This window comes from Mastigoproctus giganteus, chromosome 1 (assembly GCF_048544385.1).
Source record: "Mastigoproctus giganteus isolate SK-2022 chromosome 1, ASM4854438v1, whole genome shotgun sequence".
In the NCBI taxonomy this organism is placed as follows: Eukaryota; Metazoa; Arthropoda; class Arachnida; order Uropygi; family Thelyphonidae; genus Mastigoproctus; species Mastigoproctus giganteus.
In genome coordinates this window covers 125,842,233-126,995,665 of record NC_143575.1, presented here as the reverse complement: position 1 = coordinate 126,995,665, position 1,153,433 = coordinate 125,842,233, and the positions used below count along the sequence as shown (strand labels likewise).

At 38.0% G+C, this 1,153,433-nt stretch overlaps 2 protein-coding genes across 2 annotated transcripts; one reads left to right on the top strand and one right to left on the bottom strand.

Annotated features, from left to right (window-relative positions):
* The first annotated feature begins 79,169 nt into the window (after positions 1-79,169).
* Positions 79,170-279,936, top strand: LOC150091127 (protein Wnt-11b-2-like). The gene is made up of 5 exons (XM_090386860.1): positions 79,170-79,251; positions 188,381-188,619; positions 196,915-197,192; positions 243,253-243,545; positions 279,762-279,936. Exons 1-5 carry the CDS (start codon positions 79,184-79,186, stop codon positions 279,934-279,936), a joined length of 1,053 nt encoding a protein of 350 aa, XP_090242986.1. The 5' UTR covers positions 79,170-79,183.
* Positions 279,937-293,145: 13,209 nt separating this feature from the next.
* Uggt (UDP-glucose-glycoprotein glucosyltransferase) lies at positions 293,146-1,113,256 on the bottom strand. The gene is made up of 43 exons (XM_090386735.1): positions 1,113,079-1,113,256; positions 1,093,142-1,093,275; positions 1,075,964-1,076,049; positions 1,057,935-1,058,065; positions 1,040,232-1,040,344; positions 1,026,539-1,026,713; positions 990,391-990,487; positions 977,744-977,825; positions 967,535-967,635; positions 952,868-953,028; positions 939,858-940,013; positions 939,179-939,265; positions 912,339-912,458; positions 907,841-907,926; positions 874,940-875,075; positions 846,009-846,137; positions 829,848-829,931; positions 821,253-821,333; positions 821,015-821,138; positions 810,383-810,475; positions 795,918-796,012; positions 789,111-789,317; positions 783,999-784,130; positions 743,039-743,175; positions 734,168-734,257; positions 717,035-717,220; positions 690,544-690,733; positions 671,657-671,708; positions 658,794-658,900; positions 649,626-649,711; positions 618,310-618,394; positions 589,857-589,942; positions 531,924-531,983; positions 487,587-487,688; positions 482,263-482,347; positions 435,815-435,924; positions 406,532-406,604; positions 388,119-388,222; positions 378,723-378,779; positions 349,199-349,313; positions 313,608-313,724; positions 303,595-303,745; positions 293,146-293,228 (listed from the first exon to the last, which is right to left on the bottom strand). The coding sequence occupies exons 2-43, from the start codon at positions 1,093,270-1,093,272 to the stop codon at positions 293,209-293,211; spliced, it is 4,620 nt and encodes a 1,539-aa protein (XP_090242861.1). The 5' UTR covers positions 1,093,273-1,093,275; positions 1,113,079-1,113,256; the 3' UTR covers positions 293,146-293,208.
* Between the last annotated feature and the right edge of the window lie 40,177 nt (positions 1,113,257-1,153,433).

Here is a 1,153,433-nt window from a genome sequence, read left to right as displayed (position 1 = left end):
ACGAGGCACATTTAATAATCATACTCTCCTCCGTAGCCGAGTGGTCAGGAGTGGGAGTGCAGTAGCACACGCTCTTTGAGTAGACCGGGGTTCAAGCCCCTGACTGCTGAATACGGTCGATCTGCCAACCCGCAATGGACGGGTTGGCAAATCGACTATGCAGATTATGGTTCATAATGGCAGATTATGGTCCATTTCCTTCAGCATGAATTGTTGAGGAGGCTTCCATCCTGCAGTGGGTTGATAATGGCTGCACTTTACCTTACTCTCCATCTGGTACGTAATTTCCTTTTCTTCGTTACATGTTCGATGGAATATGGTAGTACAGTTTTGGTGGCATTTCCTCTCATGCCTTCCCATCATTCAATTACGATATAAATTAACATTACAGTGTATTTTTTAGGAAAGAGAAACAGAATTAAAAAAATAAATTTTCTGTTTATACTCCGGAACGACCACACTGTCAGGGGAGTTCACAAGATAAAATACAAGAAACAGCACCGGATTTAGCAGTCACGAGAGCTTTATCCACGGTCACTCAAAGTGCGTGTACTTATGCGCCCTCGAGTAAAGTTTTTGCCACTGACAAACCATCAGCGCGGTGGTGCACATGATAGTTGACTTCCAGCCTGTCCTGGAATAAGCACACCACAAATACAGGGTGTCCGTAAATGACTTTTCCGATTTTGATATTTTTTAGTCAGAATTACTCCAAGTTACTTTCATGAAAAACATACCAGCTGAAAGATCAACCGAATAAGTTTTTAAATTGGCACTCGACTGCCAGTTTTGCATTCTACTCGCTACGCAGCGCTACATTCGCCAGAGTGGCAAAATGGCGACCGGGCTGGAGAAAGCGTTCTGTGCGTTTGCATTTCATGGAACAAAATCTGAATTTCGTTTTGTGGAGTTATGTGAAGGACAATGTGTACCCTCCACTACCAACGACACTGCAGGAGCTGAACGCACGAATAGGCTATCGAATAGGGAATCACAGAGGCCTTTTGTAAAATTGATCGCGAAATGAAGCACAGTGTGTGGCAGGAAATTGAATATTGCTATGATATCGTTCAAGTTATTCATGATGCCCACATTGAACTATATCAATGACTTTATGTACCTTCATAAAACTTATTGAATTAATCTTTCACCTGGTATGGGTGTCATGAGTGTAGCTTGAAGTAATTCTGAATAACAAAATCGGAAACATTTACGGACACCCTGTATTATTGCTTCCTCTGCATCAAAAAACTGGGCTTTCGTTTTCTCAAAAAATATAAATTTTCTGTTTATATTCCAGGACAATCACACAGAGGAGTTCGCAAAATGGAAAGAATAAAAGAAACAGCACCGTATTTAGCAGTCACGGGCTTAAACCCTGGTCACTCAAAGCATGTGCACTTATGTACCCTCGCGCTTGACCACTTGGTTATGGCGGCCTCTCCGGGTTCTTCTAAACACCTATTTGCTCTGTACAAATCTGAAATCCACCCTACCATGGAATAGCGTGGGAATTATGTCTCCAAAACCTCTATCAAGCTTCTAGACTTGCATCAAATGATGGTCAGGTTAATTAATGACCCATCTCTTATAAAAAGTCTTTTCATTCTCTGTCACATAGTACGATAGCCTGAATTGGCATTTTTAATTCCCCCACTAAAAGTAATGTGTTTCTTAACTAAACCAGTCCGGCCACATGCCTCAACCAGTCAGGATCGGTTCATGTATAACTCCAAATTCACAGAACCAACTTTTCCTTCACGTATATTTTTTGAAAATTACAAATTACAGAAATTCAAGTGTAATATAAACAAGTATCTTCTGTCTTCATAGCCTTCAGTCCATGCACGATAACAAGTACCAGATGTTCTAATACCTTTTCGTGTACTGAAGCTTCATAAAAGATGCCCATGATTAAAGCACACGTGGCTGCTGAAAACAGCAATAGTCTTGTATTCTCTATCTTCAAAACTCCTCTAACCTTATGTAGCTGCCAGAGAATATAAATATAAAACAATTTTATTAAGCTTTATTTTTATAACTTTGTACTCTGTTTATTTTTGCAATGCATTTCACCTACAAAGCGAACTTAAATATAACCCGCACAGGATGAAAGAAAGAAAGAAAAAAAAAAAAAGTTATTTCTTTATAAAACGATGGCTAGCAGCCAAAAAAACGTATGACGCGCGTTAGCACATACAGAGTTAGTAAAAAAAAAATTCTGAGAACGGAATATAAAAGACAATTACAAAATTCTGTTTTTTTTTTTTTTTTTGTTTTTTTTCTCTAAATATATTCACCCCGAAGTTCAATAACTTATTGTATTTAATCTGCAAAGTTCAGTCCAACTTCAGTTGGGAATCAACACCAGGCTTCCACAGCTTCTTTCAGCTCATCGTCATCTTTAAAATGAGTTCCACGAAGGCGAGACTTGAGGCTTCTGAATAAATAATAGTTACTTTGGGACAGTTCTGGTCTGTATGGAAGAATGGTGCATTAATTGTTCAGGTCCACATTCATGAATTTTTTTGTTTATGCAACACGGTCTTTGTACACTGGTGCGTTGTCATGGAGAAGCATAAAGCTGGAATAATATTCAATCTGACATGAAATACCTCGTTATTGTGGTTTAATGTGCAAGGTAATCGCAATTAACAACAATCCTTTTATGTCCCAGAAAACTAAGAACAACACTTTTCCAGCTCGAAATTTTTTTTTTTCCCCGCTGGGCTCGAAACTTTTTTTTTTGTGGGGGGGATTGGAGATTCATTGTGCTTCCAGGTTAATTACCTGGTTAATTTGAATTACCAGCATCCAATTGTTTAAATGACTACACTACAGATTACTAAAGATTTAGGGCTATAAATCTCTCAAGCCTGTTTTTACTGTTCCTCATGGAAGGCTACTACATAAACTGAAAGAAGCGTAGTTCTTAGTAAGATCTTAGACTGGCTAAAAGATAGAAGGAAGAGGGCTGTCATAAATGGTGTCTTCTAGGTGGATCATTAATTTTCGAAAATGATATTGACTAAGGCATCCAAGGCAAGCTGTCAAAGTCTGCTGATGATTTAAACGTGGTTAACAATGTTGAAATGGTGGTTAACAATTCGAGCCAGATCATGTTGATTCAAGATGGCTTTGGATCGGTTGCATACATTGTCCGAAATATGGAAAAAACGTTTAATGCTTCTAAATGTAAGGGTTTGCATTTGGGAACCACAAATATAATAAAATTTTTCTCGTCACTGACTGGATTCCAGCCGGTGTGGGACGGACGGTGATTATAACCACTGTGCTACAGGGGCGGACTAAAATCCTGGAATCAAGTATAAGCTATAGGAAAGAGAAGATGAAAGTGGTTCAGGCCGAAAAAGGCAGGTGTTACAATTCAATCTAACATTAAATTTCCCATGTAAAGTAAAACAGGCGGCTAGGAAGGCACATGGTGCCCTATCTATAATTTATAGCCTTTGGTAATAGCGAGAAGGACTTTGTTATCCCTCTTTACAAGGGGATGGTTAGACCACACCTGGAATACTGTATTCTGGTCTGGAGACCGCACCTAAAAAAAAAAAAAAAAAAAGATACAGAAAGACAAGTGTAGACCTTGGCCTAAAATTGGATGAGGGACTGACATTCTCCGAACACTTTGATTACATCAAAGCAAAAACATATGCAGGAGTTAAATGGCATTAGAAACCCAGATATTGTTAAAAAGTATATCTTGATATGTATACTTCCCATCCCACTGTAGGCTTAACGATTTGGTCCTATGTCCCTCCGAGCAACCTGAAAGCTTTCCCAAGTATTGAATATTGGCTCTTGAGATGGCTGAACAGGATATTGAGTTTGGATTAACGGTAGAAGTTAAACAATTAAAAACCGAGGTATCCTGCTTCAACCTCATTTGCTGTCACGTGCCCAGTGGGACAATCCTCGTTGCTACTGAATTTTCAGGACTGGCCGACAGAGTCGCTGGTTCAACCACACAAGGATAAATGGATGATAAAATCAAGATCAAATAGCCCATCTGAAACATCACAGTAGCAACCAAATCCTCCCCCCCCCTCTCTGAGACATGAGATTGGCAATGTGCGGTGTTCTTTCCAGAACGTTCGAAACATTTACAACAAGCTTCCCGAGCTACAAACCTGCATGATGATGGCTTACTCTGATTACATTTGCCATGTTCAAACGTGGTCACGCAATAACAGACAACGAAACATTTTTGCTAATCCGCGTGGATATAAATGTGCTGGCACTGGAAGAACTGAAAAAAAGGGGTGGAGGAACCATGATCCTGTATAAAATGAATATCAGTCTACAAATGAACACTTCAAATCAGATAATTTTGAAGCCACCTGTGCTACCTTTTTCACTGGGAAAATAAAATTACAAATCAGTCTTATATATCTTCCTCCTGAGCACACCAGGGATTCGAGAAATGAACTCTTTGCATACCATTAATCTCAATCCAGCTGTAGATACGATCCTGTTAGGAGACTTCAACATGCCAATTCCAAAACATGCCGACTCAAAAAGAAATCATGACTCCCTTCTTTCCCAACTTAATCTGAAACAGCTGGTTACTCCAGCAACTAAAGGGAATCAATGGTTGGATGTTGTCTATTACAATATACTTAGGATTAGATTAGCAAACAATTTGTTTCGCTTTAACTCAAGACCACAATGCCATAGCTGTAGAGACCACACTCAACGTTGCTGGAGCCAATCCGATGGACGGCGGAAATTTTAACGGCTCCTTCCCCGAATCGCAGAAAAAGAAGAACCCATCTCAAACTTACTAAGAAAGACACCTCTAACAATCATCACAATTACCAAAGAAAACCTCATGAAAGCCATAAATAAACTTCCTAATAAAGCAACTGTTGGTTGACGCCTCCGTAGCCATGTGGGCAGGAGCAGCAGTGCGTAGCACACGCTTCTTGATTAGACCGGGGTTCGAGCCCGTGATCACCAAATACGAAGGATGCGGAAAGTTCAGGGAACGACCACCGCATATCCCAGGAGCAATATGGCCTTAGTTGCTAATGCTCCTAAAAAAAAAAAAAACCCAAATAATAGCGACTGTTGGTCCTGATAACATCCCTCTTTTCAAGCCAAAAATCAGCAGCCCTTACATTATTGAAGTATTGCATCACACCTTCAATGAAATTATTCAAAAGAGTACCCTCCTCTGTATATGAAACAGCTACATAGTCAGGCCCATTCCCAAAATAAAGAAACCAAAAAACGCCAAAATTTTTGAGAAGACCCTTCTCTCAGCCCTCACCAACATGCTTCGGGCATCGTCCTCTGCACCTACACCCCGTTTGATCTGTAAGGTCAACAGTCACTAATCTCCTCGAGACCTTTTTTCAGATGCAGAAAGCTCGCAAACAATACGGAACAGCTCGATATTATCTTACTTGATATATCCGCAGCTTTTGACTATATCTAGATAATTGCTCTAGAACAAATTTTATCTAACTACTTAAAAACACAAGGCAATCTCCTGAAGATTTATGTAACATTCTGAAGAAAAGACGCCTCAGTCTCTAATGACGATGTTATTGCTCATTACTCCATTTCGCAGGGAGGCGTTCTCTCCTCACTTTTGTTTGCTGCAGCTCTGGAACCATTTTTTGCATCCCATAAAGACAACTTTATTACATATGCTGATGACCTGAAATTCTTCGTCAAATCTAAAGATCTACAACAAGTTAAGCAAACAAATCAACAAGTCAATAACACAATAAATGAAATGGCGTATTACCTCGACTGTATTGGACTAAATTTAAACACAAGCAAATCTGCCCAGATGACAATTACAAAGAAAAAGAGCAGGAACAATATCGCTATACTGGTAAGAGGATGCGAAGTTCCAAAGTTTAAATCGCATATAGACCCTGGCCTAAAATTGGATGAGGGACTGACATTCTCCGAACACTTTGATTACATCAAAGCAAAAACATATGCAGGAGTTAAATGGCATTAGAAACCCAGATATTGTTAAAAAGTATATCTTGAAATGTATACTTCCCATCCCACTGTAGGCTTAAGATTTGGTCCTATGTCCCTCCGAGCAACCTGAAAGCTTTCCCAAGTATTGAATATTGGCTCTTGAGATGGCTGAACAGGATATTGAATCACCTATTTACTATCCCTAGAGTCATCCTACGTTCCAATCTCAGTATTCCTCCCTGGAAACAGACAACTAACACAAGAAACATTTTCACATGAGCACAACTGCTAACATGAAGATTAGACGCTCCCAGTATTGACGGGCTGTTTCACTCTCATCGAGAAGCACCCAGGAATGCTCTTCAAAGCAACTAAGAAACCTGGACAGCCTAAGTCGCTTCTTTCCAGCAAACACGATAGAACTCTTCAATCAACTAAGAATTGAACCGGAAAAGCTCTGTAACGACAATCCCCACAGATTAAGTCTTTGCTGACTCCTATCGTCTCGTGCAACTTTAGTGCACAGCCTCTCGGCTCAAAACTGCATTAAATTTTGATTCCTTTTAACTATATCTTCTCATTATTCTAAATGTCAATCTAAGATGTCAAAATTTGAAATAGTCTAATATAAAATCATAATTACACATTATTTCAAAATTCTGTATTCAACCTTTCAGGGTGAACGTCCCATGGACTTTGTAACCTTTTGCTCATGCGGTCCGCTTCACACCTTAGAATGTAACTCACACCCTTCTAGCAAATGGCTGTCCCAGGGGTGTCTCCTCAACAGAGAAATAAATTGATAATAATAACCTCTGGAGAGGTTTCTGAGAAGGGCGACCAGACTGGTGACGAGTACAAAAGTGATGCACGTATAAAGAAAGATTAGGTGTGGCATGAAAAGTTTTACAACTAGATATCTAAGGGGGAGATCTCACTGAGATGTATGAAGCGTAAAGGGGGGTTGAGTAAAATGAATGAGGTCTGTTATCCCTCATTGGTGAAAAATTCCAGAAACACAAAAATAAAATCACAGGGAATAACAGAAGACTGAAGTTCAGTTAAGGGTAGCAGGTTGTTCTCCTTCCAGTGTTGTCGAACATTGGAATAAGCTACCTCTCAACATGGTGGAAGTAGCGAGTCTCGCTAAGTTTAAAAGAAGAATTCGATTATCGCCTTGAATTCAATTATGGGAATAGTATGAATTAGCATGTTTTACTTTAATTATATATAAAAAAGTATATATGTTTAATTATATAAATAAGTATGTTTTACCTTAACGATTTTACTATTTTTGGCTGATGCAGAAAAAGTTCGCTTCTTTGTATCGTTCGGCCACTACTAATACTCGTGACAATATTGAATGAAGAGTGATGAAGTATCAGAGAGAGAGAGAGATAATCTTTATTACCCTTCACGGCCATAAAGCCAGGGGCTTACAGTTTCCCAAACTTCCGGGAAAATTGAACAATTATTTACAAAAAGGTAATTTTACAAAGAAAACATATTATAATAGAAAGGAGAGAACTCCTTACGAGAGTTAAATCTGATTGAGCTGGCTTAACAGCTCACTCTTCTGAGCTGCTTCCCCATTTCGTAAATTTCTCTTTTCGTAAATTTCTGCGGTCTGTCCGAACATTTCTCCCACTAAAGTGACCATGATACCATAACATTTCCATTTGGTGATCACGTTAGCCCCATTGACATGGGTTGATGCAGTTTGCTGCAATGGCATTAAGAAATTTATTGCTAATACGGAATATTATGACCCCCCCCCCCACACACACACACTCGTTAGAAGTTACCAAGCTCAACGCCTCGACCTTTCGCTCTTGATTGTGTCGGGCTATCAAATTACAGGAAGAGTTTACATTTAAGTAAAAATAAATGGCCAAATTAGGTTGAGAATAAAACAGAAATTTTCAACTACCACTTAAAAAAAAGCTATTAGGACAGCTAGATATAGTCCCTCAGGGGCACCTTAGAGCAGGGTCCATCAAAGCAGAACGGCTTCGGAACAGTAGCCTAAGGGAAATAATCAAACATGAGACGACTTTTGGTAGACAAAACGTGCACTAAACAGAGAAATTTGAATACTTATAAAATTAAAGCTTAAGACGAATAGAAAGGGCAAGCCATTCAGAAGTAGGTTTCATTGTACGCATTTCTAATGCGTAAAAGGAGTTATCAAATTAGAAAAAGCGATATGCAAATTTTCCCGACGAAGTGAAGGATGTGGAACCCAATTAGTGTATGAAAAGAGTTGGAATTTTGACTCTGATAAGTGAAGTTGTAGTTTTCAGGTGTGTATATCACAATATGTTTTCCTGCTTTTTCTTCAGGTAATGAGCAGAAATGGAAAGTCGTATTTAAAAGTGAAATGTTTTATTTAATAGGGAACAGCAAGGTTTTAATAACTAACAGTGAACAGGAAAACTGATGTGATATGATGCAGTGAGGTAGATGGGAAAAAACGCAGGCAAGAAAAAAAAAAAAATGGGAAGAGGGAGATGACCGGAATCTCGATGTATCATTGTTGGCTTGCTGTGTGTCATGGACCAGGGCATAAGTAAACTGCTCAGGCATCCAGCTCTATTATCCAGAAGACTGAAATGGAGATTTGAGAAGTACAGTAACAGTCTGTGGAGAGAGGCAAGTGGGCCAATAATTATAGAAACTGTTGATCTCCATACAATTATGGTATTTCCGCTCAAAACTGTTAGAGAATCGTTTTCCACACCACTCGACTTCACGAGCCTCTAGATAGATAAGGCATTCCTGCATTTGGTGAAAGAGATCTGCAGAATATAGTCTCTAGAGCAAAGTTTCCGGCACCCCCCCCCCTCCCCCCATACTTCTCCTTCAAACCCATGCACGGTACTAAGTACTATAGGTTTTGATACCTTTCGTGTTTGGGGTTTTCATTAAAAAAAAAAAAAAATATATATATATATATATATATATATATATATATATATATATATATATATATATATACGCAATGAGAGGGGGGGGGAGTGCAAGCCCTCAAAACTTCCAGTGTAGTAAAAGAACTGAAATAATTGTAGAAAAAATAAGCTAATGTACGATGGATGGTTTTATTGTATCATATAGTGAATATTCAGGTAGACTGTCATACTTATCTACCATTCGAGTATAGGCAAAATTTGGATTGGCCAGATCACATCAAAACTTTTTCCAATCAACAGTCCACTTTTTATGCCTTTTGGCCCACATAAGCTAGGCTTTTTATGCGCAATTCTGATCTTTTTCGGCGGATCCTACCCCAATACCTATGTTATGTAATTCTCTTTGCAGTGTTCCTCAGAAACTGGCATTCTCTTTGAATGACCTCAAAAATCGGCTGATGATTAACTGTTTTTAGTAATTCTTGCCTTGTCCGATATCATTTTTCGTTTATTGGACACGATAATTTTCCGCCGATCACGATCATTTAGTGAAGACTTCGAACCACAATTCTGACGCTGGTTTCTGGTTGATTAACTAACGCCATTAATTAAAAAAAATGTCCTTTAGGAAAAACGAGAAAATTAAACTACTTTTTTTTTAACAGGATGTCCTTTAGATCGACCAAATGCCATCACTAATTTCGTGGTGGAAACGCTTGATTCTTCAGTCACACCTAGTATACTTGTAAATGGAGAAAACAGGTTAACCCTACTCTCTAATTTCAGAGAGAGAGAGAGAGATAATCTTTTATTACCCTTCACGGCCATAAAGCCAGGGGCTTACAGTTTCCCAAACTTGGGAAAATTGAACAATTATTTACAAAAAGGTAATTTTACAAAGAAAACATATTATAATACAAAGGAGAGAACTCCTTACGAGAGTTAAATCTGCTTGAGCTGGCTTACCATCGAGATAAGAGCACCAGCTCAATCAGACAGGAACAGGTGCAAGGTATACATCAGTCATTGCTGATTAGTCCTACTCGTCATAATTTTTTTCCGGTAAGTCCGGTCAGCAGCGAATTTGTTCAGGTCGGCGTCCAGTGCCTGGGTTTGCTTGAGCATCTGCTGAGGAAGGAACCTGTCCGAGAGATGGAGTCGTGCTGAATGCGAGTAGAGCTCGGGATTGGCCCTAAGGGCAGCAGGGGGGATCCTCCAGCCACAGGTATCCCAGAATGAAGGTGTTGCCATTATGCCTGTTATCATCTTGACTGTTGCTAGGAGGCGTTGGTCATCGATTAAGGTGGGAAGCCGTGGAATTCCGAGAGAGTTGGCAAGCTGTGTGGTACGAATCAGAGCTGGAAGGTTGTGCTTCCTGTTGGCCCACTTTAGGAGCCAGAATTCTGTGGCAAAGAGTGGTTTCTTTATTGACGGTGCCGCTGACGCCCAAATTTCAGCAGCATAGAGTAAAGGTGGAAAGATAACTGTTCTTATGTACCTCACGGTTATCTTTTTATCTGTGATATGAAGGAGATGCTGTTTTGCTATCCACCGGAGTCTTGAAGCACGTGTGAGGAGCATATCCATGTGGGCGTTGAATCGAAGTTTTGGGTCGAATACAACGCCCAGATCACGATGGCTGGACACAATTGGGATGAGGGTGTTGCCGACCGAAGGCTGGAGAGAAGAAGGAGTTTGCTTCAATGAATACACCATGAATTCGGACTTAGCAGGATTGATCTTGAGCCCAAACTGGCAGAGGTAAGATGTGACTGTGGTGAGAGTGTTGTTAATTTCCACTTTTACCAGATCTAGGCCTTGACCGGGAATGATGGGAGTGAGTATCTTGATATCGTCCGCATAGCTCAGTAGACATCGAGAATGTGCAACCAGTGGGAAGATAATGGATGAAAACAGAAGGCCCGAAAGGACCCCTCCTTGTGGGACTCCTGCGGTGACGGATCTAGTAAGGGTGCGATCTCCTGTATGAAGCTTTATAACTCTGTTATTCAGAAGAGAGGAGAGAAAGCATAATATGTTCCCTGTGATCTGGAAGTGGCATTCCAGGAGAGTGAGAAGTTGGTTAACTTGGACGGCATCAAATGCAGCCTCAATGTCTAAGTAAGTCACAGCTAGTTCCTGCCTATTCTCCAATGCTGACAAGATAGTATTCGTGGTGGCTAGCAGATTGGTGATCGTTGATCTGTTTGGAAGGGAGTAGTGAATTTGGACTGGATTACTGGGCAAGATCTGCTTAGTGAGGATGGGGAGTAAGGCCTTCTCCAGGAGCTTCAGCAGGCTGGAGGAGTTGGAGATGGGTCGGAAGTGTTTAGGTTTTGATGGCGACTGAACTTTGGCTAAAGGTTTGATGAGATAGTTTTTCCACTGCTGTGGGAAAATTTTGTTCGAGAGTAACTGGTTGAAGATAATTAAAAGTGGCTGAATAATGTACGGACTTAGGCATTTGAGCATGAATTGGGGAACTCCATCATCACCGGTGGTAGACGAGGCAGGTAGAGAATTGATGGCTACGATCAGCTGTTGTTTTGTAATCTGAATGTTGTTCAACACTTCTTGCTGGATGGGCTCTGTTAGTAGAGCTAGATCTGAGTTTGGCATAGGAATACGGTTAAATCTTGTGACGAAATCGAGCCACAATTCAGGATCAAGTTGTAAAGGAAAATGAGGGTTCACTTTCTTGTATGGAATTTTTCCTTTAGCCAGCTCACGGTTAACATATAATTTGATTGCCTCAGATTTCAGGCGATTAAAATGAGCCCGTGCTCTTGAATAAACGATACGATCATTGATATTTTGAGATTGTTTCCATGTGCGATGGAGCTGTTGCTTCAGCTGGAAACTCATTTTGAGTTCAGAATTCCACCAAAGTCTTGTATATGGATTGATTGTGATCTTTTTAGAAGCAGCATATTTGGCAACCGTGTTGATCCAGTTTGTGAGAATGTTTACAGCTAGTTCTGGGTCACAAGTCTCTAAGGCCACCCAGGGAATGAGAGAGGCGGCTCTGATGCACTTATCTACGTCAAGTAAGTTGGGGCTAGTAATGTCAACCTTTGTTGTTGTCCTGGCTTCTAATTTGGGGGCTGGCAGATATGCGGTTACATGCATCGGGACATGATCAGAGTCAAATGACGTTTCTGTAATGTAATCAAGGGTGCAAGGGAAAGAGGCTAGAACTAGATCTAAGAGGTTATTCCTCCTGGTTGGAGCTTCATTAATAAGTTGTAGGTCAGCACATCTCAAGTGTGTCAGAAAATCCTTTTTCAGATTAGATAGCTGAGGAGGTAAATTGAAATCACCACAAACTTTCAGTACTTAAAGAAACGCAAAAGATACACGTGCTTAATCTGTTATATGCCCTAAATACCACAAGTGACTAAATTTTGTCGAGTGTCTGATAATGACAAGCAAGAGCTTTAGGCGCATTAGTGACTTAGGCCACATTCTGCCGCATGCACACTCATGAACCAAAAAATTATGACCATCTCTGACGTCGCTCCTAGGTACTGTTAGATGCTCCACCTCTCCATGCGTGGATGATTCCCACAGCACCTAGGAGTGACGCCACTGAGCAGTACAGCATATATAATGATGGCATGGGTAGCGCCTGTCAGTTCGTCAGCACGAATTCTGTTCATGGAAAAATAAAAGAACGTGATGGAATTGCGGCGCCAGGAAGGCGGGGAGAAAGCATTTCAGCAACTGCACGCTTGTTGACTGTTCAAGGTCCACCGTAGTGAAGATGTGCCAGAATGGTCCGATGAGGGGCACAATCATCCAAAGCGCGAGGAGAAAGAGACCACCACCGGTTGGCAGTCGAGGTCAACGGCGGTTGGCATGAGTTGTCTGGGACAACAGATGGCTCACGATCCCTCAGTTAACGGTAGTCTACAACAAGGACGCATATGAGAATCGTTTGCGAGCAGACCATACAGTGTAGGCGACCTGTTCACGTGCCCATGCTGGTGTGTATATAATATGTGGGCATGTGTATGTACGTGCATGAGTGTTCCTTGTGCGTATCTCACTGCTCGACAAAATTAACAGAAGAAAATGTTTTTCGTGAATATTTTTTTGTGAACAGTGTCGCCGAAGGCAAATATTTGATATAATAGGTATCTTGGCATGTAAATTGCGGGTTCCCCAACAGTAATCGATCTACCCCCCCCTTACAGAGCTGCACATTACGCAAATTATTCATGCCTATAAAAACACGGACTGCAACAACATCGCTTCATTCCCGTTTTAAGGATTGCTCAACATTTCCAATACTCAGGATGGAAAGTCATCGTCGTTTAGATTATTCTTTAAGATGGTGGGCCATTGGACGACCTGAAGCCCTCCAGCGCACGCGGCACGTTGACTTAATATGAGACGGGTACGCAGTCATGCCGAGACAACAATCAGGAGACGGGAACCATTATAAGAAGAGCTGGCCAAGGTGGCCTGAAGGCTAAGTCAATCAGAACAGACCGTTATCTGGCTCTAAGACCCTATGATACCCTGTCATCAACTGTCTCTTGAGGTTAGTGTGGCCACAAGCGAAAATATTTCAAACCGGACTGTGTTAAAGATTAGTTCAAGTGGACTCTATGCAAGGAAGCCAGTAATTTTTGTATTCCATTAACCCCAAACCAGAGCTCGTTGAAACTGGTGCCATGAACATGTGACTTGGAGTCCTGACAAATGGGGTAAAGTTCTGTTCTATGGGTTCCGTTTTAGTCTGCAAAGAGGATTCTGGGCGTTATTTCATCTGGAGACAACGAGGAGTACAGTACCATCCCTCAAACATCAGAGAAAGGGACACTTACGGTGGAGGCGATGTTCTCGTGCGGGGTGGAATAATGATCAACGGCGGCATCCTTTTTCATGTTTTTGATAGGGGTACCGTAACTGCGCAGAGGTACCGAGTACAGATCCTCGAACCCTATGTGCGACTTTTTAGAGGTACATCTGGCCCAGATTTTTATTATTTTTTACATGTACCACAACGCCACTGCACAGAGCTCAAGTGGCGGTAGAACATCTTGAAATTGAAGATAGCGGAAATTGTTGACATAGTGTGTATCTGTCAGCGGTGCCAGTGGTCCCCACAAAACCGCGAAAAAGTGTCACTCTGAAGAAGCAAAGTCTGCCAAGGCCAGATGAGCGTGTGAGTATTTATTTATTTATTAAATCAGTTTATTTCCCAAGAAACCTTGGGTCACCCTGGGACGGCTCTGTGCCAGAAGGGTGTGAATGTTTACAGACTAAGGTGCGAGGAACACATGCACAATAAACAAGAGTACATGCGTGCTCGACCCGAGACATTTACAGGATTAAATATACAATAATATACAAGATATACAGTAATATACAAAAAAAAAAGTCTGTCATATCCAGGAGCAGGTGAGTATTATAATTTCATAATTTGGTAGCAGTTCTTGAGGATTTCCTTCCTGTAGGGCTTGTCTTCACAGAACCTATCAGGGTGGATCCTAGATTTATTGAAGATCCGAAGACAATTGGCTGGAAACATGTTCCTCAGGGAATCAATGTTTGACAGCATAAGGCGTAGAGGGAGACAGGAGTCGGGGTGCTCCCCCCCCCTTGCCCTCCTCGGGCCAGAGATTAATGTGGATACTGATGGAGCATCAATTCGCCTCGTTAGAAGCCGTGCGAGCGTGAAGACATTTTTTGTCATGATGATATGTCTCCAGGGAGTGGTGCCCAGATTTGCTTGTAGGATAGATCTGGAGATAGTTAGGGGGTGGCCTACCACCCTGTTCATCCATCTAAGCAACCAGTACTCTAAACTGAGAAACTTCTGAAGGTATGAGGCAGGGGCAGATGACCAAATTTCTGAAGCATAGAGAGGAATCGGCGTAATACACCTCAGGATGTGCCGAACAAGCAGCGCTGGCTGATGCACACCAACGAGTTCTTGACGCACTGCCCAAAGAGCAGCGTACGTCTTCTGCCTCATCCTGGCAAAGTGAGGCTGAAAAGTGAGTCCAACATCCCAGGTGAGGCCAAGATCAGTATGAGAGGTCACCTTTTGCACCGGTTCCCCACTGACAAAGATTTGGATATCATTTTTGACTTTCTTCTTGGTTATCGTCAGTTGCGCTGATTTGGAAGGGCTCAGATGCAGCCCTATGTGTGAGTAGTGTAGCCTACGTCACTACTCACACGCTCTATACACTACTCACTATAACACTATCGTGGATAGTGTTGTAGTGTTGTTTAGTAACTGGCCTCTCAATTACTGGAAGACCCGTCACCAGGAATAGGCATTCCAGCATCCGTCCACGGCACGAGGAGCCGAACCAGGTCAGTAGAGGGATGCCTGTTGGAGTCCAAACCCCCCCCCAACAGAGCCTCCTTGCTCTGTTGGGGGGGGTTGGGAGAGCAGAAGGAGCCTGTATCAGGAGAGCCAACGCTCGGGGGAGGGCGTCAGCAGGAAAAAATAATAAATAAATAAAAAATAAATAATAAAAATTACTCCTACCCCTAAGGGTTTGCAGGCCACCAGAGTAGAACCTCGGTGGAAGATACTTGCGCTGCAATGCGTGCGCCAGCAGGAATGTAAGAAAATCCTACCCCAGGTCACGGAGGTTTGCATGAAGATAGTCTCAAGATCGTAGAGAAAGTGGGACAGTCCAGGAGGTTTGACAAAAGAGAAACCTAGTCAGGTTTCAGTGGGACAGCAGAAGCAGCAGTAATCAGAAGGTATCTCCTCCTCTTGAAAAGGGCGGTACAAAAGTGTATGAAGGCATTGAAGATTTCTCTGTAGTCTCAATCAAAGAGTGTACAGGCTGGAGAGCAGGCAAGTCGCCTTGAAGGAGGAGTTGTCTCAGATCTAAATAAACCACGCAGTCAAGCATAGTCCGACTGTCTGTTGGCGTGTAATGCACGCCATCAGACAACTCCTCGGTCACTCGGTGAGCTAAGGTCTGCGCTGGTGGAAGAATGGGGTTTGTTGACACAGAATCTTATAGACACTCTTATATAGAGCATGGTTCACCGCTGTCAGGCCTGTTTAGCCGTTTGAGGGGATCATACGCCGTACTGATGTCATGTGACCATATTTTCGAGTATCTTATGTCGACTTCTGTACTGCTACATACGGTGCTGTTTCTTGTATTCCACCTTGTGAACTCCTCTGACCGTGTGGTCGTCCCGGAGTAGAAAATAGAAAAAAAAAAAAAAAAAAAAAAAGAATTATATTATAATAAATAAAAACGTAATTTATTTACATGTAACCTTTTTGGCAATTCTTATACAACCCATATTCAATGCCCCTTATACCTGTCCGAAGTTTCTCGCTGTCTACTTATTTCATTGTTATTCTATGGTACACCACCATACCAAATTTTGTCCTGCTTGATCACAAGCTGCATGAGTTACACCACGTATTCTACGTTCTGTTCATTTTGTCCAGCAGTGTACGTGCGTTGTCCGTGTGTGTAAGTAATGTGCAAGTGAGTTCAATTGAACGTGTGAATGTGGATGAGCGTTAATAGTTATGTATTTATGTATGTATGTTAATGTGCGAGTTTTGTGCTGAGTGAAAAATTAGTCCACCTAGCCTGCTGAAAAAAAAAAAAATAAATAATAAATAGTGCTGTTCTATTCAGGTTACTGTACTGAGCGAGATTATAATGTGTATAATGGCGAATGAATGAGAATGTCCCATCAAATGGAAATCGTATCCTGAATATGTGTAAAAAAAAAAATAATAAATAAATACGTTCCTTGCAAGTTAAGTTGCGTAAATGTGAATGAATTCCATGGTCATCTGTATAAGTTATATGGTGATTGAGTAATTGTATATGAACAGTATTAAAAAAAAAAAAAAAAAAAAAGGCGTGTGCGCGCATAGTTCGGAGTAGCGGAAGTTCTTTAGGTGAAACTTCTTTAGGCGAACATTTATCACTTGACCAAGATCCCGTATTGACGTATAAATGCCGCAAGCGACGAATCTGCATGAATGGGAAGCCTCGGAGATATGAGACGTTCCGTTACCAAATCTAGTTTCAGCAAGTGCTGTGGCATCGGATGATATTTAAAACCATTTGCCTTCGATAGAGCCGGAATCACTCTGTTCTTGAGAGAGCCACGACGGCTGTTACAGGTCAATATTTGACTTATTGTCATTTGGAAATGCTGTTTGAAGAACATCTCGAACTGCTACAATCTTCAAATCGTTCTTGAACCAAAGCCGATCTCACACGGAACAGACTAAACCGAAATCATTATCCAGGAATGTACGTTTAAACTGTGCGGATGCTTCGGTGTTTCTTAAAATCCTGTTGCTGTTCCTGCTGTGTAATTACGCCCTCTACGTGTTGAAATTTGATAAGAGTTCTTCTGGCATTTGGCTTCTGGCTTCTTCACTTTTCGTTTACGAGTGGGCTTCGATGACTCTTCATCGTTTTCATTTGCAGTATCAACTTCCATGACTCCTTCCAAATTCACTTCTAACATTTCTTTGGAGATGTAAGGCTCTGAAGATGTGGAAGGACCTTCTCCGGCTTCTTTGTTTAACTGCATTGCACGCTGTAATTTCTTCTGCTGTCGAAATAGCTCAGACCTTTCCTTTGTACCCAATGGAGGTGGTTTCGGTGGTCGCATTGCAGATATACGTGCTCTATACGCCTTACAACACTCACTATTAGTCTTCGACACGTTGAATTATAATTTTTTTTCCGTTTTTTTATTAAATACGGTAGAAAACGACAAAAGAAATAGTATGATGCATTCAGTAGAGGGCCATGCGTCACTCGTGCCTGGTACGGAGTGGTACAATGGTGAGGGGATGAATCATGTCAATCTACGTCCGTAGATTGACGATTTTTGTCAATCTACGGACGTAGATTGACGCACTGCACGTGTGCTATACGCCTTACAATGTTCACTGAGTGGACTACTCCCGCTTTACGATTGGTTCATTGTACGATCAAATCACTTTAAGGTGGACACTCAATAACAAAATACCGTTCAACTATACGATATGTAGCTGCGCCGGTCACTGTGATCACATTTATGAATTGAAATTTAATTCTATTAACGGCGATTCTAATAAGCGAAAATAGAAGGAATACAGTATTATCCACAAGCTTAAAAGTAAAGATATATAAAGAACAGATTTACTTTATTAACTTACCAATTAACAAAATTTAAATGGGAAAATTAAATTATACGTGAAAATCGGAAGAATGTTTTACACAGGTTAACAAAAGAAAAAAAAAAAAAGAAAGGAAGGAAGGCAAAAAGTCAACTACATCGGGTCTCAGGTGGTCACCCTCCCAATTAGTTAAGCAGGCCTAACGCTGTTTAACTTAGGTGATCGTACGAAAACCGGGACATTTAGCCTAGTACGATGATTGTTCAGAATGCCTGTAATGCGTTTACTTATGGCAACGGTCGCATTTTTCTTTGAGTTTTTTTTTGTCAATCCACGAAGGCAAGTTACTCCTATCTGAAAACTGTCTGGAGCGCGCCTAAAGAAGTTTCACTTCAAATTGTGTGATATACTGTCTAGATTGTATATTTAGATGGCACCTGCATCCTATCTCTGAATGATGACGAATCTGTGAGCTGTGCGTCGCGTTATTACAGTCTGCCTCTAAATATGCAAAAAACAAAAAAAAAAAAAACAAAAAAAAGTGTCCATTGCGTAAGCATGACCGTTGTGCATTGGGTTAAGTGCATGCAAAGAGAGAGAGAGATCCTGGCAGGATTTCCACTCCGATCTCGCCAGCAGTGGGGGCAAGTCAGTTGGGGGATGTTTGCATAGATATCACTGATCCGCTCAATTTCACTGAACACACCCTCATCGCCAGATCCCACTTCTGCATTATTTCGGACAAAGTTTTACCCTAAATGGTGATCATGCATCCAGATGGCATTGGCCTCTTTCTACAAGGCAACGCTCTGTATCAACAAGGGCTGTATTGTGCAGAAACGGTTCGAGGATCATGTTCAAGCATGTCGTGCGCTCCAGTGGCCGTCAAAATTCCCCGACATGAATCCCATCAAACATTTGTGGGAACGCAGAATTTCACAGTGACCAGTCCACGCCACTGCCTCGCTCCGTTTCTAAACTCCGAGTCGTCGTCCTCTCCAACTGGTCCAGGATATCTGAGGACACCTTCCGCGGTCTTGTGGAGTCGATGCCACGCCATATACAAAATTGCGTGTGTTCTGTGTCGATTTATTTGTTTGCTGAACGAAAAATCCTAGTTTTCGGGAGGAAAAAAAATAAAACATGCTACGCTCGCCTCACACCAAATAACTCAGCCACGTTTTGAAAACTGCCCACAAAAATTCCTCATATGATCGACAGGATTCGAACTTAGGTGTTTTCCACCCAGTGTAGTAGTAGTGGCATGTGATGCAAGAAAGCAAGTGTATGGGCTTATGCAGCATCAGCCAAAAAAATAAAAAATATATATATATATCACACCATTCCCTCCAAATGCCTGTCCAGTTCCTCCATAAATTTATTTAACCTGTCAACTTCCACAACAACAGATGGAAGTTTGTTCCAGCAATTAACCACCCGCTGGCTAAAGGCAAATTTGCGCACATCTATTCTACATCTGTCTTTTCTTAATTTGAATTTATGCCCCCTTAGGTTCGTAATCTGAACAAGTGGAAGGATCCCATCAGAATTCAGCGTGCTCAACCCATTCAGGGCCTTATACACCTCAATCAGATCACCGCGCAGGTGCCTAGTCTCCAGCCACTGCAATTTGCAGAACTTAAGCTTCTCTTGGTAAGAGGATCCCTTCATTCCCCTCACCAATCTTGTTGCCCTTCTCTGTACACGCTCAAGTAAATCTACATCCTTCCTAAAATGAGACCTCCAGACCTGTACGCAGTGCTCAAGGGACAATCACCTCCTTCTCCCTGCTAGCAAAATTCCTATATATCATTGACAAAACCCCATGACCTGCTCTGGCAGCCTGTCTGCATTGCTCAGAAAACTTCATATCTAACTGCACAATTACTCCCAGGTCTTTTTCATTTTCTACCACCTTAAGTGTAGTACCACACAGTTGGTACGTTTCTCTGGGGTTACTTCTACCCATATGCAGTACTTTGCATTTGTCAAGGTTAAACCTCAGTTGCCACTTCTTAGCCCATCTGCTCAAATTATCTAGATCCTGTTGTGTTGTTGTTGTTATGGGGGTTTGATGGCGCATAAGCTGCTGTGGCTATAATGCGCCTACCCAGTGTGGGAAGGGCTCCGTTATACCAATTGTGCTATCAGTGACGGATAAAGGAGTGTAACTTACTTTATAGTTGTGAAAGAGAATGAAAAAAAAAAAAAAAAAGAGATAAAATATGAGAGAGAATAAAATAGAAAGTTGTAAAAAAAAAAAGAATTGGTAAAGAGTGAAGGTGAAATAAATACCATAGTAAGATGCAATGAAATAAATGTTGTAGATAAATAAAAATTGGAAAATAAATTTAGTTATTAAGACTGAACAAGCTAGTTAACAGTAATAACACATGATTCATAACAAACGAGTGAAAAAGCAACGACTTTTGTGCGCGAACAGAGAAATTTTCGTTTCTGCGCATCTGCCACACTGCACATTCAATTCATTCATCCAATCAGCGCATTGGCAACCAATATACATGTAGCCATATCCAGTGCTTCAGCTACAATATACGGTATATGAATAGCCTATGTGATATGAATGAAATAATAATTGCCGGATTTCTATTGATCCATTTTTTTTTGATGAAATTTGAGATGACCCAACATCTTTTTAAAATGCCCAAATATAAAATTTCATGAAAATCCATCACATCCGCTGGTAGTCGATGTACGTAGGCAAATAGATAAATTATAATTGCTGGATTTCTACTGGTCCGATATCAATGAAATTTGCAACGGCTCAAATAAATCTTTTTAAAAGGCCCAAATAAAAAATTGCGTTCACTGGGAGTCGATTTGTTATCGCAGGGCGGCCATGGAGAAGAAAATAGGCGCATTATGCAATATACTAATCTGCCTAAATAAAGGATGAAATTGATCCAAAGAGATACAATTGAATGATATGTAAAATAAATAGTGGATTGCAGGTATTGTCTATGATAGGTATTTTTGAATGAATTATAGGTATCATGTAAAATAGATACTGAGAATGCTTTATGAATGATATGTGAATAATTAATATATTATATGATTTATGTGCGATCATATGCAGTGTAATAAAAACTTAAAAGCCGAATTAATTTGTATGCTTAGAAGGCATTCAGGCTTGACGTAGCCGAGTGGTCAGGAGCACGAGTGCAGTAGCACACGCTCTTTGAGTGCACCGGGGTTCAAGCCCGTGACTGCTAAATTCGATTAACATTTGTATTGATCGATTTATTGTAAACTACACTGACCTGGTGGTCGTGCCGGAGTATAAAAACCAGAACATTCTATTGGTTAGAGAACATTATAAACCCTCAGCTCTTGGACCTGAAAATAGTGAAAATTTACTGTTATAGGGATTGGATTTATATTGAAAATACCCTAATTGTAATGATACTGTGTTCATTAAGTATTATAGGCATTGTAAATGACAGTTCATAAAAGCTTGAATGATAACTAGGTATTGATGTCATAGTTTGGTTGAATTCAGCATCATTATTAAGAGGTAATTTATATACTGAAATGTTAAAAATAAGACAGAGACGAATTTTGAAAATACTAATTGTAGTTACATGTAATTAAATGAAGTGCATTATACTTTGTTGATTACGATAATTATAAATGAGTGAAAGCAGGAAACAGACCGGAAAGTAATCATTTATGTGTACTAAACTAAGGTCCCTTTATGTGTAAATAGTCTTGTATAATTAATATTTTGCTACTCTGTGTCCCAATTGCTCATGAGATGCACACAATTCTACCCAATACACATCTATAGAGAATACAACCCTCAGCTCTTGGACCTGAAAATTAACATATCGGTCAAATTGCAGTATGGAACTTAGTGCTTTGAGAGGAGCTTTTGTCACAAAGGTTGACAACTGTCTGAGAACAATACCAAGGTAACATTTATACAGGATACTGAGCTATAAGATAGAGATACGGTGTAGAACAAATTAAAGGGAAAGAAATAGTAATACATACAAATAATAATAACAAAAGTATAGATGTCCATAATAAAACGTCTTCAAATACCCCCACAGTTCACATTTCTGTATATACAGTCGAAGCGCTATATAACGGCCCTCCATGGAAATGAGAAACGGTCGTTATATCGGAAATACGTTATATCGATTATTCATAAAATAGCATTAGGCTAATGAGAAATTGGCCGGAAAACACCACCTAGGACGTTATAACGTGTGGGAGGTTAAAAAAAAAAAGAGGGTCCCTATAAAGTGTTTCAGCTGTACCTGCATTTATGGTACTTTGTGTTGCAGAATATATCTGTCTATTTATTTGGAAACATAAATAATAAAATCAAAACTATTACATAACTTCAGCCCTCCCCCCATATTCTACTCATGTCTGGTTAACAATCACCAGCAATTTCAGCAACTTTCAGATACCATTTAATATATTGCTCTATTTTTTTTATATTTTAAAAATGCGTTGGCATAAGATGTATTTTCAGTTCTATATTAAAGTTCAGTTTTAACTTGTGCAGTACCAGGTAAAGTCAAACAGAACATTGGAGATACCGTCAGGGACGACGAGAGGAGGGGGGGTCAGCTGTCCCGGGTTGGGACGCCATGCAGGAAGTCCGAACTCCAACTGTGGTACCCCTATGGTGGAAAGACGGGTCAGTCTGATAAAGCTGTTTGTCCCATGGCCCGTTCTGGCTCTCAAAAACAGTCCACAGTTTGCAATGAAACAATTTCCATAAATAACCGAAGTTCCGGTCTAGAAACACAGTAGACGTAGTCTTTAACTTTGTCCTTACACGAAGTTAAGAAATTACGGTCCGATTTTATTGTCCTGAAAGCGCATGGCCGGCACTTACCAAAAACAGGAGATAACAGACTAGAAAATTATTGGAGAAGAAACTCGGTCGGTACTGAAACAAACAAAGTGAAAGTTAGGTACATGTTCGTGGCAAGTCGTGCAGCGGGGTGGCATTTTATGATCACTTATTAAGATGGTTTTTTTTTTTTTATTGGCAAAAAGGATGCATTAACACACCAGCATACGACCGAGAAGTGGGGAGGATGTGTGTAGGCCGGAAGCAACTAAATAATGGTTCAGAGCAACTTTATGGTGGCGGAGTATGCCAAATGAGTAAGCGCAGTGGATAATTCTCTAGAAATGTTTGTTTGTTCATCTGACTAGATCTTACATTGCTACAATTCGTGAGCTCTCACTTGATTTTGGAATATCTCCCTTCATCATCTTACTCTAACAAATATATAAGACCATACCGTTCCCTCCCCACTCCCACGGAGGCGAACCTAGCGACATGGAAGTTTGACCACTAGCGGAACGAGCAAGCATAACTGCCCTCACTTCTGAACGTTCGGATAGAAGGAATGCAACTAGTCAACAGAATTAGTTGTCTTATACGTAACGAACAATAAATTCGACCGATCATTCTTATAACTGGGTGAAAACGCAGAACAAATTTCTTGGAGTTTCCGAAAACGATCCGAACTCGCTGTCTTCTAAACATCAATCACAATTTCGCCAGTAAGTTTCTGATCCTACACAACTTGCAAATCCGCCCGTTTATCGAATTGTATGTACACTTGTACGTATATTATGATAAACGAAACGAATCTGCGTGCCACGTGAACTCGGACATCAATGTTTGAATCTATATCAATGTTTATCTTTCTGTTGGATCTCTTATTATTATCAATTGTGTTCATTGTTCTGCTCTCAGATATGCTGTTAATGGTTACCTGTTGTGTATCTTGTTATTAATAAAAAAATAATAATAATAAACAAGGAAGCCAAAACAGCTGCACCATACACCATCCGTAGTGCAGTGAAGTTATTCTCGCTTTAGTTCCCAGGAGTTCGTGCTAATTGATCTGTAGCTCTAGTCTAACAATGCTTGACAAGGACAATATACATGACTTTATGCAACGCTGCCTTTGAATATTTGCTTATACCAAGGGAGAGAAGTCATCGGTTATGAACGTGGTATTGATTATATTCCACAGGAGGTGCTTGAACATAAGGATGTTCCTTTATTCTCCAATATTTTTGGAAGATAGTATATATATTAGAAGCACTTTAAATAGAGCAAATTAAATTCTCTCTCTGATAAAAACCAAGTGTCGCTTTTTTTTTCCCTTCAGCTTGGAAATTTGCTCATGTCCAGCCAGTTCCTAAAAAGCATGACAAATCCCTTCCATCCGATTATCGTCCATTGCACTTTTACTCTTTTTAATGTAATGGAGAAATCAATTAATTACCAACTCAAACTATCTAGAAACATTCCACCTGATCGACTATCGCCAGTACGGATTCTGAGCCATAAACCAAAATATCACCAGTGTCGATTCACTGGTGATATTTCTGGCTTATGTTACCCATCTATGGTCAAATTCAATGTAAACGTTTAGTGAAACTCAAAGCAGTTTCTCTTTACATTTCGAAGACTTTGGATCGTGTTTGGCATAAAGGGCTTCTAAATAAGCTTCCATCTTATGGTTTTCCAACTGTGATTTATAACTGGATATCCAGTTTTCTCTCTGACCGCTCTCTGCGGGTGAAGGTAGATGGCGCTGTATCTTCTAACTTCTCCACTAATGCGGTGTTCCTCAAGGTTCAGTTCTTTCTCCCACTCTTTTCTTCTCGTATATTGATGACTTTCTTCCACTGACCGGAAATCCTATCTGTAGTTTTTCTCAATCCTAAAACTCAGTCCTGTCATATCCTGCTCCTATGCTTCGATGGCACTCTGATTTCTAGGCAAGATCATATATCACTATTGATTACTACCCTGACTTTTAATCTCTCTTGGCATAAGCACATTACAAATATTGCTTCCTCTGTATATGAAAAACTTGATTTTCTTTTTCGTTCTCGGCGTTACTTTTCTTCCAAAAAGATGTTCACTCTGTACAAATCGCAAATATGCCCTGCCATGGAGTTCCCACATCTGGAGCGAAGTCCCCAAAACCTCTCTCAGGCTTCTAGATTCCATTCAAAAGAGGGCAGTTAGGTTAATTAAGGACTCAGAGTCAGTCTCTCTCTCTCTCTCTCTCTCTCTCTCTCTCTCTCTCTCTCTCTCTCTCTCTCTCTCTCTCTCAGACGTTCTGTTTCTGTTCCCATCTAAGGAGCCAGTATTCCATGCCTAAGAATGCCTTGATGTTGTTCTCAGGGGTCAATGGCCAGATAGTTGATGCGTACAACGGAATTGGTGTAACACATTTAAGAATGTATTGGATCATAAGATGAGGGCTTCGGAGACCGGTGAGTTTTTGTCTAGTGCTCCAGAGTGCTGCGTATGTCTTCTTTCTAATATATTCGAAGTGAGGCATGAAGGTTAATCCTTCATCCCACTTAAGGCCAAGGCCGACATGTGTGAGGACTTTTTGAACTCTGGTATTATTCACAAAGATTGCAATCTCGTTTTTCTTCTTTTTTAATGGTGAAGGTCATTTGGCGGTTTTAATTTAGTTTCAAACCAATGTAGTGTAAGTACTGTATTCTTCAAGCTTCCTAATTGTCTTGTTTGCTTCTTCGGATAGATGAAGTGCAGTTTCTTGCTTTTCAGAGGTAACAAATAATTTCAAATAATCTGGATATCATTGTTCACAATTTTGAGCTAAAAATGGAGCTAGTGCTATTGCAAAAAGATGACGAACAATACGCCACCTTCGGGTACTCCCCTGGGCATACGGTAAGTTGCTGTTTGTTTCCCGTTAATTGTGATAACATGTCTTTCGTGAATGGTTTTGGTCAGAACGCTTAAGGTGCTTCCTGTAATGAGGAAATACTCCTTGAGGATTACTCTCATAGCTGGGATAAAGATTATCAAAGGCTGCTGCTACATCCAGGAAAATGACATCCAACTGTTGTTTATTATTTAATGCTCGCCGTGTCCGTAGTAATGTCTCCATTAAATTTGTATTAGTCGATCTTCGCGGAAGCAGAGTGCAAGTATTCTGGCCTGTCCCGAAAGCAGTGCTGATTGACGGTGTTTAAGGATTGCTTTTTCAAATTTTTTTTTCAGAGAGCATCCGATTGCGATGTGCCCCAAATCTCTACTGAATTTAGGGTTGTTTATTTTTGGAATTGGTTTTACATAATATATTTTCCATGCTTTCGGGATAACCCACTCACTCAGTATTCCTTGGAAGAGATGGCGGAGCGGGTCGATTAGGTATGCACTACATATTTTTACCATGAATAATGAGAACTGGTCCAGCCCAATCGTTGGTTTACTGGAGAGAAAGTAAGAGCTTCCCTTAAGCTTTCCCTGATAATATTACGTTTCCAACTCTAGTTTGGTTAGTGTCAGCGGTTTCGATCAGTTTTTTTTAATCATTTAAGTTTCTCTCTCATAACCTCGAAGTATGCTTGTCTCTTCATTTGAATCAACTTCGCCCTTTCACATTTTCTATAGCCAGTGTGTGTCCTGTATACAGTAAACCCTCGCTATTCGCGGTGTCTGTATTCGCGGTTTCGCAATTGCTGATTTAATATAAAATGAAACCTAAAAAAATGTGAATTTTAAAGCGCCGTGAATATTACCGCCATAAAAAAAACAGGGGCGTGGCTAAAATTATCTTTCCTGGTCAAAACAGCGCTCAGTGGGTGGGGGGAGAGGGGTGACAAAATCGCGAGCGTGGATGTTTTTCGCTAATCCTTGTTCAGTATGTGTTATGCGCTTGTAATGGAAGTTTTCGTCATTTGCTTTTAATTTATATGCTTATAAATTGAATAAAATTATCAATTTATAAATTGATATACTTGCAAAAGTGATAAATCTACCGTTTTGCAGTGTAAAACAGACTTTTTCGAGCGTGTTAACGGACGAAAGTGACTTTATTGTGCACAAGTTCTTTCTAACCCGTACAAAAATATGGCTACGAATAACAAGAGAAATGTGAAAATATCAAAGAAGGTGATATAAAATTGAGTTATTAGACAAAATTTCTAATCGTGAAAGTGTCTCCTCAGTGGCAAAACATTATAAAACCAATGAGTCAACGGTACGATCAATCAAAAAATCGGAAGAAAAAATCCGCCGTAGTGTCCGTGAAAACGCGCTAATTGCTTCAAAAATTTGCTATGTAACTCGTGATGTTAAATTAGAAAAAATGGAAAAGGCTTTAAATCTGTGGGTAGAAGACCGAACTCAAAATAAAATTCCGTTAAGTTCACTCATCATTCGTGAAAAGGCAAAAGAACTTTATCAACACTAGCGAAACTGGTGATAGCACTGGCGGGATTAGTTTTTTTTTTTTTTTTTTCTAGCAAGGGCGCTGGTTTGAAAGATTTGTTCGAAATTTCTAATAAATATTACATTTAATATTAAATTGTTTGTTATTTTCATTTCGATGTTTGTTTGTTTGTTGTTTGGTTTTTAGGAGCATTAGCAACTAAGGCCATATTGTTCCGGGATATGCGGTGGTCATTCCCTGACCTTTCCGCATCCTCCATATTTGGAGGTGACGGGTTCGAACCCCGGTCTAATCAAGAAGCGTGTGCTATGCACTGCTGCTCCTTCCCACCTGGCTACAGAGGCGCCTTCATTTCGATGCCATATGCTTGCATTTCACTATTGTACTGTCTATGTACATAGTCATATTATGAAGGTACATATAATACATACACAGACAAAATTTTAGACTAGTTTTTCTTATATATTTCATACTTTGGACCGGAACCCCTTTATTACTATGGAAGCCATAACACAGTATTCGCGTTTTCGGTATTTGCGGCATTTCTCAGGAACGTAACCCCCGCGAATAGCGGGGGTTTACTTTATTTATAACAGAAATACAACACATATTGCTAATAAAGGAGAGGTTCCCAAGTGTGAACCTCCCCCCCCCCCCAGGGAACATGATTTCTTTGGGGGAGGGGAGGAACACTTGTTTTCATGGAGCACTACAGCACTCTAACGAAATACGGACAAACCATCCCACTAATCCAAGTAGGAAATGTTTTTTATTCGTATTTTGTTTCTTTGAGATTAAATGTATCGAAGTATATATTAAATTATAAAAGTATGTATATTTATAGTTACATTTTAGGTCAAATCTATTTTATTTGTATTTGTTCTGGAACTTCGAGGGCGGTTAAATTTATGAAAAATTAAGGAGTACATATAAAAAAAGCATAATTTGGGAACTTCTGTAATAAACTAAAAATGGACTTTATTCAGGTTGGGAATAAAAATAAATGTAAAATCTTACTAAGCCGACCAAACTGGAAATGAATCTTATGTGGACATGTGTACATGTGGACATGTGTTTATGTAAGGGGCGGCTCCTAGAACGTCAGTTCAACTCCGCCTCGTATCTCTGTGAAGAACAGTATCACTACAAATGGGCCAGATGTGTGTGACGTAGGTTTGTGTGTATTATGTGTGTGTTCTGTTGTTATGTTCTGACCGCTTGGCTACCCAGAAGCATCAGTCACCTGGACAGATGATTCTGGGTACTCGTCCACACCACGGGAAGGTGGGCCAGTTCCAGTAGATGGGACACCTATGGTCTCAGAGTATGAGACAAAAAAAAAAAAAAGTTAATTTAAAAAAAAATAATAAAATAAAATAGAATAAAATAATAAAAAATAAAAATAAATAAAACTTAAATAAATAAAATAAAAAATAATTTTTTTTTTTTTTTTTATTATTATTTTCTTTTCTCCTTCTCTGGGGCCCACTCCAGATGGAGTAAAAAAAAAAAAAAAAAAAAAAAACCGAAAGGAAGAGAAAGAAATGAATGAAATAATTAACTAAGATAACAAAATAATAATATTAATAAAAAAAAGGAAATAAATAAATAGAAAAAAAAAAAAATATATATATATATATACTAAGTATATATATATTGGTTTTTAGCATATATACGCTAACATGCATACGTATATATATCAAAAGTGAAAAGGGAAAAACCAAGGGGGGGGGAGAGAGAGAGAGAGAGAGAGAGAGAGAGAGATCAAGAAAAGGGTAGATCTTCCAGTTGTGCAGCCAGTAAGAACGGCAGCGTAAAAACACTTCGGTGCCTCCAGCCAGATGGATCTTATCAAGCTCGTATCACTGGAATCATACTTTTCCTTAGTTCAAATACTTCTTTAGCAAATACCTGGAGCATCTGAAACTTACTAGAGTCTCTTAAAAATATAGCTTCTTCTCCTGGAGCTATACTCTCAAGAATTTCACGTATCGCTGTCCTGCAATTGTCATATATTCGACAATCATATAGTATGTGCCGCCAGCCTTCCCTGGCCCCGCAAAAACAAAGGTCCGTGTCACTTAGTCCCAATGCATATAATTTCTCATTCATTGACCCGTGCCCTGTTAACAAAAATGACGACTGTAAACTGGGTGTAAACCAATTGCGAACCTTTTTATCATTCAGAAAAGTCACGTTCGGGATAAACAAGTTGGTCACTCTTCCTGTAGTTATGGTATCCCATCTTGTCTGCCATAAATTGATTATTTCATTCATACATCTTTTCTTTTCGCCTCTGCAGTCAGAGCGAATATTTATCTCTATACCAAAAAGTTCTGTAGGAATTTCCCTCTTAATACGGTAGCAAAAACCACGATACAGCAAATGTAGATCCAAGGGTAGCGCTCCGCCAATCTTATGGGGGAGGGGAAGTCAACTGATATCGCGTGTCTCTGTATGTCAAGTTAAAATTTGACGACATTAATGCTAAATTTAATTACGTCCGCCTATATATGTAAAATACACGAAATGACAAAGAAATTTCAGAAGTGAAAGATAAATGAGAGCCAGTGAGACGGTATACCTCCTTTACTAGCTGAAAGTAATCACAAGCTGAATCGGTGAATTTAGAGAAAGAATAATACAAGGCACCTAACGATGCGAAGATGGAAATTGCGCATCGTATAGAAAAGAGAAATTCGGCGGCCGATATTCTCTTCAGGGAGAAACGTCTACAAGCACAACAGCGGGCGCAGGAAGTACATCGAATTTCGATAACCCTTCAACCCAGCAGAAGTTGATCTGGGTGACCGTAAACCCAACTCCGACAACCAGTAAGCAAACACAATTCATGATCAGAAAAAATCCAAAATCATGCGGACACAAATATCAATACTCACAAACAATGCTTAAAATACAAAACTTCATATACTTGTAGTAAAGGATGCCACACGATTACTAAAATATAAATTCAATAAAATGATATTAATTTTTTTTGTTTTTGAAATTTGCTTATTGTCCTGATTAATGAAGACACGCGCCAGATCCAATTTGTTACGCTGACAACATTAAGATCTTCATGCCAACTGCTACCAATGATGGATGACCCTGTACTCATTACAGCAAAGAACAACATAAAGCGCCAAGAGATGGCATTATACTTCACTTCGGTATGAAGGGAGGTATAATGCCACGGTAAATCCACCTAAATCTTATTGTATTTTCTTCTCCCTCAAACAGCTTTCCCCCACCAACATCCAGCCAGTTCAGAGAGCCTCTTAGACTTCCTAATCGGAACAATCTTTGAGCACACTGATCTAGGAGCTGTATTCGATCCCAAACTCCGTTTTCACTGCCTACTTGAAAAGCTCTTTGTCCGTGCTAGCTCTTGTTGGATAGTTCGCCAATATATCAAGGACAAGAAAACCACAATAAAATAAATTATAGCGTTGCTATATACAGCTGAGAAAAGTGCGTCGGCTGCTCCTATGGAATTATTTTTTCATGCCTCATACAATTCTACCTTGATTATAGTTGGATTGCAGGGTAGGGCCTCACACCTATCTGCTGATCCCAAATGGAACAGGAAATGCTAGCACTGTTTTGTAGTGTTGTATTTATTCTATCTGCAAACCCCATCTGGGAATAGGATCCACTGGAAGCCAACATGCAATCTTACTCAAAGGACAGATGTAAGCTAAACAAAGTTTAACTCCACTAACTGACCTTACCTGGACTTTCTGATATTGACCTGTAAATGGATCTCCATGAATTTTACTGACCTATGCAAACCCCCAGTGGCGTATCCAGGTACCATCGTAAGGGAGGGGGCATGGCGACCAGGCTTTTGAGTTTTTTTTTTAAAGAGCGCCTCCTACATTATTTTTCTTTAATTTCAAATTTTTGTTTAAGGGGCATTGCGCCCCCTCTGCCTACCCCTACAAACCTCTATGCGGCTAGGAATACTGACAGTACTTATGTTGTGTGGGATATCTCACCTGCAGACTCCACTTGGGGTAGGATCTTCCTGTCGACGATCTTCTAGAATGAGGGGCTATGATACATCCCTACCAGGTCTGAGTAGGAACAACCTAACGTCCATACCCTCACAAAAGGTAGGATTTTTTTGCAGACACCTTCTGGTGTGGAATAACTATGCCTCTGTACACCGTATGGTGGGACAGGTGTTGCTGACACCTTCGGGTGTGGGATGCTAAATGGCGCTCCTCTTTGCAGGGTTCTCTAGTCTTGCAAACTTCTACTGTCCTTGGGCGGGCTTCCCGCCCCAAGGGTGTGCAACCCTTCATTCCCTCCCTACCTTGCCTATCTGGAGGACGCCGCCTTTCCAGCTTCGATTTCCATTCTTTGACTATCACCCTTGCTCACACTTTTTTTTTTACACTTGGACTTCGTTCAGGAAACTAGGCGACCATGGCCGAGACCAGCCAGAGAATGATGGGCAGCCTGGCTCACCTCCTAGTGGTAGTGGCGGGAAACGTAGGGATCCACTAGGGGCGCTGCGGTCAAGTAGCCAGAGAAACGACAGAACCCAACACAATACACACACACACTTCTGGCATTTACAGAGTTCTGTATAGTTTACAAGAGTACTGATAGCACCTTACCCTAAATACTCTGCTCCCATTCTCCCACCAAAATCAAATTGTTTTCTGCCGAATTCAGGCTACCAACAAAGACCATTTCCTCCCCTCCCCACGCAGGATAAGAAGACTAGGTCAAGACTCTCAGCATCTTGAGGCTACCTGTTCGGAGAGATTCCGCCATTTTGTAACTACAATAAAATGAATGACCGAAAAATGTTCTTGGCCATCATTCTGGAAAACGAGCTCAGATGCTCTCCTTGGTTCAGATCCTTGATGCAGACCTCAACAAGTTTGTGACTTGCCATGACAGCATTCCTCAGACCAGCCTCCACTGAACGTGGTACACCCTATTGTCAATGTATCGCTATATGCCGCTGAGATAAGTGGGTCAGATGCTCCCACCATATCAAACTACTGTTTACTGCCGAATTCTGGCTCCATTATAGACACTTTTTCCTGCAGTGGGCATTTTTCCTGGACATTGGAAAGAATCATCTGGTTTGATGAATCAAGGTTCCAACAACATGCGATGGACGGGTGCGTATTCGACAGCGAGCAGATGACCAGCTGCAACTAGACTGCGCAGCTGGACGAAAACAGGACGGCGGCGGTGGTGATATAGTGGTGTTTAGAGGATGTTTTCATGGACATCAATGGGTTCCCTCATTCACATTGAACACAACCTCGCCATCTCATCTCAGAACAAACATTTCAGATGACTCAGTTTCTTTACTGTGGCATACGTAGCATACATAATGTTTCTGTGGCATACGTAATGTTTCTCAGAACTATAAGTACATAAAAATCGACGACTTCAGTAAGATCACGCAGTTCCTTGTACTGCGCACGATTTGGATTACGCATTTCTTCTTGGAGGATTCTTGTGCGGATGAACTTTGGCATTTTGCCTACTTTTGAATGGATGTACCTCATTCTCTGTAAGATATTATAAATTGTATCTGGAATACTGCATGTATGGTACTGTAAATATACGGCGGGTGCCTGAATTTCGCAGGGACTGCCCAGTACAATAAATAAATAAAACTCGGCATTGTTTCGGGACTGGTTTTACCCTACATGGTGGCTATGTATTATATCGCTAGATTCTTTCAACAAAACAATGTCCTGTGTCAGAAGGCCTACACTGTGCAGGAATGGTCCGTGGATCGTGTCCAAACAATGCTCCAGCCAAGCGAAGTCTACCTGAAATTTTATTATGAAACAAGGGGAACCAGACGTTAGAGAAATCAGTAGTTTACCTACTGATTTCTCTAACGACTCTACTACTGCTGATTGCCACCCCATCACTAAGCTAAATGACCCTGCTCAATTCATTATTCTTGGCGGTTTTTATTTATTATTATTTTTATTTGCCTATAATAATTTTTTTTGAGAATCCTTATTTTTATTATTATTTATTTAAACTTTATTTTATTTTTATTATTATTTATTTAAACTTTATTTTATTTTTATTTATTTTATTATTATTTTTTTTATATTTATCTGCTGGTACCACCGGGTTGGGCTCCCAGTGGTACGGGATTTGCTGGCATCCACTGCTGGAATTGATTATTCCTACAGTGGATGCGGGATTCTTACCTGGTCACTTTCGTTTGATAGTACACGTATTGTTATGGCCCGCCTCCTCGTGGCGTGGACGGGTACTAAGGAGCAGCTATCCTGGTGATCGCTGCTCCCTAGTAGCTAAGTGGCCAGATACAACAAAACAAGACACATACTCAATCCTACTGGTCTATACCAAATGCCACATGGACAAATCGCAGTCTCTGCATGCAGCGCCGTATTGGCGACCTGAGCCAGCTCTCTTGTCTGGCTCACCTTTTCCACCCCTCCCCAGCGGGTGGGGGAGTGTGAGGGTTGCACCGTCCTCCCACACGCCACCCCCATTCTTATTCTCTGGTGGGGCATGGGCATGCCCCACTGTAAACTGGAGCTGTCTTCTCTATCGGCTCCATGTCTCTGCCTTTCTCCCCCAGTCTTCAATCTATTCCCCCACTCTATCTGCACGCAAGTGAATGCCCCACACAATCTAAATTAAACTATTTAAAATCACCTTCGACAACTACTTTCGGCCTCTCATTCCTAGCGCCTCCCTTCCACGCGAACGCATAAACGGTATAACGGTATGTGTGTATATATATATATATATATATATTTTATATGTATATATACAGGGTGATTCACTACCAGTGAGACAAACTTGCAGGAGGTGTAGGGGCAAAAAGACGAATCGTAATCACATAAAATTGCAGGGTCCGAAATGCCTTCGTCATGCGGTAGAGGACGTTGAACGGGAGGTCGCGTGAACAGCGATCCCGCTGGAAGTCAGCATTTGCGAACCGGTCCCGAGGAAGTAGGATGAACGAGTATTCAAACGTTGAACTGGCTGACATGCACCTCGCGTATGGAGCTGCGGACTGTAACGGGCGCGCTGCTCTGCACTTGTACCAGGAACGTTTCCCGCACAGGCGTGTTCCTCATCATACGATTTTCGCACGTGTGCGCAGAAGGTTACGTGAGACTGACTGTTTCACGAGAGGTACCATGAATCGAGAGCGAACGACGAGGACGCCAGACAATGAGGAGAATGTCCTACGTCTCGCAGAAGGCAATCCGAGTACGAGTACTCGAGCGATAGGCCAACGATTGGGTATTTCCCAATCCACTGTATGGAGGATACTGTCAACAAACCAAATGAGTTCATACCATCTGCAACGCGTTGGAGCCTGCTGATTATCCACTCCGGAGGACTTTTGCTACTTGGTTTCTTCAACAGAAACGGTTCGCAAATGCTGACTTCCAGCGGGATCGCTGTTCACATTTAATGAAATTTAATTTATCTTATCACCCTTTCCACATTTAGGTATAAATCAAAATGGACAACAAGAACTCATGGCAGAGACCATTACATCTCTGATAAAGTTATTCAATTGGTTATGTGACTTAACTTTTTGGTTAAGAGCACAACGAACTTGGGCTAATAATTCTTGACTGTATGTGTAGGGGCAAATAACCACACAGGCTACATTTATGCGCTATCAATCTGTTCGAACAAAGGCACTCGAAATAACTATTATTTTATTCATAGCGAAATTCAAAACACTGATTAGACCAGCGTTTCCCAAACTGTTCCGTGAGATGTGAACAAGTGTTCCATGAAAAATCGTAATTAATAATTAAAGAAATAAATAAATTTTGCATATTTGTGGAGTACGCCACTTTTTTAATTTTTAACATTATGTTTTTTACAGACCGCGAGACACTTCATTTTGGCGAGCTTTTGCATAAAGAAGTATGCATCGAGGTAATAATATCTACGAAAAATCAGTCAATTACTGGGTGCCGGGTACTCAGGATGAAGGGTTCGTAGTCACGAATGGTCGTTAGTGTAGTATCTCAAATAGAGAGCTTTATGGTAACTGAAAAAAAAAAAAGTTTCTAGTACCCCGGCTTGGCCTAAAACTGAGGAACTAACGAAAACGTTGTCTATTTGAGTCTTTCCAGTTGTTGTTGTGAATGACAACGGTGGGAGAAGCGACTCCGACTTCTTCCTGGAGAAGCGATTAAAGTCTTGGGGGTGAAGCGACTGGCGGGTGAGGGCCGCGCAAGACTGCGCAGATGCCTCCCCATCACCGTCGCCTCAACACTGGCTCTCTGAGTACCTCCTTGCCGGGACAACTCCAACTTTGAAAATTGTTAAAAAATACTTCTCGTCGCAAAATTTAAATGATCTTTATAGAATTATTAACTAACTATTTAGCAACCTGTCTGTCACCAAAAGGAGAGTTACTTGGTACAAAGAAGCACGCTATCGAAGTGCAATAAAAAATTGGGTTTTATAATTTTAACACAAAAAAGTAAATGATAGATTTCAATTGGAATAGTTTTCCCTTGATAAGCATCGATTAACGCAAAGCTAATGTGATTTTTAAATTTTTAGCTCAATTTGCGACGGAAATAGAGGAGGGGCACGAAAATTACTCAGATTTTCCTGTCTGGCACCACCATTTTTTAATTTAAAAATATTTTCAAATTATATTTTAAACCTACTCGTTGAGCTCTTTCCAACTGTGTATAATAAGCTATAGGTTGTCGACAATATTTTTGTCCTCCCCACATTTCTCAGACAAATTTTTGTCAACAACGATCAATATGGCGTTATGTTGGCCGACATGATGTACAAACGCATGCAAAATTTCAAGTCAATAAGTTGAGTGATTCCAGAGATCAATGCTGTGACAGACGGACGGACAGACAGACAGACATAACCGAGTGTCATTATAAGGGTCCTTCGTTAGACTACGGACCCTAAAAAGTAGCAAGTAGTGATCTTATATGCCATTCGTATGCGATTTTAGCATTAGTAGAGGCATTAGTAGCCAAAAAAAAAAAAAACGCTCCCATTTCACCCCTCCGTTCGTTCCAAATACCTGTCCAGCTCAGCCTTCAATTTATTTATTTAGGCTATCAACTTCCACAACAAAGGATGGAAGTCTGTTCCACCAACCAACTACCCGCTGGCTAAAGGCAAACTTCAGCACATCTGTTCCTACATCTGTCTTTCCTCAACTTGAATTTATGCCCTCTCATATGATTATTCTGAGCAAGAGGAAGAATCCCATCAGCACTGAGCATGCTCAAACCATTCAAGACTTTATACACCTCAATCAGATCATCTCGCATGTGCTCCAGACACTGTAATCTGCAAAACCTTTACTGTAAGCCTTTCCTCGTAAGAGCAACCCTTTGTTCCATTCACTAATCTTGCTGCCCTTCTCTGTACTCGTTCCAACAGCTAAATATACTTCTCAAAAAAAAAAAAAAAAAAAAAAACAGGCGCCTCCGTAGCCAGGTGGGAAGGAGCAGCAGTGCATAGCACACGCTTCTTGATTAGACCGGGGTTCGAGCCCGTCACCACCAAATACGGAGGATGCGGAAAGGTCAGGGAATGACCACCGCATATCCCGGAGCAATATGGCCTTAGTTGCTAATGCCCCTAAATAACAAACAAACAACAACAAACTTCTCAAAATGAGGCCTCCAGACCTGTACACAGTATTCAAGGTATGGCCTGACCATTGCCTTATGCAAGGGGATAATCACCTCCTTATCCCTGCTAGAAAAATTCCTGTATATCATTGACAAGACACCATGAGCTACTCTTGCAGAATAGCTCATGGTGTCTTGCTTCCCATATGTAGTACTTTACATTTGTCAACGTTAAAAACTTCATTTGCCACCTCTCGGCCCATCTGCTCAACTTTTCTAATTTAGCGTGGAGTACACTGGTTGAAGGAGAGGGGGAAGCGATATACCTATATCATAACTAAACTCACTTCCGTGTATAAAAATTTTTGATAATTATTAGTATTTAGAAATACTGTACTATTATGAAAATAACAATGGATTTGTGGTTGAAAAAAAAAAAAAAAAAAAAAGGAACTTTAAAACGAGAAGCAAGTACTTCTAGTATTGCAACTGTGGTCAATGAAAACGAATACACTTCAAAGTGAGGATGAACAATCGGAGCTTTTTGTTCCCACAAAATCCAAAGTGAAATAACAGGAACCAACTAATAACAGACCAAAACGAAAGTATGATGAGAGTTATTTGAATTTCGGCTTTACATGTGTTGGAAATAAAGATGCTCCTAATTGCACAGCGGTAGTATGTAATAAAATATTAGCAAACAGTTCTTTGGCTCCTGCTAAAAACTTGTTTCCTAAGTGTTCCATAAATATATTGTGAGATGAAGTGTTCCACGACTGAAAAAGTTTGGGAAACGCTGGACTAGACAGTTTTGAGTTCCGTATTGTACTATGAAGTAGAAGTGTCTGCAGTTACGCCTAATGTTTGTGTGGTATGCAAACTCTGTTTAATTAATGAAATTTCCAAGTTAAAACTTAAGTTAGAAAATTAGTTAAAGGGAGAGAAAAAAAAGTGCGGTTCAATTTAAATAAACTTTAAAATGCACAAAATAATACGAGTAGCATGCAGTAATTTTTTTTTATATATAATTAGAATACGGTACTGCTTAAATGAAATATCACAATAGCCTAAATAAATGGGTTTGCTGTTATACACCGAAAATATGGAATACCAGTCGACCAATACTTTGCTAATCAATAATCAGCTTTAACAACAGAATTCGCTATAAAATAAATAATATGCACTATCAGTCAACCCCACCCGTTTTTTTTTTTTATTTTGCACATTATATAACGCGAACTGTTTTCCGATATACATGTATACGGGACAATATTTAACCATTTTATTTATGGCTATTATTATAATTATTTTTTAAATTTCACTGCAGAACGATGTAATGATAATTACTTATATATTCTCCTCAAGCTTACTTATATTCCACGATTTCCTCCTGGAAATTGAAATCAAAAATTTATTAAGTAAAGTAATAACTAAAATCTTGTGCTCGACTTCTTTGGAACAATGCAGTATCAACCGGCATATCAGGAAGTTATGTTCGGGAGGGAGACTTAAAAGCTCCATTGGTAGACGTAAGCAGAAGCGTAACTATGAATTAGCAGTAGTAAGAGCACATGGTGCAAGAAAGCAAGCTTATATAGCATCAGCAAAAAAATAATAATAAAATCAAGCAATAAAATAAATAAAACTAGTTCACCCATCTGTACCCTCCAAGAATGTCTAGTTCTCCCTTGAATTTATTCAACTCTTCCAATTCCACAACAAATGGAAGCCTGTTCCAACAATCAACCACCCACTGACAAAGAAAACTTGTGCACAATCTATATTGCAAACATCTTTTCTCAACTTGAATTTGTGTCCCCCTCATGTGTATAGCTCAGCAAGTGGAAGAATATCATTAACATTCAGCTTACACAATCCAGTCAAGGCTTTAAACACCTCAATCAGATCTCCCTGCAGGTACCTGATATCACAATGCTGCAATCTGCAGAACTAAAGCCTTTCTAGGTAAGAGCACCCTTTTGTTCCCTTCACCAATCTGATTTCCCTTCTCTGCACCTGTTCCAGCAGAACTACAATCTTCCTAAAGAGAGGCCTCCAGACCTGTATATATTACTCAAGATGCAGTCTCACCATGGCTTTATACAAAGGGATAATCACCTCCTTAGCCCTGCTGCCAAAGTTTCTGTATATCATTGACAAAGCCTCATGAGCTATCCTGGCAGCATGTCTACACTGTTCAGAGAAATTTCATGTCTGACCCCAGGTCTTTTTTATTCTCCACTTTCCCTGAGTGTAGTATTACACAATTGATAAGTTGCATGGGGGTTACTACTACCCATGTGCAGTAGCTTGCATTTGTCACTGTTAAACTTCAACTACTATCTCTCAGCCTTTGACCAAATTTTCCCTAGATCTTGTTGCAGTAACTCACCTTGATGACTGTTGTCAACCACCCTGCCAACCTTTGTATCATCTGCAAATGTAGACATTAAGCCTGATATACCTTCATCAATATCATTGATACATATTAAAAATAACAATGGGCCCAGCACTGAACCCTGGGAACTCTACTAATAACATTAGTCCATGAAGAGTAGGGCCCATTGATAATAACAACTCTGTCTGAATTTTGACACCTATGGCCAAATATCAGTAGTGCACTGTGTTCCCATAAAAATAATTAAATTATAATTATTACAATATTATTTATATTTTAAATTAATCATAATATTAATTAATTTTTATAATTTAATTATAAAAATGAATCAAAATTATTATCCATGGGATAACACTTTAATAAAAATGAGCAGTTTTTGTAATAATTGATACAGATAACAACTGTTATATTCTTAAAATAAATTTTAAATTTGGTTATTCTTTAAGTCCATTCAACACAAGATAAACTCGAGTTTGATTAAATATCACAGAAATTGTAGTAGTTCCAATTTATTGAAGCGGGGGGAGGGGAATCATCCCCTGCTAGATCAGCTACTGCATAAATGGTTTTTAAGAATATTCTTTTATATTCCTTTAATACAACTTATTAATTTTTTAATTACTAATCTAATTGTATGTTGCTGTACACTCAACTTGTCAAAATCCTAGCCTTGTAGACTGTGATGGGTATTTATTGCTCACTGTAATATATTATTTAATAAATAAAATATTATTTATTTATATTGAAACTAGATTACTACTCACAATGCTATCAAAGGGTGGTATATTCCATTTAATAACGATGAAGAATAGAAGAATATATTTAATTTTTTTTATTTATTTGTTTATTTTTTAAATAAACAAATAGTAATGGAATTGGATGTAAGGAATTACAAAAAAAATATATTACAAACAAAATAAAATATTCTTTCAAAAAGAGCTTGCACTTTCAATAAAACTTAATATCTATTTCAAAATATATTATATTTAAAAATTACATCAATATATAATGAATACATTTTATAATTTCTGTTAGTCTATATGATAATCCTTACATTTTAGCAATTTTAGGCATGCTAAATTTTTTCTTGTTTTCCCTCCCATTTTTCTATGGTTTTTTTTCCTTAATATATCACTTTTACTAAAAGGTAAACCATAAAAAAAAAAGATAAATATTTAACAAAATATTTTGCCTGCAATACCCCTCAAGCTTGGCATGCTTAATTAAAATACCAAGATATATTTGTATTCTATTTGGCATTATTTAATAGCTTCTAAAATCACTTCTTCAAAAAATGGCCTATTTCATATTTGTATTGCTTAAAACTACCAGATCATTCCACAGAAAATATTACAAAAGATGTGTGAAGACACTAATCCCATTAGTAAAACAAACTCTTCCCCTTGCCAGTAGTTATTTCTTTGAATAAATTCTATATTAATACACTGATTTATAGCAATTCTTTACTTAAAGATTCTTTGTATCCAATGAATCCTTGCTGGTAACAAGATTTCCTTGTGGCACCTGTAACATACTGATACAAAAAGCATATAGTCTAGAAAATCCACAAATATTCTGCTCCTACTGACTGACTAATGACCCAACTATTTCCAGTTCACATCTCAAAATTTAGAACCCACCATCATCATTAGAAATTCTGATATACTGCTTGTTATACTATTTTTCTGTTTTACTGCTTGTTATACTGTTTTAGTGTTTGTTATATACATCATAGTCATATGATCTGTAGCATAGCACCTACTACTCTTACATTTTTGTTTTCCCAATGCTTATGTTACACTAAATGATTCAATATTACATTGAGAGAAACCCAGTAAACACTAACATTTTTATTTTTCTTGATCAAAATAATACTCCTGCCACACATTCCTTTCTATACACATTATGTGTGCAATATTCAAATACTGCATCTACTAAAGCAGACTGTGCTATGTTGCAATTTCAATTGTCACCATTTGAAGCAATGATCAAATGCCGATTCCAAGAAATTCCGATATCAGTCACAATTAATTTTAACGATTATTGGATAGCTGTCAACTATATTTACTCAATACAACACCCCTGGCTAATAAAATTTTAACGATTATTGGATAGCTGTCAACTATATTTACTCAATACAACACCCCTGGCTAATAATCCTCCTGATACTATTTCATTGTACTACATATTAATAACTTGAACACTATTACTCTGATTTTGTGATAAGTCAATCTCAGACAAAGAATGACAAGCTGTATATGTTAATTAAAACTACGTTCCATTTTTCGTGTACAGTTTTAATTTTCACTATTATGCTGGTGGTGAAGTCCAGCACAGTTCCCTTACAACCAAGGAATTAATTATTAAATTTCAATAACATGAATTAGTAGTAATGACAGATATTTCTTATTACTACTAATTGCTGTTATCAAAACTGCAACCCATGTGATTTTCTTGAACACTTAAAGCAGAATCAGAATCTAAAATCTTTTTTGCATCTTCTGTTATAGTGTATATCAAAGGTCCCATATTACAACTAATGTGAACTATAAGAAAACAAAATTGTGCTCCCTATATATATTTATGTAATACATACATTTCAGTAAGGTCAATCAGGGGATGGGGGACATGAAAACCATTTGGCCTGGGTCTTAAAGCTCAAAAGGTGCCTCAAAGAGTTTTTAATATACATATTTAAAAAAATTAAACTGGTTATTTTGTGCATTAAACCTAGTTAATTATACTTTATATAATTAAGTTGGATCTCTTTGTTAAAAAAAGAAAAAAACTTGAAATCTGCATCTTTTTATCTCTTTGTATATGCTATGCTAGAACAAAAATCGAAGCCTGAAAACAGGTTTAAAAATAGAAATCCATAGTATTGTCAATTTATTTGGTTGTTGGAACTGTTCTGTTTTATTTTTATAATTTTCCTCTTGTTCCAATAAACTAATTAAATACTTCATGTGGAAAATGTGTAATTACTAAACTTACATTTTTTTCCTTGATAACTGCACTTGCAGAGAAAAAGATTAAAAGGCATTTGTTAAAAATACATTCAAATTGTCACTTTTTTGTGCTTTTGTCTGTTTTCATATATCTTCATGATAGCTGGGAAAGGGGGTGCTTCAAAAAGTGGAAGTGTCTAGACCTCTCAGAGCCTGATTACAGTGACACACATTACTTCACATTTATGTGGAAATACAAATTTAAAAAAAAAAAAAAAAAAAAAAAATCCACACATTATGCAATAAACAACAAATTGATATATAATCATTAAAATATTGAAAATAACTTAAAATAATAAATCATTTTTAATATATAATTAAAATATTGATAAAATTTACATACTAATAACTGCACTGTTCTTACCCCCCCCCCCCCAGCAGCCTAAGGATGATGGCAGTTCCAAATACACTTTCCTTATTTTGTTTCATTAATGTTAAGTACATTTTTATATAAACTGTTACAAGGAGGTCACCCTTTGTGGCAGTTACTTCATAATCCCCTTGAAAATGCTTCAGAATTTATTCAATATGTAGTTGGATAGTGTTTCCACAACTTAATTCATTTTAATAACAATATTTCTTCCTCTCAAGGCTTGACAAAATGACAGACTCCCTTACCTTGAGTCCCAACTCCTGACAACTGCTAACATTATATATTATAGCTTGCAACCAGGAGGTTTTCTGTCTGCCTAGCTTTGATGTCATTAGCTCCAGCATTAATAACACTTTTTATCCTTTGGAGACCTTAATTGATTTGTAATGGCTTACACTTTTTTTTTTTTGTTTCCCCCAGATAGACACATTCCATTTCTTTCTTTTCCATTTATTTTCACACATATTTTTCCTACTTCTTTAAGTACTTTTTTTGTGCTGAATTTCTAATTATATGGAAATATAATACTATTACAAATCCAAATGCAACAAGGTATAATATTATTAGAGCTTAAAATTATCTATTAAATATTGGTGTAGACACTCCATATAGTTCTTAAACGAAAACTACGATAGTAGTAAAGGCATCGTTTCAACTGTATCTCATATTGGGAAGGATGATCCTCTCATATTGTGGGATTAACTTCACAACTGGGTTGTCATGATTGCAATACCAGGGTACCTGCCCACCCATCAATGAAAGGCCAACAAGCCTTGAAACGATGCCGTCTGGGTGGTAGTGCCCACCGAGAATAAGTAACAAGTCTTCTCTATTAGTGATGTGTTACTTATTCAGGGTAGTGCAATACATGGTAACTCGTTGTGAAGGATGATCACAATATAAGATACAGTTGAAACGACGCCTTTACACCACTATCGTAGTTTTCGTTTAAGAGCTATCAATGTCTACACCAATATTTAATATTATTAAAATATTAAGAGTTCATAATTTCAATGTCAGGCTCTCCCATTAAATGTTTCAAGTTTCTACATACCACTTCGGGGTGGAGATTTCCCCGACCAGAATGAACTCAATTCTGCTGAAAGGAGCACTCACCATCAGACAGCTGCTCCAAATAAAAGTAAGGGGAAGCACAATCAAACTAGCAAAACAGATAAAATACTAGGCATTATCCTAGATTCCAACCTGTCCTTTAAACAACACCTCTTATATCTGAAGGAGAAGCTGAGAAAATATGCAGCGCTAGTGGTCAAAGTAACACGCAGAGACTGGGAAATAAACAAAAGAACATTAAAAGAACATTATCCCTCAACTATAAAGCGATTTTCTTCTCAGTAATTACTTATGGGGCCCCAATATGGTACGCCAAAGCAAGAACTGCCGTAAATAAAAGAATCCTCGAACCGATACAGCGAAAAATACTCCTCACCATCACCAGGGCGTGTAACACGGTGAGTACCTGTGCGCTGCAGGTCCTGGCGGGAACTCTCCCTCTGGACCTGGTGAGATGTGGGTTGATGTACTACTTGGCAAAGGGAACACTGATCACGTTTGACACTTTTATACTACAAACAACCACCGAACGGAAAAACAAAAAATCATGGAACACCTGAAAGAAACTTGGCAGAGGAGATGGCAAGAGACGACCAAGGATGAAGTCACACGCAAATTTATACTCTACGTAGACAAGACCTATCCAAAGGGCCCCAAATGGTTCCACCTGTGATTGAACACTAACTTCTTGATGCGCCATGGGACCTCTAACGCAAAACTGAATGCACTCGGATTGACCGAGGACCCAACTTGCACCTGTGGAAATATGGAGACCTTGAAACATATCATTCATAAGTTTGAGTGCTATGAGGAACAAAGATCAGTACTCATCACCAGAATAAAGTTTGTACCAAAAGACAACGAGCATCACCTCCTGGATTCGGAAGAGGAGTACACCGCGTTCAGCCGCTACGGCCAAGGCACCTTTAACAGACGAAGAACGGAAATCGCTATCCACAACAACTAACACGGAACCATCCGAATAGAACTCTATTGAAACTAACAAAGGAGGAGACATTCAATACTACAGCATGGACATACCGCATGACTACAACCGATCAGAGGAAATTACCAACAAAGATACCTCTCCATTCATATCCTGGCGCAAAAGACCAGGACTGATGCTCTCAACGAATATGACTACCTGAATTGACATCAAAGCAGTACTACAAACTGATCAGAGTCAGACAACTGCCGCATTCCACCTGATTGCCAGTCCCTGGACCCTGTACCAGACACTAACTGCAAACTCAACCACTGAACATCGACATGCAAACTGGAACTGTCAATGGACTCCAAAAAACTTAACAGAACAAGGACTCTCAAAAGAGTGGACCCCTGTCTTCAACACGACACTGAACTGAAACCATAAAATGTGACCAACAAACCAATAAGACAAAGACATGACCGTACACTGACTGGACCTCGGTGCCACAAATTTGACACCAGAACAGTACAGTTAAGCGACACACTGGACTAGACTGATAAAATCAACTCACCAAACTGGACTTACACTGGATTGAACTACCTTCCAACCTACCAGATTGGGCTAGATGAATCTGAACTACCTGATATAACTTCCTCTTGCAGCTATGCTGCAAAGGCGCCCCATTGGCGATCCAATACCAGTGCTCCCTTGCATGGTACTTTCTTCCACCAGCTGTGGGGAGGGAACAGACTGTCTTCTCCCCCCTATTTTCTTCCTCCTGGTGGGGCATGGGCCTGTCCCGCTGATCTTCCCAGAAGTCACATTCCCTATTGACCTCCTACTCTGACTTTCACCCCCCCCCCAAGTCTTCAGTCTCCTCTCTACTCTAAGTCAACAGCAAATGTTCCACACAACCAAAATTTAAAGCATCCAAATCAATGCGCTAACTCTCTCGGACTCTCAACCCTGACAGCATCTTATCCTTTTTCTTTTTTTTTCCCAAATAGGTCTTAGCGCTGAAATTTCATGAAACTAGGTGGCAGGACCTGCCAGAGTACTTATCTAAAAATAACTGGTGTACCTGGTCTGCCTCCACGGGGCTTAGTGTGGGCAACGTTTGACCTCAGCAGGGGTCCAGCGGCTAAATGGCCAGATGACCAATGGTACACGACACTACACCCCACAATATCCATACACTCTTATATCTCTGGTCTTTACAGCGTAGAGTACTACAAGGCATGATGTAGCCCAGTGGTCAGGAGCGAGAGTTCATAGTAAGCGTTCCTTGAGTGGAAAGGAGTTCAAACTCGTGACTGCTAAATACGATAAATATTTGTATTGACGATTTATTGTAAACTCTACTGACTTGGTTGTCGTGCCGGAGTATAAACAGAAAATTTATTTTATTTATAACACACAACAATGTATACTACGGAGAGATGGGGGGACCCCTGGTACCGTTAGACCCTAAACACACTTTACCTACTCCTCCCTCTGACCCCATAAAACGAACACGACTAGTGAGACACTGAAGTGACCAAGACTTTGACCTACCTGAAGCGGCACTGAACTGGACATCCAAAAACCATGACCGTAGTAACCCACCTGAATTGACTCTGAACTGAACAACCGAAAACTACGACTGTGGCCGCAGCTATGCTGCCGCCTCGCCTTTTGGCAATCTGAGTTGGACGCCTAGTCTGGCCCACTTTCTCTCCCCCATCCTGGCGGGGGGGACGGTACCCCGTTTACCTCTCCTGGTGCGGCATGGGCATGCCGCACTGACATCTGGGGTCGTAAACGGGGTTACCGTTTACGATCCCTCCACTTCTCTCTATACAGAGTGTACGCCTCATACGACAAAAACTTAAACTTCAAATTGTAACAGCCAAATCGCGCATCAAAATCGAAATTTAACCTCATTAGCGAAGCATCCCTTAAAATGCGTTTTTCTTTTTCTTTTATGCCCTATCCACTGAAATCTCAGGAAATTTGGTGGGGGGCGTGCCAGAGTAAATAACTATAATACTGGTGTACCTGGTCTGCTTCCACGAGGTTGAGTGTGGGCAACGTTGGGCCCCAGCAGGGGTCTAGCGGCTAAATGGCCAGAGGAACAACGATGAACACAATACTTACAAATCCCATGCACTTTTAAATCCCTGGCCTTAACACCCACAAAGAAAACTACCTGGAGATGGGGGGAACCCCTGCTGCCGTTTGACACGAATACACTTATATATAAATATATATATAAACACTGTTAAATAACATTTGCTCAACCCCGTCCACCCATGCTGTGTATTTTATTTGCATTTTATTTGAACCTCCCCACTTTGTTTGGCGTAATATTTGATGCTCCCGGGAAATTTTAGTGAAACGATTGGCATGCATAAGTTAACAGCCAAGGCAACTATGCGGTCATATCGAGTCAGTAAACTGGCTCTCAATGGGTGTATCCTACGGTTGGGGTTGCAGATCTGGAAGAAGAAAAATGTTTTCGGAGGATAAAAAAAAAAAAAAAAAAACCTATGAAATCGTAGCCAGAGATCGACTAACTCAACAGCTAAAAGGATTCCTCCCAGCCGGGATTAGAACCCACAATGTGAAGGCCATCGTTCTTAACCTCTGTAGGAGCCACGAAGCCAAAATAAATGTAGTTTTAATAACTCTTAATTACATTCTAGTTCAGAGTTCCCACCTACTAATTACCATCGTTCACAAGAAAATAATGTAACAATTTATATGACTAAACTAATTTTAAAAATATAACTATCAAAGCGTACCTGTTTATTCCTAGGTATGTGCAAAATGACTTTATTCGTTCACCAAGTTGATACTCCATCAAAATTAAGTACTCACACTTCACAATATGGCGATTACACTTCGTATTTTAGCGCGCAACTGGCTGCAACCTGAACTGGTTCTATTCACGCAGACCTCTGGTGCTCAAAGTAAGAAAAGAAATAATAATAATAATAATAAGCTTAAAATGAGACACGTGATTCTTCGACGTTGAAGCCGTCTTAAACGGAAAGTCAAGCGCTAGGGTAAATTTGAATAACCATGGTTAAAGCCCACGTACGGTGATATTCTTTTATACATATGGTATAGAATATACTCTTTCTTTATATATTCTTTTATACATATGGTATAGAATATACTCTTTCTTTATATATTCTTTTATACATATGGTATAGAATATACTCTTTCTTTATATATTCTTTTATACATACATACCACATACTGTGATATTCTTTTATACTCTCTCTCTCTCTCTCTCTCTCTCTTTCGTGTGAACTTCTGACTTTATAAGTCCTCCCGGAGTATGAACAGAAAATATATTATTTATATTGAGTATTGCTTACTGAATCCAGAATACGAGAATGTGTGCGATATTGCTTAATATTTTTTTCTTTTTCTATTCAAATGGCGTTAATAAATGAGTTCCATTTCCATTCAAATGATATTAATAAATGAAGTTAATAAATAGCTAATCGGGTCAAGAGCACTTCGGTTCCAGAAAAATTTAAGATGCAGAATAACAGGAAAAATTATTCTGATGTGTTAGTACTGCAATACAGTCAAACTCGGTTATATGGAGTCATTGAGGCAACTGCGATTTGAGTAATCTTATAACGGCATTATAACTCCAATGTTCTACGTTTCTATCAATGAGGTTATTTTAAGTTCGGAATAGAAGTGTAATTGGCATCATATTCTTATTGAATCAAAAACATGCCTGGAAATCAGCTATAGTCAGTTGAAGAAATTTGTAATGAATGTTAACGGCAAATTAGTAAAACTTAACCTGAAAAGCGAGTTCGGTTTTTTGCTGAAGTAACGGCTGAATTTACCGGCTTCTGAAGAGATTGTGTACAGAGTAAGGAAGGAAGTCAAGGGCAATGGACAGATTGTAAACACCACCGAGAAAGCTGCCAAAATGAATTAGAATTAATTAGTTAACAAGGAATATGGTGATTTCGCGAAATCAGCGATACATAGAAAGTATATTCCTACTTTTCCCGTGACGAATTTCCTACCAAAATTGCTTGCTTATGACTAACGTATGTTATCTCGAGCAACCGTATTGTTTTACTGCGTGCTCTCGGCACTTCAAACCTTTCGTGTTTGAGCATTAAAAATAAAAAAACGTATCTGAGACACTATCGCACACGAATATTATTCGAAAGAGTACAACACCTCAGGGTTGTTAATTCAAGTTATCTAAGAAGACTTTTCAAATATTTGAGGACTACAAAAGAGAACAGCTTGAAAATCTTATTCTAACTTGACAGTTAATTTATATTCTGAAAGCGCATTCTATGATAATAAATTTATGCACACTACTAATAAATAATAAATTTATTTTTGGACATAATATAAAAATGACATTCAAATTATTAATTTCCTCACCTATTTTCAGCACTGTTTATTCCGTGGCGTAGCGGAATATCAAGGGGGGGGGGGAAGCGAAAAACCTAGTTGGAATCTCTTACCTGCAAGCAGAACATATTATATTTTGATTGAAGCACACTGTAGTAAATAATATATATTATAATCAGCGAGGTAGAACGCACTAAGTTCGGAAACAATGATAATAAAATAATTTCAGGCCCTTGGATTTTGGAGATCATTTAATAACTAGATCACACACACTACTTCTTTCTGGCACTTTTTCCTTCTCAGGTATTTTTACAGATGACAGAATTTCTTGACAAAAGCACATCTTCACCTGTTGGTTTCTGCGAAGACTGAATCTCACAACGAAAAAAATAAAATAAACAGAAAAAGCAGTCCAAAAAAAAAATAAATAAATAAATACCATTCATGTGTTTTTAAGTTGGCATTTTAAGTAAATAACTTTTGCCACTACCAGAAAATGCAGTTGTGAAGAAAGCGCTACTTCTTCAGTTATACAGTTAGAAAAATCTTGAATTAAATTGAACCCGGACCTAAGTACATATGTACTTAGGAAAATGTACGTATGTACTTAGGTCCGGAAAATCCTTAAACAGTGGATTGCAACAGTGGAAAATCCTTAAAGGACTTCCCAGAGCGTGGTGTAACCAGGAGCAGTTCTAAAGTTCATGGGTCCCCAGGTGCAAAATTTAACGTTGGGATATGCCAAGATTAATTTTTGTACACCTGTTTTCCTTGATGGGACTGAGGGATCTGCTTTCATTTGAATTTCCTCCTCTTCAACAAAGAAGCCTGGTCACAATGCATCTGGAGCACCTTCCCTAAGGACCGGCCCTCGGTATAACTAGAAATGGACAAACGTGAGGCAGCTTGAGATGGGACACATGAACACAAGTTGGCCCGAATTGGAACAGGACACCTAGTTAAGCCTATAATTATATCTATACTTCTATGGCATACGATGTTGTTACGTTGGGTATGTGTTAAGTGCCAAAGCAACTACGACTGTGAGGTGCGATATACTACTTCTGTAATTGCATGCGTTTATTAGGTGGTTTATGGGACGAAAAACCCAACTCTCTGGGTGAAGGAAAAAAAAAAAAAAAAACACACAACCCTCACGTGAGACTAAGTCAGCTACATCGTGAAAAAAGCCCTTAAGAATTCTCCGTCATTGATGGAATTCCAACTTAGGCCTTTTCCACCCGGTGAAGTGGGGGAGAACGCATATGAACATAATTTGCATATACAGGGTGTCTCAAAAATATTGGTACAAACGTTTAGGGGAGGTAGGTAACATCTAAAGGAATGTGAATCGCATAGCAACCCATAACCGGAAACGTCACCGTAAGTCGGTACACAGCGCTGTTCATCAGATCGCGAGAGGGAAAATTTTTGGTTTACTCATTCAAGCAGTAGTCGCCGCACGAAGAGCATGCATCGATATACGAACTGTGAGCTGGCAGACATGCACCTAGTTTTATTTGTTATTTGGTTTTTAGGAGCATTAGCAACTAAGGCCATATTGCTCCGGGATATGCGGTGGTCATTCCTCGACCTTTCCGCATCCTCCGTATTTGGTGGTGACGGCCTCGAACCTCGGTCTAATCAAGATGCGTGTGCTAAGCACTGCTGCTCCTTCCCACCTGGCTACGTAGGCGCCTGCACCTAGTGTATGGATTAGCAGAGGGTCCACACGGTGTGCGCCCCCATGCGGCACAACATCGCTTCGCAATAAATGTGTGGGCAGGTATGGTCGGTGACTGCTTAGTCGGCCCATACCTGTTATCATCCCGCATGAACTCCGCTAAATATCGGATCTTTCTTGAACAAGTTCTACCAGGGTTACTTGACGATGTTCCAGCAAATGTGAGACGCAACAATTGGTTTCAACATGACGGGGCGCCTGCCCATTATGGAAGGTGTGTTCGTGACCATTTGAATAGGCGTTTTGGGCGTCGATGGATTGGCCGTGATGGACCCGTTGCCTGGCCCTCACGCTCACCTGATTTATCGAGCCTTGATTTCTTTCTGTGGGGGGCCCTCAAATCTACCGTGTATGAATCGCCTGTGGAGACGGAAATGGATCTCGTGGCGAGACTGGTCTGCGCTGCTGCTACTGTCAAAGAAACTCTAGGTGTGTTCGACTGTGTCTGCCAATCCATGCTGCGTCGGTGTCACGCATGCATCGCGTCTCATGGTGGAACCTTCGAGCTGTTGTAACATCATGAAATGCATCCATCTCGTACTCCATTGTTAATATTATGTCAAATAAATGTTTGCCACTAATTACTGTCTTGTGTCATTTCTGCTTCTTGTGCCTCTGCTACTACTTTCCCGTGACGTTTCCGGTTATGGGTTCCTATGCGATTCACATTCCTTTAGATGCTACCTATCTCCCCTAAACGTTTGTACCTATATTTTTGAGACACCCTGTAGTTAAGATTAACTGCTCTTTTTTTTTTTTGTTATTTGTCTGGTTTTATTTTACATTGACGCCTAAGGCCACAAGGCGTCGATGTATTGTGTCTTGTATTAGGTCTGTAAATTGGCGCGTATTTTATGATTGTTTTGCCTGTTTCGCTGGATGAACAACGAGTATTTTCCTTGAAGAAGAATGTGTAAGCCACATTCGATACCAAGTATTCAGCCCTGGTGTGGAAAAACCTATAAAAGTCCTTTTCGTCAAGTTTCCATGCTTCTCCCCCCCCCCCACAAACTATTCTTTGTGCGCCATAACGGTAATATTTCTCATAGCCACATCCCCGTAAAAGGTGAAATTGTGTGGGGATCTGATTACTATTCAAAAAATAATGGTGAAATTTATCAGTTTAAAAATATAAACTTTGACATTCGTCTATTCAAAAAAAAAATAATAATAAAAATAAAAATTAACGTTGAAATTTATCGGAATGTAAAAATAGTAGAATTTATTTCGGACCTCGTCGGTAGCACAGCGGTTATAATCTTCATCTTCTACACACCATGTTAAAAAAAGATTCGAATCTCGTCAATGACGCGAGGAACATTTATGAGGCTTTTTCACACCGTGGCTGAGTTAGGATAGAAAGGTACTTTCTCCCGAAATCACAGTTTTTACAGTCCAGAGAAAAAACACATGCAATTTAAGGACGCAAGATGTGCATGGATGGATGAGTTTGTTCTCTCGGTAACCCTAATATGAATTTTTTTAATATAATTTGCATTTATTTTACTGTGTGCAACAACAGACTTAAAAATATGATAAAGCAAAGGTGTGAAGCTGTAGAAAATCTTACATCAATAAAAAAGCTGTTTGACTTCGTTGACCGTTTTTAGAAACACGGGCGACGTCTGATGAGAATAGCAAAGCAGTGTCCATATGAAGAGAGACTACAAAAGTGTAGATTATAGAGTTTGGAAACAAGTCGTCTCGGTGGAGAAGGGGAAACTGATTGAGGAATTTTCACACTGAAACGGGACATATTTCTTTAATAGTTTATTTTTATACCCCAGACAGATAAGACAAATTGGGGGCTGAATATAAACTCTTAAAGAAAAACTAATGCATATTTAACTCCAACAAAGGTTACCTGATCAGATTTGTTGGAAGTGACTGCGGCTACTGGTTTCTGGGAAATGTTACCTTGGTATATCATGCTACCGGCCCAAAGGTCACAGTGGCATAGTCCACCACCAGCCAGCCATACACAAAAAAGTCATCTGATTGTCTAAAATTGTTTTACAGAACTTTGCTAGCAGTGGCGCTAACTTACAAAATTATTTGAAGTGGCATACACGCTTATATGGTGACCTTTCAACGGATTCAAGCTTTAGGAGAGCAACAGAATTTTTTCTTTGTCGAATATATTTATCGGCATTAAAGCAAAGTTTACAATGCCATGCATAAAAAGAAACAGTGAATTCTGTACTGAACTCTTCTCATTATCGACTGTTAAATATAAATATATATAAATCGCAGATTGTTATACTTTCAAATTATTGCCTTTTATGTATACCCGTGGTACGTCATACGTAACAATCTGACAAAAACATATCGGACAGTAATTATGGGAATTGATGTCTCATCTTTCTGCTCGAAGCACTATAGCCAGGACATAGTGAAGGAACTCTATAAACACGAACAATAAGCATTATGTGAAAAGGATTCCCTGCAAAGGCTTCCCTAGAATTCAAAGTTGTGTATTTTATTGTTTGTTATTTATTTATTGATATTTATTTTTCAATCTGTTTTGATCTCCTGCAATTCCAATGAATGTAATCAACTGGAGTTTGCATAATGTACACCCTTCTAGCCGAACCAGGCTGTTCCAGGGGTGTCCACTGATGTGGAAATAAAATGATATTAATAATAATAATAATAATAATACTATCAATTATATATTTGTGCCGTGTGTTCGCTTTGCTATTGCGATCAGTTATGCTCGAAGAAATTTGGGACGTGTTTAGGTTTAATGTTGTAAATATGTTTAAATATTAAAAACAATTCTCCTATCCATGCTAACATCCTTCAATCAGTTTGTTAATAAAAGTAAAACCCCTGGTACCCTACTTGGTCGTTACGGAGTATGAATAGAAAATTTATGTATTTATTATTACTGCACGTTTGTGCAGTAATATTACTGCACCACTTAAAATATAAAATAAGATACTTTAACCCTATACAGGTAATGTTGTCAAAGAATTCCTTTGAAATGTCAACATGCTTTCGTGATCTGATTTATCGCCTAATGAACATGTCTGAAACATGATGGGACTGCAATTGCAATTCTGGCATGTACCACAAGTGCGCTCGTTTGAGTTTACCAAAAAATGTTTCCACGTGTGACCACTAAAGCTGGCTAATCATAATATTCTCGCCAAGACGATTGCTTAAAAACTCCTCTGACCTACTTGGTCATGCTGGAGTACAACCAAAACACTTATTTACTTAATAATATTCCTACAGAGGATATCTAGCACCTTTTTTGACTGAATGCCGTCACGCATAGTGGCTTACATCTCTGCCAATGGGAGCTGTACTTTGAATCGATGCGTGCTGCGTTTCCCCCCCATTATTTAAAGATTTTTTGCAATGGCGTTTGATCATTTCTTCCCTTTATTCTTACTTATTCGTATAACAAAGCTCGCCATGCAGTTGCAATGATTATAGTCGATATCCTTCCACATCTGTTGGAAGTAGTCCGAGTTCGATTTCCGTCACCAGCCGAAGTTATGGGTGCTCTCCAATGAGGGTAAGTGAATTTATTTATTTTTATTATTATTTTTTTTTCACATAGAAGAAACAAGTGAAAAGCAGTGTTATTATAATAGCTTTTTGAATGTAGTTTATTTTTAAATTTAAAATAATTATGTATAATAACAATTATTGATAATGATTTTTAAAACTAGAAAGTTTCAAAAATCAAACGTAATTTGTAACCGCCACAATCTTATACCGGTAGCCTGAGGAAAATAAAATTACTTTTCAGAAGCCTTCAATATGGCATTAGACGTAAGAAAAATAAAATGTAAAACTTTGATTTGTTATTCTTTTTGTATAATTTGTTCAGCTAAAGATGTAAATGCCTTAAAATAACACTAAATATCGTTAATACCAATGGCCCATTTCCTAAAAATATAGTAACACATTACCAATATTATCGCTCTTCCTTTATTAAACAAGTTGTAACATTAATTTTTGGTAACTATTATAGAGCCTTTGTAGATGGCAGTGAAGTTGCATGTACGTTTGCTTCTCAGTGTGCGGTTAGATTCCGTGTTGCAGCGAGAAGTTAATTATGTCAGTGCTAGTTATATATTAAGTGATTAATAAGTAATCATAGTTGCTGTGTCAGTTTAACTTCCTGACATTTGTCTGTTTGACGTGTTATCGTAATTTCTTTTTGCATTAATACTTGAGTTAGTCTTTTTTTGTTACATAAATTGCACACACTGCTAAGCCTTCTTCGCTTTCCGCCGTCAAGTAGGTGAATTTTTGCTTGATTGTTGAATGTTTACTTTTATTAATACTTTAGTTTAAAGAAGGAGACCGTGCAGCAATTTAGCAAGTTTAGCACATATTAATTAAATGTTCTGAAACAGTGTATATTAAAACATTGCTAGTGTTTCTTTACATTACAATTTGACATATCGTGGCAGTTTTGCGTCAGGTGCGCAGTTGTTTCCACACGATTTTAATATCGTTTGATAAAATCGTACGATAAAAAAATTTCGTTTGCCTGAAGCTTGTGGTGATTATGCAGTTTGTAAGGGGATTATGTAGTTTGTAAAAAAAAAATTGTGGCAAAGTATGGAAGTATCCTTTCAGAAAATCATACTGTACTGTCATTGTATACCGGTTATTCGTTGAGGATTTTGTCATTTTAATGCAATCAGTGTGAAGCTAAGTTAATATTATTTTTTTTAAATTTATTTTTCATTGATTATGGAGTATTATATAAATCGGCGGTATTAATTTTTTAGGTTCAATTAATCTTGCAGATTTCTCCAGTTATCCTTAAATAAATACACCGATGAGCCAAAACATTATGACCACCTACATAATATGATGTTGGTCCTCCACGTGCAGCCAAAACAGCTGGTACCCGGCGAAGCATGGACTCTACAAGATTTCTAAATGTCTTGTGGTATCTGGTACCAACACGTAACCAGCAGATACTTTAACTCCTGTAAAGTCCGTGGTTGAGACGTCGCAGATCGGAGTTGCTGTTCCAACACAAACCACAGATGCTCGATGAGATTGATGTCTGCGATATTTGGAGGCCAGTGCAATACCTGGAAGGCTTCCTCACGTTCCGCGAACGCGTCTCGAACAATCGGGGCGGTGTGGCATGGCGCATTATCCTGCTGAAAGACGGCACCGCCAGAGGGGAAGATCGGTGTACCTGGTCAGCAATGATATATAGGTCTATTTGGGTCTAGCGGCTCCTGGAATTTCTCCCATCTCCGCTTACTGTATCGGACAAGCCAGGGATTTAAAAGTATATGGGTCATGTGGTATGTAAGCATGTTGTGCCCTTTGTTCATCCGGCCTGTTAGCGGCTGGGCCCCTAATGAGACCCGACGTTACCATACCGTGCCACGGGGAGGCCAGCCGGGTGTTACCTGTAATATATAGTACTCTGGCGGGTCCTGCCACCTAGTTTCCTGAGATTTCAGTGGTTAGGATCTTAAAAAAAAAAAAAAAAAAAAAAAAAAATTTGCATGAGGAAATTGCGCTAGAATTGGAAAAGCCAAAATGGTGGGCGAACAGTGTAATTTAGATATGGTTATTTTTGACATGTGGGGCATTCGCTTGCGTATAGATAGAGTGGGGTGGGGAGAATAAAGATTGAAGGGGATAAAGACAGAAAAATGAGGTCAATAGGGAAGACGACCCCAGGTGGAATCAGTGGGGCATGCCCATGCTCCACCAGAGGGAAAAGTGGGGTCAGCGAGGTGTGTGTGGTATCGCTGGTTGCTCCTAGGCATTTTCCCATCTCCACCTTGTTCATCTGTGTTGGTGCAGAACCTCTGCAGAGCGGGCCCGAAAAAGTGTTGGCGCTCGTGTCAGCCTAATGTGCTAGTTTGGGTCCACTATCACCTGTAGTGCTGAAACGCACAAAATCCCGCACCCATCGGAGACGATACCGGTGGATGCCAGCAGTCCCCCTCCCAGGTTGCCCAAACCAGGGAGCCACCAAAAGACAAAAAAAAAAAAAAAAAAAAAAAAAAGCTCTGTGTAAATTAACCTATTAATTATTTTACTCAGAAATATTCAGATTTTTACCTTACTTAAATTAGGATCATCTAGACAAGACTGCAGCAATAATTCAGACACAGCGTGGGTTTGTTAAGGGAAAGTCTTGTCTGACAAATTTGATAGGATATTATGATGTGGTTACAAAGGAACTGGATGCGAAAAATAATTTTGATATCATATATTTGGATTTCAGGAAAGCTTTTGACACTGTTGCGCATGGAAGACTATTGTACAAATTGGAGCAGAATGGTATTAAGGGTAAGTTGCTACAATGGATAAAAGGATGGTTAAGTGCTAGAAGACAGAGGGTGGTAATCAATGGGTGCTGCTCTTCTTGGACTAATGTTATTAGTGGAGTCCCACAGGGTTCGGTGTTAGGTCCACTGTTGTTTTGTATATTTATCAATGATATTGATGAAGGTATATCAGGCTTAATGTCGAAGTTTGCAGATGATACAAAGGTTGGCAGGGTTGTTAATGACAGTAATGGCAGTGTGCTACTGCAACAGGATCTAGATAATTTGGGCAGATGGGCTAAGAAGTGGCAACTGAAGTTTAACCTTGACAAATGCAAAGTACTACATATGGGTAGAAGTAACCCCAGAGAAACGTACCAACTGTGTGGTACTACACTTAAGGTGGTAGAAAATGAAAAAGACCTGGGAGTAATTGTGCAGGCAGATATGAAGTTTTCTGAGCAATGCAGACATTGCTCAGAAATTCCTTGCAATATCTTAACTTTAAGATATTGCAAGGAAATTGAAATGTTAAAACTTTAACTATATACAAAAGCATTTAAAAGGATAGCCGGTGACAAGTAGTCATAATGTGACTACTGCCACAGGAAGCATGTTGATAATCGTCTCTTCTGCTCCAAGATACACAGCAATGAAATACATCTTTACAGTCTTCCACGAGAAGCGGCGAACTAGAAGAAGATGATAAAACTAGTAGCATCAACAGGGAAACAACAGCCGCAATGAGCCTGTTTCTCTATAAAGCACTGATTGCCATGCAGTCAACTTCAGAAAAAGTTGATCAGAATTTAATGGTGCTGATGTTTTTTTATGAACAGCCGTAATGATACTGTCGAAGCACATTAATATTAGCTGGTTCAAAGAGACGTTGCTCAACTTGAAATGTCAACCTTACAAGAGATCACTGCCACGGAAGAACATAAATGATCCTTGTCATCCTTCCAGTCAAAGGTACTCAACAATTATAAATCTTGCTTTTCAATCTTCCACAGTAGATATGTACTAGACCAAGATGACAAAAACCTCAAGCGTCAGGAATGAGGTCAGTCACAATGGGACTGTGCTTCTATACTCAGAGTTTTACAATTCATCGTTTCACATGCAGTCTAGGAAATCTTTTGTTCAGAAAATTAGGGGTGATGAAAGTTGCTGTGAACAGTCGCATTGAGACTGTCACAGCACGATTTATGTTATCTAATCCAAAAGTGGCTCTTTTGAGCATGTAGTTTGAATTTTATAATGAGTTATGTGGTATTGGATCGGTATGATATCTATTTCCAGAGTCCAGCAAGCAGGAGGTTACAAGATTTTTTTTTTTTTTTTTTCCCAATTATTCCAAGAAGGTCTTCCCTTCTAGTATTGATATTTTTATTATTTAAATTGTTTACTTGATATCTGCCTTATTTACAACAAGTGGTATTCCAACGAAACACAGTAGGCTAATTTGTTCATTAAAATGCAGCTTATGCAATTTGTACACCAATTTGATTTCAATTTAATTAAACAAGCTGGTTCAGTACTCTTCTGAAAAACCGACACTGAGAAGATCTGTAGGGCTGTAAAATTTTGTTCATTTTCTAGAAGGATATGAACATTATCCACCGATAGGTCAGGGACCCTATTTATAAGATGTCTCTGTTCCGAGTACAGTGGACACATTAACACAGTAATTTGTTAGCTTGGTTATCGTGTAGTTAGGGTTTCTTATTAGAACCGCTGCTCAAGGGGGTGTCTCCTGACCTCTTTACTGTGGGTTTTGCGCTCGTGTATAAGCAGGATGTCTATGTTCTCTTCATCAGCTTTTTTGGTTAGCTGAGCGGCGACTGCTTTGGACATTTAGCTGGACGAACTGAACCCAGTTGTTATAGTGTTTAAGGCGTGGTGCCATAGTCCAGTCTAAGTTGGTACATTCCCTTTCCTTTAATATAACCAGGGCACTTGTTATCCCTGATTGAATGATCCGCTTGCATTTGTTGCGACTTACAGTTTGCGCATGTTGGCGGTTTTGCTTTTTTAGGGCATTCCTTGAATTCGTGCCCTTTTCTGCGCAGTGGCCACATGTGGGAATGGTTTGGGCACAGGTATGTGTAGTGTGTCCGAATCGGTCACACTTAAAGCGCTTGGGGATGGTCACGTGCTCATTGTAGCGATGACGGCCCTAGTTTATAAAAACCCTGTTGTGTCGGTTTATGGTCTTTCATGCTGCCGGCGAGAGTTCCACCACCCATTTTGTGGCTGTCCCTGACCTGGATTTTGTCTGGTGCCGTGGTGTTATTAGCGTCGTTGGGTCGGCTTCCGGATGATCCTGTTGCAGGTTTCTTATGTAGAGTTCTTCCCTGAGTGTTGCTGGTGTTATTTCTTTGTCCGTATCATATATGATGATACTAGGCCCTTTTCTTTTAGAAGACGCTGCTTCCAGGCCTAGAGTCTGTATTTTCGGGTCTGTTATTATCTTCTGGTCATCTTCTTTGGTCAGGGTGTCTTATTTTCCGGACAGATTTTATTCTTGTTGTTTTTAGTTCTTCTGCCAGTTTTGTTATTACGATATTTTTAACCGTCTCGCTTGTGGTGTGCTCTTCTGCGGATGTTGGTCGGAGGATGACCAGGTTTGGATTGGTAATAGCGTTTTGCGCTTGGTTATTGTTGCTGGTGGCTCCTGCGTATTTGTCCTCAGCGCTTGGGCATATGTGGGAGCGCCCTGTGGCATTTGGTTTGCCCCACATTCTTTGTATGCTTATAAACGCGTGATGGTTCTTTCACATTCAAGATGCGTGTTGACTAATATTGTTAACATTTTCTGGAAGATTGTGACTAAATGGCCCCTAAGGCTAGCGGATACCCTACTTGCGTTTTCTTTCCATGAACAGATTTTCAAGGGCCGTCTTTAGTAACAGGTACTTCTTGTAAACTGTACCCTCTGGCAGGGTAGAATCCAGCGGTGGGTTCTGCTGCTTGTCGTCACTCATTTCCATCTGTTGACATGTGTCCAGATGCTCTCGTCTCTGTCTGGGATCGCGTTTCCCGTTCCATTTTGGGACCCGTCCTTTTGATGTTTTCCGCTTGGTCGGGGAGGAGGCACCGAGATCGTCGGGTGTCCTCCATATCATCCATTTATTCTGCGATGATCTGGATGTCCTCAAACTGGTTGGATTGCTGATAGTCCTTTCTTTTTTCTGGTTTCCCTTCCATGTCGACCCCGTCCGGATTAGCGGGAAGTGGTTTGTGGAGGCTGCTAGAGCTTAAAATTTGCTGGCAAAAGATGTCAGTCACAAGTTCGTAGGCCAATTTGGTCGCTACCACTGAGCCGTTTAAATTTTGGGCTGGTTCCCCCAGTCGTTTGGGGGGGGGAGGACAGTCTGTTATTAAAATGCCCTTAGACGAGTGGGATTACTTTCTTAGGGGGGAATATCTGAAGGCGGCAAAGACGTGGTAGCATTGATAAAGTTGGTAGGCGCATAGGGAAGAACACCCCTGTGCGCAAATAAAATGGCACACATCACCATTTTAAGTCTCCTCCCCCCCCCCAATTCTCCTTCAACCCATGCACGGTACTAAGTACTATAGGTTTTGATACCTTTCTTGTTTGGGGTCATTTGTTTCTGGTTCAGATCGAACACGATTTTACACAATTCGGCGGTTTACGACACAGTTTTGTCTTTCAGCTCAGTTTTAAACACGGTTTGGGCAACTCCCCAGTCAAGTGTAAACTACCAACGTGGCTTCTGCTTTATATCAGTGCTTCTCTATGGCCCTGCTGCCAGCCACATGGTGACCATAGTAGTCTGACAACAAAGGACACAGATAGAAACAATTTACTAAATTCCCAGGAGATAATAAAACTAATCTCACCTACGGAATCCTCCAGATAAGCTCTTTCAGGTGGAACACTTTTTTTTAAACTGATTAGACATTTTTAACACTTAATTTCCGCACAAATTCAGGAACGCGAAATAACGTGCCCGGTCGTAACGGCAACCATATTAGTATTAGTAATGGCTGCATGGTGCAAGAAAGCCTATGGCTTATGCTGCACCAGCCAAAAAAAAAAAAAAAAAACCGAATAAAACAATGATAAAAAAAACAACTAATAATTAATAAAAGAAAAGGAAATTAAACCTATCATCCTATGCGTTTCCCTCACCTGAAGGTACTGTCCAGATGACCTTTGAATTTCTCCAAACTGTCTACCACCCATGAAGGCAACGTATTCCAGTAATTTATAAATCGCTGGCTAAAATAAAACTTTCTACAGTCCAATCTAGACATCTACCCCCGTAACTTGAATTTATGTCCCTTAGTTCTAGCATCATTTATAATCTTGAAAATTTTGTCCTCATTCATTTTACTGATGCCTCTCAGAGCCTTAAACATCTCAATCAAATCTCCTCTAAGGTGTCTAGTTTCCAAACTCTGCAACCCACATATTCGAAGTCTTTCTTCATAAGGACGCCCTTTTGCCGATCTCACCAGGCGAGTTACCCGTCTTTGCACCCTTTCAAGAAGCTCGATGTCTTTCTTTAGGTGCGGTCTCCATACTTGAACACAGTGTTCCAAGTGTGGTCTAACAAAAGCCTTATATAATGGGATTATCACGTCCCTATCTCTACCTGCAAATCGATAGGACACCATGGGCCTTCCTTGCAATCTACAGATTGCAAGGAAAGCCCAAATCAGAAGATCATTAAACAGGCTGCTGATACCTAAACAAACACTAAATCGCTTCGCCATCCGCCGGGCGAACTGGGAAAGGTTCAGAGAGGTCTTAATGTCCGCTGCCGCCCAATACATGGAAACAACAAACCAGAATGGGAACCCAGACGAGAATCAAAAGAGAGTAACGGAAATAATACTTGCGGCGAGTGAAGCATCAATGAAGAGGAGAAATCCCAAACCGGAGCAGTCCCTTGGTGGACTCGCGAGATCCAGCAACTCAGGAGGGAAACCATGAAAAGAAGAAAAGTCTTTCAACGGGCAAGACGCACATGACCTGCTGCTGAGGTCCAGATACTGAAGGAGCGCTATAGAGAAGCAAGAAACAGATACACGGATGCGATAAACAAGAGCAAACAAAGAGCCTAGGAAAACTTGGCAGGCATAACAGGAAATGAGCCATGGGGGGTAGTCTATAGGATAATCACAAACAAACTCCCCAGGGCGGAAGTTACTTCTACCACACTGACACCACAGGGGAGCCAAGCCACCACATGGCAACATTCAATCACAAATATTCTGGGCGCTATTTTCCTGGAGACTGCCATGCCTACTTCACCTGAACGGCATAAAATATGCCAAGAAAATGACAAGTACACCACTGACTCCTGTGAACCACCATTCACTCTAGATGACATCAAATCCGCTGCAAATCACATAAGAAATAATAAGTGCCCTGGCCTCGATTATCTCGAGCCGGAAATTATCAAAAAAGTAACGGACCTGACTCCCGAACTGACTCCTAAATCTGTTTAATAACTGTTTGGATCAAGGCATCTTCCCAAGAAACTGGAAGATTGCGGGACTGAAGCTGATCCCAAAAACACCCATGAAGCCTCCACAACAGCCAGCCACCTACAGACCGATAGCTTTCTTCTTCTTCTTTGCTATAGGTGATCAGCAAACTATTTAAGAGAATGCTATACGTCCGAATTGACACACACACATTACAAGAGTGCTGAACTGCACATGTCTACCCATTTCGGCCTTAAGCTCGAGTCATCGACAGTAGAAGCACTTAGACATCTGCTGCACGGTGTGGCTAGTTCCAACAGTAAATACTACCTAATCATCTCCATTGATTTTGCCGGGGCGTTCGACACCTGTTGGTGGCCAAGTGTCCTAGCAAGACTAAGGCGGGCCAACCTTCCCTGCAACTTGTATCTTACTATCAAGTCTTACCTTACCGACAGGAGTATTAGTGTTGTGGCACCCTATGGTAGGGTTAATCGCAGTGTCTGCGGAGGTTTCCCCCAGGGCTCCGGCCTGGGGACCGCTCCTGTGAAATATTTTCTTGGATGAGTTCCTGGCCATGGACCTTGGTGACGTCCAAAGCCAAGCTTTTGCCGACCACTTGATCTTTAAAATTGCTGCCGACAGTAGAGCACAGTTGGAGGTAAAAGCAAACCATGCCATCAAGATACTACAGGACTGGACCATCTTACACCGCCTAAAAATCTCACCGACTAAAGACATCCTCAATCTTACTGAAAGGCTCCCTTGACCTGCGCAGGCCCCCTCAAATAAAGGTGAACAACACCACAATTTAACTCCAAAGCCATCTTAAGTACCTGGGGGTGATATTAGATTGTAATCTTTCCTTCAAGCAGCATCTCACACATCTAAGGACAAAGATAAGGAAGTATTCTGCACTGTTAGCCCGTGTGGTCCGTCGTGACTGAGGACTTAAACGTCGTGTACCCTCCTTATATTATAAAACGACATTCCTACCAGCTATAGCATATGTCTCTGCGGTTTGGTATCACAAGGCATCAACCGCCGTAAATAGACGCATAATCGACTCAATCCATAGAACTATCCTCTTAACCATTACCAGAGCCTGCAGCACCACTAGCACTGTTGCCCTACAGGTCTTGGCTGGAGCCCTTCCCCTTGACCTCATACGTACTGGAATGCCTTGCACCCATCTAGACTACACAGTAGATAACAGAGCAACCCACAAGGCTGAAAAGAATAGGCCGCAGAAGTACTTAAAACAAACCTGGCAACCGCTGGACAAACACAACAAAAGGGAATATCACCAAAAAGTTCACCACGTTGAATATGAACACAAAGTGGATTCATGTTTAGACTTTGTCGCTAATAGCGAATCAGACAGTTCACCTCAACATGACGCCAAGTGAAATAGTACGTGCCGGTGTCTGCAGGTAACGACTGCGGACCAGATGCCAAAAAATATTGCCCTAGGTGGATCATGAAAAAAGCGCCCTAAACGAACTATAGAACCTGTCCCCGAAACCGCAAGGGCAGTTTTGTAGGCTGAAGATTTTTTTCGTTAACTATAAAACATTTTGTTGAGTGACTGAGTTATTGCTGATCAAAATTGAGGAGTGTGTCGCCTTGACTCCTACGCCGCACATTTAAAAGGAATTTTGATAAAATGTTATTCCTATTTATGGTAAATATGTGTGGATATATTAATATATTCCCAAAAATGTAGAAAAATTAATATTTCCTCCTCATACCCATGGGAATTGAAATACTGTAATCACATCTTCATTTTATTTGAAATGTTTTATCTCTGACTTGCCGGCCTAAGCGATCACCTTGAGTCTTTTATATGGACGTCCTCTTTCCTCCCTATCCGGGCTTTATTATTGTCTATGAATCTTTAATTAATAAGTGCAATATAATCATTTCAAAAATAAAAAAATCGAACATGTTGGCAGAGGTGTGTTAAGGAATGAATAATGCAACGCGATGTTTTAGGCTTATCAGAAATGTTAAGGGGCCGCAGAAAGCCGAAACATGTTTACGAGCCATCCCTGAAAAATTTTTCAAAATTTGTAAACTTTCACTGTTCAGTAAATATTCGTGACTTTCAGGGTCTAATATTAAAGGGTATGTTCCCTAACCCATCTGAAAACCATGTTGTTATAAACTTGCCAAAATAATAGCACAAAGTTCACTGAAGTTGAACGCAATTTTCAGAAATGAAAATTGCATTCACCAGTGATGATTCTTCATCCGCAGTGATTCGTCCAAACTGAACAAAAGTAGGGCTCTCTCGAATGATCTCCCCATTCCAGAACAAGCACAGATAAACAGATTTGGCATAAAATTCAGCAGTGAGTATACATATACTTTTATAAATTAATATATACTTTAATACATTTAATATCAGAGATTGAAAAATAAAGTTGATGAAATAAAATTAAGAAAAAAGATCAAGCGCCTCAAAAAAACGAAACAAAAAAACCAAGTGCGTTCCTCGGGGGGGGGGGGGGGCTCAGTTTGAGAACACCTCGTATTTGCATTTCACTTTACTTTTATTTCTTAATTTTATTCCTGAATCCAAACTGTTAATCCAAAGTGTATCGTATAAATTGGCCTTTACGTGAATTGTAAGTGCTACTGAAAGAAGCGGTGTTTAGATGATATTAATCTTTTCGTTAGGTTACCTTTTTCAGTGAATCTGAAAATCTAAAGTCCATCTTTCTATACAATTTTATACTGACTTTGCATATTCCTCGAGTTTCTAAAAATAGGACTCAAATTTGTGTGCTTGAAGAGAGATTCATATATGACCAATATGAGCACATATAAGATTTTTAAGGTTCAATTTAATATTGTACAGGCGCGAACTGAGGCTATGCCTAAGTTTGTGCCTATATACGCATACAGTTTTTTTTTTTTTTTTTTTTTTTTTTTCACGTATACAGTATACTTCTTTCTGTTGGAACTGATATTTTTATTTTAGGTGCTAATGCAGTACTGGGGCAACTCGTGAAGAGCATTCACAATATGAGATCGATGGCTGCGGGATTTGCCTTCGGCTAGCAATTGATTGATTGTTTTAATAACCTCCCATGTAATGTTGTGGAGGTGGGTAATTTGAGTGAACTTTTTTTTTTTTTTTTTTTTTACAAAATTCCGATATTGTGGCTATGGTAGCACATGTTCTCATATGTGGATATGTGAGGTGTAATTGTCAAAATACTTCCTAAATGATATTGTAATAGTGGAGACTATGGGAAATTTGCCAAATTGCTGCCTAATGATTTATTTCAGGCTGTTGTTGGAATCAGTACTTCTGTTTGAGTCTGTGCGATGTTTCTAGGGTTCCTATACTATTGTACACCATCAGGCATCTCTCGTATTGTGGAGCTATACTTATTATCTTTCTATACATTAAAATAATTTTCCCCCTAATGATATTTATTCAGCCAATGGGAGAAGAGGGATGCGGGTTACTTGTAATACATAACAGAAGCTTGTTTTACTGTGGTAAAACAAGCTTCTCTTTAAGCTTGGCCACGCGCTATGTTTATCTAACACGACTACGCGGTACCATTCTTGATTTCCATATGTAACGTATTTATTTCAATAAATTAAATGCAACAAGGCATAATATTCTAAGATTCTATATCTATATAATAGTGGTGTCGATACATCATAGACAACTCTAAAGAAAAACTACGATCGTAGTGTGAAAGGCACCCACCAACGAAAAGCCAACTAGCTTTGAAATAGTCCGTCTGGTGGTGGTGCCCACCGAGAATAAATAACAATGATATTCTCTATTACTATCTCTATAATAAATAACAATGATACTCTCTATTACGTTACTTATTCGGGGTAGAGCAATACTTGGTAACTCATTGTGAAGGATATGAGATACAGTATCAAAATATGATCGATACTCATATTACAATATGATCGATCACAATATGAGATACAGTATCACAATATATCAAGTAACTCGTTGTGAAGGATATGAGATACAGTATCACAATATGAGATACAGATGAAATGATGCCTTTCACACTACGATTGTAGTTTTTCTTTAAGAGTTGTCTATGGTGTATTTACACCGATATTATATAGATATCGTAACGTATTTATGTATTCATAGCTGAGGAAGAGACACACACAGTGTCGAAAACTTCTATAAGAATTTTATTTTATTTTATCAAAAGAAGTGAGCAGGGGGCGAGCCCCCTAGTTATTATTATTATTATTATTATTATTATTATTATTAAATCCGTTTATTATTGTAGCAAATGTTTTTCATCCCTTTTACACAGCTGACCGGCTAGAAGGATGTGCAAAAATACAAGAACAGTAATTATTTACAAAAGTGCAGTTATTTACAATATTTTTTACGAAATGCAATTACTGTATTGATAATATTAAAAGAGGAAATTGTTTACAGTATCTTACAAAAGTAGATGTTTAACAGTGATTTTATGTTGCATTTTCACTTGTTACAAGATTATTACTTCTTAATTATAGTAATATTATGGTTATATTATATAATATTATAGTAATAATTATGGATTTCTTTCCATTTTCTTTATACGAATACTTTAATCCCGGGGTGCTCCCCTTCTAGTTGTTATTAATATCAATTTATTTCGGAAGAAATGTCCCTTTACAGCTATGCAGGTAGAACACACACGAGTTACATACAGAAATTAAATAAATAATGACAGACAAAATGCATTGTGTATAGAGTCCAGATACAATGCACGGCCTTAAACAGCCTCTGGTAAAAATACAACAAAGTCCACCAGACTCACTTAGAACAGCGTTCCCCAAACTGGGATCCGTAGACCAGTTCCAGTCCGCGAAACGTTCAGAAGGTATCAAGTAATATGTGTTTATTTTCTTAAAAAATATACTGATAGAATCACAACGAACTTCGTAATAGAACATTATGTATTTTCGATAAGATTAGTGTATATAATTGTATACATATTTCAAATTATTCGTTCTATGTATAGCAAATTGATGATAAAGTTATTATTATGTATCTGTATAAAAATAAGAATAAAGTTGAGTTGTTTTACACATTAAGCTTTGAATTTTCTTTTCAGAAAACCCAGTATGAAAACTGGGTGTTTTTTTTGAAGAGGTCTGCAAACTTGTTTTGACATTTGAAGGGGTCCGTAAATCTCAGTAGTTTGGGAACCGCTGACCTAGAGTATGACGAGGGCATAGATATCTGTAGGTTTTGTCCTTGCACAACTTCTCAACGTCTATGGATAACCTATTAAATATTTCGATCGAGTTAAGTGGAAACATTATCCAGAGAGGACATGCTGCGCAGCTTAGATCTGTAGGGGGGTCGTTGGTCTAGCATCTATTTCGATCTGACAGTCTGGCGATGACATCCCGGATATCAGGTGAGTTCATCAGTTTTCCGGATAGAAGCTGAGAGAAGGTAACAAGGTTCCTAGAGATGTTAGTTGTCTAATGGAATGTTGTGTTTGATTCATGGCTCACCAAGAAATTTGAAGGAACAAAGATGATTGCCTATGCACACGATCTTACCATTCTTGTCCGCGGAAATTCAAGGAAGAACCTGGAAGACATGGCTAACTCCGCCTTACAAGAACTTTCAACTTGGTCTGCAATTCAGACTGCCAGTTTCAACAACTAAAACATCGCAGATGCTTTTAAAAGAAAAATTAGATAGAGAACGACCGCCACTTCTAAAGTATAGAGGACAGACAATTAAATATACTGCCATTACAAAATATTTAGGTATTCAACTTGATGATGCCTTAAGTTTTCTACCCCATGCAATATATGTGAAAGAGTAGTGGAAGTCTTTCTTATCCCGATTGAGACAGTTAACCAGACAAGAATGGGGCCTGAGAGGTCATTCACTCAGGTTATACTATAATTGTGTTTTTTTACCTATCATTGCTTATGCGGCTGGAGCGTGGGGACATAGGGCCAACAATCCGCAATTATGAAACAGCTTCTGCAGGCCCAGCATCCTGCAAAGCCATAGTAGAAGTGGTTTTACTATGGCTTTGCAGGTGTTATTGGGAAAATTACTCCTACACTATGAAATACAATGCAGATATATGATGTTTCACCTGAAGAAATCAATACCTGTCACTTTGGATGATGTGCAACTCGACCTAGATGCTTCTTTAACATCTGAGAAAAGAAGGCTTTGTTGCATTTATGTAGATAAATGGCAGAGACTGGTCAGCTTCGGAACTTGGAGCCGTGACCAGAGAGTTTTTACCATCGGTGAAGGAGTTCAGAAAGAGAGAATCTTTGTGGTTTGCACCTGGCTTGCATGGTACATTTTTACTCTCCGGCCACGTGATTATTAACAGCAAATTATTCAAATTAGGATTGTCTCCTACCCCGCTTTGTCTCTGTGGACAGGAAGAGAATGTTGACCACATTATTTTCGATTGTCAATATTATCAAGACTACAGGCGTGAATTGCAGCTTGTTTCAGATACCTTCACAATGGGAAATAAACCTGCGCTTATCCGATCTCAAGCGGCATTTATAGCACTAAACACCTTTGCGTCACGTGCTTTTAAAAGAAGAGAGGAGCTTAGACTCGCTAATTTGTGATAATTTTATCAGAAGTTGATGATTGGACACTCATTGTAATCAAATATACCCTGCTGGACATTGAACGTGTTTCTGTATCTAGCGTGTGTAAATTCTTGGTGTTCTTCTGAAGACGTGGAACCTATTTATAGCGTGATTGGGGTACAAAAAAATAATAAAATAAAATAAGTGCTTGGAGAAATGTCTACAAGAGATTAGACAATTATATTTCAAAAAATCTTGCTGATCCTAGCTTCTAGGATGGAATCCTCCATGGGATTATCCCATAGCATGAGAAGTCAGTCCACTTCTCCACCTCTATCTCCTTTAGTCTTGCTTTATTTCTTCTACCTTCTTACTATTGGAGGGTTCCTCTGTTTGATCCTCCTCTCTTCTATTCTTTCCTACCTCTCCTGCTTCCAAACTCCTCCTTCTATAGCCTTTTCATTTCATCCTAATTTGGGCTCTCTCGGGTCTTTTGCCCTGAGTTAGTCCAGCAGGTGATAGTAGATCCTGGCCGCCTCCACATTGCGGGGATGGAGGTTGGGATGTGGTGACCAGGTGTTGCTACTTCTCATCTGCTAAGAGCCAGGTACTGGCCGAAAACTTAACAACACTTACACTACACTTACACATCCAACACACTACATAAAATGGCCGGTTTTGGGCGTAAACGTCTACACAAGATATACGATGGCGGCTGATGGGGGAAACCCTGGGATCCGCCTCAACAACACATGGATATCCCCTGTCTGACGGCACCGGGGATTTCCCCCATCTCCTAGAGATGATGTGATACCTCCAAGGAAGCATATTAAGATTGGTGACCAGAACAGATTTTGAGAGCGTAGGTGTTAGACCGGCGATCTTATTTAGCCATTTTAAAATTCTGTATTCCAGGGATAAAAACCTGGTTTGGTAAGATGAGGTTGCAGAGAACCATCTAGTTGAGGCATAAAAAGGAATTGGGATTATGCATCGAAGAATGTAATTCAGTATAAAGTGTGGATTATGAAAGTTGGAAATCTCCTGTTTCACTGCCCATAAAGCCGCTTAAGGTTTTTTTTATTCCAGTGGCATTAAAATGAGGCAAGAACTTAAGGTCTTTGTCCCAGGTGATGCCCATATCCTTATGTTGGGTGACTTTTTTTAACTGGGGAGTTCGCTATAGTGATGTTCACATCGTTGATATTTCTCTTCTTGGTGATAGAGAGTTGTGTGGTTTTCTCTTTGTTCATGGAGAGCCCAATCGCATGAAGGTAATTTTCCAGTTCATGTAGCTGTCGATTAGAGCTCATAGTGGTAGACTGGAGGCAATTTGTAACGATGAAGAACTTTAAATGATCGGTGTACGTGGTAAAGTAGCATGATTTTCGAGGAAGGGTTCTAAACATGCGGCGAAGAGGGTGGAAGAGAGAACACCCCCTTGGGAGAGCCCTCTGGAGCAGAGAACCTGGTGATGATGGTTCTGATTTCTGATGCATAGGGTCCTAGACTGCAGGTGCTTCTTAAGAACTAAAATGTGGCCAGAGATTTTGAAGAAATCGCACAGTATGGCACATAATGCATGGATAGACAGATTGTCGAAAGCCGGCTTAATGTCGACGAACACAATATCAAGTTGCTATTTGTTACTTAAGGTACATTCAATTCTGAAAAGTGTGTCCATGAGGTTGGTGATAGTTGAAGTAAGCCGTGCACTTCAGAGAGGCTTTTCACTCTGTACCGCTTGCTTTCAGAGTATTTCACAGAGTCTGTTATTAATGGATTAAAAAGGTAGACTGCGTTGTTTTGAAAGAAATTCTGTAGAAGAGAGAGGGTGGACAGTATTGAATGTAACGGTAGGTAGTGATTGCTATTACTGCATCCAGCACGTGGAGTAGGGGGCGCCCCCAGTTTTCATCCTTGACTTGGGGGCGTAAATCACACCGGTAAGCATCTGAGAACGAAGAAGAATGTTCCTGGATGCCATATGAACTCTCCAGGGAGTGATATTTAGGTTGGTATATAAAACAGCCCTGTAGATGGTGAATGCGTTGCCCGTGACCGTAGTCATTCATCGCATTACCCAGTACTCGACTGTTAGGAATCTGTTTGTATACGACGTCCGAGCAGAAGGCCATATTGGCAATGCAATTGGTTGTAGGATCATAACCTAACCTTCATAGCTGAGTCGTCACTATTGCAACACCAGGGTACCTACCCACCCACCGAGAATAAGTAACATTAGTGTTCTCCATTGGTGAAGCGTTACTTATTCGAGGTAGTTCAATATCATGGCAGTTCGTTGTGAAGGTTTTCACAATATGAGATATAATTAAAACGATGCCAATTTATCTACTTCAGTAGTTCACTGCGCACAAATATGATGCAATAGCACTAACCTGTCCGTTTGAGTCTTAAGCTTATTGTTGATTTTTCACGCTTCTCTCCAAATGAAGTTATTTCATCATCGAAGATAATTCCTGGCTTAATCTTTCTTTAACCGGAGCCGAAAGTGCTTGCCCGGGACAACATTATCTGGACTCACAAGCTTCATAGGTTAATCAGGTATTTCTGGCATTATTTGTAATGCAAGCTGCTGGGCGCTTCTGTAAAGGCTCTCGCTCTCTGCGGTAAGTTCTCACAGAATTAATGAGTATGTAGTCACATAGTCTTGCGGTTATGGCAATCGATATTTATTTCAGTCGATACTTAGCTGCCTCTTCGCATCTGCTTGGATTTCACTTGTTTCTATTTTTCTCTTTTCGGGGCATTGCGGATTTTCTAGAAGCGCCAAATTATTTCTAAATTTTGTTATAAAGATCAACCTACCGTACCTAAATAAAGTGGACTAGACAAACATACCGTAATTAGCAGCTAAGTTTTATTTTTTTCCGCCTGGAACATGGATTTTGCAACATTTGTTTTCAGTTTAAAAAAAGTTTCGAGGAGTGCAACACCTTTTTGGTTTGCATAGTCTATTTGACTTCAAACTTAGAAGTACATATACCATAAGTATTTACAATTAGTGGCATCTAGGAGGGGAAGATCAACGGCCCCGACTCATAGCCGTTATTTAAGAGTTATAAAAACGGGGCCTCCGGCGCTGTTGTTCATCATGCAAGTCCTCGATATGTTTATTGTTATTATTTTTATTGTTCATTTTCATAAGCTTTGCAAGATTTAATACCTTAGATATTTTCAAACCTCAAATTAAAAAGTGGCAGCAATATTATATTTATTATATAATTGTTATGATTATATAAGCCTCCCCCCCCATTCTAATCGCATCGCTGTTATGATGGTCTTCCTTGTCCCGCCCTTGGCTGTTGAAGTTTGTGCCCATTTATAGTGGTAACAGGTTGTATGTATTCAGCATCCTTTTTTTTTTTTTTTTTATCTCTTTTGCTCTCATCCGAATTTGCGAAGTTACACGGATATTATCAGCGAGATGGAATAAATGTGGCAACGGACAATCTGTCCTGTAATTCATGTAATACAGTACTACAATTCCGTGGTCATGTGATATGCTGCTTTCAACATACTCTCATTCCTTTTTATGCTCGAATTTGCCGTTTATTTGTATTGTTTTTGTAAGTTGTATATTTGGTATTTTATGTATTATATTACTTTAGTTTACCTGTTTTATTATTTTATGAATATATGTTTTTTTTTTTTTTTATTATTATTTTTACCACTTTAATTTTCCTTTGTCTTTTTATATCATACTTAATTTTGTCTTTTGCATAACATGCACATTTACTAGATGCAATATAAGCACTTTCTGCGCCAAACAGTTACAATTTTTATTTTGGTATGTCTTATACCGCCTTCCTTCGATCATATTGTTCTCTCCCTTATTTTACTTAAAATAGTACCACATAACTTTGTATCATCAGCTGTGGAGACTGAAAATCTTGGTGAAAGCCCTCCCAGATGACTTTGTTATTTCATCGTTAATTCCTAGCTGAGATTAGAGAAGCTCTGAAGGGTTTGTGCATATTGCATTGTTGTTAGTTACTCTGTACTTCATTGCTGCAGTGAAGATCATTTTCGGCAGTTATTCCATATGAATAAGGGAGGTGCATTCTAAGTTTCATTGAGGGATTCTTAACCTTTTTGTATACACACCTCCCTTCCAATTTTTCTCTGTTGTCTCCCTTCCCTTATTCAAAACTTGTTAATGAAATACAGGCAATTCTCGGCTTACGAACATTCGCTATAACGAACGTCACAATCATTCAAAATTTCTTAAAGTCGCCAATAGATAGTTCCTTATAAAACGAAATGCCAAACGTATATTGAACATAATTGTAAGATTTCGATAAATAAACTTTTAAAAAAATGTATTTATTACAATAATTATTAGGAAATTGTTTAACTGGGCAATAAAATGGACCTCGACCCTTGATGTGAATGACGTGAGAGAGCTTTTGGACTCGCATTTTGAGGAATTAACAACCGATGAAATAATTGAAATAGAGACACATCTAAATTCTGAAGTAACAGAAGAACCTGATATTCCACAGCCTCCCAGAACATTTACAAGGCAGAAAATGGCTGCAGCTTTTAAATCAATTTCTGAGTGCTTGGCAATCATTGTAGAAGAAGACCAAATATAGAAAGAATTGCAAAAATGAAAAGAGGCGTTTATGACTGTCTAGCATGCTACAGTGAGATTTTTGAAGTAAAAAAAAAAAAAAAAAAGAATCTAATTGTGCAATCTTCTATAAAAACATATTTTAAAAAAGTGGAAAACCCAGCTGTTTCTTCATTATCAGACACCCTTCCATCTACCTTATGTGCACCTAGTGTCACTTATGTGGAACATATTGAACTCTGATGAAGAAGATGACGAATAAAAGTTGAATACATATATTATGTTACTACTCATTTTCTTTATTTCTATTTTGTAACGCATTATGTTTTTAATTAAAATTAACAAGTACAATATCGTTTTTTTATTTTATTTTACGTTACGTATCGTATACGATAAACCATAACGCATACATGCATTATAATAAAACGTATTGTATAGACCATTCCATGTTTAGTACTGTACATGGTTTTAATGCTTTAAAATGGCTCCTAATTTATACGATTCTTCTTCTTACAGTCACATCTTACAGTCCCTGAGGAGCTGTTGTGGCCACAAACAAATTCCCCCAACTGCATCGATCATGTGCTATACGAGCGGCATGGCAAAATGTCACGCCCAAAAGTTCACTGATCCCATCCTTCCACCTAGTTGCAGGTCTTCCTTTAACAGCAGTTTTTGGAGTTGGTTTTATTATGGTCTCTGTGGCATCAGATAATGTGGTGGTATGTCATTGCCTACCACATGGCCGATTTTGAAAGGGGCCGACTTTAATCATAGGAAGAGTCATCATGCATCCGACGAGATGCTTTTGAAGAGGAACGGTGACTACAGCAGAGCCCAACTTAGTGCAGAAGGCTGATTACAACTGGTTTGCATGGAGTCAGGCTCTTCTCTCCTGTGACGATTATGCCCAGATCTTCTTATCCTATCTTGCTCTCCAGCAGATAAATCTCTAGATGTCTGAGACTGGTTTTGTTTGTATCCAAAGGCTTGCTACTTCAGCTTTCAATCTTTCCACTCTCTCTCTCTCTCTCTCTCTCTCTCTCTCTCTCTCTCTCTCTCTCTCTCTCTCTCTCTCTCTCTGCAGCCATTCTAGAGGCCCGCTCTGCATTAAAGTCCAGTTTATATACTTCAACCTTAGCATTAAGTATTTGGATATCCTCATTTTTCTGCTTCAAAGCAGAAATTTCTCCCTTCAAATGAGCAATTTCATTCTTTTTATCAGCTAGTTCTTCTAATGTAACCAGGTTTGCAGTTACTTCATCAAGCTTTTCCTGATTTTTCCCTTCAATTTCTTTCAGAGCTTCTGTTTGTTGACTCTTCCTTTCCTGATCTGTTCGATCCTGCTCCCACTTTGAACTCAATTTCTGGTAATCAGCTCTCATTTTATCCAAATGATTCTTCAGTTCCAGAATACACTTTCTATCTTCTTGTTTGGACACCTGCTCTTGATTTAAAAGAGCTTGTAAATTAATACGCTGATTCTGCAATTGCTGAATAGTTGCCTGAATAGTTTCCGCATCGTTCTTTTTACTTCTGGATATAGGACGTTGATATCTGAATCTGCTCCTGAAGTACGTGTAGTTCTTTGAAATTATCTTCTTGCTCAGTACTAATAAATTTATCCTGTTTTTGTAGCTGTTGGGATTCTGATGGACAAAAAGAAAGTAACTGTTGTTCAAGTTTCTTAATCACTGCATCTTTTTCTGCAACCTCGTTTCTTAAATAGGCTACCTCAGAAATATCAGTTAGTGCTTCAGCCACTTTAGGGGGAGAAGAAACTTTCATGATCACTGTTTTTCTTACCAGGGTGGAAAATTAGTGTATGGCCTTGTTCAATGTCTTCTGATATTACAGGAGAATCTTCTTTTTTAGGTACCTCTCCATGAATACTAGACATACAAGCCTGTAGTTCATTATTTATAGCTGTCAGTTCTCGTTTTTCTAGTTCTAATTGTTTGTAACCAGTATCTAGATTACTACGGTACGTATAGTAAAAGCTCAGGAATGCAACACATACCGAACAAAACGTATAACGAACAACGTCTTGGAACGGAACTCGTTCGTAAACCGAGAGTTGCCTGTAATGGGTAGAAAATTCAGTTGTGAAGGGACCGATTTGTGTAACGCCACATTGTGCCCAATGCAACTTGCTTAAAATTGCTTAAACAAAATACTATTATTTTGGGAGATCTCACTTTCCCTAGGAAGGCAAGCCTCCCTGGTTTAGAAACCCTGAACTGGGGGTGGGGGAGCTTGCCGCGATTTAAGTTGAAACTGCTCCCCTGGGAGTTTTGACTTAAACTTTCTGTTTACGCTCTATGACTGCTACATAACAATAGAAAGTTTACAAGATAGACTACTCCACAATAATACCACCTTGTTTTGTGGTATCACGTGGCTTCGGACATGTTTCGCGCTGTCACCCGGATATTTTCAGATATGCGTCTGCGACAGAGATGACAATTAATACCACAAAGACACTTCAGAGTTTTATAATAACAATGCCAGACTGATTTCTGATTATCGTTGTAGTCAGCATTTGTATGCCTTGACTTCTGTTTATTTTGAGAAGAGTTAAAAATGAATGAAAAACTCAAAAATTCAGAAATTGTAATGTTCTTAAAGTAACTCATGATTATATACACCATGATTTAGATATTATGAAATATGTTTTGAATTACTGCAAAAATCAACACAGTTTAAAATTATGAACATTTAAACCAAAACTTGCAATATAATATAGTATGTTCAACTTTTTTTTTTCTTTTAAAGAAAGGTCATTTTTGGAATTTTAAAAATAAGCGCATGCAAGCATTTGTTATGATTTTTTTTTTTTATGTATGAATTATATACATAATTGTATGCCACGTTATAACAGGTGACACTATCTGTTTAAAGCATCCGTCAGTAAAGACGATCACTATAATTCTTTCAGATAAGTAACCGAAAGTATCAACGAGACCGAAACATATTTCAGTAGCTTTAGGATCGGGAAGAGGCGAAACGTTACCTTTTTTTTTTTTTGGAAAAGGTTATTTATACGAGCATGTAACTTATTAAACCAGCGATATACTGAGATAGCATGGTTTGATTTCAGCGCTCTTACTATGTGACATTTTCTGACATATTGCGATTCACCTATATTAGTTGGATGGATTCGTCTGAAGAACGTTTTTATGACATAATTAATGTTATATTTGTTCTTCATTTTAGGGCATAAGTGTTGAAAAAAATTGTGATAACAAAAGTTTTGCTTTTCGTTACAGAATTAAATTCAGTGTGATCTTTATATCTATTTATATACAGTTTTGCGTTTTCCACTGAGCTACTCCACTGGAAGAACAAAAACCAGTCGTTTATCCCAAAAAATGAATGAAAAACGGTGTTTTCACCTTTTTTAAATTTTAAGTAAAAAAGAGAAAGAATGAAATTAAAGGTAAGGGACCTGCTGAGAACGACATGAGATCGAAATTTGGCCCGTTCTTACGGCGTAAAGATAGAAAAACGATTTCTAAATATGGCATCCTATATTCAACTTCACCGTAGTTTAGATTCTGTCTAAAATTAAAGAAAAGAAAAGTCCGTCTTTCTGTGAAAAATAACCGGGGATCATTTATTTTCAAGCTAGATATGTTGAAACCCCTTCATCTTCCTGCACTTCTGAGGAGGGCCAAATTACGTACAAATTATATCCGTTCAGGTAACAAATTTCGTGAATTCACCATCCCTCCCACCCACCATCTGATTTTCTAAGATTTCATTCCTTCAATAATAAAGCGATCAATAAATCAAAAACAGCTTCTTTTTCAAATTAGCCCAAAGAGAGTAAACGCCTCTTGTGGTCTCTTGCTATCTGACTTTTACTTTCCTTTGCAAGAGTTATTAGATGTCTTCTGATGCCCGTTAACTCGCCTCTTTGGGTCAGACATAGATTCACCTTGCATGGCTGGGCTTCGATGATATAACCCAATAAGGTTCAAGAGAAGCCTGGCAACCTTGTGACCGGAGAACGGATCTAGGCGCGAAATGCGTTAACTTCTCCGTCAGCCAGCCAACGAAGGTCACCGGTATCAGGCGACGTTGGAGGGGCGACCCGCCCACTGGCGCGCGCGTGTGACGCACTGATCAGCGCTAAGTCACGGTGTAAGAACCACAGATAATGAGTCAGGAACAAAAAAGAATTATTTCGTAATTGAGGTCTCACCCGGTGGCTTCACTACTTCGGGTTCACCGTCCATTAGGAGGGGAGGCGTGACTGCGAACTGGTCTGACAGCTGGCATGCCCTGGCCACTGCCATGCCGTATGTCTCTGACAGGTCCAATCATGCCCTGCATCTCTTGCGTGTAGGGATGTGGAAGTGATCATAAGAGGCGCAGCACGTAACATTAGTGAATTACACTAACTGATCTGTAGAAAGAAATCTGTAGTTGACGTAGGTGTAATTAAAGTGAATACCGACGCCTGTTGAAAACCGTGCCTTTTTATTCTTGGAGGAAAGCGAAGCTAGTGGGAACATGCCGAGTCTTGTAGAAGGAGTAACTTTGGAGGGGGGATAAAACATTTCCGGTAGCACTGCTATCGCAAGGTGATCTTACTGTGGGCTGCTAATGGAACGTCCGTTACCTAAAGATGCTTTTCTCTTGGTTGAAATCTGCCGACCTTTGAACCACGCACATTTGTCACTATCTGCATGAATGCAGTTTAACGGAATACCGTCACGGGGGTGGGAGGAATACAAACGAGCTCGGTATTACTTCCCAGTTTTTAGTAGGTATCTGAAGGGAAGGAAAAAAAAATAAAACAAAACGCGAATAATGATGATAAGTCGCTGTTGGTGTCGAACGTTGCCAGCGGGAAAGTCAGTCCGCTGTTTACGGGTTCCTTGCAGTTGGTCAGCTTGATTTCTTTGATTCCTCGTAACCGCTTGGCCACTTCTCTGTTACTGCCGATCGAAGTGCTGCCAACAAGTGATTGCCGGACCAGAGACTACTGCGGACTGTGTCAGCCCGTGGGGGTTAACACCATTGGTGACACTCCCACCAGTTACACGTGGGATTGGAGCGTTGTCTGCGCATGTCACGTGCAACGCTGTCTACCGCTGTGCGTGACGAAGTTTTTTGGCCGCTCGTGTGCTGGTGAAGGTATATTACACCTCCAGTGCGCGGGGCGTAAATTACTGGCCCGATTTACCGATCGGTGACGTCAGCCGCAGCAGCGCGTGAAAGCTCCCCGGCTCCTCATAGGAAAAATGTTTCTAGTGTGGTCGGAACAAGAGAATTTCCCAGCGACACAGAAATAGCGTGCTTCCGTGCAGTCTCGAGACAAGTCACTGCACCGCTTTCCGACAGTTATAGAGATGTGGGCGATGATTTGCGGACTATAGTTGAAAAGACACGGGGAGCTTACCTTCTCCTGCTGGGGATATCCCGTGGAGAAGCAGCAAGAGATCAATCAGTTGTCTTCACTGGACTACGTCGGTCTCTGCCCGGCCTGCTAAGGACTGGCGGGCTACTATGCAGACCTCCAGCCTCAGCATCGTCCCGTTCCTCTTCTTCTGTCATGTGGCAGCAATAGAGTGGTTGTAAGTAGTTTTTCTTTTTTTACTCTCATTAGTTATCAGGCATCAACAGAAGCTGCTTAGAGAGAGCGTGCGCCACCGACCAACCTATTCTGCATGTTAATTTTTTTTTCTCGAGCTAAATAGGGAAGTAATCAACTAATAATTATGTATTAAAATAAGTTATTTAATGCCGTATTTATGATGTCATCCGACACATACCTACTCACTTACTTTAGAATGTATTAAAATTAGTAGTATTTAGTTATTGTCTTAGAAAATTTTAATCAGAATTTCAAAGTTGGACACAGTTGTACTTCTGAAATTATATTTATTTGCACAAGTCCCTATAGATCGGTAGAAAGCGACAAAATTAGTTTCTGAAACTGAATTCCCTGATACAGTCTTTCTCAGCTTGATTTTCCACGCATTTTTAGAGTAAAAGAATGTTGTGAGATTAGAGAAAAATTTCTTTCAGATCAGCGGAAATAACTCCTCACGGTTGTCACGAATTTATCATTTTTAATTCCAATGACGCTTTTTGTAACAACCGTGAAAACCACTTCTCTCATATATTAAACATACGCGGAACTCGCAGCAACCCCTTTTAAAAAGCGAAATGGCGCTGAATATAAAGCAGGGCAAAGAAAGGTCGTGTTTCTAAATGAAAAGTTGTGGTTTTTAGTTAAACTTGGTTTCCACTGGCATTCCTTTCTGTTGTCATGTGTAATGGAAATATTATCGTGTTGCATTAATTTTTTATAAAATATGTTATGACTTACAAATAGGTAATGCTTTTTTAATAACAATGGCAATTTGCATCTTTGGTACTGTGTAAAGAGACGTGACCGAGTTTTCGAATTTGTAGAAAACTGGGCCACATCTCAAGAAATTATGACACTTTGTTCACCTTATAGCACGCTAAGAAAATATATAATTCTGATATTCATAAATGCTTTTAAATTAAATACTGTTAGAGAGCAACTTATTTTCACTATTGCGTGTATTGAAAGTAGAACCCACAAATAAATTGCAATACAGGTTTACCGTATTCGAACTGTTACGAAGATTATTTTTATACGATAACTTCTGCAAACTTATCAAGTTAATTAAAAAAAAAAAAAATATATATATATATATCGTAGTGACACTTTTTTATGGAAGTAATTGGTGTTAACTCTCCAACTCCGGAGAGCTTCAAGAGTAATTGTAATTTTTATCAACGTGTCTAAATTTGTAGAACACCAATAGTTCATTCGATCAAGTCCTATCGGAAAGAAAGAATACAAAAGAAGGAAACAGAAATTCATAAAACACAAACATGTATTAATTAGAGAGAGGGGGATCATCTTCCTGGCCTCCTTTATGTAGACGACCCCTCTCATGAAAATATCGTGCGTTATGAATGGAACGCACAGATCGACAAAACAAAATAATTGTAGTCAGGACCGTGAAATGGTATCCTTGGTGCATGATGTGTTTGGGTCTTCCCTGGTTTGTTATAGTTTTTTTATAGATATTTAATAAACGTTTTTTTTTAGACTTTGTCGGAGACTCTCCTTTTGCTCAGCACTAACTGTAATTAAACTATTACGAGAGATAGCTGATCATATTCTGAAAACCATTTGCAAATACAACCGGCGATGCTCACGATGTTTCCAATCAAATAACGTCTTTTCTCAACTGAATGAAAGTGGCATATAATTATGAGTGGATACTATGGTATTCTCGTGAACGATTGGTTATTCAGTGGATTATGTTTGGCTCTAATCATGAACATCTTCAAGGTCTGGCACTTTTATCTTCATGCAAAATAAGCAGTGTGACATGAAGACAACCTTTATAATTTTTGCGATTGATGTAGATTCTTAGTCGGTATTTGTGATAATGAATTGCACAGATACGTGCTATTATGCTTGGCAGATTTTCTCTTTCCCCTTTTTATATCTCACATGATTTTTTTAGAGTGTTCATAGGGTACAATAAACATTGGTACATACATTGTGCCATTGTTTTCCATACCCTACCACAAAAATGCACATCGTATTGTTACTGTGGTACTCGTACACAACATTATTACGTTCCCATAAAAACAGCTGAAGTAAACTTGTGGATATTTGGTGGTTCTCTGAGTATAAACGGGACCATTATTACTATTATCAATAAACTAGTAAATAAGTATATAGCAATTTACTCGCTCTCTTTTAGTAGACTTAATTTTAAAATAGCATATGCTTTTTCACTTCCACTTTTAATAATGGCCGACTCAGTCGGTATTTGTTTGAGTTTTTCATCCTGGAAACTAGAAGTTTACAGCAAAACGAGTAAAGACGCAGTTTACAGCGGTTGGAACCGGACCCGAACCACCTGACCCGACCCGCATTGTTTGAACCTGAAAAAAAAAAGTTAAGAAAATTCGTAATAAATTTTCTACACGTTAGTTAGTTAGCTTTAAATTAAAATAAGTCAATCAATACCATTAATATTTTTATCGTATTGCAAATGTGTAAAATAACAAAAAATATATATAAATTTTTTTTAAAAATGAAAGGTATTCATAATATATAATTAATTTTATAAATTTTGAGTAAGTTGCTGTGCAGAAACAGGATATCAGCAGTTTCCGGGTTCAGCTGTATTCTTCCTTGGATTAAAAATCCAGATGCAGAAAATGCTTTCGTTTGTAGCATTGGCGCTGTTGGCAGGATTGCAAGAATTAAATCCCTCCCCTTCTGCAAAAGGGGGGGGAGGAAATACACAGAACAAACATCGGACAAAACTGTATACCATAAAATGCTACCTGCCATGTTCAAGCATTCCTGTGTTCACTTTATTTTTTATTTATTCAATTTATGGGGCTGGATTTTCTTGGAGGGATTATCTTATTGGTATTGCTCTGGTTGAGCCCCAGTGGTATTGCTATTCAAGGGGCCGCCGTAGCCTAGTGGTCAGGCGCGCGAGTGCATAAGTACACGTGCCTTGAGTGACCGGGGTTCAAGCCTGTGACTGCTGAATACGGTGCTGTTTCTTGTATTCTGTCTATCTTGTTAACTCCTCTGACTGTTTGGTCGTCCCGGAGTATAAACAGAAAATTTATTTATTTTTTTATTGCTGATATTCTTATTGGTATTGCTGGTTGAGCCCCTTGATCAGGATTTGCTGGCATCGATACACTACTGCCTATGGGTGCTGGATTAAGTCCAAGGACAGTACATATATATAGTTGTGGCTTGCCTCCTCGTGGTGGCGTGGACAGGTATTGGGAATCAGCCTTCCTGGGAGCCAGAAACAACTAAACAGCATAACAGGACACACTACGCCAACATAGCACTACGCTCATTTCTAGCCATTTTAAGCAACTCTGTATATCATCACAGTGTTGTTGTTGTTGTAAAAGAGTTTTAGGAGCATCAGCGACTAAGGCCATATTGCTCCGTATATATTGTTTGTAAATTGCGTGTGTTCTGAGGTCGACTTTCTGTTTTCTGAAAAAACTAGAGTTTCCGGGAGAAAAAAACCATGCTACCCTCGCCTGGGACCGACTAACTCAGCCACGTTGTGAAAAAGGCCCATAAAAATTCCTCCCGTCATCGACGGGTCCTCACAGTGTAACAAGGCGGAGTTTAATTTACGTTGCGGGGGGGGGCTTAATAAGACATATCGCATGTCCTACCATATTGACCAAATTGATACTATATAATTTACGCAAATTGTGTGATAGGCCAAAACTACTTTCGCCGTTAACAATGGAGGATGTGTCCACTCGTATCCCCTGCCCCAACTTCCAGCTCCGACTTAAAATTCTAAATGCACATATTTTCCTAATTATATAATCTGATTTTTCTTAAATGTGTTTCTATTATTTTTTTTTTACCTATTTGTATACTCTATAATTTTATATCTTCATATATCTCGCATCTTTTTTATAACCTTGGACTTAGTGCATTATGGCCTAAGTTTTTCCATGTGCAACAAAAATTCAAATGAAATCTACACTTTGTAGAAATGATTTTAATAAACAGAAAAAATGAAAATGCAGACCATTTTGTCAGTATGTATGACCGTAAGCTACTGAAATCATACAGTAATTTTGAATTTAACGCGATGAATGCAATCCTAAAAAGTTGGTGTTTTTTCTAAGCTGCAATTTTTTTGAAACATCAGTTTTTTTTTCTGAGGTATTTCATTTTTGTCGATTTAAGTTCTAATTCTGAAGCACTGAGTTCAAATTTCCTGAATAAAATGAATATAATATATCTATATAATAACATCATAATCAGGGATAATTCAGAAATCGAAAAAGGACTTCTACGAATCTCGTATTTTCGTCCACTTTTCATGTCTGGCAATGCGATATCGAGAGGGAGAGTTTAAAATTAATAATTTTAAATTTTACTTAATCGTACCTTTTAAGAAAATATACACAATATATAAAGGTGTCAGTAGTGAAGTAGCATTGAACGTAATTTAAATTCCATAAACAAAAAAAAAAAACATGATACATACCTGATAATTTAGTAATTAATGTTACTTAGGGAAAAAAAACTAATAAAAACAGTTACTTCATGAGTTAATATACTAATTTTTAGTATTATTGTAATTATTTGTATTAAAAACTGGAACCGCACCCGACCCACGAACCACAAAATTTCTGAAGACCCACCCTTACTGCGGGTATCCGACACGATGCAGGATTCTATTGCTGATTCTGACCATCCTCATCTCCCTTTAGTTGTTCTGGTTCAAATAGAACAAATGTATTTGTTTTTTGTATATATAAGAAAGTGACAGAGTTAGTCGAACGAGGGCTGCATGCTTTTATCGTGCACACTCTGGTTTTTCATTGAACCAAATTGACAAATTTACAAACCAGTGGACATGCTATGGCCCTATTTGCGTTGGAACTTATTCTAAATGAGGAGAATATTATTCGTGTCATTTTACATATTATTAACTTAGTTCTCAATTTTGAATTCAGATAATTATATTATATTATGAGTTCTGCTTCAGGACTCGTGATCAATAACCTGGCTGCCATGTGGTGGTCTTTTATCAGCCTGTTTTCATTATGTGGAACAGCTCTTATTGAAAATGAATGTTAGTATATTTAGTGCTTTGTTTGCTTTTTCCGGACTTCCCTGATATTTTGGTCGTGCAGAAATAGCAATTGTCAATGTTAGGGCACTGTTCTCGCCATACCATAGGAACAGCAAAAGGCATACTTTTAATTTTTCCAGTAAACCACATCCTCAAATGTGTGTACAGCACATACAGTATGTGGAGCCCAAGTTTTGTCTGATTACAATCTTGCAACCAAAGCACAAGGAATATGAGCGTTTAGATTATGCATTAGAGATTTTCTTCCTGAGAGTTTTTGTTATAAACCATCTATACGCGAAGCAAAAATTGTCAGGGTGATTTGAACACTTCATTCGCTTAAACATTTTAACAAAATGCTAAGCACAACACACAAAAAATAAGCAATATGCAATAGAAATGCAGACAAACTATACAGCTATTCGCATTACAACTGTCTTTCCGTTACTGGGAGTGAGAGGCAGATAGACAGTCGAACATGTTAACTCTCCCTACCATTACTGCCATCTGTGTGAACACATGAAACTTTTTTTTTTTTTTTTTTTGCAAGTAATATAACAGATCAGTATCATATTCTACTTCCCTAAATTGTAAGTATTACGGGTAAATACAAAAACCTGTATGTGTAGAAATTAGGACGTGATGTGAAATTAAGAATTATTTTAGATATCTGAGTATAAAAATTAACTGCAAACAGGTGATATATTAATGGAGGCAAAAAATCATATGCTTCCTTATAGCACCTTACAATAAAACATGCTCACTGAGTGCACTTTCTTTAGTAATGCCCGTTTTGCACACATTGCTGCTCGATGTGGAAAATCTTCATGCTGGTTGTGCAACACTTGGATGTGGTAAGGCTTTTTCATCAGTGTCGAACGCAAACTTCTGTGAACTCACGTCTTGGGTATTGAACTTCTTGGAGATCTTTCCTTAACTGATAAATTGGGTCCTCTTCGAATATTTCTCGAATTGATTCAATGCTTTCACGTGCCTCTCCTTGTCACGCACAGACACATTTCTTTTAAACTTATTCACCAGTGCACGAATCGCATTGTCTTTAGGACCGGGACTATGAAATCTCCTTGAAAATCTTTCCCTAATTTCACAAAACTTCATTCCTTTGATGCGGGATGATACAATAAAAAAAAAAAAAAAAAAAAAAAAAAAATCGCTCTTGAACATTCATCTCGAATTATGGGTTTGAAAAGAAAACATTAAAAAAATAATAAAAATTATAATAACATCTCTAACATTACAAATACTTATATTTTATGTAAAAAAGATTAAATATACTTGTCGTAATGAAATTTATTTGAAAATCACACGGTTTCACGAAAATACGCAGTGACTTTTGGGTCGCCCTGTATTTTGTTCAGTAGAAAGAACAGTCCATGTCCCTTCTAACATGACATGCAGATTGAAAATTCAGAGAAGAATGTTAAAATTAATTGTACAGTAGAATAGTGAGGGATTGATTAAATATTGGTTCTTGAGGACATTCTTGCAGGTATGAAGGAGAGCTTGCTAACTGGTAGGCTAAAACGCTGATGGAACTGATATTCCGAATTTCGGTGAAGTCCGATTGTTCTATGACAACAGTCTTCTGCTTGCACTTTCGCGATGGTGGGACTTTATAACTCAGTTTCTGTTATGTGCAAAGTATGAAACACTGCACCAGGTGTACTGGAGGTGACATTTAGGATTGAACCAACGTAAGCGGAGGAGGGATCAAAGTGTGGCGTAAAATCACATAGAGACATGCTGTCCCTCTGTCACCAGGCATTATTAGGTGGCAGACGATTCTCACTATCAGGTGCCAAACTACCAATTTGTTCATTAGAGCTTGAAGTGGTAGAGCTTATGTTTAGTCTACAGAACAAAGCTCTGGCAACCCCATATCATTTCCAGGATACAGCTCTAAAACGGTTTTTGAGAATCGATTGCTAGATAGTTCACCGGACCGAACCTGTTGATAATTGTTTAAGAGTCATCCGGATCAGTTACTATATAATCTTGCTGCTTCTATTCTGCCAGCGACTGGACTCTCCAGACTCTCTCTCCATTCTTCCATGGGCACTGTTCTCACAACTGGCATCTGTAGCCCCAATCTCTTCTAAACTAGGGGACTTGGCTTATTATAAATAAATAAATAAATAATTTTTTTGTTTATAATCTGAGACAACCACACGGTCGGAGTTATAAAGAATACAATAAATAGCCCGTATTTAGAAGTCACTAGGTTGAACCCCATTCACTTAAAGCACGTATACTTATGCACTTTTTCATCTGACCACTCTGCTATGTATTTGTTACCCATGTACAATTAAAAATTAAAACAAGCATATTCTAAATGAGGCCGAACATCTGGCGCAATCAGTCGGCATCCTTTCACTCTCTAGCTCCAAACTCGCAGAACCAACTTTCCTCTTCCTTGTTTATCCCTTCTGCTTCTGGTTTGTGAAACAACCTTCGTACGTTTTTCCTGAAAATTACAGAAATCTACAGAAATTCAACAAGTATTCTGTATTCTCAGCCTTTAACCAATTCACGTGTTGAATGCTGAGAAGTACTGTGTTCTAATACCCTTCGTGTTTATGGTTGTCAAAAAAAAAAAAAAAATTATATATGTATATGACAGCGTGACCTAGTACGGAGAAAGAGATGGGTATATGGTTTCTGAGAAGAAAGAAATTAAAATTTAATGTCTTGTCCTGTTGAAGAGACATTAAAAATATAAGCAAACCACATTTTGCGTTATAAACAAACCACAGTTTACGTTATAAAAGTTATAAAACTCTCGTTATAGTAGCTCTTTCGAAGGGATCGGCTTCAAAAAGAGGGTTATAAGCGGTATCGATCGACCATGGGATGATCATGAGACTAGAAGAAAAGAGCGCTAAAAACGGAATAGCGCTGCAACGGAAGGTTTCTATATTTCTTTTTTGTTTTTGGACTTAGACTAAGATGGGCCATGGAGACCCCAGTTAATCCGCAACCCACCGCCCCAGGAAAATTAAGAATTCATTGAATTTCAATACCGGCGATTTGGTCCACGTCAAACATTTGTACTATATAGCTACATCCTGTTACATTTATGGAAAGCCAATAGAGACCTTCTTCTCCCCTTCTCTGCGTTCCATCCAGTAAAAACTCTGTTACAACACTTAATAGTATACCTATTGAGCGTTGGAATCCCCACCTTTCACGAAAAATGCATTGCTCGTCGAACGTGAGGCTATTCTATCGGCTGCTGTAAAAACTTGTCAACTCCATTTATAATCAGAAGTATAAAATTGAAGCTTTAGCAACTTTTTTTTTTTTGCTAGTAATTACAGTACATTCCAATAATATCTCAAGTCAACTTTGCCTTTTATATGCAGAATTATAAAAATATATGGTTGAGATCTGAAATTTATGCAAATATGACAGGAAACGAGTACATGGGGCGTAAGCGGCCTTCGGTATTCGTTATTTGTTGCATATGTTCATTCATTAAACTTAAAGTAACATCATCCATCATGTATTTTAAGTCATTTCATTTTATTTATTTCGATTTATTTTCATTCAATTCCTGTCTGCTTATCTGCGAGTAAGAAAGGACTTAGGCATCGCCATCCAATTCAGTGCACGCAATTCAAACGAATTTGTCCTCAGTGACGCAGAAAAGTTAATTGTAATGGATAACTGTGATAATATTTAATTCAGTATGTTAATATCCACATAACTGACCGCGTGGTCGTCCCGAGTATAAATTTATTTATTTTAATTTTGAATGTTCGGTGATCTGTCTGATTTGGAAACCATGATCTTCGAATTCTACAGAACTTCAAGGAAGATACTTTCATTTCCAATATTTTGACTGTCTGTTTTTTGTTTCTCCCCCCCTGCTGTTTTATCGATGTATGCAAGTAATCTAGCCGTAATTATATCGTATATAGATATCTACAATATATGACCGTATTCATATTCGCTTAACGACAAGAAAAGTGCGTTAACGTTACTGTTTGTTACTTGGCCTATCATTTGTATATACTTTTGCTTTTCAAAACTAAAAATTGCGAAAAGTGTTCGCTAGAAAAAACTCTTTATTCATTTTGCTTCTAGCATTCTGCTCTCTAATACCCTGTTGTTGTTTGGTTTTTTTTAGGAGCATTAACAACTAAGGCCATATTGCTCCGGGGATATGCAGTGGTCATTACCTGACCTTTCCGCATCCTCCGTATTTGGTGGTCACGGGCTCGAACCCCGGTCTAATCAAGAAGCGTGTGCTACGCACTGCTGCTCCTGGCTACGGAGGCGCCTAATACTCTGTGATAAGAGAGTAGTGATCTACATTAGGCCTGAATTCATCCACTTCTTCGTAGCAATGGGTATCGAATTAAATCCCAAGTATTTCTCATCTCCTTAGCTGTTTTTTTTTTTTTTTTTTTAACTCTAAACTGCGGTCGAGCTGGCCTTGGGTGAAGTTCCTTTCTTCCTCGAAGTTCAGATCCTCCATGACAGAATAGTGGTTTAGCCCCTGGCCACTCGATTAGAGCGGTCTGGGTTAGAATCCCGTCGAAGAATGGAAAAATTCTTCAAAGCCTCTTGAGTCGGGGCTGTAGTTAGCTGATCTCAGGCAGTGGGCTTTTCTCGATGAATTATTATAGGTTTTTCAGTTCGCATAACATGTAAATCGGCCAGTGAATACGCACTTGTGAATACAGAAATAATACACAACTCGAATTGCCTAGTGTTAAGGGGTTATCTAAAATAACAATATAAATCAGTACAATACAATCCTGTAAACGCAATTTTTTAATTGTTCATCCTTCAAAACATACTCCTGTATGGGCTGCTAAGGAACCGCTTACACGCCCCTAATTTTAAACGATAATCTACACTACATCAATTTAAGTGTATTGAAGATTGTTTATTACTTATAAAAAAAAACAGTAATAATTCATATAGTAATCGGGTTACAGTGACGATAGCATATACTGTGGTGGTGTAAAAAGAACCACTTATATGTTCCTAATTTCAAACGATAATCTAATGGATAGTCGCTGGAGTTTGATGTCGGCTGTGAAAGGTGTACAAACTTGTAAAAAGGGGTTATTATTTTCTCAGTTTGTACACCTTTCCCATTCTATGTAAATGCAAAATAATGGTTTCTTTGCTCACATTGACTCTTTCTACATTCTAGTAGTAAACATGCTTGAAGAACGGTAATTAGAGCATCCATTTTTGCTAGGCATCAACTGACAGTGTTTGCTTGTACATCAACGGATAATTGGAGATCAATTTGTAGATCAAAGCCATTGTAGATTTCTGGCTTTCACAATTTTTGTTAAAATGTTAATCTTGGGAAGCCGGTCGCTTGATAGTTTAATTTGAATATTATGCTTTTTACCTACCTGTATAGCATTTCGGTCCTTCAGATGTGTGTCTCATTCCATTATTATATTTTTTTCTGTTCTGTTGTATTATTTCTATTCACCAGCATTTTAAACAGAGTAGGGCCAAGACATATGGCACCCTTTGACTCACAAAACACGAACTTGGTGATGCCACGATCTAAAATCTAAATGTCGTTGTCCAGTGCATCCAGAGATGTCCATTCCACTTTAGGCTTCAGTTATCTGGTCCTCGACCTCCCCCCCCCGGGACACACGTCAAATTTCGCACTTTGGAGTTGAATATTGAATGAATGGGTTTACAGGCCTCACTGCTTCACCTGCTGTTCTCTGTGTGAACCTTAACACAGTACCATGGAAGCAGCAGGTAATTGCTAAAAAGCCTTCTTATCGTTACGCAATCATCGCGAAAAGGATAGACTCCTAAATATCGTCCACCTTGTTGCCTACCAGGTCATGGGAGTAAGCTTAACGGGAATAACCTTCCTCCGGAAAGTAGTTTACGTCGGCGTGCATTTCTTGAAAGGATGTTTCTATCTAACTCTCTGGAAATATTTAACACTTTAGAAATTGATGCTGAAATTATTTGTACCAACAGAACATATTGTAAGAGGATTTTGTCGGACACTTTCCTTGTATTGGAAATTTAGCGAGTGAGCATACGATGTTCGTACGCTGTAATGTAATGGTGTAATGCATTGCTGTAATGGTGTGTGTAACACCTTATACCTATCGCTTATCGGCCTTGATCACGTAGTATCTGACCACTCATTACGATGAAGTACTGACAAACCTGGCGTGAACCCTTCTAGTTCTACCTGAGTGCTTCATTGTGTAGCTGTTGTATAGGAATTATACTCGCCTGCCATTACCTTGTTCTGTGAATTTACATGGACAATTTTTTGAATTGAGCAATTTTTTTGAATTGCAAAATTCACATGAGTTTACTTGAAGTGAAATAAAATTGTCTCTCCATAAAAGAAGAAATCAAAAATCTATATTTATATCCTTGTTATAGGTGGGAATTAAATTAGAACATATAGGTTATAGTGTTATAAATGTTTTTTTTTTTTTTACGTCTTTTGACTAAATTACTACAGTTGTTGTAACTATAATTATTTATACTATAAATACTCCTAGAACAAAAAAATAAATAAAACAAAATAAAAATCGGTGAGAAATAGTTATACGTGGTCGTTTTATATGCTCTAAATCTCGATGTTTAAAAATCAGCCTGTACAACCACTTTCGAGTACAAAAATTAAATTTGAATTTTTTAATGGGTATAGTATTGTTGATCAAGAAAAAATCCACACAAAGTATTGTGTGGATTTTTCCATAAACGCAATCCATTAACAGAAAGTTAAGTACGTTGATTATGCAAGGTGGGTAACCACTCATTCAGTATTCATCAATTAATTAAATTTTGGCTCTTCCCTGTTTGAAAGTGTCATTTTAAATTTGTATACTGTTCCATTGGCTTTTGCTCAACGTTATTTTTAGCTCATGATCATACATGAATTATATTTTCATGACGGCGTCATGAGCAGGATAAAACATGAGTGTACTGTTACAGAAAATGCCATTTTGCTTGTTGTTTATAGTTGTTCACAGAAGCGAATGTCATATATTGCCAAAGTTATATGAATATATAGAATTAATTTGTAAATAGCGAAGGAAACAGCGTAAATAAATCATTATGACACCTTTATCCATCTGGTTTTAGACACCAGATGGATGCATATGGATGGGACTAGGGTGGCAACGAACATGTGTCTTGCTACCGAGGATCCGCTCACACAGAAAGTATTCGCTTTCTTCTAAGTTGCGCCTTCAGGTTATAGGTGTTTGTTAAACAGATGGCTGGAAGAACCAAAGTTTCATGTAAACAGGGTAGTATAAACCACATTCATGCACTAATTTCTCCTGATATTCCCGATGGAAAGGGGTGTCTGTATCATAAATAAATATTCTGTTTATCTCATAATGGCCGAAGCTATAAGAGCAAAAATGTTTTAAAAAATAATAATAAATAAATATAATACATTAAATAAAAAAAGAGAGAAAAAAGCATTGTATTACAAACCTGAAGCTTTAAAATTTCACTTGCAAATTCGAAAAGACGTGTTTCGTATTTAAAGTTTTACATACTTGTGTGTTTAATTCGTGAATTACTAAATATAATTTAAATTATAATTGTAATTTATTATAATTTTGTTAAATTGTAATAAAAACAGTGTGGCGAGTAGTGTTAGTATTATGACTGCTTACGTTGTATAACACAGTATTGTGTTATACAACGCAATGTTGTGTTATACACTATTATACAATGCATTTTTCCGCTTAGTTTTTAAATGAACAACTGGTTCCCATATAGTTCACGATCAAAGGTGTCACATTGACAGTGATTACGCTGGGAATTTTAAATTCACCGAATTTAGAAAGTTCATATGTGAACATATTTAGTATATTAGCTAAAAATGTGTATAAGGTGGTATAACTAAACTATTCTTTAGAATCATGAAGAGGAAAAAGCGTTGCTTACATTGAGGAGATTCGAATCACGGGGTAATTAAAGGCAGAAAATTAAAATTGCAAACGAATTATAAAAAGTGACACTAGTTTGAAATTGGTGTTGTATTCAAAGTATTTTATTATTTTCTGCTGGCTCCAGGGTTTCCCCTATCCGCCGCTGAAGAGTAACTGTACATTATTTACAATTTATAGTGTGACAAAATATCTTGATCCATCAACTTATAACAGCAATGATTATAAACAAATATAATAGAAACCAATTTAGTTTAGACAAGTCATTTATAATCTGAGGAAACCGACAGGTATTAATGCAATTTTGGTATTTGATACAATAAAAAATTTCAATACAATGACAAAAATATCAACATTAATACGATTCATCACAAATATAATCAAATATAATAGAAACCAATTTAGTTTAGACAAGTCATTTATAATCTGAGGAATCCGACATTTATTAATGCAGTTTGGTACTTGATACAATGACAAATTTCAATATACTGACAATTCAATACAATGACAAAAATATCAACATTAATACGATTCACCACAAATATCATCAATTAACACAGTTCATCCAACAATATGCCCGCCCGGCAATAAATACAAATGGATTTCCAATTCATCAGAGTTCTTATAACAATATGATTAATACCAAGGCAACTATATACAGTAATAGTACACTAATAACATAATTATACTCAGTCGTCAAGTCCTTTACTTCTGCGGAAAGCCTTGTCTGCAAAGTTAGCCAGTGCCTGATAATTTTCCTTACATTCTAAAAATTTGGTGAAGTTATTTACATGATAAACTTTCGTCAATGTCTGAAGTTCAAATCGAATATCTACATAATATCGACATTTTAAGATTACATGTTGGACTGTCTCTCTCCTCTGCGCCACATTTACCTAGAGGAGACGCAGCCAAATCCAGAGTAAATAACTTGGATTTTTAGGCTGCTATATCCGGATAGAAGGAAAGTTAGGTAAAGACCTGGATTAAACCAGGGCCAATGTTTTTTTTGTCAAATTCAACAACATAAAAATGGTAGTAATTCTTCCAGTGTTTGTATTAGTCCATTCGTTTTCCCACTCCTGGAGGAACTGGTTTCTTAATCTAGTGTTGTCTTCTTTCACTGGCATGTCCAGATTAACAGAAAACTGGTTGAACTGTGCTGCAGTACCCTTCCTTCTACAATACTGAATGTAATTATACAGTACTTCGTATTTAATTGGCAGTTTGCCATTGATTACCTGTAGTGAGTGCCGCCGTTGAAATCGTGCAACAAGCTCTTGAAGTTGCAATCAGGAAGAAGCGCTGGGCTTGAGTCAAGATTTTTTCCACCATGACTGCGTATACTGGGACCCCAAGCGCCCGCAGCATAGCAGACAATAGGAATAAATATGCATTTGTAATACAGCTTGAGAGTGGAGGGTTTCAGACCCCCAAGAACCTTTGGTAATTCTAATTTATTTTACTTGTCAATGTCTTGATTTTGCTTAGTACATATTTAGCATGGGTAATGAATTGGAATTTGTTATCTAACATAATTCCTAGGTATTTGTACGAGTTAACTAATTTTATTGCTTGTTCTTTAATCTTAATACTTGGAGGTCTATTTGTGTCTAATGTTCCTTTGAGAAGAATTTTTGTTTTGGGAACAGAAATAGTTTGTGTACTACACCACTCATCTAGGTTTGATAGAACTTCATTAGCACGGGTTTCAAGTTGTAGTGTGGAGTTTCCAGAAGAAAAGATAATTAGATCGTCTGCGTAAGCGATCTTAGTAGTGCAATGATGTTCGATAGCCAGCCACCCATAAAGGACCACGTTCCAGCATACTGATCCGAGAACTGATCCCTGAGGACAACCGCGAGTCACAGGTCTCGCAACAGAGCAGGATCCACTGGAGACCACAAGTGAGTGATTCTGGAAATAATCTAATGAGATGATAAACAGGCACGGAGACTCCAGCCTCCCGGAACCTCTCCAAGACACTTTGCCACCAAACAGTGTCAAAGGCCCCTTTGAAGTCCACAAGGAGGCTGAAACAGTATTAATAACTAGGTTAATGGCATCCACTGTAGACATCCCAGCAGTGAAGCCAAACTGATATCTGTAGTTTAGGTTTCTTTCTTTATAGTACTTTTGGAATCTCGCTGCAATCAGCTTCTCTAGTATTTTTCCGAAGACCGGAAGTAAAGCGATTGGGCGGTATGAATTTGCCTGATTTGCTGTTTTGTCGGGATTCTTAATGAGTAATTGAAGATTTGCCTTTTTTCCAAGGAGAGGGGAAGGATCCACATTGTATGCAGGCATTAAAAAGGTTCATCAGTTGGGGGCAGGCGCTCCAGATTCTTTTAACAATAGTATCTTCTATTAGGTCCAGTCCAGGGCATTTGCCATCACGTAAAGTCGCAACAGCAAGACCTACCTCGTCTCTGTCAAAATCATCTTCGTGGCTTTGGCCCACGTAGGAAAGATGTTCTAAAAAAAATGCCTGTTTGTACTGAACTTTCTGGTACAGTTTCATACTGCATAATCAATTCATCCAAAATTGTTTCTATAGTCTCAGCGTTTCGGAGTTATCATGTCTAAGTACAGAGGAGATTTCCCTCGGATGAATTTTGTCAAGAGTCAGCTTCATGCCCCAGGACTCCTGGTCCATAATTTAACTAAGTGTTCCCAAGCGGGGCGGGTTTTTTTTTTTTTTTTATAAATATTGTTGAAATATGTCCTCGCATTTTTGTATATTTCATTCAATCGGTTTATCTCATCTTCAGGTCTACCATCTTTCCTAGCTCTCTGAACGGTTCGTCTTGCGCTCTTTGTACGATTTCTTAGAGTAGAAAGGTTCTGGGACCATCATGGAACCGAATTTTGTCTTCTCTGTTTCTTCTTAATCGTCTCATCACATATTTCAGTGATGATTGCCATCAATTCTTTTCGATGTTGGTCCAAAGTAAGATCTGCCAAATTTGTCAGTTTTTCATCCGTGAATTTTTCCTTAAGTAGTTTATCAAAAGGATTCCAATTGATTAGTCGAGTTTTGTATCTGGGGATACAAAACTCGGCGTCATGAGTGACTCTCAAAGCTGCCGCGTTCTCATTAGATATCATATTAAAGGTTATTACATTGTGGTCGCTTACCAACCAAGAGGAGTGAACAGTCCAATTTTTTATGCATTTCCCGAATGTTGCATTCGACAGAGTGACATCAACGTACGACTGACCAGAAGGGGATGAGTAAGTGAGCAGATGCCCAGGGGAGTTCCAGACAATCAGTCCGTTAGTTATTATGAATTCCTCCAGTAATTCACCTTTATTATTTGTTATGGGGCTGTTCCACCTGGTGGAAGAAGCATTTGCGTCTCTCATAATAACTATCTTTTTGCCTGATAACCTAATTAAGCTGTATCAAGGAAGTTTAGATAAGGCTCAATTTATTGAGAATGCGGTGAGCACTGCATGTATATTGAGATGAAGAATATTTGTCCAAAACTACCTTCCAAGCATTCACATGCCGCATGCTCGGAGCAGAGACCATTTACCTTTGTGATCGTGATCTGCTTGTCCGCTATAACAAGAACTGCCCACGGCCTTGCCAGAGCATTTTCACCCTGTCCTGTAACAGATAGATTAGATTGAACCACCCTACAGCCGTTTGGTAATCCTTTTACTTTGCCTTTGTAGGAGTATAATTCCTGAAGTCCTAGTATGTCAATTTCATGATCCGTAATTTTCACATTCATTACAGATGAAGTTTTGTTTTTCACACTCATTGCAGATGAAGAATGTTTGCAGTTTAACTGTAACATTTTTAATCTCTGACCATGCTGTACATTTTTTACAGATGAAGTTTTGTTTTTCACACTCATTGCAGATGAAGAATGTTTGCAGTTTAACTGTAACATTTTTAATCTCTGACCATGCTGTACATTTTTTATCCTACTGAATGTAATTTGTGCGAGTTTTGGTTACCTCCTGAGCTCACAAGATCTCAGGACACTTCGAGTCACGATATGAGTGATCTGATTTCTTCTTTTTTATTTTACAGTTTGGGCATGTAACGGGTGATTCAGGAGTGGGACAAGATTCCGACTGATGACCTTGCAGTCCACAATGCCCACATGTGTAGTTCTGCTGTCTACAATATCTAGCCGAATGATCATAAGCCAAATAACGTGAAGCGATCAATAAAATCCTTCACGTTGTGAACCGACCAGCCCAGGTAGACGCTTGCGTCATCTTTTAATATGATTCGCCTGATATAGGCAGTAACTTCAATTATCCAGTGTTTGTATTGGTGTTGTATGCCGAAAGTATGCAAAATGGGTACGATTTAAGCGCTTATGCCCTGTCTGTTTTAAATAAATAAATAAAAAAATAAAAAAAACTGCCATGAAAGCGGAGCAGGCACGCAGTAAATGTGGTACTTAGTAAGGATTCGTGCTTTGTTAAAATATATTAGAACAACGGAAAGTCGATGATCCACTTCGGCGTATTGCCTGTTGCCATCTGAAGGGATTGAGAAGTTCATCTCTGCAGAAAGTGGGTGGTACAACGTGATGAATAGGTTTTAAGAGGCAGTTTTTTTTCTTAACGTGCCATGGTTGTTTCTTGACAACTCTGCACTCCATGTGCTACATTATGCTGCAGCTAAGATGTATCTGTGAAGCATTCTTTAGCCTGACAGGCATATTCCAGCTAAATAACATTGTCAATTCAGTTCTGCACTTTCAGCATATTGTTCATATCGACGGGTATCAAATGGAACAACTGGAATAATCCCCTCCATAGTAGCAACCTAGTGGCACGACACATCGCCGGCACTCGTTTGCGGAGTTTTAACTGAGCGCACTTTTGGTGGCCATTAATTTCAGTATTTATTTTTAGATGTCATTACAAACATGAGGTAATACTGAACGAATATCACCCCTAGCGTAACTGTTTTGCTGGGGAGGGATCCCACTGCAAAGTTTGATTTTGGGGCTCCCGAGGATAATTTGTTCCAGGGTATTTAAGTTAATTTTATCATTTATATATAAGAATGGAAGTTTTGGTACCCCCTTTAGCCGAGGTCCCCGAGTACACTGCACCAGTTCTCTACATGTGAGCTATGCTCTGGCATGGTTTGAATATTGTCAATTCAAAATTTCAGATTTGTACGTGGAAGCGTACACAAAGTATAACCAGCCGGTACATATTACATTCGGTACTTGTGTAAATATCCCTGACAAACCTCAGAGATGCACGCGACACGCTGCTGTATGGAATCAAGTCAAGCCAATGAATGGGACGCTCGGTTTGTGCAGACAGAGTGTCCTGGTGTAGTCCCTGATACTAATTAGTGGCCAGGGTATATTCTTTGCAGTTCTTTCCTGGTGTCGTTAAACTTTAATCTTAGTATTTTGTTTTATTTTCTCTATTGCAAATTTCTGTTTTCTAGTTTCTTTAGTAATTGCTTTTAAATGGTTTTTGCCTGCAAGTATTTTAATATGGTGCCTGGGAAAAGTTTTACGATTTTGGCTTTTAATTAACTTTACTAACAATCTTGTTTGTTTTATTTTTATAAAATTATGTTATACGTTTTCAAAATCCTTATTGTATATTAAGTTTGTTCACGATATTGGCCTCCGATTTTGCCTTTACTAAGATAAATCATATATCATTCGAAAAGTTTCAACCAAGAGTCCAGTTTATGATATTAGCCAGAAATGCGAAATTAAGTAATTGACGAATTTGCATAAATGACATTGTATATCAGATATTATAAGTACAACGATAACACTTGAACTAGTAGTGTAATAGATAAATGGGTGTATTGTGCGTTTTGCTACTTCCAGGATACACGATCAAATCAGCGATGGGGTTTTAACTATTCCTTGATTCTTTTGGCAGAAAAACTGAAGTGATATAAATGAGAGATAAATAAAAATGCATGTTACTGGGGAGGGAGTTTACTGATTAAAAATCTAACCACTGAACTTTAAAGTGAAATCTTCTTTTGACCTTTATGAAATAATCAATCTCCACGGCATCCTGCAATATATTTGCATCAAAATATAGACGAGTCGATCCAGGACCATTTCTTAGCCAGGTTGCAGCGGATGCAATGCATCCGGCCTCATACTGAAAATGGCCCCAACTCTGAACACAGGGAGAGGGGGCCCCTCTGTTCATTGTTGAGGCCCAGAGCCTAGGCAAGGCAAACTCCTTCACTTTCTCCTTTCTGTCTTTTTCCTCGAACATTAATTCTCGCACCTAGATCTCCTCGACTTTGACCCGGCCAAAGAATCCGGCATACTTCACCAAAGAATCCCGCATACCTCCCAGAAAAATAAAATGGTTACTTTGCATATGTGTGATATAACTGCAGTCATAATACTAACATTAATAACACGCATTCTTAACATTTATGAATTGCATTCTTAATAAAATCCCTTTACAACGAGTACCATTTGAACGAAAAGCTTGTAAGCCCCGGCCGATTTTCTCTCTTGGATGATAAGATTTTCTCTCGTTCTCCCTCACTCATTGATGCATTATTTAATGCATTATATCATAAATTATTACGTAATTTATATGTAATATGAGGTATTATAATTTAATGCATTAAGTCTCGTTTAAAAAATTCAGTACGCACAACGAATTATTTTCGAAATCCATCTGTCCAAAACGTTCTGGTTTACAACGAAAGAAATTTTATTTTTATAGATGCAGTAAAAATTTATCATACTTTAACAAGGTTTTCTTACACTTTAGAATGTTATTTAAAAAAAAAAAATTTTTTTTTGAAAGCTCAGCAGTATCTGTATTTTCGATTGCATTAAAGTTGAATTGTTAATGCGAAAAAAAAAAAAAAAAAGATTTAAGTATTAAAAACGAAATTGATGATTAACGTTAAAATCACAATAAGTTGTGTGTTCCATATACTGTTCCAGTAAATAGGAATTACAAAAAAAAAAAAAAAAAAATACTGTATTGCCAATAATTACTACTGGCAATACAAGTATTTTATATCTTACCCAGTGTAACTTCGTTTTAGGTCAGCTTGTGTTATTAAATTAATGAGGCTTGGTGTATCCATCGCACTGTAAGAGGGCGTTATTATGGTGTGAGAATAATTGGATAAATAGTTTTGCGTATTTCAAATGTTACTCATAAATTAAAATGTAGATTTTTCTCTTAATTCTTATCTTTTTCTTTACTGTAACTTTTTTTTATCATTTACTTTTTTGGAGGTGTTTCCAAATATTCTTTTTTAGTTTAAAAGAATATTTTTGCGTCCGAAGACTTTTGAAATTGATCAGGTGCAAAAATTAAAAAGTATTTTTATAAAAGAAAAATGTCTTATACTGTGAGTATTATTATTTATTAATATTGTTTTACTGTTAGTATTATTAATCGAGATACCATGAATAACATGTGATCTATGTTTAAAATAAGCTAGTATAAAATTTTAGTTAAAAAAAAATTTTCGGCTAGTTTTTTTTTTTTTTTTCTTTCATTAACATGTTAATGATGAGCTGCATGACTTCATTCATATTCACATTCCCAAAGTTTGAATATATTCTTTAGTGGATGTAATTATGTTACGACACCATTGCAATACTTCTGGATGAACTTTACTTTATAACACGATACCTTCTCCGGTACTAAAGATAAGAGAGAGAATCTTTCTTTGCTAATATATAACAATATTCGCGTGCCATAGGGGGAAAAAAACCAAAAAACTAAAATTAGTATATTATCGATATAATAAAAAGGCAACGATACGGAAAATTTCTAGCGAGATCTTTGTTGATGCACTATTTTGTCCGTAGTACACTATAAAATATAATTGTATTCAGATAAAAAGTGAATCAAACAAAAAAAAAAAAAAGGTGGCTAGTATACTGTATTTTCATATACGTGCCACTGTTTCGCCATCGCCGCTTTAAAGTTATCGACAATTCTTTTTTGACATTTTAGGAGAGTACGGTTACTGATATGTTAGATCATTTAATACAGAAGTATCACGTATGTGTTAAAGACCTGTCCGGATAAATTATTTACGGTAATTCGATGAACACTAGCAGCATCTCCAGGAAATTTTCGAGGGTAAAGCAATTTTTTAGAGAAAGAGAGCTTTAATATCAAATTATTTATAGTTCCGAAGAAACTCATAATTAATTTTATAAAAAAAATAATTTAGATGAAATTATTTAAGTATGAGATTTTGCGAAAGAGATCCCTGAATTATGCCCTTTAAAGCTATTTTTATTTTTATTATCAAATTAATTAAAAAATAATCAGAGGATAAGTAATTGGTTCGCACAGAGCTGATCGAGATTTATGTTCTCCATTCATAATTTTATCTAAGACTAAAATCTAACATCCTCGTCTGATACTCAGTAGAGTTAGTTTGAAGTACTGTGTTTTTCACCATTAATGGTGACTTCGTCAAAGGAAGGCAGAATGTCTTTTGAAGCATAAATATCCTAAGGTTTTTGTTAACTTTACTATTTTTATTAGATCAGCATGAAGAGATGGTGAGACCTTGTCTGGCTAGAACATTCAATCTAAGGTGTAATTTGTTTTAAAAATTGCTACGATGTCTGCAGAAAAATCTATGTAAATTCTCTTCACGAATTTTTTTTAGCTGAATTATTGTACAGAAATCAAGTTTAAACATTTAAGAAAACATGCTTGTTAAACATTAATTTCTTTATTAATATCACTTTATTTATCGTATAATATAAAGAAATTATTTTATTTTGTACAGTTCACTTTTATTAAGTGAAATTTCAGATGATACGCATCCGACTACAGCGCACCGTAACCCCTTTTTAGATTACAGGCCGATGTAGTGCATCTACAACATGTGATGAGGCCAGGTCGTAGCTGTTGATGTCCATGATCGCTACCAAAAAAAGAATACACTGCTGATTGGTTGACTGTATGATCGGCCGCCATAAATAATACAATAAAGATATAAATTCCTTTTGCTCATTGGGGTAGGAGGCACATAGGAAATGGGAGTACGAAAATTTGTTTTCAAAATTTTAAATTTAATGAAAACATTTGATGGCATTGCCATCTAGCGAGCAGTTAATGTACTTGGAATCCCAGAGTTTACATGGTCTGCTTAGGATACTGTTTTTAATATTTTTTATAACCATAGCCCACCCATCAGCTTACGGATAAATAAATTTCTGTTTATTCTCGTGACGTCCGAAGCCAGATGAGTTTACCTATTCATTGTGATTGTATGAATATGCAGAGTAGGGCGATCCCACGATTTTCTAAAGATGGGGGAGAATTATTAAACTTTGTTCTAAAATGTTCTGGAGGGATCATTAAACTTTTATTATGTAAAAAAATTCACTTTATTTCGATCATAAGGGGCCCCTTTAGCCTCTTCCTGGGACTGCTCGTACATGTGGAATCAGCAACCAGGATTTTCTGGCGCTGCAATTTATAATGGACTGCGTAATTTCCGTGGCAGCATGCAGACTCTAATTCGCAATTCCATTACTTATAGCCGAGCACGCTCACCAGTGGAGTATTGCTGCTCCTAGTTTCAAATAACCATATCTTTCTTATTCAAAACAATTAGTTGTAGGTGGGTGCGTAAAAAAATAGTCTCCATGTATAATTTTTTAAATTTTTTTTGTGTTCTTGTATCCTAATTTTTTGAAGTTAATCTTTAAAGTGTTTAATTAAGCTAACTAATTAATTTAACTAATATCTCAGGGGCAAATACATTTCGGATAAAAAATCCCATATGTTAGCTGGTGACTTTTTGACGTGTGGTTAATATTATTAGCTATATGGTGGAAGGAAGCCTGAGGCTTATCAAAAAAAAAAAAATTCCGAGTTACCCTGACACACACACACACACACACACACACACATACACACACACACACACAAGTAGAAGGAATTCACCAAGAAAGAGAAGAATGATGATTTCCCACTAGGACCCTGGGTGTGCCAAGCCCACAGTCACCAGATGCTGAGCCCTTGGGGATATTTTATCGACCATTGGACTATTATCACATGTAGTAGCTATCCCAGATGAAGGTTTAATATGAATTAAGGAATATCCAAGGTTCAACTGGCTAGAGACGTGGTTTGGAAAGTGTATGCTGCGGAACCGTGCGGATCTACAAATGATCTGTTCTGTAAATATTTTATTTAATTTGTACACATATATTATTGTTTTTAATTTATAGTTAATTATTACCGTTTTAAAAATATTAGAGTTCTGCGGGAAGGTCTCTGAGATTTAATCACTTTTTCACTTTCCGCAATTATTAGTTCTCATAATAGAGCAAACCGTTCTGATTTTATTCGAGAAAAATGAGAGAAATCAGAGGTACAATAATCGTTCCTCAGTAGCTATTTTTTTTTTTTTTTGAGAATACGGAGGCCTGCACAAAATATTCCACGGTCTTCGTGGTCCACAGGTTCTTTATATCTGATGAATGTACTGGACGTCGTATTTCTTAATGTCTGTGTCGTCAGCTGCCTTTGTACATTTCTATCTATGATGAACTTGCATTTCAATCATGGTGTAAGAGAAATATTAAAAAAAAAATAATAAAATAAAAAATACGGTATATAGATGGCATCAGTAAGAAGCCGAAATTGTTTTTGACTTGCCTAGCGAACTACTCATGAAAAGTGCTGGCTGTGCGTGTCCATTACATCGTCAAGTGGCAGCGTTAGGTTTCTAAAGGTAATTAATAAATTTCATAACGATTTGGATGCATAAATGGAATGCCCGGTTGCATAGAGCCAGCAGGTAGAGTGAAATGTCTTGTGTGTGGAAAGGCAAAAGCAAAGAATCGTACTCGGATGTTGTCTTGCTTTTTCTATAGAAAATCTTTCTATCGGAAAAGCAAGACAACATCCGTGATTCTGTTGTTGAGAATCACGTTGAATAAGATCGGCAGCTGTAGCACACGAAACTTAAAAAAAAAAAAAATTAGTTTTACATGTGTTCTGAGCGGATTGTAAGGCATCTGGCCAGGGCACCTTGAGGGAAATTAAGTGTGAGTATTCTATCTGGTGAAAAGATGTCGACCAAGCGAACTAATTCCAATTGTCTGTAGCCTTATCATTATCAACATCATCCCAAAATTTCTATCAATCCAATTACTTAAAGTGACCGGGCGTTCTGATTTTTAAGGCTTTGTCCCGATTCTAACATACAAACTTAAGATTCCTTTATAGATCGTTGAGGATTCACACTAGAGATCAGTCTTGACAGCAGTGTTACATCTTTGAACAATGTCAAGAACTGGCTATCCGACACTGACGCAGCCTGAACGACAGTACTCGCGATCACTCACAACCGTGTATTTTAGACAGCCTCTTGTTTTCGCGAGCTGCTCGCAGCAATCTAACGCAGTTGGAATTTCTCAAAACAGCTGTGGTGGAGAAATATTCGTGGTTCACAAGAAACAAAAGAGCTGATTGAAAAATATGAGTAACATCCAAGAGCTGTGGAACGTGGTGGAATCTCCGTGTTTATTTTTTCAAGTTGCAAGATTATGAAATTATAATTTAATCAAAAACGCACCTTATAGCATATATATTTATTTTATTCATTTTTGTTTTAAATCAGAACCTGTAGAAAGTTAATCTTAAAACAGACAATTTTTCTCGTATAGGAAAATTGCAGTTGTATAAAATAACAGTACAGTGCTAATATAGATTTAAATGAAAATTAAAAAAAAAGCCATTTCGTAATAATTCATACAAAGGAAAGAAGAAAATTGCTTACTGTTGCGATATTTTCCTAACCCAGTATTTTCTCTCAGTCGTTTTTTCTTTTCCTATTATTATGCTATCAGCATGAAGAGCAGCGGCACACATAACCTTTCTTTTCATAGCTTTTCATATAGTTAGTACTAAAGTATTGACACCTTGTCTCAACACATGGAGAAGTGTCGCGAGCAGAGATTGATTGTCGCGAGATTTACCTGTAGTGTAAGACATATCTGACGTTTACTCGCGCGAGAAGTGTTGACAGTTGCTGTCTGTAATCTCGCGTATAATTCTATAATAAATAAATTCTTTTTTATACTCCGTAACGGCCACATAAGGTTAGAGGAATTCACAATACAAGAACATTATCGTTAGTTCTTAAGTAGGTTCAAACCATGGCAAACACAAACGCGTGCACCACTGTACTCCCTCGTTAACCACTTGGCTATGCCCTTAGGTTACTTTTGTTGAGAATATACTTTAGTACACTTAATTTTTTTTTTTTTTTAAGTTAATTTGGTTTACTACTCCTCTTCACAGGACTCTTGATCTTGCATTTCAAAATGGGGTATTGCTCACTTCAGTCATACTTTTTATTATATTTTCGATTATCGTCAAGGCAACTAGGCAACGAGGAATTATCTGTAGTATGTCCGTGCGATGTCTTTAAAGTATGTTCAAATGCCGTTTATCTGTTTGCGGAATGAAAAAACTCTTAGTGAGGCTGGTTAATGGGATTCGAACCCATCCTTTTCAAATAGGTGTCGAGCGGCAGAGCCACTCACTTAGGCGAGAAATATTGGCAAGATGGTTGATTTTTAAAATAAAGCTAAACGCGAAGCGGTATGCACAAGCTCATGTTTCAGACGGCTTATTTGTCACATATGTATTGGAAGGGAGTAAACTTTGTAATTCAAAGAAGCAAAAAGTAAATTGAATGCTAATGTGATGCTTATGTATCGTATTTATTTTGTTATACGCGTTCAGCGAAAGCTAGCATTTGCTTTACCGTCGGAGGTAAAAGGATTGAGAACCACTGCTTTGTGTTTTTGTGCTGAAATGTCTTTCAGCATAATGGATGTCAGAGCCAAGTAAGGAAATAAAAGAAAAGACTTGTGCATTTACAAGTGTATAAAGGAATTGTAACTGCTAGAGAGATAATGAAATACAAGATCCACATGGATAAAGCATGGAGAGATATCTTACCATGTCATTTATTTCCTCAACACTTCGAAAAATAAATAGTGGCGACGTTAAGTATTTGAGCTACTCAAGATTGTCTTCATTTTTTTCCCTCGACTTCGGTTTATTTTTGACATTACTGGGTTATTCCAAACTGAGGAATACTGCCACACATATTGTTATAAATTAATTCTGAAATTGTCGATTTTTTTTTAAAGTAACTCGTTAACCCACCTGTCAATGACAGTGATAGAGTGACCCATTCCAGCCGGTTAATTGAAGTAATTTATTTTCTGTAGTAATAAGGAAAGACTCAAGACTTCTACATGAAGTGATAGTTTAACGTGATTAACATTGAGAAGAAAAAGTAGAAAGAAAAAAAAAAGTTTTGTTGTGGAAAAGAATTGCGCCTGCTCTGACGAAAATAAATCACATACGTAGTTTTTAAGTAGTGATAAAAATTACATAACCATAATACGTGATCCACGGACTTCATGGTTTACTGTACTTTTCTGCAACGGTATAATATTTTTTCCCCACCACGACACATGAAGGGTTATTCTCACGTACGTTCTACACCATTGGCGCATCCTCCACAATCCATTGAGCTTAAAAAAAATATATATATAGATATATATATATTTTTATATATATTTAAAACTAGCCATTGATCGAGTTTATCGCAACTCAACTCTGGTACAACTCTTTCCTCTGCAAAGTAGCTCCTCAAGAATTTCTGTCTGACGTTTTGACCGAAGTCAGCCCTTTGTGAGTATGGTGGTGGACCTAATCGTACAATTTCGTGTTTCGAACTGCATCATGGATGACGTTTCTCACCGTGGTACTGTAAGAGGATCTTATGTGTGTCTCTGGACAAAGTGTAAAGTGTGTTCGTGTCAAACGGCACCAGGGGTTTCCCCCATCTCCGCGTGGCTTTCTTTGTGGGTGTAACAGGTCACTGTTAAGGCCAGAGATTTAAAAGCGTATGGGATTTGGAAGTATTGTGTTGTGTATCGTTGTTCCTCTGGCCATTTAGCCGCTAGACCCCTGCTGGGAGACAATGGACACCTGGCAATGAATGAATCAACCACACAGATTCCTAGTTTTGACTAGGAGCATCCGACTGAAGTTTGTTCAGCTAACGCCGTCTGCCAGCCAGTTTTCTCCAGAAATCCATATGGACTCTTTGACTATTGATTATATTGTCAGGAGTGGCTTAGACTAGCTGCCAGCAACTGGCACCTTAGCAAACCATGCAAACTGCGTTTCCCTCGTGGTTAGCACAGTTGATAGAATCACTGTCCACCCCACACCGGGTGGAAAAGACCCAAGTTCGAATTCCACAGATAACGTGAGAAATTTTCATGTGCCTTTTTTCCCAACTTGGCTGAGTTAGTCGGTCTCAGCAAACAGAAAATCGACCACAGAACACACGCACTTTACAGCAGTATGCACAGAGACCTTAGTCATTGATGCTCCTAAAATCCTACTACATCAAAACAGCAAAACGCATCTTCTTTTCCTCCCGCCTTCTAAACCCGAAGAGCCAATGTGTGGTGAAGTTTTGGTGTCTTACGCAAACGCTCATGTGGCCTATAATGGTGGGGCCACTCATGTCTGAATATTGTATAAAAATTTCTGTTCTGTAAATAGTGTTCCCAATAATCTTTTCATGCGTATATGCTCTCTCTCTCTCTCAGTTCTATTCACATGAATTACAACACGCTGGACAGCCATTAGCTAGAGGGTGCGACTACAATGTGGAAATGACCATTACAGAAAAATGAGATGTATAGTGAGATACTTAAAATTACAGTGATATCTACAATTATAATGATGCTTAAAATTGCGATAATATTATCAATTATCTTTAAAATTTTAATGATATTTAAAATTACAGTGTTTATAATTACAGAATAATATTTAGGATTACAATAAAATTTACAACGAAAACATCAGATATTAGATTGATTTAAGGATGCAGCTGCGAACAGAATTAGAACTGCTTGCTTGGGTGGCTTCGTGGATTTTTTAAGCGTCGGGATCAGCTACAGAGTTCGATATGCTGGTAGATCTGCATCCCGCGTAGGTTTATCATTGCAACAGTTGTGTCGGTCGGATTGATGAAGAATTGATTGATTGAAAAATGATATTCTTCCTCTAGCATGCCTTGATTTCCATACTGGTTGATAATTCTGTCACACATCGGCTCTTTGGGTTTAGAAGGTGGGAGGAAAAGAAGGCGCGTTTTGATGTACAATCTTATTAATGTCTGAGGAGAAGAGGACCATATCGTGGCAGCCTACATAGGTATGGGGACTAGACATGTTCTGATCAGGAGCTGATTATTCAAATACAAGTATACTTGTAATATAGTAATATCTGAGGCCATAATCTGTATACATCGTAATATAAATTTCACATTGACTTTCTTCAGCATTCTATAAGCAACTCCTTATTATTAATACAAAGAATTTTTGCCATTGACCCACATGTCATTTACCGTGTTGGTCCTGACATTGGTAAAGTGAAAGAAATTCGTTCATTCCAATTTATCCCTGAGTCTGTGTGATGCCGGACTTTTTCCACCTTTGTTCTGTTAGAATAGTCAGCTCATATTTATTCCTTAGATTGGTAAATGTAATTTGGGCGGGATTAAAGGATAATGCTAATTTAAATTGCGTAAATATTTCGTTTCTTTAATTTGTGTATTTTCTTGCTGTTTAATATCAGTCAGTTTGTTTATGGCCCTTGGATGAAAAATAAAGCTTGTTGTATACGCTTAGATTCTACGCCAACCATCCTGTAAATCGAGAAATGGTTCATGCGCCGCGGCAAACAAAAAAGGAAAAAGGGCTCCATCCTTTGATACTCCTTAGCAACGTGGGTAAGATTTTGTGTTTTACATTTAAGGGTTCTTTAATGAAGGAGGCTACTCAAGGTTTGCTTGTTTATGTGATTCAGTTCAAATTATACGTTCGTGTTAACATCTGGGACCACAGACTTTCCCAATGAAAATTTAGTGGCTTGCGTATGAGTTCGAAGTTATTTTACTTAATTTTTGCACACTGCGAATCGCAATTCAGATGTTAACTTGACAAAAATATTTTTGTCAAGTAAACTCGGACACTTTTAAAGGCATGTGTGGCATTGTTCTACTTGCTTCAGATGTCGGTTCCTTTTTTTCCCTCCTTTTTTGTTTCTCCTCTTTTTCCTCCTTTATTTGTTTCTCCTCTTTTTCCTCCTTTATTTGTTCCTCCTCTTTTATATATATATTTAAAAAGTAACTAATGGAGACGCATATACGTAACGTATTGCCGATAATAACGGCCGAAAGTGACCACGATTTCCTTTCCCCTTGCCATAACCGAGTAATAATGCTTTAGGTGGAGGCGTTTCATCAGATGAAAAAAAAAAAAAAAAAAAAAAAAACTGCGATTTGAGTGCTTGGTGCTTAATGGTAAACGAGTCTGCTAGTCTCTTCTAACGCTGACTATTTTGCAAAATGGTCACACCTGCTGGCCACCCTCTTAGTACTCATTTTCCCGAAGTTGGGGTGTCGGCAGCGGTTTCCCTGTGACTAAGCTTATACGAAGCAGGATCAAGGCAGGTTTAATATCTCATTTAGTAGCCGTTCGGAACTAGTTATTTTGGCGCCTAACGTGCGAGCTTGTTTCTCCCGTGTCATCGAATTTATGGAGGGCGGGATGGGGGGAGGAAGAAAAACAGTTTTAGGGAACCACCGATGTCTGCTTCACCACCTGACCCTCAACACACTTTGTGTGACCTTTGTGACGTCAGATAGACGTGAAATAGACCTACGGGTGGTTTGGGTCATATGTGCTTTCCGCCCAAATATAGATACCACCGCCAACATGAGCCGACACAGCAGTTATTAAGAGCTCGAGAACGTCGGTCCACCCATCTTTTTCTCCCTAGGCTCATCCAGTACAAAAGATTAGCCCCTGGGCTCGAGCACATGCTTTGAGGTAGGTGCTAATTACCACTGGCACCCCTGTACCGGACCACCGCCGCAGTCTGGCCACACAACGTCGCCACCACACCCCTTAAAACTGCTCCACATCTTCCTTTTAGACGGCGTGCATCTAAGACAAAGACGTATGTAGACTGTTGTTATAATACCGACTGGAAGGGGAAAGCTGGTGGGAAAAAATTATTTGTATCGACTATTCCATTTGCTATTGGTCTCAAGTGACAAGCCTTATGTGAACTTTATCGCGTACCTCCAACGGGCGACGCTATTTGGGCTGACAAAAAATAAAAAAAAATAATAAAATAAAATAAAAGAGGAAGGCCAAAAATGGGCTTGTCTTCTTAAAGTTTTTTTTTTATTTCGCAGGTGTTAGTTATTGCATTTTACCATACCCGTGTCTGTAACAGCCCTTCCGCAATATATATACCCGAAAGTGTCGTAATACTACTGCCCTTCCGCCAATCGCTGTAATCCCGCTTTGTCACCTGTACGTGATTTTGACTGCCTGAGAGTACCGCCGTGGCACCTTTCTTCGATTGCCGCTCGTTTAGCGGTACGTATCCAGGTTTCGCCGTTCAAGTTTGTGAAGTTACTGAGGATCGCATAAAGTTTACCCAGCTGCCTGTCCCATCTTGTAACATTGTGTAGACCCACAGGCCTCAGATTTTAACTTTAATATTCGAAAACAAAGTACAGTATTCGTTTTTTTTTTTAATTGTGCTTGGTGTGTACTAATTTTTCGGTCTTTCACCAGTAGATTGCAACGCTTAATTTTAATTTTTTAAATTATATTTGAAAATCGTCCCCTTAGTCACTGAAAATATCCAATAGTTATAATAAAAAAATTATTAATTATATCTAAAATTTCAAGAAAATGGTGCCATAAAATAGAAACATGAAACAGTTACCAAATTTAAATTTGTGGAGGTGTTACTCCAACACAACAAATTAAGCCAATATTTAGGAAAAATACTTTGAAATCAACGCATTTCGATGAGAAAAATAAATAAATTGCTCTCAGTGTGACTAACTATTATAAACATGAAATATTGTTCCATCTTTTTTTTCTCCCAAGGTTCTTGTGACATTCACTGCATAAATTCTACTTATCTCAAATTAAAAAGTAATGACAATGTCGTTTCATGTGCTCATCTTTCATCGCAATCATTTTATTTTTCTTATGAATAGTCTTCTCACGTTGCCACCTGCATGTATATTGTTACTAAGAAATGGCGCTTGCTAATTGATGCCTTCTAACTTCGTTGCGGAATGAAAAATCACCATGGACTAGCGTATAGTCCATGGTGATTATAGTTGTGTGCTACGTATGATATCATGGTGATGATATCATACGTAGCACACAACTCTTCTAACGAACTATTTTGGAAGAGTTGTGAACTCCCCCCCCCCCATCCTCTCCTGTTGATCATAAGTTTTACCGCCATGATACACACTACATGTCAGAATATCGTTCTGGCCATTTTTTTTAATTTTTATTTTTTTAACGCAAGATTTTACTGTGACACCTTCCTGGAATTGCAAATGCATTGGGGTTAACTTATATACTTGGTGGTCACAAACTCTATCAGTATTTCTCTATTTTCCCAGTAATACTCACATAGGCCAATGATGAATTTTGAGACGCTTCCGGATGGTATAAAAGGTACCATTATGATGAAAATCAGTGTTTCTCTACACAATGAACTATAGTTGGTTGGACACAATGCAGTAACTCAAACGATATCGTGTAGCCTCACAGGACCCGCGATTTACACAAGGTGAGCAATAATATAAACGGACAAAATTAAAAAAAAGCGACACATACAAAACACACTACAGTATTGAGAAGATAAAAATGACAACAACCACAAATTCCAAATGAATGGCTAGCGAGCAACATTTTTCTGCAGGGCCTGTCAGGATACGCAATACCACTGCAGGGTTAAGAATCCGTATGAGTCAATGATTAAGACTTAGCGTTGAGACACGCGAAAATATTGAAAATAAATTATTTTCAGTATTTTGAGGTTTTCAGAAGAAAAAAAAAAGAAGTAAATAAATAATTATATTAGGCATCCCTGCAGCAAGTTAACCTTTTTTTATTTATTTTGTCAACAGACCGTTATTTAGCTATCTGGAATAGTATCCTGTGATTGGTGTTCTGTTCGTTTGATAAACTTTTATTAAATTTAAATTTTCTATACAGATAATGCAAAATATTTATATTTTCGCTACTATAGAAAGTATTTGGACACCATGTGACGGAAAACATGAGTTTTAATGAACAAATTAATAGGATGTAAGTCCACCTTTTGCCCCGTTGGCAGAATCTATCTCTCGTGGGGTACTCTCGACTAGTTCCCTGTAGCAAGCAGCGGGAATTTTTCTGTTCCTTCTTTAGTGTAGTCGGCAATTCATCTGTAGTAGGGGTATGTATTGGCGTTTTTCATACCGGATGAATATTTTTGTAAATCCGATGGATGGACTGGAACGCGGGATCATGGCATGATCTGGAGTTTCAGTTCATCCCAAAAGTGTTTCATTGGGATTTATGCCTAGACTAACCATGTATCATGAAAAATTTTTCACAAGATGATGGATATCTTATACAAACAATTAGTAGTTGTTATTTGGCTCAAGGATGGGCGCAGGCAATCGGCGAAAGCGTCTTCCACACGCAGTTAGTACTTGTAGTTGGTTGTCGGTGTATCTCAACAGACATGAAAATGCTACATACAGAAAAGAAAACTCTTTCGAAATTCGGTTTAAGTTACACTCCTCATGGCACGGCGTAAGGAAAAAAAAAAAAAAAACGTAGTCACGTGATTTGGAGCAACGAGTCAACTTCACATTTTGAAGTAACTAATAGAAAAAGTTTCTGAAGAGCAAATCGCACAACGAAAGCTGCTTAGATGCATACTGTATTTGACCGCATTCTACCATCCTCCATTGCCATAAAACAAAGTAAGTCTGGCGATTGGCTATTTCAGAAAGGCAATCCACTTTTTTTTTTAAGTTATTAATTGGCTTAAAAATTATAAAATTGTGTTTGAGTGACCGACTGCATCACGAGACATTAGTCCGTTTGAACATATTTGGTCAACTGCGGAACACAAGTTGTCAAAATCACCTGCATTCGTTTCAAAGACGAAAAGAAAACTTTAAGCGTAATTCTTTGCTGAGTCGGCCTTGCTCATATCATTATGTTTTTCGATTATGCTGTGGCGACTTTGCGTGCAGAACGAAAGGTGGCGAAGTTGCGTTCAAGATAGTTTTATAAATTAGTAGCCGCCGTAGCCAAGTGTTCAGGTGCGATGGTGCATAAGTACACGTGCATTGAGTGACCTGGGTTCAAGCCCGTAACTGCTAAATACGGTGCTGATTGTTGTATTCTGTGTATCTTGTGTCGTCCCAGAGTATAAAGAGAAAATTTAGTTATATATGAAAACAACAAGGTGGCGAATTTGTGTAAATCCATAACCACATGGAGAAAAGATTTAGACTTATTTCCTAGGGCATAATCGCGTTGTGGTCAATCCTTGGAATTAACAGTTTCGTATAACTGATTTTTTGGTTACTGGACCAAAAGAAAGGAGAGAATAAACACTTTTAGTGATTTTCATTAAATACCTTGATTTTCCATTAATGGGTAACTCTGATGTAATAAAGTAGATATTGTGTTAGTATAATTATACGAGACGGATTTATGGCCAAGGGAGCTACCATTTTTTTTTTTTTTTTTTTTTTTAATGAGATAGGGCGTAGTTGATGTACATCCACCCAAGACTAAACCAACTCGCAATCACGGACCGGGAATCGAAGACAATTGTCAAATTTTCCTCATTATTTTGAGTTAAACATCTTTATAAGTGACTAAGTTATTTCGGTTTGAAATCTGTGCTCACAAGAAGTCAAATGACAAACCTAACAATATCCACTCTCTTATAAAACCAAATTTAATACTAATTAATAAATATTAAATTATAATAACTATATAAAATGGGTCCATTAATAACGTGATATATTTTTTACTATATTATTAAACAATATTTTTTCTAATTAATGGTTTACGTGTGTGTGTGTGGAGTAGCAGTAGGGCTTCGACGTTAAGCATAATAATAATCAGAATACGTAAATATTCAATAAGCTAAGAATTAATATTCAATGGAAGAAACTTTGCATCCAACTGGAATGAGTTAATAAAGTATCTTCTCCCGAGATTCAAATGAACAGCAACACAACTGCAATGTTATATCTTCCTATCGCTTCACATTGCCCGTAAAGTGTGTATTTCTATGAAAAAGTTTTTTTAAATGTTTTATTCATTCTTCCTTTTTTTTTTTTTTTTTTTTTCAAGTGCGGATCTTTTAAATCATGAAGCTCAAAGCGCACACATTTTGCGCCTTTTGGGAAATCGGTCTCTGTGATAAAGTGGAAATTATAAAAACTACAAAACCGAAACCTCTCCAATTGCGTAATGGTTAACAACGTAACCATTACGTTAATATCTGCAAATAATGAAAATGCAGAGGCTGTGTATTGACTTCCATCCTCTACCGTCATGAAGAGGTTGCAAACGCTTTTAAACCAAGGATAGCTTAGGTATTTGCACATAAGTGTAAGCATACTGCCATCATAAAAAAAAAAAAAAAATTCCGTTTAATCTCTTTAATGAAGGCTAAAATTAGTAAAAACACTTGCCTTTTCCAAGATGAAACCACTAACGTTGATTAGTTTGATTACCACAAACGTTTCAAATTACCACTTCTTTTACTTACCAATTACTTAGCGCCACTTAAGTCTTGTTATTATCCACCTTGAGATACCAATGAAAGATAAACGTAAATTGTACTTAGTTTTTTATAAAGTTAGTCGTAACTGATTTTTTTGTACGCGCAGTAAATAATTAAATTAATATAATGGATATACACACGAATTGATTTATTAACGAAACAAGACTTTTCGCCACCCGTCTGGAGTCGTCCTTTCAATTAAAGTAGAAGACAAACTGCTTTCAAAACAAATACTAGGCAGCAGTTTCTGAGTTATTTCTGAGGAACACTCTTATTAATTAATACGATACAGAAGAATGAATTCTTGTGTTCCAGCGGAATATTTAAGGAATTAGGGAATATTTATCTCGGTGAGTTTTCTTGAAAAAGTTTAGAAAGCAGGTTCAACAAGTTACATGAACCATGTGGATACTGAAGCGCGGTTGCAGAGACTAAGCTGCAGTTTACGGTCTTTTTCCGTAAACTGCAGTATATATATATCTGCAGTGTATATATATATACTGCAGATATATATCTTTTTCGTGTGTGTATATATATATATATATATATATATATATATATATATAGCAAATTACTGATTTATTTATTTAATGCCTACTTTGGCTGTTCCGTCACGACGGGCCTCATAGAGGGTAGTAAGAAATCTTGAATGGGTATTAAACAGAAATGTGAGTGTGCTATTGCGCTTAACGGTGGGAGACAGAATCCAAAAGGGGCCCGAAGTCGAAAAGGATAGTTTATTATTATTTTAATTTTCATTTGTTTTATTTCTTCCAGCTTCAGTTCAGGGGAACAGGGATTGATGATTTATTTTTGCGTCGGATTTTCTGACGCCACTGATATTAAAATTTTCTTAAAATTCGTCAAATCTTAAAACTTCTTAATTTACAAAGAATGGCGATTTCATCTACTCGGTAGACAGATTACTGGAAAAAAAAATTTACAGGTGTAAACAGATTTTCGAGGAGCTGTTTTATTTTTGTTAGAATAAGAGAAGGTACACGGTGTTAGTGCATTGTGTCTATGAAGTGCTTGTATCCTTTCTCGGGGGGAAAAAACCCCACAAAATTGAAGTATTTTTGTAGACGCACAGTAATTGCCAACTTTAATTTAGCATGTGTTAAATGATGTTGCATCATTTAATCATATTGCATTTTTTTTTTTTTTTTAATCAGTTGATTTTTGATTTTTTTTGGAATTTACAGTTGAGCTGATCGATAGTTTTTAATTATTATGATGCTTGAAAAAGGATTTGCACCATCGAAGACAGTTTATTCCATTTTAGTAATAGAATTTATTATCAAACAATATATTAACAATGTCATTGTTTTCTTACTTATTTAGCTTACTGTGCGCGTGCTATAAATGTTAAGTGTGCTGTATATCCATCTATTTAGATCTACCATACTTAAGGTAGCACTCATGTATTCTGTATGAATCCTACGTGGTGTTAGAAAGCTTCAAAGACACAAAACCGCTTGGGAACCTCTATAAATGTTGGTTAAAGAAGGAGGCCCATCATCGAACAAGAGTAGGGTAAAGGGAGGGTAAAGTACCTGGCACTCTTTAGGTTAGAATGCGGTCATTTCAGGTGCAATATCATCATTTCATTGGGGGTATGCGAGAGGCGGCGGGCTATTCGCAATTGGAGGTATGGCTTAAGTCGGCTTTTTTGTGAGTGTTGTGGTCTACTCCAGAATACTTTGTGGTTTCTGTACAAATCATCATAGAACAGTATGTAAGGGAAAAATAATAAACAAGCATCAGTATAATAATAATAATAAAAAAAAGTAATCTGATACTGGAACCAGTATGAAATTATTTCCGTTACCTAAGTTTCTGTAATTCTATGTGACATTTAAAAAATAAGGTATTGTTTTTTATAAATTAATAACATATCAGATGGATTAGATTTTGTTGCAGTTAGCATGCCGATTGAATAAGTTTTGCCATTAATAAATTTACGCTTTTCAGCGAAGATAATATTTCTTTAAATAAAACATTTCAAAGATGGAATATGCAGTGCAAAGTGAAACATTTATTTTTATATTTAGTACAAAACGTATACTACAAACAACACTAATAACAAAGTTTAAAAATTATTATTCAGCGCCTGCATGAAAAGCCGAGTAGTTTTTATTTTATTTTTAAATAAAATAAATATATTTATGAATACAATACGAAACATCTCAAACTGAAGGTCAGTCACTTTCAGATGCCCAGAGACTTCCAACTTTTAAGGCCCTTAGTTATAAATAATAATAAAAATGACGATACATAACGAAAAAATGGGGGGTATATTTGAAAAAATGCTTTAGTCTCCTTTTGAGCTCTTGGGCGCCCAGGTAAAAATGGCTCTTGTGATCCTCTCCCCCTCATTGACCTTCCTGAAAGTGTATGAAGTGAAGTTTTATAAATCTCGTGCCCTTGCCACACTGGTTATTTCTTCCCCCATTTGTTTTATCCGCCATATCCAGTGACGTAGCTGCCATGTAGGCAGGCAAGGCAATTGCCTCCGGGCCCGAAGAGCCTCCGTCTTTGGCTATCTCCTGTTTTTGTAATTTTCATTAATTAAATGGGGGCCCGAACATGTTCTTTTCTTCCTGGCCCGAAAAAGGGTTGCTACGCTAGTGGCCATATCCATTCACTTTTTATCTACACCCTATTATTGTTTATGAATGTATAAAATATTTTGGGATGCGGCAGCACATACATATTTGTATTTAATACATTAGAACAATCTCTGTAAAACAGCTGAAGCGGGACGAATGTTGGGTAATACGAACTGTGTAGTTCCTCTTTTAGTATCGATTAGTTCTCTTTTAAGGAGTAGGAACAACTTTCATTTAAACTATTTCTTTTTTTTAACAAATATTGGCATGTATTTTTATTTCGGCGATGTCATAGCCGAGTGGCTGATTCAGAGTTTTCATGCATCGCTCAGCCGAATAAACGTGATGCACAAACTGTGGTACTATTTCAAAATTATTGTAGTGTGGTTATAAATTCATCTGACTGTATCGCGGATTATAAGCATAAAATGTATTTGTTTTTAAATATCTAAATCATTTACTAGTCAATAGCAAGTCACCCCCTGTTTTTTAGTTGTTTCTGTATTATGTTTCACTACCTGCTAATAAACGGGACTTTCGTTGTCGAAAAAGTGAATGTCTGGAAGGGTAGGCAAGGAGATGTCTTAAAACATATACATATTAGTCCACATTTCCGTAGCCGAGTGGGCAGGAGCGGGAGTGCAGTAGCACACGCTCTTTGAGTAGACCGGGGTTCAAGCCCCTGACTTGCTGAATACGGTCGATCTGCCAACTCGCACTGGACCAGCGTGGCAGATTATGGTCCATTTCCCTCAGCATGAACTGTTGAGGAGGCTTCCATCCTGCAGTGGGTTGGTAATGGCTGTACTTTACTTTTTTTTTTTTTTTATTGGTCTGTTACCTGTACGCAACAAATTGGCTGCAGCCGAATCGGACATTCGACTGCAGGTGACAGTAGATGGTACACGGAATTTTGACCGGTAGATAGCTGGATACGGTCATTAAAAGTATATGAGACAGCAGGCAGTTTAAGGTAAATGTGACAGATAATGTTCTGTCAAATAGGACTAGTTCCCTATCAGTTGTAAATTTGCTTATTCAGCTAGCAGCTAATAAAGCTACCTCATAATTATTCAATTTATTAAAAAAGAAAAAAAAAATGATCTTACTATATCTAAAGATTTTGCTTAAATAGAGAAAAATTATATATACTACTGTATAGTAGACTCCAACATTTTATATGAAGACCGAAAGACAAAATATTTATCGGCGTGGATCTTTTCTTACTTAAGCCATCATGTTCCCAACTGAAGTTCGTTTAAAAATATAGTTTTGTATATATTGTTTAGAAGTGAATTTTTAATCTTTCTCTTTTTTAATTCTATTAATAGAATTACTGTTTTAAATGAAACTTAAGAATATTTAATATTTGAAGTTTAAGTGTTCCATGACATCTCCAAAAGATGGTTGGAATAACCAACAGGTTCATAGAATCTGTGAACATATTTACTAATAAATATTTACTGTCTATAAGAATTACGTCTTATAGACAGTAAATATTTTCCATATTTACCTTATAAGGTAAATATTTATCCTTAAGTTAAATCAGATTTTCTTATGAGAAATTATAGGCCTCTAGACCAGTCGGTTTCAAGCTCCGAAGTTAGTATTACCGCCAACTTCGGGTTTTAAGAACCTTGATGATCTCTGGTTATACAGGTTGCTATGTTGTAGGATTTATGGCACATCAGCGACTTAGACCATATTGCGCAGTATTTAACATATGAATAAAATCTATGAATTGCTTGTGTTCTTTGATCGATTTGTCTGCTTGTTAGACGGAAAAACCAGATTTTCCGGGATGTAGGGACAGAAAACGTCTTTTCTCTGTGTAAAAAGGCTCTTTCTAGAAAGCTTTACTTTAATGTACATTGTGCTTTTCATCCAGCATATTTTATAATTTTTAGCGTAATATTTTATTTGATATAAAGATAATTTTCTTTATACATTCTTAATATACTATTTCTTTATTTTTAAAGAAAAACTCTTAGAAAGTTTTATTTTCACCTGTGCTTTCATTTAATTGGTGGCTAATTAAATCTCATGAGGTTTCAGAATGTTTTTAATCAACTAATATTTTCTATTCTCCTCTATTAAAAAAAATAGAAAAAAAAAAATTTAATTACGGTGAAAAAACGAGACTTAATTTACAAATAGAAGGTTTTGTATTTGATAAACTGGCTTATTCATTTTAGTTCAAAGATTTAATTGAAACATAATTCTGTAAATAACACTTTTTTTTTTTTTTTGTAATGAATTAGTTACATAAAACCGTTAATTTTATTTTTGTCAAACTTTTTTTCCAACTCAGTGATGTACTGTATATTATTATTTACTCTCATTCATATTTACAAAGAGTGGGTGGTATCCAAATGCTAAAAAAAAAAAAAAAAGTGATTACTCTCTACCAGAGAGAGAGAGAGAGAGAGAGAGAGAGAGAGAGAGAGATACCAAGTAAACTTTTATACCTTGAGCCCCCACCTTCTAGAACAAGTGCAAATAAGCAGATTTCACGTAATTGGCTATGAGTGTACATATTTTTATAAAATAATATATACCTAAGTGCATTTAATTTCAAAGACTGAAATAAAATACGCATCATACCTGAATTAGTGAGGTGGCTTGACCACATTTCGTTTAAAAAAAAAAAAAAGTAAGTGCTTCATAAAAACAAAGCCCATCTCGAAAAAACTAAGTGCGCTCCCAGGGGTAGAGACGCCCCTAGCTTTCGAAATCTCTTCTCTAGACAAAATGAGAAAGATAATCGCCAAAAAGATAGCATAGTGTCATATTACTTCTTTCTTCCTTTTGCTTACTATTATTATAAATATCGCGATATCCATAGACACAATTAATTGGTATTCTAATAATTAGAATACTGTAATGACTATTTGGAAAATACGAGTGTACGGGTAATAAGGTAATCTAACATGGCTACTTTCCCACAGTAACACCTTCGGTTCGCACAGTTTCGCTTTGTCTCAGAATTTCTCAGGTGCGTAGTCATTCTTGATTCGTGTTGGTCCGGTCAGTTTCAGGCGCCTTGCGGTAATGGAGCGTACCGGCTCTTAATGTTCTTTGTCATTAAGGACCACCGCTACAAATATTCACACGCTTTCAATCCTGCAAAATCTTGTTTCCGGGCTGATGATGCTTTGTATTCGTCAAGCGAAAGAAGTAATGCGGATTTAATTTTAAAAATTGCTAAAAGGAAACTCCTTGATAATAGTAGCAAATGAGAATAGACACTTTCTACTGTGGGAAGCTACTGTACTTACAAAATATATTCCAGGTTTCAACTTTTGGAACTAGGAACAAGTTCATCATCAGTGTTTGACATTTGTCAAACTTTTACTATAAACGTTGTCCTTATTCTTTAAACGTATCAGAATTAGGGAAAAAATTGCAATTATTCGTTTCATTTAATTTTAGAAGAAATATATTGCAGGGTATACAGGATACACATTACAGAATGTGAATTTAGAATACTTTTCATTTTTTTAAATAAATAAAAATAGGTGGAAAATTTTTACTCAAAGCAATTCAGGGTTACAAAATATGAATTAAAAACCGATACCATTGTGAGTTTGCAGTAATCATGTTGAGTTTCTACCTGTTTATGATTAAATATAAATCTTAATCTGTGAACGCATAGCAGCAAGTAACCCGAATTTAAATTCGATTATTGCTAATGAATTAAATTGTTTGGAATAGAAAGAGGCCATTGGTATTATACAAATTCCAATTATTCAAATGATTATGATGTTGTATGGCACTAGAGCTTGTCACTCATATCTGTGTCGTGTATTTGTCTGTAGAAATAATATTCACGGTCGATTTGCATGCTGCATAGGGAAAAAAACAAAAAAACAGAATAATTCATAGTGCCCTTCTTCCTATTTGAGGCTAAATGTAGCTGTTATTGAAGAGGATTTTCGAAATTCATCCAGTCTTAGACGAGAACCGACTCGAGACCATTCTAAACGATGAGATAACAGCGATGTACTGTCAACTAAACTGCAACGGAGGACTTGTGGTATTACCCAATTCTTGGAAGTCCTAATAACGCAGTATAGACATTACAACAAATATATCTATGGGATTGTCTTATTTCTCTTCTGGTTGGCCTTCCAACATTCAAAATATTAGACTAGAAAATGATGAAGATCCTCATGAACTGTGCGTGGTCCAGTGGTCTGCGTGCGCGGTTACAAGTAAGGAGGTTGCGGACTGGGGTCCGTAAGCTGCACGAAAATACACTATCCGTTGTGACTATTATGATTAAAAATCTTCTACCGTTAACAATTTATTATGTATGCAGTCACCATGAATTTGTAAACGACTCTGGCCTCCACTGTCTACAGAATAAACTGAAATTTTCTTTATCATCTTCTGGAACGAAAATCATTGGCCAATATATAAAATAATCTTTACTGAAAATAAAATGTTATTCAGTTCTTATGTGGAGAGAAAGTCACGTTTGCAGAATCCTCCTACCTAGGACAGATTTCAGGGTTTTCTTGTGTCTTCTTTTCTAAAATAAATTATGAATTCAGTTATTTTAAGTCATTACCATTCGGTACCTTCTTGCTTCTTCAAATGCACCGAGAAAAATGGTAGAAGTAGACTCTATTAACGACGCCAGGAAATACATTCCCAACTAAAAGTTTGGAATCACGTTTCATTTCTTTTCTCTTTTTTTTTTTTTTTTTTTTTTGGACAGTGACAACAAATGACATTTCAGTAGTCAGATATTAGGGGCGAAAGTGTTAATCTCGAGAAATTAGATTACTGGCGACTTAAGAATTTCTTGGCCTCAGTCAGTTGGGAAGAAATATTTGAGAGAACATGCATTTGAACTCTGGAGGACTTTCATGACTTTCATCATCGAGGACATTTATTTCATTAAGGAGGCGTCACACAAGGAAGATGCTAAGCTGGTTGAAAACGGATAGAACTGAAACGGCATCAGGGGACGATTACAGAGTGACAGGCAGCTCAGATCCATTTCCAGGCGTTTGGGGACAAGAGTGTCCACGTGTTCAAAGAAATTTTAGCTCCAGGAATCGGATAAGTTTTTGAAAATTTCTTGCCGTTTTATTGACCTTTTTGTCATATTTAATCATATTCTATAAGTAGCTTTATAGTCCTAGTCACGCCCCTTTATTTTGAATTTAGATAGAGATATTGTATGTTACTACTTGGTATACATAGCAGCTTGTACCGTTCGAAACCTGCCCCATTGTGTAGTATATTAAATCGATAGGGAATAACGTAACGTATATCTTGAACTTGATAGCGTAAGGTAAAACGAGATAGCGTAATAAGCACTGCATTAGGAATTTGCTAGCTTAGCACGGTATTGCCAAATAAACTTATTAATTTTATTAATTTTCATTGTTAATCAATCAAATGGTACTTAAACTGAAATCATGTCCTACACTAGAGCAGAAAAGCAACGGCCACAAAGTAGCGGGAGTATGGCTCAGGGGAGAACCGAAAGGGGCGATTCTCCAACGCATCAGTCTAAAAAAAAAAAAAAGTGCAAAATGTGAAATATTTGCGGAACTTTTTGGAACAGGACATGATCTAGCCAAGGAGGATGTCTTTATGCATGTGCTAGATGCAGAGAGCGTCAAGAAATTAGGCGCCAACTCGGTATTCTGATGGGCGTCTATGAGAGTTTCAGGCGTACGGTATATGCCCTCGAGGTAATTTAAATGGGGGGGGGGGGAATTAAGCACTTAGCTGCCTAACTCAGCGCCAGAGCTCAATCTTGTGCATCATGCAAGACAGTGGCAATCTTCAGAGCAGAATGCGCTGGTCCCACAGAAGCTAGTTTTGTCGGTGACTCAATTGTCAGGGAAACTGGAAATATATTGTGCAAAGAGGATAGGTGGAATAGGACCAGGGTATGTCTGCCAGGGGCAAAAGTTGCTGACATTGTAGAGCAGATATCATCATTTGAGGGCACAAAAGGTGATACTGTTGTACACGTTGGCACTAATGACATTACGTGTAGGAGTTCTGCTGGCTTACTTAACAAGTTCAGGTCAATTTTGAAAGAAGTCACGAGTTAGGGTTCAATTTGAAAGTATCTGCAATTTTGCCCAGACACGATAGGAGGGAGTATCTCATGAGAGCCTTGGCAATCAATTCGGTCTTGAAGAGATTGTACCAAGGTTTATGGCAGTAGTTTTCAACCTTTTTTAACAACGGCACCCCTAAGTAATTTATTTTATTTTGCGGCGTCCCTACTCAATTCTCTCTCTCTCTCTCTCTCTCTCTCTCTCTCTCTCTCTCTCTCTCTCTCTAAATCGCTCTCTCTCTCTATATATATATAAAATATTAAAAAATATATATGTTATATGATATTTATTACAATAATATAATTATAAAAATTGCATTTCATAATTCAAATTATATACAGTATATAATTTTATTCTTTATAAATAAATAAATAAATATTCATTTATTCCAAATACAGCAAGCCCATCACAGCACATGGCTAGGGGCAGGTAAAAATACAAAGGGAATGACATAAAATAATCGAGTATATGTACATAGCAGATTTTATATAGATATTAACAATGGCTAGGAATTTTAGTTATAAATTTAAAAAATTGCAGAACAGGACATTTGGCTTTCAGTTGCAATTACTGGGTTGGATTATTTTTCTTCATTTTATCGGAGATCTGACTCCTGTAGGCTTCAGAGTTGATTAACCTGTTGCAATAAATGTTGTGATGATTTATGAGGTGAAGAGATGCATTGGGGAACATTCTGTTCATTTGTTTGAGCCTGGAGAGGTTGGATTTGAATCGCTGGTTTCTTGAATTTTCCCTGTTGGGGGCAGCTATTATATTGGCTAAGTTTGGTGAATCGCATGCAGAGGTGATTAACTTTGCAAGAAGCATGACTCCAGACTCGTTGATCATCTGTTGCAGAGGCGATTAACTTTGCAAGAAGCATGACTCCAGACTCGTTGATCATCTGTTGCAGAGGCTTTGTTTTTAGGTTTTTATAAAGCTGTTGCCTGGATATCGTATGGGGAAAACGAAGCTTACTATTGAGCTATCTAAGAACCCAATATTCTAGGGTAAGGAATTTCTTGACGGTTACTTGAGGAGCACCAGACAAGATTTCGAAAGCATAGGACAGAATGGGAAAGATGCATCTTTGAACATGCTTAATGACTGTTTTTCTGTCTTGAATCGCTGCTGTTTCTTGTTTGATTAACCATTTTGCTTTTTGAATTTTTTTGAGCAACATATAAATAGTGGGCATTAAAGGAGAGATTTTTATCAAAAACAACTCCAGTGTCTTTGTGAGCGTAAACATTTAGGATTAGGACATCTGCAATTTATATTTCTATGTGGTTGGGTTGTTTCTGAAGGGAATAAGTAATTTGAGCAGATTTCCTTGCATTTATATTCAGATTGAGATCTTCAGGTACTTGATGATTTCACAAATCTGTGAATACGCATCATTGATAACTTTGCGAATGTCATCACTGGCTTTGGAGATTATAAATAACTTTAAATCATCGGCATATGCCAGTAGATTTGGATTTTCTTGTAGAAGTGGTTGAAGAGATGCTGAAAATATAGTACTGGAGAGAACGGCTCCTTGGGGAATGCCTGTTGAGGTTGTGACGAGAATATTGTCAGTACTAGTGGGGAAGAGAAGTCTGCGATATTTAGGCTGTATTGAAGATAGGAAATAATCATTGTGTCAACGAGAAAATGATTTTTTAGTATTTGAAAAGCTTTTTTGAGATCTATGTTGTCGAAAGCACCTTTGATGTCAAAATAAAATACATCGCATTGTGCCTTATCTTTAAACGCAGTTTGGATGCGTACAATGGTGTCAGCTAGGCTTGTTGTTGTGGAGCGCCCTCTAGGACCAAAATGCATATTGACAGGTGGGAGCATGGTTTTTTTTTCAATAATTTTAGTAATTATTGACGAAACAGCAATTGGTCGATGGCCGGGATGGTTATTTTTGCAAGCTTTTTTAGGAATCAGCGTAATCCTGAAAGTTTTCCACTGTCTTGGAAGGAATGGCTGGCAGATGCACCTGGAAATGATATGCACTAACGAATCAATAATGTATACGCTGGACAATCTAATAATAAAACCAGGGATGCCGTCAGGATCTTCACTACTATCAGGGCATATTTGGTTAACTGCACGCTGAACTGTATTCTTGTTCACAAGTTCGTTAATTAGCAGGGCTTGATCCGGAGACACATCATGTTGCACTTTGTCTGCTTGTTCATAGGAATTAAATGCTATATGTTTTGTATACCTTCAGTGAAAATGTCAGATCTGCTTGTTTCCATATTGCATCTTATCCATTCAAAAACTAGTTCATGCTGTAAGGTAGCTGTTGTTTTTGTAGAAAGTGCTCTTTTATTGTGCTTTATCGTGGACATAACATAATTTTTGTATGACTGAATTTTTTTGAGTTGAAACAAAGCTCTGCTCTTTTTATATTTTATGTGTGCTGATGAAGTGCCGTATTTCTTCCACTGTCTGTGGTATTTTTGCTTACTTTTAAAGTATGGTTTCAGGTGGGATTTGAACCAAGGTTTGGAGTGAGAAGATATTCTAACAAGTTTGGATGCCGACTCTGTTTTCAGTTGATTCAGCCATTTTATAAGAAGAAAGGTGGCGTCTTGTATAGGAATATTTTTGAGAGAATCCCATGGGTAGTATTTTAAGAGCTGCAAAAACTTTTCTTTCTGAAGGAATTTAATTGATGATATTCTTTTAGTGATTTCCAGAGAGGGGGCGAGGATTCCCGCAGCAAATTGTTGCTTGCAGTTCTGTACTTTTGTGGTCAGATTTAAATGTAATGTTCCTGCTAAGTGTTTCAATGCAGTGGAAAGTTAAGAGTATACAAGATCAAGCGCTTGATTACCTCTTGTAACAGGGACGTTGATTTTTTTAGCTCCTAGAACTAAAAATGAGTCTGACAGCAGCTTCATTTGTAGATTATATTTGGGCAGGGGAAGATTAAAGTCGCCCATTATAATGATGTTAGTTTGAGGCTTAAGAACAGTAATGATCCAGGTTATTACTTCATTAATGATGTCATCAGTAGGTCCAGGCGGAATATAAGAGAGGCGGCAAGCGAGTGCATTGAACCATTGAGGCTAATTATGCGAGCATCACTAGACTCTGGGGAGATTCCCTTGGATTGGAAAAGTGCAAATGTATCTCCCATACATAAGGGTGGCTCTAAAAGTGAAGTTGGAAATAATCGACCTGTCAATCTGACTTCAGTAGTAGGGAAAATCATGGAGGCAATGATCAAGGGTGGAATTCAGGATCATTGGGATCGAATTGAAATTCTCAAGGATACTCAGCATGGTTTTGTAAAGGGAAAAACCATGTTTAACAAATCTGGTTCGCTATTTCGAAAGGGCCACTCACGAGCTGGATTTAGGGAATAATTTCGACATTGTTTATTTAGATTTCAGCAAAGCTTTTGACTCAGTCCCACATGAGCGGTTGCTTTATAAGCTGGAACAGGTTGCAATCACTGGGAAAATCCTTAGATGGATAGAAGGATGGCTTCAGGGCAGGAGGCAATGGGTTGTGATAAATGGCTATTCCTCAGATTGGGTTGATGTAAGAAGTGGGGTTCCCCAAGGATATTAGGACCACTGTTGTTTTTAATTTTCATAAACGACATTGATGAAGGGATAGAGGGCGTGATGTCTAAATTTGCAGATGATGTTAAAATTGGTAGAGTAGTTAATGATCACTGTCAAGCTGAGCTTCTTCAGAGAGAGACCTAGATAGACTTCAGGAATGGTCAGAAAAATGGCAGCTATGCTTTAATCCAACAAAGTGTAAGGTATTACACCTGGGAAACAGTAATCCCAAAAAAACTTATTCACTTGGTGGAGTTCAACTAAACCCAGTACTGGAGGAAAGGGACTTAGGTGTTACGATACGGTCAGACATGAAATTCTCTGAGCATTGTAAACAGGTTGCAAGGAAGGCCCATGGTGTCCTATCGATGATCTATCGAACTTTTGCAAATAGAGATAGGGACGTGATAATCCCATTATATAAGGCTTATGTTAGACCACACTTGGAATACTGTGTTCAAGTATGGAGACCGCACCTAAAGAAAGACATCGAGCTTCTTGAAAGGGTGCAAAGAAGGGTAACTCGCCTGGTGAGATCGGCAAAAGGGCGTCCTTATGAAGAAAGACTTCGAATATGTGGGTTGCAGAGTTTGGAAACTAGACACCTTAGAGGAGATTTGATTGAGGTGTTTAAGGCTCTGAGAGGCATCAGTAAAATGAATGAGGACAAAATTTTCAAGATTATAAATGATGCTAGAACTAGGGGACATAAATTCAAGTTACGGGGGGGGAAATGTTTAGATTGGACTGCAGGAAGTTTTATTTTAGCCAGCGAGTTATAAATTACTGGAATAAGTTGCCTTCATGGGTGGTAGAGGCCGACAGTTTGGGGAAATTCAAAGGTCATCTGGATAGTACTTTCAGGTAAGGGAAGCGCATAGGATGATAGGTTTAATTTCCTTTTTATTTATTATTTATTTTATTTTATTTATTTATTAATTAGTATTATTTATTTATTTAATTTATTTATTTAGTTTTTGTTTTTATCATTGTTTTGTTCGGATTTTTTTTTTTTTTTTTTGGCTGGTGCAGCATAAGCCATAGGCTTTCTTGTACCATGCGGCCGTTACTAATACTAATAAATATTATAAATTTGAAGCAGAGAATCCTTAACTTGGATTAGTAGGGAAATTCCTTCAAAGTTTAAAGTATTAGAGTTGTATGTATTCAAAACTTTAAAATTGGATTTTAAAATTATTGCTGTCCCACCACCTCTACGATTAATTCTTGATTTCATGAATGGCGTGTAGCTGAGATTCTCCGGCAGTAGGAAAACATCTTGTAAAGATTCCTGCATCCACGTTTCAACTAAACATATGATGTCATGCGATTCTTCAACCGTTAATGAAATAAGCGGAGACAGTTTATTTTTTATGCTTCTTACATTTTGAAGAAAAATGCTGAGATGGACATTTGTGTTAGAAGGATGTTTGCAAACAGATGTATTAGGTGGCAAGTTAAATGATGGATTAGGATGAGAATTATGAATATTATTCTCTAGCTATGCAGATAATTCAGCAGATTGAGAATTAGTTGGTAACTTTTCACTAGAGTTGTTGACCGATCCTCCAATAGCTCCATAAAATGGCATGACGAGTAGACCATTTGGCCAGATATCAGGATTTAGATATTGTTGTAGGTCACAATTCTTTAGCTCAATTCTAAATGATGAATATGTGGGATATTTCGTTCTTATTTTGAACGCTCTACTTGGAATTTCTAGTTCTAATAGTAGCTGGTACATCTGCTGGGAAGTAGTATTGGGTCTAGCCTGCTAACAAAAATGTTACTACTTCTAAGCGTCGAACTATTTCTGTTTCTAATTTTAATACAAGACTGCATATTTCTTGTTCTTATTATGCTTGCCTATCTGTTGTTTTTGCGGGGAAACTTAAAACCTGGGGAGTTTGTAGGCCATTATGGGAAGGCACTTCAGGATAATGCTCAGAGCGATCATTTTGACAGTGCACATACAAATTGCTCGGTTTTTGTTGATTACTAATAGTGGTGGATATCGGTTGTCTGCCTGTGACAACACGTTGCGAGAAAGCACGATTGTGTTCTCGGACAGAAAGAGAGCTAGAGCTTGATTTTTGGGGTCGCGCAGCTGTTTTTTCTGGAACAAATTCTTCAGCATCTGGACTGAGGACTGGAACTGCAGAAGCCTGATGTAAAGAAGGGTGAGGCACCGGATGGCTTTCGACCATAGCCTTTAGTTCGAAAAGCAGGTGGTAGAATTTACATTGCTGATCTTCAATTCGAAAAAGATGCTGTTTAATATCTTCATTTTCTCTAAATTGTTTCCTCAGCATTTGTTCCAGGGAAGCAGATGAGCGGTCATTGTTTGGGGCTGTTGAAGGCAGGGGGAACAGAGAGGAATATATAGAGGTACTAAGTAAACATCAATTATAGATCACCACAAAATTAAAAAGATATTGTACACCTTTTTATAATGAAATAAACATATAAATTAAAAAAATAATAATAAGTTTAAGTAACTTAAACCCAAATTACGTGGCACCCCTGGAATGTTGTTGCGGCAACCTAAGATGCCACGGCACCCGGGTTGAAAGCCACTGGCTTATGGGATAGAATTTTTTCCAGCTGGTCTGTGCTTGTTAACAAGAGAGATTGCTTCTACAGGGATGAGATACATTAAATAGAAAGGGCGAAGAATATTTGCTGACGCTATCGGGGCAGTGTTTGGTGGGTCAGAAAACTTCTAGCTTGAGGGGGAGATCCACAGACTAATAGATTAACAGCAGTCTCAAGCAGACGGAAGTGATTCTTGCATTGCTTCTATTCGAATGAGCAGCAGCCTGGAAAGTATAATTGCTGGTGATTTCAAGAACTGCTGGGAGTCGCAATGGAACAAGTAAATACATTGACAGTGTTAGGGTAACTAAGAGTAAGAACAGGTGCATGTATACTTGCCTGTACACCAATGTTGGGGGTATAGTAAATAAATTTGATTAATTGGAATTGCTGGTGAAGACATCAAAGGCTGATATTATTGGGATATCAGAAACGGTATCACACAGAGAAAGAATGTAGAATTAGTTTGGGGAGTACAATGTGTACAGAAAGGACAGACAGGGTAGGAAGAGAGGAGGAGGAGTTATGCTGTTAGTTAAGAAATACATAAAATTTATGGCAGTGAATCTAGTTGACATTGGTGGACAGTGCAATGGTTAGTTAGGTGTGATACTGGGAAAGCAAATATGAGGGTAGGAGTGTGTTATAGGGCTGATGAGTACAACGAACATGTGTACAGAGAAATAGAGTGGACCAGTAAATCAGAATGCCTTATAATGGGGGATTTTAACTTCCCGGATATTGACAGGAACTTGTGAGTTGGTCACTCGCATACCTGCAAGACTTATGGATTTTTTAGATGATTGTTTTGTACAGCAGCACGTTCGAGAGGTAACCAGAGAGAGTAATACCCTTGATCTGATTATCAGCATTGATTATTCATGCATTAAGAATCTGCAGATAAATAAACCATTTGGTGGCAGTGATCACAGTGTACTGATGTGGGATTTACTTAAAGATGTAACTACCATCAGGGGTAAAGGGAAGGGTTTTGGCTTTCGCAAAGGTGACTACAGTGGTCTCGTACGGTTTTTAAATTCTATACAGTGGAACCAACTGATGACATCACCAGCAGCAAATTCTAAATGGGAAGCATTCAGCTATTAGGCTTTCCATGCCAACTAAGAAATGTTTTCATACCTGTTCAAGGTTTAGGCCTAAATGGATGTCAGATGAACTAATGAGACTCGTGGCAGTGAAGAAAAACCCATTGGATGCATGTAAAGTATCAAGTAACACAGAAGTTTGACAAATGTTGTTATTTGGTTTTTAGGAGCATTAGCAACTAAGGCCATATTGTTCCGAGGATATGTGGTGGTCATTCCCTGACCTTTCCGCATCCTCCGTATTTGGTGGTCACGGGCTCGAACCCCGGTCTAATCAAGAAGCGTGTGCTACGCACTGCCGCTCTTGCCCACCTGGCTACGGCGGCGCCTAGTTTGTAATCAAGTCAAAAAGGAGGTTAGGAAAGCGAAGGTAGGCTACGAGAAATTTTCGGCAAGGGATGCAAAAATAAACAGCAAAGACTTCTTTACTTATGTAAACTCTAGAAGGAAGGTTATGAATCAGATTGGTCCACCTTTTATCGATAGTTCGACTGTTAATCATCCTGCTCAGATAGCTAACAAACTGAATGCGTATTTTTCATCTACATTCCTACATAGGAGTTATTTAGGAAGGGGAATGCCAAAAGTTTATCACGCTCTAACAAGGAGCTAAAGGATTTTGTAGTAACTGAGAGCAAAGCGGAGGAGAAATTGTTGAAGTTAAACAGAAGAAAGGCACCTGGGGTAGATGGGATCTACCCAGTTATATTAAAGGAGGTAGCAAAAGAAGTAAGCAAACCCTTAACAATAATTATGGGAGCATTCTTGGATTCAGGGGAAGGCCCTACAGACTGGAGATGTGCAAATGTATCTCTAATTCACAAAGGGGGTTCAAAAGGTGACACGAGTAATTACAGACCTGTTAGTTTAACTCTGTTCCTGGGAAAATTATAGAGGCACTGGTTAAAGAAGCATTGCAGGATCATCTAGACAAAAAAAAAAAAAAAAAATTTTGTTTATACTCCGGGACGACCAAACGGTCAGAGGAGTTCACAATTAAAAGAAACAGCACCGTATTCAGCAGTCACGGGCTTGAAACCCGGTCACTCAAGGCACGTGTACTTATGCACCCGCGCGCCTGACCACTAGGCTACGGCGGCCTACACTGATAGTTTAGACACAGCATGGGTTTGTTAAAGGGAAAGCTTGTTTTACCAGTTCGATTGGATATTACGATATGAAACCTAAAGGAACTGGATCCAAAAAAATAATTGGATCTTATGAAAGCTTTTGATACTTTTATTATTAGCCATTTGGCGCAAGGAAGCCTGAGGCTTTTGCTGCACCAGCTGAAAGAAAAAAAAAAAAATTGAGTTATTCTGAGAGAGAGAGAGAGAGAGAGAGAGAGAGAGAGAGAGAGAGAGAGAGAGAGAGAGAGAGAGAGAGAGAGAGTAGCAGGGAATCCCCAACAAAGAGAAGAACGATGATATTCAGCTCAGGACCATGGGTATGCTAAGCCATACTTACCAGATGTGAGCCCTCCTAGGGTTACAGTTCCACATGGAAGACTACTGTACAGATTGGAGCAGTATGGCATTAAGGGCAAGTTGCTGCTGCTGCTGCTATGGATAAAGGGATGGTTGAGTGGGAGAAAACAGAGAATGGTAATCAATGGACATTGCTCCTTGTGGACTAATGCTATTAGTGGAATCCTCCGTTGTTCGGTGTCGAGCCCATTGTTGTTTTCTATATTTATCAATGATATTGATGAAGTTATCAATATCATTGATAATATACAAATACTGTATCTATATCTATGATAATGTAGATTTATATCTACATTGATAAATATATCGGGCTTAATGCCGAAGTTTGCAGACGATACGGTCGTTGGGAGGTTTGTTAATGACAGCACGCTACTGCAACAGAATATATAAAAGTTGGGCAGATGGGCTTGAGAGGCGGCATCTGAAGTTTAATATTGACAAATGCGAACTGCTTATGGGAAGAAGTAACCCCAGAGTAACCTACCAACTGTGTGGTACTACACTCAGTAGTGGAAAATGAAAAGTAACTGGGTGTAATTGTGCAGTCAGGTATGAAGTTTTCTGAGCAGAGTATGAGGTCTTTTCAGTGATATGCAGGAATAAAAAGGTGATTATCTCCTTGTATAAGTCAGTGGTCAGGCCACATCCTGAGTATTGCACACAGGTCTGGAGGCCTCATTTTAGGAAAGATGTAGAGCTACTGGAACGAGTACAGAGAAGGGCAACGAGATTGGCGAGAGGAACAAAGGGTCGCTTTTACCGACAACGACATAAGTTTTTCAAATTGTAACGTCTGGAGACTAGGCACTTGCGAGGTGATCTGATTGAGGTGTATAAGGCCTTGAATTGCTTGAGCAAGTTCAATGCTAATGGGATTGTGCATCTTGGGGGCATAAAATTTAAGTTGAGGAAAGACAGTTGTAGAACAGATGTGAGGAAATTTGCCTTTAGCCAGCGGGTGATTGATTGCTGGAAGAAACTTCTATTAGTCGTTGTGGAAGTTAATAGCTTAAACAAATTCAAGGAAGAACTGGACAAACTTTTATAGTGAATGGATGGGTGAAAAGCGAAGGGGTGTTTTTTTTTTACTGTTGATGTATAAGCTTGCTTTCTAGTTCTAGTTCTTTGGAGAGGGGGACAGACCGTATTTACAAAAGCATGACAGTAGTCTTTGTTAAGGCATAGTCAATACAGCATTTGTTTGAGGAGAATAGTGTAGTGAACTTGCCATTTCCAACCCCAGATGTGAGTCTAACCCAATGCCTTTGGTATGTTTTGGAACAATAATTAAAAGCAAAACCAGACGTCCTGGTTCAGGCAAAGAACCAGCTGTTGTATAACGAGAGGAGCGGAGCAAGATTCCACAAGATTCCATATAAACTTGTATGGAATGTGCCCCAGAAGGTTATTGTTGTCGTTAAGGTCCACGAAGGATCATACTCGATATTAAAAATTTATTTATTTTTTCACTACTGAAAAATTCCAGTGGTCAGTGATGGCGGACAGGTATTTTGAGTTAATGTTGCAGAAAGACCATTGGTATACAAGAGAACTGCGAGTGAAATTTCTTACTTCCTACTATTCGTTTACGCAACTATTGTTCGAATTTCTTGTGCACCTTACGAGATATATTACGAGATCTCAAAAGTGTAGTGCGATGCATCATGCCTGTACCAGTAATTATATTTATTAACAAAAATAAATTTATTACTTTCATAAACTAGATGTTTCAGACAAAAATGCAGAAATCCTATGTTGACATTGTAGTCCTGCGATTAAAGAGGAACTAAATCGTATTAGCAATTTTCCGGGATTTTTCGAATTTAATTTCCGATTCTGATAATTTCAGGAAATAAACCAATGTTTATTGTTTTTTTTGGTTTTTGAGTCTAGTGACACCGTGTAATTGGCATGACTGAGAAAGTATAACGTAAGTCGAAAAATATTACACTTATACATATTGTTCTGGAAACTTTTCACATCAACAGTTTACATATACGGTTCAAACGGATTGCAGTAGAACTCGGCGAGAAATGACCGACTTCTGAGAAAAATATTTTTCCAGATTAGTTTTTTCAGTTTTGTTGTTCTTGTGACGGTATACTTTCTTCGCCATTCATCATCCACTTTGAAAAGTTCTGGTTGCAGACGGTAGGAATTCTCTATAAGCGTAAAGCTCTTCTTCATTCGGGATTGAAGGTATGTAGTTTTGATTCTGACCTACGCCGGGATACACCTAGAATACATATGATATACGAACGCCACGTGAGTTAGGTGCCTGTGTGCTTACCTTTAAACAGCCCATTCCACTTTAGTGAAATGATAAATATAGAAACGTATGCAGAAAGAAAAACAGATAGCAAATGTAACTTGTTCTGCATATTCTGTCATTTATTCTTCAACTAATGAAGAATAAATGAAGATTTATTCTTCATTAGTTGGGAATTCCCACAAGTAAGCGTAAAATTAAAATAGTTTTCAGACACTACAACTGAAATAATGCTTGCAACAGTCTTCAAACAGTTACGCTTTAATATTTTTCAAATGCGATTATTCGAATTTATCCATCCAAAGTTGAATGAAAATCCTAATATAGAAAATTCTAGTATATAGAAATTCTAATATAGTAGTTTTTTATATTCCACATTTTATAATCCGAGATTAAAACGTTAGTGGCTGAAATTTGTGGCACGTAATTCCAAATTAAATGTGACAAAACTGTCAATAAACATTAAGTTCATAATTTAGTTGCATAAATGTGAAGAGCTTTATGCGTTCAAGAACTTGAACAACAATGAAGGATCATGAAATATGGGACATATCCACCATTATTTATAGGGATGTTCAGAGTCAGTGAGAGTAATACCAGGAGTTAGTGCTGCATATTACTTGTGGCGTTAATATATGCAGACTATGCAGTTTACTCATATAAATAGCATGTTTTGGGGGGAGGCAGGAAATTGTGTAGGACCCGAACATCCATCATTGAAGTCGACTTAACAGTAGTCATTAGTATATGACGGCAGTAAAAAGATGGTTTTATGGCGTGACTTAACTTTTCTGTGGAGTTATTTTACCCATTGACATCTTTATATCTGCTTCCATATTTTAGTTTTTCTTTAACGGCCCGTGGAAGCATAGGACAGAATTATGTAAATGTAGGTGACTACAGTGCTTGTTTTAATAATAAAACAGCTGTCAAATGTGATTAAGCCCATCGCATAAACCGGAGACTGTTCGTGATCATGTCTTGCCTTGTCGGCATCTCGAAACTCAAGGTAAAAGGGTCAGATTAGCAGGTTTCATTTTCTCCCCTCTCTCCATCGCTGTGGTGTGAAGAGGTCGTCTATAATAGCGAATACGTGACAAGGAAAATATACCAGTAATCGGTTTAGCTTGTTAATTATTTATCATTCTAGAAGCCTCTCTCTTTTTTTCTTTTGGTCACCTTAGCAGCGGTAATGTGTTTCTTTCTTCATTACTCCTTGTCTGTGCCTGTGAGTCTCGTGCTACCATTACCGACATGCACAGCGATCTTATTATCCATTTAACCCCGGATGCTTATCATATCGTACTAGGTTTCTAAGGCTCAGTCAGCCATTACAGCGCGATTTCTGCCCTTTTCCCAAAAGTGAAATAACTAAGTTGGAGATTTGACATTTGCAGAAGTGTCCAAAAAAGCATTTGTAGTCATGTTCAGATAATTTAGAGGATGAAGAATCAACTTTCTGTAAATTGTGGTAAGAAAATGAATTAAATAAGTGTTGGTTTCACTGAGAGACTAAAATTTAGTTACTGTCATCCATCTTGACTTAAATAGCATAAGATAATGCATGCGTTTGTAAAAACTGCTTAATCGCATAGTTCTTTCTAGTGCCTTTATTATCATCCGAGAATAAAATAAGTAGGCGGTAGCTTAGTCGCGCTACCTTAAGATTGAAAATGTGTCCCCACCTTTGGTGCGTCTATTAAAAAAATATAAAAATAATTATTCCCCCCTCCAAATAAAAAATAGCATTGCAAAAATAACGGTACATTCGTTTTATATGCTTAACACATATTAAACGCTCATTTCATATGCTGTATAGGCCTGACGTAGCCCAGTGCTCAGGAGTATGAGTGCAGTAGCGCGCGCTCTTTGAGTGGACCGGCGTTCAAGCCAGTGACTGCTAAATACGATTAACATTTGTATTGATGATTTATTGTAAACTCCACTGACCTGGCGCTCGTGCCAGAGTATAAGCAAGAACATTACAACGGTAAATTATTTAAGTTTTTTGTATATCTTATTGCATTTGGAGAATAACAAAAATATTAGATTCAAAGATTACTAAGTTACGGGTATTGTTTTCTACAGGTACAGTAGAACCTCGAAAATCATTGCACCGATACCTAGCTATGTATCGGAGTAATTCGTATTACATTTGCTATACTTAGCAAGTGAAGCAACAACATAATTTAATTCAGTCACAGGATTAGAAACAAAATTTAATTTTACTGTTGGGAGTTGGGGGGATCTTTCGATTACGTAATAAAGTAAGTATGCTCTTTACTAACTAATCTAAAAATATTGTTGGAAATCACGTTTGAATATTTTTATTAGATAATGTAGTAGTTCTAACCTCCGCAGAGCGATAGTCTCCAGCGTTAAGCTAAAATGTTAATCAGTGCTATCCAATTGGTCTGGTGGGTAACATACTTACCTAAGAAATAAAGGTTGCTTGTTTGAATGCTGCCTCCAGTATGGTATTGCCATGGTCCAATTTTTTTTTATATGAAGTTTAAATATTGAGATGTGATTTGGCACTCGAATCGCCTTAAAAACTAAATAGATACTACTGTACTATTAAGATGTATACTGTTATATGTACTATTAATATTTACTATAATTATTATAGTAAACTATAATTATATTTACTATAATTTTAAATATTAATAGTACTGTAATATGTACTATTAATATAAATAATTAACCAGCTAAATACTATTAATTACTAAACAGACCACATCAAACATAGAATGATATACAGTCTAGGAAACATGCAAAGCAGAAAGAAATTGGCGTTTGTAAATTATTGATGGAATATAATACATAAATTTGGCAACTAAGTTTTTTTTTTTTTTTTTTTTTCAAAGCCATCTACTCTCTGCTGTTATATGGCCAATACATTAGAACAAATATTCAATAAGCTTCGGAGTTCTCTGAAAATTCATAACATTTGGATGCAAGATAGATATATATATTTATTATTAATTTTATTTATTCGTGTGATTTGTGGGCAGCCAATTCTTTGGCAGCGGTCACAGATTTTCGACACAGTTATAGATGGTGTTCGATGAGAGCAAGATTCCGATCGATCGTTATGTTCTCCATCCTGATCTCTGAAATTCTTCGTTAGAATTCTCCTGTTCCCAAGTGCTCTTTTCTTTTTTTTTTTTTTTTTTTTTTTTGTTAGTTGTTGGCGCATCGGCTTCTGTGGCCATAATGCACCTCCCAAGGTTTTTGCATTTTACTCTGATCCAAGCCCGGGGCGGGATACGAACCCGCGACCTTTGGGTTGCCAGGCAGGCACTTTACCCACCTGGCTAGCCCGGTTGGCCCCAAGTGCTCTCAGAGCTAAGAAATGGTTGGAATGCTGTCTGCTCTGAAAAGCAGAACGAGCCAATCACAAGAGCAACGAAACAGACAAAATCAAACATTCGCTTTTGGACTACTGTATCTCATATGTTCTCTTATTATCCTGTGGTGCAGCTGCACCATGACCTGGAGCTCACATGGATCCACAAAAGTAAAAGTTACCTTTAGGAATAAAGTTGCCTTAAGAGAATAATAAAGAAACGCTGCACCGCCAAAATTGATATGCTTAGCAACACTTGCATTGTGGTTATTATCCTATCTCTAATACTTTTGTGTAATTTTTCTTTAGACAAATACCGGGCTTTCTCTCAAAGTATCCCTATTTATATTGCCTGGGACGTTGTCTAATGGAGAAAGTGCAACCAAATTTAGCAGGTATGTTTTTTCGGTGATATACAAGACATACACAGAAACAAAATTATTTCCAAATAATTTCACAACCAGGGAAAAAGTTTTGTTGTGAACAGTTAGTCTGTTGTATGATCTGTGTGGATACTACAAATGAAGGATATGCCGTTGACAGCAGTACGTTAAGCAAAACTATAATTGTGTTATTATCGGCAACAAAACACGTGGCATGAATGCTGTGAATCATATTTGCACTTAATTATCGTTATGATGTTTCCTATTCCAAGTGGCGATATTAGATTTGTCAATTTGATATGTGTTTCGATATGCCCCCATTGTGGTTAGCAAAATCTAAATCCGCAAACCGCAATCTAAAAACTGCAAACGCAGCATGTCGCAGTTGATGGTTCTCACGGACCGTGTGATGCTTTCCTTGAGAGCTGCTAGTTCTAGGATGTTACCACGATAAATACAGTCCTTCATGTAGCTCTAGAGCCGAAAACTAAGGAATTTGTGGGCCTCATTTCCATCTTACAAAAAACAAAACATTCAGCATAGGGTCATAAGCAATTACAAGATAGTGAGAGTACAAGAACGTCATTGTATGTAGTTACGTGGGCTAGAACCACGGTCAAGTATTCAAAGTATTCTTGTATGTAAAGGCGGTAACCAGGATTTCCCCTATACGCCGCCGAGTCATCTAATGGCAAAGTGCCAAGGTCGGCATTAAAAAAAAAAAAAAAAATCTAATGAAATTTTGCATTTTTTATGTGTATATTAATGTGTGTTTTGTTGTATGCTGTAAGCCGGCACCTGGCATTTAGCAGTCAGGGTGTAGGAGAACAAAGGCTCCCCTACCCCCCGACTCATATCCAAAGCCACTAGGAGGCAGCCAGGGTCTACTGTCAAGAGACACGTACTTGGTTGTCACAAGGAGAACCTCAAAAGAACCACGGTCAGCTGAAAAACATATACTACTGTATCCTCGCATTTGAACTTGGGTGTGGCGGCCTCATTTCCATCTTACAAAAAACAAAACATTCAGCATTTTGGACAATCCAGCAAGTATTCCCGATTAAATATTCAGAATAGTAATTAATGTGATAATACATCACAAGATGCCTCGCACTCTTGTTCCTTCTACTTTTCAGAGACGTGGTCCTTAGCACCCACATTGTCATCAAGGAAAGGAAGCCGATCGACATTGCATGCGAACATTATAACATGACCTCTTAGTTCGCTGTCTAGGAAAAAAAAAAAAAAGAATCATCGTCACTCTGGCGAAACTACTGAACAAAATAAACGAATGGTTTCCTGATTTAAATGGTATTGTCCCTGGTATCAGTTGATAGAATCGCCGTCCTCCTCACACCGGGTGGAAAATACCCGAGTTCGAGTCCCGTCGATGGCGTGAGGAATTTTTACACAACGTGGCTGAGTTAGTCGGTATCAGGCGGTGGCGGCGGCATGGTTTTTCTCCCTGAAATTCTGGTTTTTCGTTCATCAAGCAGAAAATCGACAGAACACGCGCAATTTACAGATAGTATACACGGAGCAATATTGCCTTAGTCGCTGATGTTCCTAACATCATACTACAGCAACAGCATAGGGTTCCGCGTCCCGTCAAAAGAGTGCAAAGAACTCTCCTATTTCCTGATTCTCAAGGCTGATCAAGGATAAGAATCAATATTGATTCTCAATCTTGGTTCTCAATCTTGTCCGTTTCAATTGCATGTTCCCAGAAACGCTATAATTATTACAGTGAGTTTCAAGTATACCCCAAGAAGCCAACCAAAAATAGACTCAAGGAAAGCAATCCGAGAGTTCCTGTGTCGCTGTCTCGCTTAGTTCATAACTATATCGTTTTCTTATTGTGGGTTCTGGTTCATACTAGCCCCTACAATAAGAAATCGAGTCATGAAGAATCAACGATGAAGACCCTCTTTACCCGAAGAAGTTTCTGTACTTCACGTACGAGTGTATAAAAACTGTCAACCAGACAGTAAAATAAACTTTCTGTACTCTGTCGAAATAAGAATTTTAATACAATGTTAAAAAAAAAAAAAGTATTTCTCTGTAGATAATAATTTTATTTCATATATAAATATATTCCATTTTGATTCGACAATAATAGTATGCATAAACGTAAATGTTCATATAAATCAATAGAAGCTTACCTTACATGTAAATAATAACTTTAATCTTGCAGCCCTAAGGTTGTACAGGGTGTGAATTTAGACAGCATTGAACGAATATATGGATTTCCCGCGCGCCATAAGGAAATGGATTACGGGATTCATTCTAGCATCACCACTGTAGACCAGAGGTCAGCAACCTCTTTACAAAATATATACCCTCTCGAGATCGACCTAACCCAGTTATTATTACAAGCCTGTCTCTATCAATAAATACGATGATCGTCAAATTAACGATTATAGATTTCTGGCACTGCTGTTCTCCATAAAATTGTTATTTTTATTTCTCTGCTCCGCGATCGACCAAAATAAACTTTGCGATTGACCGTTTGTTGGCTCTGCTTTAGACATTAAAAAGAATTCCACCATAGTGAAGAAACTGTTAATCTAAGCTAACAGAAATTGCCATAAATATGAGCAAAAAATCCCGTTCAAAATCCAGTTACAACTCACTGTTAATAGCCCTTGCGATAGAACAACGCCCATAATAGTGGACAGAACTGAGTCCTCGATAATTGTCACAAATCCGCTCTAGCTCGAGAATCCATGAAGCATGTTTGAATTTATCCGATTGTGATGAATTTTGTCGTAGACCATCAGCGATTCCTCCGCTCTAAAAAGGATGAAAAAGCGGTGTGTTTTCTTCATGAGTTCTTCTAACTCTACGCACATTGACCGTGACCACCCCTGACGTATCACACTTCCTCTGTTGCTATTTGTTCCACGTCGCCTTCTACGCTGTTGCACGGATGACTGCAAGCAAATAGCACACGGCGGCTATCACTGTGGACCAGTCCTAATGCATATTACATTTACTGGAGGAACGACTACACCCACAACGCCTCCCTCCATCTGCATATTGGCGACATTGCGACGTTACTATTTATGCGCCGAATATGCACTCGTTTAAAAACCTCTTGAGATGGCCAATCTCATGCTGAAGTTAAATCGTCTCTTCTAGAGTAGACTTGAAAATCATCTGTAAGGTGATTTGCAGGGAGTACTTACTCCTTTAGAATGAAATTCTAAAAGTGCACGAGCGTGGAAAGCTTTACACACCTACTATAATTATAAATTTCATGCAGTATTTTTAAATTAAAACTTTGCTCTGGTTTCTTCTTTGTCGTTACGGTTTATGTGGTTTGCTATTAATACTACCGCGGTGCCGTAGAACTTTCTGATTTCACTGCTATGTACATTGTCATCACTATTTCATTTTTATATCACGTAATTATTTTGTTCTTCACCATTATTACTGCATACATTCTCTACAATTAATATTATTAATCTGTTTCATTATCTGTTTGTTGTTTATCCTGTATTTTTTTTAAATTTTAATCATGTATGGATAGAGCCATGTTATTTTTATTTATTATTATTTTTTTTTAATATTGATTACTGTGCTCTGGTGGTGGCCTAAACTAGCAACTGGAGACCTAACCACACATGAAATCTACACCCCTTCCCCCTAAAACTTCTAGGGCAGATTTAGAATGAAGTTTTTGGTAAACTGGGAAACATTTTGCAGAGTGGTGTATTCAATGTTGTAAATTAGAAAAGAATTTCGCTGAAATGTTTATTTTTTGCAGAGTCGAAAAATTAATAAACTCTCACAAACGTAGGGAAACGAATTATAATTCATAGACCTCACCTTACGCTTACGGGATTTGAAATAACTGTTTTTTTATATTATTTTTCCCCTAGATTTTGGCATCCTAGACTACCGCGTAGTTCGTCTACGTGGACGGGTCGCTCCTACTGTGCCCACAACGATTGTAAAATAGTCTTTGGAAGATGAAACCACACTTACTTCATCTCCGTAGTGTGGTAAAGTTGTTTCTTGCAGCTAATCGTACTACATTTATCTTTTTTGGAATAATGACCAGATGAGAATTAGTGATTCATACACTGTAGTGTATGGTCAGAGCGACTCACAAGGTAGAAAACATTACCTTTTTATCTGTCACTTGAGCCGGAATCGCGGCAACTCAAATGCCTTTACTGCCGCGTTGACCACTTCCCTACGATAGTGAAAATAATGTAAATTAATAACGAAAGGCTATAAGTATATTAAGTATTAGCTGTTTTGTCACTAATGGAGAAACAGAACATATTTAGAAGACGTTATTTTGCAACTTGATCTTCAGAATAGCAAATTTAGCTTTGTGAATTGTGATGCAAATAATTATATAATAGAATCTCTGTGTCAGGGCCATAGCTCCAAGATGTAGAAACCCGAAACTTTTCATGTAAGGATTGCATATTCGGATGTTATTTTTTTAAAAAAACTCCTTAATTCATGATTTATTAATTTATAATTATTGTTAATACCTTCTGTTATGAGGATGCCATTATCAATTGACGAATTCCATAAAACTTAAAAAAAGTAAAGACTTTTAGATTACGCGATTAACTTAAGTAGCCATTGGTCAAAATTAGCGAGCACAGTCTCACTTTACTGTTACCGGCGGAGTTTTCGGTTCCTTTAAATTAACTTATAACTAGGCTTACGATATTCTGAATGAAAGAGGACACAAATGTCAGTTGACAAATTTAGGAAAATTAATGAAAGCAATATTAGTGAAAGGATCTAATTGCCCCATTCTATTCCGGGGTTTTATTACTCAAGTTACCCATAAGAAAACAGTTAGCTAGTTCAGTTAATGCGATTAAGAATATAGTAGTTAATTTTGATGAATAAGAAGAGTTTTATCACAAGGAAAATTTTTTTATTATTTCTTTTACTCATGAAATTTCTAGCGAATTCATTATCTTACGCAGTTGGTAGAATCTTCTAAACAATTAGGGAGATGAGGTCTTTCCTCATCCGTATTTTATTTCAGTTAGTTCTTATCGATTTAAAGCAATATTTCTTATATTCACAATCGATGCTGGACTATTTTATGTTGTCCATGTGACGATACTGTCACATGGACAACATGTAACGGGGGTGGAAAAAAGATGCTTTTACGATGTAAATTTGAAAAACTAGAAAGGGAATAGCCATCATGTACAGAATATTTTTTGCCTCATTTCAAGTCTAACGTTCACCTAAGAAAAGGCTTTGTGTCCATGTTTCACTATTCAGTCACATGGTTTCACGCAATGCTGTGCATTGTTGGGATCCCTTCGCACAGGTCATTCACGACGACCGCAACTAATCACGACTTTCCTGAACGAACCAAACTGCATTTTCCGTCCTTTCCCATCGCACAGGGGTGTACAATGAAGCGAGCACGCACATAACCATTCTCTCACCGCATACTTTCGCCTCACTATCGTACACTCACGAGATGTAACTGACCCAGATCCAGAAGAGTAAAGGTGTAAGACCGTCATCACGAAAATTGCTTAAGGGGGAGGAGTGATCTTAAACGGTGAGAAGTAGGCTAATTAGGATAGGTGGCGGAAGTCAAGAAGGAGAAAAAGTAGTTTCAATTCCATCTTTATAGCCATAAAAATTCTATTTTTGGTGGGTGGTCGTGCAGTCACAGGAGGAGGAGGAGGAATGGAATTGAAAGTTATACCAGTGAACATGGATATTATGAGTATTTCTGCAGTTTCGATCGAAGAAGACCAATTTGGTTGGACTAGAAACCACTACGCATTCAGCGTGAATATAATTCGTAAATATGCGGCACAAATCTAATAAAATCGAATAAGACAATTAATTCAGATAAGACAATGTATTTTATTTTAGGCCCAATGCAGCCGAGTGATTAAAGTATGAGAGTGCACAGTAGACGCGTTTGAGTGGATCGTAGTTCGAGATCTTGTGATCGCTGGATACGGTTAACATAGTCATTATGCCGGAGTGTAATCAAAGCATTTTTCCCCCTACAAAATCAGTCAGTATACTTGTATGTTGAATTAGGGCTATCATATTTTCAAATCTTGAAACTGTTTCCCAGAGTTTCACTGTGAAACAGCAGTCAAAGAAGTGACGTCGCTAGCGCCGTCGTTCGTTATCAAGCGCAGGGATTGCCGGGGCCATAATGTCCAGACATATAAGGTTAACGTATACAGTTGAAGGTAAAAAAAAAATCAATGTGTAAATAAATAGGATCATATATTATCAAGGCAATTAATTTGTTTTTAAAGGCAGAAATTTTAGTTATATACAAATCTTTGTATATAATACATAATGTGGATATAACTTCGCAACTGTGATGGCTTGTTGTATTACCTGGGTACCTGCCCGCCCACTGATGATGAAGCTGCACAGCTTCGAAACGATCGTCTGGGTGGTGGTACAGCTGAAAATAAATAACAGTAGTCTTCTCTACTAGAGAACCGTTATTTATTTGAAGTAATGCAATAGCAGCTATCTCGTTGTGAAGGCAACCATATTATGAGATACAATTAAAACGATGCCCTCTACGCTACATACGTAGTTCAAATATATGGGTTAACTATGGTGTATTTACACCGATACTATATACAAATCTTTGTACAGTAGTTGGTTCAGGCATGGAGGGTCTCGGATGGTCTGACTTATAAGGGTAGTTAGAATGAGGATATGCTGGACTAAGTTGCACATTACAGTTTGAACAGTTTTGGGGTTCAGACTGTTTTAAGGAACAAAGAGGGAATGAGGTGAGAATGGCCTATGCACAGTCTTGCCAGTTTGACATTTTCCTTTCTGTTGTGAACGCCGAAGTGCAGGTTTGATTTGGAGAACTTTAACTTCCTTACTAGCTTCATACAATGCCTTTATAAGGCATTTATAATCCTTAAAAAGACAACAAAAGATTGGTTGATAGGTTCTGCAGCTGTTTTAGCAGGAGTGTCAGCTTTTTTAACTCCTAAAAATATAGTGGTCCAGGAGTATAACAGAAAAATTTTATTTATTTTTTATTACCAGATGTGGCCAGATATCCAATAAAATAAAATTGTTTGCTTGTTTTCCAGTAGACATGCTAACCGTTACCAGATTTGTTCGAGTAGATGGTTGGAAAATGTACCTGTTTGTTGCAGAGCAAGAAGCGCACTGAAGAGTCTGAAAGTATGAAATCAAATTGCGTCTAAAGTCATTAAGATTGCGTGGAGTTCAATACTACAGAAACTGTTAACCCTGGCCATACCTCCAGGTGCAAGATCAGAAACACTGCACCTAGTATGCTGGAGGTTCATACCCTAGGATGAATCAAAGTAATCAGGAGTCCATGTGACAACCACATCACACAGAGAAATGACCGATCTCTGGTATCACTAGGCCAAGCTAAGTGGTAGGTGACTTGCATCACCCGGTAAAATACCACCACTTTGCTTATTGCAGATTTGAAGTGGAGAAGCCATGTTTAATTTCCAGAGAAAAACTCTGGCATTCCCCCCACCCCGCTAAATCTTCTCTGTCTATCATGGCAAGATCCAATATTCCTTACATTTCGAGTTTTCTCATTCCGGCCGCTAGATTCTACTGGACTAAAATAAATAAATTTTCTGTTTATACTCCGGGACGACCAAACGGTCAGAGGAGTTCACAAGATGGACAGAATACAAGAAACAGCACCGTAGTCACGGGCTTAAACCCCGGTCACTCAAGGCACGTGTACTTATGCACCCGCGCGCCTAACCACTAGGCTACGGCGGACTACCTATTGGTAACGCTCTCGGAGGCATTCGTATCAGCTAGCGTATGTTTATAATCTCGCTGCTTCTACTCTGCTAACTAGTAACTGGAGTCCACGTACTGTGTACACGGGAGGCATTGTTGATACAGTATCATGTTACGTCAAGGAGCTAGGCACATTCTTCTTGTCTGTACGCTATATACAAAAAAAAAAAAAAAAAAAATTCGTTAATTTATACAACTATATATCTCTTGACGTTTACCTTATCTGCTCACTCAAAAATAGTAAAACTAATAGAACAACAACCTTATCTACGAAAAGAGCTAAACCTCTCAAACTTCCTCAGTACAAGTCTAAGTTCCATTCTCAGTGATGTCTATTTTCACTTATTTTTTCTTACAGAATATTAGTTGTCAACCACCACTCATCTCAGGTGCTTTAATTATTCGCTCTATGATTCTCTTCGCATCCTCTCTTGTTCTCTCAACTCTTAAAAATAACTGAACGTTTTGACTTGCTTTCTTCAGTTTAATTTTTCTAACAGTCAAGAATTTTGCTTGGTGATTTTAATGTTCAGAACTATAGTAGGCTTAATTTTATAGTTCGCGGAATAAATTGGCTGAGACTTTTGCCACGAACAATGACCTTACACCAAGAATTTTCGAACTTTGAAAGACCGTGGCCCCCGAAAATGAAGAACGAGTTTTGCGACTCCTGTCTCCCGCCCTCCTAATAAAACTAATGATTTCATTTGGGTTATTATAGCTAGCCAAGAAATAATAATTAACTTTTAATCTGTATGTCAAATAAAACATTGGTAGAAACTTACAACTTCATTGAATAAAGCCTATTTATTGGAACTAAACAAAACAATCAAATTTAAAACGACATATATATTTTTTTAATCGGAATGACGAGTTTTCTTGCTTACTTTGCTGGACTATACAATCTCTGAGACCATGCCTATAAGTTGTGCCAGACCCACAGTACGAGAACTCCTGCTTTATAAAACTTATTATTTTGCTTACCAGAATAACAGAGAAATCTTAACCACACACTCAACACTCCTGATCTTTCCCTCACTTTCAGTCTAATTTTAGGGTCCTCTAGGTATCTCGAATCCTCTCTATCTCATAGCTATTCTCAGCCTCGTGTAAACATGGGATTGAAATATATATTTTTTACCTTGGTTTGATTAGTCTTTTAAACTTTCCGATTCCGTCCTTGCTCAGGTCGGGAAAGTGAAATTATTCTTGGACGAAAATTCTTTTTTCTCATCCGTTCTGAAATATCACCCTTGTGTGAAAGAATCATTCTTGTTTTCGAAACTTTGGTTTTTCAATAAATGTGCTAAGTCTTTTAAAGTTAAGAATGTTGGATATTTCAACTTATTTTGAACTTATATTCAAATTAGCCGCTCCATTCTGTTTGCACTAAAGCTCACAACCGTTATAAAACAATTATTAATCAACCCAGTCTCGATTTCGAATAGGCTAAGAGTAGAAAACTTGCTTCTTGTCTAAATAGTCTTCTGGATTGCGGCATCTGTCTGTCTTCCGTCTCTTTTACAACTTGATGTTTCTCAAGTTGGATCTTCAGCTGTAGATAAAGCCGACTTATTAGCATCGTATTCTTCCTGTAACTCTTGCGTCAATGATCTTGGCAAATCAGAGAAATCCATCCCAATGCACTTACCTTTACTCTTTCCAAAGTAATGGAAAAAATCCATCAACCGCCTACTCTTAAACGATCTTGAAACCCTCTATTTGATCAGTGATCGCCATTATGGTTACCCTCAGATCCATTGATGACATATTGGCTATGTTTTTCATCTTTGCAGAAATTCAATGGAAAATTTTCCGAAAGTTAAGCATTAATATTTCTCTTGTCATTTCCTTGATCGCATTTGGCATAAGTCTTCTTAACAAGTTCTCCAGTATCGGCGTTACTTTTCTTCTAAGCAATTACTCACTTTTTACAAAACCCAGATCCACCCTCCCATGGAATATCGTTCCGACAGTTAGAGTGGCTTCCCCCAAACCTCTCTCAAGCCTCTTTACGCGTTCAGAAGAGGGTAGTCAGGTTAATTAATGGTCCGTCTGTCAAAGTCTCTATACTCTTTCTCATAGATGTTCAGTTTCTGCTGCATGCGTTTTCTACAGATACGTCCATGGGCACTGTTCTTCTAAATTGCCATCCGTAATTCCCCAGCTCTCTTCCAAACCATTCCAAACACACGTGCAAGCAATGAGCATTCAACATACTCCAACTTCACAGACATAAAATTGCAAAAAAAAAAAAAAAAAAAAAAAAAAAAACCTACAAAAACTTCCCGAAAACGCCCCGTCGAATGATCTCTAAGTCCAGTGGAAGAACAGTGTTGGGTAAAGGTGTAAAGTGTATTTAGTGTCTAACGGCACCAGGGGGTTTCCCCCATCTCCGCGTTGCTATGTCAAGCAGATAGGTAGCTTTTTCCGCCGACCGGGCTAGCCGAGTGGGTAAAGTGCCTGCCTGGCAACCCAAAGGTCGCGGGTTCGTATCCCGCTTCGGGCTTGGATCAAAGTACTGCAAAAACCTTAGGAGGTGCATTATGGCCACAGAAGCCGATGCGCCAACAACTACCAGGGGAAAAAAAAAAAAAAAAAAGTAGCATTTTCCGTCTTATCCACAAGGGTTATGTCTGGTCTGTTGTGCGACATTGTCTTATCCGTTATTATGGCGCGGTCCGAGTACAGCTTGTGGATTGGGGTCTCTAGTACTGCGTGGGATTCATACTTGTAGTATGGTACACTTTATTCGATAAGCTGGTATTTCCTGGCTAGCTTCTGATGTATTATCCTAATTATCTGGTCATGTCTGAGTGTACTCAGTCTGGGTGATCACCTTGCACCCCTTGGTGATGTATTGGATCGTTTCTAACCAGGTGGCATCGTGGACATGTGTCATCGGACATTCCGGGCTCCTTGGCGATGTATTTTCTATAGTTTCTGGTGTTGATTACCTGGTCTTGGATGGCGAGCATGAATCCTTCAGTCTCGGGGAAGAGCGTCCCGCTCTTGAACCATGCATTGGAAGCAATTTTATCTATGTGATCTTGATGGAGATCATTGTAGTGTCTGCCATAGAGTGTCTTCTCTACCCATCTTTCTAGCTTCGTTTGTGCCTCCTTGTTAGGAGGGGACTCCTCGCTTAGGTTGAGTGGGGTATACCGCTTGTCTATCTTCCTTATGGCCTGGTGGAGTGCTACTGTGTGTTTCTGGAGATAATCCTTCAGGTTTGCAATCGTTGTTTTCTGTTGCTTGATGAGGTCTATCAGGTCCCTTCCTTCTTCTTTCAGTCTCTCCACGGCTGACTTGGGGTGGTGTTGGCTGTTCTTGGTGATCATTGTCCTTGTCTTTTTCATTATATCCTCCAGCTCGGTGTTAGTCCAATCTGTGACCCCGAAGGAGTATGTTAGCACTGGGACTGCATAGGTGTTTATGGCTTTAACTATGTTCCCTACGTTGAGCTTTGCTTTCAGCAGGCTTTTGAGTCTGATGGTATTTTTCGGTCAGGCAGGCCTTAATTTCCTTGTGCTGTAACTGCTGAGACAGCATCATCCCCAACTATTTGTAGGCCTCTCCCTCTGCCATATCTTCGATCAATTCCATCCTAATATCATTGCTGAATTCTTCGGTGATCCGGAGTAGTTGCTGGAGTTGCATCTCGGTTCCTGCGTAGAGCTTGATGTCATCCCTGTACATCAGGTGGGTGAAAGTGTACAGGTTCTTCCTTCCTTCTTTAAGGTGATATCCGTACTTGCTGCTGTTGAGCATGGTGAACAGCGGGTTAAGTGCTAGACAGAACCACAGTGGGCTCAGGGCATCTCCCTGAAAGATTGCTCTCCTGATGGCGATTGGCCTGGTTGAGATGTTCTCGACCTTAATGGTGGTACTCCATTTCTCCTAGGAAGTTTGCCACTATCCAATATAGATGTTCAGCGCCCCAATTAGCCAGCTATTAGGCACGGAGTCGAAGGCCTTGCAGTAATCGATGTAGGCTGTATGCATGTTGCGGCGCTTCTTGCAGGTTTCTCTTCGCATCCTTTGCTCGGCTGCTTGTATCCTTTCTGCTGTTCGGTCATTATGTTCTGACTCTCAAAGTGGTCTGATATCTTCCTGGTTATGCAGCTGGTCAGGATCTTGTACATTGTTGGGAGGCAGGTGATTGGCTTATATTTCGCCAGGTTTCTTGTATCTTCGTCTTTAGGCTTCAGATATGTGATTCCTTGAGTGAAGAACTCCTGGATTATCTCTGGGTGTCTTATCATTCGTGTAAACTGCTCTGCCAGGTGCTTGTGTGTGCAAGTGAGCTTATTGTACAAGTAATTGTGGACGTTATCTATTCCTGTAGTTCGCCAGTAGCGAGAGTTCTTGATCGTCTGTTTTACTTCCCGAATCTCCCACTCTCTCATCTCTTTACGTCCTTGGTTTTTGTGCGTTCTAGTTCTGTCCAGGGGGCTCGGCTGTTATGTCTTACTTCCTTGCCTCATATGTTGCCCCAAAACTCCTGAATCGTCTTTTGATGGGATGGTCCGTTCCCTTCTTTCATGTCTTCTCCGAGACTCCCTTCTACGGGAGTCTCGGAGAAGGGAGTCTTTGGTCCTCATCGAAGATTCGGTTGTTTATTTTCCTCTGGGAGCTCTCTTTGTCTCGATGAAGTCTCTTGCTGAGTGTGAGGAGGTTCTGCTTCAGTGTGTCCAAGTACTCTCTATTCTATTCTCAGATTTTTTTTTTTTTTTTTTTTTTTTTTTGGTCTCATGTTTGTTGTGGATGCTGTCTCTCTTGAGGATGCCTTTCACTTTTCCAATCAATTTCTTACACCTGTTACACCGTTGGTACTGGGTCAATTGGCCTATTTTGACTCTTAATCCTATCTTCTGCTGAAGTCTTCTTTCCCAAGCTGGCGGTTTCTTCTGTTTTCGGTTCTTCTGCTGCTGGTCTGTTATTTCTCTTCCATTAATCCTAGCGTGGCTATTATGGCAGCACAATACACGGCTGTATGGATGGCCTTCAGTGTTGCCCCATTGTTGTCGAGGTATTGTGGTATTATTTGCCGACTAAAGTGGTCTGTGACTCTCCAGAAGGTTCTGTTGGGCCTCTGCTTCGGTATCACGTGGATTTTTGTGGTGTCCATTCCTTCGAATTCTGTTAAGGCCTTCTTCCACTCCTTCTCTATTCTGGTTGTTGTTGTTGTTTGGTTTTTAGAAGCATTAGCAACTAAGGCCATATTGCTCCGGGTATATGCGATGGTCATTCCCTGACCTTTCCACATCCTCCATATTTGGTGGTCACGGGCTTGAACCCCGGTCTAATCAAGAAGCGTGTGCTACGCACTGCTGCTCCTGCCCACATGGCTACGGAGGCGCCCCTCTTTTCTGGATATAATGACCTCGTCTCTTTCCACTTCAGCTGCTGTGCTGTGGTATTCTTGCTCTTCCTCCTCTGGTTCGGTGGTGGTATGTTCTTCCTCCTCTGATTCCGTATTGACCATATTCTTTATCCTTTGTAGTTGATCGCTCATGTCCTGTTTGATTTTTTACAAGATTGCAGGAGCTATCAGGTTCTTTGTGACGATGGTCCTTCTCTGGTCCGTTGTTCTGTGACCTGAATATCCGGGAATCGTTCCAACCATTCGTATGAAGTCTCGCCCTGCACGTTTTCATATCGGTCTCGAGCTTCGTTATTTCGTTGTATGCTTGCTTGATGTACAGTACGTATTCATTTCGATGCTCCACTTCATGCGTTGGCGTTTTCTTCCTTCCTTTGTTATTATTAATATCTGCTTATTTCTCTGCTCTGGAACCATCTCCTGGCCAGCAGTAAGCTAGGGGGGGGGACGATTATTACATTCAAAGGTTAAAGCAGGGACATGTGTCCAGGATTACACGGAGCCACATGAGTTTCTTAACCTGAAAAGAATCTTACCACCCTTCAACTTATGCACATTACTAAATACTATAGCTTCTAATACTTTCGTTCGGGGCTTTCTTAAAAAAAAAAAAAAAAAAAAATGTGTGTCCCGAGCACGCATAGCGGAAGTTAAGTAAAACTTCTTTAGGCAAACTGTCACTTGACCCAGGATCCCGTATTGGTCGTATGAATGCCGCAAGCGACGAATCTACATGAATGGCAGCCTCGGAGATATGACACGTTCCGTTACCAAATCTAGTTTAGACAAGTGCTGTGGCATCGGATGAAATTTAAAACCATTTGACTTCGATAGAGCCGGAAATTTAAAGCCATTTGACTTCGATAGAGCCGGAATCACTTTCTTCTTGACAGAGCCACGACAGCTGTTACAGGCCGACATTTGACTTATATTACGACACTGTAGGATACACCCTCATTTGGAAATGCTGTTTGAAGAAGAGCGTGATCTCGAGCTACTACAATCTTCACCTCGTTCTTGAACCAAAGCCGACCACACATGGAACAGACTGAACTGAAATCATTATCCAGGAATATACGTTTAAACTTTGCGTGAATGCTTCGACGTTTTTTAAAATCCTGTTGCTGCTTCTTCTGTGTATTACTCCCGCTACGTGTTGAACGATTTGATGGAGTACTTCTGACAGTCGGTTTTGGCTTCTTCACTTTCCTTTTACGACTGGGCTTTGAGGACTCTTTATCGTTTTCATTTTCGGTATAAATTTCCATGACTCCTTCCAAATTCACTTCTAACATTTCTGGGAAGATGTTAAGGCCCTGAAGATGGGGAAGGACCTTCTCCGGCTTCTTTGTTCAGTTCCATCGCACGCTGTAATTTCTTCCACTGTCGAAATAGCTTAGACTTTCTTTTGTACTCAATGGAGGCGGTTTCGGTGGTCGCATTGCACGTATACGTGCTCTATACGTCCTACAACGCTCACTATTGGTCTTCGGCATGTTGAATTATAATTTTTTTCCGTTTTTTTTTTTTTTTTTATTAAATACGGTGGAGAATGACGAAAGAAATAGCATGACGCAATCAGTAGGGGTAGTGATTGGGTCGTGCATGGTGGGGGGGAGGACGAATCATTTCGTGTCGCATTTTCTTGGCGATTTTTGTCAATCCACAAACGCATTGCACTGGTACGTCTTATAACGCTTACTACAGTGGATCCCCGCTTTACGATTGGTTCACTGTAGGATCAACTTTCCGAAGAGTTGTTAAAAGCGTCCGAAGGGGCTGCCCACAGGGATCTGTCCTGGGTCCACTAATGTGGAACATGGTTTTTGATGACTTCTTGGCTCTGGACCTGGGAAATGTGGCCAGTCAGGCCTTTGCTGATGATCTCATTTTAATGGTGGAAGCGGACTCCAGAACGGGACTTGAAACACAGGCAAACCAAGCACTACAAACCTTACAGAATTGGGCAAAAACACATATGTTAATGATCTCACCAACCAAGACAAACTCAGTACTACTAAAAGGCTCTCTAAACATCAGACGACCACCGCAAATAAAGATAGCGGGATCCACCATTAAACTAGCAAAGCAAATAAAGTATCTAGGTATTATCCTGGATGGAAACCTGTCCTTTACACCTCACTTCACCTACTTGAGAGAGAAACTAAGGAACTATGCAGCACTTGTAGCAAGAGTATCTCGCAGGGACTGGGGACTCAACAGGAAGACCCTGTCCCTGTATTATAAAACAATATTCATCCCAGCGATCACCTACGGATCACCAATCTGGTTCAGGAAGGCCGGAACCGCGGTCAACAGAAGACTGCTGGACACTATCCAAAGAAACATACTTCTAACTGTAACTAGGGCATGCAAAACGGTGAGCACCCACGCTCTGCAGGTCCTGGCAGGAGCTCTTCCGCTGGACCTCGAGGTGACTAGATGTGGACTCATGTATTTACTGTCCAAGGATATACCTGCCTCCATCTATGACTTTACCTTGGACCCAACCAACAGCCGGACGGTAGAGAAACAACGAATAGTGGCTCACATGTTGAAGATTTGGCAGCACAGATGGGAGATGTCGCCAAAGGGTCAAGTTACAAGAAGCTTCATACCGATAGTCGCAAAAATGTACCCAAAAGCCCCTCGTGGTTCTATCCTGGGCTAAATACAACCTTCTTCCTGACGGGCCACGGCCCATTTAAAGCAAAACTGAACGCACTCGGAATAATAGAAGAGTCCACATGCACCTGTGGAGAACCTGAAACCTGGCAGCATATTATGCACGACTGTGAATGCTACGAAGAACACAGAAGTAGACTTATAACTGAGATCCAATACTTGCCGAAAAATCAAGAGTACCATCTACTGGATTCAGAAGATGAATACAAAGCCCTCAGCCGGTTTGCACTTGACGTCTTCAATAGACGACGAACAGAAATAGCCATCCACAACGATTAGATGACCACAAATAATAAAGACAAACTGATAAAACATCAACACAGAGGAAAAGATAGCAAAATACTAAGGACAAACGGCGTAATATGCAGCAGAATAAATGAAACAGCATCGACCTAGGAACCAATGGGAGTGGCTCCAGCCAGAATGTCGTCGCTCCCAGGATGAAACCACACACCTAGAAAAGGACCAAACCCCACCGAGTCATCAACAGACTGCACTTGCTGGAGGGCACTGCAAATTGCCGCTATGGCGAACTGGGCAGGGCTCCCTTGCCCAGCCCACTTTCACTCCCTATCCCTGGTGGGGTGAGGGGAAGGACTTCCTGCCCCCTCCCCACCCCACCACCCCCTCATTTCCCTCTGGTGGGGCAAGGGCATGTCCCACTGATATACCTGGGGTCGCCTTCCCTATTGACCCCATACTTCTGTCTTTTCCCCCCAGCCTTCCGTCTCTCCCCCCTACTCTACCTATATCGCCAGCGAAAAGCGAATGCCCCACACAACGTAAAAAATTTTAAATGCCAAACTCGACACACTTGCAACCTCTTTCGGCCTAATTAAATTCAAGCGTTTATCTCCCCCCCCCCCTTTTTTTTTTTTTTATATATAGGTCCTAGCCACTGAAATCTCAGGAAATTAGGTGGCAGGACCTGCCAGAGTACTTATCTAAAAATACTGGTGTACCTGGTCTGCCTCCACGGGGCTAAGTGTGGGCAGCGTTGGGCCTCAGTAGGGGTCCAGCGGCTAAATGGCCAAATGAACAACAGAACACAACACTACACATGTACAATATCCATACACTTTTAAATCTCTGGCCTTCCCAGTGAACTGGTACACCCACAATGAAAGCAACGCGGAGATGGGGGAAACCCCTGGTGCCGTTAGACACTAAATACACTTTACACTTTGTAGGATCAAATCACTTTACGATGGACACTCCATAACAAAATACCGTTCACTATACGATGAGTAGTGAGCGCTGGCCATCGTGATCACGTTTACGAATTGTATTTTAATTCTAATAAGCCCTGAAGCGAAAATACGAGGATTATTATCCACAGGCTATAAAAGTAAAGATATAAAGCACAGATTTACACTTTATTACCGTGCTAATTAAAAAGAAAGGAAGGCAAAAAGTCAACTACACTAGGCATCCTCCCAATTATTAACCGAGCCTGACGCTACTTAACTTCAGTGATTGGATAGGAACCGGTGCTTTCAACCTAATACGATAGTTGGCTGTTCGGAGTGCCTGTAATGTGTTTACTTATGGCTACAGTTGCATTTTCATTGGACTTTTTGTCAATCCAAGAACGCAAGTTACTCCCATCTGAAAACTGCCTGGAACGCTTAAAGAAGTTTCACCTAAAAAAAAAAAAAAAAACCACTTCATGTATTATTCTTTGATCTCCAGGAGATACTACTCAATATCGCACCTGGAGCAGTATTCAAGGTGAACGTGTTCACCTTGAATACTGCTCGATGTGTGAGCCGTTCGATAAAGCGCGTGGGTTTTTTGAAGTTAATCCGATTGTCGTACTTTTTACACTTCGAGTGGTAATTCTCCCGATTTTAATATTCGTCTTGTTTTAGGTGGCCAATGACTCTCCAAGTATGTTCACACTTGAACAGGCAACAGTCTACTTAATGACCTGTTTTGAGCAACATGAATTACGAAGTACATGGGAGCTTTAATTTTTTCACAATTCGTTTTTTGGCGTTTTGCGGAATGAGACCGGATTCTTATATTCACAACTGAATCATTTGATCCATTAGGGTCATGTGGAAATGAGTTAATTTTGCTCCTTTTGGCTCTGAAGGAGTACTTCTTACAGGTTACCAGCCCCGCCGCAGAGAGGCAGGTGTAGTATCGCTAGTTACCAAGCGGCAGTTCGTCGGCAGTAATATAATATGTAAGAAGTTTTTTTTTTTATTAATTATTATTATTTTATCATTTTTTTTTGTTGTTGTTTTTATCATTGTTTTGTTCGGATTTTTTTTTTTTTTTTTTTTTTTTTTGGCTGGTGCAGCATAAGCCATAGGCTTTCTTGCACCATGCGGCCATTACTAATACTAATGTAAATATCTTGTATAAATAGAAATGCAGTGAGTAAGTATTATCTTAACGTCACTCAACTTTATATTATGTGTTTGTTGTGTGATGTTTAAATTATTTGGGCTGTAATGGGTACTATTGCTTTGCTTTCTTCTAGAGTCTGTGTAAGGATAGCAACATGCATTAAAGGATTTTAATAATAAAATAGTACAGGAATAATTTATGTTTACACAAGCTATTTACTTATTATATTATATAATTACAGATGAAGTTATATATCAGCGAGGTGGCCGTTTATCTTCGGAAAATTGCATCAGTTCACTGGTGTCGAGGGATTATAGTTCATTCATGAACTTAGTAAATTTGGATTACTAAGTTCATTCATGAACTTAGTAATCCAAAGGTATCGAAAGGCATCCTCGATGCCTTTTGGATACCTTTGCTCTCCGAAGATTCTCACGAAGTGAGAATTCGTTATGCACAATCAGTGTAAAAATTGAAATGTAAATTGAATGATTTTTATAATAGAATGGTACAGTATAATAGACAGTATAATGGTACAGTATAATAGAATAGTTCTGGGGGTTCCGATGGCACCGTAACGCGAGTCGTTTCAAATCATTGGAAAATATAAAATATAAACAGAACTCAGCGGCTCAGTCATTCACTGGTCTTTCCCACTACTGCTTCCGAAGGATAGGAGAGTCCACTGATTGGCCTGGAGCCGCTAATTAATCTCCATACTGAAGATGTTATTTGTATGGTAGCCTTAGTAATGCCAAAATTACTTTTAAAACGTATAGTATTTGAAATCTTTACCGTGCCGTGGTTGGCGATGCATGCGGCTGATATCTAAACACAGTACGGTAATTTTTGCTGCATTGTTACCGTGTGAAAACACCGTTCAGTCCAATGTAATTGAAAAAAAAAAAAAAAAAAAAAAAAAAAAAGCTAACATAGGACGCAATTCGTTTGTGTGAACAGCAGTCCTTGAACTGACACTGGTGCGATAAGTTCCTTACCGCTTTTCTATTTGGCAAAACAGTGTATTATTTATGTTTCACAAATTAAAATTTATTATTAAAAAGTTAAAAGTTAAAGTTAAAGAGAACTAAAAAAAATATTTGATTTTTAGTCTCCGCACATCCTGGTATGGTATCGTCTACACTCTCAACTTCTTACTGCAGCGATCCGTGCAGTTTCCAATTTCTGCCCACCGCGGCTGTATTATGATCTTTCAAACCAGCCAACCGGTGTTGAAAGGGGGGGCGAGGGGAGCAAGCAAATCAGCTTCCCGGGGTCCTGACAGTAGCCATGAGTCCGAAGTAGTTATTTTGTGCCACTTAGCAGCATTACTATACTCTGGGTACAGAAGTTTTTTCCTCTTCCTACAACGTAGTCAATATTTTAAATTTAATTAATATTTACTGTTGCGATTATTATCTTTACAGAGATGATTTTCGAAAATAAAATTAAGTCGGCACCAGTATTTCTTAACAGTTCACTAGCACCAGTCCCGTCGATAAAACGAGGTGAAAGTAATATTGCATTCTGCCGAAGTCGTGCCCTGTCATAATTCAGGTACTGTAATCACGAACGAGATTCTACAAGGGTATGGCCTTGACTGATATACAGCGGCTTTAACATCTTATTCATGAGTTGGTGAGACAACAGTTTGCACGTTTTTAATCAATGTTAAGTGGCGAGTTCTCACCAGAACGTACTGCTATTCGTATGTTCATGGTGAAAGGAGCTTTAAGTGTTCAATAGGTTTGGATTTTTTCCCTTTCAAGCTGGTGATGAAAGGCGATACTACAGAAGATAAATGATAGGAAGGGATAATGTTTCTATTATTCGATAGTTAGTTATACTTTCACGTCTTTTTTACTTACCTTCATCGCCGTTGCATATGCGGCTGCTTGTTACTTCATTTTCGTTCTGGAGTCTGCACAGTCAGTCTACCCTCGATTTCTATTCGTACTGGCGAATTGCCAACCGTGTGGTTATTACTTATGGCAACCTTATCCGCAGTTTTTACTGTTAATATATTTCGCCAAGCAATAAAAATACAGCGCCAGTACAGGCAAATAAAATTTGCATACATCAAAATAATTCAAAATAGCAAACGATAGTTTAGTTAATGTACGAAAAAAATATTTAAAAATTGCTTAAAATAGCACCTTTCAGCATGTTGCTTGCAGACTGATTCCACTTCCGGTTCTGAGTACAAAGCGAAACGGCACTCATTCGTCTTGTTTGCAGAGGCACTCCATTGCCAAACTCTGCATACAATCAATATTTGATAATATTTAAGGATTTGATTTACTTTATGCTTAAAAGTTGCCGATAAAATGAAAGGTGAGTGCTCAAGTGATAGTGTTGTGCTGAAAAATTGTTGCGAGATAGAGCAAAATGTTCTTGCCCGTTCTGCACAGGCAAAGAACATTAAACTTTCGCATTTTCACAAGACGTGATCATGTGAAAGTAAAATGAATGAGAATGAAATACTATCATTAAATTGACAGTAAATATTGTATTACATTATAAATATTGACAGTATTTTCATGTTTATGAACTTTTTTTTTTTTTTTTTTTTTTTTGTAAAATTTCAATATTTATGTTTTCTTTGGTTTGACGTAGCCGAGTGGTCAGGAGCGGGAGTGCAGTGGCACACGCTCTTTGAGTAGACCGGGGTTCAAGCCCCTGACTGCTGAATACGGTCGATCTGCCAACCCGCACTGGACCAGCGTGGCAGATTATGGTCCATTTTCCCTCAGCATGAATTGTTGAGGAGGCTTCCATCCTGCAGTGGGTTGATAATGCAATTTTTTTTTTTTTTTTTTTTTTTGGTTTGACGGAGCACCAGTATCATATAAAGTTGCTCCAGGTTGATATTTCTTTAGCGGTGTCATGTTCAGTGACCAATTTGCATGTTGCGGAGCCGGAAACCCCTGGCGGAACCTTACTCCCTCATAAACTGAGATTAGCTAATTGCATACCCTAAGACTTGTCTTTAAATTCCGTCGAGTTCGAACCGGTACCTTTTACACATGAGGATCGCAAATATGGCTGCCGTTAATATGGTGACGCAAACAACCGCGTACCACAAACCTAAGGGCAGATAGATATCGTCAGCCTGTGAACAAAGCTCAAGAAGATCTATGTGCAGCACCAGAAAGCGATGGCTACTTTTGAAGGACTAAATTTAGTGCTTCAATAGTATCCTAAGATCGCGACTCTGGGGCTGCTTGCGAAATCCCCTAGGAGGAGCCCCGCGGCTATCATAAATGACATCAAGCCACAGGATCTAGTAGAGGAAATCTAGGAGAGAAACCTTCGAGAGACACTTCGGGTCCTGGTCTGGTATAGTGTATAGTATCGTGGTCTTGTAAAGTGAACTTTACACTTCACTTTACCAGACCAGGATACTATACACTATACCAAACCAGGACCCGAAAAAACTTATAACCCCGAAATATTCGACTAAGTCTAGAGATAACAGCGCTTGCATCTAGATTGTGGAGTTTGCCCCAGTTGCTTGGCAGACTGTGAAAGATCAAACCCGGTTATAAGTGGAGTGGAACTCACATCGTTTCAGCTAGCATGTGGTCGTACCGAAATGCTTTAAGTGCTGCAGGTTCGGCCATACCTCACGCGCCAGAGCCCAAACGGCTACAACCTGTGGACACTGCTCCGAAAAGGGGCATGAGTATAGTAACTGCCCCAGTAAGATCAACAATCCCATCTGCGCAAATTGTAAAGCATTCAAAATGGACCCTAACCATTCAATCAGAAAGAAACCCCAGGTGCCCGTGCTAGATCAAAGTATATACCAAAATAGGACCGATTATGGTGATATATATTAAAAAATATAATCAATCTTCCAGCATAATGCGCAGAGGGCCAAGGCAGTGCCCGACCAGTTGTGAGTGAAGGCTGACGAGGAAGGTAGTGATATCCTTTTAATTCAGGAGAATGACAAGATGGTACTCCTAGCGTACAAGCTCATCCAAAAGGACAGGGATACCCCATTGGTGGAACAGGCTTCCATCTTTTGTTGTGGAAGCTAATAGCCTAAATAAATTTAAGGCTGAGCTGAACAGGCATTTGGAAAGAATGGAGGGGGTGAAAGTTTTTTTTTTTTTTTTGGCTGATGCTTCTTAAGCTTGCTTTCTTGCATCGTATGCTAATGGTAAGCTCGTTAAGCGTAAACTCTGTAATACTTTCATTCACGATATATTCATATTCTCTGTCCTTACTTTCCTATAACAATCATCTTCTTCGTTCTTCAGAATCTCCTGAAAACAAATTCTCCAATGTCTTTTCTATTGTGTCATGCCAACTAAAGTTTCGTCTCCTTGAATCTCAATTATTGTATGTCCTACCTGCTCTACTTTCGTCTTATCCTTGACAATCTTATACACAGAACCCCATGGATTGGGCTCCTCCTTCTGTAGATCTTACCACGCTTTGATTTTACTGTTAACTATTAGCCCATTATATTTCTTCCTAACGACACTCTGTTTACTTTTGTATTAAAAAGCCACATCCGGAATTCTTACCTTACAAAACCGTTGAAGCTCTCTTCTGGCAATCTGCACCTTTTTCTCTCAGTTTAGTCAAGTCCAGCCTTCGTGAGTAGCACAGTTGGCATGATGGCCGTCCTCCTCACACTGGGTGGAAAAGACCCGAGTTTGAATCCCGTCGATGACGGGAGGAATTTTTATGCATATTTTTCACAACGTGGCTGATATTTTTCACAACGTGAGTTAATCGGCCTCAGGCGAGGGTATCAAATTACAGACAGTATACACGGAAGGAACGAACAACATAGCCTTAGTTGCCGATGCTCCAATGACAATAATAACAACAACAACAACAACAATTTTGGACCCTTTCCTTTCAAGAAGCTCAATGTCTTCTTGAAAGTCAGGTGAGGTCTCCATACTTGAACACAGCATTCCAAATGTGGTCTTAAAATTGCCTTATACAGTGGGATTAAGACCTCCCTGTCTCTACAGAAGGACGTTCGACAAATCATCGATAGGACACCATGGGCTTTCCTAGCTGCCTATTTACACTGTGCAGAAAACTTCATATCTGCCCCTATTGTAACTACCAGATCCCTTTCTTCCTCCATTGTTTTTAATTCAGCCCGATCAAGTGTATAATTTATTTGGTGGGTTGCTATTGCCCAAGTATAAGACCTTGCATTTGGCAGCATTAAAACATAGCTGCCACTTCTCTGACCATCTTTGAAGTCAGCTCAAGCAATTCTGAAGGAGCCCTTGGCATTGATCATTAATGACTTTGCCAATCTTTACGTCAACTGCAAATTTCGACATTACGTCTTCTATCTCTTTCGATGTCATTTATGAAAATGAGAAAAAAACAGTGGTCCAAGAACCGATCCTTGAGGGACTCCATCCTGACGTTACACCAATCTGATGAATATCCATTAATCACAACCCTTTCTGCCCTGCAGCCACCCATTCAGTCCATCTTAGAATCTTACCAGTAATCCCAACCTGTTCAAGCTTATTCAGTAACCTCTCATGAGGGACTGAGTTAAATGCTTAGCTAAACTCCAAATAAACTATCTAAATTGTTGCCTAAATCCATTTCATGAGTAACTGTGTCAAAATAGCCTACATGATTTTCCTTTAACAAAGCTATATTGTGTGTCCTTCTGAATGCAATGTCTATCTAAATATCCCAGGATTGCACTCGTAATCATTGCCTCTAAGAATTTTCCTACCACTCAAGTGAGACTAACCGGTCTGTAGTTACCAACTTCACTCTTAGAACCGCTTTATGTATTGGCGATACGTTGGCACTTCTCCAATTCAAAGGAATCTCCCGTGAGTCCAAAGATGCCCTCATAATTAACCTCAGTTGTTCACTGTGTCCCTCGCGCTCTCCTTCAATACTACAGGATAAAAAGTTGGCCTCCGTAGGGGGTATATGCCATTAACTCCTGGAGCCTTGCCTTTATGTTCAAAAGTGAGAGAACCGCTAATTTTCTGGAAGATCTGTTGTTCAATATTTCCAGTTTCCCTTCGTCGATTATTGCTTTTCTTTTATTTTTTTATGGTTTGAAATTTCTATTAATTTGAAAAACGAAAATGAATGTACTGTATAATTATGATGGTTATTTCTATGCTTGCGAACGCGATTGTCACGATAACGCATAGTGGCCAGGCAAAGTAAATCCACATACAAGGTATACTTTTTTTAAAGATTAAAGCACATTGTCTAGTCATTTGAGATCTGCTTAGTTCAGAGATACTGCTCGATTTCCTATCGCAGCTCCATCTAACGAGAAGTTCATACACTTTGCCTTCCGTGTTTATTCCATCTGTTGCATGGTTATACCATCTGTTCAACTCGCGAGATATTGGTTGAACAGATGGTATAAACAAGTTATACCAAAATTGCCTATGGAATCAATCTGCGGCAATTTTTTAACACAACCCTTTTGCTGATTGTATTAAAAAATTATATAGGGCCGTGATTTCAATTTTCTTGTTTTTTGTAGCACTTTTTTTATCGACCGTCTGCTTGCTGGGCCTGTCACAGCTTCTACAGAGCCCGTTGACAGTACAAAGAATGCACTGTTACCACCTCACACATGTCCATATGGCTCGGACATGGGGTTGGATTTTGTGAGGCAATTTATGAAAACAAAATTGGAAGAGGACAAAGAAATATATAATGAGAAGAAAAAAGAAGCAAAGAGAATTGTAAAAGAAGAAAAAGACAAAAGTTGAACGGAGTTTACACATAAATTAGAGGAAGATATATTAATGGAAATAAAAATATGATATGTGGGTTGTTGAAGAATAAGAAAAGGAACAATAAAGAACGTTGGTTCTTAGTTGATATAGGTGGAAAGTTAGTCACGGATGAGAAGGAAATCAGGAAACAGTGGCAGGACTATTTTGCAACCCTGCTTAATGCCAAGGCAAAGGCAAGGAATATGGTGTAAAAACAGTGGGAAAAGTGAGAAATCCACAGTGGGAAAAGAGAGCCCAAAAGTTGGTCTTGAAGTGAAAGAAGCAATGAAAAAGATGAATAATGGAAAATCACCTGGAGTAGATGAGTTACAGGTGGAAGTTATTAAGGCTGCAGGCAATATTGGACTAAAATGGCTTTATGGTATTATCAGCCTAGTTTGAAAAGAGAAAAGAATACCAAATGATTGGAAAAGGGGAATCATTATATAATTCTTACGAAAGGGTCTAAAAGAGAATGCAACGACTATAGGGTCTAAAAGAGAATGTTATTTTTATTTGGTTTTTTTTAGGAGCATTAGCAACCAAGGCCATATTGCTCCGGGAATATGCGGTAGTAATTCCCTGACCTTTCCGCATCCTCTGTATTTGGTGGTGGCGGGCTCAAACCCCCTGGTCTAATCAAGAAGCACGTGCTACGCACTGCTGCTCCTTCCCACCTGGCTACGGAGGAGCCAAAAGAGAATGCAACGACTATTTTGTTTTGTATTTTTTATGTGATCTTTTAAAATTATATGTGATTTTAGATATAATGCCTTCCATGTAAATAATTTATAAATTTAAAAAAATATTAAACTTATATATTTATTTTTTTATTCTGTGGTGCGCTAGTAAAATAAGGATGCGCAACCAAAAAAGTTTTTGAGACCACTGGTCTAGGACCAGCGTTCGAGACGTGGCGTTTGACGGATTTTGTGAAGTCTTGTACAGTAGAACTTTGCACTTAAATAAATAAAATAAATTTTCTGTTTGTACACCGGGACGACCAGACGGACAGATAAGTTAATAACAAGTTAGGGAGAATTCAAGAAGCCGCACCCTATTTAGCTGTCATGGGCTTGAATCCGGTCATAAAAAAACATGTGTTTGTAGTGGTTTAGAAGAGAGACAGCGAGAGTGAAAATTATAGAAGCCAATTCAGAAGAACAGTGCCCATGGAAGTATCTATAGAATATGCATTCAGCACAAACACAACGTCTATGAGAAACAGAGGAGAGACTTTGCTAGAGGTGAGTAATTAATCTAACTACCATTCGTTCGAATGGTATCTAGAAGCCTGAGAGAGGTTTTGGGGGTACTATCCCAGATGTAGTAACAATATTCTGTGGTAGGGCGGATCTGTATAGAGTGAACAGCTGTTTGGAAGAAAAGTAAGGCCGAGGGGGAAAGAGAAAACCCAGTATTTTAGATGTAGAAGAAGCAATATTTGTAATGTGCTTATGGAGAGAGAGAGAGAGAGAGAGAGAGAGAGAGAGAGAGAGAGAGAGAGAGAGAGAGAGAGAGAGAGAGAGAGAGAGAGAGAGAGATTAGAAGTCAGGGTAATCCTTAATAGAGATATGTGAAGAAATCTTGTCTAGAAATCTGAGTGTCATCAAAGATAACCATAGGGGGGGAAGCAGAATCCTTTTTTGCGAGATATAAGACAAGACTGAGTTTTGGGACGATTGAAATCAACTAAGTTATCCTTCTCCCACTGGAGTTAGCTGGAGATCGGCATTTAAGGAATTGGTAGTGGATATTCGAGAAGTTGAAGCTGTTTGAGCAGCGCAAGATTTCTCAAACTGGAAGCTGGAATGCAATGCTATCATCAGCGAAACTATGGATAGGATTTCCGGTCAATAGAAAAATGCCGTTAATTAATATATAAGCGAAAATTAGTTGGAGAAAGAACTGAAACTTGGGGAATACTTGCATTCGTGGAGAGTTTAGAATTCAGAGAGCCATCACCTGCAGTGAGCGGTCAGAGAGAGAGAATCCACATTTCCGTTCAACGATCAGATGGAAGGTTTTTAGATAGTTTAAAAGCTAGCGGTTAATAGATTTCTTCATTACTTTAGAAATAAGTGCAGTGGAACGATAATTTGATGGGAGGGATTTGTCACCCTTTTTAGGAACTGCTGGATATTAGCAAATTTCCAAGCAGAAGAGAAAACACCTGTGGAGTAAGAAAGCGAAAAAAGGCGATACAGAACAGAAGCAAGCTCAGGAGCACAAGAATTGAGAACAATGGGAGAAATATCATCAGAACCTCCGCTTCCTTAGCATCATATTCAAAGTTATTCTGATATTCTTTTGACAAGACCGCAGGAGGCATTGAATAGTGTACTGGAAATGGTAAGAGGTGATTTACCAAGATCATCAATGCACGAGTTAAAAGAAAAGTAGGATGCTAGCAGGTCAGCTTTATCTTTGGCTGAAGTGACAGGAGAACCATCTGGTTTTGAGAGATGGAAATAGAGATGGGCAAAAGTTTCGACCAATAGCTTTGGCAAGAGACAAGAATGCTCGACTACCATTTGTACAAGAACCAGTTTCTACTTTTAGCCTGTTTTAAATCTAGTTTGGACTGATTAATAAACTGCTTTACAATTGTTGCAAGCTTTAGTGGAGGCAGAAAATGAATGTGGAGATTTGGATTCAAGCCATTTGCGATATGCAACATTCTGCCTTGAACCGTCTTAGCACATTTATTGGAAAACTAAGGCCGAGATTTTAAGATGGGATGTTGAAAAAATGATTTCATCCCTACAAGAATAATTTCAATGACACAATCTCAGGAAACATTGTCATTAAAAGATTTGAAACAGTAATCCAAACAAGGAAAAGAAGAAAATAAATCTCACAGACCATCAAACTTCAAACTATTGCATTCTTGTAATGCCAAACAACACGAGCTTGAGAATGGCCACAAGAGAAAGGCTCCATTGGAGAAGAGACCATCACCAAGTTGTGATCTGAGGTGCATAGAGGACCGCTCACCCCGACTCTGTATGTAGAAGGGTTATTTGCAAGCAGTAGGTCAAGCGTGCTTTTTGGCTATGTGGTTAGAATTGTCTGGTATTCTGGTAGGTAAATGCAGAATCTGTGAGAGGTCATTAGTAATTGTAAAAGCCTCAGCATTGGTAAAATAAAATTACGGCTTTCTCAGAGCGAATTGTAACAGTTTTAATAAGTAGAAACGTACAAAGCTTTCGGTTGGTTAGACAACCTTCTTCAGTTGAAACAAAACATAAAATGACACTCCGGAGCGCATAGGCCTTTTTAACCATAGCCTCATCTCGACCAGCTGTGCCCGTGTGACTAGAAAACGGAAGCCAGCTGGATTGTGAACATTAAAATCGCCAAGAAAAATTACCTCACTGTTAGGAAATTTCTACTGGAGAAAGTCAAGTTTCAAAGAGGGGAAGTCGAAGAATTCCAAGTCATTAGTGGAGTTGGGAGAATGATAGAGGTAACAGAAGATTTCGACAGAATGTGGTAGAGAGATTTTAAGCCAGAGACGGTCGAAAAGAGGAGATTACAAATTACTAAGTCTCTGAGAGAAAATATTAGAAGGGACATATGCACAAGTACCACCCTTGAAGCGAAAGGAGTCATACGGCGAATAATTAGGACAACTGATATGAGCAGTGGTTGAATCGGCCAATAATTGAAATTCTATTAGAAGAACTACGTGGGGATCGGCAAACTTTAAGTGGAAATGGATTGTGATCTCAGTTCCAACGTCATTGAAATTGGAACTGAGAGCACGTACGTTTGCGAAGTGAACAGTGAAGTATTTTGGAGGTTTAGATCTTTTCGCTGTTAAGTTTGTTTGGCTATTCATGATGTATTCATTGTTACGAAATGGCAGGGAGGACATGTATGAAGTAATGAAATTTTTGTATATGGCGTACACACGCAAGAATACATATCAGCTCCTTGACATAACGTATCTTCGACAATGCTCCCCCCCCACCCTAGTCGGACTCTCTTCAGTCACTATCTGGAGGAGTAGAGACAGCGAGATTATGTGTACACTATTTGATCCGGAAGCCTCCTAAAGAGTTCCGATTGGTTCGGTCTCGTGGACTATTTAGTGGCCTGCTTGCGAATACCGTTTTAGAGCGGTATTCGCTCTAAATATAAGGGAGTTTGGATCTCGCCATGATGCCCATCATTACCTTGAACGACATCAATTATGCTACATGATGGAAGAGATAGGGCGGTCTGGAGTTGCTCAGGAGGCTAAACATAGGTTCCACCACTTCGAGCCTCCAATAAGCAAAGCGGTGGTATTGCAATGGTTGATGAGAGGCATTTGCCACCCAGTATTGCATGATAACACAGAGGGGCGGTCTTCCTCCGTGTGGTGTGGACGTCACACTTGCTTACGTTGGTTCTCAACTGGGAGGGTCAACTTCAGTATACTAGGTGTCGTATTTCAGGACTTGCACATCGGGGGTTATACCCAGGGCTTTGAACAGTCCCGCCATCGTGAATCTGCAAGCAGAGGATTTGGTTGTCGCAGAACGACCGAACTTCAGCGAAATTCAGCCCACCTGCTTTAATAATCATCTGAATAACAGTTCCATCAGCGTTTTAGACTCCCATGTAGAAAGCCCAGCTTGTTATACCTGACAGAATGTCTGAGACAGCCTCGAGGACCAATATACAACTGTAATGTATATTATCTAGTAACTGTTTTTTAAATTCAGTATACAAGTTAGAACTACAAAATTATGAAATAGACAATGTTGTTTTGTCTTATTGAAATCATATGAAGTTAGAATTCTATTTTATTTTATTATTTTTTGGGCAGTGTGATTTAAACAGTCTACTTTAACTAATATTTTTTTGCTCACAGTAACCCGATCCTGAATCGAAACTGGATGGCCAAGCAGTCTGATACCAGTCCATAAGCAGCGATAGGGCATTCGTGTTTAAGAATAATACTTGTCCATAAAGTGGAATTTTTCCTTAAACACAGTTGAAACCACCACAAAGCAATGCATTATGTATCCGTTGAACTTTCTGTTGGAGGTAATATAAAATCACTGTCACTCGTTTGAAAGAGTCTTGTTTCGAATTGGCTTATATACTGAAGCAATCAGACTATGGATGGTTGATTACAGCTTCCGAGTTTCTCGGCCACACGACATGTAGATCAGCCAGTTGAACACATGCACTTGTGCAGACATAATACTAAATGATGCAATATGGCCTAAGTTGTTGATGCTCCAAAGCACTGTCAACAGTGTGGTAGTTTTCCAATATCTTATGAGGATAGGTTCCGGCAAGGTTCCCGAAACGTTAACTTAATGTATACTGATTTAGTTAATAGCTAAATAAACTAACTTAATATTCATGTGGTATAAGAGTGGTCATTATAGGAATCTAGTATCAACAAATTTACAATAAGTTTCCCTGATATTGCACTACTTTCAAACGGTTAACGTGCTATTTATAAAGATAGGATACTATGATAACCCCTTTCAGAACTTGCTAATTCCCCCCATGGTATCTTTTAAATAAATGACAGAAAAAAAATAATAAAGACAAAAATAATTTGGCGGTGTCATTGTAGTAGTGCAATAACAGGGCAGCTCGTAAGACAAAGCTTCTTCTGCTATGGGCAATATTATTAACGAAGCCGTTTAAATCCCTCTAGCATAGCGAAAATGAATTATGCGTATAGAAGTAGCAAACGAAACAATGGCGTATCTGCTTTCACAATTTTCTCACTCAGAAATGCCGAGAGGTCGTATAAAACTATTTACTATTACCGTATTGACATATAGGAATATGAAAATAATTTTTTGTGATACTTTTGTTGTGAAATTTAAAAAGTACTTAGAAAGCTAAGGATTGGATGGAATTACCAACGATGATTTTATTTTGAAATAGGCACGGAGTTCTGACACAACCGATCGAAATGAAAACCATTTTGAGACTGATAAAAAAACGCCTGGCGTTTTTTTTTTTTTTTTTCTCGTCACACGCTCATCCAGTTTCACACAATTTTCATATGGAATACGCATTCTAAGCGCGGTGTTTTACAGGCTCGTATAGCATTGCCCTAAAAGTTTTTACAGACACTGGTAGGCGAAGAGGGGCGAAACAAGGGGAAATTTAATTGCGAGTTCAGGCGATTTAAAGTTCGTGCAGATTTGGATAATGCAAAAATTATTATTGGTGCTGTGCTGGTGATGATAATGGCAGCAGGGGAGCTTTCGAAAGTGCTAGCAAATATAATTAAGGAGGGTATTTATTTGATGGAACAAGTGTTTAATAAAAGTGGCTTATTTTCGAATAGGTTGCCTGACTGTACGTGCATTGCTAAGGAAGAAAAAACAATGCTGGGTTACAAAAAAAAAAAAAAAAAAAAAAGAGAAAGAAAGACTATTAAGGAGATCGTTTAATTCTGCTTCTGGGCGGTAATGCCGCAGGGGATTGAAAGTTGAAATCTCTGTACGTGCACAACAGGGTAAATCCACGGGCGCTGTGCATTAACAAGGTTGTTGGGTTGGAGTTTAACCCAAAGGCCTGGGTTACATTTGCCACATTCGAGGCATATTTCGAGACACTTCCCCTTATCCGTACTCCGCAGTGGATGACTTTGCATTCGAACATCGGAGTTGTTTGTGCCGCCAAAGACACTTTCCTTGCTGCAACTAGTGGATCAGAGGAATTATAACAAATTTCAAAGCATTCTATCTACACAAGATATCTTTTCAAGTTTTCGAAACTATAAACCGAGAGAGATATTATGACATTGAAGGAAGGGCTGCAATATCTACTATGCATATATATATATATATATATATATATATATATATATATATATATAAACACACTGCAGCAATCTGGGATTGAGGACAAACCATTGACCTCAATCCAACTTGGACAAACCAAGTTGATATGAACGATGTTCGGAAAAACCGTGTTCTCAATTTATCAACAACTTTCAAGAGTTTGATGATATAATCGAAAAGAGCCCACTTTTTTCACTTTTTGTGAAGTCGTCGATTTTTTCTTGTCATACTTTCATGCACCTTGAATGTAATGCCGAAGATTTTGAATATCTTTTCATTCACATGGTGACGAATTGACAAACGAAGGCTTAGACTGCTTCAGCCATGTGCTTTCGTTGTTCCACCTCATCGGCATTTCGGCTGTTTTGCGTACCTTTTTGGACCTCCAGCCCAGCATTCTGAATTCCGAAGCACTGCAGAACGTTACTAAAGAGTGCAACCTTTGAGAGAATGGTCAACGATGTCGCCAGGTTTGTAAGGTCAGTAGAACGAATCAAGGCCCTTGGCCTGCGGCCGTGACGGGTAAGTTTCAACCTAAACTGTATCTTATCCATTGTTGTTTTAATGACGCAATAAAGATATTGATAAAAATAAGGTTGTCCAGTCAACTCTTGACATGCATATAAACAAAGAAATAATGTACGCAGTTCGTTACATTAGATTTTTACTTATTAAATTAACTGCATTTTTCTGTGTATTTATTAGAAGTGAAAAGTATGCCGTCTTTTCCGACGCACCCAACCATAATACGCATGCACGTTTTAGAAGGCAAATTTTGAAGAAAAAATACTTTTATCACATATAGCCAAGTAAGGCTTCATCAAGATACTAGCAATGGCCACTGATTCTTCGAGGACGGCTGCTAAACGATACCTCAATTTATTTTTATTTTTTTTTATTAATAACAAGATACACAACAGGTAACCATTAAGTGTATCTGAGAACAGAAAAATGAACAGAGTTGATAACAATATGAAATCCAACAGGAAGATAAACAATGATATAGATTTAAACATTAAAATCATATGTACAAAAGAGGAATGCATTAAGTTACCGGTAAAACAAATGGTATTTTGTCACGCCTACTCCGAAACCGGAAGAAAAAAAAAATTTTTTTTTTGGTCCACATATTCCTGGATAGCGATGAGTGCGCTCACTAATCTGAGCATTCTCTGCGTGCTTGTTTTTTTCTTTCTTGATGATAATGATGATGATTGACATCATCATCATCCTCTTGTGTATTTGAGCTGAAATCCTTCTCGGTTATGATACTTTATTTACAATATTTATATACTACATAATTCGTATCGTTTCTTTTTATAATCTAATTCAATCATTTTTTGCTCTTTAAGAAATATTTAATATCTGTCCACCTGACAGAAGGTGAACATATATACTCCCCTATCACTCACCGGTAAAACAAATGATATTATTCTACGTTCGTAGAATAAGGATTTTTCCATGATTTTCTTGGGTTTGTATTGCCTGCTGCACACCACTTGGCATATCATATTGTCGATGTAAAGTGTTTGACGTCTAACGATCCCAGGGGTGTCCCCCATCTCCGCGTTGTGTTCTAGGTCTGTGTAGCACAGTACTCTGTGAAGGCTAGAGGTTTAAAAAGTGTAATGTGTGTTAGTGTTGTGTAGTGTCATGTTATGTTATTCCTCTTACCATTTAGCCGTTGGGCCCCTAGTGGGACCCCCTGTTGCCCACACTTAGGAGGTAAGTCAGGCAGTAGAAGGATCGCTTGAGTACTCTGGCAGGCCCCTGCTACGGCCCCGAGTGCCAAGCGATATTAGTGACCACAGCGCCTTTTCAGAGTGATTATCTAGTACGCTTAACTGTAAATACGTTTCACCTGAGTTTCGAAAGTCCGATAACTCCTGAATATTATAATTAAATAGATATAATCAAATACTATAACCTAGAAAGGAAAGCCACCTTTCTTTAATCCCTCTTTTTATTTTTAGTTAATACTAACCCTTTTCTTTGCTTGGGTCACTTGGTGGCACCGCTCTTGCCTCCACGTGGCGGGGCTGGTAACCTGGGAGAAAAAGACAATCTCCCGGGGCCAAAAAGAGCATATCATGAGTAAATCAAACTCAGACTTATCTGGGCTGCCAGACGCAACCCAGATATCAAAAAAGAAAGACAGTTCCACAGCAGGAACTGCAAAGCGACAAAAAACTTGGCCAGAGACCTATCCAATTCCAACCTATCTGATCATCCATTCAACTGGTGAGAATGCAGTTGGCAAACTTTCTCCATTTAAAGTTCAAAAGGAATTGGAAAGTAGAGCAGGATCCCCGAAATCCGTAAAAAGACTCAGATCAGGAGATATTCTCATTGAGACATCTAATGCCAAACATTCTGAGCGACTTCTGAAAACTAATTTCTTTGCAGGACTCCCAGTAACTGTAACGGCCCACAGATCACTAAACACCTCTAAAGGAGTGATCTCAGACTGGGACTTACTAGATGTATCTGAAGAAGAAATGCTAGAAGAACTGAAAGAACAAGGAGTTATTCATGTCAAGAGAATCTCCACCAGAAAAGATGGCAATCTGATCCCTACCCGCAACCTGATCTTGACCTTTAATACCCCGAATCGTCCATCATCCATTAAGGCCGAATATGTGGTATGTAATGTCAGACCCTATGTCCCAAACCCGCTACGGTGTTTCCGATGCCAGAAGTACGGACATTCCCAAACAGCTTGCCGGGGAACCCCTACTTGCGCAAAGCGTGGTTCAATCGAACATGATTGCGAAAACTGTAATGCTCCTCAATCAGTATGTCCAAATTGCAAAAAAGATCATCCCGCTTATGCTAGAATATGTGAGCGCTGGAAAAGTGAGAAACTTATCCAGAAATATAAAACTGAGCAACTTATCCAGAAATATAAAACTGAGCATAATGTTTCTTACCAAGAAGCAAAAAGAATCATCTCACCACCAACGCATGCAAACAGACCTACGTATGCCCAAGCCACCAAAAAATTCCAATCAACCGGAATGCAAACTGAACTAACAGTACCCCCAAAAGAGTCTTTCTCGAATTACGTAAAATCTTTGTACAGTGCAACTCAAACCCAAGCAGTCAATGCACCAATTACCATACCACAAGAAAACATCCACACTCCGGATCAAGGACTCAAAGAAAAACATATCCTAACTTCTACTCACCAACAACAAATGGACACTAAAGAAAAATCAGCAGATGACCCTGTTCTTCAAATTTTTGTTGAAGAAGACATGGACACCGAAAGGCCTTCCTTCCCAAAAAAAAAAAGATAAAAGTGAAAAACAGAAAACCTCAGCAACCCGAAAACGCTCAGAAAGTCTAATAAGAGACAAACAATGAACAAAATAATACAGTGGAATTGTCGTGGATTCCGTGCCAATATCGATGACCTATATGATCTTTCCTGTAAATACTCACCAATATGTATCTGCCTTCAAGAAACTTATTTAAAACCCCAAAATACACCAAAACTGTCTCGTTATAACATTATTAGAAAATACAGAACCAATGGGAATATTGCACATGGTGGTGTAGCCATTTTAACAAACCCACATATTGCTACCAAACAGGTCTCACTGAACTCTCCCCTCGAGGCAGTAGCAGTCCGTGTAGCTGCTGACATCCATATGACAATCTGCTCCTTATACATCCCACCAAGCTATACCTTCCAACAAAATGATCTCAACAATCTTATAGCTCAACTCCCAACACCTTTCCTCATTCTGGGAGACTTAAATGGTCATCACACTCTATGGGGTAACAACAGCATCGACCAAAGAGGAAAACTAATTGAACAGTGTCTAGACAATAACAACCTCCTTCTTCTAAATGACGGTTCACCTACATACGTTCACCTTCCTTCAGGAACAAGCACTGCAATAGACTTATCTATCTGTTCAGCAACCTTATACCCTATTCTAAAGTGGACGATAAACAACGATCCGCTACATAGCGATCATTTCCCCATAATAATTGAATTACTTAATAAGCCCTTAATAATTACTTAATTACATAATACATCATCCTACTAAAATTCCTCATTGGCTTACTGATAAAGCAGATTGGCAGTCCTATAAAAAATTAACCAAGCTCGATCCCGAAATAATCCAAAATTCCACAACTGATGAAGCAGTTGACTATGTCACCAAAACGATATTACATGCCGCAGAACAAACCGTACCGAAATCCTCATCAAAATTACCGATTCATCCAAAAACCTGGTGGAGTGATGAATGCCTTGTGGCTAAAAAAGAGCAAAGCAAAGCTTGGAATTATTTTCGCAGGAGTCCAACTACAACCAATCTCATTCAATATAAGCGTGCTAGAGCAAGAGCGAGATATGTTAGACGCTGCAATAAAAAGGCTGCTTGGATCCGCTTCACTTCGACTATTAATCAAGCAACGCCTACACATAAAATTTGGAAAGCAATCAGAAAAATGAGTGGCAAATATAAAACGATACCTCTACCCATCATGGAATGGAGAGGGCAGAATGTAAATAATCCTGCTGAAATTGCCAATATACTAGGTGAAACCTTTGCAAAAACATCAGCAATAGAAAGTTATACACCGACCTTCAGAAGATTAAAAACAAGTTTAGAAAAATAAAAGCTAAACTTCTCTTCAAAAGGAGATGAACAATACAACTTACCTTTTACCATTCACGAATTACATAGAGCTTTGTCAACATCTAGACGCAGTGTTGTAGGACCAGATAATATTCACTATTCCATGATACAGAAACTAAGTACCGAATCATTACAGTTACTTCTTCATCTATTCAATAGACTCTTCCTGGAAGATAAATTCCCTAATCAATGGCATCATGCTACGGTCCTTGCCTTCCCTAAACCAGGTAAAGATCCTACAAATCGCACTCATTATAGACCAATCGCCCTGACCAGTTGCATTTGCAAAATTCTCGAAAAGATGGTGAACCGCCGACTGATCTGGTACCTTGAAAATCTCAATCTGCTACATTCTGCACAATACGGTGTCCGACAAAACAGATCTACATTAGATATACTGGTCAGACTAGAGAATTCCATTCGGAATGCATTCCTCAGATCGGAACACCATGTGTTAGTCTGCTTTGATATCAGTAAGGCCTATGATTCCACGTGGAAGTATGGAATACTCCGTGAATTACATCGCCATGGACTTCGGGGTCACCTCCCGATTTTCATACAGAATTTCCTATGCAAGCGTACATTCCAGGTTCGATTCAAAACCTCACTATCCCAAGTATTTTCACAAGAAGAAGGAGTTCCTCAAGGCTCTGTACTCAGTGCTTCACTTTTTATAATTGCAATAAACACCATTGCCGGACAAATTCCAAACACTATTGATAAAGCACTGTTTGTAGATGATCTTAGTATTTGGTGTCATGCTAAAAATATGAATACTATTGAGAGACAGTTGCAAGTGGCAATAAATAAGATCTGTTCATGGGCTCAGACTAATGGATTTCAACTTTGTCCGGAAGAAACATTTTGCATCCATTTTTGCCGCCAACGCAAACTCCATCCCAATCCGGAGCCACAACTGAATCGCTAACAAATAACAGTTCATCCCAGCATACGGTTCTTAGGAATCACTTTAGACCATAAACTCACTTTCGTTGAGCATATCAAAAGACTAAGAACATCATGTCAACAAAAACTAAATATCATCCGGGTTCTCTCTGCAACCAATTGGGGAGCTGATCGCCTTACTTTATTACGGTTATATAGAGCATTAATAAGATCGAAACTTGACTACGGAGCACCAGTCTATAGTTCAGCAAGACCTAGTGCCCTTCGCTGGCTTGACCCTATCCATCATAGTGGAATACGCGTTGCTTTAGGGGCATATCGCACGTCTCCAACACATAGCTTATATGCTGAAGCACACGAACCGCCTCTCTCAATCAGGCGTCAACAACTGATACTACGTTATGCCTATAAAATTAGATCTATGCCAGAACACCCGAACTTGCCCATACTTTTCACATCACAGCACAGTAGGTTATACCAAAACCACCCTAATGCTAATCGTCCTTTGGGTATGAGAATAAAACACCTCTTAGAAGAACTAAATTTAACCTTAGACAATGTGGCACATAGTCTCCCATCCTCTCTTGCTCCTTGGAATATCATTCCACCCTCATGTGACTTACATCTGCATGAATGGAATAAATCTACTTTGCATAGAGAAAACTTCTCGCAACTATACCATGCAGTAGTGGACCAGTTTCCCAACTTTTCCATAGTACATACTGATGGATCAAAGAATGATGTCCATGTTGGAATCGCCACAGTTTTTCCAAACATCACATTAGCTTATCAGTTATCACCTGCGTTCGGTATAATTTCCGCCGAACTAATAGCAATTCAGGTTGCACTGAATCATATTGAGTCCTCTGATATTAACAACAGTATAATTTTCACAGATTCTTTAAGTGCACTTCAAGCACTAAAAAACACCATGAACATCACCCACCCAGTCGTGAAAAAAATAGTCAGCTCTTTACATAGCTTATCAGAACTTGGAAAAAACATACATTCCTGCTGGGTCCCAGGACATATGGGAATTTCTGGAAATGAACTAGCGGACAATGCTGCCAAATCAGCTCACCTGCCACCTGAGAAGAAGTGGAAAGTGCCTCATCAAGACTATCGACCAATAATCCAGGAAAATGCATGTGCCAATGGCAGTTATCATGGGAAAATCAACCTAATAATAAACTTCGAAGTATCAAGCCAAACCTTGAGCGTTGGCCTTCCAGCTTTAGTTCAATCCGACATCAAGAGGTAATATTGGCTCGTCTACGAATAGGCCACACAAATATCGCTCATGGTTATCTTTTAAGAGGAGAAATAACCCCTCAATGTAATCACTGTAATACAATGCTCTCAGTGAAACACATTCTGGTTGAATGCACAAAATATACAAGAGAACGCCAGATTCTTTGCACTTCAGCCACAACAAAAGATCCTACACTTACCTCACTTTTAAAAAATGAAACAAATGTCTCAAGCATATATAACTTTCTCAAGATGATTAAAGTATATCACCTCCTTTAGTTAGTTAAAAAAAAAAAATTATTTTCTGGTTTCTTTTTTCCATTTTCTGTTATTGAGAAGAAATAGCATGAATAATTATCATATGTATGGCGCACTATGGTCATAGTTGCCGATGCGCCCAATAAATCCCGAAACAAACAGGCCCTGCTACCTAATTTCCGAATATTTCAGAGGCAAAGGCCTAAAAAAAAAAAAAAAAAAAAAAAAAACTACACACACGACAAGTAAGAGTAGGGGTAGAGTCTGAAGAAGGCGGGGAAAGGGTTAGGTAGAAATAAGTGTAAAATGTGTTTGGTGTCAAGCGGCACCAGGGGTTTTCCCCATCTCCACGTAGTTTACATTGTGGTGGGCGTGCCAGTTTGCTGGAAATGCCAGAGATTTAAAAGTGTATGGATATTGTACATGTGTAGTGATGTGTACCGTTGTTCATCTGGTCATTTAGCCGCTGGACCCCTGCTGAGGCCCAACGTTGCCCCATTTTCGCCCTGTGCAGGCAGACCAGGTACACCAGTATTATAATTATTTACTCTGGCAGGTACTGCCACATAATTTCCTGAGATTTCAGTGGCTAAGACCCCAAAAAAAATTCATTTAATTAGTTTTATTTCAATTGCAAAGGGTGATGCTGCTTGAATAGGAAAGGCCTAGAATATGGGCGAAAGTTAATTTGAACGTGTTTAAATTTCGTTGTGTGGGGCATTCGCTTGCATTAAGATAGAGGGGGAGAGAAGACCGAAGACTGGAGGGAAAAGACAGAAATATGGGGACAATTGAGAAGGCATCCCAAGGAAGTAAGTGGGGTGGGCTCATGCCCCACCAGGAGGAAAAAAAGAGTCCTCCTGCCACGCCTTCGGGGTTGAAGGAAAGAAAGTGGCCAGGCAAGATGCCTGGTCCAGATCGCCAGATGGCGTGTTGGCAGAAAGGTGCTATGGGGTAATAATAATAATATATTTATTGCAGGCAGTGATTGGTTACATGATTGCCTGATGCAATAATACTCACAACAGCGACAATGCTAGGGGTTTAACATTAAATAGCTTATACAAGAAGAATTACTTAAAACATATATTAGGACAAAACGTATAATTACATATTTTACATATAAAATTAATATTAACATGTGAAATGAAGACACATGAAAGGACGATGACAGTCACTCGGTTGAAGACGAAAGCTGGTCCCTGATGATGCGTCTTCTGTACGATTTGTCCTCTATGAACTTTTTGTAGTCCACATCTATCTCCTGGACGTTGTGGATCGTGGATAGAGCTAGTGCAGGGGGGGGGGTATTTCTGTACTCAGATTAAGCTCTGCCAGGATGTTGAGACATGGCACAGAATCCCGTCCAGGTTTGGTTGTCGCAGTCAATATTTTTCTCTTTCCTTCAAAGAATTTCTCTCTCACTTCTTTCCTTCTGCTTTATTCTTTCCCTTTTCTTTCTTTTTAATTTCTTTTCTTATTCTCTTCTCTGTTTCTTGTAGTGTATTGTCTCTTAAGAGTCGCTGGCTTTGGAGGATATGGATTAATCGTTGTGGGCTTGTTGTAGGCTTGCTGTGAAGCCATGCCGGTAGCTTTTACGGTGTCAGTCTGTGGTTCCATGGTCGTGGAAGAGGTGTTTTTTTTTTTTTGTCTTGAAAAGAGCTCCTGCTCGAAGAGTGTGAAGGCACGGTAGTGTTCCTCATTTTGCAACACGAGCTGTTCTTAGTTCCTGAGTGTGAACTGGGTCTTTGTCTTGAGGATGCGCGCAGGTCCCCCTCGGTAGGACATTCATGCATCAGGTGGTCCTAGGTTTCTTCCTCTCTGCAGTGACACTACGGTGAATCTGAGAGACCAAAATCGTAGAGTTTTTTTCCTCCTGAAGGACCCATCTCCCGTTAGGAGAAAGGTGGTATTGAGGCCTGGAGCGAACCATGCAGACTGGCCTGGGTATATCCGATGTACATCCGGGAAGAATTTCCGTGTTATGTCTCCTTTGGGGGAGTCGGACCATCAGGCCTGCCATGTCTGCAACAGGTGTGTCGTTAGATGTCTCTTTTCAGCACTTGTGTTGTTTGTTGGATCGGTGGTGAAGCCAATGTAGGTGGCCGTTCTCCCTTTGGACAGTTGGTAAAGCAGCCCACAGCACACAAATTCCAGGTCCAGGGGAAGGAATCCAACGAGGGCCTGGAGTGCGTGGGTGCTAACCGAACAACACGCTCTGGAGATAGTCAGGAGGATAGAGCGCTGTATGGTGTCTAGTTTTCTCCTGTTTACTGCAGCAATTGCTTCGTTGTACCACACACCTGCAGCATATGACAGAGCCGAATGAAAATAGCCTTGTAGAAAAGGGAGAGTGTCCTCTTCTTCAAGACCCTTCTGGTAACTCTGGAAATCATAGTGGAGTAATACCTGATTTTGGTACGTAGGTAATTGAAATGTGGGGGTGAATGACATGTTCTTATCCAAGACTATCCTGAGATATTTTAGTTCCATTTTTAGCTTTATGGTTGTTCCGTGGATTTTTATCTGTTGGGGCCTCCTAATATCCAGAGAGCCCCTGAAGAGGATTGAACTCGTTTTTCCGACGAAATTCTGAGCTGGTTCTCTTGGGTTCAGTGCAGCAGTGTTGAGATGGATCGATTTGCCGTTGCTTCCATTTGGGCTCTGCTGTTTGTCTCAAGCATCATTATCAAGTCATCGGTGTAGGCTTGCGTTTTTACTGTGTTCAGGTCAAAGTTTAAGAACTCATCAAGGACCAGATTCCACAGATGGGGGTCCCAGGGCAGAACTCTGCAAGCAACACTTGAAGACTGGTCGCAACACTTGGCAGTACGGAGCACTGATGTTAATTTTTCTATTTGCTAGGTAGGTCTGAATGCATCGGTATAATTTGATTGGTATGTTTGCCTTCCGGAGCCTGCCGAGGATGCTTGCCCACCATAGCAAGTCCAACGCCCTGGCAAAATCTATTGAGATTATTAGGAAATAAATAGCTGGTGCAGGTATGTGCGTTGTTTATTATGTTTTCTAGAGCATCAGCTGCAGAGTGCCCTCTCCTAAAACCGTATTGATTGGGAGAGGCCCCGCACCAATGTAATGGGTTTCAATCTTTTGATAGAGCAGTTGTTCGAAAGTCTTGCTGAGCACCGAGAGCAGTGCGATGCCTATAGGATCCCGGAAGGTCTTGTTGCTTTTTTGGGTTCTTCATTATGAATCTCGCTCTTGCTGACCACCAATCAGTGGTGAAGTAGCCTTCTGTGAGGCAGTGGTTAACTAAATTCAGGATTGTGTCCGGGATATGTTCGACCGTCTTTTTGACGATTTCAGGTTCCAGTAAGTCTTCGCCAGGTGATTTTCTGTTTCGAATTTTTTTGCTGCAATTTCGAGATCTACTCGACTGAAGGCTCCTTCAACATGTGGAGGGGTTAAAGTCAGCGTTCTCCTGGCATAGTCGTATCTGGTCAGGGGTGCTCGAAATAACAGGTGGTAGGAACGTTGCGGGCAGGATTTTGTTTATTGACTCCTGCCATGTTCTTGTATAATTATAATTATGTAATTGCCTTGCTGCAGTTTGGTGGCAGGGATGACCTTATCCCTAGGGAGTTTGTTGGTGGCTGTTTTGTAGACCACTCCCCAGGGGTCGGTGTTTTCCGACTTGAGACCAGGTGATACAGGAAAGTTTCTTTCTGGTTTTGTTTTGAGCTCTGTATTCGTTTCTTTTTTTCCCTGTAGAGTTGCCTCAGGGCCTCTAGCTCCACCTCTGGCCAGGAGCAACGAGCTCGCTGGTAGCGTTTTTGGCAGGTGTTGACTTCATGTCTTAGTGCATACAGCTGTGGGGACCACCAGAAGACCGCTCCGGGAGTCGGTTTTCTCCTCTTGATAGCAGCATTTGAGCATCCGTAATTATTTTAACGATCGCACGTTGGTGTTCGTCAGGACTGGGGTCTGAGGGGTTAAAGTTCTTTCCTATTCAGGGTTTCACGGAAGGTAGAAATGTGGGGATGATAGGAAAAACAACCCCAAACTCAGTGGCGACAAGCCCCACGAGGAGAAAAGAGGAGGAGGGGAGAGAAATCCCGCCCATCTCCCCTGCCCAAGGGATGGGGATTAAAAGTGAACCGAGCTAGAGCGCCCCGTTCAGGTCGCCAATGGCAACAGTCACTGTCGGGTAATGGATCCATTGTCGCAGATATGAAGTACATTTAGGACACTGACATTTAGTGTTATTTTTCCTCCCCCGGTGTTTCTTGATTTTTCCTTGCCTTACCAGAGTCCCTTGTCTCGAGAGGTCAGATCCAGTTTAACTGCCTATAATAGGACTAAGTCACAGTTAGTTGATGGTCTAAGTTTCCATTTCTCAAGGACAAACATGGTGCATCTCCAGGGGCGGCGCTGGCTCTCGATCGAAGTATTCGGTCTTGTAAGTAGCTCCTGGTCAACAAATCTCGTCAGCGAACGGTTTGATTTCACACTCATTGTTTCAAGTCAGTAATTGGTAGTAAAAAAAAAAAAAAAGTAAAGTGCAGCCATTATCAACCCACTGCAGGATGGAAGCCTCCTCAACAATTCATGCTGAGGGAAATGGACCATAATCTGCCACGCTGGTCCAGTGCGGGTTGGCAGATCGACCATATTCAGCAGTCAGGGGCTTGAACTCCGGTCTACTCAAAGAGCGTGCGCTACTGCACTCCCGCTCCTGACCACTTGGCTACGGAATTGGTAGTAGTATATGTCAATTCTCAGTGGGTTCTGAGGGTATTGATCCATCCGGTAGGTGTTGTTATTCTCAGGATGCAATTTTAAGTCCAGGGTTTTCAAGTCCAGTGGTTTCAATTCCCTGTGGCTTTCATTGGAAGCATTATTTTGTTGAGCAATTATGCTAGGTCAGTTCATCCAAATAATTTGTCAGTTTCTGGTCAGTTTAGAGTACAGCCATATAGTCAGTTTTTGATTTGATTTTGATTTGATTTTTTAGTTGTTGGTGCATCGGCTTCTGTGGCCATATTGCACCTCCCAAGGTTTTTGCAGTACTTTGATCCAAGCCCGAGGCGGGAATCGAACCCGCGACCTTTGGGTTGCCGGGCAGGTACTTTACCCACTCGGCTAGCCCGGTCGACCAATATATATATATAGTCAGTTCCATAGGGTGCATTTAAAAGGTCCGTGTTAGTGTCCGTCAGCTAACAGTTTAATTTCACTCTTTGTTTCAAGTCAGTAATTTGATAGTAGTACATGTCGGTTCTCAATGGGTCCCAAGGGTACTGCTGTCCAGTAAGTGTTGTTACAGTAGACTCACGATTTTCTGGGATAGATGGTAAAAAACAAATCCCGGATAATCGATTTCCCAGTTAATCCAAAAATACAGAAGTCTCCAACATACGTAAGAGATACGTTCCAGGACTTCTTACTTTGTCGAGTTTTACGTAACTATGGAATGACTAATAACATATTACTACTATATCATTATTGACAAATCTCAATTCAGCGCGATACTTGATTATTAGTTTAATTTTCTGATCCAAATCGATCGCTTTCCTTTTCTTGATAGACTTACTAGTAGCGCTGTCACTTATCCTCTTAGTCGGCACCATGATAACGGTCAAAATGAACGTTGTGTAAAGAACTTCACAGGGTTAAGGCGAAAACTCGCTATTATCACCCCGCGCGACCTTAAATTTTACTAAAGCACATTTCTGGAGGTCACTACCAAAAAACAATAAAAACGATTTGCATTTTCCGTGTTATTGGGCTTTTGTGTTCGTGCATCTAATTATAAACGGGTAGTAAACTCATTGCATTTGCGAAAATACCGATACCTGCAATTCTGTGGATTTTTACGTTATTATGGTGAAATATGTGTCCCCTTCACTGAAATCTTCAGGCATATATAAAAAAAAAAAAAAAAAAAAACCATAAATAAATTGTAAGAATCTTCTTTTCTTTCCTATTTTTTTGCTTGTTACTCCGTACCTCACTTGTGCAATTTGTGCGTGCCGTGATCTTCGTTATTGATTGCTTATTTTATGTTATTGTTTTAAATTTTACAATCCTAAAAAAAAAAAAAAAATTTGAGTGAAAAAAAAAATACGTAAGTCCGAAGTTGCGTAAGTCAGGGACTAATTGTATCGAAAAATGTTCAGCAACCTACGTATAAAATATGGCGATAGATACAAACGAAAAAAACTTACCACGTACTACTCGCGTGTCCAATACGATTTTTCCCTCTATTTTTTGCGATGTGAACATTAAATCTAAAAGCATCCCTTTATTTTTTACGACGTTGCGTATGGTTTGGTTACCAACATTATAATGGTTCATCATTAAAGATTTAACGGATGCACCGTTTTCAAACTTTTCAATAATTTCAAGTTTTTGTTTAACTGAAAGCGCAACTCCTTTGCGTTTACCCTTCATTTTCGCGATTTCTAAACAAAAAAAAAAAAAAAATATTTACTATAAAAAAAATTTCGACATCCCTGACATAAATAACGAAACAAAATTTGTCTTTTTGCGGTGCGACGGAACACAACAATCGACGCGACGCACTAAAACAAACTGAACATTTGGTCTCTTTTTTTTTGGAGCGGTTGGTGTGAAGACAGCGGGGGTTGCAAGATAATAGGCACATTAATAAATAAATAAATAAATTTTCTGTTTATACTCCGGCACAACAACCAAGTCAGTAGAGTGTACAGTAAATCATCAATACAAATATTTATCGTATTTAGTAGTCACAGGCTTGAACCCCGGTCCACTCAAGGAACGCGTGCTATGCCCTCTCGTTCCTGACCACTGGGCTACGTCAGGCCTAAATCTACCAATGACGACTTATAACGCCGCTTTTCGTTTATTTACGACTTGCAAAACAGCTGTTTATACCTATTATAGTTATTACTTGAATTTTTATGATTTTTGGTTATTATTATTATTTTTTTAAAATTTTGGAGTCTTGAAGTGTCCCGGTTAATCCGATCCCGGTAAATCGAGAGTCTGCCGTATTTTTAAGGTGCAGTTTCAAGTCCAGGGTTGTCAAGTCTGGTGTTGTCATTTTTCAGCTGCCTCTCATTAGAAGTACTGTATTTATTTTGTTGGTCATTTATGTTAGGTCAGTTTGTCTAGGTAATTTGTCCATTTCTGATCAGTTTAGTGATATAATCAAATTCCATGGTGGTCTGTGTAGTGGCGCGTACCCTAAATAAATAGCAGTACAGAGGAAATTCGTGGCGAATGCCTCCACAATATGAGATCGCTGTACCAAGAAGTAAACGCTGTTTGCTCATTGTTGCGTATAAATGCAACAATGCCCTGTTTGTGCAAAAATGGGAGTATATTATTTGTATGTGGTTCGTTTGTTTTTTGTTGTCTGATTACTACAGAGTACGGCATACGACACCCAAAACGACTTCGTTTAAATATCTCATAAATTTCATCCGACGAAGATGGGATTTATTTAGATGTTTCTGTGAAGACCTTTTTCGTTATTGAGAAGACAAGCTCTTAGTAGACTTAAATACATTCTACCCTCTGATTCGCGAGGGATGCATTCCTGGAATAATCGTGAATAAGGTCATGGGATCGGAATAGACCTAAGTCTATTCCGACCCCATGATTTCAACCAGTGCTTCCTGTTGTTATCGAGATTGTTCAAAATTCTTTTGGCATCCTTTTGACGGATTTTTGGATTGGATTGGATTTTTCTGGCGCCAACCTTTTGACGGAAGACCACAGGAGGCATTGAGGGACGTGTACTCGGTATAGGAGGAGGAGGAGGTGATTTATCGAGGTTGTCAATACAAAAGTGGGAGGCTAGCAGATCAGCTTTATAAGATGAATAACTCTTTATTCCATACAAAAGGCACATGCCGTACACAATACCCTTCACGGCTACAAGCCAGGGGTTTACAGTAAAGGCGGAATACTAAAGGCTAATAGACAAGGATGAGATAGGAGAAAAAAATAATATTATTAATAATTATACAAGTGTAGAAGTAACCATTGGAGAAAAGAATGACAAATTTACATATGAAAATATATGTAATCTTTAGGTTTTAGCAGAGGTGGGAGTAGAGATGGGCAAATGTTGTGGCCAATAGCTTTAACAAGAGTGGGAAAGCGCAACTGCCGTTTAGAAAAGAAGTAAGTTAGTTTTCTACTCTTAGTCTCTTCAAAAATCTAGTTTAGACTAATTAATAACTGTCTTATAATTATTGCGAATATTTGTATAAGCAGAAGACGAACTTAGAGATATGGATGCAAGCCAATTGTGATATGCAGTATTCTCATCTTGAACAGCCTTAGCACATTCACTGACACGATCTGAGCAAACATTGACATCAGATTTTCAAACTGTAATCTAACCAAGGAAGAGAAGAGCAGAAATCTTGCCGATCATTCCATTTTATATTCTTGTAAATAAAAAAAAAAAAAAAAAATCGAGGCTGAGAATAACCACGAGGGAAGAGTTCCATTGGAGAAGTGAGCATCACCAAATTGTGATCTGGGTGTCTAGAGAAACACTCACCCCAACTGTTTAGTAGAAAAGGTTGTTCGTGAGAAAAAAGATTGTTTGGTATTCTGGTATGTAAATGAACAATCATAGTAATTTCAAAAGTCTCAGAAGCTAGACCAGCCGGATTCTTGTGATTAGAAAATTGAAGCCAGCTTCAGTTTTGAACATTAAAATCGCCAAGAAAAGTTACCTCTCTGTTATGTAAGTTCGACTGGGAAAGTCCAGCTTCAAAGGGAGAGTTCCAAGTGATTAGTAGAATTGGGAGATCGATAGAGGCAATAGATGAATTTGACAGAATTGGGTAGAGAGATTTTAAGTCAGAGAAGATCGAATAGTGGGAATACCAAATTATGATTTCTCTGACAAGGAATATCAGAGTGGGCATATTGCAAGTACCACCTTTGAAGCGAAAGGAATTGTGCAGTGAATAATTAGGACAACTGAGATGAACAGTGGTTGAATCAACCAATAATTGGGATTTTGCCAAAAAAAGTAATTGGTACTTGACAGACTGTAAATGAAAATAAAACGTCATTGAGATTGAAACTGAGTCCACATATATCTGTGAAATTAACGAGGAAATGTTTGGGATGTTTAGATCTTTTCGCTGATAAGTTTGTTCTATTAGTTTGACCATTTATGATATATTCGGTAGTAAGAAAAGGTGGGGGGGGGGAACTTGTATGAAATAATGAAATTTTTTATATGTGGTGTATATCAAGAATATACCCAGCTCCTTTATGAAATGTGGTCTTCACAATACCCCGCATACACAGTACTTGGACTACCTCCAATCACTATCTGGCAGAGTAGAGGCAGCAAAATTATACACTAGCTGATCTGGATTCCTCCTAGAGAGTTTCCGATAGGTTCGGTTTTGGTGGTCTGTCTGGTTGCCGATCTGAGACCGTTTTAGAGCTAACTGCAGTACCCTCAAAATGTAAGGAAGATTTAAATTAAAATGAGTAAAATAATAATAAAATTTATGAAATAAATAAATAATGAAAAAAAAAAAAAAAAGGAAATACACAACTTATGCATTTCTCTCCTCCAGTAGGTATCCAGCTGACCTTTGAATTTCCACAAACCTGTCAGTCTCAACCATCCATGTAGGTAACTTATTCCTACTCGCTGGCTAAAATAAAACTTCATGCAATCCAGTCTTGAATTTATGGCCGCTAGTTCTAGAATCATTTATAACCATGAAAATGTCGTCCTCATTCATTTTACTTTTGCCTCTCAGAGCCTTAAACACCCCAATCAAGTCTCCTCTAAGGTGCCTAGTTTCCAAGCTCTGCAACCCACATATTCGAAGTCCTTCCTCACATGGACGCCCTTTTGCCGATCTCAACAGGTGAATTACCGTCTATGGACACTTTCAAGAAGCTCTGTATTTTTTTAGGGTTGGTCTCCTTACTGGAACATAGTATTCTATGTGTGGTCTTACAGTAGCCTTATATAATGGGATTAAGACGTCATCTCTACTAGCAAATGTTCGATAAATCATCGATAGGATACTATGGGCTTTCCTTGAAACCTGTCTACAATGCTCGGATAACTTCATGTCTGACTGTATCGTAACTCCTAAGTTCCTTTCTTCCACTACAAGACTTTAGTTCAACACCACCAAGTGTATACGTTATTGTGGGGTTACTGTTCACCAGGTGTAAGACCTTGCGCTTTGTGCTGGATTAAAGCATAGCTGCTATTTGACCATCCCTGAAGTCTGTCTAGGTCACTTTGAAGAAGCTCTGTTTGGCCGTGATCATTAACTACTCTACCGATTTTTATATCATCTGCAGATTTAGACATCACACCCTCTATCCCTTCATCGATGTCATTTAAGAAAATCAAAAACGACAGTGGTCCCAATACTGATTCCTGGAGAAACCCACTTCTTACATTAACCCAATCTGAGAAATAAATAACCATTTATCACAACCCTCTGCCTCCTGCCCTGAAGCCATTCTGCTATCCATCTAAGCATTTTCCCTGTGTTTCCAACCTGTTCCAACTTATAAAGTAACCGCTCATGTGGAACTGCTTTTCTGAAATCTAAATAAACAATGTCGAAATTATTTCCTAAATCCAGCTCATGAGTGACCCTGTCAAAATAGCTAACCAGATTTGCTAAATATGATTTTCCCTTTATAAAACCATGCTGTGTGTCCTTCAGAATTCCATTCCTATCTAAATGATCCTGAATGATCATCAAGGGATCTAAATGATCCCTTGATCATCGCCTCGATGATTTTCCCTTTACTAAAGTTATACTAACCGGTCGATAATTTCCCACTACACTTCGAACCGACTTTATGTATTGGCGACACATTGGCACTTTTTCAGTCCAATGGAATCTCTCTTTAGTCCAGTGATGATCTCATAATTAGACATAATGGTTCAATGCACTCTTTGACATTTGCCGCCTCCCATATAATTATAGGGTATATGCCGTCAACCCAGGAGCCTTACTCGCCTGTATGCTCGTAGGTATTTCATTAAAAAATCATGTGAAATTTCAATATCATTAATTACTTATTTTTGAACTTCACTCCCATAATTTCTCATTGACATACAGGGTTTTTCTTCTGTAAATATCGATGCAAAGTAACTGTTGCAGAGTTCATCTGCAACATCAGCTGGGGTATCTAATACTATCCCAAGTCCATTATCTAATCTGATTTATCCTTCTCTTCTTTGCATTTATATATGTGAAGAATTCCTTATCCGCATTCTTTTCTCTCTTTTCCAGCATTTCTCATACACTTTTCTTTAGAATACCTTAACCTTTTCTGTAGCACTATTACAGATCAATTTGTAGCTGTTATAGGCTTCAGTACTTTTTATTGCTCTAACTTTTTCATGCTGTCTTTTTCTGCTCAAGTAATCTGACAAATTCCGTATTCATCCAACTTGTAACTTCCTCGTGGAGTATTTTTTAATGGTATTTAAGCATTCGAGGTTCTGCATTTAATATTTTAAAGGTATACCATAGTTCAATTGTATTCGCTCTCTTTGAGATATCTACCCAGTTAATAGAGGCTATGTAGCACCTTAAGCCGTTTTAGTACATTCAATGGACCTTATTTAAAAAAAAAATTCTCTGTTTAAGAAATTGTATTTGTGTTCAGCAGTGTATGAGGGCAACGACATTTCCGATATGCAAAATGTGGCTGATATGACAGCAGTTTTCTTTACAATAAGGAATTCAGTAATAATTATGGGTGGATTCATAGAAACCTTTCCTCTGTGATTATACAGTGTCAGCAGTTTAATGTATACATTTGTACTGTAATATCTTGAGATCATATTGTAAAATCGTGTATGAACCTGATATTATTATATTATTGAAATTGATTACTGTATATTCTATAGTTGTGTTTGTTTGTTTAATGTATTAGAATAGCATTACACATATCCTTCTCTGTTCTGTTAAGTTTAAACAAATAAGAATATCGCTATATATTTGTATAAATTAGGAACGTAATAATTTTACATGAAATTAAACATGCAATAAATAACTTTACATGGGTTTATTTGAATTGGTGTTTTCTTCTAGAGGTCTGTCCAAGTCAGATTTATCGTGGAACAAGACATCCAGCTGCTTACATGCGCGGAAATATTTGGGTTTACAGGGACGTCAGATTAAGCTCTGTCAGCGCCATCTGGATACGATGCCTCATCTAGTACAAGCAACAAGGGATGCTATCTCTACGTGTCAAAAAACTTTCTCCGATCGCCGTTGGAATTGCTCGAGTATTGCTTTTGCACCGAACTTTACAGCAGATTTAACTCAAGGTAGGTTAAAAAACATAGGTTGTAAGTTGCACAGCGCATTGTTTATCAGTCTAAGTAGCGAGGTACAGTACATTTTGTAAGGGACTCTTAGGGCTATACTAGACGGGCGCTTAAAGCTCCGGTGTCAGGTGGCGTTGTAAATGCCTCCAAAACAACAAACTACACGTTGCCTTTCTACCGTCAAATCGTTTCAAACTAGAAGGGGCGTTTCTAACATTTCACTGGATACCACCAGCGACTCACCTTTTCTTTTCTAAAATTGCAATTTGTTCAAGTTGGATGTATTGCGCATTCATGTAACAGTTGATTCAAGCAGTGGCGTATCCAGGTATCATCGTAAAGAGTGGGCATGGCGACCAGGCTTTTGAGTTTTTTGTAGAACGCCTCCTGCGTTCTTTTTCTTTAATTTAAAATTTTTGGTAAAGGGGGGGGAATATTCTCCCTCAGCCCGCCCCTGGTTGATTGCGAATAGAAAGAGAAAACGACAGTGGTGGATTCATCCAGCAAATTCAAATAGGTTAAAAACAGCACCGTTTTATATTATGTTGGAAACACATAGGAAGTTTCCCGAGAAGTTTTTTTATTTTTTTATTTTACAGAATGTCGATATAGAGTTTTGATGAACTTCTAATGTTAATTACTGAAAAAATCGCAAAATTTGATATCGTGATGCGGAAATCAATACACGTGATGTGGAAGTGGGATTCTTCCACTTGTTCAGATTACGAACCTGAGGGGGCATAAATTGAAATTGAGGAAGGACAGATGTAGAATATATGTGCGGAAATTTGCCTTTAGCCAGCGGGTGGTTAATTGCTGGAACAAACTTCCATCTGTCGTTGTGGAAGTTGATAGGTTAAATAAATTTAAGGAGAAACCGGACAAATATTTAGAAGGGATTTTTTTTTTTTTTTTTGGCTGATGCTGCATAAGCTCATACGCTTGCTTTCTTGTATCACATGCCACTACTACTACATACTACGTTTCACTGCAATAGACGTTAGTGTTTATGGATTTTAAAAATGTTCGATGGTGATTCGAACATTTTTAAAAATTCAAATTTTGGAAAAAGATTGCTGATGAAACAAGTTAATCTGCCGTTAAATAGAGCTCTTCCTGGTACAAATGAGCCATTTGTTTTTGTAAGGGACGAAGCATTTGGACTGACTGAAAATTTAATACGACCATACCCATCAAAAAATTTGAGCAGTGAGCGAAGAATTTTCAGTTATAGATTAACTCGAGCAAGGCAACTTTGGAATACTGAGCAAGTAAATTGCACATTTTTCACTCTACCATATTGCTGAATCCCCATTCTGCTATCTAGGTAATAAAAAATTGTTGCGTATTGCATAATTTTGTGAGAAGAATGGATGGATATGTTTTTGAAGACACATTAACTTTTGAGATGGAAGAGGGAATGGAAATGACAGCAGTTGGAGGACGGTCTTTCAGGCTTGTCAATAAGAAATTCTTTTTCTACATATTTCAACGGTGTTGGCTTCCTTTCATGGCAATATATTATAATCTAATTACAATAAAATTTATCCTATTTTTTAAAATAAATATTGGTATGTAGTGGAAAATTTAAATTCTGAAAAATAAGAAACTATATACAACGAATTCGAATTAAATGTATGTGGCAATCAAAAGATTTTTTAATTATTTAATACTTTTCCCCACAACTAATAAGTTTCAACTAATAATTTTTGAAATGTCTATTTTTACAAAAATTACAATATTTTCTAATAATGCAAAGAACGAACGAACGCTTTTTTGTTTTTATCATTGTTTTGTTCGGATTTTTTTTTTTTTTTTTTTTGGCTGGTGCAGCATAAGCCATAGGCTTTCTTGCACCATGCGGCCGTTACTAATACTAATACTACGAATAACGGATTTTTCACAAAATGTTGTTATTATTTATTGTCGTTGCTGTTAGATTTGTTGGTGTATCAGCAACTTCTATCTTATATTTCTGAATGATCATCTCTAGTTTCCATTAGATGCAGTCCTTAGAGAAGGCAGAATGATTACCATAGCAATTAGGATAGTTTTGGGTTTCATTGTTACAGTTCGTATGTGTGTGTGTGTTCTTTTGACCCACAAGAAGCACAATTGACTACACCTCTGCACATAGTTTGCGAGTGACCGAATTTTTGGCACTTAAAACGCCGGACTGGGTTGGGAATGTCGAACATGGCATCTGAGGTATCCAGCTTTTATAGTTGTGGAGAGATTTGGTAATTTAAATATCAGCATGACTGTCCGATTAGGGACAGACTCTATCTCTTTTGATAACAATTCTTTTTGCATGGACTACATTTTGGTTGCTTAATTCACGGACAAGTTCATCCTCTGATACATTTAGGAGATCCCATTCTTATATAATACCCCTTTAGAGGAGTTCAGGGTGGCATGTGTGGGAATTCGTGGGAATTCCACCAAAGGTAGTATTTTCAAAAGTCTTTCAGCATGTCTCTTTTCATTCATTTCCATTAATAAGTCTCCAGATCTTAGTCGTCCAACCATTTTTGGAGGGTCACCCACCTTTTCGAGACATTTCTCAATAAAAAATGGGGAGAGCTTACTCAGTGGTTGGTCTTTAGAGGAATGTAATATTAGAAAGAGAGGAGCAGAAAAAATCCGTCCCTTGATTTTTTTTTCTCTTGTCATGGTACGTATTCAAATTATCATGATCGTCATCTCTATCTGGATAGAGATCCATAGTTGACTGTTTTGTGGTGGCCATCGTTGCTCCTTTTAGCCCTGGGAGAGTGGATTTCTTCTCCTAAGTTTCCAGTCCCTCCACGTGGAGGCAGGAACGATGCCACCAGTCACCAAGCGATAAAGTTGTTAGCGTTAGTAGGTTAGTGTTATATACAAGAAGAAAGGTAGCTTTCCTTTCTGTTAAGTAACCTAACTTCTTTACTTTAGAAGAGAAAAATTTAAATAATTTCAGAAATCAGAAAAATAACGCCCAACTACAATCAATGAAATCGCATTCGAATCGCTATAGTCACTCGGGGCCGTTATTATTTGTATTGTTACAAAAAATTTCAATATTTCCTTGGTGTGCCTTTGATGTTATCAAAAAGTTTCAAAGGAGAAATTCTTATTGAGTACACACGCCAAAAAAATTCACCATCCAGTGTCATATGCTGTTACGAAGTCTGCATTTCCTGTTTCCCACATGATGTTTTCTTTGTTTGTAAAATTACTTTATTGCTACCAGCTATTTTTATTCAGAGATTTTGAAAAGTAATTCTGTAAGACTGTGCCTTACAGAAATACTTTTGGAGACATAAAGGTAACTTCCTGTTTGATTTTACCGCAAGGGACTTCTCAGATTTAAACACCTTATTACTGTCTTCACACCAGTTGACAATATTTCCAGATGAAATATTGATAAGTACTTTCCATCCATTTGAAGCAGAGAACATGCTCTACCCCACACTGTAATGTGGGTACCCACTTTCCGTGCAATATAGGATTACGATTACTGCTGTTTGATTTTACGAATGTTCATGCGAAGTTCCTTCGACACCACTTTTCGAATTGTATATACACAGCTATCAATAGAAATATTTTCTTGAAATTTCCTGAGAAGATGAAATATACATTCAGAAAACGTGCTGTACTAATATTGTTCCCTAAAAACAATTACAATAAAGCAAACGTCTTTTATCAAATGCGCATTGTAGTGTTATCAGTTTTACACCAGTTTTACCCGTTTAAAATGTTCTTGTTTATACTCCGGCACGACCACCAAGTTAGCGGAGTTTACAATAAATCAATCAATACAAATGTCAATCGTATTTGGTAGTCACGGGCTTCAACCCCGGTCCACTCAAAGAGCGTGTGCTACTGCACTCGAACTCTTGACCACTCGTCTACGTCTTTTTTTCCAGTGTGGCTTCCAATAGATGAATTTCCTTGATTTTTGTATTCACCATCATCATAGGTTCCTTCAGTCTCTGTGACTGGTTGGTAGCACTGATGACTTTTTTCCACATCTCTCTCTCTCTGTTGAGTGCCAGCTTCTTCAAGTCCTGGAATGATCTTGTGTTAGTAGATGTAAAACACATTGAAGAAAGGAAGCACGATCTTTTCGTTTTTCGAACACAATTCGTTGCAATTCTTTCGGTTATGTTTCTTATGCCAAGAAACAGTTGCGTGAATGCCCCCACTCCCGCCGTATCACGCTCTCAACACTGTACGTTGCAGCTTACTGCTTCCCTTCGTTATTTCGCTATGCTTTTAAATAATAATAATAATAAATAAAATGAGAGAGATGTTATAAAATTATTTCAGATATAGAAAGAAACCGAAGTTATGTTTGAAACGAAAAGTTCAAAATTCGTTTTGGAAGAAGAAAAAGACCGCACGTGATTCTTTTTTGTTAACGCTGACATTGGTTGTACTGTTGCAGTGGATATTCTTCAGCAGTTTTCCGAATACCGTTTTGATCTTATTTAATAATAAGGTTCTTTATTAACTTAAAGTATATACTTTCGTGATTCCATACACAGATAACCAGAGGAGTCTAAAAATAAATCGTCTATACAAGTGAACAAACTTGTATTCCGTTAACCAATGAAACAGTACCAAAATAGAAGTGATATTTACAATAAATATAAGGTTCAGAACTGAGCTCTCTGATTCTTCTCATCGTTACATAATCGTAATACCAGGAGTTCATCCCCGTTCGGAAACATTTCTTTTCCAATTTCAATACAACACTTTGCCTTTGTTTGTTGGAGTAGTCTTTTAATGACGTGTTGTACAAAGGAAGCGCCTTTCCACCTCACAGATAAACTTCTCTGTGTCAAACATCGTCTGGAGAATTTCCCCGCAGGCGATATTAATGTCAAGTCTCTGGCGTTTGCAACGCATTCGACTGTGTTAGCAGGCATGAACGCCAGCTAGCGTCGTCCAACGCGGCGTTTATACCATCCGTGTAGTTTTCATAGCTTTTCCCTCTGTTTCCTGTAAAACCGGACATTCGAAGGCGTTTCCAAAATCCGCGCTTTAAGGGCGCGTCTCGTATAGCCCTTAGAGGTTCAAAGAGGCCTGGCCACCTTCAGCTTTTGAGGCTTCTCGCTATCATAAAATAATAATGATAAATGAAAACGAAATAGGGGAAAATAGTAGTGGAAAATAATTTGAAAGTATTTTAATTCATAAGTAATTTTTAATTCATAAATTTTAAACGGAATTATAAATTACAAACGGAAATTTCTAATTAATATAAATTAATTAAAAATTTCCGCTTATACTCTGGACGGCCGAGGTCAGAAAAGTTTTACATCCTCTGTCTTCCCGACCGTATTTTTCCCAGCGATGGACCGCTTTTATATTTGAGGTGGAAACCACGGATCACAAAAGAAAATATTAAAGTATACCCGAAAAATATATGAATTTTTCGGTATTCTGTATATAATTTCTCAGAAGTAATTATTTATACATTACTTTTTAAGAATATTCTGTAAACTAGAAGAAGGTTTAGTGAAAGTTACGCATGTTGTCACTCGTCAAAACCAATGTATCTTTATATTAACTACCTTTTGATTGATGCGGTGATAGTTGGCCCATCGTTCTGAGTGGCAGAAAACGAAGTTGGGGGGGATTAAAGTTTTGTATGTGTAACTTTTAGCTTGGTGACTAATATGCCGTTAGCCTATATCTAATCTTCAATTTGTGGACTAATCCGTTCTGACTGTCTGCATCACACACTACAATTATATCGTGACAAAATAAATTATCACTGCATAAATCATATCACTGCATATTAATAAAAAAAATAAAATAAAAATAAAAAAGTAAAAGTTATATTCATCCCTAGACAGCAATCAAACGCTAGGAGGGTAAACGAAACCATAGCATAGCAGTACAAAATGTATATTGGGTAATATGAAATATACAAAGATAAAGATACAAGGCGAAGACAGATTGTTCGACATAAATGCTCAATATATACAGTCAGTGTCTGCCCAAGCAGAGTGCGGGGATGCCGGAAGGATGCTGTAGGCTGACTGGAACAGGAGAAGGAGCACAGATCATCTAGTACAGAAGCTACGCAGGACGATGCTGAATGAAGGTCTAAAATTGCAAGATTGCGTAGGTATCTCCAAAAACTTTTGTTCTTTAGGCCTTGTCTACGCAAATTGTCTCAGGAGTTGATGTTTTAAGCCGTTGAGAAGTCCAATCGTGTTTGCTGGGAACATATGACTGAGCGAGCTGATTTGGTTGAGGGCAAGTCGGATCACAGATGTTTGCCGATTACTTATTCTTTTGTTATTGTTGGGCAGGATGATGAGGCTGTCGATGCTGGGAGCTAGTTTACCGGAAATCAGCTTAGAGAGGGTAATTATGTTGCGAGTGGTGATGATTTGCTTCAAAGGGGTAATTCCATGCAGCGGATGTAGTATACCCCTAGGGATGTCCTGAAGGTCCTATTGAGGGATCGAAGAAGCCAGTACTCAATCCCCAAGAACTGCCGCAGGTAGGTTGGAGGATTGAGTATTGGCTTCTTCAATATATAAATAAAAAAATAAAAGAGCACTTATCTTCTCAATGAATCCTTGAGGTCTTTTTAGCGATAAGTCTTATTTATTTGTCGAAATCAATCTATATGGAGCATAGTGGTGAGCTGTAAATCGACAATAAACCGATTTGTAAGACGTCGCAGCGTTGAACGAACTGAGCAGAGCGACGGTGATGACTTTTGTGTTTGTTCAGAGACTCCATACGCAGGTGTTCCCAGGGCTGTAGTAGTGGGTATAACCAGGTATATGCCGTATACCCTCTGGATTTTTTTTAGGGGAATAGCGTACACGGGTATATGCCGTATATCCTCTGGAATTCGATTAATAAGCACAGTATACGTAACGTATACCTTCTGCTAATTTTACGACTACAGCACTGTGTGTGTCCCATAGGAGGAGAGATCACCAGGCTATTACTAATTCTTGGTGGAAAACTGCGAACATCTACAAAGTTTGCCAGACCACGATGTGCTGCAACCTGCAGGGTAGTGGTGGTATTTATACAGTGCCTAGCACAACTACTATTCCGCTACAAAAAAGTGATTTAATGGCAGTGAGAAATGCGGAGCTTAAACTCAGCTTACATGGTAGAGCAAAATATTTTTTGTATGTATCTTCGAGTTATAGCATCATCAGTTAACTAATACAGCAGATTATGCATTGCTTCATTTTCCATCAACTTGAGGATTTGATTTGTAATGTTTGGAGCTGGTGGTAACGTGATATCAAACACCCTGAAATCAGCGTGTTTTTCGGTAAAAGGGAATGAGACCATCCTGAAGAAGCGTTAGATAAAAATAAATAAATTTTCTGTTTATACTCCGGGACGACCACACGGTCAGAGGAGTTCACAAGGTACAGAGAATACAAGAAACAGCATCGTATTCAGCAGTCACGAGCTTGAACCCGGGTCACTCAAGGCACGTGTACTTATGCATCCCCGTGCCTGACCTCTCGGCTACGGCGGATGAATCTGTGTAAGTTGATTTTCAAGAAATATACCATTGGATGGATTTACTATTACGTATTAATGAGATATTTTGCTATTTGGTGCTGGGTTTAGTTGTTATGGGACATCCAGAACTTTTGTTGTGGATTTTATGATCATATTGCTGTATCTTACCTAAAACAAGTAACAAAAACAGGTATATTTAAGATTAATAAAAATTAATTTCTGAAGACAAGGTCTTGTCTTCAGAAATTAGCTATTTTCAAGGTAAACGCTTGGTTTCTGTTAACTCAGATGAAGTTTTGTTCTATTAATTAGAATGTGGTGAAAGATTTTTTATTAATCTTAAATATACCTGTTTTTGTCATGGAATCGAATTTGGAATTTTTCATCTAATCATGAAAAATTTCAAATTCGATTCCATGTTAAAAACAGTATCACACTTAATAGTGTGACAAATATAAATTTGCCACACTTAATGATGCAAATATATTTGGAAATGGCAAGCATCGGACTGCAGATTTAGCAGTCTTAGAATCTAAAAAAAAAGTTTTTTTTATAATTTTTTTTTTTTTTTTATCGAAAACCTAAGGATTCAGGATTTTCTTGCCTTTTGGTAAAACAGAATTTACAGTTTACTTTAAGAATAGCTTAGCTCAAAAAAAGAAAGAAACCGAAAGGTAGTCTGATAATGAAATCACTTAATACAAAGTGCTTGATTCGTCACTAACAAAAACAAATTATGTTTATTAAGAATCCTCTTATACTAATCCTCCTCGTGATGTTATTTTGTACTTTCAGGTACTCGGGAGCAGGCTTTTGTGTATGCTTTGTCTTCGGCGTCTGTCACCCACATCATCGCGCGTGCCTGTAGCGAAGGTACGCTACTGTCTTGCCGCTGTGGCCAGGTTCCGCACGAACCACCTCACGGAGACTTTAAATGGGGCGGATGTGCCCACAACGTGCGTTACGGTATCAAGTTTACGCGATCCTTCACTGATGCTCCATGGAAACAGAAAGCCGTGCGGAAGACAGTGGAAGCAATGGTCAACAAACACAACAGCAAAGCGGGAAGGCGAGTAAGTGCTCTTATCTAATTACTGTATTCTATTTTTTCTCCTATTTACTAATTTTATGAATTGCTTGTTATCGGACTTTGTGATCCGGAATGAAGTGATCTTAAAGCTCGTGGGAAGAATGCAGAAGCTAAACAGAGAGAGAGAGAGAGAGAGAGAGAGAGAGAGAGAGAGAGAGAGAGAGAGAGAGAGAGAGAGAGAGAGAGAGAGTGTGTGTGTGTGTATTGATAACGATAGTCCCATGAGAGGGAGAGGGAAGAAGTAAACGAAAGGCATCTTAAAAGGGGTTAATCCGAGATTTTATTAATATATTATATTAATTTTTATATATTATATTTTATATATTTACTATATATTAATATATTATGATACGCAATAAAAAACATTTGACACCCTTCTGATACTTGTACATTAGATCATATCGGCTCTATCAAATAACTGTACCGTTTAAATCACGCCGGAGGAAATGCATTGAGCTCTAAATACGTGTTGGAAAGCAACTTTGCACAACATACGTGACCGATGGGCACTTTGGGAAAGCCGACAGCAATGACGTTCATATTAGAAAGAAAAATTAATTTTATAATTATCTCAAAAGATGCCTTAAAGCAGAATTTTTCATAATAAACTCATTTATAATTACAATATTATCATTTCGGTCAGTTGCGTATTTTGAGTTTCTTGGAATTGGTTAAAAATTATAGCATAAATCTTGTTTAACAAAAAATAGTTGTGGGTTTGTGTAAAGTTTAACTTTACACAAACTATTTATCGACTGGAATAAAAGATAAGTTCTATTAAATTGTGAAAAGAAGAACGACTCGAATTGTCACCACATACGTAGTCAGATCCGAAAGATTTTGTAATGGTTAATTATTGTCAAAGCTAAACCAAGGAAAAACCACTTATGTGAAGAACAACAACTTGTTTTTATATCCTTATCGAAACTTGACATCATTAATAACCCTGGTAATGAACCGAAGTTTAAGACTACTAATGGCGAGTTTAACATAGATGTACTGCCTTCAGTTTCATATCTAATTTACAAGTTAAACCAGATTGGATTAACAGCGATTACTTTCAACTTAGGCTGTGCTAGAAGTAGATTTATTTAGCCTCATTCGTTAAGCAGATTTGTTCGGAGATTTTCGATTAAGCACCTTCACTTGGGGTAAGTTTGACAGATTTGTTAGGACAATTTTTGGTGAAACGTCGTTAGCCGAGTTGAATTGGATTAATGCATTTGATTTAGTTCAGTTATTACAACAGAAGTTATTTGCTGCCTCTAGGGAGTCAATGAAATTAAAGCAAAATAAACGTGCTCTGTTGCAATGGTGGTCCTCTGATCATACTGATCTCTGGAAGACGCGTAAGAAGTTCCAACCTCAGGAATTGGATAATAAAGAATCTATGGTTAGGTTGAAAGCTGAGTATCAGTTGATCAAAAGAAAATGCACCTGTTTAATAGCTAAAAAGAAATATGATGCATGGAAAAACTTAGTGCAAACAGCTGGTAATGAGGATCCATTGTTTATAAGTTGTGTTTGCACAAATTTATGCCTTCTGGGGATGTGATTAGTTCTATGGATTGTGGAGACTCTTAAACTATAGATTGGCTCAGCAGTATTAATGTTATCCTTGATCATCTAGTCGATGGATCTCATCATCACATGGAAGAGCTAGCGCATTCTAATGGTACTCATAGGTTAGATTGTGGTTGTGTTAGCGATATTCAAGAGGAACCTTTTTCAATGGAAGATCTTAATTAAGCTGTTAACGAAATTCGTAATAATAGGTGTATGGACCTCATTGAAGGGAAAGTTATTAAACGCTTCTTCGGTCTGTTTCCTGAGCTTCTTGCTTTCAACAAATGCTTGCTTAAAGGAATTTTTCCCTCACCTTGGAAGGATGCTCTTCTTAAGATCATTTTGAAGTCACCTGAAAAGCTTAAAACTGAGCCCTCTTCTTATTGTCCAGTTGCTCTTCTTCTTCCGGGTTTGGGCAAAGTCTATGAATGCGTGCTTTCACAGAGAGTATTGCAATATACGCAAGAAAATTTGGGGTTCTCAAATAAACAGTATGGATTTTCTCTTGGTCTTGGTACAGAGGATGCTTTAAAATCTTTGGTTAAATTGATTAGAGATTCAAATGCAAAATATTTTCTTGGCATTTTCGTTGATTTTGAAGGGGCTTTTGATAATATCTCTTGGGACAGTGTGTTATTGATGCTTCGCCTCACAAAATGCTCCCATCAGCTTTATAGCGTTGTAGTGGATTATTTTAAGGAAAGATCATTTATGGTTAAATCTAGATGGAATTTGGTAACTAGATCTGCTATTCGAGAATATCTGCAGGGATCTGTTTTTGGGCCACTAATGTGGAAATTGGTATTAGAGAAGTTACGGAAGGAATATAGTCATGTTCATATGATTGCATATGCGGATGACCTAGTTATCTTAGTTGAAGGCTCTTCACTTCTACCAATTGAGCAACGATCTAATGAAATAATAAACGATCTGAATACTTGCTGTGACTTCCATAAATTAACAATATCCAAGTCAAAAACAAAAATATTATTACTAAAGGGGAGGGAGCCTATCTGTTCATAGAGAACCTCATGTGCTGATTGGTTGTGAAAGTTTCAAGTCCGTTAAGAATATTAAATATCTTGGAGTCTTCATTGACAGAGGTCTTAGATTTGACACCCATATCAATTTTCTATCTGAAAAAACCCCATGTGTTGATTGGTTGTGAAAATTTAAAGTCCGTTAAGAATATTAAATATCTTGGAGTCTTCATTGACAGAAGTGAAGTAACTATTGACATGAATTCTGTGTGACAGTTTCAGTTGCTTCAATAAACTGTGTAATTGACCTTGTAATTAATGATTATCATGTTCCTTTGTAAACAAGATAATATTATTGGACAATTTATATAGTTACTTGTGATCATACTGCTATTTGTCTTCATCTCATGTTGACTTCGTAAGATCAGTGGCTCCTTGTGTCACGTTTGGTCTTATTCATGTCATATGGCTCCTTGTGCCATGTGCTTGTCTTGTGGTTCCTTGTTCCATGTGCTTGTCTTTTTGATGTGATTTATTGTCTGGACATGTTATATGTTCATTTCACTTTATGACATTGTAATTCATATAACTTTGAATCTGCATATCATCTGTATATAATATAAGATGTATGAAAGTATATAGCGGATTTGCCAGTTTCTGGCTAGGGGCTGCTTGTTAATAAAAATGTTTTAAAAAATATACATGTAAGACGACAGTGAGACATTGGAATTAGAATATCGTTTTCAAGTCTCGATACCCCACTGGAAGAAAACTTCTAGGAAGGGTTCAAAGAAAGTCAACCAGTTTGGCGAGGGAGCTAATCGATGTCCAAATGAAGAACGACTTAGAAGGTGCCTACTGCAAAGCTTGGTAACATGGCATATTCGGAAGTCCTCCTATATAATGTCCAGAAGGGAATCAGTAAAATGAATGGGAGAGGTGCATTCTCAATGGTGTTGTTGGATCATTGGAATGAATTACCTGCCTGAGTGGTCGAGACGAATAGTTTGGTAAACTTTAAAGCGAAATTGAATAACCACTTTTTTGGCGACGGGGATGAATGATTTCCGGCATCATTTAGCGATTATAATATTAATACTAACCAGGCAGCCCAACAGCAATTTCTTGGAAGTGACCTCAATAAAGATAATCGTTGCCATTAAGTATAAAATTGGGATCATATGTTATTAAATTTCTGAATAAACATTTTATTGGAAAGTCTGAATCCTTTTGAGATTACAGTATGGATTGATCAAAATGATTGGTGAGTATTAAAGAGTACATTCGTTGTAGTCAGAAAGTTCCGGAACTTTTTGACTACAATGCCATTCGAAGTACTTGTAGTTCATTTCTGCTGTCACTCATATTGGTCAGCGAAATACCCTTTTAGAAGGAATTCTTTCCCCGAATCTTTCGACCGTGTCTCTGTGAGCATGTTACACATCTTTTGCTGACCTTCATTCTTCTTTCATGAGCTATTTTCTTGCTTGAGCCTGCATTCTTCTTTCATGAGCTGTTTCATTTTAGAGATTTTGTTGTTATATGATGTAATCGTTATGGGCTAGATCCGATATAAACTGAAGAAACGCACATGTCTGAACTCGTAACGAAATATATCCTGACATCCGTAGTCATGAAAATGACAGACATTTCTTTTTGGCAATCTCCAGTGATGTATTGTCCTATGGCTGCAAAGAGAAAAATGTCCTTGATGATACGCCTCTGGATGTTTCAAATAGCTTCTACACTTTCTATGTCTGTTTGGATTCAGGGTAGGAAGTGTGCAGATGTCTCTCTTATTCCATTATATAGCCGTTATACGAGTATATCTGTATGCTTGACTTCTATTCCAGGGAAAATATTGGAGTCGGTAGTTCAAGAAGAATTGCAGATCACCTTAAGAGGAATGGATTTTACGGAAATCACAGCGTGGGTTCGTTAAGCTGGAGGGATCATGTCTGAACAAATCTTATTAGCTACTATGATGCAGTTGGGTGCAGACAATCCAATAGTGACAGCATATATTTAACTTTCAAGCTTTAACACTTGCACACGAAAGACTGTTGTATGCATAGGAGCAGCGTGGCATATGGGCAAATTGCTGCTATGGGTAAAATGACGGTTGAGTGAGAGAAGACAGAGGGTGATTATAAATGGGCAGCACTACTCTTATTGGACCAATGTTATTGGTGACCCTCAATTCAGTGCAGGGTCTGATACTGTATTTATTAATGAAATTGATAAAGGCATATCACGCTTATTCTCTAAGTATGCAGATGTTAGAAAGGTTGGCAGGGTTGTTAACGACAGTATTTGAGGCCTACTACTGGCCAGATCGGCCGAGACGTGGCAATTGACGTTGATAACTGCAAGGTGCTGTATATGGAGAGCAGTAATCCCAGAATGGCATACCAGTTGGATTACAACACTCAGAGTAGTGAAGAACGAAAGAGACCTAGGGGTAACTGTACATTCTGACAAAGTTCTCTGAACAGTGCAGGCAGGTTTCTAGGATACCTCATGGAATGAGATAACAGAAACTTTGCCAGAAGGGATAAGGTGCATACAATTCTGGAAGTCTCATCTTAGGAAGCATGTGTGTCTCTTGGAACGGGTGCAGAAAAGAGTAACCAGATTATTCAAGAATACTCTTCCCACAAAATAATTCGATTCTGCAAATTGCAGTGCTCGGAAACTTAGCACTTGCGAGGAGGCCTGCTTGAAGGGTTTAACTTTTTAAATGGATTATGTAAATTTGATGGTAAGGATAGTCTGTCTTTCTTAGATAATGCTCACAAGGGGACATAAACTTAAATTGAAAAAGAAAAAAAAAAAAAAGGATGGTCGCAGGATAGATAGGTTTCCGAAAATTTGCTTCCAACCAGAGAGTAATTGATTGTTGAAAGAAACTATCATCTGGTGTTATGGAATTTGGTTGTTGAATAAATTTCGGGAAGAATTAAACATATTACTAGATGGGATAGACAGATGAGGTCAGTACATTTTTTTTTTTTTTTTTTTTTTTTTTAGCTGGTGCTGTCTAAGCTTTCATCATTTGCCACTACTACTACTGATAATATTTCGAAAATATTTTGAGAATATTATAATTTGTGCCGTGTATAATATGTTATAAAAGCAATAAATATATAGTATCAAGCGCATGTAGTCATGAGGATGCCGTAGACAAGTGGTCAAGAACGACGCTAATCAAGATATACACGTTCTTTGAGTGATCATAATTCAAATCTAGACAAAGTTATGATTCTTCTCTACAAGCAGCTTATACTTCCCAGTTTTGATTATTGTGATATTATCTGGTCCCCACAATAGGAATATCTTTCTCACAGACTTGAAAGAATTCAAATTAGATTCATTAAATTCTTATGCTATCGAAATCACATTGCCTTTCAGCATCGAAATTATGGAGCTCTTTGTGGTCGCTTCAGAATCATTCCTCTTCACTCTAGACGACAACTCCATGGGTCTCTTTTTGTCTACACTATCATAAACCCTTTTATCGATTCTCCATCTCTTCTTGAACAAATACCTTTCGCTATACCCCGTTTGAATTCTCGTTATAAAATTAATTTCTCCCTGCCTGTTCCTCGTACTCATCACTTACTTGGTAGTTCGCTGTTTCGTTTTCTTCAGGTAATGAATAAATACAATATTGATTTTACTCTTACTCCATCTGTCTATAAGAATTTACTCCTTACTCTGTTTTCTTAATGTAAATTTTGTATATATTTTAATTATAGTTTTGTATTGATTATTGCTGTTTTGTATTTTCTGTAACTCCTAGCGTTCTCACCTTTATTTTGGGTCTGTGTGTGGGAAAAGTGTATACAGTGAAACTTCTCCTAACGGACATCTCTCTACAACGGACATTTTCAAATTCCCCAACTCACCTCCATTGGTTTTAACGTGTTTTCAGCTTCCGTCTAGCGGACAGGCAATCTGCACTGTTTCGTTTAGATTAGCACTTAATTTGATCTCCCCATAACGGACTGCGGGAGAGCTCAAGCCCCTTTTTTTAGGAACTTTTCTTCCACGTATTGCCTCAATCGTGTGTTTATTTTCTATTTCCGATTCTCTGAATTTTATCAAGGTTTACGTCGCGGTTCTAAACCCTTTTTCAAGCATTTTAAGGCACATGTAAAACTTCTGATGAATTCGGTGTGTGAAGAGGGGGGGGGGGGGCGTTTGGTCGGCCTTTCGTCTTTTGAGTTTCAGTTTTCAGTTTTGTTCAGTGTCGTGTGAAGTGCACAATGTCTTCTCGTAAACATTTAACTTTAAAAGATAAAGTCGAACTCATTAATGCGTATGATCGGCAAAAAAATAGTGTTCACAATCTCGCTGCAAAATTCAAAATCGAGAAGATACAGGTAAGCGACATCCTAAAGAAAAAAAAAAAAATTGAACTGCTCAAACAATTTTGGCAACACGGAAATGATCGGGTTCAAAAATCATTCCCGAAAACTGTTGGACTTCAAATTGACAATGTTACGTATGAGTGCTTTTGTCGCGCACGTGCTAAAAAATTCCCATTAATGGGCCTATTATTAGGGAAAAGGCTTTGGAAGTTGCGAATCTATGGGAGTAAATGAGTTCAAAGCTTCTGAGGGATGGATAGACAAGTTCAAAACTCGGCATAAAATTTCTTGGAAAACCGTAAGTGGTGAAGGTGGATCTGTTGATACTGGGGTTGTAACAGAGTGGACCTTCAAATTGGAAGATTTATGTCGTGATTTTGAAGCTAAGGATATTTACAACTGTGACGAACCAGGGTTGTTTTTTAAAGCTCTTCCTGAAAAAACGAAAAGTGCCAGGGCGGAAAAATTTCTAAGGAACGCTTGACTGTACTATTGTGTACAAATATGCTGGGAGACTTTGAACAATCTCTTGTTATAGGAAAACCACAAAGGGCATAAAGTTGAATCTTTTGAATGTTGACTGGAAGTCTAATAAAAAAGCGTGGATGACACGAGATATCATGAGCGAATGGATAAGTCACTTTAACCAAAACATGATTCGTCAAAACAGAAAAATTATTCTTTTCATGGATAATGCTGCATCTCACCGCACATTGAATTGTCCAACATTCAAATCGTTTTTCTGCCACCAAACACATCTGCAGAGTGTCAGCCCTTGGATCAAGGGATAATAAAAAATTTTAAACTTCACTACAGAAAACGTGTTTTAAGACATCTCATTGCAAACATGAACGATGTAACATGTGCGAGTGACCTTGCAAAGAAAATCAGCATCCTAGATGCGATTCAATGGATTTCCTCTTCAGTAAACTCAATTAGAAAACAAACAGTCGTGAACTGTTTTGTAAAGTCTGGCTTCTCAAACGCAAAAATTGAAGTTGTGAACAGCAATGTGGAGCACCAAGAAGAACAAGAACTTCAACATCTATTGATAATGTACGATACTTCAGTTACAAGTGACCCTGGCTTCAAAGATATAGACTCGAACCTCACTACAGAAGATGGTGCTCTAGATATCAACGACATTATCATCGATATTTTTCAAGAAGTTCCTCATGAGGATGAAGAAATGGAAGGAGATCATTCTGTCAAAGAACATATTAACGACGAACCACCGATGAAAATAGAAGAAGCGCTCATACAAATCAATCGTTTAAAAATGTTTTTCGCCGCTGAAGAAGATACTGAAGGACTTTCGATGGTTTCTTCACTCCATACAAATGTTGAATACAAAATTATCAGCCGGAAGAAGGTGCAGAAGAAAATAAGTGATTACTGTATGTATTTTTCTTAAGATAAAGTCATAATATGCATAGCACAATTGTATGTGTATTATTTGCAAAAATATTGTGCAAAATCTGTATATAATATAATTTAATTTTACATTAAACCTTTAACGATTTTTCTTTCTTTCTTTTTTTTTTTTTCTCCCTCAGACTTCTTGTTAGCGGACACTTCTCTCTAACGGACAAATTTTTGTTCCCCATGGCTGTCCGTTAAAGGGAAGCTTCACTGTATGTATAAATAAATCTATCTGCATGACTACTGAATACTGTAATGTTCTGGTATCTTTCTCTGAACATATGTGGAGTATAAACAGAAAATATATTTTATCCAAGTGTTGGCCGAATGGTCATACTCAAGATTGCAGAACTAAACGCGTTTGAGTGGATCGTGGTTCAAGCCTGCGTGACTGCAAAATGCGGTTGACGATTGTATTAATTGAAGTGTTTAATCCTAAATTCTTCTAACCTAGTGGTCATTCCCGAACATTAATCTTTTAAAGAGAAGGCGTCTCCTCTATATTTAGTGAGAATTCTGTGGAAGGTCGGAAATTCTGTCAGGTGTACAATGTTCCATAAATAAGTGTATCAGACATTTACAGAATCATGTGAATGTTTAATATGTTTATAAAGCAGAAACCGAAACGCCATGCGAAATTACACTGGGCAGTGAAATGCAATTCTTTATATTTTGTTACCAGATTAGGCAGTGGGATTTAAATGGCTAGGATTTGGTTTAGTGACGAAAAAATATTTCACATGTTTGAAAAATGAATCAGTATTCTGTTTTATTTTATTTACTTCAAGTCATGTAAACCAAGGTCCTGGCCCTATTATAAAATATGAGAAAATATGAAATATTTCTGAAAGAGACAAACATACATAAAACAGTGTATAATACTAAAGTAACATTAAAAATATTCGTTAATGTATATTGAGAAACATTGGGATGTGCCTCTTTCTTGAATGGTTATTTACATATTGTTGTTAATGTGTAAATAACAAAGATAAAAAAAATATAAGTAGAATTATGTATTAAAAAAAACGACGAGCGCGCGCACAAAACTTTTCTAATTCGGACTAAAGTGGGGTTGGGGCTGGGTAGTCCGAATTATAGAACTTGGCACTCCAAGTGGTCTGATATCTTCTTGGTTATGCAGCTGGTCAGGATCTTGTACATCGTTGGGAGACAGTTGGTCGGCCTGTATTTCGCCGGGTTTTTTTGTATCTTTTCTTTAGGCTTCAGATATGTGATTCCTTGAGTGAGAAATTTTGGGATCGTCTCGAGGTGCCTCATCATTCGGGTCAACTGCTCTGCTAGGTGCTTGTGTGTGCAAATGAACTCCTTGTACCAGTATTTGTGGATGTTATCCATTCTTGAGGTTCACCAGTTGTGGGAGTTCCTGATCGACTGTTTTACTTCTTCTTCCCGAATCTTTCATCTCTTGTACGTCCTTGGTTTTCTTCCGTTCTAATTCTACCCAGGGGCTGTTATGGCTTACTTCACTGCTCCATAGCAGAACCTCATTTAGTATAGCACAGCATAGCTCCATAGCAGAACCTTACTTCACTGCTCCATAGTTCCCCAGAACTCCTCGATCATCATATGCTCAGGTAGTCCGTTTCCGTCTTTCCCGTCTTCTCCGAGATCCCTGTAGAAAGCTCTTTGGTCCTTATCGAAAATTCGATTGTTCATTTTCCTCTGGGAGCTCTCTTTCTATCGTAGTCTCTTGCTGAGTGTGAGGAGGTTCTGCTTCAGTGTGTCCAAGTATTCTCCTGTTCTGTGATTTTGGTCTCGTGTTTGCTAGAGTAGTCTCCTGTTTGTTAGGGTAGAAGGGAAAGTGCTAAAGTGTGAAACAAACCGCTTTGAAGGACAACTGCATTGTGAGTTGCAGTGTGTGTAGAGCTGTGAACAGATGATGAACCTCGTTTTAAGTAAGCAACATCCGGTTCTGCAGAGAAACTCCTTCTGATTATAGACCATTTCATACATAACCCATATAGATCATTTCCATAAATAACAATAACGCACTCAAATACTCTAAAGAAAAACATATGTGCGTGTAAACATGCAACATGCAACAATTCAGTGTAGTGGCGGCACCTGGAATAGAGTTCAACTCCGCCAGTTATCATCGTATTGCTTACAGAATGCCAAATGGAAATCACATGTGGTTTGTATGTGCTACCTTAACCGGGCAGCAGCAAAGCGATACCGTCCTCATCACGAGGAGGTGAGCCTGTATTAACTTAACTGCCCAAAAAGGGGCACATCGCTCACGCAAACCACTGGCTTCCTTGCTTGGAGTCCACTTGAATTGCGCCTTCATAACTGCTCAATTATAACGGCTCAATGAGTTATTATAATTACTGTGCCACGAGGGAGGATAGGAAAAATCAACTGATTAATATATTGTAATAAATATAATTTAACAACCACAGCGAATGGTTGTTGAATGTTTAGGAATTGAGTCTTCCTCAATACGCAGTGGCGTAGCCAGGGTGGGGTCAATATTTTACTTCTTGAGTCCGAAATCTGGTATTTTGGCGCTTTTTAGCATTAGGCAATTGGCGCCTTTTTTAGGGAATGTACCTGCTGACAAAAATTCCTGGCTACGCTACTGTCAGTACGTAAATATCTGAGCAGCTTTATTGTTAATCTTCTCCTCTGAATATTTAAAGCATTTCTTGACTAGCATTATTTCGTCAATATCTTTAGCATAATCCCTAGAGAGTGCTTCTTCCCACCGTCTTGAGTCAAATTGTTTTGAGCATGCCGTCACAAATCCAGCACCCATTACCGGGAAGATCCACGATTGCCAATCGTTCTTCATCTACGATTACAATACTTCAAACCTTCAGTAAAAAGCTGTATTCAAACCCTTCTACTTCTAGAAACATATTTACTAATTTGTGGTGACACTTATGGCTTTTCGAAGGCCTTCACACTACAGAATATTGAATAATAAATACAGGAGTATCTGGGGGGGGAGGTGACGGAATCCTTCCTCCTATTTTGTTTACAACCCTTGTTGTTGCTAGTTCCATACGTCTTTGGAAGAAGACATAACATATGCTGATGATGTGAAGTTCTTGGCAAAAACTGAAACAGGCAGCGATATTAATCAAATTAACACCTGGATAAATTTTAAGATGCAAGAAATGGTGCGTTGCTTAAGCTCTTTTAACTCAATATTAACCGGAAAAACTTCCCAAGTTTTTCCAGTTAATATTCTTGGAAACACAGGCCATCACAAATATTACTTCTTCATCAGTAATTAAAATTATTATTACTTCTTCATCGGATACGATTGATTGTTTCGCATTTTTTTAGCCTTTTTACACATTTGTACAGATTAAAAGATCTCAAATAATGTCAGAGGAACCGGCGCAAAATTAATCTAAATAGTTGATGTGGCAAGAAAATCTCACACAGCATGAACGCTCAGATACTCATGAATTAATTTCCATGTTTCAGAAATGATGTTTTTCACTCATATCTTCAACACACAATGCTGTTGCATCATAACGTAATGTATATGTTATTTCCATATTAATTTTTGAAATTCCTGCACTCCTTTGTATCTTAACTTGTTTTTATATGTGCTTGAGCAGTGATAGATCACGAACCTAGTGTTCCGCACACGCTTAGTTAAAAGCATATAAATACACGAAATACAGTAAAATATTCGTAAATCGTTACAAACTCGATCCCCGTGTATAACAGGAAATTTTGATTTATTTGATACGTAAATGTTCTATTTATGAAAATATATCAAAAAAAATATTTCATTGAGAAACAAAAACAAAAAATTGCCGACTGTCATTACTTCAGTTGATCTTTCGTTAATATTCAAATTATAAATATTAGCGAAATAATAATACGAATGTATATAATATATACATTCCTTGAGGAAAAAGAAAGGTCGCCAGGTGGCGCTTTGAGAATTTTGTGTACGCCGTTGTTAGTCACGGGTTGAAAAAACTGGCGGGAACTGCTGTAATGTTTCAGTTAATTTGGTTGTAAACATCTCTCCGGGCAGACGTCCTCACCACCCACAATGCAACGATGCGGACAAACCCTGTAGTTGGTGTAAATCAGTCGGAGACCGATTAGCGCCAAGAACGTTGCGCGACATAGTCGAGGAGTAAATTATCATGTTAGTGCTGTAGTGAAATTATAGATGAGGCCCAGCAAACTGTACTAATTAAGTTTGCCTCCAGGCAGAACGGATCGATCACCCAGCCACGCAGACCACACACACTCGTGACCAGCTCTACTGTACCTTTTATTTCAGCACTGGGTGGTCTGGTTCCTGACAGAAGCTCAAGCTCAGGTGTTGCTCTCCTCCCTTTAATAGTCAACCAAACTTTTCTGATATGCAGAAAACACGTTCTCTTGCATAACTCGCTTTACTTACACCATGATGGCATCTACCGCAAAATAGTCATCACATACTGAGATAAAGGACTGAACAAATCAAATTGAGGTTGAATGAAATCTTCAGATCTGTGGGAAAATACTAAAACATTACTCTAATTACCTCATTCAAGCTCTAATTCAGTTCAGTTCATACAGCAAGAAAGTTATCGTTATAGGAAAGGTGTATATTCATAGGATATTTAACTCTTCCTGCCAGCATTTAAAATCTAAGTTACCTAACGGATGAAATGATGACTTCATTTATAGCTCATGTATTCATATAATGTTTGAACGGCATGTTTCGCAATTTATCTTTGATTCTAAATAGTTAACCTGAAAGCACTTCATCAGTTTAAAATTTTTAGAATCAACTGAACAAAAGTAAAAGAAAAAAAAAGAGAGAGATATATTTATATATATCTCTCTCTTTTTTATTTATATTTATATATTTATTTATATATATAAGGAGAAAAATAAATATATAAAAAACTAAAAAGAAAATAAAAAACCTATATTACCCTTCTCACGTAGTTAACTATCCAGCTGACCTTCCCTTGATTTTCTCCGGGCTGTCAGCTTCAACTACCTTTGAGGTAGCTTATTCCAGTAATGAACAAACGCACTGGCCGAAACTTCCTACGATCCGATCTGAATTTCTCTAATTTGAATTTATAGTCTAATTCTGGAAGCATTTCTAACAGTTAACTTTCGTCTTCATTTTGCTATCCCCCTTTCAGAGCATTATAAACCTCAATCCGTCCCCCCCCCTTCCACCGTCAGTGGTAATTGTAATTTTATTATTGGTAATTGTAATATTTAAATCATTCTAATTTGTAATCCTTTCAATTTTCCGTTCCCATGGCTTGGTTGGAAGATGGGTATCGGTAAGATACCCGAAACGTAATCTTAATGTAGGCAAACAGCATAATAATTATATTATTAATTTTCACATGGTATAAAAGTTTTAATAATCTTAATGGAAAACACCCTAGTTCTTTACCTAACTGTGTGTGTGTGTGTGTTTTGTACTGTATATAAATTTTATATTAGCTTAAAAACGATCCAAAAAATGAACGGAATAAGATTTCATTGGTATTTACACAAAACATTACTTGTAAATAAATTATGTAAATATACAAAAAAAATGTATTTCTCAGTACGGAATCCCAAAAGTGATGAGTACTGGGGAGTACCAGTACTCTCCGGGCCACCAGGTGAGAAACGCTGTTCTAGAGCGCCTCTAAAGGCGGAAACTCACTATTATCACATCACGGAGCTTACGTCACACTCTAACAGATAAAAAAAAAAAAAAAAAAAAAAAAATACGGCAAGTACTTAATTTTTAAATAATAAACATCGCATTAATAAAACATAATGACAGTAATCATTGCAGAAAATCTGTTAAATCGAAAGATTTTTTTTTTTCTTTTTTTTTCGAAGGGTCATAATTGACAATTTAAAGTTATTGTAATTTTATGTACTGGAACTACAGAAATAAAGTTGCACAAAAAAAAAAAAAAGAAAAAGCTTTGTTGGTTTATACATGGCACATAGTGACATAGAATAATTTACCATGAGTGTATAGTGGTGCCTGGAAAAACAATTCAAAGTTGGAGCCGAAGTTGAGATATTGATGTATCTTCAGTCAGCTTTGTGCTTACTTTGTACATTTGCACAGTTTTTTTTTTTTTTTTTTTTCATGCCATATTTCTGACAGACGCGTGAAACCGACACATCCAGTCTAAAGTCTCTAATAGCTTTAATTCCTGTGCAACAGATGCATATCATTTTCACCAGTCTTCTTAAGTGTGAGGAAGGATGATACACTATAACACTCTTTCTTAGGATGATACACTGTAAGCGAGGATATAATAAAGAAACAAGGTTCAGACAAGCATGGTAGTGAAAAAAAAAAAATCCATAAACATACTGGGCTGATTGTTGAGACCTGCCGTGGCTAATGGGTTTACAGATTTCCTTATCTCACAGCACACTCAGAATATATTCTGGCATTGGTTAATTTCGGTTATTTTTATAAAAAAAACCTCATTAGATTACATCAATTAACGCTATTTTACTAGATTACGCTTAGTTGTTATCGAAAACATTAAAATGAATAAAGTTGTCTTAGTGTCACAGCATACCATAATTTGGGATGGAGTGCATTGGGATACCAGTCGCAATAAACAAACTTTATTTTAAGTGAAAATTTGATAAAAATGTGTTTAAAAAATCAAAATAATCACATAATTAAGCTATTTTATTTAATTAATCACTTTTATAATCGCAATCGTTGAATTATACTAAAGAAACGAAAAGTCGCGAAACTAGTAAAAATCAAAGATTTTCTTTCAAAAAAAGAGCAAATTCTGCATTTTTTTAAAATCAGTTTTGTAGTGTACTATAGTAATTCCATCCGTTAAATCGAGGTCTGTAAAATCTATGATAGTTTATTGTATATGCAATTTTTTATAACTACACATACACATTGGACAAAAGTTCTAAACATTAAATGCCATAGTATAAGACAGTGGTTACCAAACCTTTTCTGCTACCCTTTCTTGGTTCCATAAACTCATAGTGCTTCGTATCCTGCCCTATTCAGATCTGCATTATTCAGACTAGCGGTTTACATTATCCACTAAGGAAGATAATAACAATAAAATTCAAAACAGTAACAAGTAATTGCACATTTATTCAAAATCCAGTTAACTTTTATTTTTTGCTTAATTAATTGAGCAAAATTGAACTTGATCCAGTGATAACAGCTTTTCAAAGTCATTTAGTAAATACTTCCCTGTTCGATAAATTCTTAATGCGATGAATGGGCTTGATGAAGTGATGCCAGTTTCCCAATGTCTGCTTTAAAGTCACTTAGGAGTTTCAAATCATCACGTTTAGTAATCTGGAGTCGATTTCTCTGCTTGGAGAGAAGCTGGATGACCACACTAAAACCAGCATAAAATAAAATACGACTCGCCAAATATGCACAAACTTTCACCTATCACAGATGTAGCCAGTAAATCAGAGTGTCTTATAATGGGGGATTTTAATTTATAACTAATTTATAAGAAAATCAATAGCTATTGCCAGTTGATTATTGGTTATGTCACAAGGTAATCACTCAATTGGTTATCTTGTGACAACTCCGAATTGTAAATACAAACAAAATTAACCAAAGGAAATTAAAAAGCTTTAAGAGTGATAAGAGCAGAAAACTTTAAATACCAAGCGAGGAAGGTGTTTCGCAACGGGCTCTAGCCTGTTCAATCGTAAATAAGCCATCAAAACATGCTCGGAGACGCTCACCTTGCCTCAGGGTCGACTGAGTAATCCCCGCCCGCAGGGGACTGTATCCTCCACTTTGGGAACCACTGGTATAAGAATGCATTCGGAACTATTATGCTCTGGCGTATTTGAGAGCATGTTTCAACGTTACTAGTTGACAAACCTTATTGCATTATTACTTTTATAATAGTAATAAAATTAGGCTTTAAATATTCATTATATTTTCTAATCAGTGTATAAAGACTTTCATTTTTCACATGCTTTTCTGACTACAAAAAAACTTCTCTCTCTCTCTCTCTGGGTATGTCGCTGCATTCATATACCATGAGTTGGCTTTGCATGGGCAACACCGCTTTGCGTTGGACTGGTCTGTGACGCTGGAGAAAGCTCAAAGTTGGGAACGGCTGTTATATTAGATTGTAGTCGCACTCGTGGTGGTCAGTTTGTTTTTTGAGTCTGCTAAGTCGGCATTGAGATCTTTCCGACTTCGAACATGGAATGATTGTGGAGGCAAAATCGTGTTGGTTGTTGTCCGGTATCTCGACAACGGCAAACGTGACTGCGCCTGTGATGTCACGAGCCTACTGTAACTGTCTCAATAACGGTCGAATAACCAGCCAAAGGTCACACGTGAGATAGCCACATGTGGTCGAAGCCCGTGGTAAGCGTCGTGTGTCTCGTCGCTTAGCACAATGGTCCAGCTCACCACCCAGTAAAACGTGCCCTTGTGGGTAGCACATTGGTATAATCACCGTCCCCTCCACAATGAGCGGAAAAAACCCGGGTTTGAATCCTGTCAATGACGTGAAGAATTTTTATAGGGCTTTTTCACAATATGGCTGAGTTAGTCGGTCTCAGGCGAGGATAGTATGGTTTTTCTCCCGGAAACCCAGGATTTGTCCAGCAAACAGCAAATCGACCAGATAACAACGCAATGTACAGACATCTTATAGGTGCAATATGGCCTACAACAACCAATCAAGTTAATTGGTTGGTTGTTGTAGGCCAACCAGTTCAACGTAGGAACATTTACATTTATTAATTAAAGCTGTCCCAACCAACCTATGGCAACTCCGCTGTCAGTTACACACAATTTAGTAGTAATCTAATATACTCTCTCTCCTGTTTGCCCAAGTACAGGGAGGGAAAGACTTCCAAGACCAAAACAGATACATATGAAAAACTGAAAATGATCAAATTACATAGAAAATAAATATACATATAATTAAATTTCAGACAAAGTCCAAACTTCATCGCAAAGAGCTGCATCTGTTCAGAGTCTGTTGGAAAGCCAGCAGCACAAGGAGCTGCAGTGAACAGAAATGCCAGCAACAACACTAACATGGGCTGTGCGCCTAACATTATTATTATTATCTGTCTGTTCACATTAGGTTCATCCCCCAGAACAGACAGTGGGCTAGGAGGGTGTACAAATATTTTTTTATATACAGCATACAATTTTTCGATATTTAAAATAATGACATTAATTAAAAATTTATATTCGCTTAATAGCAAGCAACGATTAACTTTTAAATAAAATTGATACTAAATTAACATTGTAATTATATATACACCTTGACCTACATATAATTCCTTCTACCATTTTCATTACAATTTGTTTAGCTTTTATATAAATAAAACTCAGATTTTATAGTAGTTCTGGTGATTTGTTCCATAATTTGGCTTCTGTAAGCTAAAATTATGGACTTTTATTTTCTCCGAACTTATTTGGATCTATGGAGAAGGTGTTGAATCATGTTACACGAGAACGTTCCTTTTAAGGAGTCCAGGTTAGTGAGTTTCATCCTAAATGGACGGTGCTGGCTCTGGTGGTTTATATTCTTTGCTTTTGGGAGTGAGATAATATCTTCCATCGATGGGGCATTGATCTGGCAGGATAACAAAGATTGATTAGAAGAATAGATTTGGAGATGGTGAATGGGTTCCCTCCCAGACGGTTCAGCCACCGCGGAATCCAGTATTCCATCGTCAGGAATCTGTTATACTAAGAGGCAGGTGCGGAGGACTAGAGTATCGTAGTGAGACACCTATCAATGTACTGACAAATCAATTTGATGTTGTGACAGCCTACGAGCTCCTGGCGGATAGCCCAGAATGCAGCATAGGTCTTCTTCTTTGTCTAGAGGAAGTGATCTTTGAAATTTAAGTGTTCATCCCTTGTTAGTCCTAGGTCAGTATGCGTTGAAACTTTTGGAATTGTCTCGCCATTAACAAAACTCGGATGTCATTCTTGAACTTCCTCGTCGTAATTGTCATGTGGGCTGACTTGGCATTGTTTAGTTGGAGTCCAGCTAGGGTGTGCTGCAAGGGGTTCAAGTAGGATTGCAAAGATGGTGGTCGACATCACCCCACCCTGAGGCCACCCCCCTTGTTGCATAGATAGTTTTCTGGTGAGATCCATTTTCTATAATTAACTCTCTCCACTGTAGTAGACTCCAGAATGCTAACTATTTGATTTGATGCCTTGAAATATTCTTTTAGGATGCGTAATAGGGTAAGAATGGATACAGTAACAATGTGGCTGACACCGATTAACTCAGCCGCATTTTGAAAATGTCAGTGGGAGTTCGCTTGCACTGTGGGTTCTGACATTAAGGTTTACCCCGATCCTGCTCTTTGTTCTACCGCCCCAATCAGATGTGGTGGAGGTTCTTGTTGCCCGTCAATGTCCTTGAGAGGACATTCACTGGAAACTGGCTATTCCCATCCTGTTCGTGCAGCTCCTTCTGTAGCGCCAGCATGGCGTGTCTGTGAGATCTGGTCGCCTACACGAGACCAGGGAATGGATGAAGCTCTCTATTCCTAACTTTCATTCAGGATTGTGCTAGCAAATGTGTTAGGCATTTTTGTTGATTTTGCTGGTCCTTCTGACTCTACTGTCGGAAACAGTGTGTTAATGATGCTTTGCGTGGCCAAATGTTTGGCTACAGTGTAGTTAACGACCATTGTAGGGAAAGAACTGTAAATTCGGTCATTTGGTAATCTTGTTCAAACTCCAGTCAAAGTATACTCTCTAAGTTCACTTTTTTTGTCCATTGATGTGGAACCTAATTAATAAAGACTGGTTTCGATATATTAAAGATATATATCTGTTTTTTTATACATATATTTATATATATATGTATATATTTTGTTGGTGGTATTTCACAAAAATTTGGACCTAGTGCCCGTCAGAGGGGGCGCCGTTAAATTTCTATTTAATTGACATCCGAAATTTAATGGATTATTATTTTATTACCTTTACATTTAGATGTTTTAAATTATTTTAGAGAGTTTTTGCTGCAATATTTTTACTCTTGTTACCCCTCTCTTCCCTCCCTTGTTGGTTTGATCGTTATTTTTAATTTTGATTATTTTCGCTCTTCTGTCTTGCCATGCTGCTGGCATTATTTTTAATTCTTATTCTAATTTATTATTATTTTATATACAGGGTGTCTCAAAAATATTGGTACAAACGTTTAGGGGAGGTAGGTAACATCTAAAGGAATGTGAATCGCATAGGAACCCATTACCGGAAACGTCACGGGAAAGTAGTAGCAGAGGCACAAGAAGCAGAAATGACACAAGACAGTAATTAGTGGCAAACATTTATTTGACATAATATTAACAATGGAGTACGAGATGGATGCATTTCATGATGTTACAACAGATGCTCGAAGGTTCCACCATGAGACACGATGCATGCGTGACACCGACGCAGCATGGATTGGCAGACACAGTCGAACACATCTAGAGTTTCTTTGACAGTAGCAGCAGCGCAGACCAGTCTCGCCACGAGATCCATTTCCGTCTCAACAGGCGATTCATACACTATAGATTTGAGGTCCCCCCCACAGAAAGAAATCAAGGCTCGATAAATCAGATGAGCGTGGGGGCCAGGCAACGGATCCACCACGGCCAATCCATCGACGCCCAAAACGCCTGTTCAAATGGTCACGAACACACCTTCCATAATGGGCAGGCTAATGTTGCGTCTCACATTTACTGGAACATCGTCAAGTAAATGTGACTTGTTCAAGTTCTACCAGGGTAGAACTTGAACAAGTTCTACCCTGGTAGAACTTGTCAAGAAAGATCCGATATTTAGCGGAGTTCATGGTAACAGGTATGGACTACTAAGCAGTCACCGACCATACCTGCCCACACATTTATTGCGAAGCGATGTTGTGCCGCATGGGGGCGCACACCGTGCGGGTTGTCGTGAGCCCACACATGAGCATTGTGCTGATTGAATAAGCCTTCCCTAGTGAAATAAGCCTCACCCGTGAACAAAACAAAGGCTGGAAAATTCAAGTCTTGAACACTTTCTTGGAGAAACCACTGCGTAAAAGCCACACGTGCAGGATGATCTTGGGGAAGCAGTAACTGAACCCTTTGGAGATGAAAGGGGTGTAAGGAATCGTGGTGCCATACACGCTGTACACTGCAACGAGACACTCCTAAGGCAGAGGCAACGGCACGTGTGCTGGTAGTAGGATTATTCTGGACGGCATTCAACACACTTTCTTCCATGGCGGGAGTTCGCGTCGAACGTGGTCTGCCCGCACTACTCCTGTTACCTCTAAATGACCCATAATCGCACAAATTTTGATGCACAAGCGCAAACAAATGGTGGTCTGGTACATGTCTGTCTGGGAAGCGTTCTCCATAAATTCGTTGAGCGGCTCGTCCATTGCCCTCTGCTAATCCATACACTAGGTACATGTCTGCCAGCTCACAGTTCGTATATCGAAGCATGCTCTTCGTGCGGCGACTACTGCATGACTAAGTAAACAAGAAATTTTCCCTCTCGGGAACTGATGAACAGCGCCGTCTACCGACTTACGGTGACGTTTCCGGTTATGAGTTCCTATGCGATTCACATTCCTTTAGATGTTACCTACCTCCCCTAAACGTTTGTACCAATATTTTTGAGACACCCTGTATACACACACACAGTTGTTGGCATGCTTGCAACGAATGTCTGCAGAGTCAGTACAGTTAACCAGGGAATAACTGTGCCTTTTTCAATTGTTTCTTTATTTATTATAAAGGGTACTTTTGGAAGAGCTTGTCAGACTTTAGGAATATGCTCTACTGAGAATAGGGATGAAAAAAAAAAAAAAAAAAAAAAAAAAATTCATATGGACATAGGTCCGAAAACGCTTCCTTTACGAGTTGTAGCCTGCTTTGATTTTTTTCAAAGCGTGAAGATGCCTAACGTAATTATTATTATTTTTTTATTGAAGTAATTAATGCGAATGGCTGACTAGAACTTTTCTTTACATATAGAAGAGTTTCGACTATGGTCTCTTCGAGCAGCAATACACGTCTGGGAGGCGCCTCCGTAGCCAGGTGGGAAGAAGCAGCAGTACGTAGCACACGCTTCTTGATTAGACCGGGGTGCGAGCCCGTCACCACCAAATATGGAGGATGCGGAAAGGTCAGGGAATGACCACCGCATATAACGGAGCAATATGGCCTTAGTTGCTAATGCTCCTAAAAACCAAATAACTAACTAACTAACTACGCGTCTCGGAGCGTCTTCTCATAGATTGCCGAACACGTTTGAAAATTCCCGAAGTGTTCTGAATTGTTTAAGAAACATTTACGATCCCCATTTACGATCTCAGAAATTTGGCATTATTAACTAGTGTAGTGTAAACAAGAGCCTTTAGGCTCCCCATAAGAAAAATTCCAGTGGATTTAAATCAGAAGAGTTTGCAGAACGTGCAGTTTGTTCACCTCTGCCAATGCAATTGCCAGGTTACTTATTATCGAGAAATTCTCTAGCAGTGAAACTAAAATGTGCGGGTTTTCCATGTGCATGAACTACATGGAACATATGACACACACACACACATATGATAGCGTGTTTCCATCAGATGTGTTTCATGCACGAAATTTCATGCACTGCTGCTGATGCAAACACACTCGATGATAACAAAAGTTTCTCATGCCGACTGGTAATTACAGTATCATCTTTATTAATAGGCGTACTAACTTTCACCCTGAAAATAAACCAGGCTATAGGAGGAAAGGGATCTGGGAGTTACAATCCTGGCAGATATGAAGTTTTCTGAACAGTGTAAACAGGCGGCCAGGAAAGCCTATGGTGTCATATCGATGATTTATCGAACGTTATTCTGTGGAGATTGGGAGGTCATAATCTCACTGTATAAGGCAATTGTAGGACCACATTTGGAATATTGCGTTCAGGTATGGAGACCTCATCTGAAAAATACATTGAGCTTTTTGAAAGGGTCTGAAATGGTGAAATCGGCAAAAGACGACCGTACAGGAAAGACTCCAATTTGTGTGGGCTACAGAGCTTGGCAACCAGTCACATCAGAGGTGACCCGGTTTAAAAGGCTCTGAGAGGGATTAGTAAAATGAATGAAGGTGGAATTCTCACTGTTATTAAGAATTCTAGAACTAGGGATCATAAATTCAAATTACATGAGGTTTAGATTAGATTGTAGGAAATTTTCGTTTAGCCAGAGAGCGTTGATTGCTGGAACAAATTGCCCTTGCAGGTAGTTGAGGTTGACAGTTTGAATAAATGAAAAGGTCAACTGGATATAATTTGCATATTGAATGTAATTTGCAATAAAGCATATAATCTACTTTTTTTTTTCAGAATCGGTGGGATTTTTCCAGTGCAGCAAAAGCCTGCGGCTTTTGCTGCACTGGGGAAATCCCGCCGATTCTGAATATCCTGAATCACTGGGAAATTCTAGCACAATTCTGAATATCCCACCGATATTGCTTCATCTGCATCTAAAATACTTGGTTTTCTCTTTCGCTCTCGGCGTTACGTTTCTTCCAAACAGCTGTTCACTCTGTACAAATCGCAAATCCGCCCTACCATGGAATATTGTTCCCACATCTGGGGCGGTGCCCCCAAAACCTCTCTCAGGCTTCTTGATTCCATTCAGAAGAGGGCAGTTAGGTTAATTTATGATTCATCTCTAACAGAGTCTCCCCACTCGCTGTCTCATAGACGTACTGTTTCTGCTGCATGCCTCTTTTACAGATACTTCCATGGGAACTGTTCTTCTGAATTGGCTTCTATAATTCCCGCTCTCTCTTTCAAAACAGTCAGAACACGTGCCGCCACCAGCCAACACCCATTTAATGTCCAACTTTTCATCTTCCTCGTTTATTCATTCAACTGGTGTTTCTGAACAACCTTCCTTCATATGTCTTTCCTGAAAATTACAGTCTGCAGAAGTTCAAATCCAATGTCAACAAATATCTTCTTTCGTCTTCTCAACCTCCAACCCAAGCACGGTACTAAGTACTATAGGTTCTAATACCTCTCGTGTTTGGGGTTACGTTAAAAAAAATAAAAAAAACCATTAAAAAAAATAAATAAAAACCATAAAAAAAAAAAAAAACCTTCTCAGGAATGTCAAAATTTATTGTTGCTGGATTAGGCAAATGACCGTCTTTTCTGTGATTGAGAAGATTTCTTGCAAGGGCATATGGGCCAGTACACTCAACTCTGACAACACAGTCTAGACAGTTCAGCATTACTTCTTTACCAGTGATTCCATTATTTTCCCTGGAACAGAAGCCATTCTAGCAGGTTTGAAATCACTCATGTCAAACGTATGCTTAAGGTTAATAAAGTCCCTACATACAAGTGTATTATTTTTTGCTGTCTCCACCGCTATTCTGGTCAATTTGTTTAAACTTCTTATGAATATCTGAGTGATTATCTGAATTCCATATTTTTCGGACTTCTGAAAAGGTTGCCCAATCAAAAAGAGATATTTTAAATCATTCTCATCTGTAATCGAGATGCATAGAGAAAAGTGTATACTAGTATATCAATAACAAACACGCTGACAAATGCAAGCATAGGTTTAGAAAAAATGCTAGTCTCCAAACAAAAAATAAATCCGCATTTCAAAGTACAGTAGATTGAAATTTTTGTTTGAGTGTCTAGCGAACAGGCACTGCAGCATTTTTTTTTTCCATACCAAACTGAAATTCTGCAAATATTAAACGAAGCTGACCAATGCAGTCCTATGCTGTAATGTGCCTCTTTTCTAAACAGTCATTGAGAGGATGAGCATTACGTGGTAAAGTGATGGCCCGATGAATGTTCTGTTTTTTTTAGTGACAACTTCAGCAACAAAATACAGTATGCGACTTTTACAGTGGGAGAAGCCGAACTGCATACAAAAATAAGGAGTTCGGTGTGCGGTAGCTGCTTCTCTCAATGGCGCTACTGAGAAATAGAACATACTAATTAATAATAATCACTGAATATGCGAAAGACGTCAATGCAAATGTGTACCACGAACAAACTGTGGAAGGCTTTCAAGCAAACTGGAAATTTGCAATTCTTGAAAAGTCTACGCATTAAATTTTGTGTATCCAAGATAGTGTGTATTTTTAGGATGATTTCTTGAAAATATATTGATGAATAGGTAAAAATGTAACATGCCACACAGGTCGTGGAAATTTGCATTTTCTTGAACAGATTCCTAACGGACAGAGGTCTTGTGTAGGAACTTTCTATTCCTATCCCAAAGACTCTTATATTACCTATTCTACAATACAGCTTATGTAACTTCGAACATTTCTGAAGCCGCCCTTACATAAAACACATACATTCCTAAACAGCCTTTACAGCGTACTGTACTGTAATATAAGAGTCTTTGGGATAGGAATAGAAAGTTCCTACACAAGACCTCGTTCTTTATTCATGTTTTTTTATGTGTAAAACATATTCCGATATTTGAATTTCCGCGCTCATTTCATTTGAGAGAGCCGTCCGCTATGATGCGCGACGGTAGCCTCCAGAACATGCAAAATATCGGTACTGTTCGCAGCGCCTCCCCTCGCTAAACGAGTAAACAACACTCTTCATACATATCCCTACTTTACGCTTAATCGCCTATATTTTTTGGTGATTCGCGGAAAGTCTTCTTGGTGATCGCGAAACGTAGGGGTTCACAAATGCGTTTATAATAATGAATAAGCCAAAATTAAGAAGCGTCATGACGCAACAACGGTTGAACTACTTATTGCTTTCATACATGGAACAGGATTTAACTGCTGCAGTCACTGTAGAAGTAATTGACGAATTCGTCGCCTTTGTTCCTTTTGAACGTAGAATATTATTATAATAAATAAAAACCTAAAAACATTGTAAACCTAAAAGGTTGAATATTTATTAGTTACGAACTATTATAATGTACAGTATGTTTTTTAAATAAATTATTATATAAATTTATTTTTTAAATAAATAAAAGTTTTAACATATATACAAAATTGTATTTATAAAAATAAAATATTTTATTTTTTATGGGGATGCCCGAAATGTGGTTGGCCCTCCCGTTCTTGTTTTAGACTGCGCACACCTATAAATTTACTTATTATTTCACTAATTCTCTGACAGGGAATATCGGAACGGACATATGCACGAGTACCACCTTTGAGGCGAAAGGAATCATTCCACGAATAATTTGGGCAACTGAGATAAGCAGTAGTTGAATGAACAAAAAGTACATGGGGTTTGGCAGACTGCAAGTGGAAATGGACATCGTTGAGATTAGAATTGAGACCACGTATATTTGTGAAATGAATTAGAAAGTGTTTGGGAGGTTTAGATCTTTTCGCAGATAAGCTTACTCTATTAGTTTGATAATTCATGGTGTATTCAATAGCAAGAAAAAGTGGGTGGGACATGCTGTATGAAGTAATCAAATTTTTGGATGTGGCGTACACATGGTAAGAATATACCCAGATCCTTGACATAACGTGGCCTCTACAATGCTCCCCGCATACACACTACTCGGACTCCCTCCAGTCACTATCTGGCAGAGTAGAGGTAGCAAGATTATACACTAGCTGATCCGGAAGCTTCCTAGAGAGTTACCAATAGGTTCGGTCCGGTGTACTAACTAGCGGCCGCCTGCGAACACCATTTTAGAGCTGTACCCTCGAAATGTAAGGAAGATTGGATCTCGCCACGATGTTCTTGATAACCTCAAAAGTCATCAGTCATACTGCATGATGGAAGAGATGGGGAAGGGTTGACCGGAACTTAGCTCTAGAGACTAAACATGGGTTCCACCACTACAAGCCTCCAATAAGCAAAGTGGTGGTATTGCACCGGTTGATGAGAGTCATCTACCACCTAGTACTGCCTGGTAACACAGATGGGCGGTATTCCTCCATGTGGTGTGGGCGCCACACCTCAATCCCTGCTTACGTTGGTTGACACCTGGGTGGTCACCCACCATGGAGATTATACTCAGTATTACTAACAGTCCCACCATCGTGAAGGTGAAAGCAGAGGATTTGGCTGTCACAGACCGTCCGGACTTCGCCCAAATTGGGCCCACTTGACTTCAGTGTCACCCGAATATCAGTTGCTTCAGCGTTTTAGACTCCCAGATAGCAATACAGCTTGCCTGGCATATCTGAGAGAATGTCTGTGACAACCTCAAGGACTGTCAACTGATACTTCATGATTCAGGTATGGACGATCCAGACAGAATTCTGGTTTTAGGTGATAAAGATCTCTTGGCTGAATTGAACAAATACAATTTATGGAGATGGCACCTTTGATAAAGTTCCAAACATGTTTTATAGTTATTTATTTATTTTTCTTGGAATTTTTCTCTTCTGTTCTTTGTAGAAGTCCATACTTTGTAGACATCATCTACATTTATTGTTGCACCATTAGCTAAATGCAATTTGATTCTCATAAGGTCATTTAAATAATCTTCATGTATTCTATTTCGATTTTTTTGCTTTAATTGAATTTATAGTGCTAAATCCTCGCTCGCAGTCTGCACTTGATGCTTGAAATGTTCCCATAATATCATAGAGAATGGATATGTTACAAAACTCTAAATTTCTAAGTACGAAATTTAAAGTGTCACTGAAAGTTTTAAACGTTCCAGTTTTAGTTTTTTCGGCAATTATAAATTTTAATTCCGGATATTCTGTTGATATTTTAGAAATAACACATCACTTTCGTTATTTGTAATAAATCGTGAATATTTTTTTGCAAGGCGTATCACATTGTTTCCCAAAGTCATAATTATTGCTTTCATTTGTGTCACTGAAATTCATTCATCATCAGGAAATCTGTTATCTAAGTGATCACATACACGTTTGATAAAGCAAATTATAGCTGCAGTGTCACCATCACTTTGAATTTTTGATAATACTTCTTTCACGATTTCACTCCAAAAAAATATTTTTTCCAAGATATTGGCGTCTTAATTTGTTTATTTTAGCCTTAACATATTGATGTGCATCAATAATGTTTAACGAACTTTTTTGTAGATATTTCCAAGCGATGCAATTGAGCACAATTAATGCCACACGATATTGTGAATTTTTAAAAAGTTGTAAACAGTATTTACTAATAGGATCATTACATTCGTTAACCTTCTCATTGCAATATTCGATTAATATTTCATAATTTTTTACTAAAGCATCTATCAACTGCAAAATGTCTGGATAACCATCTGATTTCATTTAATGATCAAAAAGATACAACGTAGTGTTCTGTAACCTGGGCTAATTCTTCTAATTTTCCTTTTTTTATGCTAGACCTGCTAAACATTGTGTATACAGTTCTAAGAAACTTCTGTATACCTTGCAGAATAGATACAATTTTCCATGCGTCGTCCAATCGTAAATTTTCTCGGTGTGCAACACAGTGTTGTTCAGATAGATGTAATATTTCCTTTTTTAGAATTACTGCTACTCCATTTTTCCTTCCAAACTAACAATTGCTCCATCTGATGTGAACATTATACCATCTTTTGAATATCAAGATTACATTCGTCGTAAAAAAATTATGTTTTCTAAAATGGACATACTGTCACAGTTTGTAAGCTTCAAAATACTGTTTTGTAATATGTTTCATTTTTCACTCGAAATTTAAAATACAAAATTAATACTTTTTGTACTGAAATATCAGTACTTTCGTCTACAATTAACGTGTGGAAAGTAGATTCTCTTATTTCGTTCAGGATATTGTTTATTAGGACAGAATTTATACATTCAACAAATTCAAATGAATAATTTTTGCTTCTCCAATTTTTAGGTTTATTTATAAATTTTTCCATGTGTTCATGAATGTCTTGTACAGAGTTCATTGATGCATTAATTTTTATGGCTAATATCACATCATTAATTAAAACCTTAACCATATCAAAATTTGATTTCAATCATTCACTTCTTTTCTTTTTTTATGTTACGTACTTCTACAGTTTCCGTCAAAATACTTAAAATTCCACCTTTTTTTTTTTTTTTTTTTCAGATTATGTAACTCGGTAGCTGCGTATATATGTATCTTCTGACTTAGCTGCCGTTTTAAATAATCTACTTTCCATTCTTCCCATTTTCTTCCTGTACTAAATTAAATTTTCTTGCAACTTTTGCTTCTGCGCAAAAAGTACACAAGACGACACCATTTTTTTTAATTGTATTGAAAAATATCTCCTAGTTTTAGGCTTTTCTTTTTGTTTGATGATGGAATTTCAACACCAATTTGTTTTAAAAGCCAATCCTTTTTAAGTGTTTTGCAAGTTTTTTTATTTACAGTATTTACGTCTTCAGTTTTTATTTTGGACATTTTTTATCTGAAAAATTTTAAAATTAAGGAATTTTATTAATTCTCTGTATTTTGTTATTATATTATAAAATCACAAATTTTTAACGCATTATTAAAATAGTTTATAAAAATTTTAAAAAAAGTTAATTTTCGTATTTTACCTTTAATAAAATATTAAGTAATACTAAACGTTTTTGGTTAAACATAAAAAAAAAAAAAAAATCCGGATCAGTAGATCCGACGACATTCCACCCACATATTTTTAAGTATTAATTAGTAAAAATTAATACGTAAACTCGAGTTCGAAAATTTTCACGATCACAATGCATTCCTTATACACCTACCCCCACACATACTGTGTATGTGTGTGGTTGAGTGGACGGAATGTAACAATGCTGACCTTCCCTATTGTATGGTATTTATATTAATTTTATAACAATAAACTCGCCTTAAAAACATACAATATAAATTACAACCGCTACAGTCCTTTACATATTCGTAATATAATAATTTTTTTCATATAAATAAAAATCAATGCATATAACTTTTTACTATGCACTATGTATTTGTAAATAAAAGATGTGGGAACATGTTATGCAATAGCGAATCTAATGGTATGAGCTGCCCCCCCTTTCCTATATCCATTCTTCCGCTAATACTCCTGTCGTCATCTAGGTATGTCGGCTGTGTGCGCGGGAAGTAAAAGCACGTGTGCAACTTCGTAGAAATCAGTGCAGCTTAGAGGGAACCGTGCTTATAATAGAATGTTTGAAATCATGAAGCTGTTGGTTCCAAATCTTGTGCCTCTTAAAGGTTTTAGTGGATTTTGAGAAGGCTTGCATGAATGCAGTGAGGATTGCCTTTCCATACGCTGAGGTCAAAGGGTGCTTTTCCATCTGTGTCAGAGTCTCATCAGGAAACTCAGCAATGTTGACTTGAAGACTGAATTTGAAACTGATATAAATATAAAACTCAGGCTGAAGTCCCTTGCTGCCAGGGTCGGATTACCCATTAAGGCAGTGAGGCACGTGCCTGGGGACCACAGGCTTTGGGGGGGCCCCCAAGCCAAGACATTTTCCTATAGTGTTCTAAAATAGATTAATGTTTTCAGTAAACATCATAAAAATCTTGATTAATTTAAGCGAAAATTTAAGCAAAAAATTCAAAAGTACAAAATTTCATTTATTTGCCACCTAACTTTTATTTATTTTTTTATTCTTTTTTTTTAATTATTATTTTTTGGGGGCCCCCAAATATGATTTGCCTAGGGGCCCCAACTATCCTTAATCCGCCACTGCTTGCTGCATTAACCTTTGTCCCAGTCCATGATATGTGGAGGTCTTTGATGAGCTTGCCGCCCCATTTCCAGACGAAGACAGCTATAATGAGGTGCTCACGTACTCTTTTCCACATATATTGAGGGTGCAGCAGGTAGAGATCCCCAGTTTCCAATGAGAGTATGGAATCATCATGATGCAGCTCTTGAACGCCTAAAACTACAAACTATTGTGAGGGATATAGTAATAAAGGCATGTGATGCAAGAAAGCAAGCGTATGAGCTTATGTAGCATCAGCCCAGGAAAAAAAAAAAATTTCACACAACCATTCCCTGTAAAAGTTTTGTCCAGTTCCTCCTTGAACCACCCGCTGGCTAAAGGCAAATTTCTTTAATCTTTAATCTTTATTGTATACAAACATGGTATATACAATATACCCTTCACAGCAGCAATGCCAGGGGTTTTACATTGGTTGGTAGACAATAGCCTTGGGGGAACGGGGCCCACATCGAAGTTCGGGCTCATCCCCCAGAGCCAACAATAAAATAGAATGAGTGTCAGATTATTTACAGGATATATGCTTTTGACAGTATTTACAATGAAATAATAAAGATATTCATATTTACATTATGTTATATTAATATTTATATTCATAAAGATATTGTTGACTTTATTTACAACACATTCATAAAGACATCGTGCTTTGAACATTATTTACAATATATTGGGCATTATTATGCTGCCCTTATCAATGTGCACTTTGCCTGGCCAAGGTCAGGCAAAGTGCACGTTGGCTCTTAAGGATCTGTCTTCGGTACCTCCGATCCTTCACAAACCTACAGAGGTCGCCGTCAATTGAAAGGATTGTGGGGAGCATCTCCCTGGGGAGAAAGCGGTCACTGAGCGATAGTCTGTTATAGTGAGCTGTGAGCGTGGGAGCTGACCTCAGTCCGGGTAGAGGGATCCTCCAGCCACACAGTTCCCAGATGCTTGGCTCCGAGACCATTCCGGTTGTCATCTTGACAGTGAGAACAAGGCGTTTTTCAAATACAAGATCTGGAAGTCGGGCAAAATTAAGTGAGATCGCCATCGCAGTTGTTCTTTGCTGGGGTGGACGACGATGTTTTTGCGTGATCCAACGAAGGAGCCAGTATTCGGCGGAGTACACGCGCTTGATGTTGGTAGGGGCCGCGGACCCCCAAATTTCCGAGACATACAGTACGACGGAGTATACTGAGGTGTATACGTATCGACGAGTCACATCCAGATCCCTAACGTGGAGCAGTTGTTGTTTTGTGGTCCAGCGCATTTGACAGAATTTTGCTGTGAGCTTGTCAATGTGGGGGTTGAAGCTCAGTTTATAGTCGAAGACGACTCCCAAGTCTGTATGCATCTTGACCACTGGGAAGGGAATGCCGTCTAGAGAGGCTTGGATTTCAGTGGGTTGGCGCTTCAGAGAAAAGACAATTTGTGGTGATTTGGCAGGGTTAATGAGGAGGCCAAATTGATGGAGATAGGATCCTAAGTTATGTAACTTTCCACAGATCTTTTTATTGATGTTTGAGAAATGTTCGCCTGGGTTAATCTGAGTATATATCTAATATCATCGGCATAGCAGAGTATGTCTTCTCTCTGTTGCACAAACGGAAGAATAACTGCGGTGAATAATGCTCTGGAGAGAACTCCGCCTTGGAGAACTCCTGCAGTGATCTTTCTCCAGATTGTGTGTTGATCCGCTTTAAGAAGAATGGTTCTCTCAGAGAGCAGGGCTGTGATAAACCAAAACATGTCACCTTTTATGTAGAAGTAGTTATCTAGGAGGTGAATAAGTGAGGGGATACTGATGGAGTCGAAAGCAGCTTCCAGGTCGATGTAGGTGACAGAAAGCTCTGCTTTAGCTTCTAGTGCACTGAGAATGGTGTTGGTTATCGATGTTAAATTGGTGACTGTGGATCTACCTGGAATGCCATAGTGAATCTGTGGGGGTTTGTGAGGCATGATTTGATTGGTGATGGTGGAAAGTAATGTCTTCTCCATGAGCTTCAAGAGGCTGGAAGAATGAGAGATTGGCCTGAACTGTTTAATGAGGGTTGCAGATTGGCATTTAGGATGTGGCCTCACAGCATATCTGTTCCAGAGAGGGGGAAAGTAGTGCTGCGTTAATACACGGTTAAAAATTGATAGTAGCGGATCGATGATAAACGAGCTAAGACATTTAATCATGAATTGTGGCACAAGATCGGGGCCTGCAGTTGCAGTGGGTGGCAATCCATTTATAGCAGTTATAAGCTGCTTCCTGGTGATGCGAACGGTGGCGAGCATATCAGTAGGGACGTTGTTGATGGGTAAGTTGCCTAGATGCATCGGGGCCACAGTGTTTCAGAACCGTGCAACGTGGTCCATCCACAGTTCAAGGTCCAGTGTTTTAGGAATTCCTGTGTGCTGAGAGTCATAAAACGATTTGCCTTTTCGTAGGGTTGAATTTAAATGCTTTTTAATTGCAAATATTTTCTGACGGTTGAAAACTGCTCGGGCTCTGGAGAAGGCAATACAATCTTGTATAGCGCCGGATTCTTTCCATCTCTTATGCAGATTTTGCTTTTGTTGAAAGCTGTTGTTCAGTGCTGGTATCCACCAAGCTCTCGAACGGGGAGTGATGCAGACAGTCTTTGTAGCACCATAACTTGCAATGGTTCGAATCCATCTAGTCATGAGGTCCACAGCTAGCTCGAGATCACAATTATTGAGAGCCTCCCAAGGTATCGAGGATGCAGCTTCGAGACATCGTGGTGGATCAATGAATTTGGGTGCTGTGATGTCTTTTTTCTTTTTTCTGCACATCTATTCTACAACTGTCATTCCTCAATTTAAATTTATGTCCCTTAGGTTCGTAACCTGAGCAAGTGCAAGAATCCCATCAGAATTCAGCTTGCTCAACCCATTCAAGACCTTATACATCTCAATCAAGTCACCTCACAGGTGTGTAGTCTCTAGCTGCTGCAATTTGCAGAACTTAAGCCTCTCTTGGTAAGAGGATCCCTTCATTCCCCTTACCAATCTTGTTGCCCTTCTCTGTACACCCTCAAGCAAGTCTACATCCTTCCTAAAATGAGGCCTCCAGACCTGTATGCAATACTTAAGGCGTGACCTGACCATTGCCTTATAAAAGGGATAAATACTTCCTTTTCCCTGCTAGCAAAATTCCTGTATATGTCATTGATAAAACCCCATGTCCTGCTCTTGCAGCCTGTCTGCATTATCAGAAAACTTCTTATCTGACTGCACAATTATTCCCAGGTCTCTTTCATTTTCTACCATCCTAAGTGTGGCACAGTTGGTACACACAGTTGGTATGCTCCTCTGGTGTTAATTCTACCCATATGCAGTGCTTTGCATTTGTCAATGTTAAACTCCAGTTGCCACTTCTCATCCCATCTGCTCAAATTTTCTAGATCCCGTTGCAGTAGCACACTGCCATTTCTGTCATTAACAACCCTGCAAACCGTTGTATCATCTGTAAACTTCGACACTAGGTCTGATATACCTTCATCAATATCATTGATAAATATACAAAACAACAGTGGGCCCAACAGCGTACCCTGTGGGACTCCACTAACGTCCATTGATTACCATCCTCTGTCTTCTCACGCTCAACAACCCTTTTATCCATTGTAGAAACTTATCCTTAATACTATTCTTCTCCAATTTGTACAGTAGTCTTCCATGCGCAACAGTGTCAGACGCTTTCCTGAAATCCAAGTATATATGATATCAAAATTATTTTTTGCATCCAGTTCCTTTGTAACTACATCATAGAATCCAATCAAATTTGTCAGACAAGACTTTTCCTTAACAAACCCATGCTGTGTTTGGATTTTTGCTACAGTCTTGTCTAGATGATTCTGCAATGCATCTTTAAACAGTGACTCCATTATTGTGCCCGGAACAGAAGTTAAACTAACTGGTCTGTAATTACTCGTGTCACCCTTCGATCCCCCTTTGTGAATTGGGGATACATTTGCACATCTGCCGTACGTGGGGACTTCCCCCGAGTCCAAGGATGCTCTCATAATTATAGCTGAGGGTTTGCTTAGTTCCTTTGCCGCCTCCTTTAATATAACTGGATAGATTCCGTCCGCCCCAGGTGCCTTTCTTATGTTTAACTTCAACAATTTCTCCTACACTTTGCTCTTAGTTATTACAAAACCATTAAGCACCCTGTTACAATTTGATAAACTTCTGCCATTTTCCTTCCTTAATAGCTCCTCGTGTGTGAATTGTAGATGCAAGATACTCATTCAGTTTGTTTCCTATCTGAGCAGGATCAACAGTCGAACCATCGATATCAAGTGGACCAATCCGATTCATCCCCTTCCTTTTAGAGTTTATATAAGTAAAGAAATCCTTGCTGTTTTTCTTAGCATCCTTTGCCAAAGATTTCTCGTAATCTGCCTTCGCTTGCTTAATCTCCTTTGTGACTTGATTACAGACTAGCTTATACCTGCCATAGGCTTCTGTGTCGCCTGATAATTTCTATGCATCCCATGCATTTTTCTTCTCTACCACCAGTCTCATTAGTTCATTTGACAACCATTTAGGCCTAAACCTTGAACAATATTTCTTAAAGGTATGAAAAGCTAGTAGCTTCCACGATTAATTCCTTGAATGCTTCTCACTTAGAATTTGCTGTTGGTACATCATCAGTTGGTGTCACTGTTCAGAATTTAAAAACTGTCTGAGACCACTGCAGTCACCTTTACGAAAGCAAAAACTCATTCCTTTACCCCTGATGGTAATTATATCTTTAATTAAACCCCACATCAGTACACTGTGATCACTGCCACCTAGTGCTTCCTTTATCTGCAAATTCTTAATATACGAATGATCACTGCTGATAACCAGATCAAGAGTATTACCCTCTCTGGTTTCCTTTCGAACATGCTGCTGCTGAAAACAATCATCCAGTAAATCCACAAAAGTCTTGCTAGTGTGCGAGTGACCAAACCACAAGTTCCAGTCAATATCTGGGATGTTAAAATCCCCCATTATAAAACATTTTGATTTACTAGCCCATTCTATTTCTCTGTACAATTGTTCGTTGTACTCATTCGGCCTATAACACACTTCTACTCTTATTTTTGCTGTCGCAGTGCTTATGTCACACCAAGCTGACTCAACATTGCACTATACATCTTCACCAACGATCCAAAACATTATGACCACCTACCTAATATGATGTTGGTCCTCCAGGTGCAGCGAAAATAGCTCGTACCCGGCGAGGCATGGACGCTACAAGATTTCTAAATGTGTCTTGTGCTATCTGGTATCAACACGTAACCAGCAGATTCTTTAACTCCTGTAGGGTCCGTGGTTGAGACGCCGCAGATCGGAATTTCTGTTCCAACACAAACCACAGATGCTCGATGGAATTGATGTCTGGGGAATTTAGAGGCCAGGGCAATACCTGGAAGTCTTCCTCGTGTTCTGCGAACCATGGCGCATTATCCTGCTAAAAGACGGCATCGCCAGAGTAGAAGACCGTTGCCATGATAGGGTGTACTTGGTCAACAATGATGTTTAGGTAAAGTGTGTTTAGGGTCTAAAGGCACCAGGGGTTCCCCCCCCCCATCTCCGCGTAGTCTGCATTGTCGTGTGTTACAGTACGCTGTAAAGGCCTGATGTTTAGGAATGTATGTGTTTTATTTAAGGGCGGCTCCTAGAACAAATTTCATCTCCGCCTCGTTGCACTGTTGATTTTTACAGATCCGTTAAGGTTAAGACATATGTGTGTAGTGGAAAAAAAATAATAAGAACAAAAAAAAAAGTTTTTAATCCCGCGCAGGGAATATTGATCCCCACTCGGGAGAAAGTAATAGGATATAAAAAACTTTGTTAGTGAGCTATGTTGTGTTTTGATCTTTTGGCTACCTAGAAGTCGCAATCACCAGGATTGCCGCTTCCAGGTATTCCATAGCCGCGGGAAGGCAAGGCCTCTCCTACAACTAGCTTGCCTTCCCTCCTGAGGTAAGAATTCCCAAGGGAGGAATTATTTACTGGATAAAGGGGAAAAAGAGGGTAGAATAAGAGAGGAGGGAACCTCTCAGCCCAGAGGGATCCAGTACCAGGGTGTAGTGCGAGAGAGAGAGAGAGAGAGAGAGGGAAAAAAAAGAATGAGAATGCGGCTGTCCAGAACTGGGGAGCCCCAGTTCATGGCAGAGCGCGAAAAAAAAAAAAAAAAAAAAAAAAAATGTTTATTTAGATTGGCAAGAGGACCATTACAGTGATATTATCTACTCCGACTACTTCTTCAGTGATTGGTTATTGATATTTGCTGCCAGGTAGAGCGTTTTTCTTTTCGTGAAAACATCTTTAACAAAAATCTGGAATGCTTCAAGGGTTTGTGTAGTTAAAAGTAGTTGTTCAAGTGTGTCCGTAGTGAGATTGGGAAACTCTCTAAATAGCCATTCCCTGTAATCACAATACTCTGGGCATGTAAAGATTGTGCTGCTAGTCCTCGCATTCCCCGCAGTAACATTGATCCGTGTTAAGTAAATCAAGTTGATGAAGTTTTGCGTTTACTAATCCGTCTCCCCCCTCACTGAAAATTGAGGCTTCAAGGGACAGTGTAACCCAAGTGTTTACTGTTCTGGTTGTTCTGAATTTCACATCAGAGAGGAACCTTCGCGTCATAGATCCTGTCGTTGACGAATCCCATCGCTCTTGCCACTTCGTGATAAGCGCTGTGTAGCATCGAGTTCTTGCTTTCTTGGTGTCAGTGTCCCGGTCGATACTTATCTCTAGCAGTGTGGTGGGGATTCTCTTCTTAATTTGGAAGCAAAGTCATCGAAAAATGAGGTGCAGGTCAAGGGGCAGTGACCCCGCAGTTACTTGTACGGCTGCGGTTGAAACAGTTTTGCAGATGCGGTGAGTGGATAGCAGCATGGATCTCTATATTGAATTTAGTTTCTCTCTGATTTTGACGTTGGTCGCTCTGTGGAACCAGGCCCCGGCTGCAAAGGTAACAATGGGGGGGGGGGGAGAAACTGCTTTATAATAGAGGAGTATTGTTTGTCTGTATAGTCCCCAGTCGTTCCGAGAAATTGTGACGATGGATGCTGAAACATTTTTGATTTTTACAGACAGGTGTTGAAGATGTTGGAAGAATGAGAGCTTATGGTCGATAATGATTCCAAGGACTCTGGTTTGTGTTACCAACGGCAGCCGTTGGTAACACAAACCAAATTTTGATTTGGGGAGTGGCCTTCTGAGGTCAAGGCTACATATTTGTTTTCAAGGGATTGATCTTGAGTTTGTTCCTCTTTGTCCAATCTGTTAGGTTGTCAAGATTCTCTGTGCATTTGCCTCCAGCTTAGCCCTGGATTGTCCAACAACTACCAGTGCCAGATTGTCAACAAAAGCTGATTTTAGAATTGTCAAATGTGTTTTTTAACCAGTCCTGCAATACAATGTTCCTTACCAGGGGTACCAGTACAGATCCTTGAGGACATCCCCTGGTGACGTTTCTATTGATTGATTGATGTTTGGGTTTGACTGTGATATGCCTATCTGCGAAGTAGTCTCTGAGGAGCCAGTAGAGATTGGCTGGGCAGTCAGCAACTCGAAGGCACTCCAGAGCGCTTTCCCACCACACTCGATCAAAGGCCCCCTCAAAGTCGATGTAAATTTCCAGTTCATATTTAGAAGCGGATGTTTTGATATGTGAGACCAGATCTGACAGGGCATTCTCGCAGGAACGCCCCGATATAAATCATACTGCGGTGGAGAAATCATGTCTTGTGTCTATAACAGGGCTGTAACTCTAAGGACAATCAGTCTCTCAAATATTTTGCCCATGTTGGCTAGCAGGGCAATGGGTCTTACGGATTTAAGATCGGTTGGCAACTTGTTTGGTTTAAGTATCAAACGGGTCAGGGCAATTTTCCAAGCTTTGAGGAAAGTGGAATGCCTTAAGCATTTGTTATAAAGCGTCAGTAGGATTTTTGGTCCTTAGTTTAAAAAACCTGATAATGAAGACACTTTCAACCAGATCCATTCCTGGACCCTTCTTGACGTTGGTTTTCTTCATCACACCTTCGAGTTCTTGTAGTGTAAAAGGTTCTGCCTGGTGCGGTGGGATGTAGGTTTTTTTTTGTTATTTGTTGCGCATCGGTTTCTGTGGCCATAATGCAACTCCCAAAGTTTTTGCATTTACTCTGATCTAAGCCCGAGGCTGGATTCGAACCCGCGACCTTTGGTTTGCCAGGCAGGCACTTTACCCACCCGGCTAGCCCGGTCGGCGGGATGTAGGTTGCATTTCTCTTCCTGATTATTCCGTGCTGATGGTCCTCGGTTGGGTCATCCGAGGGAAAGAGCTTATCTAGGATAGTGTTTATTGAGTCTTTCCAGCTTGTTGTCTCTCCTTGGTCTGTTTAGATTGACCTTTATACCTCTGTGGAGTAGCTCTTGTTTCTTGCTATTTTGTACAGTAGTCCCCATGGATTCTCGTTGCCAGATACCTTGACGAACTTCCTACAAGTTTCTCTTTTCCTGGTGGCTATGGCTTTTGGTATACTGATTTTTCTTGTGGATATAATCTGCGTAAAGCGCCTCAACATCTAGGGGGGGGGCAGTTCCGATGGCTTTAGTGTTGCTTTCTGGCTCTGTGAATCTCTCGACGCAGGTTTGCGAGCTCAACGTTCCACCAAGCACAGACTTTGGGGGAAATTTTCCACTTCCTGACTGATCTGTAGGATGCTTTGATAATAGCGTCTTGAATGTTTGTTCCTAACTCCTCAGGAGTGAGCACTGCGAGGGGTTCGATCTCGGATTCCAGGAAGTCCTTAATGGATCTGTCAAAGAGCTTCTGAAGGGAGAACCTGTGTTGGTGGCGTCGTGCATTGGTGGAGATTGAGGTGAAAGTGGATGACCCTGTGGTCATTCAAGATCGAGTTCGGTATTATGGTCCCATTACTGATTTTGGCTTGTAGATTGTTTGTGGTTTCTGTTATGTCTATATTTGATTGCCCAGTTGAGCTGCTATATGTGGCCAAGTTGCCAGGTTGATTGTGTACAGTGAGGTTTCAGGTTGCTATAAAGTCCTCCAGGAGTAGACCACGGGGATCAGTAGTCGTACTATGCCAGAGGGGAGATTTTGCATTGACATCAGAGGCAATCAGGACTGCCCCTTCGCCTAGGAAGTCCAGTGTAAACTCCATGCCCCATCAAGTTCCTGGGAGGGTGGGCAGTAAAAGGAGATGCAGTAAATGGAGAGGGAGAAGTTGTTCACTTGTATGCATGTTGCAAATTTATTACAGAAGCCTTGCACGACAAGGATAAATCATGTATAGTGTTAATGAACCAGGATATCGATATCCTGGTTCATTAACACTATACATGATTTAGGGCCTTCATGAGGATTGGATTACTTTTGTGTGAATTGGGAATCCTATTATTTTAGACGTGCTGTTCTGCTAGATTCTACTAGCAAACGGCTCTTGTATCATGATTATTTCAACTGCCTGGTCCTCTGCTGCCCTCCTAATCTCATCTGCAACCGTCCTGGACCTATGCCCGTTGATCTTCGTCACCTTGAGATGCCTGCTGCAGAATGTTTTTATTTCGTTGGTTTATTGTTTTGGAGTTCCTACTTACAAATTTGTATCGGCGGTCCTTAGTCGTACTTGTTCTAGAGCTCTCTGGTGTTCCGGACATTTGATGTCCCGGACTGAATGTGTGTGATCGTCTCCTCTTAAATTTTGCACAACTTGGGTCCTGGTCACGATTAGGACACTCCGCCTAGACATGGCCGCTGCACGCGCAGTTCCCACAGGTAGGGGATGTATGTGGCAGTGCTGTGACTTGTGTCCATGCCCCAGGCAGAGGAAGCACTTATTCACCACAGTAAAGGCCGAAATTTGTGGGCAGCCTGCCATCATTAATGGACTCTAGGAGAGAACGAGATGACTTGGTGGTTCCTTTAGCCTTTATCCTGAAGCGCAAGGTGGTTTCGCTCTTGACCTCGAGAGTTACTCCATGGCTCTCCAAGTTTTTGTAGTACAGGTCTTCAATCGGCAATTGCTGCTTGAAGATCTTCAATCTTCAAGCAGCAATTAAAGCAAATTCACTATTTAAATTTAATAAGAAATCCATCAACTAGCAACAACATATATGGCGGAGCCATTATGAACGTACGGTGTAACAACGTGGTCAAGCTGAAATTTATGAACGTCCATAATTTAGCTTTGCCTTAGAAGTTTGCCACAAAAATAACAACAGTCAACTCACCAACCTAATAGGAATCCAGTGGACTTGATATTTTGACAGTAGACGTCAGAGTGTCCGGCACATGGATGACTGGACCCAGGGTATCCCAGCAGAACATCGCTCAAAGAATGACACAGCCGTCACTGGCTTGGTTTCGTCTCACGGTGCACCATGCGCCATTACTTCCCCAGGTAAACGACGCACACGTACTTGGACGTACACATTGTGCAACAGGAAACGCGATTCATCAGACCAGACGACCTTCTTCCAATCACTTAAGGTCTAGTTTCGATGCTCGCGCGCCCATTGTAGGCGCTTTCGCCAGTGAACCGTGGTTAGCATGGACACTCGGAGCGGTCTGCAGCTACGCAGCCCCATTTTCAGCTGGGTTCGATGTACTGTGTGTTGTGACACATTACTCCCGTCACCAGCATTCCAATTGCTGGCGAGTTGCGCCACAGTTGCCCTTCTGTTGAGCCTTCGCTCACCTCGAGCATCGATGAGTCGTGGTCGTCCAACACCTCGCCGGCGGTTCGTGGGTTTTCCCTCCTCGGACCACTTTCGGTAGGTACTGACCAGCATCCCACCAGCCGTGCCGTTTCGGATATGCTCTGACCCAGTCGTCTGGCCATTACAATTTGGCCTTTGTCAAACTCTATCAAGTCCACTGCCTTTCCCATCTGAAGAACAAGAGTAATACTGATTAATGGAGCTCAGTATCAGGTGATTTTTAAACCGTGTCCCGACCCGCGCCGTAGTTCACCTGCAGTTGCTTCGATTTGCATAACGATTCGCTGGTCATAATGTTTTGGCTCATCGGTGTATGTCATCTGGATGCACTTCCTTTGATTTTAGGTTTTTCTTAATTAGCAGCATAACCCCTTCTCCCTTCCTATCCTTTCTGTACACATTGTACTCCCCAAATTCCAATTCTGCATTTCTAATATCTCTGTGACACCATCTCTGATATCCCAACAATATCCGCCTTTGATGTCTTGAACCAACATTTCAAATTCATCAAATTTATATTTATTTACTATACTTCTAGCATTGGTGTACATGCAAGTATACATGCACTTATTCTTATTCCTACTTACCCTAACCCATCCCATGGATTTATTTGTTTCATGATGGCTGCCATCAGTCCCTGAAACCCCCTGGTGGATTTCACAATGCACTTAATTCCCTATTATACTGCCATCATCTCAGCGTGTGGTTTTTGTTTGATGGACTGAAGAGGGACCTCGTTTCCCACAGATTGACACTGGCTAATACACAGGCAGGTCCGTCTAAAGGTGAAAAAGAGAAGATATGATACACTGCATAACTTGATTTATCACTTTTGTGCAGGAATATGAGCAGCTAGAAGACAAACTGAAATACTTGCAGAAATGCGTTGTGTACAGGTCGAGCTGATCTGATTGAGGTGTATAAGGCCTTGAATAGGATGAACAAGCTGAATTCTGGTGGGATTCTTCCTCTTTCTCAGATTAGGAACTTGAGGGAGCATAGATTCAAATTGGTGAAAGACAGTTGTAGAATAGATATGCTGAAATTTTCCTTTAGCCAGCGGGTAGTTGATTGGTGGAGCAGACCAGACTTCCATCTTTTGTTGTGGAAGTTGGTAGCCTAAATAAATTTAAATTTGAGATGAACAGGCATTTGGAACGAATGGAGGGGTGAAATGGGAGTGTTTTTTTTTTTTTTTTTTTTTTTTTTTTGGCTGATGCTGCATAAACTTGCTTTCTTGCATCGTATGCCTCTACTAATGCTAATCCCAATGTCCCAAAGAATATCTATTGAGTATTTACCGTTTACGGTAAATACTCTTTAGATATTCTTCGTATATATAACGAATAACATCCAGTTAGAATGAATTATTATTATCGCCGAGTCTACAGTCCTTAAAGTTATTAAATAATGTATCCTAGTTTTTTATCCTACATTGTATCGCCTGTCTAAAGGGTTTTTAATACTATGTACATGTGTGGCTAATGATTGGTTGGATTTTATTGGCGCATTAGCAACTAAGGCTGTAATGCGCTGGCTAATGATGAAAATGCTGAGTTAACATTAGTAATGGCACATGATACAAGAAGGCCAGCTTATATAGCATCAGCAAAAAGGAAAAAAAAAAAAAAATCTTCCCATTTCACCCATCTGGTCACTCCAAATGTTTGTCTAGTTCAGCCTTAAATTTATTTAAGCTATCAACTTCCACAACAACAGGTGGAAGTCTGTTCAAGCTATCAACTACCCATCGACTAAAGGTAAACTTCCGCACATCTATTCTACAACTGTCTTTCCTCAATTTGAATCTGTGCCTCCTCAGGTTTTTAGTCTGAGCAAACGGAAGTATCCCGTCAGCATTGAGCCTGCTCAAACCATTCAAGGCCTTATACACCCCAATCAGATCACCTCGCAGGTGCCTAGTCTCCAGATGCTGCAACTTGCAGAACTTAAGCCTTTCTTCATAAGTGCACCCCTTTGTTCCTCTCACTGATCTTGTTGCCTTTCTCTGTACTCGTTCTAGCAACTCTACATCCTTCCAAAAATCAGGCCTCAAGATCTGTATACAGTACTCAAGGTGTGGCCTGACCATTGCCTTATACAAGGGGATAATCACCCTGCTAGAAAAATTCCTGTATATCATTGACAAGACACCATGAGCTACTCTTTCAGACTGTGTGCACTGCTCAGAAAACTTCATATCGCCTGCACAGTTACCCCAGGTCCTTTTTCATTCTCTACCACTGTCAGTGTAGTACCACACAGTTGACAAGTTACTCTGGGGCATACTGCTTTCCATATGCAGTACTTTAAATTTTTAATGTTAAACTTTAGTTGCCATCTCTCAGTCCATCTCCTCAACTTTCCTAGATCCTATTGCAACAGCGTACTGTCATTAGCAACCCTGCCAACCTTCGTATTGTCTGCAAACTTGGACATTAAGCCTGATATACCATCATCAGTATCATTAATAAATAATTAAAACAACAATGGTCCCAACACTGAACCCTGAGGCACTCCACTAATAACATTAGTCCACAAAGAGCATTGTCCATTGATTACCACTCTGTCTTCTCCCACTCAACCATCCCTTTATCCATAGGAGCAATTTTCCTCCAGTGCTACACTGCTCCAATTTGTGCAGTAGTCTTCCGTATGCAACAGTATCAAAAGCCTTTCTAAGATCCAAATATATGATATCAAAGTTATTCCTTGCATCCAGTTCCTTTGTGACCACATTATAGTATCCAATCAAATTGGTCAGACAAGACTTCCCCTTAACAAAACCATGCTGTGTCCGAGCTATAACTGAAGTCTTGTCTGGATGATCCTGCAGCGCTTCTTTAACCAGTTCCTCCATTAATTTCCCTGAAACAGAAGTTATTTATTTATTTATTTGTTTATTATTTTGGAATTTTTTTAGGAGCATTAGCAACTAAGGCCATATTGCTCCGGGATATGCGGTGGTCATCCTCTGTATTTGGTGGTGACGGGCTCGAACCCTGTTCTAATCAAGAAGCATGTGTTACGCACTGCTGCTGCTTCCCACCTGGCTACGGAGGGAAAACAGAAGTTAAACTAATAGGTCTGTAATTACTTGTGTCACAGAAGTTAAACTAATAGGTCTGTAATTACTTGTGTCACAGAAGTTAAACTAATAGGTCTGTAATTACTTGTGTCACCCTTTGATCGTCCTTTGTGAATTGGCGTCACATTTGCACATCTCCCGTCCATGGGTACGTCCCTTGAGTCCAAGGAAGCTCTCATAATTACGGCTAAGGGTTACTATGAAGTTAGGTAATTAGAAAATGAAAACTAAAGTTAAGTTAAGCAATGTATACACTTGCATTAATATAATGTGGAGAACAGAGAACATTTGTAACTTTATAGACAATTTAAATCTCAAGTTAAATATTAAATAGAAACATGATAATTATACCTACATGAACTTTGGAGGAACTGGATTTTTTACTTCCTGCACTGTGATACAAACAATAAAAAAACTTGCCTAGTGCAGGGTTGTATAAAGAGAACCAAGTAAGATACATTTCGAGGTATATATAACTGACATTTTTCAGGCGTAATGGCCTGAAATATGTGATCTATCGTTTTAATCCAATAGCCTGCAAGGAACTGATTTACCACCGCAAATACATTTTGGAAGACTGGGCTATAATATCTGCTGTAAGGATAAGAATTATAGCAACTCATCTAAGCGACGTGTAGCCATTATGACTCACATAGGTATTCTTATTTCTGTTCAATTCATATGGGAATTGAACTTCGGGTTTTTCAACTCCTACACTTCCAGCAACAATACAGATCGACCTTACAACTTGTACCTACATAATACACGGTAAAAATGTGAATCAGTGCATAATTTGCCTAAATATTAAGCCAAAGAAGATTTATATCTTTTGTTATAAATTTATATCTTTTCACGAGCATTTTAAAATTATTTTAAGTATAATGTAAGATACGCAATTTGAAACTTGTGCGATTACGGCTTTGGGCGCCTCTCTAGGGCCCATTATAAACTTTTGCAATTGACTTCGACAGATAAATGTGTGGTATTCAAATGTAATTTACGACACGTATCAGACAAGTACTGTGTACTCTCTCCTGGCTCCCTTTAGTCGATCTGGTCATGGGGAAGAGAAGAAAGTGACCTTTCATTAATTTTCAGAATGTTATATTATAGTTAGATGACATTTAGCAGGAGTCACAATTCAGAAAACCAAGCAACGATCTCAAAGGTGTACAATTGGAAGACGAAAGGAGAATGCAACTCTAAAAGGAAGAAATGCGATAGATAGATCGGAACTCCAAGAACGAGACCCCAGAAATTTAAAGCGAATTGTGCGTTAGTATTAAAGGTCCAGTGTGTAAAAAATGATTGAAAAATTCGATTTAGGGAAAGAAATGCCCATTCTCATACGAAAGCCATTTCTTTCTGTAAAAATCGAAAGATTCGATTTTTACAGAAAGAAATGAACCAAGACTGGACTGTGAAACAGTGGAAAAAGAACAGTTGGTCTGACGAGTTTCGATTTCATTATTTGCAGCAGTATTAAGGAGAAAGTGTAGCTTGAACATCATGTGAAGCCATGCAAATAAATTTTTCCATCAGGATATCCTAACAAATATCCTGATGGAAAAATGGTCAAATTTGGAGCTACGCTCCCTCTTACACCTAGCCGAATCTATACCACGACGTGCATGGGCTGTACTTCAAGCAAAAGGTGACCCATCTTGATACTGAATAAAGGTTTCTAGTTTTTTGCTCAGTTAGTGTATACCGTACTTCAATACATTTAATCGCAAAGATTGGAATGAAATACGCTTCGTACCTGCATTAGTGGGATGGTTTTTCTGTTTCGTTATAAAAACAACCCTGCCCTCCGCCCCCCCCCCCAAAAAAAAATGTTGGGAACCTCTGAATTAAAGAGTTTCATACGGTACTCAAATGTTTCGCGTATACGTAGTCAAATCCAACGTAAGTGCTCGCAGCTATTACTTGATTTTCTTGACTGGGTCCTCATAGCATAGACTCATACCATGAATTTGGTAATAAAATATATTTGAAAATTTTACTTCATTGAAAGATACTTTACAATGTATGCTGATAATTGTTAGGAGTTAATGCTAAGTTAAAATTTAGTAATACTTTTTTTAAAAAAATCCATATACAAGGCACTTTTTTTTTTTTTTTTAATCTTACCCGACGGTACGCCGGGTTATATCAACATTCTTCTAATATATAATATATATATATATATTAAAGAAAAATTCTCTCCCCCTCCCTCTTTCCTATTTAAATTCGTTTCCAGCTCCAACACAGCTTTTTATTTCTATAATTTTTCAGGCAATTCGTAATAGTCTTCAGACAGAATGCAAGTGTCACGGGGTGTCGGGTGCATGTAATATCAAGACTTGCTGGAGAGCCCTACCTGATCTTCGTGTAGTTGCTGAAAGACTGAAAAGAAAGTACTATATTGCTACCGAAGTTGTTGCTCGGCATTCTGGAACGCGACGTAAACTCATGCCAGCTAACAGCCAGCAAAGCATGTATCAAAAAGATGACCTCATCTATGTCACAAAATCCCCAGACTACTGTATGCGAGACCCACGGGTAGGGTCGCTTGGTACATATGGAAGGTAAGGTTATTTTTGTCTCTATATTTTCTCTCAATATGAGGAGATGTAAAAATTTATCTATACACTAATATAAAATCATGCCCTTGCCATTGTTAGCAATTTAACATGGACATTGTTTAGGCTATACTAAGCGTAAGAGGAAAAACAAGCACAGTGTTTCTACGTATTTTATTCGTTGGTGAGGCAGGTATTATTATTATTTTTGTTCTATCTTCTGAATCTTTCCAATTTGTGCGTTCTAGAAGTAGAAGATCATTTGTTGACTATTTTAATCCAGTGAAGAATAGCATTTTGAAAACACCTACTATGGGTTCGTTAAGACAAGGTCTTGTCTGATAAAACTTGTAAATATTATGATGTAGTCACTAAACAGTTGGATGCAGGTGACAGTTTTGACATTATAGACATTTAGATTGTAGTAAAGCTTTTGATATCGTCCCTCATGGAAGGCTACTATATAAACTGAAAAAAGTTGGAGTTAAGGATAAAAGTTAAGATACAGAGTTGTCATAAATGATGTTTATTCGTGAACCAGTGTAACGAATGAGGTCAATTAGAGCTTGGTGTTGGGGAAACCACCCCCATATTTCTGATAATTAAAGAAAACTGTCAAAGTTTGCTGATGATTGAAAGGCGATTTAACAGTTCCAGGCAGGTCATGTTGCTTCAGAAAGGCTTGAATCGGTTCCACACATGACCAGAAATATAACGAAAGTTTTTAATGCTTCCAAATGTGAGGTTATGTATCTGGGGGGAAAGAAACCCTGGAGTCACATATGAGCTAGCGGAAGAGAAGCTAAAAGTGGTTCAAGACGAAAAACGCTTAAGTGTTATAATTCAGTCTGACATTAAATATTCCATGTAGTGTACACAGGCGGCTAGAAGGGCACACAGTATCCCATCTATGATATTTAGTGCGTTTGCTACTACACGGCGCCTCCGTAGCCAGGTGGGCAGGAGCAGCAGTGCGTAGCACACGCTTCTTGATTAGACCGGGGTTTGAGCCCGTGACCACCAAGTACAGAGGATGCGGAGAGGTCAGGGAATGACCACCGCATATCCCCAGAGCAGTATGGCCATAGTTGCTAATGTTTCTAAAAACCAAATAAATAACAAGCCTTAGCTACTAGAGTGCAACTCGTTCTCAGAAATTCTGTCTAATGCTGGTATCACCCTTGAGAATACTAAGGAATTGAATTCAACTTTGTTGGTATTCGATATTGATAATGAGTTAACCAAGGCGGAAATACTTGAGTTCTTCTTCAAAAACCTGAAAGGCTTCAACTTCACACGTTAAGAAATCTCATAAGAGATCTCTGCCGATTTCAGACTAGCTTCAAATCAAAGAACACTTCTAATTGAGTGTTTGGCTTTACCTCACGTATTTTTTTCAGCTATATCTACTCTAGACATGTTATTTATTGGGCGGACTGCTCACCCTTTTAAGCCTTTCATTGCTGTGGCGAACTGCTGTTGTTTGTCTTGCTTTCGGGCACACTTCAGGCACTAGACATCCTTTATTCAGGCACGCTGTCATTGTAAACAGGAAAGACCTTGTAAACATTGTGCAAACAAAGTTATGTTTTCGCTGAGTACCTCAACAAGGATTAACCACCTTTGCATTAGTTTCAAGAGGCGAAAATGGCATGCAAATAATTTTCAGAGGTATTAACTGTCCTGATTATATAAAGGCTCAAGACACAGTAAGACAACGAACAGTTCCCTTCTAATATCTCTGTCTCATAGAGTTCAAACGCTTTCCAGTAAAATATCTCAACTTTAAACTTAAGTTCTTAAAACGTTAAAAAAAACTTTAAAAGTTATGCATGCCAGTGCTCCACGTTCGCGCGCTGTGGCCAATGAGTTACGTTGTGCGTCTGAGGAATTCATTGACATTTTATTTTACAAGAACCACATAACAATGAAGGATGAATTTTCAGACATCCTTGCTCTTCGCGTATTTTACAGCCAACCTAGATACAAAGGTAATCTTAATATTTAATAAAAATATTAACGTTTTACTTCTGGCCTGTTTAACTTCACAGTATGCCATTTGCATTCAAGTCTTAAAGCTCGAATTATGTTATCTCAATGGCCCTCGGTCCCTTGACATAGTTCCTCGCATACACTACGTTGATTCCATATTCCGCCTGTATTCTTTATTATGCTTGTATCACTTAATTTTACTCTAACTCCAAAACTGCATTGTGGCACAGGGGCGCCTCCGTAGCCAGGTGGGAAGAAGCAGCAGTACGTAGTACACGCTTCTTGATTAGACCGGGGTTCGAGCCCGTCACCACCAAATACGGAGGATGCGGAAAGGTCAAGGGAATGACCACCGCATATTCCCGGAGCAATATGGCCTTAGTTGCTAATGCTCCAAATAACAAACAAACATTGTGGCACAGCTCATTCATTGATGCTCGAGGCTTACTGCTTGAGGATACTATCTTCTCTCATCATTCTACTAATTTGAATCAACCAAACCAGCCATGTAGCTTTTATAATTCGCTGGTTGAATCAAATATAGACATATCTCTAGCGACAGTCCCTATTGTTCCAGCGTTAACAGTGCTGTAAAGAAGGGCATGTAGAAGCTGACCTAACAACAAGCGACCATCGATCTGTTGTCTTCCCTGGAATCATCTTTTCCTCTTTAACAACCCCCTTCGCAATCTCAAACGTTACTCTCTTAGAAACATAAAATGGGTTTGTTTTAATCATTCTGATTTGCCTGGGGAGAATCTAGAAAATCGTGTTTCTCGTACGGCCCAACAACTTGGTACTATGCATGAAAAGAAACTAAAAACTAACTGTACACCTCAGTGGAACCTTGAACTCTCTTCTACTCGGAAACTTGTGCACAAAGCCAGAAGAAATTTTAAGCGTAAACAGTGTACTTGGCCTCAAGAAGAAGTTAACAGATTACATGATAAATATCAAACTCTCAAAGAAAATACGCAAGATTGCTTTATCAAAATAAATTACAATCCTGGATTGATTTGGTCCGTACCTCTGGGGATCATAATCTTTGGGATGTCATTTATAAAACTGCTGAAAAAATAAGATCTTAGGCGACATTTTTAACTCCATTACCTCCAACAGTATGGAAGCACTTACACTAACAGATTCTATAAATACCATCTTGGATCAACTGCTGCCCAATAATGATCTTTCTCTTGACACTTCAAACCATCTATTCCTGAGTTAAAGTAAAAATGCCTTTCTTTAGAAGAAACAAGTCCATTCACTGCAGAGAAATTTGCTGCAGTCCTCAATAATATTCAGTCAAACAAATGCTGTGACCAAGACCTGATTGATAATAAAATATATTATTTTGTCAAACATTTTTATGACTAAGATCTAAAGCTCTTATGTTATTCAACAAATGTTTAACTACTGGAACGTTTACATAACCATGGAAATATGCCATTCTTAAGGCCTTACCTGGCTAGCCTCTAGACAATGCCAGATCCTACTGCCCATAGTTTTGTTCTCTCAGGAGAGACAGATCCTACTGCCCATAGTTTCGTTCTCTCAGGGGGGGAGGGAGGGGAGAGAGAGAGAGAGAGAGAGAGAGAGAGAGAGAGAGAGAGAGAGAGAGAGAGAGAGAGAGAGAGAGAGAGAGAGAGAGAGCGCCGACCGGGCTAGCCGGGTGGGTAAAGTGCCTGCCTGGCAACCGAATCCCGCCTCGGGCTTGGATCAAAGTACTGCAAAAACCTTGGGAGGTGCATTATGGCCACAGAAGCCAATGCGCCAACAACTACCAAAAAAAAAAAAAAAAAAAAAGAGAGAGAGAGAAAAGAGAGACTAATAGCTACTAAAATTACCACTCTGCACGGAGCTACAAGCCCCACATCCTCTCTTCAACATGGTTTTTAAGCAAGGGGCCTGGATGTGATAGCTGCCCTATTAGGATTTCATCACTTTATTGATAGCTCCACTTCCAAGTACGTTCTGGTGATTTTTATTGACTTTCAGGGCACTTTTAACGCCTTATGGTGGGAGAGTACCGTCGACTCTGTTTAAATCATTACTCTCTTCAGATTTGAAAACTTATTAGGTACTACTTTGCTGATCACTCTGTCACCAGAATCACTAAAATCCAGAAAATTCACGGATCTATCTCTCAGCGTTGTTCCCAAGGGTCAATTCTGGGTTGCTTGGTTTGGAACCTCGTTTTTGATGATTGGCTGCCTAAGCTGACTGATTTTAAAAATTTTCAGTAAATCGCATATGCTGACGACCTTGTCATTTTGATTAATGGAAAACGAAGATCTGATTTAGAATATGCCAACAAAGCACTTCTTGAGCCATCGTCTTGGTTCACTAAGAATAAACTGAAGTTATCCCCAAGCATATCCAAGATTATTGTTTTTAAACATAAATTTGACTATGGCAGTTGTAAAACATGACAATAAATTACTTCCACTTATCAGAAGCACCAAATTTTTAAGGATCATTATCGACGATCGCTTTCCTTTTACTGTTCATCTACAAAGCCTGTCCATTAAAGAAAGGTTTCAGTGCAGTGCTGCTCCGAATTTGGTGTTCAATCAGAAAAGACTGGTTGAACGCCAAAACCCTTCATTTATTTTATAAAGCTGCAATAATTCCAGTCTTTGGTTTAGGCGAACTGCACTTAAAACTGCACAAAGTTATCCACTGTTCAGCGTTGTTTTTTTTTTTTTTTTTGCCCTTCAAGTTTCCGAACATTATTAATTGTATTAGGCGGCTCCTACCAAAGTTTGGCCCACCACTGTCTAATATACAGATACTTTAGTTGACTATAATTTACCCCCCCCACAAGTTTTTTCCAGTAGCAGGGTGAGAAGACACTTTAAAACGACACATTAAAGCAGCACAAAAATAGATACATATAGAAGACAGTTCAAAGTCCAGGTTATAAATAATTGTCAGCCCATTTCAGAGTCCACAGCGACATAAGGAAGGTGTCTATGGCAAACCATACCAAACCACAAATCCCAAATAATGGTAAATAAGGAAGTCCTCACAACGTCAAGGAGTTCAAGGATTTATATCCCAGAGTCTGTAGGAACCAAGTACTCTGCTTAGAAAAGCCTGCACTACACGTAGCTGCTTGGGACAAAACTGCCAGCACAAAGCGATGGAGCTCTGTAGTATCACCAACCAGCAGAAGGAGCTGCCTATGGCAATCACAACAAAGCTGACAGCACCATAACTGCCAGGAGATGTCAAGAGGAAACCGAAGACGTCAATCATGTGGGAGTGGACATTCACCGAAATTCAGGAACAGAATACGACATTCTTGCCCACTTCGACCAGACCAAACCAAACAAAAGCAGAATTCATTCATTCTGTTCTGTTCTGTCACACAGCACAGTCCTTCATATGAAACCTATGACTTGGGTAAGCTAGCTTTAACTAGACAGTTCAAAGTCCACAGCGACATAAATACTGTACACATCTTTCATACCTGCATTCGTAGCTGAATTTCAAAGCATTTCAAGATCTTTACCTCTAGATCACACGAGCGTGATCTGCCATAGGGTGTTAGATAACACCACGAGGGACCTCTAATTTTCCCACTTAGTAAACCTACTCCTGTCAGTAGAGATTTGAATGTGATTCCACTGCATGCGACACTACAAATGAGAAACTCTTTGAACTCGTGACTCCAGCTAGCCAAGTTCTCGGAATTCTAGCTAATCCAGCTCATACAGGTGAAACAGCACACTGTACTGCACTACCAGGCGAAGGTACATTACGAGAAATCCTTGGCAAAAGATTCTAAGAAAAACAGCAAGGACTTCTTTACTTATATAAACTCTAAAAGGAAGGAGATGAATCTGATTGGTCCACTTGACATCGATGGTTCGACCCTTGATGATCCTGCTCAGATAGCAAACAAACTGAATGAGTATTTTGCATCTACATTCACACATGAGGTTAAGGTTTGAAAATGGCAGAAGGTTATCAAATTGTAGCAGGATACTTAATGATTTTGTAATAACTGAGAGCAAAGTGGAGGAGAAATTGTTGAAGTTAAACATAAGAAAAGCACCTGGGGGATGGGATCTATCCAGTGATACTAAAGGAAGCGGCAAAGCAACTAAGCAAACCATTAGCCATAATTATGAGAGCATCCTTGGACTCAGGGGAGGTTCCCACTGATGTGCAAATGTATCCCCAATTCACAAAGGGTGATCGAAAGGTGACACGAGTAATTACAGACCAGTTAGTTTAATTTCTGTTCTGGGTAAAATAATGGAGTCACTGGTTAAAGGTTAATTGCAGGATCATCTAGACAAGACTGCAGCAATAATTCAGACACAACATGGGTTTGTTAAGTGAAAGTCTTGTCTGACAAATTTTATAGGATATTATGATGTGGTTACAAAGGAACTGGATGCAAAAAATAAATTTGATATCATATATTTGGATTTCAGGAAAGCTTTTCACACAGTTGCGCATGGAAGGCTATTGAACAAATTGGAGCAGAATGGTATTAAGGGTAAGTTGCTACAATGGATAAAAGGATGGTTAAGTGGGAGAAGACAGAGGGTGGTAATCAGTGGGTGCTGCTCTTCGTGGACTAATGTTATTAGTGGAGCCACACAGGGTTCGGTGTTGGGCCTATTGTTGTTTTGTTTATTTACCAATGATATTGATTAAGGTATATCAGGTTTAATGTCCAAGTTTGCAGATGATACAGAGGTTGGCAGGGTTGTTAACGACAGTAAAGACAGTATGCTACTCCAACTGAATCTAGATAAGTTGGACAAATGGGCTGAAAAGTGAAAACTGAAGTTTAAGATTGACAAATGTAAAGTACTGCATATGGGTAGCAATAACCGAAGAGAAACTTACCAACTGGGTGTTACTACACTCAGGGAAGTGGAAAGTGAAAAAGACCTGGGAGTAATTGTGCAGTCAAATATTAAGTTTGCTGAGCAGTGCGGAGGGGCTGTCAGGGCAGGTCATCGAATCTTGTGAATGATATATAGGAATCTTGCTAGCAGGGACAGAGAGGTGATTATCCCGTTATACAACGCAATGTATGACTGCGACCAGTATGAGGACCTGCGATGCAGGCTCACCACTGCTATCACCTACTTCCCGCAGAACATGGAACAGCATCTTCTCGACTCGGAACAAGAATACAAAGCCCTTACCATTTTTGCACAGAAACTCTTTGCTAGAAGGCGAGCACTTATAGCAAACCACCATGCACAGCACCCAGAAGCTGATGATGAATCCCAAAACCAGGACTAGAGAAAACCGGAATACACAAGAAAACTGTACCAAATAACCCACGAACATGACCGTCGTTTAGCTTTGTTCACGAGGGAACTGACAACCAGGAAGACCTACATCTGAACCAGAGACAACCTGACACAGGACTTGATTCATGTATGAACCTGCGACTGGGATCTGACTCCCACATTGAAAAAGAACACCAAAGAAGATCCGGTTCAGATCGCTTGGACCCGCACGTTCTCACAACTGTCAATGCCTGACGGCGATCAGTACCGGGCTCCCTTGCCTGGTACCTTTACTCCCTTTCCCCTGGTGGGGAGGAGGAGACAGTCTTGTCTCCTCCCACCTCTGCCAACCCTCATTCTTCTCCTGGTGGGGCTTGGGCCTGCCTCACTGAAAATCCTGGGGTCGTCTTCTCTATCGTCCCCATACTTCTGTCTTTTCCCCTCAGCCTTCAGTCTCCCCCCCTACTCTGCCTAATACGCCAGCGTATAACCCCACACAAACTGCAAAAACTTAACTTCGTCCAAATTAAATCGCATACACCCCAATTGGCTTTTCTAATTCCAGCGCTCACCCCTACCGAGTATTTTTTTTTTTTTTTTTTTGGCCCTATCCACTGAAATCTCAGGAAACTAGGTGGCAGGGCCTGCCAGAGTAAAATTTCATTCTGTGTACCTGGTCTGCCTCCACGAGGCCAAGTGTGGACAACGTTGGGCCTCAGTAGGGGTCCAGCGGCTAAACGGCCAGATGAACAACGATACACAACACCACACATATACAAAATCCACACACTTTTAATCTGTGGCCTTCCCAGTGAACTGGTACACCTACAATGAAAGCAACGCGGAGATGGGAGAAACCCCTGGTGCCGTTAGACATCAATACACTTTATACAACGCAATGGTCAGGCCACACCTAGAGTACTGTGTACACAGGTCTGGAGGCCTCATTTTGGGAAGGATGTAGAGTTGTTAGAACGAGTACAAAGAAGGGCAACAAGATTGGTGAGGGGTGCTCTTACCAAGAAAGGCTTAAGTCCTGCAAATAGCAGCGCCTGGAAGTAGGCACCTGCGAGGTGATCTGACTGAAGTGTATAAGGCCTTGAATTGGTTGAGCGGGCTGAATTTTGATTAGATTCTTCCTCTTGCTCAGATTAAGAACCTGAGGTGGCACAGATTCACACTGAGGAAAGACAGTTGTAGAAGAGATGTGTGGAAATTTGCCTTTAGCCAACGGGTAGTTGGTTGGTGGAACAGACTTCCATCCCTTGTTGTGGAAGTTGATAGCCTAAATAAATTTAAGGCTGAGCTGGACAGGAATTTGGAACAAATGGAGGGGTGAAGTGGGAGGTTTTTTTTTTTTTTTTTTTTGGCTGATGCTGCATAAGCTTGATTTCTTGCATCGTATACCTCTACTAATGCTAATGTCCTGAGATCTGTCTCCCCTGTTGCACTCTGTGCATTTATTGTTTGGTCCTCTGCATCGTCCACTCGACTTAAGAGCTTTAGTATAGAATATTGGATCGTAAGGTGGCTGAACAGGACACTCGGAAAACCTTTCACAATCTCAAGAAGCATTCAGTGTTCTACCCGGGACATATAGAATTGGCCCGGTGAATTTCACTGACTACTCGACTAAAATTTAAGCGTTTCTTGCGGTATGTTTAATGAGCAGTACCGTTTCTCGCGGTACGTTTAGTGAGCAGTACCGTTTAATACCATACGGTATTAAACGGTACTGCTCACTGATATCGATCAATATTAATTCGAACATACTATGCAATCCAGGTCAATGCGACAGTAGCATACAACGTTAAATTATGCAATTAATTTTTTCTTTGGATCGCTTAAATCACATTGATAAATAACAGAATATTTTATAATATTGCGAAGTATTACACTTCCCCACCCGGCTGGCAAAATTTTCTGGGGCGAACACTGAGCTGCATTCTATATACAACCTTTAACTGGACCCTCTCACCCTGGAAATTAATCGTAATCAGGATCAACATCATTACCCTGGAAAAAATGCTTACATTCAGTATAGATGCACCAAACCGTTCGGAAATTATTTCTCTTCCTCGCAGTCAAAGGATAGCATACGGAACCGAGGCGATGCCTTGCGCTCCAACTATGACCGGCTGAAAAACATACAACGGATGTTCCCGCCCAATGCAGTAAATCTTTTGAACAGGCTGAGCATAGTTATAGAGCAACTGTGTGCCAGTGAGACTGTAGTTCCATTTTTCAGAAAAATTAACAGATGATGGAGAAATAATTAACAGGCAGGGCCTCTGGACAGCTTTATGTGCCACAGTTCCAGCAATCATCATTTTTATATTGATTGCATATCTATTGTGTGTGTATATATATATATATTGTACTTAATTTATTGTATTCATTTCACTCTGCTTTGTACTTATTTTATCTACCCCGCTAGCATATACTGCCTTACTGGGGTGAAGTTGTATATTTAAGATAGAGTAAATAAATAAATAAATATCGGGTTTAAGTTGAGGAATAATATATAAACGTTTATTGTTCTATTAATACAAAATGGATTGAGTTTGAAAAAGAATTGAAAATTTTATTTGTATAAGTTTAACGTGAACTGAAATTTAAGGATGGACTGCAGATGAATATGGAAGGACTATTAATGTCTAATTTTTATTTATTGAGAATTAGTCTGCAATTATACTGTATACCCCACTCTTTGTAATCTTTATGATATTCTAAATTGTAAGTTGAATTATAATATCTGTGAATAAAACTGTATTATAATTGGTGGGGTTGCCAAACGTTGGCTGGGGCCACCTCATTAGCATTAGTTGAGACATATGATGCAAGAAAGCAAGCTTATACAGCATCAAAAAAAAAAAAAAAAAACCAGAAAAAACCCCTTCCCACTTCACCCATCTGGTCACTCCAAATGTTTGTTTAGTTCAGCTATCAACTTCCACAACAACAGCTGGAAGTCTGTTCCAGCAATCAACTACCCGCTGGCTAAAGGGACTGGCCATGTGCAAACGTCTTCCCCTGAATTCAAAGATGCTCTCATAATTATGGCTTGGAGTTTTTTTTTTTTTTTTATGTAAACCCAAACACGAGAAGCATTAGAACCTATAGTACGGTGCTTGGGTTGGAGGTTGAGAAGACGAAAGAAGATATTTGTTGACATTAGACTTTTAACTTCTGTAGACTAATTTTCAAGAAATACGTATGAAGGAAGGTTGTTCCAGAAAACGGCAGTTGAATGAATAAACGAGGAAGATGAAAAGTTGGTTCTGTGAGTTTGAAGTTAGACAATAAATGGATGTTGGTTGATGGCGGCACGTGTTCGGACTGTTTTTAAAGAGAGAGCGGGAATTATGGAAGACAATTCAGAAGAACAGTGTCCATGGAAGTATCTATAGAAGAGGCATGCAGCAGAAATATTACGTCTGTGAGACAGTGAGTGGAGAGACTCTGTTAGAGATGAATCATTAATTAACCTAACTGCCCTCTTCTCAACGGAATAAAGAAGCCTGAGAGAGGTTTTGGGGGCATCAACCCAGATGTGGGAACAATATTCCATGGTAGGGCGGATTTGCGATTTTTTTTTTTTTTTTTTTTTGATTTGGTAGTTGTTGGCGCATCGGCTTCTGTGGCCATATTGCACCTCCCAAGGTTTTTGCAGTACTTTGATCCAAGCCCGAGGCGAGAATCGAACCCGCGACCTTTGAGTTGCCGGGCAGGTACTTTACCCACTCGGCTAGCCCGGTCGGCCGATTTGCGATTTGTAAAGATTGAACAGCTGTTTGGAAGAAACGTAACGCCGAGAGCAAAAGAGAAAACCAAGTTTTTTAGATGCAGAGGAAGCAATATTTGTAATGTGCTTGTGCCAAGAGAGATTAGAAATCAGGGTAATCTCCAAAAGAGATATATCATTTTGCCTAGAAATCGGAGTGTCACCAAAGATAAGCATAGGAGCAGAGAATCCTTTTTGTGAAATATAAGACAAGACTGGGTTTTAGAAGGATTGAAATCAACTAAGTTCTTTGCCCCACTGGAGAATTACCCGGAGATCGGCATTTAAGGAACTGGTAGCAGATTTTCGAGAAGTTGAAGCTGATTGAGGAAGACAAGGTTTCTCAAAATGGAAAGTGGAATGCAATGTGCTATCATCGGCAAAACTATGGATAGGATTTCCAGTCAATGGAAGAAGGTCATTAATATACAAGAGGAAAAGAGTGGGTGAAAGAACTGAGCCTTGTGGGACATCAGAATTAGTGGAGAAGTTAGAATACAGAGAGCCATCTACCATCACCCGCAGTGAGCGATCAGAGAGAAAACTGGATAACGAATTACAAAAAAACAGTTGGCAAACCATAAGACAGAAGCTTGTTTAGAAGATTTTATGCCAAACACGATCGAAAGCCTTTGGGATGTCAAGAGCAACTGCTTGTGTTTCACCGAACTTTTCCATTGAATTAGTCTATAAATGGGTAACATAAGCCAGAATATCACCAGTGGATCGACACTAATGGAATCCATACTGGCGATCGTTGATCAGACGTAAGGTTTCTAGGTAATTTAAGAGTTGGCAGTTAATTGATTTCTCCATTATTTTAGAAAGAGTAGAAGTAATTGCAATGGGACGATAATTAAATGGGAGGGATTTGTCACCCTTTTTAGGAACTGGATGGATATGAGCAAATTTCAAAGCAGAAGGAAAAACACCTTTGGAATAAGCAAGTAAAAAAAGGCAGCAAAGAACAGGGTAAGTTCAGGAGCACAGGTTTTGAGAACAACTGGAGAAATGCCATCGGGACCTGAAGCTTTCTTAGCATCAAGATTCGTCAAAATCCTTCTGACATCCTTTTGACGGAAGACCCCAGTAGACATTGAATGGAGCATGGTCGGAAGTGTTTTTCCCAAGATCATTAATACACGAGTTGGAGATAAAAATGGGATGCTAGCAAGTCAGCTTTATCCTTGGCTGAAGTGACAACAGAACCGTCTGGTTTGGACATATGTGGGAGCAGAGATGGGCAAAAGTTGCGGCCAATAACTTTGGCAAGAGACTAGAATGCTCGTCTACCAGTAGGGAAAGAAGCAAGTTTTCTACTCTTAGCCTGCTCAAACTCTAGTTTGGACTGATTAATAACTGCTTTACAATTGTTGCGAGTTTGGTGTTTGCAGAAAATGAAACTGAAGAATTAGAAACAAGCCAATTCCGATATGCACGTTCTTCTCTTGAACAGCCTTATCACATTTATTGGAAATCCAAGGTAAGAACGAGACGAGATTTTAAAGTAGAGTGTGGGATAAAGGATTCCATTCTCGCAGGTCATCCCATTTTGCATTCTTGTAATGCCAAACAACATGAGGTTGGGAATTCCTATGAGATAAAGGCTCCATTGGAGAAGAGACAATCACCAAGTTGTGATCTGAGGTGCCTAAAGGACCTCTCACTTCGACCGTGTACTGAGAAGGGTTGTTTGTGTGTAAAAGATCAAGCCAAGCGTGTTGGCTGTACGGTTAGGATTGTCCGGTATTCTTCTAGGTAAATGAACAATCTGTGCAAGGTCATTAGTAATTGCAAAAGCCTCAGCATCTCGACCAGCTGGGTCAGTGTGACTAGAAAACGGAAGCCAGCTGGAGTTGTGAACATTAAAGTCACCAAGGAAAATTGCCTCACTGTCAGGAAAGTTGGTCTGGAAAAAGTCAATTTGCAAAGTGAGGAAGTCATAGAACTCCAAGTGATTAGTGGAGTTGGGAGAACGGTGGAGACAACAGATGAATTTGACACAGTGAGGTAGAGAGATTTTAAGCCAGAGAAGATCGAAAAGAGGAGATTCCAAATTACCAAGTCTCTGACAGGGAATATTTGAACGGACATATGAGGCGAAAGGAATCATACAGTGAATAATTTGGGCAACTGAGATGAACAGTAGTTGAATCAACCGATAACTGAGATTCTGTCAGAAAAAGTACATGGGGTTTAGCAGACTGCAATTGGAAATGGACGTCTTTGAGATTAGAATTGTGACCACGTATATTTATGATATGAATTAGGAAGCGTTTACCTCATTTACTGCTTCCCTCAATATGAATGGATTAGCTTTCATTCACACTAGGTGACTTTGTTATGTTCAACAATTTTTTTCCCCCTTTCCTTTCAGTTATTACAAATTCATTTAGCTCCCTGTTGTAGTTTAATCAGCTTGAATTGTTGAGGAGGCTTTCATCCTGCAGTGGGTTGATAATGGCTGCACTTTACTTTTTACTTTTTTATAGTTTAATACAGCCTGTTAGCAACCTGAGCAGGTTCATCAACAGTGAAAGATCAAAATCAAATAGACCCTTTCCGTGTACTGTTAATATAAGGAAAAAAGGGCCTTTGCTTCTTTTCTTCACTTTCTTTGCTAGAGAATTCTCATAATGTGCCTTAGCTTACTTAACCTCCTTTTTGACTTGATTGCAGAGTAGAGTATATCTACCATAGGCTTCTGTATCACCTGATAATTTATCTGCATCCCATCATGCCTTTTTATTCTATGCGACGCGTCTCAACAGTTCATCTGACATCCAATTAGGTCTAAGCCTTGAACTGTACTTCTTAGTGGCATGAATAGCCTAGTACAGTGGTTTTCAACCATTTTTTAATAACGGCACCCCTAAGTAATTTATTTTATTTTGCGGCGCCCCTACTCAATTTTCTCAATATATATATATATATGATATTTATCACAATATTATAAAAATTACATATACAGTGTGATTCACTACCAGTGCGACAAACTTGGGAAGTGTAGCGGGTACAAAGACGAATCGGAATCACATAGCATTGCAGGGTCCGAAAATGCCTTCGTCAAGCGGCAGAGGACGTTGAACGGGAGGTCGCGTGAACAGCGATCCCGCTGGAAGTCAGCATTTGCGAACCGTTTCTGTTGAAGAAACCAAGTAGCAAAAGTTCTCTGGAGTGGATAAGCCGCAGGCTCCAATGATTGGACGCGTTGCAGATGGCATGAACTCATTTGGTTTGTTGACAGTATCCTCCATACAGTGGATTGGAAAATACCCAATCGTTGGCCTATCGCTCGAGTACTCGTACTCGGATTGCCTTCTGCAAGACGTAGGACATTCTCCTCATTGTCTGGCGTCCTCGTCGTTCGCTCTCGATTCATGGTACCTCTCGTGAAACAACCAGTCTCACGTAACCTTCTCATCATACGATTTTAATCGTATGATGAGGAGCACGCCTGTGCGGGAAACGTTCCCGTTACAGTCCGCAACTCCATACACGAGGTGTATGTCGGCCAGTTCAACGTTTGAATATTCGTCCATTCTACTGCCTCGGGAACCGGTTCGCAACTGCTGACTTCCAGCGGGATCGCTGTTCACGCGACCTCCCGTTCAACGTCCTCTACCGCATGACGAAGGCATTTCGGACCCTGCAATGTTATGTGATTCCGATTCGTCTTTGGGCCCCCTACACCTCCTGCAAGTTTGTCGCACTGGTAGTGAATCACCCTGTATATATACAGTATATAATTTTATTCTTTATATATAGAGGTACTAAGTAAACATCAATTATAGATCACCACAAAATTAAAAAGATACTGTACACCTTTTTATAATGAAATAAACATATAAATTTAAAAATAATAATAAGTTTAAGTAACTTAAACCCAAATTACGTGGCACCTCTGGAATGTTGTTTTGGCACCCCGGTTGAAAACCACTGGCCTAGTAGCTTCTATGATTATCCCCATTTAGAATGTGTTGTTAGTGACATCATTAGTTGGTCCCGCTGTACAGAATTTAAAAACTATCTGAGACCATTGCAGGCTCCTTTATGAAAGGAAACCGTTCCCTTTAGCTTTGATGGTGACGGGTTCGAACCCCGGTCTAATCAAGAAGTGTGTGCTACGCACTGCTGCTCCTTCCCACCTGGCTACGGAGACGCCTTAGCTTTGATGGTAATTACATCTTTAAGTAAATCCGAGATCAATGCACTGTGATTACTGCTACCTTTCTTTTATCTGCCGATTCTAAATACATGAAGAATCACTGCTGATAAATCAAATCAAGAGTATTGCTATCTTTTGTTGCCTTTCTAACATGCTACTGAAGAGAAGTCATCCAATAAATCCCCAACAGTCTGTTATCGTGCGAGTGACTAACCCACAAGTTCCACTCCATATTTGGATAGTTAAAATACCCCATTATAAGCCATTCTAATTTATTGGTCCACTCTCTTTCTCTGCACATTTGTTCGTTGTACTCATCACAGTCATCCTGCATATAGCACACTCCTACTTTCATTTGTTTTCCCAATGCTTATGTTATAACAAACTGCCTCAACTTTGCACTGGCCACCCATGTCAACTGGATGCACTGTTTTATTCCTCATGGAGTTGGGGGGGGGGAAAGGTCCGCCTTTGCACTGTAACTATAGCTTTAAACTCGGAAAACACAATACATACATCGCTTTCTGTTGTACCGTCGCTATTTTGATCGTTATTCGGAGAAACTGTTATCAACACTAGCGACATCTATATAAAACTCGGAGCGGCTCTTACAAAGACAATTATTCATATATCAGCTCTATTTTCCGCTTAATAATCGTTTGCAATGTGGTCATTAATTTATTGATATCCTGTATTTTGTGGTCCGTGGAGACCACGGTCCATCTCAGATATAAAACTTTTGAAACGCCCTTTGTGTTTATATTTTTTGTTAATCTTCCTTTTGTTGCCAAATATCAACATTCTTTTTGAAATGTTCCAGTTTCAGCATTGGCTGGATACCCTGAGCCATAACTTGATATTCCTTTGCTGAAGCAATATAAAAATTTTGCGCGCTCTAGTATACCCAGTAAACATGATAAAATAATAATGAATGGGTAAAATGCGTGTTGCCCTCCTCATTTTGCGGTATTTGAAAGCAGCGCACTTACCCGGGGTAAGTGCGCTGCTTGTTCCGCCATAGTTATGGTTATGTGAATGCAGATAAGGTTTTGAAACCTTAATATAAAAAATTTATGGGCATGTCGTCTGGGCAATATGAAGTTTAATTTCATAGAAAGGAGAGGTAAATAATAGAACTTCATGAAACCAGCGACGCCTTGCCATAGCTGTTATAATCCAGCCATAGAACCATCTGCAGAAGTGTTGCTGCCGAAGGCTACGAAGAGTCCGAGCATGCGATCGTAGAGCGAGATCTCAGAAAAATTGAGACAAATGGAACATGGAGGAGAGGTGCTGTATTAGAGAACCATTTACCACCCAGGCTGTGATATAAAAGTCAGAGGTTATTTCAAGGCACAATTCCGACCCTCGGGCTCTGTGATTAGTATTTTTGTTTCTTAAATAAAAGGCTGAAGGCAACCCCACCTATTGAAAACATACAGTGCGTGACGAAGTTTTTTTTCGTTCTTCATCCGTAGAACACGATCATACAACAGCAGTCGACATTAACAGAATCTTTTTCTTAACCTCCGTTAAGCCATTAGGGGAGAATTGGGTAGCCCGGACACTTAAGAAAATACTGATATTATACTTTTAGAAATATATTTGTTAGAGAAGTACATAGAGGCTACGCAGCCTTCCAGAATGTCAAACTAAGATAGAACATAATAAATTGATGATGGCCGATAAAATATTAGTAACAATTTTTTGATTGCCAGACATACAAGCTGGACTAGCACATTCTAAATTTAGTTATTTTAAATCTTTTATTTTGATAATGTTCAAATAGATCAGCATAAGCATATTATTCATTATGCCCGGCATTTGCGAGTGCTGCGTAACTTTGGATCCAGTTAGCAAATATTCCTCCACAAACAGTGCACTGTTTCATTTGCTGTGATCACTGGTGATTCAGAGCAAGGCACCGAACGTTCTACTTTTCTGTAACTAATGAAAGTGATTTATTCTGTTCAATTAGGTGTGCAGTGGGTTTCAAGATACTGTACATAGATTTTTTTCAAGTTTAGTGCTGTTTCCTTTAAGCCAAAATTAGATCTGTTGCATCGTTGACTTCTCCACAAGGATTTGTTTTGTAAGGAGTAGCAGTCAGGATTTCAATTTTTGAATTTCTGTTTCTAGCTGTTCTCCTGTTCCTATCATCATGCAGTGGTGATATGTTTATAACTATTTCTTCAGTCCTTATATTTATTCTTAAGATTAAATAAGAAAATGATGGTAGCTGTTTTTGCTGTAGTAGAGTTTAGGAGCGTCAGCGATTAAGGCCATATTGCTCCGTGTGTACTGTCTGAAAATTGCATGCTCTCTGGTCGATTTTCTGTTTGCTGGACGAAAAACCCGAGTTTCCATGCTGCCCTTGCCTGGGATCGAATATCTCAGCCAGGTTTTGTAAAAATTCCTCACGTCATCGATGGGACTCGGACTCAAGAGTTTTCAACCAGGTGTGGGGAGGATGGCGATTCTATCAACTGCGCTACCCACTAGAGGTAGCCTTAAGAATATAGTGAAAATAATGGTAGGCTTAAGTATAAAGAATAAATATTGCTTATCAGTGCCTATCAATATTTTATTTACGGTTTGTGACTGCAGGTAATTATATAATATTGTTGGACCTCAATTAATTAGAGGTACTCGTTGAACATTATGGTTGCATCTTGAGTACTGTACACAGGTCAGGCGGTCTCACTTTAGGAAGGATGTAGATATGCTGAAACGGGTGCAGAGAAGGGTAACCAGATTGGTGAAGGGAACAAAAGGGTGCTTTTACCTAGAAAGGCTTCATTTCTGCAAATTGCACCATGAGACCAGGCACATGCAGGGAGATCTGACTGAGGTGTTTAAAGTCTTGACTATTGAGTAAGCTGAATTTTTATAGTATTTTTCCACTTGCTGAGACTATGCACATGAGAGGGCAGAAATTCAAGTTGAGGAAAGATGGTTGTACGGAAGTTTGCCTTCAGCCACCGGGTGGTGATTGTTAGGACAGGCCGCTGTTGTTGTGGAAATGGATGGGTTGAATAAATTCAAGAGAGAACTGGACAAATTCTTGGAGGGTACAAATGGGCGAACTGTTTTTTTTGCTGATTCTATATAAGCTTGCTTTTTTTGCATCATTTGCCATTACTATTCTTATATAATGATCTACCTCTTAAGATTAACTTAGAATAATTTTTCATTGATTCTTCGCCCCAGGAACTCTTACTGTTTGAATTTAGATATTCTAATCTTCCCACTTATAATAAATTAAATATCTGTAACTAAATGAAACTTTCTTCTTCATCAAAGACAAACACCTTTCTAAATTAATATTTTTCACTGATTTCAAATATGTTCTTGGTTTGTTTCTGGCATGTATAATTTTCCTAACACGACTGCTGATGATATCAGTACATCATTAGTAGTTAACTAATGATGTACAAATTGTTTAACAATTTGTACATCATTACAACCTTAAACTTAAAAAATTAAACCTTAAACAATTTATTCACCATTGTGAAAAAGATATGTGCAATTCCAAAATGTTGACCAGTTGATTTCCTTTGGTAGCACACTTCGTTCGGATTGCTGCAGTAAAGCATGCAGCAGTAGTCATTCCAGAAATAGTGAAAATCGTTTTTCCCTGTTCGTTACTGTCAAGTCTAAATACAATTGCAAGAAATGGTTTCAGCGACATATGACATCCTGTTTCTCTATATGCATGGAGCGTTTTCTGGACTTCATCGTTGTATGCGGAGACTTGGGGTTACCCATAAAAAAAATTCAACAAAGTTTAGTGAAAGCTAGCCATGCTTATAGTTCTAATACATTAAGGCATTTCTCAAAGCTTTCATCCTGCAGCTCTCTCCGATTAAGGCTCTACAAAGATCTCCTCTTTCACTTGGTGCACTATGGCCACAGATGTTGATGTGCCTTAGTATCCAATCAAATTGGTCAGACAAGACTTCCCCTTAACAAACCCATGCTGTGTCTGAACTATTACTGCTGTCTTGTATAGGTGATCCTGTATCACCTCTTTAACCAGTGACTCCATTATTTTCCCCAGAACAGAAGCTAAACTAACAGGTCTATAATTATGTGTCACCCATTGAAACCCCTTTGTGAATTGGGGATACATTTGCACATCTCCAGTCCATGAGGACCTCCCCTGACTAAGAATGCTGTCATAATTATGGCTGAGGGTTTGCTTACTTCCCTTGCTGCCTCCTTTATTGTAACTGGATAGATTCCATCTGCCCCAGGTGTCTTTTTTATGTTTAACTTCAATTTCTCCTCCACTTTGCTCTCAGTTATTACAAAATGATATTTGTTTTTTGGTTACCTGAGCATAGGTTGGTTTATTAGCATTCAGAGCTTGAAAGGACTTTTTGGCCTCTTGGTAGGCGACATTGTGTTCAATCTTATAACGCTGTACATTTTTTCCCCATTTCCAGAGGAAACACCCCTTGGAAAATGCCGGATGGGCTTCTTTGCAATTAGGACAACTTGGTGTTGTCCCTGTGCAATCAGTATTCATTTGCTCAGTGGATCCGCATGCAACATAGGCAGCTGCACCTCTGCAGACTGTCTGTGAGTGCCAAACTTCTGACACTTGTAGCAGCATAAGGGGTTTGGAATGTACGCTCTAACATGGCAATTAAGATAACCTGCTTTGATTGCTGTTGGTAGTTTAGGGTTATTGAAAGTGAGTATTATGTTCCGAGTAGGAACAAGTACACGTCCTACTTTGTCATTATTCTTCTGACACTGATGACTCCTTGGTCTTGTAGTTCTTGATCTGACACAGTCATGAGGTCCCATTCGGAGATGACACCTCGATGTGTTCAGGGAAACATGTGGTGAAGCTGTAACAGAAATTCCACCAAACGTTTTTAGTTTCGGTAGTTGCTCAGATTGTCGAGCAGTGGCAACTTCAACCAGTAAGTCTCCCGATCTTAATCGACGAACTGTCTTGGGTGTGCCTATTATACTTTCTAGGCATTTTTGCACTAGAAACAGCAACCGTTTGCCAACAGGTTGTTCTTGAGTCGAGTGTATAATAAGAAAAGCTGGAGTTCTGATTCTGGCTATGTCAGTCTTGATGTTTAGCTGCAACAAAATCAGTCTCTGGCTGTTTTTGCCCTGTAGGAGTGTCATCTATGCACCAAGTGGATTTCTGGGTTTTAGGAACTTTTTGCTCCATTTTGCCCTGGAAGGGAGAAGTTTTTCACTTCCAGGCCCTGCCACATGGAGGCAAGAGCAGTACCACCTTTGTGACCAAGCGGTAGTGTGTTAGTAATAAAACAAAAAAGAGAAGAAAGGTTTCTTTTCCATCTGTTCTAGTAAAGTATTTTCTTTACTGAATTAATTGAGTGTTAATGTAATGCTGAAAACAAGGGAAACGATTTTATTTTACCAATAAAGAGCACACATTTACTGGCAAAGACACTTGATCACAAAATCGCTTGGCACCTGGGGCCGCCTGACTTCGATTCTGCTGGGGAAAGTGCTTTATCTCGCCTCAACCCTATTCAACATTCAGCTCTTAGAATAGCCCTAGGTGCTTTCAGAGCATCTCCAGTGCAAAGTCTGTATGTAGAAGCCTATGAAGTTCCTCTAAAGATCAGAAGAAATATGTTATTACTGAACTATGCAACCAAGATTGAAAGCCAGTCGACCAATCCTAATTGGTCAATATTTAATGATCCGCAACTCACGACCTTTTATAGAAACAAACCACAAGCAACTAGGCCTGCAGGTATTAGGTTAATGGAACTAGCAGAAAACTGGAATATACAACTCAATACAGTCCACCACGAACCTGTTGCTCACGTTCCTCCATTGTCTGTCTTGTGACAGTTATTTTCACCAATGGGGAAAACATTCTTTAATCGGTATTAACATCCAACAGCTGCACATATATACAATCGAAGTCTAAAAGTGGAACAGGTACAGCAGCGGTATTCCACGACACTATCATTTCTGTATCACTTCCGACAGAATGCAGTAGTTACACCACTGAATTATATGCCATAAAGCTTGCTCTGGAAAACATTTTCCATCTCTCAGTCCAAAAGAGCATAATCTACACAGACCTGCAAAGTGCACTATTAGCAATGCAGATTTCCCCATTGTTTTTGTATATAGTGGTAGAGAATTCAAATTTTTAACGTATAATTATAGAAACAGTAATACGCTTCACTGTTTCTATCAGATAGCGTAGCATTAATTAATTTAATTTATTGATCTTATTAATTTAAAATAGCATGCCCCAAACTAGAGCAGCAAAGCAACGGCACAAAGTGGCAGAAGTACTGTGACTCGTGGGAGAACTGGGGGGGAATTCTCCAACGCATCACAGCCTAAAAAAATGTGCAACTTGTGAAATGTTTGCTGAACTTCTGGAATGGAACATATTGCCATGGGGGATGTCTTTGTGTGTACAAGGAGTGTAAGGAAATCAGGCGACAACTCAGCATTGTTATGTGCTTATATGAGAGCTTGAAGGACAGGGTGGATGCCCTCAAAGGATCTAAACTGAGGGGCCCATCAATGCCAGAGCTTGCACTTGGTCATCACGCAACACAGCGGCAACCTCCAAGGCAGAATGCGCTGGTCCCACAGGAACTAGTAGTTGTTGGTGACTATCGTCAGGGAAACGGGGAAACATGCTTTGTAAAAAGGATAGGTGGAACAGGACCAGAGTATGTTTGCCCGGGGCAAAGATTGATGACGTTGTAGAGCGGATATCATCTTTTAAGGGCACAAAAGGTGATATAGTTGTACTCGTTGGCACAAATGATATTAAGAGTAGGAGACCGGCAGAATTACTTAACAAGTACAGGTCACTGTTGAAAAAAAGCCAGGAATTAGGATTGAATTTGAAAGTGTCTGCAATTCTGCCCAGACACGATAGAAAGGAGATCCTTGTCGATCTCATCGAATTGATCGACAAGGATCTCATCGAATTGATCGACAATATGATGAGATCCTTGTCTATCAATTCGGCCCTGGAAAGATTGTGCAAGGCTCAAGAGATAGAATTTTTTTCAGCCTGGTCTGTACTTGTTAACAGGAGAGTTAGTTAGTTATTTGGTTTTTAGGAGCATTAGCAACTAAGGCCATATTGCTCCGGGATATGCGGTGGTCACATCCTCCGTATTTGGTGGTGACGGGCTCGAACCCCGGTCTAATCAAGAAGCGTGCGCTATGCACTGCTGCTCCTTCCCACCTGGCTACGGAGGAGCCATTAACAGGAGAGACTGCTTCTACAGGGATGGGATACACTTAAATTGAAAGGGTGCAAGAATATTTGCTGATGCTATCGAGGCAGTGTTAAGTGGGGGGATACAAGGACTAATAGTTTAACAGTAGCCGCAGGCAGAGGAGGTGAGTCTTGCACAACTTCTATTAGAATAAGTAGCGACCTGGAGCGAGGGGTGTTGGGGGTTTCAGGGATGGATGGCAGTCATCGTGAAATAGGTGGATATATGGGATGTGTTAAGGTAACTAGGAATAGAAGCATGTATACCAATGTTAGAAGTATAGTAAATAAATTTGATGAATTTGATGATGAACTAGAATTTGGGGAGTACAATGTGTACAGAAAGGGAGGTGTTATGCTGTTAATTAAGAAAAACATAAAATCAAAAGAAGTGCACCCAGTTGATATAGATGAACAGTGCACTGTTGAGTCAGTTAAGTGTGACATTAGTGTGAAACTGCGAAAGCAAAAATAAGAGTAGGAGTGTGTTATAGGCCTAATGACTCGAATGAGTACAATGAACAATTGTACAGAGAAATAGAGTGGGCTAGTAAATCAGAATGTCTTATAATGGGGGATTTTAACTTCCCAGATATTGACTGGAACTTGTGGGTTGTTCACTCACACACTAGTCAGACTTTTGTGGATTTACTGGATGATTGTTTTCTGCAGCAGCATGTTCGAGAGGCAACCAGAGAGAGTAATATTCTTGATCTGGTTATCAGCAGTGATCATTCGTGTATTAAGAATTTGCAGATAAAGGAATCACTAGGTGGCAGTGATCACAGTGTACTGATGTGGGATTTACTTAAAAATTTAATTACCATCAGGGGTAAAGGAAAGGGTTTTTGCTTCCGTAAAGGTGTGTACAGTGGTCTCAGAAAGTTTTTTAATTCTGTACAGTGGGATCAACTGACAATGTTAAAAACAGTAAATTCTAAGTGGGAAGCATTCAAGGAATTAATCGTGGATGCTACTAAAAGTTTCATACCTATTAAGAAATATTGTTCAAGGTTTAGGCCTAAATGGTTATCTAATGAACTAATGAGACTTGTAACGGAGAAGAAAAATGCATGGGATGCATATAAATTATCAAGCAACACTAGCTTATAACTGCCTATGGCAGATATAAACTAGTCTGTAATCAGGTCACAAAGGAGGTTAGGTAGGCGAAGGCAGATTACGAGAAATCCTTGGCAAAAGATGCTAAGGAAAACAGCAAGGATTTCTTTACTTATATAAACTCTAGAAGGAAGGGGATGAATCTGATTGGTCAACTTGACATTGATGGTTTGACTGTTGATGATCCTGCTCAGATAGCAAACACACTGAATGAGTATTTTGCATCTACATTCACACATGAGGAATTATTAAAGTTTGAAAATGGCAGAAGGTTATCAAATTGTAGCAGGGTGCTTAATAATTTTGTAATAACTGAGAGCAAAGTGGAGGAGAAATTGTTGAAGTTAAACATAAGAAAAGCACCTGGGGTGGATGGGATCTATCCAGTTATATTAAAGGAGGCGGCAAAGCAACTAAGCAAACCCTTAGCCATAATTATGAGAGCATCCTTGGACTCAGGGGAGGTTCCCACGGACTGGAGATGTGCAAATGTATCCCCAATTCACAAAGGGGGGATCGAAGGGTGACATGAGTAATTACGGACCAGTTAGTTTAATTTCTGTTCCGGGTAAAATAATGGAGTCACTGGTTAAAGATGCATTGCAGGATCATCTAGACAAGACTGCAGCAATAATTCAGACACAGCATGGGTTTGTTAAGGGAAAGTCTTGTTTGACAAATTTGATAGGATATTATGATGTGGTTACAAAGGAACTGGATGCAAAAAATAATTTTGATATCATATATTTGGATTTCAGGAAAGCTTTTCACACTGTTGCGCATGGAAGACTATTGTACAAATTGGAGCAGAATGCTATTAAGGGTAAGTTGCTACAATGGATAAAAGGATGGTTAAGTGGGAGAAGACAGAGGGTGGTAATCAATGGGTGGACTTCTTCGTGGACTAATGTTATTAGTGGAGTCCCACAGGGTTCAGTGTTAGGTCCACTGTTGTTTTGTATATTTATCAATGATATTGATGAAGGTATATGAGGCTTAATGTCAAAGTTTGCAGATGATACAAAGGTTGGCAGGGTTGTTAATGACAGTAATGGCAGTGTGCTACTGCAACAGGATCTAGATAATTTGCGCAGATGGGCTAAGAAGTGGCAACTGAAGTTTAACCTTGACAAATGCAAAGTACAGTATATGGGTAGAAGTAATCCCAGAGAAACGTACCAACTGTGTGGTACTACAGTTAAGGTGGTGAAAATGAAAAAGACCTGGGAGTAATTGTGCAGTCAGATATGAAGTTTTCTGAGTAATGCAGACAGGCTGCCAGGGCAGGTCATGGGGTTTTGTCAATGATTTTTTGATTTTTGATTTGGTAGTTGTTGGCGCATCGGCTTCTGTGGCCATATTGCACCTCCCAAGGCTTTTGCAGTACTTTGATCCAAGCCCGAGGCGGGAATCGAACCCGCGACCTTTTGGTTGCCGGGCAGGTACTTTACCCACTCGGCTAGCCTGGTCGGCTTTTGTCAATGATATATAGGAATTTTGCTAGCAGGGAAAAGGAGGTGATTGTCCCTCTGTATAGGGCAATGATCAGGCCACGCCTTGAGTACTGCGTACAGGTCTGGAGGCCTCATTTTAGGAAGGATGTAGATTTACTTTAGCGTGTACAGAGAAGGGGAATGAAGGGATCCTCTTACCAAGAGAGGCTTAAGTTCTGCAAATTGCAGTACCTGGAGACTAGGGGGTGATCTGAGTGAGGTGTATAAGGCCTTGAATGGGTTGAGTGCGCTGAATTCTGATGGGATCCTTCCACTTGTTCAGATTATGAACCTAAGTGGATATAAATTCAAATTAAGAAAGGACAGATGTAGAATAGATGTGTGGAAATTTGCCTTTAGCCAGTGGGTGGTTAATTGTTGGAACAAACTTCCATCTGTCGTTGTGGAAGTTGATAGGTTGAATAAATTTAAGGAGGAACTGGACAGGGAAGGAGGGAATGGTGTGATTTTTGTGTGTATGTGTGTATAAGGCCTTGAATGGTTTGAGCAGGCTCAATGCTGACGGGATACCTCCACTTGCTCAGATTAAGAACCTGAGGGGGCATAGATTCAAACTGAGAAAAGATGGTTGTAGAATAGATGTGCAGAAGGTTGCCTTTGGCTAGTGGGCAGTTGATTGCTGGAACAGACTTCCAATTGTTGTTGTGAAAGTTGATAGCTGAAATAAATTAAAGGCTGAACTAGACAAACATTTGGAGTGACTGGATGGGCGAAATGGGAAGGTTGGTTTTTTTTTTTTTTTTTTTTTGGCTGATGCTGTATAAGCTTGTTTTTTTGCATCATATGCCTCAGCTAATGCTAATTTATCTATGAAATTTGGATGAACCAAACTGATATGATGCTTCAATTTATTTTTCTTCATCGATTTGTTGGTGAGGATTTGTGAGCATTGAATATACACTGGGGTTGGACATTCTTAGATCCTTCATTTAAACTTTAAAATATGGTTTTACTCAGTGAAATCATATTTCAAAAACCCATGCTTATATCCTCATAACTCATGTATGAGGGTATGACCATTTTTCCAATTAAATTTCAAAAACAAAATTCAACTGAATTGTTAATTTTATTATCCCAGTAAATTTGTATAAATAAATGTAGTAAAACAAATAATTTGTCTTCTCAGAGCAATAGTAGTCTATCGGCAACTAGTTGTTTGATAAATGGAACTGAAGACACATTACACACATGACAAAAAGCCAACTGATAAGCAATGTTGCACTTGCACCACAGAGGATCTAGCCAACTCCCTTAAATAGGTTGTGTTCAATGGGCGAGTTTACTTACTATTCACCAACAAATCTGTGAAGTAAAATGACTATGTAGTTTACTTGCCAAAATCTGGGTGAGTGAATAAAAGACTGATCAGCTGGTCTTGCAACTCATTTTATCATATTCAAAATTCATTGTCCATTTTAACCAAAAAATTTTTTTATCCTGTGAATCCTCAGACCTGAGGATCACCTTCCTGTGATCCTCAGACACATCCATGTGACCTTTGTTAGGGTTGTTACCCTGCGTTTGGGAATCACTGCACTAATGGAACATAGTGCACACCACTTGTCCCTGGCTCATGCTCTTGTGAGTAGCACAAGTTGGTATAATCACTGGCCTCCCTACACTGGTTGTAAAAGACCCCAGTTCAAATCCCATTAGTTACACAGGGAATTTTTATAGACCTTTTTCACAATGTGGCTGAGTTAGTTGGTCTTAGGCAAGGGTTGCAGGTTTTTTCCTCCTGGAAACTTGGGTTTCCAATCCAGTAAACAGACCACAGAATACATGCAACATATATATATACAGGGTGTTTCAAAAGTGATGGTCAATAATTTAAAGGTGAACTGTACAGACTACAATATGCAAAAAAAGCCCAGTAAACATGGGTCCTTAAGTGAATTGTTTTCGAGATATTGCATATTTCTAGTTGGGATCCACCACTGACTTGTTTGTTTAGGTTAGGTTATGTGCATTCTCTCCCATTCCCCTTTCTCAATGCTCTGAGACGTAGCAGGTATATTAGTACTTGTCAAAGTACATGGAGAGGTTACAGCAATGAAGAGTATATGGATATGCACTTTCATGTATGGTAAAAGCCGATGGCAGGGCACTCGAGACTGCACGTTTGTACCAAGAAGCATTTCCCCACCGAAGGCAGCCCAACAAGCGCACATTCATCAGGGTACATCAATGCATTAGAGAACATGGGTGCTTCACACATGGGGTATGAGCAGGTAGGTCCAGAAGCATAACACCTGATGTTGAGGAAAGGGTGTTAGAAAGAATAGAACAAAATCTAGGAATTTCAACAAGGAGGGTTGTACTGAGTCATAGCAGTGTATGGCGAATTTTACATTGCCAATTACCGTATCCAGCATGCGCAAGGTCTCACCAATACAGACTATCTTCCCATAGTCAGTGGCGGATCTTAACAGAAAATGTGCATTATCTCGAAAATGGTTCATTTGCAGCCCGATGTTCACTTGGACTTTTTTGCTTATTTTAGTTTGTACTTTTCACCTTTAAATTATTGACCATCATTTTTGAAACACCCTGTGTATATATATATATATATATATATATATCCAATATTTTAAATTAAATAAAATAAAACATAAGCCAGTAGTATGGCAAAAACTGTAGAGCGAAAATTAACATAAAAATAACCCAAATAAACAAACGAACGAAAAAAAAAAAAAAAAAAGAATAGACATAATAGTAGCCCGATAATCCTTGTATAATTTCGAGTTTTAAATCCGATTAATAAAAACTATACAAATTTTAAGATAATGCCAATTATATAATAATTTAGCGGTACCTCCCCGAGAGGTACCAGTTCCGAAAGACGTGAAATATCACCAAAAGAGGGTTAAAGGAACTACCAAACGATAACAAAATCAAAATAAATTTAAATAAATATAGACTGACCATTATGCCCCATATTAACAGAGGACCACGAGTCCAATAATGGTCATGGAATCGCTGCATTTCAATCGCTATACAAATCGTCGCCGTGGTGAAAAGATCGAAGTACCAATTCACTCTCCCTCCTCCGATTCCATGACCCTTATTGGCCTCGTGGTCCTCTGTTGATATGGGGCATAATGGTCAGTCTATATTTATTTTAATTTATTTTGATTTTGTTATCGTTTGGTAGTTCCTTTAACCCTCTTTTGGCGATATTTCACGTCTTTCGGAACTGGTACCTCTCAGGGGGGTACCGCTAAATTATTATATAATTGGCATTATCTTAAAATTTGTATAGTTTTTATTAATCGGATTTAAAACTCGAAATTATACAATGATTATCGGGCTACTATTATGTCTATTCTTTTTTTTTTGTTCGTTTGTTTATTTGGGTTATTTTTATGTTAATTTTCGCTCTACAGTTTTTGCCATACTACTGGCTTATGTTTTATTTTATTTAATTTAAAATATTGGATGTATTTCAGCTTCATATGGAGGAATTGCATGTCGCTGCCTCTAATGAACGCCTAATTATTTATTTATTTACTTTATTATAATTTAATTAATGTTAATATTTAATAAAATTCAATGATAGTATATATATATATATATATGGCACAAGTTGTTGGTGACTAAATCTTTACACTCAACCCTGGCTCATATACGCTTCGAGGCCAGTACACCTGATGTAATGTGGTCTGTGGAAAAATGGCTGTCACACTGGAAACATTTTGTGAACTCTCCTTACATGTCCAATTAACATACCAATAACTTTGAGGTCATTGGTATGTTACTGCAGATATTCCACTGATGAGTGCTGTATTGAATTGCTTCTAGTTGTGTCTTCATGTTAGAATATGTATCTTTTAAGTGAACTAAATGGGCAATGGGATGGATGGCTTTAAGTTCCCATTATGCAGAACAGCTGATTTCAGATATTCTGAGGAATTGATTATGTGCCATTCAGATGCAACAATGTGCTTGTGGTATTTCCCTAAAAACTCCATATCTTTGCAGTAGCAGACCAATTATGGTGAAGAATTTCATCAAAACTTTAATTGGCAAAAATAGAAATTTTGTTTCTGTTTTGATAGTTAGATACTTTGACATCCTTCTTAATCAGTGGTTCAAATAGGGTGGCTTGCTGGACATCTGCAGCCTGCGAGCTTTTTGTATGATGTTATACATAAATGTGAAGGAAATCTTTGTTCAAATTTTATGGCTTCATAAGACTTGTGTACTAACATCAAATGGTAGCATTATTTGGAAGTACTTATATCTGTGAAAAAACATTCTCTACTATGAACATAAACAAGTCTAAGTTAAGATCCAAATTAACAGATAGTCATCTTGCATGTGTTTTATGTATCCATACATCTTCAGAACACAGGTTGATTGAAATAATCTCAAACAAAAATCAATTCCATAAATCGCATGCTTCAAAATATTAAACTTAGATTTTGTACTTTTTTTTGGTAACACTAAAATTCATACTTTCGATCATTTAAATTTCTGATCAATATTACATTTAATTGTTTTTCATGTTGCTGTACAATTGACATAAAATTTTGTCCTGCTTCACTTAAAAAAAAATACCATTTAAGGTTTCATTTGAAAATATGTTAATTTTGTGTATATTTTTTGCCAATTATATTGAAATTTAGTGAAAACTGTTGTTTCTAATATGTATGTTGTGCAATGTATATACATATCAGTGATATCACAGCATTAATCCAATATGTGGCCAGTTTCTATCATTGTATTTTCATCAACATTAGCTCGCTGATGAAAGAGTTTGAGAACCGCTGTTAATGAAGTGTTTCTGCTTTAGTCTGAATGTGAGAAATTCAGCTTCGTCTTTGGAGGGGCTAAATCTGTAATGAGGTCATTCAACTTATTTTAGGTAAACCAGCTCTGGCTCCGATGTTCCTTCATCTGGTGTATATTTAGGATTGGCTAAAATACTCAGGTCTCTACCAGTTGCACCTCCATGGCATTCCATTTCTTCTGAAGAAGAATGTAGTCCATGCTGTGGAAGTACTGAATTGGCATATTATCGTGAGGGACTGGCTCATCGCTGAATCCAGGTTCGGCTAAACAACCTTGTGCTTAATATAAATAAGTAAATTAGATGACAAAATACATTTTACAGTAGTGAAAAATGTTCACTAGTTTTGAAAGCATATTTTATTTATAAGAAATATAGTATACCATATAGCGCACATTCAGAAATACAGTACTACAATGTAGCATATCAGATGTCACATATCAATACCTTAATTTTTGTTTTCAATGTAATATTTTTTAGTGCATTAATTTAAATTTTCAAATGAATGCATAAGAAATATTGTGTTATTTACAATCAGGTAAGTAAAAAATTTTTAAATCATTTGGAATTGCCATCAAAGTATTTGGGATATTATCGGTGAGCTATGTTTTGATCAATGTATTTACTAATCTTGGGGGATGGCAGGAACTGACTTGGTGAGTAAAAAATAAATAGATAAATTTGAATTTTTAAATTTTTTCTCTGAAGAGAAATCTCTGAATACACCACTGAATCAACAGGTTCACCAAATCCAGGATTTGTTATCAATGGGTTTTTCCAAAAAACTGCCATGGTGACCTTGCAGCACTGGACGTGATAAATCAGTTTTATATTTGAATGACCCAGTGTTATAAATTTTTCTTCATCCATTATTAAACTAAACAAAAAAAAAAACCCCTTGAAATAACAATAATTTAAGCGCACAATTAAACTAAATCCTAGTTCAGGCAATGGCCTGCATATATAATTTAAACTAATTCTAGGAAACAAAAATAAGCTCACAGGACTACTCAGTTTACAAAACACTTAAATCATGAATTTACATTATTATTTGTTTATTACATCAGTCACACTAGGAATGTTAACTATGTGTTATATTTCAGTTATTAAAATCCAGGAAGAAATAAGTATACTTACTTAATTCAATCAACAGGGCCTGAAGTACATGCTGCCTTTCATGCACTGTTGATTACGAATTATTAAAAAACGTAGAGTGAATATTATGTTGATATTTATGTGCAGTGAAAATGAAAACAATTACTTTTCCATATTATTAATTAATTGGTAACAAGGTAATTAGTTATTTACTTTTCACTGTGGTAAAATCAAAGAAAAAGAAAATAAATTAAGAAATAAAAATATAACACACTTGAAATGTAACTTACAGTGCATTAGTTAACTTGTCATTATTACTACTCATATGTAACTTCTATGATTTTATGTGAATTCGTGATAATTTTTCCACCAGATGATTGTATACCACCATTATAACCATATCTGATGTATGATGAATAAATAGCATCTATTTAATTTTATCATTTTCTTGCCTGCCTTGTTTTGCAGATAAAGCATAATTTATAATCTTGAGATTTGAAACATGAAGCCAAAATCTCTAACCAATCATTTATTGACCCAGAAAATTTCTAAAATTTTGGATTGCAAAGTTTCATCCTCTGATTCCCATGAAAATTGCTTCTTCATTTTGAGAAGGTGATAATAACATGTTCTTCTGGGCTCATGTCAAGCTCTCGGCTGAAACCTCTTTTGTAGAACTGAATTAAGTCGTGAAGTGCTTTTCACTAGATAGTAACTAACATTCTAACCACATTTGCATTATTTTAAGTTGACTTAGGCAAGCATTTCCAAAATGTAAAGATTTTTAACTATTTTGCCAGATAGCTTCTTAACCAAGGCAGAACTAGACAAACATTTGGAACGAATGGATCAGTGAAATGTGGAGGCTTCATATATCTGAATTGGATTTTTTAATCCTCTTAAACGAGTTCCACTGTATTTGACATGAAAATTTGTTTCACAGTTATAGCAGAGTAAACGTATTAGTCATCTGTTACTGCACTATATACTGTCATACTACATTTGGGCCTTTACTGATATTATTATTTATGGCAAAACAACTACATAAAGCACCACAGCAAGTTCAAATATGGTCAGTTTATGTAGCAACAATAATAAACTCAAATTTTACAATTTCGTGTTTTAGAGAAAGATTACAATATTGGCAGTTCCAAGCATGAATTGAGGAAACATATATTTATTTCTATAATGTGGGTGGTTCTAGTCCATCTACATTATATAAACCATCATGGAAACGTGGAGATAGGGTTTATTGTAAAGGCCAATTGATGTAGTTGTGAGTATGCATCGTAGTATGTTGTGAAACGTTTGGGTGCTATGGTTGGCCTCTTAGTCCAGTGATATTATATTATATCTGGCTTCCGTCCGTGCCAACTGATTTCATACCAGAAAAAGAACAAGTTTTGTTAGCAGTCTAACATGAGTTTGATGCCCAAACTGGCCTAATGTATAAGTAAAATGAGGGAGGAAAAAGAAGAAAAATATAGTTTATACAGACAGATGGGGAGAACAAGAACTACCTCCCCCCCCAAATAATGATAATTACTGAATTCATTAAGAGACTAGAAAACAGCAACATATTATTTATAACTCTCAAAAACAGACTCTGCGAGGTCCAAAACATACTCCGAATCTTGGACGATCTGAAGGAGATTGTCCAAAATTCGGAGATGCTTCAGGGTTGTACATCAAGGATGACAACAGGAAGATAGCACATAATACATCCGAGAGCTCACAGATGAAGAGACACCATCACATTCTTTATGAATTACTAAAACCAAGCAATGCCTCAGTTAAACACCAGCAGCACAGCCAGGTATAATTACGTGGTCTATATTTAGAATCTTTGCAGAATCTTCAAAGGCAAAAAAAATTATTAGAAATATGAGGACCTTATGGACTGATCAGAAACCTGGTCTCGGTACAGAATCTTAAGGAGAGCAGTTCTTATTCAAATCTGAATCAAAATTCTTCAGTCTGACAACAGGGTGAATTTACCACTTAAGAACTCTGCACAGTATAGGAATGATCATGACACAGTCCTGTATATTTAGTTCCAAGTGCATTGGAGTATGAGTTCAAGGGAGATTGTCCAAAGAGCTAACAAGGAGAACACACCACATAAAGGTTTTCTCCAGTAGTTTTTCTTGATGTACTAAAGAGCTCTCAGATGTACAGGACAGACTGAGATGAGCCATGCTTACTCAGCCAGCAGTTGGTAGTTGTTGTTGCTAGCTGTACATTGTTGATAACAATGCCTTTTGTCTGCACAATAGCACAAATAATGTGCCTGCTGTAGTATCACCAGGAGTGTAACCAAAGCAACAAAAGCCCAGAGTAACACAGTAAAATTCTTTCAATGTGTAGCTCCAACATCCAGTGAAAATTTTTCCAGTAAACCCTAAGCCTTTCTGTTAATTTTAGAGTATTGCATAATGAAATCTTTACTGAATTCTACCTAAGTAATATCAGAATTGGGTAGATATTTTTATAAATAGTTCCTGCATCAACTCATCTTCACCACCATCTATATTAACATCACATTATGACTTTCACTGAAGAGTTGGATTGGAATAATAGAAGTTGCCCCACTAGCATCCTTTAAGAATATTGCTTTCATCCATTTCGTTCAAGCAGGACAGAAAGTGTTCTTTAATATCTTTATACATTACTAACTTGTTCCACAGAACAAAAAATGTGTTCCACGGCTTTAATCTCTCTCTTTAGCTTTTTCTAACCCCACGAAAAATCAGAAATAAGGTTCCAATTTAGCACACAGTGTTTAGTTTATTTAATTTAATCAGTTTGGTTTATACCAATCACATATGTTTATTTATTTATTTTTATTTATTAGAAATCTTAAGTACTGCATATTAGTCTGGAGGTACTCATTTAGATCTGCTGGAATGGGTGCAGAGAAGGGCAAAGAGCTTGAAGGAAACAAAAGGATGGTCTTACCACCCTTTTGTCTCCTTCACCACATGGTGAACTATGTTAACCATGTCCCCAGGGGCTCAACATCTGGTATGAGCTTGGCATACCCAGGGTCCCGAGCTGGATATCATCATTCTTCTCTTTCTTCCTGATTCCTTTCTACTTCTCTCTCTCTCTCTCTCTGGGATAATTCAGAATTTTTTTTTTTTTTTGGCTGGTGCAGCATAAGCCTCAGGCTTCCTTGCACCATATAGCTAATAATAATAATGTTGGCTGTTGTTAAAATAATGACTGTTATTGTTATTTTGGTTTTTAGGAGAATTATCAACTAATGCCATATTGCTCCAGAGATATGCGGTGGTCATTCCTTGACCTTTCCGCATCCTCCGTATTTAGTGGTTATGGGCTCAAACCCCGATCTAATCAAGAAGCGTGTGCTACGTGCTGCTGCTCCTGCCCACCTGGCTACGGAGGCACCTGAAATAATGGCACTCGCATGTCTTGTCTCTACAATCATTCCACTTTTGAAGTTGAAAAGATCTCGACACTTACCCATTCTTTCTCACAGACACTCAAAAACTGATCACCATGTGCACCAACTGCAATCTTATATCAGTCCACCTCAACTTTGTGCTATCACAAACCAGTCCACAAGAGGATGTTGCTAGTGCAATTCATTTTAGTGTATATATAAGTAAAAATATGCATAAATTTTTTTAATTGTTCAAAAAAATACTGTATAAAGTATAAGCATGAAACATTAGGTTCTTCTATTTTTGAGTTAATAAAGTTGTTAAACATGTGAAATTTCAAAATTACACGTGCACATTTCTGCTTATATTACTTTTATAAATATTAAAATTGTGTGTGTGTGCATGCACAAAATTATGTTTGTTCACTTTTCTCCACTTTGTGTTCTGTTTTTGTATATTGTTTTGTAAGAAGTCTGTGGGAAACACAAACAATTTAAAAAAATGTGAGGGTAACTCATCAGAATACATTTCTGATAACAAAAAAAAAAAAAAAAAAAACCCCTACGTATTCAATTCACAGACCTCTACACAAAAATAATTACAAGGATTGCAGGGAACAAATGGTATTGAGAATTCTCAACTAATAATGCTTCAAAAGCCCTGAAACATTCGATTCAAGATGATGTTTTTTTTTACAAAGTTACAGAGCATAACTGGCCTTTATCCTTGAATTAGATGGCAATTGTCCAAACGTGCAATCAAAATATAAATATGAAATGCAAGCAGCACTTGTCAGTTTCTTTTAAGCTATTACTCTAAGAAAACATTTTATTACTACTTCAAAAACAACTTGGATAAAACTAGAGCTATATATAGAAGTATAGAAAATTTCATAAATTAATCTTAAACCAAAAATTAACATGCAAAACTTTTCTCATGAAGCACCTGACTCCTGCATGTGTGTCAACAGGTTAAAAAAGCATGCAACTATTTTTGTTATTTTTTTTTTTGTCTCCTGTCATTTTTGTTGAAAAACGACATCTAAAAACTGCTCCTCCTCTATTGAGGAGCACTGTGATACCTGTGTGGTGCTTCAATTCACTTCAGGAAGCAGTCAATCTTGAGATAGTGATTTTCTTCTCTGAAGTGAATTTTAAATCCCCCCCCCCCAGAGTGATATATATATATATATATTTTTTTTTTTTTTGAAAAATTCATACCCTAAAAACTGTTTGAGGTATCAGTCTCATGCAGTGCTACAACTCTGTCCACATGCTATAGCCAAGTTGTTATGAATATGCAATGTTTATTTTATTTTATTCAAAAGAACCAATTTGTTTATGGAGGGTTTGAGGATTTTTAGTTTTTATATCTTGCAGTGGATATCACTGGCCAATATGGTAGTGGCACACTGCAGGCTCTCAGGGGTTGATGAGGGGGTTTCTCTGATAAGGCACTACTCACGAAGGTAAAAGTTTTCTAATTTGGTGAGTAACTCAACCATTTATTTTCTGTAACTTATGGCATACTCTCTGACATTGGTTTCCAAGTGCACATGATGTGGACTAGCATTCCATGGGTGGATACAAGTAGAGATATCAATTAATTAAGTAATCCAACATAGTCTGTTTTATTAATTTTTGTTGATTTATGATTGGGAACTATTACTCTGAGGTTTAATCTCATTTCCTTTCGAAAATAAGAAACATTGATTGTAAATAAAATGTACATTCTTTACTGTCTCAAGTAATTTGTCTTATTTTTCTTAAGCTTTTATTGAGAGAGAAAAAAACATTAATTTCCTTTTTCCTTTTCAATTCCAAATATAGATCATGTAATGCAAGTTCTCAGGGCACAGACAGCTGTGATTCCATGTGTTGTGGCCGAGGATACAGAACATATACAGTGGAACATTTGGATCGATGTCACTGCAAATATTATTGGTGTTGTTATGTAAAGTGCAAAATATGTCATAGGTGGGTGGACATACATGAATGTAACTAAATTGAGTTATATGAAAATACAGTTCAGCAGTAGTGATGGAAATAGGATAAAGTTTATGAACTGGAGACAATTATGTGCTGGTAAGGTGATTTTAACATTGTAACCTCAGGTAGTGAACTACATTAAAGGATAGAAATCATTTTCAGACTTGCATCTCATCCTGAATGCAAAGAAAAAAAAAAAGACTGATGTGAATCATGCTTGAAGCTGTTAATGCAGTCTTTTATGGTAGAAAGTGTGCTACAAATATCTTGTGATTTTCAAGGTTGTACTGTGACAATTGTGTTGCCCATTTTTTTTTTTTTTTCTGTATCTGTGTCATTGCTATTTCTCCCTCATTTAACTGGCATTCCATATGACCATTTCATTATATAATCAAAAATTCATGTTGAACAGTAGAGAAACAAATGACATTTCAGGTTTGGATCTAAATTTTCAAAAGTTCATTATCATTTATGTGAACTTACATAAGACTACATTTGTACATATATTATAGGGTGTGTGTGACCCATCCCTGAGGTCGAAGTGAAGTATTATGTTTGTGATTTTAGTTTGTATATTTGCTGCCCCTTTACCTATTTTCTTTTTGAAATGCAGATTGCAGAATAAAATAAATCAAATGACAAAAAATATTTATCAAGTGAAGATTACAATAGCACATTTATTTACTACGTGGTAAAGTTAATCTTAGTATTTTTACAGTTACACACAAAGCAGCTTATACTAATCTGAACGTTGTCAATAATGGCAAAATGTTTGAGTGATATTTTTTTTAGTAGCAATATAAATTATAGACCAATTATACATCAAAATCATGTTTTAGAGCTTTAACATCCATTTAAAGTGAAGTATGATGAGGAGTATAACATGTGACCTATAAATGAACAGTAACTGTTCAGATATTTACAACAGTGGCAGTAACAATATTTTCATACTTGAGAAAAGAAAATGAACACTTAGCTTATGGAGAATACTCACATGTATTCCAACAGAAGACTTTGAAGCTTCATTAACATTGTAGATGAATTAAAGCTGCATTCTTGTTTTATTAATTAGAAACAAATGCTGTTGACAGATAAGGCCAAAATTCCTTCCAAATGAAGAATTTCTAAAAAAAGATAATTATGCAACCTGTGATGGGGACTCTGTAGAGATCATGTAGTATTATGTACTACATGATCTCTAAACACTCCCAAGTCATTTAATTAATACATTATTAATTACATTTTTTATAATTTCTTGATTTTAATAAAATCAAGGTGGATGTTACTTTTCATAATATATGAAGGATGATCATTTAATTTGGAGACTGGTGCAAGATCTTATCTTAATTGTCATCATCTGAATCTTCTGTGGATATCTCTTCAAAATACTCTCCCTTGAAATTTACAAAACGTTTGCCACTGTCATACTCACTCATTAAATGATTTTTGCAAGCCATTTTTCCAAAGACTGCAAAGTGCTTCTGTTGTGGCTCTGCAAGTATCGATGTGTTCAATGTGAAACGTTTGCCTTTCAGAGCTTTCTTCAGATGTGGAGACAGAAAGAAATCATGCGGGTGTAATTCTGGTGAATAAGGGGGATGTGGCAGAACCTCAGCACCTATGGCAGTGATCACTGCCTGCAAAATATTAGCTGTGTGGGGCCTGGCATTGTCTTGATGGAGAAACCACTTCACACAGGAATATGGCCATCCTACCAAGACACTCATTACCATACACTTCATTCATCTCTAACTATTTCCGATGACTTAAGCCCTGCCTGACACAAAAACAAATCACATATTGCTGTTCAATCTGTATGTCTGACATGATACTTGCCTCAAAACGGTCACCAGTGACATGTGGCTAAAAAACTTCCCGCAACACTAGCTCGACAAGTACTGGCATTGCGTACATAGTCTGCTTGGTAGCAATCAGGGAGAATGCCTGTAGCAGAAGTTATGGAAAGTTCCCACGGTAGACATAAAATCTTGCACCAGTTCACAAATTAAATGATCGCCCCTCGTATGATTGTGAAACAAAGATAAGATAATTTGGTTCTGTAAGAAATAATCTTTGCACTGAATTTGTATGAATTATTATATCATTTAACTGCAAATATAAGTAAATGCAGTGTTTTGTTGGGAGTAATCATTTCATCCAATTCAACTTTAACTTTTTGAACATTCTTTTTACTGTTTTCATCCCTGTGAAGAAAATCTATTTGTTATACTATTTGTTATTATTATTATTGGCCATATGATGCAAGGAAGCCTGAGGCTTATGCTGCATCAGCCAAAAAAAAGTTTCTGAGTTACCCTGAGAGAGAATGTCAAATAGTCCTACTTTGTGACAGAACACAATATCACACATAGTCCTGCTAGGACTGTGATGGAGGGATGATAAAGAACTTCACTAATCTGAACAAGTGGGATCCTTCCACTTGTTCAGATTACGAACCTAAGGGCGAATAAATTCAAATTAAGAAAAGACAGATGTAGAATAGATGTGTGGAAATTTGCCTTTAGCCAGCGGGTGGTTAATTGCTGGAACAAACTTCCATCTGTCGTTGTGAAGTTGATAGGTTAAATAAATTTAAGGAGGAACTGGACAGGCATTTGGAGGGAATGGTGTGATTTTTGTGATTTTTTTTTTTTTTTGGCTGATGCTGCATAAGCTCATACACTTGCTTTCTTGCATCACATGCCACTACTACTACTATCAATAGAGAGAATGGATTCCCTAAATGTTTGTTAAATTGCTATAACATGGTTATAACAAAAGATAAGGCCCAAGATACCTAATTGGGCACAAATGTAAGATGATGACTTGTGCATTTGCTGAAAAAAAGCATTGGATAGTTAATCTGATCAGCTAGAAAAAAAGTTAAATGAAACTGCGTGACCTTAGCAATGTTTTGCTTGCCCTTTTCTGGGTTGCCTTATTTTACTGTTGTAATGTTAAGTTTTAAAATAACCTAGTGTACCTGCATCCAGCACTAGAATCAATGGCTTATGCAATGTCACTAAGGAATTATATGAGGTATATCGTTTTATTTATACAAACAGGTAGCCCTCGTTTTGCGCTGATTCACAATAGCACCGATCACTGACAACAACAGCATTTTTATTTTTATTTATTTATTTTTTGCAATTTTTTTATAAATTAAAAGTTTAAAATTGTCAGACAAAATTTATTGGCATCATATTGTGCTATGTATCATGCACTGTTCATGTGATTTAGGACAATCTGAGCCAATCAGCAATTAGTGCATCCGTATCAGATACGAGAAAGATTCCCGCCCTCAAAGTAGCCACTCGTGGATGCGTGTGGTAAAGGTCAATGCGGTGAAGCATTCAGTTGGTTGTTGTTTACGCTATTTACATGTGTTGGAACTTTATTACATTAACATTTTTTTTATAATTGTGCTATTAATAAATTAAATAATAATAGTAATAGCCGTGTGCAGTTTTTGCCACCATATTATAAAGTTTTAGTTTAATAGAATAAAGAGATGCCATGTCTGGTAAAAGTAGTTCATTGAATCCTAGTGCAATATTAGGAGGATGGAATCTGGTGAAAGCCACCGTAATGTGTGTAGGGCTATGAATATGCCTCCATTACTAAAACTATGAAGAATGCTAATAAAACAAAACAATCAATGCAAAGTGGTAGGTAAAATTTTTGGTGTCTGGAACCTAAACCTGTGATTTCCAATTGACTCCATTATATAAAGGGTTCCATTTGCATCGGTCCCCCCACGAACATAACCCCGACGTAAATTGAGGGCTACCTGTATATATGTATATTTTAAAAATATATTATCTATGAATATTTCCATAGAAGAAACTATGCTAGAAACACAATAAAAATTATCAAGACAGCATGAGTTGCATGCAAACAATAAAAAAATAAATAATAAATAATAATTTCATAAATAAATATAAGTGCAAAAATACATTTATTAAAAATTTAATTAAATTACTAATTCAAGTTTGAAAAAATGCAAAAATCACAAAATTTTAGGCATGCTTAAAATCATTCAAAATGTTACCATATTTTATGGAAACTGTCAAACCAAAATGTCAAAGGACATTAGTCTCAAACAACATAACTTTAATGTAAAATTATGATGCTTGAGATATATTTTGAGAAAATTCTAAAAATATTAATTTCATTACAATCAGTTTTGTCTTTAATATGATACAACAAAACTGAATTCATAACAATAGCACACTGAACCTTTACTACAATAAAAGTAGCATTTTTTATATGCACAACCTGTACACTTATTTTACAAAGATGGAACAAACTTGATTCTGTGAATCTCTATCTTTGTTTATCAGCAGTGATAGATTTAGACAAATCTGATGAAAAGGTTGGAGAAACTGAAGGAATTTCTATTGATATTTCAAGAATACAGTTTTTGATTGTGCTTGGTATTGTTCTTTGGAGATTTTGGTGCAGTGGAAGCTTAGGCCCTATTGCACCTAAAAAATGATATTGAAGATATAATTTCATTAGTTGTTAGTAATGACTATATCTATTAAACAGATTATTATTTTAATAAACATGAATACTTCATCAAGAGCTGCATCTTCTCCTATTAGGTGTGTTAAGGTCAGTGGGTCTTGCCTATTCCTGTTGGGATTAAAGATTGTTTGATAAAAGAAACATTCTGTGAGAACATGCTTGAGAGTAAGTTGAGTGTGATAGTAGGGCCCGAGATTCATCTTTCGCAAGTTCAGATGTGTTAAATAATGTTTCCAATACGGATTCTTGCAAGGACAACTTCCTCATGTCTGTTCATTTGGTTACTTGACTTCCATGGCTTTATATCAAATATAAAGTATATCAAATGTTTAACCACTGCTGTTACATGATCATTTTATATCAACATATGGAAGCTGGTAGGATGAGACCTCTAAGTCAGTTAGACCTTTTGCCATTCATTTATTACTGTCCTGGAATCCAGCAAAAAACTACTGTGTACATCTCTGAGTTCTGTCAATCAGATTTGAATTTCATGTAGGAATACATTGTCTAAGACTGCATTTACTGTGTAAGACTTGTATTTTGCTCAGTGAATCTGTGTATACAAGACATTTTTGGAAACAGAATTTGTCTATATGGTTCAATGAAATACAAATGGCAGTGAGTTCAGAGGGGAGTGCTTGACAGATTGTTGTATTTGAGAAAGAGCAGTCTATGTATATCTGTTCATATTGTGGATAGTGTAGTGGGCTGTATGCATCGCTAGACAGCAATGTAATTATACTGCAGTCACAGAATGGATTAATTGATTTGTTAAGGAATGATCTTGTCTGACTAACAATAATAAGTACAAACTGATTAGATATTATGATGCAGTAACAAAGGAACTGGATGTAAAAAAACAATTCTGATATCATATACTTGGATTTCAGGAAAGCTTTTGATACTGTTGCACATAAAAGACTGCTATATAAATTGTAGCAGTGTAGCATTAAGGGTAAATTACTGCTCTGGATAAAAGGGTGGGCAAGGGTTTGGTGCTTGGCCTATTGTTGTTTTCTATACTGTATTTATTAACAATACTGATGAAGGCATATCAGGCTTAATGTCCAAGTTTGAGCTTGATTTGGATACAAAGGTTAGCAAGGTGGTAAGCTACTGCAACCAGATCTAAAAAAATTAGGCAGATGGGCTGAGAAATGACATTTGAAGTTTAACATTGACAAATGCAAGGTACTGCATATGGGTAGCAGTAATCCCAGATTAATATACCATTGCATGGTATTACACTCAGGTTAATGTAAAATGAACATGACTTGGGGAGGGGGGGTTACTGTTGTAACAAACTTCCATCTCTTGTTGTGGAAGTAGATGGTTTGAATAAATTTAAGAAAGAAGTAGAAAAATTAGTGGAAGAGATGGACAGGTGATGTAGGTTTTTTTTTTTTTTAAGTAGATGCTTTATAAGCTTGCTTTCTTGCATCTTATGCCACCACTATTACTAACAATAATAAGTACATAAGGACTTGTTTTTCAAGCTGTTGAAAATAGCCATCAAAGTATATCAGACATAGTTGCCATGGAAGTATTACAGTATGATCTCTGAAAACTTGATTTGGGTTTGTTTTTGTATAGACCATCACTGTGGATAGAAATGGTATTGTCAGATTAGATGACTATAGATTTTTACAGCATGGTTTACCAACAATGTTTGTCCATGGAGATGAAATGAGGTTTTTGTGCCATTGCATATAAACTTTGTATGAATAATGTTCAATATGTTCCCAAAGCAATACATAAAGCATTATGATGAAGTAGGTCAAGCCACTTTGGAGCACTTGGTCTCCTGAGCCATATATTGGGACATCTTAGTCTAGTTTAGGAATAATTAGGACTTGGCATAAATGTAGTAGAGTGCCACAATTAGCACCCCATGTTAGTGCAGACATCACTCTAAGTATATTTAGTTTTTTCAGCCAGACTGTATGAATGTATTTAATATGGTCCAGAAAGGCAAGTTTATTATTGAGAGTTTGTCCAAAAAGGGGGGGGGGGGTACCAGTTGTAAGAGGTATGAGATCATTTTTAAGTCTTAGTTCACAATCCAGATGCATCTTATAGTTTCTGCAGAAGTGTATTGTGGTTGTTTTTTGTTTTGAGATTTTATACCTGTTGTTCTTGATCTAAGTTTCTATTTTATTTACTGTGCCCTGAAGTAGTTTCTCAGTTGTATGCATGCACTGCGAATGATAGAAGATGGTAAGACCATCTGCATACAGATAAGTTTCCTGTATATTGCTGAGGACCAAGCCCTGTGGCACTCCCTCTTCTTGTATGAATATATGTTTGGTATTTGACTTGAAAGGTTCTGTAACTTAGGAAGTTTTGTATAGGAGTGGAAGTTGTCTTCTCAAACCATAATCACAAAGGTCTTTCAATATGTCTAGGTTGTATCAAATGCTTTCTTTATGTCAAGGCATATAATTTTGAAGGAGATCATTGCAAATATTACAATTTTCAATGGCATCAAGGGCTTCAGAGTTGATCTAGCTTTCCAAAAACCAAGACAGTCTATTGTTAACCATTTTTTGAGGATTTCTACCACTATGCAGCTTGTTAAGGAATTTTAACAGTAGTGAGCTAAATTTGTATGGCCTTTTCCTGTTTGGGGAAAGCAAGAACAATGGCATGGAACCCAGTAGTTGGATAGCAGCTTTCCATGTAGATTTTATTGTACAGAAATAGGAGAGTGTGTAATGATTTCTCACTGAGTTTTAGAATCATTTCATAGTTATATCTGGACCAGCAGCACTTTTTGTCAATCTGGCCAGAACAATTTGTAACTTACCTATAGTGAATTGCTGACTGTATGGAAAATGTTGAGTAGTAGCAAAATTGAGTTTATATTTTTCAGTGAGGTATTTGGATTTTTGGAGGTTGTAGATATGAAGATGTAGCTGAAAACTGTGTAAATGTTTCACTTAGGGCATTCGTATAGTTATTTGCATGCAAGTCTTGTCCATACTGACTCCTGTATTATAGGAGTTAGTATGGATAAGGATCTGACATGAAGTTTTCTGATTTTATTCCATATCACCCAATCATGTATTTTTTATTTATTATTATTTTTTGCATTGAATGGATTGAGTGTTTTGCTCTAGCTTTTTTGTAATTAATGTTATCAGTGGTGGGATATTTCTGGAAGAGATTCCAAGTCCTATGATTCTCTTTTTTGGCTTTGCTGCATTCATCATTCCACCTGAAAGAACAGTGTGCACTAGGGCTTACAATACCAAGATTCCAGTCATTTTTTCCCGGTATTGATACAAAAATACCGTTTTTTTGGAATTAATTTAAAAAATAGTTATCCATGATTTATTCACATAAAGGTTATAAAATCAACAACAATAAATCATTAATACTGCTGAATTTGCAAATGGGGGATTGCTATACACAAGTACAAATGCAACGGAAACCTGAAAACATCATGAAACTGTAAGACAAAATTTTACAAATATATTTCTCTTAGTAAGTAGTGTGTGTGTGTGTGTGGAAGTAAAGCACTTAAGGAATAATGAAAACATCATTATGGAAATATTTCCATTAGTGGGAGTAGGCCTGGTAGGGCAGTTAAGGAATATGGGAAACAATGGCAGGTGCAGAATGGTTAAAATTAAAAGCTTCTGAATAATAGTTTAATTCCTCTATTACACCTATACTTGAGGATGCAACGAGCAACATGCATTTTGGGAAAGGGTGTCGGTATGGAGCAGTTCAAAGGTATTGTGAACAGGTGATCTAGAAGTAAAAGATGAAAGTGTTTCGTTGTGTGGGAAAAAGAGTCTGTTTTTCCCACCAAAGGAAGAAGAGTAAGTTTAAAGAATAACACAGTGATCGGGTCCGGTTTAAATTAGATAGGAGGAGATAAGTAAATGTGTTTGCATATAAAAAAGGGGCAATTTTAACTTGCAATCGATTCAATAGATAAATAAACGAGAAGGGGCAATTTTAACTTGCAATCAATTCAATAGATAAATAAATAAACGAGAAGGAAATAAATAAAGTGCTCGCACCAAAAGGGTGGTTTGTGGTAACAGAGAACTGGTCTCGAAATAAGACAGTACTGGAAGAGCCATACAGCAGAGATGCAGAGTTCAACTAAGGAGAGAGGGTGAGATATCACTGCACTCTGTGGAAGGAACCTGCACAAAGGAATCCCACTGAAAGAGAAGGACAGTAAGTCCTTTGAACTGTGTTGTTTTGGAAATGGTACTTAGATAAAATGGGAGATTTTAGAGTAAGGTTGAAGTTTAAGAAACACAAGAAATAAGGAAATGTTTAGTATTGAGTTGGTTTATTGGTTGAAGTTGTAAAGAAAATTGATATTGCTAAATTAAGAGAGATTATATGGAATTGTTAGCATTAAGTTAGTGACTTATGGATTGCTGTTGTGAAGAGAATTAATATTGGTGATTAAGAGAAATATGAGGAAGATATTAAGATTGAATTAGTTTAGTGTTTGAAGCTGTAGAGAGAGAGAGAGAGTTGAGATTGTTAATTGATAGCATGTATTAACAGATTAAACGAGAAAAATGAATAGGTCAGATGTAAATGAACAACACCTTTTGTTTTATATTTGTGTCATTGCTGTTGAGAAACTGACAGCTCACATATAATATATATACTTGCGTGGGTGGCGGAGGGGAATATCCCTCAGCTCTTGGAAATTCTCATTTCTTAACGCAGTCAGATAACTTGTGGGGTGCTGCTGTACGAGAATCATAACAATGGCCACTGACTGCAATACTAAGGTACAGGGAAATAAAAATTAATACCCCCCCCCCACAACTTAGATTTGGTTTTCTCACCAAGCTTAAACTTAGTCCCTTTCTTTCGTTAATACAGATATAGTGCCATAAAAAATCAAAAAGGAAATATTTTTCATTTTTGATAAAAAGGAAATGAGATTTTTTGAAGATGAGGGAATGGAAGGGGGGGGGGTTAAATGGCAACCCATCTATAACTACCTCAGTACAAAGTACCAGCCAGCACAGAATCCAAAAGGACGTTTTCTGCCACTCATTAAATATGCACCAAAATTAGATCCAATTAAATGATAATACTATTGAGTTTCTTAAGAGCTCACTTTATTCAGACAGGTAGTGTGGATACTTATTTTTATGTTTTTAGAATAACTGTATGTTTAATAATTTTTGCTAGAATATTTATTATTGTAATAAAAGTTTTCTTTAAAACGTGAATTCGAGTAATTATTTGTTTTTTCCTTATTTTATTGCACCTAATTGTCATCAAAATTTATTGCAAAAAATGTTTTTTTGGAATACCGGTATCGTGAGCCCTAGTGTGCATGATAGCTACACATGGAGTAGCAGCTTTGGCTGCTGCTAGCATCCAATTTGTGATATGTGCAACAGCATCATCTGTAGATAGACACAATCTGCTCATTCAGCATGGTGAGAAAAAAATACACACAATGTCTAGTTAGCTTTCTAAAACTTTCACTTCTTTCAAGTTTCAACTAGTGGTGTATCATTTGTTAATAAGCAACATTCTTATCTTGAATATTTATTAGAAAACCAAGGTTTAGATAAAGGACAAGATTTCAAGGTGGAGTGTGGAATGAAGAATTTCATCCTTACAAGATTAATTTCTGAGCAAATATCAGAAAATTTAAAATAGTAATCCAATCAAGGGAAATAAATCTTGCAAATAATCCCATTTGCATTCTTGTAATGCCAAAGAACATGATGCTGAAGATAGCTATGAGAGAAAGACTCCATTGGAGAAGAGACCATTACCAAATTATAATCTCAGGTGCTTAGTGGACCACTCACCTCAAATGTATACTTGGAAGGCTTGTTTGCAAGAAAAAAAAATATCAAGCGTGTTGGCTGTGTGATTAGGATCGTCCATTATTCTGGTAGTTAAATGAACAATCTGTGTGAATAGAAAACCAAAACCAGCAGTAGTTGGGACCATTAAAATCTACAAAGAAACCTTGCTGTTAAGAAAGTTGGACTGGAGAAAGTAGTTTCAAAGAGAGTAAGTTAAAAAGTTCAAGTGATTGGTGGGGTTTGGGAGCAGGAGAGAGGTGGAGTATCATTTGTTATTCCACCTCTCTATTTTAAGTAGAGGTTCCATATTAGGAAGGGCTCTGACAAGGAATATCAGAGCAGACATATGCAGAAGTTAAAACAAAAGGAATCATAAAGTTAGGGCAACTGAAATCAGCAGTGGTTAAGGAAACCAATAATTGCGATTCTCAGAAAAAGTAAGTGGGTCTTGGCAGATAAGTGGAAATGGACATCACTGAGAATGAAATTGGGACCACATATATCTGAAATAAATTAGGAAGTTTTTGAGCAGTTTAGATCTTTTTGTTTTCAGAGTATCTGTTGAATGGTGTGCTCAGAAATATTTCTCTGTGCACCCTGGTTGAGGGATCATGAAACACCTGTTGTTCTGGACAGAAAGTGCCAACTGCCGTTCACATTGACTGACAACCAGTAGTGTTTTCCCTGTTCTTGTATATTGGTGGTTGTCTCTCTCTTCAGACCATTTCCACCACACCTTCACTATGGTAGCTCTTGAGCATCCGACAATGCCTGCAGTTGCTGAGATATTGGCCTCCACTTACCTAGCACCACAGAATTTCCCATTCTAATTCCATCAGGTTCCCCAGTGTACAGAATTCGTACTGATGACCTGACAGCACTATATATGCTCCATGCTGGTCACAGACCTCACTTCTAGTTGTGGGATGCATCTACTTATGGAGACATGGTTGGTCATAATGTTTTGGCTCATGACTGTGTATTGTTTACATTCATTCCTGTGAAAATTCTGATTTTTTTTTTTCCACTATTATCTGGCTAAATAAGTTTATCAAAACTAAAACTTATAAAAACTTTAATGACTTGATTTAAAATGATATTTCTCACAATGTGATTATGGTAAAATTGTAGCTGCTGTTGCCTAAAGCATGCAAGATTTGTTTATAAGTTATTAACTTAGAATATCAACTATGAAGATTTTTATACTTACCCACTTTTAATTTATTACTTGATTAAATATTTTTTTGGAATTAGTAATTCATTGTTCTGCTGTGGCCCTTGGCTGTTCCTAAAAATTTATTTTCACTCATTTTAAAACAAAATTTTGAAAAAAAACAAACAAAAAACTCCAACATAGTTCTCTACTGCAAGTGATAATTAGTGGGAGTAAAATGGTGTCAGCTGGATTTGACAAATTGTGGTATCTAACAGAGGAGCCCTGCTATCAGCATGGGCTCCTCTGGTGGATACACCTATACTTGGGCCTCTGAAAACTGTAGGTCAAGCTTGCATGGAGGTGATTTATTTGGAAACTGAGGAATACACAATGCAGATTCTATTAGTGTGGTTCCTTTTTTGTTTTCTTCAAACATTGGCTATAAAAAAAAAGTTTGTTTCATAATCATTTTGATTCTGTGATCTCCAAATTGGGTTTGCCCATAAACTGTCCTCACTTCCAAAGATCTTGGTCTAATATTTTTTGACGCTAACAACGTTTTTACTGGCATTATACTAAAAATTTTGCAATGAAAACTGTCATGTGAAAAGCATTACGAAAATTTATTCCAGTTTAATTTATCTTCTACTGGACCAAATTTAATGAAGTTTTGCACGGAGCTTCATCTTAGCTCTATACTAGAAGAAAAACTTTCAAACCTCTGAAAATTGCAGTGGTTTTTCTGGGATAGTGGAAAATATGAACATGTGATCAAGGAAATTTTCTCACGTAATAAACGGGATAATGTGGACGTATAGCATATCGCTGGAAAGCTAAGAAATTTTTAGAAACAGAAATACTAGGGTTTTAAGATATAAAAAAAACTTTCGGAAACTGGGAAATGCGTTAATTCAGAAACGCATCTGGTTTCAAGTCACCTGGTGTTTTCAGATCGAACGTAATTTTTTTCTTTACACTTAAAGCCTGAGGCTGGAAAAGAGTTCTGCACATTTATAAAAACATTTTTCAACTTGGACATATCATCAGATCTTTCGATAAATACTACATGTAATGGAACAACTATAGATGGTGTATTTAGTTGTGAACTAAAAATCTCTTCAATGTAAAAATTATATATATCCTACTTTAGTCATCACAGACCAATATTTTCAGTAATCGATATGTAATTATTATTAATCAAATAGAAACACTGTTATATTATTATCCATTAATTTTATTAATATCTGAAAATTAAAACTTTAATGCCTACCGATGACTCTTAAATGTAAAACATGTTAAATATGCTAGCAGCAGAACACATTATGTACCTGATAGAGAATTGTTACTTTTTTTTTTAAAATTTTAGTCAGGCTTTTTTCAGCAGCTGAATTTTATCCTACTTTTTGACAGTCAGAATCGTGTATGCATGTAATTTTATGTATTTGTGCATGTAATTAAATATAGATATGCAGTTTCAAATTTCTTATATCAGACTTCTGCGGGCATTAGCTGAATAGTAACTCAACTCTAGGATTTCATCAGCAACAGCAACATGACAAACTGATTTCTGCTTTAGCATACTTCAAGGGGTCTAAAATTATTGTATCCATTTGTCTTTGGAGTTGCAGTGCAACAAACTTTTCCTATACTTAATTTCTCTATTTATTCTTGACTATTTTAAAAAACACAGTAGAAAAGGAGTTTAAAAAAATCTTTTATTTGGGAATAAATTCATTATCAACTGTAACAATGAAAGACATGCTATGGGAATAGTGATTTCTTGTCATCATAACTCTTCGTGGACATCTGCAAAGAAAAAAAAACAAAAACAATGAAATTAAACATCCAGTAAGATTTACTACTACTATTATTATTATTATTTTTTTTTTATCAGTATGATACAGGTATTCCTTGCCAACTGTGGGGATGTGTTCTTGAAAAGTACTGCAGTTAGCAAGACTAAGATTCTATGAAAAAATGTTGCATTTATGTTGTATAAATTTATCATTTATTTAATATCAATCAATAATTGTTATAAAAAAGCAAATGAAATGTCATTTATATTACTGTATAACAAACATGACGAAAATGGTCCAGAATACACGTTTAAGGGGGTTTATACGAACGGGTGAATCAGCAACCATTTTTTAGACCTCGAGTGATCTGAACCCAAGTGAATTATATATATATATTTATATATATATTTTTTTGCAAAGTATCTAAGTTTTCTTAATCTGATGTGTGACATTTAAAAAATCAAATCAATCATAAGTTTTATTAACTTTATGACAAAAAAGGAATAGCACTGAAGTAAGTTTTACATTTTTTTACTAATTTACTTTGACAAAATTGCTAAAATAAAATTTAAACAAAAATTTTATCTACCAGACGTACACCTGATAATCTTCATCAGTTAGCACACTGGAGCCATTTAAAACACATCTACACTCTTCGATTTCCTACAGTCAACTCAATGATACCTGCCAATGAACTAAAAAAGAATTGGAAATGTGTCTATACATTGGCTGTCTTTAGTTAAATGTGTAATCAGATGGGTAGAACAGTGGTGACTTTTGATAAGTATGTTTAAAAAAGAGGTTAGAAGTGGTGAGAAAAGCAATTTTCAAATCTTCATTTTCAAATATTTTTTTCAAAACAGTTTTCAAATCTTCCATTTTCGAAATTGATTGCCATAAAACCAGATGAATAATTCTGACTTAATCATAGACATTTCTACTGAAAAGTTTGTGAAGAGTTTAAAACAGGATATGATTCTGTTCTCCTGCCCAGTAGTAGCAGTGGCATGTGATGCAAGAAAGCAAGTGTATGAGCTTATGCAGCATCAGCCAAAAAAAAAAACACACCATTCCCTCCAAATGCCTGTCCAGTTCCTCCTTAAATTTATTTAACCTATCAACTTCCACAAAGACAGATGGAAGTTTGTTCCAGCAATTAACGACCCGCTGGCTAAAGGCAAATTTCCGCACATCTATTCTACATCTGTCTTTTCTTAATTTTCCATTTATGCCCCCTTAGGTTTGTAATCTGAACAAGTGGAAGGATCCCATCAGAATTCAGCATGCTCATACACCTCAATCAGATCACCACCTATCTGAAGACACTGCAATTTGCAGAGCTTAGGCCTCTCTTGGTAAGAGGATCCCTTCATTCTCCTCACCAATCTTGTTGCCCACGCTCAAGCAAATCTACATCCTTCCTAAAATGAGGCCTCCAGACCTGTACGCAGTACTCAAGGTGTGGCCTGACCATTGCCTTATACAGAGGGACAATCACATCCTTCTCCCTGCTAGTAAAATTCCTATATATATCATTGACAAAACCCCATGACCTGCCCTGAATGCTTGTCTGCACAACCCAGGACGTTTTCATTTTCTACCACCTTAAGTGTAGTACCACACTGTTGGTACGTTTCTCTGGGGTTACTTCTACCCATATGCAGTACTTTGCATTTGTCAAGGTTAAACTTCATTTGCCACTTCTTAGCCCATCTGCCCAAATTATCTAGATCCTCTTGTAGTAGCACACTGCCATTACTGTCATTAACAACCCTGCCAACCTTTGCTTCATCTGCAAACTTCGACACTAAGCCTGATATATCTTCAACAATATCATTGATAAATATACAATATACATTGATAAATTGTAGATGCAAAATACTCATTCAGTTTGTTTCTTATCTGAGCAGGATCAACAATCGAACCATCGATATGAAGTGGACCAATCTGACTCATCCATTTCCTTTTAGAGTTTATATAAGTAAAGAAATCCTTGCTGTTTTTCTTAGCATCTTTTGCCAAAGATTTCTCGTAATCTGCCTTCGCCTGCCTAACCTCCTTTGTGACCTGATTACAGACTAACTTATATCTGTCATCATCATCAGTTTATTAGTCATCATCATCAGTTTATTAGTCATCATCATCATCAGCCATTTTCAATCCACTGCAGGATGAAGGCCTCTCCAGCAACTTTACAGTTCCTTCTGTTTTGTGCAATGGCTATCCACTTACTACCCACAAACTCATGAATTTCATCTGTCCATCTGTGTTGTTGTCTTGCAGGTTTTCTTCTAAGAAAATAACCATTCTGTTATTTTCTGTCATCATGTCTTAGAGCTGTGTGTCCTGCCCAAGACCATTTAGCATTAGTAGAATCATATGATGCAAGAAAGCAAGCAGCATCAGCCAAAAAAAAAAACAAAAAAAAAACCCCACTCCCACTTCACCCCTCCGTTCGTTCGAAATACCTGTACAGCTGAGCCTTAAGTTTATTTATGCTATCAACTTCCACAACAAGGGATGGAAGTCTGTTCCACCAACCAACTACCTGCTGGCTAAAAGCAAATTTCCGCACATCTATCCTACATCTGTCTTTCCCCAATTTGAATTTATGCCCTCCCAGGTGATTATTCTGAGCAAGAGAAAGAATCCCATCGGCATTGAGCATTCTCAAACCACCCAAGGCTTTATACACCTCTATCAGATCAACTCGCTGGTGCCTAGTTTCCAGACACGGTAATTTGCAAAACTTAAGCCTTTTTTCATAAGAGCAACCCTTTGGTCCATTCACTAATCTTGTTGCTCTTCTCTGAACTCGTTCCAGCAGCTCTACATCTTTCTTTAAATGAGGCCTCCAGACCTGTTTACAGTACTCAAGGTGTGGCCTGACCATCGCCTTGTACAAGGGAATAATGACCTCCTTATACCGGCTAGAAAAATTCCTGTATATCATTGACAAGACACCATGAGCTACTCTTGCAGTCCGTCTGCACTGCTCAAAAAACTTCATATCTGCCTGCACAATTACCCCCAGGTCCTTTTCATTCTCTACCACTGTCAGTGTAGTACCAGAGTTGATACGTTGCTCTGGGATTACTGTTTCCCATAGGTAGTACTTTACATTTGTCAATGTTAAACTTCATTTGCCATCTCTCAGCCCATCTGCTCAACCTTTCCAGATCCTGATGCAGCAGCATAGCGTCATTAGTGTCCTTAACAACCCTGCCAACTTTTGTATCGTCTGCAAACTTGGATATTAAGCTTGATATACCATCATCAGTATTATTTATAAATACAGAAAACAATAATGGACCCAACACTGAACCCTGAGGGACTCCACTAATAACATTAGTTCACAATGAGCAGTGTCCATTGATTACCACTGTCTTCTCCCCCTCAACCATCCCTTTATCCTTAGCAGAAATTTGCCTCCAATGCCACACAGCTCCAGTTTGTGCAGCAGTCTTCCATGTGCAACAGTATCAAAAGTCTTTCTAAGATCCAAATATATAATATCAAAGTTATTCCTTGCATCCAGTTCTTTTGTGACTGCATCATAGTATCCAATCAAATTGGTCAGGCAAGACTTTCCCTTAACAAAACCATGCTGTGTCCGAGCTATAACTGAAGTCTTGTCTAGATGATCCTGCAGTGCTTCTTTAACCAATGCCTCCATTAATTTTCCTGGAACAGAAGTTAAAAACTCACAGGTCTACAATTACTTGTGTCAGCCTATGATCCTCCTTTGTGAATTGGGTTCACATTTGCACATCTCCATTCTATTAGTACCACCCCTGAGTCCAAAGAAGCTCTCATAATTATGGCTAAGGGTTTGCGTACTTCCTTTAATATAACTGGATAGAGCTCACCCACCCCGGGTGCCTTTTTTATGTTTATCCTCAACAATTTCTCCTCCACTTTCCTCTCAGTTATTACAAAATCATCTAGCTCACTGCAGAGTTTACTTCACCTCTGGCATTCCCTTCCTGAATAACTCCTCATGTGTGAATGTAGATGCAAAATACTCATTTAGTTTGTTAGCCATCTGAGCAGGATCCTCAACTGTTGAACCATCAATATCCAGTGCACCAATCTGATTCATCCCTTTCCTTCTAGAGTTTACATAGGTAAAGAACTATTTTCTGTTTTTCTTTGCATCCTTTGCCAAGGATTTCTCATAATCTGCCTTTGCCTGTCTAATCTCCTTTGTGACTTGGTTACAGACCAGCTTATATCTATCATAGGCTTCCATGTCACCCATTAATTGATATGTATCCCATGCAGTTTTCGTCTCTGCCGTATGTTTCATTAGTTCATCTGACATCCGTTTAGGCCTAAATGTTGAACAATATTTCTTAGTTGGTATGTAAAGCCTAGTAGCTTCCAAGAGAAGTTCTTTGAATGCTTCCCATTTTGAATTTGCTGTTGGTAGCATCAGTTGGTCCCACTGTTTAGAATTTAAGTACTGTATTAGACCATCGTAGTCGCCTTTACGAAAGCAAAAACTCTTCCCTTTACTCCTGATGGTGGTTACCTCTTTGAGTAAATCCCATTTCAGCACACTGTGATCACTGCCACCTAGTGGTTCCTTTATCTGCAGATTCTTAATGCATGAAGAATCACTACTGATAATCAGATCAAGAGTATTACTCCCTCTAGCTGCCTCCCGAACACTGCTGATGTGGAAAGCAATCATCCAATAAATCCACCAAAGCCTTGCTAGTGTGTGAGTGACGAACCACCAACCCACAAATTCCAGTCATATCTGGTAAATATAAATCCCCCATAATAAGACTCTGATTTACTGGCTCACTCTATTTTAGTTTTTTTTTTTTTGTTTTGATAAGAATATCCTTTACTTGAGTTTGCTGCCTAATTCATGTGTTTCTCTTCTTATCTAACAGTCTGATTCCTAATATAATTCTTTACATTCTTCTCTGTGTAGTTCTCAGCTTCTCTTCCATTCTTTTGGCGAGTGCCCAAGTTTCACTTCCAAAACCTGTGCCCCTGAACCTACTCCTGTTTTGTGTTGTCTTGTTTCACTTTCTTATTCCAAAGGTGTGTTTCCTTCTGCTTGGAAATTTGCTCATATCCAGCCAGTACTTAAAAAGGGGGTGACAAATCCCTTCCATCCGATTATCGTCCTATTGCGATTACTTCTACACTTTCCAAAGTAATGGAGAAATCAATTAACTGCCAACTCTTAAACTACCTGGAAATCTTTCATCTGATCAACGATTGCCAGTATGAATTCCGTCAGTGTCGACCCACTGGTGATATTCTGGCTTATGTTACCCATTTATGAACAAATTCAGTGGAAATGTTTGGTGAAACTCAAGCCATTGCTTTTGACATTTCAATAGCTTTCCGATCGTGTTTGGCATAATGGTCTTCTAAATAAGCTTCCATCTTATGGTTTGCTCTGGCTCTCTGTCTTCTAATTTTTCCAGTAATGCTGGTATTCCACAAGGTTCGGTTCCACTCTTTTCCTATTGTATATTAATGACCTTTTTCCACTGACCGAAAATCCTATCCATAGTTTTTCTGATGATAGCACATTGCATTCCACCTTCCAGTTTGAGGAACCTTGCCCTGCTCAAACAGCTTCCTGTATCCTGTATTCTCGAGTATCCACTGCAAAATCCTTAAATGCTAATTCTCCAGTGGGGCAAAGACAACTTCATTTCAATCCTTCTAAAACTCAGTCCCGTCATATCTCGCAAAAAGGATTCTTCTGCTCCTATGCTTCTCTCTGATGACGATTTCTATGCAGAATCTTGGGGATTACCTTGACCTCTAATCTCTATTGGCACAAGCATATTTCCTCTTTATCTAAAAAAACTGGGTTTTCTTTTTTGCTCTTGACATTACTTTTCTTCCAAACAGTTGTTGACTCTGTAGAAATCGAAAGTCAGGCCTACCATAGAATCTTGTTCCCACATCTGCCCCCCCCAAACCTTTCTCAGGCTTCTAGATTCCATTCAAAAGAGGGCAGTTAGTTTATTAATGTCTCATCTCTAACAGAGTTTCTCCATTATGTCTCATAGCCTGTTTCTCTTGCATAGGCACTGTTCTTCTGAATTGACTTCTATAATTCGCTCTCTCTCTCTCTCTCTCTCTCTCTCTCTCTCTCTCTCTCTCTCTCTCTCTCTCTCTTTCAGAGCAGTCCGAACACGTGCCACAACCAGTCAACATCCTTTTACTGTCCAAGTTCAAATTCACAGAATCAACTTTTCTTCTTCATTTATTCATTCAACTTCTGTTTTCTGGAACAATCTTCCTTCATATGTATTTCCTGAAAATTACAATCTACAGAAGTTCAAGTCTAATGGCAACAAGTATCTTCCTTTATCAAATCTTCAAACCATGCAGATTTCTAAGTATAGCAGTATAGATTCTAAAAAAAAAAAGTACCTATACATAACAATGATCCTTGAGAACAGAAAAAAAAAAAAAAATAGTATGGAAAACATTTATTCAACATGATGTACTGTAAGATAGTAAGGAATTGTGGGAGAAGTGGTTTCTTTCTTTGCCAATTCTTTACTTTTTATTTAATTTAATTTTACTTTATTGTTTATTATCAGTTATATTTTGTAGTTTACAATAATTTACCTATGTAAATTTAAGCAGCTGCCATTACAGAATTTTTAGTGTGAACCCCCTGGAACATTTTAACAAACCCCCAGGGGTTTGCGAACTACCGAATGGGAACCGCTGATCTACATCTTCACAAAGGCATAATTTCGCACGCTTCTGACCGGGTCCCATTTCCTCAAACAGTTTGAGAATCGAAACATGGTTTTTCTGAATGGTTGACACACTATTGGCAGGGATACCAAATTTTAAAGTGATTTTAAATGCTGTGATCTACACTATTAAGCATTTCCACTTTTCCCACTAAACTCAAAGATTTCCTCTTAGACATTGTAAGGTTACTTGCACAGTAGCTAAAACAAAGATGATTTAGGAACCTTTCGGATCTACCATACAGAGACAGGTGAAATTTGGTGAAAGTGTGGATGACTCATTTGTTCAAAACAGATGAATTTCCCGGATAAGAGAAATTCACTCTCTCCTAATTCTCTAATAGGATGCTTACAGTAGAAAACGATTGATCAGACCCAATGTCAGATTCCGGAATATGCCTAAATCTTTGCCAATAGCTGTGGACACATAGATAGTTGACCAGTGTAAAGTGTATTTGTGTCTGATGGCACCAGAGGTTCCCCCCATCTCTGCATTGCTTTCATTGTGGGTGTAATAGTTCACTGCAAAGGCCAGAGATTTAAAAGTGCATGGATTTTGTAAGTGTAGTGTTTTGTATTGTTCTTCTGGCCATTTAGCCGCTAGACCCCTACTGGGGCCCAACATTGTCCATATTTAGCCTCATGAAAGCAGACCAGGTACACAGCAGTTTGAAATTTTTACTCTGTCAGGCCCTGCCACCTAGTTTCCTGGGATTTCAGTGGCTAGGGGGCCTTAAAAAAAAGCATCTTGGGGGTAGACACTAGATTTTCTAAGGCCTAAAAGTTTGCATACTTAGTTTAATTTAGACATTGTTAGAGTTTTACAGTGTGGGACATGTGCTGGCATATAGATAGTGGGGAAGGCAGGCCCATGCAAAGAACCAGGCAAAGAACGAGGAGGCAGCGGGGGGAGGGGAAAGATAGGACCATACAAGGCAGCGCAGTCAGGAAAGCCAAGCCATACAGCAATGCTGCTTATCTCTTTTGCCGTTATGTTATTCCTATACGGGTCATCAGAATTTGGGAATCACTCATGGGACTAGATTCCTGCCTGGTGTGGTCAGGGCCATATGGGCTTTGGTTGCACTTGAGGCGTGGTCTCATCCATTTTCCATTTGTAGGTGGAGTCATTGTCATCTGTGTGCATGTATTGTGGTGGGTGAGGCCTGGGAGGTTCTTTGTCCTCATGCTGATACCCCCATCTGGTTGTCACTTGAGAGTGGGTGAAGGTCAGAGCTCTGATATGGCTCAGTGAAAGACAAAGTTCAGTGACTTAGTCTTGCGGTGGCTCGTGGGACCTTTGTCCTTTCAGTTCTTTGGTGTACTGTTGACAAGGTGGGTGCACTATAATCATTAGTTTTGTAGTTCTGCTTTGTGGTTCCCTGCATCATCAGGTAGCGGCTTCTGTCAGCTTCTTGGTTCTGTCTCCTTTACTTGACTGTGTCTGTCCATGTGCATTCTGTGTATTATTTTTACGGGGCCATTCGCTGTCTTCTTCTTGCAAATAGTTTTTGTGCATATTTGCTGAAGGCTGAATCTGAGGATATTCATCCTCAGATTCAACCTTCAGGCTTGAATTTGAGATTCAGGCTTGAATCTGAGAATATTCATCCTCAGATTCAAAGAGTTGGTGTTCCCAGTATTTAGGCAAGTATATGATTTGCATAATGAGTATACATCTTATACGTCTTCCTATAATGTGCATTCGTACATCAAGTGTTTCCATGATTCTTCTTTGCTACAGGTGCACGCCCCATCTTCAATAATTCAAAGCACCGTAAGTTTGGCCTGTATTGGTCTGTGCCCCATCAGCAAGAAGGTTGTATTTAGCCCTGGGTAAAACCAAGGGGGTGGGGGGACTGGGATACACTCTGCCTACGTGCGATATGAATTTTTTCGTAACTTCTCCCTTTGTGGATGTGGACCAGCGTTTTGCCACACGCACTGTAAATGCGTCAGCAGTCGCTTCTCTTCTGTATTGCATGCATTTGCCAAGTCTGTAGTATATCCAATCAGGTTTGTTGTTTTCCCTTTGGAAAGCTGGTATAACATTTGACCAGTGTGACTTCTCGGTACAGCAGTGTATAGGATGTATAGGTTTTTCTTCTTTTTAGTCATTGCTGACCCACTGCCGGGCATACCACACCGTGGTTGGCCAGTTTCCTCCTGCAGGGTTTTACAGGTACCACTAAATTGTAAAATGTTTTAGTTTGTCGAATAAATAATTTGTCGACAAATTCGACAAATAATTTGTTGAATTATTCCCTTTAGCTCTTAAAAGCTAAAGGGATTAATTCTTAATCAAAAACTTTTTCTGCATAGAAAAATTTGCTATATGGAACTTTGTTAAAGAGAGGTCCAAGGTTGATAGTTTGGTAAAGTTCAAGGCTGAATTGGATAGGGACTTTTTTTTGGCAACAGGGAAGGTATAAATGATATATTTTTTGGAAGATTCAGAAAAAGTCCACTTCCTTACATCACTTTGACATTATAATACTAATACTGACATTTGCAGAAATGTACACAGTCCAAACTCGTAAGTTTGGGGTGCCAAAAACAGGACCAGCTTTCTCAAAATTATAAATATTTCTGGCTAGAATATCATGTGGCAAATGATGATTCACGGCATCAGTTCATCTTGTTTTTGCACATAATGTAACTAGCACAGCGTGGAAAAAAATTTTTTTAATGAAGATTGCTAGATCACTCAAGAGTTCCGGTTATGTGCAAAAGCAGACGTCAGTGAACATTTATGGGGCTTCAACAGCTGCTACCCACAAATCTTAATTTTTAAGGTTAATATCTAGAGATGATGTCAGTGTTGTGATACTGGAGCACAGTAGTCTAATTTGGGAGGGAGAGATAAGTGTGCAGCATCTTATTTATATACATTTTTTTAACCAAGATGCTCCATGCCACAAAGCTCAAGGATGCATTATATGCATTAAACACTAAATACATATACAGTAAAATAATTGCAGAAAATTACACAGACTTCAAACTCCCAAATGGAAGAACTTATGTATGATATTAATTTAGAGAACAATTTAAAAAAATGACAGTGTCTTTTCAACTGAAACACAGTAGAGGCTATCAAGTGTTTGTTGAGTCTCTCTGCTTTTCATGGTAAGCTGCTGAATGAATGGCTTTTGTGGGTGGTACCTTCAAGACTACTATTGGAAGAACAGAAACACTGTTCTTCCAATAGGAATGCTCTCCCATCATAAAGCTTGGCACCAATCACTTAAACTTGAGGACTGCCTTTGTGGAATCCTATCATCATATTAAAGTCTCAGAGATTAAGTCTGTTTCTCTCAGAACATACTTCCATGTTCTGGCTTGAATACAGCATTTCTCAGATAACCCAGAAATGTAAACCTATGTAATATTTAGCAGTTGATTTTACTAAAAAATAGGAATTATGTACCTTTTTGTAAATATATTTACTTAATGAAGATTCAGATTTTGAATGACACTTTCACAAGCTTACACACAAATCATTATCTCAATATATTAGATCACAATTTGTAAGAATAGTGGACTTTCCATTAATGGAATAATGAATTCAAAAAAGTAGGATTATTCAAAATCAGTTAAAATTAATTTGAAACATATAGTTAATCGTACCTGATTTTGGATATGTTTGAAATTTGCTAGATGTTTTCTCATATTCATATTTTTCAAATATACTCTTGATTTCAGAATCATAGTCCTTCCATTCAGGAATAATTCTCATAGCACTAACAAGTTTTGGTTCCTTGGTTTTGGGATTATTACACTGTAATAGATTTATATAATGTCTCAAATTAAACTCTATACATATCTTAATTACATGAAAATTAATTTCTCCACTTTTGCCACATTAGATTGTCCAGTTTTTAATTCCACAAGAATTACTTATCAGCTTAAAAACCTTCAATATATATTTATGTTTGCAAATATATGATATTAGTGGTACACATATTTGTATAAATTTGGAGTTAAAAGGCTTTCAGCTATGAGAACTATATAACAAGTATAAGTAGAGCAAAAGCCTCATTTACATATGTACCAGTGATGGCAAAATTAATTTTTTTGCCAACAAAAGTATCATACATCTTATTATAAAGAAAATCACAAGTAGTATTATCCTTGAATTTCTCTGTAATGAGATCTATACTGATATTTATTTTCCAGTGAATATAATAACTTAGACAAAACATTTCATGGAAAATATTTTTGTGGAATGAATTCATTTAAACCTTTTCCCATCTCCTGTACTGTGAAAACTTATTTGTGAAAACTTATAACTGTATTGTAAACTTATATACTGAGGTTGTTAGTTACTCACTAAGCAACCTCAGTAAGTGCTGAAAAGGTTTATCAGGATGACAAACCTTTTCAGGCTCGGTGAACATAGCAGTTCTTTTTTTTCTATAGAAGCCCTATTTATTTATGTGCAAGAGTGGGGGAAAAAAAAAAACTTGCGATTTTCTTTGTTATGTAGGATGTATGTTGCATTTAGACTACTTGTATATCAGTGAATTGTGTTGCTAAGCATATGCTCTTGCAAAAGTTGTTAAATTGTATAGTCAAATTCTCTAAATGATTTAGTTTACATGTGAATATATCTAAAAATGTAAGTTATGAGCTAAGTCTAATTTACAAGTTATGATAATTTATCATAAAGATTTGATGTTAAAGTTAAGGATTTAATGAAATTATATCATTGCAAATGCTAAAAAGGTAATTTAATATTGTACGTATCTGAAAAATATAAAGTTTCCTTTGAAAGTGTTTTTTTTTTCTTAAATTCTGTGCAAGCTGTAGAGTAACTCCATATAACATGGCTGACAACAAATAGTTTTGGCTTGTAATGAATTCACATAGTGTGTGTTCACACTAATAGTTAGTATTAGCATTAGGTTTTTTTTTTTTTTCTTTTCTTTTTATGTAAACCCCCAAACACGAGAGGTATTAGAACCTAAAGTACTGAGTACTGTGCTTGGGTTGGAGGTTGAGAGGACGAAAGAAGATATTTGTTGACATTGGACTTGAACTTCTGTAGACTGTAATTTTCAGGAAATACGTATAAAGGAAGGTTGTTCCAGAAAATGGCAGTTGAATGAATAAACGAGGAAGGTGAAAAGTTGGTTCTGTGAGTTTGAAGTTGGACAGTAAATGGATGTTGGCTGGTGGCGGCACGTGTTCGGACTGTTTTGAAAGAGAGAGCGAGAATTATAGAAGCCAATTCAGAAGAATAGTGCCCATGGAAATATCTGTAGAAGAGGCATGCAGCAGAAACAGTACATCTATGAGACAGCGAGTGGAGAGACTCTGTTAGAGATGAATCATTAATTAACCTAACTGCCCTCTTCTAAACAGAAACAAGAAGCCTGAGAGAGGTTTTGGGGGCACAGTCCCAGATGTGGGAACAATAATCCATGGTAGGGAGGATTTGTGATTTGTACAGAGTGAACAGCTGTTTGGAAGAAAATTAACGCTGAGAGCAAAAGAGAAAACCAAGTATTTTAGATGCAGAGGAAGCAATATTTGTAATGTGCTTGTGCCAAGAGAGATTAGAAGTCAGGGTAATCCCCAAAAGAGATATATCACTTTGCCTAGAAATCGGAGTGTTACCATAGGTTACCTTATCTTACCAAAGATAAGTGTTACCGGAATGTTACCATAGGAGCAGAAGAATCCTTTTTGCGAGATAAAAGACAAGACTGAGTTTTAGAAGGATCGAAATCAACTAAGTTGTCTTTGCCGCACTGGAGATAGTCATTTAAAGAATTCGTAGCGGATTTTTGAAAAGTTGAAGCTGATTGAGCAAAGCAAGGTTTCTCAAAACAGAGAGGGGAATGCAATGTGCTATCATCGGCAAAACTAGGGATAGGATTTCCAGTCAATGGAAGAAGGTCATTAATATAAAAGAGGAAAAGAGTGGGGGAAAGAACTGAACCTTGGGGGACACTGGCATTAGTGGAGAAGTTAGAAGACAGAAAGCCATCCACATCACCCTCAGTGAGCAATCAGAGAGAAAACTGGATAACCAATTATAAAAAACAGTTGGCAAACCATAAGACGGAAGCTTGTTTAGAAGACCTTTATGCCAAAAGCCCTTCAGATGTCAAGAGCACCTGCTTGTGTTTCACCGAACTTTTCCATGGAATTAGTCCATAAATGGGTAACATAAGCCAGAATATCACGAGTGGATTGACACTGACGGAATCCATACTGGCGATGGTTGATCAGGCGGAAGGTTTCTAGGTAGTTTGAGAATTGGCAGTTAATTGATTTCTCCATTACTTTAGAAAGAGTAGAAGTAATTGCAATGGGACGATAATTGGATGGGAAGGATTTGTCACCCTTTTTAGGAACTGGCTCGATATGAGAAAATTTCCAAGCAGAAGAGGGAAACACCTTTGGAATAAGAAAGTGAAAAAAGATGGCAAAGAATAGGAGTAAGTTCAGGAGCAGAGGTTTTGATAACAAGTGCAGAAATACCATCAGGACCTTGAGCTTTCTTAGTATCAAGATTCGTCAAAATCTTTCTGACATCCTTTTGACGGAAGACCACAGGAGGCATTGAATAGAGTGCTGGGAATGGTGGGAGGTGTTTTACCAAGATCATTAATACAAGAGTTGGAGAGAAAAATTGGATGCTAACAGGTCAGCTTTATCCTTGGCTGAAGTGACAACAGAACCATCTGGTTTGGACAGAGGTGGGTGCAGAGATGGGCAAAAGTTGTGGCCAATAGCTTTGGCAAGAAACCAGAAAGCTCGGCTACCATTGGGGCAAGAAGTAAGTTTTCTACTCTTAGACTGTTCAAACTCTAGTTTGGACTGATTAATAACTGCTTTACAATTGTTTCGAGCTTTGGTGTAGGCAGAAAATGACACCGAAGAATTAGAAACAAGCCAATTACGATATGCAACGTTCTTCTCTTGAACAGCCTTAGCACATTTATTGGAAAACCACGGCTTAGATAAAGGATGAGATTTTAAAGTGGAGTGCGGGATAAAGGATTTCATTCCTGCAAGAATAATTTCACTGACACGATCTGAGAAAACATTGACATCAGAGGTTTTGAAACAGTAATCCGAAAAAGGAAAAGAAATCTCGCAGGTCATTCCAGTTGTAATGCCAAACAACACGAGATTGGGAATTCTCATGAGATAAATGCTCCATTGGAGAAGAGACAATCACCAAGTTGTGATCTGAGGTGCCTAAAGGACTACTCACTTCGACCGTGTACTTAGAAGGCTTGTTTGTGAGAAAAAGATCAAGCATGTTGGCTGTAGGGTTAGGATTGTCCAGTATTCTGGTAAGTAAATGAACAATCTGTGCAAGGTCATTAGTAAATGCAAAAGCCTCAAGCATCTTGACCAGCAGGGTTGGTGTGACTTGAAAACGAAAGCTAGTTGGAGTTAGCATTAGCATTAGTAGAGGCATTTGATGGAAGAAAGCAAGCTTATGCAGCATCAGCCAAAAAAAAAAAAAAAAAAAAAAACCCACTTCCACTTCACCCCTCCGTTCGTTCAAAATATCTGTCCAGCTGAGCCTTAAACTTATTTAGGCTATCAACTTCAACGACAAGGGATGGAAAGTCTGTTCCACCAACCAACCACCCGCTGGCTAAAGGCAAATTTCTGCACGTCTATCCTACACCTGTCTTTCCTCAATTTGAATTTATGCCCTCTCAGGTGATTATTCTGAGCAAGAGGAAGAATCCCATCAGCATTGCGCATGCTCAAACCATTCAAGGCTTTATACACTTCTATCAGATCACCTCGCTGGTGCCTAGTCTCCAGACACTGTAATTTGCAAAACTTAAGCCTTTCTTCGTAAGAGCACCCCTTTGTTCCATTCACTAATCTTGTTGCCCTTCTCTGTATTCGTTCCAGCAGCTCTACATCCTTCTTGAAATGAGGCCTCCAGACCTGTATACAGTACTCTAGGTGTGGCCTGACCATTGCCTTATACAAGGGAATAATCACCTCCTTATCCCTGCTATAAAAATTCCTATATATCATTGACAATACACCATGAGCTACTCTTGCAGCCCGTCAGCACTGCTCAGAGAACTTCATATTTGCCTGCACAACCACCCCCACGTCCCTTTCATTCTCTACCACTGTCAGTGTAGTACCACAGAGTTGATACGTTGCTCTGGGGTTGCTGTTTCCCATGTGTACTACTTTACATTTGTCAATGTTAAACTTCATTTGCCACCTCTTAGCCCATCTGCTCAACCTTTCCAGATCCTGTTGCAGCAGCATAGTGTCAGTAGTGTAGTTGACAACCCTGCCTACCTTTGTATCGTCTGCAAACTTCGACATTAAGCTTGATATACCATCATCAATATCATTTATGAATACAAAAAATAATAATGGACCCAACACTGAGCCCTGAGGGACTCCACTAATAACATTAGTCCATGACGAGCAGTGTCCATTGATTACCACTCTCTGTCTTCTCCCACTCAGCCACCCCTTTATCCACAGCAGCAATTTGCCTCCAATGCCACACAGCTCCAATTTGTGCAGCAGTCTTCCATGTGCAACAGTATCAAAAGCCTTTCTAAGATCTAAGTATATAATATCAAAGTTATTCCCCACATCCAGTTCCTTTGTGACTGCATCATAGTATCTAATCAAATTGGTCAGGCAAGACTTCCCCTTAACAAAACCATGCTATGTCCGAGCTATAGCTGAAGTCTTGTCTAAATGATCCTGCAGTGCTTCTTTAACTAGTGCCTCCATTAATTTTCCTGGAACAGAAGTTAAACTCACAGGTCTATAATTACTTGTGTCAGCCTTTGATCCTCCTTTGTGAATTGAGTTGACATTTGCACATCTCCAGTCCATAGGTACCTCCCCTGAATTCAAGGAAGCTCTCATAATTATGGCTAAGGGTTTGCTTACTTCCTTTGCTGCTTTCTTTAATATAACTGGATAGATCCCATCCATCCCGGGTGCCTTTCTTGTGTTTATCTTCAACAATTTCTCCTCCACTTTACTCTAAGTTATTACAAGATTCTCTAGCTTACTGCTAGAGTTGAATACACCTCTGGTTTCCCCTCGCTAAACAACTCCTCATGTGTGAATGTCGATGCAAAATATTCATTTAGTTTGTTAGCTACCTGAGCAGGATCATCAACAGTTGACCCATCGATATCAAGTGGACCAATCTGATTCATCCCCTTCCTTCTAGAGTTTACATAAGTAAAGAACGCTTTGCTGTTTTTCTTTGCATCCCTTGCCAAAGATTTCTCGTAATCTGCCTTCGCCTGCCTAACCTCCTTTGTAACTTGGTTACAGATCAACTTGTATCTATCATAGGCTTCTGTGTCATGTGTTAATTTGTATGTATCCCATGCATGTTTCTTCTCTGCCATATGCCTCATCAGTTCATCTGACATCCATTTAGGCCTAAACCCTGAACAATATTTCTTAGTTGGTATGTATAGCCTAGTAGCTTCCAAGATAAGTTCTTTGAATGCTTCCCATTTTGCATTTTCTGTTGGTAACACCATCAGTCGGTCCCACTGTATAGAATTTAAATACTGTCTCAGTCCATCGTAGTCGCCTTTACGAAAGCAATAACCCTTCCCTTTACCCCTAATGGTAGTTACCTCTTTGAGTAAATCCCATTTCAGCACACTGTGATCACTGCCACCTAGTGGTTCATTTATCTGCAGATTCTTAATGCATGAAGAATCACTGCTGATAATCAAAGCTAGAGTATTCTTCCCTCTAGTTGCATCCTGAACATGCTGATGTGAAAACAATCATCCAATAAATCCACAAAAGCCTTGCTAGTGTGTGATTGACCAGCCCCCAAATTCCAGTCAATATCTGGGAAATTAAAATCTCCCATTATAAGACTCTCTGATTTACTGGCCCACTCTATTTCCCTGTACAGTATCTTATTATACTCACCAGAGTCATTAGGCCTATAGCACACTCCTACTCTCAATTTTGATCTCCCAATGCTTATGTCACACCAAACTGACTCGACACTGCACTGTCCAGCGATGTCCACTGGCTTCACTTCCTTGGATTTTATGTATTTCTTAACTAATAGCATAACCCCTCCTCCCTTCCTATCCAGTTTATCCTTTCTGTAGACGTTGAACTCCCCAATTTCCAGTTCTGCATTCCTTATATCTGTGTGACACCACGTCTCTGATATCCCAACAATATCTGCCTTTGATGTTTTGAGCAATACCTCAAATTCATCAAATTTATTTACTAAACTCCTAGCATTGGTGTACACGCAAGTATACATGCACCTATTTCTATTTTTAGCTCCCCTAACACAACCCATGTGTTTACTTGTACCGCTATGACTCCCAGCAGTCTCTGAAATATCCTGCATCTTGTTTTTCAGGCTTCTGCTCATTCCAATAGAAGCAGTGCAAGAATCTCTTTCACCTCTGCTAGTGGCTACTGTTAATCTATTCGTCTTTGTCTCCCCCCAAGCTAGCAGTTTTCCGACCCACCTAACACTGCCTCGATAGCATCAGCAAATATTCTTGCACCCTTTCTATTTAAGTGTATCCCATCCCTGTAGAAGCAATCTATCCTGTTAACAATTGTGTTAGGAAAGTTAGACTTGAGAAATCATGTTTGAAAGAGAGGAAGTTAAAGAGTTCCAAGTGATTAGTGAAGTTGGGGGAACGATAGAGACAACAGATGAATTTGACAGAATGAGTTAGTTAGAGAGATTTTAAGCCAGAAAAGATCGAAAAGAGGAGATTCCAAATTACCAAGTCTCTGACAGGGAATATCGGAATGGACATATGCACAAGTACCACCTTTGAGGCAAAAGTAATCATACAGCGAAAAATTTGGGCAAATGAGGTGAGCAGTGGTTGAATCGACCAATAACTGAGATTCTGTTAGAAAAAGTATGTGGAGTTTGGCAGACTAAGTGGAAATGGACATCATTGAGATTAGAACTGAGACCATGTATATATTTGTGAAATGACCTAGGAAGTGTTTGGGAGGTTTAGATCTTTTCGCAGATAAGCTTGCTCTATTACTTTAACAATTCATGGTGTATTCAATAGCAAGAAAAAGTAGGGGTTAGGGTGGCATGCTGTATGAAGTATATGCCGTACACATGGTAAGAACATACCCAGACCCTTGACATAACGTGGCCTCGACAATGATGTTATAATTTTTCCAACTTTGACTTACAGTTAAGCCCAACTCCTTTTCCATTTTTCAGTTAAGCCAGTAAAAGTTCTCCTAACATTTAGGACAAAGCTATCATTAAACCACTCTCTAAAAAGTGTAGTTGTTACCCAGGTTATTTTATTGGATTTCCAATAAACTGGAAGATGATCTTTATTCTTTTCCTTCAAAGGACGTGGATTCTGTGATTTATACACAAGCATCGGTTTGATCATGTGCCCACTAGCGTTTGCACAAACAAAAGAGAAGCCTTTTGTTTGGAATCTTTGAACCCAAGAGCAGATTTTTCATTTTCTGTTAAGTATGTTCTGGCTGGCATTCTCTTCCAAAACAACCCAGTTTCATCTGCATTGAACACCTGTTCGGGAACATATCCTTTGTCCGTAATTAATTTTTTAAATTCAGTCAAACTTTCTGCAGCCACAAAATCTGCTGATGTAGACTCGTCTACAAGTTTCTCATTATGAAGGCCATATTGATTTTTAAATCTTTCAAACCAGACTTTTCTAGCTAAAAAATGTATCCCGCCAGTGCTATCACCAGTTTCGCTAAAGTGTTGATAAAGGTATTTTGCCTTTTTTGTAATAATGAGGAGTGAACTTTATGGAATTTTATTTTGAGTTCGGTCTTCTATCCAGAGATTTAAAGCCTTTTCCATTTTTTCTAATTTAACACCACAAGTTACAGAGCAAATTTTTGAAGCAATTAGCGTGTTTTCATGGACACTATGGTGAATTTTCCCCCCAATTTCTTGATTGATTGTACCGTTGACTCACTGATTTTATAATGTTTTGCCACTGATGAGACACTTGCACCATTAGAAATTTTGTCTAATAACTCAATTTTACTCGCTAATGTCATCACCTTTGATCTTTTCACAATTCCATATTTTTGTAGAGGTTAGAAAAGAACTTTTCCATAATAAAGTCACTTTCTTTTTACTGTTAACACATTCGAAAAAGTTTGTTTACACTATGACATTCCAAAATGGTAGATTTTTCACTTTTGCAAGCATATCAATTAAAAGCAAACGATGAAACCTTCCATGACAAGTGCATAACACATACTGAACATGGATTAGTAGTAAACATTGCGCTCGCGATTTTGTCACCCACCCACTAAGTGCTGTTTTGACTGGGCAAGATGATTTTAGCCACGCTCATGTTTTTTTATGGCAGAAAATGTTCATGGTGTTTTAAAATTCACATTTTTTTAGGTTTCATTTTATATTAAATCAGCGACTGCAAATAGCAGATGTTTACTTATCATACTATTCATACAAATGGCTACAATTAAATGGGTAATTAGGCTATTGGCTTGGAATTCACTAACCTCTTCCAAACGTTGATTTGGTAGAGTAAGTAGTGGGCATGTGCATAAAACATTACACTGTTCATACTAAATATTTCGGACTGAAGTATGATCTCTCTCTCTCTCTCTCTCTCTCAGGGTAATTCAGAAATTTTTTTTTTTTTTTTTTTTTTTGGCTGGTGCAGCTTAAGCCTCAGGTTTCCTTGCACCATATGGCTAATAGTAATAATAATAACGCTAATGTTACTAACGTTGATTCAGTAGAGTAAGTAGCGGGTGTGAGCATAAAATGTTACAATGTTCATAAATTTGGTTTCTAGCTGTTCGATTTTAAAACGGTTCTGATTTTCGTCAAAGATGTTTTCACACAAAACATCTTTCATGCGTACAGGGTACACACGCGGTTTTTTTTGCCATCGATTCAAATTTCAACATGTGGTTCGGACTGAGTTCACTGACATTGCAAGTCTCTGAGGGGCTCACATCTGGTGAGTATGGGCTTGGCACACCCAGAGTCCTCAGCTGGATATCATCATTCTTCTCTTTCTTGGTGATTTCCTTCTACTTCTCTCTCTCAATATACATACATACACACACGCACAGGGTAACTCAGAAATTTTTTTTGGCTGGTGCAGCATAAGCCTCAGGCTTCCTTGCACCATATGGCTAATAATAATAATAAAATAATATAAGGTGTTGAAAGTTAACAAAAAGATATATCACATATGCGTGGGATTAATTTGGTGATGAAAATTTGGCATTAATTTCTGAAAAATAAATACTTTCCTTTCAGTAAAAGATAGTGCCTGCTGTATTATTTTTTTGTATAGTTACCATTTCCTACATGACGTCCTTAATAAATTATATAAAAAAAATCAAATAATGGGTACTATCTCCACTAGAAGTGGTATACAGTATATGTTTGTAGCTACTAAATGAAATATTTTCACTCTGCATTTTTCTAATTCAACCTGAATTTTCATATTTCATGCCAAACTCCCAATCCCAACCAGCCTTCATTTATTTAACACTCATTTCTGGTTTTGTTTTGCTCTGACTACTTGATTCCCTAACCACACCGCAACATAATGGAGCCAAAGGAACAAACACTGTTATATTAAACCAAAAAAAAAAAAACATACCAAGTCGATTGTTTTGGCATACTGCTTTGAGTTATCATCACACCATGTTTCACACCAGAGCCATTCCTGAGGTAAAGATTTGATGCTGACTTGATGGATCATATTATTTGGCAGATCCTAACAGATAAAGTATCATTTTGCTGTTTTATTATAGAAATTTTCAATGCATAAGAATAATTCAATAACATGAAAATTAAGAAAAGAATTAAATTCACAAAAAAATAAATAAAAACATGGTAGTAACTGCTAAACAGAATACAACAAAAGTTCCAGTAAGAACTTTAAAATCATGAAAAGTAGGATTACTTTTTCATACTCTCTTGTTTTTTGGCACCAGGATTGACAATTTTACTCCATGTGCAGTTTATCATTGTTTCGAATCATTGTTCATTTAAATTAAACACTAATAAAAATTAACAACAGAGAAAAAAAAAAAAAAAACTTTGATACTTATTACTACAAAACAAAGTTAATATAATCAAAAAAATTAACTTTATAAAGTATTATAGTGAAAGAAGTAAAATTAAATTTAGCCAGCAATTTAACCTTTAAATAAGTAATAGGATGAACTCAGTACATCTGTCACACACAGGTGTCTGATGTATTACAATTAGCACTGGTTTTGTTTTTGCATTTGAGACTGTCATTATTTTCTACTGGTTCTGGACTATGATTTCTGAAACATTACAGTATCTCTTTGTTAGGCTCTTGCTCTTCAAACATTTGCAAAACAAATATTTTCTTCAGAAATTTTTGACTTTGTAATTTTACAATAAAGGTTCCTTGCATTTATAGCAGCTAAATCCAATACATTATAAAAACTTGTAATAGCTATATTCTAGAATTTGCTTTGACAGAGAATATTTTCTTGTTGTCTGATCAATCACAATAATATATTAGTACAATTCGATAATTGTAGATTTCTTAAAATACCATTTATAATCGACTCAATATGATAGCATAGCTTAATTTATATTAGCACTTAATTATAAAACTTCACAGCATCAGGTGTCTCTCTCTCTCTCTTTTTTGTTGTTACTTTACATTGACATGGATGAGATTAAAGGTACAGTCAGTCCTCGTATAGCACGATAGTTGTGTTCCTGGAAACCCTCGTGCAATGCAAAATCATGCAATATAAACAACAGGCCCCATGGGAAAAATAGGGTTAGGTGCCGACCACCCAAGATTGCTGAACACACATTTGTAACCAAAACATTACAAAAAACAATAAATTATCGTAATAAAATACTTACATATTTTATTACGTAATAAAATATTGCTAATGCTTTTGCTTCTATCGTAAGAAAAATTTGATTTTTGTTTGATTTTCTATCCAAACAGATGACAGCCGTTCCATCTCTTCCAATTATTTGTGTCTTAATCTAATGGATTTTAATTACACTTTGAGTTGTTCCTGCTATGAAAGTTGTTATTTTTTCTGCGTTCTTTGTAATTCTCGGCATTGCCTCATTTAGGCCTGTAGCACAAGCAATATCACATTGTCTTTCATTTCGCCCCAAGCGTTTCACAACTTCATATTTTTTCTCTATCGACAGAGGCGGACTGGCCATAAATGCTAGTGTGAGGCCACTACAAATATTCCCAGGTAAGAATTTTTGAACCAGTCCGCCTCTGTTTATCGATATTGCTTTTCTTTTTCTCTCTGAATCTTCACCATGCTTTTCTTCACCAGGACGCTTCCTTTTCACACCTTTTAAGCATTTTACTCATTTTTAGAGAACAAAGCCCAATTACAAAATGAGGAGGCACACTTGATACACATAAACAAAGCTGCGCGTGTTTAGCAACTGAATAAACAACACCGTAAAGGCAGAGACACACTATGAACATCTCACTGGCTCACATTTTACTAAAGCACATTTCTGGGGGTTACTACCATAAAACAATAAAAACAATTTCCAGTTGCATTCCTGCTAGTGGAATCTGTTATAAACTGGTAGTAAACTCGATCTAATTGTATTTGCGATAATACCGATAGCTGGAATTGTGTGGGTTTTTACGTTATTATGGTGAAATGTGTTTCCCCTTCACTGATATAAAAAACATAAATAATTCCAGAATCTTCTTTTCATTCCTACCTTGTTGCTTTCAGTTGGGCTGATTCCGCATTCGACTGCCATTTCTTGTAAACACAAAGGCGAATCATGCATAAGCGAATTTGGTTCGTGTTATATACGATATCATACCCCTATTTATAAATCGTGTATGATTGAATCTGTGTAGTGTAAACGTGTTATACGAGGACTGACTATAAGCAATTTTTTGATAGTTTTACATTGTTGAGTAAGTTTGTGTTGTGAGGCCTTATAACTTAGCCCAAAAAGAAATGTCAACATTTTAGTGTCGATATTGTGCTTGTAAATGATATTAGTATTAATAAACACCTAATTTGTTTTTTCCAGCTCATATGGTATAAAAGCAACCTAATACATATATTCATACAATTTATCTTAATTATATATTTTTTTATACTTTTCCTTAATAATATACCAATATATAATCATTGCGTTTTATAATTTTACCAGAATAATAATCACTCTTTTTTGTTTTCATAGAAGTAGGTTACACTTTTCCGATATGCTTCACAGTATCCATAGTTGAATTTTTTATCGTAAGAGAAACCAAAGGGGAAAAAAAATTGTGTGCAATTATATTCTTTTCTTTTTGAAGGAAAGAATATAATTACTGTCAATTTTCATCTTTCACTAAATAATGGAAACCATTCAAAAGGAATTTTGTATTAACATTGAGAACTAACCAAATTTCATTACAATTTTGTTGGCAATGAACTATGCACAGCAGCATTCGAATCCACCATTGTTTTTGCATCGGTATAGAAGATACTGGATGTTTCTACATTACTTGTAGTAGTGTAATCAGTATCAGCAGAGGATTATAGACTATAAATTACAGCACTGCTTATGTGTTTTAATAATTTAACTTGACACACACACACATAACACACGATAGTAATATTAGTAGAGCTTTTAGAATCAGCGATTTGGTATAGATAGGCTAGCATGAGAGTTGGTACCACGTGGGTGGCAACAGATAGTTAAATTTATTATCTATTATAACTACTTACAAACATAATGTTTTAACTTAATACATATAATAATAATAATTTATTTTGGAGTTTGCCAGGAAGACACTTTCGCAGTACTCCCTCTTTGTGCTCAAGGCTACAGAGTTTCAATAGACACTTCCCAAATGTGCCTTTGGACACTCAACTCGCTCAACATCGAATTGGACCTATGGTCGATTGACAAGTCATATCGAGATGACACCTTGGGCTATCTTACTGTATGTAAAGGACAGGTTTGTAAGAGCCAGTCCTAGTATGCTGATGTCATCTTATATTATGCTTAATTTGTAGTCTTGTTTTTTGTTAAGATTAATTCCCAGTTCAGATATTTTGTCTTTAATGGTTACTTTATAGCTGAACTTTGAATTTTTGTGATTGGTCACTTGTATAGTAAATGTTTTGTAAGATTCCTCTGGTTATCTGTGCAGGGAATCAAAAATGTATAACAGTTAATTTATTAAAGAATTTTATTATTATTTATCCCTATTTTATATTACACTTTTTGGGAGATAACAGCAAAAAGGGAGGGAGAGCACATAAGCCATTGGCTTTTTTGGGGTGTTCCTTAAGAAAACAATATGAATAACAATAAAAATATACAGTTCTGAAATTGTACAGGTAATGTTCAACAGTAAGACAAATAAATTCGAATTTTTTGTACATTTCTTTACAGAAGACTTCGTAAACCATCTCTACTTATAATTGCATTGTGAACATTTTTACAATTAAATGACAAAACCAGTGCCTTAAATTAATGGAGGCACTGGTTAAAGAAGCACTGCAGGATCATTTAGACAAGACTTCAGTTATAGCTTGGACACAGCATGGTTTTGTTAAGGGGAAGTCTTGCCTGACCAATTTGATTGGATACTATGATGCAGTTTTTTTTTTTTTTTTTATGAGAACCCCAAACACGAGAGGTATTAGAACCTATAGTACTTAGTACCGTGCTTGGGTTTGAGGTTAAGAAGACGAAAGAAGATATTTGTTGACATTGGACTTGAACTTCTGTAGATTGTAATTTTCAGGAAATACGTATGAAGGAAGGTTGTTCCAGAAAACGGCAGTTGAATTAATAAATGAGGAAGATGAAAAGTTGGTTCTGTGGGTTTGAAGTTGGACAGTAAATGGATGTTGGCTGGTGGCGGCACGTGTTTGGACTGTTTTGAAAGAGAGAGCAGGAATTATAGAAGCCAATTCAGAAGAACAGTGCGTCTATGAGAAAGCGAGTGGAGAGACTCTGTTAGGGATGAATCATTAATTAACCTAACTGCCCTCTTCTGAATGGAATCAAGAAGCCGGAGAGAGAGGTTTTGGGGGCACCACCCCAGATATGGGAACAATATTCCATGGCAGGGCGAATTTGCGATTTATACAGAGTGAGAAGCTGTTTGGAAGAAAAGTAACGCCGAGAGCGAAAGAGAAAACCAAGTTTTTTAGATGCAGAGGAAGCAATATTTGTAATGTGCTTGTGCCAAGAGAGATTAGAAGTCAGGGTAATCCCCAAAAGAGATATATCATTTTGCCTAGAAATCGGAGTGGCACTTTTTGTGAGATATAAGACAAGACTGAGTTTTAGAAGGGTTGAAATCAACTAAGTTGTCTTTGCCCCACTGGAGAATTACCTGAAGATCGGCATTTAAGGAATTGGTAGCAGATTTTCGAGAAGTTGAAGCTGATTGAGCAGGATAAGGTTTCTCAAAATGGAAAGTTGAATGCAATGTGCTATCATCGGCAAAACTATGGATAGGATTTCCAGTCAATCGGAAGGTCATTGATATACAAGAGGAAAAGAGTGGGGGAAAGAACTGAACCTTGGGGGACACCGGCATTAGTGGAGAAGCTAGAAGACAGAGAGCCATCTACCATCACCCTCAGTGAGCGATCAGAGAGAAAACTGGATAACCAATTACTAAAAACAGTTGGCAAACCATAAGATGGAAGCTTGTTTAGAAGACCTTTATGCCAAACACGATCAAAAGCCTTTGAGATTTCAAGAGCAACTACTTGTGTTTCACCAAACCTTTCCATTGAATTAGTCCATAAATGGGTAACATAAGGCAGAATATCTCCAGTGGATCGACACTGACGGAATCCATACTGGTGATCGTTGATCAGACGGAAGGTTTCTAGGTAGTTTAAGAGTTGGCGGTTAATTGATTTCTCCATTACTTTAGAAAGAGTAGAAGTAATTGCAAGGGAGGGATTTGTCACCCTTTTTAGGAACTGGCTGGATATGAGCAAATTTCCAAGCAGAAGGAAAAACACCTTTGGAATAAGAAAGTGAAAAAAGGCGGCAAAGAATAGGAGTAAGTTCAGGAGCACAGGTTTTGAGAACAAGTGGAGAAATACCATCAGGACCTGGAGCTTTCTTAGCATCAAGATTCATCAAAATCCTTCTGATATCCTTTTGACGGAAGACCACAGGAGGCATTGAATGGAGCGTGTTGGGAATGGTGGGAGGTGTTTTACCAAGATCATTAATACATGAGCTGGAAGAAAAATGGGATGCTAGCAGGTCAGCTTTATCCTTGGCTGAAGTGGCAACAGAACCATCTGGTTTGGACAGAGGTGGGAGCAAAGATGGGCAAAAGTTGCGGCCAATAGCTTTGGCAAGAGACCAGAATGCTCGGCTACCATTAGGGTAAGAAGCAAGTTTTCTACTCTTAGCCTGTTCAAACTCTAGTTTGGACTGGTTAATAACTGCTTTACAACTGTTGCGAGCTTTGGTGTAGGCAGAAAATGAAACTGAAGAATTAGAAACAAGCCAATTACAATATGCAACATTCTTCTCTTGGACAGCCTTAGCACATTTATTGGAAAACCAAGGTTTAGATAAAGGACGAGATTTTAAAGTGGAGTGTGGGATAAAGGATTCCATTCCTGCAAGAATAATTTCACTGACACGATCTGAGCAAACGTTGACATCAGAAGTTTTGAAACAGTAATCCGACCAAGGAAAAGAAGAAAACAAGTCTCGCAGGTCATCCCATTTTGCATTCTTGTAATGCCAAACAACACGTGGTTGGGAATAGCCATGAGATAAAGGTTCCATTGGAGAAGAGACAATCACCAAGTTGTGATCTGAAGTGCCTAAAGGACCTCTCACTTCGACCGTGTACTTAGAAGGGTTGTTTGTGAGAAAAAGATCAAGCGTATTGGTTGTATGATTAGGATTGTCCGGTACTCTTGTAGGTAAATGAACAATCTGTGCTAGGTCATTAGTAATTGCAAAAGCCTCAGCATCTCGACCTGCTGGGTCGGTGTGACTAGAAAACGAAAGCCAGCTGGAGTTGTGAATATTAAAATCACCAAGGAAATTTACTTCACTGTTAGGAAAGTTGGACTGGAGAAAGTCAAGTTGCAAAGAGAGGAAGACAAAGAGCTCCAAGTGATTAGTGGAGTTGGGAGAACGGTAGAGACAACAGATAAATTTGACACAATGAGGTAGAGAGATTTTAAGCCAGAGAAGATCAAAAAGAGGAGATTCCAAATTGCCAAGTCTCTGACAGGGAATATCAGAACGGACATATGCACAAGTACCAGCTTTGAGGCGAAAGGAATCATACAGCGAATAATTTGGGCATCTGAGATGAGCAGTAGATGAATCAACCGATATCTGAGATTCTGTCAGAAAAAGTACATGGGGTTTGGCAGACTGCAAGTGGAAATGGACATCATTGAGATTAGAATTGAGACCACGTATATTTGTGAAATGAATTAGGAAGTCCTTGGGAGGTTTAGATCTTTTCGCAGATAAGCTTGCTCTATTAGTTTGACAATTCATGGTGTATTCAATAGTAAGAAAAAGTAGGTGGGACATGCTGTATGAAGTAATGAAATTTTTGGATATGGCGTACATGTTGTAAGAATATACCCAGATCCTTGACATAACGTGGCCTCGACAATGCTCCCCGCATACACACTACTCGGACTCCCTCCAGTCACTATCTGGCAGAGTAGAGGCAGCAAGATTATACACTAGCTGATCCGGAAGCTTCCTAGAGAGTTACCAATAGGTTCAGTCCGGTGTACTAACTAGCGGCCGGCCTGCGAACACTGTTTTAGAGCTGTACCCTCGAAATGTAAGGAATATTGGATCTCGCCACGACGTTCATCATAACCTCAGAAGTCATCAATCATACTGCATGATGGAAGAGATAGGGAAAGGTTGACTGGAACTCAGCTCTAGAGACTAAACACGGGTTACACCATTTCAAGCCACCAATAAGCAAAGTGGTGGTATTTCACCGGTTGATGAGAGTCATCTACCACCTAGTACTGCCTGGTAACATAGAGGGGCGGCGTTCCTCCATTTGGTGTGGGCACCACACCTCGACCCCTGCTTATGTTGGTTCACACCTGGGTGGTCACCCACCATGTATTATATACTTGGATCTTAGAAAGGCCTTTGATACTGTTGCACATGGAAGACTGCTACACAAATTGGAGCAGTGTGACATTGGAGGCAAATTGCTGCTATGGATAAAGGGGTGGTTGAGGGGGAGAAGACAGAGAGTGGTAATCAATGGACACTGCTCATCGTGGACTGATGTTATTAGTGGAGTCCCTCAGGGCTCAGTGTTGGGTCCATTATTGTTTTCTGTATTTATAAATGATATTGATGATGGTATATCGGGCTTAATGTCCAAGTTTGCAGACGATACAAAGGTTGGCAGGGTTGTCAAGGACACTACTGACACTATGCTGCTGCAACAGGATCTGGAAAGGTTGAGCAGATGGGCTGAGAGGTGGCAAATGAAGTTTAACATTGACAAATGTAAAGTACTACACATGGGAAACAGCAACCCCAGAGCAACGTATCAACTCTGTGGTACTACACTGACAGTGGTAGAGAATGAAAGGGACTTGGGGGTGGTTGTGCAGGCAGATATGAAGTTCTCTGAGCAGTGCAGACGGGCTGCAAGAGTAGCTCATGGAGTATTGTCAATGATATACAGGAATTTTTCCAGCAGGGATAAGGAGGTGATTATTCCATTGTATAAGGCGATGGTCAGGCCACACCTAGAGTACTGTATACAGGTCTGGAGGCCTCATTTCAAGAAGGATGTAGAGCTGCTGGAACGAGTACAGAGAAGGGCAACAAGATTAGTGAATGGAACAAAGGGGTGCTCTTACGAAGAAAGGCTTAAGTTTTGCAAATTACAGTGTCTGGAGACTAGGCACCAGCGAGGTGATCTGATAGAGGTGTATAAAGCCTTGAATGGTTTAAGCATGCTCAATGCTTATGGGATTCTTCCTCTAGCTCAGGAAAATCACCTGAGAGGGCATAAATTCAAATTGAGGAAAGACAGATGTAGGATAGACGTGCGGAAATTTGCCTTTAGCCAGCGGGTGGTTGGTTGGTGGAACAGACTTCCATCCCTTGTCGTGGAGGTTGATAGCCTAAATAAGTTTAAGGCTCAGCTGGACAGGTATTTTGAACGAACAGAGGGGTGAAGTGGAGTGGGTTTTTTTTTTTTTTTTTAGGCTGATGCTGCATAAGCTTGCTTTCTTGCATCAAATGCCTCTACTAATGCTAATGCTAAAAAGAAAAATGATGAGATGTCTGCACAAAAATTTACAAACTATTTGACTGCTTCCATTTATACATTATTGGTAATGATTTCCTTTGAGTTTTTAAAATCCAGGAGTTGAGTGGAAGGTAATTTGAATCAGACATCCCTGGTGATGTGTTCAATTACTAGTTTCTTGAATTGGTTCAGGGAAGTGTCATTTTTGAGCTATTCAGGAAGTTTGTTCCAGGTTTTAGCACCTCTGTATTTTATACTTTTCTGACCTATGGCTTTTCTGAAAAGTAGAACCTTGAGGTTTGTTTCATTTCTTAGATTGTAGGATATTTCTTCTTCTTTTACAGTCATGAAAAACAGTCTGAAGAGAGGGGGGAGAGTCTGGTGCTTTTAAAGCATCGTAAATAAGGATAGCCTTGGCTTTCTGAAACAGTTGGTAGATGCTTAAGAGTCTCACTTCCTTGTATCTCGAACTAACCGATGCATTCCTGGGAAGGCCTAAAATTGAATGAACGCATCGATTGAGAATGGAGTTGATTCTCGCAATGTTTTCTCAGCAGGTAGTACCCCATGAGATGATTCCATAGGTGAGGTGTAGCTGAATTGAAGAAAGATTTGTTTGTATTGAAGTTTAGTGGCACATGGACTACGCGGGTCATAACGCGCCAGTTCATATGGTGTGACGTGTTTCAGAGGTGTTTACTTTGGATTTAAATTGTTCCTTTTAACCTGATTCTTACTTAATTGTTGTTGTTAACTTCCTTAGAGGAGGTGGTATAAATTAATAGCTTTAAGGAAATTGAAAACATCTGTGAAGTCATCTCTATTTTTCAAGAGGTCTGTTAGAGAAATGGTGTCATGTGTCCTATAAATATCTTTGAAGGTTTGTTTGCATTCATTTGCGTATGTAGGACAGTCTATTAATATGTGTTGGACTGATTGGATAGTGTCACAAGTCTGGCATCGTGGCGATTCTTCTGCTCGCAACAAAAATGAGTGTGTAATATGCGTATGCCCGATTCCTAGCCTGGCCAGTGCTGTTTCTTCTTTTCTCGAATTTCGTGTGCTAGAAATACAGTTTTAAATATTCGGCTTTATTTGGCATAATTTGTTTGCAGTTTGCAGATCCCAAGTTTCTTGCCATCGCAACTGGCAAGTACGCCATATCATCATCAGCCATTTTCAATCCACTGCAGGATGAAGGCCTCTCCAGCAACTTTCCAGTTCCTTCTGTTTTGAGCACTGGCCATTCATTTACTACCCAAAAACTCATGAATTTCATCTATCCATCTCCGCCTTTGTCTTCCAGGTTTTCTTCTAGCTCCTCTTGGGTACCATTCTGTTATTTTCTTAGTCCATCTGTCATCATGTCTTCGAGCTATGTGTCCTGCCCAAGACCATTTTAGTTCTTTAGTTTTGATAAGAATGTCCTTTACTTGAGTTTGCTGCCTGATCCATGTGTTTCTCTTCTTATCTAACAGTCTGATTCCCAATATAATTCGTTCCATTGTTCGCTGTGTAGTTCTCAGCTTCTCTTCCATTCTTTTGGTGGGTGTCCAAGTTTCACTTCCATAAGTCATGGTAGGGAGTATACATTGATTCATTACTTTACATTTCAGACAAACTGGGATATTGCTCTTCAGTATGTGACTATATTTCCTGAATGCTATCCATCCAAAATTTATTCTTCTCTTGACTTCCAGCCATTTATCATTATTACAGCTAATAACTTGTCCCAGATAAGTATATGACTCCACCTTTTCAATTACTGCTCCTTCAATCATTATTTCCCTTTCCTTGGCATACTTGTTCATCATTACTTTTAGCCATATTCATCTTTAGTCCAAAATCCTTATCGCAGGCTTGTAATCGGTATACGGCACTGATATATCTTCTCCAATCTGTAGTATGGCTTCTTTTGCTGACTTGTCTGCTGCTTCATTTCCAGCAATCCCTGTATGCCCTGGAATCCAACAGAAAGGTTGGATCCTGTTCATTTCTGGCACTGTCAGTTAGTATTTGCCTTATGTGCCAAAGTTTTAGGTGTTTGGGTGTATCTATGTTTTGCATGGCTTGTAAGGAACTCAAGGAATCTTTATATATTATACTTCTTGTGTAATGCTTATCTTGTACATGAGTTAAGGCTATTTTTATTGCATATAATTCTGCTGGGTATACACTACACTCTTTCGGTAGCTGTTGCATTAAAGTGATATCTGGGAATACAGCTGCTGCTCCCACTAAAGTGTCTGTTTTCGAACCATCTGTGTATATTGGAATATAGTCAGGAAATTGAATTCTGTGTAAGTGTTGGAAGATTGTTGCAGGTATCGCTTTTTTATTCCATTTCTGAGAGGATAAGTTGCATATTGGGATATGCAAATCCCATGGTGGAGGAGTGTGAAGTGGCAGGTGTGCCACTCTGTCTATATTAAGGTTATGTACTGCTAAAAAGCCTTGCATTCTAATTCCCAGGGGTCGATTTGCTTGTTGGCGATTCCGGTTTGTTTCTGCAACGTGGATCAAAGAGGGTCCCCCAAGTAGAGTGTCCATGCATACATTTTATTTTAAATGTATAATTCAATGCAAGTTGTCGCCTAAGAGTTAAAGGTGGTTCATTGGCATTAGCACATAGAGACTGTATATGGGAGAGGTACGATAGGCACCAGTAGCTATATGCACTGTATTGTGATGAACTGAGTCCAGACATTTCAGAGCTGTTTTCTGTGCTGAATCGTACACTGGGGCTCCATAGTCCAACTTTGATCTAATTAGTGCTTTGTATAGTATGTTCAGATGTTTTGTGCAGCTTTTACATAGCTCCCGGATAAGCTTCACGAATGTGAGTTTATCTAAGATTAGTCCAAGAAATTTTGCCTTTGGCTGCGTTGGTATAGTCTTGCCTTCTAATTTCAGTTCAGGATCAGAATGGAGATTTCTTTTGCGACAAAAATGTACACATTGTTTTTTGTGTTGACAGTCTGAAACTGTTACCTAGTGCCCACTTACTTATATTGTTGATTGCGCATTGCAATTGCCTCTCGATAGTTCTCATGTTCTGTGCCTGATTAGAGATACTAAAGTCATAAACATAAAGTGCATGTGAAACCAAAGGAGGGAGTTGGCTTGTGATCAAATTAATCTTTATGGCAAACAAAGTGGCACTCAAGACTGAGCCCTGTGGAACGCCGTCTTCTTGTTGGTAAATTTTGGAGAAAGAAGTTTGTATTCTGAATTGGAAGGTTCTGTTCATAAGGAAGTTCTGGATAAACATAGGGAGATTGCCTGAGTCTAGCATGGTGTATATATATCGCAGGATCACATATCTCCAAGTGGTAACGTAAGCTTTTTCAATGCAAAAAAATATTGTAACCACATGTTGTGATCTGATAAACGCATCTCTGATGTTGGTCTCTATCCTGACTAGGTGGTCTAGAGTAGACCTATGATGTCTGAAACCACATTGCGTGTTTGTGTAGATGTTATTTTCCTCTAAATACCATATCAATGTCTTATTTATCATTTTTTCTAGTAATTTTCCTAAACAACTGGTGAGGGCGATTGTTTGATAGCTGCATGGATTTGGTCTTTGTTAGGTTTAGGGAAAGCTAGTACTATTGCATGGTGCCATGTGATTGGGAATACATTTTCTAATTCAGTCTTGTTAAGGTGCTTGATCATGTCGTCTGGGCCTACTGCACTTGGCCTGGCTGTGGACAAAACTTTGTGCAGTTCATTTATTGTGAATGGTTGATTGTAGTGCTCATTACCTTTTGATTTAAATTTGATCTTATGCTTTTCTGATTTTTCTTTTCGGATCAGAAATTCCGGATGGTATGAAGCTATCGCTGATACTTTTGCAAAGGTCTCACCTAATGTGTTTGCCATAATGGTAGGTTCAGTCAAACTAATTCCACTGCAGACCAGTATTGGTGATGGCTTATTTCTATATTTACCTGTCATTTTTCTTATTTTATTCCAGACTGTATGTGCATTTGTTGTTTTGTTTATTGTAGATGTGAATTTGATCCATGTTGCTCTTCGACTCTGCTTCCTAGGGAATCGCGCTATGGCTCTCATCCTTTTTACTAAATCAGATTGTCTGTGGTGGTATTCTGCCATTTACTAATATAGCAACTTCTCCATATGTTATAACTTGAGTTATTTGGTCTGTACATTGAATAGTTCCTGATATTCAGGGTATCTTGTTGTTTTAGGTACGTTTCCTGGAGACACAGAGATTGGTGTGTACTGGGTGATCAGATACTGTACGTTGTCAAAATTAGTATGTAATCCTCGACAATTCCACTGAATAATTTTATCCATTATTTATATTTGCTCAGCCCCTTGAGCTGTTTTCGTTGGGTGGTTGTCTTTTGTTTTTCTGTCCTTATTCTATCTCTTTTGAGGAATACCAGTTTTCCGGTATCCATATCTTCTAAGTCTTCAGTATAGATTTCCAACACTTCATCATCTATCTTTCCTGTTTTCTCAAATTCCATAAATTCTGAGGTAGGTTCATGATTTCATGATCCTTCATTACTCTTACACTGTTGCAAGGTTGGAGAATCTGAGGGGATTGAGATCAGTGTGTTTACCGTTTTTTCATGTTTATCTTGTTGCTTTGCTTGGAGTAAGTGTTTGACTTGTGGAGAAAAAGATTCACTTGGAGGAACTGAGATTTCAGTTTGATATTCCACTAATTTCAATTTAGTTACTACTTGTGCGTATGTTGGTCTATTGTTATAGTTGGCTGGTCCATTTTTCTTGCTTCTTGGTATGTAATTTCTGTATTTCTTTTTCTTTTTTACATCTTTCACATGTTCTGGAGTAGGCAGGATGTTGTCCTTTACAATTTGGACACTTTGGGTTTTTTTTTTTTTTTTTTTTGTTAGTTGTTGACGCATCGGCTTCTGTGGCCATAATGCACCCCCCTCCCCAAAGTTTTTGTATTTTACTCTTATCCAAGCCCGAGGCGGGATTCGAACCCGCGACCTTTGTGTTGCCAGGCAGGCACTTTACCTACCTGGTCAGCCTGGTTGGCACTGGATTTGGGATACATACTTTTACTTGGCAGTTCAAATATCCTGCTTTTACGGTAGGTGGGATTTCTGGTGTGTTAAATGTCAGGATTAAGGTTTTGATAAGTATTATATTTCCATCCCTCCGAATAGAAATCCGTCTTACATTTGTTACTCCTTGATTTTGGAGTTTGTTGCCGATTTCCTCTTCAGTAACGTGTAAGAGATCCCATTCGGAGATTACTCCCAGCAAAGAGTTTAAGGTGTTATGGGGGGGTGACCACTACTGGTATACCTCCAAAGTTCAATACATTCAGTAACTTTTCTGGATGTTTCAACTAATAAATCCCCAGATCGGCGTCGCCTGACCGTTTTTAGTGTTCTGGTTAGTCCTTCCAAGACTTTTTGGATAAAAAATGGGGATTTCTTTCCTAGTGTCTCCTCTCCACAGTGGAGAGAATAATTAGGAATAAGGGTGTTGGTGATGGTTTTGAACTGTCTGTCTTTTGCCTTTTGGCAGTATTTTCAGGTTCTTCAGCAGTTCAATTTATTGGGATTTTCTCTGAAGTCCCTTGGGAAGTAGTGACTTTACTACTCATGCTTTGCTCTTTTTAGCACTGGGAATGTAGCTTCCAACTCACAGGTTTCCGGCCCTGCCACGAGGAGGCAAGAGCAGTGCCATCAAGTGACTAAGCAGCAGTTATATATATTAGTAAGGTTGGTGGTTAATTTGAGAAGCAAAAAAAGAAAGGTGACTTTCCTTTCTGATAGTTTGCTAGGTCCTTTTAGCTAAATCTACTTATTAAGTACTGAAAATAAAGATTGCTTTAAATGTAATAAACTAAATATAATTGAGAAGTGCACTATAGAATCACTTTATATCACTTGAAAAACACTTGGCACTCGAGGCCTTAAAAAAAGAAATATCGGTCTGAGAAGGGATGGAGATACCCAGGCAGAGGCCCTGGTGAGTATTCCCGCTAGTGACGAAGTTTTCATTCGTATGGTTATCGTTTGTTTTACCCAACTTAGCTTATCATCTAACCGGATTCTGAGAATTTGGTTTCATTCACCCTTTCAAGTTGTTTTTCTTTGTACATTATTTCAAAATATATATTTAGTGGTTTATTTTTTGTTCTAAACACCATAGATTTTGATTTTTCAGGATTCAGTATAAGCTAAGCTGATTCTTTTGAAGCCAACTATGCATTACAGAGAGCAAGGCAGAGATTTTGAGTTGAAGCTGATTAGTCCATCTGTGATCAGAATGGAAATATCATCGGCATATGCTACTATGTGGGAAGATGGAAGAAGAGAGAGAGAAAAATTCACTGATATAGAGTAGGTCTCTAAATAGAATAGGTCCAAGAAGTGAGACTTGAGGCACTCCCCAGGAGAAATAACAAATGTCGGAGCATGACTGATTTGTTCTTACAACAAACGGCTGATCAGTAAGGTAGTATTCAAGGAGGAGGTTAATTTTCCCTCTCAAGCCAAGATTGTTGAGTTTGTTGAGTATAATATTATGATTTATGCAATCAAAAGCTTTAGATAAGTCCAGAAACAGTGCTATTGCATAATAACCCTTTTCAAGACTATCAATGATTCTTGAGCAAAAGTCAACAATTTCCAGATAAGTGGATCTTTTTGAATGATAAGCTTACTGTTGTTGATGGATGAGCTGATAAATTACAAGGAAACCAACGAGTCTGCTTTGAAGAATTTTTTCGAATAATTTTGAAAAAACTGAGGAGAGCTATTGGGCGAAAGTTGTTAACAGAGTTGCAATGGTTTCCCTTTGGAATGGGGATGATGATTGCTTTTTTGAATTGAGAAGGGAATTTACCAGACTGAAAGGAGATGTTGAATATATACTTCAATGGTATAAGAATTGAGCCAAGGACCTTTTTCAGCAGAGGAGGAGATATTTCATCAAAACCAGGGGCTCCTTTTGCTTTCACTGATGTCCTGCTTCTAAAATCTCTTGATCTGGAGAGGAGTGAGAAAAAAAGAGTTTCTGATTGAGAACTTGGAAGATTCTCTCATTTAACTGTCTCCGGAGTCAAGTTCATCTTGAAAGAGGCTATTCACACTTGAGAAAAAGTGGTTACAGAGGGCTGTAGCTTTTTTCTGGTCATTTGAAATGAGTACCTTGTTCTCAACCACATCGCCAATGTAACTTTGTGATTTCAGCTTCCTTCGCGTAAAAGCTTGTTCAAAACTGTCCATTTTTTCTTGCTTGTTATGATACTTGTAAGTTGGGAACCATAGTATTTTCTTTTCTCTAACTGAATGAAGTCGGTGACTTTGTTTCTGTACATTGCTATATTTATTTTTATCTGCCTCGATTCCTGTTCTAGCAATTCTTGCAAGGTTGTCCATTTTCTGTAATATATTACGAATCTTGTTTGAGATGAACAGGCATAATTTCCCTCTTGGCCTGGTGATCTTTTTATTCCCTGGGCTCCTGATATATGACAAGTGTTTTTCATAACTATTTAGAATGTGCTTAAAGAAGGAATTTCCAGATCACTTGCAACAAGCACTCCTTCTCACGTAGACTGCTGGAGGTCGTAACACAGTTTATTGAGAGAGTCTGGAGTGACAGATCTGTAAGTGTGCATGATCCCCTTCCAATTTGCTTCATTTTCTATTACCATTAAGTTGGGACTGTGATCAGAAATAGTTGCATCAAGTATTGTGTAGGGTAGAGAGCATTACCCAATTGCGAAGTCAAGAAGGGAACTGTGGAACTCTCCCATTCTAGTTGGGATATCTCCATCAGTAAGAGAGATACCATTTCAAGTAATGACATCTAGGAGGTCTTGCACTTGAGAGGAAGAGCTTTGAAGAAGGTTAATATTAAAGTCTCCAATCAGAAGAAGGCTAAGGGATTTGCTTGTGAAGTGAGATAGAGTATTGTCAAATGTTACAAGGAAGCTGTTAACTGAAGCTGAGGGAGGTCGGTATAGACACCTAATCACTAGAGAGGCAATGCGAATGAAAGTGAGTTCACAAGATTGATCTGGAAGATTTGAGATAGGAAAGGCAAAGCACTGCAGATGATTATGAACATAAATAGCAATTCTACCACCTTTTGAATCACCTCTGCAACTTTGAAAGAGAGTAATCTGGAATTTGGATTAAAACTTCAGGAGAGAACCAGGTCTCAGTAAAAACCATCAGGTCTGGATGCAGATTCCATGATGTTAGTTGAGCAAGTATTTCATCATTATGTTTTATAAGACTGCGAGCATTCATATAGAATACAGTAATTGCATCTTTTGATGCTGCAGTAAGGCATAAGTTGTTTGGCTTAATAGTTGGCAAGTGACAGGGTAGCAAGATGTTTTCCCAGGACTTAGTGTAATGCAAATTCTGTAGGAAGAAGAGAAAGATGATTCATTTGTAGACATTATTTCCTGAATATCTGAAAAACGCCCGGATTGTCATTTATGCTCACTTGTTTCGATAGCCAAGTTACTAGCTGATGACCTACGACCAGGAAAAAGCGGGTCATCCATAAAAAGGCCAAATGATGGCTCCCATAGGCCAACAGTGGTCCTTCAGTAATTCATCAAAGTCTGTTTGCTGACAGTGAACATAAAAAGAGCTGTACGACTCTTGTTTATAATTCATTTTTATTACTTTTGCTTCTATCTACAGTTGAGTTCTGATATGTTGCTCTACTTCTGTATCGCCAAGTTGGGGTTCAAGTATCGAGACAAAAATACCCTTGGTTGAACTTTTGGTTCTGGGGACTGCTCTGATTGTAGAGTTGGTAGCTATTCCCTCAACCACAGGGGGGATGTCAACGTCTACCTGTCTGATAAGAGACAGATTGATTCCATTGTCTTCTGATGTGACCTACCTGCCACCTAGAGGAAATGACATCTTCTAGGAGTGGATTTGCAGTTCGATTTCCATCATTAGATGTTTTCTGAGACAGACTGGCTGCTGAAGCATATATTGGAGGTTATGAAGGTTTCTTTACAACAGATGCGTAAGTGGCTTCTGCAACATGGGTTGGCTGGAAAGTAGAATATTCCATGTTTTGCTCAACTGTATGTAGGAAATGTTGTTGTTATTTGGTTTTTAAGAGCATTAGCAACTAAGGCCATATTGCTCCGGGGATATGCGGTGGTCATTCCCTGACCTTTCCGCATCCTCCATATTTGGTGGTCACGGGCTCGAATCCCGGTCTAATCAAGAAGCGTGTGCTATGCACTACTGCTCATGCCCACCTGGCTACGGAGGTGCCTATATGTAGGACTTAATGATCTACTGGAGTTTCGAATAAGATCAGTCAAATCTGAAATTTTCTATCCTAAAATATGATTAATATCATGCAGTTGGGCATTTTCTAACCTGATTTTTTTAGTTTCATCAAGAAGAGAGACCAACATGGATTTGTGAGTGTCCAAGATTTGAAAAATGAGTTTGGTGGTCAACTACTCATTTGGATTTTCAACTTGTGACTCTTCTTGGTTAAACAGGTGAGAGGAGTGATTTGTCTGTTCTGCTGCCACATCATGGGGTATAGAATAAACACTTAGATTCTACAAACATAACATTATAACATAGTACATATAACTAAAACTTGATAGGAGATACGTAATTAATATAACTTGGAAGGAGGTTGGAGTGCTGTGTAGTCACAGCACTCCAACCTCCTTCCGAGTTATATCATTCCTGGTTCTCTCCTGAAGTTTTAATCCAAATTGTATAGAAATTTATACAATTAAAATATAAATTTCTATACAATTTATATTTTAATTATATGAGGTGCCAATTCAGCATCGTTATGGGCCTTTACGAGAGCTTGAAGAACAGGGTAGATACCCTTGAAGGACTTAAATTGAGGGGGCCCATCACGCTGTCAGCTGCCCACATTAACACCAGAGCTTGCACTTGAACATCAGGCTATCCCCGAGGCAGAATGCACTGGTCCCACAAGAACTAGGTGTTGTTGTGGGACCAGTTATCAGGGAAACAGAGAATATTGTGAAAAAGGATAGGTGGAACAGGAACAGGGTATGTCTGCCAGGGGCAAAAGTTGATATTGTTGTACACATTGGCGCCAATGATATTGAGAGTAGGAGAACGGCAGAATTACTTAACAAGTACAGGTAAATGTTGGAAAAAAGCCAAAAGAAAAACACGAAGAAAGGTTGTTCCAGAAAACGGCAGTTGAATGAATAAATGAGGAAGATGAAAAGTTGGTTCTGTGAGTTTGAAGTTGGACAATAAATAGATGTTGGCTGGTGGCAGCACATGTTCGAACTGTTTTGAAAGAGAGAGCGGGAATTACAGAAGCCAATTCAGAAGAACAGTGCCATGGAAGTATCTGTAGAAAAGGCATGCAGCAGAAACAGTACGTCTATGAGACAGCGAGTGGAGAGACTCTGTTAGAGAGGAGTCATTAATTAACCTAACTGCCCTCTTCTGAATGGAATCTAGAGATCTGATAGAGGTTTTGGGGGCACTGTCCCCAGATGTGGGAACAATATTCCATGGTAGGGCGGATTTGCGATTTGTACAGAGTGAACAGCTGTTTGGAAGGAAAGTAACGCCGAGAGCGAAAGGGAAAACCAAGTTTTTTAGATGCAGAGGAAGCAATATTTGTAATGTGCTTGTGCCAAGAGAGATTAGAAGTCAGGGTAGTCCCCAAAAGAGAGATATCATTTTGCCCAGAAATTGGAATGTCACCAAAGATAAGCATAGGAATAGAAGAATCCTTTTTGTGAGATTTAAGACAAGCCTGAGTTTTAGAAGGATTGAAATCAACTAAGTTGTCTTTGCTCCACTGGAGAATTACCTGGAGATCGGCATTTAAGGAATTGGTAGCGGATATTCGAGAAGTTGAAACTGATTGAGCAGGGCAAGGTTTCTCAAAATGGAAAGTGGAATGTTATGTGCTATCATCGGCAAAACTATGGATAGGATTTCCAGTCAATGGAAAAAGGTCATTAATATACAAGAGGAAAAGAGTGGGGGAAAGAACTGAACCTTGGAGGGGACACAGGCATTAGTGGAAAAGTTAGAAGACAGAGAGCCATTTACCATCACCCTCAGTGAACGATGAGAGAGAAATCTGGATAATCAATTACAAAAGCAGTTGGCAAACAATAAGATGGAAGCTTGTTTAGGAGACTTTTATGCCAAACACGATCGAAAGCCTTTGAGATGTCAAGAGCAACTGCTTGTGTTTCCCTGAACTTTTCCATTAAATTTGTCCATAAATGGGTAACATAAACCGAATATCACCAGTGGATCGAAACTAATGGAATCCATACTGATGATCATTGATCAGATGGAAGGTTTCTAGGTAGTTCAAGAGTTGGCGGTTAATTAATTTCTCCATTACTTTAGAAAGAGTAGAACTGGCTGGATACGAGCAAATTTTCAAGCAGAAGGGAAAACACCTTTGGAATAAGAATGTGAAAAAAGGCGGCAAAGAACAGGAGTAAGTTCAGGAGCACAGGTTTTGAGAACAAGTGGAGAAATATCATAAGGACCTGGAGCTTTCTTAGCATCAAGATTCGTCAAAATCCTTCTGACATCCTTTTGACTGAAGACCACAGGAGGCATTGAATAGGGCGTGTAGGGAATGGTGGGAGGTGTTTTACCAAGATCATTAATACAGGAGTTGGAAGAAAAATGGGAAACTAGCAGGTCAGCTTTATCCTTGGCTGGAAGTGCCAACAGAACCATCTGGTTTTGACAGAGATGGAAGCAGAGATGGGCAAAAGTTGCAGCCAATAGTTGCGGCAAGAGACCAGAATGCTCGGCTACCATTAGGGCAAGAAGCAAGTTTTCTACTCTTAGTCTGTTCAAAATCTAGTTTGGACTGTTTAATAACTGCTTTACAATTATTGCGATCTTTGGTGTAGGCAGAAATTGAAACTGAAGAAATGAAAACAAGCCTATTACGATATTCAACATTCTTCTCATGAACAGCCTCAACACATTTATTAGGAAACCAAGATTTAGATAAAGGATGAGATTTTAAAGTGGAGTGTGGAATCAAGGATTCCATTCCTACAAAAATAATTTCACTGATGCAATCTGAGGAAAATTGTTGAAGTTAAACATAAGAAAGGCACCTGGGGGGGATGGGATCTATCCGATTATATTAAGGGAGGCTGCAGAGGCTATCCGATTATATTAAGGGAGGCATCAGAAGTTTTGAAACTGTAATCCGACCAAGGAAAAGAAATCTCGCAGGTCATCCCATTTTGCATTTTTCTAATGCCAAACCACACAAGGTTGGGAATAGCCACGAGATAAAGGCTCCATTGGAGAAGAGACAATCACCAAGTTGTGATCTGAGGTGCCTAAATGACCACTCACTTCAACCGAGTACTTAGAAAGGATTTTTTGTGAGAAAAAGATCAATAGTGTTGGCTGTATAGTTAGTATTGTCTGGTATTCTGGTAGGTAAATGAACAATCTGTGCGAGGTCATTAGTAATTGCAAAAGCCTCACCATCTTGACCAACTGGATCTGTGTGACTAGAAAACTGAAGCCAGCTAGAGTTGTGAACAGTAAAATAACCAAGGAAAATTACCTCACTGTTAGGATAGTTGGACTGGAAAATTAGTTGCAAAGAGAGGAAGTCCAACTTAACAGTGAGGTAATTCCAAGTGATCAGTGTAGTTGGGAGAATGATAGAGACAACAGATGAATTTGACAGAATGAGGTAGAGAGATTTTAAGCCAGAGAAGATCAAAAAGAGGAGATTTCAAATTACCAAGTCTCTGACAGGGAATATTGGAACGGACATATGCACAAATACTGCCTTTGAGGCGAAAGGAATCATACAGCAAATAATTTGAGTAACTGAGATGAGCGGTGTTTATGCAAGCCAAGGCAGATTATGAGAAATCTTTGGCAAAGGATACAAAGACTTTTTTACTTATGCAAACACTAGAAGGAAGGGGGTGAATCTCATTAGTCTACTTGATATCGATTGTTCAATTGCTGATGATCCTGCTCAGGCTGCTGACAAACTGAATATGCATTTTGCATCTATAACCACAGACGAGGCATTCTCGAGGGAAGTGGATGCCAGAATTTTATCCAACTCTAATAGGGAGTTAAATGATTTTGTAATTACTGAGGAAAGTGGAAGAGAAATTGTTGAAGTTAAACATAAGAAAGGCACCTGGGGTGGATGGGATCTATCCGATTATATTAAGGGAGGCTGCAGAGAAGGTAAGGAAACCATCAGCCATAATTATGAATGCATATTTGAGAATATATCCCCATTTCACAAAGTGTGGTATGAGTAATTACAAACCTATTAGCTTAACTTCTGTTCCTTGGAAAATAATGGATTCTCTGATTAAAGAAGTAATGCAGGACTATCTAGAGAGGAATGTAGTTATACTTCAGACACAGCCACGGTTTGCTAAGGAGAAATCTGGTGGGACCAATTTGTTTGGAAACTATGATGCAGTCACAAAGGAATTGAATGCAAAAAGTAATTTCAATATCATAACTTTATATCAAAAATTTTGACACTTTTGCAGATAAAAGACTGCTGTACAAATTGTAGCAGTGTAGCTTTAAGGGCAATTAACTACTATGGATAAAAGGATGGTTGAGTTGGAGAAGAGTCCCCAGGGTTTGGTGCTGGGCCCATTGTTGTTTTTTATATTTATTAATTATATTGAGGAAGGCATATCAGACTTAATGTCCAAGTTTACATATGATTCAAAAGTTGGCAGGGTGGTTAATGACAGTAATGATGGTATGGGTGGCAGTAAACCCAGTATACTGACTGTGTGGTACTACATTAAGATTATGGTAAATGAAAAAGATCTAGGGGTAACTGTCCAGTCTGATATGAATAGAGCAGTGCAGACAAGCTGCCTGGACAGCTCAAGGGTTTTGTAAATGATATATGAATTTTTCAAGCAGGGATAAGGAGTTGATTATCACTGTATAAGGAAATGATCAGGCCACATCTTACAAATGGTTGATTGTTTTGCACACAGATCTGGAGGCCTCATTTTAGTAAGGATATAGAGATGCTGGAATGGGTTCAGAGAAGGACAACGAGATTGGTAAGGGGAACAAAAGGGTGCTCTTACCACAAAAGGCTTCAATTCTTCAAATTGCGATGTCTGGAGACTAGGCACCTGCAAGGTGATCTGAATGAGGTGTTTAAGGCTTTGAATGGATTTAGCAAGATCAATGCTGATGGGTTTCTTTCTACTGGTCAGTGTACGCATGATGGAGCATAAATTCAAACTGAAACATGGATGGTTGCAGAAGAGATGCGTGTAAGTTTGCCTTCAGCCAGCAGATGGTTGATGGCTGGAACAAACTTCCATGTTGATGTAGCAGTGGATAGCTCAAAAAAATTTCAAGGAAAAATTTGCCAAACTATTGGAGGCAATGGAAAGGTGAAATGGGATTTTTTTTTTTTAATATTTATTTTTGCTGATGCTGTATAACTTGTTTTCTTCCATCATTTGCCACTACTAATAACTTTTTTTTCAGGTACTCCTTCCTCTTGACATAACTGAGATATGGTGAATCCAACATGAATTTGGAAAGATAAGTAGGAAAATAGTCTTTAAAATATGAAATCTACAAGTTGTATCATGCTTTTTCCATGTTAAAGAAGACAAAGAAAATTCTCATAGGCAACAGATTAGATTTCACAAAGGGTAGGGTTTTGAAAATCACTTATTTTCAATGTGCTGATCAATAAAATTAGCTGGTTCACAAAGTAGTTGTGTAGTCTCAGAAAGCTCAGCATTATATGGATGATCTGTGGGAGTCCTATTATTCTTTTCCTTGGTTAGATTACTGTTTTAAATTTTGCGATGTCAGTGTTTGCCCAGATTATGTCAGTGAAATTATTCTTCTGCAGATGAAATCTTTTATTCCACACTTCACAACTTAACACCCTGTCCTATATCTAAACCTTCATTTTCCAGTAAGTGCGCTATGACTGATCAATAAAAGAACGTTACATATCGCAATTCACTTGCATCAAAATCTCCAGGCTCATTTCTGCCTACACTAAAGCTCACAACAATTGTAAAGCAGTTAATAATCAATCTAAACTAGATTTTGAACAGGCTAAGAGCAAAAAACTTGCTTCTTGTCCAAAGTGTAGTCAAGCATTCTGATCCCTTGCTAAAGCTGTTGGCTGTAACTTTTGCCCATCTGTACTCCCACCTCTGTTAAAACCCAAAGGTTCTATTACTACCTCAGTTAAATATAAAGCTGACCTGTTAGCATCCTACTTTTCTCCAAACTCTTGTATTGAAAATGTTAGTAAACCTCCTCCTCCTACCATACCTAGTACAATCCACTTGATGCTTCCTGTGGTCTTTCATCAAAAGGATGTCCAAACAATTTTGAACGATCTTGATGGAAGACCACAGAAAGCATCGAGTGGAGGAGTTTAGGAGTTGGTAGTTAATGGATTTCTCCATTAACTACATAATGGTATTCTAAACAAGCTTCCATATTAGGGATTATAGACTGTTTTTGTTGGGTATCCAGTTTTCTCACTGACTGCTCACTGTGGGTTATGGGCAATGCCATTTTGTCTTCTACTTTCTCAACTAATGAGAGCATTCCCACCATTCAGATTTTATTCCCACTTCCTTCTCTTATATATCAGTGGTGTTCTTTCACCAACTGGAAATTCTCTCTCCATAGTTTTCCTGATGATACACATTGCATTCCACCTTCCAGTTTGAGAAACTTTGTCCTGCATAAATGGCTACAACTTCTCGAATATCAACTAACAATTCCTTAAACGCTGGTCTCCTGGTAATTCTCCAAGGGGGCAAAGATAATTTAGTTAATTTCAATCCTTCTAAAGCTCAGTACTGTTTTATATCTCATAAAAAAGGTGTCTGCTGCTCCTATGCTTATCTTCGATGACAGATTATCTGGACATGATCACATTAGCATTAATAGAGGCATATGATGCAAGAAAGCAAGCTTATTCAGCATCAGCCAAAAAAAAAAAAAAAAAAACACCAGTCCCATTTCACCCCTCCGTTCGCTCGAAATACCTGTCCAGTTGAGCCTTAAATTTGTTTAGGCTATCAACTTCAACAACAAGTGATGGAAGTCGGTTCCAACAACCAACCACCCGCTGGCCAAAGGCAAATTTCCGCACATCTATCCGACATCCGTCCTTCCTCAATTTGAATTTATGCCCTCTGAGCTGATTATTCTGAGCAAGATGAAGAATCCCATTGGCATTGAGCATGCTCAAACCATTCAAAGCCTTATACACCTCTATCAGATCACCTCGCCGGTGCCTAGTCTCCAGACTCTGTAATTTGCAAAACTTAAGCCTTTCTTCGTAAGAGCACCCCTTTGTTCCATTCACTAATCTTGTTGTCCTTCTCTGTATTCATTCCAGCAGCTCTACATCCTTCTTGAAATGAGGCCTCCAGACCTGTATACAGTACTCAAGATGTGGCCTAACCATTGCCTTATACAAGGGAATAATCATCTCCTTATCCCTGCTAGAAAAATTCCTGTATATCATTGACAAGACACCATGAGCTACTCTTGCAGCTCGTCTGCACTGCTCAGAGAACTTCATATCTGCCTGCACAATTACCCCCAGGTCCTTTTCATTCTCCACCACTGTCAGTGTAGTACCGCAGAGTTGATACGTTGCTCTGGGGTTACTGTTTCCCATATGTAGTACTTTACATTTGTCAATGTTAAACTTCATTTGCCACCTCTCAGCCCATCTGTTCAACCTTTCCAGATCCTGTTGCAGCAGCATAGCGTCAGTGGTGTCCTTAACAACCCTGCCAACCTTTGTATCATCTGCAAACTTGGACATTAAACTTGATATCCCATCATCAATATCATTCAAAAACACCGAAAACAACAACGGACCCAACACTGAACCATGAGGAACTCCACTAATAACATTAGTCCACGTTGAGCAGTGTCCATTGATTACCACTCTCTGTCTTCTGCCCCTCAACCATCCCCTTATCCATAGCAGCAATTTGCCTCCAATGCCACACTGCTCCAATTTGTGCAGCAGTCTTCCATGTGCAACAGTATCAAAAGCCTTTCTAAGATCCAAATATATAATATCAAAGTTATTCCCTGCATCCAGTTCTTTTGTGACTACATCATAGTATCCAATCAAATTGGTCAGGCAAGACCTGCCCTTAACAAAACCATGCTGCGTCTGAGCTATAACTGAATTCTTGTCTAGATGATCCTCCAGTGCTTCTTTAACCAGTGCCTCCATTAATTTACCTGGAACAGAAGTTAAACTAACAGGTCTATAATTACTTGTGTCAGCCTTTGATCCTCCTTTGTGAATTTGGGTTACATTTGCACATCTCCAGTCTATGGGTACCTCCCCTGAGTCCAAAGAAGCTCTCATAATTATGGCTAGGGGTTTGCTTACTTCCTTTGCTGTCTCCTTTAATATAACTGGATAGATCCCATCCACCCCAGGTGCCTTTTATATGTTTATCCTCAACAATCTCTCCTCCACTTTCCTCTCAGTTATTACAAAATCATCCAGCTCACTGCCAATGTTTACTTTACCTACATCATTCTCCTTCCTGAATAACTCCTCATGCGTGAATGTAGATGCAAAATACTCGTTTAGATCGTTAGCCACCTGAGCAGGATCCTCAGCTGTTGAACCATCAATATCCAGTGGACCAATCTGATTCATCCCTTTCCTTCTTGAGTTTAAATAGGTAAAGAACTCTCTTCTGTTTTTCTTTGCATCCTTTGCCAAGGATTTTTCGTAGTCTGCCTTTGCCTGCCTAATCTCCTTTGTGACTTGGTTACAGACCAACTTATATCTATCATAGGCTTCCATGTCACCCATTAATTTGTATGTATCCCATGCATTTTTCTTCTCTGCCACATGTCTCATTAGTTCATCTGACAACCATTTAGGCCTAAACCTTGAACAATATTTCTTAGTTGGTATGTAAAGCCTGGTAGCCTCCAAGATTAGTTCCTTGAATGCTTCCCATTTTGAGTTTGCTGTTGGTAACATCATCAGTTGGTCCCACTGTATAGAATTTAAATACTGTCTCAGACCATCATAGTCGCCTTTACGAAAACAAAAACCCTTCCCTTTACCTCTGATGGTAGTTACCTCCTTGAGTAAATCCCACTTACACACTGTGATCACTGCCACCTAGTGGTTCATTTATCTGCAGATTCTTAATGCATGAAGAATCACTACTGATAATCAGATCAAGAGTATTGCTCCCTCTTGTTGCCTCACGAACATGCTGATGTAGAAAACAATCATCCAATAAATCCACAAAAGCCTTGCTAGTGTGTGAGTGACCAGCCCCCAAATTCCAGTCAATATCTGGGAAATTAAAATCCCCCATTATAAGACTCTCTGATTTACTGGCCCACTCTATTTCCCTGTACAATATCTTATTATACTCATCAGAGTCATTAGGCCTATAGCACACTCCTCTCAATTTTGATTTCCCTATGCTTATGTCACACCAAACTGATTCGACACTGCCCTGTCCATCGATGTCGACTGGCTTCACTTCCTTGGACTTTATGTGTTTCTTAACTAATAGCATAACCCCTCCTCCCCTCCTGTCCTGTCTATCCTTTCTATACACATTGTATTCCCCAAATTCCAGTTCCGCATTCCTTATATCTGTGTGACACCACGTCTCTGATATCCCAACAATATCTGCCTTTGATGTTTTGAGCAATACCTCAAATTCATCAAATTTATTTTCCAGACTCCTAGCATTGGTGTACACGCAGGTATACATGCACCTGTTTCTATTCTTGGCTACCCTAACACAACCCATGTGTTTACTTGTACCGCAATGACTCCCAGCAGTCTCTGAAATATCCTGCATCTTGTTTTTCAGGCTTCTGCTCATTTCAATAGAAGCAGTGCAAGAATCACTTCCACCTCTGCCAGTGGCTACTGTTAATCTATTAGTCCTTGTACCCCTACCCCCAACTAGCAGTTTTCCGACCCACCTAACTCTGCCTCGACAGCATTAGCAAAAATTCTTGCACCCTTTCTATTTAAGTGTATCCCATCCCCGTAGAAGCAATCTCTCCTGTTAACAAGTACAGTCCAGGCTGAAAAAAATTCTACCCCTTGAGCCTTGCACAATCTCTCCAGGGCCGAATTGATCGACAAGGCTCTCATCATATACTCCCTCCTATCGTGTCTGGGCAGAATTGCAGACACTTTCAAATTCAACCCTAATTCACGGTTTTTTTTCAACAGTGACCTGTACTTGCTAAGTAATTCCGCCGGTCTCCTACTCTTAATATCATTAGTGCCAACGTGTACAACTATATCACCTTTTGTGCCCTTAAAAGATGATGTCCGCTCTACAACGTCATCAACCTTTGCCCCTGGCAGACATACCCTGGGTCCTATTCCACCTATCCTTTTTACAAAACATGTTCCCCGCTTCCCTGACAATAGAGTCACCAACAACTACTAGTTCCTGTGGGACCAGTGCATTCTGCCTAGGGGGCTGCCTCTGTGTTGCCTGATGACCAAGTGCAAGCTCTGGCGTTGATGTGGGCGACTGAGAGCTTGATGGGCCCTTCAATTTATTTCCTTCGAGGGCATCCGCCCTGTCCTTCAAGCTCTCATAAAGGCCCATAACAACGCTGAGTTATCGCCTGATTTCCTTGCACTCCTTACATCATGCACACACAAAGACATCCCCCTCGGCAGTATTATGTCCCGTACCCGACTGCTCCGCAAACATCAAGCAAACAGTGCATTTTAAAAGACTGTGATTCAGAGGGCAACTGCCCCCCCCCCTCAGTTCTCCCCTGAACCACAGCACTCCCATTAGCTTGAGCCTTTTGCTTTGCTGCTCTGGTCTGAGTCATGATTCCGATTTAATTCAATAAAATTTCAAAACAAAATTAAATCCTTAAGTTATATCCCAAAACAGTTATAATACTATATTTATTTTTTCGGTATCTAGTGTTTTCTACGAGTTCCCTTTATATAACTTCCGTATCACGTGTACCACTATTGACAATATTATATTATGCACTATACTACACTAAGCTTATGCTATCGTGTAAAAATGGCGGGAATTCACGAACGGTACTTCTATGGACTCGTAAGTATTGATTAGCTTCCAAATCTCGCTATCTCAATTTAGAATAAACTAAGGATCCCGACTAGGTCTATAATCTACTTATAGAAGATAATTTAATATAGTAATTGGTTAATAAATCGACTAAATTTGGTTAAAAAAAAAAGACCTCTCGTTCAATTTGTAACACGTGGATTTGATACCGTTACCGGTTTGAGAAACTTTTTCCTGCATAAATGGCTACAACTTCTCGAATATCAAGTAACAATTCCTTAAACGCTGGTCTCCTGGTAATTCTCCAATGGGGCAAAGATAATTTAGTTAATTTCAATCCTTCTAAAGCTCAGTACTGTTTTATATCTCATAAAAAAGGTGTCTGCTGCTCCTATGCTTATCTTCGATGACAGATTATCTGGACATGATCACATATCTTTATTACTCTGACTTCTAATCTCTTGAGGCATAAGCAAACCGTAAATATTCCTTCTCTTGCATCTATAAAACTGTGTTTCCTTGTGTAACTTTTCTTCTAAAGATATACTCACTCTGTGCAAATCTCCTATCATGGAATATTGTTCCAATATTTGGGATAAATACTGCTTTCCCTGCACCTAAAAAACTGGGTTTTCTAAAGACCTACTTGCTGTACAAATCTTAAAGCCACCCTATCATGGAATATTTTTCCCATATTTGGGGTCATGCTCCCAAAACCTCTTTTATCTCTTGTGCTTCCTCTTATTGACTGTTCAAAAGAGGGCAGTTATATTAATGAATGATCTGTCTCTTAAAAATTCCTCTCTCTCTCTCTCTCTCTCTCTCTCTCTCTCTCTCTCTCTCTCTCTCTCTCTCTCTCTCTCTCTCTAAGACTTTCTGTTTCTGCTGCACATATTTTCTATAGACATTTAAATGATCAGTGTTCTTCTATTGTTGGGTTTGTTGGTGCATCAGCAACTGTGGCTATAATGCGCTGATCTCTGACTAGTATATCTTTCTTGTTTGTTTTGATTCTGATAAAAGTTCAGACAAGGTGATATATATCAATCATTTTAGGAAAATAAAAACGTCATCCATATCCTGACAATCTCCTAGAACATTCTGTAGTGTTAATTGATTGCAATGTTTGAAAAGTGAGGAGAAAGCAGTTTTTTGTTCTCTTGGATATAGTGGGCATTCTATGACGATATGCTTTACAATGAGTGGGCATGAACAGTTATTGCATTGTGGGGCATCTTCCTTTCTTAATAGGTAACTGTTAGTGAGGTATGTGTGACCAATGCACGGTCATGCTAGTACAGTTTCTTCGTTTCTATTGCCTCTCAGACTGGATTGCCACGCTTTGGGTTCTCTCTTTATTTCAAAAAGTTTATTATTTGTTTATTTTTCCCATATAATACGTTTCCACTGTTATTTAGAAGTCTGCTGTATAATGCATTTATAGTTAACATAAGGTGTCTTGAAATTGGGTGAGATCAGATTTGAAGCATTTTTGGCAGCCGAATCTGTCTGTTCATTTCCTGGGATTCCAGCCTGTCCAGGAATGCAACAAAAAATAAGCGGTGATCACATGTATGAATTTCCATTAACTGGGCCCAAATTTCCTGTACCAGAGGATAACTGTTGGAGAATTTACACTGTATACAATTCAAAGTACTTAACGAATCGGTATATATGATGGATTGAGTATATGAGGCTTCTGTTATTTTTTCCATGGCTAATAGGATACCATATAACTGTGCGTTATGACTACTCTGCATTCTAAGAGTAGCTGACTGGCAATGATAGCATTCGACAGGATGCTATCAATTTTACTGGCAGTCTTGTATCCATCTGTATATAGCTATACATAACTTCTAAACTGAGTGGAGTTTTTTTTTTTTTATAAAAACCCCAAACATGAGAGGTATTAGAACCTATAGTACTTAGTACCGTGCTTGGGTTGGAGACTGAGAAGAAGAAAGAAGATATTTGTTGCCTGTAATGCCACACTGCTCCAATTTGTACATCAATCTTTCATCTGGCATAGTATAAAAAGCTTTTCTGAAATCTAAGTACTTTTTTCAAATATTACTTTTCCATGCACTTCGTTTGTTATTACATTAGATTGCCCCTTAAAAAATTCATGCTGCGATTGCCATTCAACTGCATTTCTGTCTGGATAGTCTTGAATTTCTTCTGCAACCAGTAGCTCCATTATTTTTCCTGTAACAGAAGTCTAACGTACAGGTCTGTAATTACTCACTCACTGCTTGATTACTCACTAACCCTTTTAAAACTGAGGAAACATTTGCACATCTTCAATCCACAGGGAACTGTGCGAAATCCATTGTTGCTTTCATAATTATGGCTAAATGCTTGCTGTCCTCCTTTTCCTCCCTATCTTAATATAATTGGATAGATCCCACCTGCCCTGGTGTCTTATTCAATTATATCTTCAATAGTTTTTTTTTTTTTTTTTATGAAAACCCCAAAACACGAGACATATTAGAACCTATAGTACTTAGTACTGTGCTTGGGTTGGAGGTTAAGAAGGCGAAAGAAGATATTTGTTGACATTACACTTGAACTTCTGTAGACTGTAATTTTCAGGAAATACATATGAAGGAAGGTTGTTCCAGAAAATGGCAGTTGAATCAATAAATGAGGAAGATGAAAAGTTGGTTCTGTGAGATTGAAGTTGGACAGTAAATGGATGTTGGCTAGTGGTGGCACATGTTTGGCTGTTTTGAAAGAAAGAGAAGGAATTATAGAAGCCAATTCGGAACAACAATGCCCATGGAAATATCTGTAGAAAAGGCATGCATCAGAAACAGTACGTCTATGAGACAGTGAGTGGAGAGACTCTGTTAGAGATGAGTCATTAATTAACCTAAGTGCCCTCTTCTGAATGAAATCTAAAAGCCTGAGAGAGAGGTTTTGGGGGCACTGCCTCAGATGTGGGAACAATATTCCATGGTAGGGCAGATTTGTGATTTGTAAAGAGTGAACACGTATCTTCTTCTGTCTTGTCAACCTTCAACTCATGCACGGTACTGAGTACTTTATGTTTTAATACCTGTTGTATTTGAGGTTTTCACAAAAAAAATAAATAAATAAAATAAAGGCATATTTGTATAGTTACTTTTTAGCAATGGTAAAATTGTGATGGAAGCAGACTTGAGTTAATTACAGATTATTTGGACTGATCACATGTACTAATACTAATTCAACTAGCACTGAAAGTGGAGTATTATTTGTTCGGTCTCACTAAACTTTTGAGCTAAGAAGCTAGCAAGCAAGCAAGAACAGAGCCTGATACGTGTAGGGAGTGTACTCCTGATATGTGCAATTGCATCCAAATGGTTCAATTTTTATGAATGATTTGAATGTAGATTGATTTGATTTGCATTATATACTTTATTGATTGGTATAGTCAATCCACAGATGATGGCACATACTGTGTTGGTCTTATACATTTTATCTACCAATGGCTTTATTTCTGACACTAGATTTGGAATAAGTAGCCTTATATTGCATAAATAGTAGGCTGCTTCAATGGTGGTTGGATATTAAAGCACATAACCACAAGAATAATGGACATGTGGATATAAGTACATCTTTCTTAGTTGGATGTGTTTAATTTCATTTGTATCAAAATTTCATCTTCATTGGCACACCCAGGGTCCTGAGCTGGATATCATCATTCTTCTCTTGGTGATTCTCTTCTACTTTTGACTCTCTCTCTCTCTCTCTCTCTCTCTCTCTCAGGGTAACTTGGGAATCTTTTTTTGGCTGGTGCAGCATAAGCCTCAGGCTTCCTTGTATCATATGGCTAATAATAATAATTTACCTCAAATATTTTCCAGTGTCAGGTTACTCCTCTTGATGTGTAAGTATTAGTAGTGGCAAATGAAGCAAGGAAGCAAACTCATATGGCATTAGCCATATTAAAAAAAAAACTTCTCTTATCACCTATCCATCCTCTCTAACAGTTTGTTTAGTTCTTGAATTTATTCAAACTACTCACTTCACCAACAACAGCATATTGGAGTTTATTCCAACAATCAACTATTTATTGACTGAAACCAAATTTCTACTCATTGCACCCATTCAACAGATCCATAATTCTTCTAATATGAGGATTCGAGACAGACCTGTATGCAGTACTCATTACGTAATCTAACCATTGCTTAAGGTCGCGGGTTTGAATCCTGCCTCGGGCTTGGATTAGAGTAAAATGCAAAATCTTTGGGAGGTGCATTATGGCCACAGAAGCCGATGCGCCAACAACTAAAAAAAAAAAAAAAAACCCCTCCTTATCCCTGATGACAAAATTTCCTGTATATCATTAGCAAAACGATATGAGCTACCCACGCAGCCTGTATACACTGCTCAGAGAACTTCAGATCTGATTATGACAATTACCGCAGGTCTTTTTCATTCTCTGCTACTCTGAGTGTGCTACCACACAGTTGGTATATTAATCTGGGATTACTGCTACTCATGTGCAGTACCTTCATTTGTAAATTCAATTGTCACTTTTTAGCCCATCTATGTAATTGGTCAAGCTCATGTTCCAGTAGCACCCCCCAATTACTATTATTAACTGCCTTGCCAACCTACGTAAATCTGCAAACTTAGATATTAAGCCCAACATACCTTCATCAATATCTTTAATAAATATAGAAAACAATGGCAGGCACTGCAGATAACATTGGTTCAAGAAAAGCAGTGCCCAGTGATAACCATTTTCTGTCTTCTCCCACTCAACCATCCCTTTATCCATAGTAGCCACTTTCCCTTAATGCCACACTTCTTTGGTTTGTGCAGCAGTCTTTTATGTGCAAAAGTATCAAAAGCCTTCCTGAAATCCAAGTGTATACCAAAATTATTTTTTCCATCCAGTTCCTTTGTTACTGCATTATAGTATCAAATTGGATTGGTCAGAGAAAACTATTGCAGTCTTTTGACTTTATCCATAGCAGTATTTTATGTGCTGCACAGTATCAAAAGCATTTCTGAAATCTAACTATGATGTCAAAATTATTTTTTGCACCAAGTGCCTTTGTTATGTAGTAATGGTAATAAACGGACACTGCTCTACGTGGACTAATGTTATTAGTGGAGCCCCCTCACGGTCGTTGTTGTTTTGTGTACTTATCAATGATATCGATGAAGGTATATCAAGGTTAATGTCCAAGTTTGCAGATGATACAAATTTTGTCAAGGTTGTTAATGACACTAAACACAGTATGCCATTGCAACAGGATCTAGAAAATGGGCCGAGAAGTGGCAACTGAAGTTTAACACTGACAAATGCAAAGTATTGCATATGGGTAGTAGTAACACAAGAGAAACATACCAACTATGTGGTACTACACTCAGGGAGGTGGAGAATGAAAAGAAAAGACCTGGAGATAATTGTGTAGTCAGATATGAAGTTCTCTGAGCAGTGCAGACAGGCTGCCAGAGCAGATTATGGAGTTTAGTCAATGATATATAGGAATTTTGCTAGCAGAGACAAGGAGGCAATTATACTTTTGTATAAGGCAATGATCAGGCCACAACTTGAGTACTGCCTACAGGTCTGGAGGCCTCATTTTAGGAAGGATGTTGAGTTGCTAGAATGAAGAACAGAGAAGGGCAACAAGATTTGTGAGAGGAACAAAGGGGTGTATTTACGAAGAATGGCTTAAGTTCTGTAAGTTGCACATCTGGAGACTAGGCACCTGCGAGGTGATCTGATTGAGGTGTATAAGGCCTTGAATGGTTTGTGCAGGTTCAATGCTGAAAGGATACTTGCACTTGCTCAGACTAAGAACCTGAGAGGGCATAAATTCAAATTGAAGAAAGACAGTTGTAGAATAGATGTGCAGAAGTTTGCCTTTAGCCAGCAGGTAGTTGATTGCTTAAATAAATTTAAGGCTGAACAAGACAAACATTTGGAGTAACCGGATGGGTGAAATGGGAAGGGATTTTTTTTTGACTGATGCTGTATAAGCTTGCTTTCCTGAATCAGATGTCCCAACTAATGCTAATGCTATGTCATATTATCCAATCAGATTATTCAGACAAGATCACCCCCTTAAAAAATTCATGCTGTGACTAGAATGCAACTGCATTCTTCACTGGATGGTCCTGCATTACTTCTTTAATAAGGGAGCCTATCATTTTCCCAGGAACAGAAATCAAGGTAACAGGGTCTGAAATTACTCATGTGATCCTTTGATCCTCCACTGTGAATTTGGGATACACTTGTACATCTATAGTCCCTATGCATGTTAAACATGCATAGGGACCTCTCCTGAATCCAAGGATGCTTTGATAATCATGGCTGAAGGTTTGCTTACTTTTCTTGCTGCCTCTTCTAATATAATCGGATAGTTCCCACCACCCCAAGGATATTGTTTATGTTTATCTTCAAGAATTTCTTTTCTGCCTTTCTCTCAGTTATCACAAAATCATTCAGCTCCCTGTTAGAATTTGATACACTTCTGGAATCCCCATACCTAAAAAATTCCTCATGTAAATGTAGATGCAAAATTCAGTTTGTAAGCAACCTGAGCAGGATCATTAATGGTTAAACCATTGACATCAAGTCAACTTATGTGATTCAATCCTGTCCTACTGTTTATGTAAGTAAAGAAGCCTTTGCTGCTTTTCTTTGCCAGAGATTTTTCATAATCTACCTTAAACTTGTGTAATATCGTTTGTGATTTGATTACAGACTAGAAACCTTTGGAATAAAACTTGTTGCTGCAAACATTTTTGACATCAGGAAAAATTCTAAAGAAATATTTTTTAATTAAATATTAGTGTTAAATTATCATTATAGTGGTAATAACTGCTTTCTTACCTGATCTAAATTTGAGAGACTGTTAGGATCCTGACTAAGTCCCTGATACTGTCCTCGTAGTCTATCTCCTGCTGCTATTCTTCTGAATTTTTTCAAGTCGACAACGTAAAGAGCACTTGTGTGGGAAGGGGAGAGAGAGAGAGAGGTATATAAAATTAATATTTCCTTTGTAGTGTCAGGGAGCACTTAAGTTGAAGACTAAGAAAACATGCAAAAGTGAAGGAAAGAAGGAAGGAATAAAACTTTATTATAGAGCAGTATATTCCAGTGTTATTATAAGTCAATCCTCCTTTTTTACAGTCATCTTTGGAATTTTGTATATAGAATGTCAGGAAACAAAAATCTCCATGGATAGGTCATTAGTAATCTTTGCAGGCAATATTTTCGTATCTACATTTATACAGTTACGTAATTTTGGAGGGGGGAGGTGAGATCTGGAAAGTAAGACTGACAACATTGTCCTATCAATGCATTTTTTGAAACATGAATGCACCAGTGTTTGTACAGTATACACAAAATAGCATTATGTGTATCGGAGAGGAAGTGTCAAAGGCGGTAGTCAGTGGGAGCTAAGTCTGATGCATCAAATTTTCCACTGCTAGCTATGCAGGACTATGTAGTGATATGAAATTGTTATGGAGTGCAAGAATGCACACTTTTTCAGCGGTGAAGGTCTCTTTCAACGAACAACCACATAATCAACTAAATATTCACCCACATACTTAATTGTAACATAGCCAATAAAATATCAATGTTCTTTTAAAATAAGAAACAGGTATTAAATTTGAACTATTTGTTAATTTTTAACTGTATAAATTTAGATAATCAATTCTAGAATTCATTATGTAGCTATTGAAGTTTCATTAATAAACATTTATTAGCTTTATTACTATCTGGCAGGTGAAACAAAATATTCTTAGAATTATGAATTTTTAATCTTCTAACTCTGGAATGTGAAGAAAATGGAAATTTTGGTTTACCTGTACCCATCTCTTCTTCATGAAAATATCCCAGATCCATCTGATTGGTGTGTCACTTCTGTCTTGCTCTTTTCAGCTATCTTTTAACATATGCTGATCTTTCTATGCTAATCTTTCTGTCTTCTTGTTTACTGTGTGTGTGCGTGCACACACGCACATGGGGGGGGAAGGGGATTGTAAAGTCTGTTTGGATTTCTGTAATGTACTAATTTCTTGTGTTTTGTGCATAGGAGTCAGGAACACTCGACTTCTTAGGAAAACAATTTCCACCTTATACTACCATATTAGTTTTTTTTCTCTTCCAATGCTCACAATTTTTTGAATAGGTGAACCATTCCAGTTTGGATATTTTTCTTTTTCGGGTGGACCACAGCAGAGAGCAGCTCCACAGCATACCATTTGCAAATGATCATATTTTTGTTATTTGAAGCAATGGAATAATTCAAGATATATGGTCAGATATTACAATTTAAATCTCCAGATAAAGGAACCACTAGGTAGGTGATAACAGTTCATTGAAGTGGGATTTACTTAAAGATATTACTACTATCAAAGGTCAAGGGAAGGGAACTTTCTTTCATAAAGGTGGATACAGTGGTCTCAGACAATTTTTAAACTGTACTGAGTGGAACCAACTGCAACTTCTGAATGGGAAGTAACAGTAGAACATAACAGGATTTTTTTTTTTTTCCCAATGAACTAAAAGATATTGTTCAAGACTTAAAAGATAAATGAATATCAAATAAACTGATGAGACCAGTGGCAGAGAAGAAAAATACATGAGATATGTATAAATTATCAGGGCATACAGAAACCTACAATAGGTATAAACTAGTCTGCAATCCAGTAGATAAGAAAAATCATAAAAAAACATAAGAAAAATAGCAGACTTCTTTACTTATGTTTACTTAATTTACTTAGGGGTTCAATAGATAGGAATGGTACAGCTGCTGATGATTATGCCCAGGTTACTGACAAACTGAATGGATATTTTGCATCTGAGTGTTGTTCAATAAAGAATGATCATAAGTTTTCATGAACAACCGTACCACTTGCTATTTTTCAGTAACTGAGTTGCGGAATTTAAGACCAAATCAAGCTGTATCACATAACACTGCGCAGCTGCTTCATGCACATGGTATGACCTTGGCAGTCAGTCAAGTTTATGCCTGTTCAGTTTTACCTATGTAACAATGGACATGACATGACATGCAAGGAACAGTAAGCTGCTCCAAAATTTTGTTTCTGTCTCAAGTAAACATTAGCTGAAGCATATGAAATGTTAAAAGAGTCTTATGGTGAATCTTCACCGCTCACAGGTGACCCTGAAGATTGAACCACTTCTGTCACTACAGAAACCATAAACACTGCTTCCGTAATTGTGAGAGAAGATTGTTGTATAACAGTAAGGCAACCAGCAGAGATGTTGAGAGTATCAGTAGGAAGCATGCATGGTATTCTTCACATGACATGTGTTCTTGCATGCTGGGTTCCACAACTATTCACAGCTGAGCAACAGCAAGTTGGCATGATGGAGGTTTGTCAGAGCTACAACAGATGGTTACTGAAAATGGTGAGATTCTGAAAAAGGTGATAATGGCGGATGAAACATGGATTCATCATTTTGACCAAGAGAGTATGCAACTAAGTTCTATTTGGAAGTCAACATCATTGCCGACCCAGAAAAAAGCAAAAGTTGTGGTTTCTGCAGAAAGGTTATGATCATCTTTTCTTTTTTTTGAATTCAGGGAATGGTTTACAAGCGTGTTGTGCCATATCATACAACTGTTACAGGATCTTACTACTGAACTGTACTGCACACTTTGTGGGATCACATTCACTGCATAACAGTTGTGGGCATTTGCAATGCCCACAACTGCATGCAGGTGGGTGGACACTGAATCACGATAAGGTGAGACCTCACGCTGCTAATACTGTCATCAATTACTTAAATGGATGCATAAGTCTTTTTCAATAAGTCTTTTTCTCATCAGCATAAGTCTTTTTCAATCCACTGCAGGATGAAGGCCTCTCCAGCAACTTTCCAGTTTCTTCTGTTTTGTGCAATGGCCATCCACTTACTACCCACAAACTCATGAATTTCATCTGTCCATCTCTGTTGTTATCTTCCAGGTTTTCGTTTAGCTCCTCTTGGGTACCATTCTGTTATATTCTTAGTCCATCTGTCATCATATCTTTGAGCTATGTGTCCTGCCCAAGACCATTTTAGTTCTTTAGTTTTGAAAAGAATGTCCTATATTTGTGTTTGCTGCCTAATCCATGTATTTCTCTTCTTATCTAACAGTCTGATTCCTAATATAATTCGGTCCATTCTTCGCTGTCAGTTTTCAGCTTCTCTATCATTCTTTTGGTGAGTGCTCAACTTTCACTTCTATAAGTCATGGTGGGGAGTATACATTGGTTCATTATTTTATGTTTCACACAAATTGGGATATTGCTCTTCAGCATGGGGCTATATTTCATGAATGTTATCCTTCTTGACTTACAGCCAATTTATCATTATTACAGCTAATGACTTGTCCAAGATAAGTATATGAATCTGCCTTTTAAATTACTACTCCTTCAATGATTATATCCCTCTCTGTGGCATACTTGTTTGTCATTACTTTTGTTTTAGCCATATTTATCTTTAGTCCGAAATCCTTACTAACTCTACATAACTGATTAAGACTTTTCTCTAATCCTTTGGGATCATGGCTTATGATCACATCTTGTGTGCAAATTGTAAATGGTTTAGATACTCTCCTTTCTAAACATTGACTCCTTTCTGCGACCTTTCTAATCTTCTGAAAATTTCCTCAAGGGCAGCAGTAAACAACCTTGGAGATATTGTGTCTCCTTGTTGAACTCCTTTCTCAATTTTAAATTTGTTACTAACTCTGTGTAGTCTAATAAAGGAGGTAGCATTCTCATATATTTTCTTCAAAACCATAATGTATGGGGTATCTATGCCTTGTCTTTCCAGTGCTTGCTGTATGGAGTCGTGTGCCTTTTCATGATCTAAAAATGCCAGGCATAATGGTGTTTTATATTCATGTGTTTTCTCCATTAGCTGCAATATTACATGAAGTTGATCCATAGTTGAGAATCCTGTCCTAAAGCCACCTTGCTCTTTTGGTTGATTCTCATCAAGTATTCTTTTTAATCTATTAGTAATAACCCTTGTGAACAACTTCTAGATGTGGGACAACAAGCTAACTGGTCTATAATTTCCAATTTCTTATTTATTGCCTTTCTTATACAGCAAAATTATGATTGCATTATTCCAATCCTTAGACTTTCCTAATGTAGTTTTTGAAGAGTCTTGTCAGTTTCTCTGTCACACCTCTTCCTCCCAATTTTAACAACTCTACAGTAACTTTATCTCCACCTGGGGCTTTCTGATTCTTCATTTTCTTCAATGCATGTTCTACCTCATCAGGAAGGACATCAGGTATATCATACATGTTCTAATTTGTGATCCATTTTCCTCATTGCTGGCATCATTCCCTCGCTCCCTACATAATTCTTTGTAGTAGTCTTCTGCCATTTGAATTATGCCTTCTCTTCTATTTATAAGTACACCATCGCTCTTCTTCAGTTTCAGTATCATGGATGGGTGAAATGGGAAGGGATTTTTTTTTTTTTTTTGGATGATGGTATATAAGCTTGCTTTCTTGCACCATATGCCTCTAATAATGCTAATTGCTGCTGATTTAAGTCCTTTGTTTTTTTCCCTTAATGCTTGTTCTACTTTTCTTGTGTTAAATTTTCTTATGTCCTCTCTGTCTCTTTTTAATTGCTTTGCATAACTCATTATACTCAAGTTTGTCCTTGTCAGTGTTTATCTTGCTCTTCATTTGTCGACACCTGTCGTAGGTGTTTCTCAACTAATTTCTTTCTTTGGATTTTGAATTTCTTTTTACCTATAGGTTTCTCAGGCTTTATCATTTTCAGAAAGTTATTCTTTCCTCATTGATATCTTGGTCCCGAAAGGTCTGCAGAAGCTCAAACTTGTTCTTAAGTTACAGTACATACTGCTTTTTCTCCTCTTCTGTTATCTCAAAGACCTTCATATTATTTACTTGAGTCACTTTTTTCTTTCTTTTCTTAAATCTATATCAAGTGTGCACCTTAACAGTCTGTGATCACTTCCATCATTTACCTTGATCAGGACGGTAACATAATTCATAATATATCTTTTGTTAGTGAGGATGAAGTTGATTTTATTAGTTGTCAATCCATTTGTACTTTTCCATGTCCACTTTCTGTTCACCCTTTTCTTGAAAAAAGTGTTCATTACTGACATTCCTTGAGATTCTGCAAATTCCACAAGTCTTTCATTTCTTTCACCAATTTCAAAATTTCCTATAGTTCCCCTTTCTGCACTGTTTTGTCTCTTTCCAACCTTAGCATTGAAATCTTCCATAATAACGGTGTAGTGAGTTTTCTGTTTATCTAGAAGTCTCTCAATTTCAGTGTATATTTTTTCAAACTCTTCTTCATCTTCAAACTCTTCATGGCTTGATGTTGGTGCATAAATTATTGTGTCCTTTAGTTTGTACCGCTTAGAAATCTGGAGAAGCAGTTTTCACACCCTTGGTGATGTCTTTTCCACTTCATGCCGACCAGGCATCTCAAAGAGATGCCTGGTCGGCATGAAGAGGAAAAGACCAAAACCTCCAGCACACGATGACACAAGGAAACAAATGGCTCTCAGTCCCCAGCAGCTTTCACTAGCCCTCTTATGGCAGTGAGAAAATCAGAGGATGCTAAGAATCTCTGAGTACAACTAGGCTGCCATGCACGGAAACTGAACTTGGCCTGTCACAGTGTAAGATTGCTCATAGGTGAAGATAGGATATTAGCACTGGAAAAACAAAATACAAAGGGTACTAGGAAAGTTTTGCAATACAGCTTTGTTTATTTAATTTTTTCAAAGTAATTTCCTCTACATTCAATACACCTCTCCATCCTCCGAAACCAATCTTTAAACCAGTTCTGCCAAGTTTCACTAGGGAGTAAAGTACACTCGTTGTCCCAAGCCCGTAGAAGGTTCTCATCACTGGAAAACCGCCTCCCTTTTAGCTTCATTTTCACATGCGGGAACAGTGCAAAGTCGCAGGGAGCAAGGTCTGGACTGTAGGGAGGGTGCTCGAGAAGTTTCAGTCCTGTCGTGGTCAAATATTCGGTGCAGGCTTTGGCGCGGTGAGCTGGAGCATTATCGTGATGGAGGTACCAGGTGTCCATTCTTGACTTTGGCCGCAGGTTCTTCATAGATCCAATGACTTTAGGCAGGCATTGTTCAGTATACCACTTAGCTGTGACTGTCTTCTGCGTGTCCAAAACGACACGTTCCACAATTCCACTCGATTTGAAAAATACAGCTATCATTTTCTTCTTTACAGATCGGGATTTTCTGACAATTACGGGTGTGCCGTCATCATCAAAGACCCAAACTTTGTTTTGAGCCTTGGTCGGCAGATCGTAATAGTACAGCCAAGTCTCGTCACCTGTCACGATGTTGTTCACATACCGAGATTGTCCCTTATCAAACTTTTTTAACATCTCCCGGCGCCAAGTCACACGTCGTGTCATCTGCTCTTCAGTCAGTTGATGCGGCACCCAGAGAGAACAAAGTTTCTTCACGTGCAAATGATCTTGCAGAATCGAACGAATTGCTGGTGCATTTAGGCCCAAAGTATCCTCTATCTGTTGGTAGGTCACTCGCCTGTTTTCGTCAAGCATTTTCCTCACAGCAGTAACGTTTTCCTCCGTAACTGACGTTCGTGGCCTTCCCAGCCTCTCAGAATCCTCCAGAGTGAAATTTCCCCTTTGTAATTCTCTATACCACCTGAATATCGTTGTACGATGTGGACAATCATCATCTAGTGCAAGAGTCATTTCTTCTAAGCACTGGTCTATGGTTAAACCACGCATGAAATTATACCGCAAAACTGTCCTTATCTCATTTCGTGACCACGATGCCATCGCAAGCACTTTACACTCTCACTACTAATGAATAACTGAGTCCATCGACTTGGTGCGGCGGCTACTATGCACGTATGAACATGTCTCAACATGCAGCAACAAGCAGCTTCCTGTGATTCATTGTTGCGTCATATTGCAAAACTTTCCTAGTACCCTTTGTATAAAATGTGAATTGGAATATCATCATTTTGGTTGAAACAAGAAGAAGAAATGAATCAATTATAAGTTTATCAAATGGAAATCTGTTGTACACCAATGGAAACAGTGAAAACAGCAAACGTGGATTTGTCTTTCTGGTCCATAAAGATATAAAAAATAACATTTTGGAATTCAAAAGTACAGAGTACTTAGTGAGCATTAATGTCAAATGTATTCATTATCACCCTACAGCCATGACTTTGCACCCTGCAATTTCTTTATTTCTAAAGATAAAGGAGCTGCGAGGATAACGCTTCCATTTGTCAGAAGAAGTTGTTCAAAGCATTTCAGTAAATAGGGATGACTTTGAAATGGACCATCAAAATATGGTTAATTAATAAAAGGTATGTTGTGAAAAAAAAATCATTCTTTATTGAACAGCTCTCATACATTTACACTTGAATTTTAGGGATGTATATCATAATCTAATAAAAAGCTCAATGATTTTGTGGTAACAGCAAGAAAGTGAAAGAGAAATTGGTCCTTGAGGTTGTCACAGACATTCTCTCAGATATGCCAGACAAGCTGTACTTGCTACCTGGGAGTCTAAAACGCTGATGGAACTGATATTTGGGCGACACTCAAATCAAGTGGACCCAATTTCGGCAAAGTCCGAAATGTCTGTGACAGAAAAATCCTCTGCTTGCACCTTCGATGGTGGGACCATTAGTAATCTTGGGTATAAGCTCCATGCATAAGCACACTGTGGGTGACCACCCAGGTGTGAACCAACGTAAGCAGGGGTCAAGGTGTGGAACCATATTACATGGAGGAATGCAACCCCTCTGTTACCAGGCAATACTAGTGGTAGATGACTCTCATCAACCGATGCAATACCACCACTTTGCTTACTGAAGGCTTGAAGTGGTGGAACCAATGTTTAGTCTTTTTCATTCTTCTCTTTCTTTGTGATTCCCTTTTATAACTCTCTCTCAGAGTAACTCAGAAATTTTTTTTAGCTGTTTCAGCATAAGCCTCAGGCTTCCTTGCACTATATGGCTAGTAATAATAATAGTCTCCAGAGCTAATTCCGGTCAACCCTTCCCCATCTCTTCCATCATGCAGTATGACTGATGACTTTTGAGGTTATGATGAACATCATGGCGAGATCCAATCTTCCTTATATTTCGAGGGTACAGTTCTAAAATTGTGTTCACAGACCGGCTGCTAGTTAGTAAACTAGACCGAACCTATTGGTAATTCTTTAGGAGGCTTCCGGATCAGCTAATGTATAATCTTGCAACCTCTACTCTGCCAGATTCACTGGAGGGAGTCCCCGAGTAGCATGTATGCGGGGGGGGGGCATTGTCGAAGCCACGTTGTGTCAAAGATCTCGGTTATATTCTTACCATGTGTATGCTATATCCAAAAATTTCATTACTTCATACAACCTGCCCCCCCCCCATTGAATACACCACGAATTGTCAAACTAATAGAGTAAGCTTATCTGGAAAAAGATCTAAACCTCCAACCTCCCAAACACTTCCTAGTTCATTTCGCAAATATACGTGGTCTCAATTCTAATCTCAACAACATCTATTTCCACTTGCAATCTGCTAAACAGCATGTACTTTTTCTAACAGAATCTCAGTTATCGGCTGATTCAACTACTGCTCATCTCAGTTGCCCTAATTATTCGCTGTATGATTCCTTTCGCCTCAAAGGTGGATATGTGCATATGTCCATTCTGATATTCCCTGTCAGAGACGTGGTAAATTGGAATCTCCTCTTTTCGATCTTCTCTGGCTTAAAATCTCTCTACTTCATTGTGTCAAAGTCATCTGCTGTCTCTGCCGTCCTCCCTACTCCACTAGTCACTTGGAGCTTTTTGACTTGCTCTCTTTGCAACTTGATTTTCTCCAGTCCAACTTTCCTGACAGTGAGGTAATTTTCCTTGGTGATTTTAATGTTCACAACTCCAGCTGGTCGAGATGCTGAGGCTTTTGCAATTACTAATGACTTTGTATAGATTGTTCATTTACCTACAAGAATACTGGAAAATCCTAACAATACAGCCAACACACTTTATCTTTTTCTCACAAACAATCCTTCTAAGTACACGGTCGAAGTGAGTGGTCTTTTAGGCACCTCAGATCACAACTTGGCGATTGTCTCTTCTCCAATGGAGCCTTTATCTCATGGCTATTACCAACCTCGTATTGTTTGGCATTACAAGAATACAAAATGGGATGAATGGCGAGATTTCTTTTCTTCTTTTCCTTAGTCAGATTGCTGTTTCAAAACGTCTGATATCAACATTTGCTCAGATCATGTCAGTGAAATTATTCTTGTAGGAATGGAATCCTTTATCACCCACTCCACTTTAAAATCTCGTCCTTTATCTAAACCTTGGTTTTCCAATAAATGTGCTAAGGCTGTTCAAGAGAAGAATGTTGCATATAATAATTGGCTTGTTTACAATTCTTCAGTTTCATTTTCTGCCTACACCAAAGATTGCAACAATTGTAAAGCAGTTATTAATCAGCTGAAACTAGATTTTGAACAGACTAAGAGTAGAAAACTTGCTTCTTACCCTACTGGTAGCCGAGCATTCTGGTCTCTTGCCAAAACTATTGGCCTCAACTTTTGCCCATCACTGCTCCCAACTCCAAACCAGATGGTTCTGGTGGCACTTCCAGCCAAGGATAAAGCTGACCTGCTAGCATCCCATTTTTCTTCCAACTCATGTATTAATGATCTTGGTAAAACACCTCCCACCATTCCCAACACTCTCCATTCAATGCCTCCTGTGGTCTTCCGTCAAAAGGATGTCAGAAGGATTTTGATGAATCTTGATACTAAGAAAGCTCCAGGTCCTGATGGTATTTCTGCACTTGTTATCAAAACCTCTGCTCCTGAACTTACTCCTGTTCTTTGCCATCTTTTTTCACTTTCTTATTCCAAAGGTGTTTCCCTCTTCTGCTTGGAAATTTTCTCATATCGAGCCAGTTCCTAAGAAGGGTGACAAATCCCTCCTAACCAATTATCGTCCCATTGCAATTACTTCTACTCTTTCTAAAGTAATGGAGAAATCAATTAACCACCAACTCTTAACCTATCTAGAAAGCTTCCGCCTGATCAATGATCGCTAGTATGTGTTCCGTCAATGTCATTCCACTGGTGATATTCTGGCTTATGTTACCCATTTATGGACTAATTCAATGGAAAGGTTCGGTGAAACACAAGCAGTTGCTCTTGACATTTCAAATGCTTTTGATCGTGTTTGTCATAAAGGTCTTCTAAAGAAGCTTCCATCTTAAGGTTTGCCAACTGTTTTTTTGTAATTGGTTATCCAGTTTTCTCTCTGATCGCTCACTGAGGGTGATGATAGATGGCTCTCTGTTTTCTAACTTCTCCACTAATGCTGGTGTCCCCCAAGGTTCAGTTCTTTTCCTCTTCTATATTAATGACCTTTTTTCATTGAATGGAAATCCTATCCATAGTTTTGCTGATGATAGCACATTGCTTTGCAGTTTCCATTTTAAGAAACTTGCTCTGCTCAATCAGCTTCAACTTCTCGAATATCCGCTACGAATTCTTTAAATGATGATCTCCAGGTAATTCTCCAGTGTGGCAAAGACAACTTAGTTGATTTCAATCCTTCCAAAACTCAGTCTTGTCTTATATCTCGAAAAAAGGATTTCTCTCCTCATATGCTTATCTTTGGTGATATTCCGATTTCTAGGGAAAATGATGTGTCTCTTTAGGAGATTACCCTGACTTCTAATCTCTCTTGGCACAAGCACATTACAAATATTGCTTCCTCTGCATTTAAAAAAACTTGGTTTTCTCTTTTGCTCTCGGCATTACTTTTCTTCCAAACAGCTGTTCACTCTGTACAAATCGTAAATCCGTCCTACCATAGAATATTGTTTCCACATCTGGAGCGGTGCTCCCAAAACCTCTCTCAGGCTTCTAGATTCCATTCAGAAGAGGGCAGGTAGGTTAATTAATGACTCCTCTCTAACAGTCTCTCCACTCGCTGTCTCATAGATGTACTGTTTCTGCTGCATGCCTTTTCTACAGATACTTCCATGGGCATTGTTCTTCTGAATTGGATTCTATAATTCCCGCTCTCTCTCTTTCAAAACAGTCCAAACATGTGCCGCCACCAGCCATTTACTGCCAACTTCAATCTCACAGAACCAACTTTTCATCTTCCTCGTTTATTCATTCAACTGCCATTTTCTGGAACAACCTTCCTTCATACATATTTCCTGAAAATTAGTCTACAGAAGTTCGTCTAATGTCAACACGTGTTCTTTCGCCTTCTCAACCTCCAACCCAAGTACGGTACTAAGTACTATAGGTTCTAATACTTCTCGTGTTTGGGGTTTTCATAAAAAAAAAAAAACTATTGAAGATGTAATTGAATAAGATACCAGGGCAGATGGGATCTATCAAATTATATTAGGATAGGGAGGAAAAGGAGGAAAGCATGCATTTAGCCATAATTATGAGAGCAACAATGGATTTCGCACAGTTCACCAAGGACTGAAGATGTGCAAATGTTTCCTCAGTTTTAAAAGGGTGAGTGAGTAATCAAGCAGTGAGTGAGTAATTACAGAACTGTACGTTAGACTTCTGCTACAAGAAAAATAATGGAGCTACTGTTTAAAGATGAAATGCAAGACCACCTAGACAGGAATGCAGTTGTATGGCAATCAGAGCATGAATTTTTTAAGGGGGCACCAAATGTAATAACAAAGGAAGTACATGAAAAATAATATTTTAAAAAAGTACTTCATCATCACCCATTTTCAATCCACTGCAGGATGAAGGCCTCTCCAGCAATTTTCCAGTTCCTTCTGTTTTGTGCAATGGCCATCCATTTACTACCCATAAACTCGTGAATTTCATCTATCCACCTCCGCCATTGTCTTCCAAGGTTTCTTCTAGCTCCTCTTGGGTACCATTCTGTTATTTTCTTAATCCATCTGTCATCATGTCTTCGAGCTATGTGTCCTGCCCAAGACCATTTTAGTTCTTTAGTTTCGATAAGAATGTCCTTTACTTGAGTTTGCTGCCTAATCCACGTGTTTCTCTTCTTATCTAACAGTCTGATTCCCAACATGATTCATTCCATTCTTCGCTGTGTAGTTCTCAACTTCTCTTCTGTTCTTTTCGTGAGTGCCCAAGTTTCATTTCCATAAGTCATGGTGGGGAGTATACATTGGTACATTATTTTACATTTCAGACAAACTGGGATATTGCTCCTCAGTATGTGACTATATTTCCTGAATGCTATCCATCCAAAATTTATTCTTCTCTTGACTTCTAGCCATTTATCATTATTACGGCTAATAACTTGTTCCAGATAAGTATATGACTCCACCTTTTCAATTATTGCTCCTTCAATCATTATGTCCCTTTCTGTGGCATACTTGTGCATCATTACTTTTGTTTTAGCCGTATTCATCTTTAGTCCAAAATCCTCTAACTATGCATAACTGATTAAGATTTTCCTCTAATTCTTTGGGATCGTGGCTTATGACCACAATGTCATCTGCAAATCGTAAATGGCTTACAATTCACATTGACTCCTTTCTGCGACCAGTCTAACCTTCTGAAAGCTTCCTCAAGGGCAGCAGTAAACAACTTCAGAGATATTGTGTCTCCTTGTCGACCTCCTTTCTCAATTTTAAATTTGCTACTGTCTTTGTCTAGTCTAATAAAGCAGGTAGTGTTCTCATATATTTTCTTCAAAATCATAATATATGGAGTATCTATGCCCTGTCTTTCCAGTGCCTGAAACATTGCCTTTTGCTGTATGGAGCCAAATGCCTTTTCATAATCCACAAAGGCCAGGCATAATGGTGTTTTATATTCATTTGCTTTCTCCACTAGCTGTGATATTACGTGAAGGTGATCCATAGATGAGAATCCTGTCCTAAAGCCTGCTCTTTCGGTTGATTCTCATCAAGCATTCTTTGTAACCTGTTAGTAATGACCCTTGTGAACAACTTGTAGATGTGGGATAACAAGCTAACTGGTCTATAATTTTCAATTTCTGATTTATCTCCTTTCTTATGCAGCAAAACTATGATCGCATTATTCCACTCCTTAGGCATCAACACACCTTTTCCAATGCATTTTGTGAAGAGTCTTGCAGTTTTTGTGTCATGTCTCTTCCTCCCAATTTTAACAACTTTACAGTAACTCATCTTCCCCCGTGGCTTTCCGATTCATTTTCTTCAACACACGTTCTACCTCATCAGGGAGAATATCAGGTATGTCATACGTGTTACTAATTTGGATCCATCTTCCCCACTGCTGGCATCATTCCCTCGCTCCTTGTATAATTCTCTATAGTAGTCTTCTGCTATTTGAATCTTTCCTTCTCTGCTCAGCACACCACTGCTATTCTTCAGTTTCAGTATCATTTGTCTTTCTGTATTACTCATGGCTGCTGATTTAAGTCCTTTGTTTTCTCTTAATGCTTGTTTTATTTTTCTTGTGTTAAACCTTCTTATATCCTTTCTGAGTCTCTTTCTAATGTCTTCGCATAACTCAGTATACTCGTTTTTCTCCTTGTCAGTGTTTATCTTGCTCTCTTCATTTGTTGCCTTCGGTTCATCATGACAAGTGTTTTTTGGATAATTTTTTCTAGTTTGGATTTCTTTTTACCTATAGGATTCTTGGGCTTTATTACTCAGAAAGTTGTAATATTCCTCGTCGATATCTTGGTCCTGAGTAGCCTGCAGTAGCTCAAACTTGTTCTTAAGTTCCAGTACATACTGCTTTTTCTCCTCTTCTGTTATCTCAAAGACCTTTGTATTATTTACTTGAGTCAGTTTTTTCCTTTCTTTTCTTACATCTATATCAATTGTGCATCTTACGATTCTGTGATCACTTCCAACATTTACCTTGTTAAGGACGGTAACATCATTCACGATATATCTTCTGTTAGTGAGGATGAAGTCGATTTCATTAGTTGTCAATCCATTTGGGCTCTTCCATGTCCACTTCTCGTTCACCCTTTTCTTGAAAAAAAAAAAGTGTTCATTACTGACAATCCTCGAGATTCTTAAGAAAGAAAGTACTGAGATCCTTTCCTCAATCCGATCCTCGAAAAAAAAGTACTTAGATTTCAGAAAAGCTTTTGATACTATGCCAGATGAAAGATTGCTGTACAAATTGGAGCAGTGTGGCATTACAGGCAAGCTGCTGCTATGGGTAAATTGTTAGTGGAGTGGGAGAAGACAGTGGCTATCAGTGGGCACTACTTTTCTTTGATTAATGTTAATAGCAGAGTTCCTTAGGGGTCAGTGGCTCACTGTAGTTTTCAATTTTTATTAATGATATTGATGAAAGCATATTTACCCCAGGGACTCTCACATCTGGTGAGTATGGGCTTGGCAAACCCAGGGTCCTGAGCTGGATATCATCATTCTTCTCTTTCTTGCTTTCTTGGTGATTCCCTTCTATTTCTGACTGACTCTCTCTCTCTCTCAGGGTAACAGAGGAATTTTTGTTTTTGGCTGGTGCAGCATTTGCAGCATAAGCCTCAGGCTTCCTTGCACCATATGACTAATAATAATAATATCAGGTGTTTAAGGCTGTGAATGGATTGAGTAAGCTATATGTTGGTGGCATCCTTTTTTCTTGCGCAGCAACACAAAGTGGCATAAATTTAAATTGAGGATGGATAGTTTGTAGCATAGACGTGTAGAAATTTGCTATTATACAAAGGGTAATTCAAATGAATTTAAAGAAGAATTAGATGAATTATTAGTAAGTGGAAAATGATGTAAGAAAGAGCTTACACAGAATCAGCAAAAAAAAAAAAAAAAAAAAGTCCAACACTTTCTGCATCATTTGTCCACCCTGATTACTGTCATTAATTCCCCTGAAAACGTTCATATGATCTGCAAATTGACAGTAAGCACGATCCACCACCAATATTATTAATAAATATTGAAAACAACGAGCCCAGTACTGAACTCTGGGGTCCTCACTAATAGCATTTCTACAAGAACAGCAGTGCCCATTGATAACCATTCTCTATCTTCCCCGTTTGTCCACAGCAGTAACTTGCCCTTAATACCACAGTGTTCCAATTTGTACAGCATTTTTTTATGATCAACAGCTTTTCTGAAATCTAGGTATATGATGTCAAGATTATTTTTTTGCATCCAGTTCCACTGTCACTGTGTCATAGTATCCAATGAGATTGGTCAGAAAGATTATCCCTTAACAAATGCATGCTGTAACTGCAGTACTAACACTTTCCTGTCTTGATGGTTCTGCATTATTTCTTTCACCAGTAACTCAATTATTTTCCCTGGAACAGCAGTCAAGCCAAAATCTCTGTAATTACTCATGTTACCATTTATTTCCCTTTGTGAATTGGAGACACATTCAAATATCCCCAGTCTATAGGAATCTTCTCTGGATCTCATAATTATGGTTAAAGGTTTACTAACTTCTTTTGATGCCTCCCTTAATATAACTGGATAGATCCCATCCACCCCAATATGTTCAACTTCAACAATTTCTCGTCCACTTTGTTCTTCATTATTACAAATTCATTTAGTTCCCTGTTAGAGTTTAGTAAACTTCTGTCCTCTTCTTCCTTAGAGAATTCCTCATGTGTGAATGTAGATGCAAAATACTTATTCAGTTTGTCAGCGTTCTGAGCAGGATCATCAACAGTCGAACCATCGGTATCAAGTGAACCAAACTGATTCATCCCCTTCCTTTTAGAGTTTACATAAGTAAAGAAGTCTTTGTTGTTTTTCTTTGCATCCTTTGCCACAGACCTCTCACAATCTGCCTTAGTTTGTCTAACTTCCTTTGATACTTGACTGCAGACTAGTTTATATCTACTGTAAGCCGCTGTATCAGCTGACAATTTATATGCATTTATTGAATCTTCTTAGCTATACAAATCTCATCAGCAAATCTGACATCCAGTTAGGTCAATTCCTTGAATAGTAGTATTTCTTAATTGGTATAAAAAGCCTAATAGCTTCTGTGATTACATCTCAAATGCTTCCCATTCAGAATTTGCTGTTAGCAATTTTTTTAGTTGGTCTCACTACACAGAATTAAAAAACTGTCTGTGACCACTGTAGTCACCTTTATGAAAGCAAAAGCCTTTCCTTTTGCCCCTGATAGTAGTTACATCTTTAACTAATTCTGACATCAATACACTGACTGCTGCCACCTAGCAGGTCTTTTATCTGCAGATTCTTAATGCATGAAAGTGTATTGCTTTATCTTGTTGCCTCTCTAACATACTAGTGTAAGAAACTGTCATCCAATAATCTCACAAGCTTATTTCTTCTGAGTGAGTAACCACAAATCAGTAACGTACCAAACCCTCTGCTTGCACCTTCACAATGGTGGGACTGTTAATAACCCTGAGTTAGTAAAATAATAAGAGGAGTTTACCTCAATATAGTGCGTAGAACACTTCCGTATGATACCCTCCAGAAATTAAAACGGAAAAAACCGACAACTTACCAGTACATTAGAGTAAAATATAAAAATAATTAAATAAACAATTTAACACAATTCAAATCAATTTAAAACAATTAAAAATCAAATTAATGCAATTAAAAGAATCTAACGAAAATATTCAAAACGATTTTCCTTCCCTGAAGCTGACAATGCTTTTCGACCGTATGTCGTGATCACAGGAATGAAAATCACCGAATCGGGTTAAACCTGATACTTAAATAGAGATTATTTGTCTTCGCGCATGCGCGTAAAGGTCCACGCATCGGAGATCAAATATGGCCGCCGAACATTAACCGAATTCTCGTGTAATTTAATTTCAACGGTTTCTGCAATTAATAGTCGCGTATAATTACGCTGAACGTTAAGTATTTTGGCCTCGTTAAATAAAAAAGTATGTTTTTCGTTAATGGCATGAAAGGCTAATTCTGACGCTGCTGAACGAGAAGCACGAACTGAGGCTTCATGTTGATTTACACGAATATTAAGAGAAAATCGGGTCGAACCCTGATAAGACGAGTCGCAATCACCGAAAGAAATGTTGTATACCAGATCATTAATTTGTGTTGCGAACGCTGAAAGAACCGAGCGATTGTTCAGTATAGTGTGTAACTTCCGTATTGGCCTAGCTACAATTTTAAATTCGGTATCTTTAAAGAATCTGTTAAGCTTTTTGTGCCACTGTTCAACATATGGGACAGAAATAAAGTATTTTTTGATATTACTATTGTTGATTGGTTTAGTATTTTGTATCCTATCCTTAGCTTGTACCCTAATTCGGTTTTTGTGGTAATGGAATAACCCCTGTTTAAGAATCTGCTAGTTAATATTTGTATTTCTGAGTCTAAAGCAGAATCCGTCGTTGAATATTTATAGGCATTAAGAAATTGATTAAAGATAATCGATCTTTTGTAGGTGAACGGGTGATAGCTATTATAATATAGAAGCATACCAGTGTTTGTAGGTTTTCGATAGATGCTAAATTGTATTTTGTTCGAGTCCCGGGTAAGCGTGAAATTTAGAAAGTTTAATGACTTTGTATCCGTATCTTCCCTTTCCAATGTAAATTTGAGTCTAGAATGAATATTATTAAACGAATGTAAAATGTCTTGGATAGTATTACTATCGGTTTACTATAGTATTATGTTTAAAAAACGTAAATTTTGAAAAACAATTCTTTCCTGAAGCTGACAGAGCTTTTCGACCATATGTCGTGATCACAGGAATGGAAATTACGGATCATGTGTGAGCATGAATCTTAAATAGAGATTATTTGTTTTTGCGCATGCATGTAAAAGACCACGAATCGGAGATTAGATATGGATGGCAAACGTTAATAAAATTCCTGTAATTTTATTGATGGTTTCTGCAATTAATAGTCTCATATAATTACACTGGACACTAAGTATTTTGGCCTCATTGAATAAAAATGTATGTATTTTGTTAACGGCATGAAAGGCTAATTCTGATGCTACTGAACGAGAAGCATGAACTGAGATGTGATTTCCACTGAATTTCAGTGGAAATCACATTGATCCTTGGTAAGACGTCACAATCACTGCAAGAAATGTTGTATACCAGGGCATTTATTTGTGTTGCAAAATAGGAAAGGACTGAGCGATTGTTCAGTATAGCTGGTAATTTCCATATCAGTCTCACCATAACTGAAACTCAGTATCTTTAAAGAATATGTTAAACTGTTTGTGCCACTGTTCAACGTCGTATGGGACAGAAATAAAGTATTTTTTGATGTTACTATTGTTGGTTGGTGTAGTTTTTGTATCCTTAACTTATACCCTAATTCGGTTTATTGTAGCAAGGGGTAACTGCTGTTTAAGAATCTGTTGGTTAATATCTGTATTTCTGAGTCTAAAGCAGATTCTGTCATTGAATATTTAGAGGCATTGAGAAATTGATTAAAGATAATAGACCTTCTGTAGGTGAAGTGATAGCTGTTATAATGCAGAAGAATACCAGTGTTTGTTGATTTACAATAGATGTTAAATTAAACTTATTCATGTCCCAAGTAAGCGTGAAATTTAGAAAAGTTAATGACTTAGTATCCGTATTTTCCCTTTCCAATGTAAAATCAAGTCTAGGATGAATATTATTAAAGAATGTAAAAGGTCTTGAATAGTGCTACTATCAGTAATAACAAGAACATCGTCTGTATACCTCCCATTGTATGTGATATGAGGTAAAAAAGGCTTCAAATGTATATGGTCAATCGTTGAGAGATACACTTTCGATATTAAGCCATTTAGACTCAATTCCATTGGCAAACCAAGAATTTGTTTGTATACTTTGTCTCAAAAGGTGATATAGTTGGCTTCAACTAAGAGAAAAATTTCTTTAATCAGAAACTTTGTATAATTAATCGGTATAGAGTTATTATTTAACATATCCCAAAGAAAATCTAATGTGTATTCAATGTTTACATTCTATTATAATGAAGTAACATCCAGTGAGAATAAATTATCATTATCTCTCTCTTCTGACTTCTCCACTAATGCTGGTGTTCCCCAAGGTTCAGTTCTTTCTCCCATTCTTTTCCTTTTGTATATTAATGACCTTGTTCCATTGACCAGAAATTCTATTCATAGTTTTGCTGATGACAGCACATTCCATTCCACCTTCCAGTTTCAGACAACATGCCCTGCTCAAACAGCTACAACATCTCAAATATCCGCTGCCAATTCCTTAAATGCTGATCTCCAGTGGACAAAGATAACAATTTTTGAGTCATATCTCTATTGGGGATTACCCTGACTGCTAATCTCTCTTGGCATAAGCACATTAAAAATATTGCTTCTCCTGCATCTAAAAAACTGGGTTTTCTCTTTATCTCTTGGCTTTACTTTTCTTCTAAACAGTCACTCTGTAAAAAATTGCGAATCTACCCTTCCATGGAATATTGTTCCCACATCAGGGGTGGTGCCCCCAAAATCTCTGACTTCTAGATTCCATTCAGAACAGGGCAGTTAGGTTAATTAATGATTCATCTCTAACAGGGTCTCTCCACTCGCTGTCTCATAGATGTACTGTTTTTGCTGCATGCCTTTTCTACAGATACTTCCATGGGCACTGTTCTTCTGAATCAATTTCTATAATTCTTGCTCTCTCTTTCAAAGCAGTCTGAACACATGTTGCAACCAGTCAACATCCTTTTACTGTCCAACTTCAAACTCAGAGCACCAACTTTTCTTCTGCCTCATTTATTCATTCAACTTCTGTTTTCTTATGGAACAACCTTCCTTCATACGTATTTCTTGAAAATTACAATCTACAGAAGTTCAAGTCTAACATCAACAAATATCTTCTTTCACCTCAACCTCCAACCCACGTACAGTACTATAGGTTCTAATACCTGTTGTGTTTGGGGCGTTTCATAACACACACACACACACACACACACACACACACACACACACACACACACACACACACACACACACACACACACACACACACACACACACACACACTTTATTTTTTCCCCCTTATTATCTTATTTCAAGAAAGTTGAAATAAGAAAGTAGAAAAATGGAGTAGTAGTCTCGTGCAGTCAATGCTCCTAAAAACCAAATAACAAAAAAACAAACTAAATGAGTATTTTGCATCTACATTCAAACATGAGGAGTTATTCAGGAAGGGGAATGCCAGAGGTGAAGTAAACTCTGGCAGTGAGCTAGATGATTTTGTAATAAATGAGAGGAAAGTGGAGGAGAAATTGTCCAGTTATATTAAAGGAGGCAGCAAAGGAAGTAAGCAAACCCTTAGCCATAATTATGAGAGTCTTCTTTGGACTCAGGGGAGGTACCAATAGACTGGAGATGTGCAAATGTGATCCCAATTCACAAAGGAGGATCATAGGCTGACACAAGTAATTATAGACCTGTGAGTTTAACTTCTGTTCCAGGAAAATTAATGGAGGCACTTGTTAAAGAAGTACTGCAGGATCATCTAGACAAGACTTCAGTTATAGCTCGGACACAGCATGGTTTTGTTAAGGGAAAGTCTTGCCTGACCAATTTGATTGGATACTATGATGCAGTCACAAAAGAACTGGATGCAGGGAATAACTTTTATATTATTTATTTGGATCTTAGAAAGGCTTTTGATACTGTTGCACATGGAAGACTGCTGCACAAAGTGGAGCAGTGTGGCATTGGAGGCAAATTGCTGCTATGGATAAAGGGATGGTTGAGGGGGAGAAGACAGAGAGTGGTAATCAATGGACACTGCTCATTGTGGACTAATGTTATTAGTGGAGTTCCTCAGGGTTCAGTGTTAGGTCCATTGTTGTTTTCTGTATTTATAAATGATATTGATGATGGTATATCAAGCTTAATGTTCAAGTTTGCAGATGATACAAAGGTTGGCAGGATTGTTAAGGACACTACAGATGCTATGCTGCTGCTGCAACAGGATCTGGAAAGGTTGAGCAGATGGGCTGAGAGGTGGCAAATGAAGTTTAACATTGACAAATGTAAAGTACTACATGTGGGAAACAGTAACCCCAGAGCAACATATCAACTCTGTGGTACTACACTGACAGTGGTAGAGAATGAAAAGGACCTGGGGGTAATTGTGCAGGCAGATATGAAGTTCTCTGAGCAGTGCAGACGGGCTGCAAGAGTATCTCATGGTCAGGCCACACCTTGAGTACTGTATACAGGTCTGGAGGCCTCATTTCAAGAAGGATGTAGAGCTGCTGGAACAAGTACAGAGAAGGGAAACAAGATTAGTGAATGGAACAAAGGGTTGCTCTTACGAAGAAAGGCTTAAGTTTTGCAAATTACAGTGTCTGGAGACTAGACACCGGCAAGGTGATCTGACAGAGGTGTATAAAGCCTTGAATGGTTTGAGCATGCTCAATGCCGATGGGATTCTTCCTCTTGCTCAGAATAATCGCCTGAGAGGGCATAAATTCAAATTGAGAAAAGACAGATGTAGGATATATGTGCAGAAATTTACCTTTAGCCAGGGGGGGTAGTTGGTTGGTGGAACAGACTTCCATCCCTTGTTGCGGAAGTTGATAGCCTAAATAAATATAAGGCTCAGCTGGACAGGTATTTCGAACAAACGGAGGGGTGAAATGGGAGTGGGTTTTTTTTTTTTTTTTTTGGCTGATGCTGCATAAGCTTGCTTTCTTGCATCATATGCCTCTACTAATGCTAATGACCTCTAGAATTCTCCTTCAGAAATGTGCTGTAGAAAAATAACACAGAGACTACTGAGTTTTCTCAGAAACCATAAATGAATTTCAGATTCTGTAAGAATATTGGTCCAAAACTGTGCGATTTATTATTCTTCTAAATTTTTTACAGTAAAATGTAAACGAAAATAAAACACGTAGTTTTAACATTGCAACAAAAAACGGAAATTATTAATAGAATTATAAAAGATGAAAATTTAGAAAATATCTCTAAAGAGTTTAATGTGGGAACTTCAACGATTTATGACATCAAGAAAAATTCCAATGCTATAACAGAATTTGTGTCGATTACAGATAGTGAAGGAGGCTCTAGTAGGAAAAAAAAAAAAAGTCGAAACCTGAAAATGCCACTTTAGACAGTGCACTTAATTTTTTTTGTTTTCTTCAGAGAGAAGTTTAGGTGAACCAGTGTCAGGACCATTGTTGTGTGAAAAAGCATAGGATTTTAATCAAAAATAGGAGGTAATGAAGATTTTAAGGCAAGCACAGGTTGCTGAAAAGCTTTAAACTGAGACATGGTGTATGTCAACTAGATATTCAATGCGAGAAATTTTCTGCAGTCAAATCAGCAGTGGTGTCCTTTGAAAAGTAAGTTTGCTTCAATTATAGTAAATTATGAGAAAGAAAACGTTTATAATGTTGATGAGACGGGCTTATTATGGAAAGCATCACTGAGAAAAACCCTAGTCACTAAAAGAGAAATGACTGCACCACGTTTTAAGATGAGAAAAGAGCGAGTTACAATTGCTATGTATGCAAATGCCACTAAAACGCACAGATTGTCTGTGCTTGTTATCAGTAAGTCGAAAAAACCAATAGCATTTAAAAATCTTTCTAAATTTTCCTGTTTTGTATAAAAATCATTATGCTTGGATGGATTTTTCTGTTTTCCAAGATTGGTTTATAATTTTTTTTAAATTTAATTTAATCGTCAGGTAAATCATAATTCAGTACAATTTACTGAAACTTACCTTAAATTTCAACGGCAAGATTAAATTTATTTAATCTTGTCGGAAAAATCAACAGGAAAATCTTTCACTTCGAAAATTTGGCTATCTAGAAGAGGTCTGACATCAATTATTCCGAATAAGTGTTGCTGTATATATACATATAAAAAGTGGAAAATAAGCAAAGAAACAAATAAATAACAAAGACAAGTGGAAATGAAAGAAAGAGGTAGGAATGTGTTGAAAATTTTTGAAAAATATTAAATATGGGGCAAATATAGCCAAAATTGTAAGCCAGTAAACAATTAATTTAGACCAGCGACCACTTGAGAACTTTCTGTTATCAACTTCATTTCTTTCTTTTTGGTGGTAGTCCAGCTTAGCAATGAGTGCTTTTGCGACCAGGCTTTTGAGTTTTTTTTTTTTTTTTTTAAAAACACCTGCATTCTTTTTCTTTAATTTCAAATTTTTGGTTAAGGGAGGGCATATGCCCCTCTGTCCACCCCTGAATGTTTAAGATATTCTGTTCATACTCTTACTGCTTTAGAGCCTCTGTGATATAACTTTATTGCTTTGGCAGGCTGACATTTCAGTTAATGTCTGTTGCTGTAATTTCTATTATGTTTGAAATGAAGTACTGTTTATGGCTGTTGTATCCAGAAGCCTGATGAGATTGGATGCAACGATAGTCTATTTATTTTGTTCCTTGCTTTGTTTGAGCTATATCTATTTTTCTTTTGTGGTTGGTTTATTTTGTCATTTTAGTGATATTTGAAATTTTTTTGGCCTCAGTGTTATCAAGTGGATGCTGGTCTAAATTTATTATTTATTGGCTTATAGTTTTTTGGCTATATTTGCCCCATACTTAATATTTTTCAAAAATTTTTCGATGCATTCTTACCACTTTTCTTCCATTTCCGCTTCTGTCTTCGTTATTTATTTATTCACAAGGAGCACTACGAAAGTAATACCTCCTATTTTTTTCCTCAGAAAATTTAATTCCTACAACTATGCCTTTAACATCAATTAATCCTCAATCATTAATAAACACACTGTTATTTTTCCACAAAGTCACCATCATTTTTTATGCACTTCCGCCATCTCTGAGTCAGATGCTGTATTCCAATCCTGTAAAAGTCCTTACCCTTGCTCCAGAGGGCTATGCGAACACTGCTTCAGTTAGCTGTCTGCAAAATAGGTTCCACTGAGTGTATCTTTCAGTGGGCTGAAGAGGTGATAGTCAGCAGGTGCGAGATCCGGGCTGTGAGAGGAGTGAGGAAGAACAGTGCACTCCAGTTTTGCAATGGCCACCATTGTACACAGACTGGTGTAGATTCGTGCATTGTCACAGAGAAGAAGAACCTCAAAGTTTTTTGTCCGGTCAAACTCTACGGATGTGGGCTTTCAACTTTTTAAATGTTTCCACATATCGATCTGAGATGATTGTGATCACCACACTGTCACCATGACTTTATCAACAGAAGGCTGTCATTTTAACTTCTTGTGCAGTGAATTTTGATGGTGCTACTCTATCAACTGTCTCTTCATTTCAGGTGGACCCAGGTTTAGTCACCTGTGACTATGTGTGAAGGAAAAACCTATCCTACTATTGTAGTGCTGGAGAAGTTCCATACAGATGACTTTCCAGGCTTCTTTGTGCTCATGTGTCAGCATTTTCGGAACCCCTGGGCGAAAAACATTATTATAGCCTAGTTCCTTTATGATGGTTACCACAGCAGGTTTCTACTGCAACTACTGCATTGCACAATTCATGTGTTGTCATGTGGCGGTTCTATTCGATCAGAGCATCGATGCGGCTCTTGTTGTCTGTTGTCACTGACATTACTGGCCAGCTGTTTTGGGGCTTGTCAACACTATTGCTTTCCGCACTCTTAAAGTGTCTTACCCAACGCCTAACTATACTCACAATTGCTTTCCGCACTCTTAAAGTGTGTTACCCAATGCCTAACTATACTCACAATCTACAGTATTGTCACCATAATATTGATTTTGATAGGCGTCACTTCTTTGGTAAGAAATTCAATCATCACTCTTTGCCTCAGCCATATATCTGTAACATCCACCAGTTTGAATTAACTGTATGCTGCACTCACGAGACTGATCCCAGCACCACTTAGTATGGTGAAACTAGAGACCTCAAGTGACCACTCAGTGATACGTGAAATTATCAGACACCACATTTGAAAGCGAAAAATTAGGAGGCTTACTTTCGTACCAGTCCTCATAAATATATATAAATATATATTGCTTCTATATGTTATGTGACGTGCTGTTGGATAGTGCTTATGCAGCCACTTACGTTCGTGGTCATCTTATTTTTTTTCTTTCTTTCTCCTAACATGTTATTTTTATAGTTTTTTTATATATATATTCAAAGGGATTATTTGCTTAAGTAATTTAAGGCATACTACTGTAATGCTCGCATTACAGTAGTATGCCTTAAATAATAATACTGTAATGCTCGCATTACAGTAATATGCCTTCGTCACATTGTCTTCATCTTGGACTGTAAGAGGTCGCCACCTATGCCCACGACTAGGGCGGCAAACTCAAATAATAGTTCTCACTTTTTGGTTCTGGCTGCCACGTGTGGGTCAGTAAGTCCTAGCAGCGACCTTATATAATAATTCATATATATATATATATATTATTAATTTCTAACTAGTAGCAATCGTCAACAGCTTAAAAGTATAGGTAGCTTAACGCAGATGCCACAGTTTCCTGTACATTAGATAAATTCCTTTCTTTTAAAAATTTTTTGGCCCCAACACAAAATTATATGTACAGAAAACTATTAAAATGTTAATGGCGGCATATATGGACTATTTCAGTACAATTTACTGAAATAGTGAAATGGTGTGGCATCCTGAAGAGGTACCGTTTCACATATATCTGACAATTACCTTCTAAATTTTCATTTTTAAAATAATTAAAAAAAATTTTAATTTAGAGTTCTTAATGTTAGTTAATTTATATATTTCTAATAATAATAGTTAATAGCTTTAAGGTTAATTTAAGCATTAGGGTAGACATTAACATAACATTTCAGATATACAGAGATACCAAGACATCTCCTTCCAAATTGCAAAAACCTAACAAATCCAGGGCCGTTTCTAATACAGACGGAAACTTGCACCCCGGATTACCTGAGCACCAACTGTATTTTCTTCAATCATATTCTTTTCTTTAACACACTGAGCTATTAGTGCAATACAAGGGCAGGAGTGTCTATTGCTATCCTAAGTACTTTCCTAACTTCACCTCCCATTAGCTGTATAGCCAGACATGGAGTGCTTATGGAAACAACATACATTTAGATAAATCAACACACACACACTGGTGTTCAAAGAAAGTGCATCACCTAGTAATTTCACATTTCTAACCCTTTTTTGCAATGGTATGTTACATTAATGACTAGCATCACAAATAGAAATATAAACAAAAGATATTTATTAATAGTTAAGGCAAAGGTTGCTCTCAAAATATTCCAAAATGAGCATTTGCAACCTTTATACAATAATTTTGGTAAACACAACAATTATGACTGAAATGTTATCAGAAGCCCTCAATTTACTTCAATTTATTATTTTAAATGAAAAACAAAATGAAAAGTTCACCAGGTGCAAACTAATATTTAGTTGAACAGCCTCTGGTCCTGATGACAGCAGCACATTGTTGAGGCACTGACAAGATCAATTTCTGAAGATAATCAACTGATAGTTTGTGGTTCCAAGCACAAATTATGGCTTCCTGAAGTTCACAAAGGGTCTTTGTGATCCCACATGATGCCAACAGTTCTCTATAAGATTCAGGTCCAGGCTGTTTCCTGGGCAGCTAAGAGTTGTAATGGACCGTTCTCCCAACCATTTTTTCACCTATAACAAAATGTAAACACATTACTGTCGAACCTCTAATGCAGAAATAAAGCTAAAGTAACTACAGAAGTGCCTACTTACACTTTTCACCCGATGGCAAGGAGCAGAGTCGTCCTGAAAGATGCAGTTACTTGGCAGGTTGAAATGGTCTCTAATGGTTCGCAGCAATATGCCTTCCAATATAGCCAGGTATACATCGGCATTTACGGAACCTTTTATAAACTGCAGGTGACCTACTCTGTGATACGAAATGCACTCCCTTATCATTTGGCTGGTAGGGAATTTGACTGTAGACACCACACGGTCTGGATGGTATTCTTTACCATGTCTACGGCAAATTGTTTGTCTCCCATCAGAGCCATGCAGGTTGAATTTCTTCTCATCCAAGAAAATAACTGACTTCCACTGCTCTGGGATCCATTTGACATTCCCCTTACACCCAATTAATTGGGCCGTTTTCATTTTTTGTGTGAGGAAGGTCTTCTTCTTAGGATAACGGGCTACAAGTCCATTTTTGAAGAGGTGTCTTCTGACTTTTACTGCACTTGCTACCACTCCTGTATGTTCTTCCCATTCTTTTTTCAGCTCAGACAAAGAAGCTTTACTGTTTTTAAGGCAAAAGCGCTTCAAAACGTGATCCTGTTTTGGCATAGAGACTCGTTTGCATCTGGTTCCTTTTTTTCCTATCAGTAGAACCAGTATTCTTGAGTTTGGAAAGAAATTACTCACTGTTGACCGATTACAAGACACTCTATAAGCAATATGATAGGAAGAACATCCTTCCTCATATAAAGTAACAATAGCACTCTTTCTTCATGGCACCAACTGCGTATAACTCACCATCCTGACACAAGCAAGGAATGACTGCAACTCTTGCAGAGTGTGCTTATATAGCTGAAAGTAACAGCTGATTCAATATTACGTCATCACCTATGTGTATCAATCTTATCTGATGCAATCTGTAAGAAATATTGCCATACTCTTATGTTATTTGGACGAAAATTACAATTTTCAGGGGTGACGCACTTTCTTTGAACACCAGTGTATGTATATATATATATTCCTAAAGTACTACATATGGGAAGCAGTAACCCCAGAGTAACGTATCAACTCTGTGGTACTACACTGACAGTGGTAGAGAACAAAAAGGACCTGGGAGTAATTGTGCAGGCAGATATGAAGTTTTCTGAGCAGTGCAGACGGTCTGCAAGAGTAGCTCATTGTGTCTTGTTAATGATATACAGGAATTTTTCTAGCAGGGATAAGGAGGTAATTATCCCCTTGTATAAGGCAATGGTCAGGCCACAGCTTGAGTACTGTATACAGGTCTGGAGGCCTCATTTTAAGAAGGATGTAGAGCTGTTGGAACGAGTACAGAGAAGGGCAACAAGATTAGTGAATGGAACAAAGGGTTGCTCTTACGAAGAGCAACCCTTTGTTCCATTCACTAAACCGAAGAAAGGCTTAAGTTTTGCAAATTACAGTGTCTGGAGACTAGGCACCTGCGAGGTGATCTGATTGACGTGTATAAAGCCTTGAATGGTTAGAGCATGCTCAGTGCTGACGGGATTCTTCCTCTTGTGTAGAATAATCACCTGAGAGGGCATAAATTCAAATTGAGGAAAGACAGATGTGCAGAAGTTTGCCTTTAGCCAGCGGGTAGTTGGATGGTGAAACAGACTTCCATCCTTTGTTGAGGAAGTTGATAGCCTAAATAAATCTAAGGCTGGGCTAGACAGGTATTTGGAACGAACGGAGGGGTGAAATGGGAGAGTTTTTTTTTTTTTTTTGGCTGATGCTGCATAAGCTTGCTTTCTTGCATCATGTGCCTCTACTAATGCTAATGATTCCCCATAATGGCTTAGGGGCCACAAATTTAAATTAAGGGGAAGGAGGTTTTATAATTTTTATTACAATTTTTGAATGAGTGCAGACACAATAGGGATTAATTCTAGACTTGACAGACTTTGGAAGGCTTTGGGAAGGGGGTTTATCAGCATCACCTGCACTTGTTGGTAGAAGGAATCTGTTCTGTAGGGATGGGATTCATTTGAACAAAGATGGTGCAAAGAAACTGCTAGTCTGGGTTAATATACACAAGCATTTTTCTGATGATATGGGCCAATGTAATGCTTGCACACATCTCAAGAATGCTTGTTTGTTGCTGCAACAGCCGATATCGGCTGGAGGTCTCAAGGGTAGCAATGTTTCAAGCCCATGGCAGGGAAACAAGCTTAAATAACTTCAAGGGGTGTGTCGGTAGCAAACTATAGAAGAATGCTTTGTCTTATAACTGTGTCTACAGTAATATCAGGAGTGTTGTCAATAAAATATGTTAATTCAATCTCCTGGTTATGACGACTAATGCTGACATAATACGCTTAACGGAAACATGGTGTTACCCAGAAATAGGGAATGGTGAGTTTAACTATGTATGTGCAGTGTATTTAGGAAAAACAGGGAAGATAGAAGGGATGGCAGGCTCATACTTCTTATCAAGAGCATCCTGAACACTAAATGAGCTTTTGCAGATTCAGAAGTTATGCATGCCAGCATAGAATGTGTGATGTGAGTTTGTTGGAAGCAAAGGCATAACGAAAGTAGGAGTAATCTAGAGACCAGAAGACTGTGAAGAGTATGATGAGAATCTCTACATTCAGACCGAATGGGTGAGCAAGTGTGAGTGTCTTATTATGAGTAAGCATTAAAGTACGAAATTATATGAGAGCTTTGCATTTATGATGCGGTTAACTGTGGGATATTAAACATGTTTGCATTTATTTCTTCATGCTTCTATGTAAAAAAAGATACACGAACAAATAATTCTATTACCTGATGTGATATTTCCTGCCTGCAAGGTGAGAAGCCCAGTAACCTGATTTCCAAAACCTTAACAAAAAAAAATAATAATAATAAATAAATAAAATAAGTACATACATTAATTTTATAAAAAAAAGTAACTTCAAAAATAACAAAGATCATAATACAATACAATAATGAAACACCTTGTTACAATGTTTACTCATTTTGATATACTATGGGTTGATTCATATGCCCTAAAACTGTTCAGCACAACTGAACTAAAACAAAAAGTGGATTCAGTGAATGCCATATAAAAAAAAAAAAAATTAATATAGTTTTTTTGCTTACAAACTGCACAACGCACATACATTTGTAAAATATTTTTTAAAAAAATTCAGATTCTGTGTATTAAAATGCTTTTGGTTGGTTTTCATTAATGGCAGTAGAATAAATTTCAAATTAAGACACATTACAGAGAGAAGACAAAACTGAGAATCATTGATTCGTTAATTTTTCCAATGATGGAATCTGAAAAGAGTTGACAGGAAGAAAATTCTGCATATTTCTTACATGGATCGAAGAACAAATGAGTGGGTACTGAATAAAATTGGCAGTCCTAAAATTCTTCTTCATAGCATCACCAAAAGAAAACTCAAGTTTTTTGCTCATATAGTAAGAAGGGAAAACTTTCTGTTGAAGAATATAATAGAAGGAAAAACCGAGGGGAAGAAGTGCAGAGGAGGACCTGCAACTAGGTGGAAGGATGGGATCAGTGAACTTCTGAGCACGACACTTGGCAATGCTGCTCATATAGCCCACGATCAATGCAGTTGGAGGAATTTGTTGGTGGCTACAACAGCTCCTCAGGGAGCTATGTGACTGGAAGAAGAAGAAGACAGAGAAGATTGATTGAAAGGTCCATAAAAAAAAAAAAAACACTACTAAAGTATCAGTAAACTTTACAGTTCTGTATTATTGTCTGATTAAACAAAACAGAACTAAAGCTAACCACCCTCTTAAGTTAATTTAAGCTGCATGTGCAATAACATGCAAGAAAAGATATCACAAAAGGAAGAAGTAGATTTTATTTTCAAACTGCACAATGCACTTTAATAAGTATCAACTGAAGACTTGGGAGTGAGAATGGTAAACTGATTGGCTGTTTTATGTTAACTTGTCACATCAGAATTGTTATTTGGTGTTTTTAGGAGCATTAGCAACTAAAGCCATATTGCTCAGGGGATATGAGGTGGTTATTCCCTGACCTTTCCGCATCCTCTGAATTTGGTGGTCACGGGCTTGAACCCCAGTCTAATCAAGAAGCGTGTGCTACACACTGCTGCTCCTACCCACCTGGCTACGGAGGCACCGTCACATCAGAAGCTTTGGCCATAATGTGGCAAGACATATGGTACACCTTAATGGCCTACAAAGAAGTTTAACACTGTCTTATTTTCTAAAATGCATCTATTGTTCAGACAATTAATGTGTAGTTTTTAAACATTTTCCTTTTATTTCCAAGTGATTTGAAATCCAGGAAAATCTGATATCGTATTTTTCAGTAAATAAGGTCTAAAATGGGTCTGTAACTGGGTGATCTGGTGTTTATTATTTTGTATGGTTTGTAATGAACTGGTTGATTGATTTTGATTTTAGTGGCACAAAAACGACTGTGGTTACACTGCGCCAGGAAAGAGTTAAAATATGAACAACAATAGATTCTGATAACCTTTAAAAAGGTTAGTCAAATTATATATATATATATATATAGAAGCAGGATAAGTTTAAAAATAAATTATCTAATTTAGATACGTGTGTATATATTAATGGCTTGTAAAAACTTTAAAATTGCTGACACATGGTCATTGTCTGATAAAATCTGATTTTGTGTCTGACACTACTGGAATAGCATTTTGTCCGAGCCTTACTTCAGGTTCAAGATGAAGATTATGCTTCCGACAAAAGTGTATGCAAACGGTCTTCTGCGGCGAGAACCTGAATCCGTTGGCAAGTGCCCAAGAATTAAGAGGAACAATGGCTCGTTGAAGTTGTAGTAGTAGTAGTGGCATGTGATGCAAGAAAGCAAGTGTATGAGCTTATGCAGCATCAGCCAAAAAAAAAAAAAAAAAAAAATCACATTATTCCCTCCAAATGCCTGTCCAGGTTCCTCCTTAAATTTATTTAATCTATCAACATCCACGACGGATGGAAGCTTGTTCCAGCAATTAACCACCCACTGGCTAAAGGCAAATTTCCGCACATCTATTCTGCATCTGTCTTTTTTTATTTTGAATTTATGCCCCCTTAGGTTCGTAATCTGAACAAGTGGAAGGATGCCATCAGAATTCAGCGTGCTCAACCCATTCAAGGCCTTATACACCTCAATCAGATCACCGCGCAGGTGCCTAGTCTCCAGCCACTGCAATTTGCAGAACTTAAGCGCTTCATTCTCCTCACCAATCTTGTTGCCCTTCTCTGTACATGCTCAAGCAAATCTACATCCTTCCTAAAATGAGGCCTCCAGACCTGTACGCAGTACTCAAGGTGCAGCCTGACCATTACCTTATACAGAGGGACAATCATGTCCTTCTTCCTGCTAGCAAAATTGCTATATATCATTGACAAAACCCCATGACCTGCCCTGGCAGCCTGTCTGCATTGCTTAGAAAACTTCATATCTGACTGCACAATTACTCCCAGTTCTTTTTCATTTTCTACCACCTTAAGTGTAGTACCACACAGTTGGTACATTTCTCCGGGGTTACTTCTACCCATATACACTACTTTGCATTTGTCAAGGTTAAACTTCAGTTGCCACTTCTTAGCCCATCTGCCCAAATTATCTAGATCTTGTTGCAGTAGCACACTGCCATTATTGTCATTAACAATTCTGCCAACCTTTGTATCATCTGCAAACTTCAACACAGCCTGATATACCTTCATCAATATCATTGATAAATACACAAAACAACAGTGGACTGAACTGAACCCTGTGGGAGTCCACTAATAACATTAGTCCACGAAGAGCAGCACCCATTAATTACCACCCTCGGTCTTCTCCCACTCAACCATACTTTTATCCATTGTAGCAACTTACCCTTAATACCATTCTGCTCCAATTTGTACAATAGTCTTCCACGCGCAACAGTGTCAAAAGCTTTCCTGAAATCCAAATATGATATCAAAATTATTTTTTGCATCCAGTTCCTTTGTAACAACATCATAATATCCTATCAAATTTGTCAGACAAGACTTTCCCTTAACAAACCCATGCTGTGTCTGAATTATTGCTGCAGTCTTGTCTGGATGATTCTGCAATGCATCTTTAACCAGTGACTCCACTGTTTTTCCCGGAACAGAAGTTAAACTAACTGGTCCGTAATTACTCATGTCACCCTTTGATCCCCCTTTGTGAATTGGGGATACATTTGCACATCTCCAGTCTGTGGGGACCTCCCCTGAGTTCAAGGATGCTCTCATAATTATGGCTAAGGATTTGCTTAGTTGCTTTGCCGCCTCCTTTAATATAACTGGATAAATCCCATCCACCCCAGGTGCCTTTCTTATGTTTAACTTCCACAATTTCTCCTCCACTTTGCTCTCAGTTATTACAAAATCATTAAGCACCCTGCTACAATTTGATAACCTTCTGCCATTTTAAAGCCTTAATAACTCCTCATGTGTGAATGTAGATGCAAAATACTCATTCAGTTTGTTTGCTATCTGAGCAGGATCATCAACAGTCGAACCATCGATATCAAATGGACCAATCATGAGGGTTATTGTCTTTCAATAACCCTCATGTTGCATGACTGAGAAAATATGCAAAAGTCATCAACATAGAGGGCACTGTTTATAGTTGGAGGAAGTTGTTCTGTGATGGAATTTACTTTGATGGTGAAAAGCATGACGCTTAATACCGATCCTTGTATTACTCCCTCCTCTTGGCAAAAGGAACGAGAGAGTGAGGATCCCATACGAATTTGGAAAGACCGGTCGGCTAAAAGGTTTTTAATAAAATTAGTGAGATGCCCTCTAAGACCGAGGCTATGCAAATATTTCAAGATGCCAAATCTCCAAGTTGTGTCATTTGCTTTCTCCATGTCAAAGAATATTGACACCAAATGTTCTTGGTTATTTTAGGAAAGCATCCCGGATGGATGTTTCTAGTCTAATTCAGTGATCAAAAGGTGACCTTTTTTTTTTCTTTTTCGGAAGCCGCACTGGATGCTAGAGAGAAGGTTGTTCAATTATAAATAAAATATCAAACGAAAATTAACCATTCTCTCTAGGATTTTGCACAGACAGCTAGTCAGAGCGATAGGACAGTTATTAGTAGGGAATTAGGATCCTTTCCTGGCTTGGCACAGGAAGGAATGATTGCCTTATGCCAGGCATTGAGAAACTGCTCTTCAATAAAGATTCTTTTATATAGAAAAAGCAGGTGATCCACAGATTTTGGTGAAAGATGCTGTTGTTGTTGTTATTTGGTTTTTAGGAGCATTAGCAACTAAGGCCATATTGCTCTGGGATATGTGGTGGTCATTCCCTGACCTTTCCGCATCCTCCGTATTTGGTGGTTATGAGCTCGAACCCCGGTCTAATCAAGAAGCGTGTGCTATGCACTGCTGCTCATGCCCACCTGGCTACGGAGGCACCATGAGATTGATTAAAGTATGTTCAAATGCTTTAGACAAATCTTTCTTAAACGAGTGAAGTGAGCTTGGAAATTAAGCTTGCTGTCTAATATCAGTTCAAGAAATCTAATGGTGATATAGTAAGAGGGATTGGAATATTGTTTATTTGTAATCCAGGATCAGGATGGAGAGCCCAATGCTTGCAAAAGTGAGTGGCAGTACATTTGTTTTCTGACAGTCAGTAACCATTCTGTAAAGTCCAGGATTCTATTTTGGTTATGGCAAGTTGGAGCTACCATTCGATGGTATTGATACTTTGAGACTGACAGGAAACAGCAAGGTTGTCTGCATACATATAAGTTTCAGTGTTTGGGATATCTTGTCATGCTGCTAACTCGGATTGCAAAAAGCGTTGAACTAAGTATTGATCCCCGAGGGACACCTTCTTCCTAAATGTGAGAAGTAGAGAGTAAGTTTTTATATCAGACCTGAAAACAGTGCAATTGCAGGAAATTTTGAATTATTTCAGGAAAATGGTCCCGATATCCCAGATGATAAAGGTCCATAATAATACCATGATGCCAGGTAGTGTCAAATGCCTTTTCGAGATCTAAGTTGACCATGACTAGATGTTTCCTGACAAAGGCACTGCAGACATGAGATTCGGCCTTGATGAGCACATATAGGGTTGATCTGTTTTTCCAAAAGCCATACTGATGATCTGGCAGGAGACTCTGTGACTCCAGGATCCATGTGAGCCTTGTATGAACCATCCTTTCGAAAATTTTACCTAAACAGCTTGTGAGAGATATGGGTCTATAATTTTGAACCAGGGAAGGATGATCTTTGCCTGGTTTTCATACGGCAATAATGGAGGAATGGCGGCTGGAGGAAGGGAAGGAATTTTCAAAGAAGATCCAACTGTATAAAATCAACAAGGTACACAAGTCCTAAATGCTTAAGCATAATGTAATGAATAACAATCTGGGCCTGTAGCACTATGGGATGATCTATCTAATGATTCTTTGAGTTCTGTTAATGTAAGGGGTTGGTTGTAGGGGAATGAGTGGTGCATGAAGAAGTTGATTTTATATTGTTCTGCATCTGCCTTTATGCTCTGGAAGGAGGATGCATAAGAAGCAGATGCAAAGATTGTAGCAAATTATTCTGCTAGTACATTAGCAACTCCTTCAGAAGTGGATACATCTCTCCCTTTCCAATGAAGAATGAGAGAGGGCAGTCATACAAATTTGCCATTTTGGGACTGTATCCTTTTCTAGATGAGCCATGTGTCAGTGTCTTTTGTGATGGCTGAGGCAAAAATATCCACAAATCACGTTTTGCTTTCTGTTTAATTTATCTTGCTTTAGCCTTAAGTCTTTTTTAAGCAATGAAGTTACTCGTGGTAGGATACTTGTGGAAATTGTTCCATGCATGGTTTTTCTCCTGTTTGGCATTAAAGTAATCCATATTCCTCCAGTGATTACAGTGAGCACAATATGTCTTGGATTTTGAAATGGAAGACTCCATTTCAAAATCTGATTGGTGATGTAAGTAGTCACATCATCAATAGGTTATTTTTGAAACTAAAGTCTGTCTAGAAGTATTTGGGCAGAATAGCCATCCCAGTTAGCCTTTTTAAACTCCAAGTTGATCAGGATTCAGGTTACCCATGTTTGTATTGGGCAAATAATCAGAAAATGATCACTATTAAAGGGATCTGTTAACATCAATCATGTCATGATTGGAAAGATGGATGGAGAGCAAATTGATAAGTCAATTGCTGATGTAGATCCTGTAGATAGGTGGATATAGGTGGGAGATCTCGAGTTTAGTAAATTAAGATCATTATTGTTCAAAAATTCTTCAATCAATTTGCCTCTTGCATCCATTGTAGTGGATCCCACAATAGATGGTGGCCATTAAAGTCACTGAAAAGACAAATTAGTGTTGGGAGTTGTGTAAGGAAGTTGTCCAGTTCTGAATGGGGAAATGGTATTGATCGTGGAATATAAATGGAAACAAGGGTAACTGAAACACCCACTGCAATATGAATTGCCACAACTTCTACAGTTGTGGCAACATGGTTTGTAATTGGATGTGCTTGGATGTTGCATTATAATTAATAAGAATAGCTACTCCTCTTGCACAGGAGACTGAGCTCCTATCTTGTCTGTACACGATATAATTTGAAAACTTTGGTTAAACTTGCAGTGACAAGAATGTTTCCTGTAAGCATACACCGTTAAACTGAGTTGAACTGAGCGAGTAAATCCTTTAAGCCATCAAATTTGTTATTGTTATTTGGTTTTTTAAGAACATTAGCAACTAAGGCTATATTGCTCCGGGAATATGCGGTGGTCATTCCCTGACCTTTCTGCATCCTCCGTATTTGGTGGTGACGGGCTCGAACCCCGGTCTAATCAAGAAGTGTGTGCTATGCACTGCTGCTTCTTCCCACCTGGCTATGGAGACACCCTTTAAGCCATCAAAATGACTGACTAGTCCTCTGCAGTTCAATTGTATGATGTGTATCATTTTGGTTTAGCTGAGAATCTGACTGTTTGTTGTATGAGGAGAACTTTTTACATTCGTTTTTTGAGAAGGGGTGTCCACAGTATCCATAGTGTAGTTCACACAAAGTTCTAGTATGGGTTCCTAATAATCTGAGGATACATCTACTTCCATATTGTTGGTGGTTTTCTTGCTGTCTTTAGTTATTTAAAATTTTTCACTCTCATGCGAGACCATTAATTTCTGTTCTGAGTTAATTTGAGTCTTTTCCAGAGTTTATTAGTGTAGTTTTAACCCAGTTAGCTAAAGATATGCTGGAGGTACTGATACATCTGTTTGAGATGCTGTTGAATGAGTGCTTCGAGTGTGAGATGCATAAGAATGACATGGGCATGGTCAACACAATTTGTCTGCGTGCCTCAGGATATGTGACTTTATGTTCTATTTTACATTTCTGAATTTTCTTGCCTGTTTTCCATGTTTCACATGATTTAGAAAAGGCTGGGTGACTTCCTTTGCAGCTGGGGCAAATGGGAGTTGAGGCTGAACAATCTGCTTGTGCACACTCCTTAGAACCACAAATAGGACAAATGGCATCACCTCCACATGCTTGCTGGGAATGTCCATATTTCTGGCATTTAAAACAACAAATGGGATTAGGAATATAAGGCTAAATTCGGCAGTTAAAATAGCCAGCTTTTAACGAGGATGGCAAATCTGGGGTACTGCAAGTTAAAATGATGGATCTAATTGGAACGAGATTTCCATCCTTTTCAGTCATACGTTTGAAGCCGATCACTTTTTGACTGCTCAGTTCTTGAACTAATTCCTCTTCAGATACTGTAAGTAGGTCCCACTCTGTTATGACATCTTTTGATGGATTTAAGTGGAGTGATAGATATTGGTAGCCCACCAGATTTCGTTGTTTTGAGCAGCCACTCAGAATGTTTGGAGGTGGCAGTTTCAATCAGATCTCCAGTGATGGATTCTAAATATCTTTGGATAACAGATAGTGATAACTTACCCACAGGCTGGGTGGAAAGAGAGTATCACCAGAAAATTTGGATCGCACTGCACTTCCCTCAGAAGCCTTTTCGGTTGATTAGAGTCATTGTCAGTGGATAGTCATCTAAATCCATGGTTACTCCTTTTAGCCCTGGAGGGGAGGATAACTTTTCCCCCAGGGTACAGCCCCATCACAGGGAGACAGGAGCAGTGCTGTTTGGTGGCCAAGCAGGTGAAGTGTTAGTTGAGTAGTAGAACTAGAAATATAGGAAAAATGTAAAGAAAGGTGTGTTTCCTTTCTGTGTTCTAACTTGTAGCTTTTCAAGTATAGAAATGTTTTTAAAGTAAGACTGTTGATAGAAATGTAGGAACTTAAAAAATAACTTCAATCGCTTATCAAGAGCACTCTATGAATCACAAGAATATCGCTTGGCCTCGAAATACTCTTGGCACTTGGGGCTGGCTTGATGGGTTCATGCATTTTAATTCCTTTGAGGGTAACCATTGTTTTCTTCAAGCTTTCATAAATGCCTATCAGAATGCTGAGTTTGTGCCCAATTTCCTCACACTCTTTGCTGTGAACAAACACAAAGGCATTCCCTCTTCCCTGGCTGTATCATGTCCTGTTCCAGATAGTCTGCAAACATTGAACAAGTAGAACACTTTGCAAAGCTGTGGTTCATAGGAGAATGATCTCCTTCAGTTCTCCCCCAAGCCACTGCACTCTTGCTACTTGGAGCACATATCTTTGCTACTCTAGTCTGAGGCATTATTTCTGTTTAAATTCAATTTAATCAGAAAATACCACACTAAACTAACAATTACCTAAATGCAATAATAATTCTACCGTATTCACAGGTTATGCAGCAATAATATGTATTATGTTATCAAGTTTATGTTATGCATATTATGCTATACTCTTACATTCATAGAGTTTTAAATTAGTTATAGCCTTGCTATAAATAAAATTTCTTAGCTAAAAGCAAAACAAACAAAAAAGCCCACTGAACTATGTGATCAGAACCTTTGTGCTATAAATTTTTTTAATAACCCAACAAATTGACAATATTGGCACATCTTGGGGGAAATAAAGGAGGGAGGAAGTAATATTTAAAACACATAAAACCAATCATGGTTCTAATTTAATTTTGGCTGATGAATCCTGACTAATATATTTTTGAAATATTAAAATATTTTATAATATGAAATATTATAAAAAAGTAAACACATTTTCTCAACACAACCCACAATTATTCAGAATGTTAATTACCTGTAACCATCCATATCTTTACGACTATCACAGAAAGGTGTATAACCATATGGTGCCCCTCCTAGATTTAAATCTCTTAGTTCTTTCATATCAGCACGAACAACCTAAGAAGAATTTTATAAAATTTTTGTAGTAATCACTACTTTAAAACATACAATATATTTAAATATCAATAAAATTCTTGATATTTAGGATTCAGATGTGGGACTATGCTGTTTTTTTAAGTTATGACTGAGTTTAACAATAAAGACAATATAAATTAAGAACAGTTTCAGAAACTTATTAAATGTTCTAATCTATTAATTGCACCCCACTAAATATTCTGGGAACTAGTAGAGTACTTACTGTTTTATTAACATTAAGTAAAAATAAAACTGTTCAACATTGTATCCCATGGGTTGCCAAAATTTCAACAGGCCAGAGGAGTACACTTGGTCTCTTTTAATGGCCTGGTCTAAATGTCTTATGCACAATGTCAAGAAATAAAATGGCTTCTCCAGAATAAATATAATAATCTTAATTTTCAAATTTTGGATGTATAAATTTTATAGTTTTAAATTTAGATGAATTTTAATAAGTAGAACGTATATAGTTAAAGGAGGTGGCCATCAGTATTTATGTTTAGAACATTATGCATTAAAAAACATTATTATTATTAATAATGTTGCTATAGATATTTTGGTACTGGCATTATTGGAACTGTTATCCTCTTTCACACTAGATGGAATAAATGCCATATAAGCAGTATTCGGAAAGTTCACCGCCCACAAATTCACACTTCGGCTACAATTCACTGCCGGGAAAATTCATTGTCAGGGTTTAATTAAATACTTTATTATTATAATAACATTCTGTAGAATGATAAAAAAAATGACAAATAATTGAGTTGCAGATAAAAATAAAAATATTATTAGTACAAAGAAAATAGTCAAAATAGAACAATGAAATAAAATTTTTATTATTACAAAATAGTTATATGATAAAAATTTCGCTATTACACATAGAATAGTCAAATATAAAATATTTATTATGATAAAAATTTAGTTGTCACTAATACTATATATATAGTAAACAGACAAAATTTAATAAGAAATGTTATGAACTATGCCTCTAATAATATCTAGAATACTGTTTGGATCATATTCATTGACAAGTTTTCTCACACACGCCGCACTGTCACATTATTTTTTTTCTTTGGTATTTGTGATTCATGTCCACTCATATTGTTCGAACCGCGCTTCATTTAAGCTTTGTTCTTTTTTTTTAAAAGCTTATAAATTTCCATATGTTTGTATGATGGACCGAAATACTTGTTCTTCAAAAACTCTATGCCAACCTTCCACAGAGTTGTTTGGTATTGGCAAAACTTCCAAAACAGTTTCAAATAAATTCCACATTTCATGTAGAAAATGTGTTTCCTGTCTTCTTTGTGGACATCCAATCTACGTATCTTCAAAGCAGTAAAGAACTTCTTGAGCTTTGGAGGAAAAATCCCACTTTCACATAAAAACTCAAATACATCTACTACTGCAATTGCTGACACAAAAAGTATTGCAGATAACATATGCAGCTTTAATGCAAAATCTGCATCAGTTTCATATTGTTACTTCAGTCCATTTCTCTGAATTGTATGAAAAAATACACTGAGTGAAATGGAAGAAACAACCTTGGTGTTTTGCATTCGGAAATTCCTTCTTACACGCACTAATCATCACCTTCTTCTCAAAATCGGTGGTTATCGATAATGGTGAAAGTGATGGCTCTAAATTCTTTAACTGTTGTAGAAGGGTTATGTAGGTACATTCTGACTTGTGAGTACACTAAAGGCAAAGATACATTCTGTTTCAAACCATGTATTGTGAATAACTGATGGATTAGCAGCGGAACGGTTTTAAAAGTTTCATCAGCGTACCAGTGGTCACATTGTGCCACCGGGTGGTACAAAGGGAGGTTATTATCCCATTGTACAAGACAATGGTCAGGCCACACCTAGGGTACTGTGTACAGTACTCTAGGTGTCGTACAGCTATGTACAGGTCTGGAGGCCTCATTTTAGGAAGGATGTAGAGTTGCTAGAACAAATACAAAGAAGGGCAACAAGATTGGTGAGGGGAACAAAGGAGTACTCGTACCAAGAAAGGCTCAAGTTCTGCAAATTGTAGCACCTGGAGAGTTCACCTCGCCTGGATTACTTGCAAGGTGATCTGATTGAGGTGTATAAGGCCTCAAATGAGTTGAGCAAGCTGAATGCTGATGAGATTTTTCCTCTTGCTCAGATTAAGAACTTGAGGGGCATATATTCAAATTGAGGAAAGACAGTTGTAGAATAGATGTGCAGAAATTTGCCTTTAGCCAGCAGGTGGTTGATTGGTGGAACAGACTTCCATCTTTTGTTGTGGAAGTTGATAGCCTAAATAAATTTAAGGCTGAGCTGGACAGGTATTTGGAACGAATGGAGAGGTGAAATGGGAGGGTTTTTTTTTTTGTTTTTTTTGGCTGATGCTGCATAAGCTTGCTTTCTTGCATTGTGTCTCTACTAATGCTAATGAACGGTGGTTGGGTTGTGTTGAAAAAATTAACAGCCACTTCTCTTCTGGATTGGAATCAAAAAGTAAAAACTGTTCTCCATTGCACATTTTGGTATATTCTTCAGGAAACTGAATATCACTACGGTGAGTCAGAAGAGCTGGACCAGACATATGTTGTTTTCTAATATTTCTTATTGTTCTTTTAATACTGTCTACACATGGAAGTTCAGGCGCTGCCGCTAGACTGCATTCAATAGCAGCACTTGATATTATGTAATGCGGTGCACCATTTGTAGTTTTCACACTTGTACTAATGATATCATTTCACTGCCTCTACTTCTGCTGTGTCAGCACAATGACTGTGTTCTTTTTTCCATGTTCTAACAATTTTGTGGTTAACTGTTCTGACTCACCCTTGAAATTTTGTTTTTTGATACTTTTCACATGTCCAATGAGTCTTTTCTTGAATTTATTTGTCTTTAAAAATGCAGTGACTGCCAATTATCAACTTCCTCTTTCCTTTTTCTGTCTCAATAAACTGGAGAGATATTTTGGACTGCTAATAAAGTAGGGACTGGAGAAAAATTAAGAAATGTTGTATTTATATGTCCTCTTAGGTATATTACTTAGTGTGCAAGTGACAGAAAAAAATACTATTTTATAAAATAAATATATAAAATCGTTAAATAAGCAAACCCTGACGATGAATTTTCCTGGCAGTGAATGTTATTAGATCCCATATAAGTTATTCCTCAACGTGCTTCTGATTGGTTTGGTTTGAAAACATGAATAAGTGAGACTAGACCTACACATTCCCATGAGGATGCAAAGAAACCAAACCAATCAATCTGCTTCCTATTGGTTTGGTTAGCAAACAAACACATTGAGCTAGACTCACACATTTATCTTTTCCATGTTTTGATCATCATTGAATGCAATATGATCATTCATTCCATGATGATCAAAGAAACCAATTGAATTAGTAGCAATTCGAGAAACACAATATATGGCATTCGCTCTACTTGCTATAAGTAGTGGAACAGTGACATAATGCACCAGTACCATACATTAAGCACATTTTTATTTTTAATTTCTAACCCCCTCCCTCTAAACTGTATGTGTAAAAGATATATCATATTTTCAGTAAGAAAACAACTGCTAGTTTGGGGGGGGGGATATACACAGACTAAAAGACTATTCTTTTAGTCTGTGTATCCCCCCCAGACAAGAATCACTTTCGCCACAGGCAGAGGCGAAAGTAATTCTTGCACTGCTTCTATTGTAATGAGCAGCAGCCTAGAAAGCAAGTTGTTGGGGACTTCAAGAGCTGCTGGGAGTCATCATGGAACAAGTAAATACATGGGCTGTGTTAGGGTAACTAAGAGTAAGAACAAGCACATGTATACTTGCATGTACACCAATGCTAGAAGTACAGTAAATAAAATTGATGAATTAAGTGCTGATCAAGAAATTAAAGGCAGATATTGTTGGGATATCGGAGACATGCTGCCACAGGGATATAACCAGTGCAGAATTAGAATTTAGGGAGTACAATGTGCACAGAAAGGACAGACAGGGTAGGGAGGGAGGAGGAATTATGTTGTTAATTAAGAAACACAAAATCTAAGGAAGTGCATCCAGTTGACATGGGTGGTGCAACGTTGAGTCTGTCTGGTGTGACAAACACTAGGAAAGGGAAAATGAGAGTAGGAGTATGTTATAGGGCTAATGACTCTGATGAGTACAATAAATAGTTGTGCAGAAATATATAATGGGCCGGTAAATAAGAATAAGAATAGTAATGGGGGATTTTAACTTTCGAGATATTGACTGCAACTCGTGGGTTGGTTGGTCACTTGCATGCTAGCAAGACTTTTGGGGATTTATTGGAGGATTGTTTTCTACAGCAACATGTTCGATGGGCAACCAGAGGGAGTAATACCTTTGATCTGATTACCAACAGTGATTATTCATGCATTAAAAATTTGATTTGCAGATAAAGGAACCACTGGGTGACAGTGATCGCAATCTACTGATGTGGGATTTACTTAAAGGTTTAACCCCGGGGCTCACATTTGGTGAGTATGGACTTGGCACATCCAGGGTCCTGAGCTGGATATCATTATTCTTCTCTTTCTTGGTAATTCCCTTCTCCTTTTCTCTCTCTCTCTCTCTCTCTCTCTCTCTCTCTCTCTCTCTCAGGGTAACTCGGGAATTTTTTGGCTGATGCAGCATAAGGCTTCCTTGCACAATATAGCTAATAATAATAATGTGGCTAGCATAAAGGGAAGGGTTTTTGTTTTCGTAAAGGTGACTACAGGGCCCTGAGCTGGATATCATCATTCTTCTCTCTCTCTCTCTCTCTCTCTCGAGGTAATTTAGGAATTTTTTTTTTGTCTGGTGCATCATAAGCCTCAGGCTTCCTTGCACCCTATGGTTAATAATAATAATACAGTGGGATCAACTGAGGATGTTACCAACGGTGAATTCTGAATGGGAAGCCTTCAGGGACTTAATCTTGGAGGCTACTAGGCCTTTCATACCAACTAAGAAATACTGTTCAAGGTTCGAGCCTAAATGGATGTTGGATGAAATAATGAGGCTCGTGGCAGAAAAGAAAAATGCATGGGATGCATATAAATTATCAGGCGACACAGAAACCTACGGCAGATATAAGCTAGCTGTAATCAAGTCACAAAGGAAGTTAGGCAGGTTAAGGCAGATTATGAGAAATCTTTGGCAAAGGATGCAAAGAAAAACAGCAAAGAATTCTTTACTTATGTAAAATCTAGAAGGATGGGAATGAATCAGATTGGTCAACTTAACATAGATGGTTTGACTATTGATGATCCTGCTCAAATAGCTGATAAACTGGATGAGTATTTTGCATCTACATTCACACATGAGGAGTTATTCAAGGAGGGGAATGCCAGAAGTTTATCAAACTCTAACAGGGAGATAAGTGATTTTGTAATAACTGAGAGCAAAGTGGAAGAGAAATTGAAGTCAAAACTTAAAAAAGGCACCTGGCGCAGATGGAATCTATCCAGTTATAATGAAGCGGGCAGCAAGGAGGGAAGTAAGCAAACCCTTAGACATAATTATGAGAGCATCCTTAGATTCTGGGGAGGTCTCCATGGGCTGGAGATGTGCAAATGTATCCCTAATTCACAAAGGGGGTTCAAAGGATGACACAAATAATTATAGACCTGTTAGTTTAACTTCTGTTCTGGGGAAAATAATGGAGTCACTGGTTAAGGAGTGGATACAGGATCACCTAGACAAGACAGCAGTAATAGTTCAGACACAGCATGGGTTAGTAAAGGGGAAGTCTTGTCTGACAAATCTGATTGGATAGTATGATGTGGTCACAAAGGAACTGGATGCAAAAAATAATTTTCATATCATATACTTGGATTTCAGGAAATCTTTTGATATTATCGCACATGAAAGACTGCTGTACAAATTGGAGCAGTATGGCATTAAGGGCAAGTTATTGCAATGGATAAAGGGATGATTGAGTAGGAGACGGCAGAGAGTGGTAATAAATGGACACTGCTCTACGTGGACTAATGTTATTAGTGGAGTCCCCCAGTGTTTGGTGCTGGGCCCATTGTTGTTTTGCATATTTATCAATGATATTGATGAATGTTATTGTTATTTGTTATTTTTTTTTTGGAGCATTATCAACTAAGGCCATATTGCTCCGGGGATATGCAGTGGTCATTCCCTGACCTTTCCGCATCCTCCGTATTTGGTGGTCACAGGCTCGAACCCTGGTCTAATCAAGAAGCGTGTGCTACGCACTGCTGCTCCTGCCCACCTGGCTATGGAGGCGCCCTCAATTATTGATGAAGGTATATCAGGCCTAATGTCCAAGTTTGCAGATGATACAAAGGTTGGCAGGGTTGTTAATGACAGTAAAGACAATATGCTACTGCAACAGGATCTAGAAAAGTTAGGCAGATGGGCTGCCAGAGCATGTCATGGAGTTTTGTTAATGATATATAGGAATTTTGCTAGCAGAGACAAGGAGGTGATCATCCCTTTGTATAAGGCAATGGTGAGGCCATACCTTGAGTACTGTATACGGGTCCAGAGGCCTCATTTTAGGAAGGATGTAAAGTTGCTAGAACGAGTACAGAGAAGGGCAACAAGATTGTTGAACAAAGGGGGTGTGCTTACAAAGAAAGGCTTAAGTTCTACAAGTTGCATCATCTGGAGACTAGGCACCTGCAAGGTGATCTGATCAAGTGGTTTCAGCAGGCTCAATGCTGACGGGATACTTCCGCCTGCTCAGATTAAGAACTTGAGGGGGCATAGATTCAAATTGAGGAAAGACAGTTGTAGAATAGATTTGTGGAAGTTTCCCTTTAGCCGGTGGGTAGTTGATTACTGGAACAGACTTTCATCTGTCGCTGTGGAAGTTGATAGCTTAAATAAATTTAATGCTGAATTAGACAAACATTTGGAGTGACCGGATGGGTAAAATGGGAAGTTTTTTTTTTTTTTTGGCTGATGGTGTATAAGCTTGCTTGCTTGCATCATGTCTCAACTAATGCTAATGCTAATTAAAAAATATTATTTGTTATTTTAAACTGTAATTTACATTGTTAATTTTAATTTTGTATGCTTACAGCAAGAATATCACTGAAACAAATTTTGGCTCATATCTTGTTATGAGCATGAAAGTTGCACCATCTGGAATATGACGCAACTTTCTAGATACTTTATAGATTTTGGGGTGCCAAACACAGAAATAGTGCTTAAAATGGCAGATTGGCTCTTGTTTTCAAAAAAAGTAGTTTTTTGTATTTACACGAAGTATTTTTTTATTTATATGGCAGTAAGGTGTAGCTATAAACATATCTGCATCAAACATGGGACCTTGCCTTTCGCTTATATTCAGCTTCAGGGGCATCCCTTTTCACCATCTAACAATAATCGGCTAGCACGGTGGCACTCCATTTGCTTTTGTATCTTTGTTCTATTGCTGCAGTGTCCTGATGGAAGCACTCACCATGTTTGTCGCTGACGGCACCATAGTTTGGCGTGAAGAAATCCAGGTATGAGTGCAAGAAATGCCTCTTCAATGACATGTTGCACCCCAGTTTTTCCTAAGAATTAATGAGATCTTCCACAAACTGCCTGTAGTTGTTGGCTTTAACATTTCCTAGAAAACCAATTGAAACAATCAAAAGGCTTTCCATGCTAATTTCTAGCTATCACTAAGGCACATTTGAAGTGTTCGCCTTTAAAAAGTTGTTTTATTTGTGGACCAATGAAAATGCCTGCCTTAATCTTCTTAGTACTAAGTCTTGGGAATTTCTCTTGCAAGTATGTGAATGCAGGACCCTTCACTTCCAAAGCCTTCGTGAAATTTTTGACGAGTCCCAGTTTGCTGTGGATTGGTGAACGCAAAACTTTATTTGGATCTACCGGAGGTTCAAATGCTACATTCTTCATTCTAGATGTTAATGATTTTCATCGAGGCCAACTCCTCTTCTCGTAGTGCATATCCTTGGCACGACTATCCCACTCACAGAGAAAACAACAATATTTAGGATAACCCTTTTGTAGTCCTAATAATATGGCGATTACCTTTAAATCACCACATATCTACCACTCATACTTCTGATAGTGTACACCTACGAGGATGTTTTCCGTGTTTGTGTATGTTTCTATTTTGTGGACAGCATACGCAAGAGGTATTAAAGGCAGCATATTTCCATTGTATAATAACACAGCCTTAATACTAACCTTAGAAGCATCTATAAATAGCCACCATTCTTCGGGAACGTGCCTCATATTTATTTATTTTATTTTTTTATGAAAACCCCAAACACGAAAGGTATCAAACCCTATAGTACATAGTACCGTGCATGGGTTGAAGGAGAAGTATGGGGGGAGGGGGATGCCGGAAACTTTGCTCTAGAGACTAAACATGAGTTTCACCACTTCAAGCCTCCAATAAGCAAAGTGGTGGTATTTCACCGGTTGATGAAAGTCATCTACCACCTGAATTTTTGCTGCCATTAGACCATCAACCTCCTTACAAATAGTGAGTTAACCTTCTGTTTGATAGAATTTATCATAGTCTTTATTTTGAGAACAAGATATTGTCACCTTCACAGAATAATCTAGAAGATTCCGTTTGTTGTAGCATCGAGGCCAAAAGCTCTGCCTTATTCTTTGGCAGTTTGAGATCCCAGATGAGGTCAATAAGTTCACTTTCTGTGATCTTATGTGGTTCAGAAGGATAAAATGGCTTGAACAAAATGGCTGATCCCTTGATGTAGACAGCTGCTGTACTTCTTCATGTATATCAAGTCAATGTTCATCAGTATCTTCATCAGAGTGTACAGAAAAACAGTCAGGTGGTTCAGAAATAGGTAGTACTTCACCATGAGACATAGGATGAATTGTAGATGATATTTTTGGGTAAGTCACTGCCCACTTTTTCTTCATTGTCATCTCTTTTCTAATAGGAGGCACCATATAGAAGTAAGTCTGTGACGTGATTTGTTGCCTCCCTCCCTATCATGGGCATAAAACATCCCTTTTGATTCACCCACACACTGAGTTTTGATGAACAGGTAGTGCAGCATACGTGTGGAGCCCAGTTCTTGTCCTGGCTGCCTATTTTACATCCTAAGTATAAGAATTAGGCATTTCTTATGACTCGAGTTAAGGGACACTTTCCTGAAGCTAACATGACTTCTCCACATAATTAACAGGAGTCATCCAGACTATTCACACAATTATGAGACATATTAATCTTACACGACACATACTATACAAAAAGTAGGAATCTCACAGAGTATAACCGTTAAACGAGAACAAATCACCCGGTACCTCACTGTATTCAAGGATTGCTGCAAAAGAGTTGAAGACTCATTTGAGGCGACAACTTATCATGTGATGCAGAGCAAGGCAACAGTTGCTGATCATGTGATAAGAGCATGGTGGTACTGAAACTGTGGTATTGCCATGCGTTTTTCAACGGCCGTAGTTCATAATGTAGAGTTTCTAACATGATCTTGATTCAACACTGCTCATCTCAGTTGTCCTAATTATATGATTTCTTTCGCTTCAAAGGTGATATTTGTGCATACATCCATTCTGCTATTCCCTGTCAGACTTTAGTAATTTGGACTTCACATTTCGATCTTCACAGGCTTAAAAGGTTTCTACCCCATTCTATCAAATACATTCTTTGCCTCTACATGCTCCCAACTCAAACACTTGGAACTCTGACTTCTATTCTTTGAATCTTGACTTTCTCCAGTGCAACTTTCCTAACAGTGAGGTAATTTCCCTTGGTGATTTTAATGTTCACAACTCCAGCTGTCTTCCATTTTCTACTCACACGAACCCAGTTGGTTGAGATGCTCAGGATTTTACAGTTACTAATTACCTCACACAGACTGTTCATTTACCTACCAGAATGCCAGACGATCCCAACCACACAGCTAACACGACCTCGTTTATTTCGAGATGTGATCCTTTGGACCACAAGCATTGCGTTATAACAGGTTTCACCTGTATATCTGTGATATTGAACTAGGAAGTTTTTGGAAGGTTAAGATATTTTTGCCTCATACTGATGCACTGACATAGGTTGGATGACATGCAGAAGAAAATATGTAAAATGAAATAAATTAAAAGTTGTTCAATAACAGTGTTTCGGTTAAAAGTAGCCAGCCTTTATCTTGTTTATTTTCATGCTTTTTGTGATCATGACCTTTTTTGCCATATTTTGGCTGAAATGTTTGAATTTGAAATTAGAATCAAACTGAGTATTACCATTTATATTGAATAATTCCTAAATTTAAATTTTGCTAGATTAGCTGCCTTTTCCTCAATGGAAAATCCGTTCCTCATTCTTGATTTTGCCTAAAATGTCATTGGTGTGTATCTGTAATAAACATAAATTGATTTTATTTTCAGAGAGAAAACAGTTTTTTTTTTTTATGAGAACCCCAAGCACGAGAGGTATTAGAACCCACAGTACTTAGTACCATGCATGGGTTGAAGGTTGAGAATATGACAGCAGACCTTGTTGACATTAGACTTGAAAATTTCCGTAGATTGTAATTTTCAGGAAATACATATGAAGGGAGTTTGTACCAGAAAACAGAAGTTTAATGAATAAATGAGGAAGAAGAAATGTTGGTATTGTGAATTTGAAGTTGAACAGTAAAAGGATGTTGACTGGTTGCGGCATGTATTCGGAATGGTTTGAAAGAGAGAGCAGCAGGAATTATAGAAGCCAATTCAGAAGAACAGTGCCTATTGGAAGAATCTACAGAAAAAGCATGCAGCTGAAATAGAATGTCTAGAGTCAGAGAGTGGAGAGACTTTGTTAGAGATGAGTCATTAATTAACCTACTGCCCTCTTTTGAATGGAACCTAGAAACCCAAGAGAGGTTTTGGGGATCCCACGCCCCAAAATCTGAGAGAGATTTTGGGGCATTTTTTGGAAGAAAAGTAACACCAAGAGCAACCCAGCTTTTAGATGAAATATTTGTAATGTGCTTATGCCAAGAGAGATTAAAAGTCAGAGTAATCCAAAATAGAGATATATGATGTTACCTAGAAATCGGAGTGTCATCGAAGATGAGCATAAGAGCAAAAGAATCCTTTTTGCGAGATATAAGACAGGACTGAGTTTTAGAAGGATTGAAATAAAACGTTTTCCTCACTGGAGAATTATCCACTGGTAGTGGATATTTGATCCACTATCAGTGGATCAAAACTTCAACTTCTCAAATATCCACTACCAGTCAGTGAATATTTGAGAAGTTGAAGCTGTTTGTGCAGGGTAAGGTTTCTCAAACAGGAAGGTGGAATGCAATGTCATCGGCAAAACTATGTTATTGTTATTTGGTTTTTTTTTTTAGGAGCATTAGCAACTAAGGCCATATTGCTCCAGAATATGCGGTGGTCATTCCCTAACCTTTCCGCATCCTCCATATTTGGTGGTGACGGGCTCGAACCCCGGTCTAATCAAGAAGCGTCTGCTACGCACTGCTGCTCCTTCCCACCTGGCTACGGAGGCGCCGCAAAACTATGGATAGGATTTCTGGTCAGTGGAAGAAGGTCATTAATATACAAGAGGAAAAGAGTGAGAGAAATTACCAAACCTTAGGAAACCAGCATTAGTGGAGAAGTTAGAAGATAGAGAGCCATCTACCAATACCCGCAGTGGGAGTGACAGAGAAAACTGGATACCCAATTACAAAAAACAGTTGGCAAACCATAAGATGGAAGCTTATTTAGATTATGCCAGACATGATCAAAAGCCTTTGAAATGTCAAGAGCAACTGCTTGAGTTTCACTGAACTTTTCCACTGAATTTGTCCATAGATGATGGGTAACATAAGCCAGAATATCACCATTTAATCAACATTAACGGAATCCATACTGGCAATCATTGATCATATGGAAGGTTTCTATATTGTTTAAGAGTTGGTGGTTAATTGATTTCTCCTTTAGTTTAGAAAGAGTAGAAGTGCAACAGGATGATAACAGGATGGCAGGGATTTGTCACTCTTTTTTTAGGAACTGGCTGGATATGGTTTTCCCTTCCAAGAAGGGAAAACACCTCTGGAATAGGAAAGAGTAAAAAGGTGATAGGGGAGTAAGTTCACGAGCACAGGCTTTGAGAACAAGTGCAGAAATACCACCAGGACCTGGAGTTTTCTTAGGATCAAGATTCTTCAAAATCCTTTTAACAGAAGACCATAGGAGGCATTGAATGGAGTGTATTGGAAATGGTAGGAGGTGATTTACCAAGATCATCAATACACAAGTTAGAAGAAAAGTAGGATGCTAGCAGGTCAGCTTTATTTTTGGCTGAAGTGGCAACAGAACCATTTGTTTTGACAGAAGTGGGAATAGAGATGGCAAAAGTTGTGGCTAATAGCTTTGGCAAGAGACCAGAATGCTCGATTACCATTTGGACAAGAAACAAGTTTTCTACTCTTAGCCTGTTTGAAATCTACTTTGGACTGATTAATAAATGCTTTAGAACTGTTGCGAGCTTTGGTGTACGCACAAAATGAAGCTGGAGATTTGGATACAAGCCTATTTCGCAACATTCTTATCTTGAACAGCCGTAGATCATTTATTAGAAAACCAAGGTTTAGATAAAGGATGAGATTTTAAGGTGCAGTGTGGAATAAAGGTTAAAAATATACAAATAAAATATATTTATTGTACAATTAAAAGTGAAATAATCTTAGAGGCGACCACCTCCTTTATCAACAGTCACAGACTGTTGATAAAGAAGGTGGTCGTCTCTGAAAGCTATGGTTGTTCCTACTGCTTTTATTTCTGTATAGTGTAATTTCATATTTTTATTTTATCTATAATTTTATCACTTTTAATTTTACAAAATTTGACCCAATCATATTATTATTTTAAAGCAGTTCATCTCTACAAGAATAATTTCACTGGCACAATCTGAACAGCGACATCAGAATATTTGAAACAGTAATCTAACTAAGGAAAAGAAGAAAATAAGTCTCGCAGTTCATCCCATTTTGCATTCTTGTAATGCCAAACAATATAAGGTTGAGATTGGCCATGAGTTGTGATCTGAGGTACTTAGAGAACCACTACCTCGACCATGTACTTAGAAGTATTGTTTGTGAGAAAAAGATCAGGTGTGTTGGCTGTGTAGTTAGGACTGTCTGGTATTCTGGTAGGTAAATGGACAATCTGTGCAAGGTAATTATAATTAGTAATTGCAAAAGCCTCAGCATCTCAACCAGCCGAGTTCGTGTGACTAGAAAAATGAAGTCATCTGGAGTTGTGAACATCATTAAAATATCCAAAGAAAATTACCCCACTGTTAGAAAGTTGGACTGGAGAAAGTCAAGTTTCAAAGAGAGGAAGCCAAAACAGTTCAAAGTGATTAGTGCAATTGGGAGAATGATAGAGACAACAGATAAATTTGATAGAATGTGGTAGAGAGAGATAGATGTTAAGCCCAAGAACAACAAAAGAGGAGATTCCAAATTACTAAGTCGCTGACAGGATTCTACTGTATTTTCAAATCTTTAGATCCAGAAGGATTAGTAAACTCAGAGAGATTCTTTCTTATTGCTTCAAATTTAGGTTACTCCTAAATTTAACCTTTTCTTCTCTAAAAACAACTCTATCGAGACCTCTTAGACTTTTGTTTTGCTATGCCACATAAACGTAATACATCAGTTTATGCTTAATGCTTTTCAAATTTGGATTAATAATAAATTTTCAGATCGTTCATTATCATTTTTCCAAAGTGTACTCTAAATTTGCAGATAATTCTATTTGTTATGACAATTTTTCTAAGATTATGTACGTAAGTTTGTACGTATCACTCTCATAACAAAAAGTTATGAGAGTGATACGTACAAACTTTTGCCTTCCTCTCTTAACATTATTTAAATATTAATAATTTTAAATTTCCCTTTGTATATTTCATTTCAAAGCTTAATGCTTTTCAAATTTGGATTAATAATAAATTTTCAGATCGTTTATTATCATTTTTCCAAAGTGTACTCTAAATTTGCAGATAATTCTATTAGTTATGACAATTTTTCTAAGATTACGTACGTAAGTTTGTACGTATCACTCTCATAACAAAAAGTTATGAGAGTGATACGTACAAACTTTTGCCTTCCTCTCTTAACATTATTTAAATATTAATAATTTTAAACTTCCCTTTGTATATTTCATTTCAAAGTTTCACAAAACATCTGTCAAATTCAGATTTATTACTTCTTGAAAAAAAATAGTTATGTTCACCTTCGTGGAATTACATTAGAACAGTTACTTAAACCTGTCTTGGGTATTTTACCTAAGAACAAAATTATTCTTAATAATTTACCTCTATTGGAAACATTAAAATCTAATACAGTGGATTCCGGTTATTTAGGACACATCGGGACTAGTGCATTTTGGCTCGATTAAGCAGCTGCCCCAATTATGTGAAGTTTCGCATAAATAGCTAAAAATACAGAATCAATCATAACAAGTGATTCTCTGTGCGAAAAAAATTACGTTATGATGGACCATAGTAAAGTTGGTTATAGCGAGAAAATTTTGTCGGTCCCTTGATGCTCATTGTAACCAAGTTCAACCAAATTATTTTTGCACTGCACACGGAGAATTCAATATTACAATACAGCCAGGCCTGGCATAACACGAGTTTGATTAATGCGTTTATCAGTTACCACTATTTGAAAAAAATCATACCACTTTTTACTTTACTCGATGCAAATTTCCAGTTAACACAATATTTTTTTTTGTGATAGATGAAAACGATTCAAATCGCGCACTAAGTGTCTGATCGCCAATAAACAAGCGTTTGCCCGCCTCAGTGTGTTCCACCAACCTTCGGAAACAGATGCGTTACTTTTTTGTCTCCGGCTAATAAAGTCACCTGTAGACACATTTAAAAACAACATGACCGCAATAAAAAAAAAAAAAAAAAAAAAAAATAGCGGAAAAACTTAAAATTATTAAAAAAATATGAAACACGAATCTTGAGCTGTAAGGAAGAATATAAAGAGAAAGGTAAAGTTCCATCAACTTCTTTTGTTTTACAAAATACCAGAAACAGAACTCCAATAATGATCGAAATGGAAAGCCTTTTATTAATTTGGATAGAAGATTGCAATCAAAAAAAGAATTCCATTATCTAGGGATTCAGAGCAAGGGGATACAAACGCTTGGTGCTAGTTCAGGGTGGTTTGAATAAAAATCAAACAGGACTGCATAATGTTAAAGTAACAAGAGAAGCTTCTAGTGCTGATGAAGATGCTGCAGCTCAATTTCCTGCAGAATTGCAAAAAATCATTCAGGATGGTGAATACAACAATTGGCAAATATTTAACGTAGATGGAACAGGCCTATTTTGGAAACGGATGCCAACTAAAACTTATTTGGCTGCAAATGAAGCACCACAACCTGGGTATAAAGCCTCAAAAGATTGACGATCGACTAACACTTTTATTAGGTGATAATGCTGAAGGCGATTTTAAATTGAAGCCTATGCTTGTGTACCATACACAAAATCCTAGGGCTTTAAAAGGATACAGCCATCAAACTCTTCCAGTCAATTTGTGTTCAAATAAAAAAATGCATGGATGACCAAAGCCCTATCAGAAGACTGGTTTACATCTTATTTCTCTCCAACAGTTGAAGCCTATTGCAAGAAAAATAATCATTCTTTTAAAGCTCTGTTGCTTTTAGATAATGACCTGGACATCCTTTTGCACTTGGCAACGTAAATGAAAATGTGAAAGTTGTTTTTTTACTCGTGAATATGACTTCGTTATTGCAACCCACGGACCAAGGGACAATTGCAACTTTCATTGCAACTCCGTAGAACATTTGCACAGGCATTCGAAGAAAGAACAGGAGACAATGCAATTTCTGTAAGAGAATTTTGGGAAAAATATAACGTACGAGTGGCCACTGAAAATATTCATGCAGCATGGGAAGAAGTGACAGCCAGCAATATGAGAGCAGTTTGGAAGCATCATTTACACTGCTTCGCAAACGATTTTACTGGTTTCAAGAATGCAGTTCAAAAAGTTATTGAAGGCACAACTAATATTGTTAATGACCTTGGTTTCACCAGCCAAAACATTCAAGAATCACTGAATTCACATTCAGAGCAGCTAAGTGACAATGATCTCCTTCAAATAGAGGAACAGTGAGTACAAAGAAGCTGAAGAAAAAGAGTGTGAGCCAGATGAAAAGTTACTGCAAAGGAGATAACAGTAAAAGAACTATGCAAAACCTTTTGTATCACAGAGAACCTCAAACAAAGGTAATGGATGTTTATTCTAACACTGAAAGAAGCATGTGGGCCTAGAGAAGCTTGTTGCCAGCTATCAGAAATTGTATGATGAAAAAAAGAAAACCAACACTGTTCAAACAACTGTGTTCAAATATTTCCTTAGCAAATAGTTTCTTTATTATGTAATAAAAATTTAATTCCATAATTATTTTTATTAACTTTTACATGGTATATAGTTAAAAAATTATTTAAAAGGTATTTTTAAAATTCTTTATGGACATTCCTTATTATTGGTCTTCGTCTTTTCTTTACATGCCTTGATTGTCATCAGAACCAACAAAAAAGATTTCATAAGATGCTCTTACAAGCCAATTGTGTAATTTTATAACAAATAAGCATTGAAAAGTATTTTATGCCTAACTGCAAACTATTAAATACATTTCTAATTTTATTTCTGCTTTTTTTTTCAATCTCAGCCATCCTTCTGGAGGCTCATTTCATATTCGAAGGCCTCCATTTTTTACATTTTCTAATCTTTTCATATTTAATGCATCTATTCTTCCATTTCCATAATTAATTATTATTAGCCATATGGTGTGAGGAAGCCTGAGGCTTATGCTGCACCAGCCAAAACAAAATTTCCGAGTTACTCTGAGAGACAGAGAGAGAGAGAGAGAGAGAGAGAGCGAGCAAAAAAAAGAGTCAGAAGTAGAAAGGAATCACCAAGAAAGAGAATGATGATATCCAGCTGAGGACCCTGGGTGTGCCAAGCCCATACTCACCAGCTGTGAGCCCCTGGAGTAATTGAGAAATCTTTTTAAAGTTGGTTTTATCTTTAATCAATTATAATTTAAAATTTTATCTCTATGATGTTTCTTGGTTCTTGGTTTCACTACTTCATAAACCAATTTCGCATATTCCTGATTATGCTAATATACAGTAAACCTTCGATTTAACGGACTAATAAGGGGAGAAGGGGTGTCCGTTAATGCCGAAAGTCCATTAAATTGAATGCAACCTGTGGGGGGGAGGCATTTTTTATTGTTCTTAATGTAAAAAAAAAAAAAAAAGCTTTAAATACAATATACAGTACTGTACAATATAAAATTGTTTCAATTTGGCCTTTGATTTACGGATATCAGAAACAGTTTGTTTTTTACGCCATAAATTTTACAAACATGTGCTACTGAGACGCCTTGTTTAATTTCTCAATTAGCTCTAATTTCTGTGCCACATTTTACACGCTTTCTTTTAACCCTTCTATCACTTGATGACATTGTAAATTGTAATTATTTACAATGTCGTTTAATATTTAAAGTCACTTTAATAAATAAAGTGACTTTAATATTTAATAAATAAAGTCACAATTCAGAAATCACAGAAACACTCTGTACCTGAGGAAGACAGACTGAAACAAAGCGAGTTGGCAGACCTGCAGTTTAGTGTCCTAAGTCACCACCTGCTCGGCGCCTCCGTAGCCAGGTGGGAAGGAGCAGCAGTGCGTAGCACACGCTTCTTGATTAGACCGGGGTTCGAGCCCGTCACCACCAAATACGGAGGATGCGGAAAGGTCATTCAGGGAATGACCACCGCATATCCCGGAGCAATATGGCCTTAGTTGCTAATGCTCCTAAAAACCAAATAACAACAACAACAACAACCACCTGCTCTTATCTGTAATCTGGGAAAACAGCTATTTGAACACGTTTTCAGGAAGAATAAAAAACGATTTCCTGAATTTGATTATAAAAATAAAAGTAGGCGATTATCAAAACAATAATGGAAATAGATTATTATTATTAATTAAAAATTAATAATAACACTGAAGTTTTTATATAACCTAAAAAAGTAATATGGTTGAGATTAATATGTACATTACTGTATTATTATGTGTCCGGTCCATTAAATCCGAAATCCGTTATATCGGGGTCCGTTAAATCAAGGGTTTACTGTACCGAAGGAACCTGAACTGATAAGATACTGTTATAATCAAATTCTGAATATTTCAAATAATGTAAGATTCACAACATGTAACAGTCACTTGTTTTTTTTTACAATAATAATAGAAAACAAAGAAACTATTTTACCTGGTCAGCATCAACAAAAATTATTTTCTTCACATTAAGAGGGAATAGTACATCGAGAAATAGTATTTTGTACCTGTAAGAGAAAAATAAATATCAAAAAGTAAAATCCGAAGGGAAAAAAAAAAAAAAAAAGTGTTACAAATTAGGCAACATACACAATGTCAAAAAACTTGCCATACTCTGAGAGACTGAAAACCAAAAAAGTGTAGTAAAATCCCATTTAAATGAACTTGGTGGTGGATGAATCATTTCATTGTAGTAAAATTTTGTTAAAGTAGTAGCAGTAATGGCAAATGATGCAAGAAATCAAGGTTATATAGCGACAGCCAAAAAAAAAAAAAATAAATAAATAAATAAAATAAATAAAATAATAAAATAAACAACAACAAAAAAAAAAAAAAAACAGACCTATACAGTTCAGCATCCGCACCCTCCAAGAATTTTTCTAGTTCTTCCTTGAATTTATTCACCCAATCCACTTCCATAACAACAGACGGAAGTCTGTACTAACAATCATTCACCTGCTAGCTGAAGGCCAGAGGTGTATTGCTAAAAAAACAAAAAGAGTACTGGAATGCTCGTCGTAAAAAAAAAAAAAAAAAGAGCTTGTTCTTCAGAAGACTATATGATAATGCCACATCGACTGTACAGTAACTGAATCAGACTTCAGACTCATGGTTCATAGAACAACCAGTTCTAGTCTTCAGCTCATGGCGAATCAAAATGCAGAATTCACATGCATCACAGTTTATCTCATTCATTGGATCTCTTTATCTAACACATTGTACTTTAGTAAGAAATGTTCAAGTTTCATTGCGGAATTTATATTTTTGTTTTTAAATAAATCTATTAATTTTAAAGATTACTATTAATATATACTTTCAGTAGCAATGGGTAAAATAGGTCTCTCTCCCCTTTGATTATACTATTGCTTCATAATATTAGGTGTATAAATTTAATGATTTTCTATTATGACATTTAGAAAAAAAGTACCGGAACGTTGTTCCGGCCCGAATACACCACTGCTGAAGGCCAACTTTTGCACATCTATCCTGCTACCATTCTTAATGACCTTGAATTTGGCCCTCCCATGTGTCTGGAACAATGTCATTAACATTCGGCTTATTCGATCCATTCAAGACCTTAAAAATCTCAATCAGATCTCCCTGCAGGTGATTGGTCTTGAGATGCAGCAATTTGCAGAACTGATGCCTTTCAAGGTAAGAGCATCCTTTTGTTTCCTTCACCAGTCAGGTTGTCCTTTTCTGCACCTGTTTTCAGCAGATCCTTCATAAAATGAGGTTTTCAGAACAGTATACAATAGTCAAGGTGCAGCCTAATCATGGCTTTATACAAAGGGATAATCACCTCCTTGTCCCTGATAGCAAGGTCATTCACAAAATGACACATGAGCAGTCCTGGCAAAATTTACAGAGGCATAAGATGCAAGAAAGCATGCTTATACAACATCAGCCAAAAACATAATCTTCCTATTTCACCCATCCATTCACTCCAAATGCTGGTATAGTTTTCCCTTGAATTTATTTAAGCTGTAAACTTCTATGATAGATGAAAGTTTGTTCTAGCAATCAACCACCTGCTGGATAAAGGCAAATTTCTGCAAATCTAATCTACAACTGTCTTTCTCTTAGTTTGAATTTATGTACCCTCAGGCGATTATAATAGTAATAGATACATGTGATGAAGAAAGCAAGCATATGACCTTATGTAGCATCAGCCAAAAAAATAAAAATAAAATAAACAAATAAAAAAAATTCACGCAACCATTCCCTCAAAGTTTGTCCAGTTCATTCCGTGAATTTATTTAAGTTATCAACATCCACAACGACAGATGGGAAGTTTGTACCAGGATTAACCACACGGTGGCTGGGGGAAAATTTCCATACATTTATTTTACAACTGTCTTTCCTCAATTTGAATTTATACCCCCTTAGGTTTGTAATCTGAGCAAGTGGAAGAATCCCATCAGAATTCAGCGTGTTCAACCCATTCAAGGCCTTATACACCTCAATCAGATCATCTCGTAGGTGCCTAGTCTCCAGCCACTGAAATTTGCAGAACTTAAGCTTTTCTTGGTAAGAGTATTCCTTCATTCCCCTCACCTATCTTGTTGCCCTTCTCTGCACGTACTTGCTCAAGCAAATCTACATCCTTCCTAAAATGAGGCCTCCAGACCTGTACACAGTACTCAAGGTGTGGCCTGACCATTGCCTTATACAGTAATACCCCGAAGTTACACGATAGGTGGGTCCGACGAAGATCGCTTAAGTCGAATTCGCGTAAGTCGGGGTACAACTTTGCATATAAATACATATAAATTTTGTTTAAATGGGACCAAGGACTAACAAAAACACTAGTTTAGAAGAAAAATATTTAATAAAATTGCAGTTCTTTATACATATTAATACAAAATATGTATTAAAAAAATAAATGAGTTACGTAAAAAAGCTATTTCGATGTCGATGGCTTCATAAAATCTAACAAATTCATCTGAAGACACAGCGCCTTTTTTTCACGCAGAACTTCTGGCATTCTCCTCTCTGAATAACTCATCATGTGTGAATGTAGATTCACACATGAGGAGTTATGCCTGAGCAGGATCATCAACAATTGAACCTTCAATATCGAGTGAACCAAACTGATTCATCCCCTTCCTCCTATAGTTTACATAAGTAAAGATCTTTGTTGTTTCTCTTTGCATCCGTTGCCAAAAATTTCTCGTAATCTGCCTTCACCTGCCTAACCTCTTTTTTGACTTGATTACAGACCAGTTTATATCTACAATAAGTATCTGTGTCATCTGATAATTTATATGCATCTCATGCAATTTTCTTCTCTTCCAGGAGTCTCATTAGTTCATTTGCCATACATTTAGGCCTAAACCTTGAACAATATTTCTTAGTTGGTATGTAGAGCCTGGTAGCTTCCAAGATTAATTCTTTGAATGTTTCCCATATAGAATTTGCTGTTGGTAACATGACCAGTCGGTTGCACTGTATAGAATTTAAAAACTGTCTCAGACCCCTGTGGTCACCTTTACGAAAGCAAAAACCCTTTCCTTTACATCTTTGAGTAAATCCGACATTAGCATACTGTGATCACTGCTATCTAGTGGTTCTGCAGATTCTTAATGCATGAAGAATCACTACTGATAATCAGATCAAGAGTATTACACCCTCTGGTTGCCTCTCGAACATGCTGTTTTAGAAACAATCATACAATAAATCCACAAAAGCCTTACTAGTGTGCGAGTGACGACCCACAAGTTCCAGTCAATGTCTGAGAAATTAAAATCCCCCATTACAATCTCATTTACTGGCCTCTATTTCTCTGTAAAGTTGTTCATTACACTCATCAGTCCTATAACACACCTACTCTCAATTTTGCTTTCCTAGTGCTCATGTCACACCAAACTGACTTAACATTACTCTGTCCATCCATGTCTACTGGATGCACTTCCTTAGATTTTGTGTGTCTTAACTAACAGAATAACCCTTTCTCCCTTCCTGTACACATTGTACTCCCTAAACTCCAATTCTGCATCCTTTATAAATGTGTGGCACCACGTCTTTGATATCCCAACAATATCTGTCTTCGATGTTTTGACTAGCACCTCATATTCATACAATTTATTTACTGAACTACTAGCATTGGTGTACACACAAGTATACATGCACCTGTTGTTATTCTTAGCTGCCCTAACACAGCCCATCTATTTATTTGTTCTGCGATGACTCCCAGCAGTCCCTGAAATCCCCAGCACCTTGTTTTCCAGGCTGCTGCTCATTTCAATAGAAGCAGTGCAAGAATCACTTCCACTCCTGCCCGAAGCTACTGTTAATCTATTAGTCTGCAAGTCCCCCAACCCCCCACCAAGCTAGCAGTTTTACAACCCACCTAACACTGCTTCCATAGCATCAGCAAATATTCTTGCACCCTTTCTATTAAGTGTATCCCATTTGTGTAGAAGCATTATCTCCTATTAACAAGGACAGACCACACTGCTGAGAAAATTCTACCCATGAGCCTTGCACAATCTCTCAGCGGCTGAATTGATGGATAAGGCTTTCATCATATACTCACTCCTATCGTGTCTGGGCAAATTGCAGCCACTTTCAAATTCAACCCTGTAACTCTTGGCTTTTTTTTGAACATTGCCATGTACTTGTTAAGTAATTCTGTCATTCTCCTACTCTTAATGCCACTGGTGCCAACGTGTACAACAATAATACTCTGTGCCCATAAAAGATGATATTATTCATCACTCTACATCGTCAACTTAGCATCAAGATTCATCAAAATCCTTCTGATATCCTTTTGACAGAAGACCACAGGAGGCATTGAATGGAGCATGTAAAGGCCCATAACAATGCTGAGTTGTCACTTAACTTTCTCACACTCCTTACATCGAGCACACACATTTTGGACATCCTCTTTAGCAACATGTCCCGTTCCTGATAGCTCCAGAAACATCAAACAAGCAGTATGTTTCAAAAGTCTGCACTGTCATAGAGTTTCATGTCTAACTGCACAGTTAACCCCAGAGCTTTAACATTCTTCACTACCCTGACTGTAACACCAAACAGTTGGTATATTACTCTATGTTACTGGTACTCACATGCAGTACCGTGCATTTGTCAATATTAAAATTCAACTGCCATTTCTCAGCCCATTGAATCAGTTTTCGTAGATCTTGGTGCAGTAGCTCTCTCTCTCTCTCTCTCTCTAAATAACCACCCTGCCAACCTATCATCTGTAAGGTTAGACATTTAGCCTGATATATCTTCATCAATATCATTGATAAATATTGAAAACAAAAATGGGAATGGCACTGAACCTAGAGAACTCCACTAATAATATTAGTCCCTGAAGAAAAGTGCTCATTGATAACTACTCTCTATCTTCTTCCACATAATCATCCCTTTATCCATAGCAGTAATGTGCCTTTAATACCACATTGCTCCAGTTCATAAAGTGGCTATATGCTTGCAGCCAGTTCATAGTAACCTATCAAATTGGTTAGACAAGACCACCCCTTAACAAATGCATAACCACATAACTGCAATAACAACATGCATTAAGTAGTAATGCAGATGGTTCTGCATTACTTCTTTAACCAGTGATTCCATTATTTTCCCTGGAACAGACATTAAGCTAACAGATCTGTAATTACTCACTTTGCCTTTTGATTCCCCTTTATGATCTGGGGATACATTTGCACATCTCCAGTCCATAGGGACCTCCTCTGAATAATTATGGCTAAGGGTTTGCTTACCTCCTTTGTTGCCTCCCTTAATATAATGAATAGATTCCATCAACCCCATGTGCTTTTTTTTTTATATATCCATCCTCAACAGTTTCCCCTCCCCTTTCCTTTCGGTCATCACAAAGTCATTTAGCTCCTCATCAGAGTTTGATATACTTCTGGCATCCCATTAACTAAATTATTGTTCATGTGTGAATGAAAATGCAAAATACCTATTCAATTTGTCCACAATATGAGAAGGATCATCAATAGTAAATCCCTCGACATCACATGGCCATTGTGATTCAACCCCCTTCCTTCTACTGTTATTATAAGAATAGAAGTCTGTCTCTGATGTTTTTCTTTTCATTCTTTGCCAGAGAATTCTCACAATCTGCCTTCTCCTGCCTAACCTCCTTTGTGACTTGATAACAGACTAGTTTATACCTACCATAGGCTTCTGTATCACCTGATAATTTATATGCATGCCATGCACTTTTCTTACTGCTACTTGTCTCAATAGTTCACCTGACATCAATTTAGATCTAACCCTTGAACAGTACTTCTTCAGTGGTATGAAAACCCTAGTAGCTTCTAGCTTCTATGATTACTTTCCATTTAGAATTTGTTGTTGATAACATCACCCTTTGTTCCACTGCACAGAATTTAAAAACCCTTCTTTCCCTTGACTACTCAGCTACATCAAACAATAAGGCTACAAAGCCTAAATCCAGATGGTTTATTTTATCATGGTTAATTTGTAGGATTATCCCACTTTGGTTTGAAGATGTATTGGCAAATGAGATGATTTGGGAAGCTGCTAACTTTAGTTGCATAGTTCAGTAGCAGAATTTCTTGCCATAGACGAAATGAAAGTTCAGAGACCTCTGTATAAAGGCTTTGAACAGGCAATGTACAAAAAGTACAATTTGGAGAGCACTGTGGTGTACAGGATCAAGCCACTTCAATATGCTCTGTTGTTGTTGTTATGGGGGTTTCATGGCACGTAAGCTACTTGGCTGTAATGCGCCTATAGTCTTGTATAGTCTCGTACAGGTCCTTAATCAGAAAAGATTAAAAATTCCAGTTTGCTTGAGGAGGCGGAAAAATTCAGAAATATTGGCTTTGTAGCCAATCAAATTCTCTAGAGTTATTGGTTGATGAAGGTTAATCAGCGATTGCAGGGTTGGAATTCTATCTTGTTTACAATAGGGGCAGTCAAGGGGAATGCGTTTAACAGTCATATTTATATAACAATGTGGACACTGTGGTGGATTATCTCTTGTGAATAAATGAAGGTGGGTTAGGTGAGTATCACCTATTCTTGCTCTCGAAAGGATTACTTCTTCTCATCTTGATGCACGGCCACTAGAGTGCCAGATTTTCGGATCCTGTTTAATCTGAAAGAGTTTATTATTAGTTTGAGAATGCCATAGTGCTGCCCATTCTGATAGGCATGCAGCATTAATCATTAGTGCATAGTCTGATGCTGGAACAGGGATATTGATGAAATCTAAGGTGGTTGTTTTTTTTGGTGGTTGTTGGCGCATGGGCTTCTGTGACCATAATGCACCTCCCAAGGTTTTTGCAGTACTTTTATCAAAGCCCGAGGCGGGAATCAAACCCGCAACCTTTGGGTTGCCAGGCAGGCACTTTACCCACCCGGCTAGCCCGGTCGGCAAGGTGGTTGTGTTTTTTGCAGCATTATCAGCCAGTTCATTGCCCAAAATACCAGAATGTGCTGGTATCCAACAGAAGGTAACTAGTTGGTGGCGTTCTTCAATCTGCAGTAATAAACTTCTAATTTCATTAATAACAGGGTGAACTTTATCTGAAGGAATCAGTGTAAATTACAGATTTTAAAGCCGGTCAGAAGAGAGATTTTGTAAAGCTAGTTTAATTGCGAATAATTCAGCTGAAAAGATACTGAATTCAGATGGAAGGGATGCTGACACAATTGTATTCGGAAACGTTGCAGCTGCTCCAATGTTTGAATTGGATTTAGAGCCATCTGTGTATATTGGTAAAAAATCAATATATCTTTGAGTATGAACTGCATGAAATTGTCTGATATTTGACACTTGCAAAATATTCTTTCCCCATTGATAGAGGTAAGTGTTACAGGTTGGTACAGGAGGTGGAATCCATTGTGGTTGAGTACAAATTACTACTTGTTGTACGGAATGGATCGAAACATTCCAGACCTGCATTAGTTCAAGAAGGCGAAGACCAGCTGGTTTTACTATGCTAGGTTTATTTCTGTACAGATTTTCTAATGGTGGATTGAAAAGGTATGACTGAATGGGATGCGAGGCACAACTTTGTACTGTGACAGAGTACTTCAGCAATAGCGATTTCATATGTCAAGACAGTGGGGGCTCATGAGCATCAATGTAAAGGCCGTGTGCTGGTGATGTTCTGAAAGTACCAAGTGCAATCTTAAGTGAACTGTGTTGAACTGGATCAAGCCAGCATAATGCACTCTTTCTGGCAGAATCCTAAATGGGAGCTCCATAATCAAGATGGGATCTGATTAATGCCCTGTATAATCGAAGTAGGGAGGTAAGATCTGCACCCCAGGTTAGCGCAGATAGTGCTCTAAGTATGTTTATCTTTTTTAGACAGGATGTACGTAATTTTTTAACGTGCTCTAAGAAATTTAGCTTGTTGTCCATGATTAATCCTAGAAATCTGATGTTATTAGCTACTGGGATGGAGATTTAGAGATATGAAGTTCAGGATCCAGACGAAACTTGCAATGTCTACAAAAATGGATAGCAACTGTTTTCTGCTATGAAAGTCTATAGCCGTTGATGCTGGCCTATTGCTGTATTTTATTTAATGATATCTGAAGCTTCCGTTCAATAGATCTCATTTTTTTGGAATGACAGCAGATGGAAAGGTTCATCTGCATAAAGATAAGTCTCTACGGTATTTGGAAGTTGTTTAGCGATAGAATCTATCCTAAGAGCAAAAAGAGTGGCACTCAATACTGATCCCTGTGGAACGCCACCTTCCTGATTGAATGTTGCAGAAAGAGCATGCTGGTATCGAACTTGAAACAATCTAGTATGTAGAAAATTCTTCACAAATGTAGGAAGGTTGCCTGGCAGATCAAGAGAGTAAAGATCTTTTAGTATTCCATGCCACCAGGTGGTGTCAAAGGCCTTCTCTATATCTATGGAAACCATTACTAGATGTTCATGTTTAACAAAGGCATTATGAATGGCAAACTCAGCCTTAACCATAAAGTTCAAGCATGACCTGTTTTGACGAAAGCCATATTGAGTATTGCTCATTAACTGTTCTGACTCAATGATCCAGACATGTCAACTGTGGACAATTTTTCCTAGAATTTTGCTGAGGCAGCTTGACAGGGATATTGGTCTATAGCTATGGGGATTGGTTGGATCGTTTCCAGGCTTTAGGAATGCCAAAACAGTAGAATGATGCCAAGAAGCCGGAGAAACATTTTCTAGAAAAATATGGTTGCAAAAAAACCAGGAGGAGGTGCAAAGCTTTGTCATCAAAGTGTTGTAGCGTGACATACTAGATCCCATCTGGTCCAGCAGCACCACTGTGGGCTGTTCCGATGGCCTGCAAGAGTTCGGAATATTGTAGAGGTTTGTTATATGGCAGAAGGGCAGTTTGGAAGTTAATAGAATGCTGTTCTGCAGTGTTTTTAATTCTTTGAAATGATGGAATATAAGCTTATGCCGCTGAGATTTCAGCAAATGTGTTGCCCAAAGCATTTGCGATATCCAAAGGACTAGATAGATCTTGCCCATTACAGGACAGGATTGGAGAAGGTATGGTAAGAAACTTACCAGAAAGCTGTCTCATTTTTTTCCATATTATTTTGATGTCAATGTTTTTGTTGATGCAAAACAGGTCCAGGATTCTTTTTTGGCTTGCCTTTGTGCTTTTGCCTTTAATTTCTTATAATTAATGAGATTGGGTGTGGTCGGACATTGCCGAAATAAATTCCAGGCTTTATTTTTGGCTTTCTTTGCTTTGGTGCAATCCTCATTCCACCAGTAGTTATAATGCTTTCGGCCTGGCGGATTAGATAGTGGTATTGTGTGTTTAGTCACATTTAGAAGGTGCAACGTGATAATTTGTCACATTATCAATGGGCTGGAGGCGGATTTTTTCCTTGTCAAAAATATTGATGCCTGCCCAGAGGATTATTTAATATGTACCACTCTTTGGTTGGGACCAGTACTGGAGAACAAATTGAGAGATCTATTGCTGAGGAGTGTCCAGTTGGGAGCTGTACATGCGTGGGTGCACCAGTATTAAGTATGGTGAGATTTAGTGCCTTTAAAAAGCTTTCAATTAGTCGACCCCGTCTGTCTAATTTAGTAGCGCCCCATGAGGGGGTGGTGACCATTAAATTCCCCTAATATACAGAGAAGTGGAGGTAACTGTACGAAGAGATCTTCAAGATCTTTTAAAGAGTAAGTATGGTTTGGCAGAAGGTAGATTGAGAGAAGTGTTATTGCAATGTGGAGAGTTATACAAACAGCAACAGCTTCTATTTCCATTTGAAGTGGTATATGTTTAGTTGGGATCTTTGAATTAACCAGGTTTGCCACATCACCATGGGTAGCACTAGCTATATTTTTATCTCTTCAATAAAGGCAACAGTTCTTTATCGAAGGAGAAATTTACAAGGTTAGGTATGTTTCCTGAAGACAAAGGGCAACTGGCGAATAACGATTAATTAAATCTTGGATATCGTCTGTATTGCAACGAAAGCCTCTGCAGTTCCATTGTAAAATACAAGGCATTATTTGTGTTTAGCTGATTCTGACTGCTTTTTGAAGGTGACTGGTTTATGATGTTCCAATTTTTGTCTTTTTTAGGAAACTGCTGACCAGTGTCCATTTCTTCTTTGGCGTGGATTTTTAAAATAGGATCTTCCTGTATAGATGTGCCATCTGTGTCCATGGTTGTGTCCTGAATATTTTTCACAGTATTTGAGTTTGTAATACGAGATGTGGTAGCAATCACTGGAGTAGGAGGAGGTGCAGCTGGTATTGTCAGAGGAGTATTATTTGCTTTGTCTGTGGTCTTGGATTGTTGCTTGCATACAGTTGGTTGGAGCTCAGAGAGGACAATCAGAAATTAATTTATTAGTAGGAACTGTGGCATCAGTTTGAACAGAGACTACTTGATATTTTTTTACAGCATTTGCATAGGTAATATTTTGGTTTATAGTTGGTGCAACTAGTTTTCTTGCTTCTTGGTAACTGACTTTGTTCTCAACCTTGTATTTTACTATTTTTTTCTCAGTTTTCCACTTTTCACATGTCTTGGAACATGCAGGATCTTTGCAATTTGGACAGGTCATTTTTGTAACTGTGCAGTCATTTTGCATGTGGTCTGAGGCAGACAGGAATTCCTCTACAAACAGTTTGAGAATGACCGTACTTCTCGCATTTATAATATCTTAAAGGGTTTGGAATGTAGGGGTGGATGCGACAAAATAAATAACCTGCTTTTACAGCAGAGGTAAGTTGGGCGTATTTAATGTAAGAATAATATTTCTAGTAGGTGCCAATTGATTATCTCTTTTAATCATTATTCTTCTTGCTTCAATTACATCCTGTCCCTGCAGTTCTTGGGTTATTTCCTCCTCAGTAACATTTAATAAATCCCAACTAGATATGACACCCTTAGATGAATTTAGGGTTGCATGAGGAGATATTTTTACAGGAATGCCAGCAAAGCTTGTTAGTTGTAAAAGCTTTTCAGAATGTCTTTGTTTCATGATTTCTATAAGTAAGTCTTCTGATTGCAGTCTCTTCACCGTCTTGGGAGATCCTGCAATACCCTCCAGATGTTTCTGTATAACAAAGGGAGACAATTTACTCATAGGCTAGTTATTAAGAGAGTGGAAGATTAAGAAAGATGGGCTGGGTTGCTCCATCCGATCTGTCTTCTGTCTCTTTGGGTTGTCATTTTCCATGTCAATATGGTCTGTATTTGCCATGTTTGCTTTTCCTTTTTGCCCTTGGCAAGAGGACTTTTCTGCCAAGGTTTCCAGCCCTGCCATGGGGAAGCAGGAGCAGTGCTGCAAGCAGGCCAAACGGTTAGTTCATTAGTAAAGTATGTAATATAAATAACAAAAAAAGAAAGGTGAGTTTCCTTTCTCTGTTCTTACTTGAGATCTTCCAAGTGTAGAACTGATTTATAAATGAAACTGTTGATAGAAAACAATATAACTTAAGAGGAACTTTTATCTCTGAGAAAGATTGCTATTTAAGTTGCAATAGGAACGCTTTACCTCGAATTCACTTGGCACCCGGGGCCTTAATATGCTTTGTCTAGCTGATACATAAAACTGGAGATTTGATCTGCATCCCAAAGACTTAATAGAAATTACCTGAAAGAGATTTAATTCTTTAGACAATCTGTGTAGATATGTTTGATATGTTCAAGAAAATTCAATTTTTTTGTCGAGTATTAGACCTAGAAATCTAATACTATGCTGGAAAGTCATTTGATGGGAAGCTTTATATGATGTAATTTTGTGGTCCTTTGCACCACATCGAGCACAGGCAAGGCACTGTGGCAGGCCATTCAGAGATTATGCCTCAAGATGAGATCAGTGTCTCATGGCAATGTCCATATTTCTAGCACTTGAAGCACCTTAACAGGGACATATGGATGTATTGTGCAATTCAGATAACTAGCTTTCATCTCATTAGAAGACATTGGCATATTAAAAGTAAGGAAGATGTTTCTTTCTAGTCAGCACTAGATTCCTACCCTTACATTCAAACATTCATTTTGCAGCTGTCACTCCTTGTGATTTTAGTTCTGAACAGGTCTCCTCTTCAGACACTTCGAGAAGCTTCCATTCAGAGATTATGCTTTAAGATGAGATCAGTGTCTCATGGAATGTTACTGAAATTGGCATTCCCCTAATAGAGATGGCCCAGAGGAGCCATTCCAAGTGTTTGTCATATTTGGTTTCAATGAAGATATCCCCAGAATGCAACCTAGCCGTTTTACCAATTTAGGGAACCCTGCCAACCCCTCCACACCCTTCTGGATAAAGAAGGGTGAAATTTTCCTTATAAGTTTTTCTCTGGTGAAAGGGATTATCGGGTATATAGGTGTAGGACCTGATATTGTTTCAGTTCTGAGCCTTTTTGCTGTTATCAGAATTCATATTAGGTTTTATTTTTGTTAAGTGCCTGGGCTATGCACCACCATGGAGTCCAAACGGGATGGCTACTTCCTGGTGTTTAATGTGCCCTGGAGTGCAATGCCAGCATAGTATTGACATTGTTGACCCTTGCAGGTGAGCCCACTAGCTGAATGATCCAGGCTGAGTCATCCTGGACCACACGTCTTGTCAAAGCAGGGGACAAAGTGGTGTGGTGAATCTGGACACCTCAACAGCCAAGATCCCCTATTCCGAGTTTCCATGGGTCACAACCTACGGCAAACATGCCATGTTTACTACGGTGTTAGCCTGGAACTCAGGCTGTGGGCATTGGACCCCAGTGATGCTAATCTGAAGAACCAACAGCATTATTGGGAGGTCCCCCCTCATCATATACAGGTGCCCACATCAAGGGGGTCTATTTACATTTCCCATAAACAATCTGAAAAGTTAAACTGTTGTTTACATTCAATTGTTGGTACTGTGAATGTGAGCATTTCCGATTACGAAATTTGTTTTCTCACTGTATTGGCTCAATTATTGTACGGCTATCTATTTATAATTTATACAAACATTCTAAAAAACTAAATTGATGTTTATTTGCAATCGTTAACAGATGGTGTTTTTTTTGTCCTCATCAAAGTCTGATGTTGCAACTATTATTGGCATTTCAGCTGGCAGGACACTTTAAGGGCTTTCCTACGGGTCTGTTTTGTGGATGATGTTTAGAAATTTGGAAACGTGGTCAAGAATAATTAGATAAATTCAAAGAATATCTAAACAGCATTCATCAGACAATTAAATTTAAGCTTAAGATTAACACCAATAATAGTTTGTCTTTTTTGGACATCCTAGAGAAAGACAGGCTATGTTCTCAGGTATACAGAAAGCCAATGGATTCAGGTTGATAGATAAACTTTGCATCTGATTGCCTGCACAAAATTAAAATGGGTATTATCAAAATGTTAGTGAACAGATGCTTGAAAATTTGTGAAGATGACAAAAAAAAAAAAAAAAAAAAGAAAAAGAAAAGAAAAAAAAAAGAAAAGAAAAGAAAGTGGATGAAATAAGCAGCACTATTAAAGGATTATTATTAAATAATCCTCCCCCACCACATTCAAACTCTGACACCAGAGCATAATAGAAGGCATATAATACACAAAAATATATGAACACAACAAATGCATAACTAAAGTAAATTGGCAGAACATGCATTGGAGTGTATTCAGGGATATAGTGATAGGAAATCTATGGTAATGTGGGGGAAGAGACTTTGAAAAAAAAATAAAAAAATAAAAAAATAAAAAATAAATAAAATAAAAAAGAGAAGCCTTTTACATTAAGAAATTTAGCCAGATGGCTTCAAATAAGAACAAAGAACCGTGGAATGGGCTTTTCAACAATAAATTAAGTAGGTACTAATGGAGGAAGGCTAGGGACACGAGAGGCTGAGAACACTAGACATTGGATTGGAGACATCCTCATATGACTTGACGTCAGTAGTTAGAGAAAGGCTAACTTGTAATTCCTGTTCTGACTCATTATATGTGTAAACCATAACCCAGTAAAGGATTTGTAACATAATGTTCCTTCATTAAAATTATTTATGATGGTGTATAAAGTCGTTGAATAGTTTATTTTTTGATACCATCTGTTAATATGTCCTGGGTTTGTTCGTTGACATTAAGGGTGCATTTGGTGATCTGTAGTGGGTGAACAAAGGGAGACTCTAGCCTTCTTAGGGCTAGAGTCTCCCTTTGTTCAGGGAACTTGTATTATCCTCAGAAATCAACTATCTGGAATGCAGTTCTCACTGCATTTTTTGGTAATATGGATGGGATCCAGACAGTGGCTTATTCTGCTCTGGCATTTACCATCTCTAGTCAAAGCAAGAAAGAGTTGGAGAGCAGAACAATTAACCATTTTGATTTAGCTCTATACATGGAGTGAGGATTTCAGGGTCCAACAGTGTAGCAATGTTACTCAGAGGAGTGGGGGGGGGAGAATCAGCTGGACTCACATCTTGTAAGACCTAGGAATCTTTCTCTGAACTGTGTAAAGACAGTTACCCGATGGTCGTAGTAGTGGAGGTGGGTCACCTGACCATCAAAAATAAAGTTCCCATATTAACTCTAAAAAAACTGATAAAATCTGAAAAACGTCCTACTTTATTCTATATAGTCAAACTATAACCAAAATAGTATCTAAAGTGATTTTATTAAGGTTTTCTTACCAAAAACTGTGAAAAAATGTCAGATGAGACAACACCATTTTTGTAACTACAGGTATCATCTATTTAGTGTTCTGAAAAGGGACATGAAAAGAGAGTACTAAGTGATCCTATATTAAGTGGGGGAGATTTTTCCATTAGAAATAGTGTGTTTAGGGTCTAACAGCACCAGGGGTTTCCCCCATCGTCACGTAATTTACATTGTCGTGTGATACAGTATATTGTACAGGCCAGAGATTTAAAAGTGTATGGATATTGTGGTGTGTAGTGTGGTGTACCATTGTTCTTCTGGCCATTTAGCCATTGGGCCCCTGGTGGGTTCTGAGAAAAGACCTCCCAAACACTACCTAGTTCATTTCACAAATATATGTGGTCTCAGTTCTAATCTCAATGATGTCCATTTTCACTTACAGTCTGCGAAACCCCATGTACTTTTTCTGATAGAACCTCAGTTATCAGTTGATTCAACCACTGCTCATCTAAGTTGTCCAAATTATTCTTCATATGATTCCTTTCGCCTCAAAGGTGGTACACTTGTGCATATGTCCGTTCCAATATTCCCTGTCAGAGACTTGGTAATTTGGAATCTCCTCTTTTTGATCTTCTCTGGTAAAATCTCTCTACCTCATTCTGTCAAATTCATCTGTTGTCTCTACTGTTCTCCCAACTCCCAAGGTAATTTTCCTTGGTGATTTTAATGTTCTCAACTCCAGCTGGCTTCCATTTTCTAGTCACACAGACCCAGCTGGTTGAGATGCTGAGGCTTTTGCAATTACTAATGCACAGATTATTCATTTACCTAACCATACAACCAACATGCTTGATCTTTTTATCACAAAAACCCTTCTAAGTACACGGTCGAAGTGAGTGGTCCTTTAAGCACCTCAGATCACAACTTGGTGATTGTCTCTTCTCCAATGGAGCCTTTATCTCATGGCTATTCCCAACCTCATGTTGTTTGGATTGGAAGTAATGTCAATAAGTTTAATTCATTGGAACAACAAGAATTTTTGTCAACATTAAGGAAACATTTCTCCATGCAACAATATTAAATATAGAGGCGCCTCCATAGCCAGGTGGGAAGGAGCAGCAGTGCGTAGCATACGCTTCTTGATTAAACCGGGGTTCGAGCCCGTCACCACCAAATAGGGAGGATGCGGAAAGGTCAGAGAATGACCACCGCATATCCCGGAGCAATATGGCCTTAGTTGCTAATGCTTCTAAAAACCAAATAACCAATAACCAACCAATTAAATATAGCAGAAATATTTAAAACTTTAAATATAAACATAAATTATGCAATAAATATATGTACAAAAAAATGCAGAAACTTACCTTAAAATTATGGAACTTTATATATTATATTTACATTTTTTACAATAACAGTTTGCCATTCTGTTAATTTTTAGATCTATCAAAACTACTAAATGTTGTATGAGAGCTTGATGATGGGCAGGAATATTTTCGCATAGGGTCTCTGCAGCATAGCAGATGCTGAAGACCAATCTCTCTTAGAGCCTATAACAGCCCATAGCATTTTGAATAATTCTTCATACATTTAGAGATCTCTCTCTCTCTCTCTCTCTCTCTCTCTCTCTCTCTCTCTCTCTCTCTCTCTATATATATATATATATATATATATGCACATCATTATCTCTGAAGTAAGAAGACGCTCAAACTTTTGGAAAGTCTCAGTTGTGTCTTTAATAGTCATCACCATAGGGGGCTAAAGTTCCATTTCCTTTTGATGATTTAAGAGCTTTCCCTTGTTCAGCAGCCATTTCCATGAGTAATCCATTGCTTAAGGCAGCGATTTCCAAACTGGGAGGCACGAAAAGTTTAACAGAAATGTAATTTTCATAACATAACATATATAAATAAAAAAATATATACATGAGTTTAATAAACAAAAGCAAACCTTCAAAAAAAAAATAGTTTCTGTTCCATCAAATGCATTGCTAGCGTTGTACCAAGTTTCTTACAGAATCTTGAAATGTAAAAAACCACACACAATAGGAGAAACTCTAGTTCTGCCGAAGAACTAGAAATTGCATAATTATGGATGTTTTACTTCAAGGGAGGCGCTGGGAAAATTTTACAGGTCAAGGGAGGCGTGGGCTCAGAAAGTTTGGAAAATGCTGGCTTAAGGTATTGTTCCAGTTTTCAATGAACTGTGGTATGTTTTCATATTCTATATCATCCATCCCAATATCCTTGCCAAGCACAACAATGTGGTTTTTAACCTTCTTGATATCGAAGTGATGAAAGTCTTCAAGACAGTCTTCCCAAGGCATCCTCCATGCAATACTCAGATTTTTGTTCCACTTCCTGCAGACAATAACACTATTATCAAATGCATATTTGATGAATCTGAAGTAATGATTAAGTCATCAAATGTAGGGACAGCAGAGACATGATGTTACTCAAGCATAAGTGGTGCTGAATTTGAATATGGAGATTACACCTGGTGAGTGTAATCTCCATATTCAAATAGAGTATCATAAAGAGTAAATCATAAAGAGTATGGGCTTGGCACACCCTTTCTACTTCTGACTGTTGTTTTCTACCCCCCCCCCCCGCCCCACACACTCTCTCAGGATAATTCAGAATTTTTTTTTTTTTTTTTTTTGGCTTGTGCAGTATAAGCCTCAGGCTTCCTTGCACCATATGGCTAATAATTATAATTACGATGTATGCATGTAGGACAGACAGGACAGGAGGGGGGGTTATGCTCTTAGCAAAGAAGTATATTACACCCAGGGCAGTGCATCCAATCCACATGGGTGACCAGTGCAATGGCGAGTCAGTTTGGTGTTTTACAAGAACTAGGAAAATAAAACTGAGAGTAGGAGCGTGCTATAGGTCTAACGGCTGTGATGAGTATAACAAACAGCTAGAGAATTAGAGTGGGGCAAAAAAAAGCAGAATGTCTTATAATGTTTGATTTTGACTTTCCAGATGTTGACAGGAATTTGTGTGTTGGTCACTCACACACTAGCAAGACTTTTGTAGATTTTTTTTTGGATGACTGTATTCTACTGCAGCATGTTAGAAAGGCAACCAACACTCATGATCTGGTGATCAGCAGTGATTCTACATGCATCAAGAATCTGCAGTTTAAAGGTCCACTGGATGGCAGTGATCACAGTGTGGATCACAAAGGGTAATGTGGAATTTAATTAAAGACATAACTACTGTTAAGGGTAAAGGATTTCATAAGGGTACCTACATTGGTCTCGGACAGTTTTCAAATTCTAAATGGGAAGCATCCAATGAAGTAATCATAGAAGCTACTAGGCTTTTCATACCAATGAAGAAATACTGTTAAAGGATGTCAGATTGGGGCTCACATCTGGTGAGTATGGACTTGGCACACCCAGGGCCCTAAGCTGGATCATTCTTCTCTTTCTTGGTGATTCCCTTCTACTTCTCTCTCTCTCTCTGGGTAATTCAGAAATTTTTTTTTTTTGGCTGGTGCAGCATAAGCCTCAGACTTCCTTGCACCATGGCTAATAATAATAATGAGCCTTGCACAATCTCTCCAGGGCTGAATTGATCAACAAGGCTCTCATCATATACTCCCTCCTATCGTGCCAGGTGCAATTATATGTCACCTAAATGGATATCAGATGAACTATTGAGACATGTGGCAGGAAAGAAAAGCGCATAGGATGCATATGAATTAGTCTGTAATCAAGTCACAAAAGAGGTTATGTTGTTGTTGTTAATGGGTTTAATGACACAAGGGCTACTGAGGCAAAATTGTGTCTATTCATAGTTTAATTGCATGACCATATCCTTATAGTTCTATTATTGTATACGCCAAATGTATTGTATAAGCCAATAAATTTTAAGTATATTAAATTTTCTTAAATATTTGCACTGTTTCCTAGGATATGAGATAAATCATGTGATATGGTAAGCCTGAAAACTGACTGAAAAGTGTTTGACCAGATGGTTGAATATACGGGACAATCAAGCAGAAAATTGCGGACTGTAAGCTGACTGTTATAGGATGAGCACTGGGGTGGGTTTTCTCCCAATAACAGGAAGAGGTGGGTATGATGTGTATGTCCAATTCTCAGCCTTGCCAACACCACTTCTTCTTGTCTGTTTGGTCAGAAGCCAGAGTAAAAGAGGTTAGGCAAGCTAAGGTAGCTTAGGAGAAGTCTCTGGCAAAGAATACTGGAAAAGCAGCAAAGAATTCTATCTTAAAATTAACAGCAGAAGGAAGGGGTTGAATAAAATTGAGCCATTTCATGTCAATGGGTTAACTGTTGATGACCCCTCTATCTGGTTGCTGACAAATTGAATAGGTATTTTTCATCTACATTCACACATGAGGAATTCTTTAGAGGAGGGGATGCCAGAAGTTTATCAAACTCCAGTGGGTAGCTAAATGACATTGTGATAACTGAAAGGGAAGTGGAAGAGAAATTATTGAAGCTGAATAGAAAAAAGGCACCTGGGGTGGATGCGATCTATCCGATCATATTAAGGGAAGCAGCAAAGGAAGTGAGCAAACCATTTGCCATAATTATGAGCACATCCTTGGATTCAGGGGCAGTCCTTATGGATAAGAGATGTGCAAATTTATCCTCAATTCATAAAGGAGAATCAAAAGGTAACATGAATAATTACTGACCTACGAAAATTTTATTTTTATTTCTCAGAGCAAACTAAACTAAAATTACAATTAATTAGCTTTCGGCTGAGTGGACAGCCTTCTTCAGATAGAAAAATACTTTGAATGGCAGTTGGAATAGAGATGTGCACTGCCAGGATGGTGCGTGAGGCACGTGACTAATTGTTTGAGGTTGATGTTTGTGGCTGTGACGTATGGTGGTGACGTGGCCAGCGTTTGTCTATGGACAGGATTACTGCTTCTGTGATGGGGTTAACTTGACAACCACTGTTCCTGTTCAAAGAGGTATCCGAGCATTTTTATGTTTAACGATTCCAACCAGGTGCGCCTTAGGTAATGGTGGGACCTGTCCACGACCACGACATCGCGGTGTGGGTCAATGTCGTGGTGGGTTGTCCAGACATGCTCGGCGATAGCTGAATGTTCCACATCTGCCAAACGGATCGCCCTTTTATGCTCTGAGAGACGTTTCTCGAGTCGACTTCCAGTCTCTCCAAAGTAGCAGCTAGTGCAGTCACGGCAAGAGATGCGATAGACAAAACCGCTCTGTAGAAGGGTGGGGACGGGTGTTTTTACGTTGGAAATGAGAGAATGCAGTTTCTTGCCTGGGAGTTGGATGCACTTTATCCCATGTGATTTTAGGATTCTACCAATCTGTTGCGACAGGTTGGGGTGGTATGGGATAAATGCCCTCGTGGATGACTCGTCACTGTTGGCGTTGCTGTTGGTCGTCACGTTGTCGCGTGCCTGTAGATCACACCTGTCAAGGATGTCGATGGGATAGCCACACCTTGTAAGGTCTACTTTGACCCTGGTGATCTCTTTGCGTCTTTCATCTGCGGAGCTGGAGTGTGTCCAGGCGCGAGTTAGCAAGGTTTGGGCAGTGGAGAGGAGGTAGCCCCGCGTGTGTGCTGACCAGAAGTTGGTAAATTGGCCAGCACACATAGTTTATGATAAACTGTCGTCTTCAAGCATGTGACTTCGTGCCAAACGAGGGTATCTAGGTATGGAATAGTGTTGTTCGACTCCAGCTCAATCGTGAATTTTATGAAGGGCGATAGTGAGTTGAGGTGGGTTAGGAGTCGCTGACCTGAGTCTCTAGGGATAACTACAAACACATCGTCTACATAGCGACACCATAAGGCGATGTGATCTGGTGCGTGTGTAAACGCACGTCCCTCTAACTCCTCCATTACGATGTTTGCTGTGACCGAACTGACAGGGGAACCCATGGCTGTGCCATGTACCTGCTCATAGATTGAGTCGTTAAACATGATTGCACCCCCTGTTAAGCACAGTCTGAGGGCGGCGGAAATGTCGTCAGGCGTCAGTCTAGTTCTGTCGCTAAGGGTTTCATCATTGTCTAAGAGTTGTTTTGCACAAGAGATGGCAAGTTCCACTGGGATGGAGGTAAAGAGTGATATTACATCGAACGATGCCATGACTTGATCTTGTGAGATGGATATAGTGTGGATCCTTTCTATGAACTCAATACTGGTGGTCTTGCCAACTAGAGGAGAAAGAAACCTCGAGACAAACTTAGACAACTCGTAAGTCGGTGATCCACAGCAGGATACAATTGGTATTAGTGGTGTGTCTTCTTTGTGTACCTTCGGCAGGCTGTAAAACCATGGGATCTGACACCCGGAGGCACGGAGGTGATTACGGGTTGACTGCGTTATTTTCCCCTGTTTGAGCCAACTGTTGATGAGGATATTCACCTCTGACTCCCATCGTTCCAATACTCTGTTGGGGTTAACGGTTAAGGGTTTGTAGACGGAAGTGTCTCGTAAAAGCAGTAAGGCTTTCGCCATGTAATCAGCGTGGTTCATTACAACCGTACGACGACCTTTGTCCGCCGGTAGAATGACGATGGACGAATCCTGTTTCAGTGCCTTGAGGGCAGAAATCTGCATACGGCTGAGGTTTGAAAAGACGGGGCGAGCATGGTGTAGAACTGCTGCAGTCTTTAAGCGGATTGCATTGGCTACATCTTCTGGGAGGCGTGATAAACATGTTTCCACACCCAAGGCGATGTCGGTGATTGGTGGGTACTTTGGAAGAACGGCAAATGTCATGCCAAGGGTCAATAAGTCTATTTGTTCTGCAGATAACTGCTTGCTGCTCAGGTTCAATACGAAATCCATGCAAGTTGTGGAAGGGGCATTATGCTGGCGACAAAATTGACGGGATTCATTAATTAAAGTATTGAACTTACGTTTCTGTCGGGCGCAATAACGATCTGATTGTCTGAAAATAACGTAGTCAACCTGTAATCACCTCCGTGCCTCCGGGTGTAAGTCCCACGGTTTTACGGCCTGCCGAAGGTACACAAAGAAGACACACCACTAAGACCAATTGTATCCTGCTGTGGATCACTGACTTACGAGTTGTCTAAGTTTGTCTCAAGGCTTCTTTCTCCTCTAGTTGGCAAGACCACCAGTATTGAGTTCATAGAAACAACAGTATTGAGTTCATAGAAAGGATCCACACTATATCCATCTCACAAGATCAAGTCATGGCATCGTTCGATGTAATATCACTCTTTACCTCCATCCCAGTGGAACTTGCCATCTCTTGTGCAAAACAACTCTTAGACAATGATGAAACCCTTAGCGACAGAACTAGACTGACGCCTGATGACATTTTCGCCACCCTCAGACTGTGCTTAACAGGGGGTGCAATCATGTTTAACGACTCAATCTACCAGCAGGTACATGGCACAGCCATGGGTTCCCCTGCAGCAAACATCGTGATGGAGGAGTTAGAGGGACGTGCGTTTACACACGCACCAGATCACATCGCCTTTTGGTGTCGCTATGTAGACGATGTGTTCGTAGTTATCCCTAGAGACTCAGGTCTCTAGGGATACGACAACCCACCACGACATTGACCCACACCGCGATGTCGTGGTCGTGGAGAGGTCCCACCATTACCTAAGGCGCACCTGGTTGGAATCGTTAAACATAAAATGCTCGGATACCTCTTTGAACAGGAACAGTGGTTGTCAAGTTAACCCCATCACAGAAGCAGTAATTCTGTCCATAGACAAACGCTGGCCACGTCACCACCATACGTCACAGCCACAAACATCAACCTCAAACAATTAGCCACGCACCTCACGCATCATCCTGGCAGTGCACATCTCTATTCCAACTGCCATTCAAAGTATTTTTCTATCTGAAGAAGGCTGTCTACTCAGCCGAAAGCTAATTAATTGTAAATTTTAGTTTAGTTTGCTCTGAGAAATAAAAATAAAATTTTCGTAGTATGAATCCAGAGCACGTAGGCCTCTTTCATTATATTCATTAAATTACTGACCTGTTAGTTTAACATCTATTCCAGGTAAATAATGGAGTCACTGGTAAAAGAAGTGATGCAGAACCATCTGGATAGGTGTGCAGTTATATTACAATCACACCATGGATTTATTAAGGGGTAGTCTTGTCTAACCAATCTGATAGGTTACTATGATGCAGTGACCAAGGAACTGGATGCAAAAAATAATTTTGGCATCATATACAGTGGGACTTCTCTTTAATGAATTTCCATATAGTGAATTTTTTTGATTTCCCCCTGGTCATTACATTGAAAATAGTTTCCGTATAACAAAGAAAATTTCAATATAACAAATTAATTTTGAGAGACCTGGGTAGGCATTGTTCACACCTCTGGCCTTTAGGCAATAGAGCTGATGCTGTAGAAAGCACAAATTAAGAGCTAAAACATTCCACAATTTAGTGGTGCCCATATAAGCTATACAAATTTTTACCCGAGTGGTACCGTGAAGTCGCGCTGGCGAACTGCTATGTGTCCACAGTCATTGGCAAAGATTAAGGCATATTACCAATTGGCTCTGGTCAACCTGTTTTCTACTATAAGCACCCCATTAGAGAATTAGGAGAGAGTGATTTTCCTTTATCCTGGAAATTCATATGTTGTTTGGCAGAAATGAGTAAACCACACTTGCACTAAATTTCATCTGTCTCTGTTTACATGGTAGGTACAAGCGGTCCCTAACTCAGGTTTGTTTTAGCTGTTGTGCAAGTAACCTTACAATGTCTAAGAGGAAATCTTAGAGTGTAGTGGAAAAAGTATATATATATATAAAAAAAAAAAAAAAAAGCTTTAAAATTTGGTAACCCTGCATTTCTGAAAAATTGTGTTTCGATTCTCCAGCTGTTTGAGGAAACAAGACTCAATCAAAAGCATGTGAAATTATGCCCATACGAAGATGTAGATGAAGCTGATTTTAAGTGGGTGAAGTTGATTTGTGACCAAAACATGCCAATGTCTGGGCCATTAATAAAAGAAAAGGCTAATGCTGTAACATTTAATAATTACTTCATGTTACAGCATCATTAAAGGAGCATGCATCTTTCTGAGGTAAAACATTCTTAGTCAATTATGGTTGGCTGGACAAATTTCAAAAGTGCCATGGCTTACTCAAAAAAGTTATTTTTGGTGAAAGTGGAGTTGTAATTGAAGACTGTACCCATTGGAAAGGAACAGTTTTGAAAAAAATTATGTAGGACTATGAGCCCAAAGATTCAACATCGATAAAACTGGTATATTTTTTTAATGTTTGGCAAACAAGAGACTGACTTTTAAAAGTGATAAATGTTTAGGTGGTAAAAATAGTAAAGAGAGAATTATAGTCTTGGCAATGTGGGTAATGAAAAACTGAAGCTTTTGGTCACAGACAAAAGTAAACAACCCAGATGTTTCAAAGGAATGAAGTTGTTAGAGTTGGACTAAAACTACAACAAAAACATTTGGAGGAAAAGTGAAAATTTTTAACAGTGGATGTTACATTTCTATAGAAATGTTGTTGTTGTTGTTTGGTTTTAAGAGCATTAGCAACTAAGACAATGTTGCTCCGGGGATATGTGGTGGTCATTCCCTAACCTTTCCACATCCTCAGTATTTGGTGGTTACGGACTCAAACCACGGTCTAATCAAGAAGTGTGTGCTACGCACTGCCGCTCCTGCCCGCCTGGCTATGGAGGAGCCTTTCTATAGAAAGATGAAAAAAGAAAACAGAAAAATCACATTGATTGTCAAGAACTGCCCTGCCCACCTTCACTCAGTAATTTCGAAACTTAAAAGTGTGAAGCTTGTTTTCTTCTTCCCCCCCACCCCGAATACCTCATGTAAACTGCAGCCAATGGACCAAGGCATTATCAAGAATTTGAAAATGTACTACTGAATGCGCATACCGAAAAAAATTATACTGAGGATAGAAATCAACCAACGTTGTATATATTCTGTTATAGATTTGCAGATGTCAGTATATCAGAGTTGGCGAAAGTGTGAAGTCAAGATGTGACAGAAAGAATGATTAAAAATTGTTCATAAAAACAGTTTTGCTAAAATACCAATTAACAGCAATGAGACGGACGAACTATTACAAGATATTGAGCAATCTTGGGAAGAACTCCAAGCACGAGGTTTCATCAGTGGAGAAATTGTTCTTGAAGAATTTTTAGTAGTCGATAATCATGTCATAGTAGCTGAATATCCGAGTGACTCCAACATTCTGGAGAGTATTCAAAACTCTAGTGACAATATTGACGATGAGTTGGATGAAAATGAGGGCAATATTAAACCTTACAAACATGAAATGTTGGCAGCACTTGAAACTTTGCAGAGAAGCCTTCAATGTAAAGAAAATGTGCCAGAAAATATATTTGAGTGTTTAAACAAATGCGAACATTTTTATGAACAGTGTATAGTAAAATTCTGTACAACAAAAAATAATCAAATATTTTACAAAATAATTACATTGTGCACATCATGCAAGTAGTCATTTCTCAATATGCATGTATTAAGAAATTAATTGTTTTAAAATGTTAGAAAATTTATTCATTCCCATATTTCTCATCTTTTACTATATTTCTGAATGTTGAATTACAGCATTTTTAATTTCTGAAAAGGTCATATTTCTTTATAACGAAATTTCTGTTTAACGAATTTTTCAAGCGAATGATTTATTTCATTATATAGAGGTCCAACTGTACTTGGATTTCAGGAAGGCTTTTGATACTGTTGCACATAAAAGACTGATGTATAAACTGAAGGTAGCAATATGACATTAAGGACAAGTTACTGCTATGGATAAAGGGATGATTAAGTGGAACGAGTGGTTATCAATGGGCACTGCTCTTCATGGACTAATGTTATTAGTGGAGTTCCCCAGGGTTCAGTTTAGGGCCCATTTTTGTTTTCAATATTTATCAATGATATTGATGAAGATATATATCAGGCTCAATGTCTAAGCTTGCAGATGATACAAAGGTTGGCAGGGTGGTTAACAACAGTAATCAGGGTAAGGTACTGCAACAGGATCTAGGAAAATTGTGTCAATGGGCTGACAAATGGCAGCTGAAGTTTAACATTGACAAATGCAAAGTACTACATATGGGTAGCAATCTTCAGTCGGATTTGAAATTCTTTGAGCAGTGTAGACATGTTCCAGGACAGCTCATGGGTTTTGTCAATGATATACAGAAACTTTGTTAGCAGGGATAAGGAGGTGATTATTCCTGTGTACAAAGCCATGGATAGGCTGCATCTAGAGTATTGTATACAGGTCAAGAAGCCCCAATTTAGGAAAGATGTAGATCTGCTGGAATGGGTGCAGAGAAGGGCTACCAGACTGGTGAAGGGAACAAAAGGGTGCCCTTATCTAAAAAGGGCTCATTTTTGCAAATTGCAGTGTCTGGAGACTAGGCAACTGGAGGGTGATCGGATTGAGGTGTTTAAGGCTATGAATGGTTTCAGTAAGCTGAATGTAAATGGCATTCTTGCTCTTGCCGTGACTACACACATGAGGAGGCAAAAATTTAAGTTGAGGAAGTTAAGGATAGATGTGTGGAAGTTTGCCTTCAGCCAGTGGGTGGTTTCAATAAATTCAACAAAAAACTAGACAAATTCTTGGATGGTGTGGATGGGTGAAGCGTGTAGTGTTTTTGTTTGTTTTTTGCTGATTCTACATAAGTTTTCTTTCTTGCATCATTTGCCACTACTACTATTAATACTGAAGCTTTTTAAAATTCTTCAAGGCTTGGTACACTCTTTCCTTCATTCATAACCTGAGAGAAAGTGCTCCTGAAGTGATATGCTTTGAAATCTGCTATTACACCCTGGTCTGCTGGTTAGATGAGAGAGGTGGTATTAGAGGCATAAAAGCAACTTTTACAGTGGCACTAAACTGAGTGGGAGAAGTAGAATGTCCTGGTGCATTATCTCATATCAGAAGAGCTTTACTGGAAATGTTATGGGCTGCATAATAAGCCTTATTATTAGATTTCCATATGACTGGCAACCTTGATTTAATAAATCCTCTAAGAACCCTGAGGTTTCCTGAGTGGCAGACTAATATGAGCTTTTATTGTTCAGTAGCTTAAATTTAACTTCTTTAGTCGTTCAAGTTTTGTCATTAGTTTAATTTCTGCAATATTTTTTAACACAAATTCTGTAATATATTGTAAATTTAAATTCTGTAATCTTTAAGTTAAAATTTTACTTAAAGAATCTTTGCTACAAGACTTACAATGCATAGTCCAAAGACATCAAGACTTGGACAGAAATGCCTGTGGGCATTTCCAGTTTGAGTAACAACTTCCTTGTTTGTATAGCTTGTGGCATGTATTCTAAGGAGTCTCCTGTAACTGCCACAGTTCCCTAATTAAATCAAAGTGAATTCATTTTAAGGTGCAACCAATTAAATCCAGGTGAATTCATTTTAAGGTAAAAGGATAAATACAAAAGGTGTGGCAATAGAGTTCCTGGACTGGTGCTGTTTCAGTCATGTTTGATGAGTTTGAAATTAATGAAGTGGTGTGTTGTAGTTCAAACTTCTTCCAACGAATGGTAGTACAGAGATTGTCCAACAGGTTGCAAGGAACAGCCAATTTCAATACTGGCATTAATGTTCCATGTCATGATTTTGCAATGGAGCAACAAACAAATATAAAATTTTGCTTTAAACTGGGATAATGATGACTAATAATCATGGCCAAAGGCCTGCTTTCTTCCTATGCTGCCTCCTTTAATATAACTGGATAGATCCCCATCCATCCCAGGTGCCTTCCTTATGTTCAGCAATTTCTCCTCCACTTTGCTCTCAGTTATCACAAAATCATTTAACTCCCTATTAGAGTTTGATTAGCTCCGGGACTCCCCTTCCCTACAGAATTTCTCATGTGTGAATGTAGATGCAAAATACTCATTCAGTTTATCAGCTACCAGAGTAGAATTATCAACAATCAAACCATCAATATCAAGTGGACCAATCTGATTCATCCCCTTACTCTTATAACAGTAAAAGAGTAAAGAGTTCTTTACTTATGTAAAGAACTCTTTACTGTTTTTCTTTGCATCCATTGCCAAAGATTTCTCATAATCTGCTTTTGCTTGCCTAAATTCCTTTGTGACTTGATTACAGACTATCTTATATCTACCATAGGTATTTGTGTCTCCTAAATATGCATCCCATGCATTTTTCTTCTCTGCCATGAGTCTCATTGGTTCATCTGACATCCATTTAAGCCTAAATCTTGAACAGTATTTCTTAGTTGATATGAAAATTCTAGAGCTTCCAAGATTAATTCCTTGAATGCTCCCCATTTAGAATTTTTTATTGGTAACATCATCAGTTGTTCCAACTGTATAGAATTTAAAAACTGTCTGAGACCACTGTAGTCACCTTTACAAAAGCAAACATCCTTCCTTTACCTGATGGTAGTTACACCTTGAGTAAATCCCACATTAGTACACTGTGATCACTGCTACTATAATGATATACTGCCACTAATATGATCATTATAAAAAGAGCAAACAAAAGAAAATTGCAGTGCTAAATCATAAATTCAAAATTTATTTATTTTTGGGTTTGCAGAAGTTAATATGGGAAACTGCACCTCACCGATGCACCTATAAATATTGGTGGTTAAAGGTTAAACATTGTGATTTTACCCTACTAAATATAGACACAGTTCTATGAGAGCAGTTCCTGAAGGGACATTTTATGGGTTTATTTTTTGCAGAATAATTGTGTGAAAACATCTGTGAAGTGTAGAGTCACCATTCTTGCAACTAATTTTGTGTAGTGGTTGTTCTATCTCACACAAATTTGATCTGAAAAAAACTATGCAACTTTATAATTTCATACATTTACCAGATTATTAAACTTGATATCTAAATTAATTGTACACCTAATTGGTAAGTGTGTGAGTATGTGTACAGAGATACACACACAGATACAATATATATAAATTATTTTTTATTATTTTTTAAAAATATTTTAGGTACATAATATAAAAGCAAAAATTTACACATATGTAATTTTGAAATTTTGCACACTTAAATAAATCTAAAAGTGGAAAGGACTAAAACTCATATTTTATATTGTAAGATTTTATTTTTATCAGAATTAATAAAAGTTTTGTTTTGTTTGTTAACACAATCTCCAAGTGAAAGTTTATTGCTGTTAGAACAACGTGCAGACAGAAAACAACACTGTTATCACTATTATGACAAAGGTAATTCAAAATCAGACAGTGACAAGAATTTCAGAATTTCTTTTCAGAAAGACCTTGAGAAGTAGAAACTAACTCTAACCTCCTTTCATAAATAAAGTGAAACAACTGTCGTTTACTGCTGAGAACAAAATTTAAGTGTCACTATTGTTTAAGTTCATCATCAATCAACAGATTACACTGTAATTGGACAAAGTGGGAAAACAAATCAGATAATCAGCAATATTGAAAATTAAAGCATCCATGACATTGGACTGAAAATGGATGTTGTCATAGTTGGGGAAACAATGAACTGCAAGGGTTAAGCAATAGTGGTATAGCACTTTGTTGTATTTATCTTATTTATCAGTATTTATTATATTTATCTCTATATTCTCACTGGAAATAACCAGTAAGAATAGATTATTCATCAGAACTTACCCCCATATAATGCGTTGTTTTTCTGTCTGCTGGTTAAGCCACCTAGGCCATTTATACTGTACTAATTCATATTCAAATTTATACTGTTCAGCCATATATGGTAAAGAATCCTAGAAAAGATATTTTAAACAGAAATAAACTATGCAGAGTCATCTAAAGACTACGATTAATATAAATTAGCACAGTATGATTATCATTTTAATATAATTATTCTAATCACCTCATTCTCTAACAAATACTTTTTCCTATACAAGCAGTTCCCACATTATGCCTGTTTCTTAGTGTAGCTATTCCTCAGCGTATGAAGTTCCAATCTCTACAAAAACAAAATTGATGATTTTTTGTCTATGTGCTGGTAACTGCCCTACACTAGAATAAAACTGTCAAAAAAATTCAAAAATAAAACCAGTCATTATTTTTTTTTGACACACTAATATTCTCTACATCAATTTATTATTTATTTGATTCACTTTTATTAAATTCTGTACCTGAATTCCACAAAAATACCTCAATTTTCTTTTTTTAATGCCCAACTTGGACAACTTTTATGCTTTTAGTTAAAAGCACATAGAACAGTAATACTTACTGTTACACCGGCACAGGTAGCTGTGTAACAGCTAAGTAAGTCTGGTGTACCGGAACACCGGGAAAACAAAAAGGAGAGTTATAAGCCAAATGAGTGTGATGAGTGTAATGAAGAACAATACAGACAAACAGGGTGGACTAGAAAATTAGAATGTCTTGTCATGGGCATTTTAAATTTCCATATATTGACTGGAACTCATGGTTTGGCAGCACATTCAGTGGCAAAACATTAACTAATTTGCTGGATGACTGTTTCTACACTAACATATTAGAGAAACTAAAAGAGAAAGCAATATTCTTGATCTGGTTATCAGCAATTAATCATCATGTATTAAAAATCTTCAAGTAAAGGAACCTTTAAGGCAGTGATCAATAGTGTATTGCTTTGAGATTTACTCAAATAAATATTATCGTGAAGGGATAAGGAGAGAGTTTGTTTTTGCAAAGGTGATTATCCCAGACTTAGACATTTTTAAACTCTTTTCAGTGGGACCAACTGGCATTATTATACAATGCGCTTTATTTAACGTGCATTTAAGGGCTATGAGAGTAGCCAAAATCTCAAAGCCTGGGGGATATTGCAGGAATATCCCCTAGGCTTTGTTTTGTGCCTCTTTTGTTGCTGCATACTGTGCAGTCTACCAAAGTTTTACAAGTGGTGGAAACTAGGAAGATGTTTTTGGAATTGCAAGCAACTGTATGAACAATATTTTCTGTGATGTATGTAACCACATCATTGACAGGCTCCTGACTGACTATAGTGATGACAAAATCTGCCAGATGTTGAAAGGCATTGCAGTTAACCTGATCAATCATAATCATCCATCGTGATAACCTAAAAGGAAAACATGGTCTCCCATTAGTAGAGTAGTTATCATGGGAAAAGTAATCACTTCAGTATGGTTTCTCCTCTATCTCCCAAATAAGTGAAGGCAGAAGAGAAGGGGAGCAGACAGAAGAAAGATTAATGGTAGAAAACATATAGGCAGGAATGAATAGAAAAACCAAGGACAATTAATTACCTTATGTCAGGATGATACTACTACCCATTCTTAAAAGGAAGAGGTCATTGTCAACAAGCATGTGCTCTTTGATATTCACACTGCCCCACTAGATATTATGATCGATGGCTGGTTGGTTGTTAGGAGTTTTATGGTGCATCAGCATCTAAGGCTATTGTGCACCTATGATCAGTGAAGTCCCCCTAATAATAAAACTAGGGAAGGCAATAAAAACCAAACTACACTTATGACTGTCACTGCCTCTACATTAGTTGTGAATAGCATTGATTAGGAATGGGGTTGGTCAGGTTGCCCATGAGGATAGCAAATCCCTATTTCCATCCTTTAAAATGATAATAAGGTTATAGAAGTTGAGGAGGCACACTATAGCCCCAGCAGCTTATGCACCATTAAACCTCCATAACACACACACACACACACACACACACACACACACACACACACACACACACACACACACACACACACACACACACACACACACACACACACAGAGAGGGGGGGGGGAGGTCAGCTTTTGCCTTCATATACATTTTTGGGAAGATAAAAAGCCAGCTGGCTCATGCTTTTGCAAGAGAGCCTTGATACTGTCATATTTTGCTGGAATGCATGAAAATTTCACTGAAGGAATTTAGCCATTATTTGGGCTTTTTTGATTCATCTGTCACTTCTAAAGTGTGCTAAGGAATTATTTTTTCTCAGCCTTGGACTTATCCTTTTTTTTGGAGAAGGGTCACCATTGACCAGTGACCATTTCTTCCCCAACAAAAAGTTCCAAGTTTGATTAAAGTGACATCCTGGACATCCATTTCTGAATGGGATGTTTCAGTTTTTTTTTGTGGTTTCCCTTTACTACTAGATTTTGGTAAAGAGGGAAAGTACAGATATTGAAGTGGCATCTGATTAGTTCATTTGTGCAGGCTTTTGAATACTTAAAACATTGCACGTGATGGAAGTAAATTAATCTCTAGGAGGAATAGTTATTTCAGTCTGTGATCCAATGGAACATCTCCCTGCAATCATAAGTTCATAAGAAGGTTTGGTGATATTTATTGGTTTCACTGCTTTCTTGCCTCCTGATATGTTCAATGCTACCTTTTATTTTTGTTTCTCTTTTTCTTCTTTCCACCTCTGGCATGTTCAGGAGTACGCAGGATGCTCTCCTTGGTAGTTTACATGAATTGGTTTTTCAGCTGAACATACTGTGATTTCATGGTCCATGGTACCCTTGCATGTACTATGTCAAGTGCATGCAAAAGCACCACTACAGGCAATTTGTGAATGTCCATATTTCTGACACTAAAAGCACCTTAGCGGGTTAGGTATATATGGCTCTACTGTGCAGTGAAGGTATCCAGCTATAATCGAATTAGGAGCATTGGCTAACTGAGAGTAAGGATGATGTTCCTAATGCAGATTAGATTCCCATTCCTGTCTATGAATATTTTTTAAACAGCTTCACTCCTTGTATCTTTATCTCTGAACAGATCTCCTATTCAGACAATTCAAGAAAAGCCCATTCAGATATACTGATTAGTATGACTTTAGTGTCTTAAGGGGTGTTACAGTAATTGGCATTCGCCAAAATACAGGCAGCTCAACGAAGCTGTTCTGAGAACTAATCACGTTTTGTTTCAACTAGGATATCACTAAACCACAGCTGTCTGACAGATTTATGAGAGCCTGCCACCCCTTACAAATCATTCTAGATAAAGAAGGATGATATTTTTCCTACGCACTTCTCATTTATAGAATGGATTATCAGGTAGCAAGGTGTTGGAACTGACAATTTCAGTATTCTTTCTACTGAGGTGATGGTATCTGGTTCAACATAACTGTTTTGTAGGAAACTTGTTGGGGTCCCAGAAGAAAAGCTTATATTATCAGGATTCATGGAAATTTTAGCTGTTTTCACTGACCAGGCTTCCAACCTACCATGGAGCCCCAACTCTGCACACAATAAATAAATAAATAAATGTTTATTTATTGCAAATACAGCTAGTCCATCATAGCACTAGGCTAGGGGCATAAATTCAGTACAAAGGAGATAAATATAAAAACAAATACATAGCAGAATTAACAATTAAGCAGAATACGAATTATAATGATTAAAAAAAAAAAAACAAAAAAAAACACATTGCAGAACATCACGTTTGGCTCTTGGATACATTTATTGGGTTGCAGACAGGCTGCTGTTTTTGTTTCTCATCATTTGATTGGAAATCTGATTCTTGTCGGCTTCAGAGTTGAGTAACCACTTGCAATCGATGTTGTGAAAATTTGAGGTGAAGGGATGCATTGGGGAACATTCTGTCTATTTGTTTGAGTCTGGAGAGTTTGGATTTGAATTGTTGTTGGTTTCTTGAATTTTCTCTGTTGGGAGTTATTATGTTGGCTAAGTTTGGTGAATCACTTGCAGAGGTAATTAACTTTGCAAGAAGCATGTCCAGACTCACTGATCACCTGTTTCAAAGGCTTTGTATTCAAGTTTTCATAAAGCTATTGTTTGGGGAAAACAAAGTTTACTAGCCATCTAAAAACCCAATACTCTAGGGCAAGAGATTTCTTGATGGTAACTTGAGAAGCATGAGACCAGATTTCAGAGGCATAAGACAGAATGAACAAGATGCAACTCAGAACATGATTTATAACTGTTTTTTTGTCTTGAATTGCTGCTGTTTCTTGCTTGATTACTCATTTTGCTTTTTTGAATTTTTTTAGCAATATATAAATAGCGAGAATTAAAGGAAAGATTTTTGTCAAAAACAACTCTAGGTCTTTGTGAGCTAGAGTTATTGTTTTAATTTCTATGTAGTTTGGTTGTCTCTGTAAGGAATAAGTTATTTGCGCGGATTTGTTAGCATTTATAGTCAGATCGAGATTTTTCACATACTTGATGTTGTTTGTTATTTTGGTTTTTAGGAGCATTAGCAACTAAGGCCATATTGCTCCGGGGATATGCGGTGGTCATTCCCTGACCTGTCCGCATCCTCTGTATTTGGTGGTCACGGGCTTGAACCCTGGTCTAATCAAGAAGCGTATGCTACGCACTGCTGCTCCGTAGCCCATCTGGCTACGGAGGCGCCTCAGATACTTGATTCTACACATCTGTAAATTCGCATCTTGGAAAACCTTGCAAATATCATCAGGCTTTGAAAATAATAAAAAAACTTTAAATCATGGGCATAAGACAGCAGATTTGGATTTTCTTGTAGAAGCAGAGATGCTGACAATATAGTACAGGAGAGAACACCTCCTTGAGGAATGCTTGCTGTGGTTGTGATGAGAATATTATCGGTATTAGCAGGGAAGAGGAGATGTCTGTGATCTAGGATGTACTGTAGACAGGATATAACCACTGTGTTAATGAGAAAATGATTTTTTAGTATTTCAATGGTTTTCTTGTGATCAATGTTGTCGAAAGCACCTTTGATGTCTAAGTAAAAGACATCACATTGTCGGTCTCTAGCGGCCTCTAGGACCAAAATGCATGTGACAGGTGCATTAGTGAAAATCGCATCCTTTTGGGAGTGGGACACTAATAAACACCATGACCATACTGCCAACCTGAATCATGTCTCTCAGATTATTAGTGCAGAGAATGGAAATGATCCTTGTGGGCAAACCTAGCTGACTGACCCTGAGTGAGACATCCCAGGACCACCCATCTTGTTGAAGCAGGAGCCAAATTGGTGTATTAAAGCTGGGCTTCCTCAATCACTGGGATCCCTCTTTTTGAGTCTCCATGGGTCACAGCACACAGCAAAGATTCCTATGGTGTTAGCCTAGAAGCTAGAACCCAGCAATGCTAATGTGGAAGACCAGCAGAGGTGGGGAAATTCTGTCACCTACAACATAAAAAGGAAAGAAAAAAAAAAGTTTTTATGCAAGTAAATATTTTTTAAAATTGGACAGGTAAGAACATATTAATGGCCAGTGATTAAATGAAGTCAAGGAGATTATAATAAATGAAAGAAAAGAAATAAAAATAGAAAAAAAAAAAATAGAAAATAAAATACAAAGTGTGTATGTGATGTCATAAGAGTCAGAAATAAGGAGTACCATTTAACAATGAAATATAAAAGCAATAATATTTGCAGTTTCTTACAAAAATAAATGTTCTGAGGAATAAGGCAATCTACTTACTACCTAACAAGTGTCCATATGGTGTATACAAACATAGTATTGGGGGCTACAAAATCATGATCTTTACTGCTATTGTAACACATCCTTTTACATACCAATTCTTTTTACTGGCAATCTTGATTACTGAAATGCTACGTCCCAAAATAAGTTATCATGCATTAGATCACCTGATGAGATGAGATATAACGAACACAGAATTTGGATTTATGAATACAATGTGCACAGAAAGGACAGACAAGAGTAGGAAGGGAGGAGGGGGGGTTACGCTGTTAGTTAAGAAATACAAAATCTAAGGTAGTGGATCCAGCTGACATTAGCATTAGCATTAGTAGAGGCATATGATGCAAGAAAGCAAGCTTATGCAGCATCAGCCAAAAAAAAAAAAAAAAACCCACTCCCATTTCACCCCTCCGTTTGTTCGAAATACCTGTACAGCTGAGCCTTAAATTTATTTAGGCTATCAACTTTCACTACAAGGGATGGAAGTCTGTTCCACCAACCAACTACCCGCTGGCTAAAGGCAAATTTCCACACATCTATCCTACATCTGTCTTTCCTCAATTTGAATTTATGCCCTCTCAGGTGATTATTCTGAGCAAGAGGAAGAATCCCATCAGCACTGAGCATGCTCAAGACATTCAAGGCTTTATACACCTCAATCAGGTCACCTCGCAGGTGCCCGGTCTCCAGACACTGTAATTTGCAAAACAAAACTTAAGCCTTTCTTTGTAAGAGCAACCCTTTGTTCCATTCACTAACCTTGTTGCCCTTCTCTGTACTCATTCCAGCAGCTCTACATCCTTCTTGAAATGAGGCCTCCAGACCTCTATACAGTACTCAAGGTGTGGCCTGACCATTGTCTTATATAAGGGAATAATCACCTCCTTATCCCTGTTAGAAAAATTCCTGTATATCATTGACAAGACACCATGAGCTACTCTTGCAGCTCATCTGCACTGCTCAGAGAACTTCATATCTGGCTGCACAATTACCCCCAGGTCCTTTTCATTCTCTACCACTATCAGTGTAGTACCACAGAGTTGATATGTTGCTCTGGGGTTACTGTTTCCCACATGTAGTACTTTACATTTTTCAATGGTAAATTTCATTTGCCACCTCTCAAGCCCATCTGCTCAACCTTTCCAGATCCTGTTGCAGCAGCATAGAATCAGTAGTGTCTTTAACAACCCTGCCAACCTTTGTATCATCTGCAAACTTGGACATTAAGCTTGATATACCATCATCAATATCCATGATAAATACAGAAAACAACAATGGACCCAACACTGAACCCTGGGGAACTCCACTAATAACATTTGTCCACAAAGAGCAGTGTCCATTGATTACCACTCTCTGTCTTCTCCCCCTCAACCATCCCTTTATCCACAGCAGCAATTTGCCTCCAATGCCACACTGCTCCAATTTGTGCAGCAATCTTCCATGTGCAACAGTATCAAAAGCCTTTCTAACATCCAAATATAGAATATCAAAGTTATTCCCTGCATCCAGTTCTTTTGTGACTGCATCATAGTATCCAATCAAATTGGTCAGGCAAGACTTTCCTTTAACAAAACCATGCTGTGTCCGAGCTACAACTGAAGTCGTCTAGATGATCCTGCAGTGATTCTTTAACCAGTGCCTCCATTAATTTTCCAGGAACAGATGTTAAACTAACAGGTCTATAATTACTTGTGTCGCCCTTTGATCCTCCTTTGTGAATTGGGGTCACATTTGCACATCTCCAGTCCATGGGTACTTCCCCTGGGTCCAAGGAAGCTCTCATAATTATGGCTAAGGGTTTGCTTACTTCCTTTGCTGCCTCCTTTAATATAACTGGATAGATCCCATCCACCCCAGGTGCCTTTTTAATGTTTATCCTCAACAATTTCTCCTCCACTTTCCTCTCAGTTATTACAAAATTATCTAGCTCACTGCCAGAGTTTACTTCACTTCTGGCATTCCCCTTTCTGAATAACTCAGATGCAAAATACTCGTTTAGTTTGTTAGCCACCTGAGCAGGATCCTCAACTGTTGAACCATCAATATCCAGTGGACCGATCTGATTCTTCCCTTTCCTTCTAGAGTTTACATAGGTAAAGAACTCTTTTCTGTTTTTCTTTGCATCCTTTGCCAAGGATTTCTCATAATCTACCTTTGCCTGCCTAATCTCCTTTGTGACTCAGTTATAGACTAGCTTATATCTATCACAGGCTTCCATGTCACCCATTAATTTATATGTATCCCATGCATTTTTCTTCTCTGCCATATGTCTCAATAGTTCATCTGACATCCATTTAGGCCTAAACTTTGAACAATATTTCTTAGGTGGTATGTAAAGCCTAGTAGCTTCCAAGATAAGTTCTTTGAATGCTTCCCATTTTGAATTTGCTGTTGGTAACATCATCAGTTGGTCCCACCGTATAGAATTTGAATACTGTCTTAGACCTCATTGTCACTTTTACAAAAGCAAAAACTCTTCCCTTTGCTCCTGATGGTAGTTACCTCTTTGACTAACTCCCACTTCAGAACACTGTGATCACTGCCACCTAGTGGTTCATTTATCTGCAGATTCTTAATGCATGAAGAATCACTACTGATAATCAAATCAAGAGTATTACTCCCTGTAGTTGCCTCCGAAACATGCTGATGTAGAAATCAATCATCCAATAAATCCACAAAAGCCTTGCTAGTGTGTGAGTGACCAACCCACAAATTCCAGTCAATATCTGGGAAATTAAAATCCCCCATTATAAGACTCTCTGATTTACTGGCCCACTTTATTTCTCTGTACAGTTTCTTATTATACTCATCAGAGTCATTAGGCCTATAGCACACTCCTACTCTCAATTTTTATCTCCCAATGCTTATGTCACACCAAACTGAATCGACCCTGCACTGTCCAGCGATGTCTACTGGCTTCACTTCCTTGGATTTTATGTGTTTCTTAACTAATAGCATAACCCCCCACTCCCTTCCTATCCTGTCTGTATACGTTGTACTCCCCAAATTCCAGTTCTGCATTCCTTATATCTGTGTGACACCACGTCTCTGATATCCCAAGAATATCCACCTTTGATGCTTTGAGCAATACCTCAAATTCATTAAATTTATTTACCAAACTCCTAGCACTGGTGTATACGCAAGTATACATGCACCTGTTCCTATTCTTAACTACCCTAACACAACCCATGTGTTTACTTGTATCGCAATGACTCCCAGCAGTCTCTGAAATATCCTGCATCTTGTTTTTCAGGCTTCTGCTCATTCCAATAGAAGCAGTGCAAAAATTACTTTCACCTCTGCCAGTGGCTACTGTTAATGTATTAGTCCTTGTATCCCTTCAGGCTAGCAGTTTTCCGACCCACCTAACACTACCTCGATAGCATCAGCAAATATTCTTGCAGCCTTTCTATTTAAGTGTATCCCATTCCTGTAAAAGTAGTCTCTCCTGTTAACAAGTACAGACCAGGCTGAAAAAAATTCTACCCCTTGAGCCTTGTACAACCTTTCCAGGACCGAACTGATCGACAAAGCTCTCATCACATACTCCCTCCTATCGTGTCTGGGCAGAATTGCCGACACTTTCAAATTCAACCCTAATTCATGGCTTTTTTTAAACAGTGACCTGTACTTGTTAAGTAATTCCGCAGGTGTCCTACTCTTAATATCATTAGTGCCAATGTCTACAACTATGTCACCTTTTGTGCCCTTAAAAGATGATATCCACTCTACAACGTCATCAACCTTTGCCCCTGGCAGACATACCCTGGTCCTGTTCCACCTATCCTTTTTACAAAGCATGTTCCCTGTTTCCCTGACAATAGAGTTACCAACAACTACTAGTTCCTGTGGGACCAGCGCATTCTGCCTTGGGGGCTGCCGCTGTGTTGCGTGATGACCAAGTGCAAGCTCTTGCGTTGATGTGGGCAGCTGAGAGCTTGATGGGCCCTTCAATTTAGATCCTTCGAGGGCATCCACCCTGTCCTTCAAGCTCTCATATAGGCCCATAACAACGCTGAGTAGACGCCTAATATCCTTACACTCCTTACATCGTGCGCGCGCACACACAGCCCCCCATGGCAATATCATATCCCATACCCGATTGCTCCACAAACATCAAACAAGCAGTGCATTTTAAAAGGCTATGATTCAGAGGGCAACTGCCCCTGAGAGCTTGATGGGCCCTCAATTTAGATCCTTCGAGGGCATCCACCCTGTCCTTCAAGCTCTCATATAGGCCCATCACAACGCTGAGCAGACGCCTAATTTCCTTACACTCCTTACATCACGCGCACATGCACAGCCCCCCCATGGCAATATCATGTCCCGTACCCGATTGCTCCACAAACATCAAGCAAGCAGTGCATTTTAAAAGGCTATGATTCAGAGGGCAATCTAAGGATCCTGACTAGGCCTATAAAAATACTACTTATAGAAAATAATTTAATATAACAATTGGTCAATAAAGCGGCTAAATATGGCTAAAAAACTTCTCGTTCAGCGGAGCTGCAACTTGTGACACGTGGATTTGATACCCTTATCGATACTAAGTAATACCTACAAAATCTCTATCTAAGTTAAACTTTAAACTAAGTATCGTAACTAGGAATATAAAGCTACTCTAGAAAATAAGTTAATATGGCAATTTAAGCTAATAAAACAGAAAAAAACTTCTCTATTCTGGGAGCAGTAAAAACATCGCCAGCACAAGGCTACTCTCATGCCACTGTCCACCCACATGGGTGGACAGTGGAATGTTGAGTCAGTTTGGTGTGAAATGAGCATTGGGAAAGAAAAAAAATATGAGTAAGAGTATTTTATAGGCCTACATGACTCTGATGAGCACAAACAACTGTACAGAGAAATAGAGTGAGCAAGTAAATCAGAATGTGTTATAATGGCGAACTTTAACTTCGCAGATATTGAATGGAACTTGTGGTTTTGTCACCCGCACACTAGCAAGACTTTTGGGGATTTATTGGACGATTGTTTTCTACAGAAGCATGTTCAAGAGGCAACCAGAGAGAGTAATACTCTTGATCTAATTATCAGCAGTGACCACAGTGTACTGATTTAGGATTTACTTAAAGATGTAATTACTATCACAGGTAAAGGGAAGGGATTTTGCTTTCATAAATGTGACTACAGTAGTCGTAGACAGTTTTTAAATTCTATACTGTTAAAGGTTTAGGCCTAAACGGATGTCTTTTAAGTCTAGGACTCAGGTGCATTGCAAAACGTTATGCTCAATAATTCAGGAAAATATATTTGCTAAGTATAGGCCAGCCTTTGCACCCATAAAGATGATTTTTTTTTTTTTTTCAAAAATCATTTCTTGCACTCTCCAGAGGGGGAGATAGAGAGATCAAAGGGATGATCTGTGAAGAAAACATGGAATTCACATTTGAATTTAAAAAACTGCACGAGAATTTTGCAATGTTACAAAACTGCTGTGTGCAATTAGCATTAGCATTAGTAGACGCATACGGATGCAAGAAAGCAAGCCTATATAGCATCATTCAAAAAAATCAACGTCGGCTCCATGGAGTCGGAGGTGGATCCGTGAATAAATTTACGTGAAATGAAAAAATACAATTTAAGCTTAATAAAATCAGTTTTATTTTATTTGGTATTTTCATTTACAATCAACAATAAAGGTTTGTGGTAACTAAAGTAGGATATACAGTTGAAACAATTCAACCTATTAACATTGCGATTAAAGACCAAGTTGATACATGATTGACCACACGTAGTAGATTTTTTAGGATCTGATGAGAGTTTAAGATCGAATATTGATTCCATGAAGTCGAGGAAGGGAGCATTTTTAGGTTTCTTAACGTAATGTTGAAATCACCACTAAAATTATTGGGATCTTTTGAAAGTTAAATTTCCTTACAACTTTAGGTATGTCTCTAAACTTTGGCATATAAATCGCTAGATTAGATATTAAGAAAACTTTAATCTGCTCCAATTTTGAATTAGGTGAGATGTAGAATGTTACAATCAAAGTCTTCTATCCATTTATTTCAACTTCAGCTGCAGAAATGTCACCACAATTATCTGTACCAGTCATTTGCCGTAGCGAGTCTGCATCCATGGTAATGAGAATATGTGTTGTACATATTGTCGATTTGACTTTATTGTATATCACAACACCATCAGATCACACAGAAGGTCTTTTGAATTGTGTGATACGTTTGTATCCTCGAACATCAACATTTTCATTGTTTTCAAGCCATGTTTCATTTAATGCCAAGATATTAGATTCCATGAGAATTGGATCAGTCGCAATGCCTTCACTATGAAGTTTCAAACTCTGTGTATTTGACAATACCATTCTGAAACTCGACGAAGCAACTTGATCCCAAAATTATAAAGCGGTTGTAGAGGGTTTTTCAAACAATGGTTATTCAAACGTTTCAATTCAGTTCGAAGATCTTGCATCTTAGGTGCATTACAACCGCGAGCATGGTAGAATGTATAGTCATCTTTCTGATGTACAGGCCATTGATGCTTCTAACTCTCGACAATGCAACATATACCAGTTGCTGTTCGAAACTCTTATCGTAATCGAATACGATTTCTTTGAATTCCACCCTGAGATTTATGAACTGTCATGGCACAAGCTTCAACCAAAGGAAAATGGATTCTTTTGCATTTAAGCATTTTGCTTTTGAAAGATACTGTGGCGGAATGTCTCGTAATCGGAGTCCAGCCAGATTTTAATACGCCATGATACGACAATATGTGCGGGCGAGACTTGAGATGACTCTTAGTTCCAACATTCTTGCTTTCGAAATGTAACCACAATCTTTTGATTTCTGTTTCTTCCATCTCAACATGCTGTAGAGTTCTTATCGCTCCATTGACCAAACCATCTTCAACATCAATGTTTGTAGTGATCATGTAAGGTTTTACAGTCGACAGATGCAACATGTATGGCAAACCTCCGGTCTCTGCTACACTCGTTCGATGGAGTTTTGTTTGCATACTAGTCAACCGTTCATGACTTGTAACCGGTGAAGTGATCGTGGGATGTACAATCGATGGTGGCGTTTCCTTCCAACGCTTGAGCGCTAAATTAAACAACATTGTTGTTACGATGAAACAAACAAACAGCATTTGGTACTTGTTCCATGACAATGTCTTGTGTTCTAAATAGACTTTCGATTAACTTTGTTCTGTTTTTCAGTGTGGGATCACTGTGTAGCCTTCACTGCTTTTTGAGGATGTACATTTGTATAGTTATTTTATATACTTTGTCAACTGATTCTAATTTTATATTGTTGACTGATGAAAACAGATGTTCTGTATTCTTTATGTGATATTTGGAATAATTCATTTGCGGGTCTCGATTACAGAAGTTATATGTTCTACCTGTCTAGTATCAAGTTGCGAACAATAGGATTCCCGTAATGTTTTTTTATATGATGTCAGTACAGATGTATGAAATGAAGTCTGGGCTAACCAGTTGGTCACCTTTATATGCCAAAATATTTCGTATTCATAGAGAATTTCTTACATTCAGAGGGATGTTTGGTGACTTCAAGTAAGGTAGCATATAACATATAGCAAGAGCAGAATGTTCCATTCATTAAGGTAGGGGTGCAAGAGAATTTTTAACCACAACTTCTGCATTTGTAGTTCATTTATAGTGAGTTTATTATTTTAAAATTCTTTTATTGTTTGAAAGTTAAGTTTGGTTTCGCCTTTTTATAAACCTAGAATATCTGTGGATATAATATCACTGCTAGACATTTCACTTATCTGTTCAGGTTCCATGGACGAAAAGAATATGAAGGATGCTACTAGGATATCTGCTTATCATTTCATGAACACACTGTTTGAATGGTGGTTGTTCATTGAATGGAAGAAGTGAAGTAAATTCAGAAGTGTTTCTTTTGCTTGCTTATGAGTAGATCTTGCTTTTTTTCGATGTGGCATTTTACTGATCAGGGCCAACTTCGTCAGGTGGCACATGAACACCATTTGTTTCCTTGGGCAGGTTTAGCTTGAGCATGTTTAGATATGATTTACCTCTCTCTCAGAGGCGGGGGGGGGGGGAAAGGTTCAATGAAATCTCCTGTTTCTCTATTACGTTTGTAGACAGTAATGGGCGGAGTGTTCATGACTGAGTCTTTTGGTCGGCTATTGGCTTTAACGCCAGAACTAGTCGTCGAGAGGGATACAATGGTTAACACAATCTTTTTCAAATTGAAAAGGTACAGTGTCATGATCTCTGCTAGAGGTACGAAGACCCCGCAGAAACAATTGATATGCAGATCTCTCCGAAAGCATAATACTACTCTTCAGGTCTATCATCTGGTTTTTTAACAAGCTCATTTCCTTTCTAATTTCCTCATTCTGTGCACGAAGTTCTTGGTTTTTACTGAGTAGAGTTATATAATATTGGTGTAAATACACCATAGTTTACCCATAAGTTTAACTACATAAATAGTATTAAGGCATCATTTCATTTTATCTCAAATTATGGCTATCTTCACAACTAGATATCAGTTATTGCACTATTTTGAACAAACAATGCTTCTCTAATAGAGGAGACTACTGTTATTTATTCTCAGTGGGCACCACCACCACCCAGACGGCACTGTTTCGGAGCTTGTTGGCTCACTCATCGGCAGGAGGAAGTGTTGTTTATTCGAAGGAGTGCAATACCTGGTATCTCGTTGTGAAGGTAGCCACAATATGGTATAAAATCAAATGATGCTTAAACTTATAGGTAAACTAGAGTGTATTTACGCCAATATTATATAATTAATGTCAACCCATAACATATTATGCATTTAGTCTTCTAAACTGAATGCTTCTGCTATTATGCTGCCAAAGCTTGCTGAGATGTGGGGGGTGTATGACTGTTCACTCACTGCATTAGGGGGATTTGCGTGTACTGAGATGCAATGACTGGCATTTTGGCAGTTGTCAGGAGAGATACAACAACACGATTTGTTTCCAGTGATTGCAATGGGCTGTGTTTATGAATTCCTAGCATTTCCCTTAACATCGTTTGATAGGTCATTTGTCTGGTTTTGCTCATATTCCAAATGATGTCTAACTTCTTGATCAAAATTACTTTCTTTATTCTCCAAGTCTGTTTTGCATATCAGTGCAGTGGTGCAGAGAAGAAAATGCATCGGTAGAAGTACTTCTACCGATGCATTTTCTCTCCACAGAGGGGAGTAGCACCCTTTGTTGCCGTGGTTTCTATTTCCCCAGGAACCCTTTCTTTTTGCTCAGTGACAAGCTAGAGAGGCTTGAATACCCACAAGCATAACAGGCATATTCTGTGCTTTGATTTATACAGATTAAAGTTTCGTCTGTCGAGGTGTAGCAAAAGTCATATGTCCCAGCAGTTACTGCGAGTGCTGTGTTCTTAGGCTGAATCATTATTGCTGTTAGCAAGCGACTGTGCTTTTGCTGAATTAACAGATTAGAGTCCCAAGGGAGGGGGGGATAGTTAGCCTTGTTTCAATGTTAACAATAACCTTGAAACAAGGTTAGGGGCATTATGGCCCACATCCATAGTTCAATTAGTATTAATATAAAAATATTAATATATAATTACCTGATTAACTCCCAGGTCAAAGAAGAGTATCACCCTGTACTTGGTATCCTTAGAATCATGTAGATACTAACTACACATGGAATAGTTCATAGAGAATATCATTCACCATTAAACGTACACATGGAGCACGTATAATCTGCATCTGCACCAACACCGCACAATGTTTTGACCAACCTGTTACTAAATGTAGTCAAGATTCTCTGCACCCAAGATATTTCTGATATCGATCAAAGGATGTTTAGTTTTTGCAAGCAGCAAGTGTAAATCCTTGTTGTATATGCTTGAAAGTAAAGTTTATTATCCAATATTAATCCAAAAAAATTAAATGGTATTTGAAACTGGAATAATATTATTTTTTATCTCCAGTCTGGATTCAGAGTGTAGCAAAAATCTTTTGGAGAAATGAATGGCAGTGGATTTTTGGTCAGATATTCCATAATCATTTTATAGGGTCCACTCTCACAACTGAATTATTTCTAGCTGCGATTGGTGCTCTATGGCAGTGGTCTCCGAAGTTGGGTGCATGAGATAATCCGCATTAAATCAATATTTATTAATTTTAAAAACTTTAGTTTTTCGAAACTTAACTGAAAATAAAATTGAATTAAATTGAAGTATTTGTTTTAATACTTCTATTGAAGTATTAAAACAAAGCCACATATTTGCGGCTTTGTTTGATCATGCTGTCGGTTTCACCCATGTCCGAAATGAAGCAGCCGCATGCTCGCCTCAGAGTATATCTTTCATCCTTGTTTAACTTTCTGAACAAATGTAGATTGAGAAAGGATGGATTGTGCTTGCAGCTATCAATGGGATGTACTGCAGCCATGAGCGTCGTTACTTGCGGAACTGTGTTTATATTTTAAAAATAATTTAAGAATTTACACATGTATTTATCACCAGAGCTGGGAACCATTTAAATAATATTAAATACATTTTAGTAACATATTTTTTATTCTTGGTATCTTGTATTTAAAATGAAAGATAATTTTGAAAAATATTTGGTATCTTTTGGAAAAAAAATATTTAAGGTACTTAAAGTATTTTAAATACCTATGTATTTTTTAGAGTATCTTAAATACTTAAAAGGTACCTAAAATAATTTAAATTATTTAGGTGCTTTCAAGTATTTAAATACTTTTAAGAACAGTGGATTCCGGTTATTTGGGCCACAGGTTAATTGCGACAAATCTTAAAAAACAGAAACCAATCGAGAAAATAGCCAGGGTTTACTTCGCTTAATTGGGACAGCATGCCGTTTAATCGGGGCAGGAGACGGCAGCACTGGAGATTACCCTACGATTGTCTCTGACGGTACCATGTGGTTCGGTCGAAATTCTGGAGGTCACAACCATAAAACAATTAGCAGTCATCTGTTTATTGGGCTTTTCTATTAGTGAAATCTATCATAAACGGACAGTAAACTCGATCTTACTGAATTTGCGATAACACTGACAGCTGGAATTCTGTGGGTTATTATGGTGAAATGTGTTTACACTTCCATGAAATCTTACACTACCATGAAATCATATAAAAAAATTAATTTTCAGATCTTCTCTTCATTCCTATTTTCAAAGTTTTGTAACTCGTTACTCTGTTCTCACTTGCACCTATTATGTTACTTGCAATTTGTGTGTGCCGTGTTCTTTGTTATTGATTGCTTATCTTTTTACTGTTTTAAATTTTAACCCCCACCCACAAATGTCAGTGATCAGAAATGTCAACTAGTTTGTATGTACATATTACAGTATGTATTAATTCTTCCGATTTTCACGTATCATTTAATTTTTTAATTGGTAAGGTAATAAAGGGTAAATATGCGCTTAATATATCTTTGCTTTTATAGCCTGTGGATAATATTCCTCCTAATTTTCTAATTAGAATCGCTGTTTAATAGAATTAAAATTCAATTCACAAACGTGATCGCAATGACCGGCACTTACTGCACATCGTATAGTGAATGGTACTTTACTATGGTGACTCCATCATAACGTGATTTGATTGTATAGTGAACCAATTGTAAAGGGGAGGGAGGGTACATTGTATTTTTAACTATTTATATGAAATTTCGGATAATTGGGGTAGCTGCTTAATCGGGCCAAAATGCATCAATCCCGATGTGTCCCAAATAACCGGAATGGACTGTATTAAAAAAACTCAAGTTTTTAAAATACTTTTGGAAAAAAGTTTTTGTATTTAGTATTTTAAAATATATTTGAAAGTATCTTGTATTTAAAATGCTTTTAATAAGTATCTTTCCCAGTTCTGCTTATAACATGTTAATTCACTAATTAAATTTATTTCTCACTAGACACCACCACAAAATGGACAGCTAGCTTATTAAATGAACAAAATGGACAGCTAGCTTATAGGTGCAAAGAATCACTACTGCAAACGACCAACAAGGACATACTGAGACTGATATTTCTCCTAGTACGAGCACATCATCAACCACATTGCAAACTAAAAACGATGCCAACTTAATTTTGAATAAGAACCTTTCTAAGAAAATTCAAAATTCTCAAGAACTTTTTTAAAATTTGGTTTTACATTTATCATTATCAACGATAAACCATACCTCAAATTTGTACTCTGTCTTGAGATATTTAGCTAAGGTTAGTATGAAACTATCATGGTTGACAAGATATTTAAAAACTAAGCATCCGGAGGATGACAAGAAACCTGTACAATTTTTTCAATATTTAAAGTCATGCAATAATCAGACCACCATTTTGCAAAACTTCATGAAAACTAATGACAAATGTTTGCAAGCATCTCTTCAGATTTTCTACCAAAAGAGAAGCAGCCACACACCATTGGTGAAACCCTAGTTCTGCCTGCTGTAGTAAGAATGATGGAAATCATATATGGTAAAGAGTATGCTGACAAACTTAAGTCAATTCCGGTCAGCAAATACCGTTGGAAAATTAATAGAAACCATTGCAGAAAATTTAAAGATGCAGATAGTAGAACAAATAACTCTTTGTGGAAAATTTGCTCTGAAGTTGGATGAAAGTACAGATGTAGCTAACATGTCTCAGCTTTTGTTATTTGTACTGGAGAAGATATATTATCAACAGTGGACGATTTCTTCAATAAAAACAAAATTTTGTGGAAAAACTTTGATTATTGCTAGCGACGGAGCAGTCACTTTGATTGGAACGAAAAAAGGATTTAAGGGCAAAGTTCTTGAGATAGCACCACATGTGAAATTCATTTAATGTATCATCCATAGGTGCAGCAAAGAAGTTGGAACCCAAAATACATGAAGTGCTGCAAGATGTGATTAAGGTGGTTAATTTTATTAAAAAAAAGCCCATTGAGTAATAAAGTTTTTAAAATACTTTAATGAGGTGGGGAGTGACCATGAAAATCTTTTATATCACACAGAGGTACGCTGGTTACCCCGAGGTAAAGTTCTCAACAAGGAGAAGAAATGAATAATTTATAAGTTTATCAAGTGGAAATCTTCTGTGCACCAATGGAAGCAGTGAAAGGAGTGAAGGTGGAGTTGGCTTTCTGGTCCATAAAGATATAAAAAACAACATTTTGGAATTTAAAAAAAAAAAAAAAAAAAAAAAAACATTACCAAAGGTGACAAGACTACTACTCAGGATTTCTAAGAGGTATAAGCTAAAGGTTATAACGATTTATGCACCAACATCAAGCCATGATGATGAAGAAGTTGAAGATATGAACACCGAAATTGAGAGTCTTCTAGATGAACAGAAAACTCACTACACTATCATTACGGGGGACTTCAATGCTAAGGTTGGAGAGAGAGAAAAGAGCGCAGAAAGGGGAACTATAGGAAATTTTGGAATTGGTGAAAGAAATGAAAGACTTGTGGAATTTTCAGAATCTAGAGCAATGTCAGTAATGAACACTTTTTTCAAGAAAAGGGTGAACAGAAAGTGGACATGGAAGATCCCAAATGGATTAACAACTAATGAAATCGACTTCATCCTTACTAACAGAAGATATATCGTGAATGAGGTTACTGTCCTAAACAAGGTAAACGTTGGAAGTGATCACAGAATGGCAAGATGCACACTTGATATAGATGTAAGAAAAGAAAGGAAAAAACTGACTTGAGTAAATAATACAAAGGTCTTTGAGATAACAGAAGAGGAGAAAAAGCATTATGTACTGGAATTTAAGAACAAGTTTGAGCTTCTGCAGATTGTTCAGGACCAAGATATCGACAAGGAATATTACAACTTTCTGAAAATGATAAAGCCCAAGAAACCTATAGGTAAAATGAAATTCAAAGAAATAAAAATCAATCAAGAAACACTTGTCATGATGAACCGAAGACGACAAATGAAGAGCAAGAAGAACACTGACAAGGAGGATATTGAGTATACTGAGTTATGCAAAGCCATTAGAAAGGACATAAGAAAATTTAACACAAGAAAAGTAGAACAAGCATTAAGGGAAAACAAAGGATTTAAATCAGCAGTCACGAGCAGCAATACAGAAAGACAAATGATACTGAAACTGAAGAATAGCGATGATGTACTTATGAATAGCAGAGAAGGCAAAATTCAAATAGCAGAAGACTACTATAGAGAATTATACAAGGAGTGAGGGAATGATGTGGGGAAGATGAATTGCAAATTAGTAACACATACCTGATACCCTTCCTGATGAGGTAGAACATGTGTTGAAGAAAATGAAGCATCAGAAAGCTCCGGGCGAAGATGAAGTTACTGTAGAGTTGTTAAAATTGGGAGGAAGAGACATGTCACAAAAACTGGCAAGACTCTTCACAAAATACATTAGAAAAGGTGTGGCACCTAAGGAGTGGAATAATGCAATCATAGTTTTGCTGCATAAGAAAGGAGATAAATCAGAAATTGGAAATTATAGACCAATTAGCTTGTTATCCCACATCTACAAGTTGTTCACAAGGGTCATTACTAACAGATTAGAAAGAATACTTGATGAGAATCAACCGAAGGAGCAAGCTGGCTTTAGGACAGGATTCTCAACAATGATCACCTTCACATAATGTCACAGCTAATGGAGAAGGCAAATGAATATAAAACACCATTATGCCTGGCATTTGTGCATTATGAAAAGACATTTGACTCCATACAGCATAAGGCAATGTTTCAGGCACTGGAAAGACAAGGTATAGATACCCCATATATTAAGATTTTGAAGAAAATATATGAGAATGCTATCTCCTTTATTAGACTAGACAAAGACTGTAATAAATTTAAAATTGAGAAAGGAGTTTGACAAGGAGACACAATATCTCCAAAGTTGTTTACTGATGCCCTTGAGGAAGCTTTCAGAAGATTAGAACTGGTCGCAGAAAGGAGTCAATGTAAATGAGAGTACCTGAACCATTTACAATTTGCAGATGACATTGTGGTCATAAGTCAAGATCCCAAAGAATTAGAGGAAAATCTTAATCAGTTATGTAGAGTTAGTAAAGATTTTGGACTAAAGATGAATATGGCTAAAACAAAAGTAACGATGAACAAGTATGCCACAGAAAGGGATATAATGATTGAAGGAGCAAGTAATTGAAAAGGTGGAGTCATATACTTATCTTGGACAAGTCATTAGCTGTAATAATGATAAATGGATGGAAGTCAAGAGAAGAATAAATTTTGGATGGATAGCATTCAGGAAATATAGTCACATACTGAGGAGCAATATCCCAATTTGTCTGAAACATAAAATAATGAACCAATGTATACTTCCCTACCATGACTTAGGGAAGTGAAACTTGGGCACTCATCAAAAGAATGGAAGAGAAGCTGAGAACTACATAGCAAAGAATGGAACGAATTATATTGGGAATCAGACTGTTAGATAAGAAGAGAAACACATGGATTAGGCAGCAAACTCAAGTAAAGGATATTCTTATCAAAACTAAAGAACTAAAATGGTCTTGGGCAGGACACATAGCTCGAAGACATGATGACAAATGGACTAAGAAAATAAGAGAATGGTACCCAAGAGAGGAGCTAAAAGAAAACCTGGAAGATAACAACGGAGATGGACAGATGAAATTCACGAGTTTGTGAGTAGTAAATGGATGGCCATTGCACAAAACAGAAGGAACTGGAAAGCTGCTAGAGAGGCCTTCATCCTGCTGTGGATTGATAATGGCTGATGATGACGACGAAAGTTCTCAAAAGAGTTGAACTCAAAGATGAGCTATGGATTTTTCTTTTAGAAAAAGAGGAAGGATGCAAATGGGCCGATTTTTTTTATGACGAGAAGTGCTTGTCAGTAGTGAGTTACCTCGTAGACATTTTCGAAAAAGTGACCACCCTTATTCTATCACTCCAAGGTAACAATGTTTTAAGGATGAGCGAGAAGGTCACCGCTTTTAGAAAAACTTACTCTGGAGAAAGCAGTTTGAAAAATAATGTTTGGAAATGCTTCCATTGTTAAGTGATTTTTCTGTCGAAAACGATTTGAATATATCACTTGGGCACTTACAAAAATTGGAAACAATTTTCAAATTTGTTTGGAAATATGTCAAACAATGGGTTTTGAGTCCATTTGTTGAAACCGTAAAGATTCAACACCTGCCGATCTGTCCAAGTAAATGATTTATAAATAAAAAAATATAATAAACATATATATATTTAATTTTTTATTCTGGGGTGCGTGCTAGCATTTTTAAGTAAAATAAGGGTGCACAACCAAAAAAAGTCAGGAGACTACTGCTCTACGGTATTCATGTTCTGAGAACAGCAAGATACAGTAAAGTTATCTGCATGCACCTAAGCTTCCACAGCATTTCGGATGTCCAGTACCATGGTATTTATTCTGAAGAAAAATAATGTCACACTGAGAAAAGACCCTTTCAGTACATCTAGCTCCAGAACATGCAGAGAGGAAACCAAGCCTTTGGTTTCCTCTCTGCATGAAGTTTTGGATCAGTTGGAATAAACATTTGCTTAAGCTTATATTGTGTGGGTATTGAAGAATAACATATCTCCATGTGGTATCCAAGGCTTTCTCAATATCTAGAGATACCATTACCAGATATTGTTTCTTTAAAAAAGCATTTTGAATGTTAGCTTCAGCTCTGATGTTGACATTTAAAGCAGATCTAGTCTTTCTGAAACTGTACTGATGATCACTCACAAGTGATCATTAGTAAAATCCATATGAACCTATGATGCACCATATTTTTTAGTGTCATGCCTAAGCAGCTAGTAAGCGAGACGGCCCTACAATTACTTGGTAAAGATGGATCATTTCCCGGTTCTGGAAAGGCTAACTCAAGTGAATGATACTAATATAATGGATAGTTATTTTCACTAAAGATCTGGTTGTAGAAAAGCAGTAAGGAGTTCGAGGCTTTGCCATTTATGTGTTGCAACATGATGTAACATGTGCCATCTGGTCCTGCAGCTCTGCTGGAGGATTTATGAGGTTTCCTTGAGTTCTTTTTTGGAGGGTTTGTTTTTTTTTCTATTAGTTGAGGCATATGATGCAAGAAAGCAAGCAAGTTGATAACAGCATCAGCCAAAAAAAAAAAAAAAAAAAAAAAAAAAACAAACATTTCCCATTTCACCCATCCGATCACTCCAAATTTTTGTCTAGTTCAGCCTTAAATTTATTTAAGCTATCAACTTCCACAAGAACAGATGGGAGTCTATTCCAGCAATCAACTACTCGCTGGCTAATGGCAAACTTCCGCACATCTATTCTACAACTGTCCTTCCTCAATTTGAATCTATGCCCCCTCAGGTTCTTAATCTCAGCAAGTGGAAGTATCCCATAAGCACTGAGCCTGCTCAAACCATTCAAGGCCTTGTACAACTCAATTAGATCACCTCTGAGGCACCTAGTCTCCAGATGCTGCAAATGACAGAATGAGGCCTTGAATGTTCCTTGAATGAGAGAACAAAGGAGCCTTAAGGCCCCTTTGTTCCTCTCACTAATGTGGTTGCCCTTCTCTGTACTCGTTCTAGCAACTCTACATCCTTCCTAAAATGAGGCCTCCAGACATGTATGCAGTATTCAAGTTGTCGCCTGGCCATTGCCTTATACAAAGGTATAATCACTTCCTTGTCTCTACTAGAAAAATTCCTATATATCATTGACAAAACTAAATGACCTGCTCTGGCAGCCCATGTGCACTGCAAATGGAACTTCATATCCGACTGCACATTACCTCCGGGTCTTTTCCAATCTCCACCTCCCTGAGTGTAGTACCACCCAGTTGGTATGTTGCTCTTGGGTTACTGTTACTCATATGCAGTACTTTGCATTTGTCAATATAAAACTTCAGGTGGCACTTCTCAGCCCATCTACCAAACTTTTATAGATCCTGTTGCAATAGCATACTGTCTTTACTATCATTAACAACCCTGCCAACCTTTGTATCATCTGCAAACTTGGACATTAAGCCTAATATACCTCCATCGATATCATTAATAAATACACAAAACAATAATGGGACAAGTACCAAACCCTGGGGGACTCCAGTAATAACATTAGTATACGTAGAGCACTGTCCATTTATTACCACTCTCTGCTGTCTCCTAATCAACCATCCCTTTATCCAGTTCCTTTGTGACCACATCATAGTATCCAATCATATTGGTCAGACAAGACATTCCCTAAACAAATCCATGCTGTGTCTGAACTATTACTGCAGCCTTGCCTAGGTGATCCTGCTTCACTTCTTTAACCAGTGACTCTTATTATTTTCCCCTTCCTAGAGGTTACATAAGTAAAGAAGTCTTTGCATCCTTTGCCAAGAATTTCTCATAATCAGCCTTTGCTTGCCTAACCTCCCTTTGTGACTTCATTACAGACTAGCTTATAACTGCTGTAGGCTTCTGTGTCACCTGCTAATTTATATGCATTCTACACATTTTTCTTCTGCCATGAGCCACATTAGTTCATCTGACATCCATTTAGGCCTAAATCTTGAACAGTATTCTTAGTTGGTATGAAAATTCTAGTAGCTTCTTCCACATTTAGAATTCACTGTTTTTAATATGATAAGTTGATCCCACTGTATAGAATTCAACAACTGCCTGAGACCACTGTAGTCATCTTTACGAAAACAAAAACCCTTCCCTTTACCCTTGATAGTAGTTACATCTTTAAGTAAATCCCACACCAGTAGACTGTGATTGCTGTCACATAGTGGTTCCTTTATCTGCAAATTCCTAATGCATGCGTCATTACTGCTGATAATCAGATCAAGAGTATTAACCTCTCTGGTTGACCCTCGAACGTGTTGCCGTAGAAAACAATACTCCAATAAATCCAAAAAAGCCTTGCTAACGTGTGAGTGACCAACACATGTTCTAGTCAATATCTGGGAAGTTAAAATCCCCCCATTACAAGACAATCTGATTTATTGGCCCACTATTTCTCTGCACAATTGTTCATTGTACTCATCAGAGTCATTAGGCCTACAACACACTCCTACTCTCATTTTCCTTTACCCAGTGTTTATGTTACACCAAACTGATTCAACATTGAATTGTCCACCAACATCAATTGGATGCACTTCCTTAGATTTTATGTGTTTCTTAACTAATAGCATAACCCCTCCTCCCTTCCTAGCCTGTCTATTCTTTCTGTACACATTGTAATCCCCAAATTACAATTCTGCACTGCTTATATGTGTGTGATACTATGTCTCTGATATCCCAACAATATCTGCCATTGATGCCTTGATCAGCACTTCAAATTCAACAAATTTATTTACTATATTTCTAGCAATTGGTGTACATGAAAGTATACATGCACCTATATATTTATTTGTTCCATGATGACTCCCAGCAGCTCTTGAAGTCCCCAGCAACTTGCTCACTAGGCTACTGCTTATTATAATAGAAGCTGTTAAAGAATCACTTTCGTCTCTGCCTGCGGCTACTGTTAATCTTTTATTCTGTGAATCCCCCCCCCCAAAGCTACCAGTTTTCTGACCCACCTAACACTGCCTCCAACGGCATCAGCAAATATTAACCCCAGGGGTTCACATCTGGTGAGTATGGGTTTGGCACACCCAGGATCCTAAGCTGGATATCATCATTCTTCTCTTTCTTGGTGATTCCCTTCTACATCTCTTTCTCTCAGGTTAATTCAGAATTTTTTTTTTTTTTTTTTTTTTTGCCTGGTGTAGCATAAACCTCAGGCTTCCTTGCACCATAAGGCTAATAATAATAATAATAGTAATAATAAAAATATTCTTGTACCCTTTCTATTTAAGTGTAGAAGCAGTCTCTCCTCTTAGCAAGCACAGGCCACATTGAAAAAAAATTCTACCCCACGAGCCTTGCACAATCTCTCTAGGGCCGAATTGATTGACAAAGCTCTCATCATATACTCCCTCCTGTCATGTCTGAACAGAATTGCAGACACTTTCACATTCAACCCTAGCTTGAAACATTTTTTCAACATTGACCAGTACTTGTTAAGTAATTCTTCAGATCTCTTACTCTTAAGGTCATTAGTTCCAATGTGTACGACATTATCACCTTTTGTGCCCTTAAAAGATAATATCTGCTCTACAAAGTCATCAACTTTTGACCCTGGCAGACATACCCTGGTCCTATTATACCTATCCTTTTCGCATAATATATTCCCATCTCCCTGTCAACAGTCACCAACAATAACTAGTTCCTCTGGGACCAGCACATTCTGCCTTGGAGATTGCCAATGGGAAGGGTTGATAGCAAACCTGAACTTGCACTGTTCAACACGAATTTTAACATTATGAAAATATGTATGATATGTAGTATAAGGTGATATTTGAGAGAAAGAATTGGTTAGGGATTCGTTTGATATTTGCAATTCAAAGTCTGTATTCATCTCAAGATTAGATGTGGATGTCTTTGGTAATAGTGAAAGCAAATTTTTCCCAACAATTTTCTTGTTTAGCTTTCCTAGTTGGTTGGTTGGGTTTTATTGGCGCATTAGCAACTAAGGCTGTAATGCTATAAAGTCACTAAGTCAGGGTACAAAAACAAGTATAAACTGTAAAAGACAAATATCAGTAAACACGTAACAATAATAAGGTAGATTTTTTAAATGCGAGTAAAAATGTTTACTGATTAGAAAGCTAAAAATAGCAGACACATGGTCATTGTCGGATAAAATCTGACTGAGTATATATGGCTCAGTCAGATGGTTAAAAACGGTAAAACGAGCATTTCTAAAACTGGTACAATCACATAAAATATGTTCAACAGATAAAATGGTGTCGCATTGCTTGCACATAGGAGGGTCATCAGCCCTCAGCAAAAAGGAGTGTGTCACATGACAGTGTCCTATGCGGAGCCGAGCAAGAACAACTTCCTCTTTGCGATCCCTGCGTAAGCTGGACCGCCAAGGATGGATCACAGGCTTAATTTGACATAGTTTGTTTGTAGTAACCAGGCAATGCCACGAATCTTGTCACTGAGATTGTAGTTAACTACTGATCACTTGCCTATAGTCTGTATAAGGGACTAACAGGTCAACATTATCCGTCAGGGGTGATGATTTGGCTGCAATGTTTAGCCAAATCATTTCCTCTAATCCCGATGTGACTGGGGATCCAGCAGAAGCGGATATCGAATCCACTTACATAGAGGCTGTATATTATCTGCTGAATTCGGGACAGGGTTGGATGATTAGTGCGTTACACTGCTGATAAAGCCTGTAGTGCACTCACTGAATCGGCATATACAATACACCGTTGGTATCGGTGTTTTCTAATGTGATCTAGAGCTAACTCTATATGCAGCTCTGCAGTGTAAATGCTGCAGTCAAGGGGTATCTGCTTTGATATGGTATTATCTGGAAAAACAGCACCAGATCCCACATACGATTTTGACTTTGAGCAATCTGTGTAAACTGGCAAGAAGTCAAAATGTTCTGCACGTGAATAGAGCTGCAGGTAGACAGAAGGTGGAGTATTAGACTTCTCACAATCTTGAGCGAGGTCACATGCTGGTGTTTGTGCATGCCAGGGTGGAAGGGGCACCTTTGGTGATTGAGCAACCTTGTCTACCAAGATGTTAAGCTCATTGAGTAGCTCTTGAACACGAATGCACGATTGGCGGTCCGTCGTGTTTTATAAAGATTTTCCCATCGTGGCTCAAAAACGGATGTCCACGTGGGATGGTCTAGCAGGGACTTCAGCTTGAAGGCATATTGTAGAGACAACTGCATTCGACGAAGCGACAAGGATGGTTCATTTGCTTCGACATACAGACTTTGGCCAGGTGATGTTCTGAATGCACCAATAGCAATATGAATGGCTTGATGATGGATAGGGTCAAGCCAACGAACAAGGCTATTTCTGGCAGATGCATATACCTGAGACCCATAATCTAATTTTGAGCGTACAAGTGCATGGTATAGACGTAGTAGAGTGCATCAGTCTGCACCCCAAGAGGTAGAAGAGAGAGAGCGGAGAATGTTTAGCCCTCTCGTGCACTTTGTGCGTAGCTGACGAATGTGTTGGAAATATGCCAGCTTTTTTGTCAAAAATGAGTCCCAGGAATTTCGCCCCCGATACAACTTAATGCTTTGTTCAAGTCGTAATTCGGGCTCAGGGTGGAGGTTACGTTTGCGACAAAAATGGACGCAAACGGTCTTCTCCGGTGAGAACCTGAAACCATTGGCCGTGGCCCAGGAGTTAAGACGGTCAATAGCTTGTTGCAGTTGTCTCTCAATAACGCTCATATTGCATGATGCTGAAGTCATCGACGTAGAGTGCACTGTTTATAGTTGGAGGAAGTTGTTCAGAAATAGAATTTATTTTAATGGCAAAAAGCGTGACACTTAAGACAGATCCTTGTGGTACCCCTCCTCTTGGCAAAAGGGCCGCGAAAGGGAGGATCCTACACGAACTTGGAAATAATGGCAGAATAGAAAATTTTTAATAAACACAGCAAGGTGACCTCTTAGACCGAGATTGTAAAGGTCTTTTAAAACACCAAATCTCCAAGTTATGTCGTACACTTTCTCCATGTCAAAGCAGATGGACACCAAGTGTTCTCTTTTTAGGAAAGTATCTCGGATAGATGTTTCCAGTCTGATTAAGTGGTCCAGTGTGGACCTGTTTCTTCGGAAGACGCACTGAAATCAGGAGAGAAGGTCATTCTTTCTAAATACCATAAGAGACGAGCATTGACCATTCTCTCCAATATTTTGCACAGGCAGCTAGTCAGAGCAATAGGACGATAGCTTTTCGGAGATTTAGGATCCTTTCCTGGCTTGGGAAAAGCAAGTATAGTTGCTTTGCGCCATGTATCTGGAAAATGCTCTTCAAGAAAGATTCTGTTGTACAGGAAGAGCAGATGGTCCATGGATTCTGGTGAAAGATGGTTGATCATTTCATAATGGATGTTGTCTGGTCCAACAGTGGTAGCCTTTGTACGGGCAAGTGCTGAATTCAGCTCGTGGTTAGTAAATGGCCCATTATACGCGTGGGAACCCTTCGATGTGAACTTAAGGGTCTGTTTTTCGCTGTTTGTTTGTTGTTGGGTTTTATTGGCGCATTAGCGACTAAGGCTATAATGCGCCAAAACCTAGTCATTAAAAAATAAAATTTTTAGTGGCCTAACGAATTAGGTCACCAAGTCAGAGTATAAAAACAAGTATAAACGGTAAAAGGCAAATATCAGTAAACAAGAAACATTAAATGAGTTGATTTTTTAAATATGGGTAAAATGGTTTACTGATTTCAAAACGCTAAAAATAGCAGACACATGGTCATTGTCAGATAAAATCTGATGGAGTGTATACGGCTCAGTCAGATGATTAAAAGCGGTAAAATGGATATCGCTAAAATCTGGACATTCAACTAAAATGTGTCTTATTGTTAAAATTGTGCCACAGGACTCACACATAGGAGGATCATCAGCCCTCAGCAGAAACGAATGAGTTAAATGATTGTGTCCTATGCGGGTCCGGGCAAGAACAACTTCCTCCTTATGATTCCTGCGCAGACTAGACTGCCACGGTTCAATTACAGGCTTTATATGATATAATTTATTCCCAGTCTGTCTATTCCACAAATCCTGCCATTGGGAATGTATCTTCTCATGTATTATTTGCCTGTAGTCTGTATAGGGGACTGACAGGCAGCGGTTATTATTGGGAATTGCTGATTTGGCTGCGGCGTCAGCCAAATCATTTCCCCTAATCCCAATGTGGCTGGGAATCCAACAGAAGCGGATATCATATTCATGTCCATGGAGGAAGTGAATCTTCTGCTGAATACTAGACAGAACTGGATGAGGATTATATCTCACAGATATTAAAGCCTGTAACATGCTAAGAGAGTCGGAATATAAAATGAACCGTTGGTATTGGCATTTACTAATGTGATCCAAGGCTAACTCTACAGCGTGCAGCTCTGCAGTAAATATGCTGCATTCAGAGGGAATCTGCTCTGATATAGTGCTGTCTGTAAAGACAGCAGCAGATCCCACATATGATTCTGACTTTGAACCGTCTGTGTAGACTGGCGCGAAGTCGGAATATTCAGTTCGGTGTGCTGAATGAAGCTGCAGGTAGACACATGATGGAGTGTCCGACTTTCCCCAGTTTCTAAGCGACAAGTCACATGCCGGGACACGAGCATGCCAGGGTGGAAAGGGTTGCATTGATGTTTGGGCAACCTTGTCTACCTTGATATTAAGTTCTTTGAGTAGCTCTTGGAGACGAATACCAAAAGGACGATTGACAGTCTTACGAGTATAAATTTTCCCATTGTGGCTCAAAACGAATGGCTACGTAGGATGGTCTGGCAGCGATTTCAGTTTTAAAGCATACTTTAAAGACAACTGCTTACGTCGAAACGATAACGGTGGTTCGTTTGCTTCGACGTATAAGCCCTGGACAGAGGGATGTGCGATATGCTCCAGTAGCAATACGTAGGGCCTGATGATGGACGGGGTCCAGCCATCGAAGGACACTCTCTCTCTGGCTGAGGAATATACCTGGGACCCATAATCTAGTTTGGATCGCACAAGTGCACGGTAAAGCCAAAGAAGGGTCCATCGGTCTGCTCCCCAAGATGTAGAGGAGAGCAAGTGGAGAATATTAAGCCCACGTGTGCACTTTGTGCGGAGTTGACGAATATGATCCAAAAAGGTCAGTTTTTTATCGAATACGAGTCCCAAGAATTTTGTGTTCGCTGCTACTGGAATAGCATTTTGTCCGAGCCTTAATTCAGGTTCAGGATGAAGATTACGCTTGCGACAAAAGTGTACACAAACGGTCTTCTCTGGCGAGAACCTGAAGCCATTAGCAAGTGCCCAGGAATTCAGACTATCAATGGCTTTCTGCAGTTGTCTTTCAATAACCCTCATGCTGCACGACTGACAAAAAATGTTAAAGTCATCAACATAGAGGGCACTGTTTACGGTTGGAGGAAGTTGTTCTGTGATGGAATTTATTTTGGTGGCAAAAAGCGTGACACTTAATACTGATCCTTGTGGTACTCCCTCCTCTTGGCTAAAGGAGCGAGAGAGTGAGGATCCCACACGAACTTGGAACGATCGATTGGCTAAAAAGTTTTGAATAAAAAAAGGGGAGATGCCCTCTTAGGCCTAGGCTATGTAAATCTTTTAAAATGTCAAATCTCCAAGTTGTGTCATACGATTTCTCCATGTCAAAGAACACCGACACCAAGTGTTCGCGTTTTAGGAAAGCATCCCGGATGGATGCTTCCAATCTAATAAGATGGTCCAAAGTGGACCGGTTCCTTCGGAAGCCGCACTGAATATTGGAGAGAAGATCATTTGATTCTAAGTACGATATTAAATGAGAATTGACCATTCTCTCCAGGATTTTGCACAGACAGCTAGTCAGAGCAATAGGACGATAATTGGTGGTGACTTTTGGGTCCTTTCCTGGCTTAGGAAAGGAAAGAACGATTGCCTTTCACCAGGAGTCCAGAAACTGCCCTTCAGTAAAGATTCTGTTATACAGAAGGAGCAGACAATCCATAGATTTTGGTGAAAGATATTTAATCATTTCATAATGGATGCCATCTGGTCCAATGGCACTTGCTTTGGAAAGAGCGAGGGCTGTTTTCAGTTCCTGAATAGTGAAATCCCCGTTGTAAGGATAAATGCTCTTAGATTTAAAGTTAAGTGCCTGTTTTTCGATTTTATATTTCAGGACCAGGAATTCTGGGGAATACGAAGATGTTAGAGAATGTTTCCCCAAGAGAACTGGCTATTGCAGCTGTATCTGCAATAGCGCATCCATTATAATCTAGGATTGAAGAAGGGTGGGATGTATATTTTCCCTTCATTTTCCAGATTTTATCCCAGACTACCCTAGAGTTGGTAGACTGGTTAATATATGATGTAAAACGGATCCACGATTCCTTTTGACTCTGACGGCGGATATATCGTGCTTTGGCTCGTGCACGTTTAAAGGCTATAAGGTTGGTCGTGGTAGGATATCGGCGGAATATCCCCCACACTTTGCTTTGAGCCTTTTTTGCTGCTGTGCATTGTGAATTCCACCAAGGTTGGGAAATGGTGGAAACCGGGCAGATGTTTTTGGAACAGCATTCGCAGCTGCTTGGACAATATTTTCTGTGATGTACTTAACTGCATCATTGATAGGCTCTTGACTGACTGTGCTAAGATCAAAATTTGCCTGATGTTGGAAGGCAGTCCAGTCAGCTTGATCAATCTTCCACCGTCGTAACCTAAAAGGAAGACAAGTTCTCGTACTGTATAGCGAGGTTATCACAGGGAAGTGATCACTTCCATATGGATTCTCCTCCACTTCCCAAGTGAGTGAAGGGAGTAGAGAAGGGAAGCAGATAGAGAGATTAATGGCAGAAAAAGAATGGGTAGGCATGTGGAAGAAAGTATTTCTTCCAGTATTTAGAAGGGAAAGGTCATTGTCATTTAGCATATGCTCTATGACTCGTCCCCTTCCATTGATGTTAGCACTATCCCACAGGGTGTTATGTCCATTAAAATCCCTGAGAAGTAAGAAAGGGGGGAGGCAACTGCGTTAGAAGATCATCACGGTCTTCCTGGGAGATGTCAGTCCCAGGTGGCAAATAGATAGAGCAGATGGTTAATAAAAATCCAACCGTAATGCGAATTGCAACAGCTTCTATGCTAGTTGTAATTAGCCAGGGCTGCACTGGGGTCTGGTTACCCACAAGGATAGCCACTCCCCCATGTACAGAGCCATCCGCAATTCTATCCTTACGAAAAAATGTGGTGTTATGCATCGTGGGATCGTCATTTGCCTTTAGATATGTCTCCTGCAAGCAAAAGGAAACTGGCTCGTGCTTTTGCAGGAGGGCCTTGATGTCATCAATAATTCGCCGGAATCCACGACAATTCCATTGTAGGAATTTAGCCATTATTTTGGCTTGGTGGGTCCATCAGGCGGCTTCCGAGGTGCTGAGGGCTTACTTTTATCAGTCTTGGGTTTATCTTTTTTGGGGAAGAATGGACGCTGTCCCGTGTCCATTTCTTCCGCCACAAAGAGTTCCAAGACTGAATCTTCGGGTACCTCCTTCTGCTCGACATCCATGTTTACTTGGGTAGTAAGGGAGACTTCCCCTTTCTTATTCTTTTCTTTCATAATTACCTTTGTTACTTGTGGAGCATTAGGAGGTACTGATATAGGAGTGGCAGCTGATTGGTCGTTCTGTGCAGGTTTTTGAGAACTTAAGAGATAACGCGCGATGGGAGTGAAAGACTCCTTTGGAGGAATGGTCATGTCCGGCTGAATTCCGACGGAACATCTCCCTGCTACCTTCTGGGCATAGGTAGGTCTGTTGATATTCAGGGGTTTGACCGATTTCCTTGCCTCCTGGTATGATATGTTTAGCTCTGCCTTCAGCCGTTGAATTTCTTTTTCTTCTTTCCACCTCTGGCATGCTCGTGAGTAGGCCGGGTGTTCGCCTTCACAGTTAATACAGGTGGGTTTTTCGGCTGAACATGCTGTTGTTTCGTGCTCCTTTGCACCGCATCGAGCGCATGCAAGGACTCCACGGCAGGCCATTTGAGAATGTCCATACTTCTGGCATTTAAAACACCGTAAAGGGTTCGGAACGTATGGACGCACTGAACAATCGATGTATCCAGCTTTAATCTCGTCAGGTTTAGGAGAGTTAAAAGTCAGGATAACGCTCCTGGTTTTAACAATTTTTCCATCCCTTCGCGCAGTAATTCTCTTGACGGCAATAACTCCCTGGGGTTTTAATTCGGAGCAGATTTCCTCCTCGGTTATGTCGAGAAGGTCCCACTCCAAAATGACACCTCTCGATGAATTGAGTGTTCTGTGTGGTGTCACTGTTATGGGTATTCCTCCGATTGATGTTACTCGGAGGAGATGTTCTGATTGCCCGTCATCTTTAGTTTCAATTAAAAGGTCTCCAGAACGAAGCCTCTTAACTGATTTGGGTGAACCTGCTAACCCATCTAACCCTTTTTGAATAAAAAGCGCGACATTTTACCAATCGGTTTTTCACCGGTGGAGTGTATAATTAGGAACCTTGGAATAGGCCCCGATGGTACTTCAGTTCGCTGCCTCTTTGTACTAATAATACTATCTGTGTCTTCGTCTCTGTTTGCAGATAGGGACCGGGTTCGGGCCCCTGAAGAAATATGTTTATCAGGATTGATATAGTTTTTAAATTGTCCAGTGCCCGGGCTCCCCACCCACCATGGAGCCCAAAGGGACGCCCACTACCCGGCATGCAATAAATGCGCTCGGGAGTGGAACGCCAGGGCTACCCAGACACTATACCCGCACCGCCGCCAGCCTGAATCCTGTCCCTCGGACCATGAGGGTAGGGGCGTGGCATTGACACGGTTGACCCTCGCAGGCGACTCTACTAGCCGATTGATCCTAGCCGGGCCTTCCAGGACCACCCGTCTTGTCGAAGCAGGGGCCAAAGTGGGTGTATTGAAGCTGGGCCCCTCAACCACCAGGATCCCCCTTTCCGAATTTCTATGGGTCGCAGCGCACGGCAAACACGCCAGATTCCATTGATGTAAGCCTGGAACCTGGGCTGTGGGCGTTGGATCCCAGTGATGCTAGTCTGGAAGTCCAGCAGCGTCACTGGGAGGTCCCCTCACCACGTACAGGTGCCCACGTCAAGAGGCTGTTTTTCGCTGTTGTGCTTTAAGACCAGAAACTCTGGGGAGAAAGATGATGTTGCAGAGATGTTAGAAAAAGTTTCCTCAAGAGTATTGGCTATTGCAGTAGATTCTGCAATAGTACATCCATTATATTCCAGGACCGATGAGGGGTGTGCTGTATATTTTCCCTTCATTTTCCGAATTTTATCCCAGACCAACCTAGTACTAGTAGACTGAGTAATTGATGAAGTAAAGCGGATCCATGATTCCTTTTGACTCTGACGGCAAATGTAGTGTGCTTTGGCTCATGCTCGTTTAAAGGCTATAAGGTTGGTCGTGGTAGGATATCGGCGAAATATCCCCACGCTTTATTTTGAGCCTTTTTTGCTGCTGTGCATTGTGAATTCCACCATGGTTTTGGAAACGAAGGAAACCGGGTGGACGTTTTTGGAATTGTAGTTGCAGCTGCATGGACAATATTTTCTGTTATGTATGTGACTGCATCACTGATAGGCTCCGGACTGACTGCAGAGTTGTCAAAATTTGCCAGGTGTTGAAAGGCACACCAGTCAGCCTGATCAAACTTCCACCGTGGTAACCTGAAAGGAAGACACGGTCTCCCACTGTGTAACGAGGTTATCACAGGAAAGTGATCACTTCCATATGGGTTCTCCTCCACTTCCCAAGTGAGCGAAGGGAGTAGAGAAGGGGAGCAGATAGAGATCAATGGCAGAAAACGTACGGGTAGGCATGTGGAAGAATGTGTTTGTTCCAATATTTAGAAGGGAGAGGTCATTGTCATTTAGCATATGCTCTATGACTCGTCCCCTTCCGTTAATGCTAGCACTACCCCACAGAGTATCATGTCCATTGAAATCCCCGAGAAGTAAGAAAGGGGGAGGCAACTGCGTTACAAGATCACCAAGGTTTTCCCGGGAGATGTCAGTCCCAGGTGGCAAATAAATAGAGCACACGGTTAATAGGAATCCCACTGTAAGGCGAATTGCAACAGCCTCTATGCTGGTTGTAATTAGCAAGGGCTGAACGGGAGTCTGGTTGCCCACAAGGATAGCGACTCCTCCACGAGCAGGACCATCTGCAATTCTATCCTTACGAAAAATTGTGATGTTACGCATGGTGGGATCATCATTTGCCTTTAGGTAAGTCTCCTGCAAGCAAAAGCAAATGGGCTTGTACTTTTGCAGGAGGGCCTTGATGTCATCAGTATTTCGCCGGAATCCACGACAATTCCACTGTAGGAATTTAGCCATTATTTTGGCTTGGTGGGCCCATCAGGCAGCTTCCAAGTTGCTAAGGGCTTACTTTTATCAGTCTTGGGTTTATCTCTTTTGGGGAAGTATGGACACTGTCCGATATCCATTTCTTTCAAGACTGATTCTTCCGATACCTCCTTGTCCTCTACATCCATTGTTTCTGTTATTATTGGTTGCTCTTTTTTACAACTTGGTTTTGGTAGTGGTGGAGCACTGGGAGGTACAGATATAGGAGTAGCAGCTGATTTTGTTTTTTTGGTGGGCTTTTGTGAACTCAATAAATAGTGTGCAATCGGAGTGAATGACTCTCTTGGTGGTAAAGTCATCTCTGTTTGTGTACCGATAGTGCACTTCGCAGAAACCTTCTGAGCATATGAAGGATTCCTGCTATTTATTGGTTGTATGTGTTTTCTAGCCTCCGGGTAGGAGATGTTCAGCTCCGTTTTTAATTTTCGGATCTCCTTTTCATCCTTCCGCCGCTGGCATGCTCGAGGGTATGCAGGGTGCTCTCCTTGGCAGTTAGTACAATTAGGCTTAGAAGCTAGACATTCCTTGCTCTCATGATCTTTAGCACCACATCGAGCACAGGCAGGGTTACCACGACAAGCTGTTTGTGAGTGGCTGCACTTTTGACATTTAAAACACCTCAGTGGGTTTGGAACGTAAATCCTCACTGGGCAGTTTAAGTATCCTGTCTTGATGGAACTTGGAGGCCATGGGGTGTTAAATGTTAGGATGAGAACTCGGTTAGGGAGGAGATTCCCATCCTTACGCATGGATATTCGCTTGACAGCTGTTACTCCTTGTTCTTTTAATTCAGAGCAGATCTCTTCTTCAGAAACGTGAAGGAGATCCCCCTCTGATATGACACCTCGTGAAAGGTTCAAAGTTTTATGAGGGGTTACGATGATGAGTATACCCCCTATAGATGTGGCTTTCAAAATTCTTTCGGCTTGATTTGTATTTGAAGCTTCAATTAAAATATCTCCAGAACGCAGCCGTTTTACAGATTTGGTTGAACCTGCCATCCCTTCTAATCCTTTCTGGATAAAGAAAGGTGACATTTTCCCAATTGACTACTCTCTGGTGGAATGGAGAATGAGGAAAAGAGGTGTCACAGATGGTGTTTTCTCCTCGGTTCTGGCTCTTTTAGCAGAATTGCTCTGACTATCATCAGACGATCGATTAGGTAGGGATCTTGTTGGGGCCCCAGAAGAAGGATTTAAATTACTCATAGGAGTAAGATAAAAATTTCAGATGCCCTAAGTACCTCACCCACCACGGAGCCCTACGAGGGGATGCCCACCCGTGAACTAGCAGGTACTGCGTACACGAATGGGACGCCAAGTTAGCTTAGAGGCACCATACCCACGTTTCCAATAAGCCTTGATCCCATCCCAGGACCAAAGGGAGGGAGACTTATTGGAACGCAGTTGACCCTAGCAGTAAGAACCACCTCCCGACTGATCCCAGTCGGGGCGGTCCGGGACCACCTGTCTTGTCGAAGCAGGGGCCAAAGTGGTGTATTAAGGCTGGGCCCCTCAACCACCAGGATCCCCCTTTCCGAATTCCAAGGGTAGCGGCACGGCTCCACACACCGGATTCCAAAGATGTAACCCTGGAACCAAGGTATGGGCGTTAGATCCTAGTGATGCTAATCTGACAGCCCAGCATCACTGGGAGGTCCCGTCACCGCGTACAGGTGCCCACGTCGAGGGGAGCTTTCCTAGTAATGTGTTGGGTTTCAGCTGTGGGTCTCTTGTAATTGATGAGGTTTACTGTGGTGATGCATTTGTAGAATTGATTCCACGCTTTAACTTTCCATGATTTGGCAAGGAAATAATCTCTATTACATCAAGGTATGCAGACTTGTGGTTGGGTAATTCATGAATTTGGTAACACTGCAGTAGCCGATGCTAATATTTGATCAGTAATATACACTGGATCTTCAATGGATTTGGAGAGAATTAACTGATCATCAAATTGGAAATTTTTTTTTTTTATTATTCCAATCTGCTTTAGAAAAGTTCCAGGTAATGAGACCTGTGGGGATAGAGGTTAATTGAGTTTAAATTTTACAGACAAGAGGGAAGTGATCACTGTTGTGTGGATCAATCAATATTGACAGATAGATAGAGGAAGAGAATATGGAGAGGTCCAGAGAAGAGGTAGTGCCTGTTGGGAAATGGATGAGTGTATGAGATCCTGTGATTAGCTGTGTAAGTTGGTAATCATCCAGTAATGATTCTATTAAGCAACCTTCATATCCATATAAGGGGATCCCCCATAATGGATGATGGCCATTCAGATCTCCCAAGATAAAAAGTGGAGTTTTAAGTTGACCTACTATACGATCAAGATCAGTAGTGGATATGAAAAATTTGATGGAATATATATAGAAGCCTGGTCCATGTGATCCCAATAACAATGCATACTGCTACTACCTCTAAGGTGGTCTGAAGCGGTACAGGTCTGGAGGGGATATTACACTGAAAAGACAGAATTCATGGGATAACTGGTTCTTGGGCAATGTAATGCTGTCACCCCCTCTCACTAGTGGACGAACTCACCGCTTGGCAGGTATATAGGTACACACATAGATTCAAGTGATGGTAATTTGATGTCAGTATGGATAAACATCGTGAGTTAACCGACTTTGAAAGAGGGATGATAGTGGGTGCCCAATGCATGGGTCATTATTGTGGCGGTGGTATAGAAATTACACTATTCCCATTTGACAGTATCAAGAATGTATCAGGAATATGGCATTTCCAGAATAACATCTCACTATAGACAGTGTTGTGGGCTGTCCCCAGTGCTGTCGATGTCTATCTCGCATTGTTTCAGCTGGAGAGCGATAATGGCACAAATCACTGCTGACTTCAATGAGGGAGGTGCCAGAAACGTCTCCATCAAGACCATCAAGCAATCATTAGCTGCAATAGGTTATGGGAGCTGCTGACCCACCAGAGTCCCATTGCTAACATTAGGACACAGGATTCTACGTCTCAAATGGGCGAAAGAACATCGGCACTGGACCTTGGATGATTGGAGACCAGCCTCCTGGTTTGATGAGTCCTGTTTCCAGTCATTTCGAGCAGACAGGAGGGTGCATATATGGAGAAAACCACATGAAGCTATGCTTCCATGATGTCAACAAGGAACTATTTAGGCAGGTGGAGCTATTCATGAGGTCTGGGGTGTGATCAACTGGCACACATTTGGACCTCTGGTACGTCTAGACATCTCTGAATGGTCCAGGTTATGTGTCCATCTTTGCAGACCATCTGCATCACTTCATGGTCATCGTGCACACACAGAGCAATGCATCTTCCCATGGAGCAGTGGTGACTAGAACATGGTTCGAAGAGCATTCCACAGATTTTATCACCATGAAATTGCTTCCCCGTTCACTGGATGCGAACCCTGTGGAGCATCTTTGGAATGCTGTGGAAAGGTCCATTCAAACTTTGGATCCTCCACCCAGGAATGTGACGGAATTATGGACAGTGGTGCAGCAAGCATGGATGGAAATACCTGTGGAAACCTTTCGTGAACTAGTGGACGCAATGCCTCACCGTGTGCAATGCCTCACCCAAAGATTGCATTCCAACAGAGACCCTTCCAGTTCTTTGTTGGAATTTTTGGCAATTCCCTTGTATAAAGGTCTGCAATTACTTGTTTTTGTCTGCCGTTGTCTGATCTGATTGTTTTTTAGAGGAAGTTATTGCAATCGGTCCTGTTTTCATTTGTTCTTTTATCAGAAGACAGGTGAGCCATCATATATGTAATCTGCATGGGGCATCAGTACTGTATCATTTTATCTGTTTGATCATCTATTTGTAGAGTGTGATTGTTTCTTGTCATTAGTGACAGTATGCTTTGTTTTAGTTGGTTCCTGTAATATTGGCTCCTTGTCCGGGATTATTGTGCAAGGCTCAAGGGGAAGAATTTTTTTCAGCCTGGACTGTACTTGTTAACAGGAGAGATTGCTTCTACAGGGATGGGATACACAAATAGAAAGGGTGCAAGAATATTGCTGATGCTATCGAGGCAGTGTTAGGTGGGTCGAAAAACTGCTAGCTTGGGGGGGGAGACAAAGACCAATAGATTAACAGTAGCCACTGGCAGAGGTGAAAGAGATTCTTGCACTGCTTCTATTAGATGAGCAGAAGCCTGAAAAACAAGATGCATGATATTTCATAGACTGCTGGGAGCCATTGCGGTACAAGTAAACACATGGGTTGTGTTAGGGTAGCTAAGAATAGAAACAGGTGCAGGTATACTTGCGTGTACACCAATGCTAGGAGTTTAGTAAACAAATTTGATGAATTTGAGGTATTGCTCAAAACATCAAAGGCAGATATTGTTGGGATATCAGAGACGTGGTGTCACACAGATATAAGGGATGCAGAACTGGAATTTGGGGAGTACAACGTCTACAGAAAGGATAGACAGGATAGGAAGGGGGGAGGGGTTATGCTATTAGTTAAGAAACACATAAAAACCAAGGAAGCAAAGCCAGTCGACATCGCTGGACAGTGCAGTGTTGAGTCAGTTTAGTGTGACATAAGCATTGGGAGATCAAAATTGAGAGTAGGAGTGTGCTATAGGCCTAATGACTCTGATGAGTATAATAAGAAACTGTACAGGGAAATAGAGTGGGCCAGTAAATCAGAGAGTCTTATAATGGGAGATTTTAATTTCCCAGATACTGACTGGAATTTGGGGGCTGGTCACTCACACACTAGCGGGGCTTTTGTGGATTTATTGGATGATTGTTTTCTACATCAGCATGTTCGGGAGGCAACTAGAGGGAGTAATACTCTTGATTTGATTATCAGCAGTGATTCTTCATGCATTAAGAATCTGCAGATAAATGAACCACTAGGTGGCAGTGAGGTAACTACAATTAGGGGTAAAGGGAAGGGTTATTGCTTCCGTAAAGGTGACTACGATGGACTGAGACAGTATTTAAATTCTATACAGTGGGACCAACTGATGATGTTACCAACAGCAAATTCAAAATGGGAAGCATTCAAAGAACTTATCTTGGAAGCTACTAGGCTTTACATACCAACTAAGAAATATTGTTCAAGGTTTAGGCCAAAATGGATGTCAGATGAACTAATGAGGGATATGGCAGAGAATAAAAATGCTTGTTTGTTTGTTTGTTATTTGGTTTTTAGGAGCATTAGCAACTAAGGCCATATTGCTCCGGGGATATGCAGTGGTCATTCCCTGACCTTTCCGCATCCTCCGTATTTGGTGGTCACGGGCTCGAACCCCGGTCTAATCAAGAAGCGTGTGCTACGCACTGCTACTCCTGCCCACCTGGCTACGGAGGCACCAATAAAAATGCATGGGATACTTACAAATTAACACATGACACAGAAGCCTATGATAGATAAAAGTTGATATGCAACCAAGTTACAAAGGAGGTTAGGCAGGCGAAGGCAGATTACGAGAAATCCTTGGCAAGGGATGCAAAAAAAAACAGCAAAGAGTTCTTTACTTATGTAAACTCTAGAAGGAAGGGGATGAATCAGATTGGTCCACTTGATATTGATGGGTCAACTGTTGATGATCCTGCTCAGGTAGCTAACAAACTAAATGAATATTTTGCATCGACATTCACACATGAGGAGTTATTCAGCGAGGGGAATGCCAGAGGTGTATTCAACTCTAGAAGTAAGCTACAGAATCTTGAAATAACTGGGAGTAAAGTGGAGGAGAAACTGTTGAAGATAAACACAAGAAAGGCACCCGGGGTGGATGGGATCTATCCAGTTATATTAAAGGAGGCAGCAAAGGAAGTAAGCAAAACCTTAGCCATAATTATGAGAGCTTCCTTGGACTCAGGGGAGGTACCCATAGAGTGGAAATGTGCAAATGTCACCCCAATTCACAAAGGAGGATCAAAGGCTGACACAAGTAATTATAGACCTGTGAGCTTAACTTCTGTTCCAGGAAAATTAATGGAGGCACTGGTTAAAGAAGCACTGCAGGATCATCTAGACAAGATTTCAGTTATAGCTCGGACACAGCATGGTTTTGTTAAGGGGAAGTCTTGCCTGACCAATTTGATTGGATGCTATGATGCAGTCACAAAAGGACTGGATGCAGGGAATAGCTTTGATATTATATACTTGGATCTTAGAAAGGCTTTTGATACTGTTGCACATGGAAGACTGCTACACAAATTGGAGCAATGTGACATTGGAGGAAAATTGCTGCTATGGATAAAGGGGTGGTTGAGGGGGAGAAGACAGAGAGTGGTAATCAATGGACACTGCTCATCGTGGACTAATGTTATTAGTGGAGTCCCCAGGGCTCAGTGTTGGGTCCATTATTGTTTTCTGTATTTTTAATGATATTGATGATGGTATATCGGGCTTAATGTCCAAGTTTGCAGACGATACAAAGGTTGGCAGGGTTGTCAAGGACACTACTGACACTATGCTGCTGCAACAGGATCTGGAAAGGTTGAGCAGATGGGCTGAGAGGTGGCAAATGAAGTTTAACATTGACAAATGTAAAGTACTACACATGGGAAACAGCAACCCCAGAGCAACGTATCAACTCTGTGGTACTACACTGACAGTGGTAGAGAATGAAAGGGATTTGGGGGTGGTTGTGCAGGCAGATATGAAGTTCTCTGAGCAGTGCAGACGGGCTGCAAGAGTAGCTCATGGAGTATTGTCAATGATATACAGGAATTTTTCCAGCAGGGATAAGGAGGTGATTATTCCCTTGTATTAGGCAATGGTCAGGCCACACCTAGAGTACTGTATGCAGGTCTGGAGGCCTCATTTCAAGAAGGATGTAGAGCTGCTGGAATGAGTACAGAGAAGGGCAACAAGATTAGTGAATGGAACAAAGGGGTGCTCTTACGAAGAAAGGCTTAAGTTTTGCAAACTACAGTGTCTGGAGACTAGGCACCAGCGAGGTGATCTGATAGAGGTGTATAAAGCCTTGAATGGTTTGAGCATGCTCAATGCTGATGGGATTCTTCCTCTAGCTCAGAATAATCACCTGAGAGGGCATAAATTCAAATTGAGGAAAGACAGATGTAGGATAGACGTGCGGAAATTTGCCTTTAGCCAGCGGGTGGTTGGTTGGTGGAACAGACTTCCATCCCTTGTCGTGGAGGTTGATAGCCTAAATAAGTTTAAGGCTCAGCTGGACAGGTATTTTGAACAAACAGAGGGGTGAAGTGGAAGTGTTTTTTTTTTTTTTTTTTTTCTTTTGGCTGATGCTGCATAAGCTTGCTTTCTTGCATCAAATGCCTCTACTAATGCTAATTGGGGGTGTTTGTTTTCTCATGAACTGTGATTGAGGAAATAACTGGCTTTGTGGAAGAGAGTACTAGACCACGTAGTAACAGAAACCTTTGGAGAAACTGAGACATCTGTTCGGCTAGAAGCTGTTCTTTAGCTCTTGACATTAGTTGCAGGTATTTATAACACCTGATTGGATTTGGTATGTATGGACGAATTCATCATAACAATATCGTGCTTTAACTGTTTGTGGTAGAATGGGAATGCTGAAAGTGAGTATGCTGCTCCATGTAGGAATAAGATCGCTATCTTTTTTGATTATAATGCATTCTGCCTGTAGAACACATTAGTCTTTCAGGGCTTCTACTGTTTCTTCCTCTTAGACAATTAACAAATCCCACTCCATTATTACTCACTTGGGAGTGTTTAGTGTAGTATGAGGAGTGAATGTAACAGGATGTCCAGCAAAGGTCGTCTGTTTTTATAACTGTTCTGATTGTCTTGAATTACATGTTTCTATCAGAAGGTTCCCAGATTGGAGTCCTTTAACCATTTTATAGCAATTGCCTGAACAATTCACTATGTGAGGAATATTTATAGTTTGCTTAGAGGTTGACATCCCAGCAAATGCATTATCAAGACTTTGTGAAATATCACTTTGTGAAACAGAGACCTTTTTTATTCTTTTGAGTTGAGGTCTCATGGACTTTGTCATTGGTTTGAAAAAATTAGACCATGCTGGTTCTACTGGCGGAAAAGTTGAACTTCTTTTAGCTGAGGGTCGATTTTTCCACTCAGGTTAAAGTCCCCGCTGCAGGGAGGCAAGAGTAATGCCACAAGTAGCCCAAGCGGTGTTAGATTAGTTGGGCCTGTGAAAACGAAAATGAAAAGGAAAGGTGACTACTTTTTTCTGACTTTGCTTACTACTTGCAAAAATGTTTGGAGGACTCAGCTTGGAACCACTTTAATTACTGCCAACTTCCATCTGTTGTTGTGGAAGTTGATAGTTTAAATAAATTTAAAGAAGAACTAGACAGAAGAAACAGAAAAAAAACTATCAGAAAGAAAGAATAGGTGAAATGGAATTTTTTTTTTTGGCTGATGCTGTATAAGATTGCTTTCTTGCATCATTTACCACTGCCAATACTAATGCTTAAATGATCCATTACCCATTTTTAGATCCATCACTATCTCTTTTATATCTACTTACAGTTTTAACAACAGTTCTTATTGTTTTTATACAATATTTTATGCTATTTCACTGTTAGGAAAGATAATTCTGAACAACACACCTGCATGATTAACACGGCTTAGAGGGCGATTATGATGTATCATAAAGGATGTGAATAAACAATATAATATAATTCTGTATAATTCAATACATATGACAACATCACTGTAAAACAAACAAAGAAACTGTGTTACCTTTTGTAGATTTTACAATACATGAAAAATCTTGCATACATAATCTGAAATTTTACATTTTTTTTGGCATCTTATTGAACAAAGTTATTAGCTTTGCATCACTGAAGTACGATGAAATTAGCATTAGTAGAGGCACATGATGCAAGAAAGCAAGCTGATAGAGCATCAGTCAAAAAAAAAAAAAAAAAAAAAAAATCCCTTCCCATTTCACCGATCCATTCATTCCAAATGTTTATCTAGTTCTGCTTTGAATTTATTTAAGCTATCAACTTCCATAACAACAGATGGAAGTTTGTTTCAGTAATCAACTACCTGCTGGCTAAAGGCCAGCAGGTAGTTGATTACTGGTAGTTGATTCCAAACATTTATTGCACAACTGTCTTTCCTCAGTTTGAATCTATGCCCCCCCCCCCCAAGTTTGTAATCTGAGCAAGAGGAAGAATCCCATCAGCACTGAGCCTGCTCAATACATTCAAGGCCTTATTCAAGGGGATAATCACCTCCTTATCCCTGCTTGCAAAATTCCTGTATATCAATGACAAGACCCCATGACCTACTCTGGCAGCCTGTCTACACTGTTCAGAAATCTTCATATCTGACTGCCCAATTACCCTCAGGTCTCTTTTATTCTCCACTACCCTGAGTGTAACACCACCCAGTTGGTACAATTCTCTGGGATTACTGCTACTCATATGCAGTACTTTGCATTTGTCAATGTTAAACTTCAGTTGCTACTTCTCAGCCCACCTACCCAACTTTTCCAGATCCTGTTGCAGCAGTATACTGTCATTACTATTATTAACAACCCGGTCCCCGGCGCCTCCGTAGCCAGGTGGGAAGGAGCAGCAGTGCGTAACACACGCTTCTTGATTAGACCGGGGTTCGAGCCTGTCACCACCAAATACGGAGGATGTGGAAAGGTCAGGGAATGACCACCGCATATTCCAGGAGCAATATGGCCTTAGTTGCTAATGCTCCTAAAAAAAAAAACCAAATAACAAATAACAACAACCCGGCCAACCTTTGTATCATCTGCAAACTTTGATATTAAGCTTGATATACCTTCATCAATATCATTGATAAATATACAAAATAGCAATGGGTCCAACACTGAACCTTGAGGGACACCACTAATAACATTAGTCCATGTAGAGCAGTATCCATTGATTACCAGCCTGTCTTCTCCACTCAACCATCCTTTTATCCAATGTAGCAACTTGCTTTTAATGCCATACTGATCCAATTTGTACAGTAGTCTTCCATGTTCAACAGTATCAAAAGCTTTCCTGTAATCCAAAATCAAAATTATTTTTTGTATCCAGTTCCTTTGTGACCACATCATAGTATTTAATCAAATTGGTCAGACAAGAATTCCCCTTGACAAACCCATGCTGTGTCTGAATTATTACTGCTGTCTTATCTAGATGATCCTGCAATGCTTCTTTAACCAGTGACTCCATTATTTCCCCTGGAACAGAAGTCAAACTAACAGGTCTGTAATTACTCGTGTCATCCTTTGATCCCAAATGGTCATTCATTATAGAGAATGATGCTATTATCCCATGTTCCAATTTTACAAAGTAGACTAGAATACATGACAGCCAATTTTTTAATGGAAATAAGCAGAAAGTCACAGAATGTTTTAAAAATTCCAATTTTAATATAGAATTGCTATTTTTTTTTTGTGAAGAAGATAGAGAAAAACTATGTTATGACAGTGAGATTAAGAAGTGGTATATCGATTAAAGAAGATGGATTCGTTGTTGTAAATCTGGAGGGCTGCATCTCCTGCATGGAGCATATTTAACTGTTGATGGCAATTTCTTTAAAGGAAGTACAATAAATTCACTTCAGGTTGGAAGGTCAACTGTCAGCAGTATATGGATATCGTGTCAACATGTTATAGGTTAAATTAGATATTAATTTATGCTGATTCACCTGTTTTGGGGATGCATGCTTTCAACTTTTCAACAAGTTAGGTGGATAGTTAAGGAACTTTATATTTAAAGATTTTTTACTTTACCTTTGGTTAGGTGATTTATTATATTTAATTTTGCACTCACCTTAAATGTAGGAGAAATATAGTTCTTTAGAAACCAAAACTTGACAGGAGTTTTGGTATTCTTTAGGACACTTAGCATCATAATCCTATAAAAAAGATGTGCATGGTATCACACTTCCATTTGTATTAATGAATTGTTTAAAATTTATATTTAAATATGTGTATACATATTTAAAAATGCACACACACACACACACACACACACACACACACACACACACACACACACACACACACACACACACACACACACACACACACCTTCATGAAAAATTTTCCTCCACTCCCTCTTATGAGTAGATATGAAGATTTTATAGAAGTACTGAGGAAGGGGGAAGACAAAGTCTGAGGTTGGAGATGGAGGCAGTGAGGTGCATGGGGGGGGGAGAGGTTGAAGGACAAAGCTTGGAATCTGGTGGAAAAGTAGCCAACAGAATTTGCCAATCTTCCAAGTTGTTCTACAGTTCATATCATGCATTTGGCATGCTAAATATTTTGTGGATGTATCTCTCAAAATACCTAAATTCCTGTTTTTCACACAAATACTTTTTTTTTTTTAATTTTTTTTATTTTTTATATCTGGTTATTCTGATAGTGTAATGGACAAACTTCTCTTTGGCAAGAGGGGTGGGGGGATGAATACTGCTGATCAATAGATGCTGCAATCCTTAGTGAGCCTTCAGTGTCCATCCACTCTATATATATCAAATGGCTACCTCAGTAATTAAATCTCATCTAGAAATATGTCAAGTTTTAGTTTCAGGTCACCACCACACTCCACACATCTGGGATAGAGAAGAGAATGAGCATTTGTAGAAGGATCAATTAACAGAGTTCTATAACAGTGACCTTAGAAATGGCACAGGCTATACAAGGAATGAGCCCATGACTCATGGTTAATAATAGGTTAATAACACAAGATTGCACCATTCTGATTCACCCATAATTCAGCCATTAATAAATTAAAAATTAAAAACATAGTATATTCAATACAATACAATGATGTATTTTGTAACAAGCAAATCAGAATGTCTCTTATTATGAGGAGACCTGATTTGAGACATTTAGTCACAAACTGTCCAGATTCGGGATATACAGATAACACATTCTCTTGATTTATAAACTATCATACCAATATTCTCAACTGTTTTTTATCCCTAAAGATTCACCTACTATTGAAAACCATTTTGATTTTTGCCTATCAGGTGTGCTTCCAGAAGTTGCAGATGCACTGGAATCATTGTGGACATTGTCAAGAAGATCCATCTGAATAGGCAGTATATTTAATTTCCCAAATATTACTTCAAGCCCTGAACATTTTGGTCACATACTATCTGACATTAAGTGTGTGTGTGTGTTCCATAAGTCCCAATCTATGTCTGGAAAGAAAGTTCAAGTTCCCCTGTAATAATTGCTAATGCTCCTAAAAACCAAATAACAAACAAACAAAACCCTGTAATAAGACATTACAATTTGTTTGTTATAAAATATATAACTGCATTATTATAATTGGTATTATATTGAATATACTGATATTCAATACAAAAAGCATTAAAATGACAAAAATATCATAGTATATTCAATTGCAACCCACAACCATAATCAATGGTAAGTAGTAGAATTAGCATAGGCTTTAATGACTTTCATAGTAATCATTTTCATTTATTTAGTATTTTTTGATATTAGCCTAGCAGCGATCATAACCATTTGGCATGTGGATCCCAAGGAAATGGCAAATATTAAGAGGGAAGGGTTTCAATTTCCTTAAGGGAGGGAAATTGAAATTCCTGAATTGTGACACATTAGATATTGTCAGAATTCAATTTGGTGAGGACAGTCAAAAACTTCCTATTCCTTCAACTATCTCCAGTTAATTAGAATATCCTGCCAGATGCAAAATGGCATAACTATTTTCTGAAGAAAATAATTCCAGATGCCACATAATTTCAGGCCATCAATTGCAGTGAGCAGTCAGAGATAAAAGTTGGCAAACCATTAGATGGAAGCTTATTTAGGAGACTTTATTGCCAAATGTAATCAAAAGCCTTTGAAATGTCAGGAGCAACTGCTTGAGTTTCACTGAACATTTCCATTGAATTTGTCCATAGATCGGTAACATAGGCGAGAATGAGAGGGATAAACACTGACAGAGTCCACACTAGCGATCATTGATCAGATGGAAGGTTTCTAAATAGTTTAGGAGTTGGTAGTTAATAGATTTCTTCATTACTTTGGAAAGAGAAGAAGAAAGTGCAATGGAACAATAAATGGATGGGAGCATTTTGTCATTCTTTTTATGAACCGTCTGGATATGAGCAAATTTCCAAGCAGAAGGAAAAACACTGGTGGAATAAGAAAGTGTAAAAAGGTGACACAGAACAGGAATAAGCTCAGGAGCACAGGTTTTGGGAAAAAGTGTAGAAATATCATCAGGACCTGCTGCTTTATTGGTATTAAGACTGTTCAAAATTATTCTAACATCGTTTTGATGGAAGACCACAGGAGGCATTGAATGGAGTGTACATGGAATGGCAGGAGGTTGTTTACCGAGATTGTCAATACACGAGTTAGAAGAAAAGTAGGATGCTAGCAGGTCGGCTTTATCTTTAGCTGAGGTTGCATTAGAACTATTCACTTTTAACATAGGTGGGAATAGAGATGGGCAAAAGTTGCAACCAACAGCTTTGGCAAGAGACCAGAATGCCTAACTACCATTTGGACAAGAAGTGTTCTACTCTTAGCCTGTTCAAAATCTAGTTTGGACTGATTAATCACTGCTTTACAATTATTGTGAGCTATTATTGTGTAGACAGGAAACAAACATGGAGATTTGAATGCAAGTCAATTGCAATATGCAAAATAGTGAGGAAATCACATTTTTCACTGCTGCACTTTTCCTAATTTGAAACAAAATTTATGAAAATTCACAGCTCAGTAAAATCATCCACTTTAAAATGTGATGAAACAGATTACACATATATTTAATGTGTGCTAATTCACACTGACTGAAGAAAAAATTTGTTGATTCATACATTACTAGTCTAGATGAGTCACTGAACATGTTGCACCTTGTCACTGAATAAGTTGCAACTTGCTAATAAGCAGCAATTTAAACTGGAATTTCAAATGTGATGTGTGCATCAGAAAAAGAAGGCTACTTGGGATTCTATGATTACCAAAAGAAAAATTCAATATACATAGAATGAAATATTTTAACCAAAATTGAGAATGGTCAGGAACCTTAAGTTCATAAGATTTTACAGATTCTAAGATTTTAAGATTCTACAACTGCCTTTCCTCAATTTGAATCTGTGTCCCCTAAGGTTCTTAAACTGAGCAATAGGAAGAATCACATCAGCATTCAGCTTGCTCAACCTATTCAAGACCTTATACACCTCAATCAGATCACCTCGCAGGGTCTGCAATTTGCAGAACTTAAGCCTTTTTTGGTAAGAGCTCCCCTTTGTTCTCCTCATCAATCTTGTTGCCCTTCTTTGTACTCGTTCTAGCAACTCTACATCCTTCCTAAAATGAGGCCTCCAGACCTGTACATAGTACTCTAGGTGTGGCCTGACCATTGCCTTGTATAACGGGATAATTACCACCCTGTCCCTGCTAGCAAAATTCGTATATATCACTGACAAGACTCCATGACCTTCCCCAGCAGCCTGTCTGCACTCTCAGCAAACTTCATATTCGACTGCACAATTACCCCCAGGTCTTTTTCACTTTCCAATTCTCTGAGTGTAATACCACATAGACGTACATTTCTCTTTGGTTATTGCATCCATATGCAGTACTTTGCATTTGTCAATGTTAAATTTCAGTTGCCACTTCTCAGCCCATTTACCCAACTTATCTAGATCCAGTTGGAGTAGCATACTGTCTTTACTGTCATTAACCTCTGTATCCTCTGCAAACGTGAACATTAAACCTGATATACCTTCATCAATATCATTGATAAATATATAAAACAACAATGGGCCCAAGACCGAACCCTGGGGAACTCCACAAATAACATTTGTCCACGAAGAGCAGTGTCCATTGATTACCACTCTCTGTCATCTTCCACTCAAATTTGTACAGCAGTCTTTCTAATTTGTACAACAGTCTTTCATGTGCAACAGTATCAAAAGCTTTTCTGAAATCCAAGTATATGATATCAAAATTATTTTTCAGCATTCAGTTCCTTTGTGACCACATCATAGTATCCAATCAAATTGGTCAGAAAAGACCTCCCTTTAACCTGTCTTAATAGTTAAGACATGCTGTGTCTTAACTATTACTGCAGTCTTGTCTAGAGCTGCAATGCTTCTTTAACTAGTGATTCCATTATTTTCCCAGGAACACAAGTTAAACTAACAGGTCTATAGTTATTTGTGTCACCTTTTGGACCCCCCCCCCCCTTTGTGAATTCATGATACATTTGCACACCTCCAGTCCATGGGGACCTCAATTGAGTCCAAGGAAGCTCTCACAATTATGGCTAAGGGTTTGTTGACTTCTTTCGCTGCCTCCTTTAATATAACTGGATAGATCCCATCCACCCTAGGTGCCTTTTTATGTTTAACTTCAACAATTTCTCCTCCACTGTGCTCTCAATTATTACAAAATCACTTAGCTCCCTGTTAGAGTTTGATAAACTTCTGGCACTCCTCTCACTGAATAACTCCTCGTGTGAATGTAGATGCAAAATATTCATTCAGTTAATCAGCTACCTGAGCATGATCATCAATAGTCAACCCATCTATGTTCAGTAGTCCAATCTGATTCATCCCTTTCCTTCTAGAGTTTACATAAGTAAAGAACTCTTTGCTGTTTTTCTTTGCATCCTTTGCCAAGAATTTTAGCCAGGCATGCAGTCAGTCAGTTAAATTCAGTGGGTGGTGTACCCATTCAATAGGTCCTGGATAAAATACTGAATTTGTTATTAGTTTGACCAATATATTTGCAATTACAAGTTATCATATATACAATTATATATATATATGTGACAAGTTATCATATATACAATTTTATTCATTTTGCAGAATATCTGTTTGGTTTCATTATGTGTGGTGTGATTTTGATGCATATAGGAACAAGTGAGACAAAATTTGTTATTGCAATGTTGAAATTTAAGATTAGTCATTAATTCACTGTTATATTTGTTAAAATTTAGTTCTAGGCACTTAGAGCTAAAAGCATTGTATGCTGGTTTGCTCTGAGATGTGTGTGTTATTTGTGTATGTGTCAATGTATTAAAGTTGTTAGGAAAACTATCCAGAGTAGAAAAATTTATGGGAGAAAAAAAAAAAAAAAAAAAACATGTTTGAGTAATTATACCTTAACAAGCGTTCATATAGGTGCCCTGATGCTAAAGAAAAGATATTTATCTTGTCATCTTCATCTTCAACCTTGTCTCTTTTTTTATCACCAGTAAATGTGCTGTAAAAATAAAATTCATTGCATTAAAATTTACTGCATTAGAACACAGGATTTACTAACATAATTACTTAAAGGTGTGGAGCTATATGTATAAAAAATCAAAAGAACAAACTTGACTGCACTCCTGTCTTATGTTAAAAGGAAAACTAAGAGTATATTTATCTTTTAAACTGGTCAATTGTGGTTATCTACTTATTTCCAATGAATGTTACAAAAAATAAATTTACTGCATCAAATTTATTGTTATTTGTAATCTGTTTATAATTCATTGCTTTAAATGAGATTTACATGATAAAAATGAATTACATGTCACCACTTATGCACAAATGTAGGATTGTATGTGTAAAAATCAAAAGAACAATTTTTATTTTCCAAACATCTATTTTCTAAGGGAACTAAGGTATTTATTTTCACTCTTTTGTGAACTGACTAGTTCCGTGAATTCAAGCTGGCTCTATTTTTACTACATAGGTGATGGGATGCTAATTTCTACTGTTCCCTTTAGTATGAACAAAAATATTATGCAACACAGTTAAAATATATAAAAACAAGATTATGGCTTTTATTGAGAAATATAAAAACAGGGGCAAAACTTTGCATCTTAAAGTTTTGACAGGGAAACCTGTGGAAGGATAACCATTTTGATGACTGACAAGAAAATCAGTTTGTATAAGATTACACATTTTTTTATATACTTTATATCAGATCAGATAAGGTAAGGTAATGTAAAGTAAGGTGACTACTAATGGATTTTAAACAATGTATGTTTCTGTGATGGTTAATGTGAATATTAAAAAAAAAAATCCTCTTTATTTGAAGTTATAATAAATCTCTTGATTGAGATTAAAATGAAAGGTGATCATTTAAGCACTTTATTGTATTGTTCATGCATTCCTAACATAAAATCATCTTTTGTTGTTTTATGCAAGATCAGTGAAGCTACAAAATCAGCTTTTCCACTGATTAACCATATCGTATTGTTGTCATGTAATTAATTTAAAAAGAGTTGTTCTCTGGTTCTTTAGCTGTGTGATACAATTTCACATATTATATGACTGGGGGGAAAAAACAATATGAGTGAATGTTTCCTTTGTTATCTCAACACAAACAATTTCCATTACTTTAGGTGTTAACTAGTTTAACATATGCACTATAAGTGCTGTTTCCACAAACTGAAATTGATTCTTAAAAAAAAAAAAGTTCTTTCAAAGTGCCTTCAATGATTTTTCAGTTGTCTTGTTCAGTTTTTGTCGAGAGAGAGAGAGAGATCAGCAATTTCTTATTTGAGTTAAACTCAGTATATTAATTAAAAAGTATAAACATAATTAAAAACAATAGGAATTATAATATCATTATTAGTAGTGGCACATGATGCAAGAAAGTTAGCTTATAAAGAATCAGCAAAAACAAACAAAAAAAAAAAAAAAAACGCTCAGTTCACCTGTCCATCTCCAATTTTTTATTCCTTGAATTTATTCAAACTATCCATTTCCACAACAACAACAGATGGAGGTTTATTCCAACAATCAATCACCAACTGGCCAAAGGCAAAACTCTACTGTCTATCCATCAATTTGAATTTATGCCCCACTATGTATGCAATCTCATTAAGAGGAAGAATGTCATCAGCACTGATCTTGCTCAATCCATTTAAAAGCCTTAAACACCTCAATCAGATGACCTTGCACCTATTTTGCAGAGTCTGGAGACACTGCAATTTGCAGAATTGAAGCCTTTCTAAGTAAGAGCACCCTTTTGTTCCCTTCACACATCTGGTTGCCCTTCCTTGTATTTTAGGAAGGATGTAGATCCAGCAGATCTACACCCTTCCTAAAATGATGCATAGTTCTTTAAAACACATAAATTAGATAACTAGGTATGAAATTTTGTTGAGATTTTTTAAAATTCTGCAAGGGAAGTTCAGTTCTGCATACAATGAGGGCTGATTTTTTTTTTTTTTTTTTTGTCATATATATAGTACATTATAGAGATTACATTCTTCAAGAAATGCAAAATGAGGAATATATTCTCCATCTGAAGCACAAAAATTTAACTCATTACACGAAAGACAGCAAGTCAAATCTTATAAGACATGTCTAGGTCTGTACTAAAAAAATTCTCGGCGAAGGTAAAGAAACCCACCACAAGAACCACAGGAAACTTTTAGCGGTCACACGCGTTTCCCGGTACTGTAGCTTCTCCCTGCATTCTCGGTAAACAGATGGTACGTGTTATCGATAATGGCAGTAGAAGTCGATAACGATGTATTGATTATTTTTTAATCAATATAATCTGCTTTTAATAATAAGAAAAAACTAATTAATGCATTCTCGACTGAAATTTACTTATGGGTACACCCTTCAGACTGCCTCAGTCTCAGGGTGTTTATCTCCCTTCTCACTGTTTTAACTCGATAGGAAAACGACTTCTACTGCAACTACTGATAACATGCACTGTCTGTAGAAGTAATTTTTGTATTGAGTTAAAACAGTGGGAAGGGGGGATAAACACCCTAAGACTGAGGCAGTCTTAAGGGTGTTCCCATAAGTAAATTTCAGCCCACTCATGAACTCCGATAATCTGCTTTTAATAATAAGAAAAAAAAATAATCAATACATTGTTATCAACTTCTACTGCCACTACACATACCATCTGTTTACTGAGAATGCAGGGAGAAGCTCCAGTACCGGGAAACGCTTTTGACCGGTAAAAGTTTCCCAAAGTATCCTGTGGTTCTCATGTTGCCTTTCTTTACCTTAGCCAAATTCTCTATTCTAGACCCAGTGTTTGAAGTGGACTTTTGCTACTTTTTGGGATTCCTGAAAATTATAATTTGAGTGGACTTGAAATAGGCTAAAGCTTACTGAAGAAATTTACAAACCATGATGTCAATTTTCTCCCCATCTTAAGAGAAACAATTTTTCCCACTAACTTTATTATTTTCCCCTACTTTGGGCATTGCCTACACAGATCTAAGTTACCCAAGAGATGATGAAAAAAATTTAGCAAATGACTGATTAGGAATCTAATTCAAAAATCCAAAATTAAGTTAAAGCAAATAAAAAAAAATTACAAGAAGCTTACCATAAAAATCAGACTGAAAATTTACACAAGCTATGTCTTTATCATTATGTGGCCACGACAATAAAGACATGGTAAGATAAATTAAAATCATTAAGAACATAGACAAGAACAGCTGCTTTATAAATAAGTTGACTATTAAAAGAAATACTAGACAAATTATTAGAGGGGATGGACAGGTAATATGGAAAGTTGATTAGATATTTTCCTTACATATTGAAGAATCTAATGATTTCAGCAATTTTCCCTCTTAGCAAATAAGGGCAAGATTCCATGGCACAGCAGTTACCTCTATTCTTTCTCATTTGTGAGGAAATTGTCTACTGAGGATAGCTCTACAATCTAATAGGGAATTAAAGGTACCTGCTGTGATAAAAACAAGATGATATACATACCAACTCCTAAACAATGTCTTTTTTTAATCTACTGACGTCAAAAAGTAGGAAGTTTATGATAGAGTATAATATCAGATTTTCCCCAACTGCATTCATTATTTCCTCATTCTAACTATATTGTTTCCAATTCTGGGGCTGAAAACATACTAAATTGATGTTGAAAAATGATTAAGTGCTGCTAGACATCATGTTTAATAGTTCTTGCAACTGTTATTGTTTTATAGTTCTTTCATAGTATTTTTAAAGTTGGAATTGCTGTAATGAGTCAGCATCCTTATTTAGTAAATGATTAGCATATCCCCGCCGCTGACGACTTTTAAAGTAAAAAAAAAAAAAAACAACAATCCAAATTATTGTTATTTACAGCACTGGAACCTGTTACTCATATCTGTATAATAATGATATATTCTGTGCATAGATGTGTGTTCACATGACCTACAATGCTGTGCTGGCTGAAAAATCTGGAATACGTCAAGGGGAAATCCTACCCCAACCCCCATCATCTGACAGCACTGATACAGATTAGCAAAGGACAAATATACAAGGAAAGCAAAGACTTCAATTAAGTGGGCCACAGAGTAGAGGTGACTTGATTAAGGTTTATAAGATTCTGAGAGAGGTTAGTATAATGAATGAAGGCAGAATTTTCCGTTATAAAGAATTCCAGAACTAGGAACCATAAATTCAAATTACAGGGGAAGAGGTTTAGACTAGATTATAGGAAGATTTTTGCTGGTTGCTGGAACAAGTTTCTTGCAGAGGTAATTGATGCCCACAGTTTTCAAAGGTTAACTAGATAGTTACCTATGTGAGGAGGGAAGTGCATAATTTATTTTATCTTTTTCAGTGAATGCAGCAAAAACCTATGGCTTCCTTGCACTACATAGCTAATACTAATACAGTCTCCACTGAAGATGATTTCATAAAGTCCTCCAGCCATAAACAGAAATTGAACCCAGGGATCCCCAAAATGAGTAGCATAATTTTGACTAATCATCACAAGTTTACTATTCCTGTGACTATCACGGAAGTCTGTGATTTATCACACATTGTTGTCTGTCAGTTGATATTGCTATTGGTTAGCAACTGCAACTACTACTAGTTTGTTATTGAAGATAGACCTTTTCATTCAGTCTTGCATTGAATTGGAAGTGAAATCTGCCATCATTTAGTATTAGTAGAGTGAAATCATGCAAGGAAGTGGACATTTTTTTTGCCAGCTAAAAAAAAAAAATAAATAAATAAATAAATAAATAAAATTAAATTAGAAAAAATTATATAAAATACATTAATAAAACAAAACAGAATATTCATACTATTATCATTCCCACAAGATAACAATCTAATTCTGTTATGAATTTAGCCAAACTCATTGTCTTTACTACTTTGGGAGGCAACTGGTTACAGTGTTTGACAACCTGTTTCCCATAGGTGAATTTCATGAGATATAGCCTTGTGTTATTCTCAGAGATTTTATATTTATTTCTACTTCCTGGTTCTTGTCTTGCCAAAGAAGGAAAGCAGATCATCCTCATTCATTTTATTCAACCCTTTCAGCATTTTATATGCTTCAATCAGAGCTTCTCTTATATGTCTAGTTATCAAATTTTGCCGTCCACATCTTCTAAGACAGTCTTCATATGTGCATTGATTTGCAATCACCACTAATCTGGTTTCTGTTCTTTGAACTCACTGAAGATCAATGTCTGTTTTTAGATATGGTCTCCAGATCTGAATGCAATACTCCAAATGAGGCTTAACCATCATCTTGGATAGAGGGATTATGATGTCCTACTTCCTATGAGCAAAGATCCTATTAGATAGTATGAATCAGATCTGTACCACTCAATATGTTCTATGTTGATAATAATATTAGTAAAATGATAAGAGGAGTTTACCTCAATATAGTGCGTAGAACACTTCTGTATGATACCCTCCAGAAATTAAAATGGAAAAAACCGACAACTTACCGGTACATTAGAGTAAAATATGAATAATTAAATAATCAATTAAAAATCAAATTAACGCAATTCAAAGAATCTAACGAAAATATTCAAAATGATTTTCCTTCCTTCTAACAAAAATATTCAAAGAGCAAAGATCATATAAAAATAGACAGGACACCATGTGCCTTCCTAGCCTCCTGAATGAACTGAACAGGTACTTTTCATCTGTCTTTACTGAAGAAGGACCTATCATGCTAAGAAGAGGCTGTGCAAGTGAGGCTGAGTCATATGAAATTAGTGATTTCTAAATTACAAATGACTATTTATTAGAAACAACTTTTGAGCATAGAGACAAGTAAGGCTCCTGGAGTTGATGGCATATACCCAGTAATTTTGAGGGGGGCTGCAACAGAGTGTACTGAGCCACTTTAGTTAATTATGAGGGCATCTTTGGACTTGAGAGGTATTGTTTTGGATTGGAGAAGTGCCACCATATCAGCAATATATAAATGCAGTGCTAAGAGCGAAGTTGGTAACTACAGACAGTTAACTACTGTAGTAGGTAACTAAGCCTGACTTCAGTGGTAGGGAAAATCTTAGAAACAATGATTAAGTGCAATCCAGTAATATTTAGATAGATATGGTATTCTGAATAACACACAATATGTTAAGGGAAAACCATGTTTAGTAAGCTATTTTGACAGTTATTCATGACTGGATGTAGTTTATTTGAATTTTAGAAAGGCATTTGACTAAGTCCCTAGTGAGAGATTACTGTATAAATAGGGTGGCGGCTTCAGGGAAGAAGGCAGAGGGTTGTGATTAATGGATATTCTTCAGATTGGTGTAAAGTAAGAAGTGGGTCCCCAAGGGATCGGTTCTTCGATCATTGTTGTTTCTGATTTAAACAACATTGACAATGGGATAGAAGGGAGTGCTAAGAAGTGCAAAATTTGCAGACGATGTAATGATTGGTAGAGTCATTAATAATCAAGCCTAGCAGCACTCCTTCAGGATGATCTGAACAGACTTCAAAGATGGCAGCTATGTTTTAATGCAGCAAAATGCAAGATCTTACACTTGGGAAATAGCAACCCCTAACCCCGGGGGCTCACATCTGGTGAGTATGGGCTTGGCAAACCCAGGGTCCTGAGCTGGATATCATCATTCTTCTCTTTCTTGGTGATACCCCTCTCTCTCTCTCTCTCTCTCTCACACACACACACACACACACACACACACACACACACACACACACACACACACACACACATGGGGGTAACTGGGGAATTTTTTTTTTTTTTGGCTGGTGCAGCATAAGCCTCAGGCTTCCTTGTACCATATGGCTAATAATAATAATAATAATAATAATATACATTTGGTGGGGTTCAATTGAAAACAGTAGAGGAAGAAAGGGATCTGGGAATATGGGGAGATATGAAGTTTTCTGAGCAGTGTAAAGATTATATTTGCGCCAGGAAAGCCTATGGTAGCCTATCAATGATTTATCGAACATTATCCTATAAGGCAATTGTAAAACCGCATCTGGAATAGCATGTTCAAGAATGGAGACCTCATCTGAAAAAAGACATTGAGCTTCATGTAAGGGTCCAAAGACGGGCAACTCACATGGTGAGATTGGCAAAAGGGTGACCATATGAGGAAAGACTCCGTATATGTGGGCTACAGAGCTTGGCCACCAGGCACCTCAGAGAGGAGATAGTAAAATGAATGGCAAAATTTTCATTGTTATAGAGATTTCCAGAACCCGGGCACATAAATTCAAATTACAGGGGAAAATGTTTAGACTATATTGCCTTCATGGGTTGTTTAAGCTGACAGTTTGGATAAATTCAAAGGTCAACTGGATAGTTACCAATGTGATCAGGGAAGCAGCAAATAATTTGTATTTTCTCATCTACTCTTTCTCCCCCCCCCAAGCCAGTGCAGCAAAATCCTGTGGCTTCATTGCAGTGTACTGTTTTGAACAGGCTGGCATTGTGAGTGTTGTTTCACAATTAACAAATTTAATTTAGCCCACTTAACAAACTAAAGTCAACCTCTACTATAATAGTGACCAATAAGTAGTGAAGCATTTATCTCTGAATCTGTTTGGTTCTTAATATAAATATTTCAAACGATCAGCTATTACTGGAAATATTTATTTTAGATGGATTCACGCACACAAATAAATGTGTCATGATAAATATATACCTGCTAGCTAACACGGTATTCAGTATAACAATCCTTATAGTAGTTGTGAATTATTAGTGCTTAATGCCAACAAATCATAACTCATTAATGCCTTATTTGTTAAACTGCCAACATTATATGAAATTCTCAAACCTTAGCACAGAGTGAAATAACTAGTAAAAGAATTTATAGAAAAATAAAATTTTATCCTGGTCTAACAATATTAATAACAGCTGGCAGTTACAGAGAATTCACAAGTTTTAGCTCAGTTTTTCCAGTGGATTATATTCTTATGCTCAGTAGCAAGCTTAGTTAGATTAGTTTTTGTTCTTGCTGAATTTCTTTAATATCTTGTAAATTTAATGACATGAATGCAATTTATGGTCACTCATATCTCAAGAATTCTTGCATGTGGCCACAAAAGCCAATACGGGCAAGATGTACTGAGTGTCATGATGTCTGTAATGGACAAGAAGATAGTACTAGAGAAAGAGGTTCAATTACTTTAAATGCCACAATATTCAACAATACAAGAACCAGAGTTGAGTTCAATGTCATAGCTTGCACTTGATCATCAGGCAACACCCAAGGCAGAATGTGCTGGTCCCACAAGAGTTAGGTATTGTTGGTGACTCATCAGGGAAAAGGGAAATATATTATGTAAAAAGGATAGGTGGAATAAAACCAGAGTATGCCTGCGAAGGGAAAAAGTTGATAATGTTATAGAACACATATCTTTTAACAGAAAAGGTAATATTGTTGTACACGTTGGCGCAAATGAAATGACATTAAGAGTAGATCTGTGGACTTACTTAACAAGCACAGGTCAATGTTGGAAAAAAGTTGCAAGTTAGGGTTAAATTTGAAAGTGTCTGCAATTCTGCCCAGGGAAGATAGAAGGGAGTATATAATGAGAGCCTTGTCAATCAGTTCGGCACTGGAGAGATTGTGCAAGGTTAATGGGGTAGAATTTTTCTCAGCCTGGTCTGTGCTTGTTAACAGGAGAGATTGTTTCTACAGGGATGGGATACACTTAAATAGAAAGGGTGCAAGAATATTTGCTGATGCTATGGAGGCAGTGTTAGGTGGGGCAGAAAAGTGCTAGCTTGAGAGGGGAGAACACAGACTAACAGATTAACAACAACTGCAGGCAGAGGTGAAAGCAATTATTGCACTTCTATTGGAATGAGCAGCAGCCTTGAAAGAAAGGCGCTGGGGATTTCAGGGACTGCTGGGAGTCATAAAACAAGTAAACACAGACTGTGTTAGTGTAACTAAGGACAGGTGCATGTATACTTGTATGTACAGCAATGCTAGAAGCATAGTAAATAAATTTGATGAATTTGAAGTGCTGGTCATCAAAGACTGCTGCTGGATAAAGAGATGGCTGAGTTAAGAAGACAGTGGTAATCAATGGACATTGTATTTTTTTTTTGCTCATGCTGTGTGAGTTTGCTTTCTTGATTGTTACACTACTAATGCTAGCCTTTTGTCTAAACTGTATCTGCAGTAATGCCAAGAGTGTTGTCAATAAAATGAGTGGACATGAACTCCTGGTAAGGACAACTAATACTGATGTAACAGGGCTAACAGAAACTTGGTGTTGTCCATAAATAGGGGAAGACAAGTTTCACAATGGAATGTATATAAAAAGGGTATGATGAGGTGGGGAGGGAAGGAAGTAGCATTTCTTAAGGTAGTCTGAGAATCAAAAAGCTTGCCCAGATTCAAAACTTAAGTATACTAGTTAAGTGTCAAGTGTTATGGTTAGTATTAGGAAATGGTACAAGAAAGAGCAAGCTTACACAGCATAATTTAAAATAAATAAACTAAAATAAATATATATATAAAAATAATAAAAAAGAGAAAACAACACTCCTCCTATCACCTATCCATCATCTTTAACAGTTTGTCCAGTTCTTCCTTGAACTTATTCAAACTACCTACTTCTATAATACCAGATGGAAGTTCAATCCAATGATCAACTACCCTGCTACAGGCAGTTGAAGAGAGCAGGTGTATTCTAAGTTGGCTCAAGTGGCTTAACTGAAGGGGATTAAAATCAAGTGGCTGGTAGGTAGAATTTTTGATTACTCAGCTTTAAATACATCATCCAGGAACACACCGTGACTCAGACGGAAATGCCTGTGGACATTTTCAGTGCGAGTCATGAGTTTTTTTGCTTGTACGGCCTGTGGATGTTTATTTTAGGTCTAGCAGGCAAACCAAGCTCAACTGATGTCTTTTCTTTGCATCAGAACAAAATATACATTAAGTAGTTTTTGGAGTGATGTGCCCCTTTATCAACTTAGAAGAAAATTAGAATAATATAATATTATATTCTGCAGAGGTGCAATGTATATGATGTGCTCCAACAAACCAGTGCAAACTGTGAACAGTTCAAAAAAAAAAAGGGGGGGGGGTAGGGCGATGACGACAAAACATTAGGTGTCAGACTCTGCAGAAATAGGCCAACATACATTTGCCACATTATAAGTTCATATGGAAGCAGTTATTCTACAGCACGATGCAAGATAGTGAGCATATAATGTGGCAAATGTACATCAGCCTACTTCTGCAGTCTGACAGCTGATTTTTTGTCTCCTCCCTTTCCCTCAACTATTTGCATTGGTTTTTGTGTAACACATGAATATATGTTGCCTCTCAGCAGAATATAATGATGTTATGTTCATACTACTTGTTTTCCAAGTTGATAAAGGACACACTGTTCCAAATGTACTTAATGTATATTTTGTTTTTTGTTCTTATCGCTTTTAGTACTTTTTCTACTTTCAGCATTTATCTGTGTATATTTTATTACTATTCTGTAAAATTTGTATTGTTTTTATGGTATTTTTTAATAAAGTTTTATTTCATACTTTTATGCTTCATTGGTAGTGACAAGATTTGTTTCAGTACACTTATTACCAATGCACAGACCTTTTTTGTTACTATCATATTTTCTTATTAAAATCTTTAAATTATTGTTATCTCTCATTGCTTTGATCTTATCAATTCTAAAGTAAATGCACTCTCTATATCAAAGAATTATTTTATTTTTTATTTTCACGTTTATAGAACTAAACACTATTGCATGGTGGCACTTCATAAGTCTCATACTGCACTACAAACTAATGATCTGATTACATAAAATGTGATTGCTTGGTTAGGGAAACACTTCCCAACAAAATTTAAAGGTGATTTGAACAAAAATGTCAAGCTTTACTGCATGCTACATAATATTGAATTAACAAACAAGTAGTATTGCTCTTTAAAGCTTTGCCTGTTACATGGAGGACAAATGGTCCTACAGCATATTTAAAAAAAATGTTACCTGTAATTGGTATTGCATCTGCAGAGGTGTAGTTCTCATTACTACCATCCTACTTTACTCTAATTCATAGTTTCCATGTGATTAAGCTCAGCTATTAGTTGGCAGTCTAAGTAATTTGGGTGCAAATTGATCTAGAGGACAATGGCCATCCACTCGACCACTCTCATTATGATTTCAGAGGGTGGCGTTCTTATTCACTATGTAATTTTGCAGTTATTTTATCTAATCTTGTTATTATTTCAGTATTAGTTTCAACTGAAGAGTCCAATGTTCTGTTTCCTGTATAATCATGCAAATATATGATTTATGTGTAAGTAGATAACTGCCAATTTACACTGTAAGAGAAGTAGTGTGGCTGATTTTAATAGGTGCATTTGGGGGAAGGAGGGGACTCAGCTATCCTGAGCCCAGGCCACAGACATGAGTTACAGAAACGAGAAATTGGAGGGCAAAGACAGCTCATTGAAGCTGTTTGTATTAGGGCTTATTCTGGTTTTGACATTCCTGGAAGTAAATAATTTTAAAGATGGAGCCAATAATGTTGAAGCTGACAGCACTGGATGCAGTGACCATTATTCTGCTACAACCAAATGGCAGTGGAAAAAGGGTTTCAGTGAACTTTCCCCAATCATAACTGAATCAAAATTATATCCTCACTGATGAATAAAATTCAAGTGAATTTTATTCATCTTTAACAGCTTCGTAAATCTTCACTATCCTGAAAATGGTCTGTAGTAATAATAATAATATTAGTATTTCTTAATGTAGAATATGACTAAAAATTAGAATCTTCCTAAGTTTCTTGTTTGACTTAAAAATACTGTTTCTGTGTTTTTACTGTAATGAAATGTAATGCAGTTATTTTTGAGAATAGTGAAAATCTAAGAACTACAAACTGCATAGAGTAGAAACCTATTTTTAATTTCTCGAAATTTTTTTTGTGGTACTTTTTTTGCAACTGAATTGCTGACCTTGTTACAATGAATGTGCGTGAAGTTGAAGTGCAAAAAAGGATGGCAATTCATTCACCAAAGAAGTGGTACAGGATGCATTACATATCGTCTCAGAATTATCCATATGTCTCCAAGAAATTCAAGTCAGATTTCATTGTATGTAGGTTGAAGTACGTAGATTTTCACTAGCCTTCATATCAATTTACTTGGACATCACAACACTAAAAGAACTTAGTTACTAGTTAAAAAAAAAAAAACATTTCTTCAAAATGTATACATTTTGAAGAAATGTCAAATCCAAAATCACAAAAATTAATTTTTAAATTGGAGGCCAAGAGCACAATAGCTTGTCACACATTGTGAAAGGTCATATGACTACTAAATGTTAACTTATTTTTATGTTAACATTTACAAAACAATCTTCTAGCCATAAATAATGAATTAAAGAAAAAATCTTTATAGAAACAAGAAAATCATGGAGATAAAGGGTTCAAGAGTGCAATACAGAGAATTTTTATAGATATGGTATTCTAAAGGAAACACAGTACAGTTCCATAAAGGAAAGATCAACGTGTAACTAACCGGGTTAGCAATTTTGAGTCACTCATGAGAAAAATGCAGGAAGGAAATAATTTCAACCTTATTTGGATTTTAGTAGATCATTTCACTCAGTCCACATGAGAGGTTAGTGTATAAGCTGGCTACAGTATGAACATGTAAGGTCTTACCTGGAATTCAGGGTGGTTGCAGGACAGAAGGGGGGGGGGGTGGAGAAGGAGAGATGTCACTAATGCTTCAGAATGAGCCAATGATGTCAAGATTTAGATGCTCAAGATCTAGAGCAGCATTTCGCAAACTATGCTCCATGAGATGTGAACAAGTGTTCTGTGAATAATCATAATAATAATAATAAAAAAAAAAAAGTAAATAAAATAAAATAAATGAATTTTGCATAGTTGTAGTGTACACCAATTTTTTTTTTTTTTTTTTCCAGTTATTAATATACTGGTATAAACTAATAATCAAATAGCCCGCGGAACAATTTTGGTGGGTTTTTGCATAGAGAAGTATGTGTAGAGGTAATGACAGCTATGAAAAAGTAGTAATGTGGTGATCTAATATGCCATTCATATGCGATTTAGCCTTGAGTACATGGGGTGAAGGAGAGGGGGAGGCGAACTGATATCATAACTAAACTCACACTTCCTTGAATAAATTTTTTTTTGATAATTATCAGTATTTCGAAACATTATTATTAAAATAAATGACATGGATTTGTGGTTGAAAAAAAGGAACTTTAAAACGAGAAGCAAGTACTTCTAGCATTGCAACTGTCGATCAATTCGGCCCTGGAAAGATTGTGCAAGGCTGAAGGGGTAGAATTTTTTTCAGCCTGGACTGTACTTGTTAACAGGAGAGATTGCTTCTACAGGGATGGGATACACTTAAATAGAAAGGGTGCAAGAATATTTGCTGATGCTATCGAGGCAGTGTTAGGTGGGTCGGAAAACTGCTAGCTTGGGGGGAGACAAAGACTAATGGATTAACAGTAGCCACTGGCAGAGGTGAAAGAGATTCTTGCACTGCTTCTATTGGAATGAGCAGAAGCCTGAAAAACAAGATGCAGGATATTTCAGAGACTGCTGGAAGTCATTGCAGTACAAGTAAACACATGGGTTGTGTTAGGGTAGCTAAGAATAGAAACAGGTGCATGTATACTTGCGTGTACACTAATGCTAGGAGTTTAGTAAATAAATTTGATGAATTTGAGCTATTACTCAAAACATCAAAGGCAGATATTGTTGGGATATCAGAGACGTGGTGTCACACAGATATAAGGGATGCAGAACTGGAATTTGGGGAGTACAACGTCTACAGAAAGGATAGACAGGATAGGAAGGGGGGAGGGGTTATGCTATTAGTTAAGAAACACATAAAAACCAAGGAAGCGAAGCCAGTCGACATCGCTGGACAGTGCAGTGTTGAGTCAGTTTGGTGTGACATAAGCATAGGTAAATCAAAATTGAGAGTAGGAGTGTGCTATAGGCCTAATGACTCTGATGAGTATAATAAGATACTGTACAGGGAAATAGAATGGGCCAGTAAATCAGAGAGTCTTATAATGGGGGATTTTAATTTCCCAGATATTGACTGGAATTTGTGGGTTGGTCACTCACACACTAGCAAGGCTTTTGTGGATTTATTGGATGATTGTTTTCTACACCAGCATGTTCGGGAGGCAACTAGAGGGAGTAATACTCTTGATCTGATTATCAGTAGTGATTCTTCATGCATTAGGAATCTGCAGATAAACGAACCACTGGGTGGCAGTGATCACAGTGTGCTGAAGTGGGATTTACTCAAGGAGGTAACTACCATCAGAGGTAAAGGGAAGGGTTTTTGCTTTCGTAAAGGCGACTATGATGGTCTGAGACAGTATTTAAATTCTATACAGTGGGACCAACTGATGATGTTACCAACAGCAAATTCAAAATGGGAAGCATTCAAGGAACTAATCTTGGAAGCTACCAGGCTTTACATACCAACCAAGAAATATTGTTCAAGGTTCAGGCCTAAATGGTTGTCAGATGAACTAATGAGACATATGGCAGAGAAGAAAAATGCATGGGATACATACAAATTAATGGGTGACGTGGAAGCCTATGATAGATATAAGTTGGTCTGTAACCAAGTCACAAAGGAGATTAGGCAGGCAAAGGCAGATTATGAGAAATCCTTGGCAAAGGATGCAAAGAAAAACAGAAAAGAGTTCTTTACCTATTTAAACTCAAGAAGGAAAGGGATGAATCAGATTGGTCCACTGGATGTTGATGGTTCAACAGTTGAGGATCCAGCTCAGGTGGCTAACAATCTAAACGAGTATTTTGCATCTACATTCACACATGAGGAGTTATTCAGGAAGGGGAATGTCGTAGGTGAAGTAAACATTGACAGTGAGCTAGATGATTTTCTAATAACTGAGAGGAAAGTGGAGGAGAAATTGTTGAGGATAAACATAAAAAAGGCACCTGGGGTGGATGGGATCTATCCAGTTATATTAAAGGAGGCAGCAAAGGAAGTAAGCAAACCCCTAGCCATAATTATGAGAGCTTCTTTGGACTCAGGGGAGGTACCCATGGACTGGAGATGTGCAAATGTAACCCCAATTCACAAAGGAGGATCAAAGGCTGACACAAGTAATTATAGACCTGTTAGTTTAACTTCGGTTCCAGGAAAATTAATGGAGGCACTGGTTAAAGAAGCACTGCAGGATCATCTGGACAAGAATTCAGTTATAGCTCAGACACAGCATGGGTTTGTTAAGGGCAGGTCTTGTCTGACCAATTTGATTGGATACTATGATGTAGTCACAAAAGAACTGGATGCAGGGAATAACTTTGATATTATATATTTGGATCTTAGAAAGGCTTTTGATACTGTTGCGCATGGAAGACTGCTGCACAAATTGGAGAAGTGTGGCATTCGAGGCAAATTGCTGCTATGGATAAAGGGATGGTTGAGTGGCAGAAGACAGAGAGTGGTAATCAATGGACACTGCTCAACGTGGACTAAAGTTATTAGTGGAGTTCCTCAGGGTTCAGTGTTGGGTCCATTGTTGTTTTCTGTATTTATAAATGATATTGATGATGGTGTATCAGGCTTAATGTCCAAGTTTGCAGACGATACAAAGGTTGGCAGGGTTGTTAAGGACACTACTGATACTATGCTGCTGCAACAGGATCTGGAAAGGTTGAGCAGATGGGCTGAGAGGTGGCAAATGAAGTTTAACATTGACAAATGTAAAGTACTACATATGGGAAACAGTAACCCCAGATCAACGTATCAACTCTGTGGTACTACGCTGACAGTGGTAGAGAATGAAAAGGACCTGGGGGTAATTGTGCAGGCAGATATGAAGTTCTCTGAGCAGTGCAGACGAGCTGCAAGAGTAGCTCATGGTGTCTTGTCAATGATATACAGGAATTTTTCTAGCAGGGACAGTGATGTGATTATTCCCTTGTATAAGGCATTGGTCAGGCCACACCTTGAGTACTGTATACAGGTCTGGAGGCCTCATTTCAAGAAGGATGTAGAGCTGCTGGAACGAGTACAGAGAAGGGCAACAAGATTAGTGAATGGAACAAAGGGTTGCTCTTACGAAGAAAGGCTTAAGTTTTGCAAATTACAGAGCCTGGAGACTAGGCATCGCCGAGGTGATCTGATAGAGGTGTACAAGGCTTTGAATGGCTTGAGCATGCTCAATGCCGATGGGATTCTTCCTCTTGCTCAGAATAATCACCTGAGAGGGCATAAATTCAAATTGAGGAAGGACGGACGTCGGATAGATGTGCGGAAATTCGCCTTTAGCCAGCGGGCAGTTGGTTTGTGGAATAGACTTCCATCGCTTGTTGTTGAAGTTGATAGCCTAAACAAATTTAAGGCTCAGCTGGACAGGTATTTCGAACGAATTGAGGGGTGAAATGGGAGTAGTGGTGGTTTTTTTTTTTTTTTTTTTGGCTGATGCTGAATAAGCTTGCTTTCTTGCATCATATGCCTCTACTAATGCTAATGCTAATGCTAACTGTGGTCGATGAAAATGAACACAATATTGTCACACTTCAAGATGAGGATGAACAATCACAGCCTTTTGTTCCCCAAAAATCCGAAGTAAAAAAACAGGAACCAACTAATAAAAGACAAAAACGAAAGTATGATGACAGTTATTTGAATTTCGTCTTTACATGTGTTGGAAATAAAAATGTTATGATGCACAGTACATCATATGTAAGAAAATATTAGCAAACAGTTCTTTGGCTCCCACTAAAATTCTGTTTCGTAAGTGTTCCATAAATATTGTGAGATGAAAAGTGTTCCATGACTAAAACAGTTTGGGAAACGCTGATCTAGAGAGTGGTTAATGATCAATACTATTTCAGTATAAACTAGATAGGCTTCAAGGATGGTCAGAAAAGTGGAACCTATATTTTAATGCAGTAATATGGAAATGTAAAATTTATATGAGGAGGAGCAATCCCAAAATAACTTAAACATTTTGTGAGCCTGAATTTAGAACAGTAAAGTATGAAAAAGATTTTTTTGGGGAGGGTTAAAATAGGGTGGACATTAACTTCTTTGTGAAGTGTAGACAAATGTAAGGGTACCCATAGTATTTTTTCAACAATTTATCAATTGTTTGCTTACAGACATAGGGAGGTCATAGTGCCACTAGTCAATTGTCAGACTGCACTTGGACACTGTGTTGAGATATACAGACAGCACCTCAAGAAGATAACAAGCTTCTTGAAAGGGTCTAAAGATGTGCTATGAGCCTGATAAGATCAACAAAACAGGGCCCACATAACAAAAGATTTTGAATATTTAGGCTACAGAGCTTGTTAACTAAACTTTAGAGAGTACAGTTTTCAAACCGAAATGTTCATAGTTATGATTCTAGAACTAGGGAACATAAATTCAAATTATGGGGATAGAGATTTACACCATATTGTAGGAAGTTTTGTTTTAGCCAGTGATTTGTTAATTACTGAAATAAGTTACCCAAATGGGTAGTTCTGGCTGACACCTTGAGAAAATTCAAAGGTCAGCTGGATTATTAATTATTTTTTGGCTAATACAGCAAGAGTCTGGGTTATCCTTGGTACATACTAACACTGTACCCAACAAAAATTACTAGCTATGAAAAAAATTTGAACAATAATCATACTTTCTCAATTATTACACAAAATGCTTTAATCTTTACTGGCGTACTTATGTTTTTCAAGGTTATTTCAGTTATGTTTCAAATAATGTTTCATTCACATATGAATTGCCATGAAAGCTTACAGTAAGTGCTGCCATCTCTTATCTGTATTTCCAGATAAATGTAGACACAGATTGTAATAGATGGTAGAATAAAAATAGCTTTTTAAATTGGAGGATTTAGAGATTTTGCCTCTCAGCCATCATTGTCCAATTCTCTGTAATTTAGATCAAGAATTTGATAAAATTGGATCAAGAGATACATAAGCAATAGATGCAGAAGATATTATTATATCAAAAAATAAGTAGCAGGAAATATTTTTCTGCAAATTTTTTAAAAAATTATTGTAAATTATAAAGGAAAAAAAACAAGGAAAAAAAAAAGAACTTTTACATAAATTTCACTTCACAGCTACTCATCACATGAACATCACAAGGTGAGATTTGGGTAATCACTTATTGAGTTCAATATAAAAGGTTTCACCTCTGAGTATGTTAATTGATAATTAAACATGTTTGAAATATGAAGTGTAAAGTTAAGTAAGGCAACTATTATTAACTAGTTTTTTTCAGGCACGTTCATATATGCATAAACTGCCACAGTTTTGTCTTCACCACGTCTCTCCAAATGTAGCAATTAAGTTGCTACATTCAGTTGGCAGATTCTGATGAAATTTTACTTTGGAGTCTTTTAAAAAGATTTCTTGAGTCATTCCAAATTTTATTAAAATTAGTGAAATAGAAATTTCAGTATGTTTCAGATTTTGAGGCACACTTCTTTACAAGAAAAAGTCATACACTAAATTTTCAGAAAATGTTGGTTTTTTTTTTTTTTTTTTTTAGAAGCATTAGCAACTAAGGCCATATTGCTCCGGGGATATGCAGTGGTTATTCCCTGACCTTTCCGCATCCTCCGTATTTGGTGGGCACAGGCTCGAACCCCAGTCTAATCAAGAAGTGTGTGCTACGCATTGCTGCTCCTGCCCACCTGGCTATGGAGGCGCCTTCCAAAAAATGTGTGGAAGGTTTTAGAATCAATTGCAAATTGAATAACTCCCACCAGTTCGCCACGCTTATCCAAATCTATATTGGTTTCAGGTATGGAGCATTACTGCACATACAAAACCAAGCTGACTTCTTTCCCCTCCACATCGAGAGGAAAAGTCAAATTAACGTCAAATTTTCAGAATGTTTTGTTTTATCACTTGGAATCTTTCAGGCCTAACGATGATGATTCCAGAGTCCTCCAAGTCCCAACACAACAAAACACTACTACACTAAATTTGGAACAGCTGCTTCAATCCTTTTAAAGATTTCAGGACTTTTTTGGAGAAAATTTTCCTGCACTCTCAGTTTTTGTGAAGTTACATTTCAAAAAAGGAAATATCTTTTAAATGTTTGGAAGATTTCTTGCTTCACTTACGATTTTTACAGGTTAAGAGAAAACTCATTTGGAAGGAACTAATGTTATTGCTGGAACAGAGAGGGTGTAAATATTTGTAATGCCATATTAATCATTACAGAAATTTGTTTTAAGAGGATTTTTACTTAATATATGTTTTTGCTAAACTAAACAGGCCAAAGTTTTTCTATATTTGAATTTCCAATGCTAGAGAAATGATGATTTTTAATGAATGAATATTTCCATTATTCAAATCACTTGATTACTAATCACTTAATTATGGAAATCATTTGATTATGCCCACTTAATTCAACCTAAAATCAGCCAAGCCCAACTTAGTTTTTCTTGACAGAATCTCAGTTATTGTTCAATTTTTCCTTGAACACCACTCATCTGAGTTGTTCTAATTATTTTCTAAGTTGTCTTCAAGGTCAAGGTTTGATCAGAATTTCGGTGAGTGTTGGAAAAAATTAATTTTATCCAATGTTTTGGTTGACGGTTTTGTCAAGGCAAAATTTCCATATGGCTAGCGATCTGATAGGATGACTTGTCATGGTTTTCAGTGATGTTTTGATTGTTTACAGATGATGATGGGTAACTGCATCTTTCTTCATTTTCAAGCAAAAAATTATCTCACAAAAATCTCTGGAACCACTTAAACTGTTCATCATAACATCATTTCCATAAACTGTAACAAATATTTTGTGTCTATGTTTCTAACTTCATCATCAGCCATTTTCAATCCACTGCAGGATGAAGGCCTCTCCAGCAACTTTCCAGTTCCTTTTATTTTGAGCACTGGCCATCCATTTACTACCCAAAAACTCATGAATTTCATCTATCCATCTCCGCCTTTGTCTTTCAGGTTTTCTTCTAGCTCCTCTTGGGTACCATTCTGTTATTTTCTTAGTCCATCTGTCATCATGTCTTCGAGCTGTGTGTCCTGCCCAAGACCATTTTAGTTCTTTAGTTTTGATAAGAATGTCCTTTACTTGAGTTTGCTACCTAATCATAAAATCAATAGCATAAAACTGCAAGATTGGTGGGATACAAGGACTAATAGATTAACAACAGGCACTGGCAGAGGAGAAAGTGATTCTTGCACTGCTTCTATTGGAATGAGCAGCAGCCTGGAAAATAAGATGCAGGATATTACAGAGACTGCTGAGAATCATGGGGGTACAAGTAAACACATGGGTTGTGTTAGGGTGGCTAAGAGGAAGAGCAGGTGCATGTATACTTGGGTGTACACCAATGCTAGGAGTTTAGTAAATAAATTTGATGAATTTGAGTTATTGCTCAAAACGTTCAAAGGCAGATATTGTTGGGATTTCAGAGACGTGGTGTCACACAGATATAAGGAATGCAGAACTGGAATTTGGGGAGCACAATGTCTACAGAAAGGATAGACAGGATAGGAAGGGAGGAGGGGTTATGGAAACACATAAAATCCAAGGAAGTGAAGCCAGTCGACATCGCTGGACAGTGCAGTGTCGAGTCAGTTTGGTGTGACATAAGCATTGGGAGATCAAAATTGAGAGTAGGAGTGTGCTATAGGCCTAATGACTCTGATGAGTATAATAAGAAACTGTACAGAGAAATAGAGTGGGCCAGTAAATCAGAGAATCTTATAATGGGGGATTTTAATTTCCCAGATATTGACTGGAATTTGGGGGCTGGTCACTCACACACTAGCAAGGCTTTTGTGGATTTATTGGATGATTGTTTTCTACATCAGCATGTTCGGGAGGCAACTACAGGGAGTAATACTCTTGATTTGATTATCAGTAGTGATTCTTCATGCATTAAGAATCTGCAGATAAATGAATCACTAGGTGGCAGTGATCACAGTGTTCTGAAGTGGGAGTTAGTCAAAGAGGTAACTACCATTAGGGGTAAAGGGAAGGGGTATTGCTTTCGTAAAGGCGACTACGATGGACAGAGACAGTATTTAAATTCTATACAGTGGGATCAACTGATGATGTTACCAACAGCAAATTCAAAATGGGAAGCATGCAAAGAACTTACCTTGGAAGCTACTAGGCTTTACATACCAACTAAGAAATATTGTTCAAGGTTTAGGCCTAAATGGATGTGAGATGAACTAATGAGGCATATGGCAGAGAAGAAAAATGCATGGGATACATACAAATTAACACGTGACACAGAAGCCTATGATAGATACAAGTTGATCTGTAACCAAGTTACAAAGGAGGTTAGGCAGGCGAAGGCAGATTACGAGAGATCCTTGCAAGGGATGCAAAGAAAAACAGCAAAGAGTTCTTTACTTATGCAAACTTTAGAAGGAAGGGGATGAATCAGATTGGTCCACTTGATATCGATGGGTCAACTGTTGATGACCCTGCTCAGGTAGCTAACAAACTAAATGAATATTTTGCATCGACATTCACACATGAGGAGTTATTCAGTGATGGGAATGCCAGAGGTGTATTCAACTCTAGCAGTAAGCTAGAGAATCTTGTAATAACTGAGAGTAAAGTGGAGGAGAAATTGTTGAAGATAAACACAAGAAAGGCACCTGGGGTGGATGAGATCTATCCAGTTATATTAGAGGGGGCAGCAAAAGAAGTAAGCAAACCCCTAGCCATAATTATGAGAGCTTCCTTGGACTCAGGGGAGGTACCCATGGACTGGAGATGTGCAAATGTGACCCCAATTCACAAGGGAGGATCAAAGGCTGACACAAGTAATTATAGACCTGTGAGTTTAACTTATGTTCCCGGAAAATTAATGGAGGCACTGGTTAAAGAAGCACTGCAGGATCATCTAGACAAGACTTCAGTTATAGCTTGGACACAGCATGGTTTTGTTAAGGGGAAGTCTTGCCTGACCAATTTGATTGGATACTATGATGCAGTCACAAAAGAACTGGATGCAGGGAATAACTTTGATATTATATACTTGGATCTTAGAAAGGCTTTTGATACTGTTGCACATGGAAGACTGCTGCACAAATTGGAGCAGTGTGGCAATGGAGGCAAATTGCTGCTATGGATAAAGGGGTGGTTGAGGGGGAGAAGACAGAGAGTGGTAATCAATGGACACTGCTCATCGTGGACTAATGTTATTAGTGGAGTCCCTCAGGGTTCAGTATTGGGTCCTTTATTGTTCTCTGTATTTATAAATGATATTGATGATGGTATATCAAGCTTAATGTCCACGTTTGCAGACGATACGAAGGTTGGCAGGGTTGTCAAGGACACTACTGACACTATGCTGCTGCAACAGGATCTGGAAAGGTTGAACAGATGGGCTGAGAGGTGGCAAATGAAGTTTAACATTGACAAATGTAAAGTACTACATATGGGAAACAGTAACCCCAGAGCAACGTATCAACTCTGCGGTACTACACTGACAGTGGTAGAGAATGAAAGGGACCTGGGGGTGGTTGTGCAGGCAGATATGAAGTTCTCTGAGCAGTGCAGACGGGCTGCAAGAGTAGCTCATGGTGTATTGTCAATGATATATAGGAATTTTTCTAGCAGGGATAAGGTGGTGATTATTCCCTTGTATAAGGCAATGGTCAGGCCACACCTAGAGTACTGTATACAGGCCTGGACGCCTCATTTCAAGAAGGATGTAGAGCTGCTGGAACGAGTACAGAGAAGAGCAACAAGATTAGTGAATGGAACAAAGGGGTGCTCTTACGAAGAAAGGCTTAAGTTTTGAGAATTACAGTGTCTGGAGACTAGGCACCAGCGAGGTGATCTGATAGAGGTGTACAAAGCCTTGAATGGTTTGAGCAAAAAATAAAGTAAAAAAAAAAATAAATAAAAAATAACCACTTCCAGTTCACCCATCTGTTCGTTCGAAATACCTGTCCAGCTGAGCCTTCCATCAGCATTGAGCATGAATCCCATCAGCATTGAGCATGCTCAATGCTGATGCGATTCTTCCTCTTGCTCAGAATAATCACCAAAGAGGGCATAAGTTCAAATTGAGGAAAGACAGATGTAGGATAGATGTGTGGAAATTTCCCTTTAGCCAGCGGGTGGTTGGTAGGTGGAACAGACTTTCATCCCTTGTCGTGGAAGTTGATAGCCTAAATAAGTTTAAGGCTCAGCTGGACAGGTATTTCGAATGAACAGAGGGGTGAAGTGGAAGTGGTTATTTTTTATTTTATTTTTTTTACTTCATTTTTTTTTTTTTTGGCTGATTCTGCATAAGCTTGCTTTCTTGCATCAAATGCCTCTACTAATGCTAATGCTAATCCATGTGTTTCTCTTCTTATCTAACAGTCTGATTCCCAATATAATTCGTTCCATTCTTCGCTGTGCAGTTAGCATTAGCATTAGTAGAGGCATTTGATGCAAGAAAGCAAGCTTATGCAGCATCAGCCAAAAAAAAAAAAAAAAAAAAAACCACTTCCACTTCACCCCTCTGTTCGTTCAAAATACTTGTCCAGCTGAGCCTTGAACTTATTTAGGCTATCAACCTCCACCACAAGGGATGGAAGTCTGTTCCACCAACCAACCACGCGCTGGCTAAAGGCAAATTTCCGCACGTCAATCCTACATCTGTCTTTCCTCAATTTGAATTTATGCCCTCTCAGGTGATTTTTCTGAGCTAGAGGAAGAATCCCATCAGCATTGAGCATGCTTAAACCATTCAAAGCTTTATACACCTCTATCAGATCACCTCGCTGGTGCCTAGTCTCCAGACACTGTAATTTGCAAAACTTAAGCCTTTCTTCGTAAGAGCACCCCTTTGTTCCATTCACTAATCTTGTTGCCCTTCTCTGTACTCGTTCCAGCAGCTCTACATCCTTCTTGAAATGAGGCCTCCAGACCTGTATACAGTACTCTAGGTGTGGCCTGACCATCGCCTTATACAATGGAATAATCACCTCCTTATCCCTGCTGGAAAAATTCCTGTATATCATTGACAATACTCCATGAGCTACTCTTGCAGCCCGTCTGCACTGCTCAGAGAACTTCATATCTGCCTGCACAACCAACCCCAAGTCCCTTTCATTCTCTACCACTGTCAGTGTTGTACCACAGAGTTGATACGTTGCTCTGGGGTTGCTGTTTCCCATGTGTAGTACTTTACATTTGTCAATGTTAAACTTCATTTGCCACCTCTCAGCCCATCTGCTCAACCTTTCCAGATCCTGTTGCAGCAGCATAGTGTCAGTAGTGTCCTTGACAACCCTGCCAACCTTTGTATCGTCTGCAAACTTGGACATTAAGCCCGATATACCATCATCAATATCATTTATAAATACAGAAAACAATAATGGACCCAACACTGAGCCCTGAGGGACTCCACTAATAACATCAGTCCACGATGAGCAGTGTCCATTGATTACCACTCTCTGTCTTCTCCCCCTCAACCACCCCTTTATCCATAGCAGCAATTTGCCTCCAATGTCACACTGCTCCAATTTGTGTAGCAGTCTTCCATGTGCAACAGTATCAAAAGCCTTTCTAAGATCCAAGTATATAATATCAAAGTTATTCCCTGCATCCAGTTCTTTTGTGACTGCATCATAGTATCCAATCAAGTTGGTCAGGCAAGACTTCCCCTTAACAAAACCATGCTGTGTCTGAGCTATAACTGAAGTCTTGTCTAAATGATCCTGCAGTGCTTCTTTAACCAGTGCCTCCATTAATTTTCCTGGAACAGAAGTTAAGCTCACAGGTCTATAATTACTTGTGTCAGCCTTTGATCCTCCATTGTGAATTGGGGTCACATTTGCACATTTCCAGTCTATTGGTACCTCCCCTGAGTCCAAGGAAGCTCTCATAATTATGGCTAAGGGTTTGCTTACTTCCTTTGCTGCCTCCTTTAATATAACTGGATAGATCCCATCCACCCCGGGGTCCCTTTCTTGTGTTTATCTTCAACAGTTTCTCCTCCACTTTACTCCCAGTTATTTCAAGATTCTGTAGCTTACTGCTAGAGTTTAATACACCTCTGGCATTCCCCTCGCTGAATAACTCCTCATGTGTGAATGTCGATGCAAAATATTCATTTAGTTTGTTAGCTACCTGAGCAGGATCATCAACACTTGACCCATCAATATCAAGTGGACCAATCTGATTCATCCCCTTCCTTCTAGAGTTTACATAAGTAAAGAACTCTTTGCTGTTTTTCTTTGCATCCCTTGCCAAGGATTTCTCGTAATCTGCCTTCGCCTGCCTAACCTCCTTTGTAACTTGGTTGCATATCAACTTGTATCTATCATAGGCTTCTGTGTCATGTGTTAATTTGTATGTATCCCATGCATTTTTCTTCTCTGCCATATGCCTCATTAGTTCATCTGACATCCATTTTGGCCTAAACCTTGAACAATATTTCTTAGTTGGTATGTAAAGCCTAGTAGCTTCCAAGATAAGTTCTTTGAATGCTTCCCATTTTGAATTTGCTGTTGGTAACATCATCAGTTGGTCCCACTGTATAGAATTTAAATACTGTCTCAGTCCATCGTAGTCGCCTTTACGGAAGCAATAACCCTTCCCTTTACCCCTAATGGTAGTTACCTCTTTGAGTAAATCCCACTTCAGCACACTGTGATCACTGCCACCTAGTGGTTCATTTATCTGCAGATTCTTAATGCATGAAGAATCACTGCTGATAATCAAATCAAGAGTATTACTCCCTCTAGTTGCCTCCCGAACATGCTGATGTAGAAAACCATCATCCAATAAATCCACAAAAGCCCTGCTAGTGTGTGAGTAACCAGCCCCCAAAATCCAGTCAATATCTGGGAAATTAAAATCTCCCATTATAAGACACTCTGATTTACTGGCCCACTCTATTTCCCTGTACAGTTCCTTATTATACTCATCAGAGTCATTAGGCCTATAGCACACTCCTACTCTCAATTTTGATCTCCCAATGTTTATGTCACACCAAACTGACTCCACACTGCACTGTCCAGCGATGTCGACTGGCTTCACTTCCTTGGTTTTTATGTGTTTCTTAACTAATAGCATAACACCTCCCCCCCCTTCCTATCCTGTCTATCCTTTCTGTAGACGTTGTACTCCCCAAATTGCAGTTCCGCATCCCTTATATCTGTGTGACACCACGTCTCTGATATCCCAACAATATCTGCCTTCGATGTTTTGAGCAATACCTCAAATTCATCAAATTTATTTACTAAACTCCTAGCATTGGTGTACACGCAAGTATACCTGCACCTGTTTCTATTCTTAGCTACCCTAATACAACCCATGTGTTTACTTGTGCCGCAATGGCTCACAGCAGTCTCTGAAATACCATGCATCTTGTTTTTCAGGCTTCTGCTCATTCTAATAGAAGCAGTGCAAGAATCTCTTTCACCTCTGCCAGTGGCTACTGTCAATCTATTGGTCTTTGTCTCCACCCAAGCTAGCAGTTTTCCTCAGCTTCTCAGTTCTCAGCTTCTCTTCCATTCTTTTCGTGAGTGCCCAAGTTTCACTTCCATAAGTCATGGTGGGGAGTATACATTGGTTCATTATTCACTATTTTACATTTCAGACAAACTGGGATATTGTTCTTCAGTATGTGACTATATTTCCTGAATGCTATCCATCCAAAATTTATTCTTCTCTTGACTTCCAGCCATTTATCATTATTACAGCTAATAACTTGTATCAGATAAGTATATGACTCCCCCTTTTCAATTACTACTCCTTCAATCATTATTTCCCTTTCTGTGGCATACTTGTTCATCATTACTTTTGTTTTAGCCATATTCATCTTTAGCCCAAAATCCTTACTAATTGTGCATAACTGATTAAGATTTTCCTCTAATTCTTTGGGATCGTGGCTTATGACCACAATGTCATCTGCAAATCGTAAATGTTTAGGTACTCTCCGTTCACACTGACTCCTTTCTGCGACCAGTCTAATCTTCTGAAAGATTCCTCAAGGGCAGCAGTAAACAGCTTTGGAGATATTGTGTCTCCTTGTCGAACTCCTTTCTCAATTTTAAATTTCCTACTGTCTTTGTCTAGTCTAATAAAGGAGGTAGCACTCTCATATATTTTCTTCAAAATCATAATATATGGGGTATCTATGCCTTGTCTTTCCAGTGCCCGAAACATTGCCTTTTGCTGTATGGAGCCAAATGCCTTTTCATAATCCACAAAGGACATGCATAATGGTGTTTTATATTCATTTGCTTTCACCATTAGCTGTGATATTATGTGAAGGTGATCCATAGTTGAGAATCCAGCTTGCTCTTTCGGTTGATTCTCATCAAGTATTCTTTCTAATCTGTTAGTAATGACCCTTGTGAACAACTTGTAGATGTGGGATATCAAGCTAATTGGTCTATAATTTCCAATTTTTGATTTATCTCCTTTCTTATGCAGCAAAACTATGATTGCATTATTTCACTGCTTAGGTGTCACACCTTTTCTAATGCACTTTGTGAAGAGCCTTGCCAGTTTTTGTGTTATGTCTCTTCCTCCCAATTTTAACAACTCTACAGTAACTTCATCTTCCCCCGGGGCTTTCTGATTCTTCATTTTCTTCAATGCATGTTCTACCTCATCAGGAAGAATATCGGGTATGTCGTATGTGTTGCTACTTTGCAATCCATCTTCCCTACTTCTGGCATCATTCCCTCGCTCCTTGTATAATTCTCTATAGTAGTCTTCTGCTATTTGAATTATGCCTTCTCTGCTGTTTATAAGTACACCATCGCTATTCTTCAGTTTCAGTATCATTTGTCTTTCTGTATTACTGCTCATGGCTGCTGATTTAAGTCCTTTGCTTTCCCTTAATGTTTGTTCTACTTTTCTTGTGTTAAATCTTCTTATGTCCTCTCTGAGTCTCTTTCTAATGGCTTTGCATAACTCAGTATACTCAATTTTCTCCCTGTCTGTTTTTCTTGCTCTTCATTTGTCGTCTTCGGTTCATCATGACAAATGTTTCTTGACTAATTTTTTCTTCTTTGGATTTCTTTTTCCCTATAGGTTTCTTGGGCTTTATCACTTTCAGAAAGTTGTAGCATTCCTCGTTGATATCTTGGTCCTGAGCAGTCTGCAGAAGCTCAAACTTGTTCTTAAGTTCCAGTACATACTGCTTTTTCTCCTCTGTTATCTCAAAGACCTTTGTATTATTTACTCGAGTCAGTTTTTTCCTTTCCTTTCCTACATCTATATCAAGTGTACATCTTACCAATCTGTGATCACTTCCAACATTTACCTTATTCAGGACGGTAACATCATTCATAATATATCTTCTGTTGGTGAGGATGAAGTCAATTTCATTAGTTGTTAATCCATTTGGACTCTTCCATGTCCACTTTCTGTTCACCCTTTTCTTGAAAAAAGTGTTCATTACTGACATTCCTTGAGATTCTGCAAATTCCACAAGTCTTTCACCTCTTTTATTTCTTTCACCAATTCCAAAATTTCCTATAGTTCCTCTTTCTGCGCTGTTTTGCCCTTTTCCAACCTTAGCATTGAAGTCCCCCATAATAGTAGTGTAGTGGGTTTTCTGCTCATCTAGAAGACTCAATTTTGGTGTACACATCTTCAACCTCTTCATCATCATGGCTCGATGTTGGTGCATAAATCATTATAATCTTTAGCTTGTACCTCTTAGAAATCTTGAGTTTTTGTCTTGACTCCCTTGGTGACGTACTTTTGAAATCCAAAATGTTTTTAAAATCTTTATGGACCAGAAACACTTACAAGTTCACAATACTATGTAATGTTCACACAATTGTTAAATTTCGTTGCTTTCAGTACATGTGACAAATGGAAAAACAACTATTCACTCAGAGTAGCTTTCTACTAGACTGGAGCATACAAGCTGAAAATTTGTCATTTCAAGCATCACTCACAATCTTTTGGCTACAACATTGCACTCAAGAGTTATGAAACCGTTTCAGATTGTTTCAGTGAAATTATTAATGTAGCATACCTTTAAGGCGTTTAATCTTTTGTGAGCATGCACATACATATACGGTGCCTCCGTAGCCAGGTGGGCAGGAGCAGCAATGCATAGCACACGCTTCTTGATTAGACCATTGACCACCAAATATGGAAGATGCGGAAAAGTCAGGGAATGACCACCGCATATCCCTGGAACAATACGGCCTTAGTTGCTAATGCTCCTAAAAACCAAACAACAACAACATACATATACATTTCAATGCATATCAACAAATTATGACTGCAAATATAAAGGTTGTTTCGAAACTTTAGGACAGGCATGTTGCCACTTGTTAACCCTGTGTGTTTATAAATAATTGTAGCCATTTTGATATTTATAACAGCTTCCAAAATTGGCATAGGGGCACAAAATTTCTAAAGATTTAAGAGGATATGGGTTTAAACAAGCTGAAGGTGAAGAAATTTTTTGAAATTCATGATAGAGGGTTTTTTTCGTTTTCTTTAATTTATGTTTGTTAAAAAAAGCTATTATTTAAAAAAATTTTTTTTTTTTAATTTATGAAATTTTGATATTATCTTTGCCAATAATCACACACCAATGTTCAGCTATAAAGTTAAAACAGTAAAAAAATAACATTAAAAGCATTTATATATAGAGTATTTGAATTTTCACCATTTTTCAATTCGTAAAAAAAAAAAAAAAAAAAAAACTGTATAGTGTCCATACTGCATGGAAAATCACTAAATAAATGATTGATGCATCCTTTACTCTGCCTTAAATTATCTTCCCTTATCTAATTTTATGTATTTATCTGTTTTCTAATAAATATCCTAAGGTTAGCTGTTCAAGATAAGAATACAATATATTGCAATTGGCTGGTGTGCAAGTTTCGGCTGCATTTTCTGCCTACATTAAAGCTCACAACTGTAAATAAAACAAGCTTGACTTGTAAAAGATTGTCCACTCAAAGTGTGACAGTGCATTCTCTCTCACTTCTCACCATTTAGCTACATTCAATATGGTAGTCAAACTTCCTTGTCTCTTACCAAAGTACTGGCTGCAACTGCTGTCTATTCATACTTCCAACTCTGTTACGTTTTAATGTGAGACTGAGAAATTCCCAGCTTATGACGATCGAGCAAATCTAATTAACCATTCTATCAATGAAACCATATCTTGGGATATTTAGGCTAAATTGTCAAAAACCGTATTCGATCGGAACCCACGATAACTAAGCAAGAGAAAAAAACAAACCCATGAGTGTAGGGAAAGAGTACAAATGCTCCAGCATTCAGCGGAAATTTCTTCTGTCCCTGAATTGCGGACATGCGCTGCCATGCATCCGACCGAGGAGAAGGCGAAATCAGAATTACTTAGGAGAAAATGTGAAAGAGCCAATGAGAAGGCAAGGATTGCCATAATCACCAGAATCTTGTTTGCTTTTAAAAGGGATTAATAATGTGGGTGGAAGGACAGTAAGATCTTTGGTTCCCATGTCAACAACAGCAGCAAATAAAAAGATGTTTATGGTCATAGCAAAGCCCACGTGCACATAGGATCGTTTCCAAAAATGGTCATATCGGAGGAAGATGCCCTGATAAGGGTCACTTCGTGCCTATGACATAAGCTCAAATAACCAAAAGAACAGTTTTCTTCTGTATTTACGACTTCCTTTATTACCATCGGCTGGAAGTGAATAATCCTTTTATTTTAGCATAGCCAATGAAAGGAGAATCTTTTAGGGAAAAGCAGAGCAAAGATGCGAGGTACATAAGAGTATTGGGGGCCCAAAAAGGGGCAGATGGGAGTTGGCTTTTTGCAGCTGAACAGCTAGTCGGTAAGTCAGTGAAGCAGGGAGAGAGAAAGGCAAGATCAGGGAGAAGCAAAGAGAGAGAGAGCAGAGAGCTAGAGCTACCCAGCAGGAAAGGTTCTTTCTAATTGCGCTCAAAAGAGTTGCTGGCAACACTGCTGGCCGAGAGAGAGAGAGAGAGAGAGAAGAAGAGCGACCAGCAGAGATAAAAGGTCCAAAACGACAGAGGACTCCACCCAGATTTCGCTGGAGAGAAGGCTGCACAGCTGAATTTCAGGAGCAGTGATTTAACTGGTAAGCAATTATTTTATTTGTGTGAATGTAAATCTTGAAAAATAAAACCAACCGATAACACTTTCAATGCTTCTTTCCTGATTCTCATGAACTACATATTAACACAATTATAGGCAAAATTACTATAATGCTTTCACGAGTACCGGAAGGTACTCCTAGAAAGTCGAATGCTCACAAAGTGCAGTATAATGAAGTATGATCAAGCGCTGGTCTTTGAACGATGATGGAGAAAAGATTGAGAGATAACAGGGCATAATTTAGCCACCCCCACGTTCCTTTTGACCTTAAAATATGTAAAATACTAAAAGTGTTTATGAGCATTATGGACATTTGGCCTAGAACAATCTAGTGAATGACAAAAGGTAAGAATTGAAGAGTTTATTTTGTAAGATGAAATACGGGATTTCTATGAAGGGTTAAATGTACTATTTTACTACTTTACTCACACCTTTGATATTATTGTATGGAATCGACACATGTATGTCACAATACAAATCACCCACACAGAATGCAAGTGTTGTGTACCTGTTTTCCTTGTTATAATAAATGTTGTCATGTGTTACACTACGTTTCATTCTCTCTGCCCATATTCTAATACACCAGCATAAACAAGTACAAACCAGGAGAGGTTATTGTGGGAGATCAGGTGACACACTGTGATAATTTGATCTTTTATTACAACACCATTCCAACGCCGCAGTTCCAGAGGTTATAAAGCCACTGAGGACCGAGAGCATGGATTTGACCTAAGAGATTGTAAGTTAGAGCGACTAGACGAATCCCGTTTTTTTTTTTTTTTTAGGAGCATTAGCAACTAAGGCCATATTGCTCCGGGGATATGCAGTGGTCATTCCCTGAACTTTCCGCATCTGGTGGTCACGGGCTTGAACCCCGGTCTAATCAAGAAGTGTGTGCTACGCACTGCTGCTGCTGCTGCCCACCTGGCTACGGAGGCGGCCTATGCGACTAGACAAAAAAGGGCGTCGCTCTGAAGGAAGGCACCGTGAAGCAAGCCCAAACAAGATGGTGCCACACTTACAGGGACGCGCCTAGACTAATATAAATTTAAAGATCACTTATTACTATCTCACTGTTCTTCTAATATTGATGATTTTGGTAAATTTTCTCAAACAATATCAATCACAATCCATTTGATGCCAGTAAGATAGAAGATGAATTCTGAACATGCAAATAAGTCTCTAGGTGCTGATGGCATTTTAGCATTAGCATTAGTAGAGGCATTTGATGCAAGAAAGCAAGCTTATGCAGCATCAGCCAAAAAAAAAAACCCACTTCCACTTCACCCCTCTGTTCGTTCAAAATACCTGTCCAGCTGAGCCTTAAACCTATTTAGGCTATCAACCTCCACGACAAGGGATGGAAGTCTGTTCCACCAACCAACCACCCGCTGGCTAAAGGCAAATTTCCGCACGTCTATCCTACATCTGTCTTTCCTCAATTTGAATTTATGCCCTCTCAGGTGATTATTCTGAGCAAGAGGAAGAATCCCATCAGCATTGAGCATGCTCAAACCATTCAAGGCTTTATACACCTATCAGATCACCTCGCTGGTGCCTAGTCTCCAGACACTGTAATTTGCAAAACTTAAGCCTTTCTTCGTAAGAACACCCCTTTGTTCCATTCACTAATCTTGTTACCCTTCTCTGTACTCGTTCCAGCAGCTCTACATCCTTCTTGAAATGAGGCCTCCAGACCTGTATACAGTACTCTAGGTGTGGCCTGACCATTGCCTTATACAAGGGAATAATCACCTCCTTATCCCTGCTGGAAAAATTCCTGTATATCATTGACAATACTCCATGAGCTACTCTTGCAGCCCATTTGCACTGCTCAGAGAACTTCATATCTGCCTGCACAACCACCCCCAAGTCCCTTTCATTCTCTACCACTGTCAGTGTAGTACCACAGAGTTGATACGTTGCTCTGGGGTTGCTGTTTCCCATGTGTAGTATTTTACAGTTGTCACCTCTCAGCCCATCTGCTCAACCTTTCCAGATCCTGTTGCAGCAGCATAGTGTCAGTAGTGTCCTTGACAACCCTGCCAACCTTTGTATCGTCTGCAAACTTGGACATTAAACTTGATATACCATCAGCAATATCATTTATAAATACAGAAAACAATAATGGACCCAACACTGAGCCCTGAGGGACTCCACTAATAACATTAGTCCACGATGAGCGGAGTCCATTGATTACCACTCTGTCTTCTCCCCCTCAACCACCCCTTTATCCATAGCAGCAATTTGCCTCCAATGTCACACTGCTCCAATTTGTGTAGCAGTCTTCCATGTGCAACAGTATCAAAAGCCTTTCTAAGATCCAAGTATATAATATCAAAGCTATTCCCTGCATCCAGTTCTTTTGTGACTGCATCATAGTATCCAATCAAGTTGGTCAGGCAAGACTTCCCCTTAACAAAACCATGCTGTGTCTGAGCTATAACTGAAGTCTTGTCTAAATGATCCTGCAGTGCTTCTTTAACCAGTGCCTCCATTAATTTTCCTGGAACAGAAGTTAAGCTCACAGGTCTATAATTACTTGTGTCAGCCTTTGATCCTCCTTTGTGAATTGGGGTCACATTTGCACATTTCCAGTCTATGGGTACCTCCCCTGAGTCCAAGGAAGCTCTCATAATTATGGCTAAGGGTTTGCTTACTTCCTTTGCTGCCTCCTTTAATATAACTTGATAGATCCCATCCACCCCGGGTGCCTTTCTTGTGTTTATCTTCAACAGTTTCTCCTCCACTTTACTCCCAGTTATTTCAAGATTCTGTAGCTTACTGCTAGAGTTGAATACACCTCTGGCATTCCCCTCGCTGAATAACTCCTCATGTGTGAATGTCGATGCAAAATATTCATTCAAGGATTTCTCGTAATCTGCCTTTGCCTGCCTAACCTCCTTTGTAACTTGGTTGCATATCAACTTGTATCTATCATAGGTTTCTGTGTCATGTGTTAATTTGTAAGTATCCCATGCATTTTTCTTCTCTGCCATATGCCTCATTAGTTCATCTGACATCCATTTTGGCCTAAACCTTGAATAATATTTCTTAGTTGGTATGTAAAGCCTAGTAGCTTCCAAGATAAGTTCTTTGAATGCTTCCCATTTTGAATTTTCTATTGGTAACATCATCAGTTGGTCCCACTGTATAGAATTTAAATACTGTCTCAGTCCATTGTAGTCGCCTTTACGGAAGCAATAACCCTTCCCTTTACCCCTAATGGTAGTTACCTCTTTGAGTAAATCCCACTTCAGCACACTGTGATCACTGCCACCTAGTGGTTCATTTATCTGAAGATTCTTAATGCATGAAGAATCACTGCTGATAATCAAATCAAGAGTATTTCTCCCTCTAGTTGCCTCCCGAACATGCTGATGTAGAAAATAATCATCCAATAAATCCACAAAAGCCCTGCTAGTGTATGAGTGACCAGCCCCCAAATTCCAGTCAATATCTGGGAAATTAAAATCTCCCATTATAAGACTCTCTGATTTACTGGCCCACTCTATTTCTCTGTACAGTTTCTTATTATACTCATCAGAGTCATTAGGCCTATAGCACACTCCTACTCTCAATTTTGATCTCCCAATGATTATGTCACACCAAACTGACTCGACACTGCACTGTCCAGCGATGTCGACTGGCTTCACTTCCTTGGTTTTTATGTGTTTCTTAACTAATAGCATAACCCCTCCCCCCCTTCCTATCCTGTCTATCCTTTCTGTAGATTTTGTACTCCTCAAATTCCAGTTCTGCATCCCTTATATCTGTGTGACACCACGTCTCTGATATCCCAACAATATCTGCCTTTGATGTTTTGAGCAATACCTCAAATTCATCAAATTTATTTACTAAACTCCTAGCATTGGTGTACACGCAAGTATACCTGCACCTGTTTCTATTCTTAGCTACCCTAACACAACCCATGTGTTTACTTGTATCGCAATGGCTCCCAGCAGTCTCTGAAATATCATGCATCTTATTTTTCAGGCTGCGGCTCATTCCAATAGAAGCAGTGCAAGAATCACTTTCACCTCTGCCAGTGGCTACTGTTAATCTATAGGTCCTTGTATCCCCCAATCCAGTAGTTTTCCGACCCACCTAACACTGCCTCAATGGCATCAGCAAACATTCTTGCACCCTTTCTATTTAAGTATATCCCATCCCTGTAGAAGCAGTCTCTCCTGTTAACAAGTACAGACCTGGCTGAAAAAAATTCTACCCCTTGAGCCCTGCACAATCTTTCCAGGGCCGAATTGATTGGCAGGGCTCTCATCATATACTCCCTCCTATCATGTCTGGGCAGAATTGTAGACACTTTCAAATTCAACCCTAAATCACGGCTTTTTTTCATCAGTGACCTGTACTTGTTAAGTAATTCCGCCGGTCTCCTACTCTTAATATCATTAGTGCCAACATGTACAACTATATCACCTTTTGTGCCCTTAAAAGATAAGATGATTTCTGTTCACTATCTGAATAATAACAAACAAAAATTGATATTATTCCAGGATGACAAATTAATCTAGAAAACACCTTGAAATTAACATTTTTCAAGGAAAAAATAAATACATAAATAATAATAAATTATTATTATTTATTCCTGTGTTGAACTAAACTGCAAACTTGAAATAACTACATAAAATCATTCATTTATAGTATTTTCAAATTTCCTGTGACATTTGGTGGCCACACATGAGCAGGATAAAACCATAATAAACTGTTCATGTGTGACCTGCTTTATATGAAAAAAAAATTAAAACTTCAATTTTCATTTTTTCAAAGTTTTAAAAATAATAATTTAGCAAGGAATTACTGCAAATAGTAAAACAGCGGCGGTCCAGATCTGTGGGAAAAACCATTGGCATATGCCCACCTATTTACTGCATGAAAATTAGTTATTATTTGTGTGATAATAAGAACAAGCATTAAGAGAAAACAAAGGACTTAAATCAGCAGACACACAAAAAGACAAATGATACTGAATCTGAATAATAGTGATGGTGTACTTATAAACAGCAGAGATGGCAAAATTCAAATAGCAGAAGACGACTATAAAGTATTATATAAGGAGAAAGGGAATGATGCCAGCTTATTCCATGAAGGAATAACAGGCTTAATGTCTAAGTTTACAAATGATACAAAAAGGTTGGTTAATTGCAGTTAATGACATTAATGATAGGGTGGTTAATGACAATAATCAGGAAATGATACTGCATCAAGATTAGAAAAATTAGGCAGGTGGGCTAAGAAGTGGCAATTGAAGTTAATATTGATAAATGCAACATATCACATATGGGTAGCGATAATCTCCAATTAACATATCAAATGTGTAGCATCACATTCAAGCTAATGGAGAATGAAAAAGATCTATGTGTAATAATGCACTCAGACAAGATGTTCTATGAAGTGAAGACAGAATGCTAGGACAGCTCGCATGGTTTTGTGAGCAGTGGTTAATCCCCATCTTGAGTACTGCATACAGGTTAGAAGCCTCTATTAGGAAAGATGTGGATTTGCTGGAATGAATGCAGAGAAGAGCAGTGAGATTAGTGAGAGGGAACAAAACGGTACCTTACCAAGAAAGTCTTCAGTTCTGTATATTTAACATTGGATACTAGGCATTTCTAAGGAGATTTTACTGAGGCATTTAGGGCTTTAAATGGATTGAGTAAGCTAATGTTGATGGCATCCACCTTGTTGAAGCAAAACACAAGTGGGCATAAATTTAAATTGTGTAAACATGGTTGCAGGGATATTTGGAAATTATTTTCAGAGGGTAACTGATTGTTGAAACAAACTTCCATCTGTGTTGTGGAAGAGAACAGTTTGAAAAAAAGTTAAGGAAGAATTAGACAAATTATTACAGGGGATGGATAGGTGATGTGGGAAGTGGTTTTTTTTTTTTTTTTTTTGTTGCCGATGATGTATAAGTTTGCTTCCTTGCATCATTTGTTACTACTGATACCAAGCAGTAACTTATGCCATATTGTACCTTGCACAAGTGTGAACACACACTTGTGGAAACAAGTGTGACAGATTTGCATGTTGTGCATGCTGAAAAATCCATATTACAAAGTTCAATGTCAAACTCCTCCAAAGAAAATGCTTCAAATCAAAAGTGTTTCAAAAATCAAATAAAAATCTTATACCTGGTATTCAAATACCGAATAGGAACAGATAACCAAATGGAATTTCATGTGTAACTTCAGAGAATTCAAAAGTTCCTAGTCCTTTAATAGCATGGGAATGAGATGAGGGACATCAAGGACAATACTTTCTATAAAAGAAGCTTGCAATTAAAAATGCTAAGTTAAGAAGTGTTTCTCTCAAGAGGAGAACCAACAAAACTGAGTCAGTTTAGGAAGGTGAAAAATTTGTTTATAAAATTAAGCATTACTTCATGGTTGTCAATTTTTTGTTGATGATTTGTTTTGCTTTGTTCTGTGTGGCACCACTGCTACAATTACATTCGCAACACACTCACCTGAGGTATCAATACCCATTTCATTTTCAGGTTGTTTAAAAATTTTACTTTGCAAATGTACTAGAAATGTCTGTTGGCCTGAGTCACAAACTTGTGACAATGACATGTAGTGATAACATAAAGTTTAGAAAGGACACCATTATCCAGGTGTCTTGCATATACTTGTTGTCTTCCCATCCCACCCATTTCCAACTCACAACTTAGTTGAACTGAAATCGCTAATATCATTTTTAAACGGAATTTTATTTCCTTGCAGAGGAGTGGTATTTATAATTAATTGTATGCAAAATGTATATTTGCTATACTTTATGTATTAGATAGTATGAATCAGAGCTGTACTACTCAATATGTTCTACGTTGATAATAATATTAGTAAATATAATAAGAGGAGTATACCTCAATATAGTGTGCGTAGAACACTTCCGTATGATACCCTCCAGAAATTAAAACGGAAAAAAACGACAACTTACCGGTACATTAGAGTAAAATATAAATAATTAAATAATCAATTTAACACAATTCAAATCAATTTAAAACAATTAAAAGAATCTAACGAAAATATTCAAAACGATTTTCCTTCCTGAAGCTGACAACGCTTTTCGACCGTATGTCGTGATCACAGGAATGAAAATTACCGAATTGGGTTAAACCTGGTACTTAAATAGAGATGATTTGTCTTCGCGCATGCGCGTAAAGGTCCACGAGTCGGAGATCAAATATGGCCGCCAAACATTAACAGAATTCTGGTGTAATTTAATTTCAACGGTTTCTGCAATTAATAGTCGCATATAATTACGTTAAACGTTAAGTATTTTGGCTTCGTTAAATAAAAAATTATGTTTTTCGTTAATGGCATGAAAGGCTAATTCTGATGCTGCTGAACGAGAAGCACGAACTGAGGCTTCATGTTGATTTACATGAATATTAAGAGAAAATAGAGTCGAACCCTGATAAGACGAGTCACAATCACCGCAAGAAATGTTGTATACCAGATCATTAATTTGTGTTGCGAATGCTGAAAGAACCGAGTGATTGTTCAGTATAGTGTGTAACTTCCGTATTGGCCTAGCTACAATTTTAAATTTGGTATCTTTAAAGAATCTGTTAAGCTGTTTGTGCCACTGTTCAACATATGGGACAGAAATAAAGTATTTTTTGATATTACTATTGTTGATTGGTGTAGTATTCTGTATCCTATCCTTAGCTTGTACCCTAATTCGGTTTATTGTGGTAATGGAATAACCCCTGTTTAAGAATCTGCTAGTTAATATTTGTATTTCTGAGTCCAAAGCAGATTCCATTGTTGAATATTTATAGCATTAAGAAACTGATTAAAGATAATTAAAGATGCTAGCTTGGGGGGAGACAAAGACCAATAGATTGACAGTAGCCACTGGCAGAGGTGAAAGAGATTCTTGCACTGCTTCTATTAGAATGAGCAGAAGCCTGAAAAACAAGATGCATGGTATTTCAGAGACTGCTGGGAGCCATTGCGGTACAAGTAAACACATGGGTTGTGTTAGGGTAGCTAAGAATAGAAACAGGTGCAGGTATACTTGCGTGTACACCAATGCTAGGAGTTTAGTAAATAAATTTGATGAATTTGAGGTATTGCTCAAAACATCGAAGGCAGATATTGTTGGGATATCAGAGACGTGGTGTCACACAGATATAAGGGATGCAGAACTGCAACTTGGGGAGTACAACGTCTACAGAAAGGATAGACAGGATAGGAAGGGGGGAGGGTTTATGCTATTAGTTAAGAAACACATAAAAACCAAGGAAGTGAAGGCAGTCGACATCGCTGGACAGTGCAGTGTGGAGTCAGTTTGGTGTGACATAAACATTGGGAGATCAAAATTGAGTAGGAGTGTGCTATAGGCCTAATGACTCTGATGAGTATAATAAGGAACTGTACAGGGAAATAGAGTGGGCCAGTAAATCAGAGTGTCTTATAATGGGAGATTTTCATTTCCCAGATATTGACTGGAATTTGGGGGCTGGTTACTCACACACTAGCAGGGCTTTTGTGGATTTATTGGATGATTGTTTTCTACATCAGCATGTTCGGGAAGCAACTAGAGGGAGTAATACTCTTGATTTGATTATCAGCAGTGATTCTTCATGCATTAAGAATCTGCAGATAAATGAACCACTAGGTGGCAGTGATCACAGTGTGCTGAAGTGGGATTTACTCAAAGAGGTAACTACCATTAGGGGTAAAGGGAAGGGTTATTGCTTCCGTAAAGGCAACTACGATGGACTGAGACAGTATTTAAATTCTATACAGTGGGACCAACTGATGATGTTACCAACAGCAAATTCAAAATGGGAAGCATTCAAAGAACTTATCTTGGAAGCTACTAGGCTTTACATACCAACTAAGAAATATTGTTCAAGGTTTAGGCCAAAATGGATGTCAGATGAACTAATGAGGCATATGGCAGAGAAGAAAAATGCATGGGATACATACAAATTAACACATGACACAGAAGCCTATGATAGATACAAGTTGATATGCAACCAAGTTACAAAGGAGGTTAGGCAGGCGAAGGCAGATTACGAGAAATCCTTGGCAAGGGATGCAAAGAAAAACAGCAAAGAGTTCTTTACTTATATAAACTCTAGAAGGAAGGGGATGAATCAGATTGGTCCACTTGATATTGATGGGTCAAGTGTTGATGATCCTGCTCAGGTAGCTAACAAACTAAATGAATATTTTGCATCGACATTCACACATGAGGAGTTATTCAGCGAGGGGAATGCCAGAGGTGTATTCAACTCTAGCAGTAAGCTACAGAATCTTGAAATAACTGGGAGTAAAGTGGAGGAGAAACTGTTGAAGATAAACACAAGAAAGGCACCCGGGGTGGATGGGATCTATCCAGTTATATTAAAGGAGGCAGCAAAGGAAGTAAGCAAACCCTTAGCCATAATTATGAGAGCTTCCTTGGACTCAGGGGAGGTACCCATAGACTGGAAATGTGCAAATGTGACCCCAATTCACAAAGGAGGATCAAAGGCTGACACAAGTAATTATAGACCTGTGAGCTTAACTTCTGTTCCAGGAAAATTAATGGAGGCACTGGTTAAAGAAGCACTGCAGGATCATTTAGACAAGACTTCAGTTATAGCTCAGACACAGCATGGTTTTGTTAAGGGGAAGTCTTGCCTGACCAACTTGATTGGATACTATGATGCAGTCACAAAAGAACTGGATGCAGGGAATAACTTTGATATTATATACTTGGATCTTAGAAAGGCTTTTAATACTGTTGCACATGGAAGACTGCTACACAAATTGGAGCAGTGTGACATTGGAGGCAAATTGCTGCTATGGATAAAGGGGTGGTTGAGGGGGAGAAGACAGAGAGTGGTAATCAATGGACACTGCTCATCGTGGACTGATGTTATTAGTGGAGTCCCTCAGGGCTCAGTGTTGGGTCCATTATTGTTTTCTGTATTTATAAATGATATTGATGATGGTATATCGGGCTTAATGTCCAAGTTTGCAGACGATACAAAGGTTGGCAGGGTTGTCAAGGACACTACTGACACTATGCTGCTGCAACAGGATCTGGAAAGGTTGAGCAGATGGGCTGAGAGGTGGCAAATGAAGTTTAACATTGACAAATGTAAAGTACTACACATGGGAAACAGCAACCCCAGAGCAATGTATCAACTCTGTGGTACTACACTGACAGTGGTAGAGAATGAAAAGGACCTGGGGGTGGTTGTGCAGGCAGATATGAAGTTTTCTGAGCAGTGCAGACGGGCTGCAAGAGTAGCTCATGGTGTATTGTCGATGATATATAGGAATTTTTCTAGCAGGGAATAAGGAGGTGATTATTCCATTGTATAAGGCGATGGTCAGGCCACACCTAGAGTACTGTATACAGGTCTGGAGGCCTCATTTCAAGAAGGATGTAGAGCTGCTGGAACGAGTACAGAGAAGGGCAACAAGATTAGTGAATGGAACAAAGGGGTGCTCTTACGAAGAAAGGCTTAAGTGTTGCAAATTACAGCGTCTGGAGACTAGGCACCAGCGAGGTGATCTGATAGAGGTGTATAAAGTCTTGAATGGTTTAAGCATGCTCAATGGTGATGGGATTCTTCCTCTAGCTCAGAAAAATCACCTGAGAGGGCATAAATTCAAATTGAGGAAAGACAGATGTAGGATAGACGTGCGGAAATTTGCCTTTAGCCAGCGGGTGGTTGGTTGGTGGAACAGACTTCCATCCCTTGTGGTGGAGGCTGATAGCCTAAATAAGTTTAAGGCTCAGCTGGACAGGTATTTTGAACGAACAGAGGGGTGAAGTGGAAGTGGGTTTTTTTTTTTTTTTTTTTGGCTGATGCTGCATAAGCTTGCTTTCTTGCATCAAATGCCTCTACTAATGCTAATCGATCTTTTGTAGGTGAACGGGTGATAGCTATTATAATGTAGAAGCATACCGGTGTTTGTAGGTTTTCGATAGATGCTAAATTGTATTTTATTCAAGTCCCGGGTAAGTGTGAAATTTAGAAAGTTTAATGACTTTGTATCCATATCCTCCCTTTCCAATGTAAATTTGAGTCTAGAATGAATATTATTAAACAAATGTAAAATGTCTTGGATAGTATTACTATCTGTAATAACTAGAACATCATCTAAATACCTCCCATAGTATGTGATACAAGTTCGAAAAGGTGTCAAATGTATCTGCTCAATCGTTGAGAGATAGATGTCTGACATTAAGCCACTCAGGCTCAAACCCATTGGTAATTCAAAAATTTGTTTGTATACCTTGTCTCGAAAGGTGATGTAGTTAGCCTCAACTAACAGTTTAATTAAGTGAAAAATTTCCTTAATAGGTAGCTTCGTATAATTAATCTGTGTCGAGTTTTTATTTAACATATCCCAAATAATATCTAATGTGTATTCAACGTTTACATTCGTATATAATGAGGTAACATCTAGTGAGAATAAATTGTCATTGTCGCCGAGTCTACAGTCTTTAAGCTTATTAAATAATGTATCGTAGTTCTTAATCCCAAATTGTATTACCTGTCTAAAGGGTTTTATAATGTTATATACATGTGTGGCTAAGGATGAAAATGCCAAGTTCCTGTAGGAAACAATAGGTCAAATAGGAAATCCAGTCTTGTGTAATTTTACCTGACCGAAAAGTGCAGGAATATTGTATGTTCTGGACTTCAATTCCTTTAACTGAACCATAGTAATGTAGTCATTTTTTTCGATACAATTTGTTCACAACACAAATTAATGATCTGGTATACAACATTTCTTGCGGTGATTGCGACTCGTCTTATCAGGGTTCAACTCGATTTTCTCTTAATATTCGTGTAAATCAACATGAAGCCTCAGTTCGTGCTTCTCGTTCAGCAGCGTCAGAATTAGCCTTTCATGCCATTAAAGAAAAACATACTTTTTTATTTAACGAAGCCAAAATACATAATGTTCAACGTAATTATACGCGACTATTAATTGCAGAAACCGTTGAAATTAAATTACACCAGAATTCTGTTAATGTTCGGCGGCCATATTTGATTTCCGATTTGTGGACCTTTACGCGCATGCGCGAAGACAAATAATCTCTATTTAAGTACCAGGTTTAACCCGATTCGGTAATTTTCATTCCTGTGATCACAACATACGGTCGAAAAGCGTTGTCAGCTTCAGGAAGGAAAATCGTTTTGAATATTTTCATTAGATTCTTTTAATTGCGTTAATTTGATTTTAATTGTTTTAAATTGATTTGAATTGTGTTAAATTGATTATTTAATTATTTATATTTTACTCTAATGTACCGGTAAGTTGTCGATTTTTTCGTTTTTTCCATTTTAATTTCTAGAGGGTATTATACGGAAGTGTTCTACGCACTATATTGAGGTATACTCCTCTTATTATTTTTTTACTAATATACTTTATGTATATAAAGATTACAGTAATGACTATCTTCAAAAAATTGTTTTACTGAATTACAACCTGAAAGATGATAAAAAAAAAAATTTAGAAAAGGTATACTCAACTTGGTACAACAGTTAGATAAGTCACTTTTTTGTGCTCTGTTTTCCTGTCTTGATGTTTATATTTCTCTGACTTCTCTCAACTGGCAGTAACAGGCTTGTGCTTATGTTTAACTTTAGAAATGACATTATCTATGAGTTGAACTGAAATTACTAATACAATTTTTAAATGGAATCACATAAACAAAACAGAAGAATTCACAATTTGTCTAAAAACTCCCAAATTCCCTGACATGACAGCCATTTCTTACTAACCTCTAATCAGACAATTCACTTAAACCTTGTTTTGAACTGTGAAACAAAAACCCTGCTCTTTTAACAACTCAGTGAAAAATTATTCAATAAGAAAAAGTAATCAGCAGATGCTAAAAATAAACTATCTAAGCAAAGAAATAGTTATTATGCCAAAATTTCTCAAAACATCTAATTTTAAAAACATCTAGCTTGCAAAAGGAGAGCATGGCAAAAGAGACAAAGTGTTTCCTAACTCCTAAGTTAATACTTAAATTATAATTATGCCATTTACTATTATCTACTGACTGGACTCAAGGAAGAAAAGGATTCATCTCTGATGTGACAGGTTAGCACAATATTAAATTAATTCTATGGATTAAAACACAAAACAAAAAATATATTAATAATTAATTAGACTGGATGCATGCAACCATATACCTGAAGAGTTCCTGCCCAAATTCCCTCCATTCTGCTACTATCCCACCAATAACTGGCATGCTGCTTGCAAACAAAAAAGGACATAATAAGAACACCTGCATGCTTATAAAGAAAGGCAAGTGAATTTAAAAGGAAGAAATAAATATAAGATCCTAAAAATTTTCCTCTGTATGTTGTAAAGGTTAGAATGATTGAATAGGTCAGCAGGTAATGAAAAAAAAGAGCAAAGAGCAAAACACTATATATAAGCTTATATAAAAATCACAGGTATTTGGTGAAATTTTGAATGAAATTAACACATTTAAGGAGAAATAAATGAGGTTTTAAGTGATGTGGGTAAACATAAAATTCATTATTTAAATCCGTCTTTAGTTCATACTTTATATGCTGATTTATATTTAATTGCTGCTTTTTATTTGTAGAAAAACAAATTATTGATAATATGAATGCTGCTAATTATACAAGAATATTCAACTTCCCAAATGTGATCTCATATCTTAAATACACGATAATTCTTCATTTTCTTATGTATATTCCATTATGTGTTTGGGCTTGAATAATTTGGGCTTGGAGTTACTTGGAAGCCCCTCTATGATTGGGATTGTAGGAAGACTATCTCAGGTATAATGAATAAAGTTTCCCCCTGTAAGTTATACTAAGTTTTTAAGCCCATCAACATGTATATCACACAGACAAAATATATCAAGTGCACCAACTACTGTAAGAAGTGGTGCACTATAACTATCCTGAATAATTAACCAAACCAAATCAAACCAATTAAATTTCTTTATGCATATGTGTGTGTGTGAGGGGGAAGAGAGGAATGGAGCCCTTCGATAACAATCTCAATCAAAAAATATCTAACGAACATAAATCATCAAATAATGCATAGTTTTGATGTTATATTTACGGTTCATGCAGCAAAACATGTTTACTGTGATATGAAAAACATGATACTGAGTAATTTAGTATGTTTCAAAAGATAGGCTCATGTCTATACCTGTTCTCTTGCCTGGTGAAAACAGTGCTATCTGTATTTTTCACTTCTCTGAATCCTCAGTGTATATTTCTGTGATATGTATGTCTTCCAGGTGTCTTGCATATACCTGTTGTCTTTCCATCCCACCCATTTCCAACTCACCACTGGGTATCGTGAAAGTTGAACCACAGGTGTTACTCAATCAGCTCATAATATTCAGCCTTGATGGACCTTTCTATGCAGATGTTGCCAAATAAGTGCAAATGTGAATCCAGAAATGCAAAAACAAAACTGGAAAAATTGTTACTTAGCATATTTCAAGTTTAAAAAATTAACCTTCCTGGTTAATGTACACCCAAAAGGAAAACTTTCACATTATTTAGAATCATTCCACCAAGACAGGTTTCAGCTAAATTTAAAATTTTAAGTAGGCAAGTATACTGTTGATACTGAAGTGTGTCATATTACATATACATATTTATCAGTTAAATGAAATAATGTACGGCCTCATGTGGAAAGGATCCATTCTTGTAGAGCACGCTTTATCTGTTGACAGGAACCTTACAGAAATAATGGTATTAGGTGAAGCAATGAGGCAACAAACCACTACAGACTTGTTCTGAAGAATTATCTGCTTGTGAAAATGATTTGCATCCTTTTTATTGGCAATGACAGGGATATATACAGAAGAGCCTTGTGGATCATTGCCATATGAGGCTAGGATAATTAATCTGTGCGCTAATGCTCTGTATCTGCTGCAAATTTCCTGCAATGCCTGCTGAATTCAGCTCATACATACAATTTCCATTCCCACATTGTTGATAATTCACAAGAAATGTGCACAGATCATGTCCATATCGATATGGCTATTTCTGTGCATACTGCTACACAGCATCTGTTTAAAAAGAGAAAATAATGTTTGATATGTTGGTTGAAAGTTATAATATTTAATTATTTGTGAATTACAGCGTAGATGGGGGAAACCCCTGGTGCCGTCAGGGGTTTCCAACTAACACGCTATACTTGTGAATTACTCCAAGGTCTTCTGTAAAATTCAGGAGCTTTCCTAAACATCAATTTCAAATGTAAAAAAAAAAAAAAAATTATTATTGATAATTGTGAAAAACTAAGTAAATCACTGTCACGTGATTTACTTCATGGGGAAGCATGGAGGCCATGATCAAATCAAATTTCAAAAAATCGCGTGTTGTAGAAATAATGTTTTACTCGCACATCACCTCATAATATAACTTCAACTTACCAAGTTCAAGCTCAATTTGCAATTAAGCTTTAATCACATAATTACACTGTTGAATATTGAGTATTGACTTAACATTGATATTATTTAGTTACTTAATGGGAATTCAGGCGAATAACAAAAAGACACCGACATTGTGGCTACATACCCTGATGCTGCATAAGCTCATACATACGCTTGCTTTCTTGCATCACATGTCACTACTACTACCACCACCACCACCCATCACGGTCAACGATGAAATCTGCACTGCGTGCTTTATAGTGACTTTGATTCATTTCACCAACAAACATATTTTGCATTTCAGTAAATATTCACTGAAATGCAAAATATGTCACTGCCTGGTGCGGTGCCTCTGCAGCCAGGTGGGAAGGAGCAGCAGCAGTGCGTAGCACACGCTTCTTGATTAGACCGGGGTTTCAGCCCGTCACCACCAAATACAGAGGATGAGGAAAGGTCAGGGAATGACCACCGCATATTCCCAGAGCAATATGGCCTTAATTGCTAATGCTCCTAAAAACCAAATAACAACAACAACTGCCTGGCACACAGTGAGGCGTACGGCTAAACTTCAAAGTTGGAAACGATTTCATGTTTTTATTCGTTTATTATTGAAATGATTACTGGAAATAGAGGATGTGCATACTATATGCAGGTTCTGTTTATAAAAATATTCATTGCGTTGCATTGTTCTTCACAAAATGTCATATAACTCCTTTTACTGTATATCTAGATTTAAATAGCTGTGGGTGCTGCAGTGCCTATGGACGATTAATTTACCAAGTTAATCGTCTATAGGCTTGAACTTGGTAAGTTGAAGTTATATTATGAGGTGATGTGTGAGTAAAACATTATTTCTACGACACACGATTTTGTGAAATTTGATTCGATCATGGCCTCCATGTTTCCCCATGAAGTCAGTCACGTGACAGTGATTTACTTAGTTTTTCACAATTATCTTTCCAAGAAAAAAATGTGATTAAAAAAGAAGGCCATCCACACACCAAAGATTCAAATTTCTCAGCGGGGAATAAGTAATAATAAGAAATATATTCGCAGTTTTAAAACTGAATGGTACCAAAGGAAAAGTTGGCTTTATGGTTGTGAAATTAAAAATGCATTGTTTTGTTTTCCATGTTTACTGTTCGGAGATGACTTAATGTGAACAAAAAGTGGCTCTACAAACATAAATGGAATGAAAGGAAAAATTCTAAAACATGAGAGTTAGAAGAAACATTGATAATGAGATTTCACTATCGCTTTTAGAAAGCGTAAGTATTAAAGAACAGCTTAGTGAGGCTTATAGACTTTCGATCTGCAAACATAGCAGAAAAAACATAACAGAAAAGTTACGAAGAATTATGAGGTATTATCTAAAATAATAGACTGCATTAAATTTTGTGGACAGTTTGAAATTCCTTTACGTGGACAAGATGAAAAAGACGATTCTAAAAATCCAGGGTGTTTTTTTTTTTTTTTTAGGAGCATTAGCAACTAAGGCCGTATGCTCCGGGGATATGCGGTAGTCATTCCCTGACCTTTCCACATTTGGTGGTCACGGGCTCAAACCCTGGTCTAATCAAGAAGCGTGTGCTATGCACTGCTGCTCCTGCCCATCTGGCTACGAAAGGAGGCATCGAAAAAAATTCAGGAGTATTCAGAGGATTAATAAATTTTGCCTGCATATTAGATTCCAATTTAAAAAAACCATTTAGAAAGTAATGCAGCATTTAAAGGCATTTCAAAAACTATTCAGAATGATATTCTTGACTGTTTGCTGCAAATATGCCGGGATGAAATAAAAAGAGAAATTATAGAAGCTTCATTCGTAGCTGTCATGGCTGATGACACAACAGATGTTTCAGAACATATACAAATGGTAATTGTTCTGAGATATGAACTGAATGGAGACATTGAGTGTTTTTTTCACTCTGGAAAACCAAACGGCAGACGGAATATCAAAGTGCATTCTAGATCAGTTAGACATAATCCTCGAAGGAAATACTCAAAAACTGGTTGCTCAGATATTAGATGGCACAAGTGTGATGAAAGGCAAGAAAGGGGGAGTTCAGGCTAACATAAAAGAAGTGTACAAAAATGTACATTTTATTCACTGCTATGCACACTAAGTGAATCTGATGATGAGAAATGCAGCAAGTAGTACCCGAGATTCAAGAATATTCTTTTCGAACCTCATGTTGATACCAGAGTGTCTCTCTGTTCTCAGAAAGCATATGGACAGCCGTGTTGCATGACCTACCCCTATAAGATGGAACTTCAATATACGCACTGTGAACAGCATTTATGAAAATTTTGAATACTTAAAAAAGTGCATGGAGGAACTACAAGTGACAGCAAACGCAGGTAAGACAATTTCAGAAGCAACTGGAATTTTGCACATCTTGAGTAATGAAAAATTTGAGTTCTGGTGGAACTTTTCCATCAGATAATGCCTCACATACAAGTTATTTATAATCAAATGCAATCTCGAGAAATTGAGGAAGTTAAAATACGTGAATATATAGGAAACTTTAAGAATGCCATTCTAAAAATCAGGAATTCAATATACTGTGAAAATCCTTCAAAAACACTCATGATTGAAACGAAGGAAGTATGCGACTATGTGTTGACATAGGTTGTTGTTGTTGTTGATTAAGGGTTTTAAGACACAAGGGCATCAAGGCCAAATGTGTCTTTCCAGGTGGGTTTTTTTTTTTTTTTTTTATGTAACAATTTTCAGATTCGTTTGTCAAATCGGATTTTCCAAATGAAATTAAACAGTTCCTCTAGATTTGCAGAGTTATCTAATATCTGTTGGAGGATAGGTGGATTCTGGTTATTACACAGACTTTGGAAGTAAAGTAGGGCATACTAATAGGATGTGTTTCACACTAAGCTGAACTTGGCATTTAAAATAGAGACGGGGATTCTCATTAGCTAGTAGATGATAAGGCGTAAGGTGAGTGTGGCCAATTCGTAGTCTGTCAAGCATTATTTCTTCTTTGCGACTTTTTCTGATGCTTGATTTCCATATTTCTGGATTCGATTTTATTTCTTGGAGTTTATTTTTAGTGTGATTTCTCCATATTTGAGCCCATTCATCCTCACTTGCTCTAATAATCATTGTTCTGAAATCAGTGTATGGTACTAATATTGTTTTGTTTGACAGTTCTGATGCTGACTTGGTTGCACTGTCTGCTTCTTCATTGCCTTCTATTCCAGAGTGTCCCGGAATCCAGCAAAGAGTTATTTCAGTGTTTTATTTTTGACATCGGTTGATAAGAAAGCTAATTTCTTGTAGGAGGGGATGGTGAGAGTGTTGTATATCCTGTATGGCTGAGATAGCACTGAGCAAATCGGAATATATTAGGACAGAGAGAGACGACTGTTGACATATTTCACTTAATGCAAGCTGTATAGCATACAGCTCTGAAGAAAGTATGCTGCACTAAACTGGAAGGTAGGTTGGTTGGTTGGTTGGTTGGTTGGGGATTTATTTGGCTCATCTGCATCTATTGACATAGTGTGCCATACATATGGTAAGTATGGATGTTATTTCTTGCAGGTAGGGATAATTTCCTAACTATGGTAACAAAATTGTTATTATTTTTTATTAGCTAAAGGAGGCAATATATATTAATCCTTTTGAGAAAAGTAATGATGCCTGAAACATTTATTTCATTACCCAAGATTAAAGCATGTGTAAGAGGGTCTTTCGTTATGTCAGTAGTGAAAAGGTTCTGGTGTTCTCTTGCATGTTTTGTGCATTTGATAAAGATATGTTTCGTAGTGTTACAGTGATGACACTGAGGGGAAGTCTCCCCTCTTAAGAGATAACCATGAGTAATGTTAGTAAGGCCAATTCTCAAAAATGCTAATATTACCTCCTGCTGTCAAATTGAACTGAAGCTTGAAGGTCATCACTCAAGATTTGGTTTAATACTTCGAAGTTTATTGTTAAGCTGTTGCTGCCATGATAGCTGGCACTGATATGTGCATTTTTCCTGGATTATTGGTGTATAAGTCTTCATGAGGGACTTTCCACTTGCTGTCTGGTGGTAGGTTAGCCGATTTGGCAGCATTGTCCGCTAGTTCATTCCCAGGAATTGCCATATGTCCTGGGACCCAGCAGAAGTGTATGTTTCTCCCAAGTTCTGATAATGTATGCAAAGAGGTGATTATTTCTTTTACAACTGAGTGAATGATGTTCATGATTATTTCTTTTACAACTGAGTGAATGATGTTCATGATTATTTCTTTTACAACTGAGTGAATGATGTTCATGGTGTTTTTTGGTGCTTCAAGTGTACTTCAAAAATCTGAGAAAATCATGTTGTTTTTAATATCGGAGGTCTCAATGTAATTAAGCGCAACCTGAATTGCTATTAGTTCGGCCAAGAATATACTGAACTCACATGACAACTGATATGCTAATGTGATGTTTGGGAAAATTGCAGCGATTCCAACGTGGGCATCGTTCTTTGATCCATTAAGATGTACTACGACAAAGTTGGGAAACTGGTCCACTGCTGCATGGTATAGTTGCAAGAAATTTTTTCTATGTAAAGTAGATTTATTCCATTCATCAATGTGTAAGTTGCATGAAGGTGGAGTGATGTTCCAAGGAGCAAGAGAGAATGGGAGGGTACGTGCCACATTCTCTAAGGTTAAATTTAGTTCTTCTAAGAGGTGTTTTATTCTCATACCCAAAGTACGATTTGCAGTAGGGCGGTTTTGGTATAATCTGCTATGCTGTGATGTGTAAAGTATCTGCCAGTTTGGGTGTTCTGGCATAGATCTAATTTTATATGCATAGTGTAGTATCAGCTGTTGTCTTCTGATGAAGAGATGTAGTTCATGTGCTTCGGCATGTAAACTATGTATTGGAGATGTGCGATATGCTCCTATGGCAATGCATATTGCACTGATGGATAGGTTCAAGCCAGCGAAGGGCACTGGGTCTTGCTGAGCTATACACTGGTGCTCTGTAGTCAAGCTTCGATCTGATTAAGGCTCTATATAATCATAACACGGTAAGGCAATCGGCTCCCCCACTTAGTTGCTGAAAGAACCCGGATGATATTTAGCTTTTTCTGACAGGATGTTCTTAGTTTTTTAATATGGTCTAAAAAGGTAAGTTTGTGATCTAATGTGATTCCGAAGAACCGTATGGTGGGGTGAACTGCTATTGGTTGTCCATCAGTAGTAGTTCAGGATGTGGGTGGAGTTTACATTGGCGGCAAAAATTTTTTGGGGACAGAGTTGGTAGCCATTAGCCATAGCCATGGTAGCCATAGTCTGTGTCCATGAACTGATTTTATTTATTGCTCCTTGTAACTGTCTCTCAACGGTATTCATGTTTTTCGCATAACACAAAATGCTTAGATCATCTACAAATAGTGCAGTATCAACAGTCTTTGGAAGTTGTTCAGCAATGGTGTTTATTGCAATTATAAAAAGTGTAGCGCTTAGAACTGAGCCTTGGGGAACTCCTTCTTGTAAATAAACTTGGGATAACAAAGTTTTAAATCGAACCTGAAATGTGCATTTGTACAGGAAGTTCTATACGAAAATCGGTAGATGACCTCGAAGTCCATGGCGATGTAATTCGTGGAGAATGCCATACTTCCAAGTGGAATCATATGCTTTACTGATATTGAAGCAAACCATTACATGATGTTCTGATCTGAGGAATGCATTCCGAATGGAGTTCTCTAGTCTTACTAGAATATCTAGGGTTGATCTGTTTTGGCGAATGCCAAATTTTGCAGAATGTAGGAGATTAAAGTTTTCTAGGTACCATATCAGCCGACGGTTTATCATCTTTTCAAGAATTTTGCAGAGGCAACTAGTCAAGGCAATGGGTCTATAACAAGTGGGGGTTATTGGGTCTCTTCCTGGTTTAAGGAAGGCAAGGAGTGTAGCATGATGCCATTGTTTAGGGAATGTATCTTCAGGTAAAAGTCTATTAAACAGATCAAGGATTGACTGCAATGATTCAGCACTTAGTTCCTGTATCATTGAATAGTGGATATTGTCAGGTCCTACCGCGCTGCATCTAGATGTTGACAGGGATCTACGCAGTTCGTGGATAGTGAATGGTAGATTATATTGTTCTTTTCCTTTTGACAAGAAGTTTAATTTTTGTTTTTCTGTATTTGTTTTAAAGCTCCTGAAAGCTGGTGTATAACTTTCCATTGATGATGTTTTAGCAAAAGTTTCCCCTAAGATATTGGCAATTTGTACAGAGTCAGAAATGTTCTGTCCCCTCCATTCCATGATAGGCACAGGAGTAGTCTGGTATTTGCCACTTATTTTTCTGATTATTTTCCCAATTTTGTGTGTACAGGCTTCTTGATTGATGGTTGAAGTAAAGCGGATCCAAGCTGTCTTTTTATTACTGTGTCTAACATATCTTGCTCTAGAACGCTTATAGTGGATAAGATTAGCTGTAGTTGGACTGCAGCAAAAGGTATACCACACTTTATTTTGCTCTTTTTTAGCCATACACATTCATCACTCCACCAGATTTTTGGGTGTATCAACAATTTTGAAGAGGATTTTGGTATGGTTTTTCAGCTGCATGTAATATTGTTTTTGTGACATAGTCAACCACTTCATCGATTGGAGATTCTTGGATTATATCCGGTTAAATTTAGCTTGTTTTTTATAGGTCTGCCAATCTGCAATGTGGAATTTTAGTAGGTTGATAAGAGGGTTTTGTTTATCAAATCAATTAGTATGGGAAAATGATCACTATGCAAAGGATCATTATTTATTGTCCACTTTAGAGTAGTATACAGGGTTGCTGAACAGATGGACAAGTCTATTGCAGTATTAGTTCCAGAAGGAAGGTGAACATATGTTGGTGACCCATCTTTTAGAAGAAAGTCGTCATCTAAACATTTTTCAATTAGTTTTTCTCTTTGATCTATGTAGTTGTTACCCCATAGTGTGTGATGTCCATGTAAATCTCCCAGAATGAGGAAAGGTGTAGGGAGCTGGGCAATGAGACCATTTAGATCATTTTGTCGGATGATATCACTTGGTGGAATGTATAGGGAGCAGATTGTAATGTGAATGTCAGCAGCTACATGGACGGCTACTGCCTCAAGTGGAAAATTCAGTGAGAAGATTGGAAGGAACATGTGGGTTTACTAAAACAGCTATACCACCAAGTGCAGTATTTTGGTGGGTTCTGTCTTTTCTAAAGACATTATACTGAGACAGTTTTGGTGTATCTGGAGGTTTTAAATGCCTCTTGAAGGCAGAGACATATTGGCATATATTTAGAGGTAGGATCATATACGTCATCAATATTGGCACGGAAACCAAGACAATTCCATTGAATTATTGTGCTCATTATTTGTTTCTTGTTAGGCTTTCAGAACGTTTTTGTGTTGTTGAAGTTCTCTGATTTTCACTTTTGTTTTTACCTTTCTTTGGAAAGTAAGGCTTTCCTGTGTCCGTATCTTCTTCAACAAAAATTTCCAGGATGCCGTCATCTGCAGATTTTTCATTAATATCCATTTTCTCTTGATGTCTGGAAGTTCTGATTTGTTTTTCTTTGCATTCTTGATCTGAAGGATGTAGTTTTTTGCTTGGTATGGATATTGGTGTATTGACTGTCTGAGTTTGGGTTGTACTGTATACAGTTTTGATGTAATTTGAGAAAGACCCTTTTGGGGGTACTCATAATTCAGTTTGCACTGCTGTTGACTGGTATGTTTTGGTGATTTGGGTGTATGTAGGTCTGTTTGGATGGGTTGGTGGCGAGATGATTCGTTTTGCTTCTTGATAGGACACATTATGATTGGTTTTATATTTCTGAATTAAGTTTTTCATTTTTCTAGTGTTCATATGTTTTAGCATAGGCAGGGTGGTCTTTTTTACAGTTTGGACATATTGGTTGAGGGACCGTACAGGCTTCGCAGTCATGTTCTATTGAACCGCACTGTGCACAAGTAGGATTCTCCCAGCAAGCTGTCTAGGAATGCCCGTACTTTTCACATCGGAAGCACCACAGAGGGTTTGGAATATATGGCCTGACATTTTGCACTTTGCACAAGTAGGAGTTCCCCCGGCAAGCTGTCTGGGAATGCCCGTACTTTTGACATCAGAAGCACTGCAGAGGGTTTGGAATATATGGCCTGACATTGCATACTAGATATCCGGCCTTAATGGATGTCGAATGATGCAGCGTGTTAAATGTCAAGATGAGATTTCATGTAGTTCTAGCATTTCCTCTTCAGATACATCTAATAAATCTCGGTCTGAAATCACTCCTTTAGAGGTGTTCAGTGATCTGTGGGGTGTCACAGTTACTGGTAAATCTGCAAAAAGGCTGATGCTCAAAAGTCACTCAATGTTTGCCGTTGGAGGTCTCGATAAGAATATCTCCTGACCTGTCTCTTTATGGACTTAGGAGATCCAGCTCTACTTTCTAGTTCCTTTTGGACTCTGAATGGTGAGAGTTTGCCAATTGCATTTTCACCAGTTGAGTGAATGATCAAGAAAGTTGGGACTGGATGTGTCTCTGTCTCAGATTTCTGGCGTTTGGAAGTTCCTGCAATGGAACTATCTTTATTTTTAGATGTCTGGGGTGTGTCTGGCAGCCCAGATAAGTCAGAGTCATGATTTACTCATGTTCAATAGAACATGAGTAAATCATGACATGCTCTTTTTGGCCCTGGGATATTATCTTTTTCTCCCAGGTTACCAGCCCTGCCACCTGGAGGCAAGAGCGGTGACCCCTAGTGATCCAAACAAAGAGAAGGTTAGTATGTACTAAAAAATAAAAAAGGGAGGTTAAAGAAAGGTACTTTCCTTTCTAAGTTATGTTATTTGAATAAATCTATTTAATTCTAATACTCAAGAGTTAACAGACTTACAAAACTCAGGAGAAAAGTATTTACAGTAAAGCGTATCAGATAATAACTATGAAAAGGCACTGTGGTCACTAATACTGCTTGGCACTTGGGGCCATTCAACTGGAAGGGATTTTGAAATTACATGCAAAGGGAACACAGCTGCTGCACCTACATGTGTGTGTGGGATGTAGAGCCATCCGTATAGATTATGAGTTTCCCAGTGTGTTGCAAAGTATAGTTGGCATGTAACTGCCGGATGTTAAGTGATGGAATGGTATTTTTTGACCACTGAGAGAAGTAAAGATCAATGTTTATATCCTGTCTATTCCATGGAGGTAAAGGCATATTTGCACTTTCCGCAATTTTATTGAGATGGATTTTCCACTTCTATATTACTTCTTGAAGACTTATCCCAGCAGTTCTGGGTTCATTAGGCTTGGATTCGTAAAGTGTTGGCCATAGAGGTTAGTTGAGGTATACCCAATAGGGGCGAGTTGGAAACCTTCTTATTTTGGCAGCATATTGGTAGAGTAGGCATTATCTTTTAAGATAAAGCGGAGGGCTGTGTGCTTCTAAGTACAAGCTCTGTACTGGCGAGGTTCTGTAGGCGCCTAGCACACTGTGTTGAATGGTGTTCAGAGACCGTAAGATGTTGTTTTTAGCTGATGCATATACTATGGTTCCATAATCTAATCGTTACCGGATTAGAGCACGATATAAATTCAGCAATGACTGTCTGTCAGCACCCCAAGATGTTGAGGATACTGCACGAAGGATGTTTAGTTTCTGGAAGCACGTAGTCCGTAGATAGGTTACATGTTTACGAAAATTTAATTTGGTGTCTAAATTCAGACCCAATAATCTTATGGAGTCTGTCATCGGAATTTCTCTGCCTTTCAGTTTTAATAGAGGTTCCGGATGAAGCGATCGTAATTTACAGAAGTGTATTGCTGCTGTTTTCCCCTCGGTTAATTGACAGCCGTTGCTTTTTGTCCAAGTTTCAATTTTGTTTATTGCTATCTGTAGTTGTCTTTCAATGGTAGCCATGTTCGATGAGTGACAGGAAATAGCAAGATCATCTGCATACATATAAACTTTTACCATAGCTCGGACGTCTCTTATAATGCCATTGGAATGTAACGCAAAGAGTGTGGCACATAAAATCACCCCTAGAGGTACTTCTTCTTGCGTGTGAATTTTGGACAGCTCATTCTGGAATCTTACTTGAAAGGTCCTGAGGTGAAGAAAATTCTGAATGAATCTAGGCAAGTTACCTCTCAGTCTAAGTTTGTATAAGTCTTGGAGGGTTCCATATCTCTAGGTTGTGTCAAATGCTTTGGTAATATCGAAAGTTATTACCATGTGCTGTTTTTTAAGAAAAGCATTTCGAATGTGAGCTTTGACCTTGAAATGGACATCAGTTATAGACCTGTTACGACGGAAACCAAATTGATGGTGTGTTATAGCCTCTTGATCTTCAACAATCCAGGCAAGTTTCCTGTGAACCATCTTTTCTATTATCTTTCCTAAACAGCTGGTCAAGGATATATAGGACGATAACTATTGGGGGAGGCAGCATCTTTCCCGGGTTTTGCTATGGCTTCCAAAACTGACTGATGCCATGTATCAGGGTAAACATTCTCCTCAAAGATTCTATGTAAAATTTCAGTAGTATAGATTTTGAGTTGAGGTGGTGAAGCATTATGTAGAAAATGCCATCTGGTCCAGCAGAACTATTTCTAGAATTCTGGAGAGCTTCACTGAGTTCATTCATAGTGAATGGAAGGTTATAAGAATAAGATTGGTTTGTAACAAAGTTAATTTTATATTTTTCCATGGACATTTTTTTGCGTCTAAATGAGTCTTCATAAGACTGAGATGATGAAGTGACTGTGAATGTTTCTGCTAATGTTTCTCCTTTAGTTTTGGCTTTGGTTTGTTGACACTTTCCACTGAGGATACAGATCTTTCTCCAAATTATTCTGGGGTCAGTGTTTCTGCAGATGGTAGAACTGAATCGAATCCACGCATCCTGTTTAGCTTTTCTACGAATTCGGCGTGCTTCACATTTCAGTTGTTTATAGTTAATAAGGTTGTAGCATTTCAGCAAAAAATGGTCCAAGCTTTATTTTGTTCTCTTTTGGCAAGAAAGCAATCCCTTGTCCACCAACTATTATATCTTTGTTTCGTAAGGTTTACTTTCGGTATTGCGCTGGCAGCAGCTCCAAGTAGTTCTTCTACTATATGTCTAGTGGCATTATTAATAGATGCAGTAAGAATCAAGTGGTTATCAAATTGTTTGTTTTCGAAAACTTTTCCCAGTTAGCTCGCTGAAAATTCCACATAATTCTTTGGTTAGATGTATAGTTTGTATCTGTCTGTATTTTGCAAATTATAGGGAAGTGATCACTGTTGTGAAGGTCAGTTAATACTGTCCAATCAAAGCTAGGATAAATGGACGAGGAACATATGGACAGATCCAGAGCAGAGCGTGATCCTGTAGGCAAGTGGATATAAATATGCACACCGGTATTCAGTAATGTTAAGTGATGGTTATCAAGTACAGTTTCGATCATCCGCCCTCTACAATCATGTTCGGGGAACCCCACAAAGGATGATGAGCATTTAGATCACCTAGAAAGCATACAGGTTGGGGCAGCTGATTAAGTAAATGGTCAAGTTCTGCAGTGGAACATGAAACGTTTTGGTGGAAAGCTGAATACATTACTACGAACTAATATTGCTACTCCTCCTCTTGCCAGAGACTCAGAACATCTGTCACGTCTATATAGTGTATACCGCGAGAAGTATGGGGTATAATTTGATGATAAATAAGTTTCCTGTAGACAAATACATGCAGGATCATGCTAGTGCATTAAGTATTTTAATTCATCGAGATTTCTTCTTAGTCCTCTACAATTCCATTGAATAATTTTCTGCATTACTTGGGTTTAGGGTGGGTGGATTGCTCTGATCGTTTGGTTTTCCCTCGATCCTGTTTATATTTCTACCATTTTGAAAAGACTCGGCGAGTAATATCCATCTCATCATCAGCATGAAGCAGGAGAACTGCATCTTCATTATTTGACTTCTCATCGATTTCCATAGTTCGATCAGTTGGTTTATTTTGTGTATTATGAGCATCTTTCTCCTTTGATAATGTTCCTGAGTTGGGAATGTCTTGTTGCGGCTTGGATGGTTTTGTATTAGTAAAATTTGATGGATTCTTGGTCTTTGTTGTTGTCAGCATCTCACCATCCGCAAGGATGGATCTAGCCCATTGAGCAAGAGATAATTTAGGAGGAACAGTAATATAAGTCTGTGCTGAAAATTCTTTAGTGTTTTTGACTGCATTAGAATATGATTTGGAAAGCATCACATTTAATATCTGTTTACGTGCTTCTTGGTATGATACATTTTTTTCTACCTTGTACTTCATTATTTTCTTTCCCATTTTCCATGATTCGCAAGTTCTAGAATATGCGGGGTGAGTATCCTGGCAATTGGGACACTTTGGCGTTGCTACTGTACATTCAATTTGGGAGTAGTCTGATGAGCCACACAAGGGACATGCTGTTTGAGAATGACCATACTTCTGGCATTTATAGCATCTAAGTGGATTTGGTATATATGGTCGGATCTTACAGGAAAGGTAGCCAGCTTTTACTGATTCTGGGAGATTCGGACTGTTGAAGGTAAGGATAACGTTTCTTGTAGGTGTAAGGACACATCTTGTTTGGTCATAATTCTCTCAGCACTGATAACATATTGTGCCTTAAGTTCTTCAGCAATTTCTTCCTCGGGAACATTAAGGAGGTTCCATTCCGAAATGAGGTTTAAAGTTCTGTGTGGGGTTACAGAAATGGGAAGGCCTCCGAAGGTCGTTTGCTTCAGGAGTTGTCTAGAATGACTGGAATTAGATGTTTCAATAAGGAGATCTGTTGAGCAAAGTCGTTTGATAATTTTAGGCGCACCTACTACGGTCTCAATGCTTTTCTGCACAAGAAAGGGAGATAAGCTGCTAAGAGGTTTAGTTGACAATGAATGTAGAATTAGGAAAGCAGGTAGTTCAGGTGAATAATCAAACTTTTTGATTATCTTTGCTTGAGATGACTAAGTTCATGTGAGCACGTAGGCTCTACAGTTGGTGTTAAGGGATCCATAATTGCTCCTTTTTGCCCTGAGTATTCGGTTTATACTTAGGTTACCAGCCCCGCCATGTGGGGGCAGGAGCGGTGCCACCAGTGACCAAGCGAAAAGTGGTTAGTGTGTTAGAGAAGTTAATTATATATATAATAGAAAGGTGTCTTTCCTTTCTTGGTAGGAAGCTTATTTCTTTATTTAGGAAGAGCCAAAAATAAATAACTTTATAAAAGAAAAGGTTTTAACAATCTCTAATCAGTCGCTTGGCACTTGGGGCCGTTGACATAGGTGAGAGAAATTCTTTTACAAAGCAATTAATTGTTGCTAAATTGTTTGTTTAAAAAGGAGAACTTTGTTATTTTTTATACGAAAATGCCCATGGAAGAGGTACAGGAGACTACTGAGGCATATCCCATAATTGAAAGAGAAAAAAACGTCTTATGGAATTACAAGTTTTCTCTAGCAGACATGATCTACACAATTCATCATCATCATCATCATCAGCCATTTTCAATCCACTGCAGGATGAAGGCCTCTCCAGCAACTTTCCAGTTCCTTCTGTTTTGAGCACTGGCCATCCATTTACTACTCGAAAACTCATGAATTTCATCTATCCATCTCCGCCTTTGTCTTCCAGGTTTTCTTCTAGCTCCTCTTGGGTACCATTCTGTTATTTTCTTAGTCCATCTGTCATCATGTCTTCGAGCTATGTGTCCTGCCCAAGACCATTTTAGTTCTTTAGTTTTGATAAGAATGTCCTTTACTTGAGTTTTCTGCCTAATCCATGTGTCTCTCTTCTTATCTAACAGTCTGATTCCCAATATGATTCGTTCCATTCTTCGCTGTGTAGTTCTCAGCTTCTCTTCCATTCTTTTGGTGAGTGCCCAAGTTTCACTTCCATAAGTCATGGTGGGGAGTATACATCGATTCATTATTTTACGTTTCAGACAAACTGGGATATTGCTCTTCAGTATGTGACTATATTTCCTGAATGCTATCCATCCAAAATTTATTCTTCTCTTGACTTCCAGCCATTTATCATTATTACAGCTAATAACTTGTCCCAGATAAGTATATGACTCCACCTTTTCAATTACTACTCCTTCAATCATTATTTCCCTTTCCGTGGCATACTTGTTCATCATTACTTTTGTTTTAGCCATATTCATCTTTAGTCCAAAATCCTTACTAACTGTGCATAACTGATTAAGATTTTCCTCTAATTCTTTGGGATCGTGGCTTATGACCACAATGTCATCTGCAAATCGTAAATGGTTTAGGTACTCTCCGTTCACATTGACTCCTTTCTGCGACCAGTCTAATCTTCTGAAAGCTTCCTCAAGGGCAGCAGTAAACAGCTTCGGACATATATTGTGTCTCCTTGTCGAACTCCTTTCTCGATTTTAAATTTGCTACTGTCTTTGTCTAGTCTAATAAAGGATGTAGCACTCTCATATATTTTCTTCAAAATCATAATATCTGGAGTATCTATGCCTTGTCTTTCCAGTGCCCGAAACATTGCCTTATGCTGTATGGAGTCAAATGCCTTTTCATAATCCACAAATGCCAGGCATAATGGTGTTTTATATTCATTTGCTTTCTCCATTAGCTGTGATATTAAGTGAAGGTGATCCATAGTTGAGAATCCTGTCCTAAAGCCAGCTTGCTCTTTCGGTTGATTCTCATCAAGTATTCTTTCTAATCTGTTAGTAATGACCATTGTGAACAACTTGTAGATATGGGATAACAAGCTAATTGGTCTATAATTTCCAATTTCTGATTTATCTCCTTTCTTATGCAGCAAAACTATGATTGCATTATTCCACTGCTTAGGCATCACACCTTTTCTAATGCACTTTGTGAAGAGCCTTGCCAGTTTTTGTGTTATGTCTGTTCCTCTCAATTTTAACAACTCTACAGTAACTTCATCTTCCCCTGGGGCTTTCCGATTCTTCATTTTCTTCAATGCATGTTCTACCTCATCAGGAAGAATATCGGGTATGTCGTATGTGTTGCTACTTTGCAATCCATCTTCCCCACTGCTGGTATCATTCCCTCGCTCCTTGTATAATTCTCTATAGTAGTCTTCTGCTATTTGAATTATGCCTTCTCTGCTGTTTATAAGTACACCATCGCTATTCTTCAGTTTCAGTATCATTTGTCTTTCTGTATTACTGCTCATGGCTGCTGATTTAAGTCCTTTGCTTTCCCTTAATGTTTGTTCTACTTTTCTTGTGTTAAATCTTCTTATGTCCTCTCTGAGTCTCTTTCTAATGGCTTTGCATAACTCAGTATACTCAATTTTCTCCCTGTCAGTGTTTTTCTTGCTCTTCATTTGTCGTCTTTGGTTCATCATGACAAGTGTTTCTTGACTAATTTTTTCTTCTTTGGATTTCTGTTTCCCTATAGGTTTCTTGGGCTTTATCACTTTCAGAAAGTTGTAATATTCCTCCTCGATATCTTGGTCCTGAGCAGTCTGCAGAAGCTCAAACTTGTTCTTAAGTTCCAGTACATACTGCTTTTTCTCCTCCTCTGTTATTTCAAAGACCTTTGTATTATTTACTCGAGTCAGTTTTTTCCTTTCCTTTCCTACATCTATATCAAGTGTACATCTTACCATTCTGTGATCACTTCCAACATTTACCTTATTCAGGACGGTAACATCATTCACAATATATCTTCTGTTAGTGAGGATGAAGTCGATTTCATTAGTTGTTAATCCATTTGGACTCTTCCATGTCCACTTTCTGTTCTCCCTTTTCTTGAAAAAAGTGTTCATTACTGACATCCCTTGAGATTCTGCAAATTCCACAAGTCTTTCACCTCTTTTATTTTTTTCACCAATTCCAAAATTTCCTATAGTTCCTCTTTCTGCACTGTTTTGCCTTTTTCCAACCTTAGCATTGAAGTCCCCCATGATAATAGTGTAGTGGGTTTTCTGCTCATCTACAAGACTCTCAATTTCAGTGTACATTTCTTCAACCTCTTCATCATCATGGCTCGATGTTGGTGCATAAATCATTATAATCTTTAGCTTGTACCTCTTAGAAATCTTGAGTATTAGTCTTGACACCCTTGGTGATGTACTTTTGAATTCCAAAATGTTGTTTTTAAAATCTTTATGGACCAGAAACCCAACTCCACCTTCACTCCTTTCACTGTTTCCATTGGTGTACAGCAGATTTCCACTTGATAAACTTATAAGTGATTCATTTCTTCTTCTTGTTTCAGCCAAACCGATGATATTCCAATTCACATTTTCTAATTCCTTTTCCAGTTCTAATATCCTGTCTTCACCGATGAGTGATCGTACGTTATAACAGGCCAAGTTCAATTTCCGTGCATGGCAGCCTGGTCGTACCCAGAGATTCTTAGCACCCTCTGCTTCCACTCTGATCCTCTCGCTGCCGTAAGAGGGAGAGTGAAAGCTGCTGGGGACTGAGGGCCATTTGTATTGTTGTGCTCTCATTGCTGAAGGGTTTGGTCTTTTCCTCTTCACGCTGACCAGGCGTCTTGAAGAGAACCACTCTACACGTTCGTTGCCACCTAAGTGACGTAACAGGGCTTACCATCGAGAAGGTGTGCATGAGTGGATTTTAGGGAGGCAGGCCAACCGGACTTCTCCTAAATCTTCTGTAATAGAGAGATATTGGATCCATCAGTGTTTTAGGCTGAGTGTCTGATAATACACAGGATACCTGTTCCCCTCTAAGCCCCTATTGCAAATTAACTGATGCTGAAATTTATCTCAGAAAATAATCTAGCTGAAGTTCTTGGTTGTTGTTGTTGGTTTAGGGATTTATTAGCCGCATCGGCAACTATGGCCATAGTGCACCACCACAAGTTCTTGGTGAACTCACAAAACTCATAAAAGTACTTTTGACCATTCCGATGACTACTTCAGAGGCCGAATGCTGCCATTCGACATCAAAAAGAATAAAAACGCTTTTAAGGAGCACTATGAATCAGGAAAGGCTCTATTGAAAGCATTTCTCAAGCAATGCTTTCAATAGAGAAAAGTTTGGTCTACAGTGCACCAAACTTAAATGAAAAAGTTATTAATCTATGTTCAACAAATAAAAATAGAAGAATGGATATTGTTTTTAAATAAAAGTTCAAGTCTGTTAATGGTAAATGTCTAGTTAATGTTTTGTAGTATTTTTAACTTGCTTATTATTATTACTGTGTATGTCTATATGTCTTATAACCAAGGCAATTTAATGTAACTTTAAGATTGTGATTTGGTTTTTAGGAGCATTAGCAACTAAGGCCATATTGCTGTATGGCCTTAGTTGCTATTTAATGTAACTTTAAGATTGTGATTTGGTTTTTAGGAGCATTAGCAACTAAGGCCATATTGCTCGGGGAAATGCGGTGGTCATTCCCTGACCTTTCCGCATCCTCCGTGTTTGGTGGTGACGGGCTCGAACCCCGGTCTAATCAAGAAGAGTGTGCTACGCACTGCTGCTCCTTCCCACCTGGCTACGGAGGTGCCCGTAACTTTAAGATGCAGCACCACGAGTAGCCACTGCAACTTAGTTAAAACTATGCTTACCTTGTTATCAAAGGCAGTCTGATTCTAGTGTCAATATGCCAACAACACAAATGTGGGAAGGAATTCAACAGCACACATCAAATGATAATGTTTGCATACAACTTAGGGGGGAGATTTTCAAAGTTTAAATTGTTTGTAAACATTATTTTGATATGTGTCATTTGAAGTTGTGCTATTATCAGGATATTGGTACGAAATCCTAAGCAGGAAATTGTTTTTGCATGGTACTGGGGAACTTGAAGATTTTATTTATTATTAGAGGCATGCGATAACATGATGCAAGGAAGCAAGCTTATAAAAAAAGTATCAGCAAAAAAAAAAAAAAAACTTTACTTTCCAGGCCGCTGCATGTCCCAATGGAAGAATCACTTTCACCTCTGCCTTCCACTTTGGTTAACGTACGCTGAAAGAACAGAATTCATGAGATACCTGGTTTCTGGGCAACACTGCTCTGTCACCCCCTTCTCATTAGTAGACAAACCCACTGCTTGCCAGGTATATAGGTACACCGCATTGATATAGATGGCAATCGATGTCAGTATGGATAAACACCGTGAATTAACAGACTTTGAAAGAGGTATGATAGTGAGTGCCTGACGCATGGGTCACTGTATTGTGAAGGTGGTACAGAAACTGCACTATCCCCATTCAACAATACCAAGAATGTATCGGGAATATGCCATTTTCGGAATAGCATCTCATCGTGGACAGCACTGTGGGCGGAGAACGAACGTGGCCATCGACATCTGTCTCACATTGTTTCAGCCAACTGGAGAGTGACAGTGGCACAGATCACCATTGACTTCAATGAGGGAGGTGCCAGAAATATCTCCACCAAGATTATCAGGCGATTGTTAGCCACAATAGGTTATGAGAGCTGCCGACCCTCCAGAGTCCCATTGCTAACCCCATGACACAGGACTCTATGCCTGAACTGGGCAAAAGAACATTGGTACTGAAACTTGAATGATCTGAGATGGTTCTCCTGGTCTGATGAATCACATTTCCAGTTATTTCAAGCGAATGGGAGGGTGTGTATTTGACAGAAACCGCACGAAGCTATGCACCCGTCATGTCAATAAGGAACTGTTCAGGCAGGTGGACAGTCAGTAATGGTCTGCGGTGTGCTCAAATGGAACACGTTGGGACCACTGGTACATTTAGACGCATCTCTGAATGGTCCAAGTTACGTGTCCATCCTTGCAAACTGTCTGTGTACCAACAGGGCAATGGATTCTTCCAGCAGACAATGTGCCTGATTTTACCCAATGGAATGGCCTCCCTGTTCATGAACCCTGTGGAGCATCTTTGGGATGCTGTGGAAAGGTCTGTTCGAGCTTTGGATACTGCGCCCAAGAATGCAATGGAATTACGGACAGCGGTGCAGCAAGCATGGATGGAAATACCTGTGAACTAGTGGACTCAATGCCTCGCTGTGTAACTGCCTTATCCGAGCGAAAGGTGGGCCTACCTGTTACTAGGTAGATAACCCATGATTTCTGTCCACGCAGTGTATAAGTTTGTCTTCCGACCCACCTAACATCACTTGTCCATCCTCCAATAATATGTCTAGCTCTGCCTTGAATTTATTAAAACTGCCCACCGCCACAACACCAGATAGAAGTTTGTTCCAACAGTCAAAAATTTGCTGGCTGAAGGCAAACCTCCTCACATGTATATTGCAAACATCATTAATCAATCTGAATTTATGCCCCCTCAACTGTGGATTGTGAAAGAGGAAGAATGCCTTCAGCACTGAACTTGCTTATTCCATTCAAAGCCTTAAAAACCATGCTCAGAACACCTTGCAGGTGTGTAGTCTCAAGCTGCAATTTGCAGAACTAAAGCCTGTCTCAGTAAGACTACCCTTTCCAGGGCCAGCATGAGCATTTTTGGCAACTGAGGCAAAACCTTGTAATGGGGCCTAATCCAGAAAAGCATCTCCACACTGGAGAACCATTAAAAGAAAGCACTTAACAAATTAGTTTATTAAAAATTCCTAAATTTAGATGTATTTTCAAAATTTGATCATAACACGTTAACAAGAGGGGTGAGTAAAAATGCACTATTTATAGAAGATAATTATAATAAATGAAAGATGTTATAATACACAGATATATAAATTTATTAAATTAATAAAGACTATTATTAATTATTACAAAACATGCAAATTTAAAAATAATAAACAATAAACACAAAGAGGCTTAAGAAATATATTTTCAAAACAGAAAAATATAATAAAAGGGTACAAATTAATAAATTTTACATAAACTCAATCAATCTTTCTGGTTTTAACATTTGCAAATTCATTTAAAAGTACAGAATAATCAATGCTTTCTGAATCTCTATTCCTATATAAATTATGGCTAGCACTGCTTAGCAAAAATATTTTAATTATCTTTAATTTTGAGAAACTACATTCTCTCAAAGCCACAGATACAGGAAAAGAAAGTAAAATTTTTATTGCCATTATTACAATATAGCAATTCATTATTATGCAAATATTTGAGAATGTCTAAAGTGTAATGAATATCAGTGGCAAGGGACAGATCAAGTAATTCTCCGAAAGGCTCTGTCCCATTAATATCTTTATTTGCGGACTAATAGATTAATGGTAGCCACAGGCAGAGGTGTAGTGATTCTTGCACTAGTTCTATTGGAATGAGCAGCAGCCTGCAAAGAGAAGTACTGGGGGGTTTCAAGGGCTGCTGAGAGTCATGATGGAACAAGTAAATACATGGGTTGTGTCAGGATAACTAAGAGTAAAAATAGGTGTATATATACTTGCATGTATGCCAATGCTGGGAGTATAGTAAATAAATTTGATGAATTTGAAGCAGATATTGTTGAAATATCACACACAGATATAAGCAGTGCAGAATTGGAATTTGGGGAATATAATGTGTACAGAAAGAACAGGAAGGAGGGGTTATGCTGTTAGTTAAGAAACACTAAATCCAAGTAAGTGCATCCAATTGACATTGGTGGACAATGCAATGTTGAGTCAGTGTGGGGAAGGGAAAAGGAGAGTAGGTGTGTGTTATAGGCCTATTGAATCCGATAAGTATAATGAGCAATTGTGCAGAGAAATAGAGTGTGCCAATAAACCAGAATGTCTTATAATGGGAAATTTTAACTTTCCAGATTTGACTGGAACTTGTGGGTTGGTCACTCGCACACTAGCAAGACTTTTATGGATTTATTGGATGACTGTTTTCTACAGCAATGTGTCTGAAAGGCAACCAGAGGGAATAATACTCTTGACATGATTATCAGCAGTGATTTTTTATGCGTTAAGAATTCGCAGATAAAAGAACCACTAAGTGGCAGTGATCACACTCATGTTGGATATACTTAAAGATGTAACTACCATCAGGGGTAAGGGGAAGGGCTTTTGCTTTCATGAAGTGACTACAGTGATCTTAGAGTTTTTAAATTCCATACAGTGAGATCAACTGATGATGTTACCAACGGTGAATTCTAAATGGGAAGCCTCAAGGGACTTCATTTTGGAGGGTACTATGCTTTTTCATATTTCATCAGATGAATTATGTAATAATGCATCTCGTGGAAGAGAAGAAAATTGCATGGGATGCATATAAATTATCAGGCAACACAGAAGCCTATGGAAGATATAAGCTGGTCTGTAATCAAGTCGCAAAGGAGGTTAGGCAGGCAAAGGCAGATTACAAGAAATCTTTAGCAAAGGATGCAAAGAAAAATAGTAAAGACTTCTTAACTTATATAAACTCCAAAAGGAAGGGGATGAATCAGATTGGTTCATGTGATATCAGTGGTTTGACAGCAGATGATCATTCTCAGATAGCTGCCAAACTGAATGAGTATTTTGCATCTACATTCACAAATTAGGAGTTATTCAAGGAGGAGAGGGCCAGATGTTTATCAGACTAACAGGGAGCTAAATGATTTTGTAACAACTGACAGCAAAGCGGAGAAGAAATTGTTGAAGTTAAACATTAGGAAGGCACCTGCGGTGGATGGGATCTATCCAGTTATATTAAAGGAGGCAGCAAAGGAAGTAATTAAACCCTTAGCTATAATTATGAAAGCTTCCCTGGACTCAGGGGAGGTCCCCAATTCACAAAGGGGGATCAAAGGGTGACACAGGTAATTACAGACCTGTTAGTCTAACTTATATTCCAGGGAAAATAATGGCATCACCGTTTAAGGAAGTGATGCAGGATCATCAAGACAAGACTGCGGTTATAGATAGTTCAGACACAGCATGGGCTTGTTAAGGGGAAGTCTTTTCTGACAAATTTGACTGAATACTATGAAGTGGTCACAAAAGAATTGAATGCAAGGAATAATTTTGATATCATATACTTGGATTTTACGAAAGCTTTTGATACTCTGGCACATTAGCATTAGTAGAGGCATACGATGCAAGAAAGCAAGCTTATGCAGCATCAGTCAAAAAAAAAAAAAAAAAATGCTCCCATTTCACCCCTCCATTCGTTCCAAAAACCTGTCCAGCTCAGCCTTAAATTTATTTAGGCTATCAACTTTCACTACAAGGGATGGAAGTCTGTTCCACCAACCAACTACCCACTGGCTAAAGGCAAATTTCCACACATCTATCCTATATCTGTCTTTCCTCAATTTGAATTTATGCCCTCTCAGGTGATTATTCTGAGCAAGAGGAAGAATCCCATCAGCATTGAGCATGCTCAAGACATTCAAGGCTTTATACACCTCAATCAGATCACCTCGCAGGTGCCTGGTCTCCAGACACTGTAATTTGCAAAACTTTCAGCCTTTCTTTGTAAGAGCAACCCTTTGTTCCATTCACTAACCTTGTTGCCCTTCTCTGTACTCGTTCCAGCAGCTCTACATCCTTCTTGAAATGAGGCCTCCAGACCTGTATACAGTACTCTAGGTGTGGCCTGACCATCGCCTTATACAATGGAATAATCACCTCCTTATCCCTGCTGGAAAAATTCCTGTATATCATTGACAATACTCCATGAGCTACTCTTGCAGACCGTCTGCACTGCTCAGAGAACTTCATATCTGCCTGCACAACCACCCCCAAGTCCCTTTCATTCTCTACCACTGTCAGTGTAGTACCACAGAGTTGATACGTTGCTCTGGGGTTGCTGTTTCCCATGTGTAGTACTTTACATTTGTCAATGTTAAACTTCATTTGCCACCTCTCAGCCCATCTGCTCAACCTTTCCAGATCCTGTTGCAGCAGCATAGTGTCAGTAGTGTCCTTGACAACCCTGCCAACCTTTGTATCGTCTGCAAACTTGGACATTAAACTTGATATACCATCATCAATATCATTTATAAATACAGAAAACAACAATGGACCCAACACTGAACCCTGAGGGACTCCACTAATAACATTAGTCCACGATGAGCAGTGTCCATTGATTACCACTCTGTCTTCTTCCACTCAACGATCCCTTTATCCACAGCAGCAATTTACCTCCAATGCCACACTGCTCCAATTTGTTCAGCAGTCTTCGATGTGCAACAGTATCAAAAGCCTTTCTAAGATCCAAATATATGATATCAAAGTTATTCCCTACATCCAGTTCCTTTGTATGCACATCATGGTATCCAATCAAATTGGTCAGACAAGACTTCCCCTTAACAAAATCATGCTGTGTCCGAGCTATAAATGAAGTCTTGTCTAGATGATCCTGCAGTACATCTTTAACCAGTGCCTCCATTAAAATTCCCTGAAACAGAAGTTAAACTAACAAGTCTATAATTACTTACTGTTGAAGTTTTAGGACTAAATGGTTATCAAATGAACTAATGAGACTCGTGGCAGAGAAGAAAAATGCATGGGATGCATATAAATTATCGAGCAACTCAGAAGCCTATTGCAGATATAAGCTAGTTTGTAATCAGGTCACAAAGGAGGTTAGGCAGGCAAAGGGAGATTATGAGAAATCTTTGGCAGAGGATGCTAAGAAAAACAGTAAGGATTTCTTTACTTATATAAACTCGAAAAGGAAGGTGATGAATCTGATTGGTCCACTTGATATCGATGGTTCGACCGTTGATGATCCTGCTCAGATAGCAAACAAACTGAATGAGTATTTCGCATCCATTCACACATGTGGAGTTATTAAGGTTTGAAAATGGCAGAAGGTTATCAAATTGTAGTAGGCTGCTTAATGATTTTGTAATAACTGAGAGCAAAGTGGAGGAGAAATTGTTGAAGTTAAACATAAGAAAGGCACGTGGGGCGGATGTGATCTATCCAGTTATATTAAAGGAGGCGGCAAAGCAACTAAGCAAACCCTTAGCCATAATTATGAGAGCATCCTTGGACTCAGAGGAGATCCCAACGAACTGGAGATGTGCAAATGTATCCCCAATTCACAAAGGGGGATCGAAGGGTGACCCTTCGAACGAGTAATTACAGACCAGTTAATTTAACTTCTGTTCCGGGTAAAATAATGGAGTCACCGGTTAAAGATGCATTGTAGGATCATCTAGACAAGACTGCAGCAATAATTCAGACACAGCATGGGTTTGTTAAGGGAAAGTCTTGTCTGACAATTTGATAGGATATTATGATGTGGTTACAAAGCAACTAGATGCAAAAAATAATTTTGATATCATATATTTGGATTTCAGAAAAGCTTTTGACACTGTTGCGCATGGAAGACTATTGTACAAATTGGAGCAGAATGGTGTTAAGGGTAAGTTGCTACAATGGATAAAAGGATGGTTGGGTGGGAGATGACAGAGGGTGGTAATCAATGGGTGTTGCTCTTCGTGGACTAATGTTATTAGTGGAGTCCCACAGGGTTCGGTGTTGGGTCCACTGTTGTTTTGTATATTTATCAATGATATTGATGAAGGTATATCAGGCTTATTGTCGAAGTTTGCAGATGATACAAAGGTTGGCAGGGTTGTTAATGACAGTAATGGCAGTGTGCTACTGCAACAGGATCTAGATAATTTGGGCAGATGGTCAAAGAATTGGCAACTGAAGTTTAACCTTGACAAATGCAAAGTACTGCATATGGGTAGAACTAACCCCAGAGAAACGTACCAACTGTGTAGTACACTTAAGGTGGTAGAAAATGAAAAAGACCTGGGAGTTATTGTGCAGTCAATATGAAGTTTTCTGAGCAATGTAGACAGGCTGCCAGGGTAGGTCATAGGGTTTTGTGAATGATATATAGGAATTTTGCTAGCACGGAGGAGGTGATTGTCCCTCTGTATAAGGCAATGGTCAGGCCACACCTTGAGTACTGCGTACAGGTCTGGAGGACTTATTTTAGGAAGGATGTAGATTTGCTTGAGCGTGTACAGAGAAGGGCAACAAGATTGGTGAGGGGAATGAAGGTATCCTCTTACCAAGAGAGGCTTAAGTTCTGCAAACTGCAGTGGCTGGAGACTAGGCACCTGTGTGGTGATCTGATTGAGGTGTATAAGGCCTTGAACAGGTTGGGCACGCTGAATTCTGATTGGATCCTTCCACTTGTTCAGATTACGAACCTAAGGGGGCATAAATTCAAATTAAGAAAAGACAGATGTAGAATAGATGTGCGGAAATTTGCCTTTAGCCTGTGGTGGTTAATTGCTGGAAAAAACTTCCATCTTTCGTTGTGGAAGTTGATAGGTTAAATAAATTTAAGGAGGAACTGGACAGGCATTTGGAGGGAATAGTGTGATTTTTTTTTTTTTTGGCTGATGCTGCATAAGCTCATACACTTGCTTTCTTGCAGCACATGCCGCTGCCACCACCACCACTACTACTTGTGTCAGCCTTTGATCCTCCGTTGTGAACTGGGGTCACATTTGCATCCCCTTAGTCCAAAAAAGCTCTCATAATTATGGCCAAGGGCTTACTTTCTTTGTTGCCTCCTTTAATATAACTTGATAGATCCCATCCACCCCGGGGTACCTTTTTTATGTTTATCTTCAACAATTTCTCCTCCACTTTCTTCTCAGTTATTACAAAATTGTCTAGCTCACTGCCAGAGTTTAATTCGCCTCTGGCATTCTCCTCCCTAAATAACTCCTCATGTATGAATGTAGATGCAAAATACCTATTTTTGTTAGCCACCTGAGCAGGATCATCAACAGTTGAACCATCAATATCCAGTGGACCAATCTGAATCATTCCTTTCTTTCTAGAGTTTACATAGGTAAAGAACTCTTTGCTGTTTTTCTTTGCATTCTTTGCCAAAGATTTCTCATAATCTGCCTTTGCCTGCCTAATCTCCTTTGTGACTTGGTTACAGACCAGCTTATATCTATCATAGGCATGTAAAGCCTAGTAAGCTTCCAAGAGAAATTCTTGGAATGCTTCCCATTTTGAATTTGCTGTTGGTAACATCATCAGTTGGTCCCACTGTATAGAATTTAAATACTGTCTCAGACCACATGGAAGACTATGTACAAATTGGAGCAGTATGGCATTAAGGGCGAGTTGCTGCAATGGATAAAAGAATGGTTGAGTGGGAGAAGACAGAGTGGTTATCAATGGACACTGCTCTTCATGGACTAATCTTATTAGTGGAGTCCCCCAGGGTTTGGTGTGGGGCCCATTTTTGTGTTCGGTATTTATCAATGATATTGATGAAGGTATATCAGGGTTAACGTCTAAGTTTGTAGACGCTACCAAGGTTGGCAGGGTTGATAATGACCACGATGATAATGAGGTACTGCAATAGGATCTGGAAAAGTTGAAGTTTAACATTGACAAATGGAGAGTACTGCATATGGGTAGCAGTAACCCCACAGTAATGTATCAACTGGGTGGTACTATACTCGGGGTAGTGGAGAATGTAAAGGATCTGGTGGGTAATTGTGAAGTTAGATATGAAGTTTTTGGAGCAGCACAAAAGGCTGGGGCACCTCCGTAACCAGGTGGGAAGGAGCAGTAGTGTGTATCACATTCTTCTTGATTTGACCGGGGTTCGAGCCTGTCACCACCAAATACGGAAGATGTGGAAAGGTCAGGGAATGACCACCGCATATCCCGGAGCAATATGGCCTTAGTTGCTAATGCTCCTAAAAAAAAAAAAAAACAACAAAAGGCTGTAAGAGCAGCTCATGGTGTTTTGTTAATGACTGTCCCCTTGTATAAAGCAATGGTCAGGCTACACCTTGAGTACTGTATATAGGTCTCGAGGCCTCATTTTAGGAAAGATGTAGAGCTGCTGGAACGAGTACAGAGAAGGGCAACGAGATTAGTGAGTGGAAAAATGGTTGGTATTACCTTCCGGAAGGCTTAAGTTCTGCAAATTGCAGCTGCCGGAGACTAGGCAACTGCGAGGTGATCTAATTGAGGTGTATAAGGCCTTGAATGGATTGAGCAAGATCAATGCTAACAGGATTCTTCCACTTGCTGAGATTACTAACCTGAGAGGGCATAAATACAAATTGAGGAAAGACAATTATAGAATAGATGTGAGGAAATTCGCCTTTAGACAGCAGGTCATTGTTAGTTGGAACAAACTTCCATCCGTTGTAGTGGAGGTCAGCAACTTAAATAATTTCAAGGTAAACAAGTTCTAGACAAACATTTGGAGTGAATGGATGGGTGAAATGGGAACAGTGGTTTTTTTTTTTTTTGGCTGTGCTATATAAGCTTGCTTTCTTGTATCATATGCCCTACTGATGCTATGCTCACCATTTCTAAAAGATAGTTGTAAATCTATGCAGTTTTGGCTTAAATCATCTTTTGAAATTTCTCTTAACGCTCTAAAATTATACAAAAAAGTAAAACTTGCTACAATGATCTTCGACTTATTCGAATCGCTCTCCAAAAAATAGAAGCTGCTGCTTTATCTAGAACAGTGAAGTAAAATTCAGTTGTAAATTTGAGTGTGGTGTCCTAAATATATTCATCGCATGATTCATAATTAACTTTTTTTTGAGCTGTTAGAGGTACAATATCTTTAAAAGTAGGTTCTACGGCTAAAGCATTTGCAAGTTTGCTCGAAATTTGTATCAGTTCTTCGAACCCAGCATCAGAACGTTTTTCTACTAAAAACCTTTAGCTTCTTTAAGGAGTCTTAAACATTCTATAAGATTTAAACATGGGTTCTGTAAAATCTTGGAAATCACATTAAGGTTTTTTTTAGGATACCATACCATATCACAGCTGAACATATAAATTTGAAAGTTATTATTTTTCTTGCTAGTGACACTGCTAAATGATGAGACAGTCTTTTTCATTATTTTCTGATAACTCCAACAGCACAACATCATATATGCCATCTAAATGATATCACAGTAGTTCAAGAGCAGCTATGAGACTTGACCAATGTAATTCAAACACTGGTTTTAAATTTACTGATGGAATTTTTATATAGCCTACTAGAATTAGAACCAGAAAAATATACATAAAGCTCTTGGATGGTTTGAAATAAAGCTATTCCTTCTATTGAGTCCAATACAGAATCATTAATAAATAAATTTAATGAATGATTTGCACAAGGAATGAAAAATGCATGTAGATTTAAATTTGCCTCTGTACACCTAAATTTTTACCTTTCATATTTGCCATGATATTATATCCTTGCCTGCATAGATCACAAAAAGGTAAACCAAAATTTCTAATTGTTTTAATACAGTGTATCGCTCCGGCAAATCCCAAATCGGTGGTATCAGATACTGGTATAAAACTGGTATAAAACTGGCAAAAAAAAAAAGTTCCCTAATTTCAAATTTATTGCTTTTTTGATTTAAAATAACAGACCTAATAATAATAGTCATCTGTTCTGTATGACTTTTATCGGGTGTGCAATCTAAAATAATTGAGTAATATTTGGCTTCTAATACCATTTTTAAGATTTTAAGCTGCACCAATTTAGCCAATACATTAATGAGTTCATTCTGTATGTCTTTACTAATGAGCATGTGTGGTATTGTCTTTTATTTTTAGTAAATGTTCTGACATTTCACTATCAAATTTACCCATAGTTCCAAATAATTTTAAGTTTCGATTATCATGATTGAATAATTTATCTCATTTTCCTCGAAATTCTAGTGATTGACCTGCCAAAAATTGTGCAACACTAATTACTCTGTCAAAAACACCACACCAATGCCTTTTTCAGCATTGATTAATCTTTTGGTTTTCACAATCTATAGTTTTTTTCTGTTCTAAGACACAATGCTAACTCTTTTCAAATTGTAAAAGATTTGCTATGTTCTTTATTTTTTTTGGTGCACTTCTAATATATGACCCAGATTTTTCCATGTTGAAAAGCCTTTGGCTAAAGGCTTTTCAACATGGAAAAATCTTGGCCAAGCTCACCTGTCAGAGAAAAATACTTTATAACAAAAACAATAAACTGCATCATTTGCTATAGATTAAACAAGCCAAGGTCTTTCAATGAGTTCACTATTACTTAAGACTCTGTTATAAAAATTTGTTGAAACCATCGCTTTGAGGGAACTTTAAATCTGAATCAGACACTTTCACAGGTACTTTTCTTACAATAAGTTGTGTAATATTATCATTTAAAACATTTGGCCACAAAAACGGATTGTTAGAAATTTGAGCAGCAACACTATTAATAATTACTGATACATTTTTCTACATCTTGCACACAACATATATTGGAGATTTGTTTTCTTTATTCCAACAAGTACACAACGAAGAAGTTGAAGCTGAAGGAGGAACATCAGTTTCACAAGAAGTTTTATTTGTTGCAGAAATTTTCCTCAATATAAAGCGATCTATAGCTTTTGACTGTTTATCATTCTGCTTGTTTTTGAATTTTTTCTTTTTAATGTTTTCCCAACCACTCAATTTTCTTTTCATGCTTTCACCCATTATTTCAGGATAGGGACTTTTTTAAAGTTTTGACCAGCTAACAAAAACAGGTGCATTGAAAAACACATTTTGATAAAATTACACAAAAATAATTAAATTAATTAATTAATGTATGACAATTTCAAATTCCACGAAAAAATAAAAGTTAATAAATTTAAATGAAGGTTCTTCAACAAAAACTAAAATGCAATATAATGTAGCACTTAATTTTTAAAATCATTCGCAAATACTATATGTAAGTAAAACACAGTACAAGTGACCTTTGCTTAACGCTGATAATTTGTTTGGGAAAAAACAGAGCGTTAAGTGAAAATATTTAATATTCAAAAATTTGTACATAAAAAATATTCTGCATTACACATGTATATAATTATGTGGTAAGTACTTATCAAAATTGAACTTAAAATGCCAATTAAAATCACGAATTTATTAATCCTGATGGCCATGGGCTGTCGAGTTTAATCTTTGGACTGAAAAATGTGTCGATTTTGGCCCTCTTCCTGGTAAACTAAAAGAGGTTTTAATTTAAAATCCTGCAGCATTACCCAAACTATAAAGTCAACTGATAATTAGCCGCTTTGAAGCTTGGTGTGTTTTTTAATTCTTCTTTTGATACGGAACTTCTTTTAGCCTTCATTTCCAAAAAAGTCCTGTTTCATCTATGTTAAAAAACTTGTTGAGAAATATAACACCCCTCTTCAATAATTTTAACAAGTTCTTTTTTGAAAGTTTCGACTCTTTCTTGATCTGCACTTGCAGCTTCACCCTGAATTTTAAATCTATCGAACCTGCCCTTACTAGCTTTAAATAGTTCCACAGGTTCCATTTTCTGAGTTGAGCTTTCTTCAGATAATCATATAGGCTAATCGCTTTTTCTTTAATAATATTTAACTCAACGGAATTCTGTGTTGGATATTATCTTCAATAAAATTATTTAGAAGTCTCTCCATTTCAATCATAATAGCTGGCCTAGCCCTGACCAATTTACTTGCTTGCGGTGAAACAGCTGTCTTTCCTGCTGCTAAATTTAATTCTATTTTTTTTTATATTTGTTCTTACAGTTAAACCTACCAGTCCTAAATTATTGCACACATTCAATTGTCGTTGACCAGAATTGATTCGTTTCAAACGTCTAATTAAATTTTGAAATTCAGTCTTTTTCTTACCTTTGTAGCTTTTGTACCGTATCCAGACGTTTTTGCTTTTCATTCTTATTGCCATTATTAACTCTTCAAAAATGTAACTGCATTGCATTAATTATGATACAACGTTCAAGTAAACTGTCTGTTATGGATGATGTCTAACACTGTATAAAGCAAATATTACAAGAAAATACTTGATAATTTTTTAAAATGTTGATCTCAGAACTATGTAACAAGTCACTGTACTGCAATTAAATTAGCGTGGGACAAAATTTCACCGAGTATATGAAAATTTCTCAAGTCAGCGTGGGAAACATTTTAATGCTGTTTTGCTATTCATTATCAAGCTATCAACTACATCAGATGAAATGTTTTTGTTACATGCTAAAAATTCAATCTGTACGCTGGTAAAAGAGCGTTATAGCGAATCAGAGTAAAGCAAACTGCGTTATAACGAGAGCTTACTGTAATCTAAAATGTCCACTGGACAACGTTTAAAATTATTTAAGATTTTTCACTATTATGTCATAGAAAAGTAAAGACTAACTTTAAATCAAAGGAGCCAGTTAATCACACTTTGCACAATAAAAATATATTTGCTTCTTGACAGTTTGACTGCCACACTTCAGTGAGATGAAAGGGATAAATAATTTTTCTTTCTTTAGATTATTACTATATATTTAATACCACTCATATACCACAAGTAATTAATAAGATTGTTTATTAAGCTAATTGCCTAATCGTCACCTACATTTAAGGTGACGTTTGAGGCATCTTACCGATACCATCATCAGATCATGCTGTTGGGGGGGGGGGGGGGGGGAGGCAGAAAAATATAAAGAATTACAAATTTGAATATATTAACAATAGCAATTACATATAAGTTTGAATTACCATTACAAATAGAAAATAAATAAACTTAAGTGAAACAAAATACACAAAGATTACATTTTTACCTGCTGACAGACTCCTCTTGCCAATGCTCCCAGAAAACTGATGGGCATACGGGCAAGAGGTACTGCCAGCAGTTACAACCCACCTAACGTCCTTCCCTAACTATATTCTTTTCTTAAATAATTTTCCCTAAATGCAAGAGGGTGAGGTGTGAATGTTTACTGTAATTAAATTTTAGGCCTTCATACTTACACTTTTGATTGAATAATCAACGCCTACATTCAAGCATTACAAGAGTGATTACCAGAATACCAGCATGTATTCCGCACTCAACATTATTAAGGGATTATGGATTACTGTACCTATTGCTGTGGTATATTTGTATAATTGTAGATAGTGAAAACCTAACATTACAATAAATAAGAAAAGATATTTTGTATTTTATTTGGGGTAGAAAGAATATAGAAATTTGATATTGAATGTTATATGTAAAACATATTTTATTAATGGCACGGCATCTTTGGCAAGTGCCTCACTTGCACACCCCTAGCGCTGGCCCTTACCCTTTCATTCCCCTCAACGATCTAGTTGCCCTTCTGCACTTTCCTGCAGATCTACATTCTTCCTAAAATGAATTACTCAAGATGTGGCTTAACAACGGCCTTATACAGTGGGATAATCACTTCCTTGTCCTTGCTAGCAAAGTTTATGAATATCATAAACAAAACACCATGAGCTGTTCTGGCAGCCTGACTACACTGCCCAGAGAACTTCATATCTGACTGCACAATTACCCCAAGTCTTTTTCATTTTCCACAGCCCTGGGTGTAGTACCACACAGTTGATACATTAATCTGGGATTACCTTGCATTTATCAATGTTAAAATTCAAATGCCATTTCTCAGATCATCAGCCTAATTTGCATATTGTTGCAGCAGCTTACCATGATTACTGTCATTAACCATCCTGCCAACTTTTGAATCATCTCCAGGAGCCCACATCTGGTGTGTATGGGCTTGAGGGTCCTGAGTGGATATCATCATTCTTCTCTTTTTTGGTGATTCCTTTCTACTTCTAACTCTTGTTTTCTCTCGAGCACCCACGCACTCACTCACTCTCACTCTCCCTCTCAGGGTAATTCAGAATTTTTTTTTTTTTTTTTTTTTTTTTTTGGCTGATGCAGCATAAGCCTCAGGCTTCCTTGCACCATAAGGCTAATAATAATAATAATCTGCAAACTTAGCCATTATGCCTGGTATACCTTCATCAATATCATTAATAAACACAGAAAGCAATGGGCCCAGCATTAAATGCTGGGGGACTCCACTAATAACACTGGTTCATGAAGAGCAGTGTCCATTAATAAGCAACTCCCATTTAGCCATCCCTTTTTCCATAGCAGTAACTTTCCCTTAACATAACACTGCTCTTATTTGTACAGTAGATGTTTATGTGCACCAAGTAACAAAAACTTCCTGAAATCCAAGTATAAGATATAAAAATAATTTTTCTGCATCCAGTTCCTTTGTCACTGCACCGCAGTATCCAATCAAATTTGTCAGAGAAGATCTCTCCTTAACAAACCCATGCTGTGACTGAAATATAACTGCACTCATGGTTAGATGGTCCCGTATTACTTCTTTAACCAGTGACTCCATTATTTTCCCTGGAACAAAAGTTAAGCTGATAGGTCTGTAATTCTCTGATCTCCTTTGTCAATTTGGGATATATTTGTACATCTCCAGTCCATAGGCACTTCTCCTGAATCCGAAGATGCTCTCATATTTATTGCTAAGGGCTTGCTTGCCTCTTGCTGCCCCACTTAATCAAATACAGTAGACTCTCGATTTTCTGAGATAGACAGTAAAAAATGATTCCCGGATAATCGATTTCTTGGTTAATCCAAAACGACAGTAAGTCCCCCAACATACGTAAGAGATATGTTCCAGGACTTATTACACAAGTCGAGATTTACGTAACTCACGAATGATTAATAAAATACTGCTACAATATCCCTGATATGCCAAAATTAAAAAAACCACATAATATCCTCAGAAGAATGAAGAAAAACAGTTATATATTTTTAATTAGTTCAATTAGAAACTTTATGTGGGGCCAGCAGTGAAGTAGCCGGAGTGGCACATCAGAAAAATTAAAGGAAGAAAAAATGCATGTTATTGTACTGTAAAAACTGATATGTATTTCGTAGCCCTGTTTATTATAGTTGGCTTCATTGGTGCCGATCACTTCACCGCTTCTCGTATTCTGTCTTTTTCCTTTATTGTGTTCACCGTTGCCACTGACAAATCTAAATTCTGTGCGATACTTGTTAATGTTTGGCCATTTTCATACATCGTTATTATTTTAATTTTCTGATCCAACTCGATCGCTTTCCTTTTCTTGGTAGATTTACTAGTAATGCTGTCACTCATTCTCTTAGTCGGCACCATGATAACAGTCAAAATTAAAATTTTCTAAAAAGAACTTCACAGGGTTAAGGCAAAAACTCGCTATTATCACCCCACGCGAGTTCACATTTTACTAAAGCACATTTCCGGAGGTCACTGCCACAAAATAATATGCACTTTCTGGGTTACTGGGTTTTTCTGTTAGTGCAATTCATTATAAATGGTAGTAAACTCAATTTTATTGCATTTGTGATAATACCGACAGCTGGAATTCTGTGGGTTTTTATGTTATTATGGTGAAATGTGTCTCCACTGAAATCTTTAGTCATTTAAAATATATATAAATAACTTAACTTAAGTCCGAAACTACGTAAGTTGGCGACTTGCTGTATTGAAAAATGTTCAGAAACCTAAATAAAAAGTATGGCGATAAATAAAAAAACGGAAAAACTTACCACACCATCACCTCAAAGGTGGTACTTGTGCATATGTCCATTCTGATATTCCCTGTCAGAGACTTGGCAATTTGGAATCTCCTCTCTTTGCTCTTCTCTGGAGTAAAATCTCTCTACCTAATTGTGTCAAATTCATCTGTTGTCTCTACCGTTCTCCCAACTCCACTTATCATTTGGAGCTCTTTAACTTCCTCTCTTTGCAACTTGACTTTCTCCAGTCCAACTTTCCTAACAGTGAGGTAATTTTCCTTGGTGATTTTAATCTTCACAACTCCTGCTGGCTTCCGTTTTCTAGTCACACCAACCCAGCTGATCAAGATGCTGAGGCTTTAGCAATTACTCATGACCTTGCACAGATTTTTCATTTACCTACAAGAATACCAGACAATCCTAACCATGCAGCCAACATGCTTGATCTTTTTCTCACAAACAACCCTTCTAAGTACACGGTCGAAGTGAGAGGTCCTTTAGGCACTTCAGATCACTACTTGGTGAGAGTCTCTTCTCCATAGAGCCTTTATCTCAAGGCTATTCCCAACCTCAAGTTGTTTGGCATTACAAGAATGCAAAATGGGATGACCTGCGAGCTTTCTTTTCTTCTTTTCCTTGGTGGGATTACTGTTTCAAAACTTCTGATGTCAACGTTTTCTCAGATCGTGTCAGTGAAATTATTCTTGCAGGAATGGAATCCTATATCCCACACTCCACTTTAAAATCTCGTCCTTTATCTAAACCTTGGTTTTCCAATAAATGTGGTAAGGCTGTTCAAGAGAAGAACGTTGCATATCGTAATTGGCTTGTTTCTAATTTTTAAGTTTCATTTTTTGCCTACACCAAAGCTTGCAACAATTGTAAAGCAGTTATTAATCAGTCCAAACTAGAGTTTGAACAGGCTAAGAGCAGAAAACTTGCTTTTTGCCCTAATGGAAGCCGAGCATTCTGGTCTCTTGCCAAAGCTAATTGCCTCAACTTTTGCCCATCTCTGCTCCCACCTCTGTCCAAACCAGATGGTTCTGTTTTCACTTCAGCCAAGGATAAAGCTGACCTGCTAACATCCCATTTTTCTTCTAGCTCATGTATTAATGATCTTCGTAAAACACCTCCCACCATTCCCAACACACTCCATTCAATGCCTCCTGTGGTTTTCCGTCAAAAGGATGTCAGAAGGATTTTGACGAATCTTGATGCTAAGAAAGCTCCAGGTCACGATGGTATTTCTCCACTTGTTCTCAAAACCTGTGCTACTGAACTTACTCCTATTCTTGGCCGCCTTTTTTAACTTTCTTATTCCAAAGGTGTTTTTCCTTCTGCTTGGGAATTTGTTCATATCCAGCCAGTTCCTAAAAAGGGTGACAAATCCCTCCCATCCAATTATCATCCCATTGCAATTACTTCTACTCTTTCTAAAGTAATGGAGAAATCAATTAACCGCCAACTCTTAAACTACCTAGAAACCTTCCGTCTGATCAACGATTGCCAGTATGGATTCCGTCAGTGTCGATCCACTTGTGATATTCTGGCTTATGTTACCCATTTATGGACTAATTCAATGGAAAGGTTCGGTGAAACATAAGTAGTTGCTCTTGACATCTCAAAGGCTTTCGATCGTGTTTGGCATAAAGGTCTTCTAAACAAGCTTCCATCTTATGGTTTGCCGACTGTTTTTTGTAATTGGTTATCCAGTTTTCTCTCTGATTGCTCACTGAGGGTGTATGGTAAATGGTTCTCTGTCTTCTAACTTCTCCACTAATGCCGGTGTTCCCCAAGGTTCAGTTCTTTCCCCCACTCTTTTCCTCTTGTATATTAATGATCTTCTTCCAGTGACTGCAAATCCTATCCATAGTTTTGCCAATGATAGCACATTGCATTCTACTTTCCATTTTGAGAAACCTTGCCCTGCACAATCAGCTTCAACTTTTCGAAAATCTGCTACCAATTCGTTAAATTCCGATCTTCAGGTAATTCTCCAGTGGGGCAAAGACAACTTAATTCACTTCATCCCTTCTCTCTCTCTCTCTCTCTCTCTCTCTTGGCACAAGCACATTACAAATATTGCTTCCACTGCATCTAAAAAACTTGGTTTTCTCTTTCGCTCTTGGCGTTACTTTTCTTACAAACAGCTGCTCACTCTGTATAAATAGCAAATCCACTCTGCCATGGAATATTGTTCCCACATCTGAGGTGGTGCCCCCAAAACCTATCTCAGGCTTCTTGATTCTGTTCAGAAGAGGGCAGTTAGGTTAATTAATGATTCATCTCTAATAGAGTCTCTCCACTCACTGTCTCATAGACGTACTTTTTCTGCTGCATGCCTCTTCTACAGATACTTCCATGGGCACTGTTCTTCTGAATTGGCTTCTATAATTCCTGCTCTCTTTCTCTCTCTCTTTCAAAACAGTCCGAACACGTGCTGCCACCAGCCAACATCCATTTACTGTCCAACTTCAAACTCACAGAACCTACTTTTCATCTTCCTCGTTTATTCATTCAACTGCCGTTTTCTGGAACAACCTTCGCTCATACGTATTTCCTGAAAATTACAGTCTACAGAAGTTCAATATCAACAAATATGTTCTTTCGTCTTCTCAACCTCCAACCCAAGCATGGTACTATAGGTTCTATAGCAAGCTAAGTACTATAGGTTCGAATACCTCTCGTGTTTGGGGTTTATATATAAAAACACACACACACTACTTGCGTGTCCAATATGACGCTTTATTTTTTATAATATGACTTGTGTGGTTTGGTCACCAACATTATAATGGTTCTTTTTTAGAGATTTAATGGTTGCACCGTTTTCAAACTTCTCAATAAATTCAAGTTTTTGCCCATCATTTTCCTGATTTCTAAACAAAAAAAAAAAAAAAAAAAAATTCCAACATCCCGGACATCAATAACAGAACAAAATTTGCCCTTTTGCTGTGTGACAGAACACAACAACTGACGACGCACTAAAACAAACTAAACATTTGGTCCGTTTTTTTTTTTTTTTTTTTTTTGAGCGGCGGACATGAAGACAGCAGGGATTGCAAGATAATAGATACACTTATCTCCCAATGACGACTTATAACGGTGCTTCTTGTTGCTTAGTGACAACTTGCAAAACATCTTTTTATACCTTTATATTTATTACTTGAATTTTATATAAGATTTCTGGCGAGGTTTTTTTTTTTTTTTTAATTTGGAGTTTTGAAGTGTCCTGGTTAATCTGACCCCGGGAAATCGAGAGTCTGCTGTAAATAGATGCCATCCACTCCAGGGGCCTTTTTTTATGTTGAGCTTCAACAATTCCTCTTTCACTTTCCTCTCAGCTATCATAAAATCATTTGGCTCCCTGTTAGATTCTGATGAACTTCTGGAATTCCCCTCAATAAAGAACTCCTCATGAGTGAATGTAGATGCAAAATGCCTATTCAATTTGTCAGCAACCTGGATGGGATCATCAACAGTTAAACCATTATGGTGTAGTGGACCATTATGATTCAACCCTATCCTTCTACTGTTAATACAAGTAAAGAAGTATTTGCTGCATTTCTTGGCATTCTTAGCCAGAGATTTCTAGTAAGTCTGCCTTGATTTGCTTAACTTCTTTTGTGACTTGATTACAGACCAGTTTATAAGCATACCATGCATTTCTTTTCAGCCACACGTCTCATCAGCTCATCTGACTTCCATTTAGGATGTCTAAGTATGAAATTGTATTTCTTAGTTGGCATGAAATGCCCAGTAGCTTCTTCAATTACTTCCTGGAATGCTTCCCATTTAGCATATGCTGCTGGCAACATCATCTGATGGCAGCCCATATAAAATTTAAAAACTGTCTGAGATGACTGTAGTAACCCATGAAAGTAAACGTCCCTGACAATAAGTAAGTCCCATATCAACACACTGTAATCACTGCCACCCAGAGGGTTTAGGATTAGGTTTTGATTTTATTGGTGCACTAGTGTCTAAGGCTATTATGCACCCTGACATAGTTATAAACATTTAGAACTAAATATATAAATAAATTCTGGTAACCTTTCAAAAAAGGTTACCTTGTCATAAGACAATGGTAAAAAGTGGTATATGTATTAAAAACACACACACACACACACACACACACACACACACACACACACACACACACACACACACACACACTCAGAATTTTATATACATTTATATAAATTAATATGGTGCAAAAATTTAAAAACAGCTGACATGCTGTCACTGTCGGAAAATCTGAGTGTATAAGGCTCAGTCAGATGATTAAAAGCAGTAAACTGAGGATTGCTAAAATCTAGACAGTCAATTAAAATACAGTAGAACCCATATAAGAGGTTTTCCAGGGTACAGGAGGAACTTCTTAAGAGGGAAAATGACCTAAGGGAATTGAAATATTAACTACACAAATAAAAATGAAAAGATACACATACATGTGAATGATCTTGTGAATTGTAGGAAACTATCAAGAATAAAAATTATCATTTAATGCAAAACAATATTTATTAGTCATTTAATAACATTTCAAAATTATAACAAGGATGCAATGAGAAAAAGGTAATGAGAATGATAAAAATCAATTACAATAATTACAAGTAGTAAAAAAATACAAGAAAACATAGAACTGATAAAAAATAATAGTTACAGGCCAGGATGGAATTGCCTCAGAATTAATTAAAAATGGAGGGAAACACTAGCCAAAAAACTACATGAATTAATCATATGGGAAAAGGAAGAAATACCAGCAGAATGGAAGGCATCACTAATATTACCAATTTATAAAAAAAGGAGATATAGAGTGCCATAACTATAGAGGAATATTTCTACTCTCTTCATGCTACAAAATTTTTTCAAACATTCTACTAAAAAGAATTACTCCATTTGGTGAAGATAACATGGGTGAATACCAAGCAGAATTCCAAAGGAATAGATCTATATAGACCAAATCTTTATATTAAGACAAATATTGGAAAAGAAATGAGAATACAACAAACCAGTACATAACCTTTTTATTGATTTTAAAAAAGCCTATGATAGTATCCATAGAGAAAGCTTATGGCATCCTGAAAGAGGCCTCTGAGGTCGGGAAAACTCATATCTAGGAAATAAACTCATACACCGACCATTGAACAAAATTTTTTTATTGTAACTAAAATTTTTACAAATAGTATAAAAACAAATTATTTATAATAAACTAATGATTGTATATTGCGGAATACTAAAAACTGTAATAAAAGATCGTTTACCATAAAATAAGCTAAAATATAAAAAATTACAGGTTTTTAGCGCTTTTAATTTTATATTTTAGCTTATTTTATGGTAAACGATCTTTTATTACAGTTTTTAGTATTCCGCAATATACAATCATTAGTTTATTGTAAATAATTTGTTTTTATACTATTTGTAAAAATTTTAGTTACAGTAAAAAAAATTTTGTTCAATGGTCGGTGTATGAGTTTATTTCCTAGATATGAGAAAGCTTATGGAATATACTAAAATAGTTTGGTATTCACAAAAATTGAAATATCTGATAAAGATGTGCATGGATGGTAGTAAAAGTAAAGTGAAGCCATTATCAACCCACTGCAGGATGGAAGCCTCCTCAACAATTCATGCTGAGGGAAATGGACCATAATCTGCCACGCTGGTCCAGTGCGGGTTGGCACATCGACCGTATTCAGCAGTCAGGGGTTGGAACCCCGGTCTACTCAAAGAGCGTACGCTACTGCACTCCCGCTCATGACCACTCGGCTATGGAGGCCTTGGATGGTAGGAGGGGTATTGTTCTTTCAAATGGAACCAAATCAGATGCATTCAATATCACAACACGGTGATGCCCTCTCACCAATTCTTTTTAATCTTGCTTTAGAGAAATGTATCAGGGAAACAAACAAAGATTCAATTACTTCCTGGAACAATGATCCTAGGATTTGCAGATCACATAGATATAGTTAGCAACAATCCGGAAAATATATAAAATATATTTAAAAAATCAAGAACAGTTGCTGGAAAAATGGACTCCAAATTAACCAATAAAAAAAAAAAAAAAAAAAAACTGAATACAGTAAACCCCCGCTATTCGCGGTATCTGTATTCACGGTTTCGCGTATTCGCGATCGCCGATTTAATATAAAATGAAACCAAAAAAATGCGAATTTTAAAGCCCCGTGAATATTTTCCGCCATAAAAAAACATGGGCGGCGCTAGAATTATCTTTCCCCGGTAAAAACAGCGCTCAGTGGGTGGGGGGAGAGGGGTGACAAAATCACGAGCGTGGATGTTTCTTGCTAATCTTTGTTCAGTATGTGTTATGCACTTGTCACAGGTTTCGTCGTTTGCTTTTAATTTATACGCTTATAAATTGAATAAATTTATCAATTTATAAATTGATATGCTTAAAAAAATGATAAATCTACCGTTTTGCAGTGTAAAACAGACTTTTTCGAGCGTGTTAACGGAAGAAAGTGACTTTATTGTGGACAAGTTCTTTCTAACCAGTACAAAAATATGGCTACGAATAACAAGGGAAATGTGAAAAGATCAAAGAAGGTGATGATACATTAGCGAATAAAATTGAATTAGACAAAATTTCTAATGGTGAAAGTGTCTCAGTGGCAAAACATTATAAAATCAGAGTCAACGGTACGATCAATCAAAAAATTGGAAGAAAAAATCCGCCGTATTGTCCGTGAAAACGCGCTAATTGCTTCAAAAATTTGCTCTGTAACTCGTGATGTTAAATTAGAAAAAAATGGAAAAAGCTTTAAATCTGTGGAGAGAAGACCGAACTCAAAATAAAATTCCGTTAAGTTCACTCATCATTCGTGAAAAGGAAAAACTCCTTTATCAACACTTTAGCGCAACTGGTGATAGCACTGGCAGGATAAGTTTTTTTGCTAGCAAAGGTGCTGGTTTGAAAGATTTGTTTGAAATTTCTAATAAATATTACATTTAATATTAAATTGTTTCTTATTTTCATTTCGATGCCATATGCTTGCATTTCACTATGTACATAGTTATAATATGAAGGTACATATAATACATACATAGACAAAATTTTAGACTAGTTTTTCTTATATATTTCATACTTTGGAACGGAACCCCTTTATTACTTCGGGAGCCATAACTCAGTATTCGCGTTTTCGTTATTCGCGACATTTCTCAGGAACGTAACCCCCGCGAATAGCGGGGGTTTACTGTATTTAAAAGTCGCAAGAAGTGTTAACCAAGACAAATTTTATAATTGATAAATTGAACTTTAAAAATGTAACTTCATTCAAATATCTAGGTTCAACGATAAATAGTCAAAATAATACCAGCACAGAAGTTAAGGCTAAAATACAGGCAGGAAATAGGGCATCAATTCAGCATCTACTGTCCTCTAAAATATTATCACATAGATTTAGATTTAAAATAGATATATACAAAACCTGCATTAGATCCATAGTGCTATACGGAGCAGAAACGTGGAACAACTATCCATGATAATAATATGGTACAACGATTTGAAAACAAAATACTTAGAAATATATTTGGGCCCATTAAAGACAAACTAACGGAAGAATGGAGACATAACATAGAACTGTATCGAAATTTTAAATCACCATTGATTGTTTACAAAATGAAGGCGATGTGATTTCGATGGTTAGGGCGTATTGAAAGAATGGAAGATTCCAGTTCAGCCAAACAGGCATACCAATATATATCAACAGGTATAAGACCAAGAGGACATGCCCGCCAACGAGGAGAGGACAACATTTGGCAGGATCTTGAGGAGCTTGGAATAACAGACTCTGCTTGCAGCCAGGTACCTTGGAGGTTCTCTGAGCTGAAGGAGAAGTACAAAAAAAAAAAAAAAACCTAAAAAATTTTTATAATTTTTTCAAGTAGCTATCCAGAGAAGACTGTTTCAAATATTTTGGGGAGAGCTTCATATAGAATAAATCAGTTTCCCTAATACATTTCAACACTGACTCAGAAACATAGGAGACACTATGAATGAATTGCTGCAGTGAACAAAAGCCAATCATTACATCTTGGAATGTTGGTACAGCAAGTCATTGTCTTGTTCAGACTAAATATCAGTCATGTTTTGAATTTCATTGCAAATATCTTCAATACTTAGCAATGCAATAACACCATTGTCTACATCAACATAATCATAAAAATTTAATGTAAATTCCAAACTACTTTGTAGGAAATCCCATTCATTAAAAGGAATCCCTTCCTGTTCATCATTTCCAACACCATCAACATTTTCTTCTATATCATTATAGAACCCAGCCTTTTTTCAAGGAATTAATTACAACAGTAGGGCTCAGTATATCCTGTGATGCTTCTAAATAATGCATTGCATCTAATGAAGAAATTTTGAACTTTTCAGTTTTTCCCATTCGGTTTTAAAAGGGTAAGCAATTTATGTATAAGGTATGTATGAAAATGCATACATACCTTGAAACAGCATGGTTTCTTGGGTTTTCCTATCGCAAGCAATGGTAGTTTCTTTGAACCATCTATATTAGCCCTCACTAGAACTAATTCTCTACTTACTCAGTTTACCACCATGGCAATATGGCAATTCTGTCCTTTGAATGCATATCTTATTAGGAAGTTGGTCATAAAAGTCTTAATTTGCCAATATTAAAAATATCACACTTTCTATATTGTTTGATCAAACCTTTTAAAAGTTTCCTTTTACTTCACTCATCAGCTTGTAACATTTTCACACTAGAAGATTCTCCACAAATTACTTTATAAATTAAACCATATTTCTTCTTAAATTAATCATTTCACTCATTAGAAGAAATGAAATCCACTCCAAGCCTAGCAGCAATTTCGGTGCCCTTATCTCTCAACAAATTGCCATTAACCTGGAACGTTTGTAGCAGAGATCTGCTTGAACCAAACCACTAATGCCTTCTTCACATCTTCATATTTTCCACTTAATCTCCTTTTAACTTTACATGAAACATTAAGGGCATTTGATTTCAACACTTCTTTCCATGACATAATTCCCACATCTTGTGAGTATGGGCTTGGCACACCCAGGGTCCTCAGCTGAATATCATCATTCTCTCTCTCTCTCTCTCTCTCTCTCTCTCTCTCTCTCTCTCTCTCTCTCTCTCTCTCTCTCTCTCTCTCTCTCTCTCTCAGGGTAACTCGGGTTTTGGCTGGTGCAGCATAAGCCTCAGGCTTCCTTACACCATATGGCTAATCATAATACTGTAGTATATTAAGCCTTTTTGCCACCTCTACTCATGTTCAAGAGGGATTTGATTCCATCGTTTTTATGACATCAAGCTTTCCTTTTAATGTCAAAGCCTTTCTTTTTATTCCTTTGGAGTTCATGCTTCCAAATTAGAAAATAATATAATTAGTATAATCAGCATAATTAATAATTAATATCTGTACCATTAAAATAAAACTGCCAAGGAGGGACAAATAATTAGAGCCAATATTGGTAGATACACAAAAATATGGTTATTCTTTAAAGCAGCATTTCCCAAACTGTGTTCTGTGAAAAATCCTAATTAATAATTAAAAAAAAAATAAATAAATAAAATTTGCATATTTGTAGTGTACACCACTTTTGTATCATTTTAATTTTTAACATTTTTTTTTTTTCAGTTATTAATATACTTTACTGGAATTGACTAATAATCTAATAGACCATGGAACTCTTCATTTTGGCAGGCTTTACATAGAGATGTATGCGTAGCGGTAATGACATCTACAAAAAAAGTAGTAATGTAGCAATCTAATATGCCATTCGTATGTGATTTAGCCTGGAGTACACGGGTTGAGGGAGAGGGGGAAGCGAACTGATATCATGCATCGTTCGGGTGGATGAAACAAAGTAGCCTTCTGCTTACATGGTCTTGCATGTTTACACAGTGCTGGAGGTGCGGTGTGGACTGTCTTCGCATTTACGAGATTAGTTCTGTAGTAGTGCGGAAAACTAGTAAGTATAACTAACTCACTTCCTTATATAAATATATTTTTATAATTATCAATATTTCAAAATATTATTATCAAAATAAATGACCATGGATTTGTGGTTAAAAAAAATTAACTTTAAAGCAAGAATCAAGTACTTCTAGTAGTGCAACTGTGATTTATGAAAACGAACACAATATTGTCACACTTCAAAGTGAGGACGAACAATCACAGCCTTTTGTTCCTCAAAATTCCGAAGTAAAAAAAACAGGAACCAACTAATAAAAGACCAAAACGAAAGTAAGATGCAGTTATTTGAATTTTGGCTTTACGTGTGTTGGAAATAAAGGTGCTCCTGATGCACAGTGCATCGTATGTAATAAAATATTAACAAACAGTTCTTTGGCTCCCACTAAACTTGTGTTCTGTAAATATATTGTGAGATGAAGAGTGTTCTGTGACTAAAAAAGTTTGAGATACACTGCTTTAAAGAATTACCAAAAATATTAATGATAATCAACAGAAAAAAAAAAAAAGTACAGTATTATAAGTTCAGCTTTCAACATTCCTTAAAAGGTCATAATTACAACAAGACGCAGCAACAATCCACTAAGTAATTCAGAACTGTGAGAACTTAACAGCAAATGCTTCGCTGTGCTTCAAGTGGTTTACGCGCGAAGAAATAAATATAGAAATAAAGAATTTCTATATTTAAAAAATGCATTAAGTGGGAAAATATCATTATAATAATACAATGTGTATTGTTTATCATGAACGAACTTTTTATGCAGAAAAACGTTTTACCTAGGAAACTTCTTACGCAGGAAAATAATACATTACAATGTACAGAGTTGAAATCGGGACTTAACAAACCTAACCTAGTACAGAGAAAAACTTCTTAGGTGGAAATTTCTTATCCGGGTTCTACTGTATGCCTAACAGATAAATTAAATCAGTCATTGGCCCTCTGCAAAACGAATGTGCCAAATTACTTTATCCTATATGGAGCCAAGCAAGAACAACTTCCTTTTTATGATTCCCCTGAAAACTAGACTGCCATGGTTCAACTACAGACTTTATCTGGTGTAATTTATTGGTAGATTCCCTGTTCCATGAATCCTACCCATTGGGAGTCAATCTTGGGAGGTATTATTTGCCTGTAGTCTGTATAGGTGACTGACAGGCAATGATTATTGGTGAAAGTTGCTGATTTTGCTGCAGTATCAGCCAAATCGGATATCGAATTTATGCTCATAGAGAGAGAGAGAGAGAGAGAGAGAGAGAGAGAGAGAGAGAGAGAGAGAGAGAGAGAGAGAGAGAGTCTTCTGTTGTATATGACAGAGGACAAGATGAGAATGTATTTCAAAGTGAATTTTAAAGCCTGTATTACGCTAAAGGAATTGGAATATATCATAAACCATTGATATTGGCAAGTACTAATGTGGTCCAAAGCTAACTCTATTGCATGCAGCTCTGCAGTGTATATGCTAGATTCAGGGGGAACTGCTCTGTTATAGTAGTTTCTGGGCAGACAGCAGTAGATCACATACAATTCCGACTTCGAGCCATCAGTGAAAACTGGCAAGAAATCAGAATGATCGGCTCTGCATGCTGAGTAGAGCTGCAGGTAGACAGGTGTCGTACAAATATTCCCAAAGTGGCTCAAAAACGGATGACCATGTAGGTTGGTCTGGCAGGGATTTTAGTTTCAAGGAGTACTTTAGAGACAACTGCTTATGTCAAAGCGATAGTGGTGACTCATTTGCTTCCACGTATAAGCTCTGGACAGGATATGTTCGATACAATTAAGTAGCAATACAGATAGCCTGATGATTGATAGGGTTCAGCCATCAACGTACACTGTTTCTCGCTGATGCATATACCTGGGACCCATAATCAAGTTTAGATCGTACAAGTACATGGTAGATGAATAGTAGTAAGGTGCATCTGTATGCACCCCAAGGTATAGAGAAAAGAGCATGGAATATGTTCAAGCTTCTCGTGCACTTTGTACTGAGTTGAAGGGAGTGAGCTAGAAATGTCAACTTTTTATCAAATACAAATCCAAAGAATTTTGTGTCTATTGCTACTGGGATGGCATTATGTCCAAGCCTCAATTCAGGTTCAGGATGAAAATTACATTTATGGCAAAAATGTACGCAGACAGTCTTACGCGACGAGAACCTGAATCCACTAGCAAATGCCTAGGAATTATGCCGATCAATGGCTTGTTGCAGTTGTCTTTCAATAACCCTCACATTGGATGACTGAGAAAAACTGCTAGTCATCATCTTAGAGGGCGCTGTTTACAGTTGGAGGAAGTTGTTTTTCAATTGAATTTACTTTGATACCGAAAAGCATGACACTTAAAACAGATCGCTGCGCTACCCCCCTCCTCTTGACAAAAGGAACGATAAAGGGCAGATCCTATGCGAACCTGGAAAGACCGATTGGCTAGAAAGTTCTTAACAAAAATTGGAAGATGTCCTTTAAGACCGAGGCTATAGGCTTTTAAGATGCCAAATCTAGAAGTTGTGTCATACACTTTCTCCATGTCAAAGAATACAGACACAAGATATTCTCATTTTAGGAAAGCATCCCGAATGGATGTTTTCAGCCTAATTAAGTGATCAAGAGTTGACCTGTTTTTCGGAAGCAGCACTGCAAGTTGGAGACAAGGTCATTTGATTCTAAATACCACATAAGATGGGCATTGACCATTCTCTTAAGAATTTTGCACAAACATCTAGTCAGAGCGATAGTTCAATATGGTCTTCCCCCTAATTAGCGTGGTGATCACTTCCATAAAGATTCTCCTCCACTCACCAATTAAGTGAAGAGAGGAAAGCAAATAGAAAGATCAATGGCAGAAAACATATGAGTAGGCATGTGGAAGATGTTAGTTCCCACATTTAGAAGTGAGAGGTTGTCAATGAGCATATGCTTTATGACATCTCTTCCATTAATGTCAGCACTACCACACAGGGTGTTGTCCGATGAAATCCGCGAGAATTAAGACAGGGGAAGGCAGCTGCACAATGAGATCATTAAGGTCTCTCTGAGAGATGTCAGCCCGAGGTATCAAGTAAACCGAAGAGACTGTTAATAGAAACCCTACCGTAAGGTTAACTGCTACTGCTTCTAAGTTCAAGGAAAGTGGTACAGGTTGGAAAGGGGTCTGGTTGCCCACAAGGATGCCAACTCCTCCACAGGCAGGTCCTTCCCCAGTTCTATTCTTATGTATGATACTAGTATTATGAAAGGATGGGTTTTCATTTGTCTTGAAGTAGGTTTTCTGCAAGCAAACGCACAATGGCTCGTGCTAATGCAGGAGAGCCTTGATGTCATCGGTATTTTGCCAGAATCCACGGCAATTCTACTGTATGAATTTAGCCATTATTTTGGCTTGGTAGGTACAATAGGCAGCTTCCAACGTGCTAAGGCCTTACTTTCGTTAGTTTTAATTTTATCTTTTTTGGGAAGTATGGAAACTGTCCTTTGCCAATTTCTTCCTCCTCAAAGAGTTCCAAGACTTATGATATCCATTTTTTATGAACTCTTTTTTCAAGAAAAGGGTGAACAGAAAGTGGATATGGAAGAGCCAAAATGGATAAACAACTAATGAAATAGACTTCATCTTCACTAACAGAAGATATATTGTGAATGATGTTACCGTCCTAAACAAGGAAAATTGTTTAGGACGACAGAATGCTAGGTAAGATGCACACTTGATATAGATGTAAGAAAATAAAGGAAAAAACTGACTCGAGTAAATAATAAGAAACTTTTTGAGATAACAGAAGAGGAGATAAAGCAGTATGTACTGGAATTTAGAACAAGTTTGAACTTCTGCAGACTGTTCAGGACCAAGATGTTGACGAGGAATATTACAACTTTCTCAAAGTGATAAAGCTCAAGAAACCTATACAGGTAAAAAGAAATCAAAAGAAGAAAAAATTAGTCAAGAAACACTTGTCATGATGAACCGAAGACGACAAATGAAGAACAAGATAAATACTAACAAGAAGAAAATTGAGTATACCGAGTTATTCAAAGCCATTAGAAAGAGACTCAGAGAGGACATAAGAAGATTTAACACAAGAAAAGTAGAACAAGCATTAAGGGAAAACAAAGGACTTAAATCAGCAGCCATTAGCAGTAATACAGAAAGACAAACGATACTGAAACTGAAGAATAGCAATGGTGTACTTATAAATAGCAGAGAATGCATAATTCAAATTGCAGACAACTATCATAGAGAATTATACAAGGAGTGAGGGAATGATGCCAGCAATGGGAAAGATGGATCAAATACGACATACCCAATATCCTTCCTGATGAGGTAGAACATGTGTTGAAGAAAATGAAGATTCATAAAGCCCCAGGGGAAGATGAAGTTAATATAGAGTTGCTAAAATTGGGAGGAAGAGATAGCACAAAAAGCATTAAAAAAGGTGATTCCTAAGGAGTGGAATAATGCAATCATAATTTTGCTGCAAAAGAAAGGAGATAAATCAGAAATTGGAAATTATAGACCAATTAGCTTGTTATTCCACATCTACAAGTTGTTCACAAGGGTCATTACTAACAGATTAGAAAGAATACTTGATGAGAATCAACCGAAAGAGTAAGCTGGCTTTAGGACAGAATTCTCAACTATGGATCACCTTCACATAATATCACAGCTAATGGAGAAAGCAAATGAATATAAAACACCATTATGCCTGGCATTTCTAGATTATGAAAAGGCATTTGACTCCAAACAACATAAGGCAATGTTTCGGGCACTGGAAAGACAAGACATAGATACCCCATATATAATGATTTTGAAGAAAATATATGAGAATGCTACTTTCTTTATTAGACTAGGCAAAGACAGTAGCAAATTTAAAATTGAGAAAGGAGTTCGACAAGGAGACACAATATCTCTGAAGTTGTTTACTGCTGTCCTTGAGGAAGCTTTCAGATTAGACTGGTCGTAGAAAGGAGTCAATGTAAATGGAGAGTACTTAAGCCATTTACGATTTGCAGATGACATTGTGGTCATTAGCCACGATCCCAAAGAATTAGAGGAAAATCTTAATCAGTTATGCATAGTTAGTAAGGATTTTGGACTAAAGATGAATACGGCTAAAACAAAAGTAATGATGAACAAGTATGCCACAGAAAGGGACATAATGATTGAAGGAGCAGTAATTGAAAAGGTGGAGTCATATACTTATCTGGGACAAGTCATTAGCTGTAATAATGATAAATAGCTGGAAGTCAAAAGAAGAATAAATTTTGGATGGATAGCATTCAGGAAATATGGTCACATACTGAGGAGCAATATCCCAATTCGTTTGTTTGTTTGTTATTTGGATTTTGGGAGCATTAACAACTAAGGCCATATTGCTCCAGGATATGCGGTGGTCATTCCCTGACCTTTCCGCAACCTCCGTATTTGGTGGTGATGGGCTCGAACCCCGGTCTAATCAAGAAGCATGTGCTACGCACTGCTCCTCGTTCCCACCTGGCTACGGAGGCGCCATCCCAATTCGTCTGAAACGTAAAATAATGAACCAACATATACCACCCATCATGACTTATGGAAGTGAAACTTGGGCACTCACAAAAAGAATGGAAGAGAAACACATGGATTAGGCAGCAAACTCAAGTAAAGGACATTCTAATCAAACTAAAATGGTCTTGGGCAGGGCACATAGCTTGAAGACATGATGACAGATGGACTAAGAGAATAACAGAATGGTAACCAAGAGGAGCTAGAAGAAAACCTGGAAGATAAGAAAGGAGATGGACATATGAAATTCATGAGTTTGTGGGTAGTAAATGGATGGCCATTAAACAAAACAGAAAGAACTGGAAAGTTGCTGGAGAGGTCTTCATCCTGCAGTGGATTGAAAATGGCTGATGGTGATGATGAGGGAGTGTTTCAGGCTTCTTATTCTTTTCTCCACCAGTTACTTTTGTTAATGGTGGAGCATCAGAAAGTACTGATACAGGAATGAATGACTCTTGGTGGGATGGCCATTACAGTCTGAGTTCCAATGGAACATCTCCCTGCTACCTTCTGAGCATAGGTAGGTTTGTTTGTATTCATATGTTTCACTGCTTTTCTTGCTTCCTGATATGATATGTTTAGCTCTGTCTTAAGTCTGAATTCTTTTTCCCCCTTCCACCCCTGGCATGCTTATGAGTAAGCATACCAGGGGTGGAAGGGGGAAAAAGGGGGGTGTTCTCCTTGGCAGTTAATGCAGGTGGGTTTTGTAGCTGAACATTATGAAGTTTCGTGGTCCTTTGCAGCGCATGTAAGGGCTTTATGATAGGCCATTTATACTTAAAATTCGAAGATGTTAGTGAATTGAATGATGTTTCTTGTGGGAACAAGTTTCCCATCCCTATGCATGAATATTTGTTTTGCAGCTGTCACTCCTTGGGGTTTCAATTCACAACAGATTTCCTCTTCAGACACATTAGTATTAGTAGAGGATTATGATGCAAGAAAGCAAGCTTATGCAGCATCAGCCAAAAAAAAAAAAAAAACACACACTTCCATTTCATCCCTCCATTCTTTCAAAATACCTGTCCAGCTGAGCCTTAAATTTATTTAGGCTATCAACTTCCACAACAAGGGATGGAAGTCTGTTCCACCAACCAGCTACCTGCTGGCTAAAGGCAAATTTCTGCACATCTATCCTACATCTGTCTTTCCTCAATCTCAATTTATGCCCTCTCAGGTGATTATTCTGAGCAAGAGGAAGAATCCCATCGGCATTGAACATGCTCAAACCATTCAGGGCTTTATACACCTCTATCAGATCACCTCACTGGTGCCTAGTCTCCAGACACTGTAATTTGCAAAACTTAAGCCTTTATTCGTAAGAGCAACCCTTTGTTCCATTCACTAATCTTGTTGCCCTTTTCTGTACTCGTTCCAGCAGCTCTACGTCCTTCTTGAAATGAGGCCTCCAGACCTGTATACAGTACTCAAGCTGTGGCCTGACCATTGCCTTACATCCACGAGATCCCATTCAGCGATGGCACCATATGATGAGTTAACGGTCCTATGGTGGATAAGTGTGATACTTTTTTTCCTTTTTACATTTTTATTAACAAGCAGTTCCTACCCAGAAACTGGCAAATCTGCTATATACGACGGCTGTTCCGAAAATACGTGGACTGAGATCATAGCTCTGAGTCAGAGTCACCTGGGAGGTTGGTATGGGTCTCCTTTTCGAAATAGCATCATTCACATTCTATACACCTTTTACAGTGGTTCACTAGCTTCTGAAACACATGTTGCAGCCCATTTTCTGAAAGACATTGCAGTATAGTGGATGTGGCAGATTTAACTTCTTCATTTGCATTAAAATTTTTTCCCTCTGAACTCTTTTTTGAGGCTCGGGAAAGCGCCAGAAATAGCATGGTGCAAGGTCTGGACTGTATGTAGGTTGGTCTAGTGATTGACCACCAATTCTAGTATTATCTTGAAGAAGAAACCATTCTTGATTAAGTGGTTCTGGATTTTTTTTGCAAATTGCTCCTTTGAGATGAACTTGCAACGTATTAGCATAATATTCTTCATTTACAGTTTGTTTCTCAGGAACCCAATGCTGCAGTATTATTTTGCGGGTGTCAAAAAACGAAATCAACATAAATTTTTTTGATGAACCAAAAACTATTTTTTTGGAGGCAGTGAATGAAACGTGGTGTTTCCATATACTTGACTGCTGTTTGGATTCAGGATCAAAATGTTTAATCCAGGACTCATCACACTTGATTATTTTATTCAAAAAGTCAGGCTCTTCTTCCACCTTGTCAATAAAGGCTTGACAACGTTCACACTGTTTTTTTTTTTGTTCTGCGGTAAGATCACGCAATACCCACCTTGCACAAACATGTGACATGTTAAGGCGTGTCTACAATTTCGTGACACCTTGCTACACCAACATTCAACTGAACTGCCAGATCAAGAATTGATAAATGTCTATTTTCTTTCAATACCATTTTGGCTTCCTTAATGTTTTCATCATTTGCTGAGGTGGACAGATGCTTGTTTCTTTGTTCATCTTGTACGCTTTTTTCCCTCCCGTCCTTAAAATGCTTCTACCATTTAAATACGGCCATTCTGCCCAAGGCTTCTTCACCATATGCTTCTTGAAGCATTTCAAACATATTCTGACCACTTTTGCCTAACTTTACACAAAATTCAATCACGATCCTTTGTCTAATAATTAACGAAATATCTTTCTCCCTCCCATCATAAAACACAATTTTTACATAAACTGTTATAACGAACATAAAAATGAATACTACATGATATACTTGAACAAACTAAGAAAAGGTGGGGGAACATTTCAAGCCCGCAACTTGTCACTCGTTTCCATAGCAACAAAGAATTATAATAATAATAATAAAAATGCATATATGCCATTAAGAAAAAGATGGCATAAGAAAAATTAAATGAATAGCTACAAGTTTATCGTACCACAGAAAAGGTTAGGGTGGAAGAAGCAGATGAGAAATTGCTAGCTAAGAGTAAAAAAACAGGGAGGAGTTCATCACACCCCGGGGACTCACATCTGGTGAGTATGGGCGTGGCACACCCAGGGTCCTGAGCTGGATATCATCATTCTTCTCTTTCTTGGTGATTCCCTTCTACTTTTGACTCTCTCTCTCTCTCTCTCTCTCTCTCTCTCTCTCTCTCTCTCTTTCTCTCTCTCTCAGGGTTACTCGCGACTTTTTTTTTTTTCCCCCTGGTGCAGCATAAGCCTCAGGCTTCCTTGCATCATAGGGATATTAATAATAATAATAATAATAATAACATATGTGAATATAAAAGAGAAAAACAAATCAAATCAGACCCATGTGTAATGGGTACAGGAATGTCTTAGATAACCAAGCTGATGCTGCAGATTTTTTGAACAGGAACTATGCTTAGTTCCTGTTCATGAATAACCCTCATTATGAGGAAAACCTGTGTAAGTGAAGTGAGAAACATGAAATCAGCAAATACTGAAACTGCAGTGATTGTTTCTTAGAAAAACTTTCAAGCTCAAAGTCAAGTAAGGATCTTAGGGGTTGATAGCACATACCCAGTTATTTTGGGGAAGGGGCAAGAGAATGCATGGAACCATTAAGGTTAATTACAAGGGGCATCACTGGACTTAGGAGAGATTTTCTTAGACTGGAGTAGCAATGATGTATCACCATGCATAAAAATGGTTCTAAGAGAGAAGCCAGTAACTACTGCTGGTTAGCAATTACTTCAGTGGTAGGCAAAATCACAGAAGCTGCATTCAAGAGTGCAATACATGATAATTTAAACAGAAATGGAATTCTGAAGGAAATACTTCTTGTTTTTTTTTTTTTTAAAGGGAAAATCATATTTGACCAATTTGGTTAGCTATGTTGATAGAGCTACTGATGAACAAATGCAGGAAAATTTCAAGATTGATTACTTGAATCTGATTTAATCATTTGACTTAGTGTTGCATGAGGTTGCAATCAGGAAAATGATGGAATCATAGGAAAAATTCTTAGATGGATCATAAGATGCTGCAAGGTAAGAGGCAGAGAGCTGTGATTAATGGTTACCCTGCCCCAGGAACCGGTACAAGGTTCACTTGCTGTTTTTGATTTTACTAAGAGATCGTGATTTAAAAAAAAATATATAGCTTTTTACTCTGCACAATGCTAGCACTCGCAGTGATGGACAGTGACCGAGCACCCCATTAGCAATTTCATTAGAGGTCTTTCAGTCCCGTATGGCACTGCAGTAGGATCATGTTCATTTGGTTGAGCCATTCTCAGTTTTTGATGCAAGATAGGGGAGGCCATTGATAATTATCAATGGCCTCCCCCTATCTTGCATCAATACAGCTCTCACCAATTATAATTGGTGAGAGCTGTATTGACGCAAGATAGGGGGAGGATGGTAGGCTGATGATGTCAGCCTCTCCCTCCTGAATTATCTCTGCCAACTGCTGTTGTTGTAAGTGTTGCAAAATGTGGACTGTGTAGGTTAGAAGTGAATTGTTTTGTGATTTTCTTCACCCTATATTTCAGCAGGAATTTGATTTATGTGATTTATTGTATTCCTTTTTCCATAAGTGTTAGTGATATTAGCAGAGTGGTCCATACAGTAAAATTGCTGCCAAAGCAATTTATTAAATTAATTTACAAAGTTGTCTGCTCTGGACAACCAAGATAAATTTTAAAATCAACTTAAAAAATGCCACTGCTTCATGTAGTAATTAAAGAAATTAAAAAAAAAAAATTAACCAGAACAACAAAAAAAGTTAAAATGGGGATGGGAGGTAGTGTCAAGGTTGGTAACTGACTGGAAACAAAACTACAAGTATAAAATACTGAAATATCCAATGTTACTAAGCATTGCTGGGTATATTTAACTAGTAATCAATAAGAAAAGGAAGGAAATTTCAAAAACTTACAAATTGTTACACACAATTAAATTACTTCAGTATGCAAAATAAACATACTTAACACTATATGACATAACCCTTATCTTGAGATTTCTTCACTAAGAAGTTATGTTTTTGCTTTCAGATATCACTTTCAGTTTGTATCAAGTGTGGTATGGGATGAATGTTATTAGATTGATATATCCATTTGGAACACACAAATTATGTACATTGTTAATTTAACTTTCCACTAAAGACGTCCCTAAGACAGGGATCAAAATGTGCAGTATTTCAAGCTAAAGCACTAAATTTTAGTTAAATGTCTTCATCTTATAACTGAAGTTTGTTTTAAATTGCAACTGCTTTACTTGTATTCAACAACAATATCCTGAGTCACATTAGAAGTTATATACATTAAAGCAGTGCAATACAAAAAAATCTCCACATAAAAATCCTCAATCCATTCAGTACATGCCAAAGTGCATACAAAATAGGATAAAGTGCCTTAATGAACATGAATGAAACATCCCACAAAGTAATCATTATCTTCCTATTGGTAAATGACAAGGATGATAGTTTCTCATCTGACATATAACCAAGGAATTTTCTGAAAAAAATAATGATTGTGCATCCAGAGTAATATATAAACTCTTCCTTTACACATGAACTACTCATTATCAATATTCATTATCACAATTGTCCCATTGGTAAATGCCAAAAAAAGGAGTTTTTTTTGCCAAAATAATGATTCTGTATCCAGAGTAATGTAAAAACTCTTTGCACATGACATTTCATTTAATGTAATGTGCCAATTTCATACAGAAACCAAGCTAAATTCTTTGAATAGCCTTCAGCACCATTAAAATTATGCTTACAAAGAAATATTTCATTTCCAGAAAAAATTTGTAAATTTTAAAATTTCAACATTATGGTAATCAAGATCTTGTAATGATAGAGGAGTAGCAAGAGGGTGAATAATACTTGCTACTTTTTTCAGAATTGCCAATTCACTGTTTTCGGTTGCAATACGGACAACACTTGTTGGGTTAGTATACAAATATACATGTGTAACTCAAAACTTTAGTTTAAAGCTAACCTAGTAATAGAGTTCCATATACTTTCTTCACTCTCATCATCATCATACAACAGCTCTTCATACTGTTTACCAGGCTTCTTATTGACCTGAAAGAGAAAATATTAAGAGAAAGCAATACAGGGTATTGACCATCAATTATGCCAGAAAGTAAATGTACAATAAAATTAAATATATATTGCAGTTACATGCAAAAGTAAAATATAATTTAAAAAAAAAAAAAAAAAAATTTTTTTTTTGTCATTTGCTTAGAAAAACTAAGACGTTTTTAAGAAGAAAGTTGATCTTCAACAAAGGAACATTATTAATCTGATCAGAATTTCTTTATCACGCCAGAAAAAATTCACAATGGCAGCAAGCATTTCTTTCTTAACTCCATCATAATTGCACACTGAAGGTCTGAATCATTTACTTCACTTTTTTAGATATGAGCTTCAACAACAGCTCTGCCAAAAGAAATCAGGTGCTGTCAAATCAAGTAATCTGAAGAATTTCAGATTACTTGATTCTGCTGAATGCTTGATTCTGTTGATCTTGCTGAATTCATACAGAACACTTTTTTGCGAAGCTGGGGAAAAAAGATCAATATCAACAAATTCTGCTAAAATGCCACATTTATTCAAAAGAACACTGCTATCCTCTTTAAAAAAATTCAAGGACCAAAGATGCAATTTATTTATTTTATTTTTTACAAAAACTCCAAATATGGAAGCCATTAAAACGTATAGTACTTAGTACCTTGCATGGGTTGAAGGCTGAGAAAACAGAAGATGCTTCTTGACATTAGACTTGAATTTCTGCAGGATGTAATTTTCAGGAAATATATGTGAAAGAAAGTTGTTCTAGAAAAGAGAAGTTGAAGGAATAGATGAAGAAGAAAAGTTGGTTCTGTGATTTTGAGGTTGGGCAGTAAATAGATGCTGCACATGTTCAGACTAGTTTAGGAGAGAGTGGAGGAATTACAGATACCAATTCAGAAGAATAGCACACATGGAAGTATCTATAAAAAAGCAAGCAGCAGAAACAGAACATCTATAAGACAGAGTTTGAGAGACTTTCTAAGAGAGGGTCATTAATTAACCTGACTGCATTTTTTTGAATGTAGTTTAGAAGCCTTAAAGAGGCTTTGGGGGCCCCACCCCAGATGCTGGAACAATATTCCACGGTAGGGCAGATTTGATATTTACACAGAGTGAGTACCTGTCTAGAAGAAAGTAACTAAAGCTGTGAGTGCAAGGGAAAAAAAAAAAATCTAGATTTTTAGATGCAGAAGGAGCAATGTTTGTGATGTGCAAGGGCGCGCGCGCGCACACACACAGAGAGAGAGAGAGAGAGAGAGAGAGAGAGAGAGAGAGAGAGAGAGAGAGAGAGAGAGAGAGAGAGAGAGAGAGAGAGAGAGAGAGAAGTCAGGATAATCCCTGATAGAGATATGTAATCTTGTCTAGAAATCTCAGTGAGTGTCATCGAAGGTAAGCATAGGAGCTGTAGACTCCTTTTTGCATGATGAAAGACCTGCAGTTTTAGAAGGATTGAAAACCAGTAAATTGTCTTTGACCCATTGGAAAATTAGCTGTAGATCAATATTTAGGGAACTTGTGGTGAATATTTGAGAAGTTGAAGCTGTTTACGTAGGTCAAGGTTTCTCAAACTGGAAGGTTGAATGCAATGTGCTGTCGTGGACAAGATTTCCAGTCAGTGGAAAAAGGTCATTAATATACAAGAGGAAAAGAGTTGGAGAAAGAACTGAACTTCGGCAAACACCAGCATCATTGGAGAAGTTAGAAGAATAGTCATCTGCAATCACTTGCAGTGAGTGGTCAGAGAGAAAACTGGATACTCAATTACAAAAAGCAGTTGGAAATCCATAAGATCGAAGCTTGTTAAGAGCCTCTTCATGCAAAACACGATTAAAAGCCTTAGAAATGTCAAGAGAAATTGTGAGTTTCACCAAATGCTTCCAGAATTTGTACTGAATTTGTTCAGAGATGGGTAATATAAGCCACTATATCAGCAGTGGATCGACAATGATGGACTCTATTCTGGAAATCACTGATCAGATGGAAGGTTTCTACACAGTTTAGGAGTTGGTAGTTAATGGATCTCTCCATTAATTTAAAAAGAGTAGAAAAAAGTGCACTGGGGCGATAATTGGATGTGCGGGATTTGTCACCTTTTTTTGGGATGACAAATTTCCAAGCAGAAGGAAAAACAACAAGTGAAGAAGAAAGTGCAAAAAAAGGTGACACAGAACAATAGTAAGTTCAGGATCACAAAGAAAGAGTGGAGAAATACTATCAGGATCAGCAGCGTTCTTGGCACAAACGCATTCAAAATTCTTTTGACATCCTTTTGATAGAAATCGCATGAGGCATTGAGTGAACTGTATTTGGAATGGTAGGAAGTGTGTACCAGTTTGTAAATACAAGAATTAGAAGAAAAGTTGGATGCTAGCAAGTCGGCTTTATCTTTAGCTAAGGAGGCAATAGAACCAACATGTTTTAAGAGAGTTCCAGCCAACAGTTTTGAAAAGAGACCAGAATGCTTAACTATCGTTTAGACAAGAAGTAAATTTTCTACTCTTAGCACAGAACTCTTACTAGCTACGCTTGGCCTAGCAGTTATTTTTCAGAACTTACATGGGTTCTGAGGAATGTAAAAATGAACAGTTGTACATAAATACTTAAAAATATTAATTTTAGCTCATCTGCCCAACAGTAGTGAAATTTTTGTCAAAACAAAGTTAATATTTAAAGAAATAACTGTGAAAAAATTATGAAAGGCCACAATTTTCCTGCCACATGAAAATTAAAAAAGTTCACTACAGTAGACTTTCAGACAAGTAGCACCTTTGGGGATTAAAGGTCCCATTACAGGAACTCCCCGACTTACGCAAATTCAACTTTACATAAGTTTTTGCTAACTGGTGCAAACTGAAAAAAAAAAAAAAAATCATGGAAACGATATTTTGCATCTGTAGGGATAAATGAAGGTATGTGAAAATATTGTAAATGTGAACCCAATAACACATTTTTTTTTTTTTTGTAATTCGTTCCAAGTCTTTGGAAGTTGAAAATTTCGCTAATTTACTAAGCTCTCTCTAAAAGGTCATATTTATAATAGAAATTGCACCACACTTATGATATGGTCGGTTTTAAGAATCAATTTTAAACATCTTTGTGATATTTTTCTAAAGCACGTTTCTGGAGGTCACATACATAAAACAATAAAAACAATTTGCACTTTCCAGTTTATGGGGCTTTTCTGTTAGTGCATCTAATTAGAAATGGGTAGTAAACTCGATCTTATTGTATTTGTGATAATATCGATAACTGCAATTGTGTGGATTTTTACGTTATTATGGTGAAATGAGTTCCCCTTCACTGAAATCGTCAATCATATAAAAAACAAATTTTCAGAATCTTCTCTTTATTCCTATTTACTTATTACGATGGTGAAGAGAAAGGGACCAGCAGAAAGTGCAAGTGCTGGAAATGCTAGGAAACCAAACAAAACTGATTTAGAAATGAAGATGATTAATTAAGAATTATGAAGCAGGACAAAGTTTGTCATCTATTGCACAGAATTAGTTCTCACTGCTTCAACAGTGAATACTATTTCAAAGGACACTGCATGCATAAAAGAACATGTCAAAGGATCAACGCACTTAAGATCAACAGTGATTACAAAACAGCATTAAGGTGCTATATCGAAAATGAAACAGATATTAATAATATGGATGGAAAATCAGATTCAGAAGTGAGGCCATTCAAGCAAAAGCAACAATTATTTATGAAGATATCAAGGATAAGTATGGCAAACCCCAAGCCAAGTTCTTGGCAAGCATCACGCTGGTTTCCACAACGTTAAAGTATGTGGTGAAGTCGCCAGTGCTTTTTCTGCAGCTGCAGAGAAATTTTGTGATGTGTTGGAAAAAATTATTGATGAAGGCAGCTTTTCAATGCAGTAAATTTTTAACACTGATGAGACTGCTCCGTATTGGAAAAAAAAATGCCAGATCGAACATACATTGCCAAAGAGGAAAAGACAGGTTTCAAGGCTTCAAAATATATGAAGCCACACTTACACCTCCACAAAACAGGATACTAATGAGCTGCATGCCCTTCCAATGCTGTATTTATAGACATGGCTGATGCAATTAGTGTCTATTAGTGGAATTAGTGTCTATTGCAATATCTTTGCTCTAAAACAAACAAAATGACTAATCAAAAATATCTTATACATTTCACTACAAATGTTACTTTTTTTATGGTGATCCAGTTTTTTTTCAGCCACTGTGTATATATATAATTACTATAGTAAGATTATAATTGGTAGTATACAGGGTGTTTCAGTTAAACGTTTCAGAACTTCTAAGAGGGGTAAGGTAAATCCTGACAACTCGAAATCATATAGCAATGTGGGGTCGGAAATGCTTTCCTGAAGCGGTGTTGTACACAGAAGCACCATAAAGAAAAGAGACCGTAAAGTGAGAAATCGTTTTAATAATACATGAAAACAAGCAAAAGGTACATGGATTAAAGTAAGTGTTCGAAGTTTCTTCCACGGGCTACAATGCACGCCTCACATCTCCGACGCATGGACATCCGAACATTCTGGAATACTCCAGGCGAATTTCGAATTTCTTCGGCAGCTACTGCGATTCTTGCAACCAGCTCCTCAGCATTGTCAACAGGGGTGTCATAAACTAGCGATTTCATATGACCCCAGAAATAAAAATCAAGACATGATAGGTCGGGTGACCGAGCAGGCCAATGCACGGGACCACCACGTCCGATCCACTGTTGACCAAATGTGACATCCAGGTAGTTACGGACATCTCCGCTATAATGGGCAGGGGCTCCATCGTGTTGGAACCACATTGTCTGTTGCGTCGATACAGAAATCTGTTCATCTCTCAAAGGTTGTGGCAATACTTGCTGCAGAAAGATCAAGTAGATAGGTCCGGTTAGACGACACGGTAACAGGTAAGGTCCGATGAGGTGATCTCCCATAATACCGGCCCATACATTGACCGAAAATCGAATCTGTGCTGCACGACGTCGTATTGCATGTGGGTTCTCGACCGCCCAGATATGGTCGTTATGCGTGTTGAAAATTCCTTCCCTTGTGAAGGATGCCTCATCGGAAAACAACACTTCAGCAGGAAAAAGGGGATTTGTAGCACATTTTCCAAGGTACCACTGTGCGAAAGCAATACGAGGTGCATAATCCTCCGGTTGCTGTGGTCTGGACACGCTGCACGTGAAATGGATGCATGTCTCTCGGAGAATTCTCCAGACGTTGCAATGGGAAACCCCGACTGCGTTTGCTAGACTTCGTGTACTCGTTCTTGGATTCCCCTGTACATGCTACAGCACATTCTGTTCGACGGCTGGAGTCCGTGCTGTTCTTACCCTGTCCCTGTCAGCTCTTTCAAATGAACCTCTCTCAGCTAACCTCTGGTGCAGTCTTGCAAAGAAATTATGACTGGGAATACGCCTCGTCGGATATCGTTCCGCGTACAAACGCTGTGCGGCTGGCCCACTACAATTTGCAGCCCCGTACGCCAAATGCATATCGGCTAACTCTGCGTTCGTGTAATCATCCATCCTACTAACTTGGCTTTCTTGTTCAAGAAATTCGAAATTCGCCTGGAGCATTCCAGAATGTTCGGATGTCCATGCATCGGAGATGTGAGGCGTGCATTGTAGCCCGTGGAAGAAACTTCGAACACTTACTTTAATCCATGTACCTTTTGCTTCTTTTCATGTATTATTAAAACGATTTCTCACTTACGGTCTCTTTTCTTTATGGTGCTTCTGTGTACAACACCGCTTCAGGAAAGCATTTCCGACCCCACATTGCTATATGATTTCGAGTTGTCAGGATGTACTCTACCCCTCTTAGAAGTTCTGAAACGTTTAACTGAAACACCCTGTATAGGTACTCAAAGTGTATTAAAACATTAGTAGAGGCACATGATGCAAGTAAGCAAGCTTATGTAGGCATCAGCAAAAACAAAACTCCCATTTCAACCACTCCGTTCATTCCAAATACCTGTCCAGCCCAGCCATAAATTTATTTAGGCTATCAACTTCCACAACAAAGGATGGAAGTCTGTTCCACCAACCAACTACCCGCTGGTTAAACGCAAACTTCCGCACAACTATCCTACATCTGCCCATGTTTAGTCTCTAGAGCAAGGTTCTGGTATCCCCCCCCCCCCCCCATAATTTCTCCTTCAACCCATGCACGGTACTAAGTACTATAGGTTTTGATACCTTTCGTGTTTGGGGTTTTCATAAAAAAAAAAAAAACAAAAAAATTTGAATTTATGCCCTCTCAGGTGATTATTCTGAGCAAGAGGAAGAATTCCATCAGCATTGAGCATGCTCAAACCTTGAATGGTTTGAGCATGCTGTGGCCTGACCATTGCCTCAATCAGATCACCTCGCAGGTGTCCAGTCTCCAGACACTAATTTGCAAAACTTAAGCCTTTCTTCTTAAGAGCAACCCTTTGTTCCATTCACTAATCTTGTTGCCTTTCTCTGTATTCGTTCCAACAGCTCTACATCCTTCTTAAAATGAGGCCTCCAGACCTGTATACAGTACTCAAGGTGTGGCCTGACCATTGCCTTATACATGACAAGACACCATGAGCTACTCTTGCAGACCATCTGCACTGCTCAGAAGAATTCATATCTGCCTGCACAATTACCCCCAGGTCCTTTTCATTCTCTACCACTGTCAGTGTAGTACCACAGAGTTGATACGTTACTCTGGGGTTACTGGGGTTACCCAAATGTAGTATTTTCATTTGTCAATGTTAAACTTCATTTGCCACCTCTCAGCCCATCTGCTCAACTTTTCTAGATCCTGTTGAGGCAACGTACTGTCATTAGTGTCTTTAACAACCCTGCCAACCTTCGTATTGTCTGCAAACTTGGACATTAAGCTTGATATACCATCATCAATATCAATTATAAATATAGAAAACAACAATGGACCCAACACTGAACCCTGAGGAACTCCACTAATAACATTAGTCCACGATGAGCAGTGACCATTGATTACCACTCTCTGTCTTCTCCCACTTAACCATCCCTTTATCCATAGCAGCAATTTGACTCCAATGCCACACTGCTCCAATTTGTTCAGCAGTCTTCCATGTGCAACAGTATCAAAAACATTTCTAAGATCCAAATATGTGATATCAAAGTTATTCCCTGCATCCAGTTCCTTTGTGACCATATCATAGTATCCAATCAAATTTTTCAGACAAGACTTCCCCTTAACAAAACCATGCTGTGTGCAAGCTATAACTGAAGTCTTGTCTAGATGATCCTGCAGTGCTTCTTTTACCAGTGCCTCCATTAATTTTCCTGGAACAGAAGTTAAACTAACAGGTCTATAATTACTTGAGTCGCCCTTTGATCCTCCTTTGTGAATTGGGGTCATATAAGCACAAAAGTACTATGTGGGCCATAAGGCCAAAAGAACCTATAAAAACTAAGATAGCCTGTGCTGGTCTTCATTGCTATACCCTAGAAATAAACATATAATTGACAATATAATATAGAATAAAATATAAAATAAAATGATTATATAGCTAATTATTGATATTCGGATATATTGAATGGAACTTTTTCAAGGGCTAATCACATTCAATATATCCCCACAATAATTAGCAAGGCTATCTGTTTCTGATTGTTATCTGCCTGTTTAACTAGGTCCAAAAAATAATCTTAAAGGCATTTTATGCTAAACTTTAAATTTATCAGCAAACAGGCAAGATAACAACTAACCTGACAGATAGCTTTGAAACAAATATACAGAATATAATTACATTATTTATTTATTCCTATATTCCTATTTATTTATGTTTTGTTGTAATTGGTTATTCTTAATTTAACTGTTCTGTATAGATGGTCTGCAATTTATTTCTAAATCAGACAGAATGAATTATATTAATTATTATAAATATTCCTACAAATGTCAATTTATTTAAATATTCCTATATTTGGTAATAGTTATTTATTTTATTTCCTTATTATCTACAATTGTTATTCTATATTTCTTCATTAAATATCTTCCTTTAACCCCTTATAGTTATACCGGGATCCCTTACTAAAGAGGCACCTCTGTAGCCAGGTGGGCAGGAGCAGCAGTGCATAGCACATGCTTCTTGATCAGACCGGCGTTCGAGCCCGTGACCACCAAATATGGAGGATGCGGAAAGGTTAGTAAATGACCACCGCATATCCCCGGAGCAATATGGCCTTAGTTGCTAATGCTCCTGAAAACCAAATAACAACAACAACCTTACTAAAGTTGGGCAGTTACACTCCTGGTATATCCTAAGTAGCATTATAAAAACCTTTTTCTTTGCTTTTCACTTTTTACTTTCTAATCCTAAAATTTTATACCTCAAGATCTATTAGAGTAATTCGAGGGAAACTGAGGTACTATTACTATACTTATTCTTATCTCCTTCCTTCTTACATCAGCATAAGATTTCTTTTGCACATGTATAAAATAAATAAAAAATCAACACAACTGAAATGAAAATTATGGTTGGCACCCTTTTTTTTTTCTGTATTATATTCTGTATATTCGTTTCAAAGATATTTGTCGGGCTAGCTGTTATTTCGCCTGTTTGCTGTTAAATTTAAAGTTTACCATAAAACGCATTTAAGTTTATTATTTGGACCTAGTTAAACAGGCAGAAAACAATCAGAAACAGATAGCTTTTTAATTATTGTGGGGATATATTGAATGGGGTTAGCCCTTGAAAACGTTCCATTCAATATATCTGAATATCAATAATTAGCTACATAATCATTATTTTATTCTATTATATTTTATATAATATTGCTAATTATATGTTTATTTCTAGGGTATAGCAATGTAAACCAGCACAGGTTATCTTAGTCTTTATAGGTTCTTTTGGCCTTATGGCCCACAGAGTATTTTATGCCTATGTTTTTATACACTTTGAGACCTATATAGTACCAATTATACTCTTACTATAGTAATCAGATTACAGACTGATGTAATGTTCAATCTACAATTGATGGCATTAATCTGATCTGACATACCTTTTACATCTATTCCAACAGTATTAGTATTAGTAATGGCCACATGGTGCAAGAAAGCCTATGGCTTATGCTGCACCAGCCAAAAAAAAAAAAAAAAAAACGCAAATAAAACAATGATAAAAAAAAAAAAAAAAAAAAATTAATAAAAGAAAAGGAAATTAAACCTATCATCCTATGTGCTTCCCTCACCCGAAGGTACTATCCAGATGACCTTTGAATTTCCCCAAACTGTCAGCCTCTACCACCCATGTAGGCAACTTATTCCAGTAATTTATAACTCACTGGCTAAAATAAAACTTCCTGCAGTACAATCTAAACATTTCCCCCCAGCAACTTGAATTTACGTCCCCTAGTTCTAGCATCATTTATAATCTTGAAAATTTCTTCCTCATTCATTTTACTGATGCCTCTCAGAGACTTAAACACCTCAGTCAAATCACCTCTAAGGTGTCTAGTTTCCAAACTCTGCAACCCACATATTCGAAGTCTTTCTTCATAAGGACGCCCTTTTGCCGATCTCACCAGGTGAGTTACCTGTCTTTGCACCCTTTCAAGAAGCTCGATGTCTTTTTTTAGGTGCGGTCTCCATACTTGAACACAGTATTCCAAGTGTGGTCTAACAAAAGCCTTATATAATGGGATTATCACGTCCCTATCTCTACTTGCAAAACTTCGATAGATCATCGATAGGACACCATGGGCCTTCCTTGCAACCTGTTTACAATGCTCAGAGAATTTCATGTCTGACCGTATCGTAACACTCAAGTCCCTTTCCTCCAGTACTGGGTTTAGTTGAACTCCACCAAGTGAATAAGTTATTTTGGGTTTACTGTTTCCCAGGTGTAATACCTTACACTTTGTTGGATTATTTGTTATACCTTACACAGGTGTAATACCTTACACTTTGTTGGATTCCTGAAGTCTATCTAGGTCTCTCGGAAGAAGCTCAGCTTGACAGTGATCATTAACTACTCTACCAATTTTAACATCATCTTCAAATTTAGACATCACGCCCTCTATCCCTTCATCAATGTCATTTATGAAAATTAAAAAGGACAGTGGTCCTAATACTGATCCTTGGGGAACCCCACTTCTTACATCAACCCAATCTGAGGAATAGCCATTTATCACAATATTCCATAATACATTATATATATATATATATATATATATATATATATATATATATATATATGCAGTAAGGATAAAAATGGGGTGGAAAGTTAATTAAGTGATAGTTGAGAGGTAAAAATAATATCACAGTTGTACCTGAACGCGGAAAGCAGCAGCAAAGGATACAAAAGTTTTATATATATGATGTAAAAGTAATAAATCTACTGAAAAGTGTGAAGATGGAGGCGTAAATTGCACAAAATGCCAAAACTAATAACTAATAGAAGAAAGAATAGCTGAAATAGGAAGTATTGAAGGCGGGAGAAAGAGAGAGGGAATGTGAATATCCTATACGATATTAAATAAAATTATAGGCTGAATTGGATAGCCAAAAGCAAAAATGATTGGTTTAATATATGAAGTAATAGCAAGTATCAGATAAGTGTGGGATAGCTTTGTTATCGGTCCAAAAAAGGTGGAACAAAATTAAAATCTGATGGTACCAAAAAATAAATATTGATACATAATAAGGTATTTCATCAGGGGGACTACACCTGATAATGTATCAAAAACTGTGTTTCTATACTTATCCATACTTTTGGAAGAAAAGGAAATTTAAAAATAAGAGCAAATAGGAGGGCAAAGCAATGGAACTTCTACAAAAATATGGACAAGGCAGTCCCAACGCAGTGTATGTTATATCTGCAATAAGGCCTCTGAGGTTGGGATTATTCATACCACCAATTTTAAACACACACACACACCAACCGTTTATGACGGATTGAATAATGAAGTAAAATAAAATAAAATGATAGAAAATCCTATTTAAGGATTTTCTGGTATTTAAGGATGTGTCGCTTAAGTCTCACTATTACTGAGGAAGGAGGCAGACACCTCCGAAAGCTCTAATAGTGTTTTTTATCGTCTTTTTATCGCTTTTATATTCATATTTTAATGCATTTTAACTTATTTACTTATTTTATTTTTGTTATAGTTTAATTTTTTGTAATTAATTAAAAGTTTTTGTAAATATTATTTTACAGTCTTTTCTATCATTTTATTTTATTTTATTATTCAATCAGTCATAAAGTGTATGTTGTAAAACATAAAAAATGGTAATAAAATTAAAATGAGTGCGTACAGTGCAACTTAGATGCAATAGGTGGCTATAAGTGAGAATTATCAAATGGCACCATTTAGAAAAATTTTGGGAGAATTTGTATAAGGATGTAAAATTAGAAGATAATGCAAGTAAATGGTATAAGGCAAGGGAATGAAGCGAGGAAAGGGAGGGGATGAAAGTGTAGATAAAAAAGTGAAGATAGCGAGAGGTAAAGGACAGTAGCAATGTTCATATTGCCCTCATAGCAGCTTTATGAACGAGAAAAAATGGAAAGCAGAAAGATAAAAAGCTGAGAAAAGAATATTAAGGTATGCTCAGGCGAGCTGGGATTGTTAAGTCCCATCCTTTTAGAAAGACTAATACCAGATGCTTGCGATGTAAGAATTTTGTAAAATGTCGAGAAAGTAAGAGCCAAAAAAATAATGCGAGCTGAAAATATATAAACCGACAAAATTATGAAGAAGTCGATACTTGCAAATAGAGAGTACAAAATAGATACCTGGTAATGTGTAGTAAATAGTTGAGGTAGGAAAAAACAGCGTGGAAAATATCCATTTAAGATATAAAACTGTAGTTGGATTGATCCATATAACTGAACGCCAAAACAGTAACACATTAGAAAGAATGCTTGGAACTTGCAATAATTTATAGCAAATGCGCTCTTAAAAACATACAGCATAATTATAGTGACACAAAAGTATATAGTGCAAATAGATATCTGAAAGATATACTTAGTATGGCTAGATTTTGTAGATGAAAAAGTTGAAAATATTAAGAAAAATTAGAATAGAAAGATCCAAAGATGAAATAATAATATATATTTCATAAAAATAATTGAATATGGGAATGACACGTCTAGTAGATCCAAATACAATAAAATAGCTGCTAAAGGCTCCAGCATTAAAAAATAAGAGCACGAAGGAAGAACGCAGTTCAAAATTAATTGACTGAAGTCTAAATGGTAGGGTCATTATGCATCAGAAGCTTTTGAGACTGTATAAGGAAAGCCTTACTACAGTATAATTTTTTTTTTTTAAAAACCCAAGATAGAACTGTTTACACAATTGGAAGTGAACAATTACAGATGGCTAGATGATAACTGTAGATCAATACCAGTTGTAAAAATACGGAATACCAGTTGTAAAAATGACATGAACAACATGAAATCCTTAGGTGAAAATCTTCGAAAGAACTAACTGATATCAAAAGGGAAGGATAGTATAAGATCCATAGTGACATATTCAAATAGCAAAAATATTGGTAGATCTGAGATATAAAATACTACGTAGGGTGAACAAGGTAACAATAAATTCTTCAGAGAAGCATGCAGAGGAATTCAATATATAATGGTCCTTGAAAATCCAAGATAAGAAGTGAAGTTAAATAAATACAAAATGTAACTAACAAAACTATATTGGCAGAAGTACCTGATAGTATAATATGAACTGTCATCAAGACACGTCAGAATGACAGTATAATTATAAATATAATTATAAATGATTTCATGAAAGATCTAATTAAAAATATAAGGTAAAGGTTAAAGTCTGTAAAAAGGGTAAGAAATGTAGTGAGTAAAAAGCATAGAGATCATTCCATAGGAAGTCATGTGAAGTAGTGGAAATACCACCATACAATATTACATCTATATAAATACTCATTAGAACTGACCTGGTAGAAGCAAATTATATCCAAATGTATGTTTGATAAAACGAGCAACAATATTAAAATTGTAGTTGATAAAATAAACATGGATATTGTTTTTAATTAATTTATTGCATAGTAGGCATTTTTTTTTTTTTTTTCCTCCCTTGGTAGTTGTTGGCGCATCGGCTTCTGTGGCCATAATGCACCTTCCAAGATTTTTGCAGTACTTTGATCCAAGCCCAAGGCGGGATTCGAACCCGTGACCTTTGGGTTGTTAGGCAGGCACTTTACCCACCCGGCTAGCCTGGTTGGTGCAAGGAATTGGTGAATAATATATGGTTAATGCATATGTTAGCAAGTCTGATAATTTGAGTATAGATAATATTTTTATGTATTTTGATAAAAATATTGTATTCCGATTGGTGAGGTAAATAATATTAAAGTTAAATTTATTTCTTATATCAAATAAGTTATATGTGGAAGAGAAGTATTGCTGAGGGTAATATTAAGGTCAAAGAAATTGGCAATATGATTATTTGTGTTCTCTTTATTCAATACAAATTCACTAGGGTATATTGCTTTAGCTATAGGTTCAAAATTTATGTTTAAAACTAGGATGTCATCTACATGTTGAAATGCTAAAAAGTTATGATTTGGGTTGCTTGTAGTATATACATCTTCACAGTACAGTCAGTCCTCGCATAACACGTGTTTACACTACACGAATTCGATCATACACGATTTATAAATAGGGGAACGATATCTTATATAACACAAACTGAATTCCCTTATGCACGATTCGCCTTTGTGTTTACAAGAAATGGCAGTCGAACGCAGAATCACCCCAACTGAACGCAACACGATAGGAATGAAGAGAAGATTCTGAAAATGTATTTGTTTTTCATATCAGTGAAGGGAAAACACATTTCACCATAATAACATAAAAACCCACACAATTCCAGCTATCGGAATAATCGCAAATGCAATTACATCAAGTTTACTACCAGTTTATAACAGATTCCATTAACAGAAAGGCAACTGGAAATTGTTTTTATTGTTTTATGGTAGTAAACCCTAGAAATGTGCTTTAGTAAAATGTGAGGTGTTAATAGTGTATCTCTGCCTTAACAATGTTGTTTATTCAGTTGCTACATGCGTGCGTGCAGCTTTGTTTATGTGTATCAAGCGTGCCTCCTCGTTTTGTAATTGTGTTTTATTCCCTAAAAATGAGTAAAATACTTAAAAGGTGTGAAAAGGAAGCGTCCTGGTGAAGACACTGCAGATTCAGAGAGAAAAAGAAAAGCAATATCGATAAACAGAGGCGGACTGAGTCAAAAATTCTTACCCAGGAAAATTTGTAGTGGCCTCATACTAGCGTTTATGGCCAAAATCACACCGGCCTCCGGCCGACTGGGGTTTCCCCGGTAAGGCTTATGCCCAGTTCGCCTCTTTCGATAGAGAAAAAATATGAAGTTGTGAAACGCTTTGAGCGAAATGAAAGACCATGTGATATTGCACGTGCTACAGACCTAAATGAGGCAATGCTGAGAATTACAAAGAATGCAGAGAAAAAAAAAAAAAATTTCATAGCAGGTGCAACTCAAAGTGTAATTAAAATCCATTAGATTAAGACCCAAGAATTGGAAGAGATGGAATGGCTGTCATCTGTTTGGATAGAAAAAAAAAAAAAAAAAAGTTTGCTTACGATAGAAGTAAAAGCATTAGCAATATTTTATTACGTAATAGTCGTAATAAAATACTTACATATTACTTAAAATACTTACGTATTACGTATTTTATTACGTATAATAATAAATAATCATAAAAAAATACGTAAGTATTTTATTACGATTATTTATTATTATACGTAATAAAATACTTACTCCTAATAATTATTTTTAGGATTATTTATTGTGTTTGGTAATGTTTTGGTTACAAATGTGGGTTCAATCTTGGGTGGTCGGCACCTAACCCTATATTTCCCATAGGGCCTGTTGTTTATATTGCATGATTTTGCATTGCACGAGGGTTTCTAGGAATACAACTATCATGCTATGTGAGGACTGACTGTATTGTAAGAATAAATTTGAAACTAAACTGGAATTTTGAGAACCCACGGGTACTCCAATGGTCTGTTTGTATCTATGTTTGCCATTGAAAATAAAATTAAGTATACAGAGATTAATATAATTGTTCCATAAATTTTCGCCGATGTTTAATTTCTTTGTATTTGTAATAGAGCTGTTTATGCACAAACACAAGTAAGTTGTGAGGTATTGAAGTAAAAAGATTTGTGAAATCTTAGGTTTTTATGCTAGATATAGTAACATGAAATCTAAAAGTGTTAATGACAGCTTAGTTATTGCTTATAATTCATGCACAGAAAGATTATTAAAAATGGTATTAGGTATTTAAAGAATTACTTACCTCGGAGGTAATAGTCACTGTTTTTAGCACTGGTAACGAATCTAAAACCAACAGATTGTTTATGAAATTTGGCTACTATATATAGAAAGAGAAGAGTGGAGTTGTGTAATATAGCATGTAGTTTTTTGTGTAAGGCTATAAGTTTTTTTTTTTAATAGTGGAAGTAGGATTAAGATGATAAAGCATAAATGTGGAGCTATTTTCTATTTCATTTTTAAGTTTAGTGAAGGAAAATTGCTTGCAGAAAATAGCAAAGTTGTTGGAAGCTTTATCCACTTGGGTTATAATGAAATTATCCTGTAGTTCTAAGATGTGTTTTTTAAGATTGAAGTACAATATTAATCACAAAGCATTCCAAAACTGGATGAATATTGTCTACCATGACATTTTAAAAGCAGTTATATAAGTTATTTCTAATATGTGTTGAAATTAAAATTGATAAAGGCATATCGTGCTTGATGTCAAAGTATGCTAATGGCAAAAAAGTTAGGACGATCGTAAATAACTGCAGTATGATGCTTCAATAAGACCAAATTAATTTGAAAAATAGCATTTAAAGTACAATATTGGGAAATGTAAGGTAACAGTAATCCCATATTATCTTATAATCTGAGAAACAATAAAATTAAGGCAGTTGATGATGAAAAGGACTCCAGAACAATTGTGCATTATGACATGTAGTTCTCTCAACAGTGTGGACAAGCCACCACAGGATGGCATGTGGTGTTTAATCTACAATGTAGAGAAAGTTTGCTATTATGGACAAAGAGATAATTATTATATAATATGACTATAAAAGCCTTGGTTCTGGTCACATCTTGAGTACTATGCACAGTTTGGAGCTTGAAGTTCAGGAAGAATGTGGATATATTGTAGTAGAGGCATGTGTTGCAAGAAAGCAAGCTTATGTAGCATCAGCCAAAAAAACCATTTCGCTCATCCATTCACTCTATAAGTTTGTCCAGTTCCTCCTTGAATTTATTTAAGCTATCAATTTCCATGACTGATGGAAGTTTGTTCCAGTGATCAACTACCTGCTGGCTAAAGACAAATTTCTGCACATCTATTCTGCAACTGTCTTTCCTCAATTTGAATTTATGCCCCCTCGGGTTCAGAGGAAGAATCCCATCAGAATTGAGCCTGCTCAACCCATTCAAGGCATTATACACCTCAATCAGATCACTTTGCAGGTGATCTGATTTGAGCCTAGTCTCCACATGCTTAATTTGCAGAACTTAAACAACTTTTCTTGGTAAGAAGACCCCATTGTTTCCCCTCACCAATCTTGTAGCCCTTCTCTGTACTTGCTCAAGCAACTCTACATATTTCCTAAAATGAGGCCCCCCAGACCTGAATGCAGCACTCAAGGCATGGCCATGAGTACTTATACAAAGGTGATTGGATAATCACCTTTGTATAAGTACTCTAGCAAAATTCCTGTATATCATTGACAACACCCCATAACTTCCTCTGGCAGCCTGCCTGCACTGCTCAGAAAACTTCATAACTGACTGCACAATTACTCCCAGGTATTTTTCCTTTTCTACCACCCTAAGTGCAATACAGTCAGTCCTTGTATAGCACGATAGTTGTGTTCCTAGAAACCCTCGTGCAATGCAAAATCATGCAATATAAACAACAGGCCCTATGGGAAAAATAGGGTTAGGTGCCGGCCACCCAAGATTGAACACACGTTTGTAACCAAAACATTACCAAAAACAATAAATAATCGTAATAAAACATTTACGTATTTTATAAAGATTAAAATACGTAATAAAAAATAATATTATAATTTTTATATTTTTTATTATTATTATATTATATTTTATTATAATATAAATTATAATAAAAAATACGTATTTTTTACGAATAAAATACTTACGCATTTTATTACGACAATTACGTAATAAAATATTGCTAATTCTTTTGCTTCTATCGTAAGCAAACTCGTTTTTTGTTTGATTTTCTATCCAAACAGATGACAGCTGTTCCATCTCTTCCAATTCTTTGTGTCTTAATCTAATGGATTTTAATTACACTTTGAGTTGTTCCTGCTATGAAAGTTGTTTTTATTTTCTCTGCATTCTTTGTAATTCTCGGCGTTGCCTCATTTAAGTCTGTAGCACGTGCAATATCACATGGTCTTTCATTTCGCTCAAAGCGTTTCACAATTTCATATTTTTTCTCTATCGGCAGAGGCGGACTGGCCATAAGCCTTACCGGGGAAACCACGGTGGGCTGGAGGCCGGTGTGATTTTGGCCACAAACCATAGTATGAGGCCACTACAAATTTTCCCGGGTAAGAATTTTTGACTCAGTCTTCTTCTGTTTATTGATATTGCTTTTCTTTTTCTCTCTGAATCTGCAGTGTCTTCACCAGGACGCTTCCTTTTCACACCTTTTAAGTATTTTACTCATTTTTAGGGAATAAAGCACAATTACAAAACGAGGAGGCACACTTGATACACATAAACAAAGCTGCACGCGTGTAGCAACTGAATAAACAACACCGTAAAGGCAGAGATACACTATTAACACCCCACATTTTACTAAAGCACATTTCTGGAGGTTACTACCATAAAACAATAAAAACAATTTCCAGTTTCGTTTCTGCTAGTGGAATCTGTTATAAACTGGTAGTGAACTCGATCTAATTGCATTTGCGACTATACCGATAGCTGGGATTGTGTGGGTTTTTACGTTATTATGGTGAAATGTGTTTCCCCTTCACTGATATAAAAAACATAAATACATTTTCAGAATCTTCTCTTCATTCCTATCGTGTTGCGTTTTCGGTTGGGGTGAGTCTGCGTTCGACTGCCATTTCTTGTAAACACGAAGGCGAATTGTGCATAAGGGAATTCGGTTTGTGTTATATAAGATATCGTTCCCCTATTTATAAATCATGTATGATCGAATTCGTGTAGTGTAAATACGTGTTATACGAGGACTGACTGTACCACACAGTTGGTACATTTCTCTGGGGTTACGTCTACCCATATGCAGTACTTTGCATTTGTCAATGTTAAACTTCAGTTGCCACTTCTCAGCCCATCTTCCCAACTTTATCAGATCCTGTTGCAGTAGCACACTGCCATTACTGTCATTAACAACTCTGTCAACCTTAGTATCATCTGCAAACTTTGATATTAAGTTAGATATACCTTCATCAATATCACTGATGAATATACAAAACAACAGTGGGCCCAACACCGAATCCTGGGGGACTCCACCAATAATATTAGCCCACGAAGAGCAGTGTCCACTGATTACCACTCTGTCTTCTCCCACTCAACTACACTGTTATCCATTGTAGCAACTTGCCCTTAATACAATACTGCATCAATTTGTACAGTAGTCTTCCATGCAAAACAGTATCAAAAGCTTTCCTGAAATCCAAGTATATATCAAAATTATTTTTTGCATCCAGCTCCTTTTTAACCACTTCATAGTATCAAATCAAATCTGTTTGACAAGACTTTCCCTTATCAAATCCATGTTGTGTCTGAATTATTACTGCAGTCTTGTCTAGATGATCCTGCATGGTTCTTTAACCAGTGACTCCATTATTTTCCCCGTAAAATGTGCAGCGAACGAGAAAGCATTCCTATAGAGAGAGAGAGAGAGAGAGAGAGAGAGAGAGAGAGAGAGAGAGAGAGACTGGTTTGTTGGGTACAAGTTTCCCAACAAGAAATTTAAGGCCAGAGCACATTAAATAACCATGATATCTTGTTTCTTTGGCAAGTTTCACACGTACTTAAAAAGACAGACACTGATTGGTTTAACAAAATCCTCTTTTAGCCAATGGAACAATAATCATTAATTGTTGGAACAAATTACTACCTAGAGACATTATGGAAAGGGTTAGATACATGCCCCCCCCCCCTAGGCTGATGCTGAATAAGTCTGGCTTCGATGCATCAATTTGCCTTTACTATATGTAGCATGGTTTGACACAGCATAAACTGTTTCCACACTCTGAGTTTTAGGTTAGAATAAATAATATGGGGTGATACAATGTTCTCTTCACACTTGTCCAACAACAATTATTTGTTTCTGCAGGCCATTTTCTTACAGATTTTGCAGTGCTTTGTTGGATTTAGTAATTACTCATGCAACAGTGTTCTAAATGGAGACTCATGAATAACTTCTCCTGTAAACCCTTTTCTGTATGGAACCTTACAATGAGACGTATATTAAATCAAACACTGCATGCCCTGATACAATTCAATCCCATAATTAATTTTGACTGGGCAGTAGAACTATGTTTTGAAATGAAACTAAAAATTTTGCCCTTTTCTACATAATCCCAGGTATCCGTAAAACTAAATTCCAAAAATCTAAACTACAATCTGTACTACTTAAGATTATAGCATGTTTCAACCAATCTGTATGTTTTGTATACATACATAATTTTGTGTATGTGTACGAAGCCTACAAGGCGGTCATGAAAATGTCAGCAAGAGCTTGAATTTAAATAGTTTCAGAGTGGATTATTTTGTAAGGAATTTGCAAAAGGTTCTTATGAGTCTTAGGAAGCTCATAAGAACCTATAGATGCTGTAAATCATAAATTTCTTTTGACATACAAATTTGTACATGTCCCTTAGAGCTTGTTTTTTCCTTTCTTTAAAACTTTTTTAAAGAAAGCCTTATTTAAAGTTTTATAAGTCTAATTTTCCTTGGTGATTTAAATGTTCATAATTATAAATGATTAATTTTCCAGATATATCAACTCAGCAGTGTGGGCAAGGTATCACAAGTATCAAATCCTTGCTTGTAAAGTTGCTGAGGTCTCTGCTGTAACACAACTTAATTATCTACTACAATATAAGAGCTGACCAGGCTAGCCGGGCGGGTAAAGTGCCTGCCTGGCAGCCCAAAGGTTGCCAGGCAGGCACTTTACCCACCCGGCCTGGCAACCCAAAGGTTGCGGGTTCGATTCCCGCCTCAGGCTTGGTTCAAAGTACTGCAAAAACCGTGGAAAGGTGCATTATGTCCACAGAAGCCTATGCACCAACAACTACCAAAAAAAAAAAAAAACAATATAAGACTAAATAATCCTTCAAACTATATGATCAATTGTATTTGAACATCCCTCAATGAATACTGTGTATGTCAGAAGTTCCCTACACATGCACACACCAATATAAATCTTGTGGATCTACCAGTGCACAAACAGCATGTTAGAAATCAGTTGGATTTTAGATAAGAAATCACCAAATTTCAGTGGTTGGATGCCAGATCAGTAACAATACCGTGACTGTGACTTGGCTGAACTCCTCTAAATCCACTACACAGATGCAATCACAGACAGAAACCACTGAACATCTAATTTAACATCCAAGATAAAGCTTTATCAACTGATAATATTAACAGAAAGGCAATGCCTCTGAACCAACAATTAAATGCTGAAGCAAGCATCCACACTTCACCCTCTCTCTATTCCAACAGTCTGCATGGTTAATGGCAAAAAACTTTTGAGTAGCCTGAAGATTTTCAAGTGGCTTTCACCATTTGACAACCTTCAGGCTACTCACTCCAAGAAACCCTGCAGTAACCCTCAATCCATATTCTTTGTCTTCATTTGGTTTTAGTTCATTGCATTATTGTGCACCAAACTGATATATTAGTAATCTCATCTCTCTTAGTACGTTCAGATTCATTTACCTCAGAGGAAGGAGTCATAGAGCTTCATATGCAATTAATTTAGTATTTATTAAATATCTAAATTATGTGATATTCCAAAGCAGTATTGTCATCACTAAAATTATTGATTTGTGTGTGTTTCCAATAATGACCTCCAGCATTTTAAATAATAGTTTGTTATGCATTTTTAAAAACAACTTTTCAAATATTTATTATCCAGTTCCTTAATAATAACTTTTTTTTTTGAACACCTTTGACTTCGTTCACATTTCCAATTCTACTGAAGATTTCTTCTAATAAATCTGCAGTAGGGTTGGCAATGCAACCTGAAATTCTGTTTATATAGTTTATAATTACAATGGTTATTTTTTTTAGGGAAAAAAAATCAGTTATTACATTCTTGTGGTCTATTGTCATCAGATATTAATCAGCCATTAGATAAAGAGAGCTAGTAAATATAGGTCTCCTGCATCATGTGAAAACTGAGCATTTGAACTCTAAATGTTTTCAATGGCCGAGTTCAAACACATTCTAAGATATTGTATTTGAGCATGTAAATTCTTAAGTTTCTTGCATCATTGTGGAATTATGAAGTATTAATTATGGCAAAGTGTCATATAGAAGAAATGGGAGAGAGAGAGATTTTAATCACATTATTTGCCATTGTGACCAAAGCATCTCCATGGGCTTGGATCATTATTTTCATTATATTCATGTAGTGGTGAAATTTGCGGCCAAAAAAGTGCTTTCCTGACATTCTGCAGCATTAATGTTAACTGCTCTCTAATACTGTCATCAGTGCTTAAGTTCTAAAAGTTGCACACCTTAGGTCACTTTCTTGTTATGGTCACTTGTGTGTCAACCAATCTCAGTCATGTATCATTTGCAATTACAACAATACCATCTTCTATCACTCTACCACCATTTTATCCATAGCAGCAACTTGCTCCTAATACCAGACTGCAAATCGGTATGGCAGTCTTTCGTGTGGAACAGTGTCAAATGCTTCTTTGAAATATAAGTATAGGATGACAAAATTAATTTTTGCATCCAGTTCCTGTATTATTACTACATCATAGTAGCAAATCAGATTGGTTGGACAAGATCCTTTAACAAATACATGTTATCATTTCTGTGTAATTTAATTTCTTTCAAGATGATCCTACTGTATTTCTTTAACCACTGATTATTATTTTCCCTGGAAGAGAAGTCAAGATTACAAGTCTACAGATTCTCAATTTTCCCTCTGATCCCACCTTTATAAGTAGATCAGACACTTGCATACTCCAATCTATACAGGTCTTCATTGAATCAAAGTATGCTTCCATAATTATGGCCTGTTTACCTCTTTTGCTGCTTCTTTAAATATAAGTGGACAGATTCCAGCTGCCCCAGGTGCACTGCAGACAGTGGTTCCTTTATCTGAAGAATTTTAATGTATGAAGCTGCTGACAATCAGATAAAGAGTATTAGTTTTTCTTGTCTCTCTGACATGCTGTTGCTGCAGAAAGCAGTCATCCAATAAATCCAAAAAAATTCTGCTTTGTGCAAGTGGCCAATTCACAAGTTCCAGACAATATTTGGAAAGTTAAACTCTCCCATTAAATGACATTCTGATTTAAGCATACTAACTTTTGACTTCAACAATTTCTCTTCCATTTCCCTCAAGTTATCAAAAAATCTTCTAGCAAAATATTCATTTAGTTTGTTGTGCATATAAATGGCATATTGTTTGTTTGTTTGGGGATTTATTAGGTGCATCGGCATCTGTGGCCATAGTGTGCCACTGAATGGCATAACTTCAAGAGTTATGCAATTCGTATTTAGGGTCAACATGAATCATTATTTTCCTTCTAGTATTAACATAAACAAAGAATTTTGTTAATTTGCTTTGTATTCTTGGCCAAAGACTTCTCATAACTTATCATAGCTTGCCTAACTATTTCAGTGATTTGACTGTAGACTAGTTTATACTTACTGTAGGTGTCTGTCTTTTGATGATTTATAATCATCCCATGCACTTTTCTTCTCTGCCACTAGTTTCATCAGTTCATTTTCATCCATTAGATTGAACATTGGGCCTTATAATTACTATCATTACTCTATGATTACTTTCCTGAATGCTGTCAATTATAGTTTCCGGTTATTAACATCATCAGTCAGTCTCACTGAAAAGAATTTAAAAAATGTCTAAATACACCGTAATTACATTTACCCTTAACAGTAGTTATATCTTTAAAAAGATCCCACTTCAATACATTGTGATCACTACAGTCTAGTGATTCCTTATTTGGAGATTTAATTTATGAAGGGTCAGTGCTGACAATCAAATCAAGATTACTGCTTTCTCTTGTTGCTTGTCTAACATGCTGCTGAAGAAAGCAGTCATCCAATAAATCTAGATAATTTTTTCTACTGTGTGAGTAACCAACCCACAAAATCTCAGTCAATATCTGGAAAATTAAAATATCCCATTACAAGACAATGTGATTTAACTCTAAAAGCCGTTCATCATACTCATTACAATCCTTTAGCCTATAAACACCCTTCTACTCTCATTTTTGCTTTCACAGTGTATGTCACATTAAACTAACAATGTTGCATCAGCCACTCAAGTCAGCTGGATGAACTGCTTTATTCTCTGTTTTACTTAACCAAGAGTATATCTCCCTCCACATCCTGTCCTGTTTGTCCTTCCTGTTCATACTGCACGATCATATTCAAATTCCACATCCCTTATGTCTGAGTGGCACAATGTTTGTGATATCTCTATAATGTCAACATCTGATGACTTACCTAGTATTTCAAATTAATGTACTATATTCCTAGCATTAGTGTACAAGAAAGTATATGGGTACCTGGTTTTTCTTTTAGCAAGCCTAACACAGCCCATGTATTTGCCTGTATCATGAGAGCGTCCAGCATATCTTGAAATCTCTGCTTTCCAAGCTGCTATATGTCCCAATAGAAGCAGCACAACAATCACTTTGTTTTTTGGCTGCTGTTAAATCTATTAGGCTCTGTATTGCCCAAACTGACAGGTCTCCAACCCACCTAACACTGCTGCATAGCATCAGCAAATATTCTTGCACCCGTTCTACTGAAATGTATCCTATCTATGTAGAAACAGTCTTACTTGTTAAGTACAAACCATGAAGAGAAAAACTTCCACCCTGTGAACCTTGAACAGTCTCTACAGGGCCTGACTGACTAATAACGCTCTGATTATGTACTCCTGTCTATCGGGTCTGCAGAAAATTGCAAATTCTTTCAAATTTAATCCTAACTCATAACTTTTTCTCAACATTGCTCTATAGCTGTGTTAAATAAATCCTTAGTTCTTCTATTCTTAATATCATTAGTAGCAACAGGTACAACCCACCATCTGTGCCCTTAAAAGATAACTGCTCTACAATGTTATTAACTTCTGGCAGACATATCCTGCTCTTATTCCACCTGTCCTTTTTGCACAACATATTTCCTAAAGAGTCACTAAATATATACCTACTTCTAGTGGGAACTGAGATCTCCACTGTGGGAATGTCACTATTGGTGATAATGAAACATATGCTATAGCAATGGTCTATATTAGGTCTGTAATGATTAGGCTGTAAAAATCATTACCAAAGCTTCACATGAAAGAGACAATCTGAACTCAATTGTTGGTCTTCTCACCTGGCTGAATATTCTCTTGCACTCAGCAAGAGAATAATCTCAAGCATGATTTGGGATAACACATTTCAAGTTTCCATGTTAATTTGTTATTTCCTCAAGCGAAGACCACTGTATGTCAATTTTTTTTATAATAGCATTTGGTACATTTTCACTCTAAAAGTGACAGAAGTGATCCTGTAAAAATCTTTTGCTTCATCTATGTTTTAATAACATCAAGAAGTACTGGAAGTTGTCCACAAAATATTTAAAAATTGAAAATAAATTATTAAGTAGCAAATATTTGCCATTGTTAAGAAATTCGTCATGGTCCTTGAGGGTATTGCAGACAATCTCTCCGATATGCTAAGCTGTGCTGGCTACCTGGGATTCTAAAATGCTGGTGGAACTGATATTTGGGTGACACTCAAGTCAAGTGGACCTAATTTCAGCGAAGTCCGGTCGGTCTGTGACAGCCAAATGCTCTGCTTGCACCTTCACGATGGTGGGACTGTTAGTAACCCTGGGTATAACTCCCATGTGCAAGTCCTGAAATACGACACCTAACACACTGTGGGGGTGTACATCCAGATGTGAACAAAGGTAAGCAGGAGTCGAGGTGTGCCGTCCACACCACACTGAGGAATGCCGCCACTCTGTTACCAGGCAATACTTAGTGGCAGATGATTCTCATTAACTGGCGCAATACCACCACTTTGCTTACTGGAGGCTTGAAGTGATGGACCCCATGTTTAGTCTTCAGAGCTTTAGTAAACCTCCCTACTCCCTTCCCTCATGCAGTATGATTGACGTCTTTTGAGGTTATGATGGACATCATGGCGATTACAATCTTCCTTGCATTTCGAGGGTGCAGCTCTAAAATGGTGTTCGCAAGCCAGCCACTAGTTAGTACACCGGATTGAACCTATTGCTACAATATCAGCTAGCATATAATCTCAACAAAACCACATACTAATACTACATGAACACTAACCTACATAAATCTAGCCTTTAGAGTTTTTGTATTGTATTGTTTTGTATTCATCACATTGCCTGACATGGAGTTGGGGGGGAAACCCCCAGAGCCACATTACAAATAACACTATACCCTATGCCTCTACTCTGCCAGATAGTGACTGGAGGGAGTCTGAGTGGTGTGTATGCAGGTCACATTATCAAAGCCATGTTATGCCAAAGAGCTGGGTATATTCTTACCATGGGTGTGCCATATCCAAAAATTTCATTACTTCATACAGCATAGGTGCCTCTGTAGCCAGGTGGGCAGGAGCAGCAGTGTGTAGCACACTGCTTCTTGATTAGACTGAGGTTCGAGCCCGAGACCACCAAATACGGAAAGGTCAGGGAATGACCACCACATATCCCCAGAGCAATATGGCCTTAGTTGCTAATGCTCCTAAAAACCAAATAGCAAACAACAACAAACACTTCATACAGCATAAAGATCTTCTAAATAAGCTTCTATCTTATGGTTTGCCAACTGTTTTTTGTAAGTGAATATCCAGTTTTCTCTCTGACCACTCACTGCGGGTGATGGTAGATGGCTCTCTGTCTTCTAACTTCTCCACTAATGCTGGTGTTCCCAAGGTTCAGTTCTTTCTCCCATTCTTTTCCTCTTGTACATTAATGACCTTCTTCCATTGACGGGAAATCCTAATCATAGTTTTGCTGATGATAGCACATTGCATTCCACCTTCCAGTTTGAAAAACCTTGCCCTGCTCAAACAGCTTCAACTTCTCAAATAACCACCACCAATTTATTAAATGATGATCTCCAAGTAATTCTCCAGTGGGGCAAAGATAACTTAGTTGATTTCAATCCTTCTAAAACTTAGTCCTGTCTTATATCTGACAAAAAGGATTCTTCTGATCCTATGCTTATTTTCGATGACACTGATTTCTAGGCAGGGCCATATACCTCTATTGGGGATTACTTTGACTTCTAATCTCTCTCTCTCTCTCTTGGCACATTAAAAATATTGCTTTTTCTGCATCTAAAGAACTGGGTTTTCTCTTTCACTCTGGGTGTTACTTTTCTTCCAAACAGCTGTTCACTCTGTAGAAATTGCAAATCTGCCCTGCCAAACCAAGGAATATTGTTCCCACATTTGGGGTGGTGCTCCCAAAACTTCTCTCAAGATTCTAGATTCCATTCAAAAGAGGGAAGTTAGGTTAATTAATGACTCATCTCCAACAGAGCTTCTCCACTCTGTCTCGCAGACATTCTGTTTCTGCTGCACGCCTTTTCTATAGATACATCCGTGGGCACTATTCTTCTGAATTGGCTTCTATAATTCTTGCTCTCTCTTCCAAACCAGTCCAAATACATGCTGCAACAATTCAACGTCCTTTTACTGTCCAACTTCAAGCTCACAGAACCAACTTTTTTCTTCCTCATTTATTCATTTAATTTCTGTTAAAAACCTTCCTTCATACATATTTCCTGAAAATTACAATCTACTGAAGTTCAAGTCAAATGTCCAATCTCTGAATTTTCATCTTCTCAACCTCCAACCCATGCATGGTACTCAAATTACTATAGGTTGTAATACCTCTTGTGTTTGGGGTTTTCATTAGTAATAAAAAAAAAAATTTCGCCAATTGATGAAATATATTCTACTTTGGTATTTATAAGAACATTTTTCAATGGGAATTTGTGCACTACATAATCACATTCAACAGTAGCAGAGTATTTCCTCACTTTGGGTATGTGTCATTTCTGTGACACCATGTGGATGCAGATTATGGGCAGTTGGATCTGTATTTAATAATTTTATAGAGATCAAGGTTATTATTATATTAAACCACTCTTATACCACATCAAAATTAATATAGTTTATTAGGCTGTTCGCCTACTTGGTGGCAAAAAGCCTAATAAATGATGAATATCTTACTGATATCCATCATCAGCGAAATGTCAGCCTAATGTATAATAATGTAGGCAAACAGCTTAATACACTATATTAATTTTCTCATGGTATAAGAGTGGTTTAATATAATAACCTTAATGGAAAACAACCATGTAGCATCCTTCCCTAACTAAATTTTATAGAGAATTTAATTTTTAAAGGGTTATAAAAATTAGCCTCTAAATGTTTGTATTATTGGAATGTTTTCTGTAAAGTTTTCTTTCCTGATTGTTTTAATAAACTTGATCACCTTTTGCCTTTAAAATATACATGGAGTGCAGCATTGTTTAATTTTGCATTAGAGTTAGTAATTCTTCCGTCTTTCTCCCAATATATTACTATTAGAAATTGTGATTACACTTAGTCAGAAATACTGTAGAACTGTAGTTCTACAGTATTTCTGACTAAGCATAAAAAAAGAGACTGTAGAACCTAGTAGAAAAATTTAAACAACATTTCATACATTAACGGACACACTTTTTGAAGTGACCTTCAAACCATGGATCAATTTAAATACTCCCAGAAATTGCATGTTGGTGTGCTCTATTGAATGTATCTCAAAATGGCTAAAGAAGCATATAAATTCATTAGGAAAGCTCAAGCACTGGTATTTTGCAAACAGAATTTTAGAAACCAAAAAAGTCTTTTCAGAAAAGGGCCAATGTGTGTGACAATTAGAGGTGACTCGACTTAATGGTTAATACTCTGTTTTAAAAGCATCATCTTTTTTTTGTCTCATATCCTCACATTGAAATCAAAGAAAAACATGAAAATAACAATAGCAGCGATATGTGAAAAAAACCTAATTACATGTACATCACTTACTCGGATCTTTAAAATATGGCTCCTAAAGCTACTTATAATTACAACAACTTCTAAAGAACCAGGTGGCGAATCAGTTCCTTCATGACTAAAAGAAATTAATAGTAAAAAAATGTAAATAAAAAATATAACCTCAAACAGAAGACAATTTAATAAGGGCTGCTCAAAGAAAGGATGTTTATAAATTTAAAACAATAAAATTTATCAAATATTTCTAATTTACTGGCACATAAAATATTCTTTAAATAACATAGCAGTTTACTGTGACTGCATATGGCAGTAGCTCAAAATCACGATAATTTTCTCTTAACAATTTATAGATGTTCAATCTATCTATAAATTTTGTATATCTGTAATCTATAAAAAAGGCTAATGGTCTGCAGTCAATGAACAAAATATTAATAGACTTGCTTCTAAGTGCATAAAGATTGTTGGTATTTGTTGAGTCTTACTAATATATTGAGTATATCTCTGGTAATATTCATATCATAGTATACCAACTACCTAAAAATGATTCATACCTGGACTTCTTAGATCCCCCAGGTTGCTGATGCTAATCGAAAACATTATGTATTCATTGAGATCTGTTTGAAAATGAATAATAATGACAGTGAAAGTAATGATGACAGTTTGAGAAAGAGGTCACTGTCATTTTCCTACTGTTCAGAAGGCACCAATCAGGCTACCCTCTGACAGTGGGCAGCCTGATTAAATTTTTCTGGATTTCAGGAAGACCTCAAAGTGCCTCCAAATGTTTTGAAGATGCATATTTCATTGAATATCACACAGAGTTGAACTTTTTTATTTACATATGTAAACATTAATAATGACTAAAAGGGTGCTTAGCAGTTAAAAATATAAATTTATTTAATTTGTTAAATCTAAACTAATGACAATATACAAAGCTACAACAAATGTGACTAATCACTTTATAAAATCACAGAATATCTGCACACCCAATGCTTTCCATTCAAAAATTTCTTGCAAAGCACTCCATTACTGTGGTTCTCCACAATAGTACCAAATTTACCTCCAGGGGCTCACATCTGGTGAGTATGGGCTTGGCACACCCAGGGTCCTGAGCTGGATATCATCATTATTCTCTTGTTTGGTGATTCCTTTCTTCTTCTTCTTCTTCTTCTTCTCTCTCTCTCTCTCTCTCTCTCTCTCTCTCTCTCTCTCTCTCTCTCTCTCTCTCTCTCTCTCTCTCTCTCAGGATTATTAGGGAATTTTTTTTTTTTGGCTGGTGCAGCATAAGCCTCAGGCTTCATTGCACCATATGGCTGCTAATAATAATAATTCAGCTCACTGTGATACATTAGAACATCAGTTATCCGGAATAATTTGAAAGGGTGATCTTTCTTCATTTTTTTTTATTAACGGTAGTACAGTAAGCTCCGGTTATAGTGATCATGTTTGCGAATTGAATTTTGATTATAATAAGCAAAAGATAGAGTTTACTACCTGTTTATAACAGATATTACAAACAAAAAGCCCAATAATCCAAAAACTGCAATTTTTTTTTTTTTGTTTGTTTTTTGGTTGTGACTTTCAGAAATGTGCTTTAGAAAAATATCACAGAGACTACTGGGTTTTCCCGGAAATCTTGAGTGAATTTCGGAGTAGTTTAGCTCCAGATTCGGTAAGAATAATAAACTGTGCAATTTATTAGTTTTCTCAATTTTTTTATGGTAAAATGTGAATGAAAAAAAAAAAAAAAAAAAAAACACAGTTTTAACACTGCAACAAATAACAGAAATTATTAATAGAATTAGAAACAGCGAAAATTTAGAAAATCTCTCCAAAGAGTTTAATGTGGACTTCAACAATTTACGAGAAGATTTCCAATGCTATAACAGAATTTGTGCCGATTATGGATAGCGAAGGAGGATCTAGCAAGAAAAAGATTATGTCGAAACCTGAAAATGCTGCTTTAGAGAGTGCACTCACTTAATTTTTTTTTTTTTTTGTTTTCTTCAGAGCGAAGTTTAGGTCTGGCCCAATGTTGTGTGAAAAAGCATTGGATTTTAATCGAATATTAATAGGTTATGAAGATTTTACGGCAAGCACAGGTTGGCTGAAAAACTTTAAACAGAGACACAGTATATGCGAATTAGATATTCAAGGTGAGAAACTTCCTGCACACAAATCGGCAGCAGTTTCCTTTGAAAAGTAAGTTTGCTTCAGTTATAGCAAATTAAGAGAAAGAATTGTTTATAATGTTGATGAGATGGGCTTATTATGGAAAGCATTACCCAGAAAATCCCTAGCCACTAAAAGAGAAATGCCTGCATTTCTCTTTTAATATGAGAAAAGGGTATTAATATGAGAAAAGAGTGAGTTACAATTGTTGTGTGTGTGCAAATGCTGCTGGAATGCACAGATTGTCTATGCACATTATGGGCAAGTCGAAAAAACCGAAATCTTTCTAATTTTGCTGTTTTGATTTTAAAAGATCTTCCTTTTAAATATTTAAAAAAATCTTTCTAATTTTCCTGTTTTGTTTAAAAATCATAAAAATGTCTGTATGGATGTTTCTGTTTTCCGAGATTGGTTTAAATTTTTTTTTTAAAATTAATCTTATTTAATTTAATCGTCAGGTAAGATTAAATTTATTTAATCTTACTAAATTTTCTGGTTCGTTTCCAGAAAATTTGACTATCCAGAAGAGGTCTGACATCAATTATTCTGGATAACTGATGCTCTACTGTGTGTGTGTATATATATATATATATATATATATATATAGAGTGATTCACTACCAGTACGACAAACTTGCAGGAGGTGTAGGGGGCACAAAGATGAATCGGAATCACATAGCATTGCAGGGTCTGAAATGCCTTCATCATGCGGTAGAGGATGTTGAACGGGAGGTTGCGTGAACAGCGATCCCATTGGAAGTCAGCATTTGCAAACCGTTTCTGTTGAAGAAACCAAGCAGCAAAAGTCCTCCGGAGTGGATAATCTGCAGGCTCCAATGATTGGACGCGTTGCAGATGGTATGAACTCATTTGGTTTGTTGACAGTATCCTCCATACAGTGGATTGGGAAATACCCAATCGTTGGCCTATCGCTCGAGTACTTGTACTCGGATTGCCTTCTGCAAGACGTAGGGCATTCTTCTCATTGTCTGGTGTCCTCGTCATTCGCTCTCGATTCATGGTACCTCTCGTGAAACAACCAGTCTCACGTAACCTTCTGTGCACATGTGCGAAAATCGTATGATGAGGAGCACACTTGTGCGGGAAACGTTCCTGGTACAAGCACAGAGCGGCGTGTCCGTTACAGTCCGCAGCTCCATATGCGAGGTGCATGTCGGCCAGTTCAATGTTTGAATACTCATCCATCCTACTGCCTCGGGAACAGGTTCGCAAATGCTGACTTCCAGCGGGATCGCTGTTAACGCAACCTCCGGTTCAACGTCCTCTACCGCATGATGAAGGCATTTCGGACCCTGCAACGCTATGTGATTCCGATTTGTCTTTATGTCCCCTACACCTCCTGCAAGTTTGTCGCACTGGTAGTGAATAACCTTGTGTATATATATATATGTGTGTGTGTGTATATATATATATATATATATAGTAATGAAATAATGTTAAAATGTAGAGTCCATTCTGTGTTTAAAAACCGAAGCAATCCATGAACTAACCGGACCCTAGGCAACAATGGTTAAACATAAATATTAAACTCAATAATAAAAATTATATATAAATAGCCGTCCACGGGAAAGATACTTTGCAAGGGACTTTGTCGAGGGCTAAACCCCTACAAAATACCAGACCCATGGCTGGCTGAGCTATCAGTTTCTGTTGTCATCTGCCTGTATAACTAGGACCTAAAGAGTCCATAAGTACTCGAAAGATGGGTATAATATAATAAGATAGAAATTATAATAATATTAATAAAAAATAATAAAATTAAAACAATATTATTTTTAATTGATTAATAATATTATAATTTTTTGAAAAATTAAAATAATATTATTAATATTATTATAATTTCTATCTTATTATATTATACCCATCTTTCGAGTACTTGTGGACTCTTTAGGTCCTAGTTATACAGGCAGATGACAACAGAAACTGACAGATAGTATCTTTCCCATGAATGGCTATTTATATATAATTTTTATTGAGTTTAATATTTATGTTTAACCATTGTTGCCTAGGGTCCGGTTAGTTCATGGATTGCTTCAGTTTTTAAACACAGGATGGACTGTACATTTTAACATTATTTCATTACTACATAACAACGGATGTAATGTTCTATCACAGATGGCATTAATCCGATTGGTTAATATTATCATATAATATCCCTGTTCAATGCTTTAGTAATTATAGCATTAGTAAATATAACATCACTGTTCCACGCTTTAGTAATTTGATTCTATATATATATATAAATGAGTTTTTTTTAACGTATCAGTTGTATCAGTTCCTGATACATGGTCAGGTGTAGTCCCCTGATGAAATACCTGATCATGTATCAATATTTATTTCAGCTGACATCAGATCAAGCATTTTTTGCATTACCTATATTAGACCATTTACTAAATATGTTCCCCTCATACCTGATGACAGCTATACCATCTTCATTTTATTTTTATTTTATTTGCATTTTATTAGTATTTTGTTATACTAATTTTACTTTACAGTTCCCCTACTTTATACTGATTTGGAAATTCAGCCCATAGTTTACTTAATTCATCATAACCTCTAGGATATTAACATTCTTTCACCTTACAGTAATCTACTACTCTTCCTTTTCTACTTTCCTCACCTTTATAGTTACTGGCACCCTGTGTAACTTTCACATCAATTTATGCATACTTAATTAAATTAATATCATTACAACATATATATATATACAGGAATACCTCGCATAGCACGGTTAATTTGTGCCAAAAAAATACCACACTATGCAAAACCGCGCTGATTGAGGTATTATTAGTATGTATTTTAATGTAACGACAATTTGATTATATGGATCGAGTTGCAAAAATATATAGGTGTTTGTTTTCTATAAATTGATGCACATGAAGTTCTTGCAAAAAAAAAAAAAAAAAAAACCTAAAATGATAAAAATGAAAAATACTTGTAAGTACAGTAGAAATGATTTTTATTGCAGTATGTACATACCAAAAGAATATAAGTGAAGTTCGATGTTTGGATCTAGAAGAACACTCAGCGGCATTACATTTCTTCTTTCCACTCATATTTGCATATAAAGGTGTAACGTTTTTAAAAAATAATCTTTAATAAAAATACACAGCAAAAAATATTTGTATAGCTTATGCACAATCAACGACCTCAACTGCTCGGAATCTAGAGTGTTTACTAATGTATGAATGCTGGCAGAGTCCGTATATAATGGGAGTTTCGACAACAGTCAGAATGGCCTTGAATCCATAAAGCATTGGCCATAATACATACATACATATCAAATGTATTGGTGAGTAACACAGTTAATTTCTTTTCAATTTGTAAACCGTGCTGTTCGAAACCATGCTATGTGAGGTATTCCTGTACACACACACGCATGCAGTAAGCGCCGGTTATAGTGATCATGTTTGCAAATTCAATTTTGATTCTAATCAACGCGATTCTAATAAGAAAAATTGATGAATATTATCCACAGGCTATAAAAATAAAGATATAAAGCACAAATTTGAACTTTATTACCAATTAAATGATGCATGATCCACAGGCTAGCAAAATAAAAATAAATTTATACTGGCATACTATCTTAATCAATATTTTAGATTGCTTTAAATCATCATACAAAGTCTATTTATAGATTTTTCAATACAGTCACTCCTCGGCTTACGTAATACTCAACTTTACGCAAGTTTTTGCCGGCCGGTGCAAACTTAAAAAAATCGTGGAAACATATTTTTGCATCCCATACAAATAAATGGAGGTATCGTGAAAATATCGTGATGTGAACCCAATAACACAGGTTTTTTTTTTTTGGTAATTCATTCCAAGACTTCGGAAGTTGAAATTTTCGCTATATAACTAGGCTATTTATTTCTCTAAAAGGTAATATTTTTCTGATGGAAATTGCAGTACACTTTCATCGTTATCATATGTTCTATTATAAGAATCAATTTTGAATACCTTTGTGATATTTTTCTAAAACGCATTTCTGGAGGTCACTACCATAAAACAATAAAAACAATTTGCACTTTTCGGTTTACTGGGCTTTTCTGTTAGCACAATCTATTATAAACAGATAGTAAACTCGTTTGGCCATGGAAAGATCAATGACAACGGACTACGTTCGTTGTCCTTTGCCACATCTAACAACCTGATCATCGGAAACAGCCATTTCCAGCACCCTCAAAAACATCAACTTACATGGCGAAATCCATCTAGCAAGGACTCAGCAATCCTGGACTACATTCTGATCAACGCCCGATTTCGCTCATCACTCATGGACATTCGTGTCATGAGGGGACCTGATTGCGGATCTGATCACTACCTCATCCGGGCTAAGGTGCAGCTCAAATTATGGCATGCAAAAAGGTCATCTCGGTCAGTCAAGCTGGACTGGAGGCAGCTAATGAATGCTGCCAACAAAGGGGCATATTAGATCGCCCTATCCAACCGCTTCGAGACGCTAGCCGTGCCGGAGGATATAAATGAAGAAGAAAAGCAGACTTCTGATGCCATCCTGGAATGTGCCAAGCCCCTATGTCCACCTGCTCGACCTCGTGGACAAACGGAAACAGGCAAAGTTGGTCGACTTTGAACGGTACCGGCAGCTAAACCGAGAAATCCGACAGAGGATGACAGTGGAAAGAAAACCATACTGGAACCAAGTGGCAGACGATCTTGAAGTGGCGGCATCCAAGAACGAGTACCGCACCCTCAGATGTCTGAGTGGAAAGACCAAATTGACTAGTGAAAACATCAAGAATGCTGATGGGACCTTTGTGTGATCACTGTCCGAACGTCTGCAACGGTGGAGTGAATTCTTCAAAGCATTGTATAATCACGACCCACCTCAGGGACCGCCAGAAGCCGCACTATCGATCAATCCCCCTGAAGTCTCCATGGTCGATGTTGAGCCTACAGTAGAAGTGAAAGCAGCCATACAACCCCTAAAGAATGGCAGGGCACCAGGAGTGGACCAAGTCACCACAGAAGCGATCAAAGCCGGGGGAGATGTACTGCTTCGCCGACTACACTCACTCCTCAAAACCATCTGGTGCACTGAACAAATTCCGCTAACATGGAGGAAAGCCATTATCGTACCGATCCACAAGAAAGGTGATAACCGGGATTGCAAGAACTACCACATCAGCCTCCTTTCCATCATCGGAAAGGTCTTTATGAAGATCATCCAGTCAAGGCTGCAAAACCATCGCGAGCAAACCAGTCGAGAAGAACAGGCGGGATTTAGACCCGGGCGGGATGCTGTGATCAAATCTTTGCCATCCGTCAGCTGATGGAGGAGGGGATCCAGTGTGGACGGCGAACCGTCATTGTTTTCATTGACTTTAAGTCTGCTTTCGACTGTGTCCATCGGCCTGCATTATGGAAACTACTAGAGGTCGAACATGTACCTCGAAAAGTCATCACACTCCTCCAAACTGCATACAACGATTTAACCAGCCAGGTGCGCATCCAGAACGATTTATCTGAGGAATTTACCATACAAACTGGAGTCCGCCAAGGGGATGTAGCCTCCCCGTTGCTTTTCAACATCGTGGTTGACGCTATTATGAGGCAAGCATTCAGAAACAGACGGGGCATACAATATGACAAGGATCACTATGTGACTGACCTGATGTTTGCCGATGATAGTGCTATCTTTGCTGGTAACGACTCTAAAGCCACGGACATCCTCTACGACATTGCCCGCATTGCCCGGCCACACGGTTTGAAGATCAATGCTGATAAGGCAAAGGCCCTGACAACAGATGGGTCACAAGCCACCATCTATCTCGAAGGCGTCCAGATCGAGCAAGTGCAAGACTTTAAATACCTTGGGTCGCTGGTCCAGGAGAAGAAAGTTGCATCCACCATGGAAATCCACAGCAGAATTGGACAGGCGGCCACTGCGTTCGCCTCGCTCAAATGGTGTCTGTGGAAGAGGACCAACATTTTCTCAAAGACTAAAATCCGACTCTTCCGGACTTTGATCCTGCCCATTCTCCTTTACGGATCAGAAACATGGATTTGTCTCAAGCTAGATTTAAACAAACTTGAGGTATTCCAAATGCGATGCCTGCGGCAGATTTTGGGCATCTCACTTCGTGACCGCATCACTAATGATACCATCTGCACCAGATGCCAACAGCAACCAACGGTTACTGACCAAATCCAGAAGCGAAGGCTTAGATGGTTTGGCCACATATGTAGAATGGGCACGAACAGAATACCATCCACACTCCTTTGGAGACAACGACCCAATGGAGCATCCAACGGACCGTGCCTAGGAAAACGTGGGCCAAGCAAGTGGAAAATGACTTGAAGAGCCAACGTCTCGACCTTAACCAGGCCAGGACTGACGCCATGGATCGTAAAGTATGGAAGAACATCACAGAGCAAGTCTGAAACCCTGCGGCACCTACAGCAGCATACTGGTTGCGTGGCCAACCGCCTCCCCCAGCTGCCAGCTAAGAACCAAGAAGAAGAAGAAAAAGAAAACTCGATCTTATTCCATTTGCGATAATACTGATAACTGTAATTCTGTGGGTTTTTATGTTAAGGTATTATGGTGAAATGAATTCCCCTTCACTGAAATCTTCAGTCGTATAAAAAACATAAATAAATTTTCAGAATCTTCTCTTCATTCCTATTTACTTATTACAATGGTGAAGGGAAAGGGAACAACGGAAAGTGGAAGTGCTAAAAAACGAAACAAAATTAATTTAGAAATGATGATGATTAATTAAGAAGTACGAAGCAGGACAAAGTTTGTCATCACGGAATTAGGTTTCGCTGCTTCAACAGAGAATACTGTTTTAAAGGACAGTGCGAGTATAAAAGAACACATTAAAGGATCAATGTATTTAAGATCAACAGTGATCACAAAACAGTGTTCAGGTGCTATATCGAAGATGGAAAAGCTATTAATAATATGGATGAAAAACCAGATTCAGAAGCAAGTGCCCCAGAGTCCAATGCTCATTTAAAGCAAAAGCAAGAAGTATTTATGAAGACGTTAAGGATAAGTACGGCAAACCCCAAGCCAAGTTCTTGGCAAGCAACGGGCGGTTTAATTGGTTCAAGCATCGCGCTGGTTTCCAAAACATTAAAGCAATGGTTCTCAACCATTTTTGTCCCATGCACCCTTTTCACCATTTGAGAGAATGTCATCCCCCCTTTGCAAGATCATCTAACTCAAAAGGCTCAAAAATCTATGCATAAAATACAAGAAAAAGTCAAATATAACTATAAATGGAATATTTCCACAGATAAAAAAGTGAAATATTTATCTTTGTTTTTAATTTACTATGTGACATCCAATAAAGTGTGATGTCCTGTAGATTATGTACAATCTGTAGATTTGTAGTTTGCAGAAAGACCAATGTTCCAATGGTTTGAATCTGTCAATATGCCGTCCCAATCCCCCCCCACCCAAAATTTCCCTCCTGGTTGAGAACCGCTGCATTAAAGTACCGGTGAAGTCGCCAGTGCCAATTCTACAGCCACAGTGAAATTTTGTGGTGTGTTGGGGAAAAAACCTTCTAAATCTCCACAGCCCCCTTCCGCAGCAGCATACTTATCAGCTGGAGAGTTAATTTTGGCAATGATGCTTGAAAGGTAAAATTTGCTGATATTACACCTGTCTCCTCTCTCTATTTGTAATTTTATAATTTTGAAATTTTTGTAATTTGTTACACTTTTGTAAGTTTTCCTGCACTTGAGATAAAAAAAAAAAAACTGAATAAATAATTCTACTTACATGTTCATTGAACATTTCTTTTTTGCTTCAATCAAATTCCGAATGCATAGCTGCAAGTTCTGATTAAGCATTTAGGGAAATTCCGACTTACATAAAATTCGACCTATGCAGAGTTTTGCGGAACGCAACCCTTATGTAAGTCGGGGAGTGGCTGTATTGTATAACAGTCTATATTCACGACTACTTGCGCAAGTTTCTTCTAATGCTCTCTTCAGGAAGGCTATACCTTCACGAGTTTGCCATTTCGTAAATGGAAATTGGTTTGAGTTCATCTTCCTCCTCGACGAAATTATCAGTAACAGACAGGGCAATTTTTTTTTTTTCTGTTAAAGCTGTAGTAACTACTCATTTATAACAGATTGTACAAACAAAATTGCCCAATAAACCAAAAAACTGTAAATTGTTTTTGTTTTATGGTTGTGACCTCTAGAAATGTGCTTTAGAAAAATATCACAGAGGCATTCAAAATCTATTCTTATAACTGAAGATGTGATTCTAATAAACAATGAAGTATAGAGCATTTTAGTGATTTGAATCGGTTCTTTGAAATTTGATTCTCTAAAGTGACTGATTCTAATAACCAGTGATCACCATAACCGATGCTTACTGTACGTATTTTTTGTTTCCTTAGCGTAACATCCTCTTGAAAGGTCACATATTTGCAATAAATGAGGAAATTATTCGGAATATAATACAGAAACTATTAACAATTCCAAAATAAGCTATCAGAAATGCTCCATGAATGTGAAGCAGTGGAATTGGTGTATCACACATCAAAGGCAGTACTTTGAAAGAGACCATTTGAATAGTCGATAAACTTCATTTCCCAAATATCAGTTCAATCTCTGAACTTTCTGATCCATATTTTGTGTGTGGGTATTTAAACAGTAGTTCCCAAGAAATAAAACTGCAAGAGGATAGAAGTGTAGTGAGAGTGGAAATAAAAAAAAATAAAAAAGTAAACCAAAAAATAAGCAAAACTGAGAACAATTTAAAATCAAATGATAAAGAATACAGCTACTGAAGCTACAAGCTTAAAATACATTACAGTGGGAATAATAACGATTATAGTGTGAATAATTTCAATGGAGAACTATATGCCAACTGCTATCAGAATCATCCAAAAAAGTAAAACAGAAATGGCATGGATCAAAATTTAACTGATTAACAATGTGAAAGAAAAATAACAGTAGCGCCGAACATGGCCAACATTAAACTAAATTTCAAATCTTGCCAGCTACAATGATGTCGGAACTGCCAGTACTATCTGTGTAAGATGAGATATAAACTGCAAAACATCACATATAAAATAAACAGGAAAAATAAAATGAAAAAATGCCAGCCACACACACCCCATCCTGTTAAGTTACATGTTTATTAGCGTACAAGTTTAGTGCAAATAGATCATTTCTGTGCGTAGCCAACTACTTAGTAGTTATAAATTGGCATCATTAAGTGAATCTCATATTGTGAATACCTTCACGAGTTGCCACGATATTGCACAATCTCGAATAAGTAACGCTTCACCACAGGAGAAGACTATCGTTACTTATTCTCAGCGTATACCATCACCCATACAGCACTAGGATACCTGCCCATCCACTGTTTCGGAGCTTATTAGCTCCTCATCAGTGGATGGGCAGGTATCCTGGTGTTGCAATGATGACAACCCAGTTGCGAAGTATAACTCCACAATATGAGAGATGACAACGGATGGTGTGGAGTAATTTAGATTACAGAATAGTTTAGGGCTAAAGCCTCAGGTTACATAGGGAGTTAACTAGTGTACAAGTTAGTGCAATTGCATCATTTCTGAATGTAGCCAACTACTTAAGCAGTTGTATAAATTGGCATCATTAAATATATCTCACATTGTGAAGTTATACTTCGCAACTGGGTTGTTATCGTGGCAACACCAGGATACCTGCCCACCCACCGATGAGGAACAAATAAGCTCCAAAACGGTGCCGCATGAGTGATTGTATCTACTGAGTTGTTGTTATTTGGTTTTTAGGAGCATTAGCAACTAAGGCCATATTGCTCCGGGATATGCGATGGTCATTCCCTGACCTTTCCGCATTCTCCGTATTTGGTGGTGACGGACTCGAACCCCGGTCTAATCAAGAAGCATGTGCTACGCACTGCTGCTCCTTCCCACCTGACTACGGAGACGCCTTATCTACTGAGAATAACTAACAATAGTCTTCTCCTGTGGTGAAGCATTACTTATTCGAGATAGTGCAATATCATGGCAACTCATTGTGAAGGTATTCACAATATGAGATATACTTAATGATGCCAATGTGTAACTACTTAAGTAGTTGGCCATGTACAGAAATGATACAATCGCACTAACTTGTACGCTAGTTAACTCCCTACGTAACCTAAGGCTTTAGCCCTAAACTATTCTGTTACAAGTTTATTTATTTATTTATGACAACCCAGTTGCTAAGTATAACTCCACAATATGAGAGATGACAATGGATGGTGTGGAGTAATTTAGATTACAGAATAGTTTAGGGCCAAAGCCTCAAGTTACACCTTATCCACCATTATATGCATAGAATCCACAAGCTACCATGTTAAACTTATTCCTATTTCTTGTGTCCTCAATAAATTGCCCTCAAGGACAATAAACTGAAATCACTAGTGTTATTTCAGTTTACGATTGCCTGCATGTTATATATTTTGTGCATCAAAATTCATTTGTAGTTCCTATTTAAATACACAGGGTGATTCAGGAGGAATAGTAAATACATTGAGAGGTTATAGTATAGATTATTCTAGGTAAAAAAGTTCATATAAATGTTCATTTCTCAATGGATAGGGAGATACAACTGTTTTAAACTGGTGGGCACAGCTCGCTGAATCAGATCTGATTGTTTGTTTGTTTCGGGATTTATTGGGCGCATCGGCAACTATGACCATAGTGCGCCATACATATGATAATTATGCATGCCATTTCTTCTCAATTACAGAAAATGGAAAAAAGAAACCAGAAAATAATTTTTTTTTTTTTTAACTACCTAAAGGAGGTGATATACTTTAATCATCTTGAGAAAGTTATATATGCTTGAGACATTTGTTTCATTGTTTAAAAGTGAGGTAAGTGTAGGATCTTTTGTTGTGGCTGAAGTGCAAAGAATCTGGCGTTCTCTTGTATATTTTGTGCATTCAACCAGAATGTATTTCACTGAGAGCATTGTATTACAGTAATGACATTGAGGGGGTATTTCTCCTCTTAAAAGATAACCATGAGTGATATTTGTGTGACCTATTCGCAGACGAGCCAATATTACCTCTTGATGTCGGATTGAACTAAAGCTGGAAGGCCATCGCTCAAGGTTTGGCTTGATACTTCGAAGTTTATTATTAGGTTGATTTTCCCATGATAACTGCCATTGGCACATGCATTTTTCCTGGATTATTGGTCTATAGTCTTGATGAGGCACTTTCCACTTTTTCTCGGGTGGTAGGTGAGCTGATTTGGCAGCATTGTCCGCTAGTTCATTTCCAGGAATTACCATATGTCCTGGGACCCAGCAGAAATGTATGTTTTTTCCAAGTTCTGATCAGCTATGTAAAGAGCTGACTATTCTTTTCATGACTGGGTGGGTGATGTTCACGGTGTTTTTTAGTGTTTGAAATGCACTTAAAGAATCTGTGAAAATCATACTGTTGTTAATATCAGAGGACTCAATATGATTCAGTGCAACCTGAATTGCTATTAGTTCGGCGGAAAATATGCCGAACTCAGGTGATAACTGATAAGCTAATGTGATGTTTGGAAAAACTGCGGCGATTCCAACGTGGACATCATTCTTTGATCCATCAGTATGTACTATGGAAAAGCTGGGAAACTGGTCCACTACTGCATGGTATAGTTCCGAGAAGTTTTCTCTATGCAATGTAGATTTATTCCATTCATGCAGATGTAAGTCACATGAGGGTGGAATGATATTCCAAGGAGCAAGAGAGGATGGGAGGCTATGTGCCACATTGTCTAATGTTAAATTTAGTTCTTCTAAGAGGTGTTTTATTCTCATACCCAAAGGATGATTAGCATTAGGGCGGTTTTGGTATAACCTACTGTGCTGTGATGTGAAAAGTATGGGCCAGTTCGGGTGTTCTGGCATAGATCTAATTTTATAGGCATAACGTAGTATCAGTTGTTGTGGCCTGATTGAGAGAGGGGGTTCGTGTGCTTCAGCATATAAGCTATGTGTTGGAGACGTGCGATATGCCCCTAAAGCAACGCGTATTCCACTATGATGGATAGGGTCAAGCCAGCGAAGGGCACTAGGTCTTGCTGAACTATAGACTGGTGCTCCGTAGTCAAGTTTCGATCTTATTAATGCTCTATATAACCGTAATAAAGTAAGGCGATCAGCTCCCCAATTGGTGGCAGAGAGAACCCGGATGATATTTAGTTTTTGTTGACATGATGTTCTTAGTCTTTTGATATGCTCAATGAAAGTGAGTTTATGGTCTAAAGTGATTCCTAAGAACCGTATGCTGGGATGAGCTGTTATTTGTTGGTGATTCAGTTGTAGCTCCGGATTAGGATGGAGTTTGCGTTGCAGCAAAAATGGATGCAAAATGTTTTTTCCGGACAAAGTTGAAATCCATTAGTCTGAGCCCATGAACAGATCTTATTTATTGCCACTTGCAACTGTCTCTCAATAGTATTCATATTTTTAGCATGACACCAAATACTAAGATCGTCTACAAACAGTGCTTTATCAATAGTGTTGTTGGAATTTGTCCGGCAATGGTGTTTATTGCAATTATAAAAAGTGAAGCACTGAGTACAGAGCCTTGAGGAACTCCTTCTTCTTGTGAAAATACTTGGGACAGTGAGGTTTTGAATTGAACCTGGAATGTACGCTTGCATAGGAAATTCTGTATGAAAATTGGGAGGTGACCCCGATGTCCATGGCGATGTAATTCACGGAGTATTCCATACTTCCACGTGGAATCATAGGCCTTACTGATATCAAAGCAGACTAACACATGGTGTTCCGATCTGAGGAATGCATTCCGAATGGAATTCTCTAGTCTGACCAGTATATCTGATGTAGATCTGTTTTGTCGGACACCGTATTGTGCAGAATGTAGCAGATTGAGATTTTCAAAGTACCAGATCAGTCGGCGGTTCACCATCTTTTCGAGAATTTTGCAAATGCAACGGGTCAAGGCGATTGGTCTATAACGAGTGGGATTTGTAGGATCTTTACCTGGTTTAGGGAAGGCAAGAACCGTAGCATGATGCCATTGATTAGGGAATTTATCTTCCAGGAAGAGTCTATTGAATAGATGAAGAAGTAACTGTAATGATTCGGTACTTAGTTTCTGTATCATGGAATAGTGAATATTATCTGGTCCTACAGCACTGCGTCTAGATGTTGACAAAGCTCCATGTAATTCGTGAATGCGAAAAGGTAAGTTGTATTGCTCTTCATTTCCTTTTGAAGAGAAGTTTAGCTTTTGTTTTTCTAAACTTGTTTTTAATCTCTTCTGAAGGTCAGTGTATAACTTTCTATTGCTGATGTTTTTGCAAAGGTTTCACCTAGTATATTGGCAATTCCAGCAGGATTATTTACATTCTGCCCTCTCCATTCCATGATGGGTAGAGGTATCGTTTTATATTTGCCACTCATTTTTCTGATTGCTTTCCAAATTTTATGTGTAGGCGTTGCTTAGTCGAAGTGAAGCGGATCCAAGCAGCCTTTTTATTGCGTCTAACATATCTCGCTCTTGCTCTAGCACGCTTATATTGAATGAGATTGGTTGTAGTTGGACTCCTGTGAAAATAATTCCAAGCTTTGCTTTGCTCTTTTTTAGGCACAAGGCATTCATCACTCCACCAGGTTTTTGGATGAATCGGTAATTTTGATGAGGATTTTGGTACGGTTTGTTCTGCTGCATGTAATATTGTTTTGGTGACAGTCAACTGCTTCATCAGTTGTGGAATTTTGGATTATTTCGGGATCGAGCTTGGTTAATTTTTTATATTTTTATGCTTTATCAGTAAGCCAATGAGGAATTTTAGTAGGATGATGAGAGGGCTTATTAAGTAATTCAATTATTATGGGGAAATGATCGCTATGCGGATCGTTGTTTATTGTCCACTTTAGAATAGGGTATAAGGTTGCTGAACAGATAGATAAGTCTATTGCAGTGCTTGTTCCTGAAGGAAGGTGAACGTATGTAGGTGAACCATCATTTAGAAGAAGGAGGTTGTTATTGTCTAGACATTGTTCAATTAGTTTTCCTCTTTGGTCGATGCTGTTGTTACCCCATAGAGTGTGATGACCATTTAAGTCTCGCAAAATGAGGAAAGGTGTTGGGAGTTGAGCTATAAGATTGTTTAGATCATTTTGTTGGAAGGTATAGCTTGGTGGGATGTATAAGGACCAGATTGTCATATGGATGTCAGCAGCTACACGGACTGCTATTGCCTCAAGGGTAGAGTTCAGTGAGACCTGCTTGGTAGCAATATGTGGGTTTGTTAAAATGGCTACACCACCATGTGCAATATTCCCATTGGTTCTCTCTTTTCTAATAATGTTATAACGAGACAGTTTTGGTGTATTTTGGGGTTTTAAATAAATTTCTTGAAGGCAGATACATATTGGTGAGTATTTACAGGAAAGATCATATAGGTCATCGATATTGGCACGGAATCCACGACAATTCCACTGTATTATTTTGTTCATTGTTTGTCTCTTATTAGACTTTCTGAGCGTTTTCGGGTTGCTGAGGTTTTCTGTTTTTCACTTTTATTTTTATCTTTTTTTTTTTGGGAAGGAAGGCCTTTCGGTGTCCATGTCTTCTTCAACAAAAATTTGAAGAACAGGGTCATCTGCTGATTTTTCTTTAGTGTCCATTTGTTGTTGGTGACTAGAAGTTAGGATATGTTTTTCTTTGAGTCCTTGATCCGGAGTGTGGATGTTTTCTTGTGGTATGGTAATTGGTGCATTGACTGCTTGGGTTTGAGTTGCACTGTACAAAGATTTTACGTAATTCGAGAAAGACTCTTTTGGGGGTACTGTTAGTTCAGTTTGCATTCCGGTTGATTGGAATTTTTTGGTGGCTTGGGCATACGTAGGTCTGTTTGCATGCGTTGGTGGTGAGATGATTCTTTTTGCTTCTTGGTAAGAAACATTATGCTCAGTTTTATATTTCTGGATAAGTTGCTCAGTTTTATATTTCTGGATAAGTTGCTCAGTTTTATATTTCTGGATAAGTTTCTCACTTTTCCAGCGCTCACATATTCTAGCATAAGCGGGATGATCTTTTTTGCAATTTGGACATACTGATTGAGGAGCATTACAGTTTTCGCAATCATGTTCGATTGAACCACGCTTTGCGCAAGTAGGAGTTCCCCGGCAAGCTGTTTGGGAATGTCCGTACTTCTGGCATCGGAAACACCGTAGCGGGTTTGGGACATAGGGTCTGACATTACATACCACATATTCGGCCTTAATGGATGATGGACGATTCGGGGTATTAAAGGTCAAGATCAGGTTGCGGGTAGGGATCAGATTGCCATCTTTTCTGGTGGAGATTCTCTTGACGTGAATAACTCCTTGTTCTTTCAGTTCTTCTAGCATTTCTTCTTCAGATACATCTAGTAAGTCCCAGTCTGAGATCACTCCTTTAGAGGTGTTTAGTGATCTGTGGGGTGTTACAGTTACTGGGAGTCCTGCAAAGAAATTAGTTTTCAGAAGTCGCTCAGAATGTTTGGCATTAGATGTCTCAATGAGAATATCTCCTGATCTGAGTCTTTTTACGGATTTCGGGGATCCTGCTCTACTTTCCAATTCCTTTTGAACTTTAAATGGAGAAAGTTTGCCAACTGCATTCTCACCAGTTGAATGGATGATCAGATAGGTTGGAATTGGATAGGTCTCTGGCTCAGTTTTTTGTCGCTTTGCAGTTCCTGCTGTGGAACTGTCTTTCTTTTTTGATATCTAGGTTGCGTCTGGCAGCCCAGATAAGTCTGAGTTTGATTTACTCATGATATGCTCTTTTTGGCCCCGGGAGATTGTCTTTTTCTCCCAGGTTACCAGCCCCGCCACGTGGAGGCAAGAGCAGTGCCACCTAGTGACCCAAGCGAAGAAAAGGGTTAGTATTAACTAAAAATAAAAAGAGGGATTAAAGAAAGGTGGCTTTCCTTTCTAGGTTATAGTATTTGATTATATCTATTTAATTATAATATTCAGGAGTTATCGGACTTTCAAAACTCAGGAGAAACGTATTTACAGTTAAGTGTACTAGATAATCACTCTGGAAAGGCGCTGTGGTCACTAATATCGCTTGGCACTCGGGGCCTCAGATCTGACCAAGTCAGTTATAACCTGACGCTGTTTGGTATTAGAAGTGTTGTTAAGAATGCTGCACGTCTTCACTCGTGCTATATATGACGATATGGTGTTTGTCTACGGTTTTTGTGGTGGAAGTGCTACTGCTGCTTGTAGAGAATACCGTCGATGGTTTCCTAACCGCAGACCAGATTCAAGTGTTTACTAGTTTTAACACCAAACTGCGTGAAACTGGTACAGTTACCACACTCATATTTCTTCTGAATGTGCAAATGAACAAAATGTGGATGAATTACTAAACATTCTTCAGTCAGCAGAATGTAGACCTACTATTATCACATGAAGAATTTCTACGTGTATAGGTATTCCACAAACTATAGTATGGTGAACATTATGTGAGCACGGCTTGTATCCATTTCATATATAGTGGGTGCAACACCTTCAATCAGGAGACAACACCCAGCAATTGGAATTTTGTTGGTGGGTAAATGCTAATCGCTGATTAATTCCATTAATACTGTTCAGCAATGAAGCTACTTTCACCCATAACATCGCTTCTCTGTAAATGTGTGATGCGGTATCATCGACAATCAGTTGATTGGGCCTGCTATGTTACAAAATCATCTTACAGGACCCATTTACCTGGAATTTCTGAAAACAAACTTCCACTACTATTGGAGGATGTTCCCTTGGCTACAAAGATTTGTATGTACTTTCAGCATGACGGAGCTCCTGCACATTATACCTGTCTGGTGATACAATATCTAAATCGAATTTTCCCTGAATGATGGATTGGCCGTGGTGGTCCTCCACCAAGGTCTCAAAGACCTCACTCTGTTAGATTTTTGTTTGTGGGGATGGATGAAAAGCGAAGTATACAAAGAAATGGTAAATACATGAGACGAATTGGTCATCGCATTTTGGATACTGCTGCCCTCATAAAGGAACACCAAGACGACCTCAGATTAACAATACGTCATATTATCATAAGAGTTGCAAAGTGCATTGAGGTTAGCAGTGGGATTTTCGAACTTTTATTGTGAACTGTGAAAATTTTGTCAATTATTTTGTTTTGTATCATTCAAAAAGTCAATAAATATAAACAAGTCATTTATCGTACTTTAATTTTTTTTTTTTTTTTTTATGAGAACCCCAAACACGAGCGGTATTATAACCTATAGAACTTAGTACCGTGCTTGGGTTGGAGGTTGAGAACACGAAAGAAGATATTTGTTGATATTGGACTTGAACTTCTGTAGATTGTAATTTTCAGGAAATACGTATGAAGGAAGGTTGTTCCAGAAAACGGCAGTTGAATGAATAAATGAGGAAGATGAAAAGTTGGTTCTGTGGGTTTGAAGTTGGACAGTAAATGGATGTTGGCTGGTGGCGGCAAGTGTTCGGCCTGTTTTGAAAGAGAGAGAGGGAATTATAGAAGCCAATTCAGAAGAACAGCGCCCATGGAAGTATCTGTAGAAGAGGCATGCAGCAGAAACAGTGCGTCTATGAGAAAGCGAGTGGAGAGACTCTGTTAGAGATGAATCATTAATTAACCTAACTGCCCTCTTCTGAATGGAATCAAGAAGCCTGAGAGAGGTTTTGGGGGCACCACCCCAGACGTGGGAACAATATTCCATGGCAGGGCGGATTTGCGATTTATACAGTGTGAGCAGCTGTTTGGGAGAAAAGTAACGCCGAGAGCGAAAGAGAAAACCAAGTTTTTTAGATGCAGAGGAAACAATATTTGTAATGTGCTTGTGCCAAGAGAGATTAGAAGTCAGGGTAATCCCCAAAAGAGATATATCATTTTGCCTAGAAATCGGAATGTCACTAAAGATAGGCATAGGAGCAGAAGAATCCTTTTTGCGAGATATAAGACAAGATTGAGTTTTAGAAGGGTCGAAATCAACTAAGTTGTCTTTGCCCCACTGGAGAATTACCTGAAGATCGGCATTTAAGGAATTGGCAGCAGATTTTCGAGAACTTGAAGCTGATTGAGCTGGACAAGGTTTCTCAAAATGAAAAGTTGAATGCAATGTGCTATCATCGGCAAAACTATGGATAGGATTTCCAGTCAATGGAAGAAGGTCATTGATATACAAGAGGAAAAGAGTGGGGGAAAGAACTGAACCTTGGGGGACACCGGCATTAGTGGAGAAGTTAGAAGACAGAGAGCCATCTACCATCACCCTCAGTGAGCGATCAGAGAGAAAACTGGATAACCAATTACTAAAAACAGTTGGCAAACCATAAGATGGAAGCTTGTTTAGAAGACCTTTATGCCAAACACGATCAAAAGCCTTTGAGATGTCAAGAGCAACTACTTGTGTTTCACCGAACCTTTCCATTGAATTAGTCCATAAATGGGTAACATAAGCCAGAATATCACCAGTGGATCGACACTGACGGAATCCATACTGGCGATCGTTGATCAGACGGAAGGTTTCTAAGTAGTTTCTAAGTAGTTTGATACCTCTCATAATGGTTTGTGTGTGCCAGTTTCAAACAGCTGTATCTCTGTATCCATTGAGAATTGGACACATGTTTATATGAAATTTTTTACTCAAAATAATCAATACTATAACCTCCCAAATTATTTACTATTCCACCTGAATCACCCTGTATACCCTTACTACCCATATTGCAAACAATGAGTGCAAAAAAAGTAAGCATTAAATTTTGAAATAAAAATAATGAAAGTGTTAAAATTTTGTCAAAAATGGTTTGTGACGTGGATCTGGACATTGAAAGGAGTTGCACTTAAAAAGTGCAGCTACTTTTGCTTATAAGTGTATAACCGCTCTGATGAGCGTTTATACACTCATGAGCCAAAACATTATGTTTAACCATCTCCACAAGTGGACACATCCTGCAGCACTAAGAGTGACATCACCAACTGGTCAGCATGTATACAGTGATGGCAAGGGTAGTCAGTTCATCAGTATTAAGCCCAAGCAATGGGGAAATGGAAAGACCAGCATCTCAGCAAACACAGGCATCGTCAGTTTCTCAAGGGCCATCGTAGTTAAGGTGTGGTGTGGTATGGTATGAATGGTCCAAAAAGGGACACAAACCGCACCACTTTCCAGGACAGGTAGGCCACCACTGCTTGACATAGGGCAGCAGACAGCACACAATCCTTCAATTAACAGCAGATTACAACCAGGACACAGAGAAATGTGTCCAAGCAAACCATCCAGCAGACCTTGCAGATAGTCCTACAGAGTAGGTGACCTATTCATGTACCCACGTTGACCAACTATCAGACACCTTGGCCTGCAGTAGACAGGTGAACAAAAAAGACAACTAGAATAGAGTGGCCTAGTCTAAGATTCCAGTTCCATCATGCTGATGTATTTGGCAGCAAGCAGGTGAAGCTGTAACCACACTACATGGCTGAACGAAAACAGACTAGCAGCAGCTGTATTATGGTTTAGGGGATGTTTTCATGGACATTCCTGGGTACTCTCATCTCCATTGAATACATCATCACTACTAGACCTACCTTGGCATTGTTTTGTATCAATATGGTACTGGACTCTTTCAACAAGGAAATGCCCAGTATCTCAAGGAGGCATTGTGCGGGAATGGTTTGAGGATCATGTCCAAGCATTACATGTTCCTCCCTGACTACCAAATTCCCCTACTATCAACCCCATCTTGAACATTTGTGGGATGTGGCGGGCCACAGCATTTTCAAATCCATGTTAGTGCTTCACTCCACTGCAGAACTAATTGGTGTCCTTCTGTTCAGCTGGTCTAAGATACCTGAGGATGCCTTCTGCAGTCTTGTTGAGTCAATGCCACACTGGATGCAAGTGGTATCAGAGCAAAAGGCAGTCCAACATGCTATTAAGTTTTGGCTCATGAGCGATTGTATTATCGTTTACAATTATTTATTGTAAACTTTTCTGACCTGGTGGTCGTGGAAGGGTATAAACGAGAACATTTATTATTTATTTAAAAGAGAAGGGGTGGAAGCTAGGCAAGATCCAGCAATCAACCACTTGGTAGCTCAAGGCAAATTTTCGTACATCTGTTCTGCAACTGTCTTTCCTCAATTTGAATTTATGCCCCCCTCAATTGTGTAATCTAAGCAAGAGGAAGAATTCCATCAGCATTAAGCTTTCTCAAACCATTTAAAGCCTTATACAGATCAATCAGATCACCTTGCAGTTGGCTAGACTCCAACTGCTGCAATTTGCAGAACACAACTTTCTTGGCAGGTTAGATCACCCCCTTATTCTCCTTACTAATCTTGTTGCCCTTCTCTGTAGCCATTAACAGCAACTCTACATCCTGAATTGAAGTCTCCAGACCTGTATGGTACTCAAAGTGTAGCCTGACCATTGCCTTATACAAGAAGATAATCACCTCCTTATCCCTGCAAGAAAAGTTCTGGTATATCATTGACAAGACCCCATGACCTGCTCGGGCAACCTGTTTGCACTGCTCTGAAAAGTTCATATCTGACTACACAAAAACCCCAGGTTCTTTTCACTCTCTACTAACCTGAGTGTAGCAAAGCAGAGTTGATTCATTACTCTGGGGTTACGGCTATTCATTTTGCATTTGTTAATGTTAGGGTAGTAAAGTACATAATGCAGGTGTCATGGTTTTCAGAACCAATTAAGGAAAACATCCAGGTAAGAACAGGCCAACTTCAGTTGACTTCTGAGCCCATCTGCCCAACTTTTCTAGATCCTATCGCAGTAGCATACTGTCATTACTGCTGTTAACAACCCTGCCAACTTTTGTATCATCAGAAAACTTCGACATTAAGCTTGATATACTTTCATCAATATCATTGATAAATATACAAATTAACAATGGGCCCCTGGGTAACTCCACTAATAATATTAGTTCACGAAGAGAAGTGTCCAATTACCATTCTTTGTTTTCTCCCATTAAATCATCATTTTATCGATTGTAGCAACTTACCCATAATACTATACTGCTCCAATTTGTACAGTAGTCTTCCATATGCAACAGTATCAAAAGCTTTCCTGAAATCGAAGTATATGATATCAAAACTATTTTTTGCATCCAGTTCCATTGTTATCACATCACAGTATCCAACCAAAATGATCAGATAAGACTTCCCCCTAACAAACCCATGCTGAGTCTGAATTATAATTGCAGTCTTGTTTAGATCTTGCATTGCTTCTTTAAACAGACTCCCTATTTTTCCCCAGGAACAGATGTTCAACTAATAGGTCTGTAATTACTCGTGTCACCCCTTGATCCTGCTTTGTGAATTGGAGATACAATTGCAAATCTTCAGCCTATGGGGACCCCCCCCCCCCCCGAGTCCAAGGATGCTCTCATAATTATGGCTAAGGGTTTGCTTACTCCCATAACTGGATAGATCCCAACCATCCCAGGTGCTTTTCTTATGTCTAATATCGACAATTTATCCTTCACTTTTCTCTCAGTTATTACAAAATCATTTAGCTCCCTGTTAGAGTTTAATAAACTTCAGTCCACTTCCCCACAGAATTCCTCATGTCTGAATGTAGATGCAAAATACTTGTTCAGTTTGTCAGCTACCTGAGCAGTATCATCAACAGTTGTACCATCGATATCAAGCAGACTAATGCGATTCATACCCTTCCTTCTAGAGTTTACATAAGCAAAGAAGTCTTTGCAATGTTAGGGTAGTTTCCAAAGTTTTCTCGTAATCTGCCTTTGCTTGCCTAACTTCCTTCCTGATTTTGTTACATACTAGCTTATATCTTCCATAGGCTTCTGTGGCTCCTGATTAATTATATGCATTCAAGCAATTTTTTTCTCTGCCACGAGTCTCATTAGTTTTTCTGACATCCATTTTGGTTTAAACCCTGAACAGTATTTCTTAGTTGGTATGAAAAGCCTAGTAGCTTCAAAGATTACTTCTTTGAATGCTTCCCATTTTGAATTTACCATTGGTAACATCATCAGTTGGTCCTACTGTATAGAATTTTAAAATGTCTCAGACCACTGTAGTTACTTTTACAGAAAGCAAAAACCCTTCCCTATAGCCCTGATAGTATTTATATCTTTAAGTAAATCCCATATTAGTACACTGTGATTACTGCCATCTAGTGGTTCCTTTATCTGCAAATTCTTAATGCAGGAATAATCACTGTTGACTCTCTATGGTTGCCTCTCGAACATGCTGAAGTAGAAAACAGTCATCCAATAAATCCACAAAACTCTTGCTAGTGTGCAAGTGACCAACTCAAATTCCGATCAATATCTGGAAAGTTAAAATCCCCCATTATAAGACATTCTGATTTACTGTCCCACTCTATTTCACTATATAGTTCATTTTACTCATCAGAGTCATTAGTCGTATAATACACTCCTACCCTCATTTTTGCTTTCCGAGTGCTTATTTCACACCAAAGTGACTCAGCACTGTCCACCAGTGACAACTGCCTTAGATTTTATGTTTTCTGTCTATCCTTTCTGTACACATTGTATTTCCCAAATACTAATTCTTCATTCCTTATTTCAGTGTGACACCATGACTCTGATATCCCAACAATTGTGTGATGTCTTGACCAGCACCTCAAATTTATTTATAATACTCTTAGCATTAGTGTACATGCACCTGTTCTACTCTTTGTTACACTAATACAGTCCATGTATTTACTTGCTAAACAGTATCAAAAACTTTCTTGAAATCCAAGTATAATATATCAAAATTATTTTTTGCATCCAGTTCCTTTCTGACCACATTGTAGTATCCAATCAAATTCGTCAGACACGAATTCCCCTTAAGAAACCTATGCTGTGTCTGAACTATAACTGCAATCTTATCTAGATGATTCTGCATTACTTCTTTAAATAGTGACTCCATTACTTTTCCAGGAACAGCAGTTAAACTAACAGGTCTGTAATTACTCATTACAGATTAGGCAATTGTCAGGCCATGCCTTGAGTACTGTGTACAGGTCTGGAAGATTGGTGAGGGTAAAAAGGTGTCCTCTTAACAAGAAAGGCTTAAGTTCTGCAAATTAAGTGTCTGGAGACTAGGCTTAATCAGATCACCTGTGAGGTGATCTGATTAAGGTGCATAAGGCCTTGAATGGGTTGAGCAGGTTAATTCTGATGGAATTCTTCCACTTACTCAGATTTCAAACCCAAGGGATATAAGTTCAAATTGAGGATTTGGTTTGGTTTTGATTTTATTTGCGCATTAGCTACTAAGGCTATAATGCACCAAGACCAATCCAAATTGAGGAAAGATCGTTGTAGAGTGGATGTGCCGAAATTTGCCTTTAGCCAGCTGGAACAAATGTCCATTTGCTGTTGTGAAAACTGATAACTTAAACAAATTCAATGAGGAACTGGACAAAGATTTTAGAGGGAATGGATGTGTGAAAAAAAATTTTTTTTTTTGGTCGAGGTTACATAAGATCATACGCTTGCTTTCTTGCATCACATGCCTCTATTTCTACTATTAATACTACCACTATGATGTTTCTGAATACACTTTAAAATGCCTCCCCGAGGGTATGTGCAATTGCACTTAGGCCCGCAATTGTACATCCATTATGTTCCAGAATCAATGAAAGGTATGAGGTGTATTTGCTCTTCATTTTCCAAACTTTGTCCCAGATGGCTTTGGAATTGGCAGCCTGTGTGAGGGAAGATGCAAAACAGATCCAAGATTCCTTTTGGCTATGACATCTGATAGAATGTGTTTTGGTGCATGCCCATTTGAAGGCTATTAAATTATCTGTGGTGGGGTAATGACGAAATATTCCCCCTGCTATGTTTTGAGCCTTTCTAGCTGCTGTGGATTCTCCATTCCATCATGATTTTGGAGAATGTGGAAACTGGAACGATGTTCTTCGGATTGGAACTGTGGCTGCTTGGGTGATACTTTCTGTGATGTGCTTTACTGCCTCATTAATTGGCCCCTGGCTAACTGCAGTGGTATTGAACGTTGCCAGATGTCGAAAGGGATTCCAGTCGGCATGATCGACCTTCCAACGTGGGAAGTGATCACTACCATAAAGGTTTTCCTCCAACTCCGATGTACAGAGAGACAGGAGTAAAGGGGGCATATAGAAAGATCTGCAGCAGTAAAGATACGGTTAGATGTGTAGAAGAAGGTGTTAAAACCAACATTTAGAAGGACCAGATCATTGTTTTCAAGCATACACTCGATAATCTGCCCCTTTCCATTGATGTCAGAACTGCCCCACAGAGTATTAGTCCATTGAAGTCCCCTAATAATAAAAAAGGGGGTGCCATTTGCTTAATGAGATCATAAATGTCTGCCTGGGAGATGCCGTTTCCAGATGGCAAATAGATGGAGCAGACAGTTAAGAGGAACCCTACTGTAAGATGAGCTGCTAAAGCCTCTAGGTTGGTGGTATAGCATGAAATGGATATGGTTTCCCACAAGGATGGCAACTCCTCTGTGGGCAGTTCCATTCCCCTCTCTTTTCGAATAACTGAATAGTTACGCAAATAAGGGTCCTCATTTGCCTTTAAATACGTCTCCTGTAAGCAAAAGAAAGTTGGCACATGCTTACTCAAGAGGGCCTTGATGTCGTCACTATTTTGACGGAATCCATGACACTTTAATTGTAGTAATTTGAATGCACTCATTATTTAGTTTTGTTGGGTCCATCCGGTATCTTCAGAAGGGCTGAGGCTCTTGGTTTTCTCAGTCCTAGCTTTATCATTCTTTAGGAAGAAAGGATATTGACCTGTGTCCATATTTCTTCTTCTGCAAAGAGTTTCAGGACTGAGTCGTCCGGTACCTCCTTATCCTCTACATCCATTGTTTCTTGTACTGCAGGTGGCTCTTTCGATATCTGAAGCTTTTGTTTACCATTGGATCACTAGGAGTACCTCCTAGTGATCCAATGGTAAACAAAAACAGTCCAAAAAAAAAAACAGTCATCTGCCACTCCTATATCCGTACCGGATATAGGAGTGGCAGATGACTGTTTTTTTTGGGTGGGCTTTTGTGAACGCAATAAACAGCGTGCAATAGGAGTAAATGACTCTTTTGGTGGTATAATCATCTCAGTTTGTGTAACAATAGTGCACTTCGCAGAAACCTTGTGGGATTATGAAGGCTTCCTGCTTTTTTATTGGTTGAATGTGTTTTCTGGCCTCTGGGTAGGAGATATTCAGCTCTGTTTTTAGTTTTTGGATTTCTTTTTCATCCTCCTACTGGCATGCTCTAGAGTAGGCAAGGTGCTCTCCTTGGCAATTTACACAAACTGGTTTTGAAGCTGAATGTTCCTTGCTCTTGTGGTCTTTCGCACCACATCAAGCACAGGCAGGGTTACCACGACAAGCTGTTTGTGAGCGGCCGTATTTTTGATATTAAAACACCTCAGTGGGTTTGGAATGTAAATCCTTAGCGGGCAGTTTAAGTAGCATGGAGTCTGATGTGTTGAATTTAGGATGAGAATTCGGGTAGGGATGAGATTCCCATTCTTTCGCATCGATATTCTCTCAACAGTCATTACTCCTTGGTCTTTCAATTCAGAGCAGATGTCTTCTTCAGAGACATGAAGGTCCCACTCTGATATGACACCTCGAGAAGAGTTGAGTTTTGTGGGGGGGGGGGGGGGGGGTTATGGTTATAGGAATTCCTACTATCAGTGTGGCTTTCAGGATTTTTTTGCTTGTTATGAACTTGAAAATTTGACTAACAGGTTGCCAGAATGCAGCCATTTCACGGATTTAGGTAATCTTGCCAACCCTTCTAATCCTTTCTGGACGAAGAAGGGCAACATCTTCCCAATCGACTACTCTCTGGTGGAATGGAGAATGAGGAAAAGCGGTGTCACAGATGGTGTTTTTAACAGAAATGGTGTCATTATCATCTGATCGATTAGATAGAGGCCTTGTTGGGGCCCCCAGATGAAAGAGAAGAATTTAAATTACTCATAGGAGTAAAATAAAAATTTCGGATGGCCTAAGTGCCTCACCACCATGGAGCTCCATGAGGGATGCCCACTCGGGAACTAGCAGGTACTGCGTACACGAATGGGATGCCAAGTTCGCTCAGGAGCATCATACCCACGTTTCCAATAAGCTTTAATCCCTTGCAAGGACTGAAGAGAGGGAGACAGTGGAATGCAGTTGACCCTGGCAGTAAGAACCACCCGCTGATTGATCCCGGTTGGGCCGGTCTGGGACCTCCCGTCTTGTCGAAGCAGGGTAACCAGTATAACATGAAAAATATCTCTAGTACTAAACGAACTGGAAAATACAGCTATATAAGTCAATGTATGCCAAAAAAACCCATACAACCCTTTTCCTATGAAATGTTACAATTTATAAAGCTAAATTCAATTTTAAATTAGTTCTATTTAGGCATATACATGCTTTGCAACTCCCAGTTTCATGAGTGATTGGATTATGGCTATTTGAATAAAGGGTATTAAAAATGAAATACCTGTTACCACACACTGTTTCAGCATATAATGTTAATGCCCTTGGAGAATTTAATGTGAACTAGTTCTTTCCTTGCAATTTGCTTTAAACTAGTTTTGTAAAATGGGTGGTAATGGTAATATTATTCCTTAATCATAATCATCAGCCATTTTCAATCCACTGCAGGATGAAGGCCTCTCCAGCAACTTTCCAGTTCCTTCAGTTTTGTGCAATGGCCATCCATTGCACAAACTCACGAACTCATGAATTTCATCTGTCAATCTCCGTTGTTGTCTTCCAGGTTTTCTTTTAGCTCCTCTTGGTGACCATTCTATCATTTTCTTAGTCCATCATTCATCATATCTTTGAGCAATGTGCCCTGCCCAAGTCCATTTCAGTTCTTTAGTTTTGATGTGTAGTTTTTAGCTTTTCTTCCATTCGTTTGGTGAGTGCCCAAGTTTCGCTTTCATAAGTCATGGTGGAGAGTATACATTGGCTATTATTTTACGTTTCAGACAACAAATTGGGATATTGCTCCTCAGTATGTGACTATATTTCCTGAATGCTATCCATCCAAAATGCATTCTTCTCTGGACTTTCAGCCATTTATCATTGTTATAGCTAATGACTTGTCCAAGATAAGTATATTAATCCACCTTTTCAATTTGTGCCCCTTCGATTATTATATCCCTTCCTATGGCATATTCATCCTTACTTTTGTTTTTAGCCATATTCATTTTTAGTCCAAAATCCTTACTAACTCTGCATAACTGAATAAAGCTTTCCTCTAATTATTTGAGATTGTTGCTTATGATCATAATGCCATCTACAAATTGTTTTTTTTTTTTTTTTTTTTTTTGGTAGTTGTTGGCGCATCGGCTTCTGTGGCCATAATGCACCTCCCAAGGTTTTTGCAGTACTTTGATCCAAGCCCGAGGCAGGATTCGAATCCGCAAACTTTGGGTTGCCAGGCAGGCACTTTACCCACCCGGCTCTACAAATTGTAAATGGTTTAGGTACTCTCCATTCACATTGACTCCTTTCTGCAACCAATCCAATCTTCTGAAAGCTTCCTCAAAGGCAGCAGTAAACAACTTCGTAGATATTGTGCCTCCTTGTTGAACTCCTTTCTCAATTTTAAATTTGCTACTGTCTTTGTCTAGTGTAATAAAGGAGGCAGCATTCTCATATATTTTCTTCAAAATCATAACGTATGAGGTGTCTATGCCTTGTCTTTCCAGTGCTCGGAACATTGCTTTATGCTGTTTGGAGTCAAATGAATTTTCATAACTACAAATGACAGGCATAATGGTGTTTTATATTCATTTTCTTTCTCCATTAGCTGTGATATTACGTGAAGGTGACCCATAGCTGAGAATAACCCCAGGGGCTCACATCTAGTGAGTATGGGCTTGGCACATCCAGGGTCCTGAGCTGAATGTCAATATTCTGCTCTTTCTTGGCAATTCCTCTCTCTTTCTCCCTCCTTCTCTCAGGGTAACTTGGGAATTTTTTGTTGGCTGGTGCAGCATAAGCCTCAGGCTTCCTTGCACCATACTATTATTAGCCATATGTTGCAAGGAAGCCTGAGGCTTAGGCTGCAACAGCCAAAAAAAAAAAAAAAAAAAAAAGTTACCCTGACACAGAGAGAGAGAAGTAGAAGTGAATCACCAAGAAAGAGAAGAATGATGATATCTGGCTCAGGACCCTGGGTGTGCATATGGCTAATAATAATAATAATATCTTGTCCTAAATCTAGCTTGCTCTTTCAGTTGGCTCTCATCACGTATTCTTTCTAATCTCTTGGCGATGACCCTTGTGAACAACTTGTAGATGTGGCAAAACAAGTTAATTGGTCTATAATTTCCAATTCCTGATTTGTCTCCTTTCTTATGCAGCAAAATTATAATTGCATTATTCCACTCCTTACTTAATGTACTTTGTGAAGACTCTTCCAAGTTTCCATGTCATGTCTCTTCCTCCTAATTTTAACAACTCTACAATAACTTCATCTTCACCCGGGGCTTTCTGATACTTCATTTACTTCAATACATGGTCTGTCTCATCAGGAAGGATTTCGGGTATGCCATATGTATTGCAAATTTGTGATCCACCTTCCCTACTACTGGCATTACATACATACTACCCTTGGTCCTTATATAATATTTTATATAGTGCTTTCTACTTGAATTATGCCTTCTCTGCTATTTAAAAGTACGGCATCACTATTCTTCAGATTCAGTATCATTTGTATTTCTTTATTACTGCTGATTTATGTCCTTTACTTTCCCTTAATGCTTGTTCTGCTTTTCTTGTGTTAAATCTATTTATATCCTCTCTGAGTCACTTTCTAATGTCTTTGCATAGCTCAGTATACTAAATGTTTTTCCTTGTCTCTGTTTATCTTACTCTTCATTTTACTCGTCTTCGGTTCATCATCGCAAGTGTTTCTTGACTACTTTTCTCTTCTTTGGATTTCTTTTTACTTATAGGTAAAAAGGAATCTTCATTAATATAATTTTCATACTACTGTAATTCAATAATCCCAGGCACTTCTGATCCAGCTTATCATAGATATCTGCAAAATTATAAAGATTTATTTAGTAAAAATTTTAATGCATTAGAAAGTGTTAAAATTTTCTTTTAGTAAATGAAAAAAACAGTCTGAAGCCTTACCTCACAATATCATATATGTCAGAGGACCGTCCTTGTCTCAACCTTAGTAACCATGCTCCAGGATTGGCTTTCAATTGAAAATAGCCCTATAAAAGAGAAACAAATGAGCCTGTAATGATGAGTGGTGCAGGTCAAATTTAAAATCTTTCGAGTATTTAGTAATTTTAGTATCTTATCACAGAAAAATTCAGAAACATGATGAAATCTCTTAGTAACTGTGATTGTTATAGTACAAGAGTTAAAATAAAATATCACATCTTATTAAAATTAAAAACATCAAAAACTGTACGAGAGCTGTTCACAGTAAAGAATGATTATTATTTTTATTTTATTTTTTTCACAACGTACCTTTATCAATTATCCATATTTTGATGGTCCTTTTCAAAGTAGATCCAATTGATGAAATGCACTTACTCCAATATTTCTGCCATTCTTCAAAAACATGGTGGAAGACATTTTTAACAAGTGTTTGAGAATCACTCCGATGTCACTACAACTTCTGATGACTGGAAGCATTTTCCTCGCATCACCTTCTTTAACTTTGGATATAAAAAAAAAAAAAAAATTGTAGGGTGCCAGATCAAGGCTGTAGGGTGGATGAGGAATACATTTGACAATAATGCTGGTTAAGCACCTGACGACAACATTATGAGCAATGTGAGGGCTTGCATTGTTGTGATGCAGCATCCACTCACCTGTGTGCAGTTGTGGTCATTTGTGTGTCAGTTGTGTGTCAGTTGTGGTCATGCAATGAATGTGATACAACAAAGTGTGCAGTACAGTTCTGTAGAAAGGTCCTGTAACAGTCGTATGATGTGCCACTACATGCTACTAAACCATTCCTTGAATGTCAAAAAAAGGCATGACATAACCTTTCCTACAGAAGCCACAACTTTTGTTTTTTTTGGTGTTGGTGATGATGATGCAGATTTCCCAAGAGAGCTTTGTTGTTTACTCTTTAGGTCGAAATGATGAAGTCACATCTGATCTGCCATTAAAACCTTGTGTAGAATTTCACCATCTTCATTAACCATCCATTGCAGCTGCTGACAAGTATACGACAAACTTGTTGTTGCTCAGGTGTAAATAGTCTTAGAATGCAGAGTACACAAACACAGATCATAAGCAAATGATAGTGGAGAATACTGTGCAAGCTTCCTAGTGATATTCTCAACATCTCTGCCATTTGGCCTACTGTTATTACCCCATAGTGTGTGATGACCATTTAAGTCTCCCAGAATTAGGAAAGGTGTGGAGAGTTTAGCTATGAAGTTGTTTAGATCATTTTGTTGGATGGAAAAGTTTGATGGAATATGTAAGGAGCAGATTGTAATATAGATGTCAGCAGCTAAATGGACTGCTATTGCCTCGAGGGGAGAGTTCAGTAAGACCTGTTTGATAGGAACATGTGGGTTTGTTATAACAGCTAAACCACCAGGTGCAGTATTTTGATCGGTTCTATCTTTTCTAAAGATATTGTAATAAGAAAGTTTTAGTGTGTCTTGGGGCTTGAAATAGGTCTCTTGGATGCAGAGACATATTGGTGTGTATTTAGACATAAGGTTGTACAGGTCACTAATATTGGCATGGACACCATGCCAATTCCATTGAATTATTGTGTTCATTGTCCGAAAACCATAACAATTCTACTGAATTATTGTTTTTATCTTTTGTTAGACTTTCCGAGCGTTTTCATGGTGCTGAGATTCTGTTTTTTCATTCTTGTTTTTATTTTTCTTTGGAAAGTAAGGCCTTTCTATTTCCATGTCTTCTTCAACAAAAATGTGTACAACAGGGTCAACTGTGAGTATTTCCTTAGTATTCATTTCCTGTTGGTGACCAGAAGTTACAATTTGTTTTTCTTTGCATCCTTGATCCGGGGAGTGGAGATTTTCAATTGGCGTAGAAACTGGCGTATTGACTGCCTGAGTTTAAATTGCACTGTACAGTGTTTTTATGTCGTTCGAGAAAGACTCTTTGGGGTACTGTTAGTTCAATTTGCCTTGAATTGGAATTGATTGTAATTTTTTGGTGATTTCAACATATGTAGATCTATTTGCAAGGGTTGGTGGCGAGATGATTCGCTTTGCCTCTTGATAGGACACGTTATGATTTGTTTTATATTTTTGAATAAGTTTCTCAGTTTTCCAGCGATCGCATGTTCTAGCATAAGGGAGATGATCTTTTATGCAGTTTGGGCATATTGGTTGGGGTGCAGTACAGGGTTAGCATTAGTAGAGGCATATGATGCAAGAAAGCAAGCTTAAGCAGCATCAGCCAAAAAAAAAAAAAAAAAAAACCAGCTGAGCCTTATATTTTTTAGGCTATCAACTTCCACAACAAGGGATGGAAGTCTGTTCCACCAATCAACTACCCGCTGGCTAAATGCAAATTTCGGCACATCTATCTTTCCTTAATTTGAATTTATGCCCTCTCAGGTGATTATTCTGAGCAAGAGGAAGAAGCCCAATGGCATTGAGCATACTCAAACCTTTCAAAGCTTTATACACATCTATCAGATCACCTCGCCGGTGCCAAGTCTCCATACACTGTAATTTGCAAAACTTAAGCCTTTCTTTGTAAGAGCAACCCTTTGTTCCATTCACTAATCTTGTTGCCCTTCTCTGTACTCGTTCCAGCAGCTCTACATCCTTCTTGAAATGAGGCCTCCAGACCTATATATACAGTACTCTAAGTATACTATATACTTAGGCCTAAATGGTTATCTAATGAACTAATGAGACTCTTAATAGAGAAGAAAAATGCATGGGATGCATATAAATTATCAAGCGACTCAGAAGCTTATGGCAGATATAAGCTAATCTGTAATCAGGTGACAAAGGAGGTTAGGCAGACGAAGGCAGATTATGAGAAATCCTTGGCAAAAGATGCTAAGAAAAACAGCAAGGATTTCTTTACTTATATAAACTCTAAAAGAAAGGGGATGAATCTGATTGGTCCATTTGACATCGATGGTCCGACTGTTGATGATCCTGCTAAGATAGCAAACAAACCGAATGAGTATTTTGCATCTACATTCACACATGAGAAATTAAGGTTTGAAAATGGCAGAAGGTTATCAAATTGTAGCAGGATACTTAATGATTTTGTAATAACTGAAAGCAAAGTGGAGGAGAAATTGTTGAAGTTAAACATAAGAAAAGCACCTGGGGATCTATCCAGTTATATTAAAGGAGGCAGCAAAGCAACTAAGCAAACCCTTAGCCATAATTATGAGAGCGTCCTTGGATTCAGGGGAGGTTCCCACGGACTGGAGATGTGCAAATATATCCCCAATTCACAAAGGGGGATCGAAGGGTGACACGAGTAATTACAGACCAGTTAGTTTAACTTCTGTTCTGGGTAAAATAATGGAGTCACTGGTTAAAGATGCATTGCAGGATCATCTAGACAAGACTGCAGCAATAATTGAGACAGCATGGGTTTGTTAAGGGAAAGTCTTGTCTGACAAATTTGATAGGATATTATGATGTGGTTACAAAGGAACTGGATGCAAAAAATAATTTTGATATCATATATTTGGATTTCAGGAAAGCTTCTGACACTGTTGCGCATGGAAGACTATTGTACAAATTGGAGCAGAATGGTATTAAGGGTAAGTTGCTACAATGGATAAAAGGATGGTTAAGTGGGAGAAGACAGAGGGTGGTAATCAATGGGTGCTGCTCTTCTTGGACTAAAGTTATTAGTGGAGTCCCACAGGGTTCGGTGTTAGGTCCACTGTTGTTTTGTATATTTATCAATGATATTGATGAAGGTATATCAGGTTTAATTAGCATTAGTAGAGGCATTTGATGCAAGAAAGCAAGCTTATGCAGCATCAGCCAAAAAATAAAAAAAAATAAATAAATAAAAAATAACCACTTCCACTTCACCCCTCTGTTCATTCAAAATACCTGTCCAGCTGAGCCTTAAACTTATTTAGGTTATCAACTTCCATGACAAGGGATGGAAGTCTATTTCACCACCCAATAACCCGCTGGCTAAAGGCAAATTTCCTCACGTCTATCCTACATCTGTCTTTTCTCAATTTGAATTTATGCCCTCTCAGGTTATTATTCTGAGCAAGAGGAAGAATCCCATTAGCATTGAGCATGCTCAAACCATTCAAGGCTTAATACACCTCTATCAGATCACCTCGCCGGTGCCTAGTCTCCAGACACTGTAATTTGCAAAACTTAAGCCTTTCTTCATAAGAGCACCCTTTTGTTGCATTCACTAATCTTGTTGCCCTTCTCTGTATTCGTTCCAGCATCTCTACATCCTTCTTGAAATGAGGCCTCCAGACCTGTATACAGTACTGTAGGTGTGGTCTGACTATTGCCTTATACAAGGGAATAATCACCTCCTTATCCCTGCTAGAAAAATTCCTATATATCATTGACAATACTCCATGAGCTACTCTTGCAGCCCATCTACACTGCTCAGAAAACTTCATATCTGCCTGCACAACCACCCCCAGGTCCCTTTCATTCTCTACCACTGTCAGTGTAGTACCACAGAGTTGATACATTGCTCTGGGGTTACTGTTTTCCATATGTAGTACTTTACATTTGTCAATGTTAAACTTCATTTGCCACCTCTCAGCCCATCTGCTCAACCTTTCCAGATCCTGTTGCAGTAGCATAGTGTCAGTAGTGTCCTTGACAACCGTGCCGACCTTCGTATCGTCTGCAAACTTGGACATTAAGCTTGATATACCATCATCAATATCATTTATAAATACAGAAAACAATAATGGAACCAATACTGAACCCTGAGGGACTCCACTAATAACATTAGTCCACGATGAGCAGTGGCCATTGATTACCACTCTCTGTCTTCTCCCCCTCAACCACCCCTTTATCCATAGCAGCAATTTGCCTCCAATGCCACACTGCTCCAATTTGTGCAGCAGTCTTCCATGTGCAACAGTATCAAAAGTCTTTCTAAGATCCAAGTATATAATATCAAAGTTATTCCCTGCATCCAGTTCTTTTGTGACTGCATCATAGTATCCAATCAAATTGGTCAGGCAAGACTTCCCCCCTTAACAAAACCATGCTGTGTCTGAGCTATAACTGAAGTCTTGTCTAGATGATCCTGCAGTGCTTCTTTAATCAGTGCCTCCATTAATTTTCCAGAAACAGAAGTTAAACTGTTCCTGGAAAATTAATGGAGGCACTGGTTAAAGAAGCACTGCAGGATCATAATGTCGAAGTTTGCAGATGATACAAAGGTTGGCAGGGTTGTTAATGACAGTAATGGCAGTGTGCTACTGCAACAGGATCTAGATAATTTGGGCAGATGGGTTAAGAAGTGGCAACTGAGGTTTAACCGTGACAAATGCAAAGTACTGCATATGGGTAGACGTAACCTCCAGAGAAACGTACCAAATGTGTGGTACTACACTTAAGGTGGTAGAAAATGAAAAAGTCCTGGGAGTAATTGTGCAGTCAGATATGAAGTTTTCTGAGCAATGCAGACAGGCTGCCAGGGCAGGTCATCAGGTTTTGTCAATGATATATAGGAATTTTGCTAGCAGGGAAAAGGAGGTGATTATCCCTCTCTAGAAGGCAATGGTCAGGCCACGCCTTGAGTACTGCGTACAGGTCTGGAGGCCTCATTTTAGGAAGGATGTAGTTGATGAAGAAGGATTTACTTGAGCATGTACAGAGAAGGGCAACAAGATTGGTGAGGGGAATGAAGGGATCCTCTTACCAAGAGAGGCTTGAGTTCTGCAAATTGCAGTGGCTGGAGACGAGACTAGGCACCTGCGCGGTGATCTGATTGAGGTATATAAGGCCTTGAATGGGTTGAGCATGCTGAATTCTGATGGGATCCTTCCACTTGTTCAGATTACGAACCTAAGGAGGCATAAATTCAAAGTAAGAAAAGACAGATGTAGATTAGATGTGCGGAAATTTGCCTTTAGCCAGCGGGTGGTTAATTGCTGAAACAAACTTCCATCTGTCATGGAAGTTGATAGGTTGAATAAATTTAAGGAGGAACTGGACAGGCATTTAGAGGGAATGGTGTGATTTTTTTTTTTCTTTTTTTGGCTGATGCTGCATAAGCTCATACACTTGCTTTCTTGCATCAAATGCCACTGCTACTACTACTACTCAAGGTGTGGCCTGACCATTGCCTTATACAAAGGAATGATCACCTCCTTATCCCTGCTAAAAAAATTCCTGTATATCATTGACAAAACACCATGAGCTACTCTTGCAGCCCATCTGTACTGCTCAGAAAACTTCATATCTGCCTACACAATTACCTCCAGGTCCCTTTTCATTCTCTACCACAGTCAGTGTAGTACCACAGAGTTGATACATTGCTCTGCGGTTACTGTTTTCCATATGTAGTACTTTACATTTGTCAATGTTAAACTTCATTTGCCACCTCTCAGCCCATCTGCTCAACCTTTCCAGATCCTGGTTTTTTTTTTTTTTTTTTTTTTGTTTTTTTTTTTGGAAGTTGTTGGCGCATCGGCTTCTGTGGCCATTATGCACCTTCCAAGGTTTTTGCAGTACTTTCATCCAAGCCCGAGGCGGGATTCGAACCCGCGACCTTTGGGTTGCTAGGCAGGCACTTTACGCACCCGGCCAGCACCAGATCCTGTTGCAGCAGCATAGCGTCAGTAGTGTCCTTAACAACCCTGCCAACATTTGTATCGTCTCCAAACTTGGACATTAAGCTTGGTATACCATCATTAATATGATTTATAAATACAGAAAACAACAATGGACCTAACACTGAACCCTGAGGGACTCCACTAGTAACATTAGTCCATGATGAGCAGTGGCCATTGATTACCACTCTCTGTCTTCTCCCCCTCAACCATCCCTTTATCCATAGCAGCAATTTGCCTCCAATGCCACACTGGTCCAATTTGTCTTCCATGTGCAACAGTATCAAAAGACTTTCTAAGATCCAAATATATAATATCAAAGTTATTTCCTGCATCCAGTTCTTTTATAACTGCATCATAGTATCCAATCAAATTGGTCAGGCAAGACTTTCCCTTAACAAAACCATGCTGTGTCTGAGCTATAATTGAAGTCTTGTCTAGATGATCCTGCAGTGCTTCTTAAACCAGTGCCTCCATTAATTTTCCTGAAACAGAAGTTAAACTCACAGGTCTATAATTACTTGTGTCAGCCTTTGATCCTCCTTTGTGAATTGGGGTCCCATCTGCATATCTCCAGTCTGTAGGTACCTCTTCTGAGTCCAAAGAATCTCTCAAAATTATGGCTAAGGGTTTGCTTACTTCCTTTGCAGCCTCCTTTAATATAACTGGATAGATCCCATCCGCTATGGGTGCCTTTTTTTATGTTTATCCTGAATAATTTCTCCTCCACTTTACTCTCACTTATTACAAAATCATCCAGCTCACTGCCAGAGTTTACTTCACCTCTGGCATTCCGCTTCCTGAATAACTCATGTGCGAATGTAGATGCAAAATACATGTTTAGTTTGTTAGCCACCTGAGCAGGATCCTCAACTGTTGAACCATCAATATCCAGTGGGCCAATCTGATTCATCCCTTTCCTTCTAGAGTTTACATAGGTAAAGAACTCTTTTCTATTTTTCTTTGCATCCTTTGCCAAAGATTTCTCATAATCTGCCTTTGCCTGCCTAATCTCCTTTGTGACTTGGTTACAGACCAGCTTATATCTATCATAGGCTTCCATGTCACCCATTAATTTATCTGTATCCCATTCATTTTTCTTCTCTGCCATATGTCTCATTAGTTCATCTGACATCCATTTAGGCGTTTGTTATTGTTTGTTATTTGGTTTTTAGGAGCATTAGCAACTAAGGCCATATTGCTCCGGGATATGCGGTGGTCATTCCCTGACCTTTCCGCATCCTCCGTATTTGGTGGTGACGGGCTCGAACCCCGGTCTAATCAAGAAGCGTGTTCTACGCACTGCTGCTCCTTCCCACCTGGCTACGGAGGCGCCCTCCATTTAGGCGTAAACCTTGAACAATATTTCTTAGTTGGTATGTAAAGCCTAGTAGCTTCCAAGATAAGTTCTTTGAATGATTCCCATTTTCAATTTGCTGTTGGTAACATCATCAGTTGGTCCCACTGTATAGAATTTAAATACTGTCTCAGACCATCGTAGTCGCCTTTATGAAAGCAAAAACCCTTCCCAATATTGGAATCAGTACAAATAGTGGCAATCCTGATACACTGAAAAAAGGATGATACTGGAATGAAAGCTTTTTGAAATATTAAATAGTCAATGTGAAAAATTAATGACACCAAAATTAAAAAAGCATCACGTTTATAATAAAGGTTAATAATTGCATGCCCATTGACAATCAGCATGCAATGTTGATATTCAGGTTGAAATAATTGACTTTGGTGATTACTAAAATTAGTTTTTTTCCAAAATAATCTCTTGGGGTATACAGAGGGCCAAAATGAAAACCAAAATCCTGGTGTCTTGTTATTTAATAGTCACACCTTATGTTTGCGTGTATATACATAGTATTTATATAATGTATATTTCTGTATATTGCCATATAGCTGAGAGATAAGAGAAAACATGGCTTGAGACAGTTGGACTCAATCTTTATAATAACAGTCCACTAACATAGTCCACTGAAACATCAAGAAATTTTTTGCACCCCACATATAATAATAAAATGAAAATAAAATAAAATAATAACAAAATGAAAATAAAATAAAATAATAATAAAAAGAAAATAAAATAAAATAATAACAAAATGAAAATAAAATAAAATAATAATAAAAAGAAAAAATAAAATAATAAAAATAAAATAAAATAATAACAAAATGAAAATAAAATAAAATAATAATAAAAAGAAAAAATAAAATAATAAAAATAAAATAAAATGAATATATAATGAAAAATCATATGATGATACATTATATATTTCAATTATTTTTTTTAATATAAATTATAATCATTAAAAGATATTTAACCAATCTTAACTTTTTAGGGCCAATCTTTAGTTCATTCGTACCCCAGCAGTGAGTCACAGTTTATTGGTTGAGAACCATTGTCATAACACACATACTGTCACACAAGGTTAAAATTGAGGGAGTCAAATAAAAAACTAGTGACGTTTAAAGGATAAATGATTATTATGGTATATACAAATAAATAATCACATAAATTAACTACTTACTAAATTGGCCATTACTATAGTGTCAACGATGACTGGTGTACTATTTGTACCTAAAGTGAACTGCAGTCCACGTGGTGGATTGCCTGTGCTTTGCTCAAAGCAGTGCCCTGCAAAAAAGTAAAAAAAAAAAAAAATATATATATATATATATATATATATATAAATATGTATATTTATATGGGATGGGCAGTTACTGTTCTTTTTCTGTTTTTTTTTTATTTTCCTTTGCTAATTTTTACACACCATAAACTACTAGAATAATTCGATTCTTCAACAATTTTTATTTTGTTTTATTTTAGCCATATTATAATTTCTCCATATATCAAAAATATGTCTATTATTGCTTAGCATTCCTTTCTTTTAAACTATATTCTTTTCATAGCATTCCTTTGGCTTACCAAAATTTTCATTTAGGCATGGCTTTACTTGGTTTACAAACCAGGCTGTTATTTATATTTTCCTTTATTTGGTGCTTTTCTTTTTTAATAATTGCTAGGGGGTTTTGCCCCCTGTTCACTTTGCTCGCCCATTCCCACGCATGCTTTTCTACGTAAAATGTAGAGGTATACAGAGTAAGTTAAATCTTTTCCATATAAAAGACACATCTGTCTAAACACATTGGTTGATATCTAATCAAAAAATGACCTATGTAATTATTTACCTGTGCATTTGTAGTGCACGGCATTCTCAAGGTCAAATAAATATCACAGAAAAATTCAAAACGGTGAACACCCTCCAACATGGCAGCAAGCAAAACAGTGATTGACAAGTTGTGACTCATATTTTGACAAACGGAGAGGAACAAAGTGATTGGCAGATGCCACTGCTTTCCCCGCCCACTCTCCTCCTTGGTTGATGTGCCTAGGGTGTTTTCCTCATATTTGCCGCTGTTTTTAAATTGGGCACTCGTTTTCCCCATTTTAAAACAGCAGGCAGGGTTGGAGGGACAAACACCCTATCTAAGTTAAGCCCCCCCTCCTCGACAACACAAAACAATCAGAAAAGGGAGGTGTCTTCACCTGTCAATTATTGCTGTTGTCCTCGCTTTCATTGAAATACCTGCTGATGTATATTATACTGGACTTCAGCCAATATCACTATATAATTATTTACCTGTGTTTACATAGGCGACTTAGAAAAATTCCTTTTGCTTCGGGTACTATGATACATGAGGAATATTGTAAATAAATTTTACAACAAATTTAAAGAAGTGGCTAAATCATGAAATGTAAATAATATACAAAGATCGGAAACATATGGCAACAATGAGACAATGATGCCAGAGACTGAAAACTGTGAATTCAATGTGTACAGAAAGGCCAGACATGATGGGGTGTGTGTGTTTGATTTGATTTGATTTGATTTGGTTTTTTATGGCGCATTGGCAGCTAAGGCCATAATGCGCCAGGGTGTGTGTGTGTGGGGGGGGATTATTCTCTTAGTAAAGAAGCATGTAGGTTCTAAGAAAGTAAACCCGATCAACAGAGAATACCAGTGTAATGTAGAGTCAATTTGATGCAGCACTGGGTAAACAGAAATGAGAGTAGAAATTTACAGACCAAATGACTGATGAGTATTATGAACAGTTACCAAGACAAATAAAGTGGGTCAGTAAATCAGAATGTCTTACCAAGGAGGATTATAGCTTTACAGACATTAATTGGACACTCAGTAGTGGAGTAGTTCTGAAATTTGTGAACGACTGTTTTCTATATCAGCATGTTAGCTAGGTAGAAAACAGTGCCTAGATCACATTATTTTGGTAAAAGAATGAGTGGCAGTGACCATAACAAATTTATGTGACAAATGTAAAGTACTACATATGGGAAACAGCAACCCCAGAGCAACGTATCAACTTTGTGGTACTACACTGACAGTGGTAGAGAATGAAAGGGATTTACACCGATGAGACAAAACATTATGACCACCTACTTAATATGATGTTGGTCCTCCACGTGCAGCCAAAACAGCTCGTAATCGGCGAGGCATGGACGCTACAAAATTTATAAATGCCTTGTGGTATCTGGTACCAACACGTAACCAGCAGATCTTTTAACTCCTGTAAGGTCCGTGGTTGAGACGCCACAGATCAGAGTTGCTGTTCCAACATAAACCACAGATGCTCGATGGAATTGACGTTTGGGGAATTTAGAGACCAGGACAACACCTGGAAGTCTTCCTCATGTTTCGCGAACCAGTCTCGAACAATCAGGGAGGTGTGGCATGGTGCATTATCCTACTGAAAGATGGCACCACAATAGGGCAAGACCGTTGCCATGAAAGGGTGCACCAGGTCAGCAATAATGTTTAGGTAGGTGGTACATTTCAGAGTGCCCAGCATAGGGCTGACTGGACCCAGGGTATCCCAGCAGAACATCGCCCAAAGCATGACACCGCCACCACTGGCTTATTTTTGTCCTACGGTGCATCCAGGCATCATCATCTCCACAGGTAAACAACGCACGGACACGGCCGACAACATGGTGCAACAGGAAACGTGATTCATCAGACCAGACAACCTTCTTCCAATCACTCAAGGTCCACTTTTGATGCTCGCGTGCCCTGCAGCTCCGCAGCCCCATTTTCAGCAGGGTTCGACGTACTGTGTGTTATGACACTACTCCCGTCACCAGCATTCCAATTACCAGTGAGTTGCACCACTGTTGCCACATACCATCTGGGAGAGCCTTCGCTCATCTCGAGCATCGATGAGCTGTGGTCGTCTAACACCTTGCTGGCGGTTCATTAGTTTCCCGTCCTCGGACCACTTTTAGTTGGAACTAATCACGGCTGACTGTGAGCACCCCACCAGCTGTGCCGTTTTGGATATGCTCTGACCCAGTCATCTGACTATTACAGTTTGGCCTTTGTCAAACTCGCTTAAGTCCACTGCCTTCCCATCTGAAGAACAAGAGTAACATTGATTAACGGGAGCTCAGTATCAGGTGGTGTTTTTTATCGTTTCCTGACCCACGCAGTAGTTCCCCTGCAGTTGCTTCGATCTGCATAATGACTCACTGGTCATAATGTTTTGTAATACTACAATGGTCATAGACACTTTATACAATTCTTTTCAGTGGCAAATACTGCTGTTTGTGCCACTGGTTAACAACTACTACATTGAAGTAATCATAGAAGCTACTAATATTTTCCATCAATCAGATATACTATTCAACTTTTAGATTTAACTAGATGTTAGAGGAACTAATGGAACGTGTTATAGAAGAAAAATAAAGGGGATAATTATAAATTATCAGAGAACACAGAAGCCCACGCGAAATTTAAACTAGCCTGAAATCAAATCACGTTGGGAGTTTTTTTGGAGGCTAAAGCAGTTTATAAGAATTCATTGGCTATATAATGCAAAGGATTCTTTGCTTATGTTAATGCTAGAAAATAGTTGCCAACTTTTGACTTTCAAAAAGATGCCGATCAGGCATTTGTAAGCAGGAAGAAATCAGGAGTTAATTTTAAAGTCCACACTGCACTAGAAATCACTGAATGGAAAAATCATCAAAAGCATAGCAAAACATCATGACTTTGGGGTGATCTTCGACACAAAGTTATGGTTCAACCACCATCTTGAACATCTATGCCTGCAACTGAGTCGAAATTGGTGGAGGTTGAAACAGCACCTTCTCTATGTCATGAACCCAGGCACTACCAAGAGATACATCCAGACTACCATTTTCCAATGTGTCCTCTGTGGAGCAGAAATTTGGGGTTCTGTGACTAAAACCACACTAAAGCCACTATATGCAGCCGAGTTTTGGTTACTGAAATGGGCCACATGGAAGTCGAAGTCACCTCCACAGCAGCGAACCACAGCGATGACCACGGCTCTCTTGGGCTGGGACGATTGACAGTAAAGATGGAAGAGAGATGTCTAACTTTCACTGTAAAAATGCTCATGGTAAATATTTTCGACCCCATCATCTGGGATGTGATCCTACAGAGAATTCTCCTCCTGTGCTGAGAGCAATGTCTCAACTGTGCTCGACCCATGGGAGACTGCACGTCTGAGAAATTTCTACCCACAGAAATGTTAACAAGGATACAGTCACCTGATATGGATCTGAACAAGTTTGCCTGTAACAAGTAGTACAGGAGAACGATCCTAACATAGTGTATAGTGGAAAACTCTGTCTGTGTCACTCTACCTGTGAACCATGTATTCTCTTATTTAAATATATGGAGAACTGTTCACATGGTATCTGATCATGGATTTTTATTTTATTGATTTATTATTGCTATTTTGTTATTAGCATTATATATTGTGTTACTCAATATCACTATTTTGTAAATTTATATCCATGTGAGACCCCTGGCAGCATGCTGTGATGGCATATTGTATGGTATCTTTGTGTACAATAAAGATTAATTAATTAATTTCACTTGTGAAAAAAACATTTTAATATTAAAACACAGTCATATGACTGTTTACCAATAGTGTATGCTTTTAACATTAGCTTATTCAACAATTTTTCAGTTTCTGGATTTCTGTTTGGATAGCAATTAGACATCACTGATTTTGACAGCTTTAATAAAGATATTGTTGTAGACTTTGGGCTCTTCAAAAAAGCTGAGTCAAAATTTCATTCATAACAATGGTTTAGAGAACAGACCCATAAGAATGGACCTGTTCTCTAAACATGGCTGTCAGGAGCATTTCCAAAACTTCAACAGAAGATCTGTACTCAGTTTTTCTCTTTCTAATCTGGGCAAATATTCTCTCACTGTCAGTACTGGTATGAGGAATCATTAAAATGCCAAACATGACTTGCAATAATTTGTAAAATTTCAAGCTTCCATGTGCACTCATCAGTTTGCAAACCAAGGACCACTGTCACTAATTCTTTCTTCTTTCATAATTGGTAGGTCTGCACATTGAAACTGGCAGAACCAATGTTGAAAAACATCTAATGCTTCATCAATTTCTTTCTCTTTAATGACAGGAAGAAATACTGGTAATTTGTACAAAAAAAAAAAAAGAAAAAAAAAGCAGATTTGAAAATGATGCACACTGCCAATTGATGACATTTGTGCACCACATAGCCATGTGCAGCCATAATGTACTTCGTCACTGGGAAAAAGAACAAAACTTTTTCTTCTTATTTTTGACTCCACAACATTTCAAAATAAATGCACGTAACATTCTTCAACATATTTAATAACCTCATATGAATGTGAAGTACACTGGATTGAAGATCTATGTTCGGATTTTCAAACACTGGCATAATATTTAAAAGAAACAAGCAACTTTATTCAAGGCAGAAGAGCATGAGTAAGGATAACATGGCCTAGAATTATCAGTCTGCTTCACCAATTTATTATTATTATTATTATTATTAGCCATATGATGCAAGGAAGCCTGAGGCTTATACTTCACCAGCCAAAAAAAAAAAATTCCCAAGTTACCCTGAGAGAGAGAATCAAAAGTAGAAAGGAATCACCAAGAAAGAGAAGGATTATGATATCTAGCTCAGGACCTGGGTTTGCCAAGCCCATACTCACCAGACATGAGCTCCTGTTTAGGACTGCTTTTACCAGAAGTTTCCAATTCAGAAGTGTTCTTTTCCTAAGTTCTCAATTTGTCCATTTTCAAAACTTTGGGATTGACAGGGAGTGACACATGAGTTAGTGTCACTCCCTAGTGATTGCTTGTTGTATTTTCAATTTGTTTACTCTGAGAAGTGTTCATATTGCTTTTCACACCACTTCTAACTTCTTCTTTAAACAGACGTGTCAAAGGTTGCTACTGTTCTACCAGTCTAGTTGAACATTTACCCAAAGACAGCAAACATGTACACACATGCTTTGCCTCAAAACCTTCATTACTTCATTTCGAGGTGCCTCCATAGCCAGGTGAGAAGGAGCAGCAGTGCGTAGCACACGCTTCTTGATTAGACCGGGGTTCGAACCCGTCACCACCAAATACGGATGATGTGGAAAGGTCAGGGAATGACAACCGCATATCCCGGAGCAATATGGCCTTAGTTGCTAATGCTCCTAAAAACCAAATAACAAAAACAACTTCATTTCATGGGCATGCATCAGCTGAAATTGTTTAACTCTTATTTTATTTTTTAGGTAGTAGACAATTTTCAACTAGTATTCATCCACCTTCAGACGAAGCCATGTAGCTCCCTTTCACTAGCAAGACTTTTGTGGATTTATTGGATGATTGTTTTCTGCAGCAGCATGTTCGAGAGGCAACAAGAGAGAGTAATACACTTAATAATAATAATAATTAATCTTTATTGTATGTAAAGATACCATTAAATATATTCATCACACCATGCTGCTAGGGGTCTCACATGGATATAAATATACAAAATAGTGATATTGAGTAACACAATATATAATGCTAAAAATAAAATAGCAATAATAAATCAATAAAATAAAAATCCATGATCAGATACCATGTGAGCAGTTCTTCATATATTTAAATAAGAGGATACGTGGTTCACAGAGAGACACAGACAGAGTTTTCCACTGTACACTACTGTGAAAGGAGAAGATCATGTGCTTGCATTAAGACCCTTCTCCTGTGCCACTTGTCGCAGGCGAACTTGTTCAGTTCCACGTCAAGTGATTGCATCCTTGTTAATATTTCTGTGGGCAGAAATCTCTCAGGCGTGCAGTCTCCCATGGGTTGAGCACAGCAGAAGCATTGCTCTCAGCGCAGGAGGGGGAATTCTCCATCGGATCACATTCCAGATGTTGGGAGATCTTTCCCATGATTATTTTTGCAGTGAAAGTTAGGCATCTCTCTTCCATCTTTACTGTCAATTGTGTCAGCACAAGAGCAGTGGCCATTGCTGTGGAGGTAACTTAAACTGCCATGTGGCCATTTCAGTAACCAAAACTCAGCTGCATATAGTAACTTTAGTATCCCACAAATTCCAGTTGATATATGGAAAGTTAAAATCCCCCATTATAAGACATTCTAATTTACTAGCCTACTCTGTTTCTCTGCACAATTGTCATTATACTCATGAGATTCATTAGGCCTATAACACACACTTACTCTCATTTTTCCTTTCCCAGTGCTTATGTCACACCAGCCGACCGGATTGGTAAAGTGCCTGCCTGGCAACCCAAAGGTCACGGGTTCGAATCCCGCCTTGGGCTTGGATCAGAGTAAAATGCAAAAACTTTGGGAGGTGCATTATGGCCACAGAAGCCGATGCACCAACTAACAACAACAAAAAAAAAAAAAGTCACACCAAACAGACTCAACATTGCTTTGCCCACCGGCGCCTCCGTAGCCAGGTGGGAAGGAGCAGCAGTGCGTAACACACGCTTCTTGATTAGACCGGGGTTCGAGCCCTTCACCACCAAATACGGAGGATGCGGAAAGGTCAGGAAGTGACCACCACATATTCTTGGAGCAATATGGCCTTAGTTGCTAATGCTCCTAAAAAAAAAAATATAACAAACAGCATTGTCCACCAATATCAATTGGATGCACTTCCTTAGATTTTGTTTCTTAACTAACAGCATAACCCTACCTCCCTTCCTGTCCTGTCTGTCCTTTCTGTACACATTGTTCTCCCCAAATTCCAATTCTGCACTGCTTATACTGTATGACACCACATCTCTGATATTCAAACAATATCTGCCTTTGATGTCTTGACTAGCACTTCAAGCTCATCAAATTTATTAACGATACTCCTAGCATTGGTGTACGTGCAAGTATTCATGCACCTGTTCCTACTATTAGTTACTGTAACACAGCCCATGTATTTACTTGTTCCACTATGACTCTCAGCAGTTCTGGAAATCTCCACTGCCTTGCTTTCCAGGCTGCTGCTCATTCTAATAGAAGGAGTGCAAGAATCACTTTTGCCTCTGCCGGCAGCCACTATTAACCTGTTACTCTGTGGATCCCCCCCCCCAAGTCAGCAAATATTCTTGCACCCTTTCTATATAAGTGTATCCCATCCCTGTAGAAGCAGTCTCTCCTGTCAACAAGCACAGATCAGGCTGAAAAAAAATTCTACCCCTTGAGCCTTGCACAATCTCTCCAGGGCCAAATTGATCAACAAGGCTCTCATCATATACTACCTCCTATCGTATTTGGGCAGAATTGCAAACACTTTCACATTTCAACCCTAACTCGCGATTGTTTTTCAACATTGACCTGTACTTGTTGAGTACATCTGCAGATCTCTTAATGTCATTAGTTCCAACGTGTACAACAATATCACCGTTTGCACCCTTAAAAAATGATATCTACTCTACAATGTCATCAAATTTTGCCTCAGGTAGACATACCCTGGTCCTGTTCCACCTATCCTTTTTTGCATAGTATATTCGTTTCTCTGACAATAGTGTCGCTGACAATAACTAGTTCCTTTGGGAACAGTGCATTTTGCCTTGGAGATTGCCTCTGTGTTGCCTGAAGCACAGATGTGAGCTCTGTCATTGAGCTTAGCAGCTGAGAGCTTGATGGGCTCCTCATATTAATTTCTTCGAGGGCATTTACCCTAAACCTTAAGCTCTCATAGATGCCCATCAGAATGGTGAGTTGGCACCTAATTTCTTGACACTCTAGACACCTAGCACACAAAGGCATCCCCTCCTTGGCTAGATCATTTCCTGTTTCAGAAAGATCGGCAAACATTTCATATTTCGCAAATTTTTTGAGACTGTGATGCGTTGGAGAATCATCCCCTTCGTTTCTTCCCCAAGTCACAGCACTCTTGCTAGTCTGTGATCTTTGCTTTGCAGTTCTAGTCTAGGTCATGAGTTCCGTTTAAATACAATTTAATTAACAATTAAATTTAATAAGATTAATAATATTTTTGATTAATTGATAACATTTTGTATTACTTGCTTTGTATTATGCAGTGCTTTGTATTACACTATCTATTTTTACTTTATACCTTATGCAGTGGTCTCAGACAGTTTTTAAATTCTGTACAGTGGGATCAACTGACGATGTTACCAACAGTAAATTCTAACTGGGAAGCATTCAAGGAATTAATTGTGGATGCTACTAAAAGTTTCATACATATTAAGAAATATTGTTCAAGGTTTAGGTCTAAATGGTTATCACATGAACAAATGAGACTCGTGACAGAGAAGAAAAAGGCATGGGATGCATATAAATTATCAAACGACAGAAGCCTATGGCAGATATAAGCTAGTCTGTAATCAGGTCACAAAGGAGGTTAGGCAGGCAAAGGCAGATTACGAGAAATCTTTGGCAAAAGATGCTAAGAAAAACAGCAATGATTTCTTTACTTATATAAACTCTAAAAGGAAGGGGATGAATCTGATTGGTCCACTTGATATCGATGGTTCCACTGTTGATGATCCTGCTCAGATAGCAAACAAACTGAATGGGTATTTTGCATCTACATTCACACACGAGGAGTTATTAAAGTTTGAAAATGGCAGAAGGTTATCAAATTGTAGCAGGGTGCTTAATGATTTGGTAATAACTGAGAGCAAAGTGGAGGAGAAATTGTTGAAGTTAAACATAAGAAAGGCACCTGGGGTGGATGGGATTTATACAATTATATTAAAGGAGGCGGCAAAGCAACTAAGCACACCCTTAGCCATAATTACGAGGGCATCCTTGGACTCAGGGGAGGTCCCCACGGACTGGAGATGTGCAAATGTATCCCAATTCACAAAGGGGGATCGAAGCGTGACACGAGTAATTACAGACCAGTTAAACTTCTGTTCCGGGTAAAATAATGGAGTCACCAGTTAAAGATGCATTGCAGGATCATCTAGACAAGACTGCAGCAATAATTCAGACACAGCATGGGTTTGTTAAGGGAAAGTCTTGTCTGACAAATTTGATAGGATATTATGATGTGGTTACAAAGGAACTGGATGCAAAAAATAATTTTGATTATCATATATTTGGATTTCAGGAAAGCTTTTGACACTGTTGCGCATGGATGACTATTGTACCAATTGGAGCAGAATGGTATTAAGGGTAAGTTGCTACAATGGATAACAGGATGGTTGAGTGGGATAAGACAGAGGGTGGTAATTAATGGGTGCTGCTCTTCGTGGAGTCCCACAGGGTTCGGTGTTGGGTCCACTGCTGTTTTGTATATTTATCAATGATATTGATGAAGGTATATCAGGCTTGATGTTGAAGTTTGCAGATGATACAAAGGTTGGCAGGGTTGTTAATGACAGTAATGGCAGTGTGCTACTGCAACAGGACCTAGATAATTTGGGCAGATGGGCTAAGAAGTGGCAACTGAACTTTAACCTTGACAAATGCATATACAAGCAAGTACTGCATATGGGTAGAAGTAACCCCAGAGAAATGAACGAACTGTGTGGTACTACACTTAACGTGGTAGGAAATGAAAAAGACCTGGGAGTAATTGTGTAGTCAGATATGAAGTTTTCTGAGCAATGCAGACAGGCTGCCAGGGCAGGTCATGGGGTTTTGTCAAAGATATATAGGAATTTTGCTAGCAGGGAAAAGGAGGTGATTATCCCTCTGTATAAGGCAATAGTCAGGCCACACCTTGAGTACTGTGTACAGGTCTGGAGGCCTCATTTTAGGAAGGATGTAGATTTGCTTGAGCGTGTACAGAGAAGGGCAACAAGATTGGTGAGGGGAATGAAGGGATCCTCTTACCAAGAGAGGCTTAAGTGACTGGAGACTAGGCACCTGTGCGGTGATCTGATTGAGGTGTATAAGGCTTTGAATGGGTTGAGCACGCTGAATTCTGATGGGATCCTTCCACTTGTTCAGATTACGAACCTAAGGAGGCTTAATTCAAATTAAGAAAAGACAGATGTGCGGAAATTTGCCTTTAGCCAGCGGGTGGTTAATTGCTGGAACAAACTTCCATCTGTCGTTGTGGAAGTTGATAGGTTAAACAAATTTAAGCAGAAACTGGACAGGCATTTGGAGGGAATGGTGTGATTTTTTTTTTGGCTGATGCTGCATAAGCTCATACACTTGCTTTCTTGCATCACATGCCCCTACTACTACTACTACTACTACTACTACTACTATCAGTTTCTTATTGATTGTATACTACTACTATACAATCGATAAGAAATAGCATACTACGTTATGCTATTTCTTATCGATTACAATACGGTGGCTAGTTCTACAATATTGGCGCCAACACCGGTAGTCATAACTTCGAAAAATTGCTTGTGAAATTCACAAGCAATTTTTAATATCTAATATCTATTTAATATCTCTGTAAAACACAATGTACTATATTAATTAATGAAGAATACGGTAAAATTAAAAATACTTATCCCTTTACAGCAGCCAAAAATCCACCGTAATTACTCTCAATTGCATGTGTTATCATCGGACTGCTTGGTTGACTTGGTAATAGAGGATGGAAAAGTGGATCCACAATTTATTCTGGCAAATACGGCATAATCAGAAAAAAAAAAAAAACCTTAACTTTTGTTCTCCATAGCCTTTTTTGCTGCTGTGAATTCTATATTCCACCACTGGTTTGGGAAATGGTGGAAACCATGTAGATGTTTTTGGAACTGTAACTGCAGCTGCATGAACAATATATTCTGTGAGATGTCACAAGGCATTCCAGTCAGCCTAATCAATCCTCTATATAAGACACAATCTATATAAGATATATAGATTGTGACACTTCTATATAAGATAGCCTAAAACCAAGACAATCTTCGATGAGGCAAGCAGCAAGAGAGGCAACGAGAGAAAGATGTACTCTTGATCTGGTTATCAGCAGTGATTCTTATGCATTAAGAATCTACGGGTAAAAGACCAATTGGGTGGCAGTGATCACAGTGTACTGATGTGGGATTTAATTAAAGACATAACTACTGTAAAGGGAAGAAAGAAAAGTATGTTCCAATTGAAGCAGTGCAAGAATCACTTTAACCCTTGTCGTGACTCTAGTTAATCTATTAGTCTGTGTATCTCCCCAAAGCTATCGGTTTTCCGACCTAACACTGCTCAATACCATCAGAGCATATTCTTTCACCCCTTCTATTAAAATGTATCCCATCTCTGTGAAAATAGTCTTTTCTGTCAACAAGCACAGACCATGCTGAGAAAAATTCTATCCCATTAGCCTTGCACGGTCTCTCCAGGGCTGAATTGATTGACAAGACTATCAAATAAATATTCCATCCTATAGTGTCTGGGCAGAATTGCAGATGCATTCAAATTTAATCTTAATCGCAACTTTTTCCCAACATTTCCCTGAACTTGTTAAGTAAGCCCTCAGATCTCCTACTCTTAATATCATTAGTGCCCACGTGTGCAACAATATCACTCTTTTGGGTCCTTAGAAGACAACTTCTGCTCTACAAAGTCATTTCCTTTTGCACCTGGCTGATATACCCACCTACCCTTTTCGTACAATATATTTCCCATTTCCCTGACAACAGAGTCACTGACAATAACTATACCTCCTGTGGTACCAGTGCATTCTTGATTAGTTCAAAGGTATATTGGGGAAAAAAACTATTTAGGAAAGAACAAAAGTTGTTTGGAATCTTAAAGTTTCAAAAGTATTCACTAGGAAACAACAGGACGGGTATAAGGGTCATTAGGGCTAGTATTTTGTAAACATATGGAGAACATGCCCAGAAGTGGAAATCAATTGTTAAGCTGAGTGGGTGATCTGAAGACCTCCATGTCATGGCAGTGAGCTATTCTTTGTATATCTTTTCTTAGTGTCATTCTATTAGGTGACCAAGAAACTAGTAGAGGTTGTTCTGGAATGTGATTCTCATATAAAATAGTTTGTATAGTAAAGTAATTCTTTTATTACTGATAATTTTTTATTTTCAATAAAAACAAGATTGCAAAAGGAAATTCAACATAATATCACAAATAAAAAAAGGCAACTAAAGCTATAACTTACCTTCAAGCAGGAGATATTCTAATTCAAAATCAGCATAAACTTGACTTTCTACCTAAGAATGAAAGTAAAGTTAAGTTTTATCAAGTAATAACTTTGAAAATTGCTAATTTATGTAAATTTAATTCTAAGTCTAATTTATATTTGTCACAAAAGAATCAAAAATAGTAATTTTTGATCATTTTCACAAGCTACTAACCAGAACTTTTTTATAACTTAAAAAGGATTGGTTTTTCTCATATTTTTGTTTCAAAATTATAAGTGCAGTTATAATTTTGAAACAAAATTATACTCGGCCTCGGAAATTACTCAATGATGACATTTGAAGCACGAGAGAAGTCTATTGCATTTGTTCATTGCATTCATATAAGAATGATATACAGGGTGTTTAAAAAATAATGGTATAATATTTTCAGGGCAAAAAGAACCACTTAAAAATAAGAAAAAAAAAGTCTCAGAAAATATGGGTCTGCAAATCAGCCCATTGCAGAGATAAACAGCATTCTTGATAAATATTGTTACACAGAAGTGTTTGCGTCATTTGTGCATTTAATTTTTAGAAGAGTGTGAAAAAGTCCACAAATGTGCAGTTCTCAATTTAAATGGACACAAGGAATGCAATTTCAAACAAAACACTGATAACAGGTACACGTGGAAGGTAAACATGCAGGAGTAATGTACCCAATACTACTGTACACACAATCATGTGATATTGTAACCTCTTCCTCCTGCTCAGTGAAGGAACTAGTAGTACAAGGTCTGTTGCCAGCACTATGAACAGGAGAGACTGCATCTACTGGGATGGGATACACTTAAATAGAAGGGGTGCAAGAGTGTTTGCTGATGCTATCAAGGCAGTTTTAGGTGGGATGGAAAACTGCTAGCTTGAGGGGATTCAGAGACTAAGACATTAACAGTAGCTGCAGGCAGAGGTGAAAGTGATGCTTGTTGTACTGCTTCATTTAGAATGAGCAGTAGCTTGGAGGGCAGGGTGCTGGGGTTTTCAGGGTCTGGTGGGAGTCATCATGAAACAAATAAATATATTGGCTGTAGTAGGGTACCTAAGAATAAGAATAGGTGCATGTACACTGAAGGGACAGAAATCATGTCATACCTACATAGTAACGGGCAGGCCCACCTTTCACCAAGATAAGGGCAGTCACACGGTGAGCCAATGAGCCCAATAGTTCACAAAAGCGTTCCACAGTTACTTCAATCTATGCTTGTTGCACCCGCTCTCCATAATTCTGATGCATTCCTGGTGAAGGATCCAAAGCTCGAATGGACCTTTTCACAGCATCCCAAAGATGCTCCAAGGGGTCCATGTCTAGTGAACAAGGAGGCCATTCCATGGTGGTAAAACCTGCGGAATGCTCTTTGAATGTTCTAGTCACCACGGCTCTGCGGGGAGGCACATTGTTCTGCTGGAAGAGTCCATTGCCCTGTGTTAACAATGGGACTCTGGTGGGTTGGCAGTTCCTATAATCTATTGTGGGTAATTGCCTGATGGTCTTGGTGGAGATGTTTCTGGCACCTCCCTCATTGAAGTCAGCAGTGATATGTGCCACTGTCACACACTGGTTGGCTGAAACAATGCAAGATAAACGTCGCTGCCCACGTTCATCCACCACCTTTCTCCACCCACAGCGCTGTACACGATGAGATGTTATTCCAGAAATGGCATTTTCCGCACACTCTTGGCACTGTCAAAGTGGGATAGTGCAATTTCGGTTAATTCAAGACATTTATCCATACTAAAAAGGGGTGGGTTTGTCCACTAGAGAGGGGGGTGACAGCATCACGTTGCCCAGGAAACCAGCTATCCCATGAATTCTGTCCTTTCACTGTATACTTGCATGTATATTGATGCTAGGAGTACAGTAAACAAATTTGACGAATTTGAAGTGCTGGTCAAGACATCAAAGGCAGATATTGTTGGGATATCAGAAATGTTGTGTCACACAGGTATAAGGAATGCAGAATTGAAATTTGGAAGTGCAATGTTTAAATAAAAAGGACAGACAGGATAGGAAGGGAGGAGGGATTATGCTGTTAATTAAAAAACAAAATCTAAGGAAGTGCATCCAGTTAACATAGATCGACAGTGCAATGTTGAGTCAGTTTTGTGTGAGCACTGGAAAGGCAAAAATGAGAGTAGGCATGTTTTATAGCCCTAATGAGTATGACGAACAGTTGTACAGGAAATTAGAGTGAGCCAGTAAATCAGATTGTATTGTAATGGGGATTTTAACTTCCCAGATATTAATTGAAACACATGCATTGGTCACTCACACACTAACAAGACTTTTGGATTTATTGCATGATTGTTTTCTACGGCACCATGCTCGAGAGGCAATCAGAGAAAGTAATACTCATGATCTGGTTATCAGCAGTGATTATTTGTACAATAAGAATGTACAGTTAAAGAACCACTAGGTGGCAGTGATCACAGTGTACTGACGTGGGATTTTCTTAAAGATATCATTACCATTAATGGTAAAGGGAAGGGTTTGTGCCTTTGCAAAGGTGACTACAGTGGTTTAAGACAATTTTTAAATTCTATACAGTGGGACCAACTGATGATGTTATCCACAGCAAATTTTAAATGAAATACGATTATGAAATACGGTTCAAGGTTTAGGCCTAAATGGATGTCAGATGAACTAATGAAACTTGTGGCAGAGAAGAAAAATGTATGGGATGCATATATGGTGACACAGAAGCTTATGGTAGATATAAGCTAATCGGTAATCAAGTCACAAAGGAGGTTAGGCACGTGAAGGCAGATAACGAGAAATCTTTCGCAAAGGATGCTAAGAAAATAAGCAAACACTTTTTTACTTATATAAACTCTATAAGGAAAGGGATGAATTAGTTCAGTCCACTTAATACTGATGGTTCGACTGCTGATGATACTGCTCAGATAGATTTTTTTTTTTTTTTTTTTTGATTTGGTAGTTGTTGGCGCATCGGCTTCTGTGGCCATATTGCACCTCCCAAGGTTTTTGCAGTACTTTGATCCAAGCCCGAGGCGGGAATCGAACCCGCGACCTTTGGGTTGCCGGGCAGGTACTTTACCCACTCGGCTAGCTGACAAACTGAATGAGCATTTTGCATCTACATTCACCAGAAGAATTCTGTAGGGAAGTGGAGGACAGAAGCTTATTAAACTCTAACAGGGAACTTAATGATTTTGTAATAAATGAGAGCAAAGTGGAGGAGAAATTGTTGAAGTTAAACGTAAGAGAAGCACTTGGGGTGGATGGGATCTATCCAGTTATATTAAAGGGGGCGGCAAAGTAAATAAGAAAACCCTTAGCCATAATTATGAGAGCATCATTGGATTTAGGGAAAGTCACCACAGACTGGAGATGTGAAAATGCATAAATAATTCACAAAGGGAGATCAAAGGGTGATAAGAGTAATTACAGACTGATTAGTTTAACTTCTGTTCCGGGGAAAATAATGGAGTCACTAGTTAAAGGAGCATTGCAGGATGATCAAGACAAAACTGCAGCAATAATTCAGATGCAGCATGGGTTTGTGAAGGGAAAGTCTTGTGTGACAAATTTGATTGGATACTATGATGTTTAAAAAGGAACTGGATGCAAAAAATAATTTTGATATCTTATACATCGAATGGAGGTAAGCTTTTGATACTGTTGCATATATGGAAGACTACTGTACAAATTGGAGTAGTATTGTATTAAGGGTAAGTTGCTACAAGGGATAAAAGGATAATTTAGTGGCAGAAGACAGAGAGTGGTAATTGATGGACATTGCTCTTCGTGGACTAATGTTATTAGTGGAGTCCCCCTAGGGTTCAGTGTTGGGCCCACTGTTGTTTTGTATATTTATCAATGCTATTGATATCAGTCTAGATGTCCAAGTATGCAGATGATACAAATGTTTGCAGGGTTGTTAATGAGTGTAATGGTAGTGTGGTACTGCAACAGGATCTAGAAAAGTTGGGCAGATTGGCTGAGAAGTGACAACTGAAGTTTAACCTTGACAAATGCAAAGTACTGCATATGGGTAGCAGTGATCCAAGAGAAACGTTCCAACTGTGTGGTACTACACTGAGGGTGGTAGAAAATGAAAAGACCTCAGAATAACTATGTAGTCAGATATGAACTTTTCTGAGCAGTGCAGACAGGCTGCCAGAGCAGGTCATGGGGTATATGTCAATGATATACAGGAATTTTGCTAGTAGGAGATTATCCCTTTGTATAAGGCAATGGTCAGGCCACGTCTTGAGTACTGTGTACAGGTCTGGAGGCCTCATTTTAGGAAGGATGTGGCAAAGCTTGAGTGAGTACAGAGAAGGGCAAGAAGACTGTTGAGGGGAACGAAGGAGTCCTCTTACGAAGAAAGACTTTTAAGTTGTGAAAATTACAGTGCGTGGAGACTAGGCACCTGCGAGGTGATCTGATTGAGATGTATAAGGCCTTGAATGGGTTGAGCAGACTCAATTCTGATGGGATTCTTCTGCTTGCTGAGATTACGAACATGAGGGGGGGATATAAATTCAAATTGAGGAAAGAGTTTTAGAATAGGTGTGCTGAAATTTGCCTTTAGCTAGCCGGTAGTTGATTGCTGGAATAAACTTCCATCTGTGATTGTGGAAGTTGAAAAACTTAAATAAATTCAAGGAGGAACTGGAAAAACTTTGAGGGAATGGTAGTATGAATTTTTTTTTTTTTTGGGCTGATGTTACATAAGCTTGTTTTCTTGCATCACATGCTTCTGTTACTACGACTACTTTACATTTCCTGTAGATTAAGTGTCTCTGAGGTGTTTTTTGTTGTGGCATTTACTGTAGTTCAAATTTAACACGGATGGTGTTTACACTAATGCACAGTATACAGACATGCATTTCATGTATGGTAAATGCTAATGGTAGCATACTCTAGGCTACACATTTGTACCATAAGGCTTTCCCAATTGAAGGCACCCAGATACTTTTTCTAGGATACATCAGCACCTTAGAGAACATGGATGTTTTTTATTCCACAGGGGTGAGGGAAGGCCAAGATCAATTAGTACTCCAAAACTGGAGGAAAGGGTGCTGCCTTAGAAGAGCATGTCAACCACAGTATCGTTTGGCAGATTTTGCATCAACAGCTATTACACTCCAACAATATTTAATGTTGTTCAAGTTCTCAGTGCAAATGACTACCCATGAAGAGTCAACCTCAGCCAATGGATGCTGCAAAAATGTATCAGAAATCCTGTGTTGATGAAGACGGTAACATTTATAGTGTCAAACAATCTGGTTTATGCATGGTGGTGAACCAGGACATTTTTCTTTACTTGGGAGAGAACATATGAGCAAAAGATATGGTGCACAATGGATAGAACAAGGTGGACCCGCAGCCTGGCCTTCCAGGTCACTTGACCTAAATCCCATGAATTTTTGTATCTGGGGCTCTGAAAGTACTGGTGTATTCAACACCTGCCAATATGGTGGAAGAACTACAATGGTATGTTCAATATGACTGTAAGCAAATCAGAGACATAGCAGGGATTTTTGAAAGAGTATGAACTTCAATGATGAGAAGTATGCATTGCTTCATTATGAACAACATTTTGGAAATCTGCTTTAAGAGATGCATGTAAGGTAACATTTCGAAATTGCAAAACCATTGTTGAAAATAAAAAAATGGAGATTATGTTTCATTTTCATTGCTCACATTCACAAATCAATGGTGTGAATCATGTAAACACTTGTTTACATGATTCACAGTAATCCACCCTAACCAAAAACGTCTAATTCAGAAATGGCTGATTTGTGGAAATGTGTTTACTGAGAATTTTAGAGTTCATTTCATCCAGAATTTTTTTTTTTCATTTTTTGAAATATGGTGTAATTCTGTACCATATATTTCAAGTTTTCTTGGGTGCTTATCAACTGCACAACCTAGGTCTGCTGTATAACAATTCTTTCTTCTTTCATAATAGTATCTAGTATGTTTGCTCTGATAGAACTGAATCTGAAAACCTCCACTGCTACATATATTTCATTAACAACATGAAGAAATACTAGAAACCTGTCTCCAAAAAAATTTCAAATTTGTAAATGATATATATTGTTCATTAACAAAATTAGGGCTGCCTTGGAATTAAAAGATCATTTTCCAATGAAAACTTGTGTGTGATGTAGTAACATTCAGCAATAAAGCACATTCTCACATAATATCACGTCCTCATAAAATCTTTATTCTTGTTTCAGACAATCCACAACCTTCGTAAAAGACGTTTGTCTAAGACTAACAATCATCCTTCTGGTTTAGTCTGCCAAGGAAGCAGAAATAAACAAACAAATAAAAAAAATAAAAAAAAGTTGCTATTTTAAATTTGCACTTAAGACACCAACATAACTAGCCATAATGATCTCAGTACATGTGGCATGTCAGCAGAAGTGTGCCAGGAGTGTGCAGCACCTGTGTGCAAAAATTTATATGGCGACCCATTAATTACTGATGTTATAGAGGCAGTGTTAGGTGGGTCGGAAAATGGCTAGCCTGGGGGGGATACGCAGACTGAAAGGTTAAAGTGCCCACAGGCAGATGCAAAAGTGATTCTTGTGCTGCTTCTATTGTAATGAGCAGTAGCCTAGAAAGCAAGGCAATGGAGATCTCCAGGACTGCTGGGAGTCAGTGGAACAAATAAATACATGGACTGTGTTATGGTAACTAAGAGTAGAAGCAGGTGCATGTATACTTGCATGTACACCAATGCTAGGAGTATAGTTAATAAATTTGATGAGCTTGAGGTGCTAGTCAAGACATCAAATGCAGATATTGTTGGGATATCAGAGATGTGGTGTCACACAGAAATAAGCAGTGCAGAATTGGAATTTGGGTAGTACAATATAGTTGTAGTAGCATGTGCTGCAAGAAAGCAAGTGTATGAACTTATGCAGCATCAGCCAAAAAAAAAAAAAAAAAAAAAAAATATCACACCATTCCCTCCAAATGCCTGTCCAGTTCCTCCTTAAATTTATTTAACCTATCAACTTCCACAATTACAGATGGAAGTTTGTTCCAGCAATTAACCACCTGCTGGCTAAAGGCAAATTTCCACACATTTATTCTACATCTGTCTTTTCTTAATTTGAATTATTGCCCCCTTAGGTTCATAATCTGAACAAGTGGAAGGATCCCATCAGAATTCAGCGTGCTTAACCCATTCAAGGCCTTATACACCTCAATCAGATCACCGCACAGGTGCCTAGTCTCCAGCCACTGCAATTTGCAGAACTTAAGCCCCTCTTGGTAAGAGGATGCCTTCATTCCCCTCACCAATCTTGTTGCCCTTCTCTGTACACACTCAAGCAAATCTACATCCTTCCTAAAATGAGGCCTCCAGACCTGTATGCAGTACTCAAGGCGTGGCCTGATGATTGCCTTATACAGAGGGACAATCATCTCCTTTTCCCTGATAGCAAAATTCCTATATGTCATTGACAAAACCCCCCATGACCTGCCCTGGCAGCCTGTCTGCATTGCTCAGAAAGCTTCATATCTGTCTGCACAATTACTTCCAGGTCTTTTTCATTTTCTACCACCTTAAGTGTAGTACCACACACTCGGTACGTTTCTCTGGGGTTACTTCTAGTCATATGCAGCACTTTGCATTTGTCAAGGTTAAACTTCAGTTGCCACTTCTTAGACCATCTGCCCAAATTATCTAGATCCTGTTGCAGTAGCACACTGCCATTACTGTCATTAACAACCCTGCCAACCTTTGTATCATACGCAAACTTCGACACTAAGCCTGATCTACCTTCATTAATATCATTGATAAATATAAAAAACAACAGTGGACCCAACACTGAACCATGTGGGAGTCCACTAATAACATTAGTCCACAAAGAGCAGCACCCACTGATTACCACCCTCTGTCTTCTCCCACTCAACCATCCTTTTATCCATTGTAGCAACTTACCCTTATTACCATTCTGCTCCAATTTGTACAATAGTCTTCCAGGTGCAACAGTGCCCTGAAATCCAAATATATGATATCAAAATTATTTTTTGCATCCAGTTCCTTTGTAACCACATCATAATATCCTATCAAATTTGTCAGACAAGACTTTCCCTTAAACCCATGCTGTGTCTCAATTATTGCTGCAGTCTTGTCTAGATGATCCTGCAATGCATCTTTAACCAGTGACTCCATTATTTTACCCAGAACAGCAGTTAAACTAACTGGTCTGTAATTACTTGTGTCACCCTTCGATCCCCCTTTGTGAATTGGGGATACATTTGCACATCTCCAGTCCGTGGGGACCTCCCCTGAGTCCAAGGATGCTCTCATAATTATGGCTAAGGGTTTGCTTAGTTGCTTTGCTGCCTCCTTTAATATAACTGGATAGATCCCATCCACCACAGATGCCTTTCTTAAGTTTATCTTCAATAATTTCTCCTCCACTTTGCTCTCAGTTATTACCAAATCATTAAGCACCCTGCTACAATTTGTTAAGCTTCTGGCATTTTCAAACCTTAACTCCTCATGTGTACAGAAAAGATAGACGGGACAGGAAGGAAGGAGGGGTTATGCCATTAGTTAAGAAACACAAATTGTAAGGAAGTGCATTGAATTGATATTGGTGGACAATGCAATGTTGAGTCTGTTTGGTGTGACATAAGCATTGGGAAAGGAAAAATGAGGGCAGGTGTGTATAGGCCTAATGAATCTGATGAGTATAATGAGCAATTGTGTAGGGAAATAGAGTGGGCCAATAAATCAGAATGTCTTATAATGGGGGATTTTAACTTTCCAGATATTCACTGGAACTTGTGGGTTGGTCACCCACACACTAGCAAGACTTTTGTAGATTTATTGGACGACTGTTTTCTACAGCAACAAGTTCGAGAGGCAACCAGAGGGAGTAATACTTTTGACCTGTTTACCAGCAGTGATTATTCATGCATTTAGAATTTGCAGATAAAGGAACCACTGGGTGACAGTGATCACAATGTACTGATGAGGGAATTACTTAAAGATATAACTACCAAAGCAATGCTAAAGGGAAATTTTTTGCTTTCATAAAGGTGACTAAAGGGGTCTCAGACAGTTTTTAAATTCTGTACAGAGGGATCAACTAATGATGTTACCAATGTTGAATTCTAAATGAGAAGCCTTCAGGGGCTTAATTTTGGAGGATACTAGGCTTTTCATTCAAACTAAGAAATACTGTTCAAGGTTTAGGCCTAAATGGATGTCAGATGAGCTAGCGAGGCTCGTGGCAGAGAAGAAAAATGTGTGGGATGTATATAAAGTATCAGATGAAACAGAAGCCTATGGCAGATTACGAGAAATCCTTAGCTAAGGATGCGAAGAAAAATAGCAAAGAGTTCTTTACTTATGTAAACTCTAAGTAAAAGGGATGAATCAGATTGGACCACTTAACATAGATGGGTTGACTATTGATGATCATGCTAAGGTACCTGATAAACTGAATGAGTATTTTTGCCTCTACACATAAGGAGTTATTCAATGAGGGGAGTGCCAGAAGTTTATCAAACTCTAACAGGGAGCCAAGTGATTTTGTAATAACTGAGAGCAATGTGGAGGAGAAATTGTTGAAGTTAAACATAAAAAAGGCACCTTGGGTGGACAGGATCTATCCAGTTATATTAAAGGAGGCAGCAAAGGAAGTAAGCAATCCCTTAGCCATAATTATGAGAGCTTCCTTGGATTCAGGGGATGTCCCCATGGACTGAAGGTGTGCAAATGTATCACCAATTCAAAAAGGGGATTCAAAAGGTGATACAAATAACTATATACCTGTTAGTTTAACTTGTGTTCCGGGTTGGTTGGTTGTTTTAGGATTTTATGGTGCATTAAACTTGTGTTCCGGGATAAAATAATGGAATCACAGGTTAAAGAAGCATTGAGGGATCATCTAGACAAGACTGCAGTAATAGTTAATAGTCTTGTCTGACCAATTTGATTGGATACTATGATGTGGTCACAAAGGAACTGAATGCCAAAAATAATTTTGCTATGATATACTTTGATTTCAGGAAAGCTTTTGATACTGTTGCACATGGAAGGCTCCTGTACTAATTGGAGAGGTATGGCATTAAGGGTAAGTTGGTACAATGGATAAAGGGATGGTTGAGTGGGAGACAACAGAGAGTGGTAATCAATGGACACTGCTCTTCGTGGACAAATGTTATTAGTGGAGTTCCCCAGGGTTTGGTGTTGGGCCCATTGTTGTTTTGTATATTTATCAATGATATTGATGAAGGTATATCAAGTTTAATGACCAAGTTTGAAGATGATACAAAGGTTGGGAGGGTTGTTAACGACAGTAAAGACAGTTTGCTACTCCAACTGAATCTAGATAAGTTGGGCAAATGGACTGAGAAGTGGCAACTGAAGTTAAACGTTGACAAATGCAAAGTACTGCATATGGGTAGCAATAACCAAAGAGAAACGTACCAACTGTGTGGTACTAAACTCAGTTAAGTGGAAGGCGAAAAAGACCTGGGGGTAATTGTGCAGTCAAATATGAAGTTCGCTAAGCAGTGCACATGTGCTGCCAGGGGAGGTCATGGAGTCTTATCAATGATATATAAGAATTTTGTTAGCAGGGACAGGGAGGTTTTTTTTTTTTTTTTTTTCTTTGTTAGTTGTTGATGCATCGGCTTCTGTGGCTATATTGCACCTCCCAAGGTTTTTGCATTTTGCATTTTCTATTTTGATCCAAGCCTGAGGCGGGAATAGAACCTGCGATCTTTGGGTTGCCAGGCAGGAACTTTACCCACTCGGCTAGCCTGGTCGGCGACAGGGAAGTGATTATCTGATTATACAAGGCAATGGTCAGCCCACACCTAGAGTACTGTGTACAGGTTTGGAGGCCTCATTTTAGGAAGGATTTAGAGTTGCTAGAACGAGTACAAAGAAGAGCAAAAAGATTGGTGAGAGGTGAACAAAGAGGTACTCTTACCGAGAAAGGCTTAAGTTCTGCAAATTGCAGCACATGGAGAGTAGGTACCTGCGAGGTGATCTGACTGAGGTGTATAAGGGTGGTAGATGACTTTCATCAACCGGTGAATTTTTTTTTTTTTTTATGCGAACCCCAAACACAAGAGGTATTAGAACCTATAGTACTTAGTACCGTGCTTGGGTTGGAGGTTGAGAAGACAAAAGAAGATATTTGTTGACATTAGACTTGAACTTCTGTGGATTGTAACATTACGTATGAAGAAGGTTATTCCAGAAAACGGCAGTTGAATGAATAAATGAGGAAGATGAAAAGTTGGTTCTGTGGGTTTGAAGTTGGACATTTAATGAAATGGATGTTGGCTGGTGGCGGCACGTGTTCGGACTGTTTTGAAAGAGAGAGCGGGAATCATAGAAGCCAATTCAGAAGAACAGTGCCCATGGAAGTATCTGTAAAAGAGGCATGCAGCAGAAACAGTGCGTCTATGAGAAAGTGAGTGGAGAGACTGTTAGAGATGAATCATTAATTAACCTAACTGCCCTCTTCTGAATGGAATCAAGAAGCCTGAGAGAAGTTTTGGGGGCACTACCCCAGATGTGGGAACAATATTCCATGTCAGGGCAGATTTGCGATTTATACAGAGTGAGCAGCTGTCTGGAAGAAAAGTAACGCCGAGAGCGAAAGAGAAAACCAAGTTTTTTAGAAGCAGAGGAAGCAATATTTGTAATGTGCTTGTGCCAAGAGAGATTAGAAGTCAGGGTAATCCCCAAAAGAGATATATCATTTTGCCTAGAAATCGGAGTGTCACTAAAGATAAGCATAGGAGCAGAAGAATCCTTTTTGCGAGATATAAGACAAGACTGAGTTTTAGAAGGGTTGAAATCAACTAAGTTGTCTTTGCCCCACTGGAGAATTACCCGAAGATTGGAATTTAAGGAATTGGTAGCAGATTTTTGAGAAGATGAAGCTAATTGAGCTGGGCAAGGTTTCTCAAAATGAAAAGTGGAATGCAATGTGCTATCATCGGCAAAACTATGGATAGGATTTCCAGTCAATGGAAGAAGGTCATTGATATACAAGAGGAAAAGAGTGCGGGAAAGAACTGAACCTTGGGGGACACCGGCATTAGTGGAGAAGTTAGAAGACAGAGAGCCATCTACCATCACCCTCAGTGAGCGATCAGAGAGAAAACTGGATAACCAATTACTAAAAACAGTTGACAAACCATAAGATGGAAGCTTGTTCAGAAGACCTTTATGCCAAACACGATCAAAAGCCTTTGAGATGTCAAGAGCAACTACTTGTGTTTCACCGAACCTTTCCATTGAATTAGTCCATAAATGGGTAACATAAGCCAGAATATCACCAGCGGATCGACACTGACGGAATCCATATTGGCGATCATTGATCAGATGGAAGGTTTCTAGTTAGTTCAAGAATTGGCGGTTAATTGATTTCTCCATTACTTTAGAGAGAGTAGAAGTAATTGCAATGGGACGATAATTGGATGGAAGGGATTTATCACCCTTTTTAGGAACTGGCTGGATATGAGCAAATTTCCAAGCAGAAGGAAAAACACCTTTGGAATAAGAAAGTGAAAAAAGGCGGCAAAGAATAGGAGTAAGTTCAGGAGCACAGTTTTTGAGAACGAGTGGAGAAATACCATCAGGACCTGGAGCTTTCTTAGCATCGAGATTCATCAAAATCCTTCTGATATCCTTTTGACGGAAGACCACAGGAGGCATTGAATGGAGTGTGTTGGGAATGGTGGCAGGTGTTTTACCAAGATCATTAATATGCGAGCTGGAAGAAAAATGGGATGCTAGCAGGTCAGCTTTACCCTTGGCCGAAGTGACAACAGAACAATCTGGTTTGGACAGAGGTGGGGAGCAGAGATGGGCAAAAGTTGCGGCCAATAGCTTTGGCAAGAGACCAGAATGCTCGGCTACCATTAGGGCAAGAAGCAAGTTTTCTACTCTTAGCCTGTTCAAACTCTAGTTTGGACTGATTAATAACTGCTTTACAATTGTTGCGAGCTTTGGTGTAGGCAGAAAATGAAACTGAAGAATTAGAAACAAGCCAATTACGATATGCAACATTCTTCTCTTGGACAGCCTTAGCATATTTATTGGAAAACCAAGGTTTAGATAAAGGACGAGATTTTAAAGTGGAGTGTGGGATAAAGGATTCCATTCCTGCAAGAATAATTTCACTGACACGATCTGAGCAAACGTTGACATCAGAACTTTTGAAACAGTAATCTGACCAAGGAAAAGAAGAAAAGAAGTATCGCAGGTCATCCCATTTTGCATTCTTGTAATGCCAAACAACACGAGGTTGGGAATAGCCATGAGATAAAGGTTCCATTGGAGAAGAGACAATCACCAAGTTGTGATCTGAAGTGCCTAAAGGAGCTCTCACTTCGACCGTGTACTTAGAAGGGTTGTTTGTGAGAAAAAGATCAAGCGTATTGGCTGTATGATTAGGATTGTCCGGTATTCTTGTAGGTAAATGAACAATCTGTGCTAGGTCATTAGTAATTGCAAAAGCCTCAGCATCTCGACCTGCTGGGTCGGTGTGACTAGAAAACGGAAGCCAGCTGGGGTTGTGAACATTAAAATCACCAAGGAAAATTACCTCACTGTTAGGAGAGTTGGACTGGAGAAAGTCAAGTTGCAACGAGAGGAAGTCAAAGAGCTCCAAGTGATTAGTCGAGTTGGGAGAACGGTAGAGACAACAGATGAATTTGACACAATGAGGTAGAGAGATTTTGAGCCAGAGAAGATCAAAGAGAGGAGATTCCTCTCTTTGCACAATTTATAACGTAATTGTAAAACTAAATTTGGAATACTAAGTCCAGGTGTGGAGACCTCATCTAAAAAAGACATTTGAGCTTCTTGAAAGGGTCCCAAATATGGGCAACTTGCAAGAGATCGGCAAAAGTACAATGGTATGAGAAAATACTTTATATGGGCCAATGAGCTTGGCAACAAGGGACTTTAAAGGGCAGCATGATTAGGGTTTATAAGGCTCTAAGAGCAGTTCGTAAAATGAATGAAGGGAAAATGTCACCGTCTTTCCTCAGAGAGTTCGACACAGATTGTTCATTTATCTACCAGTACCAGACAATCCCAACCACATGGCCAACATGCTTGATCTTTTTATCACAAAAAATCCTTACACGTACACGGTTAACGTGAGTGGTCCACTAGATACCTTAGATCACAACTTAGTGATGGTCTCTTCTCCAATGGAGCCTTTATCTCATGGCCATTCTCAATCTCATGTTGTTTACCATTACAAGAATGCACAATGGGGACTATCTGCAACATTTCTTTTCTGCTTTTCCTTGGTCAGAATACTGTTACAAATCTTCTGATTCAAAGTTTTCTCATATACTGAAATTATTCTTGTTGGAATGATTCTTAATTCCACACTCCACCTTAAAATCTCATTCTTTATATAAACCTTGGTTTTTCCAATAAACATACTAAGGCTGTTCAAGATAAGAAAGTTGCATACTGCGATTAGCTGGTATCTAAATATACAGCTTCATTTTCTGGCTAGACCGAAGCTCGGATAGTTCTAAAGCAGTTATTAGCATTAGTATATGATGCAAGAAAGCAAGCTTAAACAATATCAGCCAAAAAAAAAAAAAGGGAAAACCCTTCCCATTTCACCCATCCACTCACTCCAAAAGTCTGTCCAGGTTTTCCTTGAATTTATTTAAGCTATCAACTTCCAGAATAGTTTAGGTCTGAAGCCTGAGGTTAGGTAAAAAGTTAACTAACATAAAAGTTAGTGCAATTGCCTCATTTCTGTATGTAGCCAACTATTTAAGTAGTTATAAATTGGAATCATTACATATTGTTACTTATTCTCAGAAAATACCATCACTCATACATTACCGTTTTGGAGCTTATTGGCTCCTCATCAGTGGGTGGGTGGGCAGGTACCCTGGTGTTGCAATGATGACAACCCAGTTACGAAGTATAACTCCACTATATGAGAGAGATACTTAATGATGACTTAATAATTTCACAATATGAGATATACTTAATGATGCCAATTTATAACTACTTAAGTAGTTGGCTAGCCACAGAAATTATGCAATTGCACTAACTTGTACTCTAGTTAACCCCCTACGTAACCTGAGGCTTCAGCCTGGCCTAAACTATTCTGTAAACTAAATTACTCCACACCATCAGGCATCTCTCACATTGTGGAGTTATACTTCGCAAGTGGGTTGTCATCATTGCAACACCAGGGTGTCTGCCTGCCCACCCACTGATGAGGAGCCAATGAGCTCTGAAGCTGTGCCACATGGGTGGATGTTATCCGCTGAGAATAAATAAAAATAGTCTTCTCCTATGGTGAAGCATTACTTATTCGAGGTTGTGCAATATCATGGCAACTCATTGTGAAGGTATTCACAATATGAGATATACTTAATGATGTCGATTTATAACCCCTTAAGTAGTTTGCTACGTATAGAAATTATGCAATTGCACTAACTTATACGCTATCAACTTCCACGACAGATGGAAGTTTTTTTCCAGCAATCAATCGCTTATTGTCTAAAGGCAAATTTCCACACATCTATTCTGCAACAATCATTTCTCAATTTGAATTTATAGCTCCTCAAGTGTGTAATCTGCAAAAGAGGAAGAATACCATCCGCATTGAGCTTGTTCAAACCATTCAAAGCCTTATACACGTCAATCATATCACCTCGTAATGGGCCTAGTTCCAGATGCTGCAATTTTCAGTACTTGCCTTTCTTGGTAAGAAAGGAAAGATCTCACCAATCTCGTTGCCCTTCTCTGTACTCGTTCCAGCAGATCTACATTTTTCATGAAATGAGTCCTCCAGACCTGTATGCAGTACTCAAGGTATGGCCTGACCATTGCCTTATACAAAGGGATAATAACCTCCTTATCCCTGCTAGCAAAGTTCGTGTATATCAACTGACAACACCCCATAAGTCGCTCTGAAAACTTCATGAATCTTGCAAAAAGGATTCTTCTTCTCCTATGCTTATCTTCGATGACACTCTGATTTCTAGGCAAGATCTACTGGGGATTACTGTGACTCCTAATCTCTCTTGGCATAAGTATATTACAAATATTGCTTCCTCTGCATCTAAAAAACTGGGGTTTTCTTTTTTGCTCTTGGCATTACTTTTCTTCCAAACTCATTCAGCACAAATCGCAAATCCGCCCTAACATGGAATATTGTTCACATCTGGGTGGTGGCCCCAAAACCTCTCTCAGGCTTCTAGATTCCATTCAGAAGAGGGAAGTTAAGTTAATTAATGATTCCTCTCTCTAACAGTCTCTATTCTGTCTCACAGATGTTCTGTTTCTGATGAATTGGCTTCTATAATTCCTGCTTTCTCTTTCTAACCAGTGCGAACACATGCCATGCCAATATCCTTTTACTATGAAACTTCAAACTCACAGAACCAACTTTTCTTCTTCCTCATTTATACATTCAACTTCCATTTCCTGGAGCACCTCCGTAGCCAGGTGGGAAGGAGCAGCAGTGCGTAGCACACGCTTCTTGATTAGACCGGGGTTCGAGACCGTCACCACCAAATACGGGGGATGCGGAAAGGTCAGGGAATGACCATCGCATATCCCGGAGCAATATGGCCTTAGTTGCTAATGCTCCTAAAAACCAAATAACAACAACCACCATTTCCTGGAACAATCTCCCTTCATATGTATTTCTTGAAAATTACAATCTACAGAAATTCAAGTCTAATGTCAACAAGTATCTTCTTTCATCTTATCAACCTTCAACCCATGCATGGTATTAAGTACTACAGGTTCTAATACCTCTCATGCTTGGGGTTCTCATAAAAAAAAAAAAAAAAAAACAAACAAACAAACTTGCTATTTGAGGAGAGTCTTGTAATGGTTGAAATTAAGTAAACAAAGGATCACTAACTGTGTGTCCAATTGTGGTTGGTAAATTTTCCAAGTCAAGAAGTTTTAAAGGTGTTAAAAGTGTGTGATGAGGACAATCGAAATGTTTATCTTGCTGTCAAAATTTTCAGGTTTGGTTATTGAAAAAGGACCAAAGAATGGCTTCAGATCAAGGAATATTTTAATAAGTCTATATCGCTGCACACTTCGATTATCGAATACATGTTTTTATTTCCCAATACCACCAGTGTTATGCAACCACTGGATCAGGGCATTGTTTATAACCTCAATATTTAAGGCCCACCTGATAAGGTACCTGATCCATAACAAAGGAGGGAACAATATGCAGCTAAAGTATGCTTTAGGTGCTATCTGAAATACTTTTGTTGCTTCAGACAGTATTGCATCAACTGTAATAATCAGCTTTTCAGAGAGGGTCTCTGAAGAGAATGTCATCGAAAAACATGGCACAAACAAACAAATGCAATAGCAATGTTGAGGAATTGGGACTGGAAGGAGCATATGGATTTTGCTAGCAACTTTGAAGAATTAAACTCCTCAAATTTGCAAGAAAAACACGAGAAGAGCCACTGAATATCAAGCAAAATGAAGTTTTAGCATTAGTAGAGGCATATGATGCAAGAAAGCAAGCTTATTCAGCATCAGCCAAAAAAAAAAAAAATCCCTTCCCATTTCACCCATCCACTTGCTCCAAACATTTGTTTAGTTCTACCTTGAACTTATTTAAACAGTCAACTCCTACAATAACAGATGGAAGTTTGTTCCAGCAATCAACCACCCGCTGGCTAAATGCAAATTGCCGCACATATATTCTACAACTATTTTTTCCTCAATGTGAATTTGTCCCCTCAGATGATTAATCTGGGCAAGAGGAACAATCTCATCAGCATTGAGCTTGCTCAATGCTGATGAAAATAAGAGTAAAAAATTACTCACCCTGCTCTCTAATTCAATTATATTGTGTCTTGTTTCTTAGTTTATCTTATAAATAGAAATTTTGTTTAGAAAATCAAAACATGTATTAGTATTATAGACAAGGCTTTTGTTATTGTTTTTATTAAAAAAAAATGAGGTAAAGTTTTAATACTGAGCAGACCTCATTATTACAAAACATGAAAGTTTAGGTCCCTTGAACTTTGCATTAATGAGATTTTACTATATATAAATCAGATTTTATTACAAAGTTTAAGATAATGGCACTTTAGAAAACTTTAATATGTTATGATTTTTATAACCCATCTTTTTAAAATTAGGATGAATAAAAGTGCAGTTTGTAGGAGCTGAACATCTCAATCAAATAAGGATGATAAATTTAACATAGCAAATGTAAATGGTGTATGTTCATTAAACAACTGTTGAATGTATGAATACAAAGCAATGAGGGCCTGTAGTGACATTCCAAATCAATATATACAGAAGGGTCTCAAAAGCACACAGACTCAGAGTATGTGACTCTGCTCATACACAATCAATCCCGTGATTCATACTTATTTTCATGATTTCTAGTTATATCCTGTTCATTTTATGAAAGCAGTCAGTGACACATGAGATGTGAAGAGAAGGAGTGGAAAGGGGGAGATAAATGTCATGGCAGATGTGCAGTGCTGGAGTTTTGTTCAGATGAGTAGGAATACTGTATATGAACTAGATGACACCTTATGGACTAAAAAAGTCAATAATGTCATTACCTTAAAAACACAGCCTATCTTAAATGTGCACCCTTTATGAGAATGGACTTGCCCTAACTATTCTTTATTCAAGCCATTTAATGCATTTAGTACAACAGTTTTCTATGGGGGAATCCATATTTATGAATGTTATGGAAATTCTCACTTACATGGAGGTATCAGAAACCTAACCCTCGGGTACTTTAATGTAGTTAAAACTGCTATATTTGTAAATATGCATCAGTCACCAATTAATGAAAAAAATAAATAAATTAATTAATAATAGGAATAGAATTAGCATGAAAAATATACCTCATCCAAGTGAATGTTATCCAAATCATAGGGAGATCGCACTGATTCAACCAACCAATTTTCTGGTGTTACCATACCTAGGGTCAATAAAGGAGAAGTTGGTAAATTTCCAAACCATGCTACTGGGCCTGGACCTAAGGATTCGTCTGAGGCAAACTGTGGTTCAGCTTCCAGAACAAATCGAAAAAAGCTGAAACATTTAATTTCACTAATTTAGTGGCTTAGAAAAGCTCACTAAAACAAGTTAATATATACAACTACACTGGCATATTCAAACTCTATTTATTATAATGGACACAAATTAAATTATACATGAAAAAATATATTAAAAATAATTTTAGGAAATATATCACTGACAAGTCCTTAACACGGTGAGCTTAAATTTTCAAAGAACTAAATTTGCAGTTCTTTTTTATAATAGTGTTTGGTGAGCATAAGTTGCAACTTGACTAGATATTGTCGATGAAATAGCCAATCAATTATTATTTCCCTATTATAAAACATAGTTATTGCAAATAATTAACATTCTTTACATGGCCGCCAACTTTTGTCTTTCAAACAAGTTGGAGATGACGCATTTGTAAGCAGGAGGGAAAACAGAAGGTTGTTGGTGGGGGTAAAACATGTGAGGTTTCTTAGAAAAAGCAGAATTTTGTTGAAAATCATGAGAAAATATTTTTTTCAGAAAAACCAGGATTAGATTAGTTTGGCATTTAACAGCACATGGACAATGTCATTTTCCCCCAATTCAAATGACAAAATTAGGAACATCTATAATTCAAAATTCTCAAGAAAAAGTTTTTACAGGCCTCAAAACTTAAACAAGTTTTGAGGAAAAGGTCTGGAAAATAATGACAACTAGATGAAATGGTAAATGTTATCTGTCTGTAAAAAGTAAAAAAAAATTCATTTACGGTTCCTTAAAAAGTTGTTGCAGTACAGTAGGCCCCCGTTATAACGCGGTTCGCTTTATGCTGATTCGCTATAACGCTGTTCTTATATTATAACCTGTATCTGACTATAATGCTGTCTCAAATCACTATAATGCTCTTTTACAGATTGCATTTTTGGCATATTTAACGAAATTGTTTCATTTGATGGAGTCGATAGCTTGAAAATGAATACCAAAACAGCATTAAAATGTTTCCCACACCGACTTGAGAAATTTTCCCACGCTCAGTGATATTTTCTTGCACGCTAATTTAATTGCAGTACAGTGATTTGTTACATAGTTCCGAGTTCAACATTTTAAAAAATGATCAAGCATATTGCTTGTAATATTTGCGTTATATGCATTTATCCGAAGTCTAGTCATCACTCAGTACAGTATTAGACATCGTGCATAACGGACAGTTTACTCGAACATTGTATCATAATTAATGCAACCAACACAGTTACATTTTTTAAGAGTTAATAATGGCGGATAAGAATGAAAAAAGCAAAGTCTGGACGCAGTACGAAGACTACAAATGTAAGAAAAAGACTGAATTTGAAAATTAAATTAGACATTTTGAAGCGAATCGATTCCGATCAAAGACAAGCAAATGTGTGCCATAATTTAGGACTTGCAATTTTAACTGTAAGAACAATTATAAAAAAAATAAAGAATTAATTTTAGCAGCAGGAAAGATAGCTGTTCCATTGCAAGCAACTAGGGCTAGGCCAGCTATTAGGATTTTATTGAAGATAATATCCAATGTAGAATTCAGTTATATTATAAAAAAAAAGAGAGAGAGAGAGAGAGATTAGCCAATATGATGATTTGAAGAAAACTCACCTAAAAAAAAAGAAAAAGTGGAACCATTTAAAACTAGTAAGGGCTGGTTGAATAGATTTAAAATCCAGGGAGAAGCCGCAAGTGCAGATTAAGGAGCCGAAACTTTCAAAAAAGAACATAAAATTATTGAAGAGGGATATTATGTGTTATACTTCTCAACAAGTTTTTAACATAGATGAAGCAGGACTTTTGTGGAAACGAATGCCTAAAAGAAGTTTCATATTGAAAGAAGAAAAAAAAAAATGCCAGGTTTCAAAGTGGCGAAGGATCGGTTGACTTTATCATGGTAACGCTGCGGGGGATTTAAAATTAATACCCCTTTTAGTTTATTTGGAAGAGGGCCAAAGTTCAACCCAAAATTGACACATTTTTCTTGATTAAATTCATCAATTAAATTCATGATTTTAATTGGAATTTTAAGTTTAATTTTTATACGTAAGTAGTTAGCACATAATTATATACATATGTAATGCAGAATATTTTATATTTTGACCGACATTTGTGCATCTTTTCACTACCGTTTATTATTGATTAGGAAATATCCTATGACACTGACCGCAACTCATAAATACATGTTACCTTATGGGAATGTGGCGCTCGCTTGGCGCGGATTCACTTAGCACTCTGTTTTTCCGGAACGAATTATCAGTGTTAAGCGGGGGTCACCTCTATATATAATATGTGATTGGTCCAAAGACTTAAAGTACAGCTGGGGCTAATTATTAAAGGAGGGCATTCACTGACTAAATGTTTTACTGTTAGAATTGTATTAAAATTTATACTTACAGGGGACTCCTCTGCTCTTAGTATGTAGGAATAACCCAGACATGTAAGATAATTTCTTGGCTGCTTTTATGTCTGCTTGACTGCAGCGGAGTGACTGTTGGTTTAATTTGGTGTAGTTTGTTGGAAAGTGTTCAGTGCAGGATGGTTGCTATTGTGAAAGGACACTGCATTGGATTACCTTTTTGTAATCTGTGTACAGATCCCTCCCATCCAATTATCGTCCCATTGCAATTACTCCTACTCTTTCTAAAGTAATGGAGAAATCCGCCAACTCAAACTACCCAGAATTAACTGCCAACTCTTAAACTACCCAGAAGCCTTCCATCTGATCAACGATCGCCAGTATGGATTCTGTCAGTGTTGATCCACCGGTGATATTCTGGCTTATGTTACCCATTTATGGACTAATTCAATGGAAATGTTCGGTGAAACACAAGCAGCTGCTCTTGACATCTCAAAGGCTTTCGATCATGTTTGGCATAAAGGTCTTCTAAACAAGCTTCCATCTTATGGTTTGCCAACTGTTTTTTGTAATTGGTTATCCAGTTTTCTCTCCAATCGCTCACTGAGGGTGATGGTAGATGGCTCTCTGTTTTCTATCTTCTCCACTAATGTTGGTGTCCCCCAAGGTTCAGTTCTTACCCCGCTCTTTTCCTCTTGTATATTAATGACCTTCTTCTATTGACTGGAAATTCTGTCCATAGTTTTGCCGATAATAGCACATTGCATTCCACTTTCCATTTTGAGAAACCTTGCCCTGCTCAATCAGCTTCAACTTCTCGAAAATCTGATACCAATTCCTTAAATGCCGATCTTCAGGTAATTCTCCAGTGGGGCAAAGACAACTTAGTTAATTTCAATCAGTCTTGTATCTCGCAAAAAGGATTCTTCTGCTCCTATGCTTATCTTTGGTGACACTCCGATTTCTAGGCAAAATGATATATGTCTTTTGGGGATTGCCCTGACTTTTAATCTCTCTTGGCACAAGCACATTACAAATATTGCTTCCACTGCATCTAAAAAACTTGGTTTTCTCTTTCGCTCTTGGCGTTAGTTTTCTTCCAACCAGCTGTTCACTCTTTACAAATCGCAAATCTGCCCTACCATGGAATATTGTTCCCACATCTGGGGTGGTGCCCCCAAAACCTCTCTCAGGCTTCTTGATTCAATTCAGAAGAGGGCAATTAGGTTAATTAATGATTCATCTCTAATAGTCTCTCCACTCGCTGTCTCATAGATGTGCTGTTTCTGCTGCATGCCTCTTCTACAGATATTTCCATAGGCACTGTTCTTCTGAATTGGCGTCTATAATTCCCGCTCTCTCTTTCAAAACAGTCCGAACGTGTGCTGTCACCAGCCAACATCCATTTACTGTAAAACTTCGAACTCACAGAACCAACTTTTCATCTTCCTCATTTATTCATTCAACTGGAACAGCCTTTTCTGGAACAACCTTCCTTCATATGTATTTCCTGAAAATTACAGTCTACAGAAGTTCAAGTCCAGTGTCAACAAATATCTTCTTTCGTCTTCTCAACCTCCAACCCAAGCACGGTACTAAGTACTATAGGTTCTAATACCTCTCATGTTTGGGGGTTTACATAAAAAAAAAAAAAAAACAGGACACGAAATTCTGAATTAACAGAAAGTGACTTTTGCTGCTTCTTCCTTTTTTGGCTAGTGGCAAAAATGCATTAGCATTAGCAGAGGCATTTGATGCAAGAAAGCAAGCTTATGGAGCATCAACCAAAAAAAAAAAAAAAACCACTTCCGCTTCACCCCTCTGTTCGAAATACCTGTCCAGCTGAGCCTTAAATTTATTTAGGCTATCAACTTCCACAACAAGGGATGGAAGTCTGTTCTACCAACCAACTACCCGCTGGCTAAAGGTAAATTTCCACACGTCTATCCTACATCTGTCTTTTCTCAATTTGAATTTATGCCCTTTCAGGTGATTATTCTGAGCAAGAGAAAGAATCCCATCAGCATTGAGCATGCTCAAATCATTCAAGGCTTTATACACCTCTATCAGATCACCTCGCTGGTGCCTAGTATCCAGACACTGTAATTTGCACTTTCTTTGTAAGAGCACCCCCTTTGTTCCATTCACTAATCTAGTTGCCCTTCTCTGTACTCGTTCCAGCAGCTCTACATCCTTCTTGAAATGAGGCCTCCAGACCTGTATACAGTACTCTAGGCCTGACCACTGCCTTATACAAGGGAATAATCACCTCCTTATCTCTGCTAGAAAAATGGATATTGATATTAGTACTAGTGGCAAATGGTGCAAGAAAACAGCTTATACAGCCAAAAAAAAAAAAAAAAAAAAAAAAATCTGCTCATCCTCTGTAAAAAGTTTATCTAGTTCTTCCTTGAATAACTTTATTCAAACAACTTGCCCCTACCACATCAGATGTGAGTATGTTCTAATTGTTCTAACAATCAATTTCCCACTGAATGCTGAAAGTAAATTTCTGCATATTTAACCTACAATATTTCCTCAATTTAAATTCATGCTGTCCCTTCAAGTGTGTGTGTGCAGCTGAGAAAGAGGAAGAATAGAAGGATTCCATCAACGCTGGGCTTGCACAATCCATTCAAAGCCTTAAACACCTTAATCAGATCTCCTCATAGGTTGCTGGCTTCGTCTCCAGATGCACCAATTTGCAGAACTGAAGCCTGTCCTGGTAAGAGCACTCATTTGTTCCCTGCAATTTCTGCACCTATACCAAGAGATCTACATCCCTCCTAAAATGAGATTTCTAGAACTGTATGCAGCATACTCAAGATGTGGCTAAATCTTATACAACAGGATAATCAACTCCTCATCTCTACTGGCAAAATTCCTGTACATCACTGCGAAAACCCCATTGGCTGTTCTGGCAAACTGTCTGCACTAGTCAGAGAACTTCATATCTGCCTATAAGATTCCGCCCTCCCCCAAGGTATTTTTTCCATCCAGTACCTTATATTTGTCAATATTAAACTTCAATTGTCATTTCTCAGCCCAGCTTCCTATTTTTCTAGATCTCGTTGCAGTAACATACCTTCATTACTCTCATTAAACACCCTGCCAAACTTTGTATCATCTACAAATTTAGATATTAAGCCTGATATACCCACATCAATATCATTAATAAATAAATAAAACCTGTATGCACCAAATAGTCACATGTGGCAATAAAATGCTTCCTCACTGAACTAATGAACTGAATTTTCTCATCTTGTTTCAGACTCTCCACAATCTTGGCAATTGAAATGCTCAAGTCATAATCAACCTACCAACCTCCTGATTTGGTCTGCTTCAATATGGATGTGGAAGATCTGGAAAATGTATATACAATAAATACTCGCTAATCAGGTTACAGTTAATCTGGATGAGGAAACCATCATATTATTATTGAAAAAATTGCCACAGTGTGCAAAATTAGAGTTGATTTAGTACTCATTAATGTTAGCGAGGAGTTGCACTTTTTAAAAGTGTGTGCTGGATGGATTCTTCGATGTTTAACACCAGAGCTGAAGGAATGATGACTTACTGTATTCCATGCTCCTTGAGTGGTATGAATGCAAAGGAGACTTCTTGGAACATATAGACTGGAGATTAGTTAATTATACAGGGATTACCTCGATTTCTTTGTAGGCGGGCTTCTTTATCCAACTCTCCTGTTCCATCACGTGAAATGAATAAATTATAAAAGGTTGATGGGCTTCATCTTAATGTGTTCCATACCGTCAGCACGAACGCAAATTGATGGTCCGGGATTGCCATTGAGGCCCCAACCTGACCCCAAAGCCATCAACCATGACGCAACTATCGGTGTAGGAAAGCATCATGTCAAGGTTTCAAATAGTATAGAGCAGCAGTTCCCAACCTTTTTGGACTCACAAACCAATTTCAAAATAATATTTTTTATCGCAATCCCCTTTCAACATAATATTTTTAATGCGAACCACTAAGCCTATATTCTCTGAAATCTTATTATATTTCTGAATTTTTATTATAAAATATTTCCAGTACTGTTTTTATAAACGACATTGCATAATAATAAAAATTATTATTAAGTCTTATTTATACTTTGTAAAGCAGTATTAATAAGTCCAAACTAGATTTTGAACACGCTAAGAGTAGAAAACTTGCTTTTAGTCTAAATGGTAGCTGAGCAGTCTGGTCTCTTGACAAAGCTATTATTAGGTGCCTCCGTAGCCAGGTGGGCAGGAGCAGCAGTGCGTAGCACACGCTTCTTGATTAGACCGGGGTTCGAGCCCATGCCCACCAAATACGGAGGATGCGGAAAGGTCAGGGAATGACCACCGCATATCCCTGGAGCAATATGGCCTTAGTTGCTAATGCTCCTAAAACCAAATAACAAACAAACAAACAACAGCCAAAAATAAAGCTGATCCGCTAGCATCCTATTTTTCTTCCAACTCATATATTGATGATCTTGGTAAATTACCTCAAACCATTCCCAGTACACTCCATTTAATGCCTCCTGTGGGCTTCCGTCAAAAGGATGTCAGAACAATTTTGACGAATCTTGATGCTAAGAAAGCTCCGGGTCCTGATGGTATTTCTCCCCTTGTTCTCAAAACCTGTATTCTTGAGCTTACTTCTGTTTTGTGCTGTCATTTTTCACTTTCTTATTCCAAAGGTGTTTTCTCTTCTGCTTGGAAATTTGCTCACATCAAGTCAGTTCCTATAAAGGGTCACAAATCCCTTCCATATTCTGGCTTATGTTACCCATCTATAGACAAATTTAATGGAAAAGTTTGGTGAAACTCAAGACATTTCAAAGGCTTTTGGTTGTATTTTGCATAAAGGTCTTCTAAATAAGCTTCCCTCCTTTGATTTCCCAGCTTTTCTTTGTAATGGGGTATCCAGTTTTCTCTCTAACTGCTCACTGCAGGTGATGATAGATGGCTCTGTCTTCTAACTTGTCCACTAATGCTGGTGTTCCCAAGGTTCAGTTCTCTCTCCCACTCTTTTCCTCTTGTATATTAATGACCTTATTCCATTGACCAGAAATCTTATCCATAGTTTTGCTGATGATAGCACATTGCATTCCACCTTCCAGTTTGAGAAAATTACATAAACCAGGCAATCTGATTTGCCCAGTAGTTTCATACATGAACTTGGCCTTCTTGTCTTTGTCCACATTCATTTATTCTATCATAAAGCCATTTAGAGAGATTTTAAAATATAGCATTAAAAATTAAGAATGACCACAATCTATATTCTCTAGATGTAGCATCTTTGTACACTAATGTAAACATGCCGTACACATTAGATATTATTTGGGATTCACTTAATGATAGTAATATCAATATCAATAAAATTTATTAATCTTATTAAATTTCCTTGTTAATTAGATTGTACTTAAACGGAATCATGACCCAGACAGAGCAGCAAAGCAGCGTCCACAGAATAGTGCTGTGGCTCGCGAGAGAACAGAAGGGGCGATTCTCCCATGCATCAGTCTAAAATGATGAGTGAAATATTTGCAGACCTGTCTAGAATGGGACATGATCTAGCCAAGGAGGATGTCTTTGTGTGTGTGCTAGGTACAGAGACTGTGAAGAAATTAGGCACCAATTTCTGATGGGCATCTATGAGAGTTTGAGGTGTAGGGTAAATGGCTTTGAAGAAATTAATGAGGGCCCATCAAGCTCTCAACTGCACAACTTAATGCCACAGCTCACTCCTGTGCATCAGGCAACACAGCAGCAATTTCTAAGGCAGAATGCGCTGGTCCCACAGGAACCAGTTATTGCCGATGACACTATTGTCAGGGAGACAGGTAATATAATATGCAAAAAGGTTAGGTGGAACAGGACTAGGGTATGTCTGCCAGGGGCAAAAGTTGATGATGTTGTAGAGAAGATATCATCTTTAATGGCACAAAGGTTATATTGCTGAACATGTTGGCACTAATGACCTTAAGAGTAAGAGATCTACAGATTTACTTAACAAGTACAGGTCAATGCTGAAAAAAAGTTGCAAGTTAGGGTTAATTTTGAAAGTATCTGCAATTTTACCCAGACACATTAGGAGGGAGTATATGATGAGAGGTTTATCAATCAATTCGGCCCTGGAGAGATTGTGCAAGGCTCATGGGGTAGAATTTTTTTCAGCATGGTCTGTGATTGCTAACAGGAGAGACTGCTTTTACAGGGATGGGATACACTTAAATAGAAAGGGTACAAGAATATTTGCTGATGCTATCGAGGCAGTGTTAGATGGGTCAGAAAACTGCTAGTTTCGGGGGGATTCACAGACTAAAAGATTAACAGTAGCCGCATGCAGAAGTGAAAGTGATTCCTTCACTGCTTCTATTGTAATGAGCCTAGAGAGTAAGTTGCTGGGAGTTATCATGGAACAAGTAAATACTTGGGCTGAGATAGGGTAACTAAGAGTAAGAACAAGTGCATGTATACTTGCATGTACATTAATTCTAGGAGTATAGTAAATGAAATTGACGAATTTGAAGTGCTGATCAAGACATCAAAGGCAGATATTGTTGGGATATCAGATACATGGTGTCACACAGATATAAGCAATGCAGAATTGGAATTTGGGGAGTACAATGTGTAAAGAAAGGACAGACAGGGTAGGAAGGGAGGAGAGGTTATGCTGTTAGTTAAGAAACACATAAAATGTAAGGAAGTTCATCAAATTGATGTTGGTGGATAATGCAATGTTGAGTCTGTTTGGTGTGAACTAAGCATTGGGAAAGGAAAAATGAGAGTAGGAGTATGTTATAGGCCTAATGACGCTGATGAGTACAATGAACAGCTGTGCAGAGAAATAGAATGGGCCAGTTTGGTTTGGTTTTTTTTTTAGGAGCATTAGCAACTAAGGCCATATTGCTCCGGGATATGCGGTGGTCATTCCCTGACCTTTCCGCATCCTCCATATTTGGTGGTGACGGGCTCGAACCCCGGTCTAATCAAGAAGCGTGTGCTACGCACTGCTGCTCCTTCCCACCTGGCTACGGAGGCGCCTAGAATGGGCCAGTAAATCAGAATATCTTGTAATGGGAGATTTTAAGTTTCCAAATATTGGCTGGAACTTGTGAGGTGGTCACTCACATGCTAGCAACACTTTTGTGGATTTATTGGAGGATTGTTTTCTACAGCAAAATGTTCAAGGGGCAACCATAGGGAGTAATACTCTTGATCTGATTATCAACAGCAATTACGTATGCTTGCAGATAAAGGAGCCACTAGGTGACAGTGATCACAGTCTACTGATGTGGGATTTACTTAAAGATGTAACTACCATCAAGGGTAAAGGAAAGGGTTTTTGTTTTCGTAAAGGAGTTGACTACAGTGGTCTCAGGCAGTTTTTTAATTCGGTACAGTTGTATCAACTAATGATGTTAAAAACAGTGAATTCTAAATGGAAGGCCTTCAGGGACTTAATCTTGGGGCAACTAGGCTTTTCATACCAACTAAGAAATACTGTTCAAGGCTCAGGCCTAAATGGATGTTGGATGAATTAATGAGGCTCGTGGCAGAGAAGAAAAATGCATGAGATGCATATAAATTATCAGGTGATACAGAAGCCTACGACAGATATGAGATAGTCTGTAATTAAGTCACAAAAGAGGTTAGGCAGGCAAAGGCAGATTATGAGAAATCCTTCGCAAAGGATGCAAAGAGTTCTTTACTTAAGTAAGCTCTAGAAGGAAGGGGATGAATCAGATTGGACCACTTAACATAGACAGGTTGACTATTGATGATCATGAGGATGTCATGAGGTAGCTGAAAAATAGAAATGAGTATTTTCCATCTACACTCATACATGAGGAGTTATTCAAGAATGAGAATGACAGAAGTTTATCAAACTAACAGTGAGCTAAGTGATTTTGTGATAGGTGAGAGCAAAGTGGAAGAGAAATTGTTGAAGTTAAACATAAAAAAGGCACTTGTGGCAGATGGAAAATATGCAGTTATAATAAAGGAGGCAGCAAGGGAAGTAAGCAATGCCTTAGCTATAATTATGAGTGCATCCTTAGAGTCAGGTGAGATCCCCATGGACTGAAGATGTGCAAATGTACCCCAATTCACAAAGGAGGTTCAAAGGGTGACACAAATGATTATAGACCTGTTAGTTTAACTTCTGTTCCAGGGAAAATAATGGAGTCACTGGTTAAAGAGTACACGATCACCTACGCAAGACAACAGCAATAGTTCAGAAATTTGAAATAAAAATAATACTTGTATTACAGGAAAGATCTTGATACTGTTGCACATGAAAGACTGCTGTTCAAATTTGAGCAGTATGGCATTAAGGGCAAGTTACTGTAATGGATAAAGGGATGGTTGGGTGGGCGACAGCAGAGAGTGGTAATAAATGGACACTGCTCTATGTAGACTAATGCTATTAGCGGAGTCCACCATGGTTCGGTGCTGAACCCACTGTTGTTTTGTGTATTTATTAATGATATCGATGAAGTTATATCAGGCTTAATGTCCAAGTTTGCAGATGATACAAAGGTTGGTAGGGTTGTTAATGACACTAAAGACAGTATTCTAGTGCAACAGGATCTAGAAAAGTTAGGCAGATGGACTGAGAAGTGGCAACTGAAGTTTAACATTGACAAATGCAAAGTACTGCATATGGGTAGCAGTAACCCAAGAGAAACATACCAACTCGGTGTTACTACACTCAGGGAAGTGGAGAATGAAAAAGACCTGAGGGTAATTGTGCAGTCAGATATGAAGTTCTCTGAGCAGTGCAGACAGGTGGCGGCCAGAGCAGATCATAGAGTTTTGTCAATGATATATATGAATTTTGCTAGCAGAGACAAGGAGGTGATTATCCCTTTGTATAATTCAATGGGCAGGCCACACCTTGAGTACTGTATACTGGTCTGGAGGCCTCACTTTAGGAAGGATGTAGAGTCGCTAGAATGAGTACAGAGAAGAGCAACAAGATTGGTGGGAGGAACAAAAGAGTGTGCTTATGAAGAACAATTTTGACATGGTTTATTTGGATTATAGAAAGGCATTTGACTCAGTCCGTCACGAGAGGTTACTGTATAAGCTAGAACACGATGGGATTACTGTGGAGTTCCTAGAATGGATTGCTGGGTGGCTGCAGGGAAAAAGGCAGGAGGTTGTAATTAATGAATATTCTTCTGTAGGTTGTTGATTTTTGGAATAATTTGCTTCCACAAGTAGTTGAGTCTGACAGTTTGAAGAACTGTCAGCCTCAACTACTTGTGTAACATCACAAGTGGGGTCCTCCAAGGATTGGTTCTTGGACCACTGTTGTTTCTGATTTTCATAAACAAATCTACACGGATAAAGGAGGCAATGTCAAAATTTCTAGACGATGTAAAGATTGTTAATAATTAGTGTCAAGCAGGATTCCTTTGAATAGGCTTCAGAATGGTCAATAAAGTGGAAGCTATGTTTTAATGCAGCAAATAGCAAGGGTTACACACTTGGGAAATAGCAACTCCAAAATAAATTATACACTTGGTGGGGTGGTATTAAAAATAGTAGAGGAAGATCGGGATCTGAGAGTTACAATATGGGCAGATATGAAATTTCTCTAGCAGTGCAGACAGCTGGCCAGGGAAGCCCATGGTTCTATCGATGATTTATTGAACATTATCCGTAGAGACTGGGAGGTCATAATCCCACTGTATAAGGCAATTATAAGACCACATTTGGAATACTGTGTTCAACTATGGAGACCTCATCTGGAAAAGATTTTAAGCTTTTTGACAGGCAAAACACGGGTAACTAGCATTGGCATATAAGGAAAGATTCTGATTATACGGGCTACAGAGCTTGGCAACCAGGCACTTTAGAGAAGACCTGGTTGAGGTTTACAAGGCTTTGAGAGCGGGTTAGTAAAATGAATGAAGGCAGAATTTTCACTCTTACAAAGGATGTAAGAAGTTGGGGGACAAATTCATATTACAGGGAAGGAGGTAAGAACAGACTGTAGGAATAATTTGCTTCCACAAGTAGTCGAGGCTGACAGTTTGCAGAAACCCAAAGGTCAAGTGGACAGCTACATGACAAGAGATGTGCTTAATTTTTATCTACTTTTTTTTTGCCATGGTAGCGAAAGCCTGTGGCTTACTTAGGCTACGTTATATTAATATTGAACACTAAATGACAAGCTAAGACAGACAAGATCAAATCAAGTAAAAAAAAAAGTATGCAAATCGTTACTTACAGAATTTACATGACAGTATGCTCCATGTGGTTCAGCAGACCACCAGAAAGTACCATCCTCTGTAATGCTTTAGTTCTTGCAGAGAAATTCCAGTAAAACCATGTTGTTATTTCTATTGTAAGTTTTACAGCAAAACACAGTAACATGCAGTTTCATAAATAAAGCTGACATGTTTTGCTATGTTTTAAATCTGTTGTAAAAAAACAGATAACAATTTTTCTCTGCCTTATTTTAAAATATGTTATTACTCCTTTAAGAACCTCTCCAATGATTTAAACTGTTCTAAGATCCTTGGGTTGCTCTGGTAAACCTCTATCTTTGATATATCCCCACAGAAAGAAGTCACACGGATTGAAATCTGAGGAATAGGCAGGCAACCAATGCCAGTTCCATAGTGCTTCCAATAGTCCAAAGCAATGATATTCTCCTCAAAATGTTCATTTAGACAACATTAATTTAAATTGTAAAAAGATGGTTGTAGGATAGATGTGCAAAAAAAATTGCTTTCAGCCAGAGAGTGATTGATTTTTGGGACAAACTTCCATCTGATATTGTGGAGTTCAGGTTAATTTAAGGAGGAATTTGACAAATTATTAGAGTGGATGGAGAGAGAGATGAAGTGGGCAGTGATTTTTTTTTGTGACTAATAACAGTACAACCTCTCTTCCTCACATTACTTAATAATAATAATAATTAAATAAGATTTTCTGTAAAAGGTTGCATTATTTTTGTTTCTGAATGAATTATATGCAGCAAATGATACTGCATTTTATTATTGCTACATAAGACAACCACTGGATACATATTTTCCAAGTATTATTGTGAACCAAAAAAATCTTTCAAAAGTACTGAGAATGCAAAGCATAAGTTGGCATTAATATCAAAGTGAACAGCAGACCACCAGAAAGTGTTATCCTCTGTAATGCTTTAGTTCTTGCAGACAAATTCCAGTAAAACCATGTTGTTATTTCTGTTGTACGTTTTACAGTGAAACACAGTAACATGTGATTTCATAAATAAAGCTGACACGTTTTGCTATGTTTTAGCTCTATTGTAAAAAAATCAAAGACAAGACATAACAGAATTTGTTAGAAATGTGAAAACTAAGATAAATATATTCTAAGTTTGTCACAAGCATGATAAATGGAGACAAGATAAGAAGTCTGTCTTTTGCTATTCCCATTATCTGGAATGAACCACAAAGCCACACAAATGATTGTTTATATGATTTGAAAAGCTATACTGTGAAACTTAGAAACTTTCAATGCAATTTCATCATCAGATTCTGAATGTCATGTATATTTGACAATGACTGTTCCAGTATGAAAGTATATGCAAAAATATGTTTCATACAAAAACAAAATAAGTGATAGGGCTCTTCTAAAACCTTCTGAGATCCTGGTTCAAAGCTCCAAGCTGAAAATTCTCTCTCTTTCTCTCCCCTGTCCCACCCACCTCCAGAGATGTCATCTGCTTAGTGCACACTTGAAAAGGTCATTTCATACTTCTCTCAGGAAGATTCATTTGCCTATTAAACAATACTGATGGAAGAATAACTGCTGCACAGTTTTCAAAACTAGCCTGAAAAGCAGTCTTGAAAAAACATCTATGCTTTTGTTTCAAATGCATATTTGGTTTATTTAAAGAGATATTGTTGGAGTGTTTTTTTTTCACAAAAGCCACCCTGACCAAATTATGCATTACTATGGAGTGAATTGGAGCATGTGTTGTTAAAACAGACTTAAGTATATCATATAATTTAATTAATTTCAGATACATGAAAAAGGCATTTATTCTCATCCTTTAGGAAATAATCTTATAAAAATATGGCTCTGGCAGGTTGATAATAAATGCATTCAATAAGAATGTTAATGTACACAAGGAACCAAAGAGCAAGCACAATGCTATGGATATCTCCTAGTTTTTGATCAGAAGCTCAATTTCATAAAATGAGACTTGCAGAACCTGTACGCAGTACTCAAGATATGGCCTGACCACTGCCTTACACAATGGGATAATCATTTCCTTATCCTTTCTAGCAAAATTCCCGTATATCATTGACAAAACCCCAAGAGCTGTCCTGGCAGCCGGTCTGCTGCTCAGAGAATTCATATCAGATTTCACAATTACCACCAAGTCCTTTTCATTTTCCACTAGTACCACACAGTTAATATGCTCTTCTTGGGATTACTGCTACCCACATGCAGTACCTTGCATTTGCTTAATTTTTCTAGATCTTGTTTCAGCAGCATACCTTCATTACTGTCTTTAACCATCCTGCCCACCTTTGTATCATCTACAAACTTAGACATTAAGTCTGTTATACTCTCATCAATATCATTAATAAATACAGAAACAATGGGCAAACACCGAACCCTGTGGGACTATACTAATAACATTAGTCAATAAAGTCATTCCCATTTTTAAAAATGGAAACAATAAAGAATGCAATAATTATATGGTTCTATGCTTATTAAACAAAAAAAATAAAATAAAAATCTAAGTAAAGATGATTAACAGCAAACTAAGTAAATTCTTTGAATGTAAGAGAGATAAGAACAGATTTAGACAAGGACACTGCTACACTGAAGGCATTGATTTCTCCATCAAAATTCTAAAAAAATATAAAGAATACAACGTTGAAACATCTAACTTTCATAGACTACAAAAAAGCTGCTTGATTAAATTAGCAGAGATAAATCATTAGAAATTATTAAATAAAGTGCCCCAAATCAAATAATAAGAGCCATATATAACATCTATGATAAAAATAACTGCAATATAAATTAACAAAGAGGTTTAAAACTGGAAATCAATAAACAAGGATGCTGCCTCTTCTCTTCAATATTCACATAAATTCTGAGAAGAAACTGGAGACCAATTATTCATTTTTGCTACTAAGTTTCAATGCTCCGAGGATAATTTAAACTTAATGAGAGAAAAAAAAAATTAATGAAATAAAAATATCACTAAGAACACCCGAAGTAATGGCTTTCAAAGGTGAGAAGTCCATCAGGCGCAAAATTAAATAAAAAACCGAGTCTCAGAATAAGTAGCTAGCTGAAAATATTTTGATTACTGCATAACATATATGGAAGAAAAAAGGTAGATTTCAAGACAAAAGGGCACAGCAGCCCAAAAATCATGTTTTAAACATTAACTTGTGCAAAAACATACAAGAATAAGAATTTACTAAACACTAGTCAAACCATTATTTATATATGAAAGTAATTCCGAACCATGTGTAAGAAAGACAAATAACAGCTGCAGAGATGCGATTCATGGATTCTATAGCAGACTTAAAAAATAAATAAATAAATAAAATAAAAAACCCTTTAGGATATAATAGAAGAACATCAATATAATGGAAGCAAATCAAAGAACCCTAAAACAGATACTAAATTATTAACCACCTGGGAAGAGGATTGTTATTTGGTTTTTAGGAGCATTAGCAACTAAGGCCATATTGCTCTGGGGATATGCGGTGGTCATTCCCTGACCTTTCTCATCCTCCGTATTTGGTGGTCACGGGCTCGAACCTCAGTCTAATCAAGCGTGTGCTATGCACTGCTGCTCCTGCCCACCTGGCTATGGAGGCACCCCTGGGAAGAGGAGATGTCAGAGATGACATGGGACTGTAACAGGCTCCAAAGCCTGTTACTTATAAGGAAGAAGAAACAGACAATTTTGATTTGAAATATGCTATCTAATTCAGTGGAACTCAAATACACAAATATTATTTATACAAATAATGAAAACAGACAGAATTTCCAGTTATCAGTATTTTTTTTTAGATAAAAAAACTTCAACCTTACTGAATACTGTATATTCAAATTAGAAAAAGAAGCAAAATTTCATAACATTTAATTAAATGTATGGATATATAAACACATTAAACAAAATTACTTTTTGTACAATAGAGTATACAACGATATACTATAAAAAAGATAAAAACCAATTAGTAATAAAAGTTTTAAAAAAATAAAAATTTATTAAAATTTTTGAAACTGTCAGACAGATCCAGATCCAACTAATTAGACAAATCTTATAATCACAATACAGTAAAATCACGTTAATACAAACTCAGTTTATACAGAGTACTCGTTATATGAAGCACATACCATTGTCCTGTGAAAGGATAGGCGAATATGTTTACTATGTAAATATATTTGTTTATTACAAAATTTGGTTAATGTGCATTACAAAGTTTGTTTTCACCCTATGAGAAATAAAAATTGTTATTTTGTATGTTTAATACAAATCTTGGCACAGTTGTCTGATTTTTGCCTCTCACTACCTGGTTCCCTGCTTCCCAAAGGATGGCACTGAATTATTAGAATTTACTTTTTTGTAAACAAAATCAGTTTATGGTAGCTACAATATAAGTGCACTCTGAAAAATATCATTGTGAAGGATGTGCTGTTAAATTAACAAAAGAATAAAAACAGTTTTTCTAAGTTGTTTACACTCCCTCGCTCTTCACGGGATTAAGGTCAGTTGCAATTGTTATGCCAGTTTCAGAGTCTTTTGCTACAGTATAATCTATTTTTGTGCCATTTTATCTGAGCTGATCTTCTTTTTAGAACTAGTCTTTAAATTAATTTAAAGTTTGTTTATATTGAATCTCCTCTATCAGTGTTATGGCAACAAAACAAACGGATGGAATTGAGTCTGGAAATTAAACTGAAAATTATACAAGAGGTTGATAGGATGGAACAAAGCAAAATGGACATTACAAAGGAATACAACATCCCTTTACCTACTTTAACTACAATACTGAAAAACCGAAAAAACTTGGAAGTGCATGACACTAGAGCAGTGATAAAAAAAAATTAGAAACGAATTTATGGTGCAAAACACAAGGAGCTTGAAACAAAACTTTTCAGGTGGTACCAACAAATGTGTGCATCTAATTTGCCAATATCAGGTTCAATTTTGCAAGAAAGGGCAAAGTATCTCAGCAATATGGAATTAGTGACTTCAAATACAGCAGTGCCGTAGGAATGCCTTGGAATTGGGGCAGGTGCCAAGGGCACTGGTATCAGAGGGGCACCACTGAGACCATATCAGTTCTGTGTCAAGCTATTTCGACACCTGAAGTTAGCTGACGAAATTGCACCCCTAGATGTCGCATCAGGGTGAGAGCAGAGGGCGGGGTGAAAATTAATTTTTGCCAAATGCCGTGTTTTCAGAGGGCGATTCAAGCCTGCATGCATGCATCCTTAAACGTGAGTACATACTGCATAGCAGCATACATCTATTTGCTGTCCAGAACGCAACTTTCAAGGGATCAATCAGGCGACCGCTTCGTCGGTACATGCTCGAATGCACAGCACTTCGCCATTCAAGAACTGTGTACGTTCTGAAATACTGAATAGTTTAAAGTTATAAACGATGTGTATATACTGTTGTTGTGCTATATAAATGGATGATCGTGAATATTGTGATTTTTAATTTAGGTGATACAGAAGCCTATGGTAGATATATGCTGGTCTGTAATCAAGTCAAAAGGGAGGTTAGGCAGGCAAAGGCAGATTACGAGAAATCTTTGGCAAAAGATGCAAAGAGTAACTTAAGTAAACTTTAGAAGGAAGGGGATGAATCAGATTGGTCCATTTCATGTTGAGGGTTCAACTGTTGACGATCCTGCTTAGGTAGCTAACAAACTGAATCAGTATTTTGCATCTACATTTACAAATGAGGAGTAATTCTGGGAGGGGAATGCCAGAGGTGTATTAAACCCTGGCAATGAGCTAAATGATTTCTTAAGAAATGAGAGCCAAATGGAGTAGAAATTGTTGAAGTGATTTGATAGTTGTTGGCGCATCGGCTTCTGTGGCCATATTGCACCTCCCAAGGTTTTTGCAGTACTTTAATCCAAGCCCGAGGCGGGAATCGAACCCGCGACCTTTGGGTTGCCGGGCAGGTACTTTACCCACTCGGCTAGCCCGGTCGGCAGAAATTGTTGAAGATAAACATAAGAAAGGCACTTGGGGTTTTTTGGATCTATCCAGTTATATTGAAGGAGGCAGCAAAGGAAGTAAGCAAACCCTTATCCATAATTAAAACAGGTTCCTTGGGTTCAGGGGAGGTACCCATGGACTGGGGACATGCAAATGTGACCCCAATTCACAAAGGAGGATTAAAGGCTAACACAAGTAATTACAGACCTGGTAGTTTAACTTCTGTTCCAAGGAAATTAATCTTATAATCATCACAATACAGTAAAATCACGTTAATACAACTGGGTAAAGAAAAACTGGGTGCTTCTTTACCCAGTGGAGGCACTGGATAAAGAAGCACTGCAGAGAAGACAAGACAATCTAGACAAGACTTCAGTTATAATTCAGACACAGCATGGGTTTGTTAAGGGGAAGTCGTTTTACCAACTTGATTGAATGCAAAAAATTATTTTGATATCATATACTTGGATCTTAGGAAAGCTTTTGATACTGTTGCACATGGAAGACTACTGTACAAATTGGAGCAGTGTGGAATTAAGGACAAGTTGCTAGAATGGATAAAGGGATGGCTGAGTGGAAGATAGATTGGTAATCAATGGACAATGCTCTTCGTGGAGTCTCCCAGGGTTCAGTGTTGGTTCCATTGTTGTTTTCTGTATTTATTAATGATATTGATGAAGGTATATCAGGCTTAATGTCAGAGTTTGCAGACGATTCAGATATTCACTTCAGCGAAACAACAGATCACCCTTTGTTGGGTACAGGAAAACCACACTCATAAAACTCTAACAGGGTGCTTACAGTAGAAGATTGACCACAGCCTATTGGCCACTGCCCACTGGCTTTGGATACACAGAAAGTAGTTGACCAGCTCGATTTGTCGGTATGTAGTAGTAGTAGTAGTAGAGGTAGAAGAAATTTCTATAATGTCTTTCTCAATTTGAATTTATGCTCCCTCAGGTTCATAATCTGAACAATAGGAAGATATCATCAATTTGAATTTATGCTCCCTCAGGTTCATAATCTGAACAATAGGAAGATATCATCAACGTTTCTTGTGATGACCGACTCTAACTGGTTAAAATAAATTTATTAAAATAAAAATGATATATACGTAAGTTAAAACAGAAATAATAAGATAAAAGGGTTAAATACAATAAGATAAGATAAAAGCGTTAAAATACATAGTAGTTTTTGAAGCGAAGTGCCTCTTCATCAGCTAGTCTGTGAGTGATGTACTTCAGTATATATTGATGGGTACAATAGCACAAGTCAGCTGGGCATGATCATGTATATATCATTTTTATTTTAATAAATTTATTTTAACCAGTTAGTTGGTCGTCGCAAGAAACTTTGTTGATATAATGCAACCCGACACACAAGGCCTGTTTTCTAATAGGAAGATCTTAATCCCATCAGAATTAAGCCTGTTCAATCCATTCAAGGCCTTAATGCCTCGATCAGATCACCCCCTCGCAAGTGCCTACTCTCCAGAAGCTGCAATTTGCAACACTTGAGCCTTTCTTGGTAAGAGAGAGAACCCCTTCGTTCCCCTCACCAATCTTGTTGCCCTTCTCTGTGCTTGCCCCAACAGCTCTACATCCTTCCTAAATTGAGGTCTCCAGACCTGTATGCAGTACTCAAGGTGTGGCCTGACCATTGCCTTATACAAAGGGATTATCACCTCCTTATCTCTGCTCGCAAAATTCTTGTATATCATTGACAAGAACCCATGACCTGCTCTGGCAGCCTGTCTGCACTGTTCAGAAAACTTCATAATTGACTGTACATTTACTCCCAGGTCTTTTTCATTTTCTACCACCCTAAGTATCATACCACACAGTTGGTATGTTACTCTGCAGTTACTGCTTCCCATATGCAGTACTTTGCATTTGTCAATGTTAAACTTCAGTTGTCACAATACCCATTTGCCCAACTTTTCTAGATCCTGTTGCAGTAGCACACTGCCATTACTGTCATTAACAACTCTGTTAACCGTTGTATTATCTGCATACTTGGACATTAAGCCTGATATACTTTCATCAATATCATTGATAAATATACAAAACAACATTGGGCCCAACACCGAACCCTGGGGTACTCCACTAATAATATTATTCCACAAAGAGCAGCGTCCATTGGCTACCACTCTTTGTCATCTCCCACTCAACCACCCTTTTATCCATTGTAGCAACTTGCTCTTAATACCATACTGCTTAATTTGTTCCATGTGCAAGGTATCAAAAGCTTTCTTAAAATCCAAGTATACATCAAAATTATTTTTTGCCTCCAGCTCCTTTGTGACCACATCATAGTATCCAATCAAATGTGGAACAGGAAGTTGGATAGGTTTTACGGGTACCACTAAGTTGCCGGTAATCTTTTAAGCCAAAGAGATTACCATTGTGCTTAGCAACAGAACTGTTGCCTAAATTTCTTGAAGGCGAGAGGGGCGAACAATGCATACCCAGTTAAGGCTCTCGTAATCCGTTCACCACATAATCTCATATAGAAAATTTTTCTTTGTTCTACAAACAATTTTAAATGTAATTGCGAAGAGGAATTTAAAAAAATTCGCTAAACACAAAAATCTGGTATAAAGAAGTTTGTTAAACAAAAGTCAGACTGCAGTTATTATTATTTATTATGATAATTTCATTTATGCACCTTTTTACGCCGGTTTTACTAATTATTGTAAAAAGGCCATAGCCACGAATTTGCCAAGGGTGCCAAAAACCTAGCTACGCCTCTGGTGGCTAGCTCCAAAGATTTAAAGACAACTTAGAATAACTTTGTTTTGTGAAATGTGTGTGCAGAGTCTGGATTAGTCGACAAAGGGCTACAAACTGGTTATGTTCTGCATGATCCATTCTTGAAAAATATGAGGCAAAGGATATTTTTAATCTTGACGAGACAGGTTTATTTTATAATTTTATGCCAAACAAAACATTTGCTGTTTGAGGAGAGTCTTTTCATGGCGGAAAATTAAGTAAACAAAGACTGTTCTGGAGATGGGATGAACCCCTGGTGCCATCAGACAACTAACACTGTTCAAATTCAGATGGCAGTACAAAACTATGCCCACTTGTGATTGGTAAGTTTTCCAAGCCAAGATGTTTTAAATAAGTTAACCAACTTCCCTGTGATTATGAGGCCAATAGAAGTGCTTGGCTTATGGTCAAAATTTTTCAGTCTTGGTTATCAAAAGTGGACAGAAGAATTGCTTCAGAAAAAAAGGAACATTTTGATGATACTAGATTATTGTACAGCACATTCTGCTGAGACACTTAAGTTGACAAATATTTGGCTGTTGTTTTTTCCTTCTAATACCATTGGTTTTATGCAGCCATTGGATCAAGGCATTATTTATAACCTCAAGAGAGCATACAGAGCCCACATGATAAGGTACTTGATCCACAACATAGGAGGGGGGAATAATTTGCCGCCAAATTGGAATGTCTTGAATGCTATCTGCAATCTTATTGCTTGGGACAGTATTGCATCTAGTGTAATAATCAACTGCTTCAGAAAGAGTGGAGAGAATAACATTGAAAAACATGGTCCAGCAGATGAATGTGATAATAACATTGAGGAATGGGGAATTTGAAGGAGCATATAAATTTTGTTGGCAATTTAAAGAGTTTGTGAAGGTGGATGTTGAAGCTGCTACAACAGTAATGCCAACACCAGAAGAGCTGCTGAGCACCAAGAAAAATGATGGTTTTTGTTACCAGCGACAGCAAAAGTGAAGAAGCACATACACTGCCATCAAAAAATATGCCCAAAATGCATTGAGTATAATAGAGAATGTGTTGGCCTGTAGTAACGTTGATAAAGAAACTATTGCATTTGATAATGTCTCTGCTGTAGTTAAAAATGCATATAGGACAAAAACTGTGCAAACAACATTGGATTCTTTCTTTAAATTAGATTAATTTATTAAAAAAGTTAATGGTTTGCATGCCTCCTTTTATATTAAGATTGTACAGTGGAACCTCTATATTCATCATTAATCCGTTCCTGAGGGACGGACGAATACTGAATCGGATGAATATAGAATCAATTTTTTCTAGGAATTATCTAAAATTGGAGTAATCTGTTCCCAGCCACGAATCTGATACATAATCTGATATTTACCTTTACCTTTACTGAGGAGTGATGATGGCAGAAGCTGAAGAGGAGGAAAGGAATTGTTGTTTAGAAGGAAAGTCACCTTCTATTAAAACATCAGGTAACTCCAATTCTTGTGATCAATGTCTTTTTTGTCCCTTTCCTGAAGATTCACTAGCACTCAATTTAGCAAAGGACTTGTCCAATGTTGTCTGTTTCTATCTGTTTTTTAAAATTTTCTGAAAGTATCCAATCACATTATCATTGAAAGAATTTATATTAACTATGGCAATGTTCGGGTGCCACTTCTCGACCATATTCTGCTGTTTTGGCCCAATTGGACAGCATTTCCTTAATGTCAGCAGTTGGGATGCTGCCTTTACTTCACCCTTTCTTCTCTAATGAAATTTCCTCCACTGCTTCACCTTCCTGTTCTTTATGAAGGTCCAACAGATTTTCTGTTGTCAGCTCCCTTCCATGGTCCTCCACCAATTCCTCTTCAATACCAACCTCCAATCCCATGGACCTGCCCAGAGACACAATTTCATCAACAACAGGTTCTGACCCAAAACTTTGAAAGTCTCTTTCTGACACATACTCTGGCCACAATTTCCTCCAGGCCGAGTTCATTGTCCTGGAAGACACTTCCCCCCATGTCTTATCAATTATCCTCAAACAATGGAGTATACTGAAGTAATTTTTCCAAAATTCTCTTAATGTAAGTTCTGTCTCCGACATCACTTCAAAACACCTTTGAAACAGGGCTTTTGTATAAATTTTTTTAAAACAGGCAATGACCTGCTGATCCATGGGTTGGATTAGAGAAGCGTGTTTGGTGGTAGATATTTAATGCAAATAAAGCTGTATTTCCCTGCCAAATCATCTTCCAAGCCAGGGGGATGAGCAGGAGCATTGTCCAAAACCAAGAAGGCCTTTACAGGTAAATTATAACTTTCTAGATAAGCTTTCACACTTGGAGCAAACACTTCATGAATCCACTCCAGGAAAAACTGTCTTGTTACCCAAGCCTTACTGTTAGCCCTTCACATCACATCTAGTTTACTTTTTATGATATTGTTTTTCTTAAAAACACTCAGATTTTCTGAATGATAAATGAACAATGGTCTAATTTTGCAGTCCCCACTAGCGTTACCACACAGCAAGTGTGTTAACCTGTCTTTTCATTGGTTTGTGTCCGTGTAATGCTTTTTTCTCTTTAGTAGTTCTAGGCATTTTTTTCTAGAATAGGCTCGTCTCATCACAATTAAAAACTTGTAGAGGGATAAATCCCTCAGTGTCTACATAGTTTTTGAAATCTTCAACAAACTTTTTAGCATCTTCTGCATTCAAGCTTGAAGCCTCTCCATGCCTAACTACATTATGAATGCCTGTTCGCCTTTTAAATTTTTTGATCTGCCATCTTGATAGCCTTGTGCAATCGCCTACTGCGTGGGCGATTGCACGAGGCAAAAGTCACCCACCATGTGGTGGGTGACTTTTCGTGATGAATATTGGATTTGACGAATATAGGAACTGACAAAGAATTAGTTCCACTGTAATTCTTTTTACTGCGATACTAAAATATTGCATATATCAAATTATATACTGCAATATTTTCATTTCTGTTAATTGCTTTACTCTAAGTTTATCATACAAACAAAATAAAATCTTTAAAAAATGTGATATTCCTATTACTGTATTAGACAAGGCTTTTATTTTTATTATTTTATTAATTTAAATTAATTTATTTTTGATGTGAAACATTCTTGGGGGCACCTACAACTGAGTAAATCTATCAGTCACAAAAAAAAAAAAAAAAAAAAGCATCATGAAAGTTACATCATCCACAGCTTCCACCAGAGGTACTTCTCACCCTCCCACCACTAGACTGTGCCGAGCATTCACTAGTAGTGTGACTAGAGTGCGTGATGCATTTTTGCGACTGATCAGATTTACTCAGATTGTGAAGTCATACTGTTCAACAAATGGTCACAATCAAATAGATAATTAGGCTATTGGCTTGAATTTCTCTTAGCCAAGGATGTTTCACATAAAACCATCTAATCTACTGCACATGCTCGGCACACAAGCCATTTTTTTTTTTTCATTTTTTTTTGATATTATTATTATTTATTATTATTCTTAGATGTATAGTATGCACCAAAAAAAAAAAAAAAAAGATAAAATTTTGATACTTTTGGGAAACCTCATTAGCACAAACCTCATTATTGCAAAATGTGAAATTTTGGGTCCCTTGAATATGAGATTTGTATATTTGTATTTGAATATGAACTTTGTATTAATGAGATTTGATTGTACAACTAATTGCAAAATTTAATTTCAATAGTCCCGTCCTATTTATTCTTGGAGGTAAATTAAAGTTCATAGATTGTAATTGAAGTTATGTTTCACACAACACACTGTAAAAAACTGTCTCATTACATGAATAAACAAATTCAATATATTCTAGTATTTCACGGACTTGAACATTGTGATTGCTAAATGCGGTGCTGTTTCTTGTATTCTCTCTTCTGACCATGTGATCATCCCGGAGTATAGAAAAATTATCATTATTATTAATTATTATTATTACTAAAACTCTAAGTCGTTTTCATATTGAACAACTTTGTCAGCTTCTGTTTTCCAAGTGCAAAACACTTATAAGCATTAAACTTCAGTTGTCATTTTTCAGATCACCTCATTAGCAAACTTTGAAAAATTCCCTTGCAGTGCTTTTCTATGTCATTAACAAAGGATTCAAGACTCTACTCTATAAACACCAGCCCACCTTGAAGAATGTCAGATAGGAAATTTGCCATTGAGGGCAGCAGGTGGCTAGGAAGGCACATGGTGTCCTGTCATGGCGCTAGTGAGAACGGAGTAACGAGTTACAAAGCTTTAAAAAGAGGAATGAAGAGAAGATCTGAAAATTAATTTTTTTATATGATTGAAGATTCCATGGAAGTGTAAACACACTTCACCATAATAACCAACAGAATTCCAGCTGTCGGTATTACCACAAATTCAGTAAGATCGAGTTTACTGTACATTTATGATAGATTTCACTAACAGAAAAGCCCAATAAACAGATGACTGCTAATTGTTTTTATTGTTTTATGGTTGTGACTTCCAGAATTTCGACTGAACCACGTGGTACAGCTGGAGACAATCATGGGGTAATCTCCAGTGCCGTGGTCTCCTGCCCCGATTAAATGGCATGCTGTCCCAATTAAGCGAAGTAAACCCTGGCTATTTTCTCAATTGGTTTCTGTTTTTTAAGATTTGCCCCAAATAAAAGGCTGCCCCGATTAACCGGTGTCCCAAATAACTGGAATCCACTGTATCTGATTTAAATTCAATGCCTTCCTTAGTTATAAACTGATGGCAAACCATCCGAGTGGACTCATGTGAAATCTCAATTTCACACTGGCAAACTTAATAGAAAATTTAATTTTTATGCAAATTTAGTTTTTTTTGGCTTTTACTTTCTTACAAAATCACACCAAGACAGACAGAGAATTTTGGCAACATTTCTCTCACCAAAAATAGAAAGAGGAATGAATAAAATGAATGAATAATCAAAAAAAATGGAAAACAGCAGTTATTCAGTGTGACATCACAAAATTTTCAGCTAAACAATAGGGTTCCACCTACCTCTTCAATGGCATATTTGAATGTTTATCTACACAATTCAGGAATATCTGCACATGGGCGTTAATTACCCTCTGCAAAACTGACAAAATTGGAGAAAATTTCTGGGCTCCACGAGAAACTGGATCAACTACAGCAATTAATTCATGTGCAGGTTCAACAGGATCTGCAGCAGAGATTTTCACAACACTATAAAAAACAAAAATCAAAAGATTTTGCAATTTCCACATAATTTTCTATCACAACTGGTTTTACACTATAACTAGCAATTTGGCTCAAGAAGGGAAAAACACTTAATATATTCTGTTGCTGTTTGGGGGGAAATTTTTGGTGCGGCAATTTTTTGCTATTGAGGCTGCAAAATCATGTTAATGATATTAGGTGTGCAAATGGACCATATTCTATAAACAGGCCTATTGCCATTCTGATTTATATTAGCACTGGCAAAATGATACAAGGTACTAATGCTTATACAGAAGGGGAAAAAAAAGTCACTTCATTTGTTTGTCTCTTCTAATAATTTATCCAATGCTTTCTATCCTTTTGCAATTTAAACTTATGTCATCCCACATCTGCCATATGAGGAAAAATAATAGCATCAAGAATTTAGTTTACACCACCCATTTAGAGCAACAATCATTCCAATCAGGTCCCCTCATACACGACTAGTTTACAAATACTGCACTGTACAAAATTCAAGTCTCTCCCGGTAACTAAAGACTTGAAATAATTTTGTATCCCTAACCACCCATTCCAACAGAACTGCATCCTCCCTAAGGATGAGGATTCCAAACCTGTACACAATATATATATATATATTTTTTATGAAATCACAAACACAAAAGGAATTTGAACCCATAGTGCTTATTACCATGCATGGGTTTAAGGTTGAGAAGATGAAAAAGAAAGTACTTGTTGACTTCACTTCAATTTCTCTAGATTATAATTTTCAGGAAATAGATGCGAAGGGAAATTGTTCTATAAAACAAAAGTTGAAGAGATAAATAAGGAAGAAGAAAGGTTGGAGAGTAAAGGGATGCAGACTGGTTGCAACATGTGTTGGATTGGTTTGGGAGAGAGGGGGGAGGGGGGAGAGAGGGGGGGGATTGGATTATAGAAGCCAATTCAGAAGAACTATGACCATGGAAATACAGCCAGTTCTGCTATAATGCGCATTTTCGAACTGTGAATGATATATTAGGGAACAATACAGTATATCCCGATTTTAGAGTTGGGTCATGCATGATTTTGTCTGCAAGTGACACCTGGTGAATGAAAACTCGGCAACAAGCTGAACAGTGACATGCGCAGATTGTTATTTGTTTGTTATTTGGTTTTTAGGAGCATTAGCAACTAAGGTCATATTACTCCGGGGATATGCGGTGGTCATTCCCTGACCTTTCCGCATCCTCCGTATTTGGTGGGCACAGGCTCGAACCCTGGTCTAATCAAGAAGCGTGTGCTACGCACTGCTGCTCCTGCCCACCTGGCTATGGAGGAGCCTGATCTGCACAGCAATACATACAAATTTACGAAGCTGAAAAATCGTCAGGGAGACACTTGTCATTCACTGTATTCACAAGATAACACGTGATATTGTAGGTTGACTAATGTTTTAAGGAGCTCACATTTTTGTATTCAAACAGAAATTTCGTGAGGCAGGATAGCGTAGTGGAGGAGCACATTTCTAGAGGCCACTACCATAAAACAATTTGCAGTTCCCAGTTTATTGGGCTTTTCTATTAATGCAATCTAATTATAAACGAGTAGCAAACTTGATCTTATTGCATTTGTGATAATACCAATAGCTGGAAAGGTATGGGTTTTTAGATTATTATGGTGAAATGTGTTTCCTCTTCCATGAAATCTTCAATCATATAAAAAACATAACATGTGGACATGTGTATATGTAAGGGCGGCACCTAGAACGTTTGTTCAACTCCATCTCGTATCTCCGTGAAGAACAGTATCAGTACAAATGGGCCAGATATGTGTGACGTAGATTTGTGTGTGTTCTGTTGTTGTGTCTGGCCGCTTGGCTACCCAGAAGCATCAGTCACCTGGACAGATGATTCTGGGTACTCGTCCACACTACGGGAAGGTGGGCCACTCCCAGTAAAACATGTACCGTCTCGAAAGAGACTCTGTCCCACCTGGTGTTGTCAGCAGGTGGGCCAGGAACCTTTGGGGGCCCATTCCAGAGGGAAGAGAGGGAAAAAAAAAAAACACCTATGGTGCAGGTTGTAAAATAAATAAAAAATAAAAAATAATAATAAATAAAAAAATAAAAAATAATAAAATAAATAATAAATAAAAATAGAATAAAAAAAATAATAATAAAGCTAGTGGTGCCTGCAGGTAATATATTATAATAAAGGTAATACATTGTAATATATTATAATAATAAAGTAATATATTTATATATGAAAAATAAAAATAAATAAAATAAAATAAAAATTGATAGTACAGCAAATTTAGCAAAAAAAAAAAAAAAACCAGAACTAAAAAAAAAATAATATTAATAATAAAATAAAATAAAAAAATATATATAGAAGAAAAAATTGAATTTAGCCTTCCCCTTCACAAGTGTGAAATCTAGGCTGTAGAACTGTTTGTCTGGCATTGGCATACAAGGTCTTTCACCAGGTAAAAATGCCAAGTGCAAAGGCCTGCAGGGAGGAAAGATTGTCTGGAGTCTGGATTAGTTGATCCACATTGTTTGGGGAGAAGTTCAGAATGTCTCTCTGAAGTTGATCTCTGAGATCCTCGTACAAGTCACAGTCAAAAAGAAGGTGGTACCAGTTTTCCTTGCATCCACAAAAGCATAGGTCAGTAGCGAGAAGCACCAGTTGGTACAGCTTTTCATTTAGGGAGCCGTGGCCGGTCAACCAAGAAGGACGTTTCAAGGCTGAGAGAGAACCAGGATCTTGCAGTTTTGGTCATTGCAAACTTTACTACCTCGGGGAGGAATCTTTTGGTTACTGTGCCTTATAGCGACGTATTCCACCTGGATTTCCAGATGTTGACCAGTTCACTGTAATATCTTGTTTTTTCACACTTCTCATCTGCAGTGAGATCAAGCTCAATATCCAGAATACAGGTTGGTATTTTTTTTCTGATTCTGAAGCAGAGCCCACGGATGATTGTAAACAAATCAAGCGGGAGAGTTCCCACAATTACCTGAATAGCTGCCATGGAAACAGTCCTGCATATATAGTGGGTGGCCAGGATCATTCCTCTTTGAATGGAGTTCAGTTTGTTTCTCATTTTTATAATAACTGCATTTTTATAATAAGCTTATTAATTGTAATTATGTTAAGTTTGTTCTGAGAAACAAAATAAATTTTCGTAATGAATCCAGAGCACGTAGGCCTTTTTTTTTTACTATAATAACTGCATAGTGGAACCACACACCGGCGGCATAAGTTACAATGGGTAGGAATGCTGTTTTGTAGTATAGTTCTCTTAGACAAACCCCAATCACTTCGAGAGACTGAGGATGGAGGCAGAAAAAGCTTTAACTTTGGTGCTGAGGCATTGGAGGTGTGGGAAGAAGCAGAGTTTGTAGTCTATAGTGACCCCTAAGACCCTTGCTTGCTTGCATAACTAAGAGCAGTTGCACACCAGAGATCTTGATTTGCGGGGTCTCTGCAGGTCAAGTTTATTCTTGAAGATCATCATTTTGGATTTAGCTGGATTAATGTGGAGCTTGTTTAACCTGGTTCAGATGGAGAGATTGGACAAAACATGGTGAGCATTAGCTTCCAGAGCAGAGCGTGAGTTTCCAAACACGATGATGGTGAGATCATCCGAAAATGCTACAATTTTTGTGTTCTCAAAGGAGTTACCATGCCAATTTTGGAGAACCATGTTCCAGACCAAAGGCCCCCAAGGGCAGAGCCCTGAGGACAACCCCCGCAGACAGGCCTTGTGATCTGAAGAAATTTTGATTTTACTACTACAGAGCACTCTGAAAAGTATTTTCTGGAACACCTTGTACAAATTGGAAGGGCATGTGGCCGAACAGAGATGTTCAAGGGCACTTTCCCACCATACAGTTTCGAAGGCTCCTTCGAAGTCGGCAAAAATAGCTAATTCCTATTTGGAGGTTGAGTTCTCCAAGCACAGGACCAGATCAAATAGGGTCTCTTCACAGGAGCAGCCTGGGTTTGGGTTTGGGTTTTATTGGCGCATCAGCAACTGAGGCTATAATGTGCCAAATACCGGTCATATTATAAAAAGTTAAAACATTCAGTGACCTAAGTAGTTAGGCCACCATGTCCAGATATATAATAACAGGTATATAAAAATAAACCAATAAAGAGATAACAATAACATAAATTTTAAATACAATTAAAAACTTTTATTGATTTAAAATAGTTAAAAACAGCAGACACGTTGTCATTGTCAGATAAAATCTGACTGAGTGTATAAGGTTCAGTCAGATGATTAAAAGCGGTAAAACGGGTGCTGCTAAAATCTGGACAGTCAATTAAAAGGTTAATCGTTAAAATTGTGCCACAGGACACACACATAGGAGGGTCATCAGCCCTCAGCAGAAACGAATGAGTTAAATGACTGTGTCCTATGCGGGTCCGGGCAAGAACAACTTCCTCCTTACGATTCCTGCGCAGACTAGACTGCCACGGTTCAATTACAGGCTTTATACGATATAATTTATTCGCAGTGTGTCTATTCCACGAATCCTGCCATTGGGAGTGTATCTTCTCGTGTATTATTTGCCTGTAGTCTGTATAGGGGACTGACAGGCAGCAGTTATTATTGGGAATTGCTGATTTGGCTGCGGCGTCAGCCAAATCATTTCCCGTAATCCCAATGTGGCTAGGAATCCAGCAGAAGCAGATATCATATTCACGTCCACAGAGGAAGTGAATCTTCTGCTGAATACTAGACAGAACTGGATGAGGATTATATCTCACAGATATTAAAGCCTGTAACATGCTAAGAGAGTCGGAATAGAAAATGAACTGTTGGTATTGGCATTTACTAATGTGATCCAAGGCTAACTCAATTGCGTGCAGCTCTGCAGTAAATATGCTACATTCAGAGGAAATCTGCTCCGATGTAGTGTTGTCTGTAAAGACAGCAGCAGATCCCACATATGATTCTGACTTCAAACTGTCTGTGTAAACTGGCGCGAAGTCAGAATGTTTAGCTTGGTGTGCTGAATAAAGCTGCAGGTAGACAGATGATGGAGTGTCCAACTTTCCCCAATTCCGAAGGGACAAATCACATTTCGGGACATGAGCATGCCAGAGTGGAAGGGGTTGCTTAGGTGTTTGGGCAACCTTGTCTACCTTGATATTAAGTTCTTTGAGTAGCTCTTGGAGACGAATACCAAAAGGACGATTGGCAGTCTTACGGGCATTGTACAAATTTTCCCATCGTGGCTCAAAAAAGGATAGCCACGTAGGGTGATCTGGCAGGGATTTCAGTTTTAAAGCGTACTTTAAAGACAACTGTTTACGTTGAAGCGATAACGGTGGTTCGTTTGCTTCGACGTATAAGCTCTGGACAGGAGATGTGCGATATGCTCCAGTAGCGATACGGAGAACCTGATGACGGACAGGATCCAGCCATCGAAGGGCACTGTCTCTGGCTGAGGAATATACCTGGGACCCATAATCTAATTTGGATCGCACAAGTGCACGGTAAAGCCGTAGAAGGGTGCATCGGTCTGCTTCCCAAGATGTAGAGGAGAGCGAGCGGAGAATATTAAGCCCTCGTGTGCACTTTGTGCGGAGTTGACGGATGTGATCCAGAAATGTCAGTTTTTTATCAAATATGAGTCCCAAGAATTTTGTGTCTCCTGCTACTGGAATAGCATTTTGTCCGAGCCTTAATTCAGGTTCAGGATGAAGATTACGCTTACGACAAAAGTGTATGCAAACGGTCTTCTCTGGCGAGAACCTGAAGCCATTAGCAAGTGCCCAGGAATTGAGGCGATCAATGGCTTTTTGCAGTGGTCTTTCAATAACCCTCATGTTGCATGACTGACAAAAAATGCTAAAGTCATCAACATAGAGGGCACTGTTTACATTTGGAGGAAGTTGTTCTGTGATGGAATTTATTTTGATGGCGAAAAGCGTGACACTTAATACTGATCCTTGTGGTACTCCCTCCTCTTGGCTGAAGGAACGAGAGAGTGAGGATCCCACACGAACTTGGAAAGATCGATTGGCTAAAAAGTTTTGAATAAAAAAGGGGAGATGCCCTCTAAGGCCTAGGCTATGTAAATCTTTTAAAATGCCAAATCTCCAAGTTGTGTCATACGCTTTCTCCATGTCAAAGAACACTGACACCAAGTGTTCGCGTTTTAGGAAAGCATCCCGGATGGATGTTTCCCGTCTAATAAGATGGTCCAAAGTGGACCGGTTCCTTCGGAAGCCGCACTGGATGTTGGAGAGAAGGTCATTTGATTCTAAATACCATATTAAACGAGAATTAACCATTCTCTCCAGGATTTTGCACAGACAGCTAGTCAGAGCAATAGGATGATAATTGGTAGTGAATTTCCGAACCTTTCCTGCCTTAGCAAAGGCAAGAACGATTGCCTTGCGCCAGGAATCCGGAAACTGCCCTTCAATAAAGATTCTGTTATATTGAAAGAGCAGATAATCCATAGATTTTGGTGAAAGATGTTTAATCATTTCATAATGGATGCCATCTGGTCCAACAGCACTTGCTCTGGAAAGAGCGAGGGTTCTTTTCAGTTCCTGCATAGTAAATGCCCCATTGTAGGGATAGATGCCCTTAGTCTTAAAATTAAGTGCATCTTTTTCTAGTTTATGTTTCAGGACCAGGAACTCTGGGGAATACGAAGATGTTGCAGAGATGTTAGAGAATGTTTCCCCAAGAGCATTGGCTATTGCAGTTGGATCTGCAATAGTACATCCATTATAATCTAGGATTGAAGAAGGGTGGGATGTATATTTTCCCTTCATTTTCCGGATTTTATCCCAGACTACCTTAGAGTTGGTAGACTGGTTAATAGATGATGTAAAACGGATCCACGATTCCTTTTGACTCTGACGACGGATGTAGCGTGCTTTGGCTCGTGCACGTTTGAAGGCTATAAGGTTGTTCGCGGTAGGATATCGGCGAAATATCCCCCACGCTTTGTTTTGAGCCTTTTTTGCTGTTGTGCATTGTGAATTCCACCAAGGCTTGGGAAATGGTGGAAACCGGGCAGATGTTTTTGGAACAGCATTCGCAGCTGCTTGGACGATACTTTCTGTGATGTACGTTACTGCATCATTGATAGGCTCCTGACTGACTGTACTTAGGTCAAAATTTGCCCGATGTTGGAAGGCAGACCAGTCAGCCTGATCAATCTTCCACCGTCGTAACCTAAAAGGAAGACAAGTTCTCGTACTGTATAGCGAGGTTATCACAGGGAAGTGATCATTTCTGTATGGATTCTCCTCCACTTCCCAAGTGAGTGAAGGGAGTAGAGAAAGGGAGCAGATAGAGAGATCAATGGCAGAAAAAGTACGGGTAGGCATGTGGAAGAAGGTGTTTGTTCCAGTATTTAGAAGGGAAAAGTCATTGTCATTGAGCATACGCTCTATGACTCGTCCCCCTTCCGTTGATGTTAGCGCTACCCCACAGGGTATTATGTCCATTAAAATCCCCGAGAAGTAAGAAAGGGGGACGCAACTGCGTTACAAGATCATCAAGGTCTTTCTGGGAGATGTCAGTCCCAGGTAGCAAATAAATTGAGCAGATCGTTAGTAAAAATCCCACTGTAAGGCGAATTGCAACAACCTCAATGCTAGTTGTAATTAGCAAGGGCTGAACTGGGGTCTGGTTGCCCACAAGGATAGCTACTCCTCCATGAGCAGGACCATCCGCAATTCTGTCCTTACGAAAAAGTGTTATATTATGTATGGTGGGGTTATCATTTGCCTTTAGATAAGTCTCCTGCAAACAAAAGCAAATTGGTTCGTGCTTTTGCAGGAGGGCCTTGATATCATCAGTATTACGCCGGAATCCATGACAATTCCATTGTAGGAATTTAGCCATTATTTTGGCTTGGTGGGTCCATCAGGCGGCTTCCGAGGTGCTGAGGGCTTACCTTTTTCAGTTCTGGCTTTATCCTCCCTGGGGAAGTATGGACGATGACCAGTGTCCATTTCCTCCTCAGCAAAGAGCTGCAAAACTGAATCTTCGGGTACCTCCTTCTGCTCAACATCCATGTTTTCTTGGGTACTAAGGGGTACTTCCCCTTTCTTATTTTTTTTCTTTCGCGATTGCTTTTGTTACTTGTGGAGCATTAGGAGGTACCGATATAGGAGTGGCAGCTGATTGGTCTTTCTGTGCAGGTTTTTGAGGACTTAAGAGATAGCGTGCGATGGGAGTGAATGATTCTTTTGGAGGAATGGTCATGTCCATCTGAGTTCCGATGGAACATCTCCCTGCTACCTTCTGGGCGTAGGTAGATTTGTTGATGTTGAGAGGTTTCACCGCTTTCCTTGCCTCCTGGTACGATATGTTTAGCTCTGCCTTCAGCCTCTGAATTTCTTTTTCTTCTTTCCACCTCTGGCATGCTCGTGAGTAGGCCGGGTGTTCGCCTTCACAGTTAATGCAGGTGGGTTTTGCGGCTGAACATGCTGTTGTTTCGTTGTCCTTTGCACCACATTGAGTGCATGCAAGGACTCCACGGCAGGCCATTTGAGAATGTCCATACTTCTGGTATTTAAAACACCGTAAAGGGTTTGGAACATATGGACGAACTGGACAGTTGATGTAGCCAGCTTTAATCTCATCAGGAGGTTTGGGCGAGTTAAAAGTCAGGATAATGCTCCTGGTTTTAACAAGCTTCCCATCCCTACGTGCATTTATTCTCTTAACGGCAGTAACTCCCTGTAGATTCAATTCTAAGCAGATTTCCTCCTCGGTAACGTCGAGAAGGTTCCATTCCGAAATTACACCTCTCGATGAATTGAGTGTTCTATGTGGCGTCACTGTTATGGGTACTCCTCCGATTGATGTTGCACGGAGTAGCTGCTCAGACTGCCTGTCAGTTTTGGTTTCAATTAAGGTCTCCAGAACGGAGCCTCTTAACTGATTTGGGTGACCCTGCTAACCCTTTCTGTATGAAGAAGGGCGACATTTTGCCAGTCGGTTTTTCAGTGGTGGAATGAATAATTAAAAATTTTGGAACAGGCCCTGATGATATTTCTGTTCGCTGTCTCTTTGTAGCAATAATGCTATCAGTATCTTTTTCTAAAGTTTCAGATAGGGGCCGAGTTGGGGCCCCTGAAGAATTTAGTTTATCAGGATTCATAGAGTTTTTATATGGTTCAGTGCCCGGGCTCCCCACCCACCACAGAGCCCAAAGAGACGCCCACTACCCGGCATGCAATAAATGCGCTCGGGAGTGGAACGCCAGGGCTACCCAGACACTATACCCGCACTGCCGCCAGCCTGAATCCTGTCCCTCGGCCCATGAGGGTAGGGGCGTGGCATTGACATGGTTGACCCTCGCAGGTCAGCCTACTAGCCGATTGATCCTAGCCGGGCCTTCCAGGACCACTGGTCTTGTCTTGTCGAAGCAGGGGCCAAAGTGGTGTATTGAATCTGGGCCCCTCAACCACCAGGATCCCCCCTTTCCGAATTTCCGTGGGTCGCAGCGCACGGCAAACACGCCGGATTCCATTGATGTAAGCCTGGAACCTGGGCTGTGGGCGTTGGATCCCAGTGATGCTAGTCTGGGAGTCCAGCAGCGTCACTGGGAGGTCCCCTCACCACGTACAGGTGCCCCCACGTCAAGGGGGGAGCAGCCTGGTGTGAAGCCATAGGTATTAGGTATGTTCGGGGTCTGACGGCACCTGGGATTTCTCCCATCTCCGTGTATGTTCTCTGTATCGGACAAGACAGAGATTTAAAAGTGTGTGGGATATGTACTATGTAGTTTGTTGTGCCCATTGTTCATCTGGCCTGTTAGCCGCCGGGCACATAGTGAGACCCGACGTTACCAATACCCGCCACAGGGAGGCCGGCCAGGTGTTACCAATATTTGTACTCTGGCTGGTCTTGCCACTTACTTTCCTGGGATTTCAGTGGCTAGGACCAAAAAAAAAAATAATGATAAATAAATAAATCGAGGTTGATATCAGTGATACTTAACAAGTTAGTATTAATAGTATGCGACGTGGCGCTGTGTGGTGAAAGTGAGTTTTAAAAACCAAATAGGTTCGGGCAAGAATTTGATGTTCTCTTTTGATTTTGAAATGTAGGGCTAAACGCTGTGCAAGACAAAAGTTTTGGGGGAGGATAAAGACTGGGGGAAGAAATTGGAAATAAGAGGCAGACAGAGTAGATGGCCCCTGCAGGTAGTGAGGTGTGAAGCCATACTGGGATGGGGAGATTAAATCCTGTGAAAGGAACAAAGTGGTACCTCTGTGGGTCATTAGCTGCTCTAATATTTTTCCCCAAGGTTAGCCAGTAGTCCAATAGGCCTGAAGGATCGTGGTTCAGTTGAAGGCTTGTTTGGTTTTTTAATGAGCCGGAGCAATGCCTCTTTCCAACACTTAGGGAACTGGCTGTCTCATAGACACTTGTTAAACAGAAGCAAAAGGTGTGATGGTCTTAATTTGTAGAACCTGAGGATGAAGATATATTCAATAAGGTCCAAGGACATAGAAGAGAGATTCTTCTATGTTCTTGGAAGGTGGACAGTAGAGTGAAATTAGATAAAACATAGATGAGGCATGGGTGATTTGAACACAGGTTGCAAACTTATTGCAAAGGCCGTGGATGACTAGGACATCCAGCTGGCTGTCGAGGATCCCAATACAGGTCTTTGGGTCATCGAGGGTAGGCTGAATTACCCGAGTGTGGATGGAGAATCCCGTGACTTCAGCGACAATCCGGGATCTGTGACCATTGATCTGCATGACTTTAAGTTTGACACTATGGCTATTGCTGGTGAGACTGTGGTTGAAGAGTTGGGGGTTATTCATTGGCGGTCCTTAGTCTTACTTGTTCTAATGCTTGCTGGTATTCAGGACATGCTACATCCCGCACCGAGTGCCCATGTTCACGATGTCTTCTCTTGCATTTCATGCAGCTAGGATTCTCATCCTTGTTTGGACATTCTGCATGAATGTGGCCACTACGGGCACAGTGTCCACACGTAGGGGATGAGTGCGTACAGTGCTGGGATGTATGTCCATATCCAAGACACAAAAAGCGTTTAGTCACCACGGTGAATGGGCAGAACTTGTGAGAACTACACCCAAGAAAGATCCTGTCAAGTGACATGATTATTCTGAAGATTCTAGGTGATAGTGTGATGACCTGGTGAGCTGTACAACTGGAATTAGCTTCGATTGTGAACCTGAGGTTAGTATCCTGTTTTATTTCCTCAAGGGTGATGCCATGGTCAGCAAGATTTTGAGTGAAATGGGTTGGCAACTGCGATGTTGTAGAGATCCTCCTTGGTTGTGGCTTCAAGAAGAACTCCCCGGTTCCTAATTGCTCTTAACGACTTGATCTTAACTGTCTTAAAATTGTTCTTTAGCTTATTCTGTACTATTTCTTTCACCTCTCCACTAGTCTTCAGTTCTGACCTTTCAGATATACGGACCAGAAGAAGATGCTGAGGTTTTTGGGTGTCAGCTTTGGCTAGTTGTGGGAGGCGGGACAGTCCTTGAGATGGTGTAGCAGATGCCGTCTTGGCTGCCAAGGCATAGGATCTGAGTGGTAGTTCTTTATTCTGTGAGGGAGCTTCCAGTGCAGGATGAGTTGTGGTTGGAGGGAGCTTGGATAAGGTATCAAGCACCCTTTCAAGGATGCTTGTCTGGGACCTGAGCTCTTCATTAACTGTCCGGAGCTTTTCATTATCAATCAGAAGAGCTGTGGAGATAGTCTCCAGTCTAGCCCACAGCTCCTGCACAGTATTTGCTGCCGACCTAGTAAATCTGTTATTGTTGTGGTTTAGGAATGCCACTGGGTTTTTATGCAGCGTAGAGATTACTTGATGAAGGGATGAGGAGTCAGCAGAAGCAGTGACAGCAGGGGCAGAGGAGACAGGAATAGCAAGCATGTTTGAGGATGGGAGCCCTGATGCAACAGTCTGCTCAAGGGCAGAGAGTGATGGAGTAGCTTTTGGAACTGATGTGGATGATGGAGCTGAGGTAGCCAGATTCAAGGAAGCAGAGGAAGAGGCTGCAGGATGAGCTGGAGTAGGAGAAACAGGGGCAGCTGGTTGGCTGGATGAAGGTACAGCAGGTTGTGCAGGAGAAGCATGGGCAAGTGATTTCAAGAAGGCGGCAGCAACTGGAGTAGAGATGCTGAAGTCAAGTTTAGCTGCAATTGATTGTTCAGGATCAACAGAGGGTGATTGTCATTATCATCAACTGGGGAAGGATTGTTAGTGGAGCAAAGTGGACGGCCTCTGAATATCTTTTTATCTTCTTTTTCTGATATCGGCTGTTTGCCTTAAGGGGGAGGAGGTTAGTTGGATCCGAGTCCTCACCAGCAGAGGAGCTAGATTCCTCGTGGGAACTCATGTCGGATACACGTTATCTGTCGTTCGGGATGGAAGTATCAGTGTGCTGAGAACAGTCTACTGATATAACAGGCAATCTCCTGAAACGGGTCTACTGAAGAAAATCACAATCTACAGAAAATTGTAATTCCAACTATTGCCACCAGGGAGCAAGACAGGCAGAGGAGGAATTTGCATAGGATGTTCCACAGTGGCACATGACACATGGTGACGTCATAGTCAATTAACAGGATACGAAATTCACACTATCAAGTTCTATAAGGACTTGATAGTGTGAATATATAACTATAAGGACCACGTGATCAAGAATTAAATTTGCATATCAATAAAATCATTAATAAACACCATGACGTCATAAAAAACAAATTTTCAGAATCATCATTCCTATTTTTTAAGCTTCGTAAACTTGTCTCACGTTTGCAATTTGTGCATCCCGTGTTCGCCGTTATTGATTGCTCATCTTTTTTACTGTTTTAAATTTTTTACAAAACAAAAAAATGTCAGTGAAGAAATATCAGTCAAGCAAAACATATCTTGTCAAGGTAAAGTGCTATATTTACTGTAATGGTTATTTATTTTTTTAGAAATTTTAAGATATTTAAACCTGTATTAGCAATTTTATTGGTTTTCTAATTATTTTTAGTTTTACTTACCAGACTGAAATTTTTTTTTTTTTTGAGTGCTCTGCCCGTAACCCTATTTTCCCCCATAAGCCATGTTGTTTATTATGCGTGAAATACATACCATATGCAGAGATTTTTTAGGCACACATGTACCATGTTATAGCAGAACTGATTGTATCTATAGAAAAAACATGAAGCAGAATCAGGATGTCTATGAGACAGGGAGGAGAGACTTTGTAAGATATGGGTTAATAATTAACCTAAATTGCCCTCTTTTGAATGGATTCTATAAGAATGAGGAAAAAAAAAAAAAAGCTGTTTTCCTTTTCAAAGAAAGGAAGTCAAAGATTTCCAACTGATTAGTAGAAGGAGATCAATAGAGGCAACAGATGACTCTGACAGAATGGTAAACAGAGATTTTAAGTGAGTCCAAAAGAGGAGATTCCAAATTACTAAGTGTTTGACAGGGAATATGCACAAGTAACACCTTTGAAGAGAAAAGAATCATACAGCCAATAATTAGGACAACTGAGATGAGCAGTGGTTGAAACCGATAACTGGGATTCTCTCAGAAAAAGTAAGTTGGGCTCGGCAGACTAAGTGGAAATGGACATCATTCAGATTGGCACTCGGACATGTATATTTGTGAAATGAAAATTAAGTGTTTGGGAGGTTTAGATATCTTTTTTCACATAAATTTGTTCTTTAGTTTGACTATTCATGATATATTGAGTAGTAACGAAAAGGTGGGGGGAGGACATGTATGAAGTAATGAAATTATTGAATATGGTGTACACACTGCAAAGAATATATCCAGCTCCTTGACATAATTTGGCCTTGACAATGCCCCTCCACCCACATACACATTACTGGGATTCCCTCCAGTCACTGTCTGGTAAAGTAGAGGCAGCAAGATTATACAATAGCTGATACAGATGCTTCATAGAGAGTTATCAATAGGTTCTGTCTGGTGTATTATCTAGTAGCTGGCATGTGAACAAAGGTTAGATCTGTATCCTCAAAATGTAAGGATGATTGATCTTGGCACTATGCTCATCATAACCTCTAAAGTCCTCAATCATAATGCATGATGGAAGAGATGGCAATTGCGTGAGCTTTTCTCAAGAGACTTCGCACATTAAACATGTCCATATGAAAAATATGAAGAATGGGTTTCACCACTTCAAGCCCCCAATAAGCAAAGTGGTGTTACTACACCATTTGATGATACCATTAGCATTTAGCATTAGCAGAGGCATTTAATGCAAGAAAGCAAAGCTTATGCAGCATCAGCAAAAAAAAAAAAAAAATCAAATAAATAAATAAATAAAAAATAACCACTTCCACTTCACCCCTCTGTTCGTTCGAAATACCTGTCCAGCTGAGCCTTAAACTTATTTAGGCTATCAGCTTCCACGACAAGGGATGGAAGTCTATTCCACCAACCAACCACCAGCTGGCTAAAGGCAAATTTCCTCACATCTATCCTACATCTGTCTTTCCTCAATTTGAATTTATGCCCTCTCAGGTGATTATTCTGAGCAAGAGGAAGAATCCCATCAGCATTGAGCATGCTCAAACCATTCAAGGCTTTATACACCTCTATCAGATCACCTCGCCGGTGCCTAGTCTCCAGACACTGTAATTTGCAAAACTTAAGCCTTTCTTCATAAGAGCACCCCTTTGTTCCATTCACTAATCTTTTTGCCCGTCATTGTACTCGTTCCAGCATCTCTACATCCTTCTTGAAATGAGGCCTCCAGACCTGTATACAGTTCTCTAGGTGCGGTCTGACCATTGCCTTATACAAAGGAATAATCACCTCCTTATCCCTGCTAGAAAAATTCCTATATATCATCGACAATACACCATGAGCTACTCTTGCAGCCCATCTGCACTGCTCAGAGAACTTCATATCTGCCTGCACAACCACCCCCAGGTCCCTTTCATTCTCTACCACTGTCAGTGTAGTACCACAGAGTTGATACGTTGCTCTGGGGTTGCTGTTTCCCATATGTAGTACTTTACATTTGTCAATGTTAAACTTCATTTGCCACCTCTCAGCCCATCTGCTCAACCTTTCCAGATCCTGCTGCAGTAGCATAGTGTCAGTAGTGTCCTTGACAACCCTGCCAACCTTCGTATCGTCTGCAAACTTGGACATTAAGCTTGATATACCATCATCAATATCATTTATAAATACAGAAAACAATAATGGACCCAATACTGAACCCTGAGGGACTCCACTAATAACATTAGTCCATGATGAGCAGTGTCCATTGATTACCATTCTCTGTCTTCTCCCCCTCAACCACCCTTTTATCCATAGCAGCAATTTGCCTCCAATGCCACACTGCTCCAATTTGTGCAGTCTTCCATGTGCAACAGTATCAAAAGCCTTTCTAAGATCCAAGTATATAATATCAAAGTTATTCCCTGCATCCAGTTCTTTTGTGACTGCATCATAGTATCCAATAAAATTGGTCAGGCAAGACTTCCCTTAACAAAACCATGCTGTGTCTGAGCTATAACCGAATTCTTGTCAAGATGATCCTGCAGTACTTCTTTAACCAGTGCCTCCATTAATTTTCCTGGAACAGAAGTTAAACTCACAGGTCTATAATTACTTGTGTCAGCCTTTGATCCTCCTTTGTGAATTGGGGTTACATTTCACATCTCCAGTCTGTGGGAACCTCCCCTGAGTCCAAGGAAGCTCTCATAATTATGGCTAACGGATTGCTTACTTCCTTTGCTGCCTCCTTTAATATAACTGGATAGATCCCATCCACCCCCAGGTGCCTTTCTTGTATTTATCTTCAACAATTTCTCCTCCACTTTACTCTCAATTATTACAAGATCATCTAGCTCACTGCCAGTGTTTACTTCATCTACGGCATTCCTCTTCCTGAATAACTCCTCATGTGTGAATGTAGATGAAAAATATTGATTTAGTTTGTTAGCTACCTGAGCAGGATCAAGAACAGTTGAACCATCGATATCAAGTGGACCAATCTGATTCATCCCCTTCCTTCTAGCGTTTACATAAGTAAAGAACTCCTTCCTGTTTTTCTTTGCATCCCTTGCCAAAGATTTCTCATAATCTGCCTTCGCCTGCCTAACCTCCTTTGTAACTTGGTTACAGATCAACTTATATCTATTATAGGCTTCTGTGTCACATGTTAATTTATATGTATTCCATGCATTTTTCTTCTCTGCCATATGTCTCATTAGTTCATCTGACATCCATTTAGGCCTGAACCTTGAACAATATTTCTTAGTTGGTAGGTAAAACCTAGTAGCTTCCAAGATAAGTTCTTTGAATGCTTCCCATTTTGAGTTTGCTGTTGGTAACATCATCAGTTGGTCCCACTGTATAGAATTTGAATACTGTCTCAGGCCATCTTAGTCGCCTTTACGAAAGCAATAACCCTTCCCTTTACCCCTGATGGTAGTTACCTCCTTGAGTAAATCCCACTTCAGCACACTGTGATCACTGCCACCTAGTGGTTCCTTTATCTGCAGATTCTGCAGAGGAGGCAAACATTACCTCAGCAAACTTTAATGTACCTTTCAAAGTAGTTCTACAAATTATTTCATTCAACATCATGCTGCATAGAGTAAACTGAGTAGATCATAATCCTGCTTATTTTTACCATTCACACATATTTTAGAAAGTATAACTATAAAAGAGTAAATGAAAATATGAATTAAATTAAATTAATAATTAATTTCTGAATTAGTAATAAAAGTTAATAAGAGAAGAAAAATAAATTATATTAATAATGAAAATGACGATTTTGGCAATCAGTATATCATTTAAATAACTGTTTTATAAAAGCATGAGTGCCATATATTATTAAATTCAATAATTAAATTGAATCTTATTAAATTCAATAATTAAATTGAATCTTATTAAATTCAATAATTAAATTGAATCTTATTAAATTCAATAATTAAATTGAATCAGCTGCTTACCTATGCTTGTCACTAGAGAACTTGATTTCGTGTCTAATTCGACTCTGTGGTTGAGACAAAAGTACTGAGGTAGCTTTCATTATCGTATTACTGTAAGAGAAAGAAATTAAACCACTTTGACATATCAGTGTTCCATATTCACTAAGTAAACACAATTACATTTGAATAGAGCATGTTCCAAAGCACGAGGTAGATTAAGCAAACAATTAAGCAACTGGAGGCAAATGATTAAAAATAGAGAGGCAATATCTGTGAAAAAAGTTCATCAGCACTAGAGTGTACCCACGAAATAGGGGGACTGAAAATACATGAGTCACAGCACTCAATGGCAACATCCAAATCTTTTTTATGGATTAGTTGTTGTTTGAGAGCTATTGGAGCAAGAATATGTTAGGCTAGGTTAGCAGAGTTTCATATTTCAACATTTTTCCTTTTCTTGATGTAGTTTAGAAAGGAAGCCAAATTCTGTTTTATAATCATGTAGTTTCTCCATAAATGGTATACTATTAATTTTATATGGTTTGGAAGTATCCAATTAACTTAAGGGAAAAGAAAAAGTCGACAATATTTGGCTGGTCATCTAAAATTGTTTTAAGCTTTAGGTCGTTGTGTGCATTCATTATTGTTTGAAATGCTCTTAGACATTCTCTACTAAATCTTGGACAGTTCACCATGAAGTGATATACAGTTAGTGGAACTTGACAGTTTTGGCATTGAGGAGTGTCTTCACGGCTGAGTACGTAAGAGTGAGGCAGGTGAGGCCAGGCAAGACCTTCCCTTAACAAACCCATGCTGTGTCTGAACTATAACCACAGTCTTTTCTAGATGATCCTGCAGTGCTTCTTTAACTATTGACTCCATTATTTTCCCCAGAACAGAAGTTAAACTAAAAGGTCTGTAATTACTAGTGTTACTTTCTGATCCCCCTTAGTGAACTAGAGATACATTTTCACTTCTCCACTCTGTGCAGACCTCCCTCGAGTCCAAGATTGCTCTCATAATTACAGCTAAGGGTTTCCTTACTTCCTTTGCTGTCTCCTTTAATATAACTGGATAGCTCCCATCCACCCCAGGTGCCTTTCTTATGTTTAACTTCAACAATTTCTTCACTTTGCTCTCAGTTATTACAAAATCATTTAGCTCCCTGTTAGAGTTTAAGCTTCTTGCTTCCACTTCTCTACAGTATTCCTGTGGGAATGTAGATGCAAAATACTAATTCAGGTTGTCAGCTACCTGAGCAGAATCATCAAAAGTCGAAACATCGATATCAAGTAGACCAATCTGATTCGTCCCCTTCCTTCCAGAGTTTACATAAGTAAAGACATCTTTGCTATTTTTGTTTGTATCCTTTGCCAAAAACAAAGTTCTTCCATCTTTTACTAATTATTTAATATGTATCGACCAATGAAATCAAGGTAAATATTAGCTTGTTTTTGTTGTTTTTTATTGTTTACTTTATTTTTGTTTTATTTATATCATTCTAATTCATTTTGTTTTATTTATATCATGTTTAGAATGACAATGTATTAGAAACGCTGAACTAAAAAAAAAAAAAATAAAAAAATATGCTTGATTTAATGGGGAACACTCCTAGCCTGTAAAATCAACAGTTTACTGTATTCAACTCCATTTAAGGTAGAAAACGAAAATAATGTGGTAGGTAATATACAGGTTCTGATAGAGGAAAATCTTCTTCTTCTTCTTTAATGCTGCCGAATGGCGTTTGCGACTTCGTTTTGATATTGTTCTCTGTCTAGCGCTGCGTGTAGAATTTGTGCTGTTGTCATGTGAAGCCAGGTGTTGATGTTATCTAGCCATGCCATTTTCGGTCTGCCTGGGCGTTTCTTGCCTTCGATCTTTCCCTCCAGGATGAGTGGTAGTAGGTGATATTTTTGTTGGTTCCTAGCGATGTGACCTAGGTATTTGCATTTCCTGCTGATGATGGTTTTGAGCAGGTCCTGTTCTGTGTGCATGTCCTGCAGGACCTGTGCGTTGGTTATCTTGGCTGTCCACGGAATTTTCAGCATTCTTCGGTAGAGCCAAATTTCGAAGGCCTGGAGCTTTTTTGTAGTGGCTGATGTTAGAGTCCAGGTTTCTACACCGTAGAGCAGTATTGGCCAGATGTAGCATTTCAATGTGCGTAATTTGAGCATGATGTTCAAGCTTCTGTCGGTGAGGAGGGTTCTCCATTTGGTGAATGCCTGCCTGGCTTGTTCAATTCTGCTTTTGATTTCGGCCTCATGGTTCAGCTGGTCATCAGAGGAAAATCAGAATATTTAATTACATTAGTAGGAAGGAGGAACCCAAACCTAAGTGTTTTCTCTCTTCACATAGTGACCGTTCCAGCAGATCCCCAAATTTCCCTGTCGGCTTAACTCGCAGTGGGAATAACTTATTCCAATGATTAACAACTTACTAAATAAAGGGAAATCACCATGGTGTCTGTGGAAGAGGACCAACATTTCCTCAAAGACTAAAATCCGACTCTTCCAGACTTTGATCCTGCCCATTCTCCTTTACGGATCAGAAACATGGATTTGTCTCAAGCTAGATTTAAACAAACTTGAGGTATTCCAAATGTGATGCCTGCGGCAGATTTTGGGCATCTCACTTCGTGACCGCATCACTAATGATACCATCCGCGCCAAATGCCAACAGCAACCAACCATTGCCGACCAAATCCAGAAGCGAAGGCTTAGATGGTTTGGCCACGTATGTAGAATGGGCACGAACAGAATACCATCCACACTCCTTTGGAGACAACGACCCACCCAATGGGGCATCCAACAGACCGCACCTAGGAAAATGTGGGCCAAGCAAGTGGAAAATGACTTGAAGAGCCGACGTCTCAACCTTAACCAGGCCAGGACTGACGCCATGGATCGTAAAGTATGGAAGAACATCACAGAGCAAGTCCGAAACCCTGCGGCACCTACAGCAGCATACTGGTTGCGTGGCCAACCGCCTCCTCCAGCTGCCAGCTAAGGACCAAGAAGAAGAAGAAGAAGAAATAAAGGGAAACTTCCTACAGCATGGTTTATGGTTCTCACACCTTAGTTTGAATTTATGCAACCTGTTACACATATTACTTAACACCATGAAATTTATTTTTTATTTTTTTATTTTAATCTTCTCAGAGACATAAACCACAATGGGATCCCTTCTAAAGTATCTGGTCAAGCTCTGCATCGCACATTTTCAAAGTCTGTCCTCGTGGTTGCCTTCTTGCCAATCACACCAAACATGTGACACATATTAGACCTTTTCAAGAAGCTTGATATTATTTTTAGAAGTGCCTTCATACATTGACACAGTACAAGTGTGGCCTCACAACTGCATTATATTGTGCAATTATATCCTCTATCTCTAAAAACAATTATTCTATAAATCAGGGGTCGGCAAACTTTTTTTTGGAAAGAGCCAAGATTGTAAAATTTTTAGGCTCGGCGGGCCAGGTAGCAAGCTCGAAGATATTTTACATGGGTAATTCTACTCATAGAGCAACAAAAAGAAACAGGTTCAAAATCTTTTTATTAGGAAGTGATATTTTACATAATATTTATACACATGCTGACACCTACAAAAAAAGAATGAATAAAATATTTCCATTTATTAATAAACATATTATAGAACTGGTTAAATTTTGTACTAATGCGATGAATGTAATTGTTTTTTCTGAGATAATATTTCATCATATTGGAGTTCGAAGTTAGTACTTCCTACCATTGAAGTTGTTTGGAAATGGTCATCCGTTAATAATGATCTGTATTGCGATTTTACATATTTAATTTTCGAAAATGTCTAAGTACTTCCAAATATAGATATAAATCCCCATGCATATGATTTTAATTGACCATATTTATCTTCCAAAAGATACTGATATTTACAGAATTGGGTTAGATCCATTTCTTTAAATCTAACCTTTAGCATATCATCATTTTGCAGATCAATCACTTCCAATTGAAGGTCTGATGGAAGCTCCTCAATTGTACAGCCAAATGGATTTTGAAATATGGAAATGTCTTTTGCACTTGCATCAAGATCTGAAAAACGCTGTTGTAACTGTAGTTTAAGTTCAGAAAATATAACCGAGGCAAATTTTTTTTGGGAATGGAGATTTCGCTAATATTTGAAATTTTTTACAGCATGGAAAATGGTCAAAATTGATTAATGTGATTTGTTTCAAACAATGAAAATTTTTGACGATATGAAAGGTGCCTCCGTAGCCAGGTGGGAAGGAGCAGCAGTGCGTAGCACACGCTTCTTGATTAGACCGGGGTTCGAGCATGTGGAAAGGTCAAAGAATGATCACCACATATCCCGGAGCAATATGGCCTTAGTTGCTAATGCTCCTAAAAAACAAACAAACAACAACAACAACGATATGACTTTACGACAGAATACGTTTCACATATGAGCACTGTTTTCCCCTGTAATTTTAAGTTAAATTCATTAAGATATCCCATGATGTCTGTAACAAATGCTAATTTCCATAGCCATTCATTGTTAAATAATAGTGGTTGTTGGCAGTTTTTCTCATTTAGAAAAATTTCTATTGCTTCTCTGAGTTCAAAAAATCTCAATAAAACTTTTCCATTGCTGAGCCATTGAACTGCTGTATGGTAGGGCAAATCAGGATATTCAGCTTCAATCTCTAATATAAAATCACGAAACTGACGAGAGCGAATAAAGTTAACCGCTGACACAACTGGTTCAATAACACATGACAGATTGAGGTGTTTCCCACAAAGAGCCTGCTGGTGAATAATACAATGAATTACCAGAGGTTTTGAACATTTAGCTTCTTCACAAGCCTTAAAAATTTGTCCAACTAATCCTTTCCCCATTCCACACATATTTTTACCACCATCAGTTGACACATTTTAACTAATTCCACTGCAAATTGTACTGTGTTAGTGTTTTCTCGACTTCCTTGAAGATATCTTCGCCTGTAGTTATTAGAATTAGCTTCTATTCATAGAAGCTAATTCTTCAGTAACCTCAAACTCGGTATTGATTCCTCGAATAAACAGCAACAATTGGGCAGTATCAGTAATATCTGTAGACTCATCAAGAGCCAATGAAAACCACTTGAAATTTTTTGCCTTGTCTTTTAATTGACTCAAGATGTGGCTCCCGATGTCCTCAACTCTTCTAACAGTTGTTCTCGCTGAAAGACTGACAGATCGAAACAAATCCATTTTCTCTGGACACATTTCTTCGGCTGCCACAAGCAAACATGCTTTAATTAATTCACCATCGGTAAATTGTTTCCCTTTCTTGGCTAATAAATGAGCTATTTGTAAGCTTACTTTAGTTACTGCTTCATTATCATTTTTAATTTTAATGAATAAATTGCGTTGTGATGATGCATTACATTTTAAACTTTCCAATTTTAGCTTCTGTTGATTTTCTCTGAGTTTTGAATATTGTGCAGCGTGCTTAGTTTGGTAATGACGACGTAAATTGTACTCTTTTTCACAGAGCTATTGTGTCATTACATAATAAACATGATACTTTGTCATTTATCTATGACAAAATAATTCACACTCAATTCGGCTTTAAAAGCATGACATTCGAAGTCCACTTTTCTCTTCATATTTAGTCTTGAGGGTGACATGGAAACAGTGGGTAATAAATAAAAGGAAAAAAAAAAAAAAAAAAAAAAAAAAGATCGCAGAGCGCCGTGACAGACAATACTACATTCCCCGCTAAAGCAAAACTGAGAGAAATGCTGGCAACGCTTGTTCTACGGTAGACGACAGAATGCGAATATGTGAAGCCAGTAGCACCACACACGGTCATTATTCTCAACTCGACTATTGACTATTGCAGCATGTAATTTGATTTATTTTTAATTTTTTTTCATGTAAAAAACAATATTAACCCGCGGGTCGGATTAAAAGAGGGGGCAGGGCGGATTTGGCCGGCGGGTCGTAGTTTACCGACCCCTGCTATAAATCATCAAAAGACTTCTACAGGCACTCCTTGCCACCTGTTTACACCAAAAGATGTTAAAGCTAGACTGTCAACATACAAATTAATATTAAACATATATAAGTGTTCCCTCAGGTTTGTTGTAGACTCCACTGATGATAACTATAATAAATAAAAAAACTAAACTAAAGTAAATAAATCTGCTAGTTGGTAGTCAATTACTGATGGAGATGATATTCCAATCATGCTCATGGGACTGGTAGTAACCCTGGGTGTACCGCATGCAACTAAACCTACCATGAATGCTTAGCATGCTGCAAGTAAAACCAGATATGAACCAATGTCAGCAGAGATCAGGGCATTATGACCACATCACATGCAGTAACAGCCAACCCTTTGTGACTCTCAGTAGTATTAGGTGACCGATGACTCTCGTTGTCTGGTGGGTTTACCACAGCTGTAGGTAATGGAGTAGTAAAATCCATGTCTCATATCCAAAGCAAGAATCCAGCAACTCTCTCATCACAGACTATGAGCCATGTCTTTTAAAATTATAATACACATAACACAAGATCCAAAATTTGGAAAAGCTGTATCTCATTTGCAGTCATGAATAGTGTCTATCAAGAAGGCAGCTAGCTACATGCATGCATGCAGTGTGTGGGTATCAAAAAATTTCATCTGTTCCCTGTGTTATTTAATGCGAGTTTATGCCAGTGAGTTACACGGTAATTAAACAACACAGGGAACAGATGAAATTTTTTGATACCCACACACTGGATGCATGCATGTAGTGTGTGGGTATCAAATACCCAGAATAACTGCATTAAGATAATATTACTAAATTCTGAAATTTTTGGTTTACTTCATCATTGAAAAACACTCTTAAAACACTTAGAAACAAACTTTGTAAAAATGCTATTCATCTTTTGAAATGATGCAATGCTGCAAAGGGCACACGATTATCACAGGTGTAGTAAGTGTTGATGTTCACTGTACAAATAACTGGTGGCTGTCTAGATGAAGCAAGCCAGAAATGAAAGGGGTGTTCCTCATACTGAAGAAGAGGATGACAAAGAAGAAATTTTGCTATTTCTGGCAGCAATACAACTAGGTCGCAGTGGACATTTTGGGATATATTGATATTTTCTGTAGCTAAAAACAGCCTGGTTAATAGGATTATCTGTGTTAGTTCTGCTTGAAGAGCTTGGGGGTTCTGTTATACTGAACATGGAAGATTGGTACTTGTGATGCAAGAATGAGGTGGAAGGCATGTGCCAGTTATTTAAACAGTGATGAATATCAAAAATTACTACAATTTTGATAACTATGCATATCTCGGTGTGCTCTTTATATAGCCCTTTGTAGCATTGCATCATTTCAAATATCGAATAACATATTTCTTAACTTGAGTTTGGTTCTTTGGTTTGTAAGCATTTTAAGATAACTTTTCACTAAAGAATTAAACTGGAAATTTCAGAATTTAGTAATATTACTTTAATGCAGCTAATTTGGTACCTTTCCTGTTTTTTTTTTTTTTTTTTTTTTTCTTTTTTTTGGTAGTTGTTGGTGCATAATGCACCTCCCAAGGTTTTTTTGCAGTACTTTGATCCAAGCCAGAGACAGGAATCGAACCCGCAACCTTTGGGTTGCCGGGCAGGCACTTTACCCACCCGGCTAGCCCGGTCGGCACCTTTCCTGTGTTTCTGGACAGTCTCCATCAGATGTGCCTAGAAGGGGCACAAAAATATTTGTTGATGCTATTGAGGCAGTGTTAGGCAGGTCAAAAAACTGCTGGCTTTGGGGGGAGGGGGGCTACACAGAATAATAGATTAATAATAGCTGCAACAGAAGTCAAAGTGATTCTTGCACTCCTATTAGAATATGCAGCAGCCTGGAAAGCAAAGTACCGGGCCTAGTAATGCTGTCTTTGTGATGCCATCAGCCTCACATACAAAGACTTGTGGGTTACAATTAATTATATGTTCTATGCTGTACTCTCAAACTAAGAATTTTTTTTATTCAAACAATAATACCTATCTGTTGACTAACTCGGGATCTGTTATTACACATATAATTACTAATGGCTAAATATTAACAAGTAAGAAATTTTTAATCAAATTAACAACTCTATGTAAATGAAGTCGCCATGGTTTACAAGCTATGCTGTATTACAGTCAATGAAGAAGTGTACAGGAAGTACCATGAAACTTCTGAGAATAATCTGTAATTCTTTAAGAATTAAAGGCAGATTACACTCCAGGTAAGGCCTCCGTAGCCGTGTCATCAGGAGCAGGAGTGCAGTAGCACACACTCTGAGTGTGTCTACTGCAGTCTACCTGCCAACATGCACTGGACTAGTGTAGCAGATTATGGTATATTTCCTCAATAAGGATCATTGAGGAGGTTTCCATTCTGCAGTGGATTGATAATGGCTGCAGTTTACCTTTTACACTCCAGATAGGTTGAGGTGCTCATTATTTCATTAATTTTAATTGGTATGAATATGCAACCAGAAAGGGACAGCAAACTGCAATATTTGCACTTCTCTGAATATTTAAATATTTGTAACATTAATATATTTTATCATTACATTTGAAATATAATATTTATAGTATTTTAGACTTCAGTAATTTCATTTCCTAGTGGGAAATTATGGACACATCACTACTTCAATCATAATGAGCATTATGGAGACATCACTACTTCAATCATAATATGGCATTCTACTTTGTATAATTTATCACATAATACATCTGTATAAATTATGACTGCAGACTGATTTTTCTTATTGTGCTAGTTAAAAGCTTGGAATAACTAATAAGCAAAAATCTATTCCCTCATCCTGTTTCTAGTAAGTACTGCAAAAAAAATCTTTATATGTATTTTGAAAAGTTCCTTGGCTTTACATTGTCCACCATAAATGAAAATTACCTGTCAAATTCAGCTGTAGAAGGGCTTCTTTTAAGCTCTTTACTCAATTTTTGCCCATAAAGATTCATTGAAAACTTTTCCAACAAGCTGAAGTCGTCTTCTGTAAATTCTTCTTCTGATATTAAAGGGCCTATTACCTGTACAATTCAATAAAAAAAAAAAAAAAAAACCCATACATTAATATAAAATATCAACATATAACATGTTCAAACAATAAATCACGTGACACATTATAATTAGTCAGAAATATAAATTGTGGCACAAAGAACCACAGGACAAGCACACAACTCAATGAGTCATATGAATGAATAAGACCAAACTCCAGTAGCAATGGTAATATGGAGGATTAGTGGCACAAGAGTTGCTGGGGCCAAATTGCGACTTTTCTGATACCGTATAGCACTCCAATTTATAAGCCCAATAGACTGTGTTTATAAATGAATGGTTAAATTCTCTTTAGACAAGTAAATTTGCCCCAACCCTAAGAATCAAGGCAATTGTAATTCCTATGAGAGAGAGAGAAAGACGAGGGGGGGGGGTGTTTAAATGTAGACTTTATTGCAAGATGATAAGGGTTGCTACAGTAGCAGCATAGCCACTGATAGAGGCTGAACGGCATCAGTTACACGAGATGGATCTTCTTGCATGAGTAGAAAGAGATGGGACATATGGGTATGACCAATGAGTGTACTCAAGAGTATCACTTCTTCTTACCTACTATGTCTGAAACCAGAGCTCCACAGCTGACACTTATTTAAACTGAAAAAGTTTATTTATTTCAGTCTGCCTGAATAATACTCATTATTCTTTACAAGTGTTTGCATGATGAATTTATCATCAATATGTATGGTACATGGTAATATGTTCTGTGTTCACGAGATGCTTTGCAGATTGATCTGCTCTCATTACCTAGAATGTCAATGCATCCTGTAAAGTTGATGTTCTCCAAGGCTATCTTTATTATCATCATCAGCCATATGCTGCAAGGAAGCCCGAGGCTTTTACTGCACCAGGCATGATTATCACTGATACTGCTGCAGAATCTTCTGAATTTACATTTTGATTGAATCCATTATTTCTTTCTATAGTTCCTTCAGATTGTTTGGTTATGTTTATTTGCCTTTATTTTCTCTCTTTTTTTTGGGAAGAGGCATTCCTCAATCTTCAATCATATAAAAAACTTAAATTTTCAATATCTTCACTTCATTCCTATTTTTCAAGTTTCGTAAACTTCTTATGTGTATCTTACTTGTGCAATTTGTGCCTGCCGTGTTCATCATTACTGATTTCTTATCTTTTTTACTGTTTTAAACTTTATAATAAAAAAAAAAAGAAAAAGAAAAGTCAGTGAACAGAAACATTAATTAGTATACATATATTACAGTATTAATTAAACTATGTATGTAAGCATAATTAGTAAGGATTTTGGACTAAAGATGAATATGGCTAAAACAAAAGTAATGATGAACAAGTATGCCACGGAAAATGAAATAATGATTGAAGGAGCAGTAATTGAAAAGGTGGAGTCATATACTTATCTGGGACAAGTTATTAGCTGTAATAATGATAAATGGCTGGAAGTCAAGAGAAGAATAAATTTTGGATGGAAGCATTCAGGAAATATAGTCACATACTGAAGAGCAATATCCCAGTTTGTCTGAAACGTAAAATAATTAATCAATGTATACTCCCCACCATGACTTATGGAAGTGAAACTTGGGCACTCACCAAAAGAATGGAAGAGAAGCTAAGAACTACACAGCGAAGAATGGAACGAATTATATTGGGAATCAGACTGTTAGATAAGAAGAGAAACGCATGGATTAGGCAGCAAACTCAAGTAAAGGACATTCTTATCAAAACTAAAGAACTAAAATGGTCTTGGGCAGGACACATAGCTCGAAGACATGATGACAGATGGACTAAGAAAATAACAGAATGGTACCCAAGAGGAGCTAGAAGAAAACCTGGAAGACAAAGGCGGAGATGGATAGATGAAATTCATGAGTTTTTGAGTAGTAAATGGATGGCCAGTGCTCAAAACAGAAGGAACTGGAAAGTTGCTGGAGAGGCCTTCATCCTGCAGTGGATTGAAAATGGCTGATGATGATGATGTAAGCATACATACTCTCCGACCAATACAAGATATGTTGTCAAGGAAAAGTGCTATATTTACTGTAATATTTATTCATTTATTAGAAATTTAAGATGTTTAAACCTGTGTCAGCAATTTTATTAGGTTTCTACCTTTTTTTAGTGTTTTACTTACCAAACTGAACATTTTTTTTGAGTGCTCTGCCCCTATCCTTAATTTTCCTATAAGGCCTTTTGTTTTAAATGCGTGAAATACCATAACAGAGATTTTTAGGAACATGTGTACCATGTTATAGCAGAACTGATTGTATACAGGTGTATATGCTGCTTGGACTACACTAGAATAAAAATAAAATAATTAAAAAAAGATTGCATGTTCTGGATAAAGCACAATCTCCTTTACAACAATAAGCTGGTTTAGGATGTAGTCTTAAAGGGCACATTAAATATCCAGCTTTGACACTAGAGGGAAGTTGGTCTGTTGAAGGTCAATATAAGTCTATGTAGGAATGATATTTCCTCTCTTTTTCACAAATATTCTTTCTAATCCTATAAACTTCTGTTCTTTCAGTCTTTCCAATACTTCCTCTTCTGGGACATCAAAAAGATCCGACTCTGACATTACTCCTTTTAGCATATTAAGTGTTCAATTCAAAGATAACAGAGTGTCCCTCAAAATTAGTTACTCGGGCAATGTTTTCTGAAAAGGAGGTTAATATACAGGCAGTTCTCGCTTTACGAGTTCCTGGGTTTATGAGTGTTTTTCCCCAAGTATCAAGTATCAACAAAATCGAAAATATGAACATTAATTGCATAAAATGAATGTTAAACATTCATAAATAATGCATTCCAAACTACATGAGTAGCTATACAATACAGTGAACCCCGCTTTACGATATTAATCAGTTTCAGAGACACCATCGTATCATTAAAATATGGTAATGTGAACCCAATAACACATTGTTTTTTGGTAATTTGTTTCAACATCTTGGAAGTTGAAATTTTCACTGAATAACTAAGCTATTTATCTCTCTAAAATGTCATTTTTAAGGTCACAAGCGTGATTTGTAAATTGTATTAGTGACCAATTCAAACCATTAAAATGCACTACACTTTCATCGTTATCATATGTTTTGTTATAAGAATCAATTTTAAATGCCTTTGTGATATTTCTCTAAAGCACATTTCTGCAGGTCACGACCATAAAACAATAAAAACAATTTGCACTTTCCGGTTTACTGGGCTTTTCTGTTACTGCAAGCAATTATAAATGGGTAGTAAACTTGATGTTATTGCATTTGTGAAAATATCGATAGCTGGAATTGTGTGGTTTTTTTGCGTTATGGTGAAATGTGTTTCCCCTTTACTGAAATCTTCAGAATCTTCTCTTCATTCCTTTTATTTTAAGCTTCGTAAACTTGTTACTCCACGCGAATCGTGTTAGTTGCAATTTGTGTGTGCCGCTAAAAAATGCTTATGCATGCAATCGTGACATTTATAATTAAAAGAGATTATCTTGGAAACAAATGCCTCTTGAAGCATTTCTGAAGAAGACGACTCATTGTGCAACAAACCAATGAGTGCTGAACCAATAATGAGTGATCAACGAGTGTGCATTTAGTCGATGATGATGAAGAATAAACATTCTTCAACATTTAAGTCGTAAATAATTTCTCTATTATTATAATTTGCTCGATTTTACAGGCTGGTTTCATTTCTTTCGATAAATCATTGTTTAAACAAACTGATTAGCAAACTAATTTCATTGTTGAGAATGTAACCCCTATTTTTAACCTTATATCTATGGGAAATAAATTCCCGCTTTACGAGTGCGCGCTAGGAACGAATTAACTCTTAAAGTCGAGAACTGCCTGTAGAAGAAAAATAATGGGTGAGAAAGGGGCCTTTTCTTTCTTAATTAATTTATGTGGTATTTTATACTAAACTACACAAACTTTTCAAAGAAAGTGAATCACCTAGGAATTTCACATTTCTAACCCTTTTTCGCAATGTTATGTTACATTAATGACTAGCATCACAAATAGAAATATAAACAAAAGATATTTATTAATAGTTAAGGCAAAGCTATTTAATATTTGACAGGTGCTCTCAAAATATTCCAAAATTAGCATTTGCAACCTTTATAACAACAGTTTCGGTAAACAAGACAATTATGGCTGAAATATCAGAAGCCCTCAATTTGCTTCAGTTTATCATTTTAAATGGAAAACAAAATGAAAAGTTCACCAGGTGCAAACTAATATTTAGTTGAACCGTCTCTAGCCCTCATGACAGCAGCATACCGTCGCAGCATTGACAAGATCAATTTCTGAAGATAACTGATAGTTCATGGTTCCAAACACAAATTATGGCTTCCTGAAGTTCACAAAGGTTCTTTGGTTTCTTTCTGGCAGCTGCAGATTCCACACGATGCCAACAGTTCTCTATAGGATTCAAGTACAGGCTGTTTCCTGGCCAGCTAAGATTTGTAATGGACTGTTCTTCCAACCATTTCTTCACCTGTAACAAATGTAAACACATTGCTGTCGAACCTATATTGCAGAAATGATACTAAAGTAACTACAGAAGTGCCTACTTACGCTTTTCATCCAATGACAAGGAGCAGAGTCATCCTGAAAGATGCAGTTACTTGGCAGGTTGAAATGGTCTCTAATGGTTGGCAGCAATTTGCCTTCCAATATAGCCAGGTATCCACTGGCTGTTTGTTTGTTTGTTTTTTGGTTTTTAGGAGCATTAGCAACTAAGGCAATATTGCTCCGGAGATATGCAGTGGTCATTCCCTGACCTTTCCGCATCCTCCATATTTGGTAGTCACGGGCTCGAACCTCGGTCTAATCAAGAAGCATGTGCTACGCACTGCTGCACCTGCCCACCTGGCTACGGAGGCGCATATCCACTGGCATTTACGGAACCTTTTATAAACTGCAGGTGACTTACTCCGCGATACGAAATGCGCCCTCCATATCATTTGGCTGGTAGGGAATTTTACTGTAGAAACCATACAGTGTGGATGGTATTCTTCACCACATTTACGGTGAATTGTTTGTATCCCATCAGAGCCATGCAGGTTGAATTTTTTCTCATCTGAGAAAATAACTGACTTCCACTGCTCGGTGGTTCATTTGACACGCTCCTTACACCAAATTAATTGGGCCTTTTTTCATTTATTGTGTGAGGAGGGGCTTCTTAGGATGATGGGCTACAAGTCCATTTTTGAAGAGGCATCTTCTGACTGTTACTGCACTTGCTACCACTCCTGTATATTCTTCCCATTCTCTTTTCAGCTCAGACAAAGAAGCTTTACGGTTTTTAAGGCATAACCACTTCAAAGGTATTAATACGTATACCTTTGGCGTAGAGACGCGTTTGCATCCAGTTCCTTTTTTCCTATCAGCAGAACCGGTATTCTTGAATTTGGAAATAAATCTACTCACTGTCGACTGATTACAAGACACACTATAAGCAATAAGATGGGAAAAACATCCTTCCTCACAAAGCAAAAATTTCCCTCTTTCTTCTTGGCGTCAACTGCATATAACTCACCATCCTGACACAAGCAAGGAATGACTGCAACTCTTGCAGAGCATGCTTATATAGCTGAAAGTAACAGCTGATGCAATATTACATCATCAGTTACGCATGTCAATCTTATTTGGCCCTTGAGGTTGTCACAGACATTCTTTCAGATATGCCAGACAAGCTGTTCTTGCTACCTGGGAGTCTAAAACGCTGATGGAACTGATATTCGGGTGACACTCAAGTCAAGTGGACCCAATTTCGGCGAAGTCCGGATGGTCTATGACAGCCAAATCCTCTGCTTGCACCTTCACGATGGTGGGACTGTTAGTAATCCTGGGTATAACCTTCATGCACAAGTACATGGTGGGTGACCACCCAGGTGTGAACCATCGTAAGTAGGGGTCGAGGTGTGGCGCCCACACCACATGGAGGAACGCTGCCCCTCTATGTTACCAGGCAGTACTAGGTGGTAGATGACTCTAATCAACCGGTGAAATACCACCACTTTGCTTATTGGAGGCTTGAAGTGGTGGAACCCATGTTTAGTCTCTAGAGCTAAGTTCCGGCCAACCCTTCCCTATCTCTTCCATCATGCAGTATGATTGATGATTTTTGAGGTTATGATGAATGTCGTGGCGAGATCCAATATTCCTTACATTTCGAGGGTACAGCTCTAAAACGGTGTTCGCAGCCCGGCCGCTAGATAGTACACTGGACCAAACCTATTGGTAACTCTCTAGGAGGCTTCCGGATCAGCTAGTGTATAATCTTGCTATCTCTACTCTGCCAGATAGTGACTGGAGGGAGTCCGAGTAGTGTGTATGCGGGGAGCATTGTCGAGGCCACGTTATGTCAAGGATCTGGGTATATTCTTACCACATGTACGCCATACCCAAAAATTTCATTACTTCATACAGCATTTCCCACCCACTTTTTCTTACTATTGAATACACCATGAATTGTCAAACTAATAGAGCAAGCTTATCTGCGAAAAGATCTAAACCTCCCAAGGACTTCCTAATTCATTTCACAAATATACGTGGTCTCAATTCCAATCTCAACGATGTCCATTTCCACTTGCAGTCTTCCAAACCCCATGTACTTTTTCTGACTGAATCTCAGTTATCGGTTGATTCAACTACTGCTCATCTTAGATGTCCAAATTATTTGCTGTATGATTCCTTTCGCCTCAAAGGTGGTACTTGTGCATATGTCCGTTCTGATATTCCCTGTCAGAGACTTGGCAATTTGGAATCTCCTCTCTTTGATCTTCTCTGGCTTAAAATCTCTCTACCTCATTGTGTAAAATTCATCTGTTGTCTCTACCATTCTCCCAACTCCACTATTCACTTGGAGCTCTTTGACTTCCTCTCTTTGCAACTTGACTTTCTCCAGTCCAACTTTCCTAACAGTGAGGTAATTTTCCTTGGTAATTTTAACGTTCACAACTCCAGCTGGCTTCCGTTTTCTAGTCACACCGATCCAGCAGTTCAAGATGCTGAGGCTTTTGCAATTACTAATGACCTAGCACAGATTGTTCATTTACCTACAAGAATACCGGACAATCCTAATCATACAGCCAATACTCTTGATCTTTTTCTCACAAACAACCCTTCTAAGTACAAGGTTGAAGTGAGAGGTCCTTTAGGCACTTCAGATCACAACTTGGTGATTGTCTCTTCTCCAATGGAACCTTTATCTCATGGCTATTCCCAACCTCATATTGTTTGGCATTACAAGAATGCAAAATGGGATGACCTGCGAGATTTCTTTTCCTTAGTCGGATTATTGTTTCAAAACTTCTGATGTCAACTTTTGCTCAGATCGTGTCAGTGAAATTATTCTTGCAGGAATGGAATCCTTTATCCCACACTCCACTTTAAAATCTCGTCCTTTATCTAAACCTTGGTTTTCCAATAAATGTGCTAAGGCTGTCCAAGAGAAGAATGTTGCATATCGTAATTGTATTCTGAAAGAGGCCTCTGAGGTCGGGAAAACTCATGTGTAAAAAATATATAAATTCATACACCGACCATTGAATAAAATTTAATATGACTACAATCTTTACACAAAAATATTTACAATAAACTATTGCGGAATGCTAAAAACTGTAATAAAAGATCATTTACAATAAAATTTGCTAAAATATAAAACATTAAAAGCGCTAAAAACCTGAAGCTTTCGGGAGCGTCAGCTCCCTTCTTCAACAGTGATATGACTTCCTGCAACATCTCCTTAAGTAGCAGGCTCACGGTACCTCCACACGTGGTTCAATCGGCACATGGTCAGAACTGGAAGCGGAAATGTCTCGGAAACGTGGCAAAGAAAATCATTCATTCGACCTTAATATAATTGTTTCAAAGAGAGGATTAATACGTATACCTCTATCTCTATTCATGATATTCCCACTGGATGAACTAATCCGTAAACCCTCGAGCCATTTACGCTCCCAGTATCCATGTGCATGATCCAAAATAATAGCGTCCTCCGGGGAGATTTGATGCTGCTTCTCCCAAAAATGTTCGGCCACAGCAGACTTGTTGTATTCAAATGTTCCCCCAGACGATCCCTGAGCCGTCGTTTTGTTTCCCCCACATAACACTCCCCACAATCCGGGCATTCTATTCTATAAACCACTCCACTACTAAGATCTTTTGGTATGTGGTCTTTGACCTGAGACACAGCTGTGCACAGCCTCCACCCGGGAAGCTGTACACAGCGTGTCCCATAACCCCTTAAAATTCTTGCCAGATGTTCAGTAAGGCGGGGATAGTAGGGGATGTATGCGGTGGCTACCGGAACGAACGACTCCCTACGTTCGGACACTCCTCTACTATATCTATCCAGGATCCTCTGGGGTATCCGCACTTTCTAAGTTCTGCCGTGACACGATTAATTTCTTTTTCTTTATCCTCAGAAGTGGTACAGTGTGATCTTACTCTGTCAAATAAAGCTTTTGCTACACTATTCTTGTATTGTCCAGCTTGTGCTGAATTGAAATGGGTGTATTGACCTCTACACATGGGTTTTTTAAAAACTGACGTCTTAAGTCTAAAACCCACCCTGGAGATCAATACATCCAAAAATGACAGGGTACCACCCGTTTCCACCTCTGAGGTGAATTGTATAAATTGGGAGAAGCTATTAAGCCAGCAAACGGCATCATCCTCCCTCCCCTTCTGGATCAGGGCAAAGGTATCATCAACATATCTTCTCCAATTCCTAATAGGAAACGAACACCCACTAAAAACCCTACTTTCCAACTCCTCCATGGCCAAATTGGCCAAGGTGGCACTAATGGGTGAACCCATGGCAGTGCCGCGAACCTGCTTATACATAGTTCCTTGAAACAACATGGTAGTACTAGCTAAACATAATTCTACCCCGGTGCAAATGTCTTCCACACCGAGAAGTGATCTATTACCAAGGGAGGCATCCCTGGTCAATGCCATTTTTACACAATATACTGCATGACTAATAGGAATACATGTAAATAAAGATATAACGTCAAAAGAGATCATGCTCTCATCATCATTTATAGTCAAATTCCCCACAAAATTCACAAACTCTCTACTGTCTTTAACAACATATTCGGACTGCCCCACTATGGGTGCAATTAATTTAGCCAAGTACCCTGATAGCGCATAGGAAGGACTCCCTATAAATGAAACTATAGGTCTCAAGGGCACTTCTGCCTTATGAATTTTTGGCAGTCCGTAGAATCGCAGGAGTTGACTACCTGTAGTGTGTAATGGGTAGTTGACTACAGGTAGTCAATCGCGGGAGTTGACTACAGGTAGTCAACTCCCGCGATTCTACGGACTGCCAAAAATTTGCACCGGGGTAGAATTATGTCTAGCTAGTACTACCATGTTGTTTCAAGGAACTATGTATAAGCAGGTTCGCGGCACTGCCATGGGTTCACCCATTAGTGCCACCTTGGCCAATTTGGCCATGGAGGAGTTGGAAAGTAGGGTTTTTAGTGGGTGTTCGTTTCCTATTAGGAATTGGAGAAGATATGTTGATGATACCTTTGCCCTGATCCAGAAGGGGAGGGAGGATGATGCCGTTTGCTGGCTTAATAGCTTCTCCCAATTTATACAATTCACCTCAGAGGTGGAAACAGGTGGTACCCTGTCATTTTTGGATGTATTGATCTCCAGGGTGGGTTTTAGACTTAAGACGTCAGTTTTTAAAAAACCCATGTGTAGAGGCCAATACACCCACTATAATTCAGCAGAAGCTGGACAATACAAGAATAGTGTGTCAAAAGCTTTATTTGACAGAGCAGGATCACACTGTACGACTTCTGAGGATAAAGAAAAAGAAATCAATAGTGTCACGGCAGAACTTAGAAAGTGCGGATACCCCCAGAGGAGCCTGGATAGATATAGCAGAGGAGTGTCCGAACGTAGGGAGCCGTTCGTTCGTCCCGGTAGCCACCGCATACATCCCCTACTATCCCCGCCTTACTGAACATCTGGCAAGAATTTTAAGGGGTTATGGGACACGCTGTGTACAGCTTCCCGGGTGGAGGCTGTGCACAGCTGTGTCTCAGGTCAAAGACCGCATACCAAAAGATCTTAGTAGTGGAGTGGTTTATAGAATAGAATGCCCGGATTGTGGGGAGTGTTATGTGGGGGAAACAAAACGACGGCTCAGGGATCGTCTGGGGGAACATTTAAATGCCATAAGAACCGCTGAATACAACAAGTCTGCTGTGGCCGAACATTTTTGGGAGAAGCAGCATCAAATCTCCCCGGAGGATGCTTTTATTTTGGATCGTGCACATGGATACTGGGAGCGTAAATGGCTCGAGGGTTTACAGATTAGTTCATCAAGTAGGAATATCATGAATAGAGATAGAGGTATACGTATTAATCCTATCTTTGAAACAATTATATTAAGGTCGGATGAACGATTTTCTTTGCCACGTTCCCGAGACATTTCCACTTCCAGTTTTGACCATGTGCCGATTGAACCACGTGGAGAAATACCACGTGTGGAGGTACCGTGAGCCTGCTACTTAAGGAGATGTTGCAGGAAGTCATATCACTGTTGAAGAAGGGAGCTGACGCTCCCGAAAGCTTCAGGTTTTTAGCGCTTTTAATGTTTTATATTTTAGCAAATTTTATTGTAAATGATCTTTTATTACAGTTTTTAGCATTCCGCAATAGTTTATTGTAAATATTTTTGTGTAAAGATTGTAGTCATATTAAATTTTATTCAATGGCCGGTGTATGAATTTATATATTTTTTAGACATATCGTAATTGGCTTGTTTCTAACTTTTCAATTTCATTTTCTGCCTACACCAAAGCTCGCAACAATTGTAAAGCAGTTATTAATCAGTCCAAACTAGAGTTTGAACTGGCTAAGAGTAGAAAACTTGCTTCTTGCCCTAATGGTAGCCGAGCATTCTGGTCTCTTGCCAAAGCTATTGGCCGCAACTTTTGCCCATCTCTGCTCCCACCTCTGTCCAAACCAGATGGTTCTGTTGTCACTTCAGCCAAGGATAAAGCTGACCTGCTAGCATGCCATTTTTCTTCGAGCTCATGTATTAATGATCTTGGTAAAACACCTCCCACCATTCCTAACACGCTCCATTCAATGCCTCCTGTGGTCTTCTGTCAAAAGGATATCAGAAGGATTTTGACGAATCTTGATGCTAAGAAAGCTCCAGGTCCCGATGGTATTTCTCCACTTGTTCTCAAAACCTGTGCTCCTGAACTTACTCCAATTCTTTGCCGCCTTTTTTCACTTTCTTATTCCAAAAGTGTTTTTCCTTCTGTTTGGAAATTTGCTCATATCCAGCCAGTTCCTAAAAAGGGTGACAAATCCCTTCCATCCAATTATCGTCCCATTGCAATTACTTCTACTCTTTCTAAAGTAATGGAGAAATCAATTAACCGCCAACTCTTAAACTACCTAGAAACCTTCCGTCTGATCAACGATCGCCAGTATGGATTCCGTCAGTGTCGATCCACTGGTGATATTCTGGCTTATGTTACCCATTTACGGACTAATTCAATGGAAAGGTTCGATGAAACACAAGTAGTTGCTCTTGACATCTCAAAGGCTTTTGATTGTGTTTGGCATAAAGGACTTCTAAACAAGCTTCCATCTTATGGTTTGCCAACTGTTTTTAGTAATTGGTTATCCAGTTTTCTCTCTGATCGCTCACTGAGGGTGATGGTAGATGGCTCTCTGTCTTCTAACTTCTCCACTAATGCCGGTGTCCCCCAAGGTTCAGTTCTTTCCCCCACTCTTTTCCTCTTGTATATCAATGACCTTCTTCCATTGACTGGAAATCCTATTCATAGTTTTGCCGATGATAGCACATTGCATTCAACTTTCCATTTTGAGAAACCTTGTCCAGCTCAATCAGCTTCAAGTTCTCGAAAATCTGCTGCCAATTCCTTAAATGCCGATCTTTAGGTAATTCTCCAGTGGGGCAAAGACAACTTAGTTGATTTCAACCCTTCTAAAACTCAATCTTGTCTTATATCTCGCAAAAAGGATTCTTCTGCTCCTATGCTTATCTTTAGTGACACTCCGATTTCTAGGCAAAATGATATATCTCTTTTGGGGATTACCCTGACTTCTAATCTCTCTTGGCACAAGCACATTACAAATATTGCTTCCTCTGCATCTAAAAAACTTGGTTTTCTCTTTCGCTCTCGGCGTTACTTTTCTTCCAGACAGCTGCTCACTCTGTATAAATCGCAAATCTGCCCTGACATGGAATATTGTTCCCACATCTGGGGTAGTGCCCCCAAAACTTCTCTCAGGCTTCTTGATTCCATTCAGAAGAGGGCAGTTAGGTTAATTAATGATTCATCTCTAACAGAGTCTCTCCACTCGCATTCTCATAGACGCCCTGTTTCTGCTGCATGCCTCTTCTACAGATACTTCCATGGGCACTGTTCTTCTGAATTGGCTTCTATAATTCCCGCTCTCTCTTTCAAAACAGTCCGAACACGTGCCGCCACCAGCCAACATCCATTTACTGTCCAACTACAACCCCACAGAACCAACTTTTCATCTTCCTCATTTATTCATTCAACTGCCGTTTTCTGGAACAACCTTCCTTCATACGTATTTCCTGAAAATTACAATCTACAGAAGTTCAAGTCCAATATCAACAAATATCTTCTTTCGTCTTCTGAACCTCCAACCCAAGCACGGTACTAAGTACTATAGGTTCTAATACCTCTCGTGTTTGGGGTTCTCATAAAAAAAAAAAAAAAAAAAAAAAAAAATCTGATGCAATCTGTAAGAAATATTGCCATATACTTGTTATTCAGATGACAATTACAATTTTTTTTAATTGGTGATGTACTTTCTTTGAACACCAGTGTATATTTAGGGTGTTCAGACTTAAAAGACTGAAAAGTTTATATACAAGTGGCCATGATAATTGATCACTTAAATTTCACTGTGGTCAATAATACTGTTTGGAGCTCTGATCTGTGCATGCCTGATATTCTCTCTAAGTAACAGGAATGCTAGTCACAGCTCCTTGTCTTCTCAGAAACTTTGCTGAGTTTGCATTAGCCCTTAAGCAATAATAGGAATCAAAACCCCAAGCATCAATTAATAATGTAATTCTCAATAAAAGAAGTTGATGTACGTGTATTGCTCCCACAGACATGAAATTCCTTAGGGTATATTTCTAAGATTATCAATATGCCATTTTTTTTTTACACCTCATGAAATCATTGTAAAGGTGCTAAATTCCTATACAATATTATAGGACTTGAACGTCCCGACATTAATCATACTAATATAATTCTTTGAGCCTTTTCCAAGAATATGGGACACCAATTACTGATCTGTGATTTGTACAGATTAAATTACATAAATAGGGTCACCCAATGAGACCCACAGTTTCATATGAGATTAACTCTTTTAATGGGACATGTTTATATTATTAGCAAATCTCATTGTGACAGTCACTTATTTTTAAAGAACACAGAACACTTGTATAACAGTATCAAAGATATGAACCTGAAAGGTTTTTTTTTTTTTTTTTTTTTTGATTTGGTAGTTGTTGGCGCATCGGCTTCTGTGGCCATATTGCACCTCCCAAGGTTTTTTGCAGTACTTTGATCCAAGCCCGAGGCGGGAATCGAACCCGCGACCTTTGGGTTGCCGGGCAGGTACTTTACCCACTCGGCTAGCCCGGTCGGCTGAACCTGAACCTGAAAGGAACATCAAGGTTATTATATTAAAACCACTCTTATAACACATGAAAATTAATAATACAGTTTAATAGGCTGTTCGCCTACATTACTATACATTAGGGTGATGTTTCAGGCATCTTTCCGATACCCATCATCAGGCCAAGCTGTTAGGGGAACAGAAAATTTGAGTTACAAATTTGAATGATTTAGAATATTACAATTTCCAATAATAAATTACAGTTACCAATATTACAATTACAATTTGCCAATTTCAGTTCTAAAGTATTAAGTTTTGAATTGCCATTACAACAGAAAACAGAAAATCTAAGGTAAATTACAAAGACATTAAATTCTTACCTGCTCACACTCCAGCAACCTGATGTGCATACAGACAAGAGGCTGCCAGCAGTTAATTTATAAGGAAGGGATTAACTTCAATAGGATAGTTTCAAGTTTTTTTATCCTGGATTCAGGGCTCTTAGAAGACTGGGGTGACCTTTGGTCCCATACTTGGCTTCTAAGAAGCCTGGATCCAGGGTAATTTACCTCAGATTTCCTGTTTTCTACTGTAATGGCAATTCAAAACTTGATACTTTTAGAACCATAATTGGCAAATTGTAATTGTAATATCGGTAATTGTAATTGTATTATTTGTAGCTGTAATTGTAATATTCTAAATCAATCAAATTTGTAATCCTTACTATTTTCTGTGCCCTCAACAGTTTGGTCTGATGATGGGTGTTGGTAATATACTCGAAACGTCACCCTAATGTATAGTAATGTATACGAACAGCGTAATAAACTATATTATTAATTTTCATGTGGTATAAGAGTAGTTTCAATATAATAATTACCTTAATGGAAAACAACCATGTAGTATCCTTCCCTTAACTATACTGAAAGGAACAGATAAGCTTTTTTTCTTTTTGCCAAATCTCTTCACTATATACTAGTGTGTGCGTGCGTGCGCGCGTGCACTATTTACCACAGATGTACTTTGGGCCCCCTTTAAGCTATCAGTCTATTTTTCAAAACACAACTTCCCACAAACTGTGTCACAGAATTTATAAATTTGGTAACTGAAATCAATTACATAACCTTTGACCAATAGATTTTAACCAAATATATGTACTTTCCATGGGCCCAATGTAAGTTTAATTTTGAATGAATCATATAGGGTAAGTAAATACAATTACAATAAGTGTTGGAAATAGTCCTCAGGAGCATACAGACAAGCATCCATTTGTTTAATCTTGTTGGTGAAGACTCAGATAAATAAGGCCATGGATAAATGGCCATGTACATTGCAGCACTATCCTGTTGGAATCAGCCTTGATCAATTCTGCACTCAGTTGAACGAAGGGGTGAAGAATCATACCAGAGTGTCTTATATCCTTGGAATGAAGCGCTCAACATTTCTTCAACTACCAGCAACATTGAAATTTCCGAAGAGCTAATGAAAATAATCAACTCACTACCTGACAAGTCCACCATAGGAGTTGATGCAATACCTCTTTTTAGTCTTAAAATTTGCTTCCTATTTCATCAGCAGAGAGCTCACCCACCTCTACAACAAAATACTCAAACAGGGACAGGCACCTGCAAGCTGGTTTACAGAGTAGTGGCAGTTCCAAAAAAGCCTAATGTGAAAACACCTGTGGATGTCAGGCCAATATCAATCGCCTCTCCCTTGCTGAAATTCCTCGAGAAGTGCATATATAATGACATTGCAATCGCAACCTTTGTGCATAGGCCAGATCATACCCATTATGCCATGCCGAATAGATCTACTGTAACCAGTCTATAGTCCTTATCGCAGAAAATACTTCACGCCTGGAATGACAATGAGGACCTACACACCATTTTTCTGGACATGAAATCTGCATTCAACTCAGTTCAAATCACACCGCTCTTTGCATTACTAAATAGCTTCTATGGGATATCTGGCAATACACTCAAGCTCCTCAAAAGTTGTTTACTTAGGAGAATGCTTCACTTCACACGTAATAACAGCACAGTCTGTAAAAGTGCAGAAGTAGGAAGCCCATAAGGTGGGCTTCCTACTTCTCTCAGCTCTGCTATTCGCTGCAATATTTGTGCCACTCATGGGTCAAGTTCCAGCATTCTTGTCGTATGCTGATGATACTGTGTGTTACTTGCCATGCAAATGCCAGGTTGTTGATCCACAAGAAAGACAGACCTTCTCAGAAACTTTAAACAACTATCTTAATACTTTCTGCCAATATGCCAAATATTTTGGTCATTCAGTAAATTCCCAGAAGTCAAGCTTTCTCATCTTTTCTCCAAGTCGCATGACGTCCACTGATACCCTACTTCAGGAATTAGCAGGAAAGGTTCTGACTCCCACAGACAGTGTCAAGTTCCTAGGGGTAATCCTGGACGCGAATCTCACTTTTAAACAACAAATCCAACCCCAGCATTCCAAAGCCTTGCGAGCCTTCTGGGGAATGAAAATAGATTTATACAGAACTCACAATAAACAAATAATCAAGAAATACCTCGAAACATACTTCTCTAGCGTGCTCTCCTATGTCATGGAAATTTGGTCTGCCGCACCTCCCACCAGCCTCGAGAAACTATGGGGTGTAGAATTCTGGGTGCTGAAGTGGGCAAATGGGTGGTCTCACCAGATCTACATGACATCCAAATCTGTACAATGCTCCAACCTGCAATACACAGTCAACAGAGCCAGTGTGTGGAAAATAAAGGCATTCCTTCATCTGTCTTCATCTAAGCATGATCATATGAACATCTGGAACATGGTTGGTTGGCATTTGCAAGGAAGACAACTCTGAAGGAATTCCCTCTTTGTGCTCAAGGTTCCAGAGGCTACAGAGTTTCAATAGGCACTTCCCAAATGTGACTTTGGATACTCTCAACTCGCTCAACATTGACTTGGACCTATGGTTGATGGTTGGTTAGTTGAGTTTTATTGGCACATCAGCAACTTAGGCTATAATGCGCCAAAACAATTAGTAAAACATTCAGCGACCTAATGAATTAGGTCACTAAGTCAGAGTATAAAACAATTATAAACTGTAAAAGACAAATGTCTGTAAACAAGTAACAGTAGTAAATCTTAAAATAATAAGATTTTTTTAAATATGAGTAAAAAAGTTTACTGTTTTTAGGAAACTAAAAATAGCAGACACATTGTCATTGTCGGATAAAATCTGACTGAGTGTATACGGCTCAGTCAGATGGTTAAAAGCGGTAATACGAGCATTTCTAAAATTGGTACAGTCACATAAAATATGTTTAATGGATAAAATGGTGTCGCACTGCTCGCACATAGGAGGGTCATCAGCCCTCAGCAAAAAGGAGTGTGTAATATGACAATGTCCTATGCGGAGCCGAGACAACTTCCTCTTTGCGATCCCTGCGTAAGCTGGACCACCAAGGATGGATCATAGGCTTAATTTGACAGTTTGTTTGTAGTAATCAGTCGATGCCACGAATCTTGCCACTGAGATTGTAGGTTACTACGGATCACTTGCCTGTAGTCTGTATAGGGGACTAACAGGTCAAGATTATCCGTCAGGGCTGCTGATTTGGCTGCAGTGTCAGCCAAATCATTTCCTCTAATCCCGATGTGACTGGGGATCCAGCAGAAGCGGATATCGAATCCACTTTCATAGAGGCTGTATATTATCTGCTGGATTCGGGACAGGGTTGGATGATTAGTGTGTGACATCGCTGATAAAGCCTGTAGTGCACTCATTGAGTCGGCATATATAATACACTGTGGGTAACGGTGTTTTCTTATGTGATCTAGAGCTAACTCTATGGCATGCAGCTCTGCAGTGTAAATGCTGCAGTCAAGGGGGTATCTGCTCTGATATGGTATTATTTGGAAAGACAGCAGCAGATCCCACATACGATTCTGACTTCGAGCCGTCTGTGTAAACTGGCAAGAAGTCAGAATGTTCTGCACGGTGTTGTGAATAGAGCTGAAGGTAGACAGAAATTAGAGTATTCGACTTCGTCGCAATCTTGAGCGAGAAGTCACATGCTGGTGTTTGTGCATGCCAGGGTGGAATGGGTTCCTTTGGTGATCGAGCGACCTTGTCTACCGAGATGTTAAGCTCATTGAGTAGTTCTTGAACACGAATGCCAAATGGGCGATTGGCGGTCCGTCGTGTGTTGTAGAGATTTTCCCACCGTGGCTCGAAAACGGATGTCCACGTGGGATGGTCTGGTAGGGACTTCAGCTTGAAGGCATATTGTAGAGACAACTGCATTCATCGAAGCGACAAGGATGGTTCGTTTGCTTCGACATACAGACTTTGGACAGGTGATGTTCTGAATGCACCAGTAGCAATACGAATGGCTTGATGATGGATGGGGTCAAGCCAACGAACAGCGCTATTTCTGGCAGATGCATATACCTGAGACCCATAATCTAATTTTTGAGCGTACAAGTGCACAGTACAGACGTAGAAGAGTGCACCGGTCTGCACCCCAAGAGGTAGAAGAGAGAGAGCGGAGGATGTTAAGCCCTCTCGTGCACTTTGTGCGAAGCTGACGAATGTGTTGGACAAATGTCAGCTTTTTGTCAAAAATGAGTCCCACGAATTTTGCCTCTGATAGAATTGGAATGGTGCTTTGTCCAAGTCGTAATTCAGGCTCAGGGTGGAGGTTACGCTTGCGACAAAAATGTATGCAAACGGTCTTCTCCGGTGAGAACCTGAAAACCATTGGCCGTGGCCCAGGAGTTAAGACGGTCAATAGCTTGTTGTAGTTGTCTCTCAATAACCCTCATATTGCATGATTGAGAGAATATGTTGAAGTCATCGATGTAGAGTGCACTGTTTATAGTTGGAGGAAGTTGTTCAGAAATAGAATTTATTTTAATGGCAAAAAGCGTGACACTTAAGACAGATCCTTGTGGTACCCCCTCCTCTTGGCAAAAGGGCCGCGATAGGGAGGATCCTACACGAACTTGGAAATAACGGCAGGATAAAAAATTTTTAATAAAAATTGGAAGGTGGCCTCTTAGACCAAGGTTGTAAAGGTCTTTTAAAATACCAAATCTCCAAGTTGTGTCGTACGCTTTTTCCATGTCAAAGAAGATGGACACCAAATGTTCTCTTTTTAGGAAGGCATCTCGGATAGATGTTTCCAGTCTAATTAAGTGGTCCAGTGTGGACCTGTTTCTTCGGAAGCTGCACTGAAAGCGGGAGAGAAGGTCGTTCGATTCTAAATACCATAAGAGACGGGCATTGACCATTCTCTCCAGTATTTTGCACAGAGAGATGGTCAGAGCAATGGGACGATAGTTTTTTGGACCTATAGGATCCTTTCCTGGCTTAGGAAAAGCAAGAATAGTTGCCTTGAGCCAGGTATCCGGAAAATGCTCTTCAAGGAAGATTCTGTTGTACAGGAAGAGCACATGGTCCATGGATTCTGGTGAAAGATGGTTGATCATTTCATAATGGATGTTGTCTGGTCCAGCAGCTGTAGCCTTTGCACGGGCGAGTGCTGTTTTCAGCTCATTGATATTAAACGGCCCATTGTATGGGTGGGAACCCTTCGATCTCAATTTAAGGGCCTGTTTTTCAATGTTGTGCTTTAAGACCAGAAACTCTGGGGAGTAAGATGATGTTGCAGAGATGTTACAAAGGGTTTCCCCAAGAGCATTGGCTATTGCAGTAGAGTCTGCAATAGTACATCCATTATATTCAAGGACCGATGAGGGGTGTGCTGTGTATTTTCCCTTCATTTTCCAGATTTTTTCCCAGACCACCTTAGTACTGGTCGTCTGGGTAATGGATGATGTGAAACGGATCCACGATTCCCTTTGACTCTGACGGCGGATGTAGCGTGCTTTGGCTCGGGCACGTTTAAAGGCTAATAGATTGACTGTGGTAGGATATCTTCGAAATATCCCCCAAGCCTTGTTTTGAGCCTTTTTAGCTGCTGTGCATTCTGGATTCCACCATGGCTTTGGAAATGGAGGAAACCGGGTGGATGTTTTTGGAATTGTAGTTGCAGCTGCATGGACAATATTTTCTGTTATGTACGTAACTGCATCATTGATAGGCTCCTGACTGACTGTAGAGTTGTCAAATTTTGCCAGGTGTTGAAAGGCACTCCAGTCAGCTTGATCAAACTTCCACCGCGGTAACCTGACAGGAAGACAAGGTCTCCCAGTAATTAAGGTGGTTATCACGGGGAAGTGATCACTTCCATACAGGTTTCCCTTCTACTCCCAGGTAAGTGAAGAGAGAAGAGAAGGCGAGCTGATAGAGAGATCAATGGCAGAAAACATACGGGTAGGCATGTGGGAAAAGGTGTTTATTCCCACATTAAGGAAGGCAGAGGTCATTGTCAATGAGCATACACTCTATGACTCGTCCCCTTCTATTAATGCTAGCACTACCCCACAGGGTGTTATGTCCATTAAAGTCCCCAAGAAGTAAGAAAGGGGGGTGGCAACTGCATTACGAGATCATCAAGGTCTTTCTGGCAGATGTCAGTACCAGGCGGCAAATATATAGAGCAAACGGTTAGTAAAAACCCCACTGTTATTTGAATTGCTACTGCCTCTATGCTGGTGGTAAGTTGCAGATGCTGAAAAGGGGTATGGTTGCCCACAAGGATTGCGACTCCTCCATGAGCGGGGCCATCCCCAGTTCTATCCTTGCGAATGACAGTAAACGTTGTGCATCCTGGGGTCATCATTTGCCCTTAGGTAAGTCTCCTGTATGCAAAAGCAAGATGGTCTGTGCTTTTGCAGGAGTGCCTTGATGTCTTCCGCATTTTGCCGGAATCCACGGCAATTCCATTGTAGGAATTTAGCCATTATTTTGGCTTGGTGGGTCCATCAAGCGGCTTCCGAGATGCTGAGGGCTTACTTTTATTAGTCTTGGGTTTATCTTTTTTGGGGAAGAATGGACGCTGTCCCGTGTCCATTTCCTCCTCCGCAAAGAGTTCCAAGACTGAATCTTCGGGTACCTCCTTCTGCTCGACATCCATCTTTTCTTGGGTACTAGGGGGGACTTCCCCTTTCTTATTCTTTTCTTCCATAAGTACCTTTGTTACTTGTGGAGCATTAGGAGGTACCGATATAGGAGTGGCAGCTGATTGGTCCTTCTGTGCAGGATTTTGCGAACTTAGGAGATAACGCACGATGGGAGTGAAAGACTCCTTTGGAGGAATGGTCATGTCCGTCTGAGTTCCGACGGAACATTTCCCTGCTACCTTCTGGGTGTAGGTAGGTTTGTTGATATTCAGGGGTTTGACCGATTTCCTTGCCTCCTGGTATGATATATTTAGCTCTGCCTTCAGCCGTTGGATTTCTTTTTCTTCTTTCCACCTCTGGCATGCTCGTGAGTAGGCCGGGTGTTCGCCTTCACAGTTAATACAGGTGGGTTTTGCGGCTGAACATGCTGTTGTTTCATGGTCCTTTGCACCGCATCGAGCGCATGCAAGGACTCCACGGCAGGCCATTTGAGAATGTCCATACCTCTGGCATTTAAAACACTGTAAAGGGTTCAGAACGTATGGACGCACTGAACAGTTGATGTATCCAGCTTTAATCTCGTCAGCAGCAGGATAACACTCCTGGTTTTAACTATTTTTCCATCCCTTCGCGCAGTAATTCTCTTAACGGCAGTAACTCCTTGTGGTTTCAATTCTAAGCAGATTTCCTCCTCGGTTACGTCGAGGTCCCATTCCGAAATGACACCTCTCGATGAATTGAGTGTTCTGTGTGGTGACACTGTTATCGGTATTCCTCCGATTGATGTTGCACGGAGTAGCTGCTCAGACTGCCTGTCAGTTTTGGTTTCAATTAAGAGGTCTCCAGAACGGAGCCTCTTAACCGATTCGGGTGACCCTGCTAACCCATTTAACCCTTTCTGTATGAAGAAGGGTGACATTTTACCAATTGGTTTTTCTCCGGTGGAGTGTATAATTAGGAACCTTGGAACAGGCCCTGATGGTAATTCCGTTCGCTGCCTCTTTCTAGCAATAATGCTATCTGTATCTGTGTCTAAATTCTCAGATAGGGACCGGGTTGGGGCCCCTGAAGGAGTAAGTTTATCAGGATTCATATAGTTTTTTTAAATTGTTCAGTGCCCGGGCTCCCCACCACGGAGCCTAAAGGGACGCCCACTACCCGGCATGCAATAAATGCGCTCGGGAGTGGAACGCCAGGGCTACCCAGACACTATACCCGCCACCGCCGCCAGCCTGAATCCTGTCCCTCGGCCCATGAGGGTAGGGGCGTGGCATTGACATGGTTGACCCTCGCAGGCGAGCCTACTAGCCGATTGATCCTAGCCGGGCCTTCCAGGACCACCCGTCTTGTCGAAGCAGGGGCCAAAGTTGGTGTATTGAAGCTGGGCCCCTCAACCACCAGGATCCCCCTTTCCGAATTTCCACGGGTCGCAGCGCACGGCAAACACGCCGGATTCCATTGATGTAAGCCTGGAACCTGGGCTGTGGGCGTTAGATCCCAGTGATGCTAGTCTGGATGTCCAGCAGCGTCACTGGAGGTCCCCTCACCACGTACAGGTGCCCACGTCGAGGGGACCTATGGTCGATTGACAAGTCATATCGAGATGACATCTTGGGCTTTATTACTTTATGTAAAGGACAGGTGTGCAAGTTATTTATTATTTGGGTTTTTTTTTTTTTTTTAGGGGCATTAGCAACTAAGTCCATATTGCTCCAGGGATATGCGGTGGTCATTCCCCGACTTTTCCGCATTCCTCCGTATTTGGTGGTGAAGGGCTCAAACCCCGGTCTAATCAAAAAAGCGTGTGCTACGCACTGCTGCTCCTGCCCACATGGCTACGGAGGCGCCAGGTGTGCAAGTGCCAGTCCTAGTATGCCAATGTCAATTTTATATTATGCTTAATTTGTAGTCTTATTTTTTATTAAGATTAATTCCATGTTCAGATATTTTGTCTTTAATGGTTACTTTGTATTTTTGTGATTGGTCACTTGTATAATGAATGTTTTGTAAAATTCCTCTGGTTACCTTTGTGTAGGGAATCAAAAATGTATACCAGTAAATTTATTAAAGAATTTTATTATTATAATTATTATAATAATGCTCTCAGCTGACTGCATTCTCCAAGAATATGGGACCAATTACTCATCTTTGTGATATTACACATCGCACACTAACATTGTGATCTTGGAGTGGTGGCTCCTGAATGGCATATGGATTAACTGCTGAAAACATATGAAATTTTTGGAGATGATGTACTCTAATAAATGATACCATGCTTCATCGCTGAAAAAGGTGGTACCCAAGATGTATTCTTTGTTTGCTAAGTCTGAAACCACTGACAATACTCATGCTTCATGCAGATAACATCAGTGAACATTCTTGCAGTTTATGCACTAATATTATGTTGCATGGATATTATGTTGTGATATTACACAACATAATATCCATAATATTATGTTGCATATTATGTTGTGATATTACACAACATAATATCCATAATATTATGTTGCATATTATGTTGTGATATTACACAACATAATATCCATAATATTATGTTGCATGGATATTATGTTGTGATATTACACAACATAATATCCATAATATTATGTTGCATATTATGTTGTGATATTACACATCGCACTAATATTATGTTGCATGGATATTATGTTGTGATATTACACAACATAATATCCATAATATTATGTTGCATATTATGTTGTGATATTACACATCACACACTAACATTGTGATCTTGGAGTGGTGGCTCCTGAATGGCATATGGATTAACTGCTGAAAACATATGAAATTTTTGGAGATGATGTACTCTAATAAATGATACCATGCTTCATCGCTGAAAAAGGTGGTACCCAAGATGTATTCTTTGTTTGCTAAGTCTGAAACCACTGACAATACTCATGCTTCATGCAGATAACATCAGTGAACATTCTTGCAGTTTATGCACTAATATTATGTTGCATGGATGCAACTTCAGGTGCACTTTTTTAAGCACTTTCTTTGTTGAGCTACATGAATATTGGGATACATTTCCTTATATTTCTGTTTGACTTTTGTATATTCATCTTGACAATAAAATATGAATTCCACCAAAAACACTAAGGCCCTTAAATTACAACTCCATTTTCACAGTCTGAAGTCATCAAAACAGATTGCTGTTTACAGTCATTGTTGTTATGGGGGTTTATGTAAAGGACAGGTGTAGATAATAATTATGAGAGCCAATTAACAGATGGCACATAAGCTGCTTTGGCTATAATGCACCTATTCATAATATAATTTGATAGTATGAATCAGAGCTGTAATGCTCAATACATTCTGTGTTGATAATAATATTTGTAAAATAATAAGATGAATATACCTCAATATAGTATGTAGAACACGTCCGTATGATACTCTCCAGAAATTAAAACGAAAAAAGTCAAAAAACTTACATTAGAGTAACAGATAATTAAAAACCAATTTAACACAATTAAAAACCAATTTAACACAATTAAAAACCAATTTAAAACAATTAAATCAATTTAACACAATTAAAAATCAATTTAATGCAATTAAAAATATTAAAAAAATCTAATGAAAATATTCAAAACGATTTTCCTTCCTGAAGCTGACAATGCCTTTTGACCGTATGTTGTGATCACAGGAATGAAAATTACAGAATAGGGTTGAACATGAAACTTAAATAGTGATTATTTGTCTTCGCGCATGCAGGTCCAAGCATCGGAGATCAAATATGGCCGAGAATATTAACAGAATTCTCATGTAATTTAATTTCTACAGTTTCTGCAATTAATAGTCGCGTATAATTACGTTGGACATTTAAGTATTTTGACTTCGTTAATGAAATGCAAGGCTAATTCTGACGCTGCTGAATGAGAAGCACGAACTGAGGCTTCATTTTGATTTACACTCGTGACAGAGAAGAAAAATGCATGGGATGCAAATAAATTATCAAGCAACTTAGAAGCCTATGGCAGATATACGCTAGTCTGTAATCAGGTCACAAAGGAGGTTAGGGAGGCAAAGGCAGATTGCGAGAAATCTTGGACAAAAGATGCTAAGAAAAACAGCAAGGATTTCTTTACTTATATAAACTCTAAAAGGAAGGGGAAGAATCTGATTGGTCCATTGGATATCGATGGTTCAGCTGTTGATAATCCTGCTCAGATAGCAAACATACTGAATGAGTATTCTGCATCTACATTCACACATGAGGAGTTATTAAGGTTTGAAAATGGCAGAAGATTATCAAATTGTAGCAGGGTGCTTAATGATTTTGTAATAACTGAGAGCAAAGTGGAGGAGAAATTGTTGAAGTTAAACATAACAAAGGCACCTGGGATGGATGGGATCTATCCAGTTATATTAAAGGAGGCGGCAAAGCAACTAAGCAAACCCTTAGCCATAATTATGAGAGCATCCTTGGACTCAGGGAAGATGCCCATGGACTGGAGATATGCAAATGTATCCCCAATTCACAAAACGGCATCGAAGGGTGACACGAGTAATTACAGACCAGTTAGTTTATCTTCTGTTCCGGGTAAAATAATGGAGTCACTGGTTAAAGATGCATTGCAGGATCATCTAGACAAGACTGCAGCAATAATTCAGACACAGCATGGGTTTGTTAAGGGAAAGTCTTGTCTAACAAATTTGACAGGATATTATGATGTGGTTACAAAGGAACTGGATGCAAAAAATAATTTTGATATCATATATTTGGATTTCAGGAAAGCTTTTGACACTGTTAAAAGAATGGAAGACTATCGTACAAATTGGAGCAGAATGGTATTAAGGGTAAGTTTCTACAATGGATAAAAGGATGGTTCAGTAACCAATGTGTGCTGGTTTTCATGGACTAATGTTATTAGTGGAGTCCCACAGTGTTCGGTGTTGAGTCCACTGTTGTTTTGTATATTTATCAATGATATTGATGAAGGTATTCATCAAAATCATCTTCATTCATCTTCATCAATATATCAATGATATATTGATGAAGGCATATAAGGCCTTGAATCAGGCTTAGTGTCGAAGTTTGTAGATGATACAAAGGTTGGCAGGGTTGTTAATGACAATCATGGCAGTGTGCTACTGCAACAGGATCTAGAAAATTTGGGCAGATGGGCTAAGTGGCAACTGAACTTTAACCTTGACAAATGCAAAGTACTGAATATGGGTAGAAGTAACCCCAGAGAAACGTACCAACTGTGTGGTACTACACTTCAGGTGGTAAAAAATGAAAAAGACCTGGGAGTAATTGTGCAGTCAGATATGAAGTTTTCTGAGCAATGCAGACAGGCTGCCAGCGCAGGTCATGGGGTTTTTTCAATGATATATAGGAATTTTGTCAGCAGGGAAAAAGGTGATTGGCCCTCTGTATAAAGCAATAGTCAGGCCATGCCTTGAGTACTGCATTACAGGTCTGGAAGCCTCATTTTAGGAAGATTGTAGATTGCTTGAGCGTGTACAGAGAAGGGCAACAAGATTGGTGAGAGGAATGAAGGGATCCTCTTACCAAGAGAGGCTTAAGTTCTGCAAATTGCAGTGGCTGGAGACTAGGCACCTGCGCCGTGATCTGATTGAGGCGTATAAGGCCTTGAATAGGTTCGGCATGCTGAATTCTGATGGGATCCTTCCACTGTTCAGATTACGAACCTAAGGGGGCATAAATTCAAATTAAGAAAAGACAGATGTAGAATAGATGTGCGGAAATTTGCCTTTAACCAGCGGGTGGTTAATTGCTGGAACAAACTTCCATCTGTCGTTGTGGAAGTTGGTAGTTTAAATAAATAATTTAAGGAGGAACTGGACAGGCATTTGGAGGGAATGGTGTGATTTTTTTTTTTTTTTAGCTGATGCTGCATAAGCTCATACACTTGCTTTCTTGCACCACATGCCACTACTACTACTACACGAATATTCAGAGCAAAACATGTCCAACCTCGGTAAGACGAGTACAATCACCACAAGAAACGTTGTATACCAGGTCATTAATTTGTGTTGCGAACGCAGAAAGAACCGAGCGATTGTTCAGGTATAGTTTGTAATTTCCGTATTGGCCTGGCCACAATTTTAAATTGGGTATCTTTAAAGAATCTGTTAAGCTGTTTGTGCCACTGTTCAACATATGGGACAGAAATAAAGTATTTTTTGATATTACTATTTTTCGTTGGTGTAGTATTTTGTATCCTATCCTTAGCCTGTACCCTAATTCAGTTTATTGTAGCAAGGGAATAACCCCTGTTTAGGAACCTGCTAGTTAATATTTGTATTTCTGAGCCCAAAGCAGATTCCGTCATTGAATATTTATAGGCATTTAGAAATTGATTAAAGATAATCGATCTTTTGTAGGTGAATGGGAATTGAATCACAATTGAATCTAACTTATTAATATAATCAGGCTTTTCTAGTATTACCACTGTATATTCTTTATCTGCCCTCTGTATAATAATGTTCTTATTTTCCCAAAGTTCTCGTAAAGGTGAACTGTCATGTGTATTCAAATTTAGGAAGTCGCGTTTGTTTTATGTTATTCCCTACTTGGTTAACTTGTTGAATAAGTAAATGTTTGTGTGGAACATTACGAAGTCCAAATTCAATATCAATTACGCAATGTTTTTTTAGGTAGCTTTCGAGGTGGTGAATTTTAATTTAATCCTTTGGATAAAAGTGAAATCTGGTCCGGCGATAGCGTACACAAGGAAAGATTTGTAACCTGTTGCTATGTTGGTTCATTGAATACTGGGTGAGGGGGTGTTCGTGAACTAGCTGATGTATTCTGTGGTAGTATGTTGTGTGTCTGTGGGGGAATTGTCACCCAACTCTTATGTACTTGATCGCAAGCCTGTGACAATGTGTTAGAATTCGCATGAACATGTTTTGACCTTTCCGATAATGTTTGCAATTTAATAACATGTCTGTGTTTTTATTTCTGAGGCCTGTGCTTCCTGTCGCAAATCTATGGAGGTCTTCCATACAGACTAATCGTTCAGATGTAGATAATTTTTTAATTTATTGCGAAGCTTCCTAAACTGGGAAAGGTATTTTTGTTTATTCGAATATCGAGTGCGCACATGCACATGCGCGAAGACAAATAATCACTATTTAAGTTTCGTGTTCAACCCTATTCGGTAATTTTCATTCCTGTGATCACGCCATACGGTCGAAAAGCATTGTGAGCTTCAGGAAGGAAAATTGTTTTGAATATTTTCGTTGAGATTCTTTTTAATTGCATTAAATTGATTTTTAATTGTGTTAAATTGGTTTTTAATTATCTGTTACTCATGTAAGTTTTTCGTTTTTTTCGTTTTAATTTCTGGAGAGTATCATACGGAACTGTTCTACGTACTATATTGAGGTATACTTCCCTTATTATTTTACAAATATTCATATATAATATAAGGAAACAAGAAATTTTCGTAAAATCAGAAATGATTAAAAAAGTCCTGTTTGCTTGAGGTAGTTGAAAAGTTCAGAAATATTGGCCTTGTCACCAATGAGATTCTCTCAAGTTATTGGTTTATCAGTGAAGCAGGGTTGAAGTTTGGTCTTGTTTATAGTAAGGGCAGTCAATGAGAATGGGTTTAACAGTCAGATTTAGAGAACAATGTGGACACTGTGGTGGATCATCTCCTGTGAGTAAATAAAGGTGGGTCAGATGAGTATGACCTATTCTTGATCTTGAAAGGACTACTTCTTGTCTTGATGTACGGACACTGGAGCACAAATTTTCGGATCCTGTTTAAACTGCAAGAGTTTATTATTAGTTTGAGAATGCTAGATTGCTGTCCATTCTGATAGGCATGCCTAATGAATGATTAGTACATAGTCTGATGCTGGAATAGGGATATTAGTTAAATCTAATTTGATAGAATTTTTTGCAGTTTTGTTGGCCAGTTCATTTCCCAAAATACCAGAATATAATGGAATCCAACAGAAGGTGACTAGTTGGTAGCATTTTTCAATCTGCAGTAATAAGCTTCTAATTTCATCAAGAATAGGGTGAAGCTTACCTGAGGAATTACATAATGCCATGATTGAGTTGAGGAAATCAGTGTAAATAACTTTTAAAGAACAGTCAGAACAGAAATTTTCTAAAGCTAATTTAATAGCTTTAGCATATAATTCAGCTAGGAAGATACTGAATTCAGATGGAATTCAACGTTTGAATTAGATTAGAGCCATCTGTGTGTATTGGAGAAAAATCGATATTTTTTTTTGAGTGTAAACAGCATGAAGTTGTCTGACATTTGAACTTGCAAAATATTCTTTCCTCATTGACAAAGATAAGTGTTACAGTTCTGTATAGGAGGAGGAACCCATGGTCGGTGAGTGCAAGTTGCTACCTGTTGTACAGAATGGAGTGAAATATTCCAAACTTGCATCCGTTCAAGAAGACCAGCCGGTTTTACTATGCTAGGTTTTCTAATGGTGGATTGAAAAGGTATGACTGAATGGGATGCGAGGCACAACTTTGTATCTCGACAGCGTACTTTAGCAATAGTGATTTCCTATGTAAAGATAGTGGGGGCTCATAAGCATCAATATAAAGGCTATGTGCTGGCAATGTTCTCAATGCACCAAGTGCAATCCTCAATGCATTGTGCTGAACTGGATCAAGCCAGCGTAATGCACTCATTCTGGCAGAATCACAGATGTAAGTTCCATAATCAAGACAGGATCTGATTAATGCCCTGTATAATTGAAGTAGTGAGGTACGATCTGCACCCCATGTTAGGGCATATAGTGCTCAAAGTATATTTATCTTTTTTAGACAGGCAGTACATACTTTTTTAATTATACAATATTGGTGTAAATACACCATGTTTTCCCATAAGTTTAACTACATAAGTAGTGTAACGGCATTGTTTGATTCTTATCTCATATTGTGGCTACCTTCACAAGATACCAGGTACTGCACTACTTTGAATAAATAACGGTTGTCTAGTAGAGGAGCCTACTGTTATTTATTCTCAGTGGGTACCACCACCCAGACACGTTTTGGAGCTTGTTGGCTCACTCATCAGTGGGTGGGCAGGTACCCTGATAATGCAGACATGCCATCACAGTTGCAAAGTTAATTCCACAATATGAGAGATGCCAAATGGCAAAGATAATGATAATACGTTGAAGACTAAATGCACAAGGCATAATATGTTATGGGTAGAAATTAACTATATAATATCGATGTAAATACACCAGTTTTTCCATAAGTTTAACTACATAAGTAGTGTAAAGGTATCGTTTGATTTTTTACACTATTTATGTAATTAAACTTATGGGGAAACTATGGTGTATTTACACCATACTATATAGTTAATTTCTACCCATAACATATTATGCCTTGTGCATTTAGTCTTCAACATATTATCATTGTCTTCACCATTTGGCATCTCTCATATTGTGGAATTAACTTCACAACCGTGATGGCATGTCTGCATTATCAGGGTACTGCCCACCGACCGATGAGTCTGCCAACAAGCTCCAAAACACATCTGGGTGGTGGAACCCACTGAGAATAAATAACAGTAGTCTCCTCTACTAGAGAAGTTTTAATTTATTCAAAGTAGTACAATACTTGGTATCTCGTTGTGAATGTAGCCACAATATGAGATAAAAATCAAGTTGAAGACTAAATGCGCAAGGCATTTAGTCTTCAAAACTTTTTTAATGTGCTCTAAGAAATTTAACTTGTCCAGGATTAATCCTAGAAATCTGATGTTATTAGTGACTGGGGTGGAGATGTTAGAAATTTGAAGTTCAGAATCTGGATGAAACTTGCGTTGTCTACAAAAATGGATAGCACTGTTTTCTGCTGCGAAAGTCGATAGCCATTGGTGCTGGCCCATTGCTGTATTTTATTTAGTGATATCTGAAGCTGTCATTCAATAGATCCATATTTCTGGAATGACAGGAGATGGAAATGTCATCTGCATAAAGGTAAGTCTCAAATGTATTTGGAAGTTTAGTGATAGCATCTATTCTAAGAGCAAAAAGAGCGGCACTCAGTACTGATCCCTGTGGAACACCTTCTTGAATGAACGATGCAGAAAAGGCATGCTGGTATCAAACTCGAAACGATTTAATATGTAGAAAATTCTTCACAAATATAGGAGGGTTTTCCCCGTAGACAAAGAGTAAAGATCTCGCATTTAGTCTTCAAAACTTTTTTAATGTGCTCTAAGAAATTTAACTTGTCCAGGATTAATCCTAGAAATCTGATGTTATTAGTGACTGGGGTGGAGATGTTAGAAATTTGAAGTTCAGAATCTGGATGAAACTTGCGTTGTCTACAAAAATGGATAGCACTGTTTTCTGCTGCGAAAGTCGATAGCCATTGGTGCTGGCCCATTGCTGTATTTTATTTAGTGATATCTGAAGCTGTCATTCAATAGATCCATATTTCTGGAATGACAGGAGATGGAAATGTCATCTGCATAAAAGTAAGTCTCAAATGTATTTGGAAGTTGTTTAGTGATAGCATCTATTCTAAGAGCAAAAAGAGCGGCACTCAGTACTGATCCCTGTGGAACACCTTCTTGAATGAACGATGCAGAAAAGGCATGCTGGTATCAAACTCGAAACAATTTAATATGTAGAAAATTCTTCACAAATATAGGAGGGTTTCCCCCGTAGACAAAGAGTAAAGATCTCTAAGTATGCCGTGCCACCAGGTAGTGTCAAAAGTCTTCTCTAAAAATATTGAAACCATTATCAGATGTTTGTGTTTAACAAAGTTATTACGAATGGCAAATTCAGTCTTAACCATAAGATCCAAGTATGACCTGTTTTGACAAAGCCATATTGACTATGGCTCATTAGGTGTTCTGACTCGATGACCCAGTAAGTCTACTGTGGACTTTTTTTTTTTTTTTTTTTTTTCAAGGATTTGGCTGAGGCACCTTGAGAGAGATATTGGTCTATAGCTATGGAGATTGGGATCTTTTCCAGGCTTTAGAAATGCCAAAACAGTAGAATGATGCCAAGAAGATGGATAAACATTTTCAGGAAAATGTATGGTTGTAAAAGACCAGGAAGAGGTGTAAAGCTCTGTCATCAAGATGTTGTAGCAGGACATAATAGATCCCATCTAGTCCAGCAGCACCATTGTGGGCTGTTCCAATGGCATGCAAGGAAATTTATCAGAAAGCTGTCTAATTTTTTTTCCATATTATCTTGGTGTCAACGGGTCCAGGATTCTTTCTTGGCTTGCCTATGTATGAAACATGCTTTTGCCTTTAATTTCTTATAATTAATGAGATTGGTTGTGGTTGGACATTGCTGATTAAATTCCAGGCTTTATTTGCTTTGGTGCAATCCTCATTCCACCAGTAATTATAATGCTTTTGACCCAGGGAATTTGAAAATGGTATTGTCTTTAGCCGCATTTAGAAGATGCGAGGTGATGTAATCTGTCACATTATCAATAGGCTGGAGGCAGATTTTTTCCTCATCAAGGGCAATTGATGACTGAAATTTTCCCCATTTTGCTAGGACAAATTTCAATTTCCTGCAGGGTTGAGCTAGAGGAGTCTGTACTAACAATATGTTGCATATGACTGGTTGATTGATTGACTGATTTTGATTTTACTGGTGCAAAAATGAGCATATGACTGGGAACTGATCACTATCCCTTAGGATGTCCAGTTGGGAGTTGAAGTGAGTGTGGGCACCAGTATTGAGCACCAGACATGATTTGCATTCAAAGTGTTAAAACAGAAGATACATTTACTGCCCCCCCCCCTTTAGCACATTTCAGAATAAAAGTGCCTATGAACACCAAAATCCAGCCCTGGGTGGAGGTATCTGCATGAAGAGATCTTCAGGATCTTTTAAAGAGTATGGTTTGGCAGTAGGTAGATTGAGACAAGTGTTATTGCAACATGGAGAGTTATACGAACAGCAACAGCTTCTATTTCAGTTTGAAGTGGGATATGTTTAGTTGGGATCTTTGAATTTACTAGGATTGCCACACCACCATGGGCAGCATTAGCTGTATTTTGATCTCTTTGATAAAGGCAACAGTTCTTTATCGAAGGAGAAATTAACGATGTTAGGTACGTTTCCTGAAGACAAAGGACAGCTGGACAATAATGGTTAATTAGACCTTGGATATCGTCTGTGTTGCAATGAAAGCCTCTGCAGTTCCATTGCAAAATACAAGACATTATTTGTGTTTAGTTGATGGAGCTGATTCTAAGTGCTTTTTGAAGGTGACTGGTTTATGACATTCCAATTTCGGTTTGTCTTTTTTGGGGAAAACTGGCCCACTAGTGTCCATTTCTTCTTCTTCTTCAGCATAGATTTCTAAAATAGGATCTTCCTGTATGGATGTGCCATCTGTGTCTATGGTTGTGTCCTGAATATTTTTTAGTGACATTTGAGTTTGTAATATGGGATGTGGTAGCAATCATTGGAGGAGGAGATGCTACTGATATTATCAGAGAAGTATTATTTGCTTGGTCTGAGGTCTTGGATTGTTGCTTGTTTACACTTGGTTGTAAGCTCAGAGAGGACATTTCTAGCCCAATTTATTTAGTAGTGGGAACTGTGACATTTGGTTTGAATGGGTACTGTTTGATCTATTTTTACAGCATTTGCATAGGTAATATTTTGGTTTATAATTGGTGCAACTAGTTTTCTCGCTTCTTGGTAACGACTTTGTTCTCAAACTTATATTTTACTTTTTTTTTTTTTTTTTTTTTTTTTGGTTTTCCACTTTTCACATGTCTTGGAATATGCAGGACCTTTGTAATTCTGGCAGGTCATTTTTGTAGCTGTAGAGTCACTTTGTGTGCAATCTGAAGACCTGCAGTTGGGGCAGACAAGAATTCCTCTACATACAGTGACGTGGCCATACTTTTGGCATTTATAACATTTTAAAGGGTTTTTTAGCATTAGCATTAGTAGAGGCATTTGATGCAAGAAAGCAAGCTTATGCAGCATCAGCCAAAAAAAAAAAACCCCACTTCCACTTCACCCCTCTGTTCGTTCAAAATACCTGTCCAGCTGAGCCTTAAACTTATTTAGGCTATCAACCTCCACCACAAGGGATGGCAGTCTGTTCCACCAACCAACCACCCGCTGGCTAAAGGCAAATTTCCGCACGTCTATCCTACATCTGTCTTTCCTCAATTTGAATTTATGCCCTCTCAGGTGATTTTTCTGAGCTAGAGGAAGAATCCCATCAGCATTGAGCATGCTTAAACCATTCAAGGCTTTATACACCTCTATCAGATCACCTCGCTGGTGCCTAGTCTCCAGACACTGTAATTTGCAAAACTTAAGCCTTTCTTCGTAAGAGCACCCCTTACGGTGCTCTCAAAGGGTTGGGAATGTAGGGATGAATGCAACAAAATAAATAACCTAGTTTTACAGAGGAGGGTAAGTTGGGCGTACTGAAGGTAAGAATAATATTTCTGGTAGGTGTCAGTTGATTATCTTTTTTAATCATTATTCTTTTTGCTTCAAATTATGTTCTGTCCCTGCAGTCCTTGGGTTATTTCTTCCTCGATGAAATTTAATAAATCCCAACTAGAAATGACATTCTTAGATGAAATTGGGATTTATTTAACCTCTGTCTATTTAAATAAGACAAAGGTTAAATAAACAATAATATATCAAAGGTATAAATGGTTAAAAGGCAAGTAAATTTAGATAAAAATGATTTCTGATAAATGAAATATACATAATGAGTATTAAAAAACATATGTGTGTGTAGAGTTTTGTAGTTTTTAAAAAGTTAAATTGTGGACATTGTCCTTGTCTGTTTGTTAAAATCTGACTGAGTGTATAAGGCTCAGTCAGGTGGTTAAAGGTGCTAAAACACAAACAGCATGCATTTAAAAATCTAGGACAATCAATAATGATATGTTTCATTGTTAAAATGGTGTTACAATGCTCACACATAGGACATCATCAGCCCTCAGCAGAAAAGCTCAGATGACTGAGCTAGAACAACTTCCTCTTTATGGTCCCTGAGCAGACTAGGCGGCCAAAGTTCAATTACAGGCTTAATCTCTCTTTAGCCCTACCAAGAGTGTGGCCATTGGGAAACTAGTTTCTATCGTATTACTTGCCAATAGTCTGTATAGGGAACTAGCAGACAAGAATTATCACGGGTCACTGATTTGGCTGCAGAGTCCACCAAATCATTTCCCATGATCCCAATGTGGCTGGGAATCCAGCAGAAGCAAATGTCAAATTCCAATTCAGAAAGGAAATGTATCTTCTGCTGTACCCAGAACAGGACTGAGTGAGGATTGTGCCTCATTGAAGGCATAGCCTGCAATGAACTGAGAGAATCAGTATATATAATGCATTTTTGGTGGTGGGTGTGTTTGTAAGTAATCCAAGACTAGTTCAATTACATGCAACTCAGTAGTGAAAATGCTGCATTCGAAAGGGATCTGCTCGGATACCGTAGCATCTGGGAAGACTGCTGCAGATCAAATAGACATCTCTGACTTAGAATCATCTGTGAAGACTGGCAAGAAGTCAGAATGCTCAGATTGGTGTGCTGAGAAGACAGCAGATGGAGTATTATCCTTCCCCCAGTTGGTAAATGGGAAGTTGCAAGTGGGAATACAAGCATGCCAGGGTGGAAGGGATTGCCTTAGTGATGGGGCAATATTGTCTACCATGATGTCCAAATTTCTGAATAGACCTTGGATACAAATACCAAATGGATGATTTGCCATCTCACGAGTGTTGTACAAATTTTCCCATTGTGGCTCAAAAACAGGTGTCCACATGGGATGGTCTGGCAGGGATTTAAGCGTAACATCATACAGCGGAGACAACTGCTTTCAGCGAAGGAACAAAGATAGTTCGTTGGCTTCCACATAAAGACTTTGGGCAGGAGATGGATCCCACTCTAGCTTGGAACAGGCGACAGGTTAAAATTTTTTTTTAAAATTAAAGTTAAAATTTTTTGGGAAGGTGACCCCTCAGACCGAGTTTGTAAGGGTCTCTTAAAATACCAAATTTCCAAGTTGTGTGATACGCTTTCTCCATGTCAAAGAAGATGGACACCAGATGTTCTCTTTTCAGGAAAGCATCTCGAATAGATGTTTCCAGTTTAATTCGGTGGTCCAAAGTGGACCTGTTCCTTTGGAAGCCGCACTGAACTTTGGAGAGCAGGTCATTTGATTTCAAGTGGCATAAAAGATGAGTATTAATCATTCTCAGCAAAATTTTGCACAGACAGCTAGTCAGAGCGATTGGTCTATAATTTTTTTGGAATTAAGGATCCTTGCCTAGCTTGGCAAAAGCAAGAATAGTTGCCTTGCACCAGTTGTCCAGAAACTGCACTCCAAGGAAGATTCTATTATATAGGAAGAGCAGCTAGTCCATGGATTGCGGTGGGAGGTGTTTAATCATTGCATAATGGATGTCATCTGGTCCAATGGCACTAGCCTTCGTAAGGGCGAGAGCTATTTTCAGCTCTTCGATGGTGAATGGCCCATTGTATGAGTGAGCACCTGTGGATGTAAAATTGAAGGCTTCTTTTTCAGCTTTTTATGTTTAAGGACCAGGAACTCTGGGGATAAGATGATACTGCTGAAATGTTAGAAAAAGACTCCCCATTCTGTGATGTGCAGTTGCATCTGCAATAATGCATCCATTATATTTCAGGATTGATGTGGGGTGTGCTGTATATATTACCCCCTCATTTTCCATATTTTGCCACAGACTACTTTTGAGCTGGTTGCCTGAGTAATAGAAGATGTAAAACGGATCCAGGACTCCCTTTAACTCTGATGTCGGGTAAGACGTGCATTAGCCCATGTGCGCTTAAAAGCTATAAGATTATATAAGATTAGTTGTGGTGGAATATTGCCAGATATCCCCCAGGCTTTGTTTTGTGCCTTTTTTTCAACAGTGCATTCTGAATTCCACCATGGTTTGGGAAATGGTGGTAACCAGGTAGATGTTTTTGGAATGGTGATTGCAGCAGCATGGATAATACTTTCTGTGATGTACGTAACTGCATCACTGATAGGTTCCTGACCATGCTGATGTCAAAAATTTGCCAGATGTTGAAAGGCATTCCAGTCAGTCTGATCAACCTTCCATCGTGGTAACCTAGAAGGATGACAAGGTCTCCCACAATGCAAGAAGGTTACGACAGGGAAGCGATCGAAGGGAGGAGAGAAGGGGCACAGAGAGAAAAGTCAATGGCAGAAAATGTACAGATAGGCATGTGGACAAAGGTGCTAGTTCCCACATTTAGAAAAGAGGTCATAGTCGGTGAATATATGCTCTACAGCTCATCCTCTTCCATTGATGTTAGCACTACCCCATGAGGTGTTATGTCTACTGAAATCCCTGAGAATTAGGACGGGGGAAGGCAGCTGCACAATAAGATAATCAAGGTCTCTCTGGGAGATGTCAGCTTCAGGTGGCAAATAAAGCAAACAGACTTAATAAAAACCCAACCGTAAGGCAAATTGCTCCGCTTCTAAGTTAGTGGAGAGCAGCACAGGTTAGAATGAGGTCTGGTTGCCCGCAAGGATTGCAACTTCCCCATGGGCAGGTCTATCCCCAATTCTGTCCTTATGTGTGATCATAATATTATTAAATGATGGGTTTTCATTTGCCTTCATGTTTCCTGCAAGCAGAAGCAAACTGGCTCATGCTTTTGCAGGAGGGCCTTGATGTTGTTAGTATTTCACCAGAATCCACAGCAATTCCACTGTAGGAATTTAGCTATTATTTTGCCTTGGTGGGACCCATCAGGCGGCTTCCGAGATGTTGATGGCTTACTTTTAATCAGTCTTAGGTTTCTCTTTTTTGGGGAAGAATTGACGCTGTCCTGTGTACATTTCTTCCTCTGCAATGAGTTCCAAGACTGGATTATCTTGTACCTCTTCCTTTTTATCATCCATATTTTCTTGCAATTTAGGAGATATTTCAAGCTTTTTATTCTTTTCTCCAGCACTTGCTTTTGTTTTTGATTGAATATTTGGAGGTACCGATATGGGAGTGGTGGTTGATTGATCTTTATATGCAGGTTTTTGTGAGTTTAAAAGGTAACATGCAATGGGAGTGAATGACTCTTTTGGAGGGATGGTCATTTCAGTTTGTGTTTTGATAGAACATCTCCCTGTACCTTTTGTGCATATGTAGGTTTGTTTATATTTATAGGTTTCACTACTTTCCTCACCTCCTGATATATGTTCAGCTGTGCTTTCAGCCGTTGAATTTCTTTTTCTTTCCACATCTGGTATGCTCGTGAGTATGCTGGGTGTTCACCTTGGCAGTTAATACAGGCAGATTTTGTAGCTGAACATGATGCTGTTTCGTAGTCCTTTGCAGCACATCAAGTGCATGCAAGGGCTCCAAGGCAGGCTAATTGTGAGTGTCCATATTTCTAGCACCTGAAGCACCGTAAGGGATTTGGTACATATGGACGCACGGGACAGTTCATATAGCCTGCTTTGATCTTGTTAGGAGACGTCGGTGAATTGAATGCTAGGATGATGTTTATAGTGGGAACAAGTTTTCCATCTCTATGCACAGATATTCTTTTAACCACAATCACTCCTTGTGGTTTTAATTCAGAGCAGATTCCTTCCTCAGTAACGTCGAGAAGATTCAACTCTGAAATGGCCTCTAGTGAATTGAGTGTTCTCTAAAGTGTCACAGTAATTGGCATTCCTCCGATGAATGTAGTACAGAGTAGCTGCTCAGTGTGCCTGTCATTTTTAGTTTTCAATTAAGAGGTCTCCAGAACGAAGCCTCTTAAATGATTCAGGGGAGCCTGCTAACTCCTGTAAACCCTTCTGTATAAAAAAGGGCAACATTTTCACAATAGTTAATAATTAGACACCTTGGGATAGACCCTGATGGTACTTCAGTTTGAAGTCTCTTAACTGCATTAGTATTTTCTGTTTCATCATCTGTTTTTTCAGATAGGGACTGTGTTGTGGCCCCTGAAGGAATGAGGTTACAAGAATTCATAGTTTTTTTTTAATTAGTTCAGTGCCTGGGTTCCCCACCCATCATGGAGCCCAAAGGGATGCCCACCCAGCAAACAATAAATACGCTCGGGAGTGGGACAGCAGGGCTACCCAGACACCATACACACACTGCCGACAGCCTAAATTATGTCCCTCAGACCATGAGAATAGGGACATGGCATTGACACTGTTGACCCTTGGAGGCAAACACACTAGCCGTCTGGGACCACCTGTCTTGTCGAAGCAGGGGCCAAAGTGGTGTGTTAAAACTGGGCCCCCCAACTACCAGGATCCCCCTTTCCGAGTTTCCACAGGTCGCAGCGCATGGAAAATATGCCGTATTCCTATGGTGATAGTCTGAAACTTAGGTCGTGGGCATTGGATCCCAGTGATGCTAATCTAGAGGACCAGCTGCATCTCTGGGAGGTCCCCCTCATCACGTACAGGTGCCCACATTGAGGGGCACAAAATGCCTCCTAATTTTTTTGCTTTCAAATGTGGCACCGTAGATCATTTAGCTTGTCACCGAATGGTTACTAGAAGTCTCTAGTTTCACCACACTGGGTGGTCGTGCTGTGATCAGTCTAGTGAGTGCAGCACACGGATAGTTCAAAATGGTGGATGTTACAGATATATGTATCAAGCAAAGAATGGTGATTGAATTTCTTACCAAGGAAGAAGTGAAGCCCATTGAAATCCATACATGTCTCAAAAATGTTTATGGTAACGATACTGTATAGGTAAGTACAGTTAGATGTTCAGTAAATAACTTTAAGGGTGGGGAAAGTGACATTGTTGACAAGCACCAAAGTGTCTGGCCAGTAACGTCAACAGATAAGAGCCAGATCAATGTGCTGATCAAACAGGACAGCTGCAACGCAACATGTGAATTGTGTGATGCAGTAGGTATAAGGAAATCTGCTGTGATAACCATCATAAAGGAACTAGGCTACAACAAGGTTTGTGCCTGGTGGTTCCTGAAAATGCTACCAGATGGGCACAAAGAAGCCTGGAAAGTCAACTGTACGGAATTTCTCCAGCACTACGAGAGTGAAGGATTTTTCTTTTGTGTATAGTCACAGTTGATGAAACCTGGGTCCACCATTATGACCCTGAAACAATGAGACAGTCGATGGAATGGCACCATAAAAATTCACCACACAAGAAGAAGTTCAAAAGATAGCCTTTTGTTGATAAAGTCATGGCGACAGTATTTTGGGACAAAGATAGGGTCTTGCTTGTGGACTTTTTGGAGCGTGGCACCAGAATCAACTCAGATCAATGTGTGGAAATGTTCAAAAAGTTGAAAGCCAAGTTTGACTGTACAAAAATCTTAATCAGGTTCTTCTTCTTTTCCATGACAACAGATATCCCCCACACTAGTCTGACAAAAGAGGCCATTGTAAAACTGGACGCACTGTTCTTCCTCACCCCTCTCATAACTGGATCTTGCATCTTCCGACTATCACCTCTTTAGCCCAATGAAGAATGCACTCCACGGAACCTATTTTGTGGATGACGACAAGCTCAAGCACAGTGTTTGTGAAGCCTTCCAGAGTAACAGTAAGGACTTTTACAGGACTGGAATATAGCATCTGACTCAGAGATGGCAGAAATGCATAGAAAATGATGGTGACTTAGTGGAAAAATACTAGTGTTTTTTAATGATTGAGGATTAATTGAAGTAAAAGGCATAACTGTAGGAATTAAATTTTTTAAGCAAAAAAATAGGAGGCATTACTTTCTTACCACTCCTCGTATTTCACACGATTATAATAGCAGAAATATTACAAATTGTTTTAGACAAAGATTCCAACAACACTAGACATCTGTATCATTAAGTGCAAAAAGTCACCACAACACATTACTAATGATTGCATTTTACAGAAAGCCTTAAGTTGTCAATTGATTTTGGCTTGGTTAAGTAACCATTATACATACAGATATAATATGTATATTACGAGTTTTTAAAAGGTTTGATTTGCTTCTGCAGCTTGATAAAGGTATAGCATGCATATGTCTTTAAAGCTTCAAAACAAAGTTTCTACTTTGATCGCTAGGTTCAGTTCACTACTTACTATTACAAAAGAACACTTCACATATAGTGAAAACATAACTGACCTTTGACAATAACTGCACATATAGACAGTATATACAAACAATAAATTTTCTTACCCTGCCATTTGCAATAATAGCACGATCACCAGGACCCAACCTCAACACTTTCTCAGAAAACGCATGATGAAACTTAAGGAAATTCCCATCTTCTTTTTCTAATGCTGTTGTGTAAGCTGCTGTATTCATATTCTGCCAAAAAAAAATAAATAAATAAAATAAAATAAAAGTAGAGAACTAATTTAATAGAGAGCAAGGTAAAAAGAAAGAAAGAAATTTATTAATATAAAAATATAACAATCAGATGCAGTACAAACTGAAATTTTCCTGCATGATAACTAGCTGATATGTTTCAACACTGAAATTTACAAACTGAAATTTTCCTGCATGATAACTAGCTGATATGTTTCAACGTATCAGTTGAGAAAAGAACATTATCTGAAGACATCCAGAGTTATAACTACACTCTCTAGTTCCTTCTATGGAGTGAGCAGTAGTGGTAGGCACGCATCTATCCTCTGAGGCTCTCACTGGCTGAGACAATAATAAAAAGATATTGGGATTATCGTTTTGAGATGAAAGCTTTCTTTTCTTAGTAATCAAGTAATACTTACGATACTGATGCTATATAAGCAAGCTTATATAAGCATCATCCAAAAAAAAAAAAAAAACCTCCTCATTTCACCCATCCACTCGCTCCAAATGTTTGTCTAGTTCTGCCTTGAATCTATTTAAGCTATCAACTTCTACAACTACAGATGGAAGTTTGTTTCAGCAATCAACCACCCGCTGAGTAAAGACAAACTTCTGCACATCTATCCTACAACTGTCTTTGATCAATTTGAATTGACGCCCTCTCAGGCTGAGCAAGGGGAGGAATCCCATCAGCATTGAGCCTGATCAAACCATTCATGGCTTTATACACCTCAATCAGATATCACCTCGCAGGTGACTAGTCTCCAGACACTGTAACTTGCAAAACTTAAGCCTTTCTTCATAACAGCATCCTTATGTTCCATTCACTAATCTTGTTGCCCTTCTCTGTACTCATTCCAGCAGCTCTACATCCTTCTTAAATTGAGGCTTCCAGACCTGTATACAGTACTCAAGGTGTGGCCTGACCTTTGCTTTATACAAGGGGATAATCATCTCCTTATCCCTGCTAGAAAAATTTCTGTATATCATTGACAAGACACCATGATCTACTCTAGCAGACCGTCTGCACTGCTCAGAAAACTTTATATCTGCCTACACAATTACCCCCAGGTCTTTTTCATTCTCTACCACTGTCAGTGTAGTACCACACAGTTGATACATTACTCTGGGGGTTACTGCTTCCCATATGCAGTACTTTACATTTGTCAATGTTAAACTTCATTTGCCACCTCTCAGCCCATTTGCTCAACTTTTCTAGATCCTGTTGCAGCAATGTACTGTGATTAGTGCCGACCTTCGTATTGTCTGCAAACTTAGACATTAAGCCTGATATACAATCATCAATATCATTAATAAATACAGAAAACAACAACGGACCCAACACCGAACCCTGGGGTACTCCACTTTAGTCCACGAAGAGCAGTGTCCATTGATTACCATTGTCTGTCTTCTCTCACTCAACCATCCCTTTATCCATAGAAGCAATTTGCCTCCAATTTGTGCAGCAGTCCCATGTGCAACAGTATCAAAAGCCTTTCTAAGATCCAAATATATGATAACAAAATTATTCTTTGCATGCAGTTCCTTTATGGCCATATCATAGTATCCAATCAAACTGGTCAGACAAGACTTCCTGTTAACAAACCAATGCTGTGTCCAAGCTATAACTGAAGTCTGGTCTAGATGATCCTGCAATGCTTCTTTAACCAGTGCCTCCATTAATTTCCCTGGAATGGAAGTTAAACTAACAGGTCTGTAATTGTGTCACCCTTTGATCCTCCTTTGTGAATTGGGGTCACATTTGCACTTCTCTAGTCCATGGGTACCTCCCTGAGTCGAAGGAAGCTCTCATAATTATGGCTAAGGGTTTGCTTACTTCTTTCGCTGCCTCCTTTAATATAACTGGCTAGATTCCATCTGCCCCAGGTGCCTTTCTTATGTTTATCTTCAACAATTACTCCTCCACTTTGCTCTCAGTTATTACAAAATCATCTAGCTCACTTCCAGAGTTAATTCACTTCTGGCATTCCCTTCCCTGAATAACTCCTCATGTGTGAATGTAGATGCAAAATACTCATTTTATTTAATTTAATTTCAGTAATATTTTGTTAATTCAATCTTGAATATTTCTCACCTGTAACTGATTAATAAAAGAACTTCCAAGAATACTAGTACTGGACATCATGACTCAGACCAGAAATGTAGTAGACCAGTAACTGTAGTAGAAATTATAACAACTTGAAATTAAACCTTGATGCATTAATAAAAATAACCGAGGACTCTATAAGGGAATCAAGTGTCTAATGATATTCATACCCCATATATAGATCATCAAGAGCAGAATGTTTAGATTGAACTCTAGTACTCTTATTATTGGATCCAATTTTATGGGATGTGAAGTACAGGTTGACCGTCACTAATCCGGCAGTGTTGGGACTTGTGGGGTGCCGGATCACCAGTAGTTATTTTAGCACATACCAACAGCTTATCCAACAGCTAACCACCTCCTCCTACCTTTAATACATTGACTGCCAAGCCAGTTTAAGAAAAAAATTCCCCAGGAACCAAAAAATATTTAGCAAATAATTTGATTAGTAATTCTAAAATAAATATTGTAATGTCAGTGTTGTCGTTTTTTTGCTTAAAATAAAAAAAAAAAAAAAAAAGATCCTTTTTTTTTATGTTGCATATATGTGGCCCAGTAGGTTACTTTATTTCTGTCAGCCACATGTGTGACGCTATTAAAGTATACATATGAAGGTCATTTGCGATTAGTTTATTGCACACGCAGCGAGTGCTGCAATAAAACTAATTTGGATAAAATAAACTCTCAAAAGTCACAATAAGTTTGTCAGTATTGTTAGAGATTTTGTGAAAACAAGTTCATTAGCACGTTGTATTATTCATCATATTGTGTTGTGTTTTTCTGTAAGTTTGTACAAATGTGTTAAAAAAAAAAAAAAAAAATTTAAAAAGGAATGGCTAAAAGAAAATTACTAAAATAAGAGGAATTGAGAGAAATTACTGGAATTGACAATTAAGCAGAGTTAAACTTCTCACAGGACACACCACTGTCGAGTTTTTTCAGAAGTTCAACTTTATCTGTTATTCACAATGTACGGTGTTTGCGCTTTACACCACGAGAGGCACTTCCTTTATGCACTGGAACCATGGCTTGGGCTAAATGTGAGCAGGTTATAATAATAATAAATGCAGAAAAACATTGTTTACGAATTCGAGCCAATAGCTTATGCTGCAACTAACGTGACGAAAACAGTAATGGCAGGTCCGTGCACCGACCCGGGAAATTTGTAATTACGTTCGTGGAAATTATGTGCGAATTAGCGGTGGAACCGGATTAGTGATGGTTGACCTGTACTTCTTTATTTGCAATAATGAATGGAAAGAACAGAAAAAGAACCAATTAACCAGATGTCAGTTCTCCAGGCAACTTAAGAGTTTGAAGTGGAGATGGTATAATTTGAAGATGACAATAAAGACGTTGGTCAATGATTCAAGTTACACTGAATTCCATCAGATCAATTCAGACATGCCTCTCACATGGTATGGAAAATTACCAAGGTGAGACAACATTTTTTTTTTTTGTTCTTTCTGTTTACATTGTACTCCCCACATTCAAATTGTGCATCCCTTATATCTGAGTGGCACACGCCTGTCATATCACCACAATGTCTGCATTTCATTACTTAACCCAGTAATTAAAAGTTCTCATATTTACTTACTATGCACATAGCATTGGAGTACATGCAAGTATACATGCACCTGTTTTACTCTTATTAACCCTAACACAGCCCATGAATCTGCATGTACCATGAAGAATCCTCAGCAGACCTTGAACTACCTGACACCTCATTTTCCTGGTTGCTACACATTCCAATAATGTGATGCAAGAATCACTTAAGGCTGTGCCTGTGGCTGCTGTTAATCTTTCATTCCATGTATTCCCTCCCTAGCTATCAGTTTTCCGACCCATCTAACGCTGGTTCAATAGTATCAGCAAATACTATTCAGCCCCTTCTATTTAAGTATATCCAATTCCTGTAAAACAGTCTCTCCTGTTAACAAGCACAGGCCCCATGCTGAGAAAAATTCTATCCAGCAAGCTTTGTACAGTCTCCAAGGACTGAATTGACTGACAAGACTTGTCCATGTACCTGGGTAGAATTGCAGACCTATTGTGCCTGGGTAGAATTGCAGACACTTTCATTTTCAATCATAACTCGTGACTTTTTCCTCAACATTGCTCTGTTCTTGTTAATTAAATCCTCAGAACTGCTACTCTTAATATCATTAGGACAATCTCATAGCTTGTTAAAATAAAGATGTTTTTCCCCATCCTAGCCATGAAACATCACATTTAAATAGAGAAAGACATCTCAAAATATCACTGTAGAATGAGCAGAAATTAAGTTCAATGCTTGTAAATAACCATTATACATATGCTTTAACATTTTTACAATTATAAAGTATTTAAGGGCAAAGGCCTCATGCTACGAGGTAGGATGACTAATATGTAGGTTAGTGCAAATGCATCATTTTAACATAGCTATCTACCTAAGTAGTTAAATTAATTAATTTAACTACTCTGGTAGATAGCTATGTTAAAATGATGCATTTGCACTAACCTATACATAATAAAAATTAATTAGCGATTTTTTATTTATTTATTTTTATTTTTATTTTACAGAGATAGGGATATTTGCATTTTATTTATGTTCATAAAAAGATCTATCATAAATATTATGACTAATATTACTTTTTCAATTCCTCTCTCTCATCCCTAGGAGGATACTGTAGTGTCGGCCATAATATACTGCATAATATTTATGTAGATGCAGTAGACAGCACAAGTACATACAGGGTTTAACCAACTTTATAATCAAATTAAAAGTGTAACCACTGATCAACTCATCATCAAATCTTGATGAATACATCATTATACTGAAAATAATATATTTTTAAATACAAAAGATTAAATAAAAAATTTTCACTCACTGTTATGGAAAAATCCAGAGGATTTTTCTGGCCCTTAAAAATCATATTAGCATTACTTTCTTTAACAAGTTTAGTTATAAATAATTTTGCATGATGATGCTGCAGAGTATTTACTGCCACATAAACAGCTTTGCTTATGATGTTTTCTTCTGTTGCAGAACTGGTTGGATTATATATAATTCCAAGACGGATATCACTACTTGACTTCTGTATTAAAAATAAAAAAAATAATAAAAAAAGAAAGAAAGAAAGAAAAGAAAAACACAATTGTTAGTTCAATATAAAATAGTGCTATCAATATCTACATATAAAATCTTGATGTTGATTTGATTCATAATGATACACGTAACATTCAACTCAATATGTTTTCAACAGAGAATGTCTTTTTTTTTTAAAGCAATTTGACACCTTTATGTTGCATCATCATAACAATGGGTGACAAATAGTTTTTCCATCTTTTTGTAAAAACTTAATATTTTTTCACCTTTTGTTTTTGTGAAAAATAACACTATGTTCAAGTTGGAAATATTTATAAAATTTTGCAAATTTCTATTTATTTCTGTTAAAAAATTAGCCACAGGGTATGCTGGGTAGTCTACACTGCAAAATAGAAATGTAAGATAACAATTTTGTTATGTAGAATCATTTCATAATATGTACTTATCAGTGGCTGGTTTCTGCACGGGCGCGCACCAGGGGCCTCTTAAATCGAGAGGGGCCTCAAATCTCAGGTCTCAGAAAAATAAATAAATAAAATTGTTTCATTTTAAATTTTTACACTCATATTTATTACCGTTACTGAATAAAACTATAATTTAAGATGAGAAGTTAGTAAACTCTTATGCGAATATCCCTACATATTATATGAAATATCTATGCGAACTAAGTGAATCTGAAGTAGAATACATATTATCATTAATGCTTAAATTAAACACTTTCAGTTTTTTCCTAGTGGAGGTAATTCCACGAGTGAAGAATCCTGTGACAATATTGCTCAAGAAACGGTATTAGATTTGTTCGCGGAGGCAGTTCAAAACTATTTGCAACTAATTGGGAACCAATAAACAAGCGCGGTAGTCTTTTAAAGCCTCTGAAATCACTACTGCGCTGGCTCACATGTGACGGAGCATCGTCTTTAATAGCTTTCGGAAATAACATTTCACTCACGAATCTGTTACAAATTACTAGAGTTTGGTGTGGTTGGTGTTTTAGTGTAGGAGTATTTTTGTTCTGTTATCAAGTAAGTATCTGTAATAACTTATGTATTGTTTATGTATTTATCAAAACTGAATTGTTTGACGAGGCATGACATTTATAGCAAGTGATAATTGGGAATTAATTTTTTAATTCCCAATTAATAAAATATGTATGAAAGAATTGTGCAACCAAAAAGATTAAAACCGCAACACCAAATCTAGAGCGCGTACTATAGTAAAAACATGCGCGTAGAATGACACACTGTAGTGGTACCGAAAATATTTAGAGGGGCCTCAAAATTGAATTGCGCCTGGGGCCTCTCAAGTGTTAAATCCGCCACTGTACTTATATATTTAAATGATAATTAACAATCTCTTTGTTAATTATCATTGCAATATATATCACATCTTTATGATGTGCATGTTACCTTTTGCAATTTTTGACAAAAAATTGCAAAAGGTAACATGCACATCATAAAGATGTGATTTTTCATTCTGAAGTGGCAGGAAACAATTTAAAAAGACATCTATAAACAAATAAGCGTAACAATAGCAGCAGCATACAGAAAGAAATTTTAAAAAAATTTATTTTGCATTTCATGTGATGATATATACTGAGTGATCACTGAATTATGACCACCCCTATGAAAACTGAATGCGACCTGTTGACCACATGAGGTATGAGAGTGCAGAGTTAGTCGACCTACATAGAACAGATAAGGTGTCAGTGGCTCAGTAGGTAGTAAAATTCCGAGCATTATGGGTAAAAGGAGGGATTTATCGGACTTTGATAAAGGACAGGTTGTGGGTGATCGACGAGCTGGTGCCTCGATTTCCCAAACGGCTGAACTAGTGTGGTGTTCGAGAGCCACCATAGTTAAAGTGTACCAGGACTGGCGTCAAAATGGTCAAACGACCCAAAAGCAAAACTGCAAAGGTCAGTGAAAGGTTGATGTTAGAGGTGAGCACCGGGTCTGATGACTTGTACAGGTGCAGCACTGTTGAAGAGTTGACTACCAATACAACATGGCCCAACCCGGAACAATATCTGGCATAACCATGTGTTGCACACTCTCACGTATGGGCTATACCAGCAGACAACCCCTACGGCATCCTCTCCTAATCAAGGTTCATCAGCGTAAAAAAGCAAAGAGCATGCAAGTTGAACGTAAGACTGGAAGGTGTGCTGGTCGGATGAGTCATGTTATTTACTCCACACAGTGAATGGTCGTGTACGGATTTGGTGTCAACAACATAAGGCTCTTCATGTATTTTGCATGGTATCAAAAGTGCAGACTGGTGGAGACAGTTATATGGTGTGGGGCATGTTTCACTTGTAGGAACTTGGACCCCTGGTGCATGTGGAACAACATATCAGTGGTCTCCGCTATCGTCAACTGCTTTCTGACTGTATACACCCCGCTATGTTACACTTTTTCCCGAATGGTGATGGTGTCTTCCAAGATGACAATGTGGCGAGCCATCGGGCACTTTTTTGTGCGGGAATGGTTTGAGGAACACAGTTCTGACTTACAGCATATCGATTGGCCTCCGAACTTCCTCCGATATTAATCCCATAGAGCACTTGTGGGACACTATGGAAAGGCATATCAGGCAATCTGGATACACCAATCACCTCCATACCTGCATTGCTGGGTGCATCACACACAGCTTGGTTGGCCATACCTCCCGACATCTTGATCTTGTTGAATCAATGCCAAGTCGGGTAGCTGCTGTACTGAGGGCAAAAAGGAGGACCTATGAAGTATTAGGTAGGTGGTCATAATTCAGTGATCACTCAGTGCATGTGCTGAATGTTTATTCCCATCTTTTGTACAGAACAGTCTTCCTCTGAGTTGTGCTAATTACACAGATTCGTTCTTTAGTAATGTTTCTTGATAACAAAAATATCAAGGGGAAAAAAAAAACTGTTCTGAAAGATAAAAAATAACAAGCATTGTTATTTAAACTGCATAGATAATGAAAGAAGGGGTAATAATGGGCCATTTCAATTTCTAAAGATGGCAGTAATCAAAGTAATTCCAAGTTGTATACCAGTGCAGAGACCTTTTGTAATAAAAAAAAATAATAATAATAAAAAAAAAATAAAGTTATTGAAAGACACTTTCAATAAGTGGCAGCAAAAGAGTTGATTCTGCAGAGTCCACTCTACTAGAAGCAGTCGAAGTCATGTTTTAGTTAACTGAAGGGGATTAATATCAGGTGTCTAGTAGACTAATTTTTTCTTTAAAATTTCTTTAAATTTACTTTCTGTAACTTTTAAATCTTATTTCAGCAATTTTTTAAAGTTAATTCTTAATTTTTCTGAAATATTTCTGCTAAGTTACATTCTTTCCTGTAACTTCAATAGCTTAATTTTAACTTCACTATTGGATAGAGTTTTGGAAACAGTTTAATTTCTGTAATATTTTGTTAATTCAAATTCTGTAATACTGTATTTTGTTAATTCATGTAATCTTTCTTTTAAGTCAAATTTCACCTAAATTATGGTTATCACAAGATCCACTTTCAATAGATCATCTGAGGATATTGTGACTCAGATGGAAATGCCAACAAATTCAAGTGCGAGTCATGAATTTTGTCACTTGTATAGCCTGCAGCATGTATTGGAACTCTACTAGACAAACCAATTTCAACTAATGATTCTTTTCTTTGTATCCAATATAAGGAGTGTATTGCTCTCAAACTAAATGTCAAACTAAATCTAAATCAAATCTAAATCTAAATCTCAAACTAAATCATGAAACCATCTACTGGGAGTCCATTTAGACGAGAACGGACATATCACATAATGATTGACATGAAGGTCATGTGGTACAATTGAGGTGAGAAGCGAATGTCACTCAGTAGGTGTTACTAAAAACCGACTACGGTAGCATTCTATTTATTGTCGCTGCAGCATGCTAAAAGTTTACCGCAGTGAATTTCGTTTTCCCCTGAGCCAACATCAATTTACAAATCTACCCTATTTATTGTAAAGTTTACGACCACTTTTAAGAAAAACCATTTGGTTTAATAACTGTAAGAAAAATGAAACAAAGACCCTCCTACGGGCATCAATGGCCACAAGTGTTCACTAAAAGGATGATTATTTAATTCCAGATGCTAATGCGCAATTTTGGAAGGAAGGAGGCAGTATATTTGAGCGGCTGTTTAGCAGTAAATGCTTGAAAATCTTAAAAAATGCTTTTACTAATTTTTTAAAAAATTCATTATAGATAGAGACTAACACTTCGTTATATGGGGTTCATTTTACATGTAATTTCGTTTCAAGGTGCAATGTTTCGCGAAAAAATTCGTAATATAGAGAAATTCGTTAAATAGAAGTTCATAATAGAGAAGTTCCACTGTGTATATATATATCAATAAATAAATAAATAAATAAAAAAATATAAGAAAAAAAGTAAAAAAACTAGAATGCGGATTATGAATGAAGTAAATGTGTGTCTCTCCCACCCCTTCGCCTGGTGGATTCCCCAATGCTAGCTAACATGTCTCGCCCCCTAGAGCAGGATGGGCAGTTTGACCTTCCTACCAGATTCGACACTACCTGGACCCGACAACCATCTGCCTTTAATTTATTTAAGCTGTCTACCCACAATGACAGATGGAAGGTTGTTCCAGCAATCAACCACCCGCTTGGCTAAAGGAAAATTTCTACACATCCATTCTACAACTGTCTTCCTCAATTTGAATTTATGACCCCCTCATGTGCATAATCTGAGCAAGAGGAAGAATCCCATCAGCACTGAGCTTGCTTAAACCATTCAAAATTTCTACACCTCAGCAGATCAGCTTGCAGGTGCCTAGGCTCTAGATGCTGCAATTTACAGAAATTAACATAATTTTAAGTGGAAGTGCCTTATAGTATCTTACACATACAATATATAATAACATATGTAGTAATATGTATGCATTCACAGGTTTCAATTTTCACACCCTGAGGAATTTATGAACCAAAAAATGAAAGAGACTAATAACACGGGAGAATTCTTGTAACAACCAAGAAAAGAATTAAAATCAAAATTTTAATAAAATATAATATTTACAATAACAAGAGCAAAACGATTAACATAATAAAAGTAGAACAAATAAAGCAAGGATAAAACTGAAAAGATTGATGAATAATGGTAAAAGCTAAAATAATACAAGTAGCTTTTTGAGGTAGAGTGCCCCTTTATCAATTTTAAGAGTTCTTTTGATGACACACTGATGGAAGTAAGTGTCATTCTTCCATAATATGTTTATCAATGCCCAAGGTACTTGTGACTAATAATTTAACATTTACATTTTATGTTTATAACACTTTTTTTTTTATTTTGGCAATCTTAATAAAAGTTTTGTTTTGCATAATGTTTGCTGAAAATTATGTAAAAAAAAATCAGCAAAGAGTTTAAAATATCATATATTAACACAATCCAAGGTCGTGAATTGGTATAGAATAAAAGCAGAATTTAAAAAAAAAAAAAAAAAAGAAAAAAAAAATTTTTTTTTCAAAAATGCAAAGCAAGTCACCTGTCAGGTGTAGCAGGTCCATTTTTATTACAACAGTGGGCATGAATCGCTGCCAGGTTAACTATCCACGAGAATCCATAGCATGGATTTTAGTATTCTTCTGGTATGGTATTTACTTTCAGTTTCATCATTACTTTTAAATTGGAAAAGCAAAGTCATAAAAAAATTTTCATGGTTTTGAGTCAGTGTATGAAGTGGAAGAGGTGTGCACACTCCTGCATTAATTTTACATAGATTGATTTCAGCTTTAACTTTACTTTTATATCACGATGCTTATTTGTTGTGAAATGTCTGGTTACATGGCATTTCCAGCTTCTTGAAATTGAAAAATTACATCTATACATGATACATAAGGCAAGTGCCTTTTTCAGGTTTTATAATGTATGGAAAATCTTGTGTGTATATGTCTTCCAAGATTGTGTACCACATTTCTTTGGCATCTTACCAAAAACATTAATTACTTTTGCAGTACACAAGTACATGAACAGAGAGCAATGCCATTATCACACATTTCATCATAGACTGTGCATTTTTGCAATGCACAGACTATGACAACACACCTGACAGCCAACTTTTTACCAAAAATAAGCAGAAATTTGCAAAATTAAAAAAAAAAATTCAATTTTATTCAACTTTTATTATTTATTTTTCTGTGAAAAGAAAAAGATGGAAGAAAAACTACATTTTTTGCAAAAAATGGAGAAACTATATCACCAACTATATTACAGCAGTGAGATGGAGAAGGATCAAATTGATTAAATATATTGATTCTCCATCATAAATCCAGAGAGCATACAGCTATGCACATTGGAAGTGAGGTTACAGAGAAATATTTTTCAGAAAACAAGGCTGTGTTCTAAGATTTTATTTGTTTCTATTATTCAATATGGAGCCAGACTAAAGAATAAAATGCCCAATTTTCAATTATTTCTTGCCTTTTATCTTAAAAAGGCTAAATAGCGTATAAACAACATATTTACTCTTGGCTTTTCTTTTTTGTATGTCTGTTAGACAAGCAATATATTTATAACACCATTAAATTTAAGCAGGTTTCTTTAATTTCTGTAATACATACCAAATATGAAAGAGCAGCAGTAAGGAGACTTCTTCCCTCAGTGGTATCCAGATCCCCAACAACCCAAATTGTAATTGGCCGAAAAGACACTTCATCTGTAACATATTATACATAAAATATGTTGTTATAGCATCAAGTAATGTTGCAGTTTCAAAATGAAATTGTATATTCTATATTAAACACATCAGTCCTCAGCAGAAAAGAATGTGTAAGATGACTGTGTCCTATGCAGAGCCGAACAAGAACAACATCTCTTCGATTCCTGCACAGACTACACTGTCATGATTTTAATAAAGGCTTATTCTGATATAACTTGATTGTGATCTTGGAAAGACCACAATCAAGTTATGAGCCTTGCCACTGGAAGGTTAGAGCATTAAATATTATATGCTAGTAGTTTGTATAGAGGACCGACTGGCCAAGATTATCTGTAGGAATTTTTGATTTGACTAAGTATCAGATAAATCATTTCTCTTAATCCAATGTGGTTAGGGATCCAGCAGAAGCAGATATTAAATTTAAGTTCATAAAGAAAATGAGTCATCTGCTGAACTCAGGGCAGTACCAAATGAACTGAATATAGCATTTCTGACAAAACGTGTAAATGCGCAAAGAATGTGTGTATATAATACACCAGTAGTATTGGAAAGTTTTATGTAATCCAAGACCTCTATGGCATGCAATTCTGCAGTATATACAAGGGGAGGTTCAAAAAAACATTCATATTTACTCAGAAACAGTTATGATAGAAAAGTGAAAATTTTTTTTTGTTTTAAACCTTGAAATCTATAAAACAACCACGCAAATTTTGGTTTTGATCTGACAATTCTTTTTTTTTTTTTTTTTTTCCCTTTGTAATGCTGAATGAATTGAAGTGTCATAATGGAAAATGATAGGTGGAACAGGACCAAGGTATGTCTGCCAAATGCAAAGTTGATGACGTACAGCAGATATCATCTTTTAAGGGCATAAAAGGTGTTGTTGTACACATTGGAACTAATGACATTAAGAATAACAGATCTGCAGATTTACTCAACAAGTACAGGTCAATGTCGAAAAAAAAAGTCACAAGTTAGGGTTGAATGTGAAAGTGTTTACAATTCTGCCCAGACACGATAGGAGGGAGTATATGATGAGAACCTTGTTGATCAATTCAGCCCAGGAGAGATTGTGCAAGGCTCAAGGGTTAGAAATTTTTTCAGCCTGGTCTCTGCTTGTTGACAGGAGAGACTGCTACAGGGATGGGGTACACTTAAATAGAAAGGCTGCAAAAATATTTGCTGATGCTATCGAGGCAGTGTTAGGTGGGTCAGAAAACTGCTAGCTTGGGAGAATACCCAATTAAAGGTTAACAGTGTCTGCAGGCAGAGGCAAAAGTGATTCTTGCACTGCTTCTATTATAATGAGCAGCAGCCTGGAAAGCAAGGTAATGGAGATTTCCAGGACTGTTGGGAGTCATAATGGAACAAGTAAATACATGTGCTGTGTTAGGGTAACTAAGAGTAGGAACAGGTGCATGTATACTTGCATGTACACCAATGCTAGGAGTATAGTTAATAAATTTGATGAGCTTGAAGTGCTAGTCAAAACATCAAAGGCAGATATTGTTGGGATATCAGAGACAGTGTCACACAGATATAAGCAGTGCAAAATTGGAATTTGGGGAGTACAATGTGTAGAGAAAGGATAGACAGGACAGGAAGGGAGGCGGGGTTATGCTGTTAGTTAAGAAACACATAAAATCTAAGGAAGTGCATACAATTGATGTTGGTGGACAATGCAGTGTTGAATCTGTTTGGTGTGAAATAAGCATTGGGACAAGAAAAATGAGTAGGTGTGTGTTATAGGCCTAATGAATATGATGAGTATAATGAGCAATTGTGCAGAGAAATAGAGTTGGCCAGTAAATCAGAATGTCTTAAAATAGGGGATTTTAACTTTCCAGATATTGACTGGAACTTGTGGGTTAGTCACTTGCACACTAGCAAGACTTTTGTGGATTTATTGGATGACAGTTTTCTACAGCAACATGTTCGAGAGGCAACTAGAGGGGATAATACTCTTGATCTGATTATCAGCAGTAATTATTCATGCATTAAGAATTTGCAAATAAAGGAACCACTGGGTGACAGTGATCACTATGTACTGATGTGGGAATTATTTAAAGATGTAACTACCATCAAGGCTAAAGGGAAGGGCTCTTGCTTTTGTAAAGGTGACTACAGAGGTCTCAGACAGTTTTTAAATTCTGTACAGTGGGATCAACTGATGATGTTACCAACATTGAATTCTAAATGTGAAGCCATCAGGGACTTAATTTTGGAAGTTACTAGGCTCTTCATTCCAACTAAGAAATACTGTTCAAGGTTTAGGCATAAATGGATGTCAGATGAATTAATGAGGCTCGGGGCAGAGAAGAAAAATGTATGGGATACATATAAAGTATCAGGTGACACAGAAGCCTATGGAAGGTATAAACTAGTCTGTAATCAAGTCACAACGGAGGTTAGGCAGATTACGAGAAATCATTTGCAAAGGATGCAAAGAAAAACAGCAAAGAATTCTTTACTTATGTAAACTCTAGAAGGAAAGGGATGAATCAGATTGCAGCACTTAACATAGATGGGTTGACTATTGATGATCATGCTCAGGAAGCTGATAAACTGAATGAGTATTTTGCATCTACATTCACACATGAAGAGTTATTTATTGAGGGGAGAGCCAGAAGTTTATCAAACGCTAACAGGCAGCTAAGTGATTTTGTAATAACTGAGAGCAAAGTGGAGGAGAAATTGTTGAAGTTAAACATAAGGAAAGCACCTGGGATAGATGGGATCTATCCAGTTATATTAAAGGAGGTAGCAAAGGAAGTAAGCAAACCCTTAGCAATATTATGAGAGCTTCCTTGGACTAAGGGGAGGTCCCCGTGGACTGGAAGTGTGCAAATGTATCACCAATTCACAAAGGGGGTTAAAAGGTGACACAAGTAACTACAGAACTGTTAGTTTAACTTGTTTTCCAGGAAAAATAATGGAATCACTGGTTAAAGAAGCATTGCAGAATTATCTAGACAAGACTGCAGTAATAGTTAAGACACAGCATGGGTTTGTTAAAGGGAGGTCTTGTCTGACCAATTTGATTGGATACTATGATGTGGTCACAAAAGAACTGAATGCCAAAAATAATTTTGATATCATATATTTGGATTTCAGGAAAGCTTTTGATACTGTCACACATGGAAGTCTGCTGTACAAATTGGAGAGTTATGGCATTAAGAGTAAATTGTTACAATGGATAAAGGTATGGTTGAGTGGGAGACAACAGAGAGTGGTAATCAATGGACACTGCTCTTCGTGGGCAAATGTTATTAGTGGAGTTCCCAGGATTCGGTGTTGGGCCCATTGTTGTTTTGTATATTTATCAATGATATTGATGAAGATATATCAGGTTTAACGTCCAAGTTTGTAGATGACACAAAGGTTGGCAGGGTTGTTAACGACAATAAAGACAGTATGCTACTCCAACTGGATCTAGGTAAGTTGGGCAAATGGACTGAGAAGTGGCAACTGAAGTTTAACATTGAAAAATTGAAAGTACTGCATATGGATAGTAATAACTGAAGAGAAACGTACCAACTGTGTGGTACTACACTCAGGGAAGTGGAAAGCTAAAAAGACCTGGGGGTAAATGTGCAGTCAAATATGAAGTTCGCTGAGTAGTGCACACCGGCGGCCAGGTCAGGTCACGGAGTCTTGTCAATGATATATAGGAATTTTCCTAGCAGGGACAGGGAGATGATTATCCCATTATACAAGGCAATGGTCAGACCACTAGTGTACAGGTCTTGAGGCCTCATTTTAGGAAGGAAGTAGTGTTGCTTGAACGAGTAAAGAGAAGGGCAACAAGATTGGTGAGGGGAACAAAGGGGTGCTCTCACCAAGAAAGGCTTAAGTTCTGCAAATTGCCGCGCCTATAGAGTAAGCACCTGCGAGATGATCTGATTGAGGTGTATAAGCCCTTGAATGGGTTGAGCAAGCTGAATGCTGATGGAATTCTTCCTCTTGTTCAGACTAAGAACCTGAGGGGGACACAGTTTCAAATTGAGGAAAGATAGTTGTAGAATAGATGTATAGAAATTTGCCTTTAGCCTTTAGGTGGTTGATTGGTGTAACAGACCCATCTTTTACAGCAATGTGGAAGTTGATAGCGTAAATAAATTTAAGGCTGAGCTGGACAGGATTTGGAATGAATGGAGGGGTGAAATGGGAGGGGTTTTTTTGGCTGATGCTGAGTATCAACTGTGTGGTACTATGCTGACAGTGGTAGAAAATGAAAAGGACCTGGGGGTAACTGTGCAAGCAGATATGAAGTTTTGCAGACAGTCTGCAAAAGTAGCTCATGGTGTCTTGTCAATGATATACAGGAATTTTTCTGGCAGGGATAAGGAGGTGATTATCTACTTGTATAAGGCAATGGTCAAGCCACACCTTGAGTACTGTATACAGGTCTAAGGTCTAGAGGCCTCATTTTAAGAAGGATGTAGAGCTATTGGAATGAGTACAGAGAAAGGCAACAAGATTAGTGAATGGAACAAAGGATTGCTCTTATGAAGAAATGCTTAAGTTTTGCAAATTATGGTGTCTGGAGACTAGGCACCTGTGAGGTGATCTGACTGAAGTGTATAAAGCCTTGAATGATTTGAGCATTCTCAATTCTGATGGGATTCTTCCTCTTGCTCAGAATAATCGCCTGAGAGGGCATAAATTCAAATTCAGGAAAGACAGTTGTAGGATATATGTGCGGAAGTTTGCCTTTAGCCAGCGAGTGGTTGATTGCTAGAACAAACTTCCATCTGTCATTGTAGAAGAGGATAGCTTAAACAGATTCAAGGCAGAACTAGACAAACATTTGGAGTGAGTGGATGGATGAAATGAGAAGGGTGTGTGTGTGTGTGTGTTTTTTTTTTTTTTTTTTTTTTTGGCTGATGCTATATAAGCTTGATTTCTTGCATCATGTGCCCTTGCTAATGCTAATGATGTGCCTCCTTTATTGGCATCTATCTATCCCACAGTTGTAGGATAGATGTGCGGAAGTTGGCCTTTAGCCAGCGGGTAGTTTGATTGGTGGAACAGACTTTTTGGCTGATGCTGCATAAGCTTGCTTTCTTGCGTCGTATGCCTCTACTAATGCTAATGTCCAATTTGCAATCTAGCAAATACGACTTCTTCCTTCCTATTCCTTCTTATGCTTGATAGTCATTGCTTGTGATCACCTTTAATCTGGAAAGGGTTATTTCTTTTGTTCTCCTGTCAAATGGATATCAATTTTTTTATACTAGTACATTATATCATGTGTTTGTAATCAGTGTAAAGTATCTGGATAGCTGATGTTATGCGACTGGCATTCCCGGAAGCAAAATCCACTTGTTTGTTTCCTGTGATTTTAGAATGTCTAGGTATCCAACAGAAAATTATGTTTTGCTAGTTTGCAAGATGCTACACTAACTTTATTCGAATTTGTTGGATTAGGGGATGACTGGAAGGAAGTTTACACTGAAAAGTAGATACAGTGCTTACGGAATCTGTACAGATAATTGTTTGAGGGTATAAAGCCTCTTTTACATTCTCTAAAGCCATTGGGATAGCATACAGTTCTACGGTGTAAGTGCTGCACTCCAAAGGGGAGCTGCTGAGATATTGTAATGTTTGGTAGAACTACAGTTGCACCAACTTTACTGTCTTGGAATCACTGGTGTAAATTTGAGTGAAACTAGAGAATTGAAAAGAGTGAGCTGCATGGATTTGTTAATACTGAAATTTGGAAGTGTTTTCTTTTCCCATTGTTGGAAATGTTTATCAGCATGTGCCAATGGTATCTACCATGATGGTGGTGTAGCCATGCTAACACCTGGAATTATGTTATTCAAATTTAGTTCCCAGTGTGTTTAAGCTTCATAATATAATGCCACATGGTTTATTCTGCAAAGTTTATTTTGATACAAATTATCCATTTTGGTGTGAACAGTGATTGACATATAGGATGATGTGGGCAACTTCTGATTTTAGTTGCAGAGCTTAATAGTAGAGGTGGTTTGTGTGCTTCCATACAGAGATTCTGAACAGGCAATGTAAGAAAAGCTCTTAACACAATCCAGAGAGCATTATGCTGTATAGGGTCAAGACATTTTAATACACTTTCTCTGGCTAATGCATATACAGGAGACCCCTAGTCTAGTCTAGATCTAATTAATGACCAATATAGGTGTAGCAGTATGTACTGATCTGCACCCCATGATATGGCAAAAATTGCCCTAAGGATATTCAGCTTCTTTAGACAGGCTGTATGAATATGCTTAATATGCTCCAAAAAAACTTAGTTTTTTTATCCAGAATTAATCCAAGAAATCTAATACTGCATTGAAAGGTAACTGAATGAGAATCAAGTTTGGATCAGGACGTAAATTTTGTTTATGGTAAAAATGGATTGCTGCTGTTTTTTGCTTTGAAAGTCTATATCCATTATTTTTGTTCACTGAACAAGCTTGTTAATAGAGCCTTGAAGCTGTCTTTTAATTAGATACATGTTTTGAGAGAGCAGGCGCAATATTGCCAGATCATCAGCATATAGATATGTTTCAACTGTGTCAGGAATACCACTTGGTAACTGAATTGATTCTGATGAAGAAGAGTGTGGCATTAAGCACAGAAGCCTAGGGAACTCCTTCAAGCACAAATGTTTGGGAGAGAGCAGAGTGAAAACGTATCTGAAAGGATCTATTTTCTTAAAATAGTTCTGGATAAATTTTGGAAGATGACCTGGAAGACTAGATTCATAGAGATCATGAAGAATCCCAAGGTCGGTCAAAAGTTTTTTCAGTATCAAGACATCATCACTAAGTGTTCGTTCCTAAGAAACACATTTTGAACATTTCCTTTGACTATGAGGTTGAGTGTTGATCTAGTTCTTTGAAAGCCACACTGATTTTGACTTAGAATGTTTTCAGTCTCTAGGAACCATGTCAACCTGGAATTATTTATTTTTTATAATGTTTTTTCCTGAACAGATAGTTAAAGCAATAGGCTGGTAAATTGTTAGATGGGAATGGTCCTATCCTGGTTTTGGGAAAGCTAATACAATAGAATGACACCAGCTGGTAGGATAGTAATCCTCATCAAAAATTCTTATACAGTTTTAGAAGAGCGGATTGGGACTTTTCACTCAAACGACATATCATAGCATAACGAACTACATCAGGGCCAGCAGCACTAATCTTTGATCATGCAAGTGCACTGTGTAACTGTCATGGTAAGGGGCACAATATATGGAAGACAGCATGTAGTAGTGAAATTCAGATTATATTTTTCTGCCTATACTTTATGTGACAGAAAGGTTGGCTCATGTGCAGTTATAGCCGAAAGAATTTCAAACATTTTGCCTATTGAACTGGCAATTTCGAGAGGATTAAAGATTTCTTTCCCTTTTAGAAGTAGTATCGGAGTGGTTTAGGAGGATATTTTCTATTCATTCTTCTGACTTCAATTCTGAAGAGCATAATGAAAGGTCACCTGCAGAAGTTGACCTTGGCAGTCGCACATATGTGCGACTGCCAAGATGAAAGGAATCTTGTGGTGGGGGATGCCTATTCCAATTCCCCACCATGAGATACAAAAAGGGGTTAGTAGCTGAGTGACTAAATCATCCAAATTAGCAGTAGTGTATAAATGATTAGGCAAAAGGTATAAAGAAACAACAATTACTGCTATCCCTATCATAACTCAAGCAGCAACTGCTTCTAAATGCATTTGTAGAGGTCTAATGGGTGTCCTGGAGTGTATTAGTAATGCTACTCCTCCATGAACTATATTAGAGTTGTTCTATGTGATGTTTTACATGCACTGATATTTCAGATATGAGGTTTGTTTCTGGTAGACAAAGAACAGCAGGCTTATATTTGCTAATTAGATCATATATTGCCTAAGTTTGCCTGGAGTCCATGAAAGTTCCACTGAATAAGTGTGCACATTATTAGGGATTATCAGGCATGATGATTGTTTATGTGACGTTGGTTGTTTGTGCCTGTTTATTGTTGTTTTTTTTTTCCCTTTTTTTGGGAAAATTGATCTGCCGATGTCCATGTCCTTTCCTCTTCTGCATGAATTTCAAGAAGTGGTTCATCTTCGTGTGATTTTCACTATGTCCACGGTATCAATACTGGATTTTTGATTATCTCTTTCAGAACTTATTTGCTTTATTGGCTGCTGTACAGTGCATTTATCTGGCGGCACTGTCCATGGTGCATTTACTGAATGAGTTGCATGCTGTTCTTTTAGTGTAGATAGGACTGATCTTGCCCAATCAAATAAAAAGGTGCTTGGGAAAACTGAACAGTCAGATTCTACTGTTATGGAGCATTGCTTTTGTACAACTGAAGCATAAGAGGGCAATTTATTAAAAACTAAAAATTGTATTTTTGCTTCTTGGTATGGCACCTTGTGTTCAACTTTGTACTTTTGAATATTATTTTCTCTTTGCCACTGGATGCACTCCTTTGAATATGCTGAATGATTTCCCTTACAGTTTGGGCAGCTCAGTGGTGCAGTCTGTACAAACATGTTATTTTGAATTACAGGAGATGAAGACTGCTTTCAAGTGTCCAAATTTTTTTCATTAAAAACACCGGACTAGGTTTGGAATGTAAGGTCAATTTTTGCACCTTAAATATCCAACTTTAACAGTTGATGATAGAACAGGTGTTTTAAACGTAAGCATGACTATCCGAGTAGGAGCAAGTATTCCATCTTTCTTAATGACTATCCTTTAATCATTTATTACATTTTGATCGCTTAGTTCCTGACGATCTCTTCTTCACATACGTACATTAAGCAGATTCCACTCTGTTATTACCCCTTTATTTTAAAGGAGTTCAGGGTGGCATGTGGGGTAACCTTTGAAGGAATTCCACCAAGTTGATGTTTTTAATGGTCTTTCTGAGTGATTATGCTCATTCAACTCCACTAGAAGGTCTTCAGATTTTAATCTTTGAACCATTTTTGGAGGGCACGCCAGATTTTTAAGGAATTTGATTTAAGATTGGGGAGTGCTTACTCTAAGGATGGTCAGTCAAAGAATGTAATATGAGAAAAAGAGAGGAGCAGGGTTTTCAGTTCCTTCTTTTTTTCTGCCATTTTGCACTAAATGCATTTATGTCATCTCTGTTGAGAGATCTGTATGTCTATTTATGTCCATCTTTACTCCTTTTAGTGGAGAGTGATTTCTTTCTCCCAGGTTACCAGCCCCACCACGTGGAAGCAGGAGTGGTGCTACTAGTGACCAAGTGGTTGAGAAATTAGTTGGGTTAACACGGTTTATATAAATATATATACAAGAAAAGAAAAGTGAATTTCCTTTTTGGATTCCTACTTGAAACCTTTTAAGTAAAGAATCACTTGAGAAAAAACAGGAAGAAAAGATACTGGAAAATAAATACAGGGTCATCGAAAAGGTATCCGTGATTTCCCCTTTACTTATCTTCGGAAATATTTGATTGATTGTCGTGATCGTAGCAGCAAACAGTGTGGTTAACTCACTAAGTTTTATTTGACACCTCAACAATGACCTTGGCTGTGCAGAATGACTCCTACGTGCACTGCCTCAGTCAGTGTCATTAGGATGGCAACCGTGCAACAGAAAGCGCAGTGTGTGTGTGTTGTGGTATTTAGTGAATTTAAATCTGTCCTAACAGTGCAACGTCAATACCGGCATACTTACAGACAAGAACGTGGCAACAGACAAAGCTATAATACGTTGGTTTAACCAGTTTAAGGAAACTGGCAGTGTAGACATTAAGAAATCTCAAGGCCGAATACCAACACCTGAAGAGAATGTGGAGCAGTTGAGACAGTCTTGCTTACGTAGCCGAAGAAATTCTTTGCTCTTTGCTTGTTGCAGCCTGGAGCTCGGCATTCCAAAGACCACCATTCAAAATGTGCTTCATAAACAACTGAGACTGCATGCATAAAAGATTCAACTCAAACATGAAATTAAACCTGAAGCCTGTCCCAGATGTACTGAATTTGCTAGTGCCATGTTAAATGAGATTGACAATGATGAAAGTTATTTAAAATGCATTTTGTTTAGTGACAAAGCACCATTTCACATAAATGAATGTGTTAATCGTCACAATTGTAGAATTTGGGGATCACAGCAACCATATTAGCATTAGTAGAGGCATTTTGTAGGTGGTAGATGACTTTCATCAACTGGTGAAATACCACCACTTTGCTTATTGGAGGCTTGAAGTGGTGAAACCCATGTTTAGTCTCTAGATCAAAAGTTTCCGGCATCCCCCTCCCCCCCATACTTCTCCTTCAACCCATGCACGGTACTAAGTACTGTAGGTTTTGATACCTTTCGTGTTTGGGGTTTTCTTAAAAAAAAAAAAAAAAAAAAAAAAAAAAAAAATACGATGCAAGAAAGCAAGCTTATCAGACAAAAAAAAAAAAAAAAAACCCTGCTCCCATTTCACCCCACCGTTCGTTCCAAATACCTGTTCAGCTCAGCCTTAAATTTATTTAGGATATCAACTTCCCCAACAAAAGATAGAAGTCTGTTCCACCAATCAACTACCCGCTGGCTAAAGGCAAACTTTCGCACATCTATTCTACAACTGTCTTTCCTCAATTTGAATTTATGTCCTCTCGGGTGATTATTCTGAGCAAGAGGAAGAATCCCATCAGTGTGGTGTGGACTAATGCACAAGCACTTGCTAGGCCCATTTATGTTTGCTGAAAGGACAATAACTGGCATTGTATATTTGGCAACATATATTTGGATATGCTTTAGCTTTATGTTTTCCCTCAAGTTGAAGACATAGAAAGAGAGAAAGGAGTTTCTATGATTTTTCAGCAAGATGGTACACCACCTTATTTCAGCCGTAATGTGCAGAATGCCCTACATGACAGGTTTGCTAATCATTGAATCAGAAGAGATGGACCTGTGTCTTGGCCACCAAGAAGTCCTGACCTGACACCATTAGACTTTTTCTTGTGGAGCTGCCTAAAGAATACTGTCTACGCAGAAAAGATTTGCAATCTGCACCATTTAAGAGAGAGGATCACAGCTGCAATAGCAACCTTTATGCCAGAAATGATTGACTACCGCTTCAATGTTTGCTGAGCAACTTGCGGTGCTCATATTGAAACATACTTAGGTATGAAGTAAAACTTGAGATATTCCTCTAGATATTAAGAAATAAATCAATTGAGTAATGTAAGTTTTTGCATTGTTATTTTATCATGAAATCAAGGACACCTTTTTTGATTACCATGTATAACTGTTGAGAAAGAACACTATATTTCACACAAGAGCTCTTGCGCACTATCGCTTGGCACATGGAGCCTCTTCAAGGTATAGGCCTAAAGGGATGTCAGACGACCTGATGAAACTTGTAGAAGAGAAGAAAGTGCATGAGATGCATATAAATTATGGGGCAACACACAGGCCTATGGTAGATATAAACTAGTCTGTAATCAAGTCACAAAGGAGGTCAGGCAAGCGAAGATAAGATAGATTACGAGAAATCTTTGGCGAGGATGCAAAGAAAAATAGCCAAGACTTCTTTACTTATGTAAACACTAAAAGGAAAGGGATGAGTCAGATTGGTCCACTCGATATTGATGGTTTGGCTGATGATCCTCCTCAGGTTGCTGACAAACTGAATGAGTATTTTGCATCTTCATTGACACATGAGGAATTCTTTACAAAAGAGAATGCTGGAAGTTTATCCAACTAACAGGGAGCTAAATGATTTTGTAATAACTGAGAAGAAAGTGTTGAAGTTAAACATCACCTGCAAGGTGATCTGATTGAGGTGTTTATGGCTTTGAACGAATTGAACAAGCTCAATACGTAAATGAACAAAAGTGTACTTTGACATTTTAAAGTTCCACTACAAAAAATTAATTGAGATCAGTCACAGTTTTCCAACAACATTTTGAATGAAGGATTTCGCTGATAGGATTCTTCTGCTTGCTCAGACCTCACATATGAGAGGGCTTACAAATTAAAATCGAGGAAGGACAGTTGCAGAACAGATGTGCAGAAGTTTGCCTTTAGCCAGCAGGTGGTTGATTGCTGGAACAAACTTCCATCTGTTGTTGTGGAAGTTGATAGCTTAAATAAATTCAATGAGCAACTAGACAAACTATTGTATATTGTTCTTTTTTTTGGCCGATGCTGTATAAGTTTGTTTTCTTTCATCATTTCTGTTGCTAATGCTAATGTCATTAACACAAAGGGTGCTGTTTACAGTTGGAAGTTGTTCTGTATTGGAATTCACTTTGATGGCAAAAATTGTAACACTTAAAACTGAACCTTAAAGAACTCTGTCTTCTTGGCAGAAAGACCAAGAAGGGGAAGATTCTACGTGAACGTGAATAGACTCATAGGATAAAAAACTTTTAATAAATGCAGGAAGATGACTTTCTAAGTCTGCCGCTATAAAGGTCCTTTAAAATACCAAATTTCCAAGTTGTGTCATGTTTTTTCCATATCAAAAAAGACTGATCTCAGGTAATCTTGTTTTAGGTTAGAATCTTTGACAGTCGTTTCTAGTCTAATTAAATAGCGTAAATTGGAGCTATTCCCATGGAAGCTACACGGCATACTGGAGAGAAGGTCATTTGCTTCTAAATACCATATACAATGAATGTCAACTAATCTTTCTGGGATTCTGCACAAACAGAGTCTCATAGGTTGATAGCAAGAATTTGTGGATCCTTTCCTGATTTAGCGAAGGCAAGGATGATTGAATTGCACCAGGTGTCGGGAAACTGCTCTTACAAGAAAGATTGTGTTATACAGGCAGAGCAGGTGGTCCACATTTGGTGAAAGATGTATAACCATTTCGTAATGGATCATCTGGTATCACTGCACTTACCTTAGTAAGAGTTAGAACTCATTAAGTCATTCACTACACAAGAGCTAAAAAGCTCTTGTATGGCTTGTTGTATGGGTAAAAATGATATTTTCCTTTCATTTTTCTGGATTTTGACCCAGGCCACCTGTGGTACCGGTTGACTGAGTAATAGAGGATGTAAAGCAGACCGATGAGCCCTTTCAAAATGTGACAGCAAACACTGCACACTTTGATGTGTGTATGTTTAAAGGTTATGAGATTAGTTGTGGTAGGTTATCTGTGGAATATCTTCCAAGCTTTGGTTTGAGCCTTTTTTGCAGCTGTGCATTCTGCATTCCACCATAGTTTGGAAAATGGTGGAAACCGCAGATGTTTTTGGAACTGCAATTGTAGCTGTATGGACAATACTTTCTGTGATGTATTGTCCATACAGCTCTGCCAGATGTTGTAAGACATTCCAACATCTGGCAGAGTTTAGTTGGACTAATCAATCTTGCAATCGGATAACTTAATATGAAGGTTCCCATTAATTAGGGTAGTTATCACAGCAAAGTGATCACTTCCATATGGGTTCTCCACCACCTCCCAGGTAAATGAAAGCAGGAGGGAAGGGAAGAGGGCAGAAAACAAGGAGAAATCATTGTTAATGAGCATATGTTCTATGCAGGATTTTCTCCTTGGCAATAATATAGGTGGGTTTTAGAGCTGAACAATGTAATTTCAATATCTATTGCACCACACTGAGCATATGCAAGGGCTCCACAACAGGCCATTTAGAAGTGTCCATATTTCTGTCACTTAAAGCATCTTAGTGGGTTAGGTACATAAGGCCATAATGGAAGTGAAAATACACAGTAGTAATTGAATTCAGAGATGGTTTTGTAGCTGTCCCTCCTTGTGAATTTAACTCAGAACAGATTGTCTTCAAACACTTCAAGTAAGTACCATTCCAAGATTACACCTTGACATTAGCTTAGGGTCTTGTAGAAGATAATGGTAACTGGAATAACCCCACCCCAAATGTGGTTGCTCAGAAGGGCTGTTCTGAATATTTGTTTTTAGTTTCTATTAGAACACTACCAGAATGTAGTTATTTAACTGAATTAGGGAGCCTGCCAACCCTTCCAATCCCTTCTGAATACAGAAGGGCGAGATTTTTCCTATGGGTTTCTCACTGGTGGAATGGATTATCAGGAAGTGTGGTACAGGTCCTGATACACCATCTATTCTGGGCCTTTTTCTAGTGGTAGAATTAGTATCACCATCATTGTATTCTGATAGGAAATATGTAGTTTCCCCTGAATAGATGTAGCATCAGCAGATGCAGAAAATTCCTGCTTATACTTTTTCCCATGTATTCCTATTTTTTTTTTTTTTTTTTTTTTTTTGTATATGCCACACTTCCAACAGAGGTCAATGAAGACATACTGTCTGTCTCAGCTGAACTTTCCAATATTCCCTTTTAGTCAGTGTCAGCAAGAATATTATACAATTTTCATAATAATGTTAGGTTTAATAGAAAAATAAATCTTTTCCTTGCATAACTTACCTTGTTTAGTTAAATACTTCAATTGTGAAGTGAAAGTTGTTGCTGCATCTTTGATTGGCATTTCAGCAAGGTTCTCAGGTGATACATCCCCAACTAGAGAAAAAAAACAAAGCTTTTTTTTTTTCAGGGAATAAACTAGGTGCAAAATATAATGTATTTTCTGTTAAATAAAAGATGCACCTATAAAAAGAAAGTATTTTAAATTAAATAAAAAAATGTTAGAGATACTCATTTTACAAAGCTAATCTGTTTACCAGGTATTTATTATTTTATTTATTTATCGTTCTCACTTGATTTTACAAATAGCTATTAACCGTTAATATTATTATTCCAACCATTTTTGGAAGATACTCAAAAAGTCTTGAATGCAGAAGCACTAAGAAATGATAGCTCTTAAATTCAGTTGCTTTCAAAATACCAGCCTTCTGTAGTTATGTATTTCTGGCATTCATAAAGTGACCTGAAACATTTCTAGAAGCCACCAATTGCAATCTTCAAAGACATTTAAACTCCTGGTGCATTCTTCAAGTGAGAGCCATCATCTGCAGAAAAAGGTAAAATGACACTGTGAGAGCAGGAGAATGCAATAGGTGGGGAAACATCACAGGAGCACCAAAAGATCAAACTAACAGAACTCTGTTTTGTCAGTTGATCTTTTATAGCAGTGTAACAGCAAGATTGTAATCAATAAAAATGCAAAGAAAATATTCATGAAACATAGGGTTTTTACACACTTAGTTAGTAATAAAGATTATAAATTTTACACAGGTGAGTTTGCTGTCATTTCAACTATTTCACTGAGAAGTTATTTAGCAATGCCTAGACATTGGCAAGTAAAGGATTTCTGATGCATTGATAGTTCAAGTTTGGTTCAGAGAAGTACTTATGAAGAAGACTGCTCCTCAAGCCTTCCATATGTTCCTTCAAGACTGATACACACAAACATTAAAGTCTTCATCTAACTTGACCACAAAGTCATAAAGAGATAGAAAATAATGCAATTCATCATGAAAGTTGATTGCTGCGCCACTCCAGTTTTGCATTCATCATGCTTCATTGATACACATTAACAATGAAGTCTTCATCTAACATGACCACAAAGTCATAAAGAGATTGAAAAGAATGCAATTCCCAAAAGGTACTTACTCCACTACTCCAGTTTTGAATTCATCGTGCTCACTTTTCTTGAATATGATCTTGCCCTACATGGATAAATTTATACTATTCAAAATAGCAAAGGTATTACCAGTGTTATTCTAGTTTATGCAGCCACTTTTAGTCATACATGTAGTGTTGCAGGTAGGCTGGGGGTTTCATCCAGGAAAAAATCCAAGTTCTTTGTTCAACTGAAACAAGTGAGTTAGGACTCTTCTACAGGAAAGGCAATGTACTGAGAGCATTCAAAATTAAAGTACTCCTATTTATATATGTCAGGAACATCCTCTGATCAAGAAAATGCAAAGAAACTTGACAGAAATGTTCTTTGGGGGATGCAGAAGATAATTTGATAATTTCAAAAACACAAAATTAGTTTAAAAAAAATCACCCACCAGGGAAACCTCCTTGCTGTTAACAATTTAACCTGTTACATGATCTGTGTGCACCAGAAACGAAGAAGATGCCATTAACATTAGTAGAGTATTCTCATTTTATTGCTTGATGTTTTTGGTAAGAGCATTCTCATCAGTAAATAACATATGGCATTGTGGGGTGGGGGATTTCTATCTATTCTCAACATCTAACCAGTACCTATTCCTACAAACAGTCATGTAAGGCAATTTCCCCAATATGCACCTATTTATTGTAGAATTAGAAGAAATGAGAAGGTATTTATTCAATAAAAGTATCTCTATCATGCTGATATTAGTTCCCTTTTTTTTTTACACATAGGTCAAAGCACCTTGGTTACATTTTGTTCAGACTTTTCAAATTTCTTTTTTTAACTTTAGCAAGCAATAAATAAACATCATTCTCACAAAAGAAATTGTTTATATATTTTCTAGAACAAAATTATATGCAGGTTAAGACAGCAAACAATACACACAAGGTGTGATAAAAAAGTTGGGGGACTGAACTAATATCTCTTTCAAAATAGTCTCCATGACACTCTATACACCAATTCCAATGCTTCTAAACTTTTCTGGAGGCATGCTAATAGGCTTCTTTTGAAACTGCTAACTTTTTATGCTTCCAGAAGATGTAATCCCTTCTGCTGCAAGACCAAGCCTTTGATTCCATGATTTGTAACCAACAATAAGTGAAGAAATAAAGTGTAAATAGGCAGCAGTATGTTAATAAAGATCCTGACATGCTAGAGCTTGCTGCACTCTGTGATCATTAGTGAGGATGCAAGGCACAAACTTGGATGAAATTACTTGAATTTTCAAATCAATCCTTTGATAAAAACTGATCTACATGTTTCATAAAAACAATTTCGCCAGCAGCTTCACAGATAATTGGATATTGTTCATTCTTAATCAGACCACAAGCATCATTCATTGTTTTTAAGGTTAAGCAGTAGACAGAGAATCTTCAATGGGCAAGATTCCAGTTTCCTCTTTAAACTTTGTGAACCACTTTGAATGACACATGGCATCATCTCCAAAAGCTTTTTGAACATTTTGTGAGTTTCTTTTCCATTTTTCCCTAATTTTAACAAAATTTGATTGAAATTCACTACTCAGTAAAATTACTCATTTTAAAATGCATCAAAACACATAAGCATCTTCTATTCAATGCATGTGAAAGTTATAGGCCTTCTCTTTGATTAAAAAAAATATATTTTAAGATAATATTTTATAAGATAAAAGAACCAAGTAAGCAAGCGAGTAGAATTTTTAAACAAATATTCTAATTCTGAAAATGTAGAATAAAATGATAGCCAAGTATTTACAAGTCTTTGGAATTATCAGTCTAATAGTCCACTGTTGTCAATGTCAAGGAAAAAAAAAAAAAAAAGTGGCAAGGTTTTATTAGTTATATACAGTCTGTCCCCAACATACGTAAGAGATATGTTCCAGGACTTCTTGCGTAAGTCGATTTTTACGTAACTCGGGAACGACTAATAAAATACTGCTACTATATCCCTGATATGTCAAAATTACAAAAACTACATAATATCGTCAAAAGAATGAAGAAATAGTTATTAATATTAGTAATGGCCACATGGTGCAAGGAAGCCTATGGCTTATGCTGCACCAGCCAAAAAAAAATAAAATAAAAAAAAAATAATAAAATAAAATAACAAAAAATACATAAAATAAAATGATAAGAATAAAAACAAATTAATAATAATAATAAAAATTAATAAGAGAAAAGGAAATGGACAATCTATGCATTTCCCTCCTCCCTTAGGTAATTATCCAGCTGACCTGTGAATTTCCCCAGACTGTCAGCCTCTAACTCACCCTGAAACTTGAAATTATGGCCCTTAGTTCTGGAATCATTTATAACCATGAAAATTTTGTCCTTATTCATTTTTCTTATGCCTCTCAAAGCCTTAAACACCTCAATCAAGTCTCCTCTAAGATGTCTAGTTTCCAAGCTCTGCAACCCACATATTCGAAGTCTTTCCTCATATGGATGCCCTTTTGCCGATCTCATCAGGCGAATTACCTGTCTTTGGACCCTTTCAAGAAGAACAGTGTCTTTCTTTAGGTGCAGTCTCCATACTTGAACACAGCATTCCAAGTGTGGTCTAACAATAGCCTTATATACAGTAATACCCCGACTTACGCGAACTCGGATTACACGTTCTTGATTTTTTCGTTTGGCAACACTGCCGCCCACTATCTTCAAGGTCGTTTTTCATATGTTATCGATATACAGTGCGACGGCGGAGAGTGAGAGCGAAAGATGAACAAAATTCAACTTTGCTGCGGATGAGCTGCACACATATACAAGAATTTGTATTCCAACTGTCATATATGTGTGCATTCGAATTCATGCTCAACGTTTGTCGGAAATTACATCGTTTTCACGAGAGAAATGGATCGCGTCGGTTGAGCCGTATACAGTCAGTCCTCATATAACACGTGTTTACACTACACGAATTCGGTCATACACTATTTATAAATACGGTAACGGTATCTTATAATATAACACGAACCGAATTGGCTTATGCACGATTCGCCTTTGTGTTTACAAGAAATGGCAGTAGAACGCAGAATCACCCCAACCGAACGCAACATGATAGGAATGAAGAGAAGATTCTGAAAATGTATTTGTTTTAGGGGAAACACATTTCACCATAATAACGTAAAAACCAACACAATTCCAGCTATCGGTATGCAATTAGATCGAGTTTACTACCAGTTTATAACAGATTCCACTAGCAGAAACGCAACTGGATTTTTATTGTTTTATGGTAGTAACTCTTAGAAATGTGAGGTGTTAATAGTGTATCTCTGCTTTTATGGTGTTGTTTATTCAGTTGCTACATGCGCGCAGCTTTGTTTATGCGTATCAAGCGTGCCTCCTCGTTTTGTAATTGTGCTTTATTCCCTAAAAATGAGTAAAATACTTAAAAGGTGTGAAAAGGAAGCGTACTGGTGAAGACACTGCAGATTCAGAGAGAAAAAGAAAAGCAATTCGATAAACAGAGGCGGACTGGGTTAAAAATTTATAGTGGCCTCATACTATGGTTTATGGCCAAAATCACACAGGCCCACCGGGGTTTCCCCGGTAAGGCTTATGGCCAGTCGGCCTCTGTCGATAGAGAAAAAATATGAAATTGTGAAACGCTTTGAGCGAAATGAAAGACCATGTGATATTGCACGTGCTACAGGCCTAAATGAGGCAAAGGCGAAAAGCACATGACAATTGCAAACTTGACAGAAGGTCTCAGCTCAATTGAAAAGGGCTTAAAAATTTTAGAAAACAGACTACAACGAAAAACGCGTTATAGCTACATATAACGCGTTATAGTTATTAGCTTGCTACGAAGAAATTCTGTGTGAAAAAAAGAAGTCTCTGTGTCATCAGACGAATTTGTTAGATTTTATGAAGCCATCGACATCGAAATAACTTTTTTACGTAAATCATTTATTTTTTTAATACATATTTTGTATTAATATGTATAAAGAACTGCAATTTTATTAATATTTTTCTTCTAAACTAGTGTTTTTGTTAGTCTTTGGTCCCAATTAAACAAAATTTATATGTATTTATATGCAAAGTTGTACCCCGACTTACGCGAATTCGACTTAAGCGATTTTCGTCGGACCCACCTATCGCGCAACTTCGGGGTATTACTGTAATGGGATTATGACGTCCTTATCATTACTAGTGATTGTTCAATAAATCATCGATAGGACACTATGGGCCCTCCTTGGAACCAGTCTACAATACTCAGAACTTCATATCTGACCATATTGTAATACCCAAGTCCCTTTCCTCCACTACCGGCTTTAGTTCAACCCCGCCAAGTGTATAAGTTATTTTGGGGTTACTGTTCCCCAGGTGCAATACCTTACACTTTGCTGGATTAAAGCATAGCTGCCATTTTTCTGACCATCTCTGAAGTCTATCTAGGTCTCCCCGAAGAAGCTCAAGCTTGACAGCAATCATTAACTACTCTACCAATCTTTATATCATCTGCAAATTGAGACATAACACCCTCTATCCCTTCATCAATGTCATTTATGAAAATCAAAAACAATAATGGTCCTAATAATGATCCTTTGGGAACCCCACTTCTTACATCAACCCAATCTGAGGAATAACCATTTATCACAACCCTGTGCCTCCTGCTATCCATCTCAGGATTTTTCCCATGATTCCAACCTGTTCCAGCTTATAAAGTAACTGCTCACGTGGGAGTGAGTCAAATGCTTTCCTGAAATCCAAATAAACAACGTCGAAATGATTCCCCAAGTCCAGCTCTTGAGTGACCCTGTCTAAATCGCTAAACAGATTAGTTAAACATGATTTTCCCTTTACAAGACTATGCTGAGTATCCTTCAGAATTCCATTTCTATCTAAGTGATCCTAAATTCCACCCTTAATCATAGTCTCCATGATTTTCCCTACTACTGAAGTCAGACTAACTGGTTGGTAATTTTCCACTTCACTTAGAACCACCCTTATGTATTGGAGATACACTGGCAATTTTCCAATCCAATGGAATCACTCCCAAGTCCAGTGATGTTCGCATAATTAGCCTCAATGGTTCAATGCACTCACTTGCCGCCTCCCTTAAGATTATAGGGTAAATGCTATCAACCCCAGGAGCCTTACTGGCCTGTAGGCTCGGAAGTTTTTTCATTAAATAAACGTGTGAAATTTCAACATCATTAATTACATTTTTTTCAACTTCACTCCAAGAATTTCTCATTGACGTGACGGATTTTTCTTCTGTAAATATCCATGCAAAGTAACTGTTGAGTTCATCTGCAACTTCAGCTGGGGTATCTGATACTATCACATGCCCATTACATAAGGGTCCGATCTGGTTTATCCTTCTCTTCTTGGCATTTATATATGCGAAGAATTCCTTATCCTCCCACTTTGCCAGTTCACCTTTTCAGTGGCATTATTACACATCAATTTGTAGCTGTTATAAGCTTCAGTACTTTTTATTGCTCTGTAACTTTTCCATGCTGTCTTTTTCTGCTGAAGTAATTTGGCAACTTCATTATTCATCCAACTTGGAATCCTCCTCGTGGAGTATTTTTTTAATGGTAGATAAGCATTCAAGGCTTCTGTGTTAAAAAAATAATTAATCTTTTAACACGATGACTGCCAAGCTAGTTTAACAAAAAAATTCCCTGGAGCCAAAAAATATTTAGTAAATAATTTTATTAGTAATTCTAAAATAAATACTGAAATGTCAGTGTTATGCAGTTTTTTTGCTTAAAATATCAAAAAAAAAAAAAAAAAAAAAAGAGTATTTTTTTGTGTCGCATATGTGTGGCTGACGTGGCCCAGTAGGTTACTTTATTTCTTGAGATGCCATGCTGGCCACATACGTGTGACGCTATTACGGCATACACATGAAAGTTGTTTGTGATTAGTTTATTGCACATGCACCGCAATAAAACTAATCACGATAAAATAAACTCTCAAACGTCGGAATAAGTTTGTCGGTATTGTTAGAGATTTTGTGAAAACAAGTTCGTTAGCGTACTGTACTATTCATCATATTGTGTTGTGTTTTTCTGCAAGTTTGTACAAGTGTGTTGTAAAAACAAACAAACAAAAAAAAAAAAAAAAAAAAATATATATATATATATATATATATATATATATATATATATATATATATATATATAAAAAGCAATAGTTAAAAGAAAATTACTAAAAGAAGAGGAACTGAGAAAAATTGCTGAAAATCTTAGTAGTAGTTCTGAAGGTGAAAAAGATTGACTCTGATGATTCGGTAAAAGATCCTGACTGGGATATTTCTTCAAATGAAGGAGATACCGAAATACCGGAAAATATTGAAGTGCTTCAAGACTGGATGGAAGAAGAAAACACGGAGGAGCAATTTGAAAAGACCGAAGAATCTGAGATTGAAGTGACTGAAGCAAATGACGCTATTGAATGGACTGAATACGAAGGACACCAAAAAGATTTGATTTTACAGGCAAATCGGGACTGCAAATAGACGTATCAAGAAACATTACTCATCTTGAGGCATTTTCATTATTTATTGAAATAACTTCAGTTTTACTTCATACAAATAACAATGCATATCATGTCACAGAACTGTATCTCTCTAGTATACTTCACAAGTTAGCTTAGGCTGTAAGTACATTTCCAGTAAACCAAGAAAATGTCAAATTACTTTTTTTTTTGGTTACTTACAAAAACATCAACTGCAAAATGATTTTGTAGTTAACACTGACACTAAACCCTTGAACTGTGCAATCGGACAGCTCATGGGGTTTTGTCAACGATATACAGGAATTGTGCTAGCAGGGATAAGGAGGTGATTATCTCATGTAAGGCAGTGATTAGGCCAGATCTTGAGAACTGCATACAGGTCTGGAGGCCACATTTTAGGAAGGATGTAGAGCTGCTGGAATAAGTACAGAGAAGGGCAATGAGATTCGTGAGGGGAACAAATGGGTTCTCTTAACAAGAAAAGCTTCAATTCTACAAATTGTAGTATCTGGAGACTAGGCACCTGCAGCAAGGTGATCTGACTGAGTTGTTACGGTTTTGAATTGATTAAACAAGCTCAATGCTGATGGGATTCTTCTTCTTTCTCTGATTAATTCAAACTGAGGAAGGATGGTTGCAGACAGATGTGCATGGAAGTTTGCCTTGAGCCAGCAAGTGGTTTATTGTTGGAACAAACTTATCTGTTCTGTTGTGGAATTTGATAGCTTAAAAAAAATTCAAGGAAGAACTAGACAAATTATTGGAAGGAATGAATAGGTGAAATGGGAAGTGTCTTTTTTTTTTTTTTTTTTGGCTGTTGCTGTATAAGCTTGCTTTCTTGCATCATTTGGAACTAATAATGCTGATACTAAAAGAGAAAGAAAATTGAATGAAATAAACAAAGTTGAAAAATTTGTTAAGTAGCACAAATGAAAAATCCAGTAAAAAGGCACAGACACACTAGTCACCTCTTTAACTTTTTAAAAAATGCTCAATAACCATAAAATTTGGCTAAGAGTGAAACAAAAATAGCAAGAAATGCTTTGCTTATGTTAACACTAGAAGGAAATTGATGAAACACATTGGGTTGACTGGATATGAATGGCATAATAACTGATAATCTTGTATAGATTTCTGATAAATAGAATAGATATTCTGCATCTTGTTCATACAGGAAGGATGTTTTGGAGATAGGATTAGCAGAGATCTATCTGTTACCAATTTGGAGTTAAATGATGTTATAACAGCACAAAGGCAGGCAGGCCTATAGGAAGTTTGCTATAGCTAAAAGTGAACAAAGATGCTGATGGAATCTATCCATTTATGTTAACAGAAGCTGTAAAAATATTTAGCCATAACAATAAGAGCATTCTTAGATCCAGAAGTCCCTTAGAGAGACTCAAATGTATCTCCTATTCATAAATATAATTCAAAGAGCAAACTACAGCAAACTATAAAAGATAATGTAAGATCATCATGAGAAGAGAAGAGCCATATGGTAATCACTGTGTGTGTGTGTGTGTGTGCGTGCGCGCGCACATGTACGTGTGTGTGCATTTTTTTTTTTTAAGAGAGAGAGATCATGCTTAAACAATATGATTAAAAACCATGAGGTCATCATAAAGGAACTGACTGGATGTAAAAAATAATTTTGCAAAGCCAATAATACTACAACAAACGTAAATGTGATATGGTATCAACAGCTTTACAAAATTGTTTTATAAATTAAAGGAATATGGCAAGTTGCACTGTCTATGGATAAAAGGGCGCTTTAGTGGTAGATGACAAAGAGGACTTATAAATGGCCCCTGCTCTTTACGGACTAGCCAGATGAGTAGAGGACCTAGAGTTCTGTGTTGGACTCCTTACTATTTTTAATACTTATTAATGATATTAATGTAGGTATTTCAAGTTTAATGTTGATACAAAGTTGGGCATAGTGCTTAAGGTGAAATAAGCAAACAGTTCAGATGATCTAAGCAAATGAGCTGGAATATCAAGCAAGTGAAGTTTAATATTCATAAATGCTCGGTCCTGCATCTGGATAGCAGTTGTAATCTCAGAAAAACACACCAAGTGTTATAACACACTGAAGGTAAAGGTAAAGAATGAAGACCTAGAGGTAACTGTTCAATCAGTTACAATCCTTGTATATCATTGACAGAATCCACATGAGCTATTCTAGCACCCTGTTTGCTCTGTTTGAAGAACAGTGAATTATATACAGTACAAAGAATTTTACCAATGATATACAAAGATTTTTCCACAAACAGGTGATCCTGTTGTATAAGCCAATGGTAAGGCCACATCTAGGATGGATTTTGATCTGTTGGAATTGATGCAAAAAACAGCAAAAACTTTAGTTGTTGCTCTTCTAGTCAGGGCAACAAAAGGGTACACTGGGAAATTAGCGACATGCAAGGAAACCTGAATGAAGTGTTCACTTAAAAAGGGTTAAGAAACTAAATTATGATTGCACTTCAACTCTTTTCCAGTGATACACACAAGAGAACATACATTTAAGCTGAAAAATGATGGTTGCAAAATAGATATGTAGAAATTTGTAGAAGTTTGTTCAAAGAGTAACTAACCGTTAAAATGAACTGTCACCCTACTGATGTCAATGTGGGTAGTCTGAATAAATTTAAAGAAGGTTTGTGCAAATTATTGGATGGAACTGGCAAATGGAATGTTTTTTTTTTTTTTTTTTTTTTTTTTTGGTTGGTGCTGTATATGCCTTGCTTTCTTTCATCATTTGCCAATACTAAAACAAATTCCCAAACTGAAGGATAATTTATGGTAGGGGTATTTTATAGCTTTTATTTAGTTTTTGATATTATGATTTATTTTACTAAATTTTGTAAAAAGGGATAAAAGATGACCATCAGACAAAAGGGTGATTTTGAAGTGAGTTTGGGTGCTAATTTAAATTCACTTCAAAACTGAGGAATGCAGCACAGTATTAAAAAAATAATAAATAAATTGTGTAGACATCCTTAATATTCAAATTCCAATAAAAACACTTACTGGTATGTCCAGTTAAATCTATGTAGGTCCCACTAGAAGATAAAATTCGATGATTTAACCGTGGCATTACATTCTTCTGCTCCATCAGAAAATCCACCACATTTTGATAGTCAGACAGTTCCCCCTATTAAAATATAAAAATAAGGTAAAATATTTCGAAAACAAAACTATAAATTATTTTAAGTACTGAAACAATTTAATTAGGAAAAATTATTTAAATGAAGTAATATATACAAACCTTGTAAATACTTTTTTGAATAAAAGGGGTCTGTCTCATTATCTCTGTTAAAATAGCCTCTTCAAACATCTCAGCATTCAGCTAAAATAAAAATCTGAGAATATAGTTCAAAGGGTGCATTTTAACAATCTGAAATGATAGATATTAAACAGTTTTGATTTGGGATTTTATAGTAAGTCTGGATCAGAACATATCAGAAAATGACAACAAAGATAATACTATAGAAGATTTTTTTTTTTTTTTTTTTTAAATTTTAAATGGAATTTTATTCTAATATGAATTATCACCATATTCAATTAAATTTATTATGAGAAGTTTATTTCCTGCAGTAAAAAACCAAAGCAATTCTTTATGAAAGTAAAATGTGTTCCAATACACAGCCTATCCAAAAACCTCTTTTACAAAACTAAAACAGTGTGAAAAGGATACATGGTACTAAATGAAATCATGAAACGATATGAAATCAACATGAAATCCAGGTGAAGAGTATACATTCAAGTTTTAATTTGAGGTGTTAAGTGTGGTCACTTCCAGTTACCCCGCACATGTCCAACCTAAAATACACTTATTCCCATATTCGGCATATATCCCTTGTGAAGATTGCCCTTTCAACAAGGCAAATTGCTTCACAAATCACGAGTCTTGGTCTGTAGAATTGATTGAGGAGCTTTCAATGTTGGATGATAATCATATGCCACATCGGTAACCTTTCTCTACATACAAATATGACTCATCTGAACCCTTAAAATCCACAGTGGCAGATGTTATTGAAAAATCAAAGACTATAGGAGATGCCTTGAAGGTAAAAGGTTTCCACAACTACACAAACTCATGGGACTTAATAAAAGGGTACTGCACACATCTGCAGAAAATATCATGTAGCAAGACCCATTCACAATCATTCATAACAAGTTGCATAGCCTTGGGTTGAATAGCTGGAAATAAACCCAAAATCACAGTTATCAAATGGCTTTGGAAAAGTGCCATGGAGTGACAAATTTCATTACTCAATGCTTCATTCCACTGAATATATTTGGGTGTGGCAATTTCGGAGTACACTGTCACATGCATGAAGTTCTGTGGCAAGGTCTAATGGCAGCGTGCAAGACCATGAATTCCATGATCTACTTGGAGATCTGGGCAATCATGCACTATCTAAACAGAAGTATTACTACAGTAAAGGATCATTCAGCATGACAACACTCCATATCATACAGTAAGATATTTACAGAAATGGTTTATTAACAAAGATAAAAAAAGAAAGCTTGAGTAAACTGGACTGGTGGCTAAGAGTCTGGCCCTTGGCTCCATTGAACACCTGAAGATTGAGTTCCAGATTATGTTGCAGCAAAAAAAGACAGCCGTCTCCTACCCCAGCTCTGGATGTTTCTCTGCAGAAGGAATAAAATTAAATTCGGGTAACACCCATTTGAAGTTGAAACAATACCCTGGAGAATTGAAGCAATCACCAAGGCAAAAAGTGGTCCTGAACACATTAGTTTTAGTGCCCAAACAGTGCTGCTACAACACTGTGGCCATCAGTGTATAATAGAAAATTCCGCCCCATCAAAAAAAAAACAAACATATACTTGGACATTTTTAGTGAATCCTGAGGTCCTGGGATCAGAAGACCCAAGACATGACTAGCATTGCCTTGGCAAAGGACCAGTTAGCATGGAATAAGGGATATACATATACATTAGTGGTCAGGGCAATGATAAGAGGAAGCAAGTTTACACAGCATCAGCAATAAATACTTCCTTTAATTTATCCGTACTGTTTGTCCCAGTTGACATGGATGGAACGCTTCCACTTAGTATGGTTGGCACAGTCTGCTGGAGGAGTGAGCCCTAGTTCCTGCATATCTGGCCGCACTCTGCTCTCGATTGTCATCTTTGGCCTGCCTCTCCTCCTTTGACCTGGAACTTGGCAGCTAAGCACATGCTTGGTAATATAAACTCAGATAAACTCGTGCCGCTAGACGTACCCCCACCATCTAAGTCTGTTCTCCCTAATCTTCAAGTTCGTGGGTGCAGTTTTCATCTCTGTGTCACATTTTCACTCTGCCTTCTATCTCTCAGGGTTATTCCCAAACTCCACCTTAGCATTCTCATTTCTGCTGACATTAAAGCTCGTTCTTCTTTTCTTCTGACGGCCCAGCACTCCAAGCCATATAACATACATCGCCTTACCACCTGTTTATAAATTTTGGATTTCAGTTTAGTTGGTATCTTCTCGTCTTTCAGAACATCAGACATTTCCCGCCACTTGGCCCATCCAGATTTTATTTGACTCTGGATGTCCGGTTCACAGCTGCCATTTGTGACTAGCACTGACCTGAGCTACTTGTAATTATTAACCCTATTAAGCTGTACGTTGCCAGTGCTGTCTCAGTTGACAAAACACTCCATGTATTCTGTCTTGTTCCTGTTAACTTTTAGACCTTCCCACTCTAGAACTGTTACCCATCTCTCTCTCTCTCTCTCTCTCTCTCTCTCTCTCGATCCTGGAAGACAACGGCGGAGATTGGTTGCAGAAAGGATAGATGAAATTCATGAGTTTGTGGGTAGTAAATGGATGGCCATTGCACAAAACAGAAGGAACTGGAAAGTTTCTGGAGAGGCCTTTATCCTGCAGTGGATTGAAAATGATGTATAAGCTTGCTTTCTTGCATCATATGCCTCAACTAATGCTAATGGTCCCAGTAGTGTGCATGTAGGGATGGGAGGGACACCACCAATTCACATTATGTCAAGGAGCTGGGTATATTCTATGTGTGTTTCATATACAAAAATTTTAACAATTCAAACATGTCCCTTTCCCCAACTTTTACTTTACTGATGCATAATGAACAGTCAAATTAATAGAACAAACTTATCTGCAAAAAGATCTAAACCTTTTTATTGATTCATTTTATAACTGTTAAAAGGAAGATTGTTTTTACAGGAATGGGATTCAATTAAATAGAAACGGTATAAGAATATTTGCTTATGCTATCAAGGGAGTGTTAGATGGGTGAAAAAACTGCTGGCTTGGGGGATTCACAGAATAATAGATTAATAGCAGCTGCAGCCAGAGATGAAAGTGATTCTTGCAATACTTCTATTGGAATGAGCAGCTGCCTGGAAAGCTAGGTGCAGGGGATTTCAAGGACTGCTGGAAATCACCATGGAACAAGTAAATACATGGGCTGTGTTAGAGTAACTAAGAATAAGAATAGGTGCATGTATATTTGCATGTACACCAATGCTAGAAGTATAGTAAATAAATTTGATGAATTTGAAGTGCTGGTCAAGACATCAAAGGCAGATATTGTTGGGATATCAGAAAAGTGGTGTCACACAGATATTAGGAATACAGAATTGGAATGTGGGAGTAAAATTTGTACAGAAACACAAATTCTAAGGAAGTAACATCCAGTTGACATGGATGGACAGTGCAGTGTTGAGTAAGTATGGTGTGACATAAACACTGGGAGAGCAAAACTGAGAGTAGGAGTGTGTTATAGGCCTAATGGCTCTCGTTAGTACAACGAACAACTATACAGAGATACAGAGTGGGCCAGTAAATCAAATTGTCTTATAATGGGTGATTTTAACTTCCCAGATATAGACTGGAACTTTTGGGTTGTTCACTCACAGACTAGCAAGACTTTGTGGATTTATTGTATGATTGTTTTCTGCAGCATCAGCATGTTCGAGAGGCAACTGGGAGTAATACTCTTGGTCTGATTATTTATCAGCAGTGATTATTCATGAATTAAGAATGTTCAAATAAAGGAACCACTAGGTGGCAGTGATCACAATGTACTGATGTGGGATTTACTCAAAGACGCAATTATCATCAGGTGAAAAAGGAAAAGTTTTTACTTCCGTAAAGGTGACTACGTGTAGTCTCGAACAGTTTTTAAATTCTATACGGTGGGACCAACCGATGATGCTGCCAACAGCAAATTCTAAATGGGATGCATTCAAGGAATTAATCTTGGATGCTATTGGGCTTTTCATGCCAACTAACAAATACTGTTCAAGGTTTATGTCTAAACCTTGTTCTAAATGGACGTCAGATGAACTGATGAGACTCGTGGCAGAGAAGAAAAATGCACGAGACGCAAATAAATTATCAAGATACACAGGTGCCTATGGTCGATATAAGATAGTCTGTAATCAAGTCACAAAGGAGGCAAGCAAAGGCAGATTACGAGAAATATTTGGTAAAGGATACAAAGAAAAACAGTATAGACTTCTTTACTTATGTGAACTCTGAAAGGAAGAGGATGAATCAGATTGGGTTCAACTTGATATCGATTGTTGGTGATCCTGCTGAGGTAGCTGACAAACTGAATGAGTATTTTGTATCTACACTCACACATGAGGAGTTATTAAGGGAGGAGAATGCAGGTAGTTTATCGAACTGTAACAGAGAGCTAAAGTATTTTGTAATAATTAAGGGCAAAGTGGAGAAGAAATTGTTGAAGTTAATCATAAGGAAGGTACCTTGGGTTGATTGGATCTATCCAGTTATATTAAAGGAGGCAGCAAAGGAAGCAAGCAAACCTTTAGCCATGATTATGAGGGCATCCTTGGACTCAGGGAAGGTCCCCACGGCCTAGAGATGTGAAAATGTATCATCAGTTCACAAAGGGGGATCGAAAGGTGACATGAGTAATTACAGGCCTGTTAGTTTAACTTCTGTTCCTGGGAAATTAATGGAGGCACTGGTTTTAAAGAAGCACTGCAGGATCATCTAGACAAGACTTCAGTTATAGCTCGGGCACAGCATGGGTTTGTTAAGGGGAAGTCTTGTCTGACCAATTTGATTGGATACTATGATGTGGCCACAAAAGAACGATGCAAAAAATAATTTTGATATCATATACTTGGAGTTCAGAAAAGTTTTTGATACTGTTGCACATGGAAGACTACTGTACAAGTTGGAGCAGTATGGCATTAAGGGCAAGTTGCTGCTATGGATAAAGTGAAGGTTCAGTGAGAAAAGACAGAGTGGTAATCAACAGACACTGCTCTTTGTGGACTAATGTTATTAGTGGCGTCCCCTGGAAGTCCATGTTGGGCCTATTGTTATTTTCTGTATTTATTAATAAAGATCAGGCTTAATGTCCAAGTTGCAGATGATACGAAGGTTCGTAGGGTTGTTAATGAAAGTAAGGACAGTATGCTACTGCAACAGGATCTGGAAAAGTTGAGCAGATAGGCTGAGAGGTGGAAATTGAAGTTTAACATTGACAAATGCAAAGTGCTGCATATGGGTAGTCGTAACCGCAGAGTAACATATCAACTGTGTAGTACTACACTCAGGGTAGCGGAGAATGAGAAATACCTGGTAATTGTGTAGTCAGATATGAAGAAGTTTTCTGAGCAGTGCAAAAAGGCTGCAAGAGAGCAGCTTTTTTGCACTCTTCATGGGTTCTTGTCAATGATATATAGGAATTTTTGCTAGCAGGGATAAAGAGGCGATTATTCCCATGTACAAGGCAATGGTCCGGCCACACCTTGAGTACTGCATAGAGGTCTGGACGCCTCATTTTAGAAAGGATATAGAGCTGCTGGAACGAGTACAGAGAAGGGCAACGAGATTAGTGAGTGGGAAAAAGGGTTGCTGTTACCAAAAAAAGACTTAAGTTCTGCAATTGCAGAGTGTGGAGACAAGGCACCTGTGTGGTGATCTGATTGAGGTGTATAAGGTCTTGAATGGTTTGAGCAAGCTCACTGCTGATGAGATTCCTTGTCTTGCTCAGATTCCACACTTGAGGGGGCATAAATTCAAATTGAGAAAAGACAATTATAGAAGAGATTTGCCTTTAGCCAGCGGGTGGTTGATTGCTGGAACAAACTTCCATCTTTCATTGTGGAAGTTGGAAGCTTAAATAAATTTAAGGCTGAACCTTTTTGTTCTTCAACAACAAAAAAAAAAAAAAAGAAACCAACCCTAACCCGTTTCATCTTTTCCTCATTAACAAACCTTTAATGTACACATTCTATGTCAGTGATCCTCTAGGCCAGCGATTCCCAACCTTTTTGACCCGCGGAGCCCTTTTTAGAATCAGTTTCTATGGAGGAGCTCCTTAGGCCTACTCTATGTTTTCAAGCTTCAAGCTAATGGTATTTAAGAATAGTGTTGGGGGGGGGGGGTTTGTTGTTGTTGTTTGGTTTTTAAGAGCATTAGCAACTAAAGCCACATTGCTCGGGGGGGGGGGGGAGATATATATAATAAGGGAATGTAAAGCAAAGAGATATTTAAACAATTGTACAATGTCCATGCAATAAAATTATAACATAACATAATAACATAAATAAATACGTAATATTACGTATGTATATATACGTAATTTTAATAACATAAAATAAATACGTTATTTTATGTTATGTCTCCGCGTCCACTTCCCAGGGGCTCCGCAGAGCACAGGTTGGGAACCACTGCTCTAGGCAACCCCTCACAATTGGTGATAAGCCCCTCTCCCCCACTCTCTCTCTCTCACACACACACACACGCACACACATTATTTGGAATTAAAAGAATGTGAAATGAGATGACCTCCTTTAGTTTCTATTCCACTTTTGCTTGATTGGATTATTTTTATCTTCTGATCTTGATGTTTGCTCAAATTGTGTCAGTTTAATTATTCTTGTAGCGATGAAATCTTTTATTCCATTCACTCCCTAAAATTTCATGTTTTATCTTTTAAAAAATGTTCAGTTTCTCTTTTCTACTTGAGCTCAGACAGAGCCATGATGCAGCCACACACCCTGCATCACACAATACGCCATTAAAAAAAAAAAAAAAAAACTAGAGCTGAAAATGTTCTCGAATCAGTGAATTCCCTCTGCTACTTCTCAAGCCCATCTCCAACTTTTTTGATTCCATCAAAACAGTTTTGCTTTTGTCACTTATTTAACCCTCTCTTGGTCCAAAATATTAATTGTAACACATATAGAGAATAGTAAAAAAAAAAAAAAAAAAAAAAAGAGACATTGAAATATGCAGAGAACATATCATGCATAGCAATTCATTAAATGAATAAATTTGCAAAATTATAAAGGACTAGAAAAGAATAGTGTTTCATCATTTTCCACATGAAAATATATTATTAATCACAGTACAAACAAATTTAATATTTCTATAATTATAATAATATAATTAAGAAACATGAACTTTACCATCTTATTCAGGGTGCAGTCATCATCAGATTTGTGAAGAGCCAGAGACTGCCCAGGATGGGAAATATTATGAGAAATGACAGTAGAACAACTAACAGTATAATGAAATGGAAACCTACTGGGAGGAGGGCGAGAGGACAACGACGTAATAGATGGATGGATGTAGAAGAGGACAAAGATCATGAGAATAAGAAGTTGGAGAAGCTTGACTTTTGGGAGGGCTTATTGGTGGAACATCGTCGAGAAGGCTAAGACCCACCCTGGGTTATAACGCCAGAAGATAATTATAATAATGATTTAATTTCATGTTTTTAACAAAATACTAATGCACAAGCTACAACTACAGAATTTCATGTGTTGTGTTTGTAGTCTAAGTTAGTTCCCAATTCATGAAAAAAAAAAACTCTTGTACAGCAAAATTAATTATGGTAAATTTCACAGGAATGCATAAATCATTTTGTCAAAATTTCATTCTACAAATATTCCTGAAAACTGTTTCAAAAGAAACATTATTTGTTCAAATAAATCCTGCTGAATTTTGTTGCATTTTTATATGTAGTAGTAGTGATACCAACTTTAAAAAATCAATAATAAATAAATAAATAAATAAAATGATGAAATATGTGTACTATAAAAATGAAAATATTTTGTTTGCAGACTATCACTGAAAGCCTATTTTATTTATAAGTATCACACATTCAGAAATATTATATAGTAGATCTATCTTACTGTTATTTTTTACATATTAATACATCAGTTTTTTTAATGCTTAAACTTTTTATCATTAATATGGAAATTCAACTTGAGTACAAATGAATCATGTATGTTCAGCTTGCACCAAGTTGAATATGATTACTAATTCTGATATTTTTTTTGCTGAATGAGCAACTTCTTGTTTGAATATAAGCAAAAGAACTAGAAATCATGAATAAAAGGCATGTTTAGTTAATGCCGTCAATTTGAGCATTTTTATTTTAAAATTACTATAAAAATTAGAAACAAAGGGGAAAATAAAAAACTTCCCATATCCATATTTACAACTTGGGCTTCATAATTTCCAGAAACTTTTTTCTTCTCTTGTAAAACCAGTACATTTAGGTACATATTAGGGGCATAGCAGGGTCAGGTGCCACCGATGGCTTCCCACATAGATTTAGATACAAGTAAACTTTGAAAATTTTGTTTTACTCAATTTTTGGTCAAACTTATATTCAAATGAGCTTTAGAAAGCATTAATAATAAAGTCAGCTGGGATCTAGAAATATTTCTGTTACAGGGAAAATTTTGTTAAAATGGTATTTATTGCACGGAATTTTACATACGGTTCTGAGATTCTTGTTTAGTAAAAGAGAATTAAGGTAGTAATAAATTCTTATCTTGTTACTACTTTATACAACTTACTCAAAAGAAAACAAACCTGATTCTGCTTAAGTATTATTCCATTTATAAGCACTTGTGGTGGAGCTCCAATTCCTGTTCTATTCAGGTAGTCCCAAGCTAGCTAGAAAATGAATAAAGAGCTTTAGAAAGCATTAATAATAAAGTCAGCTGGGATCTAGAAATATTTCTGTTACAGGGAAAATTTTGTTAAAATGGTATTTATTGCACGGAATTTTACATACGGTTCTGAGATTCTTGTTTAGTAAAAGAGAATTAAGGTAGTAATAAATTCTTATCTTGTTACTACTTTATACAACTTACTCAAAAGAAAACAAACCTGATTCTGCTTAAGTATAAATTAGCAAGTATCCTATATTTGCTTTATAAATCTGATGTTTAAAGTAAAACCAGTACAGTAATAATTTTGATAATACTTTTTAGTTTATCTTTCTAGTTAATGCATGTTAAGAAGGCTATAACATCTGGCTAATTTCAAGTACAATACTCATAACATTTCAGAACCCATCAACTGGAAAGGACAGTCATCAAGAAATGAATGCAACACATCGCAAGTATTCTATGCAGCAGATTAGAGGGGCACCATATGACACGATGCCACAATTTCAGAAACACAAATTTGTAATCCTTGTTTTCCCTCTCTGTGCATCTGGACAAGGAGATGTTATAGGATTTGTTTATTAAAATATTTTGTATAGTATAAAGGATGTCTCATTTAAGGACATGATTAAACAAAATGTGATAGGCTGTAAATAATATTTGCTCAAAAACACATTAAGCAAATTAATCACGGTAATAATTTTTGTCTTGGCTTCTGAAGGTTGCATTCTGCCAAGATCCTCAATTCAATTGACGAGATTCAAAAATAATTTTGATATCATATACAGTGGATTCCAGTTATTTGGGCCAACAGTTAATCGGCACAGTCATTTATTTCTGGAAAATCTTAAAGAACAGAACCCAACCAAGAAAATAGCCAGAGTTTACTTCGCTTAATTGGGACAACATGCCGTTTAATCGGGGCAGGAGACCGCAGCACTGGAGATTACCCTACGATTGTCTCTGACTGTACACGTGGTTCGGTCAGATTTCTGGAGGTCACAACCACAAAACAATTAGCAGTCACCTGTTTATTGGGCTTTTCTGTTAATGCATTCTATCATAAATGGATAGTAAAGTTGATCTTACTGAATTTGTGATAATACCGACAGCTGGAATTCTGTGGGTTATTATGGTGAAATGTGTTCACACTTCCATGGAATCTTCAATCATATAAAAAAATTAATTTTCACAATCTTCTCTTCATTACCTATTTTTATTACTCAGTTCTCACTTGCGCATATCGTGTTAATTGCAATTTGTGTGTGCAGTGTTCTTTGTTACTGATTGCTTATCTTTTTACTGTTTTAAATTTTAACCCCCATCCACAAATGTCAGTGAACTGAAATATCAACTGGTTAGTATGTACATATTACAGTACGTATTAATTATTCTGATTATCACTTATATTCTTCCGATTTTCATGTATCATTTAATTTTTTAATTGGTAAGGTAATAAAAGGTAAATTTGTACTTAATATATCTTTACTTTTATAGCCTGTGGATATTCCAGAGGCTATAACGTGATTTGATTGTACAGTGAAACAAATGTAAAGCGGGGATCCATTGTATTTTTAACTATTTACGTGAAACTTCAGATAATTGGGGCAGCCGCTTAATTGGACCTAAATGCACTAGTCCCGATGTGTCCCAAGTAACTGGAATCGACTGTACTTTGATTTTAGGAAAGCTTTTGATACTGTTGTACATGGAGCCTGTTGTACAAAGTGAAGCTGTATGGCATTAGTAAAGGCGTACAATGCAAGAAAGCAAGCTTATGGAGCATCAGAAATAAAAAAAAAAAAAAACCCCTCACATTTCACCTCTCCATTCGTTCCAAATGCCTGTCCACCTCAGCCTTAAATTAATTTAGGCTATCAACTTCCACAACAAAAGATGGGTGTGTTACACCAATCAACCACCCGCTGGCTCAAGGCAAATTTCTATACATCTATTCTACAATTGCCTTTCCTCGATCTGAAACTGTGACCCTTCAGGTTCTTCAACAGAGCAAGAGGAAGAATCCCATCAGCATTCAGCTTGCTCTACCCACTCAAGGCCTTATACACTTCAATCATATCACCTCACAGGTGCCTACTCTCCAGGTGTTGCAATTTCCAGATCTTAAACCTTTCTTGGTAAAAGCACCCCTTTGTTCACCTCACCAATCTTGTTGCCCTTCTTTGTGCTCATTCTAGCAACTTTACATCCTTCCTAAAATGAGGCCTCCAGACCTGTACACAGTACTCTAGGTGTGGCCTGACCACTGCCTTGTATAGCGGAATTATCACCTCCCTGCCCCTGTTTGCAAAATTCCTTTATATCATTCACAAGACTCCATGACCTGCCCTGGCAGCCCATGTGCACTGCTCAGCAAACTTCATTGCATAATTACCCTCAGGTCTTTTTCACTTTCCACTTCCCTGAGTGTAATACCACACAGTTGGTACATTTCTCTTCAGTTATTGCTGCCCATATGCAGTACTTTGCATTTGTCAATGTTAAACTTCAGTCACATTCTCACACTTCTCAGCCCATTTTTCCAACTTATCTAGATCCAGTTGGAGTAGCATACTGTCTTTACTGTCGTTAACAACTCTGATAACCTTTGTATCATCTGCAAACTTGGACGTTAAACCTTAAATATTTTCATCTATTTCACTGATAAATATACAAAACAACAATAATAACATTTCTGTTATTAGTGTTGGGCCCTGGGAACTCCACTAATAACATTTGTCCACGAAGAGCAATGTCCATTGATTACCACTCTCTGTCATTTCCTAATCAACCATCCCTTTATCCATTGTAGCAATTTACCCTTAATGCCATACCTCTCTAATTTGTACAGCAGTCTTCCATGTGCAACAGTATCAAAAGCTTTCCTGAAATCCAAGTATATGATATCAAAATTATTTTTGGCATTCAGTTCCTTTGTGACCACATCACAGTATCCAATAAAAATGATCAGACAAGACCTCCCTTTAACAAACCCATGCTGTCTTGTATAGATGATCCTGCATGCTTCTTTAACCAGTGATTAAAGTATTTTCCCCAGAACACAAGTTAAACTAACAGGTCTATAGTTACTTGTTTCACCTTTTGAAACCCTTTGTGAATAGGTGATACATTTGCATACCTCCAATCCACGAGTACTTCCCATGAGTCCAAGGAAGCTCTCATAATTATGAATAAGGGTTTGCTTTCTTCCTTTGCTGTCTTGTTTAATTTAAATAAATAAATTTTCTGTTTATACTCCGGCACGACAACCAAGTCAATAGAGCTTACAATAAATCGTCAATACAAATATTTATCGTATTTAGTAGTCACGGGCTTGAACCCCGGTCCACTCAAGGAACGCATGTTATGCACTCTCGCTCCTGACCACTCGGCTATATTAGACCTTAACTGAATAGATCCTGTCCACCCCGGGTGCCTTTTTTATGTTTGACTTCAACAATTTCTCCTCCACTTTGCTCCCGGTTATTACAAAATTAATTAGCTCAATGTTAGAGTTTGATAAACATCTGGCACTCTCCTCATTGAATAACTCCTCATGTGTGAATGTAGATGCAAAATACTCATTCAGATTATCAGCTACCTGATCATGATCATACTCAGGTATCAGGAGAGATCAGGAGAGAGAGAGAGAGAGAGAGAGAGAGAGAGAGAGAGAGAGAGGGTGCTGACTCTCTTTAAAAATTACAGCTGTGAATTACAGGCTCTGAAAAAACGATAAGTGTTTGCCATTTTATTTACCTAATTGTTATCTTATATTGAACTTTATAAGTAGCCATATAGTTCTAGATAAGCTGGTTATTTTAATTTTTAATTTAGATAAGAGTTTTTGTAGATTACTACTTAATATACGTAAAACTGTTGTTTTGTTCAAATCTTGCAGCCATTGTTTTTGTATAGAGAGGTAGGGGATTAAAATTTTTAACTGTCGTAACTAGGTAGCTCTAACGTAAAATTATATAGCATAATTCGCATCCCTGCATTTAGTATTCTATTAGATAGTGTAGTATTGACAATTAATTAATTCAATTTATTCATCTTATTAATTTTTATTATTATTATTAGGATATGGTGCAAGGAAGCCTAAGGCTTATGCTGCACTGGACAAAAAAAAAAAAATTCTGAATTACCCAGAGAGAGAGAGAGAGGACAAGAATCAAAAGGGAATCACCAAGAAAAAGAAGAATGATGATATCCAGCTCAGGACCCTGGGTGTGCCAAGCCCATACTCACCAGATGTGAGCCCCTGGGGTTGTTTTTAAAATAAATATCATGCTCCAGACTAGAGCAGAAAAGCAACGGGCACAAAATGGCAGGAGTGCTGTAACTCGGAGGAGAACTGAGGGGGGGGGCGATTCGCCAACCCATCACGGCCTAAAAAAATGTGCAACTTGTGAAATGCTTGCCAAACTCCCTCGAACAGAATATGATCTAGCCAAGGAGGATGTCTTTCCGTGTGCCAGGTGCAGAGAATGTCTAGAAATTAGGCATCAACTCAGCGTTCTACTGGGCGTCTCTGAGAGCTTAAGGTGTAGGGTAGATGCCCTCAAAAAAATTAATGAGGGGGCAAGTCAAGCTCTCACAGCTGCCCAGCTCAACGTCAGAGCTCACTCCTGGACATCAGGCAACACAGCGGCAATCTCCAAGACAGAATGCACTGGTCCCACAGGAGTTAGTTATCGTTGGTGACTCTATTGTCAGGGAGACAGACAGGGAATATATTGTGTAAAAAGGATAGATGGAATAGGACCATGGTATGTCTGCCAGGGGCAAAAGTTGATGACGTTGTAACGCATATATCATCTTTTATTCATTTTTGTTGTACATGTTGGCACCAATGACATATTAAGAGCAGGAGATCTGCAGATTTACTTAACAAGTACAGGTCAATGCTGCAAAAAAGTGTTGAATTAGGGTTATATTTGAAAGTGTCTGCAATTCTGCCCAGACATGATAGGAGGGAGTACATTGTGAGAGCCTTGTCAATCAATTCGGCCCTGTAGGAAATGTGCAAGGCTCAAGGGGTAGAAATTTTTTCAGCCTGGTCTCTGCTTGTTGACAGAGAGACTGCTACAGGGATGGGGTACACTTAAATAGAAAGGCTGCAAAAATATTTGCTGATGCTGTCAAGCAGTGTTAGGTGGCTTGAAAAACTGCTAGCTTGGGGGTGATTCACAGACTAAAAGATTAAAAGTAGCCGCAGGCAGAGATGAAGGTTATTCTTGCACTACTTCTATTACAATAAGCAGAGGCGTGGAGTGAGGGGTGTTGGGGGTTTCAGGGACTAATGGCAGCATTGTGAAACAGGTGGGTATATGGGATGTGTTAGGATAACTAATAATAAGAATAGGTACATGTATACTTGAATGTATACCACTGCTAGAAGTAAAGTAAATAAATTTGATGAATGTGAAGTGTTGGCCAAGACATCAAAGGTGGATATTGTTGGGATAGCAGACGTGGTGTCACACAGATATAAGGAGTGTAGAACTGGAATTTGGGGAGTACAATGTGTACAGAAAGGATAGGAAGGGAGGTGTAATGTTGTTAATTATGAAAAACATAAAATCAAAAGAAGTGCATCCAGTTGATATAGATGAACAGTACACTGTTGAGTCAGTTTGTTGTGACATAAGCACTACGAAAGCAAAAATAAGAGTAGGAGTGTGTTATAGGCCTAATGACTCAAATGAGTACAATGAACAATTGTACAGAAAAATAAAGTGGGCTAGTAAATCAGAATGTCTTATAATGGGGGATTTTAACTGCAACTTGTGGGTGGTCACTCGCACACTAGTAAGACTTTTGTGGATTTATTGGATTGCCCACCTGGCTATGGAGGCACCCTGCTTTTGGCACCAGTAGCATTGCAGTGCATTTGTGTGTACAGTCATATCTTTCAGGTCAGATGTCTACTGGTATTAGCTTTAATGGTAGTTAGACTCTGTGGTGTATTAAACTTTAGCACTAAGCTATGCATGGAGAAGGAAAGGAAGAGATTTCAGTTCTGCCAAACTAAGACCTACTTACTCCCAGACTACTACTTTAGACATTCCAACTGAAGGCAAGGTAAAGAACAACTTCACCAACTTAATCAGATAAACACAAACTATAACCACACTACAAACTTTAAACAAAAGAAAACAAACAATAAACCTACCTACTAGAATTTCACTGTTTGAATGCATGATTAGGTAAGTCAGGGAAAGAAAATATTTAGTGTTAGTTGCTTGGCATTTAGCAATTCCATTACTGGTCACTTTTTTCTCCCTTATTGTTTGGGGTGTGTCCAGAGCTCATTAGATGTGCCATTACAGCTGTAAAGGTACAATCATATAGAAAGCAGGTGGCCTGCTTTTTTGCATACTGTGTTTTCCTTAAACTAGCATGTAAAAAAAAAAGTTTTTTTTTTTTATTAATAAACATGTATACCTTTTATATATATTTTGTGACAATTACTGTTTTTTTTTAAATATTAAAAACATGGGTGACTTTCAAAATGTTACATACAGTTCTACAGCTGACAGCAGACATTTTCTCTTTTCCCTGTGGATGGATGAATTAAAGGCTAGAGGATTGGTTTGGATAAGTGGACTAATTTATTGCTTTTGCTTAATTTCTTTAATATTTTATAAATTAATAATGGTTGTTACATGATCCACATTGAATATATTGTTCATCTGAGTATCATGACACAGATAGGTGGGCAATTGCCATGTAAGTCATTACTTCATTGCTTTCATAGCCTGTAACACATACAAAGTGTGGCTATTAAATAATGAAACCATTGCAATAAAATAAATATAATGAAATATTTTATACCTTACAAGCTATCCCATCAAAATGATTATCTGTGGCTTGACATACACCATTCCATACATTTCTGGAGGTCATTGTCTGTAATCCCTTTTAACACTTCGGTCATTTTTTGCTGAATGTCTTCAATGGACCAAATATGGGTTCCCTTGAGTACACTTTTCAGTTTAGGAAGAGAAAAAAGTCACAAGTGGCTAGGTCTGGCAAGTAGGGTACATGTTCACACACAAGGATTTGTATGCTGGATGATTGCCCCTGCAATTAGGACACTGCGGAGCCTGTGTCTAGTATAAGTTTTGTAACCACAGTTTGGACATGTTGCATCTCCATGGTATGCTGTCTGAGTTCTTTGGCCAGAAACTGGTGAACAAAGACCATGGTGCACACTGACGTACTGTCTTGATGGAGCATCCAGTTATCTTTCCACAATTCAGGTCTCTTCCTTTGAATTTTTACATGGACTTCAATGCATTATGTTTGATTGACAGTCTGATTTGATGGGATGAATTTAGTCATAATAATTCCTTTAATATCAAAGAAAATAAGATGCATGGTTTCCATTTTTTATTTTGGTATTCTTGCTTTTTTGGAGCTGGGGGATTGTTCTGTCTTCTACTGCAGTGACTATCTTTCAGTTTCTGGGTCATACTGGAAGAGTCAACTTTCATCGCAAGTAATTACAGTACTCAAGTTCAGATTTCGTTAAATTTTTTTCAAAATATCTTCACAAACTTGGAGTCTTCACATTCTTTGATCTCCATTCAAAATTTTTGACACCACTGCGTCACACATTTTTCTCATGACTATATTTGTTTAGGCATGAGAAAAGTATTAAAATTTGTTAAACTGCTTCTTTGTTCATATTGAGTTCTGATGCACCATTCTATCAATGTCCTTACCCAGTGCACATTTTCATCAGTTTTAATGGACACCAGATGGCCTGGTCATTCATCATTTTCCACATTCTCTCTTCCTTCTAAAAATCTTTTATCAGATAGAACATGCAAGCACTTGACACAGTATTTTCCTCATAAACTTTATGTAATATCTCATAACTTTCAGTTGGTGTTTTCTTTAGTTTTGTTAAAAATTTGGGTTGATTCAATTCTCTGTCATTTTTCCAGTACACTGCAAAAACACAAGGTAATGAAAGCCCATCTCACTGTAAAGCAAATGAACATATTAGAATGTAACTTGCCAGACGGAACTAGGAAAAGGTTCAAGGTCAACTGTTGTGCCTCAATGCCTGATTTAGGACCCACAGAGCAGAAAAATCACAGCAAACTGCTCTGGTTCAAAAGGATTTGGTTCTACTGGGAGTTCCATTATCAGAAAATGAATAATAACATTTTCTGTAGTAAGGACAGGCAGACTAGAAATGGGACATGTCTGCTGGGAGCAACAAATGATGACATCACCAAGGAACTGTCATATTTTAAGGCTAGTAAAGAGAGGATAAATTACTCACGTAGGGATTAATGATATTACACAGAGAGAGAGAGAGAGAGAGAGAGAGAGAGAGAGAGAGAGAGAGAGAGAGAGAGATGATTTGTTGAATAAATATGGGACCATGCTGAAAAAATAATGTCACAATTTTGGTCAGAATGTATCAGCATCTGTAATTCGGCTCAGGCATGAAAAGAGGGGCTATACGGTGAAAGCCCTGTAGATTAACTCAAAACATTGGAGACTGCAAGTGCTGCTTTTGCTTGTAGAGACAGGGAGGTCATAATATGATCCCACTGTATAAGGCAGGTGTAAGATCACACTTGAAACACCACGTTTAAGTGTAGGAGTGCACCTAAAAAAAAAAAAGACATCAAGCTTCTTGAAAGGGTACAAGGATGGGCAACATGCCTGGTGAGACAAAAGGTTGTACATATGAGGAAAGACTGAATAAGTAGGCTACTAGGTTACAGAGTTTGGAAACTCGACACCACTGAGGAGACTTGACTGAGGTGTATAAGGTTCTGGGAGGTGCAAGTAAAACAAACTGGCAGAATTTTCACTGTTATGAATGATTCCAGAACTACTAAATTCAAATTACAGGGGAAGAGGTTCAGACAGGATTGCAGGAGGTTTTCTGGCTAGTACAGCAAAAGCCTAGGGCTTCCTTGTGCTGTACCAATTAATACCAATACAATAAACCGTCTGCTTGAGGATTTTTAAAAGTGGAAACCTTACTTGTATGTGTACACATACCTCAATTCACATGTACAGACTGGCACATCTGATAGCTTCTAGTAACATGAGTTCCAAGTATTGACAACAGGCATGGGTCAACCTAATCTTTACATGTACACACATTCAACAGCACATCCTCATCCTGGAAGATTGTCTTTTCCTCCAATGTCACTAGCCCTGATATGTGGTGGTAGGAGTGGTACTGGGTAGCACCGAGAGGTAGTGGTATGACTGTTCCATGGCTACATAGTTGCAGAGTTTTTATTTTTCTAATATGTTGGGTACAGAATGTGTAATAGTGATAACTTAAATATAAGTCTTATAATAATAATTTTTATATTTTTCATTTTACTAAGGACAAAGTCAGGCGAACGTGGCCAAATATGGACACACTACTCTGTAGTTTTTCACATAAACTACCAGAAATAAATAGAACCATATCGTCTTCCTGCTCAATGATTTACTAGTTTAACTTCCTTTGTAACATTACTGATAACCATAAACAGACAGATGCAAGGTTAGATAATTTGTTTAAAATTCTCTATATGTCTTATTTGGTCTTTAGATTTCTTCCTTCATTTTTAAATATATGATATTTTTATCTTACACCTGCCTTATACAGTGGGATTATAATATGTTTGTGCAGTGTTCAACATATGTGCGAATATGTAATTCAAAGCATATATAATCCATGTGGTCAGAGAAGTGGCAGCTCTGTTTTAGCCCTGGCAGCCCAAAGTCTTGCACTTGGGGAATAGCTACCCACAAATAAATTATGCACTTGGTGGGGTTGAATTAAAAATAGTGAAGGAGGAAAGGAATCTGGGAGTTACAATATAGGCAGATATGAAGTTTTCTGAACAGTGTAAACAGGCAGGCAGGAAAGCCCATGGTGTTCTATGGGCTTCTATCAAACATTATCCTGTAGAGATAGAGAGGTCATAATCCCACTATATAAGGCAATTGTAAGACTACATTTGGAATACTGTGTTCAAGTATGGAGATCATATCTGAAAAAAGACATCGAGCTTCTTGAAAGGGTCCAAAGATGGGCAACTCGAATGGTGAGATTGGCAGACGGATGACCACAAGAGGAAAGACTTCGATTATATAGGCTAGAGAGCTTGGCAACCAGGCACCTCAGAAGTGACCTGATTGAATACCTACCCACAAATAAATTATGCACTTGGTGGAGCTGAATTAAAAACAGTGAAGGAGGAAAGGGATCTGGGAGTTACAATATAGGCAGATATGAAGTTTTCTGAACAGTGTAAACAGGCAGGCAGGAAAGCCCATGGTGTTCTATGGGCTTCTATCAAACATTATTCTGTAGAGATAGAGAGGTCATAATCCCACTATATAAGACAATTGTAAGACTGCATTTGGAATACTGTGTTCAAGTATGGAGATCATATCTGAAAAAAGACATCGGGCTTCTTGAGAGGGTCCAAAGATGGGCAACTCGAATGGTGAGATTGGCAGACGGATGACCATAAGAGGAAAGAATTCGTTTATATGGGCTAGAGAGCTTGGCAACCAGGCACCTCAGAAGTGACCTGATTGAGGTTTATAAGGTTCTGAGAGGGATTAGTAAAATGCATGAAGGTGAAATTCTCACTGTTATAATTCCAAAACTAGGGTTCATAAATTAAAATTACAGGGCTTGAGGTTTCAGATGTGAATGCCACATCAGACCCAATGTGGGCCAAGAAAACATTCCCCACACCATAACACTGCCCCCACCACCTTGCATAGTAGTCATCGGACATGACGGGTCCACGGATTCATGTTGTTTTCGCAAAAATTCTGAGCCTTCCATCAAAATAATGCACCAGGAACTTCGACTCGTCAGCCCAAGCAACTGTTTTCCAATCCTCGATAGTCCAGTTCTGGTGTTGCTGTGCCCACAGGAGGCATGCTCTTTTGTTCTTCAATGATAACAAAGGTATGCAATGTGGCTGTCGGCTGTTGTAGCCGATTCACGACAAAGTGTGACTAATGGTCCATCGCGATATTTTGTTCTACGCACCAAGGTTGCATTTTGATGTGATGTGCAACATTGTGGCCCATCTGTTTGCTTGCACAATTCTAGCCATCTTCCTCTGACCTCTCTCATCAAAAATTTATTTCGATTTCAGCAAAGCTTTTGACTCAATCCCACATGAGCGGTTTCTTTATAAGCTGGAACAGGTTGGAATCACTGGGAAAATCCTTAGATGGATAGCAGGATAGCTTCAGGGCAGGACGCAGAGGGTTGTGATAAATGGCTATTCCTCAGATTGGGTTGATGTAAGAAGTGGGGTTCCCCAAGGATCAGTATTAGGACCACTGTTGTTTTTAATTTTCATAAACAACATCGATGAAGGGATAGAGGGTGTAATATCTAAATTTGCAGATGATGTTAAAATTGGTAGAGTAGTTAATGATCACTGTCAAGCTGACCTTCTTCAGAGAAAGACCTAGATAGACTTCAGGAATGGTCAGGAAAATGGCAGCTATGCTTTAATCCAACAAAGTGTAAGGTATTACATCTGGGAAACAGTAATCCCAAAATAACTTATTCACTCAGTGGAGTTCAACTAAACCCAGTACTGGAGGAAAGGTACTTGGGTGTTACGATACGATCAGACATGAAATTCTCTGAGCATTGTAAACAGGTTGCAAGGAAGACCCATGGTGCCCTATCGATGATCTATCAAACTTTTGCAAGTAGAGATAGGGCCGCGATAATCCCATTATATAAGGCTTTTGTTAGACCACACTTGGAATACTGTGTTCGAGTATGGAGACTGCACCAAAAGAAAGACATCGAGCTTCTTGAAAGGGTGCAGAGACGGGTAACTCGCCTGGTGAGATCGGCAAAAGGGCGTCCAAATGAAGAAAGACTTCGAATATGTGGGTTGCAGAGTTTGGAAACTAGACACCTTAGAGGAGATTTCATTGAGGTGTTTAAGGCTCTGAGAGGCATCAGTAAAATGAATGAGGACAAAATTTTCAAGATTATAAATGATGCTAGAACTAGGGGACATAATTCAAGTTACGGGGGGAAATGTTTAGATTGGACTGCAGGAAGTTTTATTTTAGCCAGCGAGTTATAAATTACTGTAATAAGTTGCCTTCATGGGTGGTAGAGGCCGACAGTTTGGGGAAATTCAAAGGTCATCTGGATAGTACTTTCGGGTAAGGGAAGCAATAGGATGATAGGTGTAATTTCCTTTTCTTTTATTAATTATTATTATTTATTTATTTGTTGTTTTTTTTTTTATCATTGTTTTATTCGTGTGTTTTTTTTTTTTTTTTTTTTGGCTGGTGCAGCATAAGTCATAGGCTTTCTTGCACCATGTGGCTATTACTAATACTAATAAGTGATTTGCTTCCACAGGAGTGCCGCTGAGAGGATGTTTTCTGTTTGTTGCACCATTCTTGATACACCCTTGAAACTGGTGCATGAAAAGTTCAGAACTGCCATTTCAGAGATGCTTTGTCCAGCACATCTTGCACCTACTACCAGTTTTGTTGTTGTTGAGTTTAACGACACATAGACTGCTAGGGCCATATCGTGTCTTTCTAATGGTGAATATGAAATATTAGTTTTATTGTAATAACTATATTTTATGATATATTCCTATAAGATTTAGGAAAGTAAATAGTTCTTTTTCATTAGAATCATCTCCCAGAACCTGCAATAAATTTATTGATGACTGTGTATTAGCTATTGATTTAAAGGTAAGTGGATATTTTAAAGTGGGGACAGTCCACTAACAAATGGCGAACGGTCAGTTGTACTTGACACGATGTACATTGGGGAGTGCTGTCATTAGTTAATAGATACAGGTGAGTATGTCTAATCCTTAGCCTTCCTAAAATTATTTCATCTCGCCTGTTTTTTCGGAAGCTGGAGACAAAAAGCTTTGGTTCCAGTTTTATTTGGTAGAGTTTGTTTCCTGGATAACCTTTCCAGATTAATAACCAGCTATTAAAACATGCTTTACGGATAATGTGTTTGTAATCTGTATATGGAACTTGAAAAGTCTGTGAAATAGTGGTTTCTGGTTGTTTGGCTGCATGATCTGCTCTTTCATTGCCGGCTATTCCAGAATGTCCTGGGATCCAGCAGAATGTCACAGTTTGGTTCAATTCCTTACAGGCAAGTAACTTAGAATGAATCTGTTTTATTACAGGGTGAGAGGAGTTGGTATTTGTATTTATGGGAGAGACAGCACTGAGTGAGTCAGTGTATATTAAAGCAGACGGAATTATATGTTCAATTATGTGATCCAGAGTTTACAGCATAGAGCTCAGCAGCGAAGATACTGCATTCTACTGACTTTGTTTTGTTTGTTTGTTTTAGGGTTTTATGGCGCATTAGCATCTAAGGCGCATTCTGCTGGCAATGAGACAAGTACTGAATGACGGGAAGATTGCAGCAGCACCTACTTGGATCTCAGTTTTTGATCCATCTGAACAGATTTCACATGCATTTGAATTAGAAAGAGTGTAAGTTGCATGTAACTGTGCAATATTGGAAGGAGACAGGGTGTTCTTTCCCCACTGTTGAAAGTAGTCATCATATATTGCACATCTGTCCAGGGTGAATCTGGTGGTGTCTTATCCTGAAATATATTGCTGATTTCTATATTCCATGATTGAGCCAGTTCCTTAAATCTAAGTGGAGCAGGTCAGTTTTTGTTAGGTTTACTGATGTAAAATGACTTGCATTCAGTATTGTAGAGACATCTCCAACAAGGATGAGACGGCAAACTACGGATTTTTGTGGCATACATCAGAAGTAATGTTTTTCTGTGAAGATGTAAGGGAGGTTCATGAGCTTCGAAGTAAAGACTCTGAACCGAGGAGGTTCTAAATGCCCCTAGAGCGACTCTCAAAGCACTGTGCTGGATGGTGTTTAATCATTCTAAAGTACTTTTCCTCGCAGAATCATATACTGGAGACCTGATGAGAGCTCTATAAAGATGGATGAGGGTATAACGATCAGCACTCCATGACATGGATGATACACATCGGAGGATGTTTAATTTCTTCAAGCAGATGGTTCGAAGATAGGCCACATGTGCTTCAAAGTTCAGTTTCCTGTCTAGTATCACGCCAAGGAAACGGACAGTGTGAGCAAGAGGAACTGGCATGTTATTTATCTTTAGCTCTGGATCAGGATGAAGTGACTGAAGTTTGCAGAAATGAGTGGTAGTGGTTTTCTCTTCAGTGAGTTGATATCCATTGCGTAAGGTCCAGGATTGAACGCTCGTTAAAGCAATTTGTAGCTGTCATTTGATAGTATTCATGCTTTGCGATTGGCAGGATATGATGAGATCGTTTTTGGAAGTTCTTCTAAAATATTGTTGACCTTAATCGCATATAGGGTTGGACTCAATATGGAACCCTGTGGGACACCCTCTTCTTGAATGTGAGATGTTGACAGAATGTTTTTATATCGGACCTGAAATGTATGCAATTTTAAAAAGTTCTGAATTATTAAAGAGAGATGGCCTCTCAGCCCCAACTGATGCATATCTTTAATAACACCATGATGCCCATGTGGTGTCAAATGCTTTAGGAATATTCAGGGTTGACCATCAGTAGATGTCTCCTGACGAAGGCATTACGAATGTTGGATTAATTATTACAAGTACATCTAGGGTGGACCTGTTTTTACGGAAACCATATTGGTGATCAGAAAGGAGATTTTCGGAGTCTAGAATCCAGGTGAGCCTCTTATGTACCATCCTTTCAAAGATTTTGCCCAAACAGCTTGTCAATGATATTGGTCTGTAATTCTGAACTAGAGAAGGATCTTTGCCTGGTTTTGGAATAGCACAAATATAGGAATTACGCCATGACAGAGGACATGTATTTTCCGAGAAGATCCAGTTATAAAAGAGTAATAGTATGTAGAGATCGGCTTCACACAGATGCTTCAGCATACTGTAGTGAATGCCGTCTGGTCCTGCTGCGCTGTTCAGAGATTTTCTCAAAGATTCTCTCAGCTCAGACAGAGTAAACAGCTGGTTATATGGAAGTGAAAGTCTAGTTGAGAAATTAAATTTATGACGTTCTGCATCAGTTTTAGTGCGTTGAAAGGAGGTCACATAAGAGGAAGAAGCAGAAATGTTATAAAAAGATTCCGCTAAAGCATTTGCAATGTCAGTAGGAGAGGATAAGTCCTGGCCATTGCACTGTATTATCGGAGATTGCAGTGGTAGAAATTTCCCATTCAGAGCTTGAATTTTTTTCCAAATGATTCAAGTGTCAGTATTTTTGTTAATAGTTGAGGCGAATTTAATCCAGGAGTTACGTTTTGCCATCTTCCTAATTTGTCTTGCTTTGGCTCTGAGTTTTTTGTACACAATTAGGTTGGTGGTAGTTGGAAATTCGCGAAACTGGTTCCAGACACGGTTTTTTTCTCGTTTCGCTTTGGAGCATTCTTCATTCCACCACTGATTTCGGTGTACATGCTTGAGCTGATCAGATTTTGGAATGGAAATTTCTGCTGCAGATAATATATGGCTTGTAATGTGATCAGTTATGACATCAATATGTTTTTGTTGTACATATAGTTTGTCAAGTAGGACACAAGTCGAATAGTTTTTCCAGTCTGCTTTATGAAATTTCCAAGAAGTACAGTCTTTAGGACATGACGCTGTGTGTTCGAATTGAACTGATGATAGGAAAATGGTCACTGTGGAATGAATCACTTAGCACTACCCATTCCATGTGAATTGGAATGGAAAATGTGAATTGGAATATCATCAGTATGGCTGAAACAAGAAGAAGAATAGAATCACTTATAAGTTTATCAAGTGGAAATATGTTGTACACCAATGGAAACAGTGAAAGGAGTGAAGGTGGAGTTGGGTTTCAACCTTTTGTTTATTTCCAAGTGATATTTTTAGGGTACATGTCATAAAATTACACAAACAATTTAAATTCAAGTCTCTCTCAAAGTAATATTAACCAAAACTGACCTTAAAAAAACTATTTTTTAAAATAATTTCTAAAAATACAGAAATAAAAAAAATGTTTACAAATATAACAACAATATTATTACCTTTCGACCAGTATCGTAATCAGATTCTGCTCCAAAAATTAAATCCAAATCTTCGTTTGGATTTTTAGATTTGAAAAGTTTAATGACATCTTGAGCTGTGAAATGATCTTCATCCGTGGTTGCATAAAACTAATAAAAAAAATGAGGTATTTTAGCAAGGAACTAGTACAGAAGGGTTATTGTTTAAAAGTAATACAACACAAAATTAGCACTAAAAAGATAGCTAACTAGCACTAAGGATGGGAGTCAAACTGAGTTTGTCTCCCATCAAACGAAGTAAGAAATTTGTGTCTTTTTCACAACGTGGCTGAGTTAGTCAGTCTCAGGAGAAGATAGCATGGCTCTTCCTCTCCAAGAAACTCGGATTTTTCATCCAGCAGACAGCAAAATGACAACAGAACAAACACAATTTACAGACATATGGTGCAACGTGGCCTAGGTTGCTGATGAGCTTAAAACCCTACAACCAACAAATAATCAGAGAGATTTACATAAATAAAATAACTACATATGAAATAAGTAAGTGTGGTTTTAACAAAGAAATAAAAATAAAATAAAAATGTTACAAGTTCACTGAAAGTGGAGATAATAAGTCTGCAAAAGTTAAGTTTGGTGGGATGAGCCAGTCTAAAATACTTTTTCTGTATACCTTGTCATGAATTTAAACACCATAGTGAAGATAAAAGCAGGTGGCTAGCTTGACAGAGCTGCTGATGAATGAAGGATCAAATCTATATATTCTGGAAAGTTTAGACTGAAGGATGGATTGGCTCTTGGGTGGAATTCAACTCTGAGAAAGTCTCAGAAGTTAAGGAAGTCACTTTGGCTAGTAATCAGAGTTACGAAACACTGAATCACTTTGTACTGCCAGTGAAGTAACAGGCACTATTTCAATTTGTTGGTACAGCTGATGTTGAGATGACACAACTGAATGTCCAAGCTTAGGAGGTAGTTATCTGATGAAATACAGTCAAAGCTCTAGTGACCCTCTTTTTTAATATCCCAACATGTTATAAGATCTTACATGGTTGGTGGCGGCAAATTTCTGATTAATCTAATGCTATTTTACATTAAGCATAACGAAAGTGAATATAAATTTATGACCATAAATTCTACCTCTTAATCTGAATTATCACTTTTTTATTACAATATTCACGTTTAAAAATGACAGAATGCTTCAAATATATCAAAGTAATTGACGATCTTGCAGCCTGATCATGAGAAATCATTTGTTAAGATTTCCTTCACTGTTTTCTCGCAGTGCAATAATGAAATGAACATCAGCTTGAAGTTAATTTCATTAGTTAGAATGTATGTTTATTGATATGATTCCAAGAAACTGGATAGCTTTGCCAATTGCATATAAAATTAGAATTTTGAAAGCTATAGATAATGGTGTGCATTCTAAGACTGACATCGTCAAACAGTTCGGCATTCCTAAGAGTACTCTGTTAACTATTCTGAAAGATCAGAAAAAGATGAAAAGTTTGGAGAAATCTGCTGCACCGGGTAGGATTCAAGCATGAAAGGCAAAGTATCTGGGTCTTGAAAAGGTACTTTTGGAATGGCTAATGACGATGTGTGCAAAAAAACAATCTCATATATGGCAATCTTTTAAAAGCTAAGGTTGAATCATTTGGACATTGAATAATTTAAAAATTCAGATGGATGGATGGTTCAAGAAATTTAAGACTTGACATGCCATATCTTAAAAAAAAAAGTGTGTGGCAATAGTGCAGCCCTGAATGTTGACGCTACAAAGGAATGGAAGAAAAACTGTTTACAAAATGTTTTGCTGACATACAACCACAATGACATTTTCAATGCTGATAAAACAGCACTCTTTTCTAAATTGCCACCAGATAAAACACTTACATTTAAAGGCGAGAAATGCAGTGGTGGAAAAAAGGCCAAACAAAGGATTACCGTTCTCCTAGCAAACATGTCTGGCACAGACATGTTTGCTGCATGTTTCCTCTTTTTAATCACTGGGAAATCAGAGAAGCATTGATGTTTTAAAGGTGTGAAGACATTACTGACTATGTATCAAGCACACCAAAAGACAAATGATGACAAAAATCAACAAAGAATGGCTCAGAGACTTAGATCGTAGGATGGGTAAGAGGAATAGAAAAATTTTGCTGTTTGTGGATAACTGCAACCCTTGTTGTCAAATAAGGTGTAATCCAGTGTTTTTAAGAAAAACTACTGAAGAATGCTATTAAACAAAATTCTGCTGTCTTGACAGCAAAATTCAATGCAAAATTGACATTCTGCAGGCAATGTATATGTGTTCCAGCATTGTATGAGTTGATGAAAAAGTGATTGCCAACTGTTTCAACATGCTGGTTTTACCACCTTGAATGATGCAATGTGTGAAGTTTTGCATGCTTCTTCCTCTATTAATTGCAAAGAACAGTCCGATAAAAAAGAAATATTTGAGCATGTGCATCATTACTTAAACTTACAGGAAAATTTAAGCTTCAAGGATTATGTAGAAGTGCATGTGGATATTGAATGTTTCAGGATATGCACGAATGAAGAGGAACTCATTGCGGATGTAATGGAATCTTCTGAAATTTGTAGTGACAATGAAGAGGAAGCTGTTGTTGTTATTTGGTTTTTAGGAGCATTAGCAACTAAAGCCATATTGCTCTGGGGATATGCGGTGGTTCTTCCCTGACCTTTCTGCATCCTCCGTATTTGGTGGTCACGGGCTCGAACCCCAGTCTAATCAAGAAGCATGTGCTACGCACTGCTGCTCCTGCCCACCTGGCTACGGAGGTGCCCAAGAAGAGGAAGCTACTATGGTTGAACAAGAATCAGTGAAAGATGCTCATCAAGGATTAGAACTTGAAAGTTGATTTTTTTTCAGGGGGAGCCTAACTGCAAAAGTGAAATAACGACTATCGTGCATAATTCTCTTTTAAAACATGATCTACCATTGAAATAGCATATTTTGACAGATTATTTTAAAATATCAAACAATTCTCTTGTTAGGTCTTGATAGGTATGTAGCCTGTGTAGTGAAATTTACAGTTTAATTGTAACCTTACTGCAACTCTACAATCAATGCAAAATTTACAATTATAATTTTCTTGCTTAATACTGTAGTACATATTATAAATATGATTATACTATATTGAATTAGTAAAATTACATTAAATGTTCAAGCTTTTACTTGTTTTGTTGCTGATTTTATGAAAGATCAATATATATAATGATCATTTTGCTCATTCCTCTGGGGTCTCGTTATATAGAGCTTAGAACGTATTTGCCCAACACAATGGACAGAAGAGCAGATTTCAAGATGAAAGACTAGATTAGCAATGTATAGAGGAAAGAGGCAGGACACAGATAGAAAAATATTTCTTTAGTGTTTGGATCATTAATGAGAGCAAGGCCACACTTCATAAACCAAAACTGGTGAACGTTATGTCGGCAGTTGTCTTTTAATGCAATGAACGTTGGCATGCACGCTCTAACATCAGTGGTGTCAAACCTTTTCCCGTAAAGTAAAAAGCAAAGTGCAGCCATTATCAACCCAATGCAGGATGGAAGCCTCCTCAACAATTCATGCAGAGGGAAATGGACCATAATCTGCCACGCTGGTCCAGTGCGGGTTGGCAGATTGACCGTATCCAGCAGTCAGGGGCTCGAACCCCGGTCTACTCAAAGAGCGTGTGCTACTGCACTTCCACTCCTGCCCACTCGGCTACGGAGGCCATCCTTTTCCTGTATGGGGACCATATTCAAAATTAGATTTGTTTCGTGGGCTGCACAGAGTGATTCGAGAAAAAAATTGTCACATTTTCTATATTTTGTTACTCGTAAAAGGAAGTTTCTCTTTTCATGTTACCATTTTTTCGTTTCAAGCGAAACATAAAAAAATGCAAATTCCCAGCACCTTTATGTGCAACAAATCTATGTCAGTGATTTATTTTTTAGATTTTATTAAAATTATAAAAATATTACTTACTTTTGTTTGTTTTTTAAATCAATTTTGTTTTTAAAAAAATACTTTACTTTTAAATGCTCATTTTAGAAAATTTACAACCTGAAAAGGATCACTGCTTTTCAATATTAAGGTGAATAAATAAATATAACAATAAACCTAAAATTGAAATATTCGAAAATTTTATTAAGTACAACACAAAATAACATTTACTGGACAAAACTTAACATTTAACGAGATGATTGAGACTGGATATTTTTAAATAATTGTTCAAAATTTGGTTGCAAATTTGTGATGCCAATCTCAATACATAATGAATATTGTCCTGATGGTATTTCTCGATGAAGCTTCAGGTCCTGATGGTATTTCTCCACTTGTTCTCAAAACCTGCGCTCCTGAACTTACTCCTGTTCTATGCCACCTTTATTCACTTTCTTTTTCCGAAGGTGTTTTTCTTTCTGCTTGGAAATTTGCTCATATCCAGCCAGTTTCTAAAAAGGCTGACAAATCCCTAATCGTCAATTCTTGAACTATCTAGAAACCCTCCGTCTGATCAACGATCATCATTATGGATTCCATCAGTGTCAATCCACAGTGGTGATATTCTGGCCTATTTACCCATTTATGGAAAAATTCAATGGAAAAGTTCAGTGAAACACAAGCAGTTGCTCTTCTTCACATGTATTTCCTGAAAATTACAGTCTACAGAAGTTCAAGTCTAATGTCAACAAATATCTTCTTTCGTCTTCTCAACCTCCAACCCAAGCATGGTACTATAAGTTCTAATACCTCTTGTGTTTGGGGTTGTCATAAAAAAAAAAAAAAAAAAAAAATCTCATCTGTTATTCTGTTTCTTTTTATTTTTGCATCTATATACTTATTTTTGAATCATATTTTGGCTTGAAGGTCAATAATTTCAACTTGCAATCTGGGATTGTAGTTTTCAGCCATTCAGCCATAGAAGTGAATGGATTCTCAAAAAAACTTTTTCATGGGATTTTATCCATCAGACAATCAACTTTCAAACTTGTCAAAAAGTAATTGTAATAACAAAAGGCAACGATTCTTTGGAAATGTGTTTCTCCTTTAGCTCAGTACAACATTCAAAGTGAACTAAATTGTCTTGCTCAACCAGAATTTAAATAACAGCAACTTATTCTGAAATGATTTGATGTCACCAAACAAATCAGACCACTTTCCTTTCCCTAGTTTTAAATTAAGAGCATTTAAATGACTAGAATTGTATGTATGAATTGCAAGATCAAGGTCACTCCATATTTGATAGTTGTTTTATTGGTTTCCTTTTTTCTGTGTTGAAATATTTGGTGATGTTTCAACAGCCACATTAAGGCCTTGTGATCTTGTAAAATTTACAGTTGAAACAACCACATTCATAATGTGTTGGAAATCCAATACCTTCCCATAAAGAGCTTCTTGATGCACAAAGCAGTGAATTCCAATCAGAGTTTCAGCTCTGATATCTATCATTTTCTTGGTTATTCTACCCATAAGCCCAATGTTTTTATTAATCATATTTTTTTTTTTATCGCCAGTTGACTCCTACCAGGTTTTTAATATTTAATGCTAACTTTTCGATAGATTGGCAAAGAGTTTCACCTGTAGTTGTTCCGTGCATACTCTGTAGATCAGCTAAATCTTCAACTGGTACAAAATTATCATTAATTCCACATATGAAGATGAGGAGTTTGCTGTGTCATTTACATCAGTATTGTAATCCAGTGCCACACTTAAATATTTCATTTGTTTTATGTTTTCCAAAAGTTATTCGAACAAATTCTTTCTAATATCTTCTACTCTTCGCATAATTATTTGTCGAGACAAACTAATGTCTTGTATCATTGTTCGTTTTTCTGGGCAAATTTTTTCCACAACTTTTAACAAACAACGCTTAACAAATTCACCATCATTACCATGAAAAGGTTTACTTTCAAACTTTTAAACGGTTTACTTTCAAAAGCAATCAAATGTGCAACTTGATAACTGGCACGTTCAGCAGATAAATTTCTTGACCAATACGTTTTCAGTATGTTTTGTTGTTTTCTTAATTTGTTTTGTAACTTTGAACACTTTTCTTTTCGCAGCACTCCTTTAAATTGATCATACGATTTATGATTTGAATCAGTGTTATATTCTTTAAAAACTCACACAGTTTACTGACACACTAAACACTGCTTTTCGTGGTAACCAATGAAGATTGAATCAAAAACATGACACTCCAAATCGATTTTCCCCTTTTGGAACATTTTTAAGAATGATTTTTTGTTATTATTCAATACAAATTAATAATTAATTCAATGCAATGAACAAGCTATATCAAAATACATAACTGCATTTAGTGTACATATGACTTCACTGAACCATGTTTAATGTTCGAGCTGGAAGCTTGCATGCCTGTACACGCAGCGGAGATCGATGCTGTTTTAATTCACTTTATACTTGGGCCTTATAAAAATTATTCACGGGACAGACCCAGCCCGCGGGCCGTAGGTTGGACACCACTGCTCTACATTGTCAACAGCAACTGTCTGATTCTGCCCGGTAACCATTTTTGTTGTTTGTTGTTATTTGGTTTTTTAGGAGCATTAGCAACTAAGGCCATATTGCTCCGGGAATATGCGGTGGTCATTCCCTGACCTTTCCGCATCCTCCGTATTTGGTGGTGACGGACTCGAACCCCCGGTCTAATCAAGAAGCGTGTGCTACGCACTGCTGCTTTTTCCCACCTGGAAGAAGCAGCAGTGCGTAGTACCATGTAACGTTCACTAATGTAGGGATAGGATTGTAAATAGTTTAATATTTTGTAAATATTTGTATAGTTTTGTATTGTATAATGTTATTATTTGTATAATAATAACATACTAACATTATAATGCAATGATCAAAATCTAATCTAAATAATGACCTATGTAACTGCACATTTGTAGTGATGTAATTGCACTACCCTCTTCTCCCACTGACTCGAATAAGTGACACAATTGCCCCACACTCTTTTTCCATTGGCTCAAATAAATATCGCTAGGAGGAAAACTTTTTTAATGTATAGAAAGATAATAATGATACCAGAGAGAACCTTCTACAGGAAAACTGGACAGGAGGAGAAGGAAGGCAACAGCCCCTTATTGGAAAATGAAAAAGACCGGTGGGTAATTCTGTAGTCACATATGAAGTTCTCTGAGCAATGCAGACAGACTGTAGGGTATATTCCATCAACTCCAGGAGCCTTACTGGCCTGTAGGCTCGAAAGTTTTTTCATTAAATAATCTTGCGAAATTTCAATACCATTAATTACATATTTTTCAACTTCGCTCCCCCAATTTCCCATTGCTACAAAAGGTTTTTCATTTGTAAATATCGATGCAAAATAACTGTTTAGTTCATCTGCAGCGGCAGCTGGTGTATTTAATGATCTTAAGATTACCCTATAATCTTAAGGGAGGCGGCAAGCGAGTGCATTGAACCATTGAGGCTAATTATGCGAGCATCACTAGACTCTGGGGAGATTCCCTTGGATTGGAAAAGTGCAAATGTATCTCCCATACATAAGGGTGCCTCTAAAAGTGAAGTTGGAAATTATCGACCTGTCAGTCTGACTTCAGTAGTAGGGAAAATCATGGAGGCAATGATCAAGGGTGGAATTCAGGATCATTTGGATCGAATTGAAATTCTCAAGGATACTCAGCATGGTTTTGTAAAGGGAAAATCATGTTTTACAAATCTGGTTCGCTATTTCAAAAGGGTCACTCACGAGCTGGATTTAGGGAATAATTTCGACATTGTTTATTTAGATTTCAGCAAAGCTTTTGACTCAGTCCCACATGAGCGGTTGCTTTATAAGCTGGAACAGGTTGGAATCAGTAGGAAAATCCTTAGATGGATAGATGGATGGCTTCAGGGCAGGAGGCAGAGGGTTGTGATAAATGGCTATTCCTCAGATTGGGTTGATGTAAGAAGTGGGGTTCCCCAAGGATCAGTATTAGGACCACTGTTGTTTTTAATTTTCATAAACGACATTGATGACGGGATAGAGGGCGTGATGTCTAAATTTGCAGATGATGTTAAAATTGGTAGAGTAGTTAATGATCACTGTCAAGCTGAGCTTCTTCAGAGAGACCTAGATAGACTTCAGGAATGGTCAGAAAAATGGCAGCTGTGCTTTAATCCAACAAAGTGTAAGGTATTACACCTGGGAAACAGTAATCCCAAAAAAACTTATTCACTTGGTGGAGTTCAACTAAATCCAGTACTGGAGGTAAGGGACTTGGGTGTTATGATACGGTCAGACATGAAATTCTCTGAGCATTGTAAACAGGTTGCAAGGAAGGCCCATGGTGTCCTATCGATGATCTATCGAACTTTTGCAAGTAGAGATAGGGACGTGATAATCCCATTATATAAGGCTTATGTTAGACCACACTTGGAATACTGTGTTCGAGTATGGAGACCGCACCTAAAGAAAGACATCGAGCTTCTTGAAAGGGTGCAAAGAAGGATAACTCGCCTGTTGAGATCGGTAAAAGGGCGTCCTTATGAAGAAAGACTTCGAATATGTGGGTTGCAGAGTTTGGAAACTAGACACCTTACAGGAGATTTGACTGAGGTGTTTAAGGCTCTGAGAGGCATCAGTAAAATGAATGAGGACAAAATTTTCAAGATTATAAATGATGCTAGAACTAGGGGACATAAATTCAAGTTACGGGGGGAAATGTTTAGATTGGACTGCAGGAAGTTTTATTTTAGCCAGCGAGTTATAAATTACTGGAATAAGTTGCCTTCATGGGTGGTAGAGGCCGACAGTTTGGGGAAATTCAAAGGTCATCTGGATAGTACTTTCGGGTAAGGGAAGCGCATAGGTTTAATTTCCTTTTTATTTATTTTATTATTTTTTTTTTATTTATTAATTATTATTATTTAGTTATTTATTTTATTTATTTATTTATTTTTTTGTTTTTTTATCATTGTTTTGTTCGGATTTTTATTTTTTTATTTTTTTTGTGGCTGGCGCAGCATAAGCCATAGGCTTTCTTGCACCATGCAGCTAATACTAATACTATCCCCTTTCCCTTACGTAAAGGTCCGATCTGGTTTGTCCTGCTCTTCTTGGTATTTATATATGTGAAGAATTCCTTATCCCCCCCCCCGCTCTGTTTGCTAGTGATTTCGCATAAACTGATTTTGCCTGTCGAACCTTTTCTGTGGCTCTATTACAGATCCATCTTGTAGCTGTTATAGGCTTCAGTACTTTTTATTGCTCTGTAACCTTTCCATGCCACCTTTGTCTGCTCAAGTAACGTGGCAACTTCACTATTCATCCAACTTGGAACCCTCCGCGTGGAGTATTTTTTTAATGGTAAATACGCATTCAAGGCATCTTGAATCGTTCCCAAAAATGGTTTGTCTAGTTCTTACTTGAATATGTTTAAGCTGTTAACTTGCACAACAACAACAGATGGAATTTGATCCAGGTGTCAACCACCCACTGGCTAAAGTCAACCATCTGTACATCTATTCTGCTCTAAATTGAGAAAAAAATTACAACCATCTGTATACATGTACTCTAAATTGAGAAGAACAGTTGCAGAATAGATGTACAGATGGTTGACTTTAGCCAGTGGATGGTTAACACCTGGATCAAATTCCATCTGTTGTTGTGCAAGTTGACAGCCTAAACATATTCAAGTAAGAACTAGAAAAACCATTTTTGGAACGATTAGGTGAAATGGGAGATGTCATTATTTATTTATTTTTTGCTGATGCTCTATAAGCTTAAGAGTAAGATTATACAGATTGTACAGTAAGAGATCTACAGATTTACTTAACAAGTACATGTCAATGCTGGGAAAAAAGTTGAGGGTTACGGTTAAATTTGAAAGTGTCTGCAATTCTGCCCAGACACGATAGGAGGGAGTATATGATGAGATCCTTGTCAATCAATTCAGCCTTGAAGAAATTGTGCAAGGCTCATGGGGTAGAATTTTTTTCAGCATGGTCTCTGCTTGCTAACAGGAGAGACTGCTTCTACAGGAATGGGATACACTTAAATAGAAAGGGTGCAAGAATATTTGCTGATGATATTGAGGCAGTGTTAGGTGGGTTGGAAAACTGCAAGATTGGGGGGTTTCACAGACTAAAAGATAAACAATATCCACAGGCAAAGGCAAAAGTGATTCTTGCACTGCTTCTTTTGTAATGACCAGCAGCCTATAGAGAAAGTTGCTGGGGGACTCCAAGAGCTGCTGGGAGTCAACATGGAACAAATAAATAAATGGACTGCGTTGGGGTAACTAGGAGTAAGAACAAGTGAATGTACATTAATGGTAGAAGTATAATACGTAAAATTGATGAATTAAGTGCTGAGCATGACGTCAAAAGCAGATATAGTTGGGATATCAGGGACATGGCGTCACACAGATATAAGCAGTGCAGAATTAGAATTTGGGGAGTACAATGTGTACAAAAAGGATAGACAGGAGAGGAAGGGAGGGAGGAGGGGTTATGCTGTTAGTTAAGAAACACAAAATCTAAGGAAGTGCATCCAGTTGACAAGGGTGGACAGTGCAAAGTTCAGTCTGTTTGATGTGACATAAACAATGGGAAAGGTAAAATGAGTGTAGGACTATGTTATAGGCCTAATGTCTCTGATGAGTACAATGAACAGTTGTGCAGAGAAATAGAATGGGCCAGTAAATCAAAATGTCTTGTAATGGGGGATTTTAACTTTCCGGACATTGACTGGAACTTGTGGGTTGGTCACTTGCACACTAGCAAGACTTTTGTGGATTTATTGGAGGATTGCAACATGTTCGAGGGGCAACCAGAGGGAGTAATACCCTTATCTGATTATCAGCAGTGATTCTTCATGCATTAAGATTTACATAAAGATGTAACTACCATCATGTGTAAAGAGAAGGGTTTTTGTAAAGGCGACTACAGTCGTCTCAGACAATTTTTAAATTCTATACAGTGGGATCAACTGATGATGATGTTACCAACAGTAAATTCTAAATGGGAAGCCTTCAGGGACTAGGATCTAGGAGGCTACAAGGCTTTTCATATAACTAAGAAATACTGTTCAAGGTTCATGCCTAAATGGATGTCGGATGAATTAATGAGGCTCAGGGCAGAGAAGAAAAATGCATGAGATGCATATAAATTATCAGGCGACACAGAAGCCTATGGCAGATATAAGCTAGTCTGTAATCAAGTCACAAAGGAGGTTAGGCAGGCGAAGGCAGATTACAAGAAATCTTTGGCAAAGGACACAAAGAAAAACAGCAAAGAGTTCTTTACTTATGTAAACTCACAGCCGTAAGCAGTTAATCACTCCCAGTACACCTTCAGGATCATGGGGCAGCAATGAGGTGGAGGAGATTATGAGATTGACCAGGATATAATCAAGAGCCGGCTGTCGAGAGACTGACCATAAACCATAAAGGTAGGGGGGGGGGAATTGACTGACCTCATTGAACAAGAGAAGGCAATTAAGAACCTTTGTGATTACTTCCAGGAAAACCTAGCACCAATGGCACACAACATCCAATCTTAACAAGGAGACCCCACTCGCATAGACAGAAGAAACAAAGAGAATGATGGGCGAATAAGACACGCCATGAGAACACTTATATGGCACTCCAGAAAGCCACGATCCTGAGCAACTTTAGGATAGTAAGAGAGTACAAGCCTCCATCAAGACTACAGAAATAAGATGGCTTCTGATGCTTGGCTCAAAAAAGGAATGCGCTTTCTGAGACCAAAGGATTCATTTTCACCCTCCAAGATAGTATTCAACACTAAGAACTACAGGAAATACATTGCCAAAGACCTTGGAGTAACAGATGACACGTCACCAATGCCAGGTGTCCCCAGAAACAATCCAGCACATAACCTCGGGATGCAGGGTGATCACCCAGACGGATTACAATCACAGACTCGACAAGGAAGCCAGGATAATACATCTAAAGATAGTGCAAAAATACCAGCTGATCAAAGTTTATCTTATTACAAGTACGAACCTCAGGAAGTACTGAAGACCTGTACTCACAGACTATACTGAGACTGTGCCATAACACACAAGATGATTCCAAACAACAGACCAGACATAACCTTCAATGACAAGAAGGAAATGGCTATTTACCTGATTGACATAGTGACCATTTTGCCAACACCTGCAACCTTTAGAAAACATAGGAGAAAAAGATCAGGAAGTACTCAGACCTAAGACAGGAAATCAAAGAAATGTGTTTGATTCACCGTGTCAACCACAGGCATGGTGCAGAAGAACCACCATAAGAACCCAGCAGAAATAGGCCTCCCAGAGAACATTTACATGGCACTCTAGAAAGCCATGATCCTGAACAATGGTAGGATAGTAAGAGAGTTCCTTGATCAACAATAATAATAGTAACTGGACATGACCAACCACCCCATGCACTTGGTACCAGTACCCATTACAGGGAAGAAAAAACCCATAAGAGGAGAAAGTGTTTTTTTTTTAAATAATAATCTCTAAAACCTCTTCTTTTCAGGTAATCAGTTTTTTTTTTTTTTTTATGAGAACCCCAAACACGAGAGGTATTATAACTTATAGTACTTAGTACCGTGCTTGGGTTGGAGGTTGAGAAGACGAAAGAAGATATTTGTTGATATTGGACTTGAACTTCTGTAGATTGTAATTTTCAGGAAATACGTATGAAGGAAGGTTGTTCCAGAAAACGGCAGTTGAATGAATAAATGAGGAAGATGAAAAGTTGGTTCTGTGGGTTTGAAGTTGGACAGTAAATGGATGTTGGCTGGTGGCGGCAAGTGTTCGGCCTGTTTTGAAAGAGAGAGAGCGGGAATTATAGAAGCCAATTCAGAAGAACAGTGCCCATGGAAGTATCTGTAGAAGAGGCATGCAGCAGAAACAGTGCGTTTATGAGAAAGCGAGTGGAGAGACTCTGTTAGAGATGAATCATTAATTAACCTAACTGCCCTCTTCTGAATGGAATCAAGAAGCCTGAGAGAGGTTGTGGGGACACCACCCCAGATGTGGGAACAATATTCCATGGTAGGGTGGATTTGCGATTTATACAGAGTGAGCAGCTGTTTGGGAGAAAAGTAACGCCAAGAGCGAAAGAGAAAACCAAGTTTTTTAGATGCAGAGGAAGCAATATTTGTAATGTGCTTGTGCCAAGAGAGATTAGAAGTCAGGGTAATCCCCAAAAGAGATATATCATTTTGCCTAGAAATCGGAGTGTCACTAAAGATAAGCATAGGAGCAGAAGAATCCTTTTTGCGAGATATAAGACAAGATTGAGTTTTAGAAGGGTTGAAATCAACTAAGTTGTCTTTGCCCCACTGGAGAATTACCTGAAGATTGGCATTTAAGGAATTGGCAGCAGATTTTCGAGAACTTGAAGCTGATTGAGCTGGACAAGGTTTCTCAAAATGGAAAGTTGAATGCAATGTGCTATTATCGGCAAAACTATGGATAGGATTTCCAGTCAATGGAAGAAGGTCATTGATATACAAGAGGAAAAGAGTGGGGGAAAGAACTGAACCTTGGGGGACACCGGCATTAGTGGAGAAGTTAGAAGACAGAGAGCCATCTACCATCACCCTCAGTGAGCGATCAGAGAGAAAACTGGATAACCAATTACTAAAAACAGTTGGCAAACCATAAGATGGAAGCTTGTTTAGAAGACCTTTATGCCAAACACGATCAAAAGCCTTTGAGATGTCAAGAGCAACTACTTGTGTTTCACCGAACCTTTCCATTGAATTAGTCCATAAATGGGTAACATAAGCCAGAATATCACCAGTGGATCGACACTGACGGAATCCATACTGGCGATCGTTGATCAGACGGAAGGTTTCTAGGTAGTTTAAGAGTTGGCGGTTAATTGATTTCTCCATTACTTTAGAAAGAGTAGAAGTAATTGCAATGGGACGATAATTGGATGGGAGGGATTTGTCACCCTTTTTAGGAACTGGCTGGATATGAGCAAATTTCCAAGCAGGAGGAAAAACACCTTTGGAATAAGAAAGTGAAAAAAGGCGGCAAAGAATAGGAGTAAGTTCAGGAGCACAGGTTTTGAGAACAAGTGGAGAAATACCATCAGGACCTGGAGCTTTCTTAGCATCAAGATTCATCAAAATCCTTCTGATATCCTTTTGACGGAAGACCACAGGAGGCATTGAATGGAACGTGTTAGGAATGGTGGGAGGTGTTTTATCAAGATCGTTAATACATGAGCTGAAAGAAAAATGGGATGCTAGCAGGTCAGCTTTATCCTTGGCTGAAGTGACAACAGAACCATCTGGTTTGGACAGAGGTGGGAGCAGAGATGGGCAAAAGTTGCGGCCAATAGCTTTGGCAAGAGACCAGAATGCTCGGCTACCATTAGGGCAAGAAGCAAGTTTTCTACTCTTAGCCTGTTCAAACTCTAGTTTGGACTGATTAATAACTGCTTCACAATTGTAGCGAGCTTTGGTGTAGGCAGAAAATGAAACTGAAGAATTAGAAACAAGCCAATTACGATATGCAACGTTCTTCTCTTGAACAGCCTTACCACATTTATTGGAAAACCAAGGTTTAGATAAAGGACGAGATTTTAAAGTGGAGTGTGGGATAAAGGATTCCATTCCTGCAAGAATAATTTCACTGACACGATCTGAGCAAACGTTGACATCAGAAGTTTTGAAACAGTAATCAGACCAGGGTAAAGAAGAAAAGAAGTCTCGCAGGTCATCCCATTTTGCATTCTTGTAATGCCAAACAATACGAGGTTGGGAATAGCCATGAGATAAAGGTTCTATTGGAGAAGAGGCAATCACCAAGTTGTGATCTGAAGGTGCCTAAAGGACCTCTCACTTCAACCTTGTACTTAGAAGGGTTGTTTGTGAGAAAAAGATCAAGCGTATTGGTTGTATGATTAGGACTGTCCGGTATTCTTGTAGGTAAATGAACAATCTGTGCAAGGTCATTAGCAATTGCAAAAGCCTCAGCATCTCGACCTGCTCGGTCGGTGTGACTAGAAAACGGTAGCCAGCTGGAGTTGTGAACGTTAAAATCACCAAGGAAAATTACCTCACTGTTAGGAAAGTTGGACTGGAGAAAGTCAAGTTGCAAAGAGAGGAAGTCAAAGAGCTCCAAGTGATTAGTGGAGTTGGGAGAACGGTAGAGACAACAGATGAATTTTACACAATGAGGTAGAGAGATTTTAAGCCAGAGAAGATCAAAGAGAGGAGATTCCAAATTGCCAAGTCTCTGACAGGGAATATCAGAACAGACATATGCACAAGTACCACCTTTGAGGCGAAAGGAATCATACAGCAAATAATTTGGACATCTGACATGAGCAGTAGTTGAATCAACTGATAACTGAGATTCAGTCAGAAAAAGTACATGGGGTTTGGAAGACTGCAAGTGGAAATGGACATCGTTGAGATTAGAATTGAGACCACGTATATTTGTGAAATGAATTAGGAAGTCCTTGGGAGGTTTAGATCTTTTCACAGATAAGCTTGCTCTATTATTTTGACAATTCATGGTGTATTCAATAGTAAGAAAAAGTGGGTGGGACATGCTGTATGAAGTAATGAAATTTTTGGATATGGCGTACATGTGGTAAGAATATACCCAGATCCTTGACATAACGTGGCCTCGACAATGCTCCCCGCATACACACCACTCGGACTCCCTCCAGTCACTATCTGGCAGAGTAGAGGTAGCAAGATTATACACTAGCTGATCCGGAAGCCTCCTAGAGAGTTACCAATAGGTTTGGTCCAGTGTACTATCTAGAGGCCGGCCTGCGAACACCGTTTTAGAGCTGTACCCTCGAAATGTAAGGAATATTGGATCTCGCCACGACATTCATCATAACCTCAAAAATCATCAATCATACTGCATGATGGAAGAGATAGGGAAGGGTTGGCCGGAACTTAGCTCTAGAGACTAAACATGGGTTCCACCACTTCAAGCCTCCAATAAGCAAAGTGGTGGTATTTCACCGGTTGATGAGTCATCTACCACCTAGTACTGCCTGGTAACACAGAGGGGCGGCGTTCCTCCATGTGGTTTGGGCGCCACACCTCGACCGCTGCTTACGTTGGTTCACACCTGGGTGGTCACCCACCATGTACTTGTGCATGAAGGTTATACCCAGGATTACTAACAGTCCCACCATCGTGAAGGTGCAAGCAGAGGATTTGGCTGTCATAGACCGTCCGGACTTCGCCGAAATTGGGTCCACTTTGACTTGAGTGTCACCCGAATATCAGTTCCATCAGCGTTTTAGACTCCCAGGTAGCAAGAACAGCTTGTCTGGCATATCTGAGAGAATGTCTGTGACAACCTCAAGGACCAGTTTATTAGGAACAGGAGTGTCACCACTGTTAAAGGTAGATCATGACTGACATGTAGAATTAATAGAATAATCGCACAAAATGCAAATTTAATGCTGGTGCAAAACCAGGTAATGTGCTTGCTACTGAATACAATGAACGACAGAGCTTACCTGTTGGCCTAGTACAAGCTTGTAAGGCACAATGCCAAACAATTTACCAAAAAAAAAAAAAAAAAATCACTGTTCATGTAACAGTATTTCCTAATCTGTGATTCGCATAACTTATGAAAATGTTCTAACTGAATCGATAAAAGCTTTTTTGGGGTAGTCACCAATCCCATTAACATGATAGAAATAGACATATGCCTCTAGCAATTCAATGTATACTATACAGGGTGTCTCAAAAATATTAGTATAAACGTTTAGGGGAGGTAGGTAACATCTAAAGGAATGTGAATCACATAGGAACCCATAACCGGAAACGTCACGGGAAAGTAGTAGCAGAGGCACAAGAAGCAGAAATGACACAAGACAGTAATTAGCGGCAAACATTTATTTGACATAATATTAACAATGGGGTGCGAGATGGATGCATTTCATGATGTTACAACAGATGCTCGAAGGTTCCACCATGAGACGCGATGCATGCATGACACCGACGCAGCATGGATCGGCGGACACGGTCGAACACACCTGGAGTTTCTTTGACAGTAGCAGCAGCGCAGACGAGTCTCGTCACGAGATCCATTTCCGTCTCCACAGGCGATTCATACATGATAGATTTGAGGGCCCGCAACGGGTCCATCACGCGCAATCCATCGACAACCAAAACGCCTGTTCAAATGGTCACGAGCATACCTTCCATAACGGGCAGGTGCCCTGTCATGTTGAAACCAAATGTTGATTCTCACATTTGCTGGAACATTGTCAAGTAACCCTGGTAGAACTTGTTCAAGAAAGATCCGATATTTAGCGGAGTTCATGTGGGATGGTAACAGGTATGGGCCGACTAAGCAGTCACCGACCATACCTGCCCACACATTTACTGCGAAGCGATGTTGTGTCGCATGGGGGTGCACACCGTGTGGGCCCTCTGCTAATCCATACACTAGGTGCATGTCTGCCAGCTCACAGTTCGTATATCGATGCATGCTCTTTGTGCGGCAACTACTGCTTGAATGAGTAAACCAGAAACTTTCCCTCTCTTGTACCAATATTTTTGAGACACCTTGTATATGTTAAACTTGAGTACACAATGCTGTATTTATGAAATAGCTTTATTAATATATTTGCATGCATCTTTTTTTTTGGTGTCAATGTTTTCGACCTCAAATATATAAGTGGCCTGTGGTTTCTGCTTCAAATATAGACGTCATTTATCTAAAAACAGTTGGGATCACACGTTGACAATCTTTGTAAAAAATTAAACAGCCTCTAAAATTAAACAAATCCCCAACCCACTGCTCTAAAATGCAGTCATTCAAAACTTCAGAAGTGAAATGCTATCCCAAGACAAACACCATTTTAAGCAAAGGACACCAGTTTGTGCTCTGCTCATATTAACCCCCACTCCTTAACATGCTGGTGCACCTAGGTCAATAACATTGACAATCATCCAACTGAGATTATTTTGGATAATTACAGAGCCAATAAAGTCCTCAAAAAAATCCAACTAAACAGCTATTACTAGAAAAGTAAACAAATGCCAGCCCTTAATATTAATGACTCATAATTCCCCATGAATTTTTGGTAACAAAGGAACACAAAGAGCATCTCCAGTTCACTCTGTAGTTAGTGGGAAATACAACCCAGGATGAGAAATGGCTGGTACATCTTCTATCTGAAATTCTCTCCCCAACTGCTGCATACTTAAGATATCCAAAGACCTATTTGAGAGGATCACAACAATTATCATAAAACTGGGGACACAATGTGGCATTCATCTTATCTAGCATCCCCCTACCATAAAGGACACCTTTTCCCTTCTCTTTCTTACTTTTATTCTACAACTTTTCTTTACTTACTTCTCTTATCTCTATTTACATACTTATGTATAAATTAAAATTAATTAGCAGATTATAAGAAAGTAAAATAAAATGAAGACATGGCAAACAGTGAATACAACGAAAACTAATAGTTAAATAAAGAAACATCAAAAAGAAAAATGCTGAGGCCAAAAATAAAAATGCAAAATATCAAAACTTTGATACTGTAAACAATTCAAATCACAAGAACCAATAAATGAAATAACTAAAATTTAAAAACAGACGATCGCTGTGTCCTATCTCATCAGAAGGCCACATGGCAACAAATTACTAGTCACTGCATTTCGAATGTCACACAAATCAATGAATGTATCAGACAAAAACCGATAGAACACTATCATCAAGCAAATGCAGATGAAAAATAAAACTAAGATAGCTTAAGCACCTTCACAGCATAAAGTCAAGCTGCCAACTGAAAAACAAAGCATAAATAAGAACACAAAATACAAAATCAACCAGTCTATAGATGGCAGCATGAGCAGTGCCAAGTAGCTACACCCACTACATCATGCTAAACAAATTAAAATTAATTAGCAGATTATAAAAAGTAAAATAAGAGATGGCAAACATCAGTGGTTGCATGGCATAGCCAACAACATATTGCCTAAACATACTATAAATTAAGTTACATACGCAAATTAAAATGTCAGCAGAATGGATAAGCCTGCGAATAGTGAATACAATAAAAAGTAATAGTTAAATAAAAAAACATCAAAAAGGACAAGGGGGAACAAAATTAAAGAAGAGTTTTGCAAAAAGCGTATGTATCTAAAATATTAAATACCTTAAATAGAGACAAAACAGCATAATTTACAAACCACTTTAATTTAGACAGGCATTCCAGAAAATAGAGGCCAAAAAAATTTACTTATCTAACTTAATATACATTATATATATATAAAGTGCTATGTATTAATGAAATTTGAAGAGAAAATAAAATAAAAAAGAAAAAGGGGAAAGACAAAATGATAAGATATAAGCAAAAGGGGTGGAAGTATAGATATAGAAACAGTAAAAAGTATAGATATTAAAAAAGTAAAAAAAGCATAATAAAACAAAATAAATTACATTTTATAAATGAAATAAAATAAAAAATATATATACATATATAAGCAATGCGAGGTTTGTAACATGAATTAGTTTCTGTAAAGATGGAAATGAAAAGTACACAAAGTGCCTGAACTAAGAGAGGTTTAAAGGAAAGTAGAAACTAGAAGTAAAGTAGTGGAGAAAAAGTGAAAGAATCTAAAAAACCTAGTGCAAAAATGAAATGAGATTAAAGCAGCAAACAATATACAAAAAATAATAAAGAAATAACACTGTATTCAGATATGGGAGGGCAAATATGCAAAATCTGAATACAGTTAATGAAGAAATGATGCATTAGCAAGAGCACATGATGCAAGAAAGCAAGCTTATATAGCATCAGCTGAAAACACACACACACACACATCTCATTTCACTCATCCACCTGATCCAAATGTTTGTCTTGTTCTGGCTTGAATCTGTTTAACCTATTGTTTGTTTGTTTTAGGATTTTATGGAGCATTAGCATCTAAGGCTATAATGCGCCATGTTTAAGCTATCACCTTCAACGACAGATGGAAGTTTGTTCCAGCAATCAACCACCTGTTTGCATTTAGCCAGCAGGTGGTTGATTGTTGTTCCAGCAATCAACCACCTGCTGGCTAAATGCAAACTTCTGCAGATCTATCCTACAACTGACTTTCCCCAATTTGAATTTATGCCCTCTCAGGCGATTATTCTGAGCAAGAAAAAGAATTCCATCAGTACTGAGCATGCTCAAACCATTCAAGGCTTTATACACCTCAATCAGATCACCTCACAGGTGCCTAGTCTCAGCTATTAAGCCTGGCTTAATAGCTTCTCCCAATTTATACAATTTACCTCAGAGGTGGAGACATGAGGTACCCTTCCATTCTTGGATGTACTGGTATCTAGGATAGGCCCTAGGCTTAAAACTTCAGTGTTTAAAAAACCTATGTGCAGAGGCCAGTACACCCATTATAGTTCAGCACAAGCTGGGCAGCATAAGAATAGTGTAGTGAAAGCTCTACTAGATAGAGCAGGGTAACACTGCACTACCTCTGAGGACAAAGAATGTGAAATTAGACGAGTCACAGCAGACCTTAGAAAATGCGGATACCCCCAGAGGATCATAGACAGATTTAGTAGAGGAATAGAGTCCAACCGTCAGGAACTGTTCCTGTGGCTACCGCATACATTCCTTACTATCTGGGCCTTACTGAGCATCTTGGTAGAGTTTTGCAGGTTATAAAACACACTGTGTGCAGCTTCTCGGGCGGAGGTTGCACACAGTGTTGTCTCAGGTAAAAGACCTAATAGCAAAGGACCTGAGTAGTGGAGTAGTATACAGGATAAAATGCCCGGATTGTGGGGAATGTTATGTGGGCGAGACAAAACGACGGCTCAAAGATCATCTGGGGGAACATGCAAATGCTATAAAAACCGCTGATTACAATAAGTCTGCTGGGGCCGAACATTTTTGGGAGAAGCAGCATCAAATCTCCCCAGAGGATACGGTTATTGTGGATCGAGCGCATGGGTTCTGGAACTGTAAATGGCTCGAGAGCTTACGAATCTGTTCATCCGACCACAATATTATGAATAGGGACAGAGGTATGTGTATGCATCTTCTGTTTGAAACTATCGTCCTAAGTACAGATGAATGGTTTTGCTTGACACGTTCCCGAGCTGTTTCCGCTTCCAGTTCGGACCATGCGCCGACTGAACCACGTGTATAAGTACCGTGAGCCTGTTATATAAGGACGTGCTGCAGGAAGTTTTGTTACTGCTGAGGAAGGAAGCCGATGTTTCCAAAAGCTCCAGATTTTTATTGTTTTTAATCCGGTTTATTTTAGTGTATTTTATCGCAAGGATTTCATCATGGTTTTAATGTTTTTTTACAATGTACATAATTTAATTTAATTTAATATAATAGCAGTTTTTGTAAATATTTATTTTATTTTATTTGTAAATATTTTAGTTACAGTAAAATACTTATATTTTCATGGTTGGTGTATGAGTCTATTTATTGCTAAAATACTTCACTGAAGGACAGAAAACTTCAAGCTCCCATTCATTGAAGACATATCCTATAACCAAGGCCTTCTTGTTACTGTGCCAAAACACTCACAGAATCCGTTTGTTGACCTTTTGTTTTTTAAATACTCTGGGGATGTTAGAATGACACACAAGCTTAAAATCTCAAGAGGTATTGGCACCCAACAGGAGAGTGAGCCTATCATTCATGGAACTGGCCTCATCCTTAGTGATGTATGTTCTCCTGGGCATTCTCTTCCAGAAGAGGCCAGTTTTGTCAACATTAAAAACTTGCTGGGGAAGATAACTCTCCTGATTAACAAACTTTTGGAATTCTATTTTAAAGGTCACGACTACTTTTTTTTTTTTTTTTTGTCAGCACTAAATTCTTCCCCATGCCCTTTTTTTGAAGTGCTCGAACCAGCCTCTGCTGGTTTTAAAGTCTTGAAAGCGCACAGCACTGCCACTGGTTGATGGAATTTTAAGTTTCAGATCATCATAGATCTTAAACAATCGTATGAGTGATGTTCTGGGAGCCATGCGTCTGAAAATTTCCACCCATGTATTGTTCAAGCTATATCGGAACCTGCAAATACCATTGGTTCTTAAAATAAGAGATCGTATGGAAGGTATATCGGTTCCTGAGAAAATTGGATGTTGATGTCATCGTAAGTCGAGGCCCCACTGTATATTGTTACATATCACAGCTGGCATCTTCTCATATATCAACCACCAGAAATGCACGAAAAAATGACAGTACAGTGCCCTCTGTTTCTAATGCAAAATATATGTATACCACAGCAAAGCACTATTAAGAATGTGAATTAATGGAAATAAGGAGGATGTAAATTTAGAGTAGAAAATTATTTAGATATAAGTAACATGATATGTATAGGGGAGGATATATAAAGCAGGCATGGTTATTTCATGGTTGACATGATGGAGGAACTATATAAAAATGTATAAACAGAACAGCTGAAGAATTTAATTCATGCAAAGAACTATTATCATAAGACGGAGCTCAGAATCAAAAGAAACACCTGGCTGAAATATATTTTATATAAAGAAAATGGACAGAGAATATAAGGGAAAAGTATAAAGTTAAAGAACTTACTTGACATAACTTCCTTTTCATCACTCCTTCTCCCATTAATCTTTACAATATTCACTCACTCACTCACACACACACACAAAGTTTTATAAATTGAAAACTGAAGTGGATTAAAAGTTTTCTAGTTTTATTACCGGGAAACTTTTAATAGTGATCTGCCTAGTAGGCTTTTAGAGAGCAAATTTTGTTGATGTAAAAGAAGAATACCAAATATTCATTTGGTAAGGCTATCAGGGAAAATATGATGCAGCTAAGAAGCATAATTATAGTATTAATGAAAATCACATCTGGTCTTTGGTACTACACATGATCACAAGTAATTTTGAATAAAGTTTCCTAGTTTATCTTTCTTAGGTAGTGACTGAATTAAAATGATTTGATTGTTTTAAAAAGATATATGAACTTCCTTTGGAAAAAAGATGTGTGCACTTTCTATAAGTTAGATAAACCTTGATAATCCATCCATTAGACCTACTATTTGTTTTTCCAAAAATTCATTTCAGCTTGGGATAGATAGATGCCAATAAAGGAGGCACATCATTAGCATGAGCACATGTATACAGGGTGTTTCAGTTAAACGTTTCAGAACTTCTAAGAGGGGTAGGGTACATCCTGACAACTCGAAATCATATAGCAATGTGGGGTCGGAAATGCTTTCCTGAAGCGGTGTTGTACACAGAAGCACCATAAAGAAAAGAGACCGTAAATGAGAAATCATTTTAATAATACATGAAAGGAAGCAAAAGGTACATGGATTAAAGTAAGTGTTCGAAGTTTCTTCCATGGGCTACAATGCACGCCTCACATCTCCGACGCATGGACATCCGAACATTCTGGAATACTCCAGGAGAATTTCGAATTTCTTCGGCAGCTACTGCGATTCTTGCAACCAGCTCCTCAGCATTGTCAACAGGGGTGTCATAAACTAGCGATTTCATATGACACCAGAAATAAAAATCAAGACATGATAGGTCGGGTGACCGAGCAGGCCAACGCACGGGACCACCACGTCCGATCCACTGTTGACCAAATGTGACATCCAGGTAGTTACGAACATCTCCGCTATAATGGGCAGGGGCTCCATCGTGTTGGAACCACATTGTCTGTTGCGTCGATGCAGAAATCTGTTCATCTCTCAAAAGTTGTGGAAATACTTGCTGCAGAAAGCTCAAGTAGATAGGTCCGGTTAGACGACACGGTAACAGGTAAGGTCCGATGAGGTGATCTCCCATAATACCGGCCCATACATTGACCGAAAATCGAATCTGTGCTGCACGACGTCGTATTGCATGCGGGTTCTCGACCGCCCAGATATGGTCGTTATGCGTGTTGAAAATTCCTTCCCTTGTGAAGGATGCCTCATCGGAAAACAACACTTCAGCAGGAAAAAGGGGATTTGTAGCACATTTTCCAAGGTACCACTGTGCGAAAGCAATACGAGGTGCATAATCCTCCGGTTGCTGTGTCTGGACACGCTGCACGTGAAACGGATGCATGTCTTGTTCTCGGAGAATCCTCCAGACGCTGCAATGGGAAACCCCGACTGCATTTGCTAGACTTCGTGTACTCGTTCTTGGATTCCCCTGTACATGCTGCAGCACATTCTGTTCGACGGCTGGAGTCCGTGCTGTTCTTACCCTGTCCCTGTCAGCTCTTTCAAATGAACCTCTCTCAGCTAACCTCTGGTGCAGTCTTGCAAAGAAATTATGACTGGGAATACGCCTCGTCGGATATCGTTCCGCGTACAAACGCTGTGCGGCTGGCCCACTACAATTTGCAGCACCGTACGCCAAATGCATATCGGCTAACTCTGCATTTGTGTAATCATCCATCCTACTAACTTGGCGTTCTTGTTCAAGAAATTCGAAATTCGCCTGGAGTATTCCAGAATGTTCGGATGTCCATGCGTCGGAGATGTGAGGCATGCATTGTAGCCCGTGGAAGAAACTTCGAACACTTACTTTAATCCATGTACCTTTTGCTTCTTTTCATGTATTATTAAAACGATTTCTCACTTACGGTCTCTTTTCTTTATGGTGCTTCTGTGTACAACACCGCTTCAGGAAAGCATTTCCGACCCCACATTGCTATATGATTTCGAGTTGTCAGGATGTACCCTACCCCTCTTAGAAGTTCTGAAATGTTTAACTGAAACACCCTGTATATAGCATCATGTACCCTTGCTTATATAGCATCAGCAAAAAAAAAAAAAAAAACACACCCCCTTCTCATTTCACCCATCCACTCACTCCAAATGCTTGTCTAGTTCTGCCTCGAATCTGTTTAAGCTATCAACTTCTACAATAACAGATGGAAGTTTGTTCCAGCAATCAACCACCTGCTGGCTAAAGGCAAACTTCCGCACATCTATCCTACAACTATCTTTCCTCAATTTGAATTTATGCCCTCTCAGGTGATTATTCTGAGCAAGAGGAAGAATCCCATCAGAATTGAGCATGCTCAAACCATTCAAGGCTTTATACACCTCAATCAGATCACCTCACAGGTGCCTAGTCCAGACACTGTAATTTGCAAAACTCAAGCCTTTCTTCTTAAGAGCAACCCTCTATTCCATTCACTAATCTTGTAGCCCTTCTCTGTACTCATTCCAACAGCTCTACATCCTCCTTAAAATGAGGCCTCCAGACTGTATACAGCACTCAAGGTGTGGCCTGACCATTGTCTTATATAAGTGGATAATCACCTCCTTATCCCTGCTAGAAAAATTCCTGTAAATCATTGACAAGACACCATGAGCTACTTCTGCAGACCGTCTGCACTGCTCAGAAAACTTCATATCTGTCTGCACAATTACCCTCAGGTCATTTTCACTCTCTACCACTGTCAGTGTAGTACCACACAGTTGATATGTTACTCTGGGGTTACTGCTTCCCATATGCAGTACTTTACAGTTGTCAAATGTTAAACTTCAGTTGCCACCTCTCAGCCCATCTGCTCAACTTTTCTAGATCGTGTTGCAGCAGTGTACTGTCATCTCACTGGCTTTCCAAAAGTTTCTCTTCTGAATCTTTTAGTTATTTTGTGCATTATATGTATGATAACTTTATTCCTGAAAAGAGACCTACCATGTCTCTGGCCTTTTTGAGTTAGCATTAGTTGAAGCATATGATGCAAGAAAGCAAGATATCAGCCAAAAAAAAAAAAAAAAAAAAAAAACCCTTTCCCATTTCACCCATCTGGTCACTCCAAATGTTTGTCTAGTTCTCCTCTTTCTTCCAGTTACCCTATTTTCTTTACATATAGGCAGGTTTTACTTATTTCATTAAATTTTGGCATAATTTATATTTAAGAAAACATGAGTGATATGGTGTCTTATTTAATTTTAAGCTTTATTTCCTGTTTGCTCTCTGAAAGCAAAACTATCATACATATAATTTAGGCCTTACTCCAATAACAGGCACTTAGAGTTTATGGATATATTATGTTTACTACGCAACTTTGATTTTTTTCCCCTTGGAAAAACTGAGGCTGTAATAAAAAAAATAAAAATAAAAATTCATAATCAGCATATTCAAAATCATATAGAATGAAACTGAAAGAAATGAAGATAGACATAAAATTTTTAAAAATCTGTTGCACAGGTTATTAATAAAGTATGTTGTGTGAGTTTAAAGATGACAAATTTCAAACAGTAAAATTTTTTTTTATGTATTTATCTGATTTGTAATTACTTCGCAATCTTTTCTTCTGGCTTGATAAGCTTTTTTTTTTTTTTTTGTATTTTTTATGCTTAGGCAAATAATTACAAATTATGCAATTTGTAAACACAATTGTGTTTACAAATTGCATAAATTCTATGTTAATTTACCTTTTTTTTCAATGAAAAGTCCCAAAATTCTGAGAGGATAAGCCTTGCACAACCCGTGCCCCACAATTTGCTTATGATGAGAGAAAAGTCCATAAATATTCATCTCATCTTAAAAGGAATCAAACATGAGTCATTTTCCCACGATAGGAAAAGACAGTAATTGCAGTCACCATGTTAGATGTGAGAGCCTGGCTTAATGCATAAAACTATTAATTGCTGATCTAAGGTGCTCTACTAAGATAATGTATTACAGTTTCTTGTTTCTCACCAACAACCCACATACAAAAAATTGGGGCCACTGTTACCTCAAAGAGGGGTTAATACTGTTCATTGTTAATGATGGTCTCAATCTCTACACAAAGGAATGTCAAGAAGAGACAGTACTCGCATAAGAGATCGTATTCCATATTAATATCATTCTCTGACAGAATTTTTTTTAAAACTTTATTTTTTTCACATCTTATAGTTTTCCACACAACATCCACACTGTAAGTTTAATGGCCAATTATTATTGGCCATTAAAATTTATTAGGAGAGATCTGATATTAAATCTCTTCCTAATAAGGAAGAGATTTGATATCAAATCTCTTCCTAATAATTATTAAAATACAATGTAGGAGGGCTGTTCAATAAAGAATGATCTTAATTTAATTTTCACAACATACCTTTATTAAGCTTTATTATTATTAGGAAGTTGATAGCCTAAATAAATTTAAGTCTCAGCTGGACAGGTATTTCGAATGAACGGAGGAGTGAAGTGGAAGTGGGTTTTTTTTTTTTTTTTTTTGGCTGATGCTGCATAAGCTTGCTTTCTTGCATCATATGCCTCTACTAATGCTAGAGTATAAATATTTTAATGGTCCTTTTCAAAGTAGTCACTATTTGTAGAAATACACTTATTCCAATGTTTCTGCCATTCTTCAAAAACATGGTAGAAGCCATGTTTTGACAAGCATTTGAGAATTTCCTCCAATATCTTTATAACTTCTTTTGATGGGAAATGTTTTCCTACCAGTGCCTTCTTTAACTTCGGAAATTTAAAAAAAAAAACCCCACAGGGTGCAAGATCGGGGGCTGTAGAACGGATGAGGAACACATTTGACATTAATGCTGGCTAAGTACTCAATGACAGTATGAGCAATGTGAGGTCTCACATCGTGATGCAGCATTCACTCACCTGCGTGCAGCTGTGGTTGTTTTCAACAAATGTTATCCTGCAAAGTGTGCAGTATAGTTCTGTAGTGAGCTTCCATATCAGTCGTACAATGTGGCACAACATGCTGGTAAACCATTCCTTGAATGTCAAAAACAGAGGTGACCATAACCTTTCCTCCAAAAGCAACAACTTTTGCTTTTTTTTGGTGTTGGCGACAATGTAGACTTCCAAAGAGAGCTTTGTTGCTTACTCTCTGGGTCAAAATGATGAAGCTGTCTCATCCACTGTTATCACCTTGTGCAGAACCTCACCATCTTCAGCAACCATCTGTTGCAGCTCCTCACAAACCTGCATGCAAACTTGTTGTTCAAGTGTGCGCAGTCACAGATCCCAGCATGCACAAACACGTATCAATATGCAAATGGTTGTGGAGAATACTGTGCATGCTTCTTACTGATACTCTCAACTTCCCAGATATTGACTGGAATTTTCTGATTGGTCACCCACACACTAGCAAGACATTTGTGGATATATCGGATGATTGTTTTCTACAGCAGCATGTTCGAGAGGCAACCAGAGAGATTAATACTCTTGATGTGATTATCAGCAGTGATTACTCATGTATTAAGAATCAGCAGATAAAAGAACAACTTTGTGGAAGTGATCACAGTGTATTGATGTGGGATTTACTTAAAAATGTAACTACTTTCGGAGTTAAAGGGAAGGGATTTTGCTTTTGTAAAGGTGACTACAGTGGTCTCAGACAGTTTTTAAATTATATATAGTGTGACCAACTGATGATGTTACCAAAAGCAAATTCTAAATGAGAAGCATTCATGGAATTAATCTTGGAAACTACTGGGCTTTTCCTATCAAGTAAGAAATACTGTTCAAGGTTTAAGACTAAATTGATGTCAGATGAATTAATGAGACTCATGGCAGAGAAGAAATTTTTCCAATTCTTTCAATTTTTGTGATTGAATCATGTCTATCTTTAAACATTCTAAAGCACCTGCTAACTGTGCTATATGGAAATGTAGATTCACCATAAGCCTCTTTTAACATTTTATAAGTGTCAGCTGATATTTTATTTAGATGGAAACAAAATTTGAGAGCATACTGAACAGCATACTGTTTCTCGCATGTCACATCCACTGTTACGTAGGCAAAATTGAATGGGGCATAAACCTGACTGGCCGCCAGTGTCATACCATGCACACGAATCAACTGCACAGTAGTTATGTGATGCAGTTTGGTTTGGTCTTAAATTTTACACCCTCAGCTAGAAATAGCAAGCAGTACAGTTGTTCATGAAAAATTACAAGTACTCCTTATTGAACAGCTCTCAGATTTTCATACATGAGTAATTCTGAAATTCCTCAAAGCAGACAATTATATACTTACATCAGTGAAAAATGATAATCCTTCATATGCATTTTTATCCTGAGCAATAAAATTGAAAGCTTCTAGCATAGCTATTCCAGGATCATGAAATCCATCAACTGAACTATTTGGATTAACTGCAAATATCAGTCCTATTCTACAAAAAAAAAAAAAAAACACACGCCAGTTCAAGATTAAAAATCAACAAAAAGAAAAATAAAATTAAAAAATTGTCTATTTAAATATGAAAAAATATAAATAATCAACATAAATAAAAATATAAAAAATTAAAAATATTATAAGTACATTTCTTTTTTATACAAAACTAAACAAAAACATTATATTAGCTGTGCAGTCATTCATATGATGAGAGACAGCAGCAAACTAATATAAGGCATATAAACTAATTAAAACTAATTGCAAACTAATGCAAAAACTAATATCATATAAAGTTTGATTGATAATGTAACATAAATCAGTGAAAATATAAGCAATTAAACCAACAGAGTTAAGGATTCTCCAGTGACAGTTCAATGATTCAGGGTTTTTTTTTTGTTTTTTTTTTTTTAACTATAGGATTTTCTGTGTTTATTATCCCTGAAAAAAAATAATGACAAACATATGTCATTGCAATTAAAAAGCCAGATGGAGGAGAAATGGGTAAAACCAATCCAATAAAATGGAAGAGGGTGAATGTTTTATAAGAAACAGCAAAGATGGGACCAGTGTTAGAAATAAACGTTAGAAATAAACAGAAAATTTAGACTGGAACACATTTAGGATGTAGAAGTAAAAAAAAAAAAAAAGTGGGAAAAATTCAATTAAAGAAAAGACAAAAACAAATGTATTTCTGTAGAATAGCTTGTAAGATCTGAAACATAAGATTTTATCATCCACATTTCTTCCGAGCAGTTTGTTTTCTGACGGCGAATAATGAACTCTAAACAGATGTTTGGAATCCAGCACCGTTCCAACAGTGATATATATAAAGTGCAGTATTTGGGAAAAAAATAATGGGAAACAATTTAAACAGCTATCCTTAAAGGTCATAAAATAACATAAACAGTTATATGTGGATTAAAAACAAACCAAAAGTTTAGCATTAGCATTAGTAGAGGCATATGATGCAAGAAAGCAAGCTTATTCAGCATCAGCCAAAAAAAAAAAAAAAAAAAAAACAACACACACACACACACACACACCACTCCCATTTCACCCCTCCGTTCATTCGAAATACCTGTCCAGTTGAGCTTTAAATTTGTTTAGGCTATCAACTTCAACAACAAGTGATGGAAGTCGGTTCCACCAACCAACCACCCGCTGGCCAAAGGCAAATTTCCGCACATCTATCCGACATCCGTCCTTCCTCAATTTGAATTTATGAGGTGATTATTCTGAGCAAGATGAAGAATCCCATTGGCATTGGGCATGCTCAAACCATTCAAAGCCTTATACACCTCTATCAGATCACCTCGCCGGTGCCTAGTCTCCAGACTCTGTAATTTGCAAAACTTAAGCCTTTCTTCGTAAGAGCAACCCTTTGTTCCATTCACTAATCTTGTTGCCCTTCTCTGTACCCGTTCCATCAGCTCTACATCCTTCTTGAAATGAGGAATCCAGACCTGTATACAGTAGCATTAGTAGAGGCATTTGATGCAAGAAAGCAAGCTTATGCAGCATCAGCCAAAAAAAAAAAAAAAAAAAAAGTAACATAAATAAATAAAAATAACCACTTCCACTTCACCCCTCTGTCCGTTCGAAATACCTGTCCAGCTGAGCCTTAAACTTATTTAGGCTATCAACTTCCACGACAAGGGATGGAAGTCTGTTCCACCTACCAACCACCCGCTGGCTAAAGGCAAATTTCCGCACATCTATCCTACATCTGTCTTTCCTCAATTTGAATTTATGCCCTCTCAGGTGATTTTTCTGAGCTAGAGGAAGAATCCCATCAGCATTGAGCATACTCAAACCATTCAAGGCTTTGTACACCTCTATCAGATCACCTCGCTGGTGCCTAGTTTCCAGACACTGTAATTTGCAAAACTTAAGCCTTTCTTCGTAAGAGCACCCCTTTGTCCCATTCACCAATCTAGTTGCCCTTCTCTGTACTCTTTCCAGCAGCTCTACATCCTTCTTGAAATGAGGCCTCCAGGCCTGTATACAGTACTCTAGGTGTGGCCTGACCATTGCCTTATACAAGGGAATAATCACCTCCTTATCTCTGCTAGAAAAATTCCTATATATCATTGACAATACACCATGAGCTACTCTTGCAGCCCGTCTGCACTGCTCAGAGAACTTCATATCTGCCTGCACAACCACCCCCAGGTCCCTTTCACTCTCTACCACTGTCAGTGTAGTACCACACAGTTGATACGTTGCTCTGGGGTTGCTGTTTCCCATATGTAGTACTTGACATTTGTCAATGTTAAACTTCATTTGCCACCTCGAAGCCCATCTGCTCAACCTTTCCAAATCCTGTTGCAGCAGCATAGTGTCAGTAGTGTCCTTGACAACCCTGCCAACCTTCGTATCGTCTGCAAACTTGGACATTAAGCCTGATATACCATCATCAATATCATTTATAAATACAGAAAACAATAAAGGACCCAACACTGAACCCTGAGGGACTCCACTAATAACATTAGTCCACGATGAGCAGTGTCCATTGATTACCACTCTCTGTCTTCTCCCCCTCAACCACCCCTTTATCCATAGCAGCAATTTGCCTCCAATGCCACACTGCTCCAATTTGTGCAGCAGTCTTCCATGTGCAACAGTATCAAAAGCCTTTCTAAGATCCAAGTATATAATATCAAAGTTATTCCCTGCATCCAGTTCTTTTGTGACTGCATCATAGTATCCAATCAAATTGGTCAGGCAAGACTTACCCTTAACAAAACCATGCTGCGTCTGAGCTATAACTGAATTCTTGTCTAGATGATCCTGCAGTGCTTCTTTAACCAGTGCCTCCATTAATTTACCTGGAACAGAAGTTAAACTAACAGGTCTATAATTACTTGTGTCAGCCTTTGATCCTCCTTTGTGAAATGGGGTTACATTTGCACATCTCCAGTCTATGGGTACCTCCCCTGAGTCCAAAGAAGAAGCTCTCATAATTATGGCTAGGGGTTTGCTTACTTCCTTTGCTGCCTCCTTTAATATAACTGGATAGATCCCATCCACCCCAGGTGCCTTTTTTATGTTTATCCTCAACAATCTCTCCTCCACTTTCCTCTCAGTTATTACAAAATCATCCAGCTCACTGCCAATGTTTACTTTACCTACATCATTCTCCTTCCTGAATAACTCCTCATGCGTGAATGTAGATGCAAAATACTCGTTTAGATTGTTAGCCACCTGAGCAGGATCCTCAACTGTTGAACCATCAATATCCAGTGGACCAATCTGATTCATCCCTTTCCTTCTTGAGTTTAAATATGTAAAGAACTCTTTTCTGTTTTTCTTTGCATCGTTTGCCAAGGATTTTTCGTAGTCTGCCTTTGCCTGCCTAATCTCCTTTGTGACTTGGTTACAGACCAACTTATATCTATCATAGGCTTCCATGTCACCCATTAATTTGTATGTATCCCATGCATTTTTCTTCTCTGCCACATGTCTCATTAGTTCATCTGACAACCATTTAGGCCTAAACCTTGAACAATATTTCTTAGTTGGTATGTAAAGCCTGGTAGCCTCCAAGATTAGTTCCTTGAATGCTTCCCATTTTGAGTTTGCTGTTGGTAACATCAGTTGGTCCCACTGTATAGAATTTAAATACTGTCTCAGACCATCATAGTCGCCTTTACGAAAACAAAATCCCTTCCCTTTACCTCTGATGGTAGTTACCTCCTTGAGTAAATCCCACTTCAACACACTGTGATCACTGCCACCTAGTGGTTCATTTATCTGCAGATTCTTAATGCATGAAGAATCACTACTGATAATCAGATCAAGAGTATTGCTCCCTCTTGTTGCCTCACGAACATGCTGATGTAGAAAACAATCATCCAATAAATCCACAAAAGCCTTGCTAGTGTGCGAGTGACCAACCCACAAATTCCAGTCAATATCTGGGAAATTAAAATCCCCCATTCTCTCTGATTTACTGGCCCACTCTATTTCCCTGTACAATTTCTTATTATACTCATCAGAGTCATTAGGTCTATAGCACACTCCTACTCTCAATTTTGATCTCCCTATGCTTATGTCACACCAAACTGACTCGACACTGCCCTGTCCATCGATGTCGACTGGCTTCACTTCCTTGGACTTTATGTGCCTCTTTAACTAATAGCATAACCCCTCCTCCCCTCCTATCCTGTTTATCCTTTGTATACACATTGTATTCCCCAAATTCCAGTTCCGCATTACTTATATCTGTGTGACACCACGTCTCTGATATCCCAACAATATCTGCCTTTGATGTTTTGAGCAATACCTCAAATTCATCAAATTTATTTACCAAACTCCTAGCATTGGTGTACACGCAGGTATACATGCACCTGTTTCTATTCTTAGCTACCCTAACACAACCCATGTGTTTACTTGTACCGCAATGACTCCCAGCAGTCTCTGAAATATCCTGCATCTTGTTTTTCAGGCTTCTGCTCATTTCAATAGAAGCAGTGCAAGAATCACTTCCACCTCTGCCAGTGGCTACTGTTAATCTATTAGTCCTTGTATCCCCCCCAACTAGCAGTTTTCCGACCCACCTAACACTGCCTCGACAGCATCAGCAAAAATTCTTGCACCCTTTCTATTTAACTGTATTCCATCCCTGTAGAAGCAATCTCTCCTGTTAACAAGTACAGTCCAGGCTGAAAAAAATTCTACCCCTTGAGCCTTGCACAATCCCTCCAGGGCCGAATTGATCGACAAGGCTCTCATCATATACTCCCTCCTATCGTGTCTGGGCAGAATTGCAGACAGTTTGAAAGAAGTTAACAAAATTTAGTAAGAAGTTGCTGATAACATCACTGCCAATCTCCACTTCTTAAAAAGATGAGTAAATCCATACTTTGATATTGGCATATGAGGTTCATCAAAACGTTCAGCAACTCATCTAGACACAGTAATGCTAGAAACATTCATTTATCTACAGCCAACCTGAATTGGCACACACTGAATAGCAGTGTTTTATGTATTTCGCTGTCTTTTACACAAAATAAGTGATTTTACTGAGCAGCAAATCTGCATCAAATTTTGCTTCAAATATTAGAGAAAAATGCAACAAATTCATGGAATGATAGAAAACAGCTTCCACAGAAAATCCCATCATTTAAAGATTTTCCAGAGTTGGTTCATAAAATTTAAGGGGAGGGGGCTACTTGTCAGTTAAAGGTAATCCTTGCGCACACTGCGCTTAAATTTCAAAAATCCAACCAATTTAATCACTTGTTTTCATGAACTGATCAGTGTTTTGTAAAATGGTTGCATATCAATTAATTTTAATACAAGCTTTGGAAATGCAGGACATTTCATCTAAGTTTGTAACTTGCATCATCACTAATTATCATACAGAGCAGCAAATTCTTGCATTTCAGGAATCTCATCAATGTGCTTCTGCTGACTCTTATTCTGTTTCTTCCATCATTATTGGTGATAATCATGGAAGAATACAGAAACAAAAGAGAGTTCTACTAAGTGGATAACTCAGTCTTCTTCAATGGCCAAAAAAAGAAAGAAAATCTTGATCAAAAATGAAGATCAAGCTTATTATATTTTTTGACTGACAGGACACTATTCATGACTCATAGGGCACTGGCCATGTGGGACAAATTCAAACAAGAATACTACAAAACAATTCTGCACAGCATCAAGGAGTCTACAATGAAGGAGGTCCATCCGAATAGCTGGTAAACTTTATAATTTACCAAATATTAGTTCAGTGCTCAAACTTTCTGATCATACTTCATATGTTATAATTGTGATTTTAAAGGGAAATGGGAGGTGGGGAAGGTGTTGATTGTCAAAAAAAAACAGTTGTGACTCCTTCAGGAACTAACCTAATAAGTAAGAAATATAAGCCACAGTTCTTTATGTGAAAATCCTGAAAGCAAGTTTTAAATGAAAAAATCGCTCCATTTGTCTGTCTTTACACGGTCACTTATAGCATCCAGAAATTCTAGAGCAAAAATAAATTCTAACAACTTAGCTTTCAGAATTGGTGTGATGAGAAAGCCTGTATCTTTTTTTTTTGCTATATAACTCATTCATGGAACACACAATGAGCAGAGTCCATTTTCTTGCAGAGCTCCACAGACCGGTATGAATGTAGACTCCTGAGGTTTGCAGAGCACAGTTCACGTGCCACTTATGTACATAATTACTCTTAAATATCAATTTTTTACCCTATTTTCGTTTTATTACCAAACAGTAGAGTGAAAGTATTACAGAAATGAAATCAATATCTCCCATAAAAAAAAAAAAAAAATGTAAATAAATAAAAACACTACTTTTTTTATGCAGTAGTGTCTTATATTATCTTTTACATTTATGTATGTTTTACTTGATTTAGTTTCTTAAACGTCTGGATCTGAATCAGATAATTTTCTCAAATTCAACTTGTATCCACATAGCCTCAAATCTTGTTGAAGATTCCACCCTCCTACAAATTTTTGGAACTACTGTAAATAGAAAAATAGCTACTAATATTTGAAAACACAAATACACTTTCAGACTCAGTGTGCTGATTGTCAATTGCTGACAATGTGGGTCCGCTGGCTATCAGAAAATGGTTTTGTTTTATCAAATATTAAATTTTATTAATAATATTAATAAAATTTAATATTTTAAGTCATAAAATTTAAATTATTTCTTCATGAAATTTTATTTAAACCTTAAGTCCCAAAAGCTCTTTATAATGATCCTCTTTTGAATGTCCCATCATATTATAAAGAACTGTGGTAGGTCCCAACCGATTTTCCAAACCTAATGCTATTTTATATATTATAATGACCTTGAAAGACAAGCAAACAATTCTCTACAACTACCCAAAAATTTCATCACTATCTTGTTTTTAATTTTTTTTTTTTTTTTTATTATAGCATTCACATTTTAAAAGGAAACACCTCTAATTATTAACAGTAATGGAAAATTAAGCAAGTTCATTGTTCCAATAACAAACCACCCTCTGGCTGAAGGCAAATCTATGCACATCTGATCCTTCCTCAATTCGAATTTATGCTCCATCATTTTGGGTGATCACATCATTGGTATCCAGGCTTGTTGGGTGTGGCTGTTTAACCTCAACAGGATCTCATTTTACAATTTTTCTGCTACTTTACTGTTGGTTATGCTCTGAGATGGAACTGTGAGTGGTGTATTGTTTGGTCTATTGTCTTTGGTTTATATATAAGCTGGGTCGATAGAACTGATTGAGCCCAGCTGCGATCGATTTATCCGGAGAGTGTGACATTTCCATCTGACATGCTACTGATTGGTGAGAGTGGATAGCCGAAACATAATAGCTTTTTGGCATGCTTAATTTAACTTGTTTTCTAGCTTCTTCATATGAGACTTTATTTTCAGTCTTGTATTTTTGTATTTTCTTCCATAACTTCCAGAGATCATATTCTTTAGAGTATGCTGGATGGTTGCCGCTGCAATTAGGACACTGCGGAGTGTCCTAATTGCAGGCACAACCAAACATTTTGTCTTGCATTCTGATTGATTATGAGCTGTACAGCCACAGTTTAGACATGTCGAAACTCCACGGCATGGAGATTTTGTCTGGGAGTGACAAAATTTCTGGCGTTTGTAGTAAGGGATTTGGGATGAAGGATCGAACACGGCAATTTAAGTAACATGCTTTGACTGAAGCTGGTAGATTGTGTATTGAAGGTTAGAATTATATGAGGCGTTGGGACTAAGGTGCCATCTTTTCGTATCATGATTCTTTTTGCCTGAATTATTCTTTGTTCCTTTAGTTCCTAGACTATTTCTTCTTCAGAAACGTTTATTAGATCCCATTCAGTTGTTGTTATTTGGTTTTTAGGAGCATTAGCAACTGAGGTAATATTGCTCCGGGGATATGCGGTAGTCATTCCCTGACTTTTCCGCATCCTACGTATTTGGTGTATCACAGGCTCGAACCCCGGTCTAACCAAGAAGCATGTGCTACTCACTGCTGCTCCTGCCCACCTGGCTACGGAAGTGCCATCCAATTCAGTGATCATTCCCTTAGAAGAATTCAGGAGGGTGTTTTTTGGAGTGACTTGAATTGGAATTCAAGTCACTCCAAATTCAAGTCACTCCATCACCATTTTGTGATGCTGCTGCATTTTCCAGGCATTGTTGTATGATGAAAGGGGAGAGCTTGGTAACAGGTTGTGCCAACAGAGAATGGATAATCAGGAAGGCTGGTGATTCCTGTTTGCCAGCATCTTCTTTCATTCTCTTTGAGGTAGAGAAGTCATGGTCCATTTCATGGTTTTCACATTGAGTGCCCTTGGACTCTAAACGTGGAAATTCATTGGTTTCCATTTCTTCTCCTTTTAACCCTGAGGGTTGGTTTTCCCACAGGTTACCGGCCCTGCCATGTGGAGGCGAGAGCAGTGCCAACAGTGACCAAGCGATAAGAAGTTAGTGGTTAGTGAGTTAGAGAAGTTAGTTATATATATATATATAAACGAAAGGTGTCTTTCCTTTCTTGTAGGAGGCTTCCTTCTTTATTTACAAAGAGGCAGAAAATAAATACAGTTGATTCCAGTTATTTGGGACACATTGGGACTAGTGCATTTTGGCCCGATTAAGCGGCTGCCCCAGTTATCCGCAGTTTCACATAAAAAAAGTTAAAAATACAATGGACCCCCACTTTACAATTGGTTCACTGTATAATTAAATCATGTTACGACGGAGTCACCACAGTAAAGTACCGTTCACTATACGATGTGTAGTAAGCACCGGTCATTGTGATCACGTTGTTGTTGTTTTGGTTTTTAGGAGCATTGGCAACTAAGGGCCATATTACTCAAGGGATATGCGGTGGTCATTCCATGACCTTTCCGCATCCTCCGTATTTCGTCGGCACAGGCTCGAACCCTGGTCTAATCAAGAAGCGTGTGCTACGCACTGTTGTGATCACATTTGTGAATTGAATTTTAATTCTATTAAACAGCGATTCTAATTAGCGAAAATAGGAGGAATATTATCCACAGGCTATAAAAGTAAAGATATATTAAGCACAATTTTACCCTTTATTACCTTACCAATTAAAAAATTAAATGATACGTGAAAATCAGAATAATTCATATGTACTGTAATATATATATACTAACTACATAGTTGACATTTCTGTTTACTGACATTTGTGGGTGGGGATTAAAATTTAAAACAGTAAAAAGATAAGCAATCAATAACAAAGAACATGGCACACACAAATTGCAAGTAACACGATACATGCAAGTGAGAAAAAAGGAGTAACAAGTTATGAAGCTTTAAAAATAGGAATGAAGAGAAGATTCTAAAAATTAATTTTTTTGTATGATTGAAGATTCCATGGAAGTGTAAACACATTTCACCATAATAACCCACAGAATTCCAGCTGTCGGTATTATCGCAAATTCAATAAGACTGAGTTTATTATCCATTTATGATAATAAACGGATAATAAACTCACTTTGTTATCTGAGTGTGTTAATAAACTCAGTTTGTTTGATAGATTGCGCTAACAGAAAAGCCCAATAAACAGGTGACTGCTAATTGTTTTATGGTTGTGACCTCCAGAAATCCGATCGAACCACAAGGTACGGTCGGACACAATCATAGGGTAATCTCCAGTGCTGCAGTCTCCTGCCCCAATTAAACGGCATGTTGTCCCAATTAAGCAAGTAAAACCTGGCTATTTTCTTGATTGGGTTCTGTTGTTTTTTTTTAAGTTTGCTCCAAATAAACGGCTGCCCCGATTACCCAGTGGCCCAAATAATCGGAATCCACCGTAACTTTGAAAGTAAAGGCTTTAGAAATCTCCTTAACAACTTCACTATAAAAAAAAAAAAAAAGGCTTTGAAATTCACTTTGGAAATCGCTAGATCACTTGCTTGGCACTCGGGGCAGCATTTGTGTCAAAGAGCAGAAAGTAGTCTTTCTGATGTGACAATAATATGAACAATACAGTTCAAGGTATGTCGAACTGTAAGTTGTGATGAACAATGGTTGTGCATATAGGAGGGCCATCACCCATGAGCAGGAACAAGTGGGTCAGGTGCGTGTGTGTGTGTGTTTGTGCGCCCTATGATTGATCTTGCAAGTAAGCTCTTCATGCCTGCTTTGCTGGAAGCTGAAGTTCCATAGTTGTGGTTCACATTTAATTTAGAACAGATATGTTGGATATGTGTTAGTAAATCTATATAGGAACTTGGTAAGATGGAGGTGTGGTGCTGTTTGGCTGCCTGGTCTGCTGTTTCGTTATCTGTGATGCCAGCATGCCCTGAAATCCAACAGAAGCTTACAATATGATTCCTATTCCGCAAATGATTTAGACAAGACCGGATTTCTTTTATTATGGTATGTGGGGTTGAGAATTTACTGCTTATTGCAGACAGGGCACTCGTGGAGTCTGTATATATTAAACTACTGGTGTTGAGATGGATATTGATATTGTCTATAGCTAGCTGGATTGCATACAGTTCTGTAGTATAACTGTTACATTCAGTTAGGAGAGATACAGATACTGTAAATGAGGGGACGACTGCTGCAGCACCTACAGTGGCATCTGATTTTGAGCCATCAGTAATATTTTGCAGCTCTGTGCATTGCTATAAGCATGCCCTTCGTGCAGTTGTTTTATGCTACAGTTTTCCAGGGACTTTTACCCCTATTAATGGAAATATGTGTCATGGTAAGGTAAGTTTGTGGACTAGTGTGGATCAGATATTTTAGTTTCTTTAAGCATGTTTTCAAAATATTACATTCCGGCAGTGTATCAACTCTTGTAGTCTAATACTAGTGGGTCTATTCTATTTTCAGTGGGTTTATTGTTATAGAATGTTATCCATTCAGGGTTAAAGAGTAGCTGTTCATTGGGATGATATGGAAGACTTAAGTCTGCTGTATAGGTGAGGAGTAACATTTTTTTCTGTGGTGGGGTGGAGGCATGTTTGCCTCTATACAGATTTGGGACCGGGGAAATTTGAAAAGGCCCCCAAGAGTAGTGCAAAGAGCACTGTGCTGTATGATATTTAGTCTTGTAAGCACACTTTTCTTAGTTCAGTCATAAGACTATTGCACCATAGTCTACATGCAACCTGCTAAGAGAACGATATAAATGTAGAAGAATGTATCTATCTGCACCCAATGCATGGCAAAGATAGTTCTGATATTTAGTTGTTTTCAAACAGAGGGTTATAAGATAAGTTATATGCATATTTAAACCTAAAAACCAGATATTGCTGGCAAGAGGGATCAGATGATTTCTTAATTTAAGTTCAGGTTCTGGATGTAATTTGTGCTTTTTACAGAAGTGGATCACAATAGTCTTTTCTTCTGATAGATGGTAAAAATTTTGTAGGCTTTATGTCTCCAGCTTATTTATGGAAAGTTGGAACTGTCTCTCATGTTTGGTGAATGACACAATATAGCTAAGTCGTCTGCATACAAATATAGTTCAACAGTTCTTGGGAATATTCTGCATCATGGTATTTAGCCTAATTACAAAAAAGAGTGGCACAAAGGTGTGTATGCAGTACTAAAGGTGTGTCTTCAGTAAAATAATGCAAAAGTACAATCCGGTGACAAAACTGGAAGATTCTATGGCTAAGACAATTCTGAATGAATTGCGGTAAGTGTCCTCAGAACCCTAGGGAACAGAACTCCCAAAGAATGCCATACCTCCATGTGGTATCGAAAGACTTTTTGATATCTAGAGTGATCATCACTAGATATTTATTTTTAACATAAGTGCTGCAAATATTAGTTTCAACTCTTATCATAAGATCCAAGCAGAATCTGTTTTGTCAAAACCGTATTGTTTGCTATTTAACAGCACTTTATTTCAAGAATCCATTTTGGACTGCTGTGTATAATTTTTTCGAATGTCTCAGCACTAGTAGAGGCATTTGATGCAAGGAAACAGGCTGATATAGCATCAGCCAAAGGCGTCCAAAAAGATGTTCAGTTCGCGGTTACGTTTTTCTATATGTCCTCAACATCCTAAAATATTTTCCTTTGAGGGCAATTTATACCTTGCAAAAGAGGAAGTAGTTCTGCTGGTGCTGGATGAGCCATAAAGGAAGGTGGTGTTCAGACATGTCACTGGCAGAAAACACCAGAGCAAGGCCCAAAGGACCACAGAACCATGCAGCATGTGAACCTTTCAGGGAGAGAGCTGCATAACCTTGGATTCAGTGGTAGGGCAGCTGTGCATAAAAAAAAAAAAAAAAACCTTCCCATTTCACCCATCCATTCACTCCAAATATTTGTCCAGTTCTGCCTTAAACTTATATCAGTTGTTGACCTCCACAAGAACAGATGGAAGATTGTTTCGACTATAAACCACCCGCTGGCTAAAGGCAAATTTCTCCACATCTATTCTACCATTGACTTTCTTCAATTTGAATTTATGCCCCCTCAGGTGTGTAATCAGAGCAAGAAGAAGAATCCCATCAGCACTGAGCTTGCTCAAACCATTCAACGCCTTATACACCTTAATCAGATCATGTCGCAGGTGCCTCGTCTCCAGATGCTGCAATTTGTAGAACTTTTCTTGGTAATGGATAGAACTTTCTATCCATTGTAGCCTTTCTTGGTAACAGCTACCCTTTGTTGCACTTCTCGATACTCGTTCGACTAAGACGTTCGACCAGGAATGAACGTCTTAGTCGAACGTTCGTTCCTGGTCGAACGAACTATTCAGTTCGTTCAGTACTTAGGGTGTGTCCTGGCCACTGCTTTATACAAAGGGAACAATCACCTCCTTATCTCTCAGCAAAATTCTGCATATCATTAACAAGACACCATGAGCTACTCTTGCAGCCTGTCTGCACTGCTAAGAAATCTTCATATTTGACTGCACAAATATCCCAAGGTCTTTTTCATTCTTCATTATCCTGAGTGTAGTACAACCGAGTTGGTATGTTCCTCTGGGGTTACTGCTACCCATATGCAGTACTTTACATTTGTCAATGTTAAACGTCAGGTGCCACCTCTCGGCCCATCTGCTCAATTTTACTAAATGCTGCTGAAGTAGTGTATTATCATTAGTGTCATTAACAACCCTGCCAACCTTTGTATCATCTACAAACTTGGACACTAAGCCTTCATCAATATCATTGATAAATACAGAAAACAACAATGAGCCAAACACTGAACCCTTGGGGACTCCATTAATAAAAATTAGACCACGAAGAGCAGTGCCATTTGATTACCACTCTCTATTGTTTCCCAACTCAACAATCCTTTTATCCATTGTAGCAACTTGCCCTTAATGCCATACTACTCCAATTTGTACAGTAGTGTTCCATATGCAACAGTATCGAAAGATTTCCTAAAATCCAAGTTCCTGAGAAATGCTGCGAATACCGAAAACTCAGTAATGGCTCCCATAGTAATAAAGGGGTTCCGTTCCAAAGTTTGAAATATATAAGAAAAACTAGTGTAAAATTTTGTCTATGTATGTATTATAGGTACCTTCATAATATGACTATGTACATAGACAGTGCATAGTGAAATGCAAGCATATGGCATCAAAATGAAAATAAGAAACAATTTAATATTAAATGTAATATTTATTAGAAATTTCAAACAAATCTTTCAAACCAGTGCCTTTGCTAGCTAAAAAACTTATCCCGCCAATGCTATCACCAGTTTCGCTGAAGTGTTGATAAAGGAGTTTTGCCTTTTCACGAATGATGAGTGAACTTAACGGAATTTTATTTTCAGTTCAGTCTTCTATCCACAGATTTAAAGCTTTTTCAATTTTTTCTAATTTAACATCACGAGTTACAGAGCAAATTTTTGAAGCAATTAGCTCGTTTTCACGGACACTAAGGCGGATTTTTTCTTCCGATTTTTTGATTGATCGTACCATTGACTCATTGATTGTTTGCCACTGAGGAGACACTTTCACCATTAGAAATTTTGACTAATAACTCAATTTTATTCGCTAATGTCATCACCTGCTTTGATATTTTCACATTTCCCTTATTATTCGTAGTCATATTTTTGTACGGGTTAGAAAGAACTTGTCCACAATAAAGTCACTTTCTTCCGTTAACAAACTCGAAAAAGTCTGTTTTACACTGCAAAGTGGTAGATTTATCACTTTTGTAAGCATATCAATTTATAAATTGATAAATTTATTCAATTTTATAAATTGATAAATTTATTCAATTTATAAGCATATAAATTAAAAGCAAACGACGAAACCTTCCATGACAAGTGCATAACACATACTGAATAAGGATTAGCGAGAAACATCCACGCTCGTGATTTTGTCACCCCTCTCCCCCCACCCACTGAGCGCTGTTTTGACTGAGAAAGATAATTTTAGCCACACCCATTTTTTTTTATGGCGGAAAATGTTAACGGCGCTTTAAAATTTACATTTTTTTGGTTTCATTTTATATTAAATCAGGAACCGCGAATACAGATACCGCGAATAGCGGGGGTTTACTGTACATGATATCAAAATTATTTTTTGCATCCAGTTTGTTTGTGACCACATCATAGTATCAAATCAAATTTGTCAGATAAGACTTCCCCTTAACAAACCAATACTGTGTCTGAACTATATCTGCAGTCTGGTTGAGATGATACAGCACTGCTTCTTTAAGCAGTGACTTTCTTTGGAACAGAAGTTAAACTAACAGGTCTGTAATTACTCTTCTCACCCTTTGTGAATTGGGGACACATTTGCACATCTCCAGTCCATGGAAATCTCACTTCAGTCCAAGGAAGCTTTAATAATTATGTCTGATAACTTCCTCTGTTGCCTACTTTACTGTAATTGGATAGATCCCATCCATTCCAGGTGCTTTTCTTATGTTCAATTTCAACAATTTCTTCTCCACTTTGCTCTCAGTTATTACAAAATTATTTAGCTCATTACCACAGTTTGATAAGTGTCTAACCTCCACTTCCCTACAGACTTCCTCAAGTGTGAATGTAGATGCAAAATATCCATTCAGTTTGTCAAATACCTTAGTAGAATCATCAACAATCGAACCGTTAATATCAAGTGGACCAATCTGATTCATCCCCTTCCTTTTAGAGTTTGCATGGTCCTTGAGGCTCTCACAGACATTCTCTCAGATAGACAAGACAAGCTGTGTTTCCTACCTGGTAGTCTAGAATGCTGATTTCGGCAAAGTCCGGATGGTCTGTGACAGCCAAATCCTCTGCTTGCACCTTCAAGATGATGGGACTGTTAGCAATCCTGGTATAACACCCCATGCACAAGCACACTGCTATGGGTGACCACCCAAGTGTGTACCAGGGTAAGTAGGGGTTGAGGTGTGGCACACACACCACATGTAGGAATACCGTCCCTCTGTGTTACCAGGCAGTACTAGGTGGTAGATGACTCTCATTAATCGGTGCAATACCACCACTTTCCTTACTGGAGGCTTGAAGTGGTGAAACAATATTTAGTCTCGAGAGCTAAGTTCTCATCAACAATTCCCCATCTCTTACATCATGCAGTATGAATGATGACTTTTGAGGTTATGATGAACATCATGGCAAGATCAAAAATTCCTCAGATTTCGAGGGTACAGCTCTAAAGCGGCATTCGCAGGCCGGCCGCTAGTTAGCACACCAGACTGAACCTATTGGTAACTCTCTAGGAAGCTTCCAGATCAGCTAGTTTATAACCTTGCTACCTCTACTCTGCCAGATAGTGACACGTGGGAGTTCGAGTAGTGTATGCAGAGGGCATTGTCGAAGCCATGTTTTGCCAAGGATCAGGGTATATTCTTACCATGTGTATGCCATATCCAAAAATTTCATTACTTCATAATGTTCCCCCAAAAATTTACTATTGAATACACCACGAATTGTCAAACTAATAGAGCAAACTTATCTGTGAAAACATCTAAACCACCCAAACACTTCCTAGTTCATTTCACAAATATACGTGGTCTCACTTCTAATCTCAACGGTGTCCATTTCCACTTAGTCTGCTAAACCCCATGTACTTTTTCTGAGAGATTCTCAGTTATTGGTTGATTCAACCACTGCCCATTTCAGTTGCTCAAATTATTCGCTGTACGATTCCTTTCACCTCAAAGGTGGTATTTGTACAAATGTCCATTTTGGTATTCCCTCTCTTATACTTGGTATTTTGGAATCTCCTCTCTACCTCATTCTGTCAAGTTCATCTGTTGTCTCTACTGTTCTCCCAACTCCACTAATCGCTTGAAGTTATTTGACTTCCTCCAGTCCAAATTTCCTAAAGTGAGGTAATTTTCCTTGGTAATTTTTAATGTTCATAACTCCAGCTGCTTCTGTGTTCTAGTCACACAGACCCAGCTGGTTGAGATGCTGAGGATTTTGCAATTACTAATGACCTTGCACAGACAGTTCAATTACCTGCCAGAAAACAAGACAATCCTAACCATACAGCCAACAAACATGATCTTTTTCTTACAAACAACCTTTCTAAGGACACGGTCGAAGTGAGCGGTTCTTTAGGCACCTCGGATAAACAACTTGGTGATTGTCTCTTTCCAATGCAGCCATTATCACATGGCTATTCTCAACCTCATGTTTTTGGCATTACAAGAATGCAAAATGGGATGATCTGCAAGATTTCTTTTCTTGGTTAGATTACTGTTTCAAAACTTCTGATCTCAACGTTTGCTCAGATCGTGTCAGTGAAATTATTCTTGTAGGCATGGAATCCTTTATTCCACACTCCACTTTAAAATCTCGTCCTTTATCTACACCTTGGTTTTCCAATAAATGTGCTGTTACTGTTGTTTGGTTTTTGGGAGCATTAGCAACTAAGGCCATATTGCTCCAGGATATGTGGTGGTCATTCCCTGACCTTTTCACATCCTCCGTATTTGTGGTGACGGGCTCAAACACCGGTCTAATCAAGAAGCATGTGCTATGCACTGCTGCTCCTTCCCACCTGGCTAATAAATGTGCTAAGGCTGTTCCAGAGAAGAATGGTGCATATCGTAATTGGCTTGTTTCCAATTCTTCAATTTCATTTTCTGCTTACACCAAAGCTCACAACAATTGTAAAGCAAATTGTAAAGTTATTAATCAGCCCAAACTAGATTTTGAACAGGCTAAGAGTAGAAAACTTGCTTCTTGCCCTAATGGTAGTCGAGCATTCTGGTCTCTTGCCAAAGCTATTGGCCGCAACTTTTTCCCATCTCTGCTCCCACCTCTGTCAAAACCAGATGGTTCTATTGTCGCTTCAGCCAAGGATAAAGCTGACCTGCTAGCATCCCAATTTTCTTCCAACTCAATAGTAAAGATCTTGGTAAAACACCTCCCACCATTCCCAACATGCTCCACTCAATGCTTCCTGTGGTCTTCTGTCAAAATGATATCAGAAGGATTTTGACAAATTTAGATGCTAAGGAAGCTCCAGGTCCTGATGGTATTTCTCCGCTTGTTCTCAAAACCTGTGCTCCTGAACTCACTCCTGTTCTTGCCTCTTTTTTCACTTTCTTATTCCAAAGGTGTTTTTCCTTCAGCTTAGAAATTTACTCATATCCAGCCAGTTCATAAAAAGAGTGACAAATCCCTCCCATCCAATTAACGTCCAATTACAATTACTTCTACTCTTTCTAAAGTAATGGAGAAATCAATTAACCGTCAACTCTTAAACTACCTAGAAACCTTCTGTCTGATCAACTATCACCAATAGGGATTCCATCAGTGTTGATCCACTGGTTATATTCTGGCTTATGATACCCATTTATGGAAAAATTCAATGAAAAGTTCAGTGAAACAAGCAGTTGCTCTAGACATCTCAAAGGCTTTTGATCGTGTTTTGCATAAATGTCTTCTAAACAAGCTTCCATCTTATGGTTTGCCAACTGTTTTTTTGTAATTGGTTATCCAGTTTTCTCTATGATCGCTCAGTGAGGGTGATGGAGCTCTATCATCTAACTTCTCCACTAATGCTAGTGTCCCCCCCCAAGGTTCAGTTCTTTCCCCTACTCTTTTCCTCTTGTACATTAATGACTTTCTTCAATTGACCAGAAATCCTATCCACAGTTTTGTTGATGATAGCGCATTGCTGTTGTTGTTGTTGTTATTTGGTTTTTAGGAGCATTAGCAACTAAGGCCATATTGCTCCGGGATATGCGGTGGTCATTCCCTGACCTTTCCGCATCCTCCGTATTTGGTGGTGACGGGCTCGAACCCCGGTCTAATCAAGAAGCGTGTGCTACGCACTGCTGCTCCTTCCCACCTGGCTACGGAGGCGCCACTAGCGCATTGCATTCCACTTTCCATTTTGAGAAACGTTGCCCTGCTCAATCAGCATCAACTTCTTGAATATCCACTATCAATTCCTTAAATGCCGATCTCTTAGTAATTATCCAGTGAGGCAAACACAACTTAGTTAATTTCAATCCTTCTAAAACTCAGTCCTGTTTTATATCTCGCAAAAAGGATTCTTCTGCTCCTATGCATATCTTTGGTGACACACCGATTTCTATCCAAGATGATATATATCTCTTGTTTGGTTTACCCTGACTTCTAATCTCTCTTGTCACAAGCACATTACAAATATTGCTTCCTCTGCATCTAAAAAACTATTTTTTCTCTTTCGCTCTTGGCATTACTTTTCTTCCAAACAGCTGTTCACTCTGTAAAAATCGTAAATCTCGCCTGACACAGAATATGGTTTATGCATCTGTGCCCCCAAAACCTCTCTCAGAATTCTAGATTCCATTCCGAAGAGGGTAGTTAGGTTAATTAATGACTCATCTCTAACAGAGTCTCTCCACTCTCTGTCTCATGGGTGTACTGTTTCTGCTGCATGCCTTTTCTACAGATACTTCCATGAGCACTGTTCTTCTGAATTACTTTTATAAATCCTGCTCTCTCTTTCAAAACAGTCTGAACACATGCCGCCACCAGCCAACATCCATTTACTGTCCAATTTACTTCAAACTCACAGAACCAACTTTTCATCTACCTAGTTTATTCATTCAACTACCATTTTCTGGAACAACCTTCCTTCATACGTATTTCCTGAAAATTAATCTACAGAAGTTCAAGTCTAAAGTCAACAAATATCTTCTTTTGTCTACTCAACCTGCAACCCATGCACAGTACTAAGTACTATAGGTTCTAATACTTCTTGTGTTTGTGGTTTTCATAAAAAAAAAAAAAAAACACATAAGTAAAGAGGTCTTTGCTGTTTTTCTTTGCATCCTTTGCTAAAGATTTCTCATAATCTGCCTTTGCTTGCCTAACATGCTTTGTCACTTGATTACACCCTAGCTTATATCTACCATCATCTTCTGCATCACCTGACAATTTATATGCATTCCATGCATTTTTCTTCTCTGACACCTATTTAGGTCTAGTCCTTGAAAAGTATTTCTTAGTTGGTATGAAAAGCCTAGTAGGTTCCAAGATAACTTCCTTGAATGTTTGCCATTTAGAATTTGAAAACTGTCTTAGATCAACCATAGTCTCTTTTACGAAAGCAAAAACTCTTCCCTTTATCCCTGATGGTAGTTACATCTTGAAATAAATACCACATCAGCACACTGTGATCACTGCCACCTAGTGGATCCTTGATCTGCAGATTCCTAATGCATTAAGAATCACTGGTGATAATCAGATCAAGAGTATTACTTACTTATTTGCCTCGAACATGCTGCTGTAGAAAACAATCATCGAATAAATCTTCAAAAGCCTTGCTAGTGTGCAAGTGACCAACCCATAAGTTCCAGTCAATATCTGGGAAGTCAAAAACCCCCATTATAAGACAATCTGAGTTACCTGCCCACTCTTTCTCTGTACAATTGTTCATTGTACAGTCTGTCCTCGTATAGCACGACAGTTGCGTTCCTAGAAACCCTCGTGCAATGCAAAATCGTGCAATATAAACAACAGGCCCTATGGGAAAAGTAGGGTTAGGTGCCGACCACCCAAGATTGAACACACATTTGGAACCAAAACATTACCAAACACAATAAATAATCGGGTAATTTTAATCGTTTGTAATTAAAATACGTAATAAAAATAATATTATATTATAATAAAGTATTTTTAGTATTTTTTAATACTAAAAAAGTATTTTTTACGGATAAAATACGTATTTTATTCGTAAAAAATTTATTATATTAAATAAAATAGTCGTAATAAAATACTTACATATTTTATAATACGTAAGTATAAATTATAATACGTAAGTCGTAATAAAATATTGCTAATGCTTTTGCTTCTATCGTAAGCAAACTTGTTTTTTGTTTGATTTTCTATCCAAACAGATGACAGCCGTTCCATCTCTTCCAATTCTTTGTGTCTTAATCTAATGGATTTTAATTACACTTTGAGTTGTTCCCGCTATGAAAGTTGTTTTTATTTTCTCTGCATTCTTTGTAATTCTCCGCGTTGCCTCATGGAAAGGTTGAGCAGATGGGCTGAGAGGTGGCAAATGAAGTTTAACATTGACAAATGTAAAGTACTACACATGGGAAACAGCAACCCCAGAGCAACGTATCAACTCTGTGGTACAACACTGACAGTGGTAGAGAATGAAAGGGACTTGGGGGTGGTTGTGCAGGCAGATATGAAGTTCTCTGAGCAGTGCAGACGGGCTGCAAGAGTAGCTCATGGAGTATTGTCAATGATATACAGGAATTTTTCCAGCAGGGATAAGGAGGTGATTATTCCATTGTATAAGGCGATGGTCAGGCCACACCTAGAGTACTGTATACAGGTCTGGAGGCCTCATTTCAAGAAGGATGTAGAGCTGCTGGAACGAGTACAGAGAAGGGCAACAAGATTAGTGAATGGAACAAAGGGGTGCTCTTACGAAGAACGGCTTAAGTTTTGCAAATTGCAGTGTCTGGAGACTAGGCACCAGCGAGGTGATCTGATAGAGGTGTATAAAGCCTTGAATGGTTTAAGCATGCTCAATGCTGATGGGATTCTTCCTCTAGCTCAGAATAATCACCTGAGAGGGCATAAATTCAAATTGAGGAAAGACAGATGTAGAATAGACGTGCGGAAATTTGCCTTTAGCCAGCGGGTGGTTGGTTGGTGGAACAGACTTCCATCCCTTGTGGTGGAGGTTGATAGCCTAAATAAGTTTAAGGCTCAGCTGGACAGGTATTTTGAACGAACGGAGGGGTGAAGTGGAAGAGGTTTTTTTTTTTTTTTTTTTGGCTGATGCTGCATAAGCTTGCTTTCTTGCATCAAATGCCTCTACTAATGCTAATGCAGGTCTGTAGCACGTGCAATATCACATGGTCTTTCATTTCGCTCAAAGCGTTTCACAATTTCATATTTTTTCTCTATCGACAGAAGCGGACTGGCCATAAGCCTTACGGGGGAAACCACGGTGGGCCGGAGGCCGGTGTGATTTTGGCCATAAACCGTAGTATGAGGCCACTACAAATTTTCCCGGTGAGAATTTTTGACCCAGTCCGCCTCTGTTTATCGGTATTGCTTCTTTTTTTTTCTCTCTGAATCTGCAGTGTCTTAGCCAGGACGCTTCCTTTTCACACCTTTTAAGTATTTTACTAATTTTTAGGGAATAAAGCACAATTACAAACGAGGTGGCACGCTTGATACACAGAAACAAAGCTGCGCGCGTGTAGCAACTGAATAAACAACACCGTAAAGGCCGAGATACACTATTAACACCTCACATTTTACTAAAGCACATTTCTGGGGGTTACTACCATAAAACAATAAAAACAATTTCCAGTTTCGTTTCTGCTAGTGGAATCTGTTATAAACTGGTAGTAAACTCCATCTAATTACATTTGCGATTATATCGATAGCTGGAATTGTGTTGGTTTTTACGTTATTATGGTGAAATGTGTTTCCCCTTCACTGATATAAAACACATAAATACATTTTCAGAATCTTCTTTGTTCCTATCGTGTTGCGTTCAGTTGGGGTGATTCTGCATTCGACTGCCATTTCTTGTAAACACAAAGGTGAATCGTGTATAAGCGAATTCGGTTCGTGTTATATAAGATAACATTCCCCTATTTATAAATCGTGTATGATCGAATTCGTGTAATGCAAACACGTGTTATACGAGGATCGACTGTACTTATCAGTCATTAGGCCTATAATACACTCCTACTCTCAATTTTGATTTCTCAGTGATGTCACACCAGACTGACCCATCTCAGCTGGATGCACTTCCTTAGATTTTGTGCTTCTTAACTAACAACATAATCCCTCTTCCCTTCCTATCCTTTCTGTACACACTGTACTCACCGAATTCCAATTCTGCATTCCTTATATCTGTTCGACACCACATCTCTGATATCCCAACAATATCTACCTTTGATGTCTTGACCAGCACTTCAAATTCGTCAAATTTATTTATTAAACTCCTAGCATTGGTGTACATGCAAGTATACATACACCTGTTCTTACTCTTAGTTATTCTAACATAGCCCATGTTAGGGGTGGTCGTCTCAGTTGCAAGGTTCTTTTGAGCAGCATCGACAATGTCTTTGTCGGTGAAATTGTAAAGAAATTCTTCTTGGCCCACTGTTGGAGTATCTGCAGAGCCTGATTAGCTAGAATTTCCAATTGGGCTCTGGAGTTTGCTTGCACTGTCAAAATCAGGTCATCTGCAAAGGCCTGCACCCCCACTGTGCCTAGGTCCATTCTCAAGAACTCATCAAATACCAAGTTCCAGAGGAGTGGGCCCAACACAGACCCCTGTGGACATCCTCTGTGTACTGTTCTTGCGATCTTTTTGTATGGAGTGTTTATCTGAATTTTTCTTTATGAGAGAGAGGTTTCTATGCTTTTATAGAGGTTGATGGGTACTTCAGCTTTCCTGAGTCTGCCCAAGACGCTCGACCACCAGAGTGAGTCGAACGCCCCGGCAAAATCAATCGATATTATGAGGAAATATTTGTTGTCACATTCTTTGACCTTGTTAGTTAGGTTTCTGAGGGCTTCTGTTGTGGAGGATCCCGGTTTAAATCCAAACTGATTTCCAGCTAGGAGGCCAGCTGCTTCGTAGTGTTGGAGGATTCGTTTGTGCAGTAGCCTTTCAAATTTGCTAACTACTGAAAGAAGTGCAATGGGTCTGTAGGATTTCAGGCACTCTGATTTCTTAGTCGGACTCTTGATGATAAGTTTGATGTTGGCCGTTTTCCATTTTGTTGGGTATTTCCCTACCTCTAGGCATCTGTTGAACACGGTCAATAGAAGTTGTGGTGTATATTCTATTACTTTTTTAAGTATTTCGGGTTCTATCATGTCTAGGTCGGGACATTTTCTCTTTCTTATCCGGGCGGCAGCAGTACTGAGCTCCTCCATGGTGAAGGGGGGGGGCTCCATGATTTGTGAATTGTAGTTCAGGTTTTCTTGACAGAGATGATTTTGTTCCTGTAGAGTTGGGACCTCCGGTTCCTTGAATATGGCATTCAAGATGTTGTCCACCAATTGTTCCCAAGTTGTCATTTGACCTTGTGGGGTTCGTGTGGTAGTCACTACCTCCCCACTAGGGAGTTTGTTGATAATAACCCTGTAGACTGCTCCCCAAGGGTCATCATTTCCAGTTGTTGTCACTAAGCGTTCCCAAGTTCGTTCCTTACTTTTCCAGATGCCGTCCATGTATCGGTTTCTGGCTTCCCTATAATGTTGCCTGAGGGCTTCTACTTCAGCTTCTGGCCACGTCCTGCATGCTCGTCGAAACTCCTTTCTTCTTTTGGTTACCACTTTGCGGAGGGCACTGATTTCTGGAGTCCACCAGGGGTTGGCTCCAGGTTTCGGGTTCTTCTTTTTTATAGCTTCATTGCTTGTATCTATGATTATTTTAGTTGTCTTATCTTGCAGTACGTCCGGGTCAGCTTGCGGGTCTAAACTTCCTGGATTGTGTTCCACCGCTTCATTCAGTAGGTTTCTGAAGAGCTCCCAGTTGGCACTGGTGATAGCGCATCTGTTTGTCATCTGCTTGGCTAGTGGTGTTCTTGTTAGGACTCTTGTTATCTTGTAGGTTATGACCTGGTGGTCCGAAGTGATCCATGAATCTTCGACCCTCCAATCAGTCACGAACTCAGCAAGATTTATTGTTGTCAGAGAGATGTTGATCGTGACCTCCCACAGGGTATTACTATAGGTTGGCAGATGATGTGGCTGGTTTAGAACAGTAATTTGGGAGCCCATGAGGAAGTCCTCCAGAAGTTGGCCGTTTCTGGTACTTCTTCTGTCTGGTGTAGTACTATGCCATGCTGGCGAACGACAGTTGACATCAGCGCTGATGATAATATTTTGGTTAGGCAGTGTATCCAAAAGTCGTAAGTAGTTTATTGCGAAGGTTATTTCTTCTCCTGGTCGGCAGTATAACACCACCACGTAGAAGGCGCCCAGGGCTGTGATAAGGTGTGCGCATGCGGCCCAGGTCGTGCAGAACTGCGTGATCCTGGTGGCCGTGATGTTCTGATTTCTGATCAATATGGCCGCCCACAGGATATCCTCATCTGTCTGAATAATTTAAGTGCAGTGGAATGCCCCTGACCAGCTTTTTATGTACATATGGCTCCTGGAGTAGTATAATGTCTGCATTTTCCTACTCTGCTTTTACTCTGACCTGATCGGCCACCGCTCTGGCCCGTTGTGCATTTGTCTGCAAGATCTTTATCATTGTGGAATTAAAGGTTTTAATTCGTGTCCCCATCGTTAATTCTTCCTTGGTAGACACTCTTGGCTTTCAGATAGATTGGGCATTTCGGGTCTCTAATGGAGTGATTATGGTCTAGTTTCTGCGACTTACAGTTTGTGCATACAGGGTCTTGGTTCTTGTTTGGGCAAGCATTGTAGTTGTGCCCCTTTTCAGAGCAGTGACCACATGTCTTGATGTCCTGTACGCAAGTGTGGGAGGTGTGGCCGAACTTGCAGCATTTGTAACACTTGGGAACAGCCACATGCTCCCTAAAGTGACAGGATCCCCAGTCTATGTAGATTCTTGATTGATTTCTTATTACTTGCCAGGCTTCCGGCGCTAGTTCTACTATCCAGTTATTGCTGAAACCATCCCTTGATTTGATGGCGTATTTAGGAGTTATTAGGCTTTTCTTCTTATTTGTCTTACCTTTGCCTTTTGTTTAAAATGAAGTTGGCTGTTGTGGGTGATCTTGTGAAACTGATTCCAAGCTTTATTTTTTTTCTCTTTTAGCACTCTTACAGGCCTCATTCCACCAGTGTTTTGCATGTCTTTGTTGGTCTTGTTGATGTAGAGGACTGAGGAATTGCTTCGGAAGATGCTGCCAAAATTTGTGTGGTAATGTGCCCGGTAACTTCGTCTATTGTTTGTGTTTTAATAAATTGATGATTGAAAGATACACAAACTGAATTTCTTGTCCAATTTACTTTTGTGAATTTTCATTTTACTCTGTAGTCTGGACAGTGGGATTGTTGTGTTTGAATTTTGCATATAATTGGAAAATGATCTCTGTTGTGCGAATCTACTTTGATTGACCACTCCATACTGGGGAACAGTATGGGAGAACAGATTGACAGATCAACTGCTGAAGTGGATCCTGTGGGTAGATGAACATAAGTGCGATGGCCAGTATTTAGTAAGGTTAATTGTTGTTTGTTGGTTCAGTAATGTTGTTGTTGTTGGTTTTTAGGAGCATTAGCAACTAAGGCCATATTGCTCCGGGATATGTGGTGGTCATTCCTGACCTTTCCGCATCCTCCGTATTTGGTGGTGACAGACTCAAACTTGGTTCAGTGATGTTGCAATCATATGTCCTCTTTGATCCATGTGAGAAGATCCCCACAATGGGTGATGCCCACTGAAGTCTCTGAAGAGACAAAAGGGGGTTGGCACTTGTACTATAATATCATCTAGAGTGAAGAGATTATTTGGTGGAAGGTATATTGAAATGAGAGTTAGCGTGATTCCAAGAGCTACATGCACAGCAACAGCTTCCAAGTTAGTCTGTAGAGAGATAAATTGGGAGGGAATTTTAGAGTTAACTAAGATCACCACCCCCCTCCATGTGTGGATTTTGCAGTATTCCTGTCTTTTCTATACACTGAAGTTTTTGATTGAGGGAGTTACCTGTGGTGTTAAATTGGTTTCCTGTAAACAAATGATCATTGGGTTGTATCTATTGATCAGGTCATATAAGTCATCAATATGCCTATGCACACTACAGTTGCATTGAAGTATGTGCTGCATTATATGGTTTTTGGAGTTGTATTTTGATTTGTCTGGTTTTTTTTTAGATCAGTGTTTCTAGCATTCAGTTTTATATCTATCTTTATTTGGGAAAATGGTCACTCTATATCCATGTCTTCTTCTGCATGAAGTTTGCTGTTGTTGTTGGAGTGGGATTTATTGGCACAAGGGCTGCTATGACCATATTGCGCCTGTTACTTTGGAGTGTTTGTCAATATAGGAAAGGAGACTATTCTAGAAGTGATTGTATGCATTGATCATTTTTAGAAAAGTGAACAGTTCTGATAAAGTGGCATCATTTCCAAGTATGTGGCTTAGTTGCAGAGGTTTTTGTGAGCTAATTAAAGATCTGAAACATGCGATTCTAGCTGAATGATAATGTGTACACTCAATGATTATGTTTTACAGTAAGTATGGAACTACAATGCGGGCAAAGTGGAGGATCTTCTCCTAGCAGTAGAAATAGGTGTGTAAGATGAGTATGGCCAATTCGTGCTCTTGCCAGCATGACCTCTTCCTGCCTGTTTGATCGGGAACTGGATCTCCACAGCTGTGGATTGTGTTTTATTTCAAGAAGTTTGTTACCTGTTTGATTATGCCATATCTCAGTACATATCCGCCGTATGACTGGTTTATAATCAGAAAAAGGAACTGGGATGGAATCGAAGCAAGTGGGGTGTTTTGCTGCTTCATCTGTATGAAGTTTGCAGATGATACAAAGGTTAGCAGGGGGCTCAATGAAATGAGTGAATTTAATCAAGGTATGATTTGGAACAAGATCTTAAAAAATTTGCCAGATGAGCTGATAAATGGCAAGTGAAGTTTACAATGACAAATGCAATATACTACATAATTAGTAGAAGTAATCTCAGATTAATGTATGAACTGGGTGGTACTACACCTGGGGTAGTGAAAAATTAAAAAGATATCTGGGTTAGTCAGTAATTGGGCAGTGAGATCTGAAATTCTCTGAGCAGTGCAGACAGGTGCCAGGGGGCTTCATCAACAATATACAGGAATTTTGGTAGCACAAATAAGGAGGAAATTATTCCATTGTATAAGGCAATGTTTAGGCCACTTCTTGAGTACAGCATATAAGCCTGGAGGTCTCATTTTAGGAAGGATGTGGATCTACTGGAACTCGTGCAGAGAAGGGCAATGAGATTGGTTCTCAACAAGAAAGGCTTCAGTTCTGAAAACTGAAGCATCTGGAGACTAGACACTTGAGAGCTGATCTGCTTGAGGTGTTTAAGGCATTGAATGGGCTGGGTAGGCTCAATGCTGGTGTCATTCTTCCTCTTGCTCAGACTACACAAATAGGTATTTCAAATTGAGGAGGAAAAGTTGCAGCCTAGATGTGCAAATGTTTCCCTTCAACCAGTAGGTGGTCGATTATTGAAACAAACAAACTCCATTTGGTTGTTATGGAAGTGGCTAGTTTGAATAAATTCAAGAAAGAACTAGACAAACTTTTGGAGGAGATGGACAGGTGATGTGAGAAAGTTTTTTTTTTTTTTTTTTTTGCTGATGCTGTATGAGCTTGCTTTCATACAGCATTTTTCACTACTAACTCACACAAGGGGACAAATGGAAATTGAAAAAGGATGGCTGCAAGATAGATATGCAAAAATCTGCTTTCAGCCAGAGAGTAACTGATTGTTGAAACAAACTACCATCTGATGTTATGTTAGTGGGTGGTTTATATAAACTTCAGGAAGAATTAAGCATATTATTAGAGAGGATGGGCAGAGAAGGGCATTGGCTGATTCTGTATAAAATTACTTCCTTGCATTTTTCCCCAGTATTAAATAATACTAAATAATAATAAATAATAACAACACCACATGCCACATATATTCTATACTAGCATTCATAATTTTTGATTTTTTTTTTTTACTCTCTTAAAACTTTTTTACTCTCAGGCTGCTTTTGAGGCATGACCCACCTTACCCCAATTAAAATCACTCATTTTACTGACATAGTTGAGACTGCCATTATTGTAGATAATGGTAAGATTAAGTGTTCTTGTATAGTTTACTATCCTGACACACCTCTTAAAGTTGTTCAAGCTTATTTCCCTAGCATTAGGTTCCTGTTCATGTGAAACATCATTACCCTCGGCACATCTTGCCAATATTGGTTGTTGTTTTAATATACATGGATGAGTATATTAAAAAGAGATGGATGAGTGAAAGTGTTACTTTCATCCTTATCATCAGATAAATACATTATCACTCCTTCACAGCTAGCAGTTTCCCTGAACCCTTAAGGTATTCTCAAAGATAATAGCAAAACCATTGCACCACAATTCTTCAAATATATTCAGTCACTACAAACTACATTTCTCCTACTTACGATTCCAGGCCATTTTGATAAAAACATTCACCCAAAAGTGTTACAGACACAAAAATTCTGATCATGGCATTTTTTCAGAATACTCCTATATTTATATAACAAATCTTCACTTAATGTCCTTATTCTGCTACAAATAACAATGCTCTCTTTATCCCCCCTCCCCACCAAAGCTGATAATGTTTATTACACATCAGCTACAAAAGTAGAAAAACAAGGGGGGGGGGGAGGATATAATGCATTTGAAACACCCAAAGCAGCAGAATGTCTTATTTCTAGTATCTAATTAGAAACCCAACAACTAAGGCATCATCACTTTGGATGACTAACACTTATATTACCCCTTCTTTCTTCTCTCTTCTCTCTCTTACTGTTTCCTTTATACTTTATAGAAAGGAACAATGAGAGTAAGAGCAATCCACAGACCAGAAGATTGTTATGAATATGACAAGTGTCTTTACATGCAGATGAATGTGCAAGCAAGCATAAATGTCTTATTATGGGTGATGCTGACCGGGCTAGCCGGGTGGGTAAAGTGCCTGCCTGGCAACCCAAAGGTCACAGGTTCGAATCCTGCCTCGGGCTTGGATCAAAGTACTGCAAAAACCTTGGGAGGTGCAATATGGCCACAGAAGCTGATGCGCCAACAACTACGAAAAAAAAAAAAAAAAAATTATGGGTGACTTTAATCTGTCCCAGATCAAGTGGGAGGGAAATTCACAATAGGGAATTTTTTTAATAAACTAGATTATTATTTGTACCAACATGTTAGAGAAAGTACTAGGAGAATATTCTTGACATCATCATTACTTACAAAGCAGATGACATCATGTGGATTAAAAATACAGGAAACACTGTCAAGAAGATCATGCAATCATCAGTTGGACAATGAAGAGAGAGGTTGTAGTATTTAAAAGTTTTAAATAAAAGAAGAGGGGACTTTGACAGTTTAAGGAGCTATGTGGCATCCATGAATTTGGCGGATTGCAGAGGGATGGCGAATACATTTGAATTATGGAATTCATTTAAAGAAAAAATCACAGGAGTCAGGAGTGCCTACATACCTTTAAGAAAATGTTGCAGAGGAGGATGCTGAAATGGATGAACTGTGGAGATGGCCAGTCAAATAGAACAGAAAAAGATAGCATGGGACAGTTACAGAGTGATGAAAAGTACTGAACAGGTACAAGTTGATCTGTACCAGTTGTAGGCTTCAGAGAGGCCAAGGCTGCTCATGAGAAAGCATTGGCTAAGACAGCAAAAATGGGGACAAGGAATTTGTCATGCATGCGAATAAACAAAAAAGAAAGCTAATCAGATCAGACCCCTGTACACTGGGAAAGTTTTAGATATCCCAGCTGATGTTATCGATGAATTGAATTGGTACTTTGCATCGGTCTTTACTAACCAAAGACCCTTCATGCTGAGAAGATGCTGTGCGAGTGAGGCTGAGCCATATGAAATTAGTGATGTTGTAATTACAGATGATTGCTTATTAGAAAAATTTTGAGCATAACAGCAAGAGTGGCTCCTGGAGTTGATGGCATATACCCTGTAGTTTTGAGGGAAAGCTTGAGGGAATTTACTGAACCATTGAGGTTAATTATGAGGGCATCTTTGGACTCAGAGACGATTCCTTTGGATTGGAGAAGTGCCAATATATCGCCAACATATGAAAGCAGTTCTAAGATTAAAGTTGGTAACTACAGACTGATTAGCCTGACTTTGGTGGTAGGAAAAATCTTACAGGCAATGATTACGAGTGCAATCCTGGGACATTTAGATAGATATGACATTCTGAAGGACACACACAACATGGCTTTGTTAAGAGTAAATCATGCTTAAATAATTTAATAGGCTATTTTGACAGTTACTAGTGAGCTGGATTTAGGGAACAATTTCGAAAGTTTATTTGGATTTTAGCAAAGCATTTGACAATGTCCTTCATGAGAACTTACTGTATAAGCTCGAACAGGTTGGGATTACTGGTTAGATTCTAAGATGGATTGTGGGTGGCTGCAGGGCAAAAGGCAGATGGTTGTGATTAATGGATATTCTTCAGATTAGTGTAACATCAAGAGTGGGATCCCTCAAGGATCGGTTCTTGGACCACTGTTGTTTCTCATTTTCATAAATGACATTGATGAAGGGATAGAAGGCATGATGTCAAAATTTGAAGACAAAGTAAAGACTGACAGAGTCATTAATGATCAGTACCAAGCAGTGTTCCTTCGGGATGACTTGAACTGACTTCAAAGATGGTCAAAGAAATGGCAGCTATATTTTAATGCTGCTAAATGGAAGATCTTACACTTGGGGAATAGCAACTCACAAACAAATTATACACATGGTGGGGTTGAATTAAAAACAGTGGAAGAGGAAAGGGATCCAGGAGTTACAATACCAGCTTATATGAAGTTTTCTGAACAGGCCATTTTGATACAAGCAGCCAGGAAAGTCCATGGTGTCCTATCGATGATTTATCAAACATTATCCTATCTATAGAAACATAGGAAGGTCATAATCCCACTGTACAAGACAATTGTAAGACCACATTTGGAATACTGTGTTCAGGTATAGAGACCTCATCTGAAAAAAGATAGCTTCTTGAAAGGGTCCAAAGACAAGCAACTCGAAGGGTGGAATCGGCAGAAGGACGACCTGACCATACAAGGAAAGACTTAGATTATATGGGCTACAGAGCTTGGTAACCAGGCACCTGAGAGGTGACCTGATTGATATTTATTAGGCTCTGAGAGGGATTATTAAAATGAACGAAGGTGGAATTCTCACTGTTAGAAATAATTCCAGAACTAGGAGTCAAAGTCAAGTCATAAGTAGGAAGTTTTCTTTTAGCCAGCAAGTCGTTGATTGCTGGAACAAATTGCCCTCGCAGGTAGTTAAGGTTGACAGTTGGAATAAATTCAAAGGTCAACTGGATAGTTATCTGCATGAGGAAGGAAGCATATAATTTGCATTCTCTTTTTACTTTTTTTTTTTTCTCCAGTGCAACAAAAGCCTATGGCTTCCTTGCACTACTTGGCAAATACTATTACTATATTATTATTAGTTGAGAACCTACATTAGTTAAGACAATTTTGAGTTACCTCTGCTCTCAGACCATCTCACAAAGATTAATTATTATTACTTAATTAAGAACTGTTGTGTAAGTGTAAGTATGTGTGCATATATACATCTATATACAGGATATATGAGAATTATACATAATTCTCATACAATTATACATAATTCTCATACAGAATTTTATAACTAAATAAAATTTTAATCAGAAGTCGCAGAACAATATTGAAGGTCTCATCTTATAGAGAAACTTTGGAAGTTCCACTGAGTATTGGTAGATGGAAGTAAATATTGTGCCGCACGCAGCACGAGTGAAACAGCTGATTAGCTCGAGTCAGTCTGTCATCATGAATCCACAGGAGAAAGCACAGTGTGACGAGTGGTTTCCTGAAACAAGATTTGACATGCAGGTCCAACAAAATTTTAGAAGACGTTATAACAGAACACCACCATCAAAGACCATTGATACGTGCTTGGTACAAAAAGTTTAAAGACATCGGAAGTGTTAAGCACAAGAAAAGTGCAGGGCGGTCTCATACATCTGTTAAAAATGTTGAGTGCATCTGAGAGGTCTTTCTTCACATTCCATGCAAGTTGACATGAGCTGCAGTTCATCGGTTTCCTCATTCAACCGTGCATCAGGTCTTACAAAAATGTTTGAAACCGCACCCATAACAAATTGCAACTGCTGCAAGTGATTATGCTAGATGATAGGGTTGCCTGTAAGAAATTTGCAATCACCATGCTTGATAGAGTCGACTGGGTTAATGAATTTCTGGAAAAAATCATGTTCACAGATGAAGCCACATTCCACGTTTCAGGGACAGTTAACAAACAAAATGTATGAGATCAGAAAACCCACACATCATGACAGAGCACATTGGCAACAGCCCCAAATTTAATGTGTGGTGTTGTCTGTTTCACAATTGTGTGATTGGACCCTTTTTCTTTGTTGAATCAATGGTCAACTCTAACATCTACCTAGACACACTGGAAAACTTTGTCTATCCACAGCTAGAAGAACTGCAACCTGGCTTCCAGCAAGATGGGGACCTGCCACACTGGGGCTTATAAACTTATTAAAAATTTATTATAAACTTATAAACTAATAACAGATCAATAAATTGAAATATTCATATTAATTTGAACTGAAGTTAATGCAAATATCATACCTAACAGGAGCTTTGTGTACATAGAATGATTCTGCCAATTTCAATATATCTCTTGCATAACGTTTACTAGGATCAGCTGCAATTATCTACATAAAAGGGGGAAGAGAAAGAAATCTATGAAATCTAAAAAGTAATGTTGCAACTTTCAGTACTGTTAACTACTACATTGACATTAAGCATAACATAGCAGCAGATGTTAATTAACTATTTTTTTTAATGAGTTGAAAAGACAGTATCAAGAACAGCTGATCTTGAAAAATTCTTGTGATTTGTATGGCAGTTTGCATTAGTCAAAAATGAATATAGTTGCTGTTGTAAAACAGTTTAACTCGGCCTTTCTGTTATGAATACTTAAAAGGCCTCCATATGCATACTTAGTTGTATTTAAAAGTTTTAAAAGCTGGAAAAATTATGGAAGATGCTTGTTTGTTTGAATGAGGTATTTTTGGTATACCAACAACAATGGTTATAGCAGCGGAGACAGCCTAGACATATGGAGATGGTCATCCACAAATATGAAGACATCTCACATATGTGAAAAGTAACAGGCAATTCAAAATTTGTACACCCAAAAATAAGAGCTAATTTCTCTCATTTTGATAACCACATAATATTCATACAAAACAACTTAGGTGACAATGATGCAGAACTCAGCATAACTGACAATGAAACCCAAACGACCCATTTTAAAAGAATGAATCATTTCTTTGTGAGTTGGCTTTTCTACGGGTTGTTCTGATGCGTCTTCAGCATCATCGTTCATTTCTTCGTGATAACAGTCACATCTAACACTGTTCAGCAGTATTTCATTTTCATTTGGATGTTCTATTATAGCCAGATCTTGATCTACATAAACATAACTGATAGAATTGCCCGGAAATATCATTTTCGATATTTCCGGGCAATTCTAATAAGGTCCAAAAGTTTTTCAGTTGTGAAAGGGGCAGTTCATCTTGTTCGTCCGGTTGTCATTCGACTTCTGTATTCAATGCAAATCCCACTTTCGAAAAACAATTTTTAATAGTGTATTCACTGACGTCATTTGTCCGAACTTTTGTCAGTTCAGAGATGCAATCTCTAAGGTTAATTGTAACCTCCAAGTTTCTATTTTCTTGTAAAGCATTGACAATCTTCATTATTATTCTTTTTGATAATGAAATTTAAAATTTTTAATAATGCCCTGGTCCACTGGTTGGAGTTTTCACGTTACATTTGGTGGCAAAAACAAAAACTCCACACTTTTAAGTTTAGCAGAAATACTGGCAGGATGTGCCGGACAGTTGACAGTAATCAACATGATTTTTCTTTTTTCTTTTGTTATATGATTGTCTAGTTTTAATATCCATTCTTTGAAAATATCACTTGACATCCATGCTTTTTTTATTAAAGGTGTAGTCAACTTCCAATGATTTTGTGCCTTTAAAACATCTTGGGTTTTTTGATTTTCTGATGACTAAAAGTCTTAATTTTTCACTTCCTGGCATATTGGCTCCAACTAGTGGGGATTCTTTCTTTGCTTTGATTTCTGCCAAAACATTTATCATCTTTAAAAGCAAGCGTTCTATTAGGTAAACATTTAAAGAATAAACCCATTTCATCAGCATTAAAAACATCCTTGGGTTCATATTCTTCCAAAATCTTCTTTTAGGTGTTGTTCCTCTAACTGTTGCAATCTTCTTCAATTACATTAACCCTATCTCCACAAATAACCTTTTCCAAAATTCTGTGGCGCTTCTTGAATTTATCTAGCCACCCAGTGCTCGCATTAAATTCTGTATGTCCAAGGAACTGTGCAAATTTCAGAGCTTGTTGCTTAATTATTGGACCTGACATTGGTATATTCTTTTCACATATCATTTGCACCCAGTTTAGAACAGTTTTATCAACATCTTCATATACACACATCTTAATTCGCTTCTTGTCTACTCCTCCTTCAACTGCATTTAAAATTGATTTTCGATTTTTTTAAAATCATAGATAAACTGCTTGCAGGTCTGCTATATTTCTCTGCAATAGCTTTTCTCATAAAACCCTGATCAATATCATGAAGAATCTTGACTTTATCATTAATGCTTAAACACTTTCTCTTTGACACTGTTTCCACAACGGTAAAAATTACTTGGCTTCAGCTCACTACCAATACATACACCATGTAGCCACCGCGAACTTCGCTGTGCTGGCCATATAGTGAATTGTTAATACGACCTACTCAATGACGTTGCTTGTCAATTCAACAGTATCACGTGACCATTCCTATCGATCACTTTGAAGAAATACAGTATACGACTTTGTGAATTCCTTTTATTCTACTTTCATTCATATTTATTTATTCATATTTATTCACTCATATTTATAAAGAAAATTTATGGTAATGTATATTGTATTGATACTTTTCAGGAAAAAAAAAAAAAAAAAAACACAGCATTAGCCTATGTAATTGATGACAAATCATTCTAAAAGAATGAAATTGAAAAAAAAAATTTCATGAAAACCATCTACTGACAGTCCAATTAGATGAGAATGGACAAATACAAAACTATCATATAATAATTGACAGGAAGGTCATGTGGTCAGGTTCAGGTGAGAAGCGAATGTCACTCAGCAGGCCACTTTTAAGAAAATCCATTTGGTTTTATAACTCTAACAAAAATGAAACAAAGACCCTCCTTATGGGCTTCAATGGCCACAAGTTTCACTTAAAAGGATGGTTAATTCCAGATGCTAATGAGTAATTTCGGAAGGAAGGCGGCTGTATTATATTTGAGCAGCTGTTTAGCATTAAATACTTGAAAATCTTTAAAAATGCTTTTCTGATTTTTTTTTAATTTGTTAGATTAACACTTCGTTATATGGGGTTAATATTACATGTAATTTCATTTCAAGGTGCAATGTTTTGCAAAAAAATTTGTAATATAGAGAAATTCGTTAAATAGAAGTTCGTAATAGAGAAGTTCCACTGTGTGTGTGTACCAGTGTCCAGTCACATTATTATGACCACCTACTTAGTATCCAGAATATGCTCCTTTCGCAGCATACACTGCAGCCAGTCGCCGTGGGAGGGACTCAATAAGTCCATGGAAGGTTGCTATGGGTATCTGGGACCATGCAGATTGCAGTGCACCCCGGAGTTCCTGTAGTTTCCTTGAAGGATCCATCCATCTGATGTGTCGATTAAGGTGGTCCCATAGATTTTCAACTGGGTTAAGATCCATGGAATTCTGTGGCCAAGGGAGTAGCTTGAAGTCTTCGTCGTGCTCCTCAAACCACTCACGGACAATTCTGGCGACATGGCATGGCACATTGTCTTGCTGATAGATACCATCGCCCCCAAGGAACACAGTTAACATGTACAGGTGTACCTAATTGGCAACGATCGATAGGTAATCATTTGCGTTCAGAGTGCCCTCCAGAAGTATCAACAGACCCAAGCCATGCCATGAAAATATTCCCCAGACAACAATGCCACCCCCACCAGCCTGCCATCTGCCAACAATCATGTCTGTTCTTGGAGGTTTCATGCCTAATACGCCGGCGTCCATCCACTTGGTGGAGCAGAAATCGTGACTCACTGGGGAAGGCCACCTTTTGCCACTCGGCCAGGGTCCAGTGTTGGTATTGCTATGCAAACTGATGGCGTTGTTTGCAATGAACGGCCGTCAGCATGGGTGCTGTCACAAAGCGTCTTCTCCGGAGCCCAATGTGCAACAGGGTTTGCTGCACTGTCATGTTGGAGACCTTTCTGGTGGCCCCACAGTTCGTTTTGACGACCAGTTGAGCAACAGTAGCACCCTGATTGGTCCTGGCCAACCATTTCAGCCGACTTTCACCTCTGGGATCAATGCCGCATGGGGCTTCACAATTGGAACGTTGGGTCGTCAAAACTGTCCCATTCGTCCAAGTCTTGATACACTTTCACCACTGCAGCACATGAGTATTCACAAAGTCCGCTGTTTTGGAAATGCTGGCACTCCCTGGCCACCCGATAGCCGATGATCATGCCTTTTTTCAGGTCTGATAGGCTGTGTGCTTTGCCCATGACAGAGGCTGTTACTGTGTTCACTCACAGAGGCCGAACATTAAGCCTTATATGCTTGTGGTGTGTGAACCCGACATGTGCCCTGTATTAGCTTGGCATGTGTGATGTTTGCATTGGGGGTAGTCATAATATTGTGACTGGTGTGTATGTGTGACAACACCAATAGTTACCTAAATACATAATGTGCTGTAGTTTCAGCATTATGAATTTCACATAGTTCAAGAATGATTAATTTAACTGAGCTGTTAACTATTAATCCATGGAAAAACAACTGTTTATAACATCTATATAAAATTCAACAATTTTATATTGACTAAATTCAATAAAGTGATCCCATGATAAATAATCATTATTAAATAATCATCAATAAATTTATAATTTATTTAAATAATTATTATCATTAATTAGATCATACATAAGTAAATCAATATTTTTTATTAATTAGAAATAGTGTCCACCTACCAGATGATAAATATTTTTTCTAACATTGCGAAGCATTCCTGGATACATGGGCCTCAGCATGTCTTGGACACTTCCAGGCCAGTTTCTATACTGTCTATCTGTCTCAAGATCATTAATGTACTAAAAAAAAAAAATCAATTAATGAAAAAGATGAAACCATTGCTATCAATCATTCATTTGTCAAATGATGGATTTACCATTTTCAATTTAATAATGAATAACAGCTGAATAAAAATTCCTTGGGAAGGCCAATCTACAATTTAAATTTTAAATGCCTTCAAATTTTCATCAAATTTTTGTGAATAAAAGTTTAAAGCAAATTCAAACAAATAATGAATATTTAGAGACAGGCACCCGTCATTATACCTTACTTCATTTAAGATCTAAAATTAATTATCAAAAAAAAAAAAAAATCCATAATGAAAAATATAAATGTTATCAGTGAACTACTTATGAGGTTTAATGAGGAAAAAGCTGCTGGATTCTGAAGGCTTTTTTGTGGCTATTAAATAACAAGACAGCTTGCATCCACTACACACACCAAATGAATCTGGCAAGTCAAGTTCCAACACACTCATTCACTTTGCAGTGAGATGGGTTTTTCATTATCTTGTGTTTTTGCAGTTTGTTGGAAAAATGAGAGACAAATGAACTGAACAATGAATCAACCACAAATTTTTAACAAAAATAAGGAAAACACCAACTGAAAGTTATAAATTATTAAGACTATGGGAAAAATACCATGAGGGCGCTAGGGTCACGGAATTCAAGAGTCGGTGGATTTTTGGCTGCTGTAAAGGGATAAGTATTTTTTTACCGTATGCTTTGTTAATTAACATAGTTCATTGTGTTTTACAGAGATATTAAACAGGTTTAGTAGCATTCATTAGCTTCTTATTTTGAATTTAACCAGCGATTTTTGGAAGTTACGACTCCCGGTGTTGGTACCAATATTGTTGAACTAGCCGCCATATTGAAGTCGATAAGAAATAGCTTAACGTATATATACTTCGAACTGATTGTGTAAGGAACAAGTAAATACATGGGTTGTGTTAGGATAACTAAGAGTAGAAACAGGTGCATGTATACTTGCATGTACACCAATGTTAGGAGTACAGAAAATAAATTTGATGAGCTTGAAGTGCTAGTCAAGACATCAAAGGCAGATATTGTTGGGATATCAGAGACGTGATGTCACACATATAAGCAGTGCAGAATTGGAATTTGGGGAGTACAATGTGTACAGGAACGACAGACAGGACAGGAAGGGAGGAGGGGTTATGCTGTTAGTTAAGAAACACAAAATCTAAGGAAGTGCATCCAATCGATGTTGGTGGACAATGCAGTGTTCAGTCTGTTTGGTGTGAAATAAGCACTGGCAAAAGGAAAAATGAGTAGGTGTGTGTTATAGGCCTAATGAATCTGATGAGTATAATGAGCAATTGTGCAGAGAAATAGCATGGGAAAGTAAATCAGAATGTCTTAATAATGGGGGATTTTAACTTTCCAGATATTGACTGGAACTTACATATTAGCAAGACTTTGGTGGATTTATTGGATGACTGTTTTCTACAGCTGCATGTTCGAGAGGCAGTAATACTCTTGATCTGATTATCAGCAGTGATTATTCATGCATTAAGAATCTGCGGATAAAGGAACCACTGGGTGACAGTGATCACAATGTACTGATGTGGGAATTACTTAAAGATGTAACTCCCATCAAGGCTAAAGGGAAGGGCTTTTGCTTTCGTAAAGGTGACTACAGTGTTCTCAGACAGTTTTTAAATTCTGTACAGTGGGATCAACAGATGATGTTACCAACGTTGAATTCTAAATGAGAAGCCTTCAGGGACTTAATTTTGAAGGCTACTAGGCTTTTCATTCCAACTAAGAAATACTGTTCAAGGTTTAGGCCTAAATGGATGTCAGATGAATTAATGAGGCTTGTGGCAGAGAAGAAGAATGTTTGGGATGCATATAAAGTATCTGGTGACACAGAAGCCTATGGCAGGTATAAACTAGTCTGTAATCAAGTCACAAAGCAGGTTAGGCAGGCAAAGGATGCAAAGAAAAACAGCAAAGAGTTCTTTACTTATGAAAACTCTATAAGGAAAGGGATGAATCAGATTGGACAACTTAACATAGATGGGTTGAATATTGATGATCATGCTCAGGTAGCTGATAAACTGAATGAGTATTCTGCATCAACATTCACACATGAGGAGTCATTCAATGAGGGGAGTGCCAGAAGTTTATCAAATGCTAACAGGGAGTAACTACAGACCTGTTAGTTTAACTTGTGTTCTGGGGAAAATAATGGAATCACTGGTTATAGAAGCATTGCAGGATCATCTAGACGAGACTGCAGTAATAGTTAAGACACAGAATTTTGCTAGCAGGGACAGGGAGGTGATTATCCCATTATACAAGGCAATGGTCAGGCCACATCTAGAGTACTTTGTACAGGTCTGTGGGCCTCATTTTAGGAAGGATGTGGAGTTGCTAGAATGAATACAAAGAAGGGCAACAAGATTGGTGAGCGGAACAAAGGGGTGCTCTTACCAAGAAAGGCCTAAGTTCTGCAAATTGCAGCGCCTGCAGAGTAGGCAACTGTGAGGTGATCTGATTGAGGTGTATAAGGCCTTGATGGATTGAGCAAGCTGAATGCTGATGGGATTATTCCTCTTGCTCAGACTAAGAACCTGAGGGGGCACAGTTTCAAATTAAGTAAAGATAGTTATAGAATAGATGTGCAGAAATTTGCCCTTAGCCAGTGGGTAGGTGATTGGTGGAACAGGTTTCCATCTTTTGTTGTGGAAGATAATAGCCTAAATAAATTTAAGGCTGAGCTGGACAAGCATTTGGAATAATTTGAGGGGTGAAATGGGAGCTTTTTTTTTTTGGCTGATGCTGCATAAGCCGGCTTTCTTGCATTGTATGCCTCTACTAATGCTAATACCATGTCAAGAGCTCACATTAGCATTAGTAAAGGCACATGATGCAAGAAAGCAAGCTTATATAGCATCAGCCAAAAAAAAAATCTTATTTTACCCACCTACTCACTCCAAATGTTTGTCTAGTTCTGCCTTGAATCTATTTAAGCTGTATTCATGTTCACATGTTGTATGACACAAGATTTTTCGAAGGAAGAAAAAAATGTGGAAAATGAACAACTAGGCCGTCTGGTAACCATGAAAACCGACAAAAATGTGGACCATATAAGGACACTGATTAAAAGTGATTGTCATTAAGCATTAGAATGGTGGCATCAGAATTCATGTGGACAAAGAAATAGACAAATTATAACTGAAAATTTAGGAATGGGAAAAATGTGTCAAGATGTTACCAAACATTTTGAATGAAAGATCAAAGAACAGTCACCAAGTTTGCGAAAATGTTTTGAAAAAAAATTGAAGATCCAGACTATGAGTACTGCAATTAATTGCAATGAAAGTTGGCTGTGCCAGTATGACCCAGAAATTAAATGACAGTCAATGCAAAGGAAAACACCACAATACCCATATGAAACAAAAGTAACGAATGTTAAAATCAAATACAATGTTTCCTGTTTCCTTTGATATTAGAGGAATTATTATGGCTGAATAGGGAGTTCAAAAAAGCATAAGGGTTACGTGGATGTTGGGTAGGCATAGATGGTGCTTTTGACACAACTTGATCTTTGCATTCATACTCATTATGAAGTGGCTGAATTCTGTGTCACTCCAGTTTCCAAAACAGTGATCATCTCACATAAATCAAGGGAAAGGTGGACTCACAAGCTAAATCAGAGCTTCACATACACTAAAGACATCTTCTAGACTCATCAGAATGACTAAAACTCTTAGAACATCTTATGTAAAAATTTAATTTACATATGATGTAAAATCACCATTAAAAGGATGATTAATAGCAGTGATAAACTCAAAGGAGATCAATGACTGTAGGAGTAGATAACATACATTTTTGACTGGAATACATTTCACCAGTCACTGAAAAACTTGGAAGTGGCTCTGACAGAATTTACTGAGGTAATTAAGAATAAAAGAATATGTACCATATGTTCTAGGCCAACATTTTCTAAAGTGTGGTCCATGGCCTGGTACTGGTTCTTGTAGGGGAGGGGGGGGAACCAGGTCCTCAGAAAATATAAAAAAATCAGGTGATCCTATTATTATTGCGCAACACACACATACGTGGCACGTTATGCCTTAGAAGAGTGTAAAACCACAAATAGATTGAATTAATCTATTTCTATATTTCTTTCTGAATCAGATTTAAGGATGAAACTGTCTCAAAGTTTGCTAGGTGATATTAAAACAATATCAATGTTCATGTTAATTCTATTTTTAGTTATTTAAAAGTTACATAATGAATGAATATGAAATTAAATTGTAATAAGATTAGAGTATAAATTTATTCCTTTTATATATATATCATCAGCAGATGAAGGCCTCTTCTAAGAAGATGATATCAGAGATGGCTACTTTTTCCCCTTTCTTGTTTATCCTATCTTTTCTGATAATTTGAAAAGTTGGGGGACAAATTTCTGAATCTAAGATGTCAGGGGTTAGCCAGGTCTCCGTAAGGATCCAAATGTCAAAGTAGCTTACCTCTGTTTTGAGTTTGAGCTTTTCAATGATGCTTCTACAGTTTTGGAGGTATATATTTATGAAGATTCTTTTCTCTATGTATCTGCCATGAGTATTATTATTATTAATTGATTGCTATTTACTTTCCAAGGCCATTTTTATTGTAGAAGGTATTGTGTGTAATAAGTTTGTTGTCCTTATAGTGTTTTCTGAACCTAAAGACCTGAACTGAACCTCCATCAGGGAAGTTATGTTAGATTTCATTAGTTCTACATCCTTTTGATCAAAGCTGATTTTAAAAGAGGAGTATATTTCAGGATAAAGTGATTTAATTTTCTCAGCTGATATATTAATGTTAATTTTTTTCTTGAAGTAGCATTCAAGGTCAGCCTCCTCCATGGAGGATGCCAACCTGGAGATATACCAGCAAATCTTTTTAGGAACAGCTAGAAGATTTCCTCTATCACCCTTTCCAACGAATTTGATTTTGCTATCACTGGGCTTGTTGAGAGATCCATGATCAGTAATGACCTGGTGAGGTTTCATTTCATAATCACCTATCCCCTTCTCCTTTTCAGTGAATTTGACTTTTTTTTTTTTTAGATATATTCAGAAATCCATCATCAGGAGTGTCACTGGTGTGTTTAGGTTTCGAATAATCATCCTTTGTCTTATTATTGGATCTGTGTTGGTTTTTAGGAACCTTTGATGTTGGGGCTCTTGATTGACTGGAGTGAGTGAGCAATGCAGTACCAGATTGTACAGAGTTCTCGCTTTGAGAAGAGTGTTTCAAATTCTTCAGTGGACAAGAAGAGGGACCATAATTCTGAGAAATGTACCTGGGGTCAGATTTGATGGCTTTGTTCACAGTTCTGGGTTATTCCTGATCTTTGGGATGGCCCCTAGGGTTATATCATAGGCAGTCTGAGTTTGCATGTCGACGGTCAATGATGAAGCCTCAATGTGAGTTTGGGTTGAGGCAGATTTTTTATTATGAATGCGGTTGTACTCAGTATTGGTTCCTTTTGTGAGTATACCTTACTCTTTACTTGTGAGTTCATGCTTGATTTAAACCGAGTGTTGCCCAGGGTTGAGTTTCTGGTTCATTCAGCCGATATTGGCTCCTTGTTTTTTCTCCTTTCACTATCCTTTCCTGCTTGGGAGGAGTTAGTATGCATCCTGCAGTGGCCTCCCCAAGTGTGACAGGTCTATTAGGCTCCTTGTTAAGATTTCTGAATTCTTTATAAATATTGTTGTTTAGGGTGGCAAGACTTGCCTTGAGTTCCTGAATTGCCAAGATTGTGGGATTCTGAATTGAGCATTTTCTCACCTTTAGGAGTTAGAGATTCAGAGCAGCTTTGTTCCAAATCCTTGTGCTCGAGGAGAGCCCTGATCACAGGAATTCTTCATCAAAGTTATTAGGGTTGTCAGGTGTTGGGTTAAGAACTCATTTCTATTTTCCAGTTGATGAAACCCCTTTTCCACTGCCAGTTTTAATTTTGAAATTTCAGTGACAAAGTATCTGGTTTGGGCATTCAGAATGCTTTTGAGTGTCATCCATATATGTGGGATTTTTAAATTGTTGTCAAGAGATTCCTCAGTGCCTGTGCCAGTGCCTTCATCAAAGTCCAGGGTAGGAAATGGTGGTATATATGAGGTATACATATCTGTTATAGATTGTTTTGGGAGTAAGTTTATCTCTGCTGGTATGCAAGTTGGTGAGTTCATGATGTTGGCATCGTCACAGGTTTTGCATAGATTATTTAATGTTGGGACACATTTACTACAGTAAGGCTTACTGCAGATGAAGCAGGAGGTTAAATTAGATTTTGAATCTAGGCAATAATTGCATAAGCTAATATTATGCAAGCTACCTTAGACTGACAAATTAATCCTTGTGTCAAAAGTTTCTTTACTGCCATTGCATCAGGCCGCTGTTGCTCCAGGGTATGTACTTCCGCACTGACTTCTTGTTTCGCAGTTCGTAGCTGCCATCTTAGTTAGCTTCGTAACGTTGAAATAGAGACGAGTTTGTGCAAGTAAGATAAAAGTAGCTGTTAGTGGGAGAGCGTTCCAGTGTGTGTTATTCCACTTCACAAGTTGGTAGAATGCACTTATTATAGATTAAGAGCACCACTAATTTCTAGAGTATAGTTTTTCAGGCTGCACTGATACGAGAGGTACTACTTTCTTGAGAACTTTTCCTGGATGTTCGCTTCCGCATTGTTTATATATTTCACATTAGGAAGCCGCCATCCTGGCCAGCTCGTATCGTTGAAACAGAAACAACTTTAACAAATAACAAATGAATACCTGTGTGAGTGGAAGAGTGCCCGTAAATATTATTTCACTTCCAGAGTCTGCTTGTTGTTTGGTTTTTAGGAGTATTAGCAACTAAGGCCATATTTCTCCAGGGATATGCGGTGGTCATTCCCTGACCTTTCCGCATCCTCCGTATTTGGTGGTCACAAGCTCGAACCCCGGTGTAATCAAGAAGCGTGTGCTATGCACTGCTGCTCCTGCCCACCTGGCTACGGAGGCGGCCAACTTCCAGAGTAGACTGCATTTATAAAAGGATTAAAGCACAATTTAATGTCAAGAGTTCACTTTTTAAACACCAGTGTCTAAAGACAGTGCTGTTTAATTTGCAGTTTTTGGTTTATTGGGCTTTTTTGTTTGTACAATCTGTTATAAACGGAGATAAAACTCGATCTTATTGCATTTGTGATAATACCGATAGCTGGAATTCTGTGTATTTTTACGTTATTATGGTGCAATGTTTTCCCTTCACTGAAATCTTCAATCATATAAAGAATATAAATAAATTTTCAGAATCTGTTCTTCATTCCCATATCTAAACTTCATAAACTTTTTACGCCATAAAATGTTGTGTTAGTTCCTATTTGTGCATGCTGTGTGCTTTGTTGATTGATGCAAATCTTTTTTTTTTTTTTTTTACTGTGTTTTAAATTTTATTACCCAAAAAAAAAAAAAAAAAAAAAAAGTCAGTGAACAGAAAGAGTGTGAATTTGAGTATCCGGAATGAAGTTTCCAAAACCTGAGTTAGCAACTGTTTCAAAAATGTGGATTAATTATTCACGATGGTCAACTAGTAGCCACAATACCGATCACATTGAAAAGTCTAAAAAAGTGGATGAACAGGAGTTTAATGATTAGGTGGACCCAGATGGTGATCTACAAGTTAATACAGCTTTAACAGTTGAAGAAATTTCCCAATCCGTTACTTATAATTTCACAAAAGAGGTGGAAAATGAGGATGAACTTGAACAAATTCCAGTTACAAAACTGGCAAAATCATGACCCTACAGCTGTCCTGAGGATAGAGTTGGAAGAAACTGGTGCAAGTGATCGTGAATATAGACTGTTATACAATATTGAGAATCTATAAATAGACTTTGTAGTGATAATTTAAAGCAATCTAAAATAAGTGGCTACTGTATTTTAAATTTAATTATATTATAAAGTGTCATGTTTAATTAATATGTATATTAATTAAGCTATGTATGTAAGTAAAATTTATTTTTATTTTGGTAATCTGCAGTTAATATTCATCTGAATTTCATGTATTATTTAACTGGTAATAAACGTTTGGTAATAAAGTGTAATTTCATGCTTTTTATCTTTATTTTTATAGACTGTGGATAAGATTCGTCAATTTTTGCTTATTAGAATTAAAAGAAACCGAAGAAAGACAATTGCAGAATAGATGTGTGGAAATTTGCCTTCAGCCAGTGAGTGGTTGATTGTTGGAACAAACTTGTCTTTCGTTGTGGAAGCTGATAGCTTAAATAAATTCATTTATTTGTTCATTTATTCATTCCCAATAAATTCTAGCAAGTGCTGAGCAAGTGACGCTGGCCTGCTAAAAAAAAAAAAAAAAAAATTGTATGTGCTTATGCGCTTTTTCTTCCAATGCCGAGTGAATACCATATTAATAGTAAAGGGGGGGAAGCCTTAAAATTGTGTCATGCCCATATTTGGGGTGCTATGGTTTAGTCTGTGTGAAAGAACAAGTGAAAGAGGGAAATGGGAGTGTAAATGAATTCTGTTGTCTAAAAACATATGTACCCTAATACATATACTAAAAAAATGTATTATGTACTAAAAATATGATAGGAGTATGACTGGTTTATGTGTGTTGTGATCTCCATGGATAGCAGCAGTTGTCCCCCTCCCCCAGATCATCTATGGTTGGGGGTAACCAAGTTTGGTTCCCCCTCTCCAAACTGGCCTTGTTGATGCCATGCTGTTTCCATCTTAGTGGCATAGTCTCTGCCATCTGCTGATGCTGGTACTCTGCTGGTGGTCTAGCCAGTGTGGAAATGTCAGTTTCTTCTGACCATGCATATATGGCAGAAGATCCCAAATTCTTTGCCTGGTGGACCCTATTACCCTAAATACTTGTTCTACTCAATGCTCTTTCCCCTCCCGTTAAGAGCTGGAAAAATTAAGAGCATTGCCCCTGCAAGGATGGTGGAATTACTGGTGGAAGCCTACCTACTAACCACCCTCTTTACCACCACCTATCCTCCAAAGCTTGAACTGTTACTCCCACACACCTTTCCAATAACCCCTCCCCCTTTTTTTTTTCTGGCCCTCCCAGGTAAGCTCAGGCAAAGCCACTGTTTGCCCAGACAGAGAACTTGATCCTACTACCTGATCCAGCTACTCACGCCTGGTACAGAAACTAGAGGTTGTGGTGTTCCACAAGCACCTATGCTAAGTGGCCAGTACTGTATTCAACATACGAGAACCGATAGCAGAGTTGTGGGAAACTGCTGGTGCTGCTTGACCATAAACACTACACTACAAATTGTCATTTTGCATGTAATAATTTGATACTCAGTGGATGAATTTTCATGAAATTTTATATTTTGTTCTATTAGAATGATTCTAATAGAACTGATTTTCTCTTAAATGAATTGTCGAGCCTTCAAATATTAAATTAAAACTGAACCAATATAAATCCAGAAATTTTTTTTTTTTTTCACACATATCACATGGCCTGTAGTCAGCATTAAATATTATGTTTGTTGCAGTGCACTTCTCAGCAGATGCACAGAAATGAAATTCTGTCAGGTGCATAAAAGTCATTGCATTCTGCTCTTTTACAGTGCATTCCGGTTGATTGGGCCACCGGTTAATCGGGGCAGTCGCTTATTTGGGGCAAATTATGAAGAACAGAAACAAAACAAATATTTAGCCTGACTTTGTTCTGTTTATTTGGGCCAACTCGCCACTTAATTGGGGCAATGAAGGTCTTGATTGAACAATAAACTATATTTAGATGGCGCGCACAAACATCTAAATATAGTTTATTAGGCCTGACGTAGCCCAGTGGTCAGGAGCGAGAGTGCATAGCACACGTTCTTTGAGTGGACCGGGGTTCAAGCCCGTGACTACTAAATACAATAAATATTTGTATTGGCGATTTATTGTAAACTCTACTGACTTGGTTGTCGTGCCGGAGTATAAACAGAAATTTTTTTTATTGAACAATAAACTAATTTAGATGGTTCGTAACAAAGAGATCATGCGGGCAGCAGCGGAATCAGTTATTGCAAAGTCGTGCTGCACAGTGGTTGTTTTACGTTTGTTCTGTGTCGTGGTAATCGGATTCTGATGAAATTTTGCTTGCAGTTGTTTACGATCACACTAGGTACATATGTATACATCTTGTGGGTTAGAATAGATTAGAAACTGTACCAAACAGTGCACTGATTTTGGTTTCCCCCTCCCTTTTTTTTCAGTACATTTAAGACCCCTGTCAAGATGCCACGTAAAGATTTGTCACTTTCAGAAAAAATCACTATTCTTGACAAGATAAAAAGTCAACCTCCTAACATCAGTCATTGTCAGCTAGCGGAGATAATAAAGGTGCCAAAATCTACAATTTCACGACTGCTACAGCAACAAGAAAAGCTCAGAGAGGAGTGGACATTACGCGTGGATTTAAAGAAAACATCTCAAAAGCGAAAGAGGGAAGGCAAAGATCCAGACGTCGAAGATGCTTTGAATCAATGGTTTTCCACTGTATGTATCTAAACGAGGAGTGCGTGTAAGCAGCCCTATGCTAAAAAACAAGTCAGAAGAGTTGGCCAAAAAGCTAGGTCATGTAAATTTCAAAGCAACAGATGGTTGGTTGTCTCGATGGAAGTGTAGACATGACATTAGTTACAAAAAAGCACATGGCGAGAAGGACAGTGCTGATGCTATGAGTGCTGAGCAATGGAAATGTGAAAAACTGCCAGTTGCTTAAAAAAATTTAGTGGGGATGACATTTACAATGCCGATGAAACACTTCTATATTATCGTGCTACACCGGATGGTTCCCTCAGCTATCAACACATAACACTGTCTGGTTCAAAGAAAGCAACGGATCGTGTAACAGTGTTGTGCTGCTCAAACATGTCAGGAAATGATAAACTCAAACTTTTGGTTATTGGTAAAAGTGGCAAACCTCGCTGTTTCAAGGGGCTTATTATGCCAATAAGAAGGCGTGGATGACCACATATTTTTACCCAATGGCTAATGAACTGGGACGCGGAACTGCAACGGAAGTCCAGAAAAATTCTGTTGATATTGGACAACTGCACCGCACACTCTAATGTAGCTGGTTTAAAAAATATTGAACTGGAATTTTTACCTACGTCCCTGATACAGCCTGTGGATGCGGGAATTATAAAAAATTTGAAGACCTATTATCACGGAAAGCTGGTTAATCACATCCTTGAAGCAATTGAGGAAAATCTGCTGACATCACCTTCGAAATCAATAGAGGTTAGTGCAAACGTTTCAATGTTAAAAGCTGTAAAATTTATCGCCGATAGTTGGCAAGTAATAACCAGCAAAACAATTCGGAATTGTTTTGCTAAATGTGGTTGCATGACTAATTGTGATTCAGACACAATAAGCTGTACAGAAAATGAAATGGCTTTGGAACTGCAACAGGTCCAAAATTGTGAAGATTTTTTAACGATTGACGATAACCTTCAATGCCACAATGAAAATGAAGATTATGAGGAAACGATTATTGAACAAATTGTGGCAAAACACTCAGACACCAAAAGACCAAGAAAATGATGACGATGATATTGACTAACCAGGACTAACGAGTGACTAACCAGGATGCCAGGAAATGTATCGCTGAATTGAGATGTTATTTCATGCAGGAAGGCAATCCTTTATCAGCATTAGATACCTGCGCCGACTTTGTTCAATTGTAGTCCATAAAGAGAACACGTCAGGGTACACTTCATAATTTTTTCAAAGTAAGAACCCTTAAGTAATGTGTAACCTTTGTTTGACACGGACATTATTCTGTACTGTATCTTCATTTTACATATATACATACATACATTTTGTTTGCTTTTAGCTTTAGTTATTTTTATATAAATGTTTGTACCAATATAACTTAAATACAGTGTGCTTTCTTTAAATACCACATTCCCTTTATTTTATTCATACTTTTTTGCCTCCGTTAGAATGTGCTTTTCAGCTCATTAAAATTTCGGTTAATTGGGCCAAAGTGATCTGTCCCGATGTGTCCCAATTAACCGGAATCGACTGTATTTATTTTCTTTTTATGAAGACCCCAAACAAGAAAGGTATTACAACCTGCAATACTTAGTACCACGCATGGGTTGAAAGCTGAGAAGATGAAAGAAGACTCCTGTTCATGTTAGCCTTGAATTTCTGTAGATTGTAATTTTCAGCAACTACATGGGAAGGGAGGTTGTTCCAGAAAACAGAAAGTGAAGAGATAAACGCGGAAGAAAAAAAGTTGGTTCTGTGAGTTTGAAGTTGGACAGTACATGGATGTTGACTGGTTGCGGCATGTGTTCAGACTGGTTTGGAAGGTAAAGGGGAAATTACAGAATCCAACTCAGAAGAACAGTGACTAAGGTAGTACGTACACAAAGGGCAAGCAGCAGAAGCAGAATGTCCATGAGACAGGGAGCGGACAGACTTTGTAAAAGGTGAGCCTTTAATTAACCTAACTGCCCTCTTTTGAATGGAGTCTAGAAACATAAGTTATGGGGAGATTGTCCTATGGGTGCGAAAAATATTCCTTGGTAGAGCAGATATGAGATTTGTAGAGAAGCTATTTCGTAGAAAAATAATGTCAAGAGGAATTAGAATACAGAGTAATCCCTAATAGAGATATGTGATTTTGTCTAGAAATCTGAGCATCATTGAAGATGAGCATAGGAGCAGAAGAATCCTTTTATTGAGATATAAGATAGGAGAATTGAGTTTTAAAAGGATTGAAATCAACAAAGTTATCATAGCCCCACTGGAGAATTACCTGAAGATTAGCTTTTAAGAAAATGCTAGTGGATATATCTGAGAAGTTTAAGCTGTTTGTGAAGGGCAATGTTTCTGAAATTGGACAGTGGAGTCCATCAGCAAATCTATGGATATGATTTCTCGTCAATGGGAGGTCATTAATAAACAAGAGGAAAAGAGTGGGAGAAAGAACTGAACCTTGGGGAACATCACATCAGTAAAGAAGTTAGAAGACAGAGAGTCACCTACCATCACCTGCAGTGAGTGTCAGAGAAACTAGACAGCCAATTACAAAAAACAGTTAGCAATAAGATGGAAGCATGTTTAGAAGACCTTTATACAAAACTTGATCAAAAGACTGGGAAACATCAAAAGCAGTTGTTTGAGTTTCACCAAATTTACGGTGAATTGATCCACAGATGCACAATACAAGCCAGTATATCACCAGTGGATCGATATCAATGGAATCCATATTGGTGACCACTGAAACAAGATTTCATGATATTTTAGGAGTCTGTGGTTAATGGACGTCTCCATTACTTTAGAAAGAGTAAGAAGTGCAACTGGATATTGGATAGGATGGGTCTGTCAAACTTTTTTTAGGGTGACTGACTGGATATGAGCAAATTTCCATGCGAAGGAAAAATACCAGTGGAATAAGTAAGTACAAGGAGACACAGAACAGAGGTAAGTTAAGAAGCAGAAGTTTTGAAAACAAGTGGAAAAATACCATCAGGACCTGGAGATTTCTTGGCATCAAGACTGTTCAAAAATTCTTCTGACATCCTTTTGATGGAAATTACAGGAGGCACTGAGTGGAAGAAAGTGATTTGCCAAGATCATCAACAGAAGAGTTGGAATAAAGGTATGATGCTAGCAGTTGGCTTTATCTTTAGCTGAGGTAATAATATTACCTCAGCTAAAGATAACTTTACTGGAGGTGGGAGTATAACAAATGGGCAAAATTTGGCCATCTGTTGTATGGCTCAACAGTTTTGGCAAGAAACCAGAATGTTTGGTTTTCATTTGGACAAGAAGTAAGTTTTCTCCTCTTAGCCTGTTAAAACTCCAGTTTGGACTGATTAATAATCTTTTGCTTTACAATTGTTGCAAAATTTAGTATAAGCAGAAAATGAACTTGGTGACGTGGATGCAAGTCAATTGCAATATGCAACATTCTCATCTTGAATAGCCTTAGCTATTCAAGATAAGGACGTTGCATATTGGAAAACCAAGCTTTAATTATAAGATGAGATTTTAATATGAGTGTGGAATAGAGGATTTCATTCCTACAGGAACAATTTCACTGACTCGATCTGAGCACACATTGACATTAGCAGATTTAAAATAGTAATCAAACTAAGGAAAAGAAGAACAGAAATTTCACAGATTATCCCCCCCCCCCTGCATCCTTTGTAATGCAAACAGAAGGCTGAGAATGGTCATGAAAGAAAAGTTCTGTTGGAGAAAAGCCAAACACCAAGTTGTGGTCTGAAGTGTCTAGAGGACCACTCACCTCAACCATATACTTAGAAGGGTTGTTTTTGAGAAAAAGATCAACAGTGTTGGCTGTGTGGTTAAGATTATCTGATATTCTGGTAGGCAAATGAATAATTTGTGTAAGTAATTGCAAAAGCCTTAGCATCTCTACCAGCTGAGTCCACGTGACTGGAAAACAGGAACCAGCTGCAATTGTGAACATTAAAATCACCAAGAAAAGTTACTTCACTGTTAAGAAAGTTCACTGGAGAAAGCCAAGTTTCAAAGAGAGGGAGTCAAAGAGTTCCAAGTGATTATCGAAGTTGGGAGAATGATATAGGCAACAGATGAATTTAACAAAATGAAGTAGAGAGATTTTAAGCCAGAGAAGATCAAAAAGAGGAGAATCCAAAGTCTCTGACATGGAATAGCAGAGCAGACATATACACAAGTACCACCTTTGAAGAAAAAGATATCATACAGCAAATAATTAGGACAACTGAGATGAGCAGTGGTTGAATCACCGGAAAATTGTTATTCTGTCAGAAAAAGCATACAGAGTTTGCTAGACTAAGTGGAAATGGATGTCGCCAAGACTGGAACTGAGACAACGTATATTTGTCAAATGAACAAGGAAGTGTCTGGGAGGGTTAGATCATTTTGTAGATAAGTTTGTTCTATTGGTTTGGCTATTCACAATATATTTAGTAGTAAAGAAAATATGGGGAGGATATATTGTATGAAGTAATGAAATTTTTGGATATTTGGAAATTTTTATCTCATGCGGATAAAAATTTCAAAAGTGTACAAAATTACAAAACTGTACAATTACAAAAATTTTACTTTAACACTGTGGAAACCAGTGTGATGCTTGAACCTATTAAACCACCTGTTGCTTGCCATGAACTTGGCTTTGGGTTCGCTTTACTTATCCTTAAATAATCTTCATAAATACATCTTGCTTTTGCTTGAATGGCCATTAAACAAGTGCACTTGTTTCTGATTCTGATTTTTAATCCATATTATTAATAGCTTTTCCATCTTCAATATAGCTCCTGAATGCTGTTTTGTGATCACTGTTGATCTTAAATGTGTTGATCCTTTAATGTGTTCTTTTATATGTGTGCTGTCTGTTAAAATAGTATTCACTGTTGAAGCAGTGAGACCTAATTCCCATGCAATAGATGACAAACTTTGTTGTGCTTGTTACTTAATCATTTTCATCTTCGTTTTTCTAAATCAATTTTGTTTTGTTTCCTAGCACTGCCACCACTTGCACTTTTCGTTGGTTGCTTTTCCTTCATCATTGTACACTGAAAGGGCAGAATTCATGGGATACCTGGTTCCTGGGCAACACGATGCTGTCACCCCTCTCGTTAGTGGACAAACCCATCGCTTGGCAGGTATATAGGTACACTGCATTCACGTAAACAGTAATTCAATCACAGTATGGATAAACTGTTGTGAGTTAACCAACTTTGAAAGAGGGATGATAATGGGTGCCCGACACATGGGTCACTCTATCGTGGAGGTGGTATGGAAATTGCATTATCCCTGTTTGACAGTATCAAGGTGTATCAGGAATATGCTATTTCCGGAATAACATCTCATCATAGAAAGCACTGTGAGTGGAGAAAGGTGGTGGATGAATGTGGCCATCAACGTTTGTCTCACATTGTTTCAGCCAATCGAGGAGCGACAATGGCACAAATCACCATTGACTTCAATGAGGGAGGTGCCAGAAACGTCTGCACCAACACCATCTGATCATTGGCGATCATTAGCCGCAATAGTTTATGAGATCCGCCAACCCACCAGAGTCCCATCGCTAACACCACGACACAGGACTATGCCTCAACGGGGCGAAAGAACATCAGCACTCGACCTTGGATTATTGGAGACGGGTCTTCCGGACTGATCAGTCCTGTTTCCAGTTATTTTGAGGGGACAGGAGGATGCATATGTGGCAGAAACTGCACGAAGCTATGCACCAGTCTATGTCAACAAGTAACTGTTCAGGCAGGTGGACAGATGGTAATGGTCTGGGGCATGTTCAACTAGCACGCGTTGGGACCTCTGGTACGTCTAGATGCATCTCTGAACGGTCCAGGTTATGTTGATTCTCAGACCATCTGCATCCTTTCATGGTTACCGTGCATCCACAGGGAAATGGACTCTTCCAGCAGGACAATACACCTGTCCCCACAGAGCCGTGGTGGCTAGAACGTGATTTAAAAAGCATTCTGCAGATTTTACTGCCATGGGATGGACTCCCCGTTCACCAGACATGAACACTGTGGAAAGGTCCATTCAAGTTTTGGATCCTCACCCAAGAATGAAACAGAATTATGGACAGCGGTGCAGCAAGCATGGATAGAAATAGTTGTGGAACGCTTTTGTGAACTAGTGGACTCAATGCTCGTTTGTGTGACTGGTCTGGGGCATGACCGCCCTTATCCGGGCAAAAAGTGGCCGACTCGTTACTAGGGAGGTGTCCCACGATTTCTATCCTTTCAGCGTAATAAGTAAATAGGAATGAAGAGAAGATTCTGAAAATTTATTTATTTTTATATGATTAAAGATTTCAGTGAAGGAGAAACATTTCACCAAATAATGTAAAAATCCACACAATTTCAGTTATCAGTATTATCGTAAATACGATAAGATCGAGTTTACTATTGATTTAAAATAGATTTCACTAACAGAAAAGCCTAATAAACCAGAAAGTGCAAATTGTTCGTATTGTTTTATGATCGTGACCTCCAGAAATGGGCTTTAGAAAAATATATACAAAGCCATTCAAAATTGATTCTTATAAAGCGATGAAAACGATGAAAGTGAAGTGCATTCTCCTGCTGGACTGCGGCAATCCTTCCTCTCAGTCAATAATAGCGTTTGTAAACATGTTGGGTGTGTGTTTTGTTTTTGCATTCTTTAGTTAAGTGGTTTTTGTGTTGTACTTATTTGACAAATTTATATAAAATTAATACAATTTCCATTATAAAAATGACCTTTCATCTTGTTAAATAGCTTAGTTATATAGCGAAAATTAACTTCTGAGGTTTTGGAAAGAATAACAAAAAATAAATAAATAAATAAATAAACAATGTGTTATTGTGTTTACATTACGATATTTTTATAATACCTCCATTTCTTACTTTTGTTAGTAATCCTGGGTATAACCCCCATGCACAAGTACATGGTGGGTGACCATCCAGGTGTGAACCAATGTAAGCAGGGGTCAAGGTGTGGCACCCACACCACATGGAGGAGTGCCGCCCTCTATGTTACGAGGCAGTACTAGGTGGTAGATGACTCTCATCAACTGGTGCAATACCACCACTTTGCTTATTGGAGGCTTGAAGTGGTGGAAACTATGTTTAGTCTCTAGAGCTAAGTTCCGGTCAACACTTCCCTATCTCTTCCATCATGCAGAATGATCAATGACTTTTGAGTTTTTGATGAACATCGTGGCGAGATCCAATATTCCTTACATTTCGAGGGTACATTTCTAAAACGGTGTTCGCAGGCCAGCCGCTAGTTAGTACACCGGACCGAACCTATTGGTAACTCTCAAGGAGGTTTGCAAATCAGCTAGTGAATAATCTTGCTACCTCTACTCTTACAGACAGTGACTGTAGGGAGTCCGAGTAGTGTGTATGCGGGGAGCATTGTCGAGGCCACGTTATGTCAAGGATCTGGGTATATGCTTACCATGTGTACGCCATATCCAAAAATTTCATTACTTAATACAGCATGTCCCACCCACTTTTTCTTACTATTGAATACACCATGAATTGTCAAACTAATAAAGCAAACTTATCTGCGAAAAGATCTAAACCTCCCAAGCACTTTCTAATTCATTTCACAAATATACGTGGTCTCAATTCTAAGCTCAACGATGTCCATTTCCACTTGCAGTCTGCCAAACCTCATGTACTTTTTTCTGACAGAATCTCAGTTATTGGTTGATTCAACTACTGCTTATCTCAGATGCCCAAATTATTTGCTGTTGATGCCTTTCGCCTCAAAGGTGGTACTTGTGCATATTTATAATACCTCCTTGTTCTGATATTCCCTGTCAGAGACTTCGAATTTAGAATCTCCTCTGTTTGATCTTCTCTGGCTTAAAATCTCTCTACCTCATTGTGTCAAATTCATCTGTTGTCACTACCATTCTCCCAACTCCACTAATCACTTGGAGCTCTTTGACTTCCTCTCTTTGCAACTTGACTTTCTCCAGTCCAACTTTCCTAACAGTGAGGTAATTTTGTTTGGTGATTTTAATGTTCACAACTCCAGCTGGCTTCCGTTTTCTAGTCACACCGACCCAGCTGGTCGATGAGGCTTTTGCAATTACTAATGACGTTGCACAGATTGTTCATTTACCTACAAGAATACCGGACAATCCTATTCATACAGCCAATACACTTGATCTTTTTCTCACAAACAACCCTTCTAAGTACACAGTCGAAGTGAGAGGTCCTTTAGGCACTTCAGATCACAACTTGGTGATTGTCTCTTCTCCAATGGAGCCTTTATCTCATGGCTATTCCCAACCTCGTGTTGTTTGGCATTACAAGAATGCAAAATGGGATGACCTGCGAGACTTTTCTTCTTCTTTTCCTTGGTCGGATTACTGTTTCAAAACTTCTGATGTCAACGTTTGCTCAGATCAGTGAAATTATTCTTGCAGGAATGGAATCCTTTATCCCACACTCCACTTTAAAATCTCATCCTTTATCTAAACTTTGGTTTTCCTATAAATGTGCTAAGGCTGTTCAAGAGAAGAATGTTGCATATCGTAATTGGCTCGTTTCTAATTCTTCAGTTTCATTTTCTGCTTACTCCAAAGCTCGCAACAATTGTAAAGCAGTTATTAATCAGTCCAAACTAGAGTTCGAACAGGCTAAGAGTAGAAAACTTGCTTCTTGCCCTAATGGTAGCCGAGCATTCTGGTCTCTTGCCAAAGCTATTGGCCGCAACTTTCGCCCATCTCTGCTCCCACCTCTGTCCAAACCAGATGGTTCTGTTGTCACTTCAGCCAAGGATAAAGATGACCTGCTAGCACCCCATTTTTCTTCCAACTCATGTATTAATGATCTTGATAAAACACCTCCCACCATTCCCAACACGCTCCATTCAATGCCTCCTGTGGTCTTCCGTCAAAAGGATGTCAGAAGGATTTTGACGAATCTTGATGCTAAGAAAGCTCCAGGTTCCAATGGTATTTCTCCACTTGTTCTCAAAACCTGTGCTCCTGAACTTACTCCTATTCTTTGCCACCTTTTTTCACTTTCTTATTCCAAATGTGTTTTTCCTTCTGCTTGGAAATTTGCTCATATCCGGCCAGTTCCTAAAAAGGGTGACAAATCCCTTCCATCCAATTATCGTCCCATTGCAATTACTTGTACTCTTTCTAAAGTAATGGAGAAATCAATTAACCACCAACTGTTAAACTACCTAGAAACCTTCTGTCTGATCAATAATCACCAGTATGGATTCTGTCAGTGTCGATCCACTGGTGATATTCTGGCTTATGTTACCCATTTATGGACTAATTCAATGGAAAGGTTCGGTGAAACACAAGTAGTTGCTCTTGACATCCAAGGCTTTTGATTGTGTTTGGCCTAAAGGTCTTCTAAACAAGCTTCCATCTTATGGTTTGCCAACTATTTTTAGTAATTGGTTATCCAGTTCTCTCTCTGATCTCTCACTGATGGTGATGGTAGATGGCTCTCTGTCTTCTAACCTCTCCAGTAATGCCAGTGTCCCCCCAAGGTTCAGTTCTTTCCCCTACTCTTTTCCTCTTGTATATTAATTACCTTCTTCCATCGACTGGAAATCTTATCCATAGTTTTGCCGATGATAGCACATTGCATTCTACTTTCCATTTTGAGAAACCCTGCCCTGCTCAATCAGCTTCAACTTCTCGAAAATCTGCTACAATTCCTTAAATCCCGATCTTCAGGTAATTCTCCAGTGGGGCAAAGAAAACTTAGTTGATTTCAACCCTTCTAAAATTCAGTCTTGTCTTATATCTCGCAAAAAAGAATTCTTCTGCTCCTATGCTTATCTTTGGTGACACTCCAATTTCTAGGCAAAATAATATATCTCTTTTGGGGATTACCCTGACTTCTAATCTCTCTTGGCACAAGCACATTACAAATATTGCTTCCTCTGCATCTAAAAAGCTTGGTTTTCGCTCTCGGTGTTACTTTTCTTCCAAACAGCTGCTCACTCTGTATAAATCGCAAATCCGCCCTGCCATGGAATATTATTCCCACATTTGGGGTGGTGCCCCCAAAACCTCTCTCAGGCTTCTTGATTCCAATCAGAAGAGGGCAGTTAGGTTAATTAACGATTTTTCTCTAACAAAGTCTCTCCACTCACTGTCTCATAGACGTAGTGTTTCTGCTGCATGCCTCTTCTACTTCCATGGGCACTGTTCTTCTGAATTGGCTTCTATAATTCCCGCTCTCTTTCAAAACACTCCGAAAACGTGCCACCACAAGCCAATATCTATTTACTGTGCAACTTCGAACTCACAGATCCAACTTTTCTTCTTCCTCTTATTCATTCAACTGTCAATTACTGGAACAACCTCCCTTCATATGTATTTCCTGAAAATTAGTCTACAGACGGTCAAGTTCAATGTCAACAAATATCTGCTTTCGTCTTCTCAATCTCCAACCCAAGCACGGTACTAAGTACTATAGGTTCTAATACCTCTCGTGCTTGGGGTTTACATAAAAAAAAAAAAAAAAAATTTATTCCTACGGACACAAAATACGTTTATATATATACTTTTTTTTTTTTTTTTTTTTAATTTGCACCAGTCGGCAAAAACATGTAAAGTCAAATTTACGTAAGTTGGGTATTATTCAAGTCAGAGTGCCTGTATTTGTGGATTTTTGAGGTTGATTTTGGAATTTTAGATTCAGCTGGCTTTATTATCTGGCACATGGCATAGGTTACTATAGGATCTATTTACTTCTTTACTCACTCGTTGTTTCAGCTTCTTCACAGCTAAATAAGGAAACCAGTCATCTCCATTTTTCTTGGCCTTCCTCTTGTTCTTTTACCCTTCATTTTTATCTCTAACACATCTTCTTTGGCAGTATGTTATCCTCCATTCCCTTTACATGACCAAACCATCATCTCAGTCTGTTCCTCTCAATCATTTCTGTAATCGTTCTTCTCCCACTTGCTCCTGAATGGCTGCATTTCTTACTCTATCTCTCTTGGTCTTCCCCCCCACCCCACACACAGTTCAGAAACTTCATTTGCATTGCTTGCGTTCTGATATCCTTCTCTCACGTTACCCACGATTCCGATTCATAAGTTATCTTGGTACATAATATGCTGTATATAGTACCATCTGCACTTCTCAGGTACCCCATTTCTCCAAACTAGATGTTTTACACAGTTATAAAACATTCTTCTTTAGTCTGCTCTTCTACATATATCCTTATCAATTCTCCCTTATTTATCTGCCATAGTCCCTGAAACCATCCACTTCTATCTTCTTTCCCTCAAGGAAGATGTTAATCTCCACCTCTCCCTTATCATTCTCATTGCATAAATATTAGCATCACTAAACTTTAAATTGTATTTCTTTCCACCTGCTCCTGTAGCACCTCCTCTCCATTCCCATAAATCAACAAATCAGCAAACATTATCACTTTCATTTTTTCTCTTCCAATCCTTTTCTCCACAGTATTTGCTATATCATCCATTACTAGTATGAACAGTAGAAGTGAGAGTGCACTTCCTCAGTCCATTTTGTTAATTTCAAACCAGTCTGTTTCCAACCACTCTTTCCACACAGCTTTCAGTCCCTCTTTATGGACTTTTAATACTCTCTATCAACAACTTTCCTACTCCCTCTTTTTTTAGCACTTACCATACCTTTCTTCTCTCTCCCTCTCTACACTATCATGTGCCTTTTCAATATCCATAAAAGCAATGCACGTACAGTAGAACTTCGATTGTCTGCCAGGGTACAGGACAGAGACCATGACGGATAATCCAATGGAGGAATAATAGAATGTTGTTGTTGTTTATTTGGTTTTTAGGAGCATTAGCAACTAAGGCCATATTGCTCCGGTTATATGTGGTGGTCATTCCCTGACCTTTCCGCATCCTCCGTATTTGGTGGTCACGGGCTCGAACCCCGGTCTAATCAAGAAGCATGTGCTATGCACTGCTGCTCCTGCCCACCTGGCTACGGAGGCAGCCTAATAATAGAATATGTACATTCAAAATATTATACATTCAATAGACCGGGTCACCTAACTTGTTTATTTTATTACATAAGACATAACCTAATGAAATTTAATTAAACTAATTATTATTTTTTACCAGGTCATCAAAAATCATAGTACAGATGCCACTGCTTAAGGGCTATGCAAAACTGTCCAGTCAGAAAGGGTATACAAGATCAGAGAGCACATGGAAAGATCAACTGCCAAGTTTTCCAGCAGGAAAGTGTATATAAGCAGAGTACAACATTGAACAGTGTGAGATTTTGTTTCTCCAGAAATAAAGTCTTTCTATAAGTTGGCCTTGCTTATCAAGATGAATCAAGTAAGCCTCTCAGTGGATGGCATCCATTAAAATCTCCCAGAAAACAGAATGGTGTAGGTAACAGATTTACCTGACCATCTAGGTCAGAAAAAATATACAATTTAGTGAGAGATATATTAAAATAACTGTTAATGCTATACCAGATGTAATACATGCTTCCAAAAGTTTAAGTAGAGAAATATGCCTCGAGGGGATGTTCTCCTTAGAGAGTATTGCAACATATTTGTATGCCACATTGGAGGATCTTTTCAGTGCATGCTTAATTGACAGTGCAATTTAAGGAGTGAGATTTGTTTCCTGTAGAAAGAGGCATATGGAATTGTGTTCACAAAAAAATCTTCTTATATCTTCCAGATTGCTACAAAGACTTCAAAAGTTTCATTGCATTATTGCGTTGATTATTTAGGTTTAGTAGACCTTGTTTCTGTCTATCAATTTTTGCTTTATTTTTTTTTTTTTTAGAGAACACTGGCCAAGTGAGATTTATATCACCTTCTGCATTTCAAGAACTGCATCTTATTCTCAATTGCCAAGTGACAGGTATCTATCTTCCCAATTGTCTTGACAATATGGGTTGCTTCTTCTGACATTTGTACTGTTGGTTAATAGCTGCAGGAATTGAATATTGAATCTAGGATATTTACAGCTTTAGTTGGATATTCCTGTGAGTATGGATCTGGCCCACTCGACAAATTTGAGATACTTGAAGCAATACATCTGTCTGTATGGCTTGTGTGTGTGTGTGCACGCATGTGTGCGTGCGTGCACTGAATTGAAACACAGGTCCAAAGACTTCCAGGTGTTGATACCTATTTCTTTGATTCCTCATATATCACAATTATTCTTTACTTTACGATTTGAATTTTTTTCTCCTTTTCCCATTTTTCACATTCTTTTGAATAGGCTTAATGTGATTCAACATAATTTGGACCACATGATGCCTACACATTTATTATTAGGTAGGCCAATTCTGAGTGAGTGTGATCTTTAGATCAACAGCTGGCACAGACTGCAATTCCTCTACAGGCTATTTGAGAGTTGCTCAAATTACATTTTCTGTGAAATACACTATTAAGCACATATGATGAGAATGTAAATTACCAACAGCATTTCCTGTTCAGCAGTTGAAATGAAAAATTTTATGAACCAGAATGATCATTAATTAGAGATATTATTTTTTTAATAACCAACTATGTGCATGATCTTGATCTGTACTACAAATCAGAATAACACACCAGTCCATTTCAAGCTCTGCTCCTGTTATATAAAAGGTATGCATGAGTACTAGAAAAGTGTTATTTCTGTGATTGCTTTACTTCTGTTTAAATTATATGATAATAACTGTTCTCTAAACAACCCCAAAGCTGGTCAGCTGAACTGCAGTATTATAGTGATTTTTTCTAAGCAAAAACATTGTGTACCCATATAAATTAGGAAAGCACAACCGTAACCACCTCACTCAACCACCTGCTTGCAATAAGCATATACACTGGTTTGCAAAACTTAAGGACCAACACTATTTCTAAAATTTACAACCACAAAATCAAACGAAACAGCTAGTGGCAATTTGCATAACTGTGGCTATTCAGTAAAAAGCTCGTGCACATGCAAAAATTTGAATCGCGATGAGAGGACTCACATAAACAGATAAAAAGCAGCAGTTCAGCAGTTATGTGCAAATTACCGAATGGTGAGCATGATCGCTACAGACCTTTGATTGGTTTCGTACAGTGCTACAGACAACGAAATGGCCAGTAGACAACAACTGGATGACTTTACCTCGGGTCGAATAATTAGGAAGCTCAAGGAAGGTTGAAGTGCTAGAAGTGTGGCTGCAGAGTTCGGTATCGCCCATAGCATCATCTCACGTGCGTGGTCGGTCTTCAGAACGGCAGGTACAGCTGTTTGAAGGACCAGTGGTGGTCGTCCATGAAAAACAATGCCCAATGATGACCACTATATACTCCTACCAGCCAAGAGGGACAGATACAAGACAGCCGGATCCACTGCAAACCAGCTGCAGAGGACGCAGGATATCGCAGTTTACTGTGGCCAGGTGACTCCACAAAGGTGGACTGTTTGCCTGACGGCCAGTACACTGTGTCCCTTTAACAACTGCCCATCGGAGACACCGTTTACAGTGGTGCATCGAACACAGGGACTGTACAGCAGCGCAATGGGGGTAAGGTACTCTTTACTGATGAAAGTAGATTCAGTCTCAGCAGCGATTCTGGACGTCAGCTAATCTGGCTAGAGGTTGGCACACGGTATCACGCTGCAAACATCACTGAAAGGGATCGATATGGCAGTCGGGGTGTTCTCGTCTGGGGAGGCGTTATCTTGGATGGATGTACACAACTCCAGATATCGGAAGGCGGTACTGTAACCAGTGCATGCAACTGTACTGAGGTAATCCTTCCCCATGTGCGTCTGTTCCAAGGTGCCACTGGCCCAGAGTTCGTGTTTATGGATGATAACACCACACCCCATTGCACTGCAGCTGTTGATATGATTTTGGAAAGTGAGGGCACTATTCGTACGGACTGGCCTGCCTGTTCCCTCAATCTAAATCCCATCGAACACATATGGGACATTCTGGGGAGATGCCTAGTGGCATGTCCACACCCACCAGAAAATGTTCACCAGCTGAAGATGGTGCTCACAGAGGAATGGACAATGTTACTGCAAGAACTTATCAACAACACTGTTCTAAGTATAGACAGGTGGTGCAAAGCCTGCATCGACATTAGGGAGTGCCATATCTCCTACTGAGGACCATCTCTTCCCTTTGTTCCATCTTTGGCAGTGATGCATCTGTATCATGGCAGCCAGTGCTATGTTGCCATTTTTGAATAAAGTCTCTCTATACTGCTTTGTTTATGTTGTTGTGTCAGTGTTGTTTCTTTCATCATTTCTGTATCTCACGAGGTTCCTTTGGTATGCTTTTCCCATATCCAGGCCACTCCTATGAGAAGCTACAGGTGAAAACCTGACTGGTCGTTAAGTTTTGCACACCAGCGTATAAGGTGGGCCATATGTCAGTTTATTGTGAAATAATTTGCACATTTCGAATCAATTTCATGACTATATTACTTAATTAATATTATAATGATATTACTTTATTACGGTATTTTAAAGATACTGATAAATTTTAAAGGTAAAAATACTCTTTTTTAACAATAAAATCTTATTATTTTAAATTGTTTATAGAGCACATATCTTACATATATCCTACTGTTAACCAAACTGTCATGCATTTTTTCAGAATGAATAATTCATTTTTTTCGGAACACATCTTCTCATTATATCTATGAGAAAATGATTTATGTAATTTCGCTTTGTCAACTATTTTTTCAGGAATACACAGCACTGATAAATCAGGAGGTTATCCCATATGATAACCTCCTGATTTACCAGTGGAGTCTCATCTGTGAAATTTCATTTTCATACTCTTAACAGCTATTTTTAAAAATAGAGTTCAGACCTAGTCATTTCAGACTGTTTCTTGAATTGTTACAGTGCAGCCAGCAGTAAATATTTATGGTTATTTATAGTTGCCTATGCTTCAAAACTAACAGAATCACTGTTTTATTGTTTTTTTTTTTTTTTATCTCATCTCTCTTTGCAGTAGCTTCAGATGAAAATTTTCTACTGCTAGTTAAAAAAAAAGTTAGTAGTTAATATTTCACAGACCTCTTATATATGATTATAGTTAAAATCTTAGATTATGGAGGAGGGAGGGGGAGAGAGAACGGTATTATTGTTAAAATCTTAAATAATAAGAATAAAATTAAAAAGTAAGAAGAAATGAACAATAGTAAATAAGGATGATAACTTATCTGAATATCTTAAGATGTATCAACTAAAACAAACCTGTACTGATGAATCCCTTATATCTATAGCATACTCTTGCTTATCTTCAGTAAAATCCATTTTCAAAAGTTTGGTAATTTTAGGCTCCTAGAAGAAGCAAAAATATATATATATATATATATATATATTTTTTTTTTTTTTTCCCCTGTAAAACTATCAAGTTGTTAGTAAAGCTTTTATTTAAATAAATAACTGATATTTTACTTAGTGTATATTGCTTATTTATTATAAAACAACAAATAAAACCATTGATGAGTTGTTTTAAAAAACAGTCAACATTTTAAATCCTCTTTGGGCTCTGTTTTCAAAACAGGAGAGAACTTCAGTTACACTTCATGTTATGTGACAGTCTCGTTTTAGTCACTTACCACCAAATAATCAAGTTACATTTCATAACATTGTATTACTCGTACCTGAGGAATTTGCTTTGATGTAACCTTTAAACTTCACTAAACTAATTAGTTTATATTAAAATATTAATTCTCCTTCATTTTTGTCTTTTGCAAATCATATCTGTTCTTATTTCTCTATTACTTGTAATTGTGAATTAGTTGTAATTCATACTTGTAAAAATGAACACTTACTTCTGTGACAAATTAATTTACTTATAACAAAAGTAACATGAACAGGTTCCCATTTTCATGAGATTAATGACTAACTACATATATAATTAACTTACAGGAACTCCAATACTGTGTAATCCTTCAAGCATCTTGGTTTCTTGTTTTAAAACTTGCAAAAGTGTAAAAATATCTGTGACTTCCATGTCAAAATACATCCCATTAACAAATAAAGCTGTATCTGAGGATGCCAAATTATGATGTTGCAGAAACATCTAAAAATGTAAAAAAAAAAAAAAAAAAAAAAAGTTTAGCAAACCATCCAAAAATAACATAAAATAAAAATAAAGGCTTACACAAATTTCATAGAGGATTTCAGTATGTTTTCAGTAACAATCAACATACATACAATTGAAAATCAAGCACAATTAACAACATATTAAACAGAACATATTAATCTGTTTACAATATATACAGGGTTGTTAAAATTAAAGTATCCCAATGTAGAGGGCTCTGGAGCGAGCTCTAAGGCTAATTTCACTGAAGACAATTTTGGACAGCAGATACAATAAAGAACGCACTCGCCATTTATTGGAAAAAAAAATTTGTCACTGTATGGCACGTAACTATCTTAGTTACGATTATGCAAATAACTTACGTTATTTCCATAATCGTAAGTTATTACCACAGCACCACTACTCAGCTTTACTGTACTGTATAAAAGAAAAGCAGTCTTTTCAAAATCATACAGTAGATGTTTGCCTGCACTACAGCAACAATGCCAACAACATTGCAGGAAAAGGCACTATTAGTGAAGCTGTACTATCAGAACAGCAACAATGCAGTTGTGGCTATCAGATAATTCTGGCATCAGAAGCGCATAAGGTGTGGACCTATGACTGTTTGTGCTGTCCGCTTTTTTCCGTGCCTGTTAAAGTGTATAAGCTCTACGTCTGTTTCATATTTTTTACATTATTATAAAGCCATCAGAATGGACTGTTCATTCCCTGTAGCGTGTAAAGAGAACACCTTCTGGGGAGGGCAGTTTTACGATAGGCTTATATTTTTGTATAGTCTAGTTTTATCTTAGTGTTATTTTCACTACCTTAGCTAGTGTACATATATATTTTTTTATTATTATTTTTTATTGCAAGCATTACTGTAGTTTGCCTACATTACATTGGTTTACCTTGGACTGCAAGAGGTCACCATCTATGCCCACGACTCAAACAAATTCTCACTTTTTGGTTCTGTCAGCCACATGCGGTTCGGTAAGCCCCTTGCAGCAACTTTATATTTTTTCTCGATCAGTAATTGTTAATTTCTAACTAGCAGCAATTATCAACAGCTTAACAGGTAACTTAATGTGGATGCCAGTTTCCTGTACAATTTAATATAATTTAATGGTAGTAATGGGTTGATATGCTAATTAAGCAGCGCCTGTGGTTCAGCTTACATTATGTCAGTGGTGTGGCTCTGCTTTAGAGTGCTGTCTGTTCTATAATTTATTTTTCGCTGCTTAAGGACCACCGCCGTGCAAATCCTCTGCATTGGTGGATCGATCGGAGGAGGAATGGGTGGTTTAGTTCTTCGATCTTTTTCGCCTTTGCGACAATTTGTATAGCAATTGAAATGCAGCGATTCCATGACCATTATTGGCCCCGTGGTCCTCTGTCGATATGGGGCATAATGGTCAGTCTATTATTTTGATTTTGTTATTTTTTAGTAGTACCATTAACCCTTTTTGGTGATATTTCACGTCTTTCGGAACTGGTACCTTTCTGGGGGGTTACCACTAAATTATTATGTAATTGGCATTATTTTAAATTTTATATCGGTTTTATTAATTGGATTTAAAGTGCTAAATTATATAGTGGTTTTTTGGCTACTGTTTATGTCTTACCTTTATTTTTCCTTTCCTGTTCATTCGTTTTATTTTGGATTATTTTTATGTTAATTTTCGCTCTACAGTTTTTGCCATACTACTGGCTTATGTTTTATTTTATTTTATTTTAAAATATTGGATATATCTTGCCTTCACATGGAGGAAGTGCATGTTGCTGCATCTAATGAAAGCTCAATATTCATTTATTTATCTTTTGTCATTATTTAAATATATATATCTGAGTGACACGCCACTCCAATTTGAATATGGGGAGTACAATGTGTGTACAGTAAAGATTTTGGGGGGGAGGGGTATGTTCTTAGTTAAGAACCACAAAATATAAAGCAGTGCATCCAGAACATGTGGCCAATGAAACATTGAGTCATGTTGGCGTGACATAAGTACTAGGAAAGCAAAAATGAGAATAGGAGTGTGTTAGAAGAATAATGTTACCAATGAGTACAATAAACAACTGTACAGTGAAATAGAGTGGGCCAATAAAACAATGCTTTAAAATTGGGGGATTTTAACTTTCAATGGGGGATTTAAACAAGCAAGCAAACAGTGTACTGATGCGGAATTTACTTAAAGACAACCACTGTCAGGGTAAACAGGAAGGCTTTTGCAAGGGTGACTACAGCAGTTCCAGTTTTTAAATTCAGTGCAGTGGGACCAACTGATATTGTTACCAACAGCAAATTCTAAATGGGAAGCATTCAAGGAATTAACCATAGAAGATATTAGGCTTTTCATACCAACTAAGAAATACTGTTCAAGACTTCGACCTATATGGATATCAGGTAAGCTGATGAGACTTGTGGTAGAAAAGAAAAAACAGTGGGATGCTTACAAATTACTAGGAGATAGGGAGGTCCATGGTAGATCTAAACTAGCCTGTCATCAAATCGCAAAGGAGGTTAGACAAGCTAAGGCAGATTACGAGAAGTCTCTAACAAAGAATGCAAAGAACAACAGGAAAGACTTTTATGCTTATATTAACAGTACAAGGAAGAAGGTGAATTACACTGGGACACTATGTCAAGAAGTTAACTGTTGATGACCCTAAGAAAATGTTGAAGCTAAACATAAAAAAGATGCCTGGAGTGGATGGGATCTATCCAATTATATTAAGGGAGGCAGCAAAGGAGGTAAACAAATGATTAACCATAATTATGACAGTATCTTTGTATTCAATGGACGTCTATTTGGACGTGAATGTCTCCCTAAATTCACAAAGGGAGATCACGAAGTGACTGAGTAACTGGAGACCTGTTAGTTTAACATCTGTTCCGGAGAAAATAACATTGTCACTGGTTAAAGAAGTGATGCTGGACCATCTACACAGAAAGGCAATTATACTGCAGTCACAGCATGGATCTGTTAAGAGGGGGAGGGTCTTGTGTGACCAATCTCATTGGACAGAATGATGCAGTAACAAAGAATTTGGATGCAAAAAATAATTTTCATATCATATAACTGGATTCAGGAAAGCTTTTGATTCTGTTGCAAATAAAAGACTGCTGTACAAACTGGAGCAATGCAGCATTAAATCAAGTTACTGATATGGATAAAGGAATGGTTGAATGGGAGAAGGAGGATTGATTATCAACGGGCACTGCTCTTAAAGGACTAATGTTATTAGTAAAGTCCAAGAGGGTTCAGTGTTGGGCCTTCTGTTGTTTTCAATAATTATTAATGACACTGACGAAGGTATATCTGGCTTAATGTCTAAGTTTTCTAATAATACAAAGGTTGGCAAGGTGGTTAATGAGAATGAGGAAGGTAAGCTACTGCAACAAGATCTACGAAAATTAGGCCAATGGGCTGAGATATTGCAGTTGAAGTTTAACGTTGACAAATGCAAAGTATTCCATATGGGCAATACTATATTCCATATAGTATAGTTGAAAATGAAGACTTGGGAGTAACTGTGCAGTCAGATATGAAGTTTTCTGAGCAGTGCCGACAAGCTGCCAGGAATGCTTATGGGGTTTCTTCAATGACATACAGGAAATTTGCTAGCAGGGAGAAGGTGGTGATTATATTTTGTACAAGGTCATGGTTATGCAGCATCTTGAGTACTGTATACAGGAAGCCTCATTTTAGGAAGGATGTAGATCTGTTGGAAAGGTGCAAAGAAGACAACCAGATTGGTGAAGGAAGCTCTATGTCTGCCTTCCAAGAAAGAGATGCTGTCTAAAGGGTACTCTTCCTAAGAAAGGCTTTAGTTCTGCAAACTGCAGCATCTGGAGAGTAGGCAGGGTGATCTGATTGATTTCCTCTTTCCTCTTTCTCAAATGAGGAAAGATTGTTGTAGATGTGTAAAAGTCTGCCTTCAGCCAGCAGGTTGTTGATTAATGGAATAAAACTTTCATCTGTTGTGCGATAAATGCAAAGAACTAGACAAATTCTTGAAAGGGATGGACACATGAAGTGGGTAGATTTTTGTTTGTTTGTTTTTCTTGCTGATCCCTACAATTTTGCTTTCATTGCCTCCACTATGACTAGTACTGTTTTGTTTTATTAGTTTCTTCTTTATCCCACCTCAAAGCATTTAGAAACAACAATAACTAAGCTGCACCTTTAAAGATGGCTGCATAACAAACCTTTGTGAAGAATTTATAAGAAATTACCATAATAGTGCCATGCAGAAATTAAAAACAACTCTGCCAATGTCTGTCTACACATGCATTTAATGGTTATTCATTGTGTTAATTTAATTGTAATTCAATGAAACAAAAGCATGTGCTTCATGTGTAAGGAAGGGGGGCATGAAATATAAGTGAACTGTGTAATCTATAAGGTGACTGACATGTGATCATATAATATCACTTCCCCCAATATTTTTAAACCAGTATTCTGAAACTTTTGTCCAATTTAATGTGTATCATGCATAATGAATCATAAACATTGCCACGAAGCTCAACAAACTGTATTTGCCTTATTTATCTTTATTTATTTACTTCATCATTTTATTTGATTACATATTATGCTAGTGTAGTATCATTACATTTCATGAGCTAGTTGGTGTTGACTGTAGTACACCATGACAACTTATGTGAATCAGCTACCACAATGCAATTATATCAATCTTTCAATCAAAAAATTCAGAGCAACCTCATTGTTCATAAAATAATTCAATAAAAAAAAAAAAAAACACTTTACATATTTAAAGTAACCTAACCTTCTTTTACATAACTGGGAAAGGACATTACACGGGTTTTACTCATACGGTAAAAGCCATACTATATATATTAATATATTATAAAATAACACTATTACACTACATGAAAATTCTTAACAAATAGGTTTTATTAAACTCTTTTTTTTTTTTTTTTTTTTTTTTTTTGGTAGTTGTTGGCACATCGGCTTCTGCGGCCATAGTGCACCTCCCAAGGTTTTTGCAGTACTTTGATCCAAGCCTGAGGTGAGATTCAAACCTGCGACCCTTGGGTTTCCAGCCAGGCACTTTACCCATCTGGCTAGCCCGGTCGGCTTTATTGAACTCATAATAAGAGCTCAATACTACACTAATTTATTAGCAGGTGATGTTTCAGGTTTCTTGCTGAACCCCATCTTCAGACTATAAATGCTATAGAGGATATAAGAACATTTTCACAACATGAAAATTACTACGAAATTAAATAAGAAATTACAACTAACTTAAGTTAAGGAAAGTATACACTTGCATTAATATAATGTTGAGAATACAAAATATTTAGAAGTTTATAGTCAAGTTAAACCACAAGTAAAATTAAATAGAAACACGATAATTATACCTACATACACTTCGAAGAAACTGGACTTCTTACTTCGTGCACTGTAATACAACAAGCAACAAAAAGTGTTAGCATAGTATTGAGCTTAAGTGAATTTAATAAAACCTATTTGTTAAGAATTTTCACGTGGTATAATAGCATTATTTTATTATATATATATATATATAATTAATAAATGTCAGAGCAACAAGGCTCAATAAGTTCTACATTAAATATCTTAACAAATGAAGGAGAGGAATTACCTCAATAATGACTTGTAGAACACTTCGATGCTAATGCGCTCCATTATTCAAATCAATGTAAAAAAGTACTTAAATGAATTCTCCACACCCGACGAAAAATAGATGATCTAACACACTCAGAATCAAAGGTCTAAGAGCTCCAAACCGGACCCCAAAATACATCAAACAACCAAAAAAAAAAATATATATATATATATATATATATTTTTATATATATGTATATACACATACACACAGTGGATTCCGGTTATTTGGGCCACCGGTTAATCGGTCAGCCGTTTATTTGGGGCAAATCTTAAAAAACAAAAACCAATCGAGAAAATAGCCAGGGTTTACTTCGCTTAATTGGGACAGCATGCCGTTTAATCAGGGCAGGAGTTTAATCTTAAAAAACAGAAACCAATCGAGAAAATAGCCAGGGTTTACTTCGCTTAATTGGGACAGCATGCCGTTTATAATCAGGGCAGGAGACCGCAGCACTGGAGATTACCCTACGATTGTCCCCGACAGTAGGACGTGGTTCGGTCGAAATTCTGGAGGTCACAACCATAAAACAATAAAAACAATTAGCAGTCACCTGTGTATTGGGCTTTTCTGTTAGTGAAATCTATCATAAACGGACAGTAAACTCGATCTTATTGAATTTGTGATAATACCAACAGCTGGAATTCTGTGGGTTATTATGGTGAAATGTATTTACACGTCTATGAAATCTTAATCAAATAAAAAAAATTAATTTTCAGATCTTCTCTTCATTCCTATTTTTAAAACTTTGTAACTTGTTACTCCGTTCTCACTTGCGCGTATCGTGTTACTTGCAATTTGTGTGTGTGCCGTGTTCTTTGTTATGGATTGCTTATCTTTTTACTGTTTTAAATTTTAAACCCCACCCACAAATATCAGTGAACAGAAATGTCAACTAGTTCGTATGTACATATTACAGTACGTATTAATTATTCCGATTATCACGTATTTTTTAATTGGTAAGGTAATAAAGGGTAAATTTGTGCTTAATATATCTTTGCTTTTATAGCCTGTGGATAATATTCCTCCTATTTTCGCTAATTAGAATTGCTGTGTAATAGAATTAAAATTCAATTCACAAACATGATCAGAATGACCGGCACTTACTGAACATCGTATAGTGAACGGTACTTTACTGTGGTGAGTTCATCGTAACGTGATTTGATTGTACAGTGAACTAATTGTAAAGGGGGGGGGGGGTAAATTGTATTTTTAACTATTTGCGTGAAGCTTCGGATAATTGGGGCAGCCGCTTAATCGGGCCAAAATGCACTAGTCCCGATGTATCCCAAATAACCGGAATGGACTGTGTATATATATATCCACGAGCAAAAGAAGACAAGTCCATTAATAAAAATGGATGTGAAAATTATATGAAATGTTTTTTTTACTTTCCCGAAGCAGACAAGGCTTTTCGACATCGGTCTTGATCACAGGATAGTAAACTGCAAAATGTACGATGGAATTTAAAGTAGAGAGATTAGTTGTTACCTTGGCACATGCAGATGGACCAAGAGTCTGAAATAAGATAGGGTGACGGACATTAATCGAATTATAGTGCAATTTAATTTCTAGGGTTTCCAGTATTAATAATTTTGTGTAATATGCTGCATGTTGAGCATTTTTGTTTCATTGAACAAGAAGGTATGGCCTTCATTGTCATTGACTGCATGGAAAGCTAATTCCAATGCAGAAGAACAGGCAGCAAGCAACAGATGCCATGTTATTTAACCCTCGTATCCAATGTAAACCATGTGGAGCTCTGATACGAAGAATAGCAGTCTTCACAAGGTATATTATAAACCAAATCATTTGTTTGGAATGCTAAGGAAGATTGTACAGCAACTGTTTAGAACATCATGTAATAAATTGCCAATAAAGGTAATTTCTGATTTAATAAGACTTTTAATAGAGACTAACTGCATCACTTTTCAAAATAAAGTTTATAAACAATTTTTCGGTTTACCATGGATTTTATGCTAATGCTCTCCATTATTCAAATCAATATAAAAATTACTTAAATGAATTCTCCACACCCGACGAAAAATAGATGATCTCACGCAATCAGAATCAAAAGGTCTAAGAACTCCAAACCGGACCCCAAAATACATCAAAAAACCAAAAAAAAAAAAAAATATATATATATATCCACGACGAGCGAAAGAAGACACAAGTCCTTAACAAATAGGTTTTATTAAACTCACTTAAGTTCAATACTATACTAACACTTTTTGTTGCTTGTTGTATTACAGTGCACAAAGTAAGAAGTCCAGTTCCTTCAAAGTGTATGTAGGTATAATTATCAAGTTTCTATCTGAGCAGTCTAATGTCAGAAATTTACCTTGCCAAATTGAATAATTACATTTAACACCTTTTCTTCCTAGAGTTAGATACTACAAAAGATACCCTGATGATGATTTGTGCATGGAACCATCCAGGAGATTTTACATACTTTTAGTAATATTCATTCCAGACTAAGTTTCACATTTGAAACCAAAGAAAAGAAATCATTCAATTTTTTAAATTTTACTCTCACACATGATATGAATGATGTCCAGTTTAACATATACAGAAAATCTACTTGTAATGGCATGTTCCTACACTGCAAAAATTATCATCCTTTCACTTATAAAAGGTGGATAATCTTAAATCAGTTCCTCAACGCATATAAATATTCTATTTCTAAATCTGCTTTAAACAGTGAGATACAAATATTAACAAACAGATTTCAAAATACAGGTTACCCCCTATCTATAATAAATCAAATAAGAGTACAAGCAGAAAATCAGTTTCTCAATGCATATAAATATTCTATTTCTAAATCTGCTTTAAACAGTGAGATACAAAAATTAACAAACATATTTCAAAACACGGGTTACCCCCCATATATAATAAACCAAATAAAGAGTACAAGCAGAAAATCGGTTACATAAAACCACACCAGAAGGCAACAGTAATACGGTAAAAAAATATTTTATTTCCTCCCCATACACAATGAACAAGGGTATAACTAATTCCCTTTTCAAAGATAGAGAATTCAAAATAGTATCGAAACCTATGAAGAAATTACATGCAGTTCTATACAACTGCTCTGTCCAACTTTCCTGAGCATTCAAACAAATGATTTGGTTTATAATATATCTTGTAAAGATGGCAATTCTTCATATCAGAGCTCCATACAATGTATGTTGGATACGAGAGAAACAACATACGGCATCCGTTCTTACTTCCCGTTCTTCTGCATCAGAATTAGCCTTCCATGCAGTCAACGAAGGCCATACCTTCTTGTTCAACGAAGCAGAAGTTCTCAACATTCAGCATAATTACACAAAATTATTAATACTGGAAACCCTCAAAATTAAATTGCAATATATTTTGATTAATGTGCATCGCCCCTACCCTATTTCAGACTTTTGGTCCCTTCATCTGCATGCGCCAAGGTAACAGCTACTTGCTCTACTTTAAATTCCATCATACATTTTGCGCTTTACTATCCTATGATCAAGGACGATGTTGAAAAGCCTTGTCTGCTTTGGGAAAGTAAAAAAAAAAAAAAATTTTTATATATAATTTTTGCATTTATTTTGATTAATGGACCTAATGTCTTCTTTCGCTCGTGGATTTTTTTTGGTGGTTTGATATATTTTGTGGTCAGGTTTGGAGTTCTTAGTCCTTTGATTCCGAGTGAATTAGATCATAAATTTTTCTTGGGTGGGGAGAAATGATTTAAGTAATTTTTACATTCATTTGAATAATGGAATGTTAGTATCGAAGCATTCCACAAGTCATTATTGTCGTAATTCCTCTCATTCATTTGTTAATTAATATATGTTGTATAAATTTTACCACATGGATAGAAACTGCAAAACATCCTTTCTCAATTATAAGTAGGTACGGACAAGACAGTCCATAAAATATGCATATTAGAACATACTAACAAATTGGAAACAAAAATCAAATGTAGACTCCTCTTAAATGATTGCCACAACAACAAAATAATTCCTAAAAGACTAAATATTAAAGATTCTATAAAGAACTTGTTTTCTCCCCAGGAATCCTACAGGCATCTTCAGTCAAAACTTGAAGAGCACAGGAAGGATGTGCAGTACGGTAGGTCTGACCAATCGAATACAGCCTCCACGCCTTTCAATGCAGCAATCTCTGGGAATTCGAGGACATATCTGTACTCACTACAGATCAAAACAACAAAAGAAGAATCTTTGAGAAGGTCTTTTTTATTAAGCTCATCAGTAACCTTTCCATTAACAAAAGACAGGGATCAAATTTAGGGATCAAAGCTCATCAGTAACCTTTCCATTAACAAAAGACAGGGATCAAATTTTTAGTCTATATTTTGACATTTTCAAAATGACAATAGAAAAAGAAACAAAGAAACAGTTACATTCCATATCTCCCCCCATAACATACAGCATCTGTTGTGTGTGGGGAGGGATAGAATGTAACCAGCAGAACCACATCTGGCCCATTGAGACAGTACACCACCCAGAATCCGGAACTCCAACAGAATCTCATGCTCAAATCTTTAGCCCGGAACCAGCTTGATGTATTTCACCTTCACCCTAAGGCTGCATTCAACATTTATCCATCTGGCCTTGATAACCCTGAACTGTATCTTACCCAGTTCTCTTTATATAGCCCTGCACAAGACAAGTTTTTGTTGTTCGTATTACAGTGCAGAAAGTAAGAAGTCCAGTTCCTCCAAAGTGTATGTAGGTACGAGGGTAATTCAAAAAATAAGTTACACATGAACATTTGTAGCCCAAGAGACATTTGAGGTATGTAACATTATACAATAGAAAGCACATACCTTGCACTACTTTTCCACATAGTCACCGAGTTGGTGTAAACACTTTTCGAAATGTGTGACTAAACATTTGATTCCCCGATGATAGAAATCCACTCCTTGTTCATTCAGCCACCGTCGAACTGCTGTTTGCACCTGCTCCTCGTTTGCAAACCTAGATGTTCTTTCAGCTTGCTGAAGATTTGATAGTCACAACGCAAAAGATTGGGACTGTATGATGAATGTTGCCATACCTCCCATGTAAAACTTTGGAGCAAGTGTTGTGTTGTGTGTGCATTGTGTGGCGTGGCTTTGTCCTGAATGAGAACAACACCTTTTCTTAACTTTCCAGAGCTCTTGTTTTTCATGGCTATTCGCAAAGACCGTAATGTTTGGCATTTTCCCCATACACTACCGCTATTTCACGATGAATCTCGGAACAATTCAGACGCTTCGCCCACAAAAATCATACTGTTATGCGCACCTTGAACTTGGAGTAACATTCTAGCAACGAAACTCACCTACCAGGGGGTGCATGATATAAACTCCATTCTGCGCAGGTACCACATTTGTTGCCCAATTATACCAAGAGATGGCGGCAGGTGTAACTTATTTTTTGAATGCCCCTCGTATAACTGTCATGTTTCTATTTAATATTTAACTTGTGGTTCAACTTGACTATAACAGTTCTAAATCTTCTGTATTCTCAACATTATATTAATGCAAGTGTATACAATCCTTAATTTACATTAGTTTTAATTTCTTAATTAAATTCATTGTAATTTTCATGTTCTTATATCCTCCACATATGGTCTGAAGATGGGGGTTTGGCAAAAATCCTGATAACAAATTCGTGTAGTATTGAGTTTGTATTATGTATGAGTTTGATAAAACCTATATGTTAAGAATTTTTACATTGTACAATAGCATTATTTTATTATTATTTGTAACACAGAGAGAGAGAGAGAGAAATTTAGTGACTTCTTTTAACAGCAAAGTCAAGTAAGACACATAATACATAATGCAAAACTACTCAATAATGATTTGTTCAACTCAACCTAAGTTGTTCATGCTACTTAGAAAAACAAGCATTTGAATTAATGCTTTGAAAGTTAAATCTTGATTATAAAAATCAACTATGTAAACATATCTTTCAAAACATGACATAAGTTCAGATATTTTTTCACCTAATGTTGTTAACATATAGCAGCACATGGCCACTGTACTTAAGACTAAACATGAGAAGTGCCACCTAACACTGGCTTTTAGCATATATCCTTAAATCTGGTAGGTAAGTCATTTAAAAAATAACATAAACTTGATTAAAACTGGAAGATATCTAAACTTATTGGACAACAGGCAAGTATGTACTATACAAAGTATAATTTATAGATTAATTAAAGCAATTCAAATTGGTGAGAGATGCTTCAAATCATTACAATTTCATTTACAATGTAAGGTAGCACCCAAATAAATAAATAAATAATAGTACAATTCAAAATATGATATGCAAATTACATTGGGATCTGGCAGCTTGATCTCATTTATGAAGTAGATAAGTTACTCTTTAATGGTTAGCTGAACAAAATATGTAAGTGAATGTTGTCATTGCGTGTACCGGTTTTCAGTCTGAAAACTGGAAAACACTGGATGAATGTCAAATAATAAGAACTATAGTGCAAAGTAAAAATATAATCCAGCAGCAAATTCAGATAAATCATGTGTCATTACTCAGATCAAAATTTTTTAATTGAATGTTCATATACTTTATAATTAAAATAAACTGCTGGAAAACTGATTCGGAACAGCCAGTGCTGTATTTAATTAGTCTGGTGTCCTAGAAGATATTTTTAGAAGCCCTTAAAGGTCAATAGTGATGTGGTTTCTAGACCAGTAGTAACTGCAGCAATGTCCAGAATAACTCTTCTAGTATTATTCTGGGGTCTGCTGTGGTCTTGGGGCCCTGAAGCAACTACTCCAACTGCATCTCTGGAAATCTGGCATTGTAAACAGATCAGCTATCAGATAATTGAACAACGGTGAAAGTGGCTCTTAAATAATACACAGAGATGATTGAATAATGTATTACAAATTATGCTTATAATTAACAACTATGAACAATGGCAATATTTAGATAAAAATAATTTAAAAATCATGCCAAATACCAAATGCTACTGAATCATGCTTTTAAAATGATTCATCACACTAAATAAGAATTTTAGTCTCTTTTAGTGTTATTACTGAATAAGCAATAACAAGAGAGAGAGAGAGAGAGAGAGAGAGAGAGAGAGAGAGAGAGAGAGAGAGAGGGGTCATCTTTCTCTGCACGAATTCTTTAAATTTTTGTTAGGTGATACCATTAAAAACAGACAATTGACCACATTACACTTCTTACTTGCTGATTTCTCTCCACTTCTCTCCTGAAATCTTCAGTAACTGCTATCTGAACAAGAGAACGGGCCTGTGTAGGAAAGTTTTGGGAAATATCTTGCATTATTCGTAGCGCTTCCTCAACTGGAGAGCTTACTATCCTCTGACCTGCCTGTAGACTTAACTCTGTAGAATAAATATAGTGAATTTTTAATTTCAATACATGAATTTTTATTTTCAATACGTAAAAACTGCTAAATTAAATAAAAAAACTGTATTCCACGAACAACAAATTACATATGTCAATCTTCAGTGGAGTTCCCATTACATTCGACACATTTCCTCCAATAGTAGTAGTATTAATCGCAAATGATGCAAGAAAACAAGCTTATATAGCATCAGCCAAAAAAAAAAAAAAAAAACACTTCACGCGTCCATAACCTTCAAGAATTTGTCTAGTTCTCCCTTGAATTTATTTAATCCATCCACTTCCACAACAGCAGATGGAAGTTTGTTTCAACAATCTTTTGGCATCCCCTACCCTAAAGAATTCCTCATGCGTGAATGTAGATACAAAATACTTATTCAATATTTCTGCAACCTGAGCAGGTCATGAACAGTTAACCATGCATATCAAGTGGGCCAATGTGATTCAAACCCTTCCTTCTACTATTAACTGGTCAACTACTGGTCAACCACACATAAAATGTTATGAAAACAAAATTACCCAATCTCAACTATGCTGCTGAAAACAAAAATCACATTAAAATTTGTCAATTGGCCCTTGTTTTCGAATTACTGTTGGGGTCTCATATTAGCAAGTTACTCTACATTATCAACTACAGCTCTCAGCAAAATGCATGGCAACACCACAGTTTCAGTACTACCACACTCATCACTTAATCTGCAACTATTGCCTCGCTCTGCATTATGTGATAAGCTATTGTCACCTCAAATGCACTTTTAAGTCTGTTGCAGTAATCCTCGAATATGGCTAGGTACTGGATGATTTGTTCTCAGTGAAATTCCTGCTTTTCTGCACAGTATTTGTCATATAAGATTAATATGCAAAGTAATTGTATAAATAGTCCAGGTGACTTCTGTTACATATGTGGAGAAGTCATGTTGGCTTCAAGAAAATGTCCCTTAACCCAAGCCATAAAAAAGCCCTACTTCCTGTAGGTGACCTGGCATATCTGAGAGGAATGTCTGTGACCTGAGGTTGTCATAGACGTTCCTCTCAGATATGCCAGATAAGTTGTACTTGCTACCTAGTGTCTAAAACGCTGATGGAACTGATATTTGGGTGACACTCAAGTCAAGTGGACCCAATTTTCAGCAAACTCCGGATGGTCTGTGACAGCCAAATCCTCTGCTTGCACCTTCACTATGTTGGGACTGTTAGTGATCCAGGGTATTACCTCCATGCACAAGAACACTTTTGGTGACCACCAAGGTTTGAACCAACGTAAGCAAGGGTGGAGATGTGGCACCCAACACCACATGCAGGAAAGCCACCCCTCTGGGTTACCAGGCAATACTAGGTGGTAGATGACCCTCATCAATCGGTGCAATACCACCACTTTGCTTATTGGAGGCTTGAAGTGGTGGAACCCATGTTTACTCTCCAGAGCTAAGTTCTGGTTGCCCCCTACCACATCTCTTCCATCATGCAGTATGACTGATGACTTTTGAGGTTATGATGGACATCATGGTGAGATCCAATCTTCCTTACATTTCAAGGGTACAGCTCTAAAACGGCATTCGCAGGCCAGCCGCTAGTTAGTACACCTGACCGAACCTATTGGTAACTCTTTGGAGGCCTCCAGATCAGCTAGTGTATAATCTTGCTACCTCTACTCTGCCAGATAGTGATGGAGGGAGTCCGAGTAGTGTGCATGTGGGGTCATTGTCGAGGCTACATTATGTCAAAGATCTGGGTATATTCTTACCATGTGTACACCATATCCAAAAATTTGTGCATATGACCATTCCAATATTCCCTGTCAGAGACTTGGTAATTTGGAATCTCCTCTTTTCGATCTTCTCTGACTTAAAATCTCTCAACCTCATTGTGACAAATTCATCTGTTGTCTCTACCGTTCTCCCAACTCCACTAATCACTTGGAGCGCTTTAACCTCCTCTCTCTGCAACTTGAATTTCTCATTCCAACTTTCCTAACAGTGAGGTAATTTTCCTTGGTGATTGTATTGTTCACAACTCTAGCTAGCTTCAGTTTTCTGGTAGTACCAACCCAGCTGGTCAAGATATGAGGCTTTTGCAATTACTAATGACCTTGCACAGATTGTTCATTTACCTACAAGAATATAGGACGATCCTAACCATACAGCCAACATGCTTGATCTTTTTCTCACAAACAACCCATCTAAGTACACGGTCGAAGTGATTGGTCCATTAGGCACCTCAGATAACAACTTGGTGATTGTCTCTTCTGCAAATGGAGCCTTTATCTCATGGCTATTCCTAACCTTGTGTTGTTTGGCATTACAAGAATTTAAAATGGGATGACCTGCGAGATTTCTTTTCCTTGGTCAGACTACTGTTTCAAAACTTCTGATCTCTACGTTTGCTCAGATAGTGTCAGTCAAATTATTCTTGTAGGAATGAAATCCTTTATCTAACACTCCACTTTAAAATCTCGTCCTTTATCTAAACCTTGGGTTTCCAATAAATGTGCTAAGGCCGTTCAGAAAAAGAATGTTTTATATTGTAATTGGCTTGTTTCCAATTCTTCAGTTTCATTTTCTGACTACACAAAAGCTCGCAAACAATTGTAAAGCAATTATTAATCAGTACAAACTAGATTTTGAACAGGCTAAGAGTAGAAAACTTGCCTCTTGCACTAATGGTAGCTGAGCATTCTGGTCTCTTGCCAAAGCTATTAGCCACAACTTTTGCCCATCTCAGCTCCCACCTCTGTCAAAACCAGATGGTTCTGTTTGGCCAAGGATACAGCTGATCTGATGGCATCCCATTTTTCTTCAACTCATTTATTAATAATCTTGGTAAAACACCTACCACCATTCCCGACATGCTCCATTCAATGCCTCCTGTGGTCTTCCATCAAAAGGATTTTAACAAACCTTGATGCTAAGAAAGCTCCAGGTCCCGATGGTATTTCTCCACTTGTTCTCAAAACCTGTGCTCCTGAACTTGCTCTTGAACTTACTCCTGTGCTTTGCTGCCTTTTTTCACTTTCTTATTCCAAAGATGTTTTTCCTTCTGCTTGGAAATTTATTCATTAGTCTTTTCTTTGGCAGGTGGGTGAGCGAGGACACAATAAGATGCTGCACAAAAACTCACACAGGCACAAGTTACCTTTGGTTATGCCACCATTTTCCTGTGTGGGTCTGCTGAAGAGTTATATTCGGATTTTCAAATGTTAGCATAACATTAGCTGAGGCATATGCTGCAAGAAAGCAAGCTTATGCAGCATTAGGGTAAAAAAAGAAAAAACTCCTATTAAAACCCAACTATTCACTCAAATGCCTGTCCAGCTAAGCCTTAAATTTATTTAAGCTATCTACTTCCACAACAAGAGATGGACATCTGTTTCAGCAATCAACTACCCACGGGATAAAGTCAAATTTCTGTACATTTATTCTACAACTGACTTACCTTAATTTGAATCTATGCACCCTCAGGTTCTTAATCTGAGCAAGAGAAAGAATCCCATCAACATTGAGCTTGCTCAACCCATTCGAGGCATTATACACCTCAATCAGATCACCTCACATGTGCCTAGTCTCCAGAAGCTGTAATTTTCAGAACTTAAGCCTTTCTTGGGAAGAGCACCCCTTTGTTCCCCTCATCAATCTTGTTGCCCTTCGATGTATCCATTCTATGAACTCTACACCCTTCCTAAAATGAGGCCTTCAGACCAGTACACAGTACTCAAGGTGTGGCCTGACCATTGCCTTGTACAATGGGATAATCACCTCCTTGGCCCAACTAGCAAAATTCCTATATATAATTGACAAGATTCCATGACCTGCTCTGGCAGCCTGTCTGCACTGCTCAGCGAAATTCATATCTCACTGCACAATTACCCCCCACTCCCAGGTCTCTTTCCTTCTCCACTTCCCTGAGTTTGCCACTACCACACAGTTGTTATGTTTCTCTTGGGTTACTGCTATCCATATGCAGTACTTGGCATCTGTCAATGTTAAACTTCAGTTGCCACGACTCATTAGCATTAGTAGAGGCATGTGCTGCAAGAAAGCAATCTTATGCAGCATCAGCCAAAAAAAAAAAAAAAAAAACCCCTCCCATTTCACCCCTCCATTCATTTAAATGCCTGTTCAACTCAGCCTTAAATTTATTTAGGCTATTAGCTTCCACAACAAAAGATGGAAGCCTGTTCCACCAATAAACTACCCACTGGCTAAAGGCAAATTTCCGCACATCTATTCTAGAACTATCTTTCCTCAATTTGAAACTGTGCCCCCTCAGGTTTTTAGACTGAGCAAGACTAAGAGGAAGAATCCCATCAGCATTCAGCTTGCTCAACCCATTCAAGGCCTTATACACCTCAATCAGATCACCTTGAAGGTGTCTATTCTCCAGGCGCTGCAAATTGCAGAACTTAAGCCTTTCTTGGTAAGAGCACCCCTTTGTTCCCCTCACCAATCTTGTTGGCCTTCTTTGTACTCGTTCTAGCAACTCTACATCTTCCTAAAATGAGGCCTCCAGACCTGCACAGGGTACTCTAGGTGTGGCTTGACCATTGCCTTGTATAACGGGATAATCACCTCCCTGTCCCTCAGCACACAGCTAAAGTCTGAATTACTTTGGAGTAAACATCACGCATGACCAAACTGCACAACTCCTGAAACTAGAATGGCGATCACATCAGCATCAGTGTTGCCAACTGTAGTCAGTAGAAAATAGCTGAGCCACAATGCAAAAAATAAATAAAATCCTATGCTAACAATGAAAAAAATAATTTTTTTTTGTAGCTAAATGGAATTTAAACGATTGGTGTATATTCTCCGAAAAACAACAGGGAGGGCACGTGCCCGGGGATCCTACCCTGAATCTGCCACTGGATCCCATCCACCCCACGTGCCTTCCTTACATTTAACTTCAACAATTTCTCCTCCACTTTGCTCTCAGTTAAGACAAAATTGCTTAGCTTCCTGTTAGAGTTTAATAACCTTCTGGCATTCCCCTCCTTGAATAAATCCTCATGTGTGGATGTAGATGCAAAATACTCATTCAATTTATCAGCTACTTGAGTAGGATCATCAATAGTCGAATCAACTAAGTTAAGTGGACCAATCTGATTCATCCTCTTCCTTCTAGAGTTTACTTAAGTAAAGAACTCTTTGCTGTTTTTCTCTGCATCCTTTGCCAAAGATTTCTCATAATCTACCTCTGCCAGCCTAACTTCCTTTGTGACTTGATTACAGACCAGATTATATCTGCCATAGGCTCAGTGCCGTATAAACACGGGCTATCAGGGCAGTGACCCGGGGCACCATTCTTACAGGGGTATCAGAAGCTGAAGAGCAAGGGAAGGATTTTTTTTTTTTTACAAAACTTTATGCAGATTTCTAGGATATGCAAAAGGGTGATGAAATAATCTTTCTGCCCAGGGTGCAAAAATACCTTAGTGAGACCCTCCATAGGCTTCTGTGTCGCCTGATAATTTATATGCATCCCATGCATTTTTCTTCTCTGCCATGAGTCTCATTAATTCATCTGACATCAATTTAGGCCTAAACCTTGAACAATATTTCTTAGTTGGTTTGAAAAGCCTAGTAGCCTCCAAGATTAAGTTTCTGAAGGCTTCCCATTTAAAATTCACTGTTGGTAACATCATCAGTTGATCCCACTGTATAGAATTTAAAAACCGCCTGAGACCACTGTAGTCACCTTAACGAAAGCAAAAGCCTTCCCCTTTGCTCTTGATGGTAGTTTCATCTTTAAGTCTCTGGTCTTTTTTTTTCATCTTTAAGTCTCTTTAAGTCTTTTTCAACTTTCATCTCTGGTCCTTGAGGTTGTCACAGACATTCTCTCAGATATGCGACAAGCTGTTCTTGCTACCTGGGAGTCTAAAACGCTGATGGAACTGATATTCGGGTGACACTTCAGTCAAGTGGACCCAATTTCGGCGAAGTCCGGACGGTCTATGACAGCCAAATCCTCTGCTTGCACCTTCACGATGGTGGGACTGTTAGTAATCCTGGGTATAACCTCCATGCACAAGTACATGGTGGGTGACCACCCAGGTGTGAAGGGGTCGAGGTGTGGCGCCCACACCACATGGAGGAACGCCGCCCCTCTATGTTAGCAGGCAGTACTAGGTGGTAGATGACTCTCATCAACCGGTGAAATACCACCACTTTGCTTATTGGAGGCTTGAAGTGGTGGAAACCATGTTTAGTCTCTAGAGCTAAGTTCCGGCCAACCCTTCCCTATCTCTTCCATCATGCAGTATGATTGATGATTTTTGAGGTTATGATGAATGTTGTGGCGAGATCCAATATTCCTTACATTTCGAGGGTACAGCTCTAAAACGGTGTTCGCAGGCCGGCCGCTAGATAGTACACCGGACCAAACCTATTGGTAACTCTCTAGGAGGCTTCCGGATCAGCTAGTGTATAATCTTGCTACCTCTACTCTGCCAGATAGTGACTGGAGGGAGTCCGAGTAGTGTGTATGCGGGGAGCATTGTCGAGGCCACGTTTTGTCAAGGATCTGGGTATATTCTTACCACATGTACGCCATATCCAAAAATTTCATTACTTCATACAGCATGTCCCACCCACTTTTTCTTACTATTGAATACATCATGAATTGTCAAAATAATAGAGCAAGCTTATCTGCGAAAAGATCTAAACCTCCCAAGGACTTCCTAATTCATTTCACAAATATACGTGGTCTTAATTCCAATATCAACGATGTCCATTTCCACTTGCAGTCTTCCAAACCCCATGTACTTTTTCTGACTGAATCTCAGTTATCAGCTGATTCAACTACTTCTCATCTCAGCTGTCCAAATTATTTGCTGTATGATTCCTTTCGCCTCAAAGGTGGTACTTGTGCATATGTCCGTTCTGATATTCCCTGTCAGAGACTTGGCAATTTGGAATCTCCTCCCTTTGATCTTCTCTGGCTTAAAATCTTTCTAGTTCAATGTGTCAAATTCATCTGTTGTCTCTACCGTTCTCCCAACTCCACTAATCACCTGGAGCTCTTTGACTTCCTCTCTTTGCAACTTGACTTTCTCCAGTCCAACTTTCCTAACAGTGAGGTAATTTTCCTTGGTGATTTTAACGTTCACAACTCCAGCTGGCTCCCATTTTCTAGTCACACCGACCCAGCAGGTCGAGATGCTGAGGCTTTTGCAATTACTAATGACCTTGAACAGATTGTTCATTTACCTACAAGAATACCGGACAATCCTAATCATACAGCCAATACGCTTGATCTTTTTCTCACAAACAACCCTTCTAATTACAAGGTCGAAGTGAGAGGTCCTTTAGGCACTTCAGATCACAACTTGGTGATTGTCTCTTCTCCAATGGAACCTTTATCTCATGGCTATTCCCAACCTCGTATTGTTTGGCATTACAAGAATGCAAAATGGGATGACCTGCGAGACTTCTTTTCTTCTTTTCCTTGGTCTGATTACTGTTTCAAAACTTCTGATGTCAACGTTTGCTCAGATCGTGTCAGTGAAATTATTCTTGCAGGAATGGAATCCTTTATCCCACACTCCACTTTAAAATCTCGTCCTTTATCTAAACCTTGGTTTTCCAATAAATGTGCTAAGGCTGTCCAAGAGAAGAATGTTGCATATCGTAATTGGCTTGTTTCTAATTCTTCAATTTCATTTTCTGCCTACACCAAAGCTCGCAACAATTGTAAAGCAGTTATTAATCAGTCCAAACTAGAGTTCGAACAGGCTAAGAGTAGAAAACTTGCTTCTTGCCCTAATGGTAGCCGAGCATTCTGGTGTCTTGCCAAAGCTATTGGCCGCAACTTTTGCCCATCTCTGCTCCCACCTCTGTCCAAACCAGATGGTTCTGTTGTCACTTCAGCCAAGGATAAAGCTGACCTGCTAGCATCCCATTTTTCTTCCAGCTCATGTATTAATGATCTTGGTAAAACACCTCCCACCATTCCTAACATGCTCCATTCAATGCCTCCTGTGGTCTTCCGTCAAAAGGATATCAGAAGGATTTTGATGAATCTTGATGCTAAGAAAGCTCCAGGTCCTGATGGTATTTCTCCACTTGTTCTCAAAACCTGTGCTCCTGAACTTACTCCTATTCTTTGCCGCCTTTTTTCACTTTCTTATTCCAAAGGTGTTTTTCCTTCTGCTTGGAAATTTGCTCATATCCAGCCAATTCCTAAAAAGGGTGACAAATCCCTCCCATCCAATTATCGTCCCATTGCAATTACTTCTACTCTTTCTAAAGTAATGGAGAAATCAATTAACCGCCAACTCTTAAACTACCTAGAAACCTTCCGTCTGATCAACGATCGCCAGTATGGATTCCGTCAGTGTCGATCCACTGGTGATATTCTGGCTTATGTTACCCATTTATGGACTAATTCAATGGAAAGGTTCGGTGAAACACAAGTAGTTGCTCTTGACATCTCAAAGGCTTTTGATCGGGTTTGGCATAAAGGTCTTCTAAACAAGCTTCCATCTTATGGTTTGCCAACTGTTTTTAGTAATTGGTTATCCAGTTTTCTCTCTGATCGCTCACTGAGGGTGATGGTAGATGGCTCTCTCTGTCTTCTAACTTCTCCACTAATGCCGGTGTCCCCCAAGGTTCAGTTCTTTCCCCCACTCTTTTCCTCTTGTATATCAATGACCTTCTTCCATTGACTTGAAATCCTATCCATAGTTTTGCCGATGATAGCACATTGCATTCAACTTTCCATTTTGAGAAACCTTGTCCTGCTCAATCAGCTTCAAGTTCTCGAAAATCTGCTGCCAATTCCTTAAATGACGATCTTCAGGTAATTCTCCAGTGGGGCAAAGACAACTTAGTTGATTTCAACCCTTCTAAAACTCAGTCTTGTCTTATATCTCGCAAAAAGGATTCTTCTGCTCCTATGCTTATCTTTAGTGACACTCCGATTTCTAGGCAAAACGATATATCTCTTATGGGGATTACCCTGACGTCTAAACTCTCTTGGCACAAGCACATTACAAATATTGCTTCCTCTGCATCTAAAAAACTTGGTTTTCTCTTTCGCTCTCGGCGTTACTTTTCTTCCAAACAGCTGCTCACTCTGTATAAATCGCAAATCCGCCCTGCCATGGAATATTGTTCCCACATCTGGGGTGGTGCCCCCAAAACCTCTCTCAGGCTTCTTGATTCCATTCAGAAGAGGGCAGTTAGGTTAATTAATGATTCATCTCTAACAGAGTCTCTCCACTCGCTTTCTCATAGACGTACTGTTTCTGCTGCATGCCTCTTCTACAGATACTTCCATGGGCACTGTTCTTCTGAATTGGCTTCTATAATTCCTGCTCTCTCTTTCAAAACAGTCCGAACACGTGCCGCCACCAGCCAACATCCATTTACTGTCCAACTTCAAACCCACAGAACCAACTTTTCATCTTCCTCATTTATTCATTCAACTGCCGTTTTCTGGAACAACCTTCCTTCATACGTATTTCCTGAAAATTACAATCTGCAGAAGTTCAAGTCCAATGTCAACAAATATCTTCTTTCGTCTTCTCAACCTCCAACCCAAGCACGGTACTAAGTACTATAGGTTCTAATACCTCTCGTGTTTGGGGTTCTCCTAAAAAAAAAAAAAAAAAGTAACAACCCTTCTAAGTACACGGTCGAAGTGAGAGGTTCTTTAGGCACTTCAGATCACAACTTGGTGATTGTCTCTTCTCCAACGGAGCCTTTATCTCATGGCTATTCCAAACCTTGTGTTGTTTGGCATTACAAGAATGCAAAATGGGATGATCTGCGAGATTTCTTTTCCTTGGTCGGATTACTGTTTCAAAACTTGTGATGTCAACGTTTGCTCAGATCGTGTCAGTGAAATTATTCTTGCAGGAATGGAATCCTTTATCCCTCCACACTCCACTTTAAAATCTCGACCTTTATCTAAACTTTGGTTTTCCAATAAATGTGCTAAGGCTGTTCAAGAGAAGAACATTGCATGTCGTAATTGGCTTGTTTCTAATTCTTCTGTTTCATTTTCTGCCTACACCAAAGCTTGTAACAATTGTAAAGCAGTTATTAATCAGTCCAAACTAGAGTTTGAACAGGCTAAGAGTAGAAAACTTGTTTTCTACTCTTAGCCTCTTCAAATCCTGGTAGCCGAGATTTCTGGTTTCTTGCCAAAGCCATTGGCCACAACTTTTGCCCATCTCTACTCCCACCTCTGTCCAAACCAGATGGTTCTGTTGTCACTTCAGCCAAGGATACAGCCGATCTGCTAGCATCCCATTTTTCTTCTAACTTGTGTATTAATGATCTTGGTAAAACATCTCCCCCATTCCCAACACGCCCCATTCAATGCCTCCTGTGGTCTTCCATCAAAAGGATTTTGACGAATCTTGATGCTAAGAAAGCTCCAGGTCCCGATGGTATTTCTTCACTTGTTCTCAAAAACTGTGCTCCTGAACTTAGTTCTATTCTTTGCCGCCTTTTTGCATTTTTTTATTCCAAAGGTGTTTTTTCTTCTGCTTGGAAATTTGCTGGTTTTCGATCCTGTTTGGCATAAAGGTCTTCTAAACAAACTACCATCTTATGGTTTGCAACTGTTTTTTGTAATTGGTTATCCAGTTTTCTCTCTGATCGCTCACTGAGGCTGATGGTAGATGGCTCTCTGTCTTCTAACTTCTCCACTAATGCCGGTGTCCCCCAAGGTTCAGTTCTTTCCCCCACTCTTTCCCTCTTGTATATTAATGAATTTCTTCCAATGACTGGAAATCCTATCCATAGTTTTGACGATGACAGCACATTGCATTCCACTTTCCATTTTGAGAAACCTTGCCCTGCACAATCAGCTTCAACTTCTCGAAAATCTGCTACCAATTCCTTAAATGCCGATCTTCAGGTAATTCTCCAGTGGGGCAAAGACAACTTAGTTGATTTCAACCCTTCTAAAACTCAGTCTTGTCTTATATCTCGTAAAAAGGATTCTTCTGCTCCTATGCTTATGTTTAGTGACACTCCGATTTCTAGGCAAAATGATATATCTCTTTTGGGGATTACCCTGACTTCTAATCTCTCTTGGCAGAAGCACATTACAAATATTGCTTCCTCTGCATCTAAAAAACTTGGTTTTCTCTTTCGCTCTCGGCATTACTTTTCTTCTAAACAGCTGCTTGCTCTGTATAAATCACAAATCTGCCCTACCATGGAATATTGTTTCCACATCTGGAGTGGTGCCCCCAAAACCTCTCTCAGGCTTCTTGATTCCACTCAGAAGAGGGCAGTTAGGTTAATTAATGATTCATCGCTAACAGAGTCTCTTCACTCGCTGTCTCATAGACGTATTGTTTCTGCTGCATGCTTCTTCTACAGATATTTCCATGGGCACTGTTCTTCTGAATTGGCTTCTTTAATTCCCGCTCTTTCTTTCAAAACAGTCCGAACACGTGCAGCCACTGGCCAACATCCATTTAGTGTCCAACTTCAAAATCACAGAACCAACTTTTCATCTTCCTCGTTTATTCATTCAACTGCTGTTTTCTGGAACAACCTTCCTTCGTACCTATTTCCTGAAAATTACAGTCTACAGAAGTTCAAGTCCAATACTAACAAATATCTTCTTTCGTCTTCTCAACCTCCAACCCAAGCACGGTACTAAGCACTATAGGTTCTAATACCTCTCGTGTTTGGGGTTTACATAAAAAAAAAAAAAAAAAAAAAGTAAATCCCACATCAGTACTGTGTGATCACTGTCACCCAGTGGTTCCTTTATCTGCAAATTCTTGGTGCATGAATAATCACTGCTGATAATCAGATCAAGAGAATTACTCCCTCTGGTTGCCTCTCAAACATGTTGCTGTAGAAAACAGTCATCCAATAAATCCACAAACGTCTTGCCGGTGTGCGAGTGAGTGATCAGCCCACAAGTTCCAGTCAACTGGAAAGTTAAATCCCCCATTATAAGACATTCTGATTTACTGGCCAATTCTATCTCTCTGCATAATTGCTCATTATACTCATCAGATTCATTAGATTCCTTTCATTATACTCATCAGATTCCTTTTCCCACTGACTCAACTTTGCATTGTCCACCAATGTCAAGTGGATGCACTTCCTTAGATTTTGTGTTTCTTAACTAACAGCATAACATCTCCTCCCTTCTCTGTCTTGCAGGTTCCCATAAATCCAGATAGTTAGCAGCTATGAATTAGAATTAGTGTATACACCAAGGAGACTATTGCAGAGGAGGATCTATTCAAAAAGCCAGTAAGCTTCATTTCCCAAATATTAGTTCAGCCTCCTACTTTTTCATCATGCCTCAATTAGAGACAGGGTATAAATACTAGAAAATTTATAAAATAGGAAAATTAGCTAAAATTTCTACAACATGTATGAAACTTACTTCCTTTTACTAACCATAAGGCTTGACATGTTTAAGAATGAAATTAAAAGCTTCAAATATCATGAGAAAATGCACTTTTCTCAAAGGATTTGTCATTGTTGAAAAATAAAAAATTAAATTAAAGCACATAAAGAACAAAAATTAAGAGTCCTAACAGTAAACTTTCATGTATCAATGAAAGTAAACTTTCATCAATGGTTAGTCCAAATCTCAGAAATGTGAAGAGCTCCATGTAAATAAGTTCAGATTCTATTCAATGCACCCATAATAACGTGTAAATCTGGAATTTTATATGGTTTAATTTCCATTTCTGGGAGATATCTGCAGGCAACCTTATACAGGGCGATTCACTACCAGTGCAACAAACTTGCAGGAGGTGTAGGGGGCACAAAGACGAATCAGAATCACATAGCATTGCAGGGTCCGAAATGCCTTAGTCATGCGGTAGAGGACGTTGAACGGGAGGTCGCGTGAACAGTGATCCCGCTGGAAGTCAGCATTTGCGAAACGTTTCTGTTGAAGAAACCAAGTAACAAAAGTCCTCCAGAGTGGATAATCCGCAGGCTCCAATGATTGGACGCGTTGCAGATGGTATGAAATCATTTGGTTTGTTGACAGTATCCTCCATACAGTGGATTGGGAAATACCAATCGTTGGCCTATCGCTCGAGTACTCGTAATTGGATTGCCTTCTGCAAGACGTAGGACATTCTCCTCACTGTCTGGCATCCTCGTCATTCGCTCTCGATTCATGGTACCTCTCGTGAAACAACCAGTCTCACGTAACCTTCTGTGCACACGTGTGAAAATCGTATGATGAGGAGCACACCTGTGCGGGAAATGTTCCTGGTACAAGCGCAGAGCGGAGCGCCCGTTACAGTCCGCACTCCATACGCGAGGTGCACGTCGGCCAGTTCAACATTTGAATACTCATCCATCCTACTGCCACGGGAACCGATTTGCAAATGCCAACTTCCAGCGGGATCGCTGTTCACGGTACCTCCCGTTCAACGTCCTCTACTGCATGACGAAGGCATTTCGGACCCTGCAATGCTATGTGATTCCGATTCGTCTTTGTGCCCCCTACACCTCCTGCAAGTTTGTCGCACTGGTAGTGAATTACCCTGTATATTAAGGATTTAATGATGAACTTTGCTAGAACCATTTGAGAACCAATGTTTTATGTGTGCTGGATTTGTAGCTGGATTTTAATTTTGCTAAAATTTGAGCTGGATCAACTAAAGGGAGGTGGGAAACAAAACTTGCACAATATCTGCATGTAATCAGTACCGAATTATACTAACGGCAAGAAAGTGACTGGATCCACCCAGTGGCCAAGTGAACGTTGGTTGCTGAATTATTCCAATGAAATTCAGCATAAATGTTATTTATGCTGTTTACAAGGGGCTGTACAAGGGATTGTAAATTACTATTTACAATCGCCCCTTGTACAGCGTGCAAGCTAGAGGGGAAGCGGAAGTGGCAAATTACCACCACCTTTCCGATAAAATGTTAATTTTGTGCTATGGCTAGTGGTTAATGTTCTTAATGTCAAGTTGCCTGCTGATTTCTGACACATATAAGGCAATTAAACAATATAAAAAAATATTGTTATAATGTTAAAAAATATAAAATTTACATGTTTGTACCTTACACAGAATAATAATGAACTTCTCAATGGAGTTCTTTCTTTGCATTTCTGACATTTGGACAAAATGGTGATGCTCACAAAAGTCCACTGTTGGAACTCTTTACATCCTTTAATTCATTAATTTTTTTTTTTTTTTAATAATGACAAACCTTCCAAGAAAAGTGAACTTTTTTTCAAGGGATTTGAAGTTTCTTTTAATTTTCATTCTTTAAATTGTGACATTTTCAGTTCCACTCTATCTTAATTTCCTTCTTAGTAAAAGAGAGTTAAGTTTTGTACATATTATAAAGGCTTTAACTAATTTTCTTATTGATAGAATTTCTCAAAGCTAAAAACATGCTATAAACTAGCTTAAAAGTTTATACAACTAATGCGAGTGCACGCACTCATGCACATGCACACAACAGCATCTGTGCATAGCTATATGGTATGTAGCTGTGCTTACAATGAAGGAAAAAGCCAATACTATACCTTGTAGTTCCCACACCTTAAGAGTGGCTATATCTTTTGTACTATCCAATATATGAGCTTTGAATTCATCAAAGGACTTTATTTTGTCAGGATGTAATTCTCTAATGAAATTTAAATAAAAATTAAATTAGATTATTGAAAAAACCTAAAAAAAATTTTTTCTACTTTATTCAAATAGATATCAAATAAAATTAAAAATCACAAATAAAAATAATGAAATAAAATAAAATAAAATGACATAATATGACACATGACATAAAATGACATGACACTTATGACATAAAATGACATGACATGACACTTATGACATAATATGAGAGCTGAACTAAATCAATTTCCATGTGGAAAGCAAATTTCAGTTAAAAATATACAGGGTGTTTTTAATGTATGCCCAAAAACACTTTGTGGAGTTGCTACATCAAAGCGTTCACTATGCAAATAAGCATAATAATCTTTAAGTTGCATATTGATTTTACCATAAATATTCGAAGTAACAACTTTTCACTTGAACACAGACCTCAACTCATTGAATTAATGATTGCTGAGTATGCCTGAAAATTCCTGCCGTGGTGTTTCACAGTCAATTTTTTGCTGCAGTTCTGCAATATGCAAAACTTATGTTTTATACAACTGGTACTTTAAATAACTCCACCAGAATTAGTCAGGAGGATTCATGTTGGTTAATCATGCTGACCAAGCAACAAGTCCTCCCCAATCTTATCCACCTGAATGGAGAGGATGCTACCTACTGCAATAAACCTTAGCTTGTCAGCTGAAATGGACAGAAGCATCATCACATATGAACCATGTCATGTCTTGTGCAGAAAGTAACATCTTCAAGCAACCCAGCAAAATACCTTCCAAAAAATATTCAGGATGGTCTGATGCAACACATGATTACACTTTCTGCAAGTGAAAAAGGTACAATTGCCACCACTGAAGAATGCACCAAGCTGGTGGAGGAACCCATTGAGCAGCACCAATTTATCAACTTTTGGTCATGGATTTTTTTTTTTTTTTTTTTTTACAAAATCAAGAATTTCATCTTCAACATCTTGATAGTCAGCTTGATGGTTATCCCAGCAGTCTTGCAATATGGTGAAATATACCACTATTAAGATGGTATACAGGTAGTTCCCAACTTTATGAATTAATTTGTTCCTAATGCATGTTTGTAAAGCAGGAATGAATTTTTTCCAATAGACAATGTTAAAAACAGGGGCTACATTCTCAACAATGAAATTTGAGCATAGTAATGTTAAATAAAATCAACAGTTTATGCTTAAACGATGATTTATTTATTGAAAAGAAATGAAAACATAGCCTTTTAAATCAAGCAATTGGTTAAAGAATATTAACGACCACTTCTGTTTCATTTTGTACAATCTATGTTGGTTCTTGACATCCATCAAAATTATAAACTGATGAGAGAGTTTATTCCAAATAATTTTCATGTTGGAAAACAGGCCTTGTGCGTCAGGTTGCATATCATCTAAGTTTCTTGCGACTACTGACTAACTGGTTAAAATAAATTTATTAAAATAAAAATGATATATACATAAGATAAAACAGAGATAAAATAAGATAAAAGCATTAAAATACAATAAGATAAAAGCATTAAAATACAATAAGATAAAAGTGTTAAAATATAATATAATAAAAGCGTAAAAATACATAGAAGCTTTCGAAGCAAAGTGCCTCTTCATCAGCTAGTCAGTGAATGGTGTACTTCAGTATATATTGATGGTTACAATAGCACAAGTCAGCTGGTCGACGATTTCAATATCCCGTTGGGGCTCAAGATTGTGCTGCTCGACGACTGCGGTGCATTGAAAATTAGTGGTTTGGTACATCTTGTTAGGATTTTGCATCTCCATCATATATGATGTGCGCAACTTCTGGGGAGGAAATAACAATCTATTATTCCTAAGGTGAAAACACCTGTTCCTCCTTTCCTACAGAGTGGTTCCATATACTGCATTATGTGTCCAGATTGTGGAGTGTGTTATGTAGGTGAGTTTAGTAGAAGATTGAAAGATCGGGTTTCGGAGCATGAGGTGGCTCTGCTGCTAATTTTGAACGCTCCGCAGCCACCAAGCATTATTGGGCTGAGCAGCACAATCTTGATCCCTGACAGGATATTGAAATTGTCGACTATTTACGTGATTATCACCAGCACTCATGGCTTGAAGCACTGCACATAGCCACCAATAATTGTACAGGCCTGACGTAGCCGAGTGGTCAGGAGCGAGAGTGCAGAGCACGTGTTCTTTGAGTGGACCGAGGTTCAAGCCCGTGACTACTAAATACGATAAATACATTTGTATTGACGATATTGTTGTTTTATTTATTGTAAACTCTACTGACTTGGTTGTCATGCCGGAGTATAAACAGGAAATTTATTTATTTATTACTACGAATTGCACGAGGGAAGTACACTTACACCTGGGAGGGCACTGACTCTTTAAAAATTACAGGCTCCAAAAAAGCGATAAGTGTTTGCCATTTTATTTACCTAATTGTTATTTTATATTGTATTTTATATGTAGTTTTATAGTTTTAGTTACGATGGTTATTTTTATTTTTAATTTAGATAAAGAGTTTTTGTAGATTACTACTTAATATACATAAAACCATTGTTTTGTTCAAATCTTGCAGCAATTGTTTTTGTATAGAGTGGTAGGGAATTCAAATTTTTAATTGTGGTAGCTCTAACATAAAATTACGTAGCGTAATATGCATCACTGCATTTAGGATTCTATTAGATAACGTAGTACAGGAATACCTCGCATAGGTATTCCTGTTAATTCGTACCAAAAAATACTGTGCTATGTGAAACCGCGCTGATCGAGGTATTATTGGTATGTATTTTAATGTAATGCGTTTGGACAATTTGGTTATATGGGTCGAATTGCAAAAATATATAGGTGCTTGTTTACTATAAATTGATGCACACGAAGTTCTTGCAAAGAAAAAATTGTACAGGCCTGACATAGCCGAGTACGTCAGGCCTGACGTAGCTAAAATGATAAAAATGAAAAATACTAATAAATACAGTACAAATGATTTTTATTGCATTATGTACATACCAAAAGAATATAAGTGAAGTATGTACTGTATTTTTATTTTGAAAAATAACTGATCAGCTTAGTTTGCACAGTTTCTTCTTCTTTTTATCTGCATACATCTCTTTATAACATCAAATGTCATTTTGCAATGCCTGCCTTACTTTTATACCTTGTTCGATGTTTGGATCTAGAAGAACACTCAGTGCCATTACATTTCTTCTTTCCACTCATATTTGCAAATAAAGCTGTAACGTTTTTAAAAAATAATCTTTAATAAAAATACACAGCAAAAAATATTTGTAGAGCTTATGCACAGTCAATGACCTCACCACATGGAATCTAGAGTGTTTACTAATGTATGAATGCTAGCAGAGTCCTATATAATGGGAATTGTGACAACAGTCAGCGTGGCCTTGAATCCATAACACATTGGACTACGTGCTAGCATTATAATACATACATACATACATATCAAATGTATTGGTGCGTAAAGCAGTTAATTTTTTTTCAACTTTTAAACCATGTTATAGCGAAACCCGTGCTGTTCGAAGGTATACCTGTATTGACAATTAAATAATTAAATTTATTGATCTTATTAATTTAAAATATAATGGCACAGACTAGAGCAGCAAAGCAATGGGCACAAAGTGGCAGGAGTGCTGTGACTCGGAGGAGAACTGGGGGGGAGGGCAATTCTCCAACGCATCACAGCCTAAAAAATGTGCAACTTGTGAAATGTTAGCCGCTCTCTGCAACAGAACATGATCTAGTCAAGGAGGATGTCTTTGTGTGTGGCAGGTGCAGAGAGTGTCTAGAAATTAGGCACCAACTTAGCGTTCTACTGGGCGTCTATGAGAGCTTGAGGTGTAGGGTAGATGCCCTCGAAGAAATAAATATGAGGGGCCCATCAAGCTCTCAGCTACCCAACTCAATGCCAGAGCTCACTCCTGGGCATCAAGGCAACATAGCAGCAATCTCCAAGACAGAATGCGCTGGTCCCAAAGGAACTAGTTATTGTTGGTGACTCTATTGTCAGGGAGACGGATAATATATTGTGTAAAAAGGATAAATGGAATAGGACCAGGGTATGTCAGCCAGGGGAAAAAGTTGATGATGTTGTAAAGCATATATCATCTTTTAAGGGCATAAAAGGTGATACTGTTGTACACGTTGGCACCAATGACATTAAGAGTAGGAGATCTGCAGATTTACTTAACAAATACAGGTCAATGTTGCAAAAAAATTGTGAGTTAGGGTTTAAATTGGAAAGTGTCTGCAATTCTGCCCAGACATGATGGGGGGAGTACATGATGAGCCTTGTCAATAAATTCGGCCCTGGAGGGAATGTGCAAGGCTCAAAGCACAGAATGCTTTTCAGCATGGTCTGTGCTTGTTAACAGGAGAGACTGCTTCTACAGGGATGGAATACACTTAAACAGAAAGGATGCAAGAATATTTGCTGATGCTATCGAGGCAGTGTTAAGTGGGTCAGAAAACTGTTAGCTTCAGGGAGTTCAGAGACTAAAAGGTTAAAAGTAGCTGCAGGAAGAGGTGAAGGTGATTCTTGCACTACTTCTATTAGAATAAGCAGTGGCCTGTAGCGAGGGGTACTGGGAGTTTCAGGGACTGATGGCAGTCATCGTGAAACATGTGGGTATATGGGATGTGTTAGGGTAACTAAGAATACATGCATGTATACCAATGGGAAGTATAGTAAATAAATTTGATGAATTTGAAATGTTGGTCAAGACATCAAAGGCGGATATTGTTGGGATATCGTGGTGTCACACAGATATTAGGAATGCAGAATTGAAATTTGGGGAGTACAATGTGTACAGAAAGGATAGAAAGGCAGGAGGTGTCACGCTGTTAATTAAGAAAAACAATCAAAAGAAGTGCATCCAGTTGATACAGATAAACAGTACACTGTTAAGTCAGTTTGGTGTGACAAAAGCACTGCGAAAGCAAAAAATAAGAGTAGGAGTGTGTTATAGGCCTAATGACTCGAATGAGTACAATGAACAATGGTACAGAGAAATAGTGGGCTAGTAAACCAGAATGTCTTATAATGGGGGATTTTAACTGGAACTTGTGGGTGGTCACTCACACACTAGTAAGACTTTTGTGGATTTATTGAATTGTTTTCTACAGCAACATGTTTGAGAGGCAACCAGAGAGAGTAATATCCATGATTTGATAATTAGCATTGATTATTCATGCATTAAGAATTTGCAGATAAAGGAACCATTAGATGACAGTGATCACAGTGTACTGATGTAGGATTTACTTAAATATATAATTACCATCAGTAGAAAAGGAAAGGGTTTTTGCTTCCGTAAAGGTGAGTACAGTGGTCTCAGACAGTTTTTAAATTCTGTACAGTGGGATCAACCAATGATGTTAGCACACCAAATTCAAAGTGAGAAGCATTCAAGGAATTAATCGTGAAAGTTACTCAAATTTTCATACCTATTAAGAAATATTTTTTAGGCCTAAATGGTTATCAAATGAACTAATGAGACTCATGACAGAGAAGAAAAATGCATGGGATGCATATAAATTATCAGGCGACACAGAAGCCTATGGCAGATATAAGCTAGTCTGTAATCAAGTCACAAAGGAGGTTAAGCAGGCGAAGGCAGATTACAAGAAATCTTTGGCAAAGGATGCTAAGAAAAACAGAAAGATTTCTTTACTTATATAAACTCTAAAAGAAAGGGGACGAATCTGATTGGTCCACTGGATATCGATGGTTCGGCTGTTGATGATCCTCCTTAGATAGCAAACAAACTGAATGAGTAGTGACAAATGGGCCTGGAGTACTGGGGTCCATAGTTTCAAATACAGATATATACAGTTATACCCAGATATTTATTAACAAATAAAGTACAAATAAAATAAAATATAAGTACAAAAAAAAACCCAGTAGCTTTCGTGTTCCGAAAGCTAATTTTTTTTTTTTTTTTTTGTACTTATATTTTATTTTATTTGTACTTTATTTGTTAATAAATATCTGGGTATAACTGTATATATCTGTATTTGAAACTGAATGAGTATTTTGCATATACATTCACACATAAGGAAAATGCCAGAAGGTTATCAAATTGTAAGGGTGCTTAAAGATTTCGTAATAACTAAGAGCAAAGTGGAGGAGAAATTGTTTAAGTTAAACATAAGAAAGGCACCTGGGGTGGATGGGATCAATCCAGTTATATTAAAGGAGGCGGCAAAGGAAGTAAGCAAACCCTTAGCCATGATTATCAGGGCATCCTTGGACTCAGAAGAGGTCCCAAAGATTGGTGATGTGCAAGTATATCTCTAATTCACAAAGGGGGGATCGAAGGGTGACACAAATACAGACCAGTTAGTTTAACTTCTGTTCCGTGTAAAATAATGGAGTCACTGGTTAAAGATGCATTACAGGATCATCTAGACAAGACGTCAGCAATAATTCAGACACATGATGGGTTTGTTAAGGGAAAGTCTTGTCTGACAAATTTGATAGAATATTATGATGTGGTTACAAAGGAACTGTATGCAAAAAATAATTTTGATATCATATATTTGGATTTCAGGAAAGCTTTTGACACTGTTGCGCATGGAAGACTATTGTACAAATTGGAGCAGAATGGTATTAAGGATAAGTTGCTACAATGGATAAAAGGATGGTTAAGTGGGAGAAGACAGAGGGTGGTAATCAATGGGTGCTGCTCTTCATGGACTAATGTTATTAGTGGAGTCCCACAGGGTTCGGTGTTGGGTCCACTGTTGTTTTGTATATTTATCAATGATATTGATGAAGGTATATCAGGCTTAATGTTGAAGTTTGCAGATGATACAAAGGTTGCCAAGGTTGTTAATGACAGTAATGGCAGTGTGCTACTGCAACAGGATCAAGATAATTTGGGCAGATGGGCTAAGAAGTGGCAACTGAAGTTTAATTTTGACAAATGCAAAGTACTGCATATGGGTAGTAACCCCAGAGAAACATACCAACTGTGTGGTACTACACTTAAGGTGGTAGAAAATGAAAAAGACCTGGGAGTAATTGTGCAGTCAGATATGAAGTTTTCTGAGCAATGCAGACAGGCTGCCAGGGCAGGTCATGTGATCTGATTGAAGTGTATAAGGCCGTAAATGGGTTGAGCACGCTGAATTCTGATGGGATCCTTCCACTTGTTCAGATTACGAACCTAAGGGGGCGTAAATTCAAATTAAGAAAAGACAGATGTAAAATAGATGTGTGGAAATTTGCCTTTTGCCAGTGGGTGGTTAATTGCTGGAACAAACTTCCATCTGTCGTTGTGGAAGTTGATAAGTTAAATAAATTTAAGGAGGAACTTGACAGGCATTTGGAGGGAATGGTGTGATTTTTTTTTTTTTTTGGCTGATGCTGCACAAGCTCATACATTTGCTTTCTTGCATCACATGTCACTACTACTACTACTTTCCAGTTTAATTAAAACAAAATTTTCACAAGGCAATGGATAAGGTTCATTCCTATAATTCCAATTATCTGCGTGTTTACAAAGACTACATTATTAATCATCAATTCCATTTCATGAATTTTTTTATATTTATTATTATTAGCAATGGCCACATGGTGCAAGGAAGCATGTCTTATGCTGCCCCAGATAAAAAATAAAAATAAATAAATAAAAAAATAATAATAAAAAAATGAATAAATAACAATAATAAAATAACAAAAAATAAATTAAAAATAAATTAATAAAAAAGAGAAAAGAAAATGGACAACCTAAGCCTCTATCACCCACGTAGATAACTTATTCCAGTAATTTATAATATTATGTATATGAAGAGGTGGAACCCATAACTGAAGTGTAGGGTCCATGATGCTATCATGGATTCCACAATTTTTTTCTTACAAAAAATGTAGACTGCCTTTCATCTCTGTTTCCTCAAATCACAATCAGGCCCTTTGTGCATGCAAGAGACTTCTGTACCTCTCCAGTCAGCTGAAACTTCAGTTGAGTCAAAGGATGCCTCCATTATACATAATAGTTTTAGTGACCTCCTTATCCTTTCTTTCAGCCTAACTGAATAAGTTACCAGAGGATCCTTGGGCTATAATCACTTAGTACATTTACAATTATCACTAATGCATTCCAATAACTCTCAGATGGTCAAAGAGCCATCTCTACTTCGAACATGCAGATTTTCTTGTGTAAGCATAGATAAAAAGTACCTGTTCAACCATCAATACTGGTATTGGTTTCTCTGCATTCTTTTCCTTTTACTACTGTACACAAAAACAAATTTGTTTCTCTCTCTTGGACCTCTTTGCTAGATCCCATTCATAATCTGCCTTAACCTGTCTCATTCCTTGTAGAAATTGATTACAAACCAATTTATGTTTCAGATTGAGTAAGCACTTCGTTTGGAATCAACTCACTCTTTTCTGATACAAATTTCATCAATTCTTTGGCTATCCAATTTGGTTTGAATCTCGAACCACAGGTAATTAAAGATATGAAATGTTTAGTAGCATCTAAAACTATATACCTGATCATTTTGCATTTAATATTTTGATCCTTCGGAATTTCAGTTGTTCCCAGTGAATGGAGAGGGGGAGAGCAAGAAAAGAATGAGAGAGAGAAATATTTTGGGGATTATGATTACGTTTGAACTGTACATGACATACTGCAACAAGATCTACGAAAATTGGGTTGATGGGCTGAGAAATGGCAGTTGAAGTTTCACATTGACAAATGCAAGGTACTGCATATGGGTAGCAGAAACTCCAGAGTAACCTATCAACTGTGTGGTACTACAATCAGGGTAGTGGAGAATGAAAAAGACGTGGGAGTAATTGTGAAGTCAGACATGAAATTGTCTTAGCAGTACAAAAATGCTGCCAGGACAGCTCACAGGGTCATGTCAATGATATACAGAAACTTTGCTAGCAGGGATAAGGAGGTGATTATCCTTTTTGTATTAGGCCACAGTTAGGCCGCATCTTGAGTACTGGAGGCCTCACTTTAGGAAGGATGTATATCATCTGGAATGGATGCAGAGAAGTGCAACCAGACTGGTGAAGGAAACCAAAGGGTGCTGTTAACTAGAAAGGCTAAGTTCTGCAAATTGCAGTGTCTTAAGACTAGACACCTGTGGGGAGATCTTATTGAGGTGTTTAAAGCCTTGAGTGGATTGAGTAAGCTGAATGTTAATGGCATTCTTCCACTTGCTGAGACTATACATATGAGGGGCATAAATTCAAGCTGAGGAAGAATGGTTGCAGGATTGATATGTGGAAGTTTGCCTTCAGCCATTCGGTGCTTGATTATTGGAACAGGCTTCATCTGTTGTTGTGTAAGTGGATAGGTTGAATAAATTGAAGGAAGAACTAGACAGATTCTTGGAGGGTATGGACTGGTTAACTATGTAAGGTTTTTTTTTTTTTTTTGCTGTTGCTATATAAGCTTGCTTTCTTGCATGATTTGCTATTACTACTACCATTTGTTTACTTTCACTGCATTATTTTAGTACTGTTTATTAACTTGTAAACTACAGAGAGTTACAAATTATCACATCTTTTCCTTATACAAAAGTTCATTACAGGCACTTCAAGAATAACTTCCATTCTATCTTACAATTTTTTGTCTTCTGTTTTTGAGTTTAATTAGGCCAATTCATAGCAAAACAACCACCATCAAATTAGGGCAAAGAATCTAATTTCAAGGATAGCAAAAGTATTTTGGATAACGAGAAAAGTATTTCAAAGAGAAAACAGACCTTGTCAATCAGTCTTCTGTAATTTTCAAAAACTTACTTTACAATAACATAAAGTAAGAAAGGTAATCAATATATTATTAACACATTTGTAATTTCTGTAAAATGAATTATAGCCAAAAAAGTCTAAAGAAAACTTGGTATTCAACACACACACACAGTTTTTTTATTACTTTTTTTTGCTCTGCTTATAACTGGAAACAGCCATACTTATTCAGCTCTAATTATTTACCCACATACCATATGTTTAGTACTGATGTTCTGATATCAATGGTAGCTTTTCAGAAATGCACATGAGTGATTTATATTTTTGGTCTGTGACTACAAGTTAAATTTACTATTAACCTAAAATAAATTAAAATAGTATTATTAAAGTTTACTATTAACTTACTTTAGCTTGGAAAAAATGAACCCTTGCACTTCTTCTGGAATATCTGAAGTTTCTTGTTGTTGTGGCTGTCCTCCTTCCTCCTCTATATAAGTCATATTAACATTTAATAAAATTAATGTTGTTGCTTTCCCTTTCATACAGGTAACTTTTTTTTCCTACTAAGTTTCCAACAAAGAAAATTATTTAAAAATTGTCTAATTTTTTTTAGATTATATTTACTATCAATTTGTACAAATAAGTCTAGTTAATTAATGCAGTGCCTTACATTTCTGATGTGTTAGCAAACAGTAATAATTCATGATTTAGAGCAAAAAGAAAAAAAAAAAAAAAAATCAGCAACAAAAAAAATTTTTTATGCAGAAACCAAGAAAATTAATTTTCAAAACAATCAACAATCAATGCATAACAACAAACATATCCAGTACTTTCACTACAATATACAGTACCCTATGTGATATGTACGAAAAAAATAAAAATAAAATAAAGAATACTGTCAGATTTCTACTGGTTTGATTTTAATGAAAATTGAGAAGGCTCGACAAATCATTCTAACAGAGCAAAATATAAAATTTCATGAAAGATTTCATGTCCACTGGGAGTTCAGCTGTTAGATGCAGATAGATAGATGGACAACAGGTGCAACATACATATATGCTAACATGTCTGAAAAGGAACACTAATTAGTGTTCCTTTTTAGAAACAAAGCAACAGTCATCCGCTGCAGTGGAATGTATGACTCTCCCCACCAAAGGATTTGTGAACTCAAAAAGCTCCACAACAACAAGAATGCCTCAGCCATTGACTATTATCCAGCCAAAGGTCAACAACTCCTTTTGAAACCACTGACCTTAAAAGCATCATATTTCAGTCACTGACTGCTATCCAACCAAACAATTCCTTTTGGAGCACAGAAGTGCTGGTGTTCTCTGAGATGGTGCTTGTGGGTTCCCAATTCTTATTTAATTTCATTTATTGTGGAGGCATTCTTCATTTTGCAGATGAGTGCACCTCCATAGGCTAGGAGTTGTGAATTGACACTACTGGTGATGAATGCTTTGTTTTTCTTATTTTTATGATTTAATTTTATTTTGAATGTTAAGGTATCTTAATACTGTACTTATTGCAGAACTGTATCTTGCCAAGCACTGTAGAATTAATTTCTCCCATTAGATTTGTGTTATATAAGTGTTTCACTTTTCTTCCACACTAGTGTTGGATATCAATGCTGGTATTACTATTAAATTTTGATAGTAATACCCAGTCAATCAAAAGATAGTAAATTTTTATAGTCTTATAGTTTATGATTAGTGTAAATTTACACTTACACCCCTTTCATGAATATAAGGTAATGAATGAAAATCTTAATCAGACATGCTGGCTGCGTGTCTGATTACGAATTTTTATGGGGCATCAACATCAAAAATTGTAGTGTGCCAAGTTAAATGGTATAATAAAATCAGATATGGAGAATAAAACTGTAAAAGAACTTTAACCATGTGTTAGTTGTGTGTGATCAATTTGACCCTGACAATAGTTCAGCAATTTGTGTTTCATCTACTACATCTACATAGCCAAACTTCCTAATACCTGTTGTTGAAAATGTTTCCTTTAAATTCTCTGCAAAAAATTCCAGAAATGTCTGTTAATTATCACACAATTAGAAAAAAAATCATGATTAAATTAACACATTAACGATGGGCGACCCACCAGTGGATCGCTGCTCTAATGTCCACTGAGCAAAGCGATTCACCGGTGGGTCGCTGCAGCTAATTATCATCGGACGTTGCAACCCACGGGTGTCTCATTTCAGTTTTGGCATTAAGCACCCGGTGTTTAAGCATTTTATCGGATTCACCAGCCCTCCATTATCTACCAAGTGTCAGCCCTCCATTATCTACCAAGTGTCAGCCCAGGATCAATATTTTTTATTTACTGAGGTTTTTGTGGGGTATACAAAATCATAGTAGTTAGAATAGAAAAAGGAACCAACAGTTGACAGTTTTTATTTCAAATATAATTATTTTTGTTTACAGTGAATTTTGTTGAAGCATTCTAGACACAAAGCAAGTTGATTTTCACAATCTTGACAAAATGGCTTAATTTTTTTGCCTTCCTGTCTGCTTCTTTCTTTCCTTTTTCAGAAATTGTTTTGTAACACTCCCTGCAACGTTTCCTAACTTTCCTTGCTTGACCTTCCATTTTACAAAAAGTATGAACTCTGCCGGGTGCTTTTGTTACTTTTGTAGTAGTCTCGCTATTCAATAAACTGAATATATTATACTTTCTCGGAATTGAAGGATGGATAGACAATTATTAGTCCCAAATTTACTCTGTACCACCAATGCATTAACTAGCACAGTACCAAAGATGATCTCCATTGCAGCTTTTTTATACCATTTTACGGTTTTATGCAGGCTACAATAATATGACACCATTTGGTCAGATATATCCACTCCCTTCTTTGCTTGATTGCAGCTGATAATAACCTCGGGTTTCTTGATTTTTTCTCCCTTTCTCTTGTTCTTTCCTGTCTCAATAATTTTACACTGATGAGTTTTGCATGTTGTTAGCATCATTTATGGATCCATTTCATGATTTTCACTCCTTTGTTATTCTCCCTGTTTCATTTTTTTCCCTGTAATATTCCTTGGTATTCCTTTTCGATTGCTTCTTTGAGTCCCACAGAGAAAGGTTTTCTTTTCTAATAACTCTTGCGCTAGAGGGAAACTTGTTTAAAAATTATCCGAATAAAAATACATCCTTCATTGAGCAGATTAGCCATCAGTTTCATTGAGACTGCATGGGAATGTCCTTTACCTTCCACTGAATCACCCTTTCTGGTATAAATAGAGATTTCATGAGTATATCCCTTGGGCAAACAATTTATAAAATTTGATCCCAAATTTATGAGATTTGTTAGGGATATACTGCTGAAAGAGTAGCCTCCCACACCAAGGGATCAAACTTTCATCAAGGACCAAGTTTTTTCCTGGCTTTAACACGCTTTGAAAATTCCTACTGGCTTTATATAAAAAAATTCTGATTTTGTTGAGATGGTCTTGTCCATTGGCAGTTTCATTGTCAGAGAAATGCCAATATTTCAGCAGACCTAGGAAATGATCTCTACTCAGATTTCCTAATCAGATTATTCGAGTATAAATCTTTTTTTGACCAATGTAATCATATATATCTGGGACATGAACAATTCCCATTATCAATAATATTCCACGAAATTTTTCCATTTCTGGTTCAGTGGTTGGCCTCCAATCTGCTTTCTTCTTTTTGGGTTCTCATATATTACTAGCTGCTGATGACAAACAGTACTGTGCATATCTGTTGGTTTCAGTAACCATCATCTGAAGGATATCGTCAGTTAGAAACAGTTTGTATATATGGCAAAGTTGGTTCAAATCAACATCAACAAGGATTTCAGCATCTTTATTATATTCATTAATTGAAATTTTAGTTTTTCCTACCTCTTGCCAAATAACATTTTCAGACTTAGATGCATTGGAGATTACTTGAGAATTTTGGTCATTATTTTCATCACTGATTTCATGATATTCATCACTTTCATCAGATTCTTCTGAGGTTTGGATCTTATCATCACCATCATTGTAATTGGAATGTATATCTAAATCATCTAATTCTGACCCGTCGTCAGATTCATCACTAAAGAAATATTGTGGCTTCTCTTTTGTCCACAAGTCCAACTCTGTTCTCAATGTCCTGGACAATTTTCATCATGTTTTTGGGCACCTTTTTCTTTCAAAAGAGGTACATCTGAATCATCACTATCACTTCTATTCATCAAACATTCATCTTTAGCTCGTTTTCCATAAAAAGAGGAGGAGGTTCATTTCAAAACTTTTTAGAAATAGGTATCTATAAATACGATAAACGAAAATTTGCAATATCTAAAGAGTTTACCTCAATCTTTACATTAGTGATAAACGAAATGTTCTCCACATGTGCACGTATTTGAAATGAAGTCAATATGGGGGCAATAACTATTGTCAGTCTCACAGAGTACGAACAAATTGGAAAACAATGCTCGTAGCGGTACCAGGAAGTAATTCGAGCGTGTACATTGGCGACTCACTAGTACTTATTGACAATACTTAGGGCCACATGGGGGCGGGGTGAGTCACCGGTGGGGGTCGCTATCAAATTTTCACGAAAAACAAATGACAACTCGTTTTTCTTGCACATACTGTGTTATTTGTCACTTAAATGAACTAAATTATGAAAAAAAACAGTCATCATTTGGGAAATAAAAGTCATGAGTCTATCTGTCTCTTAGGTTTCATGTTAAATAAACACCCCAGTGTGAATGTGTTAAACCTAATTACAAGCGGGCCTTGATTAAAGTGATTAATTCATCCCACGAGCGCATTGTGCAAAACGGAAACGTGTTAATCGAATATCATAACCAATAGGAAAAATTATAATTGGTCCTTGACCTTGTGGAATGTCCATAAAGAATTTTAAAAATACCTTTTAAATAACTTTTTAACTATATATAATGTAAAACATAATGAAAATAATTATGGAATTAAATGTTTATTGCATAAAACAGCGGTTCTTACACTGCGCCACGGAATATTTTAAATTTTCGAGGGAAACACAGCGATACTCGACATCTGTCGGACACCACGCGAACTACTAGCTCGAGGTAGTTCATAGTTTCAGCATTTCTTATTAAGTTGTTTGGACCTAACTATTAAACGAAACTGTTAGGTATTTCTTTTGGTCTGGGTGCACCTTGAAAAAATTACTGAGACATTAAAGGTGCCACGAACCGAGAAACTTTCGGAACCTCTGACATAAAATACACAATGAAGAAATTACTGTTGTGGAAATATTTGAACAGTGTTGACTTTCTCTTTTCATCAATCAATTTCCGATAGCCGACAACAATCTTCTCTGGGCCCTGGCGAAATAAATATCGGCAGAGAACATCAAACCTTTTGTTTGAGATGTAATAGAGGGATTAAACTATTGTTCAGAAGCTTTTAATTTTAACCCTTCCGTAGCTGCCATATCATTTTTCACCGTATTCCTTAATTGCACTACCAGGCCTACTGCCACTAGTGGAAATATTTTCATAATGATGTTTTCATTATTCCTGCTTTACTTCCACACACAGCACTTACTAAGAGAAATATATATCTTTGTGATCAATGTAAGGAGTGCACCGATCTTAAATTACAATTTGGTGCACTGATGGAACAATTTGAGTCCCTGAAGAAACAGATGCTTGCCCTCAAGAATGCAACTGGGAGCTTGTCAGGGACTCAAGACTACAACAATCTACCAAGTGATGCACACCCGATTCGGGCCTCAAAACAGAAAAACCAAGTGCAAACTACTCTGGTTAAAAAGGACATTGTTTTATTAGGAGACTCCATTGTCAGGGAAACCAGGAATATTTTTGTGGAGTAGGTGGAGTAGAACCAGGGTATGTTTGCCGGGGGCAACTATTAATGATGTCACCAACAGATTGTCAGATTTTAAGGGGGGGGGTAAAGAGAATATTATTATTCATGTGGGGACAAATAACATTAAACGTACATGATCTGATGATTTGTTGGAAAAATACAGCACCATGCTGAGGAAATTCTGCGAGCTAGACCACAATGTCTATGTGTCTGCAATTCTGCCCAGACAAGATAGGAAGGATTATATGTTAAAACTCTGCAAGGCTTTAGGGGGGAAATTTCCATCAGCATGGCCCGCACTTGTAGGTAGAAGGAATTTTTTTGTAGAGACGTGATACACTTAAACAAAGGTGGTGCAAAAGTTTTTGCCAGTATTATTGAGGATACCTTAAAGGTTCAGGGAAACTGTTAGTTGGGGGGGGGATGTGGATAATACTGACACGCATTTATCTGATAATATTGGTCAAAGTAACTTTTGCACATACCTCCAGAGTTCTTATCTGTTACCCCAAATGGACATATTATCTAGATGTTCTGGGGGCAGAAACATTTCAAGTGAGCAGGTAGCTAATGCCAGAGAAGAGAGCCTAAAAAACTTCAAGGGTTGTTAAATATACAAGAAGAGTAAGTCTTAATTGTTTATATAGTAATGTTAGAAGTGTCGTCAATAAAATGAGTGAATTCGAACTCCTGGTTAAAACAAGTAATGTGGACATAATAGCGCTTACGGACACGTGGTGCCACCCGGAAATTTGGGATGATGAGTTTCAGTACGGCTTGTATAATGTATTTAGGAAGGATAGGGTAGATAGAAGGGGTGGTGGAGTAATGCTTCTTATCAGAAGCAGCCTGAGTGCGACGAGAGCTTTCCCGGATTTAGATGTTTCACATGCTAGTATAGAATCTGTATGATGTGAGATAGTTGGAAACAAAGGTATAATGCGAGTAGGAGTAATCTACAGACCAGGTGATTGTGAAGATTATGACAAAAGCCTCTACATGCAAATGGAATGGGCAAGTAAGCATCAATGTCTTATTATGGGTGATTTCAATTTGCCTCTAATTGATTGGAGTAAATGGGAAGGAAACTCGACATGGGGAACAAAATTTTTAAATCAACTAGATGACTGTTATTTGTATCAGCATGTCAGGGAAAGTAGTAGAAAAAAGAATATTCTAGACCTCATCATCACCCGCGAATCAGATGACATAACAGAGCTGACAGTAGAGGAACCAGTAGTAGGAAGTGATCACAGAGTTCTACGGTGGATGATGGTGAGAGAGGTAGCAGTAGTAAAATGCAAAGGAACGGGTTTTAATTTCAGAAAAGGAAATTACAATGCCTTAAGGCACTACATGGCCTCTATTAACTGGGTAGATATCACACAGAGAATGAATACATTTGAACTGTGGTATGCCTCTAAAACATTATTAATCACAGACGCCTTGAATGTGTATTTACCATTAAAAAATAGTCCACGAGGAGGGTTCTAAGTTGGGTGAATAGTGAAGTTGTCACATTACTTGAGAAGAAAAAGGTGGCATGAAAAGGTTACAGAGCAATAAAATGTACTGAAGCCTATAACAGCTACAAGATAATCTGTAACAGAGCCACAGAAAAGGTTCGACAGGCAAAGGCAGTTTAGGAGAACTCACTAGCAAACAGAGCAAAGAGGGGAGATAAGGAATTCTTCACACATATAAATGCCAAGAAGACCAGGACAAACCAGATCGGACCTTTACGTAAGGGAAAGGGGATAGTACTAAATACACCAGCTGCCATTGCAGATGAACTCAACAGTTATTTTGCATCGATATTTACAAATGAAAAACCTTTTGTGGCAATGGGAAATTGTGGGAGTGAAGTTGGAAAAATATGTAATTAATGATATTGATATTTCGCAGGATTATTTAATGAAAAAACTTTCGAGCCTACAGGCCAGTAAGGCTCCTGGAGTTGATGGAATATACTCTATAATCTTAAGGGAGGCGGTAAGTGAGTGCATTGAACCATTGAGGCTAATTATGCGAGCATCACTAGACTCTGGGGAGATTCCCTTGGATTGGAAAAGTGCCAATGTATCTCCCATACATAAGGGTGGCTCTAAGAGTGAAGTGGGAAATTATCGACATGTCAGTCTGACTTCGGTGGTAGGGAAAATCATGGAGGCAATGATCAAGGGTGGAATTCAGGATCATTTGGATCGAATTGAAATTCTCAAGGATACTCAGCATGGTTTTGTAAATGAAAAATCATGTTTAACAAATCTGGTTCGCTATTTTGAAAGGGTCACTCACGAGCTGGATTTAGGGAATAATTTCGACATTGTTTATTTAGATTTCAGCAAAGCTTTTGACTCAGTCCCACATGAGCAGTTACTTTATAAGCTGGAACAGGTTGGAATCACTGGGAAAATCCTTAGATGGATAGCAGGATGGCTTCAGGGCAGGAGGCAGAAGGTTGTGATAAATGGCTATTCCTCAGATTGGGTTGATGTAAGAAGTGGGGTTTCCCCAAGAATCAGTATTAGGACCACTGTTGTTTTTAATTTTCATAAACGACATCGATGAGGGGATAGAGGGCATAATGTCTAAATTTGCAGATGATGTTAAAATTGGTAGAGTAGTTAATGATCACTGTCAAGCTGAGCTTCTTCAGAGAGACCTAGATAGACTTCAGGAATGGTCAGAAAAATGGCAGCTATGCTTTAATCCAACAAAGGGTAAGGTATTACACCTGGGAAACAGTAACCCAAAATAACTTATTCACTTGGTGGAGTTCAACTAAACCCAGTAATGGAGGAAAGGGACTTGGGTGTTACGATACGGTCAGACATGAAATTCTCTGAGAATTGTAAACAGGTTGCAAGGAAGTAGAGATAATCCCATTATATAAGGCTTTGATTAGACCACACTTGGAATACTGTGTTCAAGTATGGAGGCCGCACCTAAAGAAAGACATCGAGCTTCTTGAAAGGGTGCAAAGAGGGGTAACTTGCCTGGTGAGACCAGCAAAAGGGAGTCCTTATGAGGAAAGACTTTGAATATATGGGTTGCAGAGTTTGGAAACTAGACACCTTAGAGGAGATTTGGTTGAGGTGTTTAAGGCTCTGAGAGGCATCAGTAAAATGATTGAGGACGAAATTTTCAAGATTATAAATGATGCTAGAACTAGGGGACATAAATTAAAGTTATTGGAGGGAAATGTTTAGATTGAACTGCAGGAAGTTTTATTTTAGTCAGTGAGTTATAAATTATTGGAATAAGTTGCCTACATGTGTGGTAGAGGCTGACAGTTTGGGGAAATTCAAAGGTCATCTGGATAGTACCTTCGGGTCAGGGAAGCGCATAGGATGATAGGTTTAATTTCCTTTTCTTTTATTAATTATTATTATTTATTATTTTTTTTTTTATCATTGTTTTTGTTTGGCTGGTGCAGCATAAGCCATATGCTTTCTTGCGCCATGCGGCCATTACTAATACTAATACTAAATATTTGTAAGATTTTGTCTTACAGTTTCACACCGTTTTCAGGTTTCCATTGCATTTGTACTGTGTAAAACAATCCCTCATTTGCAAATTTAGCAATATTAATTAATGATTTATTGTTGTCTATTTTAATAATAACCTTTATTTGAATAAATCATGGATAATTATTTTTTAAATTAGTACTGAAAAACCAGTATTTTTGTATCAATACCGGGATTTGAATACTGGAAAAAAATGACTGGGATCCCAGAATCTTGGTATTATAAGCCCTACACTGGAGGCATGTACCTGGTCGGAAACAACTTCCAGATAACCTATGTCATCCAAACACTGTTCCACTAGTATAAAAAAGCCCAATGTGCACCATAAACACTCCCCATACCATTACACTGCCACCACCAGCCTGCATTTTTGACAACTGGGAGAATGGGTTCATGAACTCATTGTTTTCACTATATTCTAGCTCTCCCATTAAAAGAAATAAAGAATTTGCCACAACTGGCAACCTTTTTCCAATTCTCCATTGTCCAGCAATCATAGTCCTGAATCCACTGTAACCATACTCTCTAGTGTTTTCTTAAGAGGAGTGGAACATTGGTTATCTGCTGCAAAACTCCATCCATCACAAAGAACAATGAGTTGTGCAATCTGAAATACCTTTTTGGTCACCCAGTACAATGATACACAACTGAGTACAATACTGTACTAGGTATCTGACTGACTGTAGCCTTTCTGTCAGATGCACTTCCACATTGATGCAGTGCTTACAGAAGAAACCAATTTGCAGTACCAAACTTGCAATAAGGAGTGGTTCATTTACATAATCAATGCCTCCCACATACACATATAATATCAACAGAGACATCATTTCAACTGTTATGCCTGTGGGGGCCTGGTTTCATAAATAAGGGGTATATTTATAGTACAGTTATAGCTCAGACGCAGCATGGTTTTGTTACGGGCAGGTCTTGCCTGACCAATTTGATTGGATACTATGATGTAGTCACAAAAGAACTGGATGCAGGGAATAAATTTGATATTACAGTAAACCCTCGCTATTCGCGGGGGTTACGTTCCTGAGAAATGTCGCGAATACCGAAAACGCGAATACTGAGTTATGGCTCCCATAGTAATAAAGGGGTTCCGTTCCAAAGTATGAAATATATAAGAAAAACTAGTCTAAAATTTTGTCTATGTATGTATTATATGTACCTTCATAATATGACTGTACACGACAGTACATAGTGAAATGCAAGCATATGGCATCGAAATGAAAATAAGAAACAATTTAATATTAAATGTAATATTTATTAGAAATTTCAAACCAGCGCCTTTGCTTGCAAAAAAAAACATCCCGCCAGTGTGCTATCACCAGTTTCGCTAAAGTGTTGATAAAGAAGTTTTGCCTTTTCACGAATGATGAGTGAACTTAACGGAATTTTATTTTGAATTCGGTCTTCTATCCACAGATTTAAAGCTTTTCCATTTTTTTAAATTTAACATTACGAGTTACAGAGCAAATTTTTGAAGCAATTAGCGCGGTTTCACGGACACTACGGCAGATTTTTTCTTCCGATTTTTTGATTGATCGTACCGTTGACTCATTGATTTTATAATGTTTTGCCACTGAGGAGACACTTTCACCATTAGAAATTTCGTCTAATAACTCAATTTTATTCGCTAGTGTCATCACCTTCTTTGATATTTTCACATTTCTCTTTTTATTCGTAGCCATATTTTTATAGGGGTTAGAAAGAACTTGACCACAATAAAGTCACTTTCTTCCGTTAACGCACTCGAAAAAGTCTGTTTTACACTGCAAAACGGTAGAGTTATCATTTTTGTAAGCATATCAATTTATAAATTGATAAATTTATTCAATTTATAAACATATAAATTAAAATCAAACGACGAAACCTTCCATGACTAACACATACTGAACAAGGATTAGCGAGAAACATCCACGCTCCCGATTTTTTCACCCCTCTTCCCCACCCACTGAGCGCTGTTTTGACCAGGAAAGATAATTTTAGCCACGCCCATGTTTTTTATGGCGGAAAATATTCACGCCGTTTTAAAATTCACATTTTTTTAGGTTTCATTTTATATTAAATCGGCGATCGCGAATACGCGAAACCGCGAATACAGATACCGCGAATAGCGGGGGTTTACTGTATATATTTGGATCTTAGAAAGGCTTTTGATACTGTTGCACATGGAAGACTGCTGCACAAATTGGAACAGTGTAGCACTGGAGGCAAATTGCTGCTATGGATAAGGGGATGGTTGAGTGGCAGAAGACAGAGAGTGGTAATCAATGGACACTGCTCAACGTGGACTAATGTTATTAGTGGAGTTCCTCAGGGTTCAGTGTTGGGTCCGTTGTTGTTTTCGGTATTTATGAATGATATTGATGATGGGATATCAAGTTTAATGTCCAAGTTTGCAGATGATACAAAGGTTGGCAGGGTTGTTAAGGACACCACTGACGCTATGCTGCTGCAACAGGATCTGGAAAGGTTGAACAGATGGGCTGAGAGGTGGCAAATGAAGTTTAACATTGACAAATGTAAAGTACCACATATGGGAAACAGTAACCCCAGAGCAACGTATCAACTCTGCGGTACTACACTGACAGTGGTGGAGAATGAAAAGGACCTGGGGGTAATTGTGCAGGCAGATATGAAGTTCTCTGAGCAGTGCAGACGAGCTGCAAGAGTAGCTCATGGTGTCTTGTCAATGATATACAGGAATTTTTCTAGCAGGGATAAGGAGGTGATTATTCCCTTGTATAAGGCAATGGTTAGGCCACATCTTGAGTACTGTATACAGGTCTGGAGGCCTCATTTCAAGAAGGATGTAGAGCTGCTGGAACGGGTACAGAGAAGGGCAACAAGATTAGTGAATGGAACAAAGGGTTGCTCTTACGAAGAAAGGCTTAAGTTTTGCAAATTACAGAGTTTGGAGACTAGGCACCGGCGAGGTGATCTGATAGAGGTGTATAAGGCTTTGAATGGTTTGAGCATGCTCAATGCCAATGGGATTCTTCATCTTGCTCAGAATAATCAGCTCAGAGGGCATAAATTCAAATTGAGGAAGGACGGATGTCGGATAGATGTGCGGAAATTTACCTTTGGCCAGCGGGTGGTTGGTTGGTGGAACCGACTTCCATCACTTGTTGTTGTTGATAGCCTAAACAAATTTAAGGCTCAACTGGACAGGTATTTCAAGCGAACGGAGGGGTGAAATGGGAGTGGTGTGTTTTTTTGTTTTTTTTTGGCTGATGCTGAATAAGCTTGCTTTCTTGCATCATATGCCTCTACTAATGCTAATGCTATTTACCACTACACAGATTAAACTACACAATAATTCTTCACAGATTATTGTATTACTGCATTTAAAACTAATATCTAAAAACCAGATAGTGGTTTTAAATATTTGCATCTCTTATATTAATGTGTTACATTAATACAAGAGATGCAAAAGATAATTGTAAAAAAGGAGGGAAGGTTGATACATAGAGTGAATATAAGATTAAGCACAGGTTTTCAAGTTAAAAAAAATTTCTTAAACCCATTTTCAAATATAAAATTTTCAATGGGAGTAGGGTCAGAAATTATAAGAGTAAATATTACATTACATATAGAAATGCAATAAAAAATAAATTTTATCCTATATAATTAGCAACCCATCTGCACTCCACAAGAAATTACATGCCTTTCACTTTTGTATCATCCTGAGCTTTGTATTCAGTGCTTTTGATAGCCAGTTCAACACCATATCCCGAAAGTCGTACTTTCTTCTGGGAGTTCTTCTGAATAAGAAATAAAAGAATACATCTCATCTTTCAATATGCCATGAATGCAATGTTCTTATTCTGCATAATTAAACCATTATAATTAATGACATTGCATAGAATTTTTTATTTATTATAACCATACAAATAGTGCTTCCTAGATAGACATCCATATATGCACTTAGCTCACTGTAATTATGTTTACAATACAGTCATTCTACTAAATATAGTGGTAAACAGGGTCTCATATGTCTACTGCTTTAGAACAAAAAGTTTAAAGATAAATAAATCACGTATCAGGTATATGTATTCTATTTACAGGAGACTATTTAAAAATCACTTTACACTATTTACATTGTACCTACAACTGAATACTTTGTCTCCCTAAATTAGTACAAATTTTACTAAGCTAACACTTCATGTAAACACACTAACACTTTCTTCTATTATGGACTTCCTTCTTTTAACAGCTACTGTGGAGTTAACCTAGTTTTATACACTCAGTGATCACTGAATTATGACCACCCTATCTGTAATGGACTATACCACATAGTCCATTACAGATAGGACTATAAAAATCCGAACACCTTCGTACACTAGAGTGATGGTAATTTGCATCTGGTCATGCAAGTCAAAATGACAAAGTAGTAATTAGGGGACATAGTAAAGATATCACAGAGTTTCAAAAGGGAATGATTGTGGGAGCTTGTGCATTGTTTGCTTCCATAACAGCACATCTTGTCAGTTGCTCATGGCCCACTATGGTTAAGGTGTATAAAGAATGGTCTCAAATGGGTCAAACCACTTCCCACTGATAGAAATGTAAAGGATTATGCAAGGTGGATGTTCATGGTCAGCAAAGGGTCCAACACATTGTACAGGCTCAATGGCAGGCCAATATGCAGCAGTTTACAGCATAGTACAATATAGAAAATGCAAGAACAATATCCCATATGGAGTTCCACAACAGACAATCTTAGAGACATCTTCTCAACACCTCTGATGACCACTGATGGGGAATGCTGTGGTGTTAACAACATGCTGGTTGAATGAATCAAAATACCTGGTGCAACACAATTCATGTGTGGTGCAAACAACTCAAGTCCATGGATCCATTGTGCATAGTGCCCACTATCACAGCAAGTGGCAGCAGTTGCTTAATCTTGGGCATGTTTTGCTGGCAAGAACTAGGACACTAGACCCTTGGCGCATAGTCAAACATTGGTGAGATCTACTGGCAGCACTTAGACCATGTGCACCCTGCCAAGTTGCATTTTACCCGGGACAGAAACAGGATCTGCCAAGACAATAATGAACCATGTCACCGGGTTTGGCACTGTATGCAAATGGTTCGAGGAACACAGTGACGATATCACCCATCTTGACTGACCCCCAAATTCACCTGATCTCAATCTAGTTGAACTCCTGAGGGATGTTTTGGAATGGGCAGCGAGGTGTATGGACCTGCAACCATCATCTATTTCAACATTGTAGAAAGTCTTGCAGGAAAAATTGCTGCAGATCCCTATGGATGTCTTCAGATATTTGTTGTTGTTGTTGGGGTTTTAAGTGCAATGGCTACTTAGGCTAAATTGCACTTTCGGAAGTGGTGCATACTGCCTGTGTTTGTTGATTTAGAAGCAGTTAAAAATGGTTATACAAACCTATTCGTTTCAGGAAGGAGAAGAATTCTGTGAGATTTGAATTTTCGCCTTTGATATGGCTAAGTGACAAAGGTTCCTTTAAATTTGACAGAGAATTGAAAGATCTTCAGGTATCTAATGGAGTCAACGCCTAGGCAAATAATAGCTGTTATCAATATGAATGGTGGCCCAGCATGGTATTAGATGGGTGGTCATAATTCTGTTTGTTATTTGGTTTTTAGGAGCATTAGCAACTAAGGCCATATTGCTCCTGGGATATGCAGTGGTCATTCCTTGACCTTTCTGCACCCTCCATATTTGGTGGTCACGGGCTTGAACCCCGATCTAATCAAGAAGCGTGTGCTACACACTGCTGCTCCTGCCCACCTGGCTATGGAGGCGCTTCATAATTCAGTGATCCCTCAGTGTGTGTGTGCACACACACACACACACACACACAATTACAATAGTACGTAAGATAAGAAATTTGGACAGTGTAAAGTACAATACTATACAACAAGAGTTTTCCAAGAGCTTTCTAAGGCCAATTTTAGCATAAGGTAGGTTTGGCTGGTTTGAGTTTTAATGGCACAAAAACAATTCACGCACAGACCAGACTGTCTGTGCAGTAATGTCATAATTCATTACAGGCTTGATTTGATAAAGTTTGTTTGTTACCTACCGATGCCACAAATCTTGCCATAGGGAGTATAATTTATTGCGAATTACTTGCCTGTAGCCTGTATGAGGGACTGACAGGTCAAGATTATTCGATTGGGTGGCTGATTTGGCTACATTGTCAGCCAAATCATTTTCTTTAATCCCGATGTGGCTGGGGTTCCAGCAGAAATTGATATCGAAACCACCTTCATAGAGAGTGCGTAACATCAGCTGAACCCGGGACAAGACCAGATGGGCAGTGTGTCTCATCGCTGATAAAGCCTGTAGCACACTCAGTGAATCAGTGTATATGATAAACTGTCAGTATTGGTGAGTTCTAATGCAGCATATACTTTTCAGTGTATATGCTGTACTCAAGGGGAATCTGTTCAGATATAACAGGGTCAGAAAAGACAGCTGTAGATCCCACATGATTCTGACTTCGAGCCATTTGTATAACACTGGTAAGAAGTCAAAATGTTTGGCTCAGTATTGTGAGTAGGGCTGGCTAAAGGTAGGCAGCAGGCAGAGCATCCAACTTCGTCCAGTTTTTAAAGGAGCAGAAGTGGATATCGAAACCACATTCATAGAGGGTGAGTAACATCTGCTAAACCCAGGACAAGATTGGATGAGTAGTGTGTCTCATCGCTGATAAAGCCTGTAGCACATTCAATGAATCAGGGTACACAATAAACTGTTGGTATTGGCAAGTTCTAATGTGGTCCAAGGCTAACACTATAGCATGCAGCTCTGCAGTTCATATGCTGCATTCAAGTGGAATATGCTCAGATATAATAGAGTCAGAAAAGACAGCTGCAGATCCCACACATGATTCCGACTTCGAGCCGTCTTATAACGCAGGTAAGAAGTCAAAATGTTTGGCTTGGCATTGTGAGTAGAGCTGGAGGTAGACAGCAGGCGAAGTATCCGACTTCGTCCAGTTTTTAAAGAAGTCACATGATGGAGTAAGAGCATGCCAGGGTGGAAGGGGCTGCTTTTGTGTTCGTGCAACCTTGTCTACCATTATGTTAAGCTCTCTGAGTAGCTCTTGGACACAAATACCAAATGGACGATTGGCAGTTCGACATGTGTTATAAAGATTTTCCCACCGTGGTTCAAAAACGGATGACCATGTGGGGTGGTCTGGTAGGGAATTCAGCTTACAGACATACTGTAGAGACAACTGTTTTCATTGAAGTGACAGCAATGGTTCATTTGCTTTGACATAGACTTGGACAGGTGATATTCTGAATACACCAGTAGCAATACGAATGTGCTATTGATGAATGGGGTCAGGCCAGCAAAGTACATCGGGGGAAGAATATACCTGAGACCCATAATCTAATTTTGAACATACAAGTGCACGGTAGAGACTGAGTGAAGTGCATCTGTCTGCATCACAAGAAGCAGAAGATATAGAGCAGAGAATGTCAAGCCCTCTCATGCACTTTGTGCGTAACTGACAAGTGTTGGAGGAACGTCAGCTTTTTTGTCAAATGTGAGTTCCAAGAATTTCGTCTCCACTACTACTGGAATGGTTCTTTGCCCAAATCTTAATTCAGGTTCAGGATGAAGGTTACGTTTGCAACAAAAATGGACACAAACAGTCTTCTCCGGTGAGAACCTGAAACCGTTAGTTAGTACCCAGGAGTTAAGATGGTCAATGGCTTGTTGCAGATGTTTCTCAATGACCCTCATGTTGCATGATTGGGTAAATATACTGAAGTCATCAATATAGAAGGCATTGTTTACCAATGGAGGAAGTTGTTTGATAATTCAGTTTACTTTAATGGCAAAAAAAGCGTAACACTTAAGATGGATTCTTGTGGTACCTCCTCTTCTTGGTAGAAGGGCCAAGAAAGGGTGGATCCCTTCGAACTTGGAAAAGAGGGCTGGATAAAAAGTTTTTAATAAAAATAGGAAGCCAGCGAACTCTTACACCAAGGTTATAAAGGTCTTTTAAAATACCAAATCTCCAAGTTGTGTCGTACACTTTTTCCACGTCAAAGAAGATGGACACCAAGCTTTTTTAGGAAGGCATCTCAAATAGATGTTTTCAGTCTAATTAAGTGGTCAAAAGTGGACCTGTTCCTTTGTAAGCCACACTGAAAGCAGGAGAGGTCATTAAATTCTAAGTACCATATGAGACTAGCACTGACCATTCTCTCCAATATTTTGTACAAACAGCTAGTCAAGAGCAATAGGACAATAGTTTTTTGGAAATTTAGGATCTTTCCTGGCTTGGCCAAAGCAAGTATAGTTGCCTTGGGCCAGGCATCTGGAAACTGCTCTTCAAGGAAGATTCTGTTGTACAGGAAGAGCAGAAGGTCCATGGACTTTGATGATAGATGTTTGACAATTTCATGATGGATGTCATCTGGTCCAGCAGTGCAGTAGCCTTTGTAAAGGCAAGTGCTGTTTTTAGTTCATGGTTGGTCAATGGCCCATTATATAGGTAATGTAGAGTTAAGGGCCTGTTTTTCGATTTCATGTTTAAGGACCAGAAACTCTAGGGAGTAAGATGTTGTTGCTAAGATGTTGGAAAATGTTTCCCCAAAGCATTGGCTATTGCAGTAGGGCCTGCAATAGTACATCCAATTGTATTTCAGGACCGATAATGGGTGTGCAGTGTACATTCTCTTCATTTTCTCTATTTTTTCCTCAGACCACCTTAGCACTGGTCGTCTGGGTAATAGAAAATGATACTGAAACAGATCCACGATTCCTTTTGACTCTGACGGCGGATGCAGCATGCTTTGGCTCATGCATGTTTAAAGGCTAGTAGGTTGGCCATAATAGGATATCTTCGGAATATCCCCCAGGCTTTGTTTTGAGTCTTTTTTGCTGCTTTGCATTGTGAATTCCACCATGGTTTGGGGAAAGGTGAAAACCGGATTGATGTTTTTGGAATTGTAGTTACAGCTGCATGGACAATACTTTCTGTGATGTATGTAACTGCATCATTAATAGGTTCCCGACTGACTCAAATTTTCCTGATGGTGAAAGGTATTCCAGTCAGCCTGATCAATCTTCCACCATGGTAACCCGCCGCCTCCGTAGCCAGGTGAGCAGGAGCAGCAGTGCGTAGCACACACTCCTTGATTAGACCGGGGTTCGAGCCCGTGACTACCAAAATACGGAGAATGTAGAAAAGTCAGGGAATGACCACCGCATATCCCCGGAGCAATATGGCCTTAGTTGCTAATGCTCCTAAAAATCAAATAATAACAACAACAACCATGGTAACCTAATAGGAAGACATGGTCTCCCATTAATTAGCATGGTTATCACAGGGAAGCGGTCACTTCCCCACTACGGATTCTCCTCCACCTTCCAAGTAAGGAAAGGGAGAAAAGGAGAGCAGAAAGAAAGATCAACTGCAGAAAATGTACGAGAGGTGTGTGGAAAAATGTGTTTGTTGCCACATTTAGGAGGGAGAAATCATTGTCCATGAGCATATGCTCTATGACGCTACCCCACAGTGTGCTATATGGGGTAGTGCCATTGAAATCCATGAGAATTAGAACAGGGAAAGGCAGGTGCACAATGAGATCATCAAGGTCTCTCTGGGAGATGTCGGGCCCAGGTGGTAAATAAATTGAACAGATGGTTAATAAAAACCCAACCATAATGCAAACTGCTACTGCTTCAAGGTAGGTGGATAGGGGCGTGGTTGCCCACTAGGATGGCTACTATTCCATGGGCAGGTCCATTCCCAGTTCTATCCTTATGTATGATAGTGGTCTTATGAAAGGAAGCGTTTTCGTTTGCCTTGAAATAGGTTTCCTGTAAACAAAAGCATACTGACTCGTGCTTTTGCAGAAGGGCCTTAATGTAATCATTGTTTCACCGGAAACCATGACAATTCCGCTGTAGGAATTTAGCCATTATTTTGGGTTGGTGGATCCATCAGGCAGCTTCCGAGGTGCTAAGGGTTTACTTTTGTCAGTCATGAATTTATCTTTTTTTGGGAAGTATGGACACTGTCCTGTGTCCATTTCCTCCTCAGCAAAGAGTTCCAAGACTGAATCATCTTGTACCTCCTTCTCTTTGACATCCATGTTTTCTTGGGTATTAGGAAGTACTTTGTCATCCTTCTCTTTCTTGGTGATTCCCTTCTACTTCCGACTCACTCACTCTGTCTCTCTCTCACAGGGTAACTCAGAAATTTATTTTAGCTAGTGTAGCATAACCCTCAGGCTTCTTTGCACTATATGGCTAGTAATAATAATAACTTTCTTGGTATTTTCTCTGGCTATTGCTTTTTTTAATTGTGGAGCATTAGGAGGTACCGATATGGGAACGGCAGCTAATTGATCTTTCTGTGCAGGTTTTTGTAAGCTTAAGAGGTAACGTGTGATAGGAATGAATGACTTTTTTGGAGGAATGGTCATGTCCACCTGAGTTCTGATGGAACATCTCCCTGTTACCTTCTGGGAGTAGGTGGGTTTGTTGATATTTATAGCTTTCACCATTTTCCTTGCCTCCTGATATGATATGTTTAGCTGTGCTTTCAGCCGTTGAATTTCTTTTTCTTCTTTCCACCTCTGGCATGCTCGTGAGTAGGCTGGATGTTCTCCCTAGCATTTAATGCAGGTGGGTTTTGTGGCTGAACATGTTTCGTAGTCCTCTGCACCACATTGACCGCATGCAAGGACTCCACAGCAATCCATTTGAGAATGTATTTAAATTTGAGTAAGCAAACCTTTAGCCATAATTATGAGAGCTTCCTTGAACTCAGGGGAGGTACGCATGGACCAGAGCAAATGTGCAAATGTGACCCCAATTCACAAAAAGAGGATGAAAGGGTGAGACAGATAATTACAGACCTGTTAGTTTAACTTCTGTTCCAGGAAAATTAATGGAGGCACTGGTTAAAGAAGCACTGCAGGATCATCTAGACCAGCGTTATTCAACCGGGGATACATGAGAGATTAACAAGAAACAAAAATATTATGGAACAATTGAAACATAATTTTTATTTAACCATGTTCTGTAGTAATTATACTATTGTCATTATTAAGCTAAGTGATGATTCATCAGAATTGATGATTTATCTGATTTTTTACTTAAGCATGTTTTGTATTGTTGTATATACACCATTACGATTTAAGTGATGATTCATCCAAAGTGCTGTGTTGACACTTCAACACAGCACTTTGGATGAATCAAGGTTAGTAAAGTAGTACATATTGGATAGGGGTGTGGTTGCCCACTAGGATGGCTACTCCTCCATCAAAATCCGATTATATGCACATTCCGCTTTTGGATTAATTAAATTTGATTTAAAATTTTGACATTCTGATTGAGATGATGTATATTTTCGAAATATTTATAAAAAAATGATTTTTTAAAGACTTTATGGAGATAATAATTAACAAAATACATCATTAGATTATCTAATAAAAAATAATTTCTCTATATTTATTTATTTATTGCTATTAATAAATGCAAAATGATGATTTTTTTAAGTATATATCGATGTTTTATAATTAAATTTTTTTTTTTAGTGGTTAAAAAAAAATTACTGCTCCATAATTTGGCACGAATTAATACAGAATCAATTTTGTTCTTAGTCAAATTTAATTAATCCAAAAACAGAATGTGCGTATAATCAGATTTTGCCACTGTTACCGAGTATTTACGAAATCACTTGAACTGTGTCTGATGGTTGTTGGATTACCAGCCGTTCACCATCCATTTTGTTTTATTTTTCTCTGTAAGATCGTGGGGATGGGTGTGCATGCATGCATGGTTACAGCTGTGTGGCTATTTTTCCTATTAATTCTTCCGTGTGATTATTTTAATACCCCATTATGGATAAGTTTATTTTAACGCGAAAACGCGAAGGTGAGAACAGCAGAGTATGTAGTGAAAATAATGAATTGCAACAATCTAATGAAGTTGCACTTGTTACTTCATCTGGAGCAAGTATTAGTGGCATGTAATGCAAGAAAGCAAGTGTATGAGCTTATGCAGCATCAGCCAAAAAAAAAAAAAATCACACCATTCTCTCCAAATGCCTGTGCAGTTCATCCTTAAATTTATTCAACCTATCAACTTCCACAACAACAGATGGAAGTTTGTTCCAGCAATTAACCACCCGCTGGCTAAAGGCAAATTGCCACCATCTATTCTACATCTGCCCTTTCTTAATTTGAATTTATGCCCCCTTAGGTTCGTAATCTGAACAAGTGGAAGGATCCCATCAGAATTCAACGTACTCAACCCATTCACGGCCTTATACACCTCAAACAGATCACTGCGCAGGTTCCTAGTCTCCAGCCACTGCAATTTGCAGAGGCTTAAGCCTCTCTTGGTAAGATGATCCCTTCATTCCCCTCACCAATCTTGTTGCCCTTCTCTGTACACACTCAAGTAAATCTACATCCTTCCTAAAATGAGGCCTCCAGACCTGTACGCAGTACTCAAGGTGTGACGTGACCATTGCCTTATACAGAGGGACAATCACCTCCTTTCCCTGCTAGCAAAATTCCTATATATCATTGACAAAACCCCATGACCTGCCCTGGCAGCCTGTCTGCATTGCTCAGAAAACTTCATATCTGACTGCAATTACTCCCAGGTCTTTTTCATTTTCTACCACCTTAAGTGTAGTACCACACAGTTGGTATGTTTCTCTGGGGTTACTTCTACCCATATGCAGTACTTTGCATTTGTCAAGATTAAACTTCAGTTGCCATTTCTTAGCCCATCTGTCCAAATTATCTTGATCCTGTTGCAGTAGCACACTGCCATTACTGTAATTAACAACCCTGCCAACCTTCGTATCATCTGCAAACTTTGACATTAAGCCTGATATACCTTCATCAATATCATTGATAAATATACAAAACAACAGTGGACCCAACACCGAACCCTGTGGGACTCCACTAATAACATTAGTCGACGAAGAGCAGCACCCATTGATTACCACCCTCTGTCTTCTCCCACTTAACCATCCTTTTATCCATTGTAGCAACTTACCCTTAATACCATTCTGCTCTAATTTGTACAATAGTCTTCCATGCGCAACAGTGTCAAAAGCTTTCCTGAAATCCAAATATATGATATCAAAATTATTTTTTGCATCCAGTTCCTTTGTAACCACATCATAATATCCTATCAAATTTGTCAGACAAGACTTTCCCTCAACAAACCCATGCTGTGTCTGAATTATTGCTGCAGTCTTGTCTAGATGATCTTGCAATGCATCTTTAACCAGTGTCTCCATTATTTTACCCGGAACAGAAGTTAAACTAACTGGTCTGTAATTACTAGTGTCACCCTTCAATCCCCCTTTGTGAATTGGGGATACATTTCACATCTCCAGTCTGTGGGGACCTCCCCTGAGTCCAAGGATGCTCTCAACGATAATTATGGCTAAGGGTTTGCTTAGTTGCTTTGCTGCCTCCTTTAATATAACTGGATAGATTCCATCCACCCCAGGTGCTTTTCTTATGTTTAACTTCAACAATTTCTCATCCACTTTGCTCTCAGTTATTACAAAATCATGAAGTATCCTGCTACAATTTGATAACCTTCTGCCATTTTCAAACCTTAATAATTCCTCATGTGTGAATGTAGATGCAAAATACTCATTTAATTTGTTTGCTATCTGAGCAGGATCATCAACAGTCAAACCATCGATGTCAAGTGGACCAATCAGATTCATCCTCTTCCTTTTAGAGTTTATGTAAGTAAAGAAATCCTTGCTATTTTTCTTAGCATCTTTTGCCAAGGATTTCTCATAATCTGCCTTCGCCTGCCTAACCTCCTTTGTGACCTGATTACAGACAAGCTTATATCTGCCATAGGCTTCTGAGTCGCTTGATAATTTATATGAATCCCATGCATTTTTCTTCTCTGTTATGAGTCTCATTAGTTCATTAGATAACCGTTTAGACCTAAACCTTGAACAATATTTCTTAAGAATATTGTTCAAGACTGGAAAGAATATTTCTTTCCAGTCTGTGTAACATGCAGTCAAACTCTGTCTAATAATAGCATGAAGCCCTCTCCATTAGAACGCCATCTTGCAACAAATCATGTTGAATTGAAAGGTAAAGCTATAGATTTTTTTTTAAGCGCATAGCTAACTCTATAATAAAAAATCAAAAAGTTATTCAAAGTTTTACTAAACTTCAAATTCTAAAGATGCTTTAGAATTTGAAGTTGAATTTGACTCTCATTAACTGGTGCAATACCGCCACTTTGCTTATTGGAGGCTTGAAGTGCTGGAACCCAAGTTTAGTCTCTAGAGCTAAGTTCCAGTTAACCCTGCCCCATCTCTTCCATCATGCAGTATGACTGATGACTTTTGAGGTTATGATGGACATCATGGCGAGATCCAATCTTCCTTACATTTCGAGGGTACAGCTCTAAAACGGTGTTTGCAGGCCGGCTGCTAGTTAGTACACTGGACCAAACCTATTGGTAACTCTCTAGGAGACTTCCAGATCAGCTAGTGTATAATCTTGCTACCTCTACTCTGCCAGATAGTGACTGGAGGGATTCTGAGTAGTGTGTATGTGGAGGGCATTGTCGAGGCCACGTTATGTCAAGGATCTGGATATATTCTTACAATGTGTACGCCATATCCAAAAATTTCATTACTTTAGCATTAGCATTAGTAGAGGCATTTGATGCAAGAAAGCAAGCTTATGCAGCATCAGCCAAAAAAAAAAAAAAAAAAAAAAAAACCACTTCCACTTCACCCCTCTGTTCGTTCAAAATACCTGTCCAGCTGAGCCTTAAACTTATTTAGGCTATCAACCTCCACCACAAGGGATGGAAGTCTGTTCCACCAACCAACCACCCGCTGGCTAAAGGCAAATTTCCGCACGTCTATCCTACATCTGTCTTTCCTCAATTTGAATTTATGCCCTCTCAGGTGATTATTCTGAGCTAGAGGAAGAATCCCATCAGCATTGAGCATGCTTAAACCATTCAAGGCTTTATACACCTCTATCAGATCACCTCGCTGGTGCCTAGTCTCCAGACACTGTAATTTGCAAAACTTAAGCCTTTCTTCGTAAGAGCACCCCTTTGTTCCATTCACTAATCTTGTTGCCCTTCTCTGTACTCGTTCCAGCAGCTCTACATCCTTCTTGAAATGAGGCCTCCAGACCTGTATACAGTACTCTAGGTGTGGCCTGACCATCGCCTTATACAATGGAATAATCACCTCCTTATCCCTGCTGGAAAAATTCCTGTATATCATTGACAATACTCCATGAGCTACTCTTGCAGCCCGTCTGCACTGCTCAGAGAACTTCATATCTGCCTGCACAACCACCCCCAAGTCCCTTTCATTCTCTACCACTGTCAGTGTTGTACCATAGAGTTGATACGTTGCTCTGGGGTTGCTGTTCTTCATAGAGCATGCTCTACTTCATAGAGGTTGCTCTACTTCATAGAGCATGCCCCACCCACTTTTTCTTACTATTGAATACACCATGAATACACCAATCTCCAGGTAATTCTCCAGTGGGGCAAAGACAACTTAGTTGATTTCAATGCTTCTAAAACTCAGTCTTGTCTTATATCTATATAAGTAATAAATACACCAGCTGCCGTTGCAGATGAACTCAACAGTTATTTTGCATCGATATTTACAAATGAAAAGCCTTTTGTGGCAATGGGAAATTGTGGGAGCGAAGTTAAAAAATATGTAATTAATGATATTGAAATTTCGCAAGATTATTTAATGAAAAAACTTTCAAGCCTACAGACCAGTAAGGCTCCTGGAGTTGATGGAATATACCCTATAATCTTGAGAGAGGCGGCAAGCGAGTGCATTGAACCACTGAGGCTGGTTATGCGAGCATCACTAGACTCTGGGGAGATTCCCTTGGATTGGAAAAGTGCAAATGTATCTCCCATACATAAGGGTGGCTCTAAAAGTGAAGTTGGAAATTATCGACCTGTCAGTCTGACTTCAGTAGTAGGGAAAATCATGGAGGCAATGATCAAGGGTGGAATTCAGGATCATTTGGATCGAATTGAAATTCTCAAGGATACTCAGCATGGTTTTGTAAAGGGAAAATCATGTTTAACAAATCTGGTTCGCTATTTCGAAAGGGTCACTCACGAGCTGGATTTAGGGAATAATTTCGACATTGTTTATTTAGATTTCAGCAAAGCTTTTGACTCAGTCCCACATGAGCGGTTGCTTTATAAGCTAGAACAGGTTGGAATCACTGGGAAAATCCTTAGATGGATAGAAGGATGGCTTCAGGGCAGGAGGCAGAGGGTTGTGATAAATGGCTATTCCTCAGATTGGGTTGATGTAAGAAGTGGGGTTCCCCAAGGATCAGTATTAGGACCACTGTTGTTTTTAATTTTCATAAACGACATTGATGAAGGGATAGAGGGCGTGATATCTAAATTTGCAGATGATGTTAAAATTGGTAGAGTAGTTAATGATCACTGTCAAGCTGAGCTTCTTCAGAGAGACCTAGATAGACTTCAAGAATGGTCAGAAAAATGGCAGCTGTGCTTTAATCCAACAAAGTGTAAGGTATTACACCTGGGAAACAGTAATCCCAAAATAACTTATTCACTTGGTGGAGTTCAACTAAACCCAGTACTGGAGGAAAGGGACTTGGGTGTTACGATACGGTCAGACATGAAATTCTCTGAGCATTGTAAACAGGTTGCAAGGAAGGCCCATGGTGTCCTATCGATGATCTATCGAACTTTTGCAAGTAGAGATAGGGACGTGATAATCCCATTATATAAGGCTTATGTTAGACCACACTTGGAATACTGTGTTCAAGTATGGAGACCGCACCTAAAGAAAGACATCGAGCTTCTTGAAAGGGTGCAAAGAAGGGTAACTCGCCTGGTGAGATCGGCAAAAGGGCGTCCTTATGAAGAAAGACTTCGAATATGTGGGTTGCAGAGTTTGGAAACTAGACACCTTAGAGGAGATTTGATTGAGGTGTTTAAGGCTCTGAGAGGCATCAGTAAAATGAATGAGGACAAAATTTTCAAGATTATAAATGATGCTAGAACTAGGGGACATAAATTCAAGTTACGGGGGGAAATGTTTAGATTGGACTGCAGGAAGTTTTATTTTAGCCAGCGAGTTATAAATTACTGGAATAAGTTGCCTTCATGGGTGGTAGAGGCCGACAGTTTGGGGAAATTCAAAGGTCATCTGGATAGTACTTTCGGGTAAGGGAAGCGCATAGGATGATAGGATTAATTTCCTTTTTATTTATTTTTTATTTCATTTTATTATTTTTATTTATTTATTAATTATTATTATTTATTTATTTATTTAATTTTTGTTTATATCATTGTTTTGTTCGGATTTTTCTTTTTTTTGGCTGGTGCAGCATAAGCCATAGGCTTTCTTGCACCATACGGCCGTTACTAATACTAATACTAATACTAATACTATCTCGCAAAAAGGATTCTTCTGCACCTATGCTTATCTTTGGTGGCACTCTGATTTCTAGGCAAAATAATATCTTTTTTAGGGATTACCCTGACATCTAATCTCTCTTGGCACAAGCACATTACAAATATTGCTTTCTCTGCATCTAAAAATCTTGGTTTTCTCTTTTGCTCTCGGGATTACTCTTCTTCCAAACAGCTGTACACGGTACAAATCGCAAATCAGCCCTACCATGAAATATTGTTCCCACATCTGGGGTGGTGCCCCAAAACCTCTCTCAGGCTTCTTGATTCCAGCCAGAAGAGGGTAGTTAGGTTAGTTAATGATTCATCTCTAACAAAGTCTCTCCACTCGCTGTCTCACAGACGTACTCTTTCTGCTGCATGCCTCTTCTACAGATATTTCCATGGGCACTGTTCTTCTGAATTGGCTTCTATATTTCCCCCTCTCTTCGATTATAATTTGGACACAGCATGGGTTTGTTAGGGGAAAGTTTTGTCTGCCCAATTTGAGTGGATACTATGATGTGGTCACAAAGGAACTGGATGCAAAAAATAGTTTTGATATCATATACTTGGATCTTAGGAAAGCATTGGATACTGTTGCACATGGAAGACTACCGTACAAATTGGAGCAGTATGGCATTAAGGGTGGCAAAATGCTGCTATGGATAAAAGGATGGTTGAGTGGGAGAAGACAGAGTGGTAATCAATGGAAACTGCTCTTCGTGGACTAATGTTATTAGTGGAGTCCCACAGTGTTCAGTGTTTCAGATACTAGAGCCAACTATAGTATCTTTTGTATTGAATGTTGCTAGCCCTTGTAAACATAACTATTCAGTGTATGCTATTATATCAGTAATTTGCCTTATCATCATTTTATTTTTATTTTATTGTTTTATTATTAATTATTTGTTTAATTATAGGGTATAACACATTAAACCAACTTAAGCTATCTAAGTTTTTTGGCTTCATTGGCTCAATGGGTATACTTTTATTCTAAATTGTTATCTTACATCTTCTTGGTCTAAAGGCTAACTTTGAATGATTTTATTATGCTTAATACACTCTTATTCAATTCATTTGGCCTTAGGGCTCTCTTGGAAAGCTTTTATTGTATTATATTGTACTTTAGTTCAAATTCCTTATCTGAAATCCTTATTTTACATACTGTTGTAATTATTTCACAGACTGATGTAATGTTTAATGAATAATTTGAAGGCATCAATCTGATCTGGGACTTTTTTGCTACTTTTCCATTCAAGCATTTTAGAGAATGCATATATTTAAGCATATAAGAGAAAAGTCTTTCTCTTACACACACACACACACACACACACACACACACACACACACACACACACACACACACACACACACACACCAACTTATGGTTGCGTTACATGGAACTATGTAATTTGAATTTTAGTAAGTTGGAATTTCCCTAAATGTTCATGCAGCTCGCAAGTATCTGCATTTGACTGAAGCAAAAAAGAAATGTTCGACGAACATGTAAATAGAATTATTTATTCAATTTTTTTATCTCATGCGTAAAGAAATTACAGAGTGTACAAAATTACAAAAATTTCAAAATTATAAAATTAAAAAATAGTGAGCAGACAGGCATAATGTCAACAAGTTTTACCTTTCAAGCATCGTTGCCAGAATTAACTCTCCAGCTGCACACCACTGCAGAAATTAAGGGCTGTGGAGGTTTAGAAAGGGTTTTTTCCAACACATCACAAAATTTCTCTGCAGCTGCAGAATCGGCACTGGCAACTTCACCGCATACTTTAAGCCAGCGCGACGCTTGAACCTATTAAACCACTCGTTGCTTGCCACTAACTTGGCTTGGGGTTCGCCGTACTTATCCTTAATATCTTCATAAATACTTCTTGCTTTTGCTTGAATGGCTATTGGACTCAGGGGCACTCACTTCTGAATCTGATTTTCCATCCATATTATTAATAATAGCTTTTCCATATTCGATATAGCACCTGAATGCTGTTTCGTGATCACTGTTCATCTTAAACGTGTTGATCCTTTAACATGTTCTTTTATACGTGCACTGTCCCTTAAAATTGTATTCACTGTTGAAGCAGCAAGACTTAATTCTGTGCAATAGATGACAAACTTTGTCCTGCTTCGTACTTCTTAATTAATCATCTTCATTTCTAAATCAATTTTGTTTCTTTTCTTAGTACTGCCAGCACTTGCACTTTCCATTGGTCCCTTTCCTTTCACCATTGTAATAAGTACATAGGAATGAAGAGAATATTCTGAAAATTTATGTTTTTCATACGATTGAAGATTTCAGTGAAGGGAAACTCATTTCGCCATAATACTGTAATGTAAAAGAATTCCAGTTATCGGTATTATCGCAAATGCAATAAGATTTAGTTTACTACCCGTTTATTATTAGCTACATGGTGCAAGGAAGCCTGAGGCTTATGCTGCACCAGCCAAAAAAAAAAAAAAAAAAAATCGTTGAGAGAGAGAGAGTGTTTCAAAAGTAGGGCATCACCAAGAAAGAGAAGAATGATGATATCCAGCTCAGAACCCTATGTGAAGCCCATACTCACCAGATGTGATTGCATTAACAGAAAAGCCCAATAAACCGGAAAGTGCAAATTGTTTTTATTGTTTTATGGTAGTGACCTTGACCTCCAGAAATGTGTTTTATAAAAATATAACAAAGACGTTCAAAATTGATTCTTATAACAGAACATATGATAATGAAAGTGTAGTGCAATTTACATTATAAAAATGACCTTTTAGAAAGATAAATAGCTTAGTTATATAGCAAAATTTTTTTTCAACTTCCTATGTCTTGGAACAAATTACCAAAATAAAAACAATGTTGTTTGGTTCACATTACAATATTTTGACGATACCTCCATTTATTCCTACGGGATGCAAAATACATATCCACAATTTTTTTTAAGTTTGCACCAGCTGGCAAAAACTTATGTAAAGTCAAATTTCCATTTTATGCCACGGAGTGCCTGTACTTATACAGTATTGGAATAATGAACAATAGTTGAAAATGGTAGAAAAAGAAAACAAAAAATAAAAGAAATAAAATAAACATCAGAGGCAGCAAAATGCATATTCCTGTACATGATGCTTGAACACAGGTGAAGTGCTTTCATTTCAAGTAATTTCATCAAGATAACCTGTGCAACATCCCATAAATGGCCCCCCTTTTTTTTTTGGAAAGGGGAGAGGAAATGCCACTTATTATTATTTTTCCCCTTTTATATGCCTCCCCACCCATTATTTTGCTAATTTTTCTCCTCCTTACTTGAACTAATATGGATTTTCCAGTGAAACCTTTAATAGAAGCAGTAAAAGAAGCAGTAATTTATACTTAATAGGAATAATTTATACGTTACTAAATAAGCACACAAGGCATTTTCTAGTCAAATCAGTATATTAGCATTAGCAAAGGCAAGCTTATATAGCATCAGCCAAAAAAAAAAAACCCCTTATTTCGCACATCCACTCACTCCAAATGTTTGTCAAGTTCTGCCTCTTGAATCTATTTAAGCTATCAACTTCTACAACAACAGATGGAAGTTTGTCCCAGCAATCAACCACCGCTGGCTAAAGGTAAACTTCCACACATCTATCCTACAACCGTCTTTCCTCAATTTGAATTTATGCCCTCTCGGGCGATTATTCTGAGCAAGAGGAAGAATCCCATCCGGATTGAACGTGCTCAAACCATTCAAGGCATTATACACTTCAATCAGATCGCCTTGCCGGTGCCTAGTCTCCAGACACTGTAATTTGCAAAACTTAAGCCTTTCTTTGTAAGGGCAACAATTTGTTCTATTCACTAATCTTGTTGCCCTTCTTTGTATTCATTCCAACAGTTTTACATCTTTCTTAATATGAGGTCTCCAGACCTGTATACCATTCCCTTATACAAGGGAATAATCACCTCCTTATCCCTGCTAGAAAAATTCCTGTATATCATTGAAAAGGCACCATGAGCTACTCTTGCAGACTGTCTACACTGTTCAGAAAACTTCACATCTGCCTGCACAATTACCCCCAAGGTCCTTTTCATTCTCTACCACTGTCAGTGTGGTACCACAGAGTTGATACCTTACTCTGGGATTACTGCTTCCCATATGTATTACTTTACATTGTCAATGCCAAACTTCATTTGACACCTCTCAGCCCATCTGCTCAACTTTTCTAGATTCTGTTGCAGCAGTATACTGTCATTAGTGTCATTAACAACCCTGCCAACGTTTGTATCGTCTGCAAACATGGACATTAAGCCTTATATATCATCATCAGTATCATTTATAAATACTGAAAACAACAATGGACCCAACACTGAACCCTGAGGGATTCCACTAATAACATTAGTCCATGAAGAGCAGTGTCCATTGATTACCACTCTGTCTTCTCCCACTCAACCATCCCTTTATCCATAGCAGCAATTTGCTTCCAATGCCAAACTGCTCCAATTTGTGCAGCAGTCTTCCATGTGCAACAGAATCAAAGGCTTTTCTAAGATCTAAATATATGATATCAAAGTTATTCTTTGCATCCAGTTCCTTTGTGACTACATCATAGTATCAAATCAAATTAGTCAGACAAGACTTCCCCTTAACAAACCCATGCTGTGTCCTAGCTATAACTGAAGTCTTGTCTAGATGATCCTGCAATGCTTCTTTAACCAGTGTCTCCATTAATTTCCCTGGAACAGAAGTAAACTAACAGGTCTGTAATTACCTGTGTCTCCCTTTGATCCTCCTTTGTGGATTAGGATCACATTTGCACATCTCCAGGGAAACTCTCATAATTATAGCTAGGAGTTTGCTTACTTCCTTTGCCACCTCCTTTAATATAACTGGATAGATTCCATCCACCCCAGGTGCCTTTCTTGTGTTTAGCTTCAACAATTTCTCCTCCACTTTACTCTCAGTTATTACAAGATTATCTAACTTACTGCTAGAGTTGAATACACCTCTGGCATTTCCCTCCCTGAATAACTGCTCATGTGTGAATGTCGATGCAGAATATTCATTTAGTTTGTTAGCTACCTGAGCAGGATCATCAACAATTGAACCATCGATATCAAGTGGACCAATCTGATTCATCCCCTTCCTTCTAGAGTTTACATAAGTAAAGAACTCCTTGCTGTTTTTCTTTGCATCCTTTGCCAAAGATTTCTCGTAATCTGCCTTCGCCTGCCTAACCTCCTTTGTAACTTGGTTACAGACCAACTTATATCTATCATAGGCTTCTATGTCACATATTAATTTATATGTATCCCATGCATTTTTCTTCTCTGTCACATGTCTAATTAGTTCATCTGACATCCATTTAGGCCTAAATCTTGAACAATATTTCTTAGTTCGTATGAAAAGCCTAGTAGCTTCCAAGATTAATTCTTTGAATGCTTCCCATTTTGAATTTGCTATTGGTAACATCATCAATTGGTTCCACCAAATAGAATTTAAATACTGTCTCAGACCACTGTAGTCACCTTTATGAAAGGAAAAACCCTTTCCTTTACCCTTGATGGTAGTTACCTCTTTGAGTAAATCCCACTTCAGCACACTGTGATCACTGCCACCTAGTGGTTCCTTTATCTGCAGATTCTTGATGCATAAAGAATCACTACTGATAATCAGATCAAGAGTATTACTCCCTCTAGTTGCCTCCCGAACATGCTGATGTAGAAAACAATCATCCAATAAATCCAGTGGTGGATTAAGGATAGTTGAAGCCTCTAGGAAAATTATATTTGGGTGCCCCCCCCAAAAAATAATAATAATAAAAAAAAAAGAATAAAAAATAAATAAAAGTTAGGTGGCAAATAAATGAAATTTTGTACTTTTGAATTTTTTGCTTAAATTAATCAAGATTTTAGCTTAAATTAATCAAGATTTTTAAGATGTTTACTGAAAACAATCTATTTTAGAACACTATAGGAAAATGTCTTGGCTTGGGACCCCAGGCACGTACCCCATTGGCTTAATGGGTAAATCCGCCACTGAATAAATCCACAAAAGCCTTGCTAGTGTGTGAGTGACCAACCCACAAATTCCAAAGGTGCCTCCGTAGCCAGAGGTGGACAGGAGCAGCAGTGCGTAGCATATGCTTCTTGATTAGACCGGGGTTCGAGCCCGTGATCACCAAATATGGAGGATGCGGAAAGGTCAGAGAATGACCACTGCATATCACCGGAGCAATATGGCCTTAGTTGCTAATTCTCCTAAAAACCAAATAACAACAACAACAAATTCCATTCAATATCCGGGAAATTAAAATCCCCCATTATAAGGCATTCTAATTTACTGGCCCACTATTTCTCTGCACAATTGCTCGTTATACTCATCAGATTCATTAGGCCTATAACATACACCTGCTGTCATTTTTCCTTTCCCAGTGCTTATGTCACACCAAACAGACTCAACAATGCATTGTCCACCCACATCAACTGGATGCACTTCCTTAGATTTTGTGTTTCTTAACTAACAGGATAACCCCTCCTCCCTTCCTGTCCTGTCTATCCTTTCTGTACACATTGTACTCACCAAATTCCAGTTCTGTCTGCATGACAGAACTGGAATTTTGTCTCTTGGAATTTGGAATTTGATGTCTTGACTAGCACTTCAAGTTCATCAAATTTATTAACTATACTCCTAGCATTGGTATACATGCAAGTATATATGCACCTGTTTCTACTCTTAGTTACACTAACACAGCCCATGTATTTACTTGTTCCACTATGACTCCCAGCAGTCCTGGAAATTCCCATTGCTTTGCTTTTCAGGCTGCTGCTCAATTGCATTTCAATTGAAGTAGTGCAAGAATCACTTATACCTCTGCCAGCGGCTACTGTTAATCTGTTAGTCCATGTATACCCTCCCCCCACCAAGCTAGCAGTTTTCCAACCTATAACTCTGCCTCAATAGCATCAGCAAATATTCTTGCACCCTTTCTATTTAAGTGTATCCCATCCCTGTAGAAGCAGTCTCTCCTGTTAACAAGCACAGATCAGGCTGAGAAAAATTCTATCCCCTTGAGCCTTGCACAATCTCTCCAGGGCCGAATTGATCGACAAGGCTCTCATCATATACTCCCTCCTATCGTGTCTGGTTAGAACTGCAGACACTTTCAAATTCAACCCTAACTCACGGTTTTTAAGCATTGTTTTGTACTTGTTAATTCTGTTAGTCTCCTACTAATGCGAGTAGGAGTAATCTACAGACCAGGTGATTGTGAAGATTATGATGAAAGCCTCTACGTGCAAATAGAATGGGCAAGTAAGCATCAATGTCTTATTATGGGTGATTTCAATTTCCCTCTAATTGATTGGAGTAACTGGGAAGGAAACTCAACGTGGGGAACAAAATTTTTAAATCAACTAGATGACTTATTTGTATCAACATGTCAGGGAAAGTACTAGAGAAAAGAATATCCTAGGCCTCATCATCATCACCCATGAACCAGATGACATAACAGGGCTGACAGTAGAGGAACCAGTAGCAGGAAGTGATCGCAGAGTTCTACAGTGGACGATGAAGAGAAAGGTAGCAGTAGTAAGAGGCAAAGGAATGGGTTATAATTTCATAAAAGGAAATTACAATGTCTTAAGGTGCTACATGGCCTCTGTTAACTGGGTAGATATCATACAGACAATGAATACAACAGAACTGTAGTATGCTTTTAAAACATTAATCACAGATGCCTTGAATGCATATTTACCATTAACAAAATACTCCATGAGGAGGGTTCCAAGTTGGTTGAATAGTGAAGTTGCCACATTACTTGAGCAGAAAAAGGTGGCATGGAAAAGTTACAGAGCAATAAAAAGTACTGAAGCCTATAACAGCTACAAGATGATCTGTAATAGAGCCACAGAAAAGGTTCGACTGGCAAAGGCAGTTTATGAGAAATCACTAGCAAAGAGGGGGGGGATAAGGAATTCTTCCCATATATAAATGCTAAGAAGAGCAGGACAAACCAGATCAGACCTTTACATAAGGGAAAGGGGATAGTATTAAATACACCAGCTGGTGTTGCAGATGAAACCCTATGGGGGCTCACATCTGGAGAGTATGGGTTTGGCACACCCAGGGTCCTGAGCTGGATATCATCATTCTTCTCTTTCCTGGTGATTCCCTTCTATTTCTCTCTCTCTTTCTTTCTCTCTCAGGGTAACTAGGAAATTTTTTTTTTGTTTTGTTTTTTGGCTGTTGCAGCATAAGCCTCAGGCTTCCTTTGCACCATATAGCTAATAATAATAATAATAATAAATATAACTAAAACAATCTAAGAATAGTACTGAAAATAAATTTAAAATAAAAACTCTTGCCAGTAGCATAGCAAAACCATAGAGCAAAAATAATAAATTACACAATAATCAAAACACCAACAAGAAGGGAAGAGAAAAGGTAGCGGAAACTCGCCAAAATACAGTCGAACTTCCCTATAACCAATTCGATAAATCAAGCAAAAAAAATTCGTTATAGAGAAATTTCATTATACAGAGAACCTTTTTTATTAGAAATTATTTAATTAGAAAATAAAAATAAATCAACATTTATTTTTAATGTATTTTATTTCAAAAACACTTATTTAAATTACGTTTACACGATTTTCGCCGGTAAGTAACACATTTTGGAATTCAAAAGTACATCACCAAGGGTGTCAAGACTAATACTCAAGATTTCGAAGAGGTACAAGCTAAAGATTATAATGATTTATGCACCAACATCGAGCCATGATGATGAAGAGGTTGAAGAAATGTACACTGAAATTGAGTCTTCTAGATGAGCAGAAAACCCACTACACTATTACTATGGGGGACTTCAATGCTAAGGTTGGAAAAAGGCAAAACAGCGCAGGAAGAGGAACTATAGGGAATTTTGGAATTGGTGAAAGAAATAAAAGAGGTGAAAGACTTGTGGAATTTGCAGAATCTCAAGGAATGTCAGTAATGAACACTTTTTTCAAGAAAAGGGTGAACAGAAAGTGGACATGGAAGAGTCCAAATGGATTAACAACTAATGAAATCGACTTCATCCTCACTAACAGAAGATATATTGTGAATGATGTTACCGTCCTGAATAAGGTAAATGTTGGAAGTGATCACAGAATGGTAAGATGTACACTTGATATAGATGTAGGAAAGGAAAGGAAAAAACTGACTCGAGTAAATAATACAAAGGTCTTTGAAATAACAGAGGAGGAGAAAAGGCAGTATGTACTGGAACTTAAGAACAAGTTTGAGCTTCTGCAGACTGCTCAGGACCAAGATATCGACGAGGAATATTACAACTTTCTGAAAGTGATAAAGCCCAAGAAACCTATAGGGAAACAGAAATCCAAAGAAGAAAAAATTAGTCAAGAAACACTTGTCATGATGAACCAAAGACAACAAATGAAGAGCAAGAAAAACACTGACAGGGAGAAAATTGAGTATACTGAGTTATGCAAAGCCATTAGAAAGAGACTCAGAGAGGACATAAGAAGATTTAACACAAGAAAAGTAGAACAAGCATTAAGGGAAAACAAAGGATTTAAATCAGCAGCCATGAGCAGTAATACAGAAAGACAAATGATACTGAAACTGAAGAATAGCAATGGTGTACTTATAAACAGCAGAGAAGGCATAATTCAAATAGCAGAAGACTACTATAGAGAATTATACAAGGAGCGAGGGAATGATACCAGCAGTGGGGAAGATGGATTGCAAAGTAGCAACACATACGATATACCCGATATTCTTCCTGATGAGGTAGAACATGCATTGAAGAAAATGAAGAATCGGAAAGCCCCGGGGGAAGATGAAGTTACTGTAGAGTTGTTAAAATTGGGAGGAAGAGACATAACACAAAAACTGGCAAGGCTCTTCACAAAGTGCATTAGAAAAGGTGTGATGCCTAAGCAGTGGAATAATGCAATCATAGTTTTGCTGCATAAAAAAGGAGATAAATCAGAAATTGGAAATTATAGACCAATTAGCTTGTTATCCCATATCTACAAGTTGTTCACAAGGGTCATTACTAACAGATTAGAAAGAATACTTGATGAGAATCAACCGAAAGAGCAAGCTGGCTTTAGGACAGGATTCTCAACTATGGATCACCTTCACGTAATATCACAGTTAATGGAGAAAGCAAATGAATATAAAACACCATTATGCCTGGCATTTGTGGATTATGAAAAGGCATTTGACTCCATACAGCATAAGGCAATGTTTCGGGCACTGGAAAGACAAGGCATAGATACTCCATATATTATGATTTTGAAGAAAATATATGAGAGTGCTACATCCTTTATTAGACTAGACAAAGACAGTAGCAAATTTAAAATCGAGAAAGGAGTTCGACAAGGAGACACAATATCTCCGAAGCTGTTTACTGCTGCCCTTGAGGAAGCTTTCAGAAGATTAGACTGGTCGCAGAAAGGAGTCAATGTGAACGGAGAGTACCTAAACCATTTACGATTTGCAGATGACATTGTGGTCATAAGCCACGATCCCAAAGAACTAGAGGAAAATCTTAATCAGTTATGCACAGTTAGTAAGGATTTTGGACTAAAGATGAATATGGCTAAAACAAAAGTAATGATGAACAAGTATGCCACGGAAAGGGAAATAATGATTGAAGGAGCAGTAATTGAAAAGGTGGAGCCATATACTTATCTGGGACAAGTTATTAGCTGTAATAATGATAAATGGCTGGAAGTCAAGAGAAGAATAAATTTTGGATGGATAGCATTCAGGAAATATAGTCACATACTGAAGAGCAATATCCCAGTTTGTCTGAAACGTAAAATAATGAATCAATGTATACTCCCCACCATGACTTATGGAAGTGAAACTTGGGCACTCACCAAAAGAATGGAAGAGAAGCTAAGAACTACACAGCGAAGAATGGAACGAATTATATTGGGAATCAGACTGTTAGATAAGAAGAGAAACACATGGATTAGGCAGCAAACTCAAGTAAAGGACATTCTTATTAAAACTAAAGAACTAAAATGGTCTTGGGCAGGACACATAGCTCGAAGACATGATGACAGATGGACTAAGAAAATAACAGAATGGTACCCAAGAGGAGCTAGAAGAAAACCTGGAAGACAAAGGCGGAGATGGATAGATGAAATTCATGAGTTTTTGAGTAGTAAATGGATGGCCAGTGCTCAAAACAGAAGGAACTGGAAAGTTGCTGGAGAGGCCTTCATCCTGCAGTGGATTGAAAATGGCTGATGATGATGATGATGATGATGAAGTAACACAAATTAAAAAAAAAAATCTGTAATTTTCGTTTGCACAGTACAATTAAAAAAATGTCTGATCCTTAAAGAAAACCTCACATTTGTTCAGAGAATTAAAAACATTATCAGGAACATTTTCACAAAACTGTAGACTCATACGAACCGTTTTGAAAGCGTTAATCATTTCTTCGCGAGTTGGCTTTTCTACGGGTTGTTCTGATGTGTCTTCAGCGTCATCGTTAATTTCTTCATGATCATGGTTGCATTTAACACTGTTCAGCAGTATTTCATCTTCATTTGGATGTTCTGTTGTAGTCAGATCTTGATCTACATAAACATAACTATCCAGTGTTATTTCATTTTTGATATTTCCGGACGATTCTAATAATGTCCAAAAGTTTGTCAGTTGTGAAAGGGCCAGTTCATCTTATTCGTCCAGTTGTTATTTTACTTCTGTATTCAATGCAAATCCCGCTTTCGAAAAACAATTTTGAATAGTGTATTCAGTGACATTGTTTGTCCAAACTTTTGCCAGTTCAGAGATGCAATCTCTAAGGTTAATTGTAACCTCCAAGTTTCTATTTTCTGATAACACATTAACAATCTTCATTATTATTCTCTTTCGATAATGAAGTTTAAAATTTTTAATAATACCTTGGTCCATTGGCTGGAGTTTTGACGTTATGTTTGGTGGTAAAAACAACTTTGCACTTTTAAGTTTGGCAGAAATACCGGCAGGATATGCCGGACATTTGTCAGTTACCAACACGATTTTCCTTTTTTCTTTTGTTATATGCTTGTCTAGTTTTAATATCCATTCTTCAAAAATATCACTTGTCATCCATGCTTTTTTATTAAAAGGTGTAGTCAACTTCCAAAGATTTTGTGCCTCTAAAACATCTTGGGTTTTTTGATATTCCGATAACTAAAAGTCTTAATTTTTCACTTCCTGTCATATTTGCTACAACTAGCACAGTTATTCTTTCTTTGCTTTGTTTTCCACCAAAACATTTATTATCCTTAAAAGCAAGCGTTCTATTCTCTAAACATTTAAAGAATAAACCCATTTCGTCAGCATTAAAAACATCCTTAGGTTCATATTCTTCCAAAATCTTCTTTAAGGTATTGTTCCTCCAACTGTTGCAATCTTCGTTGCTTACATTAACACTTGCTCCACAAATAACCTTTTCCACAATTCTGTGGCGCTTCTTAAATTTATCTAGCCACCCAGTGCTCTCATTAAATTCTGCATGTCCCAGGGACTGTGTAAATTTCAAAGCTTGTTGCTTAATTATTGGACCTGATATTGGTATATTCCTTTCACGTATCATTTTAGAACAGCTTTATCAACATCTTCGTACATACACAACTTAATTCACTTCTTGTGTGCTCGTCCTTCAATTGCATTTAAAATTGATTCTCGATTTTTTAAAATTGTACATAAGCCGCTTGCAGGGTATGCCATATTTTTCCGCAACATCTTTTTTCTTAAAACCCTGGTCAATATCATGAAGAATCTTTACTTTATCATTAATACTTAAACACTTTTTCTTTGACATTGTTTCCACAACTGTAAAAATTACTCTACTGCAGCTTTTGCCAATACACACACCGCAAACTTCGCTGCACTGGCCATATAGTGAATTGTTAGTACCGCCTACTCAATGACGTTCGCTTGCCAATTCAACAGTATCATGTGACCTTTCCTAACAATCACTTAGAAGAAATATACGAGTTTGTGAATTTCTTTTATTCTGCTTTCAATAATAGGTACACGAAAGAAAATTTATGGTTAATGTATGCTGTATGTTACTTTTCAGAAAAAAAATACAAGAGCATATAGCCTATGTGATTAATGACTTCTAAAAGAACGAAAGAAAAAAAGAAAAAAAAAAATTCATGAAAACCATCTACTGGGAGTCCAGTTTGATGAGAATGGACATAATATCATATAATGATTGACAAGAAAGTCACATGGTACGGTTGAGGTGAAAAGCAAATGTCACTCAGTAGGAGTTACTAAAAACCGATGGTACGGTTGAGGTGAAAAGCAAATGTCACTCAGTAGGAGTTACTAAAAACCGACTATGGTGGCATTCTATGTATTGCCGCTACAGCATGCTAAAGGTTTACAGCAGCAAATTTCGTTTTCCCCCGAGACAACATCAATTTACCAATCTACCCTATTTATTGTCAAGTTTATGACCACTTTTAAGAAAACCTATTTGGTTTTATAACTATAACAAAAATGAAACAAAGAACTTCCTACGGGCGTCAATGGCCACAAGTATTCACTAAAAGGATGATTAATTCCAGATGCTAATGCACAATGTCAGAGGGAAGGAGGCCATATATTTGAGCGGCTGTTTAGCAGTAAATGCTTGAAAATCTTCAAAAATGCTTTTAATTTTTTTAAAAATTCATTATAGAGAGACTAACACTTCGCTATATGGGGTTAATTTTACATGTGATTTCGTTTCAAGGTGCAATGTTTTGCAAAAAAATTCGTAATATAGAGAAATTCGTTAAATAGAAGTTCGTAATAGAGAAGTTCCACTGTAATTTAGAAAATCTATATAAAGAATAATAAATGAATAAAATAAATCAATTAAATTTAGATGCCAATTACATAGAAATTTAAAGGCACGCTCCTTGATGGATACCTGGTCCAAATTACGTGAAATATCACAAATAGAAATATAAACTAACTACTATAAAAATAAAACTAAAATAGACTGACCATTATCCCCAGATTGACAGAGGACCACAAGGTCAATAATGGTCAGGGAATCACTGCATTTCAATCATTAGACAAACTGCCGCAAAGGCGAACCAACCAGTCCACCCTCTGATCGCCAGATTGAACCACCAATGCAGAGGATTTGAATAATGGTAGTCCTTATGAAATGAAAATATAGAACAGACTAGCACTCCAGAGCAAGGCCACACCACAGACACACAATGTAAGCTTAACCAGATTATATAGACAAATATAAACTAATAATAAACTATAGATACAGTAAACCCCCGCTATTTGCAGGGGGGGGGGGTTACTGTATTTGCGGGGCGTTCCTGAGAAATGCTGCGAATACTGAGTTATGGATCTCATAGTAATAAAGGGGTTCCGTTCCAAATTATGAAATATATAAGAAAAACTAGTCTAAAATTTTGTCTATGTATGTATTATATGTACCTTCATAATATGATTTTTTTTTTGATTTGGTAGTTGTTGGCGCATCGGCTTCTGTGGCCATATTGCACCTCCCAAGGTTTTTGCAGTACTTTGATCCAAGCCCGAGGCGGGAATCGAACCCGCGACCTTTGGGTTGCCGGGCAGGTACTTTACCCACTCGGCTAGCCCGGTCGGCCTTCATAATATGACTATGTACGTAGACAGCACATAGTGAAATGCAAGCATATGGCATCGAAATGAAAATAAGAAACAAATCTTTCAATCCAGCACCTTTGCTAGCAAAAAAACTTATCCCGCCAGTGCTATTACCAGTTTCGCTAAAGTGTTGATAAAGGAGTTTTGCCTTTATCAACACTACGGCAGATTTTTTCTTCCTATTTCTTGATTGATCGTACCGTTGACTCATTGATTTTATAATGTTTTGCCACTGAGGGGACACTTTCACCATTAGAAATTTTGTCTACTAACTCAATTTTATTCGCTAATGTCATCACCTTCTTTGATCTTTTCACATTTTCCTTGTTATTCGTAGCCATATTTTTATACGAGTTAGAAAGAACTTGTCCACAATAAAGTCACTTTCTTCCGTTAACACACCCAAAAAAGTGTGTTTTACACTGCAAAAGGGTAGATTTATCATTTTTGTAAGCATATCAATTTATAAATTGATAAATTTATTCAATTTATAAGCATATAAATTAAAAGCAAATGACGAAACCTTCCATAACAAGAGCATAACACATACTGAACAAGGATTAGCGAGAAACATACGCGCTCGCGATTTTGTCACCCCTCTCCCCCACCCACTGAGCGCTGTTTTGACCAGGAAAGATAATTTTAGCCACGCCCATGCTTTTTTATGGCAGAAAATGTTCACGGCGCTTTAAAATTCACATTTTTTTAGGTTTCGTTTTATGTTAAATCAGCGACCGCGAATAGCAAGGGTTTACTGTATATATAAACTAATAATAAAAAAATAAACTATAGTTTATTATTTATTATAAACTATAGTCTATATATGGACTATAATTTATATAGACTATAGAAAATATAGCATATTCTAAGCTGTCTTCAGTCTTGTCACCACTTGCTTCATTTCCTTTCAGTGTGATTATTTTATTGAAAACAGTTGCGAATTCTCCAACAGCACTGTTCAGGAAAAACAATGTCTCACAGTTCATCAAAAATTAGGTTTGCCTGCAGAACAAGTATTATTCTTTCTTTATTTATTTATTATTATTTTTTTTTAATAAAAAGTCAAGGGTTTGAAAGAATATGCTTCTGACCTCTCATCGATCAACTCACTTCATGTCTATGAGATTATTGGTTAAGTTCTATTTTTGTTATTGTTTGTGCTGGTCATAATGGTTTTAACTCTAATCACTTGCTTTTAATTTTTTTTTTTTTTTTTCATTTAGCTACTTTTATTCAGGAAAGGATATTTCTTGTTTAAACTATCGTTTTTAAGGAAATGTGTTTTTAGCCTCAAATTTATTCAGCTGCAATTGGCACTATTACTGTTTGAGCTCCTTCTGTGTTCGCTGATTCCTACGCTACCTCTAGATGATGTGTTATTTTGGCTGTCCACTGGGTGGCATTGATCCAAATTATCAACGACCAAAATTTGCATCATCGCCCCTCACTTGAAGCACTGGTGGAACACTGATCTGACCATACTAGTTAAGTCAAAGGTAGTATTATTTCAGCTTCTTCATTTCTGATTGTGATACTGTAATTCACTCTACAATTTTACAACACAGCTGTTTTGTTGTACCGGTGTCTTACAGATAGTAAGACTGAGGTATCATAAGTTTCAGTGAAGTTGCAGTACACCACTGGATAAAAATACTTTTTAGATACTTCCAGTATGCTCAGATTTATCAAGTACAGTATTAGACACAGCTTAACTTAGACTACAGCATATAAAGACAGCTACAGAAGGACTATATCATAATCAAAAGCACTACTTTTGAATATCAAACACATCTGGTAGCGAAGACCGCAGTTTGGAAAGAACTTAGTTGATATCAATCAGTAATGCTAGTTCAAATAAATAAGATTTGCTATTTTTTTATACAGTATGAATACAGTAAAGTCCATGTATATACAACAGCATGGTGCCGTAAAGGATTTTGTAATGTACCTGTGCCCTTACAATAAAGATCATATTTATCCATGTACAGTCCATGTAAAATGCATTTAGCCATCAAACAAAGTGTAGTAAACTGGCAGCATTTTGTAGTTTTTTGTTTGTTTTTTTTTCATTTTGTTGTTTATCTGTATGAGAAGAATTAACTGTTTTCTTGTTTTTATGGTTATCTGAAATATAGGTAAATACAGCATATCAAACTTTATATGTATTTCAGTAAATATTTTAATCGTGGTGATTTTTTCTTTTATGCAAATAAAAGTAAGATTCATTATAATTAAGATACACTTCGCTGCACAGGACGAATAGATTTATTTAATAGGAATTTAGAACATTACAGAAGAAAAAGTACACATTACAGTATTGATAAAAATATTGTAACCACTGATTTGAATGATAAATAATTTAATTTAAAAATACATAGGCATTAAAATAAAAGAAACAATCATGAGCATAAAAGATCTTAAAAGTGAATAAATACACAGTACAGCAATTAAAAGTGAAATATACGAAAAATATCAAATATGTATATAAATAGTGATAAAATAAACGACATAAAAGAGAGTACAGAGAGTTGAAACAGGCCTCTGTTTCAACATAGACTGAAGACAACAACAGCCATTTTTATATCTCATAAGTTACAACCAGATATATGTCAATGTGTGCATCGAGCCTGGCAGATGAAAAAAAAAATTTTAAAAATGGAAAGGAAAGAAAGGGAAGAAGAAGAGGGCTAACTCCTCAGCCATTCAATCATCAGTTTCTGAATGCAGTACACACCAACTACTCGTTCATTTATCTCATCTGTCATCTCTCATTACTATGCAGAATAACAGCCTCCATAATAGGATGTATGCAGGTCCCAGAATTACAATTAATAATGGGACCCTCAACAGCTACATGGAGAGCCTCTAACCATGAGAGATGGCATGCATTATGAGCCACATCCAATATTTCATTGTTCATTCGAGTTAAGATTACTGTGCTGCTCAACCCAATAATGCTCCATAACAGCAGAGCTGCTACAATCTGCCCCGCACGCTTGGAAACACGATCACATAAGCTGTGCTGGTTTGCCAATGTAACCTACCCTACAATCTGGGCAAGCAATACGGTATACCACCATTGAACTATGCAGCAATCTAAAGGTCAATTTTATCCTAGGAAAAACTGATTGTAATAGGGAGAAATCCAACTGAATTCTAGAACAAATCCATCTGAATTCTAGAAAACTCAGCCTCTGTCGGTGATGTTGTCAGTAAGGGAACAAGCTCAGCAGAACATAGCTCCCGCCGTACTATACAAGTGTCCCAGGGCATGGGTCGATTTATAGTTAGTAAACAGTTTACTAACGAGTACAGAGAAGAGCAACAAGATTAGTGAGTGGAACACAGGGTTGATGTTACCAATATAGGCTTAAGTTCTGCAAATTGCAGTGTCTGGAGACTAGGTACCTGTGAGGTGATCCAATTGAGGTGTATAAGCCCTTGAAAGGTTTGAGCAAGCTCAATGATGATGGGATACTTCCTCTTGCAAGGATTCTGCACCTGAGGGGGCATAAACTCAAATTAAGGAAGACAGTTGTAGAATAGATTGTGCAGAAATTTGCTTTTAGCCAGCAGGTGGTTGATTGCTGGAACAAACTTCCATCTGTCGTTGTGGAAGTTGACAGATTAAATAAATTCAAGGGTGAACCAGACAAACTTTTGGAGTGAATGGATGGGTGAAACAGGAAGATTTTTGTCTTTTTTTTTTGCTGATGCATATAAGCTTGCTTTCTTGCATTATGTGCCTCAGCTAATGCACTTTGTGAGTTCATGTCAGCTTTAAGTCAATACTAATACCTCCAGATAATGCCTTAAGAAAACTTGTGAAACAACAAATCCCACATCAGATTAAATGAATCTCATTGTGGATTTTTTAATCAAATATTCTTATTTACAAAATGTCCTCTTTTACCTGGGAGAACCTTTCCTTGTCAACTCCTTTGTCCACATTAAAAATCAGGGTATTTTTACCAATTTCATTCAATAGCCTGGCTGTATGGGCATTTGCGTATGTGTCTATTTATGTAAATTTTGCAGGATGGACCACAAGTTACCTAGTGACCAGTGTTTGTAGCCCTGATTTAGGAAACTCACATTTCACATTTCTTTGAAACAGCTCTAAAAGAATTTCTGATACTTTGCATTTCTTTAAGTGGGAAAATGGATCATATGGGATCATATTCCTTGGGAAATGGATCATATGGGATCATATTCTTGGGAAAATGGATCATATTTAGCAAGTTTCTTGTTTTACAGATACTCAGTTATTTGCCATCATATATTATAGCTATTGGCAAATGGCCAATATATAAATTATAAATTACTGTATTTGACGGCATATAAGACGCACTTTTTTTTCCAAAAAAATGCCTTGAAATATCACTGTGTCCTATATGTGGAAGTGAGACCTCCCTCACTGGCTTTGGGGCGAGCAGGCAGGTTGTATTTCGCTGTTCGGTCAGAATATTTTCGTATCTGAAGGATAACAGGACACCCTAGGGTATTCTTGGACTTGCAGAGTTGTTAGGAATCAGTTCCACGAAGTTTCACAAACCAGGGAACACAGGAAAAGCCTTAGAAGGAAATGGAAACTTCAAAAAAATCAATACTTTGCCGATCCTTTAAAAGGTCATGCCACCTTTTAAAGGATCCAGTTCTGTGTAGGCTTTCATGACGTTGAGTGTCTCTCCATCTACAGTAGTGTATTTTAACTGTGTGTGAAGTGACTATAACCACGACAATGAATTGTAATCATTGTGAGTGACTGAAATAAAATAAAGAACAGTGTTAATTATATACCGACTGTTTTTATCAGAACCCTGTTTCTTAATACAACCACTCCCTGGCTTGCGTAATACTCGACTTACTGAAATTCGACTTTACATAAATTATTGCTGGCTGGTGCAAACTTAAAAAAAATCATGGAAACATATTTTGCATCGTGTAGGAATAAATGGAGGTATCATGACAATATCATAATGTGAACCCAACAACACATTGGGTTTTTTTTTTTTTTTTTTTGTACTTCGTTCCGACCTTGGAAGTTGAAATTTTTGCTATATAACTAAGCTGTTTATCTCTCTAAAAGATCATTTTTATATTGGGATTTCTACCACCCTTTCATCATTATCCTATGTTCTGTTATAAGAATCAATTTTGAATGCCTTTGTGATATTTTTGTAAAACACATTTCTGGAGGTCACTACCATAAAACAATAAAAACAATTTGCACTTTTCTGTTGGTGCAATCTATTATAAATGGGTAGTAAACTCGATCTTATTGCATTTGTGATAATACCGATAGCTGGAATTGTTTGGGTTTTTATGTTATTAAGGTGAAATGAGTTCCCCTTCACTGAAACCTTCAATCATATAAAAAAGAAATAAATTTTCAGAAGCTTCTCTTCATTCCTATTTACTTATTACGATGGTGAAGAGAAAGGGACCAACAGAAAGTGCAAGTGCTGGTAGTGTAGGAAACGAAACAAAATTAATTTAGAAATGAAGATGATTAATTAAGAATCATGAAGCAAGACAAAGCAAGACATACTGCACGGAATTAGGTCTTGCTGCTTCAACAAGGAATACTATTTTAAGGGACAGTGCACGTATAAAAGAACATGTTAAAGGATCAATGTATTTAAGATGAACAGTGATCACAAAATAGTGTTCATGTGCTATATCGAAGATGGAAAAGCTATTAGTAATATGGATGGAAAATCAGATTCATATGCAAGTGTGTTTGAGTCCAATGGCCATTCAAGTAAAAGCAAGGAGTATTTATGAAGATATTAAGGATAAGTACGGCAAACCCCAAGCCAAGTTCATGGCAAGTAATTGGTGGTTTTATAGGTTCAAGCATTGCACTAGTTTCTAAAACATTAAAGTATGTAGTGAAGTTTCCAGTGCCGATTTTGTAGCAACAGATAAATTTTGTGATGTGTTCGAAAAAAACCTCTTCTAAATTTCCACAGCCCTCAACCTCTGCAGCAGCGTACTTATCAGCTGGTAACATCAATTCTGGCAACAATGCTCAAAATGTAAAACTTGCTGATGTTATGCCTGTCTCCTCTCTCTTTTTGAAATTTTATAATTTTGAAATTTTTGTAATTTTGTACACTTTTGTAATTTTCCCTGCGCATGAGATAAAAAAAAAATTGAATAAATAATTCTATTTACATGTTCGTCAAACATTTCTTTTTTTCTTCAATCAAATTTGAAAGTGCTGCATAAGTATTTTCCATAAAATTACATGTAGAGTTCCAGAGAACGCAACCCTAATCTAAGTCGGGGAGTGGCTGTATTGTTTAATCTTGGCATTTGACATTATTTTAAAGTATTTTATCCTCAGAAAATGGCTGCAGGAGAAGACAGGTTGCGTTACACTATCGGATATAAACTAAATGTAATAGATAATGCTAAAAAACATGGTAACAGAGCTATGGAAGGGTTTTTTTTGGGCCACCTCCTACGAAAAAAATGATACAAGTCTGGTGGAAGCAAGAAAAAGAATTTCAACCTGCTAAAAAAAAAGTAAACGTAACTTTCATCGTCCCACCCCACATTGGACAGAACTGGAAGATGTGAAAGTGAGTAGTAGGTGAAAGGAATTTAGGAAGAAGTGTTTCTACTAAAATGATTATGCATCAGGCCAGGATATTAGCAGAAGGACAAGGAATTCCATTTTCTGGAACAGAAGGTTGTTACTGATTCATGCAAAGGTATGGTTTATCAATGCATACAAAAACATCAATTTCACAAAAATTACCAGCAGATTATGAAGGAAAAATACTGGAATTCCATAAATTTGTAATAAAAACACAAAAACGAACTTCTTTTGAAATTAGCCAAAGAGGAAATATGAACCAGGTACCACTAACGTTTGATGCAGCATCAAACAAAACTGTGAATATCAAAGGGTCTAAAACGGTGTCAATAAAAACCACCAGGCATGAGAACACACACTGCTCAGTAGTTTTGGCCTGCTGTGATGATGGCACAAAACTCCACCATTTTTAATATTTAAAATAAAAACTCCACCTAAAGAAAAAATTCCATTCATCCATCCAAAAGGATGGATGAATGAATCTGGAATGAATTTATGGCTCCAAAAAATATGGGTAATGTGTCCTGGTGGTCTCTTAAGGAAACCATCTCTTCTCATTTGGGACCAGTTCAGAGCCCATAGAACTGAAGTCATTAAAAAGAGGGTGAGGGAATTGAAAAAAACAGGTAGTTGTCATTCCTGGTGGATTGACAAGCCAATTGCAGCCTTTCAACTTGTCCATAAACAAGCAATTTAAGCAAAATATGAGAGAACAGTGAAACGAATGGATGGGAGAACTCGATCATGACCTCACACCCACAGGAAGAATGAAGAGGCCCACCACTGCACAGGTGCATGAATTGGTTAAGGAATCTTGGAAAAATATAAGTGGTAAAATAATTATAAAGTCTTTCAAGAAGACTGAAATTACTAAAGCCATAGATACTCTTTCCCTAGAAAGAGTATTTATGTTCGTATTAAAGAAAATAAATATGGTATTTCAATTAATTTAAATGCTTCTCTCAGTAAGGCAATGTTATTATAATATTAAAAGTGAACAGGAAGCATTCATTTCTAGCTTCAAAAATTCACCATCATATCATTATGATTTAACGATCCTTGATGGTTGTGACATTGCAAATTTCTACCAGTTTCAGTTTAACACTTACCTGCACATAGTGGCGAAGAATATAATTTATTTTTCTCTCTTCTGCATAAGCTTTCAACATAGAATGAAATTCAATGAATGAAGGGGTACCAATTTCACTATACAATATTGCTACAGCAAGGTTTGAAGCTGATCTTGGATATTGGTGATCTATTTTATAGATGTCAGTCTGCAATCTATTGGAGAAAAACAATAATTGTAGTTTATTTTCTATTTACAGAAAAGAAATAAACATAATATGAAAATTAACAGATGTTCCTAGCAATCAATCACTTGATAGATATGCTAACAGACATTGGCATTTCTATTAAAAAGGACAATAAGAACTTGAGACTTGCTATTAATAAAATTCTCAATATAGTCAGGAAACTAAAAAAATTTAAATCAGACATTTTATTATTTGATTATCAGATACTTACTCATCATAACTTGATTAAAACAGGCATCTTGGATTTTTAAATAATTCCTCTAGAATATAAAATCTGAAGACTGGATACAAACAATATGAGCAGTGGGGGTGTTGCTATTATTTTGTGGGCCAAAAGAAAAAGCAGGATGTAGAGGTATATATATCTATTACTCAGTGGTTGATATCTGTATATTTGCCACCCCCCCCCACATAAGGATGATTTATTTGAATAGGTTATGGTTCACTGAAAATACAATGAATCGACTCCCAGCTAAAGCTTTAATTTTATTAGGGAATTTCAATCCTGCTGGCTATTTTATGGTGCAAATTACTCATTCAGGGATGCACCTCTAAACTGGAAATTTATTTTCAATAAATTATTTCTAAATATGACTTATTACAGCAATGCAAATTTCCAGCAATGGAACACTTTCCTGATTTGGAATTCACTAACTTTGAGGATTCCACTGAAAAGTTATAATTTTAAGTCCAACCACTTTTCTTTAACAAAGAAATTGTTAAAGAAAAGTGGTTGTACTTTTCTTTTAGTACAATTGTTAAAGAAAATTGTAAAGCCCTGGCAACAGAGCTTTACAGATCCCACGCTCCAGGTTTCTGGAGTGGGGAAAATAAATCCACACTTTTCTAGCTTTTTTTTTCCTTTTTTTCCCCCTTTTTTTTATGGAATAGGTGAACATTGCTGTTGACTGTGTGCAAATGGTTTAATTAAATGGCAGTCAAACTATGCTCCCCTACCATTATTATCCAGATACCAGTTGGTCACATCCTACCCAAGCACCACATGCGAGACAACTATAAATATGATTGCAAGCTTTTAAGGAGACAGTAGTATGATTTGGGAATACAAGATGACATAATCAATGAAGTTAACAGACTTCTAGTGGGGAATGATAATAGAGTGCCATATAACAAAAAGAGGTCTATACATGACATTTGCACTGAAGATCCCTAGGTCAATGACAGGTGATGTAATCTGCAAATAGAAGGACACCGGTGCTGAAATTGTGATATCTTTTGAAATGGAAAACCTCCCCCGCTGACAGAATGTGACAGGAGATCCCCATAAAGATTTGTTCCGAAAGCAATCAATGTTGTCATAGCACACACACAGGCTCACAGTGAGATGATTGGGATACATGTTAGCAGCAGTATAAGTTTGCAGGATGCTGCATGATATGGGTTACTGCAGTTGTGCATCCATCCACAAGCTACTAATCACCCCTGACTAATGGCAGATGCTGTCTGAAATATTAAAAGTTTAATTATTAATTTCAGCAGGCAGGCTTTCTTTGAGAAAACTATCTCCACTTCTTCCATCAGAAAGTCTTGATGTTTGCCTTCTGTTTTGGTGTTGTCATTTCCTAGTTGTCTGTCGTCCTTGCAGTATAGTTCCCGCAGATATTCTTGCCATCTATCCTTTTTCTGTTGCTTGTCCACAATTTTCCTGTTGTTTTTATCCAGAATGTGGCCTCTTGCATGGTCTTTCCCAATGTTGCTAGTTCCTTCTTTGTGGCCTAGACGTTTCTTATGCTCATTTTGCATATATTCAATCCTTTTACATCTCTCCTCCATCCATGTGTTTTGTCTTCCTTATTTCCGTTTTAATCAAACTGTCATATATATTAATTTTTCTACATCTTTGTTCTTAAAGTTTTTCCTGCGCTCCATTAGATCTAGTATCTCGCTTGTCATCCATTGCTGTTTGGCTTTCCTTTGGGCCGGTCCAAAAATTGCATTTGTAGCATCTGTTATCTCCTTGAACGAGGTCCACTCAGATTCTTGATCTACATCTAGTAGGTCGAAATTACTATTCTCCATTCACTCTTTGGTTGTACTTGTGAAACGTCTCCCATCTATAGGCTATGTTTTTCTTTGTCCCAGCCTTTCTTTAGTTCCTTACTCTTGGTTTTCATTAATTTTATAATCAGCTTCCCTATTATCTCACTTAGTGTAGTATCTCGTAGTATCTCGCTTGGCAGTGATCTGAGATGATATCAGCTCCAGGATATATTTTGACGCTTTTAATTATGTTTTGGAATCTTTGGTTGGTAATGATGTAGTCAATCTGATTTCGATTAATCTTTGATTGGGCATCATTGGGGGCCTTCCATGTGTATAACCTTCATGGTGATAGCTTTAACCAGGTTTTCATAATGATGATTTCATGCTCTTAACAGAAGACAACCGGTGCATCTCCCTTTTCATCTTGTATGTGATATACAAAATAAAAATGGAAGAAATAACTTTTTGTTTCTTAGTAATATTACTAATGATTCAGAAACACCAACTATATTGCTTCCTAAGAATTTATAAATAATAACAAATTATCTTAATGTTTGTGATTCATAGCACTGACTCTTAGTTATACATGTGGCATCTTTTACAAATATGCAGTAAAGTAACTTTCCTGCTATATACTCAAGAAAGCTTTACTATTGATCGAGTGCACTTCAAACTATGTGACATACAAATATACTTTTTCTGTTTCTTAGTAACAATTCAGAAACACCACCATTGCTTCCTTTCAAACACATCATATTTATAAGGTAAGTTGGCAAAATTTACTAACTGATCTTATAAATAAGTTTAACAAACATAGAAAAGTAACATTCCCACTATACATTCAGCGAACAGAGAAAATGTGCACTCTGTGAGCAATGCTAACACATAACTTGAAAATGAAAACGGCGGTAGATGGAGATGTGCGCTGTCAGCAGCATAGCTTTCAAAAACAGCTACTAGTTACCATGTGATACATGAGCAGGAACACTATGTTATCAATAACTAAACTGCTCAATTTTTGACTTTCAAAAATCCGGAGATCGGACAATTGTATACAGGAGGAAAGCAAGTTCTTTATAAAAATAGGTTGCTGCAAACAACAGGAAATTTTTCAGAAAAAGCAGAAAGTTTTTGTAAAGACTATCTGCATATGAAATTAAATTTCCCTAACAAAATACACATTTTATATTAAATTAAAATAAGGTTATAGGACTGTTTAATAGTACAGTATGCTTTCAAACCTAAAATTTTTGTCAGTAGTTTCAATTTGGGTTGTGAGACATTAATTATGAGTGCTTTGGGAAAGGTATTATTGCAGATTTTGCTTCTTCAGAAATGTCGAGTCAGTTTTGTTTATAACGATCGTAAATTTATACCAAGTATTCATCCACTTTCACAAAAAAAGCATGCAGCTCCCTTTCAAACACCCAGATTAATAAGATGACAAGGAGAACCTATTACCAGTAATTGTTCAACATCCACTTTTAATACCCTTGCTACTCCAGAGAGATTAAGCTCATGGTAGAGCCATCCTAGCCATACAGGTCAAAGGATAGGGGTCAGACAAAGTATAGTCCAAGATTGAAAAGAAGGGCTAGGAAACCCACCCTTTAAATGTAAAATTAAAATGCTCAAAGAAAATTGAAGGACAGAAACTAGATGGAATGGGGGAACTATATAAGAAGAAAGGAATAAGAAATATGCATTTAGTCAAAGCTTAATAAAGAGACGGCACTCACCACAATAATCTGTTGTGGCTATATGGATCATAAAACAGTAGTGTGAGAAATCATTGTTAAACTAAAAACGGTGTTTAAAAATCGCAGTAAGGAAAGCGCGGTTCAAAAAGAGTAATTGAATAAAACTTAGCCTAGAGGAGGAAGGGTGCACCCTATCGTCCTCTAGTTGTCTGAAATTATCTGAAATTAAAAAAGGATTAAGGCCAATAGTTGAGAACAACGGGCTTTTGATAGGTTCATCTTCAGTTGGCGATAAAAAGAAGAGGGGAAAGGGTTGCTGCAGATCTTAATTACCCAAAATGTTATGCTGTACACATGGTAATTTAATTCGCATGATATTCCAAATGGTAGACAAGGTAACCGGAAGTTTTGTATTTAAGATGTCACGATCGGAGTTGAGACAATATCATTCTATTACGAGGGTTTCATATAGAAGGAGTTTATAATTTGAATTTAATTTGACGGAATCAGCTGAGGGGTTGTGGTTATGAGTGTGTACATATTGAGACAGTTCAGTATTTCCTTGTGTTCGAAAACTATGGACGTGGTAGTAGGCACGTGTGTTTGCAATGGTGGATGATCCAAATTTATTAGTAGTGCTCCCGATGTAGCATGCGTTACAGTCAGATTAACATTTGATTAAATAAACTATGTTGTTGTTGTCTTTAGTGTCATAAATGCGGGTTTCTTTATATTTATTAAAAGGGGCTCCTAACTTTTATAGGTAGAAAAAATTATAGAGATATCAGTGTTAGTGAAGATAAGATGTAATTGTCTTACGATTTGGCAGTGGTAAGGGAGAACAACGCGAATGGTGGACGGGTTGGATTTTTTATAACTGGGTTATAAAAAATTAGGTTATAGAAACACCTAAACTACTAATCTTACTTTTAACAGTTGAAATAATTTGTTGGATTAGTTTGATGGGATATTTTCTGGCTGTAGGGACACTACATCAAAAGAAGCCAGTAAATCGCTCTGGGATAACGTGATAGGGCTTATGTGTTCAAACACTTGGCATGTCCCTATACACTAATGTAGACCTCGATTTCACTTTATAGGCCCTACGCAACCTTTTAACTTTGGACAATATCTTAGCGAATCAGACTTCTCTCAACATTGACAGCATCCTGGAGCTCGTTACTGTACTAATTAAAGCTAGACACTTCTATTTTAAAGATAAAGTATATGAACACATTTTCGAACTCACTATGAGCCTAGGTATCTCAGCACCCTTATCTGAAATATACCATGCCACAGCTGAACATCAGACCCTTCAACCTTTTCCAGTAAATATTAAACTTTACATCCAGTATGCAGATGATGTTCTAATAATCGGAGACCAAAACACCATTAACGATCTTTTTACCAGTTTTAATTCAGTACACCCAAGATTAAAATACACCTTAGAACTAGAAACTAATAACGCAATCAATTTTCTTAATTTAACCATATATAAACAAAATAACAGGCTTAAGACAAAAATCTACAGAAAAAAAACCAACACATGCCAATATCTATATTTTCTCTCACATCACCCCCTTAGTGTAAAGAAATCAGTTCTTTACAACCAAGTTTTTAATGCCTTCAAGTACTGCCAATCACAGGATGAGCTATCTTTCGAGCTAAAATATCTCACTGAAAAATTTACATCCAGAAAATATCCCATCAAACTAATCCAACAAATTATTTCAACTGTTAAAAGTAAGATTAGTAGTTTAAGTGTTTCTAAACCCAGTTATAAAAAATCCAACCCATGCATTTTCTCCCTTACCACTGCAAAATCGCTAGACGATTACATCTTATCTTCACTAACACTGATATCTCTATATTTTTTTCTACCTATAATAAGTTAAGAGCTCCTTTTAATAAATATAAAGAAACACGCATTTATGACACTAAAGACAACAACAACATAGTTTATTTAATCAAATGTCAACCTGACTGTAACGCATGCTACATCGGGAGCACTACTAATAAATTTGGATCATCCACCATCGCAAACACACGTGCCTACTACCACGTTCATAGTTTTCGAACACAGCAAGGAAATACTGAACTGTCTCAACGTGTACACACTCATAACCACAACACCTCAGTTGATACCATCAAATTAAATTCAAATTATAAACTCCTTCTATACAAAACCCTCGTAATAGAATGGTATCAACGCAACTCCGATCTTGATGTCTTAAACACAAAACTTCCAGTTACCTTGTCTACCATTTGGAATATCACGCGAATTAAATTACCACGTGCCCAGCATAACATTTCAGGTAATTAAGATCTGCAGCAACCCTTTTCCCTCTTCTTTTTATTGCCAACTGAAGATGAACCTATCGAAAGCCCGTCGTTCTCGACTATTGGCCTTAATCCTTTTTTAACTTTAATTTTAGATAATTCAGACAACTACAGGACGATATGGCACCCTTCCTCCTCTAGGCTAAGTTTTTTCAATTACTCTTTTTAAACTACACTTTCCTTAACACAATTTTTAAACACCGTTTTTAGTTTAACCAATGATTTCTCACACTACTGTTTTATGATCCATATAACAACAACGGATTAGGAGGTAAGTGCTGGTGCTGTCTCTTTATTAAGCTTTGACTAAATGCATATTTCCTGTCATGAACTTCAGCATCTTAAACTTTTGCTAACTCTTTTATGAAGAAAGGAGTAGTAACTGTAGGAACATAAAATGTAAGGTCAGTTAATGGGAAAGAAGAAGAAAGTGGGAGAATTAGAAAACAGAAAAATTAGGATGTGTACACGAACAGAAATTAAAAATAAAGGGAAAGGTATAATAATTAATATAAAAAATTATATATTAATATAATGGAGTGCAGAAAATTGAAAGAGCTTCTAAAGGGGTAGGAATTTTAAAACACGAATCATTAAAACAAAACAAAGAACAATATAATCTAGAATCAGAAAGAATATTACACATAAAAATGAAACTGGAAAAGAAAACACTAAACATTAAGCATATAAAGCCCAAAGGAGGGAAAACCTAAAGAAATCTAATTCCATAACCAATTACAATAAGATGGATAATAAGAATGAATTAGTAATAATAGAAAGTGACCTTGATTTCCCAAATAGGAAAATAATATCAGGAACTTGTCAATGGCTTAATGAATTCATAGTTTTTTTTTTTTTTTTTAATGAAAACCCCAAAAACGATAGGTATTAGAACCTATATTACTTAGTACAGTGCTTGGGTTGAAGGTTGAGAAGATGAAAGAAGATATTTGTTGACATTAGACTTGAAATTCTGCAGACTGTAATTTTCAGGAAATACGTACGAAGGAAGTATTTATTCCATAAAACAGCAGTTGAATGAATAAACGTGGAAGATGAAAAGTTGGTTCTGTGAGTTTGAAGTTAGACAGTAAATTAATGTTGTCTGGTGGCGGCACGTGTTCAGACTGTTTTGTAAGAGAGAGTGGGAATTATAGAAGCCAATTCAGAAAAACAGTGCCCATGGAAGTATCTGTAGAAAAGGCATGCAGCAGAACAGTATGTCTATGAGACAGCAAGTGGAGACACTGTCAGAGAGGTCATTAATTAACATAACTGCCTTCTTCTGAAAGGAATCGAGAAGCCTGAGAGAGGCACCACCCCAGTTGTGGGAACAATATTCCATGGTAGGGTGGATTTGGAGTTGTACAATATGAACAGCTGTTTGGAAGAAAAGTAATCCCGAGAGCAAAAGAGAAAACCAAGTTTTTTAGATGCAGAGGAAGCAATATTTGTAATGTGCTTGTGCCAAGAGAGATTAGAAGTCAGAGTAATCCCCAAAAGAGACATATCATTTTGCCTAGAAATAGGAGCAGAAGAATCCTTTTTTGCGAGATATAAGACAAGAATGAATTTTAGAAGGATTGAAATCAACTAAGTTGTCTTTGCCCCACTGTAGAATTACTGGAGATCGGCATTTAAGGAATTGGTAGCAGATTTTCGAGAAGTTGAAGCTGATTGAGCAGGGCAAGGTTTCTCAAAATGGAAAGTGGAATTCAATGTGCTATCATCGGCTAAAACTATGGATAGGATTTCCAGCCAATGGAAGGTCATTAATATACAAAAGGAAGAGAGTGGGAAAAAGAACTGAACCTTGGGGGACACCAGCATTAGTGGAGAAGTTAGAAGACAGAGAGCCATCTATCATCACCCTCAGTGAGCAATTGGAGAGAAAACTGGATAACCAATTACAAAAAACAGTTGGCAAACAAAAAGATGGAAGCTTGTTTAGAAGACCTTTATGCCAAACACAATCGAAATCCTTTCAGATGACAAGAGCAACTGCTTGTGTTTCACAGAACTTTTCCATTGAATTTGTCCATAAATGGGTAACATAAGACAGAATATGACCAGTGGATCGACACTGACTGAATCCATACTGGCAATCGTTGATCAGACGGAAGGTTTCTAGGTAGAGTTGGCGGTTAATTGATTTCTCCATTACTTTAGAAAGAATAGAAGTATTTGCAATACGACGATAATTGGATGGGATCTGTCACTGTTTTTAGGAACTAGCTGGATATGAGCAAATTTCCAAGCAGAAGGAAAAACACCTTTGGAATAAGAAAGTGAAAAAAGGTGTCAAAGTACAGGAGTAAGTTAAGGAGCACAGGTTTTGAGAACAAGTGGAGGAATACCATCAGGACCTGGAAATTCTTAGCATCAAAGATTCATCAAAATCCTTCTGGCATCCTTTTGACGGATGACCACAGGAGGCATTGAATGGAGGTTGGGAATGGGTGTTTTAACAAGATCATTAATACATGAGTTGGAAGTAAAATGGAATGCTAGCAGATCAGCTTTATCCTTGGCTGAAGTGACAACAGAACCATCTGGTTTTGACAGAGGTGGGAGCAGAGATGGGCAAAAGTTGCACCCAATAACTTTGGCAAGAGACCAGAATGCTCAGCTACCATTAGGGCAAGAAGCAAGTTTTCTACTCTTAGCCTGTTCAAAATCCAGTTTGGACTGATTAATAACTGCTTTACAATTGATGCGAGCTTCGGTGTAAGCAGAAAATGAAACTGAAGAAATGGAAACAAGCCAATTACGTTATGCAACATTCTTCTCTTAAACAGCCTTACAATATTTATTGGAAAACCAAGGTTAAGATAAAGGACAAGATTTTAAAGTGGAGTTTGGAATAAAGGATTCCATTCCTACAAGAATAATTTCACTGACACGATCTGAGCAAACATTGAGATCAGAAGTTTTGAAAAAACAGTAATCCAACCAAGTAAAAGAAGAAAAGAAATCTCGTAGGTCATCCCATTTTGCATTCTTGTAATGCCAAACAATACGAGGTTGGGAATAGCCATGAGATAAAAGCTCCATTGGAAAATAGACAATCACCAGGTTGTGATCTGAGGTGCCTAAAGGACCACTCACTTCGACCGTGTACTTAGAAGGGTTGTTCGTGAGAAAAAGATCAAGCATGCTGGCTTTATAATTAGGATTGTTCGGTAGTCTTGTAGGTAAATGAACAATCTGTGCACGGTCATTAGTAATTGCAAAAACTTCAGCATCTCGACCAGCTGGTTCGGTGTGACTAGAAAATGGAAGCCAGCTGGAGTTGTGAACATTAAAATCACCAAGAAAAATTACCTCACTGTTAGGAAAGTTGGACTGGAGAAATTCAAGTTGCAGAGAGAGGAAGTCAAAGAGCTCCAAATGATTAGTAGAGTTCGGAGAACAGTACAGACAACAGATGAATTTGACACAATGAGACAGAGATTTTAAGCCAGAGAAGATCAAAAAAAGGAGATTCCAAATTACCAAGTCTCTGAGAGGGAATATTGGAAAGGACATATGCATAAGTACCACCTTTGAGACGAAAGGAATCATACAGCGAATAATTTGGGCAACTGAGATGAGCAGTAGTTGAATCAACCGATAACTGAGATTCTGTCAGAAAAAGTACATGGGTTTGGCAGACTGCAAGGTGGAAATGGGCATCATTGAGATTAGAACTGAGACGAAGTACATTTGTGAAATGAACTAGGAAGTGTCTGGGAAGTTTAGATCTTTTCGCAGATAAGCTTACTCTTAGTTTGACAATTCATGGTGTATTCAATAGTAAAAAAAAGTGTGGGGTGGGACATGCTCCATGAAGTAATGAAATATTTGGATATGGCGTACATATGGTAAGAATATACCCAGATCCCTGACATAATGTGGCCTCGACAATGCTCTCCGCATACTCTAACTCCTTCCAGTCACTATCTGGCAGAGTAGAGGTAGCAAGATTATACACTAGCTGATCCGGAAGTCTCCTAAAGAGTTACCAATAGGTTCAGTCCAGTGTACTAACTACCGGCTGGCCTGCGAACACTGTTTTACAGCTGTACACTCAAAATGTAAGGAAGATTGGATCTCGCCATGATGTCCATCATAACCTCAAAAGTCATCAGTCATACTGCATGATGGAAGAGATGGGGCAGGGTTGACCGGAACTTAACTTCAAACCTCCAATAAGCAAAGTGGTGGTACTGCACCGGTTGATGAGTCACCTACCCCCCTAGTATTCCTACTCTGATTTTAAATAAGCATAGGAATGTATGCCCTTTCAACACGATTCAAAAAAGGTAGAACATGCTGAAATTGAAAAAAATATTCCAATTTGGATCCGTAAGTTGATAAAATTAAGTCAAATAATACATATATAAAAATAGAGGATATTACTGCAAATAAAAATTAAGAAAAGGTAATTCTTAAATAATAAAAAATCAAATTTAATATTTAAATTTTTTAATAGTTTTTGAATTTTTTTTTTAAATTTTTTAAAGAAATTGATTTTATTATTGACAATCTCAGTAATGTTGAGCTATATAGTTAATATAGAAAAAAAGTTAATAAATAAAAGCACATTTGTACGTAGTTTTTCCATTTTTATAAATTTCCAAATTTCTCATGAAATTCATTCTAAATCACGTGCATAGATACACTTGATATTACATGTTCAGAAACTCACATGAAAAAGGTTAAAGACAGCTGATTTGCATAACATAAAAATGATGGGTAAAGCAACCAATGATGATGATAAAGCAGTAACAGCTTTTATCAAAACATTTGCTGAAATTTGAAGGACGAGAAGATTGATGAAACAGGACTCTTCTGGAGAAAAATGCCTGAAAGAAGTATATCTAAAGACATGAAAAGCATGTCTGACTTTAGAGGTACTAAAATCACAATAATAAAGGCATAACTTTATTATTGGGTGGCGAGGCAGCAAGTTCAGTTACACCACTGCTCGTTATCACTGTGAAATGTCTCACACATTGAGACGTAACTAAATTTGGATGTAATAACAAGTTACTCAGTGTGCTACATTTCATTAACAAAGAGTAACACTTCAGTATGTGAAATGCATTATACATCAGTATGCAATGTGTTATATTTTAGGAAGATTAGCAAATAGTAATAATTTGTGACTCATAAAAAAAACTGCAAAAAACGATTTTTATGAACGAACTGAGAGCATTTCATTTCTGACATCCACTACATTACTCATTCATTTCTCCAATCAGCATTTGGCAAAAAACATAATATCCAGTGCTCAACTACAATAGCATATGATATATGGATAGCTTATGTAATATGTAAAACAAAAAATAAAATAAAATAAAAATAAAGAAATAACTGCCAGATTTCTATTTATCCAATTTTAATTAAATCTGGGATGGTCTGACAAATCATTCCAAGAGGCAAACAAAATTTCATGACAATCCATCCACCAGTAGTAGAGTTATTACGCAGACAGACGGATGGAGAGATGAAGACAATTGCCACTTCACACATATGCTAATGCGTCTAAAAAGGTGTCATGTTTCTTGAAAATTTCAAAGAATGTTTCTAGAAACATTTTGTACCATAAGTGAAGATTTATTATGCAAAGGAAAGAATTCCTTTCAAGTAATTCTGTCCTTTGCTATTTTTGACTGATACTCCTAGACATCCAACCACATACAGATGATTTTCAGTCTGATATTAATGATGTGTTTCTTCCTTCCAACAGAAGTCCATATTATAGCCAAAAGTTATCAACACTCACAGGAATCTCTCTCAGGCACTGAAATCTAAAAAATAAGACCATCCTAAAATTTTAAGGAATTCTGGAAAGAATTTAACCGTTGGACACATCTGACAGAAGGTGAAGAACACAACTATAAATTCACCCTGGAAAAATCTGCGTTCATTATTTGTGAATGATTTTGTTTGGGTTGAAGAGACTGAAAAATACCATTAATAGTATCATCAAAATTTGAAATCAGTTCAATATGATGGATTCCCATGATGAGACTCAATATAATGAGGATTCAGTTGAGCTTGGGAAGGTGCGACAGAGTCAAGCAAAAAACAAGGTTTCAGAGGAGGTATCAAAAACTCCAACAGAAGGGAACACCAGAATAATGTTGGCAGAGGCATTCAGTAAAATTGAAGGCTTAGAGGTCATAAAACAACCATAAACAACCGGCACGACTGTTGAAGTTCTTGCAACAGTAAGAGCCTGAGGCGAAATCCTTTAAAAGGACTTTAAAAGGAGTGAATAGAAATTCATTCCTCTGATTCCAACTAAATTAATCTTACTACAACAAAAGCCCATTCCACGACTGAAGACAAATAAATTGTAATGTTACCTTGTTTTTCCTACTGCATAATATATTAATTTTTACTATGTGTGAATGTACATAAGAATGTACATAAATGAATATCTGTGTACTTAAACATTGTACATAATGTACAATGTTTAAGTACACAGATATTCTTCATAAGAAACAATGTTCATTACATTACTTCTTAAGGAAAAATTGTTTTGATTTAAGGATGGCTCAAATTAAAAACAGGGCTTTGGTACATAACTTATTTTATTTTTGAGATGAGAATCAAGCATACTTTAAGTACTTGGTGACCGAGACTATCAAAGAACACAGTCAAAGCTCTTCAACCCAGGTACAGCTCTGGAGTAAATGGTGTGTGTGTGTGTGTGTGTGTTCATAGAGGCCTTGTGATTCCTGGTGAGGTGAGGCCCTGGCAGAGAATCTTAATTTACATAATTTTTACATTATGCATCCTTATTTGACTGGATTCTACTTTACAAATTTTGCACTCTCCAAAGGCAGAAGCTGCACAGGATAAATGATCGTTTCAGCTAGCTTTATATACTTCAAGTTTTTTTCAAAATATCCTGATTATATCATGAATATGATGTAGTATATAATGTGTACAAATTTGGTTTAATCTATCATGTTGATTATGAAATATAGCTGAAAGAATCAGAACATACATTAATAAAATCAGCCATCTGAATCCTATTTAGATGGGAGAAGAGGTTTAGTTAAGAATACTTAAAAAATCAATGAGACAGATACTACATATTATGCATATTAGAGTCACTAAAAAGTTCATAGTGAATTTTTGTTTGACTAATTCAAAACCACCATATTGCAACTAAGCGATATCAACCATCTTGGAAAATGTTATTTGGCAAAATGAAAAGTGATCTTGCCTGGACAATCAGTAAAGTTGCCATCTCAACAGGATTTTAAAGTTTGTCACCTGTCCAAGGATTATTTTGGCCTGGATGAAAATAAAATTGTTATAATAAAAATAAGATTCAGCAAGAGTTTAACTGATGACTAAAAATTGATGTGGGGGGAGGAACACATAACTGCTCACTTATAAATACTATAATATAATATAAATATTCATAAATAACAACTTACATTTCCATGTCTGCATGAAATAATGTTTTCAAACTATTAAGGTCACAAGAAAACTGCCCGCTAATTTCAACTACACTTTCACAATCATTAGGAAGTCTGCGATTTTGGGCTATCTAAAAGATATAATCAATATTCTGTTAACAACATCTCAAAATTTTATAGACTGCTTTTAACTGTAACTTAGATATTTTATTTTAAATGTAATTTTTGTTATTCTTAATCTATACTTGCTATTCTTTCATATTAGTATTGTTTAGTAATGTCCCCTATGTGATGGAAATAAAAACACTGACAGCATGTTTGAGAGAAAAATATAAATGATATTGTCAGGAAGTGATTAACAATCACTAATATTAATTCCCCTTTCTTTTAATCACAAAAATGCAATACTTGTTAGTTGCATTTTTGCAAACTGCACTGCAATGCAAAAATTACAATCTGTAAAAACACAGACAATCTTTGAAATAGGGTTTCAACTGCTCTTTAAGTTCATTAAGGACATTCGTACTTCATTTTCAAAATAATTTAGTGAAGCCTGTTTCGGATTCATATCTGTTCAAAATGTTAAATCTAGTAACCAAATGTGGTCATTAAGTTGTTGGTATTGCTCATTTCTGGATTCGAGAAATATTTGATTTTCAGGAAGCAACTTGCAAAATTTTTCAATAATCTTCCCTCTATTTAATCATTGGACTTTGATGTGTAATATCAAGTCTGAATACTCAAGATTCAAGAAAGATTTAAAAAGTTTATGTTGCAAGCTTAATTAACTGATGGAATTTATATTTGTTACCAATATTTGTAGAATAAGAGAAATTTACCTCAATATGATATGCAGAACGCTTCCATATACTACTCTCCAGAAATTAAAATGAATATAACATTAATGCAAAATGATTACAGTAAAAAATAAATTGAAAACAATTTAAAAAATCAATTGAAAACAATTTAAAAAATCAATTGAACACAATTAAAAAATTAATTAGAAAAAAAAAGTTTAAATGTAAATTTTTTTTCAATTTTTCTTAATCTTCTACAAATATTGAAATCAACGTAGAACATATTGAGCATCACAGCTTTGGTTTATACTATCAAATTCATTTAAACTCTTTCATTCACTTCTTTCCTCTCCAGGCATAACCTATCAATACACACAGCCATAGGAGATTTTTTGAATATCTTGATGCTTGTTTGTTTGTTTTGGTTTTAATGGCAATACCAGCATCAAAGGCTATTATGCCAGGAGATAATTATACCAGTTTAAAAAAGAGGTATAAATAAATTCTGGTAACCTTTTTCTCAAAGGTTACCAGAATTTATTCAAACTTCATTTTCAAAATAATTTAGTGAAGCCTAAAATTTATATAAATTCTGGTAACCTTTGAGAAAAAAGTTATCCCCATCACAAATCATATAATGGTAAAAAGCGGTATATGTATTAAATATATATATATATATATTCAGGATTTTATATACATTTATATAAATTAATAGGGCGTAAAAATTAAAAAAGAGCAGACACATTGTCATTGTCGGATAAAATCTGACTGAATGTATAAGGCTTAGTCAGATGGATAAAAGTGACAAAACGTGTATTGCTAAAATCTGGACAGTCAATTAAAATGTGTCTAATTGATAAAACTGTGTCCCAGGACTCACACATAGGAGGGTCATCAGCCCTCAGCAAATATGAATGTGTCAGATGACTGTGTCCTAGGTGAGTCCGGGCAAGAACAATTTCCTCCTTGTGATTCCTGCACAGACTAGATTTCCACGGTTCAATTACAGGCTTTAATTGATATAATTTTTTTGTTTCATGTTCATGGAATAGTCTATCTATTCCATGAACCCTGCCATTGGGAGTTTATCTTTTGGTGTATTATTTGATATAGGAGAATGACAGGCATCTTGCTGCAAAAATATATTAAATTAACACTAAGATACTCGGCCCAAATTTACCATATTTCTTTCCTAAAATATTGCCTTCAAAACAACATTGTTCCAAAGTTTGCCAGGTTCAATTTAAATCATAAAATTTCAAGCATAAAGCAATATAGTTAAACATTATGTAACTTAGTTAAACTTGCTTTAAAATCTTAGTATTCTAATAAACTAAAATACCTTTTCCAGGTTAGGAAACTTTGCGACAAATTAAAAAAAATTATCTTCGTCCAAACAATTGGTCTGTATTGAAGACCTCCATAGATTTGCGATGTGAAGCACAGGTCACAGAAATAAAAAACAGACACATTAACAAATTGAATACATTATTGTGAATATCAAGACAGGTTTCATACGAGTTCAAACACATTCTCGCAAGCGTTTGACCAAGTGCATAAGAGTTCACTGACGACCCTAGACATGCGTACAACATGCTAACACACAATCAGAATACTTCAGCTAGTTCTCGAACACCCCCCTTGCCCAATACGCAAAGTACCAACATATAAACAGGTTACAAATCTTTCCATGTATATGCTATCACAGGACCAGATTTCACTTTTATTCAAAAGATTAAATTATAATTTACCACCTAGCAACCTACCCAAAAAACAGTTCGGAATAGATATTGAATTTGGACTTCGTAATGTTCCACAAAAAGATTTATTTATTCAAAAAGTTAACCAAGTGGTGAATAACATAAAAGACACGCAACTTCCTAAACTGAATAGACACGAAAGTTCAGCTTTATGTGAATTTCGGGAAAATAAAGACAATTATTCAGAGAGCAGATAAAGGAGATACAGTTGTAATACTCAATAAAACTGATTATACAAACAAGTTAGACTCAATTATATCAGATACCTCCACTCGTCTTGAAGTAGACCCAGTATTATTTACAAATCTGGTCACAATCAGTACAATAAAATGTTAACCACGTATCGGAAAAATGACTACATTACTATGTCTCAGTTAAAGGAATTGAAGGCCAGAACATACATCTCAGCACTTTTTGGTCAGCTAAAAAACTGCATAAAAGCAGATTTCCTATTTGCCCCATCATTTCTTACAGGAACTCAGCATTTTCAAACTTAGCCACACATGTATATGGTGTTATAAAACCCTTTAGACTAGCGATACAATTTGGGATAAAAAAAAATGATACATTATTTAATAACCTTAAGGACTGTAGACTCTACAATAATGATATTTTATTCTCACTGGACATTACTTCATCATATATGAATGTAAACGTTGAATACACATCAGATCAAGTCAAGTGCACCCAAGTACACTCAGGTCAAGTGCACACAATTTTGGCGAAGTCCGGACGGTCTATGACAGCCAAATCCTCTGCTTGCACCTTCATGATGGTGGGAGTGTTAGTAATACTGGGTATAACCTCCATTTTCCGGCATCCCCCCCCCCATACTTCTCTTTCAACCCATGCACGGTACTAAGTACTATAGGTTACCAGGCAGTACATGGTGGGTGACCACCCATGTGTGAACCAATGTAAGCAGGGGTCGAGGTGTGGCGCCCACACACCACATGGAGGACTACCGGCCCTTTATGTTACCAGGCAGTACTAGGTGGTAGATGACTCTCATCAACCGGTGCAATACCACCACTTTGCTTATTGGAGGCTTGAAGTGGCGAAACCCATGTTTAGTCTCTAGAGAAAAGTTTCCGGCATCCCCCCATACTTCTCTTTCAACCCATGCACGGTACTAAGTACTATAGGTTTTGATACCTTTCGTGTTTGGGGTTTTCATAAAAAAAAAAAAAAAACAAATAAAGTGGATTCTAGTTATTTGGGTCAATGGTTAATCGGGGCAGCCATTTATTTGGGACAAATCTTAAAGAACAGAACCCAATCGAGAAAATAGCCAGGGTTTATTTTGCTTAATTGGGACAACGTGCCTTTCAATTGGGGCAGGAGACTGCAGCATTGGAGTCTACTGCCCCGATTACCCTACGATGGTCTCCGACTGTACATCATGGTTTGGTCGGATTTCTGGAGGTCACAACCATAAAACAATTAGCAGTCACTGTTTTATTGGGCTTTTCTGTTAGAGCAATCTATCATAAATAGTAAATTTACTATTTATGATATTTAATATAGTAAATATCACTATATATATATATATATATATACAGGGTGATTCACTACCAGTGCGACAAACTCGCAGGAGGTGTAGGGGGCACAAAGATGAATTGGAATCACATAGCATTGCAGGGTCCGAAGTGCCTTTGTCATGCGGTAGAGGATGTTGAACGGGAGGTCGCGTGAACAGCAATCCCGCTGGAAGTCAGCATTTGCTAACCAGTTCCCGAGGCAGTAGGATGGAAGAGTATTCAAACATTGAACTGGCCAACATGCACCTTGCATATGGAGTTGCGGACTGTAACGGGCGCGCCGCTCTGTGCTTGTACCAGGAACATTTTCCGCACAGGCATGCTCCTCATCATAAGATTTCGCACGTGTGCACAGAACAACCAGTCTCACGTGTGGTTACGTGAGACTGGTTGTTTCACGAGAGGTACCGTGAATCGAGAGCGAACGACGAGGATGCCAGACAATGAGGAGAATGTCCTACGTCTTGCAGAAGGCAATCCGAGTACGAGTACTCGAGTGATAGGCCAACGATTGGGTTGTTGTTGTTGTTGTTTGGTTTTTAGGAGCATTAGCAACTAAGGCCATATTGCTCCGGAATATGCGGTGGTCATTCCCTGACCTTTCCGCATCCTCCATATTTGGTGGCGACGGGCTCGAACCCCGGTCTAATCAAGAAGCGTGTGGTACGCACTGCTGCTCCTTCCCACCTGGCTACGGAGACGCCCAACGATTGGGTATGGTATTTCCCAATCCACTGTATGGAGGATACTGTCAACAAACCAAATGAGTTCATACCATCTGCAATGTGTCCAATCATTGGAGCCTGCGGATTATCCACTCCGGAGGACTTTTGCTACTTGGTTTCCTCAACAGAAACGGTTCGCAAATGCTGACTTCCAGCGGGATCGCTGTTCACGCAACCTCCAGTTCAACGTCCTCTGCCACATGACGAAGGCATTTCGGACCCTGCAATGCTATGTGATTCCGATTAGTCTTTGTGCCCCCTACACCTCCTGCAAGTTTGTCGCACTGGTAGTGAATAACCCTGTATAGTAGATATCACTATATCTATCACTATTTACTATAGTAAATAGTGATTTTGTGATAATATCAAAAGCTGGAATTCTGTGCGTTATTATGGTGAAATGTGTTTACACTTCCATGGAGTCTTCAATTATATAAAAAAATTAATTTTCAGAATCTTCTCTTCATTCCTATTTTTAAAGCTTCGTAACTTGTTACTCCATTCTAACTTGCTTGCACATATCGTGTTACTTGCAATTTGTGTGTGCCTTGTTCTTTGTTATTGATTGTTTACCTTTTTACTGCTTTAAATTTTAACCCCCACCCACAAATGTCAGTGAACAGAAATGTCAACTAGTTAGTATATACCTATTACAGTATGTATTAAGTATTCTCATTATCACGTATATTCTTCCAATTTTCACGTATCATTTAATTTTTTAATTGGTAAGGTAATAAAGGATAAATTTGTGCTTTATATCTTTACTTTTATAGCCTGAGGATAATATTCCTCCTATTTTTGCTAATTAGAATCACTGTTTAATAGAATTAAAATTCAATTCACAAACGTGATCACAATGACCGACGCTTACTACACATCGTATAGTGAATGGTACTTTACTATGGTGATTCCATCGTAACATGATCTGATTATACAGTGAACCAATTGTAAAGCGGGGGTTCACTGTATTTTTAACTATTTACGTGAAACTTCGTATAATTGGGGAAGCTGCTTAATCAGGACCGATGTATCCCAAATAATCGGAATCAACTGTATTGAAATCAACATAGAACGTATTGAGCATCATAATTCTGGTTATACTATCAAATTTTTGTTACTGTATTCAAACGAATCACTTTTGCACAGAGTATTTCTTGGTGGATAATACAGTGGTATGTAATAAATGCCGGAAATTATGTATCTTTGTTACACAGACTAATGAATCCATTCTTGTTACCTACCATCATAGGCGTACCATTGGTGGTCACTAACACTAGCTTGTGGAGAGAAATTTGGTTTTCAGAAGCATAATCTTTAAATGTTCGATAAATATCTTCTCCTCTAGGTTTGCCTTTCAATGAAGGAATTGTTAGAAGCTCCTCTTTCACTGAATTATCATGAAAAACCAATCAAATTATGACTGCAATTTGAGCTGAATCTGATGTGTCTGTGGATTCATCAAATTGTAATAAATAGTAGGCACAGTTGTGAAGGTCACCCATCAACTGTAACTTTAAATTTTTAAATTCTCCCTATCCTCCTTTTTAGTGTTAGCAGATAGTTGCAAATCTTTAATCAATGAAATAATACTTGTCCTATTGCTGAAACCTTTAAAAGGGGAATCTGTAGTAGATAACATCACTTCTTTAACTACTTCTCTATCCTCAAATGACTTTTTTTTTTGCAAAAACATAAGTAATTTTGAAAGATATCATTATATCTGAAGAGATTTAAATAGGCTTAGTGAAAAACAACTGTTGAAATGCAATTTCAGATTTGAGTGCACAAACTTTGCTTTCCCTTATAAAAGAGTTGTGTATAGTCTGTGTCAAAGGTTTTGCGATTTACTTTAAAATGCCTCTCAACGTTAAGTTTCTTGGCTACTGCTACAGAATTATGACAAAATAAACAAACACTTTCCATTACATATGATAAAGCCGAATTGTTCTTCCCATTCACTGTTGAAATGATATTATTTTTCCCTTTTTCTGCTCGTATTAAACCATTCTTTGTTGGGGGGTCCACCTAAAAATAAGATATAAAATACCAAGGACAAACACCGGTTGATTTTATTTTAAGATATAAAACTGTTAAATTTTCAAGAAAATGCCCAGTTATATAGGACATAAAAATAAAACCAAACCTAGAAAGCATTGAGAGATAAGGGAAATCTGAAGATGGGAGGTCGTATTATTGTTTAACAAATGATCATAGACTAGACTGCAGATGCTAATAAAAAAAGAAAGAATATACCAAATTTATTCTCATTGAATAAATGGGATTGTAAATTCATATTTACAAAGAAACAGATGATAGAGTATGTTGCTGAACAGGATCCAGAACAATTAAGGCAATAAATAGAAGACTGAAAAGGTAACAAAGATTAATATAAATTAAATCTGAGTGAGGGCATAGTACTAGCAATGGATGCTCACTTTGAGTAATTTCTCAATTTCAATTCTGGAAACATGCAGTTAAAGCATAGCAGATAATAGAAATAGAGTTGTTGCTGCAAACTTCATTAGTCATCTTAAGTTAGACGCCATTTGAAGATTACATGGTAGTGGTTTTTTTTTTTTTTTTTTTTTTTTGTGTTAGCAGCATAACTGTTCGCTCTCATTGCCTTTTAGTGTAACACAGGCAAAAGTGTTCCAGTTTTATATAAAACAGCTAACATCTGATGTGGATCAGCTGAAATTGGCTGCTTTGAGCTAATTAAGATAAATTCATTTTACAGTTCCAAAACAAATTTTATCTTCAATACAAGTAGGGCATAAGTGAGTTTAGTAAATTGTTTCATTCTCTGTGTATTCTTATTTTAAAATATGAGTATTTTTCATGCGGGCATCTGAAAACCCTTTAGCGAGCAACAAAGTTCCTGTGGGCATACAGTTGGTGATCTTTGGTGACAGTTGGTCTAGAAGTTTGAGGTGTTTTGTGGACACCACCCCAAATGTGGGAACAATATTCCATGGTAGGGTGGATTTGAGATTCGTACAAAGTGAGCTGTTTAGAAGAAAAGTAATGCCAAGAGCAAAAAAGAAAACCCAGTTTTTTGGATGCAAGAAAGCAATATTTGTGATGTGCTCGTGCCAAGAGAGATTAGAAGTTAGCATAATTCTCAATAGATATGTGATCCTGTCTAGAAATCCAAGTGTTGTCGAAGATGAGCAAAGGAGCAGTTGACTCTTTTTCGCAAAAAATAAGACAAGACTGAGTTTTAGAGGGGTTAAAAATAACTAAGCTTTCTTCCCCCACTGAAGAATGTAATATGCTATCATCAGTAGAACTATGGGTAAAAATTACAGCCAGCGAAAGACGGTTATTAATATACTAATCCATTAATATACATTGGAGAACACCATTATTAATGGAGAAGTCAGAAGCAAGCCATCTACCATCACTCGCAGTGGATAGTCAGAAGAGAGAGAGAGAACTCCTTCGATACATCAAGATGAACTGCTTGATTTCACCAAACTTTTCCATTAAATTTATCCAAAGATGAGTAACAATATATCTAAGCCAATATATCACTAGTTAACAGACACTGATGGGAAACCCAATAAAGGAAAGTAAGAGAGGGAAGAGGAGTGGGAGAAGGAGAAATATGTATATTTGAAGGGGAAAGAGTAGTAGTAGCCATCCATAAAAGGAAAACACACACATGCGCTTGCTCCCATGCACGAATAGACAGAGAGAGAGAGAGAGAGAGAGTAAACTCCCATTACAACAATCCTGCTTATAGTACTATCCCACTCTGAACAATTTTCAGTGTGCACAGCTGCAAACTTTTGATTTTTGAAAAATTGGAGATTACGTACTTATGTGCCTCTTATAGGCAAACACCCACAGGATGATAACAGCTGATTAGCCTGGGAATGTCATCAATATTGCTGCTCTACAGTTCCGTTGTATGATATGTTGCATTATTTGGTTTTGGTGCACAAGCATGGTTCTAACTATTTTTTACGCCCAGGCATAAAAAAAGAGTCAGAATAAGACAAAACAGTTTTAGAGGGGTTAAATTTAACAAAGTTTTCTTTCCCCACTGAAGAATTAAAATTAAAAGGGTCTTATTTATGGTAAATGATCTTCACCTTCTCCCTACTTGGAAAGATTGGGCAGCCAGTGAAGACACCCCTTCTGCATGAAGATCTAGGAGCAGGTTCATGTGAGTTGAGTGGCATTTTTACTGATAAAAAAAAAAGGTAAACTGCAGCCATTATCAACCCACTGCAGGATCGAAGCCTCCTCAACAATTCATGCTGAGGGAAATAGACCATAATCTGCCTTGCTGGTCCAGTGCAAGTTGATAGATCAACTGTATTTAGCAGTCAGGGGCTTGAACCTCAGTCTTCTCAAAGAGCGTGTGCTACTGCACTCCCGCTCCTGACCACTCGGCTAAGGAGGCCTTTACTGATATCCATATTAATTAAGATAATACTGTGTGCCTTCTTAGTTGGAGTTGAATCAATTTTCAGTTTTTAAACATCTGATGGTGTCTGTGGTGTAGTTGGTGTAACTGTCACTGGAGTATTGTTGACTCTGTCTACTACTTTCTGTTCCCTAGGAGTCTGTTTTGTGGATAATGAGAGAATTGATCAGACCCAGTCTGCAATGGATATGGTTGGGGAGGGAATGAGACTTCAGTTTGTGTTGCCGTTGATTGATATCTTTGTGTTGTTGCTTTCCAGTCTACCTTGTATTTTCGAATTTTTTTTTCCGTTTTCCAGAGTTCACAGGATTTGGAGTAGGCCAGATGTTGAGCTTTGCGATTTGGACAGTGCGGTATTTCAGCATTGCAGTCCTTTTGCATATATGTCTTTGCCTCACAATTCGGGCTGTATCTCCTTGACAAGCCATTTGCAAGTAACCAAATTGTTGGCACTTGTAGTGTCCTATAGGATTCAGTATATATGGTCATATTCAGCAGCTCAGATAGCTGGTTTTGTCACTGGATGGTAAGTTAGGTGTGTATCCAATATCAGGATGATGTTGCATGTGGGAGTAACTTCATATTTTCTAATAATGTGTTTGGCTTGTATAACTTTTTGGTCTTTCAATTCCTGGACCTGTTCATCTTCTGTGACGTTCGACAGGTCCCACTTAGCAATTACTCCGATGGAGTAATTGCTAAGGCATTTAACTTTACATGAGAGGTAACCTGCATGGGTATTCCACCAAACATTCATAGTTTTAGCAGAGTCCCCGAACGTTTTCAACTTGCAGTTTTGACCCATAGATCACCAGATCCGAGTCTTCTAACCATTTTTGGTGAATCCACATTTTCTAAGCATTTCTGTATAAGAAATGAAAATAAGACTGCTCAGATTGGTCTGATAGAGACTGTAAGATAAAGAATGATGGGCATTCCTGCTGTTGTGTGTCTTTAAGCAGTCTTTTTGACTTTGTTATGTCATAATCAGTTTCATGGTCAGCTTTCGCTGGCATTGCCAGATAAGTGCCAAGGATGCTGAAGTGCAGGATAGTTATAATCTGTGGTTAGCTCCTTTTTGCCCTGGGCATGGAGGGGAGGCTTAACTTTCCCAGTGACTAGATGAGTTAGCTGGTTAGAAAAGAAATCAATACATGTAATAAAAAAGATGAATTTTCTTTCTCTGTTCTCTGTATAAGAAATGAAAATAAGACTGCTCAGATTGGTCTGATAGAGACTGTAAGATAAAGAATGATGGGCATTCCTGCTGTTGTGTGTCTTTAAGCAGTCTTTTTGACTTTGTTATGTCATAATCAGTTTCATGGTCAGCTTTCGCTGGCATTGCCAGATAAGTGCCAAGGATGCTGAAGTGCAGGATAGTTATAATCTGTGGTTAGCTCCTTTTTGCCCTGGGCATGGAGGGGAGGCTTAACTTTCCCAGTGACTAGATGAGTTAGCTGGTTAGAAAAGAAATCAATACATGTAATAAAAAAGATGAATTTTCTTTCTCTGTTCTTACTATTGATTTTTCAAGTATAGAACTAGTTTATAAATGAACTGCTGAGATAAAATGATATAAGTTAAAAAAAAAAAAAACCTTTTATCGCTGAGAAAGATCACTAGATAATTCACTGTGGAAATGCTTCACCTCAAATTCACTTGACACCCACGGCCGTGTGTGTGTGTTTTGCATTAGACAATGTAAAAAGAACTCAGATAGAAAAGAACCACATCAGTGGTCAGAAATTGCATTTAATGCTACTGTGGGGGAAACAATTCCAGGAGAATTCTACACATTAAAATGGCCACAATGCTCCATGCATACTGTTTGACAGAATCATATGGCCTATTTAACAATCTCTGCTAAACAGGTACACAGTGGACAGAAATCATGGGATACCAACCTAGTAATGGGTAGGCCCACCTGTTGCCTGGATAAGAGCAGTCACACAACGAGGCATTGAGTCCACTAGTTCATGAAAGTGTTCCATAGGTATTTCCATCCATGCTTGAGGATCCAAAGCCTGAATGGACCTATCCACAGCACTCAAAGATGCTTCACAGGTTTCATGTCTGGTGAATGGAGAGGTCATTCCATGGTGATAAAAGCTGTGGAATGCTCTTTGAACCAGGCTTGACGTAGCCAAGTGGTCAGGAGCGAGAGTGCATAGCACGCATTCCTTGAGTGACCGGGGTTCAAGCCCATGACTACTAAATACGATAAATATTTGTATTGACGATTTATTGTAAACTCTACTGACGTGGTTGTTGTGCCGGAGTATAAACAGAAAATTAATTAATTTAATTAATGTTCTAGTCACCATGGCTGGGTGCACGATGATAAAGGGATGCATATGGTCTGCAAAGATGGATATGTAACCTGGACCGTTCAGAGATGCGTCTAGACGTACCAGAGTTCCCAACATCTGCCAGTTGAAGGTGCCCCAGACCATTACCGACAATCCACTTGCCTGAACAGTCCCTTGTTGACATGATGGTTCCATAGCTTTGTGCAGTTTCCACCAGATATGCACCCTCCCATCTACTTGAAATAACTGGAAATGGGACTCACAGTGGACTAGGAGAACAGTCCCCAATTATCTGGATCGTACCAGAGATCCCAACATCTGCCAGTTGAAGGTGCCCCAGACCATTACCGACAATCCACTTGCCTGAACAGTCCCTTGTTGACATGATGGTTCCATAGCTTTGTGCGGTTTCCACCAGATATGCACCCTCCCATCTACTTGAAATAACTGGAAATGGGACTCACACTGGACTAGGAGAACAGTCCCCAATTATCCCAAAATCCAGTGCTAATGGTCTTTCGCCCAGTTGAGGCACAGAGTCCTGTGTTGCGGTGTTAGCAATGGGAATCTAATTGGTCAGCGGTTCCCATAACCTATCGCAGCTAATGATCGCCTGATGGTCTTGATGGAGATGTTTCTGGCACTTCCCTCGTTGAAGTCAGCGGTGACCTGTGCCACTGTCACTCTCCGGTTGGCTGAAACAATGTGAGACAGGCAACAACAGCCACGTTTATCCACTAACTTTCACTGCCCACTATCCACAGCACTCAAAGATGCTTCACAGGTTTCATGTCTGGTGAATGGAGAGGTCATTCCATGGTGATAAAAGCTGTGGAATGCTCTTTGAACCAGGCTTGACGTAGCCAAGTGGTCAGGAGCGAGAGTGCATAGCACGCATTCCTTGAGTGACCGGGGTTCAAGCCCGTGACTACTAAATACGATAAATATTTGTATTGACGATTTATTGTAAACTCTACTGACGTGGTTGTTGTGCCGGAGTATAAACAGAAAATTAATTAATTTAATTAATGTTCTAGTCACCATGGCTGGGTGCACGATGATAAAGGGATGCATATGGTCTGCAAAGATGGATATGTAACCTGGACCGTTCAGAGATGCGTCTAGACGTACCAGAGTTCCCAACATCTGCCAGTTGAAGGTGCCCCAGACCATTACCGACAATCCACTTGCCTGAACAGTCCCTTGTTGACATGATGGTTCCATAGCTTTGTGCAGTTTCCACCAGATATGCACCCTCCCATCTACTTGAAATAACTGGAAATGGGACCCACAGTGGACTAGGAGAACAGTCCCCAATTATCTGGATCATACCAGAGATCCCAACATCTGCCAGTTGAAGGTGCCCCAGACCATTACCGACAATCCACTTGCCTGAACAGTCCCTTGTTGACATGATGGTTCCATAGCTTTGTGCGGTTTCCACCAGATATGCACCCTCCCATCTACTTGAAATAACTGGAAATGGGACTCACACTGGACTAGGAGAACAGTCCCCAATTATCCCAAAATCCAGTGTTAATGGTCTTTCGCCCAGTTGAGGCACAGAGTCCTGTGTTGCGGTGTTAGCAATGGGAATCTAATTGGTCAGCGGTTCCCATAACCTATCGCAGCTAATGATCGCCTGATGGTCTTGATGGAGATGTTTCTGGCACTTCCCTCGTTGAAGTCAGCGGTGACCTGTGCCACTGTCACTCTCCGGTTGGCTGAAACAATGTGAGACAGGCAACAACAGCCACGTTCATCCACCAACTTTCACTGCCCACAGCGCTGTCCACAATGAGATGTTATTCCGGAAATGGCATATTCCCGGTACACTCCTGATACTGTTCAACAGGGATAGTGCAATTTCTGTACAACCTCTGCAATAGAGTGACCCATGCATTGGGCACCCACTAATGTCATGCTTTCAAAGTTGGTAACTCACGATGTTTATCCACACTGACATCGAATTACCGTCTAAGTGAATGCAGTGTACCTATATACTTGCCAAGCGGTGGGTTCCAAGTGAGAGGGGTGACAGCATCGCTGTTGCCCAGGAACCAGGTGTCCCATGAATTCTTGATGTGTATGCAGGGTGTTGTACATACGCCTCTACTACAGACATCAATTCCATTGAGCATCTGTGGTTTGTGTTGGAACAGCAACTCCGATCTGCGGCGTCTCAACCACGGACCTTACAGGATTTAAAGGATCTGCTAGTTACATGCTGGTACCAGATACCACAAGACACATTTAGAAATCTCGTAGCATCCATGCCTTGCTGGGTACGAGCTGTTTTGACTGTATGTGGAGGACCAACATCATATTAGGTAGGTGGTCATAATGTTTTGGCTCATCGGTATACATACACCTATTCTTACTCTTAGTTACCCTAACATAACCTATATATTTACTTGTTCCATGATGACCCCCCAGCAGCCCTTGAAATTCCCAGTAACTCGCTTTGCAGGCTGCTACTCATTAGCATTAGCAAGAAAGCAAGCTTATATAGCATCAGGCAAAAAACCTTCTCATTTCACCCATCCACTCATTCCATCATCACATGCCATTTTTTTTTTGTTTGTTTTTTTAATGAAAGGTGGTTTATTGTTCTATTGCACACCACAGAATTTTAAGAATTATTAAATTTGAACATGTTTATTCAGATACAGCAGATTCGATTTACTGTGACACTTCAAGATTACAAATTAAAAAAAAAAAAAAAAAAAAAAACCTGAAATCATAAAATTCAAGTAATAACTAGAATAGGTATAAACAGATGTTTTGCAAGTCGTAAATGAGCGACAAGAAACTGTGTTATAAGTCGTCATTAGGAGATTATTATGCCTATTATCTTGTAAACTCCACTGCCTTCACACCCGCTGCTAAAAAAAAAAACAAAAAACAAATGTTTAGTTTGTTTTAGTGTGTTGTGTCAATTGTTGTGTTCCATCACCCGCAAAACGACAAATTTTATTTCGTTATTTATATCAGCAATGTCAGAATTTTTTTTTATAGTACTTATCTTTTTTTTTGTTTAGAAATCGCAAAAATGATGGGCAAATGCAAGAGAATTAAACAAAAACTTGAAATTATTCAAACGTTTGAAAACAGCACATCTGGTAAATCTCTAAAGAACCATTATAACGTTGGTGACCAAACCATATGCGTCATTTTAAAAAACATAAAGGGAGGCTAAATAAAAAGTTGATTTTAAATATAATGATTTAAAATCCAAATCGTAAAAAATAAAAGGGAAGCATCATATTGTATATGCAAGTAGTAAGTTTTTTCGTTTTTTTTTATCAACTTTTTACTTAGGTTGTAGAACATTTTTCGATACAATAAGTCCCCAACTTATATAGTTCGGATTTACGTTACATTTTATATATATATATATATTTTTATATGACTGAAGATTTCAGTGAAGGGGGACACACATTTCACTATATATTAAAAACCCACAGAATTCCAGCTATTGGTATTATCACAAATGCAATAAGATCGAGTTTACTATCTGTTTATAATTAGATGCACTAACAGAAAAGTCCAGTAACCCGGAAAGTGCAAATTGTTTGTATGTATCCACATCATTATATTGTGAAAGAATGGCCCATCAGAAAAGAATACATTCCCAGGAACACAATCTATTTTTGTATCCGTTTTTGCTCTATATTATAGTAATTTTAGTTTTGATAATGTATCCAGAGTGCACAGGCCTCTTTAATCATATGCAAATTGTTTTTATTGTTTTGTGGCAGTGACCTCCAGAAATGTGTTTTAGTAAAATGTGAGCTCGCATGGGGTGATAATAGTGAGTTTTCGCCTTAATCCTGTGAAGTTCTTTTCAGAAAATTTAATTTTGACTGTTATCATGGTGCCTACTAAGAGAATAAGTGACAGTGGTCCTAGTAAATCTATCAAGAAAAGGAAAGTGATTGAGTTGGATCAGAAAATCAAAATAATAAGGATGTATGAAAATTGCCAAACATTAACAAGCTGTTATTGTTATTTGGTTTTTTAGGAGCATTAGCAACTAAGGCCATACTGCTCAGGAGATATGCGGTGATCATTCCCTGACCTTTCCGCATCCTACGTATTTGGTGGTGACGGGCTCGAACCCCGGTCTAATCAAGAAGCGGGTGCTATGCACTGCTGCTCCTTCCCACCTGGCTACGGAGGCGGCAACATTAACAAGCATCATGCGGAATTCAGATTTGTCAGTGGCAATGGTGAACACAATAAAGGAGAAAGACAGAATACGAGAAGCGGTAAAGCGATCAGCACCAATGAGGTCAACTATAATAACCAAGGCTACGAAATATAAATCAGTTTTTACAGTACAATAACATGCATTTTATCTTTCTTTTATGTTTTCTTTTCTTATGTGCCACTCCAGCTACTTCACCGCTGTCCCCAGATAAAGTTTTTAATTCAACTAATTAAAAATATATAACTATTTTTCTTCATTCTTCTGAGGATATTATGTGGTTTTTGTAATTTTGGCATATCAGGAATATAGTAGCAATATATTTTTTTAGTCATTCCCAAGTTACGTAAAACTCAACTTACGTAAGAGTCCAGGAACATATCTCTTACATGTCAGGAACTTATTGTATTTTTGGATTAAACCGGGAAATCAATTATCCGGGAATTTTTTTTTACCATATATCCCGGAAAATCGAGAATCTACTGTATGTGGAAGAGTAGAAGAAAAAATAGTGAATTCTTTTGCTAGCTCTGTAAAAAACTTGTATTTTTTTTATTAAACAAATATGCCATTGGTGTTTATTTTCTTCTTTGTAGCATTCACAATATGGAATAATCTAATAGTAATAGAGGCATGTGATGCAAGAAAGCAAGCGTATGAGCTTATGTAGCATCAGCTAAAAAAAAAAAAATTCACACAACCATTCCCTCTAAATGTTTGTCCAGTTCGTCCTTGAATTTATTTAAGATATCAACTTCCACAACAGATAGAAGTTTGTTCCAGCAATTTACCACCCGCTGGCTAAAGGCAAATTTCCACACATCTATTCTACAACTGTCTTTCTTCAATTTGAATTTATGCCCCCCTCAGGTTTGTAATCTGAGCAAGTGGAAGAATTCCATCAGAATTCAGGGTGCTCAACCCATTCAAGGCCTTATACACCTCAATCAGTCACCTCGCAGGTGCCTAGTCTCCAGCCACTGCAATTTGCAGAACTTAAGCCTCTCTTGGTAAGAGGATCCCTTCATTCCCCTCACCAATCTTGTTGCCCTTCTCTGTACACGCTCAAGCAAATCTACATCCTTCCTAAAATGAGACCTCCAGACCTGTACACAGTACTCAAGACCTGACCATTGTCTTATACAAAGGGATAATCACCTTTTCCCTGCTAGCAAAATTCCTGTATATCATTGACAAAACCCCATGACCTGCTCTTGCAGCCTATCTGCATTGCTCAGAAAACTTCATATCTGACTGCACAATTACTCCCAGGTCTTTTTCATTTTCTACCACCCTAAGTGTAGTACTACACAGTTGGTACATTCCTCTGGGGTTACTTCTACCCATATGCAGTACTTTGCATTTGTCAATGTTAAACTTCAGTTGCCACTTCTCAGCCCATCTGCCCAAATTTTCTAGATCCTTTGCAGTAGCAGTCATTAACAACCCTGCCAACCTTGTATCAACTGGAAACGTCGACAAGTCTGATATACCTTCATCAATATTTGGTTTTGAACCATTAGTGGACCATTTATAATTTCTCACATACATTTTTTTATTCCCTTGAAAAAAAAAAAAAAAAAAAAATAGTCCAATAATAAATAAAAAAAATATTCATAGGTGGAGTTTAAAAATAATTCTATGTACTAATTTTTTTTATTAGAACTATTTCATTTAAACAAGAATCACAAAGCAATAGTAATAAGGGAAGTCATCTGGAACCTGGGAATATTTTTTCTATAGTGAAATTTTCATTAAAACAGTATTTATTGGAACAGGATTTTACTATATTTACATTTATATGAAATGCTAAGATTTATAAATTATGAAAATGACATTTTCAATTGTTAATACTGTAACACCAGAATTCCTATTTATTAAAAAAAATAATTTTCTCTCTGTCAAGCAGTGCTAAAATGTATATATTATAAATAAACCACATACTTGCTGAAATGCTTCAACAGTAGGAGAATGAGCTCTAAGTGCAAGTGAAAACTTCATGAGTGCTAATTTTGCAGGAGACAACATTTGACTAGCAACATCAGTAATGATTTCAAATTGTTGTTTAGATGTCTCTGAAAATGAAAAATTTGGAAATTAAATTCACATGTAAATTGAATTCACTTACATTATATATTTGATATATATCAAAATGGATAAGCAAAATGAAGAAATCACTTTTCTAAGAATGTATATGAAGTGTGCATCAAAACAGAATGCTATTTTTGAATACAATATTCGGGAGGGAAGTACTACATTATCCTGACATTAGATTAGTTATTATTTCTCTGCTATTCCATCAAATCTTATTACTATAGCATTCAACAAATATGTCAGTAAAAGTGTTTTGACACCTGACACCTTTCAAAAAGAGGCCTTCCTGATATAGGATGACTGAAAAGTGGCACTGGTAGAAACTAAAATGGTCAAAACTGCTAAATCCCAATGATCATAAAAAAATCCACTTTTTTTATAAAAAAAAGAGTTGTTTTTCCTTGTAAAAACATACAATAAATTTAAGCAATGCATATAACATTTAAACATATAAAAGTGTATTACTAAAGTGCAATGGAATTTAACTGTCAGCTACAGGTCTCCCAACTTAGGAAGTATACTGAATCTAAGAATTAATATCAATCTAGCTGGTGAGCAAATAAAAAAAGCAGTAGCAAATAGTTGCCACAAGATTGGCACAAAGCAATACTCTTCGAAAAACTTCAATTTTGCAAATTGCAGTATACAGAAATCAGGAACCAGCAAGTAGACCTGACTGAAGTGTTTTAGCCTATAAATAAGAAGAAAAATCTTATAAATAAAAAGAAATATGCATGGGATGTACATCTCGGGTAATAGTAATAGAGGTATGTGCTGCAAGGAAGCAAGCATATAAGCTTAAAAAAAAATAAAACAAAAAAAAATTCACACAACCATTCCTCTAAAAGTTTGTCCAGTTCCTCCTTGAATTTATTTAAGCGATCAACTTCCACAACAACAGATGGAAGTTTGTTCCAGCAATTAACCACCTGCTGGCTAAAGGCAAGTTTCACACTTCTATTATACAACTGTCTTTATGCCCCCTTAGGTTTGTAATCTGAGCAAGCGGAAGAATCCCTTCAGAATTCAGCATGCTCAACCCATTCAAGGTCTTAAACACTTCAATCAGATCACCTCGCAGGCCTAGTCTGGAGCCGCTGCAATTTGCAGAACTTAAGCCTCTCTTGTTAAGAGGACCCCTTCGTTCCCCTCACCAATCTTGTTGCCCTTCTCTGTACATGCTCAAGCAAATCTACATCCCTCCTAAAATGAGGTCTCCAGACCTGTATACAGTACTCATGGCATGGCCTGACCATTGCCTTATATAAAAGGATAATTCACCTCCTTTTCCCTACTAGCAAAATTCCTGTATATCATTCACAAAGACACGTGACCTGCTCTGGCAGCCCATCTGCATTGCTCAGAAAACTTCATATCTGACTGCACAATTACTCCCAGGTCTCTTTCATTTTCTACCACCCTAAGTGTAATACCACACAATTGGTACATTCCTCTGGGGTTACTTTACCCATATGCAGTACTTTGCATTTGTTAATGTTAAACTTCAGTTGTCCTTCTCAGCTCATCTGCCATTACTGTCGTTAACAACCCTAACAACCTTTGTATCATCTGGAAACTTCGACACTAAGCCTGATATACCTTCATCAATATCATTGATAAATATACAAAACAACAGTAGACCCAACACCGAACCATTTGGGACTCCACTAATTACGTTAGTCCACAAAGAGCAGATCCATTGATTACCACTCTCTGTCTTCTCCCACTCAACACCACCCTTTTATCCACTGTAGCAACTTACCCTTAATACCATTCTTCTGCAGTTTGTACGGTAGTCTTCCACAAAACAGTGTCAAAAGCTTTCCTGAAATCCAAATATATGATATCAAAAATATTTTTTGCATCCACTTCCTTTGTAGCCACATTATAGTATCCAATCAAATTTGTCAAACCATGCTGTATCTGAATTATTGCTGCAGTTTTGTCTAGATCAGGGGCGACCAACTTAATTTGTGATGTGATCTACTTTTTTTCTTCAAAATGTGCAACGATCTACCATCTCAAGAATTTCATTGCACAATGGTTAAAAAAGTTAATCAACACATATTGAAATGTTGTTTATAAACTTTAAAATTAAATACAATTCAGAATTCTTACTTAAATTTTTAATTTATACGAAGTTTGTGTCTTCATGTCATCTGCCAAGCTTTCAAAATCTGAGATATACTGTGATAAAGCCATCAGTAAAGAATCTTCTGTATGCAAGTCTATAAGAGTAGAGCAATTCTTCATCTTTGTTTGTTACAAATACAAAAAGGTCGATTCACAGACATGTGGAACCAAAACAGGAATTTAAAAGTTCACTGCATTTTTTTTAAATGTGGGTACTTTTCTTGGCAAACATATTTCCAAAAGTTGTCATCTGATGATCTGGCTTTTAGGAAGATATCGTTTCGCAATGTAATAATTTCATTTTCAAGTAATATTTTCTCCATGAGAAAAATCTCAGCGATTTTTTCTGAAATTTGTTTTGTATCTAAGTTGACATTAAATGGATAAGAAATAGATTGAACCATGTCTTCAATTGTTTTAAAATTACTGAATCTGGTTTCAAAATAATCCACAACTTCCTCAATTTCAGAAACATATTTCTCACTATTAAATTCAAAATCAGGACATTTTTGCAAATGATCTTGCATATTTTCAAAATGATTGGAATTTTTTTTTTCTTTGAGATCCTAACACATTGCCAAAAATTGATATTTAAACCCCTGGGGCTCTCTCATCTGGTGAGTATGGGCTTGGCACACCCAGGGTCCTGAGCTGGATATCATCATTCTTCTCTTTCTTGGTGATTCGCTTCCCTTCTATTTCTGACTTTCATTCTCTCTCTCTCCCTCTCCCAGGATAATTTGAATTTTTTTTTTTTGGCTGGTGCAGCTTCAGGCTTCCTTGCACTATATGGCTAATAATAATAATATGCAGAAATACTACTAATCAGTGCGTTGAAGTGCCTTTCTAAATTTCCTTTTTTTTGGGTATAGCCAAGGAAGCACTGCAAATCAAACAACATTTTTCTTTTATCATTACAAAAAAGCATTCTAGATCCCATTCTTGATGAAAATGATACATTTTGCTCTATTTCGTAGTACAGTAAACCCCCGCTATTCGCGGTCGCTGATTTAATATAAAATGAAACCTAAAAAAAATGAATTTTAAAGCACCGTGAACATTTTCCGCCATAAAAAAACATAGGCGTGGCTAAAATCATCTTTTCCGGTCAAAACAGAGCTCAGTGGGTGGAGGGAGAGGGGTGACAAAATCGTGGGGCTTGGATGTTTCTCGCTAATCCTTGTTCAGAATGTTATGCGCTTGGCATGGAAGGTTTCATTGTTTGCTTTTAATTTATATGCTTATAAATTGATATGCTCACAAAAGTGGTGAAACCCATGTTTAGTCTCTAGAGCAAAGTTTCCGGCATCCCCCTCTCCCCATACTTCTCCTTCAACCCATGCACGGTACTAAGTACTATAGGTTTGATACCTTTCATGTTTGGGGTTTTCATATAAAAAAAAAAAAAAAGTGATAAATCTACTGTTTTGCAGTGTAAAACAGACTTTTTCGAGTGTGTTAACGGAAGAAAGTGACTTTATTGTGGACAAGTTCTTTCTAACCCGTACAAAAATATGGCTACGAATAACAAGGGAAATGTGAAAATATGAAAGAAGGTGATGACATTAGCGAATAAAATTGAGTTATTAGACAAAATTTCTAATGGTGAAAGTGTCTCCTCAGTGGCAAAACATTATAAAATCAATGAGTCAACGGTACAATCAATCAAAAACTCGGAAGAAAAAATCCGCTGTAGTGTCCGTGAAAATGCGTTAATTGCTTCAAAAATTTGCTTTGTAACTCGTGATGTTAAATTTAAAAAAATGGAAAAAGCTTTAAATCTGTGGATAGAAGACCGACCTCAAAATAAAATTCCGTGAAGTTCACTCATCATTCGTGAAAAGGCAAAACTCCTTTATCAACACTTTGGCGAAACTGGTGATGGCACTGGCAGGATAAGTTTTTTAGCTAGCAAAGGCGCTCGTTTGAAAGATTTGTTTGAAATTTCTAATAAATATTACATTTAATATTAAATTGTTTCTTATTTTCATTTCGATGCCATATGCTTGCATTTCACTATGTCCTGTCTATGTACATAGTCATATTATGAAGGTACATATAATACATAGACAAAATTTTAGACTAGTTTTTCTTATATATTTCATACTTTGGAACGGAACCCCTTTATTACTATGGGAGCAATAACTCAGTATTCGCGTTTTCAGTATTTGCGGCATTTCTCAGGAACGTAACCCCCGCGAATAGCGGGGGTTTACTGTATTCATTTTAAATCAAAGGGAATTAAATTAACATATAAGTACTGTCCAGTTATTAATATTAAGTAAGCTAAATAAGAATTTTTTTTTTTTTTTTTGGTAGTTGTTGGCGCATAGGCTTCTGTGGCCATAATGCACCTCCCAAGGTTTTGCAGTACATTGATCCAAGCCCGAGGCGGGCTAAATAAGAATTCAACACATACACTGCTCTCCACAAGGTAACTGCGTGCATTTTCACTAGACAAGCCTAGGGCTGCACAGAAGGGACAAGAGTAGTCACGTGGTTCAATGGATTTGTAATAGGTGTATATAGTGGGGCACATAATAATAATAATATTTTGACTAATCTGTTTTTATATATATTTAAAATTCATCGTGATCGACCGAAATTAAAGCCGCGATCGACTTGTTGGCCACCCCTGGTCTAGATGATCCTGCAATACATCTTTAACCAGTGACTTTATTATTTTACCCAGAACGGAAGCCAAACCAACTAGTCTGTAATTATTTGTGTCGCCCTTCGATCCCCCTTTGTGAAATGGGGATACATTTGCACATCTCCAGTCCACTGGGACTTCCCTGAGTCCAAGGATGCTCTCATAATTATGGCTAAGGGTTTGCTTAGTTCCTTTGTCATCTCCATTAATATAACTGGATAAATCCCATCCGCCCCTGGAGCCTTTCTTATGTTTAGGTGATACGGAAGCCTATAGTATATATATAAACTAGTCTGCAAATAAGTCAAAAAGGGGGTTAGGCAAGCCGAGGAAGATTACAAGAAGTCTCTGGCAAAGAACAGAAAGAAAAGCAGCAAAAATTTCTTTACTTATATTAACAGTAGAATCACAGTAGTCCAATGATTTTACTGTTGATGACCCTGCTCAGAGAGCTGACAGGCTGAATATGCATTTTGCATCCATATTCACACGAGAAATTCTTTAGGGAGAGGGATGCCAGAAGTTTATCAAATTCTAATGGGCAGCTGAATGATTTTGTGACAACTGACAGGAAAGTGGAAGAGAAACTCTGGAATTAAACATAAAAAAGCACTTGGGGTAGATGGGATCTATCCATTTAGATTAAGGAAGGCTGCAAAGGAGGTAAGCAAACCCTTAGCCATAAGGGTTTGCCTCTCCTGAATCCACCTTTGGATTCAGGAGAGGTCCCTAAGGACTGAAAATGTGTGAATGTGTCCCCAATTCACAAAGGGGATCAAAGAGTGACATAAGTAATTACATACCTGTTAGTTTAACTTCTGTTCCAGAGAAAATAATGGAGGTACTGGTTAAAGAAGTAATGGAAGATTCTAGACAGGAGTGCAGTTATACTTCAGTCACAGCATACATTTGTTAAGGGGAGACCTTGTCTGACCAATTTGACTGGATACTATGATACACTGACAAAAGAACTGAATGCAAAAAATTATTTTGATATCATACGCTTGGCACTTTGAATAAAACTTTTGCTACTGTTGCACTTAAAAGACTGCTGTTCAAATGCGACGTGTGGCATTAAGGGAGGTTACTGTTATGGATAAAGGGATGGTTGAGTGGGAGAAGATAGGAGTAGTTATCAATGGACACTGCTTTTCGTGGACTAATATTATTAGTGGAGTCCCATAGAGTTCACTGCTGGGCCCATTGCTGTTTCCTGCATTTATTAATGATACTGATGAAGGTATATAAGGCTTAATGTCTATGCCTGCAGATGATACAAAGGTTGGTAGGGTGGTTAATGACAATAATAGAAGCATGCTGCTGCAACAAGATCTAGAAAAATTAAGCAAATGGGCTGAGAAATGGAAATTGAAATCTAAAATTGACAAATTAAAGGCATACGGGTAGGAGTAATCCCAAAGTAACATATCAACTGTTTAGTACCACATGCAGGGTAGTGGAAAATGAAAAGGACCTGGGATAGTAATGCAGTCAGATATGAAGTTCTCTGAGCAGTGCAGACAGGCTGCCATGAAAGCTCATTGGGTTTTGTCAATGGTATACAGGAATTTTGCTAGCAGGAATAAAGAGGTAATTGTCTGACTGTATAACGTAATGGTCAGGCTGCATCTTAAGCAATGCATACAGGTTTGGAGGACTCATTTTAGAAAGGATGTCGAGCTGCTGGAATGGGTACAAAGGATGAGAATTAATGAGGGGAACAAAGGGGTGCTCTTACTTAGAAAGGCTTCAGTTCTGCAAATTGCAGCATCTGGAGATATAGGTCAATTTCAATTTATGCTCCCTTCATATGTATAGTCATGAACTTGGGGGAGGGGGGGGAGGCATAAATTGAAATTGAGGAAGGATGATTACAGAAGAAGTGCAGAAGTTTGCCTTCAGCCAACAGGCAGTTGATTTCTGGAATAAGTTTCCATTCATTGTTGTGGAAGTGGATAGTTTGAATAAATTCAAAGAAGAACTAGATAAATTATTGGAGGGGATGGATAGGTGAACTGGATTATTATTTTTTATCTTTTGGCTGATGCTATATAAGCTTGCTTTCTTACATCATTTGCCACTATTACCAATATTAAATAGATTTCATTAAACTAAATGCTGATGGCATACTTACTGTTTATCAGATTATACACATAAGCGGGCATAAACTGAAAAAAGGATAGATATGCAAAAAAATTTGTTTTCAACAAAAGGATAACTGATTGTTGGAACAAACTTCCATATAGCATTGTGGAAGTGGGTAGCATGAATAAATTTAAGGAAGGATTAGACAAATTACAATGGTCAACAACACAAAATTTTCCTTTCACCATCAAAGATGCAAAAACACTTTTCAAAACTAGTTTTTTCATTAGTAGCAAATGATGCAAGATAGAATGCTTATACAGCATCGGCTGAAAAAAAAAAGCTAACTTCCCATTTCACCTGTACATCCCTCTAAGAGTTTATCTAGTTTCTCCTTAAATTTATTTAAATTATCCACTACCACAACACCACATGGGTGTCTATTCCAACAATTAACCACCCTCTGGTTGAAGGCAAATTTATGCACATATCTGACCTGCAACTATCCATCATTGAGAATTTATGCTCTTCGTATGTGATTGAGCAAGAGGAAGGATTCCATCAGTACTGAGCTCATTCAATTCATTCAAGACCCTAAACACCTCAATGAGATCTCGCAGGTGCCTAGTCTCCAGATGCTGCAATTTGCAAAACTGAAGCTTTTCCTTTGGACAAGCACCTTTTTGCTCCACCTTAACAATCTTGTTGTTCTTGCTCTACACCAGTTTCAACAGAACCACATCCTTCCTAAAATGAGGCTTCCAGATTTGTATGCAGTACAAGATGTGGCCTAACCATTGTCTTATGCCAGCGTTTCTCAAAATGTCTTCTGTGAAAAATCGTAATTAATAATTTAAAAAAATAATAAAATAAATACAAATTTTGCATATTTGTAGTGGACACCACTTTGATTCATTATAATTTTTAACATTATTTTTTTTTTCATTTTTAATATACTGGCATAGACTAATAATCAAATAGACAGCAGAACACTTTTTTTGGTGTGCTTTTGCATAGAGAAATATGTGTAGAGGTAATGACATCTACAAAAAAGTAGCAATGTAGTGATCTAATATGCCATTCATATGTGACTTTGCCGGGTTGAAAGAGAGGGGGAAGTGAACCGATATCATAACTAAACTCACTTCCTTGTTTAAATTTTTTTTTGATAATTATCAGTATTTCGAATTATTAAAATAAATGACCATGGATTTGTGGTTGAAAAAAGGAACTTTAAAGCAAGAAGCAAAGTACTCTCTGTTAGTGCAACTGTGGGTGATGAAAATGAAAACAATAATGTCACACTTCAAAGTGAGAATAAACAATCGCAGCCTTTTGTTCCCCAAAAAATCCAAAGTGAAAAAACTGGAACCAACTAATAAAAGACAAAAATGAAAGTATGATGACAGTTACTTGAATTCCGGCTTTACACGTGTTGGAAATAAAGGTGCTCCAAATGCACAGTGTGTTGTATGTAATAAAATATTACAAACAGTTCTTTGGCTCCCGTTACACTCATGTTTCGTAAGTGTTCCATAAATATATAAGTGTTCTGTCAATATATTGTGAGATAAAGTGTTTCGGGACTAAAAAAGGTTGAGAAATGCTGCCTTATACAATGGGATAATCACCTCGTTATCCCAGCTGCCAAACTTCCAATATATCATTGACAAAACCCATGGTCTGTCCTGGCAGCCTGTCTACACTGTCCAGATTACTACATACCTGACTGGACAATTACCCCCAGGTTTTTTCATTCTTCTCTACCTTGAATGTGGTATCACACAGTTAGTACATTAATCTGGAGTTACTGCTGCTCATATGCAGTGGAAGTTTAACATTAAACTTCATTGCTGCTTCTCAGGTTTCAGCCAATCTGCCTAATTTTTCTAAATCTTGTTGCAGTGCACACTCTGAATACTGTCATTAACCCCGACACCCACCTTTCTATCATCCGCAAATTTAGAAATTAAGCTTGATATGCCCTCATCAATATCATGAATAATTATAAAAAACAACAATGGGCTTAGTACTGAACCCCTGGGGGCACTCTGCTAATAACATTAGTTCAAGTAGAGCAGTGCCCATTGGTCTTCTCCCACTGCACAATCCCTTTATTCATAACAGCAACTCGCCCTTAATGCTCCATTCTATAACCAGTCTTCTCCCACTGCACAATCCCTTTATTCATAATAGCAACTTGCCCTTAATGCCACACTGCTTCATTCTATATAGTAGTCTTTTATGTTCAACAATAGCAAAAGGTTTTCTGAAATCTAAGTATATAATGTCAAAATTATTTTTTGCATCTGGTTCCTTTGCTTCCACGTCATAGTATCCAATCAGATTGGTCAGACGAGATCATCCCTTAAAAAATCCATTCAGTGACTGCAATATAACTGCATTCCTGTCTAAATGATCCTGCTTTACTTCTTTAACCAGTGACTCCATTATTTTCCTTGGAACACAGGTCAAGCTAGGTCTGCAATTATGGCAGACCTAGCTTGACCTAGCAAAATAACAATTACTTAATTGTTATTTTATTTTGTACTTTAAACATGGTCTTATAGTTATTGTTACGCTGGTTATTTTTAATTTAGATAGTTTTTGTAGATTACTACTTAATATACGTAAAACCGTTATTTCATTTGAATCTTGCAGCCATTGTTTTTGTATAGAGTAGTAGGGAATTTTTAATTATGGTAACTAGGCAGCTCTAACGTATAATTATATAGCGTAATATGCATCACTGCATTTAGGATTCTATTAGATAGTGTAGTATTGACAATTAATTGATTAAATTTACTAATCTTATTAATTTAAAATATCATGCCTCAGACTAGAGCAGCAAAGCAACGGGCACAAAGTGGCAGAAGTGCTGTGACTCGGGGTGAACTGAGGGGGGCAATACTCCAACACATCACAGCCTAAAAAAAATGTGCAACTTGTGAAATGTCTGCCGAACTCTCTGGAACAGAACGTAATCTAGCCAAGGAGTATGTCTTTGTGTGTGCCAGATGCAGAGAGTGTCTAGAAATTAGGCATCAACTCAGCATTCTACTGGGCGTCTATGAGGGCTTGAGGTGTAGGGTAGATGCCCTTGAAGAAATTAATATGAGGGGCCCATCAAGCTCTCAGCTGCCCAACTCAATGCCAGAGCTCACTCCTGGGCATCAGGCAACACAGCGGAAATCTCCAAGGCAGAATGCGCTGGACCCAAAGGAACTAGTTATTGTTGGTGACTCTATTGTCAGGGAGAAGGGGAAAATATTGATATTGTTGGGATAGCAGAGACGTGGTGTCACACAGATATAAGGAATGCAGAATTGGAATTTGGGGAGTACAATGTGTACAGAAAGGACAGACAGGATAGGAAGGGAGGAGGTGTTATGCTGTTAATTAAGAAAAACAAAATCAAAAGAAGTGCATCCGGTTGATATAGATGAACAGTGCGCTGTTGAGTCAGTTTCGTGTGACATAAGCACTGCGAAAGCAAAAATAAGAGTAGGAGTGTGTTATACGCCAAATGACTCGAATGAGTACAATGAACAATTGTACAGAGAAATAGAGTGGGCTGGTAAATCAGAATGTCTTATAATGGGGATTTTAACTTCCCAGATATTGACTGGAACTTGTGGATTGGTCACTCACACACTAGTAAGACTTTTTTGGATTTATTGGATGATTGTTTTCTGCAGCAGCATGTTCGAGAGGCGACCAGAGGGGATAATACTCTTCATCTGGTTATCAGAAGTGATCATTCGTGTATTAATAATTTGCAGATAAAGGAACCACTATGTGGCAGTGATCACAGTGTACTGATGTGAGATTTACTTAAAGATATAATTACCATCAGGGGTAAAGGAAAGGATTTTTGCATTCGTAAAGGTGAGTACAGTGGTCTCAGTTTTTAAATTCTGTACAGTGGGATCAACTGACGATGTTACCAACAGTAAATTCTAAGGGGGAATCATTCAAGGAATTAAACGTGAATGCTAGTAAAAGTTTCACACCTATTAAGAAATATTGTTCAAGGTTTAGTCCTAAATGGTTATCAAATGAACTAATGAGACTCGTGGCAGAGAAGAAAAATGCATGGGATGCATATAAATTATCTAGCGACTCAGAAGCCTATGGCAGATATAAGCTAGTCTGTAATCAGGTCACAAAGGAGGTTAGGCAGGCGAAGGCAGATTACGAGAAATCTTTGGCAAAAGATGCTAAGAAAAACAGCAAGGACTTCTTTACTTATATAAACTCTAAAAGGAAGGAGATGAATCTGATTGGTCCACTTGATATCGATGATTCCACTGTTAATGATCCTGCTCAGATAGCAAACAAACTGAATGAGTATTTTGCATATACATTCACAGATGAGGAGTTATTAAGGTTTGAAAATGGCAGAAAGTTATCAAATTGTAGTAGGGTGCTTAATGATTTTGTAATAACTGAGAGGAAAGTGGAGGAGAAATTGTTGAAGTTAAACATAAGAAAGGCACCTGGGGTGGATGGGATCTATCCAGTTACATTAAAGGAGGTGGCAAAGCAACTAAGCAAACCCTTAGCCATAATTATCATTGAGAGCATCCTTGGACTCAGGGGAGGTCCCCAATGACTGGAGCTGTGCAAATGTATCCCCAATTCACAAAACGGCATCGAAGGGTGACACAAGTAATTACAGACCAGGTAGTTTATCTTCTGTTCTGGGTAAAATAATGGAGTCACTGGTTAATGATGCATTGCAGGATCATCTAGACAAGACTGCAGCAATAATTCAGACACAGCATGAGTTTATTAAGGGATAGTCTTGTCTGACAAATTTAATAGGATATTATGATGTGGTTACAAAGGAACTGGATGCAAAAAATAATTTTGATATCATATATTTGGATTTCAGGAAAGCTTTAGACACTTCTGCGCATGGAAGACTATTGTACAAATTGGAGCAGAATGGTATTAAGGGTAAGTTGCTACAATGGATAAAAGGATGGTTGAGTGGGAGAAGACAGAGGGTGGTAATTAATGGGTGCTGCTCTTTGTGGACTAATGTTATTAGTGGAGTGCCACAGGGTTCGGTGTTGGGTCCTCTGTTTTGTATATTTATCAATGATATTGATGAAGGTATATCAGGCTTAGTGTTGAAGTTTGCGGATGATACAAAGGTTGGCAGGGTTGTTAATGACAGTAATGGCAGTGTGCTACTGCAACAGGATCAAGATAATTTGGGCAGGTGGGCTAAGAAGTGGCAACTGAAGTTTTATCTTGACAAATGCAAAGTACTGCATATGGGTAGAAGTAACCCCAGAGAAATGTACCAACTGTGTGATACTACACTTAAGGTGGTAGAAAATGAAAAAGACCTGGAACTAATTGTGCAGTCAGATACGAAGTTTTCTGAGCAATGCAGACAGGCTGCCAGGGCAGGTCATGGGGTTTTGTCAATGATATATAGGAATTTTGCTAGCAGGGAAAAGGAGGTGATTGTCCCTCTGTATAAGGCAATGGTCAGGCCACGCCTTGAGTACTGCTTACAGGTCTGGAGGCCTCATTTTAGGAAGGATGTAGATTTGCTTGAGCGTGTACAGAGAAGGGCAACAAGATTGGTGAGGGGAATGAAGGGATCCTCTTACCAAGAGAAGCTTAAGTTCTGCAAATTGCAGCGACTGGAGACTAGGCACCTGCGCAGTGATCTGATTGAGGTGTATAAAGCCCTGAATGGGTTGAGTACGCTGAATTCTGATGGGATCCTTCCACTTGTTCAGATTACAAACCTAAGGGGGCATAAATTCAAATTAAGAAAAGACAGATGTAGAATAGATGTGCAAGGCATTTGCCTTTAGCCAGCGGGTGGTTAATCGCTGGAACAAACTTCCATCTGTCGTTGTGGAAGTTGATAGGTTGAATAAATTGAAGGAGGAACTGGACAAGCATTTGGAGGGAATGGTGTGATTTTTTTTTTTTTTTTTTTTTGGCTTATGCTGCACTTGCTTTCTTGCATCACATGCCACTACTACTACTACTTATTACTACTACGTCTCCATTCCACAGGGACCCCGGAATACAAGGGATGCTCACATAATCATAATTAAAGTTTGCTTAACTTTTTTTGCAGACTCCTTTAATATAACAGGGTAGATCCGATACACCGCTTTACATACCTTTTTTAAGTTTAGATTCAGCAATTTCTCCTCCATTTTCCCCTCAGTTATTACAAAATCATCCAACTGCACACCAGAATTAGTTGTGTTCTAAGTACTTTAAATCACAACTTGGTGATAGTCTCCTCTTCAATGGAGACTCTGTCCAATGGATATTTTCTGCCTTGCATCATTTGGCATTAATATTAGTTATAGATTAGATTAGCTTAGCATTAATTCCTAAGAAATATGACAATTCTATAATTAGAGGTAAGTTCTCTTTCTTCAAAAAGCCATTCTAATTTTAAAATCATTATTATTAATGCTCTGCCAAGGACAGGTCATGCATACACTCTAAATCGTATCTTCTTATCTTCTGTCCTGCTCTTCATCTCTCTCTCTCCTCCTTGCCCATTCCAATGAAACATTTCCATCCTACACATCCTTCATCAATCTCTCACCTTGAAACATATGTCCAATCCAATTTCTGTTTCACCTTCTGATTATTTCAGTCAAGCACTCTTCTCACCCACCTTCTCATTGGTCATGTCTTCTGATAGTTCTGACAGACATGGAGAGATTCAATTTTCTTTACATTAGCATTAGTAGAGGCATATGATGCAAGAAAGCAAGCTTATGCAGCATCAGCCAAAAAAAAAAACATGTGCCCATTTCGCCCCTCCATTCGTTCCAAGTACCTGTCCAGCTCAGCCTTAAATTCATTTAGGCTATCAACTTCCACAACAAACGATGGAAGTCTGTTCCACCAACCAATCACCCGCTGGCTAAAGGCAAACTTCTGCACATCTATCCTACACCTGTCTTTCTTCAATTTGGATTTATGTCCTCTGAAATGATTATTCTGAGCAAGAGGAAGAATTCCATCAGCATTGAGCATGCTCAAACCATTTAATATATCAACTTTCTTTACATCTCAATCAGATCACCTCGCAGGTGCCTAGTCTCCAGACACTAATTTGCAAAATTTAAGCCTTACTTCATAAGAGCAACCCTTTGTTCCATTCACTAATCTTGTTGCCCCTCTCTGTACTTGTTCCAATAGCTATACATCCTTCTTAAAATGAGGCCTCCAGACATGTATACAGTACTCAAGGTGTGGCTTGACCATTGCCTTATATAAGGGGATAATCACCTACTTATTCCTGCTAGAAAAATTCCTGTATATCATTGACAAGACGCTATGAGCTACTCTTGCAGACCGTCTGCACTGCTCAGAAAACTTGATATCTGCCTACACAATTACACCAGGTCCTTTTCATTCTCTACCACTGTCAGTGTAGTACCACAGAGTTGATACGTCACTCTGTGGCTGCTGCTTCCCATATGTAGTACTTTACATTTGTCAATGTTAAACTTCATTTGCCAACTCTCAGCCCATCTGCTCAACTTTTCTAGATCCTGTTGCAGCAGCGCACTATCATTAGGGTCCTTAACAACCCTGCCAACCTTCGTATCATCTGCAAACTTGGACATTAAGCTTGATATACCATCATCAATATCATTTATAAATACAGAAAACAACAATGGACCCAATAATAAACCCTGAGGGACTCCACTAATAACATTAGTCCACGATGAGCAGTGTCCATTGATTACCACTCTTGTTTTCTCCCACTCAACCATCCCTTTATCCATAGCAGCAATTTGCCTCCAATTTTGCTGCACAAATTGTAGCCAGTGCTACAATTTGTGCAGCAGTCTTCAATGTGCAACAGTATCAAAAGCCTTTCTAAGATCCAAATATATGATATCAAAGTTATTCCCTGTATCCAGTTCCTTTCTGACCACATCACAGTATCCAATCATATTGGTCAGGCAAGACTTTCCCTTAATAAAACCATGCTGTGTCCGAGCTATAACTGAAGTCTTGTCTAGATGATCCTGCAGTGCTTCTTTAACTAGTGCCTCCATTAATTTTCCTGGAACAGAAGTTAAACTAACAGGTCTATAATTACTTGTTGCCCTTTGATCCTCCTTTGTGAATTGGGGTCACATTTGCACATCTCCAGTCCATGGGTACCTCACCTCCCCTTAGTTCAAAGAAGCTCTCATAATTATGGCTAAGGGTTTGCTGACTTCCTTTGCTGCCTCCTTTAATATAACTGGATAGATCACGTCCACCCCAGGTGCCTTTTTTATGTTTATCTTCAACAATTTCTCCTCCACTTTCCTCTCAGTTATTACAAAATCATCCAGGTCACTGCCAGAGTTTAACTCACCTCTGGCATTCCCCTTCCTGAATCAATCCTCATGGGTGAATGTGGATGCAAAATACTCATTTAGTTCAACTGTTGATCATCAACAGTTGAACCATCAATATCCACTGGACCAATCTGATTTATCCCTTTCCTTCTAGAGTTTACATAGGTAAAGAACACTTTGTTGTTTTTCTTTGCATTGTTTGCCTTCATTTTCAACTTTCTTTACATTTCAAGGTTACTCCTTTAAAATTATTTTTAGAGACCAGCCACAAAGATAGTTTACTGGAATGAAAATACTGATAATGCTCTAGGAAACATCCAGATCAGCTAGTCTATCTTGCTGCCTTTACTGGGAATACAGGGAGTCCAAGGCAATACTAAAGTTATGTCAAGAAGCTGGGTATATTATTCCCTATATATCTAAAAATTCCATTCATACAGAATGCAGTGAAGACAAGCTGCTAAGAAAGCTCATAGGGTATGTAAGTGGTATACAGAAATTTTGCCAGAAGAGACAAGGAGATAACAGGTTTACTTCCCTGAATGCTTCCTATTTAGAATTTGCTGTTGGTAACACCATAATAAACCAAAACCAAGGTCAAAATTTTATGACCTAAGATACACCTTCCCAATAATGATTGAGTATGAACAATGTTCAGTTGCAGTGTGCCACTCTGAACTTGTACATTTCCTTTCTGGTGTGTAATAGTGCACTCAGAACTTTTCTCCAGTCACTGTACATGCTAAGAAGGCATCTGCTGCACATTTATACCATCATAGAACATGCACTAAGTCACCATTTCTTCATCTATAGTGTTAACTGCCAAGCACATACATTTTTCAAAAGTGCAACCTTCACTAATGATAATATCCACTGAACCAATACTAATCTTAAAAAAGCATAGATTTTTCTTCATTAGTAATGTGACAATTTTCTCATATGGGTTCTGGTATCAAAATGCACTGTGCTCACCCTGGTTGAGGAGAATCCTCGACATTTTCGGTACTATTCTTAATATGCTTCTGCACCAGCAATGTCATCTGTAAAACTTACCATAAATCTATGTATGGTACCAAAAGACAAAGGAGAGGTGTTTACAACAACAGACTTCCTGTTATCTCATGCTTGCTTTGACTACGCTGTGTTAACATATTAGTGATAAATTTCAGGTTTTATTCCTTCTGCATTCAAATATTAGATTGCAAATTGTATCTCTACCTTAATTCATGACTGCAATGGTGCCACCATCTTGAAAACTGTTTCCAAACAAATAACACCAGCAGATGGTGCCATGTGGGTGCTTAACGTTATCAACAGATTTCATTCAACAATCTGACAGAGGATAATTCACAAATAAAATTCTTTTCAAGTTCTTAACCTTTTCCTACAACTATGTTTTTATTATAAATTATCTTATTGCTACTTTATTTTATTAATCACTGTCTACATCAGCCCCAATAGCTGTTCCAATGCTGTCTCAGGGCATGCTATGCTTTGTCTGGAGTATGTCACATCTCTGCTTTGTATTGCTCTGAAGTGCACTTTGGCCAACTTGTCTGGGCCAAACTTATGCTCTTTTGTATTGATGTGCCTTACTGCTTTGCTTCTGACTAGCAGTGAACAAATAGATATTATTATTAAGATTAACACTAGTTTTTGCACAATATGCATTTCATGCTGGTTTTGCCATTTTCTTACAAATAACCCAGCTAATCCAATTAGTAATCTAACTGAAGAAAATTAGAGGAATGGATATTTTCTTACTTTTCTTCTGTAAAAATATAGGGGACATATAAACAGCAAATAAATTTTAATATAGCAAGCTTGAGAATATACATAAATTCTAATATACACAACTCATGAATACCAGATGTACTGTATTTCCCCATATATAAGACGCACCTTTTTTCGAAAAATTTGAGGTCTAAAAACAGGGTGCGTCTTATACAGTGGTTGTAGATTTTTTTTACTTGCATTTCCCGCTTTTTTGCGCTTGTTGTCATTGCACACTTGTTACCGGTATATTAGGTTACGTTTTGCCACGTTCTGCCCAGAAATGGCTCAGAAAAGATTTTCGTACAGTGCTGAATTCAAGTAATGAGGAGTTGTATGAATTTTATGATGAATAAAACTTGAGTTCAATAACTTTATGTAATATATTTTTTTTCAAATTTCGGGCCCCAAAATTAAGGTGCGTCTTATACAGGGGGAAATACGGTATATTATGCTATTTAAAAATTATCAAAAAAAAAAAAAAAAAAAATTTAAATTTAGTTTTACAAATGAATGCATTGTTTTTTCCCACAAAAGAAATCATTTTCAATATCTCTATGTTCTACTAAATCAATGGTTTTCAGCCTGAGTCACTTCTGCCCCCAAGATTTCTGTGAAACTTTTTCAGGAAGACCCTAATTTTTAAAACATAAGGGAAGTACTGATTTTAAAAAAAGGTCTGATAACTACTGCTACAGAATCAGCAAAGTTCACCAAGGAATTTATATGCTTCTCTATTGGTAATATCATCTGTAAAACTTCCCACAGTCTATGTATGATGACAGAAGACAAAGAAAAGGTTCCATTAATTTTAAAGTATACCACAACACAAAAAGAAGGAAGAATAATAAGTGTAGTCATAAAAAGCCACTTACGATTCTGCAAAAATCCTGGACCATGCTTGATAATTTCATCTATAAATCTCCAAAGAAGTTCCGAGCTTTCTTCTGCTAAAAACTGACTGTAAATTAGGAAAACAATTAATAATATATGCCCTCCATTGTAAATTTATGGTATTTAATAAATACTGATAAGCAGAATAAGTCAAAATCCAGTGAGAAAACTGTAACAGGATGCACAAAAAAGTAATGCACCATTGTAGCAATGTATATGAATGTATTCAAAAAATGATAATTTTTGCACATTTAATATGCAGTTATTATCAATATAAAAATTAAATCATTATACATCCATTAAGCAAATCATATGCCTCATTTTCTAATTTAAAATATACTTTTCCCAATCACAATTTGATTTACAAAGCAATGGTTAAAAAAAAGGAAAAAAAAAAAAAACTGATCATTTTACACCCCACCAATGGTATCTTTACCTTGTCGTCGTCGTCGTCGTGGGGCTTGCATGTCTCAATGATCTACAGAGATATGCTGGTGGTAGCTTGCTACTGGTAGGGCCTCCTAAGCCAGAAAGGTTTGTGACTAGAGACCAGATGAAAAAAGATACTCTGGTCCTCCAGGTTGGGGGTTGATGCAATGGGCCAGCTCTCCATTCATCATAAAACATTCTTTTAATGCTAAAAGACCTAATAGAGAAAAAAAATTGGATGGACAAATAGAAATTAAATTGGCAAACGGAAAAAGATTATGAATTTTGGCTGCTGGAATGTACAAGGAATTATTAGCACAAAAGATGAAAGAAGAAAGGGAGAGGTGAAGAAATGACTGGAGAATATATTTTCCTTTGGTCTGGTGTTGACTGACATGTAAGGCAGAGGTGGCTATGCTTATTCACAAGAATCTAAGGAAAGTTTATTGAAAAAATGGAGCTTTGTTGATGAACAAATCATGAACCTTGAAATTAAAATATATGGAAGAGAAATTACTATTATTGGGGTATATGCTCCTAATAATGACTCTCCTACAGATATTAAAAAAAGATTTCTGGGAAAACCTAAGAGAAGTAATAGAAGCAATTCCACGGTGCAAAGAGATAGTCATAATAGGGGATTTGAACTCCAGAGTGCGACAAGCTGCAGACAATGAAGTGGTAGGAAGATACAGAGAAAATGTAAAGAATGATAATGGAGAGAGACTGATAAAACTTTGCTCTCAATATAAGCTGAGGATTAGTAACACCTTCCAACATAGACATTCATAAGTTCACATGGTTCCAAGAAACAAAAGGACTAAAATCAATAACTGATTATGTGATCACTAAACAACAAAGCACAATTTTTGTCTGTGATGTTAGGGCCCAAAGAGGAGCAAATTGTACTCTGATCACTTTTTGGTGAAGGCTACATTGCCATTCCCATGGATATGCCAAAAAAGGAAGGAGAAAAGGAAGAAAGACTTTGAGAAGAATGAACAACGACACTGAAAGATTCAATGTGGACTCATTAAATGATGAGAGCACCAGGGGCTTGTATCAAAGAAGATTAGACGAAACATACAGGGAGAATGCAAAAGATATATATTATTATGATTATTATAAGCTATATGGTGCAAGGAAGCCTGAGGCTTATGCTGCACCAGCCAAAAAAAAAAATTCCACGAGTTACCCTGTGTGAGAGAGAGAGAGAGAGAGAGAGAGAGAGAGAGAGAGAGAGAGAGAGAGGGTGTCAAAAGTAGAAAGGAATTGCCAAGAACGAGAAGAATGATGATATTCAGCTCAGGACCCTGGGTGTGCCAAGCCCATACTCACAGATTTGAGCCACTAAGAGTTATGGGTTTAGAGGGGAACAGGTATCCTGGGTGTTATCAGACACTCAGCCTAAAACACTGATGGATCCAATATCTCTCTATTACAGAAGATTTAGGAGAAGTCCGGTTGGCCTGCTTCCCTAAAATCCACTCATGCACACCTTTTCGATGGTAAGCCCTGTTACGTCACTTAGGTGGCAACGAATGTGTAGAGTGGTTCTCTTCAAGACGCCTGGTCAGCGTGAAGAGGAAAAGACCAAACCCTCCAGCAATGAGAGCACAACAATACAAATGGCCCTCAGTCCCCAGCAGCTTTCACTCTCCCTCTTACGGCAGCGAGAGGATCAGAGTGGAAGCAGAGGGTGCTAAGAATCTCTGGGTACGACCAGGCTGCCATGCACGGAAATTGAACTTGGCCTGTTATAACGTACGATCACTCATCGGTGAAGACAGGATATTAGAGCTGGAAAAGGAATTAGAAAATGTGAATTGGAATATCATCGGTTTGGCTGAAACAAGAAGAAGAAATGAATCACTTATAAGTTTATCAAGTGGAAATCTGCTGTACACCAATGGAAACAGTGAGAGGAGTGAAGGTGGAGTTGGGTTTCTGCTCCATAAAGATTTTAAAAACAACATTTTGGAATTCAAAAGTACATCACCAAGGGTGTCAAGACTAATACTCAAGATTTCTAAGAGGTACAAGCTAAAGATTATAATGATTTATGCACCAACATCGAGCCATGATGATGAAGAGGTTGAAGAAATGTACACTGAAATTGAGAGGCTTCTAGATGAGCAGAAAACCCACTACACTATTATTATGGGGGACTTCAATGCTAAGGTTGGAAAAAGGCAAAACAGCGCAGAAAGAGGAACTATAGGAAATTTTGGAATTGGTGAAAGAAATAAAAGAGGTGAAAGACTTGTGGAATTTGCAGAATCTCAAGGAATGTCAGTAATGAACACTTTTTTCAAGAAAAGGGTGAACAGAAAATGGACATGGAAGAGTCCAAATGGATTAACAACTAATGAAATCGACTTCATCCTCACTAACAGAAGATATATTGTGACTGATGTTACCGTCCTGAATAAGGTAAATGTTGGAAGTGATCACAGAATGGTAAGATGTACACTTGATATAGATGTAGGAAAGGAAAGGAAAAAACTGACTCGAGTAAATAATACAAAGGTCTTTGAGATAACAGAAGAGGAGAAAAAGCAGTATGTACTGGAACTTAAGAACAAGTATGAGCTTCTGCAGACTGCTGAGGACCAAGATATCGACGAGGAATATTACAACTTTTTGAAAGTGATAAAGCCCAAGAAACCTATAGGGAAACAGAAATCCAAAGAAGAAAAAATTAGTCAAGAAACACTTGTCATGATGAACCAAAGACGACAAATGAAGAGCAAGAAAAACACTGACGGGGAGAAAATTGAGTATACTGAGTTATGCAAAGCCATTAGAAAGAGACTCAGAGAGGACATAAGAAGATTTAACACAAGAAAAGTAGAACAAGCATTAAGGGAAAACAAAGGATTTAAATCAGCAGCCATGAGAAGTAATACAGAAAGACAAATGATACTGAAACTGAAGAATAGCGATGGTGTACTTATAAACAGCAGAGAAGGCATAATTCAAATAGCAGAAGACTATTATAGAGAATTATACAAGGAGCGAGGGAATGATACCAGCAGTGGGGAAGATGGATTGCAAAGTAGCAACACATACGACATACCCGATATTCTTCCTGATGAGGTAGAACATGCATTGAAGAAAATGAAGAATCGGAAAGCCCCGGGGGAAGATGAAGTTACTGTAGAGTTGTTAAAATTGAGAGGAAGAGACATAACACAAAAACTGGCAAGGCTCTTCACAAAGTGCATTAGAAAAGGTGTGATGCCTAAGCAGTGGAATAATGCAATCACAGTTTTGCTGCATAAGAAAGGAGATAAATCAAAATTGGAAATTATAGACCAGTTAGCTTGTTATCCCACATCTACAAGTTGTTCACAAGGGTCATTACTAACAGATTAGAAAGAATACTTGATGAGAATCAACCGAAAGAGCAAGCTGGCTTTAGGACAGGATTCTCAACTATGGATCACCTTCACGTAATATCACAGCTAATGGAGAAAGCAAATGAATATAAAACACCATTATGCCTGGCATTTGTGGATTATGAAAAAGCATTTGACTCCATACAGCATAAGGCAATGTTTCGGGCACTGGAAAGACAAGGCATAGATACTCCATATATTAAGATTTTGAAGAAAATATATGAGAGTGCTACATCCTTTATTAGACTAGACAAAGACAATAGGAAATTTAAAATCGAGAAAGGAGTTCGACAAGGAGACACAATATCTCCGAAGCTGTTTACTGCTGCCCTTGAGGAAGCTTTCAGAAGATTAGACTGGTCGCAGAAAGGAGTCAATGTGAACGGAGAGTACCTAAACCATTTACGATTTGCAGATGACATTGTGGTCATAAGCCACGATCCCAAAGAATTAGAGGAAAATCTTAATCAGTTATGCACAGTTAGTAAGGATTTTGGACTAAAGATGAATATGGCTAAAACAAAAGTAATGATGAACAAGTATGCCACGGAAAGGGAAATAATGATTGAAGGAGCAGTAATTGAAAAGGTGGAGTCATATACTTATCTGGGACAAGTTATTAGCTGTAATAATGATAAATGGCTGGAAGTCAAGAGAAGAATAAATTTTGGATGGATAGCATTCAGGAAATATAGTCACATACTGAAGAGCAATATCTCAGTTTGTCTGAAACGTAAAATAATCAATCAATGTATACTCCCCACCATGACTTATGGAAGTGAAACTTGGGCACTCACCAAAAGAATGGAAGAGAAGCTAAGAACTACACAGCGAAGAATGGAACGAATTATATTGGGAATCAGACTGTTAGATAAGAAGAGAAACACGTGGATTAGACAGCAAACTCAAGTAAAGGACATTCTTATCAAAACTAAAGAACTAAAATGGTCTTGGGCAGGACACATAGCTCGAAGACATGATGACAGATGGACTAAGAAAATAACAGAATGGTACCCAAGAGGAGCTAGAAGAAAACCTGGAAGACAAAGGCGAAGATGGATAGATGAAATTCACGAGTTTTTGAGTAGTAAATGGATGGCCAGTGCTCAAAACAGAAGGAACTGGAAAGTTGCTGGAGAGGCCTTCATTCTGCAGTGGATTGAAAATGGCTGATGATGATGAGGAGTTATGAATACCTAAAGGAAGAAAACTGCTGGAGAGGCAATAGGTGAAAAGATGAAACAAAATGATTGGCTGAACATGGAAATTAAGGAATTAAAAAAAGGAGAAAAAGGAAGCAAGCCAATAGTTCATAGAAAAATATATATAGAAAAAAAAAAGAAAAAAAAAAAAGGAAATGAAAGTGGAAGTCTTCAAGGCAAAGAACGAGTCCTGGGATAGAGCATGTGCCGAGGTGAACAGCAAACTAGGATGTACAAGATCTGCAGAGGTGTGGAGAGTAATGAAGATTTTAAGGAAACCTCATAAGCAAAATGCTAGACTGGAAATGATAGATCTGAAGGAATGGGTCAATTATTAACAGCTACTGAATGAAGAAAGAGAGGAATTTAAAGAAACTAAAACAGACAGTTTTTTTTTTTTTATTACTCCAAAACAGCCGAAGCCTTACAGAGGAGGAATTTTACAGTAGCAATACAGTAATCATTCTATTTACAATCTGTACACAATGTCAGGTATCAATATACAATTTCAAATATACAAGGTCAATTTACAACATATACAATGCATATCATATATGCATTGTAATACGTTACAAGCGATTTGCATTTAAGCAAATGCTGTGGTAACAGAGAAATTTGTATTTCTAAGCATTTTGTTGTTTTTTCTTGATAGTTCACATTAAGTAGTTGCATTGATTGATTTGTGTTATTATTCTTATTGTTATCCCTATTTTTTTTTTTTTTTTTTTTCCTAATTGTTATTTCTTATCTTTGTTCATTGAAAAAAAAAATTTTTTTTTTTTTTTTTTGTTAAAGCTAAGTATACCTATCTTTATAGTATTATTATTGTTGTTATTATTAAATTAGTCATTTATTTTCATTCTCTATTAGTTTGATTGTAAAACCTTTGTAGCTCTTTTTTGATATTAATGTTTTCATTTAGGATATCAATGTTGGATTCATTCAGCAATTTTGTAGTTCTGTTGAAGTAATGGAATCTGAGTTGATCAGTTCTGAATGGCTGTTGTGCCAGCATATTTTGTCTTCTCAAGACTCTTGGAGGACAGCTGAAGTTGATGAGGTAGAGCAGCTCGGGGACATCCAACTTTCCAGAGACGAAATGCATTAGGAATTTGCAGTCTGCCGCAGCTCTTCTTTGGTAGAGTGGTACAATCCCGAAGTGAATGCACCATTCATCATAGGATTTTGTGTTCAATTCCAACCTAGATGTTGTCATGGAAAAAAGGATTGAACATCCAAATTAAGTAAGTGGAACTGGAAATAAAAATGGCAAAAAATTGAAAAGCACCAGGCCCAGGTGGAATTAACATGAAGCTGCTTAAATGTGGAGGTCGAAAAGTTATAAATCTACTAACTCGATTGTTCAACAAATGTCAACTATGTGGTGGCGAAGAAATACCAGATGAGATGACAATCGGATACATTACATCAATTTTCAAGAAAGGTGACAGAAGAAGATGCTCCAACTATAGAGGAATTTGTGTTGAGCTCTATTGCTAAACTATTTGGAAAAGTGATAAAATCAAAACTGGAACAAAAGATTGTTATTTGTGAGGAACAGTGTAGCTTTTTGACTGGATGATCATGTATAGACTATTTATTCACTATTAACCAAATTCTGTAAAAATGTCAGGTTACAAACCAAGATGTATGTATGTTGTTCATAGACCAGAGGAAGCATATGATAATGTACCAAGAAATCTTCTGTGGAAGGCTATGGAAAAAATGTCAATAAGCCAGCCATTAATTGAAATAATTAGAAGAATCTACAAGAACAATACATGCTGTATAAAAATTAGTTCAAAAATATCAAGAAAATTTAAGACTTCCAAAGGACTACTTCAAGGATGCTGTCTGTCACCCAATTTGTTTAAGCTGTACCTGGAAGTTGCTCTAAGACCATGGTCACAGAAGTGCAGTTCAATGGGTGTTTCCCTTGGTCAAAATAAGTACCATTACAATCTACTGTTTGCAGATGACCAAGTTGTTGTAGCACATGATGATGACGATGTAAATTACATTGGCAGAAAGTTACTAGAAGAATATAAAACATGGGGGACTGACAGCTAATTTTAATAAAACAGAGTACACAAATCGAAGTGAGGATGTTCTGGATTTAGATGGAATACAGGTGAAAACTGCACAGCAATTTAAATACCTGGGTGCAATTATTCAGGCTGACAGATCATATGCACAGAAAATTGAGAGAAGATTGGGTGAAGGTAGAAAGGTCATAGGAATGCTCAATTCTGTGCTATGGAATAAAAATATTATTAACAAAACTAAACTTCAAATATATAATGCAATATTACAAAGTGTTTTATTATATGGATGTGAGACTTGGACCTTAACTGAAAGACAAAAAAAATAAACCACTGGCCGTTGAGATAAATTTTTGGCAGAGATCAGCAAGAAAGTCTAGGTCTCAAAAAGTTAGAAATAATGTGATAAGGAATACAATGAATGTCCAAAAACCATCAATTGATAAAAGAGAGGAGAAAAGATTGGAGTGGTTTGGCAATGTGAAGAGAATGGAGGACAACAGACTTTTTCCTTCTCCATGGCATCCATTCCATGGCTCCTCTGGAGCCATGGAGAAGGAAAAAGAGAGGAAGACCATGGATAGAGGGTGTGAGATAGAAGAGGACTGGTGGACGGACATTGGGAAGATAGAATAAAATGGAAAAAAAAACAGAATAAAGGAATGACTTTTCGATGTTAGGTGGAGAAGGACCGTTGTAATAACGGAATAAATCCAAAGAAGATCATTTTACTAATTATTACATTTATTCATTCACACTTTGACTCGTATACCTCCAGCTTTTAGAACAACAAATTGCACTTGTTTGATTACAGAAGAAAAAACTATTTTGTGTGAAATTTATATATATGAAAGATATGTAAACTAATTTTTTCTGTATAATATAATCACCTTTCAGGTACTGAAAGGTAAAAAATAATAATATAACTTATGACTGGCTCTACCATTAACTTTTGCATTTTTAACTAGTGCAATTCAAGTGCATGCTTATTTATATAAAATATGAATTACTAGGATTGCATAACATAGTGAAAAACCTTCTTTAACCCAGAATATATCACAGATTTAAGTTTTAAACAAAATTTTTTTTGTGTCTGTTAATATAAGGATTGTTCTTGAATTTTTTCAGTATATGTTGCCATCTCTTATCTGACTTTCCAACTAATTCTAAATAATTTATAATAGATAGCAGCACAAAAATAGCCCTGAAAATTAGAAAAAATCAAAAATACATATGAGATCTATGTACTGAGTAGTGCACACATGTAGATCACAGGTTGTTTCAAACCATGTCTGTTATTACAAGAATTGTCTTGAAATTGTTATAGTATATGCTGCCATCCCTTACCTGATTTTCCAACTAATTGTGACTACAGTTTATACCAGATGGTAACACAAAACCAGCTTTAAAAACAAGAAATTGCACCTGTTGACCTTAGTTGTCAACAGACAACCTTGTTTGAGATAACAAAAACTGTAACTGAGATATTTTCACACATCTGAAAAATTCCAATTTGTCCAGAAGTTGATAAAATCAAATGAACTGATACTTTAACAGATACTGAGAATATCAAAAGAGTAAAGATGGCTTTTATTTACAACTTACAACAAGCTAGAACAACAGCATTAGCAAATGCAATGGGGGTTCCATCTATTCTGCCAGGTGTTGACTAACAAATTTCAGCATCGGGTTCATTCAGTTTTGGGATCAGCTTGAGGATTAGAATTGATTCCCTGAAATTCCGTAGAAATGCCTTGGCAGAGGTAAACACAAAGACTAAACACAACATGCAGGTCAAGTGGTATGGTGCCCAAAAGAGTCTGTAGAGCTGAAATTGATACTGTTCGGCAAATGTGAAGTAGGCCAAGGAGTTGGCCTACTTCACATTTGTTGAATAGTGGATAACTTTGTACAGTTTTAAGTGCAGTATGTCTAAAAAAGACTGGTGGCATAGGATGTAATTGGGATAATAGCAGCATTATAAAACAGATGTAGGGTTTTGGTATTCAACCCCCAGTCTTGTCTGGTAATTCGGAGCAGCATTGCAGTAAAACTCTTAACTTTGACAGACATGTTGGATATGTGTAGTAAAGGAAAAGCGGTCACCAATGATGACTCCTAAAAATTTGGTGCTTCGGACGAGTGGAAGTAATTTCTCATCAAGTTTTACAACTGGTGGTCTGCCATGGTCTAATTTGTGTTTAAAAACCATAATCTTGGATTTGACTGGGAATAATTTCAATTTATTCTTAGAGGACTAACACGATAGTTCGCAAGGAGTACTTTATTGGCATACAGTTCTAAATCAAGATCTTGAATTTCTTTTCACCAAAATGACAAGGTCATCTGCATATGCAAGTTGTTGCACATTTTGAAATTCAGTTGTCCTAAGCAGCCAATCATCAAGAACTAGGTTCCAAATCAAGGGACCCAAAATTAATGCTTAGAAGCAACCACAGGAGACAGTAGGTGTAACTTTAGCTAGATGAGAGTTACTCTCATAGGCCTATTATTGCATTTTTTTGTAATTGTTTACATTACGTTTGAATTTAGATTGTGTGAGACATTCTGGAACGCAACCCTCATGTAAATTAAGAAGTCACTGTAATGGGAATTTTAATTTTCCAGATATTGATTGTGGGTTGCAAATGCACACAGTAGCAAGACTTTTCTGAATTTATTCATTTATACACCAGTATGTTAGAGAGGCAACAAGAAAAGCAATAGTCTCAATCTGATTATCAGCATTGACTCTTCGTGCATTAAGAATCTACAAATAAAAGAAATACTAGTGATAATGATCACAACATACTGATGAGAAACCTTAAATATGTAACTAGAAAAGGAAACTGATTTTGCTTTTGCAGACGTAACTACAGTGGTCTCAGACAGTTTTAAATTCTGTGCAGCGGCACTATTTGATGATGTCATCAACAGCAAATTGTAAATGGGAAGCACATAACTGAAGTGTATATATAAACTAAATTCTGATTCTCTCTCTCTCCCTCTCTCCACACACACACAGAGAGAGAGAGAGAGAGAGAGAGAGAGAGAGAGAGAGAGAGAGAGAGAGAGAGAGAGAGACGAACTTCTCTATAATGAATTCGATAAATTCAGCAAAAAAATTCATTATAGAGACATTTCGTTATACAGAGAATATCTTTTTTATTAAAAATTGTTATCTAATTAGAAAATGAAAACGAATCTACATTTATTTTTAATGTATTTTATTTCAAAAACATACTTATTTAAATTACATTTACACAATTTTTGCCGGTAAGTATCACAAATTTTCGTTTTCTTTGATTCTCAAAGAAAACCTCACATTTGCTCAGAGAATTAAAAACATTATCAGGAACATTTTCACAAAACTGTAGACCCATACGAACCGTTAATCAAGCGTTAATCATTTCTTCGCGAGTTGGCTTTTCTACGGGTTGTTCTCATGCGTCATCGTTAATTTCTTCGTGATCATGGTCACGTTTAACACTGTTCAGCAGTATTTTATCTTCATTTGGGTGTTCTACTGTGATCTACATAAACATAACTATCCAGTGTTATTTCATTTTCGATGTTTCCGGACGATTCTAATAATGTCCAAAAGTTTTCAGTTGTGAAAGGGGCAATTCATCTTGTTCGTCCAGTTGTTGTTCGACTTCTGTATTCAATGCAAATCCCGCTTTCAAAAAACAATTTTGAATAGTGTATTCAGTGACATCGTTTGTCCACACTTTTGCCAGTTCAGAGATGCAATCTCTAAGGTTAATTGTAACCTCCAAGTTTCTATTTTCTGATAACGCATTTACAATCTTCATTATTATTCTCTTTCGATAATGAAATTTAAAATTTTTAATAATGCCTTGGTCCATTGGCTGGAGTTTTGATGTTACGTTTGGTGGTAAAAACAACTTCGCACTTTTCAGTTTGGCAGAAATACTGGCAAGATGTGCCGGACAGTTGAAAGTTACCAACATGATTTTCCTTTTTTCTTTTGTTATACTAGTTTTAATATCCATTCTTCAAAAATATCACTCTTCATCCATGCTTTTTTATTAAAAAGTGTAGTCAACTTCCAAAAATTTTGTGCCTCTAAAACATCTTGGGTTTTTTGATATTCCAATAACTAAAAGTCTTAATTTTTCACTTCCTGTCATATTTGCTCCAACTAGCCCAGTGATTCTTTCTTTGCTTTGTTTTCCGCCAAAAATTTTATCATCTTTAAAAGCAAGTGTTCTATTCGGTAAACATTTAAAGAATAAGCCCATTTCGTCAGCATTAAAAACATCCTTATGCTTATATTCTTCGAAAATCTTCTTTAAGGTATTGTTCCTCCAACTGTTGCAATCTTCTTCGCTTACATTAACACTTTCTCCACAAATAACCTTTTCCACATTCTGTGGCACCTCTTAAATTTATCTAGCCACCCAGTGCTCGCATTAAATTCTGTATGTCCAAGGGACTGTGCAAATTTCAGAGCTTGTTGCTTAATTATTAGGCCCGATATTCTTTTCACGTATCATTTCAACCATTTTAGAACAGCTTTATCAACATCTTCGTATATACACAACTTAATTCGTTTCTTGTCTGCTCCTCCTTCGATTGCATTTAAAATTGATTCTCGATTTGATACAATTTAAATTGATACAATTTTAAAAATCGAGAATCATTTTTAAAATCGAGAAAGTGTTTTCACAATTGTCATTAATACTTTCTCTTCGACATTGTTTTCTCAATTGTAAAAATTACTGGACTGCAGCTCTTGCCGATACATACACCGCAAACTTCGCTGTGCTGGCCATATAGTGAATTGTTAGTACAGGTACCGCCTATTCAATGATGTTCGCTTGCCAATTCAACAGTATCACTACCTTTGAAAAAATATGACTTTGTGAATTTTTTTTATTCTGCTTTCATTCATATATACACAAAAGAAAATTTATGATTAATGTATGCTGTATGTTACTTTTCAGAAAAAAAAAAAAAAAAAAAATACAAGAGCATATAGCCTATGTGATTAATGACTAACGAAATTGACGAGAACGGACATATCATATAATGATCGACAAGAAGGTCACGTGGTACAACTGAGGTGAGAAGCGAATGTCACTCAGTAGGCATTACTAAAAACCGACTATGGTAGCATTCTATGTATTGCCGCCGCAGCATGCTAAAGGTTTACCGCAGCGAATTTCATTTTCCCCTGACCCAACATCAATTTACAAATCTACCCTATTTATTGTAAAGTTTACGACCACTTTTAAACCCATTTGGTTTAATAACTGTAACAAAAATGAAACAAAGACTCTCCTACGGGCGTCAAATAATCATCCTTTTAGTGGCCACAAGTGTTCACTAAAAGGATGATTATTTAATTCCAGGTACTAATGCGCAATTTCAGAAGGAAGGAGGCAGTATATTTAAGTGGCTGTTTAGCAGTAAATGCTTGAAAATCTTCAAAAATGCTTTTATTAATTTTTTAAAAAATTTGTCATAGAGAGACTAACACTTCGTTATATGGGGTTAATTTTATATGTAATTTCATTTCAAGGTGCAATGTTTTGCAAAAAAATTCGTAATATAGAGAAATTCGTTAAATAGAATTTCGTAAGAGAGAAGTTCCACTGTATATATATATACATATTAAGGATAATATAAAGAACCATTAGAATAAGCAAATAAATCCAATAATAATACCATCAGGGACCTAAGAAAATGCAAAAAAAAAAATTATCGCTTTTTACCGACAATCTAGATGACTTCAACTGGGGCCAACCACCCAGAATGAAGGCAAAAAACGACAAGAGGTTCTCTGTTTCTGTGATGATCAATATATGCTAAGTAATTTAAATCTAAACCAAATATAAACCAGTATAGGCCGAAAGTAAATCGAATATAAATAAATCGAAAGATGATAATAAAAGTTAAGAAAATTTAGAAATATTAGAATCAAAGGTAAGAAATAAGTAAAATATAAATGTAAGCATATATTAATCATCGTTGACCTGACAGAGAACGTAATTTAATGATTAAAATAAGATTAAATATATAATACATACTACATATTGACCGTATCTAGGACATAATGTAATAGTCGTCAAAATAATGTGGTGCCCCCTATGTGATGGATACGGTAAAAATAAATAATTAAATTAACGCATAGAGAAACATGCAGATAGTAAGAAGAAAAACTAAAGGAGTAGGAATAATAGAACCTGAACTCCACAAAGGCGAAAAATAGTGGTATAGATAAGAAATAGTTTCTCCTACATCCTCGGATTGCTTTAATAATTTCGGAGAAATAAAAATAAAGAGTGTAGGACAGTTTAAAGACATTACAAGATATGAGTTGTGGCTCGGGTATGCCCGGGATCACAAACCCGTTCCTATAGTAGTACCCTGAGCTGAATTTGCATGTTATCTCAGCGTGAACTTAAGTAAATTTAAATGAATTTAACTATATATTAACTATATATAAAAAAAATAAATAAAAAAAAGATACACTGTAATTTGCAAGCCGGTGGGTACAAGTTTTCTACGCCGTAAGACACCAAGAATGCAAAGTGTATCCTATTTACATATATACATGGCACTAAATATAACGATTATATTGAAAATTATATTAAAACAATAGGTTCAGAAAACAAATTTTTGAAATTAATTATGTTTATCACTTTCCTGAAATGATATTTCAGGTAAGCGATAGGGAAATTATTATTGATCAACCTGCCGTACAACGCTGTTAAGCCCGCTGAACAATTTTTATTACTATTGCAGATATAAGCAATCCTTAGACATTGTGATAAAATTATATTAGCATGCACTGATTTTGATATATTAGATTTCCAATTTGTAAGGCTGACTAGCTGACTACGTTAAAATTAAATGCGTCTCTTTTATTATATACGTTTACAACTATATTATTATTATGCAATATTTCTATATGAAGATCCAGATAATTTGCTATAGTATCGGAACTATTAGTTTTTTCCAATACAAGTTCTACTGGATATAATTTACTGTAATCCTGGACAAAATGTGGACAATTAAAAACACATATATCATCTACGTATCTATATATAAGTAGGTTATCTTGGAATTCTCTTTCTGTATAATGTAGATAAAGGTTTGCGATTATGCTTGATGCTGGACTTCCCATAGGGGTGCCAGTCACTTGTAGGTATAACGATGTTCCGTCATATATATAATTATTAAAGTTGCATAATTTTATTAGAGAATCCCAATAGGTTAAATCAACCTTTATAGCATTTTTATTTTCTAAATATAGTTTCTGGAGGACGACTTTTAAGTTATCAAGATTAATGCTCGTAAATAGACTGTTAAAGTCAAATGTTTGTATTTGATGAATATTGTTATTTTTTAGAGCATTTATAATAGGTAAGTTATTATTTATTATAATAGTTTTATTTAAGTTATTTAATATAATTTTAAGTAACTTTTCTAATGTTTTTCCGGGAAATTTAGCATAACTATCTCTACATGATGTTATGAATCTAAAAGCAATCGGTATTTTATGAAATTTGGGTATGCCATATATAAATGGATATTTTAGGTTATTAGACGTTAACTTTTTTTTTTTTTGATTATTATATTAGAGGAACATTTAATTAGAGGAATATTTAATCTTATTTTAATCATTAAATTACGTTCTCTGTCGGGTCAACAATGATTAATATATGCTTACATTTATATTTTACTTATATTTCTTACCTTTGATTCTAATATTTCTAAATTTTCTTAACTTTTATTATCATCTTTCGATTTACACTGGTTTATATTTGGTTTAGATTTAAATTATTTAGCATATATTGATCATCACAGAAACAGAGAACCTCTTGTCATTTTTTGCCTTCATTCTGGGTGGTTGGCCCCAGCTGAAGTCATCTAGATTGTCGGTAAAAAGCGATATTTTTTTTTTTTTGCGTTTTCTTAGGTCCCTGATGGTATTATTATTGGATTTATTTGCTTATTCTAATGGTTCTTTATATTATCCTTAATATTATAGACATTATGGGTGTATTGCATGATTGCTTGCAACTGCATTGACTCAAATATTATTTACATATTAGTTACAGTTATTGTCATTTTAACTTTCTTTACTTTATCAATAATTATAAATACTGACACACACACACACACACACACACACACACACACACACACACACACACACACACACACACACACACACACACACACACACACACACACACACAGGGTGATTCACTACCAGTGCGACAAATTTGCAGGAGGTGTAGGGGGCACAAAGACAAATCGGAATCACATAACATTGCAGGGTCCGAAATGCCTTCGTCATGCGGTAGAGGACGTTGAACGGGAGGTTGCGTGAACAGCGATCCTGCTGGAAGTCAGCATTTGCGAACCATTTCTGTTGAAGAAACCAAGTAGCAAAAGTCCTCCGGAGTGGATAATCCGCAGACTCCAATGATTGGACGCATTGCAGCTTGTATGAACTCATTTGGTTTGTTGACAGTATCCTCCATACAGTGGATTGGGAAATATCCAATTGTTGGCCTATCGCTCGAGTACTTGTTCTCGGATTGCCTTCTGCAAGACGTAGGACATTTTCCTCATTGTCTGGCATCCGTTGTTCGCTCTTGATTCATGGTACCTCTCGTGAAACAACCAGTCTCATGTAACCTTCTGTGCACACGTGCGAAATCTTATGATGAGGAGCACGCCTGTGCAGGAAATGTTCCTGGTACAAGCACAGAGCGGCGTGCCCGTTACAGTCCACAGCTCCATACGCAAGGTGCATGTCAGCCAGTTCAACGTTTGAATACTCGTCCATACTACTGCCTCGGGAACTGGTTCGCAAATGCTGACTTCCAGCGGGATGGCTGTTCACGCAACCTCCCGTTCAACGTCCTATACCGCATGACGAAGGCATTTCAGACCCTGCAATGCTATGTGATTCCGATTCGTCTTTGTGCTCCCTACACCTCCTGCAAGTTTGTCGCACTGGTAGTGAATCACCCTGTATATATATATATATATATATATATATATATATAAGTTTAGGATGATTACAGATAAGATGTACTTAAATTTTGAATTCAGCCACATAGTAACTAACTGATTATCGGAGTATAAACAAAACATGTCAGGTTTTTATTTTTCATTGTCTTCTCCTTAACATACACGTTCACAGGCCATGAAAATCAATTTTTAAGGTGACCTTTTGAAATGCAAAATCAGCTAAAAATAAAATGCTTTGATTATACTAAATATTACATCTCCACAGAAAGAATTAATTCCTTTTAATCCTTTTGTGAGTGAGTTTCTTGGCTGTGCAAGCAACTTGGAGGGAATGTTTTGAAGAATTTGTAAGTTTGTGAAAAACAAAAAAAAGGGAAAAATTCATTAAAAATATTAAACTTGTTATTACTTATTTTTTTTTATTTTTCATTGTCTTCTCCTTAACATACACGTTCACAGGCCATGAACACATATCCGATCCCGTGATAATGGCTATACATCTACATTTATGAAGATATACCTGATTTTATATTTATATGTATCATTTCATTCAGTTTCACTAGCTTCTTAATCCTAATTGCCAAAATTGAAGAAATTCTCAAACAGAGAATTTCCTCAATTTCATCTTATGCAAGTCCGTATTATCTTAAATCTTGTTGAAAGAGTATGTACCTTCAAATGCTAATTTTCTGAACTTTTTTTTAAATTATAAATATACAAATGGCAATCAATACTAGTAAACAGTTGATTGATAGATGGCAGCATGTCTCTATAGAGTTTCAAGAGAATCTGTATATATATGGGCACAATTTGTTGATAATGCCTTGAAAAAAACCATTTGATGGTTCTTTCAATACATTATTAAATGTGTTTATAAAACAAACACACTCTCAGTGTTTGGGTCACTCAACAAAGAAAACACATGCACACAATATATATAAACACATGCATATTTGGAAATTGATTAATGGTATTGATGGTTATTATTTTCAATGCTCAAAATAAAAGTTTGGCATCAGCAAATTGTAATACAAATTCCTAATTATTTAAAACACAAAACTCATTACCTTGCTTCTAAATGAAGTGGTGTTTCTTTCCACTTTGAATCTAACACAATAGACACAGATTTTTGGCTGGGCAGAGAAAACACAGAAGGAATAATGAACCAACTGGCAAAGAAGTATAAAATCACACACATATCCTGTGGAGGAATGAAAAATATAAAAAAAAACTTGCTTCTAATCTAATAATCCATACAAAGTAAAAAAAAAAAAGAAATTTTCTAATTTACTTTAATCACAGGTATTTTTAGTTACATAGTTAATCACAGGTATTTTTAGTTACATAGTTATCCTTGAAAATGCTCAGCATTGCAAAATTTTATCATCTCAAAAATAATTTTCCCTTGGAATATAAAAGTAAAATCAGATTAATTTTTTTTCCAACAGATATACTTCATATTAGTTTCATTTGCACTTTAAATATCATCCAAAATCATTTTGTATACTATAATACAATGTTTGCGTATTTAGTCCAGCTGACTTGGTTCACCATGGCCTAAATAGCACATGTGTGATTAAAAAATCAAGAACCCAGTTGATCAGTCTGTTGTGATTCCTTCGTAAATTTTATTAATTTAAATATTAATCTTCTGAAATATTTTGCCATTTCTTTATGCAGCCTTCAAAAAGAGAAAGCCTCTACGTAGTAATGCATTTGTTCAATGTGGCTATTTCTCTGCATTTATATCTTTTTGTAATAAGATTAAATATTATTATCAATTCAAATAAAAACGGTATATCTCCACAGGTATATACACTCAATAACAACAAAGTATCATTCACACCTGAAACCCTATTAATGCAAATGATACTGCCAACACATATCCGATCCCGTGATAATCATCATAAGAAAGCACACTGCAAATCACATCAGGATTCTGTTCACAAATATGTGAAAGCAAATATTTCAAATAATGTTAATAAGAATATAGCGTGTCTGTGTGTGTACATGAAAATACATCTTGGCTGCAATGCAAACTTAAAGGATATCTGTATTTTTATTATTTATTTATGAAGAAACTAAAAATAAAATCCCACGCGCGCGCGCGCGCGTGTGTGTGTGTGTGTGTGTGTGTGTGTGTGTGTGTGTTATAACAACCAAGTCAGCAGAAGCAAGAAGATACAATGTTGATATTAGACTTGAATTTATGTAGATAATATACATATAGATAATATAGATAATAGTTTTTGGGAAATACATGTGAAAGAAGGATGTTTCAGAAAGCAGAAACAGAAAGGATAAATGATGAAGAAGAAAAGTTAGTTCTGTGCATTTTGAAGTTAGACAGTGAATAGATGCTGACTTGTTGCAGCACTTATTCAGTCTAGTTTGAAAGAGTAATAAAATTACAGATTCCAATTTGGAAGAACAATGCCCATGGAAGTATAGAAAATACACGCAGGAAAAACAGCCTATGAGAGGGAAAGTAAAGGCACTTTGTAAGAGATGGCTCATTAATAAACTTGATTGAGCTTTTTTTGAATGAAGTCAAGAAGGAAGCTTGAGAATGTTTTGGGACACTATCCCAGATGTGGGAACAATATGCAATGGTAAGACAAGTTTAAGATTTGTAAAGACTGAGTAGTTTTTTTAGAAGAAATGTTAACAAGATGCAAAGAAACTAGTTTTTCTTTTTTTTTTTTTATGCCAAAGGAGATAATCCCCACCACACAGGGCTCTGATGCTATGACAGTATCCCTTCCCAATAATCAGAATTTGACCAACCTTGCCCAACCCATATTAAGGGAGGCAGCAAAGGTGGTGAGCAAGCCCTTAGCCATAATTAAGAGAGCATCTTTCAGATGCAGGGGAGTTCTCTATAGACTGGAGATGTGCAAATGTATCACTATTTTATATAAGGAGATTAAAGATGACATGAGTAATTACAGACCTGTCAGCTTAAAATCTGTATCAGGGAAAATAAAGGAGTCATTGGTTAAAAAGTAATGCAGGACCATCTAGACAGGAACACAATTATACTGCAGTCACAGCATGGATTTGTTAAGCAGCAGTCTTATCTAACCAACCTGATAGGTTACTATGATGCAGTGACCAAGGAACTGGATGAAAAAATAATTCTGATATCATATACTTGAATTTCAGGTAGGCTTTTGATACTGTTACATATAAAATACTGCTGATTAAACTGGAGCAATGGGATCTATCCGTTATATTAAGGGAGGCAGCAAAGGAAGTAAGCAAACCATTAGCCATTATTAGGAGAGCACCTTGGACTCAGAGGAGATCCTCATAGCCTTGAGACGTGCAAATGTATCCCCAATTCACAAAGAGGTATCAAAGAGTGACAAGAGTAATTACATACCTGTTAGTTTAATTTCTGTTCCAGGGAAAATAATCAAGTCACTGGTTAAGGAAGCAATGCAGGATTATCCAGACAAAATTGCAGTTATCGTTCAGACATCACATGGATTAGTTAAGGGGAAACCTTGCCTAACCAATTTGATTGAATACTACAATATCGTCACAAAGCAACTGGATGCAAAAAATAATTTTGATATCATATACTTGGATTTCAAGAAAACTTTTGATACTGTTGCACATACTGCTGTACAAATTGGAGCGATAAGGCATTAAGGGCGAATTGCTGCTATGGAAAAAGGGATGATTCAGTGGGAGAAAACAGACAGTGGTAATCAATGAACACTGCTCTTTGTGGGCTTCAACGAGTACAACGTATAATGACTACAATGAAGTGGAGTCCCACAGGGTTCTGTCTTGGGACAATTGTTGTTTTCTATATTTATGAATGATATTGATGAAGGTATATCAGGCTTAATGTCCAAGTTTGCAGATGATAATAAGGTTGGCAGGGTTGTTAATGACAGTACGTTGCTAAAACAGGATCTTGAAAAGTTGGGCAGATGTGCTAAGAAGTGGCAACTGAAGTTTAAAATTGACAAATGTAAAGTACTGCGTATGGGTAGCAGTAACTCCAGAATGAAGAGAATAAAGAGCAAGAAAAACACTGACAGGGAGAAAATTGAGTATACTGAGTTATGCAAAGCCATTAGAAAGAGACTCAGAGAGGACATAAGAAGATTTAACACAAGAAAAGTAGAACAAGCATTAAGGGAAAACAAAGGATTTAAATCAGCAGCCATGAGCAGTAATACAAAAAGACAAATGATACTGAAACTGAAGAATAGCGATGGTGTACTTATAAACAGTAGAGAGGGCATAATTCAAATAGCAGAAGACTACTATAGAGAATTATACAAGGAGCGAAGGAATGATGCCAGCAGTGGGGAAGATGGATTGCAAAGTAGCGACACGTACGACATACCCGATATTCTTCCTGATCAGGTAGAACATGCATTGAAGAAAATGAAGAATCAGAAAGCCCCGGGGGAAGATGAAGTTACTGTAGAGTTGTTAAAATTGAGAGGAAGAGACATAACACAAAAACTGGCAAGGCTCTTCACAAAGTGCATTAGAAAAGGTGTGACATCTAAGCAGTGGAATAATGCAATCATAGTTTTGCTGCATAAGAAAGAAGATAAATCAGAAAGTGGAAATTATAGACCAATTAGCTTGTTATCCCACATCTACAAGTTGTTCACAAGGGTCATTACCAACAGATTAGAAAGAATACTTGATGAGAATCAACTGAAAGAGCAAGCTGGCTTTAGGACAGGATTCTCAACTATGGATCACCTTCACGTAATATCACAGCTAATGGAGAAAGCAAATGAATATAAAACACCATTATGCCTGGCATTTGTGGATTATGAAAAGGCATTTGACTCCATACAACATAAGGCAATGTTTCGGGCACTGGAAAGACAAGGCATAGATACCCCATATATTATGATTTTGAAGAAAATATATGAGAGTGCTACTTCCTTTATTAGACTAGACAAAGACAGTAGCAAATTTAAAATCGAGAAAGGAGTTCGACAAGGAGACTATCTCCGAAGCTGTTTACTGCTGCCCTTGAGGAAGCTTTCAGAAGATTAGACTGGTCGCAGAAAGGAGTCAATGTGAACGGAGAGTACCTAAACCATTTATAATTTGCAGATGACATTGTGGTCATAAGCCACGATCCCAAAGAATTAGAGGAAAATCTTAATGCATAGTTATGCACAGTTAGTAAGGATTTTGGACTAAAGATGAATATGGCTAAAACAAAAGTAATGATGAACAAGAAAGCCACAGAAAGGGAAATAATGATTGAAGGAGCAGTAATTGAAAAGGTGGAGCCATATACTTATCTGGGACAAGTTATTAGCTGTAATAATGATAAATGACTGGAAGACAAGAGAAGAATAAATTTTGGATGGATAGCATTCAGGAAATATAGTCACATACTGAAGAGCAATATCCCAGTTGGTCTGAAACGTAAAATAATGAACCAAAGTACGCTTCCCACCATGACTTATGGAAGTGAAACTTGGGCACTCACCAAAAGAATGGAAGAGAAGCTGAGAACTACACATCGAAGAATGGAACGAATTATATTGGGAATCAGACTGTTAGATAAGAAGAGAAACACATGGATTAGGCAGCAAACTCAAGTAAAGGACATTCTTATCAAAACTAAAGAACTAAAATGGTCTTGGGCAGGACACATAGCTCGAAGACATGATGACAGATGGACTAAGGAAATAACAGAATGGTACCCAAGAGGAGCTAGAAGACAATCTGGAAGACAAAGGCGGAGATGGATAGATGAAATTCATGAGTTTGTGGGTAGTAAATGGATGGCCAGTGCTCAAAACAGAAGGAACTAGAAAGTTGCTGGAGAGGCCTTCATCCTGCAGTGGATTGAAAATGGCTGATGATGAACTCCAGAATAACCAACTGGGCAGCACTACACTCAGGGTATTGGAGAATGAAAAAGACCTGGGGGAAGGGGGTAATTGTGCAGTCAGATATGAAGTTTTCAGAGCAGTGCAGACATGTTGCCATAGCAGCTTATGTGATCTTGTCAATCATATACAGGAACTTTGCTAGCAGGGATAAGGAGATGATTATCCCTCTGTATAAGGCACTGGTCAGGCCACACCTTTAGTACTGCATACAGATCTGGAGGCCTCAATTTAGGAAGAATGTAGAGATGTAGGAATGAGTACGGACAATGAGATCGGTGAGGGGACAAAGGGGTGCTCTTACTAAGACATGCTTAAGTTCTTCAAATTGCAGCATCTGGTGACTAGGGACATGCATGGTGATCTGATATAGGTGTATAAGGCTTTGAATGGTTTGAGCAAGCTCAATGCTGATGGGATCCTTCCTCTTGTTCAAATTAAGCACTTAGGGCATAAATTCAAATATGAAGATATTGAGAAAAGACAGTTTCAGAACAAATGTTTACAATTTTGCCTTTGGCCAGTGAGTAGTTGATTTCTGGAACAAAGTTCCTACTGTTGTTTTGGAAATTGGTAGATTTTAAGGAAGAACTGGACAAACGTTTGGAGCAAATAGATAGGTGAAATGGGAAGGGTTTTTTTTTTTTTTTTGGCTTATGCTTATAAGTTTGCTTTCTTGCATCATAATGACACTAATGAGGATGAAACAGAATAGCTAAGCTGTAACAAAGATGAGAACAGACAGACAGAAGTTGCAAATATTTGTGGCACGAGACCAGTATGCATGACAACCATTTGGAACAAAAATCGTGCTTTCTATTGTTATCCACTCAAAATTGAAGTATCGATTGATTAACAAGTTTTATAATTGTCGCAAACTTTAGAGTAAGCAGAAAGATTAGATGGAGATATGAGCACATATCAACACAGCAATAATGCCACACATCTTGAACAGCTTTAGCACATTTATTAGAAAATGAAAGAATAGAATGAGCAGCAGCCTGCAGCAAGGGATGCTGGGGGTTTCAGGGACTGATGGCAGTCATCATGAAACAAATAAATACATGGGCTATGTTAGGGTAACTAAGAATAAGAACAGGTGCATGTACACCAATGCTAGAAGTATAGTAAATAAATTTGAAGTGCTGGTCAAAACATCAAGGGTGGATATTGTTGGAATATCAGAAACTAGGCACCTGCCAGTAGACCTAATTAAAGTGTTTAAGGCTTCAAATGCATTTTGTACACTAAATGCTGATGGCATCCTTATTCTTTCCTGGATGACACACATAAGGAGACATAAATTTAAACTGGAAAAAGATGGTTACAGATTTCAGCCAGAAATGCAGGGAAGGGATCTATCCGGTTATATTAAGGGAGGCAGCAAAGAAAGTAAGCAAACCCTTAGCCATAATTATGAGAGCATCCATGGATTCAGGGGAGGTTCCCACAGACCGGAGAAGTGCAAACGTATCCCAATTTCACAAAGGGGGCATCAAAGGGTAATAGGAATAATTACAGACCTGTTAGTTTAACTAGTTCTGGGGAAAGTAGTGAAGTCACTGATTAAACAAGCAATGAAGGATCATCTAAACAAGACTGCAGTTATAGTTCAGACAGAGCGAGGGTTTGTTAAGGGGGAAATCTTGCCTGACCAAATTGATTGGACACTACGATGTGGTCACAAAGCAACTGGATGCAAAAAATAATTTTGATATCACATACTCGGATTTCAGGAAAGCTTTTGATATTGTTGCACATTAGAAGGCTGTTGCACAAATTGGAGCACTATGTCATTGAGGGAAAGTTTCTATCATGGATAAAAGGATGGTTGAGTGGGAGAAGACAGAGTAGTAATCAATGGATGCTGCTCATCACAGATTAATGTATTAGTGGGGTCCTCCCGGGATTCAGTATTGGGACCATTATTGTTTTCTAAAAAGGCCTCCGTAGCCGAGTGGGCAGGAGCGGGAGTGCAGTAGCACACGTTCTTTGAGTAGACCGGGGTTCAAGCCCCTGACTGCTAAATACGGTCGATCTGCCAACCCGCACTGGACCAGCGTGGCAGATTATGGTCCATTTCCCTCAACATGAATTGTTGAGGAGGCTTCCATCCTGCAGTGGGTTGATAATGGCTGCACTTTACTTTACTTTTATTGTTTTCTATATTTATCAATGATATTGATGAGGGTATAAAAGGCTTAATGTCAGAGTTTGTAGATGACACAAAGATTAGCAGGGTTAATGACAGTAATAATGGTATATGGTTACAACGGGACCTATAAAAGTTGGGCAGATGGACTGAGCTGGCAATTGAAGTTTAACATTGACAAATGCAAAGTACTGCATATGGGTAGCAGTAACCCTAGAGTAAAATACCAACTGTGCATTGCTACACTCAGTGTGGTGGAGAAAGAAAAAGACCTGGGGTAATTGTACCATCAGATATGAAGTTTTTAGAGCAGTGCAGACAGACTGCAGAGCAGCTCATGGGGTCTTGTCAATGATATACAAGAATTTTGGTACAAGAATTGCAGTACAAGTAAACGCATGTTAGGGTAGCTAAGCATTGGAACAGGTGCATGTATACTTGCGTGTACACCAATGCTAGGAGTTTGGTAAATAAATTTCATGAATTTGAGGTATTGCTCAAAACATCAAAAGCAGATATTGGGGGTAATTCCAGTTCTGCATTCCTTATATCTGTGTGGTGTCACACAGATATAAGGAATGCAGAACTGGAATTTGGGGAGTACAATGTGTACAGAAAGGATAGACAGGATAGGAAGGGAGGAGGGGTTATGCTATTAATTAAGAAACACATGAAATCCAAGAAAGTGAAGTCAGTTGACATTGTTGGACAGCGCAGTGTCGAGTCAGTTTGGTGTGACATAAGCATTGGGAGATCAAAATTGAGAGTAGGAGTGTGCTATAGGCCTAATGACTCTGATGAGTATAATAAGGAACCGTACAGGGAAATAGAGTGGGCCAGTAAATCAGAGAATCTTATAATGGGGTATTTTAATTTCCCAGATATTGACTGGAATTTGTGGGTTGGTCACTCACACACTAGAAAGACTTTGTGGATTTATTGGATGATTGTTTTCTACATCAGCATGTTCAGGAGGCAACTAGAGGGAGTAATACTCTTGATCTGATTATCAGTAGTGATTCTTCATGCATTAAGAATCTGCAGATAAAAGAACCACTAGGTGGCAGTGATCACAGTGTGCTGAAGTGGGATTTACTCAAAGAGGTAACTACCATCAGGGGTAAAGGGAAGGGTTTTTGCTTTCATAAAGGCGACTACGATGGTCTAAGACAGTATTTAAATTCTATACAGTGGGACCAACTGATGTTAACAACAGCAAATTCAAAATGGGAAGCATTCAAAGAACTTATCTTGGAAGCTACTAGGCTTTACATACCAACTAAGAAATATTATTCAAGGTTAAGGCTAAATGGATGTCAGATGAACTAATGAGACATATGGCAGAGAAGAAATGTGCATGGAATACATATAAATTAATGGGTGACATGGAAGCCCATGATAGATATAAGGTGGTCTCTAAAGAAGTCACAAAGGAGATTAGGCAGGCAAGGGCAGATTATGAGAAATCCTTGGCAAAGTATGCAAAGAAAAACAGAAAAGAGTTCTTTACCTATGTAAACAGTTGAGGATCCTGCTCAGGTGGCTAACAAGCCAAACGAGTATTTTGCATCTACATTCACACATGGAGTTATTCAGAAAGGGGAATGCCAGAGGTGAAGTAAACTCTGGCAGTGAGCTAGATGATTTTGTAATAACTGAGAGGAAAGTGGAGGAGAAATTGTTGAGGATAAACATAAAAAAGGCACCTGGAGTGGATGGGATCTATCCAGTTATATTAAAGGAGGCACAAAGGAAGTAAGCAAACCCTTAGCCATAATGATGAGAGCTTCTTTGGATTCAGGGGAGGTACTCATAGACTGGAGATGTGCAAATGTGACCCCAATTCACAAAGGAGGATCAAAGGCTGAGTAATTATACACCTGTGAGTTTAACTTCTGTTCCAGGAAAATTAATGGAGGCACCGGTTAAAGAAGCAGTGCAGGATCATCTAGACAAGACTTCAGTTATAGCTCGGACACAGCATGGTTTTGTTAAAGGGAAGTCTTGCCTGACCAATCTGACTGGATACTATGACGCAGTCACAAAAGAACTCTATGCAGGGAATAACTTTGATATTATATATTTGGATCTTAGAAAGGCTTTTGATACTATTGCACATGGAAGACTGCTGCACAAATTGGAGCAGTGTGGCACTGGAGACAAATTGCTGCTATGGATAAAGGGATGGTTGAGTGGGAGAAGACAGAGAGTGGTAATCAATGGACACTGCTCATCGTGGACTATTCTTATTAGTGGAGTCCCTCAGGGTTCAGTGTTGGGTCCATTATTGTTTTCTGTATTTATAAATGATATTGATATCAAGCTTAATGTCCAAGTTTGCAGACAATACAAAGGTTGGCAGGGTTGTTAAGGATGCTACTGGTGCTATGCTGCTGCAACAGGATCTGGAAAGGTTGAGCAGATGAAGTTTAACATTGACAAATGTAAAGTACTACATATGGGAGACAGTAACCACCAGAGCAACATATCAACTCTGCGTTACTACACTGACAGTGGTAGAGAATGAAAAGGACCTGGGGATAAATGTGCAGGCAGATATGAAGTTCTCTGAGCAGTGCAGACGGGCAGCAAGAGTAGCTCATGGCTTCTTGTCAATGATATATACAGGAATTTTTCTAGCAGGGATAAGGAGGTGATTATTCCCTTGTATAAGGCAATGGTCAGGCCACACCTTGAGTACTGTATACAGGTCTGGAGGCCTCATTTCAAGAAGGATGTAGAGCTGCTGGAACGAGTACAGAGAAGGGCAACAAGATTAGTGAATGGGGGGAGACAAAGACCAATAGATTGACAGTAGCCACTGGCAGAGGTGAAAGAGATTCTTGCACTGCTTCTATTAGAATGAGCAGAAGCCTGAAAAACAAGATGCATGGTATTTCAGAGACTGCTGGGAGCCATTGCAGTACAAGTAAACACATGGGTTGTGTTAGGGTAGCTAAGAATAGAAACAGGTGCAGGTATACTTGCGTGTACACCAATGCTAGGAGTTTAGTAAATAAATTTGATGAATTTGAGGTATTGCTCAAAACATCAAAGGCAGATATTGTTGGGATATCAGAGACGTGGTGTCACACAGATATAAGGGATGCAGAACTGCAATTTGGGGAGTACAACGTCTACAGAAAGGATAGACAGGATAGGAAGGGGGGAGGGTTTATGCTATTAGTTAAGAAACACATAAAAACCAAGGAAGTGAAGCCAGTCGACATCGCTGGACAGTGCAGTGTTGAGTCAGTTTGGTGTGACATAAGCATTGGGAGATCAAAATTGAGAGTAGGAGTGTGCTATAGGCCTAATGACTCTGATGAGTATAATAAGGAACTGTACAGGGAAATAGAGTGGGCCAGTAAATCAGAGAGTCTTATAATGGGAGATTTTAATTTCCCAGATATTGACTGGAATTTGGGGGCTGGTTACTCACACACTAGCAGGGCTTTTGTGGATTTATTGGATGATTATTTTCTACATCAGCATGTTCGGGAGGCAACTAGACGCAGTAATACTCTTGATTTGATTATCAGTAGTGATTCTTCATGCATTAAGAATCTGCAGACAAAGAAACCACTAGGTGGCAGTGATTACAGTGTGCTGAAGTGGTATTTACTCAAAGAGGTAACTACCATGAGGGGTAAAGGGAATGGTTATTGCTTTCGTAAATGCGACTACGATGGACTGAGACAGTATTTAAATTCTATACAGTGGGACCAACTGATGATGTTACCAACAGCAAATTCAAAATGGGAAGCATTCAAAGAACTTATCTTGGAAGCTACTAGGCTTTACATACCAACTAAGAAATATTGTTCAAGGTTTAGGCCAAAATGGATGTCAGATGAACTAATGAGGCATATGGCAGAGAAGAAAAATGCATGGGATACTTACAAATTAACACATGACACAGAAGCCTATGATAGATACAAGTTGATATGCAACCAAGTTATAAAGGAGGTTAGGCAGGCGAAGGCAGATTACGAGAAATCCTTGGCAAGGGATGCAAAGAAAAACAGCAAAGAGTTCTTTACTTATGTAAACTCTAGAAGGAAGGGGATGAATCAGATTGGTCCACTTGATATTGATGGGTCAACTGTTGATGATCCTGCTCAGGTAGCTAACAAACTAAATGAATATTTTGCATCGACATTCACACATGAGGAGTTATTCAGCAAGGGGAATGCCAGAGGTGTATTCAACTCTAGCAGTAAGCTACAGAATCTTGAAATAACTGGGAGTAAAGTGGACGAGAAACTGTTGAAGATAAACACAAGAAAGGCACCCGGGGTGGATGGGATCTATCCAGTTATATTAAAGGAGGCAGCAAAGGAAGTAAGCAAACCCTTAGCCATAATTATGAGAGCTTCCTTGGACTCAGGGGAGGTACCCATAAACTGGAAATGTGCAAATGTGACCCCAATTCACAAAGGAGGATCAAAGGCTGACACAAGTAATTACAGACCTGTGAGCTTAACTTCTGTTCCAGGAAAATTAATGGAGGCACTGGTTAAAGAAGCACTGCAGGATCATTTAGACAAGACTTCAGTTATAGCTCAGACACAGCATGGTTTTGTTAAGGGGAAGTCTTGCCTGACCAACTTGATTGGATATTATGATGCAGTCACAAAAGAACTGGATGCAGGGAATAACTTTGATATTATATACTTGGATCTTAGAAAGGCTTTTGATACTGTTGCACATGGAAGACTGCTACACAAATTGGAGCAGTGTGACATTGGAGGCAAATTGCTGCTATGGATAAAGGGGTGGTTGAGGGGGAGAAGACAGAGAGTGGTAATCAATGGACACTGCTCATCGTGGACTAATGTTATTAGTGGAGTCCCTCAGGGCTCAGTGTTGGGTCCATTATTGTTTTCTGTATTTATAAATGATATTGATGATGGTATATCAAGCTTAATGTCCAAGTTTGCAGATGATACAAAGGTTGGCAGGGTTGTCAAGGACACTACTGACACTATGCTGCTGCAACAGGATCTGGAAAGGTTGAGCAGATGAAGTTTAACATTGACAAATGTAAAGTACTACATATGGGAGACAGTAACCACCAGAGCAACGTATCAAATCTGCGTTACTACACTGACAGTGGTAGAGAATGAAAGGGACTTGGGGGTGATTGTGCAGGCAGATATGAAGTTCTCTGAGCAGTGCAGACGGGCTGCAAGAGTAGCTCATGAAGTATTGTCAATGATATACAGGAATTTTTCCAGCAGGGATAAGGAGGTGATTATTCCATTGTATAAGGCAATGGTCAGGCCACACCTAGAGTACTGTATACAGGTCTGGAGGCCTCATTTCAAGAAGGATGTAGAGCTGCTGGAACGAGTACAGAGAAGGGCAACAATATTAGTGAATGGAACAAAGGGGTGCTCTTACGAAGAAAGGCTTAAGTTTTGCAAATTGCAGTGTCTGGAGACTAGGCACCAGCGAGGTGATCTGATAGAGGTGTATAAAGCCTTGAATGGTTTAAGCATGCTCAATGCTGATGGGATTCTTCCTCTAGCTCAGAAAAATCACCTGAGAGGGCATAAATTCAAATTGAGGAAAGACAGATGTAGGATAGACGTGCGGAAATTTGTCTTTAGCCAGCGGGTGGTTGGTTGGTGGAACAGACTGCCATCCCTTGTGGTGGAGGTTGATAGCCTAAATAAGTTTAAGGCTCAGCTGGACAGGTATTTTGAACGAACAGAGGGGTGAAGTGGAAGTGGGGTTTTTTTTTTTTTTTTTTTTGGCTGATGCTGCATAAGCTTGCTTTCTTGCATCAAATGCCTCTACTAATGCTAATGCTAAAGGGTTGCTCTTACGAAGAAAGGCTTAAATTTTGCAAGTTACAGTGTCTGGAGACTAGGCACCAGCGAGGTGATCTGTTAGTGGTGTATAAAGCTTTGAATGGTTTGAGCATGCTTAATGCCAATGGGATTCTTCCTCTTGCTCAGAATAATCACCTGAGAGGGCATAAATTCAAATTGAGGAAAGACAGATGTAGGAGAGAAGTGCAAAAATTTGCCTTTAGCCTGCGGGTAGTCTTTCCAATCCTTGTTGTAAAAGTTGATACCCTAAATCAATTTAAGGCTCAGCTAGACAAGTATATCGAACGAACGGAGGGGTGAAATGGGAGTGGTTTTTTTTTTTTTTTGGCTGATGCTGCATAATCATGCTTTCTTGCATCATATGCCTCTACTAATTTTGCTAGCAGGGATAAGGAGGCAATGTTCAGGCCACACCTTGAGTACTACATACAGGTCTGGAGGCCTCATTTTAGGAAGGATGTAGACATAGGTACCGTCAGGATATTTTGAAAGGTGGTAAAAAAAACGCAATAGTATAACATTAATTATCCGAACCACCACGCCGCCCCCCCCCCAAAAATTACAGTATCTACTTTTAGTGCACTGGTTGTTATGATGAAATATTATTCCTGCCGCTTGATGCATTTGTTTCCGATTATTTATTTGAAGATACATGCAGTATAGCAAAGAAATAGTTTTAATTTGTCCTTACAGGAGTTAAAAATCAAATGTTGGCTTTAACCACTGTGTAGACCCAGGACAGTTTCCTGTGACCTTGGTCCGTCATTGTCTTTTGCACTGTTGTCCGTTGTGAGAGTGGGAGTATGGGGGGGTTTAGCTTTCATTCAGTGTGTTGCAAGCCACTGCAGCGAGGTTATTTCAGGCATTTTGTTTCTAATCACTCAAAAATGTTCCAGTTTTTGTTCGTGGCTATTTCAAAGTGAAATACTGTGTCATTTTGCTTTTTAATTTTAATACTGCTTCCCCTTTGTGTTAATAATGGCATCTACAGGCAAAAGAAACAGCAATGTGTTGTCAATAGAAGACAAGATAACAATTATTAATAGAAAAGGGTGAAACCGGTGTATCTCTTGCTAAAATTTTTAACATTGGTAAAGCAACCATATCTACCACAAAGAACAGAAAAAAATAAAATTTTGATGTTTAATTCAAAGTTAGACAATGAATATGGCTTTAAAAAAAGGAAAACTATGGGAAAAAAAGCTAGTGATGAGAAATTAGAAGATGCTGTTTATTTATGGTTTCTACAAAAGAGAAGTCAAGGTAAACCTACTTCTGGACCTCTGTTATGTAAAAGCGCATTACAATTGAATCAAAATTTTAAAAGACCATCTGAATTTAAAGCCAGTACAGGATGGGTGAAAATTTTCAAATCTCGCCAAGGTATAAGGAAGCTTGAAATTCAATGAGAAGCTTTATCAGGTGACGTCCCGGAAAAAGAAGCTTTTAAAGTGTCTTTTTCTGAAAATAGTGAAGGAAGGTTTCCCAAGGGTGATGTTTACAATGCAGATGAAACTGGTCTTAATTGGAAGTCACCCCCTCGTAGATCACTTGCATCACGACATAAAATGGCTGTCTTCGTTTCAAAGCTAACAAACAGCGTATTACACTATGGTGTGTGCAAATGCAAGTGGACAGCATGTTTTACCATTGTTGGTGATTGGGAAATCCAAGATGCTTTAAAGGTTTAACCAGTACAATATAAAGGACAGAAAAATGCTTGGATGAATTCCAACATTTTTTTTGGATTGGTTTAGCAAATATTTTATTCCAAGTGTGAAGCAGCATCAAGAAAATGAGGGAAAAGCTGGTGCAGTTTTGTTTACTATCAATGATACACCATCCCACCCTCCTCTTGAAAAAATGAATTCAATTTTTTGAATTCATTATAGCCTGTTGCAGCCAATAGATCAAGGTGTTATAGAAAAACTAAAAAAGATGTACAAAAACTAGTCTTGTGTCGCTGGCTGCTACATCGCTTGGAGATGAAGAGAGCATGGTTGAGTTTTCAAAGCTCAACATTAAGGATTGTTGCTACATGTTAGCAGATGTCTGGAACATGTTGTGGGAAAGAAATATGAAAAAGGCATGGACTTTGGGGTGCTGCCGAAGAGATGGTCACACCTGTGCAAAATTTGAATGAAGACATAGATGAGATTGCAACTTTATTTCAAGGGAGTCTGGGTTTGAGTGTGGGCAAGATGATGCAGAGGCACAGTTAAACAACGATGCTGATGATCCTGGTTATCCATATTTTAAGTGAAGAAATTGTTGCATTAGTCCAGGATGAAGAACATGCTGACTTAATCAAGGTGATTCTGATGACGAAGAAGAAGAGGGAGTGGGCCTGCTCATGTGGAGGCCTTCACTGGCTAGAAACTGCAATGGCATGGTGTGAGCAACTGTCTGCTATTAAAGAGGATGAGAGACCTTGCCACGAAAAAACGACAATTTCGTATGGTTCAAAGAAAAATTCAAGATTACATATTTTTAAAAAATAAACCTTGCCAACATTCATTATACTCTTATTTGTGTGCAATTACTTGTGTTTATTTCAATTTATGTAAAAAAAAAAGTGAGATTTAGAGTTGAAATCATGTAAAACAATTAGGTAAGTTTAAAATAAATGTAATATATAATATACATTGTTTCTTCAAAACGTTTTGGTTATTATTTACAAACCATTTCCTAAATCAATTATTTTTTTAAAATACTTCATATTTCAAAATACAGTAGAAATAACATTGCATACAATAATTTAATTGTAGGCACTAATTACACTATTTTGTATAAACTGGGTATCCACATGTATCGATTATCCTAACTATTTGATTAACCAACCCAACCTTGGTCCCAATTAAGTTCAGATAATCGATGTTCTACTGTATTACATTAGGGTCACCCGGTAAGTTATTACACATACCCATGTGTACTATGCTGTAAACAGCGTGTGTTCTCTAGTCGATTTGCCTGTTTTGCTGGATGAAAAAACCTACTTTTGGGGGAAAGCCTTGCTAACCAGCCTGAGACCGACTAACTCAGCCACAGAGTGAAAAAAGCCCATAAAAGTTCCTCGTGAACCTATTTTCAACGACGGGATTCAAACTCAGGCCTTTTCCACTTCGTGTGGGGAGGACAGTGCCGATACCACTGTGCTACCCATGCAGACTGAAGGTGGTTCATGTGGGAAATAAATGGTTTGATCAACAAATTTTCGAATACATGCGATATCTTAATTAAGTCAAGTTTGACTGATTAACGTGTACAGCCGAGCCAACATTTCGTGATCGGTGGGAGAAAGTACTGCGCAGACTGCGAGCACATTCGGGCAAAATTTCATCATTGGCAATGAAGATTTTATGAATGCAACTATATCAAACTATATTCGCAGAGAAGCCAAGAAGATTGCAATTTTTATTTAAAGATAATGATGAAAATTAATGGAGTCTAATATTCAAATAATTTAGTTTTTTTTTGTAGAATTTGAATTGTTTGAATGCTTCAATAAATTAATGAAAATATTAAAAATTGTTTATTACTTCGACATCCAAAGGTGGTGCAATGGCACCACATTGCCAGCGCCAATGGATGTAGAGCTACTGTAATGAGTACAGAGAAAGACAACGAGATTGGCGAGATAAACTTTTTTGCTCTTATCAAAAAAGGCTTATGTTCCGCAAATTGCAGCATATGGAGACTAGGCACCTGTGAGGTGTTTAAGGCTTTGAATGGTTTGGCAAAACTCAATGCCGATGGGATCCTCCTCTTGTTCAGATTACGCACGTGAGGGGATATAAATTCAAATTGAGAAAAGACAGTTGCAGAAATTTGCCTTTAGCCCAGCAAGTGGTTGATTGCTGGAACAAACTTCCATCTGTTATTGTAGAAGTTGATAGCTTAAATAAATTCAAGGAAGAACTGGACAAACTTTTGGAGTGAATGGAAACTTTTTTTTTTTTTTTTTTTTTTTTGGCTGATGCTGCATAAGTTTGCTTTCTTGCATCATATGTCACTACTAATTCTAATTGTAGGAATGCTTATTTTCAAAGAAAATTTTCACATTAATTGCAATTTACCAAATCTCTTTTTAAAGACTGGATTAAAATGTTTATTAATCTCTTTATCTATTTAAGTGATATTGAAGAATGGATCAGTGAAATGGGAAGGGTTTTTTTTTTTGGCTGATGCTGAATAAGCTTGCTTTCTTGTATCCTGTGCTAATGCTAAAGTATAAAACTTTATCTCGGCCTTTTGCATTTAGAACACATTTAATCCATCTTGGCACAAAATCTACTAAACACTGTAGTTCTTCAACTGTGACAATCCCAAACAAATCCTGAGTGATCAACACTAATCAGTTCCTTTTTATTGCTGGGATTTAAGGGGGGGGGGAGATAACTTACAGGCTTCACAAAAAATTTTCAATTGAAATTTTTAGGTCTTATGGTCTTAGCCAATGCTGGTTTTTGCAGTGTGACAAAGTCTACCATCCTGCTAAAAGATGCGCTACCTTGAGTACTAAAGTATAAGTCACTGAATGTTACCTGCAATTTTTATATGAGAATCTTGGATTCGTTTTTCCCTCCCTATTTAATGTACTAATGAAAACATACGGTTAATAATAACTAAAAAAAAAAAAAATAAAAATTACTCACACTGCACCTGTCAGGTGCAGTGCAGTGCAAAAACTTACTTTTTGTTAAGTTTTCTATGTACAGGGTGATTCACTACCAGTGCGACAAACTTGCAGGAGGTGTAGGGGACACAAAGACGAATCAGAATCGCATAGCATTGCAGGGTCCGAAATGCCTTCGTCATGTGGTAGAGGATGTTGAACGGGAGGTTGCGTGAACAGCGATCCCGCTGGAAGTCAGCATTTGCGAACCATTTCTGTTGAAGAAACCAAGTAGCAAAAGTCCTCCGGAGTGGATAATCTGCAGGCTCCAATGACTGGACGCATTGCAAATGGTATTAACTCATTTGGTTTGTTGACAGTATCCTCCATACAGTGGATTGGGAAATACCAAGTCGTTGGCCTGTCGCTCGAGAACTCTTACTCGGATTGCCTTCTGCAAGACTTAGGACATTCTCCTCATTTTCTAGCGTCCTCATCGTTCGCACTCGATTCATGGTACCTCTCGTGAAACAACCAGTCTCACGTAACCTTCTGTGCACACGTGCGAAAATCGTATGATGAGGAGCACGCCTGTGCGGGAAACATTCCTGGTACAAGCGCAGAGCGGCGCGCATGTTACAGTCTGCAGCTCCATACGCGAGGTGCATGTCAGCCAGTTCAGCGTTTGAATACTCGTCCATCCTACTGCCTTGGGAACCGGTTCGCAAATGCTGACTTCCAGCGGGATCGCTGTTCATGCAACCTCCCATTCAACATCCTCTACCGCATGACGAAGGCATTTCGGACCCTGCAATGCTATGTGATTTCGATTCGTCTTTGTGCCTCCTACACCTCACGCAAGTTTGTCACACTGGTAGTGAATCACCCTGTATAGATAATTTTCCTAGAGCAGCTTTTACCGAGTAATTACATGAAAAAATCTTTAAGGTGCAGCATTAGCATTCTTACAACTTAATTTAGGCCACATGAGGGGGATAGTTATAACTATCCCCCTCATGTGGCCCACCTCTATACATTAAGAAAAACAATTTTTTACTACACAAGGCTTGTTTGTATATAGAAACACTTTTGTTTTCTGTTAACAAAATATCAACACTATTGCCATCCATTTGTGTAGCATAGAAAATGTTAAACATTTGTCAAAACTGAAAAATAAAGACTGCTATTCAGCCAACACACCAAACTGTGTCTGATCATCAAAATACTTTGTGCTTCCAAAACCCATGGCCATGCTGTGGCTTCTTGTTAAAATTTATATAATAAATTTTGTGCAATGATTTATTATATAAATCATTGCACAAAAGATGTGCAATGATTTATATAATAGCAGACTATGTAAAACATTTTATGTTTTTATGTAATATTCCACTATTACAATAATGTGGTGGAAATTAAAAAAATTTAGGTAATTTGCCTTCCCACAAAAAAATACTGATGCCTTGCTTTTGCAATTAATTAGGCAATCTCCTATAAAAATCACTACACTCCAAGGCTTGTTGTAATTCTCAACCCTTGGTTTTTTTACACTACGTGTTCTCACTCTACTGAAACCTTCATACAATTCTCCCATTCAAACTTCAAAAAACTATTTTATAGCAAAACTGTAGCCATACTGTTCCTACCTAAATATACTTTTTAAATTTCTAGCCTTAACATTTATTAGTATTTATTTACATTATTAGTTAATGTACTTGATCCCCTCCAACTCTTCTTATCTTATACCATAATCTGCTCCCTTTCTAATACTTACATATTTTATTTGAAATATTGCTGTATAAAAATATTCATCAATTCATCAATATTCACTTTTCTTACGCTATGTGTTTATTATCACCGGGGGCTCACGTCTGGTGAGTATGGGCTTGGCACACCAAGGGTCCTGAGCTGAATATCACCATTCTTCTCTTTCTTGCGATTCTCTTCTACTTCTCTCTCTCTCACACACAGGGTAATTCAGAACAGAATTTTTTTTTTTTTTTTTTTTTTGTCTGGTGCAGTAAGCCTGTCTTCCTTGAATCATATGGCTAATAATAACAGATCAATGGTGACCAGCATAAATACTACCCATGTTACACAAATATAGAGCGGACTGCAGGAAGTGTTTTCTTAAATTAATCTTAACTTCTCAAGCTAATAGTTAATTACCGGAATAAGACCCTCTCCCGTGCATGATTAAGGCGAACAGCTTGGGGAAATTCAAAGGTCCGCTGAATAGGTGAGGAGGGATCACATATACAGCTTATTTATTTTTGGCTGGTACAGAAAAAAAAGAAAAAAAAAAAAACACCAAGGGCCCGTCACTATTGTGATTAATAAATTAGATAAATAAAATGTGGCTTAAAAACTGTAGGGGAAATAGGAAATATTAACGATTAGTTCTGTGTAAACCATACGTCTTAAGCCGTCAAATATTTGTATTTCAAACGTAGGTGTGAATCAAAACAACGAAAACGTGCACTCACATGAAAAACGTGCACTAACTTACGTATAGATTAGATTTGTTCCGGTACTATTATCAGCTGCAAAATCATTAACAAGTAAAATATATGGCGAAAAAGTACTAGTCGTTTTTCCAGGTTTACTATTTTGAGCATCAAACCGAATTAACAATAACTCACAACCACGAATTTGCCAAACAAGACATGCATCCAATCGCTATACGCCATGTGTGCCGACAAATTTTTCTATAGTCTCGTTACCGATATCTTGTTGCTATGAGTAAGTTGTTGTAGTAGTAGTATTAGTAGTGGCAGGCGATGCAAGAAAGCAAGTGTATGAGCTTATGAGCATCAGCCAAAAAAAAAAAAAAAAAAAATTACACCATTCCCTCCAAATGCCTGTCCAGTTCCTCCTTAAATTTATTCAACCTATCAACTTCCACAACGACAGATGGAAGTTTGTTCCAGCAATTAACCACCCGCTGGCTAAAGGCAAATTTCCGCACATCTATTCTCCATCTGTCTTTTCTTAATTTGAATTTATGCCCCCTTAGGTTCTTAATCTGAACAAGTGGAAGGATCCCATCAGAATTCAGCGTGCTCAACCTATTCAGGGCCTTATACACCTCAATCAGATCACCGCGCAGGTGCCTAGTTTCCAGCCACTGCAATTTGCAGAACTTAAGCCTCTCTTGGTAAGAGGATCCCTTCATTCCCCTCACCAATCTTGTTGCCCTTCTCTGTACACGCTCAAGCAAATCTACATCCTTCCTAAAATGAGGCCTCCAGACCTGTACGCAGTACTCAAGGCGTGGCCTGATCATTGCCTTATACAGAGGAACAATCACCTCCTTTTCCCTGCTAGCAAAATTCCTATATATCATTGACAAAACCCCATGACCTGCCCTGGCAGCCTGTCTGCATTGCTCAGAAAACTTCCTATCAGACTGCACAATTACTCCCAGGTCTTTTTCATATGCTACCACCTTAAATGTAGTACTACACAGTTGGTACTTTTCTCTGGGGTTACTTCTACCCATATGCAGTACTTTGCATTTGTCAAAGTTAAACTTCAGTTGCCACTTCTTAGCCCATCTGCCCAAATTATCTAGATCCTGTTGCAGTAGCACAGTGCCATTACTGTCATTAACAACCCTGCCAACCTTTGTATCATCTGCAAACTTCAACACTAAGCCTGATATACCTTCATCAATATCATTGATAAATATACAAAACAACAGTGGACCCAAAACCGAACCCTGTGACACTCCACTAACAACATTAGTCCATGAAGAGCAGCACCCATTAATTACCACCCTCTGTCTTCTCCCACTTAACCATCCTTTTATCCATTGTAGCAACTTACCCTTAATACCATTCTGCTCCAATTTGTACAATAGTCTTCCATGAGCAACAGTGTCAAAAGCTTTCCTGAAATCTAAATATATGATATCAAAATTATTTTTTGCTTCCAGTTCCTTTGTAACCACGTCATAATAACGAATCAAATTTGTTAGACAAGACTTACCCTTAACAAACCCATGCTGGGTCTGAATTATTGCTACAGTCTTGTCTAGATGATCCTGCAATGCATCTTTAACCCATTACATTGACTCCATTATTTTACCCGGAACAGAAGTTAAACTAACTGGTCTGTCACTCGTGTCACCTTTCGATCCCCCTTTATGAATTGGGGATACATTTGCACATCTCCAGTCGGTGGGAACCTCCCTTGAGTCCAAGGATGCTCTCATAATTATGGCTAAGGGTTTGCTTAGTTGCTTTGCCGCCTCCTTTAATATAACTGGATAGATCCCATCCACTCCAGGTGCTTTTCTTATATTTAATTTCAACAATTTCTACTCCACTTTGCTCTCAGCTATTATAAAATCATTAAGTATCCTGCTACAATTTGATAACCATCTGCCATTTTCAAACCTTAATAATTCATGTGTGAATGTAAATGCAAAATACCCATTCAGTCTGTTTGCTATCTGAGCAGGATCATCAACAGTCGCACCATCGATGTCAAGTGAACCAATCAGATTCATTCCCTTCCTTTTAGAGTTTATATAAGAAAAGAAATCCTTGCTGTTTTTCTTAGCATCTTTTGCCAAGGATTTCTCTTAATCTGTGTTCGCCTGCCTATCCTCCTTTGTGACCTGATTACAGACTAGCTTATATCTGCCATAGGCTTCTGAGTCGCTTGATAATTTATATGCATCCCATGCATTATTCTTCTTGTGTTGTGTTCTTGTTGTGTTCTTGCAAATTTTGATACAAGAGCAACAACAGCCACATTCTGTTAGCATTAGTTGAGGCATATGATACAAGAAAGCAAGCTTATTCAGCATCAGCCAAAAAAAAAAAAAAAAAAACCTTTCCATTTCACCATCCGGTCACTCCAAATACTACTAGTATTAGCCATAAGGTGCAAGGAAGCTTGCTGGCTTATGCTGCACCGGGCAAAAAAAAAAAATCTGAATTACCTTGAGAGAGAGAGAGAGAGAGAGAGAGAGAGAGAAGAATGATGATAATAACCAGCTCAGGAGCCTGGGAGTGCCAACCCATACACACCGGATAGTAAGAGTAATAGTAATAGAGGTAAGATGTGATGCAAGATAGCAAGCATATGAGATTATGTAGCATCAGCCAAAAAAAAAAAAAAAAAAATTACACACAACTATTCCCTCTAAAAGTTTCGCCAGTTCCTCCTTGAATTTATTTAAGCTATCGACTTCCACAACCACAGATAGAAGTTTGTTCCATTAAATAACCACCCGCTGGCTAAAGGCAAATATCCGCACATCTATTCTACAGCTGTCTTTCCTCAATTTGAATTTATGTTCCCTTAGGTTCGTAATCTGAGCAAGCGGAAGAATCCCATCTGAATTCAGCGTGCTCAACCCATTCAAGGCCTTATACACCTCAATCATATAACCTCGTAGGTGCCTAGTCTCCAGGCGCTGCAATTTGGAGAACTTAAGCCTTTCTTGGTGAGAGGACCCCCTTCGTTCCCCTCACCAATCTTCATGCCCTTCTCTTTACACACTGAAGCAAATCTACATCCTTCCTAAAATGGGCCCTCCGGACGTCTACTCAGTACTCAAGGCAAGCCCTGACCATTGCCTTATACGAAGGGACAATCGCCTCCTTTTCTATGTTAGCAAAATTCCTGTATATCATTGACAAAACCCCATGACCTGTTCTGGCAGCTGTCTGCATTGCTCAGAAAACTTCATATCTGACTGCACAATTACTCCCAGGTGTTTTTCATTTTCTACCACCTTAAGTGTGGCAGAAAATGAAAGGTACCAACTGTGTACCACAGAGTTGTAAGTTCCTCTGCAGTTACTTCTACCCATATACAGTACTTTGCATTTTTCAATGTTAAACTTCAGTTGCCACTTCTCTGCCCAACTTTTCTAGATCCTGCTGCAGTAGCATACTTTCATTACAATCATTAGCAATCCTGCTAACCTTTGTGTCATCTGCAAACTTCGACATACCTTCATACCTTCATGCTTGATATACCTTCATCAATATCATTTAAATATACAAATTTGTACAATACAACAGTGGGCCCAACACCGGACCATGTCGGACTCCACTAATAACATTAGTCAACGAGGAGCACCATCCATTGATTACAACCCTCTGTCTTCTCGCACTCAAACACTCTTTTATCCATTGTAGCAACTTACCATTAATAACATTCTACTCCAATTTGTACAGTAGTCTTCCATGTGCAACAGTGTAAAAATTGTTCCTGAAATCCGAGTATATGATATCAAAATTATTTATTGCATCCAGTTCCTTTGTAACCATATATTAGTATCCAATCAAATTTCTCAGACAAGACTTTCCCTTAACAAACCTATGCTGTGTCTGAATTATTGCTGCAGTCTTGTCTAGATGATCCTGCAATGCATCTTTAACCAGTGACTCCATTATTTCGAAACAGAAGTCAAACTAACTTCTGGACCACCGGACATTGGAACAGAAGTCAAACTAACTGGTCTGTAATTACTCGTGTCACCTTTCGATCCCCCTTTGTGAATTGGGGTTACATTTGCTCAACTCCAGTCTGTGGGGACTTCTCCTGAGTGCAAGGATGCTCTCATAATTACGGCTAAGGGTTTGCTGCCACCTTTAATATAACTGGATAGATCCCCACCCAGGTGCCTTTCTTATGTTTAACTTCAACAGTTTCTCCTCCACTTTACTCTCAGTTATTACAAAATTATTAAGCACTCTGTTATAGTCTCATAAACTGCTGTCATTTTCCTCCCTTAATAACTCCTCATGCATGTGGATCTGTAACCGAGTTACAAAGGAGGTTAGGCAGGCGAAGGCTGATTACGAGAAATCTTTGGCAAGGGATGGAATGAAAAACAGCAAGGAGTTCTTTACTTATGTAAACTCTAGAAGGAAGGGGATGAATCAGATCGGTCCACTTGATACCGATGGTTCAACTGCTGATGATCCTGCCCATGTAGCTAACAAACTAAATGAATATTTTGCATCTAGATTCACACATGAGGAGTTATTCAGGAAGGGGAATGCCATAGGTGGAGTAAACACTGGCAGTGAGCTAGATGATCTTGTAATAACTGAGAGTAAAGTGGAGGAGAAATTATTGAAGATAAATACAAGAAAGGCACCTGGGGGGGATGGGATCTATCCATTTATATTAAAGGAGGCAGCAAAGGAAGTAAGCAAACCGTTAGCCATAATTATGAGAGTTTCCTTGGACTAAGGGGAGGTACCCACAGACTGGAGATGTGCAAATGTGACCCCAATTCACAAAGGAAGATAAAAGGTGACACAAGTAATTATATAACTGTGAGTTTAACTTCTGTTCCAGGAAAATTAATGGAGGCACTGGTTAAAGAAGCAGTGCAGGATCATCTAGACAAGACTTCAGTTATAGCTCGGACACAGCATGATTTTGTTAAGGGGAAGTATTGCCTGACCAATTTGACTGGATACTATGATGCAGTCACAAAAGAACTGGATACAGGTAATAACTTATATAATATATACTTGGATCTTAGAAAGGCTTTTGATACTGTTGCACATGGAACACTGCTGCACAAATTGGAGCAGTGTGGCATTGGAGGCAAATTGCTGCTATGGATAAACGGGTGGTTGAGGGGGTGAAGACAGAGAGTGGTAATCAATGGACACTGCTCATCGTGGACTAATTGTTATTCGTGGAGTCCCTCAGGGTTCAGTGTTGGGTCCATTATTGTTTTCTGTCTTTATATAAATGATATTGATGATGGTATATCAAGCTTAATGTCCCAGTTTCCAGACGATACGAAGGTTGGCAGGGTTGTCAACGACACTACTGACACTATGCTGCTGCAACAGGATCTGGAAAGGTTGAGCAGATGGGCTGAGAGGTGGCAAATGAAGTTTAACATTGACAAATGTAAAGTACTACATATGGGAAACAGCAACCCCAGAGCAACGTATCAACTCTGTGGTACTACACTGACAGTGGTAGAGAATGAAAGGGACCTGGGGGTGGTTGTGCATTCTGATATGTAGTTCTCTGAGCAGTGCAGACGGGCGGCAATATTAGCTCATGGTGTATATTGTCAATGATATATTGGAATTTTTCTAGCAGGGATAAGGTGATTATTCCCTTGTATAAGGCAATGGTCAGGCCAGCCACCCCTAGAGTACTGTATACATGTCTGGAGGCCTCATTTCAAGAAGGATGTAGAGCTGCTGGAACGAGTACAGAGAAGGGCAACAAAATTAGTGAATGGAGTAAAGGGGTGCTCTTACGAAGAAAGGCTTAACTTTTGCAAATTACAGTGTCTGGAGACTAGGCTCCAGCGAGGTGATCTGATAGAAGTGTATAAAGCCTTGAATGGTGTGAGCATGCTCAATGCTGATGGGATTCTTCCTGTTGTTCAAAATAATCACCTGAGAGGGCATAAATTCAAATTGAGGAAAGACAGTGTAGGATAGACGTGCGGAAATTTGCCTTTAGCCAGCGGGTGGTTGGTTGGTGGAACAGGCTTCCATCCCTTGTCGTGGAAGTTGATAGCCTAAATAAGTTTAAGGCTCAGCTGGACAGGTATTTCGAACGAACAGAGGGCTGAAGTGGAAGTGTTTTTTTTTCTTTTTTTTGGCTGATGCCTCATGAGCTTGCTTTATTGCATCAAATGCCTCTACTAATGCTAATGCTAATGCTTAAGGCGAACTTCCGGATATCTATTCTACCACTGTCTTTCCTCAATTTGAATCTATGCCCCCTCGTGTTCTTAATCTGAGCACACTGATGTATCCCGACAGCATTGATCCTGTTCAAACCATTAAAGGCGTAAGTGCACCCCTTAATTCCTCTCACCAATCTTGCTCCCCCTTCTCTGTACTCGTTCAAGAAACTCTACATCTTCCCTAAAATGAGGCCTCCAGACCTGTATACAGTACTCGTGGTGTGGCCTAACCATTGCATTATACAATGGGATAATCAGGTCCTTCGTTTCTACTAGCAAAATTCCTATATATCATTGACAAAACTCCATGACCTGCTCTGGCCGCCCGTCTGCACTGCTCAGAGAACTTCATATCTGATTCCACAATTACCCCCAGGTCTTTTTCATTCTCAATGTCCCTGAGTGTAGTACCATGCAGCTGGTATATTTCACTTGGGTTACTGCTACCCATATGGAGTAACTTGCATTGTCAATGTTAAACTTCAGTTGCCACTTCTCAGCACATCTGCCTAACATTTCTAGATCTTGTTGCAGTAGCATACTCTCTTTGCTGTGATTAACAACCCTGCCAACCTTTATATCATCTGCAAACTTGGACATTAAGCCTGATTGATAAATACACAAAACAACAATGGGCCCAGCACTGAACCCTGGAGCACTCCACTAATAACATTAGTCCACATATAGCAGTGTCCATTTATTACCACTCTCTAATGCTGTGGTTTTCAACTGGGATACCGCGGCACCTTAGATTGCCGCAACAACATTACAGTGGTGCCATGTAATTTTCGTTTAAGTTACTTGGACTTATTTTTTTAAAATATACATGTTATTTCATTATAAAATGGTGTACGGTATCTTTTTTAATTTTGTGGTGATCTGGAATTGATGTTTATTTAATATCTGTATATAAAGAATAAAATTATTATATATGTAATTTGTATTATGAATTGTAATTTTGATTATAGTTATGTGATTGTAATAACTATCACATAACATATATTTTTTTAATATTATATATCAACCATCAACCAGTCAACCATCCTTTTATCCATTGCAGTACCTTGCCATTAATGCCAAATCGCTCCAATTTGTACAGCAGTCTTCCATGTGGAACAGTAACAAAAGTCTTCCTGAAATCCAAGTATGATATCAAAATAATTTTTTGCATCCAGTTCCTTTGTGACCCCATCGAGTATCCAATCAAATTGGTCAGACAAGACTTCCCCTTTACAAACCCATGTTTATATGAATTATTACTCTTGTCTTGTCTAGTGAGCATCCATCACCTCCTTAACCAGTGACTCCATAATTTTCCCCGGAACAGAAGTTAAACTAATAGGTCTATAATTATTTGTGCCACCCTAGTAATAATGGGATGGGGTTTCAACCGATTTTACCTAGAATCCTTGGCGAGGGTGGAAAAAATCGATTTATATTTTTCTTGTGTTAGTTTGTTTCTTTCTTGATAGATGGCGCTAGTTGTAATTTCAGAATTTAATTTTGAGATTATTTTTTTTCCTTTGGATGGTAGGCGTAATCTTTGGTCGTCATAGCTCGTGACTGTGCTAGGTTCCCCGTTAGATTTGGGTTAGATGTTGGTTTTGAATGTATCGATTGTGACGTCATAGTGAATTTTTGTGAATAATTTCAATGTTACTTTTGTGGCAATGCATTGTGGGTGTGAATAGGGACTGTGTATTTTGGGGATGTTTATGGTGTGGGGGAGGGCTACCGCCCGAAGGCCGTCGCCCGCGTCGCAGATGCGGTACCTTGCGTGCGGGTTGGGAAAACCTTGCGGGATGAAAAACTTTTTTTTTTTTCTGAAAGATAAATTCCTTGTTGTTTCCAACTGTTGCTGAGACCTGAAAATAAATTCCTTGTTGTTTCCACCTGAAAAATTAAACCTGTGAGTTTACTTGAAGTCTTGTAAGTTTATTTACAATCTTGGTATGTAAAATATATTCCACAGTAGGTGATAATCTTGTTAAACTGTTGATACAACAGTTTAACAAGATTATCACCTGTTCTTGAAAAGCTGAAAAATTAAAACTGACTGGTTGTTTGAAATCTTATCAGTTTTATTGGCAATAATTTCGGGGGTTCAAACCCGTGACTGCTGAATACGGTGCTGTTTCTTGTATTCTGTCTATCTTGTAAACTCCTCTGACCGTTTGGTCGTCCCGGAGTATAAACAGAAATTGTTAAATTTCTCTAACCTCGGTGTATACTTGATGGGTTAAATCTATTTAAGGTTTAAAATTTAACTCTTAAAAGCTTGTGGCACCTTGTGTGCGGGATGAAAAACTTTTTTTTGTGAAAGATTAATAGGGAAGGTGTATTTTGAGGATGTTTATGCTGTGGGGGGAGGGACGCTGCATCCGTCGCCCACCCGAACCGCCGCTACAGCACTGCACCGTCGCCCGGCCCAGCGTCGGCGACGTGGTACCTTGAGTCCAGAATGAAAAAAAAAAAAAATTTTTTTTTCTGGAAGATAAATTCCTTGTTGTTTTCAACTGTTGCTGAGACCTGAAAATAAAATCCGTTTTCTTCCTGTTTTTTTCCTTCCAAAGTTCCATCTGTTCTTGAAAAACTGAAAATTAAATCTCTGTATATGCCGATGTGTAAAACCTGTTCCAAGTAAAATTAGGCAGTTGTTAAAAGGTTATTACCTGTTCTTGAAAAGCTGAAAATCAAACTGTGTGTGTGTGTTTTCGAAGTCTTGTCTGAAAGCAATGATTGTAATTTTTTCTAACCTCTGTATATGTTGTTGGTGTGTAAGATTTAAGATTTAAGTGTGTAAGATTTGAAGATTAAGTTGTTAAAAGGTTATTTTTCTGTTTCCTTCAAGTCTTGTCTTGTTTTTCTGCACTGATAGTATTTTTTATTATTATTTTTTTTTTTTGTAACCCCTGTTTATACGTGATGTGTCTTGTAAAATCTATTCCTTGGTAAAATTTAACAGTTGATAAAAGATTCTTACCTATTCTTGAAAAGCTAAAAATTAAACCTCTGTGTTTCCTTGGAGTTTTGTCAGTTTAATCTGCAATGATTATGTTATTTTTCCTCAAAAGCTGCAACTTGTGAATATCGAGAACTAGACAATTCGATTTTATTCTGTTTATATTGCTCTTCTTTGGAATTAAAATGGATATTTTCCCTTGAAAAACTATACAGAATATATATTTCTATCGTCAACATTTTATTTTATCCCTATATCTCTATTCACAGTTATTAAATTTTCTGTTTTCTTAAAGTTTTTCTTGACCAAAGTTCCATCTGTTCTAGAAAATCTGAAAATTAAACCTCTGTCTGTGTGTGTGTGTGTGTGTGTGTGTGTGTGTGTGTGTGTGTGTGTGTGTGTGTGTGTGTGTGTGTAGTACGCGCGCTCGCTTTTGAAGCCTTATCTAGTTTATCTGCAGTGATTGCTATTTTCTCAAACCTCTGTATATGTTGATGTATAAAATCGATTCCAAAGTAAAGTTTAAGATTAAACAGTTGTTAAAAGGTTATTACCTGTTCTTGAAAAGCTGAAAATTAAACCTATGTGTTTCTTGAAGTGATATGAAGTTTATCTGCAATCTGGTTTTTTTCTCTGTATATGTTGATGAGTAAAACCTATTTAAGATTTCAAATTAAACAGTTGTATAACGCTTAAAAAGTTATTTTTCTCTCTAATACTAAAGAATTAACACAGACACAGATAATATTTACAAAAAAAGAATATTTTTTATAGGGGTAAACAACAGACAAATTCTATAGAAGATACCAGTAAGCAGAGGTGGTAGATGACTTTCATCAACCGGTGAAATACCACCACTTTGCTTATTGGAGGCTTGAAGTGGTGAAACCCATGTTTAGTCTCTAGAGCAAAGTTTCCGGCATCCGCCTCCCCCCCATACTTCTCCTTCAACCCATGCACGGTACTAAGTACTATAGGTTTTGATACCTTTCGTGTTTGGGGTTTTCATAAAAAAAAAATATATATATATATATATATATAAAAATTATTTTCTTAATTAACAACAGAATGTGAAATTCATGTCCATAAATATAATAGTCACTCACATCTTTTTTTCACACAGCACATTTTCTGTCTTTTTTTTTTTGCTTCTAGTCAAACGGGAAACCACTATATTTGTGATTATAATTGGACTGTAGTTCTCTCATCATGCCTAAAACGGCCTGGTAGATGGCATAGCAGTTGAATTTTGATTGTCTGTTTTCTCTCTTACATTTAGCTAAAAAATTTTGCACCGTAATAAAAGGACTTGCTGTGCGTTCATAAACAGGTAAAAATGGTATTTCGAACGAACCAGGAAAAGATTTGCATCTCAATCGCTTACGTATCTGATCGAGGTCCTCCATGACTGTTAGCTCCATTAGATGGAATAATGGTTTTTCTGATTCCAATAATTGTAAGAAATCATCGATATATGGAGTTTTAATGCATAATACCTCCAGCTCAGAAATGTCAAGAGTTAATTGAACTTCTGTCCCTTTGTCAGTGAGCGCTCTTATAGTTGCCTTGGAATTACCTGTTTCAACTGGTAACCTGTGCAAATGTAAAGTCTCTCCTGACCTTCCACGTAGAAGTACAACAATTTCACAAATTTTTTACTTCAATTCTAGCCATTGGTTTTTGGATAGTCTACAAGATAGATCGCTGGAAATCAAAAAACAAAACTCGAATCGTTGAGTACGTACCCAAACGCCTATAGAAAACAACATTTTTCTTTTCCAAGACGGGCATCATAGTTAGTAGCACTAGTCATTTTTATGAAGCGTACAAACAGAGATCAAACTGATAATGACAATCTTAAACAGAGCAGTAGCATTCGTCGGCTGTGACATGCGCAGTAATCTTGATGAATGTCACCTTATTAGGGGCTCCTACGTTTAATTGAAACAAGCCCAGACCTGATCTTTTCAACTGTGAGTCATATCCTGTTGAGCTTTTTGACGTCACATATCTTTCTGGATGTTTCTTCTCAAACTAGCAAACTCTGTAGCATCCGCTTATTTACAAAGTCATAACGATTACTGATTGGTCGAAAATATAACCTGATATTTACTTTCCATCTTCGGAATGAAATTTATATGTGTATTTTTACCCATCGTCTGTAGCTAACTTTTTGAAAATCTAAACTCATCAAACACTGTTAGGTGTGTTCTTGTTATCCACACTAGGGAAAACAGACACGAGTGTTAGGTTTATTTTAAATTTTCAATGATATTTTGAAATGGTTAATTGCGAAAGCACATAAAGCTATTCCCCTTTCAAAGGGAGCGTACAAGTTTAGTGTGGAGCGGTATTAGGCAGCGAACATCAAAGCGATAATTTCCACCCTTATAAACAGATAGCATTAACACAGACATACATGTAAAAACGATAAAATGTCTCTTCTTTTGGAATTAAATGGATATACATGTATATTTTTCTTTGAAATTAAATAGATATTTTCCCACTGGAAAAACTATACAGATTTTTTTTTCTTTCATATCTGTAATTGTTTTAAAATCTAAAAAATACACATCGCTGTCTGTATTTTCATAAACCAAATGCGCACAAGCATCACATCCTAGAGACTGATCATCACAACGAGCTGGACAAGTAGGCTATAACAGAAACCGATGAAGAGACACTTTCACAGTGAGCACGAGGATCACATCCTAGAAATTGATTATTGCCAGTATTCTCCAAAAGACGAAGAGTTCAACAAACAGTCATCTACTAGCAACTAGAGAGCTCAACAGAAGTTACTCATATTAACTAGCAAAACCAAGCTGGAAGAAGGTGTTATTGTAGGATCATTTCCAAGAAAAACAACTAAGGCTTCTTGCCAACTGCGTTGGCAGGAGCAGAAGTGGACACCCACTCATTAAGGAAACAGAGTAGCAACATCCTATCCACCTCTGGCAAAGAATTTTCTCTGTTCCTATGTAAAAATGAACATACTGTTCGATGTAAAGAAGAGGGTACAGTCCACCAATTCATCCATTATTCAACCTTAACTCTTCCAATTGCAAAAGTATATTCCTTCTCACGAACACTGAATTTGCAAAATTTTTGAAAGGCAATAAAATTTTTCCTTGTTTTAATAAGTAATGGATCAATCCCATCCACCAGACGAGTTACATTATCAACATTATTCAGTAAATCCCAACGCAAATCAGCATATTCCAAACAATTAAATACAACATGTTCCCATGTTTCCAGATCATCACACGTACAGTTGCATCTTGCTACGATTCCAAGACTATCCAGTTTAGCAAAAAATGATCCGTGACCTGTTAGTAAGAATGTACAACGTAGATTTGGTACTAACCGGATTGGTTTAATATAATTCACACCATCAACATAAGGAAAATTGAATGTTATTCTACCTTTTTCGGAACAATTCCATCTGTTTTGCCATTTTTCTAAAAGGAGTTCCCAAATCCTCTTCTTTTCGTTTCTCAAGTCATTTAAAGTGACTTGATTTCGATGCCTAGCAACTTGGATTTTATACCTCTTCTCAAATAAAAGGATAGGTTTCTAAACACGAACTGCAAATCAAGTGGCATTTTGCCAGCTAACACTTGCAAAGCTTCTGTGGAAACCGTTCTGCAGGCCAATACCATTTTGAGTAACAACTCGATGAATAGAATAGAGCTATCTAATATTGCTTGCTTTTATTGCATGGCCAACCCAGATTGATGCACCATACATAACAATCGGCAGAAAAATGCAATCATAAATCAAATGGAGTGCTTTCCCTTTTATCCTCCATTCCACCTGCGTTATTCTTGAGCTCATTGCAATAAATTTCTTCGCTTTCTCTGATATGTAATTGATATGCGGGATAAAATTCAAGCCACTAGCAATACATATTCCCAAGTATTTAATCATTAACATCTGCTGTAAGGAAATACCATTCAACCTTATGAGCGGAGGTCTACTAAGAGCCAATTTACCCTTTAACATCGTGATTTTAGTTTTGGATGTAGAGATTGCCAACCTATGTAAATTACACCATTTGCGTAATTAGCATTAACATTAGTAGAGTCATATGATGCAAGAAAGCAAGCTTATGCAGCATCAGCCAAAAAAAAAAAAAAAAAAACCGCTCCCATTTCACCCCTCCATTCGTTCCAAATGTGGACATGCGTTTTTGTAAAAGGGCGGCACTTAGAACTGTTGCGCAGGCTTTTTCTCCATTGTAGAGCGTGCTTGCCAATGTTCCACAGCTTCTCATTTATGGTGTGGCATGTTTGTCGGGCAAGATCAGCTGTGGGCCAGACGGTCTCCGGCAAGGACCAACACAAACCTGGGTTTTATACGATTGCCTAGATGTTTTATATTAGGACAAAGATCTTGTGTTCTGAAGACTTACCTAGATAGACATTGAGCAAGCTTGCAACATCGAAGATCGCGTTGTGATTTACACCTTGGGCTCCTTTCTATATGATTGGGCTCCAAAGCGCCGCATTAACTATGGTTCTTAATCAGTAACTCATTCAGAGACTTACGTGTCGTCAGAGAGTAATCTTGAGGCAAACATTAACAAACAAAACATGGTTTATTACACAATACAATAGGTTACACATGCAGTTAGGCGAAAACAATACATATACCTTTAGCATAGTGACATTAGGCTCTATCCTTTACATATTTAGGTAACCGACGTATTAATATAACAATGGTATGTATTTGCAAAGTTGTTGTGTTCTTCATGTGGATCCGTACAGCCAACTATTGCTCATACACCGTGTAGCTGACGAATATTACAACACATTTGTGGAACATGTAAGTTTGTAGATTATAATTAATATTAAGGCATTCGTGGTGATAGGTTACAATATCTATTAAATATGAAATGCTAAGTGTAATAACAAAACTCTTATCAAAGTGTGTGTCCATCAGGAAAGATGTCTTTAAATGCGAATAATAGGCCTGACGTAGCCCAGTGGTCAGGAGCGAGAGTGCATAGCACGCGTTCCTTGAGTGGACCGGGGTTCAAGCCCGTGACTACTAAATACGATAAATATTTGTATTAACGATTTATAGTAAACTCTACTGACCTGGTTGTCGTGCCGGAGTATAAACAGAAAATTTATTTAATGCAAGGGGGGGGGGGTAGGTTCGACACATTCTACAAAAGACTGTCATCACGACGGCTCTCTAACTTACTCAATACCAACTCCAACTACCTGCCAACTCCCACTTCCAACTAACTGCTCTCTACTGACTAACCCCTCTCCCTGAAGACGGGGCTCTTCGCGTATTTATATGTCCCCCTTTTCTTGCCAATCCCTCTTGCATTCCTCTGGTTAATTTCATCCAGCAGAACAACATCTGGGGAACTATCATTCACAGAGATCTGACTCAACCAAAAGTCCGATTTATTAGCATTAGCATTAGTAGAGGCATTTGATGCAAGAAAGCAAGCTTATACAGCATCAGCTAAAAAAAAAAATAATAATAAATAAATCAAAAATAACCACTTACACTTTACCTCTCTGTTCGTTCGAAATACCTGTCCAGCTGAGCCTTAAACTTACTTAGGCTATCAACTTCCACAACAAGGGATGGAAGTCTGTTCCACCTACCAACCACCCGCTGGCTAAAGGCAAATTTCCTCACGTCTATCCTACATCTGTCTTTCCTCAATTTTAATTTATGCCCTCTCAGGTGATTATTCTGAGGAAGAGGAAGAATCCCAACAGCATTGAGCATGCTCAAACCATTCAAGGCTTTATACACCTCTATCAGATCACCTCGCTGGTGCCTAGTCTCCAGACACCGTAATTTGCAAAACTTAAGCCTTTCTTCGTAAGAGTACCCCTTTGTTCCATTCACCAATCTTGTTGCCTTCTCTGTACTCGTTCCAGCATCACTACATCCTTCTTGAAATGAGGCCTCCAGACCTGTATACAGTACTCTAGGTGTGGCCTGACCATTGCCTTATACAAGGGAATAATCACCTCCTTATCCCAGCTAGAAAAATTCCTATATATCATCTACAACACCATGAGCTACTCTTGCAGCCCGTCTGCACTGCTCAGAAAACTTCATATCTGTCTGCACAACCACCCCCAGGTCCCATTCATTCTCTACTACTGTCAGTGTAGTACCACAGAGTTGATACGTTGCTCTGGGGTTGCTGTTTCCCATATGTAGTACTTTACATTTGTCAATGTTAAACTTCATTTGCCACCTCGAAGCCCATCTGCTCAACCTTTCCAGATCCTGTTGCAGTAGCATAGTGTCAGTAGTGTCCTTGACAACCCTGCCAACCTTCGTATCGTCTGCAAACTTGGACATTAAGCTTGATATATACCATCACTAATATCATTTATAAACACAGAAAACAATAATGACCCAATACTGAACCCTGCGGGACTCCACTAATAACATTAGTCTACGATGGGCAGTGTCCATTTATTACCACTCTCTGTCTTCTCCCCTTCAACCACCCCTTTATCCATAGCAGCAATTTGCCTCCAATACCACACTGCTCCAATTTGTGCAGCAGTCTTCCATGTGCAACAGTATCAAAAGCCTTTCTAAGATCCAAGTATATAATATCAAAGTTATTCCCTGCATCCAGTTCTTTTGTGACTGCATCATAGTATCCAATCAAATTGGTCAGGCAAGACTTCCCCTTAACAAAACCATGCTGTGTCTGAGCTATAACTGAAGTCTTGTCTAGTTGATCCTGCAGTGCTTCTTTAACCAGTGCCTGCATTAATTTTCCGGAAACAGAAGTTAAGCTAACAGGTCTATAATTACTTGTGTCGCCCTTTGATCTTCCTTTGTGAATTGTGGTCACATTTGCACATATCCAGTCCATGGGTACTTCCCCTGAGTCCAAGGAAGCTCTCATAATTAAGGCTAATTGTTTGCTTACTTCCTTTGCTGCCTCCTTTAATATAATTGGATAGATCCCATCCACCCCAGGTGCCTTTCTTGTATTTATTTTCAACAATTTCTCCTCCAATTTACTCTCAGTTATTAAAAGATTATCTAGCTTACTGCCAGAGTTGAATACACCTCTGGCATTCCCATCGCTGAATAACTCCTCATGTGTGAATGTCGATGCAAAATATTCATTTAGTTTGTTAGCTACCTGGGCAGGATCATCAACAGTTGAATCATGGATATCAAGTGGACTAATCTGATTCATCCGCTTTCTTCTAGAGTTTACATAAGGAGAGAACTCTTTGATGTTTTTCTTTGCATCCCTTGCCAAAGATTTCTCGTAATCTGCCTTCGCCTGCCTAACCTCCTTTGTAACTTGGTTACAGATCAACTTGTATCTATCATAGGCTTCCGTGTCACGTGTTAATTTGTATGTATCCCACGCATTTTTCTTCTCTACCTTATGTCTCATTAGTTCATCTGACATCCACTTAGGCCTAAACCTTGAACAATATTTCTTAGTCGGTATGTAAAGCCTAGTAGCTTCCAAGATAAGTTCTTTGAATGCTTCCCATTTTGGATTTGCTGTTGGTAACATCATCAGTTGGTCCTATTGTATAGAATTTAAATACTGTCTCAGTCCATCGTAGTCGCCTTTACGAAAGCAATAACCCTTCCCTTTATCCCTAATGGTAGTTACCTTTTTGAGTAAATCCCACTTCAGCACACTGTGATCACTGTCACCTAGTGGTTCATTTATCTGCAGATTCTTAATGCATGAAGAATCACTACTGATAATCAGATCAAGAGTATTGCTCCCTCTTGTTGCCTCACGAACATGCTGATGTAGAAAACAATCATCCAATAAATCCACAAAAGCCTTGCTAGTGTGCGAGTGACCAACCCACAAATTCCAGTCAATATCTGGGAAATTAAAATCCCCCATTATAAGACTCTCTGATTTACTGGCCCACTCTATTTCCCTGTACAATATCTTATTATAATCATCAGAGTCATTAGGGCTATAGCACACTCCTACTCTCAATTTTGATTTCCCTATGCTTATGTCACACCAAACTGACTCGACACTGCCCTGTCCATTGATGTCGACTGGCTTCACTTCCTTGGATTTTATGTTTCTTAACTAATAGCATAACCCCTCCTCCCTTCCTGTCCTGTCTTGTCTATCCTTTCTATACACATTGTATTCCCCAAATTCCAGTTCCGCATTCCTTATATCTGTGTGACACCACGTCTCTGAAATCCCCACAATATCTGCCTTTGATGTTTTGAGCAATACCTCAAATTCATCAAATTTATTTACTAAACTCCTATCATTGGTATACACGCAAGTATACATGCACCTGTTCTCTTTCTTAGCTACCCTAACACAACCCATGTGTTTACTTGTACCCCAATGATTCCCAGCAGTCTCTGAAATATCCTGCATTTTAATTTCCAGGCTGCGGCTCATTCCAATAGAAGCAGTGCAAGAATCACTTTCACCTCTGCCAGTGGTTAATCTATTAGTCCTTGTATCCCCCCAATCTAGCAGTTTTCCGACCCACCTAACACTACCTCGATAGCATCAGCAAACATTCTTGCACCCTTTCTATTTAAGTGTATCCCATCCCTGTAGAAGCAGTCTCTCCTGTTAACAAGTACAGACCAGGCTGAAAAAAATTCTACCCCTTGAGTCCTGCACAATCATTCCAGGTTGATCGACAGGGCTCTCATCATATACTCCCTCCTATCGTGTCTGGGCAGAATTGCAGACACTTTCAAATTCAACCCTAATTCACGGCTTTTTTTCAACAGTGACCTGTACTTGTTAAGTAATTCCGCCGGTCTCCTACTCTTAATATCATTAGTGCCAACGTGTACAACTATATCACCTATATCACCAACTATATTATGAAGGTAATAAAAAGAATTTCATGTTTGTATGAGGTTGCATCTCTGAACCGGACAAAGGACAAACCAACATAAAAATCGCCCACTCCGACACAAGGAATGTACGAAATAATAAACACTCTGCCGATGCCTGATTCAAATTACAACAGAAGTATTATTCTCCCAAATGTGACTCCTCTTCTCTACGATTAACGTCGCGTCTAACCCCCTGTTTTTTCAACAATGTGCCCCGAGGCCTGTCCACTCCGAACGAATAAATAACCTCCGGCCGCGCTACGTAGCAGGTACCCTTCGGTGGCTTGGCATTTCATGGGTGTGGCCTCTGCTGTATGAGCCAAACCGAAAACCGTATTACAGACTCCTCCGGGAAGTGAGTGTTTCTTTGAATACAGGGTAATGGCAAAAGCATGGGATGCATTTTAAAATAAATAAAATTTCTGTTTATACTCCGGGACGACCAAACAGACAGAGGAGTTAACAAGATAGACAGAATACAAGAAACAGCACCGTAGTCAGCAGTCACAGGCTTGAACCCCGGTCACTCAAGGCACATGTACTTATGCACCCGCGCGCCTGACCACTAGGCTACGGTGGCCTTCTCTCCAAGGATGGACCAAAACGGATAAAAATGAATGCATTTTTAACAGAACATCTGTTCAACTCTGCCTTGAATCTCTGTGAAGAACAGTATCACTACAGTATATGTGTGTGACGGAGGTTTGTGTGGATTATGTATGTGTTCTGTTGTTGTCTGGCCGCTTGGCTACCCAGAAGCATCAATCACCTGGAGAGATGATTCTGGGTACTCGTCCACACCACGGGAAGGTGGGCCAGTCCCAGTAATGCACGTACTGTCTCAAAAGAGACTCTGGCCCACCTGATGTTGCCAGCAGGTAAACCAGGATAATCTGGGGCTCATTCTAGAGGGGGCAGACAAAATAGAAAAAAAAAAAAAAAAAAAACCACCCGTCGTGCAGGTTATGGAAAAAATAATAAATAAAATAAAATAATAATAAAAAATAAAAAAAAATAACAATAAATAAAATAAAATTGAAAAAAAATAATAAATAAATAAAAATATTAAAAAATTAATAATAAAAAATTAAACTAAAATAAAATAAATTCTGAGAAAAATAAAATAAAAATAATAATTTTAAAAAAAAAAATATATATATATATATATAATAAAAATAAGTCTGGAGTGGCTGACTCCAAACAGAACGCAAGGAGGAGGGAAAAAACCATTATCTAATCCACTTCAGGCCCAATGCCAGGGCTGTTGACCACTATATATGATCTCCTCCTTTGAGAAAAGACTTCTGTAACAAAGTTGTGAACAGCAAATAAACGTTCAGGGGTTTGGAGTAACTGGTCTAATTGATTTTCCGATATTGGGATGGTGTTCACTAAACCTTGCCTCAAATTTTCGTACAGAATGCAGTCAAAAAGGAAGTGCCTCCAGTTTTCCTTGGCTCCACAGTAGCACTGATCAGTCATGCAGAGGCCTAGTTGGTTCAGTTTTTCATTAAGAGAACCAAGTCCAATAACTAGGAAGGAAGTCTCCATGGTGAGGGAAAGCCAGGATTGGACAGAATTAGAGGATGTAAAGGTGACATCAGGAAGGAATCTTCTAGTAACCACTCCAACCTGGGATGTATCCCAGAGGGTCTGCCAGATGTTCACTAACTCGTTGTAGCATCTGGCTTTCTCAGCTTTTGGGTCGGTGTCAAGGAACTTAGTAGGAGATGTTGTTTTTAATTCTAAATACTAGTCCTCTGTAAGCGGCATACAAATCTAGAGGAGGAGTTCCAGCTATGACCTGGATGGCTGCTGTAGATACTGTTCTGCAAACTCTAAGGGTAGCCAGTAGAATTGTATGTTGGATGGAATTCAATCTGTCTCTCATCTTGACCAAGCCAACTCAGTGAAACCAGGCACTGGCTGCATGTGTGACGATTGGCAGGAAGACTGCTTTATAGTAGAGACGAAGCGTCCTCTTGGAAAGGCCCCAGTCCTTCCTGGAGATAGGAATAATGGAGCCAGAGAGCTTCTTGACTCTCAATTACCACTCCTAGAAGGGCAGGCGGATTCCAGAGATTTTAACCTGTGGTGGACGCCTCAGTCCAGCTTGTGCTTAAAGAGCATCATTTTGGTTTTAGTTGGGTTAATGTGGAGTTTGTTCAATGCTGCCCAGGAGGAGAGATCAGACAGGACCATATTGGCATTATGTTCAATGGCGCTCCTAGATTTTCGAGACACAACGATCGTAAGGTCATCGGCAAAGGCTACAACTTTGGTGTTCTCAAAGGAACTGGAGAGCCGATCCTGTAGAACCATATTCCATACCACACCAGGCCCCAAAACCGATCCCTGGGGGCATCCTCGACAGACAGGACTGAGGACATGTTGATACTTGGTTTTAGGATAACAGGTCTTTCAGAGAAGTAGCTAAGGAAAAGTTAATATAATTGATGGGAACAGGAGGCGCTCCAAAGCGCTGTCCCACCAAACAGTGTCGAACGCTCCCTCAAAATAGACAAAGATTGCCAATTCAAACTTGACGGAGTTTTCTATATGTAACACCATGTGGACATGTGTGGACATGTGTATATGTAAAGGGCAGCTCCTAGAACGTTTGTTCAACTCCGCCTCGTATCTCTGTGAAGAACAGTATCACTACAAATGGGCTAGATATGTGTGTGACGTCGGTTTGTGTGTAGTCTGTGTGTGTTCTGTTGTTATGTTCTGACCTCTTGGCTACCCAGAAGCATCAGTCACCTGGACAGATGATTCTGGGTACTCGTCCACACCACGGGAAGGTGGCCCAGTCCATGTAAAGCATGTACTGTCTCCAGAGAGACTGACCCACCTGCTGTTGTCAGAAGGTAGGCCCGTATCCTCTGGGGGCCCATTCCAGAGGGGGGAAAAAACCGATCACCCATGGTGCTGAATATGGAACCGAAATTAATAAAATAAAACATTTATAAAAAAAATAATAAATAAATAAAAATAAAAATAAATATAGATGGAGAAGTTATTAATCACAAAATGCCGAGCCTACTTGAAGAGAAAAAAGAGAGAAAGAATGTTAAGAACCTATAAAAAAAAAAATAAAAAAAAAATCATTAAGTAGAATTAAATCTGAATTAATGCCGAATTAACAGGCTAATCATATGTACAAAAGCTGAGAGAAAAAGAGGGGAGGGTAATAGAGATAAAAATTATAAAATTCAAAAATAAATATTAAAAATTAAAAATTGGTACATAGATCAGGTATTTCATCAGGGGGCTACACCTGATCATGTACCAAACACTGTTTCTATGCAAACTCATGCTGATGAAGAAGCTATTAAAATGAAATAGATAAAAAAAAAAAAATTATTTTTTAATTTTTTAATCTCCAGAAACATGAGTGAGGTAGCCCCAACGCAGTGTATTTAGATTAATAAATTAAGTAACGAAGTGTATTTAGAAATAAATTGAGTCGATAGTATGTAAGAACGCAAACGCAGTGTGTTTAGTTTAATAAATTGAGTAGAAAGTATGTAAGAACGTAAGTTTAAATCGAAAGTATGTAAGTTAAATAAATAACAAGGTAGCAGTATAGAAAAAGGAAGCAATGCAAGGTAGGGGAGGGAAAAAAAGTTAAAAATATAGAGGCGAAGATAGTGAGAATAAGAAAAGTGAGAATGTCCGAATCACCCTCGTATTACAATAATAGTTCAACGGACGGAAAAACGAAGAGCAGAGAGTAGAAAGATGTAAAAAGAAGGAAAAGAGTTTAAAGGATACTAGGCAAGCTAGGTGTGTAAGTACCCAACCTCATAGAGAGGGCCTTGGCTGTGAGAGTGTTAGTAGAAGTGGAAATTAATACCGCTAGCTTGTAGTGTATATTTTGAGTGATAGATATATGAAATATCATAAAAAATATGAAGAGGAGAAAAATTAAATACCTATGATATTTGGCAGAAACAAGTTGAGTGAAATATAATCAAGGAATGAAGATACAAATATGCGATCATGATTAATAAGGTACAATTATGCGAATGTACCAATTTTTAATTTTTAATATTTTTATAATTTTAAAATTTTTAATTCTTTAATTTTTATTTTTGAATTTTATAATTTTTATCTCTATTACCCTCCCCTCTTTTTCTTTCAGCTTTTGTACATATGATTAGCCTGTTAATTCGGCATTAATTCAGATTTAATTCTACTTAATGATTTTTTTTTTTTTTTTTTATAGGTTCTTAACATTCTTTCTCTCTTTTTTCTCTTCAACTAGGCTCGGCATTTTGTGATTAATAACTTCTCCATTTATATTTATTTTTATTTTTATTTTATTTTACTTTCATTTCTGACACTTATTTATATACATGTATCCTGTTTTGCTGCTTGGCGCATTCAGGTACACGTACTGTTTTTCCTATATTTTTTTTTTTTTCACTTCATTTTTTCCTTCCACTTCTTCGTTTCCATATTTCATATATATATATATATATATATATATATATATATATATATATATATATATATAATAAAATATAAAAATAAAAATAAAAATAAAAATAAATAAAATAAAATAAAATAAATCAATAAAAATATATATATATATATAAAATAAGTAAAATGGAAGAAGGTAGTGATACCGGAAAGAAAAAAAAAAAGAAAGCGATGCTACTAAAAAAAAAAAAAAATATATTTATAATAATAAATAAATACATAAAAGAAAGAAGGTGATACTACTAAAAAGAGAAAGAAAGCACTTAAATTTGTCTGCACGCCGAGGAAAATTTTCACTTCTTCAGGATTTCAGTTTATATATTATTAAAGTAGATCTAACCAGCTATGCATCAGCACGACCATTGTGCTGCATTATGTTGAGATCAGTCGACACTGAACGCCTTCGAAGAAATACGCCTTGAGCGAAAGCCTGAAGAATCTGATATGACTCAGAGCTTTGAAGCAGAGACGACTCCTGTCTTGGTTGAAAATTAGTAAGTGCATGAAGAGGAAGTCTGAGGCCTTCAGACCTGTATTCAGTACTCAAGGTGTGGCCTGACCATTGCCTTGTACATGGGGATAATCACCTCCTTATCCCTGCTAGAAAAATTCCTGTATATCATTGACAAGACACTATGAGCTACTCTTGCAGACCGCCTGCACTGCTCAGAAATCTTCATATCTGCCTGCCCAATTATCCCAGGTCCTTTTCGTTCTCTACACTGACAGTCTGTGTAGTACCACAGAGTTTATACGTCATCTGGGGTTACTGTTTCCCATATGCAGTACTTTACATTTGTCAATGTTAAACTTCATTTCCCACCTCTAGGCCCATCTGTTCAACTTTTCTAGATCTTTTTGCAGCAGCATACTGTCATTACTGTCCTTAACAACCCAGCCAACCTTCGTCTCGTCTGCAAACTTGGACATTAAGCTTGATATACCATCATCAATATCATTTATAAATACAGAAAACAAAAATGAACCCAACACTGACTCCTGGGGGCTCCACTAATAACATTAGTCCACGATGAGCAGTGTCCATTGATTACCACTCTGTCTTCTCCCATTCAACCATCCCTTTATCCATAGCAGCAATTTGCCTCCAATACCACACTGTTCCAATTTGTTCAGCAGTCTTCCATGTGCAACAGTATCAAAAGCCTTTCTAAGATCCAAATATATGATATCAAAGTTAATCCCTGCAGCCAGTTCCTTTGTCACCCCATCATAGTATCCAATCAAATTGGTCAGGCAAGACTTTCCCTTAACAAAACCCTGCTGTGTCCGAGCTATAACTGAAGTCTTGTGTAGATGATCCTGCAATGCTTCTTTAACCAGTGCCTCCATTAATTTTCCTGGAACAGATTTTAAACTAACAGGTCTATAATTACTTGTGTCGCCCTTTGAAACTTCCTTTGTGAATTGGGGGTAACATTTGCACATCTCCAGTCCATGGGTACCTCCCCTGAGTCCAAAAAGCTCTCATAATTATGGCTAAGGGTTTGCTTTCTTCCTTTGCTGCCTCCTTTAATATAAATGGATAGATCCCGTCCACCCCGGGTGCCTTTTTTATGTTTATCTTTAACAATTTCTCCTCCACTTTCCTCTCAATTATTACAAAATAATCTAGCTCACTGCTAGAGTTTACTTAACCTCTGGCATTCCCCTTCCTGAATAACTCCTCATGTGTGAATGTAGATGCAAAATACTCATTTAGTTTGTTAGCCACCTGAGCAGGATCATCAACAGTTGGACCGTCGATATCCAGTGTACCAATCTGATTCATTCCTTTCCTTCTAGAGTTTATATAGGTAAAGAACTCTTTGTTGGTTTTCTTTGCATCCTTTGCCAGGGATTTCTCATAATCTGCCTTCGCCTGCCTAACCTCCTTTGTAACTTGGTTACAGAACAACTTGTATCTATCATAGGCTTCAATGTCACCCAATAATTTATATGTATCCCATGCATTTTTCTTCTCTGCCACATATCTCATTAGTTCATCTGACATCCATTTAGGCCTAAACCTTGAACAATATTTCTTAGTTGGTATGTAAAGCCTAGTAGCTTCCAAGATAAATTGTTTGAATGCTTTCCATTTTGAATTTGCTGTTGGTAACATCATCAGTTTTTCGCACCGCATATAATTTAAATACTGTCTCAGACGACCGTAGTCGACTTTACTAAAGCAAAAACCCTTCCCTTTACCCCTGATGGTAGTTATCTCTTTGAGGAAATCCCACTTCAGAACACTGTGATCACTGCCACCTAGTGGTTTCTTTATCTGCAGACTCTTAATGCATGAAGAATCACTACTGATAATCAGATCAAGAGTATTATTCCCTCTAGTTGCCTTCTGAAGATGCTGATGTAGAAAACAATCATCCAATAAATCCACAAAAGCCTTGTTAGTGTGTAAGTGACCAACCCACAAATTCCAGTGAATATCTGGGAAATTAAAATCCCCCAATATAAGACTGTCTGATTTACTGGCCCACTCTATTTCCCTTTACGGTTTCTTATTATACTCATCAGAGTCATTAGGCCTATAGCACACTCCTACTCTCAATTTTGATCTCCCAATGCTTATGTCACACCAAACTGACTCGACACTGCACTGTCCAGCGATGTCGACTGGCTTCACTTCCATGGATTTTATGTGTTTCTTAACTAATAGCATAACCCCCTCCTCCCTTCCAATCCATCCTGTCTATTCTTCCTGTACACATTGTACTCCCCAAATTCCAGTTCTGCATTCCTTATATGTGTGTTACACCACGTCTCTGATATCCCAACAATATATGCCTTTGATGTTTTGAGCAATACCTCAACTTCATGAAATTTATTTACCAAACTCCTAGCATTGGTTTACATGCAAGTATACATGCACCTGTTCCTATTCTCAGTTACCCTAACACAACCCATGTGTTTACTTGTACCGCTATGACTCCCAGCAGTCTCTAAAATACTCTGCAACTTGTTTTCCAGGCTATTGCTCATTCCAATTGAAGCAGTTAAGCAACAGAAAGAAAGTAATTCTTTCAATATGCAATCTGACCTAATTTCAAGCTCCTTTCTGGTATTTCCGCGCAGAAGTATTACCAAATTATCTACATAGGCTATTGTGTGCGAGTGGTCAAATTCTGTCTTGAGCCAATCTTCCAAAAACAAATTCCACATTAAAGGACCAAATCCAGATCAATGCGGACAGCCTCGAGTCACTCGACGCGTAATTGATCCAAAATTCGACTTAACTGTTACTGTTCGATCCCTAAAGTAATCTTTAATTATAGATAAAATATTAAAATAACATTTAGCCATGTGTAACAATATCAGTACACTTTCCCCCAGTGTACCAATGACAGGGCAGACTCGACCTTGCCAGACCACCAGAAGTGAAAATACAAGGTACCACAATAAAACTTTCTACAGAAATCAAATATCTCGGAATCATCATTGACAAAAATCTGTCTTTCCAGCCCCATTTAAAGTACGTTAAACAAAATATACGGTAATATTCTGCATTGGTCGCAAGAGCGACCAGGAGGGACATCTTTGCACAGAAACTCTTTGCTAGAAGGCGAGCACTTATAGCAAACCACCATGCACAGCACCCGGAAGCTGATGATGAATCTCAAAACTGGAGAAAACTGGAATACACAAGAAAACTGTGCTAAATAACCTACAACCACGAACATGACCATTATTTAGCCTTGTTCACGAGGGAACTGACAACCAAGAAGACCTACGTCTGAACCAGAGACAAACTGACAACCAGAAAGACCTACGTCTGAACCAGAGACAAACTGACAACCAGAAAGACCTACGTCTGAACCAGAGACAAACTGACACAGGACTTGACATGAACTGGATACAAATTATTCTCACTGGACCACTAGCTGGATGACTAAACCAAATGTCGTCGTTGTTGTTGTTTAGTTTTTTTTTAGGGGCATTAGCAACTAAGGCCATATTGCTCGGGGAATATGCGGTGGTCATTCCCTGACCTTTCCGCATCCACCGTATTTGGTGGTGACGAGCTCGAATCCCGGTCAACCTCAAGAAGCGTGAGTAGAAACGGTTGGGGTTCTAACCGAGTATGGCTCTATGAATTTTGGCGTCAATTTTCGTGCGTGCTGCCGCCTCGGTCGTTTGTTTTGCCGTTTCGGTTTTGAGCGTGCTCCGGTGAGGCGAACCGAGGTTTAGGTTTAGCTGTTGCGCCGAGGCTTAGTTGCAGAAAAATATATTTTAGTTCTTATTTCGCCCGCTAGATGGCGCCACTTATTTTCGACATTAAATTAAAATTTTTTTTTTACTTTACCCAGGCTCGAACCCAAGTCATTGCTACTGATGGTCCAGTGCTTATCCCCACGGCTACCCTTTCAGTTATAAGAAGATGTGTAAATGTATCTGTTATAGTTAAGAGTGGTGTGAGTGTGATGTAGGAAGTTGTATTTCGCCTTGTTCTGATTGGAGGGGGATACAAACCGATGTTCTGATTGGTCTGGGGGGGTATAAACCGACTACGTCTGTGACTTTGCCTGTGATTTCTGGCCGGTTGATGCCGTAGAAACCGTCTGTTTTTACCGCGTTGGTTTTCAAGCTACCGTGTTCGCAATGAATTGTGGGTTCGCGCACGCACACACACACACGCACGGAGATTGCCACGACATCGTAACTACCAGGAAACTGTGTCGCCATCTAGCGTGTCATTCTGAAAGCTGAAATTAATGATTTTATTTAAGATGTTTAAATAAATATATATTTTTTTCCCCACATACTTGGGGACCACAACAGTTTGTGCACTGAGATTACCACGACAAAGTAAGACCTAGAAAACTGTGTCGCCATCTAGCGTGTCATTCTGAAAGCTGAAATTAATGATTTTATTTAAGATGTTTAAATATATATATTTTTTTCTCACATACTTCTTGAACGGAGATTGCCACGACATCGTAACTACCAAGAAACGGTGTCGCCATCTCTGGAAGCATTCTGAAAGCTGAAATTAAAGATTTTATTTAAGATGTTTAAATATATATATTTTTTTTCCCACATACTTGTGGACCACAACAGTTTGTGCACGGAGATTGCCATGACAATGGAAGACCTAGAAAACTGTGGCTCCATCTAGTGAATAATTCTGAAAGCTGAAAAATCTGAAATTAAGGAATTTATTTCATTTTATGTCCTTTTTTATGGTTAAATTTATATGTATATATTTTTTACCCATAACTATTTGTGATGGTTCCTCTGGAATTTGTATTCTACTGTTTACCATCTATGGGAAAAAAAACTTAAGTTGCTTTTGATATTTACCAAAAAAAAGAAACTTTGGCTCCATCTAGTGAATAATTCTGAAAGCTGAAAAATCTGAAATTAAGGAATTTATTTCATTTTATATCCTTTTTATGGTTAAATTTATATGTATATATTTTTACCCATAATTATTTATGATGTTTCCATTTTTTCTCTGCAAGTTGAATTTGTATTCTGATGTGTAGAGTCTTTCTAAACAGGCAGAAAAAAAAAAAAAAAAAACCTGAAAAGTGAAATGTGTTTATATTTATTTACCGCCTTCGTGAAGCACTGGCGCCATCTTCTGTTTCTGTCTGCAAGTTTGATTTTTTTTTTTTTTTTTTAATATATATATATATTTGAAATCATTTTCTTTCCTAAAAAAGGTTATTGATTAATGGAAAATTAAAACTTATTTTCTTCTTTCTTTTTTTTAATATATATTTGAAATCCTTTTCTTTTCTAAAAGTAACTTCTCAATTTTAAAAAGGTTATTGATTAATGGAAAATTAAAACTTATTTTTCTACTTTCTAAGAAAAAAGACAGACAATATCTTTTTCAAATAGACATACTTTTATTTGTAAGTTTTACAGATGTAGTTACTAATCACAAAATCAACACTTACATATATACATTGCTTTGATCAGAACGGATACTTCGTATATTTCATCGTGTAAGCAGTTTGAAGTTCTTCGATCTTCGAAACTACAGCATTGTACAAAGCATAAGCGTTGAACTCAGTAACTACCCCTTCTTTCGAACACTTAGCAATAAAAATTTTAACACTTGTAGATGGTTCAGCGTTTCTTACGTAATATGCATAGACGTCGTTAAAGGAAACATCGATAGAACCAGTAAACACGTCGTTCTTTATACGTTCTCTAACACAATCAAGATGTTCCAATATAACTGACTGCATTAACAGAAATGCGGGTTTTTCGTCTTCTAGACGTTGAAGAAAAGAATCTCTGTCTATGATTCTATTAGATATAGCTTCAAGTTCAGAAAGGTGGAGAGTCATTCGTCGTTCTCCTGATAGCGAGAATTGTTTCCAATAGAAATCACAAACACCACCATCTGTATTGATTCGGATCCCCGGTAGATGGATTTCATCTTTAGATCTGGCTCTTACGGAAAGCAAGATATCAGTCATTTTGCTTTTGAATTCTTCCCACTGGTTTCTCGACAGCATCATGTGCGTATTAGATGTCTCGATCATAATATGTGGCTCGAATTCGTGACAATAAGCACGAACTGTGCTGCTGTGGCTTAGACGTCTGTTGAAAGTTACGTTTGGTCGCCTTATATCATCAAACATTTCGTGCCGTGACATTTTTTGTGGGAAAACAGCAGTGGAAAAAAAAATTACAACCGCACTGAGAAAGTTCCAAACTGCAAATGTGGTCTATTGCATTATAACATCAGATGCTTAGAATCTACTAGTCTTGTTATTGGTTCATAACATCTAATGCTTAGAATCTGCTAGCCTTGTTATTGGCTCATAAACTCGTAACGTGCCAGGAGCAAGTAGGTACATGTTGTGAAGGAGACGTCTGTCCCAAGATAACTCATCTTCAAATGTTGTTGTTGTTTGTGACATGTCGTACAAAGGACATATAATCCCCCATAACTAACGTTGGTATCGTTCCCAAAGACTTTGTTCAGTATGAAAAAAAAAAAAAAAAAAAAAAAAAAGATAACTTATCTTCAAATGTGGGAGACATTGAGTCCGCTAGTTCACGAAAGCATTCCACAGGTATTTCCTTCAATGCAAGCTGCACAGATGTTCACAATTCTATAGCATTCCTGAGTGGATGGGAAAAAAAAAAGATAGCTCACTGTCAAATGTGTCTGTTTGTGACATGTCATACAACAAAAAGATAACTCGCCTTCAAATGTTGCTGTTGTTGTTTGTGACATGTCGTACAAAGGACATATAATCCCCCATAACTAACGTTGGTATCGTCCCCAAAGCTTTTCTTCAAATTTGGTATGAAAAAAAAAGCAAAAAAAGATAACTTATCTTCAAATGTGGTTGTTTGGGAGACATTGAGTCCGCTAGTTCACGAAAGCATTCCCACAGGTATTTCCTTCAATGTCTTTTGCATTTCACCCTCATACCGTAGTGATTTCCTATAGGTTGTGACTTTAACTCTCATACTGTAGTAATTTCCTATTGGTTGTGACTCTTGAATCTAAGCACTGATTGGTTGTCGTCAAATGTCGTTTCAATCCACGAGTTTGCTTTAAAAGGGGGTCAATACGACCACATATCACACCTGCTTACAAGCCATCATTATGAACATGGAAGAAGTTTTTCTAGCAATGGATGACGATTCATCATTCCTAAATGATGTTATGAAGATTGAAAAAGAATACGAGGAAACTGAAATGATGAAGGCGGAAATTGACTACTGTCAAAGCTTAGTGTACACTAGTGTGAGTATTTCTTTTTTCATTACTGAAAAATTTTTATTTGATTTTTTTAAAAAAAAATGTTTATAGAATTATTGTTTAGTAACTGTGTTTTCTTTACGCTACTCTTTCAGAATGCCGAGTTCTTTAATACTACTACTACTACTACTACTACTACTACTGATAATGTTGAGGCTCGACCCGGATGCTCTAGTTTAGAAGGTGCTGGTAAAGATGAAACTGAGCTCGATAGTTCATCTTTACTGTGTTTTAACGCCGAGGACGATGATGTAAGTATGTCTATAGATTTTTTTTTTTTTTCACGAAAACAAATCCCTAAATCTTATGCGACACTTTTTTTTAAATTTTAGATGGAAGAAAGAGAAGCAGACTTCCAGAACAACAACAACTACCAGATACAGGATGGGGTAGTTCGTTTTTCACAAAAATATCGGACCTTGTTTAAATCTTACGAGGTCCGGTTTAGAAACTTGGCAGATTTAGCAGACGGGGATCTGTTTTTTTTCGAACTTTCGACGGATGCTAGAGGAAATAATCGCCAATTTAAACAGTCAAGGCGATTATTCCCACGTTAGATTGTGTTTAGATGCACCTAGCCTAAAAACCCCCATAAATTTACCTTTTATGCCCCTAACGGATCTAACGTTTGACCGTGTGATGGCAGCTTTCATAGCAGTCGATCAAACAAATAGTGAATTTATGATAACGGACGACTTGAGTCTGGACGTAATTCTTATTAATATCACGAATAGGGGGGAGGGTGGTAATCGTTCTGAGAATATAAAAAAAAGGGCAATGTTGAATTTGAATGATTTAAAAAAAAAAAAAAAAACTGTCATTCAAATCAACAATACCGATAGTTTATGCCTCGCCCGAGCTATTGCAGTCGGTATTTCTGCCCACCAGGACGATGCTAAAACATACAGACAGGTGCGAGAGGATAAATGTAGCATGCAAACTATCAGGGCTACAAATTTACACGGAATTGCAGTGGTTGATTTAGAAAGTTGCGGCTTGAATGAAGTTGAACTGTTTCAGCGTGCGATTCCCGATTACCAACTTGTTGTAATTTCCGCTGAGTGCGGTTTTGAAGTTGCGTATCGTGGCCCCGCTGCTGATAAACAGATATTTCTACTCAGTCACGACAGACATTATGATTTTGTGCTATCTTTGAAAGCTCTGTTTGGCAGTGATTATTATTGTCCCCTCTGCCTTAAAGTCTTACCTACTCGCAAGAGACTAAACACACACAATTGCTCTTTCAAGTGCAATAGATGCAGAGCTGTCGCCGTTCATAATGAAGACAACCTTCTCCTGTGTAATTTGTGTAATCGATTTTTCCAAGGCGAAGCATGCATTAATGCTCACAGGGCAAACAAAACCTGCTCTGAAGTGCATCGCTGTAGCATTTGTATGTGCACTTTTCTTACCAATACAGCACACAAATGCATCCACCCCGACTTTTGCAGCCATTGTAAAACTGTGCACAAAACACAACATTGTTTTGTTAAAAAACCTGAGGACCCAAAGCACGATGTTTCTGTTGTCTACTTTGACACAGAAACAGTCTTGCTGGATGGTGAACATGTGGCTGTGCTCTGCGTTGCTTCTTTTGGCAACCAAGAACGCGTTTACTGGGGCCGAAATTGCATGGCTGAGTTTTTGGATGAATTGTTAGGAGTCCGAGAGACCTTGAAACGAGGTAGTGATGGCCGAAAACTTCGACACACAGAGCCAAAATATAGGAATGTGCGAGTAATCGCCCACAACCTTCGCGGTTTTGACGGCTACTTTGTGCTTTCTTATATTTTTGTGAAACACATAGTTCCTCGCACTATCTATGATGGGTCGAAGATTTTGGGCATCTTTCTGTCATCGCTAAACATAGTCTTCTTGGACTCTTATTCCTATCTAGCAGTTCCACTCCGAAAACTGCCAGCTATGTTCGAGCTGCCAGAGGTGCGTAAGGGATTCTTCCCTCACGAATTCCACAAGATAGATACATTAGATTATGTGGGAGCTTTGCCCGACCAAAAATATTTTAAACCGGAATTCATGAGCGAAGAAACCCGTACGGAATTCGTCTTATGGTACCAAGAGAAGTCACGAGATACCTACAACCTGAAATGTGAACTTTTGGCCTATGCCTTAGACGACGTGAGGGTATTGCGAGATTCCTGCAATAAGTTCCGTTCTCTCTTCATAGCAGTCTCGCAAGTTGATCTTTTCTGTCAGGATGTTACTATCGCCGGTGCTTGTAGCAGGATCTTTGCCAGAAACTATTTAGAACCAAACACAATGGCTATCCTGCCACCTGGCGGCTACATAGGGAGTAACACACAGAGTAGGAAGGCGTTGGCTTGGCTTTCGTGGCTGGAACAACAGAACAACATTAAAATTCAACACGCTCGGTCACAGGGCGGGGAAGTTAGAGTAGGTCCTTTTTTTTAGATGGGGTATGTGATAGAACTGCTTACGAATTCTATGGTTGTTACTATCACGGGTGCAAGAAGTGTTTTCGGTCTAGCACTATACAGACACAGAGATACAAACCTATGGGCGCCCTATACGCTGAAACCATGGACCGTGAGGCCTTCATTAGGGCTCAGGGATATGATGTGGTTTCCATATGGGAATGCCAGTTTGACAACCAACAGAAAAACGACCCTGCCATGAAAGAATTTGTTGCAGCATTCATAACGCACGAATCGATTACCCCTCGTAGCGCTCTCAGAGGTGGTAGAGTTGACTGTTTTAAACTTTACCACAAGGTGGCGGATAACGAGGAGATTCACTATGTGGATTTCTGTTCGTTGTATCCGTGGGTTTGCAAATATGGCGTATTTCCTCGCGGTCACCCTGAAGTCATTCTTAGCGACTTTGACAATAGTCACAATGCATACTTTGGTATAATCCATGCTAGGGTGACAGCGCCCGAAAAGGAGTTCTTACCCATCCTCCCAATAAGCTCCAATGGCAAGCTAGTGTTCCCACTATGCGGTGCTTGTGCCGAGCAGATGTCGCCCACTTGTAATCACGAGGATCGGAGCTTTTCGGGAATCTGGTGCACGCCTGAGTTTTACCTGGCTGTTGAGAGCGGTTATAAAATTGATACCATCTACGAAGTTTGGCATTTCAAAGAGAGCCATAAGTCGTTATTTGGTGGCTACATAGACACCTTCTTGAAAATCAAACAGGAGGCGTCGGGCTGGCCTGAAGGGGTTGAACCCGATGCATACATTTCCGATTTTAATAGTAGGGAAGGTATCTCTATGGACAGGCACGAAATAAAGGCGAACCCCGCTAAGCGCGAGCGCGCACTTGCAAAATTATGTCTCAATAGTCTCTGGGGATGGCTCGCAATGAGAACTAATAGGGTGAGCACTGCAGTATGTAACACTTACGAAAGCGTTGTAAAGCTTTTCATGGATGACACAAAAATCATCCACGACGCCATGTTAGTGTCGGAAGAAATAATGCAAGTTGCATTTGCCCCGATTGACGGAACGGAAGAACCACACCGTCGGGGCAATGCAGTCATTGGCACTTTCGTCGCTTCCTATGGCCGAATAAAGCTCTACAAAGCTATGGACCCCTACGCCAATCTCTTTTATATTGCGATACTGACTCGATGGTGTTCATCCAAAAACCGGGCGACGAACGTCCACCCATCGGTCACTCGCTGGGTAAGCTCACAGACGAATTGTCTGGGGACCACATTGTCGAGTTTGCCTCGACCGGTCCCAAATCTTACTCCTTCTGCACCCAAGGGGGTAAAACAGTGACCAAATGCAAGGGTGTGACTCTTAATGCCAAAAACGCGAAGCTGATCAACATGGATGTTATGACTGCTGCTGCAAAAGGCCAACATGTTGACCTTTCTGTCGAGGTACCGTTTTCTGTCCGGAGAGACAAACGTACTTCTCGTCTCCTTGAGTCCTCAGTAACAAAAAGGTTTGGATTTACTTTCACTAAACGTGTGGTAGGAGACGACACACACACTTACCCTTATGGATATTTCCAAGACACATAGCGAAAGCTAACCACCTAATCATCATACTTTCAACATTAGAAAAAAAAACCCAGTGAAATCCCCATGTTTTTGACACTAAGCAGTTTTTCAATGGCTACCTCTGGTGACGTCTCCTTTTTTTTTTCAGGATGTCGGCGAAGTCGATCGGGCACGTACTTCCCCATCCTATTCCCACCGACGTCACATTCGTGACGGCACTCGGATGGGAATCGCAGGGCGCCGGAGCGTGGGGGGATCGCGGCACCCCTCCCACCCATCACGTTGTGATGGGCGCGTGCACGGGGGGATCGCGGCACCCCTCCCACCCGTCACGAAGTGACAGGCGCGCTTAGATGAAGGGGAACACCTTTTTTCATAACTCACAGTTTTTGTTTTTTTTTTTAAAAAAAGGGGACAATTTAAAAAAGTGGCATTTAAAACCAGGCGGAAGTTAATAATTCAACAAGGAGGTGCTCTGTTCCCATTATTGGCCAGCATCGTAGCCCCACTAATTGCAAGTTTGATTCGAAGATGAACGAGTCTCTCCGCAAATTCTTGCTTGTAGCTGCACCGCCAGAACAAAAACAGATGCTCTCTTTAGACGAGCAAATGTCTGAAATCTTAAAAAGGCAGGATTTACCGCCAGAGTCAAAAGTTAAAATGTACCTTCAGATACTGCAAACATATTTAGGTCTGAAAAATAATGCCGCAAAACAACCGTCTCCGACGGCATCGAATGACATCGAGGGTACCGTATCAACAGCCGCCGCCGCTGCCGTCTCACTACCCAGAATTCCCGATTCTGAAGCGCAGCAACAACAGCCCGAGGGCGGAGTGAAAAAAATCCCGTAAACATGTCAAAAGCCGATATACTGCTCTGATATCCCCGCGTCGTTTGAGAAGAAAACACACTTGGATATCGTTGTGGTAAGTTTTTTTTTCAATAAAACAGACACTTTTTAAAATAAATAAAATTTTATTTTGCAAGTAAATGTTGAAGTACATGTAATGTGGCTCTAACATCATTTGCCCACAAATCTTTACAATAATATTTGTTTACAATCTTTGACATAGAAATATTTCTACACCTATGTATTAGGAAAAAAATACAGTGTAGTCCACAAGCTATAGATTCTGGATGTTGAATCACCACTTTGTTATAAGTCCATTTCTTGCTGTTTTGGTTAAGGAACTCTGCAATGTCCTGTGTCGGCGGTCTTGCAAAGCTGTCGAAATATTGACTGCTGTTTTTTCCCAGGAAAATGCAAATCCAGTGAGTGCCTGGCATATACGAAAAGTCCGTATTGATGACTAACAATGCTGGTTTTCTCTGTATTCTTGACGGTAACTCGTCCCTGGCACAGACACCGATCAGATGTTTTCTCGATTCACTGTCTGCTTCTAAAACCTTTAATATATCTCTAGTGTTCATAATTTACGATTATCGAACGGTCTTTAGTCACAGAAAGAATGTTTTCGAATTCGGCATACAAGATCACTGTAACGTTTTCGGGTAGAGGTTCTGCAAATTTCAGTTCGAGCCGAACTCCACCTCGTCGTAAAGAACTAATATGTGCGCCCACCGCATTGCTGTCTGGAGTTAGATCAAAAGCATAAAGCACGTTCCCTTCAGTATAATCCAAGAGCGATATGTCGTTTCCACAGTCGGAATTCCACTTGTTTAGCGATGTAAAAAGCGATAGGTAGGACCGGGTATAATGTCCATTCTTATAATCGGGTGTTAGCGGAATGGAAGGGTACTGCACACCATCAGCAGTCAGAAGTAAATAACACAGGTTGTAGTGACAAAAATTGAATGGGTTGGTTTTGAGGGAGCCGTTGAAACTATCACTGGACACAATACCGACTATTAAACCAGCGGGGATCTGGCCTAGATATATATTGTCTCTAGTAGAGTCTGACATGCCTTTTGGAATTGAATAGTAACTTACATCAACTCTGTTAACGGGATATACAAGGGGATGTTTTTCAAGAACACTCATGTGGGCTAGCTGTATGCTGGGGTTAAGTTTAACTTTACGCACAAAAAGACACGCCTCGCGTATATGAATTTTAGCAGTATTGTCGAGAGACAACAGACAGAACTCGGGCAAACTGCGAACCATTCTAAGACGGATCGATACACTGTTAATAATATATTTGGCTTGATGGCACAAATCTAGTCTGAGACGACCCAAATGTTCCACAGTTTTGGTTTTCGAAAAAAACTTCATACGTTGATTCATACCGCTGTCGGCCTGAGAAAACATTTGTGAAACATCGGAAACATTGTCTTTTACGAACAGCTCTGTAGTGAGTTGGGATTTTTTTGCTCCTCTGTCAAAATTCAAAAGCGTTTCTAAATAAGCTCTATACGGATATGTGTCGCTGCTTGGATTAATTAATTTGTCTTGAACGAAAAGATCCACATGTTTAAACATGGAGTTAAAAAAGTTGTTGACAACGCCGACACTCGATGTTAGTTCTTTTCCATCGCTTTGAGTTAACTGTACTTTGAGTCGCAAATAAGTTTTTCCCAGGTCCAGATATTCTTCAGATGTTCCGGGTATGGAAAATTCTATTGGCCCCGGCGTGTCCACGGATGCTAAAGGCAAGAAAGTAACGTATGAAGATCGTTCGATGCATAGATTAGTAGCAGGCTGTGCAAACAGGTCTAATTCTGACATCATAACCTCGCCCATCATTGTAAGATGTCCTGATATTTTTTTTTTTTTCGAAGCTTGCCTCCACTCTGACTACGGACTTTTTGCTTAATGGCCTGTCCTACTTCAGAAGCTCGATTTATAAATGATCGTTTCACGGGTGCCCCCGAAATGACATCATCGATCATATTACGACCTGCCGACAACACTTGGCGACCTATGAACTTGGCAGCGGGTTTCAAAAGTGGAGAAAGAAATGTAAATGCTGATCGGAATATACTGCCTAAACCCTGGCCCCTCTGGATCGCTGCTCCTGCAAAGTAGGGATTTCCCCCCGCCTGCACTTTGTAGTATTCGACGTACGCGTTCATTGGGGCCGAAAATGCAACTTAATTAGAGTTTTACCACCTCTGAATGGAAATAACTGACCGGTGTCTGTGCGAATTTGAATAGAAACGGACTGAATACTTGAGAGAAGCACAGGGTAATAATCCAAATGTAAGAATTCACCACTGCTTCCGAACGGTACTACTCGCAACAGAGGCGCTCTAGTATCGCCTACAAACTGGTCCTCAATCAAGGCACTATAAACGAAATAAGACCCGACCCCTCTATTTATATCACCCGGAAATTTTGATCTCACCGTTCCTTCGAAACCATTGGGCATACGTTCAAAACCGAGTAAATTGCCGAGTCCAGTCTCAGGGAAGCGAAGACGCACACTGCTTTCTATTTCGAAAGAAACAAAACCATGTGCATTAACAGAACCTTTAATTTCAGGGGCTATAAAAGTCATAACCTTTAGAATTTCGGAGACGCTATTGTAACGACCATAAGGAATTTTATGCTCGCGAACATCACGAGTCGGCGGTTGTACGAACACAAGCTTCCTGTCAACAGACTCACTCTCAGTTTTTATTGATGGTATCACTATTTTACCTTTAGCTATCCACTTTCCGATGTGCTCTCCTTTGAAATTTCTATATTTGTCAACAATATCACCCCTCACTGCTACCTTGTGGGCTAGTCCTAGAATTCGAGCTGTTCGTAAAGGCATACGCAACTCACAACCATTTTTAACACGAATTGTGAATCTCTCTTTGAATTCTGTCTCTTCTACTTTAAACTCTAAATTGGCATTAAGACCATACATATGCTCAATCAATTTAGTCGAATTTTCGTACTCGTCGTGCAACATGTAAACCTCGGGGTTCCTAATAGTCGGTTCTTTCTGTAGAATTGCAAACTCGGCCCAACCTTCGGAAATATTGTCCCAGGACTTAGGTACGTGTATTTCTGCAAGTGCTACCTCCCACTTGCCTTTCAGCGATATAGTGTCGGGTAAGACGATGGTAAAATTAGATTGCGTATTCTGGGGATGGAAAGCCATACAGGCATTACTAGGTAGGGTTAGGAAGAACATCTTTAGCCGAAACCCAACTGTTGTAGGAAGCTGGATATCCTAACCACTTAACACGCAATTGACGCTCTCCTCCCACACGTCGCTCCTTAAGTACTTTTTCAATAAGATACACGTCGATTGGTAACGAGTCGTGAATATTAACAAGCTGAAGCTGTTGTTCGTAAAAGGTACCTTCGATCGTATCGCCTGTTTTGTCTTGTACTCTGTACACAACTGGTTTTCTTCGTTTCAATACTTGAGATATAGTAAAAATCTCACACGTCCAATTGCCCCAGAATCCTTTGCGGAATAGATGTGAACCTGTACTTAGAACGACACGATCCCCCACTTTAAATTTAGGAATCTGTTCTTTGGTTTTTTTCAAGTACAATTTCCTGTAGATGTCTTCTTCATTATGCAAAGTGACATCGGCAGGTGGCATTCCTATGGCTCGATGTGGGGTTCGATTATAAGTAGCTACAATGTCGGGAAGAACATGCACATATTTCTTACTTTCAGAATAAGTTATCCATTTAAATATTTTTTCTTTCAGAGTTCGAATAAAACGTTCAGCGATTGCAGCCTTTTTCTCCGATCTAGTAGTATAAAAATTAATGTTGAGAGATTTAAATAGGGCCTTCACATCTTTGTTTATAAACTCTCTGCCTCTGTCGCTGTTAAGACTGAATGGCGTTTCTTGCTTGAAAATTGATTTGAATGCTTTTACCATCTGCTTCGATGTTTTATTTCTAAGTGTTCTCACCCAGGCGTATCTAGAAAAAGCGTCTATACAGATGAGTAATTAACACACTCCGCCATTAGCATCAGACAGATTGGAAACCTCTGCTAAGTCACACTGAAACGTATGGTGTAGTCCAGGAACTATTATTTGGTTTCTAGGAAAATTAACTCTTTGAGGTTTGTGTCTGACATAAGCAGGCTGAGATGACAAATACTCTTTCACGATACGCCGGGGTAATTTTGTATGCTTTTGTAATGCATTAATACCACTAAAACTCCCAACGACGCGCGGATCGTTGTAATCTTCTAACATTTCTTTTTTTTTTTCCAGACGGACTTCTACGAAAACCAGGAACACTTGTGGCGCGACCTATGTTTCTTTGCATCTTATATGGATGCTTTGGATGCTAATACTTAAAGATGGGGTAAAACTAACGATGACCCCACTAAGTTGTAATTTTTATTTTTTTTTATTATTTATCAATAAAAAATATATCTATTTGAAAAAAAATATTGTCTGTCTTTTTTTCTTAGAAAGTAGAAAAATAAGTTTCCATTAATCAATAACCTTTTAGGAAAGAAAATGATTTCAAATATATATATATTAAAAAAAAAATCAAACTTGCAGACAGAAACAGAAGATGGCGCCAGTGCTTCACGAAGACGGTAAATAAATATAAAGACATTTTACTTTTCAGGTTTTTTTTTTTTTCCTGTTTAGACAGACTCTACACATCAGAATACAAATTCAACTTGCAGAGAAAAAATGGAAACATCATAAATAATTATGGGTAAAAATATATACATATAAATTTAACCATAAAAAGGATATAAAATGAAATAAATTCCTTAATTTCAGATTTTTCAGCTTTCAGAATTATTCACTAGATGGAGCCAAAGTTTCTTTTTTTTTTGGTAAATATCAAAAGCAACTTAAGTTTTTTTTTCCCATAGATGGTAAACAGTAGAATACAAATTCCAGAGGAACCATCACAAATAGTTATGGGTAAAAAATATACACATATAAATTTAACCATAAAAAAAAGGACATAAAATGAAATAAATTCCTTAATTTCAGATTTTTCAGCTTTCAGAATTATTCACTAGATGGAACCACAGTTTCTTGGTTGCATGTGTTGGGAAAAAAAATTAAGCATCAAAGCAACTTAAATAAAATCTTTAATTTCACCTTTCAGAATGACTCAACAGATGACAACACTGTCTTAAATAAAATCTTTAATTTTCACCTTTCAGAACGACTCGATAGATGGCGACACATATTGCAAAGCTAC

What these genes read in the sequence shown, in the direction of transcription:
- LOC150091127 (XM_090386860.1), top strand. Translation starts at nt 79,184, where the DNA reads ATGCAGACCTCCAGCCTCAGCATCGTCCCGTTCCTCTTCTTCTGTCAT. An exon ending in GTGGCAGCAATAGAGTGGTT is followed by an intron (nt 79,252 to 188,380) that starts GTAAGTAGTTTT and finishes GTTTTCTTCTAG; the next exon opens with AGGTCTGTCCAAGTCAGATT. An exon ending in TACAGCAGATTTAACTCAAG is followed by an intron (nt 188,620 to 196,914) that starts GTAGGTTAAAAA and finishes TTGTACTTTCAG; the next exon opens with GTACTCGGGAGCAGGCTTTT.
- Uggt (XM_090386735.1), bottom strand. Translation starts at nt 1,093,272, where the DNA reads ATGTGTGTGATTTTATACTTCTTTGCCAGTTGGTTCATTATTCCTTCT. An exon ending in TTTCATGCAGACATGGAAAT is followed by an intron (nt 1,026,714 to 1,040,231) that starts GTAAGTTGTTAT and finishes TTTCTCCAATAG; the next exon opens with ATTGCAGACTGACATCTATA. An exon ending in GTACACAAAGCTCCTGTTAG is followed by an intron (nt 875,076 to 907,840) that starts GTATGATATTTG and finishes TTTTTTTTGTAG; the next exon opens with AATAGGACTGATATTTGCAG.